At 36.0% G+C, this 1153433-nt stretch overlaps 1 protein-coding gene, 1 long non-coding RNA gene and 1 other non-coding gene across 5 annotated transcripts; 2 read left to right on the forward strand and 1 right to left on the reverse strand.

Annotated features, from left to right (window-relative positions):
- The first annotated feature begins 170114 nt into the window (after positions 1-170114).
- CSMD3 (CUB and Sushi multiple domains 3) lies at positions 170115-895401 on the forward strand. Of its 3 annotated transcripts, XM_055800728.1 has the most exons (71): positions 170115-170419; positions 253868-254090; positions 281448-281560; positions 328152-328346; positions 371553-371760; positions 411035-411147; positions 439020-439328; positions 454261-454338; positions 459284-459371; positions 474116-474240; positions 497959-498080; positions 521500-521603; positions 527919-528031; positions 581348-581530; positions 582627-582953; positions 589005-589199; positions 599458-599596; positions 604538-604725; positions 607184-607372; positions 616681-616797; positions 623788-624003; positions 624626-624814; positions 638450-638619; positions 647028-647184; positions 653052-653243; positions 657062-657188; positions 657928-658130; positions 676847-677038; positions 684697-684835; positions 687029-687216; positions 697555-697749; positions 722467-722583; positions 757876-757989; positions 758670-758765; positions 759641-759844; positions 762580-762704; positions 766664-766760; positions 767692-767796; positions 774311-774429; positions 777036-777105; positions 778852-778968; positions 785443-785652; positions 789416-789604; positions 793064-793241; positions 796183-796328; positions 799174-799254; positions 800443-800556; positions 806510-806698; positions 807121-807267; positions 809904-810092; positions 818675-818860; positions 820228-820422; positions 821673-821846; positions 836926-837099; positions 838957-839130; positions 840830-841015; positions 846173-846346; positions 852660-852842; positions 854066-854242; positions 856678-856857; positions 860628-860801; positions 864548-864721; positions 864983-865056; positions 873903-874014; positions 875321-875500; positions 879817-879882; positions 882061-882219; positions 887375-887487; positions 889658-889745; positions 891850-891985; positions 893327-895401. In XM_055800728.1, the coding sequence occupies exons 1-71, from the start codon at positions 170242-170244 to the stop codon at positions 893484-893486; spliced, it is 11121 nt and encodes a 3706-aa protein (XP_055656703.1). In that variant the 5' UTR covers positions 170115-170241; the 3' UTR covers positions 893487-895401. The 3 variants fall into 3 exon arrangements, with proteins under 3 accessions (XP_055656703.1, XP_055656704.1, XP_027633566.2); XM_055800729.1 differs by lacking the exons at positions 439020-439328; positions 820228-820422; XM_027777765.2 differs by lacking the exons at positions 439020-439328; positions 454261-454338; positions 757876-757989; positions 758670-758765.
- Positions 361516-363510, reverse strand: LOC129784214 (uncharacterized). Its single transcript, XR_008746672.1, has 3 exons — positions 363388-363510; positions 362650-362733; positions 361516-362022 (listed from the first exon to the last, which is right to left on the reverse strand). It is a non-coding gene; the product is annotated as an uncharacterized LOC129784214 (long non-coding RNA).
- A 37320-nt stretch (positions 895402-932721) lies between the features above and the next one.
- TRNAN-GUU (transfer RNA asparagine (anticodon GUU)) lies at positions 932722-932795 on the forward strand. Its single transcript has one exon. It is a non-coding gene; the product is annotated as a tRNA-Asn (tRNA).
- The last annotated feature ends 220638 nt before the right edge of the window (positions 932796-1153433 follow it).

The raw sequence follows: 1153433 nt of genomic DNA on the forward strand, positions 1-1153433 counted from the left end.
CACCCTAGACCTTTTGGCTGCGACTGAAGTTCATGGCACAATTGTTTCTGTACATGTTTAATTCTGAATATATAAGGTTGCATCAGATTACAGTTTTTAGAAGTAAGCATTTATAAGAGGTCTCAAAACCCCTCGCCCCTTCAGTTGTGTCAACCAACATAATAGTAAGTTAATTTGTGCATATGTAACCTCATACTTTGCTTTCAAGAAACTCATTAAGCTTGGCTATGCAAATATCATCAAAGCAATCAATGTAACTAAAACAACTTCATTTTAAAGACTGTGCAAACACTGATGTAAAAACTGGTTGTGACAATTTCATCATTCATTTTTGAACTGACTATATCTTTGCATGTTTTTTATGTTTACATGATGTAGTGGCTAGCATATAAACCAGTTTCAACACGGTGCTGAATTTTTTAAAAGTCATCTATATCAGATGATTGATTTACAAAGTAATTTAAACTTCATTTTACAAAGGTTAAGTGAGTTAGGACCCCACTTCACGTTTTGAGTAACCATGCAATTTTTATTTTATTTCTAAGAATACAAAGATGTGCTTTTTAGTTAAATTGAATTAAAAAAAAGGAAAATAATATAAAGAAAGAATCAATTTCACCGATAGCGGAAGGCAGTACAGATTAGATAATTTGCTTCAACTGAAATGAACTACAACAATAATTCTATAAAGTGTTCCTCTTCCCAGCTGACAACATGTAAATTAAAATAAACACATGGAACAGAATTATAACTATAAACCAACTGAAAGTGATATCACTGTTTGAGTCACAAGTCTTGTCACACACATAATCAAGGCAGGGCCAGATGCAGTTACACTAGCAGTATTGAGACTACACAACAATATGACGGTATCATTGGCCAAGCAAGTGGAAGCACTGCACAACCTGGTGCTAACTGAGAGGCTCCTTGACCATCCAGGTAAATCACTTTCTTTTATACAATAACTGAATGTCCCACAAGCACATTTAAGCTACCATCTCCCTCTAAGGACCCTCAGGGTAATGGTTATTGCACTATTCCACTCCACAGCTTCAGGAATGAAGCACTCTATATCTATAGGTGCCATTCCCAGCAGTAGCTCTCCTACACACATGGAGGAAGCACAAAACATTCATTGCCTCTTCCTCTGTGAGGACTGACCTATGTCCTACATATTTCCTGACTTCACCACCCATCTGTACATTGGGACCCCACACATGCATCCTTATTTCACTTGTATATAAAATAACTCATCTCTCTTTCCACACATACATCTACTTTCTGTATTATAGCTCTCATTTACCTTTGCTCATGAGCACAACATCTGTTATCTCAATTCATCTTACATGTGTTGGTACATTCTTTGCAGGGAAGGCAGTCTGTAGGAGACATTGAATAAATGGATCCACATGGGGAGAGTGGAGGGAAATGATATTCAAAGCCTACACCAGAAGGATCCATAGTAGTCTTTCCTACAGCTATCATATGCATGCTTTTAAGTCTTAACACTATAGTCTTAAAATTGTTGATACCTCAGCAATTCTTTTAGAATCTGTCATGTGACTCAGTCATTACACTGCACAGATCTGAGACCCTGTTCAGCCAAATGCCTGGACTGGTTCACAAAAAGCAACCACTGAAAAAACAGGATTCCTACAGATGAAGCACTAGGGAGAGAATTATGCAAGGTTAAATTTGTGGTGTGTCTATACAAGTGTAAGAAGATCTATGTCAGAGTTTGTAAGGTCCATTGCATTTCTTTCTCCTTTAGTACAAAGCTGAAAAACATTCTTCCCCGAGCAAATGTTTTGTAACACAAAATTCAAACTTGTCAAAGGTGCTCCTGTGGAGCCACAAGCAATCCCCTTGAAATATTGAGCCCTAAATAACAGTTTTTACTTCCTGACTGAGAGTTTTTGTTATTTTCTTATCTTTTATTTCCATCCAGCAGACAATGCAGTGTTCTTACTAGAAGAGATGGGGAGAACGGAGATAAAAACAATGAATACAGATGTGACTCTTAGAATGGGGAAGATATTGCTGTATCTGTGAGCTCTAGGGTATTCTCTCATTTAAAAATGAGGGGGGGGGGGAATGCAAGTGATTTAGTGCATTATTAATCACATTTAATAACAAAATTAAAAAATACAGAGTAGCTTCTAGCTCTAAGGCTTAGATAACTTGCAAAAATAAGAATTAGAAAATGTGAATCTTAACTGTTAGTGTCTATACTTTCCTCATTATTATTTCACGCAGAAACTGCCAAATAGATACTGTCAATACTAAACAGAAGAGCTGAGAAAGTCAGGACAGATAAAACTTGCACATATTCTATATTACCATCTGTGAAAAAAAGTCCAGTCATTCCATTTCAAGGACTATGACAGAAAGGTTATCGGAGTATCTTAACAGCTTTTGTCAACTACCTGTCTTGGCTTTAAACTAGGAGTTTGATTACCAAGAATGATGTAACCAGAGCAGGTTACTGCCAGCAAAGCTTCTGTGGGAAGCTGAATATAGCTATTTTGTAATAATTGTAAAACTATTGTTATATTCTGCATTTGTAAATTGTAAAACTATTGTAAATTGTAAAACTATTGTTATATTCTGCATTTCTCCAGATAAACACTGAGTACACATATTCTTCAACAGTCTTTATCACTCCTGAGTAATCCAGTGGTTATTTCACATCTAACTCCAATCACAATTAATGACTTGGGTTTTTTCTTGCATTTTACATACTCTTGAGCATGAAAAAATCACTGCAGAATTACCAGCAAGCCTCTGCAGGAATTCAGTGACGACATCCAATCAAGTGACTTGTATAAGCACATCTAAAAAGCTATGGTAAACCAGACATCCAAATAGGTGTTTACCATTACCTACACCACAGAAAGCTGGGGATCATTCCCATTGAAAGCCTCTTAAAAGAATTATGTAACAAGGTGGAACCTGTGTATATTTGCCCACTAGGAAAAAATACAAGGGGGAAGGGATGGTGGGGAAGAGGGGAAGGGAAAGGAAAGAGAAAGAAACAAAGGGAGGGTGAAAAGGGGAAGAAAAGCAGGAATGAGAGAAGGAAAGAGGGAGGGATGAAAAAGAAAAGGGTGAGAATTTTATGTATAATTGCAGAAGACAAAAAGGAAATAGGCAGGCTATAAGGTATTGCCTAGGATTTATATATGAGATTTGGAATATAACATTTTGGCAAGTTCATTTTAAAAGTCTAGGGTAGCAAGGTTATATTGTGCTTAATTAACACTTAGCAGGTTAATTTAACACTTTAAATAAACAGTTTGCCATGTCCAAATGTATTAAGCTTTTTCTACTTCTAAGCTATCTACAACTTGTGATAATTTAAATCATGAAACCTTTTCAAAAAGGAAGGGAAAAATATAGAAACAGAGTAAGAGTATGGAGACAGAGTCTGAGAGATCTTAAGCCTGGATCTCAAAGCAAGACTAGATTTGACCTATTGGATGTCGGAGAAAAGAGAATTCAGCTTTTCAGAAGTGCAGTTTCTAGAGGAAAGAATACCTGTTTGATCACTAGAGTATTACAGCAGGTTTTCCTACTCTTCCTTTAAAGTCACTGATAAAACAACTTCTCTGTTTTAAGCAAGTGGATATTAATGGTAACCATATGTAGCTTTTACAGACTTTCTTGACTTTTGTTTTAGAGGTTAGTAGAGATAGAAATGATTGTATTTGAAGAGGAAAATATTACTGCAGATTAAGAAAAAAAAAAGTCAGCTTAGTATTTAACAATAAAGAATACATTATGTCTCTTATTTTTCATTATTTTTATTTCCTGACATGTTTCTTGACAGTGACCTGCAATGACAAAGGCAAGTAAAGAGAAGTGGGATAGTTTTGCAGGAACTATTAGCAAAGTAAACTCCATGAGGATTGCTGCTCACAGCAAATCTGATGCCTACTTGAAAAAATTGCAGTGTAGAATCACAGAATGGTTTGGTTTGGAAAGGACCTTAAAGATCATCTAATTCCAATCCCCCAGCCATGAGCAGAGATAAATGTCATGAAGCTGTGATTCCAGCAAGGACCCTTATATACATGAGTGCTGAAGGGGTCTTTGAAGTTTGTTCCTTCTATTTGTGGGGTAAAAAAAGACATAGAATCATAGAGTTAAGTTGGAAAGACCTTTAAGATCAAGGCCAACTGTTAGCCTAGCACTAACAAGTCCACAACTAAACCATGTCCAGAAGTGTCATACCTACATCTTTTAAAAGCCTTCAGGGATGGTGACTCAACCACTTCCCTGGGCAGCCTGTTCCAATGCTTGACAACCCTTCGGGTGAAGAAATTTTTCCTAATATGCAGTCTAAACCTCCTCTAGAGCAACTCGATGCCATTTCCTTTTCTCTTATTGCTTGTTACCTAGGAAAAGGGACTGACACCCACCTCACTACAGCCTCCTTTCAGGTACTTGTAGAGAGTGGTAGGGTGTCCACTCAGACTCCTTTTTGCCAGGCTAAACAACCCCAGTTCCCTCAGCCACTCCTCGTAAGACTTGTGCTCCAGACCCTTCACCAGCTTCATTGCCCTTCCCTGGACATGCTCCAGCACCTCAATGTCTTTCTTGTAGTGAGGGGCCCAGAACTGAACATAGGATTTGAGGTGCAGCCTCACCAGTGCTGAGTACAGGGGAACAATCATTTCCCTAGTCCTGCTGGCCACACCAATAACTAATAATTAATAACTAATGATGAACAACTAATTCCTCATCTGCACTTATCACCCACCTGTGAGAGCAAAATGTAAACAAAGAAAATCCATTTTCTTTCATCCTTTCACATACAGAAAATGGATTAGTTGGTAGATTAAAATTTCCAGTGAAAAGAAGGAAAAGGTGAGTTTTCAGGGGACTATTCAAAAGAATATACTATAATACCAAAATATAAAAAGTAATTTTTTCCCCTCCAAAATGACATGTTGAGTCAGTTTCTCATTTGAAAGGAAGTGACATACCTGCTATCTTGAAAATGTGATCTTGATGGGAAGAAGAAAGAAATAATATGATACATACTATTCTCTCTTCTTTTTAACCCCTTTCATAAATTACTTTTGTCTCTTTTTCTCTTCATAAGCCAAGTAGAGAGACTTCATTTTTGCAAAATGAGGCTTCAAAAACCTGTAAAATATTGCCAGATCACATAAGTATGCCAACTTCCTGTACAACTTTTCAATGAAAGATCAAGGAAGATAAAACAATGAAATTTTAGAAACAAACTAGTTAGGCCTCCTAGATAGATACAGCATAGGATCTCTGGGTTTGTGACCTCTGTGTTTACATATGAATTCGAATTTCTTTGCCACTCATCTATGAACATATGCTAGTGTTTAAGTTGCTCACAAACAGATGGACTATGTGTTTGGCTACAGAAACTGATGTGTACTAAGAAAAAAAGCTCTTGGAACTGATACAGCTTCATGATTTCTTTTCAGTACTTCTTATTACAACAGCATCCAGAGGCACTAATCTGGTTGCTGGGCTGGATTCTGTACAAAATACATTTTGAGAGAAAAGCCATTTTAAAAATTTCTATCTGTTTCTAAAACATCATAAAAAATAGTTCTTACTGGTAGCAAGGGATTTTCTGACAATATATTTTCTCATCAGAAAACTGTCAGCTGGAAAGAAATTGAACTACTAGTACAAAATGATTTTCTTGACTCTCAAATTTTGAATTCTTTTTTATAGATTTTTTTTTCCTTTTGACCTTTCTTGATACTGAATTGGCATTTTATTTTGAAATCATACTGATTTTTACTTTTGAAATTCTGAGACTTGTGGAAGGTTTAAATTAAAAGAAAGTAGCTCAAAAAATTTAACCGACGTCTGAATCTTTCACAATATTGCTATTTGCCTGAAAAAGAGATTTAATTGTCTTTTTCAAGTTCAAGGAAAAAAAATGAAACAAACCCTGGGAAGTTTTTAAAGCTCAGAAAAAATATGTCTTCATCCACAAAATTGGAACAGTGAAAATATCAGTATTAATGTGAATTAAAATTTATCAAATGATACATCCATGCCCCAGATGTTTTCTTGGGTTTTTTTGTTAAGCTTTTGTCAGCCTGTTTCAGGGTTGGGTTTTTTTTGTTTGGTTTTGGGTTTTTTTCTTTTTTTTGGAGGGGGGTCCTTTTTTAAAGTCTTTTTGATATTTCCGTGTATTAGGATACTTTTATAATGTGTTTGAGCCTTTGCATATTTCAGTAAGGCTAATGCTTGCTTGCTTATTTCTGCTAGTCTTGTCTTCTATTTTGAGTTGTTTAATATATTTCTTTACTAAAACCATTTTAAATTGTGCTAGTCAATGACTTGTCTTTTCTACCATGTCCTCATAATCAATAGGGGACTTTATTTCATAGATAATTCTCCCTTTTTTTTTTAATGTTTTGGTTGTTTCATTCTTAACTAACATGCCCATGCTAGTGTTTGTTAAGAGGAATCCGTACTGAAAATGTTCTTCCTACTTGCTTAGTTATGCAGTTCAAGCTATTCACGTTTAGGTTGTTCACACGTACATCTATGGAGTACACACTGTCAGCAAAGTACTTCACAAGGTGACCAGTATCCAGCAGACAACAGTCTGCTGCAAAAAGACATAATATCATTAACTCCTTCATACACACTAAAAATTTCCTTACAGTGTTCTCAACATTATAGTATTTTAGTTCCTTGCTGTTGTTAACAATTACTCTTGTAAAAAGACTCTGGGATTGAAAAGTATTACCTCCATTTCACAAAACGGGAAAATGCAGGATGGGGTAGATAACTAATTCGCTTGATGCACAGAAAAGTCTGTAGCTGACACGAGATGTGATCTCTCAAATACCCCACACACATTGGCTCTTAGAGAAGCCACTGCTTAATAAAGTAAAAATGAACGACAGACATAGTGTGGATATTAAATTTTAATTAAAAGTTCAGGCCTTTGGGTTTTTTTTTGCAAAGTGTTCAGGAATGCAAACCAAATGGCATCCAAAGATAGTGAATTGGGATCACTACATACAGTCTTTAACATATTTTCATTTAAAAAAAAAGAAGAAAAGAAAAAAATAAAGATAGGAAAATGCTACAGCCAACAGCTGTCACTGCATTTCAAACTAATCTGGCCATTCTTGTTCGATGAACAGCTCTACCCCTCAATTTGCAGTACCATAATGATTGTCTTTATATATATGTGTGTATATATATATATATATTTGAAAATTTAAGTCTAAAGAGAGCTCTTAAAACATATTTTTGTAACTAACTTCCTATATTGCGTGAGTATAATAGATCATACTTTCATGAAAATACTGATGAATCACTGGACATGAAATTCAAACTATCCAAAACCCTCTCGCGTTCTGCAAAACCTGGTATTTATATGGTTGTCAGAGCAAAGTGCAGTCAAGTAAAATAGTCCAGCAGACTGATTATCATTAATCAAGTAAAAGTTTTAAAATTTGTTTTGAATGAAGCTGAACAAACAAGATATGGAGACCTGTTCAAGTTTCTTTTTGTTTCCTGGCTATGTATAATCACATTTCTGGCAATGCCTCCTCCAAATTCAAGTGCTGACAAGGCAGGAATCTGTCACTGTGTCCAGCCAATTCAGTAAGCCAGAATCACTAATGGTGGATGAATGCATATGTTATGCTTTTCTTAAGCCAAAGTTTCCAAAGGTAGCTACTGAAGGTTTCACTTACATATCTGTTTTCAGGTGCTGTTTTACCCAGCTCACATTAGCATTAGTAAGCAATTATAAATTTAAATTTATTTATTGTTTTTAAAAAGTCGGGTGTCTCATTTTCACTCCATTGTGTGGATACTTATAAAGGAAAACTATGCTTTTCTGATAAAAAAAAATTTAGAAGTTACTTCCCTGTGCAAAATAAGAATATTTTGGGGATTTTCATTTGTGTTTTCTTCTACACATTTCTAACATTAACTTAAAACATCTTCACAGCTAGTTAAAAATATTAAGTTTTATCTAATTAAAAATAATAAAGCACATAAAAGAAAATAAGAGTGCACATGTATGAAATTGCTTAAAAGACAAGATTAGGTAAAAATACTGAATGAACTGCAATTCTGTTTGCAGTGTTCTACATCCAGACCGGACCTGACTAATTGCCCACTTTTGGCCGGAGGCTCCAGATTTCCATCCCCACCTTCAGGCTTGCCAGGCCTCATTCATCTGGCATCTCTGTCATGCATCCTTCTGCCCAGCCGAGGTATAACGTGTCCTGCTGGCAAAGCAGCAATTGCGACCGTTCATTGCCAGAGGCCCCAGTGGCACCTGCTCAGCCTGCAGCCATCTGACCTCCTTTTCCCACTGCCTCCCAGTCCCCTCCTGCAATCCCCATGCAGGCTCAGCATAGGTTTAAGGTTGTCCAGACTCCTGATACCACCACCACCACCTTGTTCCCAGGCAGCAAGCTAGCAACCAGCTAGCCAGCCTTGCAGAAGCGCTGTCAATCTTTTTTTTTTTTTCTTACTAGCCCTCTCTTTTCCCCAAAGCTTCCCATTCACCTGTCCCAAAGAGTGTGCGTGCTGAAATAGCAGTGTATGCACAAGATGCTCAGCCCTGTTCACCTCAGACACAATTTTTAGTCTCTGAAAATAGCCATACAACAGCTTCAGTTCCTAGTGGTCTGTCAATAACAATTTACTGTCAGTCTGTTATTTTTCATTTGGGTTGCAATGCTTCTGAACACAGAGTTTTTGTATTTACTTGACTTCTGACTTCTGGATGTCCAACCCTGATTTCTTTACTTGTTCTTATTTTAACTGGGATCCTCAGATAATGTCCAACCCAAAATACTTTGTATTTAATAGTAGAGGAAATCATTCTTTTAGTGTATTGTAGAACAGGATCTACATTTAAACTGTTAGCACACTTCTCCATGATGATACAGAATTAAGACACAAAACTTCTTCCCAGTGAATAAATATCAAGTAGCCTACCTACAAGTGAATTTTCATCTATTCCTGTGAAGGAAGAAGTTGATTATAGAGACATGGGCATCAGCTGCATGCCTGCAACTATGTCATATGATGCAGAACACATACTACCCTGGCTGAAAGATGAGGACCCCTTCTGCAACTTGATAAATCTGAGCCTGATTGATGGATCACATGCTCTGACATCAGTGTAACTGCACCAATCAATTCTACAACTAGTTCTTATTATTGAGCAAAGGCATTGCTAAAATTCAGCAATAGCTGCATTTATAGGTTTTCATTTACCTTTGTAGTAACCCTTTAAATAGGATAGAGGGTTAAGGACTGGTTTAAACTGCCTTAGTATTTCACATGTAAATAATTGTCAATTAACCAAAACTCCATTAGGAAGCCAATAATGGGCAATTATTTTTAATGGAAATGTTCTCACTACTTTACAGCTTTGTCAAGCAGTTCAGTACAGGCAGCATGTTAAATCACCACGTTTTTCCAACAAGCTATTTGAAATCTGTGGCAGCCAGATTTGATTGATGCAGTGTACCAGAGAGCATAAGTATTGCAGAAAATGGTATTTCAGAGTTCAAAGCTGTAGAAAAATTGCTGTTTAATAATTCAGCAGTGAAATGAAAATAATGTAAAGAAGATTAGGCATGCTCTTTTATTGGGTGGTATTCATAGCAATGTTCTCATTTCTAGACCTGTTTTTTTCTAGTGATATTTTTAATCAAATGCTTTGAATGAAAGCTTTGGGGGGTTTGGTTTTTGGGTTGGGTTTTTTTGTGGGTTTTTTTTGAGAGTGAGGCCAGAAGGGGGACCTCTTCTAAAAGAACAATCCTTTATTCAGCATTATGGCAGAACTAAAATTTGTTCTGTGTATCATACTTTCCTTTTGTTTCTTTCACAATGATACACAAATAATTCAGCAGAAATCTATGTCCCTCTGGAAGCTATTGTTTTAATTGTGTGAAGTATTCAAAACTAGTTGTAAACACTCAGCTGCACACTATTTTAACATAGCCCAGATGAGAATTGGAGTACTAGGATAACTGCAATTTTCATCTATTTCAGTGTTTCTCCTATCTCCAGGGCTTCCTTTACACTCAAGATGAGTTGCTTGGCCAGCATACAGTGTCTCTTACACGTGCCCATTCCCACCCAGTTGCAATTCCCTTGCCAGAAATTCTGAAGAGCAGGAATCCCCAGACAGCAGAAAAAACCAAGTTGATGCTCTGAAGTCCCCTATATTGGGCATCTAAATAATAAGACACCTCTGTCAATATCACTACACATCTCATATTTCCAGAAGATCTGAAAATTATTTAAATGCATATTTTTGACAAAAATACCCCATGGTTTTCTCTGATGAAAATAATTACAACTGCACCCACCAAAATAAATATTCAAAGCCATTTGAGAATGCTTGTCAAGCAGTTGGACAATTTGCTGAATTCTCAGTTCTAAGGATTTAATTTCCAAAAGTGTTCTGCAAATTCAGTTTCAATTGTTTATTTGCCTGGATGAACATCCTGGCTATTGGAAATCCACTTTTCAATGGACCTGATTTGCTAAATCCTCTCCGTGTTTGAGAATACAAACATGGATTGCAAGCATCTTGGGGAAATTTGCTCACCCTGTACATTTTTCAGTATTCAACATACCTGGTTTGAGTTTTTTGCTTGCTATCAAAATACAAAAGAACAATCATAATAAGAGTAATAATTCACATCAAAGTGTTTCTAGATTTCAACTCATGAAAGCATGCAGTAAATTAATTCAGCCATTATTTTAGTTAACAAGAGCGCTAATAAAGGAACTGATACAGATTGCTGGAATCCCAAACACAGCTGTAACAAGGGAGATTTCTGCTGCAGCATATACCCCCTACTGTGCAAAACACCCCCTAAGCCATTATAAGATTAAGCCAGTCTAGACCTGTTCAAAGAAAAGCGTTGCAGGCACTGCTCTGTTTACCAATCTGGAATAGCATTATCTAGCAACTTCTATTTTAGTACTTCAGTGCTACTCAAAGGTTTGAAGACCCCTTTCATGATATTAATCATCCTAGATATATTTTTTGGTTCACTGTGCTCTCCGATTGCAGGATCTTCCAAATTTTACATAAATTTTCAGTAGTTTTCAATAATTTTTGAAAATGGAAGAAAAAAAATAAGACATATCCCCAAACATGAACTATAACTTGCAACTTCTATAATCTATCTCAGAATTTGAAAGAGTGGCAATTAAAAAGAGCTCTTTTTCCTGAATTTCCATTCTTCTGTGCCTTCCTAGATTCTGCAGATTCACTTCTGTAAAAATGAATTGAAGAATACAATTTTATATGTATCGTTTACATGTGAAAACTATACATGACATACTCATGACATACATGACAGACTATACATGGCATACACATGAAGACTATTTTGCTTTCACTTGTGTGAGAAAATAAAACAATAAACATTTTTTCCAGTTAAAATACAAGGCATCAAGCATTCAGAGCGCAAAACTGTTTTCTCAGTTCTGCAAACAGCAATGTATATAGGTAAAGCAGCACATGTGCAAAGATCTGAAAATATCAAGCTGCAGGGTACCTCATATGTCAACCTGTCACATAAAGTGGAATCAAGCAGCATACAGCAGATACTTGCTCTTATCACAGATGCTCTATCATATCTTGCAGTTGCTAACAAATAACTTATATTTTGCTGTAAAAGAAATCACTAGAAAACATGCTGACCTTTTTTAACAGACAATAAAATTACTTTCTGGTGGGAATATCCACACATTTAAACTTATACAGGTGCTTAGCTGCTGCACTGGAACCATTCCAGCATGTCCAGCTTCTTCAGTATCAGGTACATTGCAAACACTGCCACAGCAGTTTTTTAAGCCAGTGTTTTCAGTCTGGGTCCTTAATAGGTTTTAACAGAGATGGAAAAACAACTTAAGGAATCTTAAATGTGGATTGTCAAAGAGCACATATGACCTTGTAACTCTTAGTCATGTATGACAAACCACTGAGAAACAAGACATGAAATACCAGGGATCGCAAATCCCTAAATTAACAGAATCATTGATATACATGAACAAGAAATATTCTCCACAGTATTATCCAATATTTAAAATTATTCAAGATTTTAATTAGGAATGAGCCTTATAGGAAATAAATCAGAACCTATAAAAACATCTGTAATGTAGACCATAGATTTTTTTCATTGGATTCGTTAAGAATTATGTATTGGAATTTTTGTACCAATTCTTAGAATCCCAAAGCAGTAATAAAGTTAATTTTCTAAGAATTCCATTTATCATTCTTCCTATATAAAATCTAAAAAGCATTTCCGTAATGTGTAATACTTCCTATTTAACGAATATCCATTTAAATCAAAGCAATTGCTACTTTAGGATTTGTGGAGAAATGTTGAAAAAAGTTTACTTAAACAAATAAAGATAACTACACCGTGCACAAAGCAGATTCAAAATTTTTTATTCCGACTTTTATTAAGGCAATACATTAAGATTTTATAAACCTGTGCTTTACTAAATGGACATTCTGAAGCTTAGTTAGTGCCACTGTACTGTGAGTCAGATGTGTGAATTTAATCTCTGCTGCGATATATGTGGGTGAATGTTCTTCAGAAAGTTATTTAAAATGCCTTAGTTTTTACATTGGCAGAAAACAGTGCTGATTTACTAAATTACTGATAGTTTGTTGTTTGGGTTTTTTTTACGTATAAATAAACTTACATTAGGACCTTCACGGAGTTAGGGCCTTCACAGAGTTACTATGTGATACTATCTATCAGTATCTAATACTGCTAATACTATTACTAACTACTGAACAATACTACTACTAATAAAATAAATACTGAGAGGCAGTAGAATTGCAAAATAACTTTGGAATCACAAAGTAGTTTGTGTTGGAAGTGACCTCCTGGCACCACCTAGCCCAGCCTGCCTGCTCAGGCAGCATCAGGCCCAGTCCCTGCTCAGTCAGGTTTTGGATATCCCCATGGATGGAGACTCCACAACAGTTCTGGGCAACCTGTGCCAGTGTTTTATAAATCTCACAGTAAAAAAAATGTTTTCCTGGGTTCAGATTGAACTTCCTATTTTTTAATTTGTGCTCATCATCTCTCCTTTCACTGTGCACTACTAAGAGTCTGTCTACCACATCTTCAGTCCCTCCATCAGGTGGGATTACATGAGTAATCACCAGGCTGAAGAATCTCACTTCTCTCAGCCTTATCTGCTCCAGTATCTTTATCATTCCTGTGGCCCTTCACTGGATGCTGTCCCTATCTTTCTTGTACTGAGGTGTCCAGAAGTGGTACAGCTGGATCTGTATGGATCCAGATGCATCTCACGAGGGCTGAGCAGAGGGGAAGGCCCTCCCCAGCCAGCTGGTAACAGCCCAGCAGACTGTCTGCCTTCCTTGCTGCAAAGGAACATTGCTGGTTCATGGTCATCTGGTTCACCAGGACCTCAAACTTCTCTACAGAGTTTTTTTCTGGGCAGTCATCCCCCAGTGTGCACTGGTGAATGGGGTTATTCCTTCCCAGTGTAGGTTTTTATTTTTTGCTTTGTTGAATTTAATGAGGTTCCTGTTGGTCAGTTTCTGAAGCCTGCCTTAGGTCCCTCTGAATGGCAGCACAGCCCTCTTGTGTATCAGTCACTATACATACAGCTGATCTCACTATTTAGAACTCTAGGATTTAAGGGAGACATGAGGCATTCGTATTTTCCTGACCTGGAAGACAGCCAAATTTTAGGACTCTGAATCCAAGGTAATAAAGGAATTATATATACCAGTAGTTAAAATTATATTGTTTTCATTTTATTTCATGTCCTTGTCTGTATGAAGAAGCACTGAGCTCTCTCGAATGTAAACCAACAGTACTGAGCCTAGCATAAAGCAGAGCTTCATCTGTGTTCAAAGGCATTGTGGGGAGTAAGAGCAAGCCTGCCAGGAAAAAAGCCAAATTATGTCTGGGGTTTATGGTAATCACCCAGGAAATGGGAAGAGCTGGTCTTTTGACCTTTGCAACCCAGAGCGATTTATACCAACATTTCTCCCTCCTCAGACAGTCATGTTTTCCAAGAAAATACTGAGTATATAAAAAAATTCAAACCCAGAAAGAAACTTGGAAGCAGAGCCCAGGTCTGACCTTTTTTGATTTTTAAATAATTTCAGCCTCTGTCTAGATATTTATCTTCTGTCTCCATGATAAACTCTCAATAGTTACTTGATAAGCTATTATTTAAGGAACACTCTAGAAAAATGTTCCAGTGCCTTTCAAACTGAGACGGGCCTATAACTACATCTTCATTAAATGACAGTTGAGTACTACAGAAGTGATACCTTCTGGAAAACATACTGAAGTCCTGCTCAATGTATGCACTTGCAGAGAATTACTTCAGTAGTATGTTCCAAGGGGATGAGCATATTCATCTGAAAACACCATAAGCTTTCAAAGAAGCCAACCTTTAAGTTCCAAAATCAGATTCAACAGTATTGATATAGATAGCCCTGCATTTGACCTTTCCTATTGATTAATGCTAGGTCAGCCCTTTTGCAGTATATTCATCTTTTTGGATTGCACTTTGGAAGCAATGGATGCTTCTAACTGATTGCATGGGGAGTACAGAGGTCTAACCCTGACTTTCTTCGGGCATTACTCGGATGCTAATGTTGAATTTGCCTCTGTGGATGTCACCTGACATTTGCATTTATCATATGCACTCTTTTCTTTCCTGTTTTTGGAAACAGTCCATTCTCAATATTTATCATTACTCTTGAGTGTAAAGAGGGAAAAAAATAATCATGATGTATATCACAAAACAAGCAAATGAGGAATGACCATAGTTTGGCTCTCTCTCAGGCTGACGTCATAGCACTATTATTTTTGTAACAAGAACTTTCACAGTGTCAAATTTTGTACCTGTCTTTCCCCTGATGGATTTATTTTAAGTTCACTATTAGGATAAAACAATCAAAATGAAAAGGCATATAACGAACATTGAGTGAAATAATGGAAAGTGTGTAAGATAAGTGTAAAATCTATAAATCTGTGGCATGAACACATGTAAGTAGCCAGATCTTGTCTTCATAAACATGCAAATCAGGATTAGTAGTAGTCCTGGCAGCAGTAACACTGCAAGTATATTGAAACATAAATTCAATCTGAAGTGTTGCAGAATTGTTCTGGATCTCTGCTTGATCACTGTGATAAGGCTGTATTTATATGTGCTCCCAACTGTGTTCATACTTCTTTAAGAGGTACATGAAAAGTATGTGAAGCATATTCTTGCCTTGGAAAGCCACCAAGAACTGAGAAAGCTCTGGAGACTGCAGAATATGGTTAGGCAAAGGAGGGTCTTAGCATAGCTCTGAAGCAGATCTCTGAAATGATGGAAGATCTTCTTACCAACCTATATGGCCTTAACAGAGTTTACTGCTACTCAGAAAGATTACTAAAGCTAAGCTGACTTTGAGATGGCATACTCACCTAGAGAGACATAGGTAGGCCCCAGACATTGTGTGCAAAGCTTTTGTTCTGTTCTGTCTTTCCTAATTGTAAAAAGTGGTAAACAGAGCAAGTAAACCAAATATTTATAAGCATAAGCTTTAGTCAGAAATTGTATTTCACTAGATGTTCTTTGTGTTCACCTATTTCTGAAAGGTTTTTCCCTGCAGACCCTGATATATGGAATGACCCACCAGAACTAGGTTTGTCTACACCAAGAGTTCTCACATCTTGACCTGTGCTCCTTCTACTGCAATGCTCACATAAAAGCTATCCATTTCTAATAATAATGTAAGCTGAGCTGGGCTTATGATGTTATTTATTTATAAATAGGAAAAATATTTTCAAATTATTAAAAACAATTAAATTTTACACATAGCTAATAAGTGTAACTAAATGCTAGTACTATAGTCACTGCCATCTTCCCTCTTCCTCTCTGTTATATTCAAAGCACATATTTCAAATTAGATGGTAATTCTTCACAGTAGCCTTTCCTCACGTACACTTCATTGCAAAGGACTACAGTTCAGAAAACAGATTTTATAAGAAAATTATTAAACACATGTATTTGAGGTCACAGATCTGCCAGTGAGGTAAATAGCTAATTGCTGTTAACCTACTAGTGCATCAAGAGTCTACGAAGCTTCTAGTTCTATAGAATTTACCTTGTCGTGGTTTAACCCTGGCCAGCAACCAAGCACCATGCAGCCACTTGCTCACTCCCTCTCACCCAGAAGGATGGGGAGGAGGATCAGAAATGAATGTAAAACTTGAGGATTGAGATAAGAACAATTTAACAGGTAAAGCAAAAGCCACACATGCAAGCAAAGCAAAGCAAGGAATTAATTCACTGCTTCCCATGGGCAGGCAGGTGTTTGGCCATCCCCAGGAAAGCAGGGCTCCATCACGCATAACGGTTACTCTGGAAGACAAACACCATAATGCCAAATGTCCCCACCTTCCTTCTTCTTCCCCCAGTTTACATACTCAGCATGATGTTACATGGTATGGAATACCTCTTTGGCTAGTTGGGTCACCTGTCCTGGCTGTGTCTCCTCCCAATTTCCCATGCCCCTCCAGCCCTCTGGCTGGCAGGAGCTGAGAAAATGAAAAGTCCTTGACATCACCCAGCAACAACTAAACTCATCAGTGTCCTATCAACGTTGTTCTCACACCAAATCCAAACCACAGCACTGCACCAGCTACTAAGAAGAAAATTAACTCTGTCCCAGCTGAAACCAGAGCATACCTCTATTTCCCCAGGATTGGGAAGGCAAAAAGAGAATTTTTGTGGAATAAATCCAGAGGTAAAGAATCCAACTCCCCAGGGAAATCAACATTAAGTACAGTTTAAAGAGTTTCAAATTTCAGACAGGATATACAAAGAACAAGTGAAATAGTTTATGCTAATGGAAACATTTTGCAGCTTTCACTGCATCATAATGTTCACTTTCAACTACATGGCTACAGTAGAAGTCTTAATCTTCAAAGGGTGGGTAGATAGATGCTGTACCAACACAAGCTATTATTAAAAAATACAGAAGTGACTCTTGCAAAGTACAAGAGCAAAGAAGAGATTTAGGAACATATTTTTTGTGTAACGCTCAATCAGTGATGATTCTAGAAGAATATACTATATGCATATCTGGATAGGATCCACCCTGGCCATCAGCAAAGGTTTTGCTTTGGCTTTAAAATTTGAAATTGAGGTAAATATTTTTTTGACTATATATGTTCATGCTGTGTCAGTGGAAAAATCTGTTCATATAGCAAAGATCATTTACATTGATTATTAGGTTTGTTCAAGACTCAAAAGTATGTATATAAAGCTTAAACGTATAGGAGCCTCACTTCATGTTCCTTTTATGCTTCACAGAAAGATGCTACTTAAAATAATTTCCTAATGTCTTGGTGCATCCTTTCTTCAAAGAGGCCAACCAGTCTTTGTTATGTCAAAATCTTATTCACCTTTATCTGTCTCCAAGTAGTCCTTCCCACCAAATGAAAATACTTTTTATTCCAAGAGCAAAACAATGCATATGTAATTTATGCAGCACTAAATTTCTAGTAATTTAGCAGACCAATAAACTCTTTTTCTAAACCTGCCTGGATTTTTATGACTGTATCAATATATTCATATCCTAACATCTATATAAGGAAGTTCTGCAGACAGGATTGGATCTTAAATTGATTCTGTCTGCAGCTTGATGTCTACCTTAGCAGCTCCTAAAGACAGTTGTGTAAGTGTGAGATCCACATGTCAGGCTCTTCCCTGAAAGTGGTTATTCCTTTTATTTTGTCACACCACACAGACCATCACTACAAGTAGGTTTCATCTCATGCGCAGCCGGTGTAGGATACATTAAATTCACTGTTGATATGAAAATCAGTTACTGCTTGGACCCATTGCACTTGTGTTGATCTGTATACATGGAACAGCCATTTACTCATCACTTCCAGAAATCAATACTTGGTTGTTTGTGGGGACAGTGTGGGTGTGGGTGTATGAGTGTGTGAAATTTGAGTTTCCAGCAGAAGAAGAAAGGTTCACCAGTCTGTCTCTGAAAACTGCACAGGGGCAGCTACTTTAATATTTAACCATTTTTCCATCCTTCTCCAATCTAGTAGGCCCAAACTCAGAATACATACTTAAGCTGTAATACACCTGGATTCAACATTTCCTGTGCATAAAAGAAATAGAACTCATTCTTTTCTATTGAAATATTTGAAATGTGTTCTTCCAACTAACCATCAGAAAACCTAAATGATAATAGAAAAGAGGATACTTGTGAGAAAACAGCCTGTGACATTTACAGTTTACCATATGTGCTGATATAATTAGATGATATAAAGCAGACATATTTGCTAACTAACAGTGAAATGACAGAAAATATGGGTTTCTCCCATTTTTAAGTCATCATTGAAAGAAATAAATATGCCATATAGAGGCAGCCGTCCCTGACATGATCACATTCAGTGAAATACTTGAATTTTTGGTATTTAAAGTATCAGCCAGCTGCAGGGTATCAAGACATGCTATGGAAAGGGTGAATGCTAGCAGAAAGTCTTGTTGGGAACAATTAAGTCTTGATTCATTAAGGTAGACATTGATTAAAGTGATGGTAGAAATCATGCTTTATGTCAAAAAGCTTGACTAGATGTTTCACTGCATGCCACAGAGTAAAGAAATGGCTTAAAACATGGATGTATTAAGCTGTACGTTGTTTGTAATGTTCCTGATTGCTGGAAGCCAAGTAAGTTCCTCTATATTATCCATTTCCTAGTATATGCATTTATTTATACACATATAAATGCACATGCATGCATATACATGCATATGCATTTGTGTATTTCTAAGGTCTAAGCACACATAACACATACAACCCTTTTAGAAAAGATCTACTTTCCATCAAATGAAGTTACAGGAATGTAGCAAGCAAACATATTTTAGTCTCATGGCAAAATTGTTTGATACCTATTAAAACTGGTGCCTTGTTAATTTAGGAGCACAAATCCCCTTGGTTTAATCCAAACTTTATAGCATTTTGCAAAGAAAACATGGGCAGGAAGCAGGGATATGTTTGACTGTCAAATGAAAAAATGTGTGAGAGGAAAAGGATTTTTTTCTACAAAAAGATCTAGAAAAGTTCAACAAAAAAGTAAGTCAAATGATCAGTGAGGCTGTAGGTAACCATTTCAAAAGTTAATTCAAGATAAGATGAACCTTATAAAGAATCACTGTAATAATTCTTGTGATAATATCAACCGCAATTTTCTGAAAGGACAAATTTGAACATCTGAATAAAATTTGATCCTCTAAGTTGACATTATTAATTGCTGATGCCCACCACCACCACCACCTGCCCCTCCCCCCCAGCAAAATCTTGAGATATCTCAAAAACATGCAAAAATCAAATCACTTTAAATACTCATTAAAAACTTCGTCATGCTTTTGCATTGGCTGGGTGAGTTCCAGTACTAGATCCCCAAATAACATTATTTATATTGATTATTATTAGAATAAGTTATATGCTAAAACAAATCAGATAAAAAAAACCCTCTCTCCAAACCTAAATGCTGCCACGTTTTCCAAATTTATATATCTAGTGATGCATAGACTATTCAAATGTTACTCTGTGAGTAACATTGCTATTTTCTAACCATATATCATATATTTATTTAACATATAAAGTCTTAGTGTGGGCATGCATCTTGCTAAGAGTGGATTTCCAATGAGCCAGGCCCATGATCTAGGCCTTTACAAGGGCATTGGAAGTAACCTTGGGCCAAAGCAAGAGGGAAGTAAACTGGCTGAAGCAGCAGGAAAACAGGACATTGTGATTGGAGACCCGGATCTGGGCTGTACCTGACGCAAGTGGAGAGGCCAAGCAGAATTCATAAAGAGGCACGTGAACAGTGCATGCCACCAATCATTTATTGCGTGATCAGTGCATGATCACGTGTACTAAAATGCTATCATTATATAAGACTGACTGTTACAAGCAATAAACAGCTTCTGCTTGATCCACATTGAATTGCGTGGAGTCCGTTATTTCTTCCCACATCTTAGAAGTACATGCAAGTAGATAGATAAAAGTAATTCATTCCAAATACAAAAATTGTCTTTCTCTTTAAAGAAAGCTTGTTGAAATCGATACCATTTTTGCTCTTGTACTTCTCCATAGGTAGCAGTGGCCATTCAGCTCATAAGAATATATGACTTTGGTTCAGGTAAAGATGGTGGTGTGCCATGGGTAACAGAGTGTAGCATAAGAGCACAGTGAACACAGGTCAACAACTTATCTATGAAGCACTTAAATCTGAAAATCAAACTATCTGTTTAACAGAGTCCTTTTTTAAGTAGAAAGTGGAAGTAAGAAAACTATTTGACAAATCAGACTTCCTCTCATGAATTCTTATACAAAAAGCTTATTTTAAAAAATCTTCCCACTAATATATAAGAAGGTGATCCGAGCTTGAGATGCAGTGTTCATAAACTTCTCCAGCAATTCTATAAAACTGGTGTGGAAGCACCCTATTCACCCTTATTCTGAGAATAGTGGAGTTTGGCATACTGTCAGTATAATGTTAATGCTTTTCATTTACTTACAAAAACTTTCAAAGTTTATTCCCTCATTTTTGTATCACCACTGTTTCTTTTTCCAATTTGAAAAAAAAAATAAAATCATGCACAAATATTTGACTTTTTTTTCTGTCTCCAGCTGATTTATACAGTGTATAAAGGCAGCTGTTTCTCTAAAATTAAAATATTGTAAACTGATTTTTTCACTGTTCTTTTGAAATGTTTATAAGTATTATATTTAGTAATGACTGTATATATCAAAAAAATCTATAAAAGTTCTTTTATCTCAGTTTCTAGGTTTTGGTCCAAGTCATCATTATAAGCTTAAAAGAATTCAGACTTCCTCTCTTACAAAGTTTCAAAGCAGAAAATAAACCTACAAAGACAGTATGTGGAAAACCATTTGCTTTTCCAGCTAATGCAGACACAAGAAGTACCTCTGAAAGTAAATCTAAAACAACTTCATTTTGAGCAATGATTATACTGGAATTAATGATAAGGTCTCCAATAGAACATTACTTTACTGGAAAAGGTCAAGTCATGAAAGCTGGAATGCTCTGCAGACCAAGATAACTTATGTAATTAAATATACATAGATATATATGAGTATGTGTGTGTATATGTATATGCAAACACATTTATAATTGAAACATTTTTAATACCTATTTCAACCTTACTGCAATGTAATTTAACAAATTTTAATTACAGGATATTTTTTTCCTGGTAAAGGCATTTATCATAGAATCATAGAATTACTTAGTTTAGAAAAGACCTTTAAGACCATAAGTCAAACTGTTAACCTAGCACTGCCAAGTCCACCACTAAACCATCACTCTCAGTACCACACCTACACACCTTTTAAATACCTTCAGGGACTCAACCACTTCCCTGAGCAGCCTGTTCCAATGCTTGACAACTCTTTCAGCACAGTAATTTCTCCCAATGTCCAATTTAAACCTCCTCTAGTGCAGCTTGAGGCCATTTCATCTTCTCTTATCGTTTGTTACCTAGGAAAAGGGACTGACACCCACCTCACTACAGCCTCCTTTCAGGTACTTGTAGAGAGTGGTAGGGTGTCCCCTCAGACTCCTTTTTGCCAGGCTAAACAACCCCAGTTCCCTCAACCACTCCTCATAAGACTTGTGTTCTAGACTCTTCACCAGCTTCATTGCCCTTCTCTGGACATGCTCCAGCACCTCAATGTCTTTCTTCTAGTAAGGGGCCCAACACTAAACACAGGATTTGAGGTGCAGCCTCACCAGTGTCAAGAACAGGGGGGCAATCACTTCCATAGTCCTGATGGCCACATGATTTTGGATACAAGCCCATACACTGTTGGCCTTTTTGACCACCTAGGCACATGGCTGGCCCATGTTCAGCCGGCTGTTGACCAACACCCCCAGGTGCTTTCCCACCAGGCAACTTTCCAACCACTCTTCCCCAAGCCTGTAGTGTTGTGCAAGGTTGTTGTGACCCAAGTGCAGGACCCAGCACTGAGCCTTCTTGAACTTCATACAACTGGCCTCAGCCCATTAGCCTGTCCAGATCTCTCTGTAGAGCCTTCCTACCTTCAGGCTGATCAACACTCCCCCACAACTTGGTGCCATCTCCAAACTCAGTGAGAGTTCACTTGATCCCCTCATCCAGATTATTAATAAAGACATTAAACAGGACTCATTCCAGTACTGAGCCCTGGGCAACTCCAGTTGTGATTGTCCACCAGCTGGATGTAACTCCATTCACCACTATTCTTTGGGTTCAGCCAGCCACCCACTTTTAACCCGGCACAGAGTACACTCATCCAAGCCACAAGCAGCCAGTTTCTTCAGGAGAATCCTGGGGGAAATAGTGCCAAAGGCTTTGCTAAAGTCTGGGTAGAGAGCATCCACAGCCTTTCCCTCATCTACTATGTGGGTCACCTTGTCACAAAAGGAGATCAGGTTTGTCAAGCAGGAACTGCCTTCCATAAACCCATGCTGACGGTGCCTGATGCCCCAGTTGTCCTGTCCATGCTGCGTGATGGCACTCAAGATGATTTGTTCCATAACCTTCCCCAGCACCAAGGTCAGGCTCATAGGCCTGTAGTTCCCTGGATCCTCCTTCCAGCCCTATGTGTAGATGCATGTCACATTTGCAAACTTCCAGTCAACTGGGACCTCCCCATTTAGCCAAGACTGCTGACAAATGATTGAAAGTGGCTTGGTGAGCACTTCCATCAATACCCTCAATACACTCGGGTGGATCCCACGCAGCCCCATAGACTTGTGTGTGTGTAAGTGATGTAGCAGATCACAGATCATTTCACTTTGGATTATGGAGGATTATTTTATATTATGTGTTCCAAGAAAAAATTTAAAAATAGATGTCACTAACTTAAATATTAAAGCTGTGCTGATGTGCTTTATTTGAGTGAAAATATTTTTTTAGTATTTGAATAGAAATTTTCAAAACACATACTTTCATTTAATTTAGAATGCAATCAGATATATGAAATTGTATAATTTGCCAAGAAATGGACATTTCAATTTGTTATTTTGTACATTCAGTTGTAAATGACTGCCCATTCACCTTCTATTGTCTCTTCATTTATATGCATGATATATTAATTCAAGCACAATTGACAGTGAGCATTTTACCAAAATTTTCTTATGCTGTGAATAGTTGTGTATCTCTTTGAATAGGAGAATTTTTGCAAACACATAAAGCTTCTTACAATTTACTGTGCTTGCTATGGTTTCCAAATTCTATTGTTTTAGAAATTTTTTAACTGGCATCTCTGGCTGAGTGTAAACTTCAGTTTTCATACTCAGCAAAAATCCTTCCACTTCCATGGGTCTCAGATGATACTAAATGTAAATGGTTTTAAAATAACCAACTCAAAGTTACAAAATCAGCTCAGGAAAACTATCAGCCACATCCAACTAGGAGATAAAACCTAATCTCATAGTCATACATTGTCAAATTATCTAGAGTAGTGAGGGTGTTCTTAAATACTTAAAATTCTGCTTCTATCTGTGTAATATGTTTTAATCCAACAGTACTTCTGAGTCCAAAAGCAATCCCATAGAAAGTCTATAGTTCCCATGCACCATTTGTATTTACATATTTCTTTTGGAAAAATCATTCTAGCTATTTGCCAAAATATCAGCTACAACCTTTGTGGTGACTTAATTAGTTGAATATTTTTGCAACTGCTTCAAAGACCACCTGAGCTTATTTATATTCATTTCTACTTATGACACCAAATATTTCTGTGAATTTTCATGTAGAAAATTGTGTTTGTTTGGATTTAAGGTTTTTTTCAGAAAACACTTCACCTCAGATCAGTCATCCAACTTGTTTACCCAATATCACATCTTATTATTAATGAAAGACTGTTGTGCTTTACCATATATATATATGCGTATATATCACGTCAGTCTAATTTAGTAAGATTAACTTTCCTAACTTATGTCAGAACCCATAATTGGCCAAAATAATGTAGAAAGAAGGATCAAATATAAGTCAGTGTATAATTAAGAAAGAGGTTATTATTTTTCCTTACGGCAGACATTCCTTCTTTTTAGCAGACATCAGGATAAAAGCAATGGGAAGAAATTCATTGTTAGTCCCATAGTCATTTGATTTTGAATGATAATGCTCACAAGTTCATAGTTTGCAAGCTTTTGGAAAGGCTACAAAATATGGTGAATTTGTGAATTGGAACACTGATGGAATAATAGTCTTGAAGAAATTGGAAATGAAATACAAAAGCCTTCTCTTGAATAATTACTAGCTGGCCTGCATATCCTTATAGTGTACTGAAGCCAAGAAAAATGCATTTGCAATGTTTACAAGAATCAAAGCTTATGATTCCTAAAAAAAGTTGTAATTCTCTTCCTGGGGGTTTCTTGACTGTTTTTCTTCGATTAGTTTTGACATTTTGTTCCCAATGTTGTATAGCTTCTTCAGTGTAAAAGTCAAGAATGTGTGATCTTTTAGGAAGTTTTCAGCAGAGTGAAGATATTCACCAAAATTAAGCAGAAATTGTATTTAATATTATTAGAATAGCTGTGATTAAGTAATTAGATAATTTAACAAAATAATGGTATTTCCTCTCTGTTTAGATATTAAGTTTGAGTTCTGTGTCTTTCCAAATGACACTGTGGTTTACCTGAGCCTTTGTCATAAGATTTGAATAGGAAAACAAAGCACAGGTAAATCCAAAATAATTGCAGAAACCTTGGAGCAGTGCTAATTGTCTCAAATTGATTGCCACGAATGACAATAAAATCATTGGATTTAATAGGGGATCTTGATTCAAATAGCCTACCAAAACCTGCAATGAAAATAAGTTGCCAGTTTGAGACTAGAATGGACGGTGTCCAGGAGATTTGGTTTGAATCTGCAGTGTCTTGAGCCATTTGTGCTCCCTACTGATAGCTGATGCAGAGACTGAATGTGAGTTAGCCCTTCATCTCTGGGCTTCCCTACTGAAAATGCCAGACTGTAGGCAGAGTAGCCAGAGGAATACCAAAGTATTTGGGCATTAAGAATGAGTCCAAGCCCTGAGTTCACCTGACACTATAATCCTAATCAGGATCCTCTGAATGAGGATCTTCTTATGCAGCTCTGGCCTTTGAGACTTCATCTGCTTGTTTTTGGTCAGATATTCCTCCAGAACATTTGGGTTTGTTCTGTGTTAGGGAAGTAAGCAGTAAGATACTAGAGCTACAGTGAAATAATTTGAATTAGAGTCCTGACACCAAAGAGAGAACTTTTGTCATTGTGATCTGAGAGTCTTCCATCATAAAAATTATCATGTTGGTGTAGCCATGGCAGAGACCTGTGACACCTAGAAACAGCGAGTGTATGTGAGAACATAATGCAATAGTTAAATATTTGAACCCAAATATAAGTTTACTTAAATATTATAATAAATGACATATAACATATATAACATTTATATAAAACAATTAATACTGTGATGGCAGAACAATACACAGTATGCAAGCATTTTACATGAACATGCAAGTAACGCAGCCACCAAAGGGATTAACAAAGATATGTCATTGCATAAATGAGGCAGCCAAATAACAAAGTTGCAAACTAAAAGGACAAGATATGTACAAGGTACTGCAAATATATGTCCTATCTAATGCACGAAAGGGATAACTGTCCAGACAAAACAAAACAGAACACCACCACCAAAAAAGCCAACCAAGAAAAAGCAGTATCAAGGGGATTAATAGCAAAGGGACAAATGACATAAAAATACCAACCACTAGGGAGAAAGAGAATACAATGCTGCTTCAGTTCTAATTTCTCTCCTCAAAGAGCTGTCACACATGACTACCTTGACTGGTGACTAAGAGCCACCAAGGAGCAGTCTCAGTACTCAGTGAACGGCACCAGCTCAGACATTGCATAATCACAGCTAAAATAGCATATGAGCACTAAAGGGTAATAGCATTGTATAGGTAGAGATGATCAATAACTTGCAAGAACTAAGCATTAGCACCATGTGTGCTGCAAAGGAGTTAATTTAGTAAAGTTTAGTTATAAACTGGCCTCATTTGTTAGTCTCCTAGGCATTCCCATCAAAATGATGTCTGATTTCTTAACTGACATATATATGTATGTATGTATACATGAATTTACTTGCACTACTGGCGAGGTAATATCTGTACAGAAGAGTATGACTGTGAGAAATGCACTGGCTTAGTGTGTAAAGTTTATTTTAATTCTTTTTTTTTTTTTTTTCATTTTTCCATGGTACTTTATGTTCTTGGAATAGCTTCCTAAACTAATGCACACCTAGCTCCCTTCCTACATCTTAATAAATTATTAAATAATATGAGCCTAATTTACCTGAACTAACTTCTGTAATACTTAATTCCTGGGCTCAAAAACATAATCAGAAGTGATACATGGAGGAAAATCAAGCAATCAGAAAATAGTTTTTTTTGGTGTATATTCCCATTCACTGGAAGTGACTGTCTGCTAAACATTCATCTCCTGCTTCCTTACATTCTGCACTATATGTGTTGGTTGCAAATCCCATACAACTGGGTATTTATCCTCGAGGCTCAACCCTTCGCCCATTAAGGAATGCAAAAGGCATTAGATGTGATTATTGCACTGAACTCAAGGGGAACCTACAAGTATACCTTTGTTATAATATGCATTGCAAGCTTGAAATAGGTTATTTTGGTGATTTGAACAAATCATATTGATTTGATTTGCTGATAAAATCCTATGGATAATCTTGAACTGTGAGCAAACTATCTCCCTGTCCCCCTCCTTTAGATATAAACCATTGTTCAAGTCCAAGATGGGACCTAGCCACGCCTAGACTCTATCCCGCGTTCTATACCTCTTCCGTCAGACAAAGTCGTTGATCGAGTCTGAGACTAAGATTGGATCTAGACACATCTAAATTGTGTGAGCGTTTAGAAAGCAAGGGGGGGGGGGCACTCTAACTTTGTGACTCAACAGGAGGATCTCCTTGATCTCCTTTACACTCTTATGCCTTTGATCTTTATAGACTATTTCCAACTCTATTCTGACTCTATTTCAACTTGATTTATCTCTGTGCATTTACTCCATGTAATAAGCAATAGAGTGAACCTTGCCATTGAAACTTGTGCTGTTCATTCCACAAATTCATATTAAACCTATGTCAATCAAACACTTTTAGTGGTGATTCTTGAAGTGACCTGACGTGAACAGCTCCTTTCACAACAAATGGTGGAGCTGAAAACTAAATAGCTATATGCAAAGGTTTTATTTATACAGATCAATCCTTAAGATTAAGTCTATTTTACAGAATACAGAGGGTTTTTACAGTATATTAAAATGTCCTGTTTATCACTTTATCCTATGGCTTCCCATTTTCTGTTCTTCTGATAATTTTTTGCTTCTTTTCTCATTAAAATGATATTGCTAGTAGAAATATTCTCATCCAAGGCCAAAATCTGCAGTATCATATGGCCTTTGCAACCTCATAAATTATGCCCTCAGTAAAACTAAATCAAGACCAGTTTAAATCTGTTCTCTCCTTTTTGATTAAATTATCAATTTATCTTACTGGGGGAAAAATAAAAGAAAAAAGAGAAGCAAAAAACCTATTTAAGTATTTAACTGAATGATGATGTCAAAAGCTGACTAAATAATTACAAAACCTGATTAACTTAGGAAACATTACCATATCTATTGGCTTTCCTTGGCAAAGTTTTGGTAGCAGGGGGCTACAGAGGTGACTTCTGTGAGAAGCTTCTAGAAGTTTCCCCTATGTCTGATAAACCCAATGCCAGCCAGCTCCAAGATGGACCCATGACTGGCCAAGGCTGAGCCCATCAGCGACAGTGGTAATGCATCTGTAATAACATAATTAAGAGGAAAATAGCTGTGCAATGGCACTTACAATTGCTGATGAAGAAAGAACTGGGAATATGTAGGGAAACAGCCCTGACGAACCCCAGATCAGTGCAGAAGGAGGGGGAGGAGGTGCTCCAGGTGCTAGAGAAGAGATTCCCTGGCAGCCCGTGGTGAAGCCCCCTGTGAGGCAGGCTATTCCCCTCAGCCCATGGAGGTTAGTGGTGGATCAGATCCCCAACCTGCTGCCTGTGCAGGGCCCGACACCAGAGCAGGGGGGTACCTGAAGGAGGCTGTGACCCTGTGGGCAGCCCACGCTGGACCAGACTTCTGGCAAGACCTGTGGACCCATGGAGAGAGGAACCCAGGCTAGAGCAGGTTTTCTGTCAGGACTTGTGACCCCACAGGGCCACAAGGAACCCACGCCGGAGCAGTCTGCTCCTGAAGGACTGTCTCATGTGGAAGGGACCTACACTGAAGCAGTTCATGAAGAACTGCAACCCATGGGAGGAACTCATGTTGAAGTTCATGGAAGACTGTCTCCCATGGGAGGGACCCCATGCTAGAGCAGGGGAAGAGTGTGAGGAGACCTCCCCCTAAGGAAAAAGAAGTGGCAGAGAGACAACATGCAAACTGACCAAAACCCCCATTCCCTGTGCCCCCGCACTGCTCAGGGTGGAGGAGGTAGAGAAATCAGGAGTGATGTTGAGCCTGGGAAGAAGACAGTGCCAGAGGGAAGATGGTTTAAGATTTGGGGTTTTTTTCTCTATACCCTACTCTGATTTGATTGGTAATAAACTGAATTACTTTCCCAAAGTAAAATCTGTTTTGCCAGTGATGGTAATTGGTGATTGATCTCTCCCTGTCCTTACATCAACTCTTGAGCCTTTAATGATATTTTCTCTCCCCTGTGCAGCTGAGGATGGGGAGTGACAGAGCAGCTTGGTTGGCACCTGGCATCCAACCAGGGTCAACATGCCACACCATAATTTCCAACTGCAAGCATAGTAAACTACTGAGGAAACTGTCCTCTCCTCATGTTCTAGCTTCACTTTTTAGTGTAGGGTCATAAGGTAGAGTTAACTATGGCAAGTTCTTCTGGACTCTGGAAATAGATTTAAGTACTCTTTGCATTTTGTGGCACCAAACCTTTAGCTATTTGTCTCCTAAATGGAATTCACTGCCTGGATTACATACACTAGCTCCACACAAAGCCCAGAAGCACATAAATGCATTAGAAAAATTTAATTTTCAGAAAGGCGCATACTGAATGGAAGAAACCTGAAGTAGCCAGAAAAATTTCTGAGGACAGAGCCATATCTTAAATTTTGCTGTTCTTCAATATGTATGCCACAGAAACATCTCTTCTTTCATTTTGGTTTATGCCTTTCTGGAAGCAGGTGCAGAAGACCTTATTTTATAACAGACAGATGGCAAAATTGGCACTATTTCCTTTGCTGTGCCCTTATATCGAGTATCTGAACGTTCACCCAAGGCCTGGATTCAGATGCCAACAACTCCCTGATGAAATGCAAGTCATAGCCACTATCTCACAGAATCCTGACCTAACTACAGTGGTGCAGGTTAGCCTAGACTGCTGCTTGGGAAGATGATCCATCTTATGTTACATAATTAGATAAGGGACAGAGAAAGTGTGACTCGAGATACTCATTACTCAACAGCTTGATCCACAAATGGGCCACAGCATCTATAATGATCTTTATGCCAAATTTTAATCATGAAGGCCTAAATAAAAAATGGCCAAACATCCATTTCACAGAACAGAGAGCTTGTTACAAAGAAAATGCTTACAGCTGCAAATCTCACTCTTTGTTGGTAAGCAACATTCTGCAACTCAAAAGTGAGTGTGCTGGTACACTAAATGCATTTTTTCATTGCTTGCTTGTAGTGTATTGTGCTAAGAACTTAACATACCAAAATTCTTTCTTATAGGAATATTCTGATACCTTTCAACTGAAAACAACAACAAATTATTCTAAGTTTTAAAATACCATAACAGGGTTGGGTTTTTTTGTTTTTAATAGCAACACAAGAGACAAGGGAATATTACTCTTAAATCAAGGCCTAAACAGGCAGGCAGTGAGGGGGGAACATTCAGTGACATGCAGGTACATGTTGACTTCCATGTAGTGTGCTCACTGAACATTAGAAGAACCCACAACAATATTTCCCAGTGCAACAGTTTAAAAGCTAGTCCATGCATTCTGATTTTCTCTCCATAGTTAGCTGTCCTTAGACTGAAACGCTAGTTTCATAGAATCATTTAAGTTGGAAAAGACCTTTAAGATCATCAAGTCCAACCATTAATCCAGGACTGCCAAGTTTACCACTAAACCATGTCACTAAGCACCATACCTACATATTTTTTATATGTTTCCAGGGATGGCAATTCCACCACCTTCCTGGGTAGACTGTTCCAATGCTTGACCACTCTCTTGGTGAAGAAATTTTTTCCTAATGTCCAATCTAAGCCTCCCCTGGTGCAACTTGATGCTGTTTCCTCTTGTCCTGTTGCTAGTTACCTGGGAGAAAAGCCCTATCTCCACCTGCGTACAGCCTCCTGTCAGGTAGTTGTAGAGAGGTAAGGTGTCTCAGACTCCTTTTTGCCAGGCTAAACAACCCCAGTTCCCTCAGCCACTCCTCGTAAGACTTGTGCTCCAGACCCTTCACGAGTTCTGTTGCCCTTCTCTGGACACGCTCCAGCACCTCAATGTCCCTCCTGAAGTGAGGGACCCAAAAGTGAACACAGTATTCAAGGTGCAGCCTCACCAGTCTCAAGTACAGGGGGACAATCACTTCCCTTATCCTGCTTGGCCACATGATTTTGGATACAAGCCCAGACACTGTTGGCCTTTTTTGCCACCTGAGCATACTGCTGGCTCATGTTCAGCTGGGTGTTGAACAACACCCTCAGGTGCTTTCCCACCAGGCAGCTTTCCAGCCTGGGGTTGTGACCCAGGTGCAGGACCCAGAGCTTCTCCTTGTTGAACCTCATATAACTGGCCTCAGCCCATCTATCCAGTCTATCCATATCACTCTGTAGAGGCTTCTTACCCTCAGATAGATCAACAGTCCCCCACAATCAACAATCCCCTCATCCAGATCATTATTACAGACATTAAACAGGACCAGCCCCAGTACTGAACCCTGGGGAACACCACTTGTGACTGACTGCCAGCTGGACATAACTACATTCACCATTGTTCCTTGGGTTCAGCCATACAGCCAGCTTTTAACCCAGCGTAGAGTACACCCATCCAAGCCATGAGCAGCCAGTTTCTCCAGTGGTATGCTGTGGGAGACATGTCAAAGGCTTTGCTAAAGTCTAAGCAGAGAACATCCACAGCCTTTCCCTCATTCACTAGATTGTAGGAGGAGATCAGGTTGATCAAGCAGGACCTGCCTTTCATAAATTCATGCTAGCTGGACCTGATCTCCCAGTTGTCCTGTACCTGCTGCATAATGGTGCTCAGGATGATCTGCTCCATAATCTTCCTTGGCACCAAGATCAGGCTGAGAGTCCTGTAGATCCCCAGAGCCTCCTTCCAAGCCTTCTTGTGTATGTGTGTCACATTGGCTAACCTCCAGTCTTCAGTGACCTCCCCAGTTAACTGAAACTGTTGATAAATGGTGGATAGTGGCTTGGTGAGGTCATCTGTCAGCTCCCTCAGCACCCTTGGGTGGATTCCATCTGGCCCCACAGACCTGCGTGCATCTAAGTGAAGCAGCAGGTCACTAACCATTTCCTTTTGGACTACAGGGATTTCACTCCGCTCACTGTCTTCCAGCTCAGGGGGCTGAATACCTGAAAGGTAACTGGTCTTGCTGTTAAAGACCAAGGGAAAGAAGGCATGAAGTCTGTTAGATCAGTAGTCCAAGTAAAGTTGCTACACCCTGGGCAATGGATGGAAGGTACATTTTTACAAATTGTATCACATATATAAGTCTATAGATACATTAAGTAAACTTGAGAAGGTATTGTGAATATGAGGTTTTTAGATAATTTACACTTCATTGAAAAGAAATTTGTTGCATACTGAAACTAATTGACTTGGAGATTTTATTTGTTGGGCCTGACTAATGCAGAGAAAGTAAAATATTATCTGTGAAGTAACTGATTTTTTGGGGGGAGGAGGAAAGCAATTAATAGATTTATATTTTGTCCTGTCCTACCTAGCTTATTAATGGCAGATGAAAACTTCTTGCTTTAAACCTCTAGAGAAGTTAAAAGGACATCTGTCCAGCAGGTTAAGTAGAAAGTTTCAAGTGCTACGTATATACCATGGTTTTTGTTCTGTTCTCTAAGCTGTATCACATGGGTAGAAGAATTCCGGAGAATTTTGTTCTTGCTATTATGAACAAAACCCAGAGTATCTCTTCAAAAGCCTGTGATGCTTAAAATGTTTGGTATTTGTGACTTATCATACAAGTACAGTAAGCCACAGTTTTATGAATATAAGTAGCTAATGAAACTTGGTATCAATATCATAGGAATAAAGAAGAGTAAGAATGTTTTCACAAAACTGTATATAGTCTTAGAAAGAAAACGACTGAGTAATGCTACCCGTGTTTTTGAAAAAAGCTATTAAAATAAAAACTCATAAGCAGAAGTCCAGAATTAATATACCATGCAGTAATTGGTGTATAGAAGAAAAATGATTCTGAACTGTTTTTTTAAATATAGACTTGAATAAACAGTGGAATTAATTCAGTTTGAGGTGCAACAAATGTGTAGAAAATAGATATCATAGTTATAATAACTAGTTTTTGTAGTGTAAAAGACTATAAATTATCTATGTTCAACTGGGCACAATACAGACCTTTAATGATGAAAGTTTTCTATTTTATAGTGCTGGCATGACGGGTGTTTTTACCCTGCAGGTAAAAGTTTGAAAAGGTACAAAACTGATATAATCGAGATCTCTAAGTTGCTCCTGACAAATCTCCTTCCTCATCTCCCCCAAAAAACTATAATCCTAAAAACAGTGTGATATGAACTGTTGAATTTGATCTTATAGAACTGATTGGATTTTGTGATTTTACCATGTTTAAAACTCATTTTAATTAAAAACAAAAGTGGTTTTGTGTGTGAAATTCAAACAGTAGTAAGAAATGTAGGGGGTTATATTCCTTCAAATTTTAACATCTTTTTTATGGTTATTGTGTGACTACACACATTATCACTGTGAGCTGAGTAATTGCAACATATGATCTGTTCTTCTTTATGCAGATCTGCACTGGTTAATGATTATGTTTTAGAATTTCTCAGTCAATAAAAGGAAATTAAATAAATCAACAATACCAACACTATAAAGCCTTTTCTATTTCATTATTTTCACATTAATTCTTTGACTGAAACTTTTCTAAAGGTGAACTTTGTGAATCATTCAGTCCCAAATGTAAAGTAAAATTAATGAGTACGTTAACATCAAGCAGGTATTTAATCTGTCAGAAGCATAGTAGGCTGGTTCACAATTGTGAGGGCTTAGTAAACTCACCTGGCAAATTAGTTCTTCTTTAAATACTTAAAATCACATAAACTGTCCAAAGTCACAGACCAATGGAGAGATTAACAACAGTTCTGTCTATTGTTTTCAAATATTAATTCAATATATTAAAAGCTTTTCATTATTACTCACTATCAGTGTTATTTTTTTTTTTCCTCTAGATGATACAATGTTTTGCCATACTAACTGGAATGAAATAAGATATCTGATGTGAGCCACCTTCAACTGTAGAATTGCAAAAGCTCCTGCTATTATTTGGGTGCCAAAATTTTCACAGAAAATGCCTGATGTACATCTATGAATCTAATACTCAGCCTGAAGTAGATGGACTGACTGATTATCAATCTTTTAAAGGATGGAACATTTTGAAATGGCAGAATTTAATAGAACTTGGAAATACATGAAAACAGTCACATTTCAAGAAGGAATTTTGGGGCAAAACAATGGTTTAAAAAGAGTTGCATCACTACAGTGTCTGAATTTTTTTGGCCCTTGTTTTCCTCTCATTATAATGACCAAAAGAAGGTAAGAGATATGAATTGTAAATTTACGGACCAATTAAATAGGTGACAGAATAGTGTTGTAGGGGAGAAGTATTCATCAGAGAATAAAATTTTTAAAAATAAATAATAGTTGCTGGTGGCAATTTAAAGTCTATGAAAGATAAACATTATCTTCATTGTCTTGAGGCAATTACTAATGACAATGAACTCAGAAACTTAATATAAAGAACAAAACATTACTGCAGAAGTGGACTGCATAAAATTTAGGGAGTGTCTTGAGAAAGAAGACACTTCTTCATGCAAGTATACCTGAGTCAGATGTTATAAATCACTAGATACCTGAATCTTTCACTGTAGCTGGAATGCAGCTTGTGCATTCAAGGTAATTTTGAAACACAGTTAAATGTTCCTACCATACTCTACAGAATTTTGAAATCTATTTTTAAGGTAGTATATTGCCCATTATGTCTATCGAGTGTCACAGCCAGAAGTAGAGGACTAACTTGCTCACACAGCCAATACTCCACTCACGTGTTTCCTTGAGCACTGAAGGTCATAAATGATCAGAGCTAACAAAGCTGAAGTCATGAAGGTGGTGAGGCACTAGAACAAGTTTCCCAGAGAAGCTGTGGATGCCCCATCCTTGGAAAGTTCAAGGCCAGGTTGGATGGGGCTTTGAACAACCTGTCCTAGTGGAAGGTGTCCCTGCCCATAGCCGGGGGGCTAGAACCCAATGACCTTTAAGGTCCTTTCCAACCCAAGCCATTCTAACCATTCTATGATTCTACGATCCTAGGTTGTGTAATTCTCTAGGCTTCTATGAGAAATAGTAGGGAACAATGTAGTCCCCTGCTGTTTTCATATACACACACTTTTTAAAAGTTTGTTGGTTAATTGCATACAATATAGAATTCAGCAATTAAATTAATCCTAACAGTCTGCTATACAAGCATATTCACATTTTGTTCTGGTTTGACGCTTCCAAACAAGGAGTTAAGCCACAATTTTCTGAATGAGTCTTAATGCTACCTATGTCTGTTACATTGTTCCTGAAGTTGTTGCTCAATCAAAACCTTAGCAGTTGATATAACAAAATATTCCCTAAACCATGCCTTTCCTGCACATTTAACAGTACTCCTCAGAGCTATTTAACCACTTTGCAGGAACAAGCTACAGCTGCCCATCATCCATGTCAATCAACCCACTGCCTTCCAAACAAGGCCACAGCTGCATATTATAAATGTTAGTCAACCCACTGCCTTCATTCCTCTACAACGTACCGCATATTTACATATACACATGACTGGCCACACACATGAACAGGTACATACAGCATTCACTAGAACACACACTACACCAGCAGCCTCATACTGCTTCCTTCTCTTGCTGAGCAGGTGGGGGTCCACTAGTGAGAATATGTATAGATGAGAACATGAGAGAACATGTACGCTATGGACCCCTTCAGGAGCTGGACTCAGATACTCAGTCTGCCCAGTAGTAGTTCCTGATCTCAGTCTCCCTGGTTGCTGGCATCTGGACATATGAGTTCCCAAGGCCACAGTTCCACTCCAGTTGCTGGTACAGACTGTTTCACACACACAGGCGCGCGCGCGCACACACACACACACGCACACGCACACGCGCGCACATGCGCGCACACACGCGCACACGCACACGCACGCACGCGCACACACACGCGCACACGCACACGCGCACACACACACACACGCACACACACACGCACACGCGCGCACACACACACACACGCACGCACACAGGCGCGCGCGCGCACACACACACACACAAAAGAAAGAAAAAAAAAAGCAGGTTTCCTGATTAACCCCAGCCTCTACAGTCTCTCTGGCAACCGGCCAAGGTTCCCCTGGTCCCCCAGTAGCCAACTACCCTGTGGTCTCTACAAAGCATCAGAACAGGCTTCCTGGGGAACTGGTTGAGTCACCATCCCTGGAGGTATTTAAAAGACGTGTAGGAGTGGCACTTTGGGACATGGTTTAGTGGTGGACTTCTCAATACTATGTTAACAGTTGAACTCAATGATTTTAAAGGTCTTTTCCAACCTAAATGATTCTATGATTTTATAGAGAGACCCTCTCACCTGGCTCCCAGGCCACATCACATGCTGGCTAGCACAGCTTTAACCTCACCATAGTGCTCACACATTCATTTGCACAGCCATTTGCTGGCACTACAAACCTACATCCCTCCAACCCCTGGACCCACCCCAGGGGCTAGCACTTGGTTTTACTTAGTCTGATCTCCCCATTTACTGGCATCCAGTCTCACAGGTCCTCCAGCCCATGTTCCTGGCATAGCTGCTGGCACTCAAGCCTTCCTTGCTCCAGTTCCTGGCATTACAGACACATGGGCCCCTATGACCCATGGTACCACTCCAGTTGCTGCCACTTACATCCACTCACTTCATTCTCTCCAGCTGCTGGCACTGCAAACACACAGGCCCTCTGACCCATGACCTGACTCCAGCTGCTGCAGTCACACCCCCATGCACACACATGCACACAGAATAAAGAGTGCCTCACCCAGGAAGAACTTAAAATTTTTTTGATAAGAAGAGAGGACACACTGTGCAGATCATGCATGGCTCATGGCCAGACAACTGTACTGACCATCACATTCTTTACATAAAAGTGACCCTTTTCCCCCCCTTATCCTCTATTTTCCCACACTTGTTCCTCCCCAAATCATTAGGATTCATTCCTTTCCCCATCTTTGGTTTCTGCCCTAAACATTCCCATAATAAGTCCTGTGCACTTCCAAAATGCTTTTCTCCTACATCCCATAGCATGTCTCCTACTCCCAGGCAGAAACCCACCTCTGTCCTAAAGGTGCGTTGGCATTGACTCATCCTGATGGATTTCACATACAGTGACTGGGGCTGAGGTACTCCTGGGACTGCTCTGGGACACATGCAGACAGGGTGTCCCTTTCTTTGAGTCCTTGAGTCAGGGTCCCACCTGCCATTGTGCCCCTGTGCTCCTCCGGACTTTCAAAGATTAGAGCTTTTATCACACAGCAAGGTACAAGGTTCAAGGAAAATATTTTAAGAGGCAAAAACTTGGAAATAAGTCATTTAGAGTCTTCAGTTATCGCTACTGATCCTAGCCCCTTTTTCATCCAACAACTTTTAATCGAGTAGTCCCTAAAATGGAACAACCATTGCCTCTTAGAAAGAAACGGAGATATAGAGGAGCACTTGACATTGACTTAGTCTGAAATACTTTATTGTCTATATAGGACCTAGACACTGGGTAGTCTGTGAATCAGGAGTAATTTCAATTCATTTTAGTCAATTATGATGAAAATCCAGGTCCACCTTATAATTATCATAGGCAGGCATCTCTATGGAGCAGATAGGCAGATGTATCTCTATAGCAGATATTACTCCTTTAATAGGAGTGGAAGATTGATGGGATGATTGTTTATAGAGCTCTGTCTCTCTGTGCAGACTACTGCTGAGGGAACCTGGGCAGGTGATTTAGCCTAGAAACCTACCTTTTGGAGGCTAAAATTGGGGAATTTGTTCCCATCTCAAATGCTGCTCCCACGTGCATATTACAGAGGGGTTACATCCAAGGTAACTCCATACCTTCCTGAGAATGCCTCCAATATGAGTGCCATCTACTGACTTAGTTCTCGGTGCAGGTGGGAGGCAAATACACACCAATTTAGGGTAAGAATAATAGAAAATTTTTACAACTATTTATATATAGTGGTTGCAAAATAAAATAAAATGGCAGCTCTGCCTGAAGGAAGAAAACGGTATGTGATTCTGGTCTAATTAAATGGTTTTCTATGAATGATGTTGGAGATACAATGCTTCCATTATTGCAGTGGTTTGTAGAAAAAGTACACCTCACCAAAATATTAAAAGTGTGTGACTTTTTAAAGCAAAACTTGCAAATCTAACCTTCTGAAAATTCCGTTGATTTATTTTCTACTTATTTATTATAATCATTTATATTTCTACTTATGTTCTGGATTACTATCCATAACTGTGTTATCCATTTCATGGAGACTATGCTTTTAGGGAACACTTCTGAGATGTTACTGCTCTCAGTGAGTAGGTGTAGAAGTGCACTTGATGAACAAAATGCAGCAGATTCCAATTAATTTTAACTTTATTGGCAAAGCTGTGCTAACAGTAACTGATGAAATATTAAACTTATTTTCATGACTAAAGTCTGTAATTATGATTCTAAATACACCACAGGGCCAGTAGTCTGATATAAAATGGTACCACTTTTATGGAATTATTTTTTTTTTTTAGAAATAGAGGTACACTTTTAAATGTTTAAGCCCTTAGAAATGGTTCTTTTAGAAAGAATTACCAGTAATTAAGGACAAAATTATGTAACACATCAATTTTATTTATTTTTTGAATGAATCTTTTGGTAAGTTGGTGAATATTAAAAATTTCACGCTTGCTTAAACATCCCATTAATCTCTTTCTTGTGGCAAAATACATCACAGCCTTATCCTTTAAGTAGAAATATGGGTTAAAATTAGATGACTACACCTATGTAAAGTCATTACCCTATATACTTCAGTCACCGTTAACTTACATCATTAGACTGGTGTGGATTCATACCAGTTAGGATTAGAATGAGATTTTTACCATTGTCACAATGCAGGCTACAGATATGTTACAAAATTACAAAGATTTCATTTTTTTCTTTTCTCTTGCAAAGCTCTAACTTATCTCATTACTAAATGAGATAAGAATTTCATCTGACAAACATTTATTTCATTTTTAGGCTCAAGCCAAAAGGCTTTTAACATCACTTCTGCAGGAGCTATTAATAGAGAAAGAGATTAGTACTCTTTCTTGTCATAATAAAGAAAAATCTTACATAAGATATTTTAATATATATTTACCATATATATATATATTTATTATAATATTTTTTGTTATTATTTGGCATCAAAGGTAAGTTTCTTCAACATAAATATGTCTCTATATGAATTACCAGATTTTTATTTTAAACCTTAAATCATCTCAGCATTCATTCTGTTGCAAGAATCATTTCTCCATGTAACAGATTCAACTGAAGAAGACTGAGGGGATAGAAAACTGTTGATATAACAATACAATGAAAGGCAGGCAGCATTCAGTTGTTAAAAGGGGGAGAAAGGATCTCAAGGATGGATTATGTGGCTAAGACATGCAGAGACCCAGTGCAACAGCATTTTAAAGGGCTCCTCTGATCCACTGTGGACATTAACAATGTTACCTTCTTAATTTAGCAGATCATTGCAGTACCATTTTATAGCCAAGGAGGAAGAATAGGTACTCACTGCAAAATTAATCTTATCCTAAAATGCCCATGAAAATACATTCCTTGAATTCTTCCTTTGACTATAAATGGAGCCGAGTGACTTTCTTACATGTTGGTGTCTACATTGCAAATATCTAAAATTGTGTGACAAATGTAAAAGTCAGAGTGGAGTTGATTTCCCTAAATGGAGGTAACAGGTGATGTTTGAGACATTCAAAGCATCTTTGTGAGCCTTGGCGGCATCACAGAAGACCTACCCTTCTTGAAGGTCTTGGGGCCAGGCTACTTGAGCTCAGGCGGTGTACATTACATACCTGAGTTAAAACATCTGTATGTTTATGTTCAGGCAATTGAACCTCATCCTTGTTATCTTTTCATGTTTTATGATTTAAAATGGAACAACAGCGAGTTATTTCTCTTACATTTTCAAGGAGGCATCTATATATCATATTTGCAATTAACATCAGAGAATCTGGAGATGCTAATGTTGCAATAAAAAGGAAAAGAAATTACCTGAGTGACTTTATAAATAGTTTCACCCATTCCTGAGTATTTGCAGCACTGTATGGCAAAGTCTAATGAGTAAGGCTCAAGATAAAATAGTTTAACTTAATGGATATCCTGACACCAACAAGTTTTGAAGTGCTTTCTTTAGCTGGTAGAAGCTGCTACATTTTGTGTTTTGCCAAAAGTGGTTTGAATGTAGCAATAAAAACAGTCAAAAATATCCTTCAGGCCTTAAGACTCAGACAAGTACTTAGATATTACTAAGGACAAAATCCTGAGATTACTGATACACACATATTAAAAAAAATAATAATTAAAAAAAAAAAAATCCTTCCCTCTTTTCTATGTGCTGCCTGTGAGAAAGAGCTCCAGAATTCTGCTGAGGAGAAACTACCCCAGGTTCTGACAACCGATTTCTTATGTCCATATATTACTTAAGAAAATGCTGAATATTTAGCTTTGCAGATGAAATTGAACCTTAAAATATTCTTTAAGGCAGAATTATACAAGTGCATGTACGCTGAAAGACTAAAATCCTGATGTATAGTAAGGCAAATAAAAACAGAGTGGTTATCTCACTGTAAAAGACGTCTAAATGCAAACTATAAACTTTAAATTTAAACCTGAACTTCAGCTATTTCGATATCTTGGTCCATCTGCTCTTTAGAATTTGGCTTATGCCCAAATTCAGTTTGGGTCTTAAATATGAAATGAATTAACTTTAGCATAAGGATCACCTCAAGATAATTTCTATCTTTATATATAGTTAACTGCATTTCTGCAACCAAACATAGGCATACTAAAAAAGAGTAAACCACATTCCTTTGTTGTCTGCCTGTATGTTTAAAAATACACAGTTCCTTAATGCTCCATTATTACACACTGATGTAGCATGTGCTGATTCCCCAAAGAACAGACAGTCACACTGATGTCATTCATGTGTGAGTGCGAAGGTGTGCTGCACATACTGATTGCATGTACTGATGGTAGGTACTGCCCTGCACTGTGGAAGACTATCAACCGTCACCACAATTGCTGTGTTCACAATGTGTGGCTGTGGCTGCATATGTGGACATGTGTGCATTTATACAAAGACTAAATGCAAAATATCTTCAGTCTTAAATAATTTACTTTTATTTGCAGTTGTAATGCAAATTATAATTAAATTTTGACACTGGGAAACAAAACCTTATGTGCTGTGAATTCATATTGCTCACTTATGACTCCGAAAAAATGAGCAGCTTACTTACTTGACCATAAGTTCTTTCATTGTCATTAATGCACTTAGCAATCAAACACACAGTCTTGCTTTAATTATACTCTGCCTATTTTGGGGTGTAAACACAGATTCTGTACTTTGCTGAATATATTTCTAGGAATGAACAGAAAGGCAAAATTAAAGGTGATATCACACTTTGTATCTCAGTGTGGCTTAGCATTATTTGACGGTGAATAAGACACATGATAACAAGAATGGGAATAAACTCCAAACATGCTTATATTTGCTGATTTACAAGGCCTTGTATTTTTCATTCTGGGCAACACAATTAAACACAGTCAACATGCATGTTCATGTCTAAACCAAGCAAGTTCCAGCTGCAAATAATTTTGTGTGTCTGCCCATGTTCATTTATTCTGAGAACCAGAAGGGGGACCATCATTGCAAAGTCTGTTCTCTTTGTTCCATAGCTGGCTTAACTTTTACATTTTCACAAGACATACAGACAAATGTTTTTAAATATATACTTTTTAATAAATAACTGGTTGTCCCAGACAGTCCATCTGAAAGAACACCAAGGGTACTGACAGCCCTGACTGCCTCTGCCCAGCCTCCCTCAGACTTCCCATGAGATGAACCTGAACTCAGAACCCCACTTCAGCCCCCCAGGACCATCAACCCCTGTCTCAGTGATGCCACACCAGTCTCCAGCTCACCACAGCCCTGCCATGCCCACGGGTCCCACCAAGCCGGGCCCACCTGCTGGCCAATGTCCCAGCCCAGCCTTGGCCCATCCCTGCCCCAGGGAGGATCCCAGTGTCCAGAAAAGAGGCTGCCCTGGCTGCCCCCTGGTCCACCCATCTCACTGCCTGTGACAGTGGGACAGCCCTAGCAGCCAGAACCAGCCGTGCTGCTCAGAGGAGCTCCCCTCCACCCCCAGGTCCCAGGGAGAGCCCAGCCTGTGCTGTGCCCAGACACAATCATACACTGACATCTGCTTAGACTGAAGACAGTATTTCAAAGTTCAAATACCTAAACGTATATCAGTAGAGTATAAAATGTTTATTATTATTAATTTACGTTGCTCCATAAATGTCATGTAAGTTTTATGGGACAGATAAAAAGACATGATCCATGAAATGAAGAGCTCACCATCTAATTTTAGAGAAGAGAGAGCAGGAGTAACCAAATAAGTCATACTGCTGGAGTGAGTCATCAGGAAAGGTGTTCAGCAGCAAAAAAGAGGTGAGCTGGTGCAGAGCACTGAGCTAGCATCAGAGGGAGGAACACAGAATACAATAGAAATACCTGGCAGAGCCACCAGGATAAAGGGAAAGGGATAAAAAACCAGGGATGCACATGTAGGCTAGAAAATGACAAAGTGAATCTCCTTGTGGTGAAAAGCTATACTGGCTAAGACTCAATAGGAATAAAAAATTAATATATTTTCAGGTGTTGGCACCGAAATCAAGCAAATGACTCTCTGGATGTGAATAGTGTCCACTAAAATAGGATTAAGAGAGTACTAATTGTATCATTCTGACTTCATAAATGTGCAAATTGAATGATGAAAAATAGCAATTTTATTTTACCAAATACACAGAGTTCATTTCAGACAAATCCATTGGAGTAAATATAAAATTTTTACACTAGTGGCTCTCACTAAGCACCTACATATTGCTAGATTTTTCATATTACATTTTAAATAGTTTTTGGCAACTCATACTAGGCAGTATTATTAATGAAAAGCCTGTTTTAAAAGATTGGCAGACTTGGTGTGAAAGTGAAACTAATCATAATGGTGAGATGCGGGAATTATTTCAAGACTGGCAAAATTACATTCATTGCATTAGCAGGAAATAATTTTAAAAGCCAAAAATACAAAAGAAACATTTCTTGAAATAAACTAATCCAGTAACCAATTAGATGTGACAACAACTTCCTGTAAATCTGTAGTTTTATAGGCACTCTCTACTGAGCAACCTATAAGAATATGACATGGATTAAACCAGTTGCATGATTTCCAGTTACTATTCCAATTTTCCAAACATTTTTCTTTATGCAGACAGAACCTTATCCTTGTTCAGACTGGCCCTGATTTCTTTTGTGTGTTGCATAAGCATCAAGCTCAGTTCATGCTTCAGGACAGAGACCTAAGATCTTATTCTATGGAACAACCTGTGGATTTACTTATATGTCTGTACTGAGAGTAGTAGATCTTTGCTCTATAGGTGGTATTCAGTTAACTAAGGATGAGCAGAATTTCTGTTTACAGCAATGGTGCAAAATAAAGCAAAAACACCACCAAGGAGTGATGAAAGTAGAGATGTTAAAGATAGGAAGGGCCATCCAGTCTGTCCATTTTTCATTGCATGTTCCCCACTTTTGCCATTTCTTACAGACTTTTTCCAGTTTTGTTTTAACAGAAAACTCTCGTTTCTCTTTCAGATCTTTATCTGGAAGATCATTTTCCAGCACAAGAAATTACATTCTTCTTGAGTCTTTCCCATTATTAACTTTGACATTGGTAGCTTGATAAAATACTCATCAGAGTATTCCTAATTACTGTCCAGAGTATAACCCAAATCATGGATCCTTTTGGCTATACTACATCTGTGTAGTCCACATTTGCCTTAGGCCCCAGACCAGACTGTAGTCTTTTTCAAATGCAGGGCTGTTGCAGATGTTACAATTCCTTCTCTTTACGTTATGGGAATGTATTGCAGTGGAATATCTTGTTCAGCCTTCTTCTTGGGGGTGAGACCTGAAGTGATCATCCACATGTGTTCCAAATAAAACTTTCTGCACTCCACACCATCCTGTTCCTCATGTTAACTACTACATTGTTGTTACCACATTACTATCAGCCTGTCCACAGCTGCAAGTGGGAGCAGAGCAGTTCCTTGTGGTACCGATGCTGCAGCAAATGACCTTCAGCATCTGTTTGCTCTCAATATGGCCCAGAAAACTAAAGCCACAGTGCTTACCAAGTCCCACAATGCTGAGCTGCATAGAGGGCTCTACTCTGTGTTAGCTGGGTCAAGATGATGCATTTTACCCACGTTTTCTCCTATGTGTGACAGAAATTCACTGTGTCTTTGACAGTATCTCGTGATTTCTGTGTTCTTGATGACAATTTGCCCTGCTCGGAGGGCTTGAATCCAGTACAGTTCTCATATGTGGGCCTGACAACCTACAGTCTAAGCCATGATTTCTGGTGATTTCCAGTAGAAAATACAAAGTTCTTTGAAGGCCATAAAGGAATATTTCAACACTTGCCCCTTTGGCCATCTGATTTTTACCGAAATTATTAAAATGTAATACTGGTTTTACAGATGAAGACCATGCTACATGTCTGTAAGAGCAGTGTTGTTCTCTGATATCTTAATATTTTATGTTGAGTATTTACCTGACTCCTGATGTTTTAAACATGGTGTGTTGGGTGTCCCTGTCCCGGTGTTGGCAGCAGGGGACTGCAAAGATGGCTTTTGTGAGAAGAAACCAGGGACCAACCATGCCCCATGATGGACATGGCTGGTAATTTGCCTGTCTTTGTCTTGACCTAAAAATTATTAATCTTATTTTCTCCTTCTGTCTTGGTGAGGAGGGAGAATGAGCAAGCAGCTGGGTGGGTATCTGGCCGTCAGCAAGGTCAACCCACCACATATGGTGTCATTCTTTCATTACTTGCTTTCTTTCTAAGTTTTCTCATTTTCTTTCTTATATTTTTTCATATTTAAAACTAAATTCAGGAGATACTGTGCTGGTTTTGTCTTGAGTGGAGTTAATTTTCTTCATGGTAGTTAGTATGGGGCTATGTTTTGGATTTGTGCTAGAAAATGTTGATAATACCAGGATGCTTTCGTTACTGCTGAGCAGAGCTTACACAGAGCCAAGCCCTTTCTCACTTCTCCCACCACCCCACCAGCGAGTGGGCTGTGGGTGCACAAGAGGCTGGGAGGGGCCACAGCCAGGACAGCTGTCCCCAGCTGACAAAAGGGATATTCTATACCATATGACATCATACTCAGTATATAAACCAGGGACAAAGAAGGAAGTGGGGGACATTGAGTAATGGCGTTTTGTCTTCCCAAGTAACCATTATGCGTGATGGAGCCCTGCTTTCCTGGAGATGGCTGAACACCTGCCGGCCCATGGGAAGTAGTAAATGGATTATGTATTTTGCTTCGCTTGCATGCATGACTTTTGCTTTGCTTTACTTATTAAACTGTCTTTATCTCAACCCACGTTTTCTCACTTTTCTGATCGTCTCTCCCCTCCCTCCAGGGCAGGGCAGCGGGGGAGTTAGAGAGTGGTTGTGTGGTGCTTAGTTGCTGTCTGGGCTTAAACCATGACAGATACCACTATGATGCCATTTTTAGAATTACTGTATGTGTAGTAATGCTTTTGTATGCTAAGATAACAAAGATTTAAGGATATTTTATTAAAAAAAATAGTATCTCCACTTATTTCACCAAAAGTCAGTATCCACTTAATATCTGTGGATGAATTAATGAATATATCATTGCATCATCAATGGACCTAGGCAATCATATGAAATGTGTAATTTTCCCTGCTTTACTCAGATTTGCTGCATAGGATAATCAACATGATTTTGATGAACAGATTACTGATAACTTTCATGATCAACCTGTAACTTGTCTGTCTATAGCTAAGGGATTTAAAAGTGTTCTGTAAATTACTTTAAGTTGCCTACAACACACTTTTGATAGTGCTTCGGGACAAGCATTGTCCCTGTGAGATCCCTTTTATGCTTCCCTGTGTTTTTCACTGTCAAATCACACAAAGTAAGTTCCTTTAGTTCAAGGTTCAGTTCACAGTAGTTAGTAAAAATACTCATGCACACCATCTTCATTTAGAAGACAGTTCCTATTTTATAATCAATAACAATATCAAGAGTAAGTTTACAGTCTGACTTGAGAATTACAGCAGAGAACAAATATATGGAAACAGACTACATACAGAAGTCTTGATTACTGGAAGTAAGTGAAAGTAATATAGGTTATTTTTTATAGTGTGCTGCCTTTCATATTACATATTTAATTATCAGTGTTTTTCACAGGGAATCGGTCTTATAAATATTTCCCAAATCCATGAAATACTACTACGATAATAGATGGTATACCTCTTTTGAAAACAAGATCCCTTAGGAAAAAAATTCCAATTTTAGCATACCTAAAGGGAAAAAAAATATTGATCTGCTGTCTGTTGTCTTAGATTCAGCAAAGCTAAACCAGCTTGTTCTCTCTTCTAATTGGAAATTCTTTGCTTTGGAAGGGTCTTTGACTTGCATGTTTGTTCCTACACAAGGTCATAAGAAATCAAACTTTTAGACTTTCAGCTAAATAACATCCTTTCTCAACTCAGTGGCCAGAATGTGGCTGATATGATTGATGGTGCCCGACAAACACTAGACTCTTAAGGACCCTTAGCGTCCTTGTCAAAATACAATAAATTAATATTAGTCAAATACTTAACATTAACATGATTGACATATATAGAAGAGAGAATATGGATCCCATATTTACATGTATATACTAGCCTTTTAATAGAGCTTTCAGAAATATACTGGTCATATGTATCAGACCTGTTAAACCCACACCTTCTCTGGGCAGCTCCAAACTGTATTGCCGTCAGCAGAAGTTAACACCAAATAGCTTTTAACATACAGCAGAGGGACTTACATCTCTATCTAGTGAGAGGGGATAGAATTCAAGCCTTTGGTAAACCTTACAAAGGACTCCGAAAAGGTCTAACGGCTGAATGTAAGACTTTTCCAATGAATCCATTACATAAAGTACAAGAAATACACTGAGATCGAGTGCACCAATGGAATCAAGTACACCCGCACCAAGCTGAGTGGTGCAGCTGACGGCTATCCTAGAGGGACTTTCCGTACTGTGAGCACTTCAGTGTTTTTCTTTAAAAAGAGGTGCACAAATTTCTGAAACAGACGTAATTTTACAGCTATGTTCTAGGTTTCAGGAAAGGCATTGTGTTACAGTGGAATTGCTGACAAACAGTTATACTAGCTTTAACAGTATTGGCATAATAAGTACATGTATATTTCTTTAAATAGCTTTATAGCTTAGAGTGAATTGTGAAGAGCTTAAGTTTTTCTTTTAGCATTTCCAAGAAAAACTGTAGTGGATATACTAAATACATAAACATTTCCCACTAGAGAGGCTAATTCTATTCATTCATTAACACTTCTGTTGATCTATAATATAGTGTAATGCAAAGAGCTTATATTCTGCTGATAGATTCAGATAAGGAGAATTGGAGTCTGAAGTGTTTTACAATGTATCTTGAAAACTTACTGAGCAGAAACTAAACATTTTTCTCAGTTGCAACCTGAAGAAGGAAGGATGGGACCCCAAAACTATGTCTAACATTCATTAATACATTTGGGGACCCTTCCTTACTCTTATAAAAACTGGTATTTTGACTGTGCCCTTGTATTTTAGTTTTTATGGAGGCAGATTCTTAAATAGCCTCATTCTGAACTTACAAAGCTATGCTAGGGAATTGAACCACTCTGCATACTATCCACCGATTTGTAAGGTGTCAGAGTAGGTTACATGGTGCCACTGTTATTTTCAGTCTGAGAGATTTTAATAAGGGTCAGCTACATCCCAATTTAGTTTTGGCTCCTCAGTGGTCTTACAGAAATTGCAGAAATGCAATTTCAGGTGAAAAAAAAAAAAGCATGGTGAGATGAATCAAGGTTCATATATGAAATAAAATTCTACATTCCTTGTGCAGAGAAAGATGAAATCTGAACTGAAACTGCCACAGTCCAAGAGCAGCTGAAGGTCTATTAACACCTCCCTACACAAGAACACCCTATAGAGCTTTCATTCAGAGGGCATGGTATCCCTCAAGTCCTCGTTTTTGTCTTTCAACATACTAATAGCATTGCTAGCTCATCAATAATTGACTAAGGCCTAAGAATCTAAAAGCATGAGACACGATTGTAAATTGAAGAATTAGGAAGATTATCTCAAAAGTCAGTGGTGTCAAATTTCATTTTACATACTACGCTAAAGGGAGTCAAAGATGCACACTGTATTGAAGCATGTTCGTCATTCCATGTAGGCAGTCACTTACCCTTCTGCACTACCTTTACCATTCCAGATGTTAACTATTATCAGGGTAAATATTTACATATTTCTAGTTTTGACTTTTCTAACTTTAACCTTGGGTTGTTTTGCTAGATTAAACTGAAAATTTACAATAAGGTATCTCCTTGCTACACGTGTATTAGTTTCTCAGGTTACTGCATAAATATATGTTCAATAAAATAAATGGATTTATTTCTTATCCTTGTATTAGAAATAATGTTTTCATAGCCTAAATACTGGATGTTGCAGTTTTCTGTATCTACAACAGTATTAAAAATCTTGCCAAAAAGGGGCATCAGGACCAAAGCTGTTGCAGTGTTTTCTCACACCAGCATTGCTCTCCCTGTTATTCTTCTTAGCTACTTAAAGAAGGAGATGTGGCAAGTATTCTTAGACCATTTGTTTATACGGAATTGAATATCAGTAGTAGAAATAATAAATTAATCTGTTCACTTACAAGGTACCAGGTAGCTTCTGTCTGCTACTTTTTGAATTATCATAAGGTTGCTTATGTCATGGTTATTTCTGAGAGAAAAATAGGGTTGTCATTGCACAGTAACCCGATAGAAAAACAATTTAGCCCTTGGAATTACATTTTGAACTGAAATAGGTTAAAGAAAAAGTAGATTTCAGTTCGATTTTTGTCATGAGGGAGGTTTTTAGGATGCTAAAATCATATTCAATGGATTTCTGTTGTCATAAAATGTAACTACAGTTATATAAGCTTACATTCAGTTCTATTTTATTTCTTTTTCCTTTTTCCTTATTGTATACTCTAAATGCTATTCATCTAAATGGAAGTTTCAGAAAAAAACTATTAAAGACTTTATCAAAATCTAATACACATTTTGGAAAAGAGATGGAATACATCCCTTAAGGAGAAGCATTCATCAGGAAGTTTAAAAATTAAAAGCAGAGCTTCCAATCTCTTTCAAACTTATGAAACAAATATCTTTGTAAAAGCCAATGTGTGCATATGAACTCTTTCCTCTTAAAGACTTATTCAAATTCTGAATATTTTCAAAAAAAATATAAGACATCCCAGATAACATGGTACAAACTTTTCCTTTTTAGTTTAAATAAATCTTTTTACTTCATTGTAATATTTTGCACCAAAGAGAAAAAAAAATATTGTCAAAATGCAAATTCAGTTGAGAGGAGATAAAAAATATTTAAAAAAAAATAGCAGTAAATATGGTAAGTCATTAATGTCATAAACTCTCTTACCATGCCTCTTCAGTAGTTCTGCCAATATTGCATGCTCATTTTAAAATTAACTGGAAGTTGCACCAGCAAGCTATGCTCAGAGTTAAAATATAGCAGAAGTTACCAAATTCAGCCTTATACTTCCTTATCTATACCTAAAGGTATCACTGACCAATGGATTAGCCATTTAATAATGGTTTGTGGTAAGCAAGCTCTAACAAAAACAGACACAGCACAGCAAAGCTGATGTGGTACTCCCCTCCTAAACCTCACCACCAAACTGCCTTAGTCAGCCAATAACGAAAAGTAACTGTACAACAGGTCATACAAACACAGCATGGAAAATATTTAACTACCTCTGCAGTGTTTTTCACCCTGATGGACTAGAAAGGTAAAGCAAAGGATGATTTATACAACAGAAAGAACTAACAGCAAGGGAACTGCTAAGATGTTTCTCTTACTGTTCTTTTCTCCCTCCCCCCCTCCGTTTTTTTTTTAATAAGATGTGTATATGATTCAGTTACATATTAGATGAATGAGATAAGAAAGAAAGATACTGCAATAAAGGCCAAGGAGATGAGGAGAAAGAATAAGATAATGTGCAGCTTCAGAAGGACCAGGCTGAAGTGAAGATACTGCATTATGGTGGTGATTAGGGACTATATCCATTGCGTTCCTAAAGTTTTAAAGCCGTTGCCTTTGACTAAAAAGACAAATTTAGTCAAACCTATTAAGAATAATTATTTAAATAGAGGAGAGAAAATTTTAATAAGCATAGTTCCAAATAACTAATTTGGACCAGCGAAAATATCACCTCCTAATTTCATTTAGAATTTTAAGGAAGAAAGGAAAAAAAAGGACAAGAATTGACAAGAAAGAAGACTGTAAAAACACAAAATCATGAGTCTGGCCCAGCTTTCAAGAAATATTTAATTGTTGATACAGTCTATCACTGAATTTAATATTTTTACAAAGTAAGAGTTTTGATTTAAAGGAAAGGTAAATGTAAAAACTGTGTAGTTGCTAACACTGCATACAGAAATACTGAAAACTAGTTGGTAATTCCAGTGCAATACAAAAAATGAAATTATTTGCTTTTTCTTTAATATGTTTTAGGTTTCAATAGGAGAATCATATAAATGTATGAGCTACAGGCTGTTTTACTGTTTTGAAATATAACACTGATTATAAATAATGGAAAACCTCATAGCAGTAGCTTGCAACATTCTTCAAAAATGGATGTAAAGGTATTGAACGCCACTGCACCTTGCTAATAAGCCATTCAGACTCTAAGGGTAAGTGTAAGTATAGAATCCAAGCTCTTTTCCTGAATTTTAAATACTTGTTAAACAGACATTTACAGACAAAGGAAATTCACTCTGTGTTTCTGAATTACCAAGCATGATATTTATATTCAATTGGTGAGCTGCTGTGTAGAAAGACAGACCTGCTAGAGGCTTAAAATGCTAAATGCATGCCTCCATTTACTGTAACTGCATACTAAAAGCACTGCTCTGTCATACATTAGAAAGAAAAGTTCAAGAGCCATTATAATGTAGGAAAAGTCCAAATGCAAGGTACTTGGTTTGAGTTCTTAGAATTAATTGAAGTCATAAGCACACTAAAGGAAAGAGAAAAAAAAAAATCTTTGCCTACATGAATCTATAGTGCTTTGCTTCTTAAAATTATATCTCTCCCAGGCTTTTGTATTAATCAGTACTTAAAAGGATTTCTGTTAAAGATGAGTGAACCACTCTGGTTAAATTAAAAGTTGATTCAAGCCTTTTGCCGTCAGTTGTGCTTTTTGAACCATACTTAGTAGCATTCAAATACGTTTGGCTACAGATGTCTTCTTAATCTAGGTAGGGAAAGCAGAAGAAAATTATAGTCTTCCTACTATGCTGAGTGCATCCAGGTGAATTCACTGAGATCATATGATCTCAGGAGATGCTCAGGGCAACCACCTGAGCTGGCATCAGGCATATACCATGAAACTAATTTTATCTCATGTAGGCAGCCAGTCTGGAAACAGGGCCAACAGAAAAGGGAAATCACATTGTCTGTGTTTGAAGGTATATGGTGGCCAACACCAGGAAATCTACATCGATAGGATGTGAATAGGACCTAAGTCTCCATCCCCTTAAAGGCAGGGGGTATCTGCCAGAAGCACTGCACTCTTCCCTGCTCTGTTCTCACAGAGGAAGAAATATGAAGGGTGGTTTGTATAGGACAAATATATATTTATATATATATATTTGTATAGCACCTCAGCTAATACATTGCAGACTCTGCCACTCACTACCTATTACAGCACACAGCACTGTAGATTCTGAAAAAGTATCTTGGAGTCTGCAGTGCTTCATGGTCTATGGCTGAAGTTAGATCAGGCGATTGCATCTTCTGTGGTTGTATGGTGTGGCACTATGACCTCAGTTATGTGCAGAGGGTCAGGCTATCATGAGTGTGGTTTGGCCCTCTTCACATAACTCTGAAGGGATCAAGCTTAAAAATGGTATCCTATGTTCCAGCAAGATGATACCTGGGGCATACTCCTCTCCTTCCCACCAGAAATAATTTCAGGAATAACATTTTGAATGTTATAATAACATATATGTTATTGTATAATTACTTATTATTAATTATGTATTATTATATAATAACATTTTGAATCCTCAGCATTTCCAGGATTTCAGGCAGGACATTTTATTCACCATCTGTAAGACATGGGGTCCTGCAAGAGAAGGAATGAAGAAAAAATTGTAATTCAACAAGCATCATTACAACTACTACTGTATCTCTGATTGGTAGGCTTCTACAGAGGGTGAATTACACTGTTTCTGAATAATGTAGCCATAAGATTTCTGCAGGAAATAGTATACAGAAGTATGTATACCATAAATAGATGATTCACAGTTTCAAGGCTTGTGCCAGGCAACATCTCCTGCTCCTCCCTTTCTCTCTTCTACTGATGAGCTTTGAAATAGCAAGGAAAGGAAGATTTGGAAGATATCCTCAGATATCTTCAGTACAATGAAGATGGCAGTGAATTTGTTTATGTCAGAAGCTGTTTTTCCATTGGTCATCCTATGTTACAATAGTCCAGGCTCCCAAGTACAATAGTGTGGCCTTGGACATGAAGATGAGAGACATAAACTATTAATAGATGTGACCTCCTTAGTCTGCTGAACCTACCACAAGCCATTCAAGGTGCAGGGGATACCATGGTCCCACAGAGAGCTGCTTACCCCATTCACCAACAGTATTTTGATTATTGAATAGACTAGACAAAACAACAGCCATGACATGAGGTGTAATACCTGAGATGACAGGGAAGAAAATAAAGGACACTGTCATACAATGGAAAATTCTTTCATTTTTGCTTGAAGAGATTCCAAAGTGGCTCAAGGCATTGTGGGCCTCCTTTTCTCATCCCATATGCAATAAGGCAGTGGCCTAGTATGTGACACTCCTAAGAGATAACAGCAGCTGCAATGGGCGGCACTTCCAAGCTGTGAGTGTGAAAGGTAGCACAAGGGATCTGTTGAATGTGAGCACTTCTATCCAGTTTGCTGTTGTGTCTTAAGATGTGCCGGAGGAGACAAGTCAAATCGGTCACATGCTTTAGTAGTCTATGCTGCTTAAAAAGGCCACAAGAAAAATCTTTCAGACAGCCTTAGGTAAGGAGAGTGTTTCACGGATGTAAATAGCTGAAATTCTTCTACTTATAGGAAGGAACAGACTGGGACACACTATGTCACCGTGTCCTCCCACAATTTAAAACACAAGACATTAGCAAGCAGTGCTTGCTGATCACTCGGTTTCTGAGGAGTTCATTAGCCAACAAGGCATAAGCAAGCACATCCCGTATGATGCCAATAGGACATAACAATGAACTGGGAAGCATATCCAAACTTCTTATAAATCATACACAAATTAGAAGCAAAATCTGATTTATCTTCTTCATAATCAACATTATCCTTCCAGGTTGCCATCATGTTAGGGTTTGGTACTGTAGCAGTATTAGTAACAATGTTATTATCATCAATATCAGTCTAATTGATTCAGAAGTTTACAGCACGCTCATCAGTCCATTATGCAAACCCATTCAAATATTAAGGAGGGCTTTAACAAATTTATTTGCTACCAAGAAGAATGGAAAAGCCTGAACAAAACCGGAATTTTGTTTCTTCTGAGATAGCAAGTCTTTTTCTCTGCAGGCCTATTTAAAAAGAAGCATATAGCTGTATTGCCTCAGGAAGCACCAAGAAAAGATATTATTCTATCACAAAGGCATGATTTCCTCCCTGTTCTCTCATTACTCCCAGAGGTTAGCAATTTGCTGCTAGCTATGAATAATGTAAAATGCTGTCTCAGCAACACTGAACACCACATGGGACTTTGAGGGAAGGAGAGGGGGAAAATCACAGTTCCACTTTTCCTTTTGTCCAGTTTCCCCCTGGATGCAATGATTAAGCAACTTCTAACTCTGCCTTTGTTTGTGCAGATTAGTTGTTGCAGCAAAGAGTCTGGAAAAACAGTTTGAAAAGTTATGTCTCAACATAAATAAGGGTAATAGACTGAGACCCAGAACTGTATCAATTTGGACACACTGATTTAATAACTTTGTACGTATGTAACAGAAAGCCTATCCCACAGAACCCTTGTACCTTAATTTATATTACTTCTACCTTAATTTGAAATTCTCTAATTGGAAAAAAATTATACTTGTAGACATTTATTGGGTTTTGGGGACTATGACTGCATTATTTTCTTTTTATTTTCTCCTATAGTAGATGTGTGACTTGGTTATTTTTTGAGGTAACATTTCAAATAGCTGTTGGGTGTGGTATTTAACTATATTTTCATGTAATTTATGATTACATTTTACACTTAAATTTTATAGTTATTTCTTTTTATAACAAGTGACCAGAAAAAGACCAAGAATTTCAATTAAAGTAACCTTAAATACAGAAAAGTTGTTACTAGGTAATATTTTATTGAATTCCTTTAGGGGGAAAAAAAAAAAAAAGAGTCTTAAATGGGCTGATGCTTTTAGGATTGGCTTAATTACATGTTATCAGAATACATTCCAGGATACTGATTTTTATTTTTTTTATACATAAACAATTCTTTCAATTCATAGAATGGTATTTACATTAATGAGATGCCAGCAGATGTTAATAAGGGTCTCCATTAGTCAGTACCCATTCTGTTATTATATATTTCATAGCTTGATAGTTTCAAATATTGCTTTTTCTTGAAAGGTGCTCAACAAATTCATACCTGCCACAACCCTTCAGAAGTAAGCAGAACTGCTTCAGGGACTAGCTTGATCCATTGTAGCTAAGAGTTTCTGAACTTCTTAAAGTATAGACATCCTCTGAAAGGGACTACAAAAATGACACTGTGGGTTCTAATATTTATTGCCTCACAATGATTTCCAGAAACAATTAATTCAGATTACAAGTTAAATATAGGCTTAGGTTCTGAGCTTTGGTTGAGCTGAGTTTACTGCACATTGAAATAAATAAATAAAGGGATGGATGGATGGATGGGTGGGTGGATGGGTAGATGAGTGGATGGGGGATGAAAGGAAAATGGCATTAAGATATTTTAGTGACCTTGCAGTCCTGACCCTAGTCAGTCAAAAATCTAATAAAATACCTCTGAGAACACTAGAAGAATGCCAGACAGACAGCCTCAGAAAGTAAGTGATACAAGTCACCAAAATGGAGTGAAGCACAGATCACATGGAAAGGCTCAGACTTGGCTTGTGCAAAGCAACAGATATATCTGATGCCTTTTAAAAATCTGTCTGATGGCTGTAAACTGGAGTCTGAAAGTCAAGCTGAATTTTGTTCAGTGCATCTCCTGACAATAAATATTCCAGTAAGAATTTAGTCAACAGACTTGATTAGATCAGAACAGAATACAATTCATTTTTATACACCTACACTGATGCCACAGTACTGACACAGCAAGAAGGATGGTGATTTGATGTTGATCACTAAGCTGGTAGACATGAAGCTGAACACAGGAGAGAATGAGACCATAGGGGAGGCATTGCCATTGATGTTTTTCCAGTCAGCCTCATTAATCCACAATCCTCTTAAATATATTAATATAGGAACAGATCCAAATAGTTCCCACTCTAAGTGTTTCAGAAAGCATAACACCCTTTAAGTCCAATCTTCCTCTTTTACAAAAAATGTGCAGAATCATTAGACGGTTCTAAGGATAGTGTGTAAGAAAATGGCTGTGCTTTAGACCTCAGAAATATTTCAGTGGAATAGAACTGTCAATTTGTAGTCCAGACTTTAGTGGCAAGTGATTAAACCTTGGCAAAATATCCTTCTAAAACAGCACTGCATGGAAACATATTATTCTTTATGATTAATGCAGTGAAGTGTGAGCTGTAAGATACCCAATTCAATTGTATGAATTCAGAGAACTATCATTACTGTAATATATTAGAAGGTACAAGCTGCAACTGAATAACGGCTGTGAGTTACAGAGGAAAGGAGCTCTTGGAAATCTTTTATACAAACAGGAAAACTAAATGCTGTTTGTGAAAGATGTTCCTTTGAGCCATACTAAACATAGGTCTATGCATCAGGGTATATTGCACAGAACTTCCACAGGCAAGCAGCTGTGGCAGCAGACTTCAGAGGAATCCAGTTTCCTTTTTCATTGCAGCTGTAATGTCAAACAGTTGTCAGCTGAAAAACTTCTGAAGTGCTACAAAATGATGTAATACCAGTAACTGAAGAACATTTGGATATTTTATTTTTGTCCACTCGATGCTCCTGTACCATCACTGGTGTAGGTGAACCCATCAGCTTCCACACAGAATGTTTTAAAATAAGGAATTACAAACAATAGTAATGGTTTTTAAGTTCTCTGATATGAGTCAGAGTATCTCAGTCCCACTTCTTTAGCTGTAGAGGAAAAAGTATAAATCACAACTTCATACTGACAGCCAGACAACAGCTTTTGAACAGGTTAGTCTTACACAACCCTCAAAGCATTGCTGAACTTCATGGAATGTATGTGTCAAAACAGCTGTTTACTAAAGGCTCAATTTTCCCCTAAATCCAACTGTTCTACAAGTAAGTTCATAAAAAGCTAAGAAATGAAACACAACCTTAATTATTTATCCTGTGTGTTCATATGACCTCTACAGCTTATGCTAAACAGCATACTTATACCGGGTCTGGCTGGGATGGAGCTAAGTTTCGTCACAGCAGCCCATAGGGTGCTATGTTTCAGATTTGTAATTAAAACACTTGATAACACATCTATTTTTCCACTGTTGCTGAGCGCTACCTGCAATGTCAAGACTTTAGCTGTTTCTCACTCTGCCCCTCCACCAAGCAAACAGGCCAGGAGTGGGCAAGAAGCTGGGAGGGGACACAGCCGGGACAGCTGACCCAAAATGTCAAAATGATATTCCAGGCCATATGATGTCATGTTCAGAAATAAAGAAAAAAAAAAAAAAAGGATGGGGTGTCGTTCAAGGTAGTTGTTCAGAGACTGGCTGTGCATCAGTCTGCCTATGGGAGGTGTTCCGTTGTTGCTTTTGCATCACTTCTTTTGTGGTTTTCTTTGGGGGGGGCAGGGGGCAGTCTCTCTTCACTTCTTAAACTGTCTTTATCTTAATCCATGACTTTTCTTGCTTTTGGTCTTCCTATTCACTCCCTAGTCCAGTAGTGGCTGCATGGGTGCTTAGCTGCTGTCTGGGGTCAACCCTATAAAACTCTTTAAATGTTTGTCAGGGTTGCAGGCAGGAAAGTTGACCGCTGACCTGGCCCGGGGCTGAAGTTAAGTTAACCAAACAGGATGTGAGAAACTACAGGACATGACATGAGAAATGGCTGGATATGACAAATAGCAGTCTGAGAAGCTGCCAGGGGTTAAAGACACTGCCATGAAGGACAGATGGATCTCACTGGTGTGAAAAGGGAGCAATCTGAGCCTTACAGATCCCTGCAGGGAGCACTGGGTCCCCTTGGGAGTGTTTGCCCAAGGCCAGCACTGCTGGGGTAACTGTGCCAGTAATGCTGTGCACCACTGTCCCCCACATAGTGACAGCAAATACCAAACTAGGTATGGATATAGCAATGATGGGACTGAAGGTGAAAACATAAATAAGGCCAGATTCTTTATCTGAGGGTAAAAGGGTGGTAAAAAGAGTGCCAAGATCCAGAAAAAGTGACAAACAACTTACGTAAATAATTTCATTGGTGCTGTCCAGGGGTACTGATCAGTCAGTCCTGTGTTTGATGCCACAGGCTGTGACTGACTAAATCCCTACGGGTGGAACGTGGCCCCTAATGAAGGAGGCTCAGTGGAGATGGGCAAGGGTGATGTGCCCATGAAACTCAAAGAATAACACAGGGGAGGGTGGCCTTTATTTTATAAAAATAGCTATGAACAGCTGAGTGTTTCACCTGGTGGTATAAACGTTTCTCCCTGAATTCACTGTGTGTGAGGTGTGGTGTTCCCTCAACAATATTACAGCAAAAATTCCAGGTTCCCCGTCTGCACAATCAAATCAGACACCTGTGTTATGATCAGAAGAGGTTTGTTGTTCTGCTCCAGGCTTTGCTGGTCAGGTCACACTGTTCCAATCACAGGCTTCACCGTATAGTGAGCTTTTTTCCCATTTCCTCCTCCTGGATAAATAATTCTCATCCATTAGACTTCTACATTTGCCCAAGTTTTACTGTTTTTACACCTTGCTTTTTAATTTTGGCCTTACATATCACCCCCTTGATGAACCAGCAGCATCTGTTTCACTGGGTTTTGGCATCTTTTGCTCAGATTCTGTTTCTTGACACTCTCCTCCCACAAGTCCTGCAGTTTCGGCCTTTCTTATCTTAGTAGCTTAGGCTCAGGTCAGGTGGGACCAGCTGCTTTTCCCTTACATTTTCTGCAGGGTGCAGAAATTTCTCATCTTGACACCCTTTTAGTCTGGCCATCGGACAGGGCTAGCTATCTGCACTGATAAGAAAGAATCAGAGAATTACAGAATCATGGAATTGTAGACATTGGAAAAGACCTTTAAGATCACCGAGTCCAACTGTTAACCTAGCATGACCAAGTCCACAGCTAAACCATGTCCCGCAGTGCCACATTTGCACATCTTTAAATACCTTCAGGGGTGGTGACTCAACCATTTCCCTGGATAGCCTGTTCCAATGCTTGACAACCCTTTCGGTGAAGAATTTTTTCCTAATATCTAATCACACCTCCCCTGGTATAACTTGAAGCCATTTCATCTTGTCCTGTTGCTAGTTATCTGGGAGAAGAGACCGACCCCCACCTGCCTACAACCTCCTTTCAGGTAGTTATACAGAGTGGTAAGGTGTCCCCCTGTGCCTCCTCTTCTCCAGGCTAAACCACCACAGTCCCATCATCCACTCCTCATGAAACTTGTTCTTTAGACCCCTTGACCTTCTCTGGACACTCTCCAGCACCTCAATGACTTTCTTGTAGTGAGGGTCCCAAACCTGAACACAGGATTCAAGGTGCGGCCTCACCAGTGCTGAGTACAGGGGGACAATCACTTCCCTAGTCCTGCTGGCCCCACTGTTTATGATATAACTGAGATGATATTGGCCTTCTTGGCCACCTCGGCCCACTGCTGGCCCATATTCAGCTGGCTGTCAGCCAGCACCCCCAAGTTCTTTTCTGCCAGGCAAAATCAAAGAGGTTTTCAAGCTCAAAGAAGGTTTGGGAGCATAAGCTAGAACAAGTAATGTTTTAAAAATGAAAATACACTACAACTGGGTAGGACAAAATAGAAGTAAATAACTCTCCCACTGCCCATTTTGCACTTTCAGGTATCCAGAACAGTCAATAGGATTTTCTGCCTCTGCCTCGTGTCACTGTTTGCAGACTCCTCTTTCTTAAGTGTGTTTTATGCTTCAGAAGTAACATCTCACTTCCTTCAAAGGCTACCTGTGATTCAGTTTTCACATAAACCTCACACAACTGAGAATGATAAATTAAGCTCCCTTGATTAGCGCAGTCTATTGCACATACTTACCATTTTTCCACTCTAACCATGGCCACTATCAAAGGAAGTATATGAACATTCTCAACGTCTTTTTACTACATCATATATTTCATTCACTCCTTAGTAATGACCACCTTAAATAGTGATTTCCTGGGGTTTTATTATTTACCTGTATAATTCCACATACTCTAGGGATACATTTATCAGCATAAATAGGGGGTATAGAACAAAAAAAATAAATTCCATCTTTAACTATTAGTTTTACCTAACTTCAGACATGAAATAATAAAAAGCTTTAAATACAATTCTACAGTACTTGCATTGTGTCTTTACAAGACACTATTAAAATGCTTATTAAAATCAGGCATAGAAGCATGAATACTGGAGAAACTATTTTCTGTATGTTTCATAGACAATATTGTTTCTCTGGTGAAAGGCAGTAAACTGAATTCTGCACTTACTAATATAAAAGTGAAGTACTTTCAGAAATTTCTAGTAGGACATCTGCAAACCATCTTCACATATAAGCTTAGTCAATATACCTCATTAGTGAAAATTTTTTTAAAAAATTATGGTATATATTATCTAAATATTACTTATAATATATAAACTTTATTAATTCTACTACTGATGTTACCAGGATATTACTGTTCTTTATTTATAAAGGCCTCCATAAGGTACTCATCTCTGAGTCTGGAAACTAGCTGTTAGACACTGCATAATTGGTTATGGTGTTTGAAAATGAGATTCACCTGTCACAATGTGTTGATCTAGTAAATATGGAGACAGATTTATTTCTACTACTTACTGGTAGATACTAAATACACAGGTTTTGTGGCATAGTGCTGATAGCAGCTCCGCCCTAAGCAGAAGGGAAATAACACACAATACAGGAAACCTAGCTGTCATTTCATCCAAGCCAACATATTTTTGTGTATCACAGAATAAGAATAGTATCATTTTCCTCCCTTCAAAGTATTGCAGCCTAAAACCCAGGGACTATTACTGATTGCAGTTCTTTCTGTTTCAATAGCTGAATATTATCTACTTTATGCAAAACAGTGCCACAATTATTAGCAACGGGAACCTCCCTCTCCCTTTTCCTAGATGAAATAACAAGTTGAAGTTCACACAGCTTCTGTCTTTCTCCCTCTAACCCAGTTGTGGCATTTTTTAATTTTGTTCTGGGTTGGGTACTTTTCTTTTGGGTTTGGGGGTTGTTTGTTTGTTTGTTTTCATTACTGAGTTGTTTTTGTTGGTGGTGGTGTTTTGTTTTTAATTCCAGTTACAGTGTGTGATCTTTAACAAGAAACATAATGAATCCTTCTTAGGTGTTCTGAAGCACTGTAACCTGGTACCTGAAGAACTCTCCAGGAATGGGCAGCTGACAATCAAATCCCACTGCAAAGGAATTTAATCTAGGTCGCCCACATTTTGTGTGACTGCTTTTGTGTGAGTATTTTTAATACAGAGTAAAACACTGAGCTTTGCATGAGGCTGGCAGTCACCCTCAGTATTTCCAACAGTTCTAGTATGTTCCCAGAGTCTTCCACGTCTAGCTCCTTACAGAGTGGTTTTTATTTCAACTAGATAACTTACTAATTAGGAAAACCCTGCTATCGCTTTGAAATTGTGTCACATTGATGTAAAAGAACCATTCAGAGTATAAAGCTTAAAAAAAAGGTCTGAAATTTTTATATTGTGCAGTTTTAAATTTATCCTGTTTATTTGTATTTGTAGCAGTTACTAATTAAAACTTCAAATCAGAAAGCCACTGATCACTAATAAACATACGTAACAGTGTTCCCTGAGACTTCTGAAAACTGTTTACCCTTAGTAATGGCAAAAAAGTCATCTGTCATTCCCAGCAAGAAATAGATATGTTGAGAATCTGAGTGAGTTTGGAAGGTGGAAAATTATTTGTTGAGGTTGGGGGGGGTGTGTGTGTGGTGTTCTATTTGGTTTATGTTCTGCTATTTTTAAGTCTCTTTTTTGTTTTCTTCACATAAATTTGCAAGGTTGGTGTAGCAATTAGCCAGAAGGAGAGAGGCTAATTGCTCTGATTTACTCCTTAGAGACAGTAGAACTTTGCATTGAAAAGCAGAGCCAGATATGTGTAAGAATGAAAAGAACTGAAAAGTCCGCTTTCATGAGTTTGAAAGTGAGTTTAGAAAAATCACTGGAAATTAGCACTGAAATAATACTATAATAGTAGGACAGAAAAAGCTGAGAAGTAGCTGAACTCCAGTGAGAAGAACACAGGTTTCATCTTTTGAGGAAGATGCTTATATGGGATATTATAAACTGTTTGTGGAGGACAAATAATGAGGAACTGCAACTATAAGAAAAGCCTGAACTGTTGCTCAGAAGTGCAGTGACAGTGATGCTAGTGTGTAATTTTTTCCTAATGAAGCATCTACAGCTGAGAGTTTGTGGAAAACATAAATAGTAGCTTCTCTCCATAACCACTGAAATTAGAAAGGTAGGTAAGAAGAGAATGTTAGTGAGAAAGTGATTTATGAGTTTTCCGTTAAACAACTCATTAACATGGATCAAAGATGTCAAAGAGCTTGTTAAAATATTACTCAAGAAGGAAAATTAAATAAAAATAAATATTAACCCAAGATCTCAGTGGGGCTGGATGAAATAGCACATATTTTTTCATCATAAACAGGAACTAAAATATGAAATTACAGTATTTTTTTAAATTAAATACTACTGAAGTATTGCATTTTGTTTTAAAACATTTTTGGTTAATACTGGAAAAAAAATTATAGATAAGATGAAGAAGTTTCACTTCAGTAGTATCATTCAGAGTATAATATACAATAGTAAAAATTAATGCCAATATGAACTGTTTTGACACCACTGAGGCAATACGTTACAAAATGTCTGCCTATTTGTTCTGTAGTTTGGAGGTGTGGAAGACAATCTGTCTCCCACAAGAGCACAATGTCATAATGAGAAAAGAACTGCCCTCAGAGACGTACTATCTAGCAAATGCTTTTATCGAAGGTATTAAACTGTGACATGGTAATTTCTATCAAAGTTACCAAACTAGAAGTGCTGGTGATTAACATAATCGAGTGTTGATATTAATAGCTGGGAATGGCCTTTTTAGACATTTGGTAAACACCTCTATCATAATTAAGGAGAGGGAAACTGGGAAAATCTAGGAAAGAAAAGGTGTATAGTGTTTTAATAGAAAAAGTCACCAATCAAACATGAGTTCTTTCTTGATTTGATCAAGACAATACAATTTACTAATGAAGCTTTACAGAAAGGAGCACATATATACAACTATGCTGTTTCACCAATGATGTTATCCAAAGCATTGCAGATGAACTATGCATCATCATTTTATTTTTATTTTTTTAACTTAAACACAACAGGCAGTCCAGGTGAAGAGAAAGGCCAGTGCAATGGAGAGGGAAAGGAAACATTGCTTATTTTAGTAATATCTGATGAAACAAACCAAACAGAAAAGTCTAGATCAGTGAAATCATTCAGTCTATCTTAAAAAATTGAGTCACTGGTTCTCAGATGAGTCATCACTGTTCATAACACTAATATAGCATCATAGATGGGCATAGCATTTACAGTGTTTATTTAGAAAAACACTGTTTCATCAACAAGGAAATAATCTGCAATTTTTCACTAGCTATAATTCAAAGGAAGACAATGCTCCTAGGTTTACCACACCAAAAGTGTCTGCACTGCATTGTGATAAACCTTTGCCCTGACTTTTCTACAGACATATGAACAGAATTTTTTATTATTATTTTTCTATTTTTATTATTTGTTACTGCTAAAACTCCTGGAAAAGAGGTATCTTTGCTATCACCAACATATTTCTGGAAAGTAAAAAAAGCCAACAAATCCCAATTTCACAACCCAGTTACACGACAGGAGTATTACCCTAAGAGAAGAAAGATGGTTCATTATTGTCAGTGGTGGCACTGTGTACGTGTGTTCCTTTTCATATGTGTCTTTGCAACCCATATACTGAATGTACATGAGTGAAGAAAATGCGTTTTCAGTTAAAAAAAACAGATGAGAAACTTGGTTGAACACAGATGGCTGAAACATTTATTTATATCCTTGGTAAAAATAGGAAATATTAAAAAAAAAATAAAAAATTGTACCTATTGTTAGACCTATTGTTAGCACTCCCTATAACCAGAAAATCCACCTGACCCTATAGGGTGGCTGGTTACAAGGCAACTAGGACTGCTGTCTTTTTGGTAGGTAGGTAGCCTTCCTCCAGATGGAACAGAATTAATTACAATCTGAAAAATCTTCTTGCTGAAGAGTACTAAAACTATATATAAAAAAAGGATTTTGTAAAAAGTACTACAGAAAAATTACAGAAATTTCACTAAAAATGTAAAAACAGTATACGACAATTCTATTTGAAGTGTGCAATGCTGCTCCTCAAAAGATTCATCATTGTGTACAAATGGGAATGGAGACTGAGAGCTATCTGAGCTGTATCAAACTACTGGTCACAAAGCTGGCAACAGATATTCTGAATGTATTTTTATTTGTGAAATGAGTAAATAAAGTGTATATGGATGTCATGTTCTAACTTTCAGTCCCAGATTATGAAAAAAATAGAATAAAGATGGGCATATAGTAGCAACCAATATCAATAGCCAATCATACTGTCCATAGTTATCGTTGAGATGGTATCATTGCAGTATTGTCATCAATCTTTCACTTTTCATATGATGAAATCTGTCCATATGATGCATATTGGCAAATATTGACTTACTAATGGAATCTACTAAATTCATATTTAAAACATAGGTAGATAAATGAAATTCAGCTTAAAACAATGCAAACTGATGTATCTGATTGGAAGAAAAATCTGAAACAAAAACAATAACTGTACCCTCTCAGCAGGTAAACTATGAGAATTTTTTTCCTTCAAAGATGCCTTAGTTTACTCTGATATTCAAGAGCATTGCTACTAGCTGTGCTCTCAGTTCTGCTGACTGATGCATGCCTGTTTGACAGGGCATTGATTGTGTAATTCCTTTTCACCCCACAGTCAGTCACAGACAGATACCCCTCTGCTTGGGAATTGGAAGGACTGATATTTCAGTCTAGGAATTCACTAAAAGATGCTGGTCTAACAGTGAGACCTGAGGCACATACCTTGTGATGAAGGAGAGCAGAATCCATGTACAAAATTGTTCTCACTAACCCACTAGGTTTCACTATACTAATAAGAAAACAAAACATAAACAAAACCAAACAAACCCAGGACAAAAATATCTATTTTATATACTTTAAACATTTAGAATTATATTGTTGTTTTGGGTGCCAATGTTAAAAGAAAGGTGAAGGAAGCTCTGGCTAAAAACCCTGACTGCCTTGGAACCCTGTTACAGAGGAGGTAAAGGGAATGGCGGACTGAATGTGACACTGAAAATACCATTGCAGTTAAGAAGTTCAGCATGGTTTTTACACCTCTTACCTATCAGGAAATGAAAATAATGTTTTTTCTTTGATATATTTAGTCTGACTCCCTGATGACAAACAGCTGTTTCGTCATCTTAAGTGTGTAAGGTTATTGTAAAACATGAGTATTTCAGGATAGGGCTTTATACCAGTTGTGTTCAAGTATATACAGCCATAGCAGTAACATATTAGTTAATCCACACAACAAATTATTAAAGCAGTACTGTCATGGAAAGTATATGGCCATCCAGAAAGATTCCTTTTCAGTGTTTTGAAGTACAACATTCCATGTGTTCATTTCAAACTGAAGTCTTCATTGCCAAATTTACCTGAACTGAATTTATGCAATGAATTGGTATTCTCTAAATTGAAAGAAAAGAAAGCATTGCATATTTTAAAAGTTTTAAAAATAAAAAATGAAGCATTTTAAATAGAATTGAGCTAATTATAAAAGGACTTTTTTAATTTTTTTCCATTTGCCAAAGAAAAGGGAGTTACTACTTCAATATTGGGTTTGCCTGTTTTGTCTCCTTGTATCTTATTTTATGATCTTTTAGATTGGTGATCAACGTATTATTCACTCTAGTTTAAATAACATTATGAGGTCAAATACAAGAAAAAATAGACACTAGTGTGTTTGGGCTATTGATGTTTCTTACACTGAACTGCTTTTCATTCCACATAATCAAAAATGTCAGCTAGATTACTCTTCCTATTCATGTTATTAGTATACTTGGATTTTGCAAGTCTGATACAAAAAATCATCTTTGATTTTCACAGATTGATTGACTACCTTTAATTTGAAAGGCAATAGATGATAATAATAATGGAGCTGAGTAGACACCATTTATAGAGGTGCTTGTCCATGTATAAATGTGTTTTTAGGTAAGCTTCCATTTTATTGTCTTAGCTAGATCCTGAATGCCACAACAATCTATTCTATAGAGAGGGTAACTAAGCATAAAACTGTAACTAAAGGGACATGACTTACTAGAAAATACTTCAGTAACTAGTGAAATCTTTATAAAGTAGCAGGGGTGATTTCCCAAATTCAGGCTACCATTCAAGGTGAAAATACTAGGGATATTACTGTGGGAACCAGGCTTTTTTAGTACTTAGTAATAACTCACTAATCTTTTTATGTATTGTTCTGTAAATGGAAAATTAGTTTAAAAAAAGTTATCTATAATTCAACAGTTCTACTTTGCTATTCTGAAGCAACTCAATAGGAAAAGGAGTCTAGTTACAGAAAAGATTGTGTGCTCACAAAATTGTTCTTTGCTTGTCACTTAATATGTGGGAACTGACATGTATAGGGTTTATTTGGCTTTATAACAACTGTGCCCAGTTCTAACTTACTTCAGGGCAATGCAAGTAGCAGCTGACTATCCTCAGTTTGGTGTAGTTTTGCTTAACTTATTTTAGGCTTAAACTTAGAAGTTGAAGTTTTTATCCTTCAGCAGTTCTCCTTAACCACATTTAAATCTTGAATTCTTCTCATTCTCTCCATACACCTTTTCTTTCCACTTCTTCGTATTTCTGTCAAAATAACTGGCTCTTCAGCTGAATGGGAAGCTGTAATATTTTCTGAACTGTGATAACTGCAATAGGTGCAGAATTATTTTTTGTCATAAAGTTAGAATGTTTCCTATGCTATATCAGGAAAAAAAGCAAGACCTTACAAAATCTTTTTCATTCTTTAATGCAAGAGAAAAAAAATTACTTTCTATCATTAAGTCATTGACAGTCACAGTTTAGTATTTGTGGTACTCGTATATGAAAAAGTTAGGCATCATCCACTGTTTTGTCATTCTCCAAATATAATGCTTTCATGACTGTGCTAATGCAAATTTCCAGGTTGGAGTTTTTTCTGCTGGATCTGCTCTACTTCATATAAGTAGTTTTCCTGTTGGAACAAATTCAATACATGTTACTTTGCGAAAAAACAAGTGAGTGTACTTATCACAAGTAATGCAGATGTTTTCTGCTCTGACCAAAGGGTGTCCCCTGAATCCATAACGCATCTCCCTCTCCCTACAGCAAGTTCCATCAATACTGATACATTCCCACCAAAATTTTAGACTTAATTGGCCATAATTTTCAAACAACAAACTGCTCTATACAGCTATAATTAAAAGTATTGTCAGTGGTTTTTGTTATTTTTCACTATATAGGTTTTTTTGAGAAATCAGTTTACCACTAAATCACTTTGTAATCAACATATCAAAACCAATCCATTCATTCTGCAGAAAGATATATATATGTCTATATTACATATATATATATATGTCTAATATTACTCAATAAAGTTATAATATTGTTTGTAAATTTTCAAATTTTATGGGGTTTATATTTATTCCAGTAAGTGAATTTCACTTCTACTAGGAAGTATGGTTAGGACTAAGGAAATCTTGTAGGTAGTTTATGCCTAGCTCAGTTAGTATTGTGGCATAGTGGATACAAACTTCCAGCTCCATTAATCATTTATAAACAAGTCCACCAGCAGGTAGCACCTACAATGTCTGTAATTAACTTAAAAAAGAATTTCACATACTTTTCCATTCTCCTTTGGTCAGGTAAGCTACATCTCTTGTAAACTCAAGCAATTTTCTTAAGACTCTATGGACCACCAATTAAAGCAAAAGACTTCCCAGGATCCAGTGATTCAAGTCAGCTTCCTTTACAAGCAGCACAACATGTCATCCACCTTTGCTGTACCTTGAGATACAGTTGCACTTGAGAAACGCCCCTAACTACTGTGAATGGCGCTAATATTTTGAGACAGATATTTTGTGGATGGCTGAAGTAAGGGCAGCAGCCGTCTGCTCTTTGTCAATGTGATTCAGCCTGGGGTCTGAAGTGAAATGTTAAGTTTTATTTGTTTAGGATGAAAGGAAACGAAGGAAAGCTAAAATGTGTGTCATGAATACAATACACTTTTCGGCACATCAAATCTCTTATTCTGTTGTTTCATCAGCAACAGATATCCTGTGTATGGGTGGAGTTACCTTAGATCGCACATGATTTTCAGACAAACCTTTGGACTTTATCACTGCTATTGTACAAAAAAGCATTTTCTCCCAAGAAAATCACCTATAAGTAAACTTCAGATTTATTTATCTTGTATTCTGGACTGCATTCTGTGCTATTGTGTGACCAAAAGAGAGTGAAAAAGAGAACATAAGTGACAGGACCCTTGTCTGAGACCAGGCTCTTGACAGATTTCTTAGGTCTTCCTGTGTTAGACGTACTGAATGTGGTTAGAAAACAAAACAGCCACATATATTCAATATAAACAGTCTGCTTAATACCTGGAAGAGATAGATTTGATCAGAACATGTTCAGTGTCTGCATTTTCAGGTATGGGGCAGCTGGGTCACAGAAGATTGATATATTACTTTGCCCAAAATCCTGTACAGAAGGAACTGCTCAGGAACAGACCAAGCACAAATTCTGAGGTAGAAAAAGCAGTGAGTAGATTTTTAGTAATCCCATCATTCTGCAAAAAGTATAGAAACAGAACTGAAAGGAAAGGAAAAGACCTGAACATCCTGAAAAATCTATTCACTTCACTGATTTAACAATTTTTCGTTACTGAAGTCTGAAGCAAGGAAAAGTAGTTTTCCAACAACACAACATACGACGTCATAGTTTATTTAAAACTTAGGAAGTTTAAAATACATTTTGCATCCTGAAGTCCTAGTCAAAGATTAAGGATAATTCATGCCAGTTAAGCACTTTAGAAAAACCTTAAATAGAGTGGGACTAAGAATTCCACTTTATATTAATCATTGTTTTCCGAGTGAGTTCAGGTAATGTGAATTAGCAAAAAAATCCACAATAAAGCACTGTCACTCTGCATAATACTGAATTTAGCATGAGGTAATTATTTATGAAAAATATCAGCCTTACAGTCCTTAGCTTTTTGTCTCACTGCACCTGATAGAGAAGAATCTATAGCAAGGAAGGGTCTCTTTAGCAATATACATCAATTCCATGCACAGGGCCATCTCTAAAAACTAGTGTCCAGAATCCACAGTCAGGGATTCCTTGCCTTTTTATTTGACCATATGAGCAATGCTGTGAAGTTGTTGTTTTTCTGGCAGAAACATCTATGCACTATGTATTTAACAAACTCATTTCACAATGAGCTGTTTGTTATCCGACCTGATGCAGATATGAATTGAAAGTAAAAGACTCCAGAACACAGTAGGTCTCTATGCCAAAAATGAGTTTTCTTCTATGACCCAATGCTTCAGAAGCACACACATATCACCACTTTATCCCTTTAGCACTGAGAAAAGAATATTACATTAATCATTCAAACTATACACAAAGTATTCAGAATAAATTCCACCTTTCAGGAAAAATATTAATTGAAGAAGATGGGAGGATATTGCTCATTCTTGAATTTAGAAAAGGTAGTACTAATATTCTCAGTCCTCTTTGAAAAAAAAAAAAAAAAAAAGCAGAAAAATAGCACTGCAATGAAATTAAAAGTTTATATTTAAACTCAAGTTAATAGACTCCTGTGAACTCTTTAGCAAACGATTATCCAGTAAATTTTCCCTCATCATGAATATTTGTACATGCAAACAGAACTAGTAAGATATGTGTCACTACACCAGGAAGTATTAGGCAGAGGGTGGTCTTTTCTGACTAGTTCTTTTTGTAAGGTTCAGTGTGAGTCTTATTTTCTTCATTAAAAATGTTAGGTTCTAGTTAAGGTGATTGAAATTTACTTTCTTAAAAACCACCCAATATTTTCCTGAGTTCTGGAAAGCAACTAACATGTTTATGGTAAAGACAGTCTTTAATGGGTGATGCAATCCCACGCCCCAACCCCCATGCACCACTTCATAAAAAAATTCAAGAGTCCTTATACTCCTATATATTCTAGATGCTTTAGAAAATAATTTTTGTGGTACATTCCATGATTTATTGACTCAGAGTTTGAATTTCTTGCAAGTCATATATCCACATTATATTTACAAATTGAATTAATAACATCCCCCAGAACTATAATGAGAAATCTTAATAGCATACTGCATTATAATTAGCTGTTTATAATTGAACCTGAAGGAAAAAAAAATAAAAATTAATTTCACAGGTTTAAGTGAAACTAATCTGATCTGTAAATGAATTAGAAATCATTGTGAAGTTTAAATAGCCAAAACCAGAAATTGTTTTTCTTAAATTATGTGAATAGATTGTGTCAACATTTCCAAGCCATCACCCTCCAAAGAATCAGTTCCCATGGTACAAAAATTTTAGCTCAGCTTTTATTTTAATTTTTATTTTTGAGTGTTAATTGTTTTAGTTAAGTAGTAAACTCATATGTTCAAATGTAAAATATCAACCCATAGAGAAACTCATCATCTTTTTCTATTAATCATATTTATTTTATTTGTTTCCATATGGACATTTCATTCATTATATCACACGTTCGCATGGCAGTTTTGGTTCTGATTAATCAACATCTTTACAGAACTTTTGGAAATTCTTAACTAACTTTTACTAGGTAACATCACTCAAATTTAACATCATTAATGACACATCACATTAAATCACAGCAGGTAAGGTAATGGGAACATTATGTCACCAGCTAATATGTTTAATTTCTGATAGCTTCAGTTTGCAATTTGTCAGCTGAGGCTTTACATGGCTTCTCTATGGAGCAGGGGTTTGCCAGTGAGTAATGCTTTTGCATTGTGAAGTAATGTAAAATGTTCAGAGTATTTTTATCCATTTCAGGCAACTGCCCATGATATATCTATTGACATTGATGTTCTACTACAGCTTGTTCCTGTCAGACTCTTTTAATCCTATCTGTCTGGATTGAAAAAACATTTAAGAAAAAATATTCATCTTTATGCTGGCTCATACTACAATTATTATGAGAGTGAGGAACTGTAACAATGTTCTGTAGCCCGAGCATTATGTGTTAGTCATCATCTTTGATCAATGTTTTGAAGCTTCACTGCTGATGGAAGGGATGGAAAGCAATTACATAGCTTTACCATCGAGGTGTTACTCAAAGTCCATCATATTTTTCATTTTTTTTCTTCTTTTGCTCTAGATAAGAACAAGTTTTATTAGGTCTGATATCCTTTTACATTGTGAAAATCGCTCTCTTTCATTTCTGAAGTATCAATAAAAGTGACTTTGTTACTTGGTGCATTATGCGAGTTATAGGTATAACATATAGAAGACTATGCTGATTTTAGGTATATGCTTGGAAGCAGTAAGGACACTTTTACATCTTTATATTAAGCAAAGAAACAAACTAAACCCACTTTTTATCATTCTGTCATAAAGAACTTGTTGCAGCTGTAAAAGAACATAAAGCACACTAGCAGAACAAATTCAGAAAGCTCTTTGACCTGAATTGTAACAAACTATTTTAATGTGTTTTCTTTTAATAATGGTTTCAGCTTTTCCCTGGCTTTGAGACATTTTCATACTTAGTGTAACATATCCTTACCTTTACAGAAAATTAGTTATACCTACTGTGTATAAATGTTCTCCTCCATAAGAGTAGGTGTACTGATATTCAGTGGTATTCAATACCAGTAATGGTTGGGTTTTCTTCCTCTCCACAGCTCATTGATTGAAACTGCCAGGACATACTTAATTGTTCTTCATTTTTCTACAGTTTTGAGATGTGGTTATCTTTTCCTTACAAATTGGTAACTGTTTTGTATTACATGTTTGATCATGTTTCTTATTTTCATTTTCAGTATATTCTGCAATCTTACATGACTTCAAGCACCCTTTTCCCTTCTAAAATTTCCATTTTTAGTGACTTCCAGAAAAATGTTGATATTCGCACCATGGAGGGTCTGTCATACACTGTGGGATTAGGTACAGTGGAATCCTTCCTTCCTACACTATTCCTATACACAACAGTGTGTGAAAAGATAAGGATGGCTTCCATGATGAACTTAACTTTGTCAAGAACAGAAATAAAAAAAGGACCACAAAGGAGACACATTATTGTTAGGTGTCTAAGGCCAGAAGTGACCATCTCTGAGGACTGAACTGTCAGCACTGCTAAAAAGTCATTTCAGTTCTGAGCACCACATCTAAGGCAAAGTAATTCCTTAGGCAGTACAAGAAATTTCTCCAACTCTATGTAAACAGTGAGTGCATATTTCTAAGAGCCTTGAGATTTTCTTTCTGCTCAGATTTAGATGTGGGGCCTTTCCTTGTAACCTAGAGCCTCTGGATCTTCTCTGCGTTGTGTCCCTCAGAGATGAGAGGTCTCAGGAGAGAATCATGAAATGTTTAGGAGAAATTACCATTTCCAATATTCAGGCAGTCTTTGTAACTCAAATGTACCATCATATTTCATATGTCTTGCTCTCTGTCCCCTAAGGAGGAAGGAAGGTGAATGTACTGTGAGAAATCTTTTTACTAGCTGTTCTAAAAGATAATTATCCTCATGAAAAAAAAGAAAGAAGTGTTACGCATTTTCCCTCTGAGAAGCACATGCAGATTCATTTAACCTCGATTTTTTAGTGACTATTTTTATATTTTTCCTAGGTTTTTTTTAATGAACTAGTTGATACAATAAACTGACAAGGAATCCTTGCTGGAGAAATTTCAAAAGCTTTTTTTGAAACCAGTGAAAAATCTGACTCTGGTAGGTCTACAAGATTATGACAAGACTGGAGGAAAAAAGAAAAAAGTTTCAAGAATATAGCACATACATCTGAGGTCTATAAATAAAGGATGATAACTTTTAGTAGACTGTCATAACTTATTTTGCAAAGAAACTTGATCATTTGCCTAATGGTTAACCAGAGCAGAGTAAAACATTTCCTGCCACACTCTTCAGCTAGCATTTGCCTTTAACAGATACTACAGAACCACTTTGCTACAAATTGTTGTTTGTCCAAATGTCCAAAACCAGCAAGCAAACACATCAGCCCATAGCAGCAGCATGGGAGAAAGCAACTATAACAACAACAAAAGGAAAGAAAGAAAAATAATTTTAAAACATTCTAAGAATTTTTCTTTAAAAATGTTTTCAACACATTCCGCTGTAAAAAGAGAACACAGGGATAGACACGACCTGTTCAGTCATCTCGCTATTCTAGGAAGCCTGTGAAGGATGAAATTTCCTTTGTTCCAGCTTATGCCTTTGCATCACTTTCCCCACTTGATTTTCATCACTTTTGAACAGGAGGACAGGAATATCATGGAACTGACTTTAGAGTAAAGATATTCAGATTAATATTCCAGTATCTCACTATAATCAACAGATAATTTTGTAGAGGTAGGTGACAGTGCCACTGTTCTTGATGGATGAGAATATCTAAATGAAGCCCCTACCTTCAGATGAGTGTTCCAGGTTCTAGCTCCCAAGCAGAGAAGTAGATGCTTAAGGTCTATATGAGTGGTGAAGTTAAAAAAGACACTTCTGTTTAATATTTCAGCTTGGTTATCTTAGTGTTATTTTTACTTAAATGTACTGCATAGTCCTTTCAAAGCACAATGTCCTCTTTATTAGGATTTATTTATTTGTTTGGGTTTTTTATGTATGTATGTATTTATCTATTTATTTATCAAGGTTTTTTTTAAGTCTGTCACCTAAATTAGACATTTGACTTTATATTCTCATTACCACATATTTCCCATCTGTCCCACTTGACAGACAAAATAATTAATGTACAGTCTTCTCTACAATGTTTTCCAAGCTTAGTTTTATAGGCAGTATTATTTCAATATGCTTTTTCATGGTATAACTTTTTCCTGCAAATATTCTGACATGTCAAGTTGTCTTTTTCTGTGAGCACACTGAGATTATTTCATGAATGTTAAAGGACCTTTTACTCAGCTGAGAAAGTCAGGGAGCTGAGGGTTATAAATGTTATTTTTCAAGCCAGAAAGCTTGAGTCTCTCACTGACACTAAAAACACACTCAATCACTTTCCTGCTCTGAGGCACTTTGTGTCTTTGAAAAGAAATAGTTAAGTTGGGCCATACACAAAGTTCTGAACAACCTCACATGAAAAGGTTTTACTAGCACATACTTTTCCAAGATCCTTGTTTGCAAAACTGTATAAAAGTATGTTCTTCTCAATGAGCTAAAAAGCTCAAGTATTGTATTAGAACCTACACGCTGTGTTGCTTTGAAAACATCGACGTGATTTACACATATACATCTTTCAGGTTCCGCGTTTTCTTTACATAGGTATATAGGATTCAGAAGCAAGATTTGGAATAAATTGATTATTTTTTTCCTTCAAAGAACACATACATTTATAGTAAACCCAAGAGAAGAAATTAAATCTAAAAATGTGATTTTTCAAAGCATAAATTGATGTAAGTGCTTTCAAACAAATGTAAAAAAAAAAAACCCAGAGCCTCAAAAAATGAGATATTCTATTTTTAAAATTAAGCAACTCAAAACTGAAAACCATTATTTGCATAATTTCATCCATATTCCTGTATTTGAATGTAGTAAGAGTGAAGCATTTCAGCCTTGTGTAAAAGAGATTAAGTTACTAACAGGATTCAAGTACAAAAATACAAGAATGTACAGACCATGAAAATCATGCAACAAAAAAAAGGAAATTTTAAGGAAAGTAGTTCTTTAAAAAGTTTGTGTCAAGGAGGTAAGATCTTTTTTTTAAAGGAAAATTTAAGCAAGATAATCAATAAGAAAAAGATCAGGTGGAACAAGCTTTTAAATTGTAAAAATCTACTGTTCGCATGTGCTATGTTAAAAACAGCAAGAGTAATGAAACATAAGTTAGAAAATTCTGTTAGAAATAAAAATATAATTATATTATTATAACTATTATATAGTTATATAAAAAACTGAGAATAGATTTCAAAAAAAGAGTAATTTGTTTCTGAAACTGAACCAGTATTACTGAAAATATCACAAAAAAAGCAATAAACATAGGCTTATGTTTAAAAAATAGAAGATAATTTCAAAGAGGCAATTTATACATGGGCATTCAGCAGAGGATGACCAGGGGGTGTTAACAAAATATGAATGGAAGTCCCAGTGTTTATGTGTGATAACAGACAATATGGTTATAAGAAAAGTTTCATTAACATCTTTGAAGGTTTACTAATATATACAAAATATCTTTATGACAGTTATGGTTATGTACAAATTTTAGTTGAGACACCAAATTAGCTTTATAAATTTGTGCCAGAATAGGAAATGCTGTTAAGACTTCTATTTCATTTACATGAAAAATTTGTGCCAGAGAGTTAATCCTTGAGTGTTTCCTGCTTTTATCTTTGCATCTTGGATGTCTGGGTCAGCTTTACATAATCCTTGTTCTTCTACTCATGGAGGAGCTCTGCAGATGGTCTATCCATGGTGACAGATAAAATACTGTTTTATAAAAACTAGTGAAATATCCATAAATTTGATGATTGACTCTATAAATGCTCCAAAAAGAAACAGTGAAGCAAAAGCAAAAATACCTAAAACCAAATTGACCATGTTGAAACAAAGGCAAAAACACCTACAAATAATTTACCAGTTGTCATATTATGCAGATAACTGAGTTAGCTTTAAGTGAGACAGTTTAGGTAATGAAAGGAAAACACTCTTGGGCTCCAAATTGCTCTAACAAGCCTACTATAAACTTGTTAGCTAGTTCTGATGGTTTTTACATCATTGTAAGATGCTGGTTCTCAAACTGGGTCTCTTCCTTGTGCCAGTCCACCCCTGGGCAAGTGATAACCTGCTCATCATCCCATGCCATGCCCTGTCCCTGTCCCAGCTACCGCTCTCACATCTCTCCCATTAACTTCATGGCTGGCAGCTTTTCTGTTCTTGGGATTCATTACATGAGGCCTTCCAGTTTAAGAGCATATTTCATAAAATATGAAGAAAAAAAGTGAGAAAGACATATTAGGGGAATTTTAATTAATACATCTGCTATCTATAACAAAACCTAAACAACCATATTAAGTGGAAGGTAATAAATACCGTTACCTCCCAGACTGATGGAATATTTATGAAGGAAAATAACAGTACCAGAATGCATGGAACTAAAGTTGTGTCTTACAGCAAAAATGAGACAGATTTAAATTACTGGTTTTATGAATGCCATTTCAACTTGCATCTAAAGGATGGTTATATATCTGAAAACAGCACTGTTCATCCTAAGCAAGAAATAAATCGCTTTCTCTGAATGAAGGTCTGATCCTCTCAAGTGTGGGCTATATTTTCAGTTAGAAGGAGGTAAATCTCAGTAAAGCTGGTTATCTTATGAAATCCCCTTGTTGGGCCAAAAATATAACGAGATGTCATCTTTTATCTAAGTAGCAACATTAAGAACTTATTCGTGAATCCTAATTTACCAATAATTGTATTTCTGATCTAAATACTGTCTCTAGTTATACACTTGAAAACATGCTGAAGATTGTCATTCAGCTAAAGATGCTCTATGTTGATGTTCAAATACATTGACAAAATTTGAGTTGTAAAACTTCAATTAAACTTTTTTAGGTTAAAAAAACCACGGTTCTTCATATATTTTAAAAGTGACAGTTTACTTTTATCACTGTCATACAGACATGGAGTGTGATTAGACTGCCCTACAAAAATGTAGAGGTTTTTAAACCACTCATTCATCCTTAGATGTTGAATAACTTTAAAAAATAATTTAATTTATATTTCATTAATGATACAGAAAACAATTAATTTCCATTAAATGCATTGTTAATACATCTCTGCATTTCCAACCTTACTTTCTGATAACTATTATACATTTTCAAACTCTCAGTGAATTAGAATGTCATAATTTAAAATGGTTTTGTTTGAATGAAGAAAGGTAACTAGTAACTGTTGTTGAGATACCAATTGCTATCTTAAAACCTGAGGTTTGTTTTGAAGTATAATGTTAATATCTACACAGACTAAGTTGAAATAAACATCACTACTGTTTTAAAACAAAATGGCTTCCATTTTGCATGTGTGAAGTGTCACTTATTTTTAATCTGTGAAGATCCAAAACTTTTTTTTTTTTTTTAATTCATGTTCTTTCAATACTTGTAACAGAATGTCTATGCAAAGTGAAGAATGAGAGAGAAAGCACTTGAAAAAAGGCACCTGGATGCCTCTTGAAGGGAAATGTCAAATGACAGCAAATGTGTCCAAGTTCCACCAGCTGCTGCTGATGCATTGCTGGAGTGCTGCTGTCCTAGGGAAGAGGTGCTGTCAACAAGACGTGGAAAAGGCTGAAGAGTAGAGAATACCCTGCCCATCAACATTCTGCAGTAAATCTGTTCCTAACCAACATGTCTAATCTCTAGAACTTCTACTTTTCAAATGCAAATAATTAAATAAATCTGTCATCTATGTATGCCAAGACAAGACATCCATGAAAGCATCCATTTTCTTTATAATACAGTTGAGAAAGTGCTGTCATACAACACCAGTTACACAGTCTCCTAAAAATAAGTTCCAGTCAGAATATGGCTGAGAAACATTGTGGGTGATAAATTACAGTCAACTCCATAAAGAAAACTGCAATTCTGATTCTATGGATAATATCCAACCTTTGAGTTTATTGATCTCACACTGCACATAGGAACAAGACAGACAGCACTATCAACCCATTTTTAACAGAAAGATTTCAGAGGAATGACATGAGTTTGTACAGGGAAACAATGTAATGCAAATCCACTCATTTCTTCCTTCAGTTCTCTTGCTTATTGAGTCCAAGACTCAATATTCCACCACTGTTGATAGAATTATAAGCATACCTGTACTTCAGACAAATCAGAAAATTTATGAAAAGAGATGCCTTATGAAAAATCAGTTTAATTTCCATATTTTTGTCTAAATATATTTTTAGACTCCAAAGGAGTCTAACAGCTCCTGCAGATTATACATTGAATATTAATAAGACTGAATATGCATATATTTTCATATTGGATGTACTATACAGGGTTGTTGTGTTGCTCTTACATTTGAGCCAATAAATCTTTAGACAACAGTATTGTTTTAATAACTTACATTTTTATTGTTAGAATGATATTTTAAAGGGATGTTAAGACACTCTAATATGTTCCAGAGGAGGGCAACACAGCTGGTGAAAGGGCTGGAAGGAATGTCCTGTGAGGAGTTACTGAGGGCTTTGGGCTTGTCTGGTTTGGAGAAAATGAGGCTGAGGGGTGCCCTTATTGCTCTAACAGCAAACTTCCTGAGGAGTTGAAGTGTAGAGGGAAATGCTGATCTCTTCTCCCTGGTATCCAGTGACAGGATGTGTGCGAATGGTTCAAGGCTGTGTCAGGGGATGTTTCAGACTTGACATGAGAAAGCATTTCTTTACCGAGAGGGTGGTCAAACACTGGAACAGGTTTCCTAGAGAGGTGGTCAATTCTCCAAGCCTGTCAGGGTCAGTACTTAAGAGGCATTTGGACGATACCCTTAATAACATGCTTCAGCTTCTGGCCAGCCCTGAAGTGATCAGGCAGTTGGACTAGATGATCATTATAGGTCCCTTCCAACTGGAACTATTCTATTCTATTCTATTCTATTCTATTCTATTCTATTCTATTCTATTCTATTCTATTCTATTCTATTCTATTCTATTCTATTCTACTCTATATTCTTATCTTTTGAGATAGATGTGCAGTTCACTTCAGAAAAGTTCTTAAATGATCACTCACATATAAACTTGACAGTCCAAAACTAGAAGTCATAAAGAAGAGCTATTATCAATTCATTCATTCATTCGTTTGTTCATTCATTATTTTTAAATCTTTTCATAAATGTAGAGGCTTCACTCATATTGTTTTAAATTTTGGCCTTGGAAACAATTTTAAACTGTTCTTTTATTACACTGGATGCATGTTCTTTTCTTGAATTTTAGTTGCAAATGTCTAATTTTGGACTGGGTCACTAGATTCTGGCCCAAGCGTTTGACATGCTTTAATTCACCAGTTGTGTACCTTTTGACATATAATAGGTTCCAGAAGGGGAGACATGTTACTGTGGCAGTTACAAGTTACCATATAGTCTTCCTAATCAACCTAAGTTTTCTTAAAATTACTATTGTAGTCAAATATCCTGCAAACACTTGTCCAGTCTGGCTGTCTGGAATTTTATGGATCAGGGTTCCTTAGATCACAATGGCCTTCCATCCTGGGCATTTGATCACTGATCTGCATCACAGTGACTGTGCTCCTTAATGGTTCCTGTCAAGAGGATTGTTTGCATGTTCTGAGCCATTAAGAAATTCTTCTTAGTGATGATCCTTTGTTCTTTATACAACTGCTGCAGTAGGAATTATCTAAAGTAGATTAGCCTGTTGATAATATTTTCTGCTATCCTAAAAATATTATAACACCTCAGTTTTCTTCTTTTTATTAAAGATAAAACTATTACAGATTTAGGGAAAGTGCTTTAGTGAACGTTCTTGTATGATCTAGTTTTATACATACCTACTCTGAGCCAAGCTTTTAAACAAAAGGCAGTATTTTGTTTATGATTTGTTTATTGCTTTGGTTTGGTTTTTACCGTCTCTCTATATGCTTCTGTAGAATTACAACCTTGATTTAGAGCTGGCTTGCCTTAGTTAAGTCTTTTTATTATTCTAGAATGTGTGGCCCCACAGCTTACACTATTATTTTTTCAGTAATGGAAGTTGCCAGATGAAAATCTCATTTTTTTATTGTGTTCTGCCTTTAAACACTTGTTTCTGGGAAGTTCTTGGATGCTTTTAAGCAAACTTCATCTCATAAAAGACAACTGCAGTAAAAAGACTGACTTGTCTCAGTAGGAAATGCAATTTTCAAAGACATCAAGCATAGGAGATGCCTACATTCAACTATGTATTATGACAAAGAATTTGGTTTCTAGCAGCAGGAGTATCTCTGAGCTATAAGCAATCACAAGGCTCTTTGAAACTGGCGAATATGCAATCTGTCCTTTGTTGGAGATATATTTAAGAAGTGATTAGGCTTCTTTGTATAAAAGGATAGATGAAACAATGGCTGCAACCACACAAAAAGCGAACAAAGTGCAAAGCTGGTCAAAAACTAAGTGTATGGAAGAAAAAAAAAGGCTTCAGTAGAATGTGATATTAAAAGTAATGGAGATGGATATGTGGGAGCAATGCAGAAAGCAGCAAGAGAAGTACAGAGGCAAGTAGTGAAGAAAAATAAGATGAGAAAGTCCACAGTGTTCTGGGGGGAAAAAAAGACAGATTTAGTTTGCAAGCCAGGAAGGTGATTTTGGATTCCTTTATGCTACTGAATTTTGTGCTTTTTACATATATATCAAGGACTGTGTCAGACGTATTTTATCACTAATTTCTTCCTTCATTCAAAGGGACTTTCAAGTTGACATTTGTACTAATGAAATAAGCAGAGCAAGGTACTGTACTAGCCCAAAGACTGGTGAACAACTGCTCTCATGGTTTAATTGTTAGGGCTCTCACTCGCATAATTATCCCACACCTCAATCCTCAATCTCCTGGATAATGCCTTGAGCGTGCCTCAGGGTTACAACGGGCCAAAGGGTAGGCAGCATGAATGAAGCTACCTTGTTTTACTGTGAAAGAACATCACCACATGGAGGTGAATTAGACTGAATCACTTGCTTTCTAAGAAGAAAACAGGGCCTGGCCCCTTTTATTTACTGGAAGAGATATAAACTATGAGCCTTCATAGGAGTCAGCTGAAATTGGACATGATGTTAGGCAGAAGACTGATGTGTCACAGTGCCAACCAGTTATAGCTTAAACATTGAAACAGCCTTTTCCCAAATTGTTGAATACTGCATATTTAGTGGATGGAAACAACCTTCATGATTTAAAATATTAACTGATTATGTCAACTTTTAAATGCAGACATCTGATGATTGTATAATTTGTTGCTTTTCTGCAAGCACTATTAAACCAGCATTTTATTTCAAGATTTACATAAATTTTAAAGAAATCATCAGATCCTGTAATAAATGTAATTCCTCAGATAAAAAAAATAAAATAAAACCAAACAAGCTCTTTTTCCTGTGAATTCAGTTGTTACCAACATATTCTCATTTTTAGTTTAAAACTGTTTTATGCTGCATTATTCCCAAAAGAAATCGAATCAGTCTTTATATATAGCAAGCAACTTATATAATTTAATATTATATGCAGAATACAGCACTTTTGATTCCTAAGAGATCCCAAATAAATGAGTGTCATTGCTAAAATTGTGGGCATGTCATGCAGGATTTTTTTGGTCTTACCTTGCAGTATTAACTTAATCATCTTTCTTGGTTTTCCCCTGAGCCTAATGACCACTGTCACATTTTATTCTAACCTGTCATTACTAATATTCATCCTGACATAGATATTAAATTCTTTGGCACCCAAAACATTTCTGACTGGCTGTTTTCCAGCCCCAAAAATTGCATAGGTCCCATCCTGAAGAATGTAGAGAAAAGAATGATGTCACAGAAGAGCAAACTGAAAAATGCAATGAGTTCTTGCCAAACTAGATAAATGCTTTTCCTAAATTTCTCTAAATGTCCCTTGCTACATTCATCACTCTGCTATATACAGAGGTGCCTTGCAATGAGATTTTCTTAGTCAGATGACCAGAAGAGGTCAGCTGTCCCCAGCAAAGCTTCATATATTAGAAAATCTGGTGATAACTGCAATAAAAACTTAGAAATCCCATTGAATGTATTTTATGCATGTATCACACTGTGACAACAAAAGTTCTTACAAGGTGTTGACATAAATCCAGAGAACTTAAAAAAAATTTTGTTTGATTAGTCTTGAAATGAAGCACTTATTTCCTGGCATCATGGTAAATCCATTGTATCCCAGAAATGCTCAGTGGAATTTCTACGCATGCATTGTCCAACGATTTGTGCACAGAATTACAGCTGACTCTTCCAAGAAGCATCAGGTGTAGTAATCACATGAAGAACAAAAGTAAAGTACCTTCACATGTATCGCCATCAGAAGTAGGCGAGGCCTACTCATATCAGCCTTTTGTTCAATCACTTATCCTCATTTCCAGTTCACTTTTATATACGTCTCTCTCAATATTATACCCTTCTAGCCTTCCTTGAGGAGTTATTAAAATAGTAAGATCTATAAAGCTGGTCTAGTTGACAAAAGCACTTAGCAAATGGTTAGAAGGCAAGTAAGATAGCAGAGGTATTAATGTTCCATTCACATTATTCATTAGATTACAAGGTAGCATCTAATCACAAAGAAAGCACAGAATTGCTATGAAGTTCCATGCAAGCTTTAAAACTTATGGCATGTATAACAGTGTCTCTTTCTCACTCTTTTTTTTTTCTCTGAAAATGAAGTACAGAAAAGTTAAGTGACACACTTCTGACCCTACAGGAAGAAAAGAGAGCAGGGAGACAACTGAAGGCAACCTATGATCTTAACAAGATGAGCTCTTTAGAAGCAGCAGCTCTGTTAAACTAGAAGACAGTACTGTTTCTTTTAAACATATTCTTAGTTTGCACAGATGTCTTAAATAATTGAAAAACAACCCTTGAATTTGTATAATAAGGGACTGCATAGAAGCAGGATGTACTGTGCTGGAAATTAATAGAAAATGTCACGCTGTTCAGCATCTTATGCAGTACAAGTTCTGACAAGCTGAAAATTCTTGCAGCCCAGCACACAAGTCAGGCAATAAGTAGAGATTTGAACTCATAACACTTATTTGATATCAAATATGATATCAAATTATGTTTCTTGTTTGATGGTTGAGGTTCTGAGCATCTGAAATAGCTTCTGAAACAAGCCCATGGAATGTATACAGTTAGATCTCTGGAAAAGAGAACTCAGACTTCGTATTAATTTCTTAGCCAGGGGACTGTAATTCAGTCAGTGTTAGTATTTCAGACCAGTAAGAGTTGTAGGCACCTAGGCTAATTTATTTTTTTTTTTACCCACCCCCACCCACCCATTTGTTGTTTTTTTTTTAATGAATAGAGGCACTAAACATTTAGGGGTTTCAGTTCTGCTGTTACCTTCAGACAGCTTACAGAAAATTTCAAAGTCACGAGAGAGTTCTGATATGATTTGAACCTACCTAAAATATATTAAATTCAACAAAAAAAGCACATTAGGTGTGGTTTCTTCCACTAACATTACAGGCTAGAGAAATATTACTGCCTAAATTAACATAAAGCACTGCGAAAAGCTGGAGACTGGACTTCAGTTTCCATTGCTTTCTTAAGGTGTCTCAAGTCCATAGTTTTCACTTCTTGTATGGGTTTCCTAACCATATACTCCTTCCTATTCCTTCCCCTGGACAAGGAACAATGAAGAAATAACCAAAGACCAGCTCTTTAGCTCAATCCCTATCCCTCAGATGTAATTTAGTATGTAATCGGTTTTGGTTCCAACTCTTTACTGACTGAAATGCATGCTTAGCTTTGGGTTCAGGACTAGAATGTAAATATACCTTGCTTTAGAAGTGCCATAAACATTATTATATATCCCTGGGTTAGTACTTCTTTGTTACTCTATTAGGCTTATTGTCTCTGACTATCACATCTTTAGGTATTAACTGCCCCAGGAAAAACCTAACAGAGATTTTTATCCTTCTTATTCTTTCCTTTGCCACAACCTAGTAGAAAAGGCATTTGTTTTGGCAAGAATTTTAGTTAGAAGATAAATCATCCTCATAGCTAACATTTCTGATGAGTAACTGGTGCAAGCTTACTGATCAGACTTCTAGAACACTGAACCACCTTTCTAAAGTACCTCTTTCCATCCTTCAACTCTTTTATAATCTAAACAGCTATCAAAAAACCTGAACCACTCAGTCACAGGTAAATAAATGCATTTTAGGAATGCTTAAATTGGTGTTCCTTATTTAGCAATACCATTGACAGTAACAGATTCATTTCAGAACTACAGTCACAACTAAATATATACATGAGATTGTATGGATATAGCTGAGCATACCATTTCAGGACAATCCAGACAGTACCACAGATCAAGACAGTGTCAAAATAAGAATTGCTATTTGAAGACTAAGCAAAGCATGTCAGAAAAAGCAGTGACAGGCGTGAATTCTGATTACTTAGCATTTGGAAAAAGTTTCTGAACTGTTCCTGATACTAGATCAAGAAAAAACATGCAGAGTGGGAGGAGATTACAAAGAAATGCTAAAGAGATGTGAGAGTGTGAAGGAAATAATACAGTAAGAAGTAGGTGGAGAAACGTACATGCACATATACACACTATATTATGTGATTGTTAATCCCTGTGAAGTTTTAATATAACGTCAAATAGACTTAATGTCATACATGGAATATGAAGGAGTTTCCAGGCTCAGTTTTCAAACACAGATTCCTAAATGTAACTTCTTAACTGTATATTTAGGCATAAAACAACCATATTTGTTGGTCATAAATTAGCACTTACTAGCTAAAATATGCATTTGCATACCTAAAAAATAATAAATAAAATAGAAGGAATACTTTAAATTTGAGCACAGAGAATTACAGGCATTTGATTTCATGTAGCACGTGAACCAAGTATGATCTGGTTTTTGATTAAATTTGGTTAAAATAAAATACAGCTATTTGGAGCTTGCATTAGAAGGTATCAATAAAATAAGCATATATCACCATCCTCATTCTTTATAATTATCCTAAGTTCATTAAAAAAGAAAATAAAGAAAGAAGATTAACATGAAGGATCCCTATAAACTGTAGACATTAATAGAGTGTCTTATGCAACAAGTATTTGTAAAAAAGTATTATAAAGTTACAATGACATAATAAATTTTTATGAAATAGAAACCATAGCGTAAAACCAAGCATGACAGCAATGGCCCTTTTGGTGTTGTCAGAATGGTGTTCTGCATCACCTTCATTTTTATTCTTCTCAAAGTCAAAGAAAACTTTACTTTTTCCAGTGCAAAGGTTTCATCTTTGCATCTCAGCAAAAGCTTTTCAATTTACCTAGTGCATGGTCAATAAGACAGGAAACAAGACTTTTCTGTTTCTAAAATGAATCAATTGCATACCACTGCATTAAAAATCAGACTAATTTGAAAGTGGTGCAAAGGTATCCATTTACAGTATATTTAATTCAATAAATGTTACTCTAATTATAAATATTAATGGCAGTGAAGCAGAACTGTAAGCATCTAGAAAGTTGTGTCAGCAAAGGAATCATGCTCAATGTGTTTGAAAAAAATAGTACGTGACACATCCTGGCTGAGTTACAACAATATCAGTACCACTTGAAAAATCTTGAAGTGGTGGAGAATTCATAACATCTTGTCACAGCCCTAAGGGCATTAAAACCTTCACCTGGGATGTTCACCCACCCCTGCACGTGGACCTAGGACCTCAATTCATCTCAGCTCCAAAGCCATCAGTCCATGCCCCAGCAACACAGTAGAAGTGCCAGTGTGCAGACCTGCCCTTGTCCTGCGGATATACCCCTCTGCCCTATGATTTGGCTTGCCTCCCTCCATCCCTGATCCTTTCTCGTTTTGCTCCTAGGTGAGGTCCTAGAGGAACTCTGGACCTGGTTCATTGCTTGTCGTGTTGATGGACACTGTTCCTGTCCTCAGCTCTGCCCCTGTGTTCAATCCCTGCAGGACCGTTCCTCATCAGCAAGGGTGCAGCCTGTGGAGGGTCAGCCTTGGCTCCTGGATTCTCATCCTTTTGGGAGTAGGTGTCCCTCACTGCTCCTTGGCATTCCACTGTTAAACATGTTTACATTATATGTAGTCTGAACTCCTTTGGCTTCAGATTTTTGATAGCAGCTTTTCCTGTGTTGTAGTCAGCTAAGTTATCTTCTCTTATAAGCAATTACAGATCATTGTCAAGTTGCTGCTTAAACTTCTTTCAGATAAAATATTAGCAGAATTCCTGGAACTGGAATTCCTTTTCTAGCAGTTTCGTGAAACCTGACATTTAGAACCCTGACATAATTTTATATAAACATACTGTAGAGTAATATAACTTTTGCATTTCTACTTTTCTAATTCTAAATTGACCCCATATTTATTCACTTATTTATTTATTTATTTATTTATTTATTTATTTATTTATTTATTTATTTTCTGAATAATTCCAGACTGTTTAGAGTTTTACTACATAAATGTAGGCTAAATAGACACAGGCATCTTTTGGAAGCATAAGTTATGGCCATTGTACTCCTGACGAACAGCGTTCTTAAGCACCACAAGCTGTACATACAGTATGGTTCCCCCATCGGCTTTACTTAGGACTGCTTCACCCAGCAAATTTCACAAACATGGCATTGCTCTTGTAGGTGAGCCCTTCTCCAGTCAGGACCTGTGTCCTTTACCTTACATTAATAGTCTGAACCAAAAAAAAAAAGAGAAAAATTAATTCTCTGTCTCTTTTCACCTGTAAAATATAATACATATTTAAGTAGTACTACTCTCGTAAAAATAACACTTAAAGGTTAGTAACCTAAAACAGAAGAAGAAGTAAAGGAATATGAGGTGATCAAGGAAAATGTGGTAGGATGCAAGCATAAGGCTGTTATTTTGCATAGAAATCCCAACAGCAAACAAGAAGGGGCAGGAAGGGCACACAAATGTTATATTACCTCAAACACTGCATTGATGATCTGGCAAAAACCTATTTCATACCACTTCACTGGCTTGCTTAAAAGATGAATTACCAGACACAAGCTCTTAACAAAATTGTTGAGGTGGGAAGACAGCTCTGAAGACTGTTTAGTGCATTCCCATGTTCAGATTAAGTAGGATCAGCTAAGGTGGGTTGCTCAGGGCTGTGTTGTTGGGTTTTGAGTATCTCCAAGGACGGAGACTCCACAACCACCCTGGGAAATCTGCTCCTGTGTTTATTTTTACCGCTTCCTTTAAGTAGTAAAGCAGATGTAGATAAATAAAAATAGATTTTTTTTTCTCTTATGGACTTATTTTCATTGAAAAAAACCTTCCATGCTACAATTGTTGTGGTACAACCTGACACAAAATGTTAAAGAGTATTGCTAAGGATTGAATTTTGCTTATGGCTATAGATGTGTAAGCAGGATTTCTGGAGGACTTTGCTACGAAAAACCTCTGAAAACAATTATTTTCCAATATATTGCAAGGATGAAAACCATTGTTGTTTCTCCTTCTAGTACAGACACAGTGACTTGGTGATGCATTAACTGTTACTAATACTTTTGAATCCATATTAAGCTAGCCATCAAGTATGGTGCTAGAGGGCACACTTGCTAAAAACATATTTTGCATGAGGCATAAAACTTTAAATGTATGATTGTAAAAGTCTGAGATTTGTGCTGACAGGAAGAACATTTTTTTAAAAAAAATGTAAAATAATTTAACTTCTTCTATTAGAAATACCCTTTTCCATCTATTCATTAGGTTTCTGGAATCCTGGACTGGTTTGATAACATCTTTATTAACTGAAATGTTAATATTACTTAAGTTCATTAATTAAGATTGCCTTATAAGTCTCTTTCTGGTATTGAGCCTTTGGTTGTAACCCAGAATAAAGCATACATGTTCAGTTCAGAGACAAGGAAACGCCCATAATTTACTAATGCATTTGCAACAGTTGTGCTGTGCATTTATACCATATGTTTTCTCGGCAGTAAATCAATACAAGCATGCTCTTCATTCATGTGAGACCCTTAGGCCTTATGTGGCCTAATCAAATGATGTACATTATAAGTCTTCCCTACAGAAAATATTCTCTCCCACTGAACACATGAGGAAAAGAGAGGAGTCACTACAGACCAAGGCACTGAGGGACTTGGCAGTGCCTAGCAGGCATGATGCTATGCCTGGCAAAAGTAGTACTTGAATTTTTTCAGCAGGGGACCAATTTGTCATCTGTACATCATGAGCTTAGTTGACAAATTTAAGAGGGGACGAAAGGCACATTAGGAACAGCTACGCTGGAGTCCTGTCTGCAGCTCAAACAGCACAGAAGTAGTGACAGGATAAAGAAAAAAGCTGATGAGGAAATATGTTTTCACGTGAAATTAAAAAATAGAAAAAAAAAAAAACAACAAATTGTGGGCTTCACTGTCATTATCTGTAACTAAAACTTCTGCTATGTATAATTGTCACCATCATCATCATCATCATTATCACTGACAGAAGGGAAGTGAAAGGGAACAGCGAACTGGTAGCAAAAAAGATATCGTAACAGCATGCTAACGAATCTGATGTTTACCATTGTGTGCTGTTGGCTGTCTTCATGGGCCCTGACCTTTCTGATAATTTACATTATGTTATCAGTTTAATTCAAAAGAATTTGTGGAAATCATTTTATAAAATAATTTCTAAAAAAAAATTGTTGAAATATGTCCAGTAAGAACAGAGCTCTTCTTTATTTGTAACTACTAATGGCAGGAATAGAAAATACACTATTAATTTTAACCAGACACTAATCAGATCCACAAGTCGGCAAAGTCAATAGAAAAGAGTGTCATAAATTTTAGTAAGAATTGGACAAAAACTATGAACTGTCAGCACCTGTTAGTTACAAGACAGAGTTATGTGTGATGCTATTTGGCATACTTCCCCTAAAATCATCTGGCTCTAGCTGTTTGTAAGTTGTCAGACAGGCCCACCTTGGTATATATTCCCAAAACGTAAGTCATACTTCAGCTGAAAGGTGACGTTAGTTGCCTTAAAGATATTATTTTTTGCTCTGAAAAATTCTCCATAACCTGACCAAGATACAGAAAATTATCCCTTTCTTCCCTTCCTAACATCCCCCTTTATGTGGTGTCAGTCACCTTTTTCTTTACATTATCAAATTCATTAACGTAATTAAGTTAAACTTACGGTCATTTTTGCCTTGAAGTTTCTTCTTGATTTTAGAGAATAGAAAAGATTTGTTTGCTCATTCTTTTTTCCTCCCCTCTTCCCCCTCCAAGCTATATTATTTATATAAATGCCATTGCCTCCTCCTAAAAACTGTGTCTCACTTTTATCTGTAGAACTTCATAGCTTATACAGAAGCAATATCTAAAATTAGAACATTGGTTACATGACTACCTTTTGCAGACCAGGCAAAAAACCACAGAGTACATCTGTCAGTGACTGTTAGTACTACCCTCCTGATTAATTCATTATACATTTTTGCTTGCATTTTTTCTCCCCATACATCTCAGTGTACCTCTTAATAATTGCAGAAAAAAAAAACTTTTTAAAATTTTGAACTTCCAATATGATTTGACTTTGTTAATTATTTCTATGGGTAAAGAAAATATTTAAAGTGGGGGAAAGTTAATCACTAAGCTGTATTAAAAATGTATGTCAGAAATTAATTCTCCAATACATTCCTTATATTATTTCTGGAGAGATAATGCAAGAATTCTTGATTTACTGCTGATATTGTGCATGTTATATGTTCCCTGTAAAAAGAGTAATGACAAGTGAGAACTAATTAGATCTACTACTATGGCTTCAACTTTTTTCCTTTTGTGTTGTTAGTGTCATAATTTGACTGTAATTATAAAAGAGAAAAAGAAACCAAAGTTAGCAATGTAAAAAAATAGCAAAATTTATTTAAAGATTCACATAGATGAAATTAAAAAGACTGAAGAAATGCAGCAAAATTTCAGGTATCACAAAACACAAAATAAAGAAGTAAAAAAAATATATATTTAACTAAAAATTTGTAAAGGAATATTACACTAACCTTGTGGGTTTTTCTATTAAACACAGTACAAAGGACGTGATTTCAAACATAAAATGCAATGTTATTTAGATAAGAGGAATATCTTTAGTGCCCTCAGCACTGAGTGGACTTCAGCAGAAGATATTAATTGTTTCATTTAAGAGGAATATCACTCTGGTAGGTTGTATCATAACATACAGGTTTTTTGAGGATGAAGCTTCACAAATAAAAGTGCTTATCCATGAAAAGCATTTTAAGTGAAGTGAGATTAGGGTACAGATGCCTTGTATATATTTTAAGATGAAAAATAAATTCTTGATCTGGATCCTCATGCTGTTGTTCTACTCTCAATTACAGTCTTTATTGTGGAAATTCCTTTCCCTCCCTTCTTAAATAAATATCCTTTTTTAGAGTGTAAAAGCCATAGAAACTCTACCCACTTCAATGAAAACTGAAGCCAAGGTTTATGTTCCAGATCAAACTAAACCCCCAGATGCCAATGTTATGATCATTGATGCCACAATTTACATCTTGGGATTTGGCTTTGATTTTGAGAGTCTTGACATTTCTGACATCCAGTGACATTCATCACATCTGCACTGAATTATGACAGAAACTGATCCATAACCAAAACTAACAGCACATGCACTCATTTACTGCCTTTTCACCAGTATATCTTTACATGGACTCTGACAATAAAAGCAGCAGCATCGGTTGAATATAGCCACTGAAACATGTACCACTGTAATGGGTTTGTGTGGCAAGGTTTTGGGGGCAGGGGGTCTACAGGGGTGGTTTCTGTGAGAAGCTGCTAGAAGCTCTCCCTGTGTTCGATAAGACCCAGTGCCAGCCGGCTCCAAGACGGACCAGGCCACTGTCCAAGGCTGAGCCCATCTGCCACGATGGTAGTGCCTCAGGGATAATGTATTTAAGAAGCGGAAAAAAGCAGGAGGCAGGAGGTGCCCCAGGCGCCGGAGCAGAGGTTCCCCCCCAGCCCGTGGTGCAGCCCCCGCTGAGGCAGGCTGTGCCCCTCAGCCCATGGAGGGTGGCGGGGGAGCAGATCCCCACCTGCAGCCCGTGCAGGGCCCCACGCCGGGGCAGTCTGTGAAGAACTGCAGCCCCTGGGCAGGGCTCCCGTTGGAGAAGCCCACGGGGGACCGTGTCCCGCGGGAGGGACCCCAGGCGGGAGCGGGGCAGGGTGTGAGGAGCCTCCCCCTGAGGGGCAGGGGCGGCAGAGGCAGCGTCAGGGACTGGCCCAGCCCCGTTCCCGCCGCGGGCGGGGAGGTGGGAGAGGAGCCCGGAAGTGAAGTTGTGCGCGGGAAGAAGGGAGGGGTGTGGTTTTGGTTTTATTTGTCATTATCCTGCTGTGATTTGATTGGTAATAAATTTAATTTTCCCTGAGTCTGTTTTGCCTCTGACAGTAATTGGTGAGTGATCTCTCCCTTCCTTATCTTGACCCTTGAGCCTTTGGTTATATTTTCTCCCCTCTTCTGTTGAGGGTGAGGAGTGATAGAGCAGCTTGACTGTCACATGGTGTTTAGCCAAGGTCAACCCACCACAACCATTTATTAAAAGAAAGCTATTTGCAAGCAGTAAAACATGACACTGACATTTTAATATCTGCAATAAAGGCACTTTGGTTTATGCCATATTTATATATGAGATTATGCTTCAATTAAAGTAACAAACACCCTTTAGCTTCATGGCTTTTGGTCAGTTTTAATATTACTATAGAAATTAAAAAAAAGAATTCACTTGTGTGAGGAAAACTTGAGATTATACCAGTGATATGCAATGAAGTGACAGACAAATTCACTCTGTTGTAGCTTTTATTTTGTATGGTGGCAGATTTTCGCAGTATTTTATACATTCAGTGAGAAAGCCATCTTATTTAGGGAAGTCCCATTATTTTTCAAAATGAAATCTACAAAGCTGAATAAAATGAGGTCGATATATTACAGGCAGGAACAATGGCATTCTAAGAGAATGAAAAAGCTAGTGACAAGTAGGTTTGCTGAGGAGATTGGGATAACATCCCATTATTTCAAACCTGTTCCTGAATTTGACCTGCATTTGCCCAATAATGGCAATTAGAAAGATTTTTGTCAATGCCTCATACAACCAGTAGTAATACTGCTTTTTTTACACAGAAGTTCAGTGTAGGCAGTACAGGTTTCACATCAGTAACTTTGAAAGTCGTTAATTCTAGAGAATCATTCCATGAAGCTGGAATAATTTTGGCATAGTGGAGAGAGCCTCCTTTTTCCCATTGAATATTTTGTCTGAGAAAAACATGTAAATATCTGCCAAAAATAGAAATGGAGCCCAGATCCTTCATTTCCCAGATATTTCCCCTATTCTCACCTTGCATAAGATTGGAAAGTCATTCTCACTTAATCTGTACAAAAGTGTGATGTTTTCATGTGGTGATTTTGTATCAGCAGGAAGACGAAAGAAGATGCCATTTGTACAAAGGTGGCCATAATGAATGGTAGTAAATAAAATAGTGGTAAAATATGCCTGTAACTTGCATTTCTTAAGAGAATCACAGAATCATAGGACGGTTCATGTTGGAAGGGACCCTTAAAAATCATTTAGTTCAACCCTCCCTGCTGTGGGCAGCGACACCAACTAGGTCAGGTTCTTCAGAACACTGTCCAAATGTTTCCAGAGATGGGGCATCCACTTCTCCGGTGCCTCACCACCCTCACCAGAAAAAATGTCTTCCTTACATCCAATTTAAATCTACCCTCTTTCAGTTTAAACTCTTTGTCCTTTACCACGTTGCTAGAGGCCTTGGTAAAGAGTCTCTCTCCCTCTTTGTTATATGCCCCCTTTATATATTGAAGCTCCCTCTATACAGACAGCTGCAAAATAAGCATAAATGCAGAACAGGTTTTCCTGGTTAGTCTAATACCTAGTCCAGTTAACAGTCTATAATAATTCAACATCACAGTTTTGCAGAGATTGATTCGAGGCTTATGTTCTTGATTCTTACTATTCTACATTGTGCTCCACTTCCACATAAAATACAGAAGGTTCACACATCAGAAATTAGTATGTAAATCATTGCTGTGAAAAAGTGAGTCAGGTAAACCTAAGAAAGTTGGTCTTTATATCAAGAATGGTTGGTTCAGAGTTCTCCACAATGGACAGGAGGTGGGTAGCTGAAAAATCCAATTAAAAAAGAGATAAAATTGAGGGGTTTTTTACCACACACACCCCTCAACAGGAGAAAAGATGAGAAAGAAAGAACAAAAGGAACGAGAACGTTACAGAAAAATATTCTTAGGCTGCAAGACACATTAACTACCTGTGTTACATTACACACAGAGCACAGAATGTCTTCATACTCACACTTCGGTTTAAGCTGATAAAATTAATGGCTCAATAACTTGATTCCCAAGGAAAATGTTTATAGAAGTACTCTACCAAGTGAATCTCAAGAAGTCTATTTGTCTTATTTTTTTCTACTCTAATAGGGCAATCTTAGTCATAATAGCCAAGAGTCTATCAATTTATATTATTTTTTTTTTTTCATATTTACTTGGAAAGACTAAGATAAATGAATTTTGTGTATTACTGGAAAAGTAATACTAGATGACATAGAACAGTAATTACTAGAAGATAAGTTACTAGTAAACATAGTAAGCTTGATGCATTAACAAAAGAACTCCATACTTATATTTTAATACCCATTATTTGTAAGATCTATTAATATCAGATTTTGTAGTTTGGACCTGTTTCTAGGAAACTATTCTTCTGATTTACTCTTTGCTAGAATTGAAATAGCCTGGAAAATTTTGATGAAGTCTAGCAAATCAGAAAAAAAAAAATACATTCCTTTTAAGCTCTCTAAATTGGAGGTAGTCAGTTTAGAGTTTCCAAGGTGATGACCTCAAAAAGATGTGTTTTGTATCTATCAGTAGCAAGACTAATAATAGAAATACAACATTTCAAAGAGAGTGTAGATATAAAAAATAATTATTCAATGTAAAAAATTATCAGTGGAAACAGAAATGATCAACATCCTAGTGCAGCTACCTTTAATCCAGCTGGGTACCTAACCAGTAATCGTAGTATTATTACTAGTATTATTTTCTAGTAATCCTGAACATACTGAAGATTATTTGCCAGATTACTGCAGGGGGAGCAAGCAGAACAGTTCAATTCTGTTGAAAGATCTTTTCTGGGATTACACCAGTTTACCAGAAGTTAAATTCACTCATATTTGTGATCTCCTTCTTGATAATACCGTTTTTTTCTCTTTTAGTCTACTGGATGTTTTAGTATTTCTAAGTTATTTACACCAGAATTTGGCATTTATTGTATATGCTTTGCATACTATCTATAGTTTGAGAGCTGTGGTGCTGAAAGTACTTAGGCCAATAGGTGCAACCATGCCACTGAGGACATGAGCAGCACCAGGGACACAGCCAGCATGGAGATGAGCAGGTCTCCAACCTGCAAGGGGTAACCCATGTCTCAGACCATGTCTCAGCTGCACCACCTCACAATCCGCTGTATTAGGGACAACCCGCAGCCCATGATAGTTGTTGCTACTTTATATAGTATGGATGAAATCTGGACTCTTATTGTAGCTTTGCTGGTGATAGTTTCAACAGAAATTTGGGATGGATCCATTGGACACTATATTCAGTACCTCTTCTTACAGACCCTATTTCTTTACACAGCCAAAGCAGCAAAAGTAACTTTGTGCTGGTTTTGTTTAACTGAACAACACAAGTAGTGGTAGTGCTTTTCAGATTTTATGAATATGATTGATTAATCTTTATGTCTTGTCAGACAATTACAAAAAAGTAAAGCTGTACGTTGCTTCTGATAGACTTGGTATTTTTTTTTAAATTTTATGGAGTTGGAATAAGCAGTGTTGCATACACTAGAACTAAGGACAAGGTTCTTGAAAGTGGCTGCATTTGGGACTTGAAATGTTAAGTAATTTTTTTCTTTCTGTCTGCACTTACCTGTTCTCACTTCAGTTGTTTCATCTGCTTCTGCTCACGGTGAACCAGATTTATATGTATAATTTTGAAGAAACAAGTCTTAGAATAATCTTTTGTTGTGGTTTAACCCTGGCTGGCAACCAAGCACCATGCAGACACTCATTCACTCCCCCCCTCAGTGGGATGGGGGAGGTGATCAAAAGAGCAAAAGTGAGAAAACTTGTGGTCTGATAGAAAGTTTAATAGGTAAAGCAAAAGCTGCACACACAAGCAAAGCAAAACAAGGAACTTATTCACTACTTTCTACCATCAGGCAGGTGTTCAACCACTACCAGGAAAGCAGGGCTTCGTCACATGTAATGGTTCTTTGGGAAGAGAAATGCCATCACTCTGAACATCCCCATCTTTTTTCTTCTCCCCCCAGCTTATATACTCAGCATGACATCACATGGTATGGAATATCCCTTTGGCTGGTTCAGGTCAGCTGACCTGGCTGTGTCCCCTCCCAGTTTCCTGTGCTCCCCCCAGCCCTCTCACTGGCTGGGTCTGAGAAACTAAACAGCCCTTGACTTAGTACAAACATCACCCAGCAACAACCAAAACCATCCATGTGCTATCACTGTTGTTCTCACACCAAGTCCAAAACACAGCACTGCACCAATTACTATGAAATTTAACTCTGAAAATTAGCAGCCAAAACCAGGACACTTTTCTCACTGAACAATTAGATTTAAACCAAATAATAAAGACACCAGGCTGTTTCATTTATCCAAGATAACTTTTTTTTTCTGTAAAATGTACTAAAAATTTACACCTTGTTTTGGTGTTTATATAAAAATTAAGTAAATTTGGCAGTGCTACATCTTTGGATGTGGCCATCCAGCCAGTTCCTTTCATGCTGAAATTGTTGACTTGAGTTTTATGGCACCTGGGAAAGGCATTCATCTTTATTTTCTTCCGCCCACCCTTTTCTTTCTCATCTTTATTTATTTACTGTCCAAATTTTACCTCCCACTTTTTTGTTCATGATGTATGTGTCACTTATCATTTGCAAAATAATAACAAATGTATTGTTGTGTTAGTATAGAGATCTGTGTCCCTGACTTGCTATTGCACAGGTTTATGTTTCTGTTCTAGCACAAAATTATGTTTCTGAAGATTTATATAGCTTATGCATCACAAGAGAAGTCTGAACTAGCTGGCTGGTGACATCAAGCTCAATTACTGATCTCCTCTCACATAGATTGCTCTTCATAGACATTATACATGTCTAATGATGTCTACACTGTCATGAATAATATGCTTAATCTCAATTTAAAGGACACTTGACCTCAGCTTTGCCCTAATTATATTACATTTTACTCATTTATATAGCACATTTAATACCAAGCACTGAGAGACTTTAATTTTCAGAGGCTGTCCTTCTAGCATCGAGCTACATTACTTCCTACCTTGCCAATGGCTAGGAAATGCTTCATTAGTGATACTTCCTAAATGAGCTATGTCTTTTGTCTTCAGTTATTAAATATGCTATCACTTATCCTCTTCTATGACCATAGGTATAAATTACTTTCATAAACATATATAAGAAAATATATTAATAATTATGTATAAATATAAATGTTTAAAGTTATATGGTGAAATTCTATTAACAAGTGGTAGCATATATGGACAAGCTTGGAAGCAGGCAGGGGTTCAATATAGAAAGTAACAAGGGAAGTCATATCATTACCTCTAACTATGAGAGACTAATCACTTGTGTACTGTGTAACACTTTTTCCTGAGTAGCTAGGATTTACTCTGACAGATTTACTGACAGATTTACTCTGTAAGGCTCCTGAGAGCTTTATCATAATTTTGGAGTCATGTTCTCAGAAGAGCGGCTAAGAGTCCAAACACAAGTATCTGGCAAGATATTACATATGGGATAGGCAGGAAAACAAAGAGAGAGAAATATGGGCAAACAAGAAGGAAAAGTTAAATAAAATTATAATAACTTAAGAGTAAAAGTGGTGGAAGTCATGAGTCAGACTTCTACAACTTGAAAACAGTCACCAGAAAAAGAGCAGGATTGTATTATTTCCTTCACAACATAGCATTGTTTGCTCTTCTGAGAAGAAAGTAATGATCATTCAGTAAACAATAGAAAAGATGGCAAAATATTGAGACAGAAGAAAAAGGAATGGAAAAAGTAGTATCAAACAGGAAATAATTTGGTAGTTAGTATAAAGGAAAAGTTAATAATCCAAGGAAGTATTAAAATCCAACAGTAGATTTTACCATTTCACTTGTATTCCTACAATTCTACATATACAAACAAAGGAAGATAACTCAGTCATGAGTCCCAAGAAGAAATCATGGTATGGTACAACCAGGTCTCTGTTAGATCTTGAAAGACTAGTCTCCTGGAAAAAAAATGCCAGGAAGGAAATCTGATGCTGTCTATTTTAAGGCAGAATTTGAAGCTGCACTTGCAGCTATTTTTGCCTTTCCTTTCCATATTATTGGCATTTTAAAATATATTCAGGAGAAACTCCTTCAGCTGTGGAACAATAGTACTTCCCATTCAGTTTATCTCTTTAAATAAATTTGGATTAGGAAGACATTTCCTGCAGAACTAGCCTTTATTAATAGAGTTCATTGTAATGTCAGTGAAATCAGGCCATATTTTAAGGCATAGCTTTACATATTTTGTAGTACAGTGGGGAAAATAAAAAACATAAATTTGCTGATTACAGAACAATTAAAATTTATGGGGGAAAGATTATTTTATACTTAGGTAATAATTTTATTACTGAATCATAAAAAAAACCCCACCAAACCACCAACAAAACTGGTATGGGAAAATGGACAAAACTTGTACAAAAATTTTAACTTATTGTAAGAGCTAGACAGCAATATATCACATAAAAAGGAACAAGAGTACCTTGCAAAACTAATAAAAATGAGCTCCTCTTTGGAATTGAGCAGCCCAATGTTATTATTTCTTAAATTAGTTTTTGTCATTTTTCTCTGTCTGTTGATAACTCCAGATAAGATCTTCTCAACTAATTATTTCTGACTAATTTGCACAGTCCTCAAGTAAAATCTCACTCAGTGACTCAGTATCCTCCACAAAGCATTACTCTTTTCCTTTCCTGAAAGCTATTGTAAAAATAATACAACTTCCTTTCCTTGAGCTGTCAGGGAAATACTCATAGTAACTGAAATCCTATTTTGACTAAAATAATAGTACTTCTTAGCATATTTTTTACATGAAGCTTACAGGAGAAATTATATATAGGTCAATAATTTATCTTAACAATTTTAAAGACAGGGAAAGAGAGAAACTGAAAACTGAGTCACAGTACAATGAAATCAGACACATCAACCAAAGAGATACGAGTCAAAATTAGAATTGGGATTAAAATACAGTAAAACCTTGTTTTCCAAAAAAAAATATTGCATGGAATAACATATACAATTTTATCTACTCTGTTTATATGTGCATGTCATTATCTGCATAGCTGACATACTGCAAATTTAGTTTAAGTAATTTACAGAATAAGCAAGTCCCAGTTCTATTACAACAGATACACACCATGATCTTTCTATGTTCAGACAAAACTTAAATCCAATGTAAGAAGAATTCCCTATCACCTTTCTTACAAACATTATTCATTTCTGAGTCCATTCTGTACAATTAAATACATAATTTGTATTATATAGTTCATTAATTGGATAGTCTTATACACAAAATAATGAATGAATTCTGAAAGTAATCTGGATCTCTTGATTATTACACTAACATTATGAACCTTCATTGGATACAGCTAAAATCCTTGAAGGACTGAATTCACAGGGTCTTGAAATGACCATAGCAGCTACTAACTTTTTAGTTATAAAAAACTTTTAGTTATATAAGAAGTTTTAGTCACCTTAAAACTTATTTTAATTTCTACTGTTATTTTATGTCTAAGACTAGTAAAAAACCCAAGAATAAGATTAATAAAATACAGAATGCTAAATAAGAAGCTACTGACACCACAGCGTAAGTAGCTACAGCTTCAATATTTAAGTCTGTAGGAACATAGTTATACATCTAATTCCTCAGCACTTCAATATGACTTAAGCAACCCCATTTCATCTAGTCATTAGCCATTTCTTATCTTCATATTTCCTCTGTGGTACCTTTGTGCTACACCCACATGAGTGTGTGAACAGCTTCACAAAACAAACTGGGACAGGGAGTTGACTTGAAAAATAACACATCAAAATACAATTAGTCTCCACAGAATTTTTCCTGCTTTTTGGTTTGTGCAATTTATAGTCAGTTCCATGCTATAAAGCCTGAGAAATCCCCAAATACCGTATAGTAAGGGCATTAGAGAAGGTTTATGTGTAAGATGAGCTCATGTTTCCTCAAACAAATAAAGGAATTGAGTTCATAACCTCCATGTTCCAGCTAAATACTTTTTTCTTTTCTAGAGTAGGTGATGATAGGTATGAATTCCTCTCAGAAGCATCTTTCTAATTTAGATTTCTCTATCTGTTTACTTGGTTTTATTTACTAAAACCCTGACTCTTAAATTTCTACCTCTGGTGAAAAGAGTTCAGACCAATCCCAAAATAAACCTTTTTTCCTGGTGACATAGTAACAATAATCACAATGACAACAGCATTCTCAATCTGTTTAGTTCTACCAAAAGAAAACATTTTTTTTTTTTGCTTTTACTAATCGCTACGTATAATATGAAGTCATATCAAGAGCAATCTGATTGTCATAGCCTAGCCCTCCAGAACTGCCCTCTGTGATAACTGTAAAAGTGTGCTATACTTATTCCAGAGCTAATCTTCACTGTTTAATGATTCCAAGTACTTTGGGGTGTAACAGGGATAAAGACTGATTGCTGAAAATCTATATTCCTGTTACAAGACCATGGTGAAAATGAAAACTTCTTACACTCAAATGTTTATTCGGCTGTAGTGATGCCTGTATAAGGTAAATGAGCTTTGATCCCCACATTATTTTAAATAGGTTTATCTCTATAGTAAGATAAGCCAGTGCAATCAGCTATAAATAAACTGGTTTGCCTCTAAGTGAACGAAAATAGCAACCAGGCAAAAAAGTAAACAGGAAGAAAACCAGAAAGCTTAACCAGACCACTAATTCATTCCTCAAGGGCATATCCACCCCTGCTTCATATCAGGTTCACCTCCAGCAGAAAAATACCCTTTTTCTTACCAGTATGACACATGAGATCAGTCTGAAGGTTCATATAGTCCATGTTAGAGGTTGCTGGATTGGGTAGCCTGATGGAGGCAAAGCTGCTGTGGCTCCTTGTTTCCAGAGTCCAGGTGGTAGCAAGGCTGAGTACATGCTCCCCAGTAGGAACACACACACACACACCCTGCTACACACACAGCCTGCCACACAGACACACACTGGGCGTGTACTTAGCTGGCTGCACAGGTAACGGAGAGAAAACAGTGTTCTACCAGCACATATGTAAATGCACAGCATTTGCACAAATGTGAGCAGTACAGATGGCTTGATCCTATTCCTCTGCAGGAACAGGGTTCAGGAAAGTCTGCCAGTAGGATGTGTGTGTACATGCACTACGAATCCACATCATAGCTGGGCCTTTTGGTCTTGATCAGAGAACTAGTCTCTGGTCCACTTCATATGCATCACCTGAACTTTTTTCTGATAGCCAAGCCAAACTGGGGCCTTTCATAGACATTTATGTTTCATTTCCTCAAAGTGTCTCCTTTTAACTAACATTTGAGAATTTCCTTCTTTGCATGGGTACTTCCCAGAGTAGTAAGGCGTGATCCCCAACATACAACCTCAAGCGCATGTATACCAATGCACATAGTCTGGGCAACAAACAGGAAGAACTGGAGCTCTGTGCTGTCTGAGAGTTTTGATGCCATAGGAATCATAGAAACTTGGTGGGAAAACTTACTTGACTGGAAGACCAAAATCAATGGTTACAAACCCTTTCAGAAAGCTAGGAAAGGAAAGAAGAGAGGTGGAGCTGCACTTTATGTTAAAGAGAAATTGGAATGTATGGAGGTCAGCTATAGAAACAACAAAAATTCTATCAAATTCCTTTGGATCAAGGTTAGAGGCATTGTTACCAAGGGGGATTTTATGTTAGGTATCTGTTACTGGCCTCCCAATCAGGATAAGGCCAACAAAACTTTACTTTGGCTGCTCAGGGAAGTCTTGGGCCAGCCTCTGGGTTTGTCCTCATGGGTAACTTCAATTACCCAGACATTTCTTGGGAAAACAACACAGTGGTGCACAAGTTGTTCATCAGGTTCCTGGAATGCATTGAGGACTGCATCTGGCTACAGATGCTGGATGTGCTGACGAGGAACAGTGCATTGCTAGATTCACTTCTCACAAACTGAGGCAGTTTACATGACAATGTAACTACCAATGGTAGCCTTGAATACAGTGATCATAGCATTGTGGAGTTTAAGATCCTGCTGAGGACATTGAAGAACAGTAGCAGGACAAAGACCCTGGATCTTAGAAGAGCCAGCTCCAATACAGTCAAAGCCCAACTGTTGAGTGCTGCGATGGAGAGATGGGACGCAGCTTGATGCAAGCAAATGTTGATTTATTGTATAGAAGCACGAGTTTATATATACTTTCAGAAGCTGCGTGTTTTAAACAGATTGGTTCTTGAAGCTGCCCGTTTTAAACAGATTGGTTCTTTAAGCTAAGCATTGCATACGAGGCAATCCCTGATTGGTGGTTAACTACCATCAATTAACAGCAAGGTGTTACCTTTCCTTGGCGCCATCCTTGGCGCCATCCGTCCCCCACTCTCCTATGCTGTCTCAGCATGACTCATCATGTTAATTGCTGTGTCTATTCACACTCCTTGTCCTCCCAGGGTTTGTGACCTACAAGCTCGAGCACATTCCCCTCAGCTAACTGATTGCCACGCATGGTCCTAATTCCAGCCTGCTCCTGCATCTCCCCCTTCCTGTTGCACAAAAAGAACCTTTGAAACCGAACGAGTCATTAGTTTTCATAATCATTGTAAAAAACAAGGTATAAGTAACAGAACAACTAAAAAAAAAGCAACTAAGACATATATAATTGTCTTTACTAAACTTCTTAGCCATCCTGAAATGCCCCAGCCGCTAAACAGTTTATCTAACCAATCCCAAGTATCACTCTGTTGGAGATGGGAAACTTCATCCTAGTTTTTCTTCTTATACTCCCTCAAAGTTATTTAACTCTTTGCTGCAGGATTGCAGCTACACATCATCAAAGCAAGGCCAAAGCTGCACATTATCAATGTCAAAACAACCCACTGTCTCTGTTCTGTACAATTTTACAATTTCCCCTTTTTGTTTTTGAACAGCTAGTACCAGGTTTGCCGTGTTCTGCAGGGCCCTTGCAAACATGACAGCAACCAAGGTAACAGCAAACATACAATACTGCCAATTGAGTGAATGGATGCCAAAAAGGCTGACATTTTCTCAGATTTTGATAACATGTTGCTGCAATGGGGCGCCTAAAATCCACGCAGCACATACCGTCAAAATCCTCACAGCCATGTCCTTGAACCAACAACAAAAAGCAGTGGCAATTTTGACTCACATTCTGAACTGCCTACCAAACAAGGTGATTTAACTCTTTAATGCTTTCCCTGCTGTTACTCTGGATAAGAGAAGAACCGCTGCAATACGTTCCCATCATAGCCTCCTACTACACTAGCATCTACAGAAAGACAATTATCGACATTCAAAGTGTAAACAATATCAACTTCTTTTGGATTAACATTATACATAGGTAATCAATTATCCCAAATATCAAGGCTTTCAGTAAGATTCTTCGTTCCCCACATGCATTCACTTTTTTGCAACAATGTCTGCAAGTCAGTTTCAAGGAAGGGCACACCAAACAAGAACTGGTTCAGTCAAAAAGTTCGAAACATAGCATGCCTTCTCTGAACATACCTCTGGGGTCGTTCCCTTCATTCCCTCTTTTTTTATGCAACCAGAGACACTTTACCATAACAGAGAAGCCCATATTTACATCTCTGAGCCCAGACACAAACCACAGCTGTATGCACCACCAGGCTCAGGGCAAAAATCATTCATGTAGTTACATAGCTATATATCTCTACAAGAATGCAGACACCTATTAAACACTAGATAACCATGTTTATCTTTCCTATTTTCCTTCACAATACCTAGTTGTTCTCTCATCTCTTGTTAGGTCAAATATTCTCCATCTTCCTCTCTTATATCTGTCTTCATTTGCAAATAGTTGTCCCTGGGATACCTTGCCTGAGTCACAGAATCGGCACAATCATTTTCTCCAGCCAACTGCTCATAGTTAACAGCAATTCCCCAATCAATCAAGGCCACTCACAAAAATCAGATAACCACATCGTATACTGTATCAGTTAGTACCATACAAAGCAATGACTTCCAATCACGCAGTGTGAGTGTATAAGGCTTTGCCATCACTTCAAGAAGGAACATAGCAAATGTATTATGAATCCTCCCTTCCCGCACTGCTTTGCTTAACTCTTTGACAGCCTCGTATTGCACAGGCTGCCACTCTCAAGGTTGATTTGTCTGACAAAATACTGAACATGCCATAGCAACCCCCAAAACCCCTCACTTAAGCGTTTCCCACTTGCATTCCTGCCACCAATCCCTCAGACCCCCTTTCACCCTCCCCAAAAATACAATCAATGCATCAGGAGAGATGAGGGGTGGGGGGTGGGGGGTGGAAATGTTTAGCTCCTTTTCCAGATCTATAGGACCTGGATCAAAAGGTTTATCAGTGTCAATGGAATCATTGTCTGTCTGAGTTGTCCTGTTCCCGTGCTTGGTCCTGTGGTGTGAGGGTCGCTGCAATCAGTGACAGAAGCTTTGGGGGCAGAGGAGGTGTGGACGGAATCACCATCGTTGACAGTGTGTTGATAAGAGTCACGCTGTTGGTGGAATTTCCAGCTTCCTCTGGTTTAGCACCGTTAGTAGAATTAGTCCACACTTGGCAAAGAGGAGTCAGAATTTGCCACCACGGTGCTAAATGCGTTCCCGACACGGAGTTCCCCTCCGCGGCAGCATCATACAATTGGCTGCTGTATGAGTACACTTTCATTTCTTTCATAGTCTCTAAAGTTTCTTGGCTGCTCACCTGTATCGATGCATACAGGTGTTATCCTCGGGGTTTAGGTTGTCCGCCTGGTCCAGCCAGCAAGATGATCGTTCAGCCAAGACGTCTCCTCCGGAACGCAGCCCTCTTCCACGAGCTGTCTTTTTTATCGACAGTTCCGTCCTTATTCTTCCAAGGCTTTGGAACACCAGCAAATAGGTGATAGGGGTCACCATTTGAGGAGACTGAGGCACGGACTCCCGAATCTGACTAGAAGACCCTTTATGAGTCCATATACATGTCTCATAGGGAAAGACACTTGATTCCCAAGTTTCCCACAGCTCACCACTCAGTTCCAGAGGGACTTTTTTTTCAATTCCTGCTTCCTTTCAGCAGCTCATTCAAAGTTCTGTGGGACTCGCAGCCTGCTGCTCAGCCTGGCGGTTCATAAACCCATCACGTCGGGGTCACCAATTTGCCGTGATGGAGAGACGGGACACAGCTTGATGCAAGTAAATGTCAATTTATTGTACAGAAGCATGAGTTTATATATAGTTTCAGAAGCTGCACGTTTTAAACAGTTGAGGGATTCCATGGGAAGCATCCAAGGAGGGCAAAGGAGCTTGTGAGTGCTGGAGGTCATTCAAGGACAGCCTCCTGGAAGCACAACACCAATCCATCCCCTAGAAATGAAAAGCAAGAAGGTAGAACAGGAGACCACCCTAGCTTAGCAACAAACTTTCTGGTATACTTAAAAGGAAAAAATAAGCACTCTGGTTATGGAAAGGGAGCCCAATACCCAGTGAGACCTACAAGAACCTTACTGGCTAGGGCATGCAGAGCTGCAGAGACAAAGGCAAAGGCTCAGCTATGACTGAAAGTGGCCAAAGATACCAAGAAAACAAGAAATGGTTCTTCAGGAATATGATCATTAAGCAGAAGCACAGAGAAAACATAGGACTATTACTAAACAGGGTAGGGAAACTAATTACTAATCATGCTGACAAGGCAGAGATTCTCATTAACTTTGCCTTTTTTACTGACATAGCTGGATCCCAGATCACAGGATCCAGTAACCACAACAATGCATTTGTTGACCCACCAGTAGCAGAGGAAGGGCTGGTCTGCGGCCTCTTGCAAGGGCTCAGCCCATGTAAATCTGTGGGCCTGGACAGAATCCACCCCAGGGTGTTAAGAGAAGTAACTGACATTGTGGCAAAGCCACTGTCCATAATGTTTGAAAAGTCATGGAGATCAGGGAATGTCCCTGATGACTGGAAGAAAGACCCGAAAGAGGATGCAGTAAATTACAGGCCCATTAGTCTTAATTCAGTCCCTGAGAAAGTAATGGAACAAGTCTTCCTAAAAACTATTACAAACCCAATGAAGCAGATGATTGAGAAAAACTGGCATGGATTTGGCAATGATAAATCATGCCAGACTAATGTGATTGCCTTCTACAACAAAATGTTTTCTGTCAATGAGAGCAGCTGACGTTGTTTAGCTGGACTTCAGCAAAGCATTCAACACCATTTCCCACAGCCGCCTTCTGGACAAACTGAAAAGATACAGCTTGGATGGATGGTCTGTGAGATGGGTAAGAAATTGGCTAACAGACCACACTCAGGAGGTGGTGATCAATGGTTTTTACTCATGCTGGCAGCCTGTCACAAATGGGGTTCACCAAGAATCAATACTGGGCCCCATGCTGTCCAACATCTTCATAAATTGTCAGGATGATGGGATTGAAAGCACTCACACCAAGTTTGCTGATGGCACCAGACTGGATGGTGAGATAAACACACCAGAAAAGAGAGCCATCTTACAGAGAGACCTGGACAGGCTGGAAAAGCAGGCTAGCAAGAACGTTAACAAAGACAAGGGTAAGATCCTGCAACTGGAAGGGAACACCAAAGATCCCATTACAGGTTAGGTTCTGGGTGGCTGGGGAGCAGCCTTGCTGAAAGGGACCCAGGGGTCCTGGTGGACAACAAGCTGAACCTGAGTCAGCAGTGCGTTGCTGCAGCAATGAAGGCAAAATGGATCTTGGGCTGCATGTGCAAGAGTATTACTAGCAGAGATAGAGATGTGATCATCCCACTTTACTCAGAATTTGTTAGGCCACACCTGAAGTACTCTGTCCATTTCTGGTGCCGACAATTCAATAAAGATGTGGATAGACTAGGTAGGGAGGATCTGAAGAAGGGCCACGAAGATGGTCAAAGGGCTGGAGAACTTGCTCTGTGAGGAGCAACTAATTATGTTAGGTCTTTTCTCTGTGGAAAAAAAGGCTGAGGGGGGACCTCATAACACTGTTCCTGTACTTAAAGGGCAGTTACAAAGAAGAGTCTCTTCACAAGAAGCCATATGGAGAAGACAAGGAGCAATGGGTACAATTTGCACCAGGAGAGGTTTCATCTTGATATAAGGCAGAATTTTTTACAGTGAGAACAATGAATGGAACAACCTCCCAGAGACATGGTAGAGTCCCCATCACTGGAGGTTTTCAAAGCATGATTGACTCCCTTTCCCACAAAAAGTTGGACCAGATGATCTTTCAAGGTCCCTTCCAACCTGGGCTGATCTATGATTCTATGATGTTGAATTCATTGATAAAACTGATTTCTGCTAAAATAATTTAGTGTACTAAAATTGTAAGTTTATATTTATAAGAACTGATTAAAAAAAAAATGAAATTTGCTTGGGATCATCCCAAATCAAAATTATACTGCAGTTTTTAATGAAATCATATTATAAATAGTCATCAGAAAAAAAATAATCCACTATACTTTAGCAAAACAAAGATTGAGTCTTATTACAATTATACTGCACACAGATCACCAGGTATATTACTTTTTCATATAAACTACCAAAACTTTATTGTCTTACTCTTCATAAAAAAAAAAAAAATAAATCTGCCCACATAATTTAATGGTTAGGCTCTTGCACGTATTCCTGCCTCTACTTTGGGACAGATCTGATGATGATATGAATCAGCTCTAGTCAATATTTATGTACTTTGCTCTCTTTATTCACAGAAATTTATGTTTAAAATTTCAAAACCATCAGTTATAGACCATAATCCATGCAGTGCATACCCCACTGTGTTAGCCATAAGGCATAATATTGGGGCAAGAAATAATATTGGATTTGAAGACATTGCATCGAATGTCTATAAGTTTGATTAAATCCTTTTGTTAAAAATTATTGAAAGTAGCAAGAATATTGAGCATATTTGAAGACTACATTTTATTTTTGAAAGAGATAAATTTTTTGCATTGCTCTCTGGAACTCTTAATCTTAATTTTACTGAATTATTTTCTGAAAATAATATAATAAAAAATTCTAATAAGAACATTTCAGATACTGTTCTCAAAAAATTGACTAATACTAATTAACTAAGAATATCTTGAAAAGCAATAGTAAAAAGTTTGAGAAGCAGAAAATGTTTGCAATGTTAACATCTTCGTATGAAAATATATCTCAATTTTTTCTTCTATTATATATTTGTTTTACATTATTTTTCATCATACCTGAATTTTTATTATGTTTATCATTAACATGTATCACATCATATTATATTACATTTTAATCTTGTTTTTAAATAATAATTCTGATTTAAATTTACTCATAGCAGAAAAAAAATGCTATGTATTAAAACTATTGTAGGCTTCTGAAGAATTCTTGCGAATTAGAATATAGACATCTCCTTGAACCAGTTTGAATGGCACCATATTTTGACATAAATGTGAAATAAATAACCTATCAACTTCTTACTTAAATCAGTGAGAGCACTCAAGATTCATGAGTCACTGCTTTATGGAACAACTTTCTGAGAACTAATAAAAACAACATTAATGTACTGCAAAAACAAGGGAATCTTCCAGATCATCTTTCCAAGACATCAAAAGCTTCATTTATTGCTGATAAAAAATGAGGCAAATGGCAAATACAATGTTTTCCCATTTTTATAAAGAACTTTCAGTGAAATTAAAACTGAAATAGAACTGAGTGCCTGATATCATGATAGACTTATTTTCCTCAGTGTTTTAGCCCAGCGGATTGTCAGGATGTGAACAGATTGGGAAATATATATAAGATGTGGGGAAAAAATTCAAAGAATTCAATAAACAAAAGTATTTCTTATATGATTTGCTGACTAGTTTAAGCCTAAATCTACAGGCACTGGAAGGAGCTGGGAGCCTACAGAGACCATCTTTAGCTATCCAAGCATGCCTCTGTTTTATTGAATAGTGTTTCATTAGCCAAGGTTAGTCTGGGTTGCCCTTCCCCTGAAATTGTAAAAATGTGTATCTGAGCATGTGGACAGTAAAGGAGCCAGTACACCCCCTGGGGGGGAGTTCTGGGGAACCAACACAGCCAGGCATATTGGATAGTGCCCTGGTCTGTGTTGACTCAGCTTTATCCATTTTAGAAAAAAATGTTTATCTCCCCGGTGGCATCTCTCTCCTTCTATCAGTCATAAGCACGTGTTTCATTAGATAAGTAACTTTTAGATTATCTAACTTTTAGGTGAGATGAATACCGCCTTTAAGCTAAGCCCCTCCAAAACATTTTAAGATAAGTTTTCCTAAGAAACTGAGCTTTCTGCGTATACATTCTTGAGATGTTAGGAGTCCTCTGCAGTTGATTGTCCTAAGTTTCTGGGTCTGCAGAGATCCATCAATATTGTATCATAACGGCAGTATTCATCAAAAGATTAAGAGTCTCCAAGGGAAGAAATTAACATGTTTTACAATGCTAACATCTATTGCATATGTATAATGTAATATATGACTATTCTGGATTAAAACACAATATTGCAGAAAACTCAACTACCCAGTGAGAAGTAATAACAACAGATGCAGAGAATGAATTTAGTCACTGAACTGCAGAACATGGGAATTTTAATCCAGCTTCAGCTGAAAGATCTCAAAAAACCTTAAGGACCTATTAACTATGATTCTAATACTTATGCCTACATAATGTATTTTTCTAAGTAGGACATTTTTTTCTCTCTGTAAAGCATAACTTGATACTGATGGAATACTGGCTTTACTGAACATATTAAATTTTAATGACAAAAACATGAATCACAAATTAGACATCTATGCAGATGTACATGATTTATGCATTGAATTATTTCTGTGTAACACAGAAAGGACAAGCAGGTCCTTTTAACCCAAATTTGACTCTGATTTTGCTGTTTTAGCCATGACCTAATTTAGAGCTGTCTCAGGCATGTTTATAAAATACTCAGCATTTAGACCATATGGTATAGTTAAGAGGCACAGAGCACCATTTGAACCTTTCCTAGAATCAGACTTCAAATTCAAAAAAACCCAAACTTTGTAGTTTTAAAATTAAAACCTAATTTTTGAATTTAGTAAATACTATATAACGTACATGTAATCCTAAAAGCTCTTCACAATGCCATCCAGCATTAAAGCTTCAAATTATTTGTAAAAAAGTCCATCTCTTTCTAATCTCTATAAATAGTGTTGTTCATGGAAAGAGGAGACTGTTGCTTCTTAATTTATGTCTGAATAACTAACTGTGTAACTAAATATCTGCTTCTGCCTTTGACATAGGAGTTGCCTGCAAATACTGAATCACATTGTCTTTAACCAACAATTAGATGTATATACAAAAACTCCAGCAATGTAGTTCTGGATGCACTTAGCTGCAAATAATCCAACTGCTGCTAAAACTGTTAACCACATAAATAGATAAATAAAACCTGGAATTCAAAAAATGACCACATATTCTCACATATATTTACACATGCAAAAGATAAAAGAATCACAGACCTGGCAGGAATCTCAAGAGATTATCCAGTCTTTTCACCTGCCTGGACATTCTATTCTATTATATATAGACTACATAGATTTATAACTCATGATATACTTCTTAATTCACTCTTGAAGATCCAGTGAGGAGGATCCAACCCATTCTTAAGCAGGATTTTCAGTGCTGTGTTGTAGTTACTGATCTCTGCAATATCCCATCATTTTGGCAGTGAATTCAGGACTATGACACAGGCACACTTTCCTTGCCAGATTTGCTGGAATTCCACCCTTAAGCTTTTTCATTGAAATGTTTTGGCTTTTTTCCCTCGGCTTTCTTAGTACTATCATGAGGCAAATGTCAAAACACTTTAAGTCAAGTTATAGTACTCTACTACTTCTAACCTGTCTACAAGGCCTATTATCCTATTGTATAAGTAAATTAGGTTGTTTTGAAGGTGGTTTGATCTTAAAACTTTTTTGGCTATTACTCTCCTCTTATGTATTTCCAGGTTTGCTAGATTTTGTTCCAGTCACTGTTTGGAAATTAAAGCTGACAGATACTTAATTCTGTGGTTTCTCTTTTTCCACATTTTTTTAAAGTGTGACACAATTTTCTTTTTGATCTTTGATCCATAGATTCTCAAAATAACCACTGTTTGTGCTCTGATTTCACCAGTCAATTCTTTAACTACATAGAATGAAAAACATCAGTCTTACAATGTGAAAACAACAAACAGATAAGTAATCTCTAGCCTATTCTTTATTTATTCAAGGCTGAAACCTTCCTTTGTTGTTGGTTTTAACTATATTTGCTTCTAAATTGCAGCTAGTATTTTAGTCAAGATTTATATAAAAAAATTACTAAGCATGTCACCATTCTTAACAACATCTGCCAATGGTTTCCTGCTCTGATAATAATGGGCCCATTATTTGTAAACCACTTTTTTCACTCTGTTTCTGCAGTCAGTTAAAAGTCAGCCCAGTGATCCGTTACTATATTTTGGGAGGGACTGATTTCATTTGACCACATGTAAATGTCTACTATGACTACATCCTGCTGCATAGTTAGTGTTGTGAAACAAATACTCCTAGAATGCAGCTCAGCACATCCTATAACTTCAGGAGACAGTGAGTACCAGTTTTCTTCTACTGTCAGGGAAAGAACTTAGAATTACCAGCTCACATGCAATGGTCTCTATTGTATATACCTGTAGTTATGTGATGTTGCTCACAAAAAGCCTCATTCATATAATCTTTCAGGTTTATTGGTCTATGTGGACTCCTCCAACGTTAACAATTCTACTCCTTTTATCTTTGAATCATTACCCAGAACCTTTCAGAAAGCTCCATTTATAGTTTCAGTGTCAGAATTTGTTCTCTAATTTAGAAGGCTGAGCTAGTCCCTCTTCTGTTGCCTTTCCTAGCAAACTATACCCAATTATATTTGCATTCCAATCAGGTGAATTATTTTAACCAATCTGTGACTTTCCAGTTTAATAATGAAATACATATTAATGACCTATACTCATTCTGAGTTTCACAGAACGGTACCAGTCCTTCAGAGGACTACAAAATATGACTATCCTGCCATGGCCAGAGTAAAACTATCAAGCTGCCTCAACATTCTTACTCTTAGATTACTTCTTGTAGGGAAGTCTTGAAACAAATGTTTTTTTCAGCAAGAGTTCAATGGCTGACAAAAAGTATCTCATAATAGAAAACCATTGAACAATACATCCATGAATGACATTGCTTCAAAACCATAGTATTTGCATGCTGTTATGAAGGTAAGAATCTGGAAACCATAGTTCTCCAAATAAATTTCAACATTTTTCAATATAGCAGTTGTAATTTATTGTTCAATGTCCTACTCTGAGCATTATTTTCTACTTCTCTATCATTCCAAATGTCTCAAAAGTGTGTGGTGTCAACAGATTTTATGAAAGCCATCTTTAATCTTTGATGGTTTTTGCTGTCTTTGCCTAGACTGCTCTTGATATTATTTCCCCACATAATTTCTGTAAGAAAAAAAGATGCTGTTGCACTTACCAATCACAGCATACCATGGATATTCTCCATGTTATATTGGAAGGAAAAAACAATATGACTTGAACTGGGGCAGAGATGGACTTTTAATGCAAATACATTCCTGGTTTGCAGGTGTGACTATTTCTATTTTGTTCCAGTACTGACCCCATAGAATATTAGTCTGGTTATTCCGGGTTCTGATTTGGTTTGACCCCTCTGACCCACAGATTGTCAGATCTTCTTTCTTAAGCATGAAACTTATGATGTCTTGTTGTTGTTTGTTTGGGGTTTTTTTCTTTAAAATCTAGCTTGGGGAAAAATATGATTATAGAATCTCAGTATGCATTTCAATTAATAGTAAAATATTCTTGATGATTGCACAGAACAAAACTAACATGATGAAATCTAAACACTCATAAGAAGAGGCAAACAGAAAAAGCTTCATCTCATGGTCGCTAAGTGAATGCCATCACTGTTCTAGTTCTGAAATATTCAGGTTTGACAAAACTCCAATCTATTGTCTCTAAATTATATTCCCACAAAATTTGTAGAAAATAAAAAGCAAATAATGCTCAGGAAGCATGACAGTCTTATTATTATCTCATTAGAAACACCCCCCCCCCCCCCGAAAAAAAAACCCCAAAAACAAAGCCCCAAACAAACAAACAAAAAACCCCTCAAACAATTCAAAAGCAATTTATAAAGTTATTTCCATGCAGCATGCTACTGTTAAATTTTATCTGAATTAATAAATCAAATACAAGCAAAAGTAAAATGTTGTGTCAAAGAGAACATGGCTTTGGAGAAGTAATCTAGGTTTTCATAAATCATTTATTTCTACAAACACCAGTCACAGCTGAACCTAAGGCTCCCTGGCTTCATTGGTGAGTTACCTCTGATGTGAGTAGATGCTTTCCATCTCAAAGTGATTATTCTACCATGTAAATTCTTTGGTAACATGCATGAACACGGCACAGTTATCCTATTGTTCCTATCTGAATAATCTTTTTGAAATAAAGATTGTGTTTGCAACCAGAAATTAAGACCCTCAGCTTCCTATATTATGTTGCTTTTTAATAATTTTTGTCAGGTGTCACTGGCAGCAGGAAAAGTATGGTTTAAGTATCAGCTTCCTCTTAAAATTAACTAATAATCATCACCAGCTCCAGACACAGACAAGAGTGTGTTTCAAAACTAAGAAAACCCTAAGGAAAAAAGGAAAAAGGAAGAAAGGAAAAAAAAAAGAATAGAAAATTAATAAAAAGCCCCATGCCCAACCCCAGCCCCAGTAACGTTAACTGTATATTGATGATAGGAATAGTAAGCAAATGCTCTACAGCATCTTGGTGGTTTTTTAACCTTGATTTCTCCACTGACACTCTAAATGTTTTCTAAACAGGTATCACTTCCACATCTTATTCTCCACTACTATTTACCCTCTAATACTTTCTCATTCATGATTAGTGAATGGCTACTGAATGGTTAGTGTCTAAAATGTTTCTCTGTGGTTAGTTGTCATAGAAATGAGGGAAACATTTATGCATTTATCCCCAGGCTCTGCAGAAAACTGAACCCAGGGAAAAAAAAAAAAAAAAAAAGACAAAAACCCACCTTATTTTGTTACTTCTTACAAAACCAATAACAAAACCAATATTTTTAATGATTTTTCAGTGTCTGCACGAATTCTTACTAGTTTTAGTCCTAAAATTGCTTGGAAAGACAATTTTTAAAAAAATCAATTTATCTATTTCTGTCACTTGTGACTTTGGTGATTTGGATTTGGATAATGGATGCAAAATATTGGTTCCTTTGTTCTATGGAAAAAACCATACAAAACAAGTCCCTGAAAAAAGTCTTGGTACAAATTAGTCTGTGGTCCCAAGAAAGTACAAGTTCTGAATTCCTCCCAGTAGCCTATATACTTGCTTTCATACATGTTCAAGTAGCAAGGGGCGCATGACTGAAGTTTTGGCTATAATTAATTAATTATCCATAGTACATTAAGTACCACACTTCTTTTTATTCAAGTTACACAGCTATTTTTATATGTTCTATACCTAAAACCTATGAATTCTAACTAGCATAGAAAATGTTTGCACTGGCACAAATGATAGCTAACCGTAGATGTTATCTTTTTCCAGTCAATCCACATTTGCACAGTTTCTTCCCCTCACAATCATGTTAGACCTTGCAAGTCTTATAAGAAGCAGCTGAGGGAACTGGGGTTCTTTAGTCTGGAGAGTACAAGGCTCAGGGAGACATTATTGCTCACTATAACTACCTGAAAGGAGGTTGTAGTCAGGTGGGGGTCAGTCTCTTCTCCCAGATAACTAGCAACAGGACAACAAGAAACGGCCTCAAGCTATGCCAAAGGAGGTTTAGATTGGATATCGGGAGATAAATACTTCATTGAAAGAGTTGTCAAGCACTGGAACAGGCTGCTCAGTGAGGTGGTGGAATGACCATCCCTGAAGATGTTTAAAAAACACACGTAGATGTGGTTCTTGGCAACAGAGTTTAGTGATGGACCTGACATTTCTGGGTTAATAGTTGGACCTAATGATCTTAGAGGTCTTTTCCAACCTAAATAATTCTATGGTTCTATGATTCTACTAGATCTAAATATTGACTAAAGTTAAATGAAATAACTGGGATGGCATGTCTGGAAAGTAATTGGACATAGACCTCAAAATTCTGTGAAATAACAGAAAGCTGCTATTATCTTTTTTATTTTATCCTGAAACCTCTTTAAAATTAAACTTCAAAAAGCATTTGCAGGCACAACTTTTCCTTTTGAAATGAACTGTTGCAAACAACTCTCAACAAAAATCTTCCTTGTATACATTGCTTTAGTCTGTGTCAGGTACATGAATATATACATTCCTGTCTTTTGTGTGTTGTGTTTGGTATACTGTGATGTATTTCTGTAGGGAGATAGTTGTTCATTACTTGCTTCCAAGTATCTTCTAACAAATTGTTTGGGACATCTGCTAGTAATGTAAACCTAACAGGGCTCAAGAGACCACTGCTGAAAAGTTTCTCGTATTTCAACCTAAAAAGATAATTACATGCATGTTTAGTATGTTTCTACAAAAACTTATACAAGACCTTTATACAAGGACTTTACACAAGAATGTTTTAAACTTTTGAAGCAGATTATTTTTTCTGATGAGAGCTGAGATTTTTCACAGCATTTGATAACATTTTTGTATTATTTCAACATCTCCTCGGTAGAAATGTGTCATGTGAGCCAAAGTAGCTAAACATCTTGATGCACTGCAAATAGAACTGTTTCTTTTGATAAACCTACTCTTCTCTAGTGGGTAGAATAGGTCCTCACAGAAACCAAAGACTATAAAAGTATTTAATTTATACTGCAAAAATACCTAGATATTTCTAATGTTTAAATTTCTAATTCACCCTTATAACTGAGAATGAAGGAAATAATAGGCAGAGATTACCAAAAAGACACTCTCGTTTTTCGATTCCCTTAGGAAAATGTGGTGGTATGTGTGATGGTGTTACATTTCCAGTGGGAGATCAGGAAAAACTGAACCAAATGAAAAAGTAACATTTCTCACAAGGGTGCTGAGTAGGATGAATATGGACAGAGTGATAGCAATGGAGATGATACAAATACTTCTTCCTTCCCTCCCTCATTTGTCTTATCTTTGCCACCTTCTCCAGCAAAGGGATGGGCAGAAGTAAGCCTGTTATAAAGTTGTGGTAAGCCTTTGTATTCATATCTAACAGCCAGTCTTTAAAGGCAAGTAGCCTGGCTCGATAAACACAATCAACAAAAATCTAGAGCAAATGCTAAGCTACAGTTCCCTTTAATGGCAATGCTTACACAGGCAGCAGCACAGTATGAGATGGGACTAATCAATCTGCATATGAGTTTCTTAAGTATGTTGCTAATCAAGCACCTATTTCCTGTTGGAGTCCCTTAGGCTGTTCTACTGAATGTACAGATAACTGTCTATATTGTCATGTATAGGTGCCTTCATTAGGGTGTGACACAACTTTATATCAGTAACAAGTAATTTGCAAGAATAGCCTTAGAGCCTCCTGAACTTTGAACACCTCTGCTAATACTTTTGGGGTGGGACAAGTCCAAGCAAGGTCAAATGTGACTGCTACAGTCTTGTGGTAATTTGGTTAAATACATTCTTATGACAAATGTATTGATAATTGTGCCTGCACAACAACAGAGCTCAGAAATATCTGTCTGAATATACACATATATACGAAAAACATATATAGTATAGCACCATTGTATAGTGGTGTAGTTCAATCTGTGCATAGCAATTTTGTGACTGTGATACTGATATCTATGTAATTTATGATCAGATACTGATATGAGTTACAACCTAGTTTTTTCCAGATTAACAGTGTTGCATAGATCTTCCTAAAATTCCTAAAAAAATTCCTTATTCCACTAAGGCTTAGCAGTAGCAACAGACACTGATTTAAAAAGAAAAGCACATCATATGTGGCAACAGTGTCATAAATTCAGTTACTGGAGACACGATGGAAAATAATTTTACATTAACTTGATAGCCTTGACCAGTGAGTTAAGCATCCTCAGAGAAGAAACTAGATGGTTCTGTTTCCTTGGTACAAAAACACACTTGTCCTTCTTGTGGGACTAGAGAACAGCTTCCCAAGCAAAACACCTAACCTTCCTGAAATTACATATATTCAGAAACTTGCTACCTCAGTATAAATGCCTATTCCAAACAGGCACAGGTAGACCCCTCCTGAAGGGTCTACCCAGGAACAAAAAGTACTGACTGCTTTTCTTTGGTATTTTTCAAACCTGTAAATGTGAGAGACTGAAGCAAACATAAATACGCTAATACAGCCTCTAGTTCTGCAATTAATTTCAGGCACCATCTTGCTACACTTATTTCATTATCCCAACTGACTTTTTATTCACTTAGTGACAATTACACTGCAGGAAAATTGTAACTGTGCTAACATAACAGGATAGAAAGACATAGAGCATCACACATTTCTACCTATTAACAATCAACAGGGTTTTGTTAAATGCAAAACCTTTAATTCCTAAATTGTATCATATCTCAGTCTTTGCAATATGGCATATCTGCATATTGCAATTGATAGAAAATAAGCATAATGAACTGACCATGCTGGAAAATTAAATATAAAGAATAAGGGAAAATATATTTAAACTATTTTATTATTTCATCCTTTCAGGATGTAGCTTATGGATAAAATCTTTTGGTGGTGACAATCTATTTAAATATGTAGGTTTCAGTAGACATTTAGACATGCCTAGGTTAGTCTCCAAATTTTTTCCATTATAATACTAAGCCTCCATTCACCCTGTGATTGTATTTTGTTGGCACTTTTGCACAGGGATTTCCATTTAGTCCTTTCCCAGCTGTTTCAAGGGTCCTTTTCTACATAGGCTCCAATATAATTTTCAGCTTTTAATTTCTATATTTTTCTGTATACCACTACCCATTTTAGAGGCAACAGAGTACTGTTTCTAGAAAGAAGAAAAAAAGGAAAACCAACACACACACACACCCCAACACACACACCCCCCAACACACACCAACACACACACACGCATGTGCAAAAACAAAAGAGGAGGGTTTTTTTTCAGCTAAAATATCCAATCAGATCATCCATGTTTATTTAGATTGCCATCACTTAAACTTTCTGGCAATTTGAAAGTATGTCAGCCATTGCACATTGTCTGTGCAAACCTTTAGATGACCTACTCACAATCCAGAAAATCATAATGACTTTTAAGAATGCAGACTCCTTTCTCCTCTTCCTTGCATTAGATATATACTACTTAGTACCAAAACTGTATTTTCAACACTTCTGTAAATGATATGGCTGTGGGCTTCCACAGCTCCTACTGAAGTCAAGGTTAGTTACATTTTACATTGTCCTGTTTCTTTCTCCAATACCTTTACATAGTACAACTTTACAAAGGTACAACTTTATGATCATTAAGAACAGTTACAACTGTGCAAGCTAACGTAATTACAATAAAATCATATGCTTCAGGGCATAAACTTATAGTCTGTTGGAGTCAGGAAAGAACTTTTCTGCTCTCATTATGACATTAAACAATGGACAGGTGGCTTTTGCTGTTATTTGATTCATCAAGTACAAGCAGCTGCTTATGGAAGCAGAATGCCAGACTAGTTTTAATAATGGCAATAATCCAACATTACCTATTTTATATTCTCATGAAATCTCATCCATTACATCTCTTATTGTGACAAATAATATTGATATTACAATGAACACATAGGTCATTTTAATTTAGTAGTTCCTTCGCTAAAGAGTATTCCTTGGTGTTTCCACCAGTCATTTGGCAATATATTTATTTTTTTATAATTTAAAGCTCGGTGATTAATTCTGGAAGAAAATCTTAAAATAAAAACTGAAAAGTTGCTGGGAAGTAATGAAAGTAAGAATATTAACTAAGTGCACATGATTTAATCCAGCCCCTGAAATTTGCTCCAAAACTATGTTTTCCTATATTCCATTTCCCTTAGTACAGAGGAATAGAAGGAGCAAGGAGCAAAAGAAAATAGCCCAATGAAAATAGTTTTAAATTGACTACAGAAACCATGACAAAACGAGAGTGCATTACAATAAACACACCCTAGATGAAGTTCTGAAATTCCTTGGACGAACTCTGTTCCTGTGTTTCCAGTGAGCATTGCCTATTTATTAATTCTTACACACACACACCCACACACACCCAAAAAAATCCTAAACTGTGGATATTGGGAAAACCAAAACAAGACACTTTTATCATTTTTTGGTCGATAGGTTGATTGATTTGTATTCTTCTGAATTCATTTTTCTAAAATATTACTCCACAGTTTTGCCAGATGGTCCGTGAAATCAAGAAGTAAATTCAATTTGGTTGATTTTCTTCTTATAACTAACATTACTGACTTGAATCCCCAGCCAGAATTTTTCAAATCACTAACTACATTCTCCTGGTACCCTTAGTAGTTAACCCTCCCCACTTCTTTCCCTTGTGATAAATGCCTAATTGTCTCCATCAATTACAGAGGAATCAGAGGGAGATGAAAAACACTAGGGTACAGTTAACCTTTGGGAATATTTCCTCAGATTCTTAATTTTGGTGTTAAAGCCAGGTGAATTCCAATTCTGTACATGAAACAAGGAAAAAATATTATTAGAAAATTAAACACATCATTATTGCACATGGATCCATAATAAATAAAACAGTTGTAGTATCTTGGAGAGGGAGAAGATCAGGAAACTGTTACTTTGGTTCATGAGCAGCTGGCATGAATATCTAGTAGATAAACAGTCCAGTACCAGACCATTTACCTCTCTCCCATCCAGAAAATTGTTCTCATATCAGAGTTTGGTGTTCAGTTCCCAAATGAGGAATGTATTCAGCCAGCCTGTCTCAGGTCTTTTGGGAAATGTTACCTGGTGCCATCATCATTCTCTGTCTTCAATGTACTATAATTTCAATTTCGTGTAATGCTTGAAAGAAGAGGTATAATGAGAGTTTGCTTAATTTCACTGACCTATCTAACACCCACATCCCACATTTCTGTGATACATTAGCTGTATCATTGTTATCAAGGTTATCTCTAACAGCCCTTTCCACTCCATTATTTTATTTATTTATTTTTTTTAATATCAGGCTGTCTACATTGAAAAATAGGAGTTTGTAAAAAGTAATACTGCTTTGGAAAATGAAAGGAATTCCTGGTCAAAAGCCTGCACAAATGAAGCTCATTTGATAGCCCTTTATGCATTCCTCTCACATAAACAGAGGACAGGGGTTTCTTTCTTTCTGAAACTCTGTCCATCTGTGTTCTTTGCTAAATTAAGTAGGCAAACAAAACCGCCTGGGCCATTGTTCCAGTGAACCCACAGATGGAAATAGTCTTTATCATTCTTTAAGACTTGAGAACATAGAAGTGGTTAATTCACAAACCTGTACAAATATCCATACCAGAAATAGTCAAATTAAGAAATATCTATAATGCCATTAGAGCTCTATAATTAGTCATACCTCATCCGCAGAACTTGAGTCTGAAACATTACATATTTATAAAGCCTTGTTTGCAATAATTCTATCAAGATAAAACCCACTTTTTTCAGACAGGCTTGAGAAAATCACACTGCACTCATTATTACTGAACAAAGGAAAAATGATGAATTTCTCAAAAAAAAAAAAAATACCAAATGCTGGCTGGGGTGAAAACATTTAGTTTTGTCAGGGTCTTATATGGATAATTTTAGGCTGTGTTATACATGGAGGGTGTGTGTACATATGTACAAAAGAATAACATCAAATTGGGGGTTTAGATTTTCACTGAATCTAAAACTATTCACTTGGTCTTAATTTACTCTGAAGTTGGAGAAAGATCCTGATTCAGTTTTCACAACTAAACTGCAAACATAAATCTGAACAGACTCTAAATTTGGGGCCAGTCTTTGTGGCTTAGGCATATCATTGCTTTATAAAACAGCAGAAATCATCCTCAGAACACAGAACATAGAAACACATTATCTGTGAGAGTCCCTCATTCCTAAAATAAATATTTTATATTAAAAAAAAATCCCTTCAGAATAAAATCTGGAAGACTGAGTGGAAGAAAACAAAGATTCTTTTTTATTGCATGTTGTTTAATTACCCCTGCTTCAAGCCAGAAGAATTCACTATTCCTTTTAGGATGTCATTTGCAATGTGACTGTGCTAATCCAAGAAGGCTACTGGTGCAGATCTTTAAAGGCATTACTAAAGAAATGTTTTCTGAATTCAGAAAATCTGAGATGGAAGTCATACACAGCTGGGATCTCTAGAGGTTTAATGATGAGTTTATTTGGTTAGGAGGTATTGCTACCTGCTTTACATTTTCATTTACTTTTTTTGTTTTGTCAAAGATGCGTGCACCAACACAAGTCCACCCTGAGAAGACTGCACAACTGCTTCATCTATCAAATTCATGAAGAAGCTTATAGATTTGCCATTATACACATGTATTTTTTTACATTTATTGCTACATAGATGTTCCATCTGTTTTCAGTCCCAGTGACAATAGCACCTTATGTCTGGAACTCTGACAAATTCAGAGGTCAAATAGCTCCCCAGAAAGGTTCTTCCATTGCAAAGAAAAATGAGAAAAGGAATAATGCTGCAAATAGCTGAGATATAGCTCAGCTGGAAAACAGTCAGTCTTCTTTTGGGATTACAACACATTTCTTTGCCAAATACAAGAGCTGGAAAACAGTAATTGTTATAGAAATGGAGATACCTTATGCATTAGAATTTTGATATGAATAGGTCAAGAAGAACCAAAAACTGACTGAAAGATAATCAAATCTTAGCAATAAAAATCATATTAGCAGGAAGTTTCTAATGTACAGATGTAAAGTCTTGAAATTTTGAAAAAATAAAGGATAAAGAAGTTTAAAGACATTTTGACAAAACCAAAACACCATCACAACCAACTTTGAAAAGTCCAAATGAATATGTATAAATAAAAACTGTTCAGAAGAAAATGATCCCATCCAGCTGAAGCAAAAAATGGCAAATGTAATTTCCAACGTAACATGGCTACAATGGAATATACAGTAAATATTCTACAGATTTTTTTTTTTAAATTCAACACAGTTGTTCATTTGTGTATCACAATCTATTGCCAGTTGCAATGACCCATGCCTGGGAGCTGATCCAGTGAGTTTCCACACATTAGTACACTATAAACAGTACAATCAAGCAGTGAAATGCAGTCTTCTGGACTTAGCATACCAGACTAAGGAACTATGGAGAGACCCAGCTGTCAGTGTAATATTAACCATACATTTTTTTTCTTTGTTTTTACACTTGTGTATCCTGTAAAAAAAATAACAATATCATAACTTCATTCTGTTTTGTAGGAGTCATGTTCTCATGTAATAGACATCGGACATAAATTTAATAAAAAACAAACTAGACTGTTATTCAGTTCTTCTGATTTTACTATCATTGTTCTGAATTTCTGTGTATTGCAGAAGGAAACATTAGAAGAGTAAGAGTTATTCTTGTTCTGTGTAGCATCCTCTAGAATAGACAGATTCCTAAATGTTACCTCATTACAAATGATGATTATTATTATTAAACAGAAAACTTAGATGATATCAGATTTGTTTTTCAATGTAGCTTATGAAAACAAAATATAGTGAACACAGGGATATTTAGGTCTTTTAGCAGCTCTCATTGAAATGTAATATAGATCATTGTATTTAAATGTAATGTTTGATAAGCGTTATTGTGATGTCTCAAATAAAACCACTACCAAATGTCCATATCTGCACATTTTTTACTTGATTTTCTATGGGTATGATAAACACTGATACATCTTTGTGTCTTTATTCAAGTCCGTGTATATCCTCTGCACTAAAGGCTAATTCTATGTTGACTACAAAAACTACAGAGCTTTTACTAAGGAAATCATTCTTATGGAAAACTCTCCAATGCCAACAACATTTTTTAATATATTTTATAGTTTTAAAAAATAAAAATATAATAAATTTCAATAAAATATTGATTTTTTTAACTACAAAAATCTGCAGAATGTGAAGGCAATAGGAACCTAACATCCTGCTCTCTTCAGTTATCAGAGGTACATTTTAAAATAAAATATTCTATACTCTAACAGCACTGAACCATCACCTTTCTGTAAGTGGGTATGTTTATATAGATATATTGAAATAATTTGAAGTCAATAAAAAGAGTTTCATTTTCATTAGTGTCTTTGGATCATGCTCAAAATCATTTGTTTCTACCATTTCATTTTTTATTCCATTTTACATATCCAGTTTAACTTCAGAACATGATTGATTTCAGCTAACATTAGCCTTTAAAAATGTTAGGTATTTAGGATGCCTCTATAGTCAATTAAGACATCTGTCTGGGATATATATCACAAAATGATTAGAGATGCTTGTATCTGGCCCCTAAATACTGATGAAGCCTAGATAGATATACATTGCTAGATTTGTGACAAGTCAAATTGTATTAAGTGAACCCAAATCTGTCCATTTTAAGGTCTTCAGCATATTTAGAAATTACATATCCAGATCCCCTAAACATGCATCCCAAATTTTAGATCTCCTTAGTAAATTGTACACTAATGATAGCACTGAACTGTTGAATGGGTAATCTGCTGTACATGCTGCAAAACTATCTTATTATTTCTAAGGATGGTCTTTTGATTAACATGCTAGACAGAGACTCGAGCTATTCTTACATTCACAGCTCCACTGAACAGGAAGAGTCTTTTGTGGGTCTTCTGTTTTTAAGTTTAAAAGAATTTCCCTTTCCTAGTTCCATTTCGTTTAACATAGAACTCCTTACAAATTCAAATATTTTGAATTTTTATTAGTGCCTATTAAATTATAACTAATCATACTTGCTAGTGTAGTATCATGAATAGTTGCATTGACATGTTCTCTGTTTTTTCAGATATAATTTCAAAATTATGTTAAAATGTCTGCATTTATTCATTAAAATTAGGATAAAAGTCTTCCTTTACACAATACATTTCCTGTTATTAAAGCACAAAGCTAATGTACCTCAATTCTGTAACAATACATGGCTTCTTTTTTTTTTTAATCCCCAGAACCATAAAGACTAATACCTTTTTCTTTTTTCTTTTTTCTTTTTTTTTTTTTTTTTTTCTGGAATCACACTAGCAAGTTGCCAATGATGTATGAAATGAAAAAATCCTAGTCCAGTGTGCAGACAGAAGATGGACAATGCTAGGCATTCTTAGACAAAACATTCACAAGAAAAAAGAAAACAAAAAAGAAAAAGAAACAAAAAGTGAGCTAGAATACACCAGAACACTCAAAAGAACAATCAAAGTCCATTGTAGTCACAAAAAGGCTGTTATTAACCTCTGCAGACTTTGGATGTAGTGATTCCATATGGCTTCTCTGAAGGAGTGTCTTTTTCTATCTCTTCCGCCAGATTTCTTTCTTTGAACCTTTAAAGCTCCTTGCAGTCATACAGCTCTAATACAAATGTTCCCTCATAACATATATTTCAAATCACCTCCATATACCTAAAAATGTATAAACAAGAAATTTCATAGAAAAATGACAGAATCATAGAAAAGTCCAAGTCAAAAGGGAACTCTGGAATCACATCTTCACCTTTCTGTTGAAGGGAGGCGTTAAATTAGGTTATCCACAGCTCTGTTATCAAAACAGTCTTGAACATTTCCAGTGGAAAAGATTCTACCACTCCTCTGGACAACTTATTGCAAGATTTCATCTTACTCACAGGAAAGATTATGTTTCTTATATCCAGATGGAATTTGCCCTGCAGAAATGTGTGTGTTGCCCTGACACTATGCATTCTTGGAAAGGCGATATCTCCATCTTTGCAGTAAAGACATTCTAGGTGCTGGGTGCTAGACCTGTCTTTCAGCCCACTGAGGTGTCTCCTTATAGTGGCTCTTCTTTCCAGTGTTACCTACCTCTCCTACTAATCTGATGCTATCTGCAGGCTTGATGAGAAGGCATTTAGTCCTGTCACCCAGATCATTTAATCTTTACAAATATTTTTAATAGTATTGGACCCAGTATTGATCCCTTTATGGGGGAAAAGCTTTTCTGAAAATGTTGTTTTCTTCACAGCACGAGGAAAAAGAAAGCAGAAAATATTTAATTCTGGTAGAATAATGGCCCAACACAAAATAGAAGGGCATAAATGGGTGCATGTACACTATATGTTTAGTGTGTTGGGGAGGTGTGTTTGGAGAGAATTTTCTTGCATCCATGCTTGGAGTCCTGCAGCTGAGGGCACCACTGGTATGCTCAAAAGTTTCCCTCCTGGTGGAACCACTACTGGAGTCATAGAGGAGGGGGTCTCTTAAAGCACCTCACTTGCCAAGTGGATGCACGGTTCTCCAGCAGTTCTTCCTGTGTGTGCATTGTTTGTGCTAGGGCCAGGATCTTATGCAAACTTCATTGCTAGTAATTATTTGATGGGACAGCACATACAGTCCTGGAACCATAACAGTTTGCCCTTCCTTCCTTGCATTACACCTGTCAATAATGTAGATGTATCCAATAAGGACTATCATTGGATTGACTGTAATTTCATTGGGCTCCAAATACATAGAGCAATCCCGAGTAATAGTCAGGAAATCTTGATTTTTCCCAGTCTTAGATTCTCCCTCACAGAATACCTATTATTTACACAGGTAGATGGATTGTAAACCATCTAACATAGAACTAATGTAGCCCTGTAAATATAGTATTGTAAAAATAGTAATTTATGTAACAGAGAAATTATGACTTTTTAAATTATTTTATTTATTAATGATATCTGCTCTTTCTCCCTTGGTTATAGATAAGACTGTGATTTGACATCGATTTCTTTTGACCACAGTTCAAATGGTAAGCAACCTCCAAACCCTCTATACAGCCTTCCCTCTGTACCACCAGCTGTGCTGGTAGGATTCTTTGGGGCTTCCAGAGTTGCCAAGTGAAGGAACTGTTCTTCATGAAAATAAGCTGGAGAGGAAGAAAAAAGCAAAACAAAAAGTACTTTTAAACTGAGCCAATTCCCTAATCTCATTCTGCTCAGACAGCTGTGTCAGCGGAAATCATTGTGGCAGAAGTACCAGGGCAGCTGTAGATGGCAGCAATGGAAGTTGTTAATGACATCTCTGCCAAACCATACCCTGACTGTAAAAGGTTCAGCCCTTTGTGGCAGCCAATTGATTGCTTACTTCTGTTGATATTTCAGTCTTCTAACAGAGGACTTTATGCTATAACTTTTACTTGGGCTAAGTAGTAGTTATGAACCCAAACTTTCATACTGAAGTGCCACTGAAGTTGGTGGGAATATTTACATCAGTAAATGTCACATGGATTTTATGTGATTTTATGTCACATGGGTTTAAGGATTATGGCACTGTACTCTCTCCTCCATTTGTTCATAAACTACTCAGTCAGCTGAAATTTCTGGCATATAAATGCCTCTCAATCTCAGGGTTTTGTTTTTATTTACCATATTATCTTATGAGTAGATACATCTAAGACAAACAAAATTAAAAGGAAATGTGAAAAAGTCAGTGAGTCATTCGCCTTACCGACTCAGCACACCAGAAATAATAAACATTAGCCTTAAAAGTAACAGCACTAGGAGTCATCAAGCAGCATAAGACATCGATTTACTTATTTTAAATAATGTGTTATCTTTACAGTGCTCCACGGGAAGGAGGGGGAATGCTTGAGAAGGGCTCCTCCAGAATCACAAGAGAAAGGAGACAATGTAAAGTTTACTCTGAATTAGACTTTAAGAATGAGATTTCTAAAGTTAGGGATGGTAGAATCTTAATGAAGTCAAAGGATTTTATCATGGAATAATGAAACATTTTAAATTTTCCTAGTGCTTCAGATTATTTTGTCTCTGTGACCGGAGGACAGATGAATTTAAACAAATTACTAACATTTATTGGCCTAACACTAGGAAGCAGTACTGAATTCTTCCCTCTTGCAGGTACTGGTCATTTAATAGCGCTTGGTGGAAGACTTCAAAGCAATTTCCATAGCCAATAGTTTAACATTACTCTGCTGCCTTATAGAATTGTTTCACTTTTTCACTCTATGTTATTTTATCACGTAAAGGATAACAAGGAGAACACTATTTTTTCAAGGATTGTCTGTTTCTCTTACAGGCAAAAAAAATATACTGGTTACATCCTTAGAGCTGGCCCATTCAGACTTAACTATGCTGGATATTGTTGACAAATCATGGTGAATGAACCATTCTTAGAGGTAGATTCCTGTTGGTTTAATCTGAATTGTGCTTCCTAAAACCCTGATCCATTATTAACCATATTAATATGATCCTAGAAAATTAATCAGTCATGCATGAGAGGCACTAGGATAGGAAGGGGAGAAAGACAGGAAAGAAATTTTGGCAGTCAAAAAAGCACAAAGAAGATGGAGGGCTGTAATCGTGGGAAATGCTAGGAGTAAAAGGATAATGTTGGTAGAAGAATTACTAGAAATTGGTTATCAAATAAATTAATATTTTAAATAAATCTATTATTAAGCTTATTGTTTTAGCCTAGAAATGAAAGAGTAGTAAAAATATACTAGCAGTATCTCAATGACAGTGATGTGGTGAAAAGATATAAATGGAAAGGAAGCAAAAAAGGATGAAGGGGATGCAAAAATTGCTATAATGATAAACATCAATTTTTTCACAAAATAATTTATATGACTGGGTTATCTATCACAGCAGATGACTCAAGGAGCAGGAGATCTTTCCCAGTTAAATGGTCTGATGAAGGGAATATGAATAAAATATTAACAGAAAAACAAGGGACCGATGATCAGCTTTGAAACATGTTTATGTGTCTTATTAGGCAAGCAATCTCATTGCACCAGACCTTCTGTATCTGTACAAATATGAAAATTATTAGATGAAAGAGGACATTGGCACTTTTTTCCCCTACTTTAACACAACTTAAATAACAAAAAAGCTGAATTACAGTGCAAGTTGTAATTGAGAATATGCCTTTGAATACCTTGTAAATAATTATGGAAATCAGAACATAATTCAAAAAGGAATAAAAATTACACTGAATTGTATAAGCTTTTTAGTAAGATTTTGAAAAATGTTAGATTTTCTGGCAAATTTGGAATAAACTTTTATTATTTTATTTTTATATTTCTGTAATGTTTTTGAATAACATGGATGTTTAGATTACTTGTAAAGCCCATACATGTAAGAGATCATATGTACTTGCCATTTAAAGTCTGAGTTCATTGATTTGGGGACAAGGATATAAGTCTTACACATATTTGTCAGCAAAACCTGTTGCACAGTTCCATAGATCACTTTTCTCTCATTTCAATTTAGAATGATTTTGCTTTACAGATCGAATGGAAACTTCTTCTTTTTTTCTGGTGTTTTGGTTTGTCTTGTTTTGTTTGGGGTTGGGGGGGGTAGTGAGAAAAGTCTCTGACTGCTTCTGATCTACACAGAAGTTACTGCTTCTGATCTACACAGAAGTTACATCTTCCCTATAAAAGTATCACCAACAGTACAAATTCAACTGCTGCATTCAATCCATCAGAAGAATAACACAATTTCTTTTGCTTTCTTTTTCTAAGCAACAGATGTCAGAAACAGTTGAGCTTCTTAAAAGGCCCCCTCACAATTTCTATTTGTCCTGGAACACAGCAAACAGGCTCGTCCTCTAAACTGAGTATGACCCAGCTCCTCCTGAGGACAAGTGCACTGTTAACAGAATACAGCGGGAAGCAAGCTCAAATGGAGAGATGAGAAACAGGTATGAGGGAGGCAGCAAAACAATACCAGAGCAGATCACAGAGGCATTTAGTTAATTAAAGAAATGCTAATATTTCACTGAAGCCTTGCATTTGAGCCAGAGCAACCTGAGTCACAACTCATCCAGGGCAGGCAGAAGGGAGGGGGTTTACCACTCTTTAGTCTTGTAGCATGCACTGTTTTCCCGGTAGTACTTCATGAAGTCCTCTCAGCAATGCTCCTACTTAATTCTCCACTAAGATGAGGTATCTATCAGTTCTTCATGACAGGATGCAAAGGATAATAATCTATTTCACTTATTTCCCTTTTATCACCTGCAGTCTCCCCATTTCTCAGCGAATTTGCTACCGTGGTGAGGAGACCAATCACACCAAATTCATTCCTTTCTACCTATAGGTCTTGGTCTTATTCTGGATGGACACTACTAAAAGCAGCAAAACGTTTGTCAGAGCAAAACTTGTTGTATTCAGAAGGAAAGTTAAGATTTGGCCCACTTTTGGCGCTTCAGAAATTAACTCATCTGAATTGAAGAGACACGTTAATTCAAAAACCAATGAAGATCAATACAGTAGACCTTTCTCTAAGGCACCATAGGCAAAAACTGACAGCTGAAATTAAGTAAATTCTTATCAGCGGTCACCAGGGAAATCAAGACAAGGCTTCAGAAACAGAAACAATATGTTTCTAACAACAATAAATAGATTTTCTTAGAAAGAGATTAAAATAGAGAATCCAAGTGACTTCAAGAGATATTTTGATTTGTTTATGGGTAGCAAGTGATAAAATAGAAAAATATGATTACCATATAGCTGAAAGAGACAAATGTGGTGAGACAGATTATACCCTTTCTGGTCTTTAAAGTGTTCTCAGTTTGAATATACTACAGTAAATTATGGAATTGATAAAATGAGCTGGTTTATTTAAATGACTCATAGCTTCACATCAGTTTTTCTTTGGTTTTTGAGATGAAAGGTCTATTAGGATTTATTGATATACATATTCTCATTAATGTGTATAAATTTCATATCAAAGATCATATGAATCGGTTAAGTAGTGCCATTTTCAGTATAGATTTGCTTGGTGCTTAACACCAGCAAATCATGCTGTGCTAGGAATAGGAGATAATAAGTTTCCTGTGAGCTACTATACAATGATTGATTGTACTTGTATGAAGTGAACACAATTTACCTGCAGTGCTAAGATTTGCTTAGTTATTCACTCAGTATTTTTTGTTCATCAAAACTGCTTGCAGTTACCTCTGCAATATACCAATTCATTGTTTAAAGCTGAAAACCTAAACACTGTTATTTCTGATCAGAATTTTATCACCTGTGTGAGTTCCTCTATACTGAGTTTGTGCTTATATCTGTTAATTTCTTTTTTAATGAATTAATTTCTTTTCTTTGTGAAGACTTTCAGAGATTCAAATTTAGAAAAGGTTCTTCATTAGATTTCTAAATGAACCAACTAAGTAAATGAGTAAAATGGATTTTGATCCAGTATTAACCTTGATCTTCTTGATCATATGCAAACAAGAAATGTAGACCAACATAGGGCTTAAAGTTTTTATTTTGCTACTTGTGTATGTTAGAAGTAATTATAAAGCACCAGCAGTGGTTTTTGCATCCTAAAAGTATTCAATGATTGTGTAATGTGCTAGTGCTGTGTTTTAGAAAGTTCTTAAAGTCTGGAAAGCAAAAATGCCTTCCTTCAAGATCCATCAGTGAGAAGAGACCATAATCAGATAAATTAAGTGAAATTCATTATACAGAAAATTCCAATCCTCTTCCTATCTATTCTTTTCATCTCCAAATACATAAATCTACATACTTATTTCTTTTAGATGCAACTCACTAACATGCTATTTGACCTTTCATAATATTGCATGTATCATCACAGCAGTACTGTGTAGTAGACAGTATCATATTCAGTTTGCCAACAAAGAGATAAAAGACTAATTGAAAGTCAGAAAAGAGCTCTATGAGAAATAAGACTTTGAAATTTGGTATCCCAGATGCAGCACTTCTATTAGGTAAGACTTTGTAAACTGAAAGTAAAACTTTCATCCAGTTGTCTAAAATGATGTATTTTCAGTTCAACAATATGCTCAGAAACATAGAGATTATATCAGAGCTTAATTTGCTTATTGACCTATGAACTAAATGTATCAAGACTAGTATTTTGAATTCAAGGGAAGAACGATTTCTCTCTTGAATTCTTTTTAATAATAAAATTTTAATATTTTGTTCCGTCACCAATTGATTAGTTTTCACAGGTTGCTTGAGGAATTTGACTGTAAAGTTTCCTCCATTTTTCATGCTTTGAGGAAGGCATAAAAACCTGTTTGCTTGAAACTGGCAAATACAAATTGAAACTACACTAAGAAAAAAAATAAAAAAAGAAAAAGAAATGCTGCTGCATGGAGTAAAGTGAAATAAAGAGAAGATAAGAGAAGATAAACTGTTTAAGTTACAAAACAGCCAAGTTATCACTGATAAAAAAGAAAACACTTCACCAAAAATAGAGATGAGGATGTGGAGGTTTTAAAAGAATTTCACTTGTTGGAATTTACCATCATGAAAATCAATATAAGATACAAACCGAGTTTTATTTGGTTTCATTTAGCATTAAATAACCATTGAAAAGCGGATATGAAAATACAATCTGAAAACCAAGCTACCTGCTAAACATCAAATAACCTGTTGTAGTACCATCATCGAGAACTGTAACAGCCCTGCAGATAAAAAGAAAAGAAACATAAAGATGTCAAGAGATAGAAATGAGAGATAGGGCAGTCTGGAACAATGAAGCACTGCAGAGCATATAAAGCTAGTACACCATTCCAGGAACAAGGGTCAAAGAAAGGAGTATTTCTGAAATGAGAGAAATTTTGTATGTACTACACTACAACATGGCTTATAAAATACATCAACAACAGCTGTAGATAATTATACCAACAAGACTTGGTCCGGTTCAAGTTTTGAATCTCACTTCTTTTTCTCCTTTTTTCCTGTAAAGATCATAATTATTCAAAACCCAAGTTTTGAATGCTAGGCCATTATAGACAGGACATAGCCAAACTCAGATAGGCAGACATTCAGATAGGCAGACAAACCTACCTTAATCAGCATTCAGACTGTTGTACATTCTGTAACTTCTTTGTAGATAAGTAAATATGGTATATGAGAGCCATCTATCTGGCACTCAGTGTGAAAGTTGAACAGTTTAAAAAAAACAGTGAAAAAGACAAGCAACAACTCCTCCCGTTCCCCAGTAAACAATTCAGAAAATATAATCCTACTCAGATGTAACACCATTAGTTATGGTGTTCCTAGTAAAGGTCCCTGGTTACATAAAATTTTTATAGCTTTGTCTTAGCGTGTTGTTGAAATTCTTTTCTGGTTTTGGTACTCCCAACCTTTTGGAGTCTTCTCAGCAGCCATATTTTTGTCCTATTCCTGAGGGTGCTCTGATTTTCTTGCTGGAGTAATTACTTCTTTCTTTATCCATAAAAGAAATACACTCTTGAGATGCTTGCATTGACACCTTACTTAAATGCCTTAACTGGTCATGTAATTAATTATTTAGTAGTCATTTAAGATATACTAAATAGTGTAAATTGCATTAACCATATTGCTTATAACAGTCCTTACAGATTAGGACAATCAAACTAGGAGATATACAAATATCAACAGGCAAACACACCAGGCTTCAAAGAGCTCACAGTGTAAATTCATATATTAAGGACAGACCAAAAGGGAGCCACTAAATACACGTGAGGGCAGGTGGAGGGAAGCATTAAATTAATCTAGATTTTCACTTTTGTACTGCTGTGAAAATTTTCCATGTGTTGCTCGTTTTCTCCATGTTATCCATCTACTTACTACGTCTTAGCTGAGGAACTAGTTTTCTGCCCCCCAGCATTTGGGAGGGAACTTTTAAGACTTTTTTCGTATTGGTTGGGACTTTTCCCAACTAATTTGCTGACTACATTTCTTCTCTGATAAGAATGCTTTAGAAAGGTGGCATTTATGACTTTCACAACTTACAGTACAGTAGAAATAAGACAAATTATCTCTAGTTTAGAATAAGGCAGAACACGAATCCAGAGCTGAATCTGGAGATAAGTTCTCTATATGTTTGAATTCAAAGTATCAAAAACTAGGTCCCAACAGCTGATGAATACTAATTTCTTCATTGGGAAGTAGTAAATTAAGAATAAATCTTACTTAGTATCGTAGCTTTTGGGAAAACACTGATAAGCCTTTTTGATGTATTAAGCACTGAAAAAACAGAATAATCACTTAAAAGTTCTAGTCAAATAACAGATCAATATTTTCTTTTTCTTGTTTGAAAAAAATAATGAGTGTTGCATTCAAAGTCTTGTTATGGGCATGAAAAGAACACATTTTATTTGAGAAGCCAAGAATTTAATCTTAGTCAATTAAAATAATTTTAACAATCTAAACAAAATACAGCAGTTATATAACAGAGCAAGTCACCAGAGTCCAAAGCTGCCTGCCAGCAGCTTGACTCTTGATGGGGGTCCTCTAAATGGGTGTATGTGCTCTTTCATTCAGTGATTCCCAGTTATCCAGGTTTTCTATCCCCGTTGTTACTTTAAAACCGATTTTAACCTTGAACACTATCAGGTGTGTGGTTTGTGATTTCTTTTTGCAGACCAGGACTTGTTAGCACTCTAGCCCACTAAATACATGATGGACATTTTTAGTAAACATTCTGTATAATGACTGGGTGGGGTCTAAAGACCGAGGCTTGCAGTTTACTTAGTCAGAATTTGCTTCAATCTGCCTGAAACTTTGTTTTTATTTGATTTGTGTGTAACAGCAGCTTTTCCAATGACTGGGGACAACTCAATTTTTTTTTGTTTTACTTATGTTTGTACTGTGCAGCTGTAGTGTTTATACAGATAGAAGTACAACCATGGGTTGGTAAGAGACAGCACACAGGCTGCAGACCCCAGGGCTATAAAAAACTCAGAAAGGCAGATGTGAGAGCTGTTTTTCAGATTTTTCTGAATCTGAATGAAGAAAATGAAGAAAAACTAAACTATCTATAAAATGCACCATATGTATAAAATGGTTGCAGACCACTGAAGAAAGATTAAGCTGTGAAGTGGGTTTACAAAAACATGAAAACAGCCCCAGGTAAATCCTGGAGAGAGGAGGAGGAAAAAAGCATTATAATTAACACCATACTCCTCCAGATGAGGAACTTAAGACACTGATGACTTGCCATACCCCACACAAGATTGAAGCTATTTACCTCAGGGTACAGAGGAGCAGTGGAAAGATGGGCATAACTCCAGAAAAAGGGCTAGGTACTAGGATGTGTATATAACAATTTTAACTGTTGTACAGAGATTTTTTTTGCCATAATGGTAGTATACTTAATTTTCTTTTTCTATAATGACTAAACTTGGACTAATAAAAATTCTTTGATTACACTGTTAAGATTTCAACTGTATGAGCAATACATTTTTGGTTACATATATAAAGTGTCTGCCCATAATAAGATTTCAAAACTAGGGAGTAGCCTCTGGTATCATTCTATGTCCACTCATCCATACCGTTCTTTATTCAGGGACAATTTAATCTGCACAGAATAACTACTTGTTAGCACTATAAGCTAAAGCAAAAAAAAAAAAAAAATAAAGTTACCTCATCATTAGCTAATTGCTAACATATCTGAAATAAGATAAAATAACTCAGGCCAAGACAAGCACAAACAAGTCCTGAGTCTGGGAAACCTGGGACTCTCCACTTGTAATGGCAATAACCATATTTACTGGGCTGCAGAAGATAGACTCATAGAATCGTAGAATCGTTCAGGTTGAATAAAGTGAAAAAACCCCCAAACAAACACAGGAGGAGAGATGGATTAGTAAAAGTAATTGACAAGGAGAAATAGGAAAGCAGGGGTGAAAGGTGTGAGGGATAAATGTCCTGTGAAGGTGAGATGAAGAGACAGTGAAGAGGCCTGGAAGTAGCTACGACACAGGAAAGAGACTGGGTTTAGTGCACTAATCCCCACCATTACTGCAAAATACTGCTACAGAAGTCAGTGAAGAAGAGGGTATCATTTTCCATTCTGAACTTGCAGTCTTCAAGTGAGGGTGTCATGAAGTTACTATCTTCATAACTGCTAGCTTTGCTACTTTAGGAAAACCTACCATTTACTAACCTCCTTATCATTGTTTTATATAAAGGATCTATATGTTGAAATATGAACTACTTACAACTAAAATGAGACTAGGAGTTTAACTCTTTTATCCCCACAGTGTGCAAGGTATCTTGGAAAAAGGTTTTGGTTCAGGTACATTCCTTGCATTTCTCCAAATAAGAAGGAGTTAGGTAAGCAAATTGAAATAACTAAATGGCAAGATGACTGATTAATTCTTAGCCATATGAAGCACAATGATCCTCCAAAGGCTATGGAAAATATGTAGATTTATTCCAATCCATGTATTAAAAGGATATTTGCATCATGGTAAAATCTACCTAAATGAATGCCAGCTTTCCTGCACTTTTGAAGTGTAGCTCCATGTACGAAAGAGCTCCTAGCTAACAGTGGGATCTGAACCCTTCTTTTCTATTCCACTGAAGAGACATATAGTTCTTTGTAGTAATAAATAATTTCGTATCTACTCAGAAGAACTTCACAACCTTTTCTAACTTAATTTAAAAAAATCAATATAAAAAGCCAACTGTAGGTCCAAATACTGAATTGATGTGTCACCAGAACAAAAAGTTAATGAAGACAAGATACCACTAAATGGATTCAAGGTGTTGCCAATAAATATTAAAGGCTTAGGCCTGACATCATCCACACTTACATCATCTTTTTATCAGCTAAGGGTCTGACTGTCAACTGTAAAGCACACAGTGCCAGATGCAGCCCACCTACACGGTCTGAAATAGGACAACACTTAAAAGTGGTCCTTGGCTCCAGGAGGATCTCCTTAGTGAGGCAGCCACGCTCTTACCACAGCTTCCACAACAAAATCTATTGGAGAAGTTTCTTTTCTGCACTGACACACTTCTCCATCTGCATTTCAAAATGATGTCTCAACTAACAGAACCAGGCAACAGAAAACATGAGACACATCAAAATACTTTAAGAATAGATGGCAAGTACTTTTATGAGCAGACAGGTCCAGTGGAGCAAATATGAAATTTTTGCATAGAGCAACCTAGTAGTAATAGTACCTTGGGTACTTAAAAGTAACAGAACTGAGACATTAAGTCTTGCCCATCCTGAGAAGGCTTAAACCCATAGCTCTGCCTTCTGAGAAAGTGTCTGAACTTCCAAACTGTAGAGCAGCCTGGAACTGAGCTCTTAGCCTTCGTGATGAAAAGGAGATACTTTTTAGTAACCAAATGTAGCATTAGGGAAGTCATACAGAGAATAAGCAAAAAGAAGCCTGATTGCTGCATGACAAGGTCCCTACTGAGGTTTAAGATCCTTCTTCATTTCTGGACAACATTCCCAATGGCAATCACACATTTTATCCAATTACCTTTAAGTGTAAAATGCATAAATAGTCTTTGACATAGAGTTCAGACTCTCAGTCCTTCCCACCTCCTCACCCACCTAGCAATAAGGCATCCATTCTGGGAAGTGCAAAATCCAGTTTTCTGGACTTAATCAGTTAAATAACTACTTGTATGTAAATATTAAATTATATACATAATAAATAAACAAATAGAATAGCACAATCAAAGGCAAATTAAGAGTAGCCCATTCCAGTTTTCTTCCAAGCTATCACTGTTCTTTGGACTTGTCCAAAATTCACAAATTTCATTGCTTAACCCTAAGGTTTTCTTTATATTGAGCACATTGGTTAACCTATTTTTTTTTCTTGATCATAATAATATACCTGATTACAAATAAAAATTCTAAGAATGACATATATAGAGAATATACCTTTTATTTGTATTTTATTTTTTTTATTTTTTTTTTACAATGATCCCTATAAATTTGAAAACTTTTGGCATATGTGAGTATATTTATATAATGTCACATACTTTGTATAGAGAAACATTAGATCAAAGATTAGGCAACAATATCAAAGGGGGAAATTATCTTTTTCACTATAATTATTAATTAAAAACACTGTAGTATGGAGATGTATTTCAATGGGTAACATGCTTAGATTCCAATAGTCTCCTCTTAATATAACATTTTAAACATATTTATCCATACTATACCATACACTCAGTGTATGTAATATATATTCAACATATATCTGACTTTTCACATAACTGGAATGTGTGCAATGCATTAAATCATCTTTTCATTCCTTGGACTTCTTTTGTGCTTAAAGCCATGAATTTAATTTTCTTGTATTCCAGCTACAGAAATTACTTTGAACATCCCAAACTTATAGTACAGTTCAGGTGGAGGATTTTGAGTCTGCTTTTGCATTTTTGAGGTGATTTCTTGGCAGCCTCAAGGTCATCTAGTTTTGTTCCTGTTAGAACTGGTTATACTTCCTATCAGCACTATCCTAGAAAGCTACAATCAATCAGTTTGTAACTACAAAGTCATTCACATGCCTGGTTGCCTGGTTAGAATAACAGACCTTGAACTTCAGCCTCTCAAACCAATGTGAGAAATAGCATGCAGAATTTCAAATACTTACTTTGCCCCCTTCTGTCTGATAGTATATACCTATATCACATAACTCAGGTGTATTTATATAACTACTGAGCTATGGGTTTCTCTCTTTCATCTAGTGACTATGTTCTACTGAACAGGAAAAAGGACTGACAAAAGCAAGACAAACCAGTATCCAAAGGGTCAAAACACTCAAAAGGTATTTAGTGAATTGATCTTCAAGATTTTGTTAATGTGAGAAGACAAGATAATGGAAAGACTCGGTCTAAATATTTTCACTCATCCCAAGGTTTTCTTCAGCTTCACTGTTTCATGAGCTTGAAATTTTTCATTCTGAAATGAAAAAAGTCTCTTAATTACATTTTACACAAAATCAGTCTGCTTCTCTGAAGAAAAGCACTTTTGTCTAATAAAATACATTTCCTTATTATACTAATGTCTACTTATGACACGTCTACTAACTCTTAATTCTAAATGCATGCTGCAAGCTTCTGCTTGAAGCATCTTCTTTATCAGGATGACATTTTTGGTTAGGGAGCACGGTCCTGAAGGAACAGAGCTGAAAGAAATAACCACCTTTTAGGGTTAAAAACATCAGTAAAGAATCTCTACTGTAATATATTCATTATTCAGACAACAGAGGAGACTTTTAATGGAAAACAAACAAAAAAAAATAAAATTGAATCTGAATTATTGTTTTATATACAGTGTGACAGTTATTCTTGGAACCCTGGCGTAATAGTCTTCAGCACTTCTAGACAATCTTATTAGACTATATGATAAAATTCTGTGTGCAAATAGACTAAACTCTGATAATCTGTCTAACATGAATTCCCCATTCCAACAAAGCAGCTTTCAACACTTTTAAAGAAATGGAAAGTTTTACTTTTGCTAAGATTTCAACAGCAAAAGTTATTCTGATTTCAGCAGAAGTTCCATGGATTGAATGTTTTAGGATTATGTCCTAAAAGCCAGATTAAATATTCAATAACTTCTCCTTACTCCAGTAGCTTTTTTCAGGCTAATGTCTTATCAAAATATATTTAATGTTGAGCAGCTCTTTTCATGGTGGTCTGTAGAAACAGATTGTTTCCTATTCTAATTAGATTTTCATTTGCATGAAAAAAGTATCTTTGATTAAAGGCATTTACAGCTTATTTTTTACGACAGCCTTCTGTGAAAACATAATCATTTTCATAGCAATAATTTGTGATATCACTAAGAAAAGATTATTAATTCAAGTAGAGATGATGAACAGTTAAGATCCTGTTTTCATTCAAGGTTCTTGGCCATATGGAAAATAAGAAAATGGGTTATATAAAACTGCACAGCATCAGTAGATACTGTACGGATAGCACTGGAGACTAATGTTTATCTGCAGAGCAGGTGCCATTACTTTTAGCTTCTCACACACACACATACCGGTAGGTGTTTCAGCCTTGTTTTGGAAGAAGCACATCTGAGAGAGTGAGATGGTTGTTGATTTTCTTTGTTCACCAAGAAAGGGTGACACAGAGGTCAGTTATTGTAGGAGAATGACATAGCTTCTTCTGAAAAGCATTTGATGAATCACTGTATAGCTTGAGAAAAGAAAAGCTAATATAATTTTTTGGGAGAGATACATCAGAATACTTGTAGTTAGAAATTCTAATTTGCTACATTACAGATGCATCTTTAGAGAATACTTTGTTTATAAACAATATAAACATTTTATTTAAACTCTTGTAAAAAAACCCAAAACTTTTAATTTTCCTTCACAGTGTTATCAACCACCTTAAATGTAAATGGGATCTTTATTTTTTAACAGCTCATCTGTTCACCCTGAATTTGTAATCATATGCCTGTGGTAATATAAGTCAGTGCTATAGCTTGTAGCTTGAACTAATACATTTTGCATTAATGAAAGATATTTTCATTGTAGTACCTGGATTCGGGAAATTTGACCTCTTTTTGGTCAAATATTTTGATTAATTTTGTTTACCCTTAAGGTCATCTTGTAGGACAAAGATGCTTCCAGAAGCTCCCAAAGAGTAAAACTGTGGATTTAAATGAATTATGTTAGCAAAGGTCTCCAAGTGTATCGTATTGCTTCAAATGCCTAACATTATTATCATCCATGAATCATATCACGAGTTTCACAAAAACAGATCCTGTAACTAATTAAATAAAGACCTACACTAATTTGTACTTGTTCATTTATACTCTGATTTTAACAACTACTTATTCCATCAGAATTACAGATCCAGCACATTTCATAGAGTGCTGCTACCCATGGAGGGCCACGATGTAAAAGCTTTAAAACATGGAATATTTCCTGTTCATAGAAGCATATGTGCACACAATCAAAAGCTATCAATTTATGGCAGCTTTACAAGTCACTGTTCATCAGGTGAGTTGCAACAGACCATATGGGTACACTTAGCTCACCCTATCTTGTGAGGTAAAATGCATTAGCTGGGGGTCCTCAAACTTTTTAACCAGGGGGCCAGCACGCAGATGAAGTGGCAGGCAGTCATCTGCGGCTGCTTGGTTTCCCCCCCAGCCCCTGGGGGGGGGGGGGGGGGGAGGGGCGGGGCGGGGCGGGGCGGGGGGGTTCTCTAAATACCATATCCAGCCCACGGGCCGTAGTTTGAGGACCCCTGTTTAAACTAATTTCAGGAGGGTATAAATTTACCTTACCTTTCGGCAAGATTAAGGTGACATGTAGTCCATTGCAGTGATAGAGCAGTTGTCTGCTATCTCATTGGAAGGCTGTAACTCAGTCTGTATTGATTCAGATAAAGCTTTTAACTATCAGGTTGAGTTCTGTAAAAGGTAATTTTTATTGATTTCAGTGACTGAATACAATAAATCATATATTTCAAAAAGCATCCAGTCCTTATTCAAGGAGTCAGAAAGAAGAAGCTTTACAATTTTCTACTAATTTCATCAATTTAATTGTATCCTCCCTTTATCATAATGTGCCTTTTATTTCTAATTTCACTAGATTTTATAATTTCAAGCTATGATTCTTCTACCTTTCTCTATCAGCTAAAAAAGCCCAACAAGTCACTGGCATTTTCTGTACATTAAGATACTTACACATCATTTTTATGTTTTTTGAAGGCTGCCTTATGATACATGTAACTTCTACAATAGCATCAGACTCCATGAAGGAAAACATCAGAAATTAATTTTTGAACTTATCATTTAAATCTGCATTTTTGATATACATCTTCAGCTCTATTCATCATCATTAAGTATTTTTGATATGTTACTAAATACTGGCTATAAACATCAACCTGCTACAGTATCATTCAAAAAAACAGCTTTGCAGCACAGCACTGAAGAAAGACATCTTTCAATTATTTATGCAATATATGTGTCACTTGCAAGCTTTTCAACAAATAAGGAACATGACCACACAATTTCCTTTTCTTCCTGTCATCAATTTTCCAGTTTCCTACTTTTGGAATTCACATGATCTTATTATATGCTGCTTCATACAGATTATTAATACAGCTACTGATGAAATTATGTGGAACTGTATCTTCCATTACTTTACCTGTTACACCTGCTATGCCCAATATGAGCTTTCAGATTCCATAATAATACAAATAATAGCAGGTATGAATCAGTCTAGGCACATCAATTAACTTGAGATTTTTAATCTCATCAGATTTCTCTTAGAAGTTCGTAATTTTCTAGCCTACTCCTATTTTCAGGCCAGGATCTTACAATTAATCAGAATAGCAGAAATTTATCCCTAAATTACTAATACAAAAGAGTGCAAATATGGACTTGTAAGCAATATTGCATTGTTCCTGAATGAAGTACCATGAAATTCTTTCCAACTTGAACAAGAACATTTCTTTGTGATATTCCATTGCCTAAAACATAAGTTTCTACAGTAAATTGAAGATGGTAAGAATGTACATAGCACATACAAATATGGTTCTATTTATAACCAGATTATGTACGAGTTCAGAGAACTGCCTGTCTGAGAACTGCAATCAAAGAACAACTGCTGTTCTCTCCTACGGCTGGCTCTTCCAGGCAGTTAAAAGTCTTGTTAATCCTTGCTTAATCTCCTGTGTTTATTATGACTGTGCCTCCTCTCAGGATGATAGCAATGGACTGTGTATACATAAACACCATGTTACTTGTATAACACTGTATAACATATTCTTACATCCAGCTCCATAAATGTTCATATACTTAAGAAAAGTATACTGTGGCACATACTTATGAGAAAGCATGAGACATGAGACCTCTTCCTACAGAAAAAGGACAAGTGTACAACATGTAGATAGCAACTTTTACTTCCTTTGCTGAGATATAATGAAGTGTAACGTCAATTGCTTCAAGATAAAGTCACTACACTATTAGTGAATCGTGGCTTTTTCATTGCTCTATACACTGGACAATGACCAATAAAGAAAACTATAGCATCAGAGTGCTGTTTAATTGATTTGTGAGATTTCAGAGCTCTACTGAATATTTAAAGTGTAGATTATTTTGTACTTGAGATACTTGGTGTATACAATGAATTGCTTTGTAATAAATAAAGTAAATTATTTAGAACAGTATCTAGAGTTTTGAAAACAAATTGCCATTTTTGAAAACAGCCTTGCCTTCCAGTGTCAAGAGACATATGTAAAGATAAGTGTCACTGGAGAAATAATCTTGTAAACCACTGGGGTTTTTAAAATTTTAATGTTTTTAAGGCATCACACTGAATAAATCAACCAAAAAAAATCAGTGTTAGCTCTTCCCCTTACAAAATCATGTGGTATTCTCAAGAACTGTGAGAAAATACATAATTGTGTGATTATATAAAACAATTGCATACCTAAATATGAATGTCATCACATATCTTTGTATTAAATACTAATATGACAGACCTCTAAAGATTCTACAGAGGGATTGATAACCTGCAAGTAGGCATAAGATATATGATATTACAGGGATTTTTTTCCCCCCAGAAACTGAGAGTTCTGGGTTGAAATTATTTCTGAAATTGATCTTGGAAAGTAGTGAATAGTCTATGCCTAATGTCTTTCAAATCAAATGACGTTCATGATATGCCCGTGTTTCAGCTGAAAGCTAAGCATATACTTAAGTGTCCTATTGAGTTGAACAAGACCACCAAGTACAACACAAATTATGCTTAGCACATCACAGAAATCATCTTTTTGTAACACAGAGGATAGCCATAATATTGGAGCATTGGCAGTCATGTTAACTAAAAACAATTTACAGATACTCTGAGGAATATGTTATGTAAGTTACATAAGACATCTTGCTTTTGGTTTCTGCAAAACACACATGCCTCAGAAAAAAAGATCATTAGGTATAACCAAAGTAGAATCAATAGTACCATAACCATGCAACAATATAAATTTTTATGTTTGGAAGAAATTACTCAGAAATTTTTTTTTTTTGAAAAAAAGAAGCATCAAACATTATTTTCTAAACAAAACAAAACAAGCCATCTCAAATATTTGATAACTTTCTGTGTATTTAGAGGTCATGTCACTTTTTAGTATTTCAGAGTTTTAGCAGTTGAGTAGGTCCTAGTAAAGAAAAAACAATTTCCTAATGACCAAAGAAGATGGTATTTTGTTCTTTTGCATGAAAGCTGTACACTACATTATTTGTTTGAATTAGCCAAACTACCCAGAGATGAATTAATAACAATGAACAGGGAATAATTTATCAATGGTACATAAAGTATCAATTTGTTCATCTGAACTGTTCAGTAAAGAGAAGAAAAAGTATTCAGTGACATCAGGCTATTTAAGCAAACAATCCTTAAACACAGATTACAGGAGATTTTTTTTTGTCTGTAATTAACAATTTAGTCTGTTTTACTTAAACTTTTTCTTAACAGAACTATTAACCTCAAAAAAGAGAAAACTATAGACATACTGAAAGGTCTCTATATAGAGACTGTATATTGATCCAATTCACTGAACATGCTGCTAGCAAACAGACACACCAAAGGAAACTGGTTCCATACTTACATTTTTAATGTCCTTATAGCTACTGGAGGTTACCAGCTGTGACCTGTAACTACAGTACTTCTGCCTGGATTTCTGAAAGAGTGGTTATTTATTTTGTTATTTAAAGGTCGATCCCACAATTATACTGTCTTGCATCAGACTTGTTAGCTGTATGGATCATTTCCTCATGCAGTAGCAGGCCTCCTTTTAATTTAAAACTTACTGGCTAGTTTGAAAGTCCTTTAAACAAATAATAGTTTATGATATTCTTTTATATGCAGGGTGGACTATTGACTTCATAAGCTACTCTCTAAGACCTGGCTAAGCAAGCCTTCAAGAAAGCAGAAAGGAGGTATATTTCCAGAGTCTTAAAGAGGGTTGTTGAATTTAAAATGTTGCAGCAGTAAAGAAGTAGGTAATATGATGGTTTAACAGAGATCCCTATTCAAGGAGTTTCTTGGTTCTCAAGAAAGAAAAGTTGATCTCCCTTTTGACTTCTTACGAAGTGGATGTCTCCTTTTATTAGAATGCATATATGCATATACTTATGTACAATTTAGTGTATCTCATATCAAACAACACGACCTATATGAATTACAGATGCAAGAAGAAAAATAAGCAATCAGTTGATTAGTTTCACATGTGTAACATGTGCAAGGAAATCAGATGTATCTCGGATTCCTCTAAAGACTGGAAATATTTATTTTGGTGAAATTTGTATCATATTCACTAACTTTTGAAAAAAACACAGCAAGGTTTTATAAGGTAAACTTCTTCAGTTAAACAAACCTTTATAAAAAGAAGCATCCATTTCATAAAAATTCATCATATTAGTAGTTCTATGATTTATGGCATTACAATTATTCTGTTATGTTTCAGCTAACAACAGTACGAGCCCACAGTATAACTTTATTAGGTATCCATCTAATATTATTTCCATATAAAACACATCGATCCATCAAAGAGGTACTCACGGAAAAGACACAGTTGACTGCTTTGGCCATATACAGTATGCTAATCAATATTTTCTTTCCTCTTAACTTTGTGAATCTCTGTGTTTGTACTCTCAAGATAAAGAAAAAAGGTCAGTTAGCATTTTATCTGAGTCAGAAAAATAAATCAAGTGGATGTCAGCAATATTCAAAAGGCATCTTCAAACTATTTAAAAGGATGATTTTATATTCCAGACTTTTGATGAGTGATTCATAATTTTTAAGCTGAGCAACAAAAATCCAGCATCTTTGCAACAGGAAGTCTTTGAGCTCCAAGCTGAAATTTCTCATAAGACAAATTTTGCAGTTAAAGAACTTGGGAACTTAGATGTTACTCCTTTTAAAACACTTTCCAAAGATGAAAGCATGGGCTTTGTGGCACCTACTTATGTGAAAAAAAATTCACATGAGAAATTCATCAAATCAAAGAAAATATGTTGGCTGCCCAACAAAAATCTTCTAAATCTCCTGCCTTTGGCAAGCCACAGGGTTTTACTGAAGATATAGATGATGTTTTACAACAGAAATACAATTCTTGAGTCTTCAAACAAAAGCTGAAAAACTGTAAGCATAATTGAACATAATAATATTGCTGATTAGCTCAGAACTGACCGTGTATTTATCAGCATATGGACCTGAAATTAATTCATTTCATATGCATAACATGGGGTAAATCCTTCCTAAAAAGGAAAGTGAATATGAAGATTATTCCCTACTATGCAATGTTTCTTATCTTTCAATTTTCTGCCTTTTTCTGTGGCTTTTTCTAAGTCTCCATTCTCCAGTTTCACTTTCCTTTGGCTTCATTTTCTTTTGATCCTATTAACTGACCCTGAAGAGTCCTATGGCATCCCTACCTCCTTATGGAATTTTAAAAAGTTAAAATAAGTATTCATCATTCTACAACTTGATTACTTTTTGAGTTCCCTGCATCCATTTCTTTGGTTTCTCTTCTCCTATTGCACAGTAATGTTTGTAAGAGAAACATTTCATTTCCCACTCTGTTTTATGACACAGAACATTTGTATGATTTTGATGAGCTCTTTAGGTACAACCATAAGATTCATAATATAATTCACAACAACAGAAAGGTATTAAGAATATGACCTTATATACTCTTTATGCGTTTTCCTCTGCTTTCAATTTATGAGCTTCATATACAGTCTTAAGCAAAATTTACACTATATTCTGCAAGACAAAGATAATTCATTTACTTATATGAGTAAGATGATGGCAAAGTAAAATACTTGAGTCATAATTATAGCTGATGAGAAAGGAACTATTGCTCTGCATTTTAGACTGCATGTTATGGTACTGTGTACCATGTATATTAAAAAAAAAAAAAATAGATGTCTTGCATTCTTGTTGAAGTGTGCTAAAATGAAGTTGGTACAAATAAATAAAAAATTAAAACCCTTGGACTTAAATGATGATTCGTTAGGAATGATTGAGTGGATCTTGAATAGTGTGTTGTGGTAAGGATCTATGTATCTACAGCCAGGTATTTATGTATGTACCTACATAGAAACCTTAATAGGTTGACATACCTAAACACCTGCTTGTGGTAGCAGCCTTTTTATTATTCTAATTATAAAATTCTGTAGGCATATTGCAATGAATTTAGGTAATTAGCTATTAAAGCTTATTCAAAAGCCCACACTGGTATTCTGAAAACTTCAGAATGGAATTCTGGTTCCATTTTAGCAATAACACCAGTCTGTCGAGTAAGTGATATTTTTAGGAAAGGAGTGAGGATGGTTCTTCCCTTAAGGTATTATTGATGAAAAGTGCTCTAAAATTCCTAGTTATTATTATCATTTTAGCATCAGCAGGTAGAATCCATCCCACATATATACAAAGAACAAAACATATGAATTTATTTATGTAGTTCTCTGGGATGCTCTGAGTTTTTCAATGTTGCTCCATTTCCACATAGAAATTTACACATTACATTAAATCACTGCTATAACAGCAATCCCACTGAAAATCTCAGCTATTTCAAAGGACAGATATTTTACCTTCAGCTCAGTAATATTTTACATTTAGCCCCTGTTACATTTCTTAATTGCTCCACAGTTAGGTCTTAGCAACAAGTATGTCTTTATTCTTAGTGTCACATTGTTCCCTAGTTTAACTTTATAATTATGCAATTCCTATGATTAGTGGATTCAAGCATCTTCTGTATTTTAGCTATTGTTTCTTAAACTCTGCAAAAGCTCACACTCAGTTAATATTCATTATCTGATACAATACTATGTTTATTTTTAATTGCAAACCAATGGAACTACAAACTGCTATGCACTCTGGAAACTAGTAGATTTGTCTGAATTCTCAGTCATTACTTCTGTAAAAGACACATATTAAACAATTTCTATTCAAGAAACAGAGCAAAGAGGTATCGTGAAATGTACATTTAAAGAAAACTGATGAACTCACTTTACTTTCTACCTCAAAGGTACATCCTTCTAAAATGTATTTGTTTGTGCTAAATCAGCAATGTTACCCACAGCTACCATTCCTACATAAGATATCATCTGAATCCTGCACTACTGAATTTATCCTCTTAATTCAGTCAGCTTGTGTTATGGCAGATAAATTGTTCCAAAAATACAGATTGTAGTAAAACCCCAACATTCTTGGACACATGCAGAAACAGAAAAACCTCTATAACTAATGCTGCTATATGAAAATTTAGGAGTAATTCAAGAATTTAAAATATGCCTTACTGAAAACCTTGCTGGGTCTCATGGTTTAATCCCAATTTGCAACTAAGCCCCACACAGCCACTTGCTCACCTCCCACAGTGAGATGGGGGAGAGAGTCAGAAAGGTAAAAGTAATTAAACTCATGGACTGAGACAGAGAGTTTAGTAGGTAAATCAAAAGCCATGCATGCAAGCAAAACAAAACAAGGAATTAATTCACTGCTTCCCATCAGCAGTCAGGGATGCATCTTTATCTCCAGGAAAGCAGGGCTCCATCATGCGTAACAGTTACTTAGGAAGTTAACTGCAAATGTCTCCCCTTCCTCCTTGTTCCCCCAACTTTATATGCTAAGCATGACGTCATATAGTATGAAATATCCCTTTGGTTTGTTGGGATCAGCTGTCCTGGCTGTGTCCCCTCCCAACTTCTTGTGCACCCGCAACCTACTTGGTTGTGTGGTGTGAGAGGCAGAAAAGGCCTTGACTGTGTATAAGCACTGCTCTGCAGTCGGTAAAACATCCCTGTGTCATCAACACTGCTTTGTCCGAACCTCCCCTGATGCAGCTTTGAACCTTTCCCGCATGTCCTGTCACTGGGCACAAGGGGCAGAGCTCAGCACCTCCCTCTGCACTTCCCCTCCTCAGGAAGCTGCAGAGAGCAGTGAGGCCACCCCTCAGCCTCCTCTCCAAACTAGAGAAACCCAGTGTCCTCAGCTACTCCTCAGAGGACATGCCTTCCAGACCCCTCACTAGCTTTGTTGCCCTCCTCTGGATGCATTCAGGTACCTTAGCATCCTTTTTCAATTATGCATCACAAGTTATGGGATTCCATTCCCTACAGTACAGAAATGCAATTAGTACTGCTATAGCTAATTGTTTCAAGATGTGTTATGTCAGAATTCATTTGCCTTGTGTGGCCCTTTGCAGAGAGGAAAGCATGGTCTTAAAATGCACTGCCTATGAGTTCATTTTCAAGCATAACTCAAAGCATAGTTTTTAGCTCATAAATCCCATGTTTTGTGAAATTCTTGCTGTTTAAATACTATCTTTTTCCTCAAAGCCCCCTGGACAGGGGGCACTCATGGCAAAGGAATTTGTCTCTAGCTTGGCTTTCCCTGCTGATGTATCAGATCCATGTTGGGACACTTGCAAGGACCTGTCTCATCAGACTCAGCTTGCATCAAAATGCTGAGATTTTTCAACTGAATAGACCTAGTCTAGCAGCTTTCTGCACACATTGCAACAGTTTTGAAAACTAATTACCATGTATATGCTATAAGAATGTTTTTCATAGTGTCTTATATTAATTAAATAAAAAGAGAGCTCCTTTGTATCTGAAAAGCATGGTCAGTAATTTCATAACATTATAATCTTCAGGTGGTTTCAGGTGGGCATATAAAAAGCAAAATTTTCAGTCCTTGTTTGCAGCTATCTTACAGGTGCATAGGGACTCTTAAAGAGAAGCAGCTGCCTTCTGGTGTTGGATGGCCACCTGGCCAGCTACCTCCTTACCCATACCAGCAAATACCTTACCTTTCACTAAATGTCTGCAGAAATCATTTAAAAAACTCAGCAACATTTATTCACAACCCTCGAGAATAAAGCATATCACAGACAGCACTGCCACTAACAGCATCGCACTGACCCACCAGTATTTCATCTCTTATAGCTTCCTCGGTGTCTAGGATGATTTGGTGCTTTCTCCAATTAAACTTCCAAAACAGAAGCTCAGTTCATGCCAGCTAATGTTATTTTCCTTCCTAGAAGGCAGACATCCCTCTGGAAAGTGACTAAACTGACACCACCAGCTTTGTGTTCAGAGCCCACCAACACAGTGCCTCCATTGCTTTGCCAGCTGGTGGAGGGTTGGACCTACTGGTTCTGACTATGTGGAGCTGGATTCCAGCAGGACACTGATGGGTGAAGGCCCCCATAACACATCTCCTTGGCTCCACCCTTCATGCTTTGATGTCATCAAATGTATGAAACAATGAAGTTCATGGTCAGGTCTTTTGAATTTAGATTGCAGAAAACCATCATTCAAGAAATGTAGGGTTTCCTTGTCCACATCATATTCTGGATTTCATGGCGTTCATGAGCCAGAAAAAGCTGTATCTCATGGTATAGTTCTATAGAGCCCATACTCCCCATCAGCTGAAGGTCTGACAGAAGAGATATCCCCTACCTCAATGCATGAAGAACTGCAGAGTAGAGATAAAAAACAGTTGGAGCATCATGAGGTTCCACTACAGTTTGGAATCATCAGAGTATGGAAATGTTCCTGGAGGCATGAGTAGATCACAGGGTGACTGTGAGCCATGAATGTGATTCAGGCAAATACACTCTTCTGTGCCAGACAAGATATTTCCATAGGAAAGGCAAACCTTGTGCAAAGCCCTGGTGATAACTCACCTGTACCACTATGGACATCTTTCATTCCTCAGGATCAAGCAAGATAAACTCCATCTGGGATTAAGGCAAACAGAGACTGAACAGTTGATTAGGGGCATGGAGGGCCCACAGAAGATGTTGACTAGAAGGAGCAAGACAAAGGCTTTGCCATCAGGACATAGCTGGCCCAGGGGCAGCCCGAAGACAACTGAGAGGAACTCCTTGAGGAGCCAGTGGAAGTACTTGGAGGAGCTAAGGGAGGAAGACTGGAGGTAGGATAAGGTTGCTGAAGGTTCTTTGCTGCAAGGCCAGCTCCCAGAGAGGCCACATGTAAAGCTCAGCTGCTGGACTGAAATCCTGCCTCAGCCTTTGGGGAACAGGTGCCAGCTCCTCTAGAGATGAGAAGAACCACCAACACCTGGCGGTGCCCGAGGTTATCAGGCCTTTTCAGCTGGATAGCAGTGGCAAGACCAAGGGAATGCCTTCTTGAGGATCATTTGAAGAGCACTACAGAGCTCATCGTCATCCCCTATGGGGCCAGGGCCAGCAGCCATGAGAAGTGCTTTGAAGCATCCACTGGTGTCCTGCCAGGCAAAGGAAAGATTCTTGCCCCAAAGGCCAATCAGGCTGAGGGCGTTTTGCCACTCTCAGAAGCTCCTGAGATGACTCCAGGTTGAGGGAGAAAAGAGGATGTGCATCTTCTGGGAGGCATTAACAGTCTGTGGGATGAGGAAGCAGGTCTTGCTTACAAGCTCAGGGAATAGCCGATCACCAGCTCTGGGATCAGGAAGGAATTTTCCCTGAGGTCAGATTGGCACTAGTCCCTGGGGTTTTTTTGCTGCCTTCTGCAGCACCGAGCATGGCCATTTGTCAGGTCTCCTCTGGTCCATTTTGGCTAGCTTACTGCCTGCTGTTCATGCACCACATGGCCTCTCATGCCCTGTAGCCAGGGTAAGGAAGGCTTTTTTTTTTTTTCCCCAGGGTGGGCCAACATCATACCCCAGGGGTTTTTTGCCTTCCTCTACCTTGCCGAGCACAGCCCTTTGCTAGGGCTCCCTCTGGGCCATTTTGGCCAGGTGCCTGCTGCTTTTGCTCCCTTGTGCCCCGAATCCCCATGTGGGGAGAGAAAACATTCTTTGCCCCCAGGGCAGGCTGACAACAGTCCCCTAGGGTTTTTTCTCTTCCTCTGCAGCGCTGAGCATAGCCTCTTGTCAGGGCTTCTCTGGTCCATTTTAGCTAGGTTCTTGCCTGCTGTTCTTGCACCAAGGCACCACTCATGCCCTGGGTCTCTCTGTCACTCTTTTCCATGGCAAGTTTGCAGGAAGAGCAAGCTCTGGTCTTCCCTTGGCTCCATTTCCCCAGGTGTTCTTGCTTATGCAAAACAGCCTGTGCCTGGACAGGCTCCAGGCTTGCTGGGCCACCAGGAGTTGCCACTTTTCAGCTCTCTCTGCACGCAATACAAGCGCAGGGCCTGCACTAGAGCACTTACCATGCATCACTGGCCAAGAAGCACAGCAGAGCAAGTTCTGAAGGCAAAAAGTATGCTTGTCCTTGATATGTGTCATACTTTGGAAAATACCACACAGTACCCCACACCTCTTCTTTTGTGTGTGGTTGGTCCTGATTCTCATTCTTCAGGCTCTCACTCTTCAGGTAACAGGGGCTGCCCAGCCTGCATTGCTGCTGCTGCTTTCTGCAGCTCTGTGACTGGCCTTTGCCAGACTGCAAGGGATATTTTTTCAAGCTAAACTGAAGAATGCATCAGCCTGCTCCTGCCTACACATGCACATTGTATTTTTGCTTGTGAGCACTGGCTCTGAAACAGATTCAGAGAAATAAAATGAAAAATAAAATACAATAAAATAATATAAAATAAAATAACTATGAGATGTGTCCTTGGAAGTGTTTTTGGAGCTGAAAAACTGCTGGCATTTCAGGCAAATAACAGGCTCATCATTCTTTGACTCATGATGAGGGCAGAGATTAGAATGGAATGGAATAGAATAGTTATGCTATGTTATGCCTATAGTTTTCCATGACCAGCTATGACCTAGGTCTGAGGGGTCCATGAAGGAGAGCAGCTATCTGCAGTGAACATCCCAGGCCCACCTAGGAGACAGAGTCAGAGATGGGCACACCTACAACATACCTCGGGGAGGGACTGAAACATCCCTGTATTATCAGCACTGGTTTTAGCACAAATCCAAAACATAGCCCCATATAAGCTACTAGGAAGAACATTAACTCTATCACAGCCAAAACCAGCACAATGGGGAATGAAACGGCTGCTTGTTAATAATATCCCCTTGAAAATATAACTTCTTGATATCATTTTCATATTGTCCTGAAAATGTTCAGAATACTTTCTCTAATTAATTCAGCTTCAACTAACATTGACAGTATTTATAGTAAGAACTTTATTTCAGAGACAAATTGTATTTGTACTTATAACTTTATCCATATTTCAGTGTTTTTTCAAGCCATTATAAATCATGCTGAAATTCTATTGTCTGTGGCAGTCTCTGAGACAAAACTAGTGAGAAACAGACCCATCATCAAGCCAGAGAAGCAGCAGGTAAAAACACACTTTTGACCATTTTATTTGAGTTCTGTCTTTGTGGTGTTGTAGAAGGAAAAATGCACATTCACTGTCCCCTCTGGAGCTCAATATATAGAAAACTTAATGATTCAGCAACAGTTGCTCTTTTTTTAGCACATGCTGTCTTTGTACTGAATAGAGGTGTTAGACAGGAGGTTTTAAAAACATTCACACTCCACAGTGAAACAAAACTCTCAGCATTCAAAAATATCCATGGCAATAAGAAACTGCAGTATGAAATGAACTCTGTGGCATCCAGTAGTTCAGAGATTAAGAAGCTGCTGGGATACACACCGGTTCAAAAGCCAGCCCAGCATGAGAGAGCAGACCAAAACCTCCCAACTTTTCTGAGAAAGTTAAAAAAACATAATTATCCACCACTGGATTTTTTTTTCTCTGATTTTTGTTAGAACTTTCTGTAAATTCTTTCCCAAATAATTTTTTGTTGAAAGCTGAACATTATACATACAAATTTAGTTACTGTGTGCCATCATTTTCTGTTGAATATCTGTCTCATTCATTCTTCAATTTAAATTGAGAATTGAATGACCTTTCATTACAGATAAGGAACACTTTTACCTAATATGAGTGTACAACTATTTCCTCAGTATATATGTCTACAAAATTATTGCAGAAAGCATTTAAGAAAAATGGATTACCATGATCATGTTGTGTCAGTGTGACATGACAGACAGAAGAGCTTCAATGAAGATTTCATCTTTCTGGTGTGTTAGATATGACATCTTCCAGAATCATTGTACTCCCTCTGGAAAAATGAGATTATAACTGAAGTTTTCTTTGGTAAACAGAATAATGCATTAAAAGATTTAATGAGTTTATCAACACTTTTCAGGCTGAGATTATAACAGTAAGGCTGGCAGAGTCCTCCTATCTTTTTCATTAGAGGTGTGTTTAGCCATACCAATATACATTCAGCTCAGCCTGCAGTGGTTAGGCCTCTAACTAGCATTTACATATTCATGTTAAAATACAGTAGCACATGCTTAACTGCTGCTTTATGCAAGAATGTGTATGTTTGTAACAGGGGAAATGAATTTGTTCTTGTAGTTCAAAATTAATTATTTTAACATCTAACATATGTTTTCAATTTATTTATTTATACTTTATTTATTATATTAATGCTACCATCAGAATGACAGAGTATGAATGATTTTGAAAGTCCTTTAAAATACTTCTTAAAGAAAACACTTTTTCATCCTTTTTTTAAAATATATGATTAAATATAATATGGAAAAGACCAGGTGGTTAGGGTCTAGCTTCTTTGACTCTGCTTGGAGCATGTTGATTTATAATACTTACCTAGTAAAAGTTTCTTAAGTAAATTAGTATGATACCATCTTAATTTAAGGATGTACATTTCATTGTATGTTTTGAAACCTTGCAGTAAGTAGTAACAATTGAATACTGAGAATGTAGATGTTTATATATTCAATATGAGGTATGAGGATGATACAGGACAAACATATGTACCTATGGTAAACGAAATCTTATGAGTGTCATCTCAGATTGCAAAATCTTTCTAATTATGAAAGACAATAAAAACTCCCAAGGTAGCAGCACTTTCTATTAGTTGTTGAAGAACAACTTTGTATTGAACAACTGAATAGTGAAATCACACTTACATATAGTAAGTTAATCCTTTATATAAAAAATACTTATCTGTGAAACACATATCATAAAGATTCTATGATATCAAAGAAAGTTTGAGCATAACTTACTAGCTCCTTAGGAAACATTATTAATTTTCTGTATACATTTTGCCTTGCTGAATTTTTTTCTGTTGTGTAATACATTTTCATTCTGACAATTTTTCACAAAGAGGTCATTTTCCTTTCCTTTTTACCCATAACTGAGTTATGGTAGACAAAAATTTATGAAATTTTCTCCTGTGTTTTAAGACCTTTGAACATCATAACTTGCTCCATAAATGCCATATGAATTCTTAATCTGTGTCTATAGTAAATTTTAGTGAACACTGCTGTCATGGAAATAATTGTTTCTGTGGCTTTTATTTCTTACACATATGCTGTGGTAAATTATTCAGTAATTGCCATCTCTTATTAAAATCTACACTTAGGAACTGCAAGTACTGCAAAATTTGATTTTTTGTTACATACAAATGTTTTTAGTATTTTGCTATTTTAGAAAACTCTCCCTAATGAGCATCAGTCTCACACTTGGTGGTGGGGGCGGGGAGATACATATCTCTAAGCTTTACAATGTTGGCTTCAGGCATTTTAAGAAGAAGACTTTTCCTTACATCCCCTGTGGAAGCCCTTTTACCTTTTTCCTCTTTTCCCTTAAATCGTTTGAAGAGAATTTAGCACTGATGAAAAGATGCATTGTGATAGTAACAGAAAGTTGTTTCTTCTATGATTAAAGCAAGTATACAAAAAAATTAAAAATAATGTAAATTTTAAAGCAATGAATTTATCCAATGAATTAATTTCATATGTCAGTGTTTAATGACTTAATGATGCTCATTTAAAGTTTCCACTTTCTTCTTGCTTTTTTCCCAGGTATGGAAGTAAAAAGATCCCTTGTTAATTAGAATCAACAGGTCTTACCATTTATGCATCTAATGACATCTGCTTCAAATCCACTGAGGAATTTATGGTCCCTTTAAATATGACATTTCATTTCAATTTTCTGCTAAGCCAACCATCATACTTGCTAGATTCACACAAGTAAAACCTTCAGAAATATTGGTAATATTTGCAACCAACCAAAAACTTCATGAAAATTAATGTATTTTGTTCTTCTTTCCCATCCTAACCCAGAAGAACAGATTCTGCATTTTTCTGGCTGTGGTCTTTCTACTTTTCACTGAAAATCACAATCAGACACAAGAGCCTTTTTATGGATTCATTAAGGGGCAAAAAGGTGTTCTAGTTCCAAACTGGAAGGCAAGAAATCATTGTGGGAAGATACAACAGAGGAGTGAAATAATAATTATTCATTCTACAAAGTGATACAGAGCCAGTCCATGATTACTATCTGTTGCCCTAAAGTTGAAACAGAGGATAGATATACCGTAAACTGCATTCCTAACATAGTCTCTTCAATGCTGTCCCCATAATCATGGCAAAAGTTAATTAGTTCCTTGCTCAAAGACAAACAAGGATCAAATCAAATGAAGGAATCATTAACAAACTAAACCTCTCCTTTGGAATTAAATCTCACCTTCAGCCTCTTCTGGAAAATAGTACAGGTAGCCAGAAGCATATGTACACTTCAGTGAGGAAGTAACAAGTTGTTTGGTTTTTTCCTGTGATTCAGATCTCTTATTTTCATCACATGAATGTATTAATCCTTTTCTTGACTATTTTGTGTATGTTCTCTCATTCTTTATCCTATCTATGAGTGCTGCACACCACATGAGTGGCAGAAACTGGAGAAGATACTGTGGGTCAAAACGACCATAGATACGTGTCTCAGCAACTGGAGAGACCTGGCTGTGTTTACCTTTCCCAGGGAATTTAATCCTGAGTATGTACTTGCATGTGTTATTCCTTAGCAAACCTCAAACTGAACTAGCTGGCAAGCAGGAGACCTGCACAGAAAGGCACAAGGTCTGAGCCAGGGGTTGGGTGAAAGCCCCATTGTTCAGGAGCAGACATTAGGTAGACCTAGGGCTCGTGCTAACATATGAGGGATGTATGACTGTGTGGGTGCAAGATCAGTGTGAGACAAGTGTGCAAGTTCATGCATGTCTTTGCTATTGAACATCAAGCTGGGCTAACTGGCAAGTAGGGGACCTGCATGCTGGGCAAGGGGCCCATGGTCCAGGCTCTATGCCCAGCAAGATCATGGTGCAGATCCTCCTGGAATCTATGCTAAGGCACATTGAAAATAAGGAGGTGATTAGTGACAGCCAACATGGCTTCACTAAGGGCAAGTCGTGCCTAACAAATCTGGTGGCCTTCTATACGGGGTCACAGCACTGACAGATGAGGGAAGAGCAACTGATGTCATCTACCTGGATTTGTGCAAAGCTTTTGACACTGTCCCACAAGACATTCTTGTCTCTAAACTGGAGAGACACAGATCTGATCGATGGACTACCCAGTGGAGAAGGAAGCGGCTGGATGATCGCACTCAATGAGGTAAATTCAACAGCTTGATATCCAAGTGGAAACCAGTGACAAGTGGCGTTCCTCAGGGGTCTATACTGGGACTAGTGCTGTTCAGCATCTTTGTCAGCAACATGGACACTGGGATTGAGTGCACCCTCAGCAAGTATGCTGATGACACCAGGCTGAGTGGTGCAGTCCACAAGCTGGAGGGAAGAGATGCCATCCAGAGGGACCTTGACAGGCTTGAGAGAGGGGCCTGTGCAAACCTCAGGAAGTTCAACAAGGCCAAATGCAAGGTCCTGCACATGGGTTGGGGCAACACCCAGTATCAATACAGGCTGGGCAGAGAATGGATTGAAAGCAGCCTTGAGGAGAAGAACTTGGAGGTGCTGGCAGACAAACAGCTCAATGTGGCCTGACAATGTACACTTGCAGCCCAGAAAGAACCTGGGCTACATAAAAAGAAGTATGACCAGCAGATCAAAGGAGATGATTCTCCCCTTCTGCTCCGCTCTTGTGAGAGCCCACCTGGAGTACTGTGTTCAGCTCCAGGACCCCCAACATAAGGACATGGACCTGTTGGAGCAAGTCCAGAGGAGGGACACAAAGATGATCAGGGGGCTGGAGCACCTCTCCTATGAAGACAGGCTGAGAGATTTGGGGTTGTTCAGCCTGGAGAAGAGATGGCTCCAGGGAAACCTTATAGTGGCCTTCCAGTACCTAACGGGGGCTTATAAGAAAGATGGGAACAGACTTTTTAGAAGGGCTTGTAGCAATAGGACAACCGGTGGTGGTTTTAAACTAACAGAGGGTAGATTTAGATTAGATATTGGAAGAAATTCTTTACTGTGCAGGTGGTGAGACACTGGAACAGGTTGCCCAGAGAAGCTGTGGATGCCCCATCCCTGGCAGTGTTCAAGGCCAGGCTGCATGGGGCTTTGAGCAACCCAGTCTAGTGGAAGGTGTCCCTGCCCATGGGGGCTGGAACTAGATGATCTTTAAGGTCCCTTCCAAACCAAATTAATCTATGATTCTATGATTACATGGACTGAGAGGTCACACTGATATTGGAGGGATCTGTGATTGTCTGTGTGTTTGTGAATCTACAGAGGGGGCAGGGGTGGTGGGGGTGGGGGTGGGAAGGGTTGGGTGAGTTTTCACTGCTAAAGACAGCATCCTTTCTGTGGTAGTCTGTGTTGCCAGCCATGTTGAGTTCTATGTGTGTGTGTGTGGTGTGTGTGTGCCTCTGTGTGTGTGCACCTGATACACTGGGTCAGCCTCACTATCTGCCAAACCTGCAAGCAGGAACAGCAGCAGCAGCATCCATGGGAATGGGATGGAGAGGCCCCTGGGTTCCCAGGCTGCACTTGGTTGAGCTTCAGCAACTGCAAAGAAAAACCCTGGTCCTGGAATCCACAGGCTTCAGCAATTCGTAACTTCAACATTTTCACTTTTACTACCTCTGAATTAGATATGTTAGTTTTGATTTTATTTGCTTTGAACAGCTTTTACACATATCCATTAAAAATACAAAACAACATTATTTTCAGCTGTTTGACTCATCTTTTTCACAGGAACATAGCATCTGATGTACAAGATCAGAGACCCATTTAATCTAACTTTCAAACACTTTGTGCAGTTAGATGCTATGAAAACTGTCATGTGAATGGTTCTGTTAACAAAATCCTCATTTTAGAAATTATTAAATTATGGATTTAGGATTCTCTGAGGACTGGTGAGAATAGAGAACTCGGCATTAAGCATGGGACAAGAAAAGTGTCCTTCTGAGTAAGCAAGTATCCACAAGTTAAACAGCTGCTGCTTCAACGAATGTTGCCAGCAAAGAGAGTTTCCAGGTCCTTGCTGACAGCACAGAGAAGAGATAGCATCAATGAGGAGTCTGCTAGTCTGGATGAGAAAGCAAGAGAAGGGGACATCCTCAAACCTGAAAGGATCCAGAGATGGAAGCAAGATCTGCAGAAGATGAGGTGGCTGAAGGGAAAAAACAGTGACCTTTTCTGATGATCAGTGCTTTAAGATTCAACTTCCAGGCTATTGCAATTGAATATGTCTATTTGTACGTGTGTGTGTGTGTGTGTGTGTGTGCGTGTACATATATAATATATATACATACTTGTATCAATTAAAGTGATAAACTGTTCAGAAGACTGACAAATCAAGCCAGTTTTTAACTTTTAAACAAAATTTTACTACTTATTCATTAGCAAAACACTTTGTACTAATAATTAATTCTTGTTTGTAACTGATCATATGACTATGTATACAAAACTGTCATTCGGCAACACTAATATGCTGTATTAGTTATGAGTATACAACACCCTGAAGCTCATGATGACACCATTGGCTATGGTCCTTGGTTCTCAGTTGCTGAGGTTAAGGTGATCAAGCCCAAGGATTTCAATGAGTGGATTTAGAACTGAAGGGGGGTCTTTTTCTTTCTTCTCCATATTTCCACCATGTCCAAAGTTTTTATGCTATTTGGTCCTCCTGAGGGGAAGGAGGGGTCTCATCTGCTCCTTATACTGCTTATATTGCTTTTTTCTCATCTTGCAAGTCATGTTTCTTGTGTATTCCCCAAATTGCCCTGCATGCAACTACACTTCTTTGTCCCTTTAATGGTCACATTCCTCACATACTTTGTGAAGTGCTTATGCATTGTGTCTACTTCTGCCATCACATCATTACAAAATACTTTAAGTACTGATGTTTGTTACCTTATTTTAGTACCCTTATATTTGGGTTCATGGCAAGTTAATACTGATTAGGGCACTTGTAGTTTCTAGCTGACATAGGCTTCTGCTTTGTCTACAAGGTATACGGCACCAAGTCCTAAACTCCAAAGTCTTAGCTCCAGGCAAAATGCACAGAGATCTGGGCATTCAGTAATCAGATGGACCACAGCCAGCCCTCTGAGTATAGTTTCCTGAATTAGAAAATGAAGAATGACAAAGAAATGTGTCAGGAGTTTACACACCTGATTCTCAGCTAAAGGGAAATTACTTTATTATATAAGGATTATCAGCCTAGAATTCTCTCCTGAACCTTGGTTCTCAAATAATTTCTTTAAGAAACACAGCTGAGTCATTTATTCCAAAAGATGCCTGGAAGGAACTGTGCTTAGTAAAAATCTCAGGAGCAGACAGCTTGCCAGGATTTGGGAGTCAGACTGGATGCTCAGTATAGGAGACATATTACCTGGAAAGCATGGATACTGATCAAAGGAGAAAAACATGCTTCATCCCCTTGAGAAACGCTCATGAATAAGCATTCAATGATTAACATATAGGAGTATAGAAACATGTATCTAGTCCTAGGAAGTATGACATAAAAACCTTACTATGCAGCCATTACAGAAAGTAAAATTTAGTAAATTCCAATTTCTTTGATGTATTCAGAAATATTTCTTCACCTTTAATATTTTTTCCACTCTTTGTTCACTTTTTTCCCCTAAATTCTACATGTAATGATGTGAGAAGAGATGGACATAAGGGCCATTCTAAACAATGTGAAATAGCATCATTTTACTTATGTCAGTTAAACAGTACCTTTATGCAGCACCTGAGGAAAAAAATCTAAAAAAGGCTATTTTCCTCTATATGTAATCAATTTTGATAATATTTTCATGTTGAATAAATATATAGAATAGAACAGAACAGAACAGAATAGAATAGGACAGGACAGCTGGAAAAGACAGACAATAATCAGCTAGTCCAACTACCTGATCACTTTAGGGCTGACTGAAAGTTAAAGCGTATCATTAAGCATATTGTCCAAATGCTTCTTAAACATTGACAGGCATGGTGCTTCGATCACCTATCTAGGAAGCTTGTTCCACTGTTTTACTACCTTCTCAGTAAAGAAATACTTCCTAATGTCATCTGAACCTCACCTGACACAGCTTTGAACCATTCCCACATGTCCTGTCACTGGATCACCAGGGAGATTAGCATCTTCCTCTCCACTTGCCCTCCTATGAAGCTGTAGAGAGCAATGAGGTCACCCCTCAGCCTTCTCTCCAAACTACTCCTTAGCCACTCCTCACAGGACATTCCTTCCAGTCCTTTCACCAGCTGTGTTGCCCTCCTCTGGATGTTTTCAAGGACCATCACATCCTTCTTAGACTGTGGGGCCCAGAACTGCACACAGTGCTCAAGGTGAGGCTGTACCAATGCTGAATACAGCGGGATAACCACCTCTTGACTGGCTGGTTATGCTGTCTTTCATGCACCCCAGGATGTGGGTTGCCCTGTTTGCTGCCAGGGCGCACTGCTGGCTCACCCTGAGCCTGCTGTCGCAGTACCCTCAGATCCCTTTCTGCAGGGCTGCTCTCCAGCCGCTCCTCTCCCAACATACACTTGTGTCTGGCATTACTCCATCCTAGGTGCAGAATCTGGCATTTCAACTGTTTAAACTTCATGCCACTGGTGACTGCCTAATGCCCTAATCTATCTACATCCGTCTGCAAGGCCTCTTGTCCCTTATGAGTCAACAGCACCTCACTGTTCAGTATCATCAGCAAACTTATTACTGATGTATTCAACTCCTGCATCCAGATCACTAATAAAAATATTGAACAGAACCAGCCCTAGAATTGAACAGGAACACTGTTCTGGTGCCACCTAAGGAACACTGCTGGTGACCGGTCACCAGCCAGATGTAGCCCCATTCACGACAACCCTTTGAGCCCTGCCATTCAGTCAGTTCTTCGCCCAGCGCACAGTGAACCTGCTTATCCCACAGCTGGACAACTTGTCCAGAAGGATGCTGTGAGGGACAGTATCAAAAGCCTTACTTAAATCCAGGAAAAAACTACATCCACTGCCTTCCTTTCATCCACTATGTGGGTGACCTTATCATAGAAAGATAACAAATTAGTTAGACAGGACTTTCTCTTTATGAACCCAAACTGCCTGATGATTGCGTTGTTCTTTAAATGCCTTTCAGTACCACCCAGTATAATCTCCATAATTTTTCCAAGAGCTGAGGTAAGACTAATAGGTCTGTACTTTCCTGGGTCTTCCTTCATGCCCTTATAAATTGGAATAACATTGGCTAGCTTCCAATCAGCAAGGACCTCCCCAGACTCCCAAGACCTTTGGGAGGTGATTGACAGTGGTCCTGCTATAACATCCACTAGCTCCTTCAGTACTCTGGGATGAATCCCAGTAGGCCACATGGACTTACAGACATTCAACTAGTCCCTTACAATTTCAGTGTTCACCAATGGAAAGTCACTGTTCCCACAGTTACATCCCTGCAACTCAGAGGACCAGGCAGCCCGAGGTCTATTTTTTTATTATTTTATTAAATTATTATTAAAGTAAAATATAGTATTATTAAAGACTGAGGGGAAAAAACAAACTATGAATGTCCCTGCCTTTTCTTCATACCTATTTATCAGGTGACCATCAAATATCAATTCAATATTTTCCTTAGATCTCCTCCTCCTATCAGCATACTTTAAAAAGCCTCTCTTGCTGTCTGACACAGCACTGGCCAGTTTCAGCCCTACCTGAGCTTTGGCCTTTTGCATTTTCTGCCTGCATATCTGAACCACAACTCTGTAATCTTCCTGCGAAGCCTGACCTTGATTCCAGAGTTCATAAAATTTCTTTTTCCTCTTGAGGACCAAGAGGAGTTCCCTGTTCAGCCAAGCTGGTCTTCTATCCCATCTGATTGCTTTATTATACTATGACTTAATTATATTGCAAAACTATAAAGAGTTCATATAGTATATATTGTATTTTGCTATTTATTTTCCATCTAATTCTAGACATATTCCAACATTTTACTGTGATGAAACCAAATGAATTACTTTGAGTAGCCTTTCAAATATTCAACATTATTTCCAACATTTTTTCTTGAAATAACTCTGAAATATCTACAATTAAATTGAACTTGCTCTATTTAATGATTGTAGAGCTACTAAAGATTTTTTTTTATACTCACCCAAGTTCATTTTCAATTTTTCAACATATTCAATGTCCAAGGATCTCATTATTTTCCTTACTTGTAGCCTTTCAATATTTCTAGTGCAAACCTTATTTCTCATTTAGTGGAAAATATTTTGATGCCACTTGTGGTATCTCTAAAATACTTTTGCCAGAGGCTATTAGGAATTCAGACAAGAAACTGCTTGCTTATAAATGATACAATTTTCTTAAAAAGACAAATAGACTGAGATGCATACAGTTATACATTCAATAAGACAATACACTACAGTCCATTTTTCTTTGTTCCTATAATAATGACAAACACATACATGGGTAGACAGTATGCCTGAAATAAAAAATGCAACTGATTACTGTTTCAGAAAGGCAGCTAACAGCTTCATAGGAAACTGGAAATCCTAAAGCAGTAAAAATACGTCAGAAAAAAATATTAGAGGAACTTGATGATAGAAATTGTTTCTGTGTGATAAATTGGCACAGTATGGAAAATAAAAAATTAGTGCCTCTGGATATTAATAATATACTTCCTATTTATGGAAGTACTTTATTCTTAATAACTGAAATTGGAGGACTTAAAACAATAGTTCATCTAGTCCATTCATGAGAATGGGTAGTGTTATATATTTTCATGTAAAAACCAATAATCACAGAACACTTCTAGAATCAAAAATAGTGCACATACCATGTCTGATACCCATCAAAACAATAGAGGTAAGAAGCAGCACATTTGAAAGCATCAAACTAAGCAAACTATAGATGTGTAGTGCTGAAAAATGTACTCCACCACCTGAAATGCAAACAAGGGTATCAACCAGCAAACTGTCAACAGGTGACTGGTCTCCTTTATCTTCTTATCTTTCCATTTTTGCACATTTGTTCCTTCCCAAACTGCCTTGATCCCTTCATTTCCCCACCTTTGGTTTCACCCCTAAACATCCCAGAATAAGTCTCACACGGTCCCAGCATGCTCTTCCCCTGCATCCCATGATAAACACTGTCCCCCAGGGCAGGGACCCCCAGTCTGTGTGGTGCCCTTGGAGAACCACCCCCAGGGTCTCACAGTGCTGGGTCTCACCAGGCCCACGGGGCTGATGCTCTCCTGGGACAGCCCTGGCTATGTCAGGGCAGGGGGGCTTGTGCTTCCATACTCCTCTGTGTCTGTGGGGGGTGAGCTTTTTATCACATACTCTAGCACAGGTCAGTCAGAACTGCATTTCAAGCTGCACAAAAAAATATAGCATCACCACTCGTTACTTTTAGTTCAGCTTTTAGTTCAGCGTTCTCCAAGTGATACATGATGCCCATACAGAAAAAGAAGAAAGCAACAGGGCTGGTTGTGAAATGCTATTCAAAATCAGCACCGATACACTCTTTGCTGTAATAACTGCACTTGGCTAAACAGGGGAAGGGATTCATACATTATAAATCATTTGAGAGTAGAGCACAGAGTGAAATAGACAGCAAAAGGATCTAGCTATCATGCATATAAAAAAATCTTGCTGAAACAAAATAGCCTAAAACTAGTCCAATAATCTTCTCCACCTACTTTCTTTAATACCCACCCTGCAGTTTCTTATCAATGCCTAACATCAAATAATACAAACAAAAGTCTGGAATATTTTACTAGGCTTCCTTGAACACTCTGAGACAAATTAATAATGTAGTCACAAATCAAAATTAAATGTCTCAGCTGTGATATCTGTTTTCATCAGATACATTTCAGTTCCATTTTCGCCTGTCTTTTATTCAAGATCAAAGATTGCAAACACTTGCCACCAAAATTTCCTAACCTGTCTGTGCCTTTATAAACTCAGCATATAGCATTTAAAAGCCATCAGTATACTTCATCAGTATATACAGAAATATGTCTCTAAACCAGGTTATCAAATCTGTCTGCAATGTCAACAGTCTCTACATTCTTAAGTGTTTATTAAAGAATATATGGCAGGCAGATAGATGCCAGTCTTCCTTCTAGATATGACTTACTTATAAATGTTCATTATATAATTTTCAATCTGAAATTAGAGTCAAGCTTCCAAATATTTTATAAGCTTAGTTATTCTACAGCTCAGAATTCTACTGTTCAGTGCACAGAATTCCTGTTCAAGCCAAGGAGAACACTTCACACAGAATAACAGCAGAACAGAGGCCTTCTAGATTTGTTCTCCTGCAGATGCCAGAGGATTTATACATGTAACTCCTGCAAACATCATCAAGAATAATTATTAATGTTTTATCTACAGTGCTTATCTTCCCTAACGTCCCAAGAACCCCACAAAGACATTAAAAACATTAAACATTGAAGAATGCAACAGATAATGAAGATAAAACACAGTCACAGAAATAATCAAAGCAAAATCTGAGATGCAATAGAAACCTTTTTTCTATGAAGTATTCTTTTCACCCCCTGGCTAACAAATAGAAGTTTATTGAGAATATCTGTACTCACTAGTGGAAATGCATTTCAGATTTGCTAGATGAAGAATGATAGTACATACATTGCATCTGGTTATCACTGAATGACTGTTAAATAACTGACATCTTTAATATATCTTTACTATGTCTCAATCTAATGCAAACAGGGAAGTGGAATTTGGAAGGATGTTTTCATCTCACCCCACCAGCTCACCCACTTTCCTACCTGCACAATCTACTAAAAGACAAAATCTTTTTTTATTCCTATTTCAGCACCTCACCACCCTTTCCTGATTTCTTTTCCTTTACATACTGCAGTAGTACTATTATGACAAAAGGATAATATTTGACTCAGTTTGGGGCAATTCCCTTTTGTTTATTACTTCAGTGATAAAGCATAGCAATTTCCTACCACACTTCCCCACCCCCCCACCCCCCGCCCCTCAGTATTTCTCTCTCCTCTTTTGTTCTACTGACATTACATGTAGCCATTCTCTGTTACAGAATTTCCTTTTTATATCCATGGTATCCAGAATTCTAGGTTATAATCTGTCTTCAAGCATATACAAAATAATTGTATTTGGTGCAAGGATCACATCAAATATTTTTTCTAAACTTTCACTATTCAAGCACCCCTTCAGCAAGCTTCCACTGCACAATGTTGCACTGTATCACACTCATGAGCTTGTTGGGAGCTACTTGCGTATCTCAACAAAGCCATGCATTGAGCAGAATAAACAATGACATCTTTGGTCATGGATCAAAGGTCCTAAACTGCCAGATCTAAGGGGTAATACAGCGAGTGTTCAAATAGCTATTTGAACATATGCCACTCAATTAATAAGGACAGTGGAATCAAGATATAAATTCTGCCCAAGATGACTGCATAGCACATCTTAGTGAGCCTGGCCTCACTGCACGTACCATTTAAAAAGGTCATTTTGCTTGTGTAAAGAAGTCAGACACTTTGATTTTCACACACCCTATGGGATTTCCAAATCATCAAACTCAGGCTCTGCTGATCAGAGATGGGAGAACATTACAGTGGTGACAGCTTCTGCTGCAAATGTCAGTTGTCTAAATCCCAGACACACCAAGACAATCTTGACTGATCATGACTGATGCAATAAAAATAAATTTAGTCGCTAAGATATGCAAAATCTGGTAGCAGTAGACCAAAACTACTTATTTGAAGTATCTAAACAAATCTTAATCTAAAATATCTAAATCAGGAAACATTGCATAAAATAGAATTGCATTCTCTCTCGTCTCCAAACAGATTTCAGATGTGGCCTCTAGCAGAATGCAAGGAACATTTAATAGGAAGAGAACAAAACCACAGCTAATTGTGATAATAAAACATATGATCTCTGTCTCCCTGTGAATAGCACATCTGAAAGAAATGTTCCTTTTTATTTTTACTTGGGAGTGTAAGCGGGTATTCTTGAATATTGCTGCTATCCGGTTTTCTTGAACAGAGATATTTTGTGCTATAGGCAGCTTAGAACCTGATTTATGAAAACTTAAGTTAAAAAGTACTTAAGAGCAGGTGGGTATTATGGCATCTTTTCCCTCCAGCTATTTCCATCACTATATTTGCTTTATTGCACCTTTGTTTGGGTTGTGTTATACTTGATCTTCATACTACAGCTGTATCTTGCACTGTGAACACGTGGCAGTAACATCAGGACGTGGTAGCACCCCAGCGTTTGTGGAATGATCCCCACCTCACTCTTTCCCATCCAGACTTCATTACCTGTTTCATACCAGTAAAACTATTCTGTGAGTCAAGAGAGGTAAGGAGTGAAATGCCACCTGCCTGGGGTGGCACAACAGTGTCCTCCTCTTTGTGATCTCTCCTGAAGGACTTCAACACGTGTTGAAAAGCATAAGAAAATGGAAGTTTGGGGAGTATTGTAACACTCCTGCTGTTTTCAAGGTAAGAGAAGAATATTAGGGCTCACCAACAGACAAGCAGGCAGTTTGGGGTCATAAGTCTAACAATCATACTTGGGTTTATAATCAGATGGACAAAGTTGCAGGAATTCAGAAAATTCTGCAATTCCGCATTAGGTCAAGAAGCTCAGAATAATTGTATGACACGAGTGAATGAGATTTGTATCCTAAGTCAAATACACATTTTTAAATATCAATGCCTATATGCTTTACACATGCCTACATATGCCGTCTGTGCTTGCAAGTACTGTGTATCGTATTATTCACAGTGTTATTTGTCACGGAAGACCCCACTGCATTTTTTAAAGCAAAGCAATGAGTCTATCTACAATTAGAGTGAAGTTACACGGGGGCGAAATGTAGGAGTTATTTAACAAAATACAGCTACCTTACACAAAAGTATATGACAGTGAATGAAGAATAACAAATGTAGCTGAAAACGTAGGAGGAATTTGTAATGTAATTATCAAAACTTAAATTTGATCTGCCTCGGCAAAGTGAACCGGGAACTGTGAAGGGGGGGAATGCAAATACCAATAGTAATACATTATTCCCTAGAACTGTTTTAGCGTATTTATTTCTTGGAGATTCTGAGGCATGAGTGCATGCGTACAGATACTATAACTAAGGCATCACAGCATAGTTTACCCTGTGAAGCATCCAACAATAATAGCATAAAGGAGCACCATCACTGTTAGGTCTCCATTACATGTTTTCCACTAGCAATGCTGATATTTGTGTGCCTGACAGGTCAGACATTTAAGTATCTGACCATTTCTGATTTCAGCACATTTTTAAATTCTTGGGAGTATTTAATCATAGTGATTGACTTAATGGTCCTTGCCAAGTCACTTTCATCCTTGACTGGTACCCAAATGATCAATAAGCTTGACCATGCCAAAGAGGGGAAAAGAGAGGAAGAAGGAGAGAGGAGAAAGATAAAAAAGAAAGGAAAAAAAACCCCAACAAAACTAAAGGGCAAGAAAGAGAAAAGACTGAGGGAGAGAAAGGGAAAGAAAGAAAAACAGAAAGGGAGAAAGAAAAACAGTGAGGATGCATGAGAAGGAAAGAGAGAAAGAAGGAAAGAAGGAGGGGACAGAGGGAGAGAAGAAGGTAGGGAAAAGTAAGAGGGAGGACAACACTATATGAATATGAAGCATACAGCATAATCTACAGCTTGAACCCAGAATCACTCAAAAGGTTATGGGATGCTAATATTTAACAACAAAACAGCAACATCACAATGTTTGAGGTTTGGGTTGAGGGGTGTTCTAGAAAGAAATTCAGAACAATCTCTAGCATTAATACTATCAAATGTGCCTGCATTTTCCTTAGTACCTGAAGTACTAATTTTAAAATGCAGCTAATTTACTTGGAAACCTAAGTGTCTTTGAAAATTAGGAGGAATTTGGCCACAGAAATTCCTTGGCTATCCCATTTTTAACTGTAAGCATTTCTTCATTCACATTTAACATCTAACTGATAAGCTAAAATTTCATTTTCAGAAGTAATACAGATAACTCATAGCGTAAATCTTACTGGATGTCAAACAGACATGACTTCTAACAGTATTAAAATAAGCCTCCTAAATAAGTTAGGTATTGAAGTACTGAGCAGTGCAATGCATGAATTAGAAATAATAATAATGTCTTCAATATCTGTTTCTTATCCTCTATAACTGATAAAGTATTTACCCCAAGGAGATTTTGAGTTCCAGAACTGGAAAATGTTCTTGGGGGAATAAGGGCAGAACTTTATTCCAAGCACAGAAAAAGAGCTGAATACTACAAGTGAGACCATTTGTGCTATTCTGAAAACACAAGTCTCCCTTCAGTTTTGAATTGCTCTTGAAAAATGGATTCCAGTTACATGCATATATAAAAGCATAAATGTCAATACATGCATATAGTAAAGAGAGATATATTGGCATTCTTTAAGGAATACAGTAGGCAGGCTCTGATCAGAGTGATTTTTACCCATCCCACATTACCTAAAACAGGGACCGCTGAAATTCTGTCAAAAACGTGATCCTAACCACAGCACTGCCCTGCCTCCCACGTGTGAGATCATGTTCCTGAGCCACTGCAGAGGAAGCCAACAGGCCCACCAAGTTTCACTCACAGCAGTCACACTCCAAGACTTACGTGTCTGCAAGAGAGGGCTGTAGATAGTACACAAGGCTGTGAAATACATCTTTGCTTCTCCCAGTAAACAAACCTGTATGGATCCAATGGGGCCAGTTAGTGTCAGTACTTGCAGCTAAAGATATTCTTTCCTCATGCCAGCTACACGCAGTCTTACAGCTACAGAGATGAGTTTAGCCAGCCATATGCCAGGCCACACTCTGCTAAATGCCGCTGGCCTCACTAGAGCAGGGCACGGTTGTAAGTAAAGGTGGAAGGCAGGCACACATTGCTCACCCCTACACCCACACGGGAGCAGACTCACGGCCTTGCAAACTTGCCCTTTTGCATTGTGCTTTGGGAGTAAAGGATGAATAACTGCCTTTCCAGATTCCTTGTCTACTATCTTCTATGATATTGTGGTACTACTGTATATATATACATATATATATATAAAATCTGTATATACATAAATTAATGTTCATACAGATTTATATATGCACCTACAGACAGATATATACAGAAAGCTTCACATCACATCCACACTTCTGTTGAAGACAGTTCCTAACCAGGTCACGCCTTTCCACAAGTGCACTCCACGCACATACAAAACCCACACGTGCTGTTGAACATGGTGAAATGCAAATTCCTGTGCAGACACACATGCAAAGATCCATGCTGTGTGACTGCCTGCCAAAATTCCCCAGCCCATGCACTTGTGTACATCAGCGCTTCACACCATACACTCACTCATGCGCATGCACACATATGCACCATATGCACATCCATGTAAAAACATTCACATGCAAATCTGTGTGAACACATACACACGTGTGCCAAAGTATGTGCAGAGGCACACATGCAGCCATGTGTATGAACACATGCACACATATGCACACACACAAAATACACATGCAGATGCCCAGAAACAGATCCCTGCACACTCTTACACACATAGAGATGTACACACATAGGCACCAAACGCATGTGCACACACACATGCACTCATATGCACAGAACCACACAAGCACACAGATCCACAGACCTGCACTCGCATACACACATACGCGAAACTGCAGACACAGGAACACACACGTACATGCTCACACACGCAGTCATGCACCACATGCATGCACGTGCATGGGCACCCACGTCCCAACGGCAGCACGTGCGTGCACACAAACACACGGAGGCACTCACACCGACACACACGCACTTGCAGACCCGCACAAGCGCAAACACAGGGAACGCAGCCACACACCGGCACCGCAAGCGCACGAGCGTGCACTAGCACATGCGGGCCCGCACAGACGCGCTCGCGCCCGCACAGACGCGCTCGCGCCATGCGGACAGTGACACACGCGCAGTATACGCGCACACACCCACACCCACTTATGCACAATAATGCACCACCTTTCCCCACACCTGGAAGATCCCCCCCCGCCCCGCACGCACCCCTCCGACCCGCGGGCTGTGCCCGCCCCCCTCAGCGCACCGCCCCGCGCACCGGGCGCGGTGGTCACGCCGGGCAGAGGCGGGTAGCCGAAGGCGCGGATCCCCGGCCCCGCGTGGGCGGTGGATGCTGGTGGCGGCTCCCGCAGCCCCCCACCGCTTCCATCCCGGCCCCCTCAGCCAGGGCTCCCCCCACCCTGCCGCGCAGAAGCCCCCGCCCCCGCGGAGTGGCTGGGCCCCAGCGGCGCAGCTGGGCCCAAGGCCGCTAGGTGGCGCCAGCGCTCTTCCTGGCGGCGCCGCGACCGCCCCGCCCCAACCCCCCCCGGCCCGGCCCGGCCCGGCCCGCCGAGAGCTGTCGCCCTGCCCGCTGCGCGGCGCTGCGCGGGGCTGCCCCTCCCCGCCCGCCGCGGCGCGGACTCCCCCCCCCCCCAGCCGCGGGCACGGCAGCGGCCGCGCTTTGCGGGGAGCGGAGCAGCGGCCGCCGCGCGCCTGCCCGCCACCTCCCCGCGCCCGCGGAGACCGGCCTGTAATTAATGTCTCCGCGCAAAGCAATTAGCCTGCCAATCCCCTCGGGGACGCACATGCTGCCGCGCGAGGCGTGTGCCCGAAGGCGCGCGCGCGCGTGTGTGCCCGCGCGCGAGCGGGAGTGTGAGTGTGAATGTGAATATGTGCCGGGGGTGCCGGTGGCGGCCCCCAAGCACCGCACGTGAATTCGTAATAACGAGGCACGGGTGGCCCTCGCGAGCGGCGGCGGGATGGGTGACCCCGCTGCCCCGCGCTGCTCCGGCGGGCGCTGTGTGGTTCCCCGAGCCGTGTTCCTCGGCAGAACTGATCCTCTTGGGGAAACGGGGGGGCGGGGGGAGAATCTCAATTGCAAATACTGTTTGGAGTTTATCGGAGGGAGCGTCTGAGCTTTAAGATGCTCTTCCGAGGCTCTTGGCGGATGCTGTGACGAGCTGGGGTTGTGGTGGGTTTCGGCTGTGCAGGCAGTGGGGGTGGGGGGGGGTGGGGGGAAGGAAAAGACACGATCGAGAGTAGCTGAGACTTTGTGCCCCCGTTGGAGAGATGGTTGAGTCCTCGTCAAGGTTGCTGTGGTATCCCAGAAACACCATTCACTCCGAGCTGTGACCGCGCACCATCAACAGCAACAACTCCGCTGCGCCTGGCCAAGGAACAGGAATTAGGAGCTCGCAAGAATAATATGAAAGGGATCTGCAGAGGGGAAATCCGTGCAAAGGAATCGAAATTAGGAGACTTTTGGGAAAGGGGATGTACTAAATGTGGCCGGCTGGACCTCATCCTGGTGAAGAAAATGGAGATTAAAAGTGGATTTACATTTTGGAACCTCGTCTTTTTATTGATGGTTTCGTGTGTGAAAGGTAGGGTAGTATTTGAGGGGTATATTTTCAGGGGTCCGTTTGCTTTCGGTCAGGGCGTTGCAAGCTCTCGCCTTATACCAAGGTGTATTTCAAAATATATTTATCTCTTATTTTACATTTTTTTACCCTGGGTACTTTGCGATGGGAAGATATAAACGATCGCTAAAGCGGGGAGGAAAGAAGGAGTTGATTCAGAGAGCTCTCTTCGGAGATAGGAAATGTATTTGCTTGCCAGGCTTGGCGTTCAATGCAGTGACTGAGCTGGGGCTCAATAAATATTCTTGCAGTATGCTCAAACGGAGACGTGAGTTGGTTCATATAGCCCCTAACTAGTGTATATTCAAGCAAATCCCACCGGATGACTTTTGTAAGGTGATGGGGGGGGACGGGGGGGACACACGACACGACACGGGCGGCGGGGGGATTACCTACATTTCTGCTTTTCGGTCGAGCAGCGAGCTCTTTGCGGGAATGCCTGTATCGATGCACTTATTAGTTTAACCCGTTGCGTGGGGAAAGTTACGGAGGAGCCCGGCGTGTGCGTAGCCGTCTCACAGCCCGAAATGCGCTTCACGCTCAGCTGTTTGTATGCACGCAGGGCTCTCTGGCTGTGGAAAACGTACGTTAGCAATTCAGCCTTGAAGGCATGGTCTGCCGCTGGTCCCTTTCCCGTGATGTATGTGGGGAGGTTTGGGGGTCGGGTTTTTTTGTCTTTTTTTTTTTTTTTTTTTTTTCAGTGGAAGGGGTTATTTTGCTTGCTTTCTGCTTCTGTGTTCGTGAAAGGGGAGGAAAAAAGGAAACCTCTAGTTAGCGGCGTAAATATCTCCGCTAAGTCTGTGCTTGCAGAGACAGACAGAGAAAAGAAGAAATATGTGGCTTGAATAATGTGCACCTTCAAAATTACACAGGCATCTCTAAACGGTGAAGTGCTGATCCCATCACGCGTGCCTTCAGTAAAAGGATCTATTCTGCAACTCCCCACAGTCGGCTGCCTACCCGAAATAATCTCCCCTTGTTTGTGGCTAGTGATTAATATCTGATTAATCACCCTTTTATCCCCCTCCTCATCCTCGTCCCTCCTCCCCGCCACACTCATACACTCCCTGAATATTTAGTAGACATTATCGATCCTCTCCGAGTTTTTAGACTTGGTTATCGCCTACGGAGGTTGCCTGCACGGGTGGGAAGGAGGTGTGTTGGGGGGGGACGACGACCCGGCATTCAAAGGCGTGCCTTCCCGAGCTGGCTCTGCCTTGGATGAAACGGTTTATTGTGGAGCTTTGCCGCTGCTTGTCCTCCCATTTGCATCGCGTGGAAAAGATAATTCGTGTTGCACGGCGAGGGTATCGAGGGCTTTTGCCTCATCCCACGTTATCCTGACACCGGGGATCCGAGGGGAAGGGGCTTGCCTGCGACGTTAATGCACATTTTAATTACAGGCAGCTTCTCTATGTTCGCATCTATCGAAGCGAGCTGCTCCCTGCCTTTGCCCCGTTCTGGAGAAGGTCTGCCATCAAGACCAACCCGGCCGGGGCTTTGGGGGCATTTCTTTCCCCTGCTTCAAGCCCCCTGTCGTTAACGCATTCTCCGTGCCAGGTGCGGTCATTTGCAGTCCCGGGCGCGCTGGCTGCGAGAGGCGCCGTGCCGCTCCGCGGGCGCGGTGCGGAGGCGCTGGGGCGAGCGGGCGGCTCCGGCGCCGCTGCCGGCGCAGCTGCTTTGCGAGAGCGAGTCGCGGGGCGGCAGCATCCTACAAAATTCCAGGCGGGCGGGTCTCCCCGCGTGGCTATGGCTGCGGGAGCAGCGCAAGTTTCCACGGCACCTGTTGAGAAGCCGCTTCGCTTGCCCTTGGGGGCGGGAGAAGGAAAAAACAATGGATGCTGAGGGAAAAAGCTGGAGCGAAGCACCTAGGACAGCCCAAGAAAAGGAGGAAAAACGGCCTTTGCAAAATTTGCCTTTTCTCTTCCTGTCCACGTACAGTCCCAGGGAGATGATGTGAAGCTGTTTCTATTGTCAGGGCCTGAGCTTCCCAGGTGCCGACCCTGGCAGTTTCCGTAGACTTCCCTTGGACTGGGGAGGGGTCCTCCCAGCCACTGCAAATGCACTAGGTCGGGTTTTACATCCTAGATGCTGGTTCCTTTAGGCAGCCAAGCTCCACAGAGCTGGCTTAGACTCACTGCAGCACTGCATCTATTCTGGGATTTTATATTTAGTTCTCTCCCCACTCCCATGAATGAACACATTTTACCTTGATTTACATTCCCATTGTGTCAGCACAGGCTTCTGCTCCCAGAAACCTTGGCAGAGGCAAACAATGAATGAATACCTGCCCATTTAAAACATCCCAGATGTTGAAAGCAAGGTGACTCCCCAGATCCTGCATCTGCTCTACCATTGCGTGGCAAGGCCTTTTCACCACATTCCACCTCCACAAGCTTCAGCTCATACCATTCCTTGCTTAATCACCTCTACTGAATAGTCTAGCACCACATCCTAACACCCAAACTGTTGCTGAGGTTCCTGTCATCCAGACCATTTCCACAGCTTTGCTTGATATTTGCCTCTCAGACCTTTCCTACTTTTGTGATTGTCCTGTTGCCATTTCTCTGGTCTCAATCCACAGATCTCACTGTTACAGGTGTCAGACTATCCCAGGGTGCTTACAGAACCATGCTAATATCTGACTAGTTATGCACTCCTTGTATATATCCATGTAGACAAAAAAAAAATCTTCACATTTATCTATAAAGTTGTGCCTCTTTGGAACCTTGCAACAAGACTTGGGAGGTGTTAGAAAAGGGAGAAGAAAGCAGGAGAAAATGGGAGGAAGGAAATTGTCAGAACTGCTGGGGAAGGGATGGTAGAAAGAGCTGAAGTAAAGAGGAATTGTATCTTCTTCAACGAAAATCTTTAACTGCTTACACAATATCCCATTACGCCATGGATCAATCTCCAACAAAATCTTCCTTGTATGGACATGGAGGAAAAAAGCCAAGAAATGGCAACACTGATGAGTGAGAGAAGGCACAGAATGCATTAAAACAAACAAACAAACAAAAACCCCAAACCCCAACCCTTAGAAAATGCCAAGCAGGGTTTTTCCTGGCCAGCTGCAGTGATGATGGATCCTGTGCTCTTCCCTTTAGATGTGCAAGACCCCTCGAAAAGCTTCTTCCCCTATCTCCCTCACTCTGACCGCGGGAGGAATTAGAAGTGCCATTTAGGCACACGAGAGACAAATCAAGCTTGGAGGAAGGAGTGGAAACTTCCACCACCCAACTCCCTTACAGAAAGGGGAGGAGAGGGGATAAAGGGGAGGGGGGGGGGGGGGGCAGTAAAAATGAAGCAGCATCAGTGAATTTTGGTCCCTGTGATTTAGGAGAGAAATCACTGATACCTGCTCCTCTTTGGTTTGGCACCTCCCTCAACCAAAAAAAAAAAAAAAAAAACAACAAACAAAACCCCAAAAACCCCCCAAAAACAAACACCCAATCCCAAAACAAACAAAACAAAACAACCACCACCACCACCCACCCACCCCACCCCCCCAAAAAAAAACCCAAACAAAACCAAAAAAAGACAATGCTAGTGGTCTGCTTGTGGAAGCAAACCAGAAAGGAAATCAGACAAAACGACCAGAGAGCACAAGACTCCTCCATGTCCTCTGTTTAGTTGTCACTCCAAGACAGAGACCAGAGAGCACCAAGGTCTGCTCTTCTGTGTGCCTGGCTCAAATGAAGCTTTGCCTCTGCTGTCGTTCTTCTGTTCCCCTGTTGCAGTTGTGTCAAGTGGAACAAGGGTAGCTTACAAAATAAAAGGGAGATGAAGCAGTGAGACTTTAAACGACTCGCTGACAGAAGAAGCAATGAGAAAATGGAAAGGATTTCCATTTCCAGTGGGTAGGTACCTGGCACGTGGGGATCTTATCAGGGACAAGGCGTGCCCTGCTGCCTTCAGCCACCTCTGCAGTCTCCCTTCTCCCCTACTCCCACCTCAATCCCGCTTCCTTCAGACTCCGCCAGCACCTCCCCACCGCCTCCGTCCCTGTCACTCGGCTTATGGAGCGGCTGGCGGCTGGCTTCCCTCGGGGGGCGCGGCGCGGTGCCCGCTCTGTCCCCGGGGCGGACACGGCGAGTGACAGCAGGTTCATGTTTCCTCGTTCCCAGAAGGTCGCTGCCGCCGCTGCATCCTCGTGCCTGTGTGTTTTTTGCGTGTGTTCATGCGCACGCAGGGGTGGAGGGAGACGCTGACCAGAGAACGGATAACGTCGTCCTTCCTCGTCAACTCCTCCGCACACGCTCAGCTCCCCTACAGTGCCTCTTTTACCGTAAGCTCCCGCAGGTAACGCGGGGCTTCTGCTCAGCGGACTGCGCACAGTACCTCAGCGATTTTTTTCAAGCTTCACGGTTCTGCAGGGTTGCAGACAAAAGTTACCCTCTCTCACGCCCCCGCCCTTCCTCAGCCCAGAGCTCAAACAAGGCTCCGCTATGCTTAGCGCACGGTTCCTCCTCCTGTTCTTCTGCGGGGTAAAAATGCAGAAGCACACAACACCCTCTGAGCAGCATCAGCGGGGGCCGCCTCTCTCTCCCCTGCTCGGTGGCATTAGGGACCCGCAAAGGGCACAGAGGAATGTCGCCTGCAGGCTCCGCTTTTTTTGTTGCGAGACGCAGCAGTCGCCAGGCGGTGCCGGAGCGGTGCCGGCACGGAGCGGTGGCAGCCCGCCGGCAGGCTCCGTCCGCGCCGGCACTGGCACCGGCCTTCGCAGCTGCACCTCCCGGGAGCCCTTAATACCGCCTTCTGTCGTTTGACTTTGCTTGTTTTAGCTGGGTGACTCCTGCAGGTCTTTTGTTTCTAAGTCTGAGAGGGCATTATGGTGCTTGGCTGGTTTGTTTAACGTATTGGAAAAGGCTCCCACTCCCTCAGCACAAGCCCGTTCATCACAGGAGCGGGCCGGGGGCTCTAGGCAGCCACACAGACAGAAGAGGGACAGGTTGTACCTTCAACTCTATTACCAACATGTCGACGTGCAAGCACCAGCCCACGAGACCTAAAGAATTCCGTGGGTGTGCTTTCAAACCCCTCCTTTTCCAAAAATCCTGTGAAATAAACATAGCAGGAACTTGGAGTCTACCTGGGGGTTTGCCTGTTTGTTTGTGGGATCTTGTTTGTTTGTTTTTGAGGAACAGGTCAAGTAGGATCAATTGCCCATCTAGCTTAGTGGCCTTTATCTCCAATGGTGAGTGTTAGCAGCAGTATAGGGAAAGAGGAGAAACACAGCAAGTACAGAGTGGCTAGCACATCACCCCAGATTTCAGCAGCCAGCAGGTGTGGGTCTCCTGAGCTAGAAACTGCTTTTGGAACATCATGTTTTAAGAGGCAAGGACTGCCCTGTGCTTTATTCATTCATCTATTCCTTCTCCTCCTGCTGCCTTGCTCTTCCCTTCCCTTCCCTTCCCTTCCCTTCCCTTCCCTTCCCTTCCCTTCCCTTCCCTTCCCTTCCCTTCCCTTCCCTTCCCACTATTGCATTCATATACATACTCCATCCTTTACACTTTTCATCTGGCTGAAAGCACTGAATAGTATGACAGCTTGTAATAAAATTGGCTTTATTATACCCAGTATTATTGATATGCTACATAGGTCAACCCCCAAAATTTGAGATTTTTATCCATTGAATGCACATGGATCTAGCAAAGAGAAAGAAAACCACAGAACTCTTCAGAAAAATTCTAAAATACTTTGAAATATCCTGTAGAAATGGTTCAGTTTGCATGATTGCAACACCCTTTCCAGAGACAAAAGATTATAAAGAATAATGGAGCCTTGTATCCTTCCTGTTTTCAAAAGCAAGTGTCTTGGACACTGCCTGATTTTCAGAGGTATTGAGCATTTCTGATTTCAGCTGGCTCCAGTAAGAGCCTGGGGAGCTAGTTAGCACCTCTGAAGCAAGGCCAAGTGAGTCCATTGTTACAATGCTGGGACACAGACAGTAAAGCCAAAGCAAAACATCTATAAAATAACTTACAATTTTATGTAAAATGTTAATTCTACAGAATCTGATAAATTGCAATTGGTAGGAATAGGAAAGGTTTTGTGATCTGCTGCAAATAATGTTTTTTTTCCTTCTCCACTAACAAAAAACTTCAGTTTTAATTCAGTGGGGCTGTGACATCTCAGACTCAACTTCTTGCTGATGAGTATCATTCAGCTTGTATTTCTGGACAAAGCCTTTGCAGGACATTGGTTTACAGTAACTCCAAAGCAATTTCCCAGGAAAGAACAGTCAGAAAACAGACAATTTTGTCTAAGTTGCTGGTTTTTTTCTTAGACCTCTATAATTTTACAGCAGATCTTATTACAGAGGTATTTGAAAAAGCAGTATTTAAGCAACAAATCAGAAAGGTGTATGATAAAAGTAGTTATTACAAGGCTATAGAACTTACCTAACCATTTTGATTGAATAATTTTCATTCTAAGGTTTATTGCCAAATCCCAGAACTCTTCCGAGCTTTAAACACATGCCTTTCAAACAACTTTGCAGAAGAATGTTTCCTTCTCAATGAAGTCATACAATTTCTCTACAAAAAGAGACAATCTTTGCATTTATCAAAATTTCAAGGGACAAAAATTGGCAATTATGTTGGACCTAAACAGAAGAGTGCATGACATGTAACATACAGGGTGTCACCTGCCTCTTAAAAAAACCCAACAAAACAACTAGTGTTTTGTTAACAAAACATTAGGAAATGTTGAATATCTGCTTCCCAACACCCAGTTCTTCTTCTGGGAAATGGAATGGACAAGGATATCGGACTACTACAAGGAAGATTTTTTTTTTTTTAAATAAACATGCACACACACACAGAGACGTATAAGGTTTTTCTAGATGTTTACTTTGCCTGGGCAGATTTGTGTTCATGGTCTCACTGCCTTGTTCTTACAGATCACATAAAATTTACTATGGCTCCATAATTCTGGCATTACAAGTGCTGAATACCGCTGTAAATGTCAAAGAAAGAAATGGTGGAAATTCATCATCTCCTTCCCAGTGTCTGAAACATTAGATGGATATGTTTATGAATTTAGGAACCATGTAACTCAAGAGCAAGCCCCAGAGTATTGGGGAACGGCATACAAAGCATCCCACCAGGACAGGTCCTCTCCTAGAGTTGTATTGTCAAGGAGCAAGGTGGGATGCAACCAGCACAGATATAGACTGCTCATTTTCCCTTGGATTCTACACAGTGTATCATAGTGTAATGTATCATACTCACATTGTGTCATAGAAATAAAGTGAATAACAGTATGTAACTTAACCATGGAAGGATTCACAGGATGATGAATTCTCACCTCCCAAGGCTGGTAAATAACACAGATTATCTTAGCAATAGGACGAAAGGAATCTGGAGGCTTTAAGCAGCAATGACTGAATAATTACTTGGATTATACAGATGATGAATCACTACTTCTGACCTTGAATTTTATTTTGTCTGTTTCCCATATTTACATATCCTATTAGCTTTTTATCTTTATGCATTGTAACTAGTTTGATTTCATTCTCATGGAACTATGTATACACATATATGTACACATGCATATATAATATGCACATGTAGACATTATATCCATGTATTTCGGTCTGAGAAATTCAACAGACTGCATTGTTACCTTACAAAGGCACAGGTAACCACTTGAAATGTATGTGCTTCCTAAACTATCCACGACCTCTTAATTTATTGTGTATTCCCAACCTCAGAAGGAAGTTCTACCATAACACATAACTGATTTCACTAACAAAACAAGAGTACAAGTAGTGACAGCTAGCAGATAGCTAGGAGGAAAGCCTGATGAAAAGAAAAAACACCCGCTACTAAAAACACTAATAAAAACTGATCCTAGCACATTAACGGATACAATTATTCATTCCCCCTGATTTAGGGAATTTTTACCAAATGCAGTTTCTATAAAACTGGTTTTGGTAGAATGAAAACTTCTAATCACCTTTCAAATACGGAATAGATATTTCTGTGCCGTTTTCTGTTTTATTTTAATACTGGTATTATCATTTAAAGAGGCTGACATATCACATCTCAGAGGTGGCTGTATTTTGGTGGCAGTTAAAATGATCTGTGATCATTATCTTTTTATAGAACTGTTTTCAGACCCAGTGAGTGGATATCTGCAAGTTTGGAGTCTTCAGCTAAAATGAGTTACATAAATGCAGGGTATGGATATTCTTCTTATTTCAACATAGCATTGAGATGGAACTACTTGAATTACAAAACCTTTCCTCCACTATTTAATCTGACCCAGAAGGAAAACTTCACATTCTACTATATTTAGCTTTCTAGATTGCTGTGCAATCTTTGGGAATCAAAGCTTAGTCTAATTAAAGCTAATCTTTTAAAAGTCTATGCTAAAAGTTGCGGGTTTGCTTCTGTATATCAGCTTTGCTTCAAAGGTGAATGGAAGATATAATACAGGATATAAAATGTGTTTTTAAACTGCCAGTTGTTGAGCCCATTGACAGCTACAAGACAGTCCAGAATAGGACTTTTGAAAGTACATTTGCCTCTGCTTCTTTTCATACTGAGTTTTGAATTAGTTTTCTGTACATATATTTCATTTGACTCAGAAATACAAATTATAACAAAGCTATGTGTTTCACAGTACACTAGAAATTTTCAATAGAAGTGCTTTTTTGAAAACTCACATTGCATTATAAACCTAAAGATTACAAAACTAAATTGTTTATGATTCTGTTTAAGGAAAATAAATTATGTATTTGAATACAGTCAGAAAACGCTCTATCTTTCTACATCTTCGTGATGATCATGTCAGCACTTCTGGTGATCAATCCACTAGATTCAGTGTAATGGTAGTATGCTAACACAATGTCAGCTGTGGTCCTTAAAACCACAGAATAGTCATGCTTTTTGTCAGGACATATGCTGAATTACAGCTAATTCACAACCTGGTTTCAATATTCCTTATTAAATTTTTTTCCTCCACTAAAACATTTAGGAATTTGCGGAAGGCTGCTAATAGCTGCAGAGGAACTGGGAGGAACTGAGAAAATAGATTTCAGTTTAGAATGCTTTCCAATTTAATTATTAATTCAATTTGGTTTTACTTTTATTGGATTATCATATATTCCAGATATGTAGTTACATTTGAAAATGCTGAATTAGCTAGCAAAACCAAAGCAGAAAACCAGAGAAGTTTCCATGTTAATTTTATTGTATTCATCTTCTACTAGCATGTTCTTTGTATTTGCCACTGTCTCAGAGTCTAAAACCATGTAATATACTGCGTCAAAATCATAAGAACTAAAATATTCTGGAAAACAAGTGTCCAAACCCTGACTGACAGGGTAGAAAGCCTACCTGGTTAACCAAAAGTGGAAGGAAGAAAACAATAGGTCTTTGGCCACCTCACATAGTCAAGTCAATCAGCTCTGTGGTAAAAGATGGCTTTTTCTTGCATCTCCACGTGTGTGTGGGAGCAGAGACACACATGCATGGAAGTGTGTGTGCACACCAGCACTTCTGGTAGCAGGCATCTGTAGCTGTGTGTGCTATCAAAAAGAATCTATGTTTAAATCATGACTATGCTCATCTTGTGTTTTCTCTTGAATACATGTATGCTAACTGACACACCTTAATCATATGACTACTGCTACTGACTTTAGTAATTCCTGTTGCATGACGTGGCAGTTTTAATGACCACAAGAGAAGAAATACATATAGTTCATAATGAAAGGGCAGGACGTTTTCTCCAAAATCTTTACATCAATATAGCGCTCACAAAAGTGTCTATCTGATTGGAGAGAATTTTCATCAGTCTAATGTATTGAAGTAACATGACACAGATTGTACTTTATCAATTGAATGTTTTAGCAGTACTCATGGCAACATACTTCCCTCTTAGGGCTACTACTAAAACAGGTAAGATTTTCATAACATTCACATTACTTACTAAATATTAAATCCTTCCATATGAAACTGCTAAATTATTTTTTCTTCATACAGACCCTTCAATAAAGGGTACTGGAACTGAGAAGAAAAAAAATAATCAACATTTTACATTTGATGGGCTTGAAAATATTCTCTTACAGCTGAAAGAGGGGAACTGATTGCTCAGTGCACAGTTTTTTCACGCCGTCTGCAACTTAAAAAAAACCAACCTGCTCCTTTCCACATTACTATTCAGATATGTACCACATTCATTCAGAAGTCTTCTTTTCAGTAACTGCTCCTTTCTGCAAGATCTTTTGAAGGGGGCCAATAATTTCCCTCACACAATTCACATAGTTATTAGCTTCAGAGGCTTTGGTAGTATCACCTCTCTATCCTTTATTTCAATCTTGGCAACTCCTTCCTGGGAAAATAACATACCTCTGACATTTGGGAGAATATTTCTTTAGAGGTTTTTATAGATTCTATTTAATGAACTTCTATGTATCCTTAAATGGAACCATATTCTCCTTATAGGAATTATAGAGGACTATATGAGAAGTTTATTTGTAAGAAGTTTGTGATGATTGGTAAAAACATGAGGTATGAATTGTTAAAAAGAAAAAAGGGGGAATTGTAGAGGAATGAAGCTGGGTTAATTAATATTGATAACATACAGCTGTGGGCTGGCTTCAGGGGCAGTGGGTTGGCTGATGTAGAAAAGGTGCAGCTGTGGCTGGTTCTGTTAAGAGGTTGGGAAGGCAGCAGAGGGACTGGCATGAAGAGTATGTTGGTATGTGATGGTAAAAGACCTTGTTGCAGTTGGCTAGTTTGGAGAGGGCTGCGACAACAGACATCCTTAAGAATGTGAATGTTATTATACCTCTTCAGTGGCCCAATTTTCTACTGAAGTACTTCAGCATTCTTGAGAAAGCTTAGTTTTCAGCCTCTTTCTGTGGAGTAAAAAATAGCATAGACACTAGACTAGAAATACCAGTTCCGTGTTTTTCAGGGAATACAGTGTCAACAGAACCTCCCATGTCTTCTCGTGCAAGGATAACAACTTTCCCCTGACAAATAGGTGAAATATATTTTATTGGCATTTTCATTGTCAGCAGTGGAAAGTTGCACCAATAAACTGTATAAGACAGAGTGATTTTTGTATAAATCCTGACAAACTTATGCTTCTCAAAGCTATTTATTTGAAATAGGAATGAGCAACAGAATCAATGTTTAATACAGAATGAGTTCAACGCACTGGTGATTCCTCCATGCCTGGTTCCATAACTTATCCTAAGAACATGCTTCCAAAGTTCCTAAATCTCTCTAGTACTACAGTTGCAGGTCACTGAAATTTGTATGAGTTTCTACACTAATTTCAGCTAGGTTTAAATTAAGCTACTCATAAAAAAAAACCCAAAACAACAAAACAAACAAACAAACAAAACAACATTCTCCTAAGCTCTAGCTATATATTTTTACTACACTCAAATTCTAGCTTATCAGCTACCTCCTGTAATTTTTCCAAATTTATCCAGCCTCCTCTGCACTTCTGGGCTCCCTTCCCAAACTCTCTTCCCACTCCACAAGTACCACTGGAGAAGTCCCAATAAACATAAAGCCTGCAGTAAAATATAGAAAGTTCTCTTCAGCTTCTATGTCACTTGTAAAGTCCTTTTGTGGCCCAAAGTAATAACCGTGTAAGGGTAATGACTGGTAATCTGTTAGGAAATGAAATGTCCTCCCAGCCTTACGGTCATAGATTAGACTTACTAACTTTTTCAGGCTGTTCTTTGGATTTTAAATCCTCTGCAAGAAGGCAAGATTGGAAGAGTGAAATTTAAGTTATATTTGTTTTCTTTCTTCAATCTGTTGTGCTTGTCTATATGATTATTTTTCAGAAACCAAAATAATACCCCTTCACCCCAAAGAAACTTCAAAACACGTGATTAAAAAGTTCAAAACCTAATAGTAACTTAAAGATAAAATCCCTACTTCCTTATAAATAAACACTATAGAATCAGATGGTTAAAATTTGGCTACTTGGTATATTTTGGAAATCCAAAATGTATCTTCTCTGTTTTTGAAGTTCCATTGTATGCAATTAAACCATTAATGTGATATGGTTAGAGAAATTTTACAGATCTAATATTGTTACTGTATCCTTTACTGATATCATCATTCTCGGATGACCAGAACAGTCAGGTCTCTGGATTCTACAGAATATTATAAATTAATAATAAAAACAAACAAAAGAAATAGAAAAGGAGAAAAAAAAAATCACATAGGGTAAAACAAAGCTAGATTTGTAAGGATTCTGCTACTCACTTGATCCAAGATTGACTTTGAGCATTAGAATGAAATCAGGAGAGTTCACTATGTATCTGACTTGTGAAAGGTACTGTTCCAAATTTCTCCCTTTGGGGCCGCTTGTACTAGTTGCCTCTTTGCAGTCCATTGACAGCTGAGTTAACACAAATGTTTAATCTAAAGCATCAGACTGAGCTCGATATCAGTTAAGGAGAAAATCTGCTCTGTGGAATGTCTACAATTATTAAGGAGACATGAATTGCCCCCTAGAATTTAGGGGAAGTCTGAGGTAACTATAAGGATAATGGATCATTTATTTTTAAAAGTATTACGCAATACAATGAGCATTGAATCATCATTAAAGAATTTGCAGATACTTCTGAAGATACAGCTGTGCTTTAATGCTCTCTGAGATGTTTTCTGATAACTTTTTCTTTGTTCTTAAAAGTGGGGTGTTTTTTTGCATTATTAAACCAGTACATAGTACCCTGTTAAGTGAACATCCTCTGGCCGAACTGATTTGGATATATTTAATTGATCAATTATTTTCTGCTCATCTGCTTCCTCCATGTTTCATTTGCACTGTTTATTTGCACCATCTTTTTTCAACCACAGCTTTTCCTGGGTTTAATTCAGAAACTGCTTGGGGCTAGGCTCTTACTTTTTGTCTGACAGACGTGCATGACTGTACGTTTTTTGAGAAGCTGTACCAATGATTTTTCCAGTTTGTCCATCTCTTACCAGTATTTTAAATATGCCCTTTATCTACTTAAATATCCATATTTTAAAATCTCAATCTTGTTTCTATTGATGGCTCAATTAATGTTTCTAATGGTGTTTCTATTTTATGTTGCTTGGTGTCTGTTTCCTTTCAAAGCTTCTTACTTCTCAAGTGAGAAGTGTATTTTTAAACAAGAGTGATCATCCATTCAATTATAAACTTACTGAAATATTTACCAATAGATTATTTTAGAGCTTGTTGCCACTGAAATGAAAAGATTTGTCATTGACTTTTAGTAGAACAGAGCAGATTGTTATAACAAGCAAAATACTCCCTTACAATACAGAAATGTTTATTTAGGATGTGACAGCTCTACAAAACCGTTCATACCATGCGTGGGACTAAAGTGATGAAACTAAAAAACTGTAACAGTTGAACTCCATCAGATTCTTTTCGGCCATTACCCTAAAATGGTATTAAAGCTAGTGGGCTAAGTAATTGACACTCCCAAAAACCTTATGGGCTTTGGTCCATTTCTGTTCACTGTCTTATGATGGTATTTAAGTAAGTCCTAAAAAAAATGTTTCAAACTTTAAGATTACTATCAGGTTTTATTATAGTTTTCAAATCCTTTTTGAACTCATCATTCTTTTATAAAGATGGCAAGAGAAAGACTAAAGTTGCAAGGTGAGCAGAAATTCTAAAATCCATTTTAAAGCCTAAAGTAAATAATTTCAAAACATTAGAATACGAGTCAACAGTTTATTAACTAATCACATTTTTTTAACTGTGATTTAGTCTAGAAGTTGGCAGAAACACATGAGAAACCCTGAGAGTTTAAAGTTTCTGGCGGATCTCTAAATCAAAAACAGCTGAGCAGATTTAAATATTTTGTGTAAACAAATTTGCATCCAGGCGGCTAATCTACATGCCAGCTTTCAGTTTGACATTTTCTGAAATGATGGAAAAATGCTAAGCCCTTAATGCTAAATGGAGTTCATAATGGAAATGCTGACAGACCCATAATTACCTGTATTGTGATTCCACTAAAAGCTTCTTTATCTGTCTAATCTTTCACAATGGAGTTAAATATATAAATTCTTGAAAGGATGAAAAAAGGAACTTTATGTTGGAAATGCTGAATTGTAGCAATGCTGTTTTCTTCCAGACATCTACTTACGGAGGTAGCAGTGACAAAAACATTATTTGAAAAAACATATAGCATTTCCTGTGGAACCATAAAAGCAGCTAGTGATGCTTAAAAGTTTAATTTAACCTCAATTTTTCAATCTTTTTTTAGTCATCTTTCTGGTAAGGTATGAGTAAACAGATAAACCCAACAATTTTTAATATGGCAATGAGGAATTATCATAGAAGAAATCTGTCATTGAATTGACATGGCAAAAAATCCCAACAACAAATACAGAAATGAATATTTCACTACCCTAATACTGAACACCTGTGCTAAAATCTTCTGCGCTGGGGGGAGAAAACAATAGAGGATGATACATTTTGAAAACTTCTCCAGAAAATGAAGTGGTACAATAAGGAAAATGAGAGAAAAATAGTTATTTGGATGCTGTAACTTAGAAACCCCATAACTGAGAAACTCCATTAAGTTTCTCTAGAAGACCTTTTCTTCAGTGTCTTTTTCATTCCTTCCATGAAAATCTTCCCCAGCTTGTTCAGGCTATAACCACCTGAAAAACTAGACAGCATTTACTCTGCAGACACTGCTTAGGATGGATGATTCAGACATAATAGCCTTACTCCATCTCCACACAACCTCTGTGCACCAGGTACAGTTAGAGTACACGGCTGTCCCTGCAGAACAACTATCACACATGACTAGGGTGTAGCCCGTCACTGAAATGGAATGTCTTCTAGCTTTTTTGGCCTTTCTGGAGTGCTGAGAGGATGAAATCTATTTCTCCAAGGCTCCCACAAGGACTGACAAAGCTCGAAGAAAATATTTTGAGGGAAAACAGAGGAATATACCCTCTCTGATATCTTCTTTCCAAACGGCCACCTTCTCCAGAAAGTGTCCTGGATTTTTAATTTCTGCTTATAAAGCAGCTGCTTCAGTTCCAAGATGACCTATTTTCCCATCTCCGTATCTTCTTTAATATCACTTTGCCTTTCTTGACAGGTAGAGATTAGGACTCCGGGCACACTCAAGATATGGGTACATCAGGGTTTTCTGTAGGGGATAAATTACACTTTATCTTACTCTTCCTGATCCTGCTTAACATTCACAGACTGGGAGCTCAATTGCCATGGAACGCAAAGTTGATGATTTCAAAGAAATGTCAGTGATGACTCTGAGATTCAAACTTCAAGTTACAAGTTCAGCATCATGCAGGTATCATTTAGATATATTTTCCTATATGCACACTATCTCTAAGACACACCTATTTATGCATTTGCACACCAACTCATTTTGTGAGGACATTCTGGAATTCCTTAACATTGGTGCATCATATGATTACCTAAAGGATCTTAAAGTCATCTCCAGTCTTGCAAATTTCACTACACACTCCTTACTCCATTGGGGATGGAGATGTGGAAGAAAACTAATCCCATCACTGATTCTAGGGCAACCCCACTTTTGATTCTTTAATTGATCATTAAGCCCTAGCCTGCTTCTTATCCTTTCACCAGCTCATAGAAGGATCTTTCTATCTGTCCTGTGTAACTTATTTTCTTTAATAACCTATCATAGGGAGCCTTAAAAGGTTCTTGCATGTTGACAGTGACTAAATTTGAAAGGATTAGTTATGCTGATGAATGAATCTGTACCCAGAATTCTTTTTTCCTGGATGACAACTTTAACCAAAGACATTTAGTGGGAGTAATATTCTGCCTGTCTCAAACCTCCTTTCATAAGCTTGAATACAAAATCATAGATCCAGAAGATGACAGCGATCAAGAGCTGTAGCTACTGTGCAATACGGAAAAGATTAGTTCAGCCACTTAAAGTGTTTGGGCCAGCTGTTGAAGGCCCAAGAACGAAGTATCAATACAAAGAGTCTGGCCTGTAATCATAATTTCACAGAGGTGCCTAACTGAAGTAAGAGTCCAAGTCTATGGACAGTTTCCAGTGTGCTGCTCTCTTGAGAGCTCCCTCTTGGCAACCCACAGAAATCCCAGCTCTTAGCACATTTGCTGCTGTTAATGGCAGTTAAATTAATTTCTTTCATACATGAAGTATATGGAATATAGGACCTAACCTGCATTTCTGAACTCCAGTCTTGGACACCGTATCTCATGGTTTAGCCATTGCAAGAAGGGTAAGAATCTGCCTCAGCCCTGCAACATCTGACTTGTCAGTGCCCAACCTCACTAGGTCAAGCCCCAAAAACACTGGAGGCTGCCTGTACATGTTGCCTTCTCCATTGCACAGAAGAGTGATAAATATTTTGTGTGCTGAATCAGAATGCTTTTCATGGTACTTCTGAGGTAGGATAAGTTTGTTCAGTACTTTAACAGCAGACTTAAAAAATGCATTTCTAGAGTTGCAGGAAATGGTGCTCATTCTGTTTGAAACATTTTCTCTCTAGAATTTGAGCTGAACTACTATTCCAAGCAAAGAGTTCGAGACACTGAGCTGTTGCAGTTGGTATGTTTCAGATGAGATGTTGCTGGCATGTCTGGTCCTGAAAGATTGCATGGTATTTTTCACAGAATATTGTTATTAGCCTTCATCTGCTGGCTAAATTCCAATTTGGATAATTACAGTCTGCTATCTAAATTCTCTAAGCAGAGTATGTTAAATAACCTTCTACACTCCCTTTCCTAATCTTCTGAGGGGCCTTTGTGAGATTTATTAAACAATAGTTCTGCTAAAAGGCAACTGCTTCTAAATGCTAAGGCAAAGTGGCTGTTTTAGAAGGTGTGTTGACCACTGAATGCTCAGTGATAAATTACATAGCGGCATAGGTGGTACTTGCCATGTAGGAGGAGTTCCTTAGCACTGTAAAAAATGAAAAGGAAACTACCTCCTTATCAAGATAGCTGTAATTTAATTTAGAGTTAATGGAAACATTGTAGATAAACAATACAGTATGTTCTACACAAGAAGACAAGTATGAGCCTGGAGAAATCTGCATAGAAAGTTTTGGAAAAGTTACAAGATTCTGAAGGTTTAAATAAAGATTTCTTATTCAAGATGAGGGACAAATACATACAACTGTAGTACACAGGAGAATGTAGAAAAGTGTAAAGCTGTGCAAAAGCTGGGTTGGTCCAAATACAGTGCAGACAGCACAAAAAATCTAATGTTTAAGATCAAATTGTATTGAAGGATCTATCCCCAAACTTCCAATTATTTCTTAATTTTTATCAACTTAACTTGCCTATCTTAAAGGGGCAACAAAGTTCCTGGGAATTAGATTTCACTAGGAGAAAAAAAAAAACCTGTCTTCAGATAATGCTTGTCTTTTACCAGCTTTAATGAGATTAAGTGTACATCTTACTGATTTTTCAGTATTGGGTCTATGAATCTATTACTGTACAGTTTGGGAATGAGACTACGTAATATTTTAAAAATTGCCAGAATAAGTGTTTTTTCATACATGGACAAGATAATTTTTCTGAGAATTATCCTACTTTCACAATTGTATAACTTTTTATTTTGCATTTATATATGGGTTATCTCTGCATTTCAGCTCATTAATGTATCATGTCTTGCATCTGAAATCAAATATTTCCTTGCTGCCTACGGGAGTGAATAATCTTGTTTAAAATGCTGAAGGATACAAAAAATTAAACCCACAAGTGACCAACTGTGTCAACATTGCCATTTAGACCCATGCATCTGATCAGTGTCTCATTCTTCTGAGCTTGCTGACCATCTACGTTAACTTCTGAAACTTTCTCTGTGTCCATTCATGCAATTCATGGAATACCACAATACCACCAAACTTACACAGTTACAAGTGCTGAAATAATTTGCTTCCTACAATCCAGCAGCACATTTCAGCTGAGAGGCAGGTTCTTGAATTGCTGTTACACAACTGCAAAATAAATACATGAGGATGTGTGTTTCCCCTTTCGCTTACTCCTGGCTGTGAACTCAGTCCTTTGTAATAGCATATTTTTCCTTTTTTCTTATTTCTGTGAACTCCTAAAAAATGTTTCAGTTTCAGAAAATGGAATAAAAAAATAGAATAGTCCCACATGCCTCTCATTCTACAAATTTCAGACTTAGATACAAATTTGAGAAAATAAGTTCTATATTTGCAAAAATAATAAGAAAAAAGTAATTGCTACTTGTTTCTGCCTTTTGAGAAGAATGTACTGTAGTTTACTAGTTAACTGACTAAATTAAGGATTTTAGTTTTGCCTTTGAAATATTACTTCTCCTACCCAATGCAATTTAAACACCTGTGTATTGAAACTGCTTACGCAACCTCACCAAAATCAATATTTGCTACTGTTTCCATTATAATCCTTGTGGTAGGATTTTGTTTGTTTGGTTATTTTGTTCTTATTTGAGAAGAGGTTTGGGAATCCTTTTTATCTCAGCATAATTCTGAGCTTTCACAGGCAATGGATGACTTTCCCTGCTGGGAGTGAAAAAGGAGGAAAAAGAGCCAAATGATCCTTGTGTGTGCATTTAGGGCAACATGTTCTGGCCTGACTCCAGAGACATTGCTCCACAGAGACAGATAAAGGACAGTTTGAATTTCAGTTCGTAATATACTTTGTGATCCTTTGGGTTAAAAGTTGCTACTTCTATGCAAATATTGCTTCAATAGCAAGCCATACAATTCTTTCAGGTATCCTTCTGTTGTTTTCTCCCCTCAGCTGGGAGGTTTATCTGTTGGTGAGCCAGCCTAGCTGCTCACCTGTACAGAGCAAGCAGACCTGCAGGGAAGCTGGATGCTCCTCCACAGAGCACAAAGCAACCATGCGGAGTGGAGCATCCTCTGTGCTAAGCAGGCCGTTTCCCACCATATTATAACAATTTCACACTACATTATATTGTGAGCCTTAAAAGACTGAATGTCCCCTTTGAACATTCAAAGGTTTCCTACTATACTAGCTCATTGTTATTGCTTTTTACATTGCCTTGTGGCAAATTAGCAGAATATACTGTAAGAAAAGGAAGATCATCAGCATCTTATTTGCATACAAACATCATATTATTTTCAAATTATCCTCTTTATGGTTCTCATTTTCCTAGGATGTTTTCTTCAGTCTGTATGAAGTTTGCCCATTGTATCTGTATTTTCCTATTAATGTTTTGTTGCATAACATAACAGATTTTTTTTTTTCTACTTTTTTTCCCCCTCCTTAAATATAACAGCTAAATTACACAACGGTAAAAACATCACCAGTACTTCACTATTAAGTTTTACCAATTTATACCAAGCTAGTCAGAAAATTTAAGACAAAAGTGATAAAAGCTTTCAACAAAAATGCAACTCTTCACTTTCTCACAGCATAGAAAATCTTGGAGGATGGCTTCAATATTCCTATCATCATTGTCACTTTGCCTAAAATTTATAGTAAATTTCTCAGGCTCATAACGCCTTTGGCAACAGCCCTCGTGCTTTCCTCTCCACTAGAGAAGAACAAGAAAATGCAGTCATGATGAAGGCCAGTTTCCCTAGCAGCCAGCTTCCTTACTTTAGTATGGTCATGGGTCTCTCTGGCTTATGCTTGTTACTGTATTGTGCTCACGTTGTATGATATCATTTGTCTTTTGAGGGACATATGAATGATAAGGGAATGGGAGGTGATTTTTGTAAGAGTAACATAATGAAAGAAAGCTAAACTATGTACAGTTACAAGTGCCTTCATTATTGACGATGTCTGAACTGCAAACATGCTGAGACATAATGGGGAACCGCAGCTTCAGGGAGCTGTCTGTAGATCTCAATGCAAAATCATTCAACCCAGCAAAGTTAAAGCAGAAGGAGGCCTATTTTAGCTCTTTTTCTTTCAGCTGGAAAAAGGCTTTCTAAGGAAGTTTACAGCAGAATAAATAGATTTCCATTTTACCTCAGTTCTGCCTTATCTTGACAGACCTTCTTTAGGCAGTGACCTGGTTTCCATAGAGTATTTAATATTAAAATTACACCTCTGATAGAGAAAATATTAATGTATTTCCTGAAGGAAAGTTTGATTACAGCTTTTGAAAATAGGGCAATAGTAATTATGACATCTCTTAAGTTATATATTCTTGAGTTTACTACCTGAAAAATATTTCAGGTAGCTGGTATTATTAGTATTTATAATGGGAAGTCTCAGAACCTTAAAATGTTAGCAGTGAGAAAAAGTTAAAACAATCTTTGAAGCAGAGTCTTTTTGTCCATTGCTTCATACCTATACATGTCAGATTAGGACATGTACAGTCCTAAAATATGTACAGAAAACAAAATAAATAGTTTTAAATGAAACTGTTAATTGCCTCACATATTCTAGGTATTAGGTAAGTACTCTAAAGTGAGTCATTAAAGAAATTAGTATAACAATCACCTGTAGTTACTATTTGCTCAGCCATTTCAATAGGCAGGAAACAGGAAAAAATAGTTAAATAAATAAAAGATCCTGTGTCAAGTCTTTAAAACACAGTATCTTGCACAGTTTACCATACATACCACTATTTCTGGATACATGCAGTTCCTTGCACTGCCAAATACTGAAACAAACAGCACCACACTTCAGTATTGTGCTGCATACGAATCCAAAGTTCATTGAGCCCATTGTAGACTTCACAGGGCTTCAGGTCCATAGCAGCAACTAAAAATAAGCAAAACAGGCTTCACAAATATAAGTAGGGAAACAGGTAAATCCAGTACTAATAATTTGAAATTATAACACACAAAAAAATATTTCCTTTTCATTGCTAAAAAGAAATTACGGTGTATGATCATATAACCATGGAGTGACATTCAAAATAAGCCACAAATGTTCTATGTTGAATTAGTAGAAAGGGAAATAGGTGTGTTAGGGAGAAGGTGACACCCAGGCAGATGATCTGCCTAGTGGTTTGATTTATTTTTATTTTAAAATTCAGTTCTCTGTACCACTGATCAGAAGCAGCGTGTTTAAAAGCTGCTCTTCATGCAGTATCAGCTAGTAAATATTGGCACTGCTTTGAGGTGTTAGTAAAGAACTAGCATTCTTTCACAAAATACCAGTTTTCTAATAATCTCTGGCACAACTGTCTGTCTTAAAGAATTTTCATAGTGCTGCTTAGACATAAAAAACATGGTAGTTGTTTCTAGTTAGTGGATATTTTGGAGTATGTTTAAAAAGCTTTCATGCTGACTGAGGATTTTAAATGCCCTTTTCTTTTCAGTCTGTATTTCAGTCAATATGTTAGCTCTCACATACATTTATACTATTAGTGGGATGTAACACATTTTGTAGCAATTAAGAATCAGACCCAGTTTTCTCAGTGGTTTCTCTTCGTCATATTCTGTGTTCAAAATTATTTATTAGAAAGTGGGATTATTTGTTAGATTCAGTCTCTTTCCTGATAACAGGTACCTTACCTTGCCCATTTCTAACTGAATTGTTTTACTTACATGTCAGATGTGATTTTCTCCATTTTGGGATAACAGCCTTACTTTCAAATACAGACAATGCAACTGTGACACAGAGATGCTGTTGTAGGAACTCCTGGTGTAAAAGTCCACTAAGAGAATATGAAGTGAAAGTAAAATACAAATATATTATATGTGAAGCAGAACTTGTGGGAAGAAAAAAGAGGAGGAAAGATGTTCCCAGAACAAATTCTAGAGGCAGGTGATCCAGAACAAATTGATTAGACACAGTCTGTGATATTTTGATTCACAGTATTTATGATTTTTTTAACTCTATCACGCATTGCACTTTGGGTTATCTTCTCTCACACAATTTATTAACAGTTGTTATTTCATCAGTATATTAAGTCCATGCAAAATCTTCAGTCATTAGCAGTACCATGCATTAGATTCATAAATCTTTCAATGCCACTTATGAAACCTTTCGGTCTCCCAGTCCTAGGTGGTTTTGGTAGACTTGGTTGAATTTTGGTTACATGATGGATATTCTGCTTATCAAGCTGTAACCTATTATTTATTAGTATCATACTTAAGATACCTTCTACTTCTATGAACAGGCATAATATATTCTTTACTATTTTTCAGGCATTCAAAAGTTGCTTTGATCTGCTCAGTTGCTAGAGAGAAAAGAGGCTAGCCCATTCAAGACAAACCAAAAAAAAGCAGAACAAAATTATACCTTGAAATTAAATACATATAGACACTGACTTTTCAAATAAAAGACCTTTGTTACTTGCAAAATATCTGACAGATAAATAAGGCATCAGAAAGAAAGGAGAAAAGGAAAATATCTGGAGTGAAAACATGTTAATGTTTTAATGTGTGAATGCATGTAAATTGAGAAAAAGTACAGGGGATCTAGTACAGTGAGCAGACCAGCTTATTTAGCATAAGGTCTTGTGGACAAGTTTGGATTCTTTTTGGTGTTTTAACTTTTGGGATTCTTTCAACAATTTTCAAGCTCTGTTAAACTTTTTTTTTTCAATGTACTTAATGCTTTTGTCCCAGACTTTAAACTACCTTTAATTCTGCAGTGTCATCTCTGGTACAGGCTGGGCCCTACTGTATGCAGTCTTCTAGATAAGACCGCTCCATTAAACAGCATTTCTAAATGATCTTACATATTGATACACCGCCCCATGCTTTAGTATCTAGCAGTGCTATAATCTGTAATGCATGTTTTCTTTTACCAATGTCATGAGGGAACACTATAACCCAGGGGTCCTCAAACTTTTTACACTGGGGGCAGGCGTGCGGATGAAGTGGCAGGCAGTCGTCTGCGGCTGTTTGGTTCCCCGCCCCCAACCCCCTGAGGGGGGGGGGGGGGGGCATGGGCAGGGGGGTTCTGTAAATACCGGGGGCCGAATTAAGGACCCTGGGGGGCTGTATCCGGCCCACGGGCCATAGTTTGAGGACGTCTGCGTATAGCCTATTACCTTGCTTGCAGGTAGAAAGTCTTTCTGGAAGTCAGTTATGGGCCAGATTTTTAAAGGTACTTAGGTATCTAATGGCACAGGAAAGTTCCTAGTGGAACTGACAGGAGCCTAAATGTCTAAGTCTCATTATTTCAATATGTATTAGGTATTACATTTTTCAAAATCTTGCTGTGGTTTATCTGGGTTTTCAGACCCTAAATACCTTTTAAAAATCCTAAAGATTTTTTAAAATGTCCAAAGTGAATTCCCAAAGTTACAGAAGTCTTTGGTCAAGCAGAAAGATGAAGCCATGTCTCCTGATTTCAGAACACCTCTGTTAACATTGCATCCATGATTAATTCTCTCATTTTATATGAGTAAATGTAAAATAGTAATCATGTTATCTTACATAACTTACTATGTATAAGGGAATAGTCTCCAAGAGTTGGGGTTTTTTTTTAATATTATTCTAAATTGCTTTTTTTTTCTAATAAGATACTGGGTTGCATACCACTCTTCAGTACTGATCTGCCATCCATCTAAAATAATCAGATTAGTGCAGTAATTATTCTTTTTTTTTTTTTTTGGTTTTGTTTAGACTGCAGTCTTTTCAAATCAAAATTTGTGTCTTTCATGTCTCTATACAGTGTATAGAACAACATACACCTTTTATATATCAATATTAGGAGTGTTGTCACATAACAATGGTGGAAGCTATGCATGTAGTTAATTCAGTGGGTCTAATTATTTACTGTTTGGTGCTGCTTTTGAAAAGCATAGTTGCTATGAATGATATCAAAATATATTTCTGCATTTCGAATGGCAATAACAATTTAAGTCCATTTTTCAAAGAATTCATGACAAAAGGACATTCACACAGATGAAGAATCAAATCTTATCTCTGAGGAGTTCTTGGCCTGGAAATAAACTGGACTTCAAGAGTTTTTAATCTCTTAAGCATGTTTCAATTGACTGGCTAATGATTAATCAAAATGCATGCAAAAATAACCTGCCTGATTAACTTCAAAGTTGATTGGGGTTTTTCTGGTTGTTGGTTTGGGTTTTTTTATATTAAAGTCCAAAATAGAAAATATTTCTCTTTAATGTCACAAACAGCTTCACACTTCCTCATATTTTCATCAATTATCAACCTGTAACTGAGAAAAAATTGGTGTTTTCTTGAAAGATTTTTTTTCTAGAATGAGCTAAGGAACAAAGAATTCTCATATTATAGCTAAGATATTCTGTAAAAATATGTCTACCAATCTGTAAATACTCTGACCTTTTCTCAAATATGCATTGTGAAGGTCTGTATTTTTGTCCACATTCCATTTAATAAAAGTGGAACGTGCGCCAGGTATTAATGGTAACTTTGACATCTGCACCCTAAACTCCCTTCTCTGGGCTGCAAAAAAATACAATTAATCACATAATACACTGAAATGTGCAGAAATCTCAGAAAAAAATGAGCCAACCCCCTTTTTTCCCCTCTTGGTACCCATTAAAATCTGTAAGTAAAACAGACCAGCCAAACAGCCAGTATGGAATGACCAGCGTTGTAATAAAGAACATACTAAAGTATTTATTATTAGTATGCTTCTCCATTACATGGCTATTATTTAGTCAAGAATAGATATGTAAGATTCTAATTATTTTTTATCTCCATTTCTCATTCTTATAATCATTTTGCAGTGGTGAAAGGGGCTGCAAGGCTGTGGAAAATCAGACTGGATGCAGAGTAACAGAGACTTAGGTTCTAGCGTTTGTCTTGCGCTTTCACATTTCAGCTGTATGTAAATGTTTTGTCCCGATATGTAGTTGCTATATCAATTACAAACTCAAATACATCCTTTATTATATATAATAAATATTATATAAAATATAAATATATATTTATATAATAGAGATACATACTACAACAAATATATAACATGAATAATTATTATCAATAAATATTGTACCATAAATATAAACTTCAAATTATTTTTTTTCTGAGGTTTGGACAGTTTTGTCTGTTTGCTACAGTTGCATTGGCCAACAGTTATAATACTCAAGGCAGGGTATTCTACTTGCAACTTTTCAGCCATCTTTTGTTTTGATGTATAACTCAAGAGACAGAGAAAGAATTTAAGTGATTGTTAGAGCCTGAATCAAGGACATTTTATGGCTTGTATTCTTGATCTTCCTTTCTCTCCCAATGAATATTTCTTTCTATTTTTCTATCTTCTTTTTGTTAAACAGCAATAGAATGAATACAAATGGAGGATTGGAGAATGTCCAAGAATCATAGCCTGGTGTTTAGGGAAATCTAGAAGACAAGTGAATTCCCTCAGGCAGAATAGAGAACTTCTGAACCAGGAAGAATACTATAATTATAAGCTTCATTGTAGTGTTTCTATTTATTTTCTGTTGTCTTGGAAGTTTTTAAGGACAGAAAGAGGAACAGTGTGTTACATTGACTTGGTGTATTTAGGGTAAAGTTGTGACCCTCATAGAATTTTATGAGACCTAGTCTATTAGATATATTTTGAGAATGTCCACTAGTTGTTCAGAGGATGTGAGCAAAGGGATGGCCTTACCCTGTCTGGGTCAAATCTAGGCTAAGGATCAGATAGTTGCTCAGCATCTCAATCCCATCCATACTGAAGCACAGCAAGGCATGTTCAGAGTGGATTTTAGGCATCTGAGGAACTTTTACATAAGATACTGAGTAACTTTTGAGTGTATTTTCTTCCTCAAAAAACACATCAGTGGGAAAGGAGACTTCTTGATCATAATTTTCATAGAGATAAAATTTCAGTACCGAAATCCCACTTTATCTAGGAGTGAGGAACACACTAGAAGTTAAGGCAATATTTTATAACAAAAATCCACACAATTTAGTGTGGATAGGTAACTCAGATGCCAAATCCATCTCTTCTTAACATTGTCCTATCTTGCAGAGTGTTATTTATGTGATTTGTTCTGATTTACATGAATAATTTCAGTTGGCAACTTCAAAAGTATTAAGCAGGAAAAACAAAACCAAACCCAGAGTAGTGTCATGACTGATGCTGATTCACACCAGACGTTAATCTGTTTTGGAGCTCCACAGAAATCTTTTTCTGAATATCTAGTCTTTATTCTTCTTGGCTAAATGAACTTAGGGTTTTAGGGTTATTTTACACGATGTTCTTTTTTATGGTGGCCAAGCAGACTTAGGAGGTTTCACATTTAAGATGCTCAAAACTTCAGATGTACTTTGACTCCAATTCCAGTTGCTTCGCTGGCTTTACAAGTAACTTATTTAATCTCCAAGTTAGTATAACACTTCTGTATTGCCCAATACTTTCTAAAAAAACCCCTGTAGGTGAAAGGAATATTTGGATAACATCAACACTTACCCAGTGGACAGAGCACATCTTGGACATGATTTGCTACTTATCTTTATGAACCATCACTGTATGGGGGGATTTGCAGGGTGGAGAACTGGAAAAAGTTTTATTTTTTTTTTTTACTAAGTCAAAAGAGCATGTACTAAAGATATATCTTAATAATTATGAAAAAGTAAAACACCTTGGCTTAAAGTTCTTGCATTGGGAACTGTTTGAATAACCAGGATTAAACAACTATTGCTGAATTATATATGGTTTGTTCCAGGAATTATATTTGCTTATGACTTCTCTCAGTTTGCTGTATGGGTATTTAAAGAAGTGTGTGTATCTTATTTTCATGTGGGTGTCTACCCCTTCCTTCTCCCTGATTTTGTAAATTCCAAAAATATGAATGCAACAGAAGTAATTCACTGGGCACTGCATGAAACAGCTATGTGCGAAAAAACAGTAACTGCTCTGTTTCTCATAGCTGAGTTCAAGCCAATGCAACTCTTTGTGCTATTAGGGATTAAACCTTCTCTATTTTGTGCTACAACGTCTGCAGAAAAACTTGGCATGCACATGGACCTTCTTTATCAACTATATTGCTGAGAGAGAGATCTCCTTTCATTTACCATACACTACTGCTGAAACTAAAGCAGCTGGACCTTGTTTTTGGTGTGGGTTTACTTTTTGTTTTTTTTAAGAAGAAATGTTCACAACAATAATACTAAAACAATATTTCAGTATTCAAGAAGTAGTGAATGCAGTTCATTTGCTTTATTGTTAGTGCATTTTGATAATGGAAAGTTAGTCTCTCACTTCTTTAGTCTAATACTCTTGGCAGACTGCTGGCGTTATTTATCCTGCATTTACTAATTCATTGTCATAAAACTGACAGCTTTTAAAATCTTTGTTTGTGGGTCTAAACTGTATGAGATGAATACAATGTGAGTTCTGAATTGCATTAATTTCATCATATATAAACCATTCTTTTTACAAGTCACACATAGCTTTTCTGCTTGTGTAATACTTCTAATGCATAGTATATTGTAAAATAAATGCTCAAACCTTTATGTGAAATTAAATAATTTATTGCTACAGCTTCACTTTTACTGAAAAAATATTTTGTAAGCAGAAAAAAAATCCTTTTCATTCCCTGAAGGCATAACATCGGGACCAATTAATATTTGCATAGTAGTCTATGATCTGGAGCTGAAATCCTAGGGAAAATTATGAAACATCTAATCTTTATGCTGCATAATACCTATCTGTATGTTCTTCTGTGTCTGATCCTGCACACACAAGTTTAATTTATTTACAGTGAAATAATCATATTAACTCTTTCCTGTTCTTTCCCTCTTGAACTGAATGGCAAAATTCCCACAGGACTTGAAGACCAAGACAGATTTTCAGTATGTAAAGTTAATTATGTGGCTAGATTCAATTACATGGGTATCACAGAACAAACAACATTTACTTGCTCCCTTAGTACTGTTGTCTTCCCTCCCATCTTTCCAGAGGCCATCTAAAATAAAGCATGCTCTAAGCTACAGCAGAGCTGTTCGACTACTATCTGTGTGTGGCTTGTGTTTAACTTAGGTAAAAGCTTAGATAGCCTCCAGCGGATTTCTTTTTTCAACAATTCTGAAGTCATTTCAGCCAGATTTTATAGATTTCACAGAGATCACTTTGCAGAGTGCACATCCACTTTTACCGAGCACTTATCATAAAAAGCAGGAAAAATGTGCGTGCAATGAATACATATGTATAGGATTGGTTTTGCCTTCAGAAATTAACTAACATAATAGGCAAAAGTGCTGATGAAACAACCACTGAGTTAGAATATTTTAATATATTAATCAATTATATAAATATACAATTGAACTGGTGTTTTAATTATTAATGTTATAGAACACTTCAGTGTTAAATGCTATAGCATACTTCCTAGAGACTACTTCCAGAATGTTTTAGAGCAAAAGCAAATCTAAGTGAAGAAGAAAAAAAAAATCCCATTTCTTTTATTTTTTTACAAGATGATTTTAAAAGCTTATTAGGTAAAGTGTAGATATAAAAAACACTGGAATGTGCAAAGAAAGAGGAGAAAACAAAAAAAAAAAAAAGCAGAGAAATTCAATGCAAACAAATATTAACCCTTTATATGAAAACCTTGCTCCCACTTGATGTCAGAGTGTCTTCAATAGCCTTATGCATAAAGCTGAAATTACATTACAATAAATTAAAGTTCGGCACATACTTAAAATTAGGCAATTAAACTTAAGTACCTCCCTAAATTACAGGGATTTTTTTCTTCTTTTTTTCTGGACATTTCTCAGACATTATCATATGAAAATCTCTGGGCAACAGAGATAGCTGTTACTTCTTTTTCTACTCATGTGGTACACAAAAGCTATGATGGGCTGACCCCGGCTGGGTGCCAGGCGCCCACCAAGGCCGCTCCATCACTGCCCTCCTCAGCTGGGCAGGGGGAGAGAATGTATAACGGGAGGCGCATGGGTCGGGGTGAGGGCAGGGAGAGATCACTCACCACCTGCTGCCGTGGGCAAAACAGACCTGGCTTGGGGAAAACAGTTTTATTTATTACCAACCAAACCAGAGTAGGATAGTGAGAAATAAAACCTACATCTTACAGGGCCTTCCCCTTCCCCCCCCCCCTTTTTCCCGCGCACAACTTCACTTCCGGGCTCCTCTCCCGCCTCCCCGCCCGCGGCGGGAACGGGGCTGGGCCAGTCCCTGACGCTGCCTCTGCCGCCCCTGCCCCTCAGGGGGAGGCTCCTCACACCCTGCCCCGCTCCCGCCTGGGGTCCCTCCCACGGGACACGGTCCCCCGTGGGCTTCGCCACTGTAAATCCTTTACACAGGAGGAATCCTTTTTTATGTCCTGCTCCAGCGTGGGTTCCCTCCAGCCGCGGGGCGTTGCCCCTCAGGCACAGGCTGCTCCAGCCTAGCCCCCCCCGCGGGGTCACAAGCCCAACCTGCCCCAGCCGGGGCTCCTCGCCATGGGGGGTCACAGGCCCTGCCAGGAGCTGCTCCAGCACAGGCTGCCCGTGGGGTCACAGCCTCCTTCGGGCACCCCGTGGTGCTCTGGCGTGGGGCCCTGCACGGGCTGCAGGTGGGGATCTGCTCCCCCGCCACCCTCCATGGGCTGAGGGGCACAGCCTGCCTCAGCGGGGGCTGCACCACGGGCTGGGGGGGAACCTCTGCTCCGGCGCCTGGGGCACCTCCTGCCTCCTGTGCTGACCTGCGGGTCGGCAGAGTTGTTTCACTCGCATATTCTTGCTCCTTTCCTCTGGCTGCCATTGTGCTGTTTTTTCCCCCTCTTAACTACATTATCCCAGAGACAGTACCACCATTCTGATGGGCTCAGCCTTGGCCAGTGGCAGGCTGTCTTGGAGCTGGCTGGCATTGGATCTGTTAGGCATAGGGGAAGCTCCTACTGGCTTCTCACAGAAGCCACCCCTGTAACCCCCCTTCTATCAAAACCTTGTCGTGCAAACCCAATAGAAAGGCAAAGAAATTGGAAGAATTTGACTATAGTTGGGATTTTGATGACAATGCACATTCACTTTCTGACCAAACTGCTAAGCAAAAGATCTTTCCTGTGTTATATTCTTTAATCTGAAGTAAAGAAGCTTTTGAATTGTTTTATACTAAGGTGTGTAGGTTTGTGTTTGGGGTTTTTTTCTGCACTGTTGGAAAATGAGTGTGCTTTTGCAAGCCTCCTTTGTATGATTTGCAGTCTGTCAGTGATAAAGTTTTCCCATCCCAGATTCTTTGCAATTCTCTTAAGTATCCACCCTATTTTTTTATTGGTAAATCTGCAATGAATGCATCAGGATTCCTAGCCCTTTTCTCTAATCTCTCAAAGCTCCACTTATTTCCCAGAAGGTCCATTACCTTTTGGTTGTAAACTGCCATTCTATAGGCCATAATGCATTCATTAGTTCTTCAACACTGTTTATTACTACTCAGAATTGATCCTTCCAAATTATTTTGAAAGCCAGAGTGCATTTTCAAGAATAGTGTGTTGGATTTTTTCTTTCACTCTTGCTGTGCTCCTGTGTGACTCAGACTTTATTGAAATATGCCTTTGGCTTTCATAGTATCTCAGTGTCTTCACAGAAGCATAGAATGGTTTGGGTTGGAAAGTACCTTAAAGATCATCTAGTTCCAACCCCCCAGCCATTAGCAAGGACACCTTCCATTAGAACAGGTTGCTCAAAGCCCCATACAACCTGGTCTTGAACACTTCCAGGGATGGGGCATCCACAACTTCTCTGGGCAACCTGGTCTAGTGTCTCACCAATCTCACAGTAAAGAATTCCTTCCTAATTCTAAATTAAATCTACCCTTTTCCAGTTTAAAGCAATTCCCTCTTGTCCTATCACTTCACACCTTTGTAAAACATCCCTCCCCAGCTTTCTTGTAGGCCTCCTTTAGGTACTGGAAGGCCACTAGAAGGTTTCCCTGGAGCCGTCTCTTCTCCAGGCTGAACAACCCCAAATCTCTCAGCCTGTCTTCATAGGAAAGGTGCTCCAGCCCTCTGACCATCTTTGTGGTCCTCCTCTGGACTCATTTTAACAGATCCATGTCCTTCTTGTGTTGGGGGTCCCAGAGATGAACACAGTACTCCAGGTGGGTTCTCATGAAAGTAGTAGAGGGACAGAATGACCTCCCTCAACCTGCTGGTCATGCTTCTTTTTATGTAGCCCAGGATTTGGTTGGCTTTCCGGGCTACAAGCTCACATTGCCAGGTCATGTTGAACTTCTTGACCATCAATACTCCCATTCTCTTTCCAGCCTGTATTTGTGCCTGGGATTGCACTGACTCAGATGTAGGACCTTGCATTTGGCCTTGTTGAACTTGAGGTTTGCACAGGCCCACCTCTCAAACCTGTCAAGGTGGCATCCCTTTCCTCCAGCATGTTGACCACACCACTCAGCTTGGTGTTGTCAATAAACTTGCTGATGGTACACTCAATCCCTGTGCCCATATTACTGACAAAGATGTTGAACAGTGCTGGTTCCAGTAGCAATTCCTAAGGAACACCACTCATCACTGGTCTGCACTTGGACGTTGAGCTGTTGAATTAAACTCTTGGAATGCAACCATCCAGCCAGTTCTTTATCCACTGAGTAGTCCATTCGTCAGATTCATGTCCCTCTAAAGTCACGTAGGGACAGTGTCAAAAGCTTTGCACAAGTCCAGGTAGACGACGTCTGTTCTTCCCGTATTCACCAATGCTGTAACTCCGTTGTGGAAGGCCACCAGATTTGTCAGGCACAATTTGCCCTTCGTGAAGCCATGTTGGCTGTTACCAATCACCTTATTTTTCATGGATCTTAGCACAGCTTCAAGGAGGTTCAGCTCCATGATCTTGCTGGGCACAGAGGTAGGAGTAACTGGCCTGTAGTTCCCCTGGTCTTCCTTTTATCCTTTTTAAAAATGGTGGTTATATTTCCCCTTTTCCAGTCAGTGGGAATTTCAACGGACTGCCATGATTTCTCGGATATGATAGATAGTGGCTTAGGCAGTTCATCCATCAGTTCCTTCAGGACTTGTGGATGTATCTCATCAGGTCCCATGGACTTGTGCATCTTCAGGTTCCTTAGATGGTCTCAAACTTGATTCTCTCCTACAGTGGGTGGTCCTTCATTCTCCCAGTCCCTGTCTTTGCCCTCTGTGACTTGGGCGGCGTGGCTGGAGCATTTGCCAGTGAAGACTAAGGCAAAAAAAGTTGTTGAGTACCTCAGGCTTTTCCATATCCGGGGTAACCAGGTCTCCTGTTTCCTTCGGGAGAGGGCCCACATGTTCCCTGGTCTTCCTTTTATCACTGATGTATCTATAGAAGCTTTTCTTGTTGCCCTTGATGTCCCTGGCCAGATTTAATTCTGTCAGGGCTTGATTTTCCTAACCTGATCCCTGGCTGTTCAGGCAATTTCTCTGTATTCCTCCCAAGCTACCTGTCCTTGCTTCCACCCTCTGTAGGCTTCCTTTTTGTGTTTGAGTTTGTTCAGGAGCTTTGTGTTCATCCAGGCAGGCCTCCTGGCTTTTTTACCTGACTTCCTCTTCATTGAGACACATCACTTCTGAGTTTGGAGGAAGCAATCCTTGAATATTATCCAGCTGTTTTGAGCCCCTCTTCCCGTCCAGGCTTTTATCCCATAGTACTCTTATCAAGCAGATCCCTGAAGAGGTCAAAGTCTGCTCTTCTGAAGTCCAGGGTAGCTAGATTGCTGTGCACCGTTCCTTCTTGCCCTAAGGATCTTGACTTCCACCATTTCATGGTCACTGCAGCCAAGGCTGCACTTGAGCTTCACATTCCCTACCAGACCCTCCTTGTTGATGAGAACAGGGTTCAGCATAGCATCCCTCCTCACTGGCTCCTTTGTCACTTGGAGAAGGAATTTATCATCAATGTATTCCAGGAATCCCCTGAATTGCTTATGCCCTGCTGTGTTGTGCCGCCAGCAGATATTGGGGTGGCTGAAGGCCCCCAGGGCTTGTGAACATGAGGATTCCCTATCTGCCTGTAAAGGGCCTCATCTGCTCCATCTTCCTGGTCAGGTAGCTTGTAGCAGACCCTCATTATAATGTCACCGGTACCTGCCCTCCCTTTAATCCTGACCCATAAGCTCTTGGCCAGCTCTCATCCATTGCCAGGTGGACCTCTATATACTCCATCTGGTCACTGACATAAAGGGCGACACCCCCTCCTCGTCTTCCCTGCCTGTCCTCCCTAAAGAGCCTGTACCCTCCATTCCAATGCTCCAGTCATAGGAGCCATCCCACCACATCTCTGTGATGCCAGTAAGTTCATAGTCCTGAGGTATGTACACGTCTCTAACTCCTCTTCTTTATTCCCCATGCTATGTGCACTAGCATAGGGGCATTTAAGCTGGGTCCCCAGTGAAGCTGACTTACTGGCTGGAGTGGCTGGAATTCCCTTGTGCTGCTCTTCAGGTGCTCTCCTGCTGACCTGTGATCCCTCCCCAGGCTCTGGGCATCTCTTGCTGGCACTGGCATCAAACTGGTAAGAGTGGGATGGATTGAGGTTCCCCTTCCCCAGCAACTTCCATTGCTGGAAACCAAACTAAGTAATTATAGCAAAACCTAACGATTCATTTCACCGAAAAATGAGCCAAAAAGAGGGACTGCAAAATGCAGGCTACTTGCTTATGGGAGCAAGCTATTTTATAGACTACGGAATATGTTTTTTTTTTATTTAAAAAACCCCCAAACTTCTAATTGCTTAATAATGCGTTCAAAATGAATATGTACATACCGTGCTGCCTTTTTAAGGTGTATCCATTTTAACTTGGCAGGGTATAGAGGGTGAGATTTTGAAAGCTCTTAGTTTTGACCTAATCTTGTTCTCATTTCAGATGCTTCTAGTGACTGCAAAAGAAGGGATTTCTGCCAAGGCTGAGTGCTGTTGAAAACCCTATCTATCCTGTTTAGTAGTACTTACCACTTTGTATTGTTTTATGAATACAAAGTCTCATATAAACAACTTAAGGGAAAAAGCCATGACTTTGGATTAACAATATTAAGCATTTCATTAGTGCCAACAGTGAATGACAGAAGAAACCACATTCAGAAAAACCCTTGTAGTCCTGAAAGTACTGCATATCCATTTAAGTTAAAATTGGCTATATGAATGAGGGTGAATAAGGTAACACGGCTTTGAGAAAGACAGAGAAAAGATGCTCGATTGTCACAAATATAGGTTTATTCTTATCACTGGTTTTATAACCAGTTACTTCTGCAGATACAGTTTTTCTAATGAACATTTTATACTGTAATTTTGATTAAGTAAAAAGTATAAAACTTGTAAATCACTTAATCACACCTAGACCACCACATTTCCCTCATGTATTCTTGTGTTGTGTCCTAAAATCTGCATTTTCAATGAGTTTATAAAAAAGTATATTATGCAATTTGAATTTGAAAACCCTTTAACAGAATAAAAATATAATTACCATGCTAATTAGAGATTGTCTGGATATATCTGTCTTACATTTCATACTACTCTCCACTGGACTGTCAGTTGGATTTACTTCCTTCTTCCTCTTCTCTGAAACTACTTAAACAACATGAATGACAGTTAACTTGGTCTTTCATAAAAAGATCACTCAGATTATTACAGAAATTGGGGCATGGAGGAGCTCTAGATTAAATTTCTGTATCCTTTTCAACATTTTGAAACATTTTAAAATCTTGCACTCCAAACAGAGAGCCTGAAAGTGAGTCCTGGAAGTTCAAGTGTTCAGGGAATACTGAGCATGATGGTTAGAACAGGGAGGGAGTAACAGTGGCAAACTGCCTGTGTGTGGTTCTGTCACATTTTCACTGATCCTGAAAAATGTAACCAGGATTCTTTATGGAAAAGCTCCTTTTAGAATTAATTCCATCTTATCTCTTGTTCTTGTGCTTTTCGGTAGTGAACACCTGTCTTTTTTTAGAGTGTGTGTCGTCGTCATCCGAGTTGTGTCTTATTCTGTATACCCTAATCAAACTTTGAGAGTATCAACTGCACTAAATGCATTTAACACAGCCAATATTGCTACCCCTGACAGGTCCTGCACAAGGAAGGATATGCTTGGGAAGTGGCTGCTCCATGTCACACTAATGTGGATAGGATGGAGAAGTTTGAATTGCTGCTTTTGTGTAGAAAAACAGAAGTATGTAGCTTCTAGAAAGTCAAACTCTTTGAAGCTGTAGCACTCACTTTTAAAATGTTCCTGTTTTTCTTTAATTCTGTTTCTGTGCTTCTTTCTCTTTGTGCTTCTCCTTAACTCCTTGTCCCAAAACGTAGCAAGTGTTTTTCTCACCTTTCTTACACAAGTTCCATCCACAGCAGGCTGATTTATTTCAGAGTGTTTATACAGTTTTTCAAAGGTGGAGATACTTAGCTTTGGCTTAAATCTGTGTTGTAAAAGTGACCCTGCCAAAGACTGCTGTGGAGCAACTGCAAGCAGAGTTGTTTGTGTGTGTGCCAGGGCAAACTGTCAAGGGAAGAAAGGGAAAGCTGCAGGAAATGGAGAGAGAAGTCTTGGCATTGCCTAAAATGGAGCTTTCAGATTTGCTCCATTTGTGACAAATCCTTACCTCTTCTGATTTAGCTCTGCTATTTAGTTATTTATTCTGACTTGGAAATGAAATAAATAAGAGAATACACATAAATGATAAATGACATTTGGGTAGAAAATATAAAAAAAATATTCTGGTTATCAACATCAAGTTGAAAGTCTAGGTAATAAGAATGAAAAGCTAGGATAATTTTATTCCTCTTCTGACTCTCAAAATACTACGTAAAATTTTCATTAGACAGAAGTCAAAAACCAAAAAGATGTGGAAAATCTGGGCCAGTTATGGTGTGAGAACAAGGAAAGAAGCAAGAAGGAGGAAATCAAATATTGTGGGCCTTGTATTAAATTCATGCTTTCCCCAGATGGAACTGGTTATTAATACCTCTGTCTTGAAAACAAAAAGGTTCTTCACGTTCCACTAATCCCCCAGCTCTGCTTTATGAGCCAGATATTTTTCCTACTAGTTTGTCATGTATGCAACGGTGCTGCAAGCAGCACACAAATTACTTGCTAAAGTCAATGACATTGCTAATTTCTTCTTACTTAGGGAACCCATCAGTGACCAGCCTAATTAAGTGCAAGTTGGATTCTAGTCCTATGCAAATACTGCTGATATATTGTACAAACTATAGCAATAGAAAGAAGAAAAGAAGACAAATAGTCCACAAAGAGCTATATGTTCTATTTTGCTCTAAAGAGAGTAAAGAAATTAGGTAAGACATTTTAGTAAGTAAAGATAGGACTTGTCCTAGGGCTATTCAATACTGATGAAGTACAACTTCAGTGGCCTATTTATTTATTTAAGATACAGATTTATTTTTGGTTTGCTTGATTAGGTTTTTTGGGGGTTTTCTCCCGCCACCCCCCCACCCCACCCCCCAGACAAGAGTAGCTAGGACTGAAGTTTAAACCAAAGGGATTATCCCTGAACAAAACTGTTGTGCTTAGGATGTCATTCAATACACTTGCCTTGATCTAAGCCTTCAGGGTGTATTCAAGTATGCAATAGGAAGATGAAATATATCTGCTAGGCTAAATTCCATTATACAAGCCTATGTATTAGGGCTTCTCCATATCTGAGTGCCTTCTGTACCAGCTTTTTTTAGACAGATTTTGCTACCTACTCATAACTACAGTTTCAATCCGTATATATTCTCAATAAATGGGATTTGCCAAGGAGCTGTAAAGGAGGGTGGTCTGCCATGCCTACAGGAGTGGCCACATTCCTTAGTAAGAGTTGAGATGGAGCATAGTCTATGTCTCAATTTGCCAGCAAGCTGTACAAAAGCACCAGCAGGGAGGTGTGCCAGGTTCCCTGCACTCTCTTATATAGAGAGCAGGGGCTTGCATTTGAAGCCAGTTTTCTATGAAAACAATTTCTGAATAGTTGTATTACTTACCTCCATCACACCCTAATCAGTTTTGCACTTCTTGTACCGTTTTAACAAACTTCAGCATACAGCTGGAGGTTACAGAGGTTTCCATTTCTTTGGGCTTTGTGAAAATAAGTATGGAGAGAAAAACCTAAATAGCACTTTTCCATCCTATGCCAGTAGAAAGTTTCAAAAGGAATCAGATAGACTACCAGACAATAGGAAAGCTGCCCAGATGAGTGAAAAAAATTAGGTTTGGAGAAAAAATAATTGTGATCAGGCCTTAGAATTTGCCAAATAATGTAACTACGAAATAGTCTTCACAGACCAGACTTAATAAATTTGCTGCTTATGGAATTGTTAGATCTTACTTCATTTTTCACTAGTTAATTTCTTTCTAGTTTTGAAATATTATTGTTTGCAGTATAGAATTGTATCGTTTCCAGCACCCCTCTCATTTACACTTAAAAATCGATAACAATCTAAGTATTTCTGAAGATTAGACATTGATTTAAGCACTGGGTTTTTCAGCTGTCCCATTTGAAAATATTGCCCATGTGGCTACTTTTAAAAGAAAAGTTTCAATTGCTTAACTGGGTAACATATTAAAACACTAAAATTCAATTTTTAAAGTGGATGGCAAACCATCACATCTATAGAATTTACTTGCACATATAATAATTTAAAGTAATACTTACTTGACAATAAGGTTTTAAATATAAACTAAAAATAACTAGTTCTGTCTAATCTTTGCAGCCTTTTTGGTTGCTGATTCACTATGGTTTATTTCCCTGTAACTGTCTAATATTTTGAAGTCATAAAAGAAAACAAAGGTTTCTGGCAATGTTGTAATGACTTCATATTCATGCAGGTCGTGTATATGTTTCTGATTGCCAATGTATTGTATCAGCATTAAATTGACCAGGATATATATTTCAGAAGACTGTTACTGTTGCTGCAACTTATTTCACCTCCATTATGGAATTTTATTAATGCTGTTGAGAGGACTTTGTTCTGGATTCAGTTAATTCTCAGTCCGGATAGAATGTTGAAGCTTTACACATAGCAGTATCCTTCATATAGCTGTAGAGCTGGTATAAATTAATGTAATTGTTTGTGTGCAAGACCCTCAGTATTGATCCCAGAGACATTAAATTCTGCCTTTAGTAACACTTGTATAAATCAGGAGTAGGTCCATTGATTTCAATTGCTCAGTATTTACAGTGAGATGAAACCGAGAATGTAATGTGCCCTACACATCTGAGTTTAACCTTGACACAAACACACATAGTCCCTACTTATTTGAATGAAGCAGTTAGGGAATTCAAAGATTGTATTGGTAAGTGGACAACAGTGATATCCTGAAAGGGTAAAAGAAAAAGTAGCTGAATGGCCAGTTTAAATTGGCGAAATCACAATTTCATCTTCCCTCCTGCCCGCCCCCCCTCCAAATCTTCTGCTTTTAATTTTCCTCTTCTCTTACTGGAAGTAGCTATATTCAGAGTAAGGGTGACTTTGGTGCAGTATGGATTACTCTTAATTTTGTCTCAGTCAAGAACTATTCTAAATGATGTACATATGAGTCCAGTTTCTTCTACTTGGCTCCATGAAAACAGAAGAGTTAGATGTCTAGGCTCTTAGGAGAGACTGAAGCATCATCTAAGGCAGAAAGAAGTTATTCATAACCATGGGGTTTTGGTATTTATAGTGAACAATAGTTAATTTAAGCCTGAAATAGTATCTAGGAAAACTGGGACTATGAAGAGGTGGTTAAAATGCAGCCTCAGGGTTGTAAGTGATTTATAGTGTGGGAAACACCACTGATGCTGTCTTTCACTCAGCTATGTGGACTGCAAATAAATCTTTATCGTATTTTTATACCTAATGAGACTATAATAACAAGTCTTATAAGATACTAAGCTTTCTCCAGGAAAAGAATTCACATCTTTGCTTGTGCCAGCAAAGAACCATATAGTTCATGGTGGTCTATAAATAATGATGTTGGATATTTGTTGAGCCTCAACCTTGACTGCTTCAGCTAGCTAGAACTGAAAGTTTATTCTGAAGTCTACAGCATTCTCCATAGAAGTGATTTTTATGCCTCTTGGTTTTGAAAATACATTTTATTCTCTGTTCCATAAATAACAATTCCTTGTGATATCGATATAATGATGTTTGCTAAAATTTCCTATGGGTAGTAAATATTTTCCCATTTTCTGTAGCTGTCATTAAACTGTATTCCCTGTCCAGAAAATAACAAAAGATGATAGCATGAAGTACCTATCTGGGTCATCACAATTAAATTGTATAGAAATAGATAAAAGAAAACTTAAAAGATTGGTTCCTTTCCTCTGCAGAGACTTGTTTCTCTAGGGTTTCCTAAATATGGGCATCTTTAATCTTTAAAACCAGACACCATGCTGAAACTGTCCCAGAATAAAAATATTTTTGTACAGTAAATACATTTTACAAAACTGAGTATTGCAGCTGTCACATTCATCACATTCATCATGAAAACCTCAGCATAGGAAGTTATTTCCTTCTCTGACATTAGGACCACACTTGCATGCACACACCCTTCAGACTGAGAGATCTGAACTTGGGCTGGACAAGTTGGAGTGTTTGGGGTTTTTTTGCTTCTCCCTCATGCACAGAGGAATAACCTCTTCCTGATATAAACCCACCACTGACTGATTATTTCATAAGCAGTAATGTATTTAGCTTTATAATAATCCTTTAAAGTAAAAACAGCATCATTTTTTAAAAGAAAAGATAGAGAGGTGTCAAAAGATACAGGTGTGCATCTAGTAATAATTTCAACAGTGCATAAATAATTCCATTATTCATAATTAATTAATAAATAATTCAGCTTTATTTCCATCAGCAGATGTTTAGCTCTCAATTCAAAGGTCTCTACATTTTATGTAGAACATAAGAAAATAGTGGCAGAAAACTCGCATTCAGTTCTTAGTTTTAGGCTGAATGACCTGTTTTTTATTCAGGCATCGTATCAGAATCATTGAGCTCTTTCTGTGATTTTCGTAAGGTTCTGATAAGCATTTTAACTGGTATTAATGTTGCAGTCCCTGTTATATAGATATAGAAGTCCTTCCAGTTTTAGACTCAGGTACTTAATCTTGAAGAAATAAATTCTGTATGTCCTGATGTGAATTTTAACCTTACAAAAGCATGTCAAATTAAGAATAATTAAATTTGGGCTTTTATATTTACCCAGTTCCTTAGAAGTTTAAGATAATCCCTTCTGCCTCCCTCAGATTTTACCATCCCTGTATGACTGTGGTGAGCAAGATACAGTGAACAGAATTCCTATCATTTTTCATGGCTTCCTGAATCAGGAGGGGCTGAAAACTCAGAACAAAAAATTGGTACAGGACATCAGAGGACATTAGATTGCTTTCTTATATGGATAATTCTACTAGTAGGATGTTGTTTTCAGAGGTGAATGAAGATAACAGTAAGACTTAATTACTCTTCTAGTTTGTGGTTAATATGTTGATAAGAATTAGATGGTACCACATGCATATATGTACTAACTTCAGCATAATTTACATTGTAAGTTTTACCAGCTAAACTTGGGTGTGGAATATGGGGCTGTCTTATAATGCATTGATTTCATCCGTTATGTGAAGTACCGCAATATCAGAACTCTAATGTCAGTCATCACTCCCAATGCAAATCACCAAGAAAATTAATTCTGGATGTGCTTCCTAGTCTTCAAAACTAACTGAATTTTAATGGGACATGAAAGTGAGCATATTAGAACAGAGTAGACTTTTTGGCCCACCACTGAACCTGAGAAGTAACAAAACCCTGAGAGGAAACCTGAGAAACAATACTGGAGGCATGTACAGATACAGTGGAAAAAGATTTCTCTTCAGAGTTGCACAGCAAGGTTATAAACTAAGCAACATTTTCATTATTCATCCACAAGGCCAATGATTAGAGAGAAGTAGCCTTCACACTACTGCTTAGTCTGCAGATACCGTTACAAAGAATTTTCCCATGAGTATCTACTAAATGTATGACGAATAGATCTATTGCACACGGAGTCTTGAAGCGATCTACAACTTAGGCATTTAAATACTGGAGAGTTAAAATAGAAAGATGTCATTGCAGAAAGAATACATTGTTTAATAAAGCTACACTGCAAGATACCTCTGCTTCTATTTCATAATGGTAGAATTTGTCAGTTAAGTTTTTCAGCTGCTATGGCAATTTATGGCTCAGTGTGAACTCAGAACAACGCTCCACTGCTGAGGTATTTCCCCCACTGATTGTAATGCTCACCCTCATCAAACACTTACTGTAATCACTTGGAAGGAAGAACTGGTTTATAAACTATAGAAAATAGTGCATCTCTAATGTACGTAGTCAGGGACTGTGGGATGCAGATGTTCCACTGCTTACACTACAGTTTCCTGAAAGCATATATTGAGTATAGGCAAGGAAAATTAATCTTAATTAGACAAAGAATTAAAAAAAAACAAACTACTTATTGCCACCAGATTTAATTGGAAATTATGTGAGTCATTTAAAAGCAAAATTAGGTAAGCAAAATACAATATTATGTCCTCATTTATTAATGAAATTAAGGGGAAAATGTCTATGTAGTTCATGTATCCATGAGCCCCAGTGGTCTTTTAGCATTTCTTCCTTGACCTGGACTCAGTTACATTTTTTTGTTTTTCTTCTTGACTGAAATAGAATGAAATAGATGTTTTCAATATAAAACAGTGTTCTCATCCAAAATAATTTGGACTATTAGAGACATAAAAACAAAATGATAACAAAGTAGAAGCAAATTTGCACTTTAAAAGCATTTCAGTTTATCATGGGTATACTTAAAAGAAATCTTATCAATTGAGCAATAACTAGCAACAGAAGTACTTATTAGGGACAGTGATTATGGTAATCCATGAAAAGAACTGAAAAATTTTGTAAAATACATGGTTTACACATATAGTGAGACATTACTATTATACATGATTTATTCTGTTTCTATACCTTCATTAAGAGTTGGTTGTGTTTTTTTTCCAACCAACACAGGTTCTGTCTGCTGATTTTTAAAACTAACTTATTGTAATATAAAAGGCAGAGAGTTCATATATATTGCATACTTACTGAATGTTTGTCTTGTGTTTAAATTGTGTCTTTCCTCCACCTACAAAATAATGGGAAATTAAATCCTTTGAGAACTATTAAACATAAAAGGATCAATCTTAACTTCATAGCTTTCCAAGGAATTTGAAGAACATGCCAAGGAAGTTTTACTGCATGATTACCTTGTTTCATGTTCTTCTCCAAAAATTTAATTTACTGACTAATGTGGCATGCAGGAGGTAGGCCAGTCTAATTTTTACCATGCTTCATTACTAGGGCTGTAATAGCAAGTGAAGAAAATAACACCTTTTAACAAATGTGTGTGATTTCCAAACAGCAAAAAACATAGGTGTAATGTGATTCATGCCCCAGGCTATATATATATGGTGGTAAGAAAAGGTGCATTATTTTCCCATGATAAAAAAAAAAAAGCTGAGCTGAGAACATAAATTTCCACTTCCTAAGAAAATAACTGGTATAAAACTGTAATTTGTTGTAAAGGAATCCATGCCAGGCCTATTAGAGGAATTAACTCATGTTTGCCCAATGTACACCTGAGAGAATGAACACATTTATGTGAACTTGTTATACAAAATGTTTGCTTTTAACAATGTTATTAAATCACTAGCTGTAGAGAATTCATAAATCTAGGAAGTATAGTTGGCAGCCATTTGGTCTTCTGTGCTGAAATTGGTTAAAGCCTTATATTACTGCTTTTTTTCCTTAAGTGATAAAATAAAAATAGATAAAATAAAATATATAAAAAAGATAAAATAAAACTCTGTATGTTTTCTTAAGTTTCTTCATGAGTAGAGGTGAATGTACGTGAACTGATGTGTAGACACTTTTGTGTTCTTTAGTACTATAACTTGACAGAGCTAATGAACACAGTTTCATTCAACTGCTTTGCATTTGTTAGGTTTTTCTAAAATCATTTGCAGCTCTTCATGGTCTTTGTGGAGACTTATTGTCTCTACCTCCGACATGTCACTCACTGTAGGGTAGGCTGTCTGGTCCTTAAAAGTCTGGATGTCAACCTGATGCTAATACATTTGTATTTATATTTGCAGATATGTCCCATAAAGTCAGAATGGCAGCATATTCTAAGGCCATGTGCGATAGTGTTCACATCTGACCAGCCCGTAGGGCTATCATATGCTACTGTTATTTTGTAATAACAGTATAAGAGAATTTATCTAAAGATGCAAAAGATAAGTAAAACCTTTTCTTATACACAGCTAATGTCTTCCTCATTTCTGAGAATGGGACAAGGACACTTGTGTCACCTAGACAAATTTTTGTAGTTTCTAATTAAGAGCTGCTCAAAATGGGTTACATGTATTTGAATATGTAAATTTAATCCTTCAGTTAATCATGATACTGCATTATTAAGGGAACTATTTTCATATTAAAATTATCTATTATATTCTGGAAAAATAGTGTGAATGCAGAGTTAGATATATGTGTATCACATTAAATGGAAGACAACACTGGATTAATCCAGCTCCATTTGCAAATACAGTGGGAAAAACTTCCTGAATATATTACAGTGCAAATTACTGCTTATGTCCACAGCTAGCATGAAAACAAAAAAAGAAAAAACTTGTTCAATTCTTTCACAGACCTCTTTTCTAAGATATATACAATCTATATGCTTCTTTGATTTCTAGAAGACACTTCAGTGTTTTCCTTGAGATTTCTAATTTGATACTTTGCTAATTATATCAGTAAAAATGCCTTGATGATATTCTAAAATCTTTTTGCACTTCTGCTTCAGTGCTGCAATTCACACTTTGTTAATTATTTCTGTTTGGCTTGCTTTTTCGACCACTTCCAATCTTAACTCTTGCCAAGTCAGACATGAAATGTAATATGTAATTACAAACCTATGATCATACAGTAGTTCATGTTATAAAAAAAATTTTTTTGAGAAATAAAGTTCTGTTTCAGTCATCCTAACCCATACAAAATTTTAGCAAAGTACATAACTTAGATGACATATTAACTGGCAGAAGTGATATGGTTCATACTGTATCATATTTCACAGAAATACAAAATTACAGAACGGTTTAGGTTGGAGAGGACCTCTGGAAGTTATTTACTCTAACCCCCTTGCTCAAGCAAGCCCAGGTAAGGCAGATTGCCCAGCACCATGACCAGAGAGCTTTTGAATGTCTCCAAAGATGGAGACTCCACAACCTCCCTGGGCAACCTGTACCACTGCTTGATCACCCTTACGTTAACAAAAGTGTTTCTTAATGTTCAGACAGAACCTCCTGCATTTCAGTTTGTGCCCATTGTTTCTTGTCCTGTTACTGGACCCCACTGAAAAGACCATGGCTCCATCCTCTTTGTACCTCCCTTTCAGGTATTTACATATGTTGGTAAGATCCCTGCTGAGCCTTCTCTTCTCCAGGCTAAAAAGTCCCAGCTCTTTCAGCCTTTCCTCATAGGATAGATGCTCAAGGCCTTTAACCATCTTCATGGCCCTTCATTGGACTCTGTCTACTGCATCAATGTCCTTGTAGGAAGCCAAGAACTGGGCACAGTGCTTCTTCAGGTGTGGCCTCACCAATGCTAGCTACACTCGCCATAATGCTGCCCAGGACACCATTCATCTTTGCCGCAAGGGCACATGTTAAACTTTGTGTTCATCAAGACCTCAGAGCTTCTTCTGCCGAGCTGCTTTCCACCTAGGTAATGCTTAGCACGTGCTGGTGGGCAGTTTTTTTCCTAAGGACTGGGCTTTGCAATTTCTTCTGTTGAACTTCATGAGCTTCCTGTTGACTCATTTCTTCATGCTCTCAAGGTCCCTCTGGGTGGCAGCATGACCCTTTGTCATATCAGCTGCTCCTCCCAATTTTGTGTCATCTGCAAATATGCTGAAGGTATACTATGCACCAATACCCAGATCATTAATGAAGATGTTAAAGAGGACCGGACCCAGTACTGACCCCTGGGGTGCATCGCTAGTTACTGGCCTCCAACTGGACTTTATAGCACTGATCACCACCCTCTGGGCCCAGCCATTCAGCTAGTTTTCAATTCACCTCACTATCTGCTCATCTAACCCGTACTTCTTCTCTACGAGGATTGTATGGGAGACAGAAGAATACCCTACAATGGGAAGACTGTACCATAGGAAATACAGTCACTATATTGTCATTCTTTCCGTATGGCATAAAGAAGAAAATAAACAGTTACAGCTGCTAACATGCACCGACTAGAAAATAGAACAAAACTGGATCTTTCCTGTATCTCTGCTGGAGGCCTGTTTAAGAACTATAATGGAAACTTTCCGTATGCCATTCATTTCCAGATGCACTCTTTCTTTTACTAGTTGTTTCTTGAAAATTCTTATAACTGTAGTAAAAAATATCTGATCTCCACAGCCTTTCAGAAAAGCATTTAGAAAATCAAAATTCACTTTTCAGTGTGGTGAAATCACAAAAAATACCCCACTATTACCAAGATAAAGAATTGCTAGTGATCATTTAGTTGTCTAAAAACCTAGTCAGTTAATAGCATCTTGGTTTTTGAGAGAAGCATTTTCAAGATTGCTTGTTCTTTCTTTGTACATTTGTATTTCCTGCCAATGTTCCTGGAATTTGTTAACAAATGAAAAGCTAATAGATGATAAAGGAATTTTAGGGTTTAACAGAAAGATAGTAAACACCTTGTAGTAAATATTAAGATCTTTAACAGAGTTGTGGGTATCTTTTTACACTCTATCACTATCCAGAAGTAAGAGCATGTTCCATATCTTTTAGACTCCCTCTGCTAGTTTTACACCAAGAAGTTAAACATGACAGATGCAAAACAGAGAAAAGATATCCAAGTCTGTATGAATGCAGTTAAAAATACCCAGACATCTTTAATTTATGGAATCCCAAGCAGATGGTAGAACATGTTTACTGAACTCTAGTCTCTTTTTCTCTAAAGAACTTGAAGCTTTAAATATCACAGCATGTCTCAGAATTTGGCAGTGAGGATGTGAGTTTTCTGTGGTTTCTCCTTTTTTTTTTTTTTGTAATTTTTCAAGTCCTAATAAGATGATCTTAAATTTAGAACACTGTTAAGATTTGTGATAGTTACAAATCTGACTCAAATTACTCATTTGAGATCTCTATGTGAAAAATTTATGTTAAAAAATGTTGTGAAAAAGAAAATGTTGACTTACCATTTTCAGTGTCTGTACTACTATTTGATTTAAGAATTCTAATTTAACAGTCAGAATTAGAATGTTTTGAAGGCCAAACTTACAATTAAATAATGTAGTTTGTTTTCTTGCATAATAGGATCATAATAAGATGATTTCATTATCTTTGCACATAAGGACAATGTAGTGTTTGTCTGAAGTGTATCTTCCAGACAGACATCAATTCCTGCTTTGAGACCACACAAAACTGGAGTATGCCCTGCAGTCACTGATCGTTTGTTTCAGTCACTTATTCAGGATCCTCTTAAACCTTTCTTTTATTTTTTCTTCAGTTCAGTCAAGATGGCTTTAATTTTACTTCATTTGTTAATTGTTTTCTCTACTTGTGTAAGTTCTTGACCGTAATTCATTTTTAGAAATTAAATAACAATTTAAGTGATTTAAGGAAGAGTAATAGAAAAAACCTGGAACTACTGTTGCCACATCAGTAAGTGATATCATGTATCAGTTGCAGTTTGTACCTGTATGTGGCTTTGTGTTCATGTCATATTTTAGTAATATGTTTGGTAACATTCCTCTCAGGAATATACAATAACAGTGCTCTATACACCTAGATAACTACTAATGATTACATTGTGTTTTCATGTCCTCTTATGTAGTACACTTGTTTTGAATTACTCTGAGAACTTATTTGATATTTTAGGTAATTTGGATTTTATGAACATTTTATTCTCTCAAGCTTCAAGATGATGGAGAATGCACTGTTGGCCTTCTCATGAAGTTGTTAGTTTCTGCAAAGTGATTAGATGCAGTATGTGCTAAAGTCTGTGTGTAAAACCTCTGTGAATCTATCTGAAAAGATCAAATTGTGGTCTAGTTCCGAGTACTCCTTTATAAAAGTGCTTGACTGTCAAAACACTAACAAAACTAGCCAGCTGTAACAAGGCTTTTACCACCCCTTACCAAGTCAACTTCAATACGCCTTGACCCAGCACAGCCACCATTCCCCCACGAGGTTTCAAAAGTTTATCTACTGCCCGTGCTGTTTCTTCATCCTCTTCAGGCCAGTCCACCATGCTTCTTGCCTCAGCTGCACCCAGAGTCTTCCTTCTCTGGGCAGCCTCTCCTCATCCAGGCCTCCTTCTTCTCCTGGGGCCTCACCTACATCTGGAGCGTGCACTCACTCACTCACTCACTCACTCACTCACTCACTCACTCACTCACTCACTCACTCACTCACTCACTCACTCACTCACTCACTCACTCACTCACTCACTCACTCACTCACTCACTCACTCACTCACTCACTCACTCACTCACTCACTCACTCACTCACTCACTCACTCACTCACTCACTCACTCACTCTTCCCTTTGCTTCTCCCACATCTCTCTCCCTCCAGTGCTCCTCAGTGCTATTTAACTACTTAGCAGGAACCAGCCACAGCTGCACATTATCCACATCAGCCAACGCCCCACCCCCACCCCCCCCTGAAGCCAGCCCACAGCTGTATATTATCAATGTTAATTAACCTGCCTTCATTCCTCTACAATTCCTCTACACTTGACTGTGAGAGTTTCCTTAGAAGCCTAACTAAACCAGAACAGAACAGAGCCCAAGCAGTGGCTGGGACAGTGTGCAGGAAGGAAGCAACAGGCAGTTTCTCAGGTGACCATTCTTCAGGATTTTTCTCTGAAGAAATTCCTGAAGCTCAGTATCCAGATGAAAGAGGGAAAATGGATTTTGGATGACTAAATTTTTATGGGCTTCTAAATGAATTCTGAAGGAACAGGCAAACTACATGTAAAACATACATATCCAAGACTTGGAACTTAACTTCTGTCTATTTTATGACTCATGTTTCAAAACTTTCATGGGTATTACTGACTTTAGATGTTTTTCTTCCTCCTCCAAAGATACATACTGTCATGAAAATAAATGGTAAAAGAAAGGATTCTCATGGAAGCAACTCTGTACTCTGTGTGTTCTGAATGACAGCTGTAGTAGCAATTCAGGGATGGCTTAGTCTCAACTTTTGAGTAAGGAACGTATGGGTATGTGTATGTGTATATACACCATTTTGTATATTAAAAAATGGGGAGAACTGTGTGAAAGGTGAATTTATTCTACCTAAATCTGCAGGGTTTGCATTTAGCAAGTATAATCTTAATAAATAAGAAGAGTAGGGTTAAATATGTAACACTTGACAGTCGAATTTGACATGAGAGAAGAAAATCAGGTGGTTTGGGGAAGCAGGTTACAAGAATATGTAGAAGTGCAAATCTGCACATTTAGGATGGAGACATATACATATATGCTTTCATATATGAATTATTTTGATCTGTTTAAAACTTCATTTTTTCTCATACATTCCTAAAATTTCCATTTCTTCGATACCACAAATATTTTCAGTAATAATTTATATTATTTATTAATCATGATATTGATTCTTTAGAAAGTTTGCAGACCTTCAAACTGCCTAGAGTAACATCAAATCTGTGTAAACATAAATAGTGTTATAAATAATACTTGACATTCTTGAAATGTATAATTTAATTTATTTCTTTGAACAATAACCTCTCAAATACTGACATTCTAAGCTTGTGAAACCTGAGTGCTGCTCGGTGGAAACTTCTAAATAATGGTTTTGAAGAAAGTGAAGTTGTGAAATAGTTCCCTTGAAAAATCTGATTGTGTGTGCTATTAATTGTCCCCTTGAATGGTCCAGTAAGCATAAGGATGAGAAATCACATCTTTTATTTTCATTAAGCACTTGTAATATTCTTTTGTGATTGCTAGTTATAAGCTTTTGAACTGCACACACAATTGATTATTTACATTGACTGTTCTGGAACTCCAGTCTTGATTCTCAAAAATGCCTGAATCTAAATGTCAACAATTTGACTAAAATTTAAGGTGCGCTATTTTCAGCTGTGATCACTTCTGCCAAAGATGAACCCAAGTGTTCATTCTCTGTTTCTCCATTTCAGCCAGTGGCTTATCAAGAGAAATATATATTTTTTTTATTAAGGCAGTGGCTATATAAAGGAAAATATTCTTTACAGCCTAGAAGATATCACTCACTTGGTGATTTTAAGACATGGAAATGTTTTGGTTAAACAACCTGTATCTTATTCTTTCTGGAGAAACCAAAACACTTTCCTGTGTTTATAGTTTACTTCATAGCAAGACTTTGTTTTAGTAGAATCAAAATGGGAAAGTAAGCTGGTCAGAGGCATTCAATGCCTTGTTTCTGGCTTGCATATTTCTTACACAAGGGTTTTGATCAGAACTGTTGGAATTCTTTTCAAATAAGCTAAAATTATAATATTTTTGTTTAAGAACAGTTTACCTATACAGTTGGATAAGATATGGATTCTCTTATTTGCTTTTGAATACATCAGTCTGTAATTCTGAAATATCTGTTATATGCACATTGCCTTTCTGGTCCTGAGAGTATAGGAGCTTGAGACGTAATAGCTATCAGAATACATTTTCTAAAGCTCTTTTTGTTCTTTAACCTTGTTCCTTAATGCAGAAGTCTTTAACAAGACAAGAAAATGGAACTAGTCAACTACTTATCTTCCTTACTTAATAGTACTAGGTTGTTCCTTAAAATAGCCGTAGAAGGGGAAAGGAAGCACCATCTGCAACCTGATCATCTGGCTGATTACAAATTTCACATAAGCCTTTTCTGATTTCCCCATGAAAAGAAGCACTTTCAAAATGGGACATAATGTTAAAGCACTGGAAGAACAATGAATTATTCTTGTATCTTTAGCGATGCTAAAAATAAAAGTCCAATGCTATTGTGAATAGTATGTCTGCATATATGTGTGGACAATGATTTAAACTTGTGCACTTGTAAACGTGCACTACATCTTGAAATGAAGCCAGCAGATATTCTAAATCTCATCTGTGTAGGACAAAGCTCCTTCCAAATGCTGATTTTGTTTTTAAAACTCTGTTTCTTTATTTGTTATCATATCAGTTCCTACATAATGAAGCTAATTAAATATACTCTTTTTCTTTTTTCTTTTTTTTTCTTTCCTCTAAAGATTGTAAGAAAACCCCCACATTTCAAATCCACCTTGTAATGAATTCATCATTATTATACCAGGATTTACACTATGTTAGAGGACTTGCAATTGGTTGGTTCCTAATTTATTTTTTAAAAAATTGTGATTACATCAAAGTCTGCAATAAGGAGTCTTTTCTTGCTTTGGAAAATTATATACATAAACACATATATTTAAATATATGACAATATAGCCATAGCCTAACGTGCAGATATAGTTTAGACAGAAATGGATGTAACATCAAATAAAACATATTTTCTATGATATAAAGTAAATTCAGCAACGATATAGCAAACTTTGGGTTTAAATGATCTGGGAAACATTTAAGGGTAAGGTGGAAAAAGGAGGTCGTCAGGACTGCTAAGAAGTCAACCCAAGGTAATTTCAAAGAGGCAAACCCCAATGTGCAGCTCAGAAGAGTCTGGGCTATGATTGCCAGGGGTAAATCACACCTGACCAATCTGATTATCTTCTGTGATAAAATGGCTGGGTCTGCAAATGAGGAGAGAGCACTGGATGCCATTTACCTTGACTTTAGCAAGACTTGTGACACTATCATCCACAGTTAAACATTATGATCTGGATGAGTGGAAAACCAGATGGGTGAAAACTATTTGGATAGTTGAACTCATAGAACAGTGGTTAATGGGTTGGGCTCTGAAGGCTACTAACAAGTGGAGGGTCTTGGCTCTGTCTTATTTAAAACCTTTGTCAGTGACTGGGAGAAGGCTGTGCAGTGCACTCTCACCAAGTTTCTAGATGACACCAAATTGGGAGGAAAAAAAATGTAAAAATTCATCATCAGTAAAACCTTCTTTAACATGCTGTAATTCAGCACACAAACTAAAGGACTTGGGAAATATATATGGAAAAGAATAGACCGAATTAACCTGAATGTCAGATTGATTCACTAATCTATTATAAAATACAGCAAAATGATTATTCAGAAAGATACAGTACCTGCAAAAAGATTAACACAGAAGAGCTACATCTCATAGGTCTTTGTTGGTTTGTTTTTTTTTTTTTTCATTTAATGGGAATGTTGGAGAAATATCTTTCTAGAACTCAGTTTTGAATTATTAAGTTTTGGAAATGTAAATAAGATCTAAATAAAATTGTCTTCCAAATACCTGGTTAACCATATGAGTATATGGCCTAATTTTCAAAGTTGGGAACACTTATGATTTCACACTGAATTTGCAGATAGACTTGCAGATAAGCTTCTAAAGATGTCTAAATTTTTATATTTTTAAAAAAAATCACTAGGAGCTGCTCAATATTTTTTATTCTGTAAATTGGCTATGTACAGAGGAAATCAGTTACTTGGGAATAAGTACCATATGAAGACAATATCTTTAATAACATTCAGGTATGATGATAGCCTTTCTTTCAATTCCCATTTCCTTAGTTATTTACCATGTGAAATTAATGTCTGTTTTACTCCTCTATCAGCACAGCTGTTGTTTCAAGAACCTTATGAATTTTATGAACCGAAACCTGCTTCTGACTGGAGTCAGTGCACAGTCTTTCAGTGGAACATTTCGGTATGAAAGCTTTTTTAATGGAGGAGCAAACCAAAGCAAGGTGTGTTGGCAGGTATCACAAAATTAGTGATTATACAGGCTGCAAGGTCTGAGGTTTATTCTATTATGCTGTCATAAGTAGGGCAACACAAAGTTAAATGGCTTTTTTTATATATATATGCCAATGTAATGCATCTGAAATTAATTTTGGGTTTTGGGGGTAAGTTTTGTGCATTTAATTAGGACACAGTAAAACCAGGTTTCTCCACTATCATCTGAGTTATGATGCCATAAAGCACTGAGGATGGAGTTACTAACTTGGGTGCCAGTTCTTGAAAAGATTAAAAGGTATAATATAATTTCCTATAAAATAGTTTGTTGCCATGTAGGTTATATTACACTCAAGCACTTATTTCATCATTATGAATGCAGGTGAACTGAAAGAACTTAGAAACTACATACTTTAATGTTAAACTGCTTGTAAAATTGTCTGTAAACACCAAAAGAAGCAGAGGTAAAGGTTAGCACTGCAAGTAGACTAGCCCAAGCATAACAGAAAGAAAAAAAAAAAATAGAAAAAATATGTTTCATTGCTACTTTAATTAGGAATGTAATAGTCAATAAAATGCAGATCAGGGTGCACAAGATCGATGTAAAAGTTTCTGTTTTCCTTTTCCTTGTCTTTCCCGTGTTAATCTTGCTCTTATGTTCCTGTTTTCAGCTGAGGCTTGTTCTCCTCCAAATGGGAATATTGTTGGAAATGTAGATTTTATAAGACACTCAGAAAAAATATCCCTGCTCAGGTCCTGTTGTAAGTCATGATAGAAAGCACTAAGAATTCAGAAGTTCTCTGAACAAAATATTATTTAGCTATTCATATAAGCTATTGATACTGGGGTTTAAGATCATGTTGCCCATTGTTAAATTTTCTTTCAGTTTCTATTTTCAGTTATTCTAGATCTTTCTAGACAACTTCTCTTGACTAAATAGTAATCTGAAAATACTGACAGAACCCCCCCAAGCTGACAGTTCTTCTCCCCATTTTGTGCATGAAGTATGGGACAGAGACTTTTGAGCTCATGGGATGCCACAGAGGTTGCATAGCAACAAATGCGAGAAGCATCTCATGTCTGCTGAATGTCAGACTCCCAGGACAGCATAGGAAGTATTTCAGGGATTGCAACTCCAGATCTTTTAGGCTCTTTAACCTTTTCTGTTTAAAAGAAAAATTTATTTTTAAACAGCTCTGGATAAGCATACACGGCTTTTCAGGTTCCACCGGGAGAAGCAGAATCTAACAGGAATAGTACTACAACTCTTTTTTAAAAAGCTTTTTCTTCTTCCTTGCACTATCAGAGAATAAAGCTAAGTATGGGAGAAAAATACAAAAGGAAAATACCATTATACTGTCCATTGACAACATTGTGCTGCAATTATATTTTGTCAATAATAGTCAAGTGCTGTTTGTCTTATTTTTCTGCATCAGTGGATCCTTTGTTGTGCAGTGAGAGCAGTAAGAGATAAGTGATACGCATAGAATAAAGAAAGGGTTAGAAATCAGGAGGACTGGCAGTTAAAGGTGACAATGCAAAAAGTTGAAGATGGTCTAGATACCACTGGTCACTAAGTGGGTGACACTTCCCATTGTTAACATTTCTAATATTTTAATTTCGGAGTTTTCACACTTTAAAAACTAGAAGTGGGACTTTACAAAGGATTTTAATTTCTTTACAAAGAAAACATGCAAATCCCAATAACATTTCACACTTCTGTAACTGTTCCTATAGAAGATTTTAAAGCCTTTTAACAGATTTTAAGATTTTAAAGCTTTGTGAACAAATTACATCAGATATAAACAAAAAACAAGTATGGCTTCACAGAGAAGTAATTAGGACAATCTGGCACACTATTTAGATTGGAAATCATAGAATAAGATTGCCTTTTTAAACCTCTAAAGAGCTTGAAGTGATAAATTAATCCATCAATGAAATGTAGACAGCTCCTGTGTTAAGCTCAGTGAGAATTTTTCAGGATCAGAAGTCTGGATTTAGGTGCCTAAAATCCACGCACATTCTTAGTGATCCAGAGTCCTTAATGATGCTATGTAAGTGACTTAAACTTTTAAGGTAGTCAGTAGTTGTATGTTTCTTAGTAGCTGATCCAAGGACCCAAAGGCTGTTTCCAGGAGTGTTAAAGACGCTTCCAATGGAGGCCAGCAGTAATGTGCCTCTGAACTAACATGAACTTAAGAAAGGTTATATAGTTCTAAATAGTATGAAAAATTAGATTACTCTAAATGCAAACTTTGCAGTGACCTTTGAATTTGAAGACTATGTGCTTCAATTTCTCTCCTGTAAACTATATTGCCTAATCTAGCATGGATACCTTTTGGTGAAGCCATGTTTACATTTTTGGTAACTGTATACTTGCAGAGCATATATACACTGTCTGAGGCACATATATTTATTTCAGTGGTGAAAGTGTCTCTGCCATTTCACATGCAGGCTTTGTTTTTGTTATTTTCTTTTCGTTTTACCACAGCATAAAGTAAAATACTAATTCTGAATGTTCATGACTGATCTTTGTTTAAGAACATTTGTTATGACCCCTGTAAAACAATGGCTGACCCAACTGAGAATGGTATCTCAGTGGTTGAAAATGACTGGTTTTGAACTGCTGCTGAGCAGACACAATTAGGTTCCTCATATCCCAAGATGAGAAAATTCATGTCCATGCCTGTAAGCAAAAACAGTGCCAAATGCTAAAAGTACCTGGAGGCACAAAGACTCCAAGGCATGCTTACACAGATAAACAAAGCCTGGGATGCATTACTTTAACTGCATGAAAGTAGTCTCCTAAATAGATGGGGTGCAATAAATTAGTAACATTCTTTCCCACGTAATGTTGTTATATATTTTTAAAGAACGGTATTAAATATCGTACATAAAACAGTAATTAAGAGAAGGGCATTCTGCCAAATACATTAGCACTGACATTCAGAAATTTTTTGGAGTAAATACTGTGATTTCAGAACCTGCTTCCATTTTGGAAAGGAAAACCTCCAGTTTTCATAAAATCCATTGAATAAACTGAAATAATATTATTAATAATTTCATTTGCTTAAAAATTTTAAAGTATAGTTCATATTCAGCTATGGCATTGAATATAAACCTGGGTATACTATTTTAAATATAAAAATGTTTGGTAAAGCTGAACAGTTGATCTTTGTTGAAACATTTTTATTGCCAAAATGTTTTACTACATCACAGAAAATATAAAAGAAGAATAAAATTCAGTTCTATAGCTAGGAATTTCCTATATGTGACAATAAATTGTCCCCCAAAGACTGCTGTATATTAGCTTTACTAACGTCTAATGACAGGAATCTCTTCAGACTAAAAAAAAAATCTCACAATATATATTTGGTGGTAAATAAATTCACACCTTGGTTCTTATTAAATAAAATTGAAGATTTCTTAATGTCAGTCATCTTGAAGCCTATAGAATTTTCAATATGAAAGTTGAGCCCACAAAAATGTATTCACAAAAAAAATATATTTATTTTAAGTTACATATGTGTTTATGGACTTGGATTTTTAAAAGTTTCCAGTATTACTTTTCCTAGCATCAGATAATTTAGCAGCAGTGACCTTTGACAGCAGTGGTACTTTTTTCCCAGATAGTAGCAGGGAATGAAAGACAAGAAAAAATACTTAGCTTGCGCTTTGTGCACTAACATTTTAAATATGTTAGCCTGAAGGAAAGAAAACATATTATTATTCTAGTTCTGTAAATGGGAAACTAAGTCACAAATATTTAATTAAGATAGTAACTTTGCATACAAAAGTGATGGAATAAGAACTGAAAGTAAACCTTAAAGAAGCCTCTGTGATTCTCATATTACTAAATTCTTTCACTCAAATATTTTCGTAAGTGCTTAGTGTTGTACATTTCTAATCCTTGCTTCTAGTCATGTCACTTACTTCTTAACATGTTTCCATGATTGTTGCCCTATGTCCACTTCTGTAATTGATGACAATTCTATAATTGCACACATACACACACATACAGAGAAGTATGTACTTTGCATGTAATAAGTATACATATAGCATGTAATGTATGACTAACTACTCACATTTCCCAGCATTTAATGGCTAGAGTGAATGAAAACAATATAGTGTTTTTTGTGCCAGCCTTCATTAATGTTTTAGATAAAATGAAGGAGTAAAATCCACTTTCTATTTTCCTTTTGATTTTTTCTCTTAATTTAGATCTCAAATATATGTAAGAAATATGAACTGTTCTTAAAAAGCCTTGAAGTCTTTACAATCTGTCCATGTAAAGTCAAATCTGCAATGATTTCAGTAGCACTGAGTATATACTCACTATAACTAGGAATAGAAGAATCTGAGGTCCATACTGAAACCCATACTCATACAATCCTTGTTTATTATGTTCTAGCACTTGCTGTATATAGATAAATAAGTATGACAACTTCGTTTATACCATTTCAGTACATCTAAGTTTACAAGTTAAAGAACTTACAGTATCAAAACAATTTATAAACATCTATATACTTTTCCAGATCAATCTTGGTTTTCAGTTTAAAAAATATACTAGAGAAAATAGTATGGAGCACAGGATAGCTTTACACATTTTTCATAATACTGTTTTTCAATAAACACTGGAATGAAGTTCATGATGCTTTGTCTTCAAAGGAAAATCAGAAGAAAACCACTAATTTGTTTGCTATTACGAACTACTGAAATTCAAACTCATTATAGGATTCTAGTGGAAATTTCACAGGTATATTCCTCAGAATCTTTCTTTTAAATTAAGGCAAGAATGTAGTATAGCTAGATAATGATACTTGCAAGTATGCAGCAACATCATCTTTCTCTGATACTTAACTGCTGCTTATGTCTGAAGTGCTTTTTCCCTTTTGTCCCTTGCTAAATAACTTGAGAGTTTGTCCTCTGCATTTGCCTAGACCTCAAAATTGGAAACTACACATGGAAACTTATGTCTGGAGATATCCTGATTTTCAATATTATGAGGCAAATTATTGCTTGGCTGACCGATGCAGCTCCTTATTGCTACCAAAATGATTTTTTCCATAGCTGAGTACTAGGCCATTTAATAACATTTCTTTTTCTTAGCAAATATAACAGAGAAGGAATGAGATGAGGGCTCTCAGTGGTAGAAGGCTCCAAGGAACAGATTTGGTCTCAAACACTGTGTGTTACAAAGTGGGGGTTGTTGTAGTTTGATAGTCATAAGAGTTTATTAAGTCCTGACCAGGAAAGACAGGAGCAGGATGAAAGGGGTACTAAAAATACTTCCGGCATTTTGAACCCTGCTAACTTTTCAACATGACTAGTAAAGATTTGTGGCATTTCCATATTTCTATAACCCAGAAGTCCATAATATTTTCATTTCTGGAACACTTACAGATTAGCCAATTATGAATGACTAATTACAAATTATTTGATTAATATGTGATCATGTGGATGATAGAAGTTATTGATGTCATCTCAGAGAGTGTGCCTGTGAGCTGTGAAAAATTTTACTGGTGCTACTGCTTAGTTTATGCTGGCTGAGGGAAATGTGAGAACACTTCACTGAGAATTAACAGTACTGGATTTTTGCAGTGCATCTGAAAGCCAGCAGATGGAGTGTTTCAGTTACGCTGATGAGTACAGTTATTCCAAATTTCATCAGAAGGGCTGATACGTAACCCTTGCATCACATCACTTACCCTTTGCCTTTTAAGCAACCAAATGCTTAAAAGCTCTGAGATGCAAAGCAGCTGTGATGCAAGACATCTTACATTTACAAGAACCATTTCATTATTATTATTGTTATTATTATTTGTGAATGCAGTTCTGTATCAAGTATACTTTCTACACATTCACAAGATTAAGGCTGGTTTATGTGAATGTGATGCAAACAATCTTGTCCCTTGAAAAAATACTGCTTTTCAATTATACTGCATCCTTTCTGGAATGGACTATATTGTTTGTTGGTCATACAAATTTTTTTCAGTTTACATCATACTCAGTGTGCTTTATGTACTTTGTACTCTTGATTATTTTAGGATAGATCTTCCATGTGTCATCCAACAGAAATTATAATTCATTTAATTTCTAGAGACTAAAATATGCTTTACCTTAAATACAGAAATAGAACAAAACACTTCAAATACAGAAATTTATGATTGATTTGATTTCTAGAGACTAAAATGTGCCTTACTTTAATATAGAAATGCAGTAATAAGTGTCATGGGCAAAATTTAATCTTTGTCTTTCTATTGGTTTCATCTGCAATTTAAAAAATAATTGGTACACAGCTACCTCATGTGGCTCTGTTGGTTTCCCGTGTAGCTTCTCTGCTGTTGTTTAGCCATTCTGAACTTTATAAAGCTCTTTATGGCATGTTTAGAGCTTTTGTTGTTGAAAAACCTATTAGAAATGCAGAGTGAAAATGTTAGTCCTGTAATTATGATTTTTTTTCTCTTTCCATCCAACTCCATTCTTATTTTGAACACCCTCCAGAAAGAACTAAATTTGCCTTTAGAATGCGCCCCACCTCTAATAGGGAAGTAATTTCTGAGTTATGGCTAAATTGACCTCATTGGTTATTTATCAGTCTTTCTAGACTTTCTTGCAGACATTTGATTTAATGAATTATTGCTGAAGTGGAAAGAAACATGGAATGGTGTTTTTAAAGAAATAAAATATAATTGCAAATTGTCTTTATGGATATAGTATGATAGTTAAAATGAAGTCTTTCCCAGACTGAAGTCACTTTTGCAAAATATATGTAAGTTATATTTTTAGAACTATTGAAGAGAGAAATATGTTTCTCAGCACTGACAGAAATTGTTCAAGACTCTGTATATATTATGACATGTAAATTATTCTTAAATTTGAAAATGCAGGATTATTTCTATTAATTACTTATTACTTCTTCCATGAATAACTAAGTTGGAAATCTAGGTTATTTCCATAATTCCTTTGCCTCATAATTAAAGACGAGCTATCATGATAAGCAAAAACATTTTTGGGATGGGATCAGTGAATTCTAAATGTTCAAAGAGATGACCCTGTCATTTTCTTTGAGGGACATCACCATCATTTAAAAGTTCTAAATAATTTGCCTATTTATAGAAAAAAAAAGCTTATCAGCATCAAGGAACTGATACTTGAATTAAAAATCATTTTATATTATTTAGATGAGACTGCTAATGCCAAACTAAATAAGGAGAAAGCTTGGCTTTAGTAAGTGGTTCATAATTGGTTAATATTTTAAAAACTCAGTTTTCTGTTCATTGTGCCTCTTACAAATAAAACTTTCTGTGTGTGGGATTTATATCTCCAACTTGCAGGTCATAAACTCATATAAAAATAAAGTTCTGATGGTACTCTCTACTGATATGTACCTGAATTTTTATGGAGAAAATACAATAATAAATATTGCAGGAAAAAAATCTTCAGAAATGGAAAGGCTACTGTCTACCTCATAATTGAAATTAAGTCTGAAAACTTACCCTAAAGGAGCAGTTTTGTTGTTTTTGTTTTGGGGGGGGGGGGGGGGGGGTGTTGGGGGGGGTGTTGCGTGCATGTGTTTTCATTTGGGAGGAAAATGTAGCTTCTTCCAAATTGGAAACATAGTTGCATTTTGTTGTTTGCTTTTTGGGGTTTTGTTTTTTGTTTTGGTTTTTGGTTGTTTTTGTTTTGTTCGTTTTTTTTTCTTTAAGCCACTGTGCCTGTTTAGACTTCTGAGCTTATCAGAAAAAATGCAAGTGCTTGGTGGCATTACTCCTCACCACCACACATAAGAAGTACATTCCAAACAAACAAAGGCTGGATCTTTTTAGAGGAGTCAGTCTATAAAGACAAGAAGTCACTTCCAATCATAAAATTTATAAGGATAGAAAGAATTGTGTTAATTATAGCTTTCCTGATCTAAGTAACAGTAATTTTATCTGGAGGAATATTTCTGTGAATAAATCTTGAATGCAATGCTGAGCAGAAATATTTTTGCAATAGAATTTCTAATATTTCAGATTATTTTGTTTCTCTAGCAAATCATTTTCTACTGGCATTTTTTGAATAATTTACTGTATTTACACCATTCACAAATTTAATTAATAAAACCCAAACTGCTGTTTCATCTCAATAAATATTTTGAAAATTAGTGGTGATAACAAAATAATGTAAGCAACATGTCAAGCTTAACACCATTGAACTCTCTAAAAAGTTTTTTACATTCAGTTTTGAGCTAAAATGCTGCATCTCCTCTTCAGTAAAAATCTATCAAAGCAGTATATAACATAAGAAAAAGATGAATAGCTATGTTGATTCCGATCTTTTTGTGTGTGTAAGGAAGTTCTGAGCTGGATGTCTTTATCATGGTTCACTGGTGGAATTATCACCTGGAGAAAAAGCAAAATAAAAATATTCTTATTCTACAGGACCTTCAAGACAATTGCTTTTTTCTCTCTCTTTTAAACTGGAGAAGGTATTGTAGAAAGTAATAATACTGACATCAGGTTCACAATCTAGTTCAAAGTTATTCATATTGAAAAGGTCAAATCTTACACAGTTTTTGAAAATAAGTGTTTTTGAAAAAAAGCATATTACATGTCATGAAGATTTTATAGGAACACCATTCTTAACACTTCACACAGTCTATTACAAGTAGGAAAACTTTTTAAGGTATTCTGTGTTCATAGGACATAGAAAAATTAAATTAGATTTTTGCCTTGTTCATAGATGGCTATAAACCCTTCAGAAGATACAGGCAAGGAAGGAGAGGCAATGCGGTAGCCCTGTATGTTAGGGAGTGTTTTGATTGTCTAGAGCTTAATGATGATGACAATAAGGTTGACTGTTTATGGGTAAGAATCAGGGGGAAGGACAGCAAGGCAGATATCATGGTGGGAGTCTGTTTTAGACCACCCAACCAGGATGAAGAGGCAGACAAAATATTCTACAAGTGTCACAGCACTCTCCAAATTATCAAGCTACAACAAGGTCTTTCACCACCTCATACCAGCATACTCTTCATACAATCCCTCTACTGCCTTCTCCTCATCTCAATCAGGGGTGTATTCTCTCTCCTCTTGCTTCTTCCTCAGCTGCTCTCTCTTCATTGGCTCTCAACCACTTAACAGAACCAGCCACACCTGCACCTTACCTACATCAGCCAACCAGACACCCCTGAAGCCAACCCACAGTTGTATATCATCAATGCTAATTAACCCAGCTTCATTCCACTACATATAAGCAGCTGGGAGGAACCTTACAATTCCTAGCTATTGTTCTTGTGGAGGTCTTCAACTTAGCAGGTGTCTACTGAAACTAGACCACAGCAGAAAGGAATAAATTTAGGAGGTTCCTAGAGTTTGTGGAAGATAATTCCTAACACAGCTAGTCAGTAAGACAACCAGGGAAAACATCCCACTGGACCTGCTGTTTGCAAATAGAGAAGGACTTGTGGGTGATATGGTAGTTGGAGGCTGTCTTGGGCATAGCGATCATGAAATGACAGAGGTTTCAATTCTTTGAAAAGTAAGGAGGGGGGTCAGCAGAACTGATACCTTGGACTTCCAGAGGGCAGGCTTTAGCCTGCTTAGGAGCCTGATTGACAGAGTCCCTTGGGAGGCAGTCCTGAACTGCAAAGGAGTCCAGGAAGGCTGGACATTCTTAAGGAAGATAGTCTTAAAGGCCCAGCTGCAAGCTGTGCCCATGTGCTGAAAAACAAGCCAGTGAGGAAAAAGACTGGCCTGGCTAAACAGAGAGCTTTGACTGGAACTCAGGCTAAAAAAGGAGAGTTTATGAACTTTGGAACAAGGGGCAGGCTGCTCAGGAGGGCTACAAGGGTGTTGTGAGGTTATGTAGGGGGAAAATTAGAAGGGCCAACTCCCAACTAGAACTTAATCTGGCTACTGCTGTAAAAGACAATAAAAACTGTTTCTGTAAAAACATTAGCAACAAAAGCGGTCCCAAGGAGAATGTTCATCCTTGGTTGGATGCAGGGGGAAACGTTGATAAAGGATGAGGAAAAGGCTGCGGTACTCCATGCCTTCTTTGCCTCAGTCTTTAATAGTAAGACCAGTTGTTCTCAGGGCACCCATCCCCCTGGGCTAGAAGACAGGGACAGGGAGCAGAATGAAGCCTCCACAATCCAAGGGGAAATGGTCATCAACCTGCTACACCACTTAGACACACATCTGTGGGGCCAAAAGAGATCCACCCGAGGACACTGAGGGAGTGGCGGAAGTGCTCACCCAGCCACGTTCAATCATTATCATCACTCCTGTATAAACAGGGAGTTCCCAGGTGAATGGAGGTTAGCAAATGTGACACGCATCTACAGGAAGGGCTGGATGGAGGATCCAGGGAACTACAGGCCTGTCAGTCTGACCTTGGTGCTGGGGAAGGTTATGGAGCAGATCATCCTGAGTGCCATCATGTGGCACATACAGAACAACCGAGGGATCGAGCCCAGTCAGTATGGGCTTACGAAAGGCAGGTCCTGCTCGACTAATCTGGTCTCCTTCTATGACAAGGTGAGTCGCTTTGTGGATGAGGGAGAGGCTGTGGATGTTGTCTGCTCAGACTTGAGAAAGCCTTTGACACCATTTCCCACAGAACTCTCCTGGAGAACCTGGCTGCTCCTGGCTTGGGTGGGTATACTCTTCCCTGGATAAAGAACTGGCTGGATGGCCAAGGCCAAAGAGTTGTGGTGAATAGAGTTACATCCAGCTGGTGGCCAGTCACAAGTGGTGCTCCCCAGGGCTCAGTACCGGAGCCAGTTCTGTTTAATGTCTCTATCGACGATCTGGATGAGGGGATCAAGGGCACCCTCACTGCTTTTGCAGATGACACCAAGCTGGGGGAGAATGTTGATCTGCTGGATGGTGGGAAGGCTCTACAGAGGGATCTGGACAGGCTGTACCCATGGGCCGAGGCCAATTGTGTGAGGTTCAACAAGGCTCAGTGCCGGGTCCTGCCCTTGGGTCACAAAACCCCCGCACAACAATACAGGCTTGGGGAAGATTGGCTGGAAAGCTGCCTGGTGGAAAAGGACCTGGGGGTGTTCATTGACAGCTGAACGAACATAATCCAGCAGTGTGCCCAGGTGGCCAAGGTGGCCAACAGCATCCTGGCTTGCGTCAGAATTAGTGTAGCCAGCAGGACTAGGGAAGTGATTGTCTCACTGTACTTGGCACTGGTGAGAGTGCACCTTGAATGCTGTGTTCAGTTCTGGGCCCCTCACCACAGGAAAGACAGTGAGGTACTGGAGCATGTCCAAAGAAAGGCAACAGAGCTGCTGGTGGCACAAGTCTTATGAGGAGCAGGTGAGGAGTCTGGGGTCAGAGAAATGGAGGCCTTATTGCTCTCTACAGCTACATGAAAGGAGGTCGTAGAGGTGGGTGTCAGTCTCTTTTCCTAGGTAACAAGTGATAGGACCAGAGGAAATATTCTCAAGTTGTACCAGGGGAGGTTGGATATTAGGAAACATTTCTTCACTGGAAGGTCAATAGCATCCTGGCCTGTATCAGAACTATTGTAGCCAGCAGGACTAGGGAAGTGATTGTCTCGCTGTATTTGGCACTGGTGAGAGTGCACCTTGAATGCTGTGTTCGGTTCTGGGCCCCTCACTTCAAGAAAGACATTGAGGTGCTGGAGCATGTACAGAGACAGGCAATGAAGCTGGTGAAGGGTCTGGAGCACAAGTCTTATGAGGAGCAGCTGAGGGAACTGGGATTGTTCAGCCTGGAAAAGAGAGGGCTGAGGGGAGACTTTATCACTGTCTACAACTACCTGAAAGGAGGTTGTAGGCAGGTGGGGGTCAGTCTCTTTTTCCAAATATCAAGAGAAAGGACAAGAGGAAATAAGGAAACGGCCTCAAGTTGTGCCAGGGGAGGTTTAGACTGGATATTAGAAAAAATTTCTTCACTGTGTTGGTTGTGAAGCATTGGAACAGGCTGCCCTGGGAAGTGGTTGAGTCACCATGTCTGGGGGTATTTAAAGGATGTGTAGATGTGGCACTTTGGGACATGGTTTAGTGCTGGACTTTGCAGTGCTAGTTTAATGGTTGGACTTGATGATCTTAATAGTCTTTTCCAATATAAATAATTCTATGATTCTGATTCTCTGATTCTAGGTGCTGCTCTAGGAAACATGATTAATAATGTCAGTCTAGTCACCTCCTTGCTACCATCTGTAGCAACATGTAATCTTTCACCATGATTTGGTGCTCAATTTACAGTCTTCAAAAGGTTTTGTGAAGGTTTTTAGGTATTCAGTGAAGTCATACCTACTTTTTGTCCTCTGTGGCACTATTTTGCTGACTTTGTGCTCTCCAGACACAATTTTCTTTGTTTTTCTTATAGTCCAGGTTGTATTAACTTGCTCCATTGACACTGTCTAGATTGTGTTCTTCTGAATGCCCTGACTTTCTTGATTGTTTTTATCAGTTTTCAAATAAATAAATCATAAATAACCCTTAGGTACCAGTGTTCCTTAGTAGGCTTGCTGAAGTCATGCTGTCATGCAGTCTTATTCATTGCATCTTAACTGTCAATTTCATTTGAAAACTAATAATAAAAGATAATTTTGTACTAATCTGCCTGCAAAACAAACAAAATTAATAATATATGACTGTTTTTGTTTTGTTTCTGTTTCTGAAAGTGGAGACATGGGGTGAGTGGCATGGAAGTTACCCAGTGAGCCAGTTTTGAACAGAGGTCGTCTTAATCTAATGTAAATGTCCTATTTACTATTAAAGTCCTTACATCCAGACCCTGTAAAAACTGCCACACAGTCCCCTCCTTGTCTTGTCTCATTCTAAATATATTTTAATTGCAATAATGAAATAAATATATCTATATATTTTACTGTGCATTTTGTAATGTAAGAAAGGAGAAAAAATACTAGTGGCAGAAAAGGAAAGCACATTTCATTCAGAAGTGTTCTGCTGATTTTGCAGGTAGGAATTCTTTCTGTCCTTTATCTTGAAGCTTTTTTTTTTTTTTATGAGACATTTACAGATGTTTGAAGGGCAAAACACTTTATAGATATCATTGTGTAGAACTGTAGTTGCTTTCATTCTCTTTTTTTTTCTGTGGTGGTATGCTTGTCTTAGCTCAAAGTCATGTAGCTATGTCATTCTGTAATCATTTAGGTCCGATCCTCATGAATTAATGATATGATGTACAAACTCCTTTCTCTAACTTTCTATATAAATGTTTTGCCGTAATGAATCCCAAGAAACATTAAGTTAAAGAAAATTAAAGAGAAAAGTGGCCAGGAATGTCATAATTTGGGAACTGGTAACAGCTCAGTGTTAATCCGTAAGTGTTCTCTCATCTTTCTTGAGCTCATTAGCTGTAATAATCTTCCTGATTCTGGGTCACTCATTGAAGTGTAAAACTCACAGGGATATGATTATATTTACCTGTTGTTAAGACTTTATTTTTTTTGACATCTAGGGACTGATGAGAAGGGTAACTGTAGCTAATGTTTCTGTATTATTCCTTGGGCATTTTGCAAATCTTGTAACTCAGCCAGATGGAATATTCCATCTTGTTTCTCTACAATATCTCAATGTCATCTTCCCCTGTAACAGGTAATGCAAGCCACAGAAAGGTTACTAGCTTAAGTAGGCAATAAATTCCCATAACATGAAGTTTAAAAGACAGATCAGGAGATGTTTTCTGTGATGATATGTTTTTAAAGCAATTGCTGTTGACAATCAATTAATATATTATTTTCTGTTATTCCTAAAACTACTTATTTCCACTTTTTTTCAACATACACAATAACATGGAGAAATATTAGAGAAATAGCATTTAAACAAATTGTTGAAACAATTAGGAAAATAACTTGAAGTGGAAAAAAATATACAATTTATTGCAATAAAGAATTGAGTAAGAGAATGCATGAAGAAGCTAGAAGGAAATACTGAAAAAAATAAAGCAGCTGAATGAAGTAAATATTTAATGAAACAAAACTGCAAAAATAAAAACAGGTAGGTTTGCTAAGATATTAAGATATTGTCCCTCATACAATGATATAAATGTAGTAATGTTTACAATTTTCCTTACAAAGTTAAGCATATATAAAAGCTTTCAATAAATAATACAATTCTATTTTAATTTTCCTTGTATTATTACATAGTAAATTAAGATAACTCAAAGAGAAGATTTGTGCAAAAAATCTTGTGAAAGGAATGCATTTTAATGATGGCACATATTGAGTGTTGTGTTATTTAAAAAATGGAGATGTCTTTAGTTTTAAGTACAGTGCTTAACATTCAAAAGGAAATCTGTTGAGCAGACTGGAGCTACCTGATATGTTTTCCAAAGTATGGGATTAATATAATATTGTGGCCTGCAATGTTTATGGATTTTCAGTGAAAATAAATTCTGTATCTTAAATCTTTATAAAACCAGAAGCTTTAATTGCCTGTGAATCGCAAGAAACAAATTGTTTTGATTTACTCCTGCTTACAGAAAAAAAATCAATTCATAATTTCATAGAGGCATGAACAACCCTTTAAATAGATTATTTCAATTATTCTTGCTGTTTATTACTCTGCATGGGGTCATTAACCCTACGAACATTTAGGATTACAGATTTACATAAGCAAAATATTAATCAAATCTATATGCAAAGCAGAACAGAATGTCTCATGTTGAGAATGTGCCTAATTGTTTTGCTGAATAGGACCATGTAGGAAGACGTTACCCAGAGCTAATGATTGGTCTTTGACAAAACATTGTAACGAAGAAAAAGTACAGATTTTCAGGCAGTGTTGATAAGGGAATGAAGCACAAAGAAAGGAAGAAAGAAATCTTCTGATTTCCTCCATTATGAATAAAATTTTGAAATATACTTTAATGTTATTATATTATACATTTTTTTAGATGGATAGGCTTGGGATTTTTTCATTGTTTTACAATTTCTGTTGGACTATCAGAAGGGTTTTTTGTGAGCAAGCAAACATTTTTTAAAAGTTATTTTGTGAACAGAATCCTAAAAAAAAAAAAAAAAAAAAGGAAGATCTAGAGAAAGTGTCCCACATTTTCTAGATGAGATCTAAAAATATATTGATTATGCATGTAAATGAACAGCCTGATTCTTATCAGAAGCTGCCTTATTCTCAGCATTCCTGAACATTAGGATACAGCCTTGGGCATCTAATCTCCTATTTCAAAATATAGCTAATGGATGAGTTTCATTTGGCATTTAATAAAGTCCAGTGTAATTTAAAAAAAATAACCATAATTAAAATTATTTCTTTTTTCCTCTTTAAGTTCTTATAAACATTTTTCAGACAAATACAAATGCAGTGCACTCTAGCATGATTCTTTTCAAAGGTAACCTTTTGGAGTGGTCCCCATGATTTGTTTTTTTCTGAAGTACTGAGAAGTCCTCTCTGAATTTTTTTATTGCATATATGCTGAACTTTCAAGAGCTTTAATGAATTTTTAAGCTTTGAAAGCAGTCACAGAATCTGGGCACAGAGATATTCAGCTTTTTTAAATGGAGATCTGCTATCTTTAAGCTTTCTGTTGAGTTCTAAGAGTTACTGTGTTAATCAACCCAGATCATACCAATGTTTAGCCTTGATATACCACTTCATATTACATATTCAAAGAGCTTTTCTAATATTAACAATTGCACCATCTTAGTAGCACACAGTTAACAGCATAGCAATCTGGATTTTTGAATGCACTCAGCAGCAGTTATATTCCCTCCCTGTAACATAAATTATATGCAGTTTGCCACAGTAATTGAACAAAGTCCACACATCCTTTACATCCAAGAAATAAAGTGTTATTTTTTAAAAGTTGTTAGGTTCACTGTGCATTGATTTCAGCTTATTGCACTGCATTAATAACTTGGTTGCATCCCTCAAATTACCACAAAGTAATTAAGAGAAACAGGAAAAAATAATTACTTTTTGTTTGAAAATTCTGTAATTTCCATGCAGACTGGGTAGATTATTTATAATGGGTGTGGATTCCATTTTCATTTCACTACAGTGATAGCATAATTGCATAGTCCTAATTATAGAGGTAGTAAATAAGAGAGAAAAGAATATACCATTCCTCACTCCTGTAGAAACTTCTATTGGCACACTAAGCACTAATTAAAATTCATTATTGCATCTACATTTTGCACAGATACAAAATTTTTGTAACAAAAAGAAAAGATATTTTGTGTGGGAAGGAAGAAGACAGAGGGTTACTGTTAAGATGTTTTTCAGTACTGTTCTTGCTCTCTAGCCCCTGTTCAGTTGCTTACGGTTGTTCCCTTAAAGCTGTTGCTGCTGCTCACTGGTGTAACGTGACCTGGGGCACTCTGAAAAGAAACCCAGTGCAGAGCATTCATTTGCACCAGCTGCAGAGCTGATACAATTTTCATCGTGTTTCTGTTGAAGAGCTGGTTAAGCAGTATTGCTGTTACACACTGTTCTCTCCCCCTTCACTGTCGTCTCTCCATCAACTCCACTCTGTGCACATAAAGGTCTGATTTTAGGATCTGAGACTCTGTCCTGCGATTCTCTGCAACTTCCTCTTCTATAGAGGGAGAGAGAAGCTGAGCAGCCTTCTGCACCTCTTGGATCTGGGAGGAACAGGTTACAGCGAGAGTGAGATGAATAAAACCGGCTTGATGCGCCTGCCATTACCCACAAGATGCTGTGGCTTCCGTTAGTACTGATGGAAAATGCTGACAGATTTCTCCTTGCAATGCCAGCCACCTTACATTCTTCTGTGCATACTACAGCAACAGCAGCAATGATAGCAAATCTGTGTTGTAGTGTCCAAGTAGGGAATGGAGACCAGATATTGAGTATGCACTTCTCAGATATCTGGCCCTCATCTCCTTCAGGAAAGGCAGAGGAAAAGAAAGCACTGTGAACCTTACAGGTATAATTACAAGTAAATACAGAGGATTCTAGACAACTGCCCACTTTTGCCTGATTTTACTCCTGTCCTTGTCTTGCTTGGGAAGAAAAAAAGGCCTTAATATAATAATTGGAAAGGACTAAACTGCAGAAGTACCTTAGCAGGATTCCTTCACTTGACATTAGGCAGATGCAGAGTAGGTGTCTAAGTTGATCTAAGTATTTAAATCTGTGTTATAGCCAACAGAGACTATATGGAGTACATTTATTTTATTGCAGTCTGATGTACATGACTAAGCACTCCTGAATCTTTTGTCCAGCACTCCACTGATAACAGGAGCCTTGCTGTTGGGACATTGTAAACACCCACATTTAATCAAATTCTGCTCTTTCTGTCTCATTTATAAGCAGATGAAAGAATAATAAATGTCAGTACTGGAACATAAAGATGACTTAAACTCCTGGACTGCATTCAGTAGTTAGTGGATACTGGATGTACAATTAAAGCTTGAGAACAGATCTGCTTTTTCAGAAAAAAATAGAGTGGTTTAAAAACTTGGCTTTGATCCTAAGTAACAGCTTAAATGGGACATAACACACTCTAGAAGATATAAGCATGAAGCTGAATTGCAAGTAACCTCTGTCCAGCACTCTGTCGGACACAAACACTGGGAGAACACAAATAACAAGGACCTGAAACTGAGTTGTGCACACCCCAGTAATTACTGTGAACAGCTAGATATTACATGGGCTGTCATTTTTAGTTAGACCAGAAGTTCATGTTGGCACAAAGAAACCTTAATAAAAATGTATTTGGATATACATTCAAAGAAGATTTGATTTAACGGATTTTTACTATGCAAAAAAATTTAAAAAATAAATTGTATCCAAACATTCCAATTAATTCTGCTTCCAATTGCACCAACCATCACTGAAAAGACAGTGCCACAGAAGCTGGTCAATCTCCTCTGAGACAAGCTTTTTGATAAAGTCAAAGATTTTTGACTCTGGTGCAGTCTTCTACCAAGCCCCACTTTTCTGGTATTTTCTTACCAAAACACAATCCAAACTCCATGTTCTTGCCTCAGACTGAACACAATGAAACAGTATACTACACATTTGTAGTATGATTCTGTTTGCCAGTTAGAGGGATCAAATGGTGGTGTTTCTCTTGTAATATGAGGACTAAACATAGATCTTAAATTATATCCCCTGGTAACAAAAGCAGTTGTTACATATGTCCTTAAGGTTTCTACTGGTATCGTTACTGGTGTGTTTGATACACCAAGAGTGTCCTCAAAACTACTATGAGAAAATATTCACAACCTTTGAAGGGAGTCTCGTCTCTCCAGGTTTTCTGGAAGGATTTGTATTCTTCCCTAAATCCCACTTTCTGCAAGAAGTCAATATTTTAATCTTGCTATGCAACAATGCAAAGCCACTCTTTGACTTCCTAAACTACTGGAAAAGTCTTCCTTCTTACAAACAACTTGTACACCTTATGCAGAATGAGAATGAGCATTTCCTTATCACAGTGGTCAGTGTGGAGTGTTAGAACATCTTAGTTTCCTAAAGAAGTATTATAGGTATGTCCTTTGCCTGCCTTAATAACTATCAATAAGTCTATCTGTCTTGATGATTGCAGACAGATGCATATATACTGAAATCAAACTTTTTGTAACATTTCCTATGGAAAAGGCTGTCTCTGTGTTAGTGTTTGCTTTGCTATAAGCAGACATTTTGAATTACTCCAAAGAAGCAGGGAATCAGTAAACAACACAATAACATGTCTATGGTTTAGGAAAAAAAAAAAAAAAAAGATTAAAAAAGTGAGTTCCATATTCATACTAAAATGCCAGGAGGACCACATGCTTATTTTTTTAATGATAAAATAAAAATCAAAGTACATAGTTCCTAAAGACTTACAAAATAAGTGCATCTCATCTAAAAATTTTGTTAGATAAGATACTTTTATTATCCAATATTTAATAAAGATTCAGCCTGAGAAAGACACAAAGGTCTTTCTTCCCCTTGTTCAGAAATGAGCAAGCTTTAATACTCTACTGAGATTCTTTACTACTGAGAATGTTTCATTGCAGTAGAATTTGTTTCAAAGTAATAGCTTTTCTGTTAGAGCTAGTTTGTCATGTCAGAGGGGATGATTATTCATGATAAGCCAGTGGCACTATTACCAGCAGCTTTTTAGAAATGGGGGGTACTGATTAATTTCAGAAATGTTAGCTATTGAAAGCAGACATCAGTACTGCAGAATGGAAGAGATACTTGCAGTAACAGTTGCCAAAAGGTGAAATAAGCTAAAACTAGAGAGCACACCAATTAAAGATGTAAAGTCACACAATTTAATAGAAAATTATGTGTTTTGCTTACTTGATAAGAAAAGACCAGGCCCCTGCTGAGTATTAATGAATAGGAGTGAGGAACTGAATGTCCAAGGCTGTGCCTTAGGCTATTGTATAACAAATTGTCATTAAGTCTCAAGAAATAATTAGCACCAATTTTTTTTTCATGCTGATACAGGATGAAACCCAAGAAGAAAGACTCAGACCAGACATCTACATTTTTCCCATGCATAGAGTGTTTGCATGGGAATAGTAATAGTGTAATAGTATGTAAGAGGCATTTATGAATACTGAATACCTAGCACATTAGCTAAAGTCTGTCCAAATTCTAATCAGTAGATACTGCAAAAAGTAATATGCTGAATTCTTTTGCCCTATTCAAATGAACATGAAGACATCTAACCAACAATAAAATCTCAGTATTTACAAGAATAATTTATTAAAATAGAATTATATAACTCTTCTTTCAAACAGTTTTATGTACCAAGTTAAACTACAACATCCAAGTCTGAATTATTTACCTAAATATTTTTGCTTCCCATTTCTGTGACTTCAGTGCTATGCTGTCTGCCCATATCAGTTTTATTTCTGTCATTAAACATTTTAATATATTCCTTTTGTAGAGAAATTCTTCAGTCTGTTTTTTCACATGACCTTTTTATCTAACTTTGTTCTGCAGCCGAAGTTCAAGTAATCTAACATATTTGGTCAGAAGATATTGTTAGCAGGAATATGGAAAAGAGTAACTGGTTAGTTCTTGAGAACAAATGGGTTTTTCTTTGACGCTGGATGGTGTGATTGGATTTTTGTTTGTTTCTCTGTTTGTTATTTTCAAAGGAGGACAGAAAAGAAGACATCAGTGATACTATTAAGTATTTATTTCTCTTTCCCCTTTCTGCAAATGGTCACAGTGTAGCTCCAGGTTTTAATTAGCCAGTCAGAGAGAAAATTCAGCTTTTCTTGATGGTGGTGACACAATGTGGTGATTTTTATCTCACTCGGTAGACTGGCAAAATGAGCTTAGGTGGATGACTCATTTAATGTGCTTTCCCTTGCCCCTCTCTCTGCAATCCACTGTCCTAGTAAAGACAGCTGCCCGGGGAAACTGCTCATCAGCTGAAGTTTAAAATCTAGTTACTCACATAAGCTGCTCCCAACATTTTCCTGTAATATGCTGGCTCCTCCTTGACAGTCTGAGGTATGCAGTTCATCTGGTTGACTCTACAGTGAAGCAGGTTGTCTCTGGAAAGGACCAGAATAAATATACAGATTAATGTAAAGAGCTTCAATGGTCCTGGGACCATAAGGACCAAAATAAAATCTGAAATAGCACTTGATTATATTGCTTGGCTCTAGAACTTTTTAGCATTGTCATGTCTATTAAATGTTCTCAAAAATAGGATCAATTCAAGAAGCTACCAGTGCCAGAGAGTTGAACACATTTGTACTGTTCCTGTTTTAGAGTAGTGTTATCAGCAGTTTTATCATCTTCTCCAGATTTTTTTTCATGACTTTGCAGGTTTTTTCCCAGTGTATACAGAGGTAAATCTTCTCTGTTTTTCTTTTTAGCCAATAATTTTGTATGTAATACTACATAGAGTCAAACCCTCCAGTGGTGATGTTTGCTTATAATTTTTAGGAATTAATGTAATATAAACAATATTGTAATACCAAAGTTATTGTTTTACTGATATCAATAAATGAGGCCTTATTAGAAAACCTTAAAAACTGAGATATCTTGGTGACTAATAATGTCTTCTTTGTAACTTATTTTTTATTTTGCCTCAGTCTGTACTGCCTCAACTGACTACTAAAATTTATGTTCTTATGATAAAAAAATACATTTATGACACCTGGAAAGAAGTACATGGTAAAGATGTTAATACTTTGACCTGCTGCAAATTCAGAAATGTACAATGGAAATTCATTCAAAATTAAAAAGTAAGCAGAACAGACAATATCTGAAAAATTACCTTTGTATTCAGACTCATGAAAGCATTGAAAAATTTATGACTGTAGATTTATAGATGAGAAGAATTTGCTTGTATAGTAAAAGGCTGCTTCAATCAAAACCTAAATTTTTTAGGAAGTTTATAGTAAACAAAGAATTCACTTATGTTTTTAAAAAAGATCTGTGCTATTTCTTGAGGAAATCCTATCACAGCATACATTACTTCAAGAATTGAACATAAAACATTGTTCTTCAAACAACTTTTACTAACTAAACTTTCTGGCTGGTCTGGTGTTCCTTATATCTGGAGGTTTTGCTGTGTTTTATTTTAGAAAAGCCCTGGATACTTCAGTACAGACACTTTGGTTTAATAGTGCATCATTAAAATCACAAACAGATCTACCACAAACACTGTGCTAATACCTGTTAAAAGTTCATAAAATAAAGGAAGTGATAAAAAATAAAAGTTGTTTAAAATCTGTAACTTTTTATGAGATTCCTAACTCATAAAATTGGACTTCAAACTGAAAAATCTGTAGAAATATAACACTTGAATATCTACAATTGACAATTATTAGTTTCCAAGATGTTTAAACTGTTCTCCCTTCATTTCTAAGAACTGTCAGGAACTGCCCCATAGTATCAAACCCTTCATGAGAAGTTCTCCTGACCTCCCTGCATTCACTTGACCCATATGTAGTCTGTGGCTCTTTGATTTTTGAAGTGCTAGCGTTTTTTCACCATTAATATGATCTAGAAAATGAAAAACAGGAAACCCACCCCGGTCTGTCCATATGTCACAACTGTGTGTTTACATGTCTACTTATGGAAGGCTGGGCTGGGTGGGGCTTTGAGCAACCTGGTCTAGTGAAAGGTGTCCCTGCCCATGGCAGGGCAATGGAGCTGGATGATCTTTAATGTTGCTTCTAACAGAAACCATTCTACAAATCTAGGATTATTTATAGTGATCTTCACTGTATTTTCTCTTTTTAACCTCTGTTCTGCTTGCCCGTCTTCAGACAAGCTGTATTTGCTAATACATTCATAAAAGGGGTTGAGATCCCGACCATTTAATTCAAATCTGTCTCCTATTTACCTCAAAACATTTTGTCACAGTTTGGAGTAGATCAAAGACTATAGCTGTTTTTTCCAACTGCTGCTTCCTTTAATTCTGAACACATCTTTAATTTTGCTGCCCTCGGGTAACATAGGCTGTTGTAGACTGCAAGGAGTGCATTTGGAACAACAGTCCAAACCCCATAGTAATGGCTTCACAGGGTAGCTATTGACATCAGGTTTTATGGATGTTTCACTGAGAAAGCTGATGCTTCACTGAGAATGGTAATGTTTCAGAAGCACGAAGCATTAGAGCATTTCTTTTCTTCCCAAGTTTATAGCAGACACAGAAAGGTCTGAATTTCCATGTAGTCTAAAGCAAGAAGAGGGTTTTTTGTTGGTTTGTTTTGTGTGGGTTTTTTTTTTCTTTTTTTAAGAATTACATTTCTTCTGAAGGTAATCCCTTTGAGTGAATGAGAAGACTTTCTAGGTTGTTTACATGTGAAGCAATCTAAGCTGCCATAGAAAGTTGTCTGTTATTTTTTGAAAGCAGGAAACAATATAGGAAGACCATCTACAGTAGTGTACAGCAAATACTGAGCCATTCCTACATTCATTTTCTATTGGCAGAAACTTAAAACAGAGCCTTAATTTTGTCCTGATTTTCCAAACATTGAGTCTTCAAAGTCTTTTCTAATCTTGTTGAAGTCACTTCAAACCAGCATCATATTTATTTTATAAAATTTATTTCCTTTCTGAATGCTTACTAGAAATTGTTTCATCATTCTGGGTTGTCCTTCCCCTTCTCCCCCCTCCCTTTTTTGCAATAATGCAATAATCTATTCTCTGTAACTTCTCTGAAACTGCTGCAAGATTTCAAACTACCAGATATATATATTGTAATTGTGGTTTTCTTTTCTTTTCTTTTTTTTTTCTTCACTAGATTAAATCTCTGTGTAAATCTCATTAGAGAGGTCCATATCCCAGATCCTAGACTTTAATGAACCAGCTGTATAATAACAGAGGTTTACTGTGTATGCCAATGAGATTTACGTTTTAGGAATTCAAATCAGCATTATGTTGACTGTTCAATTAGTAATGTAAAATGAAAACTGTAATTAGGGGATCTGAACATTTGAACTTTAATTTAAAAGTGTAGTACTAAACGTATCTCAATTTTTTCAGAACTTACTTTTGTTTTAACCTGTATTTTTTTTTTAGAGGATATTTGCTTATATTCCAATAGTGCCAAGAGTGAAGACTTTTGAAACATCTTATTGTGTGACTGTTTCCCTTACTTAAGAATTCTGATATTTACCAATTTCACAGTATTGTTAATTTATTCTGCTGTGGACAATTAATTTTAATTTTTTTCAAACACAACTTTTTCAGACCCTGTTATATATTTGTACCCTAGGGACCCAAAGACCTGTTCTTGGCAGCAAAATCTTTTCTTTATCAACATTTAAAATTAAACAAGAAATAAATACAACAGTAATGAAGCTTTAGAAGCAATATATTGCATGGATTCAACTAAAAGATAAAATACTTCAGAATTTCTAGTCTGACCTCCTACTGCAGTGGTTGTATCTTACTACTGTCTTTCATGCAGTTTACATGGAAAGGCATAACTACTTACAAGCACATTTTAATGAAAAGATAATTTTGCCCTAAGGTTTGTTATTTGAAAATCGATTAGGAAGCCTGTGCAAATTCAGACTTGTTATTTCTCAAAGAACAGAAATGCTTCAAAATGCCATTGGCAGTTCATAGTATTGTGGTAGTGGTCTTCCCAGTCATTTTGACTTGTTAAGCGATGGTTCTAAGCAAATTTTGAAAAGATTCTGATTTAATTAATGGAATTAACAGTTTCTCAGATCACATTAAATAAAAGACAACAAATGAAACACAGTACAAAACCTCTGGACATGTGGTTAGCTTTTCAGAAAAAGGAACAGTAAAAAGGAAATGTAAAATAAATATCGTTCTTTCAACAATTGATCTTTACTGTGGAATCTCTGTTCATATCTTTTCCACAGAGTAAATTTCCCATGCAATAAAACACAAAATCTGCATTAATTCATTTTCAGCCATGCCTTTGATGTGGTGTTCTCTTTAGAACTGCTGGGAAGATTCCTGGATCAATTTCTAGTTTTATGCTGGCTACTTTCCACTTTTCAAGTGGAAAAACTGCAGGAAGAGTAGGTAAAACAAGAAAAAAGACTGCAGGGTCAGAATACTAATGAAGGTACTTCTTACAATTAGTTTTCCTAAAATAAGGAAGTCATAGCTCAAAATGTTTATGTTCAAACACAGGAGAGAGGAGCAGTATGGCCAAATGCCACTGAGACCAGGAATTCTATTATTTGAAATCCAAATTAGGTTAAAAAAAACCCAAACACCTTTAATATCTGTCTACATTCTCCCCAAATATAAGAAATCTGATTCCCCTGCAAGTCTGGCAGCACAAGCATGTGTGAGGGGTATTAAATATGGCAGGCTTTCAATCCCAGAGAGGATTTTTAATTCGTTCTGTGATGAGATTCCAAATGTCTTCTTTTGTTTTTATGTCTAGTTCAATTGCCCAGATGTTTGTCACATCTGAGAGATTACCCTTCTCTGGCTGCATGAGCAAGAAGGCAGATATTTTGGAACAGATGATCCCTTGTCTACAAGGCATTTGAAATATTACATAAGGAATAGGAGAGAAGTATTGAAATATCCTTAGAAGAAAAGTTAATTACATACTAGGGATAAAATCTTGAGTGTATTTCAGCTGACTTTGTTGAAATCAGACTTTCATCTGTGGTGGTGGTAGCAACACTTTTAGAATAGAAGCAGAAGGCTATTTCCCATCAAAGAGTAATGTACAAATCAAAGTAATTAAATGCCTAAGGGTAAGGGAAAAACCTGTACCTTCCTGTGAAAGTGATAATCTTCTGTTGAACCACTTACAGGGTGGTAGTTTTTTGTTAGAACTTCAGGTACTCAGACTGGCAACACTATTGAAAATAAAGCATTTTTGTTCTCAGTTATAGGAAATGTACAAGTTTTCTGTTATAGAACCAAAAACCCCACACAATGACAATAAATATTATTTCAAGATATGTAACAAAAAATGTTATGCATACTGTTGTTAAATGAGATCCAATTATTTATTTTGCTACCTTGCCATTTTAAGCCTTCTGCTTCTTAGGATGGATTCCGTGTGAATGTGAGCAGTCCTGCTGGTTTTTAGCCCTTACATTTCTTAAAAGAAGAAACATGCTCAGTTTCCCATGAAGGGGCAGAATCTTTTGTCCCTTTTCCAGTTTTCACAGCTGAGACAAGTGGAAGACAACACCAAAATATTTCTGAAGCTCTTTCAGAAAAGGTGGCTGAAAGATAAGAAATACTTCTTGGAGGAAAAACAGTACTTCCATAAAGTTCTTCGAATGCAGTGATCACTTCTTTTTGACTGGTATTCTGTACCAAATCCACTGAGCTTGTTATAGGCTTTCCAGCCACTCCTACCAAATGATTGGAGAAGCCATTTTGGCACCTTGTTGTAGCTTATGCTATAATTGTTTGCAACAAAGTATAACTATGTTTTCTCACAACCTCAAAATGATACAAATCATAGATAGAGTCTTAAACCAGGCTTCTTTTGAACACTTTGTATTGTCTACATATTGGCAAAATTTCCAGTAAGCTATGCAGAGAATAAGCATTCAAGTATCTTGTTTGTGAAAGCAAATACTTTTAAGAACAAACTCAAATGAAATGGTGATTTAGTTAAGAAATGTCTTGGAACTCTTAAGAGCTGATTTTCACAGAGGCACTGCAATGGTGTTTTTACATTGTGCACTCACAAACACAAGAGTTTTGTGGTTTGTTTTGTTGTTTTTTTTTTTTTTTATAAGGCTTTATTAGGCATATCTGCAATTTCTGTAGACTAAAGAAAACAGTCTAAAATAAAGGAAATAAGCATTATATGTAAAAAGAAGGTGATTGACAAAAATAGTAAGTAAAAAACCCAAACACAAAACACAAACACCAACCCACAGAGATACACGTGAACACTACAGAAGAAGTTACTATTACTTTGGGAACTTAAAAAAGAAGTAAATCACGTAAATAATCTGTGGTGTCGGTTGGTGGGGTTTAGGTGTTTGTTTTTTTTTTTAATGGTCAGGTGAAATATTAAATGTAAACTTTGCTCAGCTGGTAGAAAGTTCATTGTAAAAGCTGTTACTGGAGCTGAGATGGAAGTGGAAAAAGTTCTTTGAAGTACAGAGTATTGGGTTAAACAAGTATAAAGATCTATATGGATATAAGAGAGGTATTTCTACATCATCATCAGCTCTAATTCCTTGTAGCTGGTATGGATACCTACCCCACTGCAAACTACTGCACAGGTGCAGCCTGCTTCTGTTCTGGTGTGCTGCAACACAGGGCTGCTGCTGGTCTATGCAACCCCCTTCCCTAGCAGAGGAGGAAAATGAGACTCAGAAAGAACTGGGGTGTTATAACGTTCTGGTAGGAATGGACACCAATGAATGTCCTTAGTGTAAAGGTCACCAGTCACACCTGTTATGAAAGCACAGTAGAGAAAGAAAGAAGGAAGTATGCAAGCTGCTGGATATTTGAGGGAGGCAGAGAAAAAAGTGGAGAGTAGGAAGGAACTAAATCCAGTACATTAAAGGAGGTGGTTTCCTTGCATGTTTGTACTCAATAAAACTTTGTGTTGGAAGTTAAGGTTAGAGAGAGGAGGCTTGTTTTATGCAGAAAAAGAAGCTTATTGGGAAATGGTGAAGTATAAATGGAAGAGAACTAAGACATGATGAGAAAAAAGGTAAATTTCAAACATAGTCCAAAATAAAATACAGTCATTACATCTGGTGAGAGCTTCCTCTTCTCCATTTTATAAATGGGCTCAGAGGTCTTGGTATAAGGTATGCCAGAACAATTAAAATGATAGAGAGGCTGAGGTGGTTTACAAAGATTGTGTATATATTTTCCAAAAAACAGGAAGGATTGATAGGAAGGAGAGAAGGGTTCATGAAATAGGGAAAGGTTCACATCACTATGAAATCTATCACTGTGGCATTCCAATAGGTTCTTTGAAGTGCTACGAAATGCATGTGAAAGTATAATATGAAACTACAAAAGCAAGAGGTTTCACAAACCAAAATATAGGGGAGAATAAGGAAACAAGAAGGATGAAAACTCATCACCTAAGGTGATAATAAAGCAAGTCAACAGAAAAAGAATCCAGCACAACAGAAGAGAATAAGGAGAACAATCCTTCCTGATTTATGATCATTATGAAAATTAACTGTTCCTTGCTGCCAAAGACAGTCAGGTGATCAAAGATCACAAATAGAAAAAGGTGTTGCAGAAACATGCAAAGAGCAGGAGAGACAACTGTGGTGAAGATGAGTTCTGAATGGAAGACCACCACCATCTAGGGGGGAAAGAACAATTTTGTAAATAGGTGGATTGCACAAAAAAAGGAAGGTGAACATGGGTTACATGGGTGAGGAATATTTTAAGTATTGGGATTGACTGTGCTTTAAGATGGGCACAAGTGAAAGAGATGAAAGAAGATTTGGATATCGGAAAAGACAGAAAAGAAAAAAAGCAGCATGTCAACAATTCATCTTCCATTTTCTGAATTTTCTCTTAAAGTAAATGACAGCAACTATTAAATACCTCTTTAAAACGAAATACATAAGCAACTTAGAAACATATGTTTTAATGCAGACAGTATAATTATGATGCTGACAACTATCAAAGAATACATTAAATGAAGAGGATTAACAAAATGTGTGGTGTACTTGGAAGGTGAGAGGTGTGGAATATGTTATTAAACAGTACAGTTGAATGGTCAGGAGGAAAAGAAAAAGTAAAAGACAACTCTGTAGAGTACTGAGTGAGTATGGTTATGGGACATCCAATGGCAAGGGGTACTGATATGACATTAAGTATTACTTGGTTCATTAGAAGACAATGAAATTGAGTAAATACCTTGAATAAGAACTGATGTTATTGATGCTTAGTGTAATGCCATAATGAATCAAAGGATGATTGAAATTAGGAAGAATGGCAGTGTTTTCTGATTTCAAGAAATATTTATCCATGTAAAATTGATAAGAATTAAATTAATTTTAATATGTGGTAGAAAACATTACAATGGAAACTTTGAATCATATTAACTACTAACTATTAAGAGAATATAAGCAGTGGTGTTCATCTTCACACTTACCTCAACAAGTATTTTTCTTTTCTAGCCTAACATCAAGCTTTTCAAAATTATCTCATGCTTTGACTCAAACCTTCTCTTTAATGAAAAACAGCTTGCAAGTGAATTCTGTTTTGAATGCTAGTTCTGAAATCTAGATGAAAAAGATCACAGTATATGTTACCAGTTACCTTAGCATGAATTTTGCCTTGTGAAAATAAATGTCATATTTTCAACTTTTGATCAGACCAATCAGTTAACGCATGTTGTCTATTATGAATGTTCCAAGTTGGTCTGCCAAGGTGAAGAGCATTACAGAATGGATTAACATATGAAAGCAGAGATTAAAGTGCATGTTGTATGGATTCTGTTGGCAGGATTTTTTTATTTTGCAGACTAAAAGAGTAGACCTATCAAAATCAAACCTCATTGTTTGTTTTTTTCTGTTCTTGGAATTAAAAATGTATCTTCTGACACATGCATAGCTGTGTTACATTCTGCTAGTCATCGCTGAAAAATATCCAAGTTACATCATCCTGAAGAACATGAATAATTCTCTTTTGTTACAGATTGGATATGGATAAAAGGAGTAAATTGAACTTTTATGAGTCATGGAAATTTGTATTTCGTAGATATATGTAAGGATAGGAATAATTATTGGATTCAATATGTATACATTAGTGAGTTACCTCGCAAGGCGCTTTCTCGTTGTGCATCTATTCTTTTGAAAAATATAATTTTATTTTGGTCACAGAAGACCTATTATTTGAGTTTTCCTTTATAGCTTGCGTTCAGTTAACAGAACACAACATATGTAATTGATAGCTATCCTGACTTAGATACAACAACAGTGACACAGGTTCTAAATTATGGAGCTGTATTATGATGTTGAGCCGAAGCTTACATTGTGCTTTCCACACTGGGTCTGGAGAGATGCATAGAAATGAATAATACATGATATTTAATTTTGAAGTCTCTCTCTTAAGTTTTTTCTCTAATTCAAATGAAGTAGACCTCAGCAAGAGATTTATAGGAAAAAACTAAATTGATAAATTTATGCATACTTAGCTATTTAAAAAGTCTTATTCTAGTGAATATATCTGGAAGGAGGTACTAGATTTCTAGTATGAAGATCTTATGATGAGTAAATAGTTTAGTTTTGTAAAGTGACTTGCACACAAACTGTATGCTGAAAGATTTTTAAAGTGCTAAATAAAACATCTGAGCTTAAATAATAAATAATAACAACACATAAAGGAGATTTAAAAATAGCTTGAATATATGAAGGAGATGAAGAAAGACATAAATAAAACAGACTTCTAGCAATGAAGGTTGATAACAAATGAAAGTGTGTAGGCATTGATATGAAAATTAATTCTCCAAGCTAATTTACAGTAGAAGGTAAAATTTGCTCTACATGTCAGACGAGGCAAATGAAGCCCTAATTACTTTCTAAGAGAATCTTCCATTCCCACTCTGTCCTATATATCTATAATATACTAATATTTGTAGTAAAAGAATAATCATACTTCATAAGAGGCATCTTTTTTCTCACAATTGGAGATAAATGTGAAAAATCCATGATAAAAATATTAGATGTGTTCCTCATCTGTTGTTAAGAAAAGTTACTTTACAAGTGTAGCAATACAAAGTGTAAAATCTTAAGAGCTTTCTGCTTAGTGCTTCAGAGAAAGGGGTCTCTGCATTTAAATACTCAATAGGAAGACAAGCTTGTGAATATGCCATAAAGAAGATGATTTAATGAGCTTAAATATATACATGTGTGTATAATTAAAGAGATGGCATATGGTTTGTTTGTTTGTAGATTGTTACAAAATTTATATCATGTTTCTCTGAAAGAGCATGCTGAGCACTTTGTGCTTTCTCTCACTTGATGAAGTGGGGCCACTTCTGACATTTGGGGATACTCGTATTAAAAAACATATAACAGCAGATCCGCCACCTTTTGGCTTTGGCCCATTGTGCTGATTTTGGCTGGGATAGAGTTGATTTTCTTCATAGTAGATCCTGTGGTGTTATGTTTTGGATTTGTAACGAAAAAAAATGTTGTTAACACAAGGGTGTTTTAGTTATTGTGAAACAGTGCTTAAACAGCACCAAGGCCACCTCTGCTTCTCATGCTGCCCCTGCAGGCAACTAAGCTGGGAAGGGGCAAGAAGCTGGGAGAGAACTCAGCTGGAACAGCTGATCCCAACTGACCAAAAGGATATTCCATACCATGTGACATCATGCTCAGTGATAAAAGCTGAGGGAAAGGAGGAGGAAGAGCTGGGGGGAATTCAGGACTATGGTGTTTGTCTTCTCATATAACTGTTAGATGTGAAGCCCCGCTTTGTTGGAAGCGGCTAAACACCTGCCTGCCAAAGTAGCTAATGAATTCATTATTCTGCTTTGCTTATGTGCACAGCTTTTGCTCTACCTATTAAGCTGTTTTTATCTTAACCCACAAATTTTCTCACTTTTAACCTTTCGAATTCTCTCCTCCATCCTAAATGGGGAGAGTGAGCAAGCAGCTGTGTGGGGTTTAGCTGAGTATTGGGGTTAAACAACCACCCACTTAGAGTCAGTCAAAACATGCAAGCTGTTCATCTTAATATTTTGTTTAGATATGGAAAAGCTTGCTAAATTCTTTCTGGTTGCAAATGTACCATGCAGTTGTTTATATGCAATAATATAATGATGCAACAGATGGCTATTTCATATTGAGTTTTTAAGTACACATCTTTCATAAACCAGAATTACTGATTGGAAAATGCTTTTTTCATAATAAATAGCTTTTTCAGCCTCTTCCTTTCCCAAAATCTTGGGAGGAGTAGCAGAAGGTTAATAGATATAATCTGTATCAGACCTGGATCAAAAGAAGACTAATTTACTTTGCTCTGGCTGCTTCTCTCCCTTTTTTAAAAAAAGGGAATTGATGCAAATACTTTGCCTCATATGTGACCAAATTTAGTCATAGAAGTTGCTATATATATTTATCTGCAATGATGCTACCATATGTCTTTACATAAACAGCATGGAAAACACATTTGTTAGGTGGGCAGGGTTGTTTTGCATGAAGTGGCCAGGATTTGTATTAAAATATGGCCTTTACTTTTCTAAATGAAGCACTTTGATTTTTTAATGAATTTTGATAATTTTTTAGAAATTATGAATTGCAATTATGTATTTTGTCAAAGGTTGATATAAAAATGGATTGCTAACTTTTGTTTCTTTCGGGTTTTTTTTAGGATTTATTTATACCTGTGGTGGAACTTTAAAAGGACTTAATGGTACTATAGAAAGCCCTGGCTTCCCATATGGATATCCAAATGGTGCAAACTGTACATGGGTTATAATAGCAGAAGAAAGAAACAGAATACAGATCGTCTTTCAGTCTTTTGCTCTAGAAGAAGAATATGATTATTTGTCATTATATGATGGGCATCCTCATCCTGCAAACTTTAGGACAAGGTAAAGAATAAACATTATTAAAATGTAATTTGCATTTGTATCTTACAAATATCTGAGAAAATATTTTTAAAGCTTATATTTTTAAATTATGGATTCTTTCTTATTTAGACTTTAAGGTGCACTTTAATCATAAATGTCTTGAAATCTATATGTTGTACTTTAAATCTAGTCAAAGTAAGTGCTAACATTAATCTAACCCTCATAAAATTTGTCTCAACACAATTAATTAAGAAGCATATGAGCATGGATAAATGAATGTAAAGTGAATATGAGATTGTGGTGACCTAATAGCAGTGGAACTTTTGTAATCTTTGCAATAGGAGGTTTTTGAGGGAGATCACCAAAAGATAACATTTAAGATAAATAGGTATTTTTTCTGCAACTGTACATGAGCATCCTCTAGCACAAATGGATTACAAGAATGAAAAAAAAGTTTGAAAAATCAAGAGTGGAATGAGTCACGGAACATTTTTTTATCAGTGCCTTCTTCAGAGTCATGGCCCAGTTGTCCTGTTCATGAATGTTCTGTCTTCAGGTGTACATAATAATTCTGCAATAGCAACAGGGACATTATCCATACATTTGTTAGTTATCTCTGTTATTGTCTGTTTTGTGTTCTGTAAGTCAAGTTGTCATCTACCTAGACTTCTGTAACGCCTTTGCCAGGATCCCATGCCACATCCTTGTCTGCTAAATAGGAGAGAGATGGATCTGATGGGCGGACTGTTCAGTGGATAAGGCATTGGCTGATTGGCCACATCCAAAGAGTTACAGCCAACAGCTTGATGTCCGAATGGAGATCAGTAAGAAGTGCTGTTCCTTAGGAGTCCCTATGGAGACCAATACTATATAATATATTTGTTAATGATGTGAACAGTGGGATTGAGTGCACCCTCAGCAAGTTTGAGGATGACACCAAGTTGAGTGGTGCAGTTGATTCGCTTGAGGGAAGGGATGTCATCCAGAAGGACATTCATAGGCTTGGGAGTGGGTCTGTGAGAACCTCATGAAGTTCAATGAGGTCAAATGCAATATCCTGCACCTGGGTTGGGGCAAGTCAGGTCAATCCTCAGTATCAATACAGAGTGGGGGATAAAGAGATTGAGAGCAGTCTTGCAGAGAAGCAGTCAGGGATACCGGTGGATGAAAAATTGAACATGAATCAGCAAGGTATACTTGCAGCCCAGAAAGCCAGCCATATCCTGGGCTGTATCAAAAGAAATGTAACCAGCAGGTTAATGGACATGATTCTGCCCTTCTACTCCATGCTGGTGAGAACCCACCTGGAGTACTGCGTCCAGCTGTGGAGTCCTCAGCAAGGGAAAGACATGGACCTGTTAGAGTGGGTGCAAAGGAAGGCCATGAAGATGGTCAGAGGGCTGGAGCACCTTTCCTATGAAGACAGGCTGAGAGAGTAGGGGTTGTTCAGGCTGGGAAAGAGGCAGCTCCAGGGAAACCTTACAGTGGCCTTAAAGGAGGCTTATAAGAAAGGTGGAGACTTTTTACCAAGGCCTGTAAAGACAAAGCAAGGGGCAATGGTTTTAAACTGAAAGAATGTAAAACATATAGTTTTCCTCCTTTCTGCCTCTGCTCGAAATATAAAATTTAGATGGAGATTTGATCACATTTAAGAGACCAAAAAAGATCTCACTGTCAGTCAGGATTTCTATTGGTGAATCCACTCTAAATCATAATTTCAAAGAGTGTGTGAACAACATTCTGCACAAATGCAAAAGGATAAAACAATTATCACTATTAGGAACTTACTGTCCTTACTGAGCTACAGTTTTAATAAGCATCAGAGAAGACAGGTGAAGGAAGCTAGGAGGATAGAAAGAAGAGGAAAACATATCTTCCAGAAGCAGAATTTTTTCTTTGTATGTGTTTGAACTACTGAGAAGGTTTATATATATTTGTATGCATATGTATATTCACATCTACATATATCTATGGATGCATAGATATATAGCTTCCTCTATATGTGTGTGTGTGTGTGCGCGTGCACGCAGGATTCTTTTTATATTGAACTAAGCCTTCAAATCTGGAGCTTTGAGATACATATTTGTAAAATGTCAGTATCTTGAGAAGAAAATCAAGGAAGCCTGGCATGCTCAAAAGTTTTGGTATTGTGTATTATTTAGGATGCCACTAGATTCTGGTGAAGAATAGCATAAGTTCTATAGAAGAGAACAGATTAAGGCAGCACTTAAAAAGGAAAAGACAATTAAGCCTCTGTATAGGTCCTGAAATAGAGCACTTTTGCAAGACTTACAAGATCTTGTCAGTGCGTGGGTGCAGTAGAAAAATAGTACACATTTGTGTGAGTGGAGAACTGGGTTTCAAATTAAGAAAGTGTGATAGTGAAATTATGCAAGCTTTACTAAATCTTTCATGGTGATGCGTATTTTCTCAGATTGCTGTAGCAAGTAGTAAGATGATGTTTCCTAGAATTTTCTTTTTGCTTAACAAGTAAAGTTTTACTGAGGCACATTTGCTTGTGGAAACTTTCTAGCATGACAGTAGATTTTATCATATTCCTCAGTGACATTAATGAAAGTGTAATCAATTTATGCTAGTCACCCTCCCTTTAATTTTGTAAGACAAAAATGTTTTTAGGAGAACTATACAGGTATATTGGTAAAATACAGAACTGGACAGCTAAAATAATTGTCTCAGCCAAGGCCACTATTTCTTTCTGCTTCAATATTCTGATTGAAATAAGTTTCTGTATGACTAAATAAGATTTTGCAGTTGGACTGTTTCTGAAGTTCATGACCTCTGACTTCATCCTCATTCAGTTTTGTACTTTGTTTAATTGTTCTCAGAATTGAATCTTGTTGAGATTTGTAGTCATTGACTGTCTTCAGTGAATGCTTAACAGCCTCCACTGTTTAGATGGCACTTAAATGGCAGCTAAACAATAACAAATGGTAGAGAAGCATGTCGGATATGGCCATTATAGAAAGTGTAGAGTCAATATTATACTTCAATCTTTGTGTTACTGTATATGCTTGTTTTAGTATATTTAATATGCTAGATCTTTGCCTCAAAGTATAAATAGAGAAAACTTAGAATAGTTTAAAGCTGTGAATGAAATGCAAAAAAAAATATATTTTCATAAATCATATTGTAATCACATACCAAAAACCTGTTTGCAGAAAGAAAGTATAACTTCCTGTAATTGAACCAAGCTTTCAGCAAAATTTCATACTTGGGAGTCTTTCTGGGTCATGTCATAGACACTGTCTATTTTTAGGGTTTCCTTGTCACCCTCCCTGTGCAGCTTTGTGATTTTTGTGTACACTTTCTTCCACATTTATACACCTAGGCTCCCCCTAAATATATATATATATATATATATTTATCAGGGTTTGGTTTTATGTGATTACTTTTAAATTGCAACCTTCTATACACCTTATTTTGGAAAGTAGCTAATATTTCTGCACTGCTGTTCTGAGTGAGTGTTGCATTTCCAGATAGAACTTCTGTTCTGTTTTTTCAAAATGTCTGCCTTTCACATAATTTTGGTGTGTTACTAGATTAAACATTTCAGCCAAGCTTTTTGAAGATGCATATCAATAAAGTGTTTTCAATTTTCTGAGGGCCCATCTTGAGAAACAAGAGTTTTGTTTGCACCTTTAAATTAAGTTAATGGAAGGTATGATTTGAACTGATAAAACACCACATAAATCAGCAGCTTTGCAAAAATCAATTGGAGTCATGTGATGATACCTCTTGCATGTTATGAAAGTAATTTTTAGTATAACTTCTAAATAATTCACTATAGTAGGTACTGCCATATATTAGGGGGTAATTAGAGCAGGGCTACATTATGAGGGGCACAAGCCAGGAGCCGAGGGTGACCATGCTCAGGCTGTGCTTTCACTGGCAGGGCACAATCCTGCAGGGGCTGAACATGGCCAGTGGAGCTGGGGACTGGTAACAGGGTCCATGGGCAGCACCCTCCACAACCAGCAATGGACCAGGTCTAGGGTCCCTCCAGGGAGTCCAGCCATGAGGAAAAAGGAACAGGGCCAGCTAAGCTCCACAGAGAGTAGGGCCAAGAAGCTCATGGAGGAGGCAGGGACAGGGACAAAACTATAGCAGGGTCCGGGTGCCTCCAGGGGGGCTGACAGGGAGCCTCAGCACCCACGGCCAGTGGTGGGTGGGAGTCCCAGCTGAGGCTGGTCAGGACCAGGAAGGTCTGTTGTTTTCCTCAGGGTCCTGACACGGCATAGGGAAATCTGGGAGAAAATGTGCCTTTCAAGCAAGATTTAGATATCATACAAAACAAAGTATGGGAATAACTGTATGAATTGTTCATTGGGTACTCCTCATGTCACTCCCTGAATAGTCATATGGAAACCACAGTTAATTTTAAACTGTGTTATTATTGGCAGCAATATGGTACATATGTAAATGGATGAGAGAATGGCAACCTCAGTTCTGACATTGCCTTGCAAATGTTTTACTTTGTAACTTGGATAATTCTTTATTTTCTTCTTTTTTTAAAAAGAAATTTCTGAGCATAATGCATAATATACTATCAGTAAATACCAAAGAGTATGCTTGTCTTTTTTTTAAGAAGGTGCTTAGAATTTAACACTACTTTTAAAAGTTTTCATACTCAATAGCTTTCTAAAGTTTTTTCCTCTCTATTTACCCCAACTTGCAGTGTGATGTTAGAAATAGCTTTAAATAATCGAACAATAATATGTGATTATATACCCCACCTCTGTTCACAGTTACAAGAGAATTTATTTTCCAAAATTACCAGTGCCTAACCAGTTAATTGATTTGATGTTTAAATACTCATAAAAAAATTAAAATTGTATTGAAATCAATGGAACAAATTAAAATTCTGTTTTAAACAGAAAAAAAATTGCATACCTCCTGCAATTGTACTAGGATAAATGGAACAGTTCAATCCAGTATATTTCTGTCTCATTGTGTTGACTAAAAGAATCTTCCATGTGTTTATGTTCAGAAAGCAGTTTTATAGTAGACAAAATTCTATATTTTCTCAAGTTAAATATAAAATTATTTAGAAAATGACAAGTCTATAAGAACGTTCAGGTAAAACATATCAGAAAACATTACTGTGTGGTCTTCAGAACAGACATGGCGTGGGAGTTTGGAAAGCTCCACTGTTAGCAAAAAGGTATGATCATTTTGTGACAGCTTTTCATTTGTTTGCATCAGTGAAAAGAAAACATGAATTTGTTTATCTAAAAATCATGAGAAGTGGAGGTGTTACAAACAGGCACAAACTGGAATTTTTGAACACTTAATTAATATATATTTTCCTTGTTTTGAGAGTCTGCAAGACCAGCATTATATCTTCAGAGATATTTTAAAATGTCAACATTGTCACTGTGTCAAGAGATGTAATTGGATGAATTAAAAACTTTTCTCTACCAACTCATGGTTAATTTCCTTTTAGGAAATTTGAATGGAAGGAAGCTTTAATATTATCAGCATTTAAAGGGTGATCTAATACTCATCTTTTCTCATCTCTTGTTTTTAAGCAAGATGAATCATCCTTTCATCTACATTCCCTGTTGAGGCAAACAAGAATCAAATACACAGGTTATCGAACAGTGCTTCTGAGCTGCATAGGAGAAATTCATTGAAGTCACTGAAGACATTTACTGCCTTTTCTCTATTGATGAATTTCTTTGTCCTAAACCATCTGACTGCCTGAGCAGGTCTACATTTACTCCACAACTACTTGAAGAAAAAAAAATGTTCTGAAGATTAATAAGTAGATCTTTAAAATTTCAGGATGCTCCTAGTGTTAAATGTAATTGAGTATGCTCTTTTCACCCTAGTACTTGCAAAGGCTTGAATTTGGTACTAAACAAACTGACTCATACTTTGATAATGGTATTGCAAACTACTCAAAAAAGAAATTGTTATCATATAACAGAGGAATAAGCTCAAAAATAAACTTAAATAAAATTAAAATACTTTAATTTTTTAATTCCATTACATATGGAATAACAGATATTGTTCCACTGAGAATGGTTGGTACTGACTATAAAATTTAACTTCTTTGGTCCAACTAGTTAAGAGAAGAGAAAAAAACTGGGAGTAGAAATATGTAAAATTATAACAAATCCTTAATATTAATTCATATTAGATGTTTTTAGGGTTGCAGGCAGATGAGTTGGCTGCTTACTTGGCTCTGGGCTGAGGTTATGTTAACTGAAAAGGGCATGGAAAATTATTGGATATGCCAAAACAAGAAGGCTGTTCTGACTGTGCCATAGGAGTTGGACCTGTTTCAATGGTCTACAGGACCACAGTAGAAGCAGGATAAGTGCATCTCCGGCTTATTACATGTCACCTAATGCCCCCTTGGCAGCTAGAGTAATCTTTTTCTTCTGACTCAGACTCGTTCCTTCTTCTGGTCCTTAGTACTTCAACCTTAATCCCTTGTGAAGGTTTATGGATATGTTATATCTCTTACTACCTCCCAACCAGACTTGTTACCTTACTTTTTGGAGGGAATCTATTATGCTGTTATTTGTTAGCAAGTGCTCCAATTTTTCTCACATCAACTCTAATCAAAACCAGAAGACAAAAAAAAAGCCCCACATTTTTGCCTAGCTTTTGCCTCCTCCTTCCTCTACTTCTGCTATGTCAGGGTTTCCATTTACAGAATTTCCTGACTTTAAGACTTGTTTTACTTCTTCCTTTCCAAGTTCCTTTTCTTTAGATGATCTACAGTACTACAAGATTTAGTACAGGGTTCCCAGAGCTAGTGCTGATGTCTTGTCTGAGCAAAATGCCACTATGGTGTGTTGATTCTCTTTCCTGAATCCAAGCTTTGATGGCTGTAGCTCCATTTTCATGCATGTGTATCTTTTAGTTCTTTGTAAGTTCTTTCTTATATGAACAATGCCTTGTTTATTTAAACCATATAAAGACTCTGAGTATTGTTATTGTTTGGCTTATATTAGGTGTCATTTCAACTCCTGTTGTTATTCTCCAAATTAGTACTGTACCTTTCATCTACTATCATGGCAGTTGCTCAAGTTAGCAGACTCAGTGCTAATAAGATAAAGAAAAAAATGGCAATTATGTGAGATAGTACACTGAATCTGACAGAGGCAAAATCTTTTTGACTGGTTATTAAGCCTTCAAGACATGTCAGAGCAGAATATTTGTAGACATTCAGGTCTTCATTCCCAGCTAACCTTGCAACTGAAAATGTACAAAGCTTCCTTTTTCACTTTCTTGTTCAAGTCTTTTTGGATATTGATGTAGACCATGAGTTGTTGATAGGGGATAATGGACCATTTACTGATCCTCAAAAAAATTCCATTATCATCAGAGGCAACTGTAGCTCTCAGTGTTTTCCGCTTAGACTGTTTATTATTCCCTACATAGATGTACTTTTCTTCTCTCATCACTGTTCACTTTCTGTCCAAATTGGCAACCAGAGCAGAAACTGTGAGCTGATTAGGATCAAATTAAGGATTCAGCACTTTGGAAACACCTTCAAACCTCTGATCACAGAGTCATTGATTTTTCTTTCAGCTGTTTCACAGTTCTCTGGCTTTCTCCACTATCTGCATGGAAAAAGAAGGAAGGAAGGAATTTCACTTGAGAATTTAGGGACCAGTGAACAAAACCAAATAGGATGACACTCTGCTTACAAAGAAAGAGAAAATAAAACTGTATAAGTACTAGTCAAAGACCAATTAAGAGATAAGGAAATTGAAGAAAAAAGAACAAAGACCAATGCAGATTGAAGGAGGGAACAATGGCAATTAAAAAAAAAAGAAGGCACAGTGAACCAGCAATCAAAATGGAAAATGATGAGACAAATTACAACACTGAATTAATGTAAACAAGAACATTTTCACTGCATTAACAAATTAAATATGACAAAGGTGAAACAGAAGATATGTAGAATGTTGAAAATGGGCTGAACGTTGGTAGAGATACAGCAATAAATACAGCAAAGCTTGTAGGTAAGAGAAACAAAGATAATAGAAAAAATGTAGCAGAATTTAATGCTAAATAGATATTCAGCTTTGAGAGATGGGTTCTGAGCAGGCAAGACATTTAGATGGAGATTTATTTTTTTTGAATCTGAAAATGTTGCTTTATGAAGAAAATACATTGAATTGATGAAATGCTTGGCATTGTGGTTATAAATACAAAGCTGAAGGAACAGTAGTTCACATCACTTGTGCTATACTCTTGAGAGTATTTTAATATGGTATAAATTTTTAGATACCCATTGAGAATGAAAGGTAGAAAATTAAAACTGATAAAGTGTTTGTCCAGACAAGGTGTGGCTGGTCATGCTCACATTATTGATAAGAAGCCAAAATTTAGTGGGTTAAGAAAAAATGGTTAGACATTCATTTAGCTATCAAGGTAGTCTAAAGTTAAATGATAAGGATTTAAAACCAAAACCAACCTATTAAACAAAATGTTTTGGTAATTATTTGAAGGTAGAGGTAACTTTCTGTTAACTGACCTTCGGAAGAGACTTTCAATTCTTAGCTTTCCATGGGATATCTTTCTCTGAAGTAACTGGGATGGCCAGTTTAGCTTCTTTGAAGTAGCTGATGGATATTGGACTAGTTTGTTTACTTCTCATGCAATGCAAGGAAACCCTCTTTTATACCCTCTGAGAATTATTACCTTCTTTGGAAAAGCTTGTAGCTAGCATTAGACAGAGAAAGTGTACATATACCAGTTTTATAGGGAGATGTGTGTGGTCACCACTGAGAACCAGCTCTTCTAAATATTAGTTATTAATTTTTCTTTGTGTTGCTAAATTGCTTTATGGGATTTGAAACAGTCTAGGAAGGAAAGTTGATTTTTACTGTGCAGACCACTAATATATGATATACATATATGACATTATACCACAGCATGCCAGCACAGACTGTCTGTGGCCATTAGTCTCCCACCAGCTATAAAAGGAGGAAGAATGATTGTTCACAATAATAATCTTGTCCCAGAAAATTATAGTCTATGGGAAAGACTCATTCTATTGCAGGGATGTCTAACTGTTAAGAGTTGCTTACATGACAGAAAAGTAACTCTTAAATTGGTTGTTAAATTCACCTTATATTGTTGTAGTTGAAAATATTGATAAACATACCTCATAAAGTTCATAATTTAATCAGAATGTATCTAGAACAACCATATACTATTACTAAACTAAACTCTGAATGATTAGTTCCTACATGATTAGACTATTTCTATTGTTTCTGAAGAAAGGAATGATCATTCTATTTCAACTGGTACGTCTGCAGAAAGCCAAAAGAAACAAAAAGTGTTTCTGCAAATATGTGTATGTGTGTGTGTGTCTGTGTGTATTTACATGTACACTTACTAGAATGAAGTAATCTATAGGCATGAGGCTCAACTGAACTGGAGAACTTTTCTTTCTATCTCTCTAATATTTGCCTTAAATTGTGAATGCGATAGATTATTACTGAAAAGTGGCTCCTATAGATTACATTACATTGCACAGTTTGAACTGAATATTTTGTCATCCAAATTATTTATGGAAATATAAAATATGTTATATTTTATTGTACCTAAGTACAAGTTAATGTCAACAATATACTAGAAATCCTTGAATCTGCTGACATGGAAGAGTGGGTTTTTCCTACCAAAAAATCCCCAAACCAAAGCAACAGAAAAAACCCCAAATACCCCAAAGATTATTTATAAGTGCTAGTAGCATCAAAAAAATTATCTACAAGTCTATTATTAGCTCTTCAGTAATCAGTGCAGGTTTTCAGGACCTTAGTATAGTGATACAGATAGTTGTACAAAAATATCTTTTTCATTAGGATTTACAAATTCAGTCATTACATTTTTATGCAATTTTCTTATATGGTCTTGACCAGATTACATGGCTCCAACATGCTTACATTTTTACATTGTAAAACATATATACTACATATCTACTTCTCAAAGTTTACAGGAAAGAGCCTGATAACATCTATACAAAGGACTGAAGTAATTTTGGTTGTTAAATATTGCTCCCTTATAATATGAGCTCGGGACAGAAAGAAATGTATATTTTATGCAGCTTTAAACAATAGTAGAATTTCCTCTAAAATAAAAATAATTTGCTTTTCTTGATCACAAGTTTAAAGTTACTTTCAGTGACTTCTGTCACTTCTTGTCTTTTACAAGGTGATTAAAGTTGATGAGAACACCTCTCAAGCGTAACAAGCATCTATGTACAAAGAATGGAGCTTGTATTTTGGGGTATATTTGGGTATACTGGGTGCTGGAAAAAGTGAAACAAAAAGGGCCTAGTTTGACGATCTAACTAATAAACACTAACTATACAAATTAGGAATGTTGTGAAGAAATAGCATATATAATATATAAATACATAAAATCTTTGGTATATGTATTTTATTACATAAATGTCTAAAAAAATTGAGAAACTTTACTAAGCAACAAGACATGACAGGAATGAGAAGAGATAAGTGCTATAAAGGGTATAGCAGACCCATGCAGTCAGAAATGGAACTCTACATACACAGAAGTGGCAAAGTCCTGAGGGAAAGCAGCTGTACATTTAGGCTATTCCTGAACTGCAAATGTTCATATACTGTAGTATTTCAGATGTCATTTAGAAAGTAGCTGTTGATAAATTGCAAAAAATATTTATACTGTTTAAAGGAAAAAGAAAATATTAAAAGAAAAAATTTTCAAATCATAACCACTGTCACAATTTCAGATTTGCCATGGGAGAAAATTTAAGTCAAAGTATAGGTTTTTTGAAGTTTGAAACGAAGTCAGTCCTTAGTTTACTGTCTTCATAAGATGTATGTGGCATTGTACTTGATAATCCAACTCTATAAATATAACTTGAATGAAGAAGTCACGGTGATGTGCTGATAAAGGTAATTACCTCTCATGGCCATTTGATTATTAATAATTGCAAAAATATTCTTGGCCTAGTCCCAGTGTCATTTTAAAAATGTTATGGCAGATCATATAAAAATGGATCATGGCTGTAATAATTTCTCAATTATTTTTATTTCCTCTATGATTTCAAGTGATAATAGGAAGTGAACATATATGTAGGTATAGAATTGAAAAAAATATTTAAAGTATAAAATCATCACAAAATCTTCTATGACAAGCAAAAACATAGAAAAATCAAGTAAACCGCTGGCCAAAATACAGAACTCAGAAGTATGAAAAATAATATTAGTTCACTACGTAAACAAATTAAAGTAATTTTTTCCCCCAGATGAAATACTATAAAAAATAGTATGAAGTGGTACTGTGTTTCCACATATAAATACTATGTACATATCTCAGTTTTGGGGTGTATATTATAAATTCTGTAATTATGATTCTGGATATGGCAAAATACTAAAATGAAGATCTTTCTCCCCTTTTTTTTTTTTTTTAAGTTAAAATGGAAAACAATGGATTTGATTAGGCTTTCCCATGAAAAATAATCTCTGAATGTATTTGTACCTTTGTCTTTTTACAATATTGCTTTCACTACCAAACTATTTTCTATAATTTTTCTTATTCCATTCCATTCCACATGCCTTAGTAAAATTATTTTATCCATCTCTGTCCTGCCTTTCTAACCCAACTCTGATTGATTACCCTCTCCTAATTTCTCTTTTTTGACTTTACCTTTTCATATTTGTAACTTCTATGTGTGAAATCATTGCTTTTGAAGATTACTTTTTTTAAGATCTCACAGTGGCCTTCACTAAAATTACAAAAAGCCCTGAACCAAAAAAATCTAGACAAGTTTCTATTTGTATCATAGTATTTGCACCTGTAATAAGCAATATTCAGATAGGCTTTCAGCTTTGGGTACACTGAACCCTGGAATTACATTTGACATGATTGTTCAGTTTTATGTGGAGCATTTAAAAACCTGTTCTCTGACCCTGTGTTTTGGGGTGAAGTAGGTTTAATCTTTCTGTGACTAAGGTGTTCTCAGTGGTTGTCTAAGGAAATTAAATCTGTTTTCTCAGAGTATTGGACTTTCTTTTCTGGTTGTCCAGAACTACACTAGGTTATCGATCAACATATGGTAATACCAGGTTTCATTATTATGCTAATGTGATCCAGATTTATATGGCAGTGGTTCTTAACACTGATTTATGTGGTGTAGCTGTAAGAATTTTTCTAACTAAGCCATGAAGAAATCATTTCAAAAGCAGAGGGGTTACTGTTTTTTTCAAAATAATGATAATCCTCAACACACAATTTTATTTAGTTTGCTGTTTGTGTGTTGTTATTCTATCTTTTTAATAAAAAACCTGTTAAAACAAAGTGCTTTTTTCCAGATTTATATTTAGAAAAGTGGTTAGTTATTCCTGGTATTGAATGCAAAGGTAAAATTTCAAGAAAGATACAGAGCAGGACCAACCTTCAGTGTTCTAACACCCCCTATTCACTGTGTACCCTGTTAAATAGATTGTGTCCCAGAAATAATTTTGTGTCTCAGTGGTTTGAAAAGGTTATGTTTAGCATTTTTATAAAACGTACATCCAAACAATGCGGGGACAATGAAAATATTTGAAAGTTCCTGCATAGGTTTTTTATTTGACTGTCTTTATCAATTAAAGTAGTAAAAAAATAACCACTGTAACTACTTATGTTTGTATGAAATGTGGGTTGATCACTCATCCTCTTTTTGTAATTTATTCTGTTTGTAGTAATTATTATTTCCCTTAATTCTTGTTTGCTCCACTATCTGATTCTGTTTATTGAGAACTGTTTTTTTAATGTCAAAATTACTCATATATGGAGCTAAGATCACAAAGTCTAACCTATTCCTTGATGAATGCAAAATAGATCAGATACGTGGACTCACATTTATATTATTCTATTATGTTTATTTAAACCTGCCCCCATTTATAAAAATGTACATTCTAGATGCAGACCTAGCAGACCTGTAACTATTTACAGATGTGCATTTTATATATGCATAGCTATTATCCAATCCTAAATACAGAGACGAACAGTAGCTGCATTTTATTACATGTTTTCAACAAAAGTAACAGAATCTTTGACAGTTCCTTTCCTGAAATGATTGTGGCAGTCTTCACATGAAAATAATTTTCTGTTTGCTAAAACAGTGTATTCTCAGCATGTAATCAAAAAGACCTTGTCATATTGGACTTTTCTTAGTAATGTTTACTCAAAGTGCTACTTTGTAAGGAAAAGCAATATCATATTTTGAAATCACTGTCTCTAACAGTGGAATAGTACAGATATATAGCAGTGTGTTCTTAAAACTTTAAATGTAATTATTTGGTCTCTGCTGCAATAACAGTTCTAGTTCAGACTTAAATGTTAGAAAAACACCTTTTTTTTTAGCAATAGTATAACATTGTATGCTTTCATGCATAGCAGAATGACATGCTAAAAACTACATTGTCAAGAAAAAGAGAAGAATATTTTAGTGCATTTATTGTTGTCATGGGTAATCTGCATTTTGTCCCTATGCTGATGACTTTTGGAATGCTTATCTATGTTTATTATAACTATTAGGAAGAAAATGCCACTAAAACTGAAGAGCTCTGTACTTTTACATGCTAACTAGTTTGCTTCAGATAGGTGCTCTTTTTCAGTGGCCCTTGTGTGAAAACCAACTAAAAGCTTGGTTTGCAATTGCTGAACAAATGTAGATCCTTTTGATTTTATTAGAGATGTTCAGAGCTGGTTTGTAGAGGATGCAAAGGTGTGACTCAAAGCCCATGGAAATTGGTGGGAAGATGCTGACTGGTTACAATGGAGTTTATATTAAATCCACTGTCCAATGGGCACTAAGAATCTCTGTTGTAGGGGTTATAAATCTGTATAAAAAGTGGCGATGGGAATGATACACTTATCTTTAAATTAATTTTACACATTAATTTTGGAAGGATTTCTCCTTTGTTAGATCAGTTAAGGGAAGATTTCCAGAAAGTGGAAGTTAGAATAAGGTACCTGACACCCTTCTGGTATGTTAAACTAGATTTAAAATGTTTCACTGTCTTTCATGTAACCAAAAATTCCTTTCATAATTGCTATTTTTTTCTTTTCATTTCACAGGAAATGTTTGATAAGAGCAGTCAGTTAATTTGAAAAATTATACTTGATTCTTTTTTAAACAAATCTGAAATGTAATTATACTGTGGTGAGTCTTTTTCTTCCTAGGGAGTTTTCTTTTTGTTTTGTGAGGATGGAAATGGAAAAAACCCCACATACATTGATTATAGGGGAAGGAGAAAAATTCAAAAGGAAAATCTACATTTTCTAAGTCCAAATTTTAATTTAGATTTTTCTCCCTTGGAAGAGGGACCTTACTTTTTATTTTGCACTGAAATATGATTTTCTTTAAAATGCTTTTTGCTTTCTGCCTAGAAATTTTGTTATGGCATTTCAGATATAATGGTCAATATAGAATGAAATACTTACCTGCTATGAGAAAATGATATGTTTATATACTTTATGCTTATGTAGTATATACATTGTGCTTATGTTATAGATATATTAATTTACAACCCTTTACTTTTCTGATTTTATAAAGATCTCAATAGGGTCTTATTTATGGTTTGATGGGATAGTGTTTCGAGTGTCACAGCTTTTTGCCCAGATCTGTCTCAGAGTTTTAGATCTGTAAATGAAAACTCTTTTCCATTATATCCTGGCTTTCTTCACCTTCACTTTGTTTTTTATTTGGCTGTCTGTGTTGTCCTATGTTTTTCCATTTTTTTTCCTGTGTTCTGGATCCCTTTTCCCATGCAGCTATTTTTCCTTCACCTCTACTTGCCCTCCACACAAGGCATTTCAGAATGGATATAGGAAATTGAGAATTTAATTTCTCATTGCAGTGGCCAAAAATAAAATCTTTATACATACTTTTCTCCACTGCAGTGGATACAGGCTCTGTTGTGAAGCACCATATGCTCCAGACCTCTCTGTAGAAAGATAGCCATACCCAGCGCTGGAGGAGAAACGCCTTCCTCTAGCATCCTCTGGACTTCCCTCTCTTGCCCTCTGCCACATACTCTGCCTATATTTTCTCCTTTAAAGTGAACAGGGGTCTGTGAGAAAAGTAGTTTGCTTTTGACACAGATTGCAAATTTTCTGGAAGAAAAGGAATGAAATAAAGTAAATGGATTTTTTTGTTTATTTGTTTGGGTTTTGTTTGTTTGTTTGGGGTTTGTTTGTTTGTTTGTTTGTTTGTTTAACCATTGCAGTCTGTTTTCCAGCTAATTTAGCTGATGAATTGATAGGATTTGTTCTATTTGTTGCTATTACTCAATGACGTCTTTATATTCCAAGATAGTGAGTTTTTCATATTAAAAGCATAGATTCTGAAATATATGCAGATAGCTTTTCCTCCTTCACATGCCCTGCTACTACAACTTTATCACTGTACCAGAAGTAACATGTGTGGTGATAGTGTCACAAGCATTTTGGTCATGGATGAATTCCAAACCTCCAGTGAATATTTAGTATGTTGAAGCTGTTCTGGAAGTTCCTGGCACCTGCAACAGTGATAAGCAAAATATGGCATCTCTCCTTTCCATATTGTGCTATTTTCACACATTGAGGCAAAGTTACAAAAGATAGTTGAGCTCATCTAAAAGCTTGTTGTCACTTATAGAAGCAAATCCAGTGCCCATATTCCTCTGACTTTGGCTGTGTGATCGTCCCCTGCACTTCCTTTGGGTCTGGCACTCATCAGGCATATCCCTTTGTGGATATGCTAATTGAATTGACTTGAGTTTATTTTTAATGGATTAGTTCTTCATCAGAGTGCTTAAATGAACCAATTCACAGAGAAGCGTGTAAATCCTTAGAACCAGTGTGAAGTCAGTGTCAGAACTGTGGAAAAATCAGAAGGAGCAGGCTCCCCTCCTTTGGTGTTTGGAAAGCTCCAAGGTCTGCTAAAATGTACTGTACATCTTTACCCAGCTTTAAGATGAGAAGAATAAACTATGTTGTCATAATGTTCTAGCTGCGAAAGGCTAAAAATATGTGCTGCTTACTTCATCATTTCTTAAATCTTGTTACTTTAGGAATGTAGAATGTTTTCAAATGCTCTAAAAGTAATTGTTTTGATATGTTGTGTTCTGATCAGCTTTTCTATAAAAGAAGCAGGCAAATCCTCACCCTAGAGATCTTTAAAGACTGTTTGTATGGTAGTGAGATACCTGCTTCTTACTTACTGTTTGAACTGTTCTTAAACTACTGTTTGAAGTTCTTCTTGCTTTTTTATGTATTAAAATAAATTGGCTGTTACAGGAAATATAATTATTTATAAAGTCTGTTTCATTTCTGATGCTAAAAAAAAGTGGAGGGTTGTGTAATAAAAGTTTCACAGTGGTAATGGATGATGGCACTTCTTAGATACATGCTTTGTAAAGAATATAATGATCATGCCAGAAACTGATAAGTAATTTATTGTTTAGTTCCAAGCAGCTGTTCAATTAAAAATGTTCAGCCTTGACCTATGATCATTATTTTAAAATAATAGATCGCATGAGCAGTTTTGCATTTTGACAGGGAAAAATTATCATTTGACAAAAATAAATTAGTTCATAAATCATATGCTGATTTGTTAATGAATTGTGGAATAAAGATACTTAACATTTTCAGTGAGAGCAAAACTTGAATGCAGTCAGCCACTTGTGCTCAATCTTGTTTGCTTTGTTTTATAGGCTATTAAGACAAATTCTGTTTACTTGTTTTAAACTGATTGAACAGATGTATAAAAAGTGTAGGAGTTGCTCCTATTCATATTTGAATTCTTTTAAAGAAGTGCTTACATTTCTTACTTTCTTCCTAATTCAATGGGTAAGTAACTGCTTCCTTGGAAGTAAAATTGGAAGACCAAACATCAGTTGAATTTTACCAGGATGGTGCAGATCAAGCTTGCAATACTCCTAGCTGCAATTCAACACCTTTAATTTCTCAACATGTACCTGTGCATATGCACATGCACACCCAAAACTTAAACAGTAATTAGATTCAGGCTTAATTGACTCTTAAGCAGCAGAGCAGTGTTTTCCTTTTCCAATACACTTTTCAGATTTCAAAAATGTTTGTTCTGAACTGGTGTAAGAAAGAACATTAGAGAATGTGGTGGGCTGACCTTGGCTGGCTGCCAGACGCCCACCCAGCCACTCTGTCACTCCCCCTCAACAGCAGGACAGCAAGAGAAAATAAAATTAAAAATCTTCTTGGTCAAGATAAAGGTACAGAGACCGCTTAACAATTACTGTCACAGGCAAACCAGATTCAATTTGGGGAAAATTAATTTAATTAATGGCCAATTAAAGAGAGAGTTGGATGGTGAGAAACAAAGACAAAAACTAAAGCACCTTCCCCCCAACCCCACTGTTTTCTCCTCAGGTTCAACTTGACTCCTGATTATCTCCTCTGCCTTGCCCCTCTCTGAGCAGCACAGGGCAGGTGGGGAACGTGGGGTTGTGGTTGGTCCGTAACAGCTTCTCTCTGCTGCTCCTTTCTCATCACACTTTTCCCTACTCCAGCTTGGGTCCTTCATGGGCTGCTTCAGTGTGGGTCCTCTCAAAGGGCTACAATTACTTCAGGGGATATCCACCTGTTCTTGTGTGGGGTCATCCACAGGCTAGTGTGGATGTATGCTTTGGCATGGATCTCCATGGGCTGCAGGGGAATATCTGCTACACTGCCTGGAGCACCTCCTCCTCTTCCTTCTCCAACCTCAGTGTTCACAGGTCTGTTTTTTCACACATTTTTTTTCCTCACCCCTCACGGCTTGTGCAGCATTTTGCCACTTCTTAAATACATTTTCACAGAGGTGCCACCAGCTTTGCTGATGGACTCAGCTGTGTCGTGCAGTCTGTTGTGGAGCTGGCTGGAACCAGCTGTGTCCACCACAGGGCAGTCCCTGGCCTCTCCTCACAGAGCCTCCTCTGCTAGCAAAGCCTTGACACCTGCACCCAATGCACACATGGAACATGCACATTGCAGAGCCTCAGTTTAACTCGCTGCCTAGAAACTGATTGGTTTCTTGAATCGTGAGATTTTCATATCCCTCCTAAAACTAGAAATTCTTTCAGTGATATACTGCTAAACTCTGAATTTCCTTATTGGTTACACATTCAACCCCTTTCTGAATTCTTCTAAATTCTTGGATTAATAAAAGAACTAGTTCAGCAAGGTAATTGAACATCATCAGTTTTAATTTGCCACTTTTAAATGTCATAGAATTCTTTCTATTATTGTGGAAGAATTAATAGCTTTTCTTTAAATTAAAATAGGGTTTTTTCTAATAAAGTATAGCAGAACACTAGCAAAAAGAGCATGATGCTTGATTATTTGAGTACTATAGGAAAATATATACTGAATCAAAGAAAAAAAAATTAAGTAGGAAGGATTAAAAAGGAATATATTGCAATTTAAATTATTCCAGTCTATTTTACTTTCTAATATAATGCAGGAAAAATAGTTATATCTGCAAAAAGACAGAAATACAAAGTGAAGTCGTTGTTTCTCCCTCCAAAGTTCATTAATAAGTGTGAGTAGTGGCTAGATTGCCGCATAAGTGATTGTGCTTCCAATTCATCAGAATTTCTTTGGAGCATACATGATCTTCTCTTGGATTAGCTACTCTCCTATCAGCTGAACAGCTGATATGTTAGACATTGTGTCTCTCAACTTTGGAAACCTCTGCATTTCCTTACTATTGCCCTCTGAGCTTTGTTTTCTCCCCTCTCCTGCAACTAGAGAAGGGGTCCTCAAACTTTTTAAACTGGGGGCCAGCACGCAGATGAAGTGGCAGGCAGTCATCTGCGGCTGCTTGGTTTCCCCCCCCCCAACCCCCAGCGGGGCGGGGGGGGGGCGGGGGGTCTGTAAATACCGGGGGCTGGATTGAGGACCCTGGGGGGCCGTATCTGGCCCATGGGCCATAGTTTGAGGACCCCTGAACTAGAAGCTCCAGGGAGATGTTATTGCAGCCTTTGAGTACTTTAAGGAGCTTGTAAGACAGGGACAGACTTTTTAGTAAGGCTTTTAAACTAAAAGTGTAGATTCAGATATAAGGAAAAAAATTTTTTACAATGAGGGTGGTGAAACATTGGCACAGGTTGCCCAGAGAGGTGGTAGATGCCCCATCCCTGTGTTCAAGTCAGGTGGGACGGGGCTCTGAGCAACCTGGTCTAGTTGAAGATGTTCTTGCTTATTGCAGGGAAGTTCCAGCCCAAACTATGCTGTGCTTCTATGATTTTATTTAAAGTAAGGACTGTGAGAAATAACTGTCTCTCTATAGAGATTAGAACTTTTAAAACAAGTCTGAATCCTGGTCTCTTGTTCTTTAGACCTGTTCCTTCACTGGGAAAAGAGCACTTTCCAATTTCAGTGTGTGTTAATATTGCATATTAGATTTGCAAGGTCTTCTCTTCTGTGGTATTTGTGATCACTTAGGTATGTTACTTAAATCAGGGAAAGAGGCTATTACCACATAGAATAATTTGGATCTGACATAGTATATCTCACGGACAATTAAGGATCAGATCTGACTGCCCAGAGAGGCTGGACCATCTCCATCCTTGTAGATTTTCAAGACATAAGAGTATAAAGCCCTGAGCAACCTGGTCTGACCTCAGACCTGCCCCTGCTATGAGAAAAGGCTGGAATAGGGACCTCAGGGGGACCTCCTGAGGTCCCTTTCAACCTGATTTACCCTGTTATCTTGTGTTGTGGAATGAATATTTTGGGATACCCAGGCAATCTTTTTACAGTAACTATCCTGTTTATTTTTAATATTTTCAATAGGAAAACTATTTATTATTTGGGAAGATTAATGTAATTTTGGTAAACTGCATGGGAAAGCCAAAGCAAAAGTGAAAAAAAATATCTCTTTTCTTTTGAGGCATTCTTCCTAGTTTACAGTGGATATTGAGAGTAAAACTTGTTAAAACATTTAGAGCTGAATCTCAAACATTAGGCTGTGGAATTTGTTATATGAATCCAGCAGCATGAGCTATACTTCAGACTGAATGACCTGTATGCCTTCGTATGTGGAATATGGACTATTCAGTTTCAGGGAAGGAGGAGAAGCATGGGGTTAATATGTTATATGTTACTTTAAAGGTGCGTGGTCTTACTCAAAAGCAAAGATATATGTAGATAACAGTTGTAAGTAACTTTATTTTTTAAAGCAATTAATTTCTTAACTCCTTCATAAACATAAAAGCACCACTGATACTTAAATAATGTATTTAATTTTATAGATATCATCCAATATATCAGTAGTGAAATGCATACTTTATTTTTAAAAGCTTATTACCTTGCCTTTCCTAGCTTTTCTGTTGACTACTTTTTATGCTTAACTGCTACTGCTACCTAACTAGTTTTCAGTGCTTTTGGAACTTTCTACTGGTAGATGCTTAGTTTGCTGTTTAGAAATAAGAGGTACTTACATGTCTGATGAATTGTTATAGAAGACACACAAGAAAAAAGGACCACAAAACAGACTGAAAGGGAAGTGCGTGCTGGATTTTGCGTTGTCACGAAAGAGGGTAACCAGAAACATGCCAATAGGGAAACAGGTAATTTTAATGTGGCAGCCAGGATCTGGGATGCCGAATCGGACACAATGAACATTTAAAATTCATACTTTATTAAGTAATCATAACTTCTCTTCAGTATCTCAGTATTCAAAATAAGAAAATGCCACGACATATACAAGGAGATGAGGTCCTCAGAAAAAAAATAATTGATAAGTATTAGAAGACAAAAATAAAACTGTGCATAGAAACAATACTGAAGAAACCTATTATTTCAGTCAACCAGATGCTGATCACAACAAATGCAGTACCAAATCAGGTGAGAAGAACACACTTTTATCTTTTAAGAAATGCAAATAAGCAATCCCTTCTCCTGAGTGCATCTATGATTATTTTTAACGTATTTTTTTTTTCAATAATCGGAGCTAGTGGGAAAATGTTAAACAAGAATTTGGCAGGCAAAAGACCTAATCTTACTAAATTTGAAATTGAATCAGTGTAACATCAGGCTAGTCAGATAATAAATCTAATCATCTGCTACTTAGAAAATGATTAGAAGTGTATATGAATACACAAACACACAGATAGGCTCCATCAGCTAATAATGAATTCATCAGCATGTAGTCCAACAAGACCAAGCCCCAGCAGTACCTTACTAAGTTTAAGTTGTATTTATTTGGTAAGTATTAAATAGTAGTCAGCATAAACAGTACATAATATGTTACTGGACAGAAAATAGCAGAAAATAACACTATCGGTAGGAGGATTCCATTTAGTTTAATGGGAGAAATCCACTGGTTATGCAGCTTCATTTGTTTATGTACTATGGATTTTAAGGTTAATGTTCTTTGAATATTATCAAGTTGCATGGTTATTACTGAGATCAAAATTTCATAGTGGAAGAAAAAGAAGAGTTACCTATTATAAATGCAGCAGCTATAATTATAAAACTATTTTAGCTGTGGTTTCAATATATCAGATAATTCAATTTCCTGAAAACAGCTAAATATGCAATAACATTTCTACTGTCTTCACGAAGTTTGGCTTTATCTATAGGGAAGATTCTCAGTGAAGGTATAAAAAAATTAATTTTACCCAATTTTATTTTATGATTGGCATTTTGCTTATTTTGCCAATTCTTTTTCAGAATCCATCTTCTCCATTTGACATTAAGAATAAACAGTTCTTTGGAGATCAAACTAAAAGTGGAAATGGATGGATTTTGACACTAATTTTACAATCAAAGTTATAATAAATTGACATGTTGACATGTTCTATGTTTCTGCATTATTGTATGTAAATTAGGGACAAACATTTCTTACACCTTTCAGATTAGCCTAGAACTCTTCCTGTTGTAAAATTTCTGTGAGCTAATCAAAAGTTTATTGAAATCAAGTGAAAGACTACTAGTCACTTAAAAGATCTTTTGGTGAATGTCCTTTTATACTATCCAATCCAAACTGAAATATTCTAGATTAACTGTATAGTCTTTGGAAATCAGTAACAGACTTTAGAGAACTTAGAATTCTGTGAAGTATATAAAAAACCCCCTTTAAAATACATTTAATATTTTTAATAAATAATTTAATAAATATTTTTAAATATTTAAATGTATTTTAAAGGGTTTTTAATATAAATTAATTTTATATATTAATTTTAAATAAATTAATTTATATAAATTAATTTTAAAATACATTTTAAAAAATGTATTTTAAAATTAAAAAGATAATCAAGGCTTTGTCAAAGAGCAATTATCTAAGATACACAGGAAATGAGGAAATGCTGTCAACTGATTTATCACACCACAATCTCAAGTAACCGATTTATCTAGACGAACTTTTGTGTGACTAATCAAGACTGCTTTCCATCATTTCAACTTTGCAGTTATGAAAAGATTGCTTTAATGTGATCCTGCAGCTGGGAGCATGTTTTTCCTTAAGGGCTTGTGAGTTTTAAGTCCAGCATGCAGCTAAAGGTGCGCTTGATATATGAGTAAAGCTTTATTCCAAGGACCACGGTGAAGCAGAAAATGAATGATTGATCAAACTTCAGAAATTTTCAGTCAGAAAAAGAGCTTGGAAACCATAAATCTAAGATGATTTGTCATTTTAAAATGATGATATAAATGATTTTTTAAAAAAAGAGATATGTTATAAATACTCTAGAAGTAATAGTCTTTCAAAGTACACTGTGAAAAAGGAAAACAGATTCAATTGCTTACTATTGTATGCACGTTTATTTTGTGAATTTACAGCATGTGCCAAAATACAGTAACTCATAGGAAAAGTGGCACATACTGTAAATGGTGTGTTTGAAATAAAATATTAATGCAATTTTCAATCACTTATAAACCAAAAAATATATTACTACAGATTTTTATAAAGATTAAAACACAATCAACATTTCTTAGAATTTATTTACATATTTTAATTAATTTTTAATTGATTAATGAATTCCTGCAGACATAAGGCAATGTTTTGTTGCGTACTCCATTTGGCCTTTTCCATCACTGAAAAAACATATAAGGATGAATTCAGAGAACTTTGACACAGCTTCCTTCAAAACTATTTTCTCAGCTTGAAAGAGACATACTTTAGTCACTTTATTCGTACATCAGGAAATTTTGTGCACTTGCATCCTGAGTACTTAGAGACATCTGAGGACTCAAATAAGATCTGTCTTATTTTTCCAAGGCCTTAACGAATAAAGGTATAACACTCAATATAACAGATGTTATTACTTATTCACTTACAGTACTACTAATACTCATACTGCAAGTAACTAATGAAAAATCCCATTGCTAATACTTAAAAATGTCCAGAAACTTCCTAGAATTTTTGTCTCTTCTCTGGTGGTGTTCTCACCCTTCTGATGTCCTTCTGGGTCCCCAATAGCCTTGGTTTTTCCTCAGGAGGATGAAGAGGGTACCACAGAGTAGTTATAGTACTCTGTACTTACTGTTGCATCATAGAATCATTTAGATTAGAAAAGACCTTTGAGATCCATTACCCCTGGACATTAACCACTAAAGCGTGCTGCCAAGCACACATGTTGGATAACACTCCGTAGCTGAGCTGCAGCATCTCAATCAAAAATGCCAGGAGAATGTTATAGTTCAAAAATTCATTTTTTAAAGAGTTGAGACAGAAGGAAGTGTATTTCCTTCTCAGACTTCTATAGACATCGTCTTTAGTTCCCATGGTTTCTCACCACAGCAGTACATACCAATGGCTTGTGGGATTTCTTTATGGATTTGGGGGATTATTAAAAGAGCCAATTCCAAAACCAAAAAGGGAAAGAGGATGAGGACGGGGTAAATGAAAATCCTAAAAAAAAACCAACCCAAAAACAAACCAAACAAAACCTGCCACCTGTCCTAGTATAAATTTTTTTCTGCTGAGGGATGACTGCAGTGCTTAACAGAACATGCAGGCACATCTCAAATCCCTAAGTGATCCTACCCGGCCTCTAACTCTCCAGGAGAACATGGGTCTCATCTTGGTCCAATGGCACGTGTACCATCTCTGTGTTTATGTCTCAAATACCTCACAATATCTAAAACAGCAGTAGAGGGACATTCAAATCGCTCTATTAGGTATTTCAAATTTGAAAAAGTTGATGCAAATGGAATGGAATATGAAAATGGAATGTAAGAGAGAAAATCACTGTAGATAAAAAACCCTCAGCTACTACAGGAAATTTGAATTTTAAGTCTGTTTAATATGCAGATGATACCAGCTTAAGGAGATGACTGCTTGTTTTGTGTAAGTGTCCCACCTATAGTTTTGCTTTTACCAGGGTAATCTCTTAATAGGTGTGGCTGGTCTAAAGAAGCGGTATCAGACTTATGCACATACATTATCTTACAGGCAATTTGCTGCTTAGCTGACATCTCTCTCCTGCAGTTATTATGTACTTCCTATGTTTCATCTTAAATGACAAACTATTCAAGCTAACATTTATGACTTTTTGTAGACTTTTACATACAAATGAGACTTAAGCTCTGAGGTCAATGTACTGTAGTACCCAATGAATAATACTCAAGTATTAGGTTACTTCAATTGTTTGAAAAAAATACATTACATTGCATTTAGAAAATTTGCAATATTTTACCAAGCGATATTTGCGTGTTGTATTATTACATATTAGATTTTTTAAATTCATTTTGCATTTACTAAACCACAAATAAAACCTCTGCACTTTTTTTTCCTATTAAGTGTAATGACTAGAATAAAGAAACCAACTAAAACTTTCTGCATAAATGCAGCATAACAATGATGATAAAGGGCATACCCCTGAAAGCTCTTATAATGGTCTGTTTTGCATGAGGAGCTTGTAACACTTGCCACAATAGTAACATATGTGTTCATTTTTAAAAAAAACCCTATCCATCTAAGCTGTGCACGTGTACCACTCATAAGATTAAAACATTTGGGATAAATGTATATTTCTTTTCTGCTGGCTATGCGTTTATGCCCACAATTCCCTCAGATCAGTGAGTAGCTAAGTAGATACCAATAAACCTGCTGGGTGCTGCAGATAAAAGTTTTATTAAAATTGTTGCCTTGGGTTTATTTCAGGTGAGTTTACTTTCAAGTGGTGATACCAATGAATTAAAGTACGTACTGGTTTATGAATAAGGTAATGGGAAAATTCCACTGATATTGATGTGTCAAACAATTATGCATATGCTCATTTGGGAGACATAAGTGTTTAGTTATATTTTTTTGTTAGAACAAAAATGTATTCTCGTAATCAATTAAAAAAAGTATTTTCTAAATATTCTGTAAATAATTCTCTCCTTTCATATTAATATTAATTCTTTAATCTAGTCTTGTTCTAATGACATTATTCATGAAAATGCTAATGACAAAACAAATAATATGTTTCTGGATACACACACCGATGCCTTGCTGCGTGTATGTAGATCTGCATATACACCTCTTTAAGTGTCATTGCTACTTCTGTTCATGTTTTTCAGTTTTCTACTCATTATGCTGTGAGTAATATATCTTATCTTTTGGCTTTCATAGTTGTCATGATTGTAACCAATAGTATATATTGGCTATTGCAACGTCTTTAACAGTGTTTTCAGTAAGAGCATAGGGTAATGAATGGATATTCTCTGGGGAAAAAAAGACAGGCTATTCTGGAGGTTTTTTTGCCAAAGATTGCTTAAGAAAAAAACAGTAAAACACCCAGTATAGACTATCTATTAACAACACCAAGTAAATAGTCATCAGAGAAAAATATAGAACTTTTAATGCTCCCCACAGCAAATGAGTATTATGGTAAATTACTGGTACGCTATACAGAACTGATCTAAAGGTATTTTAACATTAAAAATAAATAAAACATTAAATAAATGTAATATTGAAATTCAATAATTTTTTAGAAAATAATTTCCTGACCTTTAAAATTCTGTCATCACTCTCTGTCTTTCCTTCTGGTAAGACTAGAAGTACTGATAATGGTAGGACATAACTTATTTATTCATCTCAGAACAAGACTGACACTGAATTTCAGTGCAAGCAGCAGCAAATGTATTAAAGCAATATTAAGCACCATTGGTGTCTGCAGTACTTATATCAAGCAAAATCAAAAAATATACCTTTTTATTCCAGTAAAAAAATATCAGAGTTTATATCTTTTTTCTAAATGTCCACAAGACCAACTTATGAATTAGGTGTTCTGGAATCCTGTAATGATGTATTGCAAAATCAAATGTCTCTGTGAATCTCATTTAATACATAGCTGTCCCTTCCAATCTAAATTTTTCTATAATTATAACTTCAAAGTAAGAAGTAAAAATGGGGCCTGGCTACAAACACATGAAAACAATTTAATGTTAATAATTATTAAAATAAATCATCCTAATCTGCAACAGAATTTGCCACACATGGCCAACCGGGCTCCAAAGGCATATCTAGGTGTCACTGGTGAGTATACACAGCTAAATTACTTGATTTGCTCTTTAGATATTTTTGACACGTAAATACTTTGGGGTTTGTTGGTCTGGTATGAACCCTGAAGAGGTTATTTTCCTAGAACAGAGAAAGTAAGTGTTATCATATGTACATCAAATTAAAAGATTGTGCAGAGCTGAGTATTAGTAGAACATAGCAGTGCTATGGGTACACAAAAATTCAAACATAGCGGTTTTAATAAAACTGACCAACCAAAGAAACCCAAAATCCTAGTAACCCTGTAATTCCTTGTAAGAGAGCTTGCTTTATGGATGTGTGATTTCAAAATGATGCTCTCTGGATTTCCTGGTAGAGGTGAAAGCAGAAATATCTTCTCTGAGGCTGGAGTACACAGATTAAATAATCTTAAATTCTCTCATGAAAGTGACTCATGCTCCCCTTTCTTTCATCATATGACTGCAGGCAATTCATCCACTACAAACTTTAACAGAAGCCTGTGTAAAATATGTGCAATTTTGCCTGGGCAAAATAATACAATAGATGCTTGAACATAACCCTAACGAGTGTAAATTGACTGATGGTTTGTGGGCTTTTTTTTTTTTTTTTCCATCAATTGATAATCTGGACCATTTTTAAAGTCCATTTTCTATATCTTACTATCATGTCTACTAAGTACAGTTTTCTCAAACTGATACACCTTACCTGGTTCAGTGTCCATGAAGGCTGCTAAAATTTTATATTGAATCTTTAAACTATCATATGAAAATAATTTTTTCAAGTAATATAAACTATACACTTTCAAGTCAGTTGCGCTTTCCATGATGAAATATTGTTTGGAACAGACATCTGTCACAGTTTTATTTTTCAGACAATTAACCATGGGTTCTGCTTTTTTTGTTTCTCAGGTTAACAGGATTTCATCTTCCTCCACCTGTGACAAGTACAAAATCTGTATTTTCACTGCGCTTGACAAGTGACTTTGCAGTTAGTGCTCATGGGTTTAAAGTTTATTATGAAGGTAAGACATTCTTAAGAAAATATTCTGGATTTTGGATTTTTTTCTCTGATCTCTATACATAATAAAACTAAATGTTCCACTAAAATGTATACAAATACACATTTACACCTTTATCCTAGTTACAATGTTTGCTTTTCATGGAGTCATTCAGATGCATAGGCTTACATCTGAAATCAAAATATTTAAAACTCAACTGTCTGTAGTCCCACCCAGACACAAATGTTATACGACCTTTCCTTTCTTTAAATTTGAAAAAAACATAATCATAACCTTTCTGGTCCTTCTAACATATGCTTATTCAAATTAATGGCAAGAAATTACTAACTCTTGAATTTCACTAGATAGTTGAATTTATATTTGCAAGTTTTATGGATAGATTCCTTCTCATACTTTTGCATAGGAGAAATGCTGACTCAGTTCTCTGAACTGACATAAAGCTACTTCCCTATTGCAGTTTTCACAACTGTCTACATTTTTCACACAGACACTGAAGTAAAGGAGGTGGCACATGTATTCCTGAAGTCCAGAAGTTCCTATTACTGTGTGTATGTTCTAGGAAGGACCTTGTTTATGATCAAGTTCACTTTAGTCATGTTTGAAGAGTTGGAATATATCATCTATCAATTTATTTTTTAGATCATTTTATTGGCACTGGGACCATGAGCAAGTATTTATAGGATATAAACAGAAACTTGCTTTTTCTACACACACCCCCCCTTTTTTTTTCTTCTTTTCCTTATTTAAATTGATGTAAAGACACTTGATCATTTTCCTTCTGTTTAGCATCTCTCTCAGCAAGCCAGGAGCTATAGTAAACTGCGTGGAGAATCTCTGAGACCATTGTACCCTGCTCAGTCCCATCTGCAAAAGAAACTAATCTTTGAGAAAGTAACTAGCTGAGTAACGCTTTGACAGCTAGGAAAATATCTGTAAACTGGAAATGCAATGAAGGGCTGCCATAGAAGCACAGCCCACAATCACTCTGTAGTAAAATATCTTCAGCCATTGACACAGTTTACTTTCAGACATGATGTGTTAGAATGCTACTTCATATAGATGTTCCCTCCTATATGCGCTTACGTCAAGATATGAAATGAAAAACGTATAAGAATTTTCAAGCCTTTCTTGTCCTTCGAGTTATTATAGAAAATAGATGAAGCAATTACACTTTTTTCTGGTTTACACATAAGCAAGAGATAGTTTACAAAACAGAAATTCAAGCTATGTGTAACTGGTTTTGGCTGGATTATAGCTACTTTGTAGTTTGTCAATTCAACCTAAGTGTAACGGGGTTTTTTTGGCTAGATTATAGCTACTCTGTAGTCTGATAATTTTTCAAGTGTTCAGTACCTTTGTTCAGCAGCAGCATTATTGCAAAAATTTCATATGGAAATATACTATGCAATTCTTATGGAATATTAACTATTTGAAATATAGTATGTACTTCTCATGCATGTTAGGAAAATATGCAGCATTTTTCATCATTGATGTGGTGCCATAAATTGGGAAATTCAGATTCACTATATATGGTATCATCTGCTGTCCTTGTATGTTGTTTGCCAAAAGGTTTTGCACTACTAATCCTAACAGGTAGTGTACTATGCATTTCAGTTATCATAGAGAATGATTAAACTTGAAATAGAAGATCACTAAGAGATTTCAATTTGCACATATGACTGACGCCTCACATAGTTCCTTTCCAGGCTAAAATAACGTGGTGAATAATAAAACTCAGGCTCCTAAATCACTGACAAAGTGTGGGGATATCTTACTTTCAACCACAGAAATCAGCATTTTAGAACAAAACATAAACTTGTTACCTTGAATTTTATACTCATCTTTCTGGAATCTGAGGCATTATTTTGTGAAATCAGGAATATTGAAAGAAGTTAGGCTAGAGCCCAAAGTTTTAGTTAAATGCAGTCTCTCTTACCATGGCCAGACCTGCTTTTTGAAGAGTTGCATCAAAGCACCTTTGTTCAGTTTTTTTTCTTTCAATTCCTGTTTTTCTGACTTCCTATGAAGTTTCCTGTCTTTATACCCAGCCAGCAAAGATATGAAAACTCATTTTGTTACATTCATTTCGTGCATTGTTCCTTGACATGAGAGAATAGATGTATTTAAATGGTAATCACATCAGGGCAATCTCCGTTTCTGTTCTTGTACTCTTTGTGAATGTGTATAACCCTGCAATCAACATTTTCAGGTCTGGTTCTACCTAGTAACCAATTTTTAAAAATTTTGATTGCCCAGTACCTCTTCTTTTACCTTCCTGATGAAACATCTGCATACTGAGTACCCCTAAATATCAGACCACATACTTAAGTGCTTCATTATGGATCTGTAATTTGAGACCTAAGATAGAAATGATTAGCACCTTATCATTCAAATAAAGCAGAATGATAGAGACAGCATGAAAGGCAGGATAAGCAGTAGAGACATATATCTGAAGAGATTAGATCCAGGTGTGATTTGAAAAAGAAGGAACATACCTTTCATAATCAGTGATCATTTAACAGACTTTCCTTTGAAACATTTGGAAATAGATGTCATAGATGGTTATATGGGATACATTACTATTCACTGTCTAAAAAAAACCCAACAAACAACCAACACCCCCAAAAAAACAAACAAAAAAAGCCCCAAACCAAATAAACAAAGCCCACCAACAGCTCCTTCTCAGACCTCCTATCTGCCTTGAGATATTTGCAGTTAAGCTGAAAGTTGACAAGAAACTCCAGAGCACCTGATATTATCTGCGGGAAATATGACTCTACCATGGAATTTCTTGATCACAGCATAGAGGAACATATTAATTTTCTGGTCTCCTGAGGAAAAAAAATGAAAAGACATGAATTTATATCATCAGTAGAACTACTATTCTGGGGCACATGCAAGCGTCTGCAATTGCATCCAGTCAAACTAAGTACACAACAGACCACAGAAACACCAACTCTGGCCTCCTACCATCAATACCATAAGACTCAGTCTGTACCCTCTGTCCCTTCACCCTTCTCTTTGTCTCTTCTTCTCTCCTTTGCTTCTCACCTGTCTTTCTTTCCTCAGTGTCAAGTGGGATATTTGGGTTAGATTTGGTACTGGTTTTTTAAGTTCAGTTTGTCTATTATTTAGGAAAGAACACATTTGAGAAATACACCTGTCTATATAGCACAATACCCGCGGAGAAAAAAGATTTCGTGAGAGAAAACTGAAACAGATTACTCAAAAGAAAAGGACTTCACTTACAGTGACAACAGAAAATGATGACATGCATTGAAAATTCGGGAGGGATTTTAAGACAAAAACTTGAGCTATAATAATTACCAGCCGCAATTTATCATTTTGTCTCTGTCTAGCAACACAGCTTTGCTGGCTGGCTGGAGTAAGAAATGGGGGAAGTCTGCTGATTCTATGCCTGGTGGGTTTTTTTGTTTTGTGTTTTGTGGTTTTTTTGTTTGTTTTTTTTTTTTTTTAGTAGCTTTCAGGGTCTGTGTAACATGCATGGCTATTAACATATGGAGGATAAGTGTTATACTTAATCTCCTGTTTGATAATTTAGGCCAAGTCATAGTGTAGCTGTGTCCTTTTTATTTTATTTCTGATAAGATTATTTTGGGTTTGGAATAGAAGAATTTGATGCACTTTTCCATTTCCTGTGTTCCTAAGATACATAAGCAGCTTTATTCATTGAGAGCACAGGAGGGGAAATACAGCTGCTGAGAAAGAAAGCAACAAAGCAGCTTGGCCCATACAGCGAGGGGCAGTGACCCCAGTCCTGCTTTGAACAGTGCTTCCTTTGGTTCTTGCTGGGCTATTTAACAGCTATTAAACAGGTAACTGACATTGTTAAAATCATTGACTTCATTAACAAATTTACTGCTAGAATTTATGGCAATCTTCATTTGAGGTAAATACGATAGGCATTTTTGTGCTATTCTATTGATCATGGATAAGAAAAAAGGAACTTAGTATGTAAGTTATTCTTATACATAAAACTATGAATGTCCTGGAGATTAAGCACAATTATTTATAATAGTGTTATGAAATATAATTTTATCTGTTTTGTAGTGCTACACATCTTTTAAAAGATGAATTATAAAACTGAATTACTGTACACTGCATAAATAATGAAATGGTCTTCATGTTTGTACTGGGGTGGTGCAATAGGAATTCGGCAATTCTGCTGAAATGATTTTGAGAGGGGTTTGAGAGCAATTTTTAAAATTTCAAGACTTATCTTTATAGGTAACAGGAGGTGGGAGAAGGAAAGAAGGGAGCAGATGGTATTTATTAACATAATAGAATTTCCATCTAGTAACTTCTAGGGATCTATTACACATTTCTTTCGGGAATATTAAGAAAAATTGGTAGCTGATGTACGGGATTATTGAAGCATGTAGATCAGAAATAATATTAGGACTTAAACGTGCCAGGATGTGGATGCTAAAAATAATTTTGGCTGTCGGTATAAAGCTAGAGAATGTGAACAAATAGGATAATATATTTTTAGCTCTTCTGCATATCAAAATTCAGAAATGTTACTACACATAATCTAAATCTTGGATTTAGGTAAGGTTCACAAAGTACTAGTTGTATTAAGCTAATAATATCACTACTAACTTCATGTAAAAATTTAAAGGATTACTAATGAATTACTGCTTAATATTGGAGAGGTGTCTATAAAAGATCTGCACAAAAAATGTTTGCTAGGCTAGAGTTGTAAAAGCCACAGACTTTAAGTTGTAAAGTTGTCACCAGGCTTACTACCTGACAGATACCATAGGCTTTTTGTTATTGTTGTTGTTCAGATTTTGCCATAGCTGTTTTGGGTATGGCTACTTTCTGTCATAAGATTGCTTCAGCAAGCCCTTAATAAAAATGGAATTAAATAGAATTTGCCTAGTGTTTCTGAAAGAAAGTTCACAAAGAAAAAAAAAAATCAAGAATGCTTAAATTACCTAAACATATATTGATCATTTAAACTCCTATTTTAAAAATGAAGCATATTAAATCTAACAAGGAAACATACTAAATATAAGATTACAATCTTAATTCTGAATTTTTACTGTAATTTAACCTGTTAGATAACAAGTTAAAAAAAAAAAAAAAAAAGGGTGCTGGAGTTTCTTTTGGCTGAATATATGAGTATCTGCCATATTGTCTAAGGAGTCACATAAAACTATCTGTCATATCCTTCTGATCTTGGAATACTAACTGTGGACAGAAAACATCCCAACAATGCCTATTCATAGACTTGTATCTACTGTCCACAGCATGTCATGCAGAAATAAAATGGCTTTATATTCAGCGAAATAAAAAACATGGAAGATGCTTATCAGGCTTTGGCTTTATTGTACCATTTGTCAAGACAGTCATTAACGTGGTAGGTAGTTCTGAAATCCCTTTGGTAAATGGAAGTCAAAGGGAAAATTACGATTGTCAATATTTTAAAATTGATGTAATAAATGAAGGGGAGTTATCAAATCGCAAGCAAAGTTTAAAGAAAGAATAAATAAATATTTATGCTATAAAATGTAGTGCTAGGTCATGTTGCAAGTTTGCAGTGTAACTGCACTAAGAGAATTAAAGCTGCACAAATTTTATGTTGTGATTAACAATAGCAGAACATTATCCTGCTTTTGATCATATTATTAATAGTTCAGCATCACTCCAGACAAGAAAAAGCAAATCAAAATATTCATTCTATTAAAATAAAAAAAACCACCTTAGATATTTTATCTGGTAAAACTATAAATCTATATTCTTTGCCATGTGTCATACAGAGATGTATAGTCACATGACATCTTCCTAGGCAATGTTTTTTAAAATTGCAAGTAATATTTCGAAAATACACTCTTGTCAGTTAATATTTAACATTGTCACTAAATAAAATGAGTATTGTCTGGGAAAATACTTGTTTTCTTCCAGTTGACCTCGTGTAGCCTGTGTGTCACAATAGACCATTGCCTCAGGACTACCATGCTAATCCTAATGCCAAAAGTACTTGTAATGCTGTAGCACAGAAGGGAGTCACTCGTTATGAAATCAATATCAGGTTGCCTTGGTGCTTATTAATTTTGCCATTATTATACCATTCCTGTATAGATCCAGAGAGTAAAGAAAAATAGACCAGTGGACTTAAATCTGGTTAATTTTTATTGCATTTCACACCTTTTTCTTATACTGCAATCACTAAAGAATAACTTCTGAAAACAAATTCAGCTCTTGAAGACATCAAGATTTAAGAAAAATATCACTTGCTTTGATTCCACTGGCCACTCTGCCTCACTGATATGTAAGACTTCTTACTCTGTTTTCAAAACTTCTAGTCGCTGGCTTTTGTTCTGCTTTTATCTCCTAAATTACAGAGCCCTTAGTGTCAGCATCTGTTAGTTCTTATGCTAGGTTCTTAAGTACTGCAATAAAATTACACACTTCAGACTATTCTTTCTCTTTAAAGTCTTAACATCCAGTATTTTGTCCCAAATCACAAACTATTTTGTGCTGTTCTACATTTTCATCATTTTGTGGGTGTTGTGATGTCTGTGTGAAAAACAGGTCTGGTCAGTACACTTGTCTGAGCCTGCAACCTCATCACTGCAATCTGTCCTATCTTCTTGTTAAATCCTTTTTTAACTCTCAATGCGATCTCTCTACCTGTGTGAGAGGGCTTCAAGGGCTGAGTGACAGCTACTGGCGTCACACTGGTACCTGGGGGATTGCGAATGTGTGTGCACCTGTGACCCCAGGAGGTCCTGGGTGTGTGCCTGGGTCAGTGACCTCCTGCATATGCCAAAAAAGGGATCTGACTGCTAGTGCTTGTGTTTTATGCGAGTACGTTCCTGTAGGTACCTGCTGTTGAAGGAAGCACCTTGCCTGGGGCAGTCTGTAGCCAGTCCTGTGTCTTCTGCATGTCCCTCTGTTTCTCTGGCATAAGTACTCAGCTGTGCAACTGGTGGAATCTGCAAATGGGAAAGTAGCAACAAGGTCCATCAGCCCAAGACAGACACTCCCAGGTCTCAAGGTGCCCCTAGCTTGCCTTCTATGGCTGGGCAAGAGAAACCTCCAAGCCCCTGGGCTGCTGGAGGCAGTGGTCATTTATTACATCCCTTCAACATATTTAAATGTCATTTGAGTTCATAAAGAATAATATGCCCTTGGTAACTCTGTGCTGACTATTCCCAGTTACCTTCATCCTTCAGTGTTAGAAAATGGATTACAAAAGTGTGCTCTTCACACTATTCCAGAAACTGAGGGAAGAGTTACTAGTTTACAGTGCCTGTGGTGGCCTCTTGCTTTCATTAGGACAGGTACATCACTAGTCTGTCTAGTCAAGGGACTATCACTGATTGATGTAATTTTTAATGGATTACAGACAGCAGTTTTTCAGTCATGGTGGGACAGCTTTTTCAGTACCCTTGGGTGAATCTATGAATGTGACTATATTCAACTTCTTTCCATAATCCCTCAACTCCACGCCCAGAATGGACTGCCTCTCTCCCCCCCAACCATATTGATACATGAAGAATTTTCTTCTTGTGAAGACCAACGCATAGAAGGCATCATGTTCTCTAGCCTTTTCCATGTTATCTATGGTTGTATTCCCCACACACTTTTTGCTACTAGCATACCTGTAGAATCCCTTTTTATAATCCATAACACTTCTTGCTAGCCCCTTGAACTTTGACCTTCTGCATTTTGTCCCTAAGTACTGAAACAACACGTTTGTACTCATTTCTTGTTGTCTATTCTTTTTTCCAATCTCTTTGTTGTCTGTACTTCTTTGCATTTTAGATCATTAAGCTCCCTTCTTAGGCTCATGAGTCATATGCCAAAGTTCATTTCCCCTTAAAATAGTTGGTTGTCTTTTAAAAAATCAGCCATCTCTCTGGCTGCCCTTCCTTCTTGTAATTGCTTCCCCAGAGATTCTATGTAACAATTCCCCAAATAACTCCAAATATGATGTCTTAAAGTCTAGTGTCCCAATTTTACTACTTTGTTCCCAGCTCAATTCTCTTCTACTCTGTAGTTAGGTCCCTGCCCCCAACAAGACTATTTTTAAAGGCCCTGCTTTTGAGGTAAGCAAGTCTGCCTGTGCTTATGTTCTTCTTTGCTTGATCATGTAGTTTCATTTCCTCTCAGCAGTCCTACTTCATCTTCAGATGAGGTACCATGATTAAGGAGGCCAAGCTCTTGAAGCTAGGCACTGGTCTGCTGGATGCGCTTCCTCATTGCCAGAGCTTTTCTCCTAACCAGAAGGATTGATAGGGATGCCAACACCATCTGGGATCATATTCCCCTCATTCTTGCCCTCAGAATTCCATACCAACCTTTGATCTGCTTAAGGTTTCCCTTTGCCACATTTTTGCCACTTCCATGGCTAAGCAGCGTGAAGTAGCAGTTGTGAAGCTGAACAGATATCAATTGCTCTGTGAAATTATGGATCTGGGCTCAAGGCAAAAAGCACATTGTCCAGGATTATAGGTCTTGGCTTGAAGGCAGGGGACTGTGCCATGCAGGAGAGAATATTTAACCACTAGTTACATCTCAAAAGTTCAGTATAGATGGCTGTGTCACTTTATTAGCAGTATGCAAAAGTACAGTTAAAGATTGTTCCTGCTGCCAAGGATTTGACAACCTATTTTCAAGAGAATATGTGTTAAATGCATCTAGAAAGACTTCTCTTCCTTGTTCTTTCATTTGCAAAATAACATATCATTTATAGCAAAAAAGCTCATGTACGTGTGCTTGATTATAGACCTAGTGTTTTATTCTACTGCAATTGCCAGCTGGACTTCAGTTGTTTTATGTTGGATGCTAAATTTTCTTTGATAAATCTTAAAAAATTAAATAAATAAATTGATTGATTAGAGAGCCACAGAAACCTGCATGATTTTGTTCCAGGCAAAATGAATGGAAATATATTCATTTGTTTCAACATCTGCAAAAAAGGTCATTATTTGAAAGTTAAAACCCAATCATTTCTTCTGCCTCAAGAAATATTTAATTATTGGGAGAAAAAAAATATCTCCTTAGTCTGGAAAAAATTCACTTACTATTCCAATGTTCTGTTTAATTTATTTCTTTCAGAATAATGTTGTTAAATAAGCCATATTTGTCAACCTATGCTACAGTAATTTATCATTTTGATACACGCTTCATATTGAAGCTTAACTAAGACAGTGATTAATTTGAGATCTTAATTAAATGTCAGCCTTACTTTAGTTTTTTTCTTGTATTTTCATTGTCAATTTTCATGAAAAAAAAATTGAATATACACTGCAAGTCTAGAAAGAAATGTCCCAAGAGATTCTGAGTTTTTCTTTGTGACTTACATTCTTCATCTACTGGACTGTCATATTATTAAGATAAGTACAATACCCTGACAAAAGCAAATCTTAGTGCAATCAAATTTAAGATTCACATTTTGATCCCATGTCTAGACAAGTAGCAGTAACTGTAATCCAATATAGTTGAAAAAGTATTCTGTAGGAACTAATATACTGCTTATTAAAGTACCAAATGAAATGCAGCTCCTTGTTTATAAGCCCTTGCTTCCCTCATGCTTTTCCTAAATTACAGCTCAAGGAAATTTTGAAGTAGTAATATGCAATAGCAGAATTTGAAATATCCATAAAGTTCATAAAAATGGAGCTACTAATGGGTGATACTTAAACTTCTAGAAATATATGGTTGAATTCTTCAACCCACATTTGGTATTTGATAGAATTTTGGCTTTGATTTTGTCAGCTTTCATAGAATTTCTGTATCAATAATATCAAAATACACAGATCTACAAGAACAAGTTTGGTATGCTCAGCATGAAATCTTAAAAACTCTTCAAAAGTCAATAGGAAACTTTACAGGTGGAGAAGTTTATTCATTATGAGAACATGCATCTCAATAATACAGAGCTGTAATCTAAGAACAGACTCATTTTGTCACCTGAACAGATTTTCAAATTTTGCCAGTTTTTCACAAGTGAGTTAAATTTATAGTTCATATTTGAACACTTAGATCCATAATAAGATAGCCATACTGTTGAGCATTCAGTAGCAAGCTTAATACAAATTATGTGACACAAAATGCTTGGGAATAGCTGAACTTTTTTTTAGGTTTGTAAATAAAGCATCCAGTTATGCCAGTCATTGACATCCAGAACAATACTGTTATAACCATTTAGCTGTGATTATAATAACAATTTTATTTTAACAAGAAGAGAAAAATAGTTGCTTACTCGGCACTGGAATCCTCTGCTTTTTGAAAAGAAATTAATTTTTTTAGAAGTGATTTGCTTTTTTTGATCAGTCCTTTAGCAGACAATTGCTCATTAGCCAATGAGGTCATAAAAGCAAACCTCAGTGTAAATTTAGACAGCTTTGGGAATGGGTGGATAATAAGGTCATGAACTAGATGGTCTGTCAAATGCCTTACAATTTAGAGGGACAAAAAAAAATAATAATTAAAATAATTGAAAACAATTGTATCTACAAGTAAATACTAGTCTTCTGGCTGAAGGAGCTGTTTTCCTTTGGTAATTCTGCTTTTCTGTTGATGAACAACATAAAAAAAATCCCATTCCTTTATTAGATGGTTGTCAGCAGGCCATTAAAATCCCATGGACCATAAGTTTCATGTTACAGCTAAAAATTAATTACCTAAGCTGCTTATCTAAGATCCGCACCATAGATGAAATTTGAAAAGTGGTCCCAAAATATTGACACAATTTTAAAACAGTTTTTTTTTAAATGCAGCTTTACATTAGAAAGGTTTTAAAACTCCAGAACTAACCTATATTTTGTTTAAACAAAGAGGTTTATCCTAAGGAAAAATAATAATGAATTCTTGATACATTTTTGATCAAAAAGCCTAGAAATTTACATACTTTAAAAACAGTTCATTAAATTTAGGATTTTTTTTTAAAAGAATATTCTGAAAATAATGACAATGAGGTAATTAAAAAGATCATAAAAATATCATCTCGAGATTTAGTGCAGAACTCTTATACCTTCTTTGCTTTTGGTTTTCATCTCACATTCTGTAGTTTCCCTGCTATAAAACAGCATTTGAAGTGAGTACAGAGAAAATGGACAGACCTTAATCGGAAAGCAATCCTACTGCTTCCATAGAAAAAATAGATGTCTAGGAGACTTTCTTACATATTTATTGTATGAGTAATGAAGAAATTAAAGCATAAGGGTCACAAAGATTTAATTTTTTTAATTGAATTTAGCACTTACGTTGCTTTTCAGTTACTGCTCTGTCAGTGTGCCTATAAGGAATAAGTGTTCTTTTAGGATCAGATATCATTGCCAGTTGTAGCATTCAATTCCCAGTCTCTCTAAAGAGATAATCAACACTGATGCACTTAGTGGCAGTTGTAGAGCTGATTTTGTGATGAAGATATGCATCATCTCGGATATGATTTGCAACCACAGCGTAAGAAAATGCTACTAAAGTATGGCTTCTCAACATGAGTGTGTCCAGATTTAAATTGATGATGTAGAGCTGAAAGCCTGCGCTGTATGCTTATTCCTCTCAGCACCTTGACTCTCTAGTTTACTAGTTATTAGTAAATAGAGAGATGATAAGAATAAGCTGTTTATAGACAAGTAGTGTTGTAAAATAACAACATGCTATGTCATCTTTAATTACAGCATAACTGCTCAACTCTGTACTTGTCACAAGAGCTCTTATTGCAAGCAATAAGAATGTCCGATTCAGGACATGAGGCATCTTCATACAGAAAAATTTTCTACTTCCATCCACAATTCTGCTATTGTCATATCTAAATTACATTCCAACTTCACATATTGTTGAGGTATAATGAAATACATACTCCTTATACCTCAACCTTTTCCAAGGCTCTGCAGTCACTTGAAAGACACTTTTTCTAAAGTCTTCTTTATCAATTAAATACATTTATATATTTACTATTCAAAGAATACCTTTTAAAGTAAAGCATCAAATAATATTTAATAAACCCAGGAAAAGTTGCTCAAAAACAAGGAGCTAATTGAACAAAGAAATCAAAAGAATAAATTCTTTGAAGATGATGATAGAAAAGGAAATAGAAGCTAAGCATTGATAAAACTTTTGGTTATAACTGCTAAATGGTACAAAGACTCATAGCACAGGATTTTCTCACACTGGTGTTGGTAGGCAACACATTTCAGTTTTGATCAATGGACCAAGACAAATAAGCATGGTATTAGTGAAGTTTTCAGAGGAGTAACTATCAGCTTGGTGAGATTAAACTGGAACTACAGAACAGAGAAAAAAATTGAAAAACTAGTGGAGAGAATATTACTTGAATTACAGTATTAAATGCCATTATTGTTTTTGCGGCACTTCTTAGTCTGGTCCCCAGCCTCATGTTCCTTTCTTCTTCCCTGTTTGCTCGCTGTAGCACTCACAAGGCTATGCAGGAGTCAGATCAGGGAATTGGTATGGATGAAAACATAGTCTTGTTGCACCTGTATTACTCCCTTATCGTGTTCTCTGATCCAGCCTGCTGCATGGCTCACAAATGCTCACAGCAAGCCAAAACATGAATGAGATACATACAGGTAATGGTGGGAAAAAACATTGCTCCTTTGACAACAGCCCACTTACCTTAATTTAAAACATTTTTTTAATTGCAACTTGATGCAATGTGTGTAATGCAGAATGACAATAGATTGTAACAGTCTTACAGTTGTGAATTGTATCACTACTTGTCTGTGTTTCTATTTGCATAATGCCTGGTACCAGATTTACTAAATACAGAAAACTGACTCTTGCTGCTTAGAGGAAATCACAATATCTTGGATTCCCAAGATTGTTTTGGTTTGCAAATACTCCGAGAAGCAAATCTGTCATGTTTGGATTTGGGTCTTTCATGAAAGTATTATACGCCGTGCCTGTTACATTCACTTGAATCCAGTTTGATCATTATACAGACTTGAAACAATAAATTAAAAAAGAAAAAAAATCCCAAAGATGAAATATGTATTACAGATTGGAAATAACTAAAAAAAAAGAAATTTAGTTTAAGAAGTTGCAATCTTAACATACAGCACACATTTTTTTCCTGGGCTTCTTCAATTTCTCCTGAGATTTAGGTCTCCTTTTTCCAACCTCTGCCCGATAACCCCTTCCGTTCTAAGGCTGGCTTTCCCATATGAGGTATTTCAGATTATACCTTCACTCCTCCTTTTTAAGGGATGGAGTTCTTTTCTTCTGTCTCTATAGTTTAGAACTCCATTCAAGTTCATTTATTTGCTAGACAGCATGTGTTGAGTTTATGATGATTGTGACATATATCAGTCTTCACCTCCAGTACTACCTGTGGCATAGATGCAAATGAAAGAAAAAGGATACTGCCCTATTTTCTGGGACTGGTTTCCTTTCTTGGGAGATTTCTTAAATTTTAATTTTAATTTCTATTGCATTCTTTCCTTAGCTCCCTTCTTTAAGTACACTATCTTGTAGGTAACATTTTTAAAGACTGCTACATAATTTTATAAATCCTATTACATGTGAGGGATTAGATGGTTGGGATTCACCTCACAAGAGTTCCAATACACATTACAGTGCTGATGTTGATATCCTGTATTGCCATTGCAGACTTTCTGTGTAATAGAAGGCAGAGATAAACAATTCTTGAGTGCCATCCCATATCTTTTCTCACTATGGGCTACAAAGTAAGCATACGTGACTAGTACATGCTAACTATAACACAGTTGGGTTTTTTGTCTTTGACAGAATATATGACATACTACTACAGAAACTACAATATTCGCATTTTTCACCCTGCCCCCCCCCAAATTTTCAACAGTTTAAAGGCCCCTATTGTCATATAAGTGCAGGTGTTATGGTGGAAAATGTAATTACTTGTAGCATTATTGCTGTTCCTGCCTTTAGGTCACATCTGTGGTCTTACAAGCAGTTGAACATCATATTGACTCTGTAGGGCACCTGGGGCTTTCCACTGGTGGGACTGCTGAAAGGCCACAGCGATATTTCAGTTTTACTCACCTTTCCCTCATAAGAGCACTAGGATGAGTCAAAGACCCTTCCATACTGCTACCTGCAACCAATTTATCTAAGCTTTTCACATGTTACTTGCTTGTGGATTTTTCTTGTGATTTTATCTTGTTTGCAACGAAGGCAAGACTAGACTTTAGCATATTTCTGAATTCATCTGCTGGTTTGAAAGTCTGAAGCTGGGAAACTTATTTGCAGAATTTCTTGGTTTTGCTCTAGATTTAATAATATGGCCTACAGATCTGGCCTAGAGTATGTGTGTCTCCATTGCTGATCAAAATCAAGACCACTACAGTTCATCTGATCCATTGCCTCTTTTTTTACCTTCAAACGTAACTAAATTAGTTTAAAACTATATAAATTGATTTTGTTCATAGATCTTTTGCAAGAAAAAAGATAAATTCAGTAAGTTGGTGATTAATTTTTCACTGTACTATTTCAGAAGTACAAAGTCAAAGTGATTTTCCAGTTTACTTTTTTTTTTTTTTAAATGAATGTTGCCAACTGCATTTGCATCATTTTAAGAATAAGAATTTAAGATTAACATGTGTATCATCTTCTGGTTTTAATCTGTGTAAGTGTAGCATAGGAGAACATCAACATCACTTTACACTTCCCACAGAAATTACACAGAATTCTAAGGATGGTTATCAATTGATTTTACTCCTAAATTAAGTAATACAGAAGGAACAGGTTTCATTCCCTCTTTTTTCCAGAACCAAGGAAAATTAACACAAGACAAATGTTATATTTCAGAGCAATCTAAAGTAGTTAATTAGATGCAACAGACTGGACATCTACTCAGAGTCACTTGGTTTTTATTTTGCAGCAATAATTCAGTCTGTCTGATATTCTTTGCTGCTACATCCAGGTGTTCACACAGTAGGTTTGTTAAAGGGCAGTACCATAAGAGTTTTAAAGTAAATGGAAGGCATTATTTCAAATCCTGAGCTACAGACCCTTCTTGTCTTCCCATTATATATGCTAAGATACATCTAGTGTTGATTTTCATATCACAGAGAAGGTCATCTTCAAAGAAAAATAAGCCAATGGCTTCTATGACTGTCATAGATATGCTATGCCGTCTTTTACAGGAAAATGAATGTATCAGAAACTCTTGTTCAGTTGATGTCATTCCTTTGGGCATAAAATCATCTATTCTCTTATTGGGTTATTTTGGGAAAACACCAGTCTTTAATGGAATAGATTATTCTGTTCTTGTAAAGGAAAAATAGACTGAACTACTTATTACATGAGTCAACAGTGCACCCTGGAAGCAATGGTACCTAATAGCATACTAGGCTGCATCAACAGTAGTCAGTAGATTGAGGGAAGAAACTATTTCCCTTTTCTCAGCTGTTAAATCTGGAATATGGCACCCAATGTTGGAACTTCCGTACAAGAAAAATGCTGATAAATTGCAGCAAGTTCAGGGAAGGGCCATCACAGAACACTTGCCCTCTGAGGAGAGGCTAGGGGAGATGGACTTCTTCAGCCTGGAGATGACTGGGGGCAGGGAGGTGTCAAGCATCCTTCCAGTACCTTTAAGGAGCCTAGTGAGAAGGGTGTCCAGTGAGAATAAAGGCAAGACAGACATCCTGACCGAAACAAAAAGATTACCTAGAGTGGTTGTGGAACCTCCACTCTGAGGTCTTGTCCTCAAGTTGATCCTGCTTTGAGCAGGAGGTTGGACTACAGCCCTCCTGAGGTGACTCCAGTTTGAATTATTTTCTGCTTCTATATTAAGTAACCTATAGAAAATAATCAAAAGTAATCATGTTAATTTCTAATGAGAAAATTGAATGTGCATTCCTGAAGGATTTATTTCCCTGTAAATGCAGACTGATTTTGGAGTTGGCTTGAAGTACATCTAATTAAATGTGATTTAATTTTCAGAGAGCAGCAAGGGCTGAAAGAGAAGGAACAAGAAACTGAGGGTCACTCCACACAAGCTGTGACTTTTCAATGGGACACAGTCCCACAGGGGCTGAATATGGGGACAGAGCTGGGGGCTGGTAACAGGGTCCATCAGTAGCCATGCAACATAGCAATGGACCAGGGCCAGGGTACATCCAGGAAGCAAAATGAAATGGGACCGGTGCCAGGTTGGAGACAGGGTACCAGCACAGGGCTGAGTCATTGCAGGAGCTAAGCTCCCTACAGCATAGGTCCAAGGCATAAGTCCAGCAGACATCTGGAGACTGGCTGCAGGCTAACACTCAGTGTTGCTGCAGCAGGGGACTGAAAACCCTGGGGTGAGATGAAGTGGGTGTCCTGGGACCATAAGCAGGGATGAGTATCCCAGGTGAGGCTGGTCAAGGTCTATTGCTACTCTCAGGGCCTTGATATTTATTCTCGCTAAGGTTCTTGAAAGATATTTGTACTTTGTGTACATGTGCTAAGTCCTTTTTTGAACTGTGATGGCTGAAAGTGTGCAGACCTTATAGTTTCACTAGGTACCTTCATGAAATCTGTAAGTAAGCAGACATAGAATCATGAAATCGTTCAGGTTAGAAAAGATCATTAACGTCAAGTCCAACCATTAACCCAAGGCTGGCAAGCCCACCACTAAACAATTTCCCAAAGTCCCACATCTACAGATCTTTTAGATATCCCCAGGGATGGTGACACAATCTCTTCCCTGGACAGCTTGTTACAATGCTTGAAAGCCATTTCAGTGAAGAAATGTTTCCTAATATCCAACCTCCCCTGGTACAACTTGAAAATATTTCCTCTGGTCCTATCACTTGTTACCTAGGAAAAGAGACTGACACCCACCTCTACGACCTCCTTTCATGTAGCTGTAGAGAGCAATAAGGCCTCCCCTGAGCCTCCATTTCTCTGACCCCAGACTCCTCACCTGCTCCTCATAAGACTTGTGCTCTAGAGCCACCAGCAGCTCTGTTGCCTTTCTTTGGACATGCTCCAGTACCTCACTGTCTTTCCTGTGGTGAGGGGCCCAGAACTGAACACAGCATTCAAGGTGCAGTCTCACCAGTGCCAAGTACAGTGAGACAATCACTTCCCTAGTCCTGCTGGCTACACTAATTCTGACGCAAGCCAGGATGCTGTTGGCCACCTTGGCCACCTGGGCACACTGCTGGATTATGTTCGTTCAGCTGTCAATGAACACCCCCAGGTCCTTTTCCACCAGGCAGCTTTCCAGCCAATCTTCCCCAAGCCTGTATTGTTGTGCGGGGGTTTTGTGACCCAAGGGCAGGACCCGGCACTGAGCCTTGTTGAACCTCACACAATTGGCCTCGGCCCATGGGTACAGCCTGTCCAGATCCCTCTGTAGAGCCTTCCCACCATCCAGCAGATCAACATTCTCCCCCAGCTTGGTGTCATCTGCAAAAGCAGTGAGGGTGCCCTTGATCCCCTCATCCAGATCGTCGATAGAGACATTAAACAGAACTGGCTCCGGTACTGAGCCCTGGGGAGCACCACTTGTGACTGGCCACCAGCTGGATGTAACTCTATTCACCACAACTCTTTGGCCTTGGCCATCCAGCCAGTTCTTTATCCAGGGAAGAGTATACCCACCCAAGCCAGGAGCAGCCAAGTTCTCCAGGAGAATTCTGTGGGAAATGGTGTCAAAGGCTTTCTCAAGTCTGAGCAGACAACATCCACAGCCTCTCCCTCATCCACAAAGCGACTCACCTTGTCATAGAAGGAGACCAGATTAGTCGAGCAGGACCTGCCTTTCATAAGCCCATACTGACTGGGCTCGATCCCTCGGTTGTTCTGTATGTGCCACGTGATGGCACTCAGGATGATCTGCTCCATAACCTTCCCCAGCACCAAGGTCAGACTGACAGGCCTGTAGTTCCCTGGATCCTCCATCCAGCCCTTCCTGTAGATGCGTGTCACATTTGCTAACCTCCATTCACCTGGGACCTCCCTGTTTATACAGGAGTGATGATAATGATTGAACGTGGCTGGGTGAGCACTTCCGCCACTCCCTCAGTGTCCTCGGGTGGATCTCTTTTGGCCCCACAGATGTGTGTCTAAGTGGTGTAGCAGGTTGATGACCATTTCCCCTTGGATTGTGGAGGCTTCATTCTGCTCCCTGTCCCTGTCTTCTAGCCCAGGGGGATGGGTGCCCTGAGAACAACTGGTCTTACTATTAAAGACTGAGGCAAAGAAGGCATGGAGTACCGCAGCCTTTTCCTCATCCTTTATCAACGTTTCCCCCTGCATCCAACCAAGGATGAACATTCTCCTTGGGACCGCTTTTGTTGCTAATGTTTTTACAGAAACAGTTTTTATTGTCTTTTACAGCAGTAGCCAGATTAAGTTCTAGTTGGGAGTTGGCCCTTCTAATTTTCCCCCTACATAACCTCACAACACCCTTGTAGCCCTCCTGAGCAGCCTGCCCCTTGTTCCAAAGTTCATAAACTCTCCTTTTTTTCCTGAGTTCAACTGAAAGACAGGCTTTTTTAATCTTTACTACATCATTCATTCTTTATATTTCTGAAGTGATAGGTCAGAAATACCTTCCTGTGAAGTTCACAGGACTATAATTTTCACATTTGTAACCAGGTGATCTCTATCTTCAAAATACCTTATAAAGCACACTGAAGAAGTGTTTACATTACTAATTTAAGGCATTTAGTTTATCTTATTTCATTTACATTGGACTCTGAATTGTCCTCTGAAAAAGAACTAATTTTTTTCCCATTATTATTGTGGAAAACATTGTTTCTTAAGTTTGAGAACCAAAATAGAAACCTAACTGTGGACACCATGATTATGTTTTCATGTCAGTAGAAAACTTGTGAAAGGAGTTCAGTGCATATCTTTGCTGTCAGAGTGATCCTCAAAAAACCAGTCAAAAAAGCTCTTTATCTGCCCATGTCCATTTCTGAGACTTACAAGTTTATACAACTGTCCTAGTTTTCTTCTTCATTGCATGGCATAATCATAAGCACAGAAATATATGTATAGATGCTGTTCAGTGTTTCAGTCAACTAGAATATTATTGCACTGTGTCAAATTTCTGGTTATTAAGGCATCTTCTAAATTTGATGCAGTAGATACCGAGTGCAAGAAAAACTCATCTTTGATATTGATAGTGACTTTCATTTTCTTTTTAACAAAGTGATTGTACCATTTTGTCACCTAGTGAAATGAAATTAAGTGAATTATAATACAGGTATTTAAAAAGTGTAATTAAATTACATGTCATTTTTCAAAGATGCATAAAACACATTTCCTGCTCCTGAAAGATTTTCATGTTCAATGTGTTATAGACCATACACAAGACAAAGTGCTAAAAGAGTATATTTCTACTTCAAGTTTATAAACCCAGAGTAAATGCCTAAATTACATTGCCACTACAGAATTCCTTCTTGAATTTTCATTCCTTTTGGAGCAACATTAGCAATTAAATTAATTAAATTCCATTAGTTAAAGCTGCATAAACTCAACACAGAGAACTATTTGCATATTTTCTGCTAATTTTTCTGGCTAACTACCAACTCTGAAAAACATAAATGTGGTTAAGTTTTTATTGCTATCAAAAAACGACTTGTGTTTTAGTCTGTTTAAACCCTATTACTTTTACCCTGTGGCATATTAGCTCCTTAAGTAGATGGCACAGTCTTTTAACTTTTCTGGTAAGTGTTCATCTACTTACTCCAACAAATCATTGAGAGCTTATCAACAGAACTTATTTTGCTGTGACTTGTTTGGCTAACAGAAGTGTTTTTTAAAAAAACAGAAAAAACCTGAAACAATTCTATCATATAGTATAACAAAGCCCTCAACTTAAAGGTTGGATTTGGTTTTTCATCTTAACTTTTTTTTCTTCTTTTTTTATTTTTTTTTATTTTTTTTTATTTAGCAATGGTCAACCATTCTGTGATTTACCTGGAGCTGAAGTTATGTTGTCACTGATATATTTGAAGTGAGAAAGTCTCTGAAACTCATAGTACTGTCACTAGAAAATCTGCTGTATTATTAGAGAGATTTAATTTGTAAGAGCATGACTTCACAATCTAAACCAGGAAAGTAAAGAGGTTGTCAGAAAGATTGAAAGATGACAAAAGGAAACAATATTTGGTCTTACCAAAGAGCCTCAGCTAGTGAAAGAGTTGTTATTGAACTGAGACTTCATGAAAAACTAAGCAGTTCAAGAAAGTTAATTGGATTACTGTGAACTTAAAAGAGTGCTGAAAAGATAATAGGTATTGAAGAAGTCTATAGACTGTAGAAAAAAAGAACCCTTCAGTTGATTTGTTTAAATTTTAAAATAGAAAAGGGGAATTAAAATCTTAGATGAATAACTCATCTTCTGAATGAACCTCGATCTTACAGTAATGTATGGAAATGTAAAAATAATTTATCATCTAGAAGAACCAGATGCAGTAGCTGAATAGCTTCGCAATCTGCAAAAGATACCTGTCAGCAGGCTGGGAATTCCTTGTAGTGGCTAGAAAACTCCTTCTTAAAGAAAAGACCTAAATTTAAATTGCCATTCTGCTTGTAAATTTAGCTAAATTAAAACTGGTCACTTTCTCAAGATCTAGACTATGTAAACCTATTAATTAACTTGCTATTAGATACTCTGTTGTGGATATCTCTCAGTCTAGATTGTTGCAGCTCTTCTACTTGTATGAACAATAAGGTATTTATTTCATGAGGGATTACAGTCTCTTCTATGCCAGGTGATTATTCAAAGAAGTTATAAAGTTCACTTCCTTTCTTAGCAAATTTGTACCACTCAGGTACTATTCTTCCTATCTTTTTTTCACCATCCCTTTAAAATGCAGAAAATTATTTTCTTATTCACAAATTTGGTATTAAGAATATTATTTTTTTACAGCAATATGGTTTTTAGTCTGTTCTTCTGAGTTTGTTGTAATGAACTCTAAGCACTTTAAAAACATGTAGTTAAAAGTCTGTGACAGAAAATCATTATTTAATAGGATCTGAGTAACATTACAACTGAAGAATTAAATTCTTTCTATATTTCAAAAAATTAGATCATCTTGATAAGAAAACAACATACTGTCCGTTACACAAAAAGCTTTTTTTTTATAGAGCAGCAAAAACATGACTACTTTGTAAACCTTTCACCCAACTTTAAATTTAATTCCTTAAAACAGCAACATTTAACAATGTGGGCCTATTAAGGATCAGTTCAACAAAGGAAATTAGAAATAGTAAGTACAGCATGTTAAATCATAGTAAGAGAGAGATAAAGATAGAGTAATATACTTAAATATTTGCATTTATAATTTCATTCTGTTGCATACTATTATGAACTATTGATTATAGTTCTTTCCTGTATGGTTCCCTGTACTAAAATACAAGTTTCATACTAGTATATATATTTAAGTTAATGTGTTTTTCCTTCATCCAAAGAAATCAAGTACTGCCTGAAATACCCTGGCTTGTTATAGCAGGACCAAAGGCAAGATTCAGAGTTTGTATGGAGTCCCAGGCCTTATAAGAAAAGATCTGGGTACTACACTGGGTGTTATTTCCCATACAGCATCACTAGTATGATTTTTGAGAAGGAGGAGTTATGGTGGTGATTTCTGTTAAAGCTTGCTCCTGTTTTACCAAGCGTTAGCAAAACAGTAGTGACCTTGCAGGTTGTTCTTATCCCCAGAACTCTACCAGCACCTTGCTGAAGAAGAACTCTTAGGCAATACTAACTGCTTAGTAAGAGGCAAAAAAAAAATATTTTTTTTTTCTTGAATGACCCTTTCAAATAAAGAATCATATAGTTTTATTGAAGAGCAAAAGAGGAAAAGAAAAGGCGCAGTCCAATTAGCCATCATAAGATATCTGTCACATTTTGGAACGAATATTAAACTTAAACAACTTCAGTCATTATGTGTCCTTCCACAGTCTAGCCCAGGGGCTCATAGACCTGTACGTTAGTGGCGACTGCAATTCGGTAGCAGTCTGACATGGATTAGATCAGTACTTTTCACTGTTCAGTATTTAACTTTTTCCTGAGAATTCTACACTGTTGCAGGCATGGTGACAGCTGCCAGCATGCTCACCTGAGGCACTGTAACTTCCTTCCCTACTTCGTCAGGAACATAACAACATTGCTGTGGTGTCTTGAGCCAGCAAAATATGAAAAAAATCCAAAACGCTACTATATCATATGAAATTATTTTAAGAATATAAAAAATATTGCATTTTAATTCTGCTATAAATTGAGTATTACAATATTTTAATAAGCAACATAAAATTCTACTGAATTAATTAATATACCCATATTCAGATATGTTTTATTTTAAATAAAGCAATCATTTTTATCTAGGGAACTTCACTGTGGTGATAGTTTGCTCCCTTATTGTCTTTGTAGGTATTTAATTAAGCTTTGAGAATGCTGAAGCTATTTTCTTATCAGCTAATGAAAGTAAACTTTAAGAAAGTACTTTTTTTCCAAAAGAAATATTTACTATATTCATTAAATTCTCACTGAATTCTATTAACCCTTCATATATTCTCTTTAAAGTAGATCTATTTGAGTCTAATTTTTCTCTCCTGGATTTTATTGCATAAATAGGAAAAACAAGAGTGAACAAGTAGCATTTGTCTATACTGACAGATGAAAGGTTAAAAATGAGAAAATGAAATATTCACTAAAGCCTTCATGAGAAACTCTCTATTGAGGCTAAAACACTGGCAAGATTAGAAAAGACGGACTTCATGTCTACACAGATATCCTCACCTCCACCCCAAGTCAGAATAGACGAGGTAGGACTGAGGACACTGTAGTATTTCTTTTGAGGAACAGTGTTATGTTATAAACAATCTCTGCAGGGTCTGTAACTGCCAGCTTGGCTGCCACAGAAAATCTAGAGGATTCTAGGTCACTTCTCTGCTGTGAACTGTTGAACAGAAGCTTTGAATTAAAAATGCTTCTTGTCAGCATTTCTGCTGCCTACAATGTAATAACAGCAGCAAACCCAATAATACACTTTTTAAATTGTGAAGGAAGAACTGTATAGGCCCTTTCAGTTTTCAGGTGCCAAGAGTCCCAAGCCTTTGGCTCCAGAGCAGACTGGAACCTTGTGATTTTATTTTCTATAATCTGCTTGTGTGGATGGCAGAGGAGCTGTGATATCCAGGAGCATTTGCTCAAGCTGACAAACTCCAATACAAGTGGACTTGTAAATGAGAGAGGATAGTGTGCAAGGAGTGGTCTTTAAAATCTTCCTCACCTTCCAACTTCTTTTTAATTACCATTTCCCTTTACCATCTTATCTCCAGCCTGTATTTGGACATACCTACAAAAAAGAAAATACCCCTACTGACACATGAAGTTAATGATGGCACTCACACCTTGTCCATAAGAATATTGCCTTTGCACAACCTCTATTTTTGTGAAAAGCAGACTTTGGGCTGGTATGCCCTTCCTACCATTTCTGCTAGAACAATGTGGTTTAGTTTGGATGGAGAACTTGGGGTAGTAATTGAGATGGATCAAATAAATAATACAGTAGCAAGGTAGAAATGTAAATGTAGTCTGTGCGTAAAGCAATCTCCTTTTCAGAATAAGTGGTTCATTTAGGATATGCATGGCTAGAATAGCCTCTTTATAAAGGTGACTAGGGAGGAATTCTACTTATATTAGTCAATGACAATGATGGACACTTTGATAGAACAGTACGAGTAAAATGAACCTTAAGCAAGCTGGGTAAGAGGTATTTGATATTTTACTAGAAAAATATACCGGATAAAGCTGAAACAAAAGAAGACAAAATTAAGAGTAAATAAACTGATACGCTGCATGTAATCTACTTTCTGTTTGCCCTTCTTCTGAATTACAGGATTTTTCTTTTTTGCTACATCTAGACACCAATCAAATTCTGTTGGTAGGTTCAGTCATTGCCTAAAAAGTGCAACTGAGGGCAAGGGTGAAATCCACCCTCTAATTTGTAATGACTGACGACAAGTTAGGATGACCAAACGATACCTTTTGTTTGGACAGGAAAAGTATGTCAGGGTATTCAGCAGTCAGTATCATGGAAACAGAACTTTGCTTTTATACTCAAATTGTCAGTGCTTTCACAAAATACAAAAAGCAAAGAAATATTTCCTAACTTAAACTGGCAGCTGCACTGTGCTTCAGAGGGCTACAGGACTTAGAGTAACTTCTTGGCCTTGGTTCATTTGTACAGCATCCAATTACAGTAATGTGAATTGTATGGGTGTATTGAAGGCATGATTATAGCCTAATTATCCTGACACTTGCACTGTGTATAACTTTTGCTGCACAGGAACCACACCAACAATACAGTAAGTTAAATGTATGGTCATAAAAATAAATATGTATATAAAATGGAAACAACTTTTTGCATGTGATTTAGCTCTTTACAGGAAAGGGGACTAAAACCAATTGAAGTCACATTTCTTGCTTTTTCCTGTCTTTGGCTTCAATTTTTTTTAGAAAATGTAAGGGAATGGGAGAATGCTGCAATATTGTATACTGCATTTTGTACATTTCCACAAATGTTTTCATTATTAGTTTTATTAATATTTTTTCATTATTTTGTTACTTTATTATTTTTCATACTGATTGAATCATTTCATATTCATGTATATGTTTAAAATTCAGTGCCCCTGCACTGAAACTGGAAGTTTTTGTTCCAGCTTTATTAAAAGACATTTATCCCAGGGAACTGTGTTTATTTTGGCTTCCTAAGTCCCTACTCATGTCATGTTTCTGCACATGCCTTGTGGTATTTATAAATCTGTTAAACATTCTTATTTCTAGATGTCCAGACTTCACTTCTCTGTTAATAATTATAGAGGTCAAAATGAATTTTGATACATGGAAAAGTAATAAAATCAGCTTCTGACAGGAATATCTGATGAAGACTGAGACTGTATACCTAATTATATAGGGGAAAATACAGCCTTTTTTAATGTAATGCAGAATAAATAGAAAATCCTATCTGCAGTATCTCTAGTAGTTAATCTTATAGGTAGAATCATGAGAAGAAGATTTCTAATCTGTTTTACTGCATATGTAGCTAGAGGAGTTTCTTCAGTTTCATCTTTGAACAATTTAAAACCTGTTATATGCAGAAAAAACTTGATGTGTGAATTGAAATTTTACTTCTGGAAATAAAAGACAAAATAACATGGACAAGACTTACTTGTGTTCTAGTTTAGGTAAATGATGTTCAGAACTATTATTGCAGAATTGATTATGGTTGGGTTCATTTCCTTTAATCACAGTTGTTTACAATATTTATGTCTGAAAGTGAGCTAATTACTCTACTCTTCTTTTACTGTAGGTGAAGGGAAATAAAGCATGAGCCACCCAACTTGATTTATACAGCTTTATTCTAAAGCTGATGTCATTCATTAAGCTGATTAATTATTCTTTAAAGAAGTGACTTTCAACTAGTTTTAAATGGAATGCAGTTGAACAGTTCATAGATAACTACATTAGAGATGTCTACATTTATTATAAACATCTGTTGTCTGTAAAGTCTGGTTTTTGCTTCCTGGTATTGTATTTTGCTTGCTATATTTTCTTTTGGTTTTGCACAAAGGCAATACTTAAGCATTTGATCAAGCCAAACAATAATGACTGATGCATATGACCTAATTCTGTGGAGTAGCAGTTATTTCAGCTGTTGTGCTGTGCCTGCCTATTGAGAAGCACTACTATCAGCTTTATTAATCATGACCTGGGAACCAACTTTAATTAAAAGGAACTATTGTGGCATGTTCACCCTTGGCTACAATAAAAGGGTTATATTTGCCAAACTTTCTAATGGGTTCTTTGGGGCTAGTAATGTTCCTCAAATGACTTGTTTGTCATTCCTGTAACTCAGGTCATGCTGGCAAAGTCGAGATCAAGAAGTATAACTGAACCAAAATTTTCACAATAAAAATTGTCAGCAGAGATCTTACCAAAGAGTTCCTGAGCATTTAAACTAGGGAAGCTCAATTTGGGTTACCAGCACTGTTGATAATCACCATAAATGATTAAAACCTTCTCCAGCAAATTTTGTGCTGTGTATTAGTGTCTACTGCATCGTGCTTTTTCCAGACCCGATGCATTCTTCAGTGTTTCTCCTCTCTCTGATACTATGTGAGACTTCAAAGGGTGTGTAGTATGGTACTTAAAAAAAAACAACAACAAAATCTAACAGCTTCGTTAATTTTAAATTAGTTGCTGTTTGTGAAACTGGTCATGGGAAAACTTGTTGGTTAACAACCCTGTTATCTTTATTTCTCAATCCACAGGAAGCTGGTTCTGAAAGCATTCTGGATACTCTCAGGCTTTTAAAGTCTGCATTTATATGTGAAGGGGCATAAGATTAAAAGAAATTTTATTCTTTTAGTTTTGATTGGTACAACTGGTTTTTTTATATATATTTATTATATATATTCATTATATATATATTTATTATAACTTTTTTATTAAATAGAGAACATGAATATTAATGTTAACATAATTTAGCAAATTAAAATCCAAGGCAGTAACTGGAAGTTGCTTATCTGTTGAATAAATAGTTGGAAAATAGTAATGTATTCTAATATATGTTAAAATGACCAAATGCTAAGGCAGAAAATGTTGTATTTACTGAAGATGAGAAATGTTTACTATTTTAGTTGCCTATAAAGTAATGCATAAAATCAAATAGCCTGGTTAGATACTACCGAAACAGATAAATCTCTAATAGCATAAGCATATCTATATGATATATCATCTGGGACTCATGTCAGCTAACTTCAGGCATCTACAGTGTATGTATCTATTATGTGACCTAGACAGTGCAAGCTTCTGATTTTTAGTTGTAGGAGAAAGAGGAATGCTTTAAGAATGCAATATATCTGGTCTCTGTCAGTCACTTGCATTAGGAAGGCAAAGTCCTACCCAGCATCTTTCATTAACCCTAGCAGAAGTCTTCACGCCACTCAGTTTTTATATTTTGTCAAATAGTGTCAATACAAATAAACGCAAGTTTCTCTTCCATCCGCTTGGAGTGCTTCTCAAAAAAGTGTCCATTATTCCAGAAATTCAGTTTCAAATGTTTACAATGGAACATTTCATTCATTCATTCATTCATTCAAACATTCATTCAAATGTTTACAACAGAAGCCTACCTTCTGCTTACACTGCTATTAACAGTGATTCCCAGTGTCTCCTATATGAGTGCTCTCTCAGAGAATGCCTTTCCTCCATCCACATCACATCTTCCTCTTACAACTGCACCAAAATGAAAGATAAAACAGTGATCCCAGCTTGAGCTTTGTGAGAATAGTTCCAGGGTTTTTAATTAACAAGGATCCCGATTAGAGCAGATTGAAAGGCATTTATGCAACACTGACTGAACCACTACAGTTGTGTATATACCAGCAAACCAAATATATCTATAGAATGGGTGCAGACCCTAGCAGACAATCATGTCTGCCATTTAAGTGTCAATATTTATTCCCTGGTGTGTTTTCAGCTTTTATCAATTACCATCTGGAGACAATTCCCAGGCATGATGTGGGGGACTGCATCCATCATGGTTTGGGAAAAATATTACGACGTAAGGACTTTAACCATGCCTTGCCACTGGCTCTTACAGGTAGAGGATGGTTGCTAACCTATTTCTTTACAAGCATGGAGGTAGCCTCAACATCCCAGGTGACATACATATAAAAAGCACACTTCGTGCATACTAGCTAGCTAGTTCTGTATGTTCTCATGCTCAACATCCATATCTATGAACAATCTGTCCTTGGCACTTAGCTTTTCCATTGCATAATATGTAAAACTAAGACATGGAATGTAGGTTTTAAGACTTTACCTTGGAAGATGGGTGTTTAAAATTTATATAAGACAGCACAGGATTTGGTGAATTTTTGACTCTTAGATCATCATTGGATTTGTCTTCGAAACCATTCTGAAGGCAACTAGTTAACAATTTCAAAATGATGGCAGGAAAAGGGGAAAATCACTTTTGTGATGGTTTGGTAACACTGGAAAAAACAGTAATTTCAGGGCACACAAACCTTGGACCGGAGATAAAATATCATTTATCTTAAAGTGAAGGGCTTTCAAGAATTAGTTTCATGATTCAGGAACAGTCCTTAAGCAGGTAGGAAAGGTGGAACTTTACCTGAAAAAAGGGAGCAGGCGCATGTCCAGCTGAGAAGAAGAACCCTTTAAAAAATTTTTTTTAAAGCACATGGTAGTTTGGTATTTTTGAAAGTACTTTCTGATTCATAGTTTAAGTTAATTAATATGTTTCTAGGCCATTAAAAAGCTTTGCTTTGTTAAGTTTTACAGGATATCCATTAAATATGAAAGAACAAACAATTGCTGGTGTAGTGTCAGAAATCAATTGAATGCTGCTTAATAATCTTCATTTCATGCAAATCACCACTACTAGTGAATGAATAATGCTTTGAGATAACCATAATTGTTTAATAAATCATCCCTTTAATTTAAAAATTTGTGTTCTTATATATAAAGCTACCAGATGGCGTCTTAAAATAAATCTATACTCTGTTGATCCCTGGTTTAAAACCCACAAGTTTTAGGATTTTTGTGACATGTCACTTCTAACCTTAGACTCTGATTTCTCAAGTCATTCAAGAGACGACTGTTCTGGCAAACATACAAAAAGAAGCAAAGTAAAAACAGAAATAGGTAAATGAATGGGATGAGGGCAAATTAGACATTAACCACAGAGAAATAACTGAATGTTATATTAAGCTACTACCTCCTTTTAATCTATAAAATACATCAGGCAAAATCTGGCTTAATTTAAAATTGTTATAAATGCAAAATATTCCATGACTCAGTGATACTGTTGATATTCATTTAACCTATGCCCAGGAGCAATTGCCCCAATTTGAAATCAATACATCTACATTATTTCAAATTTACTGCAGCATTGATGAGATCTTTGCTTTACTGTTTAATATTATGAATTATATGAATATTATGCAGCATATTGCAATTGGTGTCTTGAAATATACGAATATCTGCATGATCAACTAATATTGAGAATCTCTGGCATTGCTGAAAATAAAGGAAAAAGGTAAAGAAAGAGAAAGTTTGCACATTAGGACACCATGGTACTATTATTTTTTCCATGATCAAAATTACCTTTCATCATGAAAACATCACAAAATACTGACAAACATAACCTCCTTATTCTTCCTCTGCTTCTTGCACGAAAGAGGATATTTTGTCACTTCTGGACTCCTGCATTTAGAGGAAGCATACCCTGACTGCACCTTTCCTGACTCTGAGAACAATCTAGGAACTTTTGGACAAGTAGAGATAGCTGCTAATTAAAAAGAAGGGCTAAACCTAATTAACATCAAAGAAAACTATGGAAAGACAGATAGATAATAGTAATATACGGAATAGATTCAGTTTTGCTGCTCCTGCAGCCAGGCATTTTTCTGCTGTGATCTTATTTTAACTTCCTATTAAACATACTTAGAACATGGAAGTATCTGTGCGTGGTAGTAGAAATAGCCTTTACATACAAAACAAACAAACAAACAAAAAACCACTGTGCTCTCAGAATCTCTTGCTGTTGCCTGTAGAAGCCATCATGCCTGTGGCAGCAGGATGGATAGCTAGTTGCAGGGAATAAAGTGGCCTGATTATAATGAGAGAGCTAACATCAAGCCTTTGCATGTCTCAAATTATACACAGATCTCTGTAGCCTCCCAGATTGCTGCTAGAAAACGTTTGCAATAATTCTCCTTAGTAGTAATTTTTCCTTGGCCATAGCACTAAATTATGTGATTGCTAAATTATTGTTATAGTCTAACAATGACAACCTTTTATAAAAAAATAGTAGAAAACCGTTTCCAAGGGAACCTTCAAAAATTTCACAACACCTTCATGCCAATATTAAATCCAATCTCAATATCCTGGCCAATTACAGTGTAAGTGATTAATTCTGCCAACCTATTTTGAAATAAAAGATATTAATTTCCTAACCCAAGGTACAATGCCCTGATAATGTACTTCATTTTAAATACTATGTTTTATTAGTATTTCAAGACACTACCCTGAGTTAAAATATTTTGGAAACACATGAATCTGGAAAAACTGAGGTATTCAGCTTCAGGAGAAATAATTTTGTTAATTACTTAATCCAAAGGAACAATTAAATTATATTTCCAGAATGACAAAGCAATAAATTTTCACCAAAACTAATGTTTTTGAAAGCAAGGTTATTGAAAGCCAAAATGCAGAGTGAGGCTAAACCCCAAGTAAACTCTGAACTGAGTAAAAAGTAACACTAAATTTTAGGAAGATGTAATTATCAATACAAATACCAAAGTACCTTTAACAAACTAAAAGCTAATTAATCTCACCAAGTAAACATTTGTCAAATGAAAATCAACTTAAAAAACTTTGATTTTAATCAAAATAGTAAACTCTCTAAGAAATGGGCGAAGTCATAGATAAGAAATATTTTATGTAATGGAAAAGTTTGAGATAATCTTATATCAATGCATGAAGCATATGTTGATAAAGTTAATTAACAGTACAGACTCTTATCTGAATACATTACACGCACATGATATATTTAAATGAATAATTGAATTGACTTGCCATGGTGTGCCATGATTACATCACAACTTTTCATTTCATGGAATGCTTCTTCAGAAATACCTTTGCAGGGTTTGGTTTTTTTTTTAATTGTTCAGGTTATTTGTAGCATCTGTATTTAATAGTTAACCTGAGAAATAGGTTTCCTTCAAAATATTACACAGTAGATTATTTACCATTATTCAGATGTATTTCACAAAGATGCCTAATATTTTCCATTGTTTATAAAGTTAGATTTTAAGTTTAAACTGATTTTTTCTGTTTTCCATTGTCTAATTTTTTTTTAAATTTTTATGATAAAGCTTTTTCTTCCTTTCTGAAAGTTTTGAAATGTTTTACAAGTTTTAAAAAATTTCAGAGGTGGTCTTGAAAATTTGGCAAGGTAATGTTTGTGCCTTTTATTACCTTGTCTGACTACGGCTATCATACTAAATGACTGTAGATAGCTCAGGCTTAGTGAGACTTTCTAGGAAACAGGGAAGTACTTTAACCTCTCAAATCCTGTGGTTATGAAATGGCCCATGTCACTTCCAGATCTCCTACTGTTAGCAGACAAGGACTGTACCTTTTCAAACCACTGGAATGAAACCTCTATGCATTTATGATAAAGACTTCTCACTGTTTCCCCAAGCTGAATGAGACCAAATGCTGGAACTGAGGTGAGGTGAGGACCAGGTCTCCTCTGCTGCTGACACCTTTTTCCAGAGCAGCTATGACACAGCACAAGGACTATACTACTGGTTCTGACTGTGAGGTAGTACTTCTGAAGTAAAGGAGAATGAAGTTGCAGAAACTCAATCTTGCCTCTTACAGAAGCCAGAAGACAACTGGTAAAATAAGAAGAAATGGAATAATAAGTTTCTTTTGATGGATTTTCTTGATAATTATATTTTACTCTGCCAATCACAACTTCCTGGTGCTTTGTTTAACTTAAAAATTATTTCTCCCTTCATAATTCTATTTTTTTAAAATTCCTTGAGTTTTCTTGAAAACTACAAAATTCATGCCTAATGGGTAAAATTTGTAACTGAACAAAAATTGTACTTTTCCTTCATTAATTTTGGTTACCACCTATAAAATCATTAGATAGTAAAATATCTGCCACAGTATCAAAGGTAGCTGGGTAATGCCTGTCATCTACTTATTGTACAATTAACACTACAGATCTAAACTAGTCATTAAATGAGCAGCATCATCCTTAAGAAATTAAGATATTAGTCTTTTAGAAAAAAACCACTATGTGAGCACTCCAGATATGCTGGTAATTGTGTTATCATCCTCAACTGTATATCTTGGAAACTGTTGACTCAGATAATTTAAATTCATCTAAAATAACTTGAAGCTAGTGTGGTTTCCACAATGAAAATAGATAACAAAAAATAATAATATAAGAAAGAGCTGATAAGAACATACAGATGTACAGATTTGTTTCATAACTTAGGTCTTTTTTTGCTTGGTCTTTTAACAGATAATAATGATGCTGGAAAAAAAGCTCTAGCTGGTTAATGTTCAAAAGGAAAGCTTGTGTTGTGAAACATGTCTGTTATATACTCCACATGCTATGTATGCTTATTCCAGTTGTTAAGGATAGGGAGATGTTTAAGTGAAAACATTCTTTCTTAAACTGGAAGCAATCAGGATCCCGTGAATTAAAGAATTTTAGGTTGTAGAGATATGAAAAAGACATTAATTACATTGTTAAGTGAAGATGATGTAATTATCATCAGGTCTTTCAAATGGATCCAGTATTAGCCAGGACTACAATTTATAGAATGAATCTATTATCAATCAGAAGTGAATGGCATTTAGGAAATTATTTTACTAGGAATTGAAGCGGTAGAATTCGATTTCTTGAACTTGATATGCAGAGTGGTATGTATTTGAGGTTGCCTTGACATCCATTTCTAAGCCCTTGTTAAAAACTTGAGCTTTAGTTCAATTCTGAGGTTAAAAAGGCCACTTCAGTGTCATTTGATACTCTGTCATTTGATACTGACATGTACAAATTGAAAATAGTTGTAGTTATAAACAATAATTGGCATTTCTGGACACTGCTGATACTTGAAACTCCAGTTTCGGCTATGAGCTAGAGGATTATAATGCTGAAAAAAGCACTGACTTTTGAAGAGCAAACAGAATTCCATGCAGCTGATGATGCAGTCAAATTCATGAAGGGTTCTGTGGATTGTTTTCTATTTTAACCACAATCACCAGACTGATCCCAGTAAAGACTGAAGTAGAAAGAGCAGAGAAATGAATATACTTTTCCAAGACAAATGATTATACCAAAGTTTGGCTTTGCATAACTAAAAGTACATTTGACTTGTCTATTCCCAGAAAACAAACTACTTCTGAGACATTTTTGCTTAAGTTTAAAATAAGTATCTAAATACAATGTCTTTAAACAAACACCCAGAAATACAGGAAATGAAAATAATTAAAAGTTTTATTTCTTTATTCAGTCATAATACTCTTCACTACCAAGAACATTAAGTCCTTAGTCACCTGGAACTTGAGTATCTATTCACACAGTTAAGTTTTTTCCAAACACAACCAAACAACAGAAAGTTTTAATAACTAAGTAATTGGAAAGGAAGGCTTTACTTATCTTAGAAATGTAGCAATGCCAGTAATATCATCCTTCATGAAACAGCTGCTAAGAAGACTTGTAACTCCTGATTACACTGATTCATTATGTGTTTCAGAATATCTTTTGTTTCACAAAGCAAATGAAATACTGTAAACAAATAAGTATTTTTTTTGCCTACTCTCAATCTATTTTTTGGTATGTCACAGAACTAATTACAACAGGGAGCCCTGTAAGGTTTCTGAGTTGTATTGAAAAATGCTTTTTATAACCGTGAACTAGTGGGATCACAATATAAATTTGACATGCTAATCTCCAATTCATCTCCTGTTTGTAGATCTGATTAATTTACGTTTTGTTACCTTTTTACAGTATTCAACTCCATCGTGATTGTAGACTTCATACTTAAATCCTCTTGTAAAAATAACATTGGAAAGTAGAAATACACAGACTGATTCCAGTTAAGAGGCTATACATTTGTTTCTTATGTCCCAACATGAGGTGAATGAAGAGACAGGACACAGCTTGATGCAAGCAAAGGTCCATTTATTGTACAGAAACACGAGTTTATATATAGTTTCAGAAGCTGCGCTTTTTAAACAGATTGGTTCTTTAAGCTAAGCCGTGCATACTAGGCAATCCCTGATTGGTGGTTAACTACCATCAATTAACAGCAAGGTGTTACCTTTCCTTGGTGTCATCCATCCCCCACTCCCCTGTGCTCTCTCAGCATGACTCTTCATGTTAATTGTTGTGTCTATTCACACTCCTTGTCCTCCCAGGGTTCGTTGAGCACATTCCCCTCAGCTAACTGATTGCCATGCATGGTCCTAATTTCCAGCCCGCTCCTGCACCAGCATATTCCCAGTATCTTTGTGCAAAGGTTGCTGATGTTAGAGAAAGTAGAGCATTACAGGACTTGAGTGAGAGATTTAAAATGGAATAAACTACTGCAGAAATGGAGGCATAAAAGTAATACTAAAAAAATTCATCTTATATAAACACACTAATCTAGTATAACTGAGAGTTTATAATTCAATTTTCATTTTTCATAGTATAACAAATGTATAGAGGAAATAAAATATGCCATGTTGAACACCTGCTTGATTTTCCTTGAAACAAGGTAGACACTACAGACATCACATCAACATTGTAGTCCTGTCTAGGTAGTGTCATAAGTCTGTTAGTAAATATTTAATTAGATATAGTTGATAGAGAAGAAAAGTTATTTCAGGATTTCCAGATGCACATCAACATTGTAGTCCTGTCTAGTAGTGTCATATGTCTGTTAGTAAATATTTAATTAGATATAACTGATAAAGAAGAAAAGTTATTTCAGGATTTCCAGATGCTCATATACTAACTAACATCTATTAGTTAGCTAAGGTGTCATTAACATCCAGAAAGTTCACTGCCAAAATTATCACAACTGAATGCTGGGTTGAGCATTCAGAATGTTGAGACCTAAACTAAGAAGTCTGAACATGCATAGATTTCCTTGCCCTTGACTCCTTTGTTTTCCCTTACAGCCTTCTATTTATACCTAGTCAGAACATTAACACAGTAAATATCTGACAACCAAGTCAACATTAACTGCAAAAGTGCTCTACTTGTTACAAAAATGTTTGATGGAAATAGACTTTTTCCCTGATTGAAAATATCTTTCAAACTTGAGAAACAAAAAAATAGATCTTTCTCCTCAGTTTTCTTTTCCACCTCTATTTTGCAGGGGAAAAAGGAGGGGAAATCAAACTGAAATGTTTATCAGTTCATTAGCACCTTTCCCCTAAAAATGGAAAATTAACGCTGAAAAGATTTTTTTCATCCATCAATTGACACTTACAATTTTTCTCCTCCTTATACATTAAAGTAGAATTATATATCACATGATTGAACATGTCAGATATAGACCTGAAGATACATTTCTGCGTACTCCTTGCCATTTCACACTATGCTAACAGCCTACTTGTATAACATATATTTCTTTGACGCTGTTTAGCTCTTCTAACATACCAATCTGTCACTCTTTAAAGAAGTATTGCAAAGATCTCTATAAGATACATGATCTTTCAGTGAATTACCACCACAAGGAACACTTCATAAGCTCTGTCAAACAGTGATTTGTGCGGGACTGCAGCAGGCTGTTAAACTTACCTTATCCTAGAACATTTTTCTTTCTCTCAATAAAAGCACAGAATATTGAAAGTATTTAAAAGTAGAAACTGAAGGGGTGTTCAAGTCGTTTCTCGATATAAAATACCAGTACATTCAGAGACATGACTAGCATGGCTCTTTCAGTATTAACCTGTCATGTAGAGATAGCCAGAGAAACAGTGGCCTACACAGATGTTTAATGAAATGTTAATTCAAATCTTGAGTTATTTTAATGATAAATCTTTCTCTCCCGTCAAATTATGACCATTTCTACTCATTCCAATAACAGATTAGTCAAAAGAGGGATGACTCACAGCAGGTAACCTGAAGGGATGGGGATAAAAGTAGCTGTTATTCTGGCTGCTAACATGATTTGAGAGAAGGCTGACTGTATAAGTTCAAGATTTTGTTGGTTAAAAAGGGAGGCTTTGAAGGAAGAAAGTTAATATGTCTATATCACATGAAATACTTTGCAGACACTATCCATCACCATATTTATCAAATAAGATTAAATGCCTTTTACTGCTTACGTCTCAAACACGATTATTTTGATCCAGGAATAACTAAGGAAACTGTTTGATCTCTGCTCCTGCAAGATTCAGAGTAGAAATTACAAACAGTCCTTTCTGATTTTAAAACCTCTTAAAAAAAAAAAGATACCCATAACAATCCATACCCCAGAGACAGTAGTGTACTGAATCATATGCATTACTATATCATTTAGGTTTTCACTATTAGAAAGAAAAAAATTATAACTAAGCATTTTTCACCAAGCCTCACAAAGCACAGCTTGTATAAAGCGGTTTCCCCTGTGCCAAGTGATACTTGCTTATAGATGAAGGTTGGTACATTGAGTTCTTTTTTCAGACATTTTAAATCATTCTTGCGTAAAGATATCATATGTTTCATCGGAAAATACAGTACTATTTCTTCCATGCTTGAAAATTCTGAAAATATTTTCCCCAATGTGCCAGGGAACTTCCTCCCAGCATAAGGCAAAGCACACAAATATTGAGGCTCAAGAGGTGTTCTCTGAGAAATGCACAAGCCCATGCAACAAAGGTGATAATAGAATACTGAATACCAACACTAATGTTAATTCTTGCAAAAGGGAAATGATAGCATCATGCTGAAATGAGATAAAAATTACAGATAACTGCTTCCCAAATGAGGGATATCTGAGAATTCTTGCTAAAAGTGAAAAAGAAAGGTGGAGTAGATGGAAAAAACAAACAATGCTTTTGTGTTTGGAGTAGAATTTGTTTTTCCTCCCATGTGGAAAGCTGACTTTTGGAAGGTACAGTATTGTGGGTGCACAGCTCAGCACTGAGTTTTATGGAATATAAGTTATTCAAAGGTTTTGTGCTTGTTCTTGATGACTGTCCTGTTGCAGATGTTTATTCATTCACATTACTACCCATTATTTCGATCACACTGACTTTCTGGATTAATGATTCATCGTGTAAGTAATTTGGACAAGATCAGTAATGTATTATTTCACCTTATGCAGTAGAGTCATTAGGCCATAACGCAATCCAGCACTGCAAAATTATCAGGGTAAGTACCATTAAAAGCAGAATCATGCATATATCCTTGACCCAGTATTTTTAAATGCAGTCGTGTCTGGACATTTTTAATGAAAAATTCATATTATACCTGAGATGAACATTAACCAAAGAGACCATTTCTAATAAAAACAACTTTATTAGGTAGCCATCTGCTTCAGACCTTAAAAGTATGATTGTGGTTAGAAAAATGACTCTGAGAATAGCACTTTATTATGCAAGACCTACATTTTTTATGTATTTCTGAGTCATATCATAAACACTGAGAACAATAAGCAAAATAAACCAGTTTTACTATGATTTGTTGTACTCTTTTAATTATAAACTTTCCCTTGCTTATTATATCAGCAGTATTTTCAACTGTATTCTGAATGCAGGAACCTTGAATATATTTTGCTGTAAAGAGAAGGGATTACTCTTCCATCCTGATATGAAGTGGAGATTTTATATTAGCATTTTAATAAAAATATTTTGATTCACAATAAGATATGTATTTGAGAATTTAACATTTGTACTTTACATTTATTTATACATTACCACAAGTGTACACTCTTGAGAGTATGAAGACATATTAATGACAGCTATGCAATGGCTAACTGAAGAAGCTCTACCATATCCATACATAGTCTGAATAATGTGTTGGTGGGTCATGAAGCATTCATGAAAATACTTTAAAAGGAAGGTGAGATTAAGAATTTTAAATTTCACCTGATGTGCTGATACTTTGAGACACATAAAAGGATAGAGTTTGTGTTTTCTAAAGGAGATTTTTTTTAAAGGTGTCATGGTTTAACCCCAGACCGCAACTCAGCCCCACACAGCCACTTTCTCACTTCCCCTGCATGGGGAAGGGGGAGAGAACTGGAAGAGTAAAAGTGAGAAAACTTGTGGTTTGAAATAAAGACAGTTTAACAGGTAAAGCAAAAGCTGTGCACACAAGCAAAGCAAGACAAGGAATTCATTCACTACTTCCCATGGGCAGGCAGGTGTTCAGCTGTCCCCAGGAAAGCAGGGCTCTGTCTTGTGTAACTGTTACTCAGGAAGACAAACACCATCACTGTGAATGTCTCCCCTCTTCCTTCTTCTTCCCCCAGTTTATATACTCAGCTTGACGTCATATGGTATGGAATACCTGTTTGGCTAGTTTGGGTCACCCATCCTGGCCCAGTTTTTCATGACCCTCCAGCCCTCCCACTGGCAGGGCCTGAGAAACTGAGAAGTCCTTGACTTAGTATAAACATCACTCAGCAACAACTAAAAACATCAGTGTGCTCTCAGCATTGTTCTCACACCAAATCCCAAACACAGCACTGCACCAGCTACTAAGAAGAAAATTAACTCTGTCCTGGCTGAAACCAGGACATTCAGAAAAGCAATTGCAGCAATCTAGTCTTGATTAAAGAAAGGTACTGCCTAACCACTCCATATCCTACCTACTGAGCAGTATTCTCAACCTGCCAGTTGAGATTTACTATGAAGCATAAAAAAGAAAAGACCTGTGAAGATTTTGGTAATGTCCTTATGACATCTTATGACCCTTTGTCATCAAATACAGTGATAAAATTAATTCTATCAAGAAATGGTGCATGGGAAAAACAATGTGATAAATATTTTGGAGATAATAATTGTTCAGTCTTCTAAAGCAAAATTCTAAACCATAAAGCTTTTAAAGTGTAAACTAAAGAATTAGGCCTTTCTTTTGTCAAAATAGCAAAACCAGAAACTTTTAGAAAATAAGTACAAGGATATAGCTCAAAATTTGTAAACATGTTTTCTGTAAACAACATTGTTAAGAAACCCTTCATACCAGCAATAATGGTGTAAAACAGATTGAACTTTCACTGTAAGAGATAACATGTCCTTTGTGAAAAACAAGCAGGTAGTCAATGAAGCGATCCGATTGTATTAAAATTTGTACTTCTAACAGGGCACTACTAGTAATTCTACATATAAGTATGTATGTACCAACATATACATATGCCAAGCATATATAATATACATAAAAAGATGGAATTTTATGTTACCACAGATACATATGGAAGGAAATTTTTGTTGCTCTGCCAGGTCATAGAACATCTCTGAATGTTTCAGGTGCCACCTAGTGCCCAGTTCTCTTGTGTCATAGTCCCTTTCGTGAGGAGAAAACTGATTTTCTTTGTGCCCTTTTATGCCACTTTATAATGGTGTGTCCATGACACATCCCATATACACATCTTATATTTTAAATTCTAGGTTTAGACCCCGATTGATCCACTGTAGCAGAAATAATTTTTCTCTTTTGTTTTGAAAAATGTTGAAAAGTTCAACAAACAGTTCTCTGCCTTCAATTTTAAGACACAATTTGTGAAAAAGACCTGTTGTGGGGAAACCTTAACTAATGAGTGGGAAGTGAGGCATGGTTGATGGGCCATGAACATGTGTGTGTACCCTCAGACTATATACTGCTCAGTTCAGATGACCTTTGCCAACAGGAAGCTGAAAGAGATGTCGTGTACTTTCTTTTTAAGACTAGCCAGTCTCTAGTTTATAATCATTTAAACCATAAATCTTTCACATTAGCCTTTAAAACAGTTTAAGATCCAATTCACTAATTAGCAATGCCTACCAATGCTCACCTGTGAACTCTTACATTTCTTCTTGTCTACTTAAGAAGTCCCAGTACTTTTCCACAAAATGTGTTTTATTTCATTCTGTTCTCTGCTTTCAGTATGCCTATCATCCTAAATATAAAAACTATACATCTTCCCAATATTTGTGTTATGTCTTGCAAAAAGGGAACCCCGAATCTAGATATGACAGCACATCAAATTGTTAAATTAATGATAGAATAATGATAAAATATTTTAAATTCATTTTACATATGTATCTATTCTTGACTAAAATTTGTGTGGTGACACTGTCTATATAATACCGCACAACTTGTCTGTGCTGTGACATCCTCCTTTAGTGGGTAAAGTGCATTTCCCTAAATTAAGTTAGATTTTTCTGTCTTAGGTTACTGTAAATTCTCCAGGTAAGGACAGCCAGTGAGGAACAATGCAACATTTAATAAGGCAAAAAGAGGTGAGGCATTGGGGAAAGTGCAGAATTAAAATAAATAACACTATTAGATATTACTTAGCATAAAAATTCAGAAATTGAAGTTTAAATTCTTTTACATAACTCTAAAAGTCATAGTAAGAAATACATACTGCAGAAGGAACACTGAAGTGGTATAGGGTTTAGGATTACATTTTATTTTAGATTGTTCCAGGCTCTGAAATAAACTTTGCTTTGTAAATACAACAGCCTCTTCCCAGCTGCCTACAGAATACAGCTGTGTCAAAAAAAAGTGCTGAGTCTAAGTGGAACAATGCTGTTATGACTCATATATGGACATCTCTACGCAGCCACTGCATGGCAGGCAGGGTGCATCTGTCTGGGCTTCATCCACTTGGGAAGCTGAACAACTACCACATGTGGCAGATCATGAGGCAGACCTCAGGCTTTGAACGATACTGATAAGGTATTCCATTTTTTTGAGGTGGAATTTCCACTGAGGAGGTATTTCCATTTTTGGAACGGTGTGGATGGAACAATCTTTGTGACGCTAGCAACTCTAGTCCCATTCCAAAACTTCATGTCATCTCCAATGGGCTTTCTCAGTCCATGCACTATGTGAATTTACCTTCCAGCCATACTTGGGGTTTAGCTGGTGCTAAACCCCAAGGAATTTACTTGAAGTCAAGTGGAATCTGGTAAAGGTAAACAAGGGTAGCTTGTGCTGCTCTCCTAGCTAACTATTTACCTGTTTGTCATTCCCTTGAGGTTAAACTTTAGAAGTGTGTCTGATGGGGAAATGTCAGATTTCATGACATTTACCAAAGACTATAGTAATCTTTCTGTTGATTTCACTTGGTGCTGGATTATGCTGTCATATGGTAAAATTAGTGACTGCCATTGTATTTCTGCATGGTCTTTTAGCCCTCCAGTGCTGTTCTGTGGCTTTGACTGATTTGAAGAGATATTCCAAATAGTGTATTGCATGTGAAAGGAATCTACTGCAGACACTGGACCATTTCTTCTATTCCATTTGTCATGCTCACTGTGTCAGTGTTACTACAGTATAGTACTACAATTGTCACTTGAGTCCTTTACAAATCTTGGAGAGCTTTTTGTTGCCCTTCTTGCTTTTCCTTCTTGTTTTTCCCTTGCTTGTGGAACAGTTGTATTAGTGCAGTTCTAATTTACTTAATGCTAAAATGGGCTTGTTCCTATACAAATAACACATCACTTTAATTCTAGAAATAGAAACATTCTTGTGTTACTTGCAAAGAAGGCAAATGCAGTGATTGTTTCAATGTACTTAGAACCAAAATCAAACTCAGTATAAAAATCCACACTTAAAGTTCTCTCAGGACAGAATTTTAAAAAACACCCTTATCTAATCAGTGGCTTTATTTCAGATAATCAAGTTCTTCTGTCATTTTCTTGGCATGGAAATAATTTCAAAGAGAAGAAAAAAAGCAAAATTATGTCATTCATTAAAAATTATGTAAGAAACTATGTAATGAAATTAGCTGTATTATCTTTAGTGAACAGTAGAGACTCTCAGTGAGATTACTGTTGCAAAGATATTTCTCTATCAAGAAAAAGCAATTAAGAACAAAAGAAGAAAAAACATTCTTTACTTTGTTTTTCTTTAGGGGAAAAAAAGAAATCTTTCCCACACTGCCTTATGCCTACCTGTTTATAGATAGACAGCAGAATATGACAGTCTCTTCTGACTGACACAAAAAATGCAGAAAGCAAACCAAAAACTTCAGAGAAGTCTTGTTTGTTAGACAAACTGTTATTTCTATTACTGCTAAACAAATGTGAATTTCAGAATAGTGAATCTTCATTCTGCACTTGTATCTTGAGGTAAGAGATCTGTTGGAATAAAGGAATAACCACTTTTATTGAATTGCTACAAAGGACAGACCTGGATTTTGGGGGAGGGGACTTTTTTTCATTTAATCTCTGTTTTAAGAAATCTGTATTGCTCATGGTAGATCTTTCGAAGCATTTATTTATAATGTCTCTTTCTTTGCTCTCTGAACCATACATATTTATACAGTTAATTTGCCACTTAGGTATTAAGTCTTTAATTTTTTGCCTTCACTGCACTGATACTGCCTACTCCAAATTTTCCTTGTGGTTTCCCTCACTCTGTAAACTCAAGTGGGACAGGTACTCATATATTCAGAACAACATGAATGAGGACAGAATAGAAAAGTAAGCAAAATATACCTTTTTGAGGAAAAAAGCAGAATATTATGATGTAGAGACTATGCATCTGAGTTTTTTAGTTTATAAAAACTCTGGAAAACTACGTACAACTAAAATGAACCATTAGAAGTTTTGATATAGGTGAATTTTAGACACCTGAATTTCAGGCAACTTCATATTGTTACAAATCTATTATCTTTCTTAATATTTGTGACCCTTGGAATGTATAGCACTCATTACATCCACACACATACTGCATGCACGCTTCTGAAATCAGTCTTCAGTCCTCAGTACCAAAACATTCTTGCTTGTCAATAACACAAACTACATATGCATTGCTTTTCCAAGGGATATCTGTGTACAGCCATGTTCTGGTATTTCCAGTTACACCAAGTCCTGTCCCAAAAGACAGCTGGAGTGGTACCTAGAACGGAGTATTCCCTGGACCATACTCAGGTTTGTCTGGCAGAGGAATTACTGTTTGGAATAGTAGCCACAAGTGAACAATCAGTCTAGGACTAGAGCCATTCAGTAATGCAGGGAGGGATATATCCAAACTGACAGTGTAGGGATACTAGAAGTATCCAATTTCAAAAGCAAAAAATATGAAAAATAAAAAAGAAACAAATACTAGCTTCTATTGGGATATTTCATAGGTTTTTCACTGAGTGAGTGCTCATGAAGATATATATTTGATATTGACAGTGTTTCTCACTTTACGTTGGGAAAAATGGGATCATAATAATTTGTAGTAGCTGTGAACAAAAGCAGTGATAAAGATGTGGGTCAACCCTTTAAAAAGACAAAAGTTCCTAAATTTCGAATATCTAATATCAAATTTAGTGTGTGAAGAACATTAATCTTCAACAGAGAAAATACAAATAGTTTTCACCAAGCTGAAAGCAATGCAATGATATGACAAATGCATTTTTAACTGGTATATTTGCAAACACTTGTTCTGGCTATTTGGACATTAAACTACAATTTTCATGCTTAAACACTTTAGGGAGGACTGGTGCTACTCTTGATTTTATAAATAACATTAAAAAAAATATACTGGCTTAAAATCTGAATAAAAATTTGAAAGTAAATTTGAATTTCCACATCTGGTTATGACTTGTTTCTCCTTTAAGGAATGCTGAGAAAGAGAATCAACTTCTGTAAGCCTTATTTTTGAAAGTATTGTTACAAAGACATTATATTTAATATGATATAATTTGAATAGCTTTTAAATTAGTAATCATAAGTGGCTGAATTTCTGCTAATTAAACTCTTTAAAGGAGTGTGTCCATTCCTACTAAGCAGAACTCTCTGAGGCATGTTTTACCCACAGTCTTTGAACAGAATTTCCGTTGACATTAATAGAAATTAATGAAATAGCAACTTATTGAAAAACATCAACGGATATTTTGATCTTGGTTTTTTATCCTCTTGTTTAAAACAGAGGACAAATAAGGTTGAACATACCTCACTTACAGGTGGAATAGATTTAAAAAAGCATTTTGGTCTTGTGCGAGCAAAACATGCACATGATTTCAGGCATAACTGACAAATCTAGAGCAAAGAAAACTCTTACTGGAGATTGAAACAATTAGGACAGCTTACATTAAAAATGAGATGTGCAACAATACACAATAAAAATGTCAAAAAGTTGGATGGTGTAAAATATTAAGTTATGATTATTTTCAAAGTACATGAACAAGGAGTGCTTCAACCAAATTACAATGTGGCAAATTTAAAAGGAAATACTTTTCCATGTTTCATGTCATTCCTGAATATCAGAATGACACTGAAGTCAAGAAACTGCGGAGCTGAATGAAAATTACGAATTAGTTTGGCAATTCCTGTGTTCCCTGACAGATGACAATCTCAAGGTAACAATCCATAGCTTTAACTGGCAAGGAGTTGGTAGTGCAGTGTCACATTCAGTTTGAAAATAGACGCTACCTATTAAAGAAGACTAATGCAGTTGGTGAATTACATCCCCCTGCCCCCGCAAAATAATGCATTTGTATATGTTCAAAATTAAAATACACACAGAAGAAACGAATATATTTTAAATTGCACAATTTATTTTCTGCTGTCTTATCTAGAATAAGGAACAAAATGACTTGAAGGTTTAGAAGTAGTAACACACTAGCCACTTTCATAATACTAAAAAGTTAATGGAAAATGCCAAGTATTATTTTTAGACGAGTCATATAGTACTGCAGCAGGAAAATGAGTTTTATTTTAGAAGGAGGGTGATTTTTAATTAGTGCTTTAAAATATAATATAATTCCATAAGAATATATTGCTTTCTGTGGGTAATTCTTGATGAGACAGCAGTAAGAGTAAAGCAAGCAATTTTAGGCAATGACTGTTAAAGGCATCACTAATCTTTATATTCATTTCAAAGGACAGGGAATCTTTCTGTGACCCTTTTACAAAGCACTGCAAAAGACAGGCCTCTGAAAGATTTCATCTTCTTGGGGAAGCTGAAAATAAAAACACTGTGTACGGACAGAGTTTTCAAGTTAATAGAATATGATTCATAAGATAACCAGAATCCACAGGATGATATTCTTACTTCTATTTTGACATGCTATGATGATAAATGGTAACCTGAGTGGCCTTGAAAACCTTTAAAGGATTTAGGAAGAATCCCTTTGAACAAATATGCAGGAGTCAACTGCAGCATTGTCTGCTTTGTAAAGCTTGCAAGCAGATTTGAGGACAGGGGCGTTTTGTTGGAGAACATAACACTTAGTCTGATAAAGCAGTAATAAGAATATCAATGACTTAAGCTTTGAAGTGACCAAGATGAGACAGGCTACCTTCTTACTTCTGTGTTGTGTCCTTGTGCAAGGCAATCAAAGTCAAATCCAGATCCACAGAGTATATTATGTAAGAGAAAGAAAGCAATAGCAGCAACATCAGCAATTAATCTACTTCTTTAACATACTCACATCAAAACATGGTTGGTACAGCAAATCTTGCAGATGGAGATGTTGTTAGCATATATTTTATATGTAGCATATATATGTATAGACATGTATAACACATATATCGTATATATATGTGACTACCGGATCCTTCCTTCTAGTAACTGTTACATCGTTTTCTTACACGGCTGGTATCAGAAATCTATAACGTATCAGTTTTTGGTAGTTCTTGGCATTGAAGTTTGACAATATAATGAATCTCATGAGCCATACTGGCTTGTTTTGATAACCATTTATATCTTTAACTGAAACCTACTATAACAGCTCAAATTATTTTTTCCATATGATATTTATGTATGAGTTTGTATATGTGTGTGTGTGCGTGCATGTGTTTGTACCTGTGTGCACACACTCATGAGCACATCAGGGATGCAGCAGAATAATTTAGTTACAGGGAACTCAGGTAAAGAAAATAAGATAATACATATATACCCTTCTGTTCTTCCATCTTGTTTCCTTTGTAGATTAGGTAAATTTGTTATGACTCCAAGCACAGGCTTACTTGATTTGCCCCCTTTTTTTTTAGTGTTAGGTGGGTAAGTATACTTGGTAGAAGCTTTGAAGAGCTCCAGATGAGATCATGAAACCTCTTTTGCTCACACTCGTAAAACATCTATCTTTTTATGTCCATTAACTAAAGGACTTCAGCAGTAAATGATGGGAGATTGTAATCAAGCTATTTATGATACTGAAACATCAGTCAAAAGGGTTCACAGTTGGAGTGTGAGTACCACCCAGTAAAACTGAGCTCTAATTAATGTCCTCAGAGATCAAACTAATAGCAGACACACAACTCCTTTTGGATTCTCAATGGTTTAAAGCTCTGCATTAGAGCTGAAACCACCCAGATCTATGATATTCCATATATTTATATTAACTAATCCCTTGCTCAGAAATCAGTTACCTGCAGTATCTCATCACTTTTGCCTCATCATCTAAAATCTGTTAAATCATTCAACAGCTTCCTGGTCATGCCTAGGCTTATGTTTGTTAAAACCTTCTCCTAGTTCTCTGTCTTGAGTACTTGCATTTATTTTTCCAAATTTTGGTTGATTCAAATCTGATGTTCGTTCTTGTCTGTATTATATCTGTTTACTGTTTTGCATTTGTATAACTTGAAAGTCAGAAATAAATCAACTTCCTTTGTTTCTTCTTCCTATGTAATGAGTTCTTTGCTGTCAATTAAGAATAAAATATTAATATATCTATAGCTGGAGCTTAAGGAAAACTTTGTGCTCATTTTCATATAATATTTTACCTTTGAATATGTGGGCAGATAAGCAGATAATTAATAGACTAAGTCAGTAATGGCTTTTCAGTGATAAGTGTTATATAATATCCATGAAAACACAGTATCTGCCCAACTTTGCCATAATTACTGTGTCCTATATTCTTCAGTAAAATTTAGTACTGATTTATAAAAAACCTAAAAGTAATAAAAATATGTCTTCTCCAGAATTACAGAGTAGTTCCTGTGGCAATCCAGGAGTTCCACCAAAGGGTATCTTGTATGGTACAAGATTTGATGTTGGTGACAAAATCAGATACAGCTGCGTAACTGGATATATTTTGGATGGCCACCCTCAGCTTACTTGCATAGCTAACTCTGTGAACACAGCATCATGGGACTTCCCAGTTCCTATCTGTAGAGGTAAGAGAAATGCTACAGTAATGTTCTCAGATATATATATATATTTATTAGTATGAACAACTTTAAATCTCTGGTTTAAGTATTGATTTTTAGACTGTGATTAAAGAAAGAAAAGCCTTTCTGAATATTTTGATTTCTTGCTTATATACATGATGTATCTCAGCATATACATCTACTAGTTTTTAAGTCAATATCCTATTACAATGATATTTCTAATTTATTTTAAAATCTTTGTCATGAAATAAGAACTAGAAACTTGGGAACAAGTAGGATATAACTGTGTTCAACGCATTTACAGCTATGGGAATGTGAATTTGGGATCCATTACTACTTCCTAAGGACTGACTTTCTGTCAAGTATTAACTTGGATTTTGAGGAAACAGAAGTTTGTAATAACCAGAACAATTAAGTTAGAGGGACTTCCCTCATACTCAGTCAGATTTGATATCTTATGATTTCTATACAGGATATCCCTTGTATTCTAACAAATATTGTAGGTCAAATCCTTTTCCCTTGTTCACATGAGAAATATAGCAGTACTAGGGAATCATGTTTTATGGGTAAATCTTATTTTCTGAGACTGTTGGAGAGGAATAATGTTTGCAGAGTAATGAAAGGACCTAAACTGACAAAATGGAGAAATTATCACTACTATACACATCCAAATACAATAAAGATAGCATTTTGATGAAACACTGTTACATCAGGAAAGCTTGAGATCCTTTTCTGGATTCACAGGTTAACTTTACAGAATGCAACATTTGTATTTGTCTAAAAAATTTGATGTGGTCTTGCAGAAGCTACAAAACCATTTCAACTGAATTAAAAAACTTTAATAAAAAAATTGATCAAAAAAAAAATCAGTTGGTTTAAAACCTGGTTAACCAGTACCACAAAAAAGTAGTTATATATGGGAAGTGTGCACCATTGGAAATACCATTATATTGTTTCCTATTCTTGGCTTGGAGCTATTTAATATGTTTATCCATGATCTTGAAGAAAATACAGTTATTACTAATAATTCTATTTTCTAGTAAAGTTATTTGCAAGTCCTGAAACTTCCCCTCATACTTCCCAGAAAAATGTTATTTAGTAATGAAGAAGATACACAATCAAGACATAAATCTAAATTTTGTTTGTGGAGATGATCATAAAAAAGATTTTATGAGAATATATTAACTTGCACAAAAATTTTTGTAACAAAGTAGAAGGCTAATGGACTTCACTGTAGACCATTGTTCAAATTCTTGATCTGCCGATTTTGAAATGAATTAGCATTAAAATTGTACTGTTAAATAAGGAAAATTAAAGACTTGAACCTTATTCTTCCACCTGTCAGTCAGTCATCACAGTCACAGTGTTACACATGCATTCTTTTTACATAACATTTTTCAGTATAACTTTGGATAATTTTGTTTTTATTCCAAGGGGATGTGAAAATACAGAGTGTAAATTTGAATCAGAATGATAAGCTCCCAAAATAGTCCTGTGCTTAAACATAAGTCTAATGTGTAAGCAGAAGACTGTCACATAAGAATATGAAAAACACATTTCTTTTTATTCATGATTAGAGACGTCATTATCTGAATAGTGTCAGTCTCTAGGACAAAACAGATTTGACAGTTTGGAAAGGATTCAGAAAAAGAGGAAACAAGTTCTGTTAGGTTTCAAAATTAATTTTGTCTAGAAACTCAAACTTTTCAGTGTATATGAAAGAGGATGAAAAGGTGACTGGATTTACTGTAGAAAATCATGCAGAAGGAAAACACTTTCTGGAGAGGACAGTTCTCTAATCAATAGCAGTGAAGAACCTAAGTGGTAAAAGCTTGACAAATTAAAAAAACCACAACAAACAAACCCCAAGGTACACATTTTAATAACGGTGGCTATGAATTATTGAAATACAACCTAGGAATGTAACACATTCTTGATTTAATTTTTAACGTCAGGCATAATGTCTTAAAGGCTTAATGCACGAAATTACTGTTAAGGTATTTTTGTTCTATGTTCAATAAAAAAAAAAAATTAACTAATTATTTTCAATAGTACTTCTACAAGTGTATGTTTGATATCAGAAACATCTAACTTTACATTTAATACAGAGACCCTTGTGGTTCCATTCTAATGAACTTGTCCTAATTTTGTCTAATGCAATTATCCAACACAGAGTTCTGCAGAAGGTTGTTAAAGGTGATTACCCACTAATGAGCTTCTTATCGCTTTCTCATTGCCATGGAGACTCTCTTTGATTAAACTAAAGGGTTCCTCTGATAAATGTCTTATTGTTCCCTACCAATGGTTATTACATCTAAAACAGAGAATCTGGGGACAAACAAGTGAAGTGGTGTTTAGTTTTGAGAGTCTACATGTAAGAGCTAGTTTTTCTCAACACTAAACAACTTGACTATGGGTTTTTTGTACATGGCAGGTCTCTTCCGGACATGCATATACTGGGTGTTAATTTTAATATAAATAGTTGTATTGGGGTAATAGAGAGTGTTTAAATGCCATGACCTAAGAAATGTCATTGTCTGATGGTTAGAAAAAAGCCCCAATAGCAAAAAAGTATAGTTTATTCAATATTAAACTCTTTCTCTGTGTGTTTGGGTTTTTTTTACCTATAGGAAATAAACTGAACAAAGCTCTGAACTTAAAACATGCTTATATGTCAGCAGGGTCATCTGTGTGTAAATGTCATTGTCATCTACCACCACTTGTAATTCAGAACAATTAAATTTGGAGAGTAATTTTCATTTAGATCATTCTTTTTACATTGCCTTCACTTTGAATGAAGAGATTAGGAGGATGTCATGCTTTTGTTTTAGCAATACAGTTCTCACAGATTGATGTGAGGAATTTCATTGGAATCAACAGTGTTTTGTATTGCTACAAACATCCATACATAAGACCCCATTACGTGCTTGCGGTTTTAGTTTGGTGCATAACACCGATATTTGTATTTTTTTTAAGTTATACATTTGGGGGCCAGATTTTATTCATTAGGAAAAGTTATTCCTCAGATGGGTTCCTTTTTCTTTACTAATCTCCATAGCATTGTATTGCAAAATAAGTGCATATACATAGCAATTGCTTTATTTCATATCCTGTTTCTCAGTGAACATAGTTCAAATGCACAAAGCTTTTCATCTGTCATTTGCATATTCTAATACACATTAAAATACTTAAAATTTTATTAGCTTTAGAAGGAGTGCAAAAATAATTAAAAGAAAACCAAACTGGATTTATTATGTTGTGGTCAATTACACTGTGTACAACCCATGACTAGTTTTTAAATAAAGTCTTCTTCCCTGACAAATTAATTTTGATAAGGTTGTTTTCAACAGCAAAACATGACAGCAGCTTTATCATATCACCTATTCCTGAGATAATGTTGCAGCTTGCAGATTCTCCATAATGCAGCAAGCTATGAATAATTTACTGAGGCTAATAAATAAAGTTACATTTATATATAATATTGTCATTTTATAAAGGTTACAATAATTAGACACTTTCATAATCAAGGAAGTACTCTGACTTTCATATTTTTCTTATGCCAGGGTAAAATGGATGTTTTAAGCATCTTCATTCTAAAACTCTTTTTTTTTTTTTTTTTTAGAATTCTGAAATTGCAAAACCAAAATATAGTTTTATTTATATGCCTACAAGTTCAGTTAATTTTTTTTCACTATTGCCAATACATATAGATACGAAATATTTGCCAGTATAAAACTTCTCCTCACATTTTTAACAAGATGTTTTATCTTTCCACTCTTTTGAATTGATGAACATTTTGGTCAGACAAGTGCACAGTGAACTACACTCTAGGTACTTTTTTTGCATGCACAAAATGCATCTCTGCTTTTTTTATGTGGGAGGATATTGAGTTATTTTTCCATATTTTGTCATGATAGGTAAAGACTAAAGAGGTTGTTACTAAATTCCAAGTCTGGGAATTCTGTAATTCCTCTGCAACATAAATATATGCACATATAAAGACATATTTATTTCTGCCTGTCTGTATAGATGTATACTTAATTGGTTCTTCTTCAGTAAATTTATTCAAAATAAACTGGATCAAGATATTTATAAGTTCATGTTTTAAAAAGTGATTTAACAGGTATAAAAATTTAATATTAGACTATTCAGCTCACAATTGAAGTGTTTGACTATTTCCTGTGTGCAGAACACACTGGAGAGGAAAATTTGTTAACTGCAAGTCACTGGTATGTATAATTCTGTGATTGCATAGATATATGACTATAGTAGGTATTTCAACTATGTGAGGTAAGTTTGAGGTCAAAACACTGAATCTTAAAATAAAAGTATACCTAACCCTCCAGTACACTTTCTTGAAGAGATATCTGTTTATAAAAGGCCCATAATAGTATGGAATTCTGGAGGAAAAAAGGAATTAAACTTCACATAACTACTAAGAAATATTCATAAAACAATGTAAGCATTTCACAGACAGATAAATCTGGTTGCAGGTAGGTAAATGATTTTATGACAGTGTGGCAAATAGAACCTAGTAATATAAGCAGTAAATATGCTGACTCTGCCTTTGTGTCTTTGTTGTAAGCTGGGTTTTGTAGGCTGTGGAGAGAACAAAGCAGGAGATAAAGCCAAAGTACTGCACTTTATGCCATGCAGTGCATTAACTACCGAAACTGACAATGTACACAAAGGAAAATGAAGTGTACTAAGTTAAAAGCAGGAATAAATTACATCTCATGGGGAACAAGCAGGTTTTTTGTCTGAAGCCAGTTCTTATATACAAACAGTTGTTACTGCTTCTTCTTGGGAAAAGCCCCAGCAAAGCTGTGAGAGACTGGACTAAAAACATGTCGGATTAATAAAAGAAAGTTAAAAAGAAAAACAACAAAAATATTTTATAGAATGATGTATTTGTATATAAGACATGAAAATGACTTGACACTAATAAATTTTTTTAAAGATTGTTCAACAGATCCTTTTTGGGACATTATAAATCAGTGGCTTAGAATGGCAACACCCATGGTTGGTGCATTACAAAATGTAACGTGTCTACAGATGGCAATGATGCTCCTCTAGAATTAGAGAAGTTAATTAAGGGGGAGGTGTGGGGGTGGAGTGAGAAATGAAGGAAAAGGTCTACCATTCTATTGAAATAGTAGTATAATATAAATGTAGTGTGTTTTCCAGTAGAATGCTGTGTGCTTTCAAGCAGGGCCCAGAAGCTCTGCAAAAAAACACCCTGAAAGACTTTTTTTTAAATTAAGAAAGTTACCTCATGTTGCATTGAATTCTTGCAGTAAAAAAAAAACCCAAACAACTTGGTGAGTTCTTTATTTTAGTTGGCTTTAAAATGTCTAATTTTTTTAGATCAATAGAATCAAACTTCTTTGTCTATGAAAAGCATTGAAACTGCTCTCTAGTAACCCTACCATACTTGTCTCTTCACATTATATTATTGTTATTCTCGGGATAGTATCTGGTTCCCATAAATACACAGTCTACTTATGTGAACAAATATATTTTAGCCTGAAGAACAGGAAATAACCACATGAATTTTATCATGTGATCAGATCCATGGATTTCTTATTATTCAAAGTAGTGGCGAAACTACTGAATCATTTAAAACTAGTCTAAATCATTATTCATTTATTGTGAACCAGGAAATTGGTACAGAAATATAAATGTTTATTATGTCAGAAATACCATATATTCTTAAAACTAACACTAAAATATACTAGTTTTACTGTACTAATAGTGACAATATTAGCATTACTAATATATGTAGTGCTTATTAAATATACAAACTGATATATATACTGAATATATATACTGAATATACTGAAAATATACAAGCAATAATAATGATCTAACACAGCGTGCATTCCTTAACCAAACGTTGAGATTAGTTTTAATATATTAGATTCATTTACAAACCCTGTGTTTGTTCATTTATGACAATGATGGCCACATAACTAAGTTCTTATAATGGGTGGAGAACTGGAAGTAGTGATTGTGCTCACATGTGAAAACTTAACAATGTGCAATGATGTGCTACTGTACTGATGATACTTTAAAAAAAATAATCATTACTAACTTCTAGAGAACAAACTCAGTATGGAAACCTTTTGAACAAAAATAATTTTATTAGATTTTTCTTTTATAAGTTAGGATTTAATTTTTCAAAGGGTGATTAAGAGATATACAAAAGATCAGGATATAGTTAACAGCTTAAGAAGCAATACAAAATAACTTAAAATGTTTTCCTTATTTTTCCTTTCATTAGAAATGCATATGTCCAGGTCAGAACATCCATCAGAAAATCAGAATCACAATTTCATTTGGTTTATGTGGTTTGGCTTTCACATCCTCATGGGATTTCAGGAATCACTATCAGTAGTGAAGAGATCTGTCCTAAGATCCATTAGAAACTTAACATTAGCAGTGGAAAAACCCTTAGCTGGAATGATATAGTCCAGAATAAAAAGATATTTGGATCAAAGTAATTAGCATTCATCAGTGCAGTAACTGTCCTAATTTGAAAAACAGGCCTCTCAAATTACATCTCCAAACAATATATAGAGGACTAAGGACAGCAGCAGAACAGAACAGTTTCTAAATAAATGAAATTATGTTCAGAAGAAAGAAAGTATATGTAATTATTCCAGAAATGAAAAGTTTGCAGACAGTTGGGAGTCCACACAAAAGTAGGGAAAAGACAGACATAACTGTGCATTATCTTGCTACTTTTCATGGGAAAAGTACCCAAAGGTTCAAATTTAATAGTTATAATGATTGATATAGGCAATGAAGAAGGAAAGAGAAAGACCAGATTTTAAATTCAAGAAATCTAACCCAGTACTAAACAAAATAAAACTTGAATACCAAAATGTTTGAGCCCACAGTTGTGTTCAAGGCTGGGAATTGTGACTTCTTACTACAAGCAAGTAGGAGTTAGTGGGGGTGGTTAATGGAAGGATTGAAACACTGATTTTATATCCTATTTTCTTAAGAATTTTCTTATGAAAGGACAAAGGAGATAGAAGTAAATGGCGTATTGACCATATTCTCATGCACTATTGAAATTATGTTGAAAAATTGTCACTGAGGACAACATAACAGTAGGAATTATACTTGCAATTGAAAAGGAAGATTGCTTTGAAGGATCAAAATGAGTGCAAAAGAAGGAGGAACTTGGAAAAGTAAAATACTGGACTAGACTGATAATTCATAACAACTTTAGCAGTATGTTTTGGTAATATGTACAGTGTAGTCATCAAAGCACATTACCAGCAATGTTAATTCCAGCAAAGCCCCAGTCTTTCACATGTGATTTGAAACTAATTTCTTATCAAGTTTATTTGTTAGAAACCCCTAAAGACTCTTTCAAGAGGATAGGTATTAAATGTATCACTCTAGCCCAGTTCCAATTCGGGCTAGTAAATTCTTCTTATGCTAGGTAATTCTTTCCCTGTAACATCTTTAATTATTAGGTTAATTTTCTATGTGGCATTCCTGAATAAATCTTTTCTAGTGATCAATTAACATAAATAATATTTGTTAAATAATTTAAGATACATTGCAAGTAATTACTAGTAAATCCCAGGTTCATTAACACAATTTACTAATCCACTTAATCCAAAAAGCTTTTGCTGCCACAGGCTTTTAAATAGACTTATATATTTTCCTCAGATTATTGAAATTATGGCTCCATAAAACTTTCTGTATCTCTCAATTTCTGCCTAAAATTAGAATTTACCTGGATATAAATGGAAATTGTGAAAATATTATTCAGTATTGAAGTAACGATTTACAAACCCTGATTTATAACTCAGCTGTAATTACATCTGGAAGGCACAAGTCATAACAAATTATTTCTCTGAACAGTCTTTAAAGCCCTTCAAATATTACTCTGAGAGAACAATTGACTGGCAGTAGTGTTTTTTGCAGGCAAAAGATTTCATTGCTAGAAATCTAGCATGAAATTTTAGCATTCTTCAAGACTGCATCTCTATTAACCTAGAGAATGATTATTGATTTGCCTATGGAACATGAATCTTGCTCTTCAGCATTAATTAATCTTTTTGTTCTCACCATTAGCAGGAGTGTTGCTGGTTTATTTAAATATTAAGACAGCCTGGTTTTGTCTTGTGAGATGGATTTCAGATCAGTAGCCTGTTTTAAAAGAAATTATATTTAAAATTGTCCACTGGTGAAGGAGACTGAAGATGGTTCAGTTGTGTTACAAAAATAAATTTAGAATTTCACAGAATGTAGTCAACTTCTTATTTGGCTCTGTAAATTCAGAGGTTAAAGCCAATGCACTATAAATTCTGTTGACACTGGAAGGGCATTTAAATATAATACAAGCTGGAACACAGTTTTGCTACCTGTGTATGAAACATTACATTGTATTGAAGTTGGCCAAGGAAGGCCCAACAGCACTGACTTAATCTCTTAGAGAACTCACTGTAATGAACATATAGATGTCTGCTTTGTTAACTTATTTATCATGTATGACGGCTTTCTGAGTTTTGTTCAGGATGAAACCTCTGATAGTAGATCTATACAAATTTAGCACTTAAAATTTCTTTCACATTTCAATCAATCTGTGGAACTGACCTTATTTCACCAGAACAGAGTTTTTATGGGCAAAGGTTCTCTTTGCTGCTCTACATTGCAAAGTTGATGCCAGTTTCAAAGACGGTTAGGGAGGGGGAAAAAAACTTTAACTATGCGAATTTTAAAATCACTAGTTGCTTCATCAGTTTAACCTTCCTAATCCCAATACTCTTAACACTGGCTTGTATTTTACACTTCAAAGAAAGAAACTTCCTGCTGTGCATGAATTCTTTCCATGACACAGTTTTATCTTATCTTTCATTTTGAGAGTTTGATGTTATGTCCCAACCTTATAAACTCTATATTTCCTATCACCTTTTTCCCATATCATTGTAAGTATGGATATTTTAAATTTTTGTACATGTTTTAGAACCTTTAAAAACTCTTTAAAATGTAGTGAAAAAAATTAATATGGTCTTTTTTTTCGAGGTCTCTAGTTCTCAGTTTTTTCTTCTTGAGTAAACCATGATGGTTTTTTCCATGAGGAAAAAAGAAACCTTTATCAATATCAATAATTCATACTAAGTAAGCCAGTAGAAAATAATATAACTTTAAACTAGGAGCCATAGGATATGGAGACCTTGATCCACATTTAAGTTAGGTAGAAGTGGACAGGGGTCAAAAGCAAAAGGTGGAGAGTGATGGGATTATGGGAAACTTCAGAAATGATACAGTAGGGTGAAGAGACATCTGACATCTGCCTCAAGTCAGCCTGGGACACAAGCAGAAGGAACTGCAGAGCTCCATGTGCGGTCACAGAACAGTAACTGAGACATGGTGGGACAGCTCATGTGGCTTGTGTGGTAAAGGATGGATACAAACTCCTCAGGAGATGCAGGCAGAGAAGGTGGTGTGGTAGCCTCTGTGTAAAGGAGCATCTTGGATGTATGTATCTGCTGTTGAAAATACAGAATGGGCTGATTGAGAACTTGTGGATCAGAGTCAGAGAATAATAGATCACAGATGTTACATTGGGAATCTGTTACACACTACTGAATAAAGGTGAGGAAATGTGTGAGGTGTTCTTTAAACAGCTCAGGAAAATCTCTAATTCACAGACTGTAGTTCTCATGGGACTTTATTCATCATGATATATATTGAGAAGGCAATATGGCAGGATGCAAATAGTAAAGATTTCAGAAGCTTTTAAAGAATCCATATCTATGTTTCACAGCAAGATTTATTCCCAGTAGATACTTGTCCAGATAGTCCTTTAAAAACTTTCCCATTTTCTCTAAAGCAGTGTTTTCCCATATTTTATTTATAATATTATTAGAAAGGGGTTTTATCTTTTATACTACTTTAATTTTTCTTGCTAAAACGTAGGCATGCTGTTTTCCTGTATATATATAGCTTTGTACCTGTGCACATTACAAAACAATTATTTTCTTTGCAATTTCATTTTGCTTGTTTAGTTTTGGTCTTTTCTTCTTTTACTACAATAATCCAAATACATGCTTACTTCACAAATCCTGCTTTTAAGGCCACTAGTAATTTTTGTTCATTTCCTCTAGATTGGTTTTGATCATTACATGCTTTCTTTTGAAGTCTGGGTGTCCAATTAGCAAAGAGTGGATAAGAATTTTTGTGATTCATTGATCACAGTTCATAGTTACAGCATGCTGTATTCTGCTCTCTCAGGTGCTAGTGGGTCCAATTATTCACCTTGTTAGTCTATGAAGAAGGTTATTTTAATTCCTGTTTCACTTTTAAAATATTGTTCTGTGTTTAAAGAACATTCTTAACAAAAAATGTTTTCTTGATTAGTTTGGTTTTCTTTTTGTTTGGTTTTGTCAGAACAGATTAATTGCTGTATTCCAGGTAGATGGGCTAGGCTTTTATCTTTCTGTATTGCCCATGGAATTAATCACTTGTGGTAAGGCACAAATAAAAAGTCTCCAGGAGCTGTAGACAAATTTGGCCGAAGTCCCGGAATCATATTGTGTTTATTTACTGCAATCTATAAATCTCTAGGCTGGCCAATAATACAGTGCCAGGTTCCAATGTTATAACTCTATGAAGTAAAACCCAAAGTGCACACATTTATGGGAATAATGTTGTGGTTCAACTCTTCATTTGCTCCTATTTCATTTAATACAAATACTGAAAAAGAAATATTGGGAGATTTGGTTCTCCTGCATCTTTGGGCATCAAGAAAAAAAGCTGAAGCACTGCTTACTTCATGTCAAAATGAAAGTATAATGAAAATTACTTTCTATATATTTGTTCATCTGAACAGGATTAGAAAGAGCAGAGATTTGTGAGTAACAATGATGATTGTAACTTCATATACAAACTGTTACGGGAATTATTGGGAATGAAAGTTCAAAGGGCTCTTCTCACTTATCCAAGTCATGTGGACATCATCCATACACCAAGGGTTTTATAAAGTGTTCAATTTCTATCATTACCAGGGAGAAGAAAGACTGAGGTCAAATATTATAATCATAAATAAACACTAGCACACTAGGAACCTAGGTAAATCAAATTAAGATGTCTGATACTAAGATAAGGTTTATCACTCATAAATGGTACAGAAAAAATAATAATAAATGGTTTAAGAGTACTGCTTCACTGAAGAGAGAAAGCAAAATAATGAACAGCAGAATAATGAATAACTGGCTGCTCCGGATGCTCAAAGTACAATAATGACAGTTCTCTTTTCTCACATCCTGATGATGCAACTGCTAGGATAGTTGGCTCTTTTCATGTAACATGCAGTTATGTGTCACTCATAGTACAGGATTAATAATTCCAGTGCTGTCATCTGCCTTGTTTAATTGCACAGCCTCATTTAAGATGCAGCTAAGTCAGTGAGTTGACTTGTCAACAATTTGCTCTTTCTAGCTGTTCCAAGCAGCCATGCTTGCTCTAGTTATTCTGGTTGTTCTGTTACCCACTTTTCCTGGTCGCTGTAGCTCTTAAAGTAAGCCTGAATTGTGTAAGAAAAAACAAGTATATATAACAGCTATATGTGCATATTTAGAAAAAACCCTACTATTTAAAATGACCTCTTAAAAAGTACTTTGATCCCTCTCCTTGCAAATGTATGATTTACTTTCTGAGTCTGTAAAGTCTTGCCCTAAATAAAGGTCAGCCACTGCATGCCTCACACTCAAGTGTAGTTTGATGGCTCTTTGGGGTACTATTTTTAATGTTATTACTGGTATAACATTTTCTTTATTATAGACTTTTTTTTTTTTTACTAGAAATGTACTCAACTATTATCAAACATCTTTTCTTATTTTTTTATATTTTACAGTAAGCTGTGTTTCATTTTACTTGCAAATGGCCTTATGATCATCAGATGAAAGATATTACAAGTTACTTATTTTTGTGAATTATGTGGGACACTACCTCATTACTATCATTCTGTTCTTTTCACTTCTGTAGGTATCAATTAAAAGGCATTTCCTTCTCTGTAATAATTCTCCTAAATTAAAACCAAAAAGCAGTCTCCCCCAGTTCCCTTACTGATGCAGCTGTCTGCATGCAATATTACACTTTGTTAGATAGAAAAGGGAAAAAAAAAACCCAACCAACAGCCATCCCAGTGATTTGTACAATATTTTTCTTTATTTCTGTCCCAATAGTGATATGTTTTTCTATTTGTCCAGAAAGCGTCAATAAATCAGGTGTTCTTTTTCACATACATGTAACTATTTCCCGCTGTTATTTTAAGAATTATAGTCATCAAAAAGGCCAGAGTGTACTCCATGCTTCTTGAGTTAAATTGGAGATATTTCAAGATGACAATTTAACTTGTTCATTTTATGTAAGAGTACAGAATCTACAGCTAAGATTAAGCTTTCCTAGGCTTTGGAAAGTTCAGGATAGTTTTTGATGGCCTTTCTGCGGTGAGCCCATCCATTCAAAAAATCAGGTACAGGTGCTTAAAACCTTTGCAAGCAAGTTATTTTTGTTCTTCAGTATGATTTCTCCTCTACATCCCTCATCATTGGTATTTGAAAATGATACTACAGTATCATTTAGTATAACTAAGCATAATTATTGTATACTACTTAAACACTGTATACTACTAGCTAAACTTAACTACTGTAAACCTAACTACTGTAGTTTAACTACAGTTAAGCAATGTAGTGCATAGGTGTATGAATTTAGATTCCTGCAAAGTTGAACTAGGTAGTTTCCTTGGACAAACCTTGATTTTAACATCTATTTTTACAGTACTAAAGAGCTAAAAAGAAACTAAGGAAACAGAGTTCAAATTTCTCAGAGTATAAGAACTATAGCTGGAAGGTGTTTTTTTAACCAAAGTTTTTCTACATTTTTATGTTTCCCTTTTTAAAGAAGGTGAGATTAAAACTCTTGACCACTGAATGAATTATTTTTCTCAGTTCCTAGAATAGAAAAAAAAATAATTGGGTTAGTGCTGTGTAATGGATTTGCATTATAAAAATACATCTATGGCTTTTTAGAATATATTTTCCATATTTTGGATCCTCTGTTGAAGCACATGACATTCTTTTTGGAGATTTGGAGTTTTCAGTAGGAGTCAGGCTATCCAATGACTATGTTGATGAGTGAGTTATGTTTTACCAGTTCTTTCAGTGTTCTGTAATTCTTAAAAAGTCATACCTTATGCCTAACACAATATCTGATTTTTCCTCTGAATCGTGATTCTCTTTAAAGCATGCATATAACCTTGTAAGGGAATATTCATGTTTGAACAAGCTTCCTGCTGATTGCTTTAAGTTTTGACTGTTGTATTGTTGTTTATCAAACAAATTTCAAATAGTACATAAGCTTCTAGGACATTATCCAAATGTAAAAACCTGCAGCATACATACCAATTAAAAAGTTAAAAACAGCCTAAGGTGAAATGCTTGTATAACACAGATGTGTTGAGATGAAAATGAGCGAGAACTCAGGAGAACTTTTCCTTTGCTTCAGTGCACTGAACAAACACAATATTTGGTTCAGATATTTATCCTTCCTGCAATAAACTTTTTCTGCTCCTTGTATAGGTACTGTAAAACTTTGCTGTCTGTGCCAATTGGGACCTCAGGTTATCTTCCAGGTAATTCAAATTCAGCTGTAGGTTCTAGGTAGGTGAGGGGGGACGAAGTCCACTTCTATTGAGCAAACGGGTTGATTTGAATTAGAAATTGTTGTGAACACAATAAAGAGCCAGGGAACCTATATGGTGGCTTGTTTTGCACAGTAATGACTTCCGAAAGGCTGAACAGAAACTATATTCAAGAATTAGGACAGGGAATATATGAGGAAGAACTTTACCTTGAGGGTAACAGAGCACTGGAACAGGCTGCCCAGAGAGACTGTGAAGTCTTCTTCTCTGGAGGCATTCAAAACCCTCCTAGACATGACTCTGAAACCTGATTTAGGTGAATGTGTTTTCACAGGGTGTTGTGGTTTAACCCCCGCTGGCAACTAAGCACCATGCAGCCACTTGCTCATTCCCTCTCACCCAGAGGGATGGGGAGAAGAATTGAAAAGAAATGTAAAACTCCAGAGTTGAGATAAGAACAATTTAATAGGTAAAGCAAAAGCTGCACACACAAGCAAAGCAAAGCAAGGAATTCATTCACCTCTTCCCATGGGCAGGCAGGTGTTCAGCCGTCCCCAGGGAAGCAGGGCTCCATCATGTGTAATGGTTACTCGGGAAGGCAAATGCCATAATGCTGGATGTCCCCCCTTTCCTTCTTCTTCCTCCAGTTTATATACTCATATATACATGATGTCATATGGTATGGAATACCTCTTTGGCTAGTTCGGGTCACCTGTCCTGGCTGTGTCCCCTCCCAGCTTCCCATGCCCCTCCAGCCCTCTTGCTGGCAGGGCCCAAGGAACTGGTAAGTCCTTGACTTAGGATAAACATTACCCACCAACAATTAAAAAAATCAGTATGTTATCAACATTGTTCTCACATCACAGCCAAAACACAGCCCTGCACCAGCTACTGTGAAGAAAACTAACCCTATCCCAGCTGAAACCAGGACACAGGGGGCGGGACTCGATGATCTCCAGAGATCCCTTCCAACGCTGATCATTCTGTGATTCTGCGAATAGTGATGTAGATGAAAAAAATGAATACTGTTAGATCAAAGGAAAGAGATTAATTTAAAATGCAAAAAACTGGTAGCAATGCTTATAAAGCTGCAAAGGTTACACAAAGTAAAAAAGGCAGGGAACTTGGATGTAGAAAAATAATATAATTATAGAAAAATTCAGGTTAGAAAAGACCTTTAAGATCATTGAGTCCAACCATTAACCCAGGACTGGCAAGTCCACCACTAAACCATGTCCCAAAGTCCCACATCTACACATCTTTGAGATACTCCCAGGGATGATGACTCAATCCCTTCCCTGGACAGCCTGTTACAATGATTGACAACACTTCAGTGAAGAAATTTTTCCTAATATCCAATCTAAACCTCCCCTGGTACAACTTGAGGACATTTCCTCTTGTCCTATCACTTGCTACCTAGGAAAAGAGACTGACACCCACCTCTTTGCAACCTCTTTTCAATTAGCTGTAAAGAGCAATAAGGTCCTCCCTGAGCCTTCATTTCTCTGACCCCAGTTTCCTCACCTGCTTCTCATAGGACTTGTGCTCTAAAGCCATCACCAGCTCTGTTGCCCTTCTTTGGACACACTCCAGCACCTCAATGTCTTTCCTGTAGAGAGGGGCCCAAAACTGAACACAGTATTCAAGGTGAAGCCTCACCGGCGAGACAATCACTTCCCTAGTCCTGCTGGCCACACTAGTTCTGATACAGGTCAGGATGCTGTTGGCCTTCTTGGCCACCTTGGCACGTTCCTGGCTCATGTTCATTCAGCTGTCAACCAACACCTCCAGGCCCTTTTCCACCAGGCAGCTTTCCAGCCTCTCTTCCCCAAGCCTGTAGGACCCAGCACTCAACCGTGTTGAACCTCACACAATTGGCCTCAGCCATTGATCCAGCCTGTCCAGATCCCTCTGCAAAGCCTTCCTACCCTCAAGCAGATAAATACTCCCCACAACTTGGTGCCATCTGCAAAAATACTGAAGGTGCACTTGGTCCCTTCATCCAGATCATTGATAGAGATACGAAACAGAACTGGCCCCAGTACTGGGCCCTAAGGAACACCACTTGTGACTGGCTGCCAGCTGGATGTAACTCCATTCACCACAACCCTTTGGACTCATACAGCCAGCCATTTTTTTTAACTAGCAAAGAGTATATGTGTCCAAGTGATTAACAGCCATTTTCTCCAGGAGAATTCCGTGGGAAATGGCGTCAAAGGCTTTAGTAAAGTCTAGGCAGACAACATCTATAGCCTTTCTAAGATGAAGTCCACAGAAATCCAAGGTAGAAGTCCTGCTATCCCCCCTCCTTTACTTCTCTGAGAATCAAAACCTCTATCATTTCATGATCGCTGAGCCCAAGACAGCCTCCAACTGTCATGTCACCTACAAACAAATGGGCCAGTGGGGCATCTTCTCTCATTGCCTCACTGACCAGCTGTGTCAGGCAGCTATCTTCCACAGACTCTAGGAACCTCCTAGACTGTTTCCTCTCTGCTGTGTTGTATTTCCAGCAGACATCAGGTAAGTTAAGGTCCTCCACAAGAACAAGGGCTAGCAACTGTGAGACTTCTCCCAGCTGCTTGTATGTAGAGGAATGAAGCTGTGTTAATGAGCATTGATAGTATACAACTGTGGGTTGGCTTCAGGGGTGTTGGGTTGGCTGATGTAGATAAGGTGCAGGTGTGGCTGGTTTTGTTAAGTTGTTGAGAGCCAATGAAGAGAGAGCAGTCGAGGAAGAAGCAGAGAGAAGAGAGAACAAGTGCCTAGGGTGAGGAGAGACCAGGAAAAGACAGCAGAGGGACTAGCATGAAGAGTATGCTGGTATAAGATGGTAAAAGACCTTGTTGCAGCTTGATAGTTTGGAGAGTGTTGTGACACTTGTAGAATATTTTGGCTGCCTCTTCATCCTTGTTGGGTGGTCTAGAACAGACTCCCACCATGATATCTGCCTTGTTGGCCTTCTTTCTCGTTCTCAGCCATTAACACTTGAGTCTGTGGTCTTGTCTTAATGACAAGAGCTTGTAATTAAGCTCTAGACAGTCAAAACACTCCCTAACATACAGGGCTATCCCACTACCTCTCCTTTCTTGCCTATCTCTTCTGAGGAGGTTGTAGCCACCCGTTGCAGTACTCCAGTTGTGTGAGTCATACCACCACGTTTCCATGATGGCAACTATGATCTAATTTTCCTGCTGCACAATAGTTTCCAGCTCCTCCTGTTTGTCACCTGTGTTGTGTGCATTTTTGTAGATGCACTTCGGTTGGTCTATTGATCCCACCACCTTTCTGGGGTAGAATCCCTAATTCCTACATAGGCATTCTCAGGCTTTTCCATGGTTTCTATTACATCGATAACACTTGCATCTGCCACTTGCCTAATGCATTGCTAAATAAGAATTCTTCCAATGAACTTAATGGTGATGGTATGACCTGGTTTTGGCTGGGATAGAGTTAGTTTTCTTTTCAGTAGCTGGTACAATGCTGTGTTTTGGATTTAGTATGAAAATAATGTTGATAACACGCTGATGTTGTAGTGGTTATTAGATAATCCTTATTCTAAATAAAGGACTTTTCAAGTTTCCCATGCTCTGCCAGTGAGCAGGTGCACAAGCCAGGAGGAAGCATAGCCAGGACAGCTGATGCAAAGTCGCCGAAGAGATTCCATAGCATAGAATGTCATGCCAGGGTACATACATGCATATAAGAGCAAGAATATAAAATATAAAAAAAAACATCCTGATTTCAAGTATCTTTGGATTAAATTTGTTTGTGGCACATCTATCATGCTACCTGCAAGACTACCTGCTATTTTGATCAAGGATGCTAAATGACCTTGCTCTTAACCAAATAATATTCTCTCGGACATAAATTCCAACACTGCATATTATCTGCTCTGTGCCAGCGCTATGGAGATGGTTTACAGACATTAGTGATTCTGTAGCCCTCTAGTCTCAGAATAAATTAATGCATAATCTGTACATTGTCAGCTCAGGAGTTGGCAGGCTTGGTAGACTCTGCTGCACTTCAGTCATCTCCTGGCTAGGCTAGCACACAGAAAGTCCAATTGAGAGATTTTCTAAACGTGCACGAATAATTACACTAAAAGTGCCCTTGTATTCCATCCCCAGAATTTCACTCTTCCAATCTTTCTAAAGATCAGTCTTCCTTCTTAATTGTTGTACCATCATTTGCATAACAGTCTGAAAGATCTATGGTCCACATCAAGAAGTTGCTAGCAAAAAGCTTTGTCATCAATATTTAGATGCATTATGAACAACAGCATGAAACTTATCAGCAAGTCCTGGAATGTTAAGAAAACAAGATTATATCTGGACAGTGTTCAAATGTTACCTACCCTCTGTTAAATAAAAACTTTCAGTTAGTGAACCAGTATTTTTTATAGAAAAATATGTCAAAAGTGAAGGTATAAATATAAACACTAAAAATAAACTTCCTTAAGTTAACGATGCCTGTCATATAACTTGTAAACTGAGGAAAGAAAATGGGATTTTGGAACAAAAATATTTTTTTCTTCTGAGTTGCATTCCCTCCGCCCCTCCCTGCCATCTATTTTTTTAGGGAGTTCTGGAGACAAACTGTTCATGTCTAAGTATAACATTTGTCATAGCTACCTCCAAAGATTTCATGTTGTTCAAACCAGCATTTCAGATTCATATGAAAATCTGAAGCAAACCAAAATAGCAGATGAAGATAAATGAACTGATTAAGTCACAGACACTTCTAGCAGCTAGGTAAACAGTCAACACATAATTTTCAAGGTCTTCTAACAGCTCCCCCCCTCCCAACACCCCCTCCTCCCCACCCGGAGGCTGCAAATCTTGGTGAAATTTATTTTGTAACACTATAAATTAAAAACCCAGAAAACAATCAACTGTATTTAATGTGAACAAATATTTGACAAGCAAAGTAACGCTGTGCAAACGAAAGCCTTTTGTAGAATTTGGAAATGAGGAATGCATAAAGACTGTTTTGCAGAGCTGGCTAATGAGGATGAGTATGAAAGTCCATCGAAGAATAAGACTGAAGTATGCTGTCACAAATAAAAAAAGGAATTCAGAACAGTCTGTCTTAAGGCATAGGCCTCAGGCAACTATTTGCAAGTGCCTGAAGAGCTATTTCAGGACTCAACTCCATTGACAGTAATTCTAGGTTCACCGTGTATGGTGGGGTGTTTTTCATATATGAAGCAAGTCTAACATTTTGTACACACATATGTGTATACGCTGATTATTTCTTCTATTAAATATGCAGATAAATGCATAAAAATGAGAGTATTCTCACTGAGCTTCTATAATGCTGCATTGCTTGCTAGATTATCTTGACACCAAATGTGTTAGATGGTTGGGTTCAATTCAGCTTGAGCAGATCTAGGAGTTTTTTTACAGGGTCATTTTGAATATTGTGTACTATATTGCTTCTTTAAATTTTGATTGCTTTCTAGCTATATTATTTATTTTTTATTTATATATATGTATATTTTTATATTTGAACTTTGTGCAACTGTAAAATTGGTGTAAGTCAGCCTAAAACATTTCTTTGTCCTTCTGTGTAGGGTAGTTGCATATTATAATGTTTTCCTTTATGAAATGTATCCTGTGGACTTCTTCAGCAATGTAAGTGTGGTGTTAAGTGAAGAGGTGCACTTAAAAACATAAAACAAACTGTTGCTAGACAATTAGGAAGTGTTGCACTATTTGATCACCAGTCCCCTAGAGGATTCTATCCAGCACACTGGCAGGGTTTCCATGGAAACAACCACCCTATTAAAGCCTCCAAGAAGTCCTACCTTTCTCCAGATTCTTCCCTTGCTCCTCTTTTTTAACTAGTTTGTATTGTGCATAAGAGTTTAATTTCAAATGGTGCAATAGATGGAAGAATTTAATCTCCTCATTAAATGGAATATATCACTTTTCATAATAAGCTTTGAAATTCTGTGGACCAAATGCTCTGTCTTTGTGCTGCTGTTCTAATTTTAGGCAGTTTTACATTAGAAGGAATATGGCTGTTCATTTACTGAGGGTGAAGGAGGAAAAGTGACCAAGATGCTACATTTCTGTAATACTTTTTCTAGTGGCTTTAAAAAAAAAGTAGTACAACTTCACTTCCATAGCATGTGACTTACTAACTTGTTTACTCCATCTCTGATTTTACGTAGTTCTTAAAAAGTGCTAACACTCAGAGTGTGGTGTTTTTTCTTGGGCTAAAATGTTTGCATTTAAACATTTTTGCTGGGCTCTGAACTACGTGTAGGCAATCGAGACGTTTGCTGACAATTGCAGAGAAATCATACTTGCAAAAGAATATTGTTTAGCTGAGAAAGCATTTTAACAAAAGATTCATTCAACAGGATAGCAGTAAATACATTGTTAAATCTATCTTTGTAATGGAAATGAAATGGTATTAGCAATAGAAGCATCATACTCTTTTACAGGATTTATGAAAAATAAGAGTTTAAGGAAGTCTGGGGTTTTTGCATGGTTTTTTGCATTTCTCAAATGTGTCTTTCTTCTCATGAGAATTCATTTTCATATTATGTGACTCATTCACATCACCACCACTTAATATTTTAAATTCATTTCATATTAGCTCTCAAAATGTTTAGAAGTTAGAAAAGCTGTTTAATGAACAAAGAGTTAAAAAGCTCCCTGTAAGATCAACTTAAGTGAAGCTACAATTTGGAGTGGTGATTAGCTGGATTTGGAACAGGCAGGATGTGAGGGATTCCTTCAGCCATCTTCAGTATAGAAGTCTACATGTTCATTGATTGTTCAGACTACATTTAAGGCCACAAAGGATAATATAGCACCTATGGTCCGTCTAATGTTCACTGATATAATAAATCATAGAATCATTACATCACATAGTTTGGAAGGGGCCTCTGGAGGCCTCTAGTCCAACCTTCTGCTCAAAGCAAGGTCAACTACAGGAAGTTGCTCAGTGCCATGTCTAGTTGAGTTTTGAGTATCTCCAAGAATGGAGACTCCAGGCCATCTCTGGCCTTTGTTCTACTGTCTGACCTCACCATGGAAAATTTCTTTTTCCTTATATTGAATCAGAATTTCCCACATTCCAACTTGTGTTCATTCTCTCTTGCCCTTTCACTGTGCACATTTTAACAGAAACTGGCTACATTTCCTTTGTACTTTCCCAGCAGGTAGTTGAAGACAACAGCGAAAGCTCCCCCAATTCTCGTCTTCTTCAACCTGAACAGACCTAGTTCTTTCAGCTTCTCATGCCATATGCTCCAGACCCCAAATCACCTTGGCAGCCCTCTACTTGACTCAGTACAGTATGGCCATATCTTTCCCATTGTGGTGGGCTGACCCTGGTTGGACATTGGGTGCTTACCAAAGCTGCTCTATCACTCCTCTCCTCAGCTGGACAGGGGAGATAAAAGACAATGTATACAACATGTATTGAGATAAGGACAGGGAAAGATCGCTCACCAGTTACTGTCACAGGCAAAACAGACTTGACTTGGGGAAATTAGTTTAATTACTTTAATTTCCCAACAACCAAATCAGAGCAGAATCATGTGAATTACACCTAAGTCTTTAAAACACCTTTCTCCCACCCCTCCCTTCTTGGCTCAACTTCACTCCTGATTTTCTCTACTTTCTCCCTCCCGAGTGGTGCAGGGACATGGGAACTAGGGGGTTCAGTCAGTTCTGTTTCTGCTGCTCCTTTCTCCTCACGAGGAGGACTCACACTCTTCCCCTGCTCCAGCATGGGGTCTCTTTTATGGGAGACAGTCTTCCATGAACTTCTCCAACATGAGTCCTTCCCGTGTGCTACAGTTCTTCATAAACTTCTCCAGCATGGGTTCCTTCTATAGGAGACAGTGCTTCAGGAACAGACAGCTCCAGTGTGGGATCCCCCATAGTGTCAGCAAACATGCTGCAGCCTGGGCTCCTCTCTCTTCATGGGTCCACAAGTCCTGCCAGGGGCCTGCTCCAGCACAGACTTCCCACAGGGTCACGGCCTCCTTTGAGCACCCACCTGCTCTGGCGTAGAGTTCTCCACAGGATGTAGGTGGGGATCTGCTCCATTGTTAACCTCCACGGGCTGAGGGGCACAGCCGAACTCACTGTGGGCTTCACCATAGGCTGCAGGGGAATCTCTGCCCCAGTGCCCGGAGCACATCCTCCATCTCCTTCTTCACTGATTTGGGTGTCTGCACAGTTGCTTCTCTTACATATTCTCTCTTCTCTTTTTGGTTGCAACTGCAGTCGCTGTTGTGCAGTTTTTACCCCTTCTTAAATATGCTATCCCAGAGGTGCTACCACCATCGCTGATGGGCTTGGCCTTGGCCAGCAGTGGGTCCATCTTGGTGCCAGCTGGCATTGGTTCTGTCAGACATACATGAAACTTCTAGCAGGTTCTCACAGAAGCCACCCCTGCAGCCCCACCTCTACTAAAACCTTGCCATGCAAACCCAACACATCCACACTGGACTTTTGAATCAGATATGTGCACCTTAAAAGCACCTATTTCTCATAAATTATTATGGAAAGAGCATAAGGTGAATAGCTCAAATATAGAAGTTTACTATGTATGTATATAAAAAGTTAGGTGAAATGACCAGTTCCATATGTTAAGTGGATTATGCAAATGCAAAGAGAAAGAAACTGCTGGAAATATCTATCTCAAAGTACCAGACTATGAATAAGAAGTATCATGAGAGAAGACAAGAGGTAGCAGGCAAGAAGATTCTGAGACATGAACAGAGAGTTTTGACACTGTTAATGGAAAAAACCCTCACAAGTCAAAAATGGGACAGAGATAAAATAATTTGTAAAAAATTACAGTGATTATAGGGTATTGATAAAAGAACCAAAAGAGATTGTCAAAGCTGAGGCACTGATGAGGGGATGCAGAAGGCATACAGTTGGGAAGAGTCTTCAACTTTTCCAGAGAAACAGCTGCTTGTATGTTCTGTTGCATGCATATGAATCTGATTTGAAAAAAAAGCAGAAACTTTTGAGTATGAACTGTATAAAGCCACATTTTCTTTTAGCTTTTTTCCTTGTCAAACAACATATGATAATATTGAGTGGCTGCTACTTTTCAAGTGCTATAACCATTGTGGTGTGTTCTGCCAAACCCCGGTACATTCTTTTTGCTGAATTCAGTTAAAGATTTTCAGTGTGGCAAGAATTAAAGCATGGAAATTCTCTTGTCCACAAACTTAACAGACTGAATGGCAAGAAATCTAACTGCAACTCTTGTAAAAATTTGTTGATTAGAGCATCTTATGTTCATAAAAAGAAAGCAAAAATAATCTAGCAAGATAAACATCATAAATCTGCTGAGTTTTTAATAAACAAATAGTATATATTTGCTAGAGAAGTCTAACAATAATGTCATATATTTTTCATGTGTCCTTCAAATGATATTCATAAAGATAAAATTACTAAATATATTATTTATGTGTAGTATTATATAAATGCAGACAATACTTTTTATAAGATACATATATATATTTATACAAAAACTAGAATGGAATGCCTTTCTGTATGTATCCGTGATCCTGTTATATTATTTCTGAGGTAATTTAGTTCACTTCATATGTTTGAAGTGGTATGCCACAGACTGAGAAGTGTATTTTTTATTTTTCACAAGTTCTAATATTTTAAAAGCATAACCTTTCACTATTGTTTTTTAATCATTTCTGCAGAGGTATATGCAATTCCTGAATCAGACAATGGGGAAGGAAATATGTGGAACATGGTTCCAAAATAGTAGTCATCTTCATTTAGTTGACTTTATTGTAGACTGAGAGAACTATAAGCTTTTATAGAAAATACTTAGGTTTCAAATATGAGAAGAAAATAATTAATAGAGTTGTAAATATAAATTGTTTTTCAACGTACAAAAAATAAAGTAAGAAAATTAATTACTTCTATTCAGTCACAGCCCTAGTCCTTCAAAACCAAGCAAATAAAAACCCAAGGCAAAAATCTCCATTTTCTCTGGTGGTGGTTGGCTGTAGCACAAAGAAGTTATAAAAAAATTGAGTGGTAGACCTTACAAATCATGGTTCTCTGGTGCTTCCCCTTCTGTGGATTTTCAGTGCCTAAAGTGAGATTGTATTCACACTCCATTTTCTGTAATGGGAGAAGTAACCTCTCTATCCAGCTGCATATTTTCATTAAAATCTTAGCAATGTTTTTCAAAATGTGTTTTTACTGCAAAATTTGATTCAAGTTAGGCTATAGATTCAAAAGCTGCTGGAGTGGGAAGAGGTCAAGCTGAAATTCTTAGTGTTTGTATAATCAATTCAGCATTGAATTTCAACAATGTAGTCCTGAGCTTCTCTTGCATTTTATTATGCAAGTAATCATATGCACTGTTTTCCTAAGTGTAATGTTTAATTTATATGACAATAATTTATGCTCTTTTTGAATTATGTAACTTTCAGGTAGGGTGTGTTGTTACATAAGGAATGTGTTTTTCTTTGATTCTGTTACACTGACAATATGTTGAAAATAGCATGTTATGCATTTTATTACTGTATTATTACACTTACCTTTTAAAATTCTTTTGATATGAAAATTAACGTGCTGACCTAGGGTTATTTTCCTGAGGTACCTCTAAATACCTTTACTGAGTAAAAATCTTGCTTTAGTAAATCTGAAATGCCATTGGTCCAGATAGAACTGCAAAATCTATCCATCAGTACACATGCCATTCCATCATCTTCATAAGCAATATGATATAGCAAGTCATGGATGAGAAGTGCTGCAACTGAATATGTATCTAGCAGAGAGGTAGAGTCTGTTGTCATGGGTATTTAGAAAACTGACAAATCAAACCAGTTTTAAACTTCAAAACTGAATTTTACTATATCCACATATTAACAGCATACTTTGTGGAAACAGTTCTTATGTATTATTAATTAACATCATTACTCAAGCTGTTGTCTTAAAAACTGTTAAGTCTGGAAAACAAAACCTTGCCAGTCATTTTCACGTAATGGTCAGGACATTACTTGTTTGTAGCTGCACATAGGAGTAAAAAAGTTACAAGATAAGCACATCTTTGTTGCTTTAGTGATCACAGTGCTCACTCACACTGTTACCAAAATCTCGGAATGAAGAACTTATCAACACCAATGTGATGTAGATAAGCAGACACTTCTTTATTAATGGCTGGGTGCGTGAGTGAGTCCTCTCACGATCAATGCACACCAAGTTTCAAAATCATACACCATATATAGAACTTATTAATGCATATTCATTAAGTATTCATGCATAATCATAATATTTCCCGAAAATCATTAACATACTCTCCTCCCATATTCGATTCTGCGCAGTAAAGGTTAGAAAGGTCCAGAAATGGCCCTGGGGTATGATTTGGGTAGGTGATATATGAGTCGTGGTCGCGATCTCCCCCTGCCGGAATTACCTTTTAGTAAAGTTCACGGTTTCTTGGCAGGTAACTACAAGTTGTTCCAGTCTACTCTCCCCAGTTCCCATTAATTCTATATTCTGACATTTCAATACACTTTCTACATACAGAAGACTAGTCAAATACAAAGAAATCCTCTCCCCAGTTCCCATTAATTCTACATTCTGACATTTCAATGCATTCTCCTAGTCTACCCGTAAATACTGTATCCAATCATCTTGAATCTTAAGTCTGTTATCTAAGTTCTAATCATTCCTGCTAGGTGATTCTGACCTATTCTTTTGGCCTTGCTACAGGGCTGTACAGAGGATTTCATAGCAGTTTTGCTGTGCAACTACAAGTTTCATTAAAATATATTTCTTATTCCAAATGATTTTATAAAAATCAAATACAGTCAATTAATTCTAACTTATTAGCAGATCTGTAATAATATGTTTCTCAAAAATGCTTGTATATTTTGTCTCTATGGCATCACAACATCACAAAAATGCTTATGTACTACTGGTTATGCTGTTACATTGATTATACTGTTTCAGTGCACTTATACTGAGGTTCAAGGTCAGCAAATATTATATATATTCTGATTAATGCACTTTATAGCTATCGTAGATCTCTGCTCTAGCTACAGGTATCAGAAGGAAAAAAAAATGAAAAAAAAGGAATTCTAGCTCTCTGACTTCTCATCTGTTGAGAAGCTGGTGATACTGAGTTAAGATGTCTGTATTCATGCCCTTTCAATATTTATTTCACCCAGACACTTCAATAGCATGATTCCATTGTATTCAGATGTTCCATTTTCAACATGCTGCAAATAAACAGTGATGGATTATCACATATGATAGTAGGATACTGTAAATCCTGATTTTAATTACCTTGATCAGGAAAGCACTTTGACAGTAACAACATGTATTCAGCTTTTTGAATACCTTGAAAAGATTTAAAACGTAGTATGAAGATACTTCACAAAGATTTATGACACTGAACAGTTTAGCATCTTGTATTTTAAAACATTGTATCCTTTCAATACTTTGTGTCTGCAATTCAAACTAAAATCACTGTGAGCTGGAGGTATGAAACTTCTTACCTGGTGTAATCTGCTCAGCTGGCATGGAGTTAATTTTCCTCATAGCAGCCCCTACATCATCAGTTTTAGATGGGTTACCAAAATCAGTGTGGAAAACATACCAATGTTGCAGCTATTGCTGAACAGTGTCTACACAGCATCAAGGCCTTTTTCTCTGTCTCTCACTGCCCCTATCTTTCCCAGCAATTAGGCTTCGGATGGACAGGAGGCTGGGAGAAGACACAGCTGGGACAGCTGACCCCAGCTGACCAATGAGCTATTCCATCCCTGCCATATAATGTCATGCTGATCAATAAAACTGGGGAGAGGTCAGTGTTTTTTTCAAAGTAGCCATTGTTCAAGGACTGACTTGGCACTGGATGGTGAGTGACATCTCTTGTTTTTTGTTTGTTTGATGGGTTTTTTTCCTTCTCTTTCCTCCTGCCACCTTCACTCATTAAACTGTCTTTTGACCCATAAGCTTTCTCACTTCTGCCTTTCTGATCCTTTTCCCTACCCTGCTGGGGACGAATAAGTGAGCAACTAGGTAGGGGCTGACCTGCCAGCTGGGTTCAACTCACCACACCTTGTCAGGTTATCGAAAGTTTGGAATCTGATGTTTTTATTGAAGCAATCTGTAAAGCTAATTTTTACTTAATAGGTGCAAAATAAGCCTGAGATGTGTATGGCCATCAGTGCCAGAAGGATCAGCAGCATGTGTAGCACATATCCTGTTCTAGGATGGATATGGGAATGAAGGATGAGAGTTGTGTGACCCTTAATATTAATAAAAATGTTGTAATACTTTATCTGAATAAAGCATTGGAAAGATGTATGTTATTTTTTATTTATTATTATCTCAGTTTTGTTATCATTGCTTTTTACAAAAGATCATTATTCCATGTTTTGGCATGTATTTAAGTCCTGGTAATTGAAATTTTGTAGTTCTTAGTAGCTGATAACAAGCTACTGAAAATAAAAAGAAACGCTTGGACCATGATCCAATCACTTTCTAAGTTTGAAGTAGTACAATGGACACCAAGCCAGGATTTTAGGTTGCTTGTTATGCATGCACTGCAATTTTCCTGGAAAAAAATCTATAATGATTTTGAGCACATATCTTTAATGCACTGGGTTCTTATCATAAATCAGAATGGCTCTGAAGATGCCATTATGACCTGTTGAGTAAATGATGTGTGAAATAAGAAGGATGTATATGTTTCAAAATGGCTTACAGAAGGGTTGGTTCTGTTAACTTCCCAGTGAACAAGATGAGGCTGAACAGCCTGTAGGTCCCTGACATGCCCCTCTTGGCCTTCTTGAAGGTAGGAGTGACTTATACTTTCTTCCAGTCTTCAGGAACCCCATACAGTCACCACAGCCTTTCAGTGATCATCAACAGTGGTGTTGCAGTGACATTGGCCAGCTCGTGGATGCATCCCACCAGATCCTGTAGACTTATGTATGTCCAGTTTGTCTAAATGTTCCCTAGATTGATCCTCTACCACTGAGGTTAATTCTTGCTTGCTCCAGACTTTCCCACTGGTCTGGAATTCCTGAAGGCAATTTTTACTGAGGCAAAAAAAGGCATTGAGTACTTTGGCCTCTTCCATGCCCTTTGTCACAAAGACCCCTGCCCCATTAGCAGAAGCCTCATATTTTCCCTAATCCTCCTTTTGCTGCTGATAGACCTGTAGAAGGTATAACACACTTGTGTTTGGAATTTTTGATAAGTGCACTCTATCAAACTTGTGGATTGTTTGTGATCTCTGTGTGATCTCAGGGTAGTGCAAGTCCCTAAGTGGACCAGGGCCTGCAAATGCAAGGCTTCTTTCAGTTGTTTGAAGAAGGCTTCATCTAGTTCTTCCCCCATCATCTCCTCTTCATGATTCCTACTTCAAAGCTGTTCTCACCAGGTTGGCCAGCCTGTTGGCAAAGATACTTTTGCCTCAGCTCTTGGATCCTATCTCTTCCAAGCACTTCTTAATCCTCAGAGATGGTCTTATTGCAATAAAAGCTGATTGTCCACATCTGCTCTGTAACCACATGTTGACCAACAGGATATATTCACTCCCCTTCATGCACTTTCCCCTTACTGGCAGCACTGAGAAAAAAAAAAACAACCACCTGAGCCCCCACTCAGCCCTTGACTCTCACCCAAGGGTTGTGTAGCCATGCTTGGTATTTTCCAGGTAGTGCCCACAGGAAAGAGCAGCAGGAGTCCTCAGGCCAGAGAAACCTCAGCAGCACCTGGGGTCTGAGCCCCTGGAAAACATCAACCCTCCCTAGATGACAGGTCAGAAGGTGGAGGCCTGCATCTCCTGCAACAGGGATTCTTCCCAATACTGTCATTTCCCACTTCCTCCTGGTTCTGCTGCAGAGCTCAGGCTCAGCTGGCTCGAGTGCTTTGTTGACACAGGTCTCAGCCCCTCATCTGCTACCAGGGCACTGATCTACTCTGATGCTGCAGTGCTGCAGGAGGAGCAGGAGTTGTCCTCTTGGTGTCAGAAGTCCCAAGCCTCCAGCCTCTATCATCATGGCGTCTCCATCTCCTGCAGTACTGAAAAGGTAGTGGTAGCAGCAAAGTTAGTGAGGTTTCTCTGCATTCATTAGGTAATTTGGACTATTATCTACCATTAAATCACTAATCAGGTGAAAAATAATTTGTTGTCTGCATATACATTGTGTGTTCCTTTTCATCCAAAAGAAGATTTTGAGTGTAACAATAAATTCGTCTGGTAGTAGGATGAGGTATGAGTGGCAGAGGCATTTGGGTACAGGAAGGAGATATATTTGATTTCTACTTGAAAAACTTTGTACATCCCTCAAGCAGAACACTGAAACTCTTATTTCTAAATGATTCTGTGGTGTAAAAATCTTTTCCTTCAAATTCTCATTTTAGTTTTCCAAATTTGAACATGTCTGTGAACTTTTCAAATGCAAGCAGACTTAATGTAAGTTTGATAAATTTTGGCAAACAAGGTAACAGAGCTGCCAAAGCAGTCGTCATAAATTGGCTGAGAAAATGTCTTCAGAAGAGGTTAAGTCCTGTTTTTCTCTTCTGGCAAAGCAGTAGTCACAGATCACATTCAGAAGTGCTGAATTTTAAGGTCTCTGCATAATTAAGCAACTACAAAAATCTTGACTCTGAAATCTTGAAAACATTTTGTCATCCTTAGGCATTTTGTGCTAGGATAAAAGGCAGATTCTTTTAGATATGTAATGTTACAGGAGTAAAGAGATCACAAATGTGCCACACAAATTGTGTTTCCTGTTTGCACAGTGCTTGGTAAGAGTACACTTTGTTGTTTAGCTGTTTTATAAACCTGAGCATATGGAATTGTAAATTTTAGAAATATATTTTGATGAACATTTGCATTTTTTCTTCAGTTATAAAAGCAAATTATTTTAAGCTTCATGCTCCTTGTAATCCAGTTGCCATGAGGTCAGAAGGTTCAAAGGACTAGACAATGGAAATTATGACAGACTTTTATCCCACTAAGGTCCTATACCGAATGTAATGTAGAAAATTAGTAATAGTTGTTTGCATGGTGGTTTAAGTAAAAAAGATTCAAGTGGTCTCATTCCACAGTTCTTATAGCAAAGATAAAAATGATTGAAGATGTATGCACTGCAATCCTTTCTGCATTAGATGGTATGAAACTTCAAGTCACTTGCTCTGAGGAAAAAAATACAGTTTTAAATATGAGGCCAAGACAGCTGGAAATAAAACAAATGGAAGTATTGGGTTTTTTTCTCTAAACTTGTTCTAGATATTCTACTAGAATATGTGCAGGCAAGTTTAAAAAATAGTATATCACTTCAGAGAATACAAGCTCCTCTTTTTGGTTTTTTTTCAATCTGTTTGGTCACTGTTGTTCTTTCCTATCTCTAAGCTATCATAGAAATAAGAGAACTTATTTTAGGACACAAAGAGGTTATCAAATCCAACACACCTTTCAAATCTGACTTTAAAAGCAGATATATTTGCTTAGGGTCTTGTTCATCACTTTTGAAAATCTCCAGGAATGGAAATTCCACAACCTCTCCAGGTAAATTGGTATCACAATCATCCTCTCAAATAGCATTTTTTTTTAAATTATTCTTGATGTCTAAATAGAATAGCCTAATTTACAATTCGTGACCATTGCCTCTTGCCTTTTTGCTGTGCGCCCTAGAACAATGTTTGACTCCTAGATTTTCCATAGCCTCCTTTTAGGTAGTCAAAGATTGGATGTTCTACCCAAACATGTAAAAATTATTGAAATCTTTTAAACCATATTTTCTTTACTGTACATTTAAGCATATTTTTCTTTCTGAATCTGCTTCCCAAATACTGTAACTCTTACGAATGAGATTTAAAATAAAGAAGTTTTTGGTGCAAGTATAAGAAACATCCTTTATAGCAGTATCTCATAAACACTTCTTTGAAGACACATTTTTACACTTGGGATTATGAAGAGGAAGCATACCTTGCATATAACTTATACCACAAATTTATTGCTAGTATAATGTAAATGTTAGAGTTTAATCATGATTAGTCTGATCTATGTGTTTCAGAAAAGAGAAGAATAATAATGAACATAGAATTGTTGTACAATGGCCTGAATATGTCAGTGCCCACAATGAAATAACCCTGCAAACAAACCTTACAACTCAGAAATTTCAGTGTCACTGAGTCAGCTAAGGATTTGGTCCCACCTTATAGCTTTAGTTGCAGATTAGATAAAGAAATCATACAGTACCTATTGTTCAGGTCTTGACACATCCAATTTTGTCCCATAACAGTGTTGAAACAGACACATTTTATTGTCCATTCAGAGTTTTAGACTCTTCATCAAGATGTACATAGATATGAATGGGGCTGACTAAGGTAGGAGTACAGCTGTCGTAGGTTTCCTTTACAGGTCACTACAGAAAAGAAGATACTTCCAGTGGATAACCCTCATATAGTATGTAGTGAGACATTTCAGATTTTGTTCTTATCTCTAAATCCAAAGGAAGTATGAAGTGATTGTTCATAGCTTAAGTGTCTGTGTTAGGTAGAGGCATGATTTGGACCTAAGATAGTAAGGTTTTATGAAGACATGTACCTTTCTGTGGCTAAAGCTGGTTTGTTTGTTGGAGGTTTGGTGGGGTTTTTTGTTTGTTTGTTTGTTTTTTGCTTTTGCATATCTCGGTGGTGTAAGCGGTTCATGCTTTAAGATGTTTTAATGCTTTTTTTTTTTTTGAGGTAAGTCACATAAAAACAACTCATAAGATTTAAGAGCTGTCAGGCAACAACTCTTAAGATTAAAATGTATCCATCACACAGTGTTGTCATATATTTCTGTCTATTATATATTCAGGGATTTTTGAGAAATGATAAATTTTCTAACAGGAACATCTCAACTGAACTGTAATTGATTTTTCCAACCAAACAATAAATTCTGCAAAATTCTATTCAGGTATTATTAATAAATGAATTTTAAACTGGAAAATTAGTAACATGATGTACCTGATAATGAAATAGACATTAGTAATTTTTATGATACAAATCAAGAGACATTTAAAAGTCTATTGTTTTATTGAAATTTCAATTTTGAGTTCATGTTACTATTTTATTAAAACACTAACAAAAATACCTATGCTTTGTTGGGTCTGATCAAAAAAGTCTGATTTTCCCCCCTAATCTAGCTAAATTGGTAATATTTGTCAAAATGGAATTCAGAAATTGAAATATTTAAATATTTATTTAAATATATGGTTTTTTTTCAGAAGCATAGCTTTTGAGGTGGCAAGGAGGAACTTCAACTGGGGATGAAGCACTAACAGATTTTAAAGCAGTCTTTAAAAGCAGAAGTGATCTGTACTAAAGAAGTTCAAGGAGGGAGTTTGAGCCGCATTCAAATCTCTGAAATTGTGTTTAAAGACCTCTCTGGGCCATCTGTTCCACTTCTTGACACTCTTTATCGTGAAAATGTTACTCCTTATATGCACTGTGAGCATCCCGTCAGATCCATTGCCTCTTGTTCTCCATGCACCACAGCAAATAACTTGCCTCTGTCATCTCAATAGGCTCTCCATAGGCACTGTGGGTACTGTTAGGTTAGGCCTCCATAAGCTGCCTCATCTCTGGGTTGAGCTAGCCCTGTTCCTTCAGTCTCCCCAGCACTCCAGTCCCAACAATCCTGGTGAACCTTTGTTGAATTCACTGCAGCATATCCATGTCTTGTTTGACTTTTTTTTTTACTTTTTTTTTTGGGGGGGGGGGCGGGGGGGAGCAGTGGGGCAGGGCAGGGAGGTGGTTGCACAAAATTGTATGCTGTATTCTAGAAGCTATCAAAACCAAACTTGTAACAGAATTTAAGAAAGCATTTGAAAACAGATCTCCCCCCATGACTCTGAAGCCCACATACTTCTCATCAGCCTGCTCCCACTTCAGAAAAATGTTAGCAGTTTCTTGGACTGAAACTCTTCAGAACCCAGACAAGTTTTTATATTCCACCCTCTGCTATGTCTGTACGCTGTACATCCCTATATTATCTTCACCTGTGTGGTGGGTTGACCTTGGCTGGCTGCCAGCTGCCCACCAAGCTGCTCTCTCAGTCCCTCTCCTCAACAGGGCCACAAGAGACTACAGATGGAAAAGCTTATGGGTTGAGATACAGGCAAGAAGATCAATTACCAATTACCATCACAGACAGATTGGACTTGGGGAAGTTTAATTTAATTTATTGCCAATTAAAAATAGGGTATGATAGTGAGAAACAAAGACAAAATTACAACACCTTTCCCAGTAATTGAGTGTGGCTCAATTACAGGTGTTTGAATAGTTTCTTTGTGGTTCAGAGGCAAAACTGCAAAACCAGGTGTAAAAATCAGCCATTGCTAAACACATACTTTAGCATAGTTTCTTTAGTGAGAAATGGAAAGAAAAAAAAAAAAAAAGAGGTATTACATGCTGGTCTAAGACTGGAGTGAGGTTCTGCTTATATTCTCGGGAACAGAACTAAAACTCAAAAAGGAGCCAAGAGCCAAGGAACTTTATTTGCCCAACAACAGGTTTGCAAATGCAAAGGAGAGAGCGAGAGATAAAGAGAGAAAGGAAGGAAAGAATGAAAGACTTCACAGCAATAGCTACCACCCCAGAGCTGCAGCGTCCCAGTCAGTCTGATCCATTTCCAAGTGTGGTGGGGGAACATTCCATCCGATGTTGGTTGGTTCCATTGTTTTATACGATTGTCACAAGCTGTTCTGCTTAACCACACCTTCCACCCGGCAGTGGTGTGTGTGTCCAATACCGTCAGGTGGTCTTCAGAGGTCTCCAGACCCCTTGATCCTCGATTGGGTCTGGGTGCATGCGCAGGGGTTTGATGAAGTTTCTCAGGATTAGCTCCCTCTGTTGCTCCATGGTGTCAGTTGGTGGGTTTGCTGCCTTAACAGTGTTGAGATAAACCTCTGCTGTGGTAGTGGTGTTGGCTTCCTGCCCTGACAATGTTGATATAAACATTTGCTGCGGTGATGGTGCTGGCTTCCTGCCATAGATAAACATTTGCTGTGGTGATGGTGTTTGGTGTAAGTTTCCTGCCATAGCAATGTTAAAAAAAACATCTGCTGTGGTGATGGTGGTTCTCACCGACTCAAGTCTCTTACAGGAGGAGATCCCTAACAATTTCTAAAATCTCATATGATATGTTGTTGATCATCTCTCATGTTTGGCGTGTTTGGTTTAAAAACAATACAGATTTTAATGACAAAATTACATTTCAAAACCATAGTAAAAAAACCTTTTACTTTGCAGTTATTTAAAATAATTAGAAAGAAAAATAATTTAATTTCAAATTGGTTAATTTAAATATTCACTTTTAGATCTTATTTTTCTTTTCTTTGCCTAAACAACTAAAGTAATTTCTGCTTTCCTCTGTATTCTATTTCTAATGAATTTACTCTTAAGCCCTCTGCCCCTCAGCAACTCACACAGTAAACATCAGACTTGAGAACTATAAAATCCGGATTAATGTCTTAATTCAACACTGCAGAACTGCTAATCTTTATTGTTTCACAAAGCAATTGGAAATAGTTTGATCAGCAAGAAAACTTTTTAATTTCTTCCCTTGTGCTCACACAAGGAAGGCTTGTCCAAATATATTCATTTAAATTACCTTGCATTGTTTGTAAGCAATCAAAGCACCAATGCCTCCCCAAGGTTCATTTTCATGTGAGAAAAGGTGTATTTCATTCTCTTGCTGGAAAACAGCAGTAAAGGAAAAGTTGGCTGATGTACGGACTGGCAGGTTATCTTACTTTGTTAAACACGTTTGTGAGTTACTCCATCAAATTTCAAGTCCTACTCCAGAATTTTTTAAAAAATGAACCAGCTATATACATTTTTAACTAAACAACTTCTGATGTTTTCCAAATACATAGGCAAGAATTCAGCAGACCACACACTTTTCACGTTTTGTTGTAAAACCTGCACAAACTATTGGCTTTATGTGCCAAGATTTTTCCAATGTTAAAATTCTTCCTTCTTTACAGATAAAATAATAAATGAGTTTACTGTGTGGTGTTTACTACAAAGGTACTTTTCCTATCGGCAACACTTCAGAAGAGCCCAACTCCTCCAACCACACCCACATCGCTTCCCTGAGGGAAAACAGCCAGCCCCGAGGATCTCGCTGGACTATGTCGCCAATTAACAGAAACATTGAGTTACCGGTTCAGGATTTGCGAAACAAAAGAAGACCAAAAAAAAAAAAAAAAAAAAAAAAAAAAAAAAAAAATTAAACACTTTGAGAAAAAAACCTTCCACCCCTTTTACCCGCCTCAACTTCGCCCCAGATCCCGCCTCCCCCCCACCCCGGTCCCCCAGCGCCCTGCCCCCTCCTGCCGCACCTCACCTCACTCGCCCCGCCAGCGACCTGCCGCGCGCAGGGGCGCGTGAGGTGGCGGCGGCAAACGGCCTCTTTCGCCCTCCTTCTAGCCCCGCTCCTGTCCTTTGTCCAGGCATGGGTTCCTCCAGGGGCCCCTCTCTTCTATACGGCCTCCAGCGCATCCGCACGTGCACCTATAGGTTTCCTGCTGTGCTCCCCCACGTGCCTCCCGCCCCCGCCGGCGGCTCCTCGGTGGCGGCTCCTCGGTGGCGGCCGCGCGGCCCGGCGGTGGCCATGTCCCTGGCTGCCGAGCTGAGTGCGCCCAGCACTGGGCGCTTCGCGGCGTCCCCTCACACGGGTCACCCCGGCGGCTCCCCTGCCGGTTTTGCCCCAGTACGGGGACTCCAGCTAGGCACAAGTTCCGTGGGTCTTGGTAGTAATTTCCTTATGGCATAGCTCGTTTTTGTGGATTTATCTCAAAAAAGGCAGGCTCGGAGACAATTTATTCCTTGTAACTTCTGCTAGAGCACCATTTTAAGCTCCCAAGCTTCCTCACGTTTTTAGCCACAGATGCTATAATGTGATTTTTTTTTTTTGCTGGCTGTCAAATCTGTATAAATTTTACAGCTAAACTGAGCATACAAATGAAGTATTTGAGGATGTGAATAATGTAGATTTATAATCATCCTTGGGTTTATTTGGAATTTTAAATCTGTGAGTTTTACGAATTGCAACACAAAGCCATAGAAAATAAGACTTCCATATGTCCTCTAGAAATGTTTTATGGCCCTCTCCTCAAAAGCTGGGTGAAATTTACATGTCCTTAATGTCAAATCTGTGAAGCTATCCTTAAAGATTTTCACTTTGATGGATGCTTTGCAACCATTTAATTTACATTTCTGAAAGCTGCAAGGTTAGTTTGTGCATAAATTACGAGGAAAAGCTAACATTTATTATTGCAGGTTTATAGAAAAAGCCAACATATAAATGTTTCTCAGAAATTACATATATCTTTTGTTATATTTGGACTTTTTAGAATGTCTCAATATTACATGAAAATTAATATGCATTATACTACATACGCTGTTCTCTATACTTTAAAGACCCATTCATTTATTCTCTGAGCATTAGATTATTGAGACTCAGTTTAAACTAGTTGGGTAACTAATTTTTATTTAGTGGGGCAAGAGCACCATTGGCAAGAAGCTTGCTAACTTAGCGAGGAGGTCTTTAACCTGGGTTTATTGGGGTTGGTGACAAAAGCTTGCAGGTTTTTGGGGAGCAGGGGACGGGGGAAGCATGCACCAGGCAGGGCAATGAGGGATTGCACTCTTTTTTTGAGGAAGTGGGATGACCAGAGACCCATCTCAAGTGCCTGTACACAAACACATGTAGCATGGGGAACAGGAACTGTAAATTCATATGTAATTGCAAGATCAGTAACATTGTCAAAATCACAGAGTCAGAACAGCTGGCGCTGCTGGAGTCCTACAACAGACACACAGATCCTCAAAGAAAGGTGGGTTGGAAACAGGGAAGTGTGGTTTGTGCAAAGGAGGGAGCAGAGGGAACTCTGCTAGAAAATGGCATTGCCTATGAGCTTCTTAAAGATATTTTTGTATGTAACCTATTATTGTGTTCATTTGCAAATTTCATAATCAGATTATTACACTACAGACTTTAAAACTGAGCTTAATTTTCTAAGGGGCTTTCCACTTCAGCTTATATAGTTTCCTTTCTGCTGCTCACCTGTAGCACAGTCAATGAAGAAACTTAATAAGAAACACATTCTAAGCTGGTTTTTGTGAAAGCAGTATAGGATGTGCAGAAAAGTGCAAATCTGTAGTGTATATAAGAGCATTGGATTAAGCACTGGTCAAGTGTGACATTGGAAATTTGTGGAAGTTGCTGAAGGATGAACCAGCAAATTCAGACTTGTGGAAAATTAAGTTCAAAACGTGTTATGAAGCTGCTTCTCAATGCTGTGTTCTGTAAAAACAGTCTGAGTGTATAAACATACAGACCTATAAAGGGGAAAACACTAAGCATAAAATGCTAGTAGCAATGATACTCAAGCCAAGATAATTCTGAGCTTCATAAAAAAATAATCAGAAAATAATTCCACATAATTGTTATAGACATATGTTAAAACATTCATAATGCATGCCTATTGAAAACTTAAAAGTACCTCCCTAAGCAGTGATCAGTGGGGCTGCTATCTAGGTGAGATTATTTTTCATTTACTTATTTATTTTATTTTATTTTATTTAGCGCTAACCTCTGACAAACTTTCAGAAGTAACAAAAAGAGACAAGGTTCTGGGGAAGGAAAGTACGTTCTGGTTCAGAAATGTTTGTGTAACTCAAGTTATAGTTAAGATAGTGTGTTGCCTCTTTTAATTGACAATATTTTGCTTTCTTATGCCAAGTTACTGCCTGGAGATAATCTCATATTCTTTACCCTTTACTTTGAATATGAAGTTAATTGATTAAAATTCTTATTTAGAAAACACTGGAATTTTATAAAAACTTTTTTTTTTTTCCTGTCAGAATTGAGATTACAACTAAAGTGTTGTGGTTTTGTAAAAATATCAGAAAGTATTAGCTGTGTAATTAATTTCCATTTCCATTCTACTTTATTGCATCAAATAATCATGAGCTGTTTTGGAAGGATATAAACCAAAATACCTTTCATTGAGAAACATCTGAAAATACTTAGAGTTATGCTTCACATTCCACATAATTATTTTATGCATGTAAGTGGTCTATTTTTAATGTAAGTTAAATATGGGGTGATAGAATACAGAATGACATTTTTCAGGATCCCTGTTTTCTTCAGTTTTCGTCTAACTCTTAGCAGTTAGATACCATTATTTAAGGCAGCAGTTGACTCAAATAAAATTCTGTAGATGGTTAAAATTTGTGTAGACATATACCTATACCTCTGTGCATGCATTTGCTATGCAGAAACAGGTAAAGTAGTTTTTCACATCACTAGTGGAATCAGTAGTTAGTATTATGTGTTTACCTATGTTGAATACTTTTGAAGAGCACTGGAGTTTCTCAAAGAATTGATAGCTTTCTAATGTAAAAATCTTTCCTGATATTCAGCTGAAATGTAGTTATTAATATGTATATTTAAGAACAATAATTAATATGACTGTAAAATGCTTTAAAGGGGCTGATAGAATGCGGATTCCTTTAGATTGCTCAGATAATTTGTGTGAAATAAGACTGCCTAAAATTTGAAAGAGCAGACAACCGTATGTCTGGGGTTGTACCTGAACTACACTGTGTAACTAATGATCAAGATATAGAGGAATTACTGCAGATCCTCTTAGCTTTTCTTTAAAATTAGTTCAGCTTGCTCAGAACCTTTATTGGCTATTGTAATGATCATTGTCTAAACTTTGAAAGTTGGTATGCTTTTTTTCCTCGTGTTGTTTTCAAGAACAGATAATGGATGTCTATTACTCTGTGATGAATTAAGCACTTAAGTTTAACTGTTTGTTACACTGTAAATATCTAGATAGATAAAATTACGCAATACATTGTGTGCCAGATTAAAGCTTGATCAATCATGCATTCTTATTGAATTCTCATTGCAAACCATGAATTTGAAGGCCTATAAATCACTAATAATATTGCCTGTCTTTGATCATCTATCTTATTGAAAAGTACAGTTCAATATTTATGTTACTTTATTGCAAATATCATTGAAACCTACAAGAATAAGCAGAAAATCAAATTTAAATAAGCCAACTTAGAGAAACGTATTTTTAAAATTTATTATGAAAAGGGAACAGTGAACAGTAAACCAGGAAGATGGTTAGAAAATAAAATACAAAATTTAATTAAATTAATTTTCACCAGAAATCATTTAAATGCATACTCATTTCACATTATTTTTTGCAAGTATTTAGCCATATTTTTTTTAAAAAAGCTGCACGTACCTATTTATATAAATAAAAACTAGTCTATGCCCACAAAAAGCAAAAAAAACCCCAAACCCTCAAAAGCTTTGTACTGCCATAATTATCACTTACATCATAATATCAGTGATACTCCCTCTGCACAAAAACCCTTATGCATATTCAGATATAGATCTTAATTTGAATTCATAATACTTTGAAAAGCTTTTCTAAGCCAAGTCCCCACCTTGCATATTTCTTTGAAAAATCTTCCCCTTTCAGCATTAGGTTAAGATCAGAAAAGTATGTTTGGAAAAACGACATCATGGCAGTATGCATATATTTTGCATTTATGCCTTTGTATCATATTTGCAAGTTTGTGGATTAGGTAAATTTTCCCAGTACATGACAGAATAAATTAAATTTGAAAATATGGGGTAGGAATTTTAAAAGTAGATTTTTTTTTTAGGTGTCATCAATGGTACCTATGTATGTGTAATTGCGTATTTATTATCAGATTCTATCAAGTCTTAACCAAAGTATTGTCTTCTTACCATTCCTGTTAATGTTTTCCTCCATATTTGATAACTGGAAATTAAAAGAACAGGGACAGATACACAACTCTTTCAAGCATTTAGGTGCTTAACTGCTGTTTAGGTATTACATTTTGATTGCAGGGATTGGAGTGTGAGACACGTAAGTATCTTCGAGGACTCCTCCTTCAGTGGTTTGACAGAGGCAATTCAGAAAGTTGTGGAAAGGCAGTGAGAGGGGTTCTCAGGGCTCTATATAGAAATCACTGCAAGGAGTATCTTTCCTCTCTTTCTTCCTTGTTCACCTATCATTATTGGACTTGTTGCAGACTGATGAAGATGGGCTACTGTTAGTCTTCATAAATTTCTCTTACAAATAAGTTATTCTTTTGTTTGTAATGTTTCATAACTGACACCTAAACAATTATGCTGCAATATGAGGGAAACACAGGTGCCAAAAGCAGATTGCACAGAAACAATTATTACATTTTCTTTTATTTGTCAGGGGTTTATGCACTATAAAGTCAGTGGCAGAACTGCGGTCAACTTCAGTGTTTGTCAATTTACTTGAAGACCAATTCTTTTTTCCAGTGGTTTCACAACTTAAGGCACCAAACATTTTCATGGGGGTTAATGTTTGGTAGCTTTCTCCTGGATGTGAGCTTTTACCTGTGAGGATCTGACTGCAAGACTGAAATAAAATAAATCACAAGCAAATGATAATGTATGCGGAGGAATATAGAAACACAGTACATTAATTCTGTTATTTATTGGGCTAATGCTTGCATTACAGAGGCTACAATGATATCTGGTGTGCTTTTGGTTATATTTACAGCACTTAAATGTAGTTAGTATTAAATTTATTTGTAGCAAATTTGCTACATTAATCAGAACAAAATAACTGATGATTTCTGTGAGCCATTTTGCTGATGGTAGCAAAACTACATTTTGGCAAAAATCTCTAAACAGATGTGGTTCAGAATAGCAGACATGCTCGTTGACACAGCTTGTGTTTTAAAACACGGTCAGTCTATTCTTTTAAGCATTGGTAGACTTTAGCAACATTTTTAGTGAACTTTTTTTTATATTGCTAGGAATTAGGATACCTTTCTCTGTAATTCCTTGGTGAAAAGGAAAAAAGTTCTGTATTTTCCAAAAGCATTTCTATTTTGGGTCTGAAAAAACTAATCCAAAGTCTTCAGTCTTGCACAATACACCTAGTTTTCTGCTTTTAATTTGTTACATGAGCAGAAAAACTATGTCACATGCCACTCTGTCTTTCCAGTTTGCATAAGCTTCAGTAATTTAGCTATGGAAATTTACCTATAAGAACTTTTTTCAGATCAGTACTTGATAAAACCTATTTCAACCAATATTTAAAAATCAATATACAGATCTTTCAAAATCCTTGAACCAGTGTGTTACACATTGTTTTAATGGACATTTTACTTCTGTGAACTTACATATAAAAATTATTCTCCTGATTGTCCTCAGTGCATGAAAACAAAACTGTATTATTGCCTTTTAGAATATTTTTTTATTCCTTTCACTGTAAAGGACCTGAACCTGTGATGTGATGAGGTTCCTAAGTTTCATTGTATTTATTGGATGCTAAGTACACTGGCTAATTAGTAAGATTAAATCCGAGATGTGTTTTTACTATAATTTTTCAATGTGGTCATACAATAATTTAGCAGAAATTTTAAGAGAGAAAACCTGATATTTTAAACTCCTAAACTACTGTAATTAATTTAAAAGTGAAATGTGTGCCAGAATTCTTTAAAGCTTTTGTTCTATCGTGTTATACTCCTTAATTTATTACTATTATATTTTTTCTCCTTGTTAATTTTTCAGCAATATTTACTGGGGTTTCAGTCTTTCAAAACTTTCTAGGGCAAGTTTTATTCATATAAGCACTCTAATTAAGCAGAACTAAGAATTGCTTTTCAGGGACCCTTCAGACATTTGGGAAATAAAGTATATAAGTGATGCGATATGGTATTTCTATCTACTAACATGGTATTTTTGTGTAAGTATTTGAAAGGTATTTCCATTTCTGAAAGTAACAGCACTACATTCAAAATCAATTTTATTAGCTCACAGAAAAATTTTTGACATATCCTCAAAACAATTTTTATTAGATATATGTATTGTTAGGATAGAAGATATACAACATCAGTCACTAGAGATTTTTTTAATCTTAGAATTAGTTCTGTTGGTGTTAGAACCGATGTGGTAAATATGCAATATTTATCTAGTTTATTCGGGATCAGATTTATGTTAGAAAATAAAGCATTATTGTGTCAGATCCAAATACTGTGTGACCAGGTTACTTTAGATATGACACATGCAGAGAATGTAATGTTTGGTATCAAATGTACTTATTTCAAGATGGTTGATGTTGCACAGGATTTTTAATTTAGCATAGTGATAGAAAATATATTGCATAACATCACAAATACAGGTTACACCTAGCAAAATATATAGTTGTTGCAGTATACAGTTTTATCATAATACCAATGTGATTCCCGTTACAGGTATCTATAATATGGTCACCATCACAACACTGGGCATCCCCAATCATGGGAAAGAATAGAAAGGTTGAAGCCAGCTCAAGCTGTCTTTTTGAAAGTTTTTGGGTTGTGTGTGTGTGTGTGTGTGTGTGTGTGTGTGCGCGCGTGTGCGCGTGCGTGCGTGTGCGTGTGTATGTGTGTGTCTAGTTTTTATACTCTGTGTTGGGCTGAGTCAAATATTCTTTCCTCCCATGCTGGTCTGGCTAGGTCAGGCAGATATTCATGCTCTAAATGTACTGAGGGAGAAATACTTGCACTAGCAGTTAAGTCAACTGTTGATAGCTGTTTACCTAAAACAAAGGGCATCCTCGGGTCCTCTTTGTATTGAGATAGAAGTCAATCTTTGCAATATCTGTGCTCAGTCATGCCCTGCATTATTCCCTAAACTTTATGGTCACATCTCCTTCCTCTGAGTCTTCTATTTTAGGAGTTTATTCGTGTATTCACAACCAGTAAATAATTGGTTGTGATAATTGGTCAAATGATTTCACAATTATTCACATATTGTGAAAAACTTATTGTTATGGTTGAATTTGAAATACTTGATCTATTAAAACTTACATTAAAATTACTGTGATGTAAACATCTTAACTGCGAAAGTGTCTTCCATCTGACATTTGGGAAATCACCCATGAATGGCTTTGGTTTGAAAACTGATCATTTGTTTGAAAATTGCGAAAAGATTTGTTGGAGGAGAGACTTAAACATCACTACATGTTGACAAAAATGAAATATGATAATACATTTAGCATAAGATGGGTAGGAGTCTCATGCTTCTTTTCTCAGTATAATGTGGCTGCTGCACATCATATGTCAGACTGCATATGATAGGGATTAAACTCAACTCACTTTATGAAAATGTTTTTGGTTAAAGCAAAAGAGGAAATAATGACATTTTTGCATGCTATTGTAAAGTGAGTGAAACAATGCTAATCAAAATAATAAAGAGTAGATTGAAAAAGTATATGCCAGCACTAGTATAATAATTTTTAGATAACTGGAATCTGAAGCAATTGCTTATTAGCACCTTAACTTTGCAGCAGCATTCCAAGTCTAACGTGTTAAAAAACCTTAAGAAATCTTTCACCTAAAAGGTAGCAAATTCCTGTTCTCAACAAGAAAGTATACATTTCTAAGGGGTGATTTTATTGACAATTATGATTTTTTTTTTAACAGCTGAGGATGCATGTGGAGGAACCATGAGAGGATCCAGTGGTATCATCTCGAGCCCCAACTTCCCTAATGAATATCATAATAATGCGGATTGCACATGGACAGTTGTGGCAGAGCCTGGTGATACTATCTCACTCATATTTACAGATTTCCAAATGGAAGAAAAATATGATTATTTGGAAGTAGAAGGTTCTGAACCACCTACAATATGGTAAGTCAAATATTGCGATTTTAATATGGTAAAAAAACCCCAAAAGATGATGAAAAGACATTTTTTTTTACTTTTCCTTTTGTCAGTAGATAGTCAACAAAACAAAAAAAACAGTAACAGTTTTTACTATGGCATAAATGTTGATATTCTAATTGCAGCTGTAAAATAATTTCCAAATATACTCCAGGGATGTAACATTGAGATGAAAGGCACTGTCAACTCATTCACCTCACTGTCTGTAGGCCTAACGATTAAAATGTATAAAAAAATGTATATATTTAGAAACAGAATAGAATGGACTGTTGTACTGGTAAGGATTGGTGATGCCTTCAGGGAGTTTCATAATTTCAGAAAGTAAATTGTATAGAGTCCTTTCAGTGCAGAGTATTGGAAGTAGCATTGGTCACAGGTTCTCTCTGGAGTTTCTGTATTGCATGTGTGGTCCCATTAAATAATGTGCTGGGAGTATGACTGTTGTTACACTTATCTAGAAAATTTCCATCCTGATCTGTGAGATGCAACACCCGAGCTGAGTAGACAGAGCACTTTTTTGTTTTGATTTTATTCCAAATATACTACCTTTAGAGAGTATTTCTGTCATCTCAAAAGTGAGTTCATTACCCAGTGTGCAAAATCAAATACGAGATACTGCTTTTAATACCGAGTTGTGCAACTTCAGGTGTTAGGTGAAGTAGCACACGTTGATTGTTTCCATAATCAGATTTATATACAATTACGTGAATATTGATCTGTTAATTTTCAATCCTCTAGCACTGACGGAAGATAATCTACATAATGGTTACACAATCATATTGACTAACTATGCATGCTCATTGAGGGAGGGTCTCTTTGTAGACCAGGGTATCTGGTGTAGGGAGTGTGATTTTTGGTATTATAATTAAGGTAGTTTGCTTAAGGCCAACAAGTGTCAGATATATCTTAATTGCAAGAGTCCTGTGTTGCCAGCTTTCCAGGATGTAATTGTTCTTTAAAGTTGCCTTGTCCTAAACAGCAATTACTTCAGTTAATCATCCTTGATAGCTCTTTGCTTGGGACATTCTGAGTCAAAATATTGTGTACATTCACTTTCTTCAAGAATATCTGCAGATTGTTAAACAAAACCATATGTCCATATAGTATTTGTTTGTTAGTTTATACATTCTTGTTACAAAATTTGATAGTGTTTCTGTCTGGTTGTTTGTTGACTTGGTAGTAGTAACAGTATTTTTGCTAGGCTGGCTTCTGCAATTCTTGGTCTCAGTGCAGTTGCCTTATGTAGAACAAACAGAAGAAATAAAATAGTAAACAACTTCTTTCAAGATCAGTTTCAGTTAAGCAGAAAAACTGAATTATACATTCTGTGGTTTTCTGGCCTGGTATTTTTATGGTAACAGCATCACACTACTCCAGAAACATGTGAATATGACAAATCCTTGTATTTGTTATATTGCTTTAAATATACTATTGGTTCACAAAAAAGAGGACATATGCAAAACTATAAATAACAGTGATGCTCTGCAGTAAAATCTTAAGCTCTTAACTGGTTCATAAAGCATTATGAGGGTTCTGCACAACAGAGGCATGAACAACACCTGATACAACAGGTGGTTGCTAGCCACATTAAAGTCAATAGTAGTCTTGTTTTCTTATTTTCAATACAAAAACCCCAAACGTAGCATAGACCAGATAAACTAAATTGTTTTTCATGACTGGGGAAAATATGGGCCCACTGCTGAATGAGGTGGGTGCCCTGGTGAAGGGCACAGAGAAGGCAGAGTTACTGAATGCTTCTTTGCTTCAGTCTTTACTGCCAAGGCCAGTCCTCTGCGTTCCCAAACCCTGGAGGCAGGAGGGGAAGTCTTGAGAAAGGAAGGCTTTCCCCTGGTTGATGAGGATCACATTAGAGATCACTTAAGCAAATTTGACACCCACAAAACCATGGGCCTCAATGGGATGCAGCCACGAGTGCTGATGGAGCTGGCAGCTCTTATTGCCAAGCCACTTTCCATCATCTCTGAAAGGTCATGGAGAACAGGAGAGGTGTCTGAGGACTGGAGGAAAGCCAGTGTTGCTCCAGTCTTCAAAAAGGGCAAGAAGATGGACACAGGAAACTACAGGCTCGTCAGCCTGGAGGTCATCTCAAAGCATGTGGAGGAAAAAGGTCCTTAGGAAGAGTCAACATAGATTCACCAAGGGGAAATCATGCCTGACCAACCTGAGAGCCTTCTATGATGGGAAGACTGTCTAGGTAGACAAGGGGAGAGCAGTGGATGTCGTCTGCCTTGACCACAGCAAGGCTTTTGACACTGTCTCCCATAACACCCTCATAGGTCAGCTCAGGCAGTGTGGATTAGATGAGTGGACAGTGAGGTGGGCTGAAAACTGGCTGAATGGCAGCTCAGAGTTGTGATCAGTGGTGTGGAGTCTGTCAGGAGGCCTGTAGCTCGTGGTGTCCCCCAGGGGTCAGGACTGGGTCCAGTCCTGTCCAACTTACTCATCAATGACCTGAATGAAGGGACAGAGCATACACCCAGCAAGTTTGGTGATGATACAAAACTGGGAGGAGTGGCTGACACACCAGAGGCTGTGCTGCCATTCAGCCAGACCTGGACAGGCTGGAGGGTTGGGCGAAGAGAAACCTCACAAATTTCAGCAAAGTCAAGCATAAGGTCCTGCACCTGGAGAGGAACAACCCCACACACTGGTGGGAATCTAGGAGTCCTGGTGCACAGCAAGTTGCCCATGAGCCAGCAGGGTGTCCTGGTGACCAAGAAGGCCAAGATTCTAGGGTATATTATGAGCATGGCCAGCAGGTCGAGGGAGGTGATCCTCCACTCTGCTCTTCCCTGGTGAGGCTGCACCTGGAGTGCTGTGTCCAGTTCTGGGCTCCCCAGTTCAAGAGAGACATGGATCTACTGGAGAGGGGGGTCCAGTGGAGGGCTGCGGAGATGATTTGGGGACTGGAGCATCTCCCTTATGAGGAAAGGCTGAGAAAGCTGGGCCTCTTAAGTCTGGAGGAGACTGAGAGGGGATCTTGTCAATGCATACAAATATGTTAAGGGTGAGCGTCAAGAGGATGGGGCCAGGCTCTTTTCAGTAGTGCCAAGCAAAAGGGCAAGGGGCAACAGGCATGAACTGCAACACAGGAAGTTCTGACTAAATATAAGGAAAAAAATTCTTTGCTTTGAGGGTGACAGAGCATGGGAACAGGCTGCCCAGAGAAGTTATGGAGACATTTTCTCTGGAGACATTCAAAACCTGCCTGCATGTAACAGTGCAACCTCCTTGAGGTGAACCTGCTTTAGCAGGGTTTTGAACTAGGTGATTTCCGGACATCCCTTCCAACCCTGACCATTCTGTGATTCTGTGATTTTTAATCTTATATTAAGAAAATATACAAAGCTAGGTAATTACATTGTTTATAAAGCATCAGTCTCAGTTTCTACAAGTGATGCTTATAAGTAATATTCCTTAGTACTTCAGGGTATAGTAGAAGCCTATACACTAATTCTCAGATCTAGCAAATAGTATTTCATAATTTAATTCATATTGCCACCTACATAGTTAATTACCTGTATTAGAATATTACTTAATTGCCATTTAGTTTTTTAAGCTGTAAAACAGAAATCTTTTCAACTAGCTGTCAGCTAAAAGAATTTTTAAACAATAATTTATAATAATTATTAGTGAGGTAATACCAATGACATACAGACAATATGAGTCACTTGAATAGCTAAGTGTGCATTTGGTTATTCTTGAATGTGCTTTACGCATTCAGTCATGAGCTTCAAACAACAATTACTTTTTTTTTCTGAAAAAGGCTTTGGCTATACATAAATGATATAATAAAATTACTTCATATATCGAAATTCTCATATCTGTTTACAAAACAAAAATATTTACAATACTGATTTAATAATTGCTCTCGTAGAGAAGCAGACTGAGAGCATGTTCTTTTTTTAGCTTGTCATTTATGTTCCCTAAATTAGACTGATGTATTCAATTATGCAAAAGTATCCCCCCCATATGTTAGGAAAAATAATTTGGAAAGCTTAATTAACAGTAATTTTTTTTTACAGTTGTACTACTTTATAACCCCTTAGACTGCAGCTTGAGATTTAATTCAAGGTATTCTAGTTTATGAAGTTTATATAGACGTATATGTTTAAAACTAAAACCAGGCTTTTGGTCGTTCATTCTTGAAAACAAATAGTGCACAATTTGTAAAATTACTGTAAACATATTGGTAAATCTGCAAAGTCAGTAGTATTATAAAATCATTTTGCAGTACTTTTGTTGCTTTAGGTGATTATAGATATATCATGTAAAAAAACCTTCAAACTTTCCTTTTTCTGCATATCTGCATAACAAAGTAGCCATACTTTTTGGTTCTAAGTAAAAAATTCAGCTAGAATATACATCAATTATATAGTCTGGGGTTATCTACAAGAGAAGACTTGGAATTCTTTGTGAAGTGCTAACTTACCACAGTATTCCAGTCAGTCATTATAATATTTCAGTTATGCCAAGTCTTTTATTTAAGAAAATCTTGATAGGCCATTTTCATTTAAGTCATGGGAAAAAAATGCATAGATGCCCTTCAGGTTTTTTATTATCTGATGTCAAGGGGTGATTCTGATATTTGGTAGCTTGAATTGAATAGAAATGAGTTTTTTTCATTTCAAAAGCAAAACTGAGAGAAAATTATTAGTTTGAGGAAATTATTTTCCCCATTTTTTATGAACAAAACACAAACCTGAAAATAAATGAGATTTAGTGAAATACTTCTTTCTAAGTCAAAAGTTAGGGTTTGAGAGATTCAGTGGTTAAATAAAGAGCAGTGTCATGATGGTATAATTTATCCAGCATATGGAAGTTTGGAGTTAAATATTCCGAGGGTGTCTGAACACAAGAGTTTTTTAATGCTTGTGGCTAGAGTACTTTCAGTTGGAAAGTTTCAGTCTCTTTATTTTGCTGTTGGTGACTTTTAATGTACTGTTTAATAATTGCTGAGCAGTTGGGATGATTCTTTAGGCTGCTTTGACATGGGTATCCTGGATTCCAGCATGTGCCCTAGTCTGAACTGTTAAGACAATTGATAAGATTTCAGTTAAATTGTGTAGACAAAGTGGTAGAATCTCCTTCCTAGAATACTCCATGAATGATGTGCTTAAAGAAGTCTCCTGATGAGAGCAGATGAGCATGGGAAGTATATATTTCACACTGTCCTAGGCAAAGACATTAAATCTGTACCTTCTATTCTTGATTACCAGCTTAATTTAACTGTTGTTAAAAAAAATGATGATTAGTTTTGAATTAACCAATAAATCTTCGGTGGATAGCCTGCAAAGTGATAGAAAATAATGGTTATCATAAAGTATGTGCTTAGAGCTCTCATTCAGACAGCTACTGCTGTAGTCTGAATAAGGATCACAATTTCTTTTCAAAGAACACATTATGCAAATTTTTATTACTAACATGAAGATGTGCATTTATGTGAAGGTGAGAGTGTAGCAGTGTCTCAAATATTTTAGGGAAAATGTACTTAATTTCTACCATGACAACCAAAAAAACCCCAAAGTTTGCAGGTCTGTTTTCTCTGGGTAAGAGTGTACTTCTAAGAAGATCTTTGTATAGTGTTCTAACATTGGATCTACCACTGACATGTTCATACAAAATAGTAGGGTACCTAAGTACTCTGTTATCAAAGGTACATTTGAAATATGATGTAATTACTCCTTTTAAAACCAAATAACTCGCATCACTTCTGTCTCACTAATACTGTATTCTTGGGTATTTTAATTTTCCTAAATGTTGAGAAGGCTTAGTATTTTCCTTAGCAAATTGAACTATAGTATTGTTTAGACCAACACTGTTTCTGATTTTAGCAAAAATCTATTTTTTTCTGTATAAATCTAGACACAATGTAAAATGATGTATACTGAATGAAATTTATGTTGGTGGAACCATAGGCAATTAATTTCTATTCTGAAAAATATTAAAATATTTAATTGTTTGATACTGCATATTTTGTGCACCACATCAATTGCATTAGAATAGACAGCTGTTAGTGAACCATGACTAACAAGATTAATTTCTCCCTTGCAACATTGATTTAGTGCATTTTTTCCCCAACAGAAACACTCCCTTTGCATTAATTTTAAATATTCTGTGGAGAATTAAATTACATTTTGTGAAAAAAATATTACCTTTAACTTAGATGCAACAAAAAACCACCCAGTTTTAAAAGGTTTTGTCTGAGATACTTAAAACACTTTTGAACCTTGAAATAAACTTCTTCAAGATAGCCTGTTAACTTAAGAATCCCTTGCAGATTGTTTGGATGAGAAAGAATAAGAACACAAAAATATGGGTCTCTGTTTGAGTTGCCAAATCAGAGTTTATTTGTTCCTTATCAATTTGGGTCTATCCTTGATCAAGGAACATTCCTGATGAACTTTTCAGTGGATTTGTTGGGGTTTTTTTGTTTTTCTTTTTGTATTGTGAAATTAATTTGTTTACTCTTCTGTATAGCACAGCTAAGAAAAATTTAATGAGCAAACTTTATTGGTTACAAATTTATGACAATCATAATTTCCCTGTAAGAGTTTTGTGAAGCCTTCTCATATTTTAAAAAAAGTAATTATGATCTATGAAGGCTGGTAGCTCAAATAAAAATACGAGAACAATCTAGTCCTAAGTAAATAGTATCAGTGTAATGATTGACCAGTAGCTTTAGACACAGCATTCTTGAATTTCACAGTAGATTGTCTTTTACATTTTGTAAAAAGATAATTAGATTTTACCTTCAAGTATTGTTGTAATATTGCACTTGTTGGCTTTTTTCTGAATCCAAGCTTAAAAACTCTGGTAATGACATTTTAAAATACTAGCAGAACATTTAGAAAGCAGTTAGGCAAATAATATACAGTATTTTATAGTGTGTATATATGCTTAAATAAATATTCATAAGGAATAAACTTTATGTTAAATAAAAGTAATTTATCCGTATATTAACTTTTTCTCTGTGAAAAATATTTAATTTTATAAAGTTTTGGCGATGGTGTAGCATGGTGTTGCAACAGCATCTGAACATCATTAAGAACAGCCATTTTTGATCAATAAATGTTTATGTTTGGAGTTCAGTGTCTGATAGTGGCAATAGTAGTTGCTTAGGAAAAGAGTAGAAGACACCAGGATGATATGGTGTGCTCTTCCCCCTTGTGAATTCCTGGCTTCTGTAGTTAGTGTCTTAGGAACTTCTTAAACCAACATTTCCCTTAAAATCACATGTTAAATAGCTATAAATAGATCTTTCTTTTATTAATTAGTCATTCTTCAGGGGCCATTCTTCAAGACCCTCTGGAGAGTACCAAATGAAGTGATTAATTTTTTTTTAATTTTAGATCCAAGCAGGCTGTGTCAATGAGTTTCCTGTTATCCATACAATCTTGTATTCCTGAGAATAACCTTAATTAATAAGTCAATCGTAACTTTCCTCTACAGAAGATTTATCACCCCTTTCCTTGCATTCATCCCTATATATGCAAATTCTCTTATGTTTTACCATTGTAATCAATTCTCTAAAGCAATGAAGCATATTGGCCTGTGGCTTTCTCTTCACTTTGAAATAACTTAGCTCTTCGCTTTCCTCCTAAGTCCTGGATACCTGGTCATCAATGTTGTGTGAGGATCTGTTTTCCTCAAGATTCCCATCTCCCTGAGACTGAATCAGATAGAGTTGTGGGTTCAATATGTGGGATCAACTGGGTTCCACCACAGTTGACAGTATGAACAAGAATGTTTGGCTCATCTTCATTATTCATAAAGTAGCCATTGATCACTATTACAGGATGGCACTATGCAGTTTGATATCACACATTTTCACATGCTTGTAGCCTTTATACCATGTTGTAAAAACAACACCCTGGAGGTTTACGATACACATGAAAACAGCACATTACCTCAGCTATTTTGAGTAGTAAGAATAGAAAAAAAATTGGTCTTGGAACAATGGAGAAGGGCCCAGAGGAAATTTTGTCCAAGTGTTACCCAGCCTGAATGTTGCCCATTCACTCTAGAGGAGCCTTAGTAGTGTCACACTGCATTCATGGCTTGATTCCCTGTGATCATTCCTTGGGACAATTGGGTTTAGTACTGTAGGCATCCTGTAATATATAGAATACAAAGTCTCTCACTCTCATATTCCTCAGTGATGCTTTTTCTAAAATATACATGACATCTTATGTATCACTTTCCATGCTTTTGCTGTCATTTTCAATTTAATATTGGAGAAAATTAATATTTCCTGACTCAATCCCATTTTACTAGTGCTATGATAGAACAAAATGATAACCATTCAGTGCTTTGCAGAACTTGTAAGCAATATTAGTGAAGAATACATCAACTAGTGCTAATTAAAAGCAAAGTGAGGATGGTCAGACAGATGATAGCTATTACGGAAATGGGTGTGGGTTTTCTTGGGTTTAGGTTTCTGTAGTTTTTTTGGAGGGGAAGATGCAGTTAATTCATGTTAAACATCTACATGGTAATTTTTATTTTCCAAGTGCAGTTACCATAGAAATTAGCCTTCAAGAGGCATTTAAAAATTAGGTATACTGTTGTTGATAACTACCCTACAATGGACATGTGTTAGCACAACAGTTTCTCATATCTTTATAACAAAGCAGTTATATGCCTTATAGAGCTATCCACTGTCTGGATAGGTTAGATTTACTTTAATCAATGTACTTGATCAAATTATGCTCATAGGTAAGGCTATGGAGGAAAACCTCTGCCTGGCATAACTGTGGCAGCGCAGGGACAGGCAATCAAACCTCAGTAGTATAAGTACCAATGACAATAATAATGTGTTGGCAAAAAAACCAAAACAGATGAGAAGCAGAGGTGCTCATAAGTAGAGATTAAAATGGGGGACACCCCCCACCCCCCCTACCCCCCCCCTCAGACCTGGCGATTGTTTTCTTGAAAAATCACTTCTAATTAGAATGTGAGAAGTGTAATTGTTTCTTTTTTATTAATGAAAATTGTGGAAACTGCCTTAGATATTATTCCTGTTTTCTTACAAGTTATGTAGACTTTTTAAAATCCGTGCTTAATGCTCAGAGAAGGGACTCAGTAAGCTAATGTTTATGAGTAACATGAGCATAATAAGGACGTTAAATGTCCCAGATGATAGGTGGTTTTTAATCCGATACAGATGAGTTCAAATATACAGAACAGTGGCAAAACTGATACTGTTTAACACAGGAAAAATGCCTTCAGAAGAATGTTGGTTGTAGCTGAATAGATGGAAAAAAGTATTCAATTAGTATGGCAAACAAAGTACAGACATAAAAACCTGCTAAGAAGTGATCAGCAGAGTGGATAGATTTTTTTTTTTTTTTTTTTTTTTTAAATTGGATTTAACTGAAAAAAAACCCCACACCAAAACCTGCAGAAAGCAACCAAGTTTTGGAAGTGCCTAAGTCCTTCTCCCATTCTAAAACAGGGAACAGAAGATAACAGAGATAATGCTTAATTGTTGGACAGGGTAAGCAGACAGTCAGGAATGGGAGGAATACTGATGCTAAAAGTATTGCCTGTTTGGAGTCTTTGACAATCCATGCATTGTACATCATAGTTTTCATCCTCTTTTTCTGAAGAACTGAGAACAGAAATAAAGTGGTTTGCTTTCTTGGAAACAAAACCTTTCCTTAGAAGCCAGGTATTTCTTTCCTTTAGTGTTTGCCTCTGTGGTTTGATTTTGAATATGGCAATTCAGCTGTGGCATTTCCGTGAGATCATTCAGAGCAGTCCAGGAAGCACAGTGCATCTCATAATGTGTAGGGTCAGGTCCAATGGTAGCATTAGGAGAGGAATGTGTTACAGTAAATGTGGTGGTTAATTGAACATTTTTCATTGTTCTGTTGTGTGTTTCTGTTTGGTAGCCATCGTCTGAAAAGGATTTTAAAACCAATTTTATATCTGTAAGTCTCAAAATGCTTACCGAAATATGAAAAAGATTTGAATCTAAGAGAGAAAAAAGGTGCCATATCACATGTTTAACATTAGAGGCAGAGGCTTCTTTGTATTATTTTATACTTTTTATTCTTGTGTATTTCTGAAGAAATAGAATGCCTTTCCATGGTACCCTGTTCTATTGATTTTTTTCTACATTAATTTCTCAGGTTGTACCTGAAAGTGTAGTGCACAAATATGTCTCAGACCTTTCAGGTGGAATAGACACATGTAGCCATCCATGAGTTACATGATGAAAATCTTCATTCTGTCACTTAACAGTAAAGACCTTGAAGTCTATGCTTTTTAAAAAGACATATTTAGTTACTTTGTGACATTTACAATAAATATACCGAGTTGTTAGTAAAGGGATAATCTACTTTAAGAAATTGTCATCTGCATGGAAATACAAATCAATCAAAGGTGTAAATCAAGAGTTTAATCTGGAATTCAATATGTTATGTATGTGTCTACATAACTAGGTTGTAAGGGAACACAAGACAGAATGATAGAATCTTATAATCAGGATAATTCAGCATGGAAGGGAACTCAGGAGCTGTCTATTCTAGTCTAGCTGAAAGCAGCCTCAGTTCTAAGTTAAACAAGGTCACCCAGGGCTTTATCTGGTCTGGTCTTGAGATTCTCCCGAGATGGAGATTGCACAACCTATGTGGGCAACCCTCTTCAATGCCTGACTGTCCTCATGGGGGAAAAACCTTTTTTTCTTTTTCCTTATTTGGAATTTTTGTTTACAGTCAGAATCAACATACAAGAATTTATTATCTCTAAACATATCTTTGAGGTCTAAACACCTCTTCTGGTCTCTTCCTCATGGATAGGCAGTGGTATGATCTTTCCTTGGGGCTGGTTGGCTGATCTGGCCAGTCCTACCTAGCTCATGACTTTAAGACACATAGGATAATGTTGGAGTCCTTCCTTGTCCTGGCTCATGTTGTCCCACTCATCTTATATGGGTGTTTACATGGCCAAAGTCATGACTCATCCTGTCTTCCTCTAGACTACAATAAGCTAAAGCTTAACTGGTGCATGTGATTTATTACTATGTAATAGTGAAACGTGGGTGAGACTACTGTTTGTTAAATTACATTGTGTACTTGCATCAGGCATGAAGTGAAAAGCAGTCACAGAATCACCTTGGCTCATTATGGTACAAATCAGCACTTTACATGGCCACAAAATGATGCTGCTTTGGAAGAGCTATGTTCCTGCTCTTATTTTCAGCTCATCACCTACCTTGTGTTGGCTCAGGCATTTACACAGTCACAAAGGAGCTGCACCAGGAAGCAATACAGATAAAAACTGTTTTTCTTCCTATGTTAGTCAGCAGGTAAAACAGAGTTGAAGAGAACCATAAGGTACATAGGGAGTGGAAGACTGTTTCTTGAAGGAGTAGGACCACTTTTTTGGTAAAAATAAAACCCAAACTGTTTTCATCTCAGGTACTGTAGATTGAATGACAGCATCCATGCAAGACTTTTTCTTTTTTTTTTTTACCTTATGTGCAGAGACTCCACAGAGTTAGTTCATTTCCTTTATATTTTTCTTCTGTATCCTTAGTTTATTGTATTCCTGTGTTGGTGGAAAATATTTCATGCTGATTAAGGTATGCAGTGTTAGGAAGGCAGTATTTCATTGTTGTTACTGCAAAAAATAGTTTACCCTGTTGCTTAAATACATTCTCTTCAAGAAACTTTTCTGAAGCTGCTCCTAGTTTCTTACTTTTCCTGTGTTCATGAGTACTGCAAAAGCGAACATTTGTAACCCTTATCTGAAGATACATGTTTTCAGTATTCTGATGGTACTTTTTAATGCATGTGAAGTTACTCTGATCTGAAGCCAAATGGATACCTACCAGCAGTTTTCAAATAAGCAGTTTTACATTGGATAGGCTTTTTACATACATTCTTCTTAACAAAGATAGTATTGTATTATCTTGTTTCCCAAAGATTTACCAAGGTTCAGAAACAAATTGAAAAATATTTCTCATGAATCCTTGTATGGTAGAAGAGTACTCTGGTTTTTGCACCATCCCCCTTGGACAAAGGTTTACTGACTCCTGTGTTTGTGCTTCCATGGCTCTCTTTAATTCTCTTTGCATTGAGCAGCCCAGAGTGCTTCCAATATTTTTTTTTTATTTGTAACTCTGTTTTGTAGAAACTGGATAAATAATAGTGTGGATCTAGGGCATTTTACTAATGAATACTTAAAAGCATGATCAGTAATAAAAACAAACAAATGCAAAAAAAATGTGGCGTGTCTGACTCAGCAGTTTCTGGAAAAAATACAGATAGGAAGATGGCTTGGTAATATAATAGGGAACACTTTCACTGTGCTTATTCCAGCAGAATACGGCACTTGTTTTGATCTGGTCATTTATTATTGTCTCAGGATGGCAATTCCTGGAGTAGTGAGGGAGACTGATGGCTCTTGTCTTAACTGAAACATCAGTGACCAAACTTACAAGTAAGGCTGAAACAGTTGTATTTTATGCTGCATGAGTTGTATGGTGGGGGAAAGGGTGTTACACATAAAGCAGAGGATAACATAAATCTCAAAACAAAGCGGGGGAAAAAAACCCCCACAACCAACCCACAAACTGAAAAACGCACAAACCCAAAACATTTGTTTCATTTGTCATTCTAGAGTAATTAAAACGTCACACTTCCTTGTCATGTGTTCTGAGTCCCTGCCAGGATCTCTGTTTACTTTATTTAACACATTAAGTGACAATCTGTGGGAAAACAGTAGTTCCTGCAGAGATAATCCCAAATCACTTTTGTTTCTAGATTCTCAATTAAAATCATTACTTTGGGTAAACAGAATGCATTCATAATTACATCTTTTATGTCTCAGGCCACAACAGCCAAAAGTATAATATTTTGAGTACATGAATGAAACCCTTTGCATTCATGAATGCAAGATAAAACAGTGCTTATGTGGGGCTTACAGACTACTCAGAACTTCAGATGATGATGTTTATTTTTGTGATTGTCCGTTTTGCCTGTGAAATCACTTACTGTAGGTGACTTTGTGCAAATTCACTTGTGAAATGAACTAGTAACTAAAACAAATCATAAAGCATCTTATGAACCTACTAATGCAATTTCTTTATATTAAGTATCAACACAATGTCAAACGCATGTCAGAGCAAATTTTAGTAATTACATGTCATCCAGTATGCAGGTGACAGGTCACAACCCACAACTTCCTGGTCATGACACAGTAGTCAGTAAAAAAAACCCAACAAAACCCATTCATGTATGCTTACTGTATGTTTATTTCTTCTGCATAACGTAGGTCATACAAGTGAAAAAAAAATCCCCAAAACACAGCAATCTAAAGCTTTGAAAACGAGCCTTGAACAAATTATTTATTCTCACCACCACCCCTGAAGTTAAAAAAGCCAAATCAGATAATTGTGTCAATTTCATTAAATATTTTTATCCCATAAACTTTAAAACTATTTTTTAAGATTAACAGTTTTAAGTGTTTCCAAATGAAATACAATGCATTTTCATTATTTTGAAACCCTGAGGGTAAATTTCTCTAAGTATATTTTAAAAAATAAAACATTTGAAAGTTAAATGCAGTTTCCCTGTGACCTGATTCCTGAACCACAGTAATACTCTGATACCCTGTGTCAGGATAGGTATAATAACATGAGAAACAGTACAGGAAGGGGAGAAAGAATGGAAACAGATACAGAAAAGAACCTATAGGGAGACTAATTAAATTAGCTAAAGCCTTTAAACCTGGAAAAGAAGTAAGTGAGAAAGGATATGAAACAGTCATAAAATTATAAATATTATGCATCAGGTAAATAAGGAACATTCATTCTTCATTTCTTGCACTAAAATGAATAGGGGCGCTTGATTTCTCAGGCCAAATATTTAAAACAAAGCAACAGGTGGAACTTCTCTGTAGGATACATAATTAAGTTGTGGAAGTCATTGGCATGTGATGTTATAGATAGAGAAATTATAAATAGATTGAAAATGGATCAGAAATTCATAAAAGGAAAGTTTATCAAAGGATATTAAATATAAAGGCCTGCTTGAAGGGCTCAAATCAAGAAGCCTGCAGTCCATAAAATTTCTGAAAGTTATGATGATGTGTGAAGGGATGAATCTCATTCTGTATAATCAAACTTTCTGACACCTGGTGAATTGTGTTACTGCTCATTGTCAGAAATAAAATACTAGTCTCAGTGTATTTCTGATTTAACACATCAGTACATACATTCTTAGATACCATCAAGGACATGATGGGTTTTATACAGTGTATTATAATTTCAGTAATGCTAGTAAGAGATTTTTGTATGATTTATATAAAGCAAAAAAATGATCATAACTGAGATGTATCAGGAGTAATAGTTTTGCATCTATAAAACATTTTGAGGGCTGAACTTCAGAACTTTTCTGTTTATGTTATAAAAATATTCTGCCTTTGTTTAAGGCTTGTGACAAGAAAGCCTAAAGCTGCCAGATCATTTTTTAAGGCTTCAGCAAATAAGGAACCTAATATTTCACCTGGTGTTATCTAATTTTTAATCATAATCAGTGTTACGATGTGAGCTATACTTTTAATGTAATTTTTGTCTGGTTTCTTTTTCCAACCAATTAGGAATTCCTATTGGATGTTTCTTTCCTCTAATAAAAAGCTTAGTAATGAATACATTTATATATCTTAAGTGAACTCCTAGTCTTCTTTCCTTGCTAAGTAGATTTTTTTTTGGTCTTTCTGTGTAAGATCCAGTAAGTTGCTGGAGCTTTCCCATCTCTCAGTCAGCCTTTCTGTACCCAGACGTGTAGCATTGGACTGGTATATTTGAATCAGCAGAAAAAACTGCCTACCACATAGTACATATTCTCTCATCTGTGAAGCATATAACACAGGTTCTGACATCTTTCACATGGATATATTGCACTGCTGCACAACTTCTTTTCCCTATTATTTTTAATGTCAGAGGATAAACTTTTCCCATCATTTCTGTTTGCTGAGCAAGAACATACTGTCCTGCATGTCCTAAGTAAAGTTAAGGGTAAGGTGAAGGACTGTTGCAATAAGGCTTAAATTCTGTTCAGTAGCTGATACCATGTCTTTCAAAAATAAAAAACAAAACCTTGAACTGAAGCTTCCAACTTTTTAACAAAACTTTTCAATTCTGTATACTTACAGAATTTGAGATTCAATCACAAAATGTGGGTATCTTTACTTGTTTATGTTTTGGTTATTTTTGAGATGTGTGTTTTGGTGTCCTGTCCGTACCCCCTGCCCCCGCCCGCCCGCCCCCCCCCCCCCCCCCCCCCCCCCGAGAATTTATCATAATAAAGAGGAATTTCCTAAAAAAGGTGGAATTAAGGAAGTGCTGTAGTGTTGAATGCAATTAAAAGCAGAGTTGTTCTTTTCTGGGAGTGAAATGAGAAACAATTATGACAGTAGCAAAGGCTAACAGTCCTTAAAGTATTACTTTTTCATTCAGTTTGGAATTACAAGTGAATTTGCTACCAAGACCTTCCACAAACCTGTTACTGGATTTGAACTAGCTAGCTGAAAATTATGTTTATACTGAAAATTTTTCTAACCATGAAACTACAGCTAAATATTAATAGCTAAATATTCTGAAAATTATTTTTATTACTATAGTCTATGCATTAGGCATTTATAGACATACATTGGAAAGCTGTCATTCCATTTGCTTTTGGTGACTTTGGGCAGAGTCCCCAAAACTGTGGAGTAGCACGCCGTGATATTCTGTTCTAGAAAAATGCAGTATACAGAAATAAAGCTTAAATCCCCAAACATGTGATTTTAATGATGTGTTGCTGTTTAAATTAGTAATGTAACTGAAATTAAATTAAAGCCAGATCTATTCAGAATGACTGTCCCTCTTACCTTTGACAAACTTGTTATTGATGCTTGAAAAAGGTAAAAATGAGCATGATAGTTGCAATTGCCAAGTTGAGTTTACACAGTAGTATTTTGCAACATAGCCTATATTTCTGGTCTCTTAATTTTCCTTTAGCTGCATCCTATGGGACATAGAATTAAAATTTGGTGACTCATAATTCATGACAGGAGCGTGTGGCACAGTCTTCAGACTGAAAACCAGTTGTCAAACCAAACTGGGTCATTCAAAAAAATATGTATATTTATTTTCCATTTAAAAAGATCTAGGAACAAACAGTCCTAACTGAAGTCTGTGAATAACCTTAAAATAAATTAGTTAGGGGTAGAATGACACTGGTATCTGCCAATGAGAATAATTTTGCAGCCAGCTAAAAAATTGGTGCTTTTTATGGTAGTGCATCAGACAAAAAAAGGAGGTAGAGGTACTGTATCAAATATCTGGTGTGTGTATATATATATATTTATATTGTCAGTCACGACATAAAAAAGATGGCTTTCTTACACTATATCCATTGGTATTATATTTTACTATATATCTGGTATTCAAAAAAAAAAGGAAAATAAGAAGCTCGTGCTGCCATTATTGAACGTTAAATTAGAAGAGCAGGGCATTCTTTCTATTCTGAAAAATAACCAGAAACATGTAAAGGACTGTTTAATGAAAAGCAGGATTTAATTTATCTGGAAATCAATTGAAAGAGCAAAATGGCAGGATATTGGCCAACTTAGTTTCTAGAAATAAGCTAGATCATCTTTTAATTGCAGAAATTACTAGAACAGTAGTTACTTTAGCTTCAGTTATGAGAAACAGAAAAAATTTGTCTAAGAATATAAAGGATTAAGGCAATTTGGGTGAAATACTGTTATTAACGGGTAAATAGATATCAGTACTAAGTACAAGGACAACAGACATTAAAAAAACACCAAAACAAACTTCAGAAAAACTTGAAGATAATCTGCAGATCTGGCAGTAAGTGGAAATTAATATATGAAGTATGTAATAACAGACTATCTTGATACAAAACAAAGATATAAATCATAGTAGGAGACCATTAAAGTTCCTGGTGCAGTCATAAGGATATACAAATCAGAAATTTTAAAAAAGGTGAGAAAAGAACCGCACGACCAATGAATAAAAGCATAAAAGAATAGAAAGCTGTGAGGATACAATAAGAAAGGCTATCACAGTTGCCAAGTTACAACTGCCCAGGGTTATAAAAGAAAATGGATGGAGAGTGTTTATAAATACATTAGAAGTAAAATGAAACAATGGATACCAGGTTCTCAGTGCAAAGCAAATGACAGAGGGAGAAGGACAAGGACAACCGGGAAGTTGTAAGATAGTCAGTTAGCTCTGAACCTCGGAAAGAAGTAATGGAGTGAATGATGAAAACTTGGTTAATGCAAGATCTTAATTTTCTTTTTTATTACAAACTAGAAAAAAAACCCCTCAGTGTTGTCTATAAATACATGGCGTATTTAGTTGCAAAAAGACATATAACGAGTAGTTACTGGTTAGTGTTTGTAAATCATTTTTTGTTGCATCTTAGATGGCTTAGTTCTAGGCCTAGTAACGTTAAAGATTTTTGCTTGGATAGTGGAAGAAAAATTATGCATAAATATAGTTTATGACAGTGAACTGTGGGGGTTGCAGGCTCTTTGGAGGACAGAAGTATACTTCAAAATGATGCTGATAAATTAAAGTGAATATGAACATATCATCAATGTGAAATTTACTTCAGGCAAGTGCAAAATGCTGTAGACTAAATGAAGAAGGCAAAGCATAAATATAAAATAAGGAGTAAATACCAAGACAGAGGAATAATACCCAGCAAGTACGTCAGGAAAACACAAAAAGTAAATAGACACAACAAACATTAGTGAACAGTATATCCTTGTGTGTGCTATTCACATAGTTTTGTGTGTGTGTGTGCAAAAGTAAATTCTTATTGTAGAATTTGCTCTGCATTTATGCAGGGACACAATCTTCATAAGTTGTAGATGAGGTTAATGAGGATGTAGACAAGTGTTGAATTCTTAAGTGGCTGAAAAAATCATAAATTGAAATTCATTTGCAAATGTTAATGATAGTTGATATTTATGCAGCCTTTAAAAGCACATTAGTGGTTACACAGATTTTTCATGTTTCCTAATCAGTATTTCCCAGTATATCTTGCTAAAAAAAAAGAAAAAAGATATTTGGAACAATCTTCTATCATTAGCTGGTGTTTTAACTCAGTAAGACTGATATTTGTATCATGCTAGGACGGAAAGGTTAGGGCTAAAGTACACTGACTTCACAACACAGTTGTGAACCCTAAGTTTTGTTTCACCTGCCCATGCTTATGTGTAGTCTGTGCGGGCTATCTTCCTAGTCATTACATTTTTGTAAGTGCAATACTTTAAAAGTCAGTCTTAATTTGTAACAAGTGAATTAATGACCTATTGTCTTTTATCAATTATTAGATCCAAATATTTGCAAACTTTCCAACTCAGATACATCAGAATAGTGAAGTCTCTCAGAGTGCTAAAGAGAACATTTATCTTGATTACCACTATATATTAGTAAGACATCGTACAAGAAGTTAATAGATACAAAGCTCTGATACAAGATATTTTAAAGCTAATACGGTTGGCTTTTTAGTGCGCAATTTACATTATATCACTTCCCAGCCAAGTTTCATTCACAAAGGTGAAATTTTTTTTGTGAAATGGAATTGAAATTTTGGCAGTAATAACTGATTTATATGGTAAAGTAAATAAAAAATTATTATTATACTAAGGAATGTTTACTTACAACCTGCTCTAGTCTGGAAAATCAACATAAGCAGCTGGCCTTTTAAGTGAGGCACCAGATTTTCCTCTAGTATAAGATATTTTGTAACATATTTCAGATATTTCATTCTCACAACACAGAATATTGGTAAATGTTCTAAACTGTGGTTTTGCTCTCTAGCAAAGCTTTTATGTATATGTCAATATACTAAACACTTACATGAATTTTATTATATATAAAAAATATTTTTATAAACATTTTCTTTGTGTCCTCTACAGAAGCCAGCATTCTTTAGCAGGCCTACATTGCTCACATTTTTTGGGGGTGAGGGGGAGGTAAAGAGGTGAGAGTTAAGAACAAATTATATTTACTTATATAGCAATGAAATTGTTACATTTACATCTTAAGACACAAACATTTATTTTAATTATGTATGTTTTTAGCAGATGTAAATTGAAGAGTTTTGTATCCAGGGAGTTTTATAAATAACACAGATTGATCTACTAAAATGGATTTGAAATATTCCCAATTATTGATCACTTTTTGTTATTTCATACAGTATTAAATATCCACAATAAAAAATATGAGATTTTATAGTACTTAGGAGAGTCTTATACATTCTTCTTAGTTCACAATTTCTTATTGTATTGGTTTTCTTAGACATTTATTGCTCTTTAAATCTTCGGTATGGCTTCTGTTAACAGGGAGTGTGTTGTCTTCTGTTGAACAAATTAAACTACAGATGTTAGACTCAGAGGCATGGTTCCAAAGCATGGAGAGGTTAAAATGCTGTGATATGGATCACTAGTTCACAGTCTGATTTATTGGAAGCAGCAGGTGGCTAGCAGTTACAGCCATGCAGTGGTGTCCCTGAAATGTATGCTCATATCTGAGAGCAGGATTTAGTTTTTGAAAGAAAATAATTATATAAATTGTGATTTTACACATACCTATATATGAGTAACTGACATCAATAAATTAATTTTTACATGTATACATATACATCAAATTAAGAAACAAAAATCCTTCTTGTCTTACTTCTCATAAGATTTGCCACAAATGCTGCGTTTTTAAAATGTTTCATAATACCGTCTAAAAAAAAATAGAAAACACTGAAAAATACACATCTGTGTTACACTGGCTATCTTAGCATATATAAACTGAACGGTATATTAATAGTATATGTTAGTGCATTTTTTTCAACATGACCTCTTGAAAGTCAGTAGAGTTTGGCCCAGATTTTTGCTTTACACACACATCACTTCATGTATGTATACAAGATTCAGCTCAGTGCCATACCAAAGTAGGTCTAGAACTGGAAGCAGTACAGCTGCATCAATAGCAATCCTTGCTCAGAGCATTTATTCTTGCTTCTATGTGCATGAATATCTCTCTGTGTTTTTTCGCTTTGAAACACAGGAGTGTGTTAACTCCAGCAAGTTATGTGGCACAAAGGGGAAGTATTGTGGTGCTCTGTGGTGCAAGCCTCTTTTATTTGGTATCTGATATCCACATTGTATATTTTCCAGTGGTTCAGAGTGTACAAGCAGTGGTCTGATCTTCAGAACTCCAATTTAATGAGGTGCTTGGCGCTAACTTGGATATCTCAGAGGTGTTGCTTTAGATTGTCTAGACATGCCAGTTATCTACAGAATCTACACAGAACTGAAGAGGTCATTGGTTCTCAGTAAAGAGCCAAAGAGACAATTTCAGACGCTTTCAAGAACTAGTCTCTGGGGTCAGTTATAAAGGCATTGTTTTAGATGAGAAAAGCAACTCCTGTAATTTTTCAAGATTCATTATGCATTGCATAGATACAGGATTTAATGCTAGAAAGGACTAGTGGATAATCTAGTGCCCTCTCCTGCAAATGACAGATCTCTATATTTCATTTTTCTGTGCTAATTTAAAAAAAAAAATTAACCAGTCTTCTACAGTCTTCACTTGAAAGTGCTAAGTGATAAAAAACACCCTATCTTTTCTTTTTGTAATCTCTTCTAATAGTTACTTACCATTGTTTGCAAAAATAAGAAAAAAAAATTGCACTTTGAGCATGGTTGTCATTGACTTCAGCTGCTGGCTTTTAAAATTTCTTTCCCAGGTTAGAGAAAGAGAACTTCAGTGGTTTTTACATTCCTTTACTTTTAAATTTGATGTACTAAGAAAAGTTGGTACATCAGTTTTTGAGCAAGGCATTTTGTAATGACATAAAACATTACTTTTCTCAGTAATTTCTTATATTGTAAGAAAAAAAGGTCAACCAAGTTAAGACTGTGCAACATTCCAGTTCGTGCAACATTCCATCCAATTACTGCATGCCTACCATAACCAGAACTAAACTTGTGTCTGTACTTTCACATACTTCTTCCTTGGTTAAATGTGTGAGATTTGCTTTAGCCCTTTATGCTGCAGCGTTTGTCTTTATCAAAGGAAGAAGAGAAGTGCTTAGCTAAGAAAGTCACTTAGGTCATCTGATATGATGGCTATGTTCTCTCCATTACCTCATTGTCAGTCCATGAGTGGTGGGTTAACCTTGGCTGGATGCCAGGTGCCCACCAAGCTGCTCTATCATTCCCCTTCCTCAGCTGGACAGGGGAGAGGAAATATAATGAAATGCTCACGCGTCGAAGTAAGGACAGGGAGAGATCACTCACTAATTACTGTCATGGGCAAAACACACTTGACAGGGAAATGAATTTTAATTTACTGCCAGTCAAATCAGAGTAGGATAATGAGGAGCAAAGCCAAATCATAAAACAACTTTCCCTCACCCCTCCCTTCTTTCTGGGCTTAACTTTGCTCCCAGTTTTCTCTACCTCCTCCCCAAGAGTGGCACAAGCGGACATGGAATGGGGGTTTTGGTCAGTTCATCACATGTTGTTTCTGCCACTCCCTCCTCAGGGGGAGGTCTCTTTGCACTCTTCCCTTGTTCCAGTGTGGGGTCTCTCCCAATGGAAACAGTTCTCCGTGAATGCTGCACCGCTAACCTCCATGGGCTGCAGGGGCACAGCCAGCCTCACCATGGGCTTCATCATTAACTGCAGGGGAATCTCTGCTCTGGTACCTCTTCAGTGGCCCCTCCTTCACTGACCTTGTAGAAACAACCTCTATAAAGTTGTTTCTCTCACATAGCTTACTCTGCTCCTCCAGCTGCTGTTGCACAGTTTTTTCCCCTTCTTAAATATGTTATCCAAGGGGCACTACTACCATGGATGATGGGCTCGGCCTTGGCCAGCAGTGGGTCCATCTTGGTTCTATCAGACATACAGGAAGCTTCTAGCAGCTTCTCACAGAATGCACCCTGTAGCCCCCCCTGCTACCAAAACTTTGCTATGCAAGCCCAATAAAGTCCGCAATAGGCCATAGTTCCTGTTAGGAGAGCCTCTTTCAGTATGGTCCTGCCCATGGACTGCAGTAAAATAGCTGGAACACCTCCTCCCCCTCCTCCTTCTGTGACCATGGTATTCACAGGACTGTTTTCCATATTTTTTTCCCTTCACTCCTCATTGCCTGTGCAATGTTTTGCCCTTTCTTAAATACATTTTTACAGAGGTTACGTCAGCTTGGTTGATGGGCTCAGTTGTATCCTGACATGCGTTCATTGTGGAGCTGACTGGAACTAACTGTATCTGACACAGGGCAGCCCCTGGTGTCTTCTTGCAGAGACCACTACTGCAGCTATCTGTGGCAAAGATAGAATATAGTCTAAGATTTTTTTCTTAGAAGCTGCCAAACTAAAAATATAAGGAAAAAATGAACAGCCCTCCTAAATAATGAAACACAATTTAGATTACTGAATCTCACCTAGTCATATAAATACAAACAGATGATGTGTTCATAGCTTTTAGCTTTGGAGGTTGTTTTTTTTTTTTGGTGTGGTTTTTTTTTTTATTATGAACTGTCAAACTGGGAATAATATTTTCTTGTAAAGTGTCAAATAATTGCTTTCAAAATGAGACATTTTGTATGAGTGTTGACCCTTCTTGTCCAGTCCCCTTCTCCCTTTTAAATGTTCTAATAGGGCTAAATGTAGGCTGTCTTGTCCCTTATTTACAGATCACTTTAAGGATTTAGTCCTTGATTTTAAAGACTTTCGGGTATATCTTGCCCTGGTTTTGGCTAGGATAGAGTTAATTTTCTTCCTAGTAGCTGTTACAGTGCTGTGGTTTTGGGTTTAGTATGAGAACAATGTTGATAACAGACTGATGTTTTAGTTGTTGCTAGGTAGTGCTAACTTAAGTCAAGGACTTTTCAGTTCCCCATGCTCTGCCAATAAGCAGCTGCACAAGAAGCTGGGAGGGAACAGAGCCAGGACAGCTGACCTAAAATAGCCAAAGGGATATTCATACCATAGAACATCATGCTCAGTATATAAACTGGGAGAAGTTGGTGGGGGATTGCTAGTGGCTGCTTGGGGACTGGCTGGGCATTGGTCAGCAGGTGGTGAGCAAACGTACTGTGCATCACTTGTCTGTCTTGGGTTGTATTTATCTCTTTTTTTCTCTGCCTTTTCATTGCATCATCATCACCATCATCATCATTATATTTTATTTCAATTATTAAATTCTTATCTCAATCTGTGACTTTTACCTTTTTTGCAGTTCATCTCCCCATCCCACTGGGGGTATGTGGGTGGGATGGTGAGTGAGTGGCTGCATAGTACTTAGTTGCCAGCTGGGGTTAAACCATGATATATCTCTGTGAAGTAATGATGATGGAGGTGTATGATATTCACATCTTAATTTTATCATAACATCTTCAAAATCCTCCATACAAAATGTACAAGAAAGTTTTCTCTAATTGCAGTTAGAGAACATTTGAATATGAGTGATACAAATAGGGTAGGAGAAGAATGATCAGGTACACAGAACAACAGCTAATTTGTAGTGTTTAAATGAGATCATATATCATAGAAAAATAGTGCAGTTCTAATGGCTAGAGCAGTTTAATTGGGGGATTTGTAATTCTCTTTCTGTCTGAGAGTAGCAGGAGCAAGGAGGGGACAGCTGGGAGCCATTTCTTTCATGCAGGCTGTACGCTCACCGATGATGTGCAGTCCTGCAGGGGTGAACACAGGGGTCAGAGCTGGGGACTTAGATAACAGAGTCAGTTGACAGCCCCCGAAGCGGTAAGTGATGAAGCAGGTCCGGAGTTGTTCCAGGAGCCTAGTCAAAAGAGATGGCCAGGGACAGAGCTGGGGCAGGCTTAGGCTTGAGCTGGAATGGGGTTCCTGGGCCCCAGGACTGAGGGTCATCAGCATCCCCAGGCAGGGCTAATTAGGGCTAAGAGGGTGCCCTTATGGCCCTGGCAGTTTTGAGATTTGTCTTTGTTTTGTCTTTGATTTTTGTGGTAGAGAACATTATACTGTCTCTTAATGCTTTGGAATTTTAAAAATAAAATATACAGTTTCTTGATATTTATCAAGTACTCTGAGATGAAATTTTGATAAAATTATCAAGTAAGAAATTTATTAGCTTACAGATATGTTGCAGAAAAGGGGAAGGTGGCTACAGATAAATGCAGGCAATTTTAAAATAGGGATGTCTTATGTGATTAATTCAGTAGAACTAGTAGACCAGGTGTTTGAGATATAGAAGAAAGTTGCACAAAATGTAACTGAGAAAAACATTAATTCAGAAAAAATAACATGGAAAGTAACAGGGGTGAATGGTTCTGTGAGTAATCTGCATGGATTTCTTGACAGCATTTATATTTAAATTATGCAGTAAGAGTAGCCTTTTCTGACAGATTTCAGTATCTACTTTGATACAGTTTCAGAGGCAAAAAACAGGAAATAGGAAGGAGTGAACTCCCAGGAAAAGATCACCTGTAATTTGAGTTGAGCTGCTTAATTTTTATCTTCTTACTTTCTATTGATGTGTTGCTCTTTAAAGACATTTGAGGATTTGCACTGTCTTATTATTACCCTTAAAAAAGATGAAATAGCATAACTGTCTCAGGCCTAACATGACAGCATTTTGAATTCTTATTCTAATGTAAGGAACAGCTCTTGTAAGATACATTTGCATTTTGATTTAATTTCTAAGTATGAGTAACTAGAGTGGCACATACTCAGGCAAACTTTCAGATTCTAAAAGTACTTTTTCTAATAAGACCCATGGGGTCCCTAATTTTGCTGCAGAGTGGGAGTAATTTAACTTGTATTTTAAGTTTTATCTCCAGCCAGAGTTGCACGCCAATTTCCCTTTATGCTATGCAGAAAACATAATTAGAGTCTTTTACCAGTTTGAATATTGCATACCTATATGTGCTTTTCATTTTAACTATTCTAGTTACACAAAGTACTAAGGATTAGGTAGAGAAGTTAAATGAGAATTAGCTGCAGGAAGAAGTTCTCTTTCCCTTCTATTTCTGATGCCTCTGAGTTTCTTTAGTGTTAATCTGGCAATACTGGTATCAACTAGTAGCCCAGTAAATATTGCTTTTGCCTTATTACTGGGAAGTGGCCACAGGCTTTGTATTGATCTGACAGTGGGGTTTTCTTAAGACTGTTCTGAGGTGTCTTGACCTGAGCTCATTTTAGCTTGTTAGAGCTCTGACAATTGCCTACTAGTCAAGTGACTATGTGACTGTCATATATAGTAAAGGTCTGACAACCCTAGGCAGTTGCTATGTAACACAAATTGGCCCTCTGTGTTAACTGGGGCTGGGGAACTCTGGGAGCCAATAAGAAAAAAAGCAGGCTCTGTTAAGAAAACACCAAATGGCCCAAAGATGATTCAGTATTGAGGAAGGTGAATTTTACCATTAACATCTTTCTAGGGATGACCTCAGGATACTGATGACTCACAAACATTTTTCCTTCTGTTTGGGGAAGAATGAAGTGCTGATCTCAGGACACAGAGAAACACTGAAAGGGTGAGCATAACACCAGAGCAAAAAGGGATAGATATTAGGAAGATTTCTTTAATTAAAGAAGTTACTAGTATTATTAATGAGACTGTTTGATATTTAGACTATTAGTCTGTTAAAGCATTAACTGGACTAACAGTACATTTTGGCTCCATATATGGGGTGTTCTTTTCTGTCCCAAGAAGCTTTTTGTGTGTAATGAGCTATATAGAGCTATTGCATATATGGTCTGTTGAACATTAAGTTGTAGTACCAGGCATAATGGTTTTTTTATTTGGTTCATTTATTAACACTTACCTGAAAGACTCAATACCAAGCTTCCTTCTCCTATTCAGGCAGTAGACTTGTAAGTATAATAATGTGCTATACAGAATTATTAAAATTGAAAAAAAAGAAGTGGAGAAAATAACTGCTTATGAAATAGTAAGATGTTGGCAACATTTTAAGAGACATAAACTATATAAACCTCTCACAGATAATGGTGCCAGTTATTCAGTTTGACCTTTACCCAAAGAAGTAGTTGGTCAGGTACAAGTTGTATTCAGATCATTTTTATCTAGAGTAGCTGTGAAAGTAGAGGGAAGAAATGTGCAGAATTCTGGGGAAAGCACTCAGATAATCACATTCATCCTTATAGCTATGCAGGGTCCTCACCTCTCTGGCCAAGACCCTCAGAGATAGGAGGATTTGAAAGAGTGTGTCCCACAGGTTTGCTTTAGCATGTGCAGGAAAGCAGATACTGTTAAGGCTCTTGGTGACTATTGTATCATAGCTTCTGGGCTACCAGCATGAGTCCCTTTGGGTGAGGCCTTACCTGCACAGTCTGCTCAACCTGGGGCTGTATCTTCTCAGTGGTGCATTGAAACTCATCTGCCTCTGCTCCTTGATGACTGGCCTGACCACAGCTTGGTCTCACCAGTTACACCAAGGAGCTATGCATCTTGTGTGGTAAAAGACCCATCGTTAACCATCATCTGCAGCCATGGTGAAGTTAATATGTATTTACATTGGTTCTATGATTTGCTCAGGAAAATTGAGTTGTAAGCAAAAGATCACTTTGCGTATGAGGTGTTTGCATCATATTTATGAATAATGACTGCTTCCAAGTCCCTGACATATGTGAAAATCGGCAACTTATGATACTAGTCCTTCAGGCAATTGGGACAGCAACACTGTCCTGTCCCTTTGTGTTGAATTTATTACTTGTGTCACAAACAACACATTACTTGTATCATAGACTAACGTTTCAGAGTCTATGTGTTTGGAAGTCACCTTTTACCTTTCATCACACTTCATTATTCTGCCAAGTCAAGAGATTAATTGGAAAATCTTTGAAATATGAACATCTTGCTTTATAAGCTCCAATCTACTTCTGAAGTTAAAAAGTATTTATTAATCTTTGCACTGTTCAACATTTCATATCCACAGTACTACAAACTTTCATTAATCATCTGTTGGACCTTTACTCCGGCCTTAATGATCATACAGTAGTTTCTCATAGAGTTGCTTTCTAAGACAGTAATTTTACTCAAAAATTGAACTTTTTCCAACATTGCAAAGGCATGACAGTGCTTTCATATATTTCAACACTGACATTTCTAAAACAAAGACTTTTTTTTCTGTCTTCTAGACATCATAATGAACTTGACAAAAAGAGTCATAGGGTGAATTATTTTTATCCCTCTAGCTGAGTAACTAACATTAATCAATAGATTGTTAAAGTACTTTACAGAACAAGTGTATTTTTCAAGGTGACAGAATGTAGAACTTTTTTCCCCTTCTTCCCAAATATTGGCTTATTTAATTTTTCATTTGTTTGTTTTATAAACCAGAAATAACTGATTGCAGTGGAGTACCTAACTAAAACATTAGTTTAGTTCTAAATAGCTCATTGGGTTAAATTTGAAGAGTCGTAATTCACAGTTCTAAAAATAAAACCCAGGGTTTTGTCAGTTATTTGGCTGCAGTTTTGAGATATGGAAACAACAATCAAGGCTATATCTAGTTTCAAACTTGTCAATGTCCTGATTGTCAGTTAAATAAAATGCCTAGTCCTGCTACAGACAATTTTACAGGAACTGACCTTTGGAACTAGATCTTTAGCTTACTTTTTCCTTTGTAACCACTTAAAACTTGGGTGTTACATTACCCTCAAACTGCTAATATAATTTTATTTTAGACACTTTTCTGCTACATATTTAACTTTGAGAAGGAACTGGATTTAGAAGGAGAAGTCTTTGTCTTATTTCCTCCTTCAAGACTGTATTAGTACTTTCTCCTCTGAAAGATGTTCTGTCATTCCTTATGACTGGACGTTGACCTATGGCAATGCAGAAGATCAACTCAACTCCCTTCCTCTTTTGTTTTATTTATATGCTTGCTTTATTCCAAGCTAATCTTTCTCTTACTGTGTTTTTTCTTGTTTTCATTATTTGAAGACTCAACTGAGAAACTTTGCATATTTTGTTATTATACTTACCTTTCAAATTAGTCCATTTTCTCAAGCCAATCTGTTCTCTCACTAGACGGTCAGTACCTGAATCATCCAGGAAATTAATGACTTGAATATAGTGGATGCAGACACAGGAACAGTGCTGATACCCACCTACAGCTTGAGTTTCACACATATAATTCAATGAAAAATTCCACTTATGTAAAAGTTCTATAACTTCTGTCATAGGGACATCTCATTAAATCTTTTTCTGTAATACAGATATACCAGTATTATATATGTTAATGCTGCATAAATATAAACTGCAGTTAAAATTGTAGGAAATCCACAGCTCTGAAAATACTTTCACGTTTCTTGAGTATTTATTTACTTTGGAAATACTATCAGTAAAAAACAATTTATAGGCAGTTATCCATCCCATTGACCTGTCTTATTGTGCAAATATAACTGAAAATGTCTATTAACATGTAACATTTTTTTGAAATCTTCAACAAAATTCAGATCTTGAGTTCTCAGTTTAGAGAGTAACAGGTGTTGTAAGAGATAGAAGAGGATTTTTTTGGTCATTGAACGATATATGTCCCAGTGTTCTTGCTCTGAAATGATTTAATATAATTAGGTTATAACATTTTTGGGTGGGTGTGGGTGTTTGAGGGGGTAGGGAGGTGGGAAGAGAAAAACAAAAAAAAGGCCAGTACTCAAAGTTGTAGTGGGATACACATTCATGTTTATAATGACTGCCATTAAGGCCCATTAATCTCATCAATGGAACTAGAAACATAAAGGATATTGTTAGGCCTGGTCATACAAAAAAATTGTTTAGTGCTTGACCAAAGGGTTAATGGTTAGGTTAGTGTCTGAACCTCAATGTAAGTGTTTTACTAACTGTATTCATGGGACAAGAGGGATATGTTAACTTAAACATTAAATCCTTCAGGATCTTTCAAATCAAGCTATGTGTTAAAACCCTGTTAGTTTCACCTTTACTTCTTTAGTGGGAATCTGGTTCTTTCTAAACAGATTTGGATTTATTAAGTCAGAGACTTGAGTGTTAATCTTGGATCCATAAATGAGTGTCCTTACATCTGCATTGTAGGGCTGATCTTTTTACAAAAGATGTTCATTATGAAGCTTGTTACAAAAGCTGTTGTTTTATGACATAAAGGCAATCAAGGAGAATAAAGGAAGGGATGCTAGAAATCTTTGCTAATGAGTGTATGTCATACACAAGTATAGGAAACACAATAAGCTGTAAGTGGTTCATACTTCACATTTGTGTTTAATTTACCTGTTCCCTAATTTAACCAAAATTTAATCAAAAGAGGTAAGTCACTGGTCAGGTGCTGTTGTATTGGATAGGTCTTTCCTCCCCCTCTCCTTTCAAGGAAGCAGAAGTCTTGTAGTGTTTGTATTATGCTATGTAATTATTAAGCCCCTAGCATGTGCATGTACATGGTTAATGTACGCTAAACCTTATAAAAATATGAGATAATTTGTCCTTTTTTAAATCAAATATTTATACATAGTGGTTTTATTTTAACAAGCAAATAATACCAATGAAAAAGATTGCACACAGCTGCAGTTAGCATGAAAACAAACATTTAGATTTTGTAGTGCATATGTATGACGGATGAGATCTATGTATACACCTAGTCAAGCTAAGATGTAAGTCTGTGTTAGCCTAAGGTTTTGGTAGTATTGGCAGGGATTTCAGCCGTGCTTATAGATGGGGTATTGACCTCAAATTCCTTTTATGGTGAACTCCATTTCTGTCAGTGCCCAGGCGTGTGAGAAAGTGTAGGAACTATATGCTTCATGAAAAACTTTTGTGTAAGAACCTTTGCTTTAATTTTTCCAACAAAAATACTTCCTCTGTTTGGAATATTTTTGGGCATTTTTCATGCCTAAACTAAGGCTTGTTTTAGTGGAGCTTGCGTGCTTGTTGCTTGATAATAATCTTTCTTCAAAACTAAAATGCACACGTTGTGCAAACAAATCTATTTCACTGAAAGAATACCTGATTCAGTGTCACTGATTTCTGTTTCAAACAAAAAAGTAACACACAAAATTTAAATACTGCTACCGTTCTATAGAGCCTTACACTTTTACTAATCCCTTGATTAGCAGGAAACGTGCATTATTTCACTAAGTACTTCATTTTTTCAAATACAGTTTACATTAGATAACAAACTGTTTAATGTAAATGTTGTTGACTACGCATAGTGGTAAGACACTGTCAATCTCTGGTTCACAATTAATGATCTGAAGATTCTCCATGAACATTTCTAAGAGTTTATGAAAGACAATTGCAGAAGGAAAGGTTACTGCCTGTTGACTTAATTTTGCTATGCAGGATTCTGTGCAGTTTGAGGGGGAGCTACACCTTTTGAACTATAATAAAAGAGATGAGGCAGCTGCATTTCCATTATGGTAGATGTGGTGTTTTTCTTTGAATGTTAGGAAAATATTGTAGATGATGCAGTGTAGCTATGCTTGGAATAGTAACTGGCACAGAAGTAGGTTGTACTGCCAATGCATTGTGGTAATGGTGAACAGCTTCATAATTTGCTGAGAAGATAAATTGATGTGAGAAAAGGAGCAGTTATACGAGCAGAATAAGCCATCATTTTCTGCCAGTTGCCATTATAAATTCTGCCAGCTTGCAAATCTGCTTTCTGAGAACAATCCTATAGAAATCATGAACTGTAAAGATCAGATTTTGGGTCACAACCCCCCCCCCCCCTCCCCCAAAAAACAAAACAAAACAAAACAAAACAAAACCAAAAAACTACAGGCTTGGGGAAGAGTGGCTGGAAAGCTGCATAGTACAAAAGGACCTTGGGGTGCTGGTTGATGGCCAGTGGAACATGAGCCAGCAGTGTGCCCAGGTGGCCAAGAAGGCCCACAGCATCTTGGCTTGTATCAGAACTAGTATGGCTGGCAGGACTAGGGAAGTGATCGTCCCCCTGTACTTAGTGCTTGTGAGGCTGTGCCTTGAATACTGTGTTCAGCTTTAGGAGAAATTTCTTCACTGCAAGGGTGGTCAAGCATTGGAACAGGCTGCCCAGGGAGGTGGTGGAATCATGATCCCTGAAGTTGTTTAAAAAATGGATAGATGCAGTGCTTAGGGACATGGTTTAGTGGTGGACTTGGCAGTCCTGGGTTAATGGTTGGACTTGATGATCTTAAAGGTCTTTTCCAACATAAATGATTCTATGATTCTATTCTATGATTTTAGGAACTGTGAATTTAATTAGAACTCAGATGATACCAGAATGTGCCTATCATTTTAAGAATCACGTTATATATAAACTATACCTGTCAAGGATAGATGTGTTAACAAATAATTTATTTGATAGGTAAACTTAACTAGATATTAGCTATTTTAAAAATGAGACAATTTTTTACCATGAGCATATTTAAATACCTGGAGTGAAGTTTTCTCACTCTTTGGATAGCAAACTTGCATATTATTTCTTCCGTATTTTTGTGATTATTAAAGAGAAACCTTATTATAAGCAGAATATATGCTAGTCAAAATAGGTGCTAGGAAATGTGTTTTACAGCCTTATTTCTGTTTCACTTGTTCAATAATACCTCTTCTAGTGATACGTTTATTCTCAAATATGTAAGCAGTGAATGGCTGTTACCTCTAAATTGCTTAACGACTAGTTACAGGGTAAGAATTTAAATAGAAAAGCTATTTTGTCTTGCATCATTAGGTAATAATATTATACAGAGGAATAGTTGTTCCAAAAAGGACAGCTAATTAGACCTCTACCTACCAAAGAGCAAGTATCAATCTAAAGTATACTTCTTATATTTGTAACAAGATAGTTGCAACAACTTCAGTCACTTTATGGCTGTTAGAAAGCCTGTTTCATGCTGAACAGTGACAATGCAGAAAGATTTCATGTTTTCTAGTCAAAAGCTGTAGTCTTCTGCCTCTTACGCTGACCATGTTATAGTGCAGTTCTCACTTTAATCAGTACAGAGAAATGTGCAAATGCAATTTAATAGCTAGCTAGAACAGAAGAATGCACCATATAGTAAAGCTAACCAGAAAAAGAAATTAATCTGATTTCTTCTTTTTATTTTTTTTCCTCCCCCTCATGAAATTCTGCATATCAATATTGTATATAACTTTATGAAATTTCCAGTGGTTTGGAACAAAACATTTTTATACTGACTGGGTGGCAAATCAGGAAAAGAGAGCCAAGAGGTGCACTGAGCCCAACAGCTAAATAAGCAGGCAGTTAGGGGGCCCATTGCTAGCCTGACAGCCATGCAACAAAGTAGCACCAGGCTAAACAGCTGGCAGAACAGCTAAGCAGCTGACTGGCCAATAAATGATACAAGCAGTTTGCTTCTTCGGCTTTAAATAAAGATTTCACTGGAATGACAATTTCTATAGATCTTACTGACTGTCATTTCATATCACAAATACCAGTTCGATATTAGAACTATTTGGTAATAAAATAATTAATGAGAACAGTTCATTGGCATAAAAATTAGTCTTTCCCCTATTAACACAAACAAAGAAGGCCGCTCTGCTTAGACAAATGATGAGTGTGGATCTTCAAATCTGGTATCTCTCTCTGCCAGATGCTGTGTACCACTAAAATGCAGATTCATGGGGGAACTTGGCTGTCAAAAAAGCATAAATAATCTTGCAAGAGAGTTGGAGAGCTGAGGTTTCCATTTTATGTCTTCTGCCTACACTCTAACCTTTGCAGGCTAGAACAGTTTTCATTTTCCTTCTGACTTGATAAATAATTTGATCCTTTTGCAGAATGGCACATTAGTAACATGAATGGTGGAGAGTGCACATAAATGAATACAGATATTTTTATCAAAACTGCCTCTATGCATGTCATCTTGTGCCGAGAATGATGAACTTGAGTGACATTTTTGGATTCTTAAACCTTTGTCTGAAACAAGGATTAAACTGATATATTCAGTTTCTTGGATAAGTGCTGTAACTTCTTAATTAGCAATATATATTTAAAAATATCAAGAGACACCATAAGTAGTGTTTCTGATTATGTTTTGCATACTTTTTATTAGGGATAGTATAACTGGCTTGAGCATGTCACAGGACTACGCAGAATACCTAGACTTTACATACCAAATGGTATGAGACCATTCTTCCTTGGAGTGGTGTATTTACAGGCTCATGCAGAAATGACTGGCAATTCTGTATGGCAGAGGTTATGCGGAGGACACCAAAAAGATGTACTAATACAAGAACTATTACTAACTAACTAATACAATACTAACTAAAACTAATAAAATAACTTCCTTATTCATAAACCCAGCATGAGTTTATGAAAGGCAGGTCCTGCTTGACTAACCTGATCTCCGTCTATGACAAGGTGACCTGAGTAATGGATGAGGGAAGGGCTGTGATGAGGGAAGGGCTGTGGATGTTGTCTACCTGGACCTTAATGAATCCCTTGACACCATTTCCCACATCATTCTCCCAGAAAAAACTGGCTGCACATGGCTTGGACCGGTGCACTGTTTGCTGAGTAAAAAACTGTCTGGATGGCTGAGCTCAAAGCATGGTGCTGAATGGAGTCACAACCAGCTGGCAACCAGTCACAAGTGGTGTTCCCCAGGGCTCAGTACCTGGACGTGTCCTGTTAAAATCTTTATCAGTGATCTGGATGAGAGGATTGAGTGTACCCTCAGGAATTTTGCAGATGACACCAAGCTGGGCAGGAGGGTTCATCTGCCTGAGGGTAGGAAGGCTCTACAGAGGTATTTGGGTAGGCTGGACCAATGGCTGAAGCCGGTTATATGAGATTCAACAAGGCCAAGTGCCAGGTCCTGCACTTAGGTCACAACAACCCCCTGCAATGCTACTGGCTTGGGGAAAGGTGCCTGGCAGAAAAGGACCTGGACATGTTGGTTGACAGCTGAATTGAATGTGAGCCAGCAGCATGCCCAGTGGCCAAGAAATCCAACATCATAGTGGCTTACTAGAACTAGTGTGGCCAGTAGGACTAGGGAAGTGATTGTCTCCATCTACTTGGCACTGTGAAGCTGCTTCTCAAATACTGTGTTAAGTTCTGGGCCCTTCACTTCAAGAAGATATTGAGGTTCTGGAGTGTGTCCAGAGATGGGCAATGAAGCTGGTGAAGGGTCTAGAGCACAAGTCTTATGAGGAGCAGCTGAGGGAACTGGGTTTGTTTTGTCTAGAGAAAAGGAGACTCAGGGAGGACCTTATTGCTCTCTGCAGCTCCCTGACAGGAGGCTGTAGGCAGGTGGGGGTCAATCTCTTCTCCCAGATAACAAGTGACAAGGCAAGGGGAGATGGCCTTAAGTTGTGCCAGGGGAGGTTTAGATTAAATAACAGGAAAAAGATTCTTCACCAAAAGGGTGTCAAGCATTGGAACAGGCTGCTCAGGGTGGTGGTGGAATCACCATCCTTGGAAGTGGTCAAAAACCACATATATGTGGTACTTAGGGACATGGTTTAGTAGTGGACTTGGCAGTCCTGGGTTAATAGTTGGACTTGATAATCTTAAAGGTCTTTTCCAACCTAAATGACTCTATGATTGACCACATAATTTTAGAAACTCATAGTACTTTTTTTTTTCTTTACATCAACATCCAAATTCCTTGAATCTAGGATTTTGAGTAAATTTCTTAAGCTTAAAATCGATTTTGTATTTTCTCCAACAGAAATAAGATCAGCTAGTGTGCTCTAAAGCAAGTATCTGAAGGCGCTGTAATAGCCTGTGATGACAGTCAAGCATATTGTCATTTTTCTTAGTTCCTGAGGGAGAGGGTGCTAGCACCGTTTCAGAAACTTGGAAAGTGGTCTGAAAAATATTCTGGTTTCAGATAGCATGCTTGGGAAAAGATGGAAAGAAAGCTGCCTCTAAGCTTACTCTTTCAGAAGTCTTCCTCACAAAAGAAAACCTACACAAGACTATTAGTTATTTATTTAAGGTGTTTAGGTGGTGGTTGTCCCCCCACCTCCACGCCCCACCCCCCACCTCCACCCCCCCACACCTTTAAAATAGTTTCTGAATTGCTTGCTTTATTAATACAGCTGACTCTAAATATGCCTTGATCATTGTCTCCAACAACACTATACCAACTGAAAATCTGGAAGTGAAGCTAGGCACATTCCTTAGGGCTGAACCCAAAAGATTTTTGCTTTATCTTTAGAATGGAAGCATTTTTTTTCAGTGTTATGAAGGTCACTTCCCCATTCCCCTCTGGCAAAATTCAGAGGTAAGGCTATAATAATGTGGGGAAATCAGAACTACTTCCTGATCTTGGAATCATGTACACACTAGTGAAATAACGTAAAAAGTGAAAAGGAGTGTAGAGTACAGGATGAACAGGCCTTCCAAACTTTTAGGTAGGCAAGAGAACCTGTGGCATTTAGCATTCATTAATATTTTTCATACTGAGTTTTTAACTGTAGGCTTATGTCTCATCTGTCATCTAAAATGTAGGCAGAAGAAGCTATTCTGTTTGCCATAGTATTTTGAGAACAATTGTTGAGCACATCAGAAATACTACCATAAGATTGATATTTTGGTCAGTCCTGCATAAGAATTAAATAAGTTTGAATAAATGTCCTGAGTTTTGTCTTTGAAGGAATGATAAATTGATTGTAGAATAAGCTCATCACACCTTTCAGCATCTGCAAATGCACTTGTACTAGTCACCCACCAAATTATTTTCAAAGATATAAACCCATAGAAAACTGGACTTTCTGGTCATTGTAAAAGAAGGATCATAACACAAGGTTAAGAATAAAATCTAAAAGTCCAACTACAATCTCCAGCTAAATTTTGAATTGAAAATTTTGAAATCTATGGAATAAATAACCTGAATTTTCTTGGTGTGGTTTTCAAAGCTATCAAACATCTTATTCATTGTATCGTTTTTAATTAAACAGACTACTAAGGGAAAGACTTAATGAAAGCTCTAATATTTGTTTTGTACAAAAGAAGATTGTTCCATATGAACTATTTATTAATACATGATAGTTTGTTTTATTGGCTTGTAGTCATCTCCTTCTCCAACCCTTCCTCCCCAGTTCTCAAATGCAAGTGTCATAGAAATTGAAGAAGGGGAGATTTGTACAGAAGCTTACTTCTTGGTTTACCTCAAGTCATAAAATGAAACAGAAATCTTTCCCTTTGAAGGAGCTAAGAATGGGTGTAGTGAGTAAGGGGATATTGTGCTTTAAAAATAAGCATGCTATAAATTTAAATAATGTGATCATATGTTAGAGGAACGACTGATACCAAATAGAACATGCACATTCCCTGGGCTGGATGTCCTAAGCAGAAATTAAGTTTAGGCTTTTGCACCTGAAAAAAACATTACTTTTCACAGCCTGAGCTGACCAGCTTATTAGCTCCAAGGCAGGACTAAGCTCAAATGTAAGCCTAGACACTGTATGAGAAGGAAAGAGCAAAAATTTCATCTCCAGAGAATTGCTATTACTTTCTTGAATTTACTGCTAATTTGCATTAGTATTTTAGCTAGCTGTTCTCTTGAATACTGCCATCACAATATGATTACAAACCTTGAAATCAACGTTAAGCCACAAAATAACTCTTGGGAAATGGTTTGAACTTCAGATGGGCAAATGCTTTGTGGACAAGGGTATACACTGATGGCATTGCATAGAATAGCGGATGCCACCATTCTGTCTGCTTGAAGTTTTGCTCTATTACTGGTGATATCCCAAACACTTAATGCAATAAATTTATTTTCAGAAATACTGTTTAAACAAACTGAGATGTCTAATGAGAATATGCTGACACAATTTGAAGTGGAATAGAGTCAAAATATTTTATTTACATAGTGAAATACTTAATTTTGATTTATTTTTTTATTTTGAGTGTATCACATTTGTTAAATTCATATTCATCTAACTTTACTACACATATTTTCATAAGATGGCTGAAAAAACCCCACCACTTAACACTAAAATAAAAATGAAGTACTATTTCAGCACAAGGCACCATATAAAATTCTTCAGACCTTTTATTTGATAAGGAGTTTCAAATTGTCATTTTTTTTCTACCTGAAACAAGAGAAAATGACTTTTTGCAGAAAACTCAAAGCAAAAGTTTCAGCTGAATAAAGAGAAGTAGGGGAGGACTGTACATTCCAGAAGACTATGTGCAGCCATTCACCAGGCAATACTGATTTGATTTTAGTTGTAAAAAACAGAGCTCTGAACTTGTCGTTTTTTTTCTCACAACTTACTTTTAGTTGCCAGTCTACTAGGTGATTGAAGTTGCTTTCCATCTATGTGTATGAGTTTCTGTCTATAAAATGGAGATAACAGTATTGATGATGACATTATTGCGTTTTGCAAAGCCACTTCAAAGGTTAGCTAAAACGTCCTTTGTAAAAGCAAGGAATTTCTAGAACAGAATCCACTCATTCTCTCACTTGTGGATTGTGGATTGCCTGAATAGCTTTATGTCCTGTTTTGTTGGAGACATTTTTCCCTTCCCCGCCCTGCCCTGCCCTCCCCTCCCTTTGCCCTTGCCCTTCCCTCCCTTTGCCCTTGTCCTTGCCCCTGCCCTCCCCCTTCCCCTCCCCCCTTCCCCTCTCCCTTCCCCTCCCCCTTCTCCTTTCCCTTCCCCATTCTTTCCCTTTCTTCCCCTTCCCCTTTCCCCTCCTCTTCCCCACCCCCCCTTTTTTTTCCCAAAATAGCAGTGTCTGAACATAAAGCTGTATACTTGTTGGCTGCTATTTTATTCTAACTACACAAATAGCTCTGTTTAGCAATAAATAGAAGGACATAGATGAGTATGTTGACATCCTGAATGTGTGACTTATCTTTCTGGTTTTGCTGAGAAATATATCTTTATTTATTGGCATGATGGAAGATTGTTTATCTAAAGCTTATTCAGCTTCTTTGTAACTATAATGCCTCATTTAATGAAAAAGAGATAATTTCTAATCCAGACCTTCATAATGAGCAAGCCAAGACAAAAGACTACAGTGATTGGAGTAATGTCCTGATGTTAAACAACACACAGAAAAATAACAAAACATCTAGATAATTTTGTATAGTTGGTCTAGTGGCTCAGAGTTAATTTTCTTCATAGAAGCCCATACAATGCTGTGCTTTGGATTTGTGGCTAAAGTAGAATTGACAACACACCAATGTTTTGGCTATTGCTAAGCAGTGCTTGCACAGCATCAAGGCTTTGTTGTTCCCCTCCCCACCCCCCCCCCACCCCGTCCCCACAGTGAGTAGGCTAGAGATAGACAAGATGTTGGAAAGGGACAAAACATAAACAGCTGACCCAAACTGACCAAAAGAATATTCTATACTTTATATACGTATATCTTCACATTCAGCAACAAAAAATGACAAGAGGGGCTGAGGGGCAGGTAGCCATTGCTTGGAGACTGACTTGATTGATCTAATTGTAGGACATGGTTAATTATTGCCCTTGTAGCACTTCGTTTTGTTTTTCTTTTTTTTTTTTCTTTTTTTTTTTTTTTTTTTCTTTTTTCACTTATTAAACTGACTTTTGAAGAGGCTTTATTTTGACTCAGGAGTTTTCTTGCTTTTGCTCTTCCTATTCACTGCCCTGTCCTGCTGTCAGGGGCGGGGTGGGGGGAGTGAGTGAGTAGCCCTGTGGTGCTTAGCTGATAGCTGGGATCAATCCACCACAATTCCCTACTCTTGTACTCTTAATAACTAATTTTCAGATTCACTGAAGTAATGGAGTATTTTTTATTTCTTTGAACCCTGAGTTTAGAAAAATACTCTTGGAAAATAGGTGCCTACATTATAGTTGTAGATGGTGGCCTGCATACCTTAAGCTTTCGTTTCATCTCTTTTATATGAAAGTAACAGGGTTCAGTGCTTTTCCTGGTGCCCTTGGCAGTGTTCTGGCTAACCTGTTCACTGACCTGGATAGACACAAACTTTTTATAGCCTGAGTGTCATGTGCTTGATCGTGATAGTGCTGTGCCTTACCAATAACGTGACTGTGTGGTTTCTGGACTAGCACTGATATGTATCCAACACTTGGTCATGCATAGTGGGCCATCTTGTCTGTTCACGCTTGTCACAGCACACCATTCATTGATAAATAAAAAGTCCCACAGAGGGCATGTCAATGAACATGTGTTTGAAAACAAAAGTTTTCCATACAATACCTGATAATTTTTAATCTTTTAATAATAAAATTTATTTGTTTGTTTTAATTCAGGCTTTCTGGAATGAATATTCCTCCTCCAGTTATCAGCAACAAAAACTGGCTCAGACTACATTTTGTAACAGACAGCAATCACCGATACCGTGGATTTAGTGCTCACTACCAAGGTACATTTAAAGAAACATATCTTTTGTTGTGGTTGTTTTTGTTAGAAAAAAAAAAGGTGCCTGAAGTTGTAGAGGAAATGGAAAGGGCCATTTAAAAAAAAAACCTCATAAAGGTATAGTTTGCATAAATGATAAATACAGCTGTGCAACCTGTTATATCAAATCACAGTATGTTAGAGTATGGGTAGTGTATTATATAGTATATCTAAATACAGTTATAAAAAAAATATACCAGATGTCTACTTCACTTTATACTGTGCAGGTACTTGGCTTTTAAAATGGTCCTAATACTCTGAAAGGTCTTGTGTAACTGATACAGAAATAACGTTATCGTTATAATATGTATTTGCCTCTGTGGTTCTATAAGTCATGCTTGTAAAACAGTGAGTAAGTTTCTATTTGCTAATGTAGCATTTAATCACTATTATCTCTTACTACTTATTTCTGAATGTACTATTAAGGGTTTAATTAACCTGTAAGATTCTTATTCACTGTTTTTATGAACAAGCATTATTTTGAGTAAGAGTGAAAGCATCTGAAGCATTAACTTGGGAATATCACCATTTGGAACGAGGTCATTCTGAAGATGAAGTGCTAATGAAAACTAACTTTGTTAGTGTAATGTAATACTGTCTGGTTTTTTCACAAGCATTACTGTAAATAGTATTTTTCAATATCTACAGCCTATCAATGGACCTTCAGGGAACAGTAACCCTTTTTGTGCTTTTCCATTTATCTAATAAAAAAAGAAACAAAAACCACGTCATTCCAAATGAGATTTAGTTCAGGAATTTCTTTTACAGTTCTCTGTAGGAAATTTAGCATAGGAGCATGGTTTTTTTTCAGAATCTGATAATATTAATCAACTAATGTAAAAATTGCAATTATCAAAATACTAGGACTAACGTTTTAATGTAATTGTTCTTTTATAATAGTGAGCTTTTTACAACTCTGTGTGATTGACTCAGGTAACATATACTATGCAAGAGCAGAATAAATTTGATCAAATTCAGCAAGTATTGTATATCGGTGTCTGGACTTCCCAAGTTCATAGATGTTCTGGAATGTGTATTCTGAGTGAATTTAGGTAAAACGAGCCTTCCTACTGTAGCTCCAGGGCTGTTATAACTGTTTATGAAAAGTACTGACTGATTTTTTGCATAGTAACCTTTATACCAAATTTGATAAACCATACTCTTTACCAGGGAATTGGTACCTTATGGGACTGCTAAAAGATATAAACTAGGAACTTTCTGTATTAGGTCCTACCACACAATTGAGAAACCATGTGATAACTGTTTTGGTTGTTTATGAGTAATAGTGTGGATTGTTGAGATGTTAATTTTGAACTATCAAGAAAAGGACAACAAAGTATGTCTCAGATTACACACCTGCTTGCATTCCTGATGAAAGTGTGAGGTAATAGGTAATGGAAGAGAACAGACTTGTTTTCTGCAGTTCACATAAGACATGTGAGTTGGTAGGTCTAGGAGATTTGAATATGCTGTGTATCTTCTATTCCTCTTTACCACCTAAAGGTTGTAATGATTTCATTATGGGTTTTTTATTGTTATATTAGTTTGCTTATTTGATTTTTAATGGTATATTGCTAAATGTATGTTAAAGTGAACTCTACACTAAGTTGTGAAATGCTGTGGTAGTCTACCATGCTTAAAATGAAGAAAATACCTTTTTACAGCTCTTTGGGGGGGGGGGGGGGAATGTAGACAATAAATAATTTCAGCATGTAAAAACATTAATTGTGCATACTCAAGCAAATATGATCAGTAAAAATTAACCTTGATAGTAGAAAACAGAAAAATGTATTGTCAGGTAATAGGGAGGAGTGGTTTCTGTGTTGATGGTAGGCAAAAGGAGAGCATATGAGGAAATTAAATAAACATTTCAAGAGTATTTCATATATTTAGAAAAAAAAATAAAAGTGTGTAGCACAAAATACTTTAATTTGTTAAGACATGAAACCTTTATTTTTTCGGTTATAGACAACCCTAAGCTGTTTTTTCAAACAATAATTTTACTGGTGTGCTGATATGAGTTGTCACAAAAGCAGGTAACTGATAAAAATAAAAAAAATGTATTCCATAGAGCCATGTAGTATAGGTGCACGTACTTGTTTTTCTTTTCAATAATTTATTTCTGCATCACTTTTCAGACACCCTGTCTGTTAATTCTTTCAATAGCCTGTATTATCTATCACAGTACTACACTGTAATAACTGCTGTAAAAAATTCCTCTTTCCCCTGCATAATTACCATAGCTATGACTGTAACCTCTTTCTGACATCCTTCCTTGAAACTTAATCTTTCCTACATAGTACCACTATAACCAGAATTAGTTATTTCTTACCACTTCACCTAGTTTAATTTTCTTTATTCTAATTGCATCTTTTGAAAGAGTCAGACTCCAAATTCTGAACTTCAGAACACTGTAATTCTTAGTGCATCACTGCTTGGTATTTCAGTACTCTTTTCACTTGATTGCTCCCTTGGCTTGCTGATTTTGTTTGCACAACTGCACATTTTGTGCTAGTATGTTTGGGTAGTGGCTCGACCCAGCATAGCAGCAAAGCACCCCTTAGCCACTCACTCACTCCACACCCACACTGGAACAGGGCAGAAAATAGGAAGAACAAGAGTGAGAAAACTCATAGGTTGAAATGAGGATGGGGAAAATCACTTGTCAACTACTGTCCTGGGCAAACCAGCCTTAATATAAAACATTTAATTATTGATCTGAGTATCAGGAAAAAAAAAAGAAAAATAGTTTAAACAATTAGGAAAAACACCTTTCCTCTCACCTTTTGCAGGCTTAATTTTGTTACAGACACTTTTCCTTCCCCTTCCTCTATCTACATCACAGATTACACTTTGTCTCTTCAGTGACGTGATGGGCTGGGCAGTGCAGGAGGTTCAGGTCAGGTATAGGAGTTTCTTTCTGCTGCTCCTTGTTCCTCACTCTTTCCTTCTGCAGTTCCTTCCTTCTTATTCATTTCCTGTGCTCTGATGTTCTTTGACCATGGGCCACAGTCTCTTAGGAGAAGAACCCACTCCAGTTGGAGTCCTGTCCTGTTGAGTGTGTTACCAGCAGTGGAATGGAGCACTCCTGCTCTGGCCTTGTTCCTTTCTCTCAGTGTTTATTGCCTTATCTTAAATACATTTTCACAGAGATGCCACAAATTCTGCTGATGGGCTCAGCTGTGTCCCATGGTGGATACATTGTGGAGCCAGGTGGAACCAGCTGTGACCAACATCAGATAGGTCCTCACCTCCTGTCACAGAAGTCACATTTGCAGCCCTCCTCCTCCACTAGCAAACCCCTGCTATTAATACTAATTACAATAAAAATTGTTGGTTGTTTTATTAAAAAAAAATACTAAATAAACACATTCTATGGATACTTTTTAGGTGGGATACGAAATAACCAAATCTTACTACCTTCTTTTTTGCAAGACAGGCTCACATGGCCTAGCTTAAGCGTAATATGTAAAGCTACTGTAGCCTAGACATTTGAAAAGACCGAGTGATGCAATGCGAAGTCTTAAAATCTAGATGCATTAAAAAACAAAACAAAACAATCACCAAAAGAAAACCTAGGGTATTACATAATCTTTCATAAACCTCCTTTTAATTTCATTAAACATATTTTGCCTAATTTCTTGTTTAAGGCCTTGCAAATACCTGTGAAAATGTTTAAATTGGTTTTACAGAACAAATGAAATTTACTGAGGCACATGAAACTATGGGAAACTCTGAGCGTCATAAAAATACATTGTCATGCAGGTTGTGTGTATTAATTTCTTTTAATAGGCATTTTCATTCAGAAAAGATATTGAATTATGTAATATTTAGAAGATCTTGGTAAATGATAAATCAAAGTGATATATGTCAATTAGAAGAGTACCCAACTTGTGGTGTCATAACCAAGACATTCTTGCTCTTCCTTGTCTGATCACTCGTCTTTCAGCACTTGGTTCTATTCACTAAGTTATTTGTCTCAATGTTTTCTGTCCTTATTGCTTTGTTAAAACTCCTTTTGGGTATAGAACTGTTGGATGATGTAGAACTAAAGCTTCTCTGGATCTTCCTGAAGCTGCTGCTTCAATGTTTCTTGGCACTGGTAATCCTTTTGCTGTTTCTAAATTTAGTTGTGATTTTTTACTCCATCCATTTGCAGTTCCTGTAAAAGCTCCTTTTGCTTGCTGCTTTCTGTTGGCTACTCTTTGCACTCCATCACTTATGTATGAATCCATAATATTATCTAAATGGACAGAAGGGATTATGTTGGCTTCACAGCTGCCAGTCTTACAAGCTGGCATACACTTGTAAATACATTTCAATATTCTTTGTGTCAAGCATACCCAGACTCTGAAAAGGCTTTTGGAAAAGAATTCTTCATTTTCTGATAGTTAAACATGGCTTTAAGTATCCATAACTTTGCTATCTTTTGAGATAGCATCCTTTCTCTCTCTCTCTCTCTCCCTCCCTCCTCGTTTAAAGCTCTGGAAGGTTTCAGTAGTAGACCTACAGCTGCTACTTATTTAACTTGTGAAATCCATTTCTTAACTTCTTTTGCTTCCTTTCCTCTTTCACTTTCCCCTAAGCCATGTAAAAGCTTCTGTTATGAAAAAAATAGTATCAAATATACCAATTGAATGCACAATTGCATCTGCCTTCCATTAAGAATCTTTGTTTATAGGAAAATACAGATGACGAGATGAAATATATCTATGAGCTTTTCAGAACAGAATAAAATTTAGGTATCATACTCATGTTGAAAAGCATGCAAATGGTTACTCTGCTTAGTACCTGACAGCCAACTATGTAGATCTGAAGTTGGATAAATGCCAGCACTTTTAATGAGTGATGCACTATGGAGAAAACAGATGTTGAAAAGTTTTCTTTTTCTCTGCTTGGTTTTCCATTGTTCTTTTTCTTTCTGACATTTTATATATGAACAGAAATGTATCTTCATTCAGAAGTAATTTAAGCGGTTAGGCTTTTCTTAGGGTTTTTTTGTTGGTTTTTCTTTGAGAGAGAATTTGAAGCATTTGGCAATCAGGTAAAGAACAAAAGTTAGTAGTACTAAGCTGCCTCAGAACATCACAGCTAGAGTTGCCAGAAGGGGAAAACTGCCTTTATCACTCTTTTTCAGAACATCTAAGAATTTAAACAGAATTTGTCATACATTCTTCATCTCAAAAGCTGTTGTAACAAACAGTATACAGTACCACTGCCGGAAACCCCAGCAGTCATAATGAAGTCTTAGGTGAGTTTCAGGTCAAAGACACCAAAGTGTAGATTGTATTGTACTGTAAGCTATAGGTTTAGAAACCTGTAGGTATCTAAATATCCATGAAATTTGGGGAGCTGTGGGACATTGTTCGGTTGTACATGAATATATACATATGTGTATGTATATAAGTGCACTGATGTAAGAAATCACTGAGGGTATCCAAGATACTTTCATGTCAGTGGCAGGAGTATAGAGACTCTTCTGCCCAACAAACCAAGGTGTTGCAAACCAGTATGTTACAGAGCAATGAAACTGCACCAACCCAAACTATGTATGGGCAGCTGAATCTTCCCCATACCTAGCTAATCCTGTCAGTGCAGGTTGCGGTGTGTTTCAGCTGACAGCATGGTAGGGAATGGGTAGAGGTGCTCTAGAATAAGTGAGACATCTGCCTGGTGTGGGCAAATTAGAATTTACAGAAGACCATGTGCTGTGGTTTAACCTGGCAGGCAGCTAAACACCACATAGCCGTTCACTCCCCAGACAGCAGGATAGGGGAGAGAACTGGAAAAAGGGTAAAACTCGTGGGTTGAGATAGGGTGTTTAATAGGACAGAAAAGGAAGGGAAAATAATAATAATGATAAAAGAATATGCAAAATAAGTTACACACAGTGCAGTTGCTCACCACTCACTGACCAATGCCCAACCAGTCCCCAAGCAGCAGGCTGCCACCCCCTGGCTAACTTCTACCAGTTTTACTGTTCAGCATGTTGAGATGTGGTATGGAATATCCCTTTGGCCAGTTTGGGTCAGCTCTCCTGGCTGTGTCTCCTCCCAGCTCCTTGTACACCCCTAGTCTCCCTGCTGGCAGGTCAGCATGAGAAGCTGAAAAGTCCTTGACATAGTGTGAGCACTGTACAGCAACAACTAAAACATCAGTGCGTTATCAATGCTATTCTCATCCTAAATCCAAAACACAGTACTATACCAGCTACTAGGAAGAAAATTAACTTTATTCCAGCTGAAACCAGGACACCGTGCCATTCTGGGAAAGAAACTAGAATCCAAGGAAGAACACCTAAAATAGCAAGAAACAGCATATAGACAGGTGTAATGTCCTTCCCAAGGGGTGTACTTTAAGATGAATTAAACCACAACATTCCACTGACTACACTTAGTAGATTTCCATTTATTATAACAGTTTATAGACCTAGTGCAACTACAGACAGGCAGAAGTAGGTGTCTTAATCTCAGGTTGAATCTCACATAATGTGACTACTCAATTACTGAAATGGGCTTTTACTACTAGGCATGCTCAGGGGCTTGAGATTCCCTGGGAGAAATTAAGGTGCTGCATCACTTGAGTTACATCTGTGGAAGTCAGATAGTTTTTAAATAAGGGCTGTGTCTGCTTCTGCTTAATGTAAGTAAGTTGCTGGTTTCGTTGATAACTTATTCAACAGATTATGGATTTATGAGTTTTTTTTGACAGATACTTAATTCTTAGAATTGTAAGTCTGTGATTGCTCAGACCCTGAACTCCTATTGTCAAAACAGCCTGGATGGCTTCCTGATTTTGCAGTGGATAGAGGAAAAAGGAACTCTTCTCTTCACAGAATGAAAAGAAATTACCAGAGCTTCTGAGTGGATTATTTTTATTTTTATTTTGTCTACAGGCATAACAAGAACTTACATTACATACATTGTCACACAAGTAAATGTTTTTAGTAGATTTTCACACTCATGGGTCTTTTAGCTCTGCTTCATCTTATACTGAACTATACTTTCTGAACAGATCTTTCACCTTTGCATTCTTGAGATGTCTTTAATTCAATATACACCCACACAATGACAGTGCACAGAAATACATTGATTTTACTGTAGTCAAGTGAGAAAGGAGAAAAAAATGCTGCATTTTGTTGACCCTCCCCCATTTTAAAATAAGTATTTTTAAAATTCTCCAAATTATAGGTTTTAATAACACCAATGTTGGCGGTTAGTTAAATTAGTTCTGATACTGTATACAGATCCGGAAAGGTCTGTATCTAAAATTTTAATTCCCTTCTTTCTACTTCAATTGAGATCATCAGTCATTAAAAAAAGTCAATAGAACTAATGTTAAATATGAAAACATGGTAGTCTGTGCTAATGTCTAAATTGATGGGTTGTAAATTAATTCTGAAATAAATGTTAAGTGATGCAGTAAAGAGTACTTCCCATTTTTTAATGATTTAACAGATGTTTCTTAATTTCATGCTTATCCTAAAGGAAAATCTCTAATGTTTTAGGTGCATTCAAACATTTTAATATCTTTCTGTTTCATTTACTATTCTACACACTTCTGTTCTTTGTTTACAAAGGAGCAAAGGATGTTTTATGTACGACTGACCGTAATTCCATCTCTTCTGTAGAAAGAAAAAAATGTACTGAATTACATTTTATTTCAATCTAAGTAATACTTAGAAAGAAAATATTTTCCTCATTCAAGTCAAATTTTGTTGGAAGGCCAGGAATTTATAAATTGAAATGAAAATCAACTTTTCAAACAAGATTAAAAAAATCCAGGAAAATGGGATGTTCAAACTGCAAAATCAATAGGTAATGTGAACAGTCCTAGTTTATGGAAAGGAAAAAATATATTTAAAGATCTGTGTGGTTTTAGTGAACCAATTCATATGTATATATGTGAAGATATAAATAAGTATTTATATAAAAATAAACATAATATCTATAATTATATATACATTTAAATATAATTATGAATATATAAAGTATATATTTAAATTAATCACCAAAGGAAACCAACTAAAATTCAAGAAAAAAACTCCATTAAAATAAATATTCCCTGGTCATGGAACTCTTCTGATAATAGTACATGAAGTGTAGAGTTTAGAGGACCTTCAAAATACTTCATTTTGATAAGGACAAAACGTGAATAGATTAACCTGTGTATCTGTATGGTTCATGGCCATCAAACAGCGTAATATATTGCACTGATGACCTGTTCATGTCAAGATGAGAAAAAACTGAGGGAAAAACCTGGGATAAAACACTTGAGTACATTCAGAATATTTAGTGTATTGAGATAAACTGTTGGAACACTTGGTTTCCCTTTGAGAAATACTGACATTCAAATCCTCCCATAATATTCCTGGGCTTTTTCATTAAATGACTTATTTTTTTCTGTAGTGAAAATTATTTCACTATAATAAAAAAGATAAGCCTATCTAGTTAGTATTTTAATAGCTTTGACCATTAGAAAGTTTACTGGACACCCAAGGAAACAAATCTGAAGTGGTCTCACTTTGGAAAACACATTTTAAATATTAAACTGAACACTGTCAGTGACATCAGATGTATTAGAATTATTTCTGCTGGATGATTTACTCCCATTTCCTTCCATCCCTCCTCCCTCACTGTGCAGTTTCAACTTTTTTTTAGTTCTAGGAGGTAATTTTTGATCTTGGAGGGTTTTTTTTTTTTTTTTGTACCATTAGGGGATAGCCACACAAAGAAAGAGATCATTTTGAAAAGAAAACAGACAGATGTAGAGAACTAGATAATGAGGTAACAATGTAGGATTTTGTTGTGTCTTGTCTTACTTCACATTCGTTTCCTATGTACTTTCTAATCACAGTGTATAAACTATTATGTAGAATTATCTGTTCTCTCTGTTTCTTCTTTTTGGCCTAAAGGCAGAGCTATTTGTTTAGTAGCTTTATAACACTTGCACTTTTGGTCAAAATAATAGGTAGAGTAGTTATTTAGTTTTAAATTTAGTTGTATGAACTGGATAGCTATGTGTTGAGCCATACATTATGTAAAATATAGTTGTGCTTTTTTAAATGTTTCTCCCTCCTTTATTGTTTGTGAAGACTAATCACACGGTATGCATGAAGATTGAGTAATATGCTCAGTAATCTCCTGCCTAAAGATAGGAAAGTTATTCTTTCTCCAATAGAAAAAAAGTAGATCCAAAATTCTGCTCTGGAATATGAATATGGAAGTGACCCATGGAATATGTTATGTCAAAGTTATTTCTTAGTGTTAAATAAAATACTATAGTTTTCGCTCATCCCCAGTATAGGTAAAGTTGAGGACTTTTGGCTTTACTCTTCAGAACTAAGTCTAAGATTATCAAATTCCAGAAGTAAAAGTACCTTTGGCAGAGTACCCCTGGAACTCTTTAGTAAAGAAGGAGTCAAATCTATTCAATGAATAATGTTTTAATGAATTCAACTCCATGTAAGGAGTGAAAGAATTTTCTGAACTACCTTTTCAATTTGCAGCTGTATTTTCTGCAACTTGGTTCCAGTCACTGGATCTTTTTTGTACTTTAAAATATGGGCTGCTTTGCTTGTGTACTGTGTACTTCAGTAGCAGTACCAGAAAGCTGAAAGAATGTAACAGTTTTTTCCCATTCATAGGCATCTGGAAATTAATTAAACATGTCCCTCCATTTAAAAAAGAGTTTTCACTGAAATGCACTTGAGGCAATAAGCCTTGCATACTAGTGAACATTGGTTTATGGAACTTTTTAATCTGAAAAATCACTAACTAGCACCAAAGAAATTATCAGTTATGTAATTCCTTTAGATCTTCATTATGTCAAATGTCAGTACTATTCATATCTGAAGGAGAACTTGATAAAAGCCCTCTGAGAATCATGTTGGTCATAACTTCTCTGTTTCTACGTCTGTTTGAAAGTTGCCAGAACAACAGTAGAATATCAGTGTGAAAACTAAAGTATTTGTAGCATCTCCTAAGAGTGATGTTGTGTTTTTCAAAATTTACTCGCTTGGTTTTGGAGATGTCTATATATTTTTTGGCTGAATGCTGTATCAATATTAACATTATTTTACCTTCTCAGAAAATTAAATTAACGCAATTCACAGTTTTATGCATTTGCAGTTCAAGTGTTATTTTTGTCAGAAGACTCATATTAACATGACCCATGACTTTTCCTGTATGTCACCTACTTTTAGCTAGTTTACAAAGCTTTGTCCAAGAGTGATGAGAAGTTTAAATGTGAACTGAGGTATGGAGTTTGAGAACTGGGATTAGGAGAAAAAAAGAAAAAAAAAAAAAAAGGAAGGAGAAAAAGAAACATTGTATCGGGAACACCAAAAAAGTGAGCTGAGAATTCTTAATGGGAGGGAACATGTAGGAGGACAGAGAGTCAAGTAAAGTGATGAGGTTGGAGAGAGAAGTTTTGTGAGGAAAAGATTTAGGTGAGAAGACCGGCAATAATGAAATTGAACCTGAAGAGAATCTGTTGATTAATTATTATTTACTGCATAAGAAAATTTCTTGTATAATGCATAGCCTGGTTGGAATCTAGTCTGTGCTAGCTGAGAAAAATTGGCTTGAACAGGTATCCAGGACAAACCATGGAAGGTGTAAGATGGTATGTGCAGAGAGAAGTGACAAAATATTGTTCTGTCAGTGTCCTCACACTCCACTCTACAGCTGTGAATATGTTCCTTCCTGCCATGAAACAGCTGAAACCTACCAGAAAAACTTGGGTCAACAAGGCACTTTTTTTGCCCAGTATAGAGCAGACTGGTGTTAGGATCTCTTAAAAATAGTGTCACGCAGAGTTGGCTATAATTATTTTCTGTTATCATTTTGAAGAAGTTAAAAGGTAATTTGTGGATGACATGCAAAATTTAACTTACCCTAAGCAGTAGCTTAGGGATCATAAGATCATAGGATAACTCAGGTTGGAAGGGAACCTCCTACTCAAAAGAAGTTGGATGTTGAGATAAAGTCAGGTTACTCAGGGATTTAGCCAGTCCTATCTTGAAAGTCCAAGGATGGAGACTGTGTAATGTTTCTAGGCAATCTGTTCACAGCTTGACTGTTGTCACAGGGTAAAAATTTCTCCTTATACCTGCTCAGAATTTCTGATTTCAACTTACACCCTTTCCTTTTGTCCTCCCACTACATATGTATTGGAAGGCTCCTTTAGGTCCCCCTGAAGCAATCTTTTCTGAACTGAACAGGTCCAGCTTCCTCAGCCTCTCCACAAAGAGCAAGTGCTCCAGCCCCAACCATCTTGGGGATCATCTGCCAGACTCACTTCCATTTATCAATTTCTTCCCAAGGCCCCTTCTTTTTGCTGAGCCTCAAACTGGACATGGAACAAAGTGCTAAATAGAGGTGGGAATAAACTCTTCCATCAGTGTATCAGCCATGCTTCTGTTAATACAGTACAGGGTGCTGTTTGCCAGGGCACACTGCTGGCTCACATTCATGTTGCTGTCCACCAGGACCCACATGGCCTTTTCAGCACAGCAGCTCCCCAACCAGTCAGACCCCAGTCTTTCCTGTTGCCAGGGGTTGAGTTTGCTCTTGTTTAATTTTATAAGATTGCTGTTGGCCCATTCCTCCTTCCTCTCTTAGGTCCCTCTGGATGGCAAGCCTGCTTTCAAACATATTGTCTATTACCCCCAGTTTGGTATTGCCTGAAAACCTAAAGACAGTCCTCTCCATAGCCTCCTTTTGGTCATTAATGAATATATTAAACAAGACAGGTCACAGGGTAAAGTCCTACAGCACTCCACTTGTTACATCCTCCAAGAGTACAGCTCACTAACCACAAACTTGTGACCCTTACTATCTAACCAGTATCTGTGCTCTGCTACTTGCCTTCCTCACTCCCCTCAGGGTCCTGAATTCATTTCATGGCAACTGCAGCCGTGGCTACTACTGATTACCACATCTCCAACCAGCTCTTCCTTGTTAATGAGTAACAGTTCCAGCTGTGCATCACCCCTGGTTGGCCCATGCAGTATGACTATCAAGTAGTTTTCCCTGAAATCTTCCAAAAACCCCTTACCACATTCCCACATCTCAGTTACTCCAATGATGTCACCATTCAGTGATGTCATGTAGAGCTCCAATTCCTTCCTCTTCTGTCCCAGACTGACTGCATGTGTATATGTAAACTTGAGACAGGGGTCTCTTCACCCTATTTATCATTCTCAAAATCTTTCAAATTCCTCTATATCTTTCATTTCCTTTCTACTTTTTTCCAGCACTATGACACTTAAATATGGATCGTTATCACGCTTTCCATCATTCTTAGTGTAAACCTCTCATCAGCAGGTTGGCCAGAGTGTTGGCAAAGATGTTCTTGCTACACTTTATCAGGGGCACCTTTACTACTTCAAGTAACAGCTGACTGTAGTCACTTTGTTTAGGTAGTGGCTTATTCTAGCAACACATGCTATTTGGACCACTGCTTCCTAAAACATTACTGTGTCAATCAATTTATCTTTAAGTGACTGGGGTCTCAGAGTTACAGTCGTGTAGCATTCCTGCTGCACTTATGGGGAGTTCAAAGACCTTAGCTTATGTTGCTTCTTTATAAGTCTCTGCATAGCAAGCACTGCAAAGTTTCTTAATTTGCAAATACAGTGATGAGATCTGTTGATTATTACTATTGTCAGCAAGCTCTTATGATCTAAGGCAGTCAGTATACTAAGAGCACTACAAGTCCTCAGGTCCATACTTAAGAGTGCTTAAAAAAAAGCACTCCTTAGTGCTTTTTAAACTAAATATTAGGAAAATAGTAGAGGACAAAACAGGAGACATGCTGCTGTATAAGCTGACCTTCACCTTGACTCCTGTTGTTGCTTTGGCCTCTCGGCATTTCAGAATAATGTAACAAAGTTCAAGAAAGTTCAGAGAAAGATAGCAAAGATCATCAAACAGATGGGTTAAGTTTCCAGCTGAAAAGTGATTGACTAGTGTAGGACCCTGCAGCTTGGAAAGTAAAAGCTATGTGGGAGGAGGGAAGGTACACAGATTGGAAAGTCACATATCACAGGGATAGTACTGGAAGTAGTTATGTCCGTTTTTGATGCCAAGACTGAGGTGCATACCAATGAAGTGACTTGCCCAAAGTTACCCAGAAAGTTGCAGGTGGAATAGGGCACTGGGTCTTTTGACCCCCAGTACAGGATGCTGAAAACTAGGCAACTCTTCCATTTTTCATAGAGCTGGAAGAATTGCTTGGTAATGTTGTTTTATTTTATAGTACTGCCTTGGCACACTAGGATATGTACAAATACTTAGGAAGAGAAACCTTGACTTGAAGGACATATATTCACACGAAATAAAGCTGACACAAATAGAAAAGGGAGCAGGAATACTGACTTTCTGAAAGGAAAAGAAACTGCTTTTTCTTTTCTCCTTCACCTGTGACTCCTTTCTCTTCTCTTCTTACTTAATAGTAAACATAGGATTAAAAGCAATACCTTTTAATTCCTAATATATATGCCTAGTATATAGGTATAACAAATAGGCAAATAGTATATGTAGGTTTGTAGCTGGAGATAGAAGAAGGATTTCATTTGTATGCAGCCTGGTGCTGAGTAATTTGTCTTTTCATGAAAGAGATATAAAAGCCACATGTTTAAATCATAATTTCCTCTTGAAAGTTCAAAATCCTATATATGTTAAATTAATGATAAAAATATAAAATTATGGTCCTGAAGGAAATGTTGGTTCTAAAAGATTGACCTGCTGTTTTTTGAAGCCATATGAGCACACTGTTTTAACACTTAGAGCAAACCAGTCAGTAGTACCTAAGCTAAGAATCATTCAGCATCCCAATGACCTTAACAGGAATTTAGGAATATTAACCAAACTGCAAGAAATTAATCATTTTATCTTTTGTGGAGCTCATCACAATATTGTTTTTGAGGGTTTAATTGATATTTAAGTATCCTGTGGTCTTGTACAGAGGCAAAATGTTTCTTTTTGTACTAATTTTTGTACTCATCTTGTATTAGAATTAATGTGGTATGTTTGTTGTTGTGTTTTTTTTAACATTATTTTAAATTAGTTTCTTGGAGGACTGAATTAAACATTATACTTGCTGAAAATTCTCAATCACTGTTATGTAGTAACTTCTTACACATGAAAGAAGTTACTTTGGTACTCTGTAGAATCTTTCAGAGTCTCTTGCCTCTGCAAAGGTGATCATATTGCCATTTAATTTATGTAATGTAAACATCTAGCACTGATGGAAAAACTTCTGATGGTTTGACAGAAGCCAAATTCTACATAGAAGTAACTAGAACCTAATGAAAGACAAAGAACATGGTATGTGATAAACATCACATAGAACTTCAGTTTAAAGACTGAGCATTTCAGTAATTTTCAGTTCTATTTCAGAAGGTTTCTGATGTATTTCATAGTTACATATCTGAGAACACAAATATTTGTAACAGAAATTTTGTTCCTCAAAACAACCCAACAAAACTTCTTGCCAATCAAAAATGCTCACATAATTCCAGGAAAGAGATGTTTAATACAAATTGGTTTCCATTAGGATAAGTTTACATAAATCATTCGCAAATCATAGCACTATGTGAGTTAGTTTGTACAGGAAAAGATAATAAACTTGTTTTAGAGATGCCTTTTATAATTTTTGCTGGTATTAATCCTAGTAATACTTGAGTGATATTTACTTCAACTTGTTTCCCACTAAGGACCTTAAATTCTAAGAAATTATATATAGTGCAAAGAATGTTACATTCCTGTCTAGAAAAACAAAATCTTCCGCAGGTAAAAACACAGAAAAACTGTTATTTATATTTAGAATTTTATTTTTCCTCAGCAATATTAAGAATGGAACATTACTTATTTAAAAGGTATAGAGATAAATTAATGGAAATAAATAAAAATAGTGACAATCATCGCATCACCAATTTTATACCCCAGAAACCCATGAATTATTGCATAACCCAGTGAGGAGAAATTGGGAATTGCTGCATTTCACACAAGAGAAGGTTTATAGAATATTCATATTCTGGTATTTATGATGGTGCAAAGAGTATCTGATTCCCATACAGTGCCTCCTGCTTTCTTCTATTTCTTATTGTTTTAGTGGTGGACCTTAGAATGCTGAAAATTTAGTGTATGGACTTTGGTTTCAGGTATTTTCTTAGACTGTCTTTTTCCCATCTCAGTAACCTCAGTGGGATTCAGGGAGGAAAGCACACAGGAAACCTGATGTTTTACAGTACTTTCTTGTCAAATCTCTGATCCTGGCATTAATATCAGTATGCTGGAAATAAGGGAACATTCCATTTCTATTTTGAAGTTTTTTCATTTGAAAACTGTCATGACTCTGATAGAATGATTTTTAAAAACTTATTCTTTATATGCAGTATTCCTACATAATCTTTCCCTTTAAAGACAAAAACATAATTCAGAAGCAGCTTAAATTCAGTGCAGCTTCAGCCTTTAATTCATTGTTTTCTAGAATAATGAAATTATATGAAAAATTCTACAGTGTCTTTAAGTCTTTTTCTGCTCTATTGTTTGACACTATCTGCTATATGGGAAGCATCCCACAATATGTTATGACACATTACTATCAATGTCTGAGGTAAAGAGCTTGCACTACTTTCTGCATTTCAGCCCCCTGATTTTACAGGCTGCTATTTGTGCTTTTTGCAAGTAACCTACCCTAATATTAATCCTAATGTCTGGCTTTTGTTCCTTTTGTTGTCTGAAACCTGCATGCTAGTTCTGCTTACCAGGACCTCTTTGATTTTCTTCATGGTCTTAATGATATGAATGTGCCTTCTAACATAGCTAGCTTTTATCACAGAGGTAAAGAAACCGCTGAAAGTAGGCTCCCACAAAGTAAGAAGCCAGTTGTGCTTTTTGGCATAACTAGAAAAATTGGCAAATTCTGCAAAAAATACGGAATTTCCATTTTTGCATGGAAGAAAAGGCTTTGTGATTGAGTCCAGGAATCTTTATGACTTTGAGTTAGATAAAGGAGACATTTCAGATAATTTGAGGAAGCTGAACAGCTTGAAAGGGTATTTCACTGTCACTTAATAAATATTGATAACTTCATACAAATTGGATTTTTATTTTTTGGAGTATTCTTTAGAGTGAAAATTACACATGAGCTTAGAGATTTTTTCCCAGGGTCAGCTTTGACTTATTCTGGAAAAGAAACTGATCTGCTAACCTACAGAATTTATATCCAAGAATATGATTATCACAGGAGACAGTTAGACTTGGGAGTAGGATATTTTTATAAGGAAAGGGAAAAGGTGGAAAGAATGTGTAGAATATGTATTATTATAAATTTCTAGTTCAAACATGGACTTCCAAAAATATGTTTCCAATTCAAAGAATATAAGTTTTTAAGACACTTCAACAGATCAGTATTTTTAAAAATAAACAGAGATGTTGGTGTATATGTGTATAAAGTTCTGGTGAGAGGGAGTAATGAAGATGGAGCCAGACTATTATCAATAATGCCCAATGAAAGAATAAATGGTAATGGGCATATATTGAATTATGGGAAATTGCATTTAAGCAGAAGAAGACTTTTTACTCTAAATATGATTGAAAAATGGAACAGGTTGTGGCAGTCTCTGTCCCTGTAGAGACAGTGACTGGACACTATTCTGAGTAACCTGCTTTAGTTCACCCAGCTTTTAGCAGGTGGGGGTGGACTAGACAGTCTCTAGAGGTGCCTTCCAATGTCAAGTATTCTGTGAAAGTCTGAAGTGTTCAGATATGCTGAGCAACCAGTCATTTCAAAATTTGACCTCCTTAATTTCTATCAGCTAAGGAATGAATGTAAGAAGTATCCAAAGCCAGATGACATTTTCAAAAATCAAATTTCCATATTTTTTGACATGCCACTACATATTTCTCCTGTAGAAGACATCTCTTTGTGAGCATTTCTCTGTACAAAATAATACACTGCTGTGGAAGGATACCTGCAGTAACTGGAGTAGTTATTTTGGTTGTTGGTAAACGTATTGGCTATTGAAAAATAATTCTTTCATTACTATCATTGTGTTGTGATGCAAAATTGCCTGAAATGCTCGTTAAGGCAATACATATGTAACACTTTTACAAATAATTTTGAAATTTATTTTAATATGTAAGCATTTAGCTTAAGACATCTTGAAATCTTTGGCTAATGGATTGCTGAGGGAATCTCACAGAGAAGCTTTTCCTGAGGCAAACCTCTTGTTTAGCACTGGATGACCAGTTTATAGTTTAAAAGTTCACTTACTGCCCACTTCATGCTGACAGCATGTAATGTTCTGCAGGAATAGCTTTATCTCTCTAAAGTCTTAAGCGGATTTTTAATCAGTTTCTTACTGAAGAAACCTTCTTCCTTCCCAGAGAATTGTTTTCATCTCACTTCGGACTTGACCTTTCTTAAAAAAATATTATTTTTCAGCCTGTCCTGACCTTTTAGATAAAATCAGAAAATAAAAGATGGTACAGTTTCATTTACAAATCACAAAACTTTCCATTATAATAAACATTTACTCTGTTTAGAGATTAACTTCATTTATTTATTCTGAGTGAGAAATAACAGAAGAATAATACTTGTTAAATATAGTGCTTCACTTTGTTCATATGCGTTGTCTTTTACACAGTGATTGAGGCAATAGTTGTTAGGGTGCAGCAAGGTCTGATGGCTCACTCAGGGTTGGTAGCTGGGGAGCACAGGGGATTGGGCGGGGGGGTGGGGGGTGGGGGGGGAGGGGGGCTGGCAGTGCAATGCAGTGCAGCCAGTGCTGGTCCCACTGCCCCCAGCCAGGGAGCAGGGCAGGCCAGGGAGCAGCTGGAGGGAGACCCAGCCCTGGGCATCATGCATCTCCATGGGAATGGGTACAGGCCAAGGCCAGGCAGAACATTAATTCCATGGCTGGGCAGGGCAGGGATATGGGCAGCTGGGGACCAGCACTGCTGAGGTATTGCTGGGAGAGGGATTGATGGCTCCAGGCTAGAGATCTTGGACCCATGGGTGTGGGTAGGGGGAAGCCCACAGGAGGCTGGGCAGTGTTTAGAGCCCCCAGAGTCCCAACAATGATTGAACAAGTACTTCAGTGGTATAAAATAAATTACACTTGGTATACAAAATTTAAAATATAAAATTAGTTGGATTGTGATGCACTTACATAGTATTATGTTAGACACAGAATCTTGTTATGACTAAAGGGAACACAATTTATATGGTTTAAAAAAAATTGTTATTCCAATTAAAGTTTTAACAGTCTAGTAGTCTAAATTATCTAATGTAGAAAACCCTCAATAATAATACACTTACAAAAGTTAAGAACTGCCTTCCTACTCTACACTATTTTTCTCTTGTCTTATTTTCACCCTTTTCACTGTGCCCCTGGGGTAGGGATTACAATTGATAGGATCCAAGGCTCTGTGTTGGAGCAAGTTTGATATTTGTGTTTGTGACAGGGTGGGGATGGGCTTCCTCTTCAGTCTTGGAGTTCAATTGTTTCTTTCTCTGTGTTTCTTAACACAGGCTGCATCTTTCTCATTATCCTTTACTAAAATCGGAAAGTTGCACGTTAGCCTCCCTCAGCCTTAGTAAGTATAAAGGGTGATTGCTTGTTGTGCAGTGGCTACATAGGTTTATCAGAGCTTTACTGTATGCAGTATTCTCACAACACAACATTCCCAAAATATAAACAGGTCAGGAAATATTCACTTGACCATTACAGATTATCAAAACTAGTGAATGCAACCTCAGGCCAAGGCAAGCCTGCATGGGGTCAAGACAAATCTGCGTTACTAATGGCAGAAATATACTTACTAGGCTACACTCTTCAGAATTTCAGTATTCTCTGTTAATTTTGCTAGACATAGGCTGGAGACATAGGCAGAGTAAATAGTGCAAAATATGTTCTGAAGTAATAAGATTTTTAGTCTTTCCTATGTAATGAACATTTACAGACTGACTGTAAACTGGCAAGATACCTTTTCCACAAGCTTGTCTTTGCCATTTGCCTAGTAAATGAACAGCCTTTCTAAGAACTACACATTATTTCTAACAAGTACTAGTCTGTTTAAAAAACAGAGAAAAAAATCATTAGGTCTTAAAATTATCTTCTCTTTAGTGAAGATTAATATATTGAATAATTTGAGTCTTAAATTACTTTAGTAAACTGTTTCTGCCAAATAGCTCCTTGATGCCTAACACTGGATCTAGAGTAGAAAATTTGGTCATTTAGCCTGCTTAGGGGAAAGATTAGTTACTTGATCTAGACACTTCAGAGCAATGATACAAAGACTTTTTGATATGAAGAGCAAATGAAAGATGATTATTACAGTTTTTCTCATTCATTATTTTTTCACATATCTGAACTTCATTGAAAAAAAAATAGTGTCAAAGTCATATCAATATGTAGTTCATCAATATGTAGTACCTCAATATGTATTGATCTGTCTGGATCTGTGTATTTGATTTATGCATGTTAGTTTACTTGCTTATTGCACTCAACAGATATTAGGCAACTAATACTAATATCCCTCTGGCAGTAAAAGAAAATTGTGAATTTCATTTTGTTGATAAGAAATGAGAGTACTACAATATAATAGCATGTCCAAGTTGACACAAGAAACAGAATTAGACTTTGGAACCTTTAAATTTAAAACTTATGGAAACTCCGATTAAATGTCCATGATATATATCTTCACATCAAAGTATTGTTTGAAAACGTACATACAAGATTTTACAATAGTTTCTATGATAGTTTTTAACTTGCTCTAACTTCCTCCCCCGCCCCTTTTTTTTAAGGCAAGTTATAGCACGCATACCAACAACAAATTAAAATTGTAATATTTTCCCTGTTATTTCTTGATTCCTCTGCTTAAAATCTTGGAAGAGGATGCTTTCCAAAACTGCTCAAAATCCAGTTATTAAAATCCCATTTATGAACAAGTGGAGGAGCAGCAGGTTCTGTTCTGGTATATGGTCCAAGCTAAGCACAGTGGGCTGTATTTTGCACTGCAGAATGTATAAAATGCATTCACTTTCCTTTTGTCCTAAGTAGTTTCTGGTACAGAAATGTATCTTTTTCTTACATGGTTGCTATATACATTGCTATGTACATAGTCTGTAGAGTAATTATTCTTGAAGATTTGCGTACTTGATGTTATCCTATCCTTTAAAAGGGTAAATAAATCTGTTGCACTGTGTTTCACAAGAACAAATTACAAAGACAGTAAGTGTATCAGATAATGTTGGCAAGGCTTTTTAGTTTGCAAATACAACAAAGAGATTATTTTTAAGATGACTACTCTTAAATAAGGCCAAGAGATGTGAATACTTTGCACTCCCAGCATTTTATCATTAATTTCATAGATTCCCATAATATTGTTGAGAGTCATGAAGAATTTATGAATTTTTTTTTATGATTATGGTGGATTTCACAGATTTATTTTGCATTGGTGTGCACCTCTTTTTGAGAAGAAAGCAAAGTATGACTATATCTATGCAACAAATGATCATATGAAAGTAATTTTTTTGTATTTCAAATCAGTGCTTTTTCATTTACATTGGTGTTAAAGTTTGGGTTTGTTTGTTTGTTTTTTTCTTTTTCTTTAAAGTAATAGAACTTCCAAAAAGTATTTTCTTACTGAAGTTAAACCAACTGAAAGAGCAGTATCCATATGTGGGCTGTTGTTGGTAATTTTTGTACTGTTTTTCTATTAAACAAACATATTTAATTATTTCGATAGATGTCCATAAAAGAAAAAGTGGTAGTTCTCTGTCTATGTCCTGTGTTTAGTGGAGGGGTGATAAATCTTGTTAAGGTGTTCAGCATTTCTCTATTATCAAAACCTAGAAGGTTGATTTTGTCTGGATAGAAATTCAGATTTTCAAATGTAATCAGTTTGATTAAATTATGAGACATAAATTTATGGTATTTTCAGTATCTACTTAAAAAAATTCAGGTGATGGTACATTCACTGAAAGAAGCATATGGAAAATTCATAGAGACATGCATTTTTATGTACTGAAGGATGGCAAATGTCTTTATGTCCTTCATCCCGGAAAAATTCTGGTTGATGCTTAATTGTTTCTTTCAGATTGTTCTGGTATATGTCTTACTGCAGCAGCTGATCTAGATTTAAAATTAATATAAAACATGGAGAGAAAGAGAAGAAAGAAATAACAATAGGAAGGCTGGAAAAAGAGAGTGAGAAAAGAAAATTCTAGTAAAAAAATCATAAGAGAATGCAGTAATGCAAATGAGAATGTTCTGGTATTAAAAAGAAATAAAAATTAAATTATTAATCAAGTCACACAAATTGTGGAAAACATGAAGACAAAAGAAAGTAAAAAATACATATATTAAACTTCTGTCTAGACAGCATTAGGAGTTTTTGCTGTTTGGATAAATCCAGGGATCATTGTCTGTTTGAACTGCAGTCTAGAAATTGTTTTGAACGGTATTTTTTCAGTCATGTATTTCTTGAAATCCACAGTTTTATTTCCTTCCTGAATAGCTGGGAACTGAAAATCGATTTGGTCAAAGAATGTTATATGTCAGCCATTTATTCTGATTTTATAGTCTCAAATGTATATTTGCATTTTGGATTTCTTTCTTTTCTATTACTTACCTGGACAGCAACAGAACAAAAACTGTAATTGGAACTTAAAATCAGGTAAAAATACTAGAAATGTATGAAGAATAAAAGAAAAGATTTGTGAAAATAATAAGGCTGGAATGACATCTAGGAGTCAAATAAGCTGTAATATCTACACTAATGTGAAAATTCCTTTAACAGATCTAGAATATATTCTTCTAATTAGGTTTGTAGCTTTATTGGAAATTCTTGCAGGCAGCAGATATCTAATGGCAGAGAACATCAAAGAGAACAGTTAATTAAGATATTTTATTAGCCAAAAAAAATCCTTTCTTAATGGGATGCAGCGGTCACTAGAAAGTTAGTTAACTATGGGAAGGTTTTAAGAATATTAAATATGTCTTCACTGAAAGATGATCCTTTAAAATATGGAAGAAGAATGAAGATGGATTATAGTGATTACTCTTTTTTGAAATTGTTTATTTATTTATTTATTTAATGAAACATGCATTTTGTTTTTGCTTAAGACTGTCAGCAATTCTTTCTCAATTACTCATTGAAAAAGGATTGAATAGTGTACTTCTTGCTATTAAGATACACGGGAAAAATCCCAGACTAACCACATTAGCACTTTACTGTAGTAAGTCCCACTTAGAGTCATCTGCATTAAGGACCTTTACCTTTGTTTTGTAAGTCTGTGGTTGGATCATACATGTCACAAGTCCTGCAACTTGAATTCATCCTGAATAAACAAGATAGTGATTATCCCTATTTACTCTCACATTTTGAACTCTGCCTGATTCCCAGGAATTGATCAGCAAAACTAATTCCAGTGAATTAAAATAGCTGCTGAACAGTAGCCTTCCATTCCATTTATTTGGTCTTATGAACAATCTGCCAGTTTTCATCTGTTCTTCCACTGCTGAAGTTAAAAACATGTGAATTTAGAGGATAGTCAGTAGATCAAAGTGAAGGTTTATTGTACATTACTCAACACGCCTGTGGCCATGGGTAGAACAGTGCATCAAGGATTGGGCCCCATGACAGGAAAGATAAGTTCTTCTCTGGAGGAAGTTTTATTGGAGGGCCACCAAGATGACTGAGGGCTGGAGCACTTTCGCTGTGAGGAGAGGCTGAGGGAGTTGGGCTTTTCAGTCTGGAGAAGAGGTGAAAACTAACAGCAGCTTCCAAATGCCTGCAAGAGGGTTATCGAAAGAGCTGAGCTTTTCATGGTGGAGCATAGTGTAAGGATGAAAGACAACTGACAACATTTGAAACAAGATCTTCATGAGAGATATAAACAGAAACTTTTCTTCTCTGAGGAAAGTCATGCATTTGAGCAAATTGCTCAGGGGGATTGTGCAGTACCCATCCTAGGAGGTTTTCTTCAGTCCTGACTGGATAAAGCCCTGAGCAACTGGTATGAACTTGTGGCTGACCCTGATTTAGATTGTCATGACAGAAAGAGGCTCTTGAGATCCATTTCACTCTGACTTATTCTGTGATCCTGTGGATAAAAATTGTTTTAATCCCAGTCCAAACTCACCACAGAATGATCACTCTGTTTTTGATCAGTTTCACAACTAATCAGCATGGTACTACTAACCATTGGACAAATAAATAGTATTAGAACATTTGTTTGTTCATCAGTTTTCTCTGAAATAAAAGCAAATTTAGAAAATCTGTAAAACTTTTACCATATGCTTCTTTATGAACCAAGTTCTTTAGTTACCTTTCAGCAATTTAACGGTGGGCTTTCAATTTAGTTTAGTTTTAGTGGCCATGCTTTCAGTCTGTGGAATTATAATATTTGGCTTGCAATAACAGATGTTACAGTAACATAATTTATGTCAAAACTTTATTTTAAAATGTCATTGTGCTTGAAATAGTTTCTTTCAGTCCAGTTGTCAGAAACTATCTGTAATTTAACACTCTCACTTTAATTTAGTGAATTAATTGATTTTCCTTAAAATCCTCTCTGTCTGAATCCTGCTAAAACATGATTCTTAGTTGTATCTTGTGAGAAAGAATAGCAAGTAAATATTGGTAGATAATTGTGTTCATTTTATTGGAATAAAATCAATCTTAAATCACATGTTAATACATGTTGACTAATCACTGATACTTTACCTTGTGCAACCTTATGGAACTGGAAAAGAAAACAGTTCTGGTTTAATAGGAGGCAACAGCCAGAGCTGAAATCTACATCTTAATCTGGGATTGAGCACAGCATGTCAGCATAGCATAAAGCTCAAGCTTCTAAAACGAGCATGAAACTCAGGTTGTCTTGTCTGAAATTAATTGATTTTGGTTAAGAAAACAATTTATTTCTAAAATGTATAGAGATTCAAATTAAGATCTATAACAAAAATTGCATTTGTCTCATTCTGCTTTCCAGCACATATGGAGACTACTTTTTATAAGCGCTATGGTTTCTAAAAGTTGTTAATTATTATTATTTTTTTTAGATATTGGCATATTACTTAAAACTTATGTGAATACATATTAAATAACTCTACTGATCGGAGAGGTAAGATACATTATTCTAGTATTCCTCATTTTAAAGGGAAGCTTTCCAAGTCACAGTCTTCTAAATGGGAAGGAAAAAAAACAAATTTTCAATAGAAGATTTTTCACTGTATTAGATACCATTTTCTTCCTTTTTTTTTTTTTTTTTGTTGGTCAATGCTTCTGTAGAGTTGGCAAAAGTATTCACTGTCTCCCTCAGTTATTTTATTCCTTCAAGGATTACTCGTAAAAAGTTAGTCCATTAATCTAAATGAGAACTTCCGCTATGAGTTTATCTGGGGTAAATTTCCTTTGCTATCATGTTTACAACAGGAACCCTGTGTATACTTGTAGCATATTGCATATGCAAAGCATGTATATCTAGCACAGATTCATAATCTATTTTTGGAGCTTTGTCTCAGGCAGATGTCAAAGGCTCTTGCCTCTTTCCTTTACTAAAAATGATCCTGGGATCAGGAGCAACCTCCACTCCTATATAAATAGAAAGGCTTATGGGTCTTCCATATGTTTGCATTATCCAAAGTTATAGCAGTTACAACACTTTTGACTAGTGGTTAATTCAGATTACTTTTTTGAACTGAATTGCTCTGTAGATCATCAGCTTGATCTCCTTCCACTTCTACATAGCTGAGAATTTTGTATGTGTAAATACCACTTCAAATCTTTCCTCCTGCAGTCTAATTTGACACGTACAAGGTCCTCAGTTTTACTGATTTCAATCTGTTCTCCATCCACAGACTCACTCAGAGAAATGGTTGTCCAATCTAGTAGGTCTCAGCCTCCTTTAGTCTGGGCTGGTCAGGTTCCCTTTCTTTGTGAACCCATGCACTGACCAACAATTACTATTCCTTGCCTCCACATCCTATTGCTCCCTCCCATGGAGCACCCTGGCAGTTCCTCAAGCCTCAGATTTTCTCAGTTGCTGATTGTGAATTCAAAATGATGACCTACCTCTGAGTTGACTCCAGCTGACTGAAAATTCTTGGCTTAAATTTTATCCAAAAAGCAGAATTCAGTCTTCCTTTCTTCCTTGTTGTACCATTTTTAATTGCGAGTTTGTCTTTTTCTTTTTTTTTTTTTTTAATTTTAATTTTTATATTTTTAAACCAGAATATTAAGGGAGAATAATTGGGCTCTGTATGTGTGTGTGTGTATCATATAGGAAATTACAATTTTTAAAATAGTCTCTTTGACAAACTCAAATGTCAAATTTGACTGCAGATGAATGAAGTATAGAATGTCTTATAGTGCTCATACAGCATAGGTGTTTCAATTGGTCTAAACCTGTTTTCATAGAAACTAAGACACCAAAGTTCATGCTTTTACAGATTACAAATGATATTTAGGCAAACATGAATGCGTATGTTCTATGCAGTAGCTGATACTTACTAGATTGTTTATACATAATATTAGTTTTGTCTTAGAATTTTCCATGTAAATCATACCATGCTCTTTACATTTTACTGATCTTCTGCATGAGTTATTTTTTGCATTGTAAGTGGATGTGGAAGCTTAACAAGTTAGGTATTTTGCTTGTAAGCTGCCTCTCTATCATAGTACAGTGTTTTTCAATGTATAAGTTTTGAAGCTTTAAGTAAGCATATTTTTTCTTGCCTTTTTCAAGGTTAACTTTCTCTTAAACTTGTTGTGCCTCTTTAAAGCACTAGAGTATAACATGCCATTTGACTGAGATATAATTTTGCTTTGAGCTTGATATTGGGAGCAGGAGACTGCCTGTTCTTGTACGTTTGCTTGCATGATAAAGATGTGTCCACACAGATTTTGCTTTAATAGTAGTGGTTATATGATGTGCAATAAGTTTTCTTCATTTTACTCAACATTCTCAGGTTCCAAAATATCTCTTGACAATGCACTTGTGTTTTCTGTGTTTCAATCTTGATACCAGTGTCAAAATGTATTGTATCCTGAATCATAACTAGTCTAGTCTTTTGATAATATTCATTGTTGTGACAATTTTCTTCTTTTATTCTGAAATAAAGAATAAAACTTGTCTAGGTCTATTTTAGTTACTTATACTGCTGTCATCATAGGACAGTAAGTAGTTTTTGGTTTGGTCTCTGACACAAAACCTTGGAATATTACCTGGTGCTTTTAAGGTTGTTTTGTTTTGTAGGGGAAACCACCACTGTATGATTTAGAAGTGCTGTACTGCAGAATAGAAATTAAGATATTAAATGTATGATGGCAAAAAACCTATGTACCCACAGCAGCCTTATTAGTTTGCTGTATAATGCTTAAGTATTCTGTTATGGCAGTATTTTTTTTGTAGTACCACAAATTCAAACATTTTTAGCCTAAAATTTCTCCAGGAAAGAGATTTTATCAGCAAGACTGAGTATTTTTAACATTAGGATATGTTCCATTTATTTGTACGGTACTTTTGATAATTCTGTCAAAAGATTTGATATACCTTTATGTACCAGTGCTATATACTGCTCAGTTCTTCAGACAGTCTTATTTTCTAGTGTATAGGTTTTTCTAACAGTGCAAAAACTTTGGTTTGTTTTCATCCTGTCATCACCCACTACACTTAAAGGAAAAGTCTCAAAGTCTGTGTGAGAGGACAACTCAAGTAAAAAGTGTGGGATATTATTGTTTGAGTGGCTGTTCAAGAGCCACTTAATCATTACTATGGAATAAATAAAAGCCATATTTTAAAGATACTCATATAACATAGTACAGTACATGCTACATCAACTTTGTCTATGTTATTTTTCTATTATGAATTTTATTACACTTTGCATAGTCATTTATTTGTTACAATCAAGACAGAGTTGCTACTCTGTTAAATGTTCTAAATGCTCACAGGTGAAAGACTTGGCTTCTAAATGTTTGCAGCCAAATCTAGGGACTTGGGAAGGATGAAAAGGTTAATAAAATATTAAGAAATCCTACATGGGTTATATATTTTAGCTACTAGACAAGTTAGAGGTGTTAATATTTTCATAAACAGTGCATGGAGAATTTTTTAACTCCTCAATCATTTTGTGGGTGGGTTTTTTGCATAAAATAATCTGTCCTATTGCAGGAATTAGAAAGCAAAAAGAGAATTACAGATGCAACCTTTGTCCAATATCAAGTATAGATAATTATGCTTAGGTGTTCTGTTAAATGTGTACCTTTTTACTATTCATCTACCCTTGGCCTTGTATCAAGTCTAAATGAGCTTTTGGAGCCCTCTCAAGGTTTGATGAAAAGAATCAAATGTATGAATGTATTTGGCAGCCTTATTAGCAGTTGCAGCAGGGAAGCTTTGCCTGCTACCTAGGTTACTATATAGTGCTGCTGTTTCACTCCCCTGTAGGGAGGTTATCACTGTTCTACACATTGGGTCCCTTTTAATGATATAGCTGCATATTTTGCTCTAGCTATGCTGATTTCAGGACTGAATTTGCAGGGGTGGAAATTATGTGCTGTCACTCTGACTGGTACACAAGTTTATAATATAAGTTCTTGAGGACATTTAAAAATATATCTATAATTACAAAATGTTCACTAGCATTAAAAAAAAGGTTCTGATTACTTCAATTTTTTAAACACAGAGTATCGACCTTTTCACGTCAATTGTCTTTACTATGTTAAACAGAGGGAAATTTAATCTTTTAGGTTGTTCAGGAGAACACAATTCAAAAGAAAAAGTTAGCATCCAGTGCTACTGTGTGTCCCACAGGTTCTTCCACTTTGATCAAAACTGCCTCCACTGGTGAGTTAGAGGAGCGTATTGCGGCCACTACTGGTGCTATTACTGTTGCTAGCACATCTGCTGATGTTGCTGTATCCAGTGCAGTGACCACCTATAGCCAACCTTCTGAAGAGCAACAAGTACAAGCTATGAATATAAGAAAATCAATTCTGGAGTCGGCCACTTCCAAGGAAGCACTCTCCCTTCATCAAGCAAATTTACAAAGCACAAGAAGACGACCAAGAAATGCTGAGCAGATAGAAAGAACTAAAGAACTTGCAGTTGTTACTCATAGAGGTATTGGATATTATTTTACTTGTGCCCATGTAGTTACGGAAAAATATTTTGTGTAAATTAAAAGTGAAAGATCAGGTATCCATTCAGCAAATTTAATTGAACCAAATGGGAAAGGGATTAAATGTGCTTAAAACAGTTCTAGTGGAGCAGCAAGATGGAAAAATGAAATAAATAATAATATTGTTAGTAATTTACATTAATTTGATTTATAAAAAGACAAAAAGGAAAGAAGAGGAAATTTATTTTGGTGCCATTTTATAGCCTATATTGTTATATTTCACTATCAAGCCTAGTGTGAGATCTGATGAAAGTTTAGAGAATTGAAATTAGAATATTAATCTGTTCTGCATATGTTTTTAGACATAATCAACTATATCATAAAAATGTACTTCATAAATAGCTGCTAAACTAATTGGTGATGCAGTTGTAATCATCTCCCTTCTGCTTATATCTTCAGCAATATTTTGACGTTTTAAAATAAATTACATTTTTATTGTGTCAAATGTGAAATCAATGAATGAAGCAAAGTTTAGAATACCAGGGAGTTCAGTTGCAAATATTAAGGTAGTAAAGCTAAAGATTTGATATGTTCCTATATTCAGATGATCTAATCCTCATGCTAAAGTACTAATAATGAACATAATTTGGAATTATGTTAAGCATTTATTGTCTTAAAAGGTAAATGTTAATATCTGAAACATGAGGCTGAGAAACTGCAGTGCTGGAATGTCTTAATTTAACCAGCACAGACATTCAGAAACAAACTGTATCTGGTATGTTTTTACACATACACAAGTTCAGGGAAGAAGCAGCTTAATTTTGCAAGCTAATGTTGATTACTATTTATTATATATTTTTAACTTTTATTATGTGCTAACCCATTGTTTCAGGTTAATCTATTGTGTATGAAGAATTTATAAACACAAATATATGGAGGACAAACATCTTTTATAGCACAAGCAATTTGTGGAAGTCCCGTTGTATGGTTGATATTTTGTAAAGAATATTTTAGATTGGAAATTGTTGTCCTACTGGTTGAGTTACTAGCCTAGTACAAGTTATAGCTTCATTTACTAACATGTTTTGAAACAGTAGAGCTGCACTTCTATGGAATTTTAAAGTGTATAACTTAAGTAGGAAAACTGAAAAACAAGCACTGTATTTGGTTTGCATATGAAACATAAATCATTAGACAGCTATTTATGTTTCATTTGTATTAATTTCATTACAAATCTGAAGTATTTTTGTGGTTATCAGCTAGTATAAATTACTTAGAGTTTGGTTTGTACTGGTTGTGTGGCTATGCATTCACTTCAGAACATCTTTGGTCAAATTTAAGAAAGTGGGCTTATTTTTAGTTATAAGGGAGTATATGAGGGCCTGTGATAATCTCTTCTAATTTAAAGATGTGAAAGTGTGCTAATTTGGCAGTTAAATTTGGTAGTGATTGTGATATACGTACAGTTTCTTCCATTTCCTCTTTGTAATCATTACACTAAGATGTCGTCACCATGGTTTTCTCACTGTCCTTTTCTTCTCTGACCTATCCTTTAATATAAGATACAGGTAAGGCTCATACTTCTGAATTACTTTGCCATATTAAAGTGCTAAACCTTAAATTATTGGGTGGGTGAGGGTGGGGGGAAGGATGTTAAGACACCAAGATACTACTAAAATAGTATTATGGTGCTTATTTGTCACACATTAAAGGAGTGCCAGAGGTGCTGAAAGTTACCACAGCTTGCATAGAGATTAAATCAGTCTTCTATAGAAAGCCCATACCTAGTTCTGTGTGCAATTTATTCCCTCATGACACATTTAAAGTCTTGATTTTGCTGGAATTCTTTATACAAAATGGTTGAAGTATTTTTTTACTGTATCATACCCACAGAACAGTATATGTGTGTATGCTATTAAAGTGGGTATTCATATACTGAGTAAAAAATTACTATTTTTGCTTGTCTAACTCCAATATTTGATTGTATACTTATAAAAGCCATGAAAACATATCAGATGATGCTCATTAAATAACCCGCAGTGCTCTTCCATAAAATATTCATCATTACAAAGCCACAAACATATTTTGAAGTGATGTTTGTGAATGCGAGACTATTATTAATTGACTTCAAGAAATTTCCATTATGGGGAGATATTCCACAGGTGTTTCTATGGGGTTTCCTGTAGGTTTCTATTGAAGTGTTTTAGCTTGTCTTTGGCAATGAAATATGCAAAAAAGTATAAAAAACTATTGTCTTGCCCTGCATATGAAATTACTATGGTAGTATATATCAAAGCTGCTTAAGAAGATTATGTAAATTAAATTTTAAATTATTTTCTAATAGATATTAAAAAAAAATATAATTTGGAAATTTATTTTTTCCTGTGCTTTTGATAACAATTTAGGAATTATGCTACCATATTATGCAAAATAATTTATACTTAAAAATTAATATACCAAATATAATTTACTAAAACTTACTATTTTATATATGTGTATACTTAAAATGGTAAAAATGTACTGTACTTGTAGTCTTCACAGTAGTGTTTTTAGAGAATATTGCTAGTAAGATTAGAATAGTGCTGTTTTATGATACCTTAGCATTGATGAAAAATGGTAACTACAGAATAAGAATAGTACTGTTGACTTTTACTGGATTGTTCTATGACTAAGATCTTTCAGAATGAGTAAACAACATGACCATTTTGTTTCCTAAACTGATATTTTTGAAGTGTATGTATGAAAGATGTATAGAAGCAACTAGAGGTCTCTATCTAAAATTAAACTACTAGGTGTAAATTAGTCTACCACACATAGTATCTGGACTTCAACAGTAATTGTAGGTTCTCTTAAAGCCTGGCTGAAGAATTTCTTCTCCAAGCTTATTAGTTGGAAATCATACAAGAGGAGCAGATGTTATGCTGTGACTATTTAAGAGAGGAAAAAAGTACCCTAGTCATGTTTGCTGAAATACTTCCATTAAAGGTAGGGAAGTAGAAGTATCATTTTATAAAGCAGTGGCGATATTTCATGAGGAATACTGTACATTATTATAGTTCCTTATCAAAAAGAATTCAGTCTGAATCAGATGAATAAAATAAGTGTTACATTGTTCTGATCGTCCCACCTTACAAAAGAAATGTAAGACAGGATGAAAAGATAAATGTTTCAGGAAGTGAATGCCAGTATGCGGAGAACTTAAATAAGGACAAATGAGTATATAATATATAGATACATTAGAGAGAGAGGCAAGGTGAGTTCTTGTTATCAGAACAGTGAAGCCTTCTCGTAGAAGGAGGGAATAGATGAAGGGTGAAAATATTACTTTCAAGATGCAGCTTGATAGGCTAATGAAAAATACATTCAGATATGATAACTGGAAGAGAAACCTAGCATCTTTTGAGTCCTGAGTTCTAATGAATCAAGTGATCAAACTCAGTGAAGAGTATCTTTTCACCTATTCAGAAGTAGTGGGGGGAAAAAGAAGGTCCCCGACCACTTTCACTCGGTTAAATCTAGAAGCTTCAAATGCTGAGCATTCATGTGGATACTACAATCACAGTTTCTAGTATGATTTGTCTTTTTCAGATGTGAATCAGGAAGGAAATTAAGTGTGATTTTTCCCCCCTTGTTTATTTTTTGTTAAAGTATTTAAGTACTGTCAGCTTGGTCAGAACTACATTAGTAGAGGAAAATTGGAAAATTTTGGTCTTTTCTACTATCTGTGTTTCATACACTAAGAATTCAGAGTTTAGTAATGCTGTTAGTGCTATTGAATTGTTTTAGAATCATATCAACTGCATCTTTTCTTCCTTAAGGCTGTAGAATTTTTATTTCAGTATATGCAAACGTCATGAGAGTTATTTTAGAACTTTTTCTTGTGAGTGCTTTTATAGCATGCTTTTACTGTCTAGAGATGAGTTAAGAGGCATATGACCAAATGCCTCAGCATTTGGACAGTGCCCTTAATAATACGCTTTAACTTTTGTTCAGTACTGAAGTGGTCAGGCAGTTGGACTAGATGATCATTTTAGGTCCCCTTCCAACTGAACCATTCTCTCTCTTCTCTTCTCTTCTCTTCTCTTCTCTTCTCTTCTCTTCTCTTCTCTTCTCTTCTCTTCTCTTCTCTTCTCTTCTCTTCTCTTCTCTTCTCTTCTCTTCTCTTCTCTTCTCTTCTCTTCTCTTCCTCTTCCTCTTCCTCTTCCTCTTCCTCTTCCTCTTCCTCTTCCTCTTCCTCTTAATATGGTAGTACACATGCATCCCAATTAAATAACACTGAGAATAATGGGAATCTTACTTCTTGTTTAAGTGGCAAGAGAGGACAAAGAATACAAGGATTTTAAAATAAATCTTAAGATAGAAGCAAAGAAAGAATAAAATAAATGTGAAAGCTGATGATGTTGAAACAGTGGGGGTTTCTATTCTCTCATATATATAATTGGGAAGAATCCTTGATCTATCAATGCCAAACATAATCAAGACTGATTCTCTTTTGCTGAAATGATATTACACTTCTGGGATTTTATAAAGGAACACAAAGTGAGTTAAATAATTTTACAAAGTAAGTGAAAACTTTTTTAAAGACTCCTTAATTCTACCGAAGGAGTATGAAGTGAATTGAAAATGAAATATCTCTAGTCAAGTCACTGGAGTTTTGTTCTTCATTGTAATGTACCTGGACTTCTATAACAGAAATAAATAACTCCTACCACAAAAGACAAACTCTGTATAAACAATGTATAGTAGCCATCCTTTTATTATTTTTTTCCCATTTTCAAGGACAAGTCATAGAGTTTGGCTATACCTTTTTATTTAGCAGTCATGGTCAGTGGAGGCAGTTGAACAGGGTTTTTCTTATATTGAAAAATGAAGAAATAAAGTATCTTTTTTTTTTTTTTTTCCAATTAACTGATAATTTGCAAAGAATATTTAGAGTATTGTCAGGTGTATAACTATATGCACCACAAAACTCACAAAGAAGAAAAACTTGAAATTATTTTGAAGACTTAATTGATTTTACTATATCGTTAAGAAGTCCTGCATTCTAAGACAATATCCATCCTAAAGGAATTTCTAAAGCAAGACCTGTGTACTATAGATAAAAATGAGTGCAAGATGCAAGCAATGTATCAAGACCACTGGTACAGTTCATAATTAATAAATGAAATATAGAAAAAAATCAGTCTGAAACAGAGATAACAGATTTGGAGAAAAAAAAATGCTTATTGAAATCAAACTCAAATAGTACTGGATCAAACTAGTCATCGTGTAGCAGTTGAGAAAGTGAATCAATGCTTTCATTTGCATCTTAAATCACATTTATTTCCAATAGAAGTTTAGATTCCAACACATTTAACTACTGTAAAGTTCTGTGCTTCTAAAGAGCAGAAATGTCACCAAGCATTTGCAAATTTTTTACCATATCTGCTCAGTTTGAGGATTAAAATATAGATTATGTTTTGATTATTTTACTTAGCTGTTTTCAAAATCTTATTCATTCTACTATCTCCATTCTCTTTCTTTCTGTATGTTTTCAGCTCTATTTTTTTTTCTGACTTTCTTATAAAGCCTTTATTGTTTCTCTATCCCTTTATTCTTTAAGAACACTTATCTATCACACCTTACCTTATGCTTTTTGATACCTGACTTTAAGTAGTATCTTAGTAATAGTGAGGAAAAAGTGAGTCAGGGAGAACCTGGATGTTCCCCTTTAAACCATTATTTATTTTTGCTGTTTTTTACAGGAGAACTTAAGATGGTAGGAGGCAATAAGATTTAAAGATTTTTAAAGATTTTTCAGATTTGTTATGAGGAGTTAAATCTTGAAACCAAAAGGATTTAAGATAAAGTTATTTAATTATCTTTATTTTTTAAAAAAAGATTCAGTGAATGGCATTGCTTTGGGATTATTCAATGTAACTTTTCAAGGATTTGTTAGAAAATATATTGATGTATCCTGATGTTTTTGAGGTTTACTTAGAAGCAGGAAGAGGAAACAAAGCGCAGTGAAGGTTTTAAGAGTGAAGTAGGAAATCAATGTGCATATGTCCTCAGGTTTTGGGTTGTTTTTTTTTTGGGGGGGGGGGGGATTTTTTTTTTTTGTTATGAGTGAAGTCCAGAAGTGCAAAGATGCGAGTCTGAAGAAAGTCAATATATTTTGCAGTAAGATTCTTATGTTCTTCTATATGTATAAGAATATCTACATATAAGACATTTGTGTATGTTTAAATGTTATTTTTTAGAATAATTTAATAAATTCCAAGAAATAGTTTTTTAGCATAACACAGATGTAATTTAGTACTCAAGCATTTAATCGCTGAACTGTATTTGTTCAATATTTCCTAATACTTTTGGAAATACCTGTTTAGTATGTGCAATGAGTCACATAGATATGTTCTATTTGGTGGATGAACTCCATAATCCGTGGTTAAAGTTTTTGTTAGAGAAAAGCTGATAATAACGACCTAAGTTTCTTGATACCTTCCAACTTCAGAGAAGTCAGAGGAAATGACATCAGTTTTGATTGAATAGTCAAGTCCAGCGTGAATAGAAGGAAGAAGGGGAAAAAGAAAATCAGTCATACTGATTTCAGGAAATGAGTTATGTTAATGCTTTAATTGAATTATAGCTCCTTATACTTGCCTGTCAGTTTTATTCTCCTAACTTGGTACATTTATTTTTCTTGCAGTTCCTTTGGTTCTTAAGTTTCTTCATTATAATATACATGTTTAGTTCTATAATTGATACTTGTCTTGTGATGTGTTGGTTCATTACTTTCCCTCAGTATTTCAGGTTTTCTGATTTTGACTACAATATGTTGGTATGAATCAAATACATTTTAGTCAAATATAAAAACAAATTTATCATTAGTGCAATTATATATTACTTTAAAAATAATCATATTAACCATAATTGCTTTCTTTTGAATAATACAGTGGAAAACTATAATTTTGACCATTTTAAAAACCATATGTGTAAACTAACTGTGTTTCCTCGTTGTTCTTAATTCAATACCAATATATGAAATAACCTATTTATATATATGTATCTGTAACCTGTATAGAAAACCTTTTTTTCAATACATTTTCTGACTGATTCTACATAGTTTAGCTCCTTATTGCATTACTTTATTATATATATAGCTGGTCTTTATAATAACTGGGACTTAACTAAGGAAGTAAAATATTATTATAAATTTTAGTGAAAACATTTTAAAGTGGGAGAGTTCCACATACAATTTTGTTGACAAATGACATAGCACAGTAATACTTAAACTTCCAGTTCTGCTCCATGCTAATCATACTTTTCAGCAAGAGAAGAGCAGGATTTTTTTTTCCATTATGTCACTCATCAGTGTGTATTTAAATGAGGTAAAAACCCAATGAGAAATTTTCAAATGCATATTAAATACTACATAGCTTATATCATACTGTTCTCTGAAAATTGTCACAGGTTTTGATCTATGGATAGAAAATGACCCTGAGAAGTTGCACAATTAAGATGGAAATGCATCATATTAAAATAAAATAAAAACACATTGAATTTTAATATAAATGTGAAATGCACACATTAGGTTAGAATCATATGTGTATGGTATATGTATATAAAGTATACATATATATTGTATGTAAAGTATACATATACATTTTGTTCATTATATATACAAATTATATAAAGTAGATTAAGTATACGATTATGTTCATTTAACTATCATTTTGTGGAGAAAATTTTACATTCATTCTCATTTGCATTTTCTTCCATTCTAAATAAAACTTTTTGACTGTGGGTTAATAGTAAAATAGAGCCTTTTCTCATCAAAACTACTTACACCTGAAAATAAATAAAAAGTCTAATTTTATCTGTTTAATAGGTTATAATGATTAGTAACTATGTTTAAACTTTTCTACTTTTAGGACAGAGTCAAAAAGTCATTTTCACTATTTTAATCATTCTATTTATTGTCCACCACCTCATCATGTTTAAAATATTGTAGGATCAAGAAAAAAGTATTTGTTATAAGTTGTACTAATGCAGTGTGTTACTGCAATAATTAGTAATACAGTGTAGCAGTAAGTACAGTCATGCAATAGCTGCAGTAATTTGAGGTATAAATCTTCTATACAATCTGCTTTGACCAGACAGTTTAGGGTTGAAAGTGAGATGGGTGGGGGTATAGAGTAAAAAGGAAACCAAGATCCGCTCATGTAAAAAGCAAAAAATGCAATACTATGACAAGTGGATGGTTCACCACTCTGTAGTCTGATTGTTCATCTTCTGAATGGCTCTTCATATTTAAGAAATCATTAACCTACACAGTTGCTGCTGTGCTACAAAACCTGATGAAAAATCATGTTCTCTAATACCAGCTTTCAAGGTGCAGAAAAGCTCTAGAAGGTAGTGCTACATCAGTCAGTGTGTTGGGTCACAGTGAAGTTTATTTGGGTAATCACTAAGCTTAGAGATTTTTAATGTAAATTTATAGAGCCAAAAGTGTCATCACCTAAAAACTAAATAGCCTGCTATATTTTCCTCCCCTGCCTCTCCCTCCCCTGCCTTTTGTGCAATCTCTTGATGCAATGATCCCTAAGATACCTGGATATCTCACGCTTGTTGTCAGAGTTTGGAAATTCTGGATAATAGTTGCATTACATGTGTAGTGAACATGAATTGTACACACACAAAAAAAGAAACTGACCTGTACATGAGCAGTAGGCTTAATGCATTCAGGCTGTGGATATGCTGTGGATGTGGATCAACTTCTAGAGGAAATAGAGTGAATCAGACTTACGCCCAAGATGAACTGGAAGTATCATGCATCAGTTATTTGGCATATGTGTACATGAGTACCAAATACTGGAAGTCCAGAATATATCAGACTCCTGTTTCCATCACCAGAAATAGCAGCTGCAGCAAGTAAAATCTGCCATCATCAGATACTGAAGTTCTTGACCAATCAGTGAATTACTGGTTCTGCACCAGTCAGAATCAGTTCTGCGCTGTATTCCAAACAGCTATCTTCTGTCTCTTCAGAAAGAAGTTAATGGGTTAATTATTCATTATTTCTAGGATACCATAAATCCAGCAAGTACACTTATTGAAGAAGACCATGTAATCCTGAATCTACAAGTGTTTTTAATTTCAGCTTCCCTAGCATTTGGACCCAATACAAAGAAAAACAAATGGTAGTAATTTCTGTTTTCTGTGTAACAGTAGTGTGCTGGGAAGAATTTTGAGAATACAGATTCAAAGGAAAGATTAACTTTTCTTTCTCAGTCATGTGAGAAAAAGAAAAAAATAAATCTTGAGATAATATACTCTCAAAGACTTTCACCCCAGAATTTCTTTTAACAGCTACTTTTGATTCAGATATTTTCAAAGAGAATCCATTGCAGTTGACTTCAAGTAAATGTCAAAGATAAGAAACAAAAGAATACAGAGATTGTGAGGGGGCATCAAACTTTCCCTTTATTTCCAGGGATATTACATGTTTTCTAAACCACGTTGTATGGGCATATATGTATATACAATACAAACATTTAGGTACAGTCAAATAAGCAATCTACCTCCTTTTTTGAACATAATATTGTATTTCTGCAGATGTCATCTAAGGATGATTGTATGTGCAGTCATGAAATAATGGCTTTGATAGTATGATATTCTCCAGCTGCATTAGCTGAGTGATAGTGAATATATAATATAATATAATGTAAGAAAGCTTCAGGAGTGGGGAGGGGCTGTTTCATTGTTGGAAGTACTTTGAGCTACACCTAAGTAAAGAAGTTTATAAGGTCAGAAGAGGCCTAAGTTTCCCTGGTTAATACTCTGTATAGTTATAGTAATGGAACCTGAGTGTCTGTTTTGCATAGAATGATGATGTTTTAGTTATCAGCATTTTGAACGCAGCTTATACTTTGTATAAAAGTTTACAAAACATAGACAAGACAAGCTGGACAATTTACTTACAAAAATGCTGTTGCATAACTGAAATAAAGACATGTATTTGTAGGTTGTCAGTGTTTTAAATAAATATCCTTCACGTGGCTACAGACCCCACTGCTTCCATATTGTGGAAGCAAATTTTCTGTCTTGAAATTTATGTCTTGTGTAGCTCTCAGGATGTACTTTTACACTGAAGCCAGAATTGTGTGAACTGAACAATTTTTTCATTATTGAAAGTAAATTTCATTTCTAGTGTCTGAGAGCTTGTTGTACTCAAGGTAGTGCTAGGGAAATTATACGTCTAAGTAGTGTTTCTTTTATAATACACGTGCTTAAAACACATGTAGATACATTCTTTTTTTAACTTGATGTCCTTTTTTAATATAGTACTTAGCCTGAAAAGTAAAATGCAGTAATTGTCTAGATTAGTCCTTTCTCATGACTGTTTGTATATAGGCTGTACACATATGACTATGCATGAATATGCAGAATTACACCTTTTTATAAAAAAATTTAAGGCAGTATTTTAATTTTTTTTTGTCTAAAACTTTGCCTGTAAGTGTTTGAATCTTCCTTAGCTTACATGAGAGACCATTTTGGTCAACAACTTCAATAAAATTATTCTAGATGTATTTCAGTTTACATATAAATTTACTACTTGAAAAGTGTACATGAGTCTTGTCTGTCTATTGGCTGAATATTAGCTTACCATGTGATGCAAAACTTCTTACCTGGACTCCTTCCATTACCAGGACTGTTCATATCCTTCCCATGTCAATAAAGCATTCAGTTCCATCTTTCATACTTGCAGAAGACATTGACCCTTCTAACTTTAGAAACAGTCACATAAATTATAATCTTTCATGCTGTAATAAAGCCATTTGAACAGGAAAAAAAGCACAAGCTTCCAAGGTGGATGCCAAAGTACTTTTCAGGTTTTTTTAACATAATCTGTGATTCATTGTCGCACAGTTCTGATGCTACTGGTTACATTTCATCAGGTCACGTGATCACAAATACATTCAGGATTGTCAGAGGCTTATTTGGATAGGAAATGTACATTGGCATTCCTGACCCCCAAAATAAAAAAATCCAAACCAACTTGCTGACTTTTAAATCTATAAATTAAAAATAAACCAACCAACCAATCTACAAGCCATATGTATTTAAAGTGGTATTAAAGAAACTTCTAAGCATTTCCTTGCATTATAGCAGTGGACAGGTGGTTAGATCAGATAGAAGTTTATAAATTTTGATTAAAATAGATTTTTTTTAGTCTTTCCAGTTAATTATATGACAGCGTTACTGAAGATTTATTCTATTTTAGACATCATGATTAAGCCTGGTCTCTGAACAGTTTGATTTCCTTGATGTAACTTTTCAGTTTTATTTTTGGCTTGATACTTGGATGGATTTAAGGACAGGGCATAAAGGAAGCTTTGAGTTCACATCTGTTTTAATTTATGAATATTATTCTTCAAAGCATTAGAGAATTTTTTGCTGCCTTCCATCTACACCGGTATGCTTTCTCAGGGGTATCCTACTTTTTTTGTCTAATCGATTTCCCTGTTTCTTGGCCATTCAGAAGTAAGAAAATATAGTAGGCTGACCATATTTCTTTCAGTAGCATTATCACATCTGAACTGCTTGTCTTGAGAGAAATGGGAGTATCAAAATCTAAATTAATCTCATGAGAAAGTAGGTATCTTAGGCCAGATGATTCGAGCCCTTAAAATCTCTGTTTCTCTTTGTGGACTAGCTTAGATGTGTAGAACTGTGCTGTTTGCTGACATGAATCCATCCTCTGAGACTTCTGAAAACTGATAACCATTCTTAGTACTTACTGTCATGTGTATGCTAAGCCTGTTTTTGAACAGTTACCATTTTCCACACTGGTTTCCACATTGGCATGTGCAAAATAAGGCCTGGTTTACCACATATTAAAGAATATATTTATGTGTTTTGGGTGTTGGATTTTTGGTGATGGTGGGGTTATTTTTATGTTTATACATGCATATGCCATCTGACATGTAGTTTAGTGAAGGCATGTTTGAACCAAATACATTTCTGTAATTATTCCTTCACAGTGTATTCACAAACTACTGTTTAATAAATCAATGTACAAAACCCAGGTAGAAGTAAAATTTTTCTCTTGTAGTGTAAAGATGCTTCAGAGATCTTGAGTTGCTCTCTTTCCTAGTGGTATTTCATAGCCTTGGCATAGTGATGCAAATAGTTATAAAAATTTTTTACTGTTTTAAATGTCTTCATCAAAACACTCTTAAAACTATTTCCAGTTCCATCTTAGATCTTTTGAACTCTGTTTCTTGTCTAGACAGACTATGGGTATGCCATTCAGGTGTTTCAGGACGAGTAGAAACAAACAAAAACCCCCAAATTAGTCTTCATTCTTTAATTTGTTGTTATGATGATTTCTAAAACTAGAGGACAAGCGTCTCCCTAATGTGAGTATTTAAACCCATCCCACCACTTGAAATCATGTATTCAAGCCCACTCCCATTTTACTTAGGTGTGGAAAAATAGCTAGGCCTATCTTCTGATTCATGAGGAGTTATTTTACACTGATGCTCAGAGAAGACCAAAAGAGAAGTTTACAGCTATATGCCAACATTTATGTGTATGTCAAAATAGCATCTTAGAAATCTCACACAATGATGAGAGAGCATTACTGCTATTCCAGTATGGCTGTACTATGTGAAAGTACAGTTCTTGGGTCCATGACTTCTACTGAGAATTGTATTAGTTGTAGACTTCAATTAATTTGGGGTGGGAGGGCTTATGGTATTAAAGGTTAAAAAATATATTAAAACATATAGTACTTTGTGGCAACAGGTATGTTGTGCTCCTGCAAATAATGTATTTACCAGAACCATAAGCAATACTTATAGGTTACATTATGATACACAAAGAAATTTACATTTTGCATCTTGAGAGAAAAGCCTGTGTGTATTTACAAGAAAATGTGGTCTCTTCCATCAGGAGTGTGAAAATATTTATCATCACCTCCTATATCTATCCTATAAATTGTCTTTTTTAGTAGTATGTTTTCCCCTGAATCTTGTTCTGCTCTTGTGTGTGGAAATAAATAATTTTATTTATTTTAAAATAGCAATAATATTTTGCTACTTTGGTATTTATGCCTCATGTAAGGGTTTCTTTGACTGTTCATTTTCTATAAGTTAATGGGTGCTGAGAAATTTTTTCATGACGTACTGTCTTCTCACATTAACTTCTCTTAGACCTAGTTCATTTAATCTCTGTTGACTTCATCAGTAGTATTTGCTTGTACGCAACATAAAACAAGTTCTTCCATAGAGTTTTTAAATGTATCTAATCTATCAAGTCACTTGAGTATGATGTACTTAAAATTAACCTGTACTTGAAATTTTTCTAGAAGGTCCATTTTTATGTATTGTTCATTGCTCACTGGCAGAGTGTATTGGGGAAAAGGGGCACATAGTGTAATGACTGAAAGAAAAGGTTTGTTGTGCTTTTTTGCCTTTTTAACGTCTCTTAAATTTTTGGTTTACTCTCCTTTTATTAGTTGTTTATTTTCAAATATGTATTGAGGCCACATGGTTTACCTGGATTAACTGCCTTTATCATAAAGCCAGCACAAAACAAGAACTTTTAGAGAAATAGTTCAGCTGTGGGGTTAAGAGTGAGGTGGGAGCCAACTAACTTCCATATTACACTTTGCAAGTAACAATTTTCAAGCTAGAAAGAGGAGCATCTGCAGAACCAACAGCAGAACAGTGGATTGTTTTTTACTTTTGCATTCAGATCTCTGTAGTTAAAACAGAAAATTAGCCCGGTATGCTTAATTTATCTATGATCAAAATATTTCTGTTTTGTCTGTGTGATCTAAACACAGAGTAACAAATCTCAGTATTTCCTGAGTAAAAGTTATTCTTCCGTACTAAAGCTAGGAACATAACTAAGGTCGATTTTGAAAACAACTAGTGGAGGTAGTTTCAGAATGGGGAGGTAATCTGGATGCCTATAGAATTTGAGAATGTATTCCAGTGTGTTACTTTTAGAAGGACTTTTGTGCACTAAAACACTGTAATTTTATAGCTGTTGCCTCTGTTTTGTCTTTTCCCAAATGTAATACTGATTTGCAATGTAAATTTTAAAATCTGAAGTAACAGGCAAAATATGTCGACAAAAAATATGATGACATTTCTACTGCTGATTAAACCTTTTCAGAATATATGTGGATTAATGTATGCCCTATATTGCTTGGATGCTTATGGAATTCAGATCTGAGCATATATGCATATATATTGGATTTCAGTGTGCTTTAAATTACATGTCATGGGTGACTTTTTTTCCTTTTAAATTCTCTATGACTGGAAAGAGTAATTGAGTTAAAATTTCACAGAAAAATCAGCTGTTTAAAAACTGTTTTAGAACATTTTTTTAAAAGGTTGCTGACTTTTCAGTTGGCAGATATGAAAGTATTCTGCAGGTTTTTTGGCATTTTTGAGGTTTTTTTTGGTGTGGTTTTTTTGTTTGTTTGTTTGTTTGTTTTGTTTTTAATAGAGGGAGTGGAAGACGAGCATTATTGTTTCTTAACACAGAAGAAAGACCAGATAAGATTCAACTGTTCAGCTGTTTTAGAGCAACCATATCTATCATTCTTTTAATTTTCAAGATTCCATAAATGTGTGACAATGTTTTTCGCAACTATGTGGTGCATAGAAATAAACACTTTTGGCCATTATTTTTTTTTTTTCTTGGTTATGCAGGAGAAAAATTAAGTTACAGGTCTTACTTCTTTTCTTTGTCAGGTGTACAATTTGGTACTTGTTTTTGTAAACTGTTTTCCACCAAAAGTACACAATATGAGCTTGTTAGATAGCCAGTACTCTAGTTTGTATATACTTCCATGATAAAACTTGTCAAATGAAATTAACTATTTTAGACTGTATTGCCTGATACTTGTTTTTGTTTTGTTTTTTTTTTAACTAGTGAAAAAGGCCATAGATTTTAAATCTAGAGGATTTAAATTGTTTCCAGGGAAAGACAACAGCAACAAGTTTTCTATCTGTGAGTGTACTCCTTTTTTGTTACTTTTTTCTAGTGCAAGAGTGAAGTTTGTGCTGTCTGTGTTGTTTGTGTGTTTTCAAAATCGTTTATGTATTTCTGATAATATGACTGATTTAAATCTGTTTCTCCAGTCTGCATGGTGAATTTTTAAATATGGTTCTACTCTAAAGGCAAGCTTTCTATAAATCTGGCATTGCAGAAAAACATTTTGTCTGTAATTTCACACAAAATTTGCAGTATTCACAAATAAATAAATATTCAGCCTACCAGGTGTCAGCTGAAGTCTTAGCTGCGAAAAGGAGACATGCTATTTTAGTTGAAAATTAGTACTAGCAGCAAAAAGCTATATAAACCAAAGGGTATAATCATTTAGAAATGTGTAACCATGTATTTTTTTGAAGAGACACACATGAAGTCACTTCCTGATTTTTTTTTTCCTTCATTGACTTTGACATTTTGAACTGATTAACTAACTGTAGTTTTAAAAAATTCTGGAGATGCTTAGTGCCTTCAGCTTTAATTATAGAAAAAAGAAACTGAAAGTGCTCAGCATCTTAGAGAACTGAGTCCTGATTAACTCATAAGGAGGAGTCAGGCAGCTTTCTAAATTAAACAGGTATGAGTCTAAATACATTAAAGAGTATTTTGAAAAAGAAAAACCAAAAAACAACTTGCCATTTTTATAGAGTTCCTTTTTTGACTAGAACCGCATTTTAAATATTTAGAAGTAATTGGTTAAAATAAAGATGATTTAAATGCTTAGCCTATGTCTGCTTATACTACATTTTATTGTTCTTCACAAGAGTGAAAGGAATTGCTTTTGAAGCTCCTTAGGTTGGACACATTTGCACTAGTTTTTTGTTTAAAGTGTCAGCGATAGATTCAGTTTCCAGAATTTAGTGGGGCACGTTGCATAACCTGTAATGCAGTTTTCAGTTTTAGATTTTAAACTGTCAGCATATGTGATTTTTTTTTATAAAAAGATGTCTTTAAGCAGCAAGACCTTTTAATGTTTATGAAGTAAAAAAAACCCAAACAAACAAACACACTTCAGTTTTTATAATGTAGCATATTGCCATATTCAACTTTTCTGTAAACTGCATCACCTAAGTAGTTCTGTAAGACATTCTTGGTTTTTCTGAAAACTATGCATACTGGGTTACTGGAAAGTAGAATGATTATTAAAGAAGAAATAACAGTAAGACAATTACAGTAGAGTTTATAAGGTGCATCACTGAGATCTCTGTCTGATAGTCCATCTGTGCTTTTATAGTTACAAATGAGAATAGTACAATGGCTGATAAAACAGTTTCACTACAAATTTATTTTGCACAAATTGCTAAATATTCCACTTTATAAACTTTAATAAGAACTACTATTTAAAGTGCCAGACACTTGTGATATCTAAAGGTGATTGTTACAAAATTAGTGATGAAATTTATCAATATAATTTTGAAAGTCTTTATATAATTTCATATGTTATGATATTCTATGTAAAGCTGAAAACTTCTGTATCTTATTATATTGGTTATGCAGAATAGATTATATGAGTCAATAATAACTGAAGGTGAAAACCTTGATGATTTGTACCTTTAGTGATCATAATCTTGTCATAAATAGATAACTAATATTTTATATTGTAATCTAGCATTTGGTTAGCTAGTCACTTTGGTAGCTGAGGAAACTGAAGAGGCAGTATGTCATGAAAAACCTATGTATTTAGCTGTTGACTTTAGATAAAATATCCAGTGTGGCCTCAGCTGAATCTGTACTTGTATTACAGTCCTTTAAAAAAATAGGTTCCTTTAAAAAAAAGGATGACCATCATTCAACTGTAGTGGAAATAAGATAAGGACAAGTGAATACCTATTTTACATTATGCCTTGTATTAGCAATATCTTTAGAAATTATCATCTAACATTTCTCATGTGTATGTCTTCTCCTTATTTTACTTTTTTTTTTTTTTTTTTTTTAATATATCAGGTATATAACATTCAATACTAATGCATGGGTGACTTATACATAGTAAAGCCAGAACAGTAATATTTGATATAATGATAAAATTCGAAACAATTATTCATCAACTTAATTTTGCAGGTGTTGAGATTAAAAAAAAAAAAAAGCATTGGAGGACCTAATTCACTCTGGATGAGAACTCTGGAACTTCTTGCTCCTAGTTTCATGACCAGACCATGAATTAATCCTTTCCCTAGGGAAGCCTTTAATTTAGTACAGGAAGCCTTTCATTTCCTATTGTCATATGATTATCTGGGCTATAAAACAAACAAACATAGACAGACAGATATCTGGGGAAGTACACAGAACTGTATTTCAGTACACTGAAAAATCAAACGTCTGGAAAAGTAACATAAAAAAAATAATAAAAAATGTATTTATTTTTTGCTAAGTACTTAACAGACATCAGAACAGTTTTAAGTTTGTACTTAAATATATTACTGATTTGGAATCAAATCAGAAATCAGTTTAATTGCTTCTAGTTATCACTTTTTCTTCTGAAATTTTTACTGTGTTATATGTCTTATTTTAATTTTGTCACTGTAATTATTTTATTGATTTTCTTTAACAGAAGCCTTTAAAATTTTATTTTTTAATATTAGTAAACCCATAATTATAATTTAAAATTCATCTAATAAAATATTTTTAGGAATTGAACTTTATACAGAAGATGTCAAAACAAAAAAAAATATTTTCAAGCTTCCATTTTTTGAGAAGTTGAAGTATATAATAGTTCTTGTGTTTTGAAATCCGGTAGAATTTCCTTTTTTCTATGAATATTCACTCTGTTACCTGTGTATGGGGAAATATAGTGTACAGAATTCCAATGAATATTTGAAATATTAAAACATGAATTGCAATATAAGTAAATATTTCTGTTTAAATATTTTTGCTTTTTTCTTTTTTTTAAAGAATTTCTTCTGTGTGCATAGATATATGATACAACCCCCAAATGACACCACTTTATTTTAATTTCTTTATTATTCTTATCAGGCATCATGAATAATTTCCTTACCATAGTTTTAAGATATGTTTAATGTCAGAAAAATTAGCAGACTTTCAAAAAACTGAGAAAGTATCTTTTTCCCTACTTGTTCTCAGTGCACATCCTTTCCCTTCCTGCATGGCTCTGTGAATCCTAACTGTCTACCCAAAGTTTTAAGGTCTTTTCTATATATATAGGCTACTTATGATGATTCTGCATTTCTCACATCTTGATCTAGGCTTTGGAAATAGGGAAAACCACCGAGATATTTCAAAAAGAGAGTTCATTCTAAATGCTCATCCAACATGTTCCTGCTAGATGGCCTTGTGAAGTGCAGTCTGTGGAACTGGAATTGTCATATATATATATATATATATATATATACACACACATATATATATATATGCCAACACTAGCAGGAACTTGGGTTTCTATAGCTAATATGGTTTCAACACATGTACAAGTACTGCAGAAGGAAAAGACTGAAACACAGTAATATGGACGAGTTCTAAGGAAGAGCCCTCCTGGCCCAAATGTGCCCTGAGCATATTGATGCAAATGAACAGAGGTTGCCTTGGTTTGCGGTTAGAACAACCTTGGACATGATACAGTTCTTTCCAGGCAGAGAATAAATACTGTGGTTCCAGTTGACAAGGGCTGAGCCTGATACAGGTTTTCTATCAGTGTGCTAAGTTGAGATGTTTTCCTTTTAACTCTCTGCAACATTTGACCTTTGACTTCTCAGGGGTACCAAACCAATTCTGTCTTTTCTGTATATGTAAGAAGACAAATTTCAAAGAAGGGGAAACCCCTAAGTATTCTCAATGTTGCTGTCCTTCATTAAAAGCTGACACTTCACGAACACCCTTTAGAAATATAGTTAGAAACTAACATTTGTTTATTCAGGTACATTCAATTTATAATGTAATGTAATTAGCATAATTATATGCAAACTTTTTCTTGAAAGTTATAATCTTTTTTATATATAACAAATCAGTTGGTCTACTTCTGCAGAAATAAAAATGAATAAATATGAAAATATCTGCTTAGGATAAATCTGTTGGTTTCATGTCAACTTGTCTTTCATGTCAACTTGATAGAAAATATTCTTCTATCAGGCCATGAATTTACCAAATAGCAGACCAACCTCCTTTGCTACTGTTTTTTTGGGAATTGCTACCTCCTGGTTCAATGAATTTAAAAAATTAAATACAAAATTAATAGAATTATTTTGGCCTATATTATTTTTCTAAGATATACTTTTGCAAGCTGTAAAAATTACAAGTATATAATGCAATGAAAAAATGAGTGAAGAGGTGATTGGGTATGCTGAGGGATAAATCGCTACATATGCATTTTGGAAAACCATGCTGAATGGTTCACAGGAAGTTTCTCTCTGAAGATCCATTTCAGTTTATTTTAAGATAAATATATACAAATCAAACTGGCATTTTGAATTTACCTTCAGATCATCATATTTTGGGGGTAAGGACAATTCTCTCAATATGAGTCTATGAATTCAAGTTTTATTATAATTTAAAGAGAAAAGGTCAGCTCTTATTGGAGGATACATTTATTAGATTATTTTCAGAGTAAAATCTTACAGCCTTAAACCTGATGAACACCCCTCTAAACATTATTTTTTCTAAAGGAATAGTAATAACATTTCCATAAGGATTCAATAATACTATAAGAAATCAAAATAGATGATTAGTGTAACTTACAAAAAACTTACATTATTTTTGGAAACAAAACCCACAAAAAAACCAATAAACACAAACAAACCTTAAAATGCATACTTTGCTTATTATAGGGAGGAGAAACTTAGGCAGAGAATATACTTTTTCCTATTTGTTAACTGCTTAACTCTGTATTTCCTCAAACCTATATTATTTAATCTTTTTTTGTTGATTTTGTTTTATTTTGTTTTTTTTTTTTTTACAGTAAATGAGGGAGGTATTAAACAGGCATCCAATTTGTGTCCAGATCCGGGAGAACCAGAAAATGGAAAACGGATAGGCTCGGATTTTAGGTAAAATATAAACCCTACCATTGTATCATTTCTCTAATACTGAACTTGGAAAATGTATGTTAAAAATTTATTGCTGTTGTTGAGCTACTCTTTCAAACCTGAACCTCTCAGTAAAAAGTGAAATGGAATTCTGTATAAACTTATGTAGTGCAATATAGCCTGTACTTAGGATGCAAAGAAGATAAAATACCTATTTCGAAGAGAGCATATATCTCTGATAATCTGGCAAAAAATGGATTGAAGGTAAGTTAAAATAAGTTTCTCATGTAAATACTATATTAGATTTACAAATATTGAGCATACATATGGTACTGGAGGTTTTTGTGAAGGCAAAGCAGAACTGAATGCAACACAAAAAGAACAATAAAAACTTACAGAAGAGGTTTCGGTTGTTATTATAGAAATACTCGTTAGAATCTAATATAGAATATTGCATTTTCTATGGTATGTTTTTCAGGAACCCAGAAGTTTGAAACATGCAGATGTATTTCCCGAGTAGTCCTCAGAGTGATTTAGCACTCTTAATGCAGACTAATTTTGGATTTATTTTGCTATATTCTCCTCCATTCTCAGCTATCTTTCAAATTCCTTGTCTTTAAAGAAAAAAATACTGCAGTACTCTTTCAAAATATTATGCCTTTTTCTCAGTGAACATACATGACTCCTACTGTCAGTAACAGCACTGGTTCATGTACTGTATGAGTAAAGACACATACATAAAAACTTCTTGAAAATGTTTTGAATTATTTTTCATCTCTTATCTAAGTTTCTGATTTGTTTCTTTTTCAGTTGTTGGAATAATCATTTAGTCACATACTAAAAATATTAAACATACATATTATTATATATTTGATACAGAGACAAATTTTAGACTGTATTAAAGCATTAAATATAAAGCTATTATCTTGCTCTCAGTCATATGCTAATTTCACATTATGGTTATGTTTGCAAATCACTTCAAAACACCTAAGCAAGGAAAGAGAAAAGGAAGAAATAAGTAGGAGAGAGATTGATAATTTTTAAATGAATTGGTTTTATTACATTCAGGTTTGGTTTGTATGTATTTTATATTTTAGATATCATGCAGCACATTTCCTAACATTTGCAGATAATTTTTTTTAAGAGTAATATGGGAGATGAGCAAAGATTTTATGAATTTATATTACTTCATTCTTTCACATAACTTCTTGTACTTTGTTTTGTTTGGTTTTTTTCCCCCGCCCTATAATCAAACAGAACATGTAACTGACAATGAGATCACAAGTAAATGTGCTAGCTGGCAGTTAGTTAGTTATAATTCTTCATTAGTTATTATAGTCTCTCTATTTCTCTAGTTTTGAGAACAGAAAGAGTTAAATTATTCAGAGAAAGATTTATAACTAATTTTATATAGAATGCCATTTCTGACATTACCTGACAAAAAAGATTTCTTGATATTTTCAGAGAAATCGAAATAAATGAATTGTATTTCTTAACTATCATGATTTCTAAAATCATTGCTTAGGCCAGTGTTTTGTATATTAACCTCAGAAATATGGCTTGATAGCAAAAGGCTTAGACAGATAATCTGCAAGTCCTTTTCTAGTGTTGTCTCTGCAAGTGACACTGAAAGACCTACTTGCAAGACCATTTTAGTTAAAGTTATGTGAGGAGCAGTACCTTGAAGGAGATGCAATGATGATGATCATGCCCTCACATTTCTTTTTAGGCTACACTATTAGGATATAATTTAAAATTATTTTCACTATGTGCTGTGATGATGTGACTGTCATTCTTTTGTATTTCAAATGAATTTATAAGAAAGTGAAAGAAGGCATTGAGATTACTGAACAATAGAATGCAAGATGTACAAGATATCAAAATCAATGTTTTCTTTTTAAGTGTTTTTTTCTCCTAATTTCTCACTAATTCAGTGGGGTTTTTTTTTTCCTGTTTGGAAAAAAGTCCCCAAATTATCTGTGAGGGAAGGTCAGCTTTTTCATCAGCTCCCATGAATGTGATATTTAACGCTTATATGTATAACATAATGATAAAAGCAGTCCCATCATAATGGACAAGAAGAAATATCTTAGACATTTCAAATGTATGTAAATGAAAGAACATGGCTTACAAATACAATATCCACTGGAATTGAAAAAAGTGAAAGTGAAAAAGATGTGTGTTGGTTTTAATGACATTTTTGGTGATGTTCACTGAAGGTAAATAAGCTTTTGATCAAAAGAAAATAAACAGAAGTTATATCTGACAGATTGTTATGCTCTTGGTCTTAGGGTTGTAATTTTGGGGGTCAGAGATGTTTATTTTGGTGAGAAAGTATTTTTCATCTTCCGCCAAAGTATATGTTTTTAGATCAAACTGTACTGTATTGAACCTTATTTTGATCACTTCTGGACATTAGTGTAGAACCAACCTTTTTACAAAGTAAAAAAAAATGAAAAAAAAAACCCCACAAAAATCCAACTAGTACTTAATTGATCATTTTTCTGTTGAGGACAGATTCTAGCAATAGTCTAAAATCCTGTTGATTTTAAGGGCAGCCTACTTGCTTCCTGGTTTCTCTAACAGGTTAGATTGCAGAGCAGTAATAGTTTCTGAAAGCACAAGCTTCTCAATGGCTTCACTGCCACCTCAAATTTATGCTTGAAAGCTGTCCTTGAACTAATTCCTTTCAACTAAGTATTTCAATTTTCATAGTTCAGTTTCTTTCAAGATAAAACCACTCTGGTCTGGATAATCTTCTCTAAATAAATCCCATCTAATGCAACTTCACCTTAATAGGCAGGCCCATTCAGAAACAACCCAGAAAGTACTAGTTCTCTTTCAAAAGAATGAGTCTTTCCAGTGGCTTTCTGGTAGCCTCTCTGTATAATGCAAAAGCATTGTATTTGGAAATAGTGGGAGGACAGATATACATACACACGTGCATAATTTCTAGCCTTTTTATTGACAGGCCTTGAAAAAGGAAACAATTACTCTTGTCTTGTATTCCTTTTACACATATTAGGGATAAATAAGGTGGTTTCCTCTCTAAAGCTTGTTAAAAGTCTTATAAATGTGAATGGTGGGATTTGTAATTGTAAATAACAGGACTGGTGAATGTTAGTAATACATATGTCATTTATCTCAAGTTGAACACTCAATACATTGGAAAGAGGTCTTACAAGGAACAAAAGGAAACTAAAAGTTTTCAGAAAATTGAATAAAGTTAATTTTTAAATTAACCTGTTTCAGTAATTGCTGTTACCATGATGGTTGCTCAATTGCATCATAAGCTTCCAAAGTAAGAATGCTACTAATTCTTTAAAATAAATAAATAAGACATTGAAAGAAAGTGCTTCTATTTAGCTAAAAAAATACACTACTATGGAAAATTTTTTCTAGGTTTTATATATAGAATATTAGCACACTTTTCCCTTTGCCTTCTTAAAGTCACTCTCTCTGTAATATAGGAAATAGCTTTACTTTGAGTTTGTCTTTTTCTTCCCTTCTGATAAGAAAGTGAAAATCCCAATTAAAATATCTTAATTTTAAAATACAGTATTCTGAAGAAGGGTTTAGATCTATCTTTAACAAGATTAATCAAAATCTAGTTTCAGTAGAATTTAATCTATTTTTGAGAAGAACATGCTCTTGTCACTTCTCTTCAGCTTTCTTCAAATATGAAAGTGTATATTTGGAAGCATTTTATTGCAATTTCAATACTGCTCTGATTGTAAACTCTGTCTCTGTCTTAGCACATTCTTTTACATGGGTCTTATACAGACTTAGAAAATCTGTAATGTAAGCTTTGAGACAAGCTGCAGCATTTCATGACATTCTTTGGGACCTGACACTCCATGTTCACCTTTTTGGATATTTTTTCTAATGTCAGAATTCCCCATGCTATATTTTGAAGTTTCAAAGGTTTTGTTTCTGTAGATGCCTATTTGAGCATGACAGGTCTTTACAGGTTAAAATAAAGTCAAGAAGACTTACTAATAGCTGCCAGCTATTCCTGTACTGAAAATTACATTTTACCTCAGAAAGAAAGCACCTTCACTGGAAATTTCTTAAAATTTATATGTACTAGTGTTCATTCTGCTGGAATTTCCAACAGCTTATTTTACATTACCTGTCATACAGTAAAAACCACATCTTTTCCACATGAGTGTCCAATTTTAAAATCAATGACCCTATGAAAAATACAAGAAAGATGTAATAGATGAAGAAAAAAAGTTTTCATGTGGTCTTATTACTTTTATTAATTGTTGGGGTTTAGAGGCTTTTTTTCTTTACTTATAGTGGAATAAATATAGCCGAATTGAATTATACTTGGACAAATGTTTTATTATGAAGCAAACACGTTCCTCCACCACCCCAAAATACTGGCTTCATGAAATGAATGAATAAGCCTATCTCTGTCCCTCTACCTCTGTACTGTAGTCCAACTACATATTGAAAGATGAGATTCAGATCAAACTTGGATCACAACAAAGCAGGGAATGCGGTTGGACAACCACAAAGATGCTAGTGTGGTCGTAAAAGCATAGATTCTATTGAGAGAAGGAAGCATATCAAATTATATTAAAGACAATTTTTATACCAATTAGTTGAATTACAGTATAACTAATGGTAACTTCTTCATTCATTTTATATTATAAATTAATTTATAGTTACTTTCTTTGGAAAAATGACTTGCAAGTGTAACCACATTGATTGACTGGAAGTTTCACACTTTGTTTTCTTTAAACATTCTCTGGATCACATACCTTTCTCTGCAGATGTGCAAGGTGAGCTTCCAGACTCTGAAACTTCAAGCCAAACATTGAACAAAACTCAGACAACTGGCAGCATGAGATGTAAGGCTAGTTTAAAGGGGAATAGTATGTTTAGTTTGTCAGCAGTTATTTGGTTCCTTTCCCAAGCAGAAGCCTCTGACAGTACAAGATTTGCGGGAAACAGTGACTCCTTAAGAACTGTTAAAACTGAATTACCAATGATCTCCAGAGTGCTGGGAAATCCTCTGCAACAGAAATTTAGTCATCATTTTAGTTTGTTAAGCAGCTGGTCACTAACTGTTTCCTCCTGGAGTGTGGGGACTTCATTCTGCTCCTCCTCATCCCTGCCTTCCAGCTCAGGGGGCTGAGTACCCAGAGGAAGCTGGTCTTGCTATTGAAGACTGAGGCAAAGAAGGCATTAAGTACCTCACTCTTTTCCTCATCCTTTGTGACAATGTTCCCCATCACATCCTTAAAAGGATGCGGATTATCCTGGGCCCTTCTTTTGTTTCTAAGTTATTTGTAAATAACATTTTTGTTATCTTTTACAGCAGTGGCCAGCCAGGATTCTAGCTGGGTTTTTGCCTCTCTAATCTTTGCCCTGCAGAACCTCCAGACTTTCTTAGTGTCCTCCAGAATTGCCTGCCCCTTTTTCCAAAGGTCATAAGATCTCTGTTTTACCCTGAGTTCCAGGCAAAGCTTTCTTCAAACAGGCCAGTCTTCTCCCTTGCTGGCTCATCTTTCAGCACATGGGAACATCCCGCTCCTGTACATTTAAAGACTACCTTCTTGAGAAATGTGCAGCCTTCCTGGACATCTTGGCCTTTCAGAAGTATCTCCCAAGGGACTCCATCAACCAGGCTCTTAAACAGGCCAAAGTCAGCCCTCCAGAAGTCCAAGGCAGTGGTTCTGCAGACCCCCCTCCTTACCTACCCAAAAGTTGAAAACTCTATCCTTTCAAGATTGCTATGCCAAAGATGTCCCCAAATCACCACATCACCCACCAGTCCTTCCTTCCCTGTTTGTAAACAGAAGATCCAGCAGGGCATCTCCCCTGGCTGGCTTTCTCACCAGCTGTATCAGGACGTTATCTTGCACACAGTCCAGGAACCTCCTAGACTGTTTCCTCTCTGCTGTGTTGTATTTCCAGCAGACATCTGGTAAAGTTGAAGTCCCCCATGAGAACAAGGGCTAGCAACTGTGAGACTTCTCCCAGCTGCTTGTAGAATGTTTCATCTGTCTCTTCATCCTGGTTGGGTGGTCTGCAACAGACTCCCACCATAATATCTGCCTTGTTGTCCTTCGCCCTAATCCTTACCCATAAACACTCAACTCTACTGTCACCATCATCCAGCTCTAGGCAATTGGAACACTCCCTGACTGCCTCCCCTTCCTTGTGTATCCCTCCTGAAGAGCTGGTAGCCATCCATTGGAGCACTTCAGTCATGCCAGTTCTCTCACCATGTTTCTGTGATGGTGATTATGTCATAGTTTTCCTGCTGCACAGTGGCTTCCAGCTCTGCTTATTTGTTGCCCATGCTTTGGGCACAGGCATAGATGCATTTCAATTGTGCCTTCTATCTCTCCTCCAACCTTGGCCTGTCCCCCGCCTCACCCTGGCCCACCTCTTAAGCTTGGTTTTATTCCAAGCATGCACTTTTGAAGCTATGAACTACTGTGGGACTGTCTGTTGTAGATGCAGAAGCTTTATATGAGTTCAAAATAAATTGAACAACTTGAATAAGTCATATAAATATTGATTGGAAGGGTCCTTGAGAGGGCATTGACTCCAACCTGCTGCCCAAAGCAGGACTAATGCCAAACACTAAATGAGATCAGCTGTGGCTTTGTTTACAGCCAGTCCTGAAAACTCTCAAGAATGGAGATTTCACAACAGTCTGGGTATGATGTTCCAGTTCTGCCCTGCCTTTCTTACAAGAAGTATCTTGTAAGGTAAAACCTTGAATTTCCTAAACTGCCACTTGTATATTGTTTGCCACATTAAGGAAAGTTTGGCTTCATTATCTTTGCAATGGTTCTTGAAGAAGTTATGGTCTGCTGTTAGATAGTATCTTAAGTTTCCTTTTTGTCAGACTAATTAAGCCTAGCTGTCTCAACTTTTTACTGCAGGTCATGTGCTCTGAGCCTCTGACTAACCTCCACACCCTCTAGAGTTTTTATCAGTATCTCTCTTGAAGTGTGAGGCTAAACACTGGGCTTAATATTGCAGATAAAGCCTCACCAGCAGAATAAAAGTTTCAATTGATCTGCTGTCACCACTTCTAATGTAGTTGAGTAAATGGTTTGTTTTATTTGGGATGAGAACACATTACTCATCAGTAGTGCAGAACTTCATACCTATGTTGAGTTTCATGAGGTTTCTGGTGGGCCAGTGCTCAACTTTGTCAAGTGTCTGGATTGAAGCTTTGTTATTCAGTGTGTCAGCTACTTTTCCTGATTTAGTATGTTCCATAAATTTGCTGGGCTGGAAGTTCCTGCGGTCTCAACATCAAGGTTGAGGATGAAAATACTAAACAGTCTAAGACCCCATATTGACATCCAAGTGCTCAGCTTATAACTGGCCACCAGCTGAATATGAAGCCATTGATTCCTACCCTTTGAACACAGCTGCCAGGCCAATTTTGAATCTATCTATTAAGTGAATATTTTGTCAGTTCCCAAAGATACTGTTGCAGAAGACAGTATCAAAAACTTTGCTGATGTTGAGCACTGTTACCCTGAGTGCTATGGCATCTACCACTGGTCCATGTAGCCAGTTATTTTGTCATAGATGACAATCAGGTTGATTACATATGATTCACCTTTGGTATATCTGTGTAAGTGCTCCTGATTTCCTGTTTGTGCTTTCCTAGAGGACATGTTCTTTCCAGGGATTGATGTGAGGTTCCTAGCTTCTCTTTGCCTTACTTGAAAATTCATGTAATATTAGCCTTTCTACAGTCAGTAAGATCTTCTCATCACCACAGTTTTTCATAGATGATACCAGCCTTGCATAGAATCAGCCATTTTTTTCCAGCACCCTTTGGTGAAAGGTATCTGGCTCCCTGCCTTTGAATAGAGCTATCTTCTTTCACCTGTTCCCCAATATTGGCTGTGCCTCTTCTTCCCAATCGTGTTTGTACACACAGATGTGTAGAAGCAGATGTGCTGTAGAAATTGATGCAGAAAAGTCATTGAGTACTTCTGCCTTTTCCATATTGGACTGCAGCACCACAGGGTTGGCTCGCCCATTTATTAATGGATCCAGATTGTATATGAACTTCCTTTTGTGACTAATATATCCACAGAAACTCTTTTTCTTACTAGTGTGCTTTACCAGTTTTAGCTTTTAGCTGTGGGCTGACCCAGGAGTCTAAATTAGACACTCATGGACTACTAAATTAGTAGCTCAAGATCAGAAGTACCTAACTATAGATGATTGAAATATGGTAATGATGAGAAGATGAACTATAGATGGTGGCCATATTCTAACATTTTTCTCTAAGCATTCACTTTTCACCACTGTCAGTGTTAGCATACTGGACTAAATGAACCCAGTCTGGCCGTTGGCATCATCCACAGACAGGACTTTTTTTTCTTAATATGTTCTGCTTTTGAAACTTGTTGGAGATTTTCCTGCCATCCTTTATATTTCTCTTTTTTTGGTGATGCATGTTTTTGGTGTATATAACAATGAACAAATTCATAATTATATCATGCTTTGGTTCACTTGATATTTACAAAACAGGTAGCCTACACAATTTGAAGGGGCTTCATGTGTTAAGCAGTTTGGATCAAATGTAAGTCAGGGTATCAAAGTGCATTTAACTGTCCACACTGTTTTTTGGTTGTTTGTTCCCACACTCTGTTTTGGACTACTCTGCCAACTTAATCTAAAATAATACCTGCCCAAAATACAGAGGTAGACTACAGCAGAAACAAGTTCCCCCAGACCAGCTTCTGTGATCTTATTTTCTGTCTGCAGTTTTTAGTTCTCTAACATACCAGCAGGCTTTGGTCAGATTTCTACACGTCATCATGCAGTACTTCTGAACATGCAATAGATATCATAAATTTCATACTATCAAGAATTTCTCTTTGGCACGGAAACATTAAAAAGTGTTAATCTTGAAAGGTCATGGAGAACAGGAGAGGTGCTGAGGCCTGGAGTTAAAGCCAACGTCACTCCAGTCTTCAAAAAGGGCAAGAAGATGGACACAGGAAACTTACAGGCCAATCAGTGTCACCTCAACCCCTAGAAAGGTCATAGAACAGCTTATCCTGGAGGCCATCTCGAAGCATGTGGAGGAAAAGAAGGTCCTCAGGAAGAGTCAACATGGATTCACCAAGGGGAAATCATGCCTGACCAACCTGAGAGCCTTCTATGATGGGAAGACTGTCTAGGTAGACAAGTAGAAAGGAGTGGATGTTGTCTACCTTGAACTCAGTAAGGCTTTTGACACTGTCTCCCATAACACCCTCATAGGTCAGCTCAGGCAGTGTGGATTAGATGAGTGGACAGTGAGGTGGGCTGAAAACTGGCTGAATGGTAGAGCTCAGGGTTGTGATTAGCAGTGCAGAGTCTGGCTGGAGACCTGTAGCTCGTGGTGTTCCCCAGGGACTGTGATGGGTCCAGTCCTGTTCAACTTACTCATCAGTGGCCTGAATGAAGGGACAGAGCATACCCTCAACAAGTTTGCCAATGATGCAAAACTGGGAGGAGTGGCTGACACACCAGAGGCTGCACTGCCATTCAGCCAGACCTGGACAGGCTGGAGGGCTGGGTGGAGAAAAACCTCACAAAGTTCAGCAAAGGCAAGTGTAAGGTCCTGCACCCAGGGAGGAACAACCGCACAAACCAGTACAGGCTGGGGCTGGCCTGCTGGAAGGCAGCTCTGTGGAGAAGGACCTGGGAGTTCTCATGGACAGCAAGTTGTTTCATGGGCAATGCATACAAATATGTTAAGGGCGAGTGTCAAGAGGATGAGGCCAGGTCTTTTCAGTAGTGCCAAGTAACAGGGCAAGGTGCAACAGGCACAAACCACAACACAGGAAATTCTATCTGAATATAAGGAAAAAATTCTTTGCTTTAAGGGTGACAGCATGTGAACAGGCTGCCCAGAGAGGCTGTGGAGTGTTTTTCTCTGGAGACATTCAAAACCTGCCTGGATGCAACTCAGTGCAACCTGCTTTAGGTGAACCTGCTTTAGCAGGGGGTGTGCTAGATGATCTCCAGAGGTCCCTTCCAACACTGACCATTCTGTGATTCTAGGATTTTAAGTTCCTGAGAGACCCATTTTCTTAATACTTTCTTGACAAGCTCATGATAGTCAATATGCTGGCCTTTATGGATGCCATTCTTACAGTGGAAGTCCAGAAGGATTATACAGTTTTCCTGCAGGTGTTTGGTTTGGGTTTTTTTTTGGTTTTGTTTTTTTTTTTTGTTTTGGTTTTGGTTTTTTTTCCCCTTTTTTTGATCTTTCAAACAGGAAGTACTTGTTTGATTTTTAATATTGTCTTTTTTGAGTTGATCTGCCATAGAAACTGATCTCTGGTTCTTTTTTCTTTCTTGGGCTGATGTGTTATCATCTGCTTATATAACTGCCTCTGTCTGCCCTCACTCACATGGCACACATTGCAGATTTTGTAAATTTTCCAATCGCACTGTGTTTATGACTCCAGTATACTTACAGTCATATACTATCAAATATCAGTTTAATATTAAAACTGATTTGGACAAGTAAAGTGGACTGGATGATGTCAGTGTTATTTATGCTTTTGGAGGTGATAACGAAAACTGTCAGACTTGTAAAGTCTTCATAATAGTTTCAACCCTTTGGAATTTTTCCCAGTTACAGTTTTGATACCACCACTTCAAATTTTTTTAAAAAATGGTGTATTTCCTGCTCACTGTACTCTCAAAATCAGTCCATGGTTAGTTAAAGGAAATATATTTCCATGTGTGTATTTGGTTGTTTGTTTCTTTTTTTTCAGGTGCTCCTTTTTTGTTTAGTTTTGGGGTTTTTTTGTTTTTTTATTTAATGAAATAATTGAAAGCGTTCAGATTTTTCTCAACATGTCTTTCCACAGCACATAGAATCTTGTGAAAATCTAATCTTGAGAAAGTTGCTCTTCCCAACTGCTACCTTTTGAACCTTCCTAACCACTTAGTCCCTGGAGTAGCTGAGTATAATTTTTAACATTAGCGATTGATAATTCATCTTTCTATTTCATAACTTTAACATTTTCTCCAACTCTGTGATCTGCCTTTTGGCTCTTTTTCCTCAGTCTCATAAAGGGCCTTTACATTATGCTTATTTTTTGTTTTTCTCAGTTTTTCACTTTTATATCTTCCTCTGTTTTTCATGGACTCTGCAGCTCTTCTTTATCCCCTTCTTTCACAAACATTCTTATTTCTGATACAAACAGGAACTGTTTGTGGAATAGTTTATAGAGCTGTTATACACTATCAAATCCTCCTTTTCTGAAATGTTTCTTCAGGTGACTATATAATCTTTCATGCCCCCATTACTTACTCTCTATGTCTCTGTAAAGCCCAGGTACTCCCCAATTTTCGTCAGCTATATTGTGCTAACACCATTCCTTTTCAAACACCTAACATTTCTAACTCCCTTATTCTTCTGTTTAGTATCAATTTCCTTTAGTAGCTATTTTCATCATAGATGTATTTGAATTGATTACCTAACGAAAGTTAATCTCTGGAATGTGTGCTCAGTGTTTTTAATTTTTTCTCTGCCTTTGTAAATTGAACAGAAACTGAAATTACTATTACAGCACTAAAATTCCCATGTATAAGGAAAGAAAAACAGGACTTATTCTTTACAAGCCAAAACCCTGAAGAGAAAATTGAGTTTTAGTATGCATTTCAGTAAAAAAGAATGTTATACTTTGTGAGATCAAATTCAGGTTTGAAGATCCCAGGCAAATCAGTGATATTATATCACTATTGAGTTATATCCTGAGATGTCTTCCAGCCTCTTTGCAAAGTGCTGGTTTTAAAGACCTGTAAAGGAGCCTGAAACTATTTATTTACATAAATGAAGAACTATACCAGTACAGAGGCTTTGCTTCCAGAATTTACAAACCAATTTTTTTTTTTTAAATAGGTAACATACATAGCAAAAGCTGGAAAATAGGATAGAGATCTATGAAAACCATCAGAGGAGGGTCAAATAATCCTATGACTTCCAAGGTCACACAGGAAAGCTGCTATAACATAGACTTTTGGGGAGTTACTCCATGTTAAATCTTAGAATACCCAGGTAACTGCATACACAGTATGGCCAAAGTCTTGTAAGTTATGTGTATGTATAAAATCATTTATCAAGGCAAATGCAGTTAGGAAAGACTCTGAGATCCTTTGGGAGGTTATACATTAAGAAAAGTTTAAATAAAAACCTGATGCTAAGATCTGGTAGCTAATATTCTATACAAATGTGTGTTATGAAACAAAAGCCACCTTGTAGTTTGACTAGAATAGAACTTCCTGCACTTACTTTGAGCATTGTCCCAGAAAAAGTTAATTCAGATCCTGATTGAACATAAATGTAAATCTAGGCAGAATTCTTTAAATTCAATGAGTCTGTGATCTGTTATTTTGATATGTTTGAGTTAGAATGAAATGCCCTGCTACTATGCAATTTTGATGTTATCTAATACCCTGTTGACCAAATTAGAAGGGAAGATTTTCCAAGGAATTCTACAAACACACCCCCACCCCCTACCCCCCACACCCCCACACCCCTGCCACCAACAACTAATTCCTTTTCTTCACAGGTAATTAAAGAAGCTATCTTCTTCTGTTCATTTATAGAAGAATTAGTAGAGAAAATCTAACCTTATGTAGTTTTGAGGTATTCAGATTTTTACATTGATTTTTAAAACCCTCATATACAGACATATATATGTAAACAAAATCATCGGGAAATGACAACAAAAATACAAGGACAGATACCATTAAAAAATTATTCACTTCACCATATTGTTTACTTTTGTATCATCACTTCCCTTATTCCCCCATAAATAAGGACCGCTCCTCTGTTTTCACAGAATATCAGCACACCTGTGTCTAATTAGGTTATGAGTGGGTCATTGTGCCCTAGTGCTTTACGCTTACTAACATCCATAGTATTAACTGTGCCTTGACTAGGAAATACCATTGGTGATACAATTTGTGTTTACTATTACATATAAATGAATTATTTGTTAATATTAGGCTATTTAAAATGATCATAATGAACAGAAAATTCTTTCCACTTTTATTACTTTTTCCTTTTAGAAGACTTTTCAAAATACTGTGTTTTGTTGTATTTCTTATTGTAAAATGCTAGTCTCGGTCATGTGCATACAAGTATCTTTATGCAGTCACTGAAGTTTGGTAAATAATGCTGTATTTTTTTTTAATGGTTTCATCATATGTTTTTAATACCAATACAAAGTTTTGTCAGTGCCCACTATAACGGTGATAAAAGCAACGATACACCTTCAAATTCCATTTACAAAATATCCTTCAATACAAAATGCAGTATCACCATACATGAGATTCTCAAAATATTAATTTTTAGTTTGCTTTGCTCTTAGAATTTTTTCAGTAACAACTTAGCTTTAGTCTTTTAGGCTTATTCCTTAATTGTAGGGGAAAATAAGAATATTTCCCAAATGTCATTTGGTTTTAGCACAAGCATGAGGTAACTCACTAAACTGTAGATCTGTAATTCTTCTTCATCCATTTTATATAAGCATTGGATAAATAATAACACCACCTTTTAATTAAAAAACATAATAATGATCATTTAGCAACGGATAAGGTAAAAGGTTCTCTCTGAAGACCTTTGTGAAACTACATGTTGCCCACAGTCAGTTTATAGAGATATTTTACAACTGTGACAAATAAGCCTTTAAAAACAGCAAGCTGAAATTATGGAGCGTTAGGTACTGATGTCAGAGAAAGGCCTGATATGTTGACTAATTGACTAATGTCAGCTGTAATCAGAACTTGGAACAATAATGATATTAAAGAATAAGAAGAATTAGCTCAATAATACACATTTATGTATTTGGTTTTTTAACTTTTCCAAACTGAAAAAACACCCCAAGTTCCCCTCAGAAAAATATAACATAACAAAACAAACAAAAAAATATTTTTTTTCTAGGCTAATTTCCTTTTTTGTTTTGTGCCATGTTTGAAGCACCAAATGTCAGCTCCATGTTGAAAGGAACAAAATCTTTTGAAGCCAATGTTACCACTTCATAAGTAATCATAGTAAATACCTAAAAAAATGTTTATGGAATTCTTTTATTTTCTTGTATTAATTTGAGAAACATATGCTTGTTAAAGGAGCAAATGTTGATATTCACCTTGTGAATAACATTATTATCTAAACCTTTTCTCTGGTATTGTGCTCTCCCTTACAATGCCCCCCTGGTTCTAAAGTAAAAAGCACCAAACTTCCTCAAGAAGGATCAGAGGTGGGGGACAGTTACAGCAAGTCATCTGTATCCTGCAGTCTTCACTGGGAGGAGTACAATGTTTATAGTGGGGATTTTTTCCTCAGTTTTGTGGTTGACCTTTTGACTCTTCTAGGTGATTTCTTCATATCTCTTTCTCATTGTTTCTTAGCTTCAATTAACATAAGTAGCTACTGTTTGTTACACAGTGCCCAGGTTTGTCAAACCTTTACTATATGGAAGTCATAAGTTTGGTCAGAAAATAGTCACTTGACCTCCAGACCACTGTTAAAAAGAGGTAAACAAGTTCTGGCCAGAGCAAGCCCAGAGAGGGCTGAATGCTGTGCACTGTCAGGCTAGTACATAGCCTGAAGTCTTTTACTACTAAGAACAGCAATTACTGGATTACATGTTTGTATTATTTGTCAGGACCATCATACCTAGAAGAATGGGGAAAAAAATACTGATAACTATTTGTAAAAAAACGCTTATTCCTTTTATGTCATTGTTTGATTTTAGCTTGGGAGCAACAGTGCAGTTCTCTTGTGATGAAGATTATGTGCTACAAGGTTCAAAAAGCATCACCTGTCAGAGGATAGCTGAAGTTTTTGCTGCATGGAGTGATCATAGACCTGTGTGTAAAGGTAAAGAGGAATTCTTACCCTTACATTGCTTTGTTCATTTTACATCTAGCTATTGTTTTATAGCCAATCCTATTAAATTAATATTTTGTAAGTACCTGAAGTTTTATTCCTACTGTCCCCACTTTTTTAGTAAAAATGTCCCACCTATATTATTTTGTTTAATATTGTATTATTTTAATATTTATTATTATAAAAAAAACCTTTGTATTTAAGTATGCTTATTTTACTTGGGAACTTAAATTATGAAGTTTGCTTTATAATAAGCTGATGAAAATCTATCACATGCTAAATATTAAGGCTCACCAAGATGGATTTCAGATTTGAATTTATTCAATACACAATCAGTAGTTCACGAAGCATCTTCATTACATATGTGCTAAGCAGATGAGAAAGACTTGTATTTAGGATCGATAAGGTTTGGAGAAGTAAGTCTATGCCTGGTTTTGACCCTGACCAAATGGATAAAGGGCAAAAAATGTCAGATAAGAAAAGCACAAAGTCATTCTGCTGAATATATTTGGCATCCAAATACTGTGGCTAGTATGATGAATAACTAAATCAAGGAATTAAAGTGGTAGTGTACATATATATATATATATATATATTTCTATATATAATGAAAATATTGGTGTGTACATATACCTGTAAATTGACATAACAGCAAAACTATGTATTGAAGAGTACAGTTTATTCACAACTGGTTATGGGAAACAGAATGGACATTTATCTTGTAATTCATGGATACTTATACTAATGTCCAGAGAGAACTGTGAGATGTTTCTCAACAGTGGAAGAGGGCAAAAATGTCTGAGGGTGGTATCCAAATGATATATAGTAGAAATTCACAAAAGCAGGAAAATTACATGGGTGATTTATTTTTTGGCTAATAATGAACTAGGAAGTCTAAATGGGACTCACTATTGATAATAATGAAGTACTAGATGTAACTTGGAATAATCAGCTTCTCAAATGTGAGGTGACAAAAAGCTTAAGTGTTACAGCTACAGAAACAAGTCTACAATGGATCACATTAGTATATGCTTCAATAATAGCATATCACATAAACAAGTAAAAAGTTTAATTGTATAGGTATAAATATGCATAATAACATTTTATATTCTATTACTGTATACCCTAAGTATGTGTAATTACTAGAGCTTGCTAAAGAGATACAGGCACATATACATAGCAGGATTAATCATGTAATGAGCATAAATGAAGCTTTTATTTATAGTAAAATTAGTAAGGCTTTATTTACTAGAGTTTTTCAGAGTGTTCACGTATCCTAAATTGGATACCTGTCTTAGGATGGTAGTCTCTTAATCTTCCAATGTAACCAACTGGATGCTGTATATAAGGGCATTCACATGCAGTGTTAAACAATGTGACAGCATCTATTAGTCTTGTCTGTGGATTGCTTATTGGAGGAAGTTGTCAGATACAGCTGCTTAAATCAAGGACCCCATCTCCCACCTTAGGTGCTTAAAACTATACAGTGCGAGTACCCCTGATTTTCCCCACTATGGATATTAAGTTTCAAGGCAGGTGTGAACCAGTGAAAATAGGATAGAAGAAAATATTAAAAAGGATCAAAATTCTGTATATTCTGTAAAATATAATTTAGTATAAACAGGTGGAAAAGAACTGGGCTGCTTTGGTCTAGATAAAGATGAATCCAGTGAAGGAAGAGGGAAAGCATAAAATATAATGGGCTATAATTGTGCAAAGGAAGGTTTATGCTTGGACACTAGCAAAACATTCTGAAGTAAAGAATATCTGGGTATGTGAGTAGTTTTCAAGAACGTGAGATATACATATATGCAAAAGAGATTAAATACGTGCAGTCTCATCTGCAGTTAGTGTGATGGGCTAAATATCTTTTCAAAGTTCTTCCAACCCCTATTTTCTGTGGTTTATAAATGAAAGAACACCCAGATTTAAAAAATGATTCATGGAGGAAAAAAAAATCATCATTAATATAACAAATCAGCATGGATGCATGACAGGATTTATATATTTCTTGTATGATAACCATGATAAAATGATATTCTAAAGATTCTTGGCTTTCATATCCCACATAAATGGTAACTATACCACAAATCTTTCTGTCCTCTGTGTATTGTGTATTTTATAATACAAATTAGTAATCTGTCATTGAAAAGACACTTTACAAGGAAAGCATACTGCTATTAGTATTTCATTTATCAATACCACACACACGATCAGGTTTTTTTAAAAAGTATCTCTGCTACACAGACAATAAAGTGTTATCAGCAGTACTGTGATAAGACTGAGATGTATGCATAGCTACTTGTAAGTTTAGAAAGGCAGATCAGTAGCTTTTGGGGACTATGACCTCAAGCGTAAGTGGTTGTTAAATATAATGTTTTCACTTTTGTACAAGTTTTGAATTCTGAATAGCAGCAGGTACTTAAGTATAAAATGGCAACTACATTCTTAATTTTTGATTTTCTTCCTCAGTATGACTATATTTAAGAGCTACCATTGTATGATTTAGAAATCACATCTCTAAACATGCGCCTAATGATAAAGTAAGCATTAATACTGAATTAGAAAAAAAACACAAAACCAAACAAAAACCAGTAAATCCATTGGAAACTAGCAGTTTTGATAAACATCTACTTAAATGTGAAACTGCAGGATATGTATTAACTAAATATCCAAAACCAGCATAGTTCACAGGTAGAACATGTGTTTTGCAACACTCATCAACTTCATACAACTAGCTGATTCCACCTTAAAATGCAAAGGACCAATATTAAGAAAGTTTTTAGGAATTGATACAACGCCGTATGTTGAAAAGTCAGACAGATGGTATAGATATTATAGTTTTTCAAATATAAAATGCTTTAGAGCGTCATTAGTTGCATTAAACGTACTGATTTAAGTACCTTTGGTGTACTATAATTTTGGTTCTTTTGATTAACAAGATGTTTCAGTTAGACACTTAGATATACTAAAACTGGCATATAAATATTTCTTCTAGACTAATAATTATGTCTTTAAGATTCATGCACAGAACATACAATAAACATTTTGAAAGATTTTTGCATAAGTAGCATAAATACCACATAATAACATGTAGAAAGTATCTGCAAAAATATGTGTGCATCTGCTTATCAAACTTGCATGGTTGTGTACAAACCATTTGGGCAAACAAATTAGGCAGTCATGCATGAATGTTGTTGTAAACTAATGCAGCTTTGCAGGTAGTGAAGGCACAGGTGGTGTTTTAGATACTTCACCTGTTATTCTTTAAAATGTCACTTAAAGTGCTGCTTTTTTACCATGTGGTGTTTCCTATTTGAACAGCACAGATTGCAATTGTTTTCACATAAATTATATTGTGCACACACAAAAAATCCCACAGTAATGATACATTTTTCAAAAATGGCATGTCAATATCAATAATTAGTTACATTAATATACTGCAATTGGACAGAGTTCTAAACAGGAACTTTCTAATTCTGGTAGATGCATTGGATTTGACATCATAAATCCTCAGGACTTGTTCTCAAAGGGCACATGAGTGGCTGGGTATAACTGCCTGCCAAAAATGAAAGATTAACTCTCTTTAGGAAATATTACATGATACCAGCTGGAACTGGCATAAAATCATATTCATCAAAGTGAATCTGGAATAAGTCTGAAGCATTTGTACAGAAGAAATATAATAGGACTTTGAGAAGGAAAACTGATACATCACTTCCAAAATGTAAACAAATATTGTAGATTATCAACATCTTTAAGACCTTAAGACTAGTTTCCAGGAAAATACTACTCTGGAGGTTTGGCTGATTTTTGAACCTTCTGACTTCTAGAAGAGACTATGAGAAAATTCTAAAGTTTTATCAGATATCCTGACTAGGTTTAATTGCAGTTGAATTATCTTGTAGTTTAACAACAATTATCCTTTCTTTTTGTGTCATTTTTTAAATTTTGAAAATGTATTTTATAATTTATCTCTCCCATCACACTAGCAAAATAGTGTTTGTTCATGTAGCTAGACCTGGTGAATAAACAAGGAAGAAAATCAAGGTATTTACCCCATTGTGATTTAATGACAAGGTGCATTGAAAAGAAGTTAGAATTTTGAGCTATGGGAAATGCATGGCTTTATGTTGTAGGCAAGCAGATAAATTAACATAAACAACAGGTGAAAACTAACTGGTCACTTTCTGCATTTTATTAAAATTTTAAAGTGGATTCATTCCTTCAGGCACTTGTGTTTTAGCTGGATTTTTTTCAAGATCATTATATCATGCAAGCCTAAAATTCTACTGGGGATTTTAAAATCTGTTCCAATTTAATTGGCCTCATGCAAATCTTGTAGCGTACCATTGTTACAGCAGAACAAGCAATGACTTCCCATCCTTCCTGAGAAATAAAAAATATATTAAAAAAATGACATGTGAATCTTTGCCCAGGCATTTCTTGCATATTGAGTTACAGTTGAAGTCTGTTACTTGAAAGGTGAAAATTTTTGCGGTTGTTAGCTATTTCATATCCCAAGAAACTATGAATACATATGGTTGTAATAACATGATTGCTTACATTGACTTCTCTGTGACTTCATTCAAGAAAAGTTTAAACATTTCAGGATTGAGACCCTGCTTATTTATCTGCCTTGGGTTTCAGTATTCCCCTACAGGGCAATGCTGTTTCTACAAAGCCAACTTGCTTAAGCAGAAACAATAATCTACTTTATGAAACTATTTGCCAGTTGATAAATCTCTTCCTCTCATTTACGTTTCAGGAAATGAAACAGATCTATTCACAGTTGGTCGATAAGCCTTTTTATTTTCATGCCTGACGCTCCTGTTTTCTGCTTGCTTGTTTCTCAGGCCCTGTGAAACATTTATGAATGCTGCCTTTTATAAGTCTGCTGGCAAGTCAGCAAGTTCTGCAACAAGTACAGTATTTTGGAAAAGCTTATCTAATCTGTAGAAAGACAATGTGGCTTTGAAATAATTCTTTGTATCAGAGAAAGCAAAAGGACAGGCATGATTTATGGTTTAAATCATGATCATCCAATTAATAGGCAGGCTACAAAGTTAATTTAGATTATTAATAGAAAAAGGAACAAATGATACTCTGTATTTGAACTGGGGTCTCATAAATTTAGAACACCATTTGTTTGCTTCATATTGCTATTCTGGCCAGTTTATTTCACTGACTAAAGTGATTTTTATAACAATGAATTCATGGACTCAGTATTTTTCATTTAGTAGATTGTAAAAATAAGCTTGATTAACTTAACAGCTTGGGTATGCAAGCAAAATGTACATTGAGTTTTAATTCTTGCCTTTATAGATACCTTTACTTACCTATAGTACATTTTTTAAAATTACACCTTTGCCTCGCTTCTCTTTGAAATGCAGATGTATCTGGACCTCCTAAATGTGTTGCTGACTAACAATGTATGTGTATATGTATATACACACTCATATACGCAGGTAACACATCATAGATAAAGAGGGCTGAAAGTGGTCCTAACAGGTCAGCACTACTTCCTTCCTCTGGCTGTATTTATTCCCAGATGTTTGTCTGATGTTATTGATTTCCAAGGAGAGTGCTCTTAGATCTTACTCAGGTGCCCTAGTCTTTCATTAGCCTTGCAAGTAGAATTCTTATAATTCAAATGTGAACGCTTGTTGCTGTACTGATTTCAATAGTTGCTTCTATATAAAGTACAGGTTATTTAATTCTTCTTTTCAATGGCTTATTGTTTACTTCAAAAACTCTTGCTCTTTTTTAACACACAGCAGTTCAATCAGTCCTTCCTCGTGGATTATATTTATAGACCTCCAGCCTTTTTCATAATATTCTCAGTGGTTTTGTGTCTGTCTTAAAATAACAGTTTCTAAAAATGGGCTTTAGAAGGGGCTTTCCCAGTGCTCAGTGGAGAGGAAGAATTATTTCTCGCATTTTCATGCATTGTTCTACCTATAACTATATGCATGTCTTCCAGTTTGATTGTCTTTTCATAACAGTAGGATATTTTTAACTCAGGTTATGTTTCTGAGCTACTGTAATCCCTGAAGACTTGCTGCCAAATGACTTACTCCTTATACTGTATTTATGATTTGATTATTCCTGCTTTTGTGCTTTGACCTATACTTGTCTCTGATGAATTGGATCCTATTTTAATATTATTTCTTCAGTTTCTCCTTTTTAATTCTGATTAGGTTTGCTGATATATTCACAGACCTTCCCAACTCTTTGTTAAATGCAGACTTAATAATTATGCACTTAATTTTGCTGTCCAAGGTATTAATGAAAGTGCCAAATGAACCCGACCCAGGACAAACCTCTGTGAAACCCCATTCAGTTATTCTTTCCTTTGACACTGAGACACTGATGAAGAATCAGAGGAGTCTAGTCTCGAAGAGACATCAGGAAATCATCTGATCTGTTGCAAGCAGAGTTTTAGATTAAGTAATCCATGGCTGTCTCAAGCCAAGTCTTCACTACTTCCAGTGATGGAGTTTCCAACACTTCTTTCAGCAATCTGTTTCAATGTTTAATAGTTATTACAAGGGATTTTTGTGGGTTTTTTTGTTGTTGTTTTTTTTGTTTTGTTTTGTTGTGGGGTTTTTTTTTGGTAATATTCAGATGGAATTTCTCCTGAAGAAACTTGTGGCTGTTAGCTTTTATTCTGCCTCCATGCAGCCCTGTGAAGAGAGTATCTCTGTGTTTTCTGTAACTACCTTTTAAATAGCAAAGGGCTGTGATTAGATTCCTCCTTGAGGGTTCTGATCCTTAGGTTGAACAAACCCAGTTCCTTCAATCTTTCTTCATCTGTCAAGTTCTCCAGTCTTCTTAGTGGTCTTCCACTGGAACTTTTCCAATTGCTCAATATCTCTCTTAACCTGGAGGAACCACAAATGGACAGTATTCCACATGTGGCCTAACAAATACTGAGTAGGGGTGAATAATCACAGCCCTTCATTCGCGAGCTCCATTCTTACTGATACAGCCCCAGACAGTTTGTGCTTTGCTACCAAGACCCATTGCTGGGTTTTGTTCAGCTTCTTGTCCGCTGAGACCCCCAGGTGCCTTTCAGCAGAACTGCTCCCCAGACAGTCAGCCCTTATCTGCACTACTTCTGGGGTTTATTTTATCCCATGTGTAGGACTTTACATTAGCTTGTAATTCTTGTTGGGCCAGCCTTCTAGTCCACTGAGGTCTCTATAGTAGCTCTTTCTTCTGGTGCAACTACCTATCCTCCCTCTTCAAACTTGGCGAGTGTGGATTCAATCCCATCGTTCAAATCAGTTTTAAAGGTAATGAATACTATCAGACCCATTACTGACCCATGAGGAGCTCCACCCATAAGTGTCTGCCAGTTCGACTCTGAGCATTTAACCACCATCCTTTGAACTCTGCAGTATGGCTAGTTTTCCAAAGATCTTCTGGTCTGTCTGCCCCAATGTGTTTTATGAGTTTGTGAAGAAGGTGTTGAAGGACACTGTCAGACATCTTCCTAAATTCAAGGTAAATGATGTCCTTTCATCCACTGGGTATGTTTTTTCATCATAGGAGGCAACTATGTTGATCCACTTTATTCTGCTACTTGTCTTTCCTTATGCCCTTTTAGTGTCTTAAACTATGATGCTGGGGTTATTGCAGCAAAGGACAACATTGAGGGTCATGACTCTCAGGCAAATCTCATTTTTTAACAGTAATTCTAAAAAGGCAGCACTCCTGTGTGGTATACTATGCAGTTCCATTATGATGTCAAAATTCACTACAACAATCTCCCAGATTGCTTTTGCACCACAGTGTTGCTTTCCTAGCAAGTATCAGGGTAGCTGGAGTTCCTAGGAGACCTAGGGCCTGCAGACTCAAGGCTTCTGTGAGTTATCTGGGGAAAGCTTGGTTCTGCTCAGGTGGTCTGTACCAGACAGCTACCATGAGATTTCCTCTGATGGAGATCTTGCTGATTTTGAAACAAAGGCTCTCTAGAGAACTGTTCTCTTGTTGTTGGTAAACATCATGCACTCAACCCTGTATTTTACATAGAGGCCAAGCACTCCTTTTCTACCCATTCTGTATTTCCTGGATAGCTTGTAACCATCCATTGCAGGGCACCAATGATGGTGAGCTATCATACTGAATGTCTATAATACCAATGAGATCATAACTCTTCCACTCAGTGTGGAGTCCCGGTCTAGCTTGTTTCTCAGGCTGCATACACTGGCACACTGCAAAGTGGCTCAGACAAGGACTGTGTGTCTGAGCTGTCAAATGCAGCTCCTGAGTGGAGTGAGGACTGACAGGGTTTACCATAGCTCTGTCACACATGCTCTCCAACAGGCTGATCCCAGTTTACAGCTGCAGCACATCAGAGCTGCCTTTAAGCAAGGTCAGCTGAGCTCCTAGAAGTGCAAAAAGAAGGCATATATGCAGGATCCCAATAGTGGACAGCAAATTTTAGATTACATTAATGATACAGACTATTGTGAATGCTTTCAAAGTTGAAAGAAAAATGTAGTGATGGTTTCTGTTAGTTGTGTAAAATGGAGACAAAATCTATCATTGTGAAACTTTGACTATGGTGTGAAATCTGGCCACTTTCTTAGGGAGACTATTCCTTTTAGATTTTTAATAGATATTCATCACATTAATCTTCCAGTCATCAATTATGTTGTAATTCTTAGGCAGTTCAATGCTGTTTATTATTTCTAAAACATGCAGTTATTATTGTCATTTTAACAAATGTAGTATTTATTCAGTATTAATTCACGTTTGCACTTGTGGAATGACTGCGTCTTCTCGAGTACAGGTAATTACCAGTGTATCACATTTAAGATGTTGTCGTGGTTTGACCCCAGGTAATTAAGCACCACACAGCCACTCGCTCACTCCCCCCTCACCCAGAGCGGTGAGGAGGAGAACTGGAAAGGAATGTAAAACTGGAGGGTAGAGATAAGAACAATTTAGTAATTGGAATAAAATAAAAACTAAAGAACAACAGTAATGGTAACAATAACAGTTACAATGAAAACGAGGGAGAAGGGGAGAGGAATGAAAACCAAAGGTAAGGGAGAAAGGAAAACAATTGACGCAAAATACAACTGCTCACCACCTGCTGACCAATGCCCAGACAGCCCCTGGGCAATGATTCACAGGACCCGGTCATCACCACCACCCCACCCCAGTTTATATACCCGAAGTGATGTCCCATGGTATGGAATATCTCTTTAGCTAGTTCAGGTCAGCAGTCCTGGCTGTGTCCCCTCCCAGCTTCCCATGTCCCTCCAGCCCTTTCGCTGGCAAGGCCTGAGGAACTAAAAAGTCCCTAACCTACTACAAACACCACCTGGCAACAACCAAAAACATCGATGTGCCATCAATATTGTGTTTACACCAAATCCAAAACACAGCACTGCACCAGCCACTAAGAAGAAAATTAACCTTTATGACAGCCAAAACCAGGACAGATGCTTAAGGAAATGCTTCTAAAGAAGAATTAGAGATGTAGAATATTATTTTTGTGTGTGTGTGTGTGTGTGTTAGGTTGTTTGTGAAGAACTTTTCTTTTTTAAAATTTGACATGGAGTGAGAAAAAAATCTCTTGAAACAAGGACTCATTACATCTAGTGAAGAGATGTATTGCCTTATATTCTAGAAGCAGTGACAGACATTTCACAGGCACCCTATCCCATCCCTTCATATTGTTTTGATTACAGTACTGTAAATCTGGTTATCTGACAAAACATTACAAAGGAACTGAAAGATTGATAAATTCTTTGATATTAGCTGTCCCTCTTACCATTCCCAAAAGGTGACTAACACAGGGAAAAGTCTGCTATAGCATCTTCCATCTTCAGTAAAGATCTGCTGAAAAAATAAGATGCTATTTTTTTCCCTGGTTAGAACACCAAGGCTTTACCATTTCCCTCCAGGTCTGATCAAGTGTCAGGACAGTATCGATTGTACTGGTTATTTTCTGTCTGTTGGCAGTGGCTACAAATTAAATCTATTCTAAGTTTCAACAGACTTGATTTTCATATTATTGACCATGACAAGTTGCTTAGACAGTTCTGGCCTCTTCACAAATAAAATGTTGTTCTCCTTTAAGCATTTTTTCTTTTTTCTCTCTCTTTTTTTTTTAACCACTTCTTCTACTTGCACATTTAAGTATTAGATATAATTCACACGAAATAAACATTAGGACATTCAGTCCTACATTCTCTTTCAGAAGCAAACCCAAAATTAAATAAGCTGTACTGCAATACAGAAGTACTTTTCCTAAACAATGACTGAAGAATAAAGTGTATGCTTAAATCTTAAATTATAAAATCCTGTATTTCCTGATCTTTTATGATTTTAAGTTTACTTAGAGTTGTGTTGATAACTGAAACTGCAGTGCACACTATGTGGTGAAAGTCTTACCAGTGAGAGCTAACATAACTGAAACACCGTTAGTGAGCTAAACACAATTTATATTTATATTGGCAGAGGAATTGAAGTCTTCAAGCATAAGAAGTTTTATTTAAAATTAACTCACCAAAAATTGATATCTTCCAGTTTTTAAACATGGATGTGACTATTGCCCTTTAATATTGCTACTGTTATGCACTGCAGATTTCTGAATTTAAAGAAATGCACTAAATTATACTACAAAAGAACTGGGAAGAAAGGATTACATTCAAGTAGCTCAAATATTATCAGTGTCTTAACTAATGGGGTGCAACATGAAAAATATTCCCTTTATTAATTGGAATTATAAGTCATTTTGAATAGATATAATTCAAATAAGATAGGTAATTGCAGGGAAAATGTGGGAATGCTCCTCAAAACTCTGTATTTTGAAATTAAATTTAAAGCAATGGGCACCAAAAACTCATTACTGTTAGTTTATGGTTTGAACTTTGTGAACAAATTAACCAGGACATGAGAAAACTATCTGTAAAAAATCTGTATCTGTTGCTTCCTGCATATTGACATAAATGTCATATCTCATTGTAATGTTAGGCAAACATAAATTTAAGTAATACCTTGAAGAGGTTCTACATATAAATTATATCCTAAATTCAAAGACTGAATAATTCTGGTATTATACCATCAATTGAATGTATTTTAGATGATAATGTATAAAATATATCTTAAATGGTTTTGTAATACTTCTGTAAAGACATAGGTGTCAAAGTAAGAACCTATAAGTCAGTAGGAATACATCTTTTATACATATGTGGTTGTAAAACTTCAAAAATATGTCCAGCTAAGTTTTATGACTTCTACAGCCAGATTGGTATGAGTTTTTTACTAAACAATATGGACTGTTACAGTATTTATTATGTAGGAGGCCTGGTTTATAGGCATTTTTATATATCCCTTTTGCATAGCTGGGCAATGAGAAATCACAACTGAGTTGTTAAAATTCTTTGCAAATGCCTATAAGATACAGAAAATACTATGTAAAAACTAGTTGTTAACACACAGCTAGATAGTTAATATTATCACATCACAGAAAACCTCAAAATATCATTATGCATCAGAGGCTATGGCTATATATTATATTATTACATGATGTCCACGTAAATATTTTCCTACCCAATAGACAATGCTGAGTGGAAAGATTTGCATCATTTTAGCCAAATCTATTATTTTAATTGCCTTTTATTTTTTTCCCCTTTTTTCTTTTTTTTTTTTTTTTCTTTTCTTAATTTGGATAAGGTGTGTTAGTGCTTCTTAGGACACATGGCTAACAAAGTCAATAAATTTTTATACTATTATAATCAACACCATTTAAGGTATGAGCAACTGCGGCGACAGGAAGGTTCTTCCAAAGTTAGAAAGTATGTCTGGTTCTTAGATGGACCGTTTTAAACAGGTTTGTTGTTCCACATATATGCATATGGTGACACAGGCAAGTGATGTTTTGAGGTTTTACATGTTTTTTCGTTTTTTTTTAGGAAAAAGATTATAATTGAAAAAAAATAAGGCCACAGGAAATACTGAAGAGGATAGAATTAAAGATTTCAGAATTAGGAATCTGGATTGCCCTTAAAGAGAGATTTATGTATTCCACTCAGCTGGGAGATTTTCTTCACAGAAGATGCTCTCGCCTCTGTAAAATCTAATGAAAAAAAATATGAAAATTCAGTATTTGGCATTGTAAATGCCAGTAATTTGTTTTCCCTGCTGGTCATTGATAGTAGCTCATCAATATTCTTCAAAGTATTTTAAGAAGTTATTCCAGGAACAAGTTATTCCCATGCCTAGGTATGGCAAAGCTGTGTCTGTGTCTGTGGGGAAGAGGATAATTTCTCCCTGAAGGAAAGCTAAAATAATTAAACTTTAAAGACTTAAAATAGTCTAGGCAAAATACTGTGATAAACTGTAGGAAATAATCTGGATTTAGGCAAAGGTTAGGATGGGTACTTGATACTTAATGTGTAATTTCCATAACTCTAGAGATTATTCAAGTAGAGACTCAGAGATGCTTTAAAGATACTACTGGGAATATGGTGTTCCCAAGCAATGTCAAAAGATGGGTGACCTAATAAATAAAGCAAAAGCATGAAGAAAGGAATTCTGGGCTTGTCATTGAATTATTGTGTCACCTGGGGCCATTATCTGATGTCTTAAAGTGCACCTGCCCTGGTGTTTTCTGTTGTCTAGTGCTAGGCTTATAGAGGGCTCAGTAAAGAGTAAACAGTGATTGTGGAACCCAAACAAAATTCAGATAATCTGAAAACAGTAATTTTTTAAGTGGGGATATTCTTTCTGCAAAAGTTACATCCCTTTCTACCTCACAGAGGTATTATGAAAATGAAATAATTAGACATTATAAATAAATTTTAAATCTTTAAGTCTTGGTAGATGTGAAGATGTTTTTTACACAAATGTGCTACAGTTTTGTGACATATTGTTAATTAGTAATATCTAGAATATGCATTGACTGTAGCTCTTTATAAAGGCAATATATTCCTCATTGCTCAGTTGGGCTTGTAAATGTAATAAAATCCTGTTTTCCAGCAGCTGTCTACTTTATATGCCTAGTAATGTATGCTACATTTTACTTGTACATACATTATCCTATGTGAAGATCCAGATCTTGTCATTACTTATTTCAGTACTGCTTATTAATTATTCTACTTTCCAGAGCATCAGCTAAAGAGACACTAAAAAAATCATGGAAAAAAATACATGCTTATAATTAAATGTATTCCAGTCTTTGTAAATAAGATTCAAACCCAGCATACTGTGACAGTTTCTGTATTAATTAAAATATATAAATATTAGTTGGGGGTTCTTTTAGATAGACATGGCAAACTATTCTGTATGTAAATATATGATCTTATGTCCAAAAGACCTGAGCACCTCTAAGTACTAAAAGAAATTTTGAAAACCAATAATTGAATCTAATAACTACAGAAAAAAATACTCGTGAATTAGGGTATTGTCTAGAGGAAATATGAAAAAGGAGAACAAAAAGCTTGGAGCATCTGAAAGCTGGATAGCTGAGAATATAGGGGAAATGAGAGCTGAGAGAAAAATATTGCTCCAAAAATCTGCACAGACATGATACAAAGTTGACAGGAGCATCCCTTGGCTTGGAAAAATATATGACGTATACAGATGCCTGGCTGCTCACTTTGTAATTAAAGTAACAAATATTATTTTTTTTTACACATAAAGGAAGAATTCTAAGTTATCTTATCCTTGCATAGAAAGAATGGCATAGACTACCATTAAGTTAACTTGGCTTGATTTTTTCTAAGCTGAAATATAGAACTTCTTTAAAAAGGGCACTGAAGTTTAAGGAATTTCAATACTTACAGGTGCAGTTCCATGCGAAAGTTAAAAATTGTCCTGTATCTGTAACAACATTAACATAAAATCAATACAATAAATCTTGATTGTCATAATTACTTTTCTAAAATATTTTTTTCTAAATTTTCTAAAAGGTTAATGCTAAGCACTACCTATGAGGTGATATGTCAGATTTCTAGCCCAACTTATGTTAGTCAAATCGTTTTGCTGGGGTTTTTTTGTTTGTTTTGTATTGTTTTGTTTGGTTTTTTTCCCTAAAAGAAAAATGTGGGAAGCTTGTTTGAAAGTCTACTCTATTATTTTTAACTTCATTAAGTCATGTTTTTTTCCTTCTTTTTTCTATTTCCCCTTTGACTGAGAGTATAATGTGACCTTGTTAGGTGAAAATATCATGCCTGAAGTCTTTTTTATCTGATTTAATCTCAATAAAAATGCCATCCTTCTAATATAAAGTTTTGAGACAAGCAATGAAGAGCTGTTCAAATAGGTTGATGGGTAGTTAAGAGAAAGGGCTCATTCCTTGTAGTCAAAAGGATTTATGTCTGCTTTTCTACATTTTTTTGTCTTTGGATTTCCAACTCAAAAATTCACAGGAAATATAAATAATACAACTTTGAGCCAAACAAATCAAAAAACTCTCAAAAAAATTTACCCCAAAACTAATTATATCCAGCTCTTAAGAAAGTAGAGAGTGATTGTAAAAAATTCCAGAGATTTTTTTTCCTGAAATACATATTTTAGTAATCTATTTTCAGATTAGAATTATATATTGGTACTCTGATGTTTTCTAGTCTTAAAAAAAAGAACTACATTCTCTTCACTGTTCAGTGACTCAGATAAAATTCATAATTACTTGATACTAGTGAGAAGAAAAAGCATTCTGTTGGAATTAAGCTTTTGAGCTCAATATATTAATAAAGTGAGAGAATTACTTGCATACATTTAGTATTTCTGTTCATTTTGTTTCATCTTTCCATAAGTTGCACAGTATTGAATAAACTCTACCACTTGAATTCCATTTAATCTCTTGTGGCCTACATCTCAAGATTTTATTTCAGGTAACTCAGTATTTCTTCACAAATTATAGGGTTTTCTTCTGAAGAGTAACAGTCAACTGTGCCTTAGTAGCTAATCATCCCTTTCCTTTTCAGATTGGCAGAGCGTTGCCTGTTGTATGGAGGGCATACTGCAAGAAGAGTTATAGTTTGGAGGAACTAAGTGAATAGGTCTTGCTGCAGTGTTCTTGTGTGTCCTATAAACCAAAATAAAAGTCCAGAAATCTCAAGAGAAATATGGAATTAGTGATGGAATTAATTCAAATTTGCTTCTAGAGGAAGCTACCCTAGGAAAATAATAGTCTACCAAAATAGTCTTCTTTTTCTCTTATATTCTACTAATACCAACTTAATATTTTTAGTATTCTTTTTCTATTAAGCACTAGCTAACAACAGAGTTTTTAGGAGTAAAATCCTTGTGGTTTATTTAATACATGATAAACTTTTAAGATAGAGTGCTAGCAAAATCAGCTCTTTCTTTTTCTATCCTATAACAAAAGTGCTTTTAGTGTGTTATATGTGCCCTGAAGCCAAATACTGAATTGTTTTTGTCAGGGATTTGCAGTTTCCAAATTCTAAAAAAGAAGTTTTCATACAAGATTTCTACAGAGACGTTCATCTCCGTCATGATAACATTTGAAAGTATGTAGTAAAAAACAGTTTCAGTGTTTCTGGGAAATATATGGCTACCAGGCAACTCACATCCAGCTTAGCAATGAATTTCCCTCTAAACTTGCACTTTTGGTATCAGAATGTATCAGAACACTATTGGTCTGATAGTAAATTGCCATCTTCTTGATAGTGATTAGTTAGGCACTGAACCAAATTTATAGCAGTTTTTACTAATTGTGTAGTAATCACAGAAGGTGCTGTTAGCTCTGCTTCTTATGCAAAGCATTGCCAGTGAAGAATGCTATTAAAATATTGAAAAATATTTTAAAAATATTATTAAATTTCTACAATTAAAGTTCATGTGTAACAATTTAGTAAAAGTTTCCATGCCTTGTTAGATAATACACTTCTTAGAATGGGACAGAACTTCATTGTCATATGTTTAGTTTAGTAATCTCCAAACTTTTTTAATTGAGCACTCAAGTAAAAAAAAATTCTGATCACACCTCACCAATATATGGTTATTTCTTTATTTATAACTTATATTCATGTACTATGGAAGTTCTAATATTTTATTGCTGCAAAAGAGTGGGTTATCTTGCACAAGACCAGTGGTTTAGTTCTCATAAAAAAATGAGTGGATTAGGTCAGATTGCTTAAAGAATCACCATCAAAGGTATGATCAAAATATGTTTAATTTGAGTTTCTGGAAATATGACTGCTCAAAGTTCAATGGCAAGGTTCACTCTATTAATTACTGCATGGGTTGAACACGCAAAGGAAAATTGAGTTAGAATTGAGCTAGCTTGATTTACACATGAAAGGCACAAAGTCATAAGGCAGACCTTCCTGTTGAGTTACAAGGTTCAGAATAGACCCCCTTGCTTTCTAAACTCTTAATAGAGCTTAGGTGCAGCTAGGTCCAATCTTAGTCTCAGACTTGGACAACAATTTATATCTAAAGGATGTCTAAGGTTTACTCACAGTTTAAGGTTGATCATAACACTTTAACAGCACTTAATCCATGACTATTTTAACATTTACAAAGTGAATCAATGCAATTTACTTAAATTACAAAAGTGGTTTACTGCAGATTTGAGAAGGTAATACTTATACTATACTTATTACAATATAGCTAAGTCAATTCACACACAAATGCACAAAAGCACAGAAGAGTTAGTTACAGATATATATGCAGAAATGTACAAAGGTATACCTGTTAAAAGTTCCACTTGAGTTCAGTGAAATATTCATGTTGAATGCCTTTGCAGTTCTCAACAGGCAAAGGGTTGAACCTCAAGGAGCATGGGCATCAGCCCAGGCCCCATTGTCAGCTTTTGGTGACAGTCCTCCTAGTACTGCAGACTGGGGTGTTCAGGAGCACTGAGCAGCATCATGATCAGAGGATGATGCTGGTTGCTGCCTGCTGCAGTCCAGGAGGGCTCAAAGGGTCTCACTTTTGGCCCGCTGTTTGTAAGGATGTGAGATAATTGACCTTAGTCATCTGTAAATTTCCCTCCTGGCCATAACCTGAGTCGGTATCTTTTTCAAAATTCCAATAACAATAGTACCGTTCCACTCAGGTTATGATCTGGGTCAGGAATGTTCCAAAGCTGCCAGGGAGTAACTGACCGTCCCTGCTCTCATCCTCTACCTCGGCCAGGCAATAGAAGTTCCTTGTACAAACAGTCTTTTTCCCCACTTAGCCATGCAAGAGTTACCGGTATGGTTAAAGGGTGCTTAACCACCCAACTCTTATACAAACTCAAAGGCCTAATGGGGATTCCTGAGGTTGTAGGGCAGCCCAGAAGAGGGGCAAAGTGGGCCACCACAGATTCACATTTTGAAACGTCCCTCAGAGCCACAGAAATGTCTAAGAGAACTGTGTCTATCTTGAAATGCATATTCTGGATCTTTAGAAAGTGTACTTCATCAAAAGTGATGCTGTTCTAAGCTAGCTCATTATTCTTATTTAGATTCAGATTCTTGTATGCTTGAGCATAGTGGGGAAAAAAGAAAAATAAATAATAAAAAAGACAAATAGCTTTGTTTATTATCCTGAATTGTATCATTAAAAGGAATCCTTTCCTCTTTAATTGTCACTTTGCAAGATGTTCTGGGCAGGTAGTGACACACAGATGGCTTTTTCTGAAACCTAGTGTGATACAACTGTTAGCCAAGAAATTTTCTCAGGACCCTAAGGGCACCGACAGCCCATCCTGGTGCTCCCCAGCTCCATCTAAGCAAATGCAAAAACGAAAGACCTTCTTAATCTGGAAAATTTCAGTGAGGGTTTTTTTTTTTTGAAATATTGGAATTGTGTTACTATTCTATATGCTCTTAGTACACTACTGAGATCTTATTTTTTTAATTCTATACTGTATTTTCTTATTATTTTGAAATATCTCTTTGCTATACAGTGTGAGCAATAGCAACAGCAATGAAGAAATTTACTGTGAGACATACTGTCTGAATAAACTTCTGTAGTATCCCAAACAGTTTATTATTTTAAAGAACTTTTCTTTTTCCTTTCAACTGAAAATAGATAAGACTAAACTTCTAGCATAACTTCTCGTACTCTTTGAAGTAAGGTATAGCCAAAACATACTCATTACTCTGCTAATAGCGAGCTGCTAGTTGTCACAACCTAGTTAAATATACAAAAGCTGAAGCTTTTATAAAAAAAAATACAATTATCTGCTATTTATTTTCATGATGAATACATATTTACAGGTAGGAATTTTCAGGAGCAGGCGGACTTTTTTGGAAAGTTTTAAAGGTTGCATTTTACAAAAGAAAGATCTAGTAAACAAAACAGTTCATTAAAAAATAAAAAGTTTTAAGATGACTTTTGTTTCTTTATTTGAATATTTAAGAAAAATAGGAAAAGTTTTGACTACTTGGAAACTGGTAAGACATTAATGTATTATGTGGTATGCTAAATATGCACTTTTCTGCTATTAATATACAAATTCAATGTCTACATCTATACATACATATACATGCATATTTTTTGATATTTTGTATATAAGAACTGTGATGAAAATGCCTTTATATAATTTCAGTGAAAAATATTCTGTTACTAAGTTCATCAATTTATCTTTTTTCAATTCCTTAATTTGTTTTCACTTTTTTTCCTATTTAGACTCTTTTGAGTGAGCGGCCTTGCTAATAGCTTTCTGAAAATCCAATTAAATTCTGATTTTATCTTTTAGTTTAGAAAATTTTCCATGGAACTCTAACAAGCTGAATTTTCTTGTCTTACACATGGAGCTAAGCATTTTGCACATACTGAGACAGTGGTTATATTTTTTTAATAGACTGCATGCTTTTAATCAGCGTCCTCATACTGTAGGTGTCCCTTGTTTATCTTTGTTCTCCAGATAATGCATTGCTTTGTATACTTTCACAGTTTGGTGCTGATGATGCATTTTCTTGATGGAGGTTTATACCTATTTATTCAACAAACAGTTTATTTAAATGCTAGTTGTACTATCTTCAGTATTAAGGACTGCAAAAAGAAAATTATCTTTGTTAATATTTTCTCTCTATTGACTTTTATATGTCATCATAGTTAATTGTTTTCACTAAATTTTATTCTCCTTAATAGGTTATATGACATTCTTCCATATGCATAATTGTCATTCATGATTTCTTAGTATAGGCTTGCACTACCTTTGTGGTTTTAACATTTTCTCTGCCAGTTAGAAAGCACAGGTATGCATTGGTAAAATAAGTTACTTTCAAAGTTTCTTTCAATAAAATATTCTTTCAAAAAGCCTTTTGTAATTACAAGGGAAACAGAGAATTAGACATCTCAGGAAGTAAGATATTTTAAGTGCATGATGCAAGGATGTATATTTTACAAATGAAAAACCTTTACTGACACCAGAGACTTTTTAATTTAAAAAAATTATACTTGTTTTTAAACTGATAATCAGATTTTTGTCTCCTATGGATATGTAAAGCTCCATTAACTACTATGGTCCTATATTTATTTTAATTAAATTAAATATATATATATATATGTGTTAAATTTCAGCTATTCAAAATATATGTGTCAGAAAAGAAATTATACTCTGTAAGGAATATTTCTACCTTCCCACCTTTGATCATACTAGTTTTCCAATACTCAGCAGTTACAACTACAGAATTGCAATCCTACACATTTTTGTGCAAGCTTCATAGTTGCATCTCTGTATGTATCATCTTTGCTTAATTAATTTGCCATATTGATCATGTTTACTCCTTTCTTCATACTAATCTCAAATTTAAATTCATGTGAATGTCTGAAGTTAATAGCAAAACTCATAATAATTTCTGAAGAGCAGATTGGAGTATTGGAATTGCAAAAGCTTTCTACCAATTTACTGATTTCTGTCTCTCACCAAGAGCTGATTCAGTGCTTACAGGACAGTGAGATCTTAATTGTTTTTGTCTGTTACATGTAAATGAACTAATGATCTTTTTCCTGTATTTATAATGTGTCTGAAATCAGATCTGGTACTGTAAGAAAATTTACATTTTTTCTTCAAATAAACATAGTGACTTAGAAGTATAAATGGTAGATCATGCATATCAGTGTATTATAATTTGCTTCTATAGAGTTGTAGTAAAATCCCTTTTTTATGAAAAATATTAAGGATCAAATTTTGGACGTCTCATGTTTGTATTTCACTGCACTGTTATGACTCTTATTAAGTAAAGTAATTAAGTGGGTTTAATATGCATCTGTGACCATAAGTAGTATAAATTTAATGTTTGGTTCTGAAGTTATTAGACAGCCATGTCTCTACACTTACGTATTTCCAAATACTGTATGAAATACTGAGAAGCACAGTTAGAACTAGTCCTCAAACACATGAATTATCTGCATAGGAATAGTAATCTAATTCATGTCTTTAGATCTGTTCCAAAAAAGAAAGCAAATTCTTGCTGAATAATAAATAATCAAAGCCAGGATGGAAACGTCCAAATATACAAGAGTAAGCTGGAGAGGAGCTGATCTGTTTCTTAACAATACTACTAATACTAGTAATTAATTTCCTGATATTCACACTTTTAATATTTCAATTTCTTCAAAACACAGCAGCTTAGATTCCACCAGTGATTGGAAGCTAGCTTGTATTGCCACAATGTTGACTTGAAGTAGCAACCAGTGAATTTTGACAGACTAACACATCAAATATGTCTATAATCAAGGAGGCTTCTTGTGTCAGAAGGATCTATTAATGGTAGATGAATCTGAATGCCTGAATGCCTGTGGAACTTCTGTTTTACATTGTATTGTGGAAACAGGCAGCCAGTCAGCCATGCAGGTGACAAGTAGCCAATATCAAGATTGTGTGGCAGGGTTCTCAAATCCTTAAAATAAGTAGGGACAGATTCAAGAAGTCCAGGAAAAGGTGTTATGTGATGTTAACTTACCATTATATATTCTAATATATTTTTATTTACAGTTTTGCGACTTTCAGCTTATTTGTAAACTCTTCTTATGTTAGACTTACTCATGTGAAGAGCTGTGTAAGTCAATTATCTGAGTCAGTACTCGAAACCCACTGGAAACAATTTATTCTTCTTATCTACTTTACTTACTCTTTGCAGTGTGGTAAAAATCAGCACAGAGCCATGAGAGGCAGTGCACACTTACGTGAACTGCCTTGCGAACAACTACTTGAATTAGGAAGGGCTGTCAAAGAATGTTTTAAAATAAAAGATATAGGAAGTATTTATAATTTTCAATAAATAAAGCAAAAATTTTATGTAGAACACTTGCTTTGTTTCTGATTTTCCTAATAATCAATAAAAGCTGAACAAAAATTCATCTTAATTTTAGAAGTATATACTACACTTGCCTGTACCTTGTGGCACCTTCAAGGTTGCAGCAATTGAAGAAAAAATCTTCATGTGATTCATACAAAATTAAAGACAGAGGCAGGAAACCTGTGATGTTTACTGAGATAAAGACCACATGTAATGGGCTAAAAGCAAAAATGGAAATATTGAAGGATACAGTATTGAAGAATACAGTATTGAGGTTTACAGGCAAATATAAATTACTGGGTAAAGAAATCACGTAATAATTTTCTTGGTTGTATTTTACTGGCAAACTGTGGATTTTAGGCTTGAACATAAAGTATTAGTTTATTAGAATATTGTTATAGTAGAACGTTGCTTGCACTACAGTTATTACTGAACAGAAATACTCTGATATTCACCAAAATGCACAGATGTGTTTTGTTCATCAGTCACCTGACAAATGCAGTGAGATCAGTCATATACAGCCATTAAAACCCTAAAGGTGTACACTTTTCTCCCTTTAACCCCAAAGAAATTCAATATTAACCCATAACTTTTCAGTATTTTATGTTTTTGTATCAGGAGCTTTCCCAACCTGCAAATAAATATAGCTAATAGCTTCATCTTTGCAGCTTCTTATATTTGTATTTTCTAATTATTGGACATTCATGTTTAAATCACTCCTTTTTTTCCTTCTTAACCAGACTTTACGACCAAGTGATTGATTTAATTTGTGGTGGGGGTTTGGGGTTTTTTTGGTGTGTGTGTGTGGGTTTTTTGTTTGTTTGGTTTTTGGTTTTTGTTTTTCCCCTGCTGGATTTCAGACTATGGTACTGAAAGCAAATGTCTGTTAGGAATATTTCATATTAGTATGAATAACAGAAATTAGGAATCAATGTCTTAGCTTTCATTAGGGCCATTCTTCTATAGAATGACATGGCTTTACTTTGAGACCTCCATTATGTAGCTAACTTGAGAAAAGGCAGCAAAACCTATTCATAACCTTACCACAGCATATGTGCTTTATGTCCCAACTTTGCCCCAAAGGGTGTATTCACATGTTCAGATGGAGTACCAGATTGTATGTAGAATACTCATTGGTTTTCCCGTCTTGACTTTCTTCCCCCACACAGAGATGAGCTGCTGGAGTCATACAGTTTCTTATTCCAAACATAGATGAAAAGCTGTGCTCAGCATTAGTCTCACAATTATGATCTCAGTGCTTCAGCTATTGAGCATAAATGAGGAGCCTTCCTCTCATCTCCCTCCACTCTCCTTGTCTTCAGGCTTCTGGTGTGTCTTTGAACAGACTATTCACTAAAGTATTGCTTCTCTGAGGGGTAAAAGTGGTGCAGGTGGATGGAAATAGTGACGTTCTTTCTAGAGGTTAGTGGGAGGAAAGGAACAAGTCTTCATCCAGCAACAGCTGAATCTTCCTCTGGTACTGATCAAATAAACATGCTTTGCAAAAGTGCAATACAACTGTATGGCAATATCACATATCTTAGTGTGAATTTTTTTATTCATATAGGCAAGATGTTCTGTCAGAATACAGTAGAAGCAATAATTTACCTTCTGCAGTGTATTTGTGGTGTCATAACAATCACGGGAAAAATAGGTTCATGTGTAGCTGAGGCTGCTTGCCAGTTCTACAGCTTCATACAAGGAAGTTAACTAATATTGCATTCAGCAAAATATGAGTATCAAGGAACCAGCAATAAAACTTCTATTGACTTCAGCAGATTATGAATTTAGTGCCTTACAAATGTCATTCACGAGCAAAAAGGACACAGTTTATTTCCTTTGTGTTATTTGTGATGTGAAACACAACCTATATTAAATAAGGATATCAGTTTGTTTTTATTGAAGGTATACTACTGTAAATAACCATACAGACTTTGATTTGTAAATAAATGCCCTTTGTAGTCTTTAAAAATAGAGAACACAATTCTGTGTAAGTCTAACTTATAAGTTTCCTTTAAAGTTTTCAGTGCTTCAGCCATTTGTTCAATGGGTTGGACAGTGGTTATAGCAGAAAAAATGCTGCCGTGCCATACACAAATACATGTGCATAAAAAATTTACAGTGATAAAAGTGTTCTTTGTGTTCTTATCTTTCAAGACATTAGTGAAGGTAATGACTAAATTACTTCTTGAAATGTTTTAATAATATCTATATAATTTCTTTTACTATATATTTACTCTTTCTATGCCAAATACCTTTTTTTTTTTTTTATCAAAGTCTATAATCTTGGACATAAAAGAAAGTCTATTTTACTTTGTCAGAGTAACTATACATTAATAGCCTTTTGTATAAGATGGTTCCAGTTTTGGTTAACAGTATTTTAATCCTTATGTCTTGACTAATGTAAGTTAGAGCTTGGTTTATGAATCTGCTACATGTATTTTGTATGTGACTTAAAAGGTGAACTTTCTTTTTGCAGTCAAGACTTGTGGATCCAATCTGCAGGGACCTGGAGGCACTTTCACATCACCCAATTTTCCATTCCAGTATGACAGTAATGCTCAGTGTGTGTGGGTCATCACAGCTATCAATACTAATAAGGTAAGTTTAAAATTCTGTCTTTGCTTTAAAAAAAAAAAAATACTAAAAAGCACATGTAGACCATTAAATTTGTCACTAATATGATTTATCTCTGCAGTCCAGCTTCTGTACTTGGTGCATTGCAGACATTTCTAAGAAATGGCTGATGTTAGATGGGTGTGGACAGATGTTAAAACCTGTTTTTTTCCCCTAAGAGTGTTTTGCTTTTTGTATGCTGAGTAGATGCTATCATGTCTTTATGTGTTTCTCTAAATGAATTCCCAGAAGAAACTACTCAGTGGTATGAAGCACTGTCATGGGTCCACTAATACTGTGTTACAATCAGTAGAGCTGTTTTGTGTGTACGATTGTTTATATCATGTTTGGCCTTAGACTATGTGAGAAATCACTGAAGTTCATGAATTCACTTTCACTTCATGAAAGACTGTTTTAAAACGGTGTAATTTATTTCATTGTCTGAACCACTGTATTAAAATCCTATATACTTTATATCTACGCTTTAAACCAAAAGTACTAGGAGTTTGGGTAATGCCAGTAGAGCAATAAAGCTAAGTTATGACACCAGTTGTCTTTAAATTCAAGAGCTAGGCACCTGGCAGCAGTGGCTATATTCTATTTCCAGGTGTATCATTTTATATGAACTGAGTGTAATGGACTTGTTCAGCTGTAATAAAATTAAAATTAGCAGTACAGCTCAGGAATGCTTTATAAAGGTCCACCAACATCTGTGTTTGCTGGTACATGGGTATATTCTGCTGCCTAATTTCTGTTTTATATTACCTTGCATCACACTTCATTAATTGATCAGAGAGGCCTAGAAAACCTACTCTTTTGCACCTGAGTTTATCAAAGGACTCGGTTAAAACATGATTACATTTCAGAAGCCATTTAACTACATTAGTGCATTTCTCCCTCTAGTCTTACAAAGTCCTGTGTGGAAGCCACCCTTATGCTCCACTTTGGAAGAAGAAAAAAGGATATTTAATCAAGTGATTTGAATATTCATAGTGAAGAAGCTAGCTGTGTTTGACAGGGGAGGGAGGGTTGTTTGTTTTATCCTTGTTCCAAGGACTGCTCACCCAATTTATTCAATATATAGATCATCAAAAAGGTGTCAAGAGTCCTTCAAAGATGATGCAGTCTCTGTCCCACAGATGGGTAAAAAGTACAAAAGTAATAGTTAAGATCCATTTCTCTGGCCCTTCATATTTTTATTTCATCAATCAAAACCTGTTGATGATCAAGATGAAATCTGTGCACATCCAGAATTTCTGAGAGAAATTTCTGTCAAATGTGGCAATTTAATATAATTTTTTTTTTTTGAGGAAATTCAATGCAGCTCTTACACTTTGAACAAGTGCTCCAAATGGCTTCAAAACCACCACTGAGCTGTTGCATAGAATGAATTTAAGACCTTTTTGGCTACATTTTGCATAAAATGTTTTCCTTTCTTAGATGCAACATGGACATGTCTACGTAACAAAAAAAGTCTAGTAAGTTTTTATATATTCTACCAATAGCAGAAGCAAAACTTTAAGCTCGCAGACTGGTATGGATCTACTGTCAGATAACAGGTGACTGCAAGTTTAAGATTAAATGACTTGAAGAGTGTTAAGTATCATACTCAGACAGAGGTATTCATGTCTTAGTGCTGCCTTCCTCCTCCCTCCCTGCCAATTCACAACATGGTGATGCAGTGTTATCTTCAAAAGCTCAGAACTTTATTTTGACCAAAAGAATTTGTTGGTGGAGTGTTCAAAAACATTATTCCTCCATATTATTTTCCTTACTAATTTCCAGTTTCTGCTTTTAAGGAACTTTGAATTTATAGCTGAGTGCAGGAAATTAAGAATGAATAAATTCTTTGTCTCTGCTTGTCAGTGTGGTTCAGAGTTATGGAATGATTAAGCTTGGAACAGACCTCTGGAGATCTTCCAGTGGAACTCCCTTGCTCAAGCAGGGCCACCTAGAGACGGCTGCCGAAACAGTCATGGAATATCTCAAAAGATGGTGACTCCACAACCTCTCTGGGCAAGCAGTGCTAGAGCTTAATTACCCTCACAGTGGAAAACTGTTTCCTGATGCTCAGGCAGAACCTCCTGTGTTTCAGTTTGTGCCCATTGCCTCTGGTCCTGTTACTGGGTATCAGCAGAGTTTGGTTCCCTCTTCTTTACATCCTCCCTTCAGGTGTTTATGCACATTAAGATCCCCCTGAACCTTCTCTTCTCTAGGCTAAGCAAACCCAGCTCTTTCCACCTTTCCTTCTTGAGAGATGCTCCAATACCTTAATCATCGTTGAGTCTGGGAAGAAGTTGGGTAGGATGGAGGTTTTTTTTTTCTTATTTCTCACTTCTGTATTCTATTTTTAATTGGCAGTAAATTAAATGAAGCTTACTCAGGTAGAGTCTGTTTTGCCTGTGATGGTATCTAGTGAGTGATCTCCCTGTCCTCTCAAACCAAGAGCTTTTTCATCCCATTTTCTCATCCTGTTTTTCTGAAGGGGAATGATAGGGAGGCTTGGTGAGCACCTGGCAGATAGTGATGTTTAAATGACCACAACTTAATATTTTTATGTCTCCTCATTTATTTAAATACTGTGAAAGTGTTGAGTAAAAGAGTGAAAACAAGAGTTAAGAACAGGTCACTTAGGGACAATTAAATATGAACTTTTATATAAGGCCATAATCAAGAATACTTGTTAGTGGATGGTACATCAGAGAGTTATGTTAGTAATAAGAATGCAAAGAAGTAATGCTAAAATAAGCAAGGTATTTTATTTCAAAACATGAATGTTGGACACTGTTCCTGCATTTCTGTGATGTACCACTGAATTTACTAGCCTCTGAGAAGCCTTAGAATCATCATGGGCAGATTGTACTGCAAGGAGTTATCCTCTTACAGGTAAGTTTGTAAATGCTTCAGCATTACACCAAAAATACTGTTCTTTATATGTTATAGGTTGGATGTAATTATACAATATACAAATATCTTTGATATTGCAATGAAATTCAGACTCACAGATAAGTATTGGGTTTTTTAAATAGCAGGTAGATAAAAGTTTTACAATGTTATCAGAAACAACATTCAGGTATGTTTACGGTTTTCAGTATAAACAGAAAAGGTGTCTAGCACTGATTATAGGAACCTAAACTTGTTGAGGTTAAAAGAAAATGAGATTATTTTACAAGTTAGATCAATTTCTTTTTGGCATATATTGAGGAATCTGCATGTATAAAGTTTTTGCTTACATAATCAGTGGTTTAATGTGTTCCATTTTGATTCCTGCTAACAGTACCTTATTTTCCTGAACACAATAATGCTTGCCTTGCATGACTACTAGAAGGCATAACTTTTGATGTTTACCTTGAAGTCAAAAGCATCATTGATGTATAATGAAGATCAGCCATTAAGAGTTATTTATAATGAGTGAAAGAAATAATGTCATGATGTTCATTATAACATGGCAATATTTACAGGATTTTGTATCACAGCCATGAGAACCATGAGGACTTATTGATCCTGATATTTCAGGACTTATTGATTTCAGAGCTGCTTCTGTTGCATCATTTGCAACAAAGTAGCTCAGAAATTGAGACTCCTCTGAGGAAGAAAGCATCAAACGAAAGACCCTGAAAGGAACTTTAACTCTGGTGTATATGGACATTCCTCCCATGTCTACATGCCTATTCCAGGATTGAATCTGGCTAATTTTCTTCCATGACTGGTTTCAGAAATAAGTTTGATATCAGTACAGTATGAAAGTAATATTGTTTCAGGCAATCAATTACCTCCTTAGCTTTGTACTGCTTTACAGTTGGTCTCTAGCCTCATACAGTTAACCAGACATGCTGTTAATCCCCAGGTATTGTTGGCAGTGGAGTAGAACCATGACTACATCCCTCAAACAGGGCCACAGAACACTGTGAGTGTACTATTGGAAAGTAGAGAAATTAAATACAAAAACAGTTGTGAAAGGAAGGTCATATGTATGGCAGTCAGTAATAAAATTTATTGATGAAGATGCAGCAACACATCTGATACCAGTGAGATCCACATATTTCTACTGTTCTTATCCATGGGTTTTGCATGCTTATTTTTATCAGGATCCTGTTCTGTGGAGTTGATCAGTTCAAGAGAAAATAATTAAGATTATGATTAGAAATAAATCTATGATGTTCCAAAGCTCTGAATAGTGATCCGGTGGAAAAAGAAATATGGGGAATTTGTACATAACTTTTTTTACAGTGAAATATGTGTGATTGCCTGCATGGTATCATACCCAGTAAAAATGGTTGTATTGTTTTTTAAAAGAAAAGTCTTCTGAACTTTTTCAACTGCTGCTTATTGAAACATATACTCTTAAATTCTGCTTAAATGTGAAGTATTTCGGAACAGTTGAACATCTTTCATATAGGAAATTTACAGTCGATTTAGAAAGAGTTAACTTTATAAGAATGTTTTTCCCAAAAGTTTTAACTCTCCCCCCGCTAAATACTGAAGCTATACTGACATTTATTTTACTGTAGTTGTGGAAAATCCAAGAGGAAACCATGAGCTAACCTAACTTAAACAGTATATTGCGGGTTTATGTTCAACTTGCTGTTCATGAGGAGCCCCACTGCCTTTTCTGCAAAGCTCCTTTCCAGCCAGTTGGCCCTGAGTATGTACCAGTGCATGAAGTTGTTCCTCCCCAGAGGCAGAAACTTCCATTTCCATTTGTAGAACTTTGTGATGTTCCTGTCAGCCCATTTCACCAGCCTGTCAAGGTCCCCCTGAATAGCAGCACAACCCTCTGGTGTATCAACTACTCCTCACAGTTCTACATCATCTTAAAACTTGCTGAGGATCTTCTCAGTACTATCATCAAGGTCATTAATGAGAATGTGGAGCAGGACTGTACCCAGTACTGACCCTTGGGGCACAAGAAGAGTGACTGGCCTCCAGCTGGGTTTCTTACCTCACTGTAGATTCATCTCCCCATGTTCCATCAGTTTTTCTGTAAGAATGTCATGAAAGAGGCTGTTGAAAACCATAATGAAGTTCAAGATCAGCATCCACTACTCTCCGGTCATCCGCCAAGCCAGTCTTCTCATTGTATAAGGCTATCAGGTTGATCAGGCATGATTTCCCCTTCATAAATCCATGCTTGCTACGTTCAGGCATCTTCCTGTCCTTAGTACATTTGGAAATGCTGTCCAGGAGGATTTGTTCCATCACCTTCCCACAAATCAAGGTAAGGCTGACAGTAGTTCCCCAGATACTCTTTCTTACCTTTCTTGAAGATAGGAATGAAGTTTTCATTCTTCCAGTCCTCAGGAATCACTTCCTGTTCATCATGACCTTTCAGAGATGATTGAGAGTGGCCTCACAGTAACACTGGCCAGCTCCCTTAGCACTTGTATATGCAACCCTTAGGCTCTGTGGACTTGTGTATATCCAGTTTGTTTAAATGTTCCCTAACCTAATCCTCATGCAGCAAGAATAAATCTTCCTTACTCCAGACTTTCCCTCTAATCTCAGGGGACTGGGATTCTTAAACACTAGTCTCATCAATGAAGACAGACCTTCTTCACTTCAGTACATTGACCTTTTCAGCACTCTTTGTCACTGTGCAACCTGCCCCATTCAGTGGACAGCCCCTGTTTTCTGTCATAAACCTTCTGCTGCTGACATACCTGTAGAAGTCCTTCTTATTAATTCATGTCTTTTGCCAGACTTTACCCCACATGGGCTTTGGCTTTCCTAGAAATATCCCTGCATACTCAGAGGAGTGTCTCTATACTCCTGGGTGTCCTGATCCTGATACCGTCTCTCTTATGCTTCCATTTTATGTTTGAGTTTAGTCTGGAGCAACTAATTCATCCATACAGGCCTACTACTACCTTTGCTTGTTTGTCTGTTCATTGGGATGAACCATTACTGAGCTTGGAGGTAATGATCCTTGAAATCAAACAGGTTTCTGGACTGTTGTCTCCAGAAACATCTGCATGGGATTCTTCAAAACAGAAACCTAAGCAAAGTCATCAAGGTTGTGTTCTGCCTTTTGCCTTGCCTCTTTCCTTTCAGGATCCTGAACTCCACCGACCCATGGCCACTGCAGTCCAGGCTGCCCCAACCTTTAGGTTCCCAACCAGGTCTTTCTTGTTTGTAAGGAGGTCCAGCAGAACATGCTCCCTTCTAAGCTTTCAGTCACCTGTGTTAGGAAGTTGTTATCAATACACTCCCTAAATGTCCTTGATGACTTGTGCCCTGCTTTGTTGCCTTCCTAGGAGATATTGGGGTGGTTGAAATTCCCTGTGAGGATCAGTACCTGCACATATGAAGCTTCTCCAACAATGTATGATGGAGGAAATTCGTGGACAGTTTTCCCACTTCAAGATTGTCCACCCTTTTTTTAATATAAATCAAATAAGTGATTTTGTCACCTTTTTTTTTCATGGCTACTCTGGAATCAACTAAAGCTTTGTCGACCAAAAATAGCAGAACTATAGTTCCAGAGATCTGCTTGAAAGAACATTCAAGGAAATCATGCCTCTCTGTGGTACTCTAAAAGTGCAACAGAATTTAAAGTTCTTCGCTTTGGCCTGAACTGTGATTCTCATATTATTAACCCCTTGGGTCCGTATGAAATATACTCCTGAACAATTGCACATAAATGAGAATAAGGATTTCTCAGTTTGAACTCCACTTGATTACATTTCTCACATCTAGTAAGGGAAATGATATTCGAATATCTCTTGCGATGTTGTACAAACTCATCAATTACATTTTGGACCATGCTATCAATTGCTGGTAATTTATTCTGACATTAGGTAATGGGATCTTGTAATTTTATGTTTACATTTTGAATATAATCAAAGATCTTTGTGTTTTTTTATGGCAGAATTCCCTTCCCCACTGCAGCCGCAGTGCATTTTTTCTACTGCTTTTCTTCTAAAAAATTAAAACTTGTTTTCCTTTCATTGTTTCTATATCAGATCAGATGCTTGAACAACATTTGTTACCAATAAACAGCTGGACATACTGTTTATAACTGTTTATGGTATCACATTTGGTTTATTCTAGCTCAGATATGAACTGTGTGCACAGAAAGCAGGCTGCAGGCGGAATTTTAGTTACTTGCATCTTGTGCCAGATCAGTCTTTTTCTCGGCTCCTGTTATGATCTATTGTTCATGCAACTAGTAACAGAGAGTTGGTTTATTCATAGACTGACAGCTCTTCTTAAAGGGAGACAGCAGTTTGTAGCGTCTGAAGTGGAAAAGAGAAGCCCATAGCAGAGGACTTATTTTACTTACAGATTTGCGTAGGAATACCATAGGTAGAGGAAGTTAATGATTTCTGATGGGCTTAACCAAAACAGAGATTTATATATAGAGAGATATAGATATAGATACATATTTAAGCAAGAGGAAGAAACTTTTTTTCTTTAACACTGGAAGGCCAATTCAGTTAATATCAACAAGACAGAAAAAAACAGAAAAGCATTATCTATGAAATCTGCTTCAACACAAACCATTATAATTTTGTTAACACAAAAAATGTCTTTAAATTTCCCTGCACGAAATACCTACAAAGTCCCATCTTACCAAACTAAACACTGGGTGGATTGATACAGCATTTTTTAGAAAAGCTGGAAACCATCACAATTTGATGTTCTAAAATAATGAGTGTCTTTTCTTGAACTTAAACAATTATGATCATGAAAGCATTTTCATATTGTTTTAAAAATTGCAAGATTATCTGTATTGTGTTGTCTGAATGACAAAACCTCATTTTGTGTGTTTTATTGTTTCCATAACTCAAATAGCTATTGCTGCTTGCAGTGACAGAAATTCGGCAGCTGTTCCTTGACCTTTTCCAGAAAATCTTTGTTAATTTTAAAACACAGAATGAATGATACACATGATAAAATTCCAGACAGTGAGGGAAAGAAAGCTGTTATGTGCTATTAATATGCATACTGTAGAAAAAAACCCAACAAATAAAACACATATGTAGATTTGTAGACTATAAATCTGCAAATTACCTGTTTGAGAGGTGGAGTGAAATCATACGGTAATTCTTCATTATAGTTGTGTTCTCAAATTATGGTGCTTCAAATGCTTTAGGTATTTTACCAATATAAGAATGGGGTACTTAATTATTTTGTTCTTAACTAATCCCTAAAAAAAACTTTTTGTTGTTGTTGTTGTATACAATAATATTAGTTTGCTGCATACCTTTGCTTTAGCTTAGCAAAATAAACTGGCCTCATTACTAATTAAGTAAGATCACCGTTTCCAGGACTGCACCAAGGCATGATTGTTTTTTTCATTTGTATCTTCACTTGCTTCCTTTTCATTTGTTACTAGGTAAACTCTGAAGGTTGCATAATTCTTTCAGCTTCACTTAACATAAAGGGCTGTTGTTAGACAGTGAATGCCTTGGTTTATTAAATTTTCTTTGCCATATATAGTATACATAGAGCTACACCAGACCTGTTAGGCAGTAATTGCTAGATAATTGTTATCATAGCATGCTAAAAACATTTTTGGACAAAAGAAAGCCAAATAATGCGGAGATACTCATTGTCAGGTCAGTACAAATCCTGTGGGTTTTTCACTACTAATGGCAAAAATGCTATTTGCTGGGTTACATTAAACCTTCATTCATGTAATTTCCTTAGATAGCATGTGGGATAAGAAAATTGCAATTTTGACTATTGATTTTGCCCTTCAAAAGGATGGGCAACAAAATGTTCAGTTTAAATTTAACAACAGGCTAAAATACCAGGGAAATCTGAATTAAGGCTAAAGTTAACCAGAGTTCAAGTCTTATGACTTATACTTGCTGGGGTCTTTTGTAATCCACTGACTGAAACACTGTGGAAAATGTCAGTGCTAGAATGACAGCCATTCTGACAGATGTCAGCCATATTCGCACCACATATCGTTCACCACCATACATTAAGAAGGAGAAAAATAAGCAAAAGGACTCCTTTAAAAAAACCCTAAAGCTGTTTTCCAAGATTATAAAGAGAAATTAAATATATAAGGTGATTGTTAAATTTAGATGGATCAGAAAACTAGGTCCAGGTTCTGATTAGTTTACAGGCAGGAGTTCTAAAAAAAGAAATTTTACATGATTGCATGTTATTTTTTCTTTGTCACCATTATATTTTAAATTTATATTCATTGTATTTCAAGCATAAAAGTATGCTTACTGCATGCATAAATGTTTCTTTATAATGTGTTCTTTAGAATATAGGTTTCAAAAGTTTGCCAGTGTTCCCATTCTTACCTTTCTATCTATTGAATTTTGAAATAATTTTGAAATAAGTAATGATTTATGCCTGAGAGTTGGGAAATAGTTGGGGGTGGGTTTTCTTGGTTTTAGGCTTGTGTTTTGTTTGTTTTGTTTTTTTTTTTTTTTTTTTTAATTATTACTTTTGCTAGGTTGTTGGTTTTTTTGTGGTTTCTTTGGGGGGTTTTTTGGGGTGGTTTTTTTTTTTTTTTGTGGATGTCAAATATCTGTTAGGAAATTTATAATCTGAATTTTGTAGTAATGGCAGAGCCTACTGAAAATTTATGACATTTGTTTCCAACTGCTATAGTCCTTCACTTTCTGAGAAACTGTTGAAATAGTTCAAAATGTCTTGGAAACTCCTCACATGATATTTTCTACAAGTCTGAAAAAGTTTACTGAGGCAATAACTTGCAACTGCTATGGGATTGATATGGTTCTCATTTATTCACTCTATATTAAGATATTCTTTATTAGGTTTTAAAAAATATTCTTACATTCCATTCTTCCCTTTCTCTTTCCTTATGTCATTATGTTGCTGTTTTCCTCCAGCAAAAATTTCATCTCTTAATTTCTGAGGTTTTGTGCCTTTTAAGCTAAACCAAAAATAAGCAAAACAAATTCAGCAGAAAGCTGAGTGTTTACATTTAATTTACCACAGCTGTGTTATTTTGTTAACCATATCTAAACTGTCAGTGAAACGTTTCCTAAGCTTGCTGTGAAGCCTAAACCCAGTTGCCATCCATATTTATTCACATTAACAGTATAAATCTCAAGCAGGCTGGGTGCTTTAGCATGAACTCAAGCGCTCATTTCTTGAAGTCTCTTTTGGTCAAGCCTGTTGGAACAAACTACAGTGCAGCTCTTTTTACAAGCAAATGTCTCAAACTTGGCTTCTCCTATGCCTAGTGTGAAGATGTAATATGGGTGTCACAGTGAAATGATTAGAAAATATGAGCTCATTAAACTCACTCTTAAATATATATTTTAACCACAATCCTGTTTTTCCATACAGATTAAAAAAGCTTGAACTGTATTTATCAACAGGAGATAATATATACTTTCATTCTATATGAAACGAGAAAGTTTAAAAATATTTCAGTTTTGCTCAGAATACATTCAGTTTCTCTGTAGTGTCAGCGATGCTGTTCTTCCATATTGTTCATGAACATTTTGATCCAGTTAAAAAAATCTGAGTGACATACTGCAGTTTTTTTAAAAAATCTTAGAAATGTATGTGAAGGAGGGGAGGGGGGATTGTCTTAGCAGAGTAAGAGCATAGAAGGGAATCCAGCTATTTCTAAGGCAGGAATTTAGCAGGCTCAGGAGTGAGAGAATAGAATAAACTGCTAAATGAGAGAATTCGGAGTCGGGAGGAATGTGCATGTGCTTTGGGTTATGTTGGAGAAAAATAGTATAATAAAGGAGATGTGGAGGAAAAAAAATATTAATGCAATTGCAGAGGGATAAATGACGTCCTTCCATCCTGCAATTTTACTATAACTCAAAATTCATTATAAAAGGATGACAGGTCCATTTTCTTAATTATTGTAGATTTTATCTTACTAAATATTTTCCTGCCATTTCTGTGACTATAAAAGCAATGTTTTACACTCTGAAAATATGGTCTCAGCCATAGGGAATGGTTAACAGATTGTACCTATTGCAATAACTACAACAGAAGTAATTACTTCTGTTTCAGCCATCCACAATTTTAGACTCTAGTCATAACCTGAATTTCAGGTATTAACTCCACATTTGATTAAAACTTTAGAATTAAAGGCCAAATCTGAGTTCTAGTTCTGTTTGACTTTTGTAAGTTCCTTAAATTGGTCTAATTTAGTTTCCCATACACGTGGAATGGAAACATTTTCTGATTTGTACTTCCTATGAATTTGCACACCCAAGCTAAAACTTTTAAAAAGACATATGCATATGACCAAGAGACTTTGATAAGAAATTTTCAGTACTTGCACAGTGAGCATTTGATATGTTTCAGCCTTTTTTTGTTTGATGAATTTTTGGCACAGAGACTTGTCACTTTCCTCCACAGCTGAGTTCACTTGGCTGCTCTTGTCAATGATCTTTATAGTAAATTCTGCTCAATACATACCTTTCTCTGATATTTGTTCAGAAATGGAGCTACTTGTAGTTTGTTTCCTTGTTTTCTATGAAGTGACTCCTTTAAAGATTCATGGTACCATTCTGTGGTGGATTAACCTTGGCTGTCTGCCATGTGCCAGCCCCTCCTCAACGGGTCAGGGGGAGAAAATATGGTGAAAAATCTCCTGGGTTGAGATAGTGACAGGGATATCACTCACTAGTTACCATCATTAGCAAAGCAGACTTAATTTGGGGAAACTTTGTCTCTGCTACTCCTTCCTCCTCATGCTCTTCCCCTGCTCCAGCACGAGTCCTTCCCATGGGGTGCAGTCTTTGAGGAGCAGACTGCTCCAGCATGGGCGCCCCATGGGGTCACAGTACCTGCCAGAAACCTGCTCCAGTGCAGGCTTTTCATGGGGTCATGGTTTCCTTTGGGGCATGTCCACCTGCTCTGGCATAGGGTCTTCCATGGGCTGCAGGTGGACACCTGCTCCACTATGGACCTCCATGGGTTACAGGGGAACAACCTGCATCACCATAGTCTTGTCCACTGGCTGCAGGGGAGTCTCTTCTCCAGTGCCTGGGGCACCTCCTCCCACTCCTTCTCTACTGACCTTGGTGTCTGCAGAGTTGTTTCTCTCACATTTTCTCACTTCTCTCCTTTAGCTGCTGTTGTGCAGCATTTTTTACCTTTTCTTAAAGATGTTATCACAGAAGTGCCACCAGCTTGCCTGGTTTGCTCAGCTGCGTCCTCTCGTGGGTCTGTTTTGGAGCAGCAAGAACTGGCTCTGTCTGACACAGGGGCAGTTCCTGATCTCTTCTCACAGAAGTCACCCCTGCAGTCCCTCCCTGCTACCAAAACCTTACCATGTAAACACAATACATTTTCACAATGCAAACTGAAGGTGGTGCTTGCAGGAATATCCACTGAGACTTAAGTCTATTACTATGACTCCTGTGGTTTTGTCGCCTTCAGAATGTATAGCTGCTCATCAAGTTAGGCTGACATCCGTTAGTGACCACTCTGTTTTCTTTTGGAACAGACTGCTTACTCTCTGTGGGATGAAAAAAGGCATACTTCTATGCTTCATGCAAAGATACCCTTTTTGGCTAACTACTGAATGGAAGAACAGAATCAGGGACAAGTTAATTAGAAGTCCTCAGCCCCTTCCTATGATTGCAGTCCTCTTGCTATTTAAGAGCAATGGTGGTGGTGGTGTTTTTATGTTTTTTGGGGGGGCTTTTTTGATTGTTATTTTCAACTCTGACCTTAGTTTTATGAGGAAAGGATGATCATGATTTTTTTTTTTTTTTTTCATTTTTTCCTACTTATACCTATCACTATTTGTTTATAATGCTCTTGGGAAATCATACTTTTTTAGATTGTCTGGTACATTATCATCTCCCTATGTGTGGAAGTAAAAGAAAAAGTCCTTAGAGCAAAAGTACAAAAAAGTTTCAGGATTTTTCTAATGCGTCTCCTTGGAAAGCAGTAAAGTGGACTGATGTTGTTTACTACAAAAGTGTTTTTTTGAAAGGTAGAAAATGGAACTCATGGAACGTTATGTATTTAAAGTTAATTTAAATACAATGGTTTAAGATTACTTTTGTTTTCTTTAGAAGCTTCTTAGATTTGAGTCTTACTGTAATATACTGTAATATGTTTTTGCTGCTAACTCTGCTGTATGATCTTTTAGTCTCATCTCTTTTTATTTATTATTTACTGGGATGGTGTTATTAATGAAATACAGTTCACCTCCTTCATAACATCAGAAGCTTCACTAAATTGCTATAAAACCTTTCTACCTTAAGATCTATGTTATCAAAGAGATATAACATTAGGTACTCAAACATCACTAAAAATTAGTGAGGAAATGAATTCCAAATATAACAAATCTTGGAAAAAACCCCTCTTGTTAATAGAAAGTACAAACCCCTCTGTTAAAAGAAAGAAAAAGACTAGAATGTTTATAGCTCTTACTACTGTTCAAACTTGTGCTTATCTGGGACTGACATTCCTCCATAATTTTTGCAAAGTACATTGGAGAATGTTTTTCTAAGGCATATGAAACATATTCAGAAGACTAGATTAGACAGGAGGAAGCAGAGTTGGGAGTCTGGAACATTAACAGCTGTCTGATCAGATGAATGGGAAGGTACTGTACATTCCCCCATGTTACTGAGAAAAAGAATTCCAAATGTTCTCATATATTACCTTATAGCCTTTGTACATCTGGTGAATATACAGGTCAAAACTAGACCTATACTGTGAGTTTAAATGCCTTAGGGGTTACGTGGTGTCTACATATGATTTTATGGATCACAGCTTCAAAGTTGGGAAATCCATTTTTACTGTGTCTTGAAAACAGTCTTAAACTCATCAGTTATTTACATGCTTTTGTGAGGCAGCCCAGAGCTGTCAACGGACCTGTTAGAGTGGGTCCAGAGGAGGCCATGAAAATGACCAGAGGGCTGAAAGATCTCTCCTATAAAGAAAAGGCTGAGAAAGTTAGGGTTGTTCGTCCTGGAGAAGAGGAGGCTCTAGGGAGACATTATTGTGACCTTTAATCATATAAAGGAGGATTATAAGAAAGATGGAGAAGGACCTCTTACCAGGGACCGTAGTGAAAGGACAAAGGGTAACCGTTTAAAGTAAAAGATGGTCAATATAGATTTGATATAAAGAAACAATCGTTATGTGAGGGTGATAAGGACACTTTGCCCAGAGAACTTGTGATTCACCATCACTGGAAACGTTCAAAGTCAGGTTGGACAGCTTTGAAAACCTGATATAGTGAAATATGTTTCTGCTCATGGCAGGGAGGGTTGGACTACATGATATTTAAAGATCTCTTCCAACCCAAACCGTTCCAGGATTCTATAATTAGTACATATATCTATAAAGTTTTTGTGTATATACATTTTAAAGATTTTTTGCTTAATTCAATATTTATACATATCTTTCAAGAAAGAAAAAAAGCCTAACCAAACTTGCTTTATTGGCTTTTGTAAACTTCAATTTGTTAGCATTTTTATCTCTGGTATACAAATTTACGTGGAATATTGATGTTTAGTAATATTTCAACACTTTTTTCTCTTTTTTTGTTTACAGCTGGCCTTGTTGCCATTCTGTATTTTGTCAGCCTAAGAAAACAAATGTGATCTTAGGTTAGCTACGTCCAACTTCCTAATATGAATATACATTTCTTTTTAACCATATAGCCACGTGTTTCTATAACTCTTAAATTGTAATCAATTGCATCTTCTTTCACCTTTCTCTAAAAGCTATCATTCCTCATGCTACTATATCAAATGCTTTCCAGGCAGGGAGTTGTGTTCAGCTAGATGTAATAGGAAATAATTAGCACATTATTCTCAACACAGTCATCCCTGTCTTTTTCACAACTGTAATAAAGAAGACAAGGAGGGACAATTTTATGGAAGAGAGAAATTTTACGCAGATCAATGTCATCTCACTTTAGTCAACAGAATATTAATTGCCATAATTGGTAGACTTCTTATTTTAAACTCTCTCCAATTAATGAAGAGATATTAATTTCACTAGGGGTACAAATCCTAATGTACTGATTAATTATTTACTCTAAGAGGAATGTCCAAAATAGGCAAGATTAATTTTTCTCCAGATAGCCTACCTGTAGAAAAGCACTAGCCGTGAAGGTAGTAAGTAATAATTTTTTAACAGATGCCTAATTTTTAGATAATTCATTTTTCACAGAACCATGGTTGAGGATAGAAGAGGTTTCTTTCCAACCCCCCTGCTCAAGCAGGGCCACCTAGAGACAGTTGCCCAGGACCATGTCCAGATGGCTTTTTAGTATCTCCAAGGAGAGAGACTCCACAACTGCTCTGGGCAACCTGTGCCAGTTCTCGGTCACCCTCATTGTTTCCTGATGTTCAAACAGAACCTCTTGTGTTTCAGTTTGTGCCCATTGCATCAGTAAAAACAGGCTCCATCCTCTTTGTACCCTCACCTCATGTATTTGTATACAATGATAAGATCATCTGCAAGCCTTTTCTTCTCCAGGCTGAACAGCCTCAGCTCTCAGTCTTTCTTCGTAGGAGAGATGCTTGAGTCCCTTAGTAATTTTCACAACCCTTCAGTAGACTCTTTCCAGTATGTCCAAGTCTTTCTTGTACTGGGGAGTACTGGAGGCCATATCCAGATGTGTCTCACCACAGCTGAGCAGAGGGTGAGGATCACCTCTCTCTACCTAATGGTAATACTTTTTCTAATACAGCTGAGGATACTATTCACCTTCTTAGCAGTGAGGGCACATTGCTGGCTCATGTTTAACCTGGTGTCCACCAGGACCCCCAGGTACACATCTGCAAATCTGCTTTCCAGCTGGGTGATCCCCAGCATATACTAATATAGGGGTTGTTTCTCCCCACGGGATGGACTTTGTACTTTCCCATGTTGAACTTCATAAGGTTCCTGCTGATCCTTTTCTCCAGACTATTGAGGTCCCTCTGGATGGCAGGATGACCCTCTGGCCTATTAGCCACTGCTAGTGGTTTGGTGTTGTGGGAACCTTGCTCAGGGTACACTCTGCCCCATCATCAAGATCAACAATGATGTTAAACAGGACTTGTCCCGGTGTAGACCCCTGGGATACACCACCAGTTACTGGCCTCCAACTCAATTTTGTACTGCTGATTACCACCCTCTGGGCCCAGACTTTCATTTGGTTTTCAATCTACCTCCCTGTCTGTTCAACCCAGACCATACGTCAACAGCTTGTCTATGAATATCTTACGGCAGACAGTATCAAAGGCTTACATGAAGCCCAAGGGGACAATAACTACTGCTTCCTTCTCATCTACCAGGCTAGTAATTTCATCATAGAAGTTTATCAAAGTTGGTCAAGCATGACTTAGAATCAGAATCATAGAATGGTTTAGGTTGGAAGGAAACTTATGGATCATTTAGTTCCAACACCCCTGCCATGGGCAGGGACACCTTCCACTAGAACATGTTGCTCAAAGCCCCATCCAATCTGACCTTCAACACTTCCAGGGATGGGCCATCCATAGCTTCTCTGGGCAGCCTCTTCCAGTGTCTCACCACTGTCACAGTAAAGAAGTTCTTTCTTATATCTAATCTAAACCTACCCTCTTTCAGTTTAAAACTGTTGCCCCTTGTCCTGTCACTACAGGCCCTACTAAAAAAATTGTCCCCATCTTTCTTACAGGCCTCCGTTAAGTATCGAAAGGCCATTTAAAGAAGAAAGTTATAGTTAGTGCATTCCAGGAATCTCCTAGATTGCTTATGCCCTGCTGTACTGTCCCTCCAACAGGTAGCGGGGTGGCTGAAGTCCCCCATGAGGATCAGGGCATGTGAATGTGAGATGAATGCTAGCTGTACATAGAGGGTCTCATCTGCTTGGTCTTCCTGGTCGGGTGGCTTGTAGCAGACCCCCGCTATTCAGCATAGACTTCTCTTTGGTAAAGCTGTGCTGACGACTACTGGTGATTTTCTTGTCCTCAATGATCCTGGAAAGAGTTTCCAGGATTAGCTGCTTCATGGTAGTATTAATGTTAAATAAAATTATACCTCAGTATAAATAATTTAAATAAAATTATACCTCAGTCTTAGAATAAATGATGGATTCAATATATTTTCCTAGTGAAACTATTCTTCTATAATTGAATATATAATAACACAATTATTTTGATGGAGGGACCTGTGATTCTATGGAAAATTATGGTAATAAATCCTATCAATCAGACAGTAGCATTTCTTTAGCTTATGCCATCAGATATAAATGCACATCATTTACTTACTGGGAAGTAGTTAGACATCCTCAGCATGAAAACAATTAACCATCCTGAGGGTATATGAGGACACACAGATATAAACTGAGTGTATTTTCTTCTCCTTGCCTAGTTTCACTTCTAACCATGAAGATGGCAACCAGAGAATGCCTTTTGATTGATGAGCAAAGGGTGGGCATGACAGTATTAGCAACCTATAGGTGTTTTTTTCTACAGTTAACAGTGAAAACTGATGAAAATAGGTATCTTGTGGTTTATTTCAGTGAGGTATCTTGCTGTTTCTAGTATGTTTGGATCATTCATATAATGGTGTTTTGTAAGATAATGTTTGCAGAAATAGATTTCTTTGTAGATATGTCATGGCACTAGAGAGGTGGCCAGAATTTCCAAGTCTAACCTTTATCCCACTTGCTGTCCTCTAGGTACAAATGCCATTCCCACACCATGTTAAAGTTAGTTACTAACCAGTCATTTCCTTCAGTGCTTAGATCAAAAAAATTATGTTCTTTTCCACTAGCTTAATAAAAATGAGTGAAATTGCTTTTGTGTACAGCCACTAGTAATTCTTAGAAGTATAATAAGACAATATTTGCAAAAGCTAAAATATTTGAGTAATGGAAATATGGCAAAATCCAATTTGAAATAATTGCTTACAGGTAAAGAAAGCCCAAAAGCCACAACACAGTATTCTGTTTCACAAGATAAAAGTTATATAATAATTTGGGGTTTTTTTGGAACATGATAAACACTGACTGAAGTAAAAGCCAATTAATAATTGATTTGTACTCCTTTATTTATCTTTGTGGATGATATATTGACAATTGAATTAGATTGTGTAATTATTTTTTTTTTTTTGTTATTTGTAGATGACCTTATTTACAAGATAACTTTTTTTTTTTGGTAGAATACTTTGATTTTTTATTGAGGCTGTGTAAGTTGATAAAATGTTGAGACTGTATTCCTCCGATCAGAAACTTGTGAAATTAAGCCAACACAATAGAGGTCATACTTCTATGCGAACTAAAAACTATAACATGAAAAATAAAAATACTGCTTCATGCTGTTATTTTAACGTGCTATCCCTCCATTTTAATGTGTTCCAATAGTATCTGTTCTTAGGATAAGGAAGTAATTACATTTATTTTCAATTTTTGTGGCCCCAAAGTAAATAATTCTAAATGACCTTTATAAAAACCTGATTGTAGGATTAATCTCTATGGAAAATTAAGTAACATTTAGCATTAGTATTGGAATTGAAAAAACCAAACCAGAACAAAACAAAAACACGTTGTAAAGAATTGCATGAAAGAGATTACATTATGTATTTACCAACGACTCTGCAAAGCAGAATTCATCTATAGGACTGAGATTACTGGCAACCACTGACATATGCTCCAGGGTAACCCAATCTGGTCTTCAGCTACCTTCCCAAAAGAGCACAGTTCTCCTGAAGATCTTGTATCTGCAGAGTTTGTGTGGAACTTTTGGCAGTTTTACAGCATCTCAGATGGTACTACTTAAATATATTTATGTGAGTGATTTCAATTTTAGAGGTCCACAGTGTAGACATCCATATATAAATGCCTAATCTCACTTCATAGCCAAGGGAGAGAAATAGGTACTTCTAAGGTGTGGTTGACCTAGTGTGTGTTATCTACTTTGTGATGAAATGGATTACAGTCTAGACATGTTTTTTCACTGGTTATGAAGAAGCCTACATCAAATATAGATGTTTGCACTGTAGGTGTCTACACTTAAGTATGATGAATCCTGTTGTCAACAAATGGACTCAACAATATAGAAGGAACTTTCCAGTTCAGCTAGTGAGTATTTATCTCCCGGAATTGTCTTACCTTGTGTAATTGTGTGTCACCTGCTTTTTTCTATAATGTTCTATAAATCTCCAAGTTTTATTTCTCCTTTTCTTCTACTCTCCCCCTCTTCTCTTCCTCTCTGATACTAAAAGATTAAATTTGAAAGGACAGAAGTGCTTAGTATTTAGACTTACATTATATTACACAGCAGTTCTTGGATATTTGGAATCACTGAATTATATGCAGTGTACAGCAAAATAGTATGTAATAATGTTTTGTTCTTGGCAGGATGTTTTAATTCAAATTTGTTCCTTAATATTATCTAAGACATAGCTTGTTTAAGCTATATCTTAGCTTAATTTTTAAGTACTCTTCTGAGGAGAAAAATTCGTAACATCTTTAGAAATTTTATCATTACTTTACTTGTAAAATATAAAATTTTATGAAGTGAAAACTTCATTATACATTTGCATTTGCATTTGCATTGGAAGCCTTAGGATAACAGATGCACATATGGCAATACATACAACTTTAAATCTTTATACTTCCCTTTCAGAAACAGTTCTGAAACACATATACCTGCTTCTGTTACACACCATTCTACTTTGTATGTTTTGAAAATTTAAAAACTTGAGTACCTGGAACACTACTTTCCTTGAAAAAACTTTGGAGAGCTAGTTCCATTAGGAACTAGACACATAGCGTATTGAACAGTTGTCTGGAAAGATTGCTGTCTGGAACACATCCTCCTAAGAATGTTCTCTCTTTGACAAGTTGTAGGAAGTTCTCAGATTAGCCATTAACTAATCAATAGTCCTATCCCATGTTACTGGACCTGGGTAACAGACTCAATTTTGTCCAAGAAGTGAGTTCCAAAGCATATATTCCAAAGCACAGAAAGGAGGTACAATTACTAACTTTTAGAAATTAGATTTCTGCTTCCATTTTTTCCTTTGGAAAAGTGATAGCAAAATTATTAGAGACTAAAACACACGATCATAATTCTCAGAAAGTTATTTTTCATATAGGACTCTTTTTTTTCTGTATAGCTTGGATAATAATAAGTAGTAATACTGTCTTTATTATTTATTTATTTATTTATTTACTTCTGAGTTTATAAATTTAATTTAATTCAGCAATTATAAATTGTTTATTGTTCCTGTGTTTATAAACAGCAAAAGCAGATCAGGTTGTAGAGAGACTATTGCCTTCCTTTTAGGTACTTTCATACTTATTTTAATGAATAAGTGCACAGCTCAGCATATTTTATTTTAAGTAGGTTTGTTGTTTACATACATATATGGAGGAAGAGGAAATAAAAGATTCCTTTTACTTGACATCAGTGTCTAGGGACATGTTTAATAACACCCTCTAAAACAAAATTCAAAATTTGATTAGTCTGTATCAGGATAATTATAGTATTCTGCTACCTGCTGTATACATCACAAAAGCTACTATAAAGGTACAAAATTGTGAAGACTACTGAATAGTTCTTTCTGAAAAAGAAGAGAGTAGTAATTATTATATAGTTTAATTTTAAGTAAAGATAGTCTTACTCAGTTCTGAAGCCATACAGACACATATCTGATATCATTTGTTGACTTATAATGTGTGAAATGATAGATCATGAGTATGGTGGTAACCTGTCTCAGCTAGAATTCTGAATCTTTGAAATTTCCCTCCTTTGCCTGCTTTCCAGATTCACCTTTGATAGTATCATCCTCTTCTCCAGAATCCTGTAGTTCAGGCGAATCATATATTTGATGAAATATTTGTGAAATATTTTTGTTGATAATACTGTTCCCTGGAAGTATACCTGACTGGAAATATTTTGTGGTCCCTCTGTATATTTTTTTTTTTCTTTCAGTTTTAAATGAGACTGTGGGACAGGGCATAATAGATAAATACATTTTAAACATGATCACTATTTATATGGATCAATAAAAACAATGGATCATATCTCATTTATATTAATGATGTTTATATCTTGCTCTGGGGAACTGGGAAAAAAAGACTTTATTTGAATTTATAGATCAAGAAAAAATACCTTTTCCTGTGCTTCTGACTACTGTGCCTCTACTAACCAAATCAATAGCATAATTCAGTAATGTTAATCTGGTATAAAATTATGTGGAATATAGTAATAAATCAGCAGTTTCCCCTGAAGTATTTATTCTTACAAACAATAACAACTAAAATGTAGAATTACCTTGAGGTTTTACTTTAATGTTAATCTAAAATGTAGAATTATGTTGAGGTTTTACTTTAATGTTAATCTGATTCAAGGATGCCACCTACCCTTAGGCTGCCATTTACAATTTTTTCAGAAAAACAAAAAAAGACAAAAATGTTAGATGACTGGTAAAAGAAGAATTTTTGACAGGTTTATTACAAAGTTGTATGTTATTTACTTGTCTTGCCTAAATCTCAGAGTTTACTTTGAAATGTTCCAGCACACTCAACTTTAAATGCTAGTATCATCACAACACCTTTTTAGTATTCTAAAGAGAATAATCAAAATAATGAGCAATGCCAAATCCAGCCATCTTTGAGTCTGATCAAAGTAAATCTGACATTGTAAAACAAGGACTCTGAAAAGATATCTTATTGCTAAGAGTACTTATTTTCTTGCCATTCAGGCATATTTGTGAAGATTTCAAGTACATTTTGTATTGTACATTGTGTACTTCGCATGTCAAAGAATAAGAGCAGAGGATGAATTTCCAAAAGAATTACAGTTTTCACAGACACATAAATGCTTATGTACTACATATATAGTAAATGAGTTTACTACCTCTGACATGTTGGATATTGACACCTCTGCTGTTGCTATATGTTACTTTTGCTCCATTTGTGCAAATTCCCTTAAAACTGAATGTCTTCACGTTTCAATCTACCAGCACATTTGCTAAACAAATGGCAAGTTTACTTCACCAAATCCAAAGTTTTTACTGCTTGACAGATCAGGTTTGGTATGTTAAGCCTCTTGAAATGGGTTATTAGTAGGTTACATGCAGTTGTTTGCTTACCTTTTAATGACCTGGAGTTATGAAATGCTTAATTTGTACTATAACATGTCTGGAGTAGTTATTGCTAGCTTTTTCTAACCCTCTTTCAGCAGAGGTATGCATGGTATGCAAAATGATTTACTGGCTCAAACAGTAACAGTTGACTTTTTCCTATACATAAAATATGATCCTATTTGGTGGTACTGTTTCTGGTTCTATTTTACTACAGCCAGTTTTGTACAAAGTTGCAGCATTTTCTAATTTACAGTTGATCCAGAAAGTTTTAAGAAGAAATAACAGTTATAACAACTGCAAGAATAAGATTATCATATGTTAACATTCCAATTTTTTATAGCCAGTTACTATAATATAATAATTTATTTTAATATATTATTAAATTATGAAGCTTATTAATTAGTTCATTACTACTTCTTGCCTTAAAAATGTGAGTGTTTCACCGAATATTATACAGGACAGATGTAGACTAATTTATGCGTGTGTGGCTTTATACAAGTACACTTTTTTGAAGTGATACCTATCCCATTATCACTGTTTTAGGTGAGATACAAAGAGAATGGTCCAGAAATCTTTTAATAAAACATGCTTCTCTGAAAAAAGTTAAAGCAGAAAAAACAAATACACTTTTTTTTTTTACATGTACATCTATTTTGATTGAAAATAAAAAAGTTTTCTTTATCTCAGAATAAAGAAAAGAATTTCAGATCCATCAGAGCAACCAATAACCTGCTAGATTACAACAGAATCGCAAATAATTTGGGAATTCATCAGACATCAGTGGAAAGATTCAAGCCGAAGACTATGAATTGAACAAAAAAATCAAATATAGTTATTTTTTTCATGTTTCACAGTATTATCTAATGAGTCAGATATTTTTCATGGAGTTCTCTTACTTTTTTATTTGTTAGAATTATTAAAAAATAATGGAAAAGATCTTAGATTTCAGCAGTGAAATGAAGAAAGTATTTTGAACCTTAATTATATGAGTAAAGTTATGTATTTTTTATTCTGGTCAACTCTAATTAAAAAAAAAATGTATCTAGAAACACTTATAAAGGAACTTACATTTTCAGAGGAATCTGGACAGGCTGGATCGATGTAGAAAGGTAATGCAATTATGCAGAACTGTAGTAAACATTTTAAAACTACATAAATAAGTGAAATGACAGTGCTTTGAGGATGTCAGCAGAGTGATGATACCTGAGAGTTCTTATAATTCATATTTCATGAACCAAACTTGTTGTTTTTATTACAGAAATTTATTGTAAAATATGCTAAATTTAAATGTAATTATTGAAAAATCTCTTATTGACACTGCTGAAAAGCTTATTTACAGACTGATCTTGCAAGTATGTTTCTTTATTTCTGATATATATTTACTTCTTTTATTTCCTAGGTTATTCAGATAAATTTTGAAGAATTTGATCTGGAGATTGGCTATGACACACTGACAATTGGTGATGGAGGAGAAGTGGGTGATCCTAAAACTGTGCTTCAAGTGTAAGTCTTTTGCATTTAAAATTTTTATGCATTACAGAATAACATCAATGTGTTTTATGGTGAGAGTAAATAGTGATTAGAATCAGGTAAATCTCAACAGAAATTAATCTTACCGAGCCTCTAAAATTACTGAAGGTAACAGTTTAAATACACTGTTACATGTTTACTGTTCTGAAGTCAGAAAGTGATGGGCTAGACATCAGAGAAGAATAAGATAAACTAAAATCAGAAAATCTAAAAGGTGTAGCCTGTACATTCATGTGTAGATATGTAAATTTTAGGGGCTGTTGTGCTCCTTTTGTAAGTGTGTTCCCAAATTAAAATCGTATAAGAACATAATTGAAAATAGATAAATGGATGACTTATACATAAACTTCTACAATCTTCTAGCAAGCTTAGTATGACAAAAGATATACTATGGCATCTTGACCTTCAAATGCTTATTGACTATTGTAGGTAACTCAAAAAATGTGTATGTATAGTAAAGAAAATTAATATAGAGAAGATCTGAACAGGATATTACTTAAATAACATGTGATTACAAATCAGACAACACTGAGAATTAAATAAGATTTTTATCATCCATTAGCATTCTTCTAGAATGTGTGAGCCCAGATATGCATGTAGATACACATATAGACTTAACAGCCATTCATTAACTTCAGAATATATATTTCTTAAATACTTACCTTGTGATGGTAGCTGGTCTTATAACAAAAGGCTCAAGAAGACAAATTCAGAAATGTATTACCTTGTAAAATTTTGAAGATGGCAATATAATCCAGTGATTCTGTGAAATCCTGTTTATTCCCCAGTCATTTGAAAATATGCAGGACAGTGTAATTAGGCATTACCTGTAGTATGTCACTTTATGTAGCTCCAATTCTAAGTAAATAATTCAATGATTTCTAGGAGAAATGAAGGCCCCTTAAAATACATTGTATTTAGGTTTTTTTCAAATCTGACTCAGTTTTATGCAAAAAATAACAAAAATGTTGTTTATTTCTTAGAAACAATATTTTACCCATAAGAGATTGTCTGCTATTTAGAAAATAAATTTGGAAAATGCCAAATAATATTTAGCTGTTATTTTAAAATATACTGGCCTCTCAGTAATTACCTTATGGTACTATTAGTTCAAATGAGTTAGAAATTTAAAACAGAGATAAGAACAGCACAGATGTGATAAATGTTTAGTAAAAAAAAATCTATTTAATCAAAACCCAAATAGCAAAATTAGTATTCCTTATAATGATATTCCCTGCAGTATATTTAATGGAAATGTATTAATACTATTTTTACATATTGTAACTTTCCATTATTCACTATGAGAACAAAGTCAAGAATTTGTTTGGTTTGAGTACCCTAAAACTTATGTTTACCTACCTTTTCCTTTCCTAATTTAATCTCATTAATATTATTAATTGCAGAACTTTGAGGAGAAACAGTTTGAGGAGATACAGTTATTTCAGGATTTGCAGATTTACATCATGAATTCCTGCCTATTATTCCTTCAAAGGATATCTGACCTCCTATTTTTGATTCTTTTTGTAATCGTTCTATCAATTCGGTCCTGTTCTATTCAGTCTGTTTAATAACTTTATCTGGACAAGGGGATCGATTGCACCTTCAGTAAGTTTGCAGACAACACCAAGTTGGGAGGAAGCATTGATCTGCTTGAGGGTAGGAAGGCTTAGCAGAGGGATCTGACCAGGCTGGATCAATGGGCCAAAGCCAATTTTATGAAGTTGAACAAGTTGAAGCACCGGGTCCTGCACTTGGGTCACAACAAGCCCACACAGTGCTACAGGCTTGGGGAAGAGCGGCTGGAAAGATGCCTGGGGGGAAAGGACCTGGGGGTGCTGGTTGGTGGCCAGCTGAACATGAGCCAGCAGTGTGCCCAGGTAGCCAAAAAGGCCAACAGCGCCGTGGCTTGTATCCAAAACAGTGAGGCCAGCAGGACAAGGACAGTGATTGTCCCCCTGCACTTGGCACTGGTGAGGCCAAACTTTAAATCCTGTGTTCAGTTTTGGGCCCCTCACTTCAAGAAAGACTTTGAAGTGCTGGAGTGTGTCCAGAGATGGGCAACGAAGCTGGTGAAGGGTTTGGAACACAAGTCTTATGAGGAGCAGATGAAGGAAATTGGGTTGTTTAGTCTGGAGAAAAGGAGGGACAGGGAAGGCTTTACTGCTTTCTACAGCTACCTGACAGGAGGCTGTAGTGAGGTGGGTGTGAGTCTCTTCTCTCAAGTATCAAGTGATAGGACAAGAGGAAATGGCCTCAAGCTGTGCCAGGTAAGGTTTAGACTGGATATTAGGAAATTTTTTTTCACTGAAACAGTGGTCAAGCATTGGAACAGGCTGCTCAGGGTGGTGGTGAAATCACCATCCCTGGAGGCATTTAAAAGATGTGTAAGTGTGGCACTTTGGGACATGGTTTAGCTGTGGGCTTGGCAGTGCTGGGTTAATGGTTGGACTCAATGACTTTAAAGGTCTTTTCCAACCTGAATGATTCGATGATTCTTGTGAGGAAACCAGCACTTGGCCAGATATTTCAGGTGCAATTACTTTAGAATAATGCAAAATTTCTTCAGTGGACTGTAGATGTGTTAATTGTTGCTAATAATAGTTTTGAAAACTGGGGAAGTACAGTAATTTCTATTTTAGAAACAGTGCTAAGCCTTCAAAATATATTTCTGATAATGCTGGAATTCAGTTTCAGACATTCTTAGATTCCTAAACTATATTGAATATTCTCTCATGTGGAAAGAACATTTATTAAGTACCAATTCAGGTCTTATTAACATTTAACTAAAGTATTGTTTCTCATTGGAACCTGAATTACAGTAACACACTGAGACACAGTGAAATGATATTTAATATTTTCAGTAATGGATGAAAGCACTCTGTCCAGATTTTATTTCATTAAAGATATTTGTATTTTATAAAAGTATATCTGATGATGAGACTTATGTTGGGGAGAAATTATGAAATTACAGGATTAAACAGGATTAAATTTCTCATGAATATAAAGGAATTCTGAATAATTTTAATAAAGCAGTTAATTAGAATTATCAAGTGTTAATATACAAGAAGAAAATCTGTTCTGTAAATAAGTAGGTAAATACTTATAACGAATTATTACTATGGAGATCCTGGAAAAGCAAAAAAACCACCAGTTAATTTGTGGAGTTTTAATATTAAATAACATAGTATACTCAACCACACATATATTATTTTTATTTACCAGTAGAATGCTTTCTGATTATTCTATGATCAGAAATATCAATGTCAAAGTTATTAGGATTAAAAAGTATTAAAAAAATTACAAGGAAGATGAAAAATAACTGAATATTGTCAAAAACAAATAAATCTTTTCTCCTGTAAGCCATGCAGACTTGCCTGAGGTATGACGCATAGCAAATGAATAAGCTATCGTATGATTTAATTTTGGGATTTAAAATTTTAGAATAATTATCTTTCCTCAACAGATTGCTGAAGAACATTGGTTTGATTACATCTTTTTTATGTGTAAATGATGTGAAAACATGTATCTTCCAATTTATCAAAGTTAATCAGGAAACCTATCAAAGTGTTTAGTCCACTAGTTTTACTGGGCACTTCTAGATAGGAAAGTTCAGAACCAAAAACTGAATTTAAGTGTCAGTTAGATAGAATTATGCTTGCTAAATTGAGATTTGTAGTCCTGATAATTCCTACTCTGCTGATGCTAATCAGAAAAGCAGCTGAACTCAAAAGCCATTTCAGTACTTGCCATTAAGTTTCCCTGGGTGCCTATAATTCTGTGCCCATATACATGTACCCAGCTGCATGACAGACTGCTCCAGCCTAGTAAACCTAGCACCTAATTGAACTTAAATCTGAATGGAATACATTTTTTGTGTGTTTGAAAAGATGACTGAAGTGAAGGCGTCCGTAGTGCTTTCCTATGGAACTAAAACCTTTGCAGGGTGGAGCAGTATTAAGTTTTATTACCAAAGGATAGAGGGGAAGAAGGCAAAGAAATGGTGATAGATCCTTCTTCATACATCAATCACAGCACTTTTTCAGGATACTTGGAAATCTGTGTTCAACACCTTGGTCTGACAGTTGCTGCAGGTGACTCAATGTAATATGCATCTGGGCACTGGTTCCTGTAACACACATTTGGAAAATCCAGTGCACAAGGCATGAAACTCACTCTTTTAGTGTGCTTGCTGTGTTGGGTACACGCGTATCCAATCTCCCATATTACAGATCATCTGCAGCAGATGGAAAGTGTTGCAGTCTTTTAAATATCCTCTAACCTAGTCTTCAGTGCACTCTCTCAGAGGGAATGAATGTTACTAGTATGTGGGAGGGGTAGTTCTGGACTCCTAGAGGAAGAGGTGGAAAACAGCCTGCTTAGTGTCACAAGTGTTAAGCTGTTTAATAAAAAGGGAGACATCATAATCATCTCTTTCTGTTTCTACTGTTGACAGTGTTCACTGCTCAGCTTTTGAAAGGGAAGGTGTAAGACTTTACTTCCAGGGGAGGAATCTAGGCAATGAATCCAGCCTAGAGGAAGTCACATAAACCCCAGGAGGAAAGAAAGGATAATTCATAACTGCAGAATTTCATTATTACTTTAAATAGCTTCCTTCGCATAATCCCGTTATTTCTAGGTCTAACTGCTCTGTGGCCCCAGTCTTCCCAAATATTGTACAGAGACACCTAAGCACTTAAAAAAGAGCAACAAGTGATTTCTGTGATCTGTTGGTTGATTCTTATTTTCAGAAATGCATTTTGAAATGATATTTTTCTCCCTGTACTATTTAATTGAAAATATTGTGTCTGAAAACTGTATGCATTTAAAAAAAATATTTGTAATTGGCTTCAGAAATTAGAAATGATAAAAGATTTATGGCTGTTTATCATAGGAATTATTTTCTCTGACACAACAAAGAGATTAATATTCCCAATGGCCTTAATATTCCCAAAATGGACAGTCAGTCACCAGTGACAATAACAAAACGCTGTTAGCCATTACATCACTGTTGTTTCTGAGGAGCATCCTGTTAATCTATTAATTTGGCAAAGACTGACCTCACCGAAGAAGCTTTCCCTTAGTACAGGAATGAGCAGTTAGTACATTATTTTGGCCAGGCATTTACTTGTTCAGTTCTGGCAAGAGTCTTTGTAGTCACTCCATCTGTGAACACAGATGTGGGAAATAGACATGAATTTCTCCCACAGCAGAGTATTTCATACAGAAACAAGCTAAAAAAAGACCAGAGGGAAGAACTAAAATTAACTGCAAAGTATATTTAAAACAGTCCATTTGAAGTTTCAGCTAGCTTTAAAGAATGGTTAGAGCTGAAAAAAAACCAACCAAAAACCCAACAAAACAATTAACAGTTTTCACTTTCATACAGTCTTGTGTTTGTGATCCATTTTACAAGAATGCAAAATTCCGTTTTAGCTGATAAACTCTTACCAAATTTGAGACAAAGTTTTGGGGAAAAGTGCAATATAATATATGACTGCAGCCTTCACAATCTTTCCTTTTTGCTATCACACTATTTCATTCAGCAAACAGAATGAACATTTAGGATTGCATTGACTTGCAAATTTTTGAAAGCAATGTGAAAAGTGGAAAAAAAAAGAAAGAAACAAGTTTAATTCTTTCTAATTAATCAGCATCCTGTAACCTAAGGAGGCTTTAAAGGTGTGGTATCTGGTGTTTTAGTTAATGAAGGAATGAACATCAGCTGAGTCAGACAGGCAAGCTCTTCCACTGTTGTAGAGGTGATGAAGGGAGGTAAGAGTGTTGGGAACATATGGACCTTCATAATAGTATTGCCATTTAAGAATAACAACAACTTCCTCTTGTATATCTGCAATGCGTGTGTTCTAACTGTCTACCAGAGAAATACTTTATTTTTGGAAGAATAAATGTAGTGTCTCATTATGGGCTTCTAGTGCTATTTGATGCTCGCTTGCCTCTACCTGAGTCATGTACACAGGACTGCCAGATAAGGAGCAGGGGTGATGCAGGTCTTTCTGGACCAGCAACTGAAAGTGAGATGAAATATTTCAATACAACATAAGCAGTAGTTTTTTGTGTTCATGTACTCCTATAAAATCTGCAGTTGTTGGAACCTTGAGAGCTATATTGGCTGACCAGCCAGGAGATAACTAATTTAGTGTGAGCTGAATACAATGAATTTAAAAACAAACCAAAGAAATAACCTATTTTAGATCCCTTACAAAAAGGAAAAAAAAAAAATCTAGTTATTTAATGGCTTTACAAAAATATTTTTTTTTGTATCTGTAGGTTAACTGGAAGCTTTGTACCAGACTTAATTGTGAGCATGAGCAATCAGATGTGGCTGCATCTTCAAACGGATGAAAGTGTGGGCTCAATTGGTTTCAAGGTTAACTACAAAGGTAACAATACATTATTGGAAACTTATTTAATGTTGTACCAAAAATGAAGCAAATATTATGGGGGTTTTTTCTGTTATATTAGGGGATGTATTCCATTTTCAGTTCTGTCAGTCTTAAAAACAAGAAAATGCAAACTGAGTTGAAAAAATACGAAAAATAAATTTGTTCTCTTTAAAGGTCTTATGTCACATGGAACTGCACGCTTTTTATTTTATGTGTCCTTAAAACAGTTGATTTTTTGGCATAGAGTTTTATATTTGTTTTCTGTTATTTCATGTTAAAAAAATTAAAATAAAATTATTTTGTGATTAGTTAAAGATAAATAGTTAAAGGAAACTAATACTTCCTACATTTTTTTGAAAATTAATCATGCTTACTACAACAGAAAAAACTCCACTGCAAACAAAGAATTTGAATTACTTATGAGTTTTGGGCCAAGACAAACTTACTTACTAACATGTGCTTTATGGTCTTAAAATGTGAGGGATCTATAATGTGTAACATAAACCAGTTGTTACTATTTGATGCTTCTGGGAGAACATAAAGTTTTCATATACCATGAACAGCAGAAGGAATCAAAAACCAAAGAATTGTGTGTATATATATATATATGCATTTCTGTATTATGACAGGATTAGTTGTATTTATTATTTTTGTATTAGATTTAACATAGCTGCATGTATTTCTTGCAACAAATTTCTAAATTGCATGGTTCCTGCCTACCACCAAACCCAGATAATAGAAAGCATGATTATTCATCACAAGGGGAGAGATGAAAGGTAAAAGTTAAACCAACAACCATGTGTATTGGAGATGGAGGTGGTGTTGAGGATAGGCACATTGAGTGAATAAGCATATTGGGAGCAGACCACTACAATGTGACTTGCTGGGGTTTTTCTGTCCATAACTTTTCTTTGCCTGTTCATGTATATTAAGGTCCATATTGATACAGCATGAATGTGCTTGTGTTCTCTTGATATTCAGATCTAGTGGACAAAGACAGAAAGATCTTACTACTTTGTTGTATAGTAGGTATTAAGATCCAGGATTTCCACATTCCAGATGTTGAAAGGGCAATAGAAATTATTACTATAAGTTTGAGAATTTGTTAATATAACAAAACACGAGCCATAGCTGAATGGAAAAGGAAGCTTTTTAGATCTTAACTCAGAATAATTTGCATAGCTCAAGTAGATGTTTCCTTTATTTACAGAATTATTTTCTAGTAAGGTTAATTTTACTTGCAACAATTGTAGTTTGCAGAAGGTAGAGTATTATTATCTAGTGTCTTACAATATACCAATGTCTTGTTTTATTCATGAGTTACATTTATTCTTAGAAGCAGTAGTTCTTGAAGAAGAAAATTAATAGAATGTGAATAGTTAGAAGGGGACAGAAGGGGTGAACATTCACAATCTTATCTCCATATAATCAACTTTGTGATTGCACACCTAGATATTGAGTCTGTATTTCTCTCTTTCCCTGCACTTGTACTTTACACTAGTTCACTAAATACCATTTGAATGCATCAAGCATTCAGTAGATAGGCACCGTGTAGTGGGCTTTTTTTTTTTGTTTTGTTTTGTTTTGCTGTGTTTTTTTCCCCAATGTAGAGTATGGGATAATTTTTTTTTTATATCAGTTGCTTTTGCTTGGATCCCTGGGAGTACATATTCATCAGCAATGCTGGAAACCAGGCAATGTTTCCTTAAATAAAATGGGAATGGGGAGGCAGGTTTAGGAGGCTGCTTTTTTGTTGTTGGTGGTGGTTCTTTGTATTTAAGTCCTTTCTGTTAATGATGGTAGGATCTGAAAAGAGACGTCTAAATACATAGTATTTTGGGTAAGCAGCTGTTTTGCAAATGAATTTTTGGAACTCTGACAAATTGGAAGTTGAGAGAAAGTCCAGTGAGGTAAACTGGCTAATTGAGTTAGAACAGTGCATTCAGGGCTATGGCGTATCACTGCCTTCTTTACTAAAATCACAAAATTGCAAAGATTTTTCTCTCAAAAATGTTCAGAATTACATAAAAGAATTGTGATTTCTGGAAGTCAGGGTCAGAGACTTTTTAAGTGACTATATGAATTATTAAGAATGTATGCCCAACTGCTTGTATTTCTTTTTAATAGACTAGATAAAATTCTGTTCTTATAACTTGTCCTCTTCCACCTCACAATTTCTGCTATCCACTCAGACATATAACTATGGCTGATACTGTATCTATTTATATATATTAAATATTTAGATCTTGTAACTTTCTGCTTACATAAAAGCTACAACTACATTAGCATTTTAGATTAGTTCCAGCAATGTATTTACTGAACTGAATCTTCTTCTGAACATTCCCACTCCCTTTGCTTTACTATTCATCACAGAGCAATCTTGAAAGGCACAAATTACGTTCCTTTAAGGTAATTCATAAGATGCACTTGAATAGTATTGGGAATAGCATTCCTCATGTGCTGCAGCTCCTAATGGGTATTTATCAGGACCTGATAAAACTTGTCCAAAGTAAAAACACTAAACCACAATGAAATTGTTATAGATATTATGGATACTGTATCTTCTCTTGTTTCATTTTGCAGGATTCTTTATATCAGACCTAATTACTTGATAATGTACTCGATCACAGTACTTCCTAATAGCTAAAATAAGTTCCTACTAAAATGTTTGGATGCCTAAATATCTGCTTCTGTGCATCCTGAGACTCAAGCAATTACAGAGGTAGTGGAGATGTACATGCCTCATCCCATCAAAATTCATCAAGACATTCTTCAATTTAGTTGACATTTAGGTTTGAGTCTTGCAGACATTTTCAAGCATGTGCATTGTCCTAAGTCCTACATGGAATATGACAGGAGGAACAGAAGGTTGTGGGATGTCATTACCCAGTGCCATTTACTCATTGTCCTCCAAAATGGTATATTTGTCAGGGTGTAAGGTAGAAGGTCACATCCTTTATGACTTGGATAGAATTCAATATGTGATATCATTTCAAATGATAGAAATAGACAAATTAATTTTTAAATAACCCTGCATTAGTAGGTTTTTCACTGAAGAATTATTTTAAATTTATGTTATCACAGGAAATAACAGTTTATTCTCTTTTATATGTCTTGTCATTTGGGAGAATCTACTAAGTCTTTTTGTGAAATAATAAAAATCTGTTTCTTCTTCTAGATTAAGATGTTGCATATGAAGTTATTTTATGGTTTTAATAGCTAGATCCCATTATAATTATTTAAATGCAAGATAGAGATTTAAACATTGGAGAGAGTATTTTAAAGTAAGTAAGTTTTTGTTGCTGTTGTTTTGAAATTCCTTTTACAGTATCCCATAACATAAAACTACTTACAAAGGTGAAATAATAAATATCAGGAATGGGCAGTACAGAGATACAAGCACTGCCTCATTACAGATATATTTTACCTGTTAACTCACTGGTTTGTAAGCTGTTTTCTTTTCATCCTTCAGATATATGTGTAGATATTTTTTTTTTTTTTTATGTGAAAACATGGGATGTTAAACAATCTGAAATTTTAAGTGCATTATTTCCAAGTCATAATTTTGGGGATTATTTGAAAACTCTAGTCTTCCCTTTACTTATGAGATCAGTGCTCATACATATGGTGTTCATATTATTATCAAATAAAACAACGAAATAGTGGATTCTTTTTAGGCTTCCCACATTAATGCTATGAAAGGAAACTACAAAATAATAGTTATTACTGATGACAAGTTGCATGAATACTTTGCATCATTCAGCATTTCAGGAAATAGTGCCATATTGTGACAGTAGCACTTCTTTTACCAAAATCGTGGTGAAGAAGAAAGAAGTATCTATCTAAACAATAGGGGAGGAACAATCTCAAAGATATTTAAAGACTGAAAATAAATGGTCTTGCTCTATAATTGAGGAAAAAACAGCTGCGCAAAATAAAAGACAAATGGATAAACTGTGGTGTAGCCTTCAAGGCCTAGAGACCCATTTTTATAAGGTCATAAGATTTTGAAGAATCTTGACCTTATTTCATTTTGAAAAAACTGTTTGAGAATCTAGCAATGGAATATTATAGTTCTTGGAAAATTATACATGAGAACTCTTAACTGTAATCCTGATATCACACCCACAGTTTCTGAGCAGTGGTTGGATCTGAGGGATATTTTTTTTTTCTTTTGGTATATGTTTTATTTTTCTCCAAATAACTTACTACACACTAATAAAGCCTCCTAAATCAGTAGGAGGTCCTGTAAGCTCTTCCTCCTATCGGGACAAAATCTGTGTGGTTTTGTTGTTAACTATAATAATACATCAAACATACTCTAATTTTAATAAGAAAATAACGTTGAAGAAGGTTACTTCTACTGGAGTGTAATGACAAGTTTTGGAAAAGGCTTGTCTAAGATGCCAAGCTAGATAGGAGTGTAGGTAAAAAGTGAATTCACAGCAAAGTAGATTTGTTTATTCAATTTTCTGCGTTGTTGATTTAATTTTAGGATATGGGGCTTACGCTGTGGCACCCAGTACTTCAAAAGATTTATTTTTCTTTAAAGCATAATTTTTATTTTACTTCAACCAGTCTGACTTGTGTTCCTGCATGCTTGGGGTACTACTGCAGCCTAGAATAGCCTTCTGGAGTTTGTGATCCACATTTTGTCCTATTTTTACAACAGTAAGCACTGAGTTGCAGACACATCTGAGTGTTGGGTTTTTTTTTTGTCACAGATGGCACAGAGGTATTTTTCCATAACTTAGCTGCACAACAAAACTTGCTTGTCTGTTGGTGACAGAACAGTAAATGATCTGAATTAGATAGATAGCTTAATCCAGTGTTAATCCTCTAACTGTGTCTGCAAACGTATTTTGGAAGTATGTGCAAAGTAAGATACACTTGCCATAATACAGGCTTCAGGTAGGTCTCATCTCAACAAAATGTAAGAGTACTTTATCTGTGAAACATATACCTTTATGTTCATTCTACCAAGAAAAATACAGCTTTAATTTTTGTTCATATTAGATGAATTTTTAGAACACTTAAATTACTGAAGTCTGTGAGATTGTGGAGAGTTTCATTGTGTAATTTGGGGGTTCACAAGACAGTTTTTGTTTTCTTTTTTTTTTCTTTCTGTTAAATACTACTTTATCTTTCTTCTATGAGGAAAGAGGGAAGTGAAGCTTTTGTACTTTCTGTGTGTCAAAATCAGGAATTAAAACTGTCACACTTCCCTTTCTGAACTGTTCAGTCATCCATTTCAGTTTATGTTATTTTGTGGCATTTTCACTGTTCTGATTATTTCTGTTGCCTTAGTGCCCACTCTCCTCTCTGTTTCTTATGTGTTTATTTTGTTTCTGTGTGTTTTGTGGTGCAGTAACTAGATGAGATCATGCCAATGATTAATCTAATTAGGTTTTAATACCCTCAATTCTATTCTTTGTGCATCCTAACTTCGTTTTGCAGAAAGAATAAGTGTAAGCTCACACTAATGGCAAAACCTCCTGTGCTAAATTGATGCAAATTATTTTAAACCTTGGAAGTCTCATATTAATTCAAATTATCAAATACAAACACTGCTTTGTATTTATAAAGTAAAACACTGTTTTTTATGCAACCCCACTAACCAATAGTTCTTGAATACAGCACAGCTTTCTCTGTACCTCATTGCATTTCTGCTGCAAGTGTGTTATTGACAAGTTTTGTAATTCAAGTTCATTCTTATTTCAGATCTCTCTTAAACATGTTAACCAAAGGGCACCCACTGCAGAAACCTGGGGCACCTTCCTTGTTTATCTACTGCCAGGGTGAAAATTGGTGTTGTGTTTTACTTTCATATTTTCCTGCTTTGTTGGCCACAACTCACTGCAAGGTTTTCCTGACCCTACACTGTCAGTATTATCCAAATGTTTTATTAATCTTCATTTCTCAAATAATGTATTCAACTTAAGGTACAGGAGATCCTGTTTGTAATCCCTAGATTATAAGAATATGAGAACAGCTGTGCAGAGTCACAATAAAGATCCATTTAACTGAGCATCGCATAAGAAAAGAGAGCAATCAATGATATAGTGATACTTCTTCATAATGCTTCCCTACACTCTTAACAGTTTGTGGCACAGAGACTTTCTAAATCCAGTCTGTTTATACTAAGTAACTCCTGACAGATTTTTTTCACCCATGACTTTTCCTCTTAAACTGTAAACACTTCTAGTATCCTGAATATTTTATGGCAAGGACATTCCAATTAAGAAATATTTCCTTTTGTTCACTGTAGTTTTACTAGCTTTGACTGATGCCTTTTCATGCTTTTGATAGAAAATAGAGTGTATTTAGTCCACTCTTTTACTGCTTATTCATTAAAACAGGTTAGATACTAAAGAGCTCCATTAGTGCCTTCTCTTCTCTGGAAGAACTGATCATTTACTTCTACCATCAATTACCTACACTTTAAGTGTGTTTCTATGACAGAGATCCTCATCTCTGTAAGAACCTTCCAATTGCACTTCCTCAGATGCCTTTTGGAAGTGCAAATAGTCTACATAAACTGGATTTCTCTCATCTCTGTGCAGACCAATCTCTCTGAAAAGCATTGGTAGGCTTTTAATGTATGACTTTCCTTTAGAAAAGCCGTGCTGCTTAGTGGATATCATGTTTATCCATGTGTCAGCTGGATATCATCTGATAATCAACTATTCTGGATTATAATTTCCAGTATTTTTACATCTCTGCACTTTTCATATGTCCCTTGGAACTCTTTCTGAAAACAGACACTGTATTTACCTCCCTGTCCTACAGTACTAAGATCACTTAAAGGAGGAAGTCAGACATTCCTTAAGCTTTTCTACCCATACTTCAAGTTGTATGTCTAAGGAGGCTCCAACCCAAGCTCTTTTCCTGTGACCCATGGTTCAAAAAAATCCTTAGGTTTTCTGCTGTTGCTTTACAGGACCACAGAAACATCTCAGCAAATCAGAAAGAACAACAGAATTTTCTTATGGAGTACTTTTTTTTTTTTAAATTATGAATTGTTGGTAGGTATTTTGTTGGGCAGGTGCTTTACATATGATCATGTGGCTGCTAGAAACTAAGTTATTTCAAAACTTCGATGCATACCATCAGGATAGATTTTTTGGGGGGTTGTGCCTTTTTTTATTATTTTTTTTCCTTTAATTTACTATTATTTTCCAGTCAGTCTTTTGACATTTCGGTCTTTGATATTCACATTCATTATTAGAAAAGTTTGACGTACTGATAAGAAATTTCCTGTCTGTCTCAAGATACATGTTTTGCATTGGAGTTTGAATAAAAAAGCTAATGCTGTTCTACCCATGCATTGTCCAGTCTTAGTCAAGACTGCATGCAACAGTATTACTATGCACATGTCTATTTAAACACACCCACATATACTTATAATCCAAGGAAAAGCCAAATGGTATTACATAATTTGTAATTTATAAATGTTTAAAACAATATACTTAATTCATATATGGTATTTCTAAGTACGTAAGTTAAGTGCAGGTTACGTTATAGTGAATGTCTTAAAAGTTTCATATAATAGGAGGTTAAAAAATTATAAAATTGTATGCAGCTACTGGAATTTAGGTTTTCAATAATTTATTACCAGTAATGCTTGTAACTCTAATCTTTCAATAAAAATACACTGGTGTCAGGTAATATAAGAACTAATAATAAACTGTGCTTCAATAGGTGATTCATCAAAATCCCTTTGGGGATGGGTTTTTTTGTTGTCTTTTAGGATAATTTCTGGAGGACTGAGAAACTTTTGTGTTTCCATTAACTTTACTAAATTGGTGAAAATTAGTCTTCAGACTAAAAGCATATCCTTAGAAAATGAAATTGTGTGGTTTACCACTGTTTCACTTTCCTTTTTCCACAAAATATTGGATTACTGGTGCTTGCTGCTTCTTTTTGATTATTGATTTTAATTCTGATTTCTCTGCGTGCTAGTATTGTTTAATATTATGTTCCTTCATGTTGATTTATAAAATGAAGTTATTTGTCTTCAACAAGACTTAGTTTAATATTCATATTTCTACTTAATGGTTTTGTTTGGTTAAAAAGAAGGTAATTATTTCCATGACACACAATCTATGATCCTTTTTCTTCAACTTCCCTCATGTAAGCAGAGAGCTGGTCAGACAAATTGTTATTTGAAGGTGACTCCCACGACTTTTTAATTTTGTTCAATAAAACTGTAGGTTGTCCTTTCTGCTTTACAATATTTAATTAAAAGCATTTAGCAATCAAGCCTTTTGTGATAGTGTTATCTATAAAGAGTGGAAGGATTTTCTCTGCTCTGACACTAGTCTGCTGAGCAATATGAATACATTAAATACAGAAAGGTCATCTTTTGCTACATCCTTAAGCATTAGCTACTGCTCGAACCAGGACACCAGGCTAAATGGCTCTTAGCCTGACATGTTTTTCAGCATTCCAGTGTGTGCTTAACTGCATTTGGTTCTGTTGTCTTATGTATTAAGCATATATGTTACAAGAAACTAACTACTTAGCTCTGGTTTGGGGGTAAAAAATATACCCAAAACTGCTTATTTGTAGGAGTTAAGAGAAAATTTTCTTAAAAGCATTTCTGAACTTTATCTCTGTAACTGAAAGGAATTTCCTATAGACAGATATTAAAGCAATTCATGCTTTTGGAAAGATCCTCCAGGGCAAAGGGTAGAATTTGAAAGCCTAACCTGATATCGTAAGTTACAATACCTTGAGCTGAAGAGCTCTAATAGGTCCTACGAATAGAGAGTTCTGCGTCAATATTTAATCTTATTTATCTATGAATGAATTTACTTCAATATTTACAATACATATTTTTTGTGTTCTCCACCAACTAGCCTTTTGTTGTGTTTTGGTCACAACTAGTGATCCCTTTGTTCAAGCCTAGCTCTTTTCTCCACATATTTTACAACAGTGAGATTTTGGTATGCCTGATTAGTCTTCTTTTACCACACTTGAATTTGGGTTGATGGAGGTCACCCTCTTGGCTCTAATGCACCAGTTTTCTTGAAGTGGTGAAAAACTGTGTCTGGCAGCCTCTGATGATGTCATCTTTGAAAACGTTAAGATGCATTTCCTGCTACATCAGCTTGTGAAAGGGTGCCAGAAGCAAGATTTCAACCTGTTTGTCTGCTGAAGTAACATCATGGCATGGTTACTAAATTTCTGTAGCTTTTGGCATTTCATGGAACAGAACGCTAGAAATTCATTTTACTTGTTGGGTGAAGAGTGAAGCTACTTGTTAAGGTTTGTATACTTCAGTATGTGGGATAGCTACAAGTAGGTAGGCACTATATTTAAAATACAGCCAGTACTTAAATTTAAAGTGTGTTTATGTATGGAGTTTTTCACAATGTTTCCAGTTAAAGCACTCAGAAGAATCACCATAACCACTCGAGGTTTATAGCACTTCTCTCGCTTGGACTTACGAGTTTTCTATATTGCCAAGCATTATGCCATGAGAATGCTCTTCTCGCCCTCCTCTCAAGTCAATAATTATATTATGTAAGTGCTGTTATGCTAGAAAACAACTGCATCAACAGTGCCTTTTCATGATGTATTTTCATGATTTGAGAAACCTCTATTAATTACTTGCATTGTATTAGAGTACACTGTATCTTACATTTATTGATGGCTTTTATTTCAGTTTGCTGTTGGTTGGCATTTTTTGTAACATCTCCAGAGAAAATGTCTAAGAGCTATAAAACTTTATATTTGCCCAGATATTGTGGGTTAACCCCAGCAGGCAGCTAAGTCCCACACAGCTGTGTTCACACCCCCCACAGCAGGGCTGGGGAAGAGAATCAAAATGGTAAAAGTGGGAAAAATCGTGGACTGAGATAAAGACAGTTTAATAGGTAAAACAAAAGCTGCACATGCAAGCAAAGCAGAACAAGGAATTAATTCACTACTTCCCATCGGTAGGCAGTTGTTTCGCTATTTCCAGGAAAGCAGTTCTCCGTCATGCAAAATAGTTACTTGGAAAGGCAAACTCCATAGCGCTGAAAGTCCCTGTCTGCCTCCTCCTTCCCCCAGCTTTTATTGCTGAGCATGATGTCATACAGTATGGAATATCCCTTTGGGCAGTTAGGGTCAGCTGTCCCAGCTGTGTCCCCTCCCAATTTTTTGAGTACCCCTAGCCTACTCACTGGTGGGGCAGTGTGAGAAGTAGAAAAGGTCTTGAATCTGTGTAAGTGCTGCTCAGCAATAGGTGGGATATCAGCATTATTTTCAATAAAAATCAAAAACATTGCACTATATGAGACTCTGTGAAGAAAATTAACCCTATCTCAGCCAAAACTAGCGCACCAGCTCACTATTATGATGATGCTTACTTCCAAAGATGGTATGCAGGTAGTGCATTAAACATTAAATGCCCTTGCGTTAAATTATTTTAGGTACTGTTGAGTCCATACTTTCATTTTAATTGATGTTATTGCCAACATTTCAGTACAATTGAATCCTTGTCATATTTTGCAGGTGCTGAAGCAACAGTTTATTAAAAGCTGGTTTCTATAACACAGAAAACATTATGTAAATTCTGCTTGATGTGCTTTTTTTTTGCATTTATAGAAAATCTTTAGTATAGACAGTTCGTTCTTAACTTGCAACATGTCTTTAGGATTATATATGCCAGTAATTCCTGTTTAATATCTGAAATACATATTGAACATCCTTTTTCATCATTATATCTAAAATTAAAGGTTTTGTTTACTATGCAGTCATACTCTTATAGAAATTATACATATGAAATAAGGCACTGAGTATGTGGGTTTCAGTACACCTATTAGGGATGCACATAGAATACAAACAATAACTTGTATCCTTCAGTTAAAATCCATAATCATGTTATGTGTAATGAATGGCTTATACTTTTGAATTAGCCATTGTACTCTCTGTCTCTCTCAGAAGACTGCCAGAAAGTTGGGGGTTCTTTTCTATTTTTTTTTCTTTCCCCTCTTTTTCAGTCCTGCATGTTGTATTTGTAAGCATAAAATATTTCATGATATATGAAACATGCCAGAATGACAAATAGAAAATCCTTATTATGCCACAAATTTGTTACTGAAATATTTGTGAGATATGTAACATGAGTTTGAATTCCTTAAAAATGTGAGGAAAAAATCCAGTCTCTAGTATCATGAGAGAGTATGCCTTCGTCTCTGTGCTGTCAGATGAAAAAGTAGACCATCGTCTTCTCTCCCTGTATTCTAAATCTAAGATTTTTCTTTTTATATATATTTTTGGAATTCAGAAGGGATTAAAAATTAATCAATTTACAGCTCTTGAACAGTGAAGGCAGTTACTTTATGTATGTATCATCTGGTCAGTTGATGCTGATGGAAGAGAAAATTTCCCCTGGCATATATTAGTTTTGGTTTTGTTGTGTATGCATGGGGAGAGGGTGGCGTCTGTCTTTTGGCTTTAGCTTTCATTTTTTTGTTTATTTAACCACTTCCAGTATGTGCAAAACACTAAAAAAAAGATTTAAATTTATCAAAAAACAAAATACTGGATGGAGTGGCCTATGCTCCCAGGTAGTGCTAAGGTATCCAACCATTAAGTCTTTCCTTACTGTTCTCTAAGTAACAGCTCAAAATATGTGCCTGTTTTGTTTAATTTAATTTTCTGTGTTTTAATATCAGGTCATATGTTCTCTTATTTGCACTTGATAGATTCTCCAGATGTTGTAAAGACCTTCCATTTACATGCAAAGTTCTGTTTGCCAGGGGCCCTCTCTTCTTCTCTGTTCAGCTCCTTTCTCCCTTACCCCCTGTTTTCTTCACACCCGCCTTTTTTTTACACACCCTCCACACATGTTCTTTCCCTTTTTGCTGTTCCCTTCCCACGCCCCGCCCTCCTCCCCCCCTGCCCCAGGCTGGAATATTTTTTATATCAAAACTCTTTCAGAACTTGCAAAGACTGAACTTCTGGTCAGCTGAAGTAACACAAGATGAGAGTACATGATCTAAAATCATTTTAGCTTCAGGAACAGTTTTGAAATCTGATTCAATACCTGAGAAAGTCGGTGAAACCCTAGGAAGTTCCAAGCTGATATGACTAGGTGAAATTAATGATTTTCCAGAAAACATGCTGTAGAATTTAGTGCTTTTTTTGCAGTCCTTGGTCTCATTCGCTCTAAAAAGACAAGGAATACTCAGAATGAAATTCTTTTTGCTTTAATCGCTGAAGTTCAGGTGCAAGCTTCTACACTTGTGGATTTAGGAACTGACTACTAGATTAAGACAATGATAAAGTTGGAATTTGACATTACCTGACAGAACAATTTAAAAAGTATTTTCATGTTAGTAAATAGTTAGGCCACTTGTGAGAATTAGAGAACAAATGAATGAATGATCACTGTTCCAATAATAAAAATAAGCAAAATATCAGTATCTTCTGATGAAAATAATTAATGAAGTATGCCCATATGAATAATATATCTCTATTTGTATACAAAAGCAGTTGAAGCTTTCTCTACCCATCCAAATCTTGTGGAATATTATGTGTGTTTTGAACTTTTACATGTACCATAGGAAGGAATTCTGTAATTTGCTGTTACTCACATCTGGAATACAGTATCCAGCTCTAGGCTACCCACTATGAGAAATGTATGGACTTACAGGAGCAAGTTACAGGGTCACAAAGATGATTAAAGGGCTGAAACAGCTTTCATATGAGAAGAGGACAAGGTCTTTGGAGCTGTTCAGCCAGGAGAGGAGAAGGCATAGCAGGGAGTCTTCTCAGTAGTGCCCAGAAGAAGCAATTGCCACATATTAAAACATACGAATCTCCATCTGGATATAAGAAAGCACTATTACTGTGAGGATGGTCAAACACTGGAACAGGTTGTCCAGAGAGGTTGCGGAGTACCCATCATTCAAAATTTGATTTGACATAGTTCTGGGGAACCTGCTGTGTATGACCCTGTTTGAGCAGGGGGACTAGACTAGATGATTTCCAAAGGTCCCTTCCAACCTGGATGATTCTGTGCTGGAGGAAAAAAAAAAAAAAAAAAAATGGCAAGAGACATATTTCTTGCTTTTAAATGGGGGTGGTGAGGGAATGGGAGAACAAATAACGCTTGCTCTATACTTTTCATGAGAAAGTCTTTCTTTTATTTAGTTTCTAAGTTTCACAGTACATCTAAAATTTCTATAGAACTGTCATTATTTATAAATTATATCATTCTGAAAATCTGGGAAACAAATGTGGTGGTTTTAATACTTTTTTAAAGCAGGAAAAAATGAGGATTTTGAACTGGAAATTTGCACATTTATTCTTTTATGTCATTCCTCTGTATATTATTTTAAATCTCTTCTGACTATAACTTGCTTATCATATGACTGGCAATAGAAACATTTTATATCAATCTAGCATTCCTTGGACACAATTTATGTGGCTTAGTTCTGAAACATTGAGAACTACTGCGAAAATACCTGTTCCTTTATGGTTTGTAAGAACCAGAGCACATATTTATCTTTTACCACGGAATAAGAAACTATTCCTTCAAGCTGGAACACTTTTCAATATTTTAAAAAAAAAAAATAAAGTGCATTCACAGAGGTATTTGTCAGCTGAACAGTCCAGAAGAATTACATGTATATACATTTTGAATTAAATGTCTCAGTTCAGTTATTTGGTAGATTAAACAACGTGCTATTTTGCCTAGCTTGTCAATAGAGTGAGCACTTGGGAGGCAGTTCCTGGAACTTTACCTACATGAAGGTACAACTGCATGAAGTTGCTGATTCTATGGTGAATGCTCTATTAATGCTGGTTGACAGGTGATGGACACAGTTAATGAAAGAAGGACACAGTTAACTTCTCAGCTAAGCTGAGTCTGGAGAAACTGTTTTGAACTCTTTGTAACCGGGATTTAGGAGAGAAGTATTTGAGATTGCTGTGTCTTGGAAATTTTAAGTTGTTTAAAGAAACATCAATGTTACAGAAAGGCAATTAAGGTAATTGTTTTAATTTCTGCAAATTATATTTTTTTTTCTTTTTAAATAGAACTGGAGAGACATTAGATAGTATTTTTGTTCTGTTATTTTTAGTGATTCATAAGAAAGGAAAAAATACAAAATCACAGGGTAGAATATTAATTTAGTCTGCATTCTAAATTACTTGGGAAAATATAGAGGTGTGAGCATGTGCCCGCAAACTAACTAATCTTGATTATTGCTTTTGTTAGTCACTTAATTTTCACTTGAACTGTTTGGATTGTTACAGAGACCGATTTGAGAAGAAAATGAACTTTACTAAATAGGTACAATAACCAATAACTTTATTTAATGGTAATTAAAGAGAGATTATGACAACAATCTCTTGATATTAATGTAAATTAATGAGCAAATACAGAAGTTAACCTGATGGAATTAATTAGATGACATTAAACAAATGAGTTCACAAGCCAAATAGAATAAAACCTGGTAGGTGAACGTTAGTAGTAATTAATAATAATGGAAATTAACAGAAGATTTATTGGGGATGTTATTTAAAACTGTACTGAATTCTTGGAAATAGGGCTGCAAACTGGGTTTATTCCATATTTAAAGTAGGAACATTGAAAATTTATACTTGCTGTAATTTTTGAACATCTAATCCCTAAAATCTTCTTCAAATTCAATAAATGGGGTTTGAAATTCTTCCTTGAGAAGGTATTTCAGAGAGGGGATCTGAAGAAACTAAGAGGATGAGTGCTGTGCCATTCAGACTTAGCCAAGGGAAGTGATATGAAAGTAACTTGCACTTCAGTGGAACCTATTTATTGGTACATTCAGTCTAGGTATGAGTAAAAGGGAACACAACATAAAAAGAACTAAGAATTTCTTCTTTGTTTAATTCACATTTTAGCTCTAACATTCAGATTATCTAATTAACACAGAGAAACCTTAATAACAATACAGAAAAGATGGTACATAACCTTCATAGTATCTGCTTCTTCCCCTGAAATTATGCTCACCTTTCTGATGTCTCTTTATGTTCTAATATTAACATCTGTCAACCTTATGCAGAGGGGAGTGGGAAGGAATGTATTACAATTTATCAGCATACTGAGGTCAGTGCTTGGAGGAGTATGATGTTCATAGTGTGATTTCTTTCTCCTTTGGATCCTAAGCAATTATTCTTATGTACTTCTTCAAACAGCCAGGTGGTGGGGTTTTTTTTGTTGATTTCCACTCACTGTTTTGAATTTGCAGAATAGCCTCCCACATTCCCATGGACACCAAGGGCTGTTGAATGTCACACAGTTGTCTACCCGGGTTAGTGAGAGCTTCACTACATATGATTGTGACAGAGCTTAAGCTCAGACAGGGTAAATGATAGTCACCCCATTACTAAACAATTGCTGTTTCCACTCAAATAGCCTAAAAACAGCTCTAGCCAAGGAAAACCCAGCCAAACGGAGTCCTGCCATGGCAGGTCAGCACAGTGCTGGGGGCCATTTAATGGTAGTGGGGTAGCAATCATATTTACTGACCTAAACCAAGACTTTACATATTTGCATAGACTTGGGAGCCAGAACCAAGAGTTCTCTCCAGGCTATTGTTTAGGTGATGCTAATAAATAGAAAATATATAGGTATATGTAAAAATGTGTAATGTCTAAGTGTCTGAATTAGTTATGTGGAAAACAAATGATATCAAATAAATTCTTTCTTCAGTCTAAGGGGATAAAAAAAATAACATTTCACATGTCATGAGTTGTTGGCAAGGGAAAGGCCAAACAAGTAGTAAAGGTCGCCTTAATTAAAGAAAAATGACTGATTTTGTAGATTAAGTTTTCATTAAATGATACAGAAAAGGGAAACATTAAAAATGAGGAATTTCAAAAGGGGGGAAATTGTGCTTAATTATCTGAAAGTTAGTATATTATATAAAATGTTGATCTCCTTTGGTAGTGGTGTTGTCAGTAGTAATGAAGAGAAAAATTAAAAGGCACCTTAGGACATTCAGTTCAAAACTTTAGCTGAACGGAGGGGGAAAAATAAAAAGTGATGCCCTTCATTCTCAGTGGCAGGAATGGAGTGCATAGTTTACACTGTTGAATGCAGACTCTTTCTTGTTGGTAAATACTAGCGACTATCACCATTTTATTATTTATTACCTACCACCATGCATTATTCTTAAACAGCTTGCAGTTATTTAGAACAGATATAAGTGTAATAGCTGTAGGTTATACACATATATGAAATAATAAATCAGAACCATAGAATCATAGAATGGTTTGAGTTGGAAGGGACGTTAAGGATTATTTAGTTCCAACCCCCCAGCCACGGGCAGGGCCAACTTCCATTAGACCAGGTTGCTCAAAGCGCCATCCAACCTGGCCTTCAACACTTCCAGGGATGGGGCATCTGCAGTGTCTCTGGGCAACCTGTTCCAGTGTTTTGCCACCCTCATAGTGAAGAATTTCTTTGTAATGCCTAACCTAAATCTATCCTCTGTAAGTTTAAAACCATTCCCTCTTATCCTATCATTACATGCCCTTGTAAAGAGTCCCTCTGCAGTTTTCGTGTAGGCCCTGTTGAGGTACTGGAAGGCTGCTATAAGGTCCCCCTGGAGCCATCTCTTCTCCAGACTGAACAACCCCAACTGTCTCAGCCTGTCTTCATAGGAGAGGTGCTCCAGGTCTCTGATCGTCTTTGTGGGCCTCCTCTGGACTCATTTTCATAGGTCTGTGTCCTTCTTATGTTGGGGGCCCCAGAGGTGAATGCAGTAGTCCAGGTAGGCTCTCATGAGAGTGGAGAGGGAGGATCACCTCCCTTGACCATGTTTCTTTTGATGCAACCCAGGTTTTGGATGGCTTTCTGGACTGCAAGTGTGCATTGTTGGGCACAGCTGAGATTTTTGTCTACCAGCACCCCCAAGTCCCTTCTCCTTAGCGATACTTTCAATCCATTCACTGTCCATCCTTTATTGATACTGGGGGTTGCCCCAGCCCACATGAAGGACCTTGTACTTGGCCTTGTTGAACTTCATGATGTTCATAGAGGCCCACCTCTCAAGCCTGGTAAAGCCCTTTTGGATGGCATCCTTTCCCTCCAGTGTGTTGACCACACTGTACAGCTTGGCGTTGGTCAGAAAACATACTGAGAGTGTACTTGATCCCAGTGTCCATGTCAGCAACAAACATGTTGGAACAGTACTAGCCTCAGTGTGGACCCCTGAGGAATGCCAGTCATCACTGGTCTCCACTTTCAATGTGACCATCCAGCCAATTCCTTATCCACCAAGTGGCCTATCTGTCAGATCAATGTTATCCAATTTAGAGACAAGGATGCCATGCGGGATGCTGTCAGAAGCTTTGCACAAGTCAAGGTAGGTGACATCAGTTGCTCTTTCCTGATTCATCAACACTGTAACACTATTGTAGAAGGCCACCAGCTTTGTCAGGCACAACTTGCCTTTAGTGTAAGTCATGTTGGCTGTCACCAATCACCTCCTTGTTTTCCACATGCCTTTGCATAGTTTCCAGGAGGATGTGCTCCATAATCTTGCCAGGTACAGAAATGAGAATTACTGGCCAGTATTTTTCCTGGTTTTCTTTTATTCCTTTTTTTTTAAATGACGGTTACATTTTCCCTTTTCCAGTCAGTGGAAACTTGCCACTGGACTGGCGTGACTTCTCAAATATGATCAAGAGTAGCTTAGCAACTTCACCCACCAGTTCCTTCAGGACCTGTGCATGTTCAGATTCCTTAAATTGTTTTGAACCTGATCTTCTCCTATGGCAGGTGGTCCATATCTTTGACTTCTGTGACTTGAACCATGTGATTGGAGCACTTGCCAGTGAAGAATGAGGCAAAAGTCATTGAGTACCTCAGGCTTCTCCATATCCTGGTTAGCCAGGTCTCCCATCTCCTTCTGGAGAGGGCCCACATTTTCCTTAGTTTTCCTTTTGTCACTGACATACCTGTAGAAGCTTTTCTTGTTACCCTTGACTTTCCTGGCCAGATTTCTGTCACAGCTTTAGCTTTCCTAACCTGATCCTTGGCTACTCAGACAGTTTCTCTGTATTCCTCCCAGGTTATGTGTCCTTGCTTCCACTGCCTGTAGGCTTCCTTTCTGTGTTTTATTTTGTGCAGGAGTACCTTTTTCATCCATGCAGGTCTCATGGCTTTTTTGCCCAATTTCCTCTTTGCTGGGGTGCATTGCTCCTGAGTTGGGATGAGGTGATCCTTTAACATTAGCCAGCTTTCTTAGGCCTCTCTTCCCTTCCACCTTTATCCCATGATAGTCTATCTGTCAGATTCCTGAAGAGTCCAAATTCTGCTTTCCTGAAGGCCAGGGTAGCGAGATTGCTGTGCACCCTCCTTATTGCCCTAAGGATCTTGACCTTCACCATTTTGTGGTCACTGCAGCCAAGGCTGCCCTTGAGCTTCACATTCCCCAGCAGCCTCTCCTTGTTAGTGAGATCAAGGTCCAGCATGGCGCCTCTCCTCGTTGACTCCTCTGTCACTTGGAGAAGGAAGTTATTGTCAGTGTATAAGCATAACTATAAGTATGAAAAAAAACCCTACAGCATAAGTGTTATGGTTGCTTTCTACATTACATTTGTACTTAATACTTAAGTTCTAAAATACCTTCAAATATATTGATAAAAAAACATTGAGCACTACAGCTACCTAAAGATACTGTGCTGCAACTTGTTTATTAAAACTTACTGTGCTAATATTTTTGGTTCAAATTACTGATTTGTCACCCACAGCCCAAATCCCCATATGCTTAACCATTGAAATGTATAGGAAGAAACAGATAAATTAAATGGAAAATAATCCTGATAATGTACATTGTGTTGTTATATGTATGAGCTGGGAAAATGTCTTGGATGGTAGGAAGTTACTATGTATTCTGTTAACATGACCGTGTCAGCTGTTGACTTTTTATATCAACTTAAAGGACATTTCAAATCTGACAGTCCAGCCACAGGCTTCATAAAATGAGAACATGGACTCAGTGGAATAAAAAAAAAATAAAGTTTTGCATAAAGGTATGGTGCATTGTTTCCTGCTTTAGCACTGCTTTTTAAAAGACTAAAAGTTGCATGTGGGAAAATTTAAGTCCTAGTCATAGTTTTTATCAAAACAAAAAGTATTTCTAAAATGCAACCACCAAGAAATAAAAATAATCCAAAAGCTTCAAGGCACCTTTTCTACAACTTTGTAGAAACCAAATCACTTCATCTAGTGTGACATATGTAGTGTGCCAAGTCAATTTAATCACTTTTCTTTTTTTTGAGAAAAAATGGATGGCGGGTAAAATTTTATTTACTTTCAAAAATTATAGGTCCCATACCTATTGGTGATATCCTCCTATTACCCAATGGGGAGTTTAAAAAAATTACCACTATCTTTTTCAAACTGCTTAGTTTTTCTCCCCCTACCATCACCCCTTGTTATTAGGAGTATTTAAAACTGTGGGATTTTAGTTTTGTTTTGTCAGGTTTTTTCTACAAGTATATTTTCTTTTTCTGTTTACTTATCCAAAATGCTGTTGCAGGTTAGAAACAATCATATAAGGATGTACAGTAGAGATCGGAAGTTATTAAGGTTTATAAAATTTATTGGCTTTTATGTGGCCTTATTTCGCAGCTGACCAGTGCCTGGAACATTTGTTTCACATTTCTACAGGTTTTTTAGTTCTTTGAAGTGTCTTTTGCAATATTCTAACAACGGCTATATCTAGGACATCTGGCTGGACATGAGACCCGTAACTAAAATCAGTAAACTTGTGGTGTGTTCTAAATTTTTGAGAGTTTTGTTCTCTCTGCTCTCTAACTGGTGCCTAGTTATTACCTTCTCTGTCAGGATAGCATTTTCTTCCTGCAGATGACCTATTGTTCATTTTTCTGAATTTTTTGGATAGTTGTGTCTGCTAAAGCAGAACACTCTGTTAGGTAAGTTCTTGAGTAAATATGTTCATTTAAAATATTATTCTATTAAGACAAAAAGCTGAAAAGGTGCAAAGAATGGTATTCCATTAGTGTGAAGGTATGTGCAGGTAGACTGTGGAGACTCAACAGAAAACTAGCTAATTCATTTTGTCTTTGTGGTTAGCAAGTCAGAGGTAATGTGAGCAAAAGAACGATCATTCTGTACCCTTCTTCAATGACTCTAAGCCTCCTATTTCCAGTGAGCCCAATACTACTGAAGAAACTATCTCACCACACCTCGTTTTTTTGTTTTCTTAAAATTCAGTAGAAAATAAACAGAAATATTATTAAACCATTTTGTCATTTTTTTTTACCCCCCTCCTTTTGCCTCTCATAAATATTTTCCATCCTTTTCCCCATAAGGGGGTCAGAGATGTTCTAAAAATCCAGGTATTTCTCCAACAAAAGGTTTTAAATTGGCATCCTTACTTTAAAGTATGGTGGTTTAGATAATTTTTAAAATCAGCGAGTGGGAAAAAATGCCCAAAATTTGTCAGTATCTTGAAATTAAAACATAAAAACCCCCAAACCAACCAACCAAACAAAAAATTGTTTAAACAAATTGGACCATTTATTCCTAAGACTTTTGGAGGGATGCAACTTAATATTACCTAGGAAAATACTTTTGTTTCAGTCTTACTCTGGCTGGATTTATGCCCATGGATGATTTTGCCATAAAGTCAGCATTGATATCTCTGTTTTTCAGTCTTTAATGGAGTCAAGATAAATTCATTTATATCTACTACCTCTGTGCGAAGGAATTTACATATTATCATCCATGATGTGAATTAGATCATGTTTAGTAAGAAGCTTTCTTTTTTCCACTTTTTTTTTTTAGTTATGATACCTCTGGAAAGTCCTCTTTATTGTAAATATGGATGTTTTTTTGTTGTTTGCCAATATATTTAGTAGTTCTGTTGTATTCCTTTATTTTTCTGGATAGTTTCAAGTAAGGATCATTGTAAAACTTAAATATTTCTTTTTATAAAATTGTCATAATTTTAGGGTATTTTACTGTTGAACCCTGGACTGATTCACTTGTGAGGAGCTATAGGAGATCACAAGGATTTTGGTACTGTCTTGTGACCCAAGGTGAAAGTGAAAATGAATTATAGGAACATAGGGTGATCTGGGCCCACTACAGCTGCAATTTCTCATTACTCAAGTCCCTCTGCCACCATTACTGAACTACTAGTAAAATACTTGATGTATGTAACAAATGAATGTGGCTCAACAATGATAGGATTTGTTGCCACAGAAACCTCTTTTAATGAGCAGTTTGCTTGGTGCATTTCAAGTAGAATTTTGCTTTGTATCAAGTTTCTTTTGTTCAGTGAAATACACATATACATACAGTTTCAGTATGGGATACATTCTTAGAGCTTCAGCCACTTGACAAAAGGAGAAAATGAGGTAACCGGCTTGTTGGGTTTTTAGCCCCTTTTCAGCTTTATATGGCAACTTAAGTTATCTAAAGTACTGTTCTGTGATAGGAAATGTCTAGTGGTGGGTAGTAAGTTCTCTAGAAATTATGAATATTTGATCTAAGATCCAATCTCTATTACTGAAATTTCATTAAAATGATTGGTAGCATGTGAAGGACAGTGTAAAGGAAGGTCAAAGTCCTCCTAAAGTAAAGGAGTTGATATGAACAACCAAATTTAGGTATTGGACAGTTTCATAAGGCTGTCATCTTCAGAAGCATGGGTGACACCCATGCTAGAACACAGCCTCTCCAAATCATATTGTGGATGTGGAATGGAAATTGTCGGAGACTAGGTGAATTATCAGTGAAAGGCTGATCACAAAGCATGCTATACACAGAAGTGCTTCATGTCTACGTATCTTGCAGAGCTGAAATAATTTACTCTGTGTTTTTAGTGGGATAAATTAAGTGGGGTAACATCCCACAAGATCTCATCTGAAATGATCCGAGAATAAATGTCACTCTATAGACTTCTCATTTTTCATGCTTTCTACTGTTACCTCATTTTTATTACTTTCCGACTTTTGAGCACCACTTACACCACTGCTTTCAGGAGTGGTAGTAAGCTGATTATTGATGAATTGAATCTTTATTTTTGTTGCTAAGTGATTCCAGGTCTTGTTGGAGATTTCATTGTCATTTGCATTAGGTATTTAGAGGTGAAAGTTTTGCCTTCTGAATAATGCCATCATGAGTTTGCATTTAACGCTTATATTCATAATGTTAAATAAGCATGTAGGAATATACTTTTGTCAGCAAGATTTGTTGAACGTGCTTTTTCAGTGTCTGCTAGAATTTATCTGATTTTTACTTTTTCTGTAATACCTATCAGTCTTCAAATAGGCAAAACAATTTCCAGCTGTAGAACTCCAAAGACTCCCAACTTTGGTTACTCTCAGTCCACAGAGGTTCCCTTGAACAGAGGATGTTTCTTTTGCCAACTTTGTTGAAATGTACATCGTTAGGCACGTTTCTTTCTTTTTAGTCTTTACATAGGGAGTAGAATTATGCCTTTGCAAAATTTCTAAGTGACATCAAGGACCAACTTATGATAATATAGTGCCTTTCTTCCCATCACTCTTTCATTTTACATTTCTTCATTTTCAGGCTTTCTTTAGGTGACAGTGGACGTATACACAGTATCTTCTTAGTCTCTCAGCCCACAAAGAGCCCAATTTACACTCAGCTTCTTGAATCAGTGAATTTAATTCAGTGAAATTTAGGAATCCTAATTTAACTTGTATACCTAGAAGCTGTAGGGAGCTGACACTAAATAAAACTCATTATAATAGATTGTTATAAAGCATAACTTAAGCGCAGTACTCTTATTTAGCACTTGCACATTTTCTAGCTGGCTTTACATTTGTTATTTTGGTTTAGACAGTTGTTGTGCATGTGTTTGCATCCATTAGAAACCACCAATGCATTTAAAAGAGTTCTAAGGAATGCAAGGGAATCTAACTTACCTGAATTTAAATATTTTTCTGGGTGGTCAAAAGGGGAGTAGTTTTGTTTGGAAGGTGAAAAGGAAGACATGCTATTTGTGGAATTTATTATTTTATATGCTTTTCACTACTTTGTGATTGAGGCAGTTCTCTGCTTTTATTTTCTTTCCCATTAAATGTTAATGGTCTGACCTTAAAATTGCAGGAATGCTGCAGAGCTATGTCGTCTCTTTTTTTTTTAAATCCCTACTATAATTACAACTGATTTTTGTTATGTGGCCTCTGCTATTTCAAAAAGTAGGCACATGATATTGATGTAGTTTTTGTTAAGAAAAATGCATGATTTATGATTATGAAGTTCTAGCAAATGAAGATTTATAGGCTGCATAATTTCCGAAGTATATCACATGTCCTTCTTAAAAAGTGATCAGTTAATCTACTTAGCTTCCATGGAAACAAGGAAAAATAAAGAATGTGGTGACTCTTTGATAGATGTTAGGCATAGTAATAGTCTTGCCTGCCTACCTTTTTGGCAAAATTGGGGTGCTCTGAATAGAATGAATAACTGAGTTCTGCCTATCATTGACAAGCAACAGTTAGTTAATTTTAAGTAGTCTGCATTCAAAAAGTACTCCCTGAAGGGAGATTCTCTCCTGTCATAGTAAACTTTTTAGACATGATTGAAGAGACTGCATATACTGCATTATGCATATCAATAGTTATCACATTCATTTAAAAAAATCTCAACAGCACAAGTTAAAGTTGCAATAAATATTCTGACAGTAGCTTTGAATAACTACTTTCTCCCATAAACAATTAAAAAGAGTGCTATCTTAATTGCTAATAGACTGCCACATAACAACATTCTATGTATTAAATCTAAGTGGACCTTATCTAATAACTGCTTTGCTTTCATTCAGATATTTTTAATCGTTAATACTTTATTTTGATAAAAAATATTGTATAAAGTCTGGACATAAAAAAGTCAATCCTAAACATATAAAATCACCAATAACTAATTTCATTTAAATATCATTCTGTTGCAACTTTTCATATGACCGTCTAATACCTGTTACGCTAACATAAGCATACATAAACTTAGTGGAATAACAACATTTTGAAAGGAAGACAATTTAGAACCATAGAATCATAGAATGGTTTGAGTTGGAAGGGACGTTAAGGATTATTTAGTTCCAACCCCCCAGCCACGGGCAGGGCCAACTTCCATTAGACCAGGTTGCTCAAAGCGCCATCCAACCTGGCCTTCAACACTTCCAGGGATGGGGCATCTGCAGTGTCTCTGGGCAACCTGTTCCAGTGTTTTGCCACCCTCATAGTGAAGAATTTCTTTGTAATGCCTAACCTAAATCTATCCTCTGTAAGTTTAAAACCATTCCCTCTTATCCTATCATTACATGCCCTTGTAAAGAGTCCCTCTGCAGTTTTCGTGTAGGCCCTGTTGAGGTACTGGAAGGCTGCTATAAGGTCCCCCTGGAGCCATCTCTTCTCCAGACTGAACAACCCCAACTGTCTCAGCCTGTCTTCATAGGAGAGGTGCTCCAGGTCTCTGATCGTCTCTGTGGGCCTCCTCTGGACTCATTTTCATAGGTCTGTGTCCTTCTTATGTTGGGGGCCCCAGAGGTGAACGCAGTAGTCCAGGTAGGCTCTCATGAGAGTGGAGAGGGAGGATCACCTCCCTTGACCATGCTTCTTTTGATGCATCCCAGGTTTTGGATGGCTTTCTGGACTGCAAGCCCATATTGTTGGTCCCTGTTGAGCTTCTTGGCAACCAACACACTCAATTCCCTTCTCCTCAGGGTTGCTCTCGATCCCTTCTCTGTCCAGCCTGTATTTCATCATTAATTTCTTTGTTAAATAACTCTCATAAAGAAAACATCTACTTTTATGTGTAAATGGGATTGGCTGTGTGCTCATTCTCTTAAAATTTATATGTTTCCAAAATAAACATAGAACAGGCAAAAAGTGCATTTAAAATTCAAGCAATTTTATCAAGGAAAAAAGCCTCTGTGAAGGAAAAAACTTATTCAGCATATTAAACTGCATATTGTCATTAAAATCTGAGTCTTCCCTAAGCTGTCCATGGTTGACGTTAATGTTAATAAATTCACCTTTTCAAAGTAAGAAAGGCCCATACAAATTTCATTATCACTATTATACCATCTCAGGATTAATAAACCTTCTAGCTGGACCACAGCAAGCTGTTGAAGTTTATTCTTTTTGTTTATTTTTCTCCAAACTCTAGAAGTTGCTTTTCCAAACCCTGCCTTGCCCATGGCCTTAGACCATTGAAATACAGTGCCATTACATTAACACTTTAAGACTTCTGCTTTTTTTTAATGGCCTTATCTGTTACATTTAGTTGTGATTGTGAACAACTATATGTGAACTCCTTCTTTACTTCTCACCTTATGCATCTAATGTTTTATTCCTCATTGGGAAAAGGAATTATCTTGTACTATCTGAGATTGCTGACCTCTGTAGACTTGAAGCTTTATGAAGCCACTTACTTTTTAGGAGCCATCTTTTGAAAGCACAGGAGCAAGCAATTCCAAAGTGTCAGAAGCCAAAGAAGTGGAGCAGGGGGCTGGCTTGGATGAGCAGGGAAAAGGAAAGTGTATGTTCATTGGAAACAAGGACAGGTGACACAAGGAGACTACAGAGATAATTTTTGTTGCTGCAGGGATAAAATTTGTGCAGTCAAATCTTAATTAGAGTTCAAGCTGACCAGCACTATGAAGGACAACAAAAAGGGCTTTTTAAAATATGTTAACAGCAAAAGGAGGATCAGAGGCATCATTAGTCCATTATTTCCTGACATTGGTCACCTTACAAATAGGGATGTAGAGAAAGCTGAGGTATTTAATGCCACCTTTTACCTCTGTCCTCAACACTGATGATGGGCCTTGGGACCCCCAAAGCCCTGCGTGTTGGAAGACTGTGACTGGTGGGATGACAAACTCCCAGCTGACTCTGAACTTGTTTGAGACTTGCTGCTCAAGCTGGATGCACCTAAGTGTATGGAGCCCAATGGGATTCATCCGAGGGTACTGAAAGAGTAGGCTGCTGTTATTGTGGGACCTCTCTCCATTATTTTTCAAGTCTTCAGACTCTGGAAAGGTCCCAATCAGCAAGGAGCTGGGAAATATTGTCCCAGTTCTCAATAAGAGTAAGGAGGAAGACCCTAATAATTACAGACCTATCAGTCTCACTCAGTGCCTGGTGAAATTATGGAGAAAGCTCTTCTGGGAGTTACTGGAAAACACTTGAGAGACAGTGTGGTCATTGGTCATAGCCAGCATGGGTTTATGAAGGAAAATTCCTGCTTAACTTAACTTAATTTCCTTTTATGACAAGGTCACCCATCTATTTGACCAAGAGAAGCCAGTAGATGTGGTGTTTTCTGGTTTTAGCAAAGCTTTTGATACTGTCTTTCACAGTATCCTTCTGGACAAATTGTCCAGCATACAGCTAGACAAGGCCATAATATGGCTGACTGGAAAACTGGCAGAAGGTTAGGGTTGAAAGAGTAAGTGGGCTTACTTCAGGCTGGTGGCCAGTCACTGGTTAAGAATATGGATTTTATTATGTAGTGATATGTTACTGCAATATGCGGTCTTAAGGAAATCTAATTATTTGGTGTTAACTTTAATCTTTATTTACTTCTCTGTACTTCATGTGGTAACATAAACGTTTAGCACCTCCTTCTACTTAAAATTTATAAAGCAGTTGTCTTGGACTGTTAGTTGCCTCACCCTTAAAGATTATAATTTTTTTAATATTAATAGCCTTTCCTTCCCAATTATTTAAAGTGAAAAATGTGCATTAAATCCTGTTCTTCTCGGTATGCTGTAAACACACAGCATAACATAAGTGGTTTCAAATGCCTAAGCACATTAATGAGATTTATATCCATAAAGATTCTTTTTACTACTTATTTTACAGAAGCATGCTTTTCTGCCAAGCTTTTTGTTGGAGGATATTTTCAATACAGTAACATCTATGATACAGGAATACAGATCTCTGAACAATTTGTTACATCTCAGATTTGTATATGACAGGATTTCTGGATGGTGATTATTTTTTTGGTTATTTCACTCCTGAGAAATAACAACTGGATTTATTTTCTTTTCCTAAAGAAAATAGTAAGGTTTGATTATATTTCAGTTAATTTTTAAGTGTATGTTCTAAAGAAGTGTTGACCATTTATTTCTGTTGACCATTTATTTCCCTTAGTAACTGGCAAAGTTTTTTTCCCTGTCTTATACTAGTTAAGTGGGGGCGGGAGCTATTTCACTGATGGATTTTTCATAGCTGATGAGTTTTTTATGTGTGACAAAACTCAGGCAGAGTGATGGAAGAAATTATACAAGTTGTATACAATAATCACAGACTGAAATTTATTTCACAGTAGTTCTTTATGTTTCAGTGATTATTTTTTTTTTAACTGAAATATGACAACATTTTTTGGACATCAGTAGTAATTGCAACAGAAAAGTGTAAAAATAGTGTGTGATGATTTGATAGTTTTGTTGTTGTTAAGTCATAATTACAGTGGTAGATATAATGCTCTAACCATGATATGTTAGTGTTTTAGAATAGCATAAAATTCCATGTGGCTCTGGAACATTTTTACATTGGTTAGAGGATACGTTGATAAGCCATTTGTGACTTGAACTGTTCTATCACTTGGGATTTTGATATGATACTTGTAAGGCTACTGTGATTTTTGATAATACTCTTTGGGTAGATATGCTGTACGTGTAAAAGAAAAAATATTGGAATAGCATTTAATGAAAAAATTGTTAACAGTTATTTTGATAACATCAAAGGAAATAAACACTAGATGCAAATATGAAGAGGTTGTACTTTAAAAATGGTGTTAGTATTGCGCAAGATGGTGGGTTTTGTCTTTTACTATATTTTACATATATTGTTTTATGACATCAACAAAGATTTGAACAAAGAACAAGTGTTTTAAAAAGTGCTCTTTTGATGCATTTTTATGTTTAATTTTGCCTCCTCCTTCTCCTGTAGTAAACACACAATTAAAAAGAAAGTGAGAATCATCAAACCAGGTCTTAATATGAGTCCTATCCCTGTGTTTTAGGATGCTCTCAGTGTTCAGTTTTGGTGGGTTGTTTGGGTTTGGTACAATGACTTGTTGTTCTTCTGAAATTCTTATATATATGGGAAATCTGGCATTACTTTTACTTAAATAATAATAAGCCATATAAATTTCTCTCTCTCTCTTTTTTTTTTAATACCCTTCTTCTAAAACTGATGTATTTCTGAAGTTTTTAGAAAAAATAGCTTTAGCTTTGTATTGCACCTTTGAGAAAAGGGAGTGAAGAACAACCTCTAACTAAATGATGTTATGAGGTCAGATGAGTTGAAAGTTCATGATATTTTTGATATCCAGTTCCAACTGAATCCATTATTTCTTTTGCACTGAACTGAGACTAGCTGGAATAATCTCATAGTGCCTTTCTTGTCAATAGGATAAAAACCTGCTTAATTTAGATTGCTCCTGATGAATAATACAGAATTGTAGTACCACATACTACAGCTTCTTTCACAGGTTGACAGATTACCAGTCTGGTTTTCTTAGTGGTCCTAAACTTTTTATTCTTCTACATTATTTTGCAGAGCTGAGACATGGGACGGTGACAGTCAGAGAAAGGGATAGCTAACCAAAAAAAAAAAAAAAAAAAAGTATGGTAAATTCTTTATCTGCCTACAAAGGGGAGAACAAGACAGATAAAGCAAAGAAAATAGCAAAATCAAACAGGTGAAAACCAAGTAATAATTTCTTCTACGAGTGATAAAGGTTTAGAAGTATCAGATATGAGAGGCAATAACGAGGTCCATGTCCTTGTGGTGAGCAGGGATGCATGAAGAAAAGGTGTGGGAAGAGTTATGTGAATGTCTAGACGTGTTTTTCTTCCAGTTACACCCTTTTACACAACAAGAACAAAATACGCTTTTTTCCTCAGTACTGAAGAAGCAATCTGTTCAACACATATGGTGCTATGTGGGGGAGAAATAACCTATAATATAACAAAGGACATAAAGAAGATGAGCAGATACATGAGATAGACCAATATAAAATATTTCTTTCTTGTTTCCATGTATTCCTTTTACTAAGTACATATGTTACCAATTTGATTATCAGTTTGCATTTACATATTTAAATAATTTGGCCTGTGGAATCTTAGTACCACTGATGCCTGTCATTCTTTGGATACTATGCCCTGATGAACATTAAAAAGAACACTTTATCGGAGTGATTCACATTCATAGTACATTTAAAAACAGTGGAGCAGTACAATTTTTAAAACCAGAGTTGTCTGCCTTTTTCCTGTGGTAGTAGGCGGTCTTGTCTGCTCCTGTCACCAGGACAAGAGTAAGAGGCCATAGCCCAGGGCTATACTGGTTTTCCTCATGCATCTGTTCCATGATGTTGATGAGGCTTTCCAACCTGAATACATAACCCCATGTCAGGTCCATCATGCACAGTGGGTTCATCAAGTTTGTTTTACTATGGATAACTTTACACTGTTGTTTTTTTCTGTCATACTGATACATATGGACACTGTTTGGCAATGTTCATTGCAAAGGCCTGCCCTCCTACCTCATGGAATTGTAAATAAGAACTACAAATAGAAAAAAAAATCTGGCATAGTTGCATGAATGATGCTTACAGGTGTTTTATTCTTTAGGCCTGATCGGTGGCATGGTTAGCTTTCTGTTTTCTTTAACTCCGACTTTTAATCATAGGTGCTGTATTTAAATAAGATTGGAGTTTGTATTTAGAATTGAAAAAGAGGTTATTTTTTTTAAATACAGTGAGAGGAATGCTGGTTTACTTAGATTACGTTGGATTTTATGAAGAAGTTACTAAGAACACAAAATAGCTAATTTTTAAAATAAAATTCTTATTCCAATGATTGGATGCAGTTTAAAAACATATTCTTGAGTAACTCCTAGAACTATGTTATAATTTAAATTATTTCTGTTGGGATAGAATAGTTGACAGTGCTCACGTGTATTCAAACTGATTATGATCTACTCTAGTCCTGTTTCTCTCCAGGCTTTTTCTGCAACTCTTCAGCTAAAATTGGAGGGGGTTTTGCCCATAATGCATGCTTATTCATACCTTAACTCAGATTAAAATAAAAACAGCAATGAGAAGTATTTCTGTCTTGAACCTTGCTGGAGTGAGGATCAGGGCTTGTCTAAGGAAAAAGTGTAGCTTCACACTGAAGGGAGACATCCTTTGTTATTAACTGCTTTGTCTGGTCTCATGTAATCCTATTTTTTGATCCTCTACAATTTTCTGCAGCTTGTGTTTCTACTCTGTATTCACAAATCATAATAAATTCACTAACAGTATGTGCTTCATCATACTTAAGCAGGCTAACCAGGGTGAAATAGTGAAATACAGTTGGGAACACTGGCACTGAAATATGTTAATCATAGACAAATGTTTCACCTGCAGTTTTCAGATGAAGCCGTATAAGCAGTACTAAAATTGCATTGAAGACAAAGGGTATTTTATGTCCAAGAATCTTCATGTGAAAGTTTGATTACTTAAGCACTTTTAATAAATTTATTTAAAATCAATTACCAATTAATTGCAAAATCATAATTTGTATAACATATAGAATTGTTCAGAATGTTTTAAGATGACAAGCAAAATATTTACCTAGCTTTGGAACTGTCGTATCATTTGTAATTTATTACATTGTTTATGACTGACTATGCAGATCGTCACTTATCAGCATTACCAATGATGTTTCTCCGGTGTTACTGCATGAAGCAGCCACCTAATTTGCCTGGTAGACAAATCATAATTTTCACTCATTTTTTTTCTTGTTTGTTTTACTCTTCTCTTTACTCAGCCAACTATGTCTTTCTTTGTTTTCCTTGATATGGTGAGTTAACCTTGGCTAGAAGACAGGTGCCCACCAAACTGCTCTATCACTCCCCTCCTGAGAAGGACAGGGAGAAAATAAGGTGAAAAACCTGTGGCTCAAGATAAAGGCAGTTTAAAAAGAAAAGCAAAGCCCACACATGGAAGCAAAGGAAACAAGCAAAAGAAAAATATTCTCTACTTCCCATCAGCAGGTGATATCCAGCTGCTTCCTGGGAAGCAGGTCCTCTGTACACATAGTGGTTGCTTTGGGAAAGAAATGCCTTAATAATGAATGCCACCCCCTCCTCCTCCTCCTTTCTCTTAGCTTTTATTGCTGAGCATGGTGTTGTAGGTATGGAATATCCCTTTGGTCAGTTTGGGTCAGCTGTCCTGGCTGTGTCATTTCCCAACCTCTGGCCCACTCCCAGCCTAGTGGCCTTTGTGGGGCGGGAGGGGTTGGAGAGGCAGCCTTGATGCGTGCAAGCAGCGCTCAGCAGTAGCCAAAGTGCTGGCGTGTTATCAACAAGTTCTAGCTACAGATACAAAGCACAACGCAAGGTTGAATCCATCCCAGCCAGACCCAATGCACTTGACTACATTGCTTACTGTTTGTGTAGAGCATCTGTATTGCAAAGTTTTCTCCTGAGATTTTTCCATGTCAAAACTGAGAGTAGTTTACTCTGCTGGACTAGAAAATAACAGTTGTCCCCAAGTTACAGTCTTAAACAATTCTCTTTGGAATATGTGCATCAAAGTAATAGCTACAAGAGAATTTAATTTCTTCCTAGAAGAGGTGTACAGGCAAAATTTTCATCACTTTGAAAAGTGCACACTCATGGGGGAAGCAAATAATTTTCTGATGCATGTCTTACAGAAGAGAAAAACGAAGCATACTGGTGCTGGTTATTAATCACTGCTGGTGAAATGATGTAATTCAAAAGTTATTTCTTTTTTTAAACTGAAGAATTTAAAAATGTTCCTTACAGTCTGGAAGCACTTAATGAAAATCACAGAAGCCCATCCTAAAACTTCCTTGATAGCCTGTGTATTACTTTAGGATAACATTTGACTATTTTTGTTTTACATTGTGCTGTGGGTAGCTGCATAAAATTTTATCCTGACATGCACACCTTTAATGTTTTACTCCTTTACCTAGGAGAGGTATACTGGCCTTCAGCAGCCTAACTGCGTTATGACTAAATTTTAAGGTTGGAAAGAAAAATTATTACCTTTATTAACTATTTAGTACATTTTTAAAATAATCTGTGCTAACTCTAACTTAGAAATATTTCTTGACCTACTGATGTTTCCTAGTGGTGGAAGAAATTTCTAGGTGTAATTTAACAACAAACCTCTGACAGTGTAGAAAACCAAAGAAAATTTGTAGTGAATGTCTTTCAAGCTGTTCCCTCTGAATTTTGCTTTCTTTCAAATGTCTTCTGAGGTTTTCAGTTTCTGCATTACCTTGAGAGTAGCATGGTGTCATTCTGCTGGAACAACTCTCTTTTTCAGAAAACTACACTTCTAAGAAGGTGACCTTTGAATCATTGTTAGCTACATAACAATGTGATCTTTTCAAAACAATGCTTGGAAGAGTGGAACTATACAGTAGCAGATGAGGTAGTGACAAAAATACTAATTCTGACCATTTATGAAAAGGCAATAATCAAATTGTCCTACATTGCCTGTTAAAAGCTTTCCCTAAATATATGTAGGATGAAGGAGCAGATTGCAAAGGCAGTGCAGTCACTAGGTCTTGCATGAGACTGGAAAGTTAAACTCATTTTTATCAGCTTCAGATTGAACATCCAGTTCTGACAATGTATGTGCTGCATAACTGCTGTTTTGTTCTAAGAATTTGTTGATTTGTCATGGCCCAGGTGTATTATATTTGCTGGCATATCGCTTGAAATAATAACGCTAATTATCTTCAGCTGCTTTGTTGGGAAACTCATGCTGTACTCTGTGTTCTAGGAGATGTGACATAAGGTCTTTGAGATTGTTAGACCATCTTGTCAGGACATCATGCCATTTCTCTTGTATATGAAACAGTAAGCAAGCAGCTATAGTTGCTCTCCTGAATCTACTTGTTATCTTTATCACTTCTATACTTTATCACTACTTCACCTGAACTTCTGAGAAAGCTAAAAGATCTCCAAATGGTATTCAGCTTCACTTCTTAACTTCATCATCTATATTTCATGTTATAAGTAAAGGAAAATGGTAATAGGTATATTAAAGTAATTTTTGTGGACACCAAGCTGTTCAAACCGGCATTTGCTTGAATCCTTTTAACTGGGCTGTTATGTGATCTGTGCATAATTTGAATAAAAGTTATTGCATCTTCAAGTGCTTCGGTGCAATTCCTCTAGAAGCAAGGCTTTCTCAGTACTGTTCCTGTGGATTCAAAAAAGAACTGTCCCAGGCACATAATCAGAGCTGCTGGTATTCACGTTGTAGTAATATCAGATCTGGCAATGTAACTGTTTGACTAATCATGATCAGTCCTTTACACAGGTTCAAAAATAACATGTGACCCATCTGATCAGGACAGGTTTGCAGTTCCATGACACAGAGTTTCTGGGTAGTCAAACAGTGGCTCCACAACTAGAACACATCTGTGAACAACCTTTGTAGTCTCTTTATTTAAAGAATAATCTTATGCAGAGTCAGTGATTTATTTACCTGATTCCACGCAAAGGTGAATACTCCTGTTCTTCAGCTTGGTCTGTAATACTGATGAGATGAATTCTAAGAACATTCAGAGGTTTTAGTAATGCATTCTCTAATGCTTTTTGAAGGTACATGATAGCTGTAAAGTCAAATGGTGTACCAACAGAGTCATGTATCCCAGTAGGTCACATCAGTTTTTTCTTATAAAATTCAAGAAGACTGTTCTAATACTTTTTTGGTAATCTTGGAACAATAGTCTTATTACCTGTTTACATGCTTGTGGAAAAAACCTCTGCTTTAACATAAAGGTATCCAGTATACGTAGCACAGAACTCATCAGGTATGGAATTACCATCCCTGCATTGTTATTTCAATGCCTCTTTTGTTTTGCAATATAATATATTCAGGTAGTCTAAGCTGTCTTTCTGATATAGCTGATCCATTAACAGGATGTATGCAGCTGTGGTATTTGAGACTCGTTCTGTCTATATACAATCAATAAAAGGTAGCTGTACTTATTTCTTACATGGGAAGTTGTCATACTTTATCAAACTTCATCTGCTTTTCCTCAGTACTTGAACACTTCACAAGAAATTTTAGTAATTTATAGTGCATGGAGTAGATGGCAATGGCAGCAGTTTTCCACATTTACAGAGTTACATCTATGCTTCTGCAGTCATCTCTGTAGTTTTGTGTTTTTCTTGCTGTAAGTCTCTATGCCTAGCTTTTTAAACCAAATTTATAATGGTTTCCTGAGTTGAATCCAGTTTGCTTTTTGTTATGCCAGGATTATAAATTCTGCTTCTGCTATTATCAGTTTATCCTTGCATCAGTGCTTATAGTCCTTCATATTGTGATGTCTGTAGTGAGCACAGCACAGAACAGAATAGACTATTTCAGTTGGAAGGGAGCTACAATGATCATCTAGTCCAGCTTCCTGACCAATTCAGGGCTGACCAAATTAAAGCAAATTATTAAGGTATTGTCCAAATGCCTTTGAAACACTGGCAGGCGTGGGGGGACAGCAACTTTAGTCCAAGATGTAGTTGTGTGGGTGTTCACCTCAGTTATTCCATGAGTGGACTTTCTATCATTTATATTCCATACCCCTTACTCATTTGTGATCCATTTAGAACCAAGGTTCTCTTGGATTTTTCAAGTTGCCACTAATGTTGTTGACAATTACGGCATTTATAACTCATACATTAGGTGTGCAATAGTTCTTTAATGCTAGAAGTGCAGTCTCATGTTTGTCACGAGCAACAAGTGTACTAGTATACAGAATGGCCATTTACTCAAAGGCAGTGTACAACAGAAAGTGTTGTCCTTGGATACTAATTTCAAGTCTATTATATCTACTCTATTCCCCCCCCCCCCCCCCCATTATACAAGTTATGAAAGTGTGTAGTTATACAAGTATAAAAATAAATTTTTGGTTTAACTATTCTTTGCAAGAACCGTAATGCTGGATTCAGTTTTAGCAGAAATAGCTGCATAACATATTTACAATACAGTGAGTGAAGAAAATCTATTATTTCTCTAAATTTTATTTTGTATGCAGAGAAGAACAGTAGGTAAAATGTGGTCAAAACAATGGTTCAGGGTGAGCATGCCAACTTCTGGTGAACTATAAAAAAGAAGTTTGAATGTCACTTAATAATTAGCACTACTGTGCATCACTAAGGCAGCTGAAAAGCTGTATCTAGTAAGGAAAATAAAGTGATGTGGGCAGGGGTTTGGGCCAAAGTACAAGTCCCTTCTAAACTGTTCTTTGAGTCTCTGTTGTAATTTGTATGTAATGTACTTCCATAAACATCATATGTACTTTCATAAGCAGCATAAGAGGTCTGAACAGTATTTCCTGAGTTATATGAACTTTATCTTTTCTTGTCATATGTAATGAAAATGCCATTAATACTAGTTACAAAAAATGAGGTCTATGTATTAAACCTCACACAAAGGCATGGTACTGTGTATTAGTGCACATTAAGAGGCTAATGAATGGTTATAAACAGCTCTCGAGTATGTTTTGAATCAGTCTGAAACACTGCTCTTGTTTTCTGTGATCTTAATTTGTCTTTATATTTCTATTTTAGTGATTAATGTAATTATTTTGTAAGTTGTAAAAGCTATCAGTAAGGTTCAGTACAGGGAGGGGGTGAGGCAGAACATGAGAGGGGGAGAATGGGAGGAATAATTGTATTGGGCATTGTAATAGATGTGCTTCTATACTTCGATAAGTGGTTTGTTCAGCAGCCTGCAGTTAATCTAGAACACATTTAAAAAGGCATCCAATGATCAGTTAAATATCTTTATAATCCTGAAGCTAAACTTTTTGTTCCAGTCGTTAATTATTTCTTTTATTCTTTAAAATATTTGATATCAAACTGAACATACGTACAATTTGGAATTTTATACCTTGGGTTTGTGCTCTTTAGATATCTCTTAAGTCTTTCTGATGTTCAGCTATGTACTAAAAGTAGGTCACTTATCTATTTTATAGACTAAGATTTACTTCAGTACACAGATTAGAAAATTTACTCTCATCACCACATTGACACCTCTCCAGTATTTAAGTATTCTTCCTAACAGCTTAGATACACAGTCATAGTAATGATCTTGACAGTATTTTACATACTGGGGGAAGTATTTTACTTAATTTTACTTAATCTTCTCCCATCCACATGCAAATAATCTTTTCTCTCTAATTTGTATATTTTAAACATAACAGTGAAATAATAATAGCATATTATTGGTGAAGGTGATGCATTACTTTGAAATTGAATCATCATTTTCTACGTAAGATAAGACCTAGTTTAATTCTTCTTTATTTTACCATTTAAAAACTGAGCTTTAACTGTTTGGACTGAAATGATCTGTAATTAGTGGCTGTCTCACTTAAAGTGTTTATGGGCAACTTCAGGCAAAATGCTTCAGTAGCTTTGGAGAACATGACTCCAGGAAAATACATTCTTTTGTAGTCATTAAAAATAATCTTACAACCTTTATGATAAGTTCTAACATTCTTGCACATTGGATCTGTGACCTGAAATTTGGCAAGGGGGTGAATACCTAACCAGACTCAGTTTGTAAAATTCCAATTTGCATAGACTTACTTGTTTAAGAGGATTTTAGTTATAGAAACTAAATATCCCAAAGAGCTTAGTCCAAGCTGTATTCTAATCAGAACTAATAGCCATACTTCTTTTCTTTCTGGGGGTGAGACCACTCCATTTCTAATGTGAAAAAAATCTACATGCAACAACCGCATTTAGATGAAATTTAGATGCAACTCTGTGGTGAATAAACTTGGCTGGCTGCCACGTGTGTGCAAGCTGCTCTCACTGCCCCTCCTCAGCAGGACAGGGGAAGAAAATAAGATGAAAAAAATCATGGGTTGAGATAAGGACAGGGGGATCATTCACCAGTTACCATGACAGACAAAACAGACTCAACTAGGGGAAGATTAATTCAGTTTCCTGCCAATTAAATATAAAGTAGGATGGTGAGAAACAAAAACAATAGTAAAAACACTCCTCCAACCCCTCTTTTTCCCAAGCTCAACTTCACTCCTTCATTCCCAACACTTCTACCTTCTTCTTTCCCCAAGCAGTGCAGATGGATGGGAAACTGGGATTGTGGTCTGTAAAGGAATGAAGCTGGGTTAATTAGCATTGATAATATACAGCTGTGGGTTGGCTTCAGGGGTGTTGGGTTGGCCGATGTAGATAAGGTGCAGCTGTGGCTGGTTCTGTTAAGGGGTTGAGAGCCAATGAAGAGAGAGCAGCCAGGAAGAGAGAGGAGGAAGAAGCAGAGAGAAAAGACAGAAAGAGCAAGCACGTGCATGCCCTAGATGAGGAAAGACTAGGAGAAGGCAGCAGAGGGCTTGGCATGAAGAGTATGCTGGTGTGAGATAGTAAAAGACCTTGTTGCAGCTGGCTAGTTTGGAGAATGCTGTGACAGTGGTCAGTTAGTAACATTTTATCTCAGCTACTCTTTCCTCTCACCCTGCTCCAGCATGGGATCCTTCCCATGGTCTACAGTTCTTCAAGAATTGCTCCAGCATGTGTTCTTCCCATGAGCTGCAGTCCTTCAAGAACTGCTTAGGCATGGATCCCTCATGGACCACAGATCATTCCAGAAAACCTACTCCTTTGATGGCTCCTCTTCATGGGGTCACAGATTCTGGCAGGAGCCTGGTACTGTGTGGGCTATTCACAGGCTGCAGCTTATTTCAGGGGATATTCACTTGCTGCATGGGCTTGCATCCATGGGCTGCAGTGTGAGTATCTGCTCCAGCATAGACTGAACTTCATGGGCTGCAGGGGGATGGCCTACTGCTCCATGGTCATCTTTATGGGGCTGCAGGGGAATCTCTGCTCTGGCACATGGAACACTCCTCCCCTTCTTTCACTGCATTCATTTCTGCAGGGTTGTTTCTCTTGCACTGTTATTCCTCTCTCACACAGATGCTTTGCAGAATTTTTTTGCCCTTTGTTAAATACGTTGTTGCACAGGCACCACCAGCATTGCTGATGGTCTCAGTTTTACCCAGTAGCAAGTCCTTCTTGGAGCAGACTGGGACTGTTCAGCATGGGGGCACCCTCTTCTCACAGAGTTCATCTCTGCAGACCCCCAGCTACCAAACCCTTGTCATCTAAATACAATACAAACTCAATATATGTTTTTAATAGGAGCAAATCCTGCTGCTTTTTTCTAGTGAATCTGGGAATTGTCTTTTTTTGAGTGCTTGGGGGAGGGCAGTATTTGTTCTGGGTTTTGTAGGTTGGGATTTTTTGTGATTTTGTTTTTCTCTGTAGTCTGCCTGAGTTTCCTTTTGGAAAGATATGATTGCTTTGTGACAGAAGGGAATAACTGACCAAACTGAAAAGAGGTGGGATGAAGGATCATGGGACCAGAACCCTGAGGAAGAAAGCAAGCCACATAAACAGTCCAAAGCCATCTGAAGCCAAAGCTCTGTGCAGAAATAGAGACCACTCGGAAACAGCAGTGTAATGGAATTTTACCACTTGGAGAAGTGGAATACATGAGTGAAATCCCATATAAAGTATATGTGATGAATAAATAATTTTGACAAGGGTAGTAATAGTAATACACCATATTATAACATGATTTGAAATAACATAATGTAACAGTGGCTAGAGTGAGTAATGCAAGTCACAGACAGGAGGCTTTTGCTGGTACAGACCCCCCCCAATAGACACATATTTTTTAGTGGTGTGCTAACTCTCTAAGCAAATGTCAACAGACAATAGACAGATGCAGATTAAAAAGAAAGTTGATATTGAAGAACAAATATCATTATAAATGATAATTGTCAGTCTCTTGCTGTGTAATTCATGTTGTCTAATTCTAGTTGAGAAGTTCAGGGTGTTCTATCATTTCCCATAGCTACTGGTTTTTTCAGTGTTGTGTAGGTATTTATTTTTACCATTCAGGTTATTACTCCCATTTGAGTGGAGCAGCTCCCAGGTGCAGCATGTTTTGTTTCAGTTTTTTAATAGGAATTGGTAACTTTCTTTACAGACTTTTTTTGCTCTGTTTTGTGACCTTCAGCAAAGGCAAAAGCATTCAGAACTGAAAGTCTTGCATCCTGACTAGATGTTTAGCTCAGCAAAATTAGGAATTTCTAATGACAATAAAGTTACTACCAAATTAAAATTGGTTAGTGCTGTATAGTCAGACATATATTCAGAATATGTTGCAGATAACCATTATGGAATTATTCACAGCATTGGAGGACAGGATTTGTTGATTGCAATTAAGAAGAGTTGCAGAGCTTGTGCAGGTTGAAAACATTGCCTTGATATTGTCAGTAAGAGTAACATCAGATTTTAAAGGTTCTACAGGTGATATGCTAGCTGCAAATAAATTCACAGTTGTCAACAGATAAACTCTGGATGTGTCAAGAGATAAATTCTGGATGATAGCTTCAGTAATCTTGAGTTTGGACTTCTATACACACACATTTACCATATAAGAAGAAAAAGGACAACACTATTCAGAATGGAAGGATCAACAGTGTGTGTACAAATCTGCTTTACTTCCATAGTGCCAGAACCCCCCCCTCACTGAAATAGTTCATTTTCATTTGTGTGATCTTCAAAAGCATAATGACAGATGGAGATGAAGCTATTGAGTCTATTGAAACATTCTGTTTTCCTGAAGATGTTCTAAAAAGTGAAATGCTTTAGTCAAATCAGCAATGAGACAAATGAGTTTCCTGCTGATGCTCATATTAGTATAGTAGTATATTGCATGTTTTTATCATAACTTAGACTGCATTTTCTACAAATTCAATCTTTTTATGGTCATTAACAACATGCTTATAGTTTTCCTCACTGAAATCGAATTATTTAGTCTGTGGAAGAAAACCATCTTTATTTTAAAATGAGAAAACTCATATTCACTTAAAGAGGATTCAGACACAGAAATCACAGAATTTATGTACCTGCTAATTAATGGATTTTAGGCATAACGCTACCTTAAAAACAATTTCAAATATTTCTGCATATGGTGACTGTCCTATTGACATTACTATTTCTTTTTGACAGGCCAAGCTGTAACCAGTGGTCTAAGGAATATTCTGTGTATTCTCATTGGAACTGTTCATGTAAAGGGTTGCAGACATAGATAAGATTCCTTTGTTTTATTTTTTCATTTATTCTTTCTTGCTAGCACCTGGTTTCTATAGTTCATAAAGAAAGCTAACAACATAGTTGTCTGCTATTCGAAGTCACGTAGGGAGAGCTGCTGAAATTGATAGCTGTTTTCTGTCTTCAACAAAACTACTTTTATTTTTTTGAAGTGTAACTGTGTGGTGTAGCACACCAGAATGTGGAATTGTATTTCAACCTTTAAAGTAAAAATGTTGACAGTTGCATGAAACTTTCTTCAAATTATCCAGTGATCCATCTTCAGTCCAGCTGAAGTCAGGTACATTCAGGAAAAGCTTCCAGGAATTAATTAAGCCCAAATGCAGTTCCTCCAGGCTGAAGTAGCTGTGTTAATGAGAGCAAATGTAACGTAACTCCTGTCAGTGCATTCTCTAGATTCTTGGTAAAAGGAAATCAGCTGAAGAGGAAGGATGTGGTTGATTCAAGTAGTGGCTCAGGAGCAAAGAGGATTGAGTAGGCAAACAGGAATATAAAGACGTATATACACACTGCAGCTTGAGAAGAACATAGTGGAAGGATAAAACGTGCCTCCACTGACGCGCATCTTGTCTTCACATCAAAATTATACTGAAACAAAACAAGTACTACTGCAATAAGCCTAAAGGGGGAAGGTCATACTGATAGGGTTTTGGGAAATAGTTATGCAGGAAGCAGAAGTCTCTTGAATGCAAGATAGGTGGAAGACAAACATTGCTGCTGCATCTCACAACTTTAAGTAAAATGTTATCAATAATAAAATACCCTCTGTTTTTTGCAAGATTTGGAATTAACAAGATACTGGGATGTAGCAATGTTTCCACAGAAATCAAGGAAATGGTATAAGAAGGAATTTGAAAGAGGAAAAATGGGACTACCCATTTCTCTAACTTCTTTGATATGCTCCAATACTCTAGTATTGGTACATGGTTACTGCCTTCTAGCTACTTTCCTCTCTTTTGGTCACTGTAATGCTCCCAGGGCACAATAATCAGTGGAATAAAAAAATATGTACTTTTATTTAGATTTTGGTATGTTTATTGTTTTATTTAAGGTTTTAGGGAAAAAACCCAAACAAACAACAAACCAACCGCCCAAAAGCTAAAATGTTGGTGACTGAACACATACCAATAAAGGATTGGTTAATATTTTATTTATTCAGTTCAGTTACCTGAAATGAATCAAAATACTATCAGCATCAACCCAGAAAATACAGATTTAATAATAAATTAATCCAAAGTCAAAGTGAAGAGCAAATTTGAGGTAAAGTTTGACAGAAATGAAAGTACTGATGAAAAAGGTGAGGTATGGAAATTAGCTTTTAGATAACCCAGGGAATCTATTCTATGCCTCTAGTGTAGTATGAAAACCAAATACAATACAGCTTTTTCTGTATGTTTTATACTACTACTACTGTTTATTTTAATACTTATAACTGTGCATATTATAATGGCTACATATTTATTTCCTGTATTTTTTACTTGAATGGCTACTTTCTCCAATGTCCATTATACTATTAATTGTATGTAACATAAAATGAAGACATGACATTCAAAACTTACCGTGTCAATGATGCCTTTGTCACTGGCTTCAGAGGATTCCAGTAATAAGTCTACAAAATGTTCTGTATGATCTTCTCTATAATCTTTGTACGCTGAAATGTCTATGTTCATATGTTTCAGCTGACCTATTCTTTTTAAGAATTTCTTGCTGGATTTTATGGTCTACTTAGCTGTATGGCATTTATGATATCAAAAATCTTCTAGCTAGTCAGATTTGAGTCTCTGAGAAAACCTTTAATAGAGTCTCTGGCCTTCAAGTTCGTTAACAGTAATTTTAATTGCCTTTCAGTATTGTATCTATTGCATTCTCTGAAACACTTATTTTTTTTATTGCTCCCTGTACAAAGTAAATTGCAGAGATCTCTTAGAGGAGTTGCCTGTATTTGGGGATTTGGATATGGAGCTGAAATGCAATTATAATTTTCCCATCTCCTCCCCTCACTCCCCCCCCCCCCCCCCCCCCAACTTCCTTATATTTTTATTACTGGATTATTTTTTTAGAAGCCATATGGAACCCAGAAATGAAGCAGACTTTTCTATTCATGTTATGCTACTCTAATTTCATCACCAGTTTGGCCCAATTTTAATTTTTTGCATACTTTTTTTTTTTTTTCAGTGGAGTTTAGCCCTCCCTGTTCAAATACATGAGGAACAGGACAAAATGGCTACTGCAAGGAAAACAAACAAATATACAAAAAGCTCGAGATGGCAGTATTCTGTAGTAATCTATGATCCTCTAATGTGAATGAATAGGTTCATCCTCAGATATAGCTTTAGACATAAAGATAGGGCGAGATATCTTTAGTATTTGTTGAATGCACATTCATATTATGTTGAAATTTGGAAAGCATCATGATCTGTAGAATTCATAAACAAAATTAATAATCCAAGTAAGAGTTAAAAGTTTTACATTAACTGTATGCTTAAATTACACAATGCTTTAAAACTGTGTTGGTTTAATACAGCCAAATATTCTAGTAAATAATTATCCTTCTGGAGCTAATGATTTCTTCATGCTTTGTTTTTTTGAGGCAGTAAAGAAGGTTGTATTTTTTACAAAAAGTTTGTAAATAGTAAGTGTTTATAAGCTAAAATATGTTTGACAGTCCATTTTGTGTAAGGTAACAGAGTAGGTATGAGTAATCTTGATATTTTTCTGCCTATTAAACTATATTTTCTCATTAATTCAGGCATCAAATCAGCCAGTGTTTTTATTATGGGTGGTACTTAAAACTCTACCCCAGTCCCAAAGCAGGTACTGAAAGATAAAAGCATCCTTACATGCTCCTGTAAATTAGGACTCAAATTTGTTATCAGGGTAGGCTGTTTTTTTGTTGGATCTAAATACTGCTAAGCATGGTGATAAACCTCTGTATACAGACTATAATTTCTTTTTTTTAAAATTTAAGTATTTTTGTTTATGCTCTTGGATGAAATTAGGCTTAATGTCTCAGCTGTTTAACTAGGTGGGCTTTTGAATATTCTGAATAACTTTATACAAAGTGAGTACTGGGAGATGCTAGCAAGGTAATACCTAGTAGAATGTTATAGAAAATATATTTAAAACTTAGCAAATAGTATAATTTAAAATTTCTGGTAGCACAAAACTAAAGACTGGTGTCTGTAAATTTTAATGTGTTTTAAAGTGTTGTGGAAAACACATTGTCTTGAGTTAAATTAGAAAGACTATTCCATAAAGAGAAGAGAGATGCAACTTATAGCTGCGAGTATTTTAACATTTTTGTTTATCTTTTGAATCAACACTGTGTTATTTCACAGCAGTTTTTCCCCCCAAATATGCATTGAACACTGGCTTTTGTGATTGTTAATATGAATGAGAAGTCACACGTGCTATTAAACTGTTTGTGTGGATAGAGTTCTACAGAACAGTTCATTTTCCAAACCTCAATTAAGAGAGGAACTTAATTTATTGGAGGTGCAGTTATTATGTAAAGCCCCATGTGGCTCATTCATTAGTTGGGCCAGCTTATTGCTGGCTGAGTAGTAAACTCATCTTTAAAAGACAGAACATGGCACTGAATCGGAAAAGAAGGAATTATGTATATTCATAAAATCTATAAGTACCTAGAATATGTAATATAAAAATATTTCATAATTTTGTTCTGCTTATAGTAGAAAAAGAGAAAAATTATACCATAAAAATCATGCAGATATAGTGCTGTCCCTCTGAAAAATCTATTGTCATGAGGAATGGCTGTAAACAGTTATTCCTAGGTTTATTGAGCACTTACGATATACATAAAATATTACTTTCAATGGTGGCTGCCATTGAATTCCCACTGGATTCTAAGAGGAAAGCCATCGGACTTTCCCATAAGTGGCCTTAGCCCCATTCCCCTCCCTCAATTAATTATGCTTTTTTTCTTAGTAAAACGCTCGTGTTGTGGCTTGTCACTTTACTTAATCAGGAAATGAGAAGTACCCTGAAAACTGGCACAATTCAGCAAGGGTGTAGAAGGTTATCACTGCCTACATAGCAAGGAAAGAAAAGCTGCTTCTTTTATAGATTTTTTTTATTATTATTATTATTTTTTCTCCATAGAATTTCACAGACTCTATACCCTTGGACAGGTGTACTATATAACACATTAGACACTAAACATCTTGTGAATTCATACAGGGACAAGACCTGACTACATGCGTAAATCATCCTCCTCCTCTTCTTTCCTGCCCTTGCCTACCTGTTTCTTCTGTGAGGGAACCCAAGAGCACTAAGAAGGTGCTGTGATACACTGGTGGGTCTCTCATGGGGCACTCAGGCACAGCCAGAGGTCCTGTGGAGTGTACTTTCTCATGGTTTTGATACAGACATTCCAGCCTGTTTGTATTTGAGCTCAATGCAAGATTCAATCCATGTTATAACACTTGCTATTTGCTAGAGAAATAACAGCCCTGGTGTGGGGCCCTGCACGGGCTGCAGGTGGGGATCTGCTCCCCCGCCACCCTCCATGGGCTGAGGGGCACAGCCTGCCTCACCGGGGGCTGCACCACGGGCTGGGGGGGAACCTCTGCTCCGGCGCCTGGGGCACCTCCTGCCTCCTGCACTGACCTGGGGGTCAGCAGGGCTGTTCCTCTCACACAGCCTCACTCCTTTCTCTCCTGCAATTGCAGTTTCTGTTGTGCAGGTATTCCACTTTAAATACGTTATCCCAGAGGCATTGCCACCACTGCTGATGGGCTCAGACTTGGCCAGCAAGTGAGTTCATCTTGGAGCCAGCTGGCGTTGGATCTAGGGGCATAGATATAGGGGCAGCTTCTCACAGAAGCCACCCCTGTAGCCCACTCCCCACCCCAACCCCAAAATCTTGCCACGCAAACCCAATACAGATGATTATGCTGCTGGTGGTTCCTTATGTTTTGAGAACAAATGTTGTACAAATATATAATGGTATCTTTTCCTAGCTCTTTGAATAAGCAAGTCCTGCAGTGGGAACACTGGAACGTCAAATTCACAACTGAATCAGATATGTAATGTGTATTCAGTAATGTATATAGAGATTATATATACCCTTGTGATTCCGAATGGGATTACAATGATTTTTCCCCATTGTCCTGCAAAATAATCACTTTGTTAATATATGATGGTGAATGGTTGTAGCTTTTGATACAACAAATTCAAATATCAGCCAGCTTCATTCTTTTTGAACTACATACTGAAACTCTTGTTTCTTTTCACATAGTATTTAATTAATACAGTATGCTTTTTTGCAAGAAAGAGCATATAATGATTTCAAATGCAATCTTACTAATGACAAAACAAATGTAGTTGTTTGTCATATTTGCATTTATTTGGTCAGTGAAACAAAAAATGCTATTGAGTAGAGAGTGATTGGTCTTTGTCTGGTATTTCACTGAAGTACTAGATTCTGAATCTCTGCTGAAGTGATAGCAAGTCTTCAATGTTATGCTTTTCAACTGTGCACCAGTCATATCTTTTCTTTCAAAGTTGTTTTCCTTATAAGAATCACATTCTTATCTTTTATTTTGCCTTGAGTTACAGGAGGGAAAAGATAGACAAGTTACCTCTTCAAGCCCTAATTCCAGTGTGAATCTGTCAAAACGTATTCATGTACTAAAAGACCATTTCTTTTCCCCAAGGCACACTTAGTCACCTCCATCGAGAATGTGCCTGTCTTTCACAAAGACAGAGGGCAAGAGAAAAAGAACATTCCTATCTTGCTTCCCCTATACCGGTAGCTACTGTAGCTTTTGACTTTCTTGTCAGTACACCACGACTTGGAAATTTAAAGAATATTTCAGTAAGATATAAAAAAAAAAACCACAAAAGGCTAATTTAAAACAAAAGGAGAAGGTTAATTTAATTTTTTTTCTATTTTTCTTTTATTTTCCCCTTAATTTGATATTTTTTCTTGATATTTCTTGTTAGAAAATATGTTGGCAATTATAAGCTCCATTCAGTGCACTGCAGCCACAAACTTATCAATTGTGTATACCAGATTTTCAAAATAATAAGTATCCTAAACAGTCTCAACAGGAGTTTTTCTTTAAAAATGTTAGCTCTCTAACATCACCAGAAATCATGCCTCCTTTTACTGTTAATGCCTTTCTATGTGAAATAACTTCTGAAAAGAAGAACAGATATTTTTTTCCCCTCTCAAAAGCCTTAAACCAGAAAAGATCATGCCTGATTCATTATTAACACATTTAAAAAAATGTAATTATACTTAGAGGTGCTTCTCTTTTTTTTTATAAAGGTACAAAAAAAGGGATTATCTAATGGAAATAATATTAGCATAAGTGTGAAATTTTTTTTCCTTAGGAACAAATAACAATGCTTGTCTTTTGTATAACAGATTTGTTAGTCAGTACTAGAGACCACAGGAAAAGGAAAATCCACTGCAGCCATCTCTTATTGTTGCCAACATGAACTGCAAATCTCAGAAAGTGGAATAAGTTATAAAAAAAGAGCATAAACCAGAATGTTAAAATACAAAGTAACCAGAAAATAAAATACAAAATGTCCTTAAGCAATACTACTTTTAACTTTTCAAAGGTAGTCATTATATATAATAAACTTCTTCCAAATACTTATACTATGCAATATCCTGTAGAAATAGCATTTCCACTAAAATATACTCTATAGCAACTTCTGCCGTGAATTGCAACTTTATTATATATGTGCATTATATGCAGGATTTTTTTTTATAAATAGTGACATTTTTAGTCAACTAAAATGTTAAAGTGGTGAACCCTTAACACACACTTTTGTTGGTAGGAATTCAAGCTATGTTCCAGGAGGGTAGCCCATAATACCTTTTATTTCTTTTCACTATTAGGTGGCTCATTCTGAAGTTTCCGATTTTATATCATTTTGTAAAAAAATAAAAATAAAAATATGGCATTAATAATTGAGCTGTTTGAAAACTTACTCTTTCTTTTGCTAATCTCAAAAAACGAAATAATTCCTATTTATTATAAATGGATTATTTACAATGAGGAACTGTGCAAGTTTATCAAGAAACGAGACTTTGTCAGGCTACGAATGTAACTTCTTAGGTAGGAGCTGTTGAAACAAATATGCAGTGCAGGGAAGCTGAAACAAAAGTAGTAAAGCTAGCAGTAAAAAATAAGAATGTGAATATAATTTTCTCTCTTAGTGACTTCAAACATAGACAAAATAGTGGTCTTTCCTAAAATAGTGTTATTCAAAATGTGATATTCTGACAGAAACTCAGTAGGCAGTATCTTTTTTTCCCTGTCTATTTCAAAGGAAGATTATTCATATTCTCTAAACAAATCTAAAAGGTATTTGCACTTAAATAAATAATAATTTAAAAAAATCCAACCAAAAAACCCAACCAAACCCAAACAAATCCAAACAAACCAACCAACAAACAAATAAACAAAAAAAACCCCAAACCCTATCATTTCTTCTCCTAAGGAGAACTAATGACAAAAATATTATGTTTCAAATTAAGAAATGAACTGATGTCATGAAATTTAGCAAACCATGAAGCAAAGATTAAAGTAATAGAGATTTGCTATAAGTATAAATAAGTGTGAATGGGGTTTTGCATGGTTTCTCTCATTTGAGAAGTTACATGAATGGCAGTTTTAGTCAACTTAATTCTGTTTATGAAAGCAAATGAAATATAAGCCTATGACTATAATCTCTCAAATGCAGCAGTCACATAGAATAAAGGAAAATAGTAATTTTGTTCCAACTAACTTCTGTAAATAATTATACTCTGCCTAAGAATTTTTTGAATGCACAATAAGTTTCTTAGGCCTTCTTAATAGGGATGTCTGATAGAAGACAAGATGAGGAAGCTCACTGTATCAGCTTTGCTCTGCTATATATCTTTTTAAAATTGACAAAAAAGCATGGAAACTCTTGCTATTTAGGATAAAATAATAATTAGAGAAAGACATTGGCCCAGCTACATCAGTATAGTACTCCTCAAAAAGAATAAATATAAGTAGGTATAAATACATTTATTGTCTGGCATATATTCTGTGAAGAAAACTACTTTAAGTTAGTTGATGTAATCACTTGTTGGAGAACTAGTTTATAGAATACATTTTTTCCTCAGATGAAAAGTGAAGTACTTGGGTGCTTAGAATATTATTAGTCTACCAGGACAGCCCAGGAAAAATTGGTATTTCTTCAGCAGTTTAAAACAGAGTACTTCTTTAGGTTTCACATTAACAATCAGAGGCGTGAGATTTTCTTTTTTGGGCTATCTTACGTTGTTTCCTCAGGACAGCTTTAACTTTTACTGGAGGTCTATGTTCTGGCTTCAACTTGGTTTTGTCTTTTTTAAACTATGAATTATCTTATTTTCCTAAAACTGTTTGAACAAATACAAGTAAAGCAATAAGAAATGTTGATGTGCTTTTTTGTTAGATGGTTTTGTTTTGTTGGTTTTGATTTTTCTTTAATCAAACAAAATGCTAAAGTCTTTAAAATATGTGAAATTTGCGTGTTTTTTTTTAAATAATCTTCAACTCTTTTTAATATTCCTTGTTGAAATGGAATATTCCTTATTTTCTTGTCACATTTCCATTGTATTCAGACCACTAATAGCTGAAATCTTTAAAAAATGAGGTGTATGCTACTGGCAATATGACCCCAGAAAAATTATTTGAGTTAAATTCAGAATATTTGCTGGGGTTTTGTGGGGGTTTTTTTGTTTGTTTGTTGGTTTTATTGTTTTTGTTGGTGGTTTTTTTTTTTTTTATCATACTCAAACTACCGAATGAGGAAGTGTGGAAAAGTGACAGCAAGACCTTTCAAGAAAAAAAATTGTAGGGATATTTGATGCTATTATTATTATTACAGGTGATTAATTTAATTATGAGATTTCTGTTCTTTTTATAGTTAGGATCCCTTATGAAAGAAGTTTGTGACACTTGGGATAGACAAGGAAAAAAAATTGTTCTAAATTTCAATTACCTATATCCCATATTTCCTGTATTTGTAGGGGATGAATGTATTCCTATGTTTCATATCTTGAGCACTACATCTTTTTTTACAAGTTTCTAAGACATAACAGACTGTCCAAGTGTGCTGAGAGAGCTGGTGAATCTCCATGCAAGGCCACTTTCTATGATCTTTGGCAGTTTGTTGAGCTTAGGAGAGATCCCCAAAGACTGTAAAAAAGAGGTATGATGTTCAACAAAAGCCAAAAGCTTTTCCTGTGCAACTGTACTGACCTTTATTTCAGTTCCTGAGGAAACTGCAGATCATGTCTTCTTGGAAGCCATTTCCACATGAAGAAAGTGACTGTGAACAGCTAGCATGAATTTATCAAGGATAAATCACACCTGACCAAGCTGATTGCTTTTTTGTAATAAATCACTAGGTCACTGAACGAGGAGAGAGCATTGGATGTTGCCTACCTCAGCCTTATCAAGGATTTTCACTCTGTCCACTCCACAGTTGGATATGTGAATATGATATCCTGACCTGGATGCAAGAATACTATTAGAGATAACTGGATGAATGAAAAAAAAAAAAAAAAAAGAAAAAAAAAAAACAACAAAAAAACAAAAACAAACAAGCAAACAAACACCTCTCCACCTCCGGAGGGTGGGGGGAAACAAAACAAAAACAACAGAAAAACCAACACCAAACAGGCTGGAGGTTAATGGACCATACTGTACTGCAGGCCAGGAGCAAGAAGAGTACCACAGGAATCTACTCTGGGATATTCCACTTTGTTAGTGACTGTGAAAAGGCTATGAAGTGCACTCTCATCAGGTTTGCAGGTGACATCAAATTGGGAGAGACAGTCAAATGTGCTCAAGAACAGTGCTGCTATCCAGAGGGACCTCCAGTGGAATTGGGTTACAGGAGTTCTATGAACTTCAACAAGGGCAAGTGCCAAGACCTACACCTGGGAATTAATAACTCCTGTACATAGAAAGGGCTGAGAAATTGCTCTTCAGAAAAGGCCTTGGTGCCCTGGCAGACAGAAAGCTGAGAAGGTCAAAAGGATCCTGGACTGGACAAACAAGAGCACAGACTGACTGAAATTATGATTCTCTCTTATTTTAACTTCCTTAGACTCCATCTTGAATATTCCATCCAATTTTGAGATATTGGTTAACTGTAGTGAGCTCAGTGGAGGGCTGCCAAGGCAATTAGGGGCTGGAGTACTTGTCCTGTGAGGCAATATCAGCCTGGCAGTAGCCATCAGGAGGTTATTGAGAAGACAGAGGCAGGCTTTTTACATTGGTACATGATGGAAGGATGAGGGGACAATAGGCACAATTTAGAACAAGAGAAGTTCAGACTGTATATAAGGAGGAAACTTTTTTCCCATGTGGACAGTCAGGAAGTGAAACAGGTTGCCCAGAACAGTCTCCATCTGGGAAGGTTTTTCAAGAACCAACTGAATAAGGTTTTCAAGAACCAACTGAATAAAGCCTTTAGCAACCTGGTCTGACCTCTGTTAAGCCTGCTTTGAGCAGGAGCCTGGCCTAGAGATATGCTGAGGTCACTTCCAGGGCACCTCAGGGAGGAGATCAGGAAAGCCAAGGCACAACTGGAGCTTAACTTGGCTAGGAATGGGAAAAATAACAAGGAAGGGTTTCTTCAGGTACATAGGACAACCAAGGAAGGTGAAAGAAACTGTACCACCTTGATGAGCGAAATGGGAGACGTGGCTACAACTGACATGGAGAAGGTTGAGGTGCTCAAAGTTTTTGCCTCAGTCTTCACTGGCAAGTGCTCTAGTCACATGACCCAACTCACAGAATACGAAGACAGCAACTGGGAGAATCAAGTACTGCTCACTGTTGCAGAAGATCAGGCAGGTTCAAGACCATTTAAGGAATCTGAAGGTGCACAGCTGCATGGGACCGGATGAGATGCATCTGCGGGTCCTGAAAGAAATGGCAGATAAAGTTGCTAGGCCACCATTCATCATATGTGAGAAGTCGTGGCAGTCCAGTTAAGGTCCCACTGACTGGAAAAAGGGAAACATAACTCCTGTTTTTAAACAGGGGAAAAGGGAAGACATGGGGAACTACAGACCAGTCAGTCTCACCTCTGTGTCCAGTAAGATCGTGGAGCAAATTCTCCTGGAACATAGACATATGAAGGACAGAGAAGTAATTGGTGATAGCCAGCAGGCTTCACTAAGGGCACATTGTGCCTGACAAATTTGGTGGCCTTCTATGATGGTGTTACAGCAGTAGTGGATGAGGGAAGAGCAACCGACACCATCTGCCTGGACTTGTGCAAAGCATTTGACACTGTCCCACAAGACATCCTTGTCTCTTAAATCAGAGACATGTATTTGACAGATGGACCACTCTGTGGATAAAGAATTGGCTGGGTGGTCACACTCAAAGAGTCAATGGCTCGATGTCCAAGTGGAGACCAATGACAAGTGTTGTCCCTCAGGGGTCTGTAGTGGGACCATTGTCATTTTTGTTAGTAACATGGACAGTGAGATTGAGTACACCCTCAGCAAGTTTGTGGGTGACATCAAGCTGAGTGGTATGGTTCATACTCGAGAATGCAGGGGTACCATCCAGAGGGACCTTGATAGGCTTGAGATGAGAGGTGGGCCTGTGCACACCTCATTAAGTTCAACAAGGCCAAGTGGAAGGTCCTGCACATCGGTCAGGGCAATCTCAAGCACAAATGCAGGCTGGGGAAAGAGTGGATTGAGAGCACCCCTGAGAAGAAGGGCTTACGGGTAGTGGTAGATGAAGAACTGAACATGAGCCAGCAATGCGTACCTACAGTCCAGAAAGTGAATCACGTACTGGGCTGCCTCAAAAGAAGTGGGACCAGCAGGTCAAGGGTGGTGACTCTCCCCCTCTACTATATCCTTGTGAGACCCCACTTGGAGTACTGTGTTCAATTCTGGAGTCCCTGACACAAGAAGGACAGGGACCTGTTGGAGGGATCCAGAGGAGGGCCACAAAGATGGTCAGGGGGCTGGAGCACTTTGCATATGAGGACAGGTTGAGTTGTGGTTGTACAGCCTGGAGAAGAGAAGGCTTCAGGGAGACCTTATAGTGGCCTTCCATTACTTCAAGGGGGCCTAGAGAAAAGATAAGGAGGGACACTTTATCAGTGAGTGTAGTGATAGGAAGAAGGGTAACTGGTTTTAAACTGAAAGGGGATAGAATTGCATTGGATATAAGGAAGACATTTTTCATAATGAAAGTGGTGAGATACTGGAAGAGGTTGCCTGGAGAAGTTGTGGATGCCCAATCCCTGGAAGTGGTTCAAGGTCAGGTTGGCTGGGGCTTTGAGCAACCTGGTCTAGTGGAAGGTGTCCCTGCCCATGGCAGGGCAGTTGGAACTAGATGATCTTTAATATCCCTTCCATCCCAAACCATTCTGATTCCAGCTTTAATTGCCCTGTAAGCCTGTGATATGCATATGGGTGAAAATGCTTTTTAGAAGATCCTTTCACGCTTCTGCCAGCGAAAGTTCAGTAGAGTACATAATTTGCTAGAATTGTAGCTGTAACAATTCTAGAAATAGGAAAGAATAATTCAGATACCTTGCAGTTAAGCGTACTGAGGTAAAATGTTATTTCTGTATAGTGAAGTTATTTTTGCATGTATATATAATAGTGTGTATATAAATGTGTATGAATATTTATATATTTATGTATAGCTTTCTTTTGACTCTGAGAAATTCTGTTTGTGTCACTACTCCCTTTTTTTGCTATGTCATTGGTTCATTAATTTAAGCTGTAAGGAACATTGAGTACTTACATAGTGGGGTGCTTGTCTGTGTTGCTAGTTATAAACTCTCATGTACTAAAGTGATAATTTATTTAATGTTGCTATTCCCTAAATTTTTACAAAATAAAGTAGGAATACTTTTTCTCATATCCTTTTAAGTTCAAGTACTCTGTTAACTCAAAGATGTCAGAAATTCTGATTTCATCCTTAAGAAGCTGGAGTATAGAATCAAACTCAGTCATGCATTTCAGCAACTTATGTAGATGATTTCCATTTGCTTATAACAACGTATAGTTATTATCTAGATGTGACCATATACACACACAGGGAATTTGTTTTATTATTTTAGAAATAATTTGCTTATTTGTTTCAACAGAAATTGAAAAGGAAAGCTGTGGGGATCCTGGAACACCATTGTATGGTATCAGAGAAGGGGATGGATTTTCAAACCGTGACGTTTTAAGGTTTGAGTGTCAGTTTGGATTTGAATTAATTGGAGAGAAATCTATCATTTGCCAAGAAAACAACCAGTGGTCTGCGAACATACCAATCTGTATTTGTATGTACCAAATATTTTTTATTATTCTTTTTAAAACATAACATTATGATGTTTTTTCTTATATGTCATAATTTGGGTAATTGATTGTAGAGTTAGCACAATGCAAATAAATCTGATGACAGGATAAATTTACTTTAATTCAGTGGTGGATTACCCTAATGATTATGGCCAAGACAGGTTCTAGAACTGCTAAAATACTCTTTCTTTTACTAGCAACTATTAAAACAGTTATCTTTATGTAATTTGATATAATGTTTTATTGTTGGCTTTTTTATAGGACTCTGTAGATTTTGTATGTATGATACACTGTTTATAGCCACACTTACACATTTCCTTAGATTAGAAGTTGCTGAATTGTAATCAAAGGTCTAAATTATTTACATTTTTTGCCCCATGTATTATATATTAATGTGTTTTAGTACTTAAATGATCATAGACATTTATAGCTCTCTTACAGTTGCATTGTACAGCATAAGTAAAACCAATGATGTGAGATGTATTTGTGGCAACACTTTTCTTAACTTTTCCACTAAAATAGTGCAGATCAAATATATTGATTGCAATCAGTTGCTTTCATCCCTGCAACTCAATTTCATGTGGCTTAACTGAAAAAGTTGAATATAAAATATTATCCTGATAACCAGAAAACTTTGTTGTCTCTCTGAGGCTAGTTAATTTCTTGTGTTTTGTGTGAACAACAAAAGATAAGGGTGCTATTGACTTTCTGCCCCTTTAATGTGCTCAGTGAGAGGTCTGCTCATCTAAACAGTTCCCTAAAGGAGAAAATAAGTGGTTCCAAGTGATTAAGGATTGTTGAACATGCGTAAATTTTAAGGACTGCTGTGGGCTTCCAATGCAACAAGGATGATCTTGGAGACTCTGTTTGGGAGGTAGTTTTATTAAGGGTAAGGGAATAAAGAGGAAAAACAAAAACCCCCACCTTCTCACTGCCTTCACAGATCATAACAAATATTGAATTATTGAGTTGAGGTAATCAGCAAGTTTAAGCATCTCTTACAAAAAACTAATAATAAAATAGTTCCTTATTGAAATGTTTTATTCTATTATCTAATTTCCTTCTCTCTTTTTTTGGCAGTTCCTTGCCTTTCCAATTTCACTGCACCAATGGGAACAGTTCTCTCACCTGATTATCCAGAGGGATATGGGAATAATTTAAACTGTATCTGGACAATAATTTCAGACCCAGGGAGCCGAATCCATCTCTCTTTTAATGACTTTGACTTGGAATCTCAGTTTGACTTCCTTGCAGTTAAGGATGGTGACTCTCCAGATTCCCCTATAATAGGAACATTTACTGGTGCTGAAGTTCCTTCCCACCTTACCAGTAATGGTCATATTTTGCGTCTGGAATTTCAGGCTGACCATTCAATGTCAGGACGTGGATTTAACATCACTTATAACAGTGAGTAAGAGTAATTTTTATTGTATGTGTGTGTTTCATTTTCCACATACAGTTTACGAGAGTTACGTGTATTTAAAAATGACACTATGATAATACGTCTGCAAATAAATGCTATATGCCTACAAATACCTAATTTAGCTGTTTAGATTGTCTTTCAAATACAGTGCTAGGGCTGAAAATATGTGTATGTTTATAATTTACTGCATTAGAAAGCATTATGATGGGAGTCTTTAGAAGACTGACAAATCAGGGTGGTTTGAAACTTTACTAAATTTGTTAAAAGCACACTTTGTGCTGTTGGTTAAATCCTACATAACATTGATTACCATCATTATAAGTACAAACCTGTTAATCTTGAATACAAATATGTTAGCTTAGCTGTGGAAGTATGTAATCCTTTGGAGCTGATGGCTGCAGTCCATGCTAGCTCCTAGTCACTGCTGTTAATGTGGGCAGCAGTAGGAGCTCTGATAAGAGAAGTCAAAGCGCAATAGGCTCGTCTTCTCTTTCTGTGTTTTACCTTCTTTATGGCTGATGATTTTAAGCTATTTTTTCTACTCCCAGAAAAGGTCTACTGTTCTGGTACTACTTACCTTGTTCTTTTTTGTCTTGCCAGTCATCCTTTTGTATTCAGGATGATGTCTGGCCTATTTGCAGTCTCTTGTGCTTATCTTGTCTTTTGTTTAGCAATTCTTTGCTACTTGGGTGACTTCTATGTGCAGCTACACCTGTCTGTCTTTGCCTTTTGACGATCAAATTGCTTACATGCTTATGTAAAAAGCTTGTATGTTATGCCTGGCTACTACATTACAATGTTAAAAAGAATACTTAAATACTGTTTTAAATTACTTTGGCTTGGTATGCTTGTATATAGGCTGGAGGTAAGTTCATGTTATTATATCCTGATCAATACACTTTTAACTTGGAGCTGTAAAACAGCCATGGGGCAGGGGGGGAGAAATTTCTAGACTGACATTCAGAGCAACTGCAGTAAATAGTAGTTGGGCTTCTGTCTTGAGCACTCTGAATTGTACCTACATATTTGTAGCTTTTGGAAGGGAAACCAGCATCTTCTGTCACCTTTTGTATTTAGTTCATCTATTACACAGAACCAGAGATTCTCCTGTTAAAATGTAGTTCTGTATATTTCACTTGGTTTGGTCCTGGGGGAGATGAAGAGGTTGAAACTAATGAAAAACATATATAGCTCCAAATTTACTACTTGGTTCTACATTTCCTGACAGCATAATAATTGAAGGTGACATTAAATATCTTCTCCACTACTAGATACCATTAGCGCTTATTCACCTTGCTTTTTGTAGGCAAAATCCTTGCATTTTTTCTGAAGGACATATGAAGAACTGCCTGGGTTGTATTGCTATCAAACTATTTGGCATTTATCCCACACCAAAGTCCAGCAGGATATGTTCCCAGCTAGGGCAGACATGATGATGCAATATGTAAACCCACACCCTGAATAACACTGAAAAAATATAGCATGAAGCTTTCCTGGGAGCATATGCAAAATTAAATTTTGCCACCTGAGCACTGAAGTGAGAAGGAGTAGGTTTAGCCAGGTTGTTCCTTTTGGGGAGCTGGGAGGAAATTGGAAGGGGAGAAAATGCCTAAGGTGTCAGACTTGCAACTGTGTGTAGATGGTAGGGATAGTAGGAGGGTAGGGTGGCAGGGATGAGAGAGTGGCTATGGGGGTGATTATCACATCCTTCAGCCAGTGCTGCCCCACCTCACAGATTTTTTTCTCTTTTTTTTTTTTTTTTTCCTGATGGTAGAGGTAGCAAAGTAGTTTTCCATGCCAACAGGTAGACAAAATAGGGAAAAGATGGTGGATATTTTGATATTCCCAAAATTCTGATGTCATGAGTGCCATTCCTGTGTTTCTCCCTAACACCCAAGTGTATGCGAATTCCAGAGGCTTACTTGGAATGTCAGTGAATTTTTGACTGCATGCTTTGAAGGAGAGCTGTGTACCCACATCTCTCCTTATACCCACATCTCTCCTTACCAGAAGAATGTGTTACATGCTTGGCTTTATGAGAAAAATAGTCTTTATTGTTGAAGATGTTTTACTATGAAAAAATATATTAAAAAAATCCATTAAACCAAAAATCAAATAAGATTTAGTGAGCTTGGTAATTGAAAGACCCAGACGCCACATTTTTCTCAAAGGAATGTTAATAATTAATATTATTGTCATAGAAGTGCAAGGACTAAATTCCCCTGTGGCTCTCTACCTTGCATCATAGTTGACCTCTCCATCTTTTTTGTTTCTCTCTGTTTTATTTTGGTTTACTTTGTCAGTCTTTCAGAGAAGTATTTCTTTAGACTTAGCTTAAATCTTGCTATCTGAAAAGGAGAGAGAGAAGCTGACGCCAGATTACTGTGTAAATAAGTTTTCTTTTCCCCGATATTGTCTTATATTTCAGCTCCCAGGCCTCTACCTTAGCTGCTTCATCCCCAGGCAGTTTCTCACAAATGTAGTATGTAAGCATGAAGAAAATGTGGTGTTTTCTTGTGGTTTTTTTATAGCTACCGGTCATCACTGCAAACTAAACTTTGAGCTGTAGATAGGTAACTTAGTACCATAACTAAATACTGGAAAGTCTGGGGTTATTCAGTGCTATTGAAATATAAAATCAGTTATAATGAAAATGGGATACTGAATCCATGTTTCTTAACAGAAATTGTAACATTTGCTCTATGCTTTCTTCTGTTTCTAGTCCTTTTAACATTTATAAGAGTTCTTTTTACTACTTTAAGGTTTCATTGTGGTGTGCTAAATCTAGTGATGAGAAAAAAGTTATTGTTGGAGAGTCTAAGGCAGTCTTATTGGATAAAAATTAGGCCTTTCAATGGATATTCTCAAGTCATTACATTTTGCAGAAATAGAACTAAATACAGGTTAATTAAAGTAGGATTTAAAGTCAAAATTAAAGATACAGATGATTAGTATGGAATAATCCTGATATTTAGGATTTTTTTATTTAATTTAATTTTAATTACAATTAATCAAACATTGTCAAGACATTAGTTTTAATATTTCAGTACCATATAAATATAGTTATCAGAAAAAATTCTAGACTTTTTAAAAATTTGCCAGTGTCTTTGGGCATGTGCTAGTCTGTTTATGATATCTTTTAATTAACAGTCACTTAATGTATGCACTAATAATACCAAACATTACAGATTTACTTTTTTAAAGAAGTAACAATGGAATACTAACTTTTACCAGTTGCATAATGAAGCCCACCCGCTCTGAAAATAATTATTTTAAGGAAGTCTTTCCTATATTTGAGTAGCTTAACACATTTATTTTTATTTCTTTTTATGGCTATGTTTAAGATGGAGGTGTGTATGAATTTGTTAAACTCTGTACTTAAAATCTACTTACAAAAGCAAAAATAACCCCAGAAAATATGTCTTAATCTTTCTTCAGTAAGGACAGCTGCAATCTGATAAATTACAGAAGTAATCTTTCCATAATAGTTTGTTACAAACCTATGGACTACATGGCAGCATGCCAAAAGTCAAACTGTGGGACTCTGACATCAGCCAAATGACTCGAGTGATTTTTAGCTCCGTAGACCAAGACACTGAGAATCCTAGATGCTGGTTTTATATCCAAAGACTGCCTTAGTCTGCCTTATTGCTGTGATAGGGTATGTCCATCACAGCACATTTTTGCTGGTGCTCCCTTCTGGTACGCTTCTCAGTCTCAGTACTTCCCAGGATAGAATTCTTCAAACTGTTATGTACTACACAGCAGTATGAGTTTACATGTGATGGTACTGAATAACCTGAGAGTTGTTTACCTGGCTTAGAACAATTTTTCAAGATATTTTTTTTTTTAATGAAGTATCTCTTTACTATTTGAAATTATCTTAACTTTTGTTTCTTCTGTGATATTTTCCTCTGAAATGGTTACATTTACTCCAAAGCTATTGCTAGACTTATCAGCTAAAACTCTTGATAGGGCAATCTACCAAAACAATCGTGCTAGTGGGCCACTCTTTTCTGGCACTATTTCCAAGGACTTCTCAAAGCAGACCAGACCAGATGAGTTATGGTTAGCTTCGTTCCTGCTTTCTATCTCTTGAGATCTCTGCAGTTCCTCCCCTTCACATTTTTTTTTTTTAATGCAAAATGCAGGTTTTAACATCCTTCTCAGTTAATATTAGAACTAAAAGCTCTTCAGCATCACCCTGTGCTAATATTATGCTGCCTGGCTTTTTTCCAAATACTACTTAAAGTAGCTGTGCAATCATGATAGTTGATGAGTATATATGCCAGGAAGATTGGATCTCCTCTTTACATATAGTATTGCATAAGGAACTTTTCAATGGTTTCTTGAATTATTGATGATGGTTAAAATATTAATATTTTTAGGAAGGTTTGTATATAATATTACAGCTCCACTATGAAACTTTTCTGAAGTATAGCCAGACTGAATTTTACTCATCAGATAATGTAACTGCAGCTAGGCTAGGCTAAGAAAGTGACTGCTGTTGTTGGGAAGAGTTGTCTTTCACTCTTTTGCCTCCCATAGCCATCCTATACAGTACAGTCGCTTCCATAGCAGGAGCAGCCACAACTCCAAGTTCCTGAGCTGAAATATAGAGTGATGGGTTGATTTTACAGCCTAAATAAACTGGTGTCACACACAACCAAGCTATACCTGAAGTCAAAGTTTATCTACATGCAGTCAATCCACTTGCTAAAAGTGGTGACTGTGCATAAAGTATTGAAAAAATTTTTGTAACCCCTATGAAAGTTTTGTAAGCCCTATGAAGAAGTATGGGGATTGTTTCATTTTTTTAATGCTATCCTCAAATGATAGACAACTCTTCAAAAAACCCCACTATTTTCATTTTCATTATATGTGGCATTTCCTAAGTCAAAATGCCAATGAATGCTTTCTCTAGTCTGTTATTATGATTCTTAATATTTCTGTAAGACAACAGCTGAGAAGTCTTTCTGCTAAGTTAATGAAATATTAGATGTTGAAAAATTTATGGATGACCTTGGATATGTTTTATCTAGCAGAAATATTAGTAAAACTATAGAAAAATATTGTGGAAATTACTTTTTTAGGACATAGTCCTTTCTGATGTCTCCATATGTAAATCTATTAATGAAGATATAATTTGCAGTCATCCTATATGAGGGTGGTGGATATTGTGCTTGTAATACTTTTTTCTCTCTGAAAATTCAAAATTTTAAAAATTCTAACATTTATGTGCAATTTTCTTCTTAATAAATAAAAAATCAAAATATACTGACTAATTAATACATATCTTCTAATGATTTTGCTATAAAATATGACTTTGCTCACTTCTGGTGGAAGATGAGCTTCTTTGTTCTCCCAGTGTAAGCTATATTCTGTAGTAGAAGACATGGACTATCTTTGTTATAGTATCTATATATGTACAAGGAAAATACAATTTGTTTAATTTGCCCATAGATAAACTTGAAATTCTGGAAGGATTTATACATACTAGTAATTTCTTTGACCTTAAACATAACGATATGGTTAAAGTTTCAGGGGTTTTGTTTCTTTACCAGCATCACCCCTTTTATAGCTGTTCACTGGCTTTCAGTACAGGAAACAAAATAGGCTATGGCAATACCAGGAATGCTGAGGTCAGTATGGCTTGAATGGTTGTGACGGTGAATTGAAAATACAGAAGGTGACTAAGTTGTTATATCATAGATGCTTGCCCAGCCCTTCTGATGGATGCTTCTGGCCCATTGTAACATTGGATAAGATGGGCTGTTGGAAAGGAGAACTTAGCCATCACTGAAATCTGCCAGCAGTAACATCCATTCTAAGATTCATGCAGGTGTACTTTATTATATTTTAAGCAAATTTTATACTAGTTCACATGTTCTGCTGTTAGTCAAGCTTTTGTTTCTTATTGTTTCCTAATATGTTTTGTATTTTCTTACTAGCAGAATAAAATCCGAAGAATGTCATCTTACTTGCAAGAGTTAACACACTATTTCCCCCCACCCCTTCTTTTTTCTTTTATAAAGCATTTGGGCATAATGAGTGCCCTGATCCTGGAGTGCCAATCAATGCTCGGCGTTTTGGAGACAACTTTCAACTGGGGAGCTCAATTTCTGTTATATGTGAGGAAGGATTTATTAAAACACAAGGAACTGAAACGATTACTTGCATGTTAATGGATGGAAAAGTAATGTGGAGTGGACCGATTCCTAAGTGTGGAGGTATGTGTAATATTTCTTTCTGATCCAGGAAAACTTCCTGTAATGTCTTGTAAGTGGTCACCAAATGAAGTTCAGATTTTTGCAAAGGGATTGTGCATAACTCCTGTAAAACCTAGTCCTTAATAAAGGAGTCTAGTGAGGCATAAGCTTTTTTTATAAACCTGTTTGCAGGAGCAGCTTTTTCTCATAGCAGTTATAAAAACAGAAGAAAAACGCATAAAAATTGTCATAAACATCAGTAATGTGAGCACTGCTATATAACCTCTGTAACAGTGAAGGCTCATCTGAGAAACCTATTAGGACTGGAATGGGAATAGTTTACTCTGTTCATACTTTCAGATAGCTCTCAATTGGCACTGGTGGAACTACAATTTCCCAAAGACATTTTGTCTTTGAAAGGATCAATCCTGTCTTTTTTTAAAATTCTTTTTAAAGCATGTATTTGTCCAATTTGAGAATCTGTTTAAAGCAATGAGCTTCAGTGCTAGCAATGCACCACTAATACTCATCTCTGCATTTTTGAATTCCATTCCAATCAGTATCATGACTGGCCTTGTTAATATCTGGGAGAATGAAATAGCAGGGAAGAAGAACATAAGAAAAACCTTCTGTTTTCATTGAACCTTATTTTAGCATATTGAAGGTTTCTGTTCTTCAACTTTGATTTTAAATCTCATTAAGGCTCTTGTTCAGCTTGTCACTGAAAGTTCTTAGAGCAGTCAAGAACCTGTGATTTTTGTTTTGTTTTATTTTGTGTTGTGTTTTTTAAATTATTTTCACGCAGTTCCATATAGAAGGTTTTCTTCAAAGTACAGCTATTAACTTCCTACTTCAGACAGATGAACAATTTAAATTTGAGTGTTAAGTGATATTTTTGATACAATATTGGATCAAAATGAAGATGTTGATCTCTTTTCAGATCTTAAGCTATGATATTTAAAACTATTTGAAAGGTTTTAGCAATCTGGTGCATTGCTTACGTTTCCTCTGTCCACAGTGACACCTAGGCTGGGGAAGGTTCTTGTGGCAATTGATCTTCATATTTATAGAAATTAAATACTTCCATACATCACAACCACTAAAGCACAGTGTTATGCTTATTTCCTTTGACTTGTTTATACTAATAGATAGGAAAATATAATTTTTGCTTAATTGTCTTTTTTAAGATTGCTTCACCAAAAAGGAAAAAAAAAAAAAAGAAGAATTAGTTGCTGGCAATGTTTTCTTTTTTTAAAAAATATATGATTTAATAATGATATAATCTCTGATTTATAGTTTGCTAGTTTTTATTTTAAATAAAAGCTTAGCTCTTATTTTCACTATGTAACTGCCTTCCTAACAAAATTTGCTTGATTTTAATACATGACTGTGACTACTTATAACAAACTGTGCATCCAGTTTACTCTTCTGATAAGTTATCATTTCATAGCTATAAGGTGGGTCAGTTTCCCTAGACAAGATTAGTATATGCTGTAATGTCCTTGCTTTATTTTAAGGTTCATGTATAACATTGCTTAAAAAAAAATATAGAGTTGCATTTTCAATGTTACATTAATAATTCAGATTAATTGGAATATTGTAAAATACCTGTCCGTGCAGAAAACAGTCTGATCAATAAGTGGTCTGATGAAACATATATTGGAATCCTAGAGATTGGGCTACTGGTGTATTTAAATTAGATGTGTTTATCAACTGTAGAATTAGATATATTTTTTTAATTTAACATAAGATTTGTAGACAAATGAAAATATTTTTAATCTAATAATGTAATTTAGTCTGCTGGGATGTTCAGAATTTTTATTGACTATGTACACATTTGCCTGTAACACATCATTCCATATAAGGTGATATTTACTTGCCTTACACACACCTCATAATTTCATTGTCATATTTATCAAGTCAAAGACACAAACTCCACACACTGACTTATGAGCCACTGAATGTGACTGCTGTGCAGTTTTCCTTCCACTGCAGAGATGTCAACTATTACAATATATAGGAGAGACCAGTTTAATAATAAATGTGATGTGGATGGATAAGGTCAGCATACTCATTTTTGAGGGCCATCCTGACCAGGCTCTGCTGGGGCTTCCTTCCAGCCCTGCCCATGGCACAGGATCCCATTTCAGCTCAGCCTGGGGGTGTTGATCCCTGCCTCAGCAATGCCACCAGAGTGCTGGTCTCCAGCCATGTTCTCTGCTGATCTCAGGGTGCTCATGCTCATCAAATTGCATTCATCTGATGCTCACTTAGCTGTCACCAGACCCTTTTGCTGTCACAGTCCAGTCCTCCTCACCTTATTCGGGTGGAGTTGGATGATGCTCTGTCTTTGAAGGCACTAACTCGGGGTGGGGGGTGGGGGGTGGTGGCAGGAAGCCCTACTTTCGCTGTTCCCTGATGTTTTTGAATTCGGGATTCCTGTTATTATGCCTTTCATCCTTTTTGTGTGAGGGTTATATAGTAGACTTTCCCATAATCTCTGGTAATACTATGCTGTTATGCCTGTGCTGCAGCTCTAACCTTCGTCCTGCATAACTCCTGTAACGCCTAATATCCTGCTGTTCTGTTACATGGGTGATAAGCCCTTGAAAAAAGGGTCTAAAGCTATGAATCTACAAGATGTTCAGTGATTAGCCTGTCATCCTCAAAGATTTCTTCATACTCACATACAGAAATTTCCTGCCTCAACCCCTGCACCTTACTATACAAAGAAATGAATAGAAATAACTTTGTGAGAATTCTTAGATCAGGCTAAGATTGTCTTTCAGTATTTGGCATAGACCTGAGCTTGTCAAAGAGATTTTGCTTGATGGCAACCTCTAGTTATGTTATATTTCTACTGTTTTGTCTGTAACACACTAACAAGGGGTATGAATCTGCCAAGTAACCATCAAATAGAACTGAAAGAAAGAACAGGGGTTGAAAATCAATATAAAAAAGGTCAGGGAAACAATTCTTAGGTAACATGACTGAAGAGTTTTGTTTTCTGAAAAACAAGGCACTTTAAGGTAAGCCCAGTCACCCAGATGTTCTGAAGGGAAGGACTGATTGGTCTAGGAAAACAGCACATGATGATGAAAGTCAAATAAAAAGATCTATTGAATCTTGCACTGTAGGCATCAGGAAGAACCATAATCAGGGGAAGGGTAAGAAGGATGTTCATTTAAAAAACCCCAAACCAACAGCAAAACACTATATTGTTGTCAGATCCCAAACACAAATAGAAATTACTTCTAAGTTATGCAATCTTATAACAGGCATTATTTTTAATATAATATTAATAGAAGTTTTTTTGCAGTTAGTTACATTTTTTGTATTCCAGAGATAATCTTTGATAGTTTCATGTAAATTTTATGAGAAAATGTAGCTTTGTATGAGTTTCACAATACTGCATTCCAAACATGGTACCATACTGGCTTAGAATAAGGCCATCTGGTATTCCTATTCTTGATGTATTTTGTAGTTTATAGGCTCCATATGTATTATGAATATGTATAAGTGGTTATATACAATAAAATGTAGGGATGATAAATGCTAGAGAGTTAACCTTTTTGTTGCTGAGGTGAATATGAGTTTAAATATCTTATTGTTTTAGTGGTATTGTTTGCTGAAGGTAGTATGAAAAAGGGACTTTTAAATAAAAAGGTGAGCAAATCGCTATTTTAAAACCATCACTGAGGGGGAAAAAAAGTCTGAATCTGCATATTTAGAAATATTTGCAACATATTGAATTCTGAACTTTATATAACTTTTAGAAACCCTTTTTTTCCTACACAGTAGGAGAAAGATGGGCTATTATGTCCTTAAAAATACAAACTACTACTTTACAACTGTTCATCATTTTATCATAGGAACTTGATAATCCACTGAGAAAAGTGAAGATCAGACAAATGTATGATAATTCATGATCTTCACTTTGAATATGTGTTAAAGAGAGAGAAATTAATATATTTTTGTAATGGAGAGGTCCAAAATGGTATAGACAATGTTATATACTGTGCTACTTGTCAAAATGAGCAACCAAAATGCTTTACAAACTATATTGGATGAAGGGAAAAAAAAAAAAAGAAAAAAAAAGAGATAAATTTAAGGAATAGCAATGGCATTGAGAGAAAACGTATTTTTCACACTGGTTTTAGTAGAGACATGTGCCTGTCAACAGTACAGTAAGGCCTTTCCAACTTTTTTTGATACACAATGTAGCTTATTTATTTTCCTTGTGTAGCCTTGTATGCGTAATGTCCACTGGAACAGTGGTATTATGAAAACTTATGGTGCAGCTTTCTCTTCCTGCAAAGTAAGATGCTTCTGCTGTCTAAATGGATAATTACATGATGTTAGTAATTGAAAAAGTTCATCATTTTCTGATAATTGCATTCATAAATAGTTATATTGGTGAATGGGTAGACTATACTCAGCAAGTTTGCCACAACGCAAAACTGGGAGTAGTGGCTGATATGCCAGAGGGTTGTGCTGCCATCCAGAGGAGCCTTATCAGGTTAGAGAAATAGGCTAATAGGAACCTCAGGAAGTTTAACAAGGGGAGGTGCAGAGCCCTGCACCTGGGAAGGAGCAAGGCTATGTACTGATACATGGTGGGGGACACCCAGCTGGAAAGCAGCTTTGCAGAAAAGGCCCTGGGGATCCTGATGGACACGAAGTTAAACATGTGCCCTTGCTGCAAAGAGGGCTTATGACATCATGGGATGCAGGCTGAGGGATCTGATCTTTCCCCTGTACCCAGAGTACTGGTGAGGCCACACCTGGAGTTTCTGTCCAGTCCTCGACTCCTCAGTGCAAAAAAGGCTTAGACATACAAAAGAAAGTTCAGTGAAGGGCCACAAAAAATATTAACATTTCGAGCATCTCTCCTCTGAGGAAAGACTGAGAGAGGTGGGACTGTTTAGTTTGGAGAAGAGATGGCTCAGTGGGGGATCTTATAAATGTATTTTAATACCTGAAGAGAGGGTGCAAAGGAAGTGGAGCCAGAGAGACTCTTTTCAGTGGTGTCCAGTTACAGGGCCAGAAGCAATAGTAACAAACTGAAATACAGGAGGTTCCATCTGAGCATCAGGAAAAGCTTTTTTACTGTGTGGGTGACCAAGCACTAACATAGGTTGCCCATGGAGCTTGTGAAGTGTCCTTCCTTGGTGATGTTCAAAAGCTGGCTGTGTATTCATAGATCAGGTCATGTGCTTGTTTAGGTAAACTCCTAAATAAATTCTGCTAGTGGAGCAGAATTATTTTTCTATCCTCCCTCCCACTCCCAGTAGGCAAAGTCCTGAGTTTCTGACCAATTCATTATGAAATCAGTTGAAGGCTGTCCCTTGTCTTCACTGGAAACTGGATCAAGTCTGTATTAAATCTATATGCAGTAGTAATTTGCGTGACTCCATCTTTCCAGCAGTAACTTTATGTGTTCATAGAATGGTTTGGGTTGGAAGGGACCTTTAAAGGTCATCTAGTCCAGTCCCCTCACCATGAGCAGGGATACCTTCCACTAAATCAGATTCTTCAAAGCCCTGTGCAGCTTGACATTGAACACTTCCAGTGATGGGGCATCCAAAATCCTTTAGGTCACCTGTTCCAGTGTCTCACCAACCTCATCATAAAAAATTCTTCCTTATATCCAATATAAATCTACACTCTTTCCATTTAAAGCTGTTATCCTTTGTCCTAGCACTACAGGCCTTGATGAAAAGTCTGTCTTTCTTTTAAGCCCTCTTTAAATATTGAAAGGCCATAATAAGGTCCCCCTGTAGCTTGCTTTTCTCTGGGCTGAACAACCACAAGTTTCTTAGCCTTTCTTCATAGGATAGGTGTTCCATCCCTCTGATCGTTTTTGTGGCCCTCCTAACTTGCTCTAACAGGTCCATGTCCTTCTTGTGCTGAGGACCCCACAGCTGAATGCAGTACTCCAAGTGGGCTCTCACAAGAGCAAAACAGAGGGGGAAAATCACCTTCCTCGAACTGCCGGCCATGCTTCTTTTTGCACAGCCCAGGGTATGATTTGCTTTCTTGGCTGCAAGCACACATGGCCAGCTTGTGTCCAATTGTTCATCCACTGACACCCCCAGGATCTCTCTGCAGGAATGCTTTCAATCCATTCATCTCTCATCATCTTCAGAAGGTCTCCTGACAGATGTCTTTTGCTTTGGAAGTAAGTGTTGAAGTGTTTTGGTAAAGGGCCAGAAAAGTTGGGCTCCATCCCGCGTAACAGTTACTTGGGAAGACAGACACCATAACGCTGAACGCCCCCTTTCTTCTTCTTCCTCCAGCTTATACATACTCAGCATGATGTTATGTGGTATGGAATATCGCCCTGGCCAGCCCAGATCAGCTGTCCCGGCTGTGTTCCCCGAATCTACCATGCCCCTCCAGACCTCTCACTGGCAGGGCCCAAGAAATTGAGAAGTCCTTGATCCGATATAAATACCACCTAGCACAACCAAAACCATTAGTGTGCTATCAACATGGTTCTCACACCAAATCCAAAACACAGCACTGCACCAGCTACTAGGAAGAAAATAAATTCTATCACAGACGAACCCCGGACAGCCTGGCAAAGAAACAATGAAAGCTCATCCTTCAGTTTACAAAATGTAATCCAGGGGAAAATTTCCAGCTTGATTCTGTCAGCTGTGTGTGAATTTTGAGGCTTTGTGAAATACAGGGTCATTTGGTGAATTTGTTTAGAAAACTGTCATAAAACTAAAAAGAAACAAGTATGTAAAAGAAAAAAAGAAAAACCAACCCTGTAAGATTTTCCTTTAGAAAATGTGTTTTGTCCCTGAGGCTTCAGATCCTGCGAAGTTCACCAAATCTAATTTGGGCTGGATCAAATCCTTAATTAGCAATTAAGCAAAGAAGCTCATGATAACAATAGTTCTGTCATGCATTTATAGTTTTATAGGGTAATGTATTTACACCAAGATTCATTAGAACCAACGAAGTATTTAAGCACACTTCTAACTAGAGACATTGTGTTTTCCTAGTGTCTATAAGTTACCATATGGTTACTTCATTATTATTTATAATAAAGTTTATATGTATATATGCACATACACAGAGACACTGAAGTTCATGTTCTTCTCTATTTGTACAAATGAAGAAATCCCACTCTTGGCACATGCCCACATGCAAGAGATAAGATTAGATGTGACAAACATCCTTGGTTTAACCCTGGTCTCTTCATTCAACCCCAAGGCATTCATTGTGACACTTTCTACTGGAGTTTGCAGCTTAGAATCTACTTGTTGATACCTTTTCTTCTCAGTTGTATTAAAAAGTTCTGTTCTACAGAGTACAGTGCCCTCCCTTCAGGTGTGGAATTAGTATGGCCAGATTTTTGACATTTTGTGAAAATATAGCTAAAAAAGAGTAAGTAATTGTTTTGAGTCTTCTGAAAACCATATCCTCCTCTACGAGGGGATATAGTGAGATATAAAACTATGGCTTGATTATTCTTAAGCTGGATCAGGAACATCTACTTATCTAGTAAGTTCAATTCTTAATTATACAACAGAGGAAAAATGGGTAGCTTTATTAGGACTTTGTCTAGAATAAGGGATGTCCAGTGTTTGATACTGTTGTTAACTCTTGACAAATGAATCTTTCTCACCCAGGTTGCATCAGTGCACATCTGTACCGCACAACAGATGGTAATGGAAAAGAGAGCGATGTAAATGGTTCAATTTTACTGTCTGTTTTGTATGATTTAACACTGTCTACAGAAGGTGCTATCCACTTCTTCATGGCTTATACTGTGAAGAAGCAATGAATTTTGCTTCTGCCTGCCTGTGTAAGGCACTGAAATGTATGTTGCTTGTTTTCTTCTTTGCCTGACATTGAGGACATATTTATAGGTATGATCAAAACCATTTTATGACAGAAAAATTAATTTAAATGTCAAATTTGATTTGAGTGGCTAATACGTTTTGCAGTTTCATCTTCCATAAAACAATGAGCAATTCCTAATAAATAAATTAATTATAGGCTGCTCATCATTTGCAGCTTTGGTCACCAGTTTGAGAATGTTTTGTGTAATGCTGTCCTCTTTTAAATGTTGCTTTGTTGATGGTCACAGAAAATGTATTTGTTGCAGAAAATAAATAACATAGTTTTTATTACACAGGTTCTAAATTATAATCTGGTATGCTAAATAAGGCTTTACAAGTTTATGCTATTGTGTTATGGTATCCTAGTGAAAGTCAACTCATACTGTCCTATTTTTCTAGACTTTCTTTTTCCCTACAATAGGATGTAATACCTTATCAGGTCCTTATGTATTTTCAGCAGAGAATGCCCGGTTAGGTCTATTTATAAGGTCACAATTAATGCTTACTCATGCAAAGGAAAGCAACTGTGAAAAATCTTTTTTAATAGCATTATTCCCAAGTCTCTTTTCAATACTTAAGATTCTACATAATCCATTTTAATTTAAATAAATAAATAAACTAATAGCTTAAACCCCCAATTTACTAAATGTCCCTACTTGCGACAGTTTTTACTGAAGTGGCTGGATTCACTAAAGAACAGCAATTTGCAAGCACTTCCATGATTTAAGAAGTTTGGTTTAGAGTCAAGTATTTTGTGTTGGTTTCCGCCCCCCCCCCCCCCCCCCCAGGAATAGATAGTTGAAATTAGTTATTTGATATGTAAGATTGTAACTCAAGAAAAACTTATCTTAGTTTTCTAGAGGAAAATTTATTCAGAGATAAGTTACTTTTCTGTCTTGTCTCCTGTGTATCAAGGAGACTTTTGTATATTTGTCTATATAGATATGTTTAGTGTTTTCATATATATGCATAAAAATATATAGAAAGCTACATAGACATGGTCTTTTGAGGTATTTGCGCTTGTGCTGAGCAATATATCTTCAGTTTACAACAATGAATATGCATTCAGTTCATAAGATGTCCTAGATATTTTAAATTGCTAGAAAAGCATTATCACTTGTTACCCATTTTGAAAATGTTAATACTTCTAGCAATCAAATTACTGCATTTCTTAGATGTCTAGAATTCAAGATAACTCTGTTAATTAATTTCTCTATTGAGGGAATATCAATCTCCTACTGAAAATAAACAAACAAAACCATGCCAAGCATTCCCATGGTCTTTTCCTCACCCGTCCATAGTTCTGAGGAGAAGATGATGTCATAAAAGTCTGACGACACATGCACTTGTCATTACATACACATGTAGATCCATTAGATGTAATGGGTTTGCATTCATGCATGAAATTAAAATCTGCACAGAGCTTCACAAGACTTAAAGCTAAAAGATCTGTCCTTTAGCAGTATTGGTTTTACAGTTCTTACTCTTCCTACCTGTGAGATTATACCATCTATGGGATAGACTAGCACTCTCCATAGCGAAAATCAGCATGTCAAACATGATTAGTACTTCTCAGAATCTCTGTTTTGCTCTATGACTGTCTTGACATTGATCAGCTAATGCAAAGTTCCCTCATTCTGCACAAGATTCTCTTCAACTATTTAAGAGGAATTGTTATTAAAAAAAATGCTCATCATCTTTGTAATACCTACAGCTGGAGAGATTATTCCTGTAATTAAAGTGTCAGTAAACCATTGAAAAATTTTAAACATGATTACCAACAGCTTCAGTTTCAATTATCTTTTAACACTTTTTTCAGCTTATATTTGCTCAATATCTCTGAGAGAAAAAGTACGTGTTATTTCTAGTAATTCTTCTTGCAGATGTGTATATTACAGTATTTAATCTATATTTCTCACGTGCTTCAAAAATATCAACTGATCTTGTACGAATGGTAAGTATGTCTTTTCATGAATGAGGAATTTGAACTGCCAACATGACAAGCGAAATGTTTGTGGTATGACTGGGTTCATGTCAAAGTTAAACTAGCTTGATACTCAACTGAAACTTTTGCAAGTTTTTCAAATCTCTGTGTTCACAATTAAAAGCGAAGGTAATGACACTTTTTAAACACTGTGTTTTGCTGTATGTTCTTTATTATAGGAAAATAGATTATACCTGTAAGAATACAGTAAAAAAGCTTTGTCAGAAATTATCAAACAGTTTATTGTACATAATTCAGTTGTCTCCATTTAATTCTGAACCCCACAGTATTTGTCAGCTTTGAAGCCTTGTTGCATCCTCCTGCAACTAGATTTTTTAAATTTGTTCATTATAGATGTCCTGTATTGAAAGTGATAAATATGAATTACATATAATAAGTCTGTGTTATTATACCTTTCTCTTTGTTTCATTTTTAGCTCCATGTGGTGGGCATTTTTCATCTCCAAGTGGAGTAATCCTCTCTCCAGGCTGGCCAGGGTATTATAAAGATTCCTTGAATTGTGAGTGGGTGATAGAAGCTGAACCAGGACACTCTATCAAAATTACATTTGAAAGGTCTCGGCTAATGTTTCTCTTATTTAATATTTTCCAGGTTTTACCCAGAAGCAGGAGTTTTATTAGCTCTGCCATAACATTAATTTGCACTATATCTAAGCCCAAGTAATTGTATTATCAGATAGCATTTTCCAAAACATCTTACTACCTTCAGAGAATAAATTTTATCTTCAGTATAATTTCTACTTTGATGCACTGAAAAGTTTTTGAAATTCCTACCCTTTTGCATATATTTAACCCTGTCTGGCCCAGTTAAACATTTTATCAGTGTTTAAAGATTAGCATGTTTCATGCTAATGTTTCATTGCTTGTAACTGTATTGCTATGATGAATTATGAAGTATTTTTTTCTCTCAAAACCATGAAATCTTCAACTCTGAAAATCCAAATCAACCATGAAAACTGAACTAAATTTATCTACTTTGAATAATTATCAAAACAGCTGACCTTTTTGAGAAAGGACTGTTTGCTGTCAGGGTGGAATTCCCGTTTCCCCAAATTACTGCAGCATTCTGCTTTTCCTATATTACTGCCTGTTACTTAGGTCCCTTCCTGATTCCAGGGATTGAAATGTACTGGAGGACTTTCTCATTGTAGCAAGACATGGGCATTCATTTAAATGTGTTTATAGGAAAGCATAACAAAAAATGTAATTAAAAAAATGCTATGTATTCTACATATATTCAAGGATGTTTCAGATTCTTTTTAGTTGTAAATATTAAAAGGTTAGATAATGATCTGGTAAAAAAAGGGCCTTTGATGATCAAAGTTATAGTGCGCAAATATCATGCAAGTACTTTTCAGTTGCTATTTATGCAGCATTGACTACGCTTGGTCACACTCAACATAAAAGAGACAATATCGCTTCATTTTAATACAATTCAGAAATTATTAGCAGGGTATGAAAATTACCATCTTCTATCAAAATTTCTCATTGTAATAAGATTTGTAAAAACTTCTCTAGTACTATAACATACACCTATAACAAACTGTTCACAAGACGTTTTATAGAATCGAAGGATAGGTGATATGGACACTTCAAAGGTATTTTCAATCTTTAATCTCAAATGAAAGATAGTCTTCCAAAGTTACTAGTACTGTATATTAGCTTAAAATGTAGGTTTACTAAATTTTTACTTATTAAAATACAAAAGAGAAGTGAATAACTCCCTCTTGCAGAAACCAGTCAAACTCATATTTGTTCAAAATTAGAAAAAAAAAATCAGTGTTCTTCAATGTCCTGTAAATCAAATAAAAAAATAAAAATTTTGGAACTTTCATTAACTCAAGTTTTTTAAAATAAAAATATAATTTCAGTTTTTTAATTGATCATTTTCAACTGCACATTTGATGGGGACAGTCATTTCAAAGTGAAAAACATTTGTCTTTTTATCTGCAAATTTCTGTACTAGCTGGTTTTTTCCTCCTTTGCACCTGAGTTTCATGAAATCTGAGTCTCCTGTGTAACTTTTTGTTTCTAATGTGTCAACCTTTTGTCATAAAATTGCACAACCTCTATTACTCTTGTAGATATGAGCAGTAAGAACAAGGTGTGGTCTCTTTATATCACAGAGCACTTCTATCTTCTTTATAAGATAATCTCATTATGACATTATGACACTTGTTTTTGCATTACTGCTCATTTTTGAACACTTTTGTCACTTGCCATAAATTGTACTGATATGCATATTGCTCAGTTGCAGCAGCCCAGAGAGGCCTTACATACATATAAGTGCATGTATGCTTATGTGTTTCTATGCAGGAGTACGTGTAAAAATACATCTATGTATGTTCACAAAAATGCACTTAGATATAAAATTACATGTTTGGGTAGAAAGAAAAAGTTTATTTGATTGTTTGGGTTATGTAATAATCTTCATAGCGTACCAAAAGAAAACATTTTGGAAAGCACTGAAGTTAGGTTTTTTACTTAGACTTTATTATTTTTCACATAATTTAAATTTAATTTCTGAGGCATTTGTTATTTTGGCTTCTTCTAAAGACTTGTTCTAACCTGACTGTCCTTGTTCTGCTCTTTCTGCTTGCAAATCTTCAGCTGGACTTTAAGGCAGAAGGGTAATTTTGGTGAAATATATGCTTTTAAAACTATAGCTAAATGACTTTCCTATATGATTTTTTTTTAGAAGGTTGTATTTTGCCCAGTTCTTGAAAAATAAAGATTCTTTCTCTAGCCTTTCTTGGTGCCAACAGTAAGACTTGCACAATAGATGTAGTTACTGGAAAGATCTTTAATTTCTCAGCCAGGGCAAAACATTTATATTATGTCTAAAATCTTTACATCCTTTCTTTCTGGATTTTTTAAGAGGAAGAGAAGAGTTCTTACCCATACATACTTCCCACAGAGTGGTACCTTTACCATTACATCAGTTTATCACTTGGACAGTAGTTTAATTCTTTTTAATCTCCCATTTTCCTATGGTTTCTGTCTTACACGATTGCATATGTGCCACGTACGGCGTTCTATGACTGTATGCTGAAGTGTTCCTGTGTCATGGAGCCAGACATGTAGGTGGAAAGAAAGTGATCTACAGACAAGGCAAATAATTATAACTATTAATTTTTGCCTTTTCAGAGGTGTCATAATAACTTTTTCATATTTTGTTTTATGATCATGCATGTATACCTTAAGGAGTTTACTCCTGTTGTACAGGCATAGCTATGATAGATAATCTGTTGGATCATTGTTTTGAATCAGTAGCTTGTTATGCTGAATTGAAATGATAGAAGTGAGAAATGCAAGTGCCATTCTTCATTGTAATGAAGTGTTTATCATGAGGCCTAATTATGAGTATTTAAATGCTAGGGATGTTAATCAGCAAACTACTGATTGGAGTACTAGTCACATTTGACTAATGAGTATGCACTGTGCAGCAGTCTCTTAGAAACAAAGATGCATGTTGTAAATATTAAAGCAGCTTTTTCTGTTCAAATAAGATTAAAAAAGTGTGTCACCTCCTGTGTTCAAGCTTGTTTCACTCCTTTCTGCTTGAACAAATTTTTGTGAGTCGTCCATAAGAATACACTTCACATAACAGTGAAGCCATCCAGGTTAATTTGAGAATAGTGACCAGTTAAGTAGGAAGGAACACTGGAGTGGTCTTACATGAACACAAATTATTTTTTATTCAGTTTCCTATAAATCCCTACTGTTTTCTGACATCAGGGAATAACTAGGTGATATGTAAATGTATCAGATAAACTGAGCATCCAGAGGAAAGGTATCCAAGGAAAAAAATCATATAAACATCACCCTTATAAATTAAATTTTAATTGCTCACTTTTCTGAGCCAAAGAGCTAAGCAAATGCATTGCATATAATTGCCTCTTCAAATTTCTTTCCGTTTACCTCACTAAAAACGTGTGCTTACATTTTTTTCTTGGGTGCTTACACATTTTTTTCATCTTATTTTTTAGCTGTTTGTGATGTTGTATGTAGTCATTGAGCAACAAGTACTTACGAGAGGATTTCTGTAATGTCCTTGAAGACTCAGTTTCGTCATGTCTTGACTGGCCTGATAGTTGTTTTGTATCTATGAGGTCAATGCCTCTTTACACTTTCTGTCTCAATTATGCTTTTGATAAAGGAACTAAGAAAGCAGAGCAAGACTAAGTGATTGGTTCCAAGATTGCTTCTGTTTTATATGAATTAGTGGGAAAAGAAAGTACTGGAAAAAGCAAGTTACTACCTAGCAGCTTTTTAGTAAAATGTCATTGTGAGTTCAGGTGGGAAAAAAAGAAATTTTCCTTTCTCCTTCTTTGTTTCTGTAACTCCCTATTACTTTATTTCTGTGCTCTTTTCTATGTTATTTCATATGAATGGGACGTGGATAAAAGAAAGCACAGGGTTTGGAGGTTTAATTTGGCTTCTCATCTTTCACCAGACTCCTTTAGATCTTTGCGTGCAGACTCTTGGGACATAAATACTGCAATACAGAGTTCCTCAGTAAATTTCTGTTAGTCATGCAGTTCTTTGAATACCTTTCACAAAGCTGAATTAGGCATCTAAGTGAATCAGAGAGAAAATTAAGAATATCTGAAGGGTCCTTGTAGGATCCTGCTGTTAATTGTTTCTTTTCAATTCTGAAAGAGTTTTTCAGTAATCTGTCAGAGAGTCCATTAAAGCCGTATGATTGATGTACGGTCTGTCACAGCAAGAAAGAGAGAAACCACTGTCAAAATAGCAGACAGGTGTTGGGATTGTTGATACCACCTAACACAAGACGAGCAAGGAGATAGCTAACAGCACTGTCACAGCTTTTCCTTGAAAGAGACAGCACACATGCTGTGTCTAAACACCCATTTTGCTTTATAGTGCTTTCTAAATAGGATTTTAATTTTTCCCCCCATAACTTCTGCCACAACTTTGGACTGAGCCCCAACTGGCAAAAAGCCACTGGAGTCTCAGAGCAGATTTAAGTAATTCTATCCCTGCTTATAGATGATTTTAAGGTTGGATGCTCAGGGTATGATTCTTTGATAATACAAAGTATCTTCATGATATTTGTGCCAAATGGAATGTATATAATAAAATAATGTATTAAAATATCCTCTATATAATTTACTTAATTTTTCCAAAAAGAAAAATAGTTTTTTGCTGTAAAATAGTGTATGCAAGTAATATTAATCTTTGCTAACAAACTGTGTTTCTGGCTTTTGTTTTCTGCAATACAAACAAGCTCAAGGAATTTAAACTTCTTTATTTTACTAAGGTACTAACCTGAAATTTGATTATTGTATTAATTATAAAGGATAATTAATACTATTCTATTCATGCTGTAAATTGGAGGTGTGGAGAAATAATTAAAATAATAATATCAGGAAAAGAGCATATTTTTAAAATATGGCTTACTTTGTATGGGGTTATTGAATTTGTTTTAGCTGCTTCTTATATTTGTGTCTCTGTGTGTTTCCTCAATTCCAGATTTCAGACAGAACTCAATTATGATGTTTTGGAAGTTCATGATGGCCCAAATTTATTATCTCCACTTCTGGGATCTTACAATGGTACACAGGTCCCACAATTCCTGTTTAGCAGTAGCAATTTCATTTATCTTCTCTTTACAACTGACAACAGTCGTTCTAACAATGGATTCAAGATTCACTATGAAAGTAAGTAATTCTCAGTTGTATTATTTGATTTCCTCACCAGCACTTATCCTATCAATAAATACATAAAGATGCACAGGTGTTGTCTTTGGTAAATTCTTATTATTTCTCAAACTGAGAAAGGTTTAGTGATGTTAAACTGCAAAAGGCATGACCAGTAATTTCACTTACAATTTGATGTTATTGTTGTACTCCATGCTTTAAGAATCAGAAGATGGGAATGGGAAGCAAATGCCTTTCTTCTGGATGTTGCTTTTATGTTTTTTTTATTATGTTACACGATACATTTTTGTATGTGTAAAGCTGTATCACATCAGGAAGATTATGAAAATCTGAAAAAATAACTGAGTTACTGTTCTGACTGATGTACCTGCAGCTCTAACTGAATGGAAATGGGAAATGCATTTTACACTAGTAAGCTGAAAATCAAGCTTTGAATTGCTGGATTATGGATTTTTTAGGGATATAAAAGCCTGTATGTGTGATTTGTTCTGACATAAGGACATATTCTTTTTCCCTTATTAGTCATATAAATTACACTGCAGAAAGTATTTTTAGGATTTCATACTTTATAAATTGTTAAAATTCATATAAATTGATGTATTATCGTAACATTTACCTTTTCTGTTCCTAAATAACCCTTTTGTTGTAGTACGCCATATTTTCACGTGAAATAATATTTTTCTGTAATCACTGTCTAATTTGTTTAGTGAAGATCATGAACACACTGTTATGTATCCATTTCAGTTTCATACTTCTACTTGTTGGAACTTCCACCAAGCAATTTTCAGATGTTCATTATATTTTTACATTATTGTTGGCCATTATCACTATTTTTGACCGCTCATAATAAGGATATTAAATACAATATATGTGGAGGTGACTTTGCCAGATCAAAATTGGGCTGATTTAAACTCCAGTGAATGTCAAGTTTGGCCTGTTTATGACAAAAAAATGTATTATGATTCCAGAACAGTTTACTGCCCTAGCCTTCACCAGCATACTTCCATTTGTATCATCATCTGCATTGAGAAGAAATGATGAGTTTAAGTTTTCATCCATTCTGAAGGTTGAAGGATAGCAGTCCTTATACATCAAGAAAACTAGATTAACATTGCCAGCAGAGACCACTAAATGCTTAAAATTATTGGCTAAATGAATAATATTAAATGGTAGAAATTACCCTTTGGGAATGTGAAAAGCAAAAAGAGGAAAGCTGCTCTTAGTACAAATATGCTTATATCAAACTGTTTCTATTAAATAAAGTTGGAAAGAAAATCTGAATTTTCATTATAAATTAATTCTTCTATTTTATTATAAAATCTCTTTTTTTCTAAAATTGGTCACCACACCACAGTCCTTTTTACATTAGTGAAGAATGACAATTACATTTATGCTATCAGAGATCATTGAGAATACGCATCTTTAACATTTTTACACAAAATAAACCATTTTCAGTAGTTTGTTTTCTGCTTAACATCCTCTGTTTATATACTGACATCTAGTATTAATTTTATTTTTCTTTAATTCTTCCTTGTTCATCATCTTATATTATACAGTACAACCCAATTCTGATTTCCCTTATGGTACCCTATTCAGCATTCCTCTCTTTATCCTATTGAAAGCTGAAGTCTTTTATATGTTCTTATTTTCTGTGCTAATTATTTTATTACACACTGAATTTCTTTGTAAGGAAGGATATTTTATGGCTCTTGTGTGGGAATAAAAGGAATAACACCCATGGAAAAAACTTACACCAAATACTTCTGATTCGCTATCTTATAATTTGCTAATATTCCTGGAGTTTTTTGTTTCTTTCTTTGTTTTTCCCTGATTCTTTTCTAATGAAGTTAAACACACTGGGCAATTATTTAAAAGATTTAATTTTTTAGCAGACATTAAAGTTCTCTTTATCATCAGCTTCTCTTTACTCCTCTTTTTCTGCTATTCTGTTAACTTCTCAATATTTCACGTACCATTAGGTATGAGAATTATTTATGTAACTAATTGATCTATGTAAATATTTCAAGGGTAAATATTAAAAGAGATAGAAGACATTTTAGCTAGGATAAAGAAGTTTGATCAGGAAAAAAAATGAAGTCTGGAAATCAGATTTTTGAGTGATCATTAAAGCTTTTCAACATCAGTATCAGGGACAAAATTACTGAGGATGAAAATGTTACTGACATAGGACCAGACTAAATATCCTGTAAATTATGTTATGTTTTTCTCTGCAGCAGTGGCAGGATGCAACTTATTATCCATAACATCTGATAATGGTAAGACAGAGAAACTTAGTCCAAGGATAATTCACTGAAAATGTGTGATAATGAAGCTTCCCTGCCCCCCCCCAGTGAATTACTGATGATGATGATGATGATAATAATAATAATAATCTATAGGGTGTTTATGTAACTCTTTGTTTATTTTGATGTGTTTTGTTTTTTTGTTTTTAATCTAGGTGTAACTGTTAATACTTACTCTTGCTTGGATCCTGGCATACCAGTGCATGGACGTCGTTATGGACATGACTTCTCTATAGGTTCCACTGTCTCATTTAGTTGTGATCCAGGTTATAGGTTGAGTCATGAGGAGCCTTTGCTGTGTGAAAAAAATCATTGGTGGAGTCACCCGCTCCCAACTTGTGATGGTAAGGATGAACGGATTAAATATAGTGTAACTTAAAATACATATATTTTGCCAAATTACTATTAGTCAAAATAAGTTAAATGTTGGAGTTTGTAAAATCTCTATTTTTAGGAAAAAAAGAGTTAGAGGAAATCAGTGTTATATATCTCTGTGTGACAAGGTATTTAGTAACAAAAGTAGATAATAATATATAAATCTTTAAATTAGTGGATTATTGAAGATATCTGTATCTGAATATATGTTACTGTGAACTAAATGATTACCAATTAGCTCAAGGAATGTAAGGTTAATGTATATCTGCTTGTAAAACACTTACTACAAGCTACAAATATTTGTGTTTGGGTACCACCTATGGACACAGGTGTATTGACATACAAAACATCAGATGCAGTTTATTTATACCTGACTCAAAACCTACATTTTATCCCATTCCATGTTGATCACTGTGTTCCTTGCTTGTTAACAGAACTTGACACTCTCCACACCCTCCACACCACAGTCACTGTAGGAATTGATTCGGGCCACATTATATATTATGATTAAGCGTATGAAAGTAAAAACAGACAAAAATGGTATTGATTTACATGTCATATATTTTGGTATCTCCAATATCATTTAAAGAAATCTGTCTGAAAAAATTATCTAATAGTTTCAGTCATCTCTTCTTATCTGAATTGTTCATTTTAATCCATTTTCCCGCTTAGGGTGATATAAATTATATGTAATATTAAGAAAGTAGATTGTAATGATTATTAGGTTATATATTTGAGATAATTTCTGCTCAAAATATTTTATTTTTCTTTCAAGTATGGTACAAAAATATCTAGTGAACTCTTATGAGCTACATAGTGCACACGATTGTATATTTTTCTAAAAAGTCCTTAGTGTCTTGGGACACTCAGAAAGGAAAAAACTGAATTTGAATGAAGACTAATGAGAAAGCTCACTGAATCGTGTGTGATTTGCCATATGTGGAAGTATGTTTGTTTTCACTGTCTCTTTCTTTAAAAAATGGCAGGGGTTTTCTTAGTCTTCAGCTTATTTATTTAGCAAATGCTTTGATTTTTGTATTTCAATATGTTGAACTTGTCAGTGCATAATGATAGCCAAAATTAGTTGTGGTAGAAAGGGGACCAACTAATCACTTCCCTGAAAATGGCATGCTGTAGTTCAGCAAGCCTGTTTCCTAAAGGATTCTGCTTCTCATCCAGGTTCTAGGAATGAAGAATTGCATGGTTCCCACAGCTCACAGTCAAGGGGACTATGTTTTGCCGAGTGGTGATAGGCACTACATGGTAACCATCTAAAGCAAACAGTATTAACATACTCCCTATGAATACTGTGCTATGCTGTGAAATAAACATATTGTGATAAATTTCATCCTCAAGATGATGAACTAGCATGCAATTAATTAAGTAAATTAGATTTTTTTTTTTCTCTAGAGCACATTGCTAAATGGCAATTGTCCATTGAATAAATATGCTCTAAAGGTAGGATTGAGTACAGTTATTCTAGTAAATTTAATCAATTCATGGTTGAACTCATTTTAATTTCACTGCTGAATTTCTTCTCTGGTGGAATGTTCTTAAATCAAACCCAGAGTCTTTGCACCCCTAGGGAAAAGAGGGCATTTGCTAAATGGGCTGTTCTTTGCATAAACTGCAAGTATGGGTTTGTATTAATTGTGCCACTAATTAACACATTGGTCACTGTTCCTGCTCATTCAATACATTACTCTTGACAGTTTCTGAAGAGCGGAGTTCTTTCTTGGTTGCGCTTATTGATAACTGCATCTTTTTTTGATAATTGCATCACGTAGTGATATGCAGACCATAATAATTGTGCAAGCAGATCATGACAACTCATGAGTGTGTTTTGAAGAAGGGTGTAGAAAAGGAAGAAATTTAGACGACTTAAAACTATTTCTTTCTCAAAGTAGAAGATCATGTTGCCTGCCATTCTGTTCTTTGAAGGAGTGTAAACTAATTTTTTTCATGAGGTGTTTGGATTTACATAGATAAGCATCACAAAAAGCTTATAGTAGTCACACTTCATTATCTACAGGAACAATTAGACAATACTGAGAATGATGGTTTTAAAATTAGCAAACTGTTTCCTTCCCTAAAGACTGGCTTGAGGGGGTGATTATGACAGGATATATAATTCATTCATATTTGAATAATTGATACCCATGAATAATTTCATAGGTAATTTCCTTAGTTTTGATTTTAATTTGTATCTGTATACATAAGGCATGCATATTATTCATCCATACACATATGTATTCTGTGTGTGTGTATATATACATACATATGCAAACACAGTTTTATATGTACAGAAGTATAACAAAGCATTTCTGAAAAAAAATAATAAAAATTAGAGCCCTCTGATGTTTGAGGATAGTAAAAACTATTTCTGATCTTTAAAGAGAAATAGTTAAGGAAATTATTTTCAGAACCATAGAACAGTTACAGCTGTAAGGAATCATAGAATGTCATCTAGTCCAATCCTGTATCCCAAAAAGTGGTCCAGTCTGGATGTTAGGCCAGGTTGCTGAGGATCCTACACAACTGAATTTTATCTATAAAGAGGGAGATCCCATTTCTCTGAGAAAACTGTGCCACTGTTTGGCCACATAATATTCTTAATATCTCCTGAGAACTTCACATCATCCAGTTACATCCATTACCTTTCATCCTTTCACTGTTGTGAAAACTACTTGAATTTATAGAGTACTTGAATTACTTTACAGTTTTCAAGACAGCAGTTCCACTAATTAATAGAAGTTATACAACCATAAAATTAAGTCTTCTTCAAAGAATTAAAAATAAAACCTATGACCTTTGTCAAACCATCAGTCTCTTTCCAAGAAATGAATCAGCATAGGCTGTTAGGAAAATACTGTTAAAAATACTTTAGCATTGTTCATTATGACCAATTTCTGGATAGCTCTCTTGGCAAAATACTTGTGTATTTCTTTTGAAAAGAGGTGGCATTGATCAAGGTCTAGACTTTTACCGTTACCAAAGGAAAATTATTGGTATTACTGTGTGCATTTATTTATTTTTAAATAATTCATCTGAAGACATGGTTTGATCTATATACAATAAACATGGGACACATTACCTTGGAAAACAAACATACAAATAAAAAACAACCATTATTTTCAAATCATGATATTTACAGGCCTTCAGAAAATAGTCATACTTAAGAGCAAGAAAATAGAAGAGTTTGAGCTTTGCTTAGAAAATATTACTTGTGTTACATTTATACCATTCCTATCTAACATCTACATGTGATTCACTGTGCACTTATCTGGACAGCCCTGAATATTTTTACTGTATTCTCCTCCCAGTGCTTAACAAATAAGAAAACATATTGTCCTATCATGTCCTTTCTGTATGAGTATTATAACAGAACTTAGCTTTAAAGCTTTGAATATATGTGAGGAAACCTATTCTATACAATATATGAAGTATTGTATTAATCCCATTAAAAATGTCAGGGAAAATAATATAAAAGTTAGATATCTATGTAAGTCCTTTTATTCCCTTCATGATAACACGAATTTGAATGCTAATCATAATCATTCTTATTCACCATTTGAATTAAAAGTAAACAGTAACATTCCACTTTATCTTCATTTACTTAAGAAAATTAATAAATAGGAAAAGAAATATTCAAGCAAGATGGAAAGCTTTTAATGTTTATATCGAAAACACCTAGATGTCCAAATGACTTACCAAATATGACTTGTGCAGTACCAGGAGGAATATATCCAGGAAATACGGCAGATGTTTTAAGTAATTTCTGTTAAGACATCGCTAAGCTAAACCCAATGCTTTTATTAAAATATAACTGTTAAAAAATCTGCTGCAAATATTCAGTGTGGTAGATGCCAGAACTGGAAATAGATATTATGTTTTGGTCCATTTTAAATTTAAATAAGAAGGGAAAAATACAAGTTTATGTTGTGAGTAAGGTAGGCTACACTAGTTTCTCTTGTTAGTCTCTTGTATAATGTAACTCAAGTACAAGTTTTCTGTACATCAACTGATCGTAATAATTTGATGTCCATGTTGTTAATTACTTGTCACTACTTGACTGTATCCCATTTTAAGACACAATACATCTTGTGTAATTAGGGAAGACAGATGATGAAGGTTTTTGGTCTATGAAGCACAGCACACAAGATTCAAATTTTAATTCCCTGTTTCAATAATTTTTATCTATATTTACATTTCCCTTTTATTATCAAATTACACAGTAAATGAAAATCACCTTAGAATGAGATTTTTAGTTGGAAGTTAATTAAGGAAAATAATATAATGGAGCTTCTGTGTGTTTGTGCACGTATGTACTTGTATTTAGATTTATATATACACAAACATATCTGTATAAATCGGGTTATCTTCTTTTCACTCTGTGATTTCTTCTGAACTGGCTTTCTCAATGGTGGTTGAAACCATTTGTAAAGTTGTCACTATTGCTAGTCAGTTATAAATGTGTGGTTTCTCTTTCCATTACCTTTGAAAACAAATAGTTTTCAATTATTTGTACTTGAAGCAAGCTAATCTTACTGAAAAGTTACAATTTTTTTTTCAGGTTTCTGTTCTTCTTATGGGTATTTTCTCTTTTTTGAGAAAATTGTGATGCCTCATTTTATGTTAGTTTCTAAGCTGTGGTTGGTAACCTATGGCTAGTCTCTTGAAAAGTCTTATATATATAAAAATGGTAGGTGATATAATTTGAAAACATGCAAAATGTTAATTTCCCAGATATCACCATCTTCAGTCAGTCTAAAATGGGACAATATTGTGTCTTTTTTTTTTAACTGCATTGCTAGTGAACACCGTATGTAGAAATACATGGATACATGCATTTATGTATATCTATATTATTTTCCCTTGCTTTACTAAAATAAGAAATACATTCTCTCGATAGTTTTCTGTCCTTGGATATGGTGACACCCTTCTCACATCCAGTTTACATGATAAATTTATATTACTGCTATACTGTTCATAACTCTGAGACTGACTTGTTTTACATCAAAATAAATTAGTTTTAAATAGGTAGTAAACCTTATTAAAAGACCTTGGATGACAGAGAATGTAATTAGCGCTTGCTGAGTTTTATTTCATGGTATAAAAAGCAAAATTTAAGAAGTAAGAGGCTTTTCACTGAATTAGTGTTAAGCTAGCTATACAGGCTGATCTCTTCAGGAAGATAATATACAGCTTGACTTCTGTAGTTAAATATAAATATGTTCTAAATAGAACAGAGGCCATGTGAAAAATATGGAAAAAAAAATATGAACAAAAATGTCACAATCTAATGTGAAGTGTCCTAGCAATGTTTGTGTAGCACAGCTGCTGTGACAAGAAACACAGGTAAGTACTTGCAGTTGTTAATGCAGTGGTCATAGATATGGAAAATGTAACTTACAGAAGTAGGTTATGAAAACCTGTATCATTTAACTGATCTGAAGTCAGAGATACCAATGTACTTGGCCAGCCTCCCAAAGTTAGTACCCAAGAGGGAAAAAGAATATAATGACAGTTTAACAGAAGAACAAATGGGTAAAAATGGACCATGAATAAATTTAGGCTAGAAATTATGAGACTGTTTCTAGTATTGGAAGATTGATTTTCTGTAGCAGTTTCATAGCAGCATGAAATATGGCCTGAAATGGAACTTGTATGAATGACAAGTGCTTTCATTACAACTATTCATGTATTTCAGGGATGAAGCATAGCTTGCATGTCTCCCACTGAGATACTTATGAGCAGCCTGAATAAAGGTTCTAAAATTGTTTAGGCCAAAAATTATTTTCAAACTACATAGGGCCATTTTCTAAGCTAGGCTTGGTTGCTGTCAGTCTTTCTTAAGACTGATAATGTTCTGAGCAAAATGAATGCAGTTATGATCATTTACAACAAAAGAAAGTGTAAGTAATCAGCCCAACATTGTAAGAATTTATTTCCCCTAAACAACTGGCTTAGCCGCTGAACACTATTAAATTTTAATCTTCATTCACAGTTATCCATACCTTGCTTCTTAAATTGTCACATCATACCTGATTACCACAGTGCTATAGAAGTACTTTATTCTATACATCCAGGTACCTATCCGTATTTCATAGAATCAGTTCTGTATTTTGTTCTCTATTTTTTGTGCTATTTTGTTTCTCACTATTCTGAAAAAATAGTAATGGAGGGGAAATATTAGACATGTCTTGATTCAGCTTCTCTGCTTGCATAACAAATTATTAATTAGAGTTTTAGCAATACAATATTCTGTTTTCCAATTTAGAACACCAAGATAGTGCTTCATTTATTTGCTTATGTATTCATTCTACTTTGTGTCTCCTAGCCTCTATCTCTCTATAATCACATAAAGTGAAAGAAAGGTTCCTTGTAGAATGTGGAAAAATGTATGAAGTTTATCTTTTGCTGTTTTTATTTTAATGTGTTTCTGTTTTCCTTTGCACTCTGAAAAAGTCAGATACTAGTAGTGATATTACATGCTTGGGCTGTTTGCCATCTTATCAGGGCCAGTACACATTTTATATTTCAGATATGTCAACTTGGCTTTGTTTTGTATAATGCTGGTCTCTCGGTGCCTTTTTTTTGCCATCTGCTAGCCTTCATAGAGTTACACTCAGTGCCTGATGGCATGCTGTAGATGTTTTGTCACCATTTCCATTCCTGAAAGGTTTTCAAAATACACACTGTAAATTACATTATTTGTTTAGGCCATTTCCCATTATTATAAAAACTGATTACATTTTCTTTGTTAATACCTAAGATATGGACAAAGTAGGTAGTTAACTATCAGAAGCCCTAATAACGTGCTATCATAGCCCTGATTCTGTTTTACTAATGTCTAAATATAATATCCGGTGATAAGTGGATAGTGTGGTTATTTTCATTGTCTCTTCAGAGAAGTGAGGAAGAAAATTAGTATGCTGGGAGGTTATTCCCCTGTGGCACAATTAGGAGACTGGGCAGTTGTGGTCCTAGAATGTCCTGTTTCGGCCTATGGTACTGGATCTGCAAATTTCCATCCTACAACTAGGCCAAAAAAAGTCTAGCAAGTTGGCAGGAGAAACAGCACACAAAAAGAAATCATAAGGCTACCCAGACAAATATACATGTTTAAAATAAAAATGTGGTTAGTTAGAACAATCAAACGTATTTAGCTAGGCAAAATAAGGTGATCTTCATCCTAGGATATAGGATGAAGTTCCATTTCTGCTTTGTAAGAAAACAGTAATTAAATGTATACTCCTTTTTAATCAGTGACCTAAAGATAGTGCTGGTGTGCAATGCATTGACCTCATTATGAGAAGTTATTTACCTTCATGAAAACACTCACAGTGCTACTGAAATGTCTGAAAAATGTGTGTATTTCCTTGAGACAAATGTCTGCTTAAGTGTCTACCTTTTAGGTAGAGAGCAATAAGGTTGCCCTGAGTCTCTTCCAGACTAAACAACACCAGGTCCTTCAGCAGTTCCTTCTGACTTGTTCTCTAGACCCTTCACTGGCTTTGTTGCCCTTCTCTGGACATGCCCCAACACCTCAACGTTCCTCCTCAAGTGAGGGGCTCAAAACTGAACATGGTATTGAAGGTACGGCCTCATCAGTGCCGAGTACAGGGACACAATCACTTCCCTAGTCCTGCTGGCCACATTGTTTCCTGTACAAACCAGGATGCTGTTGGCCTTCTTGGCCCACCTGGGCACACTGCTGGCTCATATTCAGTCAGCCAGGACCCCCAGATCCTTTCCTGCCAGGTAGCTTTCCATTCCCTCTTGCCCACGCCTGTGGTGCTGCATGGAGTTGTTCTGACCCAAGTGATGGACCCAGCACTTCTCCTTGTAGAACCTCATACCATTGGCCTTGGCCCACTGGTCCAGCCCATCAGTTCCCTCTGCAGAGCCTTCCTGCCCTCCAGCAGACCAACACCCTCCCCCAGCTTGGTGTCATCTGTAAACTTACTGAGGGGGCACTCAAATCTCCTTGTCCAGATCGTTGACAAAGATATGAAACAGGCCTGGCCCCAGTACTGAGCTCTGGGGAACACTACTTGTGACTGGCCCGCCAGCTGGATTGAACTCCATTTGTTACCACATGAGGTTAAGTTGCAGGCTCAGAGAAACTACTGTTGATGCCAATAAAGGTTCTGAAAAGACAATGGTTGAGAACTTTGACTAGTTAAGGCTGAAAAGGGAGAGTTTGAGTTAATTACTTTGGAAGATCTGCTTATATGAAGAATTGCAATCAACTTTTCTAAAACAGTCTATATTATTTGACTTAAATCTGTTGGCAGTAACATAGTTCACTTTTTTTTTTTTTTTTTTTGGTATCCTGGAACATTTCTACAAAATAAATGAAGTAATACATATAATTAGGTTAATTAAAATAAAAGGAATTTTAATCTTGAAGGGAAAAAAAAACCCACCTAATTTATTTCATTAGGTATGCCCTTTGAGATAATCTATATTCAGAAAACTATGAGTTAATAAGTTTACTTGGTACTGAGTTTTAATCACTGTTACTGAGAAAAGATAATTCTGATGTATAAAAGACTCTTTGTTACTAAAAAATTAATTAATTTAGTATTTCAAGAGTCTGTGGATTGGAAAATTCACCATTAAAATGTAAACATTGAATTGTTAAGATATTTGTGCCAATGTTGTAATAACTTCATTTTTGTATTTGTTATTAATTCAAGATGTAATTTAATTTTTATATTGTTCGGTTACTGATTAATTTCATAAAGTGACTATTGACACTATAGAATAACTTATATTGGCAATTATTGTTATCACTTGCATTATATAGATGCATATCCAATAATTAGATACAAGAAAGCATGTAATATTTCCCTGTAATAATGTATTCACTCAGTAATTCTTCAATAGTGAAATCCACTGTACACAATTTTAAGCCTCCCACCTTATCTTCTGGCTAAATTTATATTGTTTGTCTCTGTGTTCTGCCTTAATCTTCCTGAATGAATGACTTTCATAGTCTCAAGAAAATGTGAAAAAACAGCTAAGGAAACACACTTTTCATTTTCTTAGTACCTATTAAAACACATGTTAAGTATCCATTAATTATATTTCTTTTCATATTGTGTAAAAATAGGCTGAAGTTATATGTAGAGTTGTTAAATCATTTGATCAACTATTTTTATGCTGGTTTAAATCCAGAAGTCCTTCTTTTTTAAATGTTTTCTTACATTTTCTCTCATTTGTAAGTTTTATATTAGTTATTTATTATTATTTTCTTTGTTATTTCTAGCTTTATGTGGTGGAGATGTTAGAGGACCTAGTGGAACAATTTTGTCCCCTGGTTATCCGGATCTGTATCCAAATTCACTGAACTGTACATGGACTGTGGATGTTACCCATGGAAAAGGTAAATAAATCCTTTTACCTTTTTCCACTTTTTTTTTTTTTTTCTTTTAAATTGGGAAGTCCAGTGTTCTGTGCTACACATGTAGATCTAGCTTAGCAGCAATGAAGTAAGATTTGTGTTGCTGATTTTTGGTTTTGTTTATTCCTATTGTAGTCCTTCCTAGAATTTCAGAAGTGGACTAGGCCCTAATACTTTCCACAGAACAGAAAGTCAGAAACAGTTTACGCTACAAATAACAGATAGTTTGTTGTGTGCACATTAATTCATACAGGTGAAAGAGGGTGAATGCTTTTTCTGTGTTGATGAGAAAATGCTTTATCTTAGAAAAAGATTAGCTGGGAGTAGTCATTGATATTTGGATTTGGTATCAACAGAAGAATCTGAAGTGAAAAATGAAGTTGTTATTCATATTATGACGTAAAAAGGAATAAATTTAATGAAGGGAGTTGTTTAAAAGAGTTCTTATTATGCTAAATTTTACATTATGACTAGCTGTGGACTATGTCAGAAATGTCAGGAAGAAAATCACAGAATCATAGAATCATTTAGGTTGGAAAAGACCTTTGAGATCAAGTCCAACCATTAACCCAGGACTGCCAAGTCTGTCACTAAACCATGTTGCTAAGCACTGCAAATAGGTGTTTTTTAAATACCTCCAAATATGGTGATCCCACCACCTCCCTGAGCAGCCTGTTCCAATGCTTGACCACCCTTTCATTGAAGAAATTTTTCCCAATATCTAATTCCCAATATCAGGCAATAACATCCCCTCTGAGTCTCCTCCAGACTAAACAACCCCAGATCCCTCAGCTGTTTCTTTTAAGACTTGTTCTCTAGACACTTCACCAGCTTTGTTGTCCTTCTCTGGGCATGCTCCAGCACCTCAATGTCTTTCTTGAAGTGAAAGGCCCCAAATTGAACACAGTATTCAAGGTGCATAAAGTCCTATTATTTTGGAGAAAAGAAACTGTTTCAGCTTACCAAGACACATTTTCAGGGTGGCAGCTTATAAATGACAGTTTAATATGCAGTTATGGATTGAATAAATAATATAGCTTAGAAATAAATGTAGAGGGGGAAAAGTAATGAAACTCAGTAAGAGAACATTTGAGAGGTAAGAAAGAATTATATCATGAGTGATCGCAGAAACTGAGGGACAGGAGACTTTCAACAAAAGGGTGGTTAAAGGCAGGTTTTAGAATAAACATGTAATACTGGTTTTAACTTTTCTCAGAGAAAGGATCTTAGTAAGAGTTATTTCAAAGAAAAAAATAGAAGACATGCAGGAGGGGTTAAAAAATGCTTAGGACACAAATGGAAGTCGGAATTTCCAGGTAGCAAAATTTCCTTGAAAAAGTGCATCCTAGTTGCTTTTAGGCGAAAGCTTGGGGAACTAGATAAGAAGAAATGGGTCAAACTTTTATATTCATGTTGATATTTTATTTTAAGTACAGGAGTGACTGAGTAGTATTCTTGTACTATGAGTGGAAACAGCTAGAGAAGCGTAAGAATTTAATTTTAAGGGAAGGACAGAAATTAGGATAGGTGTCACAAGAGAAACTATATATATATAGGTTGAGCTGATAAGAACTTAAGAAGGAGAACTGCATCTGTAACACTGGAAAGAATATAGAAGGAGGACTGAAAGAGAGAAGGAAGGCAAGTTCAATTCTGGATTTCATCAGTTTTCTCTGTGAGGGCATGAAAACTGTAACAAAATATACTGCTGATGTATTCCTCTAAGAAAGAGTTATTGATAACATAAAAAGACTTCCCTCACAGAGAATTGTGCTGCTCTGTGATCCCCTTGTTCTGTTTTGTACAAATAGCATGATAATTCCTCATCTAGATGTTAAATCACTCTGACTGGATGTCCCATTTAAAACTCCTTAAAGTGTTAAAAGTGGCAAAGTGTATCTCTCAAAATTACTGCTCCAGCTATTCTGCAGTCTCTTTTTACTACTGAATGTTGCCATTGTGTCAATATAATTTGCTTGTAAATATTCACAGTTGAAGAAGTACTCTGAAATTACTGAGCCTACATCAGATGCCACATTTGCCCTTGTTACCTCTAGGTATAATACATGTCTTTTAGAGTTGCAGGAATATAAGGTACTATGGATCTTTTGCAATTGAGAAAGGATGTGGGAAGAATATAACTGTTCTTCTGAATAAGCAAGAAAGACTGATGAAAAGTGTAAGAAAACGGTTAGCCCTGTAGTCATTTAGTTTGCACCCTATCTGAAAAGCCATTGGATTACCAACACAAACTATAATCTGGGCAATGAAGAGAAAAACAGAGGTGGTTAAAAGTTTCGCTTCATGGAGTAATATGTGACTGAGAATTATGCAAATTCTACAGTAAACATGGGCCCAGATTAAGCCAAAATTTTCAGGATTCTTGCAAGACATTTTATTAACACTATTAATTTTTCTTAAATTAAAAATGTGATTATGAAGGAAAGCACTTGGAAAAAATGATCTTTTTCTTATTATTAAATCTTTTTTTTACTGAAAACTCATCTAGAGAAATACTTAAAACTTGGGATAAGTAAAAGCTGAAAGTCTCAATATGGTTACATTTTATGTGAGGCTATTGAAAAAACACCATATATAATCAGACATCTGAGAAAACACATGCAGATATACAATATACAGAGAGAGCAATAGTATAAACATACATATTTAGAAGCACATACACACTGATACTTACGTATACACACATATATTGATACAAATCTTGTTTGTGTCAAGTTTTATATTATCATAAAAATAAATATGAATGCTATGTTGTAATTTGACTTGGGCATTTTGATTCATGCTGCTCAAAGATCTGCTGGAAACAACTGAAGAGATTTGCTGTGAGTAGGAAATAGGAAATATATTAACTTCTCATATTTTGTTCTTGTTTGCAAAAAGCTATTAATATTGTAAGTTCTTCCTGTAGTACTGCATGAGGCAGATAGTTCTCCTTTTATGGCAGTAAGTCACAGGCTTACTTAATGTAACTTGAAACTTCTAAGGGTAAAGTTCTGTTGTCTGAGTAAACTAGTCCATTAGGCACTTCTGTATTTAATGGACAAGTATATATGTCTTCAGTATATGAGTCATCTCACTCTGAAAAAGTATCTAAAGTAGATGGAATGAGCCATCTCCTGAAGGTGCCTATTTATCTTTATCATCTGATGTCCAGGGGGTTTATATAGTCCCCAGATGTATTGTCCATGGGGAAACTGAGTGACTAAGTCTTAGATAGTTACCACTTGGGAAAATTAATCCAACACACATGAATGGGTTATTTTAAAGTAAGGGAGAAAACCTTTGCTCTGAAAATCTCATTTTCTGCTTTATTTCATATCTAATTTAATTCCATCTTCAGAATCTCAAGGAGTATCTTCTATTGGACATCAACTAGTGATACGATTTTTAAAAAATAATTATTTTTCTCTAGCTTTTTTTTTTTAATTTGTACTTTCATGTCGGATTGCCAAGAAAATGTATATAACTATTAGCTCCATAATGCTGTGGGATACTTCTTTAAACACACATATTTATGTTACAACTTCATACTGCTGTTACATAGTAGCAAGCAATTAAATGCGTATGTTTAGTTAAGACTTGTATTTTACACTTGGATATGTTGTATTGCTAAGAAAAACAATTTGTGTTTGTATATACTGCCTTTAATAATCTGCAATATTAATTTATATATTAATTTTACTGTTCAAGTGTATCTAAACTTATAGAATTCTGGAATGATTTTTCATTTGTGTTCATGTGGACCAGCATTATGATTCTTGAATGTTCATTAAAGCTTGGTATTATTTTATTTTATTTTTTTAAAAAATTGTTACCTAGGGAATGGAACATGCACTTTAAATATGGTTAATATGTCTAGCAACTTGTATTATTTACGAAGAGGAAAGGAAACATCTATCATGACAATAATTATTGTATTTTGTCTGTGGTTATTTGATGAAATGAAATTTGTGTAATATCAGTGGTGTATTTTAAATCATTTACTAATAGAACAGTTAATTTACTCATCCCCTGACAGTCTGGATGGCAATATTGAGAAATGACTGTACAGTGTTATGTCTTCCTATCTTCATTTCAGATTTTAAATATTCCCTTTATAAAGAAAGGGGCATGTGAGGCAGAATGAGAAGGAATCTACCTGAACATATCTTTTAAAATTCTTCTCTGGAGAAGATACAATCTGTCACACAGCATATATTAATGTGATTAGAATATTTTTTTAAGAAAACTAAATTGTACAGCTACCGCTGGGTTATACCTTGGGGTTTTGCTTAGAAATGTCATGGCAATCTGGAAAACTGATTGAAACATTCCCTTGAGTTAAACCTCGAGTTTGGTGTTTGAACAATGCTCAGTGAAACTCAGCTGTGATTTACAGGAACTCCATTATTTTGGGTTACTACCATAAAATATTCCTTTGCATATCTGACTTTGTTCTTGCAGTATACATGCATGCATAGAAAGGGCCAAAATTAATTTGGAGTACAGTAAATGCAACAAATATGACCTGAATTTCAGCCCTGTTATTTATATCTATCTATCTATCTATATATATGTATCTATCTCATGGTGTTAGCTCAAAATGTTGGTAACCTAACTTTGAGTCTGAAAAGCAGTGTGTGATTTTTGCCATTTTATTGCCATCTGGGATGCTCAAAGCAGATGAATGGCTTTGCTCTTGTAATCATCAAATTAAGAGTTTTTAAAATCCAGAATAGATTTCTTGGATTATCTAGTTTTATCCTATGCATAAAACACAATACTATCCTGTAATGTTTATATCAGTGCTACTGTGTAAGGATATGTTTATCTGGATCCGCAAGCTACGGCAAATGGGAGGTGGGCAGGAGGTGGAGCTATAAGAAGAGAAAGAGATACCAACTTGAAAAAGCTGGTAGTTTTCTAGTTTCTTTAAAGGGAAACACAATCTAGAGGTCTTTAAGATCTAAGGAATTTCTCTTTTGCTCCCATTTGTATGTCCAGCTGACAGCAAGACTAAGCATGTATTTCAAAGGTGCTAATATGTGCACACACACATATACAGCTGGTCACACAAACACTGACAGAGACAAATGTCTTCATTGGCATGCACAGAAACACCAAGACCACTGAAACAGCCATGGACATCGCAGGCAGACAAATCCTCTTTTACCAGCTGGGCTGAAGGGAACAGAAGTTTGCTAAGATTGGCACAGATTCACACATGCTAATCCATGTGCTCCCACAACCTTCCAGGTTCATGGCTTAGGACTCAGCCCCCAGATCCTAGTCCGTCCAGGTACTGGTCCCCTGTGACCAATGGCCCTTTTTCCAGTTGGCCCTGACTTCACCCTGCTCACCAGGCAGCCCATGCTGATGTTTGCTGGTGGTCACACATGTTCTCACACTTGGGACAGAAGACACACTTGCACAATAAACAGTCAGGAACAGTGTTTAAAAAGAACAGAGGACAGGCTGTGGTGGTTAGGTGCAGGGCTTAGTACAAGAGGCTCAACTCTCTATTTTCCCACTTTTTTCTCCCCTATCCACCATGATCCCTCCCCTCACCTGCTTTTGGCCCAAAATGTCCCACAAAACGTTTTGCAGCCTACAAATGCCATTTTAAAATCTCATATTAAGTTTTACATAACTTCACAAATTCCCTCAAATAGTCCACAGTAAATTTCTACTCTCCATGAGACCCAAGAAAATCTTCTTTTCCCCATTCTAACCAGTCACTAAGTTCTGGTTGAACTGCTATGAGATTTGGGTGGTACATTCAATGGCCCATCTATGAGAAACTTGAGTTGTCTTTGTTACTGTCTCCACTAAATCCTGATCATTAAAATGTGTGTGTGTGTGTATAATTTATCACTTCTCTCATTTCTTGTGTTTTCTTTCGACACTGAAAGGTCCTTGACTAGGTATCTTCATAAACCAAGTGTCCTTACATTCCAGATACCCTTACAATCTCTGTTTACTAGTTATGATTGAGTTGCGTTAACATAAATGTCTAATGCCATTCAGACAACCCCAGGGATCCAGTATTGTTAAGAAAACTACAAAAGAAATTTATCGAGAGCTTCTGAAGGTGCACATGAAGTCTAGAAAAGATAACGTCCAACACCTAAAGGGGCATGAGGGTCCTATGTGTAGAAAACTGAGTCAAGCACAGTATATCTAGCTTCAAGCCTGAATCATTGGTTTATAATGTATATGATAATACTGAAAGAAATATTGTATTAGAGGTCTCCACAATCACTTAAGGTAATGAATGTCTTAGCCTGTTTCTTTTTCTTGATTTTCTGTGCATTCTGCCTGAAGATCATGGTCAAACTCTTAGTTACAGAAATGCAGAAAAAGTAACTTAATTCTGTGTCTTGACCTTTAAGTCTTTTTATTTGTATTGTGTTCCAGTATATATCTTCCTTTCTAGATGTGTGATTTATATCTGATGGTTTGCAAAAAAACCCAACCATACTGTTGACATATATCACATCTTATTAGGAGACCTCCCTTTTTTGGGGGAGGAAATGCTGCTGTACTGTATGTGCTATTAGAATACATCATCTATTTTATAACTTCTACTGCTGCTATACAAGGATACTGCTTCCTGCAAGAAATAAGGTTTATCTTTCCCATTCTGCCGTAAACAGTTTGCAATTTTGAACATACATGGTGCGTCATTGGATTTTACATAAAAAATTAAAGTGTATGTCTCTGAATTCTATAAATCAAGCATCCATATTTTGCAGCTAAAGGCAAAATGAAAGGTGTGTCAAAAAAAAAAGGTCCTGCTGCCAAGATAATTCAATACTAAAGTCAGGAAATTTTTACTAGTTTTTAGAAAAATTCTAGTATCTTAATTTTCTGAACCATGATTCATAATGAAATGCATGAATGTAATCCTTAGCTTAATTACATTGATGTTAACCATGTGATAAGTAAATCTAATTCTACATTTTCTAATAGGTGTGCAGTTCACCTTCTACACGTTTCATTTGGAAGATCATCATGACTACTTACTAATAACAGAGAATGGCAGTTTCACACAGCCATTAGCACGTCTGACTGGCTCAGAGCTTCCTTCACCTATCAATGCTGGTCTCTATGGAAATTTCAGGGCTCAGCTGCGCTTTATTTCAGATTTCTCAATATCATATGAAGGATTTAATATTTCTTTCTCTGGTAAGGAAATACCTGTCATACCGGGCTTCTGAAAAATATTTTTTTCAATATTTTATATTAAGGAGGTGAGAAGTTTAAAATTGAAGTGATTTTGATGAATACATGTACTGTATTGTAAAATTGTACAAGTTGTTTCCTAAGTGCAGCATTTCCAAAGCAAGCAAATCTCTGTGCCTCTGTATAGACATTTCCGCTACATGATAAATATCATGGCAGTAAACTCTTAAGACACATTATCAAGCGAGGGAAGGAAACAGAACTAGTCTAATTTCAGTTAGTGAAATGCCAGATAAGCACAAGTGTCAATTATTTAGGCATTTATACTGGGTCATTGTTGTCATTTTTTTTATGTACCTGGGACATTTATGGCTCTTACAAGAATGATAAAGCATGTTGTGTTACGCATCTTAAAAACATTGTGAATGTATTCATTAGTCTTACTTTTAATGTAGTATAATTGCCAATTTACCATTTACACATTCATTTTGGTTTTAAATCTGAAATCTGGATTGACAGTCAGATGGAAATACACAGAAATTACTAGACTGCAAGATGACAAATATGACTGTTAGAAAACATGCTGTTCTCACTCATATAAGCTGAGTTGCTCTCTTGTTTTCAGAGTATAATCTTGAACCTTGTGAAGATCCTGGGATCCCACAATTTGGTAACAGGATAGGATTTAATTTTGGAGTGGGAGATATTCTGACATTCTCCTGTTCATCTGGATATCGTTTAGAAGGAGCTTCTGAGATTATTTGTCTTGGTGGTGGCCGACGAGTATGGAGTGCACCTCTGCCAAGGTGTGTGGGTACGTGGTCAGCTGCTTTCATTTGCTTGTATGTGTAGTCATTGTCCATGGATCTGCAGATTTACAGCATGGAAAAGCATGGTAATACACCTCTTACTTTTAAATGTACTGTCACATTCTCCATATTTCCTTAGTCAAATTTATTTAATATTTACTTAATGTATTTAGTATTACAACTATCAGTGCACTTCATAGTCTGTACTTGAAAGAATTTTAAAATGAGGGCACAATGCTTACTCTTATTTTGATTAGTACGTTAGGAAAACTGGTTATAAATTTATACCAGCATTTACCAATTCAGATGCCCAATAACTGACTTTTTTTTGTAATTGCAAGCTTCCAAGTGATAAGTGTATTACAAAATCATTTAAGTGTAGTTGTAGCATATAGACCAGAGTTACTTCATAAAATCAGGTCCATGTATAGGAGTGCAGTCAACCTGGGCTTTGTAAGTTTGAGAACTGTATCCTCAGAATATCCTCAGAACAGTTATTCTGGTTTTAATATGGTAACTAAGATAACTGAGAGGAAACACTTTCTGGTGGTTCCTAACACTCTACTCACTGTAGAGGTAGCCTACATACATAGCTTTGACTAGAAACTTAACTTTTAATGGCTGATGTTTTCTGAGCTGAATTCTTCCTAAATGCCTTGATTTTAAATTCTGTTGAAAACTGTTAAAAACCCACAATCTATAAAGAGTAGGATAGTTACTTAATTGTCTTATTTATGAGTATATGCTATTTTGAAAGGTTTATATATGAAAATATCTGTATCGATGTGCATTTAAGTATTTAATTTTTTCATACTGAATTGTACAGTAAAATATAAGTTTCAGATATTGATTGTATAATAACTATTGATTGATTATGTGCTTGCTTTTATCCAGTGTTAGTTACTGTATCAAAATTTTAATATCCAAACTATTCCTGTGCTCACTTTGGTATAACAAAAGTTCTGAATTTGGTATATACATTTATGTATGTATGTAAGAGATGATTTAGAAGCTGAGTCAGTGTAATGCATAAATAACAGTTATTTTTGTGTTGGGGTTGATGAATTTTTAACCATACTAATAATGAACAGTTGTGAAGATGGGTTAAATTTTAGTAATAAATTTCTGGAAGTTAGTATACTGGAAATGAATTGGTAAATTATCTGCAAAGAAGAGCTTGTGCAGAAGCATAAATGAAAAACATTGTTATTTAGTTTTCATGACATAGAAAATAATGTTCATGTTTGTGTTTGGGGGGGGTGGGAATTAAGAGAAGAGCTGGAACACAAGGAGTAAATTCTTTTCCAGTCAATGTATTTTCTCCTTATCTTCAAAATGAAAGATGATTTCCAGTAGAATGACTTAATCAGCCATTCCCCGCCCCGCCCCCCCCCCCCCCCCCCCGCCCCGTAAATATGGTGCTTTTGTCAATAATATAAATATACCGCCTTTGTCAATATGGTGCTTAATTTATATAACATAACAATGAAATTCAAACAACTGGAGAGTAGAAATTCATGTTGACCACTTCTATTAGATTCAGAAAAACACACATTGTTACTGTTGCTTGTCTTTGGCATTTCCTGCCAAAGTGATTCATGAGCTTTAATACTTCTGATTTTATATACACTTTCACGTACACACAACCTTAATGGGAACCAACCACTATTCATAGTATTTGTGTTCAGCTTGTCACTGCAAGAATATGATATAAGACAGAAATAGATAAACTGGAACAAGTTTGGTGGTGGGCCACAAAGATGGTTGGAAGCTGGAGTACTGATCCAGTGGTGAAGGCTGAGAGAAACTTGTCTTTTCAGCCTCAAGAAAAGAAAGCCTTGCGAGAACCTAATAGCAGTTCTCAGTAGCTGTGAGATCATTAAGAGGATAGAGCGAGATTCTTCATGGTAGATTATGACAGAAAAATGAAAGGAAAAGGCATAAACTGAAGTAAGAGTTTCAGACTGAAAATAAATGAAACCTTTTCACAAAGAAAATCTTGAACAGTGGAACATATTGCCTAAAGAGTCTATGCAGTTCCCATCCTTGGAGGTTTTCAAGATCCAACTGGTTGAATCCCTGAACACCTGCTGTGACATTTGGCTTGAGCCTGCTTTGACCAGGAGGCCAGACTAAAGACCTCCTAAGGTCCCTCCCAACTTGAATTTCCCTATGTTCTTGATCCTATTTGCTCTTGATAAGTATAGTTGAGTCCTGTGGGTCATGATATTTTGTCTGTTTTCTTAGTAAACGTTTATAACTAATACCTGTGCACTTTTGTTACATATCTTAGGTTTCTACTTTCAGCTATGTCTTAGTCCTTTGATAGTACAAGTTTCATAATTTTTAACTCATTTTGTGGTCTTTTCACGTGTCAACCATTTTGTTTTCTTTAAAACAAAACTTTGTGGATAAGGCAGTTCACTACAGAATACCCTTCCAATAGGTGATGGTGGGTAAGACTGCAGTAGTCTTGGTCTCCTTTGCCAGTGGCGACCTCCTAACAGTGTTTTTGCTGACATGCACAATCAAAGCCTGTTTTGTATCCTCAATCACTGTCAGACCATCATGCCAATCTTCATGTTATATTGCACATTTGTTTAACTTCATGCAACAAAACCCCACTAGTATTCTGGATGTAGTACTGTTCTTAAATATTTTTGGATGTTCTGAACACACGAAAAAATATAGTCACACTTTTGGACCGCAGCGTCACCACACAGAACCTAGAGGACACTCACTAACATGTAGTATTTGTTATAGACATGCTCAGGCTTCTCTAGATAGACTTAGCTCTGAGCAATGTAGACGGATGCCATATTTCACCACTTAGCCTGCAATCCAGGGGTCCCTCCCAGGGGTGGATGCATTTAGCAGTGTAGACACAAATAATGTGTAAATGTGCTTCATTAGCATATGATAAAAGTGCTTCAATTCACATGATAGTCACAGTTCTAGTCATGTGATGTCAGATAGTGTTTGCAGCCTTCAGAAAGAATAAAGGAAAAATTAGGGTGTCAGAACAATCGGTGTTATCTATGACTGATTCCTGGTTCCTAGTTGACATGGTCCTGATTTTTTTCTGATTTTAAGACTCTTAAGAAGCACAGAAGTTATGACCAATAAGAATCAATTTTTCTGGTGGTGTTCATATGTCATTCATGGGCTATAAGTGGACTTTGCAGTATATTGGACTACTGGTAATACTGAACTTGACTAAATGCAAAATTTGAAAAATCAATAGAATCATAAATATCTTTTGAAAATTACTTAAACAGGAAGAGGCTGAATTTAATGGATTAACAGTATTTTACTGGTCAATGTTTACTATTTTTTTTTGTTTCCAATCCTTAAAATACACTGTGATTTGGCTTATCAGATCCATTAGATTGCTTGAAATTTGCCATGCAGTTAAATAAAATAATCCTCATTCTTATAACTCATTTTGGTAGTACATGTTTATAGGTTCATGTATTCAGTGTCTCTTCTGGTTATACCTATCTCTTCTACCATTTTTTACCTGGCCAAAACTCTAGGTAAATTATCACTCTTCTCATCTCCCTCTTCCACCTCGGGCAGACATAGCAAAAGGCTAGCCCATCAGTTAAAACAGTCGTCTTCATGAGTCAGAGTTTCATACCAGCATTCATCCAGTGCTCTATGTGCTGTAAAGAAAAATAGTAATTTAGTTTTTTCATTACAATTTCAGACAATTAACATATAAAGAACTTGCCAACTTTATTTCAATAAAACTGAAAATATTTTCATGTGAGATCCTATTAATTAATTAGTTAAAAAATATCTGTAAGAAGAAAAAGTGAAGAGTATGCATGCTAAAAATTGATCATATAATTAAATTAATGTTTCAAATTTTGTATTAGTTCTATCCTGCTTTAATATGTTAATTAATGATCTGGAAGTGAACTCAATGATAGCATTTGATTTGAATAGCTACAACCAGAAGAAAATGTTGAAGAATCTGAGAAACATTATAAGCTAGATGAATGAACAGATAAACCGTATAATAAAATAAATGTAAGGTTGATAGATGCCATGAATGGGAAAGAAGAAAAAACTCATTGCAGTTGTACTTCTCAGGAATTCTAAATGAATGGCTTTACTTAGGAAATTGACCTAAAAACACTGAAAACACAATAAAAATGATATGGCTATTTGTATAGAAGACTGGGGACAGAGACTGCTTGCAGTAATTAATAGTTTCACCTAAAATATTTCCAAATCTATTGCCATAAAAATACTCTAGAGCTTGTAGGAGTTCAGAGGAGGGTTAGGAACAAAGATAATGAGATTGTACACATTTTAATATTAAAAGAGAGATGATGAAAGTGTCTTTCTATAATAAATGGCAAAAGTAAACTAGATGAGGAGATTCAGTTCTCTTTTCCATTAGTGCAAGAAAAAGGACCATTTAGCAGAAAATAATACTTTAAAAAAGTAAACCTATTAGAAATAAGTAATTTTCCTGTCAAGATTAGTTAAATTGTGGAAATAGTTCTGGTTAGTGATATAAAGAAACTAAAAAAGCAATTGTAGATATAGGTGGATAACATTATTTGGAATTCTTGCCAGAATATTTATCAAGCGAAGGCGGCCAATGTGCTGAGTCCTGAAGCAAAGTAGCTAGTCATAAGTGCTAAACCAAATAATTTACCATTGAATCAGAAGCCATCTTCCTCTTCTTGCTCAGAAGTTGGATATAAATTATATATTTTAATTAATATAATTATTTTTCAATTTATGAAGATACTATTTTTTCAACACTGAATTTGAGATTATGATTTAAACCCCAAAATTTTTAAATTTAGATTTAATAAATATAAAAGTAGTGTTCAAATAACAAACAAGTATTTGTTACTGAATTTGTAAAGACGAACTACTGAAATGATGACATCTGAATTTCATAGGACTGATACGGTGCTGGAATAATTTTTATAGCAAGTCTTTTCTACAATTACAGAAATATTTTCAGTATTTTTATTTAGCTGGTTCTGTTAAATGGCTAATAGCTCTAAAGTTGAGTAACTGTTACAGAATTAATACTGCTATTTGTAAATCCTGATGAACATGGTAATTACAAATGACCACATTCACTAGTTATGTGATTAGTAGAGGTTCACAAAATACATGTGTCTTGTTTATATAGCTGTACAGCGTTCCTGATATCCTAAAGTTACCTTTATAGTAAATGTACGTATTCTCAATATAGTTAAGTCCACTATATGATTGAGCTCATTTGGGGGGAGGTGTCTGTAGTCACTTGTGAATTGTATCACTTGTGTTTCCAGTATATGCCTTGTAGTTTTAGTTAACTAACAAAAATGTTAACATACTGCATTTTTTTATTTTTAATTTGTTTCACTTTTGTTGGCTGGTGTTTTAGTATCTAAATGAATGTTCCTTTTCAATACATCTAGAGATGTGTGAAGAATAATATTGTGTGAAGAAAAAATCATAGCAATAATTGAGAAATTGATCATTTCGTGATTAAATTCTGAAATCTTTTATATTTATTTAAATATACTCTCTCATGATTAGCAAGCAGTATGTTGTGGTTTAACCCCAGCTGGCAACTAAGTACTGGGCAGCTTCTGGCTCACTCACCCCTCCCCAGTGGGAAGAGGAGAATTGGAAAAAGGTCGGGGAGGGGGTTGTGTTGGGTGGGGGTTTTGTTGGTGGTGTTGTTGTTGGGTTTTTTTTGTGTTGTTGTTTGTTTGTTTGTTTGTTTGTTTTTAAAAAAGAGACCTTACAACTTTCAAGCGGAAGAGACACAGGCAGTACTCACATTTTTATATCTTAATGTATTGTTATTGTAATGAAGCCAGCCATACTGGTGAGCTATTCAAAGTTTTTGATCTACTGTTAGCATCTTTCTGTGCAGTTGATTAATAGTCATAAAACATTTTTGTTGTTGTAGTTTTGTTTTGTTTTCCTTATTCAGGCAAATTCCTCAATTTTTCAAAAACATTCAGAAATGCACATGATAGGAGACAAGAAAGAAAGGAAAAGTAGTAGCAGGAAATTTTGCACTAGACTACTTTTTTGAGACTGGTTTAGGGTTGGATATTTCTAATAGTTTGAATAGTCTACAAAATGACTATGAAATAGTCTGAATGTCATAAGATCTTAATCTACGTGAATGGGTTGACCCCAGCTGACTCATGAATACTCAACCCAGATGCTTGCTCACTCCACTGAGCAGGATGAGGGAGAAAATAGGAAGGTCAAAAGCAAGGGGGGGACGGAGCGGGGAAGGGCAACCCCAAAACCATGAAGTTGTGGGTCAAAATAAAGATAGTTTAATTAGTAATGGGAAAAAAAGATAGAAGTGATGCAAAGGCAGTCACTCACCACCAGCAGACTGATGCTCAGTTGATCACCAAACAATGAGTTCTTTGAAAATAACTTCTCCAATTTTATTGCTGAGCACGACACTCTATGCCATGAAATATCTCTATGGTCGATTCAGGTCAGCTGTCACAGCTGTGTACTCTCTCAGCCCCTTGCCTACTCACTGCGGGGGCAGCCTGAGAAACAGAGAGGGCTTTGATGTCGAGCAGGCACTGTTCAGCAGTAGTTAAAACATTTGTGTTATCAACATTCTTTTGGTCACAAATCTAAAACACATACTGTATAGGCTACTATGAATTAACAGCATCCCAGCCAAACCCAGTACAATCTGTAAATAAATGGATGTATCTAATAACTAAAATACATAAATAAATAAAAAATTAAAAAGGTCAAAAACCTTTAAATTGCTTGCTTTGAACTCCAAAATGGACAGTGGATCTCTTTTTGGTTTTTTATTGAGTAACAGATTCTTGGAAAATATTTGAAGTATGAATAGTTGTTCACTTCTAGGTTTTTGTAGAAGCTTTGATTTTCCTAGAAGGAAAACCTAAACTCTGGATTAAGTCCTAATTAATCAACACTTTCAACAACGTCTTAGGCGCATGTGTCGAGGTTGTGATACAATGTGCAGGTATCATCTTAAGTTTGTGAATTTGTGGTTCTGATGCTTTCAGAGTTAGATGTCTCTGCCTAGTGCTCTCTATCGTTTTTACTGCCATAGTTAGCTTACAAGAAGCAATTTAATTTCTTTTAAATGTGTTACAGACAGTAACAAACAAGCGATTATTGTTGCTTTAAAGGGAAAATAATGAAATAGATAAAATTAAACATTTCTGATAATCAGTAATGGAGTGAAGATGATTTCAGATCTGTAAGAATACTATTATCCTTTAGTTTCATGTTTTATTCAAACACTAACTATATGCAGTGTTCTTATTCAGCACACGCACTGCTTTCTTGGAATTACCTTTATTTCTAGTGAAATATAAGAAGTGGTCTCTTTTATGCCAGGATTTCTCATGTCTTTTTTTTTCTCTTCCCTGATGTCTTCCATTTTCTTTTTTCTTTACTTTTTTCTTCCTCTCCTTATAAGGCTGTCCAATAGCCAGGTTCCATTACCTTTCATTATAACTGTCATGTCAGAGTTTCTAACCTGTAATTGTTTCTATGTCTATGTAAAGAAAATAATCTGATCTCTTCATAGCTTCCCAGTTGTGTAGGGCCTTTTCCTTTGGCTTTCTCAGGACCATACAATCTCTTTCCAGTCTCCTAACCCTTAACTGGAAGACACTGATTTTAAAATCTTCTTTTCTTGTACATATAAGCTACTTGCATTTATGTTTCTCCTTATAACATTTTCTGTCCATTTATTTCAGTTAGTCATAAAGTCTCTGATGTTCTGGTCATACAGAATTCCAAGGATAGTCCTTACAATTATGAGAAGGAGACAAGCACACACTAAAAATCTATAGACAAATCCATTCATTTATGTTATGTTCATTGCACACTTATCAGATAATATTGTACATGGATCTTTGCTGGTAAAGTTTTTTGCTACGTTGACAATTTTTTCCTGTTTACTGATGTAGCTTCTTTGCAAAGCTTGAATTAAGGTGCTTTTCAGGAAATACCTGGTGAGTGAAAAATAGAAATATCTGAAAGGTTATATTGTATCAGAGAAAAAATAAATGCAGTGAACTGAAACACAATTATGGGACCAATGGAGTGAAGATTCTACCACAGATATGTCTGCAGTAATTTGCAAAGTTACTTAATTAGCAGGAGAGACATTAGCTACCCTCTGCATATCTTATTCCATATTGCCATTAGAGTCTTGCTGCAAAGCTTTATCCATTTCTGTGCAGACAAAAAGAAATTTAAGACAGGTTATTTTTAATAGTTTTGGGGTTTAGAAAGTGATCTTTTGCTAGTTTTAACTAAGTTTTCTTTTAGTATGCCCTATGTTTTGGCACCATGAAATTTCAGTTTAAGAAATGTAGTATTCATTTGTAAATTTCTTATTGATTCCTCTCAGAACAAAGTAATCCTTATCTTTCTTTTGTTTTTCAGAAGTAAATTTATTCATTCAAATATATATCCTATCATTCTGCATATTTTGTAGTTCTGTTATTTTCTTCAGGGATAAGATATCCTGACCAAAGCAAAATACAGCCAAAATACAGCTAACACCATCAGTTATCATAATGGCATTATAATATGATAAGCACTTCCTTAACATTTCTTATGCATTTTAATATTCTATATAAAGTTTTAACTGTTCCTGTTCACTGTGTGGAAATTTTCAGTAAGTGCCAACAGTTCTCAAATTATTTTGTGTTTGTTTGTTTGTAAGAATGTTATATTTAGTTTAAAGGCAAACTGTGCACATTGGTTGTTTAAGTTGTCCTAATATAGAGTGTGGTTTTTAATACATTTTACATTGTTAATACTAATAGAGAAGCTCATTTGTCATGCTATTTCTCCATCCTCCTTTGGTCAATTGCAATGCAGCAGCATATTGTTAAAAGTGTATGGGACTCCTCCTCATTCTTGTCAGGTGGAGCAATTAATTATGAAAAATAATTGTAATAATGTAAATGATTTTTTCTAACAATGATTTCTTTTGCATTTGGCCATTTTAGTAGAAACATTAACTTGCTGAAAAATTATGTATAGTTCCTGAAAGCAGGACTTTCCCAAATCTGACAGTAGATTTCATTATAACATAAACAATGCAGTCAGATAACAGACAAAAAAGTATGTGCAAAGTATATCAAAAGTCAATTTAATACACAGTCACGTGAATTTTTGATGTTCAGATCAATTCTGATGTAGATGCATGTACTGCAGATACATAGTAAGAAAATGCAGTTAGTCATTTTTGAGTCTATGGAAGGAAATCATTTCTTTTGGAACAATATCAAATAAAAGTAAAAAACATTATTCTTCCTGATTGAAGAAGACAATGTTCCTTTCATTTTATCCGTCAGAATAGGGTTCCCTGTACTTAACTCTGTCAGGATACCAAAACCACCTGGAAAATTTTGATGAGCTCATAACTCAGGTTATTCAGAGAAAAAGAATGCTTCAGTCACAACCTAATCCTTCCAGGATTGTCTTGTTATCTGCTCTTTTGACAAGGGTACATTTTCTTATGTCTGCCATCAGTTGAAGAGGTAGAACTTCTGAAGATTAACAGTTTTATAAGAAACAGTTTGTTGAGCACTGAATTTAAATACACATTCCAAAGTAACTGTTGATATGCAGTCTGCTACCGCTGTTGGTTAAAGATAAAGTCATCCTTAGAATGCTTCCACTTATTTGCCCAATCAAGCTGCTGCAATGTGCTTAGTCTCCTAACCAAGAGATAACATCTTTTTGAAAAACAGAATTACTGTTTGTGGCTCTTATGTTTTGATTCCAAGGGGTTGTTTTGAAGAAGATAATGGCTGAATTTCAACCTGTAGCAGCATGTCAATTATTTTTTTTTTCCCCCCGATAATATTTATTGGTGAGGATTTCATCAGCTGAATTGTGAGAAACCTTGCAAAATACTCTTAAAAGAGCATTTTTTTTAAGCAATTCATTAAATAATTGTTTTTGAATGGTTAAATTACCCAAACAGATGCATTTCATTCCTTGGTTACAATAACAAAGGCATTTTACTTCATTACAGCATTTAAATACACTAATAAATAGTAGTTTAAACTCATCTGGTTTATGATGGAAAGGTAGAATGAACACACATTCATAACCTGAGGCATAACAGTAATTTCTTATCAAAATTTTATTTATACTCATTTTATCAGTATTTTCCTTTCATTATTTTTCTTTAAGTTTTTGTTTATTTTCCTGTCTAGTACTGACATGATTCTGTATTTTTGCTAAAGTCCAGAAACAGTGATTTATTTCAATCTTAGTGTTACATCCTTGTATTTTATATAAACCTGAATTAGAGCCTTTGTAAAAACATAACTGTATGTTAGAATATTTTCCCAATTTTTTTTTTCCCTACAAGCAAAATGTGTAGGGTAGATTCTAAGTTTCAGCTGAAATAAGTGTATTTTGGGGGGTATTTTTGTTTGTTTGTTTTTTAAGCTCTATCACTAAAACAACCTGAATTTCCTCTCTGTTGAATAGGGAATGTTACTAAAATGCAACAGTATAAGCCAGTGCAGAAACGTTTGTCATTTGTGGTAACAGCTCTAATGGTCACAGCCTTTCTGTTCATCAACGATTTTTCCTTCTGAAATAGTTTTATCCCTTTTCTCTCTTCTATATTTCCCTCTTTACATATTTTCCATTAATTTTATCCTGATTTGCCTCTTCAGTCTCTTTATCTGTCACTCACTGTAATGCTTGTTAAAATTCTATTCCAAACACTTTAAACAAATGACATGTTTAATAAATGTATTTATTTTGAACTTAAGAACTCTATTTAAACATTTTTTCCCTGACACTTTTTTACTCAACACTTAACTGCACATAGTAGTATTATGGGGTTTTATTTATGCTGTCATATTAACATCAAAGAATAGAGGGCAACCATAGGTTACCAGAAGTTCCATGTAATTTTAAGCAACTTAGCTGCGTGTTCATGTTTATAGATAGAAGTGGAGATTGGCAGATAGAACTACCTACGGTATAGTTTTGAAAGTCTTACAATATTAATCACATATCTTCCCTGTTTGATTCAGCACTTACTCAGAATTATACTGCTGTTTTTCATTGGTTTGGTGTTTTGTGGTTTGTTTTGGGGTGGTTTGGTTTTGTTTTTTGGGTTTTTTGGGGTTTTTTTTGTTGTTGTTGTTGGTTGGGGTTTTTTTAGTCATAAATTGCACTGGCAGGAGGCAAGTAGAGAAGCCAAGCAGTAACTGTTGATTTTGTGAGAATCCCTCTGAGAAGTGTACAAAAGCAGCTACTATTGTGGGCTGCAGTGTGTTCTTCAGTGTGTGCTTCTGTGGAACTTTAATTATATAACTGAATGCTATGGGAGAAATTCCTTTACATGTGGTTTTCAAGACTGCTGTTACTAAACTTGCTTTCTTGTCTGCTATCACGAGGATTGAGATCACGCATAGAATCACAGAATGGTTTCATTTGGAAGGGGCCTTTGAAGATCATCTAGTCCACCTCTCTGCCATGGGCAGGGACATCTTTCACTAGATCTGGTTGTGCAAAACCCTATCAAATCTGACCTTGGCTACCTCCAATGATGGAGCATTCACAATTTGGAACACAGCATTCTCCCTCTAAAGTAAGAAAAGTACAATCAGATTGGTAAATATTATGACATGAAAAATTGCCTTTCTTTTAAAGAGGAAATATAGCATTGTTCTCAAATATTAGTTAATGTCGTAACAGATAGCTCACTGCTGTGGTTCAAATTCTTAAAAATTGCTTTGAATTACAGTTCTGACAAAACCAGGTTTTGGATCAACTTAATACCATAATTACCTTGTGCCTTTTGACTTTTCTTTCTGTCTGGAATGGGAAAGGATATCCCACAAACTTGAAATTACAATCATCTTACTCATATGTGTTATAAATCAAACTGACCTATGCATCTTCAGAGTAGCAAATAACCATTTATTTGAGAATTAAATAAAAGGATAGACATGATCCTGTGGACTAGAAGGTTTTCTGCTTCTGCCTAGATTATATATATCCAGCTGTTCTAAGACAAAGTGATAACACCTGAATTATTTGAGTATTTGTTCTGTATGGCAATCTATTTAAACGTAGTCATCAAGCGTTTCTTCTGCTTTAGTCTGTTCCTGATTTGACTTTCTGGACAATGTTTGTTTTAACTGCGTAGACAGAACAGTTAATCAATGGGGTTTTTTTCATTTAACGTACATATTTCATATACAAAATATGTATTTCAGTATTCTGGATTTTGCTCAAACAAGTCTGGGGAGGAATTTATAATAATGCTAGTAAAGAACAGTAGCTCTTAAAATAGATATCATGGATTGTTTAAACGTCTTTTCAAACCATTAAAAGTACCACACAGTTTTGCACAATACAATTACTTATTTTGTGAAATTATAAACTAATGAATTTCCCTGTTCAAAAAGACTGGGCTGCATGCTTATAAGATTGGGTAAGATAAATGGCAAGACTATTGAATTGATCTTGAAAAACAAACATAAACCTGGAAATTTTAGTGTTACAGTTAAATTTAAAATTAATCTAAATATCTTAAAAAGAGAGGAAATTCTCTTGTCCTTGCACTGTAATGACCACATATCAGGACTAAATAAAAAGGAAGGAATTATAATAGTTTGTCAGCATTGATTTTAAATACCTGGCATCTCAATACAAAAAATGTCTTAATTAAAACTATGTTAGTCCAAAATATAATAGTAAATGAAGGTTAGTTATTAATGCCTAATATAGCCCTGCCACAATTTTATGTTTTGGTTTGTTTTTGTTTTGTTTTGTTTTGTTTTTGTAATTAAACTTAATCATTAAAATCCTTAGTTACAAAGTTTATTTTTTGGAATAATAATAGTATTACTTGGAAATGCTTTGTTATACTAATTTTTAATTCTTAATCTTAAACCTAATGCTTTTTTATACTAATTTTTAACTCTTAATCTTAAACCTATTTCATTCCTTTTTCTGTCCTCCTCCTTTGTCTATTTTTTTTTTTTTTTTTCTCCTGGGAGTTACTATTGTTTCTACTTGTTTATTAATATTTTTTTTTCTATTGTTCATCTGGTAGATATAGTTTAACCCTTTTTCTAATGTAATTTATATCTTTAGCTATGTTGTTATTTTATTAAATGTATATTAGATAAAAAATGGTTTTTTCATTAATTTGTGAGAGAATGTGCGTATCTGCATGTATGTATATTTATACATGTGCATGTATATAAAATATATACACATATAAACTTCTAGAATACTTTTACTTTCATTTCATTTGCAAGTCTTTATGAATTTCTGTGTTGGAGAAGTAAAAATAAGTGTATTTCCTCCAAAACAAAATTCAAGAAAGATCCTTTAAAACATTATACTTACAGAATGTGCCATTAATATAACTCTCCATATTATTTAACATACCTTTATTAAAGTACTGCCATTTAGAAATATTCTTGTAAACTTCAATCACTGTCATGAATGTATATTTAGAACTAGATTTTAGATATCAATAAATGTTAATAATGCTGAACTAGATTGCATTAACATTCTCATTACCACCATTACTAAAAATGTTTATGTTTGCCATTAAAATATACCCTAACATTCTCTTTTAATTGCAGCTGAATGTGGAGCCTCCACGACAAATAATGAAGGAATCTTACTGTCCCCCAATTATCCTCTTAACTATGAAAACAACCATGAATGTATTTACAGCATTCAGGTGCAAGCAGGGAAAGGAATCAATATTTCTGCCAGAACCTTTCATTTAGCCCAAGGAGATGTTCTTAAGGTATGTGATCATGTAATTTATTTGTTATTTCTAAACTTGTATTTCCTCATGTTGTTGATCTGTCTGTGATAGTACAGTATCAGGTAAGTTTATATTAATCATATTTTCGAAAACATGTATCTAAACCAGTTCCATTTCTACAGTTAAAAATTGGGCCACCTGAGGTGTTTCCATAATATCTTTCTTGTATCATATATTTATGACCACATGTATTTAAAAAAGAAATTAAAACTGTAAACCAAATGTTGCCTTAATGTGTATTCGTATTCTATTTTTAGTGTTAAATATTCATCAGTTACTTTTTTGGTGAATTCTGTTTTCTTCCTTAGCATCATGATAGCCTAAGCTGGGATCTAAACATAATAAATATTACACCCAGAAGCTTAATTTAATGAACTGTCTACATACTACATTTTGCACAAGAGGTTTCTGCTTTAAATGACTCGAATCTTGTGTGTTATGTAACATCTCCTGCAAAATGATAATCACAGCAATTACATGTGAAAAGAATTTTTGCATTAAACAAAGACTCAATAAAGGGAAAAACAGTATACTAGAACCTTCCACATTTGTGTAGAGTGAATTCACCCTATAAAGTCAGTAGCATTTACTTTCTTTTCTTCATAGATTTTATTACTGTACTGCCCAAAATATACCTTTCCAGATGTGTACATTGCTTAGTCAACTACATATTCAAAACTGGTAATGGTCAGGGTGAGTGTCTTTTAGCACATACCATTTAAATGCAATAAAATACCCATAGAAGGGATTAAATAATTGTTTAATTTTTCAGAATAATCAATTTAATTAAACTTACTTCTCTGAATTCAAAGGAACAAGAAGTACCATGGCAATCATATCTGATTCAAAAACAAAAAAAAGTTTTTCTGCCGTATTCTGCGATGTAGTTACTAAAATGAGGATTATGGTCACATATCTTTCTAAGAAACTACTTCAATTCAGACTGGGTTTTATTTTATCTAACTTTAGCCATCTGAGCATTAGGTTGGGATTTTTGTACTTAGATGTCAGACATGGGCACTTCCAAACAGGAGTTAATTATACCTTTAAGGCATAAGCACACCTAAACAACCAATGTAACATGAAATCAGGCAGTAAGTGTGGGGGAGCAGAAGTTTATTTAAAAAAAATATGTATTATGTTCTTATTAAAACACAAGAAAAACAAAATAAACCAAAGGCTACTAGATGCCCAGCATGCGCAGTTATGTTTATTTTATTTTGGCCTCACTGCATGCTTCAAAGATTTACTTTCAAAGATGCTTTGTATCTATTAACATACACATAGCATGGAAAAACAAACAAACAAACAAGAAAACAAACAAAAAACCCCTGCTACTCAAGTTTCTGTTAAAACATCCAGATGGTGTATGCAAGTGTGTAATTTTAACAGTTTTGAAATTTCTTAGTGAAGCAGAAAAATTAGTGAAGTTATGGTAAGATCTTTAAATTAACCAACGTTAGCATAAGATTTGAACTCAGGTCTTATATCTGAACTTGAATTCTTATCCACCCAAATCACTGTCCTAATACTTCTGTCCATATTTAAGATGCCCAGCCAGGAAAAGTACATTGGTGCATTTTACTCAGGAACTTTTCAGTTGGAACCATTCAACTCTTATTATCTTCGTGTAAAAGTCATAGCACTGTAGGGAGGAAGCTACAGTTATATAAATATAAACTTTTACGTAAATATAAATGAATATGAAAATAAAGGCATTCACATTTTTTCTTTTTTTGTTCCTTAATCATTTAATGCAGATACAATTTTGAAAAGATCTATGCACATAAGATTTCTCAAGTGCCATTCCAGCCATGTGCACTGCAGATGTTTAACTAGAAAATACTAACTCAGAGGCTTATAAAAGAGAATTTGACTTCAATATTGCTACTCAAGTAATGTGAACTTAAAAGTAATGCCAAATTAATTTTAAATGGAGGGAGGCCACCACTCAACTGTAAATGTCAATGGCAGAAATATTTGCTGTGTTTTGCAGGTGTATCTATTAGATGAAAATATCTAGTAAATAAAGTGTTTGTTTCTCATGTCAGCATCCTTGAATTATAATAATGAGCTGAAGTTCCTCTCAATCTATTAAAATAAACATATAAGAAGTGTTCTTTATTGTGATTATAACTTTTCAGCTTATCTGACAATGTAGCAAGACAGAGGCACTTGACATTTAGTATTGCAGCAAGGAATTATATCTGTGGAACCCATTGTAACTTGTCCTGCCTCATCTCTCAGATTAAAGTCTTACAAATGGTCTTAATCTCACCAGACTCATTTTTTTTCACATGTTCATTTGATAAAGGAGTCTTGTTTCAGGAAATACAAAGCAGCAGTCACAAATTCCAAAACTCTTCTCATGGAACCAGTTCTGAAGTTGTATATTGATCTCTGTTATTATTGATTGCTTCTCACCTCCAGGAGCTGAAAAAGAATTAGTGGAAGATTTGTTGTGTGACTGACTTGGAAATATGCCTAGTATTTACTATTAATATCTTCAAGATCAGAAAAGTAGTCTTGGGTTATCTGCATTTTTTTTTCTGGTATTCTCTTAGACTGATTTGCATTAATCCCAGTAAATCATCCTTGAAGATAAGTTTGCAGAAACTTCCTTTTATTTTTGTGGAACTGATAACTAAAATGAAAAAAGGGAAAATACTACATAATTTGCCTATTTTGCTGACTGTGGAGAATACAATTTTGGCTACAGGAGTAGGATGTTAGGGTTATACTTTAGTTTTTAAGTGAATCAATAATCACCAACAAATGCTGTAATCCTATCAAATATATACCACTTTGTTATAAATGTAAATACTAATGCCTTGACCAAATGCTAAGAAATCTCTGAGGTAGGTAAAGAATAACAAAGTCTTCTGGAATTAAAAATGGCAATGGAAGGAGGTTAAAAAAGAAAATAATCAGATTATCATCCAGTCTTGCAGCAAACAGCTGAGTGATGTATGGTAAATTACAGTTCCCTTTTAAATATGAACTAGGAAAGGTTAGGAATTCACTGCCTGGAAATCTAGGTTCTTAAACAACAGCTTCCAGACAGGGCTTCCTTTCTTCAAACACAAATGATGCAGCCCCATGGTATTCCATAGTTAAAGCTCAGTTTTTTAGCTACAGAATTTGGTTATGAAATAGGTAGTCTCTGTTCTGCAGAACTGATAGATGAAAATGTTGGCAAAGGAATTAATCATATACTTTGTGTTACTTTTTCTTTCAGCTAGTATTTTAGATTACTGGAGATATGCAGATAAAATTCCATTCAAAGTCTGAATAGATGTAAATAGTCTACAGAACTTTTGATGTGTTGTTTAATCAAGTCAGGGAGTTTGCTGCCTACCACATGAATTAACTGACCATGGATCAAATTTATACCTGACAAGCACGGTGATTGAAACAATGAAACAGCTGGACTGGGAATAGAGCGTTAGTGGAAAACAGCATATTTAACACAAATAAATCACTGCCCTTACTGTTACTCCCAGGGCAGAGAAGGAGGAGTGCCCATTTATCAATTCTGAACTGGTATAGAACAGAGGTTTCAGAACATATAATTTGTTTTTCATTTGTTTCATTTAGTATGCAATTGTCTTTTTGATGTAACTGCTCTGGCTACTTACATTAATGTTGTAGTTTGTTTGTTTATTGTTTGGCTGTTTGTTTTTTATTGGAAACTCTGAAATAATATATAAATCTATATTCCCCTCCCGCCCTGGGCTATAACATGCTCTTGATAGTGCCACATCTTGTTTTAATATTTGTAAAAGTTACAGGGTATATGAAGAATACATCCATATAGTCACTGTATGCTAATCCATTTAATATAAATCTCAGGATCTGTGTAGCAATTGTTTCCTCCTTTGTAATTGTAGATAATTGAGTTTGTGCAATATGTTTTCAAAATTCAAAATTTTTAGAGTAAACAGCCAAGGTAGGTATCAGGGAAAAAACAATACATGGTTTCCAAAGTATGATAACATTTCTACCTGATTTCCACTCCCCCACCCCCACTCCCCTGCTTTTGTCTCCATCCACCAGTTTTGCTTGTAAACTCTGTAGTCTCTGATAGCTGTAAGGAAACCCTTTAGATCTGCTGGGAAAGAAATGGAGTTGCCATTGTTCTCCTTGTGTGAATAGTCCATTGTTAGTGGTGAACACTTTATCAGTTGAATGTAGGAAGTATTCTTCTATGGCAAAGATCTTCTAATATACTTTTCTAATTTACTGGGGGAAAGGCATCTTTTATTAAAACTGAAGCTTGAACAAAGATAATATGATTGTTTTCTTTATTTTTAGTTCATTTCAACATAAATAATATAACAAATAAAGAATTCAACATAAATAAATAACATAAATGTACCTATGCATGGTGCTTATTATTGAGTAGGTTTTTTTTAATGTTAAAGAAACAAACACCCACCTCAAAAAAACTTCAGGCAGATTCTGTAAGCGAATCTAAAACAAAAAAGAAAGGAACACCAGGTATAAAAAAGGACTGAGATGGAAAAAGTACAGCAGTTGTTTTGGGGGATTATTTTTTTTTTCCTTTTGTAGTAGGTTATGTGCTTGGCAGTATGTAAAGTGAGAGCTGATGTGCCAGATAAGATTGCACCTATGTGGGGAAAAAAAACCAAAGACTTTATTTTTGATACTGTAATGAAGTAATCTTTCCTTCTACTAAACACTCAGTACAGCAAAAGGCAGTCAACGGTGTGTCAGTAAACCAAATAGAAGAACTGGCATGAAGGGTCCCCCTTTCCCCTGTGCTTGGCTCAGCACTCTGTGCTCCTACAAAATATGGAGGATTCAGTTTTACTGCATTTGTTTACTGTCTCACCTGTAGGCCAGCTTTGAAATGTGTGCATGTGATTCTGTTTTTAAGGGTTTTTATGCAAAGATTTTGAAAGGAAGTAATGTTTGGGGGTTTTGCTAATTTGGTTCTTAAGAATCTCCACACCTGGTATCATAATCCTTTTAGCAATATCATCCTTAAAGCACGAGTGAGAAATAGGTAATAAATGGGAGGGTGGTGGTGTGTGTGTGTGTAAACCCAAACATATGGACCCTTTTCTGTCTTTATATTAGTGCTTCTATTTGCATGTGATATAAATGATATGTTTGACAGGGTGTTGACAGCCTCAGCTCTGATCTTGAGATTTCATGTTATTTCTTCCCTTTATAAAGGCACAGATATTCATATCCATATGCCTTTTATGTTTCAATGGCAAATCTCAAAAATAGTTTGATTAAAATGCACAAATTTAATACATTCACTTCATACTATTCCCTTGCTAAAATTTTATGGAATTAAATAAGTTAGCAGGAAAAAGGCCATTAATTTCCATTTAAAATTTGTTGATAACAGAGCCTCTTGAAAGCTTAGGAAGTTTTATTTATTCTCTAACTATACATGCAAACATAACCCTTCCTCCCCAAATTAAACGTTACATCTATCAATTCCAACCACATATCTGTAAACAGTGTTCTCTATTAGCATCCTTCCCTGTAACATTTCAAAATATCATTGTGTTGTGAGAAACATTAATACAGTTCTTTTGTGCCTTTGCTCCTCTTTCATGAATTAAACATTTTACAGATCAGGCCTTTAAATAGCTGATAAAGATGGACCTCTTTTCTGAATAGCTTGTTGCTGGCATATTCAGGCATTATAAAGTCATGAATCAATTATCTTTGCATTAATGCTACATGTTGACTTTAAAGAAAATGCATCCCTCCAAATAATATTTTCATAATGATTGCTCTTATCCATACATTTAGAACCCAAGTGACATAAATTCAGATGTGCTGGCAAGGCCCATAAGAAGGAATATTCCTATATTAAAATTAAAATAATATTGCTACCTTAAATGGCATATAATCTCATCTTCTGAATTCTGAAGCTGAATTGCTAACTCATTCCAAATCTTTAGCGAAACTGCCACCTATTTTAGGAAAGTTAGAAAGAAAATGCTGGTTCTGCAGATCTCACAAGAGAATGTAGGTTGTTGCTACTTTCTTTGCAACTTAAACTGTATGATTTAAATTACATCTAGAAATATCTATTTAGTGTGCATTAACTTGAATGAAGCACAAAAAAGATATGACTTAAATTGAGAATTATACTACAAAATATGCATCCGTTTATTGTCCTAATGGAGGCTCCACTATCTCAAGAACAGGGGTATATGTTACTTTGAGTATTTTAAAGTCAATGACCAAAAGAAAAAAAATTAGTATTTAATGTTCAAATGAATCACATCCCTCCCTCAACCAAATGAAGCTATCATACTCAAAGAATTATAGAGTTTCTGAAGCGTTAGGGTACTTTAAAGTTTGTTCTTTCATATAAATGATATAGACTTAGAAGTATTACACAGTGGGACAGCTAGTTAGCCCATTAAGTAGAATTAGTGTTAACTGTGGAGATATGTCAGTGCGCCAATGTGAAAGGTTTAATATGGTAGGACTGTTAACAAAATTGCCAATAAAGTATGTGTGGGGAAATTCTAATATGAAGAGAATGTGTATCATGAAGTGGCTTATGTGAAGTTCCGGTGAGACAGTTGGTATAACTTAAGAGCTTCCTTTGGTTAATTATTAGTGATACACACATAGCAGGAAACAGATTACTCTTATGTAGTGTTTAAAAATAAAATAAATCCCGAATCCTTGGGTGTTATTAGTTATAAATAGCTTGGATGGATTAGGAGAAAGAGTATCAAATTCAAGCTGGTTTTTTTTAAGTCTGTCATGATGTAAATATATCTGCAGGATAGCAGTAGTTCTTTTGGAATAGATGCATTTCTTTCAGTTACTGAAACAGAACAAAGTTCATTTCAGAACTAATTTTCTGGTTTGTTTTGTTTTTTGGTGATGGTTTGTTTGTTTGTTTGTTTTCTGGCATGATTACTGAGCTCAATATAGTTCTAAAGATGTTTTAAATAAAATGAAGAAATCCATGTTAATACTATTATATATTTTTAATTACTTTTTAGTTAATAAGCATTAATTGCACCTTTATTTTGCTTTAATTTATTATTTTTGCTTTTTAAGGACACTGGCATTTAAATGTGAAGTTTGCTTGGAATTTATTTGCTTGTTTCAGTAAAAAGACACGGAATGATACCAAGTCATTTTGCTGTGCTTCTTAAACTGCTGCACAATTATTTATTCATTAGAGATGGCTGGAAATAGCTTCTTTGTTTTATTTCAGCATTAAATCTAGGTCTTTCTTATTATTACAGACATGAGGATTTCTGTAAAATAAGATTTATGTGTGTAAGTCATTCTCGCAGATGGGGAACAGGCATCATAATATTTCACTTCCACTTTGTTCCCTTACTACTATTGCTGGTGTATTTGTTTTGATTTCGTTGTGGTACAGACTCCTGTTTACAAATTCAAGTTTTAATTACATTAAAAATTGATACAATTAGATCTTATTTACAACTGGAGAGAATTCCCTATTTTTTTGACTAAAGTTTTAGAGTTTTCTCTATATTGCAATTTGAAAATTATTCAGGTGTCAATTACAAGTGAAAATTTTCTTAAACCCATTTACCAAAGTTGTAGTTATTATAGAAGCCACTAAATCTATCCTACAGGACAGAGTGGTTGGGTTACCAATTATTGTTAAGTTATAGTTTAACTATTTTTAGATATGATAGGAATGTAATAACTGAAGTTTTGAAGCAACCAAGCTTGTAAGGAAATTTGCTGAGAAAGATTGTTTTATATATTTAATAGTCTGATAGAAGTTTCTGTTTCAAATGCAGAAAATAAAAATTCTTGAAAAAATAAATAATAAATGTGCTATATTCCAATTTACATATAGATTGCATTACCCTTTCAACTTACAAAAGCAGTTGTTAAATTTATTTTATTTCCTAGTCTCCTTTTACTTTATAGTTTTATTTGAACATCTCTTTACATATATATATATATGTCTATTTAATGAGCTAAAATTGGGTAGATGTGAGCTTCTCTATTATGCCACCTCAGTAACTTGAGGCAGACACAGGCACACAAAATTCGTTTGGTTTTGGTTTGTGACTAGCATTACAATACTGGCAGTGAAAGTCAAAACACAGAGGTTTAAAAACACTGAGCTGATATGGCACCTCTGCCCACTTCTATTGTTACGAGGAAAATGAACTGCTGTATTTAAAATTGTGCATTTGAAAAATCACCACAATTAAATCAACAACTCAAGAGAGGCAAACAGCATATCCAGATAGTACTTCGGCTTGACTGGCAATAGATCTCCTTTGGCAGAACTGTCCTCCCTCTTAATGGAGATGTACAGAATTATTGTGTAAATCAAATATATTTTTTTCCTCATAACTGTAAAACTTGCATTTGTTTTACAGATCTATGATGGCAAAGACAACACTGCTCACCTGCTGGGCGCATACACTGGGGCATCATTAAGAGGCCTGACGCTAAGTAGTACTTCAAATCACTTGTGGTTGGAATTTAACTCAGACATGGAGGGCACTGATGAAGGTTTTCAACTTGTGTATACCAGTAAGTATTTGAGGAAACATTCATAATAGATTTATGATTTTAAAAGAAGGAAAGGTTTTTGCTCATAAGATGAAAATACAGTCTAAAGATAAATAATGATAAAATCAAAGCAAATTACTCATCACTCATCAAAAAAATACAGTTTCATAATTGTAAAAAAAAAAACCCAAAACCAAAACATGTAGCATACTGAAACCTTGCTTTGACAGGACATTGTGTAGTTTGCTACTTAAACCACTATTTTTTTTTTTCCAAGCATTATTTGGAAGGGGTTTTTTTTCAGTCTTGGAAAGGATAAGGGGAAAAAAAAGGATAATTTTCAGTTAATTGTATAATCACATAGCAATATTTAAGTATGTGAGTAGTCTTAACTTTGCAACCAAAAGCACTATTTCATAAAGATAATTCATAAGTGAAAGACCATTTCCATCTTAAGACTGCTTTCCAATACTAACTTTGCATTAGACTAGCAATTTCTGAGCTTGGATTATTGTTTAAAATAACTCAATTTGGAACCAAAACGATAAAGATACCTAACAAAAACTTCTTACCTCTATGTAAACTGAAAAAATTAAACTATAAGATTAAAAGGGGAAAAATGTTTTCAGATCACTGGCTTAGAAGGTATACAGGAAACGGCAATGCACACTATTTTATCAAGTGGTGACTTCTGAAAATTTATGTGATTGCTACATGTCTATTGACACATAGTGTATATGACTTATTTAGCATATAATTATTTCTTCATTGCTGAATTGCTATATAAAGCTGAACTTTTTTAACAAGCAGAACAGTATTATAAAGTAATTGCACAATGCATCTGTCAACATCCTTTTTCCTCCCTGTGTTTAAATAATTCACTTTCACCTGTTCAAAAAATATTCTTGTTTCAAAAACTCTCCATCATGTTTTTAAAACTAATTCTAATAAAAATAATGTCTATAATAATGAAAGAAAATATTTCCAGATAATACAAGCATGTAATTATTTTTCAGCTGAAAGTTGAATAATTATACCACCTAATAGTCTGTGATAGCATAGAACTGTACCCTGTGATTAAAGATAGGTCCTCCAGTGCTGTGTTACTATGTAAATGTCAAGGTATTTCATTTTTCTTATTTATATAGATACATCCAAGCCCAGCACTTGAACCTTATCATTAGCATTTCCTGCCTTTTGAGACAGGCATTCTCATAGAATATACTTTCCTAGCCTGAATAGTTATTAGCATGAACAGTGCTGAATCTTCTTTTGTAGGTATTTGTAGGTTGGAAGAGAAAAATAAAACCCAAATGATGCAAAGGTATTCAATCACTCATCACCTCTCACAAGCAGACCAATGCCCTGCCACTCCCTAAACAGTGGTCCATTTGGAAAGACTATCCCCAAGTTTTATTACTCAGCATGACATTATATGGCCTGAATATCAATTTGGTCAGCTGGGGTCACCTGTCCCTGCTGTGTCCCCTTCCAGCCTCTTACCTATCTCTACCCTACTTGATGTGGGGGCAGAGTGAGAGTGCTGCTCAACAATAGCAGAAACATTGGTATATCAACACTGATTTAGTCAATCTAAAACACAGCACCATATGGGCTGCTACTAAGATAATTAACTCCATCCCAGCCAAACTCAGTGTACTCCATTTCCTTTACAATCTCCCTTCAGATTTATATGCATAGATATGATCCCCCCTGAGCTTTCTCTTCTCCAGGCTGAGCAGTCCCAGTGCTCTCAGCCTTTACTCATCAGAGATGATCCCATCCCTTAATCATCGTAGTAGCCCTTTGCTGGACTCTATTAATTCCGTATGTCTCTTGTACTGGGGAGCCCTGAACTGGACACCACAAGTCCAGATGTGGCCTCAACAGTGCGTAGCATAGAGGGGAAGGATCAATTCTGTGAACCTGCTGTCAACGTGCCTCCTAATGCAGCCCAGGCTGCCATTTGTCTTTACTGCAAGGGTGCATTACTGGCGCATGTTCTGCTTGGCATCTGCCAGACCCTCTAAGTCCTTTTCTGCAAAGCTGCTTTCCATTTGGGTGGCATCCAGCATATATTGGTGCAGGAGATATTCTTCCCCATTTGCAGGACTTTGCATTTCTCCTTGTGGGACTTCCTGAGGTTCATGTTGGTCCATTTCTCCAGCCTGTTGTGATTGCTCTGGATGGCAGCATAACCCTCTGGCATATCATCCACTCTTCTCAGTTTAGTCTTAGCCAACTTGGTGAGGGTACACTCTGCCCCACCATGCAGATCATTCATGATGGTGTTGAACAAGATTGGAAATGGTATTGACCCCTAGGGAACACCTCTATTTACTAGTTAGAACTAGACTTTGTGCCACTGATCATCACCCATTGGCCATTTCCCATTTGGGGAAACACAGACAATATTTGTTTTGCATAGATGTAGACAATGAAACTTCCCCAAAGTACTGTGAACTTACCGTGATGCTTTTAAGCCGTAAACAAAATCCCCACAAGCTTTAATGAAACATTCTGTGTCCACGACACATTGTAAGCATTCGTGCTCTTTCAGGTCTCTAAAATGGCCAACTATTGCCATTCCAGATCCCCTTTACTATGCCCCTAGCTACCAGTTGTTTCTCCAGAAAGATACAGATTTCCTTTTGGTCCTGTTGCCACAGCTGCCAGCACTCTGTGGATAGCTGAAATATACTTAGAGTGGCAAAAACACTGCTAGTACCTACAATTAGGCAGTGCAGTTACATATTTACACTCAAAAGGAAAGTAATCAGTTAAAAAGATCAGTTGGTTCAGTGTCTATAAGCAGACCATCCAGAGATGAGGACATCTTGGGGATCAAGGCGCATTTTAGCTTGTTTTTGTTCTGTCCCACTTGGTTGGAGGAGGGAAAGGTTGGTTTAAATTCTGCTCATGGCAACAAGGACTAACTGGGGTTACTCAGAGACTTGGTGTAAAACAGCAGCTTTTACTGGTCAATTTGCTTATTGCCATTGGTATGTGGCAAAGGAAAGGGGATTGGTAAACTTGGGTTCTTAAACACATGGCACAAGGAAACGGAAAACTTGAATTCTCAGGCTTCAGATGTAGGGATGTGTAAACTGGAGGTGTACGAGGAAATAGAGCGGGAAAGGATGAGAGGGATGCATTCACCCGGCTGGGCCCTGCACAGTCCAGCAGCGCAGCCTCCTCAGGCCGCGGGCGCCCACCTGAGCCTGCGGGCAACACCTTTTATATCCTCAGTCTCTGCCCAGCACTTTCCCTGTGGCAGGCCCTGGGTGCCGATGCGCTTGCACATCAGGCCTTGTGGAACACTCTCGAAATGAGTCGGGGGCGGTATTGGGGTCCGGCGTGTCCCCGGCCCCGGCCAGAACCACCTCCGAGTGACCGTGCCTCGGCCTACGCGACTCCCGCGCTGGGCTGTGGGCCCTGGGCAGTGCCAGCCACCATGGCAGGGCGCGCCCCTCCTGCCTGCCCTCCGGCCAGGCAGGAATGTCTATAGTCCCTCACACTTTTCGCACAGTGTGATCGACAATTTTCTTAGAAGACGGAAAATTCTAACTCGTCAGTAAGTATCCAGACTGGCAGTGTTCTTCATTTGGGTCTCACATTAACCTCTTTCAGAGCTTCTGCAGTGCAGTCTGTACTGGGAAGCAATAGCTTAACTAGGAAGGAGAAAAGTTCAGCTCAGAGGTTGTGGAGGCTCTTCTGGAGGTGAGCCCTTTTCAGTCAGAGGTTATTTAATGAAAAGCTGAAGGAAGAGAAGAACTGGGAAGTTACGACATTTGACCTATTTTATTTCTTATGTGAGCAAACAGCCTTATCTAACCTGAAGCATTTTGCCTGTAAAATAAAATAATGAGTATTTTTTTCAATCAATAGTAATGATTCAGTACCTGAGGAGACACTGTGAATAGCTACCTGCTGTTGACTAGATGGACAAATATTGTGTAAATCATTTTATTGAAGAGTGCAGACATGAAAAACCCTTCATTTGCCGCCATGTCACATATATAGAGAATCATATAAATTGGAAAAGACCTCTAAGATCATCAATCCAACTGTTAATGCCAGACTACATCTACATGGTTTTTAAATGCTTCCAGGGATGTTGATTCCACCACCACCCTGGGCAACCTGTTTGAATGCTTGACCACCCTTTCAGTGAAGAAATTTGTCCTAATATCCAATCTAAACCTCCCTTGATGCAACTTGAGGCCGTTTCCTCTTGTTACCTGGGAGAAGAGACCTACCCCACCTCACTACAGCCTCCTTTCAAGTAGTTGTAGAGAACAGTAACATCTCCCTGAGCCTCCTTTTCTCCAGGCTAAACAACCCCTGTTTCCTCAGCTGCTCCTCATAAGACTTGTGCTCCAGACTCTTCACCAGTTTCATTACCCTTCTTTCTCAGGACACGCTTCAGCACCTCAGTGTCTTTCTTGTAGTGAGGGGCCCAAACCTGAACAGAGTATTCAAGGTGCGGCCTCATCAGTGCCGAGTACAGGGGGATGATCACTGCCCTAGTCCTACCAGCCACGCTATTTTGGATACAAACCAGGATGCTATTGACCTTCTTGGCCACCTGGGCACGTTGCTGGCTCATGTTCAGCCAGCCACCAACCAGCAGCCCCAGATCCTTTCCGGAAAGGCAGTTTTCCAGCCCATCTTCCCCAAACCTGTAGCGTTGTGTGGGGTTGTTGCAACCCAGGTGCTGGACCTGGCATTTCTCCTTGTTAAACCTTATACAATTGGCCTCGGCCTATCTGTCCAGCCTGCCCAGATCCCTCTGCAGGCCCTTCCCCCTCAAGCAGATCAACACTCCCTCCCAACTTGGTGTTGTCTGCAAACTTACTGAGGGTGCACTCAATCCCCTTGTCCAGGTCATTGATAAAGATATTAAACAAGACTGGCCCCCATACTGAGCCCTGGGGAACATCATTTGTGACCAGCTCCCATGGTGGTAACACCATTCACCACCACTCAGGCTCAATCATCCAGCCAGCTTTTTACCCAGTGTAGAGTACATCTGTTCAAGCCATGAAATATAGAATATCGATCTTGACGCAAAGTCCTTTTTTACCTACAAAGACTTTGAGCTGCAAAATATTGATAAAATACATTTGCTTTTGGATATGATGAGGTTTTGAGCTCTTACTCCATTAATAAAATAATACCTTATTTGGAATAGAAAATTTTCCTCTGAATTTACAGTTTGTGTTTCCCTAAATGTTAATATGCTTCCCTTGATTCTGAATAATGTGTAATTCCTTTTGTTTAATTCTTGCTCCACATGTCTTAATTCTCCAAAATGTCCAAATTGTTTGGCTTGGATTCTCTATATCACCATTATAATTGCTACCTGCATGTATTTTTCAAATTTACAAATTACGGAATGCAGGATTAGGGTAGGGATTGGTGAATTCAACAGTATTTCTTTGGTGCCATAGGTGCTGTTGTGTTGTTGCTGTTGCTGTGAACAATAACAAACAAATCTGCTATGCAGTTTTGTGTTTGAGCCTTTAAATGTCTATTCACAAACTAGATTGTTGTCACAGTAAATGAACAGTCACTTTAACTGCCATTTTATAAATTAACAAAAAATTTTAGAACTGACTGATAACAGTAATGAATTTGCTTCTCAGTCTTCCTCAGACTGTTAAGAAAAATGTTGTTATGACACGGTTTGGTTTGCATGCTCTAAGTTAACGGATATAAACAATTATTTTACTTAGACTGTTTAAAACCAGAAAAGAAACCTTAAACATGATGTTACATTAAGTCTGAAAATGTTTGATTTCCATTGGTAAACCAAAAATCTCTTAATTTCTTTAATGTATTTATCTATTTGATTTTGTAACTACAATGTTTTTTTCCTACCACAGGTTTTGAGCTTTCACATTGTGAGGACCCTGGTGTGCCACAGTTTGGATATAAAATCAGTGACCAAGGCCATTTTGCTGGAAGCACCATAATTTATGGATGCAATCCAGGTTACACGCTCCATGGAAGTAGCCTTCTGAAGTGTATGACAGGGGAAAGAAGGGCATGGGACTATCCTTTGCCATCATGTATTGGTATTAGACTCTTATTTTTCATTTTTTGCTTTACTTAAACTATTATCTGAACATAAGAAAGAAAGAAAATTGTAAGGATTTTTAGATCTATGTGAAATCTGATCTATATGTATACAGATCTATTTACACATACACTTACAGATTTCTCTGCATAGATCTCATCTAAGTCTATTTGAATGGTGGTGTCTTTTTGAGATTTGAAAAAGATAGTAATTATTAAACATTCGTGCATACTGAAATTCCTAATACATGAAAAAATATTTATAGTCAGCAAATAGTCAACATAAAAAAAGACAGCATAATCAGAAAACCAGGACCATATATGTCTTACGAGGGGTTGTAAAATTAGTAATTTTTTTCCTAATTGTGTCTAAATATCATTAGGCTAGAAATTTTTTCATCTATTCACATATAAATATTGTAAAATAAATAAAAAGAAAAAATACTAAGACATATGGAGTTGTATTTTTGTCACTTGGTTTCTGTTATGTAGCTGTGATGAATATAACAATATTATACACTTTATTACAGTATTACAATAACTTTATAAGCTGTGCAGGTACCTACAGGCTCAAGTTCTTCCATGGGAGAGAGAAAAGAAGACAAGAATTAAATATTCTAGTAATTTTCTTATTTTTTATCTCCTTTTTGAGAAAATTGGGATTGAGTGAGTAGAGGAAGCAAGGGGTGAAATGCAGCTTGTGCTTAGATTTAATTTTGACAGATAACTGTGCTTTGGCATGTCTTTATCAAGACACAGGTTTTGCACTGCCACCACACTCTTTGTGAAAACTACATTATAATTATTCAAAAATGTTTTGTATAGGTAAATCTATTTAGAATGTGAATCAGTCTTTGGTGTAAACTTGCTGAATTTTAAATTAACTTTATTGAAAACATATCTATTAGCCTGATATTCACAGGGAGATAATTTATCCATCCAGTTCAGAATACCATATATTTGTATGTATTGCTCTTCATTAAGCAAACAAAAGTACATTGATGGTGTCATTTAAATGAGCTTAGAAATTTTTTTTATTGATTTTGTTTATATTAGTTAGGTATTTCTCCAGCCAAGTAGTAAAACACGTTACTTGCATCCAGAGTGTGTAAAGCTGTTGTCTGTATCAGCAGTAGTATCCATCCCAGGCTGGGATATTTATAGGTTTGTTTAAATAGATTTAAAAAGAATTTTAATTAAAACAAGTGAATTTTTGTATAGATAAGTTTCAGAGGTCAAAATGTTTTTGAATGCCAATTGTAAATAATGATCTTGCATTCCAAATACCTTCTGATTTTTCATGTTAATTAAGGATCATTGCAGATGCCTTAAAATTCTCCTAAAAATAGGCGGTACGAATCTTATAAAATGTTTTAGGTATCAGTTTATGTCTTCCTGGGCTGAAAAATATATAGTAAAAGATTAATGAAGTCTTAGTAATAGTACAGCATGAGGAAATTGGCAAGAAGGAAACCAGGAAGCAGAAGAGCAGTTAAGAAAGGTACAAGATCACAAGAAAAAGCATGCTCAGATTAGCAATGTTCCTCAAAGAAAACAAAATTGCATCACAACAGCTTTTGTATAGGACTGAGACTTCTTTCAGATATCTCTTTAATATGTCTAAATAAAAGCCTGAGTCTGAACACTTCTTACTCATCCATGATCAAAAATCAGGTTTTGATACTTTAAATTCGGTAATGAATTAAATTTAAGGAGGTGAAGATGAATCAGCAGTTAAACTATCCTAACATTCCTGGTTTATAGGAATCCCTTCAGTGTTCACTTTTAGTTAGAATCAGATTGAAACGAAGCTTCTTTGCTATGGAAGGAAATTGAAAAAAACCCGACACTGATGCCCTTTATTTCCAGAGTACTTGTTTATGAGTCAGGTAGGTGTATGCACTCAAGTTCCGTGCTTACAAGAACTTGGTCTAAGCCCACCACAAGATCTCTTAGAGTCTATAGATTATTCATGCAAACCCCAAGAATCTGTGAAAACAGTGATGCTTTGCATGAAACATTTTAGGTTGGAATGTACAAATAAAATTATTTCCTGAATATTTATGAGCAACATAGGTCAACAGACACTTTAACTTGCTGCTACTATCAGAAATTGGCTTTAAAATGCTACTGTTCTTGTTTTGGTCTCTTTTTATGGAAGAATGTGAGACTTGACAAGACAATAGAAAAACTTTTCTCAAGCAGTTGTAGTAATCATAAAATTCAAATGTGGTAAATGTTACAATACAGCATACTGTCTATGGTATTGCAGGAAGAAATGTAGTATAATATATATTTCCTGTAACTTGACATCCTTAGAATAATTTTTAGCATTGACACAGGCAAAATTAAGGTTCTTAGGTTTGTCTTAAAGTAGGCAATCTGGAGATGTAAGATAAAAAGGATTTTGTGCTGTTACATCTGACTGCAACCTGGGAGGAGAATGCTTTCTGAGAAGTCACCACTTGCACAGCTGATTCAGCAACCAGCAAAACTGGGGAGCTGGAAGCTTGCTGGAGAGGCAGAAATAAGCCACTGGGAAGAGAGAGAGAACCTTTAAAAATCATAACAAAAAAGCAAACTGGTTACCCTCTGTGAAAATTAGGAATTATAAACTTGTAGTTGTTCAGTGGTTCTTCATGCAATGTAATTAATTTTAAATTTAATTCTGTTTGTAGTGAGGAATTTTTTTCTTTTTAGTCTACTATATTTATATCTTTACTGGAAGAATAGTAGACCGTTACCCTCTGAGTTGAATAATTGTGAAAGATATTTTTTTAAAGAGTCTTTCAGAATTAACCAATTGCCAAAGTGCTTTAAAAAGATGAAAGACCACTTGTCTCAGCAAATTTACTTTTATTGTCAGAAAATCCATCAAGAGTAACATTTCAATTATATTTTGTCATGAAACTCATAGATCATAAGGTAATAAAGCTAAATATTTTACGTGATATTAAATCAAAATAAAACTACATTGTAACTATACCAAGAGATCTAATCACAGCATTATTTTGGCTTTGCACTTCACAAGAGAGAAAGCATTAGAGGGACTTTAAAAGGAAGGAAAGTAAAATAGGAAAGCTTTAAAGGTCTCAGGGATCTACATTAAAAAAAATCAGGTTTTCTCAAAGATTAGGTATTGCTATTATGAAATATTCACTTTTGCCAAATGACTGGCTAAGGCTGTCTAAAAGAGACCTACTTACTTACCCTCTGTTATCCTCCAAGAAATACTACAGCTTCACTGTGACGACAAGTTTTGCTTAAGAAGTTTTATAAGCTTTTTTCCCAGGCTGAAAGGCTGATTTTTTTTTTTTTTTCTTCTCTGAATAGCCTGCTTTTATGTAGTGTGTTTCCTCTCTCTCTCACTCCTTTTTGTTTAATTTTTTTTTAATTTTTTTTTCATACTTACTGATTTATTTAGTTTTCTTGATTTAACTCTGTTGCTTTAGAGTGACATGGTGTTCTTGGTTTGTTTCATTTTGGCAAGTAACAATCCATATTCCTTTCATTACACATGTTTTCTAAATATTATGTTCTGTTCAAAATTATTAGAAAAACATAGGTGCCAAAGGCAAATACAAAAATATTCAAATAAAACCACTTTTACAGGTTCTTTTCCTAATGCACTTCAAGTCCTTATATAATGTCTTACAATCTAGGGCATACAATCAGTTTAGTTATGTTACTTATCCAGCAAGAGAATAGGTGTATAAATTGATAGCTCAAGTGACTAGTTGGAAGACTATTGTTAATGAATTACAAATAACACATTACACATTGGTGTGTTTTTTTTTATTTTTTTTTTTTTTATTAGCTGAATGTGGAGGCCGTTTTAAAGGAGAATCATCAGGAAGAATCTTATCTCCTGGCTATCCTTTTCCCTATGACAATAATCTGCGCTGCATGTGGGTGATTGAAGTAGACCCAGGAAATATTGTCAGGTACTGAAAACAAATCCTAGAATTCTAAAAAATCTTTTTGGTTATATAATAACCAAATCTTACCTGTACAGTTGAGGGGGAAAAAAAAAAAAAAAGGATTTAGAAAGGATTTAGTGTTTTTTAGTGTTTAAAATTTAAGATGCAAGTCAAGACCTGTGTTTTTGGCATTCTGACTTTGAAAATGTAGGTTTGTGTTGAAACTATCTATTTTTTAATAAATGCTGATGCAGATCAGTCCTTAAAATTCGTTATAGTTTTAATGCCAAAGTTGTGAGACTGAGCATATACAAACTGCTAGAGTAAGCAGAACTGTTTAGTGGAAGAGTTTGTATTTAAACAAAACCCAAAATACGCTGCATTTCAGTAGCTCTTTTTAGTTAGACAGTTATTCACACTATATCACTAACTGCATGAGTGTACAGTTCTATTTAACTTGTTTTAATGAGAATGTGATACATAATGTCTTAAGAAAAATAAAACTATTTTCTGAAAATACTGTGTGGATACTTATAGATTATTTGAATAGCTAAAATTATATGTTATTTTGTGGTAGACAAATTGTTAGGTTTTTTTCTTTCAAATGCATTTCTGTATTGGGCTTTTACTTACCCAATGGTAAAGTATGAAACATTGTGGCACCCTTGGAAAACAAAGTTTGTTTATTTGATTTAATTTTGTCGTTAAAAAATTGTTCTTGAGTAATATGAAAGCTGACAAGAAAATCATGGTTTTCTTTCAGCCTCCAGTTTCTTGCTTTTGATACTGAGGCATCCCATGACATTCTAAGAGTTTGGGATGGTCCACCTGAGAATGAGATGTTACTCAAAGAAATTAGTGGATCCCTTGTTCCTGAAGGCATTCACAGTACACTCAACATAGTAACTATGCAGTTTGACACCGATTTTTATATCAGCAAATCTGGATTTGCCATACAGTTTTCAAGTAAGTAGATGAATTTAATTTTATTTTTTTTTCTTTTCTTCTTATAAGGTAGTTCACTCAGACATAATTTTAGTGCCAGGAACAACTGAAATCATTGACAGCATTTCTGACTTTGTTAGGGAAATAGTTGGCTCAGACTTACACATATGCTGTAAAGCTGTATTTTTATCTTTAAAAAAAAAAAAAAGAAAAGAGAAAAAAAAACCACAACCAAAAAAACCCAGCCAACACCCACCCCCCCCCCAAAAAAAAAAAAAAACAAACCCAACCAAAAAAACCCCAAAACAACAAATCACACCCTTTGCTAGTTTGGATTTGTTTCAAGGGCAGCTGGGGCAGTGCCAGAATACTCATAATTATGACTGGTCTTTTTCACAAAGGAGGTGATGTAGGCATGTTAAAGCCTCCACCCTTGTCTAATCAATAAGAGTTTCTGCTTTCAGAGACATCTGTGCAGAGTTCTTACTCCTGCTGTGCTTGTATAGGATGAAATGGGAAATAACACTACAGGAACAGCGGTGTCCTCCCTGTTGCCTTCTAGCACTATTTCATCTTATTACAGGCAGCATGATGACAAATCTAAACAGTTACTTAACTGTTATTAAATCCCTTTAGACATTTTTAGTGCCAAAATGGAAGAAATCATTGTGTGAGACTCATTTTGACCTTTTTTTTCTGGTCAGTGAATTTTTTTTTTTTTCAAGATTAGCGATATCTAAACAAAATATAGTTTTGTTTATCAGTAGCAATGTTTCTAACATGGGTTGGCAAAGCATTTCTTAATGAAAACAATATTTATCTTCTTGTGCTTCCTGAGCTTGGTGGTTTTATTAGCCCTTGTTTTCCCTTATCCTCATTCTTTCTATGTGTATGACAAATACATGTGCACACAGTAATTTGAAGGAAGAACGAGCATGTAAATGAGACAACAAAGTGAAATACGTTTAGTTTGTAGTGAACGTGTGCCTCTGTTCCATCTGATGTTTTTTGGACCAATGAACAGTTTTTATTTCCTTGGCTCCAAGATATTTTTTGCAATTTTACCACCTTACCCCAGTCCAGAGCCTGTTTGGAAGATTTTCACATACATACTTTCTAGAGGAAAAAGTTTGATGCAGATTAGGAATGGAGTTGCAAGGAAAAATGAAGGGGACATAGAAGTAAAGCCGTAAAGCAGCTACTGATGTACTTCCAGTGCTTTACCTGAAAAGAGGTTTTAGATTTTCATCTGAAAGAAGAGGTATTTTATTTAATATTCCATGTTTTTGCGGTCTGTTGAGATCTAATGATGACAGTTTGAAGGATCCATGAAGTGTTAACTGCCTCAGCATTTCTCTTACTCTTCAGTCGAACGTTCACAAAATCACTCAAATATTTGGTGTTGCACAATTTGGGTTTATATTCCTTATTAGAATTGCAGAGACACCCCCCACCCCACCCACCCCAAACCGAAGATTTTAAAAATAATGTATAGCTAGCTACAGAACCACAAATACACTGTTGCTGTATGGACATGTTATTTTACTAAGCAGAATGAAATACATTTGAGGAGATGGAAGGCAGAAAAAGATACTTCTGTGCAACTTTGTTTCAAGTTTTCCTATAATTTCTTTGAGTCTATAATGTTGTCTGAGTGAAACAGATGGTGTCTACATACTTTAGCTACAGTGTAATTAACAAACAGAAAGCTCCCGCAGGGGAGGTATCTGCTTAAACTTTCCTCTTGCCATTTCAAGAAATTGGGTATGAGTATTTAACTGGATTATTGGCCCTTTTACCTCAAGAGGGATGTTATTCGATGACAACAGATATTTTATGTTCACACCTTTCTAATACCTTCATTGATTTATTATTTATATTATTATTTTCTTAATCTTTAATCTAAAAATCTGTTTCTAAAAAGTGATTTAACCTTCTCATCAGTTCCTTACAGTTTATCTTATTTTATGAACTGTTCATACACAATTCTGCATCTGTCATTTATTTAATAAGTGAAAATATTCTCCATTGATAATGTGATATAATTTGATTTTGATTCCTTTACAAATCATCCAATATATACAGAAAATTAATTTTTATCTGTTAACATAAATTATAGGTGAGGTAGCATCCTTCACCAAATTAAAAGGGGGGTGGGGGGAGGGGAGACAAGGGGATGAAAGACTAGAAAAGCTGAAATGTTGTATAAATAATAGAAAGAAATTTATAATTTAATTAGTATTAAGTATTACAGCTGGTACTATTAGAATTGCCTCTATCTAGGGCCTCTGGACATAATCCTTTACAAGGCATCAAAGTTGTTACAAATATTGTAAAAAATTAGGGAATAAGAAGGAGAAGAGTTAAGATATTTTATTGCCCATTGCCTGAATTAGTCTGTTTTGATTGTTTCTTTTTGTTTCCTTCACTTCTAGGGGAGAAAAAGGAAAAGCAGGGGGGAGGGATGGGAGAGGATGGATGGACACACACATAGGGGCTTTGTTATCTGAAATAGTAGAACTATTTCCATGATTTTAACATTCATAATCTATTTCCATAAGTAATTAATATGAAGGAAACTGTTTATTTTAAGCTGAACTTCTAAGGAATACTGCAGACTTTTGTGGTTGAGAAGTTGGTTAAATTGGTACTATTGTGCATTACTCTGAGAGGGAGAAGAGAAAGTGATGAATTTGGTATGAAATAAGGGAGGTCAGACTGCTCGTGCTTCTGTACTTTACACCACAATCAAGGATCTAGGACTACTGAAAGTACAGCTTATTTTATACATCTTATGTGTACAAAGAAATAAATGCCAATAATCATGACTTCACAACTCATCACTAGGCAGAGCAGACCTTTGGTCTAGTGTTGTCTATGATGTGCAGTGTATCCTTTTCTTGTTGTACATCTGCAAACCCTGACTATGGAATTCTTCATATAAACACTAAACTTTTTCACTTCCTGTGGTATCCTTTGAGATGACAGTGAAGGAGCACAACAGAAGGCAGAAAATCAAAGTACAGAAAGATGCGTAATAAAGCAGAATATTTTTTAAAAAATAAACATATTTTAATAATATATATATTATTTATTTAAATATTTAAAATTTAAAAAATAAAATAATTTTTTTAAAGTGCATATGTGTATATACATGTAAAAGAAAAGTAAGAACCTCTGGGGATTCAACAGCAGGATTACAATGTGAGGATTTTGAAACATGTCTAAATGGGATGAATGGATTTCATAATGTAGGTAGAGAACAGGTAACAGAGGTCTTCCCGTAAATTGGGAGGAGGATGCGAGGTTGACAACAGGCCACAAGCAATGTGCAAACAAGAAGTACCTGTTCATGTTTTCTTTGAACTACCAGAGACAGAGCATGAAAAGCCCAATACTTACCGGAAAATCACCAGAGAAATCAGCAGTAACTTCATTTAGTTAGTAAATTCTGCACAAAATAGAAAATTAGACCTTCAAGAAAAGTGCAGGGGAAAAAGAAGGGAACAAGCATGTATTTGCCAGCAGCACAAGTGATATATCACAGGGTCAGGCAGAGGTATTAAGCCTAATGAAACATATAAAGTGCAAAAAATTGGGTGATAATAATTGTGTGTGCTTAAAATAATCTTTTTGGTTCCTTTAATGCGCATGAAGTGTGTATTATCAGATCAGATCCTACTGAAGTTGATGAGATTATTCCCATAGATCTCAGGGGCCTTTGAATCTGGTATTGCAGGGAAGTTTCGTCTTTGTTAATGTTAACAGTTCAGGTGCCATTTATGATTTATGCAGAAAGGAAGGACCTGTATTCATCTTACTTAGGTTGTTATTTCACCGTTAATAGCTGCACTACTGAGTCAGTGTTGCAGACTTCATTCTGTTCAGCCTAAGCGTGCGGTCACATTTCTGACTAACTAAACAGAATACAAGGTAGAGCATTTTTTGTGCTTTATAAGGCAACTAGTACAGAACTAACCTGTGAATATGTTTTGAGTATTTAGCAGCTTTTCTGTAAATACTTGCTCCTGCAGTACTTTATATCATGTGACAGCATTTTCTTGTATAACAGGATATGCCTTAAAATCCTTGGATTTACTCTAATGTCAACCTATAGCTGTCCCTCCTTATTTTAAAACTGGGTGAATAGCCCTTTGGAGTTACTTGTCTGCTAGACTACAGAAAAGGGCTAGAAAAATTGTGTCAGATACCTACCTGGATGGCTTAAGTTTGGCAATATTAATTTCCAGTCTAGAATTACACTGCATGATATTCCTTACTTTGATTACCTTTAATAATTAAATGCTTACAAGTCAGCTTTCTATATTGATGTTTAGTGCTGATTTATAGCCGCACTGTTTTCTAAATGTTCTATGTTTGATTTTGTTTGTTTGTTTTCTTGGGGTGGTGGCGGTGTTTGGTTTTGGGGGGGTTTTGTAGGGTTTTTTTTGTTCAAAGAAAGACGTATTCACCACAGTCTCATTTAGGAAGATTTTTTTTTTACCATGAATACTCTCTGGGGTGTTGGGTGGTTTTTTTCCCCATTTTCTAGTAATAGAGCACTGTACTTCTGACACGTTTAACCTGAAGGTGATTTGAGAATGGAAGTGGGGATTTTAGCTGTTTTCTTTCTCAGAGTGTTTTTTACTAGCACTGCTCATATAGGTATCATATTTTAACATAACTTCTTCCCTTTTCTGAAATCAGTAAGATAGGATTTATTTTTCCTCATGTCTGTTCCATAACAGAACCAGTTTTTAATCAAAAATGTTTTCATACTTGGGTTTTCTGATTTCTTTCAACTTTGAGAGGAGTCCTTTGAATTTAGAGATTTCAAGGTTACTATTTTTCTATCAGAAATAACTGTGAATGTTCACACTTCTAAATTTAGTCAAGCAGTTTTTGTTTTGCTTGGCTGGGAGTGGTGTTGGGGTGTTCTTGTGTTTTGTATATAGATGTGAAAGAAAAGTAATAACCTCTGGGGATTCAACAGCAGGATTACAATGTGAGGGAGGTTTTGTGTGTGTTTATTTTTTTTTAATTAGTTTTTGGTTTTGTTTTTAATGTCAAGAGGCTTAAATGAAAGAAGCCATCGACTAAATTTCTTCTATCAGTTGTTGCCTTTCTTCTAACTAGCAGATATTTTTCAAAGGAGTAACCACTTATGGGTCTCTCAATGGAAAAATGTTATTCCTGTCACAGGTTTGTAAGTGACATTAACTGCTCAGTAGCTATTATCTTTTAGTGCAGTAGTATGTAGGATACGTCTATTTTATGCAGGCAAACACTATGAGTTAATGCTTCCATGTAAAATGCCCTAGTAATGGCTAGTAGCTAGAAAGCTGGAATTATAGTATAGATAGCTGAAACAGTAAGGAACTGTTGAAAGAAACAGGTTAATTTATAAGAGCTTTTGAAATTTTAAATAAATAGTCCTCTTGGTCACTTCACCATAAAAATAACTTATTTTAATTAGATTGAAGGTTAAACTTCCTTAATTTAAACACCATGCAACATAATATGGACAAACCCCTGTGATTTCTATCAATGCAAAGCCTACTCACTTGCCCTAAATTTACAGATATATAATTGAAAATAGTACTTGTCTGACTTCTGACATGGCATTTCAGAAAGCTCAAGCTATTTTGGTTCCAAACTGAGAATGTCATGTGCCTCAGATTAGTGTTTTAAGTATTTCAATTTTGTATGTGTGTCATCCATTCTTTGAATCTCAAAAATCTGCTGCTATGTTTTCTGTTTAAGCAATACAAAGTTGAATGCTCTGCTTTAGGTTTCTCAGAAAAAATACATAATTTTGGTAGGTCATTTCATTTGCAAACAAAATTTATTACAGATCTTTATAATTGTCTATAAACCAAAATAAATTTAGAAGTGCAAAAAAATCTTTATGTGGAAACATGATGTTATCAATGAAACTATTTTTTTATTTCAGAAAAAGTTCTCTTTAATTTCCTCATATTTTTTTTCTCTTCATTAAATCCAGTCTCTTTCATTAAATTCTTTAAAGTTAACGATTGATAGAAATACTGTACAAGACAGTCAAATGTTTCTATAGTAATATGTTTGTACAAATCTTTGAAAGTATTCCAGCTAAGATACTTTGAAGGTTTAATTAATAGCGTGTACTTTATCTTCCATTTTGTGTTAGTCAGTAAAAAATACAGTCAAAGGTATATGGGCTACACTATTTTGTGTAACAGTTGTCTTCTAGCAGCTGTAACATCAGTAGAAGGACATTACAATTTGGTCTGTATCCATATATGTATGATTTTAGTCACAGTAGCAAATTAGAGAATGAGGGGATAAGGGAGCCTGATCATCAAGTAGTAGCCTGTGCTTAATATTACAGCTTGCCACTTTAAGCTCCTTTGAGACCAAAATTATGTGCCTTGATTGACTGCATAAGGAGTATAATTGCCATGAAGCTTTCCCTTCCCTGCATTTCCATCACTACCAATAAGTGAGCAAAACTGCATGAGGCCAAGACTTGCTACTCATTGTCTTCCATATACAAACAAGCATCTCACAAACCACTTGTAGAGATTTTACCCTGAAAATCAGTATCTGCTTTCATACGCTATGTTGGTTATTCAACAGTTCTTTTTTGCTATCTTAGATAGAATTACAGGCAAACTGAAGTGTGACATACAAATTCATCAGCTGAGGTTTACAGGATTTATTTTTATGAAACCATGTAAAGGTGACATTTTGCATCTTTAAATGTATGTGAAGCTCATCCTGCCTCATTGAAATATCTTCTTACAATATGTTTTGCATTTAGGAAAGTAATATTGAGCTGGTTTTGCAGTATTCTCCAAAAAGGCATCTTGTTAAGTATTTGCTATAAAAAACAGAAGTAAGCAGTGTACAATTGACATTCAGTCATATGACTGGGGAAACCATTTTCCAATGGTAAACAAATGAGATTCTATAGTTATTCTGCCCTGTGTGTCTCATGGACAAATTCTGGTATTGCATTAATGCTACTTTAGAGATGGATTTTCTGTTAGTAATTTTCAGTATCAGTAGTTTCTTTCATTTATGATTCATGTGCCATCCTTTATAGATATACACAGGCACACATATGCATGCACACGCACATATGATGGGCTCTTTTCTGCAAGTACAGATACATCTTCAGGACTGTTATTCTTTTTCTACAATTATTACAGTTGAATGCATAAATGTACAGGAGAGACAGATATTTAAAGATTTATCTTCTGTTTCTCGAGGGCCTTATGCATCTTATTCTCACTTATGCATCTTTTGTTTTCAGTCAATGCATGGTTGAAGTGTGTTTTCTATTGTATGTAATCCATATCATAGGAAAGAATGATGTTTTGGAAGTTTTATTGCCAGCTTGTGATGGAATAAACATAACACAAAGAAGTATCCAGAAAGAACTAATATTTTGGGAGAATGGCCAAAACTTACTTATATAAGTGAAATTTCTTGAAGGCATATTAGACTAGGTTTACACTTGATCAGTGATACTTTTTAATGTTCTGTAAATTATATTGCTGCCTTTCAAAAAGCTTTCACTATTGGAATCCAGAGCCTCTTTTTCAAGCCATAATTCTTTCAAATTCTGTATATGGATTTTACATCCCATATACATCTTCTAACTTCAGTTTTCAGCAAAGTTCTTTACATGGGGGTTTCTTCCAAGTTTGTCGGCTCATTGGCTGTTCCTACTTTCCCTCTTACCTCATTCCTGGCTAGGGGTGGGTGTTTTGTAACATAGTTAAATTAAAGGGAGATTACTGCTGCTATTTTATTGCTATAGAAATATTTCTTTTTTTCTTAAAAGCATTCCAGTAATTTGCCTAATCTCATAAACTACAGACCTAGCAAAGACATTTGACTGAAGGAATGCTCATCTTTCATTCTTCTATATATGACTGTGGAAAATATTATTTGTAGACTGGTAACTGGCTGGTTACTGGCTGGACACATTCAGACATGCAGTCAGGGATGTAATTCATTTACATAGAGGAATTTTTAAACCTTGCAAAAGAAAATTAAAATAAAAATCAGATCTTTATTCTTTATATTCCTATTGTTGTTTTGGGACGGTATAATCTGTATAATGAGACTAAAGAAAACAGAAGCTGTTTTCTGACAGTGTACTGTAACTTTTTTCAAATGACCATGGTATAATGCTTTCCTAAAGCAAAAATTTTAGTTAACAAAGATCAGGGTAATGACATTCAAGTATGTGGACACAATGTTACCAAATAAAGAGGCCAATTCTATATAAATGTATCAATGAACAATGTAATGTTCAATTACATTACAAAAAAGAAAAAAAAATTAACCAAAACAATTGAAGCAAAAAATCAACAAAAGCTGAATACTTCAGACAGATTAAACATCATCTTACTTTACCAGGTCTCAGGAGCTCCAAATTCGGCCCTATCTTTAACAACACCCCAAATATTAATAGTTTTGAAACTTCAGGTTTATAATGCATATATACAATTTGTAATACTAAAAGACAAAATAGAAAATTTAACTTTTAAGATAGAAGCAATCTCCCCATCTTCTCAGAGCATTTCAGTTCACTGAGACTGCAAAATCAAGAACAAGGCAAATCAGCAGTGCTGTTCTCTGTTTTACAACTGTATCCTTAAGAGTTGCAACAGAAAAGGTTGCACACTATTCTGTAAAGAATTAAACAGATATGTTTTTGCTCAGACCACCTTTTTTTCTTTTCAGTACAAAGACTAAAAACCAGATGATCACTGGTAAGATTTCCCAAGACATGAGAAGCCCTTGTGTGTGTTCCAAGATCCTGATGATTGCTTCTTTCTGAGAACCTATTTCTGTTTGTTTATTCATAAACATAATGAATAAACACATAAAGAAATATGCCAGCTGAAATAGAGGTAGATCTGGTATAAAAAGCTTAAAAAACACTATAGTTAAAAAAACAAACAAACAAACAAACAAACCACAAACCCCAAAACATGCAATCTACATGAAATTAAGATTTTCAAAACACTTTTCCCCAGCTAGAAGGCATTGCCAGCATGATTAATGATTACATATTGTCACAGTATCTATTTTCTGGTGAGTTCCAGCAATTATCTGAAACCATATGTCAATTAATTTATTTGGGACTGGGTTTCATACTCAGTGCCAAAGCTATGAGCAAATGTTTCCGGTATAATAGATGTTCAGAACTGAAGAGTTCATATTTATGGAAAAAGAGACTTTCTTCTGAACTGGGGAAAAATAGCTCATGAGGTTGTCCAATGAGACTTGACAAGAGCAGTTTAGCATTTCAGATGGTTGTAATAAAATGCATTTTAACAACTAATGTGAATTGAGAACTACAAAAAAAATAAGAAAATAGAAAATGAGGTTGTCTCATTAAACCTATGCCTGTTTTCTCCCTAAGAACTAAAGTGTATCTGACTGTAAAAAAAGATCTTTAGGAAAGAATTTGATCTCCACTGTTCTCCCCACAAAAAAGAAATGATACTATACCAAGTTACAATGTAAACAACATTTTTAAAACAAGTTGAGTTAACAATTTCTACTAAATAATTTTGATGGATAACCAGTAGAATGCATAAAATAATCTGGATAGAAATTCTGAATACAATAGCAATGAATAATATTTTAATATGCAGATGGCCAAGTAGTCAGTGTTGTCCAACTTGAGTTATTAGGTAAGCATTCTAAAACTTACAATTATGGGTTATGCAAACCTTTGCTGCTGGAAATGTAGAAATATAACTCTGGATTTCATTAGGAGTCATATACAATATAAAACAAAAACCAATGGGGTGAATATTTAATAACATGGGGCTTGGCATCTGTGGTAACCGCAAATTTGTGATGTCTCTCAGAATTACCTCTATTGTTGAGCCTTCCTGGAAAATCTAACAGGTGAATCTACACTGATTAAACATGTATGGAGAGAATTTCTTAATGAGCTCCAACATGCACCAAATATATATAAGGGTTTAACTGAAAAAAAAAAAAAAAAATGTGGCGAGAGAAAGATGCAAACATAAACCAGATATGTTGGTTCATTTGTTTGTTTGTGTGTTTTCCCAAGACCGTGGCTGAATTTTCTTTCTTTTTTTTTCCCCCCCCAAAAAATTGCTAATAGCTCTCCAATATGTCAAACAAAAGTATTAAAATGAAGTGTGGTTCCATTCGTAAGAATAAGATCCTTGAATCCAACTCTATGCACAGAAATTTCAGTAACTATTTACGTCTTTCTATGAGCAGCAGATTCAGTAAAACATTTTTTAAAACTCAGATTTTTCCACCTTTTAAAAATTTAATATGTGTTTCCTTTCAAAGTTTCTTAAATAAAATTATCTTTCCTTGTGTCAGGGTCCTGAGTGCACTAAACAAGCCTTACTGGCCCTAAGCATGATCAATGGGGAGCTCCCTTAGCGCCGGTCCAGGAGCCCCATTTCTGCTCAACACAAGGCTTCTGAGCAGTGCTGTAGGAGTGCTGGTCTCTAGCCCTGTGCATGGACCCCTTGGACCTACACTTTAGGGAGCTTTAGGCTGCTGAATAGATCCTTTGACTCTATGCTGTAGGGAGCTTGGCTTCTGGATGAACTACAAGCCAGTCATATTATTGCATTATATTGCCTGGTTTAGTAGGTTTTTTCAGAGAGTAGATCTTTCTGCAAAATATCTCCCACTTGTCAAACATAGTCTTAGAGCATAATATATTATGGGGGTTACCAGGCATGGCTTTACTTTCTATATTTTAGTAATAATTGTCTTCGAATGATTGCTAGTCTGCATCACCTCTAATTTTTTTTGCAGGTTGGGATTTCCCAGAGAACTTTGTACTCAATTTATATGTGGGTGTGGGTACATCAGACTGCAACATTTGCCAACATATAATGCAACAGAAGTTTAAGAGAACAATACCACACAAAGACCTTACTGGTTATTTGTTATCAGGATAATATTACGAAAATGGGAATATTATTTGTTATACATTGGGAAACAGGGAAAGAAAAAAAAAAAAAAAGCCAAAGAACAAAAAACCACATTACCTTGTAAAGGACCTTACATCAGTCTCCAGTGTGCATGCTGTCATGCAACTGTATAAGCTGTGGCTTGCCTGTTTCTGTGAGCCTTGGGAGAGCCAGAAAAATCCCCACTAAGGGACTACACAGGTGCACGAATTCACAAGAAATCTGTAACTTACTTAGCAAACTTGTTTTTCAGGAAAGCAATATACTTGACTTAACCCATCTTGACAATAGCATGCACACAACCTGTTTGACAAGTACATGTTTGCAAAGAGAAGTACACAAGTACCCAGGACAGCTGGGGTGTCAGAACTTTCAGACATTGTGTTACACACCCCTTTTTGTGCTCTGCCCAGCTTGCAGTCCCTGTGAGTTCAGAGGCAGCCAAGGAAATCCCCATGGAGGGGAGAAGTGTTGCCTTTCCTGTTTCAATGTAAAACCCTTCTTCAATCATCTGTGTCCTGTTCTTGTATGTGGTACCAGGCTTGGTGCTAGGAGGAAATTGGTCGGTGCTTAGTGTAAGAGGGGAATAAGACTCAGAAAGGTTCATTGAGAGTTATAGAGATATGGTGGAGATGGACCCTGCTGTCTGCAAGATAAATACCATTCCATTGGCTTTGGATGGCAAAATGACCTGTGGGCTATGCCAGAGCCTTGAATTGTCAATGTGCTTGCGGCTGCTGCTCTGAGAAGGTTTGGAGTATGTGACCTGGAAGCTACTATTGAAAATCCACAGCATCTATTGCTCCATCGTCTCTCACAATCCATACAGCAACAAGACAAGCAAGACAATCTGCTCTTCCCAACTCTAGATATTACACAAGTACCTTATCTTCTTCCAGAAATGAATTCAAGTATTTCATCTGTTGTTTTGTCTTCCTGGAAGATCTGCAATGAATACTTAAATGAACAATTTAGTTATTTTCTTTCAAAGCTTTTGTTTCATTTAGAATACTGAAGGATTATTTGAAACAGAAACTGAAACTAGGCCTGTGTATTGCATTCTTTGAGCTATTGATTCTTGAACTAGTCAGGAAGTTCTTTGTGAGAAGTCGCATCAATTTGTATTCTCTTTTCTGCTTCCAATTAGACAGGAGAGATTAGAACTGTGGTCTACTCCAGTTTACTAATATCTGTGTTTCCGGGTGTTTTGTTTTGGTTTTTTGTTTCTTTGTTTTGTTTGGGTTTTTTTGTTTGGAGATTTTGGTTTGTTTTGTTTTGGGCTTTTAGTTTGTTTATTTGTTTTTCCCCATGCGTAATAAACCTGACCTATCTTATACCTTCTAACTGATTTACTCTTGCAGAATCTGAGAGGAATGAAATCCAAAATTAAGTGCCAAAGATGATGTAGCTAAGAGTTAGGTAAACAGAGAAATTGTCTACACAACCTAGAAAACCCTGACTGTGCAAAATGTTAAACTCTTTTTGATGAAGGGGTACATTGTTCCAATTGAAATTCTTATTCTGTGCTTTATTCTTAATATTTTCCCATTTTAATCTTCAAACAATAACTGACAAACTTAGAATCTATGAAGTCATGCAAAATCAACAAACTGAGTCTATGGTTAGAATTTACTTTAGAATTATAATGGATATGCTCCTAAATCTCTGTTAGATCTACAGCAGAAACTGAAGTTAAAAATAGACAAAAACATTTATCTCAGCAGTGCTTCTGTTGGTAGAAGACTGAATAAAAACACTGTAGCTCTTTTATTCTTTCTTTTTCAGGAGAAGTTGTATAAAAGGTTGGATATGAAATAGCAAATACCAGGCTGGCCTGATTCTCAAACAGTATTAGAGGTGCAGGGAGACTGCAGTGTCCATATGGGTAAAGGTATTACGTAGAGTCTGGGACAGCTTGAATTCTGAAGGTGCAGTCTGTCAGGATTAGTTCAAGCCGATGCAAGTTTGAAAGGCCAACAATTACAGAAAGCCTTTACTTAAAGTGATAGAGTTTAGAAGAACATGTTGGTTTAAATAAGTTAAGAATATTTTTTTTTTTAACATGCTGTGTGTTATGAAGGGCTTGAAATTTGGAAGGCTTAGAACTTTTGCACTGATGTTGTGCTCTGGGGAAAAAAAGAGGAAAAAAGAAAAAAAAATAATGTTTTTTTCCCCTAATTCTCAAATAAACAAATAAAATTGCCCTTTCTTTTCTCTCCAGAAGACATGCACGAATTAATCAAATTGAAGAAGTAATTTTGTCTCAGGGTTGGGATTCAGACTCTTTACTGATATTAGACTTGGCATGCATTAGAAAACTAAATTTAGAAATCACTGTTAACAGCAAGAAATCCCAGGACATTTGTTATAATGACCCCAGTATCAGTGGAGTCTATTACTGCCTTGTCACACTTCTAATGCTATATTTCAAAGTATCTTTCCTGCATGAAAATGGAGCTGTCATCTTAGGACATTACAGTCACATATCAAATTACATGGGCTTATGAACTATCAGAAATCTTTGGACCCTGGCAGTACTTACTATTTTTGAGGCAGGAACGGTCAGTTTACAATAATTTAATTACCTGTTTTATTGTTTAAATGTGGGTTTGTGCCTCATTGTTAAAAAAAGATATAACAAAATATGTTTATGCCCTACAACAAGGACATTTGTAGACAGATCTGTGTTTAAACTCTTTCCAGGTATGACTGAATGCTGCTTAAACAGCTTCTGCAACTATGTAGGAGCATTTTTACTGTCATGTACAGCTAGTCAACTGATGATTTAAGATACTCCCTCCTCTCATCTTAACTGCTCAGAACATATGAATCTGTTCGTATCAGTGATATTAGGACCAATCCAAACAAATTTGGGAGTAGGGAGTGGGGCATTTTTCACATGGCTTGGCTGCTATGAAACTCCAAAACGAGATTCTGTCCCACTTCCTTCAAGACACGTAGCAGGAATGGGTTAAGATAAGTAACTCTCCAGAGTATTGTATAACTTGTGCCTGTGCATTTGCACATGTTTTCTGGAGAATTGGTGGTCCCATATTCAAAGCCTACATTACAGAGTAATGCTGTATGGGTGTCTGAGATACTAAGTCTCACTTGCAGGCCCTTTGGCTATTTCTGTATTAGCAAGTAACATAGACTAAGAAGAACTGATATATAGACTGAAATAACTGAATTTTAATATAAGTTAACTCTCAAGAAATGCATTAGTTCTTTAATGATACAGAGTACTGAGATTTTCTTAGATCACTATTTTTTAACCTTGCCCCCCCCCAAAAAAAAAATTCTGTATTCTGTATTCTTATTCTCACAATTGGATTTATTAATAATAATAATAAAAAATAAATACAAAAAACCACCTCCTTTTTGAGGCAAATATATATTGTCAAGTTAGTCAAAATGTATCGTAACAAATCTATTCTTAAGACAGAGGTTACATGTCTAATATAAATTATTCCTACAGGATTTTCCTCTTAATGGAAAAGATTGATGTATCAGGATGATGTTTCCTTCCATTCCATACCATGAGAATGTAAAGTGTCTAAGACAGAAGTAGATCTTTCTCCTTTGTGATATTGACTGTATAAAGAATCTGGGAAAGAAACCTATTAATAAGACACCTGACTTTCACATGGCCAAAATTAAGCTGAATGAATCTCACTCCTAATTAGCAAGTTGAATTTAGACACATGCTTACAAAGATACAGATGTGTTTTTCAGAAGTACTGTAGAGGAGTAATTTATTTATGCTTTAATCTCACTATAAGTGTGGAACTGTGTTTGGATACCTTCTCCTAGTGTATTCTTTTGAAAATTAATTAGAAGGGGAAAAAAAACAAAAGATGAAAATGCTCTTTTTTAGGAGTTCCATAATGCTCAGTTATTTCCACAACAAAATATGGCAACAGGTAAGAAATAAATAGATATAAACTTCTATCACCATTTATATATGTATGCCTCTACACCATTTAAAATTACAATCAAATTAAAATGACAGCTGAAATTTTGTATCTAAATCTGTTAGTTACATTTGTTGAAATGCTCTGTAGAAGTATGTGTATATTATGAAACAGAGGTGAGAAATACAAAACTGATTGGAGTGCTTGCTTTCAACAGAAGCAACAAAATATTGGAGATTTTTATATAGCTATAAATTAAAAATGTAGAGGAAGAGGTGTGTCAAAAACTTATCTGTGTTCAACTTGTCCAGTATGCATACCTATCCAGGTTTTCTACCTATTTTTACCCAAACACATTCCCAAAGACTGTGGGGCAAATTATGCTAACTATTCTAAATTAGTAGCTTTGTAGCTCTACAGTGTACTTCCACTAAGAAATCATTGCTGCTTTATTACCCTGATTGAAGATAATGCCACGCAACTACATGAATAAATAAATCACATAACATGTAGTAGCAATATTATGGAGGGTTTTTTCTCTCTTTCTTAAAATGCCTCCTTACAGTAGCACTTAAACAGAAAACATTGAAGCAAAATTTCCTACAGCTTTTAGACAAATCAAACCAAAATGGTTATTTATTTACGAGAACATAAAAATAAATATATAATTTCATGAATCCTAGTGCTTTTAAAGGCATGCTGGCTTCTTTCCCTTTCCTACATTTTATTAATTGAGAATGCGTTAATTTATTTGTTATTACCCTATTGAAAATTTCTGTATGACATTCATGGCTGGTTCTAGAATAGTAGCTTACCTTGTCGGTCAGACTGTTTCATAAATCCTTCAATTAGTATTAATACCCTTAATATAGTTTTTTAAATTGCTGAACAAACTCTGAAAAATTAGAAATAGATTTTCAGTTTGAGTACTCTAAAAGACTGAAATCCAGACTTAATAGTATTTATCTGCTTCGACTGTGGGAGCAGAGAATGTCTTTTCCATTCTAGCGCTATAATGCAAGAATCAGTCTTAAAGCAGGCTTTTTTATTTTTAAATTAATTTTCTGTGTATTTAATACGAATTTGCAGAGTTAAAAAAGAGTCATAGAATAGTTTAGGTTGGAAAGGACCTCTGAAGACCTCTGGTCCAACTCCCCGATCACAGAAGAGTCAAACAGCTCTGGCTGCTTATGGCTTTCAAGAACTCAAAGGCTGGAGATAACCCCTCTGAAAAAAAAATAATATCTCGTGTTTCACCAGCCTTGTAGTGAATCATTTTTCTTTTGTGCAGTTGGAGTTTTGCTTGTTGCTACTTCTGAATGCTTTGTGGTTTTGCTGCACTCTTCCAATAAGACATTTTGCCTTTATTCCTTTTCTTCAAAGCTGCTTCCAAGCAAATTGTTTCTTGGGTTTGATTTTTCCCAGATGCAGGATTTTGCAGTTTTATCTTTTGAACTTCTTTCAGACCCTTCTCTAGCCTACCGAGATCTCCCTAAATAGGATCACTGCAGTAGAGCATATCAACTGATTCTTCAGTGTCTGTAAACATGTCAAGAGTTTTACTCAGTCCCATTGTCCCCATCTTAAATGAAGGTATTGAACAATATTGATGTCAACATTCACTCCTGAGGGACACTGCTGATAATCAGCTGTAGCCTAGGTTTTGGATTGTGAGCAGTCTTTGAGCCTGGCAGACCAGCCTGTTCATCATCCATTTCATACTCCACTTATCCAATCCATGTTTCACCAATTTGGCTACAGAGCCAAAAGAGCTAGAAGCAGGTTGAACAAATATGCAAATATCTAAAATGATAAATTTAATTTACATAATTATTTCTAAGTGATTAAAAAAGCCCCAGTTTGTATCAGGAATCCCAAATAGATCTGGGTGGTGCTTTATATGGCTACTTTTTCTGCCATATACAATTATTTTGCAGAATGATACAATCTAGTATGAACAAACAGGATGTACAGTTAGTAACAAACTTTATAGCAAAACCATTCTTGAGCACTTCAAGACTGATTACAAATTCTGCATATCAGACTCATTCTTCTAGAATTGACTTCAGAATGTTTTAAGGCACAAGATCTATGGCAAGATTCAAGGAAGGTAGTGTTTAAGTGAGCAGAATAGAGTTTCTTTCTGACTGGTCAACATTAATCAAAAAATACAGAGTGATCTATGCTCTCATCAGAGGAATGCAGATTAACATATGACTGATTTAACTACTTGCTTCACTCTAAGTTTACTTTAAGGACTTCTTTTTTTACTTCTCACCTGCATTAATATTGTGAACCTTTTCATATTTGATGAAATTTTACTCCTGTGTGTTCTAGCTCCAATATCTTATTCTCTTGCGTGCAACATTTGCAACATCTACTAGTATAGTGCAGTACAATTTAGTAATTCCATATTTTAGCAATATTGTTTTCTAAATTAAAAGCCAGCAGTTTATTTAAAGATACTAACAGGAGTGCTGATCATTCTGTCTAAAGCAGAAATTTTAACAGGTTGCATGATTATATAAAAAATAATAATAATATTTCATTTATTATGCAGTAGTTAATAGTTTTCTTAAAAATATTTATTTAATTTTTGAGGGATAAGGAGGAAAAAACTCCTGAATGTCTGGTCATAGTTAATTTTTTGTGGGTCTTTTTGACATTTTTTCCTCCCTGAACTCAGGACTTCTTATGTGGAAAAAAAGCCTATAAAAAAACCCATAACTTGACAGAGCTTATTCTTTTATTTTTTATTATGTATGCATTGAAAAGCAAGATACTTGGTTCTTTTAGGGAAATAACCTATTTAGACCAAGATTTCTTTTTCCAAAACATAGTAAATATATAAACCGTGCATATTTCAGGTGAATACATTGTTGTCTTTTGGTATTACCTCCCCAGAAAGAGGGCATCTGAATTAAATCTTAGTATTGCCACTTTGTGTTTATTTTACACGGGTTGCTGAGCTCAGTGGGACTAGTTCCACAGGCAACTCTGATATTTGTTATTTATTTGTAATGCATGTAACATGTTGCAGTTTTATAATGCAAGTAGGAAATAATGCTTTCTTAAATAACCATTGTTGTGTTTACTTTTCACATAAGGTTACATATTTGTGTGCATAATGTATTAAATAATATGTTGATCATATGTGAAATCTGGGGAAAATATCTATAAATCTCTCCTATTGTAGTCATTGTGATTATATGTGTGGTCTTAGTAATAACCTGTACTTACGCATTATGTTTAGCTGTATACTCTCCCAGGCTAAGTCCATATGTATTTTTTGTGTAGGTGATTTCTTTAACATTATTACAAAAGCGTGGTGTGGTAGATATGTCATGTGCAAGGGTATAGATATGAGTGATCAGTAAAATTCACTTCCACATTCACTACTAAATGTTACACCATACACACATTTAAGAACTATAATTGTGGAGAGTTGAAGAAGTGTACAAGCATAGCTTATTGGACAACCTCAGGTTCTTAATTGGTTCTTTCCATTACTCATATTTAAAATTCTTCCAAGTTAGAAGTGCTGAGTGTCCAGGGTACTAGAAAATCTCTTTACTTTCCTTTTTATATATTGCAGTGCTCCCCAGAATTTTTTTCCAAAACTTGATTAAATGAAAATTTAGACATTTTCAATATGTAAAGCAGGGGCAAAAATTAGTAGTATAAAAACAGCAGATTGTTGGGTGATTTCTCAAAATATTGGGAGTAGGAAAATTTTGGATTTGCAGAGCTTCCTGATAAGAAAGTGTAATGGGGCAGAAATGGATTTAAAAGGTGACTTTTTTTTTTTTTAAAAAAATATTCTATTTTTTCCCTTCTTGGCTAGGTTCTGTAGCTACAGCCTGCCGTGATCCTGGTGTCCCTATGAATGGAACTAGAAATGGGGATGGAAGAGAACCTGGAGACACTGTCATTTTCCAGTGTGACCCTGGCTATGAACTGCAAGGAGATGAGAGAATAACCTGCATTCAGGTAGAAAATCGGTACTTCTGGCAGCCCAACCCACCAGTCTGTATAGGTATGCAGAAAAAAAATGAAATAATGCTTTCTTTAAAGTTGAAATTCTGGTGTAATGAATAACACTGCTCTAGGAGCTTTCGTTGAAGGACAAATACAAGTACCACACATCTGATAAATTGTTCTGTATAAAGCACCAATGGACATCACCAAAATATTTCCTCTGTAGTTGTTAGTATGTTAGTATAATAGTTCTCATTCTTTCCCTCTGAAGGCCATAGAATTTATAACTTTATGATCTGTGACAGAGAAGGCAAGAAAGTCAATGTCAATGACACTATTAGCTTTGCCTTAAAATGTGAAATATGGTGATAACTGTGGAGGATTTGGTTAATGCTCATATGCCCATAGGTACAAAGTATTAGGCAGATGACCTAGTAAATTTGTCGATCAGGTAAAATTATGCAAGGACTAAAGTAAGATGCATCAGGAAAATGGTAGCCTAATTTTTCTGGCAGTTTTCATTATTTTAGAAAGAAGAAAATTTTTATTAGTAGAAATTATAACACAGAATTTATTTCTGGAAATGCTATCTCAATCTGTAATGCCATTCTGATAAACGTAGCTCATATTAAATTGATTTTGAAAGCATTTAACTTGGTTAACTGAATCATGATGAAAATTAATAAGAAATTACAAAAGTCTCTAGTAGACAGTAGCCTTTCAGTAATCTCTTCTGAGTCAATCCTAATCATTATTGTTATTGATCTAGAAAATATCTGAACTGCCACTTCTAAAATCTGGTGTAAATGTAGAGCAATAAATAATCATGGGGTTACCCATCTGGCTAGTTCAGTAAATAATGTAATGATACTTATTTCCAGTATGTTCTTTACTGCAGTCAAATGTGATATGATATAGAATGATATAAGGTTTTGTCTCAGAGAACAGCAGCTGCTGACCTGAAATTCCCTTTTAAAAGTTGTGATAGGTAACCTAGTAAATAGGATCTGCAAATTTGATGGAGCAGAAAAGAAGGAAAATGGGCCACTAAAGGGAAGTGCAAGTGGAATAATACTTGATAGGCCAGTTGCAGTGGTATTACCCTGAGTCACATCATTATGAGGTACTGTGCTTACTGTCCTATCCAAAGCAGAACTGCCTGAACAGAGTGTCTGAAAGGAGGGGTGTGTGTGTGGGGTGTGTGTGGAAACAAGGGCACCTGAAATAATCAGACAAGAGCCCTTGGTCCCAGAGTGGTGTAGAGTGGACACTGCAACTGTGAGAACATCAGCTCCACAAAGGCATTCTTCCTGTTTTGCTATCCCTGGTAGTCTGCTGTTGGGCAAACATTGCAGGGAGGAACTAGCCAGAGACTGCAGCTTCTAGGAGCACTTCTACAGCTTTCAGCTCGCTTGTCTTTAATAAACTTACCTTGACCTTAGCTGTTACAAAATAAAATCTGTGTCCTATTTGCATATGCATGCATACACCCCCCACCCCAAATATCTGCAGATAGGTATTTGCAAACATACTACAATACTGACCTGGTGTTTGTACTTACCACATCAAAACGTTACTTTCTCTGCTCTTATTGTCCTTACTATGGCTTCCCTTATAATGTGAATGTATGGGCTTGAGGACAAAAACTGTCTGCACTATTTTCTGGAAGACTGCAGAAAATAAGTATTTTATTGCTCATCTTTTATTATTCTTATATGCCTAAATACAAATTTGATAATAATGATAATTGAACCTCTGTAGGTGTTTAAGGGGAAAAAATAACAGGACTTACAGAGCTCTAGGAACAGGCCTTATATATTGTATCACACTGGCCTTATTTGATATTGCTAGCTTGAAAATATTTTTTTCCACTGAAAAATCATTATTATAAGGTGGTGCTAGCAGTTTTAATCATTATCAAAACTAAGTTGATGATATTATTAAATAGATGGAATGCAGATGCTCACCGGTCATTATGTCCTTAGTACATGTGTAAATATGCATGCACTTGTTTTCTTAACTGGATACATCCATTTACCTAATACTCGCAATTTCCACACTTTATGCACAAACACCTACTGTACATAGAGTAGCAAGAATGCTTTTAATAATGATTTATTAGCCAAATATTAGATATGAAGTTATTTTTACTAAATTTCCTATAATGATATATTTTTTGAGAATATAAGCTGCTAATAGACTAAAGTAGGTGTGCAAACCTTGGCTTGGAGTCCAAAGATTTCAAAACTGTCTGTTGTAGTTCAGTACGCTCTGAAGTTAATCAACTTTTTTTCCAAACTTGTAATACATTAACTTATGTTGTTTCCATGCCTGTAAATCAAAACTGTACAAGGCTTGTACAGATAACTTCAACATCATCATGGTTTATCAAAGTCTTCGAAAAAATAAACAATTTTGATGGAAGAATGACAGAGAGATAATTAACAAAGTGTATTGTTGTAATGTGTTCTATATTTAATTTATTAGTTCTTTACACTCCAAAGTGACTTCTTGAACTTCCTAATTATTATTTCTCAAAACTAGGTAAATGTACTTGTTAATTGTTCTTACCTGTGGGCCTGCCTTGGTTGTTTAGATTCCTTCAGTCTTACCTGTAACACAATTTTAAGAACATCTTCCTTGTGAAGGTAATAGGAATGGGAAAATTGCAAAGAACAAAATATTGATTCAGCTATCTGAGTAAATGATGAAAACAAGAGATTCTTCTACACAGAAGGTATTCTGACAAACTAAAATCTAAGAATATTATGTCTCTGTCAAAAGAGAGTCCTTTGGCTTATACCTGTAGTGCCTAAAATAACTAAATGTTTTCCATTCCAAAGACTTCTCAGATCGAATCTTGTTGAGACAAAGGAATCTTAAATTACTGTATTTGCTTAGTTTGATCAGAGATAACATTAAAAATACTGGCATGCAAAATGTCATTTTAGGATTCAGGTTTACTATAAATTTAGTTGAAGTAAGGACCCGTCTCCCAGAAGTTTCAGTCTTTCATCAGAAATTCATAGGTTAATATTTTATTTTATTTTTAATAGAGGCTTGGGTTTTGTTCGGGGTTTTTTTGGGTGTGTTTTTTTTTTTTATTTCTATTATTTTGTTTAAAGCACGATCTTTATTTCCATTTTTATGTCTATGGAAAAGGTTTCTTTTGTAAACAGTGAATTGCAATGTTGCTTTCCTCATTTTGTTTTTTATATGGCACTAATAGAAAGGAATATTTTAGTAGTTATTTCATATTTAATTATGATTATTTAAATATATCTTCGGACTACATATGAGGAAGAAATAGTTTACAATGAGGGTGGTGAAGCACTGGAACAAGATGACCAGAGAGGTTATAGGTGTCCCATCCCTGAAAACGTTTAGGGTCAGGATGGATGGGGCTCTGAGCAACCTGATCTATTTGAAGATGTCCCTGCTCATTGTAGGGCAGTTGGACTAGATGACTTTTAAAGGTCCCTTCCAACTCAAACCATTTTATGATTCTATATTTGATATCTCTTACTAAAAAAAAAAACAAAACAAACCTAATGAAACCATTCACTTTTTTCTTTTGTTAGATATAATTCAGTGAATAAAAGAATAAATAATAGTACTGTATTGCCTTCCAGAAAAAATAAATAGTTTTTAGATTAAAAAACAAACCCAACCTGTACTCCCCCCCCTAGAAACAATGAATGCTAAGATCATCATACAGGCAGACTGACACAGTACGTGCTTACCACTGTGTCTACACAGAAGCTTATAAAGACAGGTTGACATAACCTACATCTAGTTTTTACCATGTAATAAACTAAAAATACATTTTTCATACTGTGTTGACATTTGCCTTTCTTTCTAGATGGGCTATTGTATTTGTTCAGTATTAGGTCTTGTGTCCAATACTATAAGAGATAGGTGTCCTTTAAACTTTGTTTTCAGAGCTGATCTGCCCTCTGTTAAAAACAAAGTTGTGACACTAAATAACATTGCACACATTAATTTTTTTTAAAAATTATGGATTCTGAAACAAGAGAATTTAATTCAGGTACACAAATAAAGTCTTTAAAAAAACTTTCAACAAGATAGTAAACCCGAAAAGGCAGCATTATCTAATAACATTTTTCATTAGATGATGTTGACTTTCTCAACTTACTATCTAATGAATTAAAAAATAAAATAATCTGAAACTGCTGTATCTGAAGAAAATTCTACCTAGGAAATATTTTACAAAGGTGAAGATTAATGGTGTTTTTTTTACTGCTGTTAATGGTATAGCTTGAAATAAAATACATTTTGACTGTCCAGCGTCTTGTATTTTGCATTTATTCTCTGGACGGTCTTTTTGATGATCATCTAGACCTTGGGAAAGATTAAATGAAAGAACCAGTCTCACTGTAATAAGAAAAAGTAACTGCTAATATGTGTAAATGAAACAGTAAATAGATAAGAAAGAAGCTCCTGATATGCGAATATTCTATCAATTAATTTAATAGGGAACTAAACTAACTCAAGGCCACATCAGAAAGGTGCTGTGAATATTTGCAGACAGCAGTCTAGAACAATTCAAGTTTATTTCTTCGTATCATCATATGTAAATTCAGGGTGCCTCAGAAAATAGCATCAGGCTGATACATTTTAGAGGTCATTTCAGGGAAGCGTGATTACAATGGATAACCTTACTGTCCTCTTTCCTACTCTACATTTTCATTCTTGAGATATGTGGATAGTGAAGCCAGGCTGTTAAAGTACTTCAAGAGCATGAATGTACACAGTTTTACTGAAGAACACTAGTTTCAGGTGATGAGCAGCCTTTACATTCCATACAACCTCACAGTTCCTCTTGTGCATGAACTTTTAGTTCAGCAAGATAGAAGGTTACAGTGACCTCTGTTACAGTTAAAGGAAGCATCTTGTTTTCTAATAATTTCATCTTATTTTGTTTCAGAATTGGAACAAAAAAAACCCCCAAAACATTAAATAAAAGTTGCTTCTGATTTTGTGAGAAATTTCCTGTTATCCTTATTGTAAAACCAAGTAAATATTTTGTATTAAATAAGACTTTTCCAGCCTGTTCCCTTGTAGCTAACAGAATTTTCTTTAGCAGCTGAAAAACTCTGAGAAAATACTATTATGATGCAATTTGTATTTAGTGATTTTTAAGAGAGGCAAAAAAATTGTGCTAGGTCTGGAAAAATTAATATATGTTTGCTAGAACTATTTATTATATAATATTTATGTATTCCTAGAACAGGGTGGTGTTTCAGCTTCTAGCTGTTTTTACACAAAATGATAAATTTTAAAAATTATGTATTACTAATAGTACCAATATGTAATGGAAGATTCTGATTTTATTTTTGGGTTGTTGGTTTTTGGTTTTTTTTTTTCCCCAGGTAATTTATCTATCTGTTGCTCCTTTTTAATATTAGAAAGACATGTAAAATGTAGAAAACCTATACTCATATGTATTGTAACTGTGGATACATTAATCTACTTAAGTTTTCTACTTGCTTTGTTTGAATTCTTAAATTATTTGTGATTTATTTCTTGTAACATTGGAAAATACTGAGTATTTTTCACACTCAGTTGATTTATATCTGTACATATTGTCTTGATCTGTACAGATCATCTTGAGTGCCATCATATGGCACATACAGGACAACAAGGTGATCAAGTCAGTCAGCACAGATTTGTAAAAGGCAGGTCCTGCTTGACTAACCCTATCTACCTCTATGAGAAGATGACCCAAAGAAGAGCAGTGAAGCTGGTGAGGGGTCTGGAGCACAAGTCTTATGAGGAGCAGCTGAGGAAACAGGGGTTGTTTAGCCTGGAGAAAAGGAGGCTCAGGGAGATGTTACTGCTCTCTACAACTACGTGAAAGGAAGCTGTAGCAAGGTGGGGTCAGTCTCTCCTCCTGAGTAACGAACAACAGAAGAGGAAATGGCCTCAAGTTGCACCAAGGGAGGTTTGTATTGTATATTAGGAAAATTTTTTAATGGAATGGGTTGTCAAGCATTGGAATAGGCTGCTCAGGGAGGTAGTTGAGTCACCATCCTTGGAGGTATTTTACGAACGTGTAGATGTAGCACTTAGGGACATGGTTTAACGGTGGACTTGGCAGTGTTAGGTTTATAGTTGCATTTGATGGTCTTAAGGGTATTTTCAAACTTAAATTATTTTATGATTCTGTAAGTGATTTAAATAACCTTTGAGCTCACAGAATCTCTGTTACAGAAAACTAGAGCAGGGTGCCCTTGTAGCCCAGAAGACCACTGGGATCCTGTGGTGCATCAGGAGAAGCATGGCCAGCAGGTTGAGGGAGGTGATCCTCCACCTCTACTTTGCCCTGGTGAGGTTGCACCTGGAGTACTGTGTCTAATTCTGGGCTCCCCAGTTTAAGAGAGACAGGGAGCTACTGGAGAGGGTCCAGCGGAGGGCTACAAAAGTGATTAGGGGACTGAAGCATCTCCCTTATGAGGAGAAGCTGAGAGGGCTGGGCTGGTTTAGCCTGGAGGAGCGGAAACTGAGTGGGGATCTTACCAATGTCTACAAATACCTTAAGGGTGAGTGTCAAGAGGATGGGGCCAGGCTCTTTTCAGTGGTACCCAGCAACAGGACAAGGTCCAAAGAGCATAAAGGGGAAACACAATAAGTTCTAACTGAATGGAAGAAGAACTTGTTTGCCTTGAGGGTGACAGGGCCCTGGCCCAGAGAGGTTGTCGAGTCTTTTTCTCAGAAGACATTCAGACTCTGCCTGGATGTGATTCTGTGCAACCTGCTCTAGGTGAACATGGCTTAGCAGAGGTTTGGACTAGATGATCTCCAGACATCCCTTCCAACCCAGACCATTCTGTTATTCTGTCATCAGCTCCTTTCCCTGCTGCTGCAGATGATTACTTTGCAGAATTCAATTTTGCAAAATAATATCTTTATAAATATTAGCTAGAATCTTTTGATTAAAATTTAAGTTCTTTCAGAAAAGATCTTTAGGAAACATGCTTTTTCTCGTGTTGTTATATGAAGTCACAAAGAATGCTGAAGTACAAAACTTCATGAGGGTAGTAATAATTTCATTCTTTTTATTAACTTTTTGTATTTTTGGACCACAAACACACACTTATTTAGAAACCTTAAAATCACATGGAGAAATATATGTGTTCTGTTCTGCGGGTGCTTGGAAGAGATTTTATGTATCTCTGAATTTAAAAACTGCCATTACTGGAGTGTTTTTATTGAATTTAATTTATATTGTATCAGTTTTGATCCAAATTACTAATCATTGCTGTCTGGTGAAAATGCAAGTACTTGCATTATCAGTGTAAGTAGATCATATTTCATAACCTAAGAACCTTCTTTTAGAATGCTTTTAACAACAAATAGAAAGTGGAAATCTTATCCAGTCAAGTCTTTTTATGTCTGCAGCCAGAGCATTTTTCAAGTTCACAGTTTTTTTCAGAAAAGCCTTGACCTTGACGTGATGTTATACAAGCAAATAAAAGGACAGAGAGTTCAAAAACAAGTGCTTCACTTAGGAGTATTAGTATTTGTCTAAGGCGAAATATGAATACATTTTTGTTTCTATTAAAGCTTTGTAAATACTTCAGTTGTTTCTTGTTTAACTTTTGGAGGACATTAAATGTCAGTGAACAGATTGCTGGTACTTGCTTCTTTTTCTCTTACTTTCTTTCCTCAATTCCAATTTATTTTTATTCACAGCTCCCTGTGGAGGCAACTTGACTGGCTCATCAGGTTTTATACTTTCACCAAACTTCCCTCATCCTTATCCCCACAGCAGAGATTGTGACTGGACTATCACTGTTAATAATGATTATGTTATATCATTGGCATTTATCAGGTAAACTGCTACTTGCTCATAATTTTTTGAAGTCATGTTCATAACTTTATTATTAGCAGTTGTTCAGAGTTTTGTAGAGTAGCATATGTGTACTTAATATAACTATCTAAGTGGTAAGTAATCATATCTTTGTTAGCAATCACAAGAATTACATTAGAGTGTTCAGTACACATAGAGGTGGAGCTTGGGAACTCATTGCTCCTGTTTACTTAAAAGTACTCCCAGTTTACACCAACTAATGTGAAAGTGGATGGTGCTCAATTTACCAAGATTCTCTTCCTGAGAAAGCAGCATGGAGCAACTCATTGAATTTTCTCCAGCCCAGAAGGCTGGAGTGATGAACCTATTGATTCATCATATTTTGTATGAGACCATCACCTGCTATTTAAGCAAAATTTCAAAAGTGGTCTTTAAATTTAGTTTTATTAGTCAGTATCATTTCAGGATACTTCAACAGAATACTTACTGTTGATCTGGTTATTAGATGGAATTGTTTTAACATTTTGCTTTATCACAATGCAAGATTAAATTGAGCTTAATAAAATCCACAGAGGAATTCGTGCTGTCTTCAATGTATGTAACTATAAAGTAAATTAATATATATATTATGTGTGGAAAATATGTGTCCCAACTGGGGCATATGATGATGTCACAGAAAAGTTAAAAATTGTAATGTTTCATCAAATTTAAGTCCTTCTTATGCTGGATGTTCTCTAGTAGTAGCTTTATGGTTCTGATCAGTGATAATGTGATGACTTGTTCAGTGATGTAGGTCATATAGTTGCCTGTTTGCAGTGCTCAGTGATATAGTATGTGTTTTGAAGAATTCCTTCCAAGCAAATTAATTTGTCAATTATATATACATAGTTAACAATTTAACTATTTTATTAGTGATTTCAGAATGCTGTAAATTGCTAAGCAATGTGCAGTAGCACATTTTTTGTGTGTGAAATGTAATCTCAAAATACTTAAGAATATTCTGCTTTTTTATATTGTACATTTTTATATATATATATATAAGAGATCTTCCATCTTAGAATAAAAACAGTATTTTATAGTGTGACTCTATACCATGTGAACAGTTTATAGATGCCAAATATTGCCAAATTGTTCTTAAAATATGGACAATCGTCATGATTCTTGATGGAAGCTGACAAGCTTAGTCTTGGTCAAAGTAGATTACATACTTATGAGACTTGACTCACTTATGACAAGAAACTGTTCCAGAGTGAGAAAACCCCCTTCCTTTATAAACTTAATTCTGGGTACTCCACTGAGTACTGTTAAATATGCTTTTGACTGGGACTTCTCCAGCTGACCATTTTAAAGCCAAGACAAACTCTGGCACTTTAAAAATTGAAGCTGTGACATTTGACCTTTGCATTTCTTTTGTAAAGAAGTATTTCTGAAATAATCCAAAGGTTAAAAATTATTTCCCTTGAAGGAGCTGCATCAGGTCTTCGATGCCAACATTTTTTCTAAACAGCAGCTGGTATTAAATAGAGAAAAATAATTTGAGTGGTTGGATTTTCATTCTTTTTTAAAACTTTTTGTGTACAGGGACAATCTTATAAGTAAATGTGGTTAACTTTCTGCCCTTAACTAAAATTAAGTTCAAAATTAACTAAATAAATTAGTTAATTAACTGTGGTTACATACTTAACTACATTAAGTATTTTTTTTAAATTAACTAAAATTTAGTTAAAAAGAAAAAATGAACTTTCAATACTACACCTTTTCATTTTAACTGATTATAGACAGAATGCTTCTTGGTCTTGGGCTTACTGAATGGTCATCCCCGACTATGTGTAAGCATTCAGTCTTACTGGAAGCTGTGTACAGTCTACTCTGCAGCTGACTGCATTGTATCACAAAGCATTTCTACCAAGGGTTCCTGTAGATCTATGTCATTTATTTCTCTAAAGCTTTAGAAATATTTTTTTCCTATTAAAAAAGTTGACTTTTTTTTTCTAGCTAGCATCAAAATACTGTTTCTAACCAGAGAACCAATAAATACGGTATTTCTCTTGGTGTTTTAATAAAACAATTCTACAAACCATTATTTTGTCAGTGAAGGTTTTTTCTTCCTTTTGTGAAGACAGTGATACTAAACTTTTATTTAAGCTAATAGGAGTGAAAATGTTAGGCAAAGTATATTGTATCTAATATTTCTTTTTTATTATTATTTTACAGTTTCAGTATAGAACCAAATTATGATTTTCTGTATATCTATGATGGGCCAGACAGTAATAGCCCACTGATTGGGAGCTTTCAAGATAGCAAGCTGCCAGAGAGGATAGAAAGCAGTTCAAATACCATGCATCTGGCTTTTCGGAGTGATGGATCTGTTAGTTTTACTGGATTCCATCTAGAGTACAAAGGTAAATTAAATTATTTTCCTTTTCTATTAAAAAAGTTCAATGCCTGAGTGTAAATTTTCATATGCTTTAATTTTTCATAGTTTTATTCCAGGTGTTGTTTTGCTTTTCTTTAATAGTATGATACTGTGTATTATCTGTGCATATAAAATACAGTGTTATAAGAGTACTAATTTAAGATAAAGCTTCTTGTATAATTTCATTTAGCTGATATATGATTATATTAAATGCATGATTCCAAAGGAAAAAAAAATAATCAGACAGCGTTTAAAGATTTAAAAAATGATGATGCTGTGACAAAACTTAACAGCACATATATTAATGTTGGTTTTTTTTCCAGAATATCATTTATTTTTATTTTTATTTTACACAGTAGGGCATGTTGGTATATGTGCATGAATATGAAACATGTATATGAAACGATGTGCTAGAATCTAGGAGACCAATACTGAAACTTAAAAAAATATTTTGGCTAGCCCTTTGAATGCTATGCCATGGTGGAACTACCTATTTCAGACAGATCTGTCCGCGGTCTTAACACAGTAAATAAGAAAATGCAGGCTTGCAAAATTAAAAATCTATGGCAGTTTTTATAACTGCCTCTGCATGGCTCAAGAAACAGAAATATTTGATACTAAATGAATATGAAAATATCCAATGCTCTTTAAGGACAATAAGAAGGAAAATACAAATGTTGCTAACACAGAGGCAATAGATCCTAACCTCCTTGGACTGATTTTCTCTTGCATTTATTCTGAAAGCAATTAGTAGATGCAAAATATACAAGGCAAATTTTGATGCATTTGTTGCTTTGAAAACCCACAAAGTCTCCTTTTACTTTCCTGAAGTCATTGGATTCTACAGATGTAAAGGAAGTTGTCTCCACAGGTATGAGCTGTTCCTAAGAAGTTACAAGTAGCTCTCAAGCACATTGATGGTGAGCACAGATGTATGTACTCTTCCAAATCACTTAAAAATATTTCTCCTTCGTTCTCAATTGAATTGAATAATGATAAATGCAGATGGAGGTGTTGTAGAAAGCAGCTCAGGGATGCAGAACTTCTAAAATACAAGAAAGTATATTGGTCTTTCGAAGGGGCCAATCTTTTTCTGCTCTGCTGTTGAACACAGTCTTATGGAATTAAATGGTTTCTCCCATCCACTAATCCAAGTATGAAGGATACTCATTAGGGGGGACAATCTTTTCTCATTCATCTAGGTTTAAGCAAAGAAGCAAGGTGCTGTACTTTGGAATCAAGGCAGAACACTTATTTCTGACACTATTGCTAGCCTGCATGTGCCACCAAGATGGTCTATTTCTTTTTCTGCTTCCAGGAGTCATGGTGCAAAAGAAATTATGTGTATTTTCATCACATTTGTAAAGGCACTGGAGATCAAAGTAATGGGAGGATGCAGGCATTAAGTTATGTATTTTGTGTGTGTATATGTAAGTGAGGGGAAAGTTTGGAAAAAGAAACAACCTAACCCTAATTTTCCCTGTTCACCTGGTATGGTTAGAGCTCCTGCTTTTCTCAGAGTGTCTAGAGTATGCATCTAAACATCTACCTTGTAACAATGAGACATAAACAATAGGAAGTATTTTAGTTCCCATTAAAAAATTTCAAGGTTTAAAATTTGGACAGCCCAAAATCCCTTAAACAGAAGACCAGTTTATTCACTGAAATATTCCATTTTTATAGGGTCTATCTACTAAATATGACGCTGTCCTTCTAAACTTTAGGAGTATCATAAGAACACTTACTCTGAGGCTGTACCTCCAATACTGTGTTAGGTATTGGGCTCCTCACTACAAGACATTGAGGTGCTGGAGCACATCCAAGTAAGGGCAGCGAAGATGGTGAAGGGTGTAGAGAACAAGTCCTGTGAGGAATGGCTGAGGGAAGTGGGGATGTTTAGTCTGGAGAAAAAGAGACTCAGGAAACACCTAATTATTCTCTACAACTATCTGAAAGGAGGTTGTAGGCAGGTGGGTGTCAGTCTCTTCTCCTGAGTAACAAGCTATAGAAGAGGAAATGACATCAGGCTGTGCCAGGTGAAGTTTAGGTTGGATATTAGGAAAATTTTCTTCATGGAAGGGGTTGTCAAGCATTGAAACAGGCTGCCCAGGGAGGTGGTTGAGTCACCATCCCTGGAGGTATTTAAAAGACACGTAGATGTGGCACTTAGTGACATTGTTTAACAGTGGACTTGACAGTGCTAAGTTTATTGTAAGACTCAATGATATTAAAGTTCCTTTCCAACCTAAATGATTCTGTGATTGTATGTCTTAAAATTTGAAAGTGGTAGAACACTTATTAGTTGTCAAAAGAACAGTTGTAAAGATTCTTAACAATTTTTTGTTGGTTTCTTGCATGGTGGATTGTAAGTATCAAAATAATGTAAACATGATATCTGCAATAGAAAGATTACATGCATTTAATTTAGCCAAAATGACTAATTACATTATTGAGGAAAAGACTCTTAACAGAATGTATTATGAGCCAAGTGTCTTTTATTTACTTATAGTGTGTGACTAGACAGGGAATGTACAGAACGGCAGACCTCAGGGAGGAGTTACTAATGGTGTGATATATCATAAATAGGAAGGAAAAGGCAGAGAAAGGTTAAGAATTGATTTAAGGTGTACACCTAAGAAGTTCTAAACTACTTTGAATAAGAGCTGCCATTCTGTGAATCATTAACATTTTCAAGAGCAGAGAATGGTTGGATTAGTTGAGGAAATTAACTAGAAATGATATTGTTGTAAGGTATAGGCACCTGACACAGACCAGATGGCCAAGAGAAATTAGATGATACCTGGAAGAAGCGGAGCCCTGGTACTCACAGAGAATTTTAACCACCCCGACAGCTGCTGCAAGGATGATGTGGTTGATGACAAGAACTCCAAGGGATCTGAGTATGTTCATGACAATTTTTTGATGCAGGTGGTCCCCTAGCTTACTTGGGCAAATGCTGTACTGGAATGTTTATTCACCATTGGGGCTGAGGACCCAATGAAAAAAAAATGTAAAAGGTTGTGGTACTTAATACCTTTTTGCCTTGTTTTTTACTGGTGTTTTGCCTCCAGTTCTTCCTGAACCTACTAGTAGGTTATGTGGGAGTGCAGCACAACCCACAGTGGAGGAAGAGAGAGTGAGGAAGCAGGTAAGCCATCTGGCTGTACATATCTCCATTGCAATATATGAGATGCACCAAAGAGTGTTGAGGAAGCTGGTGCTGCAAAGCTGCTTTTGGTCATCTCTGAAAGGTCAAGGCAGTCAGGGTGGATCCTGGTAAATAGAAAAGATAAATACCATGTGCACATTAAAGAATAGCAAGAAGAGGACCTGAGGAAAGAGAGGGCTGGTCACTTAAAACTCAGTTCCTGGAAAGATTATGGTGTCAATCTGTCTGGAAACTATTTCCAAAACAAAGGACAATTAGCTGTTTGGGAGCAATCTGCATGGGTTCACCATGGGGAACCATGTAAAACCAACACCTCACTGTGTATGAGAAGATGAAAGGCTGTGTGGACAGGGGGAGAGTAGTGGATATTGGATACCCTGATTTCAGAAAGGCCTTTGACAAACTCTTCCCCAGTATCCTGAGAGCACAACTTTGAGATAAGCAGATGATAATGTGGGTAGAAAATTGACTAAACTGCTGAGCTCAGACTCTTGGCTAGGTTAATTTTGACTAATAATGTGGGCAGTATTCTCTTTATTGATGACCTGTATTATGGGACAGAGCAAGTTTTTTGACAACATCAGTTTGGGGGTAATGTCCATACTCTGGAAGGTTGCATTGCTATTCAAAGGCATCTTATGAGGCTGGAGAGTTAGGCTAACAGGAGCCTTTTACAAATGGTCTGGTTTCAGCTGGAATAGAGTTAATTTTCTTCCTAGTATCTTCTATAGTATTATTTTGGATTGTGTGTTTAGGATGAGAATAACATGATAGCGCACTGATGTTTTAGTTGTTGCTGAGCAGTGCTTACACTAAGTCAAGGAATTTTCGTGCTGCTCTGCCAGTAAGGAGGCTGGAGATGCACAAGAAGGTGGGAGGGGACACAGCCAGGACAGCTGGCCCAAACTGGCTGAAGGGATATTCCATACCATGTGGCATCATGCTCACCATATAAACTGGCAGGAAAGCTGGCTGGGGGGCTGCTGCTCAGGAACAGGGTGAGCATTGGTTGCTTGGTGGTGAGAAATTGTATTCCACATGCATCACTTGATTTCTTGGGGTTTATTTCTCTCTCTTTTTGTGATTTTCCTTTTCATTACAATTTTATTATTATTATTATTAGTAGTAGTAGTAGTAGTCCTATTATTGTTATCATCATTATTATTATTATTATTCCTATTATTGTTATTATTGTTGTTTTATTTTATTTCAATTATTAAACTGTTCTTGTCTCAACCTATGAGTTTTCTCACTTTTATCCTTGTGATATCCTATCCTCCACCAGGGAGGAGTGAGTGAGCGGCTGTGTGGGGCCTAGTTGCTGGACAGGCTTGAACCACAGCAGTCTGTTTTGGTGCTCAGTGCGAGGCTTGAAGGGTTGAAATGGCAACTGGTCTGACCAGAGCATGTTAAAGCAAATTTGTTATAAGCATTCATTATATTAGATTAATAGTTACTGGTCACAGAATGTTGATTTGTTTGCTTTCAGAATTGTTGCACTTGTTCTCAGAGTTGTGTTATGTGACACCTTACTTGCTGTGTATGTTCCCTGTTCGGCTGTTTGTCACCACTGGGGGCTGAATTAAGGTTATCATTTTGCTGTACTGTTTAACACTGGCTTATGATATGATAAAATTACTGATCATGAGACTAGTCTGGTATTTGTACTCAGTATTGCTGTCATTGCTGTACTCTGCGAACCATCTGTCACAAAGTATTAATAATTACACCTTTTACCTTTTCTCTGTGGAGAGTCAATCTATGGGGGCGGCAGGAGGGGACACTACCTCACTCCTTCACCTTCCCTTTCTCCTTCACCTTCCCCTTCTTCTCCAGGCTAGTTACAATAGCTCTTGAGCATTTTGAATATCCTTGGGAAATTCAAACCAGCATGTTCATAATGCTGTGTCTCCTGACTGTGTTTCAGGTCTTGTTTAAGGTTAAACAACTGTTCAAGAGTACCACCCAGAGATATTCCCCAAGGCTGGATAGTTATGAGTGGCAGGGTGTGTGAGACAGTATGGGCAAGTGCCTAGGACAGTGGACACTTCCAGTGTTTTGGAATTTCACACCCCACCCCCCCCCCCCGACAAGAGCAGAATCCTGAAAAACTAGTAAAATATTTGGAAAATGTATGCTGTCACCCTGACAATTCCAGAGACACAAATCACTGCAATGTGCTGGGGCCTGGCCCATGCCTACTGAGCCCTGTTCAACAGTATTCATTACCCTCAAGGGGAAGGGAAGGTATCTAGAGCTGATGACAAAGTGACAGGCACGGCAGTTACTTCAACCCCCATGACAGGGAACCAGTTCTACAGCAGAACCAGAGGACCGACCTGCGCTGATATTAGTCACCGCTATACACAAGGAATACTGGATGTGAAAATTCATTTAGTAAGGGAGAGAACTCCTACTAAGAAGGGGGAAGGAGGAAGAAGTGGATGAGGCAGATGCTCTGAATCAGGGCCGTCACCAGAAGAGGAAGAGTAAAAAGCAAAACTTATAAACGAGGTGATAACCACCTAACCCCTATCCCTAACCAAGCTGTGAGATATGTGAAAAGATTTCAGCCATCATCCAAGCAAGCACATTGTCACCTGGCTCCTCCAGTGCTAGCATAATGGGGACAGTAGCCTGGAATTAGAGGGTAGGGAAGCCAAGCAGCTGGGATCCTTTTCTAGGGAAGGGGGCGTTGAAAAATCAATTGGAAAAGGGGCACAAGCCCTCAGCCTCTGGAGGTGATGCCTGTCAGGTGTGAAAGAAAGGTATCCCTTCAGGGAAGATGTCATATGTCACCAAGGTGAGTGGACCACCACAGAGAGAAGTATCCAGTATCTGAGGGAATTAGCTGTGCTGGAGGTGATCTATCATGACCTGTCAAACAAGCAGTTAACCTAAGATCAAGAACTAGTCCACTGCACACAACCCATGTGGTGGAAGTTTGTACATAGCACACACTGTCATTGCATGCCTACTCATTGGCAGTAATGACCTGGAAAGATGGAGAGGTACAAACAGTGGATGCATTGGCTGGTCAACTCCCACGATACGAAGAAAGTCTCTCATCATTCCTATGGGCCTGCATCTTGGCTGTAGATAAACTGTCCTGAGAGTTCCAGCAATTCAAAGAGGATACGTCCTACTCCTCACCTGTGCAGACCAGTTATTTCAGCTATTAGCAGTAGGTGTTCCTGTGCTCAAGAGAGAGGATATAATGCGTACATACCACGAGTCACCCTATGGTTTTACCTGCATGACCACAGAGCGGACATGAGGAAATGGGATGGAAAATCTGCGTCGGCCCTAGAGGCACGGGTATGTGAGTTGCAAGGAAAACCAATCACTAAAAGGGGTTCTTCCAGGAGAATTGCTGCTCTGTCTTCCAGTGGGCAGTTCTCCAGACAGAGTAGAAGGGCTGATCTTACAACCCGTCTTAATGAAGAGACTCCTGATTCCTGTTTACAAGAAGAGAGTAACCATACCATGACCAGGACTAGAGGGGCCCTGCCTCCAGCCAAGTGGAGGGAGGGAACAACCACGTTTATTAGACTGTGTGAATCTGATGGGCTGGCACATCAGACCCACAGGTGTATAAGGCTCTGGTGGACCTCAGTGCATAGTGTGTACCCTAATCCCATGAGTTTACAACAGTGAAAGCAACCACTGGATGGCTGGAAACATATCCCATGTCCCATGCCACAGCCTAGAACACTATCCTGGGCCTTGAAAAGCAAGCCTTATGGTGACACAGTACCCCAGAAAGAATTGAGTCAGACAGTGAGACTCATTTCCAAAACAACCACATAGGCACTTGGATGAAGAGTATATCATTGAGTGGGTATATCTCATCCTCTATCATGCAGCAACTTCTGGGAAAACTGAACGATACAGTAGACTGTTAAAGGCTACACTAAAGGCAGTGGGCGGTAGGACCTCCAAATTTAGCAAAAGTCACCTTGTTAGTCAACACTAGAGGATCTGCCAGCTGAGCTGGCCCTTCCCAGTCAAAACTTAAAAGTACTGTAGAAGGGGATAAAGTTCCTGCAGTACACATAAAAATATGCTGGGGAAAACAGTCTGGTAAATTCCTGCCTCGGGCAAAGGCAGACTTATCCATGGGATTGCTTTTGCTCAAGGACCTGGGTGCACATTTTGGGTAATGCAGAAGGACTGGGCAGTCCAATGTGTGTCTCAAGGGGATTTGATTCTGGGTGAGAACAGCTAATGATTTGAATTGTATGATATTAATTTCTATATAATACTGTATGTCATCACTGCTATGGTTGCTATATGCCATAGCAACGGTATTACAGTAAGAATCACCCAGACTTATGAAGAATTAATTTTGATGGAACCAGAACTGGTTTCAGCATGCAACAGTCTACCACTACACACCATCTCTCCTGCCCTGAAGGACTGTTATGACAGATGGAGCCCAAAGTCATGGACTAAATTAACTCAGCAGAAGCAGGAGTGGAATCAGCAGATCCAGGCAAGTAATTTTTTTCCTCTGGATCTTCTAAGATCACACCAGGACTACATTTAAGGGCTCACCAGTGCTGCAACAATTTTGACACAGAGAAATAAGTCCAGTACAATGGAGAGTCACCAAGATGACTAGAAGGGTGCACCATCTAACATACAGAGAGGCTGAGGGAACTGTGTTTGCTTCAACTACCTAATGAGAATGTATAGAAAAGGCAGAACCAGACTCTTCTCAGGAGCATGTAGTGATAAGATGGGATATAACAGGCACAAGTTGCAACTAGAGAAATTTCAATTAGATATTGAGGGGGAAAGAAAAAAAAATCACTCTGAGGGTACTCAGACATTGGAACTGCTTGCCCTGAGATCTTGTCATCTGAATCCTTTGAAATCATAACTGGACAGACAAAGGCCTGAACATCAAATTGGCCCAGCTTTGTGTGGGGAACTACATCTCTTCCAACCTAAAATGTTCTGATTCCATGGATTTTTTCACACAAATTGAGCATTTGCAGTTGTGTCCTGGATGCACACTAATCCTATTTTAAGTGGCAGTAGTACACAAGTTGCACTTCATTGGCAGGTCATGTTTTTCAGATACAAATCTCAGACCTGAGCCATGCCAAAGGTCTGGTCTGTAATCATGTTTCTGGTTGGGTTTTATTCTTCCCTTCCTCCCTTCATTTCTGTTTTGTAATGGAGGAGCTTCTTAATAGTTCTAATAAGTGCTCTGAAGAATAAGTATAGAATGTTTGTTATAGTTACCTATGTCTGTAATATTTTTTTAAGAAGCTTATCATGGCTTTGTTCTCTTTGAGGCTTAGGGGTGATGTTCTAGACAAAGCACCTGCTTCTCTTGGTTTTCCATGTTGTTTTCCATGCATTTAGACAGTACTTTTCTAGAGGGTTTTGACATCATTACCATAGTTAGCCAACAGAGACTTCCTTGCTGAACTCGAGATTGCAGCAGCACATAGCTAGCTTGTTTTCAGCCTCTGTTTCAGAAGCCTTAACTGGATCAAAAGTTATCAGAGAAGTAATTGCTGTTTTTCTTGAAGCTTGTAAAATTTTATATACACTACAACTACCTAAATGAATCAATGTGGATATCAAATACCTGTTCTTAATAATTACTTATGCGATGTAACTATTACTTGTTATTGTACTGTTTTTCATATCAGAAGCATGCTCTGTAGATGAGATATGCAAATCCTAATAAATTTTTAACCGAATCAGGAGATCTTCACATTCTTTTGGCAGATGTGAAGTGGAAATTTCAAAATAATCATTCTGTGCTTCCATCTTCAAATGTATTTTTATGGTTTTGCAGTGTAATTCTTTCTCTCCTCTCAGAAATACTACAACATAAAAATGGCTTTAGGGGATCAAACCAAAAATCTAGTTACTTCATTAGCTTGTCTCTAGTAGTCACCAATAGTTGATATGTGGCTAAACTATATAAAAGTCAAATATGTAAGCATTGCTCCCTGTTATCTGTAAGTTTTCAGAAGCTTCATCTTAAGTACTGCCAGAATCAGATAAGTGTCTTTGTATTTAAAGGTCTTAAATAGCCTTCCAGGAATTTCAAATTTCATATAGACTTTTGGCAACCATAACTACCTGAAGCAGAAAGTTCCACAGTGCAAATATGCCTGGTAAAAAAAACAAAAAACAAACTTCTTTTGATGTATTAGAAAGTTGGCACTGATCTTGCAGAAAGTATGTGTTCCCTATTGATCTTGTCCACAACACCCTTACCTGGTAAAGAAGAAAGTCTGGTCTTCATAACATTTATTATTCCAAACTCTGTCTTGCATAGCACAGAATCATCAGATTCATTCTAGCTTCCACCATGTCCTGACACAATTACTGTGTTTTCCTTAATGGAAAAACTTACAAATTTTTCAAAAATATTTACCTTTTCTCCCCTTCTGTGTAGTGACGTTGTTAATTAAAAGTGCTGAGTGGTTATTTTTGTGCAGTTTCTTATGTCTTGGATATTAAACATAATAGTATTCACATTATAGAAGGAAGAGGGAAGCAAAGATAAGAGCATATGCATGTATGTTTGAGTCTATTTCAGTATTTTGAAACAGCTATAAATAACAAAAAAAAGTGATACATTTAAGGAATATTTTCATGCTTTGCCCATCAGTGAGGAAAAAAAAAAGTTATATGAAAATATATCAGTATATCATATATATGAATATAGATGTTAATTTGGTGTTATTAATGTTGAAGTAATTCTTGGTTGTATACTTTTTATTTTGTAATAAACTAGTTATATTGGTTTCCTCGACTTACCAGTTTTCAGACCACAGATTTTAAAACTAGGATGTGTCTTATCTACTGGAATGGCATCCATAGATCTAACTTCATCTAACTATATAACTATATCATCAGTCACAGTGAACGCTGTGTAATGAAGCTCTGTAGGAATTCTTTAGGAAAAATATAGGAGTCATGGTTTTGGTCATTATGTAGTAATTTGTACAGTCTTTAAAATGAAGGGGGGAGAACATTTGATGTATAATGGAAGGATTCTTAAAAAAAAAAAAAAAAGGAACATTATGTGTCTACATGGTGTGTGGCGTTCAAAGAAGACCTTGAGAAAACAAACATTTTAGGTTATATTTAGAATTATGTTTGCATTTGTTTTCTCTATAGCAAAGCTGCGTGAATCTTGCTTTGATCCTGGAAATATAATGAATGGAACAAGGCTTGGTATGGATTATAAACTGGGGTCAACTGTCACATATTACTGCGATGCAGGTTATGTTCTTCAAGGATATTCTACACTAACATGCATCATGGGAGATGATGGAAGACCTGGCTGGAACAGAGCCCTGCCCAGTTGTCATGGTAAGAGCAGTTTTTCATTTATTATAGTTGCCGTTGTTATTGTTCTTGCTTTGTCATATGGAAGAAACAGGTACAAAATTAGGAGCAATTTTAATAAAATTCTCTTTTAGGGCAAAGCCTTTTTCAATGATATATTCAATAAAATAACATTTAATAACTCATGATAAATACTGATTTGTGTTCTTAGTAACGTTGGATAAATAGCCCTACAAGTTACTATTGCAAATAGAGGTTAATAGTAACGTCATCCTCTATGCCAACCTGTATTCTTCAATTAATAAATTTTCAGCAGAGTATAGTGATATATACCATATATATGTATTTAAATACAGCATTGAGGTATAGTCTGGACGTCACAATATATGTTTTTTTCTTTTTGTTATTAGTGGTTTATAAACCACATAGGTGAAATATTTGTATATATATCATTTAACCTTTTGGACATGTGGTGTCTAGAAAAATTCAGCCTTGAAATGCACTAAAGATACAGTCATTCAAACTTCTATGGTTATGAAGAACGCACTAATTTCAGGAATCTTCTCTCTTTATGTTAAATTACCACTGACTGTCTCAAATATAAGCATTTTCAGCTTTAAACTCTAAGAGAAGATTTAATTTTTTTACTGATTTGATGTTAATTCTTACCACCAGCAATTGAGAGCCACTTCATAAAAAAGCAGAACAAAGCAAACTACAAACCAGTATTCTTTTTACATATTCAGTAAGATTAAGCATAAAATTTCTCCTATGTATCCAGATGTTAATAAAAAACACAAAAATGGCAAATTATAAAACTAATGTTTGCTTTATAAGTTAAAATAAAAACTCATTATTATGTTAATTTCAGTTCCTTTTCATAATTTGAAGACAAGAAAAACTCATTTCAATTTCCAATTTGGATATATTTATTTTAAGTAGAATATGTATTTTCTTTGATGTGTACTTTAATTTCTATTGCAAAGTGGATAGTGGAATAGCAGCAAAACAGAAGAATTGTCAGCTATAAAGAATTACCAATATTACAAGCTGTTGAAGAACTTTAGTGTTTTCATTGTCCACCAAAACCGTCACAGTACTGAACACCAAACTTCAGTGGCATCAAATAGGAAAACTGGTCCTAGCAAACTTTGGGAGTTTGTTCAAACTTGAAGACTATGTGCAATGGAAGTAAAAAGTTTCTTCCTCATTTTAAAATGAGATACAAATGTTGTTTTCTAGGTAGGAGTCAGTGAGGAAAATTGATGTATATGAAGGGAGAAAGATTTCCTTCTTTTGGAAAGTGTTTTTCATGGGTAATGAAAGGTGAAGAATTTCTTTATCAATTATGCAATAATTGTGTCTATTCATGCCTCTTATAATCTAGTTAGCAATCTTCCAGTGCTATCTGTTTTAACATTCATGAAAGGGGGAGTGTTTTGCTTTGAAGGACTGCCATTTTAATAAAAGGAAAAAAAAATCTCATAATAAAAGAAGTAGTGGGTATCTCTCACTGATTCTAACAGGACCATTTTCTTTCCTGGATGAACAAAGCCTTATTTCAAAGATGACAAACCCGACACTTCTTTAGTATATAATGTCAGAGTAGGTGCCATAAAAATGCCTTAGCTTTACAATTTTCACTTGTTTTCCTTTTATTGCTTTTTCCTTCAGTTCAGAGTTTTTTTAAGGTTTGTATATATGTTGGTGTGATGTAATATATTTTTACTAAGTAATCCATTCTTTCCACTTTTGTTTGTTTTACGTCAAGAATGACAGAATAGTTGTATAGCTATGAGAAAGACAGTATCAGTTGATCAGTTTTCAATTACATGGAGCTGGCAGAAATAGTTTGAGAGCTGAATTTTACCTCCTGACCACTAGGCTTGCCTGCATAAAAAATCTGCTTAGTAGAAAAATGAGATTCCTCCATTATGCCAGTTGTATTTTTGAAACTCCATTGAAACTGATAGTGTTACAATGAAATGTGCTTTTTTCTTATTTAAGAGAAATAAAAATTAGAAACTGAACACCCTTTATACCTGTAATGTTTTAGGTATGAAGTAAAAAAAGCTTTTTTTAAAAAAGTTACCTATCGTTCTCTCTGAACTTTTACATTTTTAATATGAATTTAGAATCCAGGTTCTTCTTTTAAATTCCTTTGAGCCATATTTAGCCGTGTAGCTTTATAGGGGGAGTGATAGTCTCAGAATATGAAAAAGAGAAATATTACAAATTAATATTCTCATTTTCCTCATATTTGGAGCTAAGTAGGTCAGAGGAAAGGAAGAGAGAACTTTAAGTGTTCCAGATAGCTCTCTGGGCTGAAGGAACATGCTTTAAAATGTACAGAATTGCTGTTGTAAAGTATAGTTCAAAGAACAAAGAAAAGCTTTTTCTCTTCTAAGAGAATTTGTGTCAGTAATATTTGCTCATTTCCATGAAGAAAATTATTAGGTAAATAACATGGATAGCATGATGGTGAAACTGATACAGGGGTCCAAAGTCAGACCCTATTAAGTAAAAACTCTTCTTGTAGTTAATATGGATATATTCACTGAACAGTAGAATCTCAATAGAGAAGGATAGAGTACTATCTCTATACCCATTCTGAGTAACTTGACATCATTGCTTAAGACATACTCCTGAGACACGGTAGATGAGTTTGAATGGCCCATATAGAGAAGTGAGTTACCAGTCTTACATGTTCTGAAGTCTAACCTTTTACATAAAATGTGGGCAACAATACATTCTCCATGCAGAATTAAAAAGAAAATTAAGAACATGGCTTTATTACTTTGGAAAGTCAACCATTTGGGATTGTTTTAAGCATTCTCTGAAAATTTGTGGTACATGAAGCCCCATAGGAAATGTTTGTTAAGGAACACTGATGTTCTCAGTCTGGTCAGACTTCAGCATGAGCTTGCTGATGAATTGCTTACTCTTTCAAAACTTACTTTCCTGGGAATGTGCAAAACCAGAAAATATAAGTATCTACAGACCCTGAAAGTCAATAACTGATGATTTTGGAGGTAGATAAAAGCTGAGCAGAGGCTTTCAGGATCATAGAGGACTAGTTTTCTGAAATCTGCTCAGCACATAAAGCTGATGTGTTTGCAAGTGTACCTTTAGGCACCTAATATTTTTTTATGACTTAGTCCTATGTGCATTAGACATGACTTGCATTTGATTGAATTCATTATTAAAAATGACCTTGAACCTCTCTAACAAGTATGGAAAGTGGACTATATCATTGGCTTCATTCTTTTATGAACACATGCAAAGATTATCCAGGCTAATATGCTAAGTTATTTGGCATTTCATGGTGGGTGTTAAGAACAGGATGTAATTAACATATGCAGATGCAATATCACAGTGACAGAGATTATGATTAATGATTTCTCTTAGCTTCACCAACTATAGTTAATTTTAAGTTTTTGGTAGCAAACAACAACTGTTTACAGAATAACAAAAAGCCCTGTAGTGGGAAATTGCATTTATGACTGTGTTTAAAAACCTAGTTCCTACCAGAAGAAATCATTTATTGATCATTAAAAAATATTTCTATGTTTCATTATAGTCTATTGTTTAATCCTTGGAAATATTTGAATCCAGGCTTCACAACATCTCCATCTGAAAGATACATCTAAAAATCTTAAATATTGTCATGGATGGCCTATGATTTATTTGGTTTTGGTTTTGGGTTTTTTCTTGTAACAAACCCTCAGTATTCAGAATATTCATAAGTACTATTTGCCTTTTGTTTAAAAAAAAACCAAAAAAGTCCTGGGATTTCTCACAGAGCAATTCCATACCATGATATTTAAAAGCAACAGAAACATTCATAAGTATGATTGCAACAAGAAATCTTAATTCCTAGTCTGATGTACACAATTGCATAATATAGCCATGGTGGTTTAGTGATTAAAGACCATGATAAAAACCAGATGCATAGGTATTATGAAGAAGGAGAGAGGACCTGCTCTATCACCTGGCAGATAATTTGCATTCTTAGGATCTGGGAAAACTGGAGCCTGCAGCCTCATCTTCTCCCAAAGAAATGTTTTCCTGAAAACTGAAATTTCAGAGGAAGTACCTGTACTTTGTTTTGGTTCTGACAGTAGCTCTTACTTTAATTTGCAGTAATTCTTATTTTTCTGTGTGACTTTTTTGTTTCTTTCTACCTGTATTAACTTGTCGCTGCTGTGTGAGGTAGCTCAGATCATGTTTATATCTGAAAACTTCTAGGATGGAAGACTGTACAGAAAAACGTATCTTACTATTTATTATTTTTTAATATAATAAATGTTGGCGTCTTTTTCATCAATCATTCAATATTGATTATTTAATCAGAGGCTTTAAAGGTCACATTTTTATGCACTTTTTACATAGAGAAGCTATGATTCTAGTGTGGTTATTGCATACTAGTGTGGTCTTTTGAAACCGTGACTTTAGTCAGCCAATTTTTCGCATGATAAATCATAGTCAGACTGAATAGTATTACAAGTTGCAATGAAAAAATGAATATAATAATTTTCACCATTATTGACAATATTATAAAGATTTTTCTTGTTCTTGTCATAGATAAACATGTAAGACTAGAACAAGGTAAAAGAGTAAGGCACATTAGGCTTAAGTTCTTTCTTGGGTGATTTTTATTTATGATAGGTAGGTAAAGACAAGGTTGAATATCTAGATAATCTAATTTACATTACTTAAAAATGTTCAGCTATGTTAAAAGAACAATCGGATAGATGCCATGTAATAGTCTAATTTACACATGTAAGAATTAAGGTGCTTTTTTTCTGTTTATAACACTGTGGATGTGAACATTTTTATGAAAGCAGTTGGAACTTTAATTAACATTTTTGTCCCATTCTGCATTTTTTGAGTACAAGTGTAGAATGCTTGATTATATTTCCAAATCCTCAACTATCATGTATCAGCAATTAAAAAAGAAGATTTTGAAAGGCACAAAGCAGTTGTTAGAAGCCTAACAGTCATTAACTTCCATCTGTGGTATTTAACATTTTCATCTTTAGTAAAAAACCAACCAAACAAACAAACAAAAAAACCCAACAAAAAAACCCAACAATGAAACAAAATAAATTTCTAGACAAAACTGCTTGTTTTCAATAAAGAGATAGAATGCATATCTAAAACTTAACTAAGCTCAGGATTAGATTACACCGATACTGTAGATGGATAGTAGTTAACTATTTTGGATTGGCTACAGTTACTGCTCATTAGTTAATTTTTGCTAAAGCACTTATACTTTAATTCATTTTTTCATTAATTCAATGTGCCAGATAGATATTTACTTCTGCAGTTCTCTGAAAGAGGCTTTTTCCTCAGTGTGGTTAACTTGCTTTAAAATAATGTTATCTGCGTCAGAGAATTAAGTGCAATAAACATACTGTTTTCATACTTTGGAGATGGCAGAGGACTGAATGAGATAGTAGAAAAGAAGCAGAGAAGCAGTAAGGATACAATGCCAGGATGGCTTATAATTGCCAAAGGAGACTTCTTGCAAAATCTGAAAATAATTCTCAGAAGTCCAAAGTCTATCTTTCTCATGTTAGGAAAGGTCCTTGGCAAGAAATTCTGAGGATGACATGAGTTTAAATGGTTGGTGTTCATGGTATAAAGAACGGAATAAAAGCACTGAGAGAGTTACTGTGCAGCAGAGTGCAAAGATCAACCTTAGCATTCCATTAAGGTTGTAAAAGTACTGAAGGCATTAAAACACATGGAACAGGTGGTATAGGTCATGCCGCAATTGGAGGTATCCACTTACCTCCTCTTGAAGCATGACACTTTAAAATAAATTTATCCCTACTACTTTTACATTTGAATTATGACTAGATAAATGATATTACAGAGTGAAATTCATTAATTGCCATGGGCATGTGAACAAGTTGTGTCCCCTGCTCTTGGATTTTCAATACTGAAAGGTTGTTCAGACTAGATTTCCTCACTATCTCAGAAACCTTACTCAAATGAGCATTCATACAAGTTAAACTATTGTTTTCCTCATATTGTCACTTTTATCATGCACTGTCATGCTTGCACAATACCTCTGAGCAGGTAGAGAATTCAGCTTTATGAAATGTACACCACAAACCAAGAAGACAAAATTGATGCTTTTATTTTTAAACTACTCAATAGTGCCCCTAAATTTTTACAATTAAAACTTGTAAAATCAGTAGAGAGTGGGGGAAAAACCATAGCCCCTTCGAGTGGCTGTGCAAAGTCACCAATTACTCTGTTAATACTGTATATCTTTGTGCTTGAAGTTGTGAAGGACAGAGTGACACACGAGAAAAGGCAAGATGAAGTCTGTAAAGAAGGAAAAGTAGTCCTTTAAAATAATAAAAATTACATTTATTATTAGAGAGTGTCCTATAGCCTGCATGTATACAGAAGTATTAAACAATTATTAAAAATTAATTTCTGTGTGTAAAATTATTATACCATTATAAGTAATAAACTGTTGTGGTATTTATGTTCCCAAAAAAATGAAATTTAAGGCTGAAGAATCTAACATTGAAAAGTTAATTGATGACAGAATTAAGGCTGTCATGCAGGTAAAGATGTGTTTGGAACATCTTCAACAGTGATCTTACATACTATTTTGGGTGGGAGGTGGTAGCAGTTGTTTCGTTTCAATCCAGTGATGATAAATAATTGTTTATGTTTAAAGTCAGGAGTTGAAGGGCCACCACCATGTAATCTGTTTCAAAGTCTGAAGGTGTGTAAGGAATGACTCAGGCAATTGCAGAAGGCAGACTAACACTCAGCTTTGTTAGCTGCAAGAATACTGTGAATGGGACTCAGTTTTATAGTTCCAAAGTAATGTTCAGTTTAACCACTTTAGCAGCATGCTTTATTTAAAATTGTCATATGTTGCCTACTTAAAAGCATTTCTCATTTTCTTTTTGCCCAGAATAACACATCTGTTTTATAAAATCACATAGAACATGACCCAAATAGTTAAAAGTATAATTTAAATCAATTAGGTTTGTGGTTTGAATATGTAAAATGCTACTCAAACGCTACATACTCTGAAAAGTTAGGTCTTAATAGTCGGAAAGACATGAAAAGGCAATTGAAGGATTTTTAAAGAAAATATAAAGGATTTTATTTTGTGTGATTGAAATATCTTCTGAATACTAAATTTTTGTTCCCAAGCTTCCACTGCCTGTTTTTTTTTTACAAATATATTCCCATTGCTTTACTATTCCAAGCTTTCCTCCCAGCATGGTCAGTGGAGAGAGACAGGTTTTTTAAAAGGTCACCAGAGGGGATTCAAAGAAATTGCTAGGAAGGTATCTTTTTTTCATTTGCATCTGGACTTCAGGAATAGGATTTACTGTGCTTGCATGCTCAGCAGGGTGTGACTTAGAACAGCAACATGGGAAATAATGTAGTGAAATATCTGAAATCACTGTGTGGAAGGAATACTGCTTGAGATTAAAACATACATCAAATGCTGTTTTGGAGGGATTTTAAGGTTACTTTTTGTGTGTAGATGTAAATATTTAGCACTTCGAAGGTTGCTGAGAAAGTAAAAGAGTAGACATCTATGTCTGAGTATACCTTAACCGATATACACCACACTACAGACAACCTTCTGTATGAACATACTCATTGAGTGAAAGACCTTTGTACACAAAAAACTATCAAGTCAAAAAGCCAGAAAGAGAACTAACTTCCACCTAGCAGATTTGTCAGTAATTAAGTAGATATTTGGTCTTCAGTATACACTTCTTGAAGATAGTGGGCTCATTTTTCCTATGACAAGTCACTGACTGCTTACTGTAGAATACACAAATGGTTTTGGGAATAGGGAACAAAAATATGATCTTTGTATATGGCTATGCAGATAGCTGGTATTTAACTGAAAACCCCATAGTGATTAAGTTAAAATCTCAGCTTTTCTTAAAGCTGTTGTTCTCTTCATATCAGAGGAAGTTTGAAAATGTTGGCAGAATGAACTATAAAGGTTAATAATTCTAGAAAGCTCAGAAAACAATTAAAAATAAATACAGACACATATATATACCCACACCAAGTAGTACTTTGAGCATCTGACCTTTTCCATATACATTTGTAATCCATAATATGCTTTACAATGTCCATTGAATAATAAATGCAGTGTGTAATTATTCCAAGCTTTAGTTTAAGTAGCACTAATATAATATAATGGTAAATAAAGCGTAAAAAATGAAGAGTAGTAGTCAGTTACAACAATCTCATAAAAATCAGCTGCCAGAGAATCCTAATTTCCAAGGTATTTAAGGGATTAGTTAGAGTGCACTGTAAGACCAGGTACTTCATCTTCTGTTGAACTAAATCTGCTGCCAATTTTTTGAAGCATATTTTAATGAAGGAAATTTTAGAAAGGAAAAATAGTTTAAGCTACATAAACTTTGATTTTTTTAACCTTATTTTTTTATACTTTTTACTATAAAAAAGTATCTGAAATCAAGCTTGTATATCCAAGCAATGATTTTAAATATGTCTTCTTAGATGCAGCTATTAGTTTGCATAAACAACATGAATAAGTAATGAAAATGTAACAGTGAACTTCAGTATTATTGAGAATAGCATGTAAATGATAAAATATGTAAATTAACTAAATACATTTTCTAATTTATTTGGCAGTAAGAGCATATAGAAAGCACAGGTGAAAATGCAGAGTAAAGTATGTGATTTTTTTTTTTTAGCATGTTAAAAATTGATATTTCTTTGTTTACTTTTAATGTGCAAATTTTCCAGTAGAAGATTGCAAAACATTATTATTGCTTAAAAAAAGGTTATTCTGTCAGGTATTTTGAGGTGGAGAGAAAAACAGCTTTTAATACTAGTTAAGTAAATATGTGCTTGATTCTGTATTGTGTCATGGTTTAACCCCATCAGGAACTAAGCCCCACAAAGTAGCTCGCTCACTCTCTTCCCTAGTAGTATGAGGGAGAGAATCAGAAGAGTAAAAGTGAGAAAACTCCTGGGTTGAGATAAGGATGTTTAACAGGTAAAGCAAAAGCTGCACACAAAACCAAAGCAAAACAAGGAATTAATTCACCATTCCTATGGGCAGGCCAGTGTTCAGCCATCACCAGGAGAGCAGGGCTCCATCATGCATAACGGTGACTCAGGAAGACAAACACCACCACTCTGACACCCCACCCCACCCCCTTCTTCCCTTAGATTTATGTGCTGGGCTTGTTATCTTATGGTACAGAATATCCCTTTGGTCACTTGGGGTCAGCTATTCCAACTGTGTCCCCTCCCAGCTTCTTATGCGCCCCAGCCTACTCACTGGTGGGGGTGGGGTGAGGAGCAGAAAAGTCCTTGGCTCTGGGTAAGCCCTGCTCAGCAGCAACGGAACCCTCCTTGAATTATCAACACTATTTCCAGCACAAATCCAAAACATAGCCCCATACTAGGTATAATGAAGAAAATGAACTCTATCCCAGCCAAAACCAGCACAAAGCATTAACCTTATAGATACAGATTTTTCTTTAAAGATTTTTAGAACAGACAAGATAGCTGCAGGGTATTCTGTTTTTAGAAGGAAAAAAAATAAATCCCTACCATTTCTTTGCACATAAAAGAAAATATTTATTTTCCTGTTCTGGTTTCCAAAGACTGGAAGACACTGACATAGGATAGGATTATGCAGTATTAGTCAGTAATCAAGGTAAGTGAATTAATTAATAACTGGAATTAAAGAAACAAATCCAGTCATCTGCACTGGCTGTACCTGATAAATATGCATGTTTCTAACTTAAACTTGGGCAGCAGTCTGAAGGTCCTCACTTGTCTAATAAGACTTCAATAACCCACTCAACTAGAGGAGGATTTATTAGGTGGGCTGTTTTGGTGGTTATATGTATGAGGCTCATGTTTCATTCTTTACACAAATTTTGCTATCTTTGCATTGACTATCACAGTGGGACTAGGAAAGGGTTCTGTGGAATAGAACAACCTGCAATTAAGAGACTGCACTGTTTTAAAATGGAATTCACTGTTCCTTTCCATCTTGACTGGGCTACATACAATAGTTAGTCAACCTACTATAGCAATGGTAAGCAAGATCATCATCCAGCTTAAAGAGGATAGCCACCTCTATTAAGATCTCATGTTTCTTGATGTTTCATTCAGAAGCTGCATGTGTAACAGCTTTTTTTGTGATCTCACAGTCTTTTGAAGGAACAGTATCTTCCACAACATAACTTCTAATTCTTATGTATTTGCTGGAACCATTTTTTTTTTAATCCTTTTATCCTGAAGTGTAGCTATATGCTTACAGAAGTTAATATAATGAAACACAACTCTGTTTAACACACATTTGTGTACTCCAGCTAGCACCAAAGTTATTTTGTTGTTAGGCATTTAAAATGTTACATTGCTGTCCCTGTTGTATTGTACTTCATTTTATGTTTTTCTACTGTTTGATGAACAATTATTCACTAAGTTGGTACTTTAAAGCTTTACTTAAATAGCATGCCAGGAAACACACTAGTCTGGTTCATGAGTGAATTTTTGATAAAATATGTATTCAGATGTTAAGCTATATTTAGAGTTATAGTTGAGAGTATATATAAGTAACTGAAGGTCAGAGAACATTGCAGTGATCTTTTAATTATTCTCAGTTCAAATATTAGTGATGCAGTTAACATCTTTTTTTTTCAGCATTAAGGTAAAAGTATGAAATGAATAGAGAAACAGCTGGCCTAAAGCAGAACAGATTTTCTCAGTGGTGTGATGTGACAATATTGTGGTCAGAATGTGTCCATAATGCACTCAAATTCAATATCCTGGGAGGAAGGGAAAAGAAAAAAAACCCTAAAAGTAATTTTTTCCTTTATTTGGGGAGCTATCTTAAAGTGAGGAAGCTCATTGGAACTGATTTGAAGAAAACAGCAAAAAGGAAAGTATTTACTGGTGACCTGGAAATCACATAGAAATACCATTTTAGAGTCTCATCAATCAAAAGCAAAATCTAAAGGGATCACCAAAAGAGGTGGTGAAACAACATGGTCAAGGAATCTAATAGTAGTTAAAACGTATTCTAGGTAAAGGAAAGCATGTTCAAAAGAGAGTAGTAAAAAGTGTGGCCAACAGGGTTTTGAGAAACAAACTTAAAACATATGAACCTAATCTAACCACTAATACAGTTTTTCAAAGATGAGAAAACCAGGAAATTTATTAAAGTGACAATAAAAGTTCTGTTATGTTTGTTATATTACATTACTGAGGTAAGTAGAGAGGTCTTGTATTAGAACTATTTTTTTTGGCTCTAAGGAATGTGTCAAAATTGAAGCAGTTGTATAAGAGAGATGCTAAAGAAAATCAATCAACAGAACCACAGAAAGTTGCTAAGATGAGACAGTCTTTTCTGTGTAGTTCTGAAAGAGCCTAGATATGAAGTAGGAATATTGAACCTAAGGTTAAATTAGCTTTTCTATCAGAGTAGTGGAAGGTGATGAACATGTCAAAAATCTGCCGTGATGAGCATATGCTTGGTTTCCACAGTTAGAAAATTGGTAGAGATTATAAAAAAGAGCAGAACTAAGAGACACATAGTTAAACATGTTAAAGAAAAGAAATTTTAGGTACTTCAGAAATGATTTGAAGATAGACTCAAAATTTTATTAAAAGTCTTTATGGATATATCAGACATAGACAGCATGTTCATCTAAATGTGCATTCAGACTTACAAGGTCACGTTACTTCTGTTGACAAAATCAGCTCTGAAAGAAAGGCGTTCTTTGGAGTATGATGAAAACTATGAAGCTGGGGACTTCCCAAGTTTTATTGCCATCACTGTATTCACTTGGAACAGAAACTGTCAGGACTGTGTAATTTTAAACCATGACCTCCCTCTTTTGCAGAAATATGTTTCTCCTGCTCCTTCCTAGTCTATCTGCTGTCCTAGACATTTGCTTTCCTTATGTGTACCCAAAGCTTGATTTGCAATGGATATGCATAAAACATTTGAAATTAACAATGTAGTTGTAATCTTGCTTCAAATATAAATTTTCAAGAAATAGCAGGAGAGGGTAGAATCAGAAAGCTACGCATAAAAGAGGTAAGCAATATGCATAGCTATTCTTTCGCTCAGTCAAATAAGAGTTCAGGATTTTAACACTGGTGAAAGTCTGTGCTTCATGTTATGCAAGAGGCCGTGTTGATAATGTTGATTAAAATGGCCATTCTTAGTCTTATGTTAATCTGTAACAAGTGGTTGAAATATCTTATTATGTGCTGACATGCCACACTGTTATTCAAAATCAAGTAGAGACACTACTGGTAATGTCAGAATAATGTAACTGGCTTAATTAGAAATGGTATTTCTTTGGTATGTAGAACCACTTCCACCAGGTATAGTGAAAGCACTCTAGGTTAAATTAATGAGTTTTGTGGGTATTTTAATTTTTACCAGTTTGTTTCATTTAAAGGCTAGTCTTATGTTATTATTTATTTTACATTTTTAATTGATACTTGTGCTCATAACTGTTCAATCAATAGACCACTTAATTTAGCTATTGTTTATTTTATTGTTAACAGTTGTTTCTTACCCTGGTTTTTCTTTTTTTTCCCCTGTGTTTCAGGAGTTGGGTCCTTGTTCCTCAGGTTCTGGGATGAATTATTTAGTTTTATCTTCTTCTAATGTGAACATGATTGTACTTATGGGTTGTGTAAGGTTTTTCTTTTTTTCTTTTTTTTTTTCCTTTTTTTTTCTTTTTTTCTTTTTTTTTTCTCTCTTATGTGCCTTTTTTAGTCTGATACTTCAACATCTTGGTTAGTAGCTGAGAGCAAAAGTTCTCCCCAGTAGGAATAATAGGATGGGGTTTTTTCTCTGCTGGTCATAGAGAGTGCTTAGATGACTAGACAGCTGTGTATTAGGAACTTAGAATTAAGAAACGTGAATCTGTGGCCTCACCTATGGCAATATTAAAAGACATTTTGCTTGCCATTTGAGAGAGACAGGTGCTTGCACATGTCTATCCCAAATACCACAGGGTGAGATGACTAGTCCTCTGGGAAAATCTATTTCTTTTTAACTTTATTCCTTTACACATATGTATCTAAAAGCAGTGATGCTTTCCTGCTGTCGTTTGTTTGGATTATTTGTGTTTCAGTATATATTTCTTTTTCTCTCAGATGTGTTATTTAATTGTCATACTTAATTTGCTACTGCTTTGAGAATGACCGTGTGTAAACCTTGAATTAGCATTGAAATATTGAAATAAGCAGTTTAATTGAGGTGACTGTTATTGTTGATATTTTAATGGATTTTTTTCCCTTTTAACCACAGAACTGTGTTTATTAGGGTTAATATTTTTTTGGGTGTACTATGGCATTTTATTCTCTATGAAAATTACTGGTTTGACATTTTTCTCTTAAGAACAGTTTGTTATAGCAAACTGATATTTACTTTCAAGAGATCAATTCACTGATAAATTTAATCACCCACATGTCCACTTGAAAATTGGAAGGGGGAATCCTTTAAGGAAGGGAATTTGGAAAGTGGGGACTTCTATCTTCTTAAGATTAACTTAAAAGTCTGTGTTACAAACATAACAGCAATGATGGTGAAGAAAGCTGAGATTGAGCAAGCTACAGTGACTTTAGTTAATTTATCTTAGTTGTCAGATCTCAAATGTAAAATTAATTCATCAACTATTACTGTAGTTTCCTATCAAACTGCTGATACATGTACACTCTCAAAATATTGGAAATCACTTGGAAACCAAGTGATCATCAGTCACTTGGAAACCTAATGTATTATAGGGTTTTGTTCTAGTTTTATAATATTATTCTCAGATAATTCAAGAAAAAGTTTATTCTTTGTAGCAGCTGTGATTCACTGCTAGTGCTAGAAAACTCAGTTGGGTAAAGGGATGTTCTAGAGACATGCAGATGGGCAGTATAAACATCAATGGTTTTTGAATAAGCAATACACTCATTACAGCCAACCCACCCCTAAAACAGTGAGAGTCTTACTATTAATACAAGATTCAGGAGATTATATCACTTACCAGCTGTAGTAATAAGTAGATTCTTGGCTCTGTGCAGTTCTAAATGAACTGATAGATCTGGTGAGTTCTAAGAAAATTCATCATTTCATCCTCACATTTAGTAGGTTTCTTCTCCTGCCTAATGAAAAGATGTTTTAAATATTTCCTTGTCCACTAAGGTTATGAAACAAAAAATGCTCTCAGTAAGACTTCAACTGCATTGTCTGTCAAGTGACTTAGAAGCAGTCATCACACTCTTCATCAAATAATAGGAATTACTCTTTCTTAAACCAAATAAATAATGAAATATAATTTAGATATAAAAAGTGCCCAAGTGAATAAACAAATAATACAAGTGAAATATTACAACTGACAAAAAAATACTGCTTCCAAAAAAAGTAAAAAAAAAGTTTCTGATTGGAAGGGGTGATTATTTCATGTGAAAAGATCTGTAAATCTTTCAACATCTTTCATTCATATTTTCTTATGAGTCAGTGTCTCAGTTCTGCTATTGTAGCTAAAAATGTGGTAAGCTTTGTTAATCTCTGACTTATTTTTACTTCTACATATCTGTCATGTAATGCTTTTTTCCTCTTGCTATCTAAATAGACTTGGAAGACTCTAAAACGGTCTCCCCCAGAAGGCTCTATTACTGCCAGTTGTCTCTTCTGCTATTTTTTATTATTTTGCTATGTTGGTGGATAAATTGTTTTAAAGTAATTGTTTGTTTTCCTCCAGAAGTTCCTTAAATATCATGTCAAAGCTTTGCTACAGATGGTTGACTTGAAAAGCATTTCTAACTTTTTATTGAGTTACTCTTTTTCAGTGGTGGAAGCTGTAACTCTGCTGTGCTCCTTCTAAGGAATGAACCAGTTCTGAGGCACAGGCTGATTGCAAAGATCTGTTCCACCTCCATTTGTTATAAGCAGAGGTTGTTTCAGTGCAGTTTCATTCTAGCACAAAATATGTTAGACATTTTCTCTTATCGGATGGCTCCGTTTTCAGAGCCTGCTACTTTAGCTACATATTATTCGCAAAAAGAAAATAAAACATTGCTTAAATGAGGGAACCACAACCTTATTCAGAGCGTGTTTCTGAAGTGAGCCAGACTTCTGGAAAAGTATCTCAGGGAGTTCTAGTTCAATTATCAAATGAAGCCAGAGCTATCTGGTGCAGTGAGAAACCTGGAGTGGAGGCACCTCACCATCTTCCAGCTTGCCTGGAAACACTAAGCCAGACAGACCTCAGATCTTGTCCCTTGTTACAAAGGCAAGCATCGTTAAAAAAAGCCTTTGCCTATTGCAGAAAGCCAATGTGATCTCTCAGTGAGGCCTTCATGAGCCCCACAAACTTCCTTCAAAAGTTAAGAAAAAAATAGTGCAGTACATATCACTTAAGAGTCTAGAGGACTATATAGCACACTTGAAATTAATTAATACCACTGCTACCTCTTGAATTATTTTTCTGAAAGCAAGCTCTTTGTTGCAGTATTAGTAGAAAAACAAAGAATTAAGATTAATAATTGTCTGCAGTTGAGCTACTTTAGATTCAAAATTTTATAGTGCATCTGTTAATCAGGGATTTAACATGACACCTAATTTCAAGCAGGTTATTTTTTTAGTTCTATCAATAAAATCTTAATACATTAAACATATTGATTTAGTATCTGACTATGCTTAACTACTAGGTAGTTTGACATCTACAGGCCAAAGGCTTTGGTAACGAATAATTCCTGATCTGTAGCTCTGCCCTGACAACAGAAATTGAAATACTATATGGAATAGGATTTTGGGTTATAAAAAGTGGGAATCTCATCTTTCTTTATTTTCCTCTCTAATATTTTGACAATTTAAATGGGAGCACAGGACTTTGCTTTTACACTTCTGCAGTATATTGCCCATCTAAAATGAACATAGATTAACTTAACTGGGACAGAAAGAGAAATATGCCTCATTTCCAGATAATTGCATTTGTTCAGAGAAATATAGGAAAAAGAAATAAGGAAGCAATAATTTTGCAAATAGATGATCTTTTCACTATTTGAATAACAGCCAATATTATGAAGGAGCCATCAGCTGTGATCACATTCTACAGCAAAAAAAATGTAGGATTTCAAGCTTCTTCCACATCTCATTTCATATCAGAAAATTCACTTCAGACTTTCCATACACTTGGCTAAAATGAGAAAATTCAGTAAACTAATTTTAAGCAACACATGATTTCAGTACTGAAGAAAATAATGTAAAACTTAAAAATTGTGTACACCACAGTTCTTAAGGAAAACAGGAATAGAATTGAAATTTAATAATAATTAGTCATTAAATTGAGAGCAAACATTTTTAAAGCTAGGCTAAAATTCTCCTTTCTATTTTTTTATACTATATATACATATACACACAAATATATATGTGCACACACACCATATATATATATGTATATATATAGATATCTCCTTTGAATTTTTTCCCCTAAATGTAAAACCATATTTCATATTGGGCTGTATAAAATCTGCATCTTATACCTTCAGAAAGATATTTAGTTTAGGTTTAAAGATTTCAAAGAATGGAAACTGAAGATAAAAAGTTATTTGGATCTGTTTTTCATTTTGTTGTTTTAGAGGTAAAAGTTGATGAACTGTTAAATAAATTTGCATAGCATATTTGTTTGTGTGATTAATTACATTTTATATATTTATATATACTTCACGTATACATTAACAAAAGCAGAAGCTGAAAGTTAGCTTTAGCTTCTGCTAAATTTTCTTTTGCTTGTTTTTATTGAAAAGAAATAGGTACTGTCCTCTTGAAGTATCTTCCTTAAAATGTATCAAATAATCTTTCTCTGCTAATTCAGAGAGATTTTGAGTTCCTTGATTTTATCTATATAAGGCATGTTTTCGTGATTATACATCTTTCAGAAAGCTTACAAATTTTTTTATAATTCAAGTTCATGATAGGTTTTTAATTTTTGGAAGAAGTGCCTGTTGGTGATGTTCCTGTTTTGTACTTCTTTGTTCATAACCCTTTTTTCTTTATGCATTTTACCTTTCAACATGAAATACTACCTTTCCTCTTCTAGAAAAAATAAAACAGCCCATCACACTATAACAGTTCAGAGAAGCACCAAAAAATTGGAATGTACTCCTTTCTCATGCTACAGTCAATTACTAGAAATAGATATATAACCAGTTATAAAAAGGTGAAGTACTGTCTCTCGTCTGCTCGGATATATTTAGCAGATATTTATATGTCTTGTTCTTCCAGGAATCATCAAAAGATTCAATAACTTCCCAGAAGCAGTTATCAGAACATCTAAACTTAATTGATTTTAACAAAGTTGTTGGCAACTATTTCTTGTCCTATCATTTATGGATTAAAAGAAAAAATAATTTCTCTAATCTTTATTTCAATCTGCCACATCTTCAAAAAGTGAGCAGCTTGCCCATGGTCTCATTCTTCTCTTTTGGAGGCTAAACAAAACCAATTATTTCAAAATTTCCTGTTAGATAATAGAAACTTTTTTTCCTTCCACCCCCCCCCTTTTTTTTTTAAAAAGGGCAAAAACTCAATGTGATGTTTTTATTGAGACTTAACCACTCTTGAATGGATCAGAAATGATACTTTCTGTCCAATACATGAAAGTCTAGCTTAGTGGTGTCTTTGTCTACAGCAATCTCCTATTGAAACTCACAATCAGTATTTGATCCATTAAGTTTTTCTGCAATAGATTGGTTTGGATTTTTTTTCCAATAACATTATCATTTCTTCAGTTTCAGTTAATGATTAAGGCCCTGCTTTGATAACTTTCTGAATTCCTGAGGGAATTTTGCTAGCTTCTGGTGGCCTCTGCTTTAACTAACCACTTTATTAACATGTATTAGTCTGAGCTTCTCTGTCATTTTTTAAATCAGTTTTATTTACCGTAATTAAACTGTGTTGTAAAGACTGAAGACATGATAATATGGAAGGTTTCCATATTCTTTATGATACTTTTTTCATTGGTACTGTTTTCCAGTTGTATGATGGTGCACTCGCTTTCTCTGTATTTGTTGGTGTCTTTTTATTTCTAACATATGTCTGTGTTCCGAAACAGCAACTAAAATACATATTTCTATATCAGATTGTCTTTTCCACATTCATTGTATTGTCAAAACAATGTTATGTGCTTCATCACTTTCACATTTGCAGACTGATACCCACAGTAATATTTACTGTAATTTGAAAGTTCAGAAGAAATTCTTCTACCTTTTTTCTCTGTTAAGATTTCCTTTGCATTATTTTTTATCATTATTTTATTTCTTGGTGGTGATATATCAGTCACTATATGCATTTTCTCATTATCAGTATATTGGTCTTGACTTAAACACTACAAGAAACCATTACAACTGAAAATTGTGTAATTTGGGTTAAAAATGATAAACAAAATGACATAGTGTTATATCAGACTAGGAGAACCAGCAATCAATGATTTAATATATGTGCTGGTTTTGTCTGGGATAGAGTCAGTTTTCTTCATAGTAGCTAGTATAAGGCTGTTTTGGTTTTGGGCTGAAAATAGTGTTGACAACTCAGAGATGTTTTCATTGCTGCTGAGCAGTGCTTACAGTAAAGGCCTTTTCAGCTTCTTACATCACCCCACTAGCGAGTAGGCTGGGGGTGCACAAGAAGTTGGGAGGAGACACAGCCAGGACAGCTGACCCCAAGTGACTAGGGACATGATGTCATGCTCAGCAGTAAACTAGGGGGAAGGTTGGCCTGGGGCTACTGCTCAGGGACTGTCTGGGCATCAGTTTGTGGTGAACAGTTATTTTCATTTGCACCTCTTGTCTTTCCTGGGGTTTATTTATCTCTCTTTGTTGTTATTATTATTGTTGTTGTTAATATTATTATTGTCATGATCATTTATATTATTATTACTGTTGTTGTTGTTGTTACTACTACTGTTACTACTACTATACTGTTCTTATCTCAGCCCACAGGTTTTCTCAGTTTTCCCCTTCCAATTCTCTTCCCCCTGTCCTGCTGGTGGCGGGGTGAGCGAGCTTGTGTTGTGCTTCGTTGTCAGCTGGGGTTAAACCACGACAATATATCAAACTCTAAAAACATACATCATGTCACCAATTAATTATTTTTCTTATCTCACTCATTTAAACCAACTAAGTATTAGTTATCCTAGTCTGGATTTTGGAACATTGACCCATTAGATAAAAAGTCAGTATCCCATCAGCAGTTCTTCAAGGCATAATTTTCCTTTTTTTGCAGAGTCTATGCACTTAGTTTTTTATTGTATTTGTAACATAATCACATTTATGTGCATTCCCATTGATTCCATTGAGGAATGCTGCTTAAAAATGGATGGTGCAATATGGCACTTAAATCTGCAATTACAATTATATTATATTAGATCCTAGCTGTAGGAGCTAGAAATTAGGTAATCTGAAAGTAATAGGAATTAAAAGTTTCAAGCTGTAGAAAAAAAGATATGTTAGCAAAAATATTCATTTCTTCAAAAGATGGGAGATTTGAGATTGATTCTCATAGTTATATAGTACATTCTTCCCATCTTTTTTGCTCAATTTTTTTTTTTTTTTTTTTTTGTGGGTTCTTTCTTTTTGTTAGAATGCAAAGGCATGATGGCAAATATGAACAATAAGCATGTGGCAGAGGTTTTTAACCCTGTAATGTTTTGCTGGAGCTATAGAAAATTTTACTTTATAGCAGCAGTTAGGTGTAGATTACAGGGATCTGTGGTTCTGTTATGTGATTTTTGCCTCTCTGCAGTGATCTTCTGTTTCTTTTACAACTAGTGTATGCTGGAATTTGAGAAAAGGTGTCACTGCTGATGGTAATGCATTTTATATTGTGTTCTCTATTATGCATTGCAATGAAGAGGTAGAATTTAGTTCTTTAAAAAAGGTGCATGAATACTAATGATCAAGATGGGTAATCTTCCAGATAAAAAAGCTTACCAATTTAAGATACAGAGTGGGTCATACTTTGTTGTTGTCAAGGGCTGCAGGAGTGCTATTTTTCAAGACAAGATACCATTACAGTAAATTCAGCACACACAGAAAAGGGACTTTTTGCCATTAATGCTTAATAATGTTTCAAGGAAGCAGCGAGCAATGCATCAACACACTGATTCTTATCACATTCTTATCACAATCAAGTCCCTTTCTCTGCTATTAGTGTTCCATTGCTGATCCTGAAAAGCAGGACAAGGACAGCATACTGAGCAGTATTTTTATATGTCAGAGAATAAACTAAAACAGAAACAAATGCAGAAAGTCATACAGTATTTTAGAGTCTAAGCAAACATTATTAAAAAAATAACGGAATACTATTGGAGAATTACATTAGAAAATATCATTTGCCTTTTGAAATTTTTGTTGTTAGTTGGTTTGTTGATTTGTATTGTTCTGCAGGATTTTTTTATTCCTAGGGAAATGGTGTTCAGCATTTGTTGCTTTTTTATGTTAAATAACACAGTTTACATTTGTAGGTGTTACGGGTCTGTTAGAATTTTAACTGTAGGTAGACCTTCAAATGCATAGCATAATGAATAGACTTTCTGATTTTCACAGCCTTTAGATTTTAAATTTTGATGTTATTAGGAAATGAAATAAATCACTGCACTGTAAAACCATTGCAGAGGCAAGGAGCTCTACATAGCTGAAGTAAACATAAGTGAAAGTCAATGGGTAGCATTGTCATGGTAGAATTATTATATCCAACCAAACAATGCAACGCTAGATATTTTCCAGAGGCAATAATATGTTTTATTTTTGTATCAAATTAATATTTTAAATTCATTGTAGCTATGGTTTCATGTCCTTAGATCCATCTTTAATTTCTGAACAGTAATGTTTAGTGATGGTCAGGGTAGAATCTTATCTTTCTGAAACATTTGACATTTTAAAGTAAATATTTCCCAAAAGGTAAGGAAGGAAATATAGTAAGTGAATTCTATCGGTTTACTAAAATATCAACTAAACCTCTTCCTCTCTGATGATACATTCAGAAAGGTCTTGGAGAGGACAGTTTTGCTGCTATAAAAACTAAATGGCTTGCCACCTAATGATTTACTAAGTTAAACGTTTTCTCAGATTGCAGAGGTCACCTGTGTACTCACATCTTGATTCAACTTTTTAAACTGTTTGCTTTTGAGACCCAGGAATGTGAATTCTTGCAAGGATAAAAAGTCTTTATAGCAGCAGTTGGAAAATTATGGGAGAGACCATAAGGGAGAAGGTAAACTCAGAAAAGGCAGTGTGAAAAATCCAGAATGAGGACACCGAGTGAAAGAAATTACTATGAAATACTCAATGCAAATATTTTGTTGTTGCTGCAAATTAAATTTTACATATGTCAGAGTGACAAATAGTTCATCTCTAAATCAAATCTGTACTGAGCATGTTGTAACATAGGCTGCAGGCAACTCTGCTGAGACTTTGCACCTAAGGCAGCCCTGCTGTGGAAATCCTGCTTCCAGCCTTGTACTGTGTCTTTTGTCTTTTTATGAGACCAGGTACATGGCCACTACATAACAAGTGCAGATGTATGTTGCTTTCATGAGATTCAGTGTGTGGGAAAAACATTTAGATGTTTCAGACAATTGTCCTATAAACATTTCAATTAATATCAGTTATAAAAATTAAATGGCATTATCTTCATCTTATAGAGACATTGAAGTTGTTTTAATCAAACTTTAATACTAAGAACTCAGATTTTTCAATATGCTGTATGGCATTTTAAATTATTTTTTTAATTTGCAAACATTTCTGGATTTAATCACTTTTAGAAATCTATGTGCATTTGTCAATGACATTATTTTGTGTAATTTTTTTTCATACAAGCTGTGATAAAACTTCCTTTCAAATATTTTGAAATATTTTGCCTAGATGTATATATAGTTATAGAATAATTCTACCTTAAATAATCAAGAACATTTTGAAAGTGTACTAACTCTTGAATTCCTGTGTATGACTCAAACTTAGTTTTTCTGTTTTCCTAGCTTTAAAAAAATGCCATGGTGACATGACTTTGAAAATACAGTTTGTTGCCAACATTATACAGCATTACAACATCAACACAACATCAACAGTGTTACATATTTAGTAGAGATATAACTCAAAAGTCACTGATGATTTTAAATACACAATTACTAATATCAGTAATTTGTAATGTAAGACATTACACTGGAGTGAATAAAAACTTGTAAATTTTGCAGTAAATTTGATTTTCAATTGTTTGAGAAATTATGCCTGAGAAGTTTAATTTATGGGAAAATGTACATTTATTTAAAAGAAGCTATCGTTCTATTTTAAGCATACTAGTAGTTTCAGAAAATCACAAATAACTTGCTTTACATAACTTGTTGGATTAAAAAAGAACAGTGTTGTAAAGAATCTGGACTTTATAAATAATGGTCCACTATATGTCAAGTACTAAATATATAGCTATGGGCTTAAAATTAAGTATTGATATTGTATGCTATTACTTCAAGTTTTATTAAAAATTAAAGGTGAAATTCTGTTCCTTTTGTTGTCATTGGCATTGACTTCAGTGGAATTATAATTTTACCCTGAATTTACACATTATTGTATATATGCTAATTAGGGAAGTATTATAATGATATGAGTGCTGGATTGGGACAGTATTATTGGTCTTTGTTGCAGTAACTAATTTATTCAACTCACAAACAGTAAAGAAGGAAATGGGGTTAGGGAGAAGAAATAAGCATTTTGGCAATCTTATTTCTCTAGCTTTGGTGCTTCTGTTGCATGTATTCTTCCGTATTCTCTCCTGTTTCATCCAAAATCTGGAATAAAAAAATTTGAGTACTCACAAGCCGGTATGCAGATAAGTTTTCATAAAAAATATTTACCACATTCAGCTAGTGAAGAGTTTCTAGTTTATGTTTTTCAAATAAGCGACGTAAATCCCTGGATATGAGGCTCAGCCAAGACCATTACCTTTTGGCAAAAAGTACCAATATTTCTATTCTCTAAATACGTTCTTACAAGGAAGCATGAATTTCTGATATTTCACATGACAGTGGATTGAGGGAAGACAATGAGACTATTCTTTCAGCCATAGAGAACAATATCCTGTGTGTGTATGGTAGTCTTAGTGCTTACTCTGTATCCCAGGATGGGTGCTTATCAGTAAAGCTGTACTGAACATTAACAAGACTACATCCTCTTCTGGGTCCTGAATTGCTAATCTCTTAATGTATGTGCCACATCTACCACATACATACATACATACATGCACAAGCAAAAGTCAAGATCCTTCTGTTGACCTATTATTTCAAATACCATGACTTTTGTGCTAGCACATGAAATCATTTACAAATTGTATATGCAGAATGGAGCAATAGGTTCCATCTGCTCTGTTTCAGGTACGCAGTCTGTCAGACTTTGCACCTACACCATACTGAGAGGAACCCGTGTTAATTCAGATTACAGAAATCTATGCTCAAAGCGATGGGGTTCTAAATTGCTAGCATTAAAATATGTGTCCTTTTCATGGTATACTCTACCATACACATTTTGTGTGAATTAGCTAAAAGTAGTCTCAAAACACATTATTTTTAGCTATGCTAATAAATAGCTTGTATTTAGTATGACAAGTAATGAGATAAAATCTGAAATATTAAGAAAACCATTTTACTTAATCTAGCTGTTTTGAGAGCATACCACAAAACCCAGATATTTATTTTTTTTTTTGTTTAGCAAATGAAACATTGACTTGTACTCATTTTAGAAAGTCACTTAATGTCTTAACAGGAAAAAAAATTAAGTAGATATGGTAACATTAAAATCATTAAGAACTGTTTTATAGTCCAAAGTAGTTAGAATAAATATTCTGAACAGATGCCATAATCTTCACAATAGATTAAACTACTAAGTTACAAAGTGTATATGAGAAGCAGGTAATATACACAGGAAAAGAGTAACCACTCATGACTGTTTCATATAAATAAATGCACCTGAACATCTGACAAAGAAAAGAAGAAAAAGCAGTGTTTCTTTCTTGACAGTTTTGAGTAATGCCAAATGTTAACTTCTATTGTTAACCTTAGAAAAATACATTGTTGTTGCAAATAGCATTGTTATTTATCTGCCATTTTGTCAAGTATTATAGCTATTAATGGTAGAATAAATATGATGTTTGTGTGATAAAGAGAAGTGTTTGCTCATAACTTTAGATGTAGAATGTTATAAATAATTGAGATATAAATAAGTGGTACTTCATGTTCAGCCAAGGAATCCTGACTTTCTTATTTCAGTAGTTCTATATATTATTTTGAATTATGAGTCTATTGGCATGAGTAAGAATTTACTAGTGTGTGGAAGGGCTGCATAATCTATGCTTTTATCAGAGTATAAAGCATCATAAAAATGAATAATAGCTTTATATGCTGTGAATAATAACATACTGTGTATAAAGCACATCATTATTTTATTAAGGAGGTTGATAAATGGTAAAGAAAAACAATAATTGATCCTGAAAACTGCAGTGTACCATCAATTCTCTTTTGATATGCGAGAAAGTTGTGCATACTCAGTGCTTCACAGGATATACAAATTTAATCCAGTGTAGAAGTGTAAATAAAATTTACTGTAATAGCATATACCAACAAACAACAAATCACTTTAAATTGATTTTTTTCTAATATTATATTATTCAAAACCTTCACTTTCTAGCACCCTGCGGGAGCCGGTCAACAGGCTCTGAAGGCACTGTATTATCACCAAACTACCCCAAGAATTACAGTGTTGGTCACAACTGTGTTTACTCTATCACCGTTCCTAAGGAATTTGGTAAGTAGGTCTGGTTTCATTCATGGTTTTTTTGTTGTTGTTGTTGTTTGTTTTGATACTTTCAACAATTCTGGGTGATTTGCATGATTGCTTTCATAGTAAACATATTAATGTGAAAAGGTGCTTTAAACTGACAGTCCTGTTTATGCTTTTTATCATTTTGATAGTGCTCTATTTTATCAAAGTGCTTATATTTACCATTATCTTTTGAGATTACTGATGTTCATTTATTTTTGTCTCACTGTGACAGCCAACATGTAACTTAAAACATTGCTGTGATGCTAGCCAAATATATTAGTGATACCAGGCAAGGTTTCTCTTCAGCCAAGATCACATGCCAAGGCTCCAGAAAGTGTAACATAGCTCCAGCTAGTCCATGTAAGCAAGGAAAGCAATGTTTGCTTTTGGTAAAAACATTGCTTCTGGTAACACTGCTCTCATAATCCTTGGCTTCTGTGCATCATGAGGCAAAGGCATAGTTGTTCTGGGGAATGAAATTAGAGCAGCATGCACCTGTCTGGTTTTTGTAGATTCCCAGATCCTCCATCAAAACTGTATTCCTATCTTAACATTTTTTCTGATGACTAGATGAATCTTTTAAAGATGTCTTCTGTCCCACACAAAGACAGGATCTTTACAGCACTGTTCTATCTCTCTGGGTTTATGAATTACTTTATCTCACTTTATTTTTAAACAATGCCTATGATGACAGCTGACAGTTTGTGGTTCGCTTTGACTCCTTAGTAAGCAGTATGCCACATACTAAATATAATTTATTCTTTAAATACCCTTGCTGCAGATTTATGTTCAGATAAGTAGAACTTTACTCTGACCCACTGCTCACATCTCAGTTTGTCAAATAACAGGTGCCTGGGAATGGGTATGGGTATTTATTAACCTCCCTTCGTGTTGATTCTGCAAACATTTTATCCAAATTAAACACGATGCTTGAACTGCTGTGTATCCATCTGCCACGCTTATGATGACTGAACTCCCTTAATAGCCAATTAATTTGTTCTTATGTATAACATAGAGGTGCATAGGCTACTATAAAATAAATAGGTTTTTACAGGTATTGTCTCCTAAGCCATGGAAATCCCTGCTTTAGAACATTAAAAAAAATTAAATGCATTTGCCTAATTCTTGATTTAATTCTAGCAGTTACCAGCATATGCTTTTGTCCTAGCTTATTTGTTTTAGGTAAACTGGAAAGATTATGTACTCCCATTTCCATCAAATCTGATACTTCTTAGTTTATGACACAGATAGCAACATGTAAAGTTGGGATTTACACAGTAAGGGATTTAAAATGTTAATGTGCTATACTTCATGTATTTGACAGTCTGGATGGAAATGTAATTTTGTGATTTCTGGAAAGAAAGACAGAATCCCCAAAACAAGACTTGGAAATGGAGAAAAATCCCACTGTTTTGCATAGTTACTTGGAATGATTTGACAGATACTAGTTTTCTTTATGCATTAATCACGTTAAGAACAATATTAAGGAATTCTGTTTGACCCTTTCACAGTGCCTATACAAAAAAAACCCCAAACAAACCACAAACCAAACCTCATATGAAGAAGAATAAACATGGTTTAGATATAATAACCCTGCCATACAAGGATTCAGTGATGTATTGGGGTTGTGATTACGGTAGAGTATCTGTCATATCCCTCAAGCTCTTTGGCTGTTATACCTCAGGATAGACCTTTACTCTTTTTCTTGTGTTTAAACAGCATATTTTGACAATTATGCCAGGTATCTGTAGAATGTATTATGGAAGTATTTAATCCACTTCTATGAATACAGAAAACATGAAGACTTGTGTGTTGAAAGAGAGAGGTAAAATAATACCTGGCAGTAGCCATTCAAAAACAAGGATGACATATAGAATAGCTCAAAACAAGTATTTCCATTTTACCTGCCTTTTTTCGATGATATTCCTACAGTAATAGGGAGCAGAATTCATTGGACGAAAAGCTCAAATTTTAAAATAGGAATCTTTGTTTGAATTACACAGTTGTGTATTTTTTGAAGTTATTATTATGGTTATTTTTCTGAGCTGTGCTCTTTCTCTAATCTATTGTAACTAAAATTATTACTGTAACAAACATTAAGAAAATCAAAGTGATTATGACAATTGATTTTACCTAAGTTTTCTACACTCAAAATAATGATTTGTCTCAGTCTAAAATCTTAAACATTTGTGTAATGGATGTGTTTTACCTGATAGCTTACATTTCTATCTCATCACACTATGTTCAAGTACGGTGCAGAGATGAATAACCCTAAGTTTTTAATGCTAAGCTCTTTAAGATAAGTTTTAGGAAATTATTACCTGTAACACTATTTTGCATCTGGATAGAAGACATTAAGGAAAGAGTCTTCACTTGCAGTGCTTGATAGAATTATGTAGGGATCACTCACTGATAAGATGGTCCTCAAAAAGTGCTGGCCTTTGGGGATAAAGACACCAGATTTTTCTTGAATTCACTTGCTAATGCTCATCATGACAGGTAGATTTCTCAGATTATTCACAACAACAAGGAATCAAAACAAGTTTTTAGAGAACAAAGGAGTACTCCAGCAAAGCTGCTGACATAAGATAATTTAAAGTAATTTTCCTACAGAAAATAGAAAAAAAATTCCTCTTCCATAATCCTCCATATGGCTACAACTTTCAGTGTGAAATACATTATAAATATTTGCTGAATGGAACCACTTCAGGACCTATTTTGGCATCCAATGCAGTACATGAGATCTTATAATAGAGCACAGTTTAAAAAAAAGCTAAAACAAGGTCAGTATAGAAAAATACACAAACAATGGGATAGCACGTTCAGTGTTTAGAAGGGAACTCATTGGCCTGGATTAGTTTTTGATGGAGTGAAAATAAATGCTATTTCACATGCAGTTTTTCAGGTTCTGAAGCCCAAAAGTCTGTTGAAAAGTCATTGTAGTGTGGACTTTTTTTCAGTTTCATTATTCTGTCATGCAGAATCACAGTTGCAATATTTCATACCATGACAGCTTTAAGCTACAAGATAAATGATTCACAAAAGCACACAGTATGCCACAGGCAAAATCTTTTGTAAACATGGAAGACTCATCTTCTTTGACACTCTCCCACTGATATTTTAAAATGGTGTAATGATTGTTAATTGTTCAACACTGAAATCCAGCACTGCTTACAATTAAAATGCAGATGTTTAAAATTTTATTTTGTTTTCCTGATGCACATGAATTACTTTGTGTGCTCTGCTCTGCATAAGTGTCATCTATACTTCTATTTAAATTCATATTTTTAGCACTGAAATAAATTTTGTATCAACTTGCCTCAGCAAATGGCTTTTCTTTCTGTTAAAGCAAAAAGATACATTAAGCATACATAGTAAAGTATATGTGTGGTTTACGAGCTATGCTATCAGAAAATTAATTATAGATTCTCAGTGGCCATCAAAAAATATGAAATTTAAATCAGAGCTTTTTTTTTTTTTCTTTACAAAGAAGCTAAAAACATGCATATAATTGGGAAATGTCTAGTTTCCATGGAGACTGTACATTTGCTTTACATTTACAAGATATAATATTAAGAAAACGACAAACATTTTACTGTTAAGCATATATTTTGCAATAGATTTCATAGAATTTTTGCAACGAAGGTAGATCCAATTTGCCTACTATAAACAGGGAAGTTATCCACTATTCTTCTCAGTTCTCTTCAATAACTGCCTTGTATTCACAGACACCCTTCTATCGTACAGTTATATCATTTTTACCTTTTCCTTGTGTCTTTACTTGAATTTCTGTGTTATGAGATAGCCCTGAATTACGGTAAATAAGCAACAGAGACAAGAAACAAATAGGGCCAAACAGCAGGGTTTGGGACTTTTATTAGAATTATTACTACTACTACTACTTATTATTATTATTGTTATTATTATTTTATTTTATTTATTTATTTTATTTTTATTAAAATCCTTGAAAGAGTAACTTTTTTGCAAATACTGGAACATACACAAGCAACTTTTACTTTGCCAGTAAAGACACACATTGAGCAAACAATGTTGTCAACATGTGTTTTCTGTTAGACAGCTCACTGAATCTAAAACTGTTAGACAGCTTAAAAGCTGTGTCACACTGGAATTATTTCAGTACTGTTTGATTTGATTTCAAACTGAGTATACATTTGGAAAGAAAAAAAGTTAGGCAAGGACAGATCGTAAGTAGGAGAATGTCCTAAATGACAACCTCACATCAATAAGGAATAAGAACTAAATGGTATTTATCATAATACTGAGGTCTGTTAAAGTAAGACATTTGCTTTTAATAATTTGAATCATTTGTCACTGCTGTGTACATCTTACTTTCATTTAAGGAATGTGGCAGACATGTGGACTGACATTTTTTAAATGTGAAGGATTTTACTCTTCATCTTAAATTAAAATGGATGGAAATGTCTAGTCAATAGCTAGCTTCAACAGTTTTAACCATGAACTAAGCAACTTTGAATTAAGCAGTACTTGGCTGAATGGGAGGTAAAGATGATAGAGGATGATATGAAATATCAGAATGCTACCATAGTCAGGAATCTTACTCTGTTTTATTCCCTCTTTCCATACAAGCAGCCACTTCAAAGTCAGTGGGACTGCATTGTCCAAGGAATGATTACTTGTCAGCAAAGTCTTTGTGAAACCACAAAGATGCTCCAAATGCTTGTACGCACAATTGTATAAAGGCTGGAGACACTAATTTCAGCAGAAAAGGACAATGATCCAGCTTGTACCATGTATTTTGTAAAAAGCAAATCACCCCACCTTTCCTTCCCAAAAAGAGAATGGCTTCAAAACCATGACTTCCAAGAAAAGTGACCGTTATTTCATTGTACATTTTAATTTTTTTTCTCCCCCAGGCAATCATAAAACTATATTTTTTAAGACAAAATCTTCTATATTTTCCATATGTGCTTACAAGAATTGGTATAGACAGAAAAGATTACTATCTCACAGGATACTTCGTATAAAAACTAAAAATATTTCAAAATGATGAATCACTTTATCCAGAAATGTATTGAAATTTAGTTGAGCATGACAACTAGTTAGATTAAGAGTATGGTACTTCAGTTTTCTGATTTATTTTCTCAGTTTTCTGAAGTATAGCGTGAACATCATGCAATATGGAGGATGTACATACAAATATTTATTACTAAAAATAGGAAGAAGTATTTGCTGTATGAGTAAAAAAAATATGATAGAAAGTTCATGGCCTTTTTCCTTTTTTCTTGGCATTGTTTCAATTCTGTTGCCCTGTTGTCAGTTCTCTTGTTAACACTGTTCTGTTAATGGAATTTTTTCAAAGAATCTTGTACTAGCATCCAAAAACATTAGAACGATGTTCACCAAATTCTTAAAACTAAGCTTCAAGAGCTCAGCATTAAAAAGTGTATGGAAGTCCTTTTCTGCTGTCTTCTCCAGTCAGATAACTTAGCTTCATTCAAAAGTACATTAAAAGCAGTGTTAGCTGTGATAAAATTTAGAAACTGGCCAGAACAGAGATGTCATTGTGCAAAGGGTATCAAGCAGACACAGAAGCGGTTTTCGTCCCAGAGATGATAAGCCTGATTAAGGTAATATGCAGTCAGACATACAATAGGCAAAGTATTCTTAAGTATACATTTTTTTATTATTATTTATTTTTTATGCTCTATTATCAGTATTGAAAGGAAACATTTGCAACATTGGTGTGAATGCTGCTTTACGTTAATTTAGCTCATTGCTAGAATATTGTTTTGATTTGAAAATTCTCTGAATGGACTTAACTGTGGCAGATATATCTTTTCATTTGACTCTTGTCAAGCTAATTTTGAGAGTTAATGAAGAACACTGAAGGGAGATAAGAATGGAGTCATTTTGCCTAGAGCCAGAAGAGTATGTAGGTTGTGTGCATTGTGCTAGAAACAAATAATACACCCTCCCACCACAATGGAAATTGAATATTCTCAGTGTTCATTTAATGTGCATTAAATGACTGAATATTAATTTATTTTCCACTATTATTTTGTTTAAATATTAAAAAAAACCCTGATTGTTTGAAATGTACAGTATATTTTTAAGGCATGGTTCATTTCTTCCTCAAAGACGATTATATAGCTATATAACAAATACAATAAAAATGCATAGAATCTGGCTCATTTATGTGCATTTTAGCAGGAAAAGAATGTATATGTGGTGAGCCACAAACATAAGAAAACTTAAAAGTCTATCTTCTGCATAATAAATGGACATTAAAAGCCTAATGGGGAAAAAAATCTTCATAAGTGTAAGATCTGGATCTTTGGAGTCAGATGCCATGACACGATTTGTGCTTTAATCTATATAATCCAAGTGAGGATGCTCTAAATCTGTGAATGTATCTTGTTTTGAAGAGCTTCCCTCAAACATCATGGATTTATGTGCATATATGTTTTAGGTTTGCATGCAAAGCAAATAGGTGTGTATCCATGTAATTTAACTCTTTGGTGGAATATGTTTCATCTTATTTAATTAGGTACCTAATTATGGAAGTTATATATCTAGTCTAAGCCATTCACATGCTTGCTCTAATCAACAAAGAGAGATATATATTCCCATGCCATGATTCATTCCATCTAAAACATCTATCTTCAGTTTTTGAAGGAGATAAATTCTTTTTAATATAAAAGAAACAGTACAGCCTCATTTTGTCATATTTGTTCTGCAATACTGTCAGTTAAATGAATTAGAGAACATTACTGCTGGTGTAATCTGTAGCCATCCAGTAGTTACATTGCTTACACATAGCTTCATGATTTCATCTTGTGAGTATATGCTAAGGCAGGCAATTTCAGATGCATTTTAGTCAGCAGCCATTTAGGGGCTTGAGCTTTGATGATTCAAATTTAAGCTTTACTTAGTGATTCTTAATATTCAAATCTTCTAAATTCAACACCAGAGGCAAAAAAAAAATAAATCTGTGTCTTACTATTAAGCATATATTAGATTATAACATTCCTGCTTGGTTAAATGTTGTTAGATCACATACTCAAGAAGAATTTCAGGTGTTGAACTGCATTATGTTAGTTATTCTACAGGAACAGGAAGCCATGGCCTATAGTTTGTCTACACAATTAATCCATAATGGCTTTATGTTGTCATCTGGAAAACAAAAATTAAAGGCAGGATTAGTTATATGGTGGAAATACTTTTTGTTGTGTTTTTTATTTGCCTTGTTGGGTTTTTTTGATTTTCTTAGCCACTATTCAGTATTTTCTCCTCCAGAATATATAATGAATGCACTTTAAAGTGCTACTTAAATTTTAAGTATTTTCAGAGTTTGGTATAAAATGAATTGCAATGCAAGGATTTGTTACATATGCAAACTAGGAAATTATTTTGCCATTGATGGAAAAATTTCTTTCTTTGAAGAATATATTGCAAGGTTTAACAAGATTGTGCCAAATATTTTCATTTTTCATTATATTTCAAACAAAGAGCAATAATACTAACCTCTTATTTCAGATATGAATAGGCTAGTAGCAATATATTATATATTGATGATACCTAGTAGATAGTGCAAGTATTTTTTATCATACTGTTAAGTACACATTAATTACTGTGCTGCCTGCTCTCCATGAAATAGTTGGACACTGCAGTGTGACGTTTTGGGGAAAGAGAGATGAGCATTAGTTGTACAGCTATTAACTTCTGGTTTGCTTTTCTAATTAAAGGCAAAGTTTCTGTCTTTCAAGTGCTGACTTTTTTTTAAAGAAGTACCAGAAGGTAATTTCACATCACTTTCCACTTATCTATGAATCTCCTAGGTTTATGATAGGAAGGACTGGCAGGTTCTATATACACAAACTCACAGCTGGGGAGTGTTTCATTCATTGGTTCAGTGCTTAACATGCCTGCCAAGTGAGCAGATGCCAAAAAAAAAAAGTCACCATAGGGTGACTTTTAAAGGAGATCAAACTATTCAATATATTTTTGAAATAACATTTGAAGAGATTTACTATTTTAGTTGCTTAATATGATTTGAAGTCACATTTTCAATGCTACTTTTAGATTTTTTTTCAATAAAAATGATTAGTTTTGGCTCAAATATTAATGGTGGGTTTGAATATAATAATGGCCAATTTAATACAGACCACTAAACAGCTTAAGCTATTGAGTTTGACTATAAAGATATGGCAACAGTTTAGCTGTCTTTGTTATTAGGCTATTAAAAAGTGGAATGATGATAAGACCACATCTGTGGTCTTCGAAGAAATTCATGACTTCACAATAAGCAAAATAATTTCACTGTAATGCCAATGAATTGATGAAAGGTTTCAAAAAATATTTCTTCTTTTTTTCTGAGCAGTGTGACTGCAGCTGCTCCAAATATTTAATTATCAAACCTTGTTCAGAGAAAAAGCTGTTATTAAAATAGCTGAAATTAGTCTGAGTTCCTGATTCCAAATGACAGAGGACAGACTACATTACATTTGTCACTTACATGCTTTCCAATACATATTACTATTCTGAGGAGGAGACTGGGTGGTGGCAGATTTTCTAAACAATTCTGCTTTTTTGTTCAGTTCTCTTCTTAGTGATAAGGATTAAAGTACTTTAGCAGCACAATACCAAAAGCTTGCATCACCATTGGTTAGATCCTTTCAACATCAAGTTATATTAATAATGAAGGTGTCATTTTTATTCTTGATCTTGTATGAGTGAAAAAAATGCTTTCTCACTCTCCAAGCCTGGCCAGCATGGGGTTGATTAGGTGGTGCAAAATTACTTTCTTCTGAGCAGCAGACTTCTGAGATTCAGGAGCATCCTGCTCTCCTGCCAACAAACATCTGCAGTAGCTGGGAGCCTTCTTCATTCCTCCTGTTGGAACAAGGCCACAGTCTACCTCAGAATTCACCTGCTTGCATATGAAGCCAAGAAGAGAGCAGGTAAGCTCTCTCTGGAGAATCTGAGTCTTCAAGGATTAATTAGGTTGTGGAAAGTTATAGTTCCGCTCTTCATTCCTAGGAATTAAAGATTAAAAAAAAAAAAAAAAAAAAAAAAAAGAAGAGTAAAGTGGTTACATCGATTTTTCATGATGGATAAAAGAGCTCTTACAGCTTGTGATTCTTCTAGAAACATTAATTTTGAAAATATTACTCCATAAAATCCCAGATAACTGGAAAGGCTAAAGGTGCTTCTGTTTAGAACAAAACATAGTTTATCTGATAGGATACACTTCTCAGATAATAGAAATGAATGAGATTTGAATTTCCCTCCGGCCAAAGAATGTTTAAAACTCTATTCACCTACTTATCCAGTTAAAAAAATTGTATCATACCAGCCCCACTTCATCTAAGCAAATGGTGTTTACTAGGGTATTGGTAGATTTGGACTTACAACTCAGATATTAAATTCTGGAAATAACTACTCCTGGCTTCATAAAAAGAATGAATAATCGTCATTACTTAGCTGCTCATAAATATCATTAGCTGAATCACCTGAAAAATTTTGAAGTTAAATCTATTTTCAGTAATCGGTAGATAAAGGCAATTGGACCATGCCTTCCTTTATGTCCCCTCCACCCCTTCCCCAATTTTTCCAACCTTTGTAGCTGCAAAAGTCAATAGGAAAGTCATCCTAACAGAACAACTGAGGAATCTCCAAATGCCTACTAGCTGATAGAGAAATTTCAGTGGTTAGTAGTAAGAGACACAGAAGCCTGGCCAGGGAATCCATGAGGGATCATTGTGACCATTGTCAAGTCTTCATCTTGAAGTATTCTGCTATATTTCAGGGAAGGAGTTCGTTAGGAACAGGCTAGGATCAAGGAACTGCGAAAATCCTTTTACAGAAGTCTTCTCCTTATAAAGCTTTTCAGCATTAGGCCCTGCTAGTGCAGTTATAATCCTTACTTCTCACCTTTCCTATTCATTATATTTCTTTAGATATAAATCATTCCTTTCTCAAGTAAGCTTATCTGTATTGACTCAGATGTTTGTGTTCACCACCATGTACACAGATACAATCTTCAAATATTCAGGGTTTCTCTCAGCAATTTCCCTGTAATTACCTTTGTTTAGAAAACAAATAAAAAAGGGTTTGCATTCCTCACTAAACTTTGCTTTGTGTTTCTTCCAGTTGCAGTCCTGACAGCAGAAATTGGTGATTATTTCACACTCTTAAAACAGAATCTCTGAACACTCTATTTACTAAGAAAGATTGGGATTTTTTGGCTGCTTTCTGTTTGTATCTGATTATTTATTTATAGTAATTTTAAAAGAAATATTCTAGTTATACTTGGGATAGAGCTGAATTGCATGTACTCTGTTAACATCAGTAAATTTCAGGGAAATGTGATTTAATCCTCCAAGTTAAAAAACAAACAAACAAACAAACAACATTGGAAGCCAGGCTCTTGCACATAATGTTGTGACAAAAAAAAAAAATCTCTTTTTTAATAGAGTTTAGAATTTGAAATATATTTTGAGAAGTCATTGAAATACCATGAAAATATGCCTATTTGGTGAGAGAAAGTTGCTTTTAGCTACTTCTTAGAGAAGATGTCAAATTTCTGTTTTGGAGGCAGGTGTACAAAGACAGTGAAGGATGATAGTCCTATTGTTTCTGATAGGTTCCACCTGGGCTATGAAAATTAGGCAGGAGAGTGGAAGAGGACCCAAGGGATAAATAGCAGAAGTGATGGGAAGAACAGGAAAAGTAGCGGATATGCTTATGTATGGACACATGTACATATCCATGATGTTGTCAAAGGGTAAAGCCTACCCGAAAGCAGAACTCAGCTGATGAGACTTGCCCAGCTCTTAACTGACTATGTGAGTGTTGCATGCATTTACAGGAAAAAGAAAAAATTTGTATTATTCATGGGGTGACACCTACTGAACACTGACTGCTCAGATAAAAGACACCTGTAGCACATCTGTTTAGCTCTAAAAGATAAAATTATTCCAGCATGTGCAGAAAAGAACTAAAAAAACCTTACAGAAGAACCTTGTGAAAGAGTTACCCTCAGGTAGAAATGGTATGTATAGAAGTCAGGATGCAAGATTTGGGCTTCTCAGGCATTTGGTGCAAGTATTCTCTTTCCATGCATGGACGGTACCAGTCACAGCCTGACTGGAGGAGCTGGTATTTGGCCAGTGTGAGTATGGAGTTATATATATTTGTCATAGAAAAGAAGTACTAGATCAGGGGACCTCAAACTACAGCCCGCAGGCCCGATATGCCCCCCCAAGGTTCTCAATCCAGCCCCCGGTATTTACAGACACCACACACACACACACACACACACCCCGCTGGGGGTTGCGGGGGGAAACCAAGCATCCGTAGATGACTGCCTGCCACTTCATCCACGTGCCGGCTCCCTGTTTAAAATGTTTGAGGACCCCTGTACTAGATTATTGCTATCTACTTCTAACTACTACATTATCCACCCTGTTTTTTAAATATATTTGGGATTATATGTCATTCAGTGGTGTGGTTCTTTTTTTCTGACTATCACATCCCAAATTCCACTCCAACAGTGTACGTATTAAATGCAATATTGGACCATTCTGCTTTTTGCTTTTCTCCAGACTATCAACCCCAGTTCCCTCAACTGCTCCTCATAAGACCTTTTCTCTAGACTCATCACCAGCTTTGTTGGTCTTCTTTGGATGCACTCCAGCACCTCAATGTCTTTCTCATAGTGCGGGTCCAAAACTAAACAGTATTTGAGTTGTGCCCTCACCAGTGCTGAGTACAGGGAAAAAAAATCACTTCCCTAGTCCTGCTGGCCACACTATTTCAGATATAAACCAGGATGCTGTTGGCCTCCTGGGTGCACTGCTGGCTCATATTCAGCCCGACTAATACCCCGAGGTCCTTCTCTGCCAGGCAGCTTTCCAGCCACTCTTCCCCAAGCCTGCAGTGCTGCGTGGGGTTGTTGTGATCCAAGTGCAGGACCTGCAACTCCTTGTTGAACCTCATGCAATTGGCCTTGGCCCATCAGTCCAGCATGTCCAGATCCCTCTGCCGAGCTTTCCTACCCTCAAGCAGATCAACACACCCCCCCTCCCTGAACTTGGTGTCATCTGCAGACTTGCTGAAGGTGCATTTGATCCCCTAATCCAGATCATTGATGAAGATACTGAACAGAACTGGCCCCAGTACTGAGTCCTAGGGAACATCACTTGTGACTGGCCACCATAACTCCATTTACCACCACCACTCCTTGGGCTTGGCCTTTAAGCCAGTTCTTTACCCAGCGAAGAGTATGCCCATCCAAGCCACGAGTAGCTGGTTTGTCCAGGAGAATGCTGCGGGAAATGGAGTCAGAGACTTTAGTAAAGAATGGGCGGACAACATCCACAGCCTTTCCCTCATCCCCTAAGTAGATTGCCTTGTCATAGAAGGACCTACCATTCATAAACCTGTTGTGAGTGGCCTCATCACCTTGCTGTCCTGTATGTTCTGTGTGATGGCACTCAAGATGGTCTGCTCCATAACCTTCCCTGGTACCAAGGTCCCTGGATCCTCCTTCTGGCCCTCCCTGTAGATGGGCATCCTAGTTGCTGACCTCCATTCACAGGGACCTCCTTGGTTAGCCAGGACTGCTGATAAATGATTGAAAGTGGCTCAGTGAGTTTATATGACCCTGTTGAAATTAGGTCAGTCAGAATTAGTATGTTAAAGTGGAAGAGGAACACAAGTGCCTTGTATTACTGTGGTATGGCTTTTCTTTATTTCTTTTTTCTTTTAGGGCAATAGTCTTGCTTTCACTTGGCATATCTCTCAAAGATAGTCTCATAGTTAGGAATTTTAGAGGTCCTTTTGTATTTGGGTTTATTTATTAATCTAGGGTTTTTCTAAAATACAAATATTCTTAGCATTTCAAAAAAGTCCTTAGCATTTCAAAGAAGTCATAATATCAGCGAGATTTTCCAGCTGATTTCTCTGATGGCTTCATTTTCTGCCATACTGTCCAAAACCAGATTTGAGAAGTCTTAGTTTATACTAAAATTTAGCATCTTATGTTGTATGCAAGAAGAATAAATTTTCTTTCCATCTCATGAAAGAAGGAGGTGTCTAAATTTAATGATTTTGGTGATAGTTTAAAAGATCACACTCTAAATGGAAATATGAAGTGCATTGGAAAATACAGACCAAATGAGTCATGTGATGGTAATACTAAACCTTAAATGTGTAAATCACCTAGTTTTGTTCACAGGTGAAGCTTTTAGTATTGTAAATTTGAAATAACTGGTATGTGTACTAAAATGTGTGGTAAAATCCCTGGCTGAAAGGAAAGACAAGGTGTTCTAATATATTGACTGTAGATGAAGACAATTTCTACTAGTCATTCAGGATGATAAAGCAGTTTCACTCATACCACTTTGATAAATGCATAGCATCTAGAATTAATTAAAAGTAAGTAATGAATTTCTGCAATTTTATAATATTCTTACAATTAATTGTTATAACATTTATTTATTAAAATAATGAAAATATGGTAATTTCAATGAGGAAATGAAACCCTCGATAATAACATTCTCATCATGTTTAGGATGGATTCTCTATCACTTCTTTGCTGATTTACTGCTAAAAATAAAATTACAAGCTCATAGTTATGCAAGATTTGTTTTCTCTACAAACAAATAAGTTTCTCATTTAGTTCTTGAAACATTTCACATTGAAACATTCCCTAAGTTTTGAGCTCATATTTCTGTTATACTCAGGCAGACTGGCAACGCATCTGGAAACTGATACGCATCTGCTTTAAGGATCATATTGATGAAGACCTGTTTCTCCTGGTTACAGCTATTGAATGGCTGGAGAATTTTCATTTTTTCTTTCACATGTTTTCTTTGTATACCCTTTGATAATTGATATGTAGGAGTTTTTCAATGTCCCCTTATTTTATATTCTTATTTTCCACTGAAAATTGTTTTTGTTTTGCCTACTAATCAAAATAAAAAATAATTATCCAAATATCAATTTCATCCATACGATTCAGGAAGCTGAAGTGATAATTTGTTTTAGTTGAATTAACTGATGAATCATCTGATCTAAACAATAACGTTTACTAGTACGATAATAAAAGATAATTATTATACTCAGAAAGCTGTTGTACTTTTAATTAGTAGCTCTAAATTAGCTGAGAGGTGATTGAGAAACCAAACAGCTTTTTCAAAGTGACTTTTCAATTGCATTTAGAACCCTTATTACTTAATTAATAAGATATCTTGAATTAAACCTGGTATCTTAATTTTTTTCTTAATTGTGCCTCAAATAAATTAACATTGGATTATTATTTTATTATTATTGTTGTTGTTATTATTATTATTACAGAGTTAAAATTGTTTATTCCTTCTATTATTTGTATTGCTTAAGAGGTTAGTGTCCCTGTGGTCCCTACATTACCATTATAGAGAGACTTAACTACAAATCTATTAAGGGGAGACCAACCTTCAAATTTAGGCACCTTGTTTAAACACCTCATTAGCCAATTTCATGTTCCCTTGCTATATTTTTTGTTAGGATTTTTTTACATTGAAAAATCAGTTCTTGGAAAAGCTATAGGGTTGTAGAGTGCAACTAAGCTAAACTTCATCTTGTTTGTGTCATTGGAGATAATAGTTTGCTTACTTATTAATAGTTTTGTGATTACAGTCCTAAGAACGATCAACAAAAATAATTATTCTTGATCAGTCCTCTTTTGGGATACTCTGTTATATATAGGCTACTGTTAAGATCTACAGGAAAACATCAAAAACTTGCAGGCATGTTTTATTTCTTCTTCCGTTCAGAGACTGTAGTATAAAAAGGAGCAATAAACAACATTCAGACATTTTGCTTTTACCAGTATACTCCTCTTTCTTTCATAAAAAGTTGCTTAGACAGTCAGATGCTATAGAAGTGTGATTCAGATTTGTTTTCTAAAAGCAAATAAGCAATTATATAAGAAAGCAATGAAGCAGGACTATGAAATGCTGCCGGTGCTCAAGATTAGCAAGATATTCCAAGATGCAAGACACAGTTCAGAACGCTTTTGTAGTAGCAAGGCAATGTCCTCCTATGCGGTGCTTATTCTAACTTCTTCCGCTCATTTTTGTTCATAAAACAAACAGAAGAGGTGACTGCAGAGCATGCAATGGTCTCAGGATATTATTGTCTGTGTAGTAACTTTCTCAGCACAAAACATATCTCTAGCTGTTAGCTGTACAGTCTTGACTGTACAGTCTTGATCTTTTTTTGCCCCATCCTGTTTACACACTCGCTACAGGAGACTACAAAAAAAAAAAAAAAAAAAAAAAAAAGTTAAAAAAAAAAAAAAATTGTCAGCTGTAGGCTATAATTACTGGTCCTGAGAGAAGCCTGCCACCTAATTGTCTTTTCTTTCTCACAGTATCCTGGCTGCTTGCACAGCATAATGGTAAAAAAAAAAAATGTCTTTTGTTTTAAATAAGAGGCTGGAGAGGACAGAAGTACACTTTAACTTTGGGATCTGAAGAAAAGCTTTTGCACAAATGCAGAGATTATTAAGAAATAGAGCCGTAAAGCAGAAGTGACAATACGATGTTAAGAAGTTGTTAATATCTGGATACTAGGAAAAAAAATACTCACCTTCTCTTCATTATCTTCAATAATTGACTCACGTATGCTTATTCTTGCCTTAATTCCCATTGCTGATGTTCTTAAGAATTACTTAGAAGCATGAATACATAGTTTATCTTAAACTAAAGCAAAAAATTCAGAATGTCTCTAAAACTTGAAAAAATTTACAAAGATTAATGCCTAAATTCAGTACTTAAATTAAATAGGCATATTCTGGTAGGCCTGTATAGGGCAAGGGTTTTCTGGTGATTTCTGTGACTGAGTACTTGTATGAAAATTCCTCTCATCTAACTTCAATAACTTTATGGAGAAATGAAAAGTAGATTGGCATAAAGTGTTTCTAAAACCACTGTACAAAGATAGACAACTCTTTCAATTTAAGGCTGGCTCAGTTACCTAATATTAATAGGACCCTAATTTAAATCTATTGATTAAGTATCTAAAAATATGAATACCAGCTTCAGCAAGGCTTAAAATGCATTTGATCACTGAATTTCTTGTTAGCACTATTTTTTTACCAATTATTGTAATAAATAGGAAAACTTATTTTCCTAATAAGAATACTTTGTAAAAGCGGTTTTACATTAATCCATCTGGTTTTGCTGTAGTTGTTTCCCCCCACCCCCCCCCACCCCCCCCGCCGAGTTTTCTATTGACTACAAATATAGTCAAAGACTGTTGGGAATTAGTTAGGTGGTCACAATATGGGTTGTAATCATATAAATGATCATATGAAAATCCTTCAAGTTTTAGAATAATTTTTGTGGGAGGATGACCTTCTTTGAAAAAGGATATATTCAACTTCTGTGATTTATTTAGAAAAGCTTTTAAGGGTTTTCTATCTGCCCTTAATATGTGAAAGAAGATAATGTAATTTTATTCTATAACATTTCTAATCACTAGTATTTTTCTCTTTATTTGTGCAGTTAGGAATAGTATTTTTTACTTTCGGCTGTCTAATTAGAAATTAACCTGAATAAGAAGGAGATAATTAAATTAGTTATCATGCTTAACTTTATTTCCTAATATAAAAAAACCTAAAGCTCTGTGTAGTTTAAATTTTTAAATTTAACAGCAACTTGTGTTTATAATTTATTTTCTAGTTATTTTGTGACCACTATTCCTCCAAAGACTGTTGTATTAAAACAAAACCAATGCCAAACAGAAACCCAAAACTGACTTCGTAATTAAAATGAGGGCTTGTCCTAGACAAATCTCATTAAATCAAATTCTCTCTTTACTTTTCAAAATAAGGTCATCTAAGACTAACGTTGCCTGGACCCTACTCAAAGTGGTAAATTTTACACTCCATGCATCTATAATCCAAGTTTACTTTGTTTCCACAGAATATAAATAACTGGAAACAAATAAGAGATCTTCTTGATAAAGGAGGCAAAGAAATTGAGTCTGCCACACTTTTCCTCAACTGTGTTTTTACAAGTTCCCTGTACCTTTTTAAAAATAAATGAATATCAGAAACAAATACAACAATATTATCAAAAACCCCTCACTTTACAGAATTAATGTTAGCAAGTATAATGTTTTTTAAAGAATACCTTTGTTTAAACACACTAATTATGTGGCATAGTTAGGTTCATTGGTGATAACCATTTAGGTAATGGCCAAATTGGAGAATGGCTTTCTTTTGCCATGTATCAGCAGGAAGCAGCCCTAATCTAGATGAAGAAATGCCTTGTTTGATGCACTAGTTAATGTTTATGGGGATGACTGAAGGCTCTTCCACAGCATTGGTGAATTGGTATTTTTGTGTTTATGTATGCCACATCTCCATCAGTAATTCTGAGTCTATAAATGCATTCGTATTTGTAAATAATCATATAGTCTCTCACTTACCATAGAATGATTGAATGGTTTGGGTTGGAAGGGATCATAATAATTAATTTAGTCTACCACCCCTGCCAAGGGAAGGGACACCTTTCACTAAACCAGGTTACTCAAAGCCCTGTCCAACTGGACCTTGAACACTTCCAGGGATGGGGCATCCACAACTTCTCTAGGCAACTGGTTCCAGTGCCTCACCACCCTCATCATAAAAAAATAATAATATATTCTTCCTTCTATCAATCTAAATCTACCCTCTTTTAGTTTAAAGCTGTTCTCCATGAAAATGGTGTATACAAAGAAAACATAATGAAAAAAGGGGTCTTTGAAAAATTGATTTTGCTTCCTGTGTCAACAACAGAATATATGAGGTACAGCAGAAAGCAGATCCAGAGTTAACAGTTACTTGAAACATTTTCTCTGCCTCAGGGGAGCTATAGAGCTATAGCTGGGAATCTTGTCCAAGACTCAGTTTTGAAACCCAAGGAGGTTAAAAGAAGTATCTCGGAGAAGAGTGCATCTCTGGGATATACTGATCCATTTTGCTCCGTGAATGGGATGCCAAATAAGAAACAATAGAATCTGCTGATAAAAGCATATGGCTTCAGAGTACTTAAGTCAGTGCATACTATTCAATAAGGTACCTCATACAGCACAATACAAGATGAGAGCATACGCCAGCAACTAGCTTCTTCAACCAAAGTTCTAGTGAATCTAGTTTTAAATAGCTTAATTCCAAATAACTGCAACGTGGATACATCGTGACACCTCATGGTGTCACGACATATATGCCCAAGGGTTGAAGAAATTAGCAAAATATCCTTTTCTGGGTAGAGACGTCATAAATAGTTACACATAATGAATTTGGTGGAGCCCAGACTGCTGTTTTGAAAACTGTTTTTTAAAAGTTAATAGCAGAGTACTGTTGGTCCCCCTTGACAAAAAGACAAAAAAATTCCATAGCAAAAAGGAAATAAATATCTCTGCTGTGAGATACTTGACCATGTGCATCTTTTTAGTGGGATTGTGTCCATTATGTCTAATCAGAGGGTGTGAGAATTTAAATTAAATCACTTCCTTTTCCTTGTTTGAACTTTTTTTTTTTTTTAAATGTATACTTCTTGTCACATGAAAAAAACCCAATGGAGAGAAAGAACCACATATCATTCTGTAAAACTGTTTAAAAAAAAAAAACAGCAAGAAATAATACACATTTGCATGTATATTTTAGCTGGGTAAAGCACTTAAAATCTCTGCATCTCTGTTTACACATCTGTAAAACAGAATAATATTAACCTCAAAGAAGTCCTATGAAAAGTAGTCAGAGTAACATGTAAACAGTTAAGTACAAAAAGGTGCTGTGTAAACCTGAAATGAAATACAAAACCTATGGTTTATGTTACACCAAAAAATCCCCACATGAAACTCAGCAGTAAGCAATTAACTGTTTCTTACAGTCGCACGCGTTCCCTTTGAAGCCCTAACATTTTCTTGTAACTGACATACTATTGAATTGCTACCCATGATTTATCACACACTGTGATTCTGGATTTGCAGACTAATAAAAATGAACATTTCAGTTAAAAGAAGTATATGGAGATGGACAGTAGGTACACTTTTCTATTATTTGATAAATTTTAATGCAATTTACTAAGGTAGAGATATTATTTTGCTTTTCAAAATCTCATAGTTTGGGTAATATAAATGGTATCAGGTATTCTTTTCAAAAATTTATTTTCTCAGGTACTATAATTGGAATGCTTATTGATGGACTTTCAGAGCAGTGAACACTTTTTTCTCCCTCGCTTAGAGTAGATTTGAGCTAGAAGTTTAAATAGAAAGCTGTAAGAATTGAGGGACAAAAGCTGAAATCTGGCTTCTGAAAATAGTGGTATATTCTTTGGGACATAGAAAGAAAATAATTTAAAATGAGCAAGTAGGAACAGATTTTATTTCTTTTTGAACTTTCACAGTTCGAATAAGCTGTCAACTAATAGTACCGAAAGGTATATAATCATCTGATCTTCCAGAAGCAAAGGTTAAATTCTTGCTGAGAGAAAAATGGTTGAAGGAGATTCAACCTTCTGACTGAGAAAACAGTTCAAAGTGTAATTATATGTATTCTATGTAATGTATTTATGGTATGTGATTGCATCTCTATTTTTAATATTTGTAAATTACCGGTTACTAAGATCAAAGCCTTCTGGATTTTTTAATACCATTCAAGAAAATTAAGGCTGTCAATAGTGTAGTCAAATATGGAATGATGTTATGCTACCTGCAACATATGTGATTGTATTGTGCATATATCACGAGTTAATATAAAGTGAAGCAGAAACATCATTGATGCTGTTCTTTTTGGTTGAGTGCATACTCCTTTCTGCTTAAAGATAATATCCTATGCTATGTCTAATAGAACAGAAATAAGTTCAGATTTTGTAACTTAATACCTTTATAACATATTTTTTTTAAAATGTGCTTATACTTACCTACATTAGAAATTACTGTTTAGAAATATCACAGCTGTAAGTATATCAGTATTCATATTAAAATCATGAAGACTGCAGACTTCATCAGGCATACTGATCAAACTTTAACCTAAATAAATCAGGAATACATAGAGGGGAGAAAACTAAAACCATAAAAGTACTAGATAATGGAATAATTTGTGTAAATACATGCTGCAGCTCCATCACTTAAGGTGTTTAAATCAAGACTTTTCAGTCTTAATAGCTACAAATTCTGAAGCTGTAGATCTGGACCATCAGAATCATCATAATACCATGTCAGAGGATGAGGATCTGCCCAACACAGTGTCCTTTTAGCAGCAGTAAATGTGGCAATCCCAGTAAAATGTAATCTTAGGATAATGCTTACTGATGGTTCTCAGAAGTACTTTCTCAGTCTCCATTAATCTGTGATTGAAGGAGCTGTGGATCTATACATAGTAACTTTGTTTTTAATGGCTCCTCATGAGCTTTCTTCCATTAATTTACAAAACTGCTTTTTTAGGCCATTTAGGTTTAGCATTTTTGATGACAACCTGTAGCAAGCATTTCCACTTCTTAAGCATGTATTGTGAAAAGAAACATTCCCAGTTTTAAACATGCTATTGTCTTTTTTACTTGATGCTCTCCAATTCTTATACTTGATAGGACTGTAAAAATAATTCTCTGTTCAATTTCACCATGCATTTCATGATTTTATAGATTCCTGTCATGTTTGCCCTTAATAATCTCCTTTTCAGAATGAAGAATTCAAATCTATTTATGATTAAAAGAGGCCAATACATAATTGCTATTATCCTGCTTATCCTTCTCTAAATATTTTCTAATTTCACTTTATTTTTTTATAGAGGCCAGTCTAAAATTTCTATCCCCTGCACCCTGGATTTTCGTATTTGTGTTAAAATTGCTTGCTTTTCTCTGCTCTTTTCTTGATAAGTGCTCATATTGTATTCCCTTTCTGTCACTACTGAGCAGTGAACTGATGTTTCACAGGAATTACCTGGTACAAACTCAAGATCTCAGTCCCAGGTGGTTAATAGCTAATTCAAAGCCCATCATTGTGAATATAAACCAGGTTTATTTTTTTCCTCATGTGCATTGCTCTACAGTAAATTTCATCTAATATTTTATTACTAACCATTCATTACCATAATGTCTTTCTGTAACTTTTCAGTTAGTTCTTGCTTTTACTTCTTTGAAAACTTAATGCCATCAACATATTTTACAACTATTACTTGCAGTTTTCTAAATAATTTAAGAAAATATTGAAAATCACAGTTCCTGACACAAACACCTTTACAGCTTTATGCATTGAAGAAAAATATTTATGTCTACTGTTGTTTTCCTGAATTTCTAAACCATGTATATTTATTTTTTTTTAAACAGCATTTGCTGAAATACTTTGTTGACTGCTTTTTGGAAATTGTGGAGTGAGGTTCTTCTTACAGTTAACATATGCATCATTTCCTTAAGATAAACAAATGTAACTTCTGTCCTAAATGTCTGCATGGAAATGTTGTGTAATATAACTCCATGGAAATAGGGGATAAAAGCTTTATAATTGGTGATGTGTATTTAGGCCAATATATTTGTAAAGTTAAACCCATGCTGGATAAGGACCTGATGAGTCATCTTGCAGGATCACTTAGCATAAATAGCAATAACTGATGCGCTGTTATAGATATTTAAGCTCTCAAGCTTTGCCTATTGGCTTGGCAAAAAAAAAAATAATTGGAAAGCACAGCATGTGCAAAGTAGATATGAAACACAACTTTCTCATTGGTGTTTTAGTTAGGATTACAACATTAATCACTGATGGATCTGGGAAGCATTACCATAGATTTAGGATATGTTGTGTTAGTTACCAGAAAAATTCCTAATAAAAAAAAATAGACCAAAGATCTACCTTAGCTGTTAGGGAAGATTACATGTAGGACTGAAATAATATAGGAAAATTTCTGCACATCTAATGGTGTTTCAATAGGATATTTTGAAACTATGGTGTATTTTTACATCAGTGTAATACCTAATTTATCAGTAGGCTTTTCCATGCAACTTTTCTTCAGATTAAGTAAATTCTAAGTTTCTTAATCTCACTCTAGTCAGTGCTCTGGGTCTGTTCACTCACTCTCAGTCTATTAAATAAAATATGGTTATTGCTTATAGCTGTCTATCTTATAGCTGTTTTGTTTTGTTTGTTTTTTTACAAACTGCTCTGCTTGGACTGTATTATCATTTCAACCTCCTTTCCCTTGTTTAGAAATAACACTAGCAATACTTCAGAGGAAATGGTATATTTTTCACTCAAAACTTTGAGACTGACATTCTTCCAAAAAATAGAATAAGAACAATATAGTAATTCTTAAGCAAATGTCACAGGAATAGAGACCTTTATATTTTTAAATGTGGTGTTATTATCTAAATGGAAAAAAAGATAAGCTATGAAGCATTTGAAAGCTTTCCAGCATGACACAGTTATTAGAAACAATATCATCTTCATCATATAGGTAGTAGTGTTGCTGTTTTTCCACTTAGTATATATGCTTATATCTTGGTTTGTAATTTATTTTTCTTCTGTATACCTGCTTTTCTTCTGTACACCTATTTTTGTTCTGTACTTTTTGCTAGTTTTCAACAAGCACTGTTTTCCCTCTTTTGGACATACTGTAATTATCTCTGGTTTTCTAAGTGTCTTCTTGTACCCTTGTTTTATAGGAACTAAATTAAACTAAATGAAAGAACATGCATGTTAGCGTTGAACAGTCTAATCGGTTCAGTGATGTTTGATTGGTTTTGATATTGAGGAATCACCATTTTTGAATCAGTATAAAAAATTCTGTACAACAACTTGTCCTTAAACTGTGAACTGAATGTGATCTGTGTATAATAAGAGCATACATAAACAGACAGTAAGACACAACTAAGCAAGCATTAGTAAACCATTTGTGAAGTTTCTCACTGGCTGGAAATACCTTTGCTTCATGCCAGTTAATATGCTAGAAACTTGTAGCACCAGTAGCTTGTCATAGTTTCTTCTTGTCTTACTGATACGTTGACAGATTTTGTATTGCTTACTTTTCATAATAATTGTTGAATCTCATTAATTGAAGGAAAACATAGTGTAAATTACTGGTATTTGAATATAGGTAGTTGATTTTACAAATTTTAAAGTAAATTTTGGAGAAGTCTTATTCTTCCACTTTCAAAAGTACTTACATATAAGCACACAAGAGAAAATATGGCATAATAAGTGTCATTAAAGGGAAATTCTCTGTCAGTATACAATTAGATACTTTGATATTGATGTTGGATGAAAAAGCAACATATCCTTTTCTAGAACTCTGCCCTTGTCCTTTTCACAGAATATGTCCTTATTCATTTCTTTAAAAAAGAAGAACAAAACAGTATACTCTGAAAGAAACTTATGTTTTCTGTTGCTGGACACATGACATTATAACACATCAGCTTGTGCATAGGTAAAACTACATTTGTTTATTTAGCACATTTTTTATTTAGTGGGATATAATTTCAGATTTTCAGTTTATAGTCAAGTTTTTAAAAGACTGTTTTGTAAGACAACAAGAATAAATTGTTTCTGTAAGTTAAAAACATTATGGATGAGGTTAATCTCAGTTTTCTTCAGCTATCTAAAAACTGAATATCTAGTTTACACTAGTTATCCAGGTTCTACCTCTAGTTAATGGAGAAAGATAGTGCCCTCCAGAGCATGATTCATTCCACTTCAGGAAAAATGTCAAGAAATAAACCCCCAAAAACAATATATCTTTTAGGTAGCTTAGGCAAAATGATATAAATTCATTTTAGGTATACAATCAATCTTAAGACTTTTTTGTCTGTAGGGATAAATAAACTAATTTAAACACTTATCTGTTTAAATGCATAATAATAATAATAGATGTTTGAGTTTTAGTTTAGTCAAACTGAAACAAACCAATGGAAAGAATAGAAGGTGGTATGGTGTGGTGTTTCTTTTGCAGTTCTGTGTTACATAGCAGATGCAACATACTAATATTATTTATTATTATGGCAAATAGTATAGTATATAATATATATACTGTGATAGCATATACTATAATTAATATAGTGTAACCTAATATAATCAGCAATTTAAAAATAAAGTAGTGTTTTGAATTTTTTCCCCCACCTATTGTGCTGTTGCATATCCAGAAAGGGTTTCACATATAGGTATAACGAGTCAGGCCAGGTGAGAGGGCCGGGAGCTGCAGAAAAGGGGAAGCAGAAGGGGAGACTGAGGTTTGAAGCCAAAGGAAAATTATAAATTATGTAATGTAATCAACTTTGCTGATTTTGGAGGAAAGAAATGTGTTAATTAGGAGAGTTCAATCATGTTTCAGCTCCAGGAAAGGGCCTAAAACTGACTTTTCTCCCAGTTTATATGGAATTATGCCCATCTGTGGCAAAAAATTATATGTAACTCTTTCTGTGCAATTTCTCTTGATTTCCTCACTCTGAGCTTCTGGTGCTTCTAACTGCCCCATCTCCTGTCCCCAAACACATTCTTACTGTCTTTTCATATATTCAGATAAACAGTTTCTTTTCTCAAACACAAGAAGATACAGCACTTCCCATGTCCTTCCTCTCTTAGCCTGGGAGCGCAGGAATATAGTAACAAGGAAGAGGACAGGCCAGCATGTTTTCAGTCAACACTTTATTTACAGAAGAAAAATGAAGGAAGAACAGCAGACTGTGCTTACAGCTCAGACCTAGAGCCGTGCACTCCAGCTTTTTGTGTCTCTGAGATGACAGAATGGAACAGGTATTTTCTTCATCTTCGTGTGCGGGAGGAAAACAGCACCTGAGAGCTTTAAGAACCAGAACTCTTTCTGCCATTCCTTACCTGTTCCTTGTTTGTACAGAGAATCCTTTACTCTTTCTTTTCCTCTCTAATCTTCTGGATGTCCTGACAGGAAATGTAGGACTTCACCTGAGAGAACAGGTGAGACTACCGATGGAACATGGGTAGCTCGCAATGAAAGGCAGATAGTTCAGTAAAGGTTTTTTTCACAGACTAAGATTAAAAAAAAAGACAGTGGTGTATGTCAGATCATACATTGTGAAGAACTAGTATAAATTCATGTTGATTTGCCTTGTCCAAGTACAGTTACCTGGCACACCCATGTGTGGTTTGGAAAATCTCCACAACTTTTATGTTATATATATATATATATATATATATGTTATATATATATTAAATATAACCTGATTCACATGTGTTTAATTTGCTAATAACCATAAACTTGTGCTATCCCTATGATGGTATTGAAATACAATTCCATTATATTTGATGGCTTAGGTAGGTTTGTGTTGGCTAGTCACAGAATCACAGAATCATGCAGAATCACAGAATGGTTGGGGTTGGAAGGGACCTCTGGATATCACTTAGTCCAAACCTCTTCTCACCTAGAGCAGGCTGCACAGGATCACGTCCAGGCACCTTTTGAGTATTTTCAGAGGAGATTCCGCAGCCTCTCTGGGCAGCCTGCTCCAGTGCTGTATCACCCTCAAAGTAAAGAAGTTCTTTATCATATTCAGATGGAAGTTCCTGCGTTTCAGTTTCTGCCCATTGCACCTTGTCCTGTTGCTGGGCACCACTGAAAAGAGCCTGGCCCCATCCTCTCGACACCTACCCTTAACACATTTGTATGCATTAATAAAATACCCTCTCAGTCTCCTCCAGGCTAAGCAGGCCCAGCTCTCTCAGCCTTTCCTCATAAGGGAGATGCTCCAGTCCCCAAATCATCTTTGTAGCCCTCTGCCGGACCCTCTGCAGTAGTTTCTTGTCTTTCTTGAAGTTATACATTAACACATTGGGAAACTTGTGTAAGGGCAATCTGTAGCTTCAGTAGCTATAGAAAATGTATATAATTAAATATTTAGTGTATTATGTATATATATATATGTGTTCCTTTTATCTTTTGACAGATTTAAAAACTTCATTTTCAGTTATTTCATGTTTTCTATTTTTTATATCTGATTATTTTTTGCAACATTATGTGTACTCCATTCAGTTTCATTTGCTCATTCACTCTGGTTAATAATTATCTGTTGGTGATAAGCAGTTCCATACCCTTACTCATGTAAGTAAAAATACCTTTTCTAGTATTTTACACATAAACGTATCACTAGCCTTATTTTGACCTCTAGTCTGCAGTGCACGCTGCATAAGAGGCTTACACTGTTAAAATTAGTTTTTACTGCTTCCAAGTTCAGGAACACTAAACAGCTGTTTTATTTTGGTATTTGCTTGGAAATTAATTTGGATTTACTGAACAGGGTACTACTAGTAGGGATTCTACTTTGTATTCACAAGCACTTAATATTTTTCCTGTCACAGCATATGCTAAAAAGTGTCAGCCATTACAGAGAAATCTAACAAATATTGCTAAAGGTTACTGCTACAGACATTGAGTAGTCTGAATTTATTAGAAATAACTGGCAGGCAACCAGACATTTGGAATTGTAAGAGAAGTCCAAAAAATTACACCTCTGCTACTATTTTAATTTAAAAATTAAACAGTGATAGTAACACTGCTAGGCTCAGAGATATGCAGTTATTGTTACGGCAAACTGAAGTATTCCACTGAACAGTATAAGATGAGATCTTCCAATTTGTTTATGTGAGCTGGTCAAAATTTATTTAAGTTTCCTTAACAAAAGCAATATTTATATATGCATGAATTCTGTAAGATCATCTCTTTAAGATGTCATCTTTCAGTCTTTCCCTTCAAAAATCCTTCTCAGTGATTACTGAAAAATTTCTCTTCAAAGAGCCCAACATTCATTCAAGTTATCTTGCAGTTTTCTCAGGCAAAAAGGGGTGAATAGCAGTTCATTTGGTGTCTACATGAGTGTAATCTAATTTTAAAATATTGTCAGTCCATCATTACAGTGTATTGCTAGTTCATCCTAAATACAAAGAAAAACTTCATACAGTTTTTATCTGTTGCTTGTTATGAAGCTAAATATTTAAAAGGATTACTCACGGAAGGCTAGGTTCAACAGGAGGAGGCAGAGAGAAATTCTAACAGTCGGTATCCTCTGACTTTTTCAACAACATAGTAAAAGTCATTTTTCTCCTTTCACCATAAGTTAAGACAGTAATAAGTCATATAAATCTTTCTACCTTTAGCATCTGTGAGTTTATTAAACATATTTTCTATTATTAAACAATTTTATGTAAAATTCTTGCCTTGCAGTATATGAATGTTAAGCTACTTCATATGAATAAATAATAAAGCTTAACTTTAAAATCCTCCAACATGCAGATATTCTGCTGTGTGTTTATGGATTTTATTTTTTCCAAGGCTAATACATATACATGGCTAATTCTAGGTGTCTTGAAGGTGACATCCAAAGGAAATGGTAGAAGAACTGGAAAACTTAAATGATGTCTTGTTTCTCACAAAAAAAAAAAAAAAAAAAGAAAAAGAAATCTCTTTCCTCCCCTCCTCTTCCTAAAACAAAACGAACGAAAAAAAAGGATTTTCTGAAACTCCAGCAATGAAACCTAGTTTGTCGTTATATTACTGTGTCACCTCTTAATGCAGTTGTCTGTTTTTGTGGAGAATTCGTCTTATGGGAAAGGGCACAAGATTTTCTCCTATCTGATGATCATCTGATTGATTACTCTAATCTGATTAGCTGTAAAGCCTTGTTGAGTCTTTCCCATTGAGAGACAATCTCACAGAATAGTTTCCTGCTTTTTGCTTCCTATAGTTATGTCTGAATCCTATTTAAAGCATAGCTTTTCTCTGTTGTCACTTACCATTAAGCTGACCGGCCATGATCCATCCCTTAGCACAGTGAATGGGGTCTCCAGACTAGGGAGCTAAGATGCATGAAAAGTTTGCATTTTTTGCTTCTTAGTGTACTTGTTATCTTTAATCACCATAGAGATCATTTCTCTAGTGAGAGATTTCTCTCTTTCTGTCTTTTAAAGAAGGTTGTAGCTTCTGAACAATGTTGCACTTCCCTCCGCCCCCCCCTTTTTTTTTATTCTCAAACAAAACTTAAATATGGTATTATAAATGTCTTGTAAGACCTGATAGGAAAAACTTCACAGCTAAATCATAAGCAAAGAGAGGATGTCATCAGTGGAGCTGATGAAGAATCAGATATATTTTTTTCTTTCACTGTGAAATAAAATTCCCATGCTGTTGTGGGCAAAACTCTCTTTTGGAAAGATTATTTAGTCTGATGGCAGAAATTCTGTTTAAAACTATGAGAAGTTGCCTTCTGCAGAGCAACTTTGAATTCTGAGGAAGTCCTTTAGCTCTGTAATAAGTGTATACCACAATCATTAGATACCAGAACACCTTATTTTTTTCTTTCACAATCAGAATAAACCTATTTTAAACATAGTAGAAAAGATTTATTTAAAACGCTGTGATCAAGCATGATGATAATTTAAAAGTATCATTCATAACAAATGGATTGCTTTATCTGGGTTTTCGTTTGTTGGGATTTTTTTTTTCAGTTCTTCAAAACTAATTTGGTACAAGAGAAACGGTGATGTTACTGTAGAAAATAACAACCATGATGTAAGCCATGTATATCTTTCCCAGACTGAAACAGGTTTTTTTACTCCCGTTTGAAATAGCTCATGGTTAGGTACATATATGTATATTAAGAATTACAGAGGTAATTTAGGCCCTATTTTATTTACTAGGGTTGATATTCCTTTTGTCAGTGACAGTTACTAAGACCTATCATTATAAGTGCTGATTCAGTCTTGAAGCAAACATCTGAGCTTCATCAGGAAGGCAGAGACAAAATGCAAATTTCAGTATATGTGGTAACAATGCTTAAACCATGTTAGTCCTTTTGGTAATATCTTAAAGGCAAGTGAATTATATCAGTAATGGACTTGATTTTACACTAAAGCTTTCCGAGTTCAATAAGTCATTAGGCATACAAAATATCCCACTGATATGAGTGGGAAACCTAGAGTTAGGAAAGACAGATCATCTTATTCTGCTAATATCCATAACAGTTATTCAGAGTGTTTCTTTAGCTCTGATACCTGGCAGAAGCATATATTTTACCCAGGTAGATATAACTTGATCAGGACAGTCCAAATGGCTATTATACATTATCTGTAAAGGTTTGACTTTTCAGTTTGGTTTAATTCTTCACTGGGACAGAAGTGACAGCAATTCAGGGATCAGTATGGAAGATTCTGATGGTACATGGCCCTGGAGACATGGGAAGTGTCTGGCATCATGTTAATTTTCAGGGATCACCTCCTCAAAGCTCAAGAGTGGTCCATCCCAATGATCAAGAAATAAGAAATGGTGGCAAAAGGCCTAAGTGGATGAACAAGGAGCTACTGACAAAACTTTAACATGACAAAGAAGTGTACAGGATGTTGAAGTGGGGTCAGATGTCCTGGAAGAAATACAGACAATTGAAACCCACTGCAAAGATGGGGTTAGGACAGCCAAAGCTCATCTGGAGCTGCATCTGGAAAGGCACATGAAAGGATTCTACAGATAAATCAGCAACAAAAGGGAGAGTAGGGAAGATGTGGGTCCATTCTTGGATGGGGTAGGGTCCCTTGTGCAAAAGGATGCAGAGAAGACTGAATTACTAAATGCCTTCTTTCCTTCAGTCTTTACAAGTAAATCAGCCTTGAGCAGTCTCAGACCCCTGAGACCAGGAGAAAAGTCTAGAGCAAGGTGATTTGGAGGAGGACCAAGTGAGGCAGCACTTAATCAAAGTGGGCATACACAAGCCCATGGGACCTGGTGGGATGCATCCGCAAGCACTGATGGAGGTCAGTTACCTTTGAAAGGTCATGATGGTTGAGAGAGGTTCCCAAGGGCTGGAAGACAAGAAACATCACTCATCTTCAAGAATGGCAAGGAGAAGGATCGAGGGTACTATATGCCAGTTGGCCTCACCTCTGTACCTGGGAAGAGGATAAAGCAAATAGTTCTGGTCTTCTTCTCCAAACATATTAAGGACAGGAAGATGACTGAAAGTAGTTGCCATGGATTTAAAAAAAGGTAAATCAGTCCTAACGGATCAGATAGACTTTTACAATAACATGACTAACTTGGTGGTTGAGTGGAGAGCACCGGATGTTGTTTAGCCTGACTTTAGCAAGCCTTTCAACACAGGCTTGCATAACATCCTCATTGGCAAACTGATGAAGTACCGACTAAATAAGCAGACAGTGAGGAGAATTGAAAACCAGCTGAACGGCCAAGCTCAAATGGTTGTGGTCAGCAGCATGAAGGATAGCTGGCAGTCAGTCAGTAACCATGTACCCCAGGGACTGACACTGCAGCCAGTACTGTTTAGTGATAAATTACCGACATGATAAGACAGAATGCACTCTCAGCAAGTCTGTAGATGATACAAAACTGGATGAGTGTCTGATACACCTATGGTTGTGCTGCCATTCAGAGGGACCTCAAAGGCTCAGAGAAAAGGGGAGATGAGAAGCTCATGAAGTTCAGCAGAAGGAAATAAACAGTCTGCAGCTAAGGAATAACCCCATGTACTAGTACAGGGGCCACCTGGCTGAAAAGCAGGTTTGTAGAAAAGGTTCTGAGGGTCCTGTTGGATGCCAAGTTGAACACGAGCCAGCAGTGTCCCTTGTGGCAAAGAATGCCACCAGCCTCCTGGAATGTGTTCAGCAAAATGTTGCCAGCAGCTCGACAGATCAGCACTGGTGAGTTGCATTTGGGGTGGTGTATCTGGTGCTGGTCTCCCCAGTACGAGAGACGGGCATACTGGAGTGAGTCCAGCAAAAGGTGGCGCAGATGACAAAGGGACTGGAGCATCAGACATACAAGGAGAAACTGAAAGGCTTGGGACTGTTCAGCTTGGAGAAGAGAAAGTGCAGGGGGAACTCATCAATGTGTATAAATTCCTAGGAAATAAAAGAGGCAGATCCAGATTTCTCAGTGGTGCCCAGTGACAGAACAAGGGCCAATGGGCACAAACAGAAACTGAAATTCCCTTTAAACAAGAAAGAAACACCTTAGTATAAGGGAGACAGGACACTGGAACAGGTTGCCCAAAGAAGTTGTGAAGTCTCCATCCCTGTAGACATTTGAAACCTGACTGGCCATGGGCCTGCGCAGTCTGCTCTAAATGACTGTACTCTGAGCAAGAGGGCTGGTCTAGATGATCTCTGGAGGCTTCTAGTCTCAATTATTCTCTGATTTTGTAGTAGAAGTTATACAGATAATATTGTTCATTAATATAATATTGTGTAATTAATCCCAGTATTTTTTCTTATTTTTTAAACAGAGCAATTAAAGGACTGAAGTAATCTCTGTACATGTTTATTTTACACTTTAAAACTGAAAAAAATTCCTTTGATGAAATTTTTAACCAGTCAACTATTTTGTGCCAATTCCATCTGCTGTTAGATTTTTGCAAACACATTAAAAATATCCGGATGTTATATTGATGAAGGTCAAAGAAACATCTAGATATTCGGAGGCATGGGAAATTCTCTTGTCTAGCTCTTGCCTGGTTAAAAGGGAGCTTGCTTGTGCTGATGTATTTTGAATTAATGAATTCCCTCAATTTCCTAAATTAATGACAGTATTAATACTACAGTTTGCCTGGAATTTTGACAGAGAAAAAAAAAATCCTACAAATATAAAAGTATAAAAAGCATATATTTGTTGTTTGTTTTTTAAAAAAATTTTGAGGAAATACATAGTGTTGTAAATATGAAAATTCCAAGATGAAAGCTTTTTTGGATGCCCTAGCATTAGGAAAATGTTAAGTCACAAAATAGAGAGAGAAAGAAAGATATTTTATTTTTAAATAGCATTGCTACAAAGCAGTGAAGGCCAAGACAAACAGAAATTCAGGAATAATTTGAAGCCCAACTTTATATGCCAAGTTTGGTAAGGTGACTTTTAATATTTCATTATATTTGACAGGGTATATCATATGATAGTGAGCCATTTGTTAGGGAATACTTATTTGTCCATCATTTAAAAAAAAACTAGATCACCCCCAAATTCTTCAGTTAAAGTGTTTTCATCTTTATTTGGACTGGGTAATAACTCTCAACGAGTTTCCCAAAGGCAAATCATACTGAATATTCACCAATTTATTTATTTATTTATTTTTAATTTTGAAGCAGATACTTTGAAATTTTCTTCAACTTATATTACTTATGGTTTGTTTTTACGAAAATTGTTTTCAAGCACTAGGAAAAAAACAGAATAAACACATGCCATATGGGGTAGACAAGAATGACCCCAGAAAACACAGAAGCAATGAAATGTTCTTTTTCTAATAACTAGAATTTCTTTTCTTGTGACATAATTGCAGCTGGTCAGGTATCAGTCACTGATGTATTACAACATTTCACAGCTGATTTAATAAAAAATGAGTGTCCTGGCACAGGAAGAAGAAGGAAGATCTATAATCTATCTCCACTACTGGATCAACCATATTCCTGCTTGACTTGAAGAAGCAGCTTGATTCACTTAAACTTAAATTGATCATAAAACTGTGGGCTCAAAAACCCTTACCTGACCTTGCTGCTGTTTCATAGTAACTACTTTCTGCCAGTAGTTCCTATTTGTCAGTGCTTTTGTGTCTCAGCCATACTAATCACCTTAAGTTTCTTCATAATATATTTGATAGTAAATGATAAATTTTGGTTACCTTCTCAGATTTTACGTGTATTTTATTGAGAAATACGCAACTGACAGTGAAAAAACAGTTGCCAAAAATGATACGTAGACCTTTCTCTTTCCAAAATGACCAATTTAAAGTCACATATTTATTCACTTTCTTCAGTGTTATACTTTTAGACAGGAAGGTGCTTAAAACAAAGCTGGAGGCAATAACAATCTTGAAATACTTATGAAAGAAGCCTTTGGATGTGGCTCACTATATGGTATAAATGCTGTGTATATATTTTATAATAACCCATTACAACACAATATAGCTTATAAATTCTATTTTTACAGTTTTCCCCAGATACAGCTCTTGATAATAGTTACGTGTGTTTGTTAAGTTATGCCTCAACATTTCCCTGAATTTTCCATGCATAGTTTGCAACTTAATTCAAAATGGGAAATAACAGTGGAAGTCATGAGGAACTTTACTTGTCTCAATAACAAAATGAAATTAATTGAGTATGAAAATAAGATTTGATAAAAGTACAAATGTGATAGAAACTATTAGCTGGATTAAGTTTGTTAGTTATCATTAACACCACCAAAGAGAAGACTGGAATGCAACTATTACTTTAAAAATAAGCAGAGCTAGTAAAAACATCAGTGTTTAATATTTTTGAGACTGAAGGAAAAATGACAGAGATAATTTGGTATCTCACTTATGGCTCCTCCTAAAAATGGACAAAAGTCTTCAGAAGTGTCTCACACACAGTTTTAAAATTACTTTTGTTTAAATTTTATAAATATAACATCCAGTCTTTCCCTTTAAAAAGAGGTTTTCTTTTTTAAAAATGGCTTCTTTTCTTGAAAAGGGAATATGATATGATCCTGCCTTTTTTTTTAATCAGTAAAAAATAAAGAAAAAAGTCAACGATTTGAAGACATCACATTTTTAGTATACAGTTTTTCAAGCTTTACGTGTATATAAATTGAAAGAATTGTAGATGCCTATCTTAGTCCTTTATAACAGAATATACCAGATAAAGATATCATAGAACATATGGCAAATAAATATAATATAGTAGCAACACGTTGGAATATTTGTATCAAAATACCTAACCTGGATAATGAACCAGAATTGGTTCTGTTACTCTTTATAGGTGGTCCAGTACCTACAAATATCTAACTACTTCCGTGTTTTAATATTTTTACTCCTTAAGCCATTTCCCCTCCATTGCTAGTTATGGTGATAAAATTAATATGTAGATGTTTTGTCAATACTAGAATTAGTAAATACTAGGCACTAGAATTAGTCCAAACAATCTGTTTTTCTTTTCACTGTTTACTTATATTGAAAGTGTAAACAGCTGTGATGTGAATGTGTTGCACAGGCTTTTGAACTTAAATGAAAAAATAATGTTCTTGAATTGAGTTGTTCTGTTGGCATGACTTTTATATTTTGTTGTTGTTATTCAGTGTATATATTCTGACAAGTGTTTGTTGCTTTGAATCACTTGCTTATTTATTTTGCAATGATAAAGATGTTAATGTTCTTAAGAAAAATGAAACATTCCAAGGTAAGTAAAGCTTACAGAAGCTTATCAACAAATATAATTAATAAACCATAATATATAGCAGTATGCCTAGTATCATAAAGGAGGACATCTAACTGTGAATTTAGATGTTTGTTGGGTAGCAGAGAGCAGAGAATTCAAAAGTGTATTCAACAGGAGAAAAATGGTGTATTGGGTCTGGCTGAGCCCCACTGCAGCCCTTAGGGCGCTGGGCTTTGTATTGGTAGCTAGCAAGGGGGTGATAACACACCAGTGTTGGGGCTACCGCTGAGCAGTGCTGCACAGCATCAAGGCTGCCCCTCCAGCATTCCCCCTGCCCTCTCACCAGCAGGCTGGGGGTGGGCAAGATTCGGGAGGGGGAACAGCCAGGACAGCTGACCCAAAGTAGCCAATGGGACATTCCATACCATGTGATCTCTGCTCAGATATAGCTAAGAGCAAGGAGGAGGATGGCGGGGCATTTGTTATTTATAATGTTTGTCTTCTGGAGGAACTGTTCCGTGTACTGAAGCCCTGCTTTCCGGGAAGTGGCCAAACACCACCTGCTGATGGGAAGTAGAGAATAACATCTTTTGATTTCCTTTGCTTCCCTGTGCACAACTTCTGCTATTGCTTCATTAAACTGTCTTTATCTTGACTCACAAGGTTCTTTTTTTCATCTTATTTTCTCCCACCCTGTTCTGCTGAAGAGGGGAGTGATAGAGCATCTTGGTGGGCACCTGGTGGCCACCACAAATGGTTTGGTTCCCTCATTACTAGAATCTTTTAATGAGTGTATGTGTGGTCTGTATACCTTCATTGTCTCTTTTATGTATATAGAATTACATTTTTATCCATGTACCACTGTAATGTTATAAAAAATAACTTTAATCATCAGAGTAACTAATTAAGTGATCAGAGAAGTTATGAAATAAACTTGGTTTTTATTTAAATATTTTTAAAACAATATATTAATGTATGTTTTGTTCTCTTCTCTTTTTTTTTTTGTTGTTGTTGTTGTTGTTGTTGTTTGTTTTGTTTTGTTTTTCCTCTTTTATTCTGTCCCCCTTTTTTTTGGCCATTGGTGCCTCTTGCTGTTCCTCCTTCCTGTTTGGTCAGTGGTTTTTGGCCAGTTTGTATTTTTCCAGACATCACTCCATGATGTAGTTGAAGTATATGATGGTCCAACTCTTCAGTCATCTTTGTTATCCTCTCTCTCAGGATCTCATTCAGGTATCCTTTAATAGAACTGTCATTAAACTGTTGTTTGTTTTTAGGAACCTAGAAAGATAGTGTAGTCAGTAAAAAAAGGAAAACATTATTGTCTTATTTTCATATATTCAATTCAGGCATATATATGAAATCAGGATTTTGAACTAAAAATATAAACATTCAAAACTCTGCATTAATGAATAAATGAGGTAAAATGGAATCTATTCTTTTTAGATTTTTTCCCCCTGATATTTAGCTACTATAGTGAGTGTTTGGGGCTTCTCACTCTGTGCATTTGTGACTTTTATTTAGTGAGCAATCTGAACTGTGTATTACATGCTTCAAAGGAAAAACGGTGTGTGTTTGTAGCAAAGTAAATTCTATAGATTATGTGCACATCTACTCAGTTAAAAGAGGTATGGATTCTGGGTTTGTTTGTTGATTTGTTTGTTGGGGGGGGTTCTTGTAAAGAAAACCAACAAATATCCCTAATAACTCACATGAGTTTTAGTTCCCCTTTTTACAACAGCATAATACTGTCAACATAACATACTGAAGTTGCATATATCTTGCAAAGTTTACTGAAGTAGAACAAGGTTTTGGGCTGGTTATGTCCAGCTACAAAGATGATGACAGGTATTTTGAATGCTTCTTTAGTAAAAAGTGGTTATGATAGCTTTATATTTGCTTTGTTTGAGTAGGTGAATCCCTTCCATTGAGCTCAGGTAACCAGATCACGGTTCGATTTACTTCGGTTGGACCAGTAACAGCTAAAGGATTTCATTTTGTCTATCAAGGTGAGACAACCTGGACAAATGTGTACATTTATTCTTTTCGTCACAAATTCTAAATCATCAGAGAGGAACAGACCAACAATGTAGAGGAAAGTAACAGCCTGTTAAAAATACAACAAGTTTCATTATTTCTGCATGTTTTGAAAAATGTTTAGGATCATTCTTTTATGTGTATTTTAAGCTTAAATCAAATATTTAAGAAGCATGAGAGGTTCCAAATTTAAGATGACAGTTATAGAAAGCAGCTGTTTCTGTTTGCTAATCTGGTTGACTAATGTTAGATGCATCTGGCTGCTCAAACCGGTTTATTTCTCAATTTAAATATGAATAACTTAGGTATTATTACCTGTGGGTGACTCAGTGATCTTACTGTTATTTAGATACTTCTCCTGGTTTACATTATCTGCCTTTTTATGGGTCAAATGCAGAAATGATTATACATCAGTACTTGCAACTGCAAGTCATTCTTTCATTAAATTTAAATCCTGATCTGACAGTCAGAATACACATTTAGAAATCCACAAGAATAAATGTAAATATCCCTATGACACAGTAATGTTATTTTTAAAACATATATTAGCTGAATATTTCATAGTAGTATTTCTTTCCAGTGCTATTTTAGAAAGGTTTCAGTGTGGATGTTATGCATTGGTTTTAATCTTGGCAAGGGTATCAGTGCTGTGCTATTCTAAATAGTAACTCAGGCATCAGAAGTATGTAATCCATATTATGAAGCTTCATTTGAGTATTATGAAAATGTTCTTAACCAGCAAATAACTGAATGTTTCTTCCAGTCATTTTGAATATTTGTGGTTCAAAATCTGTATTCCTCCATCAAATCTAAAATTAAGAATCCACAATTGTTTGTACATTTGCAGCTGTTCCAAGAACAAGTGCAACACAGTGTAGCTCTGTGCCTGAACCGAGATTTGGAAAAAGGATTGGAAATGAATTTGCAGTTGGGTCATTGGTTCTTTTTGAGTGCAATCCAGGCTATATCCTCCATGGGTCAACAGCAATTAGGTGTGATACAGTACCAAATGCATTGGCACAGTGGAATGATTCACTCCCTACATGTGTTGGTGAGTTCTTAAGGCTTTTTAAAAGGACTAATTCCTGCCTAAAGTGTAGACCATTCTCTAGCTGAATGTGTTCCTTCTTTGTCGTCTGTATGGTATTTTATTCTTCTTTACTTTTATTCACTTTCTTCTTCATTCAAGGTTAAGATTTTACTCCTTTTTCTATTCTAACCTTGCTGTGATATTTAATGAATTTCATGAACATACTCTGCTGCTATAAATTATATGCCAGTTTATTTTACCTTAACATCAGTGACAGTCCCTGGCTGTCCTTTAATCAAGACTCAGAAATACCAGTTTGTGCCCTGACCGCTTACAAGACTAAGATGCTTTTGCTTTGCAGATCTCTAACAAAATATTGCAAGCTATTAGAAAGAACACTACTATATTAAAAATCAGAAGTAGTTAATGCTAATATTTCATTACAGAAAAAAGCAGTAATTTTTCTGATCAGAAAATACATTTTCTCCACTTCTAATCATACAAGATTACCAAAATTTAATTTTGATATCATTGTGCATCCAATGACATTGATAATGCTGGTTTGTACCAATTAAAAATCTGGTAAATGTGCTAAAAAGCCCTGCAATAAAGACAGAAAATTCTAATGGTACATTTTACCATAGGCTTATGTCAAGGGCAAATATGGCACATTTACATATTAAGTTTAATTAATTAGAGTTTGGCTTGGTTTTTATATAGAAAAAAATAGTTGTTTATAAATGAATTTAGATTGGTCATCATTTGGACAGATGTTTTTGCAACTTCATTAAACTTTTCCATCTGTAACATCTGTTGCAGTACTGACCATATTATACATATTTTTTTCAAATTGAATAGATTGAAAACTATTCATTTTGAGTATGAAGACATCTGAAGAGCTTAATTTTCAACCAAAACAGTCAATATGAGTTAAAGTTACTGTACTTTTCTTGACAGAAAACAGATTTTTTATAAAAAGTATCATAACCCATTGCAGAAAACACATTATGATATTGACTGCAGCATTAAGAAGTACATAAACAGAGTTTTAGATGAATGGAGGAAAGGAAAATAGAGAATATTTTTTCACTGGCTGATTTTTATTCTTCCATGCTAATCAGCTGATAATGCATGGTAGAGTCTGAGTGTTTTTCAGTAAAATAAAGGATTTTCTCCAAAATACTAGAATCCTGATAGAGACCAAGACTAAGTACCACCGAGGTAATTTTAATAAAATATTATTAACTGGCTATTATACACAAATAATGTTTATTTAAGGCATAGGAATTATGTATCAATAAGAAGCCAAAGTATATAGCTATATTTCATTTATTCTCAATGATTGCAGTTTAATCAGTAGAACTGTACTTTTTACCCCCTTGAAATGTATTTCCTTGTTTTTCAGATATAACAATTTAACAGAATATTTAAATAATTATTTTGACCATTGATCACAATTTATTACTGATACGTTAATACATGATTTAGTCTGTGGAAGAGAAAGCTATCTGTCTCTAGGCGAGTTGAACTGACAAAGGGTTACAGGCCACCCTATGTGTGAAAAACACTGTGCCAGTAAATGTGGTAAAATATATACAAGGTGAAAATTACATTAATCTAAATCAATTTAATAATTGAAGTGGTAGACATTAATAATAATAAAATTAATAAATATTAAATTACCTTAACTTTAGTGAATGCTTGAATATTTACTTACAGATGGTAGACATCAATCATTCTGTCTGTTCATCCTCTTATCAGTAATTATTTAAAAACTTCAAGTGACACTGACCTTTAGTTTATCGATGTAGTTCCCAACAGATTCTATCAGTTATATGCCACACAAAATGTGGCTACAGTATTCATTATTAAGATAAGTTCTACCTTTTTTCTAAATCCTCATATTTGTACCTAATGAAATCCATTCAGAACTTAGCAGTGTTGCACATAAGTGATACATTAGCTTTTAATGGTTTTGATAAACCATCTCATCCATCTTTTCCTTCGACTTCTTAAATACCAACAGAATATCTGTATCTAGATTAAGCTGTAATATTCTTTGTCCCGGTTAGAGCATCTAATGATCTAGACGAGATAAATTCAAGATGAACATTCAGAAGAGAAACTTGATGGTACTGAATGCCTCTGTCCTATGTCATGCATAACACATTAATCCATGGGCATGGATATGATCAGTGCAGTCTTGCAGGCATTTAGCAATTTCTTTACTAATGTGATAGATCTATAGTCTGTTATGTGATAACTCACACAAGCAGAAAACAGTCAGAGTTGACATTGGTGCTATTAATTATTAAGACAACAAAGTAGCAATATTAAGAAAGAATGTATCTTTTTTAAGACATGTTTCTGTCTTTTATACTAATACAATACATAACTGTTCAAAATTCATTCTTAACACCTAAAAATAATGCTTTATTTTTGTAAGATTATTAAGAGACAATAGAGTGGATTTCACTTTGTTAAAGGTCAAAAAAGTAAAGGGAATATGAGCATGATTCTGCCAGGTAGAAAACTGAGATAATTCTAATTTTCCTTTATTCTTCTTTGGTCATTTAAAAGAAGGGTTTAGAGATACAAATTTTATTTTCCTGAAGCAAATATAAATTATTTAAGATAGCATAAATTTAAATTTCTTCATCCATGGTATACTGAACCTTGTATAAACTTTTATAATAACTTTTCTCACTTCTAAAGCATCATAAGTTGTTTTTTTTGCCTTATGCATTTCCTTTCAGTGCCCTGTGGTGGAATTTTAACCAAGCGCAAAGGGACCATTTTGTCTCCTGGTTACCCTGAGCCTTATGACAACAATCTGAATTGCGTGTGGAAGATCACAGTACCAGAGGGAGCTGGGATTCAAGTGAGAATACTTACTATTTGCCTATTCTCATCATGTTTTAAACTGTTTTTCCTGAGATGTTTTTCCAAGAGCATGAAAAGATCATTTATTCATACATTTTTCTATATCACTACTGATTCTGACGATGGAATTTATTGCACATCTTTTTATTCACACAGTTGTTAAAAGTTAAAAGATTTACAAATATCTTAAGATACACTTCTAACTTTTTAATTAGAAGAAAATCACCAATAATTTAAAATGTGTTATTTCAGCAGGTCAGTGACTCCTTATAAGCCAGATGAAATAGTGAGACTTTTCTGTGATTTTTTTTTTCTTTCCCAAAATGGATAAATCATCTCTAGCAAAGTGAAATTAAGTGGGTTGTTCCATAAACAAATTATATATGTTTTCCTAGAAACATATATACTTACTTTGTAAGTTTATATGTTTATATATGTATAACTTTGTAAGTTACTTACTCTATCGTTATGGAAGTTCATTGTGATGTAAAGATGCTTTGGTATGTTTCAATATGAGATGGGAATTGGCCCTTTAAAATATTGTCACAATTGTCATTTATTAAAATTTAGATTAAGAACTTCATAGAACACATAGCAGAAAAGTATCCATTAAGCTAAGTCATGTATATCTCACTCTTCAGAGTTCACTAAAGAGACTGACAGAAATCTGATTATTGGAAAGGCAGTTGAGTTTAATAAATTAGGACCTTTAAACATCATCTGTTCAAATTTCAGCAAAATGCATATAAAGAAGTCATGGTAGCAAGTTTTCTCTGTCTACTTTTAGTTCAAAATAGAACTACTGTAGAAAATGAATAAAGAGCTCAGTTTCTGTAGGTATAGATTTAATAATGAAAACCAGGAAAACCATTGTGGACAGTTTATTAAAGCTTTTTAATAAATTACATCACAGAGCTTTTAGGATAATAAAGTCTACTGAGTCAAGAAAAGTTCAAAAAATAGTATGAGCTCATACTTTGTGGCATAATAGGCATTCAGAAAAATCTATCTTTTTATTTTAAATAACTAAAAATACTTAGAGAAAAATGTAAAAACTTTATGGAAGAACATAGAAATCATCACAAATACAACCCAAGTCCATACATGATGACATCTGTGAGTTCAATTTTCAAAACAACCAATGCCTATTAACAATAGTATTTATTTACCTAAGGCAGTTTTGAGATTGATTTTGAGGAACACTTCTTGATTTAAACAGTTGACTAAGTTAGGATACTTTGTTCTGTGTATTTCTTATACAATCAGTAACGTAAGTTAAACACTAGGAGGATAGTTCAGAGCATTTAAATTAAACATTAATTGGTATCCTAAGAGGCAGTCACTGTTGCTTTTTGGGCTGTTTATCTCTTATCACAGACTGCATTAGGTGATTAAATTACTAACTTTGATTTGAAGTTAGGTGTCTAATCTGTATGATATTCTTTTGCTCTAGAGTCATAATAAAAAGTTATATTTACTGTTTGCTTTTTTCTAGTTCTGAACTTTTTTGATGAGCTAGTGAATACAATCCCTTTCTATTATCAGTTACTGAATAAGTTATTCATTTATACTTGTATAAAAGTAATGACAACAGAACAGTTTCATGGACATACCTGTGTGATTGTAATCAGATTTGTAGAACATTTAATATTGCCACTGAAGCAGGACAGTCACAAAGTGTGATGTTCATGCTTGATCCTTTGAATCCTGTCTGATATTCAGGGCTAGGTCTGAGCAAGATAAAGTCCTTGATATAGTAAACTGAACACAGCTGACACGGGGTCAGTAAGATGGAGTATACATCAGAAATCATTATACCATTTTTACTGCATTATTTTTCATAACTTATTTAGCTTTAAATCCATTAATGATATAAAAAATAGCATCAGATCTGTTTTGGGTTGGGTTTTTTTTTCAAAGAAAAAACCTGAATATGTGTATATAAAAATGTAATTATTACTGTGAAAATCAGCTACTTAAGGCAACATTTGAAAGCTTGGGTGACTGATTTCGTCCAACCTGGGAATGCAAGCAAATGCAGATATTGAAGATATCCATGACAGCTAATGTTTTTGTGCTTATTTAAATGCATAAAATATCTGGACATTTTTTCTAACCAATATATATATACCCTCAAAGTAACAAAGACACTTCCCCAGCTTAAAGGAGATGAAAATAATGTGTCACCAATGCATATTCCTCTGTGAAACATGTAGGTGGAAATTTAGACTATTCAGGCATAATAACTATCAATGTGTATGATTATGTTTTTGAATTTGTTGAAACACTGTGATCAGATGCAAATGCTGAGCTGTTTCGTATCACATCAAAAAGCAGACATTTAAAGGTAGATTTAGGTAAATATGAAGTGTGCACCAAAAGTCTGCCTTTAGGCATGTAACTTGAATACCTTATATCAGGAAATTAATCTGCCATAGTTCCTTATGAAGTTAGGGCAGAAAGGCACCTGGAGTAGATAATTCAAAACATCTAATATAGCGTCTAGCTCTGAAAGTATGTCTGTCTGTTTATTAACTACATGGGGTGGTTAGGGCAACATTTGTACTAAAATAGATGTTTTAAATTAAGTGGTTTATGATGAATACAAAAACTGTAGTCAGCATCAATCTGGCCCTGAAAACGCGTTAAAAAAATTAGATAATTTGATATTTGTTCTGAAGATTTCCTAGGTGCCTACATTTCCAATTCTATATATCTTAAGAAATATTCCTGACAGAGACAACACCCATAAAGTTTCACCTAAATCCCATAAAAACCAACAAATGAACAGCCAAGCCTTAAAGTTTTCTGAGAGAACAGATCCAGGGGACCTCCTCCAAGTATCTAAAACACAGTAACAGTCAAAGCCTCTCTGTGGCTTCATTTTTTTAGAAGAAATATCATCCTTCAGCTGTAACATCTAACCAGTTCCTACAAAAAAGTACAGTAATGCCCCATCCAAGAAATAAGTGACCAAACTGAATATTCCTTTTACCTAGAAGAAGGGGCAAGTGACATATTTCACCTAGAAGAGTAACTTCATTACCTAGTTGTACTAGAACCGATGCTTATTTCTTCTGTTGAAGCTATTCCATTTTGGAAGAAATAAAAGGAAGAATAACTGAGACAGAAGAACAGTAAAAGAAGCATAATTCCCTAACCTAGTGGCTAAGGTACCCCTTTTTGAGGGTGATTGGGGTTTCATCTGTGCTTTTGCCACCCTTGCAATGCTTTTCATTAAACAAAAAATGGCCAGACCCTCTCCCCTCCAAAGTGGGAACAGGAACCTGGTATTTCTCTACTACAGCGGGTGTATTTTCACTAGGTGAGAACAGATATATCCTCCCTGTTGCAGTTTATCTGCTTACCACTTTGCATCTCTGTGAGTGGAAGGATGTTGTCACCTCTGGAATGAATGAAGCTTTTTGCTTGTAGCATGCTAGTGACTGCTCCTCTTCAAGAGATGAGTCAATGATGAAGGCAACCAAACAGGAGGTTGCTCTTGCATGGAGGCAGAACTGAACATGGCAAGAGAGATGAAGCAGTGTACATCACTGTGGGAGTGGGTTTAGCCCTGGATAAACCAGAGAATCACAAAGAAACTGCAGTAATTGACGATACCATGTTTTTGTCTTCCTCTCTATGCCCTCCAAACAAGGGAATCATATTCTATACTCAGGTGATTTTCACAGTTCTGTGACTCTTGTCAGAGGTGATATGTAGTTGTCACTAAGGGTCACAAGATTTAGTAGTCTGAATTGACAATTAAATTAAAAAAAAATAATTTGCAATGCAATTTTATTCTCATAATGATGATTTTCTGTTCTCTATGACAATGAGAGAAAGGCACAACTCTCCATGATTGAAAGCAACAAAGGCTACAATTTACAGTCGTCTTTGTGCTTGAATACAGACAGGAAGAAGTTTATGTTCTTTCCCTCACATTTTTCTTCATAGGTGCAAGTGGTGAGTTTTGCCACAGAACACAACTGGGATTCCTTAGACTTTTATGATGGTGCTGACAACAATGCTCCAAGGCTTGGAAGTTATTCAGGTGACTGAGAAAATTTTACATTAAGTGTTGCACAGAGTCAACTCTTTATTGTAAACACAGAACTCTTTCTAGTTTGTGTGTGAGAGTGTGTGTGTGTGTGCTTGTTTCTCCTATAATTAACAACAGGTAGTATTCTTTATCAGTTTTAATCAGTTTTCTCTTAATAGACTTCATAAAGCTGAATATTTGAAAATGCTAGAAATGAAATAACATTCAGGGGCTCCCAAACTAGATATATATTAATCTCATTGTTTGCCCACTCTTATAGCAGGGTCCAGAAATACACACCTCTAAAAGAGATGCCTCTTGAAACTGTACATGACTAAAGGATGTATTCTTTATCCTTATTTTAGATAAACAATGCAGTTCTATTTGCCTTTTTTTTTTGTTTTGTTTTGTTATTTTCCTTTATTCTACTTAATTCATGTGTATGGAATATGATCACAGGCAATAAGATTGTTGTCTTGTCTTGTGCTGAAAAACAAATAAAGACTCAATCACATTTCTAAGAATAGCCCTACAGAATATGTTCAGGGATGCTTCATATATTTAACTGTTATATTTAAAATTATTCCAGTTACACAATTTGCTCTTGCTTTTATGAAAACCCTAGTGAATAATTCTTATTTTTGTAGATAAAGGCATGTAATACAAATTTATATCAGACCTTGCTTCCCTGAGTACCTGCAGTTCACATCTCTGATATTGTGGTGTACTGAAAATGTAATAAAACTTTTATAGGGACAGATATTCAATAGCATCCATGATGACAAAATATGGTGGAATTGGTTATGTGACTTCTCTCTCCCCCTCTCATTCTCTCCCCCCATTCCTCCCTTTCCCTTTCTCCCTTTTTATATACAAGCACATTGATGTATGTATTTAGTTCAGTTTCGGTGCATTTCAATAATATTTTTATTTCTCTTTTCAGGGACAACCATACCTCCACTTCTCAACAGCACATCAAATAATCTGTACCTAAATTTTCAGTCTGATATCAGTGTTTCAGCTGCTGGATTTCATCTTGAATATACAGGTAATTCAGAAAGGTTCAGTTACTGAAGAGTGCTGCTGGTTCCAGACGTCAGTTGTAACTAAAGTATATGAAAGAGGAATAATCAGTCCTATTGCATATAATGAGCTACATGCCATTACCTCAAAGTCATGAGTAAAATCCTATTTAATTCCAAATGAGCAAGAACAGGGCTGAAACCTGTTCTGTAAGCTTGAAGGGGGGGGGGGGGGGGGAGGGGTTGGCGGGGGTGTGTGTGTGTGCTTTTACCTTTAATTTGGTTTTGCTCTCTGAATAGTTTTTCTGAACATACAGCAGCAAGGACAGAATGCAGATATTCTCATTTGATGATCCTAGACCCAAGATACAACATATTTATGTAACTGTTACAGGCAAAGCCAGGATACTGATTTTGGGGATTTCAATTTAACTTATTTGCCAATTAACAATTAACTGCTGATTCTGGTATAGAAGAAACATAATAAAAATGAAAGCCTTAGGAAAAACTCCCCTGCTTCCCACCAGACACTTCTGCACACACACACACTTTCCTGTTTTCACCAAGCACCACACTCTCTCCCTTTGGTGAGGTAAGGGCAGTGCAGCAGGTTGGGTCAGTGGGCTGTTCCCTATGGTCCCCTTTAGGGTCCCACCTCAGCGCCTGCTGGGGTGTACACAGGCTCCAGCCCCTGCTCAGCCAGCTGCTTCAGCTGCAGCCTCTGCTCAGTCATGTTCTCTCCATCTTCCTTCAGTGAGGTCGTCTCTCTCCTCCTGCTCTGGCCTTGCTGTTCCTTTTCTTGGTGCTGACTGCTTTTTCTTAAATATGTTCTCTCAAGCACATCTGATTGGTTCAGAGGCACCACAAAGTCCTGCAGTCGGTGCAGCTGTGTCCTGCAGTGGAGCAGTTGGAGCTGGCACAGTGTCTGGCACAGCCCCTGGTCTCTTCTTACAGATGCACCCCCCCTGCAGCACCACACCCCACAACCCCCTGCCAAAATCTGCCAGTTATGCCCATTGCAATATGTACTGTATAGCATGTATTCTATATATATACACATGTAGGACACACAAATAAGTCACACTCGGCGGTACTGAGAGAATGAATGAACTTAAAATAACAGCTGTGCTTCTTAACTGACCAATGCTCACAGGTTGGTGAGAACACAGCAGAATTATTTCAAATGTTTTTATTAATGCAGAGTACCTCACCAGCAGAAAAGGCTATAATTATAAACATACTGTCTGTCTGAATGAGATTGCCTTAGCTGACTGACAGGAATTCTGGCAATCACTAATATTTTGATGCAGGATTTTTGTGTTTGTTTTTGTTGGTTTTTTTTCCTTTTTTTCCCAGCTGTGCAGTTCCCTCTTCTCGTACTGATTCTGGTGTCTGATCTACATAATTGTATGATGTTATTTCTTGTCAGTCTCACAGTATGCAAATCCCATGCTCTGGTTGTCTGATTAGCCGGTGGGAGAACACAGCTTTGCAAAATTGCTGCCTGATCGCTTGTCTATAACTAAACATTAATTATAGGTTAGAATTATCCTGCCATTTCCTTGAAATGCAGACACTCTCAGCTGTTTACAGCTTCAGAGGGGAAAAAAGTACAGGAAATTATGAAAACAAAGTAAAATGAGACTGAATCCAGTGAAAGTGAAAATGCATCTGTGTATTCCTATGTGTCCAAATAAATGAAATGTATAATATACTGCCAGTATACAACTTTCACCAGTAAGGAAAGAATTCACAGTATATCATTTAAAGTATTGGTCCATGACAAAAACAGTGTCTATGTATGTGTGTATAGATTTTTACAAGGGTGCATGTGTAAATCTATACAAATGCATTAGATTTTCAGTGAGTGTATAAAGCCATATATGCTGAAAATTTGTGATTCAGGAAATAATATTGATGTTCCTCAGTAGATGCCTAATTAACCAGTAGCACAGTGAAATATGCTGGTTTACAAGATTAATGATTAATTAACTTTTCATGTACAGGTGGCAGAAATATGTGATTTAAACATCATATGGACTGTTGTCGTTTAACCCTGGCCGGCAGCTAACTATCACACAGCTGCTCATTCACTCCATGCCTGCAGTGGGATGGGGAATAGAATCAGAAAAAAAGTTAAATTTGAAGGTTCAGGTGAAGATAGTCTAACAGGACAGAAAAAAGATGATGATGATGATAATAACAACAGTAATAATAATAATAAGAAGAATAAGAATATGAATATACCATGAGCACTTAGTGTGTATTTTGAGTTCTAGGCACCAGCTGTTTCAGTCCATACCATCCATGACCATCACTCCCCACCACTCACTAAGAAAGACATAGTCTATATTGCCTGAGGATTAGAGCAAAGTTTTGTGACTTTTTTTTTCCCCCTCTAATCTGTAGCTTTTTTTTTTTTTTTTTTTTTCCAAGAAAAGACTATGGAAAATTCTGCATTGGTTTGAATCATGAATTTGAAACAGGAGGTTAAGCTAATGGACAATACTTTCTCATCATTGTTAGAAAGGAAGACAGCAGAAACTGTATCTTGTGTATCTTTTGGGTCTTTGTCTCACAGTTTTCTGCCATGGAGGGAGAAGAATTTTTGTCAGGATTCCAGAGCTCATGATACTGCTGTATTTCTACTGAAAATTCTCCAGAAGTGCATTGATCAGAACAGAATTCACTCTTCTTTAGCTGTCCTGGTCATCTCTGACTCTCAGACAACATTTCCTGCTCGAAAAGTTGTGATAATGCTTTTAGATATAGTCAGTAAATGGAAAGTAATGGCCACAGTTTAATGTTAGTGTTTCATACATCTATTTTATTTCACTGGAGCCTATACTGACAGAGGTCATAATGAGAAGCCGGCTAAATTAAAGTCAGTCTTTGAAAAGCACATCAGAGTTAAATATTTATATTAAGCAGTTTTCAAGTGAGTTAGCCATAAACATTTTTTGTTCAATATGTGGTGTATCTTCCAATTTTATTTCATGTATTCTAGGAGACACAGTTCTGAGGGGAAGTGCACCCCTGTTGCCGAAATGATTACTTTTTCATTTCAACAACAGCTTTTTCTAAGGTTTGATTCTGTTTCATTTCCAATATCTCTTTTCATCCTTTATTAATACGTTTTTCACACTGTCCAGTCTGGCTCATCTTTTGAACTGCTAGGAAATACAAATGCATTTTTTAATACAAAAATAAACAAAACAAAAGGAACTTTATTTGTTGAAGAATTTTTTGAGTCTAAGTAAATGATTATTTATCAAAAGGAAATAAGTATTCATATTGCAAAATGGAATAGTGGTTTTATCAATAATCCTTTTTTAGCATATTTTGACTTGTTTGTTGAATCCTTAAATTCTCACTGTAATAATGACATGCAGTTTATGTATTCTAATGGATACCTTAAATATGAAAATATATTGCATTGAACATACGCTGCATCAACTGATGTACATCAGCAAAGAACACCACAGAATGGTCTGTAAAACACTTACGTAAAGTTTGTATGTTTTATGCCACAATGAATCTTAATTTAGTCCTCATTTTCTCTTACTAAAGTTTTGCTAGCTAGGTGATTTTTAGGCTGTATATGTAGTGCTAATATTCTTTGAAATTAGTTGAGGTTGTCAAATTGCCTCATACATGATTTCTGTAACATTCAATATATATTTAAAATAAGTAAAAAATGATACACTAATTTTCATTCCAAAATGTAATCCCTAGAAATATTTAAAGTGTGTAATTCTAACATCATAAATACTAAAACATTTCCATAAAATTACAGTAATAACTTCATTAAATAAAAAGACCTATTACATTAAGACTTGTGTAGTCCCAGAGTGCATTATCCAAAATTTCATTGGCTGTTTTTTTTTATTTAGAGCCTTAGGAGCTGTTGGAGAGGGTGAGACAACATAAAATAGTTTATTTTTCTTTATATACAGTTCTTTTTATCTAAAAATTAGAAGATACTGAAAGCACGTTTTCAGTTAATGTCTATGTTAAAATCTCTTTCTAATGCAATGAAGTTAAAAATCTAAGACATTGTACAGAGATAGTAGTATGGTGCACCACAAATGAGTCAATAAAAACCAGAGTGTGGTTTATGAATACATTTATGATTTTATCTGAAAAACTCTCATGACATTCTATAGACACAAGTTCTGAACTAGTCAACTGGGAAGACATCAAACCCTGTTATGTTTCAGTTTTTTGAAAGACATTGTAGACATTCAAACTGTATTTTTTTTTCAAGCATTATTTTATTGGTTGAAGTGGGAACACAATAGGATGAAGACCTGTGATCTGGTTTGAGCTGTTAAGATACCTGCATTTAAATGAACTCATTTCACTTTGCATGGCCTGAGAATTCACATAGTTAGGTTGAGTATTGAAGCTGAAGGTTCAGTAGCTGGAAACTGAAAACTACTAACTAACTGTTCAAAATAGATTATAAGCACTCATCTGTGTAAGCCAAGTACTGCTGTTCTTTTGCATTTGTACTTTGTCAGTAGAGTGGATCACAGTGTAGGTCTCTGAAATGTAAAAAGTGGTTCTAAGCCCGTCAGCACCTTTGCAAAATAAATTCTTTGGTGGTTTTTTAGTTTGTAGTTTTCAAAAAGAAAATAAGAATTTGAAATATAAAAATCATCTGTTATATAGAAATAGGTTGCAAAATACTTGCTTGTATCATTTTGTACATGGCAAATATGTATGGGATCAGTAAGTATATCATCAGTATATACAAAACTTTTATTGTCATAAATGAAGAAACATTACATCCTTTTCTGTGAACCTGCAGAGGAAAGCCCTGAAATAAATCAGTTTTTCAAAGCAGCAACATTCCTTTCCATGCAAAGTGATGCAAGCCACTATTGAATATCATGGAAAATATTTTGTTGCTAAATTTTGTACATTACTTAATAACAAAATATAAAATAATTAAAAAAAAATCACAAAGTTAACAGTGACCAAAAGTAATGATTACAACTGCTCAGTCTGTGGATCTGAAATCAATTTTTTCTGGTTCCCGTTAACAGATTATCTGCAGTAAAAAAAATAATAATAAAAATAAATAAATATTTTCCTCTCATTACTGTTCTCAGCAGAGAAAATAAGGACTGCAAAAGCATTAAGGACATTTTCTCCAATTTAGGATTGAATTACACTTTATAGCAGAAAGGTTTTATTATCATGGTCCTGAGTTTTACTTCTATGAATAAAATGTACATGCCAATGATTTTAGTTCAAACAGTTTTTCCTTCTAATATAGTTTTATATAAAATTTCATGTGTGCAATACATTTTGAAGAATAGGAATTACAACCAGATTATCAGTTTAATGTCTACTTTCTGAATGCTAGACGTTGAGGATTTTTTTTTCATTTTTACAATACAATGTTATTGTAAAATTATGGTAGTGAAAACTATTTTTGATGTACAAAACATATCTTACAGAGAAAAAATAATGTGTATGCTTTATTAATTCCTTAGAATTTGTGTTAGTCTTCAACCTTCCTATAGTATAAAAATATACCATTGCAAATAGTAATTTTTACATAATGTGATTCTTATATGAAATTACCAGTTAAATTAGTAAGTTTTTAAACATGCAGAGGTTGATAATATTTTGAAATAGTACCATTACTGAATCCCACAACATTTCCCTATTACCCTATATACTGATGTCACTTAACAGTCCTGGCTTCACAACTAATTAGGGTGTAATTCTTACAGTAAGCAAAGACAGTAACTGGGTTGCTTTTACTTAATGTTGCACATATTCTTATTTTCCTGGGTCTTTCAGGAATGGATAGATGAATGAGGAAGTGCAATGAAGAGATACAATGCAATGAAGAAGAATTTGTTTCCCTTTTTGATTACCATAAAAAAAGCATATGGTCTCTTTGCAAACTAGCTTCTATTGTAATCAGAAATTTGAAATATTAGTGTTATAACTCTATAGATACTTCATTAAAAATAGCAGATTAAGTGAAACATGATGTAAATATTTACTCTGTGTGTGTGTGTGTACATGAATGAAAGAACAGAATCAGACTTGTGAAAGCCTGAAGGCAGGTGAGCAGTTACACTTTGAAGTGTTTTTCCTGGTTTTTGCACTTGATGTGGTATTGACCAGCATCCCCTGGAACAGATGGTGGGAAAGTGGCGGTGCTCCCAGTTTGAGCTAGGTAGGCTATATTTAGGAGTGAGACTGAAGGTTGACATTACTGAGTTTGAGCCAGGAGACAGTGGAAATTTAGAGGAGTCTTCGGAGACTGCAGATTGTTGGGAAGTGTTTGTTGCCACCCTGATTACTTCTTTCCTTTTCCTTTATTCAGAAAAGAAGGTTTTTTACTTTATATAACAGTTGTTCCAAAATAATATGCCACTTCCTTGTCCACAGAGAAACTGCTGGTACCCAAGAGATTCCTAAAACATACCAGTACAGTGTACACAGACACTCTCTGTGAGTCTAAAACTGGATTTTGTGTTCCTTAGTATGTCTAATCTTCTTAATTTTTCACAGCTATAGGTTTGGACTCTTGTCCTGAACCACAGACTCCAAGCAATGGGGTCAAAGTTGGAGACAGGTACATGGTTGGAGATGTGGTGTCTTTCCAGTGCGATCAGGGTTATTCTCTTCAGGTAAGCCAAGTTTCCGATTTCAAATTGTTCCTTTTAGTTCTTTCACATGGTTATGTTTGACTCTGTCAATATGAAATGAACACTGAACTAACTCTTCAGGAGTTGTGAACATGTGATAAGCTTGCAGGACTGGTAGGCTTTTCTGCCAAATATTAAATTAGCAACTATCCAAATACTCCATCAGAAGTGTTTGGCTCTGTGCTTCCTCTGCATTAGTGATTATAGGCTGTTATCTGTTATTGATGGCATCTTTAGTATTCATAGCTGAGATATGAAGTGTTGGCAAGCTAAGTTAAATCACTTGATGAGCAATTATCAATAGTTCTCTATGTACAGGAGGAAAAAGGTGAGTGAAGAGGGGGAATAAGAGCAAACGAAAGGAAATAATTGTTTTTCTTAGGAAATCAGATAGTGTCAGTTATTTTCTTTCAGTAATTTCTTGGGAATTTTAATGCAATTTTTTTTTCAAAAATGGGTGTGTTTTTGCCAAGCAAATTTGCTATGCTCTTGCATTAGCAAAAGGTATAACTAAAGACAATACAGTGATTGTAAACAGCAATTAATTTACCTCTTTGAGCTATTTAGCATATATAACGAACAGGAATCTGTCTGGCTACAGAAAAGATTGTGAAAATATTTTCCAAAAATTGTACAGTTACAGTGTAGAACTAAATCTAAAATTGAGTGTTGTTTCCACTTGTGGCACTCCCCTAAAGGACTAAGGTTCCAACTGATAAGTTACTATTTTCAACAACTATGGTTTTTGTCATGTGTGACTCTGCAGACTCTACAGTCTCCACTTCCTCTAGCTCTTTGGGAGCTTCAAAAGGGAGAAATCACATTACCTATGCATATTAAAAAGAAAAGTCTTAAAGGGAGAAAACATTTTGTAACATGATTAACTGCTAATTGATTTACTGATACCTTTGGAGTAAAGTGGCAAAAGGATAACTTACCTACCCTTCTTCTTTCATTAATATCGGTCTGGCCTGTAACACATTAATGAGTGTTGGACTAACTAACTGAAGTTTTAAAAATCCTAATACTTTCATTTATTTTACATAATTCTGTGATGACCAAAATACTGGGTTCATATGTAATGCATCAAAAAATAAAAATTGAATTACTTTTTTGACTAAAAGAAAAATAAATAAAGCTGCAGTTTATGTATTGTGATAGAAACCAAATTAACTTGTCTGCTTCCAGATCTCAACTGCCATTTGGATTTGGGACCTGTATTCCAGTTTCCCCTTCAAGACAGAGTTCCTAGTCATGTCTGCAGCCTTATAGCATTTCAAGAATAACTGAAATGTTCTGTGATTGTAGCTCTGACAATGACTATTGAAGTTTACTCGTTATGTTGCCCGATTTTAGCTAGTCGTTCTTGGGAACAACCTGTCAATTGTTTTTTCTTCTTTATTTTAATTTCATAGTTAAATACAAACCTGTGAGCAGACAAGCCACAGTAAATGGTTGGAATAAGGAAAATATTAAGAACATTGGAGCACAGACTGTGGAAACACACATGTAAAACCTCTTCCCTTTGTATTGTTTTTCTGGCTTATGCAGTATGACTTTGCCACTTCAATTTTTTTATTATTATTATTACTTGTTTTTGTTGGTGGTTTGTTTGTTTGGTTGGTTGTTTTCTTCCAATAAGTAGATAAGCATACTGTGAGGAAAGTGTTTATTTTTCTTCTCGGAGAGAAAAAAGAATTGGTTGCAGATTGATTAATAAACTATTCAGTTACCCTGGATCCTTTAGAGATATTCAGTTCCCACAAATGCTACAAGCTCTAAACAGATAAGGAGGTTTAACTTGAAAAACTTACTCTTTTCTTCATATGAATGTTGAACAAACAGACTAAAAGCTACTGATTTTTTTCTGCTAGGTCATCTTAAAGTGTATGCTATATGGTTTTGCAAGATATCCCAAACACAGTTTTCTCTTAAGTTTTCTCATTTTCATGTGCTGTCTCTGGAAAACAATTAAAATTACATGAGACTGATGAACAACACAAAGGGTCATTCTGGTGGGTCATGGAATTTATCTGTAGAAGGTTGCCTTGAAATCATAACACATCTGTTGCAAAGGGACAAATCTAAAGAGATTCCTTAAGTATCTCAGCTTTTGGCAACTTAAGTGAACTGTTTTGAGGGTAAGGACTGCATTTAAAATAGATATGAATTTAAGATGTAAAGTCAATACTGTATAAAGTTTGTATCTTTTTATCATGTGCAACAAATGATGCAAATCAATACTATGTAAATGATGCTTCAGTTAGACCTTCAGTTTCTAGACCCTTTAGCTTATACTAAAGTGGGTATTATAGAATTCAGCTGGATACTGTTACACTGTTAGAAATAATATTAAGGGCATGGCCACAATTATCTAGTGGGTTAACATTCACATAATTAAAATTACAGTCTTTCTGTTGTATTGAAAGCATGATACAATTCACAGTATACAATATAATTGTTATACCTTAATGTTTTTATATATTTGATGATGTTTTAAGTTATAAATATTTTTGTTGCGATATTAATGATATGTCATATATTATATAATTTTATTATATGAATTAGAAAATATTGTGTCATTTTAGGGACATTCACATATCACCTGTATGCCTGGACCAGTTAGAAGATGGAATTATCCTATTCCAATATGTTTAGGTATGTTCAGCTTACATAAACTTCCTCGAATATGCCAGAACGAGAAAACCAGAGAACTCAAGAGTTAAACATAAGGGAAGGAATGGGGAGAACTGAAGAACTTAATTGAAAGTGAAGATATTCAAATTAAGCTGAAGCTTTTCAAAGTATGCTGCATAGTTACGTTGGCAAAGCTTTTCTGAAATGTCCAATCAGAAAAAGAATGAATGAAATATGTTCTAGTCAGCATCCATCATCAATTCACTATCAGTGATGAGATCTCTAGAGACCCTTGCAAACATAGTTAATTTATTTATGAATCATTTCGCTGGTATAGTGATGAGTATTATAGAAAATACTAAAATAGAAATAGCATTACATCTTCACCTCTAGTAAGTCCAACATAGGCATGACTGCCCAATTTAAGAAGATACATTGTTTTTCAAATTAAACTGTATTTATGACCATATTAATATTAATGGAAGAAGCACTGGATGCCTGCCAGAAGCCCAAATAAAACATTGAAGTGCACTTAAATATACCCTCTTTACGTAATGAAGAAATGTGAGGGATATAAGACTCTTTCTATTTGCATTCTCTTTCATTGAAGTGCCGTTTTGTTTGGGTTCCTCAACAGTAAAAGTTATCTGTATCTGTAATCTTGAATGTATGGAAAGCAGGATGTGACAGATCTCATTAAAGATTTCGTACTTTGCTTTTCTTCAAAACAGATTATATATCCTCTTGAGCTGCCTCACATAATCCTGTTCTTAATCCTGTGAGGTGTTAAAAACCTCCTACGAGGTACTGAGCTCCCTCAGCTTAGAATTTATAAATATTCAACAGAATTCAGGTATTTGTAAGAATTTTTTCAGGAGTTAGCCTTCAGTTTCCATCATTATATATTAATATATGTTTAGGAAGACTGATAAGATAACTGTGCTGCTCTGCGGTAACTTCTGAAGAGAAAGACGCTGTGCTAAAATTTTGGGGAGGGTATTTTCCTTTTTTCTTTCATATGGTATTAGTTACGATATATATACATATGATATCATTATGATATAGATATGACTTTTAATTGTTTTTCAAAGGTTATAGCAACTATTAATAGGACAAAACTGTTAAAAAAATGTATTTTCTATAATCAATATCTTCAAATCTACTATTGAAGTCTAAGTTACTTTATCCATTGATATCATACCTGAAAAAAATTTAAAATTAAGTTAAAATATGGATTCAAATTCTGTAGCTCTGTGTGTGTGTACATTTTCCAAGGCTCTTTATTTTATCTCATTTTTAGAACAGCGGGATACAAATTCAGTTTTTAAAAGGACTCTAGAAATGCTTTTAGTACAGAATTGTTTTAAAATACATTATTACCTTATATTATTCAGATACTCCTTTACAAACTGATATGGATTTGTGTCAGTATTGCTATGAGCTGGTGTGTACTCCTTGCCTGTTCGCATGGGTGGTTTGTACAGACAGAGTGCAGAGTAAACATCTGTTCTCTTTTCAGGTGCCTGTGTCTCCCACATTAAAACCTAGTAAGTTCAGAGTAGATACGTATTTTTAAAATGCCTACTTGTAAATTACTTTGTTATAGGTATTTAGTGGTAAAGGAATATTTGTGTATTTTTTAAAATATAAGCCTAGTTATTATTATATTATTAATGTTGGAAGGATCTTCAATATTCTGGATTAATTTTTAGCTCGTTCAACTCCTCTGAAAAAATTGTCTTTGTTTTTTTTGGTTTTTTTTTACAGCACAATGTGGTGGTAGCATGTCAGACTTCAGTGGAGTGATCCTCAGCCCTGGGTTTCCAGGCAACTATCCTAGCAGTTTGGATTGCACATGGACAATAAAGCTGCCTATTGGTTTTGGTATGTGTTCTTTCATGGATTAAACTTGCTGTGGTTTTTATGGATTCAAACCACTGAACATAGATTTTATAAAATTCTGAATACTTATCCTGGGGAAAACAAAGGAATTATAATTAATATAAGGAAATTATCAAAGCCTTAAAAGAAAGATGTAGAATAGAAAAGCTACAAGTTTCTTTGTTTGTTATTTAACATATACTGCAATCTTCTGATAAAGGCAAAATTGTTAGAATAAGTACAATTTTTCTAATTTAACAGACTTCATTTCTCTTTGTGAGGTCATAAACCAAACAAAAATAAATAGCTATCACAAATATTTTAAAGCAAGTCAGTATTAGTTTAGATTAAGTTAAAGCTGCATTTGAATTCATTATTTTATTATTAAGCTTCTTTGCACATCCTAGGTGAACATCAGAGCAGCATAGAAATATTCTTGGAAGGGACTTCTAGAAGCTTCCCACTCAAATTTGTCAAGCTTCCCACTCAAAGTGAAATTGTCAGTAACATCAGCTCAAGTCCACTATGGCAGGTCCTTCTTAGCAGGGCTGCTGCCCCAATAATTCCCAGCCCGTCCTAACAGAAAAGGATGTTGTGCTCCAGATGCAGAACTTCACATTTTTACTTGTGCAAATGTTTAAGAAGGGTCTTTTCACTCAGTCCTCAAGTTTTTCAGTGTTTCTCTGGACTGAAGTTGTGACATTTAGTATCTCATCCACACCTCCTAATTTAGTGTTCTCCATCTATTTGTTGAGAATGCAATGTCATCATCCAGGCCTCTCCTGAAGACATTGAATAGTGTAAGCTCCCATACCATCCCAGGGAATATTGTGCTTGTTACTGGCTACCAACCAGATGTTGGATGACTAATTATGGCCCTTGGAGCCTTGGAGTTCTGTTAATTTTTAAACTACTACTTTTCCATTCATCAAGCTCATATATGTTCAGCTTCCACAGGAGAATGCAATAGAAGACTAATCCAAAAGCCATAGCAGACTGGAAGTATATTATATCCACCCTTCTCCCTGTGTCAGTTTAATCATAGAAGGAAACAGGTTGATTAACCGTGATTTTCTGTTAGTAAATCCATGTTCACTGCTCCTGAGTCCTTTTTTGTCTTTCTTGTGTTTGGAAGTTGCATAATCTTTCCATGGAATGCAGTGAACCTGCAGTTGCCATTGCCCAGGTCCTTTTTCTTTTCTTAAAGGTGGATATAGCTTCAGGCTTTTTTCTGGTGACCTGAACTTCTCTTGGCTAACCCATTGGCTAATCCCTTGAGCAGCTTTCAGTGGATCCTATATATCTATCATTGCAAAATCTTTATTCAAAGCTAGCCAGTACAATTGTCCTATCTAACTTTTTACACTCGTGGCACTTTTGTAGAAGCACGTGCACTTGATTATTTTTTCTTTATATGCTAGTTAAATGGCATGCTTTTTTTCAGATGTACCTCACTTCTCTATTTTATACTTGCCATCTTCTGCCATATTCTTTGCTCGATGATATAGAATTTCAGGGTCTTCCAAGTAAGTGAAGGTGACATCCAAATAGTTTTCCCTTCTCCATGTGTTCAGATTCTTTCTCTCCTCTTCTTAAAATCACTTCTGTGATCTTTTATAATATACTTCCCATGAGCCTGGTTGATTTCTGATTTAAATGAAAGCCAATTGTTCTGCATGGGTTGTTTTAATTTGAAGAATATTAAACACTCAGTAATACTGACTTAACAGAATCTATCTGTGGAAAATACATTATGTCAACATAGGGATTTCCATATAGAGACCATTCTTTATGTTTGCATTTTGTTCAAAAGGCACAAGATTCAAGTCAATAATTGATTTTATTGTATTAGTATTTTATAGAAGTAGCATCAACATTTTAATTTTGCCATTGCCTGAATTTTAGACAGCTTCTAGTGTTTCATCATGAGTCATAATGCTGTTTAGAATCTTCAGATCCCAAGCAGATCCCTGTTGTTGTGTTATCACAGAAAATATTAGCATTAGTAGGTACATCATCCCTGGGTCAAAGCTATAGAGGAAAAGGATATTCAGATCTATAAGGGAACAGGATACTTTGCTAGATGGTTCCGAAGTAATTTGGCAATATAGAAGAAGTAATAAAAATCTGGAATATTGATTCAATTTCAAATTCCATGAAATGGTGTGTTCAACTGCACACAGAAACTGCTCTTTTTATCCCAAATACTTTACCTTTTGCATCTTGCCTCACTTTACTGCTATCCTGACTCTTTTCAAATACTGAGGCCTTACTCCAATCCTTTTTCTTTGCTTGCATTCTCCCAGGCTTCTGTTTCCATTGCTCACTCTGCATCCAATAATTCCAATTTGGCTTTTCAGACTCCTATTTAAACTTCATATTAACATACTATCTAATTTCACTTCCATTAGGAAGGAAATTAAACTATCAAAGTTTTGGAAACAGTTTTTTTGGATTAAAAAAATAAGTTTAGCTCCACCAAAATGAATAGTTCTGCACTGCTTTGTACCAACTGACCTTTTTCACTGGATTTGTGAACTGTTTTCCACTTCATGTATAGGAAAACTAAATGCTCCTTTTTCTAGAAGAAGACTAAAACTGCACAGATTGAAATGTGCTTGACATTTTTGACCTAAATAGGATATGATTAAACCTGAATTGGAAATTAAAGTAAAATTTCATTGTAAAGGTGAGAAAAAAAAGTGACATTTGAAAAAGCAATGGCTAAAACTGGTTTTAGTGATGCTATGGTCCTAGTCCAGTGGAAGGACATACATCTAACTCTTCTAAGTAGTAAATAGAAAAACTCAGAAACACCATCACAGGAACCTACTATAGGCTTTCACTTATTTAAATGTCTCTAACAAGATTTTATCCCAATTAAAATTCACAGATCATAAGCTTTTCCACTTTATATTAGCTAATGGTGTAATCTAACCCAATGACACTGTTGATTTGCAGTCAACTTAGAAGGTTACTTTATATGATTTATTGCTATTCTTTCCAAGATTTATGGTTAGATCTTATATATAAATATATGAAATACTCATTCCACGGGGTTTCCAAACTGCAAAAAGCCTCAGAAAAAAACAGTCTAGCAAGCGGAAGTCTGAGGCAAACAGAGGCAGGTGCTACAGGCTAAGCAAAGACTGAATACTTTGGAAGATTGATATGGTTCAGTACTTGTAGTGAAAGACTGTAGAGTACAGAGAACAGAATGATGGGCAAAAATATATTAGAGCCATTTTTGTATTGAACAGAGTGAGTGAAAAAGAAAAAATTGATAGCATGAGTTGGCAGGTATTAGTGGCAGCTTAAACTTTGGACAAGTGCTTGGCTCAGAGGATCAAATAAAAGGCCAAGCCTACAAATATAATGGATAGAGAAAGAGCAAAGTTTGAATATAACTGGATTCTCTGTGTAGGAAATATTTGGAAAGCTGGCAAAGTAGAAGAATGACATAAACAAAGGCTTTTGTATCACAGAGAGAGAGACAGAAATGATCATGGTAACACTAATATAATTATGCGCCAACCTTTTTTCCAACTATAAACTTTACATGGTGTCTGGGGAAAAAGCTCTAAAAGACAGTGACAAACACTATTTAGCTATTACAGTTTAGGAGTTACAAAATTATTCATGAATTTTCAATAATTAATCTGACATTATATCTTTTCCTTTCAATTTTATAAAAAAACATGTTGATTGTCTTTGCCAGAAACACCAGTGGGACTCAATCATCTTCTTAATGAAAGTACTCCATTATCATTCCATAGTTGCACTAGCTCCAGACAAAATACAAATCCTACTTTGTTGTAAGTTAAATAGAATTATGTATAAACAGGAAAATGTTTAAAAAGCCCTATAACTACTCAACTGCTGAGCATTTTCTTCTCCTGCCACACACCTGGTTAGGAGAGGTAACTTGCTAATGGACAGTAAGCTACCTTCCTGTTCCTTACTGAACCAAATAATCAAAAATTTCTGTTGGCAAGGTCATCATATGCCACAGTGTGTGTATGAGCATTAAATAATTGAACTGTATGTTTAATGGGAGAGGTAGTCATGAATGATGGTTAGATAATATAATTTACATTTTTTGTGACTCAAAAATAATATATATGTTAAGTGCTGTAAGGAGTGTGGCTAACTCCTGCAGCCACTCCGGCTGAGGACCCTCCTGCCCAGCCACTGGAGCCCAGGGACACCAGGTCTCTGCCCAGGCTGAGGCACATGGATGCCACCTTCCCATCTGCAGTTTCAGACAGTAATGAAGCTGAGCACAGACACACACATGAGGGACACTGACACGGCTGGTCACACAGGCTGCCACAGGGAAGGTGCTGCCTTCAGCAGCTCCTACATACAGGACTCACATAAATAAAACACAAGCACAGGCAGCCAAGTCCCGTCCACCTCTTGGGCTGGCAGAGACAGAAGGTCACTAGTGCAGGCACACATGCACATTCTCTAGGTTCACAAGCACACATACATTTGCAGATGCCTTGAGTGTCCACGTGGCACCTTTGTCTGGATCTTGGGCCCCCTTGCCCGCTCCACAGGTCCCCTACTTGCTGGCTGGCTGGTCCAGTTTGATGCTTGCTGCAAAGAGACAACACTCACACACTCAACCCTTATGCACTCCACATTTGCAAGTCCTCCTGGGTGTACCAGCACGGACCCTGCCTGCCTGGTATCCTGGCTTGGAACCAAGGCCTTCCTACTCACCAGCTAGTCCAATCTGAAGTTCACTAACAGATGACAGATGTGTGCCCCTTACACACACCAGGACTGAAGATGATACTCCTCCCCCTAGCAGCCAGCACCAGGCACACAGGCTGTGACCCACAGTTCCACTCCAGCTGCCAACACTGAGCTCCTCACTCACACAGGTCCCCCCAGTACCTGATTTTGAGAACACACACTGTTCCCTCCCCTGTGGATGGAAGTTAAGGACCCTCACATGCATTTCAGGCTGGGGGTGCCAATGCTGCTGCTCTGACTCCAGTGACTGGCACCCAGTCCACTCATACCAGTTCCCCCACTGGCTGGCATTCTGGGACCAAGGTCTGTTGGACTCTCCCTAGATCCAGAGAGCTATGGCCCCTCGCTCACTCTGGTGGCTGCCACCACAGGCCACATGCCCACATCCCTTATCTGACTCCAGTAGCTGGCACCAAATTCTACTCACAGATTTGGGTCTCGCCAGTAGATGTCCTTGCACCACACATACACACAGGGTAGAGACAGATCACACAGAGAGGTAGTTAAGAAAAGATTTAGTAAGAAGATCTGAGTAATCAGGTGAGGGGCTCAGACAGACAGACATATTGACCGGCCCCATTTTACCCACAACCAGCCCCTTTTATGCCCTTTTATGCCTACACCTGTCTTTGTTCCTTCCTGCTGTCCTATCCGCTGCATGTCCCCTCAGGGGCTTGTCTATCAGTTCCTGCACCCCTCCCGGTATGAGGGTCCCCTGGCTTGACAGTTTTATGGTTGCAAAGCCTAGGTTGATCTTCCTGGAAGTTGCACCTGTAGTTTCTTGATAGCCTATCAATTCATGTGACTAGCAAGGTTTGTTTCTTGACATTGGCTCCATGTTTGCTTTGTGAAGTCTGTGTCTTGGTATATTTTGGTTTCCAGTTTTCCCTTTCTCTATTGGTTTTGCAATTTATAAAGTACTTGATCAGATAACCATGCTAGAATAAAAATTCTCACATTCTCACTTGACCTCATCAATTATTGTGATTGACTAGGCCTGGCTCCCATCGCTGTCCCTCAGGTTGGTGAACCCTGTATGTTCTTGTTTATATCTTCCTCCTTTTCTTATTTTCCCTTGCTTCAATGAAAAATGTCTTTGGCCAGATACCCTTAAAGGAGCAGGCGCTCTCTTTCTGCATACCTTTACAATATATATAATCCATACTATATGCATATTTTTACTGTGCCTCATTATTTTATATATATATATATATACATATTGTTTTAATATGTTTAAGCCAAGAGAGATCAGTTTATGTGCAAGTGAAATGCAGCTATCTCTGGGGTAGTATTCTGTCACTGAGTTTTTTTCCAGGTGTGGATGCAAAGCATTTTTTTCTTTTAATACAGAGACTATTTTATGCAATTGAAAACAGGAAAGCCTTAACTAAATTGAATGTTTTCAAGGTTCAGAACTGAATTTGCCCTAAATACATAAATAAAGTTCGCCAAAAAGTAACATATAAAGAACCTACAGTTCAATGCTTTGGATCATGTTAGAATTTCAGCGTTAGCATTTCTTACTTCAGAGTTAGTAATGCATGAGGAAAAAGAATGCTTCTAACTGAATTCCATGAATGCATCTGGGAGTGTAACAAACGCATTTCCACTGGTTACATTATTTTCTGATATTATCAGTGTAAAATGTACATACTTTATTTTCCCTCCTGGTATTGATACTGGTGGCTTTTATTTACTGATGATGTTTTTCAGGTGTCCATTTGCAATTTGTGAATTTCTCAACGGAGACCATACATGATTACTTAGAAGTCAGGAGCGGATCTACAGAAACTAGCACTGTTATTGGGAGACTAAGTGGCCCTCAGCTACCAGCCTCTCTGTTCAGCACAACTCATGAAACCAGCTTATACTTTCACAGCGATTACTCACAGAACAAACAAGGATTTCATATTGTATATCAAGGTGAGATTTTGACTTTCTTATGTGAGAACAAGGTGGCTATTGAAGGTTAATTCTTTTTTTGGCATTCCTAAAAGATAAATATGAAATAAAAGATTTCATGTCTTTCAAACCAAAGTGTTATGCATTGAGATCAAACAGAAGAATGAAGAAAAATAAGATGAAAAAGGAAAAATAATTGCCTATTCACTTTAAAAAGCAGTTCAAATGTAGGCAAACAGATAATTGCCCATACCTGAATTTGGCTGGCATATTAATTTACATTGCATGGCTTTACAAAGTAAGCATCTCTTTTGTTCGATCTTTAAAAGCATATGGGAATCTCAAATTTGTTTCAGGTTCTAGAAGGGAAAGATCTAAATATTGTTTTACAGTACTGGATCAATGTAGGCTAGTACAGAATAATGCCAATCCAGAAATCTCCAAATCAATTTTATTTCATATTTCACAGTTGCCCTGGAAGGTTCTTGTTCTGTTTGTTCTACCCAAATAGGTCATGCTGAGCTGGAGAAGACTGCAAGATCATAATTCTTTTTATACAATTGCAGAATCATTTAAAAGGGATTAGATGACCACTGTTCACAGAAAAAGGTCAAATGTGTATTTTAAACTATACCTGTTTTCATGATATGAATAACATCAAAGGATGATTTAAAGAGGTTTTACTTTATAGCAGTCTCCTATTACTCGGTAGTAACAAGGGCAAATTGACTTGAACTCTGTAACATTCTGAATGTGAGCCACTGTAAAAAGTGTTAGCTTTTTAAAGAAAAAGTCAATTTATGACTTAAATTGCCTGGGAAGATTTTCACTTTTTATGTGGAAAATGACACAATTTGTAAGAGTAAGGGAACTTAACATCTACTGCTAAGAAGGGCAGTAAAAGACTTAAGAGCATATATTATTACTGCTATTAATAGTAACAGTACTAATTTTTGGTGTGTTGTTATGTGTCAGATAACTAAAAAAAAAGTTCCTGTCCGTTTTTAACCACATACAAGAGAACTGTCTCTTTCAATCATATACAATCTGTGGTTCTGATTTTGCAGAATTGCATACTGTATTTTTTCTCAGTTCTGTAATAAGAAATCAGTGTTTCAAATCTTCTTGGAAAAGTTTGCCAAGATGTGTAAGAGACACTTATTTTCAAATCTTACTTGTTTGCTATAAAATATTTGATATTCATATTTTATTATAGAGCCTTGTAATTCTTCTGAGAAAAACAAAACCATAGACAGGATTATTTCTCCTCTTCCTTAAATACGGGAATGTAAAAATAACCCCTATTGGATCAGAAAATTTCTCCATTTAGCTCAGTATAGTATCTCTAAATGGCAAAAGGAAATGCTACTTAGCAGCACAGAAGCCTAGCTATGTTTTTTTTGTACTCTCCCAGCATCCATAGTTGTTGCAAGACTCCTAATTCCATTACTGTGGATTTGATGGCATTTTCACATTCAGCCTTTCCACTGTCTTTATGACTTTTGTGAACTTCAATCATATCATCTCCAATTCTCTAAACAAGAAACCATGTTTAGCTGTGGGCTCAGTAATGTTATTCATTATTGTAGGCTGTATCATATTATCAGATGTAGAAGTCAGACTTGCTGGTCTGTAATTTCATAGATCCCCTCTAAAGATAGATGTGATTTACAGTGGGAAATCACCACTCCTCTAAATCAGATCTGGAAATGATATGATACACATCTTGGTTCAGCAGCTTTTCTGGGTGAAAGCCATCTGCTCCTGGTCCTTTGCTTTACCCATTTAGAGTAGTACTTCTGTATTTATTTCAAATTGATCTAGTACCTTAGACCTGCAAAATAAAAGCACCATATCTTGTCTGGAAATCTCTATACCATCTTCAGCAGTAAAGATGGATACAAAGAATTTACTGAGTTTTTTCTTTCTATGGCATCCTAATCCCCAAGTCCTTTGATCCCACTAGTGCCCTAACTGACTTCTTGCATCTGACGTTGTCAAATATTTTTTTTTGATCAGCTGAGACATCTCAAGACATTTTTCAAATTATTTTTGCTGTCTTTATGTTCTAATTAAATTTGACCTGCTGTGTTTTATGACTTTTTGGAAAGGCAGACTTTCATTGTTTAAATGCCAACCTTTTCCCTATTGTAGCTTCTTTAACTTTCCTACTGAACTACACAGGCATTTTTCTGAACTGCTGTAGTGTGTTTTTTTTGCTGAACTGTGGAATGCGTTTTACCTGGTCTTTAAAGTAGTGTCAGTTAAGAGATTCCAATCTGCATTGCCTCATTTTTGTATAATTTCCTTTCCAGAAAATTGAATACCCCTGTGCTGGGTTTATTTGACTTGCTCCCTCCCAGTACAACGAAACTGCATTATGACTGCTATTATGGAGCAGCTCTCCCATGAATACTTGTTGAACTAAGGCTTGAGTACCAAGCTGGTTCAAATCTAAAATAAGATCTTTTTTTGTGGGCTCTCAGACTGCTTGTTCTAGGGACCAATTATTTCCTGCATTCAAAATCTTACTTGTTCAAGTCATCCTGGTGAGGTGGATATTTGGGTATTCCGTTACGGCTACCTGTCATATTTTTGCAGCTTCTCTAATTTTGCTTAACATTTCCTACTGACTATCATTTTCCTGTTTAGATGTTTGTAGAAGCAGCTCAGTACTGCACTTGTATTTCTGGAGTTTTAATTTCTACCTATGAGTATTCTATAATACTTTATTCTGGAAATATTTCTCTTGTATGGCACTTATAATTTCTAAATAGCAATGCTGCTTTTCCACCTGGAAGTCTCTGCCCTCTCAGTCTTGGAAAGGTGGTCACCTGGCAACACTGCATCCTTCTGCTGTCTGCCATGCCTTTCATGTCAGGGCAGTTTGTTGGCTCAAGCATTCTATATTCCACCTCTTGTGGTGTTTTAGGCTCCTGTATTGGTGTGAAGGGAGTTCTTAGTTTGGCCCCTCTTCTGTTCCTTAATACTGTATGCATCACTCAACATTCAGTTGCTTTTCCTATTTATTGTAATTCTGCTGTTTGTCTTCTGCACTGTTTTGAGAGGTGCATTGGCTGTTAGCGTTCTCCCTGTCATGACATCACATCAGTCTTCTGTACCTGCTAGTTTTTTCCCATTCTTCTAGTTTAGATACTCTTCTACAGCCTTTTTAATTTTCATTGTCAGCAGCTTGGACCTATTTTGATTAGGGTGTACTTGAGGGTGCACTTGGAAGCAATTTGCAGTCTTAAAAAGCTGGTCAGTGGCTTCCCTTTTTGCAGATCTAAGTGGAGAAAACAAAAAGTCTAAATTCCTTTCTACTCTTTTCTTCTCTAGTGCACTATTTCTATACTTACTAAAATTAAAAGATAAAGTTAAAGAAGCTAGTCTCATTTTTGGCTTTATGGACTCTATTCCAAAAACCTGTAGGGTAGGGTGCTGGGTGTTTATTTGTTTGTTTACACACACACATGCACACACATTATCAAAATGTAAAGAACATAAGATCATTTAAACTTTGGTTGCAGTATTATGTTTTCCTTATGAGATTTGGAATTGGAAATTAATTTTTATATGTATTTCCCCAGAATTGCTGTTTCACTGTGTTTCTTTGGAGTAGGGCGAACAATTTTGAATGTCACCATGACAGAACTTAAGACATATGGAATGGTCATGATTTTTTAATTTTATTCTAATTAAAAGCTTTTATTTTTTTAAATAACAAAAATTTGTATTTTAGGGGTGTCCCCCCCCCTTATTATTACTTATTTATTTCTTCCAGCTTATCAGCTACAAAGCTGTCCTGACCCTCGACCATTTCGTAATGGTTTTGTTATTGGGAATGACTTTACTGTGGGACAAACTATTTCATTTGAGTGTTTTCCTGGCTACACACTAATTGGAAATTCAGCTCTGACTTGTCTTCATGGCATCAGCCGTAACTGGAATCATCCTCTCCCTAGATGTGAAGGTATGTTCTGGCTGACCTGTGAGTGCTTCATTATTTGTAAGTCTTTCTAAGGACTGTTAACTGAAATCATTTGAGCTTTTCAATTTATAGAGATCTGTATTTTTATATTGTGATTCTTTGCAGAGGAAGTATTCAATTTTGCATGTGGAAATTTTTGCAGAGAAGCTGAAATGTTTCATGGAAATATAAAATCTCTGAAAACTTACCTAAGATAATAATTTGGATGGTTAGGCTTAAGGTCTGGAATGTGGAGACCCATGCTGCTTTTTAATCTTGGTGGTGCTACTTGCACTTGCTCTGCACTTGATCAAGAAAAAAGGATTCAAAAATTGAATTTCCCAACTCTGCCCATGTATGTTCTGTCTTATGGGTTAGAAAGAAATGTCAAAGGTGACATAAAGTGCAGTTGTCCTTCAGTCAGTGCTATGTGAAGTCCTTTGTACATACATTTTTTTGGTAATGGGATTTTTTTTTAAATTGCATTTTTTAACCTTTCACATTTTTTTTTACACTGATATGCTTGCAACAGGTAAGCAGATTAAAGGAACTGTGGCTTGCACATAGCTGAAATTTTAAGGAGACAGAATGAATTATATGATGATTCTGTAGAGGTGTTTGTCTTATCCCTAGCTATGCTGAAAGGAACCTGTACCTAAGCAGCAGGCCAAAGTCAGTTGTTTAGTGTCATCAAACTCTGAAACAGACAAGGATGGATATTTTGGTAAAATGGAAATATCTTTCAGAGAGAACTGTGCACTGCAGAACTTATTTGTAGAACTGAGGACTGAATTTTTTTCCATATGAAATAATTACTTGCTTCTGGAAGATCCACGCTTGTCACAGTTGTGGCAACATTCAGACAGCAATTAAGTTATTGACTGTAAAATTCCCTATATGCCTAAACATGGGTTTCCACAAAGACAAGATCTGTACAAGGCATTGGGTGCCCACTTTCATGTGCTGTAAAGACCCTCCAAGTTTCAGGAGGGGTATTCAGGACCTTGATTAAAGGCCTAACTTACCTCTGTATTGAATGTTAAAAACTCAGTATTAAGAATGGGATTCTCAATATCAAGGAAGTTGAAGAGGAATGCCTGAGGGGGAAAAAAATCCCCACCCACAGAAAATAATAAGTCACCTTCTTTTCTGTTTTTTTTGCATTGTATTCTGAATCATCTTTAAGTACTTAAATTAGAAGCCTCATTACTCAAAATTCCTTTTGGAATCAATGAGCCACAGGCATTTGAGGGGGATGTGGTAGCTAAATTAAGACCTATCTGATACTGAATTCAGAAGAAGCAGCCTTATCATATAAAAGAGAGGTGACACCTAAACTGTCTGTATTTTGAAAGGGGAAGAAGTTAATTCATCACAAGTAAGTTTAAACCCCCATTTTCTGGGTCCTGAAGGAATATTAATGGTTCATGTCTTAACTGCTAAACAACTTAGCTTTTCCCTGTTACGTAGTTTTAGCATTATTTTCTGTGCCTCAGAATCAAGAAAAATAATTTACTGAATTAAGTGATTCTGGGTTTTTTTAATTACCTTACTGGAACTTGGAATTTAATCAGTAAATTCTAAGATGCCCTGATCATGTTACTTTTCTCAGTATCACTTTTTTCTGAAGTTCCTGAGCAGTGGCTGGAAGTTCTTTTTTTCTACTTAATGTGATATGAAAAGATGAAGATAAAAAAATCAACTGAATTATAATAGAGCTCTAATGTGTGCTGTGCTGTATGATTACAGACTGCCAACATTACTCAGCTCCCAGAGAAGTTTCTTAAATTACATGGGGTTTTGTGCAACTGTTTACTTTGGTATTTTTAGTAAACAGTTTTTGACATTTTTATATGCTACTGATGTTTTTGAGTTTGGGTTTGTTTTTTTTTCTTTATTCTTGAAGGAAAAAGATAATTAGTTATCTCCTAGTTGTGCTTGGTATGATTTGAGATAAAGGCCTTGTGTTCAAAAGCATTAAAATGAAGTGGGCTTTTTTGTATATGTATATGTGCCGGAAACGTACAGTATGTTATAAATTTGTTTTTGCTTTAATATCTTTATTGTAAGACAGCATATGCTAAGGCTTGTTTAATGCCTCAAAATTCTTGAAGCAGACAATCTGAATCAAGTATCACTAAACGTGCTTCATGTTTTAACAGTTTTGTTCTCTTCTCCTTGCACCCTCATGCACCTAAAATCCCTCTGACCTGTGCTCAGCACCATCTAACACTCTGTGACCCTTCTTAACTCATCTCCCTTGCTTTCATCTATTTGGAATCTGTTCCCTCTTCTTTTCCAAGAAATCTCATTGCCTGACAGTCATCAGCCCATGTCCTCACTCCCCTAAGATGCTGCTGTAAAATCAATTCTGTCTGCACTGCTCAAAAACCCTTGCGTTAAAGAAACACAGTTTACCAGCTGTTAAGTCTGAATGGATGAAGTGTGACTAGGAAAGTCTTGCCCTACAGCTCAGCACCAAAGTATACATATAAACTATAACACATGCTTTACATAAATATGAACAATGCATAACTCCTATATATCAAATTTATATGACCAACAAGATGTTCTCTGGTTAGAGGTTCTTGAATATATTTTATGGAGTCTGGGTTGCCATTTCATGCCTGTTTGGGCTGGAGTGGGGAGGAATGTATGCAAAATAAAGCAAATTATACAGTTTTAAGCTTTGGTCACTTTTCTAGAACTGGGCTTCTATGACATAATTTCTTTTCTTTAGTAACAGGTTGTGTCATATTCAACATGCATCTGAAACCTCTGTGGAGAAAATCATATAGTTTTGACTAATAGTTTTCCTGAAATGCATAGTTATGAAAATCCAAAATCTGTATGGTCAGTCTTATACTGTATGGTGTCCAAAATTAGTGCACTTCAACAAGAATTGCAGAAAGAACTCTTACTTTGTCTATCAGAATTCATCTCAGGAAATATAAAATTGCTATTCATACTGTTGCACACAACATTTTCATTTTCAAATTCCCATCTAATTTGATTCTAATGTTTAGCACCCATTAAATTAAGATATCTCTTCTCTGACCTGATGATTTTCATTGCTACTTGCTTGTGACAACAAATGAAAGGAATGAATGTGTTTCCCTGCTAATTTGTAGGTAGCGTTTACACAAAGCTGTAACAAAGCGGTTTTCAATTGTGCAGGGAATAATTTAACCCAACATCTCAATATTACTTTTGATCCAGTTGTGATAATATTTATGACATCAGAATTAATTCTTAAAAAAAAAAAAAAAAAATGTCCAGTAATGTCAAAATAGACTCATGACTCTGCAAAATTCTCCATAAATTCTGTTTTCTGTACATAACAATGGTTTTACATAATGTGATTATAGTGTACCAAATGTGTTTAAAAATATGGCTTTTACGTGGTCTAAGTAGAATGCAACAAGCGTCTAATGTTTTGTAAAAATAATATCATTTTTATAGCTCTCTGTGGAGGAAATATAACTGCGATGAATGGCACGATATACTCTCCAGGATACCCTGATGAGTATCCAAACTTTCAAGACTGCTTCTGGCTTGTAAGAGTACCACCTGGGAATGGAATCTACATCAATTTCACAGTTCTCCAAACAGAGCCAATATATGATTTCATAACTGTTTGGTAAGAAAATACTTTTGGTATTTATTTCACCTCCATGTGACACTATGCAACACAGTATGAATTAAAAAGTGTAGTCTGTGATTTTTCCTTTTAAACTGGTGTTCTGTGTAATGCAAATGAGTGATTTGCACTAATCCATCATGTTTTCTGATGTACCATTTTCTCTAGATAGCACTGGACATGAAGTTTCATAGCCCTTGTCTTAAGAATTCAAAAACAATAATAGTGTGCCTCTGTTGATGAAGAAAAGCATGTAGAAGTATGCTATGACAGTTTATCAACAGCCAAGAGAAGTAATACTTAAGAAAAAGATAATAAGCAGTTGCAGTTGTGTGTATTACAATGTTTTAGAATGTTAATACAAGAAACTACAGCAACACTTTCTTATCTTCCAAGTTGGCTTCTCTTAAACTGCTAAGAGTACCTAGAGAGATGCCGTATTTGGCTATAACAACAGGAGCTGAGCTAAAAATAGCTGTATAACAAATTATATTCTTTATATACCTGAGCCCATGTCTATCATGAGTCTTTTCAGATAACAAAGCCCCCATTTTTTTTTAGTTGCAAAGAACTTAAAGGCGGGAAGCTATAATGAAGTGTAACAGCTCCAATGTAATCTTGAAACTGTTACCAGTGAGTCACCTAGACATTTCAACAGTGGCTAAAACCTTTGGAAGCTTGCCTAAAGCAATAAACCACAGATATTGAACCTGCAGATTGAAAATCCACAGGTTGAGATAGCAGTCCTCTAGTCTGAGTAGTGCAAAATAATGAGAGGCAATTTGGAATAATAATTACATGTTTCTGCAGAAATCTAAATTCATATAAATTAATTTAACTCCCGATGTCATTCTTACTGTCCTAAACATTAAACATTCTCTATACACTTTTGCGATCATTTCTGTGTTTCCTGTTGTTTTCTTTTCTTTTCATCTTGTGTACTACAAACTGTCTTGTCCTGTATCCCACATACTTAATTGTGTTGCCTTGAAGTCTAACCAAAATTTGATCAGAATGTGTACCCAGTCTGTTGCCCTGATAAAACCCAGATAATTTTGGATCCATCAAACTCTTCACTTGTTTTGTGTATCAAATTTTACATGACCTTCAGAATCTTTCCTGAATTAAATTATACTTTTTTTATGCATACAGACATCTTTTCTCTGTTGCATCCCACACAAACAAGAACACTACTGTCCTTTTCTAATGCTTCTTCCATTCAACTCTTCCTTTCTATCAAGTGATTTGATGTGCTTTCATTTTTACTCCTGGCTGTGTAACAAACTTAGTTCTTATAGTAAAATTATTTGTATATACCATGTCAAAGGTAAAACCTCAGTTTTATTTCCTTATATGTTCTTTGCTGATTTTTCTTTTTTAGATGTTTTATATCATATTTAGATTAACAACACATTTAGGAGAATGTTCTGAAATTAAAATATATATTATGCTATTCGTGTATATATCATGCATATAAGCTCCATAATATATGTGATGGCTACATAATTATATAGCTTATGCCACTTCTGGGTTATTATTTATTTACAGAATTGATCAGAAATTTTATAGCCATTTTTAATGGAAAAAATAAATTTTATTCCCAATTCAAATATTTCTTCAAATCATACTACTTCTCTAATAAAGCAGAAAGGGAAGGCACAATATGTGAGAATTTGGACAAATTAATTATTGTAAATTTTTCAACGCAAAAAATATCCATAATTTTAATTTGAAATTATTTTTATTTTTAAAATCTTATGCCAATAACCATTAGAAAATTTAAACTTTTATTATATCATGTTCATTAATTCTGATCTGGAAGGAATGAAGTATGAAAATGTGATGTCCTTGTATCATTATTCTGTCCTCTGTACAGTTCCAATGTTGTTTAGTACTAACTTTGATTTAATTTTTCTATTGAAATGACTAATTCATTCTTCTATAATGTAGAAATGATCTTACCAGCAGTTCACATATTGTCTAAATGGTAATAAATAGTACAAAATAATATCAATCAAAGTATGCAAAGAAGGAGTTAAAGAATTATTCAAGTGCATGTAATACTTAGTTTTGTTTAAAATTACCAACATTTATTTGAATGTCTACCTGAGCCAAAGATACACAACCATTTATGTAAATTGCATGGCACATCTCTCTCAGCAAGAAATTGATCCAAAAAAGTTTAAACTCATAAAAACAAACTTTAAATGAATTGTTAAGTGTCCATATCTACTATAAACTATAAATAATAATATTGTAATGTTTTATTTGGGGGGAGGGGATACTAGGTTTAAAAATTCAGACCACAGAAAATTTCTAAAAGTAGCATCTTTCAAATAATTGTTATAAATGAAATCTGCATATATAAATGCCCACATGCAGATTTCAAGTGGAAGCTTGTATACAGTAGAGTATAAGCATTTTGGTTTTAATTTTTGTGAAGCTCATATTCATTCATTGTCTTTGAAATATTAAGTACTATTAATCTCTAATTTCCCTAGAAATTACTAAATTCAATAGACTGGGTGACATGAGCAGTCTTAGGTTTGTTTATTTTCTGATAGCCACATTTGGAAGCATAGATACATAAACTACATAAAGTGAGCAGAGCTTGTGGCAGGAAGATGAAGTACAATCACAAATTCAATCAGTTTGAGCTTGCTGCATTTTTTTATTTAAAAATATGACATTACTTCCAAAAGGTGGTTGTATGGAGGATCTTCCTTTCTAATAAGTTTTGATGGTCCTTTAAACTACTACCTGCTATAATCCAATGGACATACAAAATTTCAAAAGGCTTTCAGCCCTTTATATCTGTTTTATCTTATTTTAGATGATTCATGGCTTTTAGAGTAACCTAGAGAAATTTTACTCCGTTATATTAAAATTCACATAAATTATTTGCTTGGAAAAAACCATCTTTTTGTATTGCTTTTCTTAGGGATGGACCAGACCAAACTTCTCCTCAAATTGGACAATTTAGTGGCAACACTGCGTTAGAATCAGTCTATAGCACTTCCAATCAGATTCTGATCAAGTTTCACAGTGACTTTACTACCAGTGGCTTTTTTGTACTTAGTTATCATGGTAAGTATGGCAAATTGCACTATCTCAATGTCTGTAGTCATTACTGCTGGAAGAAAATGCATTAAAAAAATATTTCTGTTACTTTTTCTAAGATAAGATGCTATTTTTAATATGACTGACAACTATTAGGGCAATGCACTGTGAAGGCATGTAAGCAAGGAGCATCAAGACCCTGCAGTTCAAGGTGTTCATTTTCTCACTGCTTACAATGCTTCTAAAATTGCTTTGTAATCTAAATGTTCGTGAAGGACATAAGATTTCTCTTAGATATTTGGATATTTTGAGGAAGTTCCTGTGTTTGAGAGATTTCAATAAGTGAACTATACTGTGTAGTTAAGACTAAACTGCCCTTGAATTAAATACTGACTGAATGAAAAGTATTAATGCAGCAAATTCTACCTCTTTTTTTTGTAGTTATTCAGACCTTCAGTGGTCACATCTCATTTACATTACTATCATTACAAGGAAACAGGTTCAGAAGCAAGGGTGGTTTTAGGTGCTATGTGAATGCCTGTTGGTTTGACTATTCCAGGAAACACAGACAGACTACAGTCTGTTTTTTTGGGTTCCTGATCAGATTTTGAAACTAGATGGCTTTATTTTTGGCTTAGTGAAGAGCAAGATGAATAGAGATAGAATTGTGGGAATTAATGGAACTTTAAACAAAACAATGCAAACCAAAAAATACCTTAAATCTCAATGAAAAAAACCAGCAGCAGTAGCACTTGCATTGATTATGGAGTATAGACTCAGGTAGGATTAGGTAGAGAGAGGTCAAAATTTTCATTCTATATCTGGGCATCTAAATTGCATGTAACAGCTTGCAAATGACAAACTGGCCCTTTGTATTCAACAATATATAAATTGTTATGTAATGTTACATATGAATACATCGGTATATTACCAAACATGTAAAAATGCTCATAGAATCATAGACCCATAGAATCACTCTAGGTTGGAAAAGACCTTTAAGATCATTGAGTCCAACCATAAACCTAACACTGCTGAGTCCACCACCAAACTATATCCCTAAGCGAAACATCTACCTGTCTTTTAAAAAACTCCAGGTATGGTGACTCAACCACTTCCCTGGACAGCCTGTTCCAATGCTTGATAACCCTTTCAGTGAAGAATTTTTTTTCCTAATATCCAACGTAAACCTTCCCTAGAGCAATTTGTGGCCATTTCCTCTCATCCTATCGCTTATTATTAATAAAGTGTTTCTAATGAACTTTATCTCCTTGCGCTTGTTTCTTTCATTATAGTGGAAATTGTCATTCCACAAGTGTGGGCCCTAATGTGTAATAAAGATGCAAACTGAACAGCACAAAGAATTATTCATGAAGAAACTTAAAACACCTTTTGGGTTGATGTTGTCAAGATAAATAAATCTCTCAGTCCTTGAATCTATGATCATTCATATAAGCTACATAAAATTTATAGCAATAAAGGCAAGGCAGTGAGAGGAGTCAGATTTGTTTTAAATACATAATTTGAGCATTACAATGAATGATACCCCTAAATGAGAGACATTTGAGATAAATTATATGAGTTGTTTATTGAATCAATTTTTTAATTATCATGATGATTTTTATTATATTTTTTTAAAATGCAAAAAGCACAGCTGCTCCATGTTTGGTTGGTGTGTTTTATTTTAAATTACTTTATCCTAAGGCAGGATGTTAGCTTTCTGACACAGATTTAAGTGGCTTTTCATTACACAATTGACAAAAAGGAGTGGAATAGGAAGATGTCAGATATGGGTCACTCGGTAGCAACAAAAGACCTTACCTGGTTACAATATAAATTTTGTGATTGACAAAAGTTTGACTATTCTATTACTAAAGGATCCAAGCACAGGTTGTAACAAAGTTGTGTATAACTGAAGCTGAATCATCATCTGTCATAAGTAGATGATGTCTCTTTACTGATGAGAGGTTCTATAAAGCAATGCTATATAAAAATGTGTCAGCGAAAACAAGGCATACTTGACTCACTGATCAACCTGAGTGCACACCTTAAAATGTGAAATAATACACTGTCAGTATAAATACTTCAGTGTGATTTCTTTGGCTGGATTTCTGTCCTAATCATATTCAAATTGAAGGTGATTTCATCTGTGTCCAAACACAGACCGATGCTCATAGCTTCTCTGTTAAAAACCAAAACTATATCGTTTCTGCATACTCTTCCTACTTCTGTTTTTTGTCATTTATTTCACCTGTTTATTTTGCCTGGCTGTTCCATACATGTGTTAAAACTCAGAAAATTATTTCATGTGGGACTTCAAATGAGGATTTTGAAAGCAGAATTACTCTCTGACCCTGTCTGCGGGTGAGATGTGCTCCACAACTATTCTTTTACTGGGAAATTTCACATTCACAATGCTTCTCTCCATCAGTTATGCTGCCTCTGGGTAGAATCTTTTGGATTCTAAAACTTGTCTTTATTACAAAGTTTCAAAAGGGGAAGAGTTCAGTAGTAAAAATGTAAAAAAACAAAACAAAACAAAAAAACCAATGATTGCACAGTGCAAAACATATTTGCTTTTCAGATGAGATTAAGTGAGAAAATTGGCAACCACTTCTAAGCTTCTTAGATTATTTAAGAAAAGAGTTTTGCCACTGGAATTAAATAATTAGGAACCCAGACACAACTTCCAATTTTTCATTAATTCTGAAAATCATATGCTTCCTTTCTTTTGATTCTCTTGAAAGTTTCAAAGTAAATGAAGAGATGTTTATTTTTGCCCTGTTAATGTACTTTTTATATCAATTATGTTTGTTATTGCTATGTTAACTGTCCAAGTATGGGAATGTCAACTGTGCTTTCTTCCTGTTTATAGCCTATCAGCTCCGGGTCTGCCAGCCTCCAATAAATATACCAAATGCTGAAATTCTAACTGAGGATGATGAATTTGAAATAGGTAATATTGGGTGGGGGGTGGGGGGGTGGGGGAGGGAAACAACGTTTTTTTAGAAAAAAAACACAAACTGCTATGCACAGAAATTTCTTGGTTTTCAGGTTGCAAATCATGCCTGTAATACGTTAGATTTATATTTGAAAATAAAGTTTTTGAGAAGTCATTTCACTTCCCTATACCTCCTGAATCCCATCTGTTTCAGAGATCACATATAAATAAGACAGTAATTTCTTTCTAATTAACTTAATTTAAAAATATATATTTCATAATGTTTAATATAAAACATTGTTCTATACTGAAACAAATGAGCAAAACCCACACGAAAACATGTAGACAATGCTATATTCTGTACCAGAATTAAGGTTCGGTGACTTGAAGCATAGAATCAAATTTGTAAAAATTAGGAGGATCTGAAAAGGGAGTGACATTCTAACCTTCTAAAACATGCTAATAATATTACTTAGCCACCTGTTGTTCAAAAATTATGACTTATGTGAGAAATCAGACATCTGACCAACTAGTTTTGCTCACGTTATGTCAAAGAAAAATAAATTCATTTTTAGTATAATCCAATATTTGACAGTTATATATTGGCAACACAGAGAAAAAAATATTTTTTTTTTCTTTTCTGCACTGTAATCTGGACCAAGGAAAAATCTGGACTCCAGGAAATACACAAATTTTTACTTTTATTGGTACATAAAGCTATATTAATTTTCAGTTTCATAATTAAAAAATGTCAATATATTTTCACTATGCCAAATTTAGCTATCATTAACTATATCCAGTTACTATTTCCGCCCTCTCCCCTCAGGACTGTATGCATTACTGACTTGGTCTTATCTCTTTGTTTAGTTCATAATGGTTATCCAGTAAATTATACTGCTTAAAGCTTTGTGGACACGTGTTTCACACAGCATCAGTCAAACCCAGACAAATTAGCAAACTGTCCAACAAATAATGTAGTGGAAAACAGTGATAGATGCAGCACAGTGCTTGACATAATGCTCATTTACCACTTTTCTTAGACTAATCAAAGTTGTTTATGCCAGAGGTCATTTAGCCCATTATGTACGGCAGCAAGAAACTTCATTAATCAATAATGTTTTCAAAGCTAAAAGTCCCAGTTAATTGCTGTTTAATGTTTCTTTTGTTTGTTTGTGTTTTGTCTTGTTTTGTTTTTCCAAACAGGAGACATAATAAGATACCAGTGTCAGCCAGGCTTTACATTGGTTGGTAATGAGATTCTGACATGCCGGCTAGGTGAAAGACTTCAGATGGATGGAGCACCACCTACTTGTCAAGGTTTTTTTCGCCTTTTCTTTTCCTTCTGCCAGACCAGCTGAATGGTGATTCCTTAAATACCCTCCTCTATCTCTTTACATAAGACAGCACACTGAAAATATTTCAGACTTTTTGATGCTATTCCCAGTCTTATCATTGTTTGATAGGGCGAATATATGTCAAATACTAATGCAAAATAATTAATAATGTTTTAATGAATTTGATGAGTTTAGAGCACTCTGATCTACTTTGTGAAAATAATTTCTCAGTTCTTTAAAAGACTCTAATAAATAATGAGTTTATTTCATTTTATCTAGAACATAATAGTATGGAAATGTGTATGGAAGTTTCAAAAAATGCTACACTAACATAGGATGGATTTGGGTGAATATAATCACAACATCACTTTCCAGTGTAACTTTAAGTGCTTCTATTTTTATTCATTGTATTCTAAATAATAGGTTTTCTGTATCTTTATTTGTGCCTCTTTGTGTTCATGTTTTCCTCCTTTTATTGAACACTGTGAATAGAGATATATAACACTACCTCATTGTTAAGGTTGAAACAAGATTACAGTCCTGCCAACTACTAACATCATAGTTTAAACCATTCTTTATTAAGATGACATTTGATGTATTATGCTAAAATAGAATTTTCCCATCATTTTTTAAGAAAATGCAAGAGTTTTCTTTCATACCAAACTGATTAGGGAGCTAACGGATATAAAACTTGCACATGTTTTATTTAAAAAAAATGCAATCTCTTTAAACTTTCAGTAATGGATACGTTTATGTTTTCTTATTAATTCTTCCATTTATTTCCAAAAGATAAATAAGTACATACAGTTTCAAACATGCATGATAAAGGGAATTTAAAAAAAAAAAAATATATCCCCATTTTGAGGGAAAAAAAATCCCAAAACTCACAGCCTCATCAAAGTGTAATTTATGTAAACAGAGGCCACTTCAGATCCTGCTAGTTGTGATACTCCTTTGTGATCCATCTACTCCTGAGCTTAATATTCTAACATCTACTTCAAGATTAATATACCTTCCCAAATCAGTCATAATAAATACTTTCAATTTACATGTGTATTAAATGAAAAATACTGCCATCTGGGTTTTCTAGCAATCAGATGTTGGGTTTCCCCTCCCCCTGGCAATTTTAATTAAATAGCATATCTATAAAACACTCACGATGAAAGATTTATTCAGAAATAGTAAATTTATTGTGAATAAATATGCTACTTTTACAAGTAAAGCTTTAATATTTGACCGTTTCTTAGTAATTTCTGAAGTTTCACTGGTGCACAATTTAGTTCTTATGCCTTTAAACATCAGTATAGTAATTTTTAGAACTTAATTATGACTAGAATGTTCAATTCAGTTTTCAGCTAAAAGTTAAAAAAATACTGTCTGATAAATACACCCTTTTCACAAGTTTCTGAAAACTGGAGTAGTCAACTACTACAGCTGAATAAACTGTTTTTCCCTGGATTTATGCACAAACCCCTGCAAAAGTCAAAATCTTTTGTAGCAGTAAGTCTGCTTCTTAAAAATGCAAAGTGATCTTCAATTGTGAGTTTTATAAGAACTTCAAGACATAATTTCTGAAAATCCATGCATTTTTTTTATTTAGGTACAATTGTGTCTAGGAATAGCTTCCAACACCTTAATTTAAATTAAAATCCTAACTTAGCAGGCTTATAGCATTTAATGTGTGAAAACCATAGCAACCTCCAGGCACTGTTTTAAATGTTAAAATGGTGTAATAATAGATGGGACAAACAGAGACCTATGTGCTGATCCTGATGCATTCTCTCAGCACGTGTTGCTGAAAGCCTATTTGTATTCATTGCAAGTCCCAAGACAAAAACTCAGGAATGATGACTTCAGTTACTATAGTTAATCTTTTTTTCTGTCACATATAAATGCTAAATATTGGATTAAATACTAAATATTAAAGCAGTGTTCTTATTATTTCAGTCTAAATCTAAAGAAAGTTAACATAATCTTCAGAATTAGGCTCAGAAATTAAAAAACAAAACAAAATAAAATAATCAAAGGAATTAGTTAAAACGTTTAAAATGACCATTCCAACTGGCCACCTAGAATAAGCAGTAACATAATTTTTCTCTTGGTTTATTCATATAATGTATAAGTTTGAAGATAGCAATGTGTAAACTAAATTTCACTATTAAAAACCAGACCAACAGAGAGCTTTGTGAAGTTTAGAGGCAGCAAATTTTATGCATAAAATTTATGTTTTCCATGATTTTAGTATACTACATTTGTTTATGTATAAGCTACCATACTTTAATTGTGCAGGCTATAACACATTATATGAGACACTCTCAAGGAATAAACCCAGCTCTTCTGTCGGTTCATATCTGTATTACTTTACTCATTCTTGTTACCAGCAAAGCATATGTTTACTGTTAGACCTCATAATGTTAACTTCTCTGGCCTTAACCTTGTGCACATGTTAGACACTTTAGCCAGTGCTAAGGAATTTTGGTTGAATTGTTCTTAAATTTTTAACCTGAAATAGATTTATACTCACATTTAACATTAATTTGTTTATTGAATGTGAAGAGTACTGCTTAACAGAATTTAAATGATAATATTTTAGTGAACCTAATGTGTTGCAGTAACGATATAGTAATCAATAATGAGGTATCCCTAGGAGAAAATACTGAAGCAAAATATTTCTGGAATTTTATTTGGTGATTGTAATTGTTACAGGTTTGTTTACACCACATTTAGTACTATGTAAAACTACATTGCCTTTTTTTCTATTTTCTTTCTCTGATGTGTATCAGTTGGATGAGCATTTCTTAAAATTCCTGAAGATTTCCTTGTTTAGATCAGAAAATAATCACTAAATTCCACAAGCTTATGCCAATGCCTATCATCATCTTTTGTTAAAATACAGTATTTCTCATACACAGCATGTAGCTTTGCCCTTAATTTTCCTTGGAATTAGCTTCTATACATACACGATATGTATATGTATACATGATAAAATAAAAGCTTCAGAGTAAGAAGATTCAAACTGTATTTTGCACAATAATTAGGGGACCCTGAGAAAATTTTTGAAGGGTGACTCTCAGCTACATCTCAGCTGCATTAACTCAGATTCGTAAGAAAACTTAGCTACTCGACTCCCAAGGGAATACATTGGACAGAAGGAGGTCTTTAAGCGCTCTGTAAAATTCTGTAGGGGTGTTTATCTGAAGATCCTGAAATTGAGGATAGTTTGCAAAGCAGCTTCCTATGCAGACAGCAAAACTAGCTGTAAACAAACTAGTGCAGCCAGATGACTATGGTGCTCTTCCTGCCTTCCTGCCACACCTCTCTGTTGGTGTTTATGTATATGTATGTATGTATAAAGCTGAGAGGATTGCTTCTTTTGTTTGCTTGGGGTAAAAACTGTATTACAACTGGCCTAGCACTGTAGTTTGACAGCCAGATTTTAGCCAGAGGTTTCTCATGTGGAGTGGAGGTGTTATATGCAATCTCTTCTTGATTAATTAAGACAAAAAGAAGACATGAGAAACAACTTTTAAGTATTGAGCAATTAGATGATAATTTTGAAAGTGAGATATGAATGTTTTAAAATATATGAACAGATTCCTTTCTTTTTTTCAAGGTCAGGTTGGAAGGGTCTTTGAGCAATCTAATCCAGTGAAAGATCTCCCTGACCACGGCAGTGGGTTGGATAAGATTATCTTCAAAAGACCCTTCCAACCCAAACCATTCTATGATTCTTATGAGTTTTGTTTGTGAAGATAATTATTCCTTTTCTCTCTGATTTTCTGTGTTCTGTATCTTTCTTTACAGTTCAATGTCTTTTTCCCCATAAAAATCTGATTTTTATATTTAATAAGCCAATATTATTTTCAGTGTTCTCGAGAGATCTAAGGTCCTGTTATTTTCCTGTGGAACTGGTAATGGGTCAATACTAACTCACTTTCATGTAAGTGTTAGTTGTGAATATGAAAAACAAATTTTAAGGCTCCTGTTTAGTAGTCTTTGGGTTTCAACTGTAGACACTTGTTCATGTATCATGAGGCAAAAACAAATCTTTAAAAAAGTTCCAATAACATGGTAATATCAGATATTTTTATTTAATGAGATTGTTATTCTATGTAGACTTATTGAATCCACATAAATTCAAAATCAAGCCTTTTCATCATATTATTTAACACCATGTTGCTCAATTTCAGCAGCTGCCCCAAATAGTGGTGATAAAAGATTTACAAAGCAGCATTTATCCTGCTAGCGTCCTCTATCGCTCCTGAAGCTGTGACAATTAAAAATAGCCAGAGCTGCTATGTATTTTCCAGCACAGCTGTAAGAGGAAGCTGAGTAACTTCAGAATATGATGTGGGAAATAAGAAAAAAATAATTATTTAGAGTAAGGTGAAGGCATGGTAGGCAATACCTGCTGAAGAAGTAAGCAGGGGATGGAGCAGGTGTCTCCTTTTAAACCTGCAGGAAGCACTCTCACATTGTGGGGTCTAGCCTCTCCCAGCAATGTTTTAGATAAAAGGGTAAAGCATATTCCTTTTCTTATTTCCTGGAGTTAAATTTTGGGAAAAGACGTGAGAAATTAAGAACTTCAGATTTTTATAATTTCTTCTTCAGCTGACTTTATCTCTCATCAAGGAAATACTCTGTCTTAGAAGAAGGAAAGTACCCAGTTGTCTAAACTTGGGAGTTCACTAGAAATGTGAATGTATAACCAAATTATTAACACAGATTTATGAAAAAAGAAGTGGTTTGTAGATATATATTCAATATGCACATAAGTTATATGACAGAGTTATACATCTTTTATGTTTGCCAAAGAACTGAGGGAGGAGGAATATTTATCTATTAATTTATCTATGGATATTTATCTATGAGGGTGATATTTGGGTGGGTTTTTTTCACTTCTAATCAGGGCAGAAATCACCTGGCTTTTTTTCCTCCTAACTTGAACTTTATTTCCTCAGAGTGTTTTTGTCATATTGTGAAATATTGTACCTATATTGTACCTGGTTTTAATAGGAAGAACAATTATATATGTTGCCCAGAGTCAGCCTGAGATTCTCTAGCTCATTTGGGATTTATGACACCGTCTTGACTGCTAGTCATAGGCTTTGATTTTAAGAACTTTTCTTTACTGTCTCTTTTGGTAAAAGATGGAAAGAAATAGGACTCTGTTAGGTGTGGTGAAGGAAAAATAGACTTTCAAGTGTTTTTTTATTGCATGTAAAGACAGTAACCTAGTCTTTTCTGAAGTTTCTATAAATCTTAAAACTAGGTAGCTGGATAGCACGAGTCATCTTGTCTAATCAGTCCTACTGAGTCCTATTGAGCAACAAAGTGTCAGTCTGAAGTATGTCTTTTATTTCCTAGACTGAAGGCATCATGTCTGAATAGTGCTGACATTGTGTGTAGGTACATCAACATTCTTGGAGCTTGAATGAGGATCTCAAAATTTAGGTGCTGCTTTATACAGTGGGAGGGATTGGTTACTCTTTACTTAGAATCTGACAATCAAAAATCACAGAGTCTGCAAGTTTGCTTTCAGTGCGAGATTTAACCTGTAATTGTTGCTGTCAGTAATAGTAATCAGAGGGGGGGGGGGGGGGGGAAGGGGGCAGAGTCTGTGGTTCACTTTTTGAACAATCCAACAATTTAGTACTTAAGCACAGCCTACAAGAATATCTTGTCTTCTGTAGAATAAAAGAATAAAAATGTTATGAATCGGTAGCTTCTAAGGGTTGCAAGGCTTATTTTCAAGACAAACATTACTTTAGGTTTTTTCTACTAACCAACTTTGTTTCTGAAATGTTGTCAGTCTTTCTGTTTTTATGGAAATGAATTTAGTAATGCAGATCTTTTAAACTCAGGAAAATCTTGCCAATCACATGAAACAGAAAGAGAGGGCTTTAGATTTTTTTACCAATCTTTCTCTTTCACAGTGCTTTGTCCAGCCAATGAAATGCGTCTGGATTCAACAGGAGTAATACTGAGCCCTGGATATCCTGACAGCTACCCAAATCTTCAGATGTGTGCATGGACCATTACTGTGGAAAAGGGTTATAATATCAGCATGTTCTTTGAATTCTTCCAGACAGAAAAGGAATTTGATATACTTGAGGTGTTTGATGGTAACTATAGGATACACAACTTTGGATGATACTTTTTCTCTGTATATGTATTTTTACATTGCATCTATGTAATCACTATTTTTTATGAATACCATAATTTGTAAGTATAAAAAAAAAATCTTAAATAAGCAATTATTTGGATTTGTTGTGCTAAAAGGGACTGTTGGATTACTGTTTCAAAATTGTACTACTAATTATTTTTAGAAATAATTTTGTTTCTGAACAAATATGTATTCTATTGTATAACACGTAATGTCAACTTCCATTTTTAATTCAGATTAATTTATCATTTTCTTTCTATGTGTATGTATATAGGATGTTTTCTATGTATATTAATTGTATGCATACAATTTATTGTATGTTTTTTAAAAAACTTTGTAACTCCTTTTTTTATTTTTTCTTTATTTCTTCCTTGTGTCAAGGACCAAATAGTCATAGCCCATTGCTCATTTCTCTCAGTGGGGATTATTCATCTTCTCTAAATATAACCAGCAATGGCCATGAAGTATTTCTCCGGTGGTCAGCAGATCATGGCACCAATAAAAAAGGTTTCAGGATAAGGTATATAGGTATGTATATCCAGCTTTCTTTAATGTGTATAAAGTTTCGATGTGGAACATATTTATGTGAAATGAGTAATGTAAGCTATATTTTGTAATATTAATTGCCCAGGCTGACAGGAAATCCAATCTGTTTTATATATGATCCTGATGATACTGATCTGGTGAAGAAATAAAACAAACACATACCCTAAGTAGGATATATGAAACATGTTCTGTGGAGATTTAAGCAAATGTTTCACAGCACTGTAAGATGGCATATGACAGTACTAAAGGTGAAATAAGTAGCTTCCCCCTTCTCCCTCCCATCATCCATTTGCACTCATGTGCCTCCGTTCTTCGTATTTGATCTTTAGGCAATTCATTATTAACACTTTTGATGGGACAGAGGAAGAGATGGCAACAAGGCAGGAATGAGCACCTATAAGGTGCAAAAGTGTGAGACCCTGAAGTCCTGAACTCTTTGAGGTTCAACAGAAGCATGATACTGTTTGCTGCTTCTGTTGAGACTCAAAGAGTTCAGTCCTTTCAGGTCTTACAATTTTTCCGAACATTATTAGAAGAGATCAATTAGTATGTGAGAAAAGCCAACATTGTGTTGTTATTAATTCAAATGAACATATTTGTGAATAGTGTGTTAAGATGATAGTTGAAAAAGATTGATTTTTATATGATTTCTTGTATCAAATTATTATATAATATCAATTTTTACAGGATAAAAATATTCATTAATCAAGCTAAAGTAGATGTGTTGCAATTTACAGCAATTCCACAAAATCTATATTTGATTTTTTATTATGACCAAGGACATGAAATCCACAGAATGAAAAGTACTGGGGATCGTATCTGTAGATACTAGAGAAGTTATTGGCATAAACCAGTTTCACCTTACAAAGCAGAGAAAGCAATATAGAATAAATATAAAACTATTTCTATTGTGGTTTTTTTCTTTTTTCCTCACACAACTTCTGTCTACTTCACTTTTGCAGAAAAAGTTAGGCTCACAGCAGTCTGTAAACAGTAAAAATGTCATTTTTCCCTTTAGGAACGGACAGATTTCTCAGAGGTGAAATGTTGTATAGCTAGATAAAATTCACTGTTGCCTAGATGCAAAATGTTATACGGTACCTCTTTTCATTGCCTGTAGTACCTGTTGGATCTGTTAAAAAAAAAATAAAAAAAATCTTAAAACTGTTTCCCTACTGGCAGTGAGAGAACTATTGAAAGGTAGACAGGAAATATCTACTAGTGATTTATATCACTTAGAACATATCAGTAAATTTTATTATACACCAAAGAAGTAGAGCATTTCTGTTTCTTCCAAGAGTACAAGGCAGGAGCAATTTACTGTAAGGAAGAAAATATTTTCATAGTATGTGCTCTGAAGGAAATGGCAATACTTCTCATTCTACTGCTTGCTTACTCTTTAAAGAGTTAACAAACAGCCACTTGACTCCATCCTGATCAGAGGAAACCTTTGCCTGAGAAAATCATTGACCTGAATTAAATCATGGGACATGGAATGGCTTAAAGGGCAAGTGAAGCAACACTTCTCTATCTGCCTGAGAAAACTGATATCAATAGTTGTCAACATTTCTTCAAAGCATGAAGGAAGCACTTGGAAACAAACTTCCAACTTAATTTTCTTCCCTACAAAATGGGGAAATGGTCATCATGGCTAATCAGTCTTGGCTTGTCCTTGAACCAAAATGATCAGAGACCAAATTAAATTTTTAAACAAACAACATTCATCTTAAACTGGCTACCAAGTTGTAAGTCCCTTCCGGTCCACTGCTTTCACAAGGTACCCAAACTGAGTGACTTAGTACTCATGAACTTAATGAACAAGGGAGTTTAAAGAAATATAAGCATGGTGACAATATAATAAGTAAGCAGTCTTTAATGTCAGAGACATAAAGTACATATATCCTTTCAGATAACAACTTTATTGCTTAAAGATCTTTTCTCTCTCATAAAGATTTCTGGTTGGTTTGGTTTTTTTTCATAGTATCTAGGGAAGACTTCTGTAGAACTTCCTGTGTTTTGAATAAAAAAAAAAAATAATTTAAAAAAAAAGCAGATTCAGTGTTTTTGCCATGGATTTATGGTGACACTCATAAATATGATTAAAATCTATTCTAGATTTTCTAGTTCACTGCAGCTCACTGAATCACAGAACTTGAAAGAAATAGCTTACTTAGACGAGAAGAAAAAGCTTATTTGAAAAGAATTGCGTGCAGTATGCCCTTGATGTTTTCTTCTAAAAAAAAACCCAAACAAACAAACAAAAAAACCCCACACTATTGAAATTTATAAAATTTCAATGAATTTCATCATGAACTAAAATTCCGTAGCTTACTTGGTTTAAAAAAGATGAAAGGTGAAAAAAAAATTATATGTGAGCTATCACTGTATTTCCTTTGAGGCTACTAAAGCCTGAAGCCCTTATAAAGCCTTAGTCTTTCACCTTTATACTTAGTGAAATTGCTTCATACATAAATGCATGGTCACAACGCAAAATACAACTTTTAGTGACATTTTCTCAGCTTGTTATCAGATGTCCAATGAATTCAATATGAATTTGTCAGGAATTGTCATCTGGATTCTAAATGCATCTTTTATTTATTCAATATTTATGTTTAAAGCTCTCTACTGTAGTACTCCAGAGTCTCCTCCACATGGTTTCATTGTCAGTCAGACAGGTGGACAGCTCAACAGTATGGTTCGCTGGGCTTGCGATCGAGGTTTTCGGCTCATTGGAAAAAGTACTGCTGTATGCAGGAAGTCTCCATATGGTTATTACTCATGGGATGTTCCAGTCCCAGCTTGTCAAGGTAAATTCTTTCATTATAAAATAATACACCCTAAAAAACTTTCTTTTTCCTTTTCTAAGGTAAGCCATCAGTTTTCTGACTTAAATACATTTTTTGACCATATAAACTTAAAAAAAAAAGAAGTGTTTTCAAGAAACAGTATTTCAACAGAACTTGCTAAGACTGGCAAATACTAAAAAGAATCTACATCACTTTGAGAGAAAAAAAAAACACACAAATTTAAAATATTATTTTTTTATTAAAATGTTAATTTAAAACTGAATATTTAGTAAAATACATCTGTGATGATCCAAGAACTGTATAAAAAATAGAAAGACCTGAAACTTGCTACATTTCCAAAAACAGGAAACTGGACCAAAAAAGCATTGCCTGTGATGCCATTCTAATCTTTCCTGGTTTAAATTGAAATTTAAAAGAGAATTTCTGAGGTTAACTGTATATTTAGTTTCTTCTGCCTTATAGAAGCAAAACATAGTCCAGTTAATAAGGAGAATGAAATAAATATTTAATACCCATCACAACTGTATTTCAATTCTTTTCCTGAAAAGAATGTTATTGTTCTGATAACTTACCTATGTCACTATTCAGTGAGCTATTGGAACAAATGTCTTTCATGAATATTTGCAAATGTGTTTATTCAAAATGTGTACATTTTGTTCCTGTTGACTGGTGGAGATAAATGCTATAGGAATGTTTCATTTTAATTTTCCATTAGGGTTTTTGGTTTTTTGTTTTTTTTTTTTTTGACAAAGAGTCTGTAAACTATATGTTTCTAAAGCAAAACAACCTAACCTTTGTCAAAGGTGAAACAATCTCATTTTCAAAGCTTTTTGATAAATTTCTCTCAATATATAAGAAGTGTACCTGTAATTCAAAAACCTGAAAGTTCTCCAAAAAGAAAATACAGGCAGTGCATTTGCTACATATAATTCTTAGGTTTTTTTCCTCAGCAGTTATCTAAGAAATGTTTTCATGACAGTTATTTGTAGAACTTGATGAGACTGTTAATTAAGTGTATCAAACAATGTGGAATGAAAAAAAAAAAGTAAAAAATAACATCAAATTCAAATAGCAGATGATTATTCTCAACATACTGAGCTCAGTAATGGAAATAGATGCAATACTCAGACAACACTTTGGGAACAAGTGGAGTTAAGTGGCTAGTAATGTCACGGTGTCTGAACAAGTACAAAGACTGTTGGTGCCAACTGTTAGCATATTGAAAATTATGTATTGTATTTATTAATTGAATAATATTTATTTATAATTATGCATTTAATGAGGGCTAGCTTTGATACATGATATGAACTTTGTTAAATTCTTCCAGCAAGTCCTTGTGTGTGGAAATTGGTTTGTGGCCATGATATGTAGCTGCAACTTAAAATAGCAAACTCCTCAGGTTCAACCTAAAGACACATTATTATTGCAGAACCACAGAGGGATAAGCTGTTTCCATACATCAGTCACACATCTAAGCTTCCTCTTGTTTTTTGAGGTGAAAATTATCCCCTATACCCAGATGATGCAGAAGATTTATGATAAAGTCTCTTGTATCAAAAGGTTGCGAACACCATCAGTAAATATCCCTCATGTTCTTTCATAGACAATATTTACAAGACATGAGGGCTTTGCCATTCCCCCTGCTACTAGGCAGTACAGCTTCGCCACAAAGTAGTTCTATCTCCTAAGTATGAGCTAGTGTTTTTTAAACTTCATTATATAGAGGGCGAGCATTGTTTTAACAGCTATTAAAATTGTCAGTCAGAATTTACCAGCTATTTTGCCAGGTGATATCAGATGACATCACAATCTTGCTTTTTACTTCACATTCTCTGTCATTCATACCATAACTAGCATAGCCATTTTAATCAGTTTTTTCACACATCTGAAGGTAGGATTACCACAGATGACCATTTAATACAGAGAGAAAAAAAAAGAAAAAAAAAAAAAAAGCATTAGGCTTTTTTTCTGGGTTTTAATAGCACTGTAAGTTAAGGAAAACAAAATTGCATTTTCTGTAAAAATATTACATCTTATTTTAATCTATTTGTTTTCTGTCTCCTAAATGAATATTACCAGTTAAATCACAGTAGTAGATACTGGCATCATCCTACAGGAAATGAGAAATCTAAGGCCTTAAAATTTATGGATTCTTTAATGATACCTCTACAATCAGCAGAGCTAGTGGTTTGGGTCTTTTTTTAGCAATATTAAGTCCATTTCCTGGCAATCATTTTCTAATGCCAGCAGAATGTTTCATGACTGTATTTAAACTAATGCTTTTTCTTTGCATTTTTCATTTTGTATCTGTATCACTTCTGAATCCTCTCTTGTAACTAACGAATGACAGTAGCCTTTTCCACTGCAGCTTTTTTTTTCCAAGTTTATGCCTAATGTTAGAGCACTTTTAAACATTCTCATTCTTATACCTATATGAATAGAAATCTTGATCTCTCAAACTCTAAATAGGTAATACCAGCCATTCTTCAAATCACTTGCACTAATGGACTGACAGAATCTGAAAAATCCAAATACATGCTTTAACCTTGGGTAAAAGCTCTTTTACATTATTTATAGAACTAAAAATATCTCAGTAGAAGAGACTCAATGTAGTAGTTAGGAATAAAAAAGAAATGCCTCAAGCCAGACTTCAGCGATTACCTGAAATTTGTTTCAAAGTTTCAGCAAAAACACCCTTCCTCTGACATGAAAAGAAGTAAAAGGAAACAGCTTCAAAATCTAATATTCTATTAGTATAATGGTTACAATAATAAAAATTAATTACAAACTTCTACTGTTCTAAATTTTAGATATTAACAATTCTGTTTATATGGGGATGTTTTAAAGAAATCATAATGTGAAAGTGTTGTCATCCATGTATCATTCTCAGTTTTCATGATATTAAGCCTCTCATCACAGGTCAATAAAGGATTCCCATGGTTAATTAAATTATGAAGTCTGATTATGGTAAATTTTGAATGAATGAATAGGTTTACAATGAGATATCTGAATACAAGAATTAACATGAATTCATAGAAATTGTTGGATGTTTACAACTGATCGTATATCTCAGAAGATTCAAAGTGCTTTAAGAATTTGGTTTTCTCCCAGTTATTTTTCACATTTTAATACTTATCCTAGAATTACTTGATTGGTTTTAATTATGGAATATTTCTCTTGGAAATAAATCTCTCACACAGGCCTCATCAATATTAATGTTCTATAATATCATATATGAATTACAGGCAAATGCTTCTACAGGATTTCTAGGTAGAGATGTTAAGTAAGTGAAGTTTAAAACATAACACTATATCCAGAAGAATACATCCTGGTGTAATAATAATTTCTGAAGTTTCAGATAAGTCTTTAGAATTTACTGGTGGTCCTTGAGAACTAATAAAGGCCTTCCAAAGGCTGTGTTCTGATGTTTGTGAACAAAGAATGGATTGTAATGTTCAGTTGCATTTATAATTGTGATGTTGATTTGCAGTGCTGCTGAAGCTGATATATAATAACCAAAATTTCTGCAACAGACCTGTCTTCTGGGCTTTGGGTGTTCCATATTTGTCATGTTTTCCTGTTAAGTTATTAGATGTGGCAATAACTTGTCTTGATCTTTTCACATTTTGTCCCTTAACTAAAAGCTGAATTGCTGTGCAAGTTTCCACATATGCAAAATTCAACTCATAACTACTGTAAACTAAAAATGTCATTTATTCCTTGGGAGTTCTGTGTATTGGGTCTGGCTGAGCCCCATAGCAGCCCTCATAGTGCTGTGCTTTGTATTGGTAGCTAGATATTGTATTGGTGGTAACACACCAGTGGTGTGGCTACTGCTGAGCAGTGCTTGCATGGCTTTGAAGCTTTCTCTCCAACTTGCCTCCCACCCTTTCACCAGTAGGCTGGGCATGGGCAAGATCTTGGGAGGGGACATAGCCAGGACAGCTGACCCAAGGTGACCAAGGGGATATTACATACCATATGATGTCTGCTCAGATAGAAAAACTAAGAGAAAGGAGGAGGAAGGGGAGGCATTCATTATTTGTGTTTGTCTTCTGGAGCATCGCTACACATACTGAAGCCCTGCTTCCCAGGAAGTGGCCAAACATCACCTGCTGATGGAAAGTAGAGAATAACATATTTTGTTTTCTTTCACTTCTGTTTGTGTGACTTTTGCTATTGCTTCATTAAGCTGCCTTTATCTTGACCCACAAGTTGGAGTTTTTCCACCTCATTTTCTCCCACCCTGTCCTGCTGAGGAGGGGAGTGATAGAGTAGTTTGGTGGCACCTGGTGTCCAGCCAAGGTCAACCCACCACACTGCTGTTTATATATGTCTGTTATCAAGCATTTGGTATCTTGGGATGAAACTTTTTTCTTAAAAATATATGGTTAAGAGAAGGATATATTTTTCTTGTGCAATAAGATTTGTTCTGTTAACATGGATAATATGACTCAAAATGTATCAAATCACTAATGGATATTTTTTAATACTGAAGTAATAAATCTCAGTGGTAGATATAAAACATTTCAGCTTGTATCTATAAAATATTTGATATATATTTTGCTAATTGCTAAAAGACAGAATTTGCAGTATGTGAACAGATATTGCTGTAGCATTTGTTGGTGTGACAGTTGTTAACATGTTACAAGTCTTCTGCAGGTGGATATTAGTTTTTACACCCCGCTGAATGCTGGCCCTGATGTATCTGGCAGTGGATTTAGTTCTGGAAACTCCCATTGTTGTCTAAAACTTCTTTTTATCATTAACATGTGCTTTTGAAGGAAAAAGTTAGTTTGGCCAGTTAGTCGATAAACAGTGTTATGTGATTATGCCTTGGTTATACCAACTTTTGGTTATCCTCCCCTTTGCACAAATAGGTCTAGCTGATGTTAGCTACTGCAACCCATGCTACTGAGGAAATTGATGTAATAAGCACCAACTTGGTCATATGTTTTCATTTTAGTGTCATGGAGACTGTTTCTTTCTTCAGTGGTATCAGGTGAAATAATACAGCTTTGTCAGATGTTTAGTATGAAGTGGAAGATAGAACTTCTCGTTTAATTAACTTGTCATGTAACCTCTGGGATAATGTCCTCATACTCTCTGGAAAATGGAATTCAATGACTCTCTTGAGGCCTTCACTGTCTCCTAATCAGTTTTCTTATTTTCTTCTAAACATGTGTTTCTCTCTAGCTGCCAGTAGACAATGTGATAACCATAAGATAAATATTTTTATAGTTGCCCAGTTGAGGTGAAGCACAAATTAATAATAGCTTTCTGTGATCTTTTCAGTAGTGTGTTCCTTTTTAAAAAATTTACATGTATTTTTATGGCAATTCAAGCATATTTTAACATCGATCCTATCTCCTCTGTTCTGCAAGCTGTGATGCCATTAGTGCTTTACCTTGTGCTTCAACTGTGATTATTAGCTTTGCTACAGTGCCACACTGTTGTTATATTGCTTATGAAGTAGATCTGTCTTATATCAGATAAGCTCAAAATAGGGGCAAAAATAGATTACTGGGTTTTATCAAGTATTTATACATAGTCTGAGAGGCTTAAGTTTTCATATTTGTGTAGGCAGGAAAATGGTTTCTTAGGGCTTAAGATTCCACTTCAAAGTAAAGTAAGTGTTAAGTGTCTAAGCCTTTTTTTTTTCTTTTTTTTCCAATCTGACCTGCATTATAAGTGTGGTGTTAAAATGTGGAAAAGGCTTAGTTTTGATTTTATTCCCAAAACAGAGCATTATTTAAAGCCACATCTTTTCTTTCTGCTGAATAATTAAAAAAAAAAAAAAAAAAGTGGCTTACACTTTCATTTGCCAATTTCCAACTTCTTTCTCCAAGTGTTAGAGGCGCCAACAAAGAGAGGTGCCATGCTAGACCTTGATCTCATCAACAAGGAGAGGCTGCTGGGGAATGTGAAGCTCAAGGGCAGCCTTGGCTGCAGTGACCACAAAATGGTGGAGTTCAGTATACTTAGGGCAGTGATAAGGGTACACAGCAAGATCACTACCCTGGCCTTCAGAGAGCAGACTTTGACCTCTTCAGGGATCTGCTTGTTAGAGCACCATGGGATAAAGGCCTGCAGGGAACAGGCGACTGAGAAAGCTGCTTAATATTCCAGGATCACCTCCTCCAAGCTCAGGAGTGATGTGTTCCAACAAAGAGGAAGTTAGGCAAAAAAAAGCCTGAATGGATGAACAAGGAGCTACTGGATAAACGCAAACACTAAAAGGAAGCCTGCAAGGGTGGAAAGCCTGGGCAGCCAAGCAGCCAGGGATCAGGTTAGGAATACCAAAGTCCTGGTAGAATTAAATATGGCCAGAGATGTCAAGGCAACAAGAAAAGCTTCTAGACTTATGTTTGTGATAAAAGGAAGACTAGGGAAAATGTGGGCCCTCTTTGGAAGGAAACGGGAGACTTGGTTACCAGGGACATGGAGAAGCCTGAGGTACTCAATGACTTTTTTGCCTCAGTCTGCACTGACGAGTACTCCAGCCACACCGCCCAAGTCACAGAAGGCAAAGGTAGAGACTGGGAGAATGAAGGACCACCCACTGTAGGGTAAGATAGGTTTGACACCATTTAAGGAACCTGAAGATGCACAAGTCCACAGGACCTGATGAGATATATCCACGGGTCCTGAGGGAACTGGTAGATGAGTTTGCTAATCCACTTTCCGTCATATTTGAGAAGTTGTGACAGTCTGGTGAAGTTCTACTGACAGGCAAAGAGGAATCATAACTGCCATTTTTAAAAGGGGAAAAAAGGAATGTGTGGGGAACTACAGGCCAGTCAGTCTCACCTCTGTGCCCGGCGAGATCATAGATCAGATCCTCCTGGAAAATATGCTAACTCATATGGAAAATAAGGAGGTGATTGGTGACAGCCAATATGGCGTCCCTAAAAGCAAATTACGCATGACAGATTTGGTGGCCTTCTACAACAGTGTTAGTATTTGTGGATGAGGGAGGAGCAACGGGCATCATCTACCAGGACTTGTGCAAAGTATTTTACACACATGACATCCTTGCCTCTAAACTGGAGAGACATAGATTTGATGGATAAACCACTCAGTGGATAAGGAGTTGGCTGGATGGTTGCACTCAATGAGTTGTAGTCAATGACTTGATGTCCAAGTGGAGACCAGTAGCAAGTGGCATTCCTCAGGGGTTGGTATTGGGACTGGCACTGTTCAACATCTTTGTTGGCAACATGGACAGTGGGAATGAGTGCACCCTCAGCAAGTCTGCAGTGACACCAAGCTGAGTGGTATGGTCAACACACTGGAGGGAAGGGATGCCATTCAGAGGGACCTTGACAGGCTTGAGAGTGGACCCATGCAAACATGAAATTCAACAAGTCCAAGTGCAAGGTCCTGCACCTGTGTCACAGCAACCCACAGTATCAATACAGGCTGGGTAGGGAATGAACTGAGAGCAACCCTGAGGAAAAGGACTTGTGGGTGCTGGTGGATGACAAGTTCAACATGAGCTGGCAATGTGTGCTTTTAGCCCAGAAAGCCAACCATGTTCTGGGCTGCATCAAAAGAAGTATGGCCAACAGGCTGAAGGAGGCCCTCTACTCTGTTCTTGTGAGATCCCACCTGAAGTACTATATTCAGCTCTGGGACCTGCAACATAAGAAGGACATGGACCTGTTGGAGTGAGTCCAGAGGAGGGTCATGAAGATTATCAGAAGGCTGGAGTACCTCTCCTACAAAGACAGGCTGAAAGAGTTGGGGTTGTTCAGCCTGGAGAAGAGAGGGTTTTGGGGAGACCTTACATTGGCCTTTTAGTACCTCAAGGGGGCCTATAATAAATCTGGAGGTGGACTTTTTACAAGGGCCTGTAGTGATAGGACAAGGGGGAATGGCTTTAAACTGAAGGAAGGTAGATTTAGATTAGATACAAGGAAGAAATTTTTCACCATGACAGTGGTGAGAGACTGGAACAGATTTCCCAGGGAAGTTGTGGGTACCTGATCCCTGGAAGTGTTGAAGACCAGGATGGATGGGGCTTTGTGCAGCCTGTTCTAGTCGAAGGTGTCCCTGCCCTTGGCTGGTGGGTTGGAACTAAATGGTCTTTAATGTCAATTCCAATCTAAATGATTCTATGGTTCAATATTTTTAAAAGGATATTTTATTTCTGCTTTGCAGGAGGAAAACTAGACTGTTGAAAGTTAATTTTAGTGCTTTGCCAGAGGTCACAGAGTGTATCTGATGGAAGAAACCTGAAGTACAAACTAGATTCCTGATATCTTAGACTGGTGTTTTACTCATTCAACCACGCTGATCATATTTTCCCCAGATATTCTTTACTCCCTCTTTGATTGTCTTCTGCATTTGGATAGCTGCACTATTTTTAACTTCCTCTACTGAAAGACAAAAACTTTCTGAGGTTTAATTTCCTAAAATTTTAAGGGATTTTTTTTTTTGTACACTGAAACAAACATTATTGCGTTAAAAAGTAATTTTTATCAAATTAAGATTGTTGTTTCAATGCTTAAACCCTCTGAGATGAGTGGAAGCTTATAGTGAAGAAGATACAAAGTAACTATGTCTTTCTCTTTACTCAGCAATATCTTGTGGCATTCCTAAAGCTCCATTAAATGGTGGGATATTAACTACAGATTATTTAGTTGGCACCCGCGTTACTTATTTTTGCAATGATGGATATAGACTATCAGCCAAGGAACTTACTACTGCAGTCTGCCAGCCGGATGGTACCTGGAGCAATCACAATAAAACACCTCGCTGTGTAGGTAAGTAACATGTAAAAACCCCACAGTGAGTAAGAACCTGGCTGTACATTTTGGGGTTTTATGCAAGGCACAACTCTTCACATTACTTAAACTTTCACCTTCGGTTTACTTTAATTTATGAATAATATCTGGTATTAGATTATTGCAAAACACCTATTTGAAATGTGTCTACCTGAGATATATGTTGAAACATTCTGTGAGAGCAGAAGAAATATATTACACATAGAATACATTCACTCTGATAATTTATTTACAGCTGTAGCAAAATTAATGGCTGCAGAGGTTTATGGAAAAGCCATCTCATCAGTGACAGCTGCACAGTTCATATACTGTTAACAAACCCTATTTACTATCCAGAACTGCAAAGTCTTTAGTACTTTGGGATATTTGTTTGAACCTGCTTCATATTGTTTATATTCAGCCCATCACTGTAATCCTACACGATCTAAACCTGGGGGAACATCACTAAAGAGAAAGTGCATGTTCAGTCCCAAAGAGAATTGGATACCATCAGTTATTAATGGGGTAGGAAAACCCAGGTGATTGTAAGACTGATAAAAAAAGTCAGAGTGTCTGATGCACATTAAGATTTGGATTATCTCACCCAATGAATTTTGGAAAGGAAGGAAAACATACCCTAGAATAATTTTCAAGGATTTTCCATTTTTCCTTTTGTTTCTTTTTCTTGTTCTTGTAAATTGTATTGCCTCATGCCTCTTTCTTTATCTAAAGAACCAATCCAAATGGAGACAGAGAAAGTAGTATCCATCAAAGATTTTCCTCTGTGCCTTTTGATTATGGAAAATATTATAATCCTTGTTAACCTTTTTCTGTTAGAGTTGTGGAACATAAGTTTTTTAGAGGAAGAACACATAAAATTAAGACATCAGATAAAAATGTGTAGCTGCTGAAAAACCACCTTGGATATGGGCATTATTTTACCTGTCACCAATGTGCAGACTCTCCAAATAAGTCTTTAAGATCTCATAGAATTTACATTGGTAGAAAAATAATTCCTATATTGAAATTCAGCTAACATTTTAGTAAAGATTCTGATGTTTGATGTAAAGTGTCACAGGAGTTCCATTACTATCAATCTACAGTGAATTCAACCATGGTATAGATTCTCTCTCTACACCAGTTGCCTAGCTCTGCATACACAATCACTGCTCTGTCTGGGCCATTGATCATTATTAATTAAATGATAGAAGTTGTACCTGCTAACCAGGCAATTTCAAATAAAGCCTTACTCTTCAAATATTATGTCACTGTGTTTAAAATACATTTCTGAATTAATAATGGTACAGATTTTCCTCATTTGCCTGTACTAAGCCACAAATAACTGTGTGTTTTTGTTATTTTGGAAGTTGTTACATGTCCGAGCATCAATTCTTTCACACTGGAACATGGAAGATGGAGAATAGTGAATGGTTCACATTATGAGTATAAAACAAAAGTAGTTTTCAGCTGTGATCCAGGGTATTATGGTTTGGGACCAGCATCTATCGAGTGTCTTGCTAATGGTACCTGGAGTTGGAGAAATGAGCGGCCTTACTGCCAAAGTGAGTACATGCTGTATCTGCATCTGCTGTACAGGTTTCAGATAAAAATGTTTTATTTGGCTGAATTAGAAATTAACTAGTTAAATATTGGAATCAGTTAATAATAAAAAATGTTCCTGGCTGCAATTCCTGGCTATCCTACAGGCTGCTATTTACAAATACAATCCATTAGTTTTAGTGACAAGGAAATACCAGTAAGCATGCTTCTGGATTTTAAAGGTCCCTAAATCCATGAAGGTACAACTAAGTAATAAAGAACATTTTCCTATATATTTTTCTAGGTCAGGGATGCTGTGTAGTCTAGAAAAATGCAATTCTGAAGACAGAGTAATTATATTGAAAATTAATTTTAATTTCTTAATAATAATATTCTTAATAATCTTAATTTTGAATTCTTTATAACGTACTGGAAATTAATATATAATTTAGAGGATTTTCAAAATTTAATTGCAATATTTCACCTCTGCTATTATTAAACATTGTGTATATGTCTGCATCTCTATATATAGAGATATTTTGCATACTATATATATTTGTAACCCTTTTTTCTTTAAAAGACAAACTTTTTTCACTATGTTTTGGAAAGTTTTATTTACAATATTACCAATCACTTTTTTTTTTGCATAAAGTGCACTAGCTTCTTTCACATTTTGATAAGCCACCCTCTTATTTACTAATAGTAAAGTCCTTTTAAATAATTCTTAAAAGAAGGTTATGAAAGAAAAAATGTTATTTTGAATGAAAAGTTGCGTGGAATTGCAAATGAATAGCAAGGAATTCCACATACATCATTCACTCATTATAACAACATATTGTGTGTATACTGGGGCAAGCATTTAACTATGAACTAGAAAATAAACATGACATCTTCCTAAAGAAATATAAAGATATATTTTTAAATAGCAACAATTGTGATATTCCAATATTAAAGGAAAAGTCATTGATAAAACCAAAGTAATTAAATAGCAAATAATAATGTTCTGAATGGTGGAGGTTTGTAGCTTTACAGAGAATTTTAATTGGTCGGTGTGTATGTGTCCCATCCCATCCCGTTCCCCCTTCTAATAAGTATTATTTCTGGGGAAGTAATAGTCTTTGTATGCAGGTTTTATTCTTTTTTTTTTCTACACAGCAAAATACTTCAAGCTGTGAAATTTATTGGTGTGGTTGACTGGTTGATAAGTAGTATTGTATGTTTGTTTGTGATACTCAGCTGTACATTTCTGTTTTGTTTTGATTTTACCATAAAGTTATTTCATGTGGAGAACTTCCTACACCTCCAAATGGGAATAAGATTGGAACTCAAATCACATATGGATCTACAGCTATATTTACTTGTGACTCAGGATACATGCTAGTTGGCTCTGCGGTGAGGGAATGTCTGTCTTCTGGACTCTGGAGAGGAATGGAGACCAGATGTTTAGGTATGGCTACTACTGTCATGGCTTGCCTATTTTCTTTCTCTCTACCAGGCAAAAGTAAGACAAAATGAATCAGCTTGCCTCCTTCAGTTAGCACAGACATTGAAAAAGAGTTCTGCATTTTAAATATGTGTATGTCTGGGTTGTTTTTCTTATCAAATTATAACTATAGTTACCTTTCCATAGACTGAATCCTTTTCTCAGTATCTTCTCAACATGTAAAAACTTGTTACTGAACTGCTGCTTATATCTCTAAAACAGACCTATACATAAACAGCAAGACTGATTGATTCCGTATGTGTCAACTTTAATATATATCCATAGCAAAATATCTGCATAGTCCACCTGAACTCAGTGGTTATGTTATAGAACTGCAAAAGGCACAGAAAAAAATAGTAACTGTGGAACCTTTGACAGGAGCACTGCAGCATTATTTCTGAGAAGAAAATCATTATCCAGAAACTGTATAATACAGACAACAGTTCCTGAATCAGTTATGAATAAAATGAACTTGTGATCTCAGTGAAACAATTTTGGGATTTTTTTTAATTCATTATTATCATGTGTAACTTGATCTGGGTTATTATGTTAACTGTAGAGACATTGATTTTAATTCTATATGTAATTAAAATTTTAGTTTCAGTTGAAATGAAATCTATCATAGCATTCTGATTTTAGAATGCAATATGAAAGTTGTATTGTACCTTGACATTTGTGGGGCATGAGACTATAAAAGAATATCTAGAAACTGAGGCTTTCAGAAGAATCTGAACTAGTATATACATTAAATATAGGGGGTTGTTGCAATATCTCTTTGTGTAGATTGCAGTTTCCCTTTTTAGACTACTCTCCATCTGAAATAAGTTTCCTTCTGTAATACAGCATTATGTGGTGCAAAATCTTCACTTAATTTCAATATGAATGACTGCAGAATGAGCAAAAGTGTTGCCTATCAAGCTACAAGTCTGAGCCTGGAATGTTTCCTGCCATACAGCTGAGGGGAACAGACAGGCTTTGTTTATGTTTCACTTTTACAATGAAAGCCATTTAGCAGAGAGGGAAAAAAAGAAAAGATCTTAATGTTTCATTTTATTTTACTTGCAAGTTGTCAGAAATTGTAAAAAAGATTGGTTTAAATCTAAAAGTTTTGGGACACCATAATATGTGTGTAATCAAAATGTTATGCCCTATTTTTCCTTCCTTTTCTGTTTTTACTGGTTTGTCTACAAAGTTTGCAACTATTGAGTTTTGGAGATATGTAAAAATTTTCATCACAGAAATATTAATCTAAAACAAGCCAAATTGTCTGCTACTTGTGAATAGCACCCTAGTAAAATACTTGCATTTAAGAATTTTGCCAAAATAACTTTGTCAAGTGCAAATCACACAGAAAGAATTTAATTTCTCTTACATTTGTCTGTAGCAATAAAAATGTAATATAAGCTGAGTAATAGGAAGAGGATGCATAATCTCTACTTCAAACTTAAAAGAAGACACTGAAGTAATTAATTTTCAGATGAAACAAAACTTTTTTTACTTCTCAGAAGAGATTCATTACTATTAAGTTCATATAACATGATGTCCAGTAACAATAAACTGTTAATACAATGTGTTAAAACAACCACCTGTCAAGGGGGGGAAACAGTAACCTAAAAGATACCTCTTCTATCAGACAAATAGAAGTAGAATAAATCTTCAAATATATATCTTCAAAGCTTAAATGATGGCAAATTGTTGAAGAGAGCATAAATAAAATTTTACTTACAGAAATAGAATGTAGTAAAGGGAGTATACATCATATATAGCATAAAAAAGCATGTATAGCTATTTTTTGTTTAAAAAAAAAAAAAAAAAAAGGAAAGCTAGTGACTGAGCAAATTTATAAAAAAGACAGGGTAACAGCTACCTAATTTCTCTTGCAGCAGCACTGCCTGGCGTGCTGTATCACTGTGTGGGAATAAGCTTTCTGGAAAGATTTAGACTAAATGTTCAATTCTTGTTTTTTCAACAAGTAATTTGGGACTTAGAGAGGTGGGTTCGGCTAATGACAAATCAGAAGCTAGAAAAAAAATTTTAAGAAGGTTGAGAAAGAAAGTGTTGTCAGAAGGTGGAGAAAGTAGAAGAAATGAACTAAATGGTAGATTGTGGGAGAAAGGACATAAAATACAGCAAGAAAATCTACAGAGCATTGTAATGCTACAGGTATTGTAATGATCCAATAAATACATTTTTGTGCAACTTATGAATAAATTCTGGTGTTTGTTTTCATTTACTGAAAAATAGTAAGAAAAAAATCAAATTTCACCTTCTTACATTTTCTGCTCTCAGCTGCAAAAAAATTTTATCATTAGTCTTAGAGCCTTTCCACTCGCTGAAAAATGAAGCTATGCTTGGACTCAAGTGGCTACCAGCATATTTCTATTTTAAGCATTGAAATGACCTTAAGAGTACATTTAGATTACATTAATGAAATCCTACAGGATAGAACAATATCCTTGTCCAAGTATTTTGTTCAAAAATACAAGTTATTTTTTCAAAAGTGCTAGCCACATAATTTCTGAGTAATCATTCTGTTAAAAAAATTTCTTTCCATTTATGCATAATCTGAAAAAATTATGAAAGGTAGAATAAATAAGAATGTAAGTAGCAGCAGCAGAACCTAAAACTAGTTAGTGTTGAACCTAATTAGATATAGAAGAAAACTAGAACACAGGTAAGCTTTAAATCACAAAAAAAATTCACTAAAAGCCAAACTGTATTACAGCACAAATAAAATTCCGTAACATTGTAGACAGTAATGCGTTATTTTAATGACAGCCATAATAGTGTCAGAATACGTTGATAGTTTTCATAGCCCTTTTTTGTCTTTCTTTTTCCAATCCCGCTTCTTTTATTACAAATTGAAGAACAGTACTTTATGTATTCAATGGCTATTGAATCTTAGAAGACAGTAGATGACAAAGAGAATTAGAACACTTAACACAACTGTCCTCCTTTCTGAACCTCACTTTTTTTTTCCTCATACCTAAACAACAATGTAACAGTGTGTGAATGATCATATTAATGTAATGATCTTGCCTTGATCTTTCATTAAGGGTAGTGGGAAATTGAGTTCTTGATGAGTATTCTTATACTTTATAGCTGGTGAGAAAAAACAGTGTTCAAAATGTAAAAAAAACCCACAAACCAAAACAACAGAAAACTCTTGAAGTAATTCTGTTGTGTAAGTCTAAAAAACAAATAAATGTTTCACAAGATTTTATAGTGCAAAAATAAGGAAAAATATCACTTAAGCCTTTTAAAATAACAGTCAAAGGCAGAACTTGACTGTTCTGTCTCCAAGGCTGCCTCTTACAATTTATTGTGCTTGATCATCTTCTATACTGAAAACATTACATCGGTTTCTGAGGAAAAGTCTATGTAATGAATCCTGGAGAAACATTCATAGAATCATTTAAGTTGGAAAAGACCTTTAAGATCATCAAGTCCAACCTTTAACTGCCAAGTCCACCACCAAACGATGTTAGCACTGCATTTAGGTATTTGTTAAACACCTCCAGGGATGCTGATTCCACCACCTACCTGGACAGCCTGTTTTCATGTTTTAACCCCAGCCAGTACTGAAGTACCACACAGCCACTCGCTCACTCCCCCCCCTCACCTAGAAGGATGGGGAGGAGAATCAGAAAGGAATATAAAACTCAAGGGTTGAGATAAGAACAATTTAATAATTGAAATAAAGCAAAAGACTAATAATAATAATAATATTGACAACAACAACATTTATAATGAAAAAGAAGGAGAAAGGGAGAGGAATGAAATCTAAAGGGAAGGGAGAAAAGAAAACAAGTGATGCACAGTACAACTGCTCACCACCTGTTGACGGATGCCCAGCCAGTCCTGAGTAACAATTGACTGGCCCTGGTCACCCTTCCCCCTTCCTGAATTTAAATACCAAGCATGACATCCCATGGTATGGAGTAGCTCTTCGGCTAGTTCAGATCAACTGTTCTAGCTATATCCCCTCTCAATTTCTTGCGCCTCTCCATTCTTCTTGCTGGCAAGGCCTGAGAAACTAAAAAGTCCTTGACTTAGTATAAACATTACCCAGCAAAAAGTAAAAAATAAGTGTGTTATCAGCATTGTTCTCACACCAAATCCCAAACACAGCACTGCTCCAGCTACTAAGAAGAAAATTAACTCTATCCCAGCTGAAACCAGGACACCTATTCGAATGACTGACCACCCTTTCAGTAATGAAATTTTTCCTGAAGTCTTGTTCTCTAAACCTTTCACCAGCTTCGTTGCCCTTCTCTGGACACACTCCACCACCTCAGTGTCTTTCTTGTAGTGAAGCACCCAAAACTGAACACAGGATTCAAGGTATCACCTCACCAGTGCTGACCACAGAAGGACAATCACTTCCCTAGTCCTGCTGGCCACACTGTTTCACATACAAGCCAGGATGCTATTGGCCTTCTTGGCCACCTGGGCCCACTGTTGGCTCATGTTCATTCAGCTGGCTGTCAGCCAGCACCCCCAGGTCCTTTCCCCCCAGGCAGCTTTCCGGTCCCTCTGCCCCAGCCTGTAGCATTGTGTAGGGTTGTTGTGACCCAAGTGCAGGACCTGGCACTGAGCCTTGTTGAACCTCATACAACTGGCTTTGGCCCATCAGTCCAGTCTGTCCTGATCCCTCTGTAGAGTCTTCCTTCCCTCCAGCAGGTCAACACTCCCCTGCAATTTGGTGTCATTCACAAACTTACTGAGGATGCGTTCAGAAACATACAATAGATTTCTATTGGATAACCTATTCATAAAAAGAGACTGACAAATATGTGTATTTTTCATACACTTTCCTTAGGGAAAAATATTTAAAAAAATGATTAAGAAAGTAATCTTCTGTTCCTGCTTATATGAAAAATGAACACATTCATATTATTTTATTTATGACAGTAATTTTATTTGCTTTAATTTACTGACATGAGTAACAACAATCATTGAAACATAAATTTTCATAAATATAAAAAAGTTTTGAGGGTTTTTTATTTATTTTAATGTCTGTAATTAGCTATTTATTAAACAAAGCATTTCCTAGATTGAAAATAAATAGGGTCTACTTCATTAACTCCATAGTACTTTCAGATTTTTTAACTGATATGTGAATGATGAATATATTTTCTTAACATTTCAGAAGATTTCTCTAATGCTGGGATTTTCTTCCCTTTCTTCATAACACAATTTTCAGACTTTTTATTAACACAAAGGAAAAGTACTAGCAGAAGATCATTACTTTTACAACATCATGATTTGAGAATCAGGAATACTCTTTTTTTTTTCTTTTTTCTTTTTTCTTTTTTTTTGTTTATGCTAATGTAGCTTGGAAGGAGGAAATACATAGATGTTTCCAGAAAGCAGCACAATTTTTAAAGTGATTGTGGACAGAAGTTGATGTTGTGGAGATCACTATGTGTTGAAATGAATTTTCTTGAGGTCATTTGTTAGCTTTTAAAACGTTTACTGTTTTATTTTGGTTGCTGTTTCAGAAAACCTAGTTAACAAAAACTAACAAAGTAAAGCTACAAAACAAAAATACAGTGTGATTTGAAAAGCATTTCTCTTTGATCCAATTCTTATACTTAAAAGCAGCAGCTGTTTTCTTAGAGTATTCCAAAGCATTCTGATTTCTTTCTAGGACCTTGCTTATTGTTAATGTAATGTACAAAGTTTCATACTTCTCTTGGGGGTATCTAATTTTATTGAGTTTCTCTCAGTTGTGTTAGTTGCAGAACTGAAAGTAATTTTCAAAGATACTTAGATGTTATATCAATGAAAACCATGTGAAAATTGGGAAAAAGATTCTTTTCAACCGTTAAACTCATTAGAGGAAAGGTATCTTATGCAAACTTCTTTTTTGTTGATTGATTGGTGAGCTTACTCCAACATTTCACTTTCTTTAAGTTCTAAATCCATCATCTTCAATTCAGCTGGACTACACTCTTATTTCATAATTCCTTCTTCTTTCTCAGTTCCTCCTGACATCTAAACATATTGATAAACCAGATTTGTTGGTATTGTCTCCTGCATTTAACAAAATTAATTTCTGTCATTTCCTACATATGTCCTAGGAAGAATCAGCAATTGCTGGAACAATGTGTGTTAAGTTCTGCAAGTTATTATTAAATCTGAAATCAAGATAAACAATGAAATATGATTAAATCTTTTAAAAATCTATAAAAGCTCCTATTTTGTTATTATTCTTCATGTTATTAAATTATGTTATATTTAGTTCACCCAAAGAACTAAACACATCTTTATAAAATGCTAAGTATCCATATGAATTAAAATGCAAAAATCGAGACTGGAGTTTACTTGATCAATAAGGCATATGGAGGTGTGTTTCCAATACATGACTAATACTAGAGAATTTTTCAATAAAAACAGACAGGTAGTAGAAAAAAAGGTAATTGGGTTCGAATGAGCATTAAATGTCAGCATTTGTTCATACTCGCCATATAACAGTATCAGGAGTACCTTTCATATTTTCTCCTAAGAGAAACAGTAAACCTCATGTACTGTGTCTTTGTCTGCATTAACAAATAATCCAGCAGAAAGGAGCAGATCATGAGACAAATAATTGGTTCTGAATTCTCTATATCTGCATTACATATGGTTCAGAGAATTTTCCTTGGATGGTATCAAGTCTAGTCCTCTGGGCTAAATGTCGTCATTACTCATATGGTTCTAAGTTGTCAAAAGAACCTGTCAACAATTTTGACCTCTTTGTCTCCAAAGGGAGATAAAACACTTGTTTTGCGCAACCTAGAATTTTGCTTCTCAATGTGCTTCCTCTGAAAGGAAGCTAATTTGTTCACAGCAAAGCCATTTAAGAATTACAAGGAAGATCTGAACTAAAATGCTAATGTAGACACCACCTGTGACTTGTTAGCTGAGGATTTTTTACCTGTTTTACTCAACTCTCTCTTCTTTTTTTCACACAAAAATACTAATTCCAAACACTGATGAGTCATTGGTGACAGCCTGCTACTCACAAAGAAAAAAATGATGACATATGAGAAAACAATTATCTAACAGTTCTGTACAAAGCAATGCTGGCAATGGGGTAAAAAGCATAGCAGACATACCAGCTGGGACAAAGCAACCTTGTAAGCTGACAGTGAAGAATATGCAGTGCATAAATCAATCAGTGCTGTGGAGAGGTGTGGGGGGACAGGTGAGGATCTTCTATTTAGCACCTCCAGTCAATTTGTAACTGAAAGAGAATGTGGTAAGAGATGAAAAGGTTTTTTCACCAGGCCAGTTTATAAGATGTGTGTACATTAGTGAATGAAAGCACCAGTGGAGAGGTTAGATAATTGAATTAGAATATATGAAAAAATATTAATTTTATGTATGTTGTAGGTTAATTAAATCAGGAACTGAAATGCGTACTTATTTACATTATATGCAATTTATGTATTTGGAAGGGCAAGGTAGAACAGTAGAGCTGGGAAGTTATCTTTCAGTTCTTTTATCTGAGAGGAAGGTATGCATGCTCAGGAGTGAGTGTTACCTTTACATTTCTACCAGGTAAGGACAAAGGAACTGTAGTATTTATATTTTCCAATCAGCTTTCAGTCACTGAAAAGTTTCTGTGGCTACGTATCCTCTGAAGTGTAGCCTTTCTGCTACTGTTTTAATCCTCAAAACTTTTGGGAAAACATACAAGCACTGTTGTTTCTCTTCACTGTTTTTAAAATATATTTTTTTAACTCATGGTTTTTCAACTAAAAGGGAATCTGTATCTCCAGTGATACTGAATTAATATATCTAGAGTTAGCCAGATGATTTTGTTCTTTAATACTACTGCATAATAATAATAACTAGATTTCAAATTAGGTATATGATGTTTCATCTTTAAAGAATTATTCAGCCATTTCAAGGAATTCCACAGAGAACTTCCCTCTGTGGGCCATGAATTAAAAAATATTTAAAAGAATGTTAGTGTTCATCCTGAACAGTTTTAGTACAGCTTGAACAGCTGGCAAGGTAAGGAACTTCTGAAACTATCAGGAGGAAGACCCCAAAACCTGTTTTGTTGAGGGCTGTGCCAGTGTCATTTCAATACTGTGATTTTCTACAGATGTTGTTTGTGAACAAGAGGATGTAAAAAAAAAAAAAAAAAAAAAATCCTTATGAGAAATGAAAGCCTGTTCATTTCAAAGAAGAACGAATTTCCAGCAAATAATTCTTTCCTCCTCAGCTAAGGTCATCTTGACAGGTTAATTAACTTTGTTGAATAGTAACCAAATCTCTTTTTCAATAACATATTGATAGGTAGATTTCTTTCACTACTATGATGATGTTTGACATTACAGACAGCTAAAATAAGCATAGGCACATTTTTGCCATTTAATGTAAAGATTCTGTATTCATTTATTCCTACTTTTGCATCTCAGATACCAACCTGCACAAAAAGAAACCTCATTTGCAGCTGAGATTTCAAAGGTTCTGACACTAAGTTATTATGCTCATAGTTCATTGCTAGAGCTAGATTTCATGTAAATATAGGTAATTTATTTGGTGCTTGCACATTCTTAATATCCTTCATTCCTACTTTTTGACTAATTTTGTTTCTTAGTAATATTTTGCATACTTATTCTTCTCAGCTTTGCTAGGTAGGAAATTGAGAATGTTACAGTGCTTATTTTCCCCTTCAAATCTGCTACTCAGTAAAACCTTCACATTTAATCTCTTTCTTTGTAGCCTTCATTCGTTGCCTTTACAAAAGTGACATCTTTTGATTCGATATTTTAAATTATGGGTTACATTAAGACCTAGGGGCCTCAACTGGATTCGTAGGACTGCTCTATAGGTCTTTTATATCCTTATCACAGAAAAGATGGAACTACACCCAGTCTTATGATACAGCAGTAAAATAAAGACATTTACAATGAACAAGACTATCCTGAAAACAGTCTAGAATAGTCTAAAATAGTCTAGAATCCTAATGTAGACAGCATATTAGAACCCTAATGTGAAGTCAGCTATTTACTGCCAGAGTGTAAGAATATTTCCACACACACTAATAGTAATTAGGATAATCTGAGTGTTGCAAATCACTGAATGGAGATTTTTCTTAACATTTGCTTATTTTATTTCAGCTTTTCTTCCATCCATAACCTGGTTCTTAATGCAGTGCAGTATATGTTCTATTTGTTATGTGTTTGTATTTGACAGTGTAGTATGCAAGGGTGTATTTTTTTTCTCTCTCACACATTCATTCTGGTAAATGCAGATCAAAATACAATATTGATCTTACTGCTTGAACCACTTCCCCTGTTCTATATTTCCCACAAATCCTATATGATTTGTTTTAATTTGTGTTTTCAATAGTCTTCCAAGGTGACTACAACAGTTATATATTTGCTTGTAATTGATCTTAGGATCAGAATATTACTTTGGGGATGAAAAAATTATATGCCTTTAGATAGCAGTATGATTAAGTCTTTTATCCATAATAAATAAATATTCAGCTACTTACTGGCTATTTAAGCAGAAGTGTAAATTGATAATAGCATCAGTATTTCTTAACTGTTTTCTCTTCTATTTACAAAATAAATTTCCTGACAAACAAGAAAGAGAGACAGTGTTGTTGCTCACTATTTGTTTCTTTGTTTTACCTGCGGTACTCTTAGTTTTTTCTCAGCAGTCCTTTGCTTTCTACTTCCTTATCTTTTTTACATCTGTTTTCAGTTTTCTGCCATAGTTTTTCTGGCAGATTTTTTTTAATTTTTAAAGAGAGTGCTTTCAATATGATACGCAGTTTGCAGTATTTGCATTCAGTCCCTGTGGAAATGCTCCACGTGTGGAGCTTAGTTCCTGAGCAGTTTTGCATCTGGATTGCATTTAGGAGGCATAATTTAGCTATCTCATTGCAGAAGAAAGTTAACCACTCCTTATGGCTATATTGAATGAAGGCTAGTTATTACAACAATCAGTTTTGTCATTTTATTCAGTTTCATTATACCAAATTTCACAATGAAAATGTTTCTTTTACATAATGATTCAATTGGGGTAATTGTGAACATATTTCTCAAATGGGAACTGATTTTAAATTGTGTCCCTTTATGGTTTTGCACATTTTTTTGCAGTAGTGAAATGGTATGTTACTCTGTTTACACCAGTGTGGCAAAACTGACATCAGTTACATGGTAGAATATATATATATATATATGTGTATGTATGTGTGTATATTTATATAAAATACAAGCGAGTACAAAAAGGTTTTAGGGATAAAGCTGAGAGGTAAATTGAGGGAATAGAGCTGATCTTTGATGCCATTGCACAATAAGTATGTCTCATTAAGAAACAAAGGCAGTTTCTCAGAAAACTATACATGTACAGTATTTGTTTTTCTCAGACTACCAAAGAATCAGCAGTAATCTGAAAGCTTTTTTAAAAATTCACAATCAAAAAACCCCTTCAAAACTACTTTTATGTATTTACATATGTATGCACCTATATATATATAGCTGCAAACACTTAATACACAAAAAGCGTCAAAGGCTACTGAATGGTGCTTCAAAAATTCATTTCAGAATGTTAATAAGGGGAAATAAGTATCTTTATTTGTCACAAATCCCTTAAAATAAGAGTTTAAATGGAAGTCCTGAAAAACAATTAACAGCGGAATTGATCATAAAAACTACCAGGATGTGCAGTAATAAATATAAACATATCCTTAATGTATGAACATGATGAACATTATGAAATTATTTTCTCCAGGTATCTAATGAGAAAAGGGAATAAATTTGCTAATAGTCATGAGAAAAAATAACACTTTGTTTTCAGATGAAATAACACAAGACCAGAGCAGAATGGAAGAGAAATCAAGTAATAATTACTCTTCCATATATGGGTGTGGATGGTAGTGGTGGTTTTTGTTGGTTTGGGGATTTTTTTTTCTTTTTTCTTGCTTTTCTTTTCTCTTTGTGTTGGAAAATTAGCGATAGCAACTGTTATAAATGAAAGTTCTTTATTTCCTCTGGGGGAAACTGGTTCTGTGGATGTGTGAAATAGAGTGGGAAAATAAAGAAAAAAAATGTGGAAAATATTAATGAGTCTCTGACTTTTGCAACTTAAGGAATTTATTCAGCTGCATAAATTAGTGTAAATTTCTGTAATATTCTCAGAGGTTCTCTTAACAGAAACTGTGTATACCATTACATATACTTTCTGTATATGAATAAAACATACTGAACAGCTTACCACATGCACCTATATGACAGACGGTATTTTGAAAATTAAACAAATAGGGCAGAACTCATAATTTTGAGGTTTTTTGAATGTAGTGTTTGTTTTGAATTGTATGTCTCCCAGTCATACAAAACTTCCCATGAAGACTAGAGTGAAAACTGGAGACAAATACTGCACATCACAAAGTATTTTGGTTTTTAAAATTGAGATAAAAAATGTGTCAGAGGTCTGAAATATCCTGGTTTTAAATTATATTTAGTTCCTTACCACTGTCACAATAAGTTGAGTTAGAATTCTGTTATGATAGAACTATAGTTTTATAATATTCTTCATAATTTATATTTATTTATTTTTCAGTTTGGAAACCTTACACAAGGGTAGGAGTAGGCTCTACTATTTAAAAAAATATATACTTCCTTACTAATAGTGACTAGTTCGCAATTAGTTATGCAGTATAGTCAGTGCTCTAAAGGTGTAGTGTTATACAGAATGGAAGGGCATAATCAAGGCAGAGGGATTTGAAGAGAATCATAGAACAGCCCAAGCTGGAAGAGACCTTGAAAGATCATCTGATCCAACCTTTCATGGGAGAGGGAGCTGAGATGGGCTTATCTAGCACCCAGTCCAGTCACATCTTGAAAACTTACAGTGATGGGGACTCCTATCACATCTCTGGGGAGGTTGTTCCAGTGAATGATTGTTCTTGCTGTAAAAAGAATTCTTTCTTATGTCGAGATAAAACCTTTCCCAGTGCAACTTGTCCCCACTGCCACTTGTCTTCTTTTTGGGAAGAGCCTCCGTCCTCTTTGTAGCTGCCCTTTAAGTACTGGAATACTGTGATGAGGTCCCCTGTGAGACTTCTTTTCTTCAGTGACTAACGCTATCAGCCTTTCCTCAAAGAGGAGGTTCTCAAGCCCTTTGATTATCTTCATGGCCTTCTTTTGGACCCTCACCAGTCTGTCTGTATCTTTCTTCAGTGATGGTGACAAGAATGGACACTACTCCAGGTATAGCTTGACAGGTGCTGAATAGCTTGAGATGATCACATCTCTGTCTCTGCTAATAATGCTCCCGCACATGCAGCCCAGGATCCAATTTGCCTTCATTGCCGCAGCGGCACACTGCTGAATTAGGTCCAGCCTGTTGTCCACCAGGACCCCCAGGCTGCTTTTGGCAAAGCTGCTCCCCAGCCACACAGTTGCTAGCTAGTGTTGAGCTTTTCTGTTATTCCTTCCCAGGTGCAGGACCTTGCACTTGTCTTCATTAAACTTCATACAGTTCTTGCTATCCTGCTCTTCCAGCCTGTCCAGGTCTCTTTGTAGAATGGCTCTCCCTTCTGATGTGTTCACCTCACCACCCAGTCTGGTGCCATCAGTGAACTTGTAAGGGTGCTCTCAATCCCAGCATCTGGACCATTTATGAAGATGTTGAACACTGTGGGGCCCTGTATCAATCCCTGAGGAATCCCACTTGTGACAGGCTGCCAGACTGAGGAAAAAAAACATTGATCACCACTTTCCAAGTGTAACCTGTTAGCCCGTTCCCTACCCAACTCTCGGACTACCCACCCAATCCTTGCCAGTTTGTCCAGACGACTGCAGAAAACAGTGTCAAATGCTTTACTGAAGTCCAGGTAAACAACATCCATTGCTCTTTCCTTGTCAACAGAGGATGTCAAAGAAAGTCAAAAGAAAAGGAGAAAGAAAAAAGAAACTTAAAAGTCAAAAGAACAAAAAGAAAAGGGTCTGAGAGGTTTATGACAGTGAGAGGAGATAGGCTGAGAGGATGGGAATTTTAAGTGATTTTAAATTTTTGCAAAATAGACAGAGACATTAATGCAAGACTTACAAGTGATTTACAATGATTTTTTCACCTGTTGCAGTTCTGTGGGTTTTGTAGTGTCCACACACAGTTGCAGCAACTGCAGTGTGAACTTAGGCACCTGATGTGCTGGCTGACTTCAATTTTGTTCCCTCTGCACAGGAAACAGAGCTTGACCGTTCTGGTGCTGTACTTGCTTCCACTGCAATAAAGCAAGACTAAAATTTTAATTAAGAACCAGGTCAAATATTGCAATTAAATGCAATTAGAAAAATATTTCCCTGAACATGGTCTGAATCACTGCAAACTGTCTGGTTGTATTTCTCATAGAAACAGATCTTTTGCAGCTCAGTATTTACTCCGCATCTGGTTAGTCCTGTTTATCATCAAAGATGTGATAGGATAGGGAAATTGGGCCCTTTGTGGCATGTTCAAGAAAGTCTACTACATGCTGAGGAGATTATGGCTTTCCTGGAGAATCAAGAAATACTCTGACAAAAATTGCGTTAAACATATTATGTTGTATTATCACAGAAAACATAAAGCACATTTGAAGTATGCCTGGTCCTTATGTAAAACCGAGGGTAATGGGAAGTAGACAAACAAGGGGGAATATATTTTTGAAGAGTGTCTAATTTGGATTCCTGTTCCTTATACAGAAGTCAAATTGCAATCATCAATTTAATCTGTGTGAAGTTTCACATACTACCTACATTATTAATTCTGATGGTTTTATCATGATTCATACAATTAAATGATATACAAGAATTAAGTTGGCAGATGCAAGCTATAAGAAAATCTCAATATGCAATTTTTTTTTTTTTTTTTTTTTTTTTTTTCCCATAGGAAGTTTCTAGCCTTGCAAGAATGAGGCAGAATGCTGAATAGTACATCAGGGTATTATAAACACATAAAAGTTCAAAGGAAAAAAAACCCCAATACAAACTATAATGTCCCTAAGTGTCCTTTCTTATTAGCAACCCCATATTTTGGGGGTTTGTTTAGGAGGGGAAAGTCTGAGAAGTAAAGGAGAAAAGGAGAGCAGAGGAGTTTGGGTGTCTGGTAATATTTATTTGCACTAAAATGCTACCTGAAACATTGCATGTTTTGCTTGCTTCCCTTACTTGTTTTTGCAGTGAGTTCTCTGCCAGAGGTCAACCATTCTCAGAGGATTTTGCATTACCACATTATGTGCTGAAACACATTCCCTTTTTTCCGGAGTTCATTAAGAAAAATAGTAACAAATGACCCATGCTTCATTCTTTTTCCCAGCCTCTCTCTAAATGAAATGCCTGTTTGTGACTTTCATAGTGTAAATAAAATACTTCTCATCTTTTAAGAATACAGGCTAGTAGATAGGTTTTACATAGAAAGGTTTTTGGTTGTTGGACATTTGGATGTTGTATTGACTGCCTTTAACCCAAACGTTAATCTCTTGGTGATTTCTCTGTGATCAATAGTAGAGAAAGAATAGAAAAGAATTCAGAGTCAGAATCCAGTAATAAATTGTGCAATTTAATTTTTTCCATTATAAGAAGGCTATATTTGTAACAACCATATGGATTTATACTTATAAAATTTATTTATTTTATTTTTATTTGTATTTATATGGATTTGTTATATTTATTTAATTGTATAATGGTGTAATGTAAACTTTATTAAGTTTAATCTTAACTAAAATAATACTAAGGGATATAATATTGAATTTTACAGGTTTTAATAAAAAGGAGTTACTAAATTTTTTTGAAAGGAAATTTGATAATATATATAACATTTAATCTCTTTGCTACACTGTCTTTTTGTAACTTTTTTGTATGTGTACAGTCCTACCTATACAAATGCAGTATTGCAGTTTTCCTGGAGTTACTAAAAATACACCTTTGAATGAAATCCATTGAAAAAATTTCAAGATGTTCAGTATTTCTTTAGTTGAGGAGGTATATTTAAAATTTCTCTGGCATATTTACTGATCATTTTTCCTTTTTATTTACTTTGAAAAATCTAGCTGGTCACTGTGGTATTCCAGATCTTATAGTCAATGGTCAAGTAATTGGAGAAAATTATGGATATAGAGACACAGTTGTATACCAGTGCAGTCCTGGTTTTCGGCTGATTGGTTCTTCAGTACGAATATGTCAACAGGATCACAACTGGTCTGGTCAGCTTCCATCCTGTGTGCGTAAGTGAGCATGGCAGCACACTGATTTATGTTACAGGAATGTTTATGTCTGACAAAAGGAGTGACTTTGCAACTTAGTATTAATAAAATAAAATATTTAAAGCAGATCCTCAAAAGTATGTGTCCACATACAGTCTTAGATTTAAAATTTAAAACTTTGTTTTGGTTAAAGATTAAAATTTCCATCACTTCTTTTGGCTACTAAATGCCTGTCATTTATACATGAATATGAAACTTCTTCAAAAACTAATGGGGCTTAGGCACCCAGGTACTTAAATTTGAAAATGGTTTTATGTCCCTTAGTGGTTTTCAGAAACATTTAATGTACATTTACTTTGATTGTAGTAGTTATATAAGTAGATACTCTTGAATTACACTGCCAGCACTTCAACAAACTTACACTTATTTTTTTCTTCTCCTCACAGAGATACTGTTTATTTATTTTCTGGTTTGGTTTTTAGCTTTTTTATCATGAATTTTGTATTTTGTTAATGAGGCTCCTTTTGTATGATAATTGTGTCAACACATCACATGAAATACCATTACATAATAGAAAATACTGTATTCAGTAAATTTGAGAGTTCTCAAAAGATTGTGAAGCAAATTACAGCTATGTTTCAATCATTCAGGTTCAGTAACATCAGTGTATTTAAAATTTGTTAGTCCATCTCCAAATACTCTACTTTTATACCTGCATTTTTATAGCAGCAACTTTCTGAATGACAAATCATAATACACAATGTTAATTCATTATCCTTTACTGCTCACTCTGTTTTACATAGAACTAGATTTACTTAACACTATTATAATACTTGTATTTCTTAATTTTGTTTCCACTTTATAATACAATAATAGACCATTACTTCTTTGTATTAGATTTCAGAGCAATACGCTTCTTTGTAGGTAACTTTTAAGGCAATGAAAGTAGACACCATTAATCAAGAATTCTAAATTAAAATCATAACATCAGTGTTAGAATGGGCAAAAAATGTTTTGGATGTGATAACAGTAGAGAAGATGGATGTATTTTCTTCCTTTAATCAAATGGAAGCTGCTTGTTTGAATACAGGAGGATACACAATACAGCACTTCAGAAAAGGACACAAGAACTGGGGAAAAGTTTGAATTTGCAAAAAGCTGCTATTAACAGTAGCTGTTTCTGACTGTGCTAGATATTTAGGAACAGCTCTACTTCAGATCAAAGGTTCAAATGAAGTGTAGAAAAATAGTCTCACATTTCCTTATTTATTTAACTTTAGATGTTGTAAATGAATTTTTGGGTAATTTTTAAATTTAATGATTCTGATCTTTTTCTTTTTCAATTCGCCATTCTTACTTACCCAGTGGTTAGACAAATTACTACTGTTGTGTATTGCTGTGTATGCATGGGCATTATTCAAAATTTTATGCAAATATCACACTTACGTCTTCACTAGAATAATTTTTGTTATGTACATGAAAAAACATCTCTGTGGGCTGAATACTAAGACATATTTATAAGAAGTAATACCTGAGGAATTAACACACTAAAATATTTCTTTTCAATTTCAGACTGTATGTGATGAAAATCGTGTTTGCTTTTCTCCTGATTCTTCAGAAAAGTTTTCTTCATTTGTCCTGATTACTGCATGGCAAATTCTGTTCAGTTTACTTAGATATTTAAATGATTGCTTGAACATCCTGGTACTTACTGAGTTCAAAGAAATGTGAATCTTTCATGGAAAGCACTCAGTATCTTATAATATCAAAACTTTACTATTATATAATGAGTATAATGATGATCTATTATACCATAAATCATGAAAAAGTGATAACAGCATGCTCTGTTTCCTGTTTCTTTGTTTTGTGCTATGCTAGCTGTTAGCTGTGGTCACCCTGGTAGTCCTATTTATGGAAGAACAAGTGGAAACGGTTTTAACTTCAATGATGTTGTGACATTCTCATGTAATACTGGGTATGTTATGCAAGGACCAACCAAAGCACAGTGTCAGGCTAATAGGCAGTGGAGCCACCCACCTCCCATATGCAAAGGTAAGAATGTGAGCATATAGATTTCAAACTTAGTTGGAAAGTTAAGGTTGAAAAATAAAATGAAGGTAAAGGGACACTGTCAAGACAAAATTATTCCTGTCTTACTAACAGGAATCAAATTGTTAAAGAAGATATTTCATGATTCTGTGATTCTATGATTTTTCGGTTAGGTCTGTTCTACATTCAGGTTGCCAGGATAACTGTCACAGAAAAACTTTCTTCTGTGTCTGTACTTTGTGTTGTAAAGTGGTTAATATATATAATAAATAATTTTCATTACTTAAAGTACATGTTTAATAACCTGAAGATGAATGTTCACCTGTTATAAAACGCTTGCCTACAAAAATGAAAATGGATAGAAATATAGCTCAAATTTTCATTCAGGAAAAAAAAACAAACCAACAAACCCACCAAAATTTCAACAGTTTCCGTCAATAACTAAAAGATTTGAGCTGTCATTTAATGTTAAAGAAGTCAAATTCAACCAGAAAGTTATTTCTGTCCTTCAAAAATATATGTATTCTAGTCTTGTGGTACTAATATTTGAGAACTATTAGGAGGAGCACACAAGCAGACTCTCAACACTTAGTATAGGAACTCCAAAATTTGAGAGAGCCAAAAAATAACTACATTAAGTGATGTAGTTAGTTAAAATTATCTTAAATTTTATCTGGCAATAGCTTTTTTTTCCTTTTTTTTAATTACAGATATTTTTTAGTATATTTTGATACCTTTATGTACATACATCCATGCACATACACACAGATCCATATTTGCACACAGGTATATACACATGTATGCATATTAACATGTAATTGATTCTAAGGATATAGTGACTAATTTTTAGCTGAACTGTAGTTTTCTAGAGTAACTTTGAGTAGGTGATGGTGTGTTTACTTGACCTGAGGAGTCTATTGCATGGAAAATGTTACAAAAATCTCCATGAACCCTAAGATAAGTATTATACTCCCCTCACCAACAGCTGTAAGTTATAAAAAAGGAGAAAAAAAACCCCAAAAAACGAAAAACAAACAACAAAACAAAACACAGTAATAAAAAAAAAAAAAAAATCAGTCTTCAGTGATTTTCAAACATATGAATCCTAAGAAGTTGAGGACTCAAAAAATCCATCAGTATTCTTAATGATCAATGTATACCTCTATTTTTAAAAGAGCATACCTATTTGCTGGGATATTTCCCTGTTCTAGCAGAATCACCAATCTTACCTAAGTGACCATGTGCTCTTTAGCTCAAATTATCTGCCTCAAAGGTGCTCCATTATCAAAATGTTAGTATGGGAACATAAGTATATTTGCATGGCTCTATGGGTTAGACCAAAGGCACATCTAGCTCCATAACCTGTTTCCAGTTGCGGGTAATAGTTTATGTCAAGGCAAGAGTATAAATTGAATATATTGTATGTCCAGTCACTTTCAGTGGAAATAATTTATAGTATCATCATACGCTGTTAAAAAAAACATTCCCTTTTATTTGCTCTGAGTTTAGCATCTCCTATTTTTACCATCTCCTTGTTTCATATCCTCCTATTTTGGTATCATTATATATAAAAACAGGGTATATAAAATCAGGGTAGCAACACATTTGAAGTTTCTCATACAAAGGATAAGACACCATTTAAAGACCATGATAGTAGACTGTATTTGTATGACTCTCAAGTCTATGCTCTTTTTCTTTTTAGTGGTCAATTGTTCTGATCCTGGAATTCCTGCGAATTCTATAAGAGAAAGTAAAATTGAACATGGGAATTTCACATACGGCACAGTAGTATTTTATGACTGTAATCCTGGATATTTTTTATTTGGCTCTTCAGTTTTAATTTGTCAACCAAATGGCCACTGGGACAAACCTCTACCTGAATGCATTAGTAAGTAGATAATGTGTATGCTTCTACAAATTATGTGGACTAGATTAGGTATTAATTTATACCGCATTTCCATCAGTGTCATGACAGCAGTTAGAATAATCATATTTATATGCATTTGTGTGTGTGCAGTAATGACAGAATGTCTCAGTAGCAGCTGAAGTAGCACAGTTGTATTGTTATTGTATGTAGTAAATAACTTAGAAACGTTGGGAAATGAAGTAACCGACATTAACATCTCTGAATGCTTCAACTGTGATTGCATGATAGCAGGGATGATCCCTGATAGCAGGAATAGAAGGCCAAAAAACATCCATTGAATTTCCCAATATGTGACCTCCATTGGCCACAAAGCTATAATCACACTAAAACTATAGTACCCAATTATTGACTTACGTCACTATAGTACTTGCGGGACTTCTTTTGGGACAACAGCAAGATCAGACTATCTATAAAGAGAGTAAGCAAATAGTAATGGCAAAATAGTAATGGCACTGCAGAGCACCAAAAATGTCTTTTGGATCATGTCCTCAGCTTACCACACTACCAGATGTACCTGAACATCATAGTCATATGCAACCTATCCACTAAGGAAAGTGGATCAGACAAGGAGGTAATTTTTGTTCTGGCTTGTCATGAACACCTTTCTGTGATGTAGATATAGCCACAGATATTTTATAGGTTTTTAATTGGCTGGGACAGTTAGTTTATCCAGTTCTCTATAAGTCAGTTCAGGATCAAAATGTCTCTCTGAGAAAGACTGAAAGCTTTATTTTCTAGAGATTAAAGGGAAAACAGGTTTCCTTAAGGATTCATTATTCAGGGATCATGGACCAAAATCTGCAATATTGTAGATATTCATTCTCTGTTTTAACCTTATTAGTCTTCCTTAGTTGAGGTTTCTCCAGTTCTGCTATTGTCTCTTTAAAGAAAAAAAAAAACACCTGAAACTTTATTTCATATTACTGTAAAAACCTTTAGTCTGAAAGTTGTCCCTTTCTTTGATGAGATATATAGCTTGATTGCAAGTCACAGTTAACAAACTTATAGACTTAGAACAAAGAGTCTAACAGTTGTACATTAAATTTAATGTAATATTAGCATTTCAGAAAGATAAATGTTACTTAACAGTAACATATCTCCAAAGAGAAAGAAATTCTAAAGGTAAAAGTGCAAAGATTTCTTCTTTCTAGTTTTGTATTTTTATCCCTCAGTCTTCTTTCAAAATTGTCATAAGTAATTTAGTAATACAGATTTTACTCTTCTTTTAAGCTGACCTTTGGCAGTCAGAATGCTGTATGTACTTTTGAAAGGGCATCCTCCACTTTATTTGTGTCATTTATACAGAGGGGTCAATGGATTCTAACCTAGGCACTGTCCATGATACTTTGTAATCATAAAGCTTACCAAAGCTTATTCTGATGCAGTTACCAAATATTTTTTATAAGAGCCTTTCAGCTTCTCAAGTGTTTTCCAAATTGTTTCCCTTTTGGACATACACAAGGTAGTCATTTGCACATTGTCTGCACATTTTTCCACTGTAAGAGCAATGGAAAAGAAGTAAAAATCTTGCTGGATGTTTTCCTTTGACCCAGGTTGGATTATTTCTTTTACCTAAGTGGGTTTCAGTCTCTCTAACTAGTCTCAAAGAACATACTTTTTTTTGACATATCACTAGAGTAATGGAGAAGAAACATGGTAACAAAGAAGAAGTTTTCCACCTGTGAAGTAATTCAAATCCTTTAACATTTGCTGTAGGAATATTTCTAGCCGCTATAAATCCTGTAAGAAGCAGAATTTGGTTTGGCCCGGACCATAATGCCCTTTTTAAGTCTCCCTTTGAATCAAAGGCTTTCAGGGCCGTATGCTACTTAGGTACATGTCGCTAGTGAAATACTTTAAATTTTAAATGTACTCAAAATAAAAAAAAATATGTTTGCACAATATACCTCAAAGAATTCCAGTGAGAAGGACTGTGGGGTACTGGTGCATGAAAAACTGGACATGAGCCAGCAATGTGCACTCGCAGCCCAGAAAGCCAACCATAACCTGAACTGCATCAAAAGAACCTGAACTGCATCAAAAGAAGCATGGTCAGCAGGTCAAGGGAAATGATTTCCATGCTGGGAAGACCTCACCTGGAGTGCTGTGTCCAGCTCTAGAGTCCTCAGCACAGGAAAGACATGGACCTGTTGGAGCAGGTCCAGAGGAGAACCACAAAAATTATCAGAAGTCTGGAGCACCTGTCCTACGAAGACAGGCTGAGAGAGTTGGGGTTATTCAGCATGGGGAAGAGAAGGCTTCAGGGAGACCTTATTGGAGCCTGTCAGTACTTAAAGGGGGCTTATGAGAAAGATGGGGACAAACATTTTAGTATGGCCTGTTGTGATAGGACAAGGGGTAATGGTTTTAAACTAAAAGAGGGTAGATTTAGGCTAGATAATAAGGAAAAAAAAAATACAATGAGGATAATGAAACACTGGATCAGGTTGCCCAGAGAGGTGGTAGAATGCCCCATCCCTGGAAACATTTAAAGTCAGGTTGGGTGGTGCTCTCAGCAGCCTGATCTAGTTGAAGATGTCCCTGCTCATTGAAAGGGGGTTGGACTAGGTGACCTTTAAAGGTGCCTTCCAACCCAAACTGTTCTATGATTCTGTAACAGAGAGGCTGAAAGGAAGAAATTGATTAAAATAGAGGATGAATTAGCTTTAGGAGAAAAAAGATGAAATATTGTCACATTTTCATATGAAATCTCCACCTGAGAACATGAATATCAAATTTAATTATGTAGAATGTATAATCAAGTTAAGAGTAACATTACAGGTTGGTATATTTTTCTAAATCAGTTATTAGAAATCCAGGACTTTTAGACATAACTGTAAATATAAAAGGGAAGTATGGGTAGGAAAGCCCAAAATGAAGTCCTGTAAGGTACCAGTATGAAATTAGCTTTTCCTCTATGGCCACATCTGAAAAGGGCAAAAGAATCAATCAAAAAAAAATAGAGATAATCAAAACACTCCGGAAAATTGTGAATGTTTTTCAAAATAATAAATAATTTCATTTTATTGAAGCCTGCATGACCGATTTATTGAAGCCTGCATGCTTTTTTTATTACCAATGTTCTAAGTTTTCTTTCTCTACAATCATGCATAATGAATAGTATATTTTATTTATAAGCAATTGCTTAAACAAGTAACATGAAAACAGCAAGTGCCCAGTTTGTGAAGTTGAACTTTCTGACCATTTTACTCCGTCCTGCAAGCCTACAAAATGGTCATAGGAGTCAGTGGCACTAGGCAGAAATCAAAGTCAATCGATCACATACCACATTCCTAAGTCCTTTGTGGGGCTGTCAGGAGGGTTCTGCACCTTGCAAGTTGGACGTCTAAGAGATCATGTGTCATTGGACACAGAACAGTATATGTATAAAAGTAAAGCTCTAAGACCAAGAATAATCATTAGAAGAAGATGAATCATCACACATGACTTTGGTCATATGTTGTATAGTACAACTATTGTATTGTTGTATACATCTGAAGTGCTAGGGAATTGAATACATCCTCAACCCCGATCAGGCTTCTGATACGGCTTTTTTTTGATAAAGAAATGCTGCTGAAAATGTTTTGATATTGAAGATGATGAATTTCTGATAAAAACTAAATTTGTACGATGTAGGCAGCTATTCTAGTACCCTGGTATCTGCAGCCTTAATCTCTAATTTTCATGATGCATAAATACAACTGTCTTTGGCCAAGGTATGCCACATGCCATGGAGAGGTGTAAGATAAAAAGAAATCAGACATGCAAGGCTAGATTCATTCTGTGAACAGAGTAAATTTGGTTTATGAATTTTTACTGCATTTCCTGAACTTGATATATTTAGTTTGCTTTTAAACTCCTCACTCTGAAGCCATAAAAGTTTTCTCTGCATTGATTCTACATGTGAGGGGGTTTCTTTTGTACATTTTTTATATGTGCTCTTAATATTAAAAAGACAGAGTAGCTAATTCTTTTCAATACAGAACTTTGTTTCATTTCCATACATTGTTCTCCATAATGATGCATAAGACCTTTTGTTATTTTATTTTAGTCTTATGGAGTAACTTCCTGTTGGTCTAGCCAAGGTAGTGTCACTGTTACTTTATACAACTTTCCTCCAGTAGATAGGAGGCTGCTGAAATTGTTTCAGTGGTATCTTGATTTTACGTCAGGTTTCTATTAGCCTGTTTTATATTCCTAAAAAAAAAATTCTGCTTCTGATCATTTATAGCATGAGCCACTTATCATAATTTCCTGTATAAGCAACTAAAGGACAAAAGATATTATGCTAAATTTTCTCATTTTCTTTCTTGAGTTTGCATACTTCATGACATTTGAGACAGCAAAATTAGATGTGTATAAGCTTACTTGGATACCCTTACATGCAATCTGTAAGCGGAAATGACAAAACTCTCAAGATTAAGTACTAAAACTCAAGCACAGTATGGCAATAACAAGCAATTATTGATCAAAATGTATTCAATAAACAACTGATAGTGAGTTTATCCATGACCATTTCTAAGATTGGGATCCTATAGAAATTCCATCCATCCTCTGTGCAATTAACATCAATAGATGATGCCTAGGAATACATAAAAAATATGTAAACAAATATTCTGTTTATGCAATATAATATTTTAAATAACCAAACCCATGAATATGAAATTAGTACACTAACATTAAGGTTCATAGCAAAAATGATCTTGTTTATAAACCAATAGACTTAATGACCAATGATTTGGGACCAGTGAATGAGAGATGAAGTCTGTGTATTCTCTACCTCAGCAGTGACTTTGGCAGATACTGTCTTCCTGAACTTTTTCTCTAAAGAGTACATGCATGTGTGTGTGTGTGTCTCTATGTGTGTGCATGTGTTCATGGCATAAAGATCAATGTAGTGAATGAGTGTCTTTTGACATCAATTCAATACCTATATCTAAAATACCTTTCTGACATCTCATTTGTTTCACAGCTTTTGGTCTGTAATGTCCCTCTCCCCCAAACCCTAAAAATGTCAGCCTCTTCATAGTTTATGTATGGAGTTATGAAAATTATAACTACAAACTGTGTGATCAGTGATAATAACCTTTTTTTATCTCAAATAATTATGCATTGTAGTGATTGACTGTGGCCATCCTGGCATTCCTCCTAACGCGGTCTTGTCTGGAGATAAATACACGTTTGGGTCTACTGTTCATTATACCTGCACAGGTAGACGATCGCTGTTAGGGCAGTCATCTCGTACATGTCAGTTAAATGGACACTGGAGTGGATCTCTACCGCATTGTTCAGGTAATATTTTTGAATTAATGACTGTGCCTAGAAGTTCTTTTGAATTTGGTTTTTGTTTTTGTTTTTGTTTTTTTTTTTAAATCAGAAGGCCACGCTAAAATCTGGAAAATCATGTATAAAACTGATCTAAGTACAAATAAGTAAACCCCAAAAAACTACACACTATTAGCAAGAAAATAATTTGGGAGAAGTAGTCTTTCTCAATGACATTTAATACAAATAGGAAATTGCACATTAAACAGAATGTTAAAGGAACCAATTTGTTTGGAAAATATTTTCTATGTGACTTCTGGAAGGAGTACTAGTTTCCACAGACAAAACTTGCATCACTGTCTCTTCAAGGTGATTGGTTAATTATCTTTTTTAACTTGCCTAATACCTGCTGACTTGACAACATCTCAAGTATATCTTAATTACATAATATATTCATTCATTATAAATAAGCCCAAGTGGGCTCCATACAGTTTCAAGGTATTATGTTTGGGTTTTGAGGGAACACCATCTAATCCTCATAACGGATTAGCCTTCACCGAAGTCAATATATTTTCTGAACAACTTGATGCTTAGGAATGTTCTGTTTCACAACTTCAGTGTGATTCACTTCAACAGCAGTAATCAAGTGCAGATTGTTACAGAAAAAACAGAAATCCAAGTCACAAATGAACTTGGTATTTGGCTGATTACCATTTCTTATCTTAGAGTGTGTAAATACATTGTGATAGAGGTTAATCACGTTACCAGTTTCCGTTCTCAATAAAGACTTAGGGGAGGTTCTTTCTTGTCATCCTCACATTTCCATTATATACTTTAAAGTAATCAGTGGGGTTTTGGACCTTATTTAGACCTGTGCAATTCAGAATACTTAGATATCTGCAAAGGCAGAAAATAGGAGGAAAACAAGTGATGCATTTTTTCTTGTTACAGGTATGCCAAAACAGGAGATGAAAAATAATGAGTATGCAAATCCGACAGTACTGCTATACTAGTTTCACATTAAAAATCCAAGGTTCTTAACAGTGTTAATAAATCATTAGATCATTAGAATCATAAAATAGTTTGAGTCAAAAGGGGCATTTAGAAATCATCTAGTCCAACACCCCAGTCATGGTCAGGGACATCTTCCACTAGAATCATAGAATCATGGAATGGTTTGGGTTGGAAGGGACCTCCAAAGATCATCTAGTTCCCCTTGCAATGAGCAGGGACATCTTGAACTAGATCAGCTTGCTCAAAGCCCCATTCAACCTGTTCTTGCACACTTCCAGGGATGGGGCATCCACAACTTCTCTGGGCAACCTGGTCCAGTGCCTCACCACATTCACTGCAAAAAATGTCTTCCTTATTTCCAATCTAAACCTACCCTCTTTCAGTTTAAAACTGCTGCCCCTTGTTCTGTCACTACAGGATAAAAGAAAGACTTTTTTTTGATAAAAAGTCTTTCACATTTCTTATATATTTTATATATTGAAAGGCTGCAATAAGATCTCCTGGGAACCTTCCCTTCTCCATGTTGTACAGCCCCAACTCTCACAGCCTTTTTGCAGGAGACGTGTTTCAGCCCTGTAATCATTTTTGTGACCTTCCTCTGAACCTACTCTAACAAGTCCATGTCCTTTTCTGTATTGGGAACCCCAGAGCTGGGTACAGTACTCCAGGTGTGGACTTGCATATTCTAATCTTTTTTTTTTAACTCCTGCCTTCATGTCTTTAGTGTATTCAGGTATAAACTGAATGTCAGCTACAGTTTCAGAATGTGCATTTTTTTACAGCCCATGGCACAGAAATGGTTAAAAATTCATAAAAAAAATATTAAAATAGCACATCTTAGTTAAAATCTTGCACTAAATTCCAAGGAAGAATTTTTCAGTATCTGAACATTCCTCTGCAAACTTTTAGGAAGTGGTTGCAGACAAGGACAATCTAAATGTTATTATTTTGCACTCTGAGTCCCTCATCTTTCAATAATTTGCCATTGCAACCTAAAATGTGACAGAAACCGCAAAATGTGAACACCTAATTTAGCCCCTTAAGTTTCTATCAATAAAATCACAGCGTAATTTGTCACAATGGGAATAAAGGTCAAGTTCTTATAATCTGTGATGTTTAGAGCTATGCACCAGAAATCAAAGCTTAATGTAAAATAATATTACTTAATAAATAATGATATATTTATGTGAATTGCAAATTCAGACTAGGTTGATCCAAAATATTTTACAGCTAGTGTGCATGCATATTTGTTTTGGATAAAATATCCTCTCTAAATAAAATTTAAGGCTACTTACTGTAGTCTTCCATAGTCTACATAAGAAAAAAAATATTTGTGAATTAAAAGTAAAAAAAAAACCACATACAAAAATATCAAGGAACACAAATAGAAAGCCTGAAATTATATATGAAAATAACAAAGAAACTTTACTGAAAATAAGACTATTCTTTAATCATCCTATTAAATTAGTGTTCAGATATCTTGGGATAAGCATTCGTGATTTTTTTTTCCCCACAGATCAGAAGCTCTTATCAGATATAATGATTTTCTCTCAGTACATGAAGAAACATTGATTTTATTTAGATTCAAAAGTTAATCGTAGCAAATATAATTGTAACATAATACAAACTGTTATTGTCTTTAATTGTACTATAGAAAACTGAAATTATAGCTTAGGACAACTTTGAGAATTTGTTTTCAAACTGTGTAACTGAAGTACTTTTTCATTTTAAAATAATTTGCAGTTTGCCAAACAGAATTTCTGTATTTTTTATCTAAAAATTTGTGAAATCATTACCTTTCATTATTAACCTTGATATCTTATCTTCATTTTTAATGCATATTAAGACCTTAAACTTTGTATGTTTTTTTGTTGATGATATTAATAGTAAATAATATAGAATGTTCCACTGACAAAAGATACATCATGCTTGTCCTTTTCATGTATGGAGAAGAATTCAAACAGAAAATGTTAGGTCAGCAAACATAAGGTAACCAAATTTTGTTACATTATCCCTAAGAGAGTTTCCTTTTTGTCACATGGCACTTTCCATTTCGCATCCTAGAGCTAGAAGGAATTGCCATGTTCATTGATATCTATTGGCATTCAGAACACAGTTTTCAGTCATCGCATGCATATCAGCTGGAGTCAGAAATGTGCAGCAACTTAAAATTCCTTGTAAGTGCAGCAGTGGTTGTGTACGTACTTAAGTGGTTTAAATATCCTCCCTTTCATTAAGATTAAATGCCAGCTGAGAATTTGTTACACATGTGGGTGAAGGATGGCTCATAACTGACTATGAAAATCACTTAGCTGAATCTCTGCGTGAAGTAATAAAAATATATTCTGTTATGATATCATTGATTATATCACTGTCACTTCCTGATGTGATTAGTCATTTAGAAAAATTATTTCTATAACCTTCAATCAAAAAAGCTGGTGGTTAACTTCCCCATAATTAAAAGAGTAATAATTCACAGTAATAATTAGCCATTAGGAAAGAACACATGATTTCATTTACAAGGGGAATATGTAATTTATATCTGGCACAGCAAAAAGCCTATTTTTATTTTTTCATCATAAAATTATTTTAGGCATAATGTCAAGTAACTTGCCGAAAACTGAGCTGTTATTGTAGAGACTTTATAAGTATAGAATAATAAATAGGCCCTGTCCCAAATTCTTCACAGTCTAAATAAATACTACTGGAAAATGTAAGATACGGATTTAAAACAAACAAACAAACAAACAAACAAAAACCCCAACAACCAAACATCTTAATTTAGAACATTTTAAACTATTGTAAAAATATTTAGTAGACTATTTTCAAACCAAAAGATTGTTGACACCTAAGTAGCTTGGACATGAAGTATTTTCAAAGCTTATAAAATTCTTTTACTCACTATGATTTGGAACTATTTACAATTCCTTTTGAAACAGGGCTGGCAGGCTGCTTTACTGATCTATGTCACATAATAAAATGGGTAAACAGAGAAGAGCCTAAACTTTTGAGTCTGTGATTTTGAACCAGGCAGTCAGCTACTTCTTACACTTACTTATTTTTTTTTTATTTCTGAAAGCATTAAAATACATAGGACCATGTACTTTTTGCACACACACGCTATAAAAGTTCACAATGTAATTGGCATGTCTGCATTAGTTTGTTTGATTATTCTGAAATGAAAGGTGTCAGTTTAAGCTTAGTTAAGGCTGCTAAGTTAGTGGGAGTGGTTCATAATTAGCCTACATTGTCAGCTACTTCAGCAAGGGGTTGGGTAGGTAGTATGAGTTGCCAGGTTTGTTTTCTGCATTTCCAAAGAAAGTTCTGCCCTTTCCTTGGATTCTCCCAACACGCCTCCAGACTGAGGTTCCATAGCTGCGTTCTCTTTTCCCACAAGCCTACAGGAGTAGTGCAGATCAGCTCCTGTGAGGTGCTTAGGTATATTGTTTTCAATGAATTTGTGGGGAGGGAAGGAAGCAGGGAGTATATAAAAGGAAATAAAAAGTAGTAATCAGGACCTACAAAAATGCAGGCTGGCACATGAACTACCTTTATAAGTGACAAAAACATGGTCAGCTTCTTAGATGTGTCAGGCTAAACCAAATATTTGCTCATACACCATAATTCTCAAAGCACAGCAAGCTAGTTCTGTTCTTCCTTTCACTATTCAGTTCTGTGCATGCTTTTGTTAGTAAAGAACTATGTCCCGCCAGTCATTCCAACAGTATAGTTTACATGCGTCCAGTGCCAACTGAGGCAAAGGAAGCTCTGTTTTTCCCTGCATCTAGAAGTCTGGAGCCCTAACCTCCCATAGAACCCCTAGATAATGAGTTTGTCACGTTTAGTCTCTGGGTACTTAAAGCAGACAAATTTCTTTACTACTTCCATGTAAGAACTTGTCTTATTACTGCTGTTTAAGCTTAGGTAAATACCAGAAAAGTATGGCTATTCTACAGAAAGCGTTCTTTACATAATTTGTACAAATCTTTTAGTATCATTATCTCTAATGTAAAGCTATGACTTCCTTCAGCACTTGAATTAAAACTTGCTAGCTGATTCTTAAAATATTTCTTCTTTATTTTTTACATTATTGTAACTAAGTACAAAATAATGCAGATATGCTTTCAAAAATATTATGATGTTTGAATTAATTTTTGTATAGAAGACCTTTCAGTTTATTTGCAAGTTGTCACAGAAAACTGTAATCTGAATATCTGTGTGAAAACCTGAACAATGCAGCTCCATGAATTCTAGAAATCAACCCTTTTGTGTTGAAACTGAGTAATGTAATATACTTTCATCTCTTTTGTATATAAAACTAGCTTAAAGACCTTTAAAAAGAGAAAACAGCAGATCCTAAGTACATATTAAAAGATGTAAACAACGTACCTGCTATCCCAGGGGTCCTCAAACTACGGCCCGTGGGCTGGATATGGCCCCCCAGGGTCCTCAATCCGGCCCCCGGTATTTACAGCCCCCCCTGCTGGGGGTTGCGGGGGGGGAGAACCAAGCAGCCGCAGATGACTGCCTGCCACTGCATCCGTGCGCCGGCCCCCTGGTTAAAAAGTTTGAGGACCCCTGTGCTATCCCAATACAGTGTTACTTACAGCTTTCTAAAAGTTCTCACCATAAATGTATAAATAGATGTCTATGCTTAGATGTTGTTATTGTTATTATTGTTATGACTGTTGGTTATTTTAACATTGATATACTACAGAGAGTAGAAAACAATCCCTCTATCTTACAATTTGCTTAAACACTTCTAGCTAAGGGAGATTTTAGCTATTAGGCAGTCTTGATCTTTCAACATTTCTTTGAACCAGGGAAATGCTTCATGTCAGATTTACATGAAATGTAAATACATGACTAGAGTTTTTATTCAACAGTGAAACTGTTACAGCCTTAACAATATTATAAAAGTAGTAAGTATTTTATGAACACTTGTTATAGGCAAACAATAAAGTTACCTTTATGATCAGGACCTTGGTTTTCCTCAGAATTCCTTACTTTTAATGACTAAGGTTTTGTGGCTTTCCCTTTGTTTCCCTATTCTTGTTTGATTATTCTGTTATCAAAAGTTTAGCATGGTCTAAGGGGTATCTTGAGATAATTATAATTTTTTTTTCTATACTAATATAAAAAAGTATAAAAAAAAGATTAGAGAATGAAGTAGTTTTGTAATTACAGGGGCTCACACGCAATGAGATATTTTTTTTCTAAAAATATAAATATAAATTCACTTATAAATACATAGAAACATATATTTTAAATGTAGTGTCATAATAATATTTCACATTTATTTGAATCTTTGCACTGTAAATTCTAGGTGATACAGCTGGTTCTTGTGGTGATCCAGGTATCCCAGGTCATGGGTCTAGAGAAGAAAACAATTTTAAAATTAAAAGCACGGTACATTTCAGCTGTGATATTGGATATATCCTTCATGGTTCAGAAGAAAGGACGTGTATGGCAAATGGAAGTTGGACAGGAAGGCAACCTGAGTGCAAAGGTAGATCACAGAAGATCCACTCTATATTTTAAACTGTCTTGTTAAAAATGCTAATTAGGAAATTAATTTTACATTCCCAGTTTTATATTGTGAATGGTATACAATTGATTTTAGACTGAAAAATATTTTTGAATAAGTTGTTACACCATAGCAGTGGTTTGATATCAGGTGACAAATATGAAATCAGTTCCTGAGACCCATGAAACTGCATGGTTTCAAAATTCTGAGAAAAAAAAATAATACTGAACTGTTTAATTGTTCTCCATCTTGTGTCAGTAAACTATGTGTTATCCAGTACTAAAAACTAAACAAAAAAGGAAATTTATAAGGCTCCTAGAACTCAATTTTTGCTGATTGTTTCCCTTAAAAATCTCACCATCACCTGACCTTTATTTATAACTATTATACGTCTGGATTTCAGAGAAAAGACCTGAGTTTTAGGAAAATGTCAATGTCATGATTTCATTAGATACATCTATGTCATAACTGATTGGCTTAAAAATTTTATTTACTAATACTGTTGACATTTAGTAGAAAAAAAAAAAAAAGCTGAAACAAGTCTATTTGGAAAAAGTAATTCTGGAAATTTTAAGCTAGTTTTTTTATCAGAGAAGAAAGCTTTAACAGGATATTTATGGAGAACCATTTATTACCTTAATGTTCTTGATTAAAAAATAGGAAGTAATTTGCAACAAACTCTTTTTTCAAAGAAAAGTTCCTGAAAAGCAGAAAATAATGTGACACCCTGTACTCCTAACTCCTATTTTCCATTTGATCATTGTTGACTTTTTTATCTGTATGCAATAGTCATCTCGTTTTAAAATCTTCTTTCACAAGATGGTTTTGTAATACCCTTTCTGTTGAGTGGTTTCCATCCCGACACACTGTAAATACGTATGTGTGTTGGTATGTTGGTATCTGAAGGGATATACTTAGCCTAGCAGAACTTTCTGCTGTTTGATCTTCGCTATTACATGAATTAACACACACACACGCAGGCACGCACGCACACACACACACACACTCTCTCTCTCTCTCTCTCTCTCTCTCTCCCCCACCCCCTCACCCTCCTTACACTTTTCAGAACAACAGCACGGATTTCTGCAACATAATGCTGTTTTTCCTTGCATATATAGCAAATAAAGCAGGATTTTACTTGGACTTTACTATTTCAAAAATAATCTTTTCTACATTTAAAAAATATTTCACATTTTGCTTTATAGCTGTGCAGTGTGGTAATCCAGGAACAACTGCTAATGGAAAAGTGTTTCGTATTGATGGAACTACATTCTCTAATTCAGTAATTTATTCATGCATGGAAGGATACATACTTTCTGGATCATCTGTAAGACAATGCACGGCCAATGGAACATGGTCTGGATCCTTGCCAAACTGCACAAGTAAGATACATCTTTACTGAATAATCTTTGTTTTTCTGTCCTCTGAAAGATAATAAAGTAAAATACAGAAGATGGATGTAAATATATTTTCTTTAATATACTCATGTAGCTAACAGTTCTGTCTTTCACAGATCTGTATCTTTTTAAGAATGGCAAAGAAAAATCCATTAATTTTTAAGTTAAAAAAAAATTACCATGTTACTAGGTAAAATAAATTAGGCTGATCTCCAGTTTTCTTTACCACTGCACTAGCTACCCTTAGACTAACAGACATAACCCTGTGGTGTGTTTTATAGTCTCTTCTGTATCCATAGACAGCAACTGTGTGGGAGGTGGTGGGGTTTTTTTCAATTTTTTTTTTAAAGGTTTAATACATACAGCTTAATTAGTATCTGCTCACTCAGACTGTGATAAACTGTAGAGCAGGGATACCATACACCTTGGATTTTCAGTTCCCCAGTAATTTAGATCAAAGGACCTGGCCAGAATACACTACAAGCATGTAGTTATGGTTTTTTTTTCATTTTGGAAATCATGACACGGAGGAGGTGCCATTCACATCGGTCATGCTTTGTCATTGAGTTAGAATTGGCCAGGATTTTCTTACTGCCAAGGAAAATGCCTTGCACAATGTTCCAGAAGCAGTTACAATGCTGTAGGGGGATTGTCAAGTTTACCGTAAGATAAACTGCAAAGCACATGGGAGCTCTATTTGCTACGAACTAGATCTTTTTCCCCCACTGTTTGTTTTTGCTCCTGAAAGCAACAGTTTTTTATCACTGCCACTAGGGTTCTCAGGATTTCTTACTCTGAAAACTCTCAGAAATTGATAAATCCGATTGACTAGACCTGAGAGAAACTTATTTATTTTAGTGTTATTCTCAAATTATAATAATTTAAATCTTTCTTAACCTCTTGTGAATATCTAATCTCATTAGGATACAAGAGGTTTTACAACTGCTCCCACTCATTAAAGTACTATAGGCCTGATTTTGCCAAAAGCCATGACCTGTGTTTGGGGATTGCTTGGACATTCTCATCTGTTTATCATAGAATCATAGAATGGTTAGGGTTGGAAGGGACCTTAAAGATCATCTAGTTCCAACTCCCCTGCCATCGGCAGGGACACCTTTCACTAGAACAGGCTGCTCAAAGCAACATTCACCTTGGCCTTGAACACCTGCGGGGATGGAGCATTCACAACTTCTCTGGGCAATCTGTTCCAGTGTCTCATGCTCCTGACAGTAAAGAATTTCTCCCTAATATCTAAATCTGCCCTCTTTTAGTTTAAAACCATTACCCCTTGTCCTATCAGTACAGGTCCTACTGAAGTCTGTCCCCATCTTCCTTACAAGCCCCCTTTTAAGCACTGAAAAGCTGCTATAAGGTCTCCCCACAGCTTTCTCTTCTCTATGCTGAACATCCTCAACTCTCTCAGCCTGTCTTCATAGGAGAGGTGCTCCAGCCCTCTGATCATCTTTGTGGCCCTCTGAACTTGCTTGAACAGGTCCATGTTCTCCTTATGCTGGGGTGCTCCACAGCTCAATGCAGCACTCCAGGTGGGGTCTCATGAGAGTGGAGTAAAGGGGGAGAATCACCTCCTTTGACCTGCTGCCTACACTACATAGCCCAGGTTTCGGTTGGCTTTCTGGGCTGCAAGCACCCATTGTCAGGACATGTTGAGCTTTTCAGCCACCAGTACTCCAAAGTCCTTCTCCTCAGGGTTGACCTCAATCCATTTGCTGTCCAGCCTGTATTGATGCTGGGGTTTGCTCTGACCCAGGTGAAGGACCTTGCACTTGGCCTTCTTGAACTTCAGGTTTGCACAAGCCCACCTCTAAGCCTGTCCAAGGTCCCTCTGGATGCCATCCCTTCCCTTCAGCATGTTGAACCCACCAGTCAGTTTGGTGTCATTGGCAAAGTTGCCCCCAGTGTTCATGTTGCTGATAATATACATGTTACATATGTACATAGTAAGCATATGAGGATTTTACAAATTGGGAACTTTTTGCAGACATATATCTTAAATTTTCCAGACTGTTTCCTTTCAGAATGTACCTATGCAAAAGTAAACTAAACAATAAATGTCTGTTTCTTTAGTAATGAAATTCTGAAATAATAGGAAAATTTGTGGGTATCAAAGGGTGATAGTGACCTATGGAATTTTTTTTTTTCATTTTATAATTTTAAATTTTACTGATAAAATTGAACAATCTGTTAATTTTACAGTTGAATAGATGTATTGATGTTCTCCAAATAGAACTGTTTTCCAGCTCCTCATGTGTTTGGCAGTGATTTCAGATGAATGAATAAGATTTATGCTACTTTCTTCTTTTTGCCCAATAATTTCCTAGTTTTGTCCTATGTTTTTTCTGTCACATATAAGTAAATCACATTCAGGTTTTCAAATATGTTCCTCAACTATTTACTTGCAGTTATCAGTTGTGGAGATCCAGGAGTCCCAGCCAATGGCATGAGATACGGTGATGATTATGTTGTTGGACAAAATGTTACTTATATGTGCCAACCTGGTTATACAATGGAATCAAATGGCTCCTTAATTCGCACTTGTACTAGTAATGGCACATGGAGTGGAGTAATCCCAACATGCAAAGGTACAACACTTATTTTAATCATCACCTATTTCTTCTGTGACATTTACATCCACTGTTTATTGTAATGAGTTAGCCAAATATTTCCACAGAAATCAAAACTTACTGTTAGTATGAATACACTGGATTGATTTGTTGGCTGCAGGAACAATGACTTCACCCTTTGCTTCTTTAATGTATTTTGCATACCAACACAGTACATAGACCATTTTTTTGCAGCTTTATAGAATGTTTTATTACTTTGCTGCTAAACTGAATTAGCCAATATGAAATGATTGTTATAATTTGTTTGTTCATTTGTTAAGGTTAGCATGTCATACCAAAAATGTCCTTATATATGTCCCTGTCCTTACAAAAAAGACCACTCAAGCATGTGATAGACACTTTTCAATCTGGAAAGGTCTACATATGTACAACTGAACTTTCTCGAAGGTAAAGCTGTTCTGGGTTACCCTCTCCATAATACAAAGCTCTCTCCTTCATTACACATGCACTTTTGACCATCGCTGTGCTGTATTGACATACTCTGCAAAAAGATGTTATTTTCTCTACTGTGAAAACTGAAAGGATTAATCTCAAGATCTTCTTTCTCTCACTTTTACTAATCTTATTCCTAGTTTCATTGTTTTATTGCAGTTGCTTTAATGCTTTAATAAAATGTTGAAATTTAAGAGCAAAAAATCTGAATGTTACTGAAAGACTACCTTGATGCGGTCATCACCTTTGATGATTTGGGTCATCAAAATTATTTATTCTGACAAGTTCACTTTCTTGCTAAACCTAAAACATCTTCTTTCTAGAGTCATTTTTATCACTCTTCCTGATACCACAGCTGTAGAGAAGCAGCATTACTGTTTGTGTGTTTTATTTCTGGGTTCATGCTAAGTGTTTCTGATGTCTGTTCTTTTAAAACTTAGTTGGCTAAGTTTGTACTGACTTTGTTCTCATCCATTTTTATTCTGTTTTGTGTTCAGGAAGTATGGTAACATACCTGTTCAGTAGTGTTCATTTTCCTCCCCTGAATTTATTCATCAAAACAGATCAAATAAGTTTCAAATCTACACCCCATTTGCAATTACTTTGCTTGCTGAGTACAATACTCTCAATGTCTTACCAAGTCCATTTTAATCCTAATTCACCTTTGATAATTTCAATTTTCAAAATTATTTTCCCAACATATTCTTGAAAATGTCAGACTTTGAGATCCTGTTAACAATTCACCATTTTTTCCTATTTGTATTGTGCTCTCAGCCAGCCTCATCTTCAAGTACAAAACTCATTTTAAGAACAGAAGGACAGCCATACAGGTCCTATTGACCAAGAGTCTGTCTGTCTCCAAGAGTGGCTGTAAGCAAACAGCTAGAAGATTGTAAGACAGAACAAATATTTATGATATAGTCTCCCAGTCTCAAATTCCTAAGGACCACAGGGCACCCAACTGGGAGCAGGAGATCTAACTCTGATTTGATATGAACAGAACTATACAAAGAAAGAGTTAAGACTGTCAATTTTGGCTTTGAGGTTTTGAGTCCTTCTAGGTTTAGGTCATACATATTTATGGTTTGTATAAATACTAAATAATAATCATATGCAGAATCTATAGCATTCTCAGAATTTTGTTCTACTCCACACAGGTTTGTGTAAGTGTACTAGCTAAGTTAATAATCCCCATTTCTTTCTGTGATTAAAAGTAATATGCAGTAGTGTGTTTGAAATGTATAACAATTAGTTCTTACTGTCAGAAGGAAGTGCCAGGGTCCTCCTGGCACCATTTAGGTGAAATAATTGGAAAATGAACTGGGCAAAATATGGATGTGTAATTGTTGCCATGCCATGCAAATAGAAGATATAAATAAATCTCTGGCATTCTGTAGTTGGAAAAAGGTGCATGTTCATCTGCAACTAAATATTCAACTAGTCAAGCATTTTTTTTTCTGCAGGTTTACATTTGTAATTTACTATTACTCTTAAACTGAAAAATGTTGCTGCACATATTTATGGTTAAATCTCTGACCAAAATATTTAGAGAGACATTCTGCCTTGTTCCTGGGTGTTGTTTTATTTTGCTGCTTTCACCCCAAAATTCGGATATTACATTTGCTTTCATGCTACTTCTTCTGTCTTCTTTCCTAATTACTGACTGGTATTTCTTCCTCTATTATTCAGCTCAGAAGTTAAAACATACAGATATTTTTAAAAGGACTAGTCATGAAGGTCTTGGACAATGCGAACAGACTTTTGCTGCTTGGAGTACTTATTTTGACTGACTTTTATTAAAACATCATGAAAGTCGGGGAAAGGCTATCACGTCCTTTTCTGGGTTGGTAGTTTGGTGGGTTTTTTTAAACTATGAACCAGAGCAAGAGAAAGTATAAAAAACATGGCCTTCAAATTTAGATTTGGTTTACTGGTTGACAATTATTTGACAATAGTACTACTTTCATTAAGTATTCTCAAATAGCCATAAGTGATGCTGCAGAGCATCTTTGTGGTGTAAATAGTTTGAGATTGTCTCACTGAAGATTATAAGAATGGAGGAATGGTATATGGTGAACCTTCTGCAGATCACATTCAAATACACAGTACTCCTGATCTAGTGCCTCTAACTTCTAAGCCTGCAAGATGACACCTGTCTAAACATAACTTTAAAGGTTATGAGTGCAGCATTTCATTTCCTCCATTTTTGTGACCTCTGTGTTCTCTGTGTTAATTTTAGTCGCCAGCTTTTCTTATTTACCCCAACTGTCTCCACTAAATTAAATCATACAAGCTTAATTTGCTTTCTTTCTCTTTTGCTAGTCTTTTTGCTAGTTTTACCAGTTTCTCCCAACTTTTCTCTTTTTTATCCCATTTCTCTTTCACATTTATTCTAGTAACTGTGGCTTACGTTTCCCCCTTTCTCTTTTTGATTCAGATTTTTTTTTCATATAACTTTTTATATACCCTTTTTCCTTCAGGTCTCAATTAACAATTCTCTGTTGCTACCTCATTATGCAGGGAATACCACTTTTATCTTCTTTATCTACCGTTACATCTATTTATTTCTACTGTCCTCCTGTGGTGTTTTTCAGTCCTCTTTCATACAACAGAGTAGGACATGTTTCTATTTCTTCCTGGGATGCCTGGAAATGAGAAACTGTACTGAAATATTTCTTGTTGGCCTTCTTAAAGGTAGCAATACTGACAATTTCAAAATGCTGCAAATCGTTACATTTTCTCCCTCTAGCCAGAAGCTAGATGCTTTTTGGTAAGGAGCTATTAATGAAGCAAATACTAACCAATCTGTGGTACTTAGAAACAGGCTTTCAAGTCATATTTTGGAACAATCATCCTGGAATTTCATCCCTGGGTGTTAATATCTAACAAATGCCTGAGCTGGTTATGAGGAAGAATGTATTTGACTATTACCATGGTAACTAAACATAATTATACTCTATGTTGTCTAAGCAGACAAACAAAATCATTTTGTAGTATACTACCAGTCATATCTTAAGTGTTGTATACTTCATATCCTCCATACTGATATTTAGGTAGTCTTCCTAGCACCCTGTTTTATTGAAGACATTTCATCAGCCAGCCACTGTCTCCTAAACGGAGGAAACCAGAATTACAAACTTCAGGAAATGTGGCAAGTGTACAGTGAGGAAGATAGCATGTCCTGACTGTATTGTCCTCTAAAAAAGGTGAAATTAGCACATATGGTTCTTCTAGTAACTGTGTACACTGGGGATATTTACAGCAGCTGGGCCTAATTATATTGAATATTATTGCAGCTGTTACCTGCCCAACTCCTCCGCAGATCTCTAATGGAAGGTTGGAAGGAACAAACTTGGACTGGGGATTTAGCATTAGCTATGTCTGTTCTCCAGGATATGAACTCTCTTTTCCTGCTGTTTTGACTTGCGTTGGGAATGGAACATGGAGTGGTGAAGTACCTCAGTGCTTGCGTATGTATTTACTTTATAGTCCTGTATTTCTTTATTGAACTGTAGTGTTTTTTTCCTCTTTAAATTTTTTGCTTTTTGGGTTTTTTTGGTAGGGCTTTTTTTTTTGGTGTTTGGTTGGGGTTTTTTTTGGTGTGCTTGTTTTTATTTGTTCCCCCTAGGAGTGGCTCAGTTCATGTTAAACCTGGGACAAACACAATCCTTCTATATTTTCCAAACATGTAACATAATTTGTAGGTTTAGGAAGACATAGGAGTATCTGTAAATCCTTTGTGAGCATGTAGGAAGTCTTAAACACTAACACAAAAAAATATTATAGGTCATAAGTATATCATACATACCAAATGATCCAAAACAAAACAAAATTAAGAGGTACTGTCTTGTTTTCAGATCCAGCTACATATTGAATATGTGAAGTTTCATTATAATCACTTTTATTTGCTCATTACTCATCTTAAACTTTCACAGAGAGTTTTTTTCTGGAGGTAATGTTGACTGGGGCCCAGGGTGATTCCTTGACAATTGTCTATTTTTCCCTCTGCCCTAAATTAAGTTACATGTTTTATACAGTATATTTTCTTAACCTGAAATTCATAACATTGATGGATTTCTATATTGCCGCAAAATTCATTACAATAGCAAATGTGACTTTTTCTTTAGGTTGGTATAATTTCACTCATTATTTGAAACATCTTTTTAAATAAATTATTCTAATGCTTCTGAGAGATATTCAATTGATTACACAGAAGAAGGAGGTTCTATAGTTATTTGTAGAATGTATTGGTCTTGAGCAAGGAATTTAACTGCAAGAGGAAAATTTCATCTTCATGGCTTTACAGTTTCTGAAGTTTAATTTGAGCTTGACAAGTAGCTGAGCTTGCCAGTTACCTTGCTAAATGTTGCAAGATGCAATTTTCTGTTCTTTTACTGTTTTTTGCATTCTTCATAACTCTCTTTGAAAAATATTCTGGTTTGGCTATATCCTACTACTATGAAAACATATAGATGAACTTTTCTTTTTTCCCTAATGATATTCTCATATCATCAACAACAGCTGCTTGGTGCTGCTGAAACTGTATGTACCACAGCTGGAACATGGTGAAACGCATTGTTTCTGGAAGAAAAAAAACCTCCACCATTTTTTGTTTAAGTTCTGTAGATGGAGTTCTTCTAAAGTCCACTATATTATGAACATCAAAGACCATGAAAAATTCTTTTCATCATTTGTTCTTGAATTAGAGATTATGTCCTTACATTCATTTTTGAATATCACAAGCTATTTGTCATCTTTGAGGTTGGAATACTCAATACTGCAATGTGCTCTGAAAAAGGGGCTCCACCTTTAAACTCTTTAAAATGTATAGTTAGCACAGAATGCAGCCGCCTGGGAGTTAAAGGCTGTTTCATGCAGAGATTACATTAACTGAATGTTGTTGATGTGCAATGGTTACCCATTGGCTTGCAAGAGAAATCAATTGGCAGCCAGTGCTTGTCAAAAAGCTTAAACTAGCTGCCATCTGGCAGAAATGAGAGGGAGCTGGTGAAAGTCATTCTCAATGAGCAATCTTTAAGCAGTTCTTGACATCAGAAACTTACTTCTCAGCTTAGTTTCTCAGAGTCTGTAGCTGAAAGTATGCAAGGTGTAGTTATAACATGGAATAATTATTTAGAATGGAATATGGTTATGTCTTTGGTTGAGTATTAGTCATCTATGACCTGGTACATTTGTCTGTTTAATTATTCATATAGTAATTTGAATAAAGGACTGCTGTTTTTATAAGCTTGGCAATAGATGGCAAAAGAAAAATGTAAGCCTATGCCTGAAAATTCCTAACTACAGATATAACTTGCTGTTAATCAATTAAATGTTTAATTTGAATAATGAGGCCAGCCTCATAGCTTCAGTGCCAGACTTCTGTGTCCCTGTCTCTGTTAAATGCTCTCAGATTCCATGGGAAAATATTTCCATTGGGAGCTGGGGGCACTCTCAGAGCTTCCAGTTTGCTGCAACTTTAGTTTGTTCTGTAGTCCCCTGTTCCAATATCAGAAGAAAACTGCCATGTTTTACCAGGGTGCCTGGTTCCCACAACTAGCTATATAGAAGGCAGATATTCAGTAGCTATTCAATGATTGGATAAAGTTGACCTACAACTCATTGGTGGAGTTTACTTAGTTCTATAAAAAAATAATAAATTTACAAAAAAAGAAAATTAATGTGAGTAATTTTTTTCCCTTGAGAGTGGTTGCTACTTTATTGGTACAAAAAACTGTTCAGGAGACAATTTCAAGCCCCTATATTAAAAATCTATATGCATTTTATGTATTTTCAAATTAAGACTTTTACAGACATTTCTAAAGAAAACAAAAATTACAGCCATGATCTGTCAATCACACAATGAGATTCACTGTGTGTCACTATCTCCAGTTCATAGACCTTTTCAGAATTTGGCCTACAATTCTGCAGACAGTCCTGTTCCACTTAAAGCAATGAAATCGTATACATTTCTGCTAAATTACAGATTAAGCCCTTTTTCTTCAACATATATTTCCCATACAGTGTCTGTAGTAAGAGGCAGAGGGCAGGATCATTTCATGTGAGCAGGTCCTTTGGAAAGCTTAAAGCATACGTGACAAAGAGAGATGTTAGAAATATATTTTGAAGGTGGTTGTCTAAGAGATGTAATTTAAATTTTCTTTGTAGAAGGGAAAGACGGAGCAGAAAATTCCACTGTCTGTACAACATGCCTTTTTAGAAATATGTCAGTGCACACATCTGGGTTAGTGTTTTATGTTTTTGTGTGTATTGCAGCATTTTCTGTTTGAAAAGAAATTAGATTCTACAATACTGGAATTCATGGTGTCAGGGAATAATATTGTCTGACGGCACAGGGTTTACCATAGCTGATTGCACTTCCTGAATCAAATATTCAAAATCCAGCTTCTGACAATAATCACTACTTTATACTACAGAAGAGGGCGAGTAAGTTTGCCAGCAGTGCATTTACTGAGTTGTGCTATGCTATAGCCACGAGAAATCTTTAGGTGATAGGTATAAAGTAAAAAGATCAATTTAAGAATATGTTCTTATCAGTCAAATTTATCCTGCCTAATAACAGCTTATTAGCGTTTGATTTTTAGATTGACTTTTAGATTTCTTCACTGTGTTCGTTTGTTTTTTTGTTAGCTGTACTAAGTTTCAATTGTTGTACTTCCACACATACCAAATCTTATCTTTCAGTGAAGGATGACAAAGTAAGAATTTATGATTCCTAAAATCTGTCTGACAAATCCTTCAATCATACAAAAAAGTTGAGCATTGAGTAGATGGCAGAAAGCAGGAGAGGGCAGGAGATTTACATGAAGGTTTGGTACACTCTCTGATTGCTCTCTATAGGAAGATTTGCAGATTGATGTGGTTTGGGGCAGAGGTGAATTATGGATATCTGGACCTTAATAAAGTAGGTGGTGTAACCTTGAGTGTCAACTTCAACCTACTGACCAAGTCCACTGTGTAGACTTTTAAACAGCTAGCAAAACTACTGCAAACTGAAGCAGAGTAAAGATTGTCTATCTAGTCTCGCTTTTAATTCCTATTAAAAGTTTCTGTATTTTATTTGTGTTAAAAAAAAAACAAACAAACAAACAAAAAAAATATAAAATTTGGAGTAACTGCTTGACTGAGTTCAGGTAGGTTATTTTTGTGTATTTTAATAAATGGCACATTCCATTTCTATAATGCATTTTCTCAGCAAAGTTTTGTGGTGACCCTGGAGTACCTGCTCAAGGAAAAAGAGAAGGCAAAAGCTTCATTTATCAGTCAGAAGTCTCATTCAACTGCAATCCTCCTTTTATTTTGGTTGGCTCCAGCACCAGGATTTGCCAAGCAGATGGCACATGGAGTGGTTCTTCTCCTCGATGTATAGGTATGGTAACACCCATATTACTGAAATTTCTTGAAATGTTTATTATTCTTTTTCCTGCTAAGTCAGTCTAACAATTTTCAACTATTTTGAATTATCCTGGTATTATTCTATACTTTCTAAGAATCAAGTCACTTTATATTTGTTTCTCTCATTGGCTTATTGCATGTTTTTGAACAAGCTTAATTTTGTGATGCATTCATGTATTTCATTAAAATGCTGTAATTTGTTTTGTACTTTTTTTTTTTTTTTTTTTTTCTTAAGAACCTACTCGCACAGCATGTGATAATCCAGGAGTCCCAAGGCATGGGTCACAAAACAACACATTTGGCTATCAGGTAGCGTATAATATTTTTTTATTAACTTGCATATTAAAATATTTTTGTACTACCTCAAAGTCTAGAAACTTCTGATTAAAGGCCCAGAAACTGCTCATGCCTTGTAAGAGCTGGTTGCTAGAGTGCTACTGTGTTTCCCTATTTCTAGCTGTTGCATTACACTGACCTTGTGTCCCTATTAGCACTGCACTGTGTGAAACCTTGGTGATCAAATTCTGCTTGGTTTCACCTTGAAGGAGTTCAGGATCTCTCCACCTATAAGTGCTCCCTACTGTTTGCCAGCTAGGCTTTTTCTCCTTAGAAGCATGCATGCTGTGTGCCAAAGTGCTAGTGTAGACATACTCTAAAAAAGAGTGGCTTTTTGTTTGGGGTTGTTGGTGGTTTTTTTGAGAGCAATTCTGTTGTTACATTTGGAAATCATGTGACCGCAAATGAATCACAGCATCACAGAGACTGGGAGAGCTTCTAGTCCAACACCTTTCTCAAAGCACCGTCATCTAGAGCAGGTTGATCAGAGATGTGTCTAGGTGGTTTTGAACATTTCCAGGGATGGAGACTCCATAGCCTCTCTGAGCTCTGAGTCCAAGTTGATCAACCTTACAGAGAAAATTATTTTTCTTATTTTTAAACAGAATTTCCTATGTTTCAATTTGTGCATATTTTCTCATGTCCTGTCACTGGGCTCCACTGAAAAAAAGTCTGTTTCTGTTGCCTTTCCTGTCCCCATTAAGTTTTAATACACACTGGTAAGATTCCCCTTGAGCCTTTTCTTTTGCAGGCTGGACAATCCCAGCTCTTTCAGCCAATCCTTTTATGCTAGGTGCTCTAGTCCCTTAGTCACCTTTGTGGGCCATCACTGGACTCAGTGCAGTATGCCCCTGTCTCTCTTGCACTGGTGAACCCAGCACTGGACCCAGTACCCACTTGTGTCTCACCAGTGCTGAGCAAGGGGAAGAATCACCTCCCTTGATCTGCTGGCAGTGCTCTGCCTGATGCAGCCGAGGAAGCTGTTGGCCACTTTTTTATGAGGATGTGTTGTGACAAATGGTGTTTTATATGCTTCTGTTGGGAACAGAACTGTGAAATTGAGAACGCTTCTGAATTTCTGATTTTCTGAATCACACAAAACAGTGATGTCAGTGAGACGTTTCCACAGGTGAATGGTGTACAGGTGCAAAACTGTGCCCTGTAATTTGCTAGGAATCTGATAAGGCAGCTGCAAACAAAGAGAGAGTCTAAACTATGCTGCTACATGCGTGATTGTTGTCAGGGCTGAAAGCTCCAGACATGTGAAGGGGGACTAGGCAGAAGAGTGAGCTAGCAGCTCCCTCGTTGTATGTGGTGCCAGTCTCGCAGCAGGAGTTAAAAACTGCAGATTGCCAGAAATGCAAGAAAGGGCTGATTTAAATTTGAACAGATTTACAACATGAAATCAGTTTTTAGAAACAAAGGTTGTAGCTTAAGACTTCACAAAATCTCATGGCAAAAAATGTCTTTGGTTTGTCATTTTGGTGGCCTTTACATAGTACTCCTGCTTAGTGATTGTTTTAGCAGTCTTTGCGTTTTCAGATTGTGCTAGATCACTATCATACACAAGTGTTAATACAATAGTCTCTGTTTTCTGCAGGGAATGAAGTGCTGTTTTGTGCCAAGATAGTATATGCAGGGGCAGTCCTTGGGCTAACTTCCTTTGCATATAAGACAATATTATGCTAGAGGACAACTATTCAACTGTGTAAGAAACGATTCATTGCAATGACCATTTTCTACAGTGTTACTGTCCATAGTTTCTCTGGTGTGTTAGTGAGCTTGCTATCGTTGAAGAAGCTAATGCAGACTTTCTCATTTGTGGTGCAGTTGTTGCAGTTGTGAGTGAAAGCATCACTCACAGCTAGCATGGAACTGTCAAAATACCAGGCAAAATGTCAACTGATAAATAATTTCTAAAAGAAGCGTAGCTGCTGGCAGAATTTACAGCCTTGATCACAAAGTTGTAAGGTTAGTGCCTAGCAGATTTAAACAGTATGAACTATTGTCTCCTTGCCTAGCCAGTAACTTACCTCACACTCAGGTACCAAATTTGGTTTTATATAGTAACTAAAAATCTGCATGCAATTTCTGGTTACTCTGAATGTTTGCTTAATTAATATAGAACAGGGTAGGGGTATTATTCATACAGGTATAACTGAGTTTAGCTCTTTAAAACTGAGTCTAGTGTGGAAACAACAGTTAAAATGATTGGTTCTCAACAAGTTATTGTCTGTAGATCCTGGAAAGAAATATTAGATTACAATATATTAAATAATGTTATGACTCATTTAAACCACAAATATCTTATAAATTATTTTATGTTATGCTATAAGTAACTCCATGTATGAATGGGATAATAATGAGTTTTCCTTCCATCTATAGCAGAAAGATAAAGAATAATTCTAAATTATACCAAAATACTGAAGATAAGACACTTCTGATTTTTGTTTAACTATAGATCTGTGGTCTACCATTTTAAATAATAGACCACAAGAGCTTATGCAAAATTAAGCAAAAATGTTTTGCAGTTGTCAAACACATAACAGTTTGTTACTGTTGCGTAAATAAGATGGTTTTCTGGCTCTAACCCAGGTAGTTGTGTTTTCTTTTCTTATTTGGGGGTTTGGTGGGTTTGTTTGGTTGGTTGATTTGGGTTTTTTTGTGGTCTGGTTTTGGTTGTTTTATTGTGTTTTTTTTTAAACTCTCTTAAACACTTCAAATTTTAACTGATATTAATAGAGTCATTTAGGTGACTCAGTTGTTAAGTTTTAAATTTATGTCTCTCTATCCTTAAAAAGCAAGCTTTACCCTGATGGTAGGTTCAAGTCTCTATATGTGACATCCTGTTTTCAGTGCTTTTCAACAAATTACAATACCTCCTCTTTTACCTGACTATATCACTGAATGTCACTTGCTTTTCACAACACTAATGTCAAGTTACAAAATTCCACAGCACTGGATTTTTGTCCTTGTTGTTTCCCCTACTCTTGATTATCTGTTTTCCTAACTCATTGATTGGATTGAAAGTTCAGGAATATACAACATAATTCTAGGCTTGACTGAAAGGTGTATCAAAACCTGACCTCCTGGAACCTACACTAAGCGAAAGCACAAACATCACCACCTCACATTTGAATGGTGTTTAAACTGTTAAATAGAAGCTTTGTAAGGAAGAGGTAACAGAATTTTGCATTAATTTTATTGTTTGGTATTGAATTCAGCAGGCAGTAGCAGATCAGGTTCTTGTGTGTTTAAATAACATCAAAATACCAGTTTAGTGCTATTTGGATATCGGGCATGGCATGAAAATCAGTAGCATCACCTGCTTTAATTGTTATGAATATACACTTATAGGTTCTTTACCTTTCATCTGAGTATTTTTGATTTGACAGATCTACCTTAACAACTGTGTTGCAATGAAGACAAAATATCTTTAGAACTTAGTGATTACTGACTTCATCTGTAATCTGAAAAATAAATTGCTCCTTGGAAAGAAACTGTGGTTTTGAAATATTTCCTCAGATATATTTCTAGTAGCATAGAAAATTGCTTATAGCACTGTCACCATAAGCTGTTGTAACACAAGATACTACTGAATTGAAGAAACAGTTTAGAATGGCTTAGACCAATCAGTCATATATGTAAAATTTATTATTTCTTGTATTGTCCAACATATATTTTTGTAGAAATTCAGCTCCTTTCCCCTACATTAAAGCCTGAAGGGAGTGGAAAGGCAGCCTGAATTTAGAAAGGAAAATAGCCACATTACAGTAGTGGTAGCCCTGCGTTAGCTCTTGGGTTCTATTTTATAAAATTTGATCTAGAGGTGTGGAGCAACCTTACAAATAAACTCTTTTTCTGAATGTAATGCTTATAAAAAACTTTAGTGTTGATTGAGTTGCAGGATGAAATTCCAAGTCCTGTACTACCACAGTATAGCTGTCTCCATTAGCACAGTTGGCATCATCGCTGTATCAATGAAAATGTAATTTAAGCCTTATCAGGCACCATGTAATTTTCCTGGTTCATTCTGTTTCTCAGGATCCTGAGGTCTGTGGCTTCAGCTTTGTATCAGTGGGGGATGTCAGAATCTGGAGTGCTTCGCTGGCAGGAATGTCATTTTTACTGGGTTTTTTTTTTCCCTTTAGGTTATTTTTGTTTGGTTGAGTTTTGTTTTGTTTTTGGTTTTTTTGTTGTTTTGTTTTTCATCTGTCATTCTTGATTCACTTGGGGTTATTTATAGTGTTTCTAACACACTTTTACAACTATTCACACTGCAGCTCCACATTGTATTTCAATCTACTATATAAGGTGCATTTTACCTATGTTAGATACTTGTTTTTTACACCTGAGACCTGATTCTGTACAGATCTGCATTTCTTTAAATAACCATAAATGAGTCATTCACATCATAGGGTCTCCACTGACGAGCCTGTGTCAGGTCTTTTATCACACCCATACCTGCAGTCTTCTTCACAGTATGCTGTGTCTCCATTTCTCAAGGCCTTTGCTATCATGCCAGTGCCAGGCTTGTATTTCTCTACAGTGCATCACAGTAGAGGTAAATAGATCATTCTGTGCAGAATAGTTTCTGGTAACTACTATGGATATAAAGCTGTGGTTGTACATAAAGGAAGGCATAAAAATTAGTCATAGCCACCTGATCACAAGAATATTTGATGTTACAGCTAAACGAAGTTTAAAAAACAAAACAAAACAAAACAAAAACACCAACCAAACCCTACAGGTAGCTTAAGACACTTTTAGACAAAGGAAGCCTGTCAAGCCTCTGCCCAGAGGTCATGCAAACTAAATAGCTTGTTACTAGTAGTGGCAATAGTGTATTACTGGACTACCAAAATACAAATACAGTAAAGACTTAATGAGTTGTGTTTTCATTCACAGAAAATATGATGTTAAAAGTTGGTGAAGAGAAATAACTGACATTTTCTCAGCCTCTCAATCCTTTGGCATGAATTGCTGGGGGTGGAGGAGCTTGTTAGAGTATCTTCACGTTCTTTTGTAAACTGAAGTCTAAAAAAAATTGGTTGTAGATTAACTCATGAAAGAGAGAAATATCTTCTATTCTTATAAGGAATATAAGACATAATAAGGATAATAAATTATGATTATAATTATTACAATTATTATAATATTATTATGGTGAAAAATTTATCTAGAGTACTATCCTATACTTTATAAATGGATGCTGGTTAATAGTTATGAAATTTCTTCTCAGATTGCTATTTCTCCTGTTAGAGAACTGCAAATATACAGTCTTCACTTCTTACCAAAAGGAAGCTAGTGATGTTGATTTTGGGAATATACAAACCATAACTGACACTATGGGAAAAGCAGCTATAGAACAGAGATGATCAAGCAGTATACAAGGAAATCTCTTTTTTTACAGGATGGGATGCAAACACTGTTGCAGATAGAACAGTTCTTCCCTAAAGCCAGTGAACAATGATCTTTCTGGTCTTTCCCCAGCTCTCCCCACTAGTGCTTCTATTCAAGCTGTATAACAAAAAATTCTAACAAACCAGATCTCAAGACTGGGAATTTTTTAAGACCATAGAATGCTGTATTTTAGCGCCACCTGGTGCCTTTGGCACAAGAATATTGCAAAATACACTTTAAAAGCAATTTTTACATTACATTTTTATTTTTTATTTTTAATAATTACATCTTGCTTGTAAGCTTTTTCTTTCCAGGAGCAGTGAGACTTATACCTTTTTCTATTTATTCATTATCTCGGTCCGCTTGTATTTTTATGCTACTTTGTGTGCTTATGTATGTAAAGCTTGTGTTTCTTTAACAAGGATAATACAAGAGGCATCAATGTTTATTATTTTTTTTTAGGAAATAAGGAAAACAGCTTCTCTAGGAAAGCTGCAATATCAACAGTGGTTTGATTTGAGCATTGTTTGTCTGCTGTGAGGGTTTTTTGGATGGTTTGGGGTGTGGGGGTGTGTGTTGGTTTTTTTTTTTTTAATTGTGGAATGCTATCAACTCAGTCTTTCCACTTGGCAATTTGAGCCATTTCCTTATCTCACTGGTTATTTCTGGTACTAAAACCTGGTTTGATGTTTAGGCAGCAAAGCTTCAGTGAAGCCATGAGGTAGGCGGAGCTGCAGTGAGGATGTGCAGACAGTGGAAAACATTTCTATGCATTTCTTGGTTCTTCTCTTCAGGTGAACAGTTTTGCTGTCAGAAAGGAAGCAGCAGAAGACTGAGTTCATAAAGAACTAATCCAAAGTCATGAATAGGCAGCTAAAGAAGAGAGAAAAGTTACAGAAAACTGAAAAAAAAAACCCCACCTCCTTCCTTTTTTCACTGTTACCCATTGAGTCCTGCAGGTCTAAAGACTTCATGGACATGATTCTTCACCCCTTTCAACTCATAAAGTATGAACTTTCTGTTCAGGCCATTCTTGATGAGTAGAATTACAATATACTGAATCAAATATACAGAATTCAATTTTTTGATCTATTGACTTTTTATTCATCAAAAGAAATTCCATACAATGACAAATTTATTTTAGGTAATGTCCTAGTAAAATGTAGGTAAAAATTTTGAAGTCCAAGTTACCTGATTAATTCAATATTGCCCATATTTAAGCAGTGTTGGGCTAATGTATGAATCATAATCACATCATGAGAAATGTTTAACTCTGAAAAGAAATACTTTCTTTCAAAACCAGAATGTAGCACATAAAATGTTAATTGAAGATAAGTGAGGTGGTGTAACTAAGCTGCTAAAACCATAGACTAGCTACTTCTGCAGTTGCTATTGACTACTGGAGTTTGAATCTCTAATTCGGTTACAGTTTAGAATTAGATATCTGAGTATAAGATGCCAGTTAAGCTCTTTACCTCATTGACTTCCATGATATCCAGCTACTCCACACCACAAAAAAATAAACATTTTTTCTTAAATATTTTATACTCAGGAAGATCATAGAGTCAACTTTGAAAGAATGAAGTGGAAAGAAAATCAAGTTCCTATTCAGATATTTATTATTGTATATATGTATTGTATATATGTATTAATATTTAACAGTTAAGCTGAGGTTTAGTTTTGGTTGGATTTTTATTTTTTTTTTAAATTGGTGTGAGCAAGAGTGAAAGGGTCCGGATTTTAAAGCCAGTGTTGAAGTATTGTCTTCCTTGATAGCTATATATTAAATAAGGCAGGTGTTCTTTCCACAGTTGTGAATGGAGATTGTTTCAATAGAGGCAGATTACTGAAATGAATAAATCTTTTGTAAGACTAATACTTGTTGTAAAGTAATATATTGGTGAATGTGGTTTTAACTAAGCTCTTTACCACACAAAAAAGTACTGCTCTTTCTATTTGGTATACCTTCTGAAACCTGTAGTGTTTTCCCACTTTGTGTTTAATAGTGCAAGTGATTTAGTGTATTTTCTTCAAAATCTTTTAAAAGTAATTACATAGTCCAGTGAGCACAGTAAAGGGGGGGGGGGGGGGGGGGGGAAGGGAGGTGAATTTTAAATCACATACTGTTTTGATGAGCTACTATCAGTAGTTCATGGGTTATTATTAAATTTCGTTTAGATAAGAAGCTTGAGCTGAAATGAAATGGTGCTATAAAGTTTCAAAAGACTACTTGTAGCAGTGAAATGCTGTTTCCTACTACTAAATATTGTGAAGAAGTCCACATTTTACCTTTGAGCATCGATTTGAATTGTGTTATACATTTAATCAAAATAATGAAAGAAAAAAACCCAAACCCAAAACAAAACAGAACCATAAATGTGCTGTCACATACACTCCAAAGTTTTCAACTTCTTGTTTACATGAGTTGATAAATACAGTAATACAGGTCACTGCAGAACAGTAGATGTGACATATGTATCTTCATATTTGAGTTAACCACTCACAGCATGTAATAAACTACTCCCTGAATGATATACTTGTAATCTAATTTTCCAGTTTTTGATGGAAATTGAGAATTATTTGCATTTTCATCAATGTCACCATGACTGGACATGCTGAACAAGTTATTCCATGTTACGTTTGTGCAGAAACTGTTATTGACTGAAGAATCCTGTTTTCATTTTTATGCAACACATACCCATAATAAGGATAATAATTAAAAACTAATCTCAGAGTAATTGCTATTTTAAATTGTAATGTACTTGCATTCCAGTTTCTATTATATGCCTGCTATAAAGAACAATTATTTTTTTTTTACCTCTTGTTATCAAAGACCAAAATTAAAATATTATAGGAGCATTATAGATTTTGAAGCATGAGACAATATTGTGGACCAGGCTTTGTGTGTTCTAATGAAATATTTCTTATTATAATTTGTGAATTCAACCAACCTTCCACAAAGTGGGGCCTAGTTCAGCAAAGGTGCAGCAGAATCTATTACCCATTTCAGCTCTGCAACTTCCTTGTTTGCTGCAAGATTATCTAACTGGCTCCTCCTTGGTCCAGAGCTAGGAAGCCCCAGTAAGCTTGGTTTCCAAACACAGTGCCTCAACTGTTCCAGGTCCAAAACAACACACCATAGAGACCACAGATCAGGTTTTGGTTCTCTTCCATGGAGGATTTCAGTTTAAGGGGAGAATAGTTTTAATGAGAATTAAGCAATTTTTTTATTTAATATCAAAATACTCTGACAAATTAATTTACTTCCTATAGAAAGAGCACCATAATTTATGAAGCCTCTATTGAGTGAAGGAGTTTGCTATCAATTTTTTTTGGGGAAAAAAAACCCAAACCAAAAGACATCTGGTATTTCCTCATAACAATATTATTTTGTTGTGTTTTCTACTTTTCAACAGGTGGGAAATGTTATTCAATTTCAATGTAAAAAAGGACACCTTCTCCATGGCTCAACAACACGAACTTGCCTTCCTGACCTTACATGGAGTGGAATCCAGCCAGAATGTATACGTAAGTAAATGATAGATTTTTGATCCATCAGTTATTTTTGTCTAGGCTATTTGGTTACAGTAACATTGTTACAAAATTAACTTAATTTATTTAATTTTATTAACTTAAAGGTAATATAAATTTGCAATTCTAGCTTACAGCAGCTGGAAACATGATTTTGTGAGTGAATTTTTCTACAATAGCCTATAGATATTTTGTTAAAAAACAACACAATCCAGAGAGATGCTGAAAATAGTAAGTTTCTATCTAAGAGGGTGCAGCCCTCCCAATGAAAAGAGGAGGTCGCGGTGGGAACAGGACGTGTAGGAAAACCATGCACAACCTTAACTTGTACTAAAGCAGATGGTTACAATCAGTTCTAGTAAAGACTTTGAGCTCTTTCCCAACTAGGGAGTCAGGATATTTTAAGAAAGGGGGAAAAAAGGTTCATAATTGGAAATTTCTGAATCTGAAATGGAGAGAATCTTCTTGCTTGGGTACAGGAAGCAGCATTTCATTTCTGAAATCTTTTATATTTTGGTAAATAATGCTAATTTCCTGCAGTTATAACATCATGGTTAATCTTTCTAGCTTTTCAGCTAACCAGCTGTATTTTTCTGAAAGAGTCTCACCTTATAAGGTCTGACTTTATAAAATCACTTCAGTGTATGGAGAGCATATCTGGAGAGGAAAACAGCATTAGTTTCAGTTGGTGCTAGCATTCTCCCTAAGCAAACAGCAAATCAGTAGTTCAAATCAGTGTGTTGAAAGGTAAGCTCTGCTCTTGGAGGTATGCTTTTTCTGAGATAACACAAGACTCTCAGATTCTGGTGGCTATTAAAGATATAAGACACTTTGCATAAGATTAGGAATGGTAATTAATTTTTCTGCCTGATATTTAAAACTTCCCTCTTCTCCAGTTGCTCCTTGGCCTTTCATAGTGTTTTCCAAATGACCCATTTATTTACTGTTATTCAATGCTACACAGATATCCTAAGTCATGTAAGTCACAAGCCATGGTTGCTTTTAACTGTGGTAAGATATGTGCTGTTTATGTTCACTTATGCAGAAAATTAATTTTGGTGGTGCAAGTGGATTTAACCTTGTTCTTGGTCTCTTGAAATGGAAAGGTCCATTTTCAAAAGTGTATTTACAGCTCAGGAAATTGATTTATAGACTATATGGTAGGTTTTAATGTGAATTATAAAATATATTATCTTATTGATGCTTTTTTCTTCATTAGGTACCTGTCAGAATGGGTATAGGTTATTTTTTCAGAAATATTTTCACCATTTCGACTGAAAGATATTTTATCTTTTCTTTGTAGCTCACAGCTGTAAACAACCAGAAACACCAACTCATGCTAACGTTGCAGGAATGGATCTTCCTTCGCTTGGTTATACATTGATTTACACTTGTCAGCCAGGCTTCTTCCTGGCAGGAGGATCTGAGCATAGAGCCTGTAGGTCTGATGGCACGTGGACTGGGAAAGTTCCAGTTTGTGAAGGTAAGCTCTCACATTTCCCACTGTATCTCTCACCTATCATATTTCAGTGATTTTCTTCACTTGCAGTCTAATAAGATGAGGCAGATTGGCAATGAGAACTAGGAGAGAGAACATTTTAAGAAGATAACTCTAATTCTTTGCCAGTTGTGTTTAATGGGACATATGGGTTCATGTACTTGTCTTTCATTTGCATGTCTAGAGGTGTCAATTCCAGGTATAATTCTGGAGGCCAAATATTTGGGTAACACCTGCTTTTAGACTGAGTCAGGTGTGGACTACATTCTCATAAGCTCAGTGGAGTAAAAATCTTGATGTTTTTGCACATACCTACTAAATATAGATCAGGATCATTTTATTTGAGGAGACTGTGTCAGCTCCAAGACAGCTATCAAGCTATCACAGTTGCAATACTCCTATGATGTAGTTGCCATCACAGAAACACAGTGAGATATCTTGCACAACTGGAGTTCTGCAATGGGTGGCTATGAACTCGTCAGTAGGGATAGGTGAGGATGGAAAGGCAGTGGGATAGCCCTGTACATTGGGGAGTATATTGACTGTTCAGACCTTGATGATGGTGACAATAGGATTGAGTGTTTATGAGTAAGAATCAAGGGGAAGGCCAACAAAGCAGATATCATGGTGGGAGTCTGTTGCAGATCACCCAACCATGATGAAGAGGCATATAAAATATTCTAGAAGCACCTAGGAGAAGTCTCACAGTTGCTAGCCCTGGTTCTCGTGAGGGACTTCAACCTAACAGATGTCTGCTGGAAATACAACACAGCAGAAAGGAAACAGTCTAGGAGGTTCCTGGAGTGTGTGGAAGATAACTGCCTGACACAGCTGCTCAGTGAGCCAACCAGAGGAGATGCCCTGCTGGATCTACTGTTTACAAACAGGGAAGGACTGGTGGGTGATGTGGTGGCTGGAGTATGTTTTGGACACAGTGATCATGAGATGATAGTTTTCAGTTCTCAGAGAAGTAAGGAGGGGGATCAGCAGAACCTCTGCCTTGGACTTCTGGAGGCTTGGACCTGTTTAGGAGACTGGTTAACAGAGTCCCTTGGGAGGCAGTCCTGAAGGGCAAAGGAGTCCAGGAAGTCTGGACATTCTTCAAGAAGGAAATCTTAAATGTGCAGGAGCAAGCTGTGCCCATGTGCTGAAAGACAATTTTACGGGGAAGAAAACCAGGCTGGCTGAAAATGAGAGCTTTGGCTGGAACTCAGGAAAAAAGGGAGCATTTACCTTTTGGAAGAAGGGGCAGGTCACTCTGGAGGACTGCATGGATGTTGTGAGGTTACGCAGAGAGAAAATTAGAAGGACCAAAGCCCAAGTAGAATGGCAGGCCACTCAGCAGGACTGCAAGGATGTCATGAGGTTGTGCAGGGAGAAAATCAGAAGGGCCATAGACCAGCTAGAATTTAATCTGGCTACTACTGTAAAATACAATAAAAAATGTTTCTATAAAATACATTAACAGTAAAAGGAGAGCTAAGGAGAATCTTCATCCTTGATTGGACGTGGAGGGAAATATAGTGACAAAATGGATGAGGTACTTAATGCTTTCTTTGCCTCAGTCTTTATTAGTAAGACCAGTGATTCTCTGGGTACCTGGCTTCGTGAGCTGTAAGACAGGAACAGACACAGAGTGAAGGTCTTCCAACCTTAATGATTCTATGACTCTATGCATCTATTCTAATATTGGAGAAGGATACCTAAAAGCCCAAGTAGATGCCTGAATCACTGCATGGAATTAATCTGTAGGGTTTAATATTATTTTATATTTGTATGAAAGCAACAATATGCTACTTCTGAACAAAGTCTATCTTCTTTGTCCTTGATGTTCCAAGATTTTATTTTGTTTCTAATTTTTACTACATACTTTGTCATGGCAGGGCATGGAGAACCTCATAGCAAAATCATGGTGAGAATGGTCTTTTTCATGTGAGATAAGAAACATTCTCAAATATAGCTATACGGCTTGGAATTCTATTTCCTGAATAATTAAGGCACCTTTCAGATTACTGATACCTCATGTTTCAGATGTGGTTATCCTCAGGGCTCTTACAGAGGCATTCAAAGGCTATAGAGCAAAACACCGCTACTTGGAAGGGAAATAGGAAATTAGTATTTTGTATTACTAAAAAGCAGGTGCTGTGGCATGTAATGCCAGGCAAGTGCTGGGGAAAAACAGAGTAGAGCTTTGGGAAAATGTTAGAAAGCTAGCTGCCAGGAAGCTTATGACTTGTTCAGTACTCAGGAAGTGTTATGGCAGACCAAATCTAATTCATGGGTTGTATTTTGATCCAAGAACTTTTCACTGATATTGAAACAAGTAGTATTATCTCTCCTATCTGATAGTAAGGAACCTTTATAAGAATTTTCTTTAAAAGCATTAAGTGGTAACTGTAAGTGTATCTACCTTGTCATATAACTTAGTTGCCCAATGTCCTGAAAAAATGTTACAGAAACGCAAAATTTTTAGGATCAGAGGTCTTGCTTCTTCCATTGTAGCAGTGGAGAAAACTAGGAATGAGCAATATATTTTAAAGTATTAACTCTAATTAGATAAAGTAAAATATCTGTTAAATATTTTCAATTTTTCCTGTTACAGAGGGGGGAAACATCTCTCTCCTATGGAAAGGAGAAGAGCACCAGGCCACGTTCTTCACCTGTGATTATTGACTTCACAAAAATAACTTGGAAATGGATGAAAAGGAATAAAACATTTGGAGCTGAGGGGTCTAAAAGGATCTGCAGGGGACTTAAACTAGAATTTGGTTCATTAAATACAAAATTGTAACCTTGAAAGTCCTTCTTAGCAAATACCTGGACCTAGGATTAAACTCCTTAGATGTCTTTCTTTTTTTTTTTTTTTTTAGTTTTCAGTTTGTGTTTAAAATTTTTATTTAATTTTTATTTTGTATTTTAAATTTCCATTCTGAACTTGACTAGAAATGTATTCACCTTGACAAGGCTGATTGACTCAGTAGCTTTTTACACTAAAGCCCTTTGGATGATTCAGATATTTCTAAACTGAGCTTTATCTAGACAAAATGCATATGCTGTTGAAGCATGCCCTCCAGGTCAACCATGTTCAGTGAAGTTCAGTAAGTTTCTTTCAAAACAGAGAGAGGAAATAGAGTATAACCAATCAGTAGTAACAGGCAATGAGAATCTGAGGTTGAATTCCAAACTCTGCCCTTGTTTCTTGCCAGTTTGAATTTATATACCAAGAACAATACTTTCTGTCACAAGCAAAAAGTTATTCTCAAGAAAAATATTCTCAGTGCTTCTTGCTGAAGTTACCTTTTTATGCAGAAAAATGCTCAACTCAGGGGGAAGGAAGTTGCTATTCTTGTCTGGTTTTTTTAGAGTATCGACCAGAGAGAAAAGGCCTGGGTTCAAAGCCAAGATCCAAAATACAAAATATTGAAATAATCATTGGAGCAAGGAATGGAGCCTAGTGCTGCATGAGCGTATTCTTCATTAGGAGACAGAATTATGTGTCTTTTTATAGCCCAGTGAATCCAAATTAGTTTCTGCAAAATAAAATAGCTTCAGCTGCAGGAAATGACACTGTCCCATTTCATGTAGTTCATCATCTTCAACAGTGGGAAAGTTCCTGCTCTAAGCAAAGAAATTAAATTCTCCAACTTCCAATGCTCAAATAACTTGAGCAGTTGGAGATACTCTGGACAGCCTCATTTGTTTCTTTCTTTGGGTTGCCATTCTTCGTAGCAATGATGACCATCTCCTCCATTTTTAAGAGATGAAGCATACATCTTTGGGTTTTCAGTCTTGAACATAAGATGTCATACTCAGCTCTGCTGAAGATAAGAAACATAATTTAAAACTCCCTTGTTACATATCTTTTCACTGTTTGTTGTTACATTGCTTCCAGTCAAAGCACTAATCACAGTGCTATTTTGTGTGGATCCTGATTTAAATTACATAGCTTGCCTTAGATGACATATTAGAAGATATCTCACATATTAGGTGTATAGTCCAGGACTATGAATTTTGCCTTGTGGATTCTGAAGTGAATGCCTATGCTGTTTGGGTATTGCAAATGACTTGATATCATCCAGGTGACTGATGTAGGAGAAAATGCAGCAACAGAAGAAATCAGTGTGCATGTGCTCCTGTGATACTAAGGCTTGATACTGACTGAAACCTCATTCCTATTTGAGTGTGAAACATCTCTTATATCCTTTGTAACAAATAAATTCCATTATGGAGATGATTCTTCTAGTTTCTGAGTAACATATTTGCTACTGATTTACCTTTTTGTCATTCATTCTTTCTGACAGCTGGTTCCAAAATATTAGTGAAGGATCCCCGACCAGCTTTGGGAACACCAAGTCCCAAACTAAGTGGTAAGTGCTTCGAGGTATATATAGTTTTAAACAATTTCTGCTTAGAAAAGATGATGAGGATCAATTTAGTAAGCACTGAATGGCTTAGAATTAATAAAGTATTAGATTAGGCATTACAATAACAGAACAAAACCATAATTAATTAAATTATTCCCCAATGTTTAAGTCTGTCTAGACTATATGGTATTATTTATATCCATATACAATTTCTAACTGTTATATGATGAGAGTTTTATTGGTTTCACTGAAATCACTTTGTTCTGTGTAAGATCCTGTGCAATTTACCCATTAAAAAGCTATATCGCTTACCTAGAAATAATTTAAAAAGACATGTTATTTCCATTTTTTTCATGGTCTTGCACTTCTTTTACATATTGCTAATTTAAATTGCTTTACCTAAATACTTCAGTATTGGTCTTAAACTTAGCCTTCAAAAAAGCTAATTTTAGCTTAAAGAGGGTAGTGTCTCTAATTCTGGCTAAAGTCAACTCCAGTTTTAACTGACTTACTAAAGAAGACTGTCTTGGGATGTCCTGACTGGATACAAGAGAAACCTTTCTCTGTCCAATGAAGAGGCTTTTTGAAAAGAGCAGTCTCCTTAACTAATAATGGCCTTTGACTATAACCCTATTAAATGTCTACCAATAATAATAATAAAAAAGATTTAAAAGCAATTCCTTAGCACAGGGTGTTGGGGAGCTTTTTTTTTTTTTTTTGGTGTTGGTATTTAACAGGTTGTGCATTGCTTCAAAACTGTGTTTGTCAATGATTTACTGTGTGGTAGGGTGGTTGTCATTATTGTCAGTTTTTTTCATTCATCGCACTTTTTGTACAATCCCAATTAATTGCAAATAAAATACGTAAAGTTCGGGTTTCCTGAAAGTAGGGAAATAAATTTCAGGCAGATCACAAATCAACAGCATCAGACTGCTTGCATCATGTAGTTTTTGCTTGCAGTTTGCAGGCCCAGTTTTGATGTGTTTACTTGTCAAAAAATATATGCGTGCGTGTGTGTATATATATATATATATATATATATATATATATACACGCACATACACAAAACCTAGGAAAGCTCTTTTGCCCTTTATGGGAAAGACAGCCTATCACTGTGACCCCTAAAATAAATGCTGAAGAAAGACTTCTAGGTATTCCAGTGTGCCCCAGTCTTGAATTTTGGGATATCCCAGGAAAGACGCAAATATTCTTCTGTGCTTTTGTGACATGAGATGCCAATGCACACAAATCCTAGAGTTTTAAGTACAGGGTGAGTGACCCCAAATAATGTGAAAGTGCTGATTTTAAGTCATGATTATTTGTTATAGAAATAAGTTTGATACATTTACTTTGGAAAGCGTAGTAAATCCATCCTAAGTCACCATCAATGTAATTGTTTAAATGGTATCTCATGCTAAGATTTTAAGGATTTGCATATATATGTTTTTACTAGATAAGTAACATTATTTATTTTTTTTAACTGTACTGTTGCTGGAAGAACATTACTTAAATTAATCATTCTACAGTTGGATAATGATAAATACTAAATGTAAAGGTATAAATACAGTGTGTTTATTCTCCCTGCAGTCTATGAACTCTTAAATTTTAAATTAAGGGATTTCTTTTTTTTTTTCTCCTGGTGAAGCTAATAATTTGTTAAGCATTTGAAGACAAGACAAAACTTCTTATTTTTCATTAGAAAAAGTGACTAGGTAATAAAGAAAATGCTTATAATCATCTATTATCATTTAAATATGCTCATAAAATTTTTGATAACTGAGTTGATATTAATTTCTGCAAAATTTAATCCTAGCTGTATGTCTCCACATGACTGTGCTGGCATAGAAAATATTCTGTAGTGAGGGGAATCTGGTCTTTTGGTTACAGCTGTTAAATTAGAATTTGTGAAGTTAGTTTATTTTTAAGACATGTCCGTATTTGAGGAAAGGAGCAAATTAAGGTACAGCTGTGGTTGTGTTCTTCAGTACAAATACATTTCTTTCATAAATGTTCATGCCAGGTTTCCATGGGTTTTATTTGAAGATTATGCCTAATAGACTTAAAAATGGAGAACGTAAAGTAGAGAAAATGCTAATATTTATCACACATTTTGTTGGATGCTTGACTTCATAAGTACTAAATATTGCAAAATGTATTGAAATATATTTTATGTCTATATAGTTCCTGATGATGTATTTGCCCAAAATTATATATGGAAAGGGTCTTACAATTACAAAAGCAAGAAACAGCCAATGACTTTGACAGTCACCAGTTTCAATGCAACTTCAGGAAGAGTAAATGCAACACTTACAAACAGCAACATGGAATTGCTGCTATCAGGTATGGGATAAGAAAAACTCATTTCCATTTATTTTTTTCTGACTTATATATATGTAAGTTCCCTGTAACTTTATACATGCAACTTAAAATTTTAACATCTTTTGGAAACTTTCTTAGCTTATCAAATACATTTTCATTCTAGTTCAGTTCCTCTTCAAAAGTGGGGATTTTTCCACCTTTTCCTTCCCTCCTCTTTTTTAATTTCCCAGGTTTTATTGGAGTTAATAGACAATGAGGAATGAAAGAATCATCCTAATTCTCATTCTTCTTCCTTAAATATTAAAAATAAAATTAAATTCCTGTTCCTACAGTTTTCTTAATGCTTAATTGTACCATTTCCCTATGATAGCCTATTACTGACTAATACACAATATGATGAGGCTGATATGTGTTAACTTAGCAAGGAAGAGATACATAATGAACATGGAGAGCAAGGGGGGATGACACTTGTTAGACTAGCTGATATCATTGTAAAAAGTAGAATCATAGTATCAGAGAATCATTTCAGTTGGAAAAGACCTTTAAGATCATCAAGTCCAACCGTTACTCTAGCATTGCCAAGTCCACACCACTAAACCATGTCCCAGAGTACCACATGTATGCATCTTTTAAATATCCCCAGGGATAGTGCCTTAACTGCTTCCCTGGCTAGCCTGTTCCAGTGCTTGATAACTCTTTCGGAGAAGAGATTTTTCCTAATATTCAAACTAAACCTCCCCTGGCACTACTGGAGACCATTTCCTCTCATCCTGTCACTTGGTACCTGGGAGAATAGACTTAAACCCACATCACTACAACCTCCTTTCAGGTAGTTATAGAGAGTGATAAAGTCCCCCCTGAGCCTTCTTTTCTCCAGGATAAACAACCTCAGCTGCTCCTCATAAGACTTATGCTCCAGACCCTTCACCGGCTTTGTTGCCCTTCTCTGGACATGCTCCAGCACCTCAGTGTCTTTCTTGTAGTGAGAGGCCCAAAACTGAACACAGTATTCAAGGTATGACCTCACCAGTTCTGACGACAGGAGGACAATCACTTCCCTAGTCCTACTGGCCACACTATTTTGGATACAAGCCAGGATGCTGTTGGCCTTCTTGGCCACCTGGGCACGCTGCTGGCTCATGTTCAGCCAGCTGTTGACCAGCACCCCCAGGTCCTTTTCCACCAGGCAGCTTTCCAGACAAGCTCCCCCAGGCTGTAGAGTTGCATGGCGTTGCTGTGAACAAAGTGCAGGACTCGGCACTTCTTCTTGAACTTCATACAATTGGCCTTGGCCCATTGATCCACCCTGCCCAGATCCCTATGTAGAGCCTTCCTGCCCTCGAGCAGATCAATACTCCCCCCCAAACTTGGTGTCATCTGCAGACTTACTGGGGGTGCAGGCAATCTCCTCATCCAGATCATTGATAAAGATACGAAACAGAACTGGATCCAATACTGAGTCCTGGGGAACACCAGTTGTGACCAGCCACCAACTAGATGTAACACTGTTTACCACCGTTCATTGAGCTCAGCCATCCAGCCAGCTTTTTACCCAGTGAAGAGTATTTCTATCCAAGCCATGAGCAGCCAGCTTCTCCAGGAGAATGCTGTGGGAAACGGTGTCAAAGGCTTTACTAAGGTCCAGGTAGACAACATCCACAGCCTTTCTCTGATCCACTAGGTGGGTTGTCTTGTCATAGGAGATCAGGTCAGTCAAGCAGCACCTGCCTTTCATAAACCCATGCTTGGCCCGATCCTCCGATTGTCCTGTACATGCTGCATGATGGCACTTAAGATGAGCTGCTCCATAACCTTCCCTGGCACCGAGGTCAGGCTGAGAGGCCTGTAGTTTCCTGTATCCTTCTTCTGGCCCTTCTTGAACATGAGCATCACATTTGCTAACCTCCAGTCAACTGGAACCTCCCTGTTTATACAGGACTGCTGATAAATGATTGAAAGTGGCTGGGTGAGCTCCTCTGCCAGCTCCCTCAGTGTCCTCCGGTGGACCCCTTTTGGCCCCACAGATATGTGTGTGTCTAAGTGGTGTAGCAGGTCACTGCCCATTTCCCCTTAGATTATGGAGGCTTCATTCTGCTCCCTGTCCCTGTCTTCCAACTCAGTGGGCTGGGTTCCCAGCGAAGTAGCCCCCTTCATACTGTGGTTTCAAAAGAAGCCCTTGATTGCAACAGTGGTTTATGATACTCCACAGTCCCCGACATTCAGAGCACTGTTGCCATGGTTATGTTGGCACAATATGCACAGTTCTCTATGCTGTGAACAATCAGCAGAAACTACAGATATGGCTTGACAAGCAAGTAAACAAAAATACTGTAAAAAAATGTTTAGGTTGATAGTTGGGAATTTTTTTGTTGTTTTTAAAACTCTGTCAGTTTCTTAAATGAGACATCTCAGCCACACAGACAAAGGGCCTATCACACTGCAGGAGTGACACGCTATATAGCACAGGGGGGTGAATAAGCATAAAAGAACTCAAAACTTAGTTTCTTGAAATTTTACCTTCTGTCTAGAACCTTTTTGAAAGGACTGAAGAAACCTAAAAATTGCATCAGATGGAACACTGGTGGTTTTAATCTTGTTTATCAGTTAAGGACCACTCTCTCTGAAGTAGTTTAGCACCACTCATTTTTCACCAGAGGTGTTAGTAAGGACAGAAGTGAAAGAACATTAACCTATTGGAAAAAGGCATCCTAACCTGAATTGAAATTTTGAGATGCTCATCTTGCCATAGTCTGTAGTGAAAGTCTAGGGTGAATAAACTAATGGAGAGGACAAAGTTGAATGTCTTTTCTTAGTTAGGTTATATATGGGCATGTGATCTGTTTCCATTTTATAAGTTTTTTGTTTTCTCAGATTAGCAGCCAGCAAGACAGATGTGACCATGCTTTTTCTTCTCTGGAATTTATTTTTAACAGAATAACATCACCTACCCCTTTCTTCTGAACATGCATACAAAACTCTGTTAGTCTGAAAACTCTGTGGTCTCCCAGATCATCTCTTTGCAGCATTGCAGTCCAATATTAAGCTATTCCGTTGTGCCAGCATTTCTTCTTTCTCTACCTTAAGAGATGCAAAGAGCGCTAAGTACCTGCGTATTTCCTTCCTTCCACTACTGTGTGAGCTAGTGTTTTTGTGCAGCCTTAGATATTTCTTTTTCACTGGACAGTGTGGTGGCTGGACCTTGGTTGGATGCCAGGTGCCCACCAAGCAGGTCAATCCTCCTCACTCTTTTCCACTGCTCCAGCGTGGTGTCCCACCCATGGGAGACAGTCCTCCATGAACTTCTGCAGTGTGGGTCCCCCAACAGGGTCACAAGCCCAGCCCCAAACCTGCCCCAGCCGGGGCTCCTTGCCATGGGGGCTCACAGGCCCTGCCAGGAGCTGCTCCAGCGTGGGCTGCCCACAGGGTCACAGCCTCCTCTGGGCACCCCGTGGTGCTCTGGCGTGGGGCCCTGCACGGGCTGCAGGTGGGGATCTGCTCCCCCGCCACCCTCCATGGGCTGAGGGGCACAGCCTGCCTCACCGGGGGCTGCACCACGGGCTGGGGGGGAACCTCTGCTCGGGCGCCTGGGGCACCTCCTGCTTCACTGCCCTTGATGCCTGCACAGCTGTTTCCCTTACATATTCTCAGTCTTCTTCTCTGGCTGCTGATGTGTAGCAGTTTTTTCCTGTTCTTAAGTGCATCACAGGGGTACTACCACTGTTGCTGATGAGCTTGGCCTTGGCCAGCAGTGAGCCTGTCTTGGAGCTGGCCAGCATTGATGCTGTCAGACACAGGGTTCTCACACAAGCTACCCCTATAGCCCTGCTGCTACCAAAACCCAATACTGAGAGCCAGTACCTCTCCTGTATCTCAGTGCTGTCTTCAGTTCTTGTTCACATCACAGAATTTGGATGAACATAAAAATGGGAAATAACCAAAATTAACAGTATGCTATGTTACTGGAGTTTTCAGTTAATAAAAAGATATCTAGTTTATTTCGTGCGTAGCTAACACATACTAGCTATAGCTAGTCTGAAGTCATCCCAATATGTTAGTCAGTATAAATTAGCAAAAAAAAAAAGGGGGGGGCAGGGATGACCAGTGTTTCAGTCTAATTCATTCATAGTACGAAGTCTGTTCCTTGATGCATTGAGTCAATAAACCAGTGAATTCTAATTGCAGTTTTGTGGAACTTTCTGGAGGTGGAAGTATAATTGTTTGGGGATTCATTTTTTTTTTTTTTTCTTTAGCCATCATTAGGTTTTATTCATGTAAAATGTAATGCAACCTTGGATGATTCTACAAATTGAAGACTTCATATAAAGTGAACAGTAATTTCAGTACTCTGCCAGAAGGGAAATGATCCTACTAGAGAGGTCTTTCTATTTAAAATCTGAAGTTTTAAACCATTAATTGATAGCGATGATTAAAAGGGGTGGTGGTGGTGGAAATCTTGACTGTGTTTTCACTGTTCACCATTGTCTTTGTAACGGAAGATTAAATCAGTAAGCATACTATATTATTTTATTTTCATTCTCCAGATTAACAAATTAATTTATTTGGGTTCTAAATATTTCTTTTGCAGGAATGAAAATGAGTCAATTTATTATGCTTACTAAACAAATACGGTTATATACAAGTCTCGTAATTGTCTGGAAGAAACTGTGTTGTAATATTGACTGATGAGGAACAATTCCATTTTCTGAGATATTTTCAAATCTAGAATTTTTTAATGTAGCATGAGCTTTTGGAAAAGAATTGGAAGTTCCTATTGTCATCTTCTTCACCTAATAGCTAAATTACAAATAGTGACAATGGGGATGTGAGATTCAAATACATTATGCCTGATTCAGAACAGTGTTTTCCATCTCATCTGAGATTACTGTCAATGTTTTTTCTGAGACTTGTAACCATAACAGTTAAGTAACATCTGTGTGTATAGGGTTTCCTTTCTGTCCTCTCTACAGGCTAAGCTAAAACCAATTTCTATTGAAATCCTATGAAAATTTAAATAATTTCACAGAAGAATGCATGTTGCTAAACTAAAATGTTGGTAACAGTACTACCTATTCTTCCTACTTTCCATTTTTAAGGCAAGGGATTAAATGATTATTCTAAAGATGAAATTATTTCTCTGCTCAACACAAATATAAATTTTTAAAACTGTATTCTACAGGAGTGTATAAAAGCCAGGAAGCTCGGCTAATGCTCCACATATATCTCATTAAAGCACCCTCCCATACATCTGTGAGCAAATTGAAAGAGGAAAAATGGGCTATGGATGGTTTTGTGAGTATATTTCTGCTACAAAAGTGATAGATTTTGTTGTTGTTGTTGTTTGAAATCATACTGGTCTTCTACACCCAAAAAATCCTGAGATATATCAAATGGAATCTTTTTAGCAATGCTGATTCATTAAATGAAATGAAAATCTTTTTCTAAGACATAGAAGACCAGTCTGAGGGGAAATATGGAAATAGTAATACTGTGTAAACATAATTATACTGCACATTAACACAGAAGTCTTTATTCTACTTCTTTATTTTTATTCCAATATATTGAGAAATTTTATCATTGTGATAATATAGTAATTTATATTAATATTTTATTATAAAATATCATATTAATATTATAAAAATATCATTAGGCTAGCAGCCATATTTTACTTAATGGTGATAATTTTATATTGTATTTTGGTATTAATATGGTGTTACATACCATGAAAAAGCTGAACTGTTACATGTATTGGGAAAACAAAATAGATTTCTCTAATCAAGCATTAAGCCCCTTGGAGGTTCTGGGGCTGAGCTCATTCTTTAAAAAGAAGAAGAGAGTTCATAGCTGAGAGGAGGCAAAGTGAAAGAGAGGTGTAAAAAGAAGGAACAGCACAGGTGCCTTGGATGTGTTTAAACCTTGAAAAGGAAATCACTTCAGAGGACAGAAAAAACAAACATCCCCCAAGATAATGCTAAAGCTGGAAAAAGATGAGTCTGTTGGGGACCCGAGACACTTTATTTGCCAGAGAAGATGGCAGACTTTTCAGAAAAGAAAGGGCCTAAAATAATTTGGATGATAATAAACACTCATACATCCCTATTACACCGTACCATTTTTCAAGGAATTTGTCTGTTTTCTTAGTTTCACCTACTGTTAAAGCACTATAGGGACACCAGTATGGGTGCACATGCCAAAAGGAGAGAAGAGGTGTACATTGAAGTGTACACATAAATTTATATTTGTATAACTTGTGGCATTGCTTCCATAATAATTTTTCAAAAAGATGTAGAACAAAACAAAAACCAAAGCAAAAATCCCTAAACTGCCTAAACAATAAATAGTGTTAAAAGGGCTTATCTCCCTTGGTTTGTACAAACTTTATGCTTCATAAGCATGCCTCTGAGTTGAAAAAAAAAATGATAAAAGCAAGAAATTTACTTTCAAATTTCTAAATGTACAAAAGTATGCAGTACAGTCCCTATTATTTCATATGCTATTTACACACTGTTCTTATTTGACCATTTTCTCTTTTTTTCATCTGTTTTGGTGCTTTTTTGGTTTTTTGGGGTTTGTTTTGTTTTGTTTTGTTTTTTGTTTTTAACACTGTAATAGCTCAAACAGGTTGCTTTACCCCAAAGTAAGAATCTCACCTGAGAAATGCACCCTTTCTTCAGTGAAAACAGCTTCAGATCATTACTGAAGACATACTGTTGCCTTGAGAAAGGGAAGCTTAAGGGAAAATCTTGAAGGAACCTGCCTTGGGACCATTGAATTTAAACCTAATAACAATCCTGGGAAGCAAGTACCTGTAAATTTGAACACAATGTGTTAGTTTAGAATGTACTTACCTTAATAAGGGAGGTATTCATAAGATCACCACTCTTTTCTTTCTCCACCAATTCTTTTAGTTATACTAGCATATTTTGATCTTGTACCAAAGCCTTATTCAATATTCTTCCGGTCTACAGCTGTATAATTAAGTAATTATTGGGATAAGTGCTAGAAAGAACGAAGGAACTAACTGTCAATTGAATGTGAGGTCTTTTTTATTTACTTTTAAAGTAATGATTAAAAAATCAACACTTGCATCTTTTAAGATTACCTACAATATAACCTTTGCCATCTACTTCCTAAACAAATCAGTTAATTTTGAAGTACATAAGTTGCTTAGAAACACTGACATCTTGATTTTCCAGAAACTTTAAGTTGTTGTTTTAAAGAAATAATACAGTTAAAGGTAGTATAAGGTAGTATATGTGACCATAAGCTACCATGCCTAAGTTGTGCCTTTGACAGTTCTGTCTTTTCTTTTTAAATGTATAGATTTCTGAGAAAAAAAGAGGCCTTTTTTAGTCAGGAAAAAGCTACCAGACAAGCATATTAGGATATCTCTCTTCAATTAGATATTATTAACTTCTAACAAACTTTTCCCCATTTAATTCGAAGTACTATTTGTCTACAGGTATCTGCTGAACCTGATGGAGCAACATATGTTTTTCAAGGATTCATCCAGGGTAAAGATTATGGACAATTTGGACTGCAAAGATTAGGTATTCAGCAAATTGGATGTTTTTAACAGTATATTGTTGCATGTTCTGTTTTATTATTATGTCCAGTAGTATAAGGATATCCACAGGATGTTAGCAGTATTGGCATTTTATAGAATATTGAGATATTTATATTTTTAAAGTCTCATTTAAATAGTACTTACAAAGATTGTTTTGTCAGAAGTTGTAAGGAGTTATAAATGCCTTGCCTTGTACTGCTTAGTATAGCTATACATTTGTAATGTTTTGACCAATGTTGCTCTATGAATATATGTAAAATGCATTTAGTTTCACATCTTAATAACTAGTTAGAGAACCCATGTTGCAGAATGCTCTGATAAACTGGTTTCTTGCTCATGGTGCTGAAACAACATTTCACCTAAACATTTGCTAAAGAGTGAAACTGCAAAATGTTTGCTATTAAATCTTTATGTTACACATAAGAAAACCAAAATGTTACTTACTCAGTAAGCATTTGTTTCCTAAAAATTGACAACTTGGTTCTATACTTTATTCTAAATGAAACTAAGAGTCTTTATTTGTCCTTTCTTGGAGAATTATAACCTTTAGGAAAATTAATTTACTTTTCTGATACAGTCTTAAGAACTGTGATATTTCTCCTTCCACAAGAATTTTAATTTAGTTAATACTAAATTCTTGAATGATGAAATACTACTGGAAATGCTTTAGAAGATGAATTATTTTTCAGTGATGTAATTGCTCCTTAGATAGAGCACTTATCTTCAACTAAAATTCCTATATGTGGATGTAAAAGTAAGTTTTTTTCAGCCACAAAATATTATCCATTCTGTTTCATTAAAAGCAGGAAATTCTTTAATTCTTGTGTGTGCTGGGAGGATTTATTAGTGAATGCATGAAGTAAAGGCATTTTTTTCTTTTTCCGCAGTACTAAGTCACAGTAAAATGCACTGGTTTGGATCTTGATTTTCACTGTATTTGCATATGCAATTTTTTTAAAAATAATTTCTAGAAATATTTTTATCAAGAAATATTTTATTTAAATGAATATAAAAATAGTTATTTCCTTTTCTTAACTTCTTCAAAATATTTGATAGCCATCTAACAAGAACTAAAATGCAAGACTTCCTTGGCAGTTTTTTGATCAATTCTTATGAAAATTTTATTTCTTCCTTTGATTTTCAGAGAGATTTTTTTCTTTTTTTTTTTTTTTTAGTTTTATATCTTCTAAGAACAGAATGGTTCACTCAGGTTTAGATTCCATATAAGAATTAATTGTAGTTATTATAGTCAATAATACAGTTACAGAGAGATTTACTATCATTGAACAGATTTTGTTTAGCATGCTTAACACTTAATTATTTAACATACACAAACACAAAATACTTTCTCTGAAACAAAATATTTTGACTGCTGTTCCCATAAAATTTTCCTCACAGCTTTTAATTTATTTTTCTGTGCCTTAGTATGTTGACTGTCCATTTGTTTCTTTTTGTTCAGTCATTTGTTTTGTTGGGGGGGGGGGGTATTATTATTTTCTATATATTACCTTGTAAGATCAAGAAAGTCAGAAAATATTATGCTATGCAATTCTTAAAAGTTCCAGTTCACAACTTAAAAATTAACTTAGAAGCTGAATTGTTATTCCTTTCCTCACATTAAAAAAAGTGTATATCTGTCTAGATAATGTTTCTCAACCATGCAGCAGCTCATATTCGTATTTTTACAATGTGCAGTATTTATTAATTTCTGCACTATACAAATATAATCAGTAATAAAATCAAATGTGTGTTGTTACAAATTTGACTTTTTGTAACATAGTACATTAATGTGTATTAATAACATCCAAATCCTGAATCCCATAAAGAATTATGCTGTAAGATATTTACTGTACCAGAGTATAAATATTGCTGTTCCAACATTTTGCATCCACTTTTTAATCAGAATGTGGTATACCACACTACATTTACTTTCCAGGTGGTCTCAGCATACAGCTATATGTATACAGCTGAAAACACTGTGATGATCTGATCACAAGGTGTTACTGAAGTCTGAAGTTTATTGAGTAGGATGTGCCAGGGTAACAGACACATATATTATATTACTTCTTTTTTCTTCTTCTTTTTAGGTCTTAACATGTCTGAAGGTTCAATTTCTTCTAATCAACCACATGGTACAAATAGTAGTTCAGTGGCCATTGCTATCCTTGTGCCTTTCTTTGCCCTTATATTTGCTGGTTTTGGCTTTTATCTTTATAAACAAAGGTATGTAAAAAATATGTATATAGAACTGCTGTGTGACTTGGTGTTTTTATTGCCTTCGGTCTTTGTTAGTGTAAGTAAAGTTTTCTGTAAAACCACAAAATATTTAGAAACTCTGCATGTAGACAGTTCTTCCTACCTCTGTCAAAGTCTGGCATAATGCCTAAGAGATAAGTTTTATTGTACTATGCTATACTTTCATTCCTACCTATTTAAAATGTTATAAATTTCTCTTTATGATAGCAAAATGGATGCTATAAATTAATGACATATGGGGAATAATATAATTAATAGACTTTGTGTGTATTTACATTAGATTGCCCGTATTATTTTTTTTCACGTGACAGAATTAAGAGTCATATCTTAATTTATTCAATGCCTGCTCTGTTTATTGGCTTGCAAGTATATACAAGTATTATGTCATTGGGAGGTTTTATTATGGAACTGTTCCTGCATCTGAAATTATTAGTTCATATGCAATTTTGTTACATAGCCACCAGTCTTCTCAATTTCATTAGTCAAGTTCAACAGTGTTCATGTTATTGAGACCAGTATTAGTTCTTTGGATTTAGTGTCAATCTTTTCAGACAGCTTTAAAGCATTAGATGACTAAAGAAAATTTAATCACAAGACAATTCATTGCCTACTAACTTTCAAAATGGTGATTTACGTCTGGTAGCTTGACAATAGTAATTGTAAATATACTCTGCAAAATAACAGCTGTTTAAAACACATACTATCATTTTTAAATGGTATCACTTGTTTTTGAACTGCATCAGAATATGAAAATTTATTTACATAATTTTTTAATACATTTGCTGTCTACTGTATGTTGTAAGCACTTGGCTCCACATTTCTTATTGAGATTTGCAATACGGTATGCATTTTGCATAACAATATAGATGAAACATTTTCAAGGACTGAACTTTGATATTTTGAGTTATTTGGTGAAAAATAAAGTGTTTCAGCTATAAATTCATTCTTGATAAACTTGTTGAGTCTCCAAAAGGAAAAAGAAAGTCTGAGTCACATGGCTAGGGAATTATTGAATCTTTACAAGATTTTGTTGCACTCAACTATTTATCATCTGATCATACAAGCGGAAATACCTACCTCTTCCTAGGTTGTAAACTAAATTTTTAAGTGAATACCATTGTAAGTGAATCATGAATCCCTTAAACTTTGATAAAGACAGTCCTAATTCTTATCACGGATATGGAAAAATATACTGAGATATTTTACCTCCCATAATAGGAACTGGGAGCTAAATTCTATTCAGATTCTTAAACCACATCCAAGTCAGAGGGAAAAACTTCAGTTACAAATACTCTCTTTCTTCTACAGGACTGCACCTAAAACACAGTATACAGGATGCTCTGTACATGAAAATAATAATGGACAAGCTGCTTTTGAAAACCCCATGTATGACACAAATGCGAAGTCCGTGGAAGGGAAAGCAGTACGATTTGACCCCAACTTGAACACCGTTTGCACAATGGTATAATGTGGCAATGATATGTCTTCAAAGTCTGGAAATTGACACACAACACAGTGCACACAGTTCACTGATTAAAAAAAAAAAGAAATTAAAAAAAAATTAAAGCACACTTTTCAGGATATACTGGGTCACCTTTTCCTGAGGATGATAGAAAAGAATGGGTTGTGGTTACTTTGTTTTGATTTTGTTTTTCATAAACTGGATCAGAATTCTTCTTCGTGTATACCATGGAGAGTTTTACAAACATTTGCTGCACTCCATGAGTGCTACTCACAGTTTATTTGCTTTTTTTAAAAAGGAGGTTATTCTAAAGCATAAAACATATTTGCATATATTGGAGGAGCATCCACTATCAGTATTTCTGTGCTTTATAAAAACTATAATAGACGGACTGGGTAAAAAAAAAGATATAGATAGAAAATAAGAGCTATACTTACAGGAGACAATAGGTCACTGACTTCTCTTTAACAGTCATATTTCTCATAAGTTTTTACCTTTTTTCATTTATTCAGCCCATTTATTTTTCTCAGAACAGTTAAGTTTTTAAGTCCAGGATGTAGTATTTAGAAATCAGTGAGTTCAAAGTACTTTTTTCATGTTACAAAAGAAAAATTAAAATATCATGTTCTTATTTAATGAATTTCCCTTCTCTGATTCATATCTTGGTTCCTTTTCATGTTCCAAGTCAAGCACCTTTTCTCTGTTTTCATTAACAATACCCACAAATGATAATGTTTCTGCATTTCTTTTGTCAATCATACAACTAGACAAATTTTACAATCAAGAATCTAGTATAAATTGAGCTTTGTCATGTGGCTATGTTCTTTACCACTGAAGGTCATTCAAAAGAGTGACCATCTTACATTTTTTCAAATGTAAAACGTAATGACATTTCCAATTAAAAAGTGCAGCTTACAGTAACATTAGTAATGAAATCCATATATCAAAAATTTAAGAGTCCTGTTTTCACTCGATGCTAGTTAAATCCACTTTATTCCTTTAGTATTTTCTCAAAATGCATGCACAAAGCATGGCAAAATCCCATTACAGTTAATGAATTCTAATAGACTTCGATGAACTTTGGATCAGACCTGCAAGGCAAAAGGAAGTTATAATTTGGAAATACTTATTTTTCACATCTATTTTATCTATATATTTCATACTTTATGGAAACAAATCCTTACAGCTAATGATTTAAAATTGAATATGTTACCATAGTGCAATGAAAAAAATATTACTAGATAAATAAATAAATGAATGATTATATAAAGCCATGATTTTATTAGGGATAATCCATTCATTTTAGGGACAATTCAGATTCCACAGCCCTCAGATACAAGTTTTAGACATTCCAGAATCACTTCTAAGGAAATGTAATTTTTAGTTTTACAGTTATTTCATATCAGAATTATTGAATGGCAACTCAGTAATTTATTTAATGTAGGTCATTGTCTTCCATTCATAGCATGATTCACAAATGCTGTGTGTTAGCCAGTGTGAATTATCTGTTATTGTCCCTTTCAGACATTATTAATTCTGTGAAAATCTAAACTTTTTATTACCGTAATAGAGAGTGCCTACCAAAAATCATTGTACCCAGGATTGCTGCTTGGATTTCTATAATGTTTGATGAATTTCTTATAAACCATTTTACAACACTTTGTTTTGAATATTCATACAACTCTGTCAAACTGTATTCTACTAAAAGGATGCTGTTTTATATTTTATACCATTGGTTGTTATTTATTCTTGTTTATTCAAATGACTGCAATAACTATGATTCATTCATTAATGTTAAAGTTAATACATTTGGATCGTTTAAAATGTTTCTTCTGCAACTGGCTACTCCTCTTATATTAATGCATACACTTTTGTAAAGAAGTATATTTTTATGAAAAAGGATTTGTAAAAGTATGATGTAAATTTTCAGTGCAATGTAAACAAAATAAAAATGGACAATTGCTTTTTTTAACCATGTTTCTTCTTTGGAAAATGAGCTTTTAAACTAATTTCAGTTGTGAAGATGAGAAAATAACCAAATTAATATTTCAAATCTGGTATTTTTGTGGGTCTTAAAATCATGTTTTCTTTTTTAATCTTCCTGTGAATTTTGGGTGAAGTAGCAAGACTTAGATTACTTTCATAAATAACTGATGAGCACAATGTGCAAAATTACCTATTTACTAAAATTAATTTTCTGTTTGTCTTGAAGATTTACAAAAAAATAAAAAAGGCCTATACTTTTTAACCCAGTGAAAAGCACAGAAAACCCTCTTTTTTTACTTTCAAAGAAAAAAAAAAAAAGAAAACCTTAGTGTTCCTCAAGGTTGTAGACAGCCTACTTTGCACAATTATTTTGCTACCTTTCTGCAGAAATATACAGGACATACACATTAACAGGTAGTACCCACGCATACAGTATTTCTGGCATAAAAAAAAAGTATCTTAATTATTTTATTATAATATTAAAACTGTCTTTTAAATACTTCTCTTGCTTGCAAGCATGGAAAGTGGATGACAAATCCTGATATGCAATGCTATTCATAGGATAACCAGGGGCAAAAAAAGTCTAATGTTCTTTTGTGAATTTGGTGCTCTATATAAACTAAAAAGGCCCATTCAGGCTCACATTGAAACCAATAAAGACTGTTGTTAAATAGGTTGGAAAGAGAAACAAGGAGTGACTGTAAAAATGGTATTGTGAGGATCATGCACTAATGTTTGGGTAGTGGTGGTGTCGCAAGTCTAGAGTAAATTGGTTAATTATGAAAAGCAAAAAGAATCCTGTTTCACAGTGGCCAAACTTTCATATGCAACCTAGAATCTGAAGTTAAGCTCTTCTTTTTTTGGTTTATGCATTATATGCTTTAACATATAAAAGTAAATAAAATTTATGTTGAATACGTTCAACAATTCTGTTAATGCTTAAGCTAGTATCCACTTTGTGCTTTTCAAGAGTTGTACTGACTTCACTTTAATAGGGAATGAACTATTCGTAATATATTGGGAGGTTTTTTGTTCTGTTGATTTGTTAGAGTTTTTTAATTTTGTTTTGGTTTTTTTGGGGTGGTTTGTTTGCTTGTTTTTTACTGTAGTTCCTGAACTGTTTGACACATAATTTTTTGTGTGTGAACTGTTCCATTTTCTAGTAGCAGAGTGGTTAATTTTCACTGTGGCATATGGAAGTTCAAGTTTTGGTTGCTTGGTGGGAGTTGGTTAGCACGGTCTACTCATGGTTTCTTGTTTTTCTCAGGAAGATAGCTGAATTCAGACTTTTGGTCCTCCAAGCACTTTGGCTACATTATTCAAGCAAACACACTACACAGAGAAAATATGCAGGAATAGAGAGATTTTTATGCAACTCTGAGAGGCCTTTCAAGATTAAGGCAGCTTCTGCAATACTACGGACTGAGATTTAAAACTTCATTTAAGTTTCTATAGCCAATAGCCACTAAACTGGGTACCTCTGGAGACACTGAGAGTAGCTGTCTCTGAGATTTGTTGAACTCTTTGAATTCTACATTACCTGCATGGTCTGAGTCCACTGGTCCACTACATCTCATTAAAGGCATACCAGTCTTGTTCATTGCTGGAATACAGAAACCACAGTTTCACATGTATTCACCAAGGTAGTTGTGCTAGTAGAACTACTCAGAACAACTAGACCATCATAAAATAGAGCTTAAAATGTCAGATTTTACTTTTATTTGTGAAAAAAAGCTGGCATAAATATGTAGACATCTTATCCTGGAGGAATTCCTTGACAACAATACAAGAAGCTGCTCTTGTCATGGAAATCATTTAATAGCTACAAATCTTACAGCTTCTTGTAGACAGCTAATGGGAAGTGAGTCCATAGCCAAGTCATTAAGCTATTAATCTAGGCAGAAGACAGCTTTTATTTTCCAGGCCTTAAAAGCACGTATCTCAACTCACTAGTACAGTTGGCTGAAGTATTATGAAGTATTCATCATTTTTTCCAACATTAGTGAAATGCAAGGAATTTAAAATCTTGGATAACACTGCACAAAGACGTCAGCAAACCTATACCCCAGTTTGCAGACCCAGTTGTAAGTCCTTAACTACTACCTAGCTACTGCAACATCTCAGTAAAGCATGGATCTCCCATTCAGGAATATACCATTTTTTTGCCATGTATGGTTCTGCCCATGATCTTTCTATAAAAGATGATCTGTTCCACAATAAGAAAGTATGTGTTGCAGCATTCTTTATAAGATAATCAAAGTTGGAGAAAAATGTGGCTTGTATCATTTGTTATACTAAAACCCCACAATCTTTGTTAGATTTATATTTGAAAATATTTTCCAATTTCAGATTCTCAGTATGGATTGATATAGGTACACGAAGTGTCTGTGACTTCAGGAGGACCACCCAAGCAATGGTAAACTCAGCAGCCAAGTTCCAGAGCTTGTCTTGTACACATTTTGTTAGCAGTCTTACTAGCCTTAATGATACTACAGAAAATCTAATTAGCATCTCTCAACACCCCAAAAATTTCTTTTATTTTCTGTGATTTCTTTTTTATTTTGTCACTAAAAGTTCAATCAAACATGATGGAGAAAGATGCACTGGATTGGTTTTCTGGTAAAGCTGGAAGATAATAAAATCTGTATTATTGGTTAGCAATTAAACATGTTATTCTTTACCTCCTTTTATATCTTCCTCTGTTAAATAATTCTTACAGAAGAGAGTATTCACTATGAGGGGAGCATGATGTAACATTGAAGAATGTGGTTTAGTTTAAGATTTCTGCACTGTATATCTTTTTTATTTTCCAAAATCTTTGTGAGATCCCAGCTGGCATTTTTTAAACAAATGAAAGCCTGTCATTTCAGCACTAAGTTGGCTTTATCTTTAGTTCCAGACTAAGTCTCCTGCTGTTTGATCATTTTGTTCATCATGTACTTTGTACTGCTGTCCTAAGTGACAGCTAGGACAATGGAAAAATGATTCATAATTTGGTTTCCTTATGTAGTAAAATAAGTACAAAGAGTAATAACTCAGGCAAATAATTTTGAATAAAATTTTGCAGTGTCAAAGATTAAGCAGGATGAATATTGAATGAACATTTGATTACATAAAAAATGTTCCAGTGAAGTGACTGTGTTCCGCATTCATTATCTTCTTGATGCTGAAACTATGGCAACATAACATCCTGACCTACTCAACTGGGAATAAGTGTAGTAGTAGTTCTGATAAGTAGGTCCCACCATTTTGTGAAAAAATTATGAATGTTGAAGACTTATTTCATTCTCTAGTAATTGGTCAAGTATCCAGTGAGTATCTGTCAGTGCTCCACACTTCCCTGCAAACAAAATTACACCAAAACAACCAGACTAGACTAATTGGGTCAAAATACTTTTTTGTTTGAAGTCTATCGAGAAGACACTTGTAGAAGGTGCCCTAGCTACCAAACAGACTGAAGAGAAGATAACTTCCATCAAAGGAGTTGCACATCCATTTTAAGGTGACATCCTAAACCACATTAATTAAAGTCCAGTATTTTATGCTCTAGCTGTGTGTTCACATTTCTAATAATATACACAATGTTTATCAGAATAAACTTTGATCCCAATTACCTGGTACTGATAAAATAATTTATATGCTTAAGATAAAAGATGCTGTGTAGGGGCAGATTAATTATATAGTCATCTTTTCCAATACTTAAATGGCAGGAGATTAAATCTGAAACACTCTAAGTCTCTGCTGGTGATTTTTCTGAGGCATTCTGCTTGGTGTTTTATCACATTCTGCAGTGATAAGAGTTTAGCCAGTGAAGTGCTAGAATTCAGAAACTGGGAAATAAATAAAAATAACCTTTTCAAATTAAGAATAGACTTTTGTCTAAGGGAAGCATAGCACAGAAGGATTCTACCCCCATATATCAAGTGATGAATTTGCAAATCCATGGGGAATCACCACATTCATGGTTAGTTCACCAAGAGAATGCTTAGTAGTATAATTTGAGTAATAATTTCTTAAGTTGTTTTTTTTTTTTTATTATTTTCACTCATGTGGATTCACAAATAGGTTGATGCTGGAAAAGTGGTCAGAAAGCTCTAAAAGTGCCTAAGAAGAAAAATAAATAGAAGTATGGAAAAGCATAAAGGAAGTAGATTGGTGTTCTGTGTTAACCAGCTAAATGGTGTTATATTTGATCAGTGATTGTGAAACCAAATGAGTAATATCAGGCTGATATGACTTTACCTTCCAGGCTCTCAGAGCAGCTTAATCTGTTCATTTCACCTGTGTTCATTTTTAGGGAAAAAAATTTGTTCCTCCACCTCTTAGCTGTTTTATTAAAAAAAATAATAATGTTTTATTCATAAAAAGTTTTGACAGGGTCCATCCTATTTAATGATCTGCTAAAAACCATGATTTACATGGGTTTTGAGAGCATTTCTGCAGTTAAGTTTTTATTAAGGTAGAATCAATATATTTATCTCTTAAAACAACAAAGATAAAAAATATTTTGAGACTTGTAAATTTATACTTCTGATTTGTGTATGGCATTTTGAAATATATTTTACAAATAAAAGTTGTGACAGTCTACCTCTGACTATGTTATGTAGAATACAATACTTATCTCTAAAGTGACAAGCAAAGAAAATTAATGAAAAGCTCTCACTGCACTTATTTACTGCTCTTTTTACATGGCCTGTAAGTCTAAGATTGCCGAAGATGAAGCAGGACCTATATTAGATGTAAGACTGATAAATAAAATGCATTTCCAATAAAGTAACTGTATTTTCCCTCTTTTATTATCTTCTCTGGATGCTGAAACTATGTCCACATGATAATAATTGTCTCTAACCAAACCTAAAACAGGCTAATTGTGCAATATCAGTCATGCCTGTGATTCTAAAATAAGATGATGATGAATTGTCATTATTGAACAGCAAAAATAACAAGTTTGGCCTGGAGTACAAAGCTTTCCTATAAATGAAGAAATTGATACTTAACCACATGTTAATGAGCTAGGATAAACTGTCAATTGCTCTTTGAGAAAAAGGTTATATAGCACAAGAAAAATTCAGAATGGGCAATTGTCCTCACCTCAGCCACCAACTCCAGAGAATAATGCAAAGTGACAAAAGCAATTGAGATAGCTAAAGGAGCTGATAGTAGAGGAACCAGTTAAGGCAGATGTCTCATATCATTTCTAAACATGTCCAGAAGGTACTGAAGAGTATATACATACTACATAGATGTATATCCCGTGTATATATACATATACACACTATATACATGCTATTTAAAAAATAATAAACTATATTTATATCTCCATGCGCACCTCTAATGTAAAATCAATCCATTGGAGGTGAAATTTTCTCTACTGTGCTACTATATATAGCATAGTATATGTATATGATATCTTGATTCTATACTATATTTAAAGTATATAAATATTAAATATATACACATTCATATATTCATTCACCTACGTGGTGAAGTCAGTTTGCAAGCAGGAGATCCTCATAAATTATTTCTTCACATTACAATATATTTACCACCTGTTGAGCCGTAACTGCAGGAAGACCTTGTCTATAGACAACTGCAAAATGTAAATGCTCTACAATAATAAGAATATCCAATACCGGTAGCAACATGTTATATTTAGTGTTAAAAGCTTCCAAGTGTGAGGTATGACTTTAAGTGCCTTTATGTTCATGGAAGATAAGATGTAGTTGTTTGAAAGAGAGTGATTCTATTATACTGAGAAGACTAAATTAGTTTTCAAAATACAGGGACAATAAAGGCCTTCATAAAAATATAGCAGAATTTATTATTTTTTTAAAACAGAATTAGAAAGTACAGTACTTTCCCCTATTATGTGGCACAACTATGGACCAATACAATGCAAGTAACACTTCAAGCTGTTTGAGGTGGAATTCATCAGTATTAAAAACTGAAAGCAAAAGCTATGGTCTCACACAATGTTCAAAGAAATTTTACAAACACAGCATGAACAATAGAAAAATGTAGTGTGTCAAACGCCATGACATTCATAGACACCTACAATGAGCTTAAGTCACTAGCAACCTTATGTCTTAAAAAACCTTAAAAACATTTTAAGACCTTTCCAGTGTAGTAACATAATTCTGTGTTTCATACCTTCATTCTATGCTTTCATTCTAAACACGAAAATACTTTCATTATACCACAATAAAAATAACCAGCTACATGTAACTGTCCTTTATCATGGTTCTTGTTACCTCTGTGGGTAAGACGTGGATACCTGCCTGTTGGAAGAAGGGTTCACCGGAGTCAAGAAGACACTCAATACGAGTTATGCATCTTGCTCAACTTTATTAGTTTCTAACACTACTTATATAGAACCAATACACATGCATATTCATAAAGCAGAAATATAATTGGTTAGTAGTCTCTAAACGCACGCGGTTCTCACACCCCTAATTATCATGACTAAAATAAGCATTCTATCCATGTAGCTAATTGTGTTGCTGTGCTTCAGCCTTGTAGTTTGTTACTCCCTATTTTTCTATACCGGTCCCTATCTTTCCTGGCCCTGCACCTGCTTTCCCAGCAGCTGTATCTTGTTACAGCCACGGCCTGTTGGCACAACATAATTACTTGGTCTTAAGATTCAAGAATAGCTCAAGGCTACCTTTCTTGTTAACTTCAGCACAGCAACTTCAGTACAATTCTGATTACAGGCCTATTCTAATACCAGGCCTGGACTGTGCAGATCTTCAGAGATTCTAAGGCCATGCTTCTGCAGCCGTTCTTCTACACCTGCCTAGCTGGGATGTCATGACGCTGGCATAGCTAGCTTTATTTTATCAACTAACCTTAGATTTGAGAAAGATGCAACAGATCTGGACCCCACACTCATGTAGCATGGAAGTATGATGCAACAGAAAGTAACGTTCTTCATGCTTCCTTTTATCTGTTCTTTTCCATCCTTCAACAAGGACTAGGTTATCAGAAAACAAAATGCTTTTCCTCTCCACATGCAAAACTGGTGTGATATGGTGCCTAATGACAAAGGATTAGCCTCTTTTCAGTACTTTTACCTGGTGCTGCCTTAGCAAGCACAAAAAATGGAAGAAGAAAAAGGGTTAAAAAAAAAAATCATTAACATCAGCCAAATCCTTCCTTTGCCGAGACCCTTAAAAATAGAACAGATAATACATCTGCTTTTGGATTTGATGATCTACAGGGTTTTTTCCAACATAAATGATTCCATGATTCTATGCTGTTGTGCAACATGAGCAAGATGCAAGAATTCTGGGACATCCCTATAGCATTTGTAAGGGATACCAAATGGGAGCAGAATGTCAGTTCTGCTTCCTTGTTATAAGACGGGCCATGAAAGTCACTAGGAAAACAATTTCATTCTGTGGAGGGGTTTGAAAATTCAGAGGCCTATTTAGTGTTTATGACGGAAGATTTATCCAGCTAGAATCACATTCTTCATGTTACTCTCCTGGGAATACTTGCTGTCTGCAAATACCTCCAGCTCTTGACTTCTAGAGTCTGGTAGCTGAGACTCTCAAAGTACTAAAAAGAGCTAACAGGTTTCTGGCAGTATTGTGATGACATTTAAATGTCTTTATGAAAGATTTCTATTTTGACAGAGCAACAAATTATGTGCATAAAAATGGTTTTGTGAAAATATTCTCTGTTGAGGAGGTAAGGCTATATAACTCAAACAAAACTGTAAGTTCCCAGAACTAAAATATACATATAAAACTCTCAGAATTTCTTTACGGTCCATTTCTTTCAGCTTCAAAGCTTCTGAACTGTTTTGCAGTAACAGAAAGCTGCTGGTATCATAGCCAGGAATATGAGAACAGGGTAGGAAAAAAGTTTCAAACAGATCATTGAAGTAGTTAATTCTCAATCGTGGAATTATAGGATTAGATTATTATGGAGTAATTCAGGCTGGAAGGTGCCTCGGGAGCTCTCTATTCCAGGCTCTTGCCCAAAGCAGTGTCATCTGTGAGGTCAGATTAGGGCTTTATCCAGATGGGTCTTGAAAACCTCCAGGAATGGAAACTGCACAACCTTCCTTGGTAATTTCTTTCACTGCCCGACTGTCCTCATGGGGAAAATTTTTTCTCTCTGTGCTACATTGGAGCCACTCCCTTATGGATTTTGCCTGCAGTTTCTTGTCTTCCTGTAACGTATTCATGCAAAGATTTTGCCTCTCTCTGAGACCATCCTCACAGATATTGGGAAAATGTAATTAAGTCCTCCCTGCAAAGCTGTCTCTTCTCCAGGCTAAATAAATCCAGCTCCCTCAACCCTTACAAAACAAGTTTCATGGTGCCAAGCCATCTTGGTGGCCAAACCAATTTATCAACGTCTTTTTTGTCTTGGAGGTCTCTAAAGAGGTGCAGTGTTCTAGGTGCTGTCTAGCAAGTCTTGAGTAAGAGGGGAATCCCTCGATCTACTGGCTACTTTCCTGCTAACCAAGCCAAGGATGCCTTTGGCCCTCTGCTTGCAGGGCACATTGATGGCTCATGATCAGCTTCCTGCTTGCTGTGACTCCCAGAGTCTTCTCAGCAGAACCTCTCCCCTGCAGTCAGTCTTCAGCTTGTATTGCAGCCTGGGGAACATCTTTGCCAGGTGCAAGATCTATTTGTTTTTGAAAAATTTCATAAGGTTTCTGTAATCCTGTGTAGGTCTTTTTGGAAGGCAGCACTGCACCCAGCAGTACCGACTGCTACCTCACTCACACTTCGTCATTTGCAAATTTGCTGAGAATTCACTGTCAGCTCCTCTGGGTCATTGATATGGCTATTAACAGGACACGCTCCTGAACAGGCCCCTGAGAACCACCACCAGCCTCTTGGTTAGGGTAAACACTACCCTTCAATCCTGATCTCCCAAACAATTTCTTACCCACGTGGTTATCCACCCATTCAGACCATAATGTCCCAACATAGGTATAGGAATATTTTGGGACACTGTCAAAGACTACTGAAGTTTAGATGACTGACATTAGTACTGACCCTTATCTACAAATATAGTCAATTTTATTTTTAAAGGCAATGCAGTTGTTTAGGAGAGATTTTTTACTATGGAGGTGGCAGATACTCTAACAGTTGTGAAATCTCCATCTGCCTCTGGAGATAATTCAAAACTCAACTGGACACATCCATAAGCAACTTGATCTAACTGGCCCTAGTTTATGTGGGGGTTAGCCTAGGTGAACTCCAAAGAATCCTTCCAAATTATTTTATGTTTCTGAATAAGTCACAGGGAGATGATGGGGCAAGCAGAGAATAAGACAGGAAAAAGGTAGCTGAGTGCAGCCACATATTTTCTTCTGGTGGAAATGAGGAGACCAAGCTTTTATACTGGATTAGATGAGCTCTATTCATTCATTCTCATTCACTCTTCATGTAACAAGTGAAGAGCTGTCTCCCCTGTCATGACAAGTTACTCCTTCAGCTATAAATGCCACTTTTTTAAGGCGGAAGCAGAGGTGGGGAACATAAGGAAAACAGAGCATCTTCAGGGCTAGAGGCATATAATTTACTAGCTGCTTTGTTTGGTCTTTTCCTGGGAAAAGCTCCAGGAAAGACAGCTCAGGAAGACTACAAAGATGTGAGGTTATGCAAAGAAAAAATTACAAGGGCTATAGCCCACCTGGAACCCTAGAACTTAATCTTGCTACTGCCTCAAAAGACAATAAAATATGTTTCTATAATATATATATTAGCAACAAAAGGAGGGCTAGGGAGAACCTCCATCCTTGATTGGATGCAAGGGGAGACAGTGACAAAAAGGATGAGGAAAAGGCTGAGGTACTTATGGTTCTTTGCCTCAGTCTTTAATATTAAGACCAGTTGTGCTCCAGGTACATAGCTCCCCGAGCTTGAAGACAGGGGCAGGGAGCAAAACAAAGCCCCCATAATCCAAGGGAAAATGGGCAGTGACCTGTCACACCAATTAAGACACAGACAAGTCTATGGGACTTGATGGGATACACCTAAGGCTACTGAGGGAGCTGGTGGAAGTGCTCACCAAACCTCTTTCAATCATTTATCAGTAGTCCTGGATAACCAGGGAGGTTCCAGTTGATTTAGCAAATGTGACACCCATCTACTAGAAGGGCAGGAAGGAAGATCCACAGAACTATGGTCCTGTCAGTCTCATCTTGGTGCCATGGAAGTTTATAGAACAGATCATCCTGAGTGCCATCACACAGCACATACAGGACAATCCAGTGTGGTGGGTTGACACTAGCTGGATGCCAGGTACCCACCTAAGTTACTCTATCACTCTTCTCAGCCAGATAGATGAGAGAAAGTATAACAAAAGGTTCATGGGTTGAGATAAGGATGGGAAGACATCACTTGCCAATTATAATCATCGGCAAAACAGACTTGAGGAAAATTTATTATAAACCAAATCAGAATAGGACAGTGAGAGATAAAAACTAAACCTTAAAACACCTTCTTCCTACTATCAACTTCACTCTCAAATTCTCCACCTCCTCTCCACCAGGGGGACAAGGAACAGGGGTTATGGTCAGCTCATCAGACATTGCCTCTGATGCTCCTTCCTCCTCAGGTAAAGGACTCCTTACCTTCTTCTGCTGCACCGTGGGGTCCCTCCCATGGAAGGCAGTTCTCCATTAACTTCTCCAATGTAAGTCCTTCCCACAGATTGCAGTTCTTCAGTGTGTGCTGCTCCCACCACACGTCTTGCCAGAAGCCTGCTCCAGTGTGGGCTTCCCATGGGGTCACAGCCTCCTTCAAGAATCCACCTGCTCCAGCAGGAGGTCCTCCACAGGTTGCAGGTGTATATCTGCTCCACTGTTAGCCTCCATGCGCTGCAGGGAAACAGGTTGCCTCACCATGGCGTTCACCCACAGGCTACAGGGGAAAAATCTGTTCTGGTGCCTGAAGCACCTCCTTTTCTCCTTCACTGACTTTGGTGTCTGCAGACTTGTTTCTCTTAAATATTCTTACTCACACAAGCCAGTTTCGCCGCACTAGCAAGACTAGCTAGCTACAGCAGGGCTTTTACCATCACCTACCAGGTCAATAAGTAGTTCCCATGCCTTGCCCTAGCACAGCCACCAATTCCCCATAAGGTTTCAAAAGTTCATCTGTTTGTGCTGTTTCTGCATCCTCTTCAGACCAGTCCACCCTGCTTCTTGCCTCTGCTGCATCCAAATTCTTTCTTCTCTGGGCTCCTTTTCTAGCCAGCCTCTCTTCAACCAGGCTCCCTTCTTCTCCCAGGGCCTCTCTTTGTTGCTCCTACATCCAGGGCAATCCATCTCCTCCCTCTGCTACTTCCAGGTCTCTCTTCCTCCAGTGCTTCTCTTAAATACCCCTCAGGAGCTATTTAACTACTTAGCAGGAACCAGCCACAGCTGCACATTATCCACATCAGCCAACCCACTGCCCCTGAAGCCAACCCACAGCTGTATATTGTCAATGTTAAATAACTTGCTTTCATTCCTCTATAATTCCTCTACAAGCCAGCAGTGTGACCAGGTGGCCAAGAAGGTCAATAGCATCCTGGCTTGTATCCAACATAGTTTGGACAGTAGGACTAGGGAAGTGATCGTCCTCCTGTTCTCAAGGTCATACCTTGAATATTGTGTTCAGTTTGGGGCCTCTCACTACAAGAAAGACATTGAGGCGCTGGAGCATGTCCAGAGAAGGGCAACAAAGCTGGTGAAGGGTCTGGAGCACAGGTCTTATGAGGAGCAGCTGAGGGAACTGAGGTTTATTCTGGAGAAAAGGGGACACGGGAGACTTTACCACTCTCTATAACTACCTGAAAGGAAGCTGTAGTGAGGTGGGTGTGAGTCTTTTCTCCCAGGTAACAAGCAATAGGACAACAAGAACTGGCCATAACTTGTGGCAGGGGAGGTTTAGTTTAGATATTAGGAAAAATTTTGTCACCCAAAGGGTTGTCAAGCATTGGAACAGGCTGCCCAGAGAAGTGGTGGAAGCACTATCCCTGGGTGTATTTAGGAAGTGTGTACATGTGGTACTTTGGGACATGGTTTACTGTTGAACTTGGCAGTGCTAGATTTACAGTGGATTGGATGGTTTTAAAGGTCTTTTCCAACTAAATGCTTCAATTATTCTATGAAAGGAGAGCATGTGATCTAAACCTCCAAAAGAAATGGGAATTTGATTAATTTTCTGTTTACATGACATTATTCATTCTGTACACACCGTAATGCCTAGATGAGGGAGGTCTGAAATCTTAAGAATGTGAGTTATTGCTAGTACTTCATAAAAATCAAGGGACGTGTTGTGTAAGGCAGGAAGTATTAGGGCTCATCTGACACGGTAAAATCAAGCAGTCTAAAGATGTTCTTGTCTGATTTGACTTTGGCACTCATTATATGTAGAGTAACACAGCACTGTACATCTTCGAAGTCAGTGCAGGCTGAATATAGATTTGCTTGCTGTTGTCATCAGGAACATAAACCAGCCACAAGATCAAAAAAGCAACTTTCAGTGTACTGCATTTTAGAGCATATAAATTAGGAAAGAGTGCTGAGGAAATACATTTAAACTGTATGTATGGATTTTAACAGAAGTAATCGCAACAAATCAAATTAGAAACAAAACAGATGCAGTTAAATTGTCTCACAAAGTTCTCATTTACAAGTCTAAGAGAGTCAAATAACACACATTTTCTAGAGATGTTGCTTTTTCCTGTTTTCTATTTGGATTATCTGGCAGTTGAGTTCCTTGTGTCCCTGACAGAAAGCTGACATTTCACTAATTGCTCTTTGACTAGCAGCCTACATCTAAACCACTTTAGAAAACACACAGGCTGACTTTAGGTGGCTTTTTGAGTGCTGGATTGTACTCCAAGCCAAATGCACCTCTTGGCAGATCTTACCACTGAAGAACAGCTGGAGAGTCAGCAGGCAGAAAACGTGAATCCCTGATATCCCTCAATGGGGAAAGCCCATGCATACCTACTTGCAAAGTGGATGGAGCACATCTGTCAGTCCTTGCAGTCAAAACCCATGGCCCATCAAGCAGATGGCATGGTGACAGACTTATCTTTTGCAAGTGTGCATTCTGCTTTGCTCTTGCTGCTGGTCTATAAGTATGGACATGAATGGAATGGAATGACTGGACAAAACACAGGTCAAAGAATACATTCTCTTTTGTCCAATATTAAGTTTTTCATTTAACACAGGGAGAATTGCAACAGTTTGAAACAGCAAACTCTCCTTCCAAAGAAGCAAAACCCTAATAACACTATGCATTGTTTTTTCTTAGAAAAGATTAAAAGACCCATAGTAAACCATTACCACAGCTTTTGCTTCTGAGTCAAAAGTCTAAAAAACATGACAAAAAGTTTGGCTGTGGAATTTTTGTGAGCTTTTTGGTTTTGTCTGTTATTTTTAATCTTCCCTCACTAAGTGACCTTTTCTGGGAAGACAGGTCTTTTGTTTTACTTCACGTAGGTGTGACCCTGCAGGCTCTGAACTTTCATGACAGTATCTCAGCTCCTCTTGGCATCCTTAGTGGGAACTGAAAAAAGGTGCTGACCACCCACAGTATTTTATAAGGTTAGAGGCTAAACTATAAAGTTTGGAGAGCATAGACAGATGCATTTTTTGGCTGTGCAAGGAAAGAAAATAAATCAAACAAAATGTCTGTTGCAGAAAATCAGGAAGAAAAGTTTTGGTTGCATGAACAAATGTCCCAGCCTGATAAACTGAACTGTAATTGCTCATGTTGATTTGGCACATTCTGCAAATGCATCCATTTCTGGCCTGTACCTGAAACATCAGCAAGCTGGAGAACACAGACAGAAAACCAAAGAAAGTGATTAAGTGGAGAGGGAAGGAAGTCGTGGCAGAAAAATTAAGGGGTTATAGGATAAGAAATTATAGCTGTTGCAAGTTGAAATAAAGGAATCATTAGTGTGATGAAAGAATTATATCTCTAAGTGATAAGAGTTCAAAATGCTGTAAGTTACACACCTGCTAAACTGTCCAAGAGTGAGATTCATTGAATGATGAGGAAACATTATTATTTGCAATCTTTTGAAAGAATTATGCTAAAAAGTACCATAAGAAAAAAGATCTGTACTGGCAGCAGTACAGATACAAATTGTTTCTATCTCTGAAACATGAAACTTCATCATTTAGTTCATGTCCTCATATCAAAACAGTTGCTTACAAAATAGTGAATGAAATAGCATGTAGAGCATTTATTTATACTCAAGATATCAAGAAATAGCTTTTATGTCAATGAATATATACATTTAAAGCAGACAGTTCTGCATTGTTCTGGAGATGTGTCAGGGAAAAACAAATTACTCACTAGCAGCTGGTGGCTTTGCTGATCAAATTGTTTGACCCCCCCTGAAAAGAAGTATCTAAACAATTTCAGAATTTAAAGTGTCATGAAAATCTTTGTTTACTGTGACTGTTAAAAAGTACCACTGCAAATGTACTATATGTTCTTGACTGAAAACATTGAAAGAGGATAAAATAACTAGAAATTTTTCTGTACAGATTTTTGAACATTTGTGGAAGAAAGGAATATATTAAGTGGGAGCTTGTAAAATAAAACATTAAAGCTTTACATTGAGATAACTATGTAATATTTCTTCACTAATTATTTATCAATTATGTTGATCAGAAAGTGGCATGTTTTTTAACCATGCTTTCTGTATCAAAAGTACCCAACTACCTGTTTCTTCAGGGAAATTTAAAACGTTTCTTGTTGTCTGTTCCATACGTATCAGAATCCTAATGGTGGCACATTTTCTGCCACAAATAAATCTTTTCAAATTTCTCTTCCTCCTACTTCCATTCACTGAAAATCTGAAGAGTTGATGAGGAAAAATAAAGAGAGAACAGTAGTGTTCCTGGTGGTTTGGGTTTTTTTCCATTTTTCATACCAAAATGATTGGCTGTAGTCAGGCATGCTTAAAGTGCTAGAGTAAAAGAAATGGATTATAGACTGTTTTGAGTAGTTTTGTGTAAAAGAGTTTTTGAATATTCAGTTACAATGATAAATGCCTTCAGCTTTATCTCATTATTATTGTTATTATTATTTTTGCTGCATTTGCTTAAACCTATGTGGAAATCAGCCAGTTTTGTGTAAATGAATGTTTAGCACTGGGTGAGTAGTTTATATCTAGAGCAAAGCAAGAAATTCATACAGAATAGCTACCAAAACACCACAATACTCCAGTATCTACTGTCTCTACAGACATTACTTACAAGTTTCAGGAAGAAAAATTCTTAAAACAATCACCTGTTAGGAAGATTTAAGGATCTCTCTGCCACGTATAGGATTTATCCATGGGATTCTGCCCTTTATTTAAATAATCTGGCAAAGTAGAGAATTAAGGATCCAAACAAAAGTTGGTTTAGACCCACCCAGCACTGTGTAATATTTCATTTGTTAATTTAAAAATATATATTAAATATCCAGTAAAGGCTGCAGACATCACACAGGCTGGTTTGGCGATAAATAATGTGGACAGGTTGCTAACACAGTCATACAAAGCTTACTTATTACAAATCTACCAGTACAACAAAATGAGTTTTTAAAAAGCCTAATGAGAAGAACTGTTTTTTTTAAAAAGCTAGGTCATCTCTAGAGGAGTGGAAAAATCTTATTCTGCACAGTGGTGTGTTGGAATCATCATAGGAAACAGTAACATTCAGTTTCCTAGTAACTTAAGACTGAACAAGAAGTGATTTTGTGATGTGCTTAACAAGCTACTGTTTAAACAGAAAACTTAATGAGTGCAAAAGCTGCAAAGCTCACAAAACCTTAATATATGACACAGACATACACTTTTAGATAGTATTGTTCTCTAAAAATAATCTCAGTATGATCTGTTCAGTGAATTAATTGATCTGTATGACTAAGTGCATCAAAACAGTACATCAGAAAAAATTTTCAGGATGTCACATTGCTGAACTAACTAAAATAAATTTCTCTGCAATAACAAAATCATTCTGCATTTTTTGAAAGCAGATTAATATAATTCTTTTAGGTAGACTGACTAGCACATGTTTCATTAGAAAACATACCTTGAGAGTATTAAAAAATAAAAGGAAAATACTTTACTTTGCAGCAAAATGTCCAGTAACTATCCTTGTCTTATTTTGTGTATTAATATGCAACGGTCTTGGAAACATTATTCTCTACTCACACAATGAATGAATCAACTAATAATAGCTCTATTACTTACTAAAGACCTAACTTGAAACAAACATTTGTAAGCCAAACTATATTAGCAACTAAATAAAGCAAACTACTTCTAAATAATTTAGCATTTAGCAAAATAGCTAATAACATTTAGAATAAAATGATAATCAAAATATGTAAAATGAAGAAAAACTACAAAAAATCCCCAGGTATATGTCAATCTCAAAAACATTTAGGCAAATTGTATTCAATTATTACAATAAAAGTTAATGCTCACTTATTTTTCTAAGAAATAGGGACACGGTTGTTCTAGAAAGTACTTAGACTGTTAATGTATATATACACACATATATACATAAACATCTATATGTGTGTATATATGTGTATATATAATGTATACTTATACATGTACCTATGTATACATAAGTAAAAGGAAATAAAGCTTTTTCAAGCACAAGATTCTCATCAGCTTTTAGAGAGGGTTAATCAGGAATTAATGTAAAGATTGTATAGAGTATATTATAATATATAGCAACCACAAGAACTCTAATGCAGCTGAATACAAAACTTACATTCAAAAAACTCTGAAAATTCTTTGTTCAGACTTGTCATTTATTCATTTGTATAACCCCAATTACTTTTTGCTGAAACTTTTCTATAGACTATTTGTGGAACCTAGATTTTTCACTCGGTGTTAGAGTTTGTCATTCAAAGTTCCAAAGGTCTTGATAACTTTCTGGTAAAGGTCTGATAAATATCTCAGGGTGTCACTCTTCTACATGCTGCCAAACTGACTTTCCATTAGTTTATTGTATGTACAGAGAACCTAATTCTGGTCATAAATTCCTCTTGATTAAAATAGGTGTAATTATCTTAAGTTGTTTCACTGGGGATCTGTATTGCTGTGCAGAAGAGATGACCTCGTCCCTAAAAACAGACAGCTTGAGTCATTGTTGATATACACAGAAAAGTGCAGGATATTAAAAGTTGCCATTAAGAACATTATTATGGCCTTTGATTTACTGCTTTGTTTCATTTTGGAGAACTTCTGTAAGAATCTAATTACAGAAGGAAAACCTGAAACATTCTGTCCATGAAGATAAGCAATAAAAACCTTACGCTATGCCCATATTGTCTAAGTAGCAGAAAGTATTCAAAGATGTGAACATAAATGCAATAAAATCTTTTTATGATGAGGATTGGGAAATTGTCATGGGAAATTCCACAAACATGCCATGTTAGTATTTACCAAGGAAAGTACACTGTAATTGCAAATTTACAAGAGAAAAAAGAAACAAGAAATCAGAAGTTGTCATGACTACTGCAAATCAGTATATCCTGTAATTCTGTCAACATGAAGAAAAAAAAAATATAGGGTAGCGTTTTAATACAGACTTTCTGTTGCATGGCTGAGATATTAATAGTTTGCATAGAAAACTATACATACACTTATAAAATCAACACAGTATTTCTAACGATTTTCAAAATATATTTGATCAGGCCATTGTAGATCAGGAAGATGAAGCCTGTAATATTTCCTCTTAACTCACTTTATGGAAATGCAATTAACTCTGAGTAAGTTAAATGTTTTAACCAAAGTGCATACACAATGTTAAAAATAAAATAGCTTTAAATTCAGATTTTACTCTTTTTCATTTGTGGACACTCAGATGTGTTTATTTTCAGAACTTTAGCAAAGCTGTCAGGTTATGTGGAATAAAAAAAGATTCTATTCCATTATCTGGTTAAGGACTAGTTGGTATGAAAGGAATACCAAATAAGATGGAAACTGAATAATTAAGCACACACAGATACACAGACATTATGGACTGGATGACAATGGAGACGACAGAGACCAGAAGCCATCAGCCACTGAGGGGTGGGCTCTTACAGGCAGAAGCAGCTCAGAGATTGCTCTGAAGAGGGTCAGCCTGAATTTGTCACTGATAAAGGGGGAAACAAGACTGACACAAGTATTTTGGAATGTTTGAGGGGGCTTTTGAGACTATGCGAAACTTATGACGGTACATTCAGGGGAAGAGACGAAGGCAGGGAAAAGTAATGAAGCAGGTGGATCAGGGAGGAAGAAAGGTGGGAAAATGGGGATGGGTGGGTAAAAGGGGCCCAGCAAACGTGAGCAGGTTGCTGTGCTTGTCTGACTGCTCCCTGTGTAAAATCTGTGCAGTCTTGCCTATCTTATTAAATCCTTAAGTATTTTTTTTTCTGTGTGACCTCACTGTCTTATGCAAATGCTGCAATACGTATCAGCAAATGGAAAAAAAGCTGGAAGTTACAGGGCCTATAGCTCTGTGTGCCAGCAGCTGGAGAGACTGGGTGTATTTATCTTTCCTGAGTGAATTTAGTTGTGAATGTGTGTGCACACATCATTCATTAGTGAACCTCAAGCTGGACTAGCCAGCAAGCCAGCAGCATTTGGAAAGCACAAGGCCTGAGCCAGGGGCTAGGCATGGATTTTAATTGGATTTAGGTTTTGTGCTGATTGTTGAGGGATCTGTGACTGCATGGGTGCATCAGTGTGAGACAAGCATGCAAGCGCATGCATCGGTTTGCTAGTGAACATCAAGCTGGACTAGCTGGTGAGCAGGAGACCTGGCTGAGGGTTCAGCCATGGGCATTAGATGGACTGGGAGGTTGTGTGGATATTTGAGGGATCCATGACTGCATATACATTTGTGAATCTACAGAAACTGAGTTTTTGCTACAGTTCTAATCCGCCAGAAAGGAGGAGCAAGACTGTGCTGCCTTATGCGTGGTGTTCACAGGGCAGCTGCTGAAGGCAGTGCCCTGTCTGTGGCAGTTTGTGTGGCTAACTGTGTTAGCGTCATCTGCGTGTATGTATGCATGCACCTTTGGGACATGGGCTCATGTTTTTATATTTTGCAATAGCATTTGTTGCCTTCTATTCAGAAGAAAAAGAAACATACAAGCTTAAATATGGGAGGACTAAACTCCCATAAAAGAGAAAGAGAAAAGAAAAATCGCATGGTAAGTCAGGCAAGTCTGATTGATCTTCTTATCCATTTTCAGAGTAAACAAAGGACTTAAAGTGGCCATGAGGTATGAGTGTGCAAGAACATATGTTTGAAATTCTTCTCAGCAGAGACCATGTAAGACTTGTTTCCTATATTTGTCTTGATGTATACTCAGGCAGCCTGCCTTTACTCATGTTATTTCAGTACTTGTGATAGAATTTCTTTAATTTAGATAGTAATATTCTATTTTTATTCTTCCATACACATTTCATGATGAAGATAGTAAATTACAATCCCTGTATATCCCTGAGAAGTAATACTACATTTTCTACAGTGGCTCCGAGAACCTATTTCTCCCCAAGGCACCAGACACTAAGTATAAAAAGCAGTTATCTAAAGACCATGAAGAATACTACAAAACTTGGCGGAAAAAAAAAAAAAAAAAAAAAAAAAAAAAAAAAAAAAAAAAAAGCAGCCCTTGAGCTGGCTGAAAATAGGGGGGGGAAAGCACGCAAAAGTCTCCATACATTAGAAAATAATATTAAAGGCTTTAGGATTACGGCTTTCCTTTGAAAACACCATTTCACCCCCACTCCAACTCCCTCTATTCTTTCTCTTTCTTTCAGCTCTAACTTTTCTGCTGACCTTTAGAAAACACCCAACTATCGCCCAGAGGAAAATGTTCTCTTCTGCTGTGCAAGGCAAACTGTAACAGGCTTGCATACAGACCTCTGTTAGTGGAGACTCTAGCCGGCAGCACACATCAACTCGCTGATGAAAGCTGCTCCAAAAGCCGGGGGGTGGGGTGGGGGAGGAAGTGACAGAGAGGGGCAAGGAGAGAGAGAGAGAGAGAGAGAGAGAGGAAACAGAAAAGAGAAAACTGTCCCCAGGTGTCTGATCTGGAAAAGGAGCAGCGTGGCCCCAGATAAGCATCCTCCACCCAGAGCTCTCATCGGTGTAGCAGGTAGCAACGATAAAGATGATGATGATCTTTTGTCACTGATGCTGTGCTTTAGCTGTAGTTCTATAGGCTTTCCATAAGGAGCAACATAAATTCCGTAATGGCTGTGACTATTTAAGATGTTATTAGCTGATTATGTTAATCAGGAGTAAGTTTGCACAATAATTGGCTGTTAGGTTTCTGTTCACAAGTATTAGTTGATGTTTGTGAAGTATTCAACCAACTATTATCCACTCAGTGAAGAATTATGTTTTAGTTTCTTTACTATAAGCCAAAGTTCATAAACAAGACATGAAAAGGAGGGAGATCAGAGCTGACTCTGAGACTTCCCATGCAAACACATCAAAACAACAACATTAAGTATATGGGTGCATGAGAATGAGAAAAAGCAATTTGAGACTAACAGTGTGAGCACTCAAAAGCAAAAGTGGTGCCACACTGGAAAACGCTACATAAATGAGTAAAAAGAAAGGTTACAGAATTGCAGATCCCTAACATTAATAAGGACAAGTCACCAAGTTACCCAAGATAACTTGCAACAAGAAATATAGAGGGTTTTTCTTCCTCTTAACCATAACTCTAACCCCAATACTTCCCTTATGCCTTCCACAAGGCTCCCAGCCACGGCCCAGGGAAGAATCTCATGCAGGCCAGGGCTCTTTGCAGCCTGCTGTTCCCTTTCATAGTGCCCTGCCAGCTCTACAGCACGTGTTGCTCTGTTTTTCTCTCAACCCAAACCCTAAACCTAAGTGTAAACTGAGCCTGAGACACTGCTTCTGTTGCAGCAGAGTTCGATCTAACAAGAATTTTCCAGGACTTGTACTGTATGTCTTCTATTAATTCTCTCTTCTTAGAGAAAAAAAAAAAAACAAACAACAAAAAAACAAAAAACAAAACAACAAAAAACCCACAAACAAACAAAAAAACCCAACAACTAAACCCAACTGACAGTCCACATGTAATGCATATTTTTTCCTGAAGATATTTAACATCATTAAGCATTTTTTATTACTGTGTTTCCATTTTTGAAACCCATGAACCTGGAAAGGCAGATGGCTAAACGTTTTGCAGATGGTTGAAAATGATAAATGGCTGTGACAAGGTTAGTGATAGTACTTTTGTTCGCTGTATTAGTGCAATCTGTTTCTGCCTAGGAAGCAACCTGAACTATTAAGTGAACTTAAATTAGCAAAAATTTTCCTCTACTTTTTGCTGTAACATTTTGTAGTTTCATTTTCAACATAATTCATGTTTACCTGCACTGAGTGCCATTTGTATATACTGGTAGCTTTACAGCTACTAGATTTTTCTTGGGTAGTAGCTGCCATTTCCTCTGTCTGTACAACAACATAATTTTTTTTTCAGATATATTTACAGGTTTTTGTGTTCATAGCATATAACTAATAAAAAAAGAAAATCCATATGGCCTCACATATGCATATGACAGCTATCCCACAAAACTGGTAGAAGCAAGTGCTTGTATTTGGTTTTGGTTTATTTCCTTCAGTTAATGTCAGATGCAATAATTGGGAATGGCAAGGCACTAGTAAAAAGATATGTTATGCTATCATATTTTTTAAAGTGTATTTATTGATTATTTTCCCTTTCCCAATTTACTAGACAACAAACAATGAAACAGGAAATAATGAAGGATAATTAGGGAGGCAGATCATTGGTGCTAGGTAGGGAAAAGATTACTATAGAAATATGGGAATGGAAACTCATTGTGATTCAGACCAAAGGTTTGTCTCATTAGGCCTCTTTTACTTAACAGTATCCAGCACCATTTATTTTCAGAATAAAGGTAGAAGAAAAACTAAGGCTTAGTCATTGACATTCCCACTAGTTCATCATGGCCTTAATTTCATCTCCATTCCATTTCTGGACAATGGAAACTTTTCCTAGAAAAAAATCTCAATAATATCTTTATTTAAAAAAAAAAACAAAACCAAACTAAAAACAAACCACAACTAGTTACTAGCATGCAATGAACAGATTTTGTTGAGACACCACTTTGGTTTTTACAAAGTTTTGTTTTAAGCACAGTTTATTAGTGGCCTTGCCATTATCATCAGGGAACATTGTCTACCCTTGTAATGCCCATGCCAGAAGTTTTACTAAATTCTGCAAAACTTTGCCATCTTCTCAGATTTTACTAGTCACATTTAAATACCAATCAGTGATAAATATTTCTAACATCAATTCTCTCAGGACCCACCATTATAAACATATTGCAGGGATGCAGTTAAAACAACTATTTGTATTAGCTGTCTTCCTCTTATGTAATTCTAATCAAGCTGCAATAAGATCTTTTACCATCTCATACCAGTATACTCTTCATGCCAGTCCCTCTGCTGCCTTCTCCTCATCTTACCTCATCCAGGGCATGTATTCTCCCTGCTTCTTCCACTCTCTCTTCATTGGCTGCCCAACATTTTAACTTAATCAGTCACACCTGCACCTTATCTACATCGGCCAACCCACCGTCCCTGAAGCCAACCCACAGTTGTATATTATCAATGCTAATTAACCCAGCTTCAGTCCTCTACAACAGGGGTCCTGAAACGATGGCACATGGGCCGGATACAGCCCCCCAGGGTCCTCAATCCAGCCCTGGTATTTACAGAACCCCCCGCCGGGGGTTGGGGGGGGAAACCAAGCAGCTGCAGATGACTGTCTGCCACTTCATCTGTGTGCTGGCCCCCTGGTTAAAAAGTTTGAGGAGCCCTGCTCTACAAAGTACTGTATCTCTCATGTCCTTTAGAATAAAAATTCGTTCATGAAATTTTATTGGTAATGTTTTAGCCACTTTATATGTCCAGCTCTTTTATGTTTATGTGACTTCTTTTGACATATTTAATCTTCTTAATTTACCATGAATTTCAGATTTTTATATATATATACTTCAGTTACTGATAATTCTTTAAAAAGAAAGATAAGATAGACTGTGCCCTTGTGAAAATAATTTAGTTTTTTGTCAAGTTCCTATGCTTAATCAGAGTTATAATTTCTCTGTATAAAGCTGTTCTCAGGGAGTGTTGGTCAAGAGTGCATTTCATTGCATTGAGTCACAGTGGTAAACCAAGGTTCAACAAACTGTCCTGATTCTTAAACTGAGTATCCCATGACACTTACTTCTCCTGTTAGCGTATTTGCACTTCAAATGTCCACTTTGGTTTTCTAATTTCCACTGTACATTTTCTTTAAGATTTTTGATGTTTTCTATTGTATTCAATAAAGTTGGATTTCCATTTCCTGAAAAGGTATTTCAACGTAATACGATCACTAGATATTCTTTTTGAGAATACAGGGTTTTCTCACTTGTCCTTCTGTCTGCTTTCTTGCTCCCTCTCCACAGTGTCTTAACACTTCAGAGACACTCACATGTTCTTTGATGCTAGTATTTGCCAGAGGAAAACTCTTTCAGGAGAAATGCAAGTGTTTCTGTTTCATTACTTTGAATTTATTTATTTATTTATTTATTTATTTTACTAGTATGTACTTCTTTAAAAAAAAGAAAAAAAAAAAAAGAAGTAATCCTTTTATAAAAGCCCTTTTTCAAAGTTTCTGATTCAAGACTAATTTTGGCTCTAGTTTCAATATTCATTTTTTCTTCTAACATTAATCTTTCCAAAAAATCCTGCCCATTGCTACACTTGGTAGTTTTGTACACTGTGATGACTCGGAGTGATTGTTGATGCGTTTTAGCAGTCATGTGATCAGACTGGACCCTTGCCTTGGCCACCCAGTGAATTCCATATAATCTGCATGATCTTAGGAGACAATCAAGCACCTCTAATAATCATGCCCATCTACTAGGATGTGGTCCTCTTTTCCCCATTCTCTTCAGCCTTCTTTATGCTAAGCATGGCAACATTAATAATTGCTTGCCAAATTTGTCTCAGAATTTTGCAGTTGTGTATCCTGATCTCAGATTTGCGTTACAAGCCACAATGTCAATAACAGTGGCTTTCAACTGTTGACAGAACCTGATCTACCATTCCACTTCATACCCCAAAATTATGCAGTATATTGTAGGCAACAGTAAACATTTTGTAACAGACATGCCCAGGTCAGTTGTTTGCAGCTGTTCTTGCATCCACTACAAAATTAACTATCATCAAGATTTTCTTGTCTACAAAACTGAGCAGAAGAAAGTGTGATCATTAACTTTGATATCAAAGGATAAAATAATATACGGGTTGTTCAAACACTGAAAATTTTAAAGAATTTCCTGAACCACAGTCCTAAACTAAATTGCTTTCAACTATAAGCTGGATCGCCCTCTTTTCAGAGTCCATGTTTGAGATACAAGGAACAAAAATCTAGAGCACAAAACTTGCTTGATTTAAAATATTAAGTGCACCAGAACTGTTCATTTGTAAATACCTTTACTGCTTGCCTTCTTTAGTTACCTCTTATTTCTCATAAAAGTCTAAATCTTGACAACCTTGAAAAACTCAGGAATGTGTTTTGTCCAGATTGGTGCTGTTCCATTTATTATTGTGTCATGTGTGGGTTTTCTTGTGTTTCAGATTACATGTGGTATGAGCTGTGGAAAAAAAAGATAATAGTACAAGTTAGAGTTCTTAAAAATGAGAGGTAAAAGATTACAATAATTTTCCTAGACAGGAAACCAATATAGTTAAAGTAATTATAAATTCCAACCCTACTATATGCCTGAGCTGTGTTTTACTTACCTTCTGAAGACATGCCAATCAAGGCAGCTAATACAATTTATTTCCTCAAACTGATTAGGCAGAGGAAAGTTGGACAAAAGGAAGCATTTTGCAGATTAATTTCAGGTGATAAGGGAGATGCATGGCAGGGTCCAGTGTTGAAGATGATACATAAACAAAAACAGTTGAGGTACTGTTTTCTGATCATTATTTACCACAGCTGACAGATGTTTGGAGAAATTCTGAACAAGATAAAAAATAAGAATTTAGGTTTAGTCTTATTTGAACTTTCTTTCATTTCAAAGGGGACTGGGTCTCATGGCCAGGGGTGTTTGTCACTGTATTTCTAATTCTGTAAGTGAGAATGCAACCCTCTATTGTGGCAAAATGCAGCTTATTTTTATGTGAAGACTTCCTAAGTATTTAAAGTGATCTGAACAAAATTGAAGAAAACAAATCCAGCCAATTCTACTGAGCTTGTAAACCAAAATAAACTGGTACCTCAGGCCAACCTGCAAAGATACATGTGGGAATTTTAGAAGATGTAGCCTGTTCCTCATTAAGGTAAAGGTTTTCCTCTGGCATCAGAATAGGGCAGGATCCCCCATTTTAGAAAAAAAGTGTGCAGTGGAGCTATAATACCCCTTTTTCAAACAATCACAGAATGGTTGGGGTTGAAAGGCACCTCAAGAGGTCATATGGTCCAACCTTTCTGATCAAGCAGGACCACCTAAAGCAGGTTGCCCAGGACCACGTCCAAACAGCTTTTGAATGTCTCCAAGGAGGGAGTTTCACAACTTCCCCAGGCAACATGTGCTACTGCTTGGTCATCATCACAGTAAAAAAAGTGTTTCCTGATGTTCAGATGGAGCCTTCAGTTTTTCCCCATTACCTTTTGTCCTGTCACTGGACAATGCTGAAAAGAGCCTGGATCTGCCCTCTTTTCACCCTCCCTTCAGATATTTACATGCATTATTAAGATACCTGAACCTTCTCTTGTCCAAGGTGAATGGTTCCAACTCTCTCAGCCCTTTACCATATGACAGATGCTTCAGTCCCTTCATCATCTTAAAGGCCTTTTGTTTGACTCTGTTTAAACCATGGGAAGGACACATACACAAAGCCATCCAAAGAAGTGAAAATCTTAGTTTGACTTTGACTCTTGAGAGTCTACTGAAACCCCAGCTTATTACATTGCAGACAACTTAAAATTTTCTAGGACAATTAAAAGTGCTGATAAATGTTGGGCTGTAAGTTCAAGGAAAAGTACATATGGTTATGATTAGTATGTACAGATGAGGCAGCAGACTAGAATTTTGCACTGTCTCTAGGCACTTTTAGCTCTGTGTTTATAATACATTTTCAACACTTTGGAGATAAAAAATTTGTAGAGCATAATTACGCATTTTGTTCACCAGAAAAGTTTCCATATTTGTGCAGTTTTATTTATGAACTTTCAGAAAGCATGATATCTTACTGAAATTCTCATCAATAACATGCAAATAAATATGTTCCTAAATACTGTTCAGAACTGATTTAACATACTTCAAAGTAATTAAGTCAATATTCCCTTTTTTTATACATAAACCTTTCTCCCATTGTCTGAGGCAGCAATAAGGACAAGGATTCAAGACTATGTCTGAATGGAATATCTTTCATGGAATGAAAAAGCAAATGTACCATCAGGCTTATTCTTTAATTGCTTAATCTCTGGTACAGTTTCATCCCAGGTCAGTTAGCACTCTCTTAAATTCCAGGACTTGTTTAGGGAATGAAGTAGTCATGGATTCCCAAAAAACATTATGGAAAAGATTGCCTTGATTTATGTGGGAAGAGTTTAGCTTGACGATAGGTCACAGTAACTCTTAGTTCACTGATACAGGTGTAGGCCTAAAAATGAACTTGATCCTACCTATCCAAAACTATAATGTATAAAAGATAATAACTAGATTATTTTAATTTTCTTTTTCATGTTTTGCCTTTACACTTTCAATTATTTAATCACGAGCTCTAGAAATTATTTTTTTAATGAGAAATGGGAGCTGAAGTTTTCCCTTAATGACATAATGCTTAGAATGAAGTCTAACGAACTCAAAAACTCTTCTCAGACTGATGAAACTAGGGAGTTGGAAACAATGAGATATGTTACAGAAGCTCACTTCTAGTAATGCGTATATAAACTAGTAATTTTTTTAACTACTTCAGCAACTTAAGAAATCTACAGTGTAAATATCTATGCTGATTTTTTTCTTCCAATCTCCCTCTATAAATAAGTAAAGAAATAAGTAATACTGAAGAGAAATTAATCTGACCTATTTTAGACTTATACTTCATAATAAAATGAATCACTGTGTAAAAGTGACAATTTCTCTCCTATGTATTAAGGAACTCCAGGTGCCTAGCTGCAGGATCTTATCTTGGCCACAGGATAAACTTAGCTAGTTAATTGTAATGGAGCAGCACATAGACAGCTACCCCTTGGCACCAGTGACTGCCTTCACTGATGAGTCCTTTTCTGTATCCAAAAGTGAAGCATGTTCTTATGCAAGTATCTTCTTGCTTGACAGTAGAAATGATTAAGAGAATTGTTTACATCTAAGAAAATCCTAAAACAGCATTAAAGACCATAATGTTGGTGAATCCTTCCATGGCATGCCGTATGCTGTGTCATGGCTGGAGGTGTATTCAGTGCGGCACACCTCAGGATTCCCAGCATCTTAAGATATGTAAAATTATTATTCCTGCTTACCTGGGACATGGAAAAGGCTGAGGTACTCGGTGACCTCTTTGCCTCAGTCTTCACTGATAAGTGCTCCAGCCACACCGCTCAAGTTGCAGAAGGCAAAGGCAGGGACGCCGTGAAGAACTGCCCACTGTAGAAACAGATCAGGTTTGAGATCATCTAAGGATCCTGGAGGTGCACAAGCCCATGGGACCTGATGAGATGTATCCATGGGGTCCTGAGGGAACTGGAAGATGAAGTTGCCAAGCCTCTATAAATCATATTTGAGAAGTCATTGCAGTCTGGAGAAGTTCCCACTGACTGAAAAAGGGGAAATTTAACACCCATTTTTTAAAAAGAAAAAAGGAAGACCCAGGGAACTACAGGCCAGTCAGTCTAAAATCAGCTGTTCTGCTTTTGGCTAGCATAGAGTTAATTTTCTTCATAGTAGCTAGTATGGACTACGGTTTAGATTTGTGCTGAAAACAGTGTTGATAATACAGAGATGTTTTCACTACGGAGAGCAGTGCTTACACAGAGCCAAGGCCTTTTTGGCTTCTCACATCACACCATCAGTGAGTAGCTGGGGGTGCACAAGAAGCTAGGAGCCAGGACACAGCTGGAACAGCTAACTCCAACTGACCAATGGGATATTCCATATATTCCATACCATAGGATATCATGCTGAGCTTATAAAGCTGGGAGAAGAAGAGAAAAGAAGGGGGGGGGGGGGGGGGGGGGGGGCGGAGGCATTCAGGCTTATGGCATTTGTCTTCCCAAGTAACTGTTACATGTGATGGAGCCCTGCTTATCTGGAGATGGCTGAACTCCTGCCTGCCCATGGGAAGTGGTGAATCAATTCCTTGTTTTGCTTTGCTTGCGTGCACAGCTTTTGCTTTACCTATTAACTTGTCTTTATCTCAACCTATAAGTTTTCCAACTTTTCCTCTTCTGATTGTCTCCCCTGTACCACTGCGGGGTAGTAAACGAGCAGCTGCATGGGGTTTGGTTGCCAGCTAAGGCTGAACCCCACCACCAGCGCTGCTTAAACTACTTTGTCAGCACCATGGACAGTGGCACTGAGCGCACCCTCAGCAAGTCTGCCGATGACACCAGGTGCGGTCAGCACGCTGGAGGGAAGGGACCTTGACTGGTTTGAGAGGTGGGCCCATACAAACCCCATGAAATTCAACAAGTCCAAGCACAAGGTTCTGCACCTGGGTTGGGGCAATCCCAAGCACAAATACAGTCTGGAAAGAGAATGGGCAGAGAGCCACCCTGAGGAGAAGGACTTGGGGGTGTTGGTTGATAAGAAGCTTGACGTGGCCTGGTAATGTGTGCTTGCATCTCAGAAAGCCAACCAAAACCTGGGATGCATCAAAAGAAGCCTGGTCAGCCAGTCAAGAGTGGTGATTATCTCCCCTCTCAGTCTTGTGAGAGCCCACCTGGAATATTGCATTCGTCTCTGGCTTATTCTTATGTCCCAACATAAGAACATATGGGCATTCTTATGTCCCAACATAAGAAGGACACAGACCTGATGGAGTGAGTCCATAGAAGGGCCACAGAAATGATCAGAGGGCTGGAGCACCTCTCGTGAAGACAGGCTGAAAGAGTTGGGGTTGTTCAGCCTAGAGGAGAGAAGGCTCCAGGGAGACATTATAGCAGCCTTTCAGTACCTAAAAGGGGCCTACAAGAAAGCTGGGAAGGGACTTTTTACCAGGGCATGTAGTGATAGGACAAGGGGGAATGGTTTTAAGCTGAAAGAGGCTAGATTTAGATTAGATGTCATGAAGAAATTTTTTAACTGTGGGGTTGGTGAGGCACTGGAAAAGGTTTCCCAGAGAAGTTGTGAATGCCCCCTCCCTGGAAGTGTTGAAGGCCAAGTTGGGTGCAGCTTTGAGCAACCTGATCTAGTGGAAGGTGTCCCTGTCCATAGCTGGGGGTTGGAACTAGATGATCTTTAAGGTTCCTTCCAACCCAAACCATTCTATGATTCTATGATAGCATTAGGTGGTTCCACATCAAATGTGTTTCTTGGCCAATGTTATAATCTTTTTTTTTCAATTCTATGTTAAAAGAAATATGAAATCATATGAAATTCTTCGTATTCTCTAGTCATTGTACTGCAGTTAAATGACTTCATTTGACCAACAAAGCCTAATATATGATAATTATTTATAGATTTGAGTAGCTATTAATAATTCATTTATAAGTTTGAATAATAGCAGCCTTTTGAGAATTAGCGTACAATATTGCTTTATGAATATGTATGTATTATTGTTCATCCTTCACAAGACCTGAGAGGGAGAATGGTACAAATAAAGCACACAGTAAGTGCTACATTCATAAAAGGCTATTTTTGCAATTTCTATGTAAATGGACTGCGCTCTGTGGAGAAAATGTGTGGAATGAGGAAAGAAGAGGGAATGCAAACTATCTGCTCATGACTAGAGTCCTAGGGTCAAAGGCTTTTTAAAGTAATTACCTTCACAGTTCCAGGACAGCAGTCAGCTCCTTGTGATGTTAATGAAAATATTCCCATATACTGGGGATCTGGGTGGTGGAATCTGCTCAAAATTGAGGTGGATATTCAATTAATAAATAAATATTTCAATTAATTTCACAGATTCAATCTCTGTTTTTATATCTTGGGGCTTTTTTTGAGGAATAAGGTGGATGGTGCATGACCAAGTTCAAATTTATGTATGATTAAGAGGGCCTGAATTTACTTCTCTGTGTGTGAATAAAGGGAGTGTAGTAACCATGGAAGGATAGAGAATTCTTTTCATATTAGCTATCACTAGATGATGTGGTCATTAAAACTCTTGTCTCAAATACCAAGTATTAAAAGTAGTTAACATAAAATATACTATTGCATTTAGGAAATAAACACTGTTTATTTTCTTCTCTCTCTGTCATCCAACATTGATGTTTTAAGGATTAGTAACATTTATCAGCAATATTATCACTATCAATTTACTTGATTTCAGTCTGTCCTTCTTGGGCTTTCCACATGTAGCTGTCAATTAGAAATACCTGTCTTTAAAGGGATGCACTAAGCTGTATCAGTGCTGTGTGATAATTTACTTAAGAATAATTTATAAATGTGGCCATATCACAGTATTTTAAGACTATCATGATAAATAAAGATGAAGTTATGAATAAGCTACCAACTTCCTCTATGTCTGATTCTAGCCAAGTGCGATAAGGTTGGTCAGATGTATTGCTGGAAGACAGAAATGTTCATTAACTATTTCTGTTCTATATTCAGAATGAAGCAGGATATTTACGTGGCTTAGAGAGACTTTCCTGGTTTCAGTGAGTAAAGAGTATGTTTCAGGAATACAGAAGAAACATCTAAAATCTGAAGAGTTGGAAAAGATGTACACAGGATTTTAAGAACTTTCTGGCAATAGTTTTTAATCCTTGGAAGTTATTTTTAAGAAAATATGAAATTCTGAGAAGTACCAGAAACCTGAAAAATGAAGGAGATTATATTTAAAAGGAGTTGAGGGAATTAACTTGGTACCTGCATGGTGATTAGGTCATCACTGATCATAGGTTAACAAATGAGAAAGCCATTTAATAAGAATAAGAAAATAAGAATAAAGAACAAGAACAAGAATAAGAATAAGAATTAGTAAAAATTTACAAAAAATAAGTTTGTCTTCTGAGTAGATTTTGACATTGTTTTTGATGAAACCTTGGTGAAAGTAACTAATTTGACATGCATAAGCTATACAGTTTATAAACTATATAGTTTAGATGGAAGTCTGGTTAGAAAAACAGCCATGACACAGAATCAGTGTGACTCTTGCAAGATGGATTAAAAAATATTAATTCATACCTTCACATTTACACTTATGCTATGATGTCTGTCAGACACTACAATAAATTTTTGATGTGGTCTAGTAATGCTCTGTTGTCAGCCAATGATGTTCACTAAATGTCAATTGTAACACAATGCAGTAAGTCTATTTCTTTAAGAAGCAAAGATTATGATTTGCAAGAATCTTCAGGAGAATGTTTTTGTAGGATAAACATTTCTTAAGGAATTCCAAAAAGGACATGACACACTCGTAAAACACTAAAATAAGGGTTGTTCAGACTAGAAAAGTCAAGTTTTTGAATGACATGATTAACAGTGAACTGAATTATTTAGGTTACTTTTATATCCTCCATCTTTTTTATTGTGTAACTCAAGTCAGGATATCTTTTAAAACATACATGGAACAAACTGATGCAGAAATTGCTCGATATTTTTCTTCCATTTTATCTCTCAAAATAAGATATTTATATAAAATGGTGCAATTGTTCTGCATGGATTGCAAATTAGTAAAAGTTGGTATTTACTACTTTTTATTTAACTCAGAAATACCAAATTGTAAAGGAAATTTTAAAAATCTGATAAGCAAAAAAAAAAAAAAAAAGTTAGACACCTCTGAGAATCTATGCTTTTATAGCATTTCTTCATAACTTTTCTTAGTTCCCCATTTTAAATATTTTGAGATAAATAGCGAGACTCTACTTGTTTGAAAAAGTATTGAATTATACTTGTTACAGCATATTTCCTCTGAAGCAACCCAGTGTGCATAGGTGGATTGGATACTTACATCCTGTATGAATGTTCTGTATCAAACTATGGGTCATAATTATACAGTTATATGCCAAATCATTTCTGGTGGAAGGGAAGGATGAAAATCTTTAGGAAAGCAAAAATATACCTTCCAGTGAAACCAAACCTGTCTGCACACTTTAGTGGTGGCTGCAGTGTTTTTTTCACTGTAACCTCAGTATACTGCATATTCTGGCTCTTGTGCCATGCTGTAGTAGTCCTAGTTATACGATCTAACTACATTTCAACTAGACTATCTAAATGCTTTTAACTTCCTTTACTAAGTGCCTTTGCTTCTGTTGCTGAGCTTTCTTCCATTGAAGGGCATATAGTACAAGTCACTGTGGGGTGAGAGCATAAAAGTGAAGAGGCAGTATACCTGCTAAGTCTGATCAGCAGTATGATCTTCAAGCTGAAGAAAAAAAAATGGAGAACACCAAATATGTGAGGAGTTTATGGCACAATGAAGCCAAGGTAGTGAAGAAAACATAGTGGAAGTGTTTCTCTACTTGAGTCACTAAAGTGAATATTACTTTCTCCTTAATTTCAGTCCTGTAATAGTTTGTTCAATATTTTTCCCTGTAAGTTTTAAAGAGTTGATTGATTTTAATAATGGAATTGAGGGCAACAAAATGGTACTACTTTAAGTATCTTACCCTGGCTTATGAAATGTTGCCTTACTATGCATATGACTGAATGAGCAATAGTAAAAAAGAAGACCTGGTGTGAGGGAAGGTGGACTGACTTGTCACTGTATTTGAGTTTAATACCCACATCAGGAGGGTGTTGTTTAATCTGGCTGGCAACCAAGCACCACACAACTGCTCGCTCACTCCCCCCTCACCCAGAGGGATGGGAAGGACAATCAGAAAGGAATGTAAAACTTGAGGGTTCAGGTAAGAACAATTTAATAAGTAAAGCAAAAGCCGCGCACACAAGCAAAGCAAAGCAAGGAATTCATTCATTACTCCCCATGGGCAGGCAGGTGTTTGGCCATCCCCAGGAAAGCCAGGCTCCATCACACATAAAATGGTTACTCAGGAAGACAAACACCATAATGCCGGATGTCTTCCCCTGCCGCCTTCTTCACCTCCAGTTTATATAGTCACCATGATGTCATATGGTATGGAATACCTCTTTGGCTAACTTGGGTCACCTGCCCTGGCTGTGTCCCCTCCCAGGTTCCCATGCCCCTCCAGCCCTCTCACTGGCAGGGCCCAAGGAACTAAACAGTCCTTAGTATAAACAGCACCCAGCAACAACTAAAACTACCAGTGTGCTCTCAGCATTGTTCTCACATCACAGCCAAAACACAGCACTGCCCCAGCTACTAAGAAAACTAACTATCCCAGCTGAAACCAGGACTGGGCTATAAGCGAGTAGTTCGCAGCCACTTCAAATACAGTTCTGTAAGAACATCTGCTGTGTTAAACTAATAATAGTTTTAACTTTCCCATTGGAAACCATTCTGTATCTTTTTACATTTTTACTAGTTCGTGTTTTGTGGTGTGTCAAATCAAAATATAAATACATATTTGAGAAAAATTAAATACTAACTTCCTACTGGAAATTGAAACATGCACATCTGTTTCCTAGTGAAAAAATAACATTTATTTCACTAAGTAGCTTTTAAAATAGTCCTTGAAAAATACTCACTTGGACAAAGTGTTGAAGCTTTTCCATTAAAATTCAGGTTTAAATAATGTAAATTAATTTCCAATTTGAAGTCTAGAGACTTTACTTTCATGGAAAGTAACATCTTCAACTGGCCAAATTCTGTAGAGTTTGCACGCAGTGTTCAGACTCTGACATCAAGGATTCTGGTACAATTATAAGACCAAATATTTAATTTTACTCTGCATTTTCTATGTTAAAAGATGGTAACATGTTCTTTAAAATTATAGCAGGAACTTCTAAGAAATAGACTAAAAGATATATCATAAAGTTATACATTGGTGATGTTTTGGAATTCACATGCATTTGGGTAAGCACTTTTATCAGTCAATGTCTTCTTAACTAAATATTCTTGAGTAGCATATTTTATAAACACTGTCTCTGTTATCTCACTGATTTGCACAGGAAACCAAATACTCATCCAAGTAACCTCACTTAATAAAGAAAAATAAAACAAAACCAAAACTATACATATTTTTCAAAGGAAAATTTCTCTATCATGATCTCATCATCAAAATAAAAACTGTAGTCTTTTATCCCTTTATTCACAACCTTCTCTGTACCTCTGTTAATTTTAATTATGTTCTGTAGGAGTCTTTTAAAAGGACATGGGCAAAAAGCCCTCCTAACCATCTTTTAAAACAATGGGGTCTAGACAGCAAGGTTATTCTATGTTCTGTAACATCAGGCATGTATATTTATAAAATAATTTAAAAGTAACAGCTCCAAAAAGAACAGCCTTGTTTTATTTGCAGTTCGGTATTTTCAAACCTTCCAGTAGGCTTTATCAATAAATATTCTTAGTGATCAAAAAATTGTCTAATAATACAAGCTGATGTGACTGTGTATATTGCAGATTGATAATAACACATTCACGGAAAAAAAAGCTATAGAGATAAACTATCATTCTAGTACTGTTCAATGTACATTGGGTTTTTTTCTACTTAGAGAGATGTGACAGACTGCATGGAATTTTTTGGTCAAGTGCACTTCAAGAATTTCTGCTCCAAGAACACAAACTAGAGTAAGAGGCAGTTCTCAAGGGGAATCAATGAGCCATGTTCACAGTGATGTGAGTTTGACATTTAAGGGATAGATCCAGGTTTGGATCTATTTTGTTTGGCATCTAAATTAAGCTTAATTGCCAGAAATTTCAATTGTGGTGACATAACTGTATAGCTTTTTATTTTCTCAAGGAGGCAAACTTAGTCATAATAATGAAAATGTACCAAGAATGTTTATTGCAAAATAGAGACATTCATTTGAACAATGGCAGCACAGTAACATCTTATTTTTTGTTGTGAGAAGTTAATCACTGTGAGAATATGACTAAAAAGTTACGCAGTAGAAGAATATCTGTTATGCTATTATGTTGAACCCAATAGTAGCCAAATGTAATGTAATTGAACTGAAAGTGTCAATAGGATAGATTTGGGATGGGGATGGGTTGTAGCAAATATTTCTCAGGTGATCTTATTCTTCTTTGATATGTGGATGCAGAAGAAAAACACTTTGTACAAGCTAGTAATAGCACCTTATATAAACTATTTCAAATATAATTTCCTCTACTTCATTCTGTTCAACATTAGGTGACACCAGTCCTGTTCTCAGTATAATTTAGATTCAGTTGAGCTGTTTAGCAAGGGGATAGCACATGCCCAGTTTTCTATGAAACTTAACATTAAAAGATTTGAGCATAGCATTAACCAGAAAAATCTTCAGGAACTCCCTCAGTGCTGCTTTGACAACATGCTTTGAATATGTGAAAGAAGGTGGCAGGCAGCTGTGATGAACATAAAAGACTGTAGCATATTTGAGAATAAATTCTATAGCCATCTAGTGTTTCTGAGAGGTAAACAGTCCTTACATCACAGACAATTTGGTTCTACCATAGGAAAATGTAACACATAGACTTTCAAATCATTAATTTCCAGGCAGTATAAGTATTTAGCCCTTAATGAACAACAGAATAACATAGCATAGCATGGCATAGCATAGCATAGCATAGCATGGCATAGCATAGCATAGCATAGCATAGCATAGCATAGCATAGCATAGAATGAATAGAATAGTTCACTTGGAAGGGACCTACAACAACCATGTAGTCCAACCACAATATTTTAAATATTTTAAACTAATATTTAGTACATTACAGTTTTAGACCTACATATGGCTACATTGTTCCTCATTTCTCACATGAAAGCTACACTTGGAAGATTGAGAGATGGAGTAAAATTTTCACAAGTGTAAACTCCATATAGCATAAAAGGTCCTGTTTCTCTTACCTTTCACAGCCCTGTAGTCCACATACAATAAAGTTTTCAACTGGAAACAAGCTGAAAAATACTATTGCAACAAAGAGATTACTAGGAGCCATTACCTTTTCAATATGTGACATTTCCTACACTTTCTCTTATATTTTCATAAGAAAACCCACTAGGGAGACAAACTGCACATTTATGTATGTCTTAAGTACAGAGGGAGTGTATTTGGGCAACCCCATTTCAAGGAAAGCACAGATGAGCAGAACATCTTTTGAACTGGAAAGCTTTGAAAATAGGAAGGAATTTTCTATTTTGCTCTTCATCAGGCAGACTACAAACCATTCTATGTGAAGAGAGGGAAAAAGTGGTTCTTTTTCCCAATATATTTAGCTAAAAACTTTATTGTAAGAAAATATGACTAACAATGCTGATGCAGAGAAGAATAAATTGGGGCTTTATACTTATCTATTTCAATTAGAGAGAAATGTTAGACCTCTAATGTTACTTTTATAATGTATGTTTGTCTCAGTGGACTATCATTAACAAGCTAATAACTGTTGTAGCTGAAGAAATGCAGTTCTGAGATTGACAAAATACTGGTCCTGGTTATTTTTAAAATTCTGCAGAGAGAAACTGTGAAAAGCCACAGACATGCACTACCTTATGTTTATCCTGTACTGTACATCTACTGTCTATTTATAACAAGTTATAAATGAAAAGGGCATAAACATGGATATACAGCATTTTTAATGTACTGTGTCTAATTGTATATGTGTTAGGGCATGTGCTAAAAGGCTCTTCCCCACGCACACAGAGGATCGCGGAAGCAGAGGCAGCAGGGGAGTGCTGGCTCCCCCAGTGTCCCACTCTGAGACACGAGCCCTTGTTCCAGCCCCCCGGGGCTGTCCTGGAGCACATCAGCGCCGTGGGCTGGATGAAACCTAGCACCGTGTGCCCCCAGGGGGTGGCTCTGGGTCACCTCACAGACTGGGGCGGGGGCGGGGTTCCTCCCCTGCGGGATGGAACTCTTTATGGGATGTGGGGGAAGAGCATGCTGAGATCGTGCAAGATTTCTGGGATGCCTAAAGAAGGAACAAAAAGCAAGGAAAGGGAGGGAGCCAGGTGATTTGGGAAGGAATAAACAGCAAAAGGAGTACAGGACAGGAGTCTCTGTGGCGCAACTGGTTAGCGCGTTCGGCTGTTAACCGAAAGGTTGGTGGTTCAAGCCCACCCAGGGACGTGTTAGCTCTATTACTATGCCCACGGTGGGCCGGTTGTGAGGAGGAGTCTCTTCCAACCCAAGCTGTGCTGTGAACGTTTTAACACAAATTCTCTGTTAGCCTCAGGCTTATTAAAACTAGTTTGCTGAAGTTTCAGCAATGGATTAGCAAACAAAACATCAGAAAAGGGAGCCAGTTACCTGCAGTCTGTCCTGTCTCCTCATTTAACTCCCTCTCTAACTTTTTACTGGATGAAGGACTCTATTCTGTGTGCATGTGTGTTTTTTGGGTCTGAGTGATGAAACTGCAGTCAGACCATTGCCCATGTGCTCATGGTGCAACAACTGGAGAGACCAGAGTATGTGCATAGTGTGTGGGTACGTATGCTAGCGTGTATGTGATCACTAGCTCCTATCAAGCCAGACTAGCCCACAAGAATAATATGAGACCTGGCAGCCAGGTGTCAAAGCAGCAAGAAGTCTGGGATGGACATGAGTGTGCCTCTGTGAGTTGGCTGTCACAGGTCTGACTGGGGACACCACTAGGTCTGGGCATCAGTTAAGACCCTTTTGCATGTGTTTCTGTGCATGAGGCAACCAGAGCTGAAATGCTGCCGCACCCTGCTACCAGATTGACTGTCTAAGGCCAGCTACTGGAAGGATCTGTATTGCATATGCGTACATAGTTTTCCTACTAACAAACTTTCATGTGGGAAGGGAAACAGGATAAGGCCATTTGTGCTGTTTGTGTTTGCATGAGTGACAGTGGGTTTGTCGCTGTTGATCTGTGTGGGCAGCCATGTGTATACAATATATGTGCATTTTATGTGTGTGTGTATGTGTGGCTGTGTATGCCTATTGATATCACATTCTCTCCTTCACTCCCAGCTGGACCTGGGGATATGGAGCTTCAACAGCCTCACCTCCATTGGGCTACTGGATTCACCAATACCTAGCAATTGCAAATGATATCCAGATAAAACATCCTAAATAATAATAACACATGCTGAATATACCAAGGAAAGAGTACAAAAGACTTTTTTACTACTTTCCCACAGAAGCATCTTCTCAAAATTCCTAACATTATGTATCTCCCATTGTTCCTAGCAGCCAGTTTCATTGCTCTATAAAGCTTAGATTTATTGTCTGTTACTAAGACCAAATCCTTTTTGTTGTTGTTGGTTTTTTGTACCTGCAGTTGATTTCTAGTTGCCAGTACCATTTACTGGCAATAAATCTTTAGTTATAATAATATTCCTGCTCTAGGAATTCAGGTCAATAGTCTTTGTTAAGACATTGGCTAAGGTATCATCCACCTTGAAAAATGGCTGTGCAGTTAAAATATTACATAGCACCTCTACCTCGTGTTAACAGCAATTTATTTCCTATGTTACTTATTTTAGGGTTTGGCTCTTACAGTTCCAGCTGGAGTAATTGAAGATGAGACAGCTTCTCTAGGTGCTTGGCTACTGCTGTACACTGAAAGCTCCCCGCTTTTCAGTTCTGCCAGAAGAAACGAACATGTAAGAACTTAATCTACTCCCAGCAAAATAGCCAGTTTGGCTTAAAATATCCTTTTAAGCTCCCATGCTTTGAAGGAATAGCAGAAGGCTATCATTATAACACCTGTCAAACAAGACTGTCTTCTTTTCAGCTATGTAGTTTATTCTCAAGCCTTGCCTAGTTAGTCACGTAGGGTAATGTAGAGGAATTGTAGAGGAATTATAGAGGAATGAAGACAGGTTAATTAACACAAAATACAGCTGTGGGCTGGCTTCAGGGGTGGTGGGTTGGCTGACTTGGATAATGTGCAGCTGTGGCTGGTTCCTGCTAAGTAGTTAAATAGCTCTAAGGGTTATGGAAGAGGAGTATTGGAGGAAGAGAGACCTGGAAGAAGCAGAGTGACATGCGTGTGTGTGCGTGCATGTGCGCACCTCCCGCCACCCCACACACACCCCACCCCACAATAGGAATCAGTTTATTGTAATGTCACCTGTTGACCAGGCTGAAATAATCCCTGCACTTGCAGTCAAGGAGTGAATACATTGCCCATTCTTGAACTGGATGCCAATCCTTCCCAGAGAGCAACACTGCACAGCCAGCTAAAAACACACACCTTACTGACTTTAAGCACAGTAGGAAAGTTACTTAGCTTTTCCCACCTACAAGTCATTGTTCTATACATCATATGCATTACATTTGGCAGCCTTTATTCTCAAATGAGAACTACAATATCAACGATTTTAAATGGTTATATTTAAATGCACATAATACAATTGTGAAATATGTTCCATATAGCTTTTTTTATTTTCTCCTAACAACCAATGTGCTATTAACAGATAATAACTATTTTTCTTCAGACTTGTCCAACAGGAAAATTCTTAATAGGAGTATCAAAGGAGAGTACATAGTGACTTTACATGAATTCTCATATGAATACCTGTCTTTAGTCAGTCCTCTCTACTCTGCTTCCAAAAGGTTCACCAACCTATCCCTACCCCTTCAGTGAGACTTTGAGCATGTTCTTGTTTGAGACCTTTCTCAGTAGTAACATCACTGGTTAAGAGAAAGAAACATTTCACCACAGCACTGAAGCCTAATTTCATTGATGCTTTTCCTTTTCAGTATGTACAAGGACAATCTCTGAAACAGCATAAGAGTGAGGGCGCTGTTGTTCAGGTTTTAAAGGATTTGAAATTATTTAACATGGACATTGGATTTTAAATCATAAAAGTTAGTGGGTTTTGCCTCATTTGCTTTTGTTATTCTGTTGTTGAACAGGGCAAAATAACAGTGAAGACAAATTAGTAAATGCAAACATCATCCCTTGTTTCTCTTTGCATATATACCAGGCTGACTATCAAAGCATTCAGTGATTCCTTTCTTAAACTAGTAAATTAAAGACTTGTTTTCCCGAAAATGTGTGGTACTCATCAGTTCCATTATAAATGTCATAAACAGCTAAACAGAAAAATGTGAATGTTTTAAAAAATCCATGCAAATGGGTGAATTCTAAATTTTATTATCATCACCTATGCTATTGGACTCAATGTAGAATCTTCAAATGAATTCTCATTGAATGTTTAATTTTATGAAGATGGTGTACTCAAAGCCAATCTCAAATTACTGCCTTTGACACATGTGAGCATGGAAGGTGTAGAGCAGAACAATGTTGTTACAGGCACAGTACAAACAAGCCTATGGAGAGCCTTATACTTTGATCTTTTTATCACATTTTATTTGGATTTATTTGGATACTCACATGAGTACTGTATACTGTCTTCTTTACTGCCATACAATTTGGAGTTAATTTATATCAGTTGCTGTCCTTTGTTTATCTTCTAACCAAAATATAAGCAGTTATATAATCAGAGTATATTATGTTTCAACTTCATCAAGCATCTTTTTATCAAAGTGTTAGCAGTTGAGTATGATAAATCAAGAAAGGGAGTACAGTTTAAACACTGAATTTTTTATTAGGTCATTAGACAAGTGTAATGCACATTTGACGGATGACTTTTTAATATGCAAAAGAGCAATCTCATTAATTCTGCCATTTTCTATGTCTACCTGATTGCCAGTGTAATACAGGTAATTATGAGAAGAAAAGTGAAGGTATCTATCCATAAAATACATAAGCTGTTTGAATTAAGCTAAACTTTATCTCTGTTCTGCACTACTTATGAAGCTACTCTGAATTTGAAGGGAGAGATCTTCAGATCCACTGAAGAAGGTAGCAATCACGGTAGAGAATTTTAAATTACATTTGGCTACTGCTGTTCCACAGCCCATAGAATTCATGTTAAAAGACAATATATTAAGGAATCTGTCTGTTTAACCTACAACACAACTCAGACTGGGACTGAAGGCCCAGGTCTGTGTTGCACAGGGTGAGGCTGTGCAGGACAGTTGAGGCCAACTGGTAAACTCCCAGTCCTGAGAATACGTTTTTGTAGTACTGTAAGCAAAGGGCAGTCTTTGTTCCTAACAGCAAACTGAGTATTACTTAAAGAATTTTTCTGTAATGTTTTCTATGGAAATTTATAGAATCATGCAATAATTTGGGGCGGGATGGATTATGGGAGGCTGTTAGCCCTACCTTGTGCTCAAAGCAGGGTCAGTCATGAAGTCAGACCAGGTTGCTCAGGGCTGGAGTCTGCACAGCCTCTCTGGGCAAGTTGTATTAGTGCTTGGCTGTGCTTATTACTTAGAAAAGTTCAGACCGGAGGTAAACACTCCTTTTTTAAACTTATTCCTATTGTTTCTGTCCCACCAGGAACCGCTACAAAGATCCTGATCTCATCTTGATGATCCCCATAACTGTTTACCAGCTTCTATGAGGTTTCCTCATAGTCATCCATTTTCTGGGCTGAACCAGCTTCTCCTCACAAGGCAAGGGCCCTGACCAACGTAGTGGCTTTCCACTATACTCTCCCTAAATTGCTGATTTCTTTCCATTTGGGACCAAAAATTAGATGACATATTCTAGATGCAGTCTAATGAGAGCTGACTAAAGAGAAGGAATAGGGTTCCCTGGATACACTGGCTGTGCTTCTGTTAATACAGCACAGGAGGCTCTTGACTGTTTTGGTTGCCAGGGCACATGGCTCGGTCATGACCAGCTTGCTGTCTGGTAAAACCCTCAAGGCCTTTTGAGTGCAGCTGCTTCCCAGGCCATCAGACCCTACCCTGTACTGCTGCCCGAAGAGGGTCCCCTGTGGAGAGTCGGCCAAGTCACAACAATCACACCAATATGGCTACATGCCGTGCTCACTTTATTAAACAAACAGGTCATATTTATAACTTAAACCGACCACTCACCCGACTTTACACACAGGTGATTGGATAAAAGTTTCTGGTCACGTGGGAGTCCATGTTGCTGATTGGTGGGCATGCTGCAGGCACCTGATCAGAGTGTGCCAATGACAGTGTGTTGATTTCACCGTTCCCAGGACTTGCTCTGCACCTGGCTTCTTCTTTGTGCATAGCTTGTCTTCTTTCTCACACTGCTTGTTTTAAGGACAATTTAAAGTTGCTCTGCAGTTTCAACCAACAGGCCTGGGTTGTCCAACTTGGACAATGGTAACATATGTCCTTGGTCCTTTAAAAATTCCTCTACAGATGCCAGGGGTTCTTTCTTGCCAGGTGCAGGACCTCCCATGGCTCCTGTTGATCTCTCTCATATCTCTTCTCCCAGATAACTAGCGACAGGACAAGAGGAAATGGCCTCAGCTTACACCAGGGAAAGTTCCGATTGGATATTAGGAAAAATTTCCTCATTGAAAGGGTCGTCAAGCATTGGAACAGGCTGCCCAGAGAGGTGGTGGAATCACCATACCTGGAGTTATTTAAAAAACACAGAGGTGCAGTGCTTAGGGACATGGTTTAGTGATGGACTTGGCGGCCCTGATGATCTGAAAAGTCTTTTCCAACCCAAATGATTCTATGATTCTATAATTCTGTGATGTATTTGTCCAGCCTGTCCAGATCCTCCTCTATGGCAGCCCTGTCCTCAAGTGTAGTGATAGGTCCACCCAGCAGTCTGGTGTCATCCGTAATCTTGATCAGGGTGCACTTGCACTTCTGCCTTCTGTAAAGATGTTAAATGGGATTGGTCCCAGGACAAGACCTTTCTGTGGCGCTTTGCCTGTTACCAGCATCTAAGTACAGTATGACAAATTAACTATTGCTGCCTGAGTCTAATAGTTTTTTGTTTTGTTTTTTTTTCCTCCTGTCTGGTTTCCTGTGCATCCAAACCACAACATCCCTATCTGGATATAAGAATGCTGTTGGGACAGAGTGTCATTAGCCTTCCTAAAGTCTAAGGAAATGGCATCCAGTGCTCTCTAATGTAAAAATCCAGGCATACCATCAAAAGCAATCAATTTTGTCAGTAATTATTTGTTCTTGATAAATTCATGCTGGTTATTCCCATGTTCTCTTCCAAGTGCTGAGAAATTGCTTCCAAAAGGACTCATTCCTTGACTTTCTCAAGGACTGAGGTGAGGCGAGGCTGACAAGTCTGTAGTTCAGTAGTTTGTCTTTTCAAGCTTTTAGAAGATGGGCACAATATTTGCATTCCTGCATTCATTGGAGATTTCCTCTGATGTATATGACTTTTCAAAATGATAGTTGCCTTGCAAGGACTGGCCAGCTTTCAGCACCCTTGAATATAAGCTGGCCTTCCCAGGGCCTTACGTGGCTGAAAATTGCTGAAGTGATCCTTGACTTGCCCCTCATCCACTGCTGGTAGGTCTTTTCCTTGAACCCTACCTTTTAGCAGAGGGGCCAGGGCCACCTTGTAGGCAGAAGGTCTTCCTTTGCGTCCCTTTGCCTCAGCAAAGAACACATCCAGTACTTCAGCCTTATCTGTCTCCAGTTTTAATCTAGTCTTCCAATACAGTCAAAGGATGCTTCTTTCAATGCTGTGAGCACTTTACCAAATTTTTATTTTTTTAAAAAGTTATTTTAAAGTGAAAATATTTTACTCTGTTTCCTGTATTAGCCTACTAACTTAAAAAGTAGGGGTATTATGCAGATGATATTGAAATGTATAAACCATGGAAATCAGGAAGCTTTCCAAAGTATTAGTGTTCATAAATTATACTTGAAGTAAAATGACACCGTGTTTTTGGAAAGTCTATACTTCATAAATCATTGTTCAGTAGAAAGATTTTCTCCTTGTGTGAAATTAGAGGATAATGGGTACAAATTATACAATTGACATTTTCTCTTCAGAGGGGAGAGGAAAGCAGAGGTGTTGGAAACCATATCCCTTTTAAAAGGAAATGCCTCTGCAAGAGTACAGAAACTAATGGACATATTTTGTGATGATTAGACCATGTTACACCACTGTAGAAATTTTCTACATTGAATTGAGAAATTCAAATTGAGAAATAATTCTCTATTATTGCTGTTGGCAAAAAAATGTAATTTAATAGGGCCATCTCTACGCTGACCTCTTTTCACTTTTCCAGTTCTATTAAATTTAAATTCATGTTTACTTGCACAGAAAGTATATGATTGAGGTGTGAAAAAATTTCCTTTCAGAAAATTTCTGTCTTGTTATTTTGTCAATATAATCAACTACAAATCTTTATCTACAGGTTTACTAAATGTGTAGAAGCCTAGAATTTCTCACATCTGTCTTATGAAAATTAAGACTAGAGAATGGTTTCTTGTGCCAGTTGCAGTTTATTAACTATTTGGTCATATGATGAAAAGTGATCTCTTTAACACATTCCAGTGAGCTATTGCTCATTGACTCAAGATAATGGTGTTCTAAAATAAAATTATCTCAGAACTGAAGTTGTGTAAAGTCAGACAGCTATCAGGGCTTAGCTGATGCATGATAATTCACTAAGCCACAGTAACTCAATAGCTTTGGTTTATTTGATGATAAAGTGTATGTAAACCTTCATTGTGTTTATGCAGATTACAAGTCAGTGGGTAATTTGTTATGCTTCTACCAAAATATTCTTCAGTATTGTTTCAGTATATTTTTTGTGATAGTAGGAAGCAAAGTTTTTTGTTGGTTTGGCTTTTTTTTGTTTTTTTGGGTTTTTTTGTTTTTGGTTGTTTTTTTTTTTAAATATAGAACCAATCTAAGTCTTAGCACTTGGAGTGAATTACTAGGAAACAATACACATAAGAAAGAAGTTATTTTATGTTGGTGAAAATCACCCATGTTCAAATTTTGCCAGTAACTTCTGAACTTCTGTAGGTTAATTCTTCTGTTAGGATTATGGTGCCATACACTTTAGGATAGCCATGTTCCACCACCACTTTTTTCACTAGTAGTAAAGTGAGATTAATGTTTGCCGTACTGTCTTTCTGCATTATGTCTTTCCTTAGAAAAATGTTAATTGATCCAGTTAATGAAATATCAGTATATATGCATAGCTAACAGTGGTACATTGAATTTGGTGCTAACAGAGTTACATTTGATGCTTTATTAATATGTTTCAGGAGGAAAGAAATGAGGATCAAATATTTTGTTTTTAAAAACTTCAAAAAAATCCTTATGATTTCAATGTGCTGTCAAAGCACAAAATTATGTATTTTAATATAAATTCTTGAATAAAAGGCCATAGAAGGGTAGGACATTTTTTGTCTTAGTTTTTTATAACTTCAAGAACAATGCATCAAAGCTATAAACATAGTAACTCCATGCCCTTAATTCCTTGTTCCACTGTATAATCATTCTACAGGGGTGAAGACAGCTGCTTTAGTAATTTTTTTTTTATTCCATTATCAACACCTCCCCACTCAGTTGTAGTAAATGTGTAGTTTGCTGCTGCAGACTATACTTTAAACACTTCTGAAAACAAACTCCATGCTGATAATTTTATTTCATTCTTTCAGTATCCTTCCCCTTCATGTATTTGCTTAATCCATCTATTGTGTCATTTCTTAATGAAGAAGCCCCTCCTGCAACAGTTAGTGAGGACAGTTTAAATTCTGTTGTCCTTCTATAACATTAGCACAAACAAATGACAAGGTTCACAGTAGGTAGATCATGAAAGGTCTGCATCTTCCCCAGTTATCTGAAAGAACACTAGACTTAAGAGTGCACCTAAACCTCAAAGTTAATTTGGTTCCAGATGTTGAGTCAGAACATCTTTGAACAACTGCTTGGAAATGAGACTTAGAAAAGAGTATATATAGAAAAGAATATGTGTAAGCAACCTTGTGAGAAGTTGCCATCAGTTTAAATAACTAACTAACGGGAAAAAAAATATTAGCTGATATATACTTAGGCAAAGGGATAAGGACAAAAAGGAGTAATAGAAGTACTTGGAATAAATAATTCAGTATATAGATAAAGTTTGAACAAGTACAGAATTTTTCATTTGATTCTTTTCAGCTGGTATAAAGTAGTCCAGAAGAAAGCAACACAAACAAGCAAAGTGAGAATAGAACAACTTCTAAAACAAAATAAAAGGTTACTTTTAAATAGAATTCTTCGAATGTATTGTCTTTCAACATTAGGTAATATTAGTCTTGTTTTATAAAACTGCAAACAGTGTTCTTAAGTTCAGCTACAGACTGTGTGTCTTACTGTACCTTTTTCTAAAAAAGTAACTATTACTAACACTCCTTCCAATCACCTCTAAAACACACCAATTCAGCAGTACAATGCTACTGCTACTAGAATCCAAATATCAGTCTGTGTGATGTTCTCCCTATTAGCCACAGGTCATTGAACAGAGAGCAAATAAAGGAAGAGTTTGATATATTATCTCTAATAGGGAATCAATGCCAGATGTGTGAGTATAATCAGGAAAAGTGGTAGTATATTACACTGAATGGTGCTTATATGCACATTGTGGGCTCAATCTTGAGAATTTTAGTTGTTCATAACAGCTACTATCTTTTGTGGGAATTTAGTATCCCTAAAGATTACAAGCTCATGTGCTGCTTTTTTTTTTCATGAAAAGGAAGAAGAACGCACAGGAATAGTACAAAAATCAGATTTTAGAATATTAGTAGTGAATAATGTTTACTATTTACAGCATACAGAAGTAGTAACTTACAGCTTAAATTATGTACAAGATCAATTTTAGTCTGGATCAAAGTGAGTTACGAAGAACATTAAAAATGAAATGTATAAGAAAAATGGTAGAACTGACAAGGAAACAGCTGTTAAGTTGGTGGTTAAGGAAAGTTTGTGAAGAACAATTGGACAGTGATAACAGGAGAGGAGAACAAAAGAAATTGTTATGATTTTACTGGGAATGGCTTTTCACGTATTTGGCTGGTCCAATTAATTAGATTCATAGTAGTATAATCAGCATATTCTAGAAATGAGTTTAATGATCCATTTCTTTCTGCACATTTGCACCAATCCCTAGTGTGGAAAAATCATTTAGTATACTGTGTACTGTAATACTACATATTACACAATATCAAGTCATAAATCCTTGATATCTGCCCCCCAAAATATATGTATTTACAGACAAAAGAGAGGTGGCTTACAAAGCAAAATTATGCATCTCACAATACATATAGACTGAGCACAAATAATTATCAAAAGTATTTTAAAATGTTACTTCCATTACTTAAGAAATAAAAAGCAAAAAGAAGCCTGTTCCTTTTCAAGAGTAGATTATGCGATAGTGTTAAATCAATCACACCAAGGTTTTTACCAAAAAAATCTTTGAAAAATAGATAGCTTCAAGATTAGGTTCCTTTTTATTATTCTTTAAAGCTAAATATTCTAATTGATTGTATCTTCCAAGTATGATTTCACTCACCTGTGACTTATTTTTATTTAGATAGTAATAAAATAAAAGTATTAAATGTAGTGATAGTGCTTTTTGGACTTAAACAATTGTGAGCTCTGTAGTGTATTATCGTATCAATGCAGCACTACAGTTAGATTGCAAGTTATTGCATCTCTGACCGCAAATGCTCACATATTTGAGAAGCTATTATTCTATCACTTTTTTCCCCTCTTTGTGCCCCTTAATAAAAATAGTTATGAAGAGTGAATATTTTCCATCCAGCTGAGATTCAAGCATATTACAGGTTACTTTATTGAACATTCAAGAGTTTTAATAATTAATGATGGCAATCAGAAAATACTGATACAACTGTCCTGTAGAGATCAGGTCTCTGACTTGCTTGTGCAGACATGGCAAGACTGCTGTCTGTTGGACTTACTGGACAAAATGTGTTGTGGTAGCAGTTACTGATAAGGTAGTCTGGTATTCTACTTTTAACCATGTACACTCCTTGCTGTCAGTCCACAACACCCGCTTCGTTTACACTAAAACACCCAGTATTAAAGTTACCTACATGACTAGCCATACTAAGGTAAAGCAAATAAAATTCCCAGCTGGCAACATGAAAAACCAGAAAATTATTTGTCAAGTTTTACTAAGTAAAAGGTAATAGACTAGGTAGAAAATTATGTTTAATCTACTTAAAATGCCTTCATACTTCCCTCTCCACAACCAGCTTTTAACTTTACCTGCTTACATAGACTAATAGTTCAGGGCCCAATCCCAGAGGCAGCCAACATTTTGAGGCTAACTTTACCAAGATAGTGCCATTACCCAAAGTCTAGTAAGAATTTATTCTGGATTTAGGGAAGAAGATAATTGCCTTCAAGTGTCTCCAGTTTCCTCTAAACCATGGGTACCTACCTCACATAGCAGAGTTTGAGATATAAACTGTATTTTTATCCTGTACCAACAAGAAAATTATCTGAAAGATAACTAAGCATGGCATGAAAACTTTTCTGGACAAGAACAAAAATCTCCAAAGTCTCTTAATCTGCCTACATTGCAGCATCAGAAGGTGGAGCACAGATAATGCTATCACATTATAAGTCTTTCACAATTATAGTACGGTGAAGTTCCCAGGAAGCATTCTTGTAGGATGGCTGAGAGATTGTATCAGAGGTAAAATACATGGAAAGAGACTGCAGGACCTTAAATGAAAGGCTTAATATGCAAACCATCACATTTACCCTATATAGAGAGAGATAGTTTTTTATCCCCTTTTCTAAAACTACAGTTCTAGCAGTTTGGACCGCCTCTTTAAAGATCCTGAGCTACTTACAGAAAGATGATCCACCTACCTATATACTAGTATGGGACTACATACCATACCGGTACATAGGAGATGCTGAATATGCCTTTTTCTTATACCTGTCTTTATACTTCTTATGCTTGTTTTTATACTTTATTATCTGTATTTAAGCTTTAAAATAGAAACCATAAAATGCTGAATAATTTTGATCTTTTATTGTTTAATTTGGTTTCTTAAACTTAGTGGTTGGTTTATAAACATCCAAATGCATTAACTTATTTAATGGTTTAATACAAAATTTTCTTGTTTCATCTGGTAAAAGGTAGAATTGCCAATGAGTGTTGTGGATGGTACTCAGAAAATATGTTACACAGTCTTTGCTGTAGCTGCTATAAATGGTGTGAAATGGATTCTGTTTGCCCAAGAACAGAGGGAGTTAAAATTATCTGTTGCTGTGTTCTCCCATCTGGGAGGACTTTTTGCTAGCAAGGCTCCCTGTCCTTGGTTGTAGTAGGAAAAGGCAACCTAATGCAAGGCCCAGTACTTGACATAAGGTTAATATTGACAATAGCTCGCAGTTATTAGATCAAGCCTGGGTGAGAATGTCCACATCAAGAAAGCTGTTTCCCACCTCTAACATCTCCTTTTTTATCCCTTCCCTCCCCGCCCCCCCCCCCCCCCCCCCCCCCCGCAGAATTCAGTATTCTTGCACTGCATATGAAAGATTACAGTTGTAAAGATGTGGAATAACATTGTACTGAAACATTTTGCTTATTAAAAAATAAATATCCTCCTGTTTATTAATTAATGCAAGACATACAAACACGTTCATTCTTATCTGGATCTAGATACAGCATAAATACTGATTTGCTTTGGGGTTTTTTTGTGGATTTCTTTTGCTCATTTGTTGTTTTATTTTTTCCTGCTAGGCTTTCACTGAGATCAAGATAGTACACTTCTAGATGAGATATTGCTAATACTTCAACAACTCATGGAAATGTGGATCCTGTTTCACAAGTGGAGTTACACTGATAGTGGCCTGTGGAATTGTGATGCTTTATATTGGACTTCATGAAGAACTTAGATGAAGATTTGTCACAAAAATTATGATTGGTCACAAGAATGATGCAAAATTTATTTCTTTGTCACCTCTCCTTGCTCAAGGTTGTTCAAAATTAAACATTGCATTTTGTTTATAGTGAACATTTTGTAGAAAAGGCAAAATTACATAGAATAGAAGGAACATAACTGAACACAGTTTTGGTTCTTTTGTTTGTTTTCTCCTCTAGATTTATCTTTTCCTTTTTTTTTTTTTTTTTTTTTCTCTCGACAGTTCCTTTTCCTAAATTAAAGGAAAATACAGTCTAAAGTTTTATTTCTAGAGCAGTGTTCCAGGAAGTTCATCAACTCATACAACTTCATATGAGAGCTTCTGGTATTTTATTCTTTGTCAAATAGGAGTGGATGAAAGATGCCATCTGTGTTTTTGAAGGTTTCCGCACTGCAAATTCATTAGACAACGTTAAAATGGACAGATGGGTAGATAATTTGGCCTTCTTATACAGTCATGACCACAATGCACACAATGGTATGGAATAAAGATGTTCACTTTCTACTTGTTCCCCATCCACACCAGGCAGTGTGGTCAAACAGAAAAGGACAAACTGTTTCCTTGGCTGCCTGATACGGATCTTGTTCTTGAATATCCTGTGGGTTCACAGTTCACCATTAAGATCCTTTTGTATCTGTTCTTACAGATACCTCCAAATACATAGATGCATAACAGGAAGATCAAAATGGGTAACTGAAGTGACACCGATTTTATAAAAATGCTAAAATACAAATAACATATGGCATTTATGCAGATAATTAGTTTTGTAAATCTCAAAAAAAAAACAAAACAAAAAACACCAAACAAACCTTAAAAAGGTATTTTACTGTATTGCTCCCACCAGTGCTGGTTACTAATACCCTAATTAATTTAGAAACTATATAAAAAATATCTATATTTTTGCTACTAGATTTTATTACCAAAAAATGAAGCATTTTCCCACAGTTGTAACACGAATGAGGAACACTGCTGGAAGAAGAAAGAAACTATATATGCAAGATTATATTCCATCCATATAGACAGTGTATAGATGGACTGACACTTTCTGTTGTGTGTAATGTGCATGAAGTGATACAGTATTCAATGCCACAGAACTCTTCTTTCACTTCTTTTACTAGCTTCTATATATGGTAAAAATTGGCAATACAACATTTCTTGAGAAAAATCAATGTCTTACTGGGGTCCCACTGTACACATGAAGAAAGTTTCAGATGAGAAGGAAAAACCTTATAATCTAAAACTTTGCATGTAAAAATTTTCAAATAGGCACAGGTGTGCCTTTTCTGTCAGAAACATGTAAAAGATTATTGTGTTGTGTCAGTGAACTGCACTAAAAAGTATTTGAATTTCTTAATATCTTGAGTCTGTTAGAAGGCACAAGGATAGACGCATTTTGCTTTTATGTTTCACATGTTGGATAGGCAAGAGAGTATTTTTTGCATAATTTTTTTTTTAAGGAACCTCTGAATCATCTAGACAGGACCAGTGATCAATGATCTATTGCTTACTGCCAATGTAACTGGTGTAGTCAACTATGTAGAAAGCCTTTGTGGGGAGGAGGAACGGGGAGGGTGTGTGGAAATCTTTGGTAAGTTTGTATGTTTATTTGTCTTCATTAAGCTGTGTGGCTATTTCTCTCATCAAGCTACTCTGGGCGGTTTGTTCATGCTCCCACATCAGTTGTGTAGCAGACACAGTTGAATACTTGACCACACCACTGTGTGATCCTTTCTGTTGTATTCTTCATAAGAATGGAAGTGGAAGTAACAATTCTTGACCAGTCGAAAAGGGCAAGCAAATAACACAGACCTAGATAGACTGTATGCAGTTAATGATTACGGAAAGAAAGGACATCACGTCTGCAACTTGATTTTCTAAAAGACTTTTCTTTGTCCTCTGAAGATATACTGTGCAAACCGGTGATCAATCCAAAGGAAATCTGGTCACTTCAATAGAATTCAAGCAAACTGAGACTTCTTTGCTAAGGAAATGAGGCAATAGCTATTATCAGTGTGACAAGAAAAACACTTTTTAATTGGCAATAGCATAACTAAGGAAGTCAACAGACTGTGATCATTAAATTAAGGGGAAAAAAGCATTCTTTCATTCTGTTTAAGAGTAACTGTCATTTGGGGGCCATCTGAAAAGAGTGATACAGAAGGCATACCTAGGATGTTGTATAACGTTCATAAACGCAAAGTAAAGTTCTGGAGGCTCCTTCACAGGATACTTTGGATGCAGAAGACGACACTGTTTCAGAGAAAACTAGAAAAAAAAAATTGTAAAGGTGGTATTTTTTGAGAATTGTTAAACTCATAGAAATATTTTTTGATTTTAGAAATTCCTAAGCAACTTAGGAAGTATATGGGGAAAATACATATACTTGTGCTGTTCTTATACTCTTCCACTGGCATCTACCTTTTGCTACTTCTAGAGACAGGAAACAAACCTAGATGGATATTTGATCTAACTCTATAATGTTGCTCTGATATTCTTACTTATTTCTGCTTCATACTAGTCTTTTTTTGTTTTGTTTTCACTTTCTGGTTACTGAGAGTACTACAGTAGTTCAGTGCTGTAATCACAGTTATCCTTGGTGATAATAATCTTTTTGGTTTAATCTTTTCCTTGAAGTGTAATGCATTTAAGGAGATAGCTTTCCCATGACATGTAGCTACATATGAATTAGTTTTTAAAGATAAAAAAGAATTGGTGTTTGATAGTAATGAATTTGTATTGATGATCAGATTTGGGATTGCAGTTTTCAGTTAAAATATTTTTTTAAAAGCACACAGAGCAGAAAAGTTGATGTTTAAACTTCTCTTAAAATTCACCCTATTAAAGAATTTATTGGCACTTAAGTAGTTCTAGTGCTGATTCACACAATAACTAAACTGGAAACCCTGCAGAAATGTTTTGGTTTGGGTTTTTTTTTACTGATTTTACCATGAGTGATTCCAAAGATGGTAGCCTGTGTACAACAATTAGCTAATTAATAAACCAATATATTGAACAAATTATTTAGAACAAACAGACAAGAAAGAAGTTTTTAACAGAAGGGCATAGTAGCCCAGACAAATGATCAACGTAATGATATGAGACCTACAGGCAGTGCAGAAGATGACAGTGCAACTGTCTGAAGAGTCTGCCAATGAACCAGATGCTACTGCAGGGAAAATATCTTTCTCAGCTGGCATCTGGGTAACGTTTGTCATCTGAAAGAGAAAATGACTTATTATTATAATGTGGTGAGGTAAATAGCACTATTCCATCAATGTACAGTCATCTTTATTAAGTGTCTTTGCAAAGCCATTCTGCATGTGGATTTTACATTTCATATCTCACTTATGGCAGAAGTACCTCATCTAAGTAATCAGGAGAAAATTATTTGATCCTCTGATAGAAAAATGGTAGCAGAAATAAAAAAAAACTTTTTCTATTTTATCCATAGAAAGAAATGCACTTTCCCTTTACTCTTTGCATTTCAATGCATGCTTTTTCAGATAAATAAGAATAATTAATATTTCTTGAGATTGGACAAAGATGAAGTTGAATTGGCATCAATGACATTGAGATAGAGCACTTTTTTCCCAGTTGAAAAATTCTGGAAGGATACTTCTATTTATATATATATTTATATGTAGATAGATCATATATATCTATACAGAGAGAGAGATAATAACACAGACAGAGCATCTCCCAACCATTCTTACACTGTGTGTGAAACAATCAAACTTTGCCTTTCAACTTTTCTCCTACTGAAAGAACCTCAAAACAGAACTACCAATGATCCAGGTGGTGCTCTACTTCTGACTATATGACAGGTCTGACATTCTTCAGACTTTACCAGAGTCTTCATGGATTGGCAAGGGATTAAGAATGTAAAAAGACCAAAAATGTGGCTTAGTGATATAACAAATTGCTATAAGAATTATTTCTTTTTAATCTCAGTATAGATAAATTTAAGTTGACATTCTGTACGCTTTCACTGTAAAGAGATCCAGTGATTAATTACAAGTGAAAAAGTCGATAGACAGAGAAAAATGGCTGATTTTCCTGCTGGAGTAAGTGTGACAAGTGAATGCACAGTACACAGTCAATGTAAAAAAAATGCCACTGTTCTTAAACAGCTGAGAAACTTTAAGAAATTGATTGCATAGTGCAGAACTGACCATGAGTTTCTTGGGAGGGGGACCTGATTGTTTGAAAGAATGTCTCACATCCTCAGTTAGGGTGTATCGCCTCTGTGTGTATGTTTGAATGTTTGTTTTAGTGTAATGATACCTTTTGTATTTCCCCAACACTGAGTTTCTGTGGAGTACTCTGTTTAATAACAGAGAATCTGGAATGGAAATAAGTAATTTAATCAACGGGCATTGTCAATACCTTGGCCTAATGGTGCTTCTCCTAGCCAGCCAATTTATGTTAAATATAGAAACAGAGAAGAGAGCTGGAGACATGGCAGTCTGAGCAGCAATGGGACTACTCATTATTTAAACAATCTTCCAGTGGTTTTAGGGATTTTCTGCACTTTGAAAAATGACTGCAAGAAAGAACCAAACCCACAAGCATAGAAGGCCAATGTCCTGGTTTTGGCTGGGGTAGTTTTATTCCTAGTAGCTTGTACAATGCTGTGTTTTGGATTTAGCATGAGAATTATGTTGATAGCACACTGATGTTTCAGTTGTTGCTAAGTAGTGTTTATACAGAGTCAAGGAATTTTCAGCTTCTCATGCCCTGCCAGAAAGAAGGCTGGAGGGGAACAAGAAGTTGTGAGGGGACACAGCTGGAACAGCTGACTCCAGCTGACCAAAGGGACATTCCATACCATATGATGTCATGCTCAGCATATGAACTTGGGAGAGATGGCTGGGGGTGATCACTGCTAGCATTTACTCCGTTGACAAGAAACCATCCATGGAACAGATGCTACTTCTAAGGCTCTGTGGCTGCAAGTAATGTCCTGATACAGTGCTTTCTTATGGGGAATCCTTAATTCCTTTGTAAACATAGGATTTCATGTTGAAATTTCATCCAAAAAAATATAGCAGCCAATCAATTTTTCAAGGAAAGTAATATTTATTGTTTTAGGAATTTTGCTGTTTGGCTTGTATTTGTGTATCCTCCCACAACTAAATAGCAACAGCTGGGGGGAGTGGGGTGGTGGTGGAAATGTGTGTGTGCGTGTATATATATATATATATATATATAATCAATAATTCTGATTTGGAGAATGAATGCTTATATTCATCAGGAATAAAACATGTTCAAGGCTATCTATTCCATATATTATTCCAATTTCTAAATTAATAAATAAATTCTTTCAGTATTCTACTATCTTTAGCAATTCTTGCAAAACAGCCATTTCTCATAAGCAAGAATTCTGCACATTGGTCATCTTGTTCTCACCTGTACTGTAATACAAAAATAACAAATTATATTTTTTTAAATAGTCATAAATATTGGCAATGCCTGTGTTATAACATTTTCCTATAAATTAAATACCTATATAGCATAAATATTACTGCAGGTACCAGAAGATTTCAAGGATAAAACAGATCAATCTCAGTTTAAACACCTGTCATAATCTCATAAAGTGAAAATAATTTAATTGAATTTGTATTTTTCCAGTGTGACGAGGGCAGTGCTGCACTTAGAGGACTGGTTTGTGAAAATAGTGACTTGGAAAGGAATTTGTCAGCTATATTCAGTGCCTAATGAAGTATGGGTTCATTGACAATTTCCCAACTGACAAGGTTTCTGCATTTAAAAAAAGCAATCCACATCTGAGTGTGGGTCAGTCTCATTACAGCATCCTATTGCTCTAGTGTGTTAGCAAAAAACACCCCAGAGATATCCAGAGTAGACTGCTTGGTGTAATGGGAGGCTAGAAACCATTCAACCTGTAAATAATTTAAGAATAATAATCAATCATCCATGTAGTATTTCCAGAAATATAATTCAGTGTCTTCCCACTAGTTTGCATCAGTAATCCACTGATTTACCACTAGAATCTGCTTTAAGAGTTCTCTTTATAATTTTTTTAAAAATTCAGATTAATGTTTACATTATTCTAAATGAAATATAAATCACATTCATTAAAATTAATAATGATAAATGTCCTTGTTTGCATGAAATGGAAATGCATAATCAAAGAAAATTAAAGTCATACAAATTAATTAGTTCACAAAATTGGGAGAAGGTAGAGATGCCAAACAGATGCAAGTAAATAAATGGTTGAATGAATAGTACATTATCAATTTGTATGGAGGCTGTTCTGCAATAGGCACAATGTCTCTTTTAGTTCCACAGGGAATAATTGAAAAGTTTAACTAAGTAAAAAATCAATGTGTTGTTTTTTAAGGGAAAAAAAATCTGAAAATGAACGCCACAGAGTATTTAATACAGCAAAATCAAATTCAGCCTTATCTCTTCCCTTTATTTCATTAAACAATTTAGAAAATAAATTAATATTATAAAATTATTAATCAAAAGTAACCTGTTCTCTTTTACTAGAAGGTGGTGAAATTTCCAGAACTTTTAGAGTATTTCTAGAAATTCAAGAACTTGGGGGGCTTATTCCTGAAATACTTACCATACATGATTACTTCACAAAAAAGTTGTTGTTATTTGAAATGCATGCTGTGTGTGTCTTTACGTATTTTTTCTGTTCTCTGATTAGCTGACTTTGTAACTAATGAACTCTGCAGGAAATCTAATTACCATAATCAAAATATATAATTCCAAATTTGCTTTCTGCAAATACAGGGCACAAAAGCTTAAAATTCCCATAAACACTCATTCTAACAATGGCTCCTATACTTAACAAGACGTAATTGGTCACCAACAACAATATTTTTTCAAGTACATAACCACATTATCATTTTGCTTTATGTATCTTTCTTCTACTTATTCTGAATCCTCAAAAAATTTTCTCCAGTCCAACATTGTATGTTATTTGCAGTGTTCATCACCTCATACTGCATAAGAAATACTCTTTGCTGCTGACATAATGCAAAAATAAGTAATTCTAAATCTATATCCAATTGCTAGGATTACTTGAGGTAGAGAAATATATATGTAAGCGTATTACCATATTTATTTATGTATTTGTTATCATGTGATTGAGGTGCAAATGAGAATGGAGCTCCACTGTTCTAGGCACTGTCTGAATACATGAAGTCAGAATGAAGCAGTGGTGTGGATGGAGATGTGTGGTCAGCTTTCTGTCTCATGAGCAAGAGGAAATGCTGTGACAGGCAATAACAGCAAGTAGAAGCAGGATTGCTGAATGCTCTCTCAAGCCAAGAACATAATGCAACAGCAAAGAAAAATCTTTATCAGGCCAGTGACTACAGTCACTGGTAGAAATTTCCATATGTGAGTTTCTGTGCTATTAGCTACACTACGTTATGATTTTTTCACCCACCTAGCTGTACTTTATGACATTCCCTATGATACGAGAAAGCTCAAAGCACATTTACAAGTACTATGTTGATGGGATGGAGAACAGAAAGGTTATTTTGAGATTCTGTTTTCAGGAACTTTTTGGTCTTTGATTCTTTCATCAGCTTTAAGGCAAGAAGATATATTTTCAAGCTCAGCCACTGGAAACAAAGACCTACAGGACTATGTGCTTAGAGAACAAAAGCAGCTTGGATAATCCATTCATTCAGTGTACTAGTATTTTGCAACAGGTGTGTCAGGCCATTTTTCATGACTAGTTTATATCCATGGATGTTTTTAAAGCCACAGTTCAGGTCTGTAACTCCAAGTAAAACCTAGCTGATTATCTGTAAAGAAAACAGCCCAATTAAAACTATGGAACTCTTTTTTTAAAAGATTGCCTCCCAAATAACTATTCTGAATAAAAGTTCATCGTAATATAAACCAATGCAATCTTAGAGTTATAGGGCCCATGGAAATGTAAAAAAACCAAAATCAGTGTCATGGTTTAACCTAAGTAGGCAATTAAGCAACATGCATCCACTCCATCGCTCACCTCAGTGGGATGCAGAATAGAATCAGAAGGGTAAAAGTGCAATCAGAAAGTCTTCTGTAGCCTATTTCTTCCAAGCTAATATTTGTTAGACTGAAATTTATTAATGAATTTTACTTAAGCTTGAATGTTTTTATTCATTACAACTTTATGGATTTTCAAAGCAGAGATGATGAGTTACATTGTTTATTTATACAATTAATTTAAAATATTTAAATAACATGTTTATCACTTAGATATAAATCACAAGGAAAATAGCTGCATTATAACTAGAAAATTCTTGATATTATTTTTTTGCTATTTGATTCTTAATTCACGGTGTCTGCTGTTTGCAAAAGTAGGGAAAATCACTTAAGCAAGAGAACATCGAACTGTGATCAATAGTAGCCCAATACAGTCAATACAGTCTGATTAAGTAGCTGTCTAAGCTCAGAGCATTTGCTACACCATGGGGAAAAAAAACGGGGAAAAAAAAAAAAAAAAAAAAAGAGCAAGGGAGATGTTTATAGCCCTGGCAAGCAAGTAGAATAGCCCCCGAGCATGAATAAACATTACAATAATGTAATCATTTATATGAGAAAAAATGTCCTAGAAAATATATTGTATTTACTTAATCCTGTCACACCAGCTTGCAAATGTAAAGAAAGTGACTTAGTGTTAAGTGACTTGTGTTATTTAATGCTGTACTGTAGTAGACAGGCTGATATTTAAAACAGACATTATTAACCTTGCTCCTTCATTCCAGACCATGCAAGATAATTAGTCTTTCTGCTTCATTAGGTGCCTAAATCCACTACTCCAGCATCTGTGGTATTTTTCAAAATATATGATAGTTATCACTAATACAATAGATACCTGCCTGTTGGGTGAATGTGAGCCAAGCTATTTAAGGTAACAAGATCATAGAATTCAGCTGAGACCTCTCCAGAGAGAGAAAATTTCAAGATAAGTGCTCCCCAGGTGCTAGCCTTAGAAGAGACCCTTTCATCTGAAGCTATCTAGTGCATGCTTTGGCTGTTTGAGGAGAGATTAAAAATATGCAGGTCTGTGTGAGCTGAAGCTGAACACAGATGTCCAGGGTGAGTATCAGGCTTCTGTCTGTTCTGAGGTATCTCTGTATATGCCTCTGGCAGATGTGTTCTGCTCTATAATCAAAGAACTAGGGGAATTTAGGGATGAAAGAATTTTTTTTTTTTTTTTTTTTTAATGCCCAGAAAAAAAAGGTTTTGAATCTTGGTCTTTCATATGCCTTTGGGAGGATACTATCTCAAGGCAGTGGGCATTCAGGAGTAAATTGTTGGCTCTGTTCTTTCAAACATATGATAGATAGGAATCCAAAAGCTGTATAATGACAGCTTTTGAGTAGAGGACAATTGTCATCCTTGGCCTTGTCAGCAGCAATTCCCCAGGCACAGTTTGACCAGGATCCATTATCAAAAAGCTGTCTTGTTACACTCAATATTTTTTTTAATGGAAAAAAAAGGAAACACCTTATACGTAAACCTAGAAAATTGTTAGTACTGTAATTAAAATCTTAGCAGCTTAATCCAAAAATCGTTATTAGTTTAGGTCTAGATATCAGAAAAATAAAATAAAATCAAGAAATCAATACTTATGTGTATATATATAGTCTCAATAATAATAATGCCGCTAAAATTGATTGGCATATACTTCCTTTTTTTCTGTTCCTTTACCTAATATTATGGCCACCCTTTCATGGCTCCTCTGAGTCCTAATACTGGTGGTCATCATTATTATGCTATGTCACCAGTATCATGAGTCCTTCCAGGAGCAATATGACGTTGATGGTTTCCTTTTCCTCATTCTAGGATCCACTTGACATCATTTTTATGTTTGCTAACACATTTTTACACCTTACTTTTACATCTTCCTTGGTCTGCAGCTCCCAATTACATCCAAATATGCTGTCTATTATAAAATTATTGAATGGTTTCAGTTGGAAGGGGTCTTTAAAGACCACCTAATCCAACTGCTCTGCCATTGGCAGGGACATCTTTTACTAGATCAGGTTGCTCAAAGCCCTGTCCAAACTGAATTTGAACACTTCAGATGGGGCAACCACAACTTCTTGGGGCAACCTGATCCAGTGTCTCACCACCTTCACTATAAATTTCTTCCTTAATCCAAACTAAACCTACCTTCTTTTAATTTTAAACTGTTATGCCTTGTCTTGTTATTACAGGCCTTGGTAAAAAGGCACTCTCCATCTTTCTTATAAGCCCCTTTTATATACTGAAAGGCTGCAATAAGGTGTCCCTACAGCCTTCCCTTTTGCAGGCTGAACACCTCCAGCTCTCTCAGCCTTTCTTCATAGGAGAGGTGTTCCAGCACTCTGATAATTTTTGTGGCCCTCCTCTGGACATACTCCAACATGCTTTTTGTGTGTTGGGGACCCCAGAACTGGATGCAGTACTCCAGGTGGGCTCTCACAAGAGCGGAGTACAGCAGGAAAATTATCTCCCTTGACCTGCTGGCCCATGCTTCTTTTGATGCAGCCCAGGATACAATTGGCTTTCTGGGCTGCAAGTATACATTGCTGGCTCATGTCCAATTTTTCGATCACCAATACCCCCAAGACCTTTTTTGAAAGTCTCTCAATCCATTAATCATCCAGTGTGTATTAATACTGGGGATTGTCCTGTCCCGGGTGCAAGACCTTGCACTTGGCCTTGTTGAACTTCATGAGGTTTACATGGGCCCACTCCTCAAGCTTGTCAAGGTCCCTCATTCCCTCTAGTGTACCAACTGCACTATTGAACTTGGTGTCACCTGCAAATTTGCTGAATGTGCACTCAGTCCCACTGTCTATTGCACTGGCGATGATGTAATTAAATAGTATTCGTTTCAATATGGACCCTTGAGGGATACCACTTGTTATTGGTCTCCTTGTAGACGCGGAGCCACCAATGGTGGCTTTTATGTATGTTGGATACTACCTCATTACTCTCTTTGCTCCCCCTAAAATGAGTTTGCCTCAGCTCCATGTGATTTGTTGAACTGACCATGGATGAGTTTTTTTATAGACATGAGGTCTCCAGCACCAAGCCTGTGTCCCATCTGTTATCATCCTGTGCCTGTACTGCTCTATATAATATCCTGCATCCCTGCCTCTCAAAGCCTTTACTGTCATATCAGGCCTGTATTTCTCTACATCCTCTCTCTTCCATCATTCTTTAAGATTAATAATTATTTTTTTTCCTACACAGAAAAATATTTGTTAATACTATCTATATAAAGCTATGGCTGTACCACAGAAAGACAATTAAAGTAAAACAAATTAGCCATAACCACTTGGAAGAATAAATGCTACTATAGATAAACCTATTCTAAACAAAGACGCAAGCAGGTCAAGGAAAGTTCAGAGCAAGCCTGACATACTTCATTTCTGAGACTAGGCAAACTCACTACAAGGCCTGTGGCCTTTTACTAGCAATGGCAATACAGCATTACTGGGCTACAGGACTACGGTTTCTCCTTCCTTAACTTACATCAGAGGAAAAGAGAATTTAGTAATACAGACATGAGACATTTGTTCAAATTAGTCTCAGAGCTGTAAAAAGTTTGTCACATACTCGGTAGAATGCCTAGGCTGTGTGAATCTCAGTCTGATACTGAAATTCCACTAATAAAATGTTATTTAGGTTTAGATTTTATAATCTTACATGTATTTAAGGATATATACTTAGGCTCTGTGTTCTTAAACATATTTCTGCACTTTTACATCTGACACCGTATGATATCTTATTTTAATATTAATACTGTTCCAGGGCAGCAGATATTAGAGTCAAAGTCAAACCACTGAATGCTCCAAAGGAGAAGTCTAAGGGATAAATGAATGAATCTCTGAATTTGGGCTTCATCCTATTGATAAACTCAGACAATTGTGTAATGATGGGCTGGAGGGAAACTCCTTTCCCACTTACGGTCCTCAGCCTTGAATGCTTTTGAAGGATTAAGTCCCTAAGCTGAATTAATACTATTTTCTCCTGTTCACAAACTTCTGCACTTGCACTGCATTTGTCACTATTCCTCCTTCTCCTACGGGTCGCCTGAAAAAGCTAACTCATCATGGGATTGATAGTTATGCATTTATTTCATTACTTCAGTGATCCTGCTTTTAAGAACAAAGACTATGTGACCTTCCTGTTTGTTAGCTTCCTTTAAAGCTTGGGATGGAAGTTTTTGTCATTTTTTACTTTGTTTCAGTAATTTGGCCTGGTGCAAACTTAGTCATCAGTTGTGTTTTGCTATAATTACATGGTCAGAATTGGAGCACTGTGGAGGTAAGCCTGGCAATCAGAATCTGACAATGTAGTCTGGCTCCAGCCTTCCATAATACTTGCAGGTTACATGCTGTGGAAATGATGTGACACTCACATACCATCATAATGAACTCAATCCAAAAACTATACAGAATGAAAGGCAGAGAAATATTATATAATGCAAGGTAAAAACGCCACCCACAGCAGTGGCAGATACAGTAACCAAGCTTACATTGAGCTGTATATGTTCTCAGACTTTCCATGAGATTTATTTTTTTTCCATGTTTCCACATTCCTGAAAAAGCCATTGATATTTTATAGTCTCACTACATGTGTGGATCATTTTAGATTACCTTTGACCTCATTATTAGTCAGCTTGACCCTGATACAAAACATTTACAACGTCTAAATTACTCTTTGTGTGAGCAGATACGAGTATGATAACACAGTAAATATCATATTGCATGCATTTTAGGGGTGCAATTTTAAGCTTCAGCAAAGCTAAAAGAATTGCCAGAAGTTCCTGAGGAAACAACACTAAGCTTTAGTTTGGTTTCTGGTACACTCTGGAGTGCAATCCTTTACGGACTTGATCAGTCTTCAGCTCTGTGCATGGGTCTTGCTTAGCTCCCATTCCCCGTGCTCTGGTGATACCTGTATATTTACAGGGTGGTTTTTTTTATTCTGCTTCGGTAATTGTAGTGTGGGGTTATGTGCTAGAAGTGCTACTGCTGAGGTTCTGTTTATTCATAGAATTTTGCTTTCTGACCGGCTCTGTTATTACCTGGCGTGCACACCTTGTGTTGTTGTGTTGGCCACAGGGTGTCCTTCTGCAACAATCCTGTGACCAGAGTCTTCCTTCAGATGAGAAGTATGCCCTTGCAAAACCCTTGTGTTCATTTTCCTAGATGACTAACTGAATTGGTTTTCCCTCACCAAAGACATGGAAAGTAAGCAAGAACCATCCTTTATACTTTCTAGAATACAGGCAAAGATGCTTGATTCTTCTTAAAACTGCCAGAGAACAGAATTGTTCATACCCTTCTTTCTTTTACCCTTGGCTTTCATGCACAAATGACTTAGAAAATTTAGTCTCATGAGAATAATGGTTATCACAACTGAATTCGGCATATTATTGTATGTTCAAGATACTGTAGGCTTTTTGCTCTCAGTAGTGGATTTCCAATAATATTTAACAATCCAAAGACCACGCTCTTGTGGAAAATGTCAAAAACACGAATACTAATACAGCTTTAACTGCATTCATATTTGGAAATAATACTGAAGCATGGAGGAATGAGGAGTTAAGACACATAGAATAAGTCGCACAGTAGATCAATATCAAAAGAAGAAATTATTCAAGTCCAGTTATGTTTGAAGTTTAAAGAAGAAGACGACAGCTAGGAAAGTACTGTCACTTCTCACAGTCTGCAAGCCAGCCTTCTGTCTTCAGCAATGTTTCCAGATACTAGAACAAAATATGAAGAAAAGATGAGAAAAGCAATTAGGCTGGCTTCTTTCTTATAAAAATTAGGTTATAAAACGTATCAGGAGAAGTGTTCAAATACCACAATTTATCAGTCATTGAACCTGCAGGCACAAGTTGAATAGTAACATGTAGAAATGTGCTGATATTTGCATATAAGCATAATACAGATTTTTGTACACAATTTTATATAATTCTCATTTGACATGCCACACAACAGAGTTTTCAAGAATCAGCTCCTCCTTATGTGAGAAAGAGCTAACTTTTTTCCATGTGTGCTTCTGTAGCTGAGTTTACTTAACTGAATGGTGCTATCACCTTTTTGATTTTGCGGTAGGTGAATATTGATAGATTTATACAGAACGTCTGACGTGCCAGATATTTAGAGGGGTATAAAATATCATTTAGGTCTTTCTTATCATTAACTTATGATCCAGTAAGCCTCCACCAAAAAGACTGTTTTGGGGGTTTTTTCCCCCTACAGTGTATAGCACCTGGTCTCTCTTGGCAATAAGTTCTGTGTGATATATAGCAATTACCTCTGAAAAATAAAGAGCTCCCTGAGATCTGGAGTAGAAAGCTAACTTCGTGGAGTCTTTTCACAGTCATCAGAATTATATAAGTCTTTAATTGACTGTTTTATATAATTAAAAAAAAAAGGTTTTGATGAGTTCAGCACCTTAAAGCTTTAATTTTTTAATCTATGTAGCATTTTTGACAGGCAATTGTGAAACTCAGATGTCACCAGCTAGCAGAAGAAAAACTTAAGAGTCTGGGAGTTAATACATTGCACATTGAGTCTTTGGGTTCAATTCACTAAAACAAGCTGACAAAATGTTCCTGTAGTGTAACATTTTTTGTTGCTTTGTATTTTAGAAGAAAGTCCATCATTCCACCGAGTCATGTGATGATAAGTATGACGGGAAACTGACATAAAAAATTATGATATGGAATTCAAGGACTTGTTCCCAGAAGAAAGGTAGAAAGGGTTCCTGAAAATTAAAAATAAAAAAATAAAAAAATAAAAATTACTTTTCACTGCCACAGAGATAAATTACTCATTTTCAGTGGCAAAAATCTAAAGAAATAGCCTTCTCTTACCAGAAATTAATATTAAAATATGACTGAGATTGTACATGCCTACCACTTACATCACAGAATCACAGAATATTTTGGATGGGTAGGCACCTTAAAGATCATATACATACATACAACCCGCCTGCCATGGGCAGGGACACCTTCCACTAGACCAGGCTGCTCAAAGCCCCATCCAGCCTGGCCTTGAACACTTCCACGGATGGGGCATCCACAGCTTCTCTGGGAAACCTGTTCCAGTGCCTCACCAGTCTCACAGTAAAAGAAATTCTTCCCAATATCTAAATCTACCTGTTTCAGTTTAAACAGTATATTGTATTATTTTGTACTGACAGTGTCATGATGATGTTGTGCTTAATGTGACAGTTACTCTGCTGTTTTCACCAGGAATCACTTTTAAAAGACCTGCAGTTTGAGTGAGCTACCAGGGAATGAGATGCAAGGGTAGAGGGTAGGAATAATATCTCAAGGGATCTTGATGACCTCAGAAAGGAGTGTAGCAGAGTTAGGAATGGCATAGTGTGCAACAGCCTGAAAAGACAACAGCCAGAAAGAATACGGAACAACTTTAAAAAGCCAAGGGAATATCAAATTAGGCTCAAGACTAAAGTTTTCACCTGGCCAGGGCTGAACCTTAGGTCAAAAGCTTGCACTACCTTTTCCATTTTTTAAGGAAAAAATCCAAACTGTTTTGCTGATGTATTTATGAATCTCATAATTTATTTGTTTTCTTTCAGTCATAAGCTTATTAAATAGCCATGGCAGTGAGATCTGGATTTTAAATTTGTCTTAAAAGGACCAGAACATGGCAAAACCTGTCTCACAGCTGGAGTTCCAGGTGTCTTAGGATGAAGATTTCTGTTTTCTTGCTCAGTGGAACCCCTAGTATGAGGCAGTTTGTCGCTTCTCCCTTTCTGGTCCATGCCCAAATTGTGGAATCAGAAAATCACTTCCTAACCCTCTACATTAAGTCAGATGTAGCATATGCATTGCGTGTCTGCTGTTAATTTTCTGACCTCCTGTCATCATCTAAGTCTCAGTGTGATGGTGTAAAAGAGCTAGTTTCTTGGAATTAAGATGTCATAAACAGCAGGTTAATGTTTTAAATTTGGCAAAATTTAGTCTTTAAATGGGCTGATATTTTTGTCTTTAAGCATAGACAAAATTGGCAATAGGACACCCTTTGACAACAAATCTGCTGATTTATGATTTTTTTTAAACCAGGCTGATTGCTTACTGCTTGAAGGGGAATTTCAATTGTAACTGCTTAGCGGTGGTAATTTGTGACCAAGGATCTGGCCAGGAGGGCATGAAGGACCACCTGCAGAAGGGGTTAAATTGGCTGGAAGCAGGAGTGCCAGAGACAGAGGGACTCCCTTTAAGGGAGTCAAGGTTCCCTTGATGTTGAGACAAGGAACACTAACCTGTCTTGCAGCCATCCTGGAATGTGAGCACTCAGGGGCCACATTTGGGCAGAAGACTGAGGGGCCCCATGTCAATGTTCACAGGATTGGTGCTGGTGCAAGTGTATAGAAACAATCGGCTCATGATGCATCTGTACAGACTCCTTGTAGAACCACTTACAGCAGTAGGACGCTGTCCAATTCATTGGTTTGGGTTTTTGTTTTGTTTTGTTTTGTTTTGTTTTTAATATATCTACTTAAGCACAAACATGTGATTAACTCATTTCAGAAGGTAAAAATTCCCCAACATGCTGATGTCACTGGTGTCACAGAAAAGTGATATTATTTGTGCCTGTCCCATGCTGGCAGTGGGAACAGCAAGGCCAACTCTTCCTTCTACTCTGCTACATTGTCCCACTTCCATACCATCCCACTACCTTGCTCCAGCATCTTGAGGGCAGCAATATTATATTACCTCATATGAAAGAGCTGAAAACAGGGAAAGAGGTCCCTGGTAACTATGAGCATCTTCTGAAGCTGTAGAATACTCAGTACGGGGCTTTTGGAAACTGGTAGTTAGGGTAGGATCTGACTGTGTAGAACCAGATTAGTGTAATCTTTTTGCTTAGCAATTTTCTATGCATAGCAATCAATTGAGAACATTTGGGTTTGCCTGTTCCTTTCCTAAGAATACACCAACAGTAAAATAGGTATTAAGAGTAACAAAATTACCTTGTATTTGTATGGTAGAAAATATGTAATTCTGCCATATCTCCAAGCAGAAATATGAGGTCTCCAAAAGCAATGAACACTAAATATTTTTGGAAGACACACACATGTATTTGTGACAAGAATAGCTCCAGAGTAGGACAAGTCCAGAAATAATGTGTCCTAAGAGCTTGAATCTTGTCCTCATTTTTCAGATACTGATGGCAAAGCAGTTCAAAATTTAAAATGGGTCTCAAGAGACATACAAGTTCTGGAGTGCAACTTAAACAGAGCCTATCTTACATCAAAGAAATTGAAATATCATTAGCACACAGAAACTGTCTCTCCAAGGTATAATAATCTATTCTGCATGTCAGCCTACTGCCCACAATGAATGCAGATTGTCCCATTTATCACTTGCTGTGTTATTTAGGGTCTTGGAATCAAATGAAAGTAGCTACACTACTCCTTCCTTGGTTTTTCAATAAAGTTCTGAAAGAATTATATTTTATTTTAAAAAAATCAAAACAGGTAATTGGTTTCTGGAAGGGATTTCATTAACATCTTCAAGAAAAAATATTAGAAATTAAATGTGTATATGTTTTATTAGACATTATCATCTATTTTTATCACACAGAAGCAACTGGTCATTTTCACCAGTGCAGCCAAGTTGTTCTTGGTCTAGGACTAAAAGAAGGCAAGGATAAAGTAAAGTTACTTTCAGCACTAAGTGGAACAGTCACCAAAAAACTTGTCTGACTTCTGAAAGCTTAACCGATTTGCATCATGGGCATATTGGATCAATCAAGCAGTATGAAGGCCTGAAAGCAGAAGACATCTGACTGTACCTCATTCACAGGAAAAAAACACACAGTTCTGTTCAGTTACATTCTGTCTGCTTTGAGCTGTTGAATATGCCAGATATAGTCAGACCTAGACTGGCATTATATCCCAAACTGATAATACATGCTTTTTACTTTGTGGGACTATTGTAATGTGGTCATATGTATTGTGACTCCAAAAGACTTTTGTTATTTCCAATTCCTACAATGACTATAGACTATTTTTAGATGGGGAGGAAGAGAACTGGAATTATAATGATATCAGAAATTGAAAAGTAATCCATATATATAAAAGCTGGTTAGAATTTAGATAATAAACTTAGATTTGGATGAAAATTGGTAATTACATTTATTCATATGCAAAGTACATCTTCATCTTCCAATCTGCCAGATGAATAACTAGGTTTAGTATGTCCACTAATCTGAAATTCAAATAAATCAGTTATTTGATAGGATAATATTTGAATAAAACAAAGTAAGCAAACAGATGATTTTAAAGTGTATTACAACTTTATGGGAAACATCCATCTCATGTCTTGAATCCTTTTTTTTATAAACTGAGGTTCAGGCAACCTCAATATAAACATTTGTTCCAGATTTTTAACACTGTTTCATCAAGAATGATGTCATAATGCCACATATTGCAAAATAAAAGTATACGATATGCAAATAGATATTTGAAAACAGGAAGAAAAAACCCGGAACATTTAAAAAATGATCAGGACCACCTATTGTAATCAAGTCAAACTGGATTTTTAATTGTCCTAATGCTTCAAAAGATGATATGACCTTTTTAATGGCAATCACATAATGTTAAATAGTGTTTGTTTTCTGTGGTGCATGAAGGAATTAATTTGCCAGCCATTTGAGAAACTGCAATACTGAATTGGTGGTGGATTCAGCCATTTTTGTTTGAGATATACATGTGGATTTTTTAATCAAGTAGGCTGTTTTTTTACTAAACTTGTGATTGAACTTTACAATAAATAGTGAAATAGTCATCTAAAGTAAATTCCTTATGCAGACATTGGAGAGAGATAAGTTAGGAGACTTGAATATCCTCTGGAAGCCTTTATAAGCATCAGTCTTATTGAATACAGACACCTTGAACTACATAAGATGATTCAGGTGCCTCTAGACATACATTAAAAATCGTTGTGCCTTTATAGCTAGTTAGGAGGATGGATTACAATTTACATTGTACTTGAAATTCAAAAGGTTATTTTAGAGTTGGCTTTGCTACACAGGCTTTATCTGGTGACTTTTCCCTTTTCAGAGGGAAGCACAAACCCCCTGTTTCTGAATGCAGTGTTGATTAAGATATTTTAGATGCAGTTGAAATAGTTTTGTAATTTGCAGTTATATACTAAAATATTTCCCCTTTTTTTAATAATTGGATATATTTTTTATGCAGCTGACTTCTTGTTTTAAAGATTCTATTCTCTGTGTCTAAACAGTCAAACTAACATTTTTCATTCTAGATTTATGCCTGAAAGTTTATTAAAAGTTCATGTTAAGTAATTAAGTTGCTGCTTTATCTGAGGAAAATGGATAATTTTGGTAGTTTTAGAAAGCTTTGTATTTTTTATGTTTGAATAGCTGCAGCCTAACTATCTGGGATAGAAAATTAGAAGGCCTTGACCTGAAAAATAGCTTTTGAGGTCTCCTGAAAAACTGCCATCATCTGGTGGGACTCACAAGCTTTTAAAAATGTAATTTTTTTTCTCAGCATCAGGGTTTTGCTGCAGTTTCTAAGCATTTCTCAGAAATGTTCTGTTCCCCAAATCTCCATAAGTGCCATTCCCTATTCCAGTATCACATGGCTCCTTCAAAGCTACCAGTATCACTAAGAATGTGCCAGGGCAGAGAGATAGTGACCAGAAATGGAAGTTGGACACTGAGCTAAAGACAACTGTAGTTCCTGAAAGCCCACTAGAAAAAAAAAAAAAAAAATAATGAGAAAGTGATGTAGGGGACATGAGCTCGTTGTGGCTCCTTGTCTTACCTCTTTCACTAGATACTAGAAAACTTCTGTCACTCCTGCCTAGGTGTCCTTGCCATGACCTTATTTTGAAGGATATGTGGGGTTTTTTTATTCTTAGAGAGAAGCAGAGACTTCTCAGGAGATGTAGTTTGGTTGACTGATGGAAGGAGGTGAGCATAGGTACAGTTAAAGGCACTTTTTCAAAGCATTGGACTTTTCTCTGCTTATTACCCTTGGCCAGTTAAAAAGGGCTGTATTAATTTATGGTAGATACCTCTAAAGTATTTGTATATAAAGGCTGCGTCAGACCCATGCACAATTTGTATATGCACAGTAGTTTACATAAGCCAAGAAATGGTTGTTATAATTGTTATAATTGAAATCTGAAGAGTCTAATCACTATTAATTCATACCAAATTCTTATAGAAAGAGCAAGAATAATAACATGGTTCAAATCATTACATATACACTTAGTTTCTACCCCTTTCCTGGTATTATGCTAATACTTGCCCTTCTCTGGGTTCTAAGGTTGGTGGTTTCATTCTGACAGTGATGGTGACAGGGTGTTCAATGAATTGCCAGCTCCTGGAGACCTTCATCACCAAGAGGAATATGATGTGCATGTTAATGGTTTCTTCCTCCTCACTCCAGGATTCACCTGAAATAATTTTTCCATATATTTGCTAATACACTTTGACACCTTCACTCTTTCTTCACCAATATGCAGTTGAACATTGGATCCAACTACTGTATGTAGTGGCTTTTATCTGTGTTGGATACTACTTCATTGTTCTCCTTGTTCCTCCTAAAATCAGTTTTTTCATATTTTCAATCTGGCTTTATATGAATATGATTTTGATATAAAAAAACCAAGTGTGTATCCATTTTAGCGTTTTTCATCTGTGTAATCAGATCATACAACTCAGTTTCATTTCTGCTATTTATATGCCAAGTTACTCATAGCTGTTTTGGGAGAACCATCCATGTTTGCTAGCATGGCTTATACTGTGTATTAGCATCACAGTGTTTCGGTTTTGGCTCACTAGCTGAGGAAATCTGTTTCAATTTTATTGTCAATATTTGAGCACCTGTAGTGATACTTTTATGATAACCGCACATTTTAAGCCTAATAACACCAACATTGAGTGTTATGCCCAGCTGAATAAGAACATAAGAATGATATAAAATGGTTATGTCAGGGATCTACTGACCCTCTTGCATCTTGCATTTTCATTGGATGAAAATGGAGCACTGTTACATTAAGTAGAAAAATATCTACTTTTTTCTCCTCTTTCCTGTGTTACCCCCTGCCCACAAGTTGGGTGGTTGTTTTGGGGTTTTTTTTATATATCAGTTCCTACTTAAAGGTTTAATTCTTTTGCAGATTACTTTTAACCTCTTTTGTTTATATCAAACATTCCTCACAAGCAACTTTTTCGAAAATTTCTGTTGAAATTTCAAAAATCACTAAATTAAATTTTTGTTAGATCAGGACTGTAAATCATGAGCTTTCCCCGCCCCTCACATATTTTTATATACTTTTTTTACCTACAGGAATGATTGGAGTATTTTATCCAACTGATTTTTTGAAATAAAAAAAAATCTTAGAAATATTAACATGAATTGTTTCTCTGTTTTGTAATCATTTACTTCCAGAAGCCAGCCCATTTGGGGAAAAAATAGAAATTTTAAAATATATGAAAAAAGAGAATTCCATACTGGGAACTGGTAACATTGGAAGCAAACACCCTCTGAGTAAGCAATTAAGATGGGTCAGAGTTTTTAAAATGTAATATATTTGAAGTGCCCTTTTGAGCTCCATCTGCTCCTTGATGGTAGGAAAGTCCGGTTTGCAAGCAGCGTCACCTGTACAGCTGCTTGCAGAAGAGCTTTCCCTGCCAGCACTGAATAGAAAACTCAGCCAACACAGGTTAGCCTCTGAAAGGCTGTAAGTATTATTTTAACAAAATAAAACTCTTGTTTATTTCTGCTTTAGTTGTGTTTTTCTGATATTTATTTTTTTTGTTGGCTGTTTTTTTTAAGTAATATTTGTTTCTACGTCTCTATGCATTCCATATAAAAGTAATAAATGCTGATAAATACTACATTAAATATTCATTTCAACGTTTGTACTAGGTTCTTTCCAAATATTCAGGATGGGAGTACTTATATTCCAAGAATGTCACCACCTGGGGATAAATAAAGGAAAAGATGCAGTGTAAAAAAATGGGAACAGGAAATTCCTGGAGGTGGAAAAAGGAATAGAAAAAGAAAACAATAACTGAAGGTAGAGACTAATTTAATGTATTACAGCAGATCAGTAATGTGCTGGAAAACCTAATGCATTGTTATAGGGAAAAATGAAATAACGGTGAATTCTATATATTTCCAGTGTGAAAATTCAAGCTTTTCCTTTTCAAAAAAATATTACACTGTATATCTCCCATATACATTAGCTATTAAACCCGTGGAAGCAGAAAGCCTGGTATCAGCATATAGCCAGGGTTCACAGAGAATCAGAGGTTGAAACATAGCCCATAGGTTGAGGAAAGTGATTATATCCATTATTCAGCACTTACTAGAAAACATCAAGGATACCGTATCCAGTTTTTGGGCTCCGAATACAGAAAAGACATGAAGAAACTGGAGTGAATTCAGTGAAGGGCCACCAAGCTGGCCACCAAGCACTTGGTAAGCAGAGGCTAATGGGCTTGATCACCCTGCAGAAGGGACAGCTTTGAGGGGGTGTAGGACTGGCTGAGGATAGCATGTGATAAGAACAACGCATGGTGGGTGGAGGAGCAATAAACATAAATTGAATTTTTTTCTCCACCATGGAAAAGGCTGCCCAGAGAAGCTGTGTAGTCCCCACTCCTGGAGGTTTTCCAGACCTCAATAAGCCAACTGGATAAAGCCCTGAGCAACCTGGACTGATCTCACAGCTGACCTTGCTAGACTAGAGACCTGAGGTTTCTTCCAGCCTGAATTATCCTACCTGTCCTATCTTTAACTGCTATATAATTTAAAATTGTGAAACATCAGCCAGTTTTTTTCTGCTTATTCCAAAATCACCTTCCACTTGTTCATTACATACACAGCACTTTTTCTTTTTAATGTATATTAACTGGCATGAAGTCAGTGTCAGCTTTTCCATGACTGAGATACTCTTTCATGCAGCAAGAAGTCTCTGGATTCCAGCAGTCTGCTGCAATGAACAACCAAGTAAGAAGCAAAATGATGTAGTAATAAACCATGACTTCTAACTTTTTCCCCACCATTTTCATTAAAAATACATAAACTACAGGACTAAAAGCCACACCATTAGAATGATACATGTTTTGTCCTCAGCATATCTACTCTGTGTGAATTTAAGCTATCTTCCTTAAATATTTATCCTATTTTGTTTAAATATATGGTATGGAGTAAGATGTTCATTTGGTCTGCTGGCACATGATAATTCATGAGGTAAAGATAGACACAATTTTAATATAATCCAGTGGAGAAGATCAGAAAATATAATGTAAATCTGTACCTTCTTTATGTTTGCAATAGTGCTTGGATTTTTTATTTTTTAGACATTTATACAACAAATATTATGAAATTTTCTGCGGAAAAAACTTCATTTCTTAATTTCTTCCAAAGTTCTAAAAATGTCATCAGTCATTTGAAATTAAAATTGATTTAAACACTGAAAAAGAAGTTACTCAGTTTCAAGTTAAAAATTCTTTTGCCTGTTAAGGACCATTAAGCTGATTTAAATATAACACTATTTAACTAATGTTTGAAACATCGAATCATAGCATATCTCGAGTTGGAAGGGAACCATAAGGATCTTCAAGGCTAACCTCCTGCTCCTCACAGGACTACCTAAAACTAAACCATATGACTAAGAGCATCATCTGATGCTCCTTGAACTCTGACAGGCTTGGTGTCATGGCCACTTCCCTGGGGAGCCTGTTACAGTGACCAACCACTCTCCCAGTGAAGAACCTTTTCCTACTACCCAGTCTGAATGTCCCCTGACACAGCTTCATCCCATTTCCTTGTGTCCTAATTGCTGGCGTCACATTAAGACGGGGGGGTTCCTCGAACCCTCTGTATTTGATCAGTCTGTCAGTTTCCTGAGAAAGACAAGACCCTTGTGTCTGACCAGTCTGTCTGCTACCTGCATTTTGACAGCCCACCGTAATGGAGGGTGATTTGAATAATCTATTCAGGGACTGCTGCTGACAGCATCACTGTCAAATCCCTTATAACTACTACTTAAATCTTTGGAGACTTATACAAAATGAACTTCAGCTGAAGATTTTTACTATACAAAATGCAAGTTTGTGACAGAATAACATTCAAAGATTGCCAGTGATAACACACTGACTGCGAAACAAGCTTAAAACAATACACCCAATAACAGCCAGCATGAGTTAGTCAAAGAAAACAGTTCTTACCCAGTAGGTGTCCCTATGGGGGAGAAGATGGGTTTAGCCCATTGACTGATCCCAGATGTTGCGATGGAGTGTTCCCTAACTTCTCCTCTCCTTTGTTTACTTTTTATACTTCATAGTACTTTGCATATTCATTGTCATACACAGGACTGGTCACACATTTCTGACTTGTAATGCCAACTAGTACACATCCTCAGACAGCACTACTGAAGTTTTTTACTAGCTACACATGCTCGCCTCTTTTGGGGGGCAATTTGATTTGGAGGTTGTGACTGCCAGAGTTATCTTTCTCCTGTTTTCAACTAATTTTCTGTTGATGTCAGTGGATTGCAACACCTTATCAGCTTGTCTCCTTTTGAGGCCAGAACTTTCTCACTTGAAGGCTTCTTTCTGCATAGATAACTGTTCCTTTCCCCATCTGTTCTTTGTTTCCCAAGGCTGACTCCCTCAATTAGAAGTCCTTTCATTCATCAGTCTTGACAACTTTACAGGGTGGCTCAGCTTGACCTAAATTTTGTGCACAGATTTGTGTAATATATAGTTAAACATTAAATCAGTTTGGTAGACAACAATTCTTCCCTTTTGGACTTATTTCAGTCCAAGACCAGTTAATTTCTTTTACATTTAGGTGGAGCTTGTGTGACTCTGGTCATGCATATTTTTGTTTGTGATTGGTATTGCATAGCCAGTGAGGTGTGGTAGTGCCTTGGAGCAGGTAACTTTGGGGTGGAGGTGTGTTTTAGTATTACAATGAGATCATCTCAACTGAGGAAAGCAATTTCACCACAACTGTTGACTCAGCAGCGGACATCTCATCAGCTGCATGGTACCATCAAGTTCCCATTCCTGCAGGGAGTACAACAGAGTCTGGCTGTGGTGTCTCCACTCCAGTCCACCCTCTGTTACTCCTATCAGCATGTGCTGAGATGGCAGGGTGTGTTGCTTAGGGAGCTGTGGTAAAGTAGATTCTGTGCAAGCCAACCATCCTGAAAGCAATGACTGTATTTCACCCTAAAAATCTTTCTGTAATAATCTGCCTCTATTAGGTCCCAGTTTTCTTGAATTCCCCCCATCCAAGTAATCTTCCTACAGCTGGTCACCATAGAGAGGAGACCAGTACCTCTCCCTCCACTGTCCCCCTTGCAGAGCTTGTAGACTGCAATGAAGTCATGCCTTGGTCTTCTTCAAGCTGAACAATCCAAGAAATCTCAGCTGCTCCCAAGTCTTGTCCTTGAGACCTTTCACCATCTTGGTCACTGTCCCCTGGACACAGTCTGAAAGTTTGATGTCCTTCTTATACTGAAGTGCCCAAAACTGCACACAGTACTCAAAGTGACGCCTCACCAGTGGGGTGTGTGGGACACTCACTTCCCTTGACTGGCTGGCTATGCTGTGCTTGATGCATCCCAGAACACAGTTGGCCCTTATGCTTGCTGGGGCACACTTGACTCATATTCAACTTCCCATCAACCCAAACCCCCAGATCTCTTTCCATGGGGCTGCTCTCCAGACTCTCATCCCCCAATTTGTATGTATGACCAAGATTACCCTGTCCCAGGTGTAGAATCTGGCACTTGCTCTTGTTAAATTTCATATGGTTCATGATTGTCTAACTCTCTAATCTATCCAGATCTCTCTGTAAGGCCTCTCTACCCTTGAGGGCTAATCCACAGCTCCTCCTAGTTTAGTATCACCAGCAAACTTATCTATGTACATTCAAGTCCTGCATACAGATCATTTATAAAAACATTAAAGAGCACTGGCCCTAAAATTAAGCCCTGGGGAGCCCTGCTGGTGATTGGCCACTGGCCTGATATAACCCCATTTACTGTAACTCTTTGAGCCTGACTGATCAGCTAATCATTCACCCAGCATATTATGGACTCGTTTAGCTGTATGCTGGACATTTTGTTTCAGAAGGATACTGTGAGAGACAGTGTAAAAAGCTTTGTTAAAATCCAAACCCCCCACTACTGGCTTCCTTTGGTCAACTAGATTGGTGAGCTTACCATAGTTAAGAAAGACATTCCTCTCATGAACCCATGGTGGCTATGACCGACTGCATATTCTCTCAAGTGTTTTCCAATAACTCCTGGAATAACATTTTTCCTTTCCCCCTTCAAATCTATTTTAAAGCTCTTTCAATAAGCCCTACTAACTCTCACTCAAAAATCTTTTTTCCCCTTTGAGAAAGGTGTACCCTGCCACCCACAGGCCTGGTGGTGTATAGACTGACCCATGAACAAAACCCCAAAAATTCTACCAATGACCCTCGTCACAGAGCCAGGTGTTGATCATTTGGGTCTTCTTGTTTCTTCCTTCCTCATTCCCTGCAACTGGAATGATAGGGAAAACACTATTTGTGCTCCTAATCCCTTAACCACTTGTTCCAAGGCCCTGAAGCCTCTTTTGGTTGCTGTTGTATTTCTTCCTTAACTTCTTGTTAACAAATCGTTTCATATGGTTTAGAATTAATCACATTTACAAATACTTTTGTAGGTCTTAGCTTCTAAGCATTTATTTTATCTACACATGCATGATACTACCATTGTGCTTGTAATTTTTGGTACCTGTGTATAATTTTCTACACCTACTCTTTGGGTTTTTATAACATTGTGATAACATCCTGAAAACACTAAATGTTGCTGGGATCAGGCTTATGACTGTTTCAGTTTTAGGGTGAAGATCACTCCATGACTGGATGGACAGGGAAATGTCATCCAGCCAGCAGTTTAAGTGCTCATGTATGCAGAAGCTTTCATCATGTCTGAGTTAAAAAAAGATCATTACAGGTTGTGTATAATGTTTATTATAGCCAGTTTTGAAGACTCAAGTATCAGAAAAAACAAATGCAACTGTTATTTGAGGAAAAGACACTAATGCCTGGGCCAAAATTTAGGATAAGACCGTACCTGTAAATTGAACAGTTCCAGAGAGTGTTTTCTGGCACTATTTAATTTAGTAGGGTAGGAATAGCCTTAATAGGTTGATTAACTGGGCTTGAACTTTCAAAACATTTTCCTCTGGCATAACTATACACTTGACATCCAACTATACCTAGGCTTAATGAATATCCATTCAGATGGAGTGTGTTTGTGAGGTAAATGAAGACACAGATGGTGAAAACACAGTCTCAATACACAGACTGTAGAAGAAAGTGCCTAGCAGGGTAGACATCAGATGGAGAAAAATAAAGCAGGGACCGTTCCTTTTGGATGTGAAAGTCAGCATCTCCAATTTCATGTCATTTGAAGGGTAAAATGAGACGTTTTTGTAAAATAGTGTGGGTTTCTTCTGAGATACAGCCAACATTCTTCTGCTTTTTATATACTGTGATAGCTTAAGTTCAGCTTTTCTGTCTTCAAGCATCTCACTACTCATCCCTTTAAAGAGCTGCTTTTTTTTTTTTTTTTTTTTTTTTTAATAGATTGAGTGTCCTGGAGAACAATTATGTGAATTATGCACTATTTCTGAAGCCAAATAACAGGCCCCACTGAACTACCAAAGCTTTGGAAATATATCTTCAAAATGCCAGTTTTCAAAAATTATAATTATGCTGATATTAATTACTATATTATGACACAATTCTATGAAATAAAAAAGAGGATAATGAGACAAGTACTGAGGGCATATTTGTTTCTATGTATGAGAATCAAATAGAAATGAAATAATATGATGTCCTACCCTTACTAAGCTATATATCATCTACCTCTAGGCAAAAGGAAGTAGTAAAATATGTAATAATCTTTTAAACACTTAAAAATCTTTTAAAGAGGAAAGTTTTACTATTATCTCCATAGGCTGATGCAATTTGCTCAAAGTATCTGACATATTGTGCTATGGAATTCTGTACTTTGCTGTTGGACACTGTTTATCTTAACTCCTTCACAAAACTTTTTACAGCAAGATTATTCTGTTTCCATCTATTTTAATGCTTTTGAACTTATTGTCTACATTTGTGTATATATAAGATAGTAATGAACACGGTTTTTAAGAATAACAGAGTTTCAAACAGGAAGCTCTGTATTTTCCAGTGATTAGATATGTCCTTAAGGATTTCTCATCTCCAGTGTCAACCTAATGAGAAGAGTTTAATGTGTAAATGAAGTATTTGGAAGAGGAGGTCACAGCAGTTCATGAATGAAGCTACAACACATTTCCTCTGATAACCCGAAGGTTTCAGGTGTCTCTCACAATCTTCAGATAATCATAGCTCTACTGTTGTGTCACTGTCATATATCAGTATTATTGTCTGCTTCTCTACCTTTCAAATGGGAAAGTACACATATATTCACACCCGTCCACAAAATGTACCGTGGCTTTGCATCGTTTTTTGGTTTCTTTTCCTTTTTCATTCCCCTCACTGCCCCATCCCGCACTGCTCCCCCCACCCCCCACCCCCCCAAGCTTGATAGTAGCAAAACACCACCTGGTGCTAATCTCCACTCTGACTAATAAAATAATGCAGTGCCAGTGCCAAGACAGACCTTCTATTAAAATGAATACTTAGGCAGTACAAACAGACCAACACAGAGTACCCAGTCATAACATAACGTGCATAGCAGTACTCTGAATGTGGGTGTTGGGTTTTTTTCATAAAATGAATGGAAGGCATATGTTCTTTGACCTAAAGTGAATTATAATTTTATTAAAATCTTAGAGCCAAACACCCCTTCTAGTGCCACAAGAACCCCTCAAGAGCGATTGAACAGATTACAAAACAAACCATATCATTAGCTGGCCTTAAGGAAAGCTTTATGGTACTTTGGTTCAGAAAGACGCTGAACTAGAAAATAAGAGAATTCATTTCTAATCTTGCTTTGTAGCTGATTTCTTCTACAGAGTCACTTCTTTACTGGGATCATCTAAAGGGTAGATTCAATTGCTAGATTATGCAATTTTACAGTTAAACTACAGAACTCGTGCTTTATAAATGTGCAATTTACATCTGTATTTAGTGTCTGTTTATCTCTTATAGCAAAAACTTTCTCTAAATCTTATGTATTAAATTAATGTATTAAACAGTAAATTTACAGTAACAGAAAAAATTTTGAGAAAAACATGGCAGTTACCATTCTGAAGGGCTAAAATTAATGAATTCATTGACTCTGCCTGTCAAAAACTTGAGATTTGAAGGAAACTAAATATAAGATAACTTTTCGTGATTTTTAAAGCATGGGAGTTTTGGTTATTTGCTTGTTTGTTTGTGTTTTATCTCTTGGTTTCTAAGCTGTCAGGGTAAAAATAGGTTATATTTTCAAAACTAAACAAAGGTACAGCTAATGCAGTTGGCAAATATTTTTAAAATATTTATAATGTATGTTGAAAGTGAAAAATGTAAATAGGTTATTTATTGAAAACAGAGTGCACTCAAGAAAATGCAGAGGGAAAAAGTGACATTGTACTTTATTAAAAGAAATGGATTAGTACAGTGAAAGATTAGATTAGTGAGTTCACTTTAGAACTAGTTGTCTATGAAAATCCAGTTTAGAGTTTTGCTACACTAACTAGCTAGGTTACTTATTTTTCTTTACTTTGCCTCCCAAGGAAATATACTATCGTTTTATTTTTCTGGAACATAATATGTAACACTTTTACTAAATACACAAAGTTGGTTTGGTTTTTTTTCTTCAGGATGTCATTAATTTGATGCACCTGAAATTATAATACTTGAACTCACACAGTCTGAATCAGTCTATAGATCCATCTTTATTCATCTAATTTTAATGTATGTGTAAGTCTAATTGACTCTGATGAAACTGAAATACATGCTTAATGTTACGCATATTATTGTCTTTCTGAATTGTCCCATAAGAGGAGCATCTGTTTCTTTGCTCTAAGTCTTAATTATTTCATCACTGACCTTTTTAGCTTTCTCTATTTGGGCAGGACAGAATATCTTATTATCTATTGTTGATTATAGATATGTCTTAGAGAATTATATCATTATGTGAATTTGAGGACTATAGAAGTTCAAGTGTTGATATGAAGTCTGAGGATATGAGAGGAAGTAGTCTTGCATTCTTTTTTGTACTATTCCTGTAGTCTAGTCATAATTCTTCAAAGTGTATGTACTTAGCCTGAAAAATATTCACATCATCTTGAAAATCACTAAGGAATAGCTCTGGAAAAAGGCAAAGTACATGGTTTTCAGGCACATAGCATGCTGGAATTCAAAATCCTTAGAAAGATACTATGGTGTCTGCTAGAAAATAAAATGGACTTTGGACCATTTTTTGAACTTGAGGGCAGGATGCAGCATGGCTTGTAGTCATTTAGCTAAATTCTCACCCTGCTACAACAAGGGATCTCTCACCCATACTGCCTCGGAGGAACAAGCCCTGAAGTACAAAGTTCCCCAAACTGCTTGAACAACATCTAAAAGAGCACTACTTGGTAAAGGCCAAAACCTTTGCTGGAAGCATGCTAACAATTAAATAGCATGAACTATTTTGAAATGGTGTTTAAAGCATGCATCCTTGTCTACTTTATTACTATAGCAATAGACATTTTATATAGCATATGCTGAGAATGGATCCATAAAGGCCAGCCAGTAAACTAAGCATTGCTTAAATTAATCAACAGGGAACACCAAGGAAAAGGGTATTACAGCTAATGAGCCTCTGTTATCACACTGCCTGCCTCACTCTGAACTTGAGAAGCATCTTCCTGGGATAAAAAGCAAAAGCTCCTAAAGGCCATGGAACTTGTTACTCTAAAGACAAAGTGTCATAGCACTTATTCAGGAGGTCAAAAATTTGCTGCCAATTTTCTTCTTGTGTGAAAGAAATTAACCCACATTCAAGTACCAGAAGGTATAAAGTATACACCGGTGTGAGATTCTTTATTTTTATCTTACTTGAACCACACTAATTTGGATAAATAGTCAAAGCTTATTTGAAGAGGTAGAAAAAAAGAAAAAAGAAGATAAATGCTAAATATAACTTACTATGCAGTGGTCAGGGTAATCACTGAAGAAATAACAAATGAAAGTTCAAGTTAGCCTTATCAACCAGGAGATTTACTATTATATTTTCTATTCTACATTAATACACTAAACACTAATTTACTGTGATGAAGACTGACAGTGTTGTAGCTTTCTGTATTTTGTGAGTAATGATTAAATTACTGTTGTGAATTTATTCTGAAATACTGTAAATTTTTTAAAGATGGACAAAAAACATTATGACATTTTTATTTCTTTCTTCTTTTTTGGGGAGAGGGCAAAAATTCATTACATCTATTTCTGAAGATGTGAACAGTATCACATTACATAAAATTTCAGTTTTGGAGATTAGGTATTCTACAAAAAAAAAATAGGCTAGTCTGTAATGAATACATTATGCTGTAATAATACTTCAGCAACATAAAGTAAGTAAACAGACATAATCTGTTTAAAGTCAGACTTAGCAGAACAAAGTGATGGAATCAAACTATAAATTAACACTTTTTGCTGGTACTAGTGCATGGATATTGGTCCATAGGTTCACAGTTCTGAATATTTTGTCCATTTTTCTGTAGTGTTATGCATTTATTCCTATAGAAAAAGCATGACATTATGGAAGAACAGAGACATTGTAAACAGAATAAAAGTATGGTATTTCTATCATAGTCCTTCTAGCACTTTTGGTTCATGTTCAAAACAATTGCATTTTCCTTTTTTGTATCAGTGAATATGTTTCTTAATTTAAAAAAGATAATGATATTAAAAGGATTATTTAAATAATTGTACTTCAGCTTAAATATTTTGACAAAGTAAGTATTTAGATTCCTAAGTGTTAAGCTAAATATTAGTTAATAAAACTGTATCTTTTATTTTTTCAAGAAATGAAAGAATAGAAAATTATTGTTCAGAAACTGTGGGAAAAAATAATCTCCCAATTGACTTTGATGTAGCCCTTAATACAGATATATTCTGGTAGCTAAAAAAGATGGACCTACCAACATTTAAATAATAACAAGTTAATTATTTCTGTAAAAGCCATTTATGAACCTTTGTAGGGTGAATCCAGTGACCAGGAAATGACATCTAATTTTTTTTTTTTAATTACAGAAATATATGGCTAAAGTTAGCTTTGTTCTTAGCATTTAGATGTCATGTAAAAGAGGGACAATGAAAAAGGAGTTGAGCAGTGCACATCAATAACATGATGTAAAATCCCTTAAAGCCTCATTTAATGTATTTTTCCCTGCTAAGATTTTCCCAACTAGAGTACTAAGATTCAGCTCTTTCAAGGTAAAGGAAAATTAAAAGAAAGGAGGAATAAAAAAAAAAAAAAATAAAAAAAAAGAAAAGTTCTGGAAAACCTGTGCTTTATTTCTTCTTCTGGAACAAATTACTTTGCTTGGAATTTGATTTTTGCAGAAACAAAACTTTCATTGAGCTCCTCAAGCACCAAACCACAGGCTGCTGATGTATTTTAGTAGGACACCTGAAATATTTGAAATTTGACAAAGCTGAAGATCATTGTCTTTGTAATCCCTTGTTTTAACTTACTTCATGATATTAACTTTTGAAGTCTTACACAGCTCTGTACTGGTCTGAAACTTAAGGTAATTTTCTCCTTTAATACTATCTTTTGAGGATTGATGGCTCTCCGCATTCCTACTGTTCTTTAGCCATGCTTCATCTTGGCTATTAGGTGACTCCATCCACACTCAGTGGGAATCCCTTGTGTTATTCTTCTAATCCTGCCAGCAGTGCTGTTCTTCTGAATATACTGTAAAAGATATTCTGCTGTCCAGTACTGTCTGTTCTGCCCTCTGTTAATCATTCTCCTCCCTCACTATTCACAACAAAGACTCAGTGTGTCCCCATTCTATTTTTAATCGTTATCCTGGTCTATTCCTCTACTCCAAATTATTTCATTTTATTCCTCTGTTATCCTTGTCATATCTGCTTTTTAACTTGAACTGCTCTGCTGAGCTCTCGTGCACAGTTCATTTCCTTTTGAGCTGACATGGATAAAAATTCCACCCATCGTCCAGTAGTGAGGTGGGATTATAGAATGAGGCTAGCATATCTCTGCTAGTCTGCCATTGAAGTGTATGTCCAGACATTTTTATAGCAGACCATGGTAATCTGCTCATATTAAAACCACATGTATCTTCCAGCAGGTTTTTCCTTTTGTTTTTTTTTTTTTTTCACTTACTGTAAAAGACTTCAGTTCTTAGGTTTTCTTACTCAAAAACATTCATCATGACAATGGTTTTATAAGATGTCGCATACATCTTCACAAAGACTGAACTGAATTACATGGTTTAAATTCTACTTTTTGTTTTAAAAATATCACACAATTATTTGGCATATTTTTAATAGATTCTGGATAATATATTTATTGGTTGCTGTTCTTCCATTGATAACAGTTGAAGTAGTATACACTGCATTTTTCAAGACACAATTCAAAGAGCATGAAATTCCCAGCAAACATTTTTTTCACTCAGGTGACAGTTGCACATAATAGCATGTCTTGAAACCTTAGCAAATAAAGGACTGCTTTTGGGAATGCTTTTGTTAAGAAAGGGTAGTACCATCAACATGGCCACTGTAAACTCCACTTGGACAAAAAAGTATAGCATTTATATCTTGGACATCCTGGAAAGATAGGGTTTAAGAAAGGGAAGAGAAGATGAACAGATACCAAAGAGAGAATACCAAAGATGTGACAGATGTTTTTTTAAAACACATGCCAGTTGTCAGGTCATTTATTTTCATCACAGTTTATGGGCACCTAGAATGGAGTTCTCAAAAGGGAATGTGAACCTGGACTCAGTGCCATGCTTACAAGGCTATATGGCATTTGGATCACAGCTAGTTCACATTTTGCCACCTTCGAGCTCAGCCAGGTTGAGCTTAGCTAAAGTACATGACCAAACAGTTATGAGTGATTTTTCAGATGAATCAGCCTTACCAGCCAGGCACTGCATGGCTAGTTAGTTTTATGTTTTTGTTGAAAGTACATTTTGTCTCAGTAGTTACTGTTAAGCTGTTAAAACACTCTAAAATAGCTACCTTCAAAAACAGTAACCTAGCAAGTTAATAAATCTCACTATGTTTGGGGATCTGGCAGACAATAGTAATGCATTATATGTATGGCTTCATCCTAGAATCATACCTCCCCATCCTGAGATACCACACTAACTATGCTTTGCATTGATATGAAAAGAACTTGGGTTAGGTGTAGTGCACCTTCCTTAGGGGTTAAATGTGAAAGTCATGTTCAGTTAAAAGGAAGTTCAAATGGTTATTTCTTTATCCTATATTTAAGTGATGTGAATGCTTTCTTTTTCTTAAAAAATAAGTATCACTGTTGATTTTTTTTCTCTCCAAAGCTGTTGTATGCCCTCTGTTCTTTACAGTTCTCATTATTTCATAGTCTATTTTTGGTAAGAAAATATTATTTATATACATAGCCAGGAAAGGTATTTAGTGCTATTGGAGTTGCTGCATGAAGATCCATTTGTTGATACTAGATTCATGAAGGTCCTTAGTTATGTAACAATCTCTTAAATTAACCTAACATCTAGCAGACCTGTTGAAGTTACAGTTTCAGATTGAGATAATTATATTTGCAAATCAGCATATGAAATGGGTTAGTAGTCTAGTAGGAAAAATAGTACATTTTGAGAGAAATGATTAGTGATTAGAAGTGATTAGGTGACTGTGCACTGTACACAGGCATTGTAATTACCTTGGGCATTTTAAGGTCAGAAAAATCATATTGGCCTTCCTGAGCTGTTACATTAACTCTGCCGTTTAGTTTTGTCTGTAACTTCAGCAATGAGCTGAAGTGTGGATTATACTAAGGTTCTGAGTTTTTTTGCTTCAGGAGACTTCTGGGTTTGGCTGTTCATGATTAACATTGTGTTAAAAACCTGAAGCTTACTTCAAGTCAGAATTTTCTACTTCTTAGTAACTGGATCTTGTTATGCTTTTGTCTACGAAGTTAAGTAACTCAGTTATAAGAATAGTATCTCACGGGATTGTGATCAAGCTGCTTCTTAATCTTCTTTGCAACACACCACGTAGTGATTTCCTTACGTTTCTTATTAGCAAGTATATTAGTCAGACCACAAAACACTCTAGAGACTTGTGTAACATTAGCTTTGATCTCTCCTGCTCCCTCTCTCCAGTGCTTTATGGTATTTGTGTTTCAAGTAGGAAAGGTCTTCGCACTGTGATAGAGGGCTGGGGAACATTTTATGGTCTATACTGTGTGAATGTATGCAAACTGATATTTTCTCTTTTCTTCAGGACTAAATTTCAGTTATGCAACATGTTAAATTGCAAAATTCTGGACTCAGTGACCTTGATAGTCTCTTATGTTTTTGAATGCCTAACTGTATTTACCTTTCAAGTATTGCTTTTGTCAATGCCACGTAGGTAGATAACATTACCTTTTTCCATTGATTAATATTGTCCCATTTTTTTCCTTTTAAAAAATCTCATCTCCATATAGAAATACATAGTTTTAGAGCCGAGTGCACAATGATGACTCTTCCCACAAAAAGGTTTAGCCTATAATTGCTCCTGTAGTATCACGGCAACTTTTTTCCCACTTACACACAGGATGGTAGCTGGATAGCCAGTAGAAATTGAGAGCAAAGGATTTTGGAAAGTGTCCTTTGATTTCTGAATCCTCTGTAATTTCCTTCTAAGCACTATTCTCTTGTATCCCTGGATGGGAGGAAACTGAAAGAATGTTTAACCCTCCCTTCTCAAATCCTCTGAACTTTTAATTCCTTGTGGATTAGCCCAGCTAGCCAACTCTGTTTTTCCTTTTTTTCCCTTCCCTGTAGCTGGAAAGTCCTTTAAGTGCATGTGGTGGTTTGATGCTGGCTGAATGCCAGGTACCCACCAAAGCCACTCTATCAATCCCCTCCTCAACCAGACAGGGGAGAGAAAAAATAATAAAAGGCTCATGTTTCAAGATAAGGACAAGGAGAGATCATTCAGCAATTACCATCAGAGGCAAAACAGATTCAGCTTGGGGAAATTAGTTTCTTACCATTCAAATTAGAAAAAACACCCTTCCACAGCTCTCACTTTTTCCTGGGCTTAACTTAATTCCTGGATCTTTACCTCTTCCCCCGAAGCAGTGCAGGGGAACAGGGAATGAGGGTTATGGTCAGTTCATCATATGTTGTTTTTGCTGCTCCTTCCTCCTCACACTCTTCCCCTGCTCCAGTGTGGGGTGCCTCCTATGGGTCACAGTCCTGCATGAACTTCTCCAGCATGAGTCCTTCCCACAGGCTACAGTTCTTCAAGCACTACTCCAGCATAGGTGCCTTACATGGAGCCCACAAGTCCTGCCAGCAAACTTGCTCCAGTGTAAGCTTCCCATGGGGTCACAGCCTCCTTCAGGCATCTACCTGCTCACATGTGGGGTCTTCCATAGGCTGCAGGTGGGGATATGCTCCACCATTTGCCTCCACGAGATGCAGGGGGACTACCTGCCTTACCATGGTCTTCTTACCAGGATGCAGGGGAATCCCTGCTTCAAGCACCTGGACCGCCTCCTGCCACTCCTTTTGCACTGACCTGGGTGTCTGCACAGCTGTTGTCTGCATAGTTGTTTCTCTCACATATTCTCACTTCTCCTGCTGGTGCAGACCTTTCTGGTTTTTTTTCTTAATATGCTATCACAGAGGCACTACCACTGTCACTGATTATCTTGGCCTTGGCCAGCAGTGGATCTGTCTTGGAGCCGCCTGGCTCCATTTTGTTCCTTTGGACATGGGGAAAGCTTCTGGCAGCTTCTCACAAAAGCCACCCATGTAGCCCCGGTGCTACCAAAACCTTGCCATGTAAATCTACTAGAGTGTAGTATATGTTATTTTACTCTGTATTTATTTGACATATTTATCTTTTTGAATAACAGAGATTATTTCTCTGAAGAAGAAAAAAATACAATCTTGCTTTAAAAAAAGAAAGAGTGGATATATATGGACTTTAGGTTGAACAGTTTGTCTCTCTTTAAAATATAAAGCAGATTTGATTATGCCTTGTAACTTTTCTATATATGACCTTCATTGAAAGTGTGAAATGAAATCATATTTTGGCAATGAAATATGCTATAATGTACTTTTATGCTTAAATTCTTATTTTTTTATTAACACCTTTCTTATCCAGAAAATATTATTACACACAACCTAGGACTGATTTGTTTATACATAGGGTTATCTGAATTATCTAATGTGAATGGAAAGTTCTTTCCTTTTTTTTATCCAGCATGCACATTTGGTTATAAAATTAATTCTGTTAATGGCACTGGTAACAGCTTCAATAAGGGGTCACCCTTTTAGTATAAATTAGTGATGAGGAAAAAGCCATCGAATTCTGGTAGGTTATTTACTCCTTTACTCATCAATGAAGAATTGCCAGATGATTTATATTCTCAAGCATTTTGACCAACCCAATTTTAGATGATTTAGCGACTGGCTACCCGGCAATCTGTTTGCAATATATATTTAGATGGATTACATTTAAGTTGTGTTTCCAGGCATAGCTATATTTTTTCTTTTGTCTTTCTGTCATTATTCCTTGCTCTGTGAAACACTGATCAGACTCTTATGCTCTATTTCAATCTACTTAAATTTCTTTGATTCTTGCATGAAGTTCTCATCCCTCTGCCCTTCACTCATCAGGTATACAGGATAAAGCAATAGCAAGCAGTTATTTTAGCCCAGCAAGAATACAGAGAAATCTGAATTTAATACATCTCAATGTGATGAAAACCATAGACTACTCTGTGTATATGGCTGTATTGGCTTTGTATGGCAAGGCTTTGGTAGCTGGAGGGCTACAGAGGTGGCTTCTGTGAGAAGCTACTAGAAGCTTCTCCTATGTCTCATAGAGCCGCTGGCCAAGGCCAAGCTCACCAGCGACAGTGGCAGAACCTCTGTGCTAACATAGTTAAGAAGGACAAAAAAGAATGCGTAAGAGCAATTGCAGCCAGAAGGGAGTAAGAAACCCCAGGTCAGTGCAGGAGGAATGACATGCCTCAGGCGCCGGAGCAGAGGTTCCCCCCCAGCCCGTGGTGCAGCCCCCGGTGAGGCAGGCTGTGCCCCTCAGCCCATGGAAGGTGGCAGGGGAGCAGATCCCCACCTGCAGCCCGTGCAGGGCCCCACGCCAGGGCAGAGGGTGCCCGGAGGAGGCTGTGACCCCATGGGCAGCCCACGCTGGAGCAGCTCCTGGCAGGGCCTGTGACCCCCCCATGGCGAGGAGCCCCGGCTGGGGCAGGTTGGGCTTGTGACCCCGCGGGGGGGGCCAGGCTGGAGCAGCCTGTGCCTGAGGGGCTGTGCCCCATGGTGGGGACCCAGCTGGGGCAGGGCATGAAGAACTCCAGCCCCTGGGCAGGGCTCCCGTTGGAGAAGCCCATGGGGGACCGTGTCCCGTGGGAGGGACCCCAGGCGGGAGCGGGGCAGGGTGTGAGGAGCCTCCCCCTGAGGGGCAGGGGCGGCAGAGGCAGCGTCAGGGACTGGCCCAGCCCCGTTCCCGCCGCGGGCGGGGAGGCGGGAGAGGAGCCCGGAAGTGAAGTTGTGCGCGGGAAGAACCGGGAGGGGGGGTGGGGGGGAAGTGGCTGTAAGATTTGGTTTTATTTTTCGTTATCCTACTCTGATTTGAATGGTAAGAAATTAAAATAATTTCCCCAAGTTGAGTCTGTTTTGGCTGTGACTGAATTGCTGAGTGATCTCTTCCCGTCCTTGTCTTGACCCTTGAGCCTTCAGTTCTATTCTTTCCCCCCTGCCCAGCTGAGAAGGGCAGTGACAGAGAGGCTTTGGTGGGCACGTGGCATCCAGCCAAGATCAGCCCACCACACTGGCTTTTTAAAAATCAGATACTTCAGATTTTTTTGGGTGTTAAGCATTAATTTCTACACATGGATCACCTTTGTGACGTTCAAATTTCTGGCAGGCAGACTACCACAGCTTAACCTAGTACTGTGTCAGTGTGTACTAACGGAGTTATGTTAGTGCAATACTGGAGTTTTACTAGACATAATCACTGATTATTGCACAGTGGTTACACAGCCCACACAGTTACCAGTAACTTCTGAAGTTCCAACACATTTAAAACTTAACTAAGGGAAGAGAAAAAAAAAAAAAAAAAAAAAAAAAAGAAACAAAAGAGGTAAAGAGGCAGTTTTCCCCAAAACATATTTGCTTGTTTACTTACTACTAGGTATTAGAACTAAGGAAATTAACATATCCAGGATTTTAATTTTAAGTTATTACTTAGACAAATGTAGATCCCAGTTTCATGTGTGCACATCTTTAATCCTCTGTCAGATCTATGGAGGATCTCAAGCTGTTGCCATAGAATCATAGAATATCTCAAGTTAGAGGGGACATATAAGGATCTTCAAGGCCAATTCCTGGCTCCTCACAGGACTACCTAAAACTAAACAATATGACTAAGAGCATCATCCCTTGAACTCTGACAGGCTTGGAGCTGGGGAGCCTGTTACAGTGACCAACCACCTTCTCAGTGAAGAACCTTTTCCTATTATCCAGTCTGAACTTGCCCTGACACAGCTTCATCCCATTTCCTCATGTCCTATTGCTGGTCACCAAAGAGAAGAGACAGGCGTCTCCTGCTCCACTACCCCCATAGAGGAATCTGTAGACTGCAATGAGGTCACCCCTCAGACTTCTTTTATGACTCATTGACAAAAGGATTTAGTTCATGTCATAATTCTGGAAGCAAATAAGTGATTTCAGGAACACTTGAATCCAAGCTGGCAATCATGACACTAACTTTCACTGGGAATTCTGCCTAACAGGCACCTACTAAAGAATGTATGATCAAAGAGCTAACATTCATCAATGGAAGGTGGCAGGTGAAAAGACGCATTAAATTAAGGTGCCAGAGGCACAAAGAATGTAGTAAAATGAGACTGACATTGAAAAGGGAACATAAAAAGGAAAACACAAAGGAAAGGAAGAAATTATAGTGGGTTTAGAAGGGACACAACTTTATGAAAATATTATGCAGAATGTTGAATTTGCCATACATTGCAAGTCATCACCAGAAATGATGACAAAAAGAAATTAACAAACAGTACTATATGAAAGTGGTTCTGGGGAAATACACAAGCAAACTTTAATATCAAAGGTGGGGAGAGATGTATGTAATAATTTACTTTGAAAATTATTATTGACCTGCAAGGAGCAGGCAGTTGGACTAGATAACCCTTATGGGTCCCTTCCAACTTCAGATGTCCTATGATTCTGATACTTTTATATAATTATATGATTATATATATACTCACTGATTTTTCTAAAATGGTATCTTTAGAATCTCTTAATTATATTGAAAATGAAAAAGAAACAGAAATAAGAATGACAATTTCTCTATAAATGCTATAAAGAACATTAGAATAAAAAATTGCAAAGGAGAGGTCCGTTTATGTGGACAACATGTGTAACTAGAAATAGCAAATTAAGCAACAACCTATGTCCACAAGAAAGCACTGGAAATCTAGAGAAAACTCTTGGAACAAGATAAGTAAATATGCTTTTTATCTTTCAATACATTAAAAAACAAACTTGGGCTGTCAGGAACTCATAAAGGGCTCAGTGGTTTGCATATTATTGTGTATGTCCTAGTTCTAGTAAAACAAAGTATTAAAAGGCAAAAGAGTGTTTTAAAAATAAAGACAGCAGGAACATGCAGCATAAATATACCAAAAAAAATATTTAAAAAACATCTAATTTTCCCCACAGTTTTAAAAGAACCAGCATAAGAGAGAGCACACAAGTAAGATGTTTAATTGTTAATAATGCTTGTGACAACACCAAAAGTTATTGGAGGAAAAAAAAAAAAAAAAAGCCCTGAATACTGCAGACAAATTATTATTTTGTATGGTAAAGAATCAAACACTAAGAAATGGAAGGGAAATTAGGAAGAACTTTGTAGTCAATAATAGCTACAGTTATACTTTATAGAATAATGAACTGGAAGGAGGGAGTAAAGAGCCTGTTATTGAAAATCACTGATTATCTCACAGAAGAAAAAAGCCAATAGAGAGCATCAGCAAGGTTAAAAATTGGAATAGCAAAAAGGTAGCATGTCCCTTTGGCAGTGTGTGTGTAGAGGTGTTCAGGGATAAAAATCAAAGCAAGCCCAAAACTAACAAAACAAAATCAACAACCTCAAACTCCTAAAAAACTGTTTCACCTTGGAAACGATAAGTTAAGATATTGGTTTCCCTGGAGAGTCAGGAACTGGATTCCTACAATGGTGGGGAAAAAAAAGAAAATAAGATTCAAGGAATTTCTCTCAGAATGTCACTGGCTTTTATTTTCCATTATGCAAAATGGAATCTTTAATTTCCAGTCTCCACTTAGAGTAGGCAGATGAAACAAGTAATGCTGGAAAATATAAGTTCTCCTGTCCTTGGACTTGCTGACAGGCCCACTTGCCCTTCCCATTTCCATTTTCCATTCCATCATTAAGTTGTCTATTGAACTTCAGTCTCTCAGGAACAGGAAGATACTGCCCGAATTTCAAGACTTGAAGGAAAGAATAAAATAGAGTACTATAGAGATGACCATGGAGAGATCCAAGTTATAAACACAGAGGAGCTGTTTCATGCCTGAAAAATTCCTTTGAAATCAGATCTTAAGGTATGATTTGACTTTTGGTTTTGGGGGAGATATAATATGAAGAGATTGAAGTAATCAAATTAAGCCTCACTTAGGGAACTGGCAATACCAAATTAAAGAAAACTCTGCTAAATAGTGTTTGGGTAAAGCAGGTCCACGCTGTTTTGGAGAACTAGCACAGATACTAGTCTGAAATTCCTGTAAGAGTACTGTGTTGAGAATGGGGACAGAAAAAAAAAACCAAAAAAACCAAACCCCATAAGATGACTTTAACAGAAGTTTTTCTTTCTTTCCATGCCATATGCTTTCATTCCCTGTAAGAATGGTATGACAAATGCTCTATATCAGCAAGAACAGAACTTTCCTTATCATAATATGGAAAAGGCTGTTTCCCCGAGCACTTTCCTTTTGGAAAGGTATCACATGGCATCTTCCATGGTAGATTCCGCTTGCCATCCTTTCCATTTCTTCTTTTTGTTTTGCTCCTCACTGACGGAGCTCATTGGTTAATTAAGATACTTAGGTGATGTGTTTTTCACTGAAATAGTATAAGCATAACACTCAGTTACAACATAATGAGTCTCAATTTGAAAATATTGGAAGAAAAAATCTGAATTAACCATGGACAAGAACTGTCCTTCACCATGGCTGATTAGAATATAACTATGATTTACTATGTTTGGCAGTAGGATTTATATGCCAAACTGCCATTAAAATCTTATGATGTGAGATCTCAGGAGTCAGCACATTAGTCTTACTACTCTTATAACTTCAATAAGCATAAAATGAAGACAAGGTCTTGAAGTTCAAATGAAAGTTTTTTCCAAGGTATTTAAAACTTAAATTTAAGGGGGAAAATAAAAGAAAAAAGAAAAGATGCAGAATATTCTTTTCTGAAATTTTTCTTTACTATTGGGTAAAGCCTGTTTATCTTAGATAAATAACCTTTTGACTTTGACCATGTTTTATGGAGTACTGATTAAACTACAAATTAATCTAGAAAGTATTTCTGAGTTTATATTCCTGGAGGCCCAAATTTCAATGTAAAAATTAATTCTCCACACATTTATTTGAGGATTTTCTACATTTCTAGAATGACTATCCTTTGGTTCTCTGTGCAGTCTCTAGAAGACAGTCAAATTACTAAACAAGTAGAGGAGCAGTCATTAAAGAGAAACATGAGAATGAACAATGCATTCTTTAATGTGTTCTGTATATGCATGAAGTATGTACGAGGGGAAGAGAAACTAAGATAGAAAAAGCAGAATCAGATACTGGTTGTTCATTTCTGTATTTCAAAATAAAATCAAAACAAAAAACCCCCACATTGACACTGTGAATGGACTCCACAAATCAAATGCTTGTGTACCTTCCTTCTGACAAAAACAGAAAACATTTCTTGCTGCTTGGAGACAAAGCTAATTGACAAAGTGGGAAACATTTTGAAAGAGTAAATCTCAAAATCTGGTCAACTTAGTGTGAGTCAGAACAGCAGCAGCACAGAAACAAAAGCTAAATGTGACAATGTCTCCTTCACTTGGCCTGGAGGTTTTGTGCTTGGAATAAATTTATATTTCTTTAAAAACACTTCCAAAGCTGTTAGAAGTCTAGGCATTCCTCTGAAAGGAAGCCTTATGTATACATTTTCAATGCAAATTTCCAGCCAGCTGGTGAACTGCAGCATGTAGCAAGTTTCAATTTTTGCTTGTATTTGGTTCACACCAAAGAACAGAAATGCAGATAAAGATCTTTGAAAAAGTCATGAGGTCTCAAACAAAAGCAACGTTAGGCTTTGTCCTGAAAAATGTTGACTTATTAAAAGATTGCAAGTGAGCTGTGAAGCTTCCAAGGAAATTCCAGGTTTTCATAAATGTATGCCAAATAACCGAACAGTGAAAATGAAGCTGTAGGATGCAAAGGAGGTCCAAAAATAAATAAAAAAAAAAATCCCTGTGGTTAAATTATAGTTCAAAAGCAGAATGCACTGAATTATTGAATGAAAAACATAACCTCATAGATATATTTAACACAAATTCAATGCAGAAACTGTGTTCCTGCATTTGAATAGTGCAAAGTCATCAATAGTCGGTATCACCATAAACAATCTTATAGCACTTTATAAATTCAGTCCTGAATTGTGAATGCCTTTTATGTTATAATTGATAATCAACACCAGGCTATTTAACTATGACGTAGTTGGCACAACTGAAATATCGAGAGGCAAAGCAGGGTTGAGCATAGACTTGTTCTTGGGTCTTCAAAAAGCTCAGTAAATCAGCTCTAATTAAGTTGAGACTGAGTGACAAGGTAAACATTACAAATAATACTGCTTTTCAGTTATGTGTAACATTTCTTGCAAAGCCTTAAATATTAGAAAGTGTTCCATTGATTATGTTACTCAAGATTTCTTTTCTGAAGAATTTCTGTTTTCTCATATTTTATAGATTCTAACATTTATTCACTGTCACAGTGCAAGCAACCTTTCTCCTGATGATTATTTATAATTATTTTCCGTACTGCCTGGGCTACATTTTGAAATCAAAGGAGTTCCTGCTAACACTGTTAGTTGCCATTCTTTTTTACTATTTCAAGGCATTCTCTACCCTGTCACCCTTTTGTATATGTTATATTTAACCTTAAGAATCATTAATATTCTTAGCATTCTTATTTAAATATTAGAAATTTAAATTATTTTCTCAAGTGTTGGTTTGCCAGACATATGCCAAAACTTTTTCATTCCTGATTTTCAAAGGAGTCTAACAGACTTCAAACAATTTGTTAGAACATCATCTGTCTTTGGCCTCCAGAACAAGAGTCTTGGTCAGGCACTCTGAAATTTTCAGTTCATGCTTCTGTGCTGTAATGAACAAGGTAGAATCCTTTTCTCTGTCAGTGTCTGGTGCAGTAATTTCACTGTGACTAAGAGAAGTCATACAACTGCAGATATATAGAACAGAATTAAATGCTGCAAAAAAACACATCTGAGCCCTTGATTTCTTCCTACACAGGAAATAATCAGGCCTGTGAGGCACCTCCAGAGATGTTTGTGTGCTTCAATGAGAAATGAGTGGATGGGCACCTTTGACAAAGTGTAAAGATGCCACATGTTATTTGAATCATAAGATGAGCAGACACATCACCCAGGAGGAGCTCAGATGTAACCATAGGATTCATAGGCCTTAGCCATGTATCTTCATTGTCACATTGCATTATTTAGAAATTTACATATTCTGATTTGGGTGTGGGTTTTTTTATTTGTGGGGTTTGGGTTATTTGGTTTGGATTTTGTTGGCTTTCTTTATTTGGCAGAGCTTTGTAGATACACCCTTTAGTGGTCAGGAAACTTTCCTGATCACATATGTTGAAGAGTCCAAAAATAAGTAGTGGTTATGTCTGAGGAGATTGTAGCAACCCCCCAACCCTTAAAAAAATAATTCCTATAAAATAAAGAATTGTATAAAAGACATGCATGATACTTCTGTATTTCTCTCCATTACTGTATGTTCTGTGCCTCAGCATTACAGGATGTGGTGTTTTGTTTGCTATTTCATATTCCTCATAAAAATGAGATATAACACAGAATCATAACATGATGCTGTTCCTGAGCACAAGAGGTATACAGGCTGGGCTATGTTTCAGATCCATGTTTCTCACTGCATTATCGAAAACATTACTCTTGCTTTTTTAATTTAAAATTACCTACATAACAGGATGACCTATACAACAGATATTAGTGAAGAAAAAACAAAACGATCCCAACTTTTACTAGGTGATCAGCAAAAATGTAAAACATATGCTTCCAGGCTGTTATTTTTCGGAAACATACAGAACAGTAAAAAACCCCACAACCAACCAACCAAAAGAAAAACACTGTAGAATCACTGCTTTCTGAAAACTGACTTCTCACACACGCGTAACCTAGCACCTGTTAGCCTGGTGCTCACAGAGAGTCTTGTCATTCATTATTAAATGCCTTTTTATTTCTATCATTGCGTTTAATTCTAAGTGTCTGTCTTTAAACAGTGTCTTGGCTGTCCTGAAAAATAAAGAAAAACATTAAAGACTAAATTTTTTATTTGGTTTTTAGCTTTTCCCAGGCATAAATAATAAAATCGGGATATTCAGAAAGTTTTATGTGGAATTTTCTCATATTTTATGTTTGTATATTTCCACATAACCCTCCATACCATATTTATTTACACAAAACCTGAACGTATTATAATAATCTGTATTTTCAAAAGTAGATTAGGAGAATTTTTGCATCCTTATTTTGAGAAATATGTTCTTAATTTCTGATACAAGAGATATGATATACTGGAAGCAAGACTAATTTGGACAGAACAGTTCATAGCATGAGAGACATTCACTTTTTCAAAAGAACCAAGTATAAGGCTCTACAGCTCTTGTTTTTCTGGTGACCAGATTTTGTTTTGCCCATTATCCAACATCTGTAGATTTTGCCAAGTGCTGTGGTGGAGCATATCTCAGTAAGCATCATGAGAATCTGTGGCATCTTTGGATATGTGAAGTTTTGAATCAGCCTGGACTCAGCTTGGCTTGTCTTCCTCTTTTATGCACTTCTTCATCTATAAATGGGTGTCTTCCTCTTGGTTCTCCATATATAAAGTGACTTGTGACAAAATTTTTTTATTAATGTGAAACAGTAAAATGCTTTTGAAGTGTTTTCATGTGAGAAATACACTTGCTACATTCAATTTTGCTTTAATGAAATAGTGTCTAGCCACTGGCCATGAGAGAGGTCAAGTGGATGCCAAATGCCATAGTTACGTACCCATCAATATATATCTGGGAAGTACCTGAAACAGATTGGAGAACTAAACTAAACCAGTCAAATTTAAGTGAGAAATAAATAAATTTGAAGTGCAAGAGGTTATTAGTCATTAGAACAAACTAGTAGACAAAAAAATGCATTCTTAAACATTCTTTCATCAGGAAAACATTGTCATTGATGTTTTATTGTGGGATCCAGTTCAGAGGTAACAGGATTATCCCTTATGGCCTGGTAAAGTCAGAAAGCAGAACTATAGTCTTTAATCTGTGTTACCAATAAGGGTGATTTGATAAATTGTTTGTACCTTTTAAAGATTGCTGGTCAGCTGGTACAAAGATAGATGTATGGAATGGAAGGGGGGGGGAAAGGCTGAGCAGTATGACTGCTCAGAGGTCCCCATAGGTATCAGCAGGACAGGGCATCACAGCCAGCCCCACCAGTCCAGCCAGGGAGCAGGGCAGGGTGGAGGGCAGCCAGAGGCAGCCTCTGCCCTGGCCACCAGGCACCTCCCTAGGGACAGGGCAGGCCCAGGCTAGGCCAGGACATCACCCTGCTGGCATCCTGATCAGGCCTGGTGACAGCAACGAGAGTCAAACACAGCCCCTGGGATCAGTGGGCAGAGCTGTGGGGATGGGCTGAGACCAGGCAGGATGTCAGCATGTGGGTGGGAGCCAAGCTCAGGGGGTCCCATGGCTGGGCAGGGCTGGGCTGCAATGTGGCAGGAGCTGTAGATTAGATTTTTTTAAAAAATATTTTTAAGCCTTAGCTTAAAAGCAGCTCCCCTGGGAAGCAGGAACAGGCCCTCACTGAGTCCCGTTTGGGCTCTTTCTTTACAGCACCATTTACCACCTGGTCAAATGCTTCGCTCTGAACCCAGCAGCTGAAGCCCAAGGCAGATGTGCCAGCCCAGGACCCTGACAGGATATATACTGTGGAAAGCCATGCCTTCCACCTACTGCAACCGAACTAGTGACAAGTGTCTTCCATTTTCACAACGCTTTGTTAAACGTACCAAATGTTTCTTTTAATGCCTGAAGCAAAGCCTGCACCTGGTCATGCTGTGACCTGGATTAGAGTGACCTAACAGAAAAAGCTGCAGAAAACAGATGCCAAAATCAGAACACATAATTATCTTCTTTACCAAGTTAGCTATAGCAGCATGGGGTGATACTACATGAATCCTTTGAATGACTGCATTTGCCATCTGCTATTCACTTGCAAAACATTGTGCTTCTGTTGAGCACTCCTCCATACATGCCATCAGCATCCAGCTACCTTCAACTATAAACAGGAATGGTGTGAGCCATTCCTCTGTAAGAGCACCTCGATTCGGTTATACAGCACAAGCATGAGATTGTAAGGAGCAGTTAATGTTAACACTGGTAAAAAGATCTGTTCTGACTCTAGTTTCCCAGTGTACAGAAAACTCTGGAGGTTTGTTGTCAACAAGAGGTCCTTGTTTGTACATTCAGGCTGTTGAGAGACATTACATGCATAAACAGTCATCATTTTAGCCATTCTTTGTAATATTATTTATGGTGCTTTTCAAATAGGTATTAGTCTGCTTAAGGTTTCTGTGCAGTCAGCCTTTACAAACAAAGAAACCTCAAGTTTGCAGACTGTGGTGATTTAAGACTAAATACAGCAATAGAAGATGTTTTGTTCCCTTGACAAGATGGGATAAGTTTACTGAAGCACAGATCAGCGTTCTGATTTTTCAGATTGTATTAAAAAGGAATCAAACCTCAGGGCAATTATAAGCATGCAACAGTAGTTCCCTGCTGGCTTTCAAAGTATAATTTTCCAGTCAAGGAAGAAAAACCCCCACCCTACATTAAAAATATTTTTAGTAATTTTTAAGATGTTTTTTATTTTACAGAATAATGTGGATAACTTTTAAAATAAAAATTATTTGATAATAAGTCTGCTAGCATTCCTCTTATACAGTACCCAGCCTTCTTCTGATGCATATCATAACGTAGGATTTCAATATAAAGTTTATCTTTGGAAACATATAAAACATGTTTTTCCCCACGGCTGATTTCTTAATCTATTATTTTTCCTTCCAGAAATATTGCTTGCATATTCAAATGTTAAAAATAACTTCACAGCAACTGATTTCTCTTCACATCCTGTGCAAGTCCACTCTGGAAACCATTACTGTCAGCATTCCAGCCCTCTTGTCAACAACTGACTGCTCTCAGTTGCTGATGAAACAATCTAGAGCACTTCAGTTATTAAAGTATGAATGTAATAATGTTAATACCATGGATTTTTATAAATAGATATAGAAAACTCCCAGGTAGAAATAAAATAATATTTTGAATATATGAGCACGTTTGATGTAGAAGAGAAAAAAGCAAGTTCTAAAATGCTAACTTCAAAAACACGTTTTCCAGAGTAGAAGGATACTGTAAGTGCTCCTTTAATTTTGAAACATAAGAAATAAATTTTTGGCATTAGGTGAAGCAAAATTTTCCTGCCAGTTTTCTAGTCAAACAGCAAAAACCTACAAGCCAGTTTTGTAATAAAGGTATTCTGTGAATATAAATACATTTGCACTGGTTTTCTTCATAGTTAATAATAACAGTAACAAGAATAAATATATCTTGGTATATGAGTAAAGATAATTTTGTACTAAGTTCTTTGTTTTTTTAAAGAAAGATCACATTTGAGATATGAATTTAGTAATTTCTCACTTTGGCTCAGAATCCTCACTTTGTGAATTCAAATATAGAAATCTTTTTTTAAAAATGAATTGCCTTGATACCTCTCTATTCTGTGGCAGCATTCTTTACTTCATCTGATTTGCTGCTAGATTTTAGTGGGAGACTCCAGATGTAAATAAAGAATGTAATAGTATTAAATGCTATAGTTAAATAAATAAAGCACATATAGTATTACTTGCAACAAAATCAAATTAAATTGTTCTCAACTGCTGATGACATGCCATTTTGACAGCATTTTGTTTGGCTTTACATACTCATGTTATTAAACCAAAGGGTCATCTTCTATCACATAGGCTGTAAATCACCTTGAGTCAAGTTTTTGCTGTACTTGTTTTCCTGAGGACTGCACTGGGAATACTAGGAGAAATAAGAAGAGCTGCATGTGTAGTGTACTGGCTACAAACTAAATTTACCTTCATAACTAGATACCAAGTTATACAGGAAATGTGGATCCATGACTAGGAATGATAATCTTTCAAATTCTGGTAGTTTGGCTGAGTCAAAATTCGGTAATTAACTTTTAAGATACTAGGAATTAATTGTAAACTGCTTCTGCCCCTACCATTTCAAAATAGGTGTACTATAGACATTTTTTCATATTAAAAAAATCCAAAACAACATTCCTTTTCCCTGCTCCTTATATTTTAAGATGATGTAAATGTTCATAAGTGCTTATTTTTTCACATCCACCCTTTAATAGGTAGAATTCCTTATGAATTAGGGAAAGCTAAGCTTTGAATCTACTGAATAATTGACCACATAATCGGCATGAAGTGAGTTCTGTGACTTGGATTATGCAGACTACGCAGTTTTCAGTGGAAAATGAAATGTGATTCTGAAAAATCTTTCCACCTTGCACCTCTTCACTTTAAATAGTAGCTGCTGGAAATTTCTGCTTGCATAATAGAATGGCAAATGTACTCTTCTGCTTAATTCTTAGACACTGAAGTTATCACTTAACAGATTTCTTCCTGAATTACCGGTTCAGCAACTAAGGAGGACAGGCTTTGTTATAAGAAAATATAACTTTACAGTTAAACACATGATTCTGAGTATTTTTATATCAGCTTGGTTTCTTATAGAGTTATTATTTGAATCTGACCTAGATTCAAGTCCATTTTGAATATACCTGCAGGTCACGTACATTTGAAAATGAAACTAAGAGATAATCTAAATATGCCTGTGGTTAATCTTACAGATAAACTGGTAGAGTTGCATAGCCATTATATAAATAATAAAAGAAAATGCACTTAGAATAGGATGTGATCAGCCCACAATAATGTTGAGTTACCAATATGAGATCTGAAAATCATTCTGTATTGAGCTAAGTTTGCCATATTGTTTTCAGAGAGAGATAATTAACCAAAGCATAATTATAATAATGCTTTAGGATGAAGTGTCATATCAGCCTGACTTAAAATGAATGTATGTCTGAAGGGTAGCTATATATTAGTAATTCCATTCAGTAAATTGGAATTAATAAATTATGTTTCTCAGCTGGGGAGAATTTTGTGCAAGAATCCAAATCCAGCAACTGATATACTGGCCTCTATGAGTTGTAGCAATTGGGTTATTTCTCATTTATGGGGATGCAGCCTGTATTTGGTTTGTATGGCAAGGTTTTGGTAGCAGGGCAAAGGGCTATAGGGGTTGCTTCAGTGAGAAGCTGCTAGAAGCTTCTTCTACATCTGACAGAGCCAATGCCAGCCGGCTCCAAAACAACCCACTGCTGGCTAAGGCCAAGCCCATAAGTGATGGTGGTAGTGCCTCTGGGATAACATAGTTGAGAAGGGAGTGGGGAGAGAACATGCAAGAGCAGTTGAAGCCAGAAGGGAGTGAGAATATGTGAGAGAAACAGCTGTGCAGGCACCAAGGCCAGTGAAGCAAGAGAGGGAGGAGGTGCTCTAGGCACCGGGCAGTGCTTCACCACAAGCACTCCACCTGCAGCTTGTGGTGAAGCCCCCGGTGAGACAGGCTGTGCCCCTCATCTCATGAAGACTAATGGTGGAGCAGAACCCCACCTGCAGCCTGTGGAGGACCCGACAGACGAGCAGGTAGATGCCTGAAGGAGGCTGTGACCCCATGGGAGGGACCCACGCTGGAGCAGTTTGCGAACAACTGTAGTCCATGAGAAGGACTCAGATTGGAGAAGGTTGTGGAGGACTGTCTCACATGGGAGGGCCACCACGCTGCAGCAGAGGGAGTGTGAGGAGCCTCCCCCTGAGGAGGAAGGAGCAGCAGAGATAGCGTGTGATGAACCGACCACAAACCCCATTCCCCATGTCCCTGCGCTGCTGGCAGAGAGGAGGGAGAGAAAATCAGGAGTCAAGTTAAGCCTGAGAAGAAGAAGGGAGGAGTGGGGGAATGTTTTTTTTAAGTTTTGGGTTTATTTCTCATTATCCTACTCTGATTTGAATGGTAAAAAATTAAACTGATTTCCCCAAGTTGAGTCCGTTTTGCCTGTGACTGTAATTGCTGAGTGATCTCTCTCTGCTTTCATTACCTTCTTTCCCCCCTGCCCAGCTGAGGCGGGCAGTGACAGAGTGGTTTTGGTTGGCATCTGACATCCAGCCAAGATCAACCCACCACACAGTCCTTGTACCCTTAAAACCCAGGTTAATTTATCATGTCTATTTAGAGTCCGTAACAAATGTGGGAAAGTTATTGTACATTATTTGACCAAACTGTGGTAAGGCATACCTAAAGTGTCAAACTTGTTCTGGATAAAAGGGGGCACAACTTATATGTGGAGATAACAATATATTATTAGTCTACTTGAAGTGTTAACCTAATCAAAATAAAAATGTTAATAATACTAAAAATGCAGGTGATTTACAGCCAAAACACTCTTAGTTCAAATGGATTAGTGAAAAAAAAATGTTCAATAACACAGTTAAAAGTGTAAAAATATTTTGAAAACTTGAGCAAACAATTCTGAACAAATGAAAAAATCTTATTACTTTAATCCCTTTTATTCTGGTGTTACTTTCCCCCATCCAGTGTCCTTTGTCCTTATGTCCACAGTATATTTTACGCAGAAAGTTGAGGGGTTAAAATCAGGTTTAAAATAGCTCAGGGCAAAACAAATCCAGAGAGTTCATGCAGCCCAGTACAGGCAGGTCAGACAATGCCTGGGGCCTTTTCTTAGAGGTGGGACAAAAATCACATCTAATTGGCTATGCCGGGAAAGATCTGTGGAGTTTAATCTTCCCAACGTCACAAACTAAACTGATGATAAAGAGAGATTTCAAGGTGAGATTCAAAGAATCAGGGAAGTGTAAGTCTGTGGGTAGGGATGTGGAATACTAGTAGTTGTTTCACAATTTAGTTACAAGTTCAAATATAACTTAACTAGTCTGGATGGAGGATTCAGATGATCCTTTTACACAATCTTATTCAGCAGTGGACAACTGTACATCCTTACCCCAAATCCCAGACCATTCATTCGTGCAAATAAACAACTAGAGTCTGAAGATCTGTACCTTTCACAAAAACTTTAGAAACTATAATCTATTTTTATGTTTAATCCCACATCACAGGTGTCAAGTAAATGTGTGTGTGTGTGCCTATGTGTGTTCTGGTTCCTCATATGGCAATTTCCATTGATATTGCTGTTTGCCAGCTGGAAACCTAAGATGAAATGTCTGACTGCAGTCTTGAACTACATGTATTTTGACATTGCAACTCTTTTTAATAGGTTTCCCATGTGCCTGGTAGAATACATTCTGCCTTACTGGCAGCCACATGCATATGTAAAATGCATCTTTTTGCCTGTATTCTATTCAGGGTGTTTTTTTAATATTTTTTTTTGGCTTATGCAAATCAAATGTTGTCCTGGAGAGATGCACCTGAAATAATGAGGCAATGAAGTCTCAAGGAAGGGAGCTTCTGCAGAAAAGGGGGAAGATTTTGAATTAATTTGCACACTATCTAAATGCACATTGTCTTGGCAGATACCTTGCACCAAAAAAAAAAAAAAAAAAAAAAATCATTTACAGGCACAATGCCACTGGAAAGATGGATAGGAGTGTAGACAGACAAAAGATGAACTGTGATTGTGCTACAGATTTGCTAAAGGTAGGGAGAATCTTGCCAGACTTTCACTGTTCACCCTGAGGATATTGTTTTTATGAAGGACAACATGTTATCTCTAATCAAGCTCCTGAACACATTGTATTTGTTACCTCCAAATAAAAAAAAAAATGCCACCAATGTTATATACTGTCAATACATATATACATACTCTGTCAAGATGTGTTTATTTCTGACTCATGGTTGTGTGTTGTGGTGTAAAGTTGTCATTTAAAGACTTCACCTTGTTATGCCTTGTGGCTCGAATATTCATTCGCGTGGCCACATTTTTATTATCTTTGTGACAAACTTTCTATTGACAAAAGTCAATAGGAAAGGTTTGTATGCAGTCTTTTTTATCAAATCCTTGGAAAGGGTTGCAGCATTAAGCGAAGCCATGTTCAGTGGATATTTAATTTAGATGAAGTTAGCATAGGCTGCCTTCACATGTAGTCAATGGAGAGGTTCAGTCGAAGGGTAATTCAGAAGTCTAACTTAGGTCCCCCTAAAGCTAGCCCCCCTCTGCCAACTGTAAAGGAACATAAAGACCTGACAATTTCCTGCTCAAGTAACAGCAGTAGAGCTAGTCCTAATTTATACCACTTTCAGAAAAATTAGGACTCGTCTGGAAAAGATCATGATAAGCTGCTGCCAGACAGTACAAAAATGTGATATGTATAGCCATGGAGTTCACCAAGGAGTAACAACTCCTTCTCAGATATATTACAGTAAGGATTATAAAAGTTGAGAAACTTTATAGCTGTGATTGCCTTATTCATATTGAGGACTTAAACACTAAGTAAATGACAGAAGTCAGCTAATGACAATGCCTGTCTCAAAACAGCTTGTTGTCTAGGCATAGTTAATGGAAGAGAGTTCAGTAGTTTGAAAGAACAACATAAGAATATCAGTATGAAGAGAGGATGATTGTGTGTCAAGTGGCATACCCGCAGCCTAGCTTTGGAAGAACAGAAGAGTTTCCCTGGGATTTACCATGTGATTACATTGAAATCTGATGAAGGTAAAGTGAAGGCAAAGATGTCTGTCTGACTGAGACAAAATGGTTGTATTAAATTCATTTTATCCATCTGCTTCAGTGTGTGCAGGTGTCTCTGTTTAATGAGCTGCTGTGCTCCAATTCATTATTTTTTGCATTATATTAAATATGGTGCTAAACAGATGACTGGAAAACTTTTATTAAATTTTTTATCAGAAGTGTGTGTGTGCATATATGTGTGTTTGTGTGTGGTGTGTAAGTAATGGGTGAGGCGGAAATTTCCATGTCACAGAAAGATCATGTCACAAGGGCTTCAGCATTTAGCATTGTAGAGAGACATAAGATGTCAAGTTTATGGAAAATTTCATTTTTCATGATATGCCTTTGATAAAAATCAGATCAAATACATTAAAAAAACAATTCTGTCAACAAGAAGCTTCCCAGTAGCTCCTTAGTAAAGCTTACCTTCTTGTCAATATTGTTGCTGCTAAAAACATGAGTGGATCTGATGACAATGTTGTTTTCATTTAGCTTTATAGCAGGTCCCTACATTTATGACTGATTTTGTGAATTTAAAAGGAAGCCAGAATTTGATTTGCAGTGAGACACTTAGTAAATTTGGCAGTCATAGCTCCATATGGGTTTTCCTCAGGGATTTGGGGATGAACCAAACTCCAAATAGAACATGAATTCTCAGAGCATTCAGATGCCAGGTACCAAGGGAAACAGCTTAGGTTACAGACACTAGGGTATCCAGGCTTAGAAGTAGCCAGTGATGTAGAAGGTTAAGAAAGTTCTTGCAATGCAAACATTTTGAAATCTGAAAAAAAAAAAAAAAAATGGAATGGACTGAATAAGAGCTTTTATATAAGATTTAATAGCTTTTATATAAAAAACCTTACCTTTGACAAGGTAATAGAGCATATTATTGCATATAAGAACATTTTGACTTTAGATAGGCTGTTCCTTGTCTAAAAAAAGTTACTAAAATCCTTGATGGTAAAGCAGATCTGTTAACTCTATTGGATATATTTTTTTTTATTACAGACCTGGCCTAAAGATCATCATTGTAATATACTTCAGGATTTGAAAAAAGATTCTGAGTCTTGCTGTGGGACAGATCCAAAAAGTGACCTATAACTGATTGATGTCACATGTACCTAGATTCCAAAGCAGTTATTTTTTTCATCCAAATGTCTGAAATATAGATCTAATGTGTTCTCTTAAGGGGCTTAACCAGAAAGAACAGAAAGTGAAATTTCCACTTGCTTTGGAAGAAAATACCCACTGGTGGCTTTCTAATTTAACTTCTAGTTAATGTGGCCTTACCAGTGCTGAGTAGAGGGCAATCACAGAATCACAGAATGGTTGGTGTTGGAAGGGACGTCTGGGCATCATCTAGTCCAACCCCCTGCTAAAACAGGTTCACCTACAGCAGGTAGAACAGGATCATGTCCAGGCGGGTTTTGAATGTCTCCAGAGAAGGAGACTCCACAATCTCTCTGGGCAGCCTGTTCCAGTGCTCTGACACTCTAAAAGTAAAGAATTCTTTATTCAAATTCAGAAGGAATTTGTGTTTCAGTCCATGCCTGCTGCCCCTTGTCCTGTCACTGGGAACCACTGAAAAGAGCCTGGCCCCATCCTCTTGACACTCACCCTTAACGTATTTGTATACTTTGATAAGATCCCTTCTCAGTCTTCTCCAGGGCAAACAGGCCCAGCTTTCTCAGCCTTTCCTCATAAGGGAGATGTTCCAGTCCCCTCATCATCTTTGTAGCCCTCTGCTGGACCCTTTCCAGCAGCTCCCATCTCTCTTGAACTGGGGAAGCCAGAACTGGACACAGCACTCAAGGTACAGCCTCACCAGGGCAGAGCAGAGGTGGAGGATCGCCTCCCTTGACCTGCTGGCTACACTCCTCCTAATGCACCCCAGGATCCCAGTGGCCTTTGGGTCTTTGGGGAAGGATCACTTCCTTGACCTTCTGGCAAGTCTTCTTAATGCAGCCTGAGATACCCACACACATGCAAATATACATAGAGACACACAAACACTCATGTGCACATACACAAAGGTACAAAACTTTAATGTTGAGATATCTCCCCATGTCAAAGTATTAGCTTTGGCCACTTTCCTTGTCCAGTTTCAGAATACTCCAAAGATCTTCATAGTGCTCATAAGTAGACTTGGATGTTGCAATCATAAATATATAATTTCTGTTCTTCTATCAAAAACGCCTACTTTGACAGGTAAGGAATGGTCTCTTCTAACATTGAAATCTTGCAATGGAAACATAAATTTGTGTTTCCTAGACTATGACGGTTTAAATCTCTCTAAGCAGATTTATTTTCTTTTATTGGTACAAGTACCGTCATCCTTTTTTAATCTATCAGAAAGAAATGCAAAAGAAAGCAATGGGTTTTTTTCTTCTATATAGATATACTTTATTCTTCTGTAGAAACCATGTGCTATTGCAATATCGAATATAAATATTATACAGTGTTCTTTTCATGTTCCCCAAACATACTTCCTGTTAGTACTGTGCAAGTCCTTTCCTTCTGAGACTGTACATGGACAAGAGCATTGAAATAGTCTCTTTTTACATTAAATGGCTTAGTCTGATCAAAGAAGGCAGAAGGTGTTACCATAATTCTTCTTTGATTAGAAAAAATAAACCATTTGGTTTTGAACTAAGAATATCCTGAACTTTTTGTATAGAAAATTAGCTTTCTTTCCACTTGTCTTCTCTTTAGAAATCTGATTTTACAGTGTAAGTACTTAATGTACTGAATGACTTGAATAATCATACTTTTATCAGAATGTTTCAGCTAAATACATGTGATGACCATCTGGGCTTAGAAGGAGTATCTATCAAGCTTCAAATTTACTCTCTAGCTAGTGTAATTTTGCATCATCATACTGTGCTTCAGAGCTTTTCCTAGGGCCAAAGATGTGAAAGAAGCTGGTGGTATTTTTGGTTTTTGGTGTTTTTTTTTTTTCCAGTGAGTACTCTATATACGTACTTTGAACAAGTACTTTTCTAGTCTTTGGACTGCAAAGAGCCTTGACACATATTAGCATATTAGCTAGCAAGGGTTATTGCAGATGAGAATTTCTGAGAAGGAATGGATTACCTAGAAAATGGTAGTATTAAATCAAACTGATTCAAAAGAGAAATACTTATTATTTTCAGGGTTTTCAGGGGATTTTTTTGCGTTCTGCTTAATCTTAGAATGTTTTTTGTAAGTTTTCAAAGGTTTCAAATATCATAGAAACTTCCAGCAGACCTGCATTTTAAATATTGCAGAAAACTGTTTCCTTTTTTGTGTCACATGAAAATTCACTACAATAAATTATGCACTGTCTTTATTCATGTAATAATAATTCATTTAGTAAAGCAAACAAACAAAAAAGAACCCTATAAGTGAGAAAATGACATTACCCTTTTTTCTCTGTTGGTGAAAGATGTTAAATGACACACAATGAAGGAATCCATACAGAATGTAGCAGTTCCCAGTTAAATCCAAATTTAATTTACAGTGACAGACAAGCAACATCCTTTGGAGGGAGGAGGAGAGGAAAAATTGTTTTTACCTAATTAGCTCACCTAAAAGTAAAGTGTCAAAATTAATCCCTTTCAAAATAGTTTTGAGCTTTTATGGAGGCATTTAATAGTGCATCAACAGACATAATGAATTAAAATACCAGAACCAAGGACAAGAAATATTGCTGTCTTTATCAGCCTGCTCATTAACAGTAGAACCTAGAGTAACTCAATGCAAGTTTTCATGGGTTCCATCATATACCATGTAATTTAAACTTGCTATACATCAGTGATCCCTCTGTAGTCTGCAGTTCCCCCTTCACTTATCCAATATGGCATACATCCAGCACTCTAAAGAATTTCAGTAAATGGCTCTATCTAAAGTGACCTTTCTTTGTCAAGGCATTAAAGTATGTGTGCAGAATCAAACGTTTGGCAGATGAAAAGCTGTATTTGGAAATGCTTAAACTTTTTTAACAATATTATTGTAGATAATCAATAAAACCATTATAGAAGGTTATCTTTTTTATCACCTGACTGTGTGCCTGAGTGATTCAGAGAAAGTAAGGAGGAAAATAAAGTTAAACCACCTTTGTGCATCTCTCTCGTTCTGGGATCATGCAGTACATTGCTTAAAATATAGTGAAATTTTAAACAGCTTCTGGATTATTCTAACAATTGATTTTCAGGAAAGAGTGTGTTAAGATGATTCCTGAAGGCCTACTCTGAAAATATTGTTCTACCTCCATCTCTAGAGTTTGAATGTGGAGCAGGATTTGACTGTGCCTTGGATCCTGGTTTTGCCAGAAAATTCATTACCAGAATCTACTTTCAACAGATATTTTTAAAATATTTTTTTTTCATTTCTTTTTATGGTATCATCAGTTTCAAAGAATGTGAAAGGATCTTGTTGAAAACAGAAATACATTTATTTTAATGCCAAAGAAAGGTAAGAATATTTTAGCGTTAATTTTAATTGTTTTCATAATGGCAAAAAAACAAGTGTGGAAATCTTATCATACACAGACAATGATAAAACTCTTACTGTGCAAAACTTCACAATCAAGGTATGGATAGAAATGTTGACATATCTGCCAACGGTATTTGTGTTGGTCATCTTCAGAGACAGCTCCATACATTCCATTTTTAACACTGCTGCTTTATTTCATTGACATTTAAGCAGAAGGGTGCAGGGGTCTTCTACTCTTCTTAAATCTGAAATAAGGACATACTTCATACTTTCAAGTTCAGTTCACATTGAGAAAAGTGTCTAGCTTTGTTTCTCCTGTCATGTGTTCCAGTAAATAATTAGTGGAAACAAAAGTACTCTTCTTACTTTTCCTTGAGTTTTATGATTAAAAGTACAGCTTCTACAATCTCAAAAACAACTGTTTTTTTTAAAAAAAAATCTCCCAAACTCCCCTCCCAAAAATGAAGCTGAATTGGAAATAGATTTTACTAACACTCGTGCTGAACCCTGTAACAAGAAAAAATAGATTAATCAATGATGCATTTATGTTTGCATATGTCATTGAATTTTCGGTGTTTGATTGATGATAGTGGTAGGTGAAAAAGAGATGGTGCAAGAAATTCTTAGACAACTGGAGAGCGTGGGCGGTATGCTATAACTGCAAGTTTACTGGTCTGCAAATTTTTAATGAAAAGTTCTTCTTGCCTTGTTTTCCTTGCAAAAATGGCAAGGAAATGTGAAACATTTAAAATATAGGGTATTTTTATCTATGAGTTTTGTTAATTTCATTAATTAAAGTATCACATCTTTCAAGAGTAGCTAACATCCTCTGTTATGTAGTATACTAAAAATTAACAGAAAAAACAGAATCTTATTGCAAGCCCTGCTTTGTAATTTCATCCAAGACATAAACTTCATATTTATTCATGTTATCAAGTCTTTTCAATAATTTAATGTAACCAAAACTTTAAAATACCTCCAAACACATTATACCAGCACTAGATATTTCTATGTTACTTAAGTAATCTACTTAAGAAAGGTGAACAATTTATTTAAAACACCTTACATATCCATGTATTTATACAAGATGTTGTAATTTATGGAGTATATTGTATATACCATCAATTTATCCTATTGTTGAAATAAATCCCTAAAAAGATTAGCTTCATAATATGACTGTTGCATGGGCTCTTGTTTGCCTCTTCTTTTTCTGTTAGTGAAACAGTCATAAACAAATAAAAAGCAAATAATTGTGTTAGCATTTCCTTTGGTAATGCAGTTCCATTGGGAATTTCTATGATTAGCTCAGTGCTTATACAGCTGTCTTTCACAAGGCATGACTTCTTTTCAGTCCCTGAGTGAAAGTGCCTGAGTCACGTGGAGTGATCAGACTTGGAGACTGATTTCTTTTTTTTTTTTTTTTTTTTTTTTTTTTAATCTATGACACAAAACACTAAAGGGAAAATACAGTGCAAAATTAATAGTGCAAATATAATTTGGACTGCAGCTATCTGCTACTAGGATAAAAGAGTTTTCCTAGCCATATCATGTTGAGTCATGTAATGCTTTCTATAGCATTAGGTGTTTGTGTTGATGGTTTTATTTCCAAATCTAGTGAACAGCTTTCCCCTGGGAACTGGATTGTGATGAATCAACTCACTTTGTGTAGGTCAGGAGATAGCCATCAGCATTAATTTCAGGGGGGTTAGTTGGAAGAAAAATAATAGCAAGTTTTAGGAGTTCAACCTGACTCACAAAACATGTGTCCAATTTGAGACAGAGAGCATCTATGCTCTGCTAGTCTCCCGTGGAATTTCTGGTCTTCTGTAGCAGATGTGAATTCTGGCAAGAGGGATGATCAATTCCCTCTTGCTACACTAGTCAGATTTTATGCTATTATTCATAATACTGTACTTCATTTCTTACTTCTTTTAATTTTCTTAGGAAAAAACTTGATTTTATTCTTTGTCAATTTGTATTATTTTGTTGTGTTTAGCTTAAATATTTCCCTCTTCTTTCTATTTGCATCCTTAGTTTAATTAGAGAAGGAAACCTACATTCTTTTCTAACTTTACCAATCACAGAAGAAATAAGTCCCAGACATATTTTCTCTTCTTCTAATAAAACCTTTCTTTACCCTGCTCTTTTTAACAGGCTTTTTCTGCATTTATTCCAACTGAAATGCATGTTTCTTGAGTATTGGTTAAACAGAAGTCCATACTACACAGATGAGTTGTAATCAATGTTTTGTACGTTGACAGTACTATTACCTTATGTCTGTACAGTGTTTGCTATATCCTGACATTACATTTGTTTATCTTTGTATCATTATCAGGTTGTTATTTTATAACCACCTTATTACCAGCTAATATATCCTGGTCTTAGCTCTCTTCTGCTTCTATCCAATAAGTTCCGAGTTTCTTACTAGCATCAAGTAAATGACTAGGCTTTGTTCCACAGAATTTCATTCTTCCTTTTCCAGCCCTAAAGATTATCTATCCCTTTATGAATAATATTCACATTCCCTAATGTCTTGCTTATGCCTTCTAGTTTAATGTTGTAGATTAATTACATTATCATACTTGCATCAAGAAAGCTAACAAAGATGTAGTATTAATATGATCAATCCCAAGACAGATTCTTTAGTTCACCATACTGTTAATTCTCCAGTTTGATAATACCATACCTAAATCACAAATTTAGTATGATCTCTTGCTAAAAGTCTCAACAGTTTTGTCATACATTTATTTTAGTGTTACAGGAAGGAGATGAAGCTACACTCTGTGAACTACAAACACAGTAGTTTCATAAATACAATTCCATTTCCATTAACAATTCTACTTTTACTGTGTTCAAAATTATCATCTTTGCTGATATCTAAAATAAAGAATTTATGTAGTTTTTAAGCAATATCTAGATTATCTGCAATCTCAATGAAGTTTCTATGGCATAATGACACACATCTCTCGTTACTTTTAAGGTTTGCAAAATCTTGTTTTTCTTACTCTAATAAACCTTTGTAAGATCTATTTTGAAAGAGCTTATGGACCTCTTAAGTAGTAGTCTCATTTCCTACGTGGTTTGATAAAATGTGAAATCGTTTATTTTGATAAGTAAAGAAACTGGCCCAGATTTACACCTGATTTTTGTCAAGCTCAAGCTGACACTGTTATGTCTGTTTCCTTGGCTCTTCTTTGTTGCATACAAATTGCAGGATTCCTGTATTTCTTCTATGGATATGAATATGAAAAAGGCTTCCTTTTCATTAGGCTGTGGAACACAGAAATTTTATGCCCTGTGTGATAGTGTGACAGTTGAAGTGGAAGACCTTAAATTCTATTATGAACACATCATTGTCCTCCATTCAAGGAAGAAAAAAATGATGTTCCAAGACTTTAACATAATTTGTCATCATAAATAGCTTTTGTATTCATCCTAACGTAGGAACAACAGGAATACAGTGATCAATATGGATTTAAGCACAACTCTTAATGTTCATCGGTTAGACCCTCTCTGACTATGTAGTTGAGATAAGACTAAACTCTTAAGAAATAATTGAAATGAAATTAATTCTTTCTGAGAACAAACAGACAAACAAACAAACACAAACCCCCAACATTTCATTAGTTATACAAAGAACAAAAGCATGTTCGTACATATATGATTATTACACATTAGTCAATGTATTAGGTGTCATGGTAATACATACAACAAACAGATCATGCTATTTTTTCCACTCTGTATTCTAGTATTTCATTTTAAGGTTATCTGGGTCAGAAAACTGTCACTGAAGTGCTTGTTATTGTCTGCATGTGTGATTGATGGCTCATTTTAAATATGCCAGCAGCATGATTCTATCAGCAGTGGCATAAGACATATCAGAATATTTTAATATTATACACTCCAGAATTTTTGTTGCTTTGAAAAAAAGCTGATGTTCATTTGACTTTTAACTCAGAGCAGAGCAGAACAAAGATTTCTAAATTATGTCATGTCATGGGTATCTTTAACTTACCTAAAATATTAATAAGTAGCAACCTGTGTAAACAAACAACTGAACCTTATACATCAAGTATGTAATTTAAATTTGAAATAAGAGAAATGTCTTCCTGCAGGTTAAACAAATACAGATGATTGACCAAATCAAGATCCTCAGGAAAAAAAGAACACCCAGGAATATTTATCTAATCTTGTTTATTTTCTTATAGATTATATTGTAATGAAAATTTGAAGAACTGAAAATATTATAATTTCTTTTAAAGAGCCTCAAAAATTTAAAAAACATGAAACTCACAGACATCAAGGTTATTTAAAAAATTGTAACTTTTCAGTCCAACTTAATGAAATTCCTACATCATTTATATTACAAATTATCCAGCAGTACTGCTTTGCAGTTTAGCTGCTGCATTCTAAAACCCTGTCAAATGTTTGATGTGTAAATGCTTTCTTGCATGTGTATGTGTGGGTTTTTATGCTTGACTGTAATATCATTTTGAAATGTCGGTTTAGGAGCCTTATACAGCATTCAGCTAGGAATTCCAGGGAAGGATTTTCATCCATTTCTTTCAGTTTCTCAGGAAGATAATCATAGAAAGACAGAACCTGAAGCCTGGCTGTCTACTGAAGCCTTTTAAGTAGCTTTCCTGTTTCAGGAGGTGATCAAACCCCTTTCATAAAGATTTAGACTTCCTTGTCCCCTTTTAACTGACTTGACTATGAGACTTTTTCAGCTTGCAATTCCCTCCTTCTTTCTTCACTACATATTTCACTACAAAAAAAAAGTAATGTCAATTCCTACACACACTAGTTTTCTTCAATACATGGCTGTAACATTCAAAGTCATTAAAGTCCTGAGTTCTGAATCAGTAAGAGTGTAATGCTTATGGTGGAACTTTCTTCCTCATCAATCTCGGGCCACTTGGTCTATTTTTATGCTTTCTTAATGTTGTCTTTCTTTTCTTCCTAAATACTGTGGTTTTCTCCTCTGTTTTTATGAATAAATCTAGTTTTACCTAATTCACAAAATTGCCCTGCTTCAGTGACCAGAAATGGACCATGGTGGTATGTGGGACTATCTAAGACCTGTGGTATTACCTCATTTCTCTGCTCATTCATGCCACATTTTGTTCTAGTGTCACAGATAGTTCATTCCAGAACAAGTAACTACTGTTTTTATAAACTAAAGCAAACTGAAAACAATTAAGGCAAAAGCTTTCTGACTGTCACACAATTTCTATCACAGGTAAGACAAGTGCAGCTCAGCCCAGCTCACAATAATTTCAGATAAAACCTCATGTCCTCTTCTGACAGGTCAATATAAAATCTGTAGCCTTCTACTAGCACATTACACTGGGCTACAACTGATGGGGTTTTGAGTGAATTTGAAAATCAGAAAGTCCTATTGGTTATATTATATTCATGTCTCAAAGATTTTCTCAGGAGAAATTTTGAAACTTTGTAGTACATCAGACATCTGCCACTTGGTTTAATGGAGTTAAATGATACCAGATTTTACACGTTAAGTTGGGACTGTATCAAAAGGTTAATTTTGCCTGTTTCTTTAATAAATACTTGCTGAAAACAGAAATTACTGAAAGCCAAGGATTTTGGATGCCACTTCAAATTTTATAGTCTCTGGGTTCATCATTCTTTTCATCAAAAGCATACCCAAGATAATTTACCTCCTCATGATGTCTGTTCAACACTCTTCATCAATACCTGTCCTGATCATTCTTTCCGTGTGATTTAATCCTATGACCTAGTCATGTGCACTGACAACACTGCTAAGACAGAAGGAAGAACCATAAACAATACCACAGTGACTCTTACTATCTAACTTCAGCCCAAGGGCTTCTATCCTTCGGACTCAGGTAGGTCTTTGTCTGTCTCTGGAGATTCATCCTTTCTCATTTGATGGTCAGAGTATGTGTATGCTTCTCTTGTACTTCACTATAATCTAAAGATTCACTGTCTCTAGCATTTGATTTGGTGGATTACTTATTTTATGTGTGAGTTGCATCCTTTAATATGCCTGTATTTGGCAACAGTGTGCAAGCTATGGCATTAAGAAAGGGGCTGACAGGATCAAAGAGTTAAGACATAAACTAGAAAATATTGGAATCCCAAGCTGTGCTGTTCTAGTAATCTATCGTTAAAGTTGCAGAAAGTTTTCAGAACTTCTTGTCAGTTGGCTGGAAATTTCAACTAATTAAAATCTTACCGCGAGTATGTGACAGGAATCTTGCTAAATACACACAAAGTGATTACAAAACACATCTCAATAAAAACTCAAATGTCTGAATCTTCAGCTAGATAAAAGCATGAAAAATGGCATTGGAACTTAGTCCTCTCTGACTAATTAATTTTCTGGTTTTATAGCAATATTAATTTAGGAAATTCCTGTTCTTTTCCTGCCACTGCTGCTCCTTCTCACCTCTGTGACACAGATTGACACTGTCTACTTTACCAGTACTGTTCTTATATTAAAAAAAAAAAACAAACCACAACCCAAAAAAACCCTGAAAAAAACAACCCAAGTTTTATTATATATATATATATATATATATTACATATCTATCTATCTATCTATCTATCTATATATGTACATATGCATGCATAGGTACTGATGTCATTCATTTATCTAGCTCACGACCGATTGTTGCCAGGGTTTGGAAAAGCAGCTAAGTATAGTAAGTTATTTCTTAAGCAGATATTAATGTCAGAGTCCCCATACCAAATATTGCCTCTTATTTACATATATTTTTATTGATGCTATGATTAATTATTTATATTATTGTAATTTACAGCAGCTGTACACATGAAATTTTATTTAAATATGAAATATATCTTTATATATATCTATAAATTCTAATTCATGCAATATGATGAAAGACAAAATCATGCAAAGAAGTATACTAGCAAGAGAACCAGTAATGTAAAGCATTGATAATTTTCTTCATGTTTTCTTATTTGAATTTGTGATTGCTTCTTGAACAAGTTAAGAAGACAGTGCATCCTTTATCTGAAATTTTAGGACTTATAACTTTTTTCTTTCTTTACATGTCTGAAGCAAAATAAGATGGTGTATACTGACTTCAGGGGAAGAGAGGCTAGGATCCTTAATAAAGGTATTTTAGGTATTAGGAACTAAAGCTTAGCCATAAGCCACTAATGAGATACCTCAATATTGTTCCCTTTACTTACAGAAAACTTAGATGTCTGAAAGTGCATATAGCTAAGACTTTTCAGAGCTTTATAAGAAATATTCTTAAATAGGCTTTAAATGGGTATATCAAGAAAAAAATATTAAATTACATAGGATACAAATTAACTAGCAGAATTAACAATGTGAGAAGGAAAGCTGGACTTGGCCCTCTGCTCTTTTTTAATCAAGGCCAGATATGTTTGCCTGGACACTGTTCCTTGAATATTTATTTGATTGTTTTCTTTCTGCTGTGCAGGTGATTAAGAATTCGTCTTTAGTTCTTTCAGTATTAATGATTTGGACTTCTCATCAGAATTTCACTTGCTACCTTCACTCAATTCTGAATTTTGATGTGCCGTCACTTCTCTGAGATAGAAATAATTAAGTAGATAATAGTATTTTCCTGTGATATATCTGCAATATGAAATTACTAGAAATATGTAGAATGAACTATATACAACAATGAACAATTTTTCTTTAACTCATCATATTCTAAACACCATTTTTATCTTTTAAATAGTCTTGCAGTAGTTCACCACCTTGGTATTAACTTCCAACTCGCACTAGATAGCAATACATACCAAAAAAAATGGTTCTACTTCTATCTAGCTCTTTGTCTTTGATTTTACTAGAACCTTCTCTAATGTTTTATTAACCAAATTCCAAAATTTTTACTAGCACTTAACAGAAAACTCAGAATTAATAATTTATTCATAACATCTATGCCTTTTATGTTGGTTAAGCATAAGTGAAGGTTTTGTGATTTGCCTGTTTAATCATCTTTACCAGTTTTCCATTGACTCTTTAGCCTATACGCATTTTAGCAAATGGAGTGCTGAATAAGTGATGTTTGATAGCTCAAACTGGAGAATTGATATTTCACATCATTTTGTTGGGACTGCAATATTGGTCACTGTGCTGGTTTTGGCTGTGGTAGAGTTAATTTTCTTCATAATAGCTGGTATGCTTTGGATTTGTGCTGAAAACAGTGTTGGTTACACAGAGATGTTTTAGTTATTGCTGAGCAGCGCTTACCCAGAGCCAAGGCATTTTCTGCTTCTCACCCCACCCCATCAGTGAGTGGGCGGGGGGGGGGGGGGGGGGGGGGGGGGGGGGGGGCGGGGGCAATGAGTTGGGACAGGTCACAACTGACCTAAACTAACCAAAAGAATATTCAATACTATTCCATAGAACATCATGCTAGAGTATATAAACTGGGGGAAGAAGAATGAAGGGGAGGACATTTGTAATTATGGTATTTGCCTTCCAAAGTAACCATCATGTGTGATGGAGCCCTGCTTTTCTGGCAATGGCTGAACACCTGCCTGCCGATGGGAAGTGGTGAATGAATTCCTTGTTTTGCTTTGTCTGCGGCATATCTTTTGCTTTACCTATTAAATTGTCTTTATCTCAGCTCATGGGTTTTCTTAATTTTACTCTTCTGATTCTCTCCCCAATCCGGGGGGGGGGGGGGGGGGGGGGGGGCGGGGTAATGAGTGAGTGGCTTAGTTGCCAGCTGGGGTTAAACCACAACAGTACTTTGCATTTCCTTAGCTTGCATGATTTTTTTTTCTGTTACCTTACATAATCCTTATGGAAATGACTCTCTGAAAACACCACTTGTAATTAGAGACAAAGTAGTGAACTTGAGAGACTCATAATATGAGATAAGAAAATTAGAGTATCCAAGATGAGCATTTTGTAGTAAGAGTGCAGTATTTTGTTTTAATTCTGTTTTATTGAATCATTATATAAAATTTTTATTTCTGGATACCATTCTGGGAATTACAGCTACTGGGAGAAAAGAAAACCCTCACTGAAGACTGAAGAAGTAGGTTTTCAGGTTCTATATGCTTTTGTTAATACACAGTCTTAACATTTTTATTGTCCTAGCATAATGTTTTCCTTTTTTTCAGTTACTCATTATTAATGCTGAGATCTGCATTTCTAGTAGTTTATGTAAAATTTAACAGGCAGATCCTGGCTATTCAGAAGTGATTTAAATGTGCAAGATGGTGGGGAAGAAAGAAAACATGGTAAGTAATGTAAAAATGTAAAAGAAACAGGCAGAAAAAAGAAATTTCAGACAGTGGTAAGAAGTCAGGGAACTAGACTAGGGGACACTGCATCTTCTTTTAAAAAAATCCAAACAACAAATCCCCCAAAAAACTGATTTGAAATTAACAGTGATGTTCAATGGGCTATGACTTGAATTCACTGAGGTCAATATAGACAGTTTACTCTCATTTCGTGAAGGACTATAGGCTTTACTGTAGTTCCTGATGTCCCAGCTGGGAAATATGGAAAATAGGGGTAGTTTCTCCTGTCTTCCACCCATCTGCTGCTGACAGTGGAGGCCACTGGGCAAGCAACTCCTGCAGTCAGCCTGCAAGACTCTTGAAGCAGCCCTTACTAGAGAAGCAATTAAATGAGATTATTTTAGGAACATTTAATATAGTGCACAGACTTCAGTGGGAGCTTTCCAACATTTCTAATATTCCAGTGTTTCATGTAGTAAATAAAGAAACCTCTCACAAGATAGAAACAGTGAGTAAAGAAATCATCTGAAGAAATCAAATCAGCATCCAGAAAGATTGCAAGGAATGTTTTCAATTATCAAAATTTCTAGGTGTTGGGGCAGGGGGTAGGGGGAACAGAAACTTAAAAGGAGAAAAATAAAACATAAGACAGGCACAAATCTACCCAAGATTGCCTCAGGAGCTCACATCTTGTTGTGTAACATAGTGAAAAGGGCAAAAAAGGCTCATATACTTCTGCAGTGCAAATTTTGCTTCAGGCTATGGATACATGCTGAGATCTGTTTGGGCATTCTTTCTGAAAAACACCAACAGCTCTTGAGATGACACCATATGGAGTAGAATCACTGAAATGTCAGGAGACATAACAAATAATTGAATGTATTAAATGAGTGAAATATATCTCAATATATTTGCTACGTATTGAGATGAAACTACTGAAGAAAATCAGTTGTGATGGGTCAGGAAGGATATCTTTGCAGTGGTTATTTATTAAAAATGGCAGCAATAAACCAGTCAGTCCTAAGAAGATGTTAATTCATTCTTATAAATGAGAGTAGGATCAGAACTGCCTCTTGTGAGTGTTCATCACAAATTCTTGAGGGTATTTTTCACACTTACTATTCTTCTCTGATACTTCAGCACTTCGGCCTCATCTCATTAACATTGTCCTTTTTTCATGCAGTTGATAGCTTGCTATTTTCTGACACTTGTAATATATTAATTTAAAGTATTGAAATGTAGTGCTGTGTATCCTTGCTAAAACCTCAAATCTAGGCAATTTGGCCACATTATAAAAATGTGAAGTTTCCTGGTTTCAGCTGGGATAGATTTAATTTTCTTCTTAGTAGTTAGTACAGTGCTGTGCTTTGGCTATGATGTGAGAACAATGTTGATAACGCTGATGTTTTTAGTTGTTGCTGGGTGATATTTATACTTAATCAAGGACTTCTCCATTTCCTGGTCCCTGCCAGAGAGAGGGCAGGAGGGACATGGGAAATTGGGAGGGGACACAGCCAGGACAGGTGACCCCAACTGGCCAAAGAGGCATTCCACACCATACGATGTCATGCTGACTATATAAACTGGGGGAAGAAGAAGGAAGGTGGTGGACACCCAGCATTATGGTGTTTGTCTTCCTGAGTAACCGTTACACGTGATGGAGCCCTGCTTTCCTGGGGATGGCTGAACACCTGCTGCCTGTGGGAAGTGGTGAATGAATTCCTTGCTTTGCTTTGTTTGCATACACAGCTTTTGCTTTACCTATTAAATTATTATTATCTCAACCCTTGAGTCTGACATTCCTTTCTGATTGTCCTTCCCATCCCTCTGGGTGAGGGGGAGTGAGTAAGTGGCAGCGTGGTGCTTGGTTGCCAGCCAGGGTTAAAACATGACAAAAGTATAGGCTCAAACTTCTAGAGATAGCAACATTGCTACAGATCTATATCAACTTCATTTTTCTAACAGCAGGATCAAGAGTATAGTCTGCTTCGTGGATTTTACAATGCTGCCACAGTTCTTAATTAGCAATTAAGGAGCTATCTGTCTATAAAGATCCCCCCTGAGGAGCAAGGAGTTTGACTGCTAGGACCAGACATCTCTTTTACTAAAAAAATTATAATTTCTTTAGAAAAGACCAAAACATATGGCCTGAAAGGAAAAGACCAAATTTGAATCTGTTGTAAATAAGCATTCCCCATTGAACATGGTAAGTCTGATTTTTATTTACACAGAACTTGATGTGTGTGCCATGAGTGAAAGCCGTAGGGAGATTCTTCCTCATGGCAAACTGTGGGCCCCACTGGCTGACCTGACCTGCTGTCTAGGGAGGCTTACTGCTTTGACACGGCTCAGGATGAGGGTGATCTAAACCACTGGGTTTTGTCCATCCCTCAGATTATGAGCCACTGCTCCTCTTCCATGTGGGCACTGACACTGCCATGGGAAAACCTGGAGAGTATCAGGCTTGACTACCCATCTGTGAAGGTGAGAGCAAAGGGCACAGGGACCCAGATGTTTTTCCCCTTGATCCTGTTGATGAGGGTAAAAAGCTTGAGGTGCCACTGGGTCCTGCAAGTTAACGCTTGTTTGCACAGCTAGTGTTGACCAGAGCATGTAAGGATATGAAAAATGTCAGAGCATCTGGTTCTTTATCTGGGTAAGGACTATTAGCATTAAAAAAAAACAAAAAAACAAAAAAACCCCAAACAAGTAAGAAGGAAACTGATTAATTAAGCACACAGACCTATAAACATTAAGGATTATATGGAAGTGGAGACAACAGAGAACACCAGAACTCATCAGCTGCGGATCAATAGGCCTCAGAGGAGAAGCTCAGGCACTGCCTGGAAGAGTGTCAGCATCAGCCTGAATTTGTCACTGGTACAAAGCAGGAAACAAGACAGACACGAGTATTACAGGGTATTTGAGGTGGCTTCTGGGACTGTATAAAACTTAATGTCAGATATTTGAGTGGATTTGTGGGATATTCAGGTAAAGGGTCAAAGGTGGGGAAAGGGGGGAGTCCAGGTGGACTGAAGGAGAGCAAGCACAGGAAAAGGGGAAAAAAGGGCCTAAAGGGGTTAATGGTTTGTAAGCCAGCAGCGGGTCAATAAACCTGTCTGATTGAGCCCTACACCTGACACTAGCAGTCTATTCTATCTTGTGAACTATTAAATATTTCTTAACTATTTTTTTTCCTATGTAATGTCACCCTACCCTATGTTTGATAGCTGCAAGGTGTGTGAGTGGTAGGAACTAGAAGAGGGGCCTTGCATTACATGTCCTGCAGGTCTGTGTACTGTTCAGCTAGAAGACTATTTTATGAGCAGTTAGTGATCCACATAATGACTAATCCAGGGTCGTACCTCTATATGATGGATACCAGCTGACTGCTACTTACTTAATCAAGGTATATTTAATCAACACTATAATTAACTGTTGTATGCATAGTCAATGCAAAATTAATCAACTTACAGTCAATGTGCATTTAATCATAAATATATGTATAGTCTTGTCCACCTGAAATATTATAAGTACCTATTCATGACCTCAAAACCTTTTAGTGAGATGAGAATGTTAGGGTGTATAGTACAACAGACTCTTCAAAGTTGTGCCCACATTCCAGATTTGATTGCTGTCAGTGACTGATGAATCTGTATTGTGAGCAAGAACCTACTAGAATACCAGTGAATTTAGAGATGGACGAGCCACACCACAGATGGAATCTGTGCAGCATGCTGCTCCCTGACCAGAGGTACACTCAATGCTTTACCATCTTGGGGTTCCCAGCATCAGAAGGGATGTAAGAGTTTATAACCAGCTATCACCTTTTCTGAGCTATTGATAAATTCTGCCTTGCAAGTTTTTATGCCTTTCTTATTGGCAACCTGTAAGAACTAGCACTTCTACAAGGCAAAACAGCCTGGGTGCCAGCAACTGAAGGGACTCAATATATGTGCGTTGAAATGTACAAGTGCCAGCAACTGGGGACACCACGAGCCACAGGACTCATAGGCCTGTATACCAGCACTGGAGAGGCCAGGTTGTATGTGCAAGTATGAGAAGTCTAAATGCCCACAACTAGTATTACCTGGAAGTGGTTGCATTTCCCCAGTCAATTTAATCCTGTGTGTATGTCAGTGTATGTTTAACTCACTAATAAACTTCAAAGTAGACTAACTGAAGAGTGGGAGGAGACCTGTACCTGGAAAGATGCCAACATCCGAACCAGTAATTGGGTGAGAAGCAGTTTCTGGGAGTGTATATTAGAGAGACAGAAAGCCTGTACTAATATACGATTATGGAGATGCTCCTGCTACGAGTGTGCTACTGCATGTATCATGCATCAAGCTGGACTATGCAGAAAGTAGAGGACCTGCATAGTGGGTAAGGAAGCCCCAGGTCCAGGCATGGATGTTAGCTGAAAGTAGTATTTGTGATGATATTTGAGGGGTCTGTGAAGGTGCCTGTGTAGTGAATCTAGAAAGTGAGGATGTGAATTTTCTCTTCTGATCTTCATTCCTAATCAGTGAGAGGAACAAGACTTTGCTATCTGTAATTAAGTTTTATATGATTTCTGGTATTATTATATGTGGATGCTGTTAAAGGCAGTGCTCTATGGCAGCCTGTGTGGCCAGATATGTTAATTTCATCTGCACATGTGTATGTGTGTATATATATATATGTGTGTGTGTGTATGTGCTTCTCTGGGATACACATTCAGCCTTTCCACTGACTGAACCTGCAAGCAGGAACAGTGTCAGACACATCCATGGGACTGACATATAGAAAGAAGACTGCACCTATCCAGGCTTCAGCAGCCAGGAATGGAGAATCTTCTGTCCCTGGAGTCCATTGGACTCAGTAGATCCCATACTGTTTGAAACAGAGGGATCTGGCTTTTACAACTGCGGGACAGGCTTTGAGCATTGAGGACTGCTAGAAGAGATGGAATCCACCTGATAAAGTGAGGTAAAAACATCTTTGCCAATAGGCTGTCCAACCTGGGCAGGAGACCTTTAAACTAGGAATGACATAGGAGGGAGATGACAACCCAAACTGGAAGAAAGCAAACATCACTCCCGTCTATAAGAAGAACACAGAGGAGGATCCAAGGAACTATAGGTTAGTAAGCCTTACCTCAATTACTGCAATGGTGATGGAGCAAATCCTACTTGGTACTATTTCCAAAGTGGTTTGAGCACAAGAATGTAACTGAGAGTAGATAGTATGGATTTACATAGGACAAATCTTGCCTGACCAACCTGATAGGCTTCTGCAATGAGAGGACTGACTTGATAATAAGAGGAAAATAGTGAATGTTGCTTAGTGGGCTTTAGCAAGGCTTTCAGCATTGCCTCCCTTAATAGTCTGATAGAGAAGTGGACAATGAGGTGGACTGAAAACTGGCTGTACTGCCAGGTTCAAGGCATCATGATCAGTAGCAAGAAGTCCTGCTATTAGGTCTGTTATATTAGGTCTGTCAGTAGTCTGCTCCAGAGGACCGAGAGCACTGGAACTCTTCAGCCTGGAGAAGGCTTGGGGAAATCTTGTGTGTAAATAGTTGATGGAAGGAAGTAAAGAAGATGGTGCCAGACACTTCTCAGGGGTGCCCAAGAACAATGGGTTCAAATGGAAATAAAATAAATTCCACTTAAACCTAAGAAAGTTTTTGTTTGTTTGTCTGGTTGGGTTTTTTTTTTTTTTACTGTGTGGGTGGTCAAACCCTGGAACAGATTGCCCAGAAGGGCTGTGGAGTGTTCAGCCTTGGACATATTCAAAACCCCGCTGGACACAGTCCTGAGCACCCTGTTGTAGTTGACTGCAGACTGATCCACAGGTACTTCATTCATTCTGTGATTCTGTGATCCTTATTTCTGTTGGCTTTGTTCTGACCCTAATAAAAGTGCTGTGAAATGTGAGCAAGGTCCTTTCTCTGTCCTATGGGTGTAGTATAAGTCAATCAATGTTTAAAGCACAAACTGGTGACACTAGGTCCACTAACGTGACATAAGTTATTAGAATTAAGTCAGAGAAGTAAACTGATAATTAAAAAAGGAACTTCTGCTCAAAGGTGATAGAGGCTTGCTCTTCCGTATGTTTTGTGATGTACATTTCTAGGGCTGAGACTGAACAGTTTTTAAACTGTTTATTAGAACAGGAGTAAATATTTGATGTACACTATTTTTATGCTTAATAAAACTATGAACACCAAGGGCACGCAACTCTTTTTTCAGGTCAGACATGCACAGAAAGTAGGCCAACTATTTTATAAACCAGATATTTCTGTTAGATTATTAACTAAAATAATCTAGCTAAACAGTTACCAAATTCTAAATGAACTATGAGTAGTTGAAACAGCTCGGTTTAATTTCATGTCTGTCTGTTTGGAATCTGGGTTTAAAAACAAATCTCTTCTGCTAATCTGAGACAGTAAAAAATAAAATGTTCAGCATTTTATATTCTGCCTACAGTTTCTGTTAAGCCTTATTGACCTTTTTCCTATCAACACAGAGACCTTAATATCTGTTTTTAAAGATATACAGCACAATACATCTTAAGTATTGGATTTAGGAGACTGGACTTCACAGAAAATTCAAATTTATACTTTCTAACAGCAATGCCACTTAATATGAGCAATTAGATCTGACATTCTTCAACTAAAAAATATTAACAAAAATGTGGGAATTAAATGTTCAGTATATACTTGCCTCATTATATGCTTTCCATGACTAGATGATTAACCTAGATGCCAGTGTTGTGGGTGAAGCAAAACTTCAGAAGTACAGAACTATTAAATTTTACAGGTTAACCACCAGAATTTTTCCATACCTCCCAATATATTAAAAGCGAGAAGATTCCTGTAGTTATTCTGGTGCTCAGAAATCGAGCAATGTTGCCTCTAGTGAGTAATTTCTTGTTCTTTTTAAAACAGATCTTATTGTTGTTCATACTGCCCATAAAGTGAGAGAGTTTCTAGAGACCTGAATATACAGTGTGTACTTATTTCTAGTGATTGTACACTAATCTATATAAGCCATTAATCCAGTTTGTTAAAAATTTAAGGTATGAGCTGTAATCACTCCCAAAAGTCAGAGGTATTTTTAAAGGGCCATTCATGTTAAGTCCTTTTATATCCAAAAGAACAACTACTGGCTATTTTAATACATTTCAATGAAAATCTTATTCTGATCGTCTTCTAAATACTACTATTTTTTATTCTGACAATAATTATCTGTTATATCAAGTTCCAAAGGCATTGATTTAAATATTTAGTCTCTGAAAAATTAAACTACTTGTTCCATCCTTTTGTGTTGGTTGTATTTGAAACATGCTGTAATTCATCAGATCTTTATAGTAATTTTTTCAATCTTAAGTGGTGCTGATTGCAAAGGCTTCAGAAGGCCAACAAGAAAACGAATTCTGAGATCAGAAAATGAATATGCCATTTCATTAAAATACAACAGAACCTATTGTTACTTAATAAATTGTTATACTTTATTTCTGACCTACTTAATGATTAAACAGTTTAACCAAAACATTTTAACCAGTTATGAAGATGCTAACACTCATAGTCAGAAGTACTTTTTAATATAAAACAGATCTCTCAGACATTGTTGCAATTGAAAGTTGTCTCCCCTACTACCTCTTACTTTTCCTTTGTGTTACGTTCACCCTTCCACAGCTCCTGAATATTGACAAAAGTTTGGGGAGCATGATTATGACAACCTGTGAGTGTTCTGATGTCTTTTTCAGGAAGAGAATCATTGACATGGTGAGCATTTCTTCCTTCTCTTCATCTGGAGGATCATGATGTTAATGGTGAGTATTTCTTCTTCCTTGCCATGGGGTCCACTTAGACCCATTATTAACCACTTTTCACACACATTGCTCTTTCTCCATTAGTCTGCAGCTCTCTGTTATTTTCAGCTATGTATGGCTTTTTAATATGTGTTAGATACTTATCTTTTTTGTTGCATTTTGAGTTTCCATTGTTATCAATAACTTACCATGCATGAACTGTTGATAATTCTCTAGCCTGTTTTCACCTCTGGTACTATTTGGTCCATATATTCAAGGTCTGTCTCTGCTGTCACCCTACTTTTATACTCCTTCACATGCATCACTTAGTGGATGAGGGAAAGGCTGTAGATGTTGTTTACCTGCAATTTAGTAAAGCCTTTGACACTTTCCCACAACATTCTCCTGGAGAAGATGGCTGCTCATGGCTTGGAAGGATGTACTCTTTGCTGGGTAAAAAGCTGGCTGGATGGCTGAGCACAAAGAGTGATGGTAAACAGAGTTAAATTCTGTTGGCAGCTGATCACAAGTGGTGTTCCCCAGGGCTCTGTACTGAGGTCAGTCCTGTTTAATATCTTTATCAACAATCTGGACAAAGGGATTGAGTGCACCCTCAGTAAGTCTGCAGGCAAGGCCAAGTTTGGTGGGGGAGTATTGATCTGCTTAAGAGAAGGAAGGCTCTGCAGAAGGATCTGGACAGGGTGGATTGATGGGCTACGGCCAAGTGTATGAAGTTCAACAAGGAAAAGTGCCAAGTCCCACAACTGCGTCACAGCAACCCCATGCAATACCACAGGCTTGGGGAAGAGAGCCTGGTAAGCTGCCCAGTAGAAAAGGACCTGGAGGTACTGGTTAACAGCCAGCTGAACACAAGACAGTAGTGTGCCCAGGTGGCCAAGAAGGCAAAATAACATCATGGCTGGTATCTAAAATAGTGTGGCCAATAGGACTAAGGAAGTGATTGTCCTCTTGTAGTTGGCACTGGTGAGGTCATACCTTGAATCCTGTGTTCAGTTTTGGGCCCCTCACTACAAGGAAGACATTTAGGTGCTGGGGCATGTTCAAAGAAGAGCAACAAAGTTGGTGAAGGGTCTAGAGCACAAGTCTTATGAGAAGCAAACAAAGGAGCTGGGGTTGTTTATCTTGGAGGAAAGGAGGCACAGGGACACCCTATCATTCTCTATAGCTACCTGAAAGGAGGTTGTAGAAAGTGGGTGTCAAGTCTCTTTTTCCTAGGTAACAAGTGATAGGACAAGAGGAAAAGGAGCCAGGTTGCACCAGGATAGTTTTAGATTGGATATTAGGAAAAATGTCTTCACCAGAAGTGTTATCAAGCATTGGATCAGGCTGCCTAGGGAAGTGGCTGAGTCATCATCCCTGGAGGTATTTAAAAGATGTGTAGATGTGTCACTTGGGGACATGGTTTAGCGGTGGACTTGATAGTGCTAGGTTTACAGTTAAGACTCAATGATCTCAAAGGTCTTTTACAACTAAATGATTCTATGATTCTGTTATTCTGTTATTCTGGGATCACAGACAGTTCTTTCTACATGATGCAGCCAGGAATTTGCTATGTATATCACAGATAACAATAGGACATAAGCTACACAGTTACACGAAGCTTTAAAGAACATGCCATTTACTAAAAAGCACAGACCTGAGCCTCTGTTGAAATTCTTGACCTCTTATATTTCTATTTTTCTCTTTTCCCATCAATGACAATGCTAATAGTTTTTCACCAAGTGCTTTGGCAAAATTAACGTCTCAGTACAGCCACGTGAAATAAATGAAGGCTCATTAATATCTTTTTCAACCTCAAAGTCTTGCAACAGAATATATTACAGGAAAATTTTAACTCTGACTAATTGATTAGGTTTGTCTGACCTTGTTCAAATAACAAAAAATGAAAACATTTTGAAAAAACCCAACCCTTGGTCTAATTGCTTCACTATTTTCTATACAATACCTCTCTAGTAAGGTCTAAGCTTTTCTGGCTGTAATGCAAGTGAACAGCAGGCATCTAAAAACTGACCTAACACGTTTTTAACATGACAATTGTATGCTAGAGACTGTAGCCCTGAACAATGTCTGACTGTGGTGTAAGTACAAGAAAAAAAAAATGATCATTTAACTGGAAAAATGAAAATAGAAGATGAACATACGTAAAAACTAGGAAACTATCTTAGAAAAGACTATGCATGAAGTCTGTAGAAAGAAGAAATTAACCAAGATGTCTTGTGAATGGTAATCCTACAGGCATCCTTCCTTTGGTTTCTTTCTGTTCTGTGTATTTTTATTTTCTCTGCATTGACACCAAACATGTCCATCATAGCTTAGAATCACTGATCTTTTTCCCTATTTTCTATATAAATAAAATATTTCCTAATATTTATTACTTCTACAGTATCATAATTCCTGTACATTTTTTTTTTTTATTGTTTGGTTTGGTTTATTTTGTTATGTTGTCTTTCTTAGTTTTTTGTTTGTTTGTTTGCTTGTTCACCCACAGAGTGTAATTAGATCAATGTCATTCATCCTTTTAATTATTTTTCATAAAGTAAAAACTTTAATTTTATTTCAAATCTTCCATTATAGTAATTGAGTTCTGACAATTTTTTTTCCTGCCTGTATCTGCAATACTTTCCTTTACAAAAGAATACATCAGCCTCACTCTTTTCTATAGATATAATAAACAAAGTTTAAGGTAACAATCAAATTTGTTCCAGGCTGAGTCACAAAGAAGCTTCTACTTCTATCTTTTCTTAAAGTATTCCAGTACTTAAATCCCTGGAACTTTTCATGAAATTAAGCTATTTGTTTTCTTTATTATTTAGTGTTTTCAGCTATTCTATAGGTTGTGCATTTGTTGTAAAACCTGTCCATGTTAAAGAAGGTATGCTAATCTTTCCCTTTAGAATGCAGAATCAAGAGCAAAGGCAGGAGATAAGGACATTAGCTGACCAGGGAAAAGCTCTGTGAATCTTCATACAATGGGGTGTAAAATCAGGTTCCTAAGCGGAAAATCTGGAACCTAGGTTAATAGATTGATTTTCGTAATGGAGATATCAGTGACTCCCACTGCTTTTCGAAGAGCAACTGTGAAAATATAAGTTGAAATTCTCCCCCCACGTAAAGATGATGACCAGTTATGAAGTGAATAGTGCAGTCATTCATTATTGACTAATCACATCTTTGCCCCAAATCTAAAATGATCCCTGTGGTCATCCACATTTGCACTGGATCCTATCTTTTTCTGTTTACACCATAATTGCAGAGTATACCTTTTCTTTTTGTTCAATGAACATGTCAGATAGTGTGGTTCTGCAGAGACAAGCAATGAACTCTTGACTTTCAAGGTGGCCCTTGTGATAAACAGGACGAATCAGCATTATAAATAATCTAAAACTAGACTTATTGGTGTAACTCACTAAATATGATTTTGCCATTACTAGCAAAAAAAAATATTAGAAAACCACAGATGTTTGATTGACCCCTGAGTGCAGGGACTTGGGGTTTGTGTGGGCTTGCCTTGGCTAGAGACTTTTTTTCCTTTTTTTTAAAAAAAAAGATCTAATAGCCAAGTGACTCTTGACTCTTGATTAGCTTGTCTGAGGTTACTCTCTCTGACTGTCAAATATGGTAAAGTTCTGATAAACTCAGATAAAAACTTCATAAACAAGTAACATACTTGTTACAAGTTAATTGGAGTTGGTGAAGACTGTTGTGCAACAAATTGTACAGTCAAACTGTAGCTGGGTATGAAAGAAAAGAAAGAAAAAACCAGACTGTGATAAGAAAGCCCATATCAAGAGCTTCAAGCAGATTATGAGACTGAGGAACATGGGGGCCCCCACCATGAGAATCACTTCTACCAACTGAAGAACTTGGCACACTGAAGACTCCCTCCGACACCCAGTCACCTCTCTGCTTGGGAAAGACTGTTGCCCTGATGATGAAATCCAGAGAAACATTGGAAGGTTGAGCCTAAATACTGGAGGAAAAAGTTAGCTATTAGGAAGGTGGGTTTTTTCTATAACAATTTTAAGGTTTTTATTATTATTAATGAGTCTTTTTGATATTAATTTGAACTCTGAGTATTAGCATTACTGTAACTAGACTAAGAGCTGCTTCTTTTGTTTTGATTCAACTGTTAAGATTTTAATTAGTCTAACAATAAATTCCTGGGTTCCTGTTTATATGGCTTGTTCCTTTAGCCCGTTAACAATTATGGGTGTAACAATGATCACTGGGCAAAAGCTCAGTTTTCTTGCTAATGAAAGAATTATGCATAGAATGGCATGTACAGAATTTTGGTCAGGGTCAAGCTGATAATTACCTAGAAGAATGCCAGTTCTGATTATTACTTAATTCCTCCATCTTTTTGTGTATATTTGTATCTGATAATTACACTGTTGTCTATAGCTATCTGAAGTAGGATCTTACTAAGAAATATAATTTATTTATATCTTGTTAGTTATTTTTTTTCTTTTTAATGATAGTTAGATTTTGTTTTATCTCTTCATGATAAGATAGATTTCCAAGTTTTTGATAGCTTAAATTACATGGAAATTGTACACACACTACGAACATGCCATGGCACTCACTTAAACCATCTGCATATTTCAGTAAACTAGAAGTGAATGAAAGTACCAAGATAGAGAGCTACTTTCAGAGACAGGAAGAGACTGTGAGAGAGCATACAGGTTTGTTTTGTTTTTTTTTTATATCTAAGGAAGTAAAAAAAGAAGAGCAGCTGAGGAAAAAGCTGAGGTAATGGAACTAGATCAAAGGTGGATGAGAATGGCAAGGAACAGTTAATCTTGCACATAAAAGTATATGACAGGGAAAATTGATGGAAGGCTTCATGTGAATAAAGTACAAGAGTGACAGGTGAAGGAACTGACATACGAGATGGTGATACATAATTTCATGGAAGAGTCACAAAGGACATGTGGAGAACAGGCATCAAAGACTGCGGATGCTGAAGATCCATTGAATGTAGAAATAATGTTGCTTGACATGGAATATAGCAGAAATGAAAGGGAGAACAGATTAATAATGGAAGCCAAACACGTCAACACACATTACCTCACAGAACCTCCATAGTAGGTTCAAGTACAAAAATGAAGTGCCTTTTGTGTCTAATAAAACTGAGTTTACTAATCTTTGTTGCAGTAATATAAAAAAAGACTTAGACATCCAGGAGGTTTAACAGGAGAAGGTGTGAAGTATAAATTAAATGTGCTGATGAAGAAAAAGGAAGAACTAGAAAGTTAAAAATTAATCATGGCTATAAAATAATGGGCAGAGCAGGTCAGAATTCATGGTTAGAGTATTGCTAAGAGGGAGGTTAGAGGGAGCATGAGAATATAATGAGCTGCTGGTCAAAGCAAACCAGCTTGGTTATAGAAAAATGTGAGGATAAACTGCTGAAGAAAGGAAGAGATGAGTCATGGCTAAGAATCACACAAGGAAAAAAGGGCAAAGAAAAATGAGACTAGAGGAACATGTGAAACATCAATATGAATGTGAAAATTACCATCAGTGACAATGGAAGATTAGATTCTTAACTCTCATGCTTTCTCTCAAAGTAAAAGCCCTTCCACATCCCAGCTTGGTTGGATGAACTATTAAGTGTTTCTCCTTGCAAATCTTTGGCAAACAAAGCAAGAACTAATTTGTTATGTGTAGGGCTTTTGTACATGACTAAGAGCCAAATGTACACTCAGAGTGCAAAAATGAGAACGATTTGGAGAAATTACTTCTCACCGTGCCTACACATTTGAGATTTGAGATCTCTAAGGTCAAGGGTAGCATATTCTCCATAAAACATGCACAGAGATGATCATATTCACAAACTAGGAGTCTTTTTTGACAGAAAGTAAATTAAGGAACATGGATGTACAGGCTTATACATTTTGTTATAGGGTTCTGTAAAAATAGTGGCTGGTAAAATGGGGTTTCAACTGAAAACAAAAAAAAAATATCTTTTTTTTTTAGACCTTTGTTAATTTTAACAACTCCTAATTTCATCAGATAGGGTCTATAATTCCACAGATTTCACTGGTAAAGGGGTCTACCAAAATATGGAAGATTATACAATTAAAACTCAAAGGCGTTTGCAGCAAAGGTAACTGACTAAAGATAGAAGTTTCTGAAAGCATAAGGAAAAGAGTGTGAGACGAGAGCACTTCACTTTTTCATGCAGGTAAAGTGAGAATTATACCTGTCCTTAAGTTTTGTGGCGAGTGGAGTAAAGTTCTCTCTCTCCACTCTCCCCAGCCCCCCACTCCCACCCCCCTGCCAGTTTTCCAATGTGCCAATCCCATATTTATACAAAAAACTTTCACTCATTCTTATGGAGTAATTTTAGATATGCATGTGTTAATCAGAAGGTGTTCTTAATTTAGAAGACCTTTTTGGGGTCCTGTCAACAGAGAATTAAAAATTGCTGTTAATCCTGGGCTGAGTCAAGGGAGTGGTAGATGGCTTCTTCTCCTGGGAACAAAGATGTTCTGGAGAACCACTACTTTGGAAATCCCATCCAGATCAGGATTAGAATCTAGCAGCTCTTTAAAGAGCTAACAGTCCTCCTTAACTTTCTCTTGGTACAGGGAGCTGTCCAGGTAAGGGAACTGTATTGTCAGGACTGAACGAAGAATTACTTGGTCATGCACCCACCACAGCTATTGATCCTTGAACTGGCATAGGACAATGTCCAATTGATTCAGAAGCATTTGAGATTGACTGCTGTTCAAAGCCATTTGTTCTTCTTTATTGCTAACAGCTCCCATCCAACTCATCCTTAGGCATAGGTGGACCAACCTTACTGTTTAACTCTTGCAGCATCAGATCTAAACTGCTCCATCCAGCATCTCTGTGAGTCAGTGGATTGCCTAGGCACAAGCTGGGAGCACTGCTTAACAAATTTAAACATGATTCAGTTGTTAAATGTAAAAATTGTTTCCCCTACAAATTTTATAGTCAGTGTAAGAAAAGACATACCAGTGGCCTTTGAAAGTAAGATCCATATTTTACCTAGCTTTTCTACAATGGTCTTTCTGTAACATTACAGAAGGTGTTGATCTCTCCAGTACCTCAGATTTTGCCCACACTTAGTTCCAACACTGAGATGCAGTCATTATTATGAGTACACTAATTAAACAAGTTTTGAGAATGCGTTGAACAGAGAAATTGGAAGTATTCTGAAACACTGCCATCTTGAGATACTTTAAAAGAAAAAAATAATGAAAAAAACAGATTCTGCTGTCCTACATACTCAAGAAAAACATACTAATATTTTATATTTATCTTCCTAATGTATGCCTTTTTATCCTTGATAAATTTCTGAATGCTGTTCTCAGCAATATGAATGCAATTTTATTTTAAATTAATACACTATCCTGTTCAATAACTGGAATAAATTCTTGAGAAAAAGAAAATCTCAGAAACTTTTAGAATATTCATCTTTTTTATTTAAAATCATATTTGTAGTAGATGTATTCGGTTTTGACACCTTTTTATTTTGTCCTTTAAAAAATAGGGTTTTTTTTTTCTTTTACTTTTTCTTGTAATCATTTGGAGATAAAGGCAGGCAGAATTTTTATAGTTTTGTTTATCGCTTTTTTTCATGAGTAAAGTCAACAGAAGAGCATTGTTTACCATGAAATGCAGCATGTTTGGCAGTAAATCACAAAATGCAGTATCTCACCTTCAGGATATTTAGTCACTTTGAGTTGATAGTCTGAGCCAACACCTGGAAGTACAAAATATGTTCTACCATTCTACTTAAAATAATGAAAATTCCAGTAATATCAACCACAATGAAAATATTGTTTCACTTTGTTGTAATTCCATTTATTGATAATATAGTCAATTTCCTATTAATAATGCTAACATCCAGCTTGTATTGGCAGTTTAAGATTTTTATTAAATGTGCTGCAATGATTTATTTACTACCTTGTTCAAATCACAATGTATAGATGTACAGGGATTACACTTTTTACCTGCTGAGATATAACTAACGTAATGGAATTTAGTGTCTATTCTAAGCATTCTGACAAGAAAGAAAACTAGATTAGGGACATGAAATGAAGATATTTACATTATCATGTGAAAGTATACAAAGAAAAAAAATTGTCATGTAATTTATGACGTTTAAATAAAAGAACACTGAGATCCTTCTTTTGGCAGGGTCTGATCAGAAGTAACTAGAATATAATATAAAACTTTTATCAGGAAACTTGAAACAGCCATCCCAAGAAGGAAGAAAATTATGACAAAGAGCTCTTCCTTTCCTTTCAAATCAACCTCACTTGAATTGGCATTTATATTGCCTTAAGAAAGGGGATCTAAATTCCTTGGTCAAAATGAAAACAGATTTTTTTAGGGGTCAGCTCTTCCCTTATCTGGCATGTTTGTGGTGTTAGGAGATGAAGCTATGCATAAATTTAATCTTACAGACAAGACCCCACTGTTATTAGCAGCACATGAGCATAAAGTGCAGAAGCTCACTCTAATCTCTTACTGTCAAATAGTTTTTGCTATTTGCATGACCTTTTGCAGTCTTGCAGGTTAATAATCTTGATTACTTGTACTCTACCAATTCAAAAAGGTCTGCACTGACTCATCCCATTACAGGAAATAATCACAAACATATATATTACTCAAGAAGAGTCATGTAAATATGTGAAGTCTCTATAAGATATTTAACATATCCAAACATATTACAGTTTGCTTAAAAAAAAATCAAAGGTGTGGAAAATAACTATTTAAAACAAAAAGAGAGAGAGTAGATGCAAAACAAATATAGTCAGCTATTGGCACATTGCAAGCTTTCTTTTCCATACTAACAAAAATGTACTTCAAGAATATTAATGCAGGGATTATTATTTTTTTCCCCTGCTAGGAAAATGTATTTCATCTTCATATTGAAGGGAAACTGTGGTCATGGTAGTCTGAGTAAGCATGAAGACAAAATAATCATTTACCCTTCCTTGCTTATTATACTTCTTAACTTAGAGGAAAATTACATGGTTTTTATCTATTTAATAACATGGGTGCTCATATTTGTATAAAAATTAACTAGAAGGAAGGGAAAAAACCAAGCCTTTAGTTTTCACATAATTGAACTGCAAAGGAAGTTTAGTACAGCAGTATAAGACCTACAGCTTTTCATTGGAGAAATCAATGTGTAAGAATTTTCTCACTGACATCAGTATCTCACATGGGAGTCAATCTAGCCAGAAAATCTTTCCTTTCTGAATTACAGTATTTCCAAAATGCTCCTGATCTGGAGCGAAGCCAGCCCATTCAGCATAAATCTTAGACTCCTGTGGAATTTCACTCCCTAAAGCAGATAAATAAATTTTTAATATATCTCAGCATCAATATCATTGCAAACTAGAAGTCATCTAGAAGATGGGTTTAGGCAAAGTTTTTTTCTACTCAGTTCTTTCTGACTGAAACATCCCAAGATATTGCTAGCAGTTCAATTCCCAATGTCCTAGCAGGTCCCACATGAGCTCCATTCCAGCTCAAAATCAGATTTTCCACAAGGCTGCTGACTCTTTTTATATATGACAGAAGGAAAAGTCAAAAACTCCAAAGATGGTAGAAACAGCGTGTAGCTAGAGATTAAAAAGCACTTGAAAAAATGCAATTTCAGTAGCAGTTCTCTGATACCAAATTGTTGGCCTCACCTGAAAAATGTCTTCACGTCTTTTGTACATAAGCTGCTCTGCCATTTGGGAACTCTGCAGAGACTTCCCCCCCCCCCCTTTTTTTTTTTTTTTTTTTTTTGCATCTCAACTAAAGTGAACAGGGATTTCCCTCTTTTTTGCTGTTTCTCACTTTGTAAAACGTGAGTTCAAGCAATTCTGCTCTTCATCACAGTTTATCTAAAATTCAGTGTTGGGACATATGACAGAATCAAATGCATTTTGATTGGCTTTTCTTTAGAGAAAAGTGCTACTGAACTAAACAACATGGATCACTTGTTAAAGCATTTATTACACTACAAAAGGCAATTTTCACTGAAGCTGTTTTAAAGGGGCATTATGAGTAAATTCTTTTTGGAGTACAAGGTAACATAAAACCTTCTGTTACAAGGACTAGTATAAAGTTTGTAGAGCATCTAACCCCGATAAATTATTATTTTTTTTGTCACCACATTTCTTTCAGTCTATAAAGTTCTTGTAAAGTAGCTTTTATAATTTGAAATTCAATTAATATAGTAACAGGAAAGTTCTGCTGACTTCAGATTAAGTTTTGCTCACACAGGTATAAAATTTGTGTTTGACTTTTCAAGTTAGACTGTGAAGCTTCTTGAAGAGATGTGGTTTAATGAATAAAGGGAAAGAGGAAATACAAAGTCCAGATGGTGGCTAGTAACTTGGGGCACCTCTCAGGTATCAGTACTGGAATCAATAATGTCTAATGTTTATAAACCTAGGTGACAGGGTGGAGTGTACTCTCAGCAACTTTGTGGACACTAGATTAGGGCTAGTGGTCAGTACATAGGAGGGTAGGGATGCCATCACAGGGACTTTGACAGGCTGAAGAAATGAGCCAACAGGAACCTTATGAAGTTTAACAAAGGGAAATGTGAAGTCCTGCACTTGGGGAGGAAAAAGCCCATGCAGTGGTACATGCTAGGGTCTGAAACTGTTGAGAAGCAGCTTTACAGAAAATGCCCTGTGGGTCCTAGTGAACAAGCTGACCATGAGCCAGCAGTGTGTTCTTGCTGCAAGGAAGTCAATGAGTCTCCTTGGCTGCGTTAGGCAGAGCACTGCCATCAGGTCAAGGGATATGATTCTTTCCCTGAGCCCTGGTGAGATACATCCATATACTGCATCCAGTGCTGGGCTCCCCTGTAAAAGATAGACAGGGACATACTGGAGATAGTCTAGTGATGGTCAGGATGGCTGGAAAGATGGTCAGGGGCCAGAGCAAAGGACGTACTGTTGAGGCTGAAAGTTATTTTTATTAGTTAGTTTGTGTGACAGTGGTCAAGCATAAGACAGATTACAAGACGTTGTGGACCATCTATTCTTGGAGATGCTCAGGGCTCAACTGAACCTGTCCCTGAACCAGATGACCTAACTACTCTTGCTTTGTCCAGGGTGGTTGGACCAGCTGACCACCAAGAGGTCCCTCCTGACCCAAATTATTCTGATTCCATGATGCTGCTTTTCTTAGGTTCTTAGCTATGCATTTAAATTAAAGGCATACAGAGTTTGACTTCTATTGCTAATTATGTACTCTAATGACTTAGCTGGATGAAGTAAGTTGCTTCCAAAATTTTTTTTACAAACATAATGTTGCCAGGTCCATAAGACAGTTAACCAAACCTTTAATAAGGATAAGCTTAAAACATTTTCCTTTTGAAATGATTAGTGGGCTGGGGTATTCTTCTCTGTAGCAAAAGAAAGCAATAGTCTACTTTAGAGTTTTTAAAAGCTATAGAAAAGGTGGTGCTTTTCACCTCTCTCCTCTCAGAGAAAATAACCTTTAAATGAACCTTTTCTTTATGATAAGGAAGTGCCAATAATTATGGTTTTATAATGTCATCCTGAACTGTAGAGATTGCTACCCTGCTACTAGATCAGTTTTAACAAGACAGACCTGTGTTCATTCATTAGATGTAGATAATGTGCAGGTCCAGTCTTTGACCTCTAGTTTACTTTTTTTTGTTTGTTTTGAGTGAGCATCAACTCTCTTTAGTGCAATGGTACATTTGAAAATGTACATTTCCAATACAAGCAATACATACAAAATACCAAGTCATACAAAATACCAAACACCTGACAGACCTCTTATAGTTGCTTATTTTTTAACTATTACAGCTTCAGTGCCAGGGAATCACATATATACAATAAGGAATATACAAATGAGACAGTGGCAAAGTAATTTTTTAAGTAATCCGTCTTAGCTTTTATAAAGTCTTGCAGGAAATTTTGACAAATTCAATAGGTACCAGAAATACTGTAAATGTTATTTGTTCAAATATGTTTATAGTTCTGCTGATTACAGTTGCATGTATGCATGATCCACTCACATCATTTAGATTCAGCTGTAATGAAAGGTTATACAGGTGTGGGAAACTGATAAATAATGATGTATCTGAAGGTGCTCATTGAAACTCTGACTGGAGGAAATTGTATTGTAAGGTAGATGTATGCATTAGGGATGTCCAGTGCTATGTAATGAAACTTGTAAAGAGGTATCCATGAAAGTAAGTTCATTTCCATTATATTCTTTATTGATTTTTTCAGGACGAGAGAGTGATTTTTTTTTTTTTTTATTTTATTTTCCATCCAATATATTTGGAAAGTGAAAATCTTAAACACTGTAAGAATGTAAGAAAAAAAGAAATTTGAGTACTTAATATTTACTGGGGCACATGTGAGGGGAGGAAGGTATTTGTTTTCCTTGTTAAACTTAAGAAAATTTAAGTGTCCATCCAATTATACAAATAATGGAACGAGTCAAAGCTAAGATAGGACGAAAAGAGACAAAGGCAATGTCGGAATGTTGGATAACTGACAAAATAAGAACACTTTCACTCAGACTAATGAACTCCCAGTCAGATTCTGTAGAATGAGTGTTTCCAGTGAATGGCTTTCTAATATTTAATGACAACAATTCTATAGACAGAAAGACTAGATTCTTTTCTTATAAAAGTTTTAAAATAAAAGTTTTAGAGAATTTAAAGTATTTCCTATAAATCTCTTTAAAGGTGGTAATGTTACAATTTTATGTATATATTGTTGCCAGTAAAAATCTACATCACTGTATGCTGGCATTGTTTACTGTTATATTAAACAGAAAGCTTGCATCTACAAGGATTAGTTTTATTTTATTTTTGCAAATCAATTACTGTAATAATAGTTGCTTTCTTCATATTTAGGATGTTGGGCTTTTTTTCCTTTTAAATCAGTTTGGAAGTGTAAGTACAATTACATCTGTTTTTTGAAAGTACTTGATTTGTGAACTGCATAGGAAAATGGAAGACCAAACTGTAATTACGCTGAATAGATGAGACATTTTAATAGATGAGCATTTTAAAAATTCCAAAAAGCAATAGACATGTAATCAATACAACATTCATAATGCCAGGCTGTCTTGAGATCAAGTGACCGAAGAATGGAAAGGGAAAGAAAAACTTTGTGTGGAGAAAGTGTTAGAAGATAAGGCTGAAATTAAATTAAAATATGTCTCAGGACAACACATTCAGGTAATGAGCTAAAGCTAGACTCCAGAATTAAAAAATAAGTTGATGCAACAGGAGAGACCTGACAGGTGAAGAACAGTCAAAAGTAAAACAAAGAGAAAAGAAGATGCAAGGGAATCAGGAAATGCAAAAGACATGCCAGCAGGGAAAATTCACAAGAATATACCTGTGACAGCACTTGAGAGCTATGAGGCTACAACTGACTGCAAGAGAATAGATGCTGTTTTTAATAAAATAGCATCAAGAAAACAATTTAACTTGTCAAAAGGTCTTTAAAAATGCAATGCTTGTAACATAACTTGTGCTTTGTGTTTATTCTCTTTAAAAACAGACATGCTTTATGAAAAAACAAAACAAAACAAATCCATCTCAAAATAATAAACAAACAAACAAAAACAACCCTGTGTCTTCATGCAAGACAAAAATTATAAGCAACAGCAAGGCTTCTTTAATGTTTTAGTGCTGGACTTACATCAAAATGGACTTTCAAAACAAAACCAAAAGAGGCCAGGGATTTAAATATGTTGTCACCCACTGCTGTGGATGAACGGATTCTGAGGAAGTATGAAGCAGAACTGTGTTAAAATAAAGTAAATTAATTGGCCACAAAGGTAACAGAGAGGATTGAAAAGAAGAGAGCCAATTTTTATGCTGCTACAGATCAGGTATAATTTAAAAACTTTAAAAAGACGGGAGCAGCATTGCAAGGTGTAATAATAAGAAAGGAGAAAATCAGACATAGGCTAATGAAGTCACCATCACAAACAGCAGAAGAAATTGAGGTACCACTGTTAAAGACAGTTGCAGCCATATGTGACAGCAACAGTAAAAATCCATGGCTCAGGTTATCTTTCCTCACCCTTCTATCACAAAACCATCTATTCTTTTTTCTAACCATTCATCTGCAACTTCATTGCTACACTCTCCACTTCTTCTATCCTTAAATATTAGAATCGGGTCATTATCAGATCTACCTCTTTCATGCAGTTAGAGCACTCACCAGAGGCCCAATTCTTTGGGAATATCTGATGCAAACCAACACACTATTTTACATCTGCCCTGAAGCCCCAAAAAAGAAGGGGCTTTTATTCCAATGCCATCTTGGAAGTTCTTAGAATTTTAGTTATTAGGCATACTGCTTCCTCTCCAGGCAGGTCCTGCATATCCTCACCTTTTCTCTTCAGATGCTGCAGTGAATGGCCCTTGGTGACAGACCTTTGAAGCTCCAAATGCAGCACCACAGTTGAACTTCTGCTGTGTGGTGAGAAATAAGAGTTTTGGAAATAGCAGCTAAAAGAGGCATTATGTTGAAGTCAGGTGCTGACACCTCACAGATTAAAAATTATTATGAAAAAGATTTGAATGAATATGCTTTTTTCCCCGTGAATGAGAAACTACAAGAAAAACTGTTTGCATGGAATCTGCAGTCAGAAACAACAGTACTGACGGTCAAAGCCTCTACCCCGTTTTTCACAATGGCAAATTGGAGGTGCTTTAATTTTACAGTAATGATGGCAATGTTTGTTTGCTTGTTTGTTTGTTTTCCAGGATAATTATGGACCAGGAATATTGCTCAAGAAATAGAAGACACCTACTGAATCACTTTTTTACCTGCAAGGACTCGGGCTCCACAGGTGATGGTGTAATGCAGAGTGCCCTGACCACCTGCATATAGGCTGTGTTGGCCAGAACATGAGAGCAATACTCAGCCACACCTGCTGTGTTAAAAACTATTTAGGTTTAATTGGCCTTGAAAGGGTGGGGAAGGTTAGTGCTTTAATTACAATTTAAGGTTTGGGGGATTTTTGATCACTGATGTTTTTAAAAAGGGTATGGATCACTTAGGCAGATTTTTTTTTAAGATAAAATGGCTGTAAAAATGTAACTATTTAGTCCATAAATGTATTCCATGAGTCTAAAAAATAAAAAGCTCTCCTTTTCTGATAATTTGAGAAAATGCTAACCATCTGGGAACGAAACCAGATGAGTTCAGGACTTAAGAGAATATTGAAAAAAGCCTTCTGGCTGGTTTAGATACCTTCATGTTAAGTGGCAACTGAAAAGAAGTTTTGAGATTTGCAGTTGTAAGTTTAAGAGGTCACTGAAGAAGGTAAGCATCCAAATGTTCTGAATAACTATTTTTTAAAACAAAAAATAAATTCTTAATCAATGGAATATACACAGTGAATTCTCTATGGTCTTGTAGAAGCAAGAGATTTTGTCCTTTTAATACCTGACTGACTTGTAAAGATTATTTTATCCTTTGTACATGGATACTTTTAAGGTAAGAATAATTCACAGAAATTAAACTTATTAGTATTATTATTAGTGCTATTGTTATTATTACTGTTATTATTTCAGTGGGTAGTTACACATTGTAAACATTCAAAAGGATTTATATTTTAACTTCACAACTGAAGCAGCAACACTAATGTATTTGTTCAGATTTTTTCCTGAGAATTTCAAGATTTCCAACGTGTTGTAAGAGGAGCACTAAAGAAATGTCCAGCAGGAAAAAGAAGTAGCCTGAGGAGGTTACTCAGAAATAGAAAAACAAAGTTTCACCCATCCAACACTTCGTGACAAGAAAAGAAACTCTGATCAAGAAAGGGAATTCTTACACTTTTGACTTCATAAGAATCCATTTTCTAGCATTCCTCTTATATTGCTATGGAAAAAAATAGAGAATGAGGTCCACACCTTTACTGACATAATTGGGTTGATTGTCACATTTATAAAGTGGTAGATTTTACCTTTTGTTTTCTTTTTTTTTTTTCTTTTTTTGATGCAATATTGATAATTTTATGTTAAGGCTAGCTATGGTTGGAAAATGTTCTGCTTGCATAGCCAGTCAGCTTGCATATGGCATACGTCTACGTGGTTCAATTGCTCCATCAACTGGCTCTGAATGATGACAAGCAACATGAACAACTAATTTTCTGCCTATGCAATCTGTCTTCCATAGTGGTTAATCATTAATGTAGCAGTCAGGTTTTGTATCTGTTTTGACGATACAGCTATAGATGTTTAACAGCTTGAATGACAGGCAGGTCAGGGAACAATCCAGCTATCCTTTGGCAGCTTCTACCAAAATAGAAAGATCGCCTGAGATTCAAGCTTAGTAATTTTTCTGCCAAGAAAAGCATGCAGAAAAAACTGAATATAAGCCAGCCCTTAAAGGTGACCAATCAGCTGTATAATGAAGAGCACTAACACAGGTAGTGCAGTAGCTGTTAGAATTATTCTTTTTAAATAAAGGAATAACAGAGACTTTGGGTAATGCTTTATAAAGCTGTTATAGTGATTTTCCTAAAGGTACAAAAGTAAGCACACATACAAAAAAGCACAAAGGAAAAAAAGTCCAGTGAGTTGATAAATCATTTTTCTGAAGTGTAAAAAAATATGCCCAAACCTCAGATTATGAGGCAAGAGAAATTTCACCTGTAAAAGTATTAATTCTGAATTACGCAGTTCTAAGACAAAAGTCAAAATGACTGAATTACTAAGTGAAAATCTTGACAGAAGACATTAAATGTTCATTGTAGAGCTGGGCAAAATTATTTCTAAGGACTTAGAACATCTGCATACAGTAAAAAAGCAATATTATAACTTCAAAGACAAATTAATTACTCTAAGAAAAACGAAGTCCCTTTCTAGGAAACCCTAAGTAACGTGGGGATTTATCCTTTCTTTTGCCTCTTCTCAGATTAGAAAAACTTCCTGTGTGCAAAAAGGAAAAAGGGGAAAACAATTTAGAATAAATAGCTGTGTCTCAGGTCCTATCTTACACTTTTGGTAAAGTTAATCCCATAGTGTCCTAATTAGACTTGCTGTGATTTTCATTCATGTGCTTACAATTTTGAAATAAGTCATATGTATGTAAGATTCTAGCTTTATGGATTTAGGATGACATTTTACAATTTGGATCCAATACAAATATAACATGAAGAGGTTATAATTTCATGTAGTATTTAGGTCTTAGGTAGGAAGTAATTTGCATTGGAATGTTTGTGTTTCACAAACCTCTAGAAACAATCATGCTTTTGAATTATTATTGATACTAATACATAGATAATTCTGCGTTTAAAATGTCAATAACCTTTCTCACACTGTGATAATATTTCCTGCAGCTATATTGTTAGTGCAGTCAACAGAGGATGCTAATGCAAGAATTGCTTTAAGTGCAAGTTCCATTTGTATGTTATATATTACCCTTATTAAAAAGGGAGATTAGATGGGTGGACCACTCAGTAAATAAGGAATTGGATAGATGTTTGCACTCAAAGAGTTGCTGTTGATGGCTCAATGTCCCAGTGGAGACTGGTGGCGAGTGGCATTCCTCAGGGGCCTGTACTGGGATCAGTGCTGTTCAATATCTTTGTCATTGACACAGACAGTGGGACTGAGTGCACCCTCAGCAAGTTTGCACATGACACCAATCTGTGTGATGCAGCTGATTCACTAGAGGGAAAGGGATGCTATCCAGAGGGATCTTGACAGGTTTGAGAGGTAGGCCCATGTGAACCTCATGAAGTTTAACAAGGCCAAGTGCAAGGCTCCGTACATGGGTCAGGGCAGTCCCAAGCACAAATATAGTCTGGATGGAGAATGGATTGAGAACAGCCCTGAGGTGAAGGACTTGGGGGTGCTGGTGGATGAAAAAAGCTCAGCATGGCCCAACAATGTGCATTTGCAGCCCCAAAAGTTCATAGCATCCTGGGCTGCATCAAAAGAAGTGTGACCAGCAGGTTGGGGGAGGGGATTCTCCCCCTCTACTCCACTCTTGTGAGATCCCACCTGGAGTATTGTGTTCAGCTTTGGATCCCCCAACATAAGAAGGACATGGACCTGTTGGAGGGAGTCCAAAGGAGGGCCACAGAGATGATCAGAGGGCTGGAGCACCTGTACTGTGAAGACAGGCTAAGAGAGTTAGGGTTGTTAAGCCTGGAGAAGAGAAGGCTCTGGGGACACCTTATAGCAGCATTTCAATACTCTAAACCAGAGGTCCACAAACTGTGGCCCATAAGCCAGATACGGCCCCCCAGTATCCTCAATCCAGCCTCCGGTATTTACAGAACGCCCCTGTGTGCCTGCGCACCACCCCCCCCCCCCCCCCCCCCCACCCCCCGGGCGCTGGGGGGGAAACCAAGCAGCTGCAGATGACCCTGCCACTTCATCCATGCGCTGGCCCCCTGGTTAAAAAGTTTGAGGACCCCTGCTCTAAACTACGCTTATAAGAAAGGTGGGGACAGACTTTTTAGTAGGGCTTGTACCAATAGGACAAGGGGCAATGGTTTTAAACCAGAAGAAGGTAAATTTACATGAGATATTAGGAATAAATTCTTTATGGTGAGGGTTGCGAGGCACTGGAACAGGTTGCCCAGAGAAGTTGTGGATGCCCCATCCCTGGAAGTGTTGAAGATCAGGTTGGATGGGGCTTTGAACAGCCTGTTCTAGTGGAATGTATCCCTGCCCATGGCTGGGGGGTTGGACTAGGTGATCTTTAAGGTCCCTCCCAGCCCAAAACATTCTATGATGCTATGAATGTATGAGTTAAGTATATCCATTTTGCTTAAATATTCCCTGCCCTGATGTTCTTCCACTAAGTGTTTATTTTCCTTGCTCGAGCTTGCTCCCCTGGTATCTGGGACTTGGGTCTGAAGGCCCGTCTTGCTAGTAAAGCCTGAGTCAAAAACCTTCAATATGTCAAGTTTTTCCAGGTCCCTTGTCTTGTTGAGCAATAGGCCCACCTCTTCTGTAGTCATCTTTGTCACCTATGTATTTCTAGAAGCCCTTCTTGTTTTCTTTGACATCTCTGGCCAGATTCAGTTCCATTTGGGCTTTAGTTTTCCTAAATTCATCCTTGGATGCTCTAGGCAATGTTTCTGTGTGCCTCCCAAGTTATCATTCCGATCCCTGTATGCTTCTTTTTTCTATCAGAATTTGATGAGGACCTCCTTGTTCATCCACACAGGTTGCCTGGTCTTTTTGACTGACTTGTTAGAATTGTTAGGCACTGTTAAGCATCAGTTGCTATAAGCATCCAAGCTACAAGTGTGTTTTGGTCTTTATTAATTCTCAACATTTTGTTCATCTGGAATATTTTTTTAAAGGTTCAAATTTGGGAGGGTTTTTTTTGTTAGGTTGTTGTTTTTTTTCTTTTTAATAAGATTTTTCTGTCATAGGGAGAAAACTGCTCTCAGCAGTTTAGTCATACGTCCTTCAGGTGGTTAAAATAAATATTTTCTCAGAAATGGAACTATGAAAATCCTGTAGCATTAGGTTCTTTACATTAAGTTACAAAACCATGAAGAAACCTAGCAGTATTTTAAAAGCACTTGTCGACTGAGATAATACAGTTGACAAAGTCTGTACATGATTCATCCATTTTTATTACTGGGTATTATGGAATTAAAATGCAGTTTGTGCTAGGTGTACAATGACTCGGAGTCCTGCCTAAATTAGAGTCTATTGTGCTGTGTATCGTCACAGGGAGGAAGAACAGCAGTGAGCCTGCAGGTGCTTTTTTTAAACATGTTTGTTCAGCTTGAAAGAGCTGATATAAAATGGTGGTTGCAGTGGTTACAAGTGCTGCTTGTATATATTTGTCTTTTGGAAAGGATAGACTGGATCCAATTATAACCTTGCTATGATGTTCATCTTCAGACAAGGCATGAAAATTTGTAACCGCAACAGCATCAGGGACAGAGTGAGTAATTTAACCTTTGTATGTGAATGTTCTGTTACACCCGCATCTTAGAACAACCTGCTGGGTATCAGAAATCTTAATTGTCTGCTGCTACATATAAAAAGAAGTCATACTATAGAAGTGAATCAGAACAGCTTGCAGCAGCAGCAAGTGAAAAAACTCTCAGGACTTTTCACATCTATCTTTTTAAGGTGTAGAGTTACTAGGAAACTTGGAAGAGATAGCCCCCCTTTTTCTGTCTCCTACCAATAAGGCTTGTGGAAAAAGGCTCACAGAATTCAGCAGACGTTTTTTCTCCTTTTTCCTTTCTCATATCCACATTGTGCTTACATCTCTTCTACATAGAAAAGAACTGTTAAATTAATAAAAATATTACATTCTTAAGAGGTTGTTCTGTGTTCTGCCAGAATCCTTCAACAATTTGCTTGGAAATCTTTGATGGGAAAAATGAACTGTTAGAATCAAAAGAGTAGACAAAAATATTGTGATATATTAGTTTTAACTATATATGCATTACACTGATTTTGATCAGAATCCAAATCTGAAGTAAGTGTTTATGACCACATTCCCTTTTAAAATATTTTTCATAATGACACATAATCTATGAGATATTGCATAAAGTTAGTGTTTTTCAGAATACATGCTTTTGTCTGGGCTGCAGCCTGAAGTCAAGATGGGCAGTAAAGGATGACATCACCTAGACTAATGTATATATATCTTGACTGGTAGGGGCCTCTCCTGGAAGGAGATTCATTAGAATCTCCTCAGACAGGAGACAATATAATACTAAGTCCTTCAAAACTATGCTAAGATGTTAAAGACAAGACCCTTTTCTCTATTTCTAGAAACAATAAAATCTCAACTGTTTTGGAAGAAGAGGCAGTTTCTAAAGTTTGTGTTACGAAGATGCTAAGCATATCTATATGATTGGATGCCTGTGGCTATTTTCCAACACAGGGAAAACATTCTGGGTGAAGGAGCCGGCTGTGCAGCCAGCTGCAGATGTTGGCTTACATTTCCCTTTAGCCCTGTTAGGAGTGAACTGGTGGCTAATACAGAGCCAGTGGCATTTAAATTGAGTTTTCCTGAGACATGCTTTTCACGTGGTTTTTTTACAGTTCAAAGTACCTAACATAATGGAAAAGTGATGCCTTTGATCAGAGGGGACTAGCAGCATGTGTTGCCTTTGGGCACAGCATGAGAGCATGTTGACATATTTGAAGGTTCAAGTCCTGTTCAGATAGCAGTAGAGGACTACGCCAGGTGGAAGAAGTCATGCATGACACATTCATACTGTGTGTTTGGGACAGACTGTGGAGTAGCTATTCTGTCAAATCTGACATGATTTTGTTTTGGAAAGAAAGTAGCTGGCTCACTCCAGGAGGGATTCAAGGGCAAATGAACATATACACACAGAGATGATTAAGGGACCAGGGCCCCAGCAAGAAACAGGAAGCATGGCAAGCAGGCAGTGCTAAAACAGAACCCATATCTATACCACTACATTAAACATACTAGCTCTACATGCCATTTTCCTGAAAACAAATGCCCTACTTATGCAGCTTACTGTAAAACTGAATTCCTCCATCAAAAAGTTTTGAACCTTGGATTTCACTAACACAGTATTGTAGTGTATTTTTTATACCTTAAAACAGTGGTTCACAAGAAATATTATACTGAAGTGCAAAATAAACAACTAATTTTGAAATCTGAGCTTATTATGCTGCATGATGTTTGTATACAAAAGCAATGGCTAGTAAAAGGGTATCCTTTTGACAGAAAATAAAAGTGTTTTTTTAACTTGGTATGATGGTTATGTAGGTGTTAATTCTACCCCAGAGTCATCAACTGTTGGCTTTAATAGGCTTTATTTCTTACAGATGTTGTGAAAAAGAAAATAAACCAAACACCAAGTAACAACAAATACCCTGAATTTAACACAGTACTACAATGGTTAAATCCCACTAAATTCACTAAATGTGTAAGGTTGAATATGTAAATATGTTTTAAATATATTTAAGTGATTTAGAACAGACTGTGAGACAAGTTTACCTCATGTAAGTCAACACACACCCCCCCCAAAAAAAAAACCCAAAACAAACACCAACAACGCGCCCCCCCCGGAAAAACAGTAATTATTTTTAGTACACTCCCACAAAGAACCCTCTCACCAAATCCTACAACATTCTCAATAATGAATGAAAAATAAGTTCAATAGTTGACTCATTATTCAACTATGATGATGAAGTGTACTTCAAAGAGGTATCTCACCTAACTGCATTAGAACTGAAATACTTCTTCCCTACAGGCAAGATATTACAGTTCTTGTGACTGGTCATTGTGCATCTTAAGCAAGTAAAAGAATCTGTTTTGTCTTTTCTAATAAATCTGTGAATCACTGACCTTCTCCTACCTGAAGAGATGTACCAATGGAATTCATATTTTCTAAAAGAGATAGAAAGATAAAGCTTAGAAATTGATTGCAAAGTTTATAGTAAATTAAAAACCATATCTGTCTGAGATAGAGTCTGTCAACTATTTGAATTTTCCATTGGTTGAGGGTTGTTTAAAAATAAAATTAGTTACTTAGTGATATTACAGTCTAAATTTTCATCTAAGCAGGGAGTGACCAAGTTGTAGCACAAAGGAAGATAAATGCTTCAGTCTTTTCTCCAACATAATTGCAAGTAGAATATTTTGCCGTTGTCTTTCATAGCAGCAAATTATTGACTTTTTCCCCAGCTTTAGTAGTTAAGCACTGATTAAAAATAAAATGCTACTTTTCTTCTGGCTACTGGGCAATTTATCTGTATAGTATGAAGGTTCCATAGAACCTATAGAGCATATGTAGGATTAAAAAAAATAATAAAAAAATAAAAAATTACTCCCTTGTTATTTGAACAATTTACTTATACAAGGATACAAAATTTAATTCAGCATAATTCAGAAACTGACCACGCAGGGGCAGAGAAAGCCAAGACAGCAAAATTTTGAAATTTCAAAAGCCTTTGTAGATCATCTGCCAAGTTCCTTAAATCTATGCCAAATAAGTCTTTCTGAACTTGGTTGGCCTTTGGATGAAGTTTGTTTTAGATTTATCTGTTCTTAATAGATATAATGGCAAACCTGGTTTTTTTTCTATTATGTATTTTCATTTTACTTTGTTGCTTAAATGAAAGCCTTACTGTAGCAGATTTTAAAAGAGAAGCTTGACCTAAGGCTTTAATTTGTGGTGTTGTTCTATTTTACATAAGAATTTATAGCCATGTTATGTAATTTTATAAATTAAATACATTACTAAATTGACACCCCTAAAGAATATTCCAGCAGAATTGACCTAATCCAAATAGCTACTTTCACTGACTGCAGGCGAGTTCATTAGGGAAAGGTAAACTTTCACTATCCTTTGCAATAAATTTGAAGGAAACTTGTTATAATTACTTGAAAAAGTATTTTTTTGTTCTAAGTAAAAAGCTTCTATAGTTTGTATATTCGTTACAATTATTTTAGCATCCTTCTATTCAGTGCATAATTTGACGAGGCTTTCTGCTCTTCAAAAGAATTTAATTCTCATTAATCATAGTTCAATTTTGCTTTTACAAAACTCTTCATTTTTGTGTACACTCCCCTTTTTCATTGCTATTACTGAGAATTATACAGTAGAAGATGGAACAACCCAAGACTAGTTTTTTCTTCAAATTCTAGTTCCGAATCAGGAACCTACCAGTTCTATCCATCATTCTAATGCATTTTGTCATATCATGATTAACTGACTTTACATTGCTCTGAAAATGGCTTGAGTTACGGAGGTATCATTCTTCCATCTGGTCCTTTCAAACTCACTTTCATTCTCGTGAGTTCTGCTACTCTTTCTTTTCTGAATTCTTTATTAAGCCTTTTTTTTTTTTTTTACAAACTGCTCTTGATCTGTCCTTCCTCTCCTTTCCAATTTTGCAATTCTCATTGCTAGATGTGGTCAAAGAGTGATCTACCCAATGACTCTCAAAAGTAGGAAACACTGCTTATATTGAATTAATTTGTATTTATATATCTTGAATTAATTTGTAGAGAATTGTAATAGACCTTCAAAATTCTTTGAATGGAGAATGAGTGTGAATATCTGGGTGTAGGAACACCAGAAGGAATGGCAGAAACCTATAAGGGCATATATCAATGCAAATAGACTTGGTCAACAAGATGACAACACATCAATGTGCAGCTTCTCAGGACACACAAGGTGGGAAAAAAAGGACACAGCTACTGAGTGAGGATGGAAAGACTGGTTAGTCATGTACTGAAGATTACAAAAAAGATATGTTCAAAACCAGTATGTTATCGTTAAGAGGAATCAAGAAGATGGGATTACAACTTAATTGATGCCATCATCTCATCTGTCCTTCGTTTCATTGCAAGCATTTATGCAGACCACTAAAATACATATGTCACAGTGCCTAAAGGCCAGACAGATCACTTGCCTGTATGTAACTTGAGTGTGAATACTGAACAAACTACTTAGGCACATGCTTCTTGGTCCTTATGAGTATGCAGGTATGAGAGTGTGAGAAAGTGAAATCACTTGAGATAAATAAAAAACTCTAATTCTTTAGTGTTATTTTCTAAAACTTAAACAGTCTGATCCACTATTAAAATCATAAGCTTATATGATGATTCAGGTTGGAAGGGACCTCAAGAGGTCTGTAATGAAACCCCCTGCCCAAAGCAGAATCACACGTGAGGTCAGACCAGGTTGTTGGCTATTCCAGTTTTAAACACCTGCAAGGATGGAAACTGAATAATGTCTCTGGGCAAACTGCTCCAATGCTTGACTGTCCTTATGGTGGAAAAGTTTCTCCTTATATCCATTCTGAACCTCTCTTGTTTCAGCTTATGTCCATTAGCATAATCTATTCATTTGGACTACAGGAGCTAGAACGAATACTCTTTGTAACTTGGAGGTAGAATGCACAAATCCTTAGATTAGGATGGTAATTTGCTCTCTGGCTTTATAGTCCTTTGAATAGATTTATTGCTTGGTAAATAACTTTATTATGTTTCATATATGAGCCAATTCATTATTTACCCTAGTGAACTATAATGTGGACTTGATTTTTCAAAGTCCATTCCAATCTTTGACTTTCCATTAATATGTTGCTTAACATATTAATACTTATTAATGCTTAATGTAACCTGCTATTAATGATAGCTAATGCTAATAATAATCTATAATACTTAATGTAACCTGCTATTTAAAGTATCTGGTTTTAGACATGATGTCAAGCTGAAGGTATATAGTAGGTATCAAAATATCTACGTATTCAAATTTCATTAACAGCTCTTAAATATGAGGTCTTTAAGGTATTCAGTCATCTGTATTATTAAAATGGTGAAATTGGTCAGACTGGCTCATGGCACAGGTTTGGACCATGCTAATGTTTAATTGGTGCAGAGAAAGTGTTTCTGGTAGACAGAGTGTGGCCAATGTATTGGGGTGTTAAAAAGTTACACAGTATCAATTAGGGCAATTTTGTGCCACACATCTCAGTGCTGAAGGATGGTCTAGGCATGTTTAATTTATGCAGCTCTTGGGTCTAGTAATTTGCCATCTACTTTTGCTAAAAATGTTCCAGAGAACATGCTGAAGTTAAAGACAGACATCACGAGAGAAAATGTGTTTGTAACCACAGTGTGTTTTACTTTGATGCAGAAGAGACACAGGCATTTTGTCTTGCTCTGTATACAACAAGACTGAGAGTTGATTCTCTATTCAAACACCTCCGTGTAATGACTAGATGGACATAGTCTTTTTTTTGGCTGAATTGGCCATTAGGACTTCATTATCCATATTTCTATCAGAGAAGTTCTTTAGCTTTTGCTTCTTATCTTTCATCAACCCTTTTACCAAAAATTGAGAGATCAGATATTCATAAATATCAGAACTGAGATACTTATTTGCTTGTGGGTAGAAAGATACTGTATTTATCACCATGCTTCTTTTGCTCAGGAGTGGAGTTGTAAGGAAGGTATTGCTCTGGACTGTATTAATTTGATGCAGTATTGCATATTTGCCTATCTATTAACTTTGAATGTATTGTCTCTTAAATGAACTTCTAGTTTCAGAAACTGAATTTAGTTCTGATTTATTATGGACCTTCAAAAAGCTTTAGACAGCAGGAAGAGGAAGAAAAGAGAGATATGTATAAAAATTTCTTGCACCTGGTTAGAAAATGTGCGGTATTATATATTGCTGTCCAGTATTTTCCAGTATTATTTTCATCTTAATGTTATGACTTGCTAAAACCAAAGAATTTTTTTACGACATGCTCTACTTTCATTTTGTGCAGCTTTCTGTCAGAACTATGTCTTTGTCTCACCTGTCTGTTTGTCCTACTCATCAGGTCTCGAGCAGCTGTCTGTGGCCCTTAGCAGAGAGTCTGAAGGACCTAAGCACAAACTTCTACAAACCTTAGTTTCTCAGAAGGCTTGTATTGTCCTTTTTTGTCACATTATATCTTATATGCATGGCATTAGCTTAGAACTAGGCAGAAGATGTAGAAAAAAGATTGCATTTTTTTTAATGGCTAGCTTAAACGGATTTTTCTTGGATATAGAATGGAGCAAATCCAGTCAAGGATGAACTCAAAAAATTTGCGTAACATTCCCCAGCAGGTTTTTAAAGCTCTCTTTGGTAGCTAAAGTCATGCCTGGAGAAAAAAATGGACTTATGATTTCAATATTGTTAGTAAAGTGATTTTTAGGAGGAATGAGGGAAGTTTGTGACACTGTCCTTTCCCTTTAGTTTATATCAGAGCTACTCTCCTTCCATAGTTGGATGCTTAGCAGCAAAGTGTGGGGCTTGAGAAGTTTCATGGGCTTTTCTCAAGTGTGGTGAGCTTTGATTAACCTGACCAACCAACCATCAAGGAATGCAAAGTTCAATTAGTCCTCATTTTCTCTAAGCCTTTTTGCAATGAGGTGTCCATACCCGAGATGGCCATTAACACATGCTGCGCTGGAAGTAGCTGTAACTGCACAGTGTGTACCAGCAGGCCTGCCTGCAGCTATCTTGGTGTCAAGACCCTTAAAACACAACAACAGGTAAATTATACAGAACAACCCAATGATAAATTATTAAATATGAAAAGAAACATTTTTTTGGGTGCATTCTCTTATCAGAGGTTCCACCTTTGTAGCAGCTAGAAACAGGTTCAGGTGAGAAAAGTGATAACTCCAGGTCTAGCCTGCCTGGGAGATTTGATTCTGCCTCCAAAAACCATTAAGACTTAAAACAGATCCAAAGTCTCTATGAAAAGAAGGTTTGTTACTGCACTTATGTTGTGTTTCTTATTCTGATGAAGCTTGCCATCCTTCTGATGAGATCTCAACATAATTATATGCTTTCCTTTTTTTCAGTGTTTTTAAAAATAATAAGAATTAAAAATATATAAAACATATTCAGGGGAAACACTACATATTAATTATTTATGAGAAAACAGCGTTAAAATACTTTTAATAAAGTTAGCTATTGTTTATCTCCCTCTTCCTTTTTTCCCCCTTTATGTATGAGCAGACAGCTTCAGCCGCTTTTTTTTTCAATCTGGTAAGTGCTTGTAAGTTTCTATTAAACCGACCTCTGATTTACAGAAAATTTATACAGAAGATTTTGTACTAAAATTGAAAAGAACATTCTTTTTCATTGGCCTTTTCTATTGCTTATTATTCTCTGTGCTTATTATTCTCCTCTCTGTAACCTCTCACTTCTCCACAGTAGGTTCCATCCACATTAATGGTTTGGAAAATAAGCATCACAGAAGATGTTGAAATAAAATACTAGCAGCAGTAACTAACATAATTCTTCCCCTGTATTTGTATTCTCAGGAGCAATTAATGTCTCACAATCTTCCCCATCCCAAAATACATTTGTAGCCAAGAAATCATAATGGAAAACACAGGCTAATATTTTACAAAGGCAAAATTATTATTTAACTGTGGTGAAAACAAGTAATTTGTCTGGACCCTGACTTTCTTTATAATTTTGAAATCTTAACTTTACATGCAAAAGATAAGTACAGAAAACCCATTGCACCATACTTCCACCCTGCAGAACAATAACACGTTACCTCTTTTAGTCTCTGCAGTGTCTAGAACGAGATGTGATGTATGATTCATCAATACAGGACACTCTCAAGACAGAGAAGCCACTCATCTGGCATGGGTGAATCCTAGGTATTTGTCCCCATTCCTCGGTTAGAATCCTTAAGTTTATCACCAGAATTTGAGGTTATAGAAATTTTCATTATAGAACTCTTCCAGTTTCTAGAAATGCCGTTTTGCCACTTAAGTGAGAATATAAAAGCCTCTAGATAATTCAGGCTTTTGAAGCCATATAGATTAAAACCCACCGAGAAAAAACACAAGTTTAGTTTGTGCCCAAATCATCTGTGTCACATCTTCATCATTCTCCAGCATGCTTAGGTTTTTTATATATATACTCTAATACAATATGCATAAAATATAGTACCAAAAATATACTTTAAAACTATTGTTGCATCAGTAATGAATATCAGTTCCTGATTTTATACTTATTTGTTAGCACTTCAATATTAGAAAAATAAGCAGCATGACCTCCTCCTTTAAGTGTTACATAAAAGATCTCTGGTAGATGTATAGTTGGCCAAAAGCTGAATTTCTGTTGCTGCTTTTCTAGCAGTTATTGTTAGATGTGAGAAACATATTGGCTCTTGAACAGGTGGAAACTCTATGACTACATGTGTCACTCTAGCACTGAATTGTATAAAGGTATATAATAATAGGGTATGTAGACTAATGAATGTTTCCTTGTTGCACTGACTTATTTTGTTCACCTAAATACAGTAATAAAACTACAGTGGAAGTCTTTCTTAACTATGTATGAAATAAGTGAGGTTCAAAATGGAAAAAATTGATCATGTCAAGACTAATGAAGACTATTAAAATTAATTCTGATGGAAAAAATATTTTGTTTTCTGTTTGTTCAAAAAATGATCATATTTTGGGTTTGCAGTTTTTAAAAACAAAACCAAAGCATATTTAGCACCTATAGGCATGTAGAAATATGCACACACAAACTATTCATATCAAGTCTGAAGAAACACATCCCTGAAAAAACTGATCACCAAGAGGTAAATCCTCGACAATATTTACCTCTTGGGCCAATAAATCTCAATTTTCATCTCAGCATGTGTCAAAACTTGTTTATTTTTTAATTAAAATTATCAAAGAATGGAAGTTGTTGGAATAAAGTAAAATAGAACATATCTTGCAAAGCAATAAAGCAAAAATGGCAGAGTTTACCCTTTCCTAAAATTTAATACAAATAATAATGAAGAAATTAATTTAGGGTGCAGTAACTCTTCTTTAACAACTACAGTAAATAAATAAATAGTAAATAAACTAAAAAGAAGTTCAGCATTCCCATTGCTAAGTAAGAACAATTTTGCATATGGATGATAAGAGAAGATTATATTCAAAGAAATTGTTAAGGAAACATCATTGGGACTTCTTAGCCTACTAAACTGATGATAGAGCCTTGCCTGCTTACTGCAATTAAATCAGCCGGGAGGACCTTATATCCGGGCAGGATTTCTGTCAGTTGCATGAAAATGCATGTGTCTTTCTGTGAAGATTGTATGGCAGGATCAAAGCCAAGGTATATCCCAGAAGGTATGTTAAAGTTGCAAAGGACACCCCCCCCTTGACCTACTTACAGATATATATATATACCTTGTTAGCTTTTTGTTATTAAAAAGGTCCTGCCAAGTCTCTTAAGCCTCTGACTCCATTCATTATATGGAGGAATTAAGTGTAAATGACAGACCAAAAAGTTTCCCAGCACTAAATGTTATGTTCTGAAACATTTGTGAAATCAAAGCCTTTTTGTTCGTGATGTTCTCTATCACTCATGTTATTGGGGTAATGAAAACCAAATCTGATTTACCTTAATCTTCTATTTTTTATCCTTGTTTCCCAAGTTTATTAACTACTGAGTTTTTTTGTTTCCCTAAATAAGAACATGGCAACTTATGTACACATATATGTAGATTTTATTTAGGGATTTTAACTTTGTAAAAATGGGGTTTGGAGAACAGCATGTTCCTGTCATTTGTCACTAGCGCAAAGAATTCTTATTACACAAAGTCAAACTGAATTTTGGTTGCATCGCTATCCCCTCTGGGAGAGAGTAAGATACTCAGATGATCGCTTTAGCACATGACCCTGTCTAGGCAGGAAGCTGCACTTCTCTTTTCTTCAGACAAAGATATTCTAGATTGTCATTTGTTTAGCAACAGTTTGCTCACATAAGCCTCATATGACACATAAAGATCATTACTAAATAGTTCTTTATTCAGACATAACAAGAACAGTCAGCAGTTTAACACAAAGATATGCTTGATAAAATATTGATTAGTTTAGAAAGAACTAGGTTAAAGTCCCATCTTAGAAATATCCTGTTGATTAGAAACAGATTAACTGATAACAGTTATTAGACTTAAAGAATAGCCATCTTCAGAACTGATGCTTCTCATTATAAAGATGGGCAGTCTTGCCATATGTGGTAGTGATTTTCAAGAAAATATATGACATACTACAGGGATTTGGATTGTTTGTTTATTCTTACATTCCTTCATAAATACACATTTGTTATTGAGTTCTTTTCATAATGTCTTTTCTACTAATTTTTTTGAAAACTTGTTCTCAAAAATATTATTTTTTCTGATAGATAGCTTAATATTTTAGATCCCATTTGCTATTTCCATATACTTAAATTCGTCTGAACATTTATGTTAAGTACCAATAAATGTCCTGGAATGCCCTCCTTTCTTCTGTTTTTTGTTATTTTTACACTGTGTAGATTTCTTAACATCTACAGAAAATTATAAATGAGCAAAAATGTATGAGCTAAAGTAAAAAAAAGTAGCATCAGGGAAGGGCTGAGCAGACTAAAGTTTAAGTCTGGAGTACAAAGAATAACTATTCATAATAACAGTGTTGTCATAACCTTTTGTCTCTACATGTTTGTTGCCCTCCATAATAGAGTGGGTGGTTTCTGCATCTTGCATCTCTCAGTGGGCGAAGGGCCACAAAAGTCACACTAAATGCAAAATATTGTTTAAAAAGGACCATTATCATTAATAAGCATTTATAAAGTTTAAATAAAAAAAGAGTAGGCCATCATCTAGTTCCTTCCTCCTTCTTGCTTTTATTTTCTCTGAGAGTGTATCAGAAGTCAGGATGAACAGATATATTCCCAAAATATGCAAAGTTTCATCAATCTCTTTTCCTTTCATATTCCTTTCTTGTTTGTTTACCCTCTTAGAATAATAGAATATTTTTGGTTGGAAGGACCCTTTGAAGGTCATCTAGTCCAACTCTCCTTAAACCAGCAGGCACATCTTCAACTAGATCTTACTCTTACTGTCCTCTGAGCCAGGATGTGCATTATCTGAAGGCAGAATTCAGAATATACGAGGCTATTTGTAGTATGAACTCTTACTTAGGTATAAAGATATGTCCAATGCTGAAAGTGTGCAGCACCTGAAATGACATGGGAAAAATGAAGTGTTTCTTCATATACTGTCAGCATTATGTTTTAATATTTTTTTCCTAATGTTTTTTAGTAGTTTGGCTTATGTCAGTCTTCATGTTTTGTGTCAAAATATGTGCTTGGTCTCAGGAACTGTCTCTGGACTCTGCAGAGATTCTTCACTTGAAAAAATACAGAAATTTCTCTCCTTACAGAAAGGGCAGTTTAGACCTCATGCTGGTAGTCTCATAGAGCCTCAGTTAGTTGTCCTAACAACTAGCAGGCTGTTTCATTATCTGTGCAAACAGAGGTCTTATTAAAACAGGATCTGTTATACTTTTCCTAATTTTCATCATGGAAAATTGACTTTCATTACCATTCCATCTTCCTTTCCACAGACCGTTCATTTTGTCTACTTCGTTGACTGCTTTCTGGCATGTTTCCATTGCTTGGGATATTGGCCCACAGATCCATTACTTTAATGGCCATGATTTGGTGAAATGGTATATGAGACCTCATTTTAGCTTTTAAAATTAGGTCTGGCATCCTAGAGAACTTGCGTCTTGCAGTCGATTGCCTGTTCCTACTTTTAACCAGCACAAATACAAATTCCAATGAAACCCTTTCTGTGGTTCTGCAGTTCTTCATCCACCTTTTCAGTTAAGTCTCAGAACTACTATTGCTTATAGTAATAATAGTAAATCATAACCTTCACCGTGATTTACATTCATAATATAAAGTATAGATGTTAGGCTGTTTTTAACACCCTCCGCTTTCTGTCAGATGAAGTGGGGCAAAAGGCAAAGCTAATTAAATAATTAGAAAAGTTCAAGTATAAGATTTGTATTAAATACAACACAAAATCCCAGTCTGCAGTAGGATGTTGATATGTTAATTAGCTTGTACTTTCACTAAAAGAAAATGGTAAATAAAAACTCCACAGACACTATAAGCAGAACATCTTAAATAGCGTCCATCTTTCTTCTAAGAAATCTTTTCATTAAATTATTCTTTGGGCTTTTATTACACTCATTTTTACGGTAATATATTCTTACCTTCTACAAAGGTAACGATTTTTAATATTTAATTATAAATATTTCTTTTAAGTTTTAAAACAAGTATTCATCATAGTCATTTGCCTGAAACAAGGAGGCAGGAATTTGAAAATAATTTAGACATGAAGCTGGGTGTGTCACACCTTTGCATATAGAACTTAAGATACAAGTAAAGTTTCAGGGGTTATCCTTTGACCTGCCTTTGAGGTCACTTTTTAACTTAGTCCTCTGGCTCTTTCATAAACATGAAAAGCTCAACAAACAATAGCTGATAAAATGTCTGTGACTAAGTATGGTTTATAAATTAATTTTGCTTATTGAGTCAAGCTGTGTTTGAAGGTTTCCTTGTGCTGCTTTACATATGACCCAGTCTATCAACAGCTTCTGTAACAGGTTGCAGCTACAGAGTATACAAAAAGTTCTAATCTGTTTTAACAATTAATTAAATAAAAGGGTGCTTAATTATCCCAAACCCACACCAGTACTTATTTATGGGTTTATTAGAAAATGTGATCTGCATCTGTGATTGCACAGGGCCATATGAATGGCACCTGACAGCCTTGGGAAGCAGTAGCCAGGTTGGCTGTGAGAAGACAGTCTTTTTACTGTTGCAGCTGCTATGTGTACACCAACCCAGCATGTTCATGTCATTGAAGATACACTTTTATGCCTTTATGACTATGCCATTTCGTGGTAGGAAACCACATAATCTATGTCAGAATATCTCCTCTGTGTGTATTAAAGTTGGTAGGGGGTAACAAAACAAAACAAAAAAGATTCCAACAGCTTTGATTTAGCTTGTATTTTGTATGTATAAATAATCCAGTGAGAAGTGCAGTATCTGTGAACTCATCTAACTCTGAAGCAAAGCAGCAGCTGCTCTTGATTCTAGGAATAAATTGATTTTTAAATATTACAATATTTCAATATTGTGACATACTTCAATATCAGAATTCTTTTGTCTAAAGGAAGGCTTGGCCTAATTGATCAAGCTTTTTTTGTTTTAGCATGGCTGTCACCACGTCTTTTTTCAGAAGATAGCAACGGACCTGTGACTGTGAAGTTCTTCAGGCCAAACACTTAGAAGGTTTACACAAGAAGATGCCTTGAACAGATCAGTAGTCAGAAAAATGATAGAATTTCTCTTTTGCTGTCACTTCAATGACATAAAACTCCACACTTCTGTCTTTTAAAACAGACATGCTTTTTTCAAGGTATGGTAAAGACCTTCATTTTTCCTTTTCAAAAAATCTGTAACTTAATGAACATCATTGGCTAATGTACTCCAAATAACACTTATTAGAATGTAACCTGGTTTTGTCACACGCTGCCTTCTTTTCCCCTCTGCCCAGCCTTTTAATTTTCAGTAAGTCTGGGACAGTTTTTGCCTGTTTTGATGATTTTTTTTTCAGAACTTTGAGGGTATTTTTACTTTTTCTGTCTCAAGTCACAGTGATTTTTAGTCTAAAATACTCAAAAAAGTAACTTAAATGTGTGACTCACTTTGAGATTGATTGGTAGCTTTGCTGAAATGGTGCAGAGTATTAGATGGTGAAATAGAGGCACCTAAAAATAAAAGCACAACATGATAGCAACTTCCTTGAAAGTTATGGAATGAGACAGTAACAGAGGGTCCAGGTGATAAACAGTTGTCATCAATTACTGATCACTAGAAGAATACCACCCTGGGAAATGGGCAAATCTGTTCTAAAGGATAGAGCGAGGAACAAGTATCCAATGTATATAAAACATCATGTGGATAAAACGCTCAGATACAGCATGGAATTTGTTGAATTGTCTTGACAGGAAAAGTAAGTAGATGGTGAAACAAACATATAAAAAGCACTCTTTAAATAATTTTATGGATAGCCTGATCTTAACTGTTAGGCTGAAAGTAAGGGAAGTGCAGTCTACTCATAAATTATTTTTACTGAAATGAGGTTCCTATGGACTGCTTTCCCATATGCTTTGGAGAGTAAAATGTTTCAGAAATGCTCAGACACATGATCTCTCAGCCTAGACATTTTTTTAGAAATTCACATATTTCTAAAAGGATTTTCTGTGACACTCAGAGGCAAGGGGCTTTTGGGACAGTTTGGCAGAACATTGACATGGCTGAACTTGCTTCTTTCTATAAGTCAGTGTGAACCACCAAATTAAAATAAAACAAAATCAAAAAACCCAAAACCACTGGTTTGGAGGAATCATGAATTATTGTTTTAGGCGTGGTGGTGGTGGGAATAAAATAACTCACCATTTCTCTGTACTTTGTAGAACAAGACAGGAATTTGCTCTTTGGTCTTACATAGAAAAGGTTCTGTTGGCTTTCAGTTGCTCACAGGTGTTGTGGTTTAGCCCCAGCTGGCAACCAAGCCCCATGCAGCTGCTCGCTCACTCCCCCACAGTTGGATGGGGGAGAGGTTTGGAAAAGCGAGAAAACTCCTAGGTTGAGATAAAGACAGTTTAACAGATAAAGCAAAAGCCACACGCAAGCAAAGCAATCCAAGGAATTAATTCACCCCTTCCCATGGGCTGGCAGGTATTCAGCCATCCCCAGGAAAGCCAGTCTCTGTCACACGGAATGGTTATTTGGGAAGACAGACGCCATGATGCTGGATGTCCCCACCTTCCTTCTTCTTCCCCCAGCTTATATACTCAGCATGACATCATATGGTATGGAATACCTCTTTGGCTAGTTTGAGTCAGCTGCCCTGGCTGTGTCCCCTCCTAATTTCCCGTGCCCCTCCAGCCCTCTCACTGGCAGGGCCCAGGAAACCGAAAGGTCCTTGACTTGGTTTAAACATTACTTAGCAAAAACAAAAAACATCAGTGTGTTACCAACATTATTTTCACAACAGATCCAAAACACAGCACTGCACCAGCTCCTAAGCCTACCCCAGCTGAAACCAGGACAACAGGTTAGAATGGAAATCCATGATTATCTAAGCATTCCACTATGAGTAAGTTATGGCAGCACTGCATGAGACTATGAACGATTTATCACAATTTTCATACAGTCAAAACGTTGCAAGAGAAAGGTTGTAACAGGTAAAAGGTCTAAAAAGATGAGTCACAGTTCAAGGCAGAAGAAAACAGTATCTTTCATAAGTTCTTAAATGTTTTTTATAGTTGCTGGGTACACAACTAACTACCAGGTGAATTTGACTTCTATGGCCTCTGCTGACTGATACTCTGTTATAGCAGAGGGTTCAGATTAGCTGTCCATCAGTGTACTGCCAATTCAGCCTGACTACATAATGAATCCCAGCCAGAAGCTGACTTCTTAGTCTTAGCAAGTCATCTTTTTAGCAGGCTCAGTCACAGGTGATGAAACAAAATGGAAATAAATCCAGATCAAAACACCCTTGGACATATAGGAGAATTTGAAACAGCTATGTCTGTATAACACATCTGCTCTCTTATCCCCCCTCTGTACTGGCTGCACTTATAGATCTGACTGCATTGTTTCCTTTATTGTTTATGATTGTTATTAATTAACCCATGTGTCTATTATGATTTTCAGACAAGTATCAAAAAGTGATATTTATTTATACCAATGATTTTACACTAGCATGATTATTAATGCCTGTTTTACAGTGAACTTAGTGTTCATGCTGCAAGCCAGAGAAATAATTCTAATAAGTGAAATCTCAATTTTTTCTTTGAAAGAGCTACATAATGCCTCCCATGGTGTGTATGTCTAGTGTCAGAAACACAGGCACCTCACAACATGACTGGTATGAAGTAAAGAGTGTAAAAGCTTCACCTGCTTGTTTGCTCAAGGCAAGATAGATACCAAAATCTCTGTATCTAGCCGGTCCTCATCTGTTTGGAAAGGCTTGTCTGGATTTTTTTCCTCCTTTTCTCCAGTGCTAACACCATTGCTATATATGAGAAACACTAGTAAATTGAAAGCAAAGCCTTATTCCTCAAAAGTCTGAAAATTTCCTAAGTTCAGTAACAGTAATATCTTTCATCATAAATTCTAACTCCCAAAAGTGTGGAATTATGAGCAATTGATGTCTTGGTTGTTTGAGTTGAACAAAGAAGCAGAGGATGCCAGTCTTGTATATTTGTGTTGCATTGTAGCTTAAGTCCAGTTTAAATGGAAGTAAACATGGGAGCTTAGTATTTTTAAAATATTTCTCTATAGGAAATGTTAGAATTAATGCAGGCTTGCTTGAATTCATAATGCAAGTCTTAATCATTACTTATCTTTCTGATAAAACTTTTTTGTTTCTGTTGCAAGGGAAAAAATGTAACTGGAGAAATGTCAAAAGTCAAACATTTACTACTTCTTAACTTGCATTTTGAAATTATGACTTGAATCTTCTGACATACTTTAACTCAAAACCTTTGTACTACAGGATCTGTTAGGTGACCTCTTTTCAATGTATTTCTGTATGTGTGTATATATATATGTACATAAGCATTTTTTTAAAAAAAAGTTTTCCAACTAAACCATATTAACATTTTTCAAGAAATGAGACAAATTTTTCAAAGGTGGTCAATAGCATTATTTTAAAACATATCTACTTCATGTATATCTACATATATATCTACTATATATTGCAGCACTACATATATGCTAGTGAAACCCTTACAGACAAACTTTCATTAAATCAGTAAGTTCAAAAGATATAAATTATACATATTCTTACCACCTCACCATCCAACAGAAAGCCTTAATATTTCATGGGATTTGTATAGTTCTGTTGCATTTGTTTTCATTTTCTTCTAAACAAAATGACTGGATAGATTTTTTTGCATTAGTTATGAAATTGTTGTGGTAGGAGTCAAAAGATCTGGGAGTGCTCAGTGCTGGAAGTGCCGTAGTATGATCCTGTCTACCAAATTTACCCAATTTACTTTTCCTATTTCTTTCTCTCTCTATTGACAGCAGGATACCTATGGCACTCACTGCCCTTTCCTATGTGTCAATACAAAGCTAGCACAGCTGGACTTCAGGAAGACTATGTGGCTTGGATAAAGTGCCTTAGTTAAAGACAAAAACAGTGCTGTCAAAATGAGTCATTCCCCAAAAGGCAGAGGCTTTTTCTTTTTTGAAGTGTTGCATTGAAGTTAGACCATATTTTTATTAGACTTGTTTTGCAAAAGAGAATAATACAGGTGACTTTGAGCCTGGGATGTGGTGGTGTACTGCATCTGGCTTGGATTAAGTTAATTTTCTTCATAGCAGCTTGTATGGTGCTGTACTTTGTTTGGATTTGTGACTAAAGCAGTGTTGATAACACTGGTTTAGCTATTGCTGAGCAGTCCTTTTACAGCACAGAAGCTTTCTCTTTTTCCCACTCTAAACCCTGCAGTGAACAGGGTGGAGGTGTGCAGGAAAGCTGGAGAGAGCTGGCTAGAATTGACCAGAGCGATATTCCCCTCCATAGGACATTGTGCTCAGCAGTAAAAGCTTGGGGAAAGGAGGAAGGGGGGGATCATTTGGTGGCATTTTTCTTCCTAAGTAACTGATAAGATGACATGCTCAGGACCTCCTAACCTGGAAGTGGCTGGACATCTGCCTGCTTTTGCAAAGTAATGAACAGATTCCTTATTTTGCTTTGCTTTCACACATTGCTTTACTTCACCTGTTAAGTTGTCTTTATCTCAGTCCAAGTGTTCTTGCTTTTGCTTTTCTGATTCTCTCCCCCTTCCTACTAAGGGAACTGTGTTGATTCTTAGTTGCTGGCCAGGGTCAACCCACCACAGGTGACCAGTATATTTTTCATACATATATTTATTCAGGTTCCTGTTTTATAGAGGCCAGCAGAACATTAGTATAAATCAAGGTCCTTTCATTTACACCATTTCTTATCCTTGCTCTGTTTGTTCTCAAATACCCTTTGCTCTCCTGCAAAACGCTCCAAAATGTTTTGTGTAAAGAAAAACTTAAACAGAAACCTCTTCCACAAAGAATCAAGTTTGGCATTTCAGTTGTTATTTGAGTTTGTTTCATCCCTGTTAATTGAAGGTAGCCTGCACTACCTTCTACATTGACTGCTAGCATTGACAGTGTATCTCAAGATCTGCATAAGACTTTTTTTCTCTTCATGCCATCAGGTCCTACGTGCCACCTTCCTCCCTTAGCCTGGCAATGTGGTCTAATATGATCCTTAGGGCAGTACTTAAATTGCTTATCAGGAGCCTGCACATCCATACTTTACAGTCCAACAAGCACTAAGGATATTTGCACATCCTGATTCCTACTTGGAAGGAAGACTTATGAGCATCTATCAAGGAGTGGGACTGCAAGATAGTTTTCTCAGGTGGTGTAGAAGCACCTTTCTTTAGTACTGAATGAAGTACTAGACGCAAGAGTTCACAAATCACACTACAGACCCCCATTTTTTGTTGTATAGCTTCAGACTTCTACAAACTGAATTTTCCAATTTTGGTTCATATACTTGTCCTCTGAACTTTGTGCAAAAGAAAGGTGCTGAGGCTTAAACCTAAAGAGTATAAATGGTTTCTTCAATCATTGTTCCATTTTTTTAAGTTTTTGAGAACTTTCATGAATGTTTACACTTTGAAATGCTTTTTATTTTTTATTTTTTTAATTAGGTCAGAAAATATTTCCCTGAAAATTTAAAAATAACACATTTAAAATATTACTTTTATAATTGCTGCCTGCAGTGTTTCCTTATTTAAAATACATTTAAAAAAAAAAAAAACACAAACAAACAAACAAAAATTCAGGAACATGAAAAATCCCTTCACTGCCCCTGATATGTTTGGGGTTTTGGTTTTGTTGGGGTTTTTTTGTTGTTGTTTTTATTTTGACTTGCTTTATTTTATTTTATTTTGCTCTAAAATATGTTTAGGTGTCTAACTCTTGTGGTGGATCTGGCATTCTGTTTGTTGTAAAGCTTCATGAAGTCCAGGACTTTTTGAAAAATAAAAGAAATTTTGTTTTTTTCTCTCTATTTAATAATCATGGAAAAAGACTCATCTGAATGTGTGTGCTTCTACCAATCTCTTACAGTTTTGTGGAGTTTTTTAACAAAACAGTTCTTTTATTAAAAAATGTTCTATAAATCAATTTATAATAGTCTTCATTATGATAAATGAATAGGAAACGCTGTAACAATGGGAGTACCATAGAATTTAAAGCAAAATAATTCATTATTTTTTCAGTGAGATAAAATTTTGTAAATATATGTCATTTTTCTAACTTTCACAGCTCAGTTTTGAAATCAAAAGTTGCTTATTTGCACTACACCCAGAAATGCTACTACTTTTAAAACCTTCATTAGTTATTACTGTAGCAATGTCAGGAAGCTGGTTTCCAGAAAAGAAAAAAAAAAAAAAATCGACCCCACACTATGCTATAAACTGCATTTTTTAAATGGATTTTTTTCTTCAGTTTATATTTCTCACTTAAGAAAGCAACATCACTTCATGTTGGTCTTTAAAAATATCTTAATTGCCTTCATTACATTAAAACATGGCACAAAATTCAGAGTATTAAGCATGCGTACACACACAGATAAGATACTGTTAATCCTCTTAAAAAAAATTATTATTAATATCTGGTAGATTATTAATGTCGGAAAGGCATCTGCTGGAAATTAAATCATTCTGAAAATATATAAAACCAGGAGACACTCTTATATTGTCTTAATTGGATCTTTAGGTGTCATTCTAATTCTTGTGATCTATAAAACCTGACATGTAAGAATAAGCACCATAGACATTTGTAGATTATTAATAGCTAGCAGTCACATTAATAACTTCTGGAATATTTACATTATTCTATACTATTTTTACATATATCTATATGTATCACATATATATTTACATAATTTACATTCTCAATTTTATACAAATCTGCACTGGGCAATATATTTGAACAGTACTGTATCAGTGGACATCTCAAATTGTGGTCTCAGAAGCATCAGGCAAGACATATAATATTGGAACAATTTTGACTTATCTGTTATTCTAATTAGATTCAGGGAATTATCCATGCACAATTCAGTAAGGTTCATAGCAGCCCATGAAAACTTCATAAGACAACCCCTGTGAGCGTGGTATCCTAACTGATGTTTCTTTCATGTCATGATTTTGTATCTGAGTGACAGTTAATTTTACTATTAAATTTGCTGTTGCTTATAATAAACCAAGTCCTGCAAATAGGTGTCTTCAACTTAAATTAACCTCAAGAGAATAATACAGCATCTTGCAGATTGGTCTGTTATTTTATAAACACGAAGTTCATTACTGTCTGTTTTCTCTCTTTTCCAAATACTATGCAGGCATTAGTACCTAGCATCTTCTGCTAGAATTTTGTGTCTGGGACTTAATGTCTCTGTCCTTTGTAATAAAACATCCTCTTTCCTTCTTTTTTTGCAATTCCCAAAGTGAAGATGAGACATATTGAATGGAGGAGAAACTGATATTGATCGATGCATACAAGTGGATGTCCAGAGGCGTCATGCTCTGAATCAAGCAAGGTAATGGTTTCTGTGTGACCCTGGTTAGATCACTTCTGTGGCATGCAAGTGTGGCATTAAATCACAAGGAGGACACTGCTAAAATGGAAGAAATTTAGATTAAATGAAGAAGAAAACTATTGAGAAGATTTCTATAGAGACACAAGTGAAGACGGATTGTTCAGTGCTGTTGGAAAAGGTACAAAGATTTCTATAATAGAATAGAATGGAAAAACATCAATTTTAGGTGAAACATTTAGCTTTTCATAATGGTCTGTTAAACTAATGGAGGTCTTATGTTTAATTGGTTTAGTAGGACTCATTAAAACCAGCTCAGAATCTTCTATAAGTATATGTTTTCTGTCTAGCAAACCTATCAGTTGAGGGGATTGTATGTAGAAAGCTATATTATTTCGCAATTATATGTTCAAAAGAAATTTTGAAGTACCTTTTCATGTTGCATTTTTGGCACAAAAATTTAATGAATAGGTTACTGTTGTCCAGCATTATGACTGCAAAGGAATACTTAGCTGCAAATTTACTTAAATATAATTACTTTAAAATCCAGGCATGTATAGCAGGTGACATGCACTATTGTCATTTTGAAGTGATGGTTTAATAACAAAGATAGCAAATAGCCTTTCCTGCTAGACGCAAAAAGCATATAAGAAAATGCAGAAATCTAACAACTTCTCAGTCACATCATAATTAATTAATTTAAGTTCTCTTTTTTATTAAGTTCTTTCATACTTCTCCTCGAATTATAACTTCACAAGAGTGTGTCTACTACCAATGTGGATCTACTATCAGTAAATATTTGCTTTAAACCTTTAGATGCCAAGAGGACGATGTTTAGTTTCCTTCAAGGCATATCAAATCATCCAGAAACTCTCTGGAGCTGTTATGGCTTCTAATTATAGTATGTGAATCAATTAAAATTTTCCCCTTGAACATACCAGCTATCTGTAATACTCAGGTTCAGACGAGTGTCTTCAGTATTGCTTATTTTTAGACCTGGAGTAATACTGCATTAAAATCTGGAATGAGAGAACTGAGAGTCTACTGTAGATGTGCTTGTAGACCCCATAGGTGGTGGACAGATTACTGACTCTGTAGCTCTATCAATCAGAGGCAAGAAACAACCAGTTTTCTCTGTAGACTGTGACATCATTTTACCAGCACTGCATATTGATCTGCAAAGCATAGTACTGTTTCAAATAAAGGGAAATTCTGTGCTGTTATCAAAAAGGTTGTTGGAAGGACTTGTTGCTAAATCATTTACACTTTTCAAACTCAGTCAATTCATTGAACCTGATAAATTCTAAAGATATTCTCTTAAAGGAAAAAAAAAAATCCTGCAGTGTGCATAGTAACTTGCAATATTCTAAATTTTGCATCAGTTTCAAGATACTTTCAGTTGCAGTAACTCTGGCAGTCGTTCTAATTAGTCATGGTAATGTTTTAGTGAACTACAGGTACACATTTTTGGAGATTCATGTGATGCGTCTCTATGTGTTAACCCTGAAATTGAAACAACACAAAACAAAACAACATTGGAAAGGAAGACTTGAAGGTAACAGAATGAAATAAAAAAGGTGAAATATAAAAGGGTAAAGGTTGTCTAATTCATATTTCTTGGACATTATCCACAGAGACTTCTTGATTACTGAGGCTCACGTTTTGCAGTAGCCTCTAAATACAGTATTTATCTACAGTGCACTGCTAAGACTGTCTACAGACAGTTCAAACTTAGAGAAGGTTAAAAATATAACATATAACAATGTGTTAATTTTTATTGTATAATTCTTACACCTAGCCTAGCATCCTGTTTCCACCAACAGCCATGTAAGGCCAGTTCCCAGGGCAAGATACCATCACAGAATCATGGAATGGTTGAAAGAGACCTTAAAGATCCACCTAGTCCCATCCTCCCCTGCCATGGGCAGGGACACCTTCCATTAGACCAGGTTGCTCAAAGCCTCATACATCCTGGCCTTGAACCACTTCCAGGGATGGGGCATCCACAACTTCTCTGGGAAATCTGTTCCAGTGTCTCGCCACCCTCACAGTAAAGGATTTATTCCTAGTATCTAATCAAATCTACCCTCTTTCGGTTTAACGTCATTCCCCTGTCTCTTATCACTACACTCTGATGAGGAGTCCCTCCCCATCTTTTCTGTAAGCCCTTTTTAAGTACTGAAGGGCTGGCTATAAGATCTCCCCGGAGCCATCTCTTCTTCAGGCTGAACCACCCCATCTGTCTCAGCTTCTCCTCATAGGGATGATGCTCCAGCCCCCTGATTGTTTTCATGGTCTTCCTCTGGACTTGCTCAAGTAGGTCCATGCCTTTCTTATGCTGGAGGCCCCAGAGGTGAGCACAGTAGTCCAGGTGGGGTTTCACAAGAGAGGACTAAAGGGGGAGAATCACCTCTATTGATCTGCTGGGCATGCTTCTTTTGGTGCAGCCCACGATGCTATGGGCTTTCTAGGCTGAGCTGACATCACTGGCTCATTTTCAGTTTTTCACCCACCAATACCCCCAAGTCCTTCTCCATAAGACTGTTCTCAATCCGCTCTTTGCCCAGCCTGTATCCATGCTTGGTATTGCTCCAAGCCAGATGCAGGGCCTTACACTTGGCCTTGTTGAACTTCCTGAGGTTCACACAGGCCCACATCTCTAGCCCATCCAGGTCCCTCTGACTGGCATCCCTTCCCTCTAGAGTATCAACCACACCACTCAACTTGGTGTCACGTGCAAACTTGCTGATGGTGTGCTTGATCCCACTGTCCACATCCTCAACAAAGATGTTAAATAATACTGCTCCCAAGATGGATCCTTGAAGGGCACCACTCGTTACTGGTCTCCACCTGGACATTGAGCTGCTGAACTCAACTCTTTGAATGTGATCAAGCAACCAATTCCTTATGTGCTGAGTGGGCCACCCACCAAATCCATGTCTTTCCAGTTTAGAGACAAGGGTGTTGTGTGGGACAGTATCAAATTCTTTGCACAAGCCCAGGTAGGTGACTTCTCCAGTCAGTTGCTCTTCCCTTATCCACCAATGCTGTAACCCCATTGCAAAAATCCACCAGATTTGTCAGGCATGATTCACCCTTACCAAAGCCACATTGGCTGTCACCAGCCACCCCTCCATTTTCTATTAGCTTTAGAATATCTAGGAAGATCTGCTCCATTATCTTGCTGCGTACAGAGGTGAGACTGACTAGCCTGTACTTACCTGGGTCTTCCTTTTTTCCCTTTTTAAAAATGGATGTTATGTTTCTCTTTTTCCAGTCAGTGGGAACTTCACCAGCCTGCCACAATTTTTCAGATATGATGGACAATGGCTTAGTAACTTCATCTGCAGGTTCCCTCAGAACTCACAGATGCACCTCATCAGGTTCCATGGACTTTGCATCCTCAGGTTCCTTAAATGGTCTCAGATCTGATTTTCTCACACAGTGAGTCCATGCCTTTTGATTCTGTGGATTATGTGGTGTGACTGGAGCACTTGCCAGTGAACACCAAGGCAAAAAAGTTGTTGAGTACCTCAGCCTTCTCCATGCCAGCTGTAGCCAGGTCTCTAATTTCGCTCATCAGGGAGGGTACAGTTTCTTCTTTCATCTTCCTTTGTTGTCCTATGTACCTGAAGAAACCCTTGTTATTTTTCACATCCCTAGCCAAGTTCAGCTCCAGCTGCGCCTTGGCTTTCCTGATGCCCTCCCTGAACTCTGGGGTCATATCCTATAAACTTCCTAGGATGCATATCCCTGCCTCCACTGCCAATGCATTTTGGTTTTGTGTTTTAGTTTGGCTAAGAGGTCTTGACTTCACCAAGATGGCTTCCTGCATCCCCTGCCTGACTTCTTGCATTGCCATGTGTAAGTCTTTTCTAAATTACTGCACTCTTTGAGAAGTTATAATGGCAATCATGTGGTCCTCAAAATTAGAAGAACACAATTTGTAATTTTTCCTATACCTTAAGAAACTTTTTTTTTTTTTATATATGAAACTGTTTCTTAACAAGAAACTTTTACATATTATATAACAGCTGGGAAATGAGTCAAATAAATCTCATCTACAATGTTATACACTCCAAATGTCATTACTTGGAAATCTATTAAAGTCCATGAATATTCTGCATGTCATGACTGAAGTGCCAGACAAGTACAACACCCTCATGGAAGAGATGAACTCTTTACTGCTTTATCTGACTCTTCGTTGCTGCTTATCTTGTTTGAACTCAGTGAACTAAATGGCTATTACTCTGATCTGATGGAAACCCTGCATGACATGAAGTTTCACTGTAAAATTAAAGACAGATACATTTGTCACAAAAATCTTGATACTATATGAATATCTTGGACACTCATTATCTAAAGAAACACAAACACTCACATGTGTGTGCTCTGCCACCCAATATGATGGTATGAAACACTGACCAGCAGAAATTCCTCATGAGTACTGACTATATGACAATTCTGAAAAATATGTCAGAAAGATAAATACACAAATAACCAAACAAGAACTATAAGATATGAGGGGAAAAGTGCAGTTACTAGAGAAAGCACTTCACAAATGCTTATTTAATTTCAATTAACTGACCAGTTTTTTTCAAGCTCTTAAGAACAAATTGGAGGTAACAGAACTTCAAGCGGAGGGGAAAACATGACATATATTTGCAAAAGAAAAATGTAAAGTGAAGGGTGCATCAAAAAATAGCAGCAACACCAGAGTGACTCATGAAGTAAGTGGTGTTGCCAAATTTACAACTAAAGATAATTACACATACACTTGTGCATTTGGCTATGAAGTCATTAAGATTGACTTAATTCCCACACTGCTGTAGCAATTACCACCTTAGCTATGCTACCATAAGATGACACTAATTCCTTTGAGGAACTCAGAACTCTCCGCAGATAGCACGCTTCCCCCATAAATAGGATACTTTGATGCAAACCATGTTTCTTCTCTCCCAGGAGAGCTTCTTTAAACATCAGACCATAGCAGAGACTGAACTTGAAACAGTGAAGGAGGAAAGAAGAAACTCTCAGCCCTTCCTGTTTGAGCTCTGATATTTAGAAAGAAATAGTTATTCATGGATTCAGGAAGGGATAGAGAATGATTTTATTGACTCTTGGCAGAGGAACTTGTTTGGGAAGGTGAGCAGCTTGACCCTGACCTCAGAGCTATTTCTGAACTTTATCCATTTACTCTTACAGATAAAGAACAAAAGTACCTGCCACCACAATGACCATAAATTTAAAATTAAGATGGTATGTTTCACTGTGTGAAGATCTGATCCTGGCTAGATATGGTAGACAATTTTGTGGGAGACTACAGAATCAGGATCCTGAGGATTCTTAAGTGATGCTGTGCCAAGCTTATGGAGTCTAACTAGATTAGATAGAAATTGAGTATCAAGTTGCTTAGACTGGGAAAGTAGTTGACAACATAGAAGTACAACTGCTGAGAATTTCCCATCAAACTGGAAGATGTCTTTAAGGCTTTGGAATATTAGAACTAGGTGACAATAGTCCTTTGGGTTTTGGTAATGAGAGAAATATGTACTTTATTGATGTGCTAAAACAGCTTTTGAAACCATGGTTCTTCCATGAAAAATGCACAGTGTAGAGAGAATGAGCAGGATGTAACAAAAAGTAGCAATAATGACCAGATACCAAAATATGTATTTTCCCCATCAAAACACTCTTGAGAATTAAATGAAATATGCAGGTTTTGAACATTTTCTGGGTTTTGAACAGAAATCTGTTACAAGGAAACAATGAAAACTGAAAAATATCTTGATCATAAATAATAATAAATAAAGCAAATAAAAGGCATGACCTAGTAAAAATTGAAAAGTTTAAATTATTCCATTTGATCTTATCTGTACAGAGCTGAAGTAGATGCAGCAGAGAAGGATGGAACCACACAGCCCAGTTGTTGCTGTGGTAATCCCGTGCCTGTAAACTACAAGACAGAACTGAGACCAGGAAGGGAATAGTGTAATTAATTTTTAGGGTATTTGTAAAAAGGGAATTGTCAAATCTGGAGGAATTTGATATATGCTGATAGTTTTTGTTTGGTTCTTCTGGGAGTGGAGGATGAGAAGAAGATGTAACCATTTAACAATGCAGTTTAGTTTCAGAGCATTTTGAGGGGATTGCTTATGTTAATTTGTAACTAACTTTAATTAACTTGGGTTTTTCCATCCCCTCCATTTCTATCTATCCCAATGGTCTTTATGCAAAACCTCTTGATCAAGATTTGCAGAAAGACAACACGACAATCACAATGAAATCACAACATCAGCTCCTGCTTCATGATGGAAGCTTCTCTTTTGATGAGGACTTTTTACTGCTTTCTGAATGTAAATTTAAAACCAAGATGTCTTAACTCACTAGTTTAATTCTGTTATGTGAACACTGCATAATAGCAGTAGGACACCGATTTCAAAGTGATTAAAATTAGTAATTATTTTACAGTTTCAATCTTAGTAGAGAGACATGCTGTGGTGTAATAAAGATACAGACTCTATGGTTCCAACAATGGTATTAATGTGTCTTCTGAGGAAAAACTAACAACCTAAAATTACTTCATATTAGAGGAGTTTGGTGCTGTAGTAACATGATTATTCAATTAATCACTTCCACATAAGTTATTGGGGAAAAAAAAATAATCTATTGGCTTAAAATTCATACTGTAAACTAGTATAAAAGCAATGCCTCTAGGCAGTGAATTTGCTTTCATGTGGCAGATTTTATTTTCACTTTCAGGGAAGCTGTGTTAAGGAACATATGATATAACAGGATGGTCAACTATTTGGAAGTGTAAGGTCTATTATGCCCATTACCTTTGTAGCTAAACATACATAAAATTAAGAATTTTTTCCCCATGACACTTTACAGCTTACTTCATAAATATATTCCTAGCTAAACAAAGTAGCTTGGCACTTTTCAGATTTACCTTTGCTCTGTAGAGGCCATGGGTAGATGGTTTGGCCATGTAGAATGCGTCCCAGACAAGTCATGTCTTGAAAAGACAAAATTTGGGGCTCTTCCCTGGTATTCAATAGGGAATCATCTCAGTGAGATGCAAAGGTCAGGATTATAACGGCCTCAAAAAATTAAAAATGAGAGGAGAAACTAGTAGTTAGATTTTATATTGAAAATGCTGCTTATATGGCATAGAATCTTGGCTAGAAAGTCAAGAGACTGACCTTACAGATCTCTAACTTATAAACATGATCTTAATTCAGGTAAGCTTTTCTTTACTACAGCTACCTACCTACTACTCTAAAAATTACTAGCTGTTACACCTTTTTGTTAAAAAAAAAAAAAAAAAAAAGCACGCTAGATGGTGTAGGCCCTGATATTTGACTAGTCTCCAGCCCCACTGTGGAGAACACTGGGAAAATTTCAACCAATACCTGCATTTATTCTGATTAACTGACTGCATGGACAGATAGGTCTTCAGAGGAAATGTTTCTTATTACTCCTACTGCTGATCTTTCAGAAAATATATCACGTGTACAACAGTTCCATGTCTGCAAGTTACCCAGGCCAAGACAACAGAAGTGAAATCTCTTGGCAGAAGCACAAGCAGGTTACCCTGGCACTGGTTTCAGTTGCATCATGTAACAAGCATCAAATCATATGGACTGTTAGAACACGTAAGTTCCTCTACATTTTACAAGCAGTAATTGAGGTGAGCTACTGAATGGAGTTCAACTGCACATTGCAAATGGACCAGAAATGCTTACTTTCCAAGGAGTGGAGTGGAGTGGAACAGAGTGCGGTGGGGTTTGAATGTCTGCTGTGCATGGTGATTGAAACAATTCAGAACATGCGTTTCATATACTGATCAAACCAGGACCAGCAAAGCGAAAATAATAATTTTGAAATGTCTGACTTCAGCTGCTTTCTGCCTGCAGCAAGGTTGTTGGTGTCATGATCATTTTCAGTAACAAATAAATCTTTTCATTTCTGATGATAAACTGGTCTTCCTACAGTTTGAGTGTGCTTTACAACATCTAACAGGAATCAGAGTAATAAAACAGTCAATCCTTTCTGAGCGAAGCTTGGTGACAGATGAAGTTGGCAACCCTCAGTGCTTAAATGAGTGTTTCACCAGTATTCTAAATGGAAGCAGATGGCAACTTCCCAGAGACTGTGTACATTCCCTGGGGGAGAGAAGAAATGTTACAACACCCTACCATTGCACTGGAGCAGATAATTAGGTAATTAGATCTATTAAAAGCTGACAAAGGGAAAAGTACAGATGAACTTTCTCCTTAGGCTTCAGCATGGCAGTACTTGTGAGAGCCTATATAGAACGTCACAGTGAACACATGATTTATGAATTTTAAGACTGATTTCTAAATTATGTATGTTTGGCCATATGCACAGCTGATGTATACTAGGTGTATTTTACATGCATACATATATACACATAAGTGTATACATGTATGTTATATACATGTGTGATTACAAATAATTCTCTCTCCAGACAGTAGTGTATTTGCTAAGTCAAAAGGAAAAGGAATATATGCTCTAATATTTCCCAGTAGATTTCATTCTACACAGATCTGTTTCAGGATGCCAAAGTGTGAGGACTGGGAAGTATTCTCTCGCTCATGGCGGCTAGTTGTCTTTCCCAGTACATCTGGAAGAGCCAAATGTTCTCAATAATATAAGCAGAGAACTTCTCCACTTCTTAAATAATATATTTGCTAGGAAATGACCTCTTCAGTGTGGCCTCTGTGTGCGTGTGTGAGCGCACTTGTGCGTATCCTTCAGCACCAGCCAGGTAAGCCCAGTGCAGTGACGTGTTTCACAGAATGAAAGATCATTGTGAAGTTTTCAGTAGATATTTACAAACTATTATATAGTTGTGAAATTAGTTGTGTGTAAAGCTTCTTAAAAGCCTGTGAAAAGAAGCAGATTTTAGGAAAGGAGATCCCTGTCAATGTTCATGTAGGAAAAATTCCATAAATAAAACCTGGTCTATGAGACAGTCATATCAGCAACTTTCTGTTTGTATTATTTTGCTGTTAGTAAATAGACTGGTGGAACTAGAACTAATTTCACTCTCATTATATTTATTGGGTAAAATGTTAACACTATAAATGCTGCAATCTAATTGTATGAATTAGACCTGTTAATTTTTGGTGCACAGGTGTAAATGACAGATTTTACAATTTGTTTATTGTGTATTTCTTGGTAGAAGGGAAAAGACATATTCAAAGGCCCTTCTTGATCTTCTCTTATTAGCTGAAAAATGAAGATGCAACTATAAATATCTCTCTTTCCATATATCCTCATATAAGTAGCTATTTCATTAATGATATATTATTAAATTATTAATTATAATGGTATTATTAGATATGCTTAGTAAAATTGTATCGTGTTATTAATAATATATTATTGTCAATATCAATAATATTATCTTATGTAATTACTTGGGAGCCAGTTGTTGTGCCAGTTACTATACAAACACAAAAGAAAAAAAACACGTATTAATCCACACTTTAAAAAGCCCATACTAGAAAATATTTTAAGAAATACATGTAATAATATGAATTTTAAAATAAATTACAGTACATCAAATGAAATTTGAAAGATCCTGATCATACGGAAATCAGTAGATCGCTTAGATAATGTGACATGAAGAAGAATATAACTTTTTATCTCAGATGCAGTGCAACACAGTATGAAGAAATGAGAATATAAAAAGAAGTACAGAAGTTCAGTAGAATTAAACAATAAAAAGATTAAAGATAATGTAATAGAGGAAGAGATAGGAAGTGGCCACTGTCATGAAGACACTATAGATAAGCAATATCATCAACTTCTTAAGTGGTTTTAAAACTAAGTTAATTGGAAATAACTTTTATTTATAAGAGGTCTATAGCCTTTATTTTGGTTGATTGTTTTGTTTATTCTACATAAATATCTTCCCTCTTGTGTTTTTCCTTTGCATTTCATACCCAAGAAAAGTGGAAAATGCCTTAGGTTATTTCTTTGCAAAGGAGGAGATCTTTTCCTGAATTCCTTCCTAGTTTTATTTATTTTTTAAAAAGTGGTCTCCTTGAACTACCCCTGCCTTGTTCTGTAGATCAGTGACAGTTTTACATTCTCTTCCAGCAATTTCTGGATAGTTTCCAGTTTCTGTGACTTATTTTAAAGGCCAAGAATTTTAATGGCCTCCCACCACTGCATTGTAACTCTAGTGCCCCGTTTTGCAGGTTTCAGAGAGGTAGTTCACACCTATGCACACAGAAATGGTTTTTAGACATACCTGGTTGTCATTGAGGAAAGAAACTAGTAAGGACAGCTCTCCTTGTCTTCATTGCACAGCAGTGACACTGTTCATTGTACTGGCAAATGCAGTCTTTAATGCGGGAAATCTGAGGTCTTAATACTCCTCACTCAAAGCATCTTTTGAGAGCTTTATTTCCTTCCATTCACCATACAAGGAGGCTAGGAGGTTAACTTTCATCAGATGAAGTTGAATCTCTGAAGTTTCCTTATATGACCCCTCAGGAGAAAAAAGGGGGAAAAAAGCCCCACCCAAGTAATGGGGCTTTATACATTAATGGGGGGGGGGGGAAGCAGATCAGCCCACACAACCCAATGATTCCTTCTGTCTCTAAATTCAATGAATCTGCAACTTGTTCAAGAACTGTTTCTCCTTTCTACTTAAGTAGTATGAATATATTACTGAACAATGGAAAAGGCACAAGTAAGTGAAAAGTCTGTGGTAAAAGCAAGTAGTTATTACGGTGCTGGTTTAGACAAAGTAGTTCTCTGAACTTGTACCAAAGAAATAAGTTATTTGTCTAGTAAATGGAGTGCAATCTATGAAACTTTTAATAACATGATAAATTATATTTGAGATTAGGTAAGAGAGGTAATGGATTTTGAAGCCAAGTAATCAAGACAAAAAGAATTTCAAGCACATAGAAATGAAATAATGTGGCAGCTAATGTAAACTGTAAGGTTAGAAACAGTTATTATTTATAGAAAGTCATGCAGTTTTTAAGTTTACAGTAATACAAATAGTTTGAAATACTTATAAAAAATGCTCTGAAAGCTTTTGCATTAAGTGCAAATTTAAAGTTCTTTGAATCAAGAGTACAATTCATATTATTTTTGTCGGCTGCTACTCTATTTAAAAAGTTACATAAATTAAATAAACTAATTTAATTGATTTTAAAAATACACTACTGTTACATAGAAACTTGATTCTGAATGGCTCTTTACTTCCACTGGAACATTTTTTCTGCTTAATATTTTTATTCAGTTCATAGAATTGCTGGCTTGGAAGGGAGCTCGTAAAGGTGTCCAATTCACTCTGTTTAAGCAGCTTTAAGTCATTTTTGGCAGATGTTCTTTCTACTTTGTTTTTAACAATGATGGTGGAGGCTTCACAGTCTTCCTAATCTAGTGTGATACTGCTTTATCCTTAATATCAGATGTCTCATCTCTTGAATATCTTTGCTACAATTCTTATTCATGCTACACATGCATACACAGAAAATAGGAAAACTAGACAACGTTGTTGGCTTGATTACATGTTCCAGTATTTTACCAGGAACTAATATTAACGAGGTATATCCATATTTACTGATCGATCCCTCCTTTCTGTTTTTATAAAAATATGGACCATAAATCTTCCAGTCTTTCAATATCTCACCAAGTTTCCCCAACTTCTCAACAGATAAAGGGCTTTGGCTCTGAGATTTCATTAGCCAAGATCTAAGTATCTTTATATAAAAGTAACCTACAAAATAAAATTGTGTTATTTACCTGAGTACTTTTAAAGGTGTTTCTTGCTTGTTCCTGACTAAGGTTTTGTCTTTTGTAATTTACCACTAGGTCTGTGTTCATCAATTTAGAATGAAATTATTTCATCTTTGTTGGCATTACTACAGATTTCATAGTCTTCATCTTGCTATTAACATACTTACAGAATAACTGCTTGTGTATCTTCTTTCCTTAATACATTTCATTGTACTGTGCATTGGGTTTCCTGATTTTGCTCATGTCAAATTATGCTTAGTACCTTGGCCTAAGCTTCACTTTTTCTATACATCTCTTTTGTGTTTGAGATTCATGAAGGAACATCCTGATTTAGCCAAGTTGATTTTTTTAAAACATGCCAAATCTTTCTTGCAGTAGCACATTTTTGTATGTGTGTTTTCAATAGCATTCATTAAAAATTAACAATATTGTGTGACTTTTTACCACTTCTGACCTACTTCTTTGGATGGCTTACAGACTCTCAGTTTGTTATTTCAACCTAATATGCTATGATACAATATAAAATATTTCTATATTTCTACTAAAATATGTAATATCAATGAAAATATTTAAATATTTTATACACTGCATTTTGATGTTATTTTTGCTCCTTAACACAAGAATGATGAACATTCATTCTATGACCACTCTGACCTAAATTAATGTCTTTCCTGATATTCTCAGTCTTACTGGTTTTTGAATGAATTGTAGGACAACCTGTTCTGAAGGTGTTACATGCAACTATATATTTTAAAAAAATGTATTTGGGATTCAATTAATAAAACATATACCTCCTTGCCAATAGCTACTACACTTTGAACAGTCACTTAGATTCTCTTTATATTCACAAAAGAAACAAAAAGACAATTCTAGTGTTGTGGGTGGTGTGACCTAAACTAGGGTTTTATCCCCTAGAGGTAATTTAGCTGGTGTTTATGTATCTGCCCAGAATTATGCCAGGCAAAATCCTACCATATGTGTCATGCTGTCCTCCCTCTCAGAGTACCTTACCAAGTAGTTACAGTATCCCAACACCAATAATTCCAACCATTTACATGATTCTGCCAGTTTCACAAAGAAAGCTGTATCTTTGTGCCCTTCTACAATTGTCAGTGAGCTCTTGCCACACAGTATTTTTTTCTCAAATATCAATCACTATATTTTAGATTACAGAGGACATGTATTTGGTTGACATACAAGGCAAACACTATTTATGAACTCATCAAGGTCCTTGTGTGACCCAGTAATGGACTTCTTAATCTCCATCATTTCTAGTGAACAACTTTTCTTTATACTTTTTCTTAGGCTATTGTTAACACTATTATGTTAATTATAGGTAAGAAAAAGTATAATTATACTCTGCCCTTCTATCATTGTCTGATATGAATGTTGATCTGTGGTTTCATTCTCCTCTGACACCAATGATTACAAACTTGTCTGTCATCACCTCCATAACTTCATTTCTGCAGTACTGTATTTCCTCCTCCAAGACTCTTTTCTCTCTCACTTTTATGATGACAGGTTTCTTCTTCTGGCTTCCCTAGCTTTCCTAAAAGTAAAACGTATTAGATTCTATTTCCAGAATGCTTTAGTATCTGCCTACATGTCTTACTATTTGTTTCATATATATGCATAAATCTATGAAACAAAGTAATATATATCATGTCATATCATAACACATTACCTTATATTATATAATTGTGTGTGTGTGTGTATATATATACACACACATGCACACACTTTTGCCTTACCTTTATTTTTCTTACTCTTTTCCTGTTTTTCTGAAATTTCATGTCATGTTCATTCATCCTTTCACATCTTTAAATTTGGATTTCATGAAAAGACCATTCTGTGCCTTTTTTAGACAATGAAAATAGTAAGAATTAATTAGAGATTTAGATTACTTTTTTCATAAGCCTATTTAGTGTTAAGTACTCTGAATGTGAAGAATTAGTTAATGAATCAAATATTTTCATGCACCTTTGAAATAAAACATAGTCTTTTTATAAAGTTTCTTCAAATTGTACTGAATCTTTATGATGTATGAGTTGCTGTGTTGCTTGTCACTTAAGCTGTGTTATTTAGAAGTCCCTACTCTCTGGACCATATTAGCCTTGGTCTTTAATCTCTAGACCATAACCAGAGCATCTAAGTTCTATCGTGTATGGGTGAGTTATTTGACTACTTGGCAAAGTAGATATCTAGTTGTCCAACTTGGCAACAAAACTTATTTTTAAGGTGTAATGAAGTGAACTACCTTCATTATAATACCAAAGGACACACCCACAGGTCAAGAAGACCCTCGCCCAGGTGAAGACCTTTCCTCTGCCCAGGCATAGTAACCGAAGAGGTTGATACAGCTGGTATTATAATTATATGCAAATTAACATCAAATCACTGTAACTGGTACTACCTTATAATTTTTTGTATAAATATAAAGGTGAATTATACAGAACTGTATAATATAGGTGTGCTTAATTTGTGGAGATTCCACTGAGCACCCAGTGCTGCAATAAAGAAGTGCCTGCTTATGTACTTCATCTAGATAGTTTCGGGCAAATAAAACACAATGCATCAGAAATAAGCCTACATCCTGAGGTAATACTTCAACTCATGGTAGAAGTTGAAGTTGTTTGGTGTGATTCCACTGATGACATTAATGTATGTCATTTTTCAGAAGTCATCAAAGCTGCTAATTTAAATGGAAAAGTCAAAGAGACATGAGAACTTTTCCTGCTTTAAGTATAATTATTTTGATTTTCAAGTTGAAACTGAAGCTCTTAAAGCTAATTTAAAACATGATCCCTGACTTAATGCTGTGCTCCCAAGGAGCTTTTGACAGAACCTTACAAGATATCCTCTGAAGATGTCCCTGTATAATCTAAAAACAGACGTTTTGAATACATTTTCAGAAATTAGTCACAAAAGAAAACAAAATTAACTTCTGTCTTTTACAAGTACTGATTCATCTATAATGATTTATTTTGTAAAAAATACTAGCATCCATATGGAGTAGCACTTTTCTGAAAAACAGGAATTTTGTCAGGTTTTAGGGCAACATCTCCTTCCCCTCCCCCCCCCCCCCCCCCCCCAGCTAATAGGTTTATATAACTGTCCTTTTCTTTAAGAACAAATGTATTTGTCAGTAAAGTCTGTGTCCTAATTCCTCATCACAGGTAGGTTAAAAACTTGCTATAAATAAAAGAAATGTTAAACAGGACACAAAAAAGATGCTGGGTTCTATCATTCACTGGCTTCAGAATGTATATGAGGCACATGATAAAAGCTCTGTACTGGGATGTTCTGCAAATGGTAAGTTAATTGCTTATCCGACTATATGCAAATTTCCCTTGATCAAAATCTAATATACGCTGTAATCTGAAACTGTAACATCAGCCAAATATGTCTACAAGCATGTATATGTACATGCACATATATCTATAATGACTTTAAACCCCCAAATTCTACTTTTTACATTCTTAACTTTACAAATTAAGCCCTCGGAAGTTAGAAAATGAAAAATAAGTCATGTATAGCTTTCATTTCATCCATGTATTCTTTAATTTGTTTGCATATATTTTTTGCAATGCTGTCTTTACGAGACCATAGATTTCTTATTTTCTACAAGATCTCTGCCTTTTTCTGTGCATAAATATAATTGTTCTGTAGGTGAATCTTGATAGTATAGAATATCTATTATCTGGAAGAACAAAGTGTCCCTTTGTTACTGAATCTTAAAACTAAGTGGTCAGACACAGGACATTATAGTACTATAAATGATTTTTTATAGTTCATCAAATATTACCTTTGGAACTGTACATTAAGCTTGTATTTGCTGCACAGTTTGCACATAATGTTGAACAAAGCAGTTGTAACAAACCTGACATCTGTGTTCGGTAATTTCATTAATAATTTCATGAAAACCTATTAAAGAGAACACAGCCAAGCTATTTGTTGAAATACCACATTCACATCTTTCTCTGAAGTGAATCCGAACTGGCTGAAGAACAGCCTGCATTTCTAATAGCATGCTAAATGAAGCCAAGGAATATTTCCAGACACTGGAATTTGGTTGTCTTTAAGTTGGGAGAATAGTCCTGTCATGGATGGAGTGACACGCTTCAGGTGTACAAGAAAAGCAACAATATGTTTATTGGCGTAAAACAGTGATTTAACAAAGTTTGATAGTGAATTTAACAGGGGTTTAACAATATTTCATAGCAGGGTACACATGATTTTTTACTGCACAGAGGACAGTCAGACAAAGCTGTCAGGGAGACCCTGCTGCTGACTCCTGAGGTTCAGAAATGACCCTCTTGTGTTCTAAACTCCTTCTTAGAGGGGAGTTTAGGTGCAGCTGGATCCAGACTTAGTCTCAGACTTGGTCAACAGTTTATATGTAAAGGATTATATATGTGTAATCAATCCTTTATATCACTTTTAGATAAGATTTCAGCATTTAACATGCTATTAATAGCTTACAGAGAATCTGTGGCATCAAAGAATCTGTCAACTTCAAGGAGTAACCTTGGGAGGTGCCTCTGCTCAAGGGGAGATCCTGACATGCAGCCCACTACCATGCAGGATAGCTCAATGGGCCCTGGGCTTTCCACTGTTCATGGACTGAGATAATAAACTTATGGTCATATTTGCATAGCGGCTACATAAGTTAAGCTTTTTTTCAAATTTTGCTTGAGTCAGACCTAGACCACCACTTTGGTTAAGTGGGCACGTTATTCAAATTAGGCCTTGGCTTGTTACCTGTGGAATCCACTTTGAGCCATCAGGACCAGCCCCATCCACACTGATGGTTGGTTATCACTTACAGAATAAAAGTCAGAATGGGTGTGGGATGGGGGTAAACACACCACCAGGTTCCACCCCCTAACTATAGTCAACTCATCTTACACTCACAGAGTGGTGGTCCACTCACCTCTTGCCTCTATGCCATAAATAGTGTATAAATAGTATAGAGTATATAGTTTACATGCTTACAGATCCATGGTAAGCTGTTTGTTATGTACTAATTTGTATGTTTTGTGTGGTTGAAGTTGTATTATTTGTTTTATGATGTACCAATTCTTTATATACAATATAATTGTAAGTAATAAGTGTATTAGCGTACGTAAAATCACACGTGGGTGAAACATGAAATCAAGAAGTCCTGTTGTTGTCAGTGACCATCCAATAAGAGTTTCCCACCTGTGGTGTTCTCAATTCTTCTCCACTCTTTCCAAGACATGGTGTATCTCCTCTGTTATCATTGTTGCTGAAAACCATAACCAGGAAAACTATCCAAACCAAATGATAAGTTTAGAAAGCCAGTTTTGGCTTATGGCAGTGCTGGGTGCATGGGGGATCTTTCCTCCTTACATGCACACCAAGCTGCTTAAGTACTGGGGAAAGCTAACACCATGCTGAAAATATCAATAGAAAGACAGGACCCAGGATTTCTTAGATTTCTGGCTCACTTTGTTATTCCTCTTGCAGCAGATGTAACTGCACTTTCCAGGCATTTTCTGGTGGGATATGCAACTGAACGGAATTCTCAAAAAAGCGTTATTTGGGCCTGTAGTTTGCTAAGTAGATCCTGACCTAAGAGAGGTATACGGCATTCTGGTATACACAAGGATTTATGTGTTGAAGTTTTACCTCCATTTTGACACACGACTGGTTTAAAAAATGGCCTTAATTCTCTCTTTCCAGTGTAAGAAACTATGGACTAGGGTATTGTTTATCAAGATTTATGTTAAACCCAATGTAAAGGTTAGGCAACAAAAGATATGAAATCGCTTATGCAAACAGCCACCAGACACCGCTTGTGTAAGATAGGATAACCGCAATCAACTAAACCAGATACCGCTTGTGCAAGATAAGATAACCACCAGATATCCAGGAACCGACAGAAACAGGACAAACAACCCCATATAAGGACATATGAGTGAGGGGTCAACTATGGGACAAAGGAGGAAGACTTCTTACTTCGGCCTCAACGACCACCAGGAGGCAGAAAACGACCCCCTAACAACAACTGAAGCATGCGCAGAGTACCTCCACTACCTCATGAACACGGAAGTAAAGATGTATAAAAAGGGACTGTTTGAACTGCTCAGTACGGCAGTTGGCGGAGCGCAGACTCCCCTGTCGTCCAGCGCTGTTTTTGCTCATATTCTACTTGCTATAATTAATAAAATTTTAATTGGATTATGATCCGTTGTGGTCTCAATTTATAACACCAGTAACCTCAACAACTGGCATATAAATTTACTAAGAAGCTGCTTATAATTATTTACTGTGGAATAAGTTGCTCCTGTATCTATAAAGAAATCTATATTTTCATACTCTAGCTTTATTGGCACCAGGGGATCTGCTGGGATTGCCACTAATCACCCCTGTTCCCTGTCAATCTGAATCTTCCATACCAATCATAAGCAGGCCTGCCTCTGGAATGGAGGCAGACAAGGGTATCCAATGATTTGACTGTTTCCTTGGACATTCATTTTTCTGATGTCCTTTTTCCTTGCAAAGCATGCACTGATCTTTCCCCAAAGGGATTCTATTCCTTCTATTTCCTCCTATGCTTTGTCCTCTTTCATGCCCTCATTCTCTCAGGAAAACTCTTCCCTGAGATGAGGTTTGGCCTTGGGTAAATGCAGCTGCCAAAACTGTAGCATTTTGTTTCTTTTTCTTTAATTTCTCTTTCTATATCTCTGGGGTTTTTGTTTGGGTTTTTTATTTTTGTTGTTGTTGTTGTTGTTGTTGTTTTTGTTTGTTTTCTTTTCCAATTTGTCTCTATTATTATAAACCTTAAAAACAATTTCTATCAACTGAGATATTGACATTCCGGACATACCATCTACTTTTTCCAGCTTCCCTTCTTATATCTGGAGCGGACTGCCCCACAGACAAAATGGTAAAAGTCTTCTCATTCTCTTCCCAAGTTTTCTCCAACACCTTTCTTTTTCCTTAGGCAAAAATATCTCCCTATTTTTAACAATATCCTGAAACCATCAATTGCACATTCTCTTCAATCCATTTGCAAGCACCTTTTCCCAACATTACAAGCAGAACGATACCAAGGCAATTCCTTTTTATCCTCCATCATAATCAATATGTTAGATTCAAATATCATCAATTTATATTAATTTCTTGTACCATGGTTATTTCTTAAGGCAAAACCCACCAAATCCATGTACAGGACTTAATTTTCCTTTGCATCTTAAAACAACATTAATTGCAATACTGTATTATAATTTAAACTTCTGTTCTTAGGCCATTTCTCCTGATTATCTAAGGTATACAAGGGCCACCAGTGATTACAATATTCTACTATTATTTTTTTTTTCCTGAGGGGGTCACCCCCAAACATACTCCAATATCTTAATACACAGCCCAACGGAAAGCTCTTAAGACACCCTCCACCCCACCCCCCGCCAAGTAGAATGCCCAGATCCCATGTTACAAAGTTTCAAAATCACAAATACCCAATACTTAAACAAAATCCATCAGAAAAATCCAGAAAACAAAATCCAATAGAGACAAAATCCAGCAAACAAAATCCAGCAAAGTTTCAAATTACCGATACACAAGACTGGGCAAACAATAACCAGCAAAATGTCAAATTGCCAATTCCCAAAATCTAGTGAACAATATCCAACAAAGTTTCAAATGCCAACAAAGTTTTGTATTACCAATACCCAAACTCCAGACTTCGGGAGTCCCCGTGACAGTGTGTGGATTTACACAACTTCGTGCTTCAGATACCTGGGTGGGGCCCTAACCCACATCACCAACAGCTCAGCGATGCGTACATAACTTGGGTATTCCAGGGGGGCTTCTAACCCACTCTCCAATACGACTTATTAGGTAAGCAACCTAATATTTATTGACCGATGCTGTTAATATCCCAGAGAGCTGTTGCAGGAACTCACCCTGCCGCTGAACTGGATTCCTCAGTGTTCCCCTGGACCGTCGAGATCCTGGAGATTATGTCCTCCCACCTGGGTCATCAAATTCTGTTACCAAAAATCATAACCAGGAAAGCTCTCCAAACCAAATGGTAGTTTAGAAAGCTGACAGTGGTTACAAGTGTTTAGCTTCTGGTGCAAATGAGTGATTGCAACACCTTATCAGCTTGTCTCCCCTTGCAGCCAGAACTTTTTCACTTAGAGCCTTTTTTTCTGCGTAATTTACATAACGGTGATCTTATCATTTCTATTCTTTGTTTCCCAGGCTTGGCTCCTGTCATTAGAAGTCCTTTCAGTCATCGGTTTTGAGGACTTGAGATGGGTGGGTACTTGCAGCATTAACGACTTGAGAGGGTGGGTCAGCTTGACCTAAGCTTTGTGCACGTTCTTGTTTAGCTGTATCAGAGTTTGTAATTGGGGAGTTTAGGCAACATCATGATGAATGGTGATTGGGGTGATTGGGGTTTTGTGCCCGTTGTTTCTGACACATTCTAGCAGCTGGCACAGATCATCGTCTTGCAGTAGTTTTTTCACCACTGTAACATTCATTGCTATGGGGGTAGGCAGTAAATCTTGACTCAGTGGATAAGTAGACTGTAACAATTGATAACACTTACTGGGCTGAATAATGAAAGTAGCATCCTATAATTTTAGTAAAGTTACAAATACAAACATTTAAATGATTGCTTGTATCTACAGCAATGTTATATGTGAATATAAAATTGCAAAGGATACAAATACATCCTTTTCCAATATATATAAGCATAGTGTCAGGGGTTTCACCGGGGTGTATTTCAAAATACTTATCTACCAGCTTCCATTCCCAGGGTTTACTTTCCATGAGTGAGTATAATGGATATGAAATGATAGAAAATCCAAGTAAATGCTTTCTCCAATATCCTAAGGTTCCCATTAATTGTTGTAACTCCTTCCTTGACTGGGGCATTTGCAGTTCTTTGATTTGTCTTGAGGTATTGGGAGGGATAACTGCACTGCCCGCTATCCAAAAAATACCTAAAAATTTTACTTTTTTACTTGGTCCCTGATATTTTCCGATTGGAATCTCAATTTCTGCTCTATTTAGGGCTTGCTATACTCTTGCTGCAGCTTCCCCCACTTTCTCAGGGGAAGTTCTTCCAATCAGAATATCATCTGTATATTGGTACAGTTTCACATCTTGGGGAAGTGAGACTGTAAGAGTTCAGCAAGTGCGGCATGAGCAGCTGTGGGGGAATGAGAGTCTGTTAAAGGTATATTGAATTCCCTCCCAGGAGAAAGCAAACTTATTTTTTTCCTTCTCCTTCAAGGGAACCATAAAGAACCTATCTTTGACATCTGGAACCGTCATTCAAGCGTGCGCAGCTGCTTGCAAAGTATCTGTTAAGTTTGCAGTGTTTGGTACAGCAACTGTTAATGGGCTGTATTAGCATTTAGGCGCTCGGACTGGCCAGACAGGTGAGTTATCTGGAAAGTAGGTTCTGGAGATAAATCTGTTGATTCTCCAAGTCAACTATGACTTCAGAAATTCCATTTCATGCCGCAGCAGAAATTGTATATGGTACATTAGTAATTTTTGTATCAAGGAGTGCAGGAGGCTGCGCACAGCACATGCACTGCAGCCTCCCGATTTCCACCAGGGCTGGGATCAGGGTTTGAGCTGGAAGACCACACACTGCCATTTGGTAGGTGCCAGGTTTGTCCCTTTAAAATATTGAAACCTAAAATATTTTCATGGTGATCTTTAATTGCAAAGCTAATAGTCGACATGTGCTTCTCGCCTGGGAGCCACAGACTGACCGTGGCAGTCTGACACGCAACACTGTCTCTGTTCACACCACTGATCTCCACTCTTCGCTGTCCAGATCACACGCCCAGCTTCTCAGTGTGTTGTCTTAGAATGAAAATTTGTGCTTCTGTATCTATTAAAAACTTCACTAATTGTGGCTGAGGACAAACTGGAATTAAAATATGTGGGTCGTTATCACTTATTTACTCATAAGCTTCTACTTTCTGGACAGGCAGCCAGCCCAGTTGCCTTCCAGGCATTACTTGGTTTTGTGCTTCATGTCCTGAAGTTCTGTCATAAAGGGGAGGAAGTGGTTGTCTCCCTTTCTGGGGACTGGTGCTGGAGGAGTTGAAACACACTCCTTCCTTCCACTATTATCGCGTTTCTGGAACGCTTAAATCAGACTCAAGATAATGCCAGTAGTCTGACCTTGCTTCACAGCTCCAGGAATGCCTAGGGCTATGGCTTCCCACTGATGCCAATTGTCATGAGCCCATTCTTCTGAGAAGCTGGGTCTCTGACTCACTTTATGCCTCTGTAAATAACCAGTGATACTACTTGCCATCCTACCTACTACACCAATTTGTTGCAAATGGAGTTAGAATATGGACTTAAAACTCACACTTCATCCTTGACTTGAATTTGCAAAACCTGCATCAGGGAAATCCTGAGCAAGGCTCAGAGGTTAGTATGGGCTAGAGATAATTTCTAATGGGCAGTTTAGACACGATTAAATGCTATTCAGAGAAATAAGATGAGCTAGTTTGCACTATGGATGCTCTCAGTACCAGAGAATAGTCCAAGGTGTACATCATTTTCTCTTGTAGATACAGCGTGTAACGGACCCTAGACTTGCTATTTCTTTTTATTTAAGAAGGGGTCCAAACAACAATTTGAGATGAAAGACAGACATTTTTGGCCATGAAAGAAAATGAATGCTTATAGTAATGGAATACTAATTTCTTGATTTAAACTGGGCATTATTTTCTATGCTTTCTCCTGGACACGATAAGAGGACAATACAATTCTCTAATGAAAGACCACATAACAAACCTGGTCTAGCCTAGCTGCTTGACAGGATATTCATTACCCGTATCATTACTGTTCTCCTGTTTTTACCTCCCTTTTACCCAAGAATAAAGGGATTAGATGCTCATAGCATAATTAAGACTATGAAACTGCAATGGAAAAGATAACCATTCCAGAGTAGCTGGTCTCATGGTCAGAAAATAGTGCCAGGTATATTGAATTTACAAGTAAAAGCCTAGATACATACTGCCTACTAATGCAAAATATTCTTCCCCAACACTGGATCTTTAAGCTTTCAGATTCAAAAAATAAAGGATACCTTTAGTCTTAATCACTGAGTGCACAGGTCCAAAAAATGACTTGTTCAGACCTTAAATAAAACAAAACCTGAGCACTCCCTCTACTCAGTAGGTCCATGCCCTGAAATTACCTAAAAGTCACTAAGCACATTACTGTTCTCTACTTCTAGCCATCTCATCTTTTTTAGAGCACATATATCTCAGCAGATGGCTATCTACATCCTGCCTGAGTTACAGGAAAAAATAGTGAACAGCTAGACAGAACAATATTGCATTCTCTCAGAGGCTCAGTTTATTAAGATGTGATTAGATGAAATCTACAGCATACCAGAAGATTCAGAACATTTAAGAAATAAAGCCAGTACTGTATTTACTTGGAAATGTAGTTCGTTGTAGAGGAGGACAAAGAGATACCTTTTGTATCAATCAAATCTTTTATCAACTTTTTATAATGACCTGAAATTTAAGGCCTCAGTTCAAGAAGTAGGAGAGGAGAAATTTCAGTGCCCTTCCTGGCTTCAGACCTCCCCAGCTTCTTCAAACGTCTTCTTAAGCACTTCTCTGAGTATGTTTTGTTTGCTTATTGTATTTCTAAATTTAAAGACTTTTAATCCAAAGGCAAAGGCAACCCAGGGACTGGAAACTCTAGAATTTGACTTCTCTGAGCCCATGGGTACTTTATTACTACATTAAACAGTCATGTTGCCTTCTGCTTGTTCAATATTTCACCCCATGAACGATCCTTCCCCACTGCCCACCCCCTACTCATTTTCCTAGATAATGGCACAGCTTCAGAAAAGTATGGAAGAAGAATCAGGGAGTGACTAGAAAAAATGGGTTAATATTTAATCTACACCTGCTGGGAACTGCCAGATTAATTTTACCTCAGCTAGCAGAATTTTTAAAACCGACTTGTCATGATGACTTTTAGCTCCTAAGTTGTTAGGTATGAGTCAGAAGCCATCCATAGCTCCTGCAGCTATGTTATTTTGAAGACTGCAACAACTGAAGATTTGTGTTATGCACTAGATGAACTGTTCGAAAACCTACTGGGCTGAATCCCTAAATCCCTGAGACTACTTAGATTTCCTTAAGGTTTGAGAATACTTAAGCTTACATGGAAGGTAGCCCCTGTCTCAACAGAAGACTAAACTTTGTCTATTCATCTGTCTTCTTTTGATGAAGTTTTTGAACGGCATGCAATTGAAAAGACATAAGCTTCAAGACCGTCTCCTGAATAAAACAAAAACAAAACAAAGCAAAACCAAACAACTCAAAAAACCCCAATGGCTTGATACTGCTACACATCATATAACATCTCAGTTTGAAAAGTTAGTGTTTGTAAAAGTAAATAAACTGTAAATGAGATCTTCAAATGGGCAATTCATTTCCCTCAGTATTATATGATGCTGCCAACACCACAGTCAACATGTGGGATTCTACATATAATTTGATAGCAAAAATTACACTCATAAATATTAACATGATGAATACTGTACATACACATTGGAATAAATAACTGCGTAAAAAAACATACAGTCCACTCCCTTGCTGAAGAAAGCTGGTTAGATAATAGTTTTTTTCATTTGTTTTTAAGATATTTAATCTAAATATGAATAATAACTCTTGTACTTCACAATATTTTTTCTAAATTTGCAATCATAAATGAAAATTAAATCTGTTCATTAAAGAACAGAGAACAAGAACATAAGTTATTTATACTATTGTACTATAATTTTATCAGCTAAACTGCTTAGAGGACTGTTGTCTCAGACTGTACTGAACCAATAAATTATAATTTCATATTTGCATGTTTAGTACCTTGGAGACTTCCCCACAAACACACATTAATTACTGTGCTGTACAAATGCGAAATCAGAACATGAGCCTTCCTTACAATCTCCTTATAATTCTGATAAGAATAGAGAGACAGTAGATGAGACAGAAAGGTAGGTGAGGGGAAGAGAAGTTTGGACCCTGATGCTAGAACACCAGCACTGTCAGAGTTGTCTAACTTCTATCCAATGCAGCTTAGTGGAGTATTTTGAGGAGAGAAAAAGAGAGGAGAAGCTCATTTTCCTACAGTCTTCATGGCATACACCAAGATAGAATCTTTAAAAAATAGATTGAAAATGAGGCAAAAGGCAAGATGCATTGCCACATCTCCTGGTATTGTAGTATTAAGCCCTCTGGGTATTATGAGTCAGAAACTCAAATCTGCAGAATCCAAGTGGTTGCGATATGCAGACTTTAAAAAGCCAAAGAGTTCCCATGTCTACTGGCTTTTCATATATCCAACTAAGGTACTCTTAGGATCACGCTGGTGTTACCAGGCAGCTAGATCCATAGGAAAATCAGCAATGTCAGCTCTGGTAGCTCCTAGTCACTTTGTTCTTCACACAGCTGAAAATGTGGGTTGTTAAACCATTTCAGCCAGCTCAGGCGTACTAACAACCACATGATGTAATCTTGACTCTAGGGATCCATGTAAGATATTTAGGATTTTGAGATATTCAAAAGCAAATTAAAAAATGATCAGTAAGATAGCAATCATTAACACAAGTCTAGTGACATTTTTTTTCATAACTTCAACCTGAGAACTGCCATCTGGGGACAGTTATGTTGCAGATTATCTTGAAGTTTTACTGAATCTTTCTGTATTTTGTGTTTGTGAAACAGTTACAGGAGCATCTTGATTTTAAGGAGTTAACCACCATGTTAGAATTATGTTAGCTCTTATTAACTAATGATGTATAAATTGTTGTGCTGCTTTTTATCTGAGACTGTTACTTGAAGTCCCTATGCGATAGACCATAATAACCCTAGCCTTTAATCTCTAGACCATAACCAGAGCACCTAGGTTCTATTATGTATAGGATGAGTTATTGGACAACTTGGCAAGGCAGATATCCAGCCGTACAACTTGGCAACAAAACTTACTTTTAAGGTGTCCTGAAGTGAACTACCTTCATTATAATACTAAAAATCACACCCACACGTCAAGAAGACCCTTGCCCAGGTGAAGACCCTTCCCCTGCACAAGCATAGTAACAGAAAAGGACGACACAGCAAATATTAAAAGTATAGGCAAATTACTAACCAATCATTGTAACTGGGAGTGTACGACCTTGTAATTTTGTGTGTAAATGTAATAGTAAAATCTACACAGGTGTGCTTGATTTGTGAAGATGACACTAAGCACCCAGCACTGCAATAAAAGAGTGCCTGCTTCTTAATACTACATTGGTGTTAAGAGGTTTGATTCCCGATTTCAGTGACAGGACTACGTAAATATAAGCAAAATGACTATCCTGTAGCCAAACAGAGACTACCAGTAAGTTTGCAACCAGGCTAAACTTTTACAGAGATTTTATTTCTAAGGCAATAAGTGAGTGTTCATCTGTTTAATGTTGATTCACTTTCTTTACTGAAGAAGATTAAGGAAAGATCCAGGTAAAGCTTTTTCAAAAAAATTTGTCAGCATCAATTTTCATACATGTATTTTCTGTTGACTTCTTTTTAGTTCTTTGACAAAAGTAATGTTCTTTATATAGTTCAAATAATGCATATGACTGAACTATCATAAAACTGAATTTTAAAAAATCAAAATTCTATGGCTGAAGAAAAGTCTTGTTCATTCAGAACCACAGTAATTGGTTACTGACTTCATATAAGTGAAGGACTAAAATACATAGGAAAGAAGTGACAAACCTTGTACAATGTTTATAATGTTTTTGTCGGATGAATAAATTATTTATAAAATATGTGTAAGGGAAGGGTTTCCTTCTTCATTCTACCATCTTATCCTACAAAAAAGCTCAGTGGGATGTAAACCTAAACAAAACCATCCCCTAGATATTTCACATTTGCATTTCAACATTGATTAATCCTCTTTGTACTTTAATTATGGCTCATTCCTGTTCCTGATGCCTTTCCTCTTTTCTGTTAGACCTTTCTTCTCTAGAGTACTTACTTTATTTTAAATTTTATTTTGATTTGACTCATTTTCTACAACTACTTCCAAACTTCCATTTTTTTTCTCCTAAATAAAGAAAGGTTTTATGAGACTAATCACTGACGTGTCTGAACATTCAACAAGCAGGTCATTGTGTTCAGACTAATAAGTTTTTTAAGTACCATTCTTCCTTCTTCCGTATTTCTGAAATATACTTTTCTGTAAACTTTCAAGATATTTTCACAGATGTCAGGAATTTTCTTAACAGTTGATATTTCAGTCAAAATAATTAATAAAATTATAAGTTTCTAATTATTTATACAGAATGATTAATTTTCTAAAGTTTTGTTACTAAAAGCTTCTGGTTTTGAAAACTTCTCAGACATCTATGAAACATACCATACTTTCAGGAATACACATTATTCCAGAGTAGTCAATGTCACATTAACTGTAATCCCTAATAATTCATGTTTCAAGCCTTGTTAAAGGCTTTTCTTGTATGCATAAAATATTTCTTGTTCTTTCTTTTCAGGAAACCCAAGTGTTCTGGTTTAACCCCAGCTGGTAACCAAGCACCACACAGCTGCCCACTCACTCCCCCTCACCCAGAGGGGTGGGGAGGAGAATCAGAAGGACATGTAAAACTTGAGGGTTGAGATAAGAACAATCTAATAATTTGAATTATTATTAATAATGATAATAACAGTAATAATATTGGTAATGATAATAAAACAATAACAATAACAGCTATAATTAAAAAAAAAAAAAGAGGGAGAATGGGAGAAGAATTAAATCCAAAAGGAAAGGAGAAAAGAAAACAAGTGATATATAATACAAAAGCTCACCACCAGCTGATGATGCCCAGCCTGTCCCCAAGCAAGAATAGGCAGGCCCCAGTCACATACACCCCCTCCCTCCCCCCCACCCCCTCCCCCCAGTTTATGTGCTGAGCATAATGTCCCATGGTATGGAATACCTCTTTGGATAGTTCAGGTCAGGTATGGAATACCTCTTTGGGTAGTTCAGGTCAGCTGTCCTGGCTGTGTCCCCTCCCAATTTTCTATGCCCCTCCAGCCCTCTCTCTGGCTGGGCCTGAGAAACTGAAAAAGTCCTTGACTTAGATAAACATCACCCAGCAACAACTAAAAACATCAGTGTGCTATCAACATTGTTCTCACACCAAATCCCAAACATAGCACTGCACCAGCTACTAAGAAGAAAATTACCTCTGCCCCAGCTGAAACTAGGACAGCAAGCATCCTACAACACTTTGCAATCCTTAATCTCAGTACTTCAATTCATCCTCTCTCCAGATATGTTTTTACCTCATATGATAATATTGTGTTTATTTACTGTCATAAAAATTATAACTCCTGTTTTGGTCATCTTCTCTTTTTATACTATGTTGGTGTACCACAATCATGATTCTATCAGTTATCTGTTTCTTTTAATATGCACAGTGTCACGTATATTGCATAAGTAACTTACGGAGTTGCTGGAGTTTGAGATGGTATTTATAGTTATCTTCAATGAGGATGAACAAATAGTAGTGTGTGTGAGACAAGCAGGCAGGTACTCAAACATCTGATCCAGTGACTAAAACTTAAACTATCATACATCATCTGATTTGCAAAACTGCCTGTTTATTATTCACAAGGAATAAAAAACCCCTAACTCCACAACCTCTTATCTTGGGTCACAATGGAAAAGTTTTAAGTAATTTAAAACTAAGAGACAGGATGTGGTGAATTCAGCTACTTCCTAAAGTTGAAATGGCACAAATCTTTCTGAGTTCAAAAAAATTATAGACTTGAAAAATTAGATTTGTGAAAACCTACTTAATTTGTTCTTCTGGAAATACATTGTGAAGATTTTTCAGTCTCTTTGGTAATCAAAAAATGAGCATATATGCCCATAACCCAGTCATTAAAGATGTTTACACGCTTATATCCTGTTTAAACCAATGGGAGTTTATCCTCCATTCCTGGATAAGTTATGGAACAGCTCATCTTGGAGGTCATCTAAAAGCGTGTGGAGGAAAAGAAGGTCCTCAGGAAGAGTCAACATGGATTCATCAAGCAAAAATCATGCCTGACCAACCTGATAGCCTTCTGTGATGGAATGACTGGCTGAGCAGACAAGGAGAGAGCAGTGGATGTTGTCTACGTTGACCTCAGCAAGGCTTTTTTGACATTGTCTCCCACAAGATCCTTACAGGTAATCTCAGGCAGTGTGGGTTAGATGAGTGGACAGTGAGGTGGACTGAGAACTGGCTGAATAGCAGAGCTCAGAGTTGTGATCAGTGGTGCAGAACCTGGCTGGAGGCCTGTAGCTTATGGTGTTGCTCAGGGGTCAGTGCTAGGTCCAGTCCTGTTCAACAGATTCCTCAAAGATACAGATGAAGGGACAGAATGTACCCTCAACAAGTTTGATGATGATACAAAACTGGGAGGTGTGGTTGATTCACCAGAAGGCTGTGCTGCCATTCAGTGAGACCTGGACAGGCTGGAGGGTTGGGCAGGGAGGAACCTGATGAATTTCAGCAAAGGCAGGTGTAGGGTCCTGCACCTGGGGAGGAACAACCTTATGCACCAGTACAGGCTGGGGGCTGACTAGCTGGAAGGCAGCTCTGTGGAGAAGGACCTGGGAGTTCTGGTGCACAGCAAGTTGCTCATGAGCCAGCAGTGTGCCCTGGTGGCCCAGAAGGCCAATGGGATCCTGGGGTGCAGCGGGAGAAGTATGGCCAGCAGGTCAAGGGAGGTGATCCTCTCCCTCTGCTCTGCCCTGGTGAGGGTTCAGGGAATGGCTACAAAGATGATTAGGAGAGTGAAGCACCTCCCTTATGAGGAAAGGCTGAGAGACCTGGGCCTATTTAGCCTGGAGAAGAGAAGGCTGAGAGGGGATCTTATAAACACATACAAATACTTTAAGGGTGAGTGTCAAGAGGATGGGGCCAGGTTCTTTTCAGTGGTGTCCAGTGACAGGGCAAGGGGCAATGGGCACAAACTGAAACACAAGAAGTTCTAACTGAATATGAAGAAGAACTTATTTGCCTTGAGGGTGACAGAGCCCTGGAACAGGCTGTCCAGAGAGAGTGTGGAGTCTTTTTCTCTGGAGACATTCAAAACCTGCCCTGACGTGATCCTGTGCAACCTGCTGTAGGTGAATCTGCTTTAGCAGGGGGTTGGACTAGTTGGTCTCCAGAGGTGCCTTTCAACCCCAACCATTCTGTGATCCTGTGAATTTATGTTCTTAAATTGCTTTGAATTTGTGATTCCATAAATCTCATTAAATAGCTATTTTTTATGCAATTTAGTCTCAAGTCCTCGTGAACTTTCCTGCCCTTCCTGAGATTTAATTCCTGTTTCAGTCACACTGAATTGTGTCCAGCTACTTTTCTATAGCTAGTCACTGATTTTCACTGATGAATATATATTAGTTTTCTCTAATGGAAATATTTATTATTGTATTGTTAGAATTTGATCTAGAGTCAGGCAGTGAAACAACTTCATCTATCTTCTTTTATTTATAATCTGGCAATTCCACTCCATGATAAAGTTATGCTAAATTTGTCATAAGATGTCTGCTTTTCAATTCAGACCTGCTCCTCTATTCACATTTTAGTGGTTCATACTCTTAATGTTCCTTCAGCATCAGAGGGTCAGATGTATATACCCAATAACATCAGCAATGGAGAGAAACATCTAAAGATGTCATTTCAGACGTCAGAAAAGCTAGTGAAACAGTTGTTGAACATTGGCTTTTTTTTTTTTTTTTTTTTTTGTGTGTGTGTGTGTGCTTATTTGTTCTTATATTCTTTCATTCCCAGTCACCTTTTTGGTTTAGCAAGTCTACCAGGATAAGCCTCATTCTTGAAACAGCTGAAAAGGTATCTGATTTCTAAATACTCTTTTGGATCTTCCAGGACATTGACTTGAGCTTGGCAGTTTTAGTACACTACTAAGTGTTCCTAAGTTCTGTGTAAGTACTTCAGCAGGGTCTCAGAAGGAACACAGTGGTCAAATTCCAAAAAATGGTGAACAGTAGGTAAATTTACACAAGTATCAATCTTAGATACCTGAGTAGATTTGAAAATATAAGTTGAAGAACAAAATGATCTTTGAAAGCAGTTCTTTTAACATTTCATTTAAATAATGTAATATTTTTTCATATATTAAATAGTGCAAAATTAATCACTGCAAAACTTACTAGAGTTAATTATAGACCAGAGGTTACAGACCTCTCTGGATATGGGAGGCACACGTTCAGGGACCATTTCCATCTGAATGGCTGGAATCTGTATTCATACCTCCTTTGTCAGTACTTGTTCAATTGCATTATTGGACTTTCTTTTGTGGAGCTATCGTAGTGTCTCCTGATGAAATGATTGAAGTTCTCATGTAATGAAACCATTTTTTGGATCAGAGGAATAATTTAAGGATGATTCAAGAAGGAAAAAACTATTTAAAATATAATTTAGTATTGTTTTTAAAAAATTGTATTAGAGAGATGTGATACTTATGACCCTGAGTAGGTTTTGGCTTCATTTTGTGACACGTTGATATACCCAAATATTTCGACAGTAATTGCTCTGGCTGTTATCATGAACTCAGTACACCTTACCTGGGCCTTAACCTTTTTGTTCTTTCCTATTCGCTGGGTTATGTATCTCCATCTGACAGTTTACTGGCTTTCTCACTCACCCTCTATTTTCTAGAAAACGGACTCAGCTCCTAATGCTGGCTGCTTCAAACATAGATACCAATGTTGCTGTACAGCCAAATTTTTCATGAAGTATATCATAGATACCAATGTTGCAGTACAGCCAAAGTTTTCATGAAGTATAGCATTAAATTCCTTTCACATTCCAAAATAAGTTGAGCTGTATTAGATATCTTTTTTTTTAATCTTCAGCTCTTCTTTCAAAACTCAGATTTCCAGAAACACGTGCTAAACCTGCCTATTATAATTAGACTGAATTTTCATCTTTATTTTTCTAAGTTATATCTTAAAAAACAGGAGACTAATATAAATAGAGTGGAAAAATACAAGATTTACAAAGTATATTTATACTACAAGAGTATTTATATTTTTTTTCAAAGTTACAGTCCTACTTCTTTTGAATACTATCTTCAATAAGAGCAATCATTTGCTTCAGAATGCAGAACTGAAGCCTGGTGTGAATATTATCACTGAGCAATTTGAATTTGGTGAATGACTAAATTCTGTAGTTATAGATCTTACACATTCATAACTAGAAATGCACAAGTTATCTTAAGCTATGTCTACATTAGAACTGAAGTTGGGACTTTAACATGGAGGTAGCCTGAAATTGTTATCTTTTCCCCAAATCTAAGCAGAAGAAAGTGTTCTGAGAAATTCTCAATATAGTTGAGGCTTGGGCTTATCAGGGGAAAGTATAAGCTAAAGACTGATCTTTAATTGCTTTGACAAAATCCGTTCTCACATCTTCACTTAAGAGGTTACTTATGCTTTTCAAATCAAAACATAGAAATGCTTATGCCTCCTGTGATCACAACTTCTCAACACATATAACTTTGATGAACTGCATGCGTTCAGACCAAATTAGATGTATATGAAAATGTAATGTGCTACACTGAAATGTTAGCCACTGAGTAAAGGAACAGATTTTCATAGCCAAAGGTGGTGTGTTATGTAAACAGAAAGCAAATATTATGAAAATCAGAATTATTACTAGAACTTTTAAATAATGAACAGATTCTGATAACACTTATTGGTACTTCTTCGTTAATGTGGTTGTATTAACATCCAAATTACCACCTTGTAGCTTCCAAATTACCATCTGCTTACCCAACATGTTAATTTACTATGGACAGAATCTACCTTCTACAACATGTCCATTTTTGGTGTATAATCATCAAACTTAGGTGCTATTAAATGACAATGAAGAATTTATTTCATATAGTATATACAAACCAGAAGGTTATTGCAAAATACAGCTGTGCTGGTTTGGGCTTGGACAGAGTTAATTTTCTTCCTAGTAGCTGGTACAATGCTGTGGTTTGGATTTAGTATGAGAATAATGTTGATAACACATTGATGATTAAGTTGTTGCTAGGTAGTGTTTATACTAAAGTCAAGGACTTTTCAGCTTCTCATGCTCTGCCAGCAAGAAGGCAGGAGGGGCACAAGAAGCAGGGACACAGCCAGAACAGCTGACCCCAAATAAACAAAGGGAAATTCCATACCATACAACATCATGCTCAGCATATAAACTGGGGGGAGCTGGCTGGGAGATTATCACTGTTTGGGGACTCACTGGGCATTGGTGAGCGGCTGATGAGCAATTTTATTCTGGATCACTTGGGGTTTTTTTTCTTTTCCCTTTGGATTTTATTCCTTTCCCCTTCCCTCTCCTTTTTATTATCATCATTGTTATTGCTGCTATTATTATTATTATTATTATATGCCAGTTATTAAATTGTTCTTATCTCAACCCTTGAGTTTAACTCTCACCCCAACTCTTTTCCCAATCTGTTGGGGCAGGGAGCGGGAGAGAGTGAGCAGCTGTGTGGTACTTAGTTGTCAGCTGGACTTAAACCACAACAGGAACCCAGGCACATAAGATTAGGCGAGTTTACTTGCCTGTATCTGAATATCATATCTACAATATGAAACAAATAAACATGTAGAATGTGATCTCATATATAATTGTCTTTATTTAAATTATTTTGGGACATAAAGTTATGTTTATTGGCAGTTTTAAGTGATATGATGCTTTTATTTTAAGTAAGGTGCACTGGAATCAATAAATCAAGTGGTCCTCTGCCCAGCCATCAGAGAATGTTTGTGGTACTGGATGTTGCAGAAAATATGACTGACTGCTACGTGCCTTTGCAATGTACTTGCAGTGCATGTAACTGCCTCAGTTTCAAATCTAGTGAAGCAAAATCTCATCTTCCTTAGGACTGTTTGAAGTAGATTGCAGGCCCTTTCCCTTGTTTAAACTCTATTACTGTGCATGAAAGACAAGTTATATGTTTTAACACTACAGAGTCATTGTAAAACAATATAAGACTATAAACTGTACCTGGAGCAAGCTGGAACCTCTGCCTTCTACTCCCAGGTGACTCTCTGAACAGCCTGCTGGAATACCAGATATTGTCTGCCTCTTTCTGTCTTTAATTATGGCATGGAAATGGAACTGTTTCCTCAGGAAAGAGATTATAACAGAGTGTTTCATAACATTATAATGAGCAAAAAAAATATGTGGAGAATGAAAACTAGTTCAGAGTTCATGCAGAGAAAAAAGAACAAAATAGTTACTCAGGGCCTAGCTGCTTTGTAAACTCCATCTAACAGCACCTTGAAGAATAAAAGAGTTAGCTGTTTAATTATTACAAAATGTGTTGTAGGTGTGTGTAATTAAGAGAAGGTACTGAAATGGAGGTGTATAGCTAGGAATCTGATGTATTTAACTCTTCCCTTCATGTTGTTTAGGTACCTAACTCAAGGTTCAAACATCTACTAAGGGGTGTGGGTGCTGGAAAAAAATATATTTTTAGAATTCCAGCTTTATTTTCTTTTACTTTCTAAAACCATCTTCCTAAAACGTTGCTTCTAGAAAGTATTGGGAAAAAAATTCAAATCACTATGAATGTGTTGCTGTGTTTCTACAGCACATCTAAGAAATCCACAGGAACCTAGTCACATCAAACTATTGAAAATGTCAGGTTAATGATTCATTTCATTCTCCATGAGGCAGAAATTTTTAGTTGCAATTACTTGCTAAAATACTTGTAAAGTTGCTTAATTAACCAGCACAAAGGTGCAATGATATGATCAAGAGTATTAATAATGATGCTGATTTTTGTGAATACTCACATTTGATAGCATGACTTCGTGCAGCTTTTTTCATGACTAAAAAGAGTGAAGCTTTGTTATTATGATCCCTGCAATTTATACTATGACCAATTTAGGAATCCAAACCAGTTAGTTGATTTCAACATTGCTTTTAAACTTACTTCATCTCAGCTAATATTTCCTCATGATGCAGCAAGCAGACAACAAAGAGCAAAGTAGAGGAAATGACATCAATTACAAGAGCAGAGTACAGCAGAAAAACAGATGTTATGATTTAGCCCTTTATCAAGAATTTTCAACAGCTGCAGACATTTTAGCAGCTGGCATTCTGCCGTTCATCCAATATGTTGCAGCTCTTCTCACTTGCTTTGAGCTGGGCCAATAATCTTATCTTTTTTATTATTATTGTTTATTTTATGGTTTTGTTGTCTTTACATGAGAAAAAATGTAGACAATGAAAGAGGGATTCTTTATTTCTCTATTTGAGAAATAGTGAGACTACATGATCCTTTCCCATCAGGAAAAAAACCAAAAAAACAAAAAAACCCACTTTGTCTAAAGCAAACAATGCAAAAAAGATAAGTAGCTTATTTTCCTAGGTGATACAGACACATCCAGTTATGTCACATATCAGCTGCTGACATGCTTACAAAAAACCACAAAGTGTAAACCAGAGCAGGAGCCTCAAGCTGTATCTGGTAATCTGTAGCCTTGTCATAAAGTATTGTCATTGCTGGTAGCAGTCTATGAACTTTATACCAAGATTGTAAGGCTCAGAACTGGGGTTTGTCAAGCTTGCTCTATCTGAATCCATCAGTATCCCTAAATCCTTCTTCCAAGAGCTGCTCTCTATGCATCCATCCCCCAGGCTGTATTGATATTGGGGACTGCTGTGACCCAGGTGCAGGACATTGTATTTGGCCTCATTGAACTTAATGAAGTGCACATTGGCTCACTCAAGCTTGCTGAGGTCCCTCTGGATGGCAACCTTTCCCTCAAGTCAATAGTGCATCACTCAGCCTGTTGTTATCTACAGACTTGCTGAGAGTGCACTCAATCCCACTATCTGTGTTATTAATGAAGATACTATATAGTATTGGTCCCAGTATGGACCCTTGAGGGACATGACTCAGTGGTTCCATTTGGATGTTGAGCCATTGACTGTTACTTCGGATGCAGCAATCCAGCCAATTCCTCCCCCATCAAGTATTCCTTCAAACCCAGATCTCTCCAGTGCAGAGGTAAGAATGTTGTGGATGACCATTATCAAAGGTCTTACAGAAGTAAGGATAGATGATGCCAATTGGTCTTCCCTTGTCTACTGATGCCGTTCATTCCATTGTAGAAATGTAGGGTGGAGAAATACAGGCCTGATATGATAGCAGGGTCCCTGAAAAGTGTGGAACTGGGATGCAGCATAGAGGCATATAGGTATGGAACATAGGTTTTTCATTAGACACCTCTTGGCTATAAAGAACTTTACCTGTGATCTGTTAAAGAAATGCAGACCTGGAGCTGGGCAAAACTGATTTTGGGGCTAACAAGGAAAACAAAGAACATGTATCTAACACATAAAAAGCACTATATATATATATATTTATATATATATATATATATACATATATGCCATATATAGCCGATTAGAGCTACAGGCCACTGAAGGAAGAGCATGCTACAAAACACAGGAAAATAACTTCAAGTGGACCACAGAGACAAGATGAATAAACTATCAACATGAACAATGATATCTGTCTGTCTTGGCAAAGGATTCCAGATGCTAACAATTGCTGATAATACTCCATCACACACCAACAAAATATGTACTATACAAGAGTAAGGGAAGCGTGTGCAGAAAACCAGGAGAAGTAGTAGAAGCTGAGAATGGTGTATTTAACAATGTTAAGTGTATTATTATTCTCCTTTTCCTGTATTAATTATCTGGCTAACAATTATTAGATTTCAAATTATACTAGCAAGAAAATCTTTTCTTTATATGTATATAAAGTATTTTTTCTCTTTGTCCATAAACAAGATTTTGAGAGTAAAAGCCGATGGAAAAGATATCTGTAAGCCTTTCTCATTCTGACATTAAAATTCTTGGGGATATTTTTAGGGATCTTTTTCAGCATCTCTGTTCCTTACAAGGCACACAAGCGTAGTAGAAAATCTGGGAGTGGGAGAATGACAGCATGAGTCAGGAACACAGGAAAGAATAGCTTTGCTTTTTTACAGGAGGAAGAACCAACACATGCTGTAGGGGTATTAGATAGCTATATAAAGGTTTTTCAGGGGTAATTTCACACGTACCTCTGTGCCAGAAAAAACTCTTAAACAAATTCACAGCATATATTAGGTGTGTTTCTTTCTGACCTGACTTTAGCCTTGTACCATGTTGCTCCAGTGCCTGCACTGGAGTTACTCTTGATTTACACCATGGTAACTGAGATTACAGTTTGCTCCAATGCTTAAAGCAAACATTTAAGAGGAGTTGAACATGCAGGAATAGATTCAAGTGACATCCAAAATATCATCAGTGTTATGCAACTGGAAAAAGCAATAGTTAACAAGCTCAGTGAAGCAATAATAAACTGGGATTTGACATTCCTCCCTTGTCTCCAGGCTGTTGGCTTGTGCAGTACAGAGCACTAACTGTCCATTCACTGAATGTTGTCAGTCTGATTATCTTTTTTCACCTGCAGGGACTATCCAGTGTTACAAGGCCTTAGAAAAAGATCATCGTTCTTTTAGCCTTTTAAAGTAATTGAAGAGACAGCTTCTAGATGGTTTAACCCTAGTGCCCTTTTAAGAGACGAATATGTGGATGCTAGTGGGTCTCTGGAGTTGTTTGTTGCTCTTTTTTTCTGTAGCAATATTATAACTCAAAGACTCCAGCTCCCTGAAAAATCATTACTTCATTGTTCTTTTCCATGACAGTAACGTTAGTGGTTCTGTTATTTCCTTCAGTCTCTGTTCCTCTCTACACCTTATTGCATGAGATAAAAAGTATAAACACATAACACTCACTTCCCAGTCATCATCTAGCATGGAACATTTATATCCGTCAAATTACACAGTGTCTGTGCCCTGCAATCATATTCTAAGATCTAGACCATAGACCTGATCATAAATATGTTGACAGACAAAATGTTTGCCTGCAGGCCCTAGTCAGACTAGACTTACCCATTTCCAATTAACAGTGATTCATCTAGTGTTCGCCAAGTGATATACTTTTAGTCTAACTTTGGTCTCAGTGAATATCTACCTAGCAAGTGATGTCTCCCTTGCTACTTCTGAAGTAATTTATTTACTTGTATTTTTGTACTGTTGCTTACCAGAACCTTGACCTTTTGACTTCCTTGCTTACATTTTGTCCTGTCTTAATTTTCTGTAGATAACTCTAAGACAACCAAATAAAAATAAGGTCCAGTAATAAAGACTTCAGCAAGGCTTTGCTCACCAAAATGAAATGGAGCAGTTAATAGATTCCCATGCTTTTGTTGTATTTTTATGCATCTTCTAAACACTGCCATCTGTCCTACGGGTGACTTCTGAAAGTCTGTAACAGTTAGTATGATAATACGATAGTTCAAGCTAGAAGAAACATCAGAAAATCTCTAGTCCAGCTTCCTGCTCAAACCAGGATGAACAATGATACTTTTGATACTATACTTTCAGGGGTTTTTTTCTTCCCTTTACTTTGAATGCAGAACGTATTCATTGTCAGGTAAATTGTGGATTTCTAATAATGATATATCCACTTCTTTTCAACTAACTTTTTGTTATTTGCTTTACGGATTGATGCTGAAAACTGAGCTGATTACATGAATCTTCCCTTGTCTCCAGGCTATTGGCTTGTGAAGTACAGAGCACTAACTGTCCAGTCACTGAATTTTGTCAGTCTGATTACCTTTTTTCGCCTGCAGGGACTATCCAGTGTTACAAGGCCTTAGAAAAAACTTTCTTTTTCTAGAAAAAAGAAGGGTTTTCCAGGGTTTCCCTTCTGACTATTAATGCATCATTTAAATAAATACATTGATTAGCCCATTCATGATCATAGAAACATGGAATAATGGAGTCACAGAATGGTTTGAGTGTTTGAGTTGGAATTTTAATTTGGCTGGAGATATAAGCCCCCTTGCTACATTGAAAGGCCACAAAAGGGTCTCCCCAGAACCTTCTCCTCTCCAGACTAAACAGCCCCAACTCTTTCAGCTTTTTTTTTTTTCATAGGAGAGGTGTTCCAGTCCTATGACCATTTTTGTGGCCCTCATATGAACTTGCTCTAATGGGTCCAAATCTGTCTTGTACTGGGAACACAGACCTGTATGCAGTGCTTCAGGTGGTGTCTCATGGAAATGCAGTAGAGGCAGAGAATCGCCTCCTTCAGCCTGCTGGCCATGCTTCTTTTGATGCAGCCTGGGATACAACTGGCTTTCTGGGCTGCAAGTGCACATTGCCAGCTCTTATCCAATTTTTCATCCACCAGTAGCCACCTACCAGAGAACTGATCAGAGACATCAATATCTCCAGTAAGTCATAAACCTCATTCACCTTCTCTAAGACTCAGAGTGGTAATCTAGAACTCTTTGTAGCATGCTAAACTGCATGAAATAACTGTACCACCTTTGTGTTGTTCCTTTCTCCACTGAGAATGTCCTTCATAATCCTTTGCAATCTAAGTTGTATTACTTCTGTGCCCTTTTGCAGATCATCCTAGAATCACTTGAATCGTGATTTCAGGAAAGTTGTGTCAAATTACTTGGTTTTTTAAGGACAAAAAAGGCCTGAAAAAGTGACTGAGCATGTAACAATGGCATTTCACAGGCAACTTCACTAGGGAAATTTAAATTTTACAGGCAATTTCACTAGGCAAAGGTAGGGATGTGTGCCTCAAAGGAGTCACAAGAACCTTATATAGCATCTGTTTCACAGTGGTTGACAAAACAGGAAAACTACGGTCATGAGTTCTGCAGGGTAAGTGTGTCTCAGAAATACATCCAATTCCTAATTTCCTCTACATCGCCTTATAAACACAAAGGCTGACAAGTGCTCCATTAACAAATCTAGTGCAGGTGTACACCCATATACAATGCATAATCCATCAAACCTAAGATCTTCCCAGGTATTTTAGACATTATTTGAATAATCAATAGGACTTTGGTATTTTATAGTGTTGCTGTATGTTGAAGGATCTGAAGAAAACTTTATCTCATACTCACCATTACAATATACACATTCATTTCTGGTTGCCTGGAGTCAGTAGCCAGAATAATGTGCCTAAAATTAATTGCTGTAAAAAAACATATTAGTTTCAACATAATTTCAATCCTTCTAAAACAAGGAAAACTTGACTGAATATGAAGTCAGATAAAAACCTTAAATTAGATATTTTTAGTCTATTGAAATGTGAAATCTGCATTCTGAGCTAGATTTGTCAAAAAAAGAATGTTCAGAGGGTTGTACTCTACCCATACTTTCCACTCAATTAACAAATCTCTAAAAAACCTTGATTTGTTTTCAAGTTTTAAATACAATGGCAATATAGAACTTGATTGATTTCTGGCATTCTAATTAAGACATTATAATTCAGAACATCAGGATCTCCACCAATTTCATAGCACTGACTGTATTTTAATAAATTATCTTATTGTCCAAAATGTTAATCACTTTCCAGTGACCCACAATCATCTTCTAACTCCTTTCTCAATATTAAATGAACTGTTTACATGACAACATAATATTTGGAAAGTTTTATTGCCCTTATCTTTTCTAGTTTTACTCAGATACTGGAAACAAGAGAACATCATCACTTATCAGTTAATGTCCCATTTTAGGAAAGACTTCAGTGACTTTTTTTCGGAAAAAAAAAAAAAAAAGTAATTTATTCCTGATATCTTTTAGCTAAAGTAACACAAAGTAATGCCTCCTAAAGCATCCCAATAAAGTTAATGATTAGTTTATAACTGATAAATGTTTACTCTGATAACTTTAATCGTACACTACTATTGGTTGGCATGGTCATGGTTTAACCCCAGCCAGCAACCAAGCCAGATGCAGATGCTCGCTCACTCACCTGCAGTGGGATGGGGGAGAGAATCAGAAGAGTAAGAGTAAGAAACTCATGCACTGAGATAAAAACAGTTTAATAGGTAAAACAAAAGCCATGCATGCAAGCAAAACATAACAAGGAATTCATTCACCACTTCCCATCAGAAGGCTGATGTTCAGCCATCTCTAGGAAGGTAAGGCTCCGTCTCAGGTAACAGTTACTTGAGAAGACAAATGCCATAAGTCTGAATGTCTCCCCTTTCCTTCTTCTTCCCCCAGCTTTACATACTCAGCATGACATCTTGTGGTATGGAATATGGTCAGTTTGGGTCGGCTGTCTCAGCTCCTAACTTCTTGTGCCCCCAGCCCACTCACTGGTGGGGTGGGGTAAGGAGCAGAAAAGCCCTTGGCTCTGGGTAAATGCTGCTCAGCAGCAACGAAACCATCCCTGTGTTATCAGCACTGTTTCCAGCACAAACCCAAAGCATAACCCATACACGTTACTATGAAGAAAATGAACTCTATCCCAGCCAAAACCAGCATAGGCAACAATTTACTGCCTAGTAAATTAGTCCCTATCCTACAATTCTGCTTGTAAATTTTCCCCCTTATCATAACAGTGTATTACACAGTTATGACAGTTTTGCTAAAGCAACTATGCCTTTCATTTGAGGAATCAGTGTTATATGGCATAATTAAACGATTAAAACTGATAGTAACTTTATATAGAAATTCTACAGGGAATATCAGAAGAATAACTAAAAAAGGAAAAATTTGAGACATGAAAATTATTTTAAGAGCAAGAGGTTTATATACTAATGGAATGTTCCATATTTTGCTTTCTGTGCTGAGTATGATACAGTTGTTGCGTCTGTTACGTTACACATAATTTTCTAGAATTAGTACCTTTATTGTGATCTTCATACAAACTACTAATAAATTAGTATTAATTCTCTCTCTCTTGACAATAGATGGTTACTCACAACAAAAAATGATGAGGTCTATCATATGTTTTTTCCTGTCATGTTTTTAATTTATTAATATATTATTTTAGTGGTTTTAAGTATGTACTCAAATAACTTTGGATTTAGGTAGTTTAACAAATTTCAGAATACTAGTATACCTAGAAACCATAACCATAGGCTACTCCTTTAATAGTCACTGAATGAAAATCTATATTGATAAAAGGCCAGATATAGTATTATGTGATTATAATACTCTATGATACCCTTTACATTCATACAAACACAATAAATGTTTTGTAAGGAGGCTGATTAGGAATCTAGCTATCTGTTTTCTTGCACACTGTATCATTGTACTTTCTCAGTACCACTGAATGCACAGGACCATGAATAATCTCTAAGTAGAATGATGCTGTTGTACATGTCACTTTTGCTGATACTAGTTTATATTTGAATGATGCCAAAACAGCACAGAGTACCTGCTCAGAGAGGAATTTTGTCTTTAAGCAGCAAATGTATTTATTTCGTGCAACGTTGGGGAGCTAGCCGATTCGCACCAGACAAACTAGCTCTGAAGTTTTCAGTGAAAAGTTAGGTATTTTATACAGTTTTTCCATGAGAGGTTACAACATCTTTACATACATATTCATTTGATTTTGACACCCAATCATTCCATTCATAATAGGTGGGATCTAGGTGGAATAGACCTTTCAATTTTCTTTGTTCAAAGATTTCCTCACTTGATGGTCTCCTTATCTCCTTCAGGTGCCCACCTTATCTTTTCTAATTATTTATAGTCCTTTCTCAACACAGACAGAGCATCACCTAGAGCATTGTACCAAACTCATCCTGACTAATATTTTTTTTTTTAAGACCTTGTTTTGTTTCATGAAGTCAGAAGTTATGGTGTAATACTGGATATTGTGTACTATAGAGAAGGAAACCAGCTTTTACATTTTTATGTAGTCTGTGGAAGACAGTATCTTCTAACACTGAAGTGTTGCATTGCCTGCAGCTGTCTTATAGGTAAGACAAGTAATTCTTTTCTAAGATTCAATATATTGAACATGATAGCATCCATTTAAAATGTTTCATTGTCTTTAATTTTGAAGTTTCTATGAAGTTGGATTAGCTTCTTAGAGAACTCAACTGATACACTAAATACAGTAACAGCAGCTCTCAAAACTAAACAACTAAGAACAAAAAAGTTTTTCTTCCCATTCTTTCCTTTGTGAGTACTGTACATGCTTTGTAAGTAGTTTTTCTAGTTCAGATTATACTGTAAATTCTTATTCTTGTTTTATCACATATATTTCTTACACCTGTTTTGGAATGTTACCATAAAGTTTTGTTTTCATTGCTACTAAAGGGAGCTGAACAAGATTTTTTTTCCATCCTCCTTAAATTTTTTAACATTTTTAAAAAAATTATTCTGCATCCGGAAAAAAAAAGTCAGAAAGAAAATAAGAAATAGTGTAGAAGCCATTTAAGTATGTCATATCAGTGGTGAGGATGTTTAACAGGAAAGTGTGATGACAAAAGCTGTGTTTTCCATGATTCAAACCGAAGATTTACATTTCAGTGCTAATTGTCCTACACAGGCATATTAGCCTTTGCATTCAAGCAAAGACAGAAACCTGGATTTCCCATTTATTGTGGCTTCCCTAACCACTGATGTACCGCACTGTAATGTTTTGGCTTTTCCACGGAAATATATGAGGTTCAGAATCCATTTGAAAATGTGTAACTGCTCCTGTCTAAACTTTAATTCCCCTTCTTTTGGTAATGCCATCAAAAATAAAACCTAATCTGCTTTCTTCACTACCTATAGAATTACTGAGGCTTAGATAGGAACTCAGGATAAATCTGTAGTAAGATATATATTCTTTTGTAATTTGTGGTATATTGTGCTCTTGTGGAGGTTTGGAATAGGAGAGTGGAAGCTAATAAGCACTGACTGAATGATGAATTACCAAAAAGGCCTGGTTTAAAAAAATAAAAATAAAACTCACTGATAATGCATAAGCCACAGTGCTATAACTGTACTTCAGGCATGCATTTTCTGATCATGCTTTTTCTCTCAGTAAGTTTTACTTAGCAATGAATTAAGATGTGTGAAGATTTCTTGGGAGATTAGGGTAATAGATCACCTTTACAAAAGGATTTAATTTACAGGTTTTGGAGAGTCTTCCCTTAGAAAACTAAGCACCAGGTGCCTGGGCTGTATGTGCCTTCCTCTCGGGTGGGTTTGTGGTGGCCTGTGCTGACAGACGGCTCAGGCACATGCAAGCAGCAGGCTTTGTGATGCCTTCGCAGAGTTCAGTCCCTCTTTTGCTTGGGACTTGCTTTCAAATTCAAGATCTTGTCCTTAGTCAGTGTCTGACCAACATGACAGCTTTGCCTTGAGCCTGGTCTCATGTCTCTGACCTGGCCTACAAACTTTCCTTTCTGTCTTGAGCTTGAACATGGCCTGTGTTACAGTGTGAGGAGTTCTGATTTTGGCTGGAATAGAGTTACTTTCTTCTTAGTCGCTGGTGCAGTGCTGTGTTTTGGATTTGGTGTGAGAATAATGTTGATAACATACTGATGGTTCTAGTTGTTGCTGGGTAGGGTAATGTTTATACTAAGTCAAGGACCTTTCAGTTTCTTGGGGGCTGCCAGAGAGAGGGCTGGGGCAGGGACACAAGAAACTAGGGGGGGGGGGGGGGGGGGGGGGGGGGGGGGAGGAACACAGCCAGGACAGCTGACCCCAGCTAGCCAAAGGGCTATTCCATACCATATGATGTCATGCTCAGCATATAAAGCTGGGGGAAGAAGGAAGTGAGGAACATTTGGAGTTATGATGTTTGTCTTCCGAAGTAACCGTTACGCATGACGGAGCCCTGCTTTCCTGGGGATGGCCGAACACCTGCCTGCTCATGGTAAGCAGTGAATGAATTCCTTGCTTTGCTTTGCTTGCATGCACTGCTTTTGCTTTACCTATTACACTGTCTTTATCTGAGCCCAAAAGTTTTCTCACTTTTACTTTTCTGATTCTTTCCCCGATCCTGACGCGGGGGGCAGCAAGTGAGCAGCTGTGTGGTGCTTAGCTGCTGGCTGGAGTTAAACCACAACACTAGTGAATACTGGGCTGTTGGCTGAGCCCAGCGGCTGCCCCCAGAGCTGCCCTGCTCACCTCGCACAGCCGTGCAGGACTGCACCCTGCTAGCTTCGTCCCCTCCTTGCCTGTGCTGCTGTGAGTCCCACTCCTCAGCCTCCTTGGCTTGCAGAGCCGTGTGGCTCTGCTGCTCCTTGTCATCGCTGTGGGGAAGTAGAAACAAACTTGCAAGTATGGAAACAAAAGGCCGTATTTCTAGATTCTTCTCCATCCACTTCTAAAAAACCCAAACCTATGTGTAGGTAGAGTATGCTTATAGTTTTAAGGTTCAGGAGGAGGGGAAGAAGGTACAGTCAAACATACCATTATGTAAAATACTGCTTCTATACTGGCGTAGTGCTCTCCAGCACTGGAGATTAAGACAATTTATAATCTTGATAATATAAACACTGGCAAAATAAGACTTCATAATTGATGTAGTTTTGAATAAGAACTCCAGTGATGTGGCTATTACTCTTTGCTTCCTAATCTGCATTCTTTGTAAGAGTTGTACCTGTATCCGTTGTAATCAGTTATAAGAAGTATGATTACATGTGTTTTTGAAACAATAATGCAGACTGTGAAAATAAAACAAGCATTGAATTTCTGATCAGTCATGCACCTGGTGAACAATGCAGAAAATATAGGGTATTGCTATTTTTTTTCCCACCTCTGTTAGCAGTTTTCTATTTTCTGTTGACTAATTTGTGAGCTTTTTGCTATTCTCTTACATAATTCCAACTTGCTTCACTTAATTGTAAGATTTGAAAATAGAAATGTGTTTTCAGGATTTTCTAGTTTTAGGATAATTTTTTGCAGTAATTCTCTTATCTAACAAACAAAAATGGTGTGCTTTTGAAAAACAGTAATCAGCTAGGAGCTGGTTAGCTTCCACTGCTGTCTTTCTGTTTTATATATAAAGAGTGAAAGAAATAACATATGTAGCCTCAGACTTCCTATGAAATGATTCTGGAGATTTACTAACGCTGAGATATGTTGTAGGCTTCTCTAAGCATGAAATCAAGAAAACGGGTAATTCTTAGTTTTATATTCTAATTTTAAATCTCCTTAGTTTAAAATCTGTAAGTATTTACCTGAAACTTATTTACATAATCAAACCAACTCACTCATGTAGTTACCATGAATCCTATAGGAATAATTGCTATATAATGCCATTCCATGTGTCGTTGCTTAATTCAGAAGAATATTAATACTATAATATTAACAACATTTAGAAATGTAATATCCTTTGTTATTTTCAGATGAAGGTGTTGTGATTCTTCTATGGAAAAGGATAATAGATTCATGCATTTAAATAACAAAGCTGAAAAAATGCACAATGTACTGGCATCAGAAACTTGCCCATAAAACTATTTCCTCTGCAAATTCACTGTATGATAGGCAGTTTTCTCTGTTACTTAATTTTTTGCCCTTTACTTTTAAACATGGTTCATACAGTCTATAGGTATCTCTATTGCTTAGTTGGTAAGACAACTGATAGACAGGGATACTAATAGTATCCTTGAAAAGTAGTGTAAGATTAAGACGCCCATTCTTCCATATCTTTTCCTTCAGATCAAAAGTTTCTTTCTCTCTCTCTCTCTCTTTCTTTTTTTTATTATTTTTTAAATTTATTTCTGCAGGAGAAATTACCAAATGTAACCTAAAACTCCATAGACTGTGAAGATACTATACAAAAATGCAAAACAAAAAAACCCAGTTGAAATAGATTTTAGAACTGCATATTATCAGAAGGCCTGCATAAGCAAGATAACATTTACAGTATTGACAAAAGACAAGACAAAGATTGTACCATCTCCAGAATTCTTTCTTTTCTTCCTGACCTTTTCCTCTGGGTTTGTCCGTGGTCCAGCAGTGGTAAAGCCTAAGAAGAAATATTTTACCTGTGTTGCTTTTGTCTCTGCTCATTTTCAGAGCCCTATTATCCTTTTCAGATTTCTGTACCACAGAATATTTGCTTAAAATCATAAAATGACCTGAACCTATTACTCTGAATGTCTTCCATTTAATATTAAAGTGATAATTTGGGATACCTGGAAATGAAGAAGCCCAGGACTTCATCTAGACAAAGTAGTTGTCTGATATCTATTCCAAGCAAAGAGGAAAAATAACAGTAATCTGTTTACAGATTGATCAATTCTGGTTAATAGCCTAAAAATGTAGAACAGCAAATGTATTTCAAAAGACAAGTAATGTGACCCTGATAACTCCAACTTATAAATCTAGTGTAACAATATGTGAAGCTTAAAATCAGATTTTAAAAGAAAAAGTAATTTGAGACACACAGGACCAAAAAAAAGGTTATTTTTTTAAATAATTAAAATATTTTGGGAATTACCTCTCTGAATGTCACTGAAACTATTGACTACTGAAATGTTGGCAAATTTGTTAACAAAACTAAAGAAGACCAAGATCCATAGATGAAATATGAAGTGGTGGCTTAGTAAGTAGCATTAGAAGGTGAAGTATTAGCTTGGAATGGGATTACTTAAAATATCCAGTTTTGTGTTAATATACCAATTAGTCACCATGGCACAAAAATTAGTAGTGTAGTGATGAAATCTGTTGATGGCACTAAGTTGAGACACTGTATCAATACAGAGGAGAAACAGGATCTCACAGAGGAGGAACAACTGGAGAAACAGGATGAAAATTAAGTTATAAGGAATGCAAATTTAGTCTTAGGGTCTATTAAATTACTGTGAGTTGTTGTGTTCATTGATTTAAAATAATTGAGAAGGGAAAGGATGTGGGTGTACTTGTTGATGAAAGCAGATCATAAAGCCAGAATACTCCAAGACAGATACCTACAGTAGGAATTGAGAAGTACTATTTTTTTATAAATGGGACCACCAAGAACTCATTTGACATTCCCTATACAGCTCTGGTTCTCTGTGGTCATGAAAATGAACTGAACTGGAACAAGTGGAGAGAAAGACAGGAGGGATGACTAGGAAAATGGAAAACTTGTCTTATAAGAGAGCAATAGCAAAAAAAAATGAAGGCTAAGAAGCACAAAATATATACTATCTATAACTAGTCAGTACCTTAATAAGGTAGTAATAAATCTTATGACTTAAAAACTGTACTAGAAACCTTAAAGTGTGGCTCTGCAAAATGCTCAACTTCAAACATCATGTACTTGTGATAATATTTTAGATCTTCCACAAACTTTTTTTTTTTTCTATTCCACCTATCTGGTTAAAATGTCATATGTGATAATAATGTTGCTAAAATACACTGTATCTAGATATTTGCTCTGCCTCTTAGGCCTTCCTTGTCTGTTGAAAAGGGTGAAAACTGAAACCTGGAAGCCAAATGGCTACTGGAGGAGACAGAATCATTTTCTGTATCTGAGGACTGGTTTAAGTCGTGACTTTTTAAAAAAAATAAACTCTGCCAGAAAGAAGAAGCTGGTTGCTAGAGATCCAATGTAAAAGCGTTAGAAAATAATTAAAATATCAGGCTGACCAGATTTTGGGCATCTTGTCCTTGTTGGTGATTGTAAAAGGGAGAAAGGACTGTGCATAGTGATGATCATACAAAAAACCCTTGTAAGCTAATAGTCTGTTAGGAGGTTGATCTTGTTTATTTCCCAGAGAGAAACTTTGAACTCACTGCACAAAGAGAAACATCTGCTTTGGTCTAATAAAAGAATTTTCTAAATAACTTGCAAAGTCAGTGAGTACTTACACATACCATAATACGTACTTTGTCTTAAGTGGCATTTTTTATTAGCCTCCTTAAGTACTGTTACTACTAATCTGAAAAGAGATGTTATGTTACTAAAAGGAAAAAAGCAATTTTGCTTTCTTCTGTGTCTCAACTAGATTTTTAAATTCTTATTTTAATAGAAGACTAGAAGGCATTTAGCCAAGCTAATATTTTCTTACGTATGTAATTTTTTTTTCCATGTAATGACACCCATCTTCTCCCTGAATTTCTTATATAGCCAGAAGTCAAATTTTGCAAGTCAATCCATAAGGTTTTTCCTCAGTTCTGTTAACGGGGACAGAATTTCACCCAGGAATTATCACTTGTTTTAAAATGATTCATATCCCTGAGATTTAAGTTTTTTCCCCCCTCCTGTACTATACACTGGGCTCTTGGCTATATATCTTTGATATTTTAAAGCTGGTCAGTTATTTTGCACAGTCACATAAATGAAAACAACTTTGTGATTCAATAAGTCAACTAAGAGTGAAGTGCAAGGGAAGAATTGAAAGACTTCTCCATACAAGTTAAAAAGTTGCAGAGGCTTCATCGTGATGTGATTTTTAAACCATTAAACCAGGATTGAAGAACAACTTCTGTTTGTGTTCTGAGTTTATGTCAATTAACATAATGATTTGGAAGACAGTTTAAGTTAAAAGAAAATAAACAACTTTTCAGTTCCAATAACTACCAGTGGAAATACCAAATAAACAAAATGTAGTAGACAGTTTTTCTCCTGTCTTTTGTTTTTGCCTTTCTCTTCTGCTCCTCCTACCACCTACTGTTTCAATCACAAACTTCATGTAACTCTTAGTCTGTAAACTCAGATGTCCCTTTCACTATTTACCTAGTTTCTTCATCCTTGTCCTATCTACCTTGTGTCATCCTTGTCTAGTCTTTGACATTACTGGTACTAAAATAATGGAGAATCTGCTTCAATAATCTGCAATATTGTTTCAGGGAATAAGTATAACCTTTTAAGTGATGGTTTTGATTGGTTGTGGTTTTAATGCCATTTACTTACCTAATCTTGTCAATTAATATAAATACTTCGCACTGGCAGTGGCACTAGCTGGGTCTCATAATCCAAATGACAATCCCATTTAAAGTTACTGGCTTGTGTAGGCTTATACAAAATCATGCTTCCCAATGAAGCAGCTGATTAGTAATGAGTTGCATAACATCATCACAACTTGTTCTGTGGAACAACTAATAAAACAAATAGTTTCAAGACAATTAATTTATTCAAAGGTAGTTTAAATGGATTTGTTTATTGATGGTGTTTGAATTTATTTATTTATTTAGGGTTAAAGCACACTAATAAAAGAATTTTCTAAATACGTTGTGAAGTCAGTGAGTACTTATACATCTTGTACTGTAACACATACTGAGTCTTAAGTGGCTTTTTTTTATTAGCCTCCTTAAGCACTGTTATAAGCTGTAAGTCCCTCTTTCATAACTGAAGAATCCACCTAAGTGACAAATACTGATGAATAGGCATGGGAAACACTGGCTGAGAACTATACTCCAGAGTTTTATGAGGCAGAACACCAATTGAACCTTCCTTATGGTTAGAATTCAATAGAACTCTCCAATGAGCTTGATGATGTCTAGTAAAAATGGACTTTACACACCAAAAAATATTGTAAGAATACCAACAAAGAATTTCTGGAGAAGAAAGCAAAACAAAGTCTTTTGCATTCTACAGAGTTATTAGTGAGAATCTACTTAAAAAATTTCAAAGTTTACATGAACAGGAGAACAAGAACTTGAACCCGGACAAACTTCAATTGTATCAAAGGAAGCAATGAAAAAAAATAGTAGGAGACAGAAGAATCAGGAAGACAAAAGAAACAGTAACAATGCAAGAAGGAAAGAGATGGCATAAGCTGAAAGTGATATACAGGACTCTGTTACAGGTGGGGAACAAACTCCAGTTACCAGATAGGGTACTAATGAGAAGCAGACAGAGTCAGTAATAACATTGCTAGAAAATATGATGCTATGGCTGACAAAATTTGCAGTTTTCAAAAGCTTTCAACACTACCTATTGTCTACAAGTAGTAAGGTTAATTGCATATTTTTTCCCTGATTCTAGTGACAGATGTTAACCATGTACCAATATATTTGCATCTGTATATCTCAGTATGACTCTTTCTTCCCCCGCTCCCCCCCCAAAAAAAAAACCCTAAGTAAACATAGATAAAATATTATGTAACATTAAAGAACTGATATTTTCTTTTTAATGTTTACAATACTATATTTGGTGTAGTAGTATCCTGAAAAAACATTGCTATATCTTAATATACCAACATATTTATTAGTACAACTTGAAGAATGTAATATTCTTCAAGAGTACATAGAGACAACATGAGATCTATCATTAAATGTTTATGTTCAAAGAAAATGTATCATCACATTTATTGCAATTTTGAATCCACATTCTCACAGGCTAAGATTACACTACTTTTTAAACATTTTGAGTTTGTAATAATGAAAGTTCTTTTATCAGCAGCACTACTCAGAGTTTGCAGTGGTAAATGAATGTACGTTCCACACAGAAAAGGATAACCTACAAAGCTGAAGGTCTTAAGTTTGCAAAGACTAAACCAGCTGTAACTTTTCACAATAGAATGGATTATATCTTAATCTTAATGGTGTGGTTGTTTTTCTGGTTGCATTAACACTGGATTGTCTCAGACTGCTTTCTCTTTGTGAAAAAGTCTTTATTCTTGTTATCTGTTTGTACCATATGTAACAGGAAGGATTCTTGGTCCATGATTTGAAGTCGTGTAGCTGCTGCTAGAGTACAGTAAATAAAGCAACGCCAACTGTAAACAACTGAACCAAAGATGAAAGTTCAACACACTAGAGGAGATGTGTCCAGCTGTGGATCATTGCTATGTTGTTTTTTTTAGTTAGTTGTCAGGGAGTTTGATTCAAATTACTAGGACCCTAAACATTTATTCAGTTAAAATCCTTTACAGGAGTTTATTCTTATATATGTTTTAACTCCCATGTTGTTAGAATAAATCATATCTGGCCTCTCTCAAAAGATGCATGCAACCTGGACAAGCTTAAACCTAATTAGTGCTACTATGGATCTTTTCCTCCAAGCTATTAAGTAAAGTAAATTCAACTAAAACCTCCAAACAGAACAAAAAAAACCCCAGCCTGTTTGACAAAACAACTCAAAGTACTGCTACAATCACAAGATTTCATTACAATAGTGTAGGAAATCATGTCATGGACAGGGGGAAGTTTCTTCCATCTGGATGGGAAGGCAGTTAATAAAATAATGCATTATTCATTTTCACCTAGACAGGAATCCAGCCATTGGTGCCTACAGGAGAAAAAAAAAACCCAAACACCAAACCACTAACACTTGAGAAACTGATCACATGAAGTAACAGATAGGTGACATATCCATCTTCACATATTTCTTATCATGTCTCAAAACACATCATTTCTAGCTAACTTCTTGCGTCAGTTCTAGAACTGCTAATGAAGAAAACACACACAAGAATATTCCATGATACGTCAATTACAACTATCAAAAAAATCAGAAAAAAACAAAATACTTCATATCATCACAAGTTCATGACTGTATAAATATTTTACACTGTTAATTTGCCTCAGTGGTAGTGTCCTTTTGCTGTTATTTCTGCAAGGACTCAATCTTTCATTTGAGTTTACACAGGAATACCTTTTTTTTTACTTAAAAGAATGTAGTACATGAGATGTGTATGCCACTAAATGAGGAGAATCCAGCCATTCAAGTCTCAGTATTTTGATACTGCCATGGTAGTAGCTGATGAAGCCCTTCTGACTAATCTTCTGATCTTGAAGCTGTTGTCATCTGTTACAGACCATGTATAAATTTTTCATCTGTCCTAGGCTACAAAGATCCTCAGCAGATTCTTTCAAAAGGAAAGAAACTCAGTGCTACTTCCCTTTCTTTTTCAGGTGCACATAAAGGATGTAATTTTACACCTACAAGTTTCCAACAACAGAGTTGGATTTTCTCTGGAATATTTTGAGTGCAAATGACTGTTTCCTCTCTGTAGTCAATACGAGGTACTTTATCACCATCAAACCTCTGTTTCGGTCTTTGCTTCTATCAGTATGAACATCTCATGATTTATGGATTTATGTCTATCTATTACTATGAAATCTTAACATTAAGGGAGACTTCACTTATGCTGCTGAATGACTAAAACTGTATGCTAATAAAATAACAAATAGCATTACAAAATTAAATATGACTAATTAATCCTAGGATTTTAACTTAATTAACTAATGCTAATTATATTTCTGATCGAAAGAGTAATTGACTTACAAATGTTTATCTTTTATTAGTTTAAATTTGTAAGTTATAAGTTACTTTAGTATTCACATTCTGAAGATTGAAACTGAAAGCTGAACTAAATATTAAAATGTGGTTTTTTCTTTCTCAATTACTTCCTAAAAAGATGGAGAATATTTATGTCAGTCAAGCAAAGTAAAGAGTGAAGTGGTATGAATACCATGCTGCTTATGGAAGGAAAAAAGTAAAGAGCTGAAGTTGAGAAATGGCAAATTGAACCTGAATGCTAAGAAAATTCCAGCTAGGAAGATCTTTGTTTTAGAAAATGTGTAAAGAGAAGCAGTAAAATTGTCAAGGTACGTAAGATTAGAACCTGTAAACAAAGTACTCAAGCATATGCCTGGCAAAAGCTTACTGAAAGAAATATGACAAGGGTCTGTTTTACATGCTTTTGAATTGATTCATAATACTTAAATAAATATTGGTACTAAGCTTTATTGCCAAATTCCGTAATTAGATAAAGGATCAGCTGCAGTGGCTACATGGTAGGTGGCAGAACTGGGCATGCAACCTGTTTCTGTGTTTAGCACATACAGATAATGTGTAAGTAGCAGGAATTGCTATTGTTTAGTAAAGGCTCAATGCATGTATTTCATAGGCACAGTCAGTTATTTGGATTGAATTAATTTGCAGGTAAAATGGCTTGTTTCATTATTATTATTCTCATTCCTTTTTTTTTTCATTATTTAATTTTTTTTCTAGATCAATAGGCTCAGCCATGCTGATTCACTCTCACCAAAGTTTTTCTGTTCCAGCAATCCGGGACCTTTATTAAGAGATGCCTTTCATGTGTTTATTCATTATGCATCTAGCATGCAACAGCTGAATTACATGCTATTTAACTTCAGCCATTTAAAAGCCAGATTTTCAAGGCTCCATTTCATAGAAACTGAGAATGGCTTGGGTTGGAGGGAATCTTTAAAGATCACCAAGTCCAAATTCCCTCCTGTGAGCAGGAACATTTTTCTCTAGATCTGGTTCCTTATATCCAGTGTATTTAATCTACCCTTTTTCAGTTTAAAACTCTTACTCCTTATCCTTTCAATACAGGCTCCGGTGAGAAGTCTTTCTCCATATTTCTTATAAACCATCTTTATGCATTGAAAGGCAGTAATAACATCTCCCGAGAACCTTCTCCAGGCTGAACGACCCTGACTTTCTCAACCTGTCTTCATAGTAGAGGTGCTCCAGCCCCTGATCATCTTTGTGGCCCTCCTCTGGACCCATAACAACAAGTCCAAGCTCTTCTTATGTTGCAGGCTCCAAAGCGGCAACCAAGTGGAACAATGTATTATTCCTAGAACGTTTCAGGTGGGATGGAAATTTGCTGTTGTCTAAAGCCCATCTTTTCACAGCCTTATAAACAGTGGTCTTGAAATGAGGCCCTGTGAGCTCTCCTAGACCACAGCAGACTGTGACCAGCATCTCCCTGTGTCGGATGCCACTCAGAGCTTGCAAACGACAAAGTTTGTGATACTAGGGGGACCCTCACAGAAAGCTGATGACGGGGCCTGGGCTGACAGCCCTACTCCTTGAGGCTCAACCCTTTTGCCAAGTGAAAAATGTAAAAGTATTATACATGAGTATTTCACTAACTCAAGGACTATTTGTAGGCGTAATATATTGCAAGCTTGAAGTACATGTAATTTTGTGATTTAAAACAATAGATTTGCAGCTAAAATTCTATGGAATATGAATAAACTCTCTCTTCTCTCTATTTCCCCTATAGATATGATCTGCTGTCCAAGTGTTAGGCTAGGAATAGATCCAGCCACACCTAAACTCTGTGAGAGTTTGGAAAACAAAGGGGTCTATTCCAAACCTCATGACTCAATGGCAGAACTCCCCTTAGCCTTTATATTTATCTACATATAATCTGCTGTCCAAGTCTGAGGCTAAGGATAGATCCTGCCGCACCTAAACTCTGCAAGAGTTTGGAAAACAAGGGAGTCTGTTCTAAACCTTGTGACTCAGCAGAATGGTCCTCCCTTATCTTTCACCCCACTTTCTGTATCTCTCTCTTTTAGATATAAAGCATTGACCAAGTCTGAGACTAAGATTCAATCCAGCTGCACCTAAACTCTGTGAGGGTTTAGAAAGTGAATGGGTCTACTCTAAACCTCATGACTCAGCGGGAGGATCTCCTTTACCCTTTTGTAACTTTGACTTTTATAAACTCTTTCTACCTCTATTTTGATATGATTTCAACTTGATTTACCTCTGTGCATTTACTCCATGTAATAAGTAATACATTGAATCTTGCCATCAAATCTTATGTAGTCGCATTTCCACATATTTGTATTAAACTTATTTCACTTAAACTTTGGTGGAAGTTCCTAAGGCAACCTGTCCTAACCACTCCTGCAACACAGGATCCCATGGGCTTATGTACATACAAGTTCCTCAGATGGTCTTGAACCTGACCTTCTCCTATGATGGATGAGGCTTCATTTGCTTAGTTCATCCTCGAAATTCAGGGACTTCAGGGAGAGATGTGGGAAGAGCAATTGTGATTGAAAACTGAGACAAGAAAATTGTTGAGTGCCTCAGCCTTCTCCTTGTCAGTTGTCATCAGATCCCGTTTCATTTTTCCGGGGGTTACAAATACGGTCTTTCTTTTCTAACACAGCTGTAGAAGTCTTTCTTACTATTCTCCACATTACTAGGAATGTGGAAAAGACAGGCTACTCCACAGGATGAGCTATTCTTCCTGTCTTATGCAATTATTAACTATTAAGGAAAATTTTCTGGAGCTTAGATTTGATTCCTGATTTAGACCCTCAAGCTAAGAGCTGTTTTTTTCTTTCTGCCTGTCAAGGTTCCTGAATGATAGCAAAACCATTAGGTGTATCAACCACTCCTCTGTATGTTGTCTGCAAACTTGCTGAGGGTGCTCTTTGTCCCATTGTTCAGATCATTAATGAACTTGTTAAACGTTACGGGCCCTAGTGCTGATCCCTCAGGCACACCACTAGGGACTGGCCTCCAGCTGGACTTGTTATGCTGATCACAACCCTTTGAAGCCTGGCAATTTAGCCAGTTTTCTGTCCACCTCTCTGCTGCTTATCTAGCCCTTATTGCATTAGCTTGTTTATGAGGATGTTATAGGAAGCAGCAGCAAAAAAGAAATCCACTGCTTTTCCTTCATCCACCAAGCCAGTCATCTCATTGTAGTAAGCTATCTGGTTGGTTAAGCACAATTTCCCCTTTGTAAATTCTGATTGCCTTCCTTTGTTTAATGTGTTTGGAAATGGTTTCCAGGAAGGTTTACTCCATCAGCTTCCCTGGCATTGATGTGAGTTCCCCAGACCTTCTTTCTCCTTGCCTCCCTTGAAGATAGGAGTGATATTTGATTCACTCCACCTATGGGTAGCATGCACAGAACAAAAGTGTGCTGGTCTCTACTATGCAGTCCTCTAACACTATTAAAACAAATCTCGAGTCCTGAAATATCTCCAAGGGTCATAGTGTGTCCTGACCTTGTATTCATGCTATTAAAAATCTCAATGCAGTGTCCATTGCACTGCCTTCACATTACATTGGAAACACAAATAATTCTCTTTTAGAACCAGAGAGTGTCACTAAATTCCAGGGGTGGAATAAACATTGTGCTCTGCTCTTTCTAACAGTATAGCCACAATTTCATATTTCTATTAAGAGAAACTCTGTCATGGCAACTGAAGCAGATGAATATAAATTAAAGCAGTCCTGAATTTCTCTGATAATTCTAAATGGCTCAGTTTTTTTACTTCAAATTAAAATAATCTATGCATTAAGATTGAACACATGCTGGAAGTTTTAATAGTAAGTTATTACCTTTTGAGACAACTCAGAAAATTAGGTGTATTTTCTGTCATTTGAAGCCTTTAAGACTTTCTTGAAGGTTTGGAATGTCCTCACTGAATGTGTTTGATGAAGAAACTACTCAATGTCAATTTTTGGCCTGTTTTATACAAAAGACTGGATTATATAGTAATAACAGATTTTTTCATAGTACATTTTAATTATTTAAAATGATACTTAAGGAAATTGCCCAGAAAACAATGAAGAATCTTGGTTGAAGTATTTGAAATATATAAAAATTCTTATCTACAGTTATTTAAATTCTCCATCTGTTGTAAACATAAGTTTGCCACAAATTTATTTGTCCCTTTCCATGGTCCAGTGCAACAGTTTTTCCTTTTTCTCACAAAACCTTTCCAGTTATTCCTAATCAATTCTTTCTCCTTCAAAGTTTCATGATCATCTAAAAATCTTTAATAGTTCCTTACTAAAATGATTCACTTACCAGAATTTAGGTGTCATGTTTAGACTAAAATAATGTGCGTCAGATTTCCCCAGATAACTTTTTAACAACTCAGCTTAGAACCTAAGGTTTGTAATGATATTTTAAGTTATAGAGCTGGAGAAGATATAATTGCAAGCCATTTTCCCTAGCGCTGATTTTCAGTAATAGTCCTGCTTAGAAGTTCCTGCTCTCTGAGTAACTAATAAACCCAACAATCAGGCATGAGGGCCAATCAGCCCAGCTCCTTTCTAGTAGAATGTAACAGCAAAGGTCCCTCAGGCTTTCATCCTATTCAGAGATGTCATTATTCTTAACTCAATTATTAGCACATCTAAAAAATGTAATTGCTAGACATGTTAATAACAACAACAACAATAAAAATAACAAGCACAACAGATATATTTACCGGCACTGTAGTATGAAAGTAGTTTGAAAGTACTCCTTGGTTCAATAAAAGTTGTATAGAGGCTAATAAGCTCCTTTTGGCCACAAAATATATTGTTCTAGGTATGGTTATTGCCTCATAAACAAGAAACACCCTCAAATTATCATAATCAACTCTGCCACTTACCACGAGTATAACGCTAAAACCTTTAGACCAGTTCAAAGTAAAATGAAGCATAAATTCATTCCTTTTCTGGTTTGGCTTGTGCTTTCTCTGTTTCTAAAGAGAAAAATCTGTGCAGCAACCACCAATTTGTTGGAGCATTGCTAATCTGAATATCTAATTTCAAGCTGTACTAATTGCTTTTGAAAATGCCAAGCTTGTTTATTAGTAATTTCTTATTTTCCTGAAGGAGAGTCTATTTACACGAAGCATTCTCCGTAACTGAAAAATCATTACCCTGGGACCTCAGGAAAAAAATAAACCAACATTTAAAATGTATCATAGCAAGGTACAGCTCTTTTGTCTTAAATAATGAAATTTTACAATTAAGTTAACAGATGCCTCCAGGCATTTTGAACAGGGGCGTTATTTCTATTAAGTTTTTCATCTGCTTTAAGTATAATAACTTTGAATATTTGAATTGCTTTGCAAGCAGTATATAAATATTTTGCTTTCTATTTTTTCATATGTATGTGTTGCATTTAGCAGTACAGCTACAGACAAAAAGTGTTATGAAGTTTAATTCCTGTGTGCCTGTTTCTTTTGAAAAGAAATAGTGTAATCACTGAGATGTCTCAGCCATGAAAAGAATTTCCATAACTGCCCTCTATGGTTAAACAGAATTCCTCTAGTTAGTTACCTCCTAAAATGCCCAACCATAATAAAGTTAGGTTTACTACACCTAAAATAGTAATAATTTAATGTTTAAGGTTTAATTTTATCTGTGATAACAAGATATAAACTACTAAATTTAATACTACTGTTATACTAGAGTCTAATACATAAACAGAAACAACTGTGGAAATAGGGATGTAAAACATTTAATAGACAACATTATTCTTTCTACTCAAATTTGAATAAGTGCACCAACAGTATTTTAGAGGAATCTACAGAGCTTAATCCTACACCATACTTTTCCATAGAAAATTTGGAAACTATCTTTCTAGTTGTTGTAAGAACATAAAACAGATAATTCTGTCTAGGTGTTTAAAAATATGAACAACAAGAAGTAAAATGAGTGCAATTTTTTGTAGAGGTTTTTTATATGTATCTTTACAGAAAATTCAGAACAGATACAGAAGCCCATCCTTACTCACCAGTGCTAACTATTTGGTGGATGATATAATTTGCAAAGATGGTGCTAGCAGCAACTAATTTTAGTTGGCTTTTTTTTATTCTTAAAGCAGGATATTCACTGTTTTTCCATTTCCCATTCACATTCTTAGAAGAAAAAGAAAGACAGAAAGAAGGAAAGAAAGGAAGAAAGGAAAAAAGAAAGAAGGAAAGTAAGCAAACTCAAGACCATTTGTTTCTTTTATAAGATGAAGGTTACACAGAAGTCAAATTCAAAGTACGACAAAGGCAGGTCTCAGTTACACAACTGATAGTTAAAGTAAGAAATAGTAATAATAATAAAGTATAGCAGATGCACCTTTTTATCAAAAGACAAATACATAAACATCCTAGTTTTTGAATGCAAACAGACTCAATATTTAATTGAAACATATTCTTTCTTTATACATAATAAATATAAGGGGTAGCATTACAATTTCCTTATTCATCAATCTATGGTGACTGTGATATAAAACTCAGTCCCTTGCTTTGTGATATCAAGGTCACAAGGATTATGGACTTATTTTACCTATTTATGAAAGGTAATCTTTAATAGGATCCAGTTTATTTTTCTTTGTGTAAACCCAGGAAAATTAATGATACAACAGGTATAAAAGTACCCTGGAGATGACTAATCCATATTATCATTTCTCACCTAAACTTTATAATTTGAATTGTCATCTATGTATGTCTTTTTGGACAAGACACTAAAGATTCAGAGTTTGCAATCATAGTTTAACCATGATAATAGACATGCCATTTTAATGTGAATAATGTCTGCGCCACTTGTAAGGTTTATGCTCCAATGTAGTTTTAATAACTTTACAATAATAATGAATTGTGAGGAGAATATATAAATTGGGGGGAAAAGCCAACCAAACATGTAAAATACAGATATAACTAAGTACCTGTCTGGAAGTGAGTCAGTGCTGTAGCGTAGGAAGTGTTTGTAGTGAATACAGCTATAGAAGTATCAGAGCCAACTGAACGTAGTTATAGGGAGACCTTACAGCAGAGACTCCCAGTACTTAAAGGGGGCCTACAAGAAAGCTGGAGAGGGATTTTTTACAATGACATGTAGTGATAGGACAAGGGGGAATGGCTTTAAACCAACAATACATTTAGATTAGATATAAGGAAGAAATTATTTACTATGAGAGTGGTGAAGCACTGGAATAGGTTTCCCAGAGAAGCTGTGGATGCCCCATCCCTGGAAGTGTTCAGGGCCAGGCTGGATGGGGCTTTGAGCAACCTGGTCTGGTGGAAGTTGTCTTTGCCCATGGCAGGGGGATTGCACGTAGATGATCTTTACGGTCCCTTCCAACCCAAACCATTCTATGATTCTATGATTCCATGTACTGTTACTAGAAGCTCAGCTATGAATACTGTTTTTCCCAAAAGCTGAGCTATAGATCTCAGAACAGCAAAGTTTTATCTAAGCTACCATTGCATCACAGCCATTAGGTAGTATACATGTGTGATATCTACTTTTGATGGATTTAGGTTTATAGCAGTCCAGATAAATTAAATGTTTCTGGAATTACTATATTACCAGTTTATTTAATGATGATGGTCATGCTAATCGTGTTAACATATCATGAAACATCATATTTGTTATAAGAATTTTCAAGAACTTTCTTGATAAAAATGTTTTCCTTTTTGCCATAAAGTCCATCACCTTTGGTGCATTCAAAGAAAAGTATCTTTTATGTACTTTTTTTCTCCCCTTGTTGTTGTTGTTGTGTCCCATCCCGTCTCCTCCTGTCCCCATAATGTCTTGGAAACACCTTTTTGTTCAGTAATAAGTAAGTTGTAAGTCTTTTCAGTCTTGCAAGACTTGGGGTCAGGGGGGTCAAGGGGCCTGGAGACCCCTGAGGAATGTTGGACACGTACACCATTGTTGGGTGGGGGTGTGTGGTTGAGCAGAACAACTTGTAACAACTCTATAAAAACCAGAATCAACTAACATTGGACGGAACGTTTCCCCACCGGCCTTGAAAACAAATCAGACTGTAGGGATGCCGCAGCTCTGGGGTGGTAGCTATTGCTCTGAACTCTTCCCTTTCTTTCCTTCTTTCTTTTCTTCCTTTCTCTCTTTATCTCTCGCTCCCTCCCTTAGCATTCACAGATTTATTGTTGGGCAAATAAAGTTCCTTGGCTCTTGACTCCATTTTGAGTCTTAATTCTGTTCCCAAGAATACAAACAGAACCATGTTCCGGTCTCAGACCGGCATGTGACACATCCCCGCCCCCCCCTCCCCCTTTCTGCCTTTCATTCTTTTTTTTTTTCTTTTTCTTTCCTGTCACATCTATGAATATGTGCACTATCTTACTACATTCTATCATTCTGTCATACCAACATACAGCTGCTCTACACCATGATCCTGTAATGCAAGTCATGTACAATATAAGAAACAGCCAATATTATTTCTGTTACATTCTGACATTGTTTCAGTTACAAAATATTTAGTAATACTTTTTCATTATTTAACTATGTTATGTTTTGATGTTTCATAAATAACAGCTTATTATTTTTCATCCCTTTGAGAACTGCTCAATTAGCATATTTGTCTCTTACTTGTAGTAAGATCTGCATACATATGCACCCTGAAAATAACAACTGTTCTGCTGAATCAATGCAAGTACATGGAATTATTATCCTCTGGTCAGTAGATTGTCTGACTAACTCACATATGTGCAACAGTATTAGCCAAGTTAGAGAAGCTGGTTTTTTATCTCACTAGGTATGATATCTGTGTTTCAAGAAATGAAGCTCATGAGTATTATTCCAGATGCTACCCAGATGTGGTTGTCTGTGTTGCTTCTATGTATGAAACTGTGCATTATTTAAAATATTTCAAATTGTTACATTATCCTTGAGAGTGTAAGGGTTGAGGTCATTTCAATATTTACAAAATTCATCTACTGGAATAAATTCTACGCAGACACTTATTATTTTACTGCCTCCTATAATAACTTAATTAAAAGTGTCTTTGAAAGAGCATAAATTTTTTATTCTGAGTGCTTGACAAATTATAATGTTGACATTTGGCGATAGGATACATGCACAATAAGAACACTGTAGGCATGGACAATAAGATAAAACTGATATAATAATATAACCAATTAACAGTCAATGAGGCATAAATATAGTAATTCATATGATTTAATTTTTGTTTAATTCCTGCTAAGCATAAATATTTTCATGCTTAATTTAATTTATATTGTTAGTGAAACTTGAAGAGGCCTATTTTTCGTGGTAATGTTGTCTATCTGATAAAATGCTTTTAGTTACAAATGTGGTAATTAGCCTGAATAGGGCAGTCTGGTTTTATATTTGCAAACTAAAAATAAAGGTATGAGCAAACAGATTCACTTTATTAAAGTCACTTGCTTTATTCTTCATTCTGTAGGTAGGTATTAAAAATAGTAAGACATTTATATTATGGGGTTTTTTTTACTAAAATCAAACATACCCCTCCAAAAAAAGCCCTCAAGGCTATCACTTCAAATTGCCATAACATATCAGCTCTGAGACCATATCACGCATACTAAGTGAATCTTATGCATCAGCCTTTCCTCATGTGTCTGCTAGGATTCTTAGACAAACATCGTAGAATATCATGTTAGAATGACTAATAATGTATCAGAATAACTAGGATTCTGGAGTGTCTCATTCTATATGAATCCTTCCTGAGACACTTTAACAAGGAGCTAATATTTTGAGGATGACTGCTCAGTACCTTCTTTATTCATCACTCTTGAGCATCTGGCCTAGTGAAAGGTGTCCCCTGCTCATGGCAAGGGGGTTGGAACTACATGATGTTCCATCAAGAAGGTCCCTTCCAACCCTATCCATTTTATGATTCCATGATCCTGACCTTCATTAATTTGTCCCTAAGTATTTTTTTTTTTTTTTTTTTTTTGGATAGCCTGCTAAAGCTATCCCTTTCTCAAAAGTTGGTTAAAACTTCCCTTTCTCAAAAGTTGGTTTAAAAGAAAAATAAATAAATAAATGGTATATGCTGACTTCTAAGGCATGGTGTAAGATGCTTCATTCCATGGGGTGTCTTCCTATGTGCAGAAAATGTGCAGTTTCCCCCAAATGTTCCTTTGCTATGAACAACATATATGCAAAGCATATTTCTGTTTTCCAAGCACATTTTCTAACTTTTATTGCATGTATATTTGAAATTATTTTTACAATAATTCTAAGTGACCATTTGCCCAATATTTACATATCAAAACTTTTACACAGGATCTCTCACTCCAAATCTCTAAATATCGCAGAGTACTATGTGTGAAACTTGATTCAATTCCACGTTCACTAATGCAAACCAGATTTTTATTTAATAAGGAAGAAAGAAAGAACATAGTTTTACTTCTGCGTTAAATGTAACACTTATGATGGCTAACCTTTTTATTCCTTTTCAGTGCAGCCACCAAAGCCCATTTTTCATTACATACCAGCTTACACTGGGGATAAGTTAGGCTCTGAACTTTTGTACATAAAACACATTTTATAAAAATAGGAACTTCTTCTCTCACAGTAGCTGCTGTATGTCAGAAGGTCACCTGTAGATTTTATAAGTTTTCTGATCTTCAAAAATAAATAATGCCTTTAGAAAAAAATCAATGACACACCCATGTACTGTCAATTATTTTTTAAAAAAGGAATGTATTGTATATAGCATCTCTGCATTAATTAGGTATTTTCATCCTTACTTGAAAAGAAGTTTTCAGCCAAATTATTTGTGATGAAACTAAATGAAGCCTACATGGATGGATAATAGATTTAGTTCTTCCTGTTTGCTATACTATGAATGCTTAGGACTGAAAAATATCTCTGTGGATATCAAATACAAGTTTTTGATGCACTGAAATACTTCAAAACCATGAAATTAAAATACTGCACAATAGCAAAACTTATGTGCTGACTCATATTGCCTTAAAAGTGGAAAAGAAAAAGAAGAAAAGCAGCTTAGACTCTGATGCTATTTTCTATGCTTGTAACATTTTACAGAAGCTACCAAGTACTTTCAAAGGAATGGTTCAAAAATGGCAGCCTGCATTTTCAAAGATTTTGTTTGGTGGGAATAGCTTATATAGTCCTCACACAATTTTTTTCTGACATCTGGTTCACTGGATTTGGATTAGAAATAAAGATCCTATTTTCATATGTCTTATATCAGCTTGAATCAATATGTCCAAGAAAAAAGGCACATATTTAACCACGAGGTGGACTGAAAGAAAATACTTTTTATGTGGAAGATATCTCCAGTTTCAGATTTTTCTTGGTATAGGTTTGAATTAAATCTGGTGTTCTAGCAATGACTTTTTCTTTAAACTCCACACTAGTAATAAAATATTGTCTGTATTTGAATCTTCTTAAACTATTACTAAAAGACTATTTAAAATCTCACTAATAATTTATATAAGATCTAACCAATTGTAGTTTAATGAATTGTAGAAAGATCACTTGAGATACCCTCAGTAATTGTTTTCAGAACTGCGAATGTATTTTAGAAACGTAAGGAAAGGAAAACCGAGGCAAATGGATGAAGCAAAGTTTCGATCTCTTGTTCAGAAGCTACATTCTCCTTCTCCATTCAAAGTTGGGTGGAAATGTATACAGCGCTGACAATAAATACTACAGATAAAAGGTGGTGGTATTATTATTGGTCACTAACCATTTCCCACTCCCTTTTTAGGTTCCCTCCTTTTTCTTTTTTTTTCTCTTTATTTTCTTTTCTCCTATTTGCACCAGTGAAGTGACTCAACTTGAAGTCATCAGCTGGGGATGATACCTCTGGCTGTGTTACACTTACCTATGCTGTTAAACAGCTGACAAGGTACTGTTTGAAATAGAAGTAAGTGGAAAGAGTTTTCTTCATTTACTGTTTTAAAAGAAAATTGCATATTTCTTCCCATTTCTATCAAAGGTCGAATGCTATTTTTCTATGCACTTAATACTTTTTTGTACTAAACTAAAAGCTTTTTACTTTTAGACTAGCGAAAGTAAGTAATGTGCATTTTCTTTAACTCTCTTTGTATGAATGCACACATGGCACATGCATATATATATATATGTGTGTAAATATATATATATATATGTAAGTGGTTCCATCCTAGACCACTGTCTGGTTACACTTTTGTTATGTAAAGTCACTTTGTACTATGTTAAATTTTAGCCACCCTCCAGCATTTTTTAATAATCATAGTCTAAAATGGCTCATCTAAATTAGATAGTACTGTAAAACCAGATTTGGATTGCTAGAATTAACTTGAGTGCTTAATTAAATAGCTTTCAAAATGAGTTTCCTGTCTGTGTTTGTCACAATACTTTTACCATGTTCTATACAATCCAGGATGTTAGGGAAGAGTCTTTACCTTTTTTTTTTTTTTTTTTTTTTTTTTGTAAATATATGCTGAAATTCTTCTTCCTTAGAAAGTGGTTAGTAGAACTTTTAAAACTTGTTTCTTAATGGATAAGCTAGGTAGTTTTGCTTTGACCTCTGACTAAGAAATATTAACACCAGTCTGGATTCTTTTCTAGCCATACAACCTATAATTAAAAAGGGGGAAAACCCCTCCAGTTGCAGCCATTCTTCCAATTTCCCAATGGAAATTGCAGCTCAACTCTCAGGTTACTCATCTGCTTTGTTTAGTTTAGAACAAAGATTTCAGCCTGATTGCCTGTTCCTCTTCAACAGCAAAATCTACTATGGTTTCAGCATTCATTACTCAACTGGCATGCAGAGTCATACATACCTAGTTTTACAAATAATGTTTAAAATATGCTAAAAGATAGGCTTTCCCAAAACTACATTAATCTTTCTGGAAGAGCATACCTTTTATTTTTTAATTCCTCTGACAGAGAAGCCTTAATCATTGGCCAGGCTAGATGCTAATTTTCTATCTAGTTACCAAGCTCTTAATTGCCTCTATTTCCATTAATAAAATATTTTTTTCTGATTGTACTGAGACACCAATCCATACTCTTTAAGAACAGCCACTAAGCTAGCATTTGGAAGGCCTAAGCACCTACTTACTAAAATAGGTATAGTACGGGAACATGTTACTCAGCCAAGTGATTCTGGTTATCTTAGTGCCATTTGTTATTGTCATTTATATATTTGTCATTTTTATATATACAATTATATATATATAAATATGTCATTTAAAAATATATATTTATATATCTAAAGCGCCTATCACCATATTGGTATACATTCTTTGGAACCCCTCTTGGCGGCAGAGGTAAGAACAGGAGTCAGTCTGTTAGTACCTCAGCACTTTTATTTCCAACCAACTTGGAAAAAAAAGCCACAAGACTGCTGCTAGCCTGCCTGGCTGGTGTTTAATACTGCTACTCCATCGGGGTTGGAGGGAGACCTACTGTGAACAGCAACAGTTTGCACTGTGACTTGTCCAGCTGTGCTGCAGAGCAGTGCAGGCGCTGAAGGAGGGCAGTGGGACACAAAGGCTCAGGCCCGTTACCAGTCAAATTGCCTCAGCAGCAGGGAGCTGCTATGAGAAGAGAGCACACTAACTTTACTGGCACACAAAGTTCTTGCTTTCTGTGCTTAAGGCTGAGCCAGTGACGCTTCTGGGCTCATTCCATGACTTTTATTTTGTCATGAAAGCAAAAATCTGGTTCTCTTGCTTTGCAGGACATAAGGATTCTTATTCTGTGAGAATTTCAGGTAAAATATCCAGCAGAAGATTAAATACTTCAGTGTACCCTGAAGTGAAATAACTTATGGCTGCATAGTTTTCCTGGATAATAATGATTCTGAGCTAATTGAAGCACAGACATGGGACTGCAAAGAAAGGTTCAGATGACTCCGTATCATCTGAGGAAAGGAGTGAGACCATCAGCATGGACCACAGCACCAGACTGAGATAAAAAAAAGCAGGTGTCAGAAACTCTCATTGAAAATGTCTGAATATAATTTTGTGACTAGAAGGCAAGTTTATATTGCACATTGTTGATTCCTGCTCAGGAAAAGTGTTTCTTCTTCTGTATTATACCCTTGCGTTTGCAGAATATAACCTTGACCATATAGAATATCACTATAAAATACTAAAGCAGTGCACAAACCCATATATTCTATACAATATTGTATGGGCAGTGTCACATTAAGACGGGGGGGTTCCTCGAACCCTCTGTATTTGATCAGTCTGTCAGTTTCCTGAGAAAGACGAGACCCTTGTGTCTGACCAGTCTGTCTGCTACCTGCATTTTGACAGCCCACCGTAATGGAGGGTGATTTGAATAATCTATTCAGGGACCGCTGCTGACAGCATCACTGTCAAATCCCTTATAACTACTACTTAAATCTTTGGAGACTTATACAAAATGAACTTCAGCTGAAGATTTTTACTATACAAAATGCAAGTTTGTGACAGAATAACATTCAAAGATTGCCAGTGATAACACACTGACTGCGAAACAAGCTTAAAACAATACACCCAATAACAGCCAGCATGAGTTAGTCAAAGAAAACAGTTCTTACCCAGTAGGTGTCCCTATGGGGGAGAAGATGGGTTTAGCCCATTGACTGATCCCAGATGTTGCGATGGAGTGTTCCCTGACTTCTCCTCTCCTTTGTTTACTTTTTATACTTCATAGTACTTTGCATATTCATTGTCATACACAGGACTGGTCACACATTTCTGACTTGTAATGCCAACTAGTACGCATCCTCAGATAGCACTACTGAAGTTTTTTTACTAACTAAAGCATGCTCACCAAGCAGGTTTTGAGTTGGATTTGATTTCCAATTTGTCCAATTTGAGTTGGAAGTTGTGATCTCCCACTGCCAGTTATCTTTGTCCTGTTCTCAACTAATTTTCTGTTGATGTCAGTGGATTGCAACACCTTATCAGCTTGTCTCCTTGAGGCCAGAACTGCCCCCCAACCTACAATCAAAAAAACACAGTACTTAGGAACTGAAGTCTTCTGTCCTCTTGCAATGTCTCGTGCATATTATTATTATTGATAAACTGTCTCTGAAAGCATCCTAGATCTATAGAGTAAGCCAGGGATCCTCAAACTACAGCCCGCGGGCTGGATATGGCCCCCCAGGGTCCTCAATCCGGCCCCCGGTATTTACAGAACACCCCTCCCCGCCCCGCCCCCCCCCCCCTCCCGCCAGGGGTTGGGGGGGGGAAACCAAGCAGCCGCAGATGCCTGCCTGTCACTTCATCTGCGCGCCAGCCCCCTGGTTAAAGAGTTTGAGGACCCCTGGAGTAAGCCTTTAAGTAAAAAAACAGACTAAAAGAAAGGAAGGGAAAGGGAAAGGGAAAGCTAAAGGGAAAGGGAAAGGGAAAGGGAAAGGGAAAGGGAAAGGGAAAGGGAAAGGGAAAGGGAGGTGAGAAAAGACAAGGGAAGAGAAGGGGACAGTAAAGGAGAGGAGAGAAAAGAGAAAAACCAAACTTTTCCCAGGGGTGGTGGTGGTGGAAGTAGAAATTACCAAAACTGGAGAAAAAAAAAAAAAAAAAAGGAAAAAAATCACTACAATAACAGGAAAGTAATTTTATGTTCAGTTTCCCTTTTTTTTTTCTCATTTTAAACGTACAAGTGGCATGATTTAAATGTACAATGTTGCAAGTTGTTCAAAGTTGTGTTCTATGCTGTTTAACTACGCAGTCCTAAACAGCTCACAGTACTTTATAGATCAACAGTTTGATGGGTGATTTACCTACAGAGTGCACTGCCTCCACAGTAAGAAAATTCTTTCTTATGTTTTGAAACATAAGTTATAGAATAAATTATTTGCCATATAAATTATAGCTGCTGAAAAATTACAGATATATTCATATTCAGCTTTTGGAAGCAATTAATTAATTCTGACTGGGTTCATGTTCATCAAGATCTTGATAACAGGGTTACTAGAAACAGTATGAAAACAAAAATGTTAAGTAGCTTTTAAGTAGCTTTCATTCATGACAACTTGATTCTAAGACTTAAGTCCATTCAGCCACCAGATGATACAAAATTGATTCTAATTTCAGTACAGAATGACAAATATATTTAATTATTAAATACAAATAATTATTTGAAAATATTTAGGGGACATTAATGAAGTAATAGCAAACTTGACAAAATAAGGAACTTAACATCCAAGTTTAATTTAATTCAAATAATTAACATTTGAAATGTTGGTGTACAGGTTCTTTTATTTACTTAAAAATGTTTGTTTTTTTAAAATCCAGAAATAAATATATATATTTTTAATATGGTGGTATCTCTGGTGTGAATGGATGGGTTCTTACTGTTTCACAACATATTGCTGGGATTATGCAAAATAATTAAAGGGAAGATTGTTTAAATAAGTAATTAAAATTTCCATTGAAGTTACTAATTTGTATCATGACTACATGTATATGTACATGTATGTATTTATATAATTATAAATTTTGTTTGGATAATTTTAATTATGAAATAAGCTTCACACATGACAGTGAGCATGAAATAATGACTATTTAAAATATACAGTGAGAAGTAACGCAAACCTTATTTTGCTGTTAGCTGTTCTATACTCTTCCTTAATTTTCTTTTATTTTGTATACTAAAATCTGTAATTCTAAATTAAATTATGTATATTTTACTATTCAGTATAACTTTAAAGGTCCCCTGTATATAAAATACTTCAATATCTGTTTTAACCTCTATTACTTTTACATAATACTTGAACATAATACTTAAATACCTATTAGTTGAACAATTCACTGAAATCTGTCAGATCAGGTATGATCCATATCAGTTTCCATATAGTTGTATAATGAACTGTCTTTGTAGGGAAACATAGAGACAATGAAACAGAAAAAAAAAAATTATCTCTAGCTATGTGTGTTGTACTGCCTTAACAATACCTATTCTGTATGCTAATTAGGGAAATGTATTAACAGCATTAAAGTAGTGATTTTATCATGTAGCTAATTAGAAATGTCTCGTATTAACTCACATAAATTAATGCCTTTGATATTCTTAGTGAAACAACACATGGAATGGCTGCTTCTTAAGACCAACATCACCAATTTGATAATTTGGACAGAATTAGCACTTTTCAAAGCATTATATTAAAGCAAATGGTTTATTTTCTAAGGAAAGGGACCATTTTCATACAGAAGCCTATAAAACCTCTTTCCATCAGGGATCTCTGATTGTCCTTCATTCTTTGTTTGATTTTAATGAAACATGCATCCATTTCTCAATCCAGAATGTAAAACTATCTTTAGAACTCCCAACTCCATCCTGTTTCCATGTGTTATGGGTGGGGATAAAGAGAAGACTGATATGGGTGACATTGTAGTGGGTGTCTGCTATAGGTCACTTGACCAGGAAGAACAAGCAGATCAGGCCCTCTACAGACAGCTGGAAGTGGCCTCATGTTCCCAGGCTCTCATCCTCCTGGGGGACTTTAGCCACCCTGATACCTGCTGGAGGGAAAACACGGCAGGGCATAAGCAATCCAGGAGGTTTCTGGGGAGCACTGATCACAGCTTTCTGATTCAAGTGATAAAGGAGCCAAATGAGGAGAGGTGCTCTGCTGGACATTGTACTCACAAATGAAAGGCTTATTGGGCTTATAAAGGTCAAAGGCAACCTTGGCTGAAGTGACCATGAGATGATGGAATTAAGGATCCTGAGAGGAGTGAGGAGGGCAAAAAGCAGTATCGCGGTACTAGACTTCAGGAGAACAGACTTTGGCTTCTTGAGGGATCTGCTTGGTAGAGTACCATGAGACAAGGTCCTGGAAGGCAGAGGAGCCTGAGAAAACTGGTTAAGATTCAAGTATCACCTGCTCCAAGTTCAAGAGCAGCCTATCTCAACAAGCAAGAAATCAGTCAAAAATGCCAGTCCTGTGCGGATAAACAAGGAGGTCCTAGCCAAATTCAGACACAAAAAGGAGGCATGCAGGGGGTGAATGCAAGGATGAGTAATCTGGGACTACATGGAAAATTACAGAAGATTAAAAAGGAAATAAAATTATGCCAATATTCTGAAAGGATAGATAAGATTATTTAAATAATTCTATAACTAATTAATACTTTATTTTAGGTATATTAATAGAAAACCTAATATCAAATGAAATAAGATATTAAAAGTGAAGGAAAAAAAAAATCACAATCATCAGAATGGCTTTCTAGTTAATGTTATGCCTAAAAACCTGGTTTTGTCCTTGATGACAAAGCCACAAATGATTGGACCATTGATCAGCTCACAATTCAATGTCACAGCTGTGACATTTTGATTTTCAAAAAGTAGTATATTTTAAGAAAACTAAGAGGTGTGAAAATGATTAAGGTATTGGAGCATCTGTCATATAGGGAGAAGCTGTGAGATTCAAACCTTGGAAGAGGTTGTCAAGAGGTTGTAGAGTCTTCTCTCACCTTGGTGATGTTCAAAACCTGACTGTACATGACCCTGCTCTAGCTGCCCTTGATTTAAGCAGGAAAGTTTGGACTACACGATCTCCAGAGGTGCCTTTCAATATCATCCATTCTGCGGAAACTAGGAGATACTGCATGGATTAGGTATTGTGGGACTGACGTATTTCAAAACATAGTTGTCTGTGAGGAATCATGTTTGAATAGCACTTTTCTGAGGGGCATTCCAAACTGATTGATGTTGAAACCAACACTATTAACATTTTCATGAATACTCTCAAAGTAAATATCAATTCACTGTTGATTACATTTGCAGATGACACACATGTCAAAAGAATAATTAATGATGAGGATAGAGCAGTCATATAGGAAGATTTGTATTGAAACATGAACTGGCCTCATTTAAAAAATAAAAAATAAAAAAAGTGTTCTAAGAATAAGGTATGAAAGTTATAACTGCAGACTAGGAAGCTGTATCATGAAAAGCAGTGACTATAATAGGCTCTAGAGCTAATGCATTTTCCTGTGCAACACTGCAGAAAAGTAGGCTGATCTTTGGAGAAATAAATAGAATAATAGTGAATAAAAGTAAAAAGGACATTTAAGCTCCCTTGTGACATTAGTGAGTTTAGTGTGCTCATTTTTAAGGGAAATAGAAAAAAATCTATCTAAGAAACAATCAGGCAAAAAAAAGAAGAAAAATCTCCCAAAAGAAATTGCATCAATTTACATATCCTGTCAGAAATAATACAGATTTCTGTAGAAGACAACAAAAAAAAAACAGTGAGAAAAAAATAATATCTGTGACGTAGCAACTGAAAAACTCAAATGGAAATTAAGTCCGAAGTTGGGGAAGGGGGGTTGTTTGTTTTGTTTGGGGGGGTTGCTTGTTTTATTATGTTTGTTTGTTTGTTTGTGTGTTTGTTTGTGTGTTTGTTTGTGTGTTTGTTTGTTTGTTTGAAGAAGAATGTTTAACTTCTGTAAATAACAGCCTCAAGAAATAATGAAGTATCTGTGGTTGTGTATCTTCAAAATGTATGAGATATTTTCAGGAACATAGCTTTAATCAAATATATGATCACGGGTTACATACACATACTACTGTGCAAAATATAAGGCACGAAGGTACACAGGATATGGGATAAACAGACCTAGCTACATCTGCTCAAATTTTACTCTGTGCATCAGATTAGGAAAGCTAGTAAAATGAAGGCACTTGCTACTTTCTATATAAATGTATTTCACATGTAAATGTTATGTTCCTTGTAAGCACGTGAAAATAGTATTTTCAGATACAAGACAAAAGAACAGGAAATTCTTAAAACACTTTCCAATAGGAAGGTGAAATTAAAAACCCCCATGTCTCAAAAGCCAGTGCTACTATGAGCCATCATTTTAGGAAACATACAATACAAACCATACACTGATGTGAAATTCACATCAGTTTATTCACACATTGGTTTCAACATGATAAAGGTCATTACATAGTCTGGTTTGACTTTCTGAATATCACAATTCGCAGTATCAATCTTTTATTAACTCTAAGAGCTGTGTTAGAGTAAAGCTTAAATTTTGGAAAATAATTCATCTTAGTGTGACATTATTAAGAAATGGAGACCTCAGTGCACCACCTGAAATGGCATTTTTTCCAGTATTTCAATATATTTTCCATATTAAATCACTCTCACTTTGAACAACAGGACCACATTTCTAAAATGATTGGCTTCAGCTCTCAGCTTTTAGTTATTATTACACCATTCTTTACTTCTCTGAAGATACGTTTTGCATCAAGGATTCTCTTTATCATGGGGAAGTTTATACTGCAACATAATCTGTTTATTAAATTAAATGCTTGATAAGCTTACTAGCTTTATCATGAAGGCATTTTTCCAGTTATTGAACCATTATATCATCACTTTTACATACTGTCCTCAAATGTTCAGCGTTTTTGCTGGAGATAGCAAAACTTTAAACAACAACTTAATATTGGTCTTCACATTTTATGAACCTGCTCACTATTCTTGTATTGATTCATCCAAGATATGAATCACTCAGTCTCCCATAGCATTAAACTGAGGCTTATGTTCTATTTTTTTGTCCAGCATGCCATATAAATCACTTTCAGAGCCTCTTCTCTCTAGCACAGCATTTGGTGTACCTTTCAACAGGTTATAATCTTCTGATTTCTTATTCTGGAGTTTATCTAGTAGGCAGTTTCTGTTACTGCAGAGATCTTCCTGATCAAAAGTCACGGAGGTATCAAAGGATAAAAGCCACAGCTTCTACAGTATTGACTTCGATAGAAGGACCTTCAAAAAAAATCAAATCTTCATCTATGTGCTTCTTCTGAGTTCTTGGGTACGCTGAAAAATTGTGAGCATCTAATAGTATGAGTTAAAGTATATTCCCCACAAATCTGGAAAATCTTACATTTCCAAGGTGCATATTTGAAATTGAATGAAAGCATTCATTGTTAAAGAAATTATGTTTCATTATTTTAACTCATAAATGTAATCAATATAATTATATGTCATTGCCAGTTATTATCCTGATTCCACAGATGGTGAGCAGAGGCAGAGAGATTAACATAAAAATAGAGCTTACTCAGGAAAGTGTCAAAACTTATTTTTCATGATGTTTTTTTCCACTCAGTTAAGATTACTGTGGAATTTCACAAGTGCTCCATCACTAACAGCAATCCTTTCAGATCATTGTCTTTCTTGCTCTCTTGGGTAGTGCAGGGTGTGCTTCTCCAGTGTACCCCGACTCAGAATTTCTGCCATTCTTCTACATTCATCTCCTGCCTGTATCCAGCTCAGCACATCTCAGAAAACCAGTTACCATACAAGCAGCCTAACAGCACAGAGGAGACAAACTGCCTTCTGTCATTTCCTGTGCAAAGCTTTAATTTTTTGTGTCAAATGAGGAAAAGATGTTGCTCATTTCGAGACCAGATGGTTCTTAGTCTGCATGGCATCATGGGTTAACTTATTTGTGATTTTCTTGTTCTATGAAAAATTGGCTGCAAACAGATGAAGTTTGGCTTTTCCCATTCACAATTAGGAAGATTTTTAAAGGGAGAGCCAACAGGGAGAAATGCCTTCTTTCAAATGTCAAGTTGCAGCTTTGTAATACAGTATTGTTACAATTTATAAAAACATAAAAACCTCCACCAAAATCCCCTATAAATCTCAAAAAAAATTCTATATATTTTCCCCCACCATAATTCATGTAACCATGCTCACAGATTGGGTTTGAATTTTCATAAATAAATGTAATTTAGCCTAAGACAGAAGAGCATTGAAAAATTAAATCCAAATAAATATTTAAAGAAAAGATTATAAAAGAAGGAACAAAAAAATATGCTACCTTTATGTGGCCTTCCCCCAAAAAAATAAAAGAATCAGAGAAAATCAGCAATGAACAATAGAAGTAGTTTAAAGTTACAGTACTTCAAGAACTTTGAGACGATAATTGGTGACAACCAACATAGCTTCACTAAGGGCAAATAGTGTCTGACAAACCTGGTGGCCACCTACGATGGGATTACAGCACTGGTAGATGAGGGAAGAATGACTGATGTCAACTACCTGGACTTGTGCAAAGCATTTGACATTCTCCTGCATGACATTCTTGTCTTTAAACTGGAGAGACGTGGATCTGATGGACCACTTAAATGGATAAGGAATTGGATGGATGGTCACATTCAAACTGTTGTGCTGTGTGTTGTGCTCAATGGCTTGATGTCCCAGTGGAGATAGCAATGAGTGTTCCTCAGGAGTCAGTATTGGGACTGGAGCTGTTTAACATCTTTGTTGTCCACATGGACAATGGGACTGAGTGCACCCTCAGCAAGTTTGCACATGACACCAATCTGTGTGGTGCAGCTGATTCACTAGAGGGAAAGGGTTGCCATCCAGAGGGATCTTGACAGGCTTGAGAGGTAGGCCCATATGAACCTCATGAAGTTCAACAAGGCCAAGTGCAAGGCCCTGCATATGTGTCAGGCCAGTTCCAAGCACAAATACAGTCTGGGTGGAGAATGGATTAAGACCAACCTTGAGAAGAAGGACTTAGGACTGTTGGTTGGCAAGAAGCTCAACATGACCCTGTGTCATGAAAGGAGTGGTTAGGTCAGGCTGCTGAAAGAATTGCCATCAAAAGGTTTGAGCGAAATAGATTTAATATAAATTTGTGGAAATACGATTGCACAAGATTCATGGCAAGGTTCATTCTATTACTTATTACATGGAGTAAATGCACAGAGGTAAGTCATACTTCAATCAAGTCAGAATAGTTAGAAACAGTTTATAAAGGTCAAAGGTATATAAGGGTGGAGGAGATTCTCCCATTGACTCATGAGGTTTAATGTAGACCCCCTTGCTTTTTAAACTCTCAGAGGGTTTAGGTGCGCTTGTGGTTTAACCCTGGCCAGCAACCAAGCACCATGCAGCTCATTCCCATTCACCCAGAGGGATGGGGAGGAGAATGAGAAAGGAATGTAAACTTGACGATTGAGATAAGAACAATTTAAAAGGTAAAGCAAAAATTGCTCATGTGAACAAAGCAAAACAAGGAATTCATTCACTACTTTCCATTGGCAGGCAGGTGTTCAGTCATCTCCAAGAAAGCAGGGCTTCATCGCGCATAACAGTTGCTCGGGAAGACAAATGCCATAATGCCAGAAGTCCCTCCCTTCTTCCCCCAGTTTATACGCTCACCATGATGTCATATGGTATGGAATATCCCTTTGGTTACCTCAAGTAAGCTGTCCTGGCTGTGTTCCTCCAGCCCTCTTGCTGGCAGGGCCCAAGAAAACAAAGAGTCCTTGACTTAGTATAAACATCACCCAGCAACAACTAAAAACATCAGTGTGCTATTGACATTGTTCTCACACCAAATCCCAAACACAGCACTGCACCAGCTACTAAGAAGAAAATTAACTCTATCCCAGCTGAAACCAGGACAGATCCAATCTTAGTTTTAGACTTGGGCAACAGTTTATGTCTAAAGGGAAAGACATAAAAAGTGGGGTAAAGAAGAAGGGAGACTCTTCTGTAGTCATGAGCTTCAGAATAGACCCCCTTGCTTTCTAAACTCCCACAGAGTTTAGGAGTGGCTGAATCTATTCGTATCTATGGTCTCAGACTTAGACAGTGGATTAGATCTAAAGGGGAGAGAGAGAGAAAGTTTGTTCATGGTTCAAGATTATTCATAAGATTTTTAGTGGCAAATCAATTTGTTTTAAATCATGAATTCAAGCTTGCAATACATATTACAGCAAAGGTATACCCTTTTTTAAATATAAATATATATACAAGTTTGCTCTCAAGTTCAGTGAAATACTTATGTCATCCCTTTGCATTCCTCAGTGAGCAAAGGGGTTGAGCCTCAGGTAGCAGGGGTGTCAGTCCAGGCCCTGTCGTCGACTTTCTGTGAGGGTCCCCCTAGTATCACAGACTTGGTGGTTTGTGAGCTCTGAGCAGCATCCCACTCAGAGGGAGATGCTGATCACAACTCACTGTGGTCCAGGAGATCTCAAAGGACCTCACATTAGGACCACTGCTTATAAAGCTGGAAAAGATGGGCTTTAGTCATCAGCAAATTTCTATTCTGACCACATCCTGAGATGGTAATTTCTCAAAAATTTAAAGAACAATGTATCATTCCACTTGGTTATCACTCAGGCTATGGTCCAGTAGAAACATTCTGGGGTTGTCAGGGGGAACAGGTTGTTGCCATTCTTATTCCCAGTTTTGACCAGTCAATGGGAGTTCCAACACAGGCTTCATCACTCTCTGCCTCAGTTGAGTAGGAGTTACTGACGCAGACAAGGGGTGCTTAACCGCCCAACTCATCACTCAAGGCACTGAGGCCTAGCCGACAGCTCCCGGTACAGACAGTGCCATTCCCTGCCTTAGCTGAGTAGGAGCTACTGGTACAGTCAGAGGTGCTTTACCACCCAACTCATTACTCAAGGTGCTGAGGGCTAGCCAGCAGCTCCCAAGATCATAGAACAATCCACAGAAGGGGGAGAAGTGCACCACCACACCCAGCAATATGCACTTGCAGCCCACAAAGCCAACCATATCCTGGGCTGCATCAAAAGAAGTGTGACCAGCAGGTCAAGGGCAGTGATTCTCCCCCTTCATTCTCTTGACACCCTACCTGGAGTACTGTGTTCAGCTCTGGGGCCCCTAACATCAGAAGGACATGGACCTGTTGGAGGGAGTCCAGAGGAGTGCCACAGAGATGATGAGAGGGCTGGAGCACCTCTCCTATAAGGACAGGTGGAGAGAGTTGGGCTTGTTCAGCCTGGAGAAGGCTCTGGGGAGATTTTATAGCAGCCTTCCAGTACCTAAAGGTATCTACAAGAAAGCTGGAGGGGACTTTTTACAAGGACAGGTAGTGATAGGACAAAGGGGAATGATTTTAAGCTGAAAGAGGATAGATTTAGATTAGGTATTAGAAAGAAATTATTCACTGTGAATGTAGTGAGGCACTGGAACAGGCTGCCCAGAGAAGTTTTGGATGCCCCATCCCTGGAAGTGTTGAAGTCCAGGTTGAATGTGACTTCGAGAAATCTATGTCTTGAGGCAGGTGTCCCTGCCCATTGCAGGGGCATTGGACTAGGTGATCTTTAAAGTCCCTCCCCACCCAAAACAGTACTATTAATTCATTATATGAAATCCCTTATTTAAATGCCTGACAAAAAAATTTGAATTCACATTTCATCTACAGCTATTGGCCATAAAATTCTAGCATCCATATAGTTCTAAAATTACATGTTAATATTAAGCATAGTAAAAGGGAACTATAGTTTTAAAAAAGAATATTATTCTTAGCTAGATACCAGATAGCTAGGGGTATTCCTCTTTCACAAAGTTTAAAATATTCACTCTTTTAACTATAAAGGTGATGTGGAAAAAAATGTAAGTCTTCTGAGTCTGTTTTTATTCCAATATTAACAATAACTTTTGCAGATAATGTGACACTATAATACTGTCACTCTAAACAGCATGGATCTTAACAGCATATTCCATACATCTATTTATGAGCATTTAGGCTAACATTGTAACATATTTTAAAGCCCACAGTTATTGAAATGCCAGTAAAATACACTATAAAAGAGCATCAGTTGCATGAATGTAAATTAAAACACTTTCTCATAAAAAATAAAACAGTCTTGTTTGAAGTCACAATTTAGAGTGAGAAAAAATCAGCACATATTTGCAAGGGTACTTACTGCAGTTGCTCCACAACTGTCTGTAGTTACTGTGAGGAATTGTCCTACTATCTGATCTTCATGGATTTTTAGGCCTAAATTCCCACGATCATCTAGTCTCTCTTCTAGGACCCAAGGGTAATATTTTAACTGATACAGAGGTAGAACATCATGAAATTTGAACAAATGATCCTGATATATAGTGATACATATTTGTCTATCTCTTTTCCTAGCTGCCTCCTTGTGGAACACATTTGTATATGGTATCAGGTAAATGATTTGACAGAAGAAGAAAAACAAATAGTAGTTTAGTACAGGCTGAGTAACCCAATAAAAAAATAAAATAACAACAGCAATCGTAAGGAAAAGAGGTAGCTAGAAATGAGAACTAAAAAAAACCAAGTAGTTTTTCACTGCTGTATATAGACAGTTCCCTACACCAGAATGTTCAGATACTATTAGGAAGCTATTATTTGTGCCCAGACCTGGGCTGTCTTCTCTTCAGCTCATACCAATATGTTCTAGTGCTCTTAGCTTGAGCTTGAAGATATTTTGAAATAAACAACCTAAATCATAGAAAGGGGTTCACAACAGATAAAGGAAAACAGGTTTAAGTTGTTCTTTGCTTGTCTTTAGCAACAGTCTGGAAGATGAGTTTTCCATGTGTTAATCACTAGGGTACCATCTGTGCTGCCACAAGTATTTTTCATTTTGAAATGGCTGTGATTATTCCAATGGAAAGCTGGATTTTATCAAGTCTAAATTTATGAAAAACTTTACCAAGCACATTTCATAAGAAAATCGCCTGTCAATTAAGACAGAGTGCAAAGTTTTCTCACAGTGTCAGATGCATATTACGAATTGATTAATGCCCCCAAACCAGCTCAGTTTAGAAACATTCAAAGTTAAGTAAAAAAACCTGCTCTGCCGACTTCCACTTTGGGTTTTTTTCTCTCTGTTTTCCATCTAAGTAGAAATCATGTTCTCTGACTTCTGATGGCTGCCTGCAGAAGTTCCCTCATCATGGCTGACATACAGCTTACGGGGACTCTGTGCTTATGTGAATCGCTGTCTTGCTTTTCTTCCTGCTTTCTCGCTGTGATGTTTCAGCCTGAGGGAAAAGGTATTCACTTTTGGAAGCCCCACATAAAACTAGCACACAAGCACTGCAGTAGGAAGCAATACAGGAGTCCCCTACTCTTTTCCATCACATCCTCTTTCCCACTAGTACCATTTCTGCTGCTTTTGGAGCAGCTAAAGAGAAATGTATTTAAAAGGGGTGATTTGGTCCAACTTCCTTATTTGTAGATGCAATAATCTGATAGGAAAAGACACAAATGGGGCCAATATTTCAAAAGGTTGTTGCAATGAAGCACTTTTTAGGAATGACTAGATATAAAATGTCTGTATGTCAGGGAAAGAATTAGGAAAAATGTTGAGTTAGAGTGCAAAACAGCAAAGAATAATAGGAAGAGACCAATGAAATGAAAAATTATTAAAAATAATTTGTCAGAAATGGAAATGTTACAGGGAGTTTAGTTTTCCAAAGGAAAAATTGGTTCACTTGGTATGCATTTTACCTTGTGTGTTACTATTTAATAGTTTTAACTAGAAGATAATTACTGCATGCTAGTAATTTTGAAATCAACAGCACAAAATGTATGAGTAGATAGTAATGTAGTATGAGGAAAAATGGGCTACTTGAATTCAAATTTCAACAATAAAAAAGTAAAAAGTTATTTACATTTTAAACTGATAGTGTAAAGCATGTTTTTGGAAAAGATGCTCCACAGTCCCAGACTATTTGAGTGAAGATTAAAAAATGGCTGTAGGCATATGTTTTGCAGTGAATATTTATTAACTCAGCATAGGATAGTAATTATGTTTGTAATCAAAGTGTCAGGTGATTTTATTTGTACCAAGTCCTTCATCAGGTAGAGCTAAATGAGCTTTTGCCACTCTTGATAAGCAAAATGACAGTTCCATATCCATTGGTATTTTGTACTAAGTAACTCCATTTTAGATACCTGCTTTTCCCTAGTGCATAGTCTTGTAAGAAAAAAATCTTACAGTGTCTAGCACTGATGCTGCAGGCTGATCTTTGCAAGATATCAAGGAGACAATCATATGCAGCTAAGTCTAGGTAACAATAATAAAAGAATCATTAAAATAATTTCTTGTAAGTTTGACACTCCTACCTCACAATAGAAGGCATAGTGAATCATATTCAGAGGTGGCATTACACAGGATTTACCTCCCTCTGTTCCTGAGTTGAAACAGTATTATGTTTAGTAAGAGTTTATTGAGAATGACAGGTAGACACAGACCTCTTGCTGCCTACTTGACTCTGAGTCTCTAAGTCTCCTGTGTGCAAACTGTGTAGGCAAAAGAGGTGTGGAGACACAGACAGTGTATTTCTTAACATTTATAAATTTGCGCCAGAACTTATTTTTTAAGACATAAACATCTCCCATCCTCTTTGTCCTGACTGGTCTGACAGAGAACTGTGGAAGACTAATGTGCTTAACTTGGGGACATGACCAGCCTGCAGAAGTAGAATATCTAAATATTCTATTACCTAGGGATTTTGGGATTTTCAGGTTTGGATGTTAATATATATTTAGTGTGCATAGTTCAAATACATTGTTTAGTACAGTATACATTGTTTAGTTCACTTAGTATTCATTATTCAGATCTGTACAGTGCTCCTTTCAAGCTAATGAATCCAGGTGGGGAGATATACTATCGATAACAGAGGAAAATACTAGTTGTAGACAACTAGATGAAAGGCTAAAACTGGCATGTTTATCTGAACATTGATGCTTGTCATAACGTTGGATAGTTTTTACTGACTTTTGCAGATGATTAATAGACTGAAAGCTCCAAAATGTATTAATATTAGTTAACATGAGAGCTCATTTTTAAGACTGACCTTTCAAAATAAGCTGTAAATGTTCTTTCATAGTTAAAATTGCATGAGGTTTAGTATCAGAAGGAAAAGGAGGTGAAACAAATCTTAGCTTGTGGGTTCCCTCTGCATTTTGGTATGCACTGGATATCAATTGGATCAGAAGATGGATTTGACAGATATAAATCTATAAACAGCTGTTGGATTTTTAATCTGTTGGATTTCTTTAGTGGACCCTTGAGTAACTGCAGTGCAATACACAGAAAATTGAAGCTGATGGAAGAATCTTACACTAAAATCAATAACCTTGGATGTAACCTATAGTTCCTGGATGCATTTGAAAATCATCTGGATGATATAAGAAAAATACCCTACCAATGGTATCTTGATTGCTTGTGCTGGGTATTGCTGTGTGATGCTCCACATTAAGATGTATGCCAGAGATTTCCTAAGATATGTCTTTTAGGACACGTAGCCTCAAGTCATCCAGATCTGCTGATTTCAAAATGTTTATTACTAAAAGACATTATCTAATAACCTTCTCTATTGCCAGAGGATTAGAAATATATTTCATTCACAAGGGAGATGCGCATGTTGTATTGCTACTTTTAAAAAACAAGAAAGTGTTTTTAACATAATTCTTAACACACTTTCTACTCCTTTCTAATAATGGACTAAAAACATTGCTACAACTCCTTCTTGCCTAGTATAGGACTGGTGTCTTCCTTTTATCTTGTTAAAATATTGTGTGTGAGTAAATCAGTGATCTCCAACTTTTTCAAATCCAGGAAAAATGATGTTAGGCAAGTAAGATGCTGTAACTAACAATACAATTTTCTTTTCCACAATAACCTTCCTTTATGCTTGTATATCCTGAAGATGTGACTAATATTAGAGGATCTCGTAGGTCACAAAGCATAAGCAATCATAAGCAGAGTATCCATGAGGCTACACAGTCATGTTTCTTTTCTCCCTAGCATAATAAATCACAAATCCACTGCTAAGAGGTCAGAGAAATATTCTAAGAAATGAAAAAAAAGTATTTCAGTCCTCCAAGCAGAGAGAAATTTAATTCCAAATCTCCCACACCCTAGAAATTATTCTACCATGTCTTCCTTTTCTCTGTGTTAAGAGTGTTATACACTTCTATTTTCAAGCTTTCTTCTGTGTGAGAAGAAATAGCTGAAATAGCTGCCCCTTCAGAACCTAGAATCAGGTGTACATATCTAGGGAAGAAGGGTGTATATATTTCTTTTCTTCTCTGTTTAGAATTTATTAGCTTGGGTGGATTCCTATACAGTTGTATGGCTATTGCAAACATCAACTAAAATTTCCCCATGTAGTTTGTGGAGACCTAATTTATTTTAGGTTTTTTGTTTGTTTGTTTGTTTTTGTGTTGTTTTTTTTTTAAGTGGTTATAGACCTTAAAGACCAGTCCAACAAGGGGTCAAAAGGACCCCTAGGACTACCTAAACTGCAATTTAGTCATAGTACAACTTTTTCAGTTCAGGAGAACAGGTTAGAAAAGCCCTGTCTAAAACATAGGGGTCTAAAGATTTGATAGACACACAAAGTCACAGCCATTGCTGTGCATGCATCTATTTCCTACCAAAAAAACATTTTGAATCCAGAAAACAGGTATTTAAGAGTTTAAAGCCTCTCTTTAGAAATCCTACTCTGACTCACAGAGTAATACAGGGTGAAAAAGACAGCTGGAAGTCATCTAGTTCAACGGCTTTCTCAGACTAAGGCTAGCTCTGAAGTCAGGTAAGGTTGCTCAGAGTTTTGTCCAGCTGAATTTTCAATAACTAGAAGGGTAGAGATTCCAGCTACTTTGGCAATCCTGTTGCAGTGTTATATCTGTCATTTATTTTTTCCTTATATGTAGCAAGTGTTGCAACTTGTTCCTCATACATTTTACATTAATCAAATAACATTCAAATACTTCTGCCTGGTAAGTAGCGCTATTTTCTGCTCACCTTTGGTCTCCATGAAATTTGCAACCTGGTTTCCTAATGACCCAGCATCAGTGGGAAAGATTTAAAATACTTTTCATTCTGGTTATGCGGTCAGCTTCAAAGTAAACATATGGTAGTCAGTTGCACAAAGCAGCAAAGTGCCAGAGGCATGACAAGCAGCAATAACAACTCATTGAGGCCATTATGCAAACCAGTCTTTTAGATTAAAATAGCAAACAATTTGCTTAAGTCAGTAACAATGTCTGAGGTTCAACGACATTTTCAGAGAGGCTCATAGCAAAAGAGTGACCCCTTTCTCTGTTCTTTCTTACATGCTTTTTAGCAGCTGACATGCTGGAAATCACAGTCAAAACATCTTTTTCTTTACTGTTCTCATGCAGGATCTTATGTCAGCTAAATTTTCAGCACTGCAGAGCTGAGAATCAATTTACCTAAATGCATTTTCTAAATCTAATATTTTTTTATTTAGTTTTGAGAAGGAAGATTAAGACACTTATCTCTGGAGTATGGATGAATATCACAAATATGACACACGAAACCAAGTAAACTACTTTATGCCTTTTTTTTTTTTTTTTCCAATGGGCCACTCCATTTGCATCATTATGTTGATTTATTTTGCTTTCTACTTGCTGATGTGCATGGCACACTAAGTTTCTCAGGCTAGGCTTTTTGTCATTTATTTGGCAGAATTCACTTTTGTCATAAAATCAAATATTTTAAATAATGAACACATGTTCCAAGAAAGCAATGCAGAGAAGCAGCAGAAGGAGTAGTTTGATTCTGCTACCCACACAGTGCCAACTTCCGTCTTTTATCCTGTCCTTACTCAATGAATTCTAACAGACTGCATTTAAAACATTATTGAAACATAGCTCTTGTATATAGACCTTAGTTTTCTTTTAACTCCATTATAAAGATGGCAATTGGGATAGATCAACACATGAAATAAATTTCTGAAATCATTTATCTTAGCTGCAAAAAGAATTTAAAAGGCTGGAAGTAGACGCTGTTCAGATCTTTGCTGGCAAGGCAATATCTGGTGGTAAAAGGAGCATAGCTACCAAACTTCAGTACCATCTACCACCATCAGCTGGGAAATGCTGAGTGTTAATGAAGAACAAGACTCACAGAACATATGTGTATATATAATACTTGTTAATTTTGACTTGAACTGCAGGGTATTGTGTTTTGGGTTTTTGTGTTTTTTCCAAGGAATGTCTACAGGTGTGATGATAACTTACACGATGCTTAAGAAATATGCCATAGAGAGCATGATCTACTATTATCAGATTTTCAGTAGTCCTATTTTTAAAGATTTTGAAAAACAGGAAAGAATGAGATAAATTCAAGTGCAGGATTACTCATAAGTGCAGTAATATTAATAAGAAGTAGTTTTTCTTAATCTAAAGAAGTGGTATTTCATGTTTCTATAAATATTACTGACTTCACATACCCTTTCATTGTACTCCCAGGAACCTCCTTGCCAAACGAAGTGTATGAAGGTAATCCTTATTTTGTGTAGAACTTTTTTCATGCAGACATCTTTAGACATTTTATAAAGAGGATGAGTGTAACTTTTCTGATTTAATAATACACAGTTCACACATTCATATTTCTAGGCAGAATGTAAACCTCCTCAGAAAGCACATTACATCATATATATCATATATCAGACCTTTTAGCTAAATTGACAATGAAGTCTTAAGGGGAATGGTGTGACAGACATTAAGACACATTTCAGAGTATTTACATATATATATATGGAATATTCAGATTATCTTATAAACTAATTTTACAAACACTTAAAGGCATGTTAGTGATTGGACTCTCAGCACAACTGACTTTCTCCTCCAGATTTAAAATCAGTTGGAGACAATCAAATTAAAGCATCCAATACTTCAATATTGTTAAATAATATTTTTTTTGACATTGTGTTTCCTCCCCTTTCCCAAAAGTAGAAGCAAAAGCCTGCTTTATGTAAATCAAGTATCCTGGCTTTACAGTTCACCCAAGACCTCATAGGGTGACACTGACCAACATCAGCTGACCCTGGATTAGTATGAAATTCCTTAAAAATACTAACAATTTCAAAAGAAACTAAGGAGAACACAATTAGCTGAATTTTGGTACACAAGACAGATGTAGAAGCTGTTTATAATTGTAAAGTTATGTTGTACAAGGATCACATTAATGGTATTTTTCAGAACTGTAGGCTGGATACTGGGTAATTTTACATCTAGTGAGGCAAGTACAATTTAATTTTGAAATGTATAACTTAAAAGCCACAACTTAAAAAATAGTCAAATACTCAATTGACCTGACTGAAATTCCCAAGAAAGAAAACAGTTACAAAGACTGAAAGCTCTTAAGGAAGCTGTGAGAGGTCAGACAGGTAGACTGAGATCAGATTTACAACTAAAATACAGTCACTTTTAAAATAGAATAGAATAGAACAGAATATCGCATTTGGAAGGGACCTACAACAATCATCTCATCACTTCACGGCCAACCAAGAGTTGAAGCATGTTATCACGGGCATTGTCCAAATGCTTCTTTAACACCAACAGGCTTGGGGCATCAACCACCTCTCCAGGAAGCCTGTTCCAGCGTTTGACCACCCTCTTCGTAAACAAAGGCTTCCTAGCGTCTCTCCAGTTGTAAACTCCTCTGGTTGCTGCTTTGACCCATTCCCACTTGTCCTGTGACTGGATACTAGGAAGAAGAGATCAACACCTCCCTCTTCATTTCCCCTTCTCAGGAAGCCGCAGAGAGCAATGAGGTCACCCCCCAACCTCCTTTTCTTCAAACTAGACAAATCCAAAGCCCTTAGCTGCTCCTCACAGGACATTCCTCCCAGCCCTTTCACCAGCTGTGTTGCCTTCCTGTGACCTCCTCCCTTTTGTTCTGACTAGCTATACTAACAAAAATAATGTGAAGACAGATAAAAGACAGAACATCATCAGTGGAGTAAACATCTGGGACCATTCAGCCTAGAGAAGAGAAGGTTCATGGGTGATCTTATTGATATATATAAATACCTGAAGGGAGGGAGCAAAGAGGATGGAGCCAGGCTTTTTTCAGTGGTGGCTAGTGACAGGATCAGAGACAATGGGTACAAACTGAAACAAAGAAGGTTCCCTCTGGACGTCAGATAACTGTTGTTACCTCTTTGAGTATCAGTAACAGAACTTAGTCAATACCTCCACCTGACAACACCAGTGCCAGGCAGTGATGAGTTAATCATGGGAATCTTCACTGAATCATTATGATTACTTAGTTTTAAGAAGCTATATATTCCATATAGTGTTATAAATTTGATTCATCTTTACTTATATCTTATGTTAATCTATTACTGTCATTACCTAGATGATAAATACACCTTTCTAACAGATTTTTTAAAACCCCACCAAACTAAAAAGACTTCAGTTTCATAATATTTTAATTTTCATTTTATCTTTATTTTGTCTTGATGAAAATATTGGAGAAAATAAGTAAGCATAACAGGGTTAACATTTATATAGGTTTTATATTTTCTGGTAGCTGACACTAAACGTTTCAGTTTACCTAAAGTTAAAAGATAGTGCCTGACTTGTGGTGCATCTTCTGTTTATCCCTCTCATCCACTTGGGCTTCAGGCAAGACATGGGATGAGAAATGGAAAGGTCACATACTTTGTATCTGAGGGTACTCTAAGGTTCCTTTGAGTCTTTCAGCAGCTTACGGAAGATGTGATAAACACAAAGACACAGACCACATCACCAAGTCTGTCTTTGTTTCTTTCCTGCTCTGTTTGCCAAAATGGATTACATTTCATTCCTTCACCTATGCCTAGTATTGAAGCTATGAGAAACTGATGGAGCAATTCAAGTTTTATTTCTTCAACAGTCTTGTTCTTAGAACGTCAACAGTTGTCAGGTGTACATAGCCAATGCTATATAAATCATGAAGACAGACCACACAGAGCAGAGGAATGAAAGTGTCATTAATAATCTGATAAAAAAAAAAAGCTATATTTTCTCTGAGTGTATTTACTGTAACATGCTTAAAATAAACTGATTTTATGATGAACTTCAAATAGACATGTTCTGAGACATACCTAATTATTTGTAATACAGAGAATAACAGTTATTACAATAGGAATGATGCAGTGTGACTTCATTAATAATTACACACATCAAGGGGCTGAAATGCAAGTTACTGCAAAAATACAAATAATTACTGCTCAGTGTAGTCCAGTTTATTCACATCTCCATGCAGATGATGTATACATGTAATAAACCAGCTCATCCTCAATAGTTACAATGCACAAAGTACACGCAGAGTACTTTCTTGTTCCAGGAAAAAAACAAAGACACACCGACCAAGTAAGCATGGAGAATTAGGAGACTTTTTCTTTCAGATTTCATGATGTTTTAGTAACAAGAAATATCTGCTGCAAACCAGATTCCATAGGATTCTAGATGTGCCTCATACAGCTATATTTTTGACAATGACAAATCTGACAAATGTAGGTGGTGGGTTTTGTTTTGGTTTTTTTTTCCTTCTGTGGAAGAGATACTTGATTTTAACTGTGAACACATTGATAAATCTCCCAGGCTATGCTATGTTAATACAGTAATCTAAATGCTCCTAAACAAGTTATTTTCTTCAAAGCTATCATGCCTTTCAGTTTTCCAGGTTTCCCTACTGGACATTTGACTTTATTGGGTACAGACAGGCCCTTCATCTGCACAACAACACGACTGTACTACACAGCTCTGCCTCTCTGGGTATAGCAAAGGAGCCTGGAAATCTGAAGAAATTATTCTCATTTAACATGTAGTAGTTTCTTGCTAATAGTAACAATATCTTAGAAGATCACATCAATTTGCCATTTGCTTTGCTGTGTTCTCTACCAAATTAAGAAAACATCTGCACTGTGAAATAATTCATGTTTTCTAGCTTGCTTACAGGTTTCAGTCTCCTGATTGTCCACATTGCATACCATTGTGGCTTCTCTTTCTGGGAAGATAAACAATCGTTAAAACAAAATGCAATTGCTTGATTCTGGGTGCAGTTCACTCCAAGCACCCTTTCAGTGATGTTTAAAAAGTAAGAATGTGCCATGTTTATGTCTCTCTGTTCTACTTAGTGAACTAACACTACTTTGCCTGATACTGCACTTTTGACCATCTCTGGAGATTTTCTGACATTCTGCCACACCTTAGTTCCTCTGGTGTGTATCATAAGTACCTCACTGAAGCATGCTTTATCCTACATTTTAACTCAGAAACTTAGAACTGAAATGCCTCCTGAAATTTTAGTTATGTCTGAGAATCTCCAGACACCATGTAAGACTCAACCAGCTCTGGAAGTGGCTCATACTAAGGTGTGTGAACCCCAAGCACTTTACAGCCTTTGTCTAGGTGCTGGGGCTTATTCCTTACAGTACAAACATATGGAAGCAGCCATACAGTCTAGTACAGAATTAACACAGATTTTCAAATCTTTGTACAGTGTACCAATGTGATGTAGGACTTCCCTTTCCACTATAGGTACAGCATACAAGAGCTTTGTTCCCTTAAGGGAATTGCATCACTAGCCAAGGATGGGACTAACATCCAAGTCAACTGGTCTGAAGTTCTGAAGGATAAGAACAAAACTCCTGCTTTTAAAATTTTATACTTCAAACTTTCTTCATTTAAATTTGTGCAGTTACACCTCTCATTGACAGTATTCCCACAGACAAACTTTCTGAGATTGGTTTTAACAGAAGCAAGAAAATCATATGCTGCTGTTTCTCTCTACTTGAAACACCAAAGATGGTCAACAAATAAAGAGCGAATGTTGCTACACGAGGAGGAAGAGTATTCCCTCAAAGATCTGAGCAAATAAAAACTGCTGACAAAAGTTGGTGGTAGAGAAAAGAAAAAAATACAGACATATCTGAATCAAAAGCAGTTCAAACTGTGAGAATATTTATTAACACAATTTCCAGACTTGTTAATTCCCTGTAATTTCTAACTCCTTGAGATATTCCACAGATGCCATATTTTCTAATTAATGGAGCCCACCCAGAAACTATAACTTCAGAGAAGTGAGAAAAAAACATACTTGCCATATTTTCTATTGTCTTGACAGAAAGCTTCTTCCTGCCACCATTATTCTGGTTACTAGCACCTATTGAATGTGATTTAAAATCTCATTAAATTTGTCTAGAATTACAATTTTGCAAACTAAAAGACACAAACTGCAGCCCAAAAAGCTAAGAAAATAACAAAGTTTCAACCTAATTTCCTTTAAAAAGGAAAAAAAAAAAATTAAAACCAAACCCTAACTCAAACCAAACCCAGTATTTACAAGAGTTGTTTAAGGCAAATACTGTAAAAAAGGATAGCAAAACGGTAAACGTTAGTTTTATTATTTGGTTTCTTTTCACATATTGATTTAAATTGTACACTTAAAATATACAGGCTGTGGCAATTAATGGCATGTTACAGAAAATATTGACTACAAACAACATAAGCCTACTGAGTAGCTTCTTTTTTGAAGGCTGTCTACTGAGTGCGATATCACTATGATACTGTAGATACTGTTTACAATGTGCTTAATTTTGCTGAAGATTTTAAGTACAGTATCACAAGCCAGTCATTGAGCCCTGCTTTTATTCTTAGAATAACTATTGCAAAATATGAAAGAGGAAGTGTTATGATGAATGGAAAGGATATATAACAAATATACAGCCTTGACAATCTTGTTCTTTATACAACAAAATCCTGAAGAGATCTTTTAATTATTCCAAGAATACTTTGTGAGGGAGGAAATGCCATATTTTTTCTATTATATATGTGGTGGATAAATACTATTAGTATTGTTAGGTTGTTATCATGATATATAGTAACATATTTGGTTAAGGTAAGTAGCAAGCAGACAATTTATCTTTCTTATTTGCAAAGGATATTTGGCAGCGAGCAAAAAAAGAGATAAATTTGTTGGTCACTTATGACTTCCCCTCAGCAAAATTTATTACAAAAGGAAGACCACTTATGATTTTTAAACATATGTGACATGAGTATACATTCCTAAGGCAGTGTGTTTGCAAGCAATCTGTGACAGACAAAAGTGCTATGAAATAAACTGAACTTGACAGAGTCCATAAAACAAGCTGTGCACTTGCCTGAAGATGCGAAGTACCAGACAAAGGTCTGTAAACACTGGAAGTCTAAATGTAGGGTTACTATGTCCTCTGATTTTAAAGAAGCATAGACACATACAGAATATTTTTTAATTTTTCTGAAGGAATAAAAAGGCACTTTCTCTCCTTGGTTAGAATGTAAGGTCAAGAGGAGAAGACAAAACACAAATTAAAACAAAAGCTCCCAAAGAGTGTGGAGAGCTTGGGGAAATGGGGGTTTGTTTAGTGGATGCAGACATCTTGACTCTCAAAGGGCATTTCAGTCTTATAGAAGTGATTATCCTCAGCAATTTGAGACTTCTGTAAGATGTCTGTTTTTCAGAAGGCTTCCTTAAACACTTTCTGAAAACCAGACCTTGAAAATATTGCCAATTGAATATATG

The sequence above is a fragment of the Falco peregrinus genome, chromosome 3 (genome assembly GCF_023634155.1).
Source record: "Falco peregrinus isolate bFalPer1 chromosome 3, bFalPer1.pri, whole genome shotgun sequence".
Lineage (NCBI taxonomy): Eukaryota > Metazoa > Chordata > Aves > Falconiformes > Falconidae > Falco > Falco peregrinus.

Excerpts from the sequence above, each read along its gene's own strand:
- CSMD3 (XM_055800728.1), top strand. The coding sequence starts at position 170,242 with ATGAAAGGGATCTGCAGAGGGGAAATCCGTGCAAAGGAATCGAAATTA. Across the intron at positions 806,699-807,120 it reads TATACTTGAGGTGTTTGATG|GACCAAATAGTCATAGCCCA; the intron begins GTAACTATAGGA and ends CCTTGTGTCAAG. Across the intron at positions 874,015-875,320 it reads AATCCAGCCAGAATGTATAC|CTCACAGCTGTAAACAACCA; the intron begins GTAAGTAAATGA and ends TTTTCTTTGTAG.